General features: G+C 41.5%; 2 protein-coding genes and 1 long non-coding RNA gene across 4 annotated transcripts; 2 read left to right on the forward strand and 1 right to left on the reverse strand.

Moving 5' to 3' along the window:
• The first annotated feature begins 27,500 nt into the window (after positions 1–27,500).
• PARD3B (par-3 family cell polarity regulator beta) lies at positions 27,501–958,926 on the forward strand. The gene is made up of 23 exons (XM_058549666.1): positions 27,501–27,718; positions 157,874–157,975; positions 394,306–394,477; positions 460,810–460,919; positions 518,129–518,217; positions 524,538–524,624; positions 530,179–530,304; positions 532,496–532,854; positions 535,247–535,386; positions 536,517–536,645; positions 564,648–564,833; positions 577,673–577,843; positions 582,223–582,355; positions 589,729–589,828; positions 597,870–597,985; positions 630,288–630,332; positions 688,101–688,307; positions 689,037–689,274; positions 777,395–777,511; positions 813,626–813,928; positions 864,695–864,830; positions 907,845–907,924; positions 955,855–958,926. The coding sequence occupies exons 1-23, from the start codon at positions 27,599–27,601 to the stop codon at positions 956,210–956,212; spliced, it is 3,624 nt and encodes a 1,207-aa protein (XP_058405649.1). The 5' UTR covers positions 27,501–27,598; the 3' UTR covers positions 956,213–958,926.
• Positions 958,927–1,009,244: 50,318 nt separating this feature from the next.
• Positions 1,009,245–1,121,495, forward strand: NRP2 (neuropilin 2). 2 transcript variants are annotated; one of them, XM_058549667.1, is made up of 17 exons: positions 1,009,246–1,010,135; positions 1,023,493–1,023,670; positions 1,041,803–1,041,984; positions 1,047,621–1,047,851; positions 1,048,896–1,049,051; positions 1,050,980–1,051,149; positions 1,052,971–1,053,126; positions 1,064,879–1,065,023; positions 1,067,498–1,067,847; positions 1,069,623–1,069,767; positions 1,073,814–1,073,930; positions 1,076,763–1,076,903; positions 1,087,768–1,088,030; positions 1,089,584–1,089,680; positions 1,090,849–1,090,884; positions 1,115,995–1,116,045; positions 1,118,210–1,121,495. In XM_058549667.1, the coding sequence occupies exons 1-17, from the start codon at positions 1,010,063–1,010,065 to the stop codon at positions 1,118,512–1,118,514; spliced, it is 2,796 nt and encodes a 931-aa protein (XP_058405650.1). In that variant the 5' UTR covers positions 1,009,246–1,010,062; the 3' UTR covers positions 1,118,515–1,121,495. The 2 variants fall into 2 exon arrangements, with proteins under 2 accessions (XP_058405651.1, XP_058405650.1); XM_058549668.1 differs by lacking the exons at positions 1,115,995–1,116,045; positions 1,118,210–1,121,495 and adding an exon at positions 1,100,125–1,103,565 and having other exon boundaries at positions 1,009,245–1,010,135.
• Positions 1,110,265–1,111,839, reverse strand: LOC131411011 (uncharacterized). Its single transcript, XR_009221453.1, has 3 exons — positions 1,111,470–1,111,839; positions 1,111,111–1,111,385; positions 1,110,265–1,110,587 (listed from the first exon to the last, which is right to left on the reverse strand). It is a non-coding gene; the product is annotated as an uncharacterized LOC131411011 (long non-coding RNA).
• Positions 1,121,496–1,153,433: the final 31,938 nt, after the last annotated feature.

Genomic DNA, 1,153,433 nt, shown 5'->3' on the forward strand with positions numbered 1-1,153,433 from the left:
AGAAGATTAAGCCCAGTTGAGATTAGCCAACACCCAGCTGACCTGAAGACTTGTGAAAAATAATAAATTATTATTGTATTTAGCCACTGAGTTTTGGGGGTAGTTTGTTACATGGCAATAGCTAACTGATATAGTTGCCAATGCTGCTATCCCCACAAACAGTTAAAATTTGGGTAAAAGTTTACAGATTACAAAGTATTTTCATTATGTGTCCTCATTCATTATTAATGTAATTTTATAGATCAGAAAACCAGAGTTCAGAAAAATTATGATTCGCCCAAGTGCTCGCAGTTATTAAGTGGCAGAGTCAGGGGTTGAACAGGCATCTTATAACCATGCCCTTTTTTCTATTCCAAAATTTTTCTGTAAAGAACTATATATTACATTATTTTAGGTTTTGCAGGCCATACAGTCTCTTGTAGCAACTACTCAACTCTGCTGTTGTAGCACAAAAGCAGCCGTAGACAATACATAAATGAATAGGCAAGGCTGTGTTCCAATAAAACTTTATTTACAAAACCATCTTGGCCACCCCACAGGGAGTGTCTGTGGCTGGCGCTTCCACCCCTCAAGTCAACGGCTCCAATTTCCCCATCAGTGCTAATGAAGGGGCTGAAAGTTTGGCCTCTCATCTTCCAACACATGCAGACCACCTACCTAAAATATAAATATGTATACACATATGTGCCTAAATCCTGGTATATACCTAAATCCTAGTATACATCTAAATCCTACATATATATGTATATGTAGATATTTATAACTAAATCAAGATTTCACAGATTCAGAAGTGACAAAGATTCATCTTGTTCGATTTCATTTCAATTTCATTTAAAAACTGAAGCTACCAGCGAACCACAGTCGAAAAAACAACCACGGGTAATGTACCTCCTTGGAAGCAATCACAGGTCGAAGGCCCACTGCTTCAAAGGAGATGATGGTTGGAAAAATGTATAAACGGCTGCTGGTCAATCATGAAAACAGAAAATAACCGAGCAGAATCCATCAAAATAGGTGATGTGTGAAAATGAGAATTTCCCAACCTGGTTCACATAGGAGCGATTTGAAATGAAAACCCATGAATGCATGAATGAATGAATGAGTGATTGAAGAGGTGCTTAGGGAGCTAATGTCAACCCAACTCGATCTCAGTAAAGGTTAATTGAGACAAGGCAGCTGTCTCATCGGCTGGGGGTGCAGCCGTGTCGAGAGGCTTGGCAGTGGTGATATTTTGCACAATTTTAAAGTGATCAGAACCAATTTCAGTGATCTCTGGTTTCAGAAGAGAAGAGCTACAGGGCCACACAGGGTAGAAAGGAGCAAGGGGTCATGCTGAATTTTAGGACTGAAGCCCAGCTCTGCCATTACTAGCTCTGGCCTTAGAAGAGTTGTTGAGCCCCCTCCCCGAGCGTCTATTAAAGAGGATGTAACATGAACACAAGAATAGATGCTGCCTCCCAGGATGGTTTTGCAAATTAAATGAGGCAGCGCACTTACAGTGCTGAGCACAGTCTCCGGCCATATAGAGGAAATCGATACATTATTAGCTGTTTGCTAAGGCCAGTGTTGGGTGCTGAGGATGCAACGGGATCTCCATGTCCAGTGGGAGACACAGACCATAAACAGGCCATGCAGTCCTGTGTGAGAAGTGCCATAACAGGAGCATTTGTAAGGAATCTTGGGGGAAAAGAGAAGAGAATGACAAATGCTCTGTATTGATGGTCAGAGGTAGTGTGTGTGTGTGCGCGCGCGCGCGAGAGAGAGAGACAGAGAGACAGAGAGAGAGACAGAGAGAGAGAGATGGAGAGAGATTGATTACAATGAATGTTGCTGAGTTACTACACTAACAACTTACAGTCACTACACTGTAATCTCCTTGAGGGTAGGAGTTAAAAGACTACCCCCTTACCTGGCACAGCTCTAGGAGCTCAGTCATAGTTTGAAGAATATTTACTGGTTTATAGATTATAATAAAGAAAATCTCTACCTCAGTAAAGCAAAAAATTAACAATTATAATCCACTGTTTGAAGAGGGGAAGTGATCCAGTCTCCACTGTCCTGATGGTCAAGTCCCACACTTCCAAGCCTCCGTTGAGCTCGTACGGCGTTATTATTAAGACTTTTGCAATGAGTCAAATATGAGTTTGCATTTCCATTTCAGCCGTAATTTACGACTGTGAGACCTGAGGTAGTGATTTTATCCTGCTAGGAAGTTTGCTTGTGTGTAAACGACATTGCGTTGAGCGCTCAAGGGCCTCAGCTCTGCAGCTGGGCTGCCGGGGTCCAAAGCCTACTTTGCCACTGGTCAGCCACCTGGTGGACAGCTCGGCTTGGGTTTCCCACGAAGCAGACCCTTAAACACTGACTTGGGTGCAGGTCGCTTGTTTGGGAGGCAGTCCCAAGAAGTGCAAGCGAGTGAGTGGGAGGAGAGGGACAGGAAAGGAGAAGAAGCCCCTCAAGAGCGGGCTATTGGGCAGGTTACTGCTGGGGGAGCTCGGCGTCCACAAGGCAGCATGAGGAACAGGCCTCAGAGTCCTTCCACGGAGGGAAGCTGGGGTATTTGTGCACCAACTTGAGAACTTATTTTGATTTCAATTTATTTTTGTAATTGAAATATATTTGATATATAACATACAAATTTAAGGTTATGACATGTTAATTTATTCATGTGTTGTAATGTGATTACCACTGTAGTGATGGCACCTCTATCACATAATTTTCATTTTTTTTGTTGTTGTGGGAATCATGAAGATCTGGTCTCTCAGCACATTTGATGATTACAATGCAATGTTGTTGTCTATATTCACCATACTGTGCATTAGGCCTCCAGGACACATTTGTCTACTAGTTGCAAGTTTGTCCCCTTAAATGACATCTCTCCTCTCCCCCCAGCCCCCCATCCCTGGTAACCACCTTTTCATTCTCTGTTTTCACAAGTTTCACTCTTTCAGATTCCACACACAGGTGAGGTCGTACAGCATTTGCCTTTCTCCATCTGAATTATCTCACTTAGCATAATGTCCTCAAGGTCCGTTCACGTTGTTGCCAACAGCAGAATTCCCTTCTTTCTCGCGGCTGAATAATATTCCACATCTCTTCTTCATCCATTCAATCTTTGATGGACACTTAGGTGGTTTCCGTATCTTGGCTATTGTGAGTAATGCTGCAATAAACATGGGAGTGCATTTATCTCTTTCGTATCCTGTTTTCATTTCCTTTGGGCACACATCCAGAAGTGGAATTGCTGCATCACATGACGAACTCCACTATCCGAGAGCTGTCCCTGGAGGGAGGAGTATGAAATACTCATCTCTTCCAGGCTGCCCTAGTCACAGGCTGAGCAGGCTCCCCCGGCTCTGGAGAAAGCCCCAAGGCAGAGAGCCTGAGACCACGGGCACCCGAGACCAGGGGCTGGATAGCATTCCACTGTGTTAGGAACTCCGGACTTATCACCTTGTTGCTCTGTGCTGAGTAGCTGCCTTTCCCAACATCAAAATGGTTCAGGACGAACACTGGAAAACGCTATCTTTATTTTGGGCAGCCATCAATTGAAAACCAGGAGACTTGTTACCATGAAAAGAAAAGAGAAATAGATCTTGAGGACAATTAGTAGTCTTTGTCACAACCCTCAGTAAGTGTTACCTGCTATTTGCATTATTATTGTAGTATTGTTTGTATTGTATTGTAGTAGTTTGTATCCGTTTGTTATTAATGTTCTAATAATTCTACATGTAAGAATCAAAGGGTTCTAGCAGCTCAAATCAAAGGGATTAAATATAACAACCCAGGAGATTATTATAAAAACTGATTTTCATTAGAGTTTTATCTCCCCCCCAGACACTGGGAAGTTTAAGGATAGAGAAGTAAGTATCACTCTGGCATCTGATTTCATATTCATAACAATGTGCAAAAAAAATGGATTATCTCCTAAAATGAGTGAGAAACTATGGTTTGGTTGAACTAAACATGATATAGAAGAGAAATCAAGCAGCTATCAGGCCCTTAAGTGTCTGGGAGTAGTACATTTATTTTAATAGCACAAAATGGAAATCAATTCCAATTTCAAATGAAGAATATATATGTGCTGGAATTAAATGCTCTTAAAATGTTTATGCTCCATTTTGGCTCTAAAAGGAAGAAGAGCATCAACAAGAGTATGTGATGTAAGAACAGCTATATTAAAAGATAGGAATCCACCTTTCAGTGTGAATTTTTTAATTGGCACCATACAGCCCAATAAACTAGAGATTAGAAAACTGAGAAATAAACAAGAAAAATACATCCATCTAAAGATAAATTTTTAAAAGACGGCAAAATGTGGAGCGTATATATTCAGATTCCCTTCTCTCGAGCTATGTTTAATGTTATTTGAAACTTTTCCTTTGCTAACATGTACATGAAAACTCAAACACCAGACTGAAACTCTAGTGAAGTCTCCAGAAACACCCCAGATCCCTACACTTTCTACATTTTTAATTCCCTCATCTTTAAGCATGATGATATAATTTTTCAGAATGTTTAATAATTTCCCATCAATCTTCTCTTCTGGATGACCTGGCTAAATGACAAGTTTGCAGGAAGCCACTCCTCTCTGTACAGTCCCCTTCCTCCTCACATCCCCGGGCAGTGTATTAGCCCGCGTTCAGGGCGCACCGGAAAACATCAGCAGAATTCAGTAACGCCATCGGCCTCCCAAGTGGACTCCCAACCGTGCGCTCCACGTGAGGTGCTTTTAAACATAGATCACCTTGGGTCTCGTGTACAAATCTAACTTTTCTTCCTTCAGAAGAGCTAAAATCGGATGTAGCATTCGGGAGGTAGAGACCTCAGTTATTTCCTCTATTTCAGTAATTTTAAGCTCATTTGGTAAAAATACCCAGCTACCATTTATGTCTACATGATGTTAATATCTCTTATCTCTTTGGGAAGCAGAAAATTCGTGTAAATTAGTGGAGTAGTGAGTCTAATCACCTGTTAGGAATCAAACGTTTGGTTTCTGCCGTGAGCCAATAGAGTGCATTTCCTTGCTTGACCCCATGCTCCTCTAACGGCCCAGTTCAACCAGATCTTCCCTCTCCTGGCTTCCCTTACTTGTCAATTCAACAGTCTGTGCCTGTGCCTCTAGCAGACTCCTATCTCCAGTGCTTTTTCTGGTGCTAGATCTTTTCATTTCAGATTTCCTTTGTTTTTTGATGGCTTGTATTTTAATGCCCATGGATGGCCTCACTGCCCTCTCCACTTTTTTCTCCTCCGTTTACTGATTTTTTTTCCTTCCTCTTTTTCACCCCTTGACTCTGGCCTCACGTCTCTGTCTCCCTGCACTCATACCCTTCTCCTGTTCTCTATTTCCTGACACCGATAACGTGAAAATATTGGGGATAAGCTGACACAAAGTAAGTAATATTCACTCTGGCATTTTTTTCCCTAAATTTGCGGCAAGCTGCCTTGTCACTTGATTCCTCTGCAGCTGGCAGACCTTGAGACACGGGCCACAGGCTGTGCTGTAGAAGGAGATGCCTGGCAGTGCCACTTGATGGGAAGGCTGATGGCAGCCAGAATGTTTTTGGGGGCGGGGGGCACTGATGCATGGGGAGGAAAAGCACCTTCCCAGATCGTTTCATTTTTCTCATCCGATCCTGAAATGTTGAGTTATCTATGTTAGTCAAGGTTCTGGCAGGAAACAGATGGCAGACTTGGCAGGGGTAATAAAAGAGTTTGGTTGAGGCCCTGTCTATGAAGGCATAGGCGTGGTCCAGGGGCTCAAGAGGGGACAGGGAAGCACGCTGGACTGGGAAGAGGGGGAAGCCCTCGCCACCCTAGGCCTAAAGCGAGAGGCATAGGAGCGGTTCCTCAAGTTGAAGAGGCCTGCGTCTGTAGGGGAGGGCCTTCTGAGAGGAGTGCTCTCTGTTACAGAGCCCAAGCCACAGCAGAGAGGCCCACGAGGAAGACGCTGAGAAACTGACTGAGGAAATAGGTACCTGACTTCTTCCTCCTCCCGCCCTCCATTCTCCTGCTGGCCCTCCCACTGGCCAAACCCAGCAGGAAGCCAGAGGGTGATGAAGGAGATGCAGTTCACAGAGCACAGAAGCATGGAGGATAGTTCTGGACTGGACGGCAAAGAGTATATACTACAACAAGCTAGTTGTTATCACTTTGATTTGAGTGTGTAGGTCTATGCAATGACACCGATGACGTGAAAATACTGAGGATGAGGAAGACAAATACAATGATAGTAGTAGTGTTGGTGACAATAGTAGTGGTGATACCACCTTACTTTCATAGAATACTTGACACTTCCTAAGTGCTTCCGGACATATATCCCATTGGCCCAAGGAGTAAATGGACAAACTATGAAGTGCTTAGATTGCTTTGTGAATGACCACGTCTTGGTTTAATTGTTGGTCTAGTGGTTCATAAGTAATTGGAACATTTTATTCACTTATTTTAATAAAACATATTGAAAGTCTACTACGTGCCAGGCTCTATGCTAGCTGTGAGTGAGAGAAAGGATCCATTTCCCCTTAGAGTCTATTTTGAATTTTAGACAACTTCCCTGGTGAAAAGGAAACCTGGCTGAGTAATAGCACCATCCAGAGCTATTGCTCAAACTTGGAGTTGAGTATGAGGTCTGCAAGGATGCTAATAGGAGCCGGGTCCACCTTACACGTTTGGCTCTACTGAAACCCCTACAGGGTTTCCAGTTTCTCCTTGTCTTATCTTGCTTGATGTTGAATGCTGGGAAATGTGGAAACACCAAGTTGAAAGCAAACACAGCTACTCCATTCTCATTTTAATCCCTGGCAAAGAACAATAGCAGGATTGTTTTGTTTTGTTTTCTGTGTTTTCGGTCACCTACAATATCTCTCTGCTGAGGAAGTTGATTGGCGAATTGGAACGATCATGGGGCTTACTGCGAGACGATCAGAGTTTTGAGAACTGGATCTGCCATAGACTAGCTCTTAGAGGTCAGACAAGTCATTTGCTTTTTCTGAGCCTCCATTTCTTCATCTATAAAATTGAAATAGTAGTGTTAAAAGAGCAAGGTTGTTATATGAATTAGATCAGGCAACGTATATGAAAGTTTTTGTTAAAACTATAAAGACTCAAATCTTAGTTATTACTATAAGAATTGGCTGCTGAATTCACTGAAATTTTCAAATAGTTTGCTTTAAAAATTTGGATATTGAGAAAGATCCAGTTAGTTTTACTTTTCATCTAGCTGTTTGGCATCATGCAGGCATAACCACAAGTACTTTTATCAAATTTCTGTGCAATTGCATTTCCCTACAAATGAAGTGAATTTTCTATATAACAGGATTATTTCTCAGTAAGTTCGTCTGAACATAACTGCTCTTCTTTATGAATTTAGCTACAACTTCCACCACAGGCTCCCTATCTGAACCCTGCCCTTTTTCTACCGTTAACCCAGAGGATTTCGGCATGCGTCTCCCCAACCAGCTTCCCTGCTGAATCTTCCAGACGCTGTGGTTTGAGACTAACTAGGTGTGAACGTGTGAATCTTGGCCCCACCACTTTCTAGCTATGTGACCTTGGGAAAGTAGTTAACCTCTTTGAGCCTCCATTTTCTCATCTGCAAAATGGAGGATAGTGTTGGTTCTTCTCTATTTGGCTTTCACCCACAAACAGAGCCCATAATCCTTCCTTCTCTGCCCTGGGAATCCAACTCCTACAGACAGTGAGAGAGAGGCAATGGGAGAGCAGCATGCCAAGCAGAGAGAGGTTGGAGTATTTCTTAAGCCTCTCTTGTCTCTCAACCCTGCAGATCTGACAGTGGCCATATGCCTCTAAGACCAGCTTTGGTGATAGCTCTCTCTCCATGGTGCCAGCAGTAACTGGGCTGTGGGAACACCATTCCTCCCCTGCTCCTTTAGTCTTACGGCAGCTCACCCTTTTGCTAGTCCCTGGTACATTGCTATCCCTATTGGTTCCCATAACCCTGCCCACACACCTTTAAATAGTCTCTTCACTAAATTGTCTTTATGATCATATCTTCGCATGCTTTCTGTATCCTGCTGGGACACTGTATCCTGCTGGGACACTGGATACAGTGTTTAACAATAATGAAGGGTACCTCCTAGGATTGTGGCTTGAGGATTAGGCAAATAATATGAGTAGAGACTTAGAACAAGGGCCAAGATATAAGAGCTCAATAAACATCAGCTATTATCATCTTCTCTCCACCCGTCCCTGAGGCCTTAGTTTTCTGACTTGCTTTCCAGCTCAGCCTAGAAATCAGCCTTCAGCCCCCTTCTTCCCGTGTATACCCCAGCTCCAACCCCTCCCTGGCCCAGCTTCTAAGACCCCAGTTTTCTAGATTGTCCAGTAGGGAGATTGGACAAGATCAAACATTCCTAAAAATAACTTACTGACACTGTTAAACAAAATCAATCTAAAAAATTACCCACACAATTATAAAATACATTGAGTGACCCTTTCATTAACTCTCATTCATGAATTATAGCTTTAGCATATGTATGCAGCAGAGTGATTTGTGGAGAAATAGATGAAAAACTGATTGTTAACCTCTTAACAGGAGTTCTATCCTCAGTAAATCATAAAGGGAGGAAGAGACTGGGATAATAACACAGACTAGTAACGGTAATAGTGGTAAATTTCAGTTTGTCAGATTAATTGAAGAGGCTCATAAAATACCAATAAAGTCCAGTTTCAAAAATAGTTATCAGGTGTTTGAGGTTTTTCAGAAATGGATACACAAATATAAAGCTCTCATTTTGACAGCGTGTAAAATTTTGCCTTTGAAAACTTGTAAAGAAATTTGGGACATTGTAGAGAACAAAAATAACTTTTTTAAAAAAGCAAAGAGTGAATGTTTTGGTAAGATTATTTCCAAATGTAAATTGCACAATTTTAGGGATGACTTTCATAGAGACAGTTTGGTACTGTGCCAATCCCTAGATCCTTGGTCAATGAAACAGAGCTACCTCAAGCTGGAAGGTAAGGAAGCCTGGAAGTCAGCTGCTGGGGACTCAAGGACGGTCACAAACCACTTTCCTGCAGCCTGAGCATGGGTGGCCCGCTCGGAACTCTCAGGAGAGTCTACAACTCACGAGCATCTAGGCACCAGCGTGGAACCATGAACTGCAATGCGGGATCTCAGGAGCTCACAGGGAGGAAGCTTTTTTTTTTAATTTATTCTTTTATTGTGGTCACATCGGTTTATAACATTGTAAAAATTTCAGGTGTACATCATTATACTTACATTTCTGCATAGATTACATCATGTTCACCACCCAAATACTAATTACAACCCATCACCACATACATGTGTCTAATCACCCCTTTCACCCTCCTCCCTCCCCCCTTCCCCTCTGGTAACCACCAATCCGATCTCCATCTCTATGTGATTATTTGTTGTTGTTTTTATCTGCTACTTATGAGTGAGATCATAACGGTATTTGACCTTCTCCCTCTGACTTATTTCACTTTGCATAATACCCTCAATGTCCATCCATGTTGTCACAAATGGCTGGATTTCATTGTTTCTTATGGCTGAGTAGTATTCCATTGTGTGTATATACCACATCTTCTTTATCCATTCATCCCTTGATGGGCACCTAGGTTGCTTCCAAGTCTTGGCTATTGTGAATAACGCTGCAGTGAACACAGGGGTGCATGTATCTTTATGCATTGGTGTTTTCATGTTCTTTGGATAAATATCCAGCACTGGAATAGCTGGATCACATGGTAGTTCTGTCCTTAATTTTTTGAGGAATCTCCATACTGTTTTCCATAGTGGCTGCACCAGTTTGCACTCCCATCAGCAGTGTATGAGAGTTCCCTTCTCTCCACATCCTCTCCAACACCTGTTGTTTCCTGTCTTGTTAATTATAGCCATTCTGATGGGTGTGAGGTGATATCTCATTGTAGTTGTGACTTGCATTTCCCTGATAGTTAATGATGTTTAACAACTTTTCATGTGCCTGTTGGAAGCTGCCGTGTCTGATCCTCACTGGCAAACTAACCCAGACACACTGGGAAGTGTATCCCGGGGAATGTAGTTCCCAGATTTCCAAGGGAGTGGCACTGGTCATGAGTCAACAGTCCACAATCCACTGGAAGTACCACCAGGCACCATCCTGGGTACTTTAGAACACTGTCTTATTTAATCCTACCAAGAACCATATTTAGTAGATGTATTTATTCCCATTTTACAGATAAGTAAACAGAGATCAGAGAGATGTAGTGACTTGTACATGGTCATACAAAAAAAGATTTGTATACTCACACTTGCCTAGCTTTCCATAACATCCTCCTTCCCTGTGTAAATGGTGGAAGACCATGCTCCTTTTAAGAGTCCTCCAAATTGCTATCAATGTAAGAACTAACATTTTCTATCATACAAAATAAAGTACACGAGAATGACAAGTTAGGTTAGGTTGAATGAGTTTTGCAAATGAATGTCAATAATTTGCCAATTTCCCTTTTTTCAGATTAGTACCCACTGCGATCTCACACCCTGTAGTGCCTCAGAGTTCAAAATAACTCACTCTCCCCTGAGCCGATGGAGGACTGAGTCCCTGGGAAATAATACCTTGCTTTTCAGCTGCTGGAAGATGATTTGGTTCTCCCAATGGAGGAGAGTAATGAATAAAAATTAGGTAAGCAAAAGTCAAACTTTGGGAAGTCTGAGAGGTATGCTCTTAATCAGAACCAGGGTTTGATTTCTACCTGCTCACCCCAAGGCCCACGCTGGGCCCACTCAGAACAGATGCAAACTCTGGGAATTGCCTCAGAATTTAACTAGTCTTCTAGGACCAGAATTATTTCTAATAGTCTGAACCTCCCAAAACAGCTGCAGTCCAGATATTCATTCTCCAACTGTATATTTTCTGTCTGAGGGAGATGTGAGGAAGAAAAAGGATACCAATTTCTCCCTGGTATTCACATAAATATGAGAGTGGAAATATGCAAAGGGTAAGCCAGCCAAGAAAGCATACTAATTCAAAGAAAAGAAAGGAGGTTGAGAGCCTGAGGGTCAAGGCCACAGCAAAGAGGAAATTTAATGGAAAGAAAGAGTGGGAAGGATGAAAAGTGTATGAATCATAGTCAGAGAGGAATCTCAGAAACGAAGAGCTTTGAGAGGGAGCAGTCTTAAATGACGTGAAGGTTTAGCGAAGGGATGAATGACTAGGTGTCTGAGGTCAAGTTAAGTTGAATTTTCTAACAATTAGGAAATTCAGAAATATTATGGGTGGCCAATGAATGTTGATGGGGAAGTAACTGGATCCTATCGTGTTAATTACACTGTTACAAGATCCTCTATTCTCTGGTCCCTCTAACTCTCTCTCACTCACCTTGCTAATCCTCAGATTGCTGTTGGGACCATGCTGATGGACTCCATTGGAAAATGTATAGTTTTTGAACTCCGTTGAGGCCCTAGTCATGCTTAGCAATCTTCAGGTGATCCAATTGGGCTCACACTGTTACTCACAATAGTAGCTCTTTCAAACTTGAGGCTACCTACTCTTCCTGCTGGCACCTTCATTCTGAATAGACAACCTTACCTCCAACCTCACAGAAAAAATTAGAAGCAATCAGGCAGGAACTTCCTTAAAATCCTCCCCTTTTATATTCAGACTTTCCCAGCACTTTATCTGTCCTTATCTGTCCATTGTTTGTGTAATCTGCCCTCTACCCAACTCTTCTTAAGAGCTAGCACCGCAAACTCATATCAACAATACCTGCTTTTCTACTGGATCTTTCACCAGGGTCTGTAAATATAGTGAATTCTTCTTCACCTTAAAACAAATATTTCCTTGCCTGTGACCACTTAAGCTGCCACTACATCTTTTTCTTTCTTTAATTCATTGAAACATGAAATTTTCATTGAAACATGCAACAAATATATATGACAACTAAAATTGGGTTTATGCATCTTCCGCTCAACTGAAACCCTACCTAAAAAGACCACCACTAACTTGTCAAGTTCAGCCTCATTTTCTGGTCCCTGTTGGAGTTTGTCACCACGCCTCTCCTCATTGGAATCCTCTCCTACTTTAGCCTTAGAGGCCCCTCCCTCTTGAACTTCTGGGACCTTTCTATGCAGTTGTTCAGTTTTCTTGGAGACTCCCCCCCCTCTTTCCCTTTAAATGTTGATTCTGTCTGTGATCCCTCTTCAATCTTTCTCTTTACTTTTTTATACACCCTCTCTCATGTGTTACATCAAATCTTGTGAACTCAACTATACCCATGATTTCAAAACCTCTCACCAGCCCCAGTATCCCCCCTGAGCCAATATTCCCACTTGCCTGCTGCACATTCCATCCATCTGTCCAGCAAGCACTTCAAACTCAACACATTCAGAGCAGAGCTCATTAATTACCCCTGTATCGGATCCTTCTCTTTTGTTTGTAAAATTCCTCCCAAGGAAGGAGGAGAGGGAAGAAGTTTGGGTAAAATGAACAAATTAAGAGAGTCTTCAGCACGAGGAGGGGAAAAGGTTTAGTAAAAATCATGGCCGACATTTTTTGCCTGTTTCTTACATGTCAGGCACTGTGTTAGGTAGTTTTCACAGACCACTTATTTGTTTGTTCTCTTTTGTGATTTCACAACAACCTTATGAGGTGGTGAGATAGGCAAAATAATGGCTCCATAAAGACGTCCATGTCCAAATCCCCAGAACCTGTGAACATGTTACCTTATGTGGTGAAGTGGACCTTTTGGATGTGATTAAGTTAAGGATCTTGAGATGAGAAGATGATCCTGGATTATCTGAGTGGGCACAGTGTAATCAGAGTGTCCTTATAAGCAGGAGGCAGAGGGTCAGAGTCAGAGAAGGGGATGGGAAGATGGAAGTAGAGATTGGAGTGATGCAGCCATGAGCCAAGGAATGCCGGCAGCCTCTAGAAGCTGCAAAAGCAAGGAAGAGATTTTCCCCTAGTTTCTCCAGATGGAACACAGCTCTACCAAATAGCTTGATTTTGACCCTGTAAGAGCCATGTCAGACTTCAGACCTTCTGATTGTAAAATAATAAATTTGGGTTGTTTTAAGCCATTAAGTTTGTGGTAATTTCTTATAGCATCGGGGGTATGTTATTAGCCCCATATACACGTGAGGAAACTGACACCCAAGGCACTGAAATAGCAGGTCTGAGGTCACACACCTAGTGAGTAGTAGAGCTGGATTCAAACTCAGGGAGTTTTGACCAGCCACCCCGTGCTCTTAACTGCAACGCTCAAGCCAAAGGGCTGTCTAAACCATGACCCACGTGGGCGGAGGTGCAAATGCAGACACCAAGACCTGAAGGAGAGCTGGGAGAACAGGGAAACGAAGCAGGGTACATGGTTCCAGAGTGGCCCTGGGATGTGTCTGTAACCAGCACTGTCACCCAGGCCTGACTTACATGCACACAATGCTTGCAGTTCTAGGGAGGGCTGGCTTTGTTTACAGGATCTGACCAGGGTGGACTTTTGTTTCTCTCTCAACTTAGAGCATCCCCACCAGCCAGTATGCAAGCTAGACACTGGATTCTCTTGCTCACCAATCTTAATGAGCACTTTCTTTGTGCTCCACAATGTACCAGGTCTGGGAGAACGAGATGAAACAGCATGTGCTCTTGTCTCCCCTCACTCCCTCCTCTATCATCAACATCTCTTCCTCTGCCTGCCCTGCCACAGTATTTATATCTCTGCTATTGTACAGTATTACCATTATTGCACGTGACTGTAGCAAACGGAGTTAAACGTTAGACTCACGATCTTAAGAAGCCAAGGTCTTGGGGAGCGGGCAGAGTGTAATTCGGCAACATGCATAAAGAGGCCTGAAATGTTTATGAAACATTACACACAGTAATTCCACTCCTAAGACTTTCTTCTATGAAAATAATCAGATTTATTTATGAGAGTAGTCATTTCATACATTTCATAGTAAAAAATTAGAAATAACCTAAATGTTAGCGTTAATGAAATGGGTATACAAATCTTAGTGAATCCAAGAGATGGAAACCTATGGAGCCACTAAAAAAATAATGTTTCCAAATAAAATTTAGTGACACAGGGAAATGTTCATGATATCTTGTTAAATATAAAAAGCAGAACCCACAACTATACAGATAGTATGTTAATAGTAGTTAGCTTTGGGTAACAGAATTATGGGTTACTCTTATTTTCTTACATATAGTTCTCTGTATTTTTAAATTTTTCTTCATGAACATTTATTACTTTTATAATCACAGTAAAGACAACCAATAAATGTTATTTAAAAAGAACCATAGAGGAGTATGTTGGTGCTGATTATTCTCTGTTTGCCTTCCTAGGTCCTTTGCCAGCCCTACTCCCTGCCCCCAGAGAAGCTCACCTCCATGAACTGCCTCACTAAGACTTCCTTCCCATGGTTTCAAGTGGGGTTTGGTCAAATAAGAGGCTCTGGCAAAAGAATGGAGAAGAGGAGAGAAGAGAACGTGGGCTATCTGTTCTGGCTATCTGGCGCATTTTGCGTCTCTGGAACCAGACACGCTGGGCAGTGGCTGTGTTACTTTTTCTCTGGCCACAGATCCCAGCGGGCAGCTCCTTCCCACAGCTGTGGCTCTCTCTAGCATCTGGTAGCCACCTTGTCCTCTCGCACCCTCAGGCCTCGGGCCAGAAGTCTTCTTGCTTGCGAATCTCTCAACACTATCCCTTGTTGTCTCCCTTCACCCTGCCCACATCTGCAAATTGTCCCTACATTAAACTCTTTTCAATTAACCCTATGAGCGCACCATCTGTCTCCTGCCAGGCCCCTGACTGGTAGGATGTTTAAGGTGAGTATACGACAGCTGCAGAATTGTAGAGAGGGCAGAATAAGCAAATGGCTGGTGTTCAAAGAACAGAGGTAGTTGCACAATGGCAGGATCGTTGTCTGGGAAAAGCAACGGAGAGCTGAGTCTGAGTTTGTTTGGACACTTTTTCAAGAAATTGATGATGTTACCTAAAAGTCAGGGTTCAGGTGAGGTAAATGGCGTTGTGGAAGATGTTGAGCTTACAGCATCCCAAATATAAGCTTTGATGGGAGTTTTGCGACTTCTCATAGGAGATTTGTAGAGAGTGGGCTGATGACTTCCAGTTCAGAGGAGCTCACATAGAAGATGTAGGGATGTGGAGGCACTTTCGTGGATGGAGGGCCACGGCCTTATAAACGTTGTTGCATGGATTTGTTTGGACCCAAAACCCAACAATGCAAAAGGTGTCTTATGGCCTCTCAGATGCTAGGTGACTTTGCTGTAGGAGTCACCCTTAGCCTCTGCTTCTTGCTCCTGCTCAAACTGGGTGCCTCCTGCCATCGTGACCAGACATCCAACCCTTATTCTTAGCCAGTGTCACTCTTACTTTCTGAAACAGACTCTGACATTCTGCCCTAGTTGTTGGCTTCCCTGCTCCCATCTCAGGGTTGGCAACCCTTAGAGACTCCTTCCTGCCTCTGGGCAGGTTAGGCCAGATGACAGACACACCTCTGCAAGTGGACTTCCTCAAAAGCTGGACTTCAACCTTGGAGCCTGAGCCCTTGAGCAAAGTGATTTGAGCAATAAAACCTGACACGTGTACAATGTAATTTTTCCAAGGACTTTCAGCTCTGTCGCATTTGAGTCTGGATTTTTTCTACCAGGATGAAGGGCAGGGGGCAAAGGCAAGTAAAGAGGCTGGGAACCTGCCACATAACCTGGTTGCCCCCACGGTGGAAATTACAGAGCAGTGTTTTCTTGGTCATAAAGTCCTAGGAATTTGCCCTAGGTAAGCAACTCCCATCCCCCCACATAACAGAAAGGTAGTATTGTCCAGAGGTGATTTCCAGGGATCCTATTTTCAGGTAGTCACCCAGAGGCTGGTTCTTAGCCTGTGTGTCTAGAAATGAAGCCTTTTCAGTGCTCCCACATGATGAAGTTTTGGGGAACTGACTCAAGTCAACTGAATTCACAAAAATTGAAGTAAAAATCAAAGAACACTGCCCTAACATCTTTGATCTCACGTCAATTTTCATAAGGATTCTAAAAGGTGGAAGGCTCTATTATTAATCTCCTTTACGACAAGGAAACTAAGGCACAGAAAAGCTGAGTGACTGAGGGCTTTCTTGTCTAGTGAAAGTCATGTGTATTGAGAGATCAAGCTACAGCAGAGAGACTTTGGAAAACTTGGTCCCTCAAGCAAGCTCAATGGATGAGGCCAAATCTAGAATAGGTAAAATGTCAAGAGGGTAAGTCCACAGTCCACACCACTGCACACCTTGAAGGTGCACCATTCGTGGTGAACACTCTCCACTCTTTCTACCCTACTCTCGGCTCCAAGAGTTTCGCTGGACCCCTTGTCTTCTGCCTTCCAGTAGATTTGACCAATGAAATGTACCTGTAGGAGATGAGCGACGATGAGGTTGGTGTATTTATCCCCCCACCTTCCCTCCTGCTATATCTCTAAATGTAGAAGAGGAGAATGAATTCATTGTTCACCTTAACTATAAGTTTAGGAGTGGCTCAAAAATTTGGTGGGGTGAGCAGACTTTTTTTGGAGGGTTCTTACAATCAGTACATTCAAGGCAAAACTGTGGAAGCTTTCATTGCACGTGACAAAATGGTTGTAACAAAACGAAGCTTGAGAGTTGAGTAAAGAAACCTGATTCTGTGGATCACCACTCAGTTCTTAAATTTGATGAAAATTATAGATTTAGAAATAAAATAAACAACTCTCTCATCAGCCATCTTTCATCACTTAAAACATCCTTTGAGTATTTCTCTAAGGCACACGTGAAACTGAGGAGTGGATCGAAAACACTTATCAGCCACCACGTGTCAAAAGTGACATGACCTCACAAGAGAAAGATTTATTGAAATTTACACCAACAGTAGTATGAAAATTTGCACTAATTCCCCTCTTGGCTGCGTTCTGCTGATCTCAGTCTTCTCTCAAAAAAATATAGCCTCCAGGACACCAGATGTATTATATCTCTTGTTTACCTCTGTGTCTTAGTCTGTTTGGGCTATTAGAATACCACTGACAGGGTGGCTTATAGGCAACAGAAATTTATTTCTCTCAGTTCTGGAGGTTGACGGTTCAAGATCAAGGTGCCAGCAGATTCGATGTCTGGTGAGAGCCTGTTTCCTGGTTCATAGGTGGCCATCTTCTCGCTGTGTCCTCACCTGGTGGAAGGGATGAGGAAGCTCTCTGGGCTTTCTTTTATAAGGGCCCTAGTCTTATTCATGAGGGCTCCACCCTCATGACCTAATCATCTCCCAAAGGCCCCATCTCCAAATACTATTCCACTGGGGATTAGGATTTCAACATAAGAATTTTGGGGGGACACAAACATTCAGTCCATAGCACACTGTATATCCTAAAACAGAATTTGACCTATAGTAGCCACTTGCTAAATATTTGCTGAACAAGTGAATGGATCTGTCTTCAGTGATTACTCTGGTCTAACTCATAAAGTTGTAAAGAATCTATCGTCATTTTATATGTATATTTAGATAATTGGCTTCATAAAATATTGTAAACCTAAGGCAGAGATGAGAAAGTGCCTGGATGAAGTTGAAAGACTAATTGGATTAGTGTTTCATCCTTTAGACAAAGAGATGGGGAAAAAACTTTTTTTTTCTGATGGGAAGTAATCTAAAACATATTTTTCATTAAAACAACATGGATGTACTATAGGATCTAATGCAAATATTACTTTTAGATGGAATTAAGACATCAGAGGTGTGTTTTTCTGGCAATGACTTCTTCTCAAGATGCTGGAAGTTCAGACAGACTCTTCTATGCCTTTAGGAGCCCTACTCAAGGCACTCAGGTAATAGAACTTTTGACCATTTTATCTATGCCAATGTGAGCCACCATTACTGAGTTATTATCAACTGAATATCTTTGGCTCAATGTTCTGCTAGTCTGCCTTTTGGGGTATTTTTTTTTTTTTTTAAATAACTGGAGGCATTTACAACACATTCTTTCATTTATTTATCCATCAATTTTATCTTGAAGTTGGTTGATCCATCATTACCTGAGCCCTCATTTACATGCAAATTCACTGTGTCTGTGAATTCTTGCAGAGCTCTTTTATTACTTTATATCTCAGGTTGGGTTATCTGGAGACCAGACTATGAGATGGAGATTCATATGTAGAAATTTATTGGGGAGGGTGCTCAAAATCAATTCTTGTATGGAAGTGAAGGAAGTAGGATTGTGCAGAGAAAGGAATTGCATGGGGATGCATTTTCCACAAAGGTCTACTGCAACTGGGATGACCATTCAGAGTTGACCAGTCTTAAGGCAAGGGATCGGGACCTTTACCCCCTGCCCCCGAACACATAGATCACTCAGTGGATGTGGGCATGGGGGCTGCCCACAGATGAGGCATGATTTCAGGCAGGGAGGCTCTGTTTCATTGAGAGAAATTCCTGGACGGCAGTTCAGCTGAGATCCTCAGCTGCTGATAATCCTAGCACCAGAAGAACGAGTGCTCAGTCCTGAGGTGGATCCTTGTGATGCATCACAGCATACGCTGTTACTATAGTAGGGTTCAACTGTTCTTCCGAGGAGTTCCTCCTAACACCTTGTTTCTCAAGAATGCAGTTTCCTTGCCTCTGGGCCTGTTGGCCATATTTGCAACCTTCAAATGCAGATATTTGGGATTTCAGAGGGAAACATCCGTCTCTCTACCCTGGAGTGTAGAAAAGTCACAGGCCTTAACTCTGTTCTTAGGCTGGATTTTTCCATTCCTGGTATCCTTACCTACTCCTGAAAACCAGTGTTCCACTTCCTTCCTTCAACAAAATTTATTCAAGTATCCATGGACTGCTAGGTTACTCCAGTTATAATCCAATTCATTGCTGCTAGGCCCTGGGTTCATACTGGCAATGATACATTTAAAAAACCTTGGATCTGTGACTTATTGTTCATGAACTTATTTTTTCTTGAATTTATAAATATTTGTGTTCTTTGCTAGAGATAGTTGTTTTTGGTTTAAGGATTGGCCTCACTCAGAATAATATAATGAACCAACAATTGGGTAGAAAGTGGTTGTTATTGCAACGATGCCTGCAGATTGGTATTAGGTGGTCAGTGGAGAGCTGAGGCAGCTCCAGATATGCTTTCTACTTTGGTATGGACTGCTGGGGTCTCAAGAATTGAATTGGCCTTTCGATTCTCTCACTAACATGTAGCCCATCCTCTCTCTTCACCAGCCTGTGTACTAGAAGGAGCCAGTTTGATCAGCTTAGCTCATCACCAATTACTTTATCAGGCATAGCTCTTAATACCAGGTTATGTCATCGGTCATCAGTTAGCCTATGGATGGCTGTCTTTGAATCAGGGGCCAGTCTTGATCTAATCCGTCACTATCTTAGTCCTTCAAAGAGCCTGGCACTGCTGTTTGGAGTAGGGGGCTGCACCAAGGGAATCTGCAGCTGGAAAAAGCTCATTGGGTTTGGTAGAGGTCATGACCAACAGATATTACTCATCACTTATACCACCATTTGGGGGTATCAAGTACCAAAAGTTTACCATGCACTTGGCAAACTGACAGCTCTTTTTATTTGCTGTGAAGTTGTCCCTTTCAAGTCTTATGAGATACGTTGAAGTCCACATACAACTTATTTATATTCTTTATGGTATTTGTATTATAACTATATAAAAAGGAGTTTGAAGACAATTATAAAAAGTTGAAACAAACATGTACTAACAAGAGTGCACACTCTTGAAGGAAAAATACTAATTAAATCAAGTTTTTTCTGATAAAATTATACTTATTCATGTACACATGTGGTAAAGTATTAATGGCTTTCTGAAATAGTTTTATAAAGAAATCACAACTTTAAACTCAGATAGTCTTCAAAGCTTCCATCCTGAATCTATGGATTAGTGTCTAAAATTATAGCAAATAAAATAAATGAAGTATTATCAGATAGCATTGTAGGTAGACATCGTCAGCACTCAATATTCATAGGATTTTTGGATTTGCTGTTATAGTCCTGTGTAATCATAGCTAAACAAAACTATTAATTTGAGTTTGATGACTAAGCAGGAGTAGAAATTTTTTTATTTCTTAAACGATGGAAACAGTTATTTTGGCAATCAAGGAAAAGCTTATATTTCACTAAGATGTAGAAGTACTTTCTCTTGAGAAAACATGAATTTAGTCCAGGCTGGGAAAAAACTTATTTTCATAAATATACCAAATTGAATTGAAAATATTATTAGTGCTTTTCCTTAATCTAAAATGTTAGTGAGAATTAAAATCTCTATTTATGAATGACTGCAGAAGCCCACCAGGAAAGACATTCCAGGGCAGTCATTATGTTTGCTCCCAAATACATCCCTGCCCTTCTCCTTGCTAACAGGCTTTCAGCTGGCTCAGCGGGTGAGACTCCGGGGGAAGCATGGAGGGCTGGAGAAAGGAATCCGGAGGGTATGGGAGTCTCCCTCTCTCTTCTTCTCCTCTGGTTGTACTTTCATGACTGCAACTCCTTATAGCTCCAGTCTCTTCTGGGCAGCCCCTCGCTCTGTGTTCCCAGGTTCTGCCAGGCAGCCGCTGCTATGGTTGCAGCTTCTGCCAGGCTGCCCAGCCTCTGGGGTCTGCTAACACCTGCTCCTGCCTGCACCTAGCCAGTCCTAGAGAGAGAAGCTGCTTCCCGCGGTGGCTAAGCTCTGAGTCGCCTGCCCATTTCCTGTTTGGCTTTTCAGCTCCTCCATCGACAGTGATTGATTTCTTGTATTCAGTTCCCTCTGTGTAAGACAAGGTGTGTGTTCAGTTTGCCTGAATGGACCCTGAGTCATATGCGTGGAGGAGTAGAACAGTACGACTGGACATTAAGCAACCGTATAGTCCACTGCTTTGGATAAACACATGTACAGGTAGGGATATTCCACTCCTATATACATATACAACGTTTCATTTAAATTTAGCTTCATGTGATTTACTCCAACATCCTTCTTTTGGATCCTCCTCAACTTTCAGCCACTTTCTACTCTAATTATACACAAAGATGTCAGATTAATGACTATCAAATGCTATTTTATGCATATCATTCTCTTGCTGAAGTACCTACAGGATACTTCTTTGGTGAAACAGATCCAGACTCCTTAGTCTAGTTCTCCTAGATCTCCCTCAATCATTTCCCTCTGTCATTTCCTTCTTCCCATATCTTTATAACCTTACATCCTATGTTACACTCCAATGAAGCCTGTCTGTTCCAGTCAAACTATCTTGCTTTCCATTGTTAACATTCAATTTCCTGTCCTCTGCCATTGTGTCTTCACTGGGGCTGCAGCACCCTTTCTTATCACATCTTCGACCTTGCTAATACCTTATATAGAATAATAATAAGAACTTGTAATTAAAGCATCATCATACGCAGGTGTAACTCCTCTGGATCTCTCTCTTCTTAAATACTGGCATTCTCCAAGATTCTAGTCTAAGCCCTGTTGCCTTTCATTCTAAACTCCTTTTGTGGACGATCTCTTCCATTCTGATGAGTTCAAGTTCGAACTATGACCCTAAATCTAAATATCTAGTCTCCAGACTCTCCTGAGCTTCAAACCTTTTATTGCCAGCTAACTAAACACTTCTACCTGGTTGCCTTGCAGGCACATCAAAGTCCAAATGTCCCAAACTGAACTTTCTCTTCCTTCCCCACCAGCCCCAGCCTGCCCTTTCCAAGAGTCTCTAGCTTTAATTAATAATGTCACCTCTTAACTAGGAACCTGAGTCTTTCCTGACTCCTCCTAAGAGCTTGCCATCTAAAATTTGTCACAGATCCTGAAAGATCTCTCGGATCTGCCCTTCGTCATCATTTACACTGCCTTGGGCTTTTAGGAGGCCGCCGCTGCAGGCAATCTCTTCACCCTCATTCCCCGCCTCTGTCTCCTGCCTCATTAGTGCTCCTACCAAACTGGCTTTCTCTAATTCCTGAAACACACCAGTCTTGGTCTTGTCTCAGGAATATTTGTATTTACTGTACCTTTTTCTCTTCACAAGTTATTTTTTTCTCTCGTTCATCCAATCTAATATGTTCTCTCTTACCCTGCTGTTCCCTATCACAGATCCTACTGTTTTTACCCTTCAGTACACCTTATCACAATCTGCAAATATTTAGTCCATTTGCTTAGTCATTCAGCATCTGTCTTCCTCACCAGAGTCCAAGCTTTGTGATCACTTTGTGCTCAGCAGAGCACAGGTGTTGAATAAATACTGTTGCATAAAGAAATGAATGATGGAATGAATGAACTAGGCAGAGGCATTGTCTGTCTCCCAGGTCCTCTGCGTTCCACCAAGCACAAATCTGATCATATCGCTGTCCTGCTTAAAATCCTTTGCTGGTTTTCTATTTTCTGTATTGGTCCTTTCAACTCTCAGTATATCTCTTTGAGATTTACAATTATGGTGAGAACAAGGGTTTAGAATCTTAAGTTTAAATGGAAACTGCAGGACTAGATAGGAGAATGAGCTCCTTACCGTCACCTCTTTGCCCCATGAAAGTTCACAGCCTTGAGCCAATATTTGTCAAATTTCCACTGTTTTAAATTCCATTACCAGGCAGACAAGGAAGTGAAGAAAGCACTGGACTATGACCCGGAGGACCTTGGTCCTGATTTTGGCTGGTCACCTGATCTTTCCAGGCCTTAGTTTCCTCATCTATAGAACAAGGAGATTGTACAAATAATCTCCAAGGCTCCTTTCACTCTGTAATTCTTGATTCTCAGGTATTAGACTATGTTCCAGGATTATTTCTTTGAGCATCAAATTAAATAATATGTAGATTGTGGAATATAACACAAATCTTATTATTTTTGCTATGAGTGTCGCACCCTCATTTCAGAGCCAGTTACAGTTGGGCTTCAGAAGTGTTGATGACAGTGCTGATGTGTAGCTTCCAAGTATCATTTGATTTGTTTCTTTTTGGAAGTAGTTTCAGGCCCAGTAAAAATGAGTGGCAGAAATGCTAGTAAATTGAATAAAAGGTGGAGGAGGGCAATACAGTTTGCCTACCATATTCTGGGTGCTTTACAGATGTTATACCTTGAAGTAGGATTATCATCCCATTTGACAAAGGAACACCGGGGAGCTCGCCTAAGATCACATAGCTGGTGAGTTCAGAGTATGTGGGAACAAGGGATATCAGGCTCCACTTTACTAGTTCTGCTCACAATCCTTTAATAACTGAAGCATCTGTTGCCAAATCTCAGCTCTCTCTCTACCTCCTGTCAATTACATGAACACCAACTCACTTCTACAAGTAAGAGACATAAATGAACAGCAGAAAGAGGCCTTCGGAAAAGTCAGTAGAATTGGAAAGAGAAATCTGGATTGCAACCTCCCCTCAGTTCAGGAGCTATCCTGGCATAACGTAGCTTGTTGGAGAGCATCCTGATCAGTGCTGTTGACCCTGCTTAACAGTCTGTCACTGAAGCCTAGTGGTGAGAGACCTGGTCCCACTCTGAGGAGGACCTATGCCCAGTGGTCAACATTCATGGGCCCTAATATGCTTCAGAGAAGGAGACCACACAATGAGGACAAACATCTAACTCATGATCAACTCTTGATGCAATATCGTTGGGACAGTTTCCTTGCTTTTGGTTGGTTTGTTTATTTTAATTTGTTTCTTAAAGAGACACTCATTTCATGATTCAGGTCCTTTCTAAGAAAACATAAATCAAGGTTGGACATTAATATCCAGAGAGTGGAATTCAGCATAAGGAAGGGTGGTCTAGCTGTATCATTGTGGAGACTTGTGACTTTATAGAACAGGCATAAATAAGACCTTTCAAAAAAGCTGACAGCCCACAATACTCCCTTCAGGGTAGAAAGCATTATTATGTATGCTTTAGGGATTGCTACGGAAACAATCAACAAAGACACAGTCAACAAATGAATGCCATCAGGCATTTAGAGACAAACATCTCTTAAGAAAAACCCATTCTTGCCAAGTTAAACAATAACCCAAACCCTTTGCTTTTAAATATGAAGGAAAGAATGAAAAATCAAACCCATTTTTCTCTTTCTTCTCTTATTATATCACTCTGGCACCTGCTTTCATAAGGAAACTAAGAACATAATCTATTGTACTAATTGCTCCAAGGGCCTTAGAAAGAAGATTATCTCCAATTCAATTAATTTTTTTTGTGATAAATAGTGCTTGTTATAAATAATTCCTTGAAAGGTGAAAGTATTTTCTATTTTAATCATGCAAAATATCAGAATGGATGACTGATCAACTATATATTAAAAATTATCATTCTTTATTTAATATACAGCTACTGGTACCTGACATTTTAGTTATACTTCCCATAAGGCAGAGCAGTTTAATAATATTGGTCAGTATTATTTTCTCCGCATAACACATTTTCACAGGCTACTCCCAAACTTGCTAAGCTGTGGGATAACAAATGGGAAAAAAACATACCACAGGCAACATTTACCCATCCAACAGACAAAACAAGAAAGTGGAACCCAGGCCTAGAATCCTCTAGTGTTACTCAATCAAGGCAAATTTTTATCATCTTCTGCCCAGGAGGTCCCATGGGGCAGGAAATATTGATTTAGGAATTTGCTGGGCATGACTGTCTGTGTGTTGCAACTGTGTTCTTTTATACCGCTTCTTAATATATGATACATTGTTTCTATGTATGCTAAGGCTGAATAACAAATTAAATCTGGCTATTCAATAAACATGAAATGAAAACGCTGAACTCTTTTTATAATTACTAATTTGAGGTCATTCAAGTTCACTCCACGGTGTGCAGGATTGTACAATGCATTGTTCATATCTGGGCCCAGCGTCATCTCTGCCTTCGTCTCACAACCGCACAACCTCTGCCGCATCCCACAAGACCTGATGCCAGTCTTCCTGTGAGTGGGATTTGGAGAGCCCGGTGTTCTTCGTTGTTCGCCTGGGGCTTCTCAAAGCCCCGGCACTGGTTGGGGCCATGGGTATCAGGGAGGAGCTAAAGCTGGGCCGAGAGGAAGTCTGTGGTGTGAAGAAGAGCAGGAGCCATGTATTATCTGAGCAGAAAGAAGCAGTCTGGAGCAAGTGTGAAGGAAATAAAAAAGGCCATGAAGCATAAAGAAAGGCACATGCAGAGTTATTTCATCAGCTGAAAATGTTTGCTCTGTCCCATTCTACATGTCCATCTGATAGCCAGTATTAAAGCGAAGGAGCACATATTAATGCACAGCATTAAGCATTTATTTGTTCGTTTGCTCTACTCATTTGGTGCTTCCCACGTCAGATCAGCAAAGCAGTTACTATGAGGACTCTGGAGTCAGACTGCCTGGGTTCTAATCCAGACTCTGCTACCTTCTAAGAATGTGATCATAACCTCCCTTGGCCTCAGGTTTCTCATCTCTAAAAGGAGGACAACAAAAGTATCTCTTTTCTTGTAAGATTATTGCAAAGGAAGATAAGATATAGATACATAATAAATGAGGCATATGGATACATGTATGTATGTACATATGTAATTATCACATATCTATCTTTACGTCTACCTATCTATCTTCACCTAGAACAGTGCCTGGCGTACATCTAAATCAATGACGTTCAGTAGAATGATCAAACTCACTTGTTTTGTAGTTTCTATTCAACATCTCACATCTGTAGGCCTTGTCTTCTCACCCTCTATAAGCCCCTTGAGGGTTGGGAAGCAATCTTATATTTTGTGGTGGCTAATTGTTTTTGTTGTCCCATCAGTTGTGGGTTCACCCCTCCTCTGTTCTCAGTCCATATGACTTAGCGGCAGGTGAACCAGGTCCAAACAGTTTCATTCATCTGGCCAGAGGGAGGGTATGTGACTGGAGCCTGGACATGCAAGCCCTCATCAGAAGAAGGCGTATTGATGCCTGACAGGCTGGCTTGAAGGCTGTGGAAACGGAGCACTTGGAGCGGCCATCTTTGCCTCCTTTGGGGAGATCTTGCTTGAGACTGGAGACATCATTGAGGGACACAGAGCCAACAGATGGAGAGAGATGGCCCCTGAGGACATCGCTTGAGTTTCTGGATTCAATTTCGCCTCAAAGGAATGCTCTTTGGGTCTTCTGATTTTATGAGGAAATAGTTTGTCTTTGGTTTATTTAAATTAGTTTGTATTAGATTTGCAACCAAATTATACTAATATACATTTTCTTCAAGTCAACTTGGTCTACAAGATCCTCTTTGATGCTATTGATCTTATATAAGGCCCTATACCACATAGGAGACAACCAATATACATTTATTGCATGTATGAATGAGTGAAAAATTGTAAAAACTCTCAAAACCAATGAGTCCATTATTTTAATCTCCTGTGCATTATCGTACTATCCTAGGCAATTCAAGTTAAGTGTATCTTGACATAGGAACAAATCCTTTTGTAGAGAAACACATGATGTAGCTCTGAGGATCTTGTTGGATGAACTGGATTGCTAAGAAAACTGCTTGGGGAGACCAGAGATTTAATGTCAGAAGACGTGAATTCCATTCAACATAGCGAATTCCATGGTCAGCTCAGTGTCTTAAACTCCCTGAGCACCATTCTTCATGCACAAATTGGGAAAAATAATACTTGCCTTCCAGGGTTGTTGTTAGGCTAAAGGAGCTGGTTGATGTGACAGCTAAGAATGATACACATGTTATTTGTTGAACTTTTTTCCAGACACGCTGATTTCAATTGGTGATGGATACACACCTGCCACATCATGAGCCTAAATGCGTTTAAAATGGTTTTTCTAGTCAAAGGCACAACAGGAGGCACATTTCAGAAGGACCTTTGTAAACATACGCCATCATATCTGCGTCTGGGATGGGACCTTTGGCGGAACAGTGTCCTCGACTGTAAAAGGAATGGCCCCACTGCCACGTTATCCCCAAGCTTCCCCTCGGCGTTGCCATCTCAGGGCTCCCGAGGGCAGATGTGATGCTGTGCTTAAGACGAAGTTCCTGATAGGCCTTTTGGCCACCCCTGGCTCAGTACCTGTGAGCCGGCACTCCTTGGGGGGTTTCTGGTGGGCGTGGCGAGAAGCACCTGCTTTGGGCTCTCCTGAAGCTTGCTCCAATCCCCTCGTTTTAAGGTCTGCAGTCTCCCAGCTATTCCCCCAACCGTGCTTTGCGAGATCCGGTTTCCGCCCCCGGTGGGTAGCTCTCAGGCCCCGCTACAGTTCCCCGAGCTCCCCGTGCGTGCGGGAGGCACGGAGCCGGGGAGAGCCCCGCGCCGCGGCCCCTTTAAGAGCCGGCCCAGGCCGCGGGCCGGAGCGCGGAGCGCAGGGCGCGGGCGGGCGGAGCTGGAGCCGGCGCAAAAGTTTCCTCCCAACTCCGGCCCCGCCGCCGCCGCCGCCCACTCCCGCCCGGGCCCGGGGCCGCCGCCGCCAGGGCAGAGCGGGGCCGGGGCCAGGCCGGCCGGGCCGCAGTTCCGCTCGGGCGCGCGCGGAGAGCCGCCTCGGCCGGGCCCGAGCAGGCGCCGCCGCCAGCCGGGGGGGCCCTTCCCGCCGCCGCCCCTCCGGTCCGCGCGCCGGCCCGGGGCGAGGGCGCCGCGGGGGAGGCCGGGTCTCCAGGCCCCCCGCGCCCGGCAGCCGCCCCCGGGGGCCAGGCACCTGTTCGGCCGGCCTGGCGTGGTCGCCGGGGCCAGGATGAAGGTGACCGTGTGCTTCGGCAGGACGGGCATCGTGGTGCCCTGCAAGGAGGGCCAGCTGCGCGTCCGGGAGCTCACGCAGCAGGCGCTGCAGCGCTACCTGAGGACCCGGGAGAAGGTGGGCGCGGGCGCGGGCGGGCAGGCGGGGGCGCAGGGGCCAGGCACCTGCCAGGTGCCCAGGACCGGGCGGCGACGCAGAGCACCCGGCGACTGGGTTGCTCACCCCCCGTGGCCACAACTTTCGTGCGTTGCTAGTCTAAGTGACCTGGGTGTCGCTGGGCGTCTGTGGGCCTTGCCTCTCAGAGGGTGGTGGGAGGAACCGCAGCCTCGAAATCCCTCGGGGACTCGTTAGAAATGCACAGTCTGGGGCCCTGAACCAAGCCCCCTGCCTCAGTGGCTTTCCAACAAGCTCCCGGGTGGTTGGAATGACCGCTGAAGCGGGAGAAGCACTGCTGTAGGAGTTGGAGGGAACGCTTCTCCAGGGCACGCCTGAAGCTGCTGCTCACCTGGGGTGTGAGTTTTGACCCGCCGAGGCCCGCCCCACTTCTGCTCTTTGAGTTAGAAAGTTGACTGGTGCAAGTAAGTTACAGCCCATGGGCCCTTGGAATTTCTGCCTCGTGAGCCGTGCTCCCTAAGTGGCTGGGCAGGAACTCAAGTGGAAGGATGCTGTTTGCTTACACCAACCGGTCTGCGTTCTGAGTACTTTTAGTTTAAGCCCACACATTCTATGAGCATTTACTACATGTGTGGGCTGCGTCAGGTCCTGGGTGACATACGACAAAGGGTGTCTCCAGCTCTGTCCCTGAAGTCAGAAACAAGTAAAAATTAAGTGACTCTTGTTTTTAAGTGTCCAGTGCGTGTTCAGAAGACCTAGGGGGACAGTAGAACTCATCTCAGGTGTTTGGGTAACATGCTGAGCCTCTGTCTTCTTCAGTAGAATCTATAAATGAAGGCATTGAAGAGCACTTTTTTATTGTTTGGATACTCAGGTGGAACATCTTGTATGTCCCAAATACTCCTCAAACAGAACGAGTCATAAACTCTTGCTTTAGATGCCAATGGTTCTCTTAATATTTGTTCTCATGCTGTGGGAATTGTAGAAATAGTGTGTTGGCCAATTTGGTGATGGAAAGATGTAATTTGTAATTTCTTTTAATGTCTTATAGGTTATCCAAGGAATAAAAGTAATTTTGTTTCTTCCAAATATATAGTTGAGACATTTAAGAAAATCTCTGCACCGTCTGTGCCTCTGCTAGGAATTATTATATGGAAAAACATTCTACTCTGGGTAAATACACATGTATGTTGCCTTGAACAGTCAAGATTTGGGAAAGAGTGTAGTGATAGGTCTGTTAATATACTAACGATGATCCCCGAAGCTGAACTCTTTACTGACAGGATTTAGGTAGAGGAGGGAAGATAATCAAAGTGGCCTATAAAACTATGAGTATCTACCCCAATGTTTTTTCCATTGTTACAATAGTGTGTGCTCTTTATATTGTGTAATTCAGTTAAAAACTGAGATTTACACAAGTAACCAATTGTCCTTGAAATCATGTTTCACTAACTTCTGAAAGTAAGCTAAGGTTAATAGTAACAACATTATTCTAGACAAATTATTAAATTAGATCTCATTGAAGGATTGTCTCACAGAAAGGATCAACTTATTTTTATTTTTGTCATTATTAAAAATAATTTATGCCCTAAAATCTCATATATTTGGAAGTTTAGTATGTGGAGCTGTCCATGTAATAGAAGTAAGCTACAAGCTTATACATAACATACAGGGAACTAACTAGGAAATATTTAATGCATTGTAATTTGATCTTAAAAGGTGTTAAAAAGCTATTGATATTCTGGACTGAAAGCCTAATTTATAATATCACAGATCCCATAATGTAATTGTATTGATCAGTTTACCATTATTACCAGACATTACATTTTTCTGTGTTTACATTTATATATTAGCGAATGTGACATTTAAAGGTCACCTGCAGCTTATAAATCCTCCCTCCCTTCTTTGGCTTTTAAAATCTCAATTTGATAAGTGGCAAGTGATATTTTTTCCCTCCCAAAGTATTCCTCTCCCATAGTTTCATTGTAAATAGTATTGTAATCATAACAAGGCTTAACTAATATTAAATGGTATTCCTAATGGAAGTAAAATGTCAAGAAATACTCTGACAAATTCCATGCTTTTATCTATTGAATTCAGAAAATAATGGGAAAAGACCAGAAATGTCAAAATTCAATTTGAAAAATAATTTGTCATAAATTCACTTTCTTTAAATGAGTGAAAGAGATTTAAAAGGCTTGTTTGCTTGGACAGCAAGGTTTTAAGCCCTGCACTGAATGATAACATAACTACCGTGAATGGTGCTTACTGGGTGCAGGCACTGTTCGAGGAGCTTTACGTATATTAAATGACTTACTCCACGCAGTAGGTACTAATATCCCCATCTTACAGATGGAGGAAAAAGAGACGTGGAGAGACATGCATGTAGAATTGGGATTTGAACCCAGAAACTGTGTCTCCTTGTCCTTACTCTCAGTCATTAACTACACATCCCCCAGTAAGTTATTATGCATTGAAATTTACCCATCTTATTTATTATTTACAGTTTGTTTTAAAAAGACAGTTCTATCTACAAATTGCTACGATAACCTGTCAACCTGAAGATAGCAGTTTTGTTTCTTGCAGAGAGATGGGACATCCGCAAGTTCCTCTTGAGTATATCTTTTACAGTACAGGTGTACGTGTTATAGGGAGAAGTCCAATTTCTGAGACAAATATTGCAGGATTTGCAAATAAAGTATGAAAAATATTCCTCAGTCCTATTACAAATGGAAAAAGTTGGGTAAGATCTCTTAGATATCCAAGTAGAGAGTGCTGTAAAGACAGATTTGGCGGGAATAGGAATGTAAATTAAGCCTGATTCTTCGGGGGCCCTGAATAATTTAGATGAGAGGGAGGCAGATTTCAAGATTGAGGATAGCGTTGAGGTTTTCAGAGTTTGGAGGGTAAGGGAAACCCAAGGCGGCCACTCTGGATTTTGTGGGCAGCCTCAGAGAAGTGTCCTCCTCCTGCTGAGAGGAAACAAGGAAGACTGGTGTTTACGGAATGTGGGGAACCAGCTGAATCAGCATCAGATAAGCCAGAAGGAGGCAAGATGCTGAAGAAACTGAGGGACCTTTGGGAAGGCTTTATTTATGTTCTGAAATGTGGGGCTTTGAGGTCCTGCTGCCTCCTTGCTCCCTGCCTTTTGATGAACTCTACTGGGGAGGTGAATTGACTAAGGGGTGAGAATTATGAGTTGCTTGTCTTTGGATCCTGGTAGTTTATCTGTGTCCCAGGCTCTAGATCCAATTTAGTTAAGTAGTTAGTGGAGGGGAGATTGTCTTTAGGTAGTCAAGGTGGGGATCATTGAGTAATTAGATAAATTTATCACCAGAATTACCTGTCATAGGTGAATGGGTAATTGCATCATATCCTGCAGGTGCTCTCAACCCTGGTTGATCATTAGTTACTGCTAATTTTAACATTTTAAATAGTACAGATGCCTGAGTCCCTTTCTCCAAGATTCATGGTCAGTAGGTTTGGAGTGGAGCCTAGGCGTAGGCATTTTGAAAACCACTGCAGGCGATTCAATTGCCCAGCCACGGTTGAGAACCATTTTCTACTACCATCTTTTGATATCACTGAACTCATTTGATTTTAAGCTCTTCTGCTGGCAGATGCTGTGTCTTGGACAACTGCAGACCAACCTGCCATTAGCAACTGTCCCTCTACTCCTACCCTGAATGAATTCTCACAGCAGGTGCTCTAATAATTGATTAAACTGAACCTTCATTATATATATGTGTGTGTATGTATACACACACAAAATGAAGTTGAAGTGAATAAGGCAAAGACTTGTTTAGTGATGAGAATGTATAGTGTGTTGGAGAGTTGAAAGGAATGAGATAATATGAACATTGAGTTCATGGGATAGTAGGTATGCTGGAATTTTTAAGAAGCACATTTGGGACTGGCCCAGTGGTGTAGTGGTTAAGTTTGCATGTTCCACTTTGGCAGCCCAGGGTTCTCAGGTTCGGATCCCCGGTGCAGACGTATGCACTGCTTATCAAGCCATAGTGTGTCAGGTGTCCCGCATATAAAGTAGAGGAAGATAGGCACGGATGTTAGCTTAGGGCCAATCTTGTTCAGCAAAAAGAGGAGGATTGGTAATGGATGTTAGTTCCTCACCAAAAAAAAAAAGAAGCAAGTTTGTGGATCTGTGTGTATGAAAATACATTTTTTTTAAAGCAAAAAAAATTTGATAAGACTTTTCAAAATGAATCTCTTCTGTAATCAGATATTTTGAATAATTTGCTTTACAAGTTGAGACCAGCTTCTCAGACCTGAACAAGAGTAACAAACTCGGGTAGCTGATTCATTGTGGGATCAGAATCTAAGAATTTGTACAATAACGAGAATCTGGTATGATATTGTATGGAACTAGCCTGCAAGAATAGGCTAGAACTCTTGCATTCCTAAACTTTTTGGCTTTTGATGTCTTGTTTCCAGATTTTAAGGGTCTTGTATACATATCTAGGACCACAGTGGATTCCCGAAATGCTTTTCTATTTATCGGGCGCCGACTGAGCGCTTTATTTCCCGTTCAGTTCTCCCCACTCCTAACGTGGGGACGGGATGCTCTGCCAAGCATGTGGACAGGTCTGACTTATGGTCAGCGTGGCACGTGCTTCTCACTTGGTTTTGGTCCTGCCGCTTGACTTGCATTGAGCAGCCTCTGAGTTTGCAAACACAGGGCTCATGGGGCCTGCTGTGACCCACAGACGTGTTTTTTCAGTTCTGCTCAGTGTTATATTTTGACTTGGTTGTCATGTTTAAATATTTTGAGATTTCATGCAAAAGTCCAGATTTCTGTCATCTTTGGGGGAAAAACAAATCAGAAGCTCTGACAATACAGGGCTTTACTTGCCCACATAGCCACCGTCAGTTGGAGCTGAGGACACTTGTTTTCTCTTTAGAAGGCGTGTTACAATCTAGTCTCCATTATTACCTCCCCAACACTGAGTGTAAGTTGTTGTCCTCATGCTTAACTTCTTACTCTGTTCTTGTTTTCTTACTTGGGACCCACTTAATGAATTGTTGCTCTTTTCCTGGCCTGCTAGTCGGCATTTGAGTTGGTAGTCTCTGGACCTTCTCTTCTCTCTCTTGCTCTCTCCCCCACCCCCCTCTGTGTGTGTGTGTGTGTGTGTGTGTGTCTTTCTCTTTCTCTCCCCTAACACACACCCTCTGTGTATAATCCAGTGACCTACAGATAGACTTTGCTGACTCGGGTTTGGGCTGCAGTTTAGTTCATCTGAGCTGAGTTAATTGTTCCGTGTGGGCCTGGGAGCCACAGCCCTGATTTGTAGTTTGGGGCACTGTGCTCAGATGGCTTAGTTAACCAGGTATTCATTCCCAGGGTGTTCTGTGCCGTGGATCCTCTTTCAGAAAGTTGGATAAATGACAATGTCAGATTTTTATGAAACTATGTTTTCTGAGGGAATTGATTATTAAAATCAGCTGAGGAGTCTTAAGAGTGCAGAGCTTTGGGCCTCTCGAGGAAAGCCTGCAGCAGTGCAGCCCGACAGAACTTTCTGCGATGATGGAGACGTTCTGTATCTGTGTTTTCCCGTAGGGTAGCCACTAGCCACGTATGGATGTTAAATACTTGAAATGTGGCTAGTGCAACTGAGGGACTGAATTTTAAATTTTAATTAATTTAAATGTAAATAGTCACAAGTGGCTTTCCTTACCTGACAGGTCAGGTCGAAAGCTCCACTGATGATTTCTCTCAGCTGCGTTTGGAAACAGCTGGTCTAAAGCTCAGATCCCAGGCAGTCCTTGACCTTCTTATACATGTTGCTTCTATTCTGTTGAGAACTTTGCCATCAGAAAGGGATCCTCATTTACTCTTTGGTATCTGCAGATGGTAGAGCCTTTAAAATGTTAATCCTCCACCTAGACGTGAGCAGAAACCAGCTGAGTTATTGAACAAGTGGAGGTCTGCTTCAGCTTGCGCTTTGGTGCGGCAGCTGAGGATGTATGTCCTCCGTGTTTGGTGTTAGATGGGTGGTGGGCTAACAAGGAGCGGGGAATACAAATCTGGACCTTTCAATGAGATTGAAATGCTGCTTGATGAGCTCACCCGGCATTATGGGTCCAAATATCTGTATGGCTGCAGCCCGGATCCCTCCCCTGAACTCCGAACTCTGCATATAGCCATCTCCTTGACACCTTTGCTTGGCCAGCAGGTAGGCATCTTAGACTCAGCATGCCCTAGAAGGAACCCTGATCCCTTCCTCCAGATCCACTCCTCCCATGATCTTCCTGTCTCATTAAATGGCAGTGCCATGCTTCTGGTTGTTCAGGTCAGAAATCCTCATAATCGTCCTTGACTGCTCTTTCCTCTCATGAGCCACATAAAATCAGATTGACTCTGGTCCCACAATATACCCAGAATCTGGCCACTTCTTACACTCTTTTGTGTTAGCATGCTGGTCCTGGGATTCATTTTGCGTTGGACGTTAGTTTTCCTGCTTCTGCCCCTGTACCCCCCTGTACAGTCTCTTCTCAACACGACAGCGAGAGTGCAGTTCTAGTCAAGTCATGTCATTCGTCTGTTCAGGATGCTCCGATGGCTCCCATCTCTCAGATGGCCTATCAGGTGCCACATGACCTGGCTATCTGTGCAGAAATAGTTAACCCAGCAGGCCTGACCCCCTGTCCTTGGATCTGCCTGCAAGGCTGGCCCCTGACTTCCATCCAGGAATTTAGATTTGTGGAGGGTTCCCGCTGTTCCCTGGTAAGAATGGCTCACTGTGCCAGAACTGTTTATGCCAACAATATGGTTTATGCTGAGCACCTGCTCTTTTTCTGGGGGTCTGCAGTTTTTGTGTATGCTAGCAGAGGGTCCTTATGTTGACCAGCCTCCAGTGAAAACCTCGGATGCTGTGTCTCTAATGAGCCTCCTTGGTAGACACCGTTTCACGTGTGTTGTCAAAATTTGTTGCTGGGGGAATTGAGCGTGTCCTCTCCACTGGGAGAGCACCTTTGGAGTCTTATGCCCAGTTTCCCCAGACCTCACCCCATACTCCTTTTCCCTTTGCGGACTTCGCGTTGCATCCTTCTGCTGTAATAAGTCGTAGCTGAGAATGCCTAATGCTGGGTCCTGCCTGGGAGACCCCCTAGTGAGTCACTGGCCCCGGGTGGTCTTAGGAACCCTGACACAGTATCTTTCCCCCTTCAGACCTCGTCTTCCACCCCTCTCTCACTCTCCCCCAGCCACACTGATCTCTGGGCTGTTATTCAGGCGTGTCAGACAGGCTCCCACCTCCGGTGCCGTTTCCTCTGCCTGCAGTATTCTCCCCACTCACCCACCTGGCTGGCTCCCTCATCTTTCTCGTTTAAAAGATCATTCCTTTCTCCCTGGGGCCTTCCTGACCACACTGTTAATAATTGTAGCCCCTCCACCCACACTCTGCATTGCTCTCTCCTGCTTTATTTTTCTCCACAGAGCTCATACCTCCCTCCTATACTGCTTATTTTAACTGTATTTATTATCTGTTTTTCCCCGTTAGAATGTTGGTTCAGTAAAGGTGGAGATCTTGGTCCATTTTGTTCGTTGCTGAACCCCTGGCTCTTACGAGAGTGCCTGGTACTTAGTAGGCTGTTGATAAATTCCTTGTTGAGTAAATAATTCTTTTATCGTGTGTGCATCATCATCTGTTACACTTATCTCTTGCTCCCTTACACACTAGCTCAGAATAAGTAGCTTAAGATAACACCCAGCAGGCCATGGAGAAGGCTCAGTGTGATGTTTTCTAGGTCTGGGATGTTCAAGGTTGGTGTCTTTGTGCACACGTCTGGTGCCCCAGCTAGCATGGCTTGAATAGCTGGGGGCTGGCTGCAGTGGCTTCACGGGGGCACATGTCTGGAGCCCTGGTTCTTGCTGTTAGCTGGGTTCCTGGTTCTCCTTCCTGTGGTCTCAGGATCTGGTCCTCTTCACATGGCCTCTTCCCAGGACCTCTACAGCAGGGTAGTTGGACTTCTCACAGGGCAGCTCAGGGCTCCAGCGAGTGTGAAAGTGGAAGCTGCCAGGTGTTCTTAATGCTCAGACCTGCAACTGGCATGATGCTTCCTGTCGTGTTCTGTTAGTGAAAGCCGGTAACAGGTCCAGCCCAGGTTCAAGGGAGAAGATTACGTAAGGAGCTGAATACCAGTAGGTATAGTTCTTTGGGGGGGGGGCCACCAATGTAACAGGTCACAGTGTTGTCCTAGGTGACAGGAATGTGAAGATTAACCAGTCACTGTCTCTAGTTTTGCTGAGTTTCACAGCCTCCTGGGGGGCGAGGCACACGTGAATCAGCCAGTTTTGCTCCAGTGGTATGTTCACTGGGATCCAGTGTAGACAGGAATGCTCTTTGAAGACACTGAGGCTATTTTGAAGGATGATGAGGAGTTTGCCAGGAGGAGGAGTGGGTGAGGCCTTCCAAGTGGAAGGAGCAAAGGGAGAGGGCATCATCTTGGGGAGGGAGTTGGAAGAGTTGAGCGTAGCCCGGGAGGCGTGGTGATGCACAGAGTAACTCGGACCAGACTGATGAAGGCCCTGGCGTGCCACCCTAGGGGATTTGCATACTTCCTTAATGTAGCTGTTGGTTTTATTACAAATACATTCACATTTTACTCCCTTTGCATGGGTCTAAAAATATGTGTATGGGCTTAAAGAGGAGGATTTTTGGAAAACTAGATAATATTTCTGTTAGGGCCTCATCAACCATTTGGTTACACTGGTTGTGACACCTTCCCCAGCTAGACTGCTCTCGACAAGGTTATCAAGATCTGGTAGCTAAAACCCATGCGTTCTTTTCAGTCTTTGCTTTTGATGATGTCCCACCTTTTGAAACTCTCTACCCATGAGCTTTCCAGGACTTTTAACCATGTCTCTCTCGTCTCAGTCTTGGCAAGTGCCCCCAACACTACTTCCTTGTGTGCTGGTGCATCAGGGCGCTAGCCTTTCTCTCAGTGGGATCTCATCTGCTCCGCGGCTTCAGCTATCCTGAGATACACACCTCTGGCCCTGAACTTGCTATCGGCTCCAGTATCCACCTGCCTCTGGACTGTGCCACCTTGATGTCCCACATACATCTCAAGCCCAGCCTGTTCTCTGTAAACCTGCCTGTCTTGTTCTGTGGCTGGTTTCTCTGTTTCTGGTGCCATCATTCACCTGGCTGTCTAGTCCAGAAACCTGGAAATCCTTCGTTCCTTAATGATTTCTCCTTCTCATATTCCACCACATGTCTGGTTGGTCAGAAAGTTCTTTTGATGCTTCTAGTGAGATCTCTTATATCTGCTTCCTCCTGTCCACCCAAAAGCCATGCCATTTCTCATTTCTGCTGTTGGGAATTGCAACAGACCCTTAACTGGCCTCACTGCCTCTGCTAGCTCCCAGCTCCTCCACACCATTCTCCACTGAGGACCTGACAGCTGCACATCTGATCATGTCTGGAGTACGGCTGGGAATATTTAGATGGTTCCATCACTTTTAGGTGAAAACCCAAATTTTGCTTCCTGTTCAGTCTCTTTTCTGTTCCTTTATTTCCTTTAAATTCCTCCATGCAGGGCCGGCTCAGTGGTGTCGTGGTTAAGTTCCTGCATTCTGCTTCGATGGCCCAGGGTTCACAGGTTCAGATCCAGGGTGCAGACCTACGCACTGCTCATCAAGCCATGCTGTGGCAGATGGGCACAGATGTTAGCCCAGGGCCAATCTTCCTCAGAAAAAAAGAGGAGGGTTGGTAACAGATGTTAGCTCAGGGCTAATCTTCCTCACCAAAAAAAAAAAAAAAAATTCCTGCATGCAGTTTAGTGTTCTCATGCTTTCCTCACCCCAGGTAAACCAGCCCACCCTTCAGGATGCATCTCCAGCTTCCTCTTCCCTAGTAACCCCCTCCCTCCCTTTCCCAAGGCTTGTGTGCCCAGAGCTCTCCACGCTTGTGCTTTTTTTTTTTTTACAAAACCTACAGCTTACGTTATACTGTTTATCAGCCAGGGTCTAGTAACTTAGTAGACCACCCAATGACAGTGGCTTATCCCAGCAAACGGTTCTCTTTTGGGGCGGGGGGCGAGGTGGGAGCTCTGACTCCCTTTAGCCTTGGAGTTTTCTGTGGATCCCCTGCACAGTGCTGACTGATGGAAAAAGTGTGGAGGACACTACAGGAGATTTGGGGCCCAACCTGGAAGTGGCAGACCTCACTTGGTGTTCCACTGGTGGCACTAGCCGCGAGCCCTGTCTGGACGCGGTGGGCTTGGGAATGTCGTCCACTAGGATATAGGAGAGCAACTAGCCAGGCTCTGCCACCTCCTGCGATCATTTTGTCTCCCTACTATGCTGTGAACTCTTCAAGAACAAAGAATGAGTATTTTATTTTCCTCTCCCTGTTTTATCACAATATCTGATATAGTATGTATACCATAAATGCTTGTTAAATTGTATCAAATTTCACATCAATTTCTTTCATAAAAATGAGAATGACCTGTATTCAACACAATGTTTTGTAGTTTGAAACCGTTATATGTGGTATAGTTTTTTTTTAAAGTCTAAATGCAACTTTTCTCTTGATTATCTTCAAATAACTCATCATATCCACATTTGCTGTCGGCAGTAGTTTAGTGGTCCATTATATCTGCCACATTGATTGTCTTAAATCACAGCTTCAAATTCTGACAGGTTGACTCACTTCTCAGAGTTTTGAGACTGAGTGCTCTGTAGTTCTGGATTTTCAATGAAGCAACATTGTAATGTTTTTGCTTTGTGAAGATTTGTGCCATGCTGTCTCTTATATTTGAATGATGTTTGAATTTCAGTGTCCTATTCATTAATTTCATGTTGATTTTAAAAACAAAATTCTGGATTATCTCAGTTTGGATGGATTCTTTATTTTCGAAAGGCATGGTGTCTGTGTCTCAGGGGCTGCCAAATTAGGCCTGCCTCCTGGCTCTGGGCTCAACCATTCTTCTGATTGCTGGACTCGCACTTTTTGGATTGCAATGAGATAGAATTGCAGATACCAGGACACAGGCTGGTAAAAGCTTGCAGTCTCAATTAGTCTCTGTCAGATTCAGTACCAAGTATCATCCACATAAATATGCCCTATACTGCATCTGTCCTCTGCCTCAGGTGAGGTGGTTAAACTTGTGGGTGCTCCTAGGCTCTGCAGGAGGAGCTGGTGGGGCCCACTTGGTGATGGAGGCAGATAACGGAAGACGTGTCGGCGACTCTTGGCTAAGCCATTCTCAGCAGGACCAGAGAACCACGCTGATGGGAAATGGGGAAAATCAGACCCATTTTATTGCTCCATTTGAGGCAGAAATTAAAGGCAAGGGGGAGCTCCAATAACAGACTTCTGATATCTTTTTAGGGAGGTTTAGGGTAAGTTTTGCCACTATATTATAGAGACATGAACCCTAGAAAGAGTGACCTCTAAGCAAACACGGGCTTTTGACAAGGGATATATAGATATAATTTGTAGTCCTTCCTCCTTATAGGTATAGGTGGCCTATTTTGGGGAAGGGATACAGAGATAGTGGGGTCCCTGACTTAAGAATGGTGGGAAGTAACTACAGTCTCTTAACCCCATCTGCATCACATTAACAAGTATGCCATGTATTCAGTGAGGCCTTAGTCAGACCCCCAAGTAGTGGATGCTTTGCTGCAATCATCTGTAGCAATTAAAATGTCACTTCAGTCACTTGAGAAGATTCAGAGAGCGACTTTGGTCAAGCCTTGTGTTTTGTGTGGGGATATAGAACAAAGTAAGGCATAGTCCTGCCCCATCAGGCTTATAGACTAACAGGAGAGAGAAGCATGTAAATAAAGCACAGGTGGTGGAGAAGCCCAGCGTGCTGGGCAGAGGGAGCAGTTGACATCGACTTTGCTTGGAGCGGGGAGAGATGGGGAAGTCATGCGGGGTTGTCTCCGGGAGTAATACTTGGGCAGGGTTTCGAAGGATGGTGGACATTTGCCAGGGCAGTGAGGTGGGGAAAGAGCATTGGAATGGGTGGGGGAAGCAGCCTGCCACTGACTGAAGGTAAACAAGTGGGGTTTGGGGCAGGGGAAGAGAATATGATTATGGAAAATTCCCCAAGGTGCTTGTGGGCAGGAGTAGTGGGGAATGAGGCCCTAAGAAGAAGGCAGGTCAAAGGCAGGAGGCCTTTGTTATGAGGAGCTAAAGCGCTTGAGTCATGGAAGCGTTCTGGGCTGGGTGGTGATGTTCCATTTGCCTTCTTGTATCGATTGCCCTGGAGGGTGGAGACAGAGGGAGCAGAGACGGACATGGAGGCACTGGTCCAGGTCCCTGCTGTGGGAGTGGAGGTGAGATGATTGAGGCAGAAGAGGAAATGGGCTTTGAGATTTCGGGGGCAAAGTAATCAGACTTGGCAGTTGACTGTATATGGTAAGGGAGGTATGGGTGGAAATGGAGAGGCAGCAGCCTGAGGTTTACGTTATGCAACAGACATTTCAATGCTTACACCTGTGTCCTGGGGCTCCAGAACAAGTCAGACGTGGTTTGTGCCCTCAGGGAGCCTCGTGGAGAGGGAGAGGGGTGGGAGAGACTGAGGACGGATGAAAGGGTTGCTGGGGAGCGTTGAGGGCCTGGCTGAGGTCATAAATCATGAGTTCACAACAGTGCCCGTCTTTTGCATCAGTTGTTTGCCATTGGATTAGAGCCTTGATTTGAGATTGGGATTTGAGGGCAGATGTGGAAAAGATGTGTCGTCCAGAGATAAAAGCAGTCAGACTAAGCCCATGAATGTATGAACTATGTTGGTGGCTTGCAGACTTTTTTTGACAGAGATTCCCAGTGGCTAGAAGCCCTCTGTTTGCCCCTGCAGACCTGCTGTTGACCTTTCTCCAGCCTCCGCTATGACCGAGGAGGCTGAGCGGTGTGCACTGTCTCCCTCTCTGGCTCCTATTTGCGTCAGCCGTGGGGAGGCCACAGGAGGACAACAGAGGGTGGTCAGCCCACTCCTTCCGGGTCCCTGTGGGTTGGCTGCCTCCTTTACTAAAGGCCATCACTGCTGTCAGTAAACCCTCCCCGCCTGCCTCTCTCCACCAGATCGGCATCCTCTCCTTTCCCTGGCCCCTTGGTCCTAGATGATGGCAGGGACACCACTGTTCTGAGCACTGCCCGTTCATGTTTTCCTTCATAAATAGTTTCTATTTTCAACTCCTAAATGCCTAATTTGAGTGAACCATCTGTTGCTGCCAGGATCTGTGCTGATAAATACAGTAACAATAGGTTTTCCTTCATGACCCAGTACCCACAGCACGCATACACAACTGAGATAAAAGTTTCATGAGGGACTTACCCTTAATGTGAATGATGCCCTCCAATTTTTTTATTCTATCATTTTATTTTTAAAAAGTCATTAGGATACACTAAATTGATTTCAGTGCCCCCTGATGGGTTAGGGCCCATCGTTAGAAAACCGCTGGGGCTACCTGACGTTTAGGGGACCCTGGACGGGTCATGGGGTCAGGTGACTCTAGAAATCCCCACAGAGCCAAGATCCCATTGTTTTGTGGATTGAGATAAAGTGTGAGGCTGAGGTAAAGTAAATTAGGAAAGATAAATTCCTAACATCAAGTATGCATTATAAGTGTTTAAATGAATTTTTCTTTGGATTACAATGCCAAGTACCTTATGTGTATAATAGATAAGATTTGAATCTTGAGACTTGTGAATGGCCGGCACGTGAGCTGAGAGTCATCTTGGCCCAGAAGTCTGGGTGGCTTGATAAAATCTCGAAGAAATTGAAGGAGTTGTACTTGTCATCCCATATTTCTTTCGTCATGACGTAGTAATAGTATTGATAACTTTAAATATTAGGTTCTGGATTACTTCCTTTTGTAGCAAAGAGTTGAGGAAATGCAAGATGGATAAATAATCCTTGTCTCTGTATTTATAGGCACATTTGTAGGGATTCAGTAGGCTTAAGTTTTGACAGCAGTGTTTGAGCAGAGACATTTTCCCAGAATCTTAAAAAAAAAAAAAAGTCTAACTGCAGTTCAGAAATTTCTAGTAAAAAAAACAATTGTTTTTTGGTTACTGCAACTAGTTTTGCATTTGAGATCTTTCTGTCTTTCGCTCCACTTTTGTCTGTGGGTGGGGAGGGCTACTTGGAAGTGTGTCTCTGGATGGCGGTCCCTCACTCTATTGCAGTATTAGTTTCCTCCGGCTGCCACGACAAAGTGCCACAAACTGGGTGGCTTAAAACTACAGAAGTTTATTTTTTCACAGTTCTGAAGACTAGAGGTCCTAAATCAACGTGTGGCAGGGTCAGGCTCCCCTTGAAGCCCCGGAGAGAGGAGCCTTCCTTGCCTCTCCCAGCTTCTAGTAGCTGCAGACGTTCCTCAGATCTTCTCCGATCTCGGCCTCCATCTTCACACGGCCTGCGCCTCTTCTCTTATAAGGACACCAATCACATCTGATTAGGGCCCACCCTAATGACCCTGCTTAACTTGATTACATCTGTAAAGGCCCCATTCACAGGTGCCAGGGGTCAGGACCTTGACATATCTTTTTAAGGGACAGTTCAACTCATTTTTGAATTGCTATTCAGTTTAGTGAATTTTCCCCTGCTTTTATGATAAGAGACTTTGGGGAAATTCTGTTGATTCCTCATTGCCTTCCCCACAATGTTACTCTCTTTATTCCTCAAGTTTTGGCTTAAAATGGTACACAGATAACTTTTTTTTTTTTTTTTTTGAGAAATGAAGGTCTTATGGTCTGGTATCATGTACTACTATCTTTTCCACTTAAACATCTTGGTATTTGTGCTCTGTTGTCATCTGCTCTTCAGGTGGCCTATTTGAGCTTCGTGTTTCTCCTAAATTCCATCCCATCCCCTGTCTTTCATGGTCTGGCTTCATCAAGCATTGATTGAAGCCCAGGGGCAGGTGTGAATTGCATTCCTGTTCAGTCTGTAGTTAAGGTGGCCGTGGAGGTGGCAGGTGGGTGTGCTTTTGCCGTACAGCACAGTCCCTTTCCTTCTGGGCTTCACGGTCCCGTTGGAGACATGTGTACGTATTGAAGAGGAGGCAAGCAGCAACCAGGTGCCAGATGAGTTCTCTGGCATTAAGAAGGGAGAGAGCTCACAGTAGGCTAGAATGGCCAAATGTGAAAAATGGATAGAATTTAGATAACTGAAAGAAAGGAGTGGGGAGTGTTCATGTGGCAGAAACAAAGGAAATAGAAACATTGTGACAGTTCTCAAACTTATTGGTCCCAACACCCCTTTTCACTCTTACATTTTAGAGGACCTGAAACAGCTTTTTATGTGGATTATACCTATTTCTATTTACCATGTCAGAAATTAAAACTGACAAATTAAAAATATATTTATTTAAAATAATGAACCCATAACAAGTTGAGATCACTTATTGTCATGAAAAATACTATATTTTTCAAAGCAAAAGAAAAATTTATGAAGGCGAGTGGCACCGTGTAACACTTTTTGTAAATCTCTTTGATGTTTGCTTGTGAGGCAGCTGGATTCTCAAATCTGCTTTCTCTTTCGATCTGTTGCAATATGTTGTTTTGGTTGAAATATATGAAGAAAATCCTGCTTCACATAGATGTGTAGTTGGAAGAGGGAGAAGCATTTTAATAGCTTTTTCAGATAATTGTAGATATGTTTTTTGAATACTATGTGCAAATCCAACGAGTGATGTTTTGTTTCTATCTTTCTTTGTCATACGTTACTTATATCACAGTTTCTGTGGGTTGGGAACCGGGGCACAGCTTAGCTGAGTCCTCTTCTTAGAATCTCACCAGCTACAGTCAAGATGCCAGTGAGGCTGCATTCTCAGGCAGTTTGATTGGAAAGAATCTGCTTCTAAGCTCACTCAGGTTGTTGGCAGAATGCATTCCTTGCAGCTGTAGGGCTGAAGGCCTTGGCTTTCCTGGCTACTAGCTGGAGGCCAGCCTCAGCTCCTAGAGTTCACCTTCTTTTCCTAGAGGTCCTTGCAGGTCCATATCATGTGGACTTTTCCCAACCTGGCTGATTACTTCATCAAGCCTTCAAGGAGGATCTCTAAAGCACATTGGCTAGCAAGGCTGAGTCCCGTATAACATAACAGTCATGGGAACGACCTCTCAATAAGTGATGGTTTCTTAAAAGGTTAGCTGCAATGGGGAGTCTGAAATCATAGCAGTGAAATTGTCATACTCTGCTACATTACAATTCATTGGTTTGTGTTGTCTGTTGAATAGATCGATCCGTGCGTGATCTTTTAACACCATAGATTGGTCATTCGGAAAACATTGGTTCACTGAGTTATACTAATGTTCTAAATGTTGACACATTTCATTATACAATTTCAAAAACCACATCCATTGATATTCCCATCCATTTCATCTGAAAAGTATAAGTATTGGGAAGCTGTCAAGCTCACAATGGTGGGTACAAGTTTTCTAAAATTTTAATTTTTGCTTTATCATTGGCAACAAATACTGTCATTTGTTTTCTTTGAAGTGCCTCGGCTCACATCATTTCATTTTTGAGAAATATCTGCCAAAAGCTCAAGTATAAGTAACTATAGTTTGTCTGTCAGTCATTCTTTCATTGAACGTGGTGCTCCGTGAAAAGCCAGTCCATTCAGCTCAGTCACGAGTGCTTTTCCTTGAGGTGACCGTCATCGTAGGTCGGTGTGCAGAAATGCTTTGTGTGTCCTTCCTGTTTCTTCACTGACAGTGTCAAAAAGATGTGAAATCAAGGGTCGAAAATTAATAAATTTTTTGTTGCTTCATCAAGGGCATTCTAAAGTTAAACTGGCCCTTGTTTTAAGTGCAGAGGAGTGGCAGTGCAGAATACGACGACTACTAGCACAGTTTACTGCCTTGATTCGAGCTAAGGCACCAGCAGTCTTACCCACCATTGCTTTCACACTGGCAGCACAGGTGTCAGCGTAGTTGTTCCAAGGATAAACCGTGAGATCCTAAAACGTTATTCAGCACGTTGACTGTTTCAGTGCCAGTGTTCATTGTCAGGCAGTCACAGCCTTCAGTCAGCATCAGCACCAAGTGGTCGTCTCATACACAGGAAAGAGCAACTTTCGTCACGTCTGTAGATTAATCCACTTGTAAGGCAAAGGTATTCTGCAGGTGGGGTGTTAACTCAGTCTTCACACTTGCAGCCAAATCTTTATTTGAGGAGTCCCTGTATTGTTGGAAAGTGGCACTGTCGTACCTTTTTTTAACTGACTTATCGTCCAGCAGGCATTCATCACTGTCAGTTGTGCAAGGTTTTCCTACGTCCCAGTTACTGTGTGTGCTTCTCCAGCTAATGCAGTACGATCCCTTACCCGGCAAGGTACGTTAGTGGCTTTTTCATCTCCAGTTCAAAAAGCTGTAATAATGTTTGGCTTTTAAAGTGCTCATCATGTCTGCATTTAAAAGTGTTCACTTCCTGGGGCTGGCCCCGTGGCATAGTGGTATAAGTTCAGTGCGCTTTGCTTTGGTGGCTTGGGTTCACAGATTTAGATCCCAGGCATGGACCTACACCACTCATCAGCCATGCTGTGGCAACATCCCACGTATAAAATAGAGAAAGACTGGCGCAGATGTTAGCTCAGGGCCAGTCTTCCTCAGAAAAAAAAACGCAAAAACTTCGCTTCCTTTTCTGTTAAATTCTTAGTGATTTCAAAATGATGCTACAACTTAACTATTTGAAAATGTTTCATCGTGTAAGACACGATAACGTAAATTACTAATATCTCTTAAGGATAAGGAAAAGATAACTTTCATATTTTTGTCTATTTACAGTTTTACCCAGTTCTTAAAAAATCCTTTGGTAGATTCTTCCCTTCCATGAAGCAGAGACCTCTGGTGCATCAGTTTGGTCGTTTTTTAGTTTTTTTAGATGTGGATAGTACAGCTGTGGTGGGTTGAAGAAGCAGGTTTTCTAGTCCCCCCTTTTTAGATGTTGGATTTTTTTTTATTGTGGTAAAATGTACGTAACATAAAATTTTACCATTTGAGCCAATTTTAAGTGTACAGTTCAGGAGCATTAAGTACATTCACATTGTTGTGCAGCCATCACCACCATCCATCTCCAGAACTTTTTCATCTTCACTAACTGAAACTCCATACCTATTAAACAACGTCTCCCCATCTCCCCCTCCCCCAGCCCCTGATAATCACCATTCACTGTCTGTCTGTATGAATTTCACTACTCTAGGCATGTCCTGTAAGGGAAATCGTACAATATTTGTCTTTTGGGTCTGGCTTATTTCACTTAGCATGTCTTCAAGGTTCATCCATGTTATAGCATGTATTAGAATTGCCTTCATTTTTACGTTTGAGTAATATTCCAGTGCATGTAGATATCATGTTTTGTTTATCCATTCTTCCGTTGATGGACACTTGGGTTTCTTCCACTGTTGGGCGCTTTTGAATAATGCTCTGTGAACATAGGTGTATAGATCTGTTGTGGTCTCTGCTGTCAGTTCTTTTGAGTGCCTACCTAGAAGTGGAATTGCTGGATTCTATGGTAATTCTATGTTTAACTTTTTGAGGAACTGCCGTACTGTTTTCCACAGTGGCTGCACCATTTTAGATTCCTACTAGCAATGCACAAGCATTACAGTTTCTCCACATCCCTGCCAATGTTGGTTATTTTCTGTTTTTTGTTTGTTTGTTTGTTTATAATAGCCACCCTAATGGGTGCAAAGTGTCTAATTTCTCCTTTTAAACCAATGATGTATCTTTAAATATAAAAAAGTTATAAATTTTCTTTTATTTTAGAATGAAATATTAAATTCTAAATTGTAGGTATTTGATATATTTGAACATTTAGAAATAATTTGTGAGAAGATTTAAAATATTGTAAATTTGTGAAAGGACAAATAAAATGTGTAAATAACCTTTTAGAATCACCTGGGGAAAAGTTTAGGTCTGTGGCCCTCCTACAAGGGTCTTGAGACCCCCGGGGTTCACAGACCTCACTGTGTGGACCGTGTGTTGAGGTATAGTACTGGAAGCATGTTCACACTGTTTCCTTAGGTGGGTAAAAGCTCTTTCTCTTGGTCTACAAACCTATTTACTATGAACTTCAAAATATTTTTTTTTTTTTTTTTTACAATCTGACAATTTTACATCCAAGACTTAGATTTTTTTTTTTTTTTTAAAGAAATAACAACTCAGTTGCCATGGAATTAAGGCTGGGAAGGTAGAACGTTCTGTCATTGACTGGGAACCTGCTTAGGATCTGGCAACAGAGGGTGGGAATAAATTGTGCTTTACTGATAACAGAAATATTTTGTCTGTTATTAATCTTCTTTAATATTTTTTAAAGATGACCTAAGGAGGATGTACATATCTGTCTTGTAAAAGACTTCTCTGAAGCAGCAATTACAGAACTTATTTAAAACATCTTAAATACATTGTTAGAATGCCAATTGGCATTTAGAATATTCTGCTGTTACTATGCTTAGAATAGCAAAATAGCAAAACAGTCTCCATTGGATTAGATGATTTCAAGAAATGATTGAAATTTGAGTAAAGAAAAAAATTAAAATAAAAGTTAGAGACATTATTTTGTATTTTATTACCCAAATACATCACTATCTAAAATGGCATACCAAAAATATCAACAGTTTAATGAGAGTATGTGTTTTTTCCATCGGCATCCACTGTGCTTTGGGGTGCTGGTGCTGAGTGGGGTTTCCCCTGAGGTCAGGGGCAGCCCCGGCTTTTTTGCTTTCATTGCGCAGTTTACATGTTTCGGCTCTCTTGAAAAGAGCTTCTCTAAATATCACGAATTGTCTCCAGGTGTATAGTCCATATCTTTTTTAAAAAACCGAAAGTGGTGATCACTTATCTTTATAGTCAGACATCTCTTTGCTATGATTTAGATGCTATTTAAAATCATAATGCCTTTTTTTAAACTCCAGATTCATGGAGAGTAGATTTGTATAGTATAAATGTTTAAATACTCTTGTATATCAATATCAATGTATAGGTTGAAATGATAGGAGACAAGGTGTGTAGTAGAGCAGTAATCATCAGATAGATATCCATGTGACTATTAATTGGAGAATGTGGACTGTGTACCATTGTACAAATTGAGCATCCTGCGCTCGTGTAGCAGACAGTCGCCATGGCGTGCCTGGCGTTCTTGGTTATAGCCATGTTGTTTCAGTAGATAGTTGCATAGTGAGATATTTACTCTAAGTCTGTAGCTAAAAATTGTTTGAGAGAAATTTTAGCTTTTTCAAACCCTTTGGCTTTAACAGTATGAGGAATACAATTTTGAACATTACTTTAAATTGTTCCATGCAGTGATGATGAAAACTATTTGGGAAGGGGGTTGAGAACACTATAAGGAAGGCAAATGTTTGGGCAAGAAGTGGGGAGCTGAGGTCGAATGTGGGAATGCTTGTCTGCACCTTGGGCCACTTGCTCCTGCAGCCTCCACGAGCGGTAGATTAAGCATTGTCAGGATGGTGTAAAAACAAAACCTTCCTGTGTGTTTGCCGTGCTTTCCCATGTTTGGGCCTGGAATATTGAGTTGAGATTGTGAAGCGTGTGGTCATTGGGGCTGAAAGAGACTCAGAGCAGTGGTTTGGATTCTCGTTGGGCTGGAGGCTTGTCCGGTGATCAGTGCTGATGGAGTCAAAATATTGCGCCTCTTCTGAGAAGGGAAAGTCTGAAGGGGACAAGATTTCATAGATGAAGACCCCGAGCCACAGAGTGTGTGCGGTAAAGCGAGGAGTTCCAATCCCACCCTGAGGGAGGACATCTGTGCTCCCAGTGAGGCAAGCCCTGCCTCCAAAGAGTGTCTGGTAAGTGTAATGAGTTCATTACTCCCGAGAGGTGGCCCAGGTGGGAAGCATGGAGAATCTGGCTGTGTTGATGAGATCTGGCCAGACTGTACCTCACCATTAGGGCTGATGTTGGGAAGACACATACACTGCTTCGTGCCTCCTCCTGTGGTCAGCCTGGCAGAGAGCAGGGGCTAGAATGAGGCCTGACCGCTTCTTTGTCATCCTAATCAGGGTTAGATCCGTCTGGCTGGCATCGGGGGCTCAGTTTCTGAGGATGGGTCTGTGAGAATGCCGTGGTTTTAGAACCTCTCTCAAGAATATTAGGAGCCTTGATTGCCTGGCTAAGAGCTTCATTCCAAAGGCGAGGGAAAGCAGTGACGATGATGTGGTAAAGCGTCTTTTGGGTGGATTGATCAGGGCCTGGTGGACAGGAAGTGGGAGAAACAGAAGGTCAAACAGTTAGCTGTTATAATGACGCATAAATCCTGTTGGTGTTAGCGCTGATTTCTGTGTACTTGATTTCTACTACTTCAGGCAATATTTAGAGTAGAAAATCTACGAACTTAGACTGGCTGTTAGGGAAAGTCAGATAGACCCATGTGGGGTTTTGGGAAATGCCCTGGACTTGGCGTCTGGGGCCTGGGTGTAGCCCAGCTCTTCTCTGAACTCGGACTGGCTCTGAAACCCTAGGCAGGGCCCTGTACTGTCAAGACCTCAGACATAGAGGAGCTTACTTCTGAGGCTCCTCCCCAGCCGTAAATTTTGTTTAGTGTCTGATTTATTACTTTCAAGTATACATTTCTAAGTACTAACTTCTACATGCTGCCAAGAAATGGTTTTTAGGGGCCCATTATGATGAAGCATGACGAGTGGATGACTCATTTGCTATGAACACTGTATATTTCCATACACACAGTTTCTGAGCTCTAATCCCTCATAATAGTCACCCCCTGCCCCCCGGCCTTAAGTAGGGTTAAGCGCTTGAAATCTTGTTTGCATCTTTAATTTATTTTGGAAATGAATTTTTCTGAGATATACATAACTCATCTTCCTAATTAGATTGTAACCTCCTTGAAAGCAAAATGCTTTGTTTTGTTCTGTTTGCTTGTTTGTTTTAATCCATCATAATGCCTTAAATAGCACCATGCATACAGAAAGCACTTAATAAAGCGTATGAGTGAATGAGTAGCTGGAGCATAAACTTTTGTTCAAATCAAATTATCATGAACTCTGAAATATTGAAACATGAATTAATAAAGGCTTAGGCCTGTGGTATTTTATTTTAATTATTTAATTCAGGACAGGGCAGTGTTTGTAATTGTTAGTGCTGTGGCCACATGGAGGGATGACTGAAAAGGTCTTCACAGTGTACTGCTGTAGGAAAAATGGGTAGGAGCTGGTTCATCCTCGTATAACTCTTATTCCAGAGGTCAGTCTCTGAGTAACCTCCTGGACCCAGAATACTGCCCTACAGTTGGGGAGGGGGAACGAAAAATAAAGTCAGGAGTTCAGAAGTGAGAGTGGTTGGTTACGTAGAGAACAAAGCACTGTGTCAATTTTCTGGCCAGAAGGAAAAGAACACTCTTCTTGACTAGAAATGATGTTTGAGGTGAAAGCTTTCCGATGTGCGGGATGCCTGGCTTCTGCGTTTAGTTCCTGTGGGAGCCAGAGACGGGAGAGCATAAAGGAGAAGGTTGAGAGAGGATGAGGAGGCAGGGTGTGCAGTGGTCGTGAAGCGAGAGCAGCAGGCATTGTTGGAGAAAAGGTGGGGAGGCAGGAACCCAGCCGGAGGGGCTCCTCGTGGGAGGAAGCTGACCTCTGTCCTCTTCAGTAGCTCCCTGGACCTTCCTGTGTTTTACCTCAGGACGTTCACTCATGTTCACAGCTGTAAGTCTGGCCTGTGGTTAAAGGGACTGGGAATGTTTAACCTATGTTTTAAGACATTGCATCAGAAGCTGGTTAAAACAGATATTTAGCTGTTTAATTTCTTTATCAGAAATCTATAAGCATGGTAAGTGTATAGTTTTTCCTGACAGTACCTTGGGAGTTTGAGCTTCTGAGGAACTGAGCTAAATAGGTGGATGCTCCAGACAGCTGTTTCAATTTTGTCCATAAAAACCGTAAAGTCAGTTATTCATTCATGTGGCCAGTATTCATTGGCTGGCAAACGTGTCAAAAACTTTGCCAGCCAATGGAGATGCAGTAAAGATAGTACATGGTTCCTAGTCTCTTGTAGGAAATTATACTTCTGTCCAACGGTGCACATCACCTATAAAGTATCGTGTCTTAGAGATGACCACTCTGCTTGGGGATGTGGAATTTTAGAAACCCTCCTTAAAGAGATGAAACTTGAGCCTTCTTTGCTGCCTTAAATTATTGATTCAAAAGTCATGTGTGGATAAAGCCACAGAGACCATGTGTTGACATAGATGATCAGGACAGCCTAACTTGGCTGGTCGCCATACCATTCCATCCCATCCAATCAGCTCCTCCATGCTCAGTCCTGGATCGTTCTTGACCTCAAATATGATGCTAGAGTGAGATGTAAGAGACACCCTGAAACTGACCCAGTCTCCACACTCTGCAATCCCCGTGCTTTCCTTATCTCCACTGGTTTTCTCTCTTGGTATCTTTCCCACTAGGTTGTAAGCTCGCTCCTTTGTGGGCATGATAATGATAGTGATGTTGATTTCGGTGGCAGTGGTGATGATAATTCTTAACATCCTTTGGGCATTACTCAGCACCAGAAAATGTGTGTGCATTATCTCATCTGACGCCCACAGCCTCTGAGATGGGGCCGTCATTCTCTCCTGTTTTACCTAAGACGTCATTGAGACTTGAGAGGTTAGATGACTCTCCCGTGTCAGCCATCATCATGGTGGAATAGGTGGTCACTTGTCTGTCATTTTTTTTCTTGGATGTTTCCATATAATTTGCATCCTCCCTCCCTGCCACATGCTCAGCTAGTGCAGGTTTTTGTTTATGGTAAGTACTTAACAAGTGACGGATTCTGCTCTGTTAGGAGATTATGGTCCCTGGTTTCTCGTTGTTCTGGTTGGCATGCCATCAAAGTGGCCCGCAGATGCCCTGGGGTGCTAAGGTTACTGTCCTTCAGCCTTGCCCCTCTGCCTTTTGTTGTGCCATCACTGGCTCTTCTCTTTTGTCAGCGAGTCTGGAGCTCCGCGCTCTGCTCGGCTTCTGCTCTTGGGCATCCCTGTCTGCATGCCTGTTCTGTCACTGTGGCTGATCCCCAGTGCTTTCTGCCACTGCTGACCCCTGCTGAGCCCAGGGTTGACTACTCTTTTCACTCCTTTCCCACTTTCTTCCTTCTCCTGTGGAGTCTCCAGTGTGTCTCGACATCCACTCCAAGAGGTTGGCCAACTGGGCATTCATTTTGCTTGTGAACTGACCAGTCATTTCGTGTCAGATAGGTCTATTCTTGGCCTTTCTTCTGAACTTTATCCCTGGGTGGGTGTGTGGGTCCAGGGATATTGCTTGCTTCTCAGAGGTTGTTGCTTGTTTCATTGTTGTGTACAGCTTCCAAGTTGGAGCTGTTTAAGAATTATGGTACTAGAGATGATGCTTTACTGTATTTTTAAATGTTGATTAGAATAAAACAATTTATCATTCTCCTAGAACTTTATTTCCATTTCTGTGCTATCTCTTTGTAAAAGAAATGATGACAAAGTTCTTTATGAAACCCAGCCGGCAGCTCCCTTATAGTTTGTTCATAATAAATTTTGCTCGAATACGTGTGTTTTGTATTTTAACTCTCTGAGTTTGACAGAATTATTCCTCCCTTCAGTGGGCACTTGGACTATGCCTCTATTATGTGGGTACTTAACACCTGTGAGAGATTACGATTCCTGGTTTTTACACAGTGGTCTGAGATTGAACCCCTGGTATGGGGGCACCTCAGTTTGGAGAGGAAATGTGTCATGGTTGTCATTTGTGTGGACTCTGAAGCGAGATTACCTAGCTTCACATACAAGCTCTACTGTGTACTAGTTGTATGACCTTGGGAAACTGACACTCACTGTGCCTCAGTTTCCTCCCATGTAAGATGGGGTTATAGCGTGGGTATGGAGGACTAAATGAGTTCATGTTTCTAAAGTGCTTAGAGAGTGCTGGACACATGCTAACATGTGTGTCCTAAGTGTGTCTTCAATATAGTGTCCGTGTTTCTCAAGTAGACTTGGAGCGGGTCCAGCTGTGGGGTTTATGCCCAGTACCTAGCATAAAGCCTAGCATGAACTTTCCACTCAGAGATTTGTTGACTAGATACATGAATGTATAAATAAATAGCAAATCCTTCACTTAATCTCATTAGTCCTTTAAATTATTTTTTTGTTGAATAAATTGTTCTGAGTTCAAGTTTGGGTGACTCTGCTTTAGTTACTGGATTTTCATTGATTTAATTGTGATTCGTTTGTTGATGTTCTTTCTGGCGGTCCCATAAGAGCAGTCATCAGCCACAAGAAGATTCACTTAGCCATTTCTCAAGAACTGGCTTTTGTTTCTGAGTTGTCCACCAAAAATGTAACTTACCTAAGACAACAACGTATGTGGTTTTATTACAATCTGTATGTTAAACATGCATAGTTTCTGAGGTGAGGAAAATGGTCATTCATTACTGTGTGTCTCCTAATGCTTTATTTCAGATGAGTTTGTTCTTGCTTAACAGTTGACAGTTGTGGTGAGCCTGTAAAATATTTATTGCATTTTGCTTTTTAAATTCTAGACTTAAAACAGTTCCCATGGAAATTTAAGTTAAATCATACAGGACATAAAACTGTTTAGACAGTTTGCAGTGTGTGGTGTGTAGGCTTCTTTTTTAGTTCAAGGGAAAATGTAGGTTGTTGACCCTCTGAAACCCACAGAAGCCAAGAAAGCAGTTCAAGTTTTCGTCCTCCGCCTGACACTTGTTGATGCAGATGAACAGGCATTTCCCCCTCCCTTTTGGGTAGGATGGGTCGGTTGGAAATGCTCTTGAGTGATGTGGTACTTGAGTCCTGTGTCATCTCTGTGGGAGATGCAGGGCCATGCCCGCTCTCCTCCCAGCTCTCCCCTGATGCTCACCAGTGCTTCCGAGAGCCCAGCCCGACTTCAGTGCAGGGTCATACACTGAGGATGGGCCTGCTCATTTGACTTAACACCCTGTTCACCTAGTTAGTTCCACTTGTGGTCTTGGACAATTCCTGTTGAGTGTTGGGTAGAATCAATCATTGCTGGCCCCTTAGCTCTAAGGCCCTGTGGAGATCCAAGTCTGTTATTCTTGTCCTGTGATTTCTCAGGCAGTCCTGGCCCTTATTATGGGGGGCATTGATACATGGCTCTTAGCTCCTCTGTTATTCTAGTATTGTGTCCCTCATTTTATAAAGTTTCCAGGTTATAACCTCTTGTCTTTTCCTTCTGGGCACTCCTTTACCCCCAACCTCTCTTATCTTAGGGTCCCTGAAGTAGCAACTAGAATCTTGCAGTTAATAACTGCGTCCTGACACCAACCATCTAGGCTTTGGTCTGATTTTGAAAGTTTGATTTGAATGTTTGACTCTTTCTCCAGTTACCTGGTAGCTTGAGGCACCTAAGGATGGGTGGGGACTTCCTCCCACCAGCAGCAGGTTCTGCCAGCTTGGAAGACAGGACTATACTGAAAGTTCCACAAGGGTCCCCTGGGGCGTGGTGTGCGTTCGAATGTGTCTCTGTGGGATCCAAGGCAACAGAGGGGAGAGGAGGGGAATGGAAATCAGTATCTGAACCGACTTTTCACGTAGCGATGTCTGTTTTGTAAATCAAGGGATACCTGTACATTGTTGCAGCACACTTTTTTTAAAATTAAAAATAAAGTGTTAATTCTGCATATCTGAAGCTGATGCTGTAGGCCAGTGGTTCTCAACATGACAAACAGGTGTGTGTGTGTGCGCACATATGTGTGGCTGGGTGGCTGTATTATGTGATGGACTCACAAGATGCTTTTCTACAATACGCCTGTCTCATTTCTTCCCCAGTCACCCATTCAGTTTCCCAGGGATGGTGGCGGGTGTTTAAGAGTCACCTGCAAGCTCTCGTCTGCTCTCCCTATGGTGTATGTGGGCTGCACTCGAGGGTGGGTCACGGTCATGGGTCATAAGAGCAATAAGAAACATAACTAATATATTGAGCAATTATTCTGTGCCAGGAACTGTTTTTTTTTTTTAAATAGATATTTTTCTCTTGTGCTAAGTTAAGGCACTTGCTTGACAGTTCTAACACGATAATATTAGAATTTGAGGTAAAACTTGACTATATATATTTATACACACACACAAACATACATATTCATATATATATTTACTGAGGTGATGAATCATCCATTTTCTTGGGGTGAGGTGGGGTAAGTGGGCTCTGTAAATTGATCAGAGTATATTGTCTTGAGTTCTACTACTGAAATAAAAGTACTTAATTTATATGTTCTGAAAATGTAGGCTAGAGCTAACAAGTATTTATTAATACTATGTGCCAGATTTCATGCCAAATGCTTTCATTGTATCATTTAATTCTTGCAAAAGTAAAAGTACTTCCAGTATTACCTCTCTAACCTACAGATGAGGAAACTGAGGCAGAGAGGGTTTAACGGTTATGATAGTAGTGTTAGCTAGCATGAATGAGTGCTTACTACCTGCCAGGCCTGTTCCAAATAATTGCCATTGTTAACCTGTTTAATCCTCACAACAATTTCATGAAGCTTTTACTATTATCATCACTGTTTTATAGATGAGGAAACTGAGGCCTAGAGGTTAAGTGCCTCATCCGTGGTCACCAGGTGGCAAGCAGCAGAGCCAGGTCCCAAGCCCAGGCTGCCTGCCTCATGGTGCACACGACCATGGAGGAGAGCCTAGGTCTTCCATCTCAGCATCTCTTTTCTCAGAGCTACATTGCGTCCAAGTTTTTTTTTTTTAACTTTTTTTTTTTCTGTGAAGAGATCAGCCCTGAGCTAACATCTGCTAATCCTCCTCTTTTTGCTGAGGAAGACTGGCCCTGGGCTAACATTCGTGCCCATATTCCTCCACTTTATATGGGACGCCGCCACAGCATGCCCTGACAAGCAGTGCGTCGGTGCGCGCCCGGGATCCCAACTGGCGGACCCCGGGCCTCCGCATCGGGAGCGCGCGCACCTAACCGCTTGCACCACCAGGCCAGCCCCCGCCTCCAGGTTTTAAAGGGAATTTAAAATGATGATTAGCAAAGATTGACAATTTGTTTAGATCAGTGGCGCTCCACTGGGGGTGGTTTTGCCCTCAGGAACATTGTGCATTGTCTGGAGACATTTTTGGTTGTCACAGCTGGTGGGAGGGGACTACTGGCATCTACTAGACAGAGGTGGGGGGGGGTGCCGCTAACCATCTCGCAGCACAGAGGACAGCTCCCTCCTGCAGAGAAGGATCAACCCAAATGGCAGTCAGGCTGAGACTGAGCAACTAGGGTTTGGAGTGTTTTGAATAGTGCCTTTTCTCTCAGAGGAATCAATTCCTTTAGTTTAAAATTATGCAGAAGATGTTTTATGCTGGAGAGTAAAAGGAAAAGGGGGTGGAACTGATACTGAACTTACAGCAGGGAGGGTCTTGGCTTAGGGAGCCCTTATCCACGAGCTGCATTCGTTCTCATTTTAAAAGCTGTGCTTGAGTGGACTCATAGGATCACAGATTCCAGCTTAAAGGACCTTTCACCTCTGGAATGTAGGAGGATGATAGCTTTAAGTCCATCCATATGGCTGGGTTTGAGATATTGTCTGGAGTGTGTGTCTCTGGGCATCTGTGTGGTAAACACTTCTTTGTACGTAATTTGTGTGTGTGTATGGTACATAAGAGTAACTTCATAAAAGATAGCTTCTGCCAGAATTCAGAACACAGCAGGTAATGTACTGACGGGAGAGGTAAGAGCATGAGTAATTCTTGTCTCCTGAGAAAGATGTGGACTGGTTTATTATAATGATGTAATATTTGGGTGCTTTATGTGTCATCCCCATTTCCAATGATGCAAAACCTTAAGGGCTAAACAGGTTGTAAAAATTCAAAGTGTGTCTTTGAAGTCTGGCCTTTTCCCCTAGCAATTAAAGTGTCACTTTCGTCCTGAGAGTTTGCTGTCTGTAGACCTTTCCAGAGATCACAGTTAAGAACTCAGCATGTGTCCCCGTGTAGGGGAAGTATCAGGTGTTCACTCCATGAGAGAGGTCATAATCTGGGAGATGCGATTAGCAGGGACGATGAGGCAGAGGAGCGTCGTGCTGTAGGCTGAGGACTGAGGTGGCACTGAGGGCATGAGCATCCATCTGTGTGCTGAGGAGGGGGACCCAGGGTAGGAAGTGTGGGAGGGAGGAGGTGGCCTTTGAACTGGATCTTGTTTTAAGAGAAATTTAGGAGTAGTCCAGGTCAAGTGCCATCCTAGGCAAAAGTGTGGCCTTTTTAGGGCCAGCCGGGGAAGGGGAGATGAAAGGAAGCCGTCACCATCATCATCACAACAAGAAGAATCATGGCTACATATATGGGGTCCTTATCTAGAAAGCTCTAGGCTGGAGGCTTCATGATGAACTCATTACTCCTCAGAGCAATCTCCTGGTGTTGATGTTATTGTAACCTTCACAGACAGGAAGACCAGGACCTAGCCAGACCATGTCCTGTCCGTGGTCACAGGGCTCTTGAGGGCCACAGGCAGCCCCTGGGCAGCAGTCCGTCACGGTTGAGCCTTGGCAGTTCCCAGTGTGACCAGGGTGTGATGTGAGCAGAGCTGTGCCGTAGCAAGGTGAACGTGATCCTGGAGGAACGGCCTTTCATGCAGCTTTCTGTGTGGTTAAAGAGGGGTGAGTTTGGACCTCATTTAAGGAAACTGGCTCTGTTACACTTGGTCTTATAGGGATCCTTGGAAATGTTTGACCTGAAAAACTGGAGAAGTATGATTTGGGTTGGACTGGCCAAAGAGATTAATTTGGGCATTTAAATATGAAAGAGTAACAGACTGAACAAATGGTAATTATTACTGCAAAGCTTTCCTCCAGCACAGAGTGAGTCAAGCCAGTCTGGAGTCTGTGGCTCTTTAGATTAGCTGTGAGAAAGTAACAGCTCGTTCTTCCTGCAGGAGGCCCCGGGATGGGGGTGAGCGGGTAGGGGGAAGAAGTATGTTTCCTTGCTTGACCATAATAGTTAACGATTGCTGTACAGTCATCTCTCTCTTAGATTTTATACTTTCTCCCCCATCTCTACCCTCATGATAATAAATTGAAGGCTAGAGTTTGGTTAGAAAAGTAACAAGTTAATAGTGTATCAAAGTTCATGATATTGATTTGTGTTTCCTTGAGTGACTCTTTTCTGAAGTTACTTTGTTATAAGGGATGTATCTGATTTGACCTACAGGCTCAAAGAGAATTCAATTCCGTTCCTTCTTTGTTCATTCATTCATCAAGCGTTTATAGAAAGCCAGTCCTTGACCTGGAGAGCTTCACAGTCTAGACTCTGGAGGAAAAACAGACGTGGGAGCCAATAAGTACATGGCAGGTGTGAAAGTGGAGGGACGGAAGGTGGAGCACATGTTTGTCAGCCCCTGGAAGGAGGGGTCCTGCTGGAGGGAGAGGGGAGGGAACGGGAGGCAGCCGTTAGTTCTGGGGAGTGTTTTCTCCCTTGTGTTTCATCCAGTCCTGACATCCTGCCCCTCAAATCCCGTTTTTTCCTCTCATCCAGAGTGAGTCTCCTGGGTAACCAGCAAGACAGCTGCCACCCTCTGCATTCTCTGTGAGGGCCACTCTCTGTTCTTCCTCGTGACTCACTCCTAGAGCCGTACCCAGGCCCTGCTACCTCCTTCTGCACTCAAGGAAGTCACAAGGAAACTCAAGTCACTCAGGGAAGCACAAATAAATATCGCGAACTTTTTGATACACTTTTAACTTGTTACTTTTCTAACCAAATCGATGAGTTTCTGCAACCTCACAGCCTTCCTTTTTTCTGTCATCTGACCCTAGCCAATCCTGTCACTTGTCACAGAGGTGGCCAGAAGCATTTGGAAAATATGTGGCAAACACACACATAACTCTGCGTCATCTCAGATTGGAAGTGCAAGTTAATGTATACATTTCAACTTCCTAGGTGTACCTGTTTTCTTAAAAATATGCTCTGTAAGAATTGTTCACACCTGACCCTATTAATTTACAGAGAGTGGCAGGATTGTGGTCCCTAGGAGAGTGAACGGGGCTCTCTAAGAGAGGCTGTGATCTTGTCAAACCCTGGAATAACAATTTGTGACACACAGAATGAATCCCTTCCATGGAAAGGAGTTGGGGGAGTAGAAATCATAAATTTGGAAACAAAAATATCTTTTTTTAAAGTATATTTTTATATTGCAGGATTCTTGTGGAAAACAGATGACATTTCTATCAGAAGATTTTCAAATGTAAGCAGACTAGTTACTCTGATTTGAAAAGCCTTATTTCCTTTGCTAAATATCAGATTGCATGTTATAGTTATGAATCCCTAATTCTAATAAAATGCAGGCCAATAGATGTATTCTAGTACCATGGATGACTGTTAAGGACTTTATACACAAGAAATCCAACCTATTTTAAACCAATTAGTTTAAATAGGAGAGAAGTTTAGAGGAACTGAAAATTGCTTCCTGTTAGTTCTCTGAGCTCTGTGCCTATGGGATTGTGTTCTCTGCTCTAACACAGGCCTGTTCTTTCTGAGGTCATCTAGTCTCCTAAAAGGGAGTTTAGATACTAAGTTGCATTTATAAGTAAATTATTCCCTACTTTCCTACCTTCTTTACTTTTTATTCCATAGTCATTAAAGCCTTGCTGTGTTCTTGTTGTGTGTTGATAAATGCTTCATAATTACTCTACAACTAAAATGTTGAACTTGGTTATATGGATTTTTACTTAAAAAAAAAAACCCTTCTCACTGGAGAAAGGCAAAGTGGTGGGAAAAATGAACTCTGGCAGAGAAGTGTAGAAAAGAAGAATGAGGAGTGTGTGTGAGGGAAGGGTTCTGGGTGTAACAGCCCATGTCCTGAGTGGTCGCTGTCTTCCAGGACTGTGTAAGGGCTTTTTATGGATGCACCCACGTAGTCTCCACAAGAACTCTGAGATCGGTACTATTCCTATTCCTATTTTAAGAACACAAACTCTGAGGCACAGAAAGGTTAGTTGTCTTGCTAAGGTTACACAGCCACTCAGTTGGAGGCTGAAATTGAATCCAGGCACGCAGTCTGGTTGCAGCCCACAAAGGTCTTGATGGGAGAACTAACTTGGAATTGCATCCACCGATGTTCCAGTCCTGCTCTCCTGCTTCCCAATTCTGATCGTGGGTGGCCTTATTTAACCCACCTGAGATGGTTCCTCATTTGTAAGTGGTGTCATAATACTTAGAGTGTAGACTCGGAGAGTTTTAAATAAGGTGATGCATGTAAATAGTTCAGCACGTAGGAGGAGCTTGGTGAACATTGCTTCTCTCCTTTTGGTTTTCTGTCCTGGGGAAGTAGGGGTGGGAGCTGGCAGCCCTGACTCACGCTGAAGGTCCCTGAGGTAGGAGGCACCTCCCAGACTCTTAGAGCTCTGCACAGGTTGCTTAGACACATGCCCTGCACCACGAGAGACTTTCTAGGTGTCCTCTTGTTCTACTCTTTGGTGATTCCAAAGAGAAGTTGTATTTTCATAAATTCATGTCCACCTGGTTACATTTTGCTAAGTGTAGGACGGCCCTCGCAGTGGTCCGTCTGCTCATGTGTGGACACAGCTGGACAAGCTTGCCTTCCTGGTGGACGGGGAATTTTCCTTAGCACCCTTGACTTCTTTTTCTTAAGGGAGGATACATGTTTACTTCTTTTTATCTTTGACTTCTTTCTTTGAATTAGTTTTATCTTAACTACTAAGAAAGAAGGGAAACAAGTGTAGGGGAGGAAGAATTCTCCTTGACCCTCTTAGGGTCTCTGGCTGGGCTTCAGAACTAAACTGACATACGTCACATTAACAGGAGAAAAGGATACAAGTTCTATTAAATTTTTACATGTGTGTGGGAGCCCTCACAAGAGAATGAAGACTCCAAGAAGTGACCAGAGCAGAAAGTTTTTATACCTTTTAGATAAAGAAACAACAAATTTGTGAAGAATTGATAAGGCAAAGGGGTTTGTGCTGGGGCAGTAAATTGTAGGGAGGGGACTAGGAAGATAAGTGTTAGTTTAACAAGTTTGTACGGATTTCTTTCGGCCCCAATTCCTCATCTCTGGTGATAGAATGTCCTCCTTTCTCCTGGTATAGGGAAGGCACCTTGCACGTGGGGGTTGTGTCTTCTGTCAGGCATAAAAAGGAGGGTTGGGGTGCCCTTCTTGCACTTGCTGTTTCTCAAGTGTCTTTAACTCAAAATAATCAATATGCAAAGCAGCATATTTTGGGGTGATGTGCTCAGAACTCCTTCACGAGTTTCAGTGAAAACAGACTGTACTGTCTTTTAGGTTCTAGGTCCTTTTAGTACCAAGGGCCTAAAAGTAAGAGATGACGCCCGACTTCAGGGTTTCTCCTCTACAGGATGGTAGCATACACATGGTAGTTTATGGATGTGAGAGCTTGAACCAGGCTGGGTCACGGGGAAGCTCCTCCCCCGCCCCCCCCCCCCCCCCCCCCCCCCCGAGAGCAGAGCGTCTCGTGCTTCTCGTGCTCTGCTTTCCCCATCCCTTGGCTGGCCGTGTCCCTGCCTGTTTTGTTGTGGAAGGAAGCTTTTTATACAGCTGGAAGGAAGCATTTAACAGGAGTATCTGTGTATCCATGGAGATGCCATTTGCTTCATTAAGGGAAACAGTATACACCTGTGACATGACTCCTAATGTGTGGCCCAGCAACCACCTGCATGCGAATCCCTGGGGGTGTTCATTAAATAAAGAGATTTCTGGCCCACTCCAGATCCACTAAATCAGAATCACAGTGTCATTATCTGTGGTTTTAAAATACTCTTTTCATGGGTTGATCAAATTTCTCTTTGATGAAAAGCAGCCATGAAAACTTGTCACGTCTTTCAACTGTTCTGATCTCGGCACACACATTTTCAGGGCCAATTCTCTCTCCCCGTGGCTTGTCACTACCAGTGAGGGACTGTTTGCCCGAGTTCCCAGTGAATTCACTGGTGAGCAGCACTGGGAGTGGCTGGTGAGGGTGTGGGGAGACCAGAAGTTAGGGGAGGTGAGGCCTGTGGAGCGAGGCAAGGCTGGAGCCAGGAATACATAGTTCCTGGAACTGATTCAAGGTGGGGGTGGGCTGTTCTCAGGGGAGTTGAATTCTACTGTCTTAGGAAGCAGAGAAGGGAAATGAGATTCAAATAGGTAGAAGGCAGAAGCAGCAGGAGCTCCAATGGGAAAAGGGTGGAGGTAGGGATATAGGGCTGGACCTTGGCCAGGGGACCTTTGGAACTAATTAATCTCAGGCCTTTCCTCAAGGTGTTTATGATATGACTTACCAGTCTAGCTACTGGGAATTTGTTTGATAATTGAATATGTAGATGCTGAGTATAATGCAGTACATGGATTAAGTGCACATTGCTTACAAGTAAAGGGTAAAATTGAAGACAGCTAGTTAAGAGCACAGAAGTACTGAGAACAAGCCAAGTTAATTTCAGAAAATGTGCTATTCTTACTCTAAACCTGCTATCTTAGAATATTTTAGAAAACACAAAACTACATAAGCATACAGTCTAGATTTCCAGTGCAGTTGTTCCTGCAGTTTGCTGTACACTGGAACCACCTGGGGAATGTTTTAAAAAATACTGCTGCCTGGTTCCCGCCACCAGACATTCTGATTGAACTGGTGTGGAGTATGACCTGGTGATTGGGATTTTAAAAGCTCTCCCGTCCCTCTGTTTTTTGTGAGGAAGATAGCCCTGAGCTAACATCTGTTGCCAATCCTCCTCTTTTTGCTGAGGAAGATTGTCCCTGGGCTAACATCCATGCCTATCTTCCTCTTCTTTATATGTGGGATGCCTGCCACAGCGTGCCTTGATAAGCGGTGCTTAGGTCCGCACCCGGGATCTGAAACTGTGAACCCTGGGCCGCCAAAGTGGAGCGCACGAACTTAACCACTGCGCTGCCTGGCTGGCCCCCAGCTCTCCAGTCCCTCATTTTTGGATGAAGACATTCAGGTGGAGAGAGATTATGAATTTTTCCAAGGTCGCATGGTTTTAAGAGCAGGGACAGGATTAAAGAAACAAAAGTCTCCTGACCCTTAGCTCAGGGTCCAGAAACCACTCCAGGCCTTACAAACAAAGAGAACTTAGAACAGGGCATTGTCACATAGATGATGCCAGAGTTGAGGAGGCGGAAGCAGCCGTATCACCCCTCTGGCTGGAGAGATGATGAGAGCAGGTGGTGTTTCTGGATCCCAGAAGCTTGGAGCAATCTTGGAGGGAACTAGAACCATGGTGGGGGTGGAGGCTGCCTGGTGGGAGCTGGAAGAGCCAGCTGCAGCAGGGGGAGAGAAGGAGAAAGATCCTCCCTTCTCTCCCCTGCCCGTGCTCTCTAGTCTGGCACCGACACTTCCTTTTGGCCAAGCCAGTTGGGCACTGTGGTCCCTCCAGAGCAGAAGAGAGGGTGGGCCTGAGCTCAAACCTGCAGGCGCCCAGCACCATGGTCCTCCTAATATGCTGGGTACTGTGTTTGGAGCAGCTCTCTGGATGCTGCTCTCGTAAAGGAGGGTCTTATGCGAGTTTCTCAGTAAAGTGTAGGCGGAAGAGGGAACCGCTTTATTTTTCTGAGGAAAAACCATATTAAAGCAGAAAATTTCTTATATCCATTTTCATAAATGGTGCAATCAAAAGCCTTAATACAGGTGTGTGCCTTTTTATTCATCCTCTTTCTGTTTCAATGCAGATCCATATCTCTTTCCCATTCAACATGTTTACATTTTTACAGCTTTTACATTTAAAATACACGCAGGTTTAAGAAGACCCATTGATAATCTTATCTGTGCTAAATCTTAAACACTTGTTCCTTTGAGAACTAGTTACTTTCTAGATATACCACTAAAGCCTGATGACTCCATGTATGTATATGAGATGATAGACTTTGCTTTACTATATTATTTAAGGCATTTTTAAAGAAAAATGGAATTATAGTACACTGCATATTATTTGTTCTGCCTGATGGGTCAAGTGCTTTGTACCCAGCAGAGCTAAGCTCCGCCATCCTGCTGCTCTCACAGTAGCTCCCTGTAGAGCGCAGCGTTCTCGAGACCGTGGATAATGAGTCTGATGTCATAAAGGGAGCTTGATTAAAATAAATACAATACCATATTTCCTTTCTAATGGCATTCTGATGAATTGCATCATACATGCATACCTGACACTCTTTTAATCAGTAGAGGTAGCAAAGGGGCTTCAGCTTGTCATACAAGGCGTCAAGGGCGTCTTCAACAGCCTGTTCCTACCCTGACGTCAAAATCAACGTGAGGGATTTCTGTAGGTCATGGTCTGAAGACCTGTGTCTATTTTAACCTATCTCGCTGAACTGCTGTGACAGTAATTAAATACTAAGGCTTGTCCCTGCTTTGAGGAGGAAGCTACCTAAACCCTAAGAGATTAAATGCTTCCCCAAGGCTACCAGCAAGGGAGCGGCAGAGGCAGGGTTAGAATTGGTTTCTAATTTCTAGGCTTTTGCTTGAATTTGCCAACTACAGATCCCAGTAATACGTTCTGACTTTATTTTCCCTCTGAATTAACCTGTGGTTGACGGTAACTTTCACAATCAAACAGAACGTGCAGGCTTAGAATTTGTGACTTGCATGAATCTACGTCTTTCCAGCACATCCACAAGGAAAGTTTGCCAGGGAGGCACCTTGTGCTGCGTCTATCATCCTTTAGTTAATTGGGCTGCTTTTAGTGTTGGGGAGATTTTATATTTTAACGTAGCATGTGAATTATTAATAGTAAATATTAATATAATCTCAAACTTTAAACAGTTTGTACCATTACCTAATTTAAAAAATACATGTGACTAACACTGATGAGTATGGCATGTTCTTATGATTATTTTACTTTATCTTTCTATTCCTAATAAAGAAATTGGGGTCTGGAGTATGTAACAATTTCTTTCCAAGGTGTACAGGCGTGCTCAATAATGGCACAAAACCAAATCCTCCAGAATGTATTATATAAGTGCAATATAAAAATGGAATGGAAACATTCAGTTTTAGGAAGCCACTGACTCTTCATATCCTGTAAATTGTGTATGTGTGTGTGTGATTTTTTTAAACACTGGGAGGTAGGCCAGTGGGTGCTGTAGAGGATATGCCAGTAATATAGAGAAGACATAACTTATATGGAAAAGCCAGAAAGCTCATTATAAGAGAGATGTTTGTAGGATAAATCTTATCTTTTATAGGATATAAGGAAGATAAAAAGCTATTTTATGATGGTTAATTCTGCTCAGATTACTACATTATTTAAAACTGAGAGAATCTTTAAAAAATTGAATTTTCTATTTTCCATCTACCTTAATTACTTTTTAGGGGGCTTTTGTTCATTGTAGGCAATGAATTGTCCACAGATAAATGGAATTGTGGATGGACACTCTCACTTTGGAGCTCTTCTGTAATCGAAATGTGAAGATATTTGGATTGCTTTATGAGGACATTTAATACAAGAAGTAGCTTTTATATCTTGGATTGAAAGCACAGAAAGCCACTTCACTGATTCTAAATTCATTTTGTAAAGCCCCGAATTACTAAAATTAAGTTCACTCAGCTCAAACATTACCAGTTGTTTTCTGTTTTGCTCCGAGGGAGAAGAGCAGGCCTGGGTCATCTCCGTTGGGCTTTTATTTGCTCATATACCTTTCAGAATACTCCAAGGGAGGGCGCACGTTAGAATTATTGTGGGATTGATTGAAGTGGAAAAAACACAGCGTAACAAGTCATGGTATCTGACTTTAGAACCCAAATCAATTGCTTCTCCCGCTGCTGTGTAGACTTGAGTGAGTTGGACTAGGCTCTCTTGGTCACATCAGATTTGGAATTCTCGCATGCAGAATAAGCTCAATAAAATGTGGGAGTTATAGAAGCCCATTTGTCATACACGTGATAGGGTAAAGCTGACCTATAATAGCACAGGGTTTTTACCACTGAGGACTTGGAGACTTCTGGAAGAAGCAGGTAACCCGTGTGTTTAACTGAGGGACTGAATGACAAGAAGTCATCGCAAGGAAGGCCATCAGCGTGATTTAGGGCTGGATTTTCACTTTGGTTCCTGCAGAAACTTCATCCCCAGAATTGAAATGCAAATATTTCTACTGGGCTTTTGGTTTCTTTTATGGTTTTCGAAGGCACTACATTATTATATTTGGTAATTTCATGTACTTTGCGTAGTTGTTCCTAATCTTTATTTTTAAATTAAATCTTATTCTCGAGTTCTTCAGTGCAAGGTGCTATTCTTTTTCTCTTTGTTTTTGGAATACATCACTTAAAGTAGATTCTCAGGTTTACTTTAAAAATAAATACATTTAAAGAAAAATTCTATTCCCCTCTTCCCCCAAATGGTTATTTTTATTTTTTTTACCAGAATCATAACATTTAAATTGGAAATTATCCATATCAGTTCCCCTTTGATGCAGAAGTCTTTAAGCTGTGGCTTCCAGAGGACACACAGAGGGCTGGGACATCTCTACTTCAACCTAAAAATCCCCTGTTCTTCAGTATCCTCCTAAAATGTGGTTTCCAGATGGCTCCTGACCTTGATTTTCTCTCTCTCAAGCTCTTTTGGATGCCACATTTGAAAAAGCTTAGCAGATGTAATAAAAATTATGATATGCTGAGACCAGATAAGTGTTTATGAGGCCTTGCTAGAGTGCTTGGTGAAGACTAATGAGGCAGGTGAGACCAGTGGAGGCTTCGGATGGGACTCTGCCCTCAAGGGGCTGCATGTAGTTGGGATGACAGCGCATGTTCCTCTGGTATAATTGGGGCAGAGTATAAGAGATTCGGTCATTAGGTGGTAAAACCTGTGTTAAAATATAAGTGCTAGAGCAGAGTGGTTGGGAAATGTTCGTAGGGAGGGAGGGGTGGAGCTGGACCTTGACAGAGCAATGGGGAGCAGAGGCATCTGTGTGGGAATAGATGTTGAAGCAGATTTGCAAGGAGACTGATCTGACTGCACAGTATTCGTGTTGGAGGGTAGTAGTAGTAAGACGAGATGAATAAGATAGGAACAAGAACCAAGAGGCCTCCAATGCCACTGTGCTGACTTTGAACTTGACACCAGAATCACTGGGAAGCCAGGGAGGGCTTTTGCACACTTTTATTGGTTTAATCTGTCTGGGTTGTTTAGAACGCCCTGTGATGGGAAGAGAATAGAATCTAGAAGACCAGATACAGCTATTGCTCGGGGTTCTGGGCACTGAGTGTGTGTTTGATTGAACAGAGAGGCCCAGCATAGGAGGGATGGATCAGAAAGGAAGGAATTAAGGTAAGAAGAACCAAAAGGATTGTTGGCAATAGTCAGTGATAAAGAGAATTTGAATCTCAGATGACAATGCCTTTTGATGTAGGTGGCAAGGAAAATGTTGGTGCGATTGACAGAATGGGAGTGTTAGGAAGGGAATTATTTTGTTTCACATTTCAGAGCCGAAATATGAAAATTTACTAGCTGTGTGCTCTTGGGCAAATCAACTTCTCTATATTGGATGCTTCATGGAGAAAACAGGCATGCGATTTACCGACCCTTAAGATTATGGTGAGGACAAATGAAGTGAGAGAAAGAGATAGGAACACGACAGTCAAAACAAACACCAAGACGGAGCTTCAGGTTTTTCACAAATGTGTGATGGTAATACTTTTAAAGGAAGTGGAGTGGTAAGAAATAGGGACATAGATCTGATATGAAATATGAGGTGAAGGTGTGATTATCCAACTATTTGGTAGTTTGGTTGCAAGGATGAGGTGAGGCCCTCCAGATCCATCTTCTGCGCTTTGGCCAAAATAGTCTTTCTCAAAACAAATCTGGTCATTTCCTACTCAAAATGTTTCCTGCTCTTGTCTTGCGCTGTCCACAGCACGACACTCTGTCTCCTGAGCAAGAACTAAAGGCCCTTCACATTCTGGCCCCAAAATACTTAAATTGTACACTGGACATTATTTGTATACCCACTATATGGAAGGCATTGAGCTGAGTTCTGAAGATATGGAGGTTAAGTGGCACAGTCTCTACCCTCAAGGAGCTCACTGTGTAGTGGGAGGTACAGGTTAGTAAGTGTGCCTCCAGACAGGTATACATAGGGCAACCATATAACTTATTTTTCAGACTGAGGCCCTATGGGGAGTAATAGGGGCTGCCTGGACCACAGGTATAAACTGGGACTGTCATAGGCATGTCAGGATGTTTGGTTACTCTAGGTAGAGAGCTTCCTTCTGCTGTGGTCACACCATCATAGCAAGGCTACTCCTGGCTCTAAGTTGGCTTATGAGCTGTCTCTGTACACTCTCCGTGTAGGGCTGCTCTATGAGATGGGCCCGAGATTCAGTTCTGCAGAGTAGCTCCTTAGTGAGAACAATATGAGGGCTGTTGCTGGGTGGGCGGTGGTATGGGAAGGCTGGTGGGCAGCAAACCCAACACAATCCTTAGTTTCAACAGTAAAGATTGGGCCCCATGGGCTGATGGGGTGGGAGGTGGGGACTTGCTTCTGGAGAATCAGAGCCCTGGTTTCTAGTTTGCCGCTGGTCTGCTGCTATCCTGGGCAGTCTCCCCGTCCCCGTCTCTTGGTGACTGTGGAGAATGCAGAGGAAACGTTGAGGGGAATGCCATTCAAATGGACACCTTGGTTCATGGATGCTTTAGTTTACTCTTGGAGACGTGGGTGCTGGTGCTGATGATCACTCACTGAGAGCCCTTGCCTTGCTCTTGCCTGGGTATGTGGATGGTGAGGTTCAGACTTGCATGGCTGGGGTGGGGGGCAAGGAGCGGGCGACATGCTGTGAGGGACCTCTCTGTGTGGCTGTTCTAGTAGCAGGAGAGAAGACATTGCTGATGGCCAGAAGATGACTACTGACTGTCTCCAGGAGAATGTAGTTTATGGTCACCAAACTTCCTTTTAGAAGGACTGCCGCTCAGACTTTTTTATAAACTGTCCAAGTCTATGATCATCTGTGTGTGTTGAAATACCTCCCATTAAAGTAGAATTGGTCAAAATATCTGCCCTTTTGTTCTTAGGAAGGACTGAATCACCATTCTTTCCCCCCAAAACTGAGTATTGAGTGACGATAACAAGGATTAAAAGGCATTTTCAATTTATATAAACAACATAAAATAGGGTTTTGTTTCAAGGATAGGCAGTAAGATTTTTTTCTATATTGTGGTTTTTTTGAGCATCTTGTAATTTAATATCTCCAATTGGGTTTCAGTAACTTAAACGGGGAAAATTGGAATTTTAATAATAAGCACGGTTGATTGCCTACTTTGTCTTTTATATGAAAATGAACGTTGCAATTACTATGTATTAATACCCAGTAAACTGCATTCCTTTTTCATTTGGAACTAAAAAAAATATTACTTCTAAGCAGGCACACACAATTTATCGTGGTAAATAAAATAATTCTGTGTGTGCATGTATATGTTTATTATGAAGCTGTCTTTCAGAATGCACCACATGGCAAGAGAGGGAAGCTGATTGTCTTTTATTGTGGAGCTGACAGAATGTTTATTAATGGCCATGGATTTGAAATGAGCATCTTACTAAATGGAAGTCTTGGGCCAACCTCTGACCCTTTTGTCTTAAAGGTTTGAGGACAGATAATATGAAAGAATACCAGCTTGTTTCCAGATGGCTGCGTGCCTGATGTTCCTTTATGTTTAGCTGTCATTCAAATATGAATGCCCAGTGATTATAAGTGTCTCTTTCTCTTTTCTGGACTGAAATGAAACCTTTTATGCATCGTGTGTTAAAACAGATTAACTGTTTGGCTCATCAGTAGGGAAAGTAGAACAATAGCTGCCAACTGAGTGCTATAGGAAAAGAATGTCCTCTAGGGCTTAGGGGCTGAGGTTCATAAGCAAATGGCTTGTCCAAGTGTTAGACCTTGGAAAGATGGGCGAGTTATAAAAATAATTCTCCTGAATATTAATTTTATAACCGCATCTGGATGAGAGTAGTAGTATCTTTGAGAAGTATGCAGGATTTGGATAAATTTCACAAACTTGTTCATACTTTTTGTTGGCCCATCGTTAATTTCTTGGAGTACCACTGTGCAAGCAGAATTGAAAATGGTGTGTTTGTATGTAATGATGTGTTTTATCATGAAGGCATAATGCAAAATTGCTAGATAATGTTTTCCTACCTTTTAGTGTGCTAAAGTTGTCTTTTAAAATGTATGTATTTGATAAGATACCCATAATGGATAACTTGGATATCATTTTTTCTAATAATAGCGAGTATGTGATCTGAAAAACAAGTAAAGGTGGACAATTATCATTTAGGTTGAAATGCAGACCTGCCTGGAGGGCGGAGGGGAGGTGGGTGACCCCTCAGTGACCTCTGCAGTAGAGGCAGTGTAGGAGATGGCTGGAGGCCAAGGGTACCAACTACACCCATTTTAGGAAGCTCGAGTACCTTGAAAAATGCTGGACTGACTCATCTCAGCAGTGAGTAGAAAGGTGGCTCTCATTTTCTGTGGAAATCCATAAAATGAGATAAATGCCATATTTTTGTGACCTAGTGGAAGAAAAAAAGCATGTCTGATCCATTTACTTAGTTATTATTTAAAATGTTTATTTTTGTACTAGAAGGTGTGGTTTTTGTTGTTGTTCTTCATGGAATAGCACAGAAGAAAGCCTTCCTTGAAGATCTGTTGTTTTAATAACAATCATGTTTTCTAAAACACTCAACGATGAGAATAAGCTTAAATAAAATAATCAGCTACTTCACTTTTGTTAACTTGTCTTCGTAGAATACTTTTGATGTTTATAAATTTTGTTTTTTATGTATACTTTTCCGTGATTCCTACCCAGTTTATTTTTTATAACAGCTTTCTTGAGATATAATTTCAGTTTCATACAATCCACCCATTTACACCATGTACAATTCAATGAGTTTTAGTATATTCTCAGAGTTGTGCATCTATTGCACCATCAATTTTAGAATATTTTCATTACCCCTTAAAGAAACTCCATTCATCTTAGCTGTCATCCCCTAATCCCCTCAGCCACTTTCAACCCCTCATCTACTTTCTGTCTCCATAGATTTGCTCATTCTGGACATTTCATGCTAATGGATCATAGTACCAAGATGTGGTTTTTTGTGATTGGCTTCTTTCATTTGGCATAGTCTTTCCAAGGTTCATGCATGTTGTAGCAGGTATCAGTACTCCTTTTTCTGGCTGAATAATATTCTGTGGTATAGATATACTACATTTTGTTTATCCGTTCATCCTTTGAGAGATGTTATTTGGCTTCATGTAATTTTTCTAGGTAAAATACTGAGTAGAGTAGGAAGTGATCTCATTTGCCACAAAACTCAGGAATCAGAAATGACTTGGACTCACTTCTAACCAGCAAGGTCAAACTTGATCCCAAGTCTTAAATGCAGAACTTATGCTTGTTCTTAAGTTCTTCTGCTTACGTACCTCGCTATCTTCTGCCTTTATCTCCTTTTTGCCAACCACGACCAGCACACTGTAAAACTTTAGTGGTTGCACCTGAATGTCTTAGTGTGAAAATGATCTGACTGAAAACTTTCACTAAGGAATTCATCAGTGGTGTATTGGCTGCTCCTTTGAATCCAAAACTGTCATAAGTACCAATACTCATAGTGATTATGGCACTCAAAGATGTCACAAAGTGGTCCCATCACACTTACCCCTGAAACAAAAGTCCAGAACTGGATAAATGAAAAGGAGTCTTAGATTAAGGAATTAAAGTAAAGCAGATACTGGGTGTAAAGGACTTTGTGAGGTTATCCTCATTAATTCATGGGGATGAGGTCAGATGCCAGCACCAGAAGCTTCAGGACTCTGCTCAGGTCTGCACACTGTACTCACTAAGTCATTGTTTTGCTCTTTCCCTCATCACCAAGTCGTGTGTGTTTCAGTAAATATCACATCTATCTATAATAGCATCTGTCTAGCATTATGAGAAACAGACAACGCATCGTCCTTCTCTATAGAGTTTACCAATATAAATTCTCACAATAAGAGCAAAGAATTAAGGTCATCTTTCTAAGTAGGACTTGAATTCAGAGAAGGTGACAATAGTGACCGTGTGTGGAGACCTTGCTGTGTTAGGAACACGTGTGCTCAGGCCTCACACAGATTTAATCCTTACAACCATCCTTTGAGAAGGCACTCTTATCTCCATCAAACAGGTGAGCAAGTGAGGGGTAAGTCATCTTGCCCACCATCAACCACCTAGGCAGCGGTGGAGCCAGGTTATACCCAGGCCGTGCACTCCAGAGCCGTGCTCTGTCCCGGTGCTGGACTGCCACTGCAGCGCTTGAATTCCTAGTCACCCTCTCCCATCACCACCGAGCATGCTTCCAAAGAGAATGCAGTGTTCTTTCTTTTAGATAGCTCTATTACTGGCTATTTTATTCTCTGACCGATAAAAATAATGCGTACTCATTGGAGAAACAGAAAATACAGCATAAAGAAGAAACTAAGAAATATTGAAATCCTGCACTGTAAATAGCGCAGAATTAAAGATATGATGGTGTTTGTGGGATGGTTTGATTGGGTGCCTGCCTTCATTTCCTTTCCCATCACTGTCTTTAAGTGCAGAAACCCGAATGTCACTTGCAGTGACCTGGCTAGAGAAGTGTGCGTTCCTTAGGGTCATGAGTCGACTTTACAGGAGGGCTTCGTCTAAGAATTTCCCGGACTTGTTTGCTAGTTTGTCCTTTGTTGCACAGGGTGCTCAGATGCTGCGTCAGTTCAGAAAGTCCTGTTTGACCCTTGTTGTACCTGCATTATACCTTAGTGACATGGAAGTTTCTTCGTTTCTTTAGGAAAATGCACTCAGAATGCCTGCTTCAGATGCCGAGGAGACATCACCTCCCTCTTCAGTCTCCAAAGGAGCAAAGTCTAGTCTGTCCCCATCCCATCCCCTGCCCTTTGCCTACTGACAGTGGCGACTCGCCTCTTAATCATTGCTGGTGGATCCAGGATGAGGTCAAGCACTGAACAGATGAAAAACTGAACTCAAAGCCTGAGGGCTGTGGCAAGGATGAGCAGCAGAGGGGACAGTGTGTTCCAGACAGTGGTGGATGGTTTGACTCTTGTGCCCCCTCCCCCAGTGCTGGTGAGATTACTGCCTGTGTTTATAGAATAATGGTGGTGGGGAGTGAGGGGAGCATGGATGGAAAAAGCTGAGTGGGAAGAAAAAAAAAGTTTACAGAATATCAAGCATTATTGCTGCATGCTAAGAGGTGGGGCATTTATATATTTTATCTAATTAAAAACAGTCATTTTGTAAGGTCTTTCCATCATTTTGGGTCTGAGGAAAGTAAGTTTCAGGGAGTCAAGTATCTTCGTGTAAAGCCACATGGATAAAATGATGGTATATTTCAAATGTTTCATTTTTTCTTGCTTTGTCTTAGGTTTTGTAGTAATTAGAGCCCTGGTTAAAATTGAGACTCAGAATTTTATTTTTAAGGGAACTGAGAGACTACTGTGCTATTGGGCTCAATTTGAATTCTCCAGAGAAACAAAGAAATAGGATTTTATTCATTCATTCAGAAAACTTTTTGTTTTTGAGCAACTGATTATTTGCGGGTGCTCTTCTAGGTGCTGTGAGCAAGACAGCGTGCTGTGCTGTCGTGGGCTCTCTGACTAGTGAGTGTAAAGACAATTACATAGAAACAATGTAGCACTATAATGAATCTTGTGATAGTTCTTTTGATAGAGGATGAATTTCATAAATAATTACATTGAGAATTATGAAGTCATGAGATAAAGGAATATAATGTCCAATAACCGTTCTTTCCTCCTTTTCTTTGTTTTAAAAAACTTTATTGTGAAAAACTTCAAACTTACACCAACCCATATGTCCATCACCCAGCCCCTGAAGTCATCCACCACTGGCCTGTCTGGCCCCATCTTTGATTCTTTTCTATTGATTTTGTTTCTCCTCGTTTCTCATTTGTGGAGGTGCTGAGAGCCTTGGAGCAGGGCTTCCTATGTGATAACGGACGTTATTGAACATGATTCTTCAAGTAACTTCTTGTCTCCTCTTTATTTTGCCAATCTGGGAAAAAGAATGCATGATGCATGACTGTTTTTTGAGTTGTTTAACAAAAAGACAATGAAATGGTTATTTGATTTCCAGGTTCAAGGATGAATCCTGCTGCTCATAAAGGGGCCATCCTTTGCTGGCTTTACAGGTTTAGAGGGTCGTTTGCCTGGTGGAGAAGTGTGTAGAGTGTTGGTTACAAAAAACCCTTAGCATGTACAAAAATATAGAACACTCTCCAAATAATCTTTCAAGTAAGCTAAGCCTAGCAAGAAAAATAATTGCAGAGAACACGTGTATTTGTGGTGTATGTCTATATACGTGTAAGGGCAGCAATTTCAGGTTTTTAAGGACTTTAGCTGGCTGGAAGATTGGGTTTGGTAAATCGACCTGCCGAATTCATTGGCTGCATTTTTGTGTGCTCGTGATCTGTGATGAGGACGCTCTCCACTACTGAGTAATGCTTCCACTACTCATTTCTGAGAGTGGAATAATTTTTCTCCCGTGGCAGGGCCTGAGGCAGGTCTTGTCTGGTCGAGATCTGAACCATTGATGCCTTTAGAGTAAATAAGAGGTTTCCATGAATAAATCCTTGCTAATAAATACGGCTCCTTAAAAGTATCCAGGTGTGGGGCCGGCCCCGTGGCTTGGCGGTTAAGTGCTGCTGGCGGCCCGGGTTCGGATCCCAGGCGCGCACCGAGGCACCGCTTCTCCGGCCATGCTGAGGCTGCGGCCCACATACAGCAACTAGAAGGATGTGCAGCTATGACATACAACTATCTACTGTGGCTTTGGGGGAAAAACAAATAAATAAAATTATTAAAAAAAAAAAAAGAAAAGTATCCAGGTGTGGATGCTTTGTATTTGCTGCTGAGAGTCTTCCTGAAAATGCTCTTTTTTTCTTTACTCATCTCTCCAGGAAAGGTGGTGGGAATGGTGAGACACCAGTACAGGTGACGTCAACTTAGCCCAAGAAGGTGGAGAGAAGGCAGTTGTTTGCACAGGAATTCACTGCTAACGCATGTAATTGTGCTTTGCAAACTCATTTCAGTTCTTAAACATCTCAGTTAGAGCAGGGTGACAGGTGGTAGTGACCCCTCTCTGCTCTTGAGTAAACAGCCCTCGATGGGCCAGTGAGTGGTGAGCTGGGACTGGGACGCAGGTCTTCTCCGTTGTCAGCATGTGCTGCTGTCTGAAGGAGAGCCTGGCACGTTGTCAGCACTCAGTGATTGTTTGCAAGTATGAGTGAATGGAAATACACCAAATCAGCCTTCTCCAGAGTGTGCTGTAGAGAGCCTTGGTATTATGAAGGGATCTTTGGGAAAGAGTTTCATGGACCAAAAGTTGGGAAATGTTAGTCTCTGGTAGAGTCACTGAAGGTTTGAATATGTTTTGTGGCAAAGAAATCCCTTTACCTTTGTTTAATCCGGTGTATAAAACCATGTGATGGGGGTGCCTTCCTATCATAGCACATCTATTAATATCCCACAGAGTTACTGTTAGGTAAGAGCTTTTTGGGACTACAGCTCCAAATGAGTAGCTTTCTAGAGTATTTGACAGTTCCCAGTGCAAACCACCATGTGAAAATCAAGCCCAGACCTTGCCTTCTGCTTTTGTCTTCATTTCTTTAGTTCCCGTTCTGAAGCCTCGGTGATCATCTCTATTGTGATGATTGGGACTTTACTTTTCCTATTTCTACAGATTTCCTGGGTTATTCTTTTGTGCATTAAAACAAACTTTCTCTTATAAGAAAATACATGTTCAAGTTGGAAAATTATAAAATACAGGCAGGTAAAACATAATCCTACTTATAACCCCACTGTCGGAGAGAACTGTATACAGTTATCTGTTGTGTATGTCTTTGAGAGCTCCCGCTGTGGAGCTGGATTGCCGGGGTTCAAATCCCAGCTCTTCCGTTCACTGGTTATGTGACTTTGGGCAAGTTATTTAGTCTTCTGCCTCAATTTCCTCCTCTCTAGTGTGCGGATAATGATAGTGCCCATATAATGGGGTTGTTATGAGAAATAAATGAATTAATATGTGTAAAATCCTTAGAACAGACCTGGCACAGAGTTTGAGCTAAATTAAAGAAATACATGTATATATGCATATATGTGTGTGTGTGTACAATGTTACATTGTATGTATACATCAAAAGTTACTTAAGCAGTACACTATTGTTGGATATTTAGGTTGTTACAGATTTTTCACAATGATTAACAGCTCTATCGTGAACACCTGCTGCTCAAATTTTTTGAGTATCCATCATTATTTCTTTAGGTTGCTTTCTTAAATTGGAACTACTGGATCACTGGATGTGCATGTTTTTGAAGCTTTGGTCCAGTCTTCCTACAGAATGTGGTGAGAGATCCTGTCAGTGCTGCTCACAGCCACGTTTGAGGATGCTGTCTTTTTTTTATGTCAATATGGAGAGTAAAACATTTTCCCATTTAAAGAAGCATTACTACTGACATTAATTTCTGCCATATGGATGGATTGGCCACTTATGTTTCCCCTTTGGTTGTTTGCTATTTACAGTTTGAATGAAAAAAAATGGACAAAGGACAACTGTTTTCTTTTTGTGAGAACCCTCTCTCATGTTTGTAAATACCGGTGCATCCTTCCCTCTTTTCTCTTAGTCCCTTACTCCTAATTCTCCCATTTGCTTCTCTCCATTGCCTGAATCCAGACTTCTCTACCTTTTTTGTGTTTTTCCAGTTTAGCCTCTAGTATAACTTAAGTGAACGTTTACAAAATATCATCACTAGCACTCTGTTCAAAATATCTTAAAAGGAGACTGCAGAGATGATATATCAGCTCTTGAAGGTCATAGGACAATTTTTAAATGAAATTTGTCTAAGGAAATGTCTTTGAATTCCTTTTTTGCCCTAGAACTGAAGTGATAAGGTTTCAGTTTTTAAAAGTACCGTCTCATTCACATTTTGTTCTTTTGTGATGTTGACTGGTACTTGATAAGCCTCTATCTACCATTTTATTTGCAAAGTGAGTTATAAGGGATGTGGAGACCCATAATATTAAATAATCGTATTACATAGACTTACTGAGCTAGACAGTTGAATCTTTTTGTCCAGTTGTTTAGTTTAAAATAAGGTTTTTTTCCTGAATAAATCTGTTAATGATGAACTTGAGGTTTTTGTTTGTCGCCCCACCGAATAAGAATGGAGTGGGGAGATTTCTTTCAAGGACTGATCTTTACGCACATTTCCTGGATATAAACCTTACGACCTTTATTTTACAATAATGGAAGTAAAGTATTTGATGCATTGAATCTTCTCATGCATATAACCTCGTTTTCTACTCCATTTATTTGATAATTGTTTCATCATTTCAAATTCAATTTGTAATAGCAATGAACACTCTTTAATATTTCTCTAATAAGGATTAGTTGGAGAGGTTAATATGGTCAGAAATTTAAAGAAGCCCAGAGTCATCTTAATGAGTGTCAGGTAATTAACCTACATGAATAGATTAAAGAAATCAAGCAGGCACACTGATGGGTTTTCCTTTCAAGTTCAAATTTAGGACATCATCTGTGCAGTGCTAAGGTCTTACACATTAGATGGTGATTGCTATATTGTTTTCTAATATATAAAAAACTTAATTGTGAAACCTTCTTAGAATTCCTTATCAAATTTGATTAATTGAAGAATGATTATGAGATGTGATATGAATTTTGAATTCTTATATGTAAATGATTTTTTTTTTAATAAATAGACTCCCCCAGATGAATTTCCTCATGAATCAGGAACCACTGCTTTAATACATTTCTCCTGTTACAAGACAAAAATCATAATGTAAAACTTAAGCTGTTTAGCGGCCGGCCCCGTGGCTTAGCGGTTAAGTGCGTGCACTCTGCTGCCGGCGGCCTAGATTCAGATCCTGGGTGCGCACCGACGCACCGCTTCTCTGGCCGTGCTGAGGCCGCGTCCCACAGGCAGCAACTAGAAGGATGTGCAACTATGACATACAACTATCTGCTGGGGCTTTGGGGAAAAAAAGCAGGAGGATTGGCAATAGATGTTAGCTCAGAGCCGGTCTTCCTCAGCAAAAAGAGGAGGATTGGCATGGATGTTAGCTCAAGGCTGATCTTCCTCGGGGAAAAAAAAAAAACTTAAGCAGTTCATGAACTGCTTAATTTAGGTCTTAGAAACTTGTTGAAAGTGATTGTCACTATTATCCTATTAATGCTATTGTTCAAATTTATTTAATTTAATTAATTTTTTGTGAGATCAGCCCTGTGCTAACATCTGCCAATCCTCCTCTTTTTTTTGCTGAGGAAGACTGGCCCTAGGCTAACATCTGTGCCCGTCTTCCTCCACATTTTATGGGATGTGGCCACAGCATGGCTTGCCAAGTAGTGTGTTGGTGTGCCCCCCGGGATCCGAACCGGGGAACCCCGGGCCGCCGCAGCCGAGATTGCGCACATAACTGCTTGTGCCAGTGGGCCCGTCCCTATTGTTCAAATTTAGATGAAAATTTACCGATTCCAGTGGTCACCGTAGGATTAAAGACAAGTTCTGGAAGTAATCATGAGTAGTTTGAAGGCAAGACTTCATCTTCTAAATTATTCAGGCAGACGACATTATCATTTTCTTAAGGAATTCTAGAAATTTATGGAAATTTCTCCTTTGTTTGCTGATTACAATGAAGTTGATGGAGGCTATTTGTTTTTCTGTCCTTACTGGAGGTGGTGTGCAGTTAGCTGGTATCCTCTCTTTTACAGTCAAGGCAATTTTAGACCTGGAAGAGGCTTAGACTAGAGATCACTGGTTTCGATCTCCTTATTGAGGGGAGGTGTTTCTGATCTGGGGTATGTAGCATCTTGGAGAAAGAGAGAATCTGGGTTTGTACCTCAGCTCTGCACTTAACATTCACTCCTTCAGCCTCAATATTCTGTTTTGTACAACAGGGACACAAATGTCATCATGTGGACAGAATGAGTGAGATGTTGCTTGTGAAAACACTTTGTAAATCTGCTAAGTAATGCAAATACCAGATGCTTCATGGTTTGCTTTCTCGGTGAAGCTTCTCCTCTCACTTTTAGGTGTGTCTCCTCCAAATTGAGTGAACTCATTTTATTTAACTGTCTTAATTTTCAGTCTTTTAATTCTCTCTCTTTCTACAAATGCTGCCCAAGAATCTTCTTAAATAATAGCACAAAGAAATAGTGAAAATTTGGTAATGAGTTTAACGGAAGGTAGGATGTTATAATTAGTTCTGTACACACCATTCCTAATCTGTGCTTTAATAAGATGTTGAGTTAGGTCAGAATGTTGTGTGTCAAATTGTGTTTTGGCCTTTTTGTGTTTTTCATTGTCACAGTCTGTATGGCCAACTGGCACCAAACATCTCATTAGCGAGAGTCCCTATTTAAAAGGGAGACCAGGTCAAATAACCCATTTTGACTCTTGTGTGAGAGCTCTGTGGTGATTGTTGGTGTGGATGGGTGAGATACCATATAAACATACAGAAACCCTAAAACAACTTAGTCTGGTTAGAAGATCACCGAGCAGTCAGAAGTTGACTCTCTGTCTGTCGACCACTCTTTGGTTGTTTAGATTTTATAAAATCTTTTCTGTTTCCCCAGCTGCAATGGGGATGGACAGGGAGCGATCTTTATACTACTTTGTTTGCCTTATTGACCAACACAGTTGTTTCCTCTCAGGAGATGCTCAGTAAATATTTGGAATCAAGCTATAGAACCAGGATAATTGTAAGTCCCTCTCTACTTCTAGAAAAACAGCTCACAGGACAGATATTACTGATGCTGGGTTAACAGCATCCTCTGAAACTTGAAGGAGATCAGATTTGTGTCTCTAAATTATATAACCAGGTGCTCACTTATTTATCTTTTAAAGTAGTCAGTAAAAGAGACTTCTTCCTCAGCACAGGAATGAGGAGGTATAGATGGGATAGTCTTTTAAGTCAGAAAAGTTGAATATATTGATCTTTATCACATAACCTGAGGCATCTATGTTAATTTTCTTTTATGCCTTTATAACTCCTATTTTATTAAATTTGCTGTCTGTCAACCTCTGAGAATTTTCTTAATTTTTCTGGATCTGACTTTTTAATAGCATGTTTTGTACTAGAAGATAGTATTTTAGCTGTAGGTGAAATAATTTGTAGGTCTTGATTAATTCACCAGCTTTACTTCAGGAATCCTCATGAAAAGTGTTTCAGTGGTTATTATTTGTTAATTTCTCTACTGGGGCAAATTAAGTGCTGAGAAGTAAGGTAATCCATGAAGTCTGTGTGAACTGTTGGGACCCCTGAGGACCATCAGGAGCAGATAATGAAAACGTTGAAAATTTACTCTCCCAACTTCAATATTATTTTTTTTAGAACAGACCTTAGGACATTTTTCGTTGTTACAAAAATGTAGAACCTTAATGCCTGTTAACTACTACTTCCTGATAAAAACTCTGCTTTCTAGACTACACTTGATTTACTCCTGCCACAGGTGCATTTAGCGAATTCTGAAGGGGACTCGGCACAGAAAGAATGTGAAGCGTGCGGTGCAAACACAACAGGAGTACTGGAAAAACACTTCTGAGCACGAATAGCCTTCCCGTTGGTGTGAAAGATCTGTGTTCCTTCTTGGGCTTGTTTCCACTTTAGGAGACAAACTCAGGCCTACCTAGGATAACCCTACCTGGGCATACACTGAGGTGATTTCCTCTGGTCACTCAGCCATCTCGTTAGTAAATCCCTGGGTGGTTTCCTCTCACCTGATCCACTGCTACCCAGCACGTAGTGGGTCCTGTTTGCTGGGTGAGTAATTGATATTTACTGAAGAGTACTTGGTCATTTCCATTCACACTTGAATAGCACTTGGTGATGAGGCCGAGATGATTACACTGGTCATTAATGACCTGATTTTCCGATCCCTGAGTGTTAAGTGTTCGGAGAGAACTTGTGCTTTAGAGGAAATGGCCTGCTCTCCTGTGCCTTTGACGTGCTTCTCCCCCGCCCTGAGAACGGGACAGGGCGATGCTTTGTTACAAAAGGGGTGGAGGCTATTTTTATTTTTGGTATAAACTCTATTAATATTCTTTAGATTCCATTCTGGAATTCTTATTAGAAAAAATGTTTAGTATTAGTTCAGTAAGAGAATGCAATCCGTGTGGTGGTGAGCGGCCTAGTGCATAAACTAAGATTTTAAAAATGAAATTTTCCCTTTAAAAGCTGTTTAGCATCCAGTCTTTCCAATAGATATTTTTAAAGCAGAATTATAAATCTAGTCTGGAAAGTCGTATGCCTTAACTTGCCTCCTGAAACACGCTGAGACTTAAAAAATGGGCTTTATATATTTAGTATATAATAGTATATAATAATATATAAATTATTATATATAATAATATTTGACCAAAATGATATACAACAAAATGATATGCAAGTAATTTGAGATTTTTGGGGAGAAATTGTGTTTTTCTGCTCCCTTTTGCTCAGGTGGTACCTGGAGATCATCCCTGTAGTTTTGGGGAATCCAGCCAAACCTGTCTTTCTGTTCTGAGTGATTCTTTTCCTAGGAAGCCTTTTTATGCCTTCTTTGCTCTTAAAGCAATAAAATATTAATGGTTAGCTGGACCAGTGGCTCTCCATCCTGGCTGCTGGAATCACCTGGACACTCCTCCCAGTGTTGGTTCAGGGTGGGGCTCAAAAGCTACCCAGGTGAGTCTCAGGGCAGCCCAACAGGTGGAGAATGCCTGTGGTGCGAGTAGGAGGGGAGTACCAGTGTCAGTCTTCACAGATCACTCGGCTTGTGGGCAGCCAGCTCTTTGGTTCCATTGTTATTGTGTAGATGGTTTTGATCCTAATTTTCTCAAACTTTAATGTAAGAAGCGCTTGGGGTGGTGGAACTTGCTGAAAATGCCGGTCCTCGGGGCCACATGCACAAAGGCCAAGTCACTCAGAGTGAGGGAGGGCTGAGCACGCCCAGGGGTTTTGATGGAGTTGGTTGAACTTCAGGGTTCCTTGAATGAACACTGTGCTCCCATCATCTATTCCAGCACAGCAAACCATTCCAAGTGGATCGTCTTAACATATTTACTGTATCTCATGGGCTTGTGGGTCAGGACGTTGGCCCAGTGTGGCTGGGGGATGCCTCTATTCCACACAGTGTCAACTGGGGCCACTTGGTGATGGTCACCTACTGGTTGGTTTGGAAGGTCGAAGATACCTTAATTTGCATACCTGGCACCTTGGCATGGGTGGCTGGAAGGCAGGCTCACTTGGGCCCTCTCCAAGTGCTCTGGGGCTTTCTGACGAAGCCTCTTAGCAAGGGATTTGCACTTGTTACGAGGTGACTCAGCGCTACTCGTGTCTTGCCAGGGAGAGTGTTTCGAGAGTGCTGCCGTGTTTCTTATGGCCTGATGTCAGAATCCCAGAGCATCATTTCTGTGCAATCTATGGGTCGAGCAAGTCCATGAGAAAGCCTGGATTTAAGGAGAGGGGCATTGGACTCGCCCTGTCAATGAGAGGAGGACCAGAGACCTTGTAGCCGGCTTCAAACTCCCACTCGCTGGTGGGCAGAAGGCATGTGGCTCTGCCCCCATCACAAGCTTCTGAATTATCGATTCATAGTTACTAGTTACTGTCTTAATACAGGGCTTATTATCTTTCACCTGGTTAGTTGCAGTGATTTTTAAAAGGCATTTCTACCTACACGCCAGTCTTCTTTCCGTGATTCATTGTATACAGGGCACAACCAATCTTTTTGAAGCTGATACTGGTTGTGAATCTCCCTTTCCTAAAGTGTGAGTGGGTCCCATTGCCTGTGCAGCAGATAGCCTGAAGCCTGTTGGGAGTGTGTGAAGTTCATAGCACAGACCCTGCGTGGGGCTGTCTGGGTTTGCGTCCCGGTTCCCCTACTTCCTGCCCGGCTGACCTTGGGCAGTGCTCTCTATGTGCACCTTACTGAAAAAAGTGTCTGCCTCAGTGGGTGGTTGTGAGAATTAAATGAGTAATATAGGTAATGCCCTGAAATGTCCTGGGACATGATGGTCCTTTTTGTTATTGTTGCTGTTAACATTTTCACGGTGTGGCATTCAAGGCCTGTCATGTTCTATTCTGCGCTTTCTCCTCCGACCTTATTCCTGCGACTGCCCTTGTAATCCATGCTGCAGCCTCGCTCAGCCATCTCTCGACTGTCTTCACAGTTTCTGTCTTCATCTTTGCTCGCGCTGCCGCCTCTCAATGGAAAGCTGGCTTCTCTCCCCATCTCCTTTAGAAAGTGATCTTACCGGGAGGCATTAGAGGGCTTTCAGTAGATGGAAGCTGGATGTTTATAGCTCGTTTCATGACCAGACTGTGGGTGTGTCTGGTCCCTCTGATTCTCGTACGTACTCCTTGAGGGCCGTGCTGCCTGCTTCCTGACTGCGGTCCCCCCGTTTCCTGCAGGTGTAGCACAGCACTGTGCCTTACAGATTGGTGTGTAAAATTAGTGGTAGTGTCAGGAGAGGTTGGGTTATGCTGCAATAACAAATGACCTGAGGACCTCAGTGGCCTAAAGTAACCAGTTTATTTCTTGGTCATGCTGTGAGCCGCTGGGGGGTCACAAGGAGACCTCCTCATTCCATCATTCAGGCCCCGGCTGATGGAGGCTCCAGCTTACATGTTTCCATGGTTACAGGAAGTCGGGGAAAAGAGAAGAGTTTACATCCGCACCCTGGCTCTTACAGCTTCTGTACAGAGAGGCCCATGTTACTTAGGCTCACGTTTCCTTGGCCAGTTACATGGTCAAACTTCAGTTCAACTGGGAGGCGAAGTGTGATTCTATCGTGTTCTCAGAGCAAGTGAATCGACAATGTATGAACAAGGTTGAGGAGCCACACAGATGAGTCCTCAATCTCATTACCTGTTCCCATAGATGTGCTAGGTTAATGGGACCAAACTGCCACACAAGCTTCACCTTCAGGCACCTCATTAGGTTGCAGCTCTCAATTCAGGTGAGTCTGTAAAGATTCCTCCTTTAGATCTCATGTGGATGCTGTTCTAAGGAAAACAAAACAAAATCATGCCGTAGTGGTTATATTGTGTGTATGGTTTTTCTTGGAAATATTCAAGCCTCAACTATTCTCCCATTTTTTTCATATATTTCCCTTTAAAGAAAGACGTTTCTTGGGGCCAGCCCCGTGGTGGAGGGGTTAAGCACGCACGCTCCGCTGCTGGCGGCCCGGGATCTGGGCGGCACCGATGCACTGCTTGTCAGGCCATGCTGTGGCAGTGTCCCATATAAAGTGAAGGAAAATGGGTACAGATGTTAGCCCAGGGCCAGTCTTCCTCAGCCAAAAGAGTAAGGTTGGCATGGATGTTAGCTCAGAGCTCATCTTCCTCATAAATAAATAAATAAATAAAGACATTTCTTTCCCCTTCCCTCCACTGTGATTCTTGCTTAAAGTAAAAACTAGTTAGCAAGATGTGAGATACAATACTCTAGCATCCTAGAACGACCATTAGGTGACTGCAGAATAGGATCCTGGCCGTAGTCACTAGGTTTCTGGGGTTTACCAAATTGAGCGTGTTTAATGATTTGCAGTGATAATGATCTTAGCAAATTGGAAAGATAATCGATACACATATGATAATGTTCAGTAGCTCAAAGTTTAAGATAGTAACCAAAAGGAAATTATAGAAGCAGACTACCATATATATATGAAAGATTAAATTTAAAGACAACATTTGGGATTTTTTTTTTTTATTTATGGTGCAATCCTTATGCAGGCTTACCACAGAACTTTGCTTTAAAGAGTTCCAAGAAAATGTGCAACTATGACATACAACTATCTACTGGGGCTTTGGGAAAGAAAAAAAGGAGGAGGATTGGCAATAGATGTTAGCTCAGAGCCGGTCTTCCTCAGCAAAAACAGGAGGATTAGCACGGATGTTAGCTCAGGGCTGATCTTCCTCACAAAAAAAAAGAGTTCCAAGAAATACCCCAGGGAAGCCCAGGAGAGTTGGGGAGCAGCTTGTTAGAGATAAGAATGGTAAATAAAGGAGCTAAGGTCATGACCATATCAGCAGAGTAGATTTCTGTTAAACATACAATATTGCCAACGTGACATGCTTAACTGGGCCTTGTCGCGACCAGAGAGCATGCTCGTGTATCTACTTGTCATTTTGTGGATGATGTGGAAAACATACAGACAGGTTAAGAAAGGGCAGAAAATTATAAAATAAGGTAGTACAGTGGAAGCAAAGATTCGGGCACCAAGGGAATGAAGGGAGGGGAGGGGCTGCACCTGCGAAGGGGTTCCGCTTCTCTAAATCCTCAGAGAACCGAAGTAGAGGGTATAGACTCACATTCCCATTGGAGACTTGTGTTAAAGGATTTCTGGAGAGGGGGATTAACTCTGAATAGGTTGCTTAGAGTTCTCTTCCTTAGGAGTTTTTAGGGTGGCTGAACTGGATGACTGGAAAAATCTATTAATGTAAATTATGACCTATTAATGTAAATTGTAATCTCGGTAAAGCTGTGGTAATTTTTAAAGACTGGGACCCTTTTGACAATTGGGGTACTTAGTAACTCTCTGTCCAGAAAGATGTACTTGTGTGTGCCATATTGTGCTTAACTTCAGGGGTTTAATGGGACACTTGGTTCAGAATCCTAACAGAACAGGCAAGGGGAAGTTGACAAAATAGATTGCATCGCCAGCAGTCAGCTACTTCGTAAATATCTGTGGTGACAAAGAGTGGATGTGTTGGTTTTAGACAGGCAATAAGGGGGCATTTGTTTGTTTTTAATTTTAGGCACTTTAAACAGCACATGCTTGTGGATTTTAAAAATATTTGCTTTAACACAACACTAAATATTGTAAGGGGCCAGGAACGTTTACAGCAAAGCACATTTGCTTGGGGAGGAGGTTTCCATGGCTCTCCACTAGCTGTTACATGTTTATATCCTCCCAAACTTTCACTCTGGCTTTTTTCCCAGGAAAGAAAGATCTGCCCTTTCCCATTCTCCTACCCTTCATGTGTGTGGGCGGCTGCGATCTCCAGAGGGAGGGCACTGGGAGTAAGCTGTGCAGAATGCTCCTTTGCTCCCAGAATCTCAAACCAAATGGAGTTGTTCTGAATTGGCTGGGTCTTATTTTCTCAGGGTTATGTTGGAAGGAGATGGGATTAGGGTGTAATGTGTCCTGAAAGCATAAACTGTTTATTAGCACAAATAAATCAATTGGTTGGCTCAGTGGATATTGGGAGTGTGCTGGTAATATTCATAGATCATTGCATAGGGATGTCAATTACCTGGCAAACACGCAAATAGTAGATTATGATAGCCTGACTTTGATGTCATCTGCTCAATACTCATCACGCTCCCCTCCTACATACATATACAACACGTGTATGTGTACATGATGGGGATGATGTTGGGGAAGGTGAAAGAATTTCAATCTTTAATTTACATTTCTCAGATTAATAGAATAGCTATAATGTGTTGTGGCTGACAGAAGTTTGAAACTGATTTACAGTAAAGGTATGAGACTGTGTACTTCAATAATCTGACATTATCTTCCTTCATTATAAGAAATCCAATTATGATGGAATTATGGTTGTTTGGGTAATACCTTGCTGTATTGCTCTGGAGTTACACTTCTTTTAAGATATTCTGGTTAAAAGTTATAACTACTCATACTTTTGATTCTGAAGTTAAATTTGAACTTTAACTTTTAAGGTATTCTTTTAGGTATTTTTAAGGTATTAAAATAGTTTAAGGTAGTTTTAAGGTATTAGTTTAAGTTTAAGGTATTTTTTCCCCAGTAGGCTTTTGGCTCTCTTTAGAGAGTTTTGATTTTTAAAATTAAGTCTTTGAGAGTATCAAGGTAAAGCATACATCAACTTTTTTAATAACCCCCAAATATTTTGCTGAGTGTTTTGCAATTGGAAAATGGTATCTAGGAAGAATTAAAGTTCCGTATTACTAAAGGATTATCAAATCTGTTTTTGTTTGTTTTAGTTTAATGTGGCAAATATTAACAATCATTTAAGTAGTTTATCAGCATAGTTCTGGCTTCTTGTTCCCTGTCCTTCATAGAATCACTTTGATGTAGTAGTCTACTTCACCACAGGCTTTTGTTTCTCTGGAGAAGAGAAACATCATCTCCCCACCTCTGAGCATTCTGAGAACAACACATGGCCAGTTGGTCCAATCTGTGTTACTGCTGACCAACAGTTACAACTATTTATTATTTTTATAGAAGTATTTCTATCAAATTAAAAAATGATTTAATACAAAATCTGATACATGCTCGAAAAATTGCTTTAAGATTTTTGAATATCTCAATGATATTTTACAATTTACACTGAAAATGGTTGTTCCAACATTGCATTTTCTGCTTTTCCAAACCACTTCCATGCTTCCATCCCTCCAGCCATGGTCAGAGGAGCGCCTTGCTGGCAGAGTAATTCTGTAACCAGAGCCAGGGAGGCCTTCACCGAGGCGGTGCTTTCTTGCCCATATATTGATGTTTTGTAAATACAAAACAAAATTCTTATTCTGGCTTCCATCCTGCTAGGGGAGTGGTTAGCTCAGCAGGAACCCAAATGCATCAGAGATTAAAAACGTATGTTGGGGAGACTCTGCTCTTGGGCCAGGTGGGAAGTAGCTAGTGTCCTTCTGCATGTGCTACAGATGGAGGCATCCTGGTAGCCCTCTCAGGGTACCCATTTAGAAACATGCTGTTAAAATTTGCTACATAGTTAAAGCTGACATTTTGAACCCTGTCTGAGGAAGTGGGAAACCCTAGTCATGAATAATGCTATGCAGGAGCAGTAGATTAGGACTTCTACCTTTTATCTTGCTTTCAATTCTAACGTGGCATTCCATTCTGTGTCACTTTAGTTAAAATGTGACTTGGGAAGGCAGAGGTCATTTGGAGATTGTGTTGTGGCATGTAAATAAAACTAATATAGTCTCTGTTTTAAAGTTACACTGCCTCTCCCCTTCTTCCCACACCCCGAGTTGAAGGTTGAGACCCTGCAGATTTTTTGCATAAATAGGATTATAATATGTATCACATAAATCATAGTTAAAATGAGGACAACATTGAAGCAGTCTCATTTTTAATGTTTTTAATATATAGGGTTTAAAGATTAAATTGGAAAAAGTCTGCAATTATTTCAAAATATGCTGATCTGCTTATTTTAATTTCATGTGCACATATCACATATATAAAGCTTTGCAACACGTAGGAAAAATAAATATATGAATGGAAGCTTGTAGGACATAGCACAATGAATTGAATGCGCTTGTTTCTTTCAAGCCTATCGACTTTTCAACCCTGAGTCTCAGACTCACATCATTGCAGGGCTGGACAAGTAACTGGAGAAATAAACATCTGCTGTTGCATTTTAGACAATGAGAATTTTCTTCATTTCTTCAAATATATGTGCTATTTCTGATTATTCTTGAAAGATGGGATCTTCTTGGTCTGTCTTCTGTTGTCTCATTTGTAGGGATGAAATATACACTATTTGGTAGTGGAATGTATGATGCTGAATGTGGGGAGACACTGGGCTGCCCTTGCTCAGCTTTGGCTGGTGGTTGCCTAGCTGGCGCGTGGGCTGTGAGCAGATTTTTGCTTTTACAAGAGAAGATAGCGATCTGGGTTCTCTTGCAGTTTCCTCTGTTTGTAAATAACAAGAACAAGAACGACCACGAGTTATATGGCCCAAACAGCATAGGTCTACAGGTGGGATCGGTCAGTGGGTAGCCAGCTTATGAGCCCTGGTGAATCATTACACAGGTGGCTGTCTTTTCTTTCCTTTTATGTCTAGTGTAAAACTGAAATTGGACAGAAAATTTATTCAAACAATTTACAAATACATTTATTTGATCTTAGCTTTTCATAGACTGGTTTGCTTTGTCAAGAAAAATTCATAAACTACAAATTTCTTTGCAGATGTCTATTTTTTTGTAAATGTTTATAAAGTTAAATGTATATTCCCTTTCTGTTATCTGATACCATTTTAAATATTTTAAATTTTAAACAAATTGAAGTGAGGCATTGTATGTATTACAAGGTTTTTAACAAATATCAGCTGTTTCATGCCCTATCCCTTCTACTCCTTAGTGGCAACCACTTTCAACTTTAAGTGTTTCTTCTCATTTCTTAGCAATATGCTTGAGTATTTCTTGATTTTAAAACTGAAGATGTTTTCAGTTGATCTATTATAGATAATGATTTAGTTCCTTTTCATTCCTTCCTCCTAGTTTGCATCCCCTAGTCTGCCTCGCCATTCTCCTTGCTTCGTTAGTTAAGGTCAATATTCAGTTTTTACCTTAGTAAAATATTCCATATTCAGTTTTTATTTTATTCAACTTTTTTACAGATCAATGTTCAGTTTTTACATTAGTATGACTGTAAAATATAGTTCAAAGCTGAGCTGAATAGTGTACTATAAGTTTTTGCTTGGAAAAATATTTTATTTTCCTGGTTTTAATAATGGTTTCATTTTGTTTAGTGAACTCCTTTCAATATATTTCAAACACATCTCATCGATTTCTAGAAAACGATTCTTGGGAGGTGTTTTTTTTTTGACATTTATGTCTGAAAATGTCTTTATTCTTCACTCACACTTGATTATTAAGGTCAGAAATTCTAGGTGGAAGTCATTCTCCTTCAGAATTTTGAAGATAGTGTTTTATTGTTTTCAGTTTTCAGTGTTGTTGTTGAGAAAGCCTCCTCTTACCTGCTTTGCATCTCCAAAACTCCGCATTTTTTTCTCCAATTCTCTGAAATTTCATGATGTGTATGGTTTTTAAAATTGCTTTTTATGCTGGGCACTTTGCGCATTTGCTAGAGCTTTTAACGTGACTTATCTTTTAGTTTTGGGAAATGTTATTTCTTTAACCCCCCTGCTTCCCAACACATACAGAATTTTTCAATTGTTCTTCCTAGCTCTTCTGTTATTTTGCATTTTGGACTTTCTGGAGTGCTCCTCTAAATTTATCTTTTTTCACTTATTTTGCATCTCTTTCTCTTTTTGTTCCACTCTCTGTGTGATTTTCTGATTATCTTCGTATTGATTTTTTTTAAATATCTACCATCAAAATTTTAATTTCTGAGTTGCTTTATGAATGTTCTTTTGTTTGTTTGTTTTTGGTGGGGAAGATTAGCCCCGAGCTAACATCTGTTGCCAATCTTCCTCTTTTCGCTTGAGTAAGATTGTCCCTCAGCTAACATCTGTGCCAATCCTCCTGTATTTTGTACATGGGACGCCGCCACAGCATGGCTTGATGAGCAGTGTGTAGGTCTGTACTTGGGATCCGAACCCGCGAACCCTGGGCTGCCGAAGCAGAGCGGGCAAACCTAACTATTATGCCACCGAGCCGGCCCCATGAATGTTTGTTTTTAAGCGTAGCTATTGTCTCATGGATGCAGTATTTTCTCATCTCTCTGAGGATATTTATCAAGTCTTTGTGTAGTCTTCTACTGCTATACAATATCTATCTTTTCAAGGAGTATTTATTTTTCATTTTTATTTGTGTTGGTCTTTGACCTTTATGTTAGAAGATTTCCACAAATGTCTGGTGAGCTGTACCAACTGTTTATATTTGAGCGAATCTCGGGCCTTCCTGACTGGTGGTGGTTTTCCCTGTGGGTCATTCTGTGTCCCATTGGGCCCCCTAAATGTCAGAGTCTATAGGTTTTTTTTGTGTTTTCTTCACCTGGCCCATTTTCCTATAGAGCAGCAGTTCTCAAAATTTTGGTCTCATGACCCCTTTACACACTTAAAAATTACTGAAGTCCTTAGGGACCAGTGCTGTCCAAAAGAAATATGATGCAAATCAAAAATACAAGCTAAATATGTGATTTAAAATTTTCTAGTAGCCATGTTAAGAGGTTGAAATCAGCATATTTTATTTAACCCAATAAATACAAATATTGTTTCAAAGTGTACTCAAGATAAAAAGTTGAGAGATTTTACATTCTTTTTAATGTGAAGTTTTTGAAATCCAGTGTGTATTTTACACTTACAGCGTATCTGAGTTCAGACTGGTCATATTTCAAGAGTTCAGTAACTGCACGTAACTGGTCACTACCGTACTGGACAGTGCAGACACAAAGCTTTTGTTTATGTGGGTTATAGGTTCCAATGTTTATGTATTAGAAACTAAAACTGAAAAGTCATAAAAATAGTTACTTCATTCATTTAAAAATAACAGTAGTAAACCCACTACACGTTAACACAACTTACTTTTATGTAAAATAACTGTTTTTAAGACAAAAGCGAGTGAGATGAGTGACATCGTTTTACATTTTTGCAAATCTCAGTCATGTATGGCTTCATAGAAGACAACTGGATCCTCACATCCACCTTGGCTTTCAGTCTGTTGGAATTTGTTGTTTTAAGCATAGGAGGAAAATCTGTCCCACACAGATATGTGGTTGTAGAAGGGCTGAATGTTTTAATAGTCTTTTCAGATCACTGTTGATATTCTTCTTTGACACTACACCAAAACTTGACAAGTAGTTGAGTTCTTAGAGGTTAGTTGTGATGTGGAATCTGAAATCATATCACTGAATTTTTCAAATCCGTTGGTCTGTCTTGCCCTTTGAATGGATCTTTTCCCCCATACATGGGTTTGTAACATGCATTGGTCATTTGGAAAATACTGCTTGACAGTTATGCCAATTTTCCAAATATTGACACATCTCATTATACAGTATCAAAATTTCAAATTAGCTTATATCACCATCAGTCTCAACAGAAAAATCTTTAAGGATGAGAAACTGCCAGGCTTATGGAGGTGGATATAACCTACCCAAAAGCCCCATTTTTGCTTGAAAGTTCAAGTTTTATCATTGGCAATAAGTACTGTCAGTTGTTATCCTTGAAGTGACATGCTCACTGTGTTTATTTTTAAGAAAATGTCTGCCAAATACCCAAGTCTAAATAACCATGGTTTCTCTGTCATATTTTGAAGTAAAAATGGTATTCCATGAAAAAAACCACTGGTTCAGCTTGCAAGTCAAGCAATAGTGTGGATCCCTTTCCTGGAGGTAACTCATCCCTCAGTGAGCAGCAGAAGTGCTTTATACGTGCCTCTCATTTGTCACATGGAATGTTGAAAAGATGTGTAATCAAAGGTTGGGATTAATAAAGTCATTTTTACTGCTTTGTTAAGATCTTTAAGTGAACTCAGCTTTCTAAAAATCTGCGAGTATGTAATGATGAAGAATATAGTGACTATGGTTTTGCACCATGGCCTGGATTCTTGCTAAGAAACTTACAGCTTTTTCCACCATTACTTTTGTACCTTTAATGCAAATTTCAACGATAAAAAAGGCAAATAATGTCAAAGTATTATTAGGAAAATAGTTTTGGTTTCATAGTCCTTTCTGTCCCTCCGCAGTCTGTGGACCACACTCTGAGAACCACGGTCTTAGAGGACTCCTCTGATCTTACGTCTCAGAGGTGTAAGTCTGGGTAACCAGTGTCCAGGTTGCTTAGAGGGAGAAATGGGCCAGGGGAAGTCTTATTCATTTTTAGTGTAGATTTTCACCTAATTTCTCAGTGTTGACTCTAGCTTAGCTGTGCTCGTTGCCTGCGAAGTTCATATCCCAGTTCTTGGTCTCTTCTGCTTTATTTCTCCATAGAGTAAACCTCTAGTTTCCCATTTAGACTGGGGAGGTGATGGCTGTGCAGTGTTGGCCAGTTCTCTGTTTTCAGCCCTTGCCTCCACCTGGTGCCTCCAGGTCCTAAATCTTTGTTGGCTGCTTTCTGTACTAGCTCAGGGTCTGCTGTCGCTGCTTTGTTAAACCAGGGCTTACCCATCTACCTGCTTTCAACCTTCCAAAGTACATTGCAATTTCTCATCTGTGGTGATCCCCACTTCTGTTCTTGGTGTGATTTCTTTATTTTCATGAGCAGGGGGTGGGAGGGTGGCATAGGGAAGTTGCCAAGAGAAATGTCTGTGTTCAACTCACCAGGATTATCTAGAAATCCTCTCCTTTTGGAGCTTGTCTTAGTCTGTTCAGGCTACTATAACAATAATACCATAAACTGGGTGGATTATAAATAGGAAACATCATGGCGCTGGCAGATTCAGTGTCGGGTGAGGGCCCTGCTTCCTCACTGACGGCTGTCTTCTCTCCGTGTGCTCACGTGGTGGAAGGGTTGAGGGAGCTCTGTGGGGCCTCCTTGATAAGAGCACTAATCCCATTCATGAGGCCTCTACCCTCATGATCCAAGCACTCCCCAAGGGCCCCATATCATGACACCATCACTTTGGGCCTTAGGTTTCAATGTAGGAATTTTGGGAGGGGACACAAACATTCAGTCAGTGGTAGAGTTTAACTGAAGAAAGTTTTGTTGACTCATCTTTGATTTTATACAATTCCAAATCCCTGCTCTTCTGTGTGTATATCTTTAATACAATCTGTAGCACCCTACTTTATTATTTTTGACATTTCCTTTATATCTTTCAGTTTTTCTCTAGCTTTACAGTGTCTTCATTATGTTCATTGTTTCTCAAATGTAAAAATCTCTCACTAGTACAGTAGGAGGTCAAGTTGCTGATTCATCGTACTCTGCCTGTCTTTGAGCTGTTTCCCATTCCTCTTCAATTGTATGTAGCTGTCATGTGGAATGAGCAGGATTCAGGATCATCAGACAACAAATTCACTTCTGTTTCCCACTGTCCCTTTAAATTTATTCCATTTGGGTAGTTCTTCCTGTGACCTTGGATGAAATGTAGAATAAATCCCAAGACTCTTCTGGTCAACTTGAAGTTATAAAATGCCCTCCTGTCAGTAATTAATGTAGTCTAGTGTGATAGTCAAAACTTCACACTTCATTCAAAGTTAATGGTTATGCCCTTAACCCAGCTCAGGTCTGCTCTGAGGACGCCACTAACAAGGGGAGGAGGGGTATGCTCGCCTCTCCTCTCTTCTCTTCCCTCACACTTCTGTTACTCTCCCTAGCTTATTACCCTGAGGTTCTTATCCTTCCATTGAGGGAGTATGGAGAGAGAGGGCTGGTAAGTAGGGCAGTGAATGTTTTCCTACTTGCACTGCTGTAACAAATTAACACAAACTTATTATCTGACGTTGCTAGAGGTCAGAAGAAAAACGTGGTGTCACCAGGCTGCTTTCCTTTCTGGAGACTCTGGGGTAGAGTCTGTTTCCTTGTATTTTCCAGCTCTTAGGGACTGCCTGCATTCCCTGGCTCGTGGCCCCATCCTCCATTTTCAAAGTCCTTCTCATGTCACATCACCACCTCTCTCTCCTCTGATTTCCTCTTCCACTTCTAAGAACTTTTTTGATTAACTAGGTCCACCTGGATAAATCAGGATACTCTCATTTTAAAATTAGCTGATTAGCAATCTTAATTCTATCTGCAACCTTAATCCACTTTTGCATATAAACAACATTCACAGGTTCAGGGGATTAGGAAATCTTTGGGGGGGATGGGTCATTAGTCTCTACCACAGGCAATAAAATTCTTGGCTAATACTATTGAACACTGTTGCATATGTGTGCTCTTGGATTGGCTGATGCTTAAGCTGACTCTTGTAGGCTTCTTGAGTTCTGTGTGGACCATCCACCCCCAACTCCCATTGCGTAGAATCGTACCTGCAGTTCTCTTCTTGGTCAAGTGTAGCTCCTTCCTCAGCTGCTGAGAATCCAGCAGTTGACTCCCGCTGCCTCCTGGCATCCTTCTCAGTACACTAATGCTGCTGCAAAGGTCTCCAACCACCAGATCCCTTTTTTTTTCTTGGTATGGCTACAGGAGTAGTAAAGAGCCATAAAACTGGGTTTTCCATGGGGCGTGTAGTAAGCCCCACCTGTAGTGGTCTGCACCTCACTTTGGATTTTGTTATCAAGAGTTGTGGGTTCCTCCACTGAAACTGACAGGAACATACCATTTCAGCATTAGATTTGGCCAGTACATTAGTGTGCAATATGTGCTAACTTCTTCCCCTAAACTTTGTCATCTCCAGACTATTCTTTTTACCTTACATCTTTGTTTCCAAGCCTTTTATATTTTTCTCCTTTAAAAAAACAAATCTGGCATACTTTCCTCTCTGTAGTCTTTCAGATTTCTCAAATGTTCCTTCTTCCTTCCCAAGATCCGTCTTTTGGAAAGTTGCAGTGTTGTCTTACCATTCCTTCTGGAAAGCTTACAAGGTGAGGGGTTACACTAAGGCTGGGGAAAATTCATACAGATAAATGGTTCCATCTGGAGCCTCCTGTAGAAACCAGCTGGCCCCTCTGGCTAATACTTTGACCTCAGCCTGACTCTTTCAGGCCTTGTGCAACCTGTAATTGTAGGTAGACTCAAATCACAGAAGCTACAGTGAGGCTTTCCTTTGACTGGCAACTCTCCTTTCTTTAAGACACAGTTCAGGGGCCGGCCTGGTGGCACAAGCGGTTAAGTGCATGTGCTCCACTGTGGCGGCCCAGGGTTCACTGGTTCGGATCCCGGGTGTGCACTGACACACAGCTTGTTGAGCCATGCTGTGGCGGCGTCCCATATAAAGTAGAGGAAGATGGGCACGGATGTTAGCCCAGGGCCAGTCTTCCTCAGCAAAAAAAAAAAAAAAAAAAAAAAAGGCTTGGCATTGGATGTTAGCTCAGGGCTGGTCCTCCTCACAAAAAACAAACAAACAAACCAAAGACACTGTTCAAATGCCACCTGGTTTTTGATGCCTTCCCAGGCAAAAACCAGTCACTCCCTCCTGGAGGGCATAGATGAGGTCTTTTTGGGAGAGCTGGACAAGACCCAGTCTGCATGCCAATGTGAACCTAGAATAAGAAGCCAACTAGCATAAATGAATATTCTTTTGGGATGTTCTTCAATATTTTAAACCACATTACTTCACTTTCCCCAAAGCTGTTCTTCTGGTGTTTGTGGACAGAGGAGGATGTTTCCTCATCCATTATCTCTTTTTGTTAACTTATTTCTTGTCAGAACTATAGTTCTTCTTACTGGACCATATTCATGTCCCTGAATTTTCACCTCAGATCAGAAGCCAGCCTAACACGGAAGCGGTGTGTCTTGATGAATGCCGAGGCAGGGGATGTGTAGGGTGGGAAGAGCGTGGACTGTGGGATCACAGCAGCCTGGACTGGAAACCCAGATCTATCACTTACTACTCTCTGACAAGGAATTTGTTGGAGTCTCAGTTTCCACATCTAGAAAATGATACTTGATTGGGTTGTAGTGAAGATTAAGTAAATGAAATAACATAAGTAAATGCTGTTTATAATGCTTGGAACACTGTGATCATACCTTTAGCGGATGTGACCACAATTGTGATGATGATGACAATGATGATGGCTGAGAGTTTGGGTCAGGGAACCTGTCCCCTAGGGAAATTCCTTTGGGTTAAGAAGTCTTTTCTAATCAATTTTTTTTTTTTTTTTTACTATACTGATGCTTAGGAGGAAAATATCAAGCTACTGATTTCCTAATGTGACTTCTTAGAGTATTTCTAGCATTTAAGGCAGCCAGAGCTACTAGACCCTTGACATGAGAAAGGACTTACGAAATGAATAACAACAGGAGAAGGAAGGTAAGACTGAACCCCTTTAGTTACATCTAGGAGTATCCTGTGTTGCAGTCTTTAGATTGCTTTAATTTGCTTACACATGTTGCTTAATGCTCTTGGGGAATATATTTTTCTTTATTGTCTTCTTGATGTTTTTCTTACTCTGATTTTGTGTTTATTTGGTAGTCATGCAATAAATCTGTTCCTGAATAAATGATTCTTTTTGTTTTCTCTTCTTCTAACTGCGTCTACTTTTGCTTGTTGGTTTTTCTTGCTTAGTACCTTCTTGGTGAGATGATTCCTGCCCTAAATACCCTGGATTTAACATCTGGCTGTGCCCTCTTTGTTTTAGGGAAGCCTCTCCCTCGCCTCCTCCTATTCCTTGTTAACAGAGGGCTGACTCTTGGTTTTGTGGCTGTTAGCAGCGTTGCAGTGCTGAGAGTGGAGAAGGGCACCATTTGGACATCACTCTGCATTCTAAAGGTGCCGTCCAGTAGCCTCACTGCACGGCCGCTGCTGAGCTCATGTCTTCAAGTCCTCGGTGTCAGCTGAGGGATGGTCGCAGGAGAATTAATTGGCAGACATTTCATCATCTGCTCTTGGTGGCTGAACACAGAGCTGTCCTTCTCTGGTTCACTCGTTTCTACTTTTGCAAATGTACAGAATGTCTTGAATATACCTCGAGAATGGCAGCTGTCACTAGTATCAAACAGTTACATTTATAGTGTCCTTACCCAGGGTGAGTGACATGACAAAAATGAGAGCTGAAGGGCATTCTGCGTGGGAACCAGTGTGCTCTAAGTTGACTCCCTGGTAGGGAAGAATAAGCCAAAATTCTTGATTGTGATGGTGTTGCTTTATTTCCACGGTAAGTGTAGGCTACCCTCAGGTATGACCTGTGGGCATTCTCTTTAAAACCATGTCAGCCAATCTTATTACCATGTCAAACATGACCTCCAAAAGCAGTCTGGTTTCCTCCAGACATTTATATATCTTTGAGGTCCCTAAATTGCTTATAAAAACAAGAAAAGCCAATCACACTTGGTGTACTACCTTATAGCAACAGGCCAATTTTGAGGTCTTAAGATGAGCAGACCTATGTGTAGGTCACTGAGCCTGAGACTTCACCACCACCTCGCAAGGGAAACCATGAGTCCTGTTCTTAACTTTACAGGTATCTTTCTCCTTAGGTACAAGGGTTTAACAATCTTTAAAGAATCTCCATCTGTGGCTTGCATGCTTTTGGTAAATATCTCATGAAATGGTGTAGCCAGCGATGTTGCTTAAGCAGTCCTGCCCCGTGGAGGTACTGAGAGATCTATTGCTCCTGGATGTTCAATAGGTATGCGTCTCAAATAAATGTGCACAGGTGATGGGCCTTGACTTTTTCATTAGGTTAATTTAACACAGGAGCTATGTGAGAATTAGCTTAGTGTACTATTGTGTTTATCAACTGATGATCATTCCTGAGATATGTTAGAATTATTGAAGGTGAATTTATGTTGTAGGCCTGCTTTTGTCTTGTCTTAGAGAAGATCCTTCTGACATTGTGTCAATGGAGAAAGTAGGGCTTGATAAACTAAGCTTCACCTCACTGAAGCCACCAATGAAAAAGTCATGCCATGTTTTAGTGGTCCTTTATTCTCTTGGGTTTTGAGAGAGTTTACATATGTCAGCATGCCAGGGGGACAAATCTAAAACTGAAAGTCCTGGGACGATCAAAGACATCTGATTAGGTCACAATGTTTCTGAGTAAAACCCTTAAATCATTGGATTAACTAAGCATTTATTAAGCATCTGCTCTTCTGCACTCTTGGTGCGGAGGGAGGACATCTAGTGGGATATAAGAAAGTCCTTAGGGGGCCGGCCCGGTGGTGTAGCTGTTAAGTGCGTGTGCTCAGCCTCGGTGGCCTGAGGGTTTGCAGGTTTGGATCCTGGGCGCGCACTGATGCACCGCTTGTCCAGCCATGCTGTGGCGGCGTCCCATATAAAGTAGAGGAAGATGGCCGTGGATGTTAACCCAGGGCCAATCTTCCTCGGCGAAAAGAGGAGGATTGGCATCGGATGTTAACTCAGGGCTGGTCCTTCCTCACACACACACACAAAAAGAAAGTCCTTAGGACTGAAGCCTCTAGAGGTGGTTTTACCTCCAATTTTTACATTTTAGTCATTTGTTCTACTTAAAATTTGGTCAACTGATTCCTACTCTATTTTCAAGAGGTGATATTTTTTGACAGATTGTACTTATAATCATATTCCAGATCCCTTCATTTGGCACTTAACAGAACATTTTCCAAATTTTCTGATCTCATTCTTGGTAAAGATGGCTTTTTTGCTTAACTCCAAATCTAAGTGGAATCTCTGATTAAATCTCCCATTCTAATACTCACATGAACAATGAATATTTTATAAGCCCTGCCCTTGTCAGTATTATCTCGACCCCTTCATGCTAGGCTCCGTTTTTTTCCTCATTTCCCCCTATATTAGCTAAAAGACTAAGTGTTTCTGCAAGCAGACACATATGGTAATTCCTTGCAAATAGACTCCTATGAGTGAAAGAATACCAGAGGGAAGCAGAAAGCTCTAATTTCATTTGATCCCACTGCCAGATTTGCTTTAAGCCCCGGGATGTACCTGCAAAAATCTATCTGCATACTTCATTGAACCTTATTTTCACTGCAGAGGCCTCTCATATTTATCACTCTACTGTGGAAGATGCTTCCTATCATGCGGAAGCCTCTAGAACCTTTTAGTTTGGATAATCTCTCTGAACCCTTTAACAGGAGGACTTCTTTCTCCATCCCTCCCACCTGCCCACCCCTATTCATACCCATTCATTTTCTTTTTTTCTCTCTATCCCTCTCTCTCTCTCTCTCTCTGAACAACTGGCTTAAAACATCTAGCTGGACATTTTGGCTTACAGTCATAAAGGAGTAGAGGTTGTATCCATCAACTCTGATGAGTCAAGTTCTCGGAGAGAAAAAAAAAGAGGCCTCATCTTGGTTAGTAATTCTGATCAAGGGCCAACTTTTTTATATAAAAGCTGGGAAGGGTAGGAGGCAAAGAAGTCTAAAACCTTCCACAGAGAAGAAGAGTGCCAGCAAGAGGTAACACTTTAGAAATGATGGAAGAGTATTGTGTCAGGATAGTCCAAGTTACTTTTGGATAATGCCCCCCAGTGACTTAGCACAGCCACGTTTTGTTTCTTGGTTACTCTAGATATTCAGTGTGAGATGAGAGGGGGCCTCTACTCATTGTGGTCACTCAGGGACCCGGCTGACAGAGCTCCGTCTCGACACAGCCTTTCCAAACACCGAGGCAGGAAAAAATACTATATTGACTCACATTTTAGCTTTTAAAGGCCACAGCCCAGAAGTGACACATGTCATCTCCATTCATGATTCATTGGCGAAAGCAAGTCACAGCCCCATACCTTAACTTCAGAAAGACAGGAAAGTGCGATGCTATCATGTGCTGGGAAGGAGCAGACTGGAATATTTGTGAACAGTGACAATATCTGCCATAGGTGTGATATACTGAAATAGTGCTGATGGCATGGAAGACCTGAGAAGGCGTGAAAGCCAGGTCTGGACTCATGGGACACCTTCATAGGTTAACACTAAAAGGAATGGGGGCACAAACTGTGTATTTAGCCCCATAGTGTACGTTCACAGATGTTCACACATCTGTGAACATGAACATCTGTGCACAGATGTTCAAGCTACAGATTCCCGACAGTAATGGTGGCTTGCTATGGCTGGGAATCTCCATGCTGGTGTATCTGAAAGCACTGGGAGAATGGGGCAAGGAAGAGAGGAGTTTAAGGAAGTTGTATAGACTATTCTGAATGCCCTCTCCATGTATTGATCAACCTTGATTTACCTTTACAGCAAATTACACATAGAGCACAGTTTTAATTATTTAGAAGTGTGAGCACCCATGATTTAGTGTGGCTCCGAGAGGAAGACACTGTGGTGTGGATCAGGACCTCCCTCAGTGCTCCACCTCAGAGATCACACTAGTATATCTCAGTTATTACAGTACGTGCCATTTCTCCCTTACCAGACCATAACCACCTTAAGGATAGGCACTAAGTCCTGTTATTTTGGGGGCCCCTCAGTGGAGCTAACATGGTATCTTATATATAATTGTTAATCAAATTATTTCTTTTGAATGGATGAGTTTTAGAAATATCTTAAAGAAAAAATAGGCTGTGTTAGTAAGGAGATCTCGGTTATGTTGTGGTAACCACCCCAAGAGCTCAGTACGTTAACACAACAGAGGTTTACTTCTCATTCATATAGTGACACTCTTGCATGGTTGTCTTGAGTGTTGGCCCAGCATTTCATGGGTCTCCGTGTCAACACAGGCTTTCATGAGCTTTACAGCAAGATAAGAAAAGGCTACAGGGTCGGACTCCAGAAATGAGACGCTTTGGCCCAGAAGTGACTTCCTGAAATGGCCTAACTTTATGGTTAGCTTATTTAGAGTGGGTTTTATTGATTTATGGTGGGTTATTTCCTGCAGCTCCTGCAAGTAGGGGAGTTAGGATATTGCAGAGCATGAATAATGCCTCCTGCCCAGGCTTAGAAAGGTTACTGGGTGGCCCCTCCGTTGTCCAGGACTCTTATCCAGGTAGGAGAGGGCACACCTCCCAGGCTCACTCCTCTTTCCTTTCACAAACCTGGCTCCTTACCCCTTTTAGTCTTCCTGGTGGTGCATCCATCTTCCTCTTATCTCCTGGCTCCTCTCACTGCCACCAGCATTTGTGACACATCCAGATGGCTGGTCACTGGCTCTGGGTTTCCCTTGGACAAGTAGCTGGCTCTTATTTGAGACTTTACAACCAGGAGAAACAATACTATCAACTGTGTTAGCTATCAAGAGCATTTCCATCACCCACAAAGTCCTCTCATGCCCCTTGCCAGCTAACCCCCCCAACCTCAGAAGGAACCACTGCTCCGAGTCTATCATCATGGGCTAGTTTTGCCTATTGTAGAATTTTATGTAAGTGGAATCACATAATATATGCCTTTTCTTTTCTGGGTCTGGCTTCTTTCACTGAGCATATTTTTGAAATTCATTCTTCTGTATATTAGTAGGACATTTATTTTTATTGCTAAGTGGTATTCCATTTATGATTATACCGCAGTGTATTTATATATTCTCCCGTCAAATATCTGGGCTGTTCCTAGTTTTTGGCTATTATGACTCAAGCTCCTATGAACATTCTTGTATAAGGCTTTTTGTGGACATATGTTTTCATTTCTCTTTGAGAAACACCTACAAGTAGATTTGCAGGGTCATTGGGTAGATATATGTTGAACTTGATAAGAAGCCGCCAAGCAGTTTTCCCACATGGTTGTGCCATTTTACACACCCAGCAGCAGTGAATGCGAGTTCTGGATGCCTCACATCCTCTCTGATATTTGGCACTGTTAGTCATCTTTTAGCAACTCTAGTGGGTGCACGGTGAAATCCCTTTAGGGAGCGGTAGCTTTTATAACCTGTTTTTGTTCCAGTTGTTGCTTGCAATTAATAAATCTTTAAAAATCTTAAAAAGGACTCGCTGGGATTTTCTTTTCTAATAACAGGGTAAGGAAAAAGTTCTCTGATTCCTTTCTTCCACAATAGACAGGGAAAGGATAGAAAGCAAGTTTGGGATTCTCAGGTTTCGTAGTGGCAAAAAGTCAAGTGGTTCAGCACGAGGGTGACCCAGGCTGGGACAACTCTGGACTCTTTAGTATTATTCACTGCTGTGGAGTGCTGGTTCTAAGAACTCCTCTCAATAGCTGTAGTCCCTCCTCCCTCCAACCCTGGTTTGGTTTGCAGAATCGTAGAAATCTTTACTGACCCCATCCTGAACACTGGATTGTTGGAAAAGGAAATGCCCCTTTGTAAGAGTTAACACCCTCCCCAAGTTCTCTTGTACGTAGGTGAGAGGTGTAGCCCCTTCCACATTGATCTCTCTTCCGGTCTCCTTCCAGTTCAGCTCCATTCCAGCCACTCCCTGCCCAATGACCTTAAAACAGCCTGTGCCCCACAGTTAGTAGTGGTGGCTGCTATTAGAAAGAGAGAGAAAGTGACCATTTAGCTTTGGTGCTTGTCCTTGGAGATTCTGTCCAGTATGTCATAATTTTTTTCTTGGGCCCTCAACAAACCAGGATGTGCAGCCCCAACCAACGAACTCTTTAAAGCCCGGTCTGGATGAGGTTACTCCTGGTATTTTAGCCCAAAGGATGCTGCTCAGAGTTTAAGTGCCACTCCAACACCTGATGTCTGTACATCAAAGTAACAGGAGTGCCAAGCTTGCATGTACCTCTTTTCTTTTTTTTTGAGGATTTGAAAAGAATTCCGACTTCAGTAGCATGTAGTAGGTATTCAATAAATATTTATTTCGTGAATGGATTACAAAAGACTCTTAAATGCTCTGATGTAAAAGAATTTAGCTTATCATGGATAATTCAAACAGTAGCTAAAGAAATACTCTAAGCTATAGGGAAGTATTAACAATAAAAAGTTTTGGGTTAGGAGAACAAAACTTCTGCTAAAAATATGAAGGACATCTACATATATATTGATATATATATATATATATATTTTTTTTTTTTTTCCTTTGATCTAAGCCAGACACTGAGTAACTTAGTTTTCTATAAGTATTTTCTCCCAACTACCCTTTCAAACCTCTTGAGCACTGTGCTTTAATAAATTCTAGAAACTGGTCTCTTGCATAATGATATTTCTACTAAATAATGCAATCTAGTCCCCAATATCCAATTTATAACCTCCCTGAAGTAATTTTGACTGTGCTCCACATATCTTGGGAATGGAGAAGTAGAATAAATTATTGTCTCTAACTTATCAACCTCACTCTTCTTCATTTTTAATCTATAATATTGACTCTTTTTGAACTTTTTTATAAGCAAAGCAGTATATTTCACTTTCTAGCTGTCTTCTGAAATATGGTAAAACATTCCTAGAAATATTCTATCTAGTTTTTCCTAAATAGCTTTATGTGGTCTGTCCCCGTTGTCTCAAACTAAGGCTTGTCTTACGTTCACGTAGGAACCTATCAAATACTTTGGTGTTCGAACGTGTCAATTTGTATAGTCATTGCTCTGATCTCAGTTCGTCTCTTGCTACTTTATTAGAGAGAACTGGTTATTTCACCTCTGACATAGGTCCTAGCAATTCTTTCTCAAACAGGGGCGAGGTGCAGAGGGTAAAAGTACACTGTAGTTTCAAACATACGGTGACACTTAGCAAGGGAAATATCTGGTGATGGCCCTGTCTGGGACCCTGTAAATCTGATCAGGAGTCTTCAGCCTAGGTTCTACCTTTATAATTAGCAAGACTGGACACTGGAGCATGCCTCTCACTTTCCCATCTTCCCAGTACCACGTGTGGGATGCCCACTGATGTGCAAGACCTGACCCAGCATATCTGTCAGCTGAAATCCTGCACATCCTTCAAAAGCCGCTCAAGTGTTGCTTATCCCACAAAGCCAGCATCCTTCTGTTGTATCTGAAATGATCTCCCTCTTCTAAACTCCCACAACATTCCCGTCATCCCTGTATGGCCTTCTCTGTTGGGTATATACAGCCCCTTAACTGCGCGGATAACTACATATCACTCACTCCCTCGATTACTCCGAGTTTCTATGAGGTAAGATAGCTCACATTTTTGAGCCTTTATATGTTCTGGTTGTTAGGTTAAATATGTCACATGGATTACCTCATTTAATCATTATCGGATTAGGTTCGACTATAGTATAAATATCATTTTATAATTTTATTTATATAATTATAGTTAAATTCTACTATTATATACCATATTATTTATAATACATATTTATTACATTACTATTATCATTTTACAGATGGCAAAATAGTCGTAAAGAGGTTACGTAACTTGTCCAAGATGGTATAGCAGTGGCCAGGCCAGTTTCTGAATTCAGACCATCCAACTTGTATTCACTCTTAAAACACTATTCTAGGCTTCATCCTTATGTTCCACAAAGACTATTGCATATAGTAGATTATCAATACATGTTTAAATTAGTGCTAGAACTTTTTTAATGTATCATGAGCTAGTGGATAGAATTCTGTACATAAATTCTGTTAAAATAAGAAAATATAGATATCTCCATGTCTGATATTTCTCATTACAGTATATGGCTGTTTCATTTGCTTTGACAATCCTTTCTGAGATATGGTAGACTGTAAATTTCATCTTGAATTCTGAGTTAATAGAATTCAAATTTGTTTTTCGTATTGTATAGTAGCAGTTTGTGGCTGTATTCTTAGATGGTAATTTTGTTTATTTGTTAAACAAAAAGCTCTTTATTTAAAAATAATTATAGATTTATAGGACGTTTTGAAGATGGCACAGAGGTCCTGTACACCATCCACCCAGTTTCTTCTGTTGGTTGAATCTTAAGTGGCTAGAGTACAATATCAAAGCCAGGAAATTGGCATTGGTGTAAAGTGTGTGTTTATGTCCACGCCATGTCATCACATGTGTAGATTCACGCAGTTGCTACTCCAGTAAAGATACAGAACTATTCCAGTACCACAAAAACCTCCCCATGCTGCCCTTTAGTCACACCCATACCCCATGCCCTCCACCCCCCACCATAGTCCCTTGTAACCAGTAACCTTTTCTCCATTGCTATAATTTTGTCATTTCAAGAATGTGGTATAAATGGATTCATACAGTATGTGACTTTTTGAGATTGGCTCTTTTTTTTTTATCAGCACAATGCCTTTGAGATCTATCCAAGCTAGTGCCTGTATCAATAGTTCATTCCTTTTTATTGCTGTGTTCTAGTCCATGGTATGGAAAGATTACAGTTCATTTAACCATTTACCTATTGTAGGATGTTTTGGTTTCCAGTTTTTGTTATTACAAATAAAGTCGGTATGAACAGTCATGTACAGGTTTTGTGTGTTTCACATTTCCTTAATGACATCTTTTCATGGGCTGATTTGCCTTCAGTGAAATGTTGCTTCATATCTTTTGCCCATTCTGTAATTGGATTGTTTATTTTTTACCATTGAGTTTTGAGAATTCTTTATTCTAGATATGAGTTCTCTGTCATTGTATATGAGATATACAATTTGCAAATATTTTCTCCTAGTCCGTAACATGTCTTTTTGGCCTCATTTTTGTTTGTTTTTAGTTAGAGATGAATCCTTTGCCAGGGCCACAGTCATAGATCCGAAAAAATAAAATTATCGAATGCCGCCAGGTCTGCATGCCCTCACTCTGTCAGAATTTCAGGGACAGCTGTGTCAGAGGAAAGAGTGCCCTCTACCGAAGCATGGGCATCAGTTCCCAGCACTGTCATTCTAAATAGGGAGGGGCACGGAGCAGGCCCCTTGATGGTGTAGCTGGAGAGGGCTGCCCACCATCCATACAGAGATCATTCCTATTGCTGGTTACCAGAAAACCACTACGAACCCCTCCAGGATGGGGGATTGTTGTCGAGTTAGTGCACTAAGTCTCTTGACAAAGAATCTGCAACAAAGGTAATAAATAAAAGAGATGACATTGGAACCAGCTGATTTCAGACATCTCTCACCTGCCTTAGCTTTGTGCGTTCCAAGTAATTAAATCCTTCTGTCTAATTAAAGCAATACATTGCTATTAGCTCTAGGTGTATTTATAACACGTCTTGAAATGACATTTGCTATGAAGACTGATCTAACCTTTGTTTTTGAATAAGTTATTTATAGATTTTAGCTTTTATTAAATTACACACTCTTTATATAGGTATTTTTTTCTGCATATGCCATAATATAATGAAAATTAATTCCTTTTTCAGAAGTACATGAGGATTTGCTGATGTATCTTTTATAGCTGTATTATTTTTCTATACATTTTTAATGTTGCAGAGACTATAAATATGCTTAAAACTATAAAATTTAGGTTGAACTGGGTTCAGTTAGATATTTAGAATATGCTATTTTGAATTATCATGGAATAGAAAATTCCAGTTTTTTGTATGTGAGACAAATGGCAGCTTTAATATTTTTGGCATAAAGACTTGACAGTCAATTTCAGGAAAAATTGAAGTGTAAAAAATTTTGGCTTTAGTTTTACAGAACTATTTATAATTTGGTGAGTGAACAATGAGAAGTAGTAATCTCCACAGATGGACAATTTGGGTGAGTTTGGGTAAATGGGTAGCAGATTTTGAGGTGCCTCGTTATAACTAGAGAGGAAACGGGCACTGTGTTATGTGTTTGGAAAATCAGCTTAGACAAGTATATTTAGGCATGAATTCCTTGCCCTTCTCTTGGCTCTTATTCTTTCCATGAATCTATTTACTGAGAAATAATGTAACTTTGCTTCCATATTCAAGCGCTACTACTGTGGCAAACGTTTCCAGGAAAAATGTTTGTTTCTGCTATTAGAAATACTCATGAAGTGGATGTAATTATGTCATTTGGATACAGGTAGAAGATAAATATGATTTACAATGCTTTCTTACATATTAGGGGAAAAAAGAAAAACAAATGAAAAACAAACCTGTTAGAAATATGAAACTCCAAAAGAAAATGTAAAAATCTAGACTAAATGAATTTTTTTCTTCTCTATTTTTTGATTCTTAAAAAAAAGAAAAAAAATCCTGTTCCCTCAAACTTTTGATAAATCCAATTGAACTTTTTTTTATAATAATGAAGTAAAATGTTAAGATATGTCCATATTTTACTACCTAGCTTTCCCCACTCTCATTTTAGGAAAATCAGATTTTCCCTCCCAAAGTTTTCTTATGAAATTTTTCAAAAGTAGGGGAAAGTTAAAAGAATTTTACGGGAATGGCCATATACCCAACACCTAGATTCTCTTAATCCATCATATATTAATGCATTTCAGAGTAAACTGCAAGTATTTAATATGCAAATCAAGTTCAGCACTTATTTATATTTTTATTTAAAATGTATCTAACAATAGAATTCACAAATCTTAAGTATACATTAGCTGAGAAATGACAAGTGTGTACACCTTTGTAACTCAAACCTATACCAAGAGATAGAACATGATTGTCACTCCTGGAAGTTCCCTCATGCCCCTTGATAACTGGTACCCATTTCCCAGAGATGAGTTTGTCAGTTTTAGAATTTCATATAAAAAGAATGATACGATATGTACTCTTTTGTGACTGGCTTCATTCACTTGGCATAATGTTTTTGGAATCCATCCATAACGTCACAGGTATCAGTGGTTTGATCGATTTTACTGGTAAGTATTATTTCCTCATATGAATATACTATAGTTTATATATCCTTTTACTGATGGTTACCTGAGATTCCAGGCTTTTAATCCCAGGAAAAGACTTTTTAAGATTGTGTAGTAGCATTTCATTTAAAACTATATTGTCTCTTATACAGTTCTCTTAACAGCTGCAACTTTGAAAACTCTAATATTTGTATGTAAGTTTTCTGATCTAGATGTTTGTGTCTATGCCTAACTTGGCTCACTTTAGCAACATTTTTGGACTTTAGTTATTAACTCTCCCTCTGAAGACCAAAGGACATTGCTCCCTGCCTCCCCCCTCCCCACCACCTTAGGACTTTCTTAGGAAATGCTGCAGCAAAGTCTGTAGTCTTTATAGCCTTGGACTTAAATTCCAGGCATTTTTTTTTTCTTTATAGAAAAAATGTGAAGTTAGTTTTTAGTCTGTGGAACAGGTTCTGTTGGGGCCATTGGTGGTAATGTTGGTGAACAAGTAGGATTAGCAAATATTTTTGCAAAAATTTCATATATGCCTTAAGGATGATGTACAAATGCATAAACTTGAAGAGAACAGGAAAATAGCTTTTTAAAAAATGGTTTTGAAGTTTTTCTGCTGATCCTTCTCTTGTAATAATATGAAGAGCCATTTAATCAGCACTCCCATGTTAACTGCCCACGAGCACATAGCAACTGTATTCCAAATGGATGAGTGATGTCATTTTTGACCATCTGACGCTTGGGGTTAGGGAAAGTTGAACTTATAATGCCATCATATTTTTAACACATTTTTGTATGACTAAAACCTTCTTTCTAGTGTGCATTTTCAGGCTACTATGATCGTCTGTTTACCCAGGAGATTGTCTTTGAACACTCTTCTTTAAAAGTTTGAATATGCATGGATAATGTTATCTGTGGGTGGAAAATGATTGAAGCAAAATATCTTGACATCCTGATGGGGAAAATTTGTGTAGAGAAAGAAGAAATTTTGTGATTGTTTTAAAATTGTGTTTCTTTAATATATTAGAGAGGGGGGACAAAGTGGACATCCTGTAGAGTATAACAATTGTAGGATATACAAGATTAGGGTGGTTAGGTGTTTGCTGGCTACAGTACATTGACTTGGAAGAGCTGGGGGGGATAATAATCAGTAAATATCCATATAGAGTTCCTAAGATGTGCATCCCGTTGCCTAAACTTGCTTCAAAAGGACCTCATGGGGTTGGATACCCTCCAAAGGTTTTACAGAAGAACAAGAAAGATGATCAAACTTGTAGCTGCTCGAAGAGAAGCAAGAGGAAGAGAAGAATGACTTGGAAATCCTGTAGAAACTTTACGTGGAGAGACAATGTCCTTTGAAAATCTGTGAATAAGACCAACAACAAAATTAGCTTTCTAAGAACTGGAAATCTGCCCCCTGCCTACTCCCTGTTTTAGGTTTTTACATCTCATGCTCCTACAAAGTGGCTTGCTTTTTCTGTTAGTGTGAACTGTTTTGCTTTTTCTGCTCTCGGCTTGTGTTCTTGTCTCCGATTGAAAGCACCCTCATGAATTTGTCATCTTCCAAAACCTTGTTAAGGCATCACATCCACAATCAAGCCAGGTGATTACTCCTTCCTTCCTTCGGAGTTGCCTACCAGTAGATTAATTTTTCCTCCTCCTCTGTATTATTTCTGCACCTTTTACATGCTCTTATTCTTGTTCATCACTGGTTTCCCCAGCAGTATGGCAGTTAGAGTAACTGTGGAGGAGGGCTGGTAGTGGCAGCAGCAGTGGTAAGGATGTTAATAACTGACACGTGTTAGTGTGACTCGGGGACACACAAGGCTTTAAGCATTTTACATGAAGTATCTCATTAAGTCCCACAACAAGGAATTCTGCCACTCGGTTGACCGTTCAATGGCTTGAAATGAGAGCTTCAATTCTTGGGCTCACAATTAGTGTGGACGATATCGACTAGATCCCATCTTGTGTTCAATATCCTTGATGTTACTAGTGTTGTAGTCAGTCTGACGCCTATTGGTTTTTATTAACTACCTTGGGCAACATTAGCAACTGTGCTTGTAAGCAAATGCATTAACAGGGCAAGGATAGTGGGGTTGGTGTGTGGGGTACCCATAATGTCAGGATGTTGTAGGGTGTGTGACGGAGTGGTAAAAAAAATGTGCTGAACTTTATGCTTAGGGAACTTTGAAAAATTTTGGAAACACATGAACGGTTTGAATGGCAAATTTCATAGAAAAGAAGATAATAGGCAAATATTGGTGGAGATTTGTGTTTTCTATGGCTTTATCTGTCTTGCATATAGATATCTTGGTTTTGGTAAAAAAATTAAATATATTGCTTTATAATCATTTGGTCTTGATAGTGTATATTTCCTTAAAATTTTCATGTATTTGCATATGTATATCTTTCAGCATGTAGTTATAATTTTTATTTTCTTGTGGGATGGATCATTAATTTTCTGAGCATAATAAAGAGCTGTGTGATAGGAAATTTCCTATTTTAATGTTCATGCTTACACTAATATTTTAATGTTAGTTTTTGTTCAGGAAAATGTATTAAGTTTTTCATTTTGGAGGTAAAATTGATCACATTAAAAATAAAAGCCCTCAGTACAAGAGAGTTGTTTATTTTGACTAAATTTAGAATAAAGGATAAATAGGTATTTATAGTAGCTGGAGGAATTTTTAATAAAATGTATTTTATAATTATGGTAACTATCAGACATAAAAAAAGTAGACAAGAGGACAACGTGTCCCCTGCTGCATCGTCCTATGACAGTCACTTCCTGACTTTGCTTGTTTGAATACAAAACCTATGCCCTAGCATCCTTGGCTTATTTTGAAGCCAATCTCAGATGTCATATTTCACTCAGATATTTCTGGATGTTTCTTTAAAAGATGAGGATTCTTTTAAAAATGTCACCATATAATTGTCAAGCTTAAAAACAATTAACAATTTAATATCATCAATTGGGAGATCAAGGTTTAAATTTCACCGATTGTCTCATGTATTTTTATAGTTAGCTTTCTTGAATCAGAATTCAAACAAGGCTCACACATTGCATTTGATCATATCTCTTAAGTTTCTTCTAGGCGTGGGTCCTGCCTCCCCCTCCTTTTTGTTCTTGCAATTTATTTGTTGAAGATACAGGATTATTTGTCCTCTGTTGTTCTCCATGGTCTGTGTTTTGCTGATTGCATTCCGTGGTAGCGCTTAATATGTTTTCCTGGTCTCTGCATGTCTTTAAATTTATTTGATCTAGAAGCTCAATCAAATATTTTTTTTTGTATGGAGGCATATTTCATAGCTTTTTTGTGTACTCCAGGAATCACATGATGTAGTTATTTCTCTCTTTGATGTTAGTGTTACAGATGATCATTGCCTGGTGCCACTGTTTCATTACCGCTTTCCAAATGGTAAGATTCTGTCATCCTTTCTTCATTTCTTAGTTGGAAGAGTACTAAAGAGAGGGATTTTCATCAACTACCCTGAGGGACAGGTAGAAGACATGTTGCAGAGGAAAGGCAAATGTAATGCTTGATTCTTCTGCCTTTCCACTAGTTTTCAGGAAAATGGGTGGGTTTCCCAGAATTCTCAGAGGGGACTAGGCACCTTCCAAATATATATACATTATTTTGAACACGTGGATGTATGTCTCTTTGGTAGGTTTAACAATTACTCGTCTCTCTGCTCAAATTTCCTCATCTTTTAGCCAGTGGAAGCCTCTTCAGGTTGATAGTCTTCGAAGTCGTCTTTGCTTTCTGCTGTGACAACATATTCCGGGCTGATAGTATACTTTTCTGACCCCAGACCAGGAGCAGCTGTTCTCCATGGAGCCCTTGTTTCCTTCAGTGGGAAATGGTACTTTGAGAACCATGACTTGGGTGCTAGGAGTGATCATTGTTACTGTATTGGTCATCATGTTTAGGTTTTTTCAGTGGATAGAGCTAAAAAAGAAAAACATGTGTACCTCTTGAGTTTATGCTGATGTTTCCAACCAAAATTTAGGATTATATGGTTTTACTTACCTTGATTTTCTATTTGCATCTCTTTTCTCTACCGTATCTTGCTTCCTAAAGAATTAACATGATTCGTTTGGAAATGTTGTCTGTTCTTCCTTAAATGAGAGAGAGCGCTGATTGACAAGTTTTGAGGCTACATACGTTGAGAAGGAATTTCAAGTTCACTCTCAATGAGGTGAGACATCTGGGCAGTATTCACGTGTCACATCACTGTAGGGAGGTGTTAAAGACAGGTTACTAGGAAGAGTGATAGAAGGGGTACAGATTGAGGTCTGGCTCTGCCAATTTACCCATCACCTGTTCCCTTGTCTTGTTAAATGGAGATAGTAATAAGCTACCTCCCAGACCTTTTATGGAAGGTGGTATATGTGAAATGCTTTGTAAATTATCAATGTATCATAATAGAAATCATTTTCCCATCTTATTAAAAAATAATGAGATAGTCTTTGAACCACTGGACTTTTGATTAGCTTTTTTGTCAAGATTTGTTTATTCTTGCAGGGTACAATTTTTCTTTTTTGTGAGGTTGCTAGGATAGCCTTCTTAATTATCTTCTTTAACTGATCTTCTCTATAGTTAAATGTGTACGTTTGTAGGCATCCCTTGAGGTGAATACTTGATGACTTAAATATTTGTTTGGCTTCAATATTAAATATTTTTGTTTTAATTAATTTGTAATATTATAAAGTGAGTATAGAAAGGAGGATCAAAGTAGAGGGCCCTTTTTCATCAAAGCCCAGTCCGTGTTTTTGATAATGCTTCATTTCTCTTTTCCATGTTATGGAGTACTGTAGACCCAGAGGTGTCCCTCTGTGTGTATACCTAATCTTTCCTTCAGTAGGACCTGACTTCAGAGTGCTGACTTTCTTACGTGGAAACCACTGGCAAGTACAAGTCCAGTTAGTCGCTGGACGCAAGTGTTACGTCTAGGCGTTGCTGGGCTTGTCGTCATTGGCCTTCATTGGCCAAGACTCTAAAGGCCCAGTTGGGTGCCCCCTCCCCCAAATTCTTTTTAAATTCTCAAAAAACAAGGTTCTTTTCTCTCTTGGTGCCATGTTGATCCACTTGATATCTGATAGAAAAGTGGCCAGCATGCCTTGCTGACTGTTCTGGTGCTTCCTTGGCCTGGCCTTCAGGAGCTCGTAGTCCCTCCCACCATCTTGTGCTCTGAATTTATCCCTTCCTCTGGTTTTAGAGCCTTAGGTTATTCTAGCCTAGATTTCTTGTGCTTAGCTTTCGTTATAACTCTTCTTCCTATGTGTCAATGATAATTTTCTAAAACTCACACTTTGTTTTACAACCACATTTTACCCCCTCCAGCAATTTTAGCCAACCTGTGCAATTGGCAGCAGCCTTCTCTCTGCAGCCTGAGCTTCTAAAATCCCATTACAATGTCTCCCTATAGAGATTCATAGAGCTCGTTTGCATTTTACCAACAATTATGTCTCTATAAGTAGTTTAAAATTGTTGCTATTCTTAAATATTTCTAGTATGAAATTAAAGAGCTATATTACAAAACTTTGGAAAATAAAGGAAATAGTCCCATTACTCTTTCATACTCGCTGTTAATGTGTTTTTTTTTTTTCTTTATGGTCCCATCCCCATTAATTTTGTACACAGTTGTTCTCGAGTACATTTTGGTTTTCTGTTTTTTACCCTCATGAACCAATAAACTCAAGATACAAGCAGAAAGATTTTGTATGTCCTTTCATAAGATTTATAATTAACACTGAAAGACAAATTTTAATAAGTGTATTGTCTGTTCTCAGGGTAAAATGTAATAATTGTTGAAGATAGATACATTATTCAGAGTTTTATACAGTCTCCGAGTATTGCACTCCTGTTCCGTTGTTAACAGTTCATTATATTTCCTTCCAGATTTAATATGTTATAGATTTACTGTACCTCTATATTTAATATAACCGTCAGCTTAAAGAATGCATAACATCTGGGATATATGCATAACGTGTTTGACTGTTCCTCTATATTAGACATTTACTAATTTTAATATTTTTGCTATTGTAACACTTAGGGTAAACATTTTTCTGCACATAGATTTTTCATATTTTGGATTATTTCTTTAGATTAGAATCCCAAAAGTAAAATAACTTAAAGTAATAATATTTTTATTACTCTGGATTTACATTTCTGAGTAGCCTTCTATGAGGGTTGTAACAGTTTATGATGCAGTTAGCAAATTGGTTACACTTTCTCTGCTGCATAGTTTCTCCCCTGGCTACCCGCCCTCTCCCGCCCCCACAATGCACATGGCCTGTTTCTTTGTTATCAGTTTAATATTGCCTTTAAGGTTCAAAATAGTTCAAGTCTCTACTTTGGAGAGCCTCTTGGTTTTTGGAAAGGAGAATGAACATTTTACTGCGGTGGGCAAAGGAGTGAGATGCAGAAGAGATGTGCGGTCATGGAAGACCCTGACAGCGGAGGGGGGCAAAGTAAAACTGAAGCTGATTTTCCAGGTGTTTTTGACATTATTCCTGATAAGAAGCTGTCGCTAAGCTGTAAAAGTGTTGATGTCCTATGTTAAGGAATAAACCTGTGATTAGACTTTAAAAATGAAAAAGTTAGGTCCTCAGCAATCAAGCTCTGTGTTTTCTCACAGAAAAATTTAAAAAGCAGCAAGCACTGGTCTCTAGGTTCATGAGGAGTAGATTGTGACTTTTACACTACTGGAGAGGTTGTAACCCGGTTCATAGTTAGGAACCTACTGCATGTCAGGCACACACAAAAGTAGAAGTTTGCCATTCCCAGCAAATCATTCAAGAACTGGCACTGCTTAACGACCCAATGAGTTTATTGAAATGACTTCATAGATACTGTCTCCTGCTTTATGTTAACGGTCATTAGGCATGCCAGTGTCTGGATGACTGTGGTCATGTGCAGATAAGGAGCTGGAGAGCTGTGGTCTAGCGCTGCGATATGGTGAATTGTTTCACACAATGAGTATCACTGCTTCCTATATATTTAAACTGGCTTTAGCTAAGTGTGATTTTGTTATCTAGACCAAACTGGACTTTGGAAATGGTATTTTTGTCAGCCATTCAAGGCTATAGTAAGAACATTTTACAGATTATTAATGAAAGACATATTGAATGTAACATTAAACCATTTCGTTATTCTATTGGCTGTGCCATCAGAAGCTATGCTGATTTTTTTGGCCTTCAAATGACTGTGCGTTGATTATACCTCATGCTTAGTATATGTTCTTTGTAAATGCTTTATCATCTGATACTCAGTCTGTGACCTGATGGAAAGGATAACATATAGTTCGTAGCAGGCCGTTTGGCAGAATTTTAGACTCCCTCGAAGCTGACAGTATTCTTTAATTCTGGGATCCATTCTGCCGCTCTTTATTAGGACTTTAGGTTCCTGCGTGGCCAGTTGTACAGCCCTGACTTGGGTGCTCATCAGCCGTATGTCCTTGGGCAAGTGCCTGTTTAACTCTTCTAGGCTGGCTTTATGATCAGTAAATTGTAAATCACAATAAAACCAATCTGCTGTCCCTGACCCGTTGGTACCATTAGTACTCTGGGAATTGCAGCTGGAGTGGGTGGGGGGCCATCAGGAACCAAGCCTTAGGGTCCAGAGATTGGGGAAGCTGAACAGCAAAGCTCTTTTCTCTGTGGGGTGGAGGTTGGAGGCCAACATTCCAAATATAGTCTTTAAGTTCAAGTCTGATTCAGGTAGGCGTTTATAGTGGAAGGTGGAGCAGAACATAAAAATCAGATATTCTAGGTGTTCTTTTTAGTTGAAGACCAGGATTTCCAGGACAGAATTTCGAGGAGAGTATGATTTTAATAAGGATAAAAATAACAACTGTTACAACTGTTATTAATAACTTTTGTTCAGTACTTAATTTATACCAGGCACTGTGGTAAGTATTTTTACATATATAATCAAATTAATTCTGTCAATGATGCTTTTTTAAGATGAATACTCTTATTATCTTTATCAGATGAGGAAATCAATACCAGAAAGCTTCAGCAATGTATTGTCCAGGTGGTGGGGATATGAGACAGGAACGCAAGCTGTCTGCATCCAGGGCCTGCGTTTAGCTGCTATCCTTACTCTGTCTGAGCTACGTGTCTTCTATTTGTCCTTCCAAATACACGCTTTACTTACCTTTCCCTCACCACCATGTCTAGGAAGGGCGGTGACCCTTCTGACTGCATCAGCAGGTTCCCTGCCTCCTGGCTTCCAGAGCTGTCCAGCCAGTAGGAGGTGTCCTGATGGGGGACCACGGGGCAAAGGAGAGAAGGGTTAGAGTAACCAATGTCCTGTCCCTCCCTGCCAGGCTGGCTGTGTGCCTCTTCACCCACGGCTGCATCCCTTGTCAGGGAACCCTGGCCAGGATTCTGGTCACTTGTCCTTTCCGGGAGCGGTCAGTTCTTGTTACCAGACCTGGCACACTGCACTGTCCCTTTTTGCTTTCCATAAAGCCTGCCTGTAATTCTTGTAAATAGGCCCTTATTAAAGTCTCTTGAATTACTCGGCGTGTGCCATCTCTTTGTGTCGGGACTGTGACTGACACACCAGCTCTCCCCTTTTAACAAATAAACCACGCTAAGATGAATGTTTGAATTTTAGGTGTTCGGCAGATATTCATTAAGTATCTACAGAGCTTAGGGCACTGTGCTAAGGGTAATAGGATAACTACAGAAGCAGGAGCCAGGGGCCCTGCTCATTGAAAAAGAAGAGGGGGCAGTTACCCAAGACGACGGTGCATTTAATATAGTACAGGGCAGCGTGGGCTAAGTGCAGCGTGAGTTCAGAGACGAGAGCTCTCTGCGGCCGGTGGTAGAAGGACGAGCACGTGGCTGGGTGGAACTTTTAAGGACTGGTACAATTGAGTCAAACCAGAAGAAGGAATTTGCAGACTGTGTTTTGGGGATAATGAGTGGATGAGTCTGGGTGCAGCTAAGGGCTTCTGTGAGGGGCAGGTGAGATGTGCACATATGTTGAAAAGGACTTTCTTGTGTTTTCAACCTCGGTTTTTGAACAACTATCTTGTACCCAGATTAGTGTTATATTTATGGTTGTTCATTCTTGTTGTAAATAAAAACTAGTCTGAAGTAAGTGGTAATGCCTGGACTGGTCCTTTTTTGGAGAGAAAGAGGGTTTCTGTGAGAGTCTATTTACTCCATCTGTCAGGCCAGCCGCGGTGTTTGGACACAGCGTCATCGTAATTCATACTCTTGGTTTAACAACACTTCCTTATATAATTATCATTACTTTGTAATTACAGCAATAAAATCCATTCTTTGGGAAATATTCCAGGATTTAGAATGCTGAAAATAAGTGTGCTCAGTACCAGTTGTCAAGATGACTTTCCCAGTGCTTGAATTTCTAAGAAATCGGCTTCTATTGTGCTTCAAAACAAAACGGATGTCTAATAAAATTCTCGTTTTAGAGATGGCAGCTCTTTGTAGAACCTGAAAAAGAAAACTTTAAATCAAAAAGAATATTCACAAAAAGACTATGTTCTATTTAGAAATATTGAGAGGAAAGAATAAATCATAAAACTATCTCAGAGAAAAACAGGCTGGAGGCTTAATGATATACTTTGCCTTATTTAGAAATTAAGTTGGTTCAGACATAAACCTAAGGGTGGGTGGAACTTTAGAAGAGAACTTGTGTGGGGGGACTGTGCCCACCTGATCCTCTGATTCCTCCTGGTTTGTAGGATTCCTTGGAAAGCTCTGTGGAATTCTACCCAAGCTTATCTCTCTTTAAGCATCTGCTGGTGCACTGTTTTTGCTACACGTAGGCCCTGGCGTAATGGCCCGGACTGAGGGGGGTGGAACTAGGATGTAAAATGCACAGGCAGCATGGTGCTGGTTGGGCTTTTACCAGCCATGGCATAACCTGGAAATTGGTTACGGGGTTGCATTTTATTAACTATGCTTAGGAATTTAATGCTGTCTGCTTTTCCTTGTGATTACATGGATATCATCACAGGGAGCTTGCTGACTCAGCACCAAGATTACATGGAAAACTCTCTGTAGCTGGTATGTCATGATGCTAGGGAGATTCCTGATTCCTGTCAATGGCGATAGTAGCATAAAGACATCTGTATGAGGCTATCGCCATGGAAACATGCATCTTTTATCAGGAGATTGAGAATATATTCTGCCAGGTGTGGTAAAAAGACCATCCCAGTATTCTTCTAGAGAGAGGTATGATTTCAGCTTCTCTGCCCATCTACTTCCAGGATTCAGCTCTTCTTTCCCCGTAATGAATGCTTTTGTCTTGTCCTCTCTAAGTAGAGAGTCCCTAAGTAGAGAGATGTGTCCCCATGAAAAGATAACACTATAACGAGAGAGAAAGAATCTTTCTTTCTCATCTCCAACACTTGCTGGATATTAATATGTCACTGCCATCTCAAATACCACGTGTCTAAAATAGAACTGATTATCTTCCTGCAAATTTGACTCCTTATATCACTTAGGAGAAGTTGTAAAGGACGTGACCAATTGCCTACTTGTTCAGATAGGAACTGCACATTCTTCTGGACATCTTCCCAGCAAGAGTCATATATGCAACGCTTTGCAGCTTTGCATGAAATTCAAGGTTGATTAGTCACTCCTGCTGGAGCCAGCCTAGGGATACAACGTTACAAACTAGGCCAGCCCTGACTGGGAGGGTGAAGTCAAAGGCCTGCTGTCTGATGTTTTGTGTGAGGTGCTGGTAGTCTGCTGCCCTTCGGTGCTCTTCCTCGTCGCATGCCCCTTGTAAGAATTCTTTAATGACTCCAGTTTACCTGTTTGTCCTTTAAAGAGGGCCTGTGCCCTTCTCTGCTCCTTTGGTACACAGCCCATCCCATTTAGAATGCCTCGATGGTTCTCTTTGCCCAGTGACTTGTCTACCCTTCAAAACCCAGCCCAGTTACACCTCCCCTGAAGTTGAAATTATGTCTCTGGGATGCCTGTTTTTCAAACGTTGCCTTATAGTGTTACCTTTTCATGGGGACATGTCTCTCTACTTAGGGACTGAAATTTCCTTGAGGACAGGGACAGTCATGTCTTTCTTTCACTGTCCAGAGTGCACGGTCCACATATCCAGCAAATGCTTTTGGTTGATCTTTTCTCTTTTTGGCATTTCAACTCTGCTGATTACTTTACCTTCATGTGTGGTCTTTAAAATCGTTTTTACATATCAAAATAGACTTATTAATATTTATTACTGCTATGTTAATTGAAAGTGAAAAATAATTCCACTGACTGTTTTAACAATAAATGCAAAATATATTCTTTTTCAAAATTAGAAATTTCTCCCTAGCTAGGTGGTTTGAACAATTTTAAATTAAAAAGTTTTTAATTAGACATTAATATGTACTAATTTATTAGTAAAAGAAAAAGAGTATTTTCCATAGGATTGTTCCTAGGATAGAGTTTTTTTCCTTAAGAATATATAATTTAAAAAATATTAGAATACATTGAATTCCAACCGAGGTTTATTTACATGAAATCATAACTCATGCTAAGAGTTGCATCTGAATGTATTTGCCGTATATTCTTATGATACTTTTACAGAACAAAATACTCCTTCCTAAGGAACTAGGAAGTAAACATAAACTGGAAGATGTGAACTCCCTTTTTAAAGGTTGGGACCCAGTAACATTACTTTTCTGCCCTTTGCCGGTGCTTCCCTAAGAGGTGGACGCTCAGTGACCCACGTTGGCTGACTGCATCTTTAAATCTGGTGTGGTTAGGCAGGATTTATCCAGAGGAGTTGGTGCCTTTATATTCTTAACAGGGTTCTGAAGAATTTTTTTCTGATGTTAAAGTTGTGAGAATGTAAATGGAGAAAAGTCATTCTATGTTGACAACCACTCCTACTTGGTCACTGAGGCTGAGGTCAAAGCAAACTGTTGCTTCATTGGGTCCACGGTGTTTCCTTAACTCTATCAAATAAATGTTGGGGAAACCTCAGGCCCTCTGATACAAAATAAGCAATTCTGCAACCACAATAATTTATTAGAAAAATAAAGAAGAAAATGTGCCCATTGACAGTTTGATGCAGAATTTAGGCAGTGACTTTCATATTTATTTTTACTGATTCCTTTCATAACTGAGATTATTCAAGAGAAATATTCATACCTTCCTATTTTTTTTCTCAAGCAGTTTACTAATTATGCAAAGGGGAACAATATTTTTGGCTTCATGGGTTTCTTAAGCACTTATGCTTTTGCTTAATATGAGATATCCTATAAGGAATTTTCTTGTGTGTTCTAACTCTGGGCCTCTTAAACCTTTGCTTGTAGATATTACTGTTTATCAGCCTATAAGTTAGCACTCAGATTTTGATGTTAACTTCCTCAGACTCACCTTAAGAATCCCTTCTTGTGATACAGAGTGATTGTGTGACTTCTTTTGGCTACCTAGAGCCACATATATCTCACTAAACATCAAAAGTGAACAGTTTCAAATTCCAAATAATCTGAAGAAAATACTTCTACCATGTTTGCTTTCTTTTTTTTTTTTTTTTTGTGAGGAAGATCAGCCCTGAGCTAACATCTGTGCTAATCCTCCTCTTTTTGCTGAGGAAGACCAGCTCTGAGCTAACATCTATTGCCAATCCTCCTCCTTTTTTTCCCCAGGGCCCCAGTAGATAGTTGTATGTCATAGTTGCACATCCTTCTAGTTGCTGTGTGTGGGACGCGGCCTCAGCATGGCCGGAGAAGCGGTGCGTCAGTGCGCGCCCGGGATCCAAACCCGGGCTGCCAGTAGTGGAGTGCGCGTACTTAACCGCTAAGCCACAGGGCCGGCCCAATGTTTGCTTTCTTGATGTGGCACCATAGTATGTTTGATATACATTTTCTAGATAGTCAATGTCTTTTTCAATGGCTTTTATCATTGAAGACTGCAATAACATTTCTCTCTTCTTTTTCCTCCAAGGATGCTTTCTGGTTCTAGCCAAAGCACTGATTTGGTTTTTGAATAGTCAACTTATTGTGGATTTAATGGTTTATGTGGTTTTCGTGTGAGTCTCTTCATTTAAATCTATTTTAAAATAGGAGATATACATACATTCATAAAGCATGTAAAGTTGAAAGAAAAACTGTAAATTATAAAGTGTATGCTTCTGTACCTATGTAACCACTTCCCTGGTCAAGAAATAGAATGTTGCCTGCGTCCCGGGAATCCTCCAGTGCCCTTGCTAAAATCCTTTCCCCCTACAGTAGAGGAAACTACTATCCTGAAATTGGGACTGTTATTCCTTGTTTTTCTTTACTATTTAAATATAGAATTCTAAACATTTCAGTTTAGTTTTACAAATTTTTTGAACTTTGTATGAATGTATTCTTACAATTTTGTGTCTGAATGCTTTTGTTCACCGATGTTTGTGAGCTTCATCCATGCTGTTACATGAGGCTGTAGTTTAATTTTTGTGGTTCTATGAAATTCTCTCATTAGTATAACAAATTATGATTGTCCATTCTCTTGATGACCATTTGCTTGTTTCCAGTTTGGGGCTATCATGGGCAAGATGACAATCATCGTTCTGATGCATGTATCCCAGTGTGTAAGTGTCCTACGTTCCTTAATATGTAGATGCGTGGGTCATAGGGTTATGCTCACTTTCAGCTTCACCAGATCATGAAAATACTCTTACAGATTAGTTGTATTAGTTCACATCTCCATCATTGGAGATCTGGTCCCTCCACATTCTAGTCCACACTTAACATTATTAGAGTTACTGCTTTTGCTGTTTGGATGATCGTGTAGAGGCATCACATTGTACTTTTAATTTGTGTTTTCTTGATAACCAGTAGAGTTCAGTATTTTTCATGTTTATTGGTGTTTATCCTTTTCTATGAAATTTTTTGAGATTTTTTTCTATGGGTTGTCAGTTTTTTTTTTTTTTTTAGGCATTCATTTTATATTCTGGATACCTGTCCTTTGTTGGATATTGTTGTGTTACCAATATATTCTCCAACTTTGTGGTTCATTTAAATTTTATGATCAGAAGTTTAGTTTAAAATTATCTTATTCCTGTGTGGTTTATACCTTTTGTGTTGTATTTGGAAATTGTATTTTCAATCCTTGTTATTTCTAATTCACTGAAAAAAAATTTTGGTTCACTTTAAGTCATATGAAATAGAACTGTAAGAAAAATTGCCATATTGTACTGTCTCTAAACTAACCCAGAGTGCTACACTATCACCATATGCAATATCCAATTTTAATTTGAGGACATAATTTAGAAATATGAAGACATAATTTAGAAATATAATTTAAATGTTTTTCAGGGTTACAATTTTTAGAACTTTAAGAGTACACATCTTTAAGCTTCAAAGGAGTGATTTTTGAAGCTATGCAGGAATTTAGAAAATGCTGCTGCTTCTCACATTTTAAATATGTTTTTGGAATTACATTCATGACCATATAAGTTGTAGGTATTTAATGCATTAGTTTATAAGAATTGAACCTTATTTCTTTGTAACTGCAATATATATTTTTAAAATAATTTTTATTTAGGTATAATTTACAATAAAATGCACATATTTAGGTGTACCTGTAGAGTTTGGACATGTGTATATTTTTCTGTATATCCACCATTGGTTGTCCACCGGTGGCATTCCATTGTTGAACTCACATCTCAGTTTCTAGTTTTTGCTGTCATGAGTAAAGCTGTTATAAACACTCAAATGCAAGTTTATTTTTAGACATGTGTTTAATTTCTCTTGGGTAAGTACTTAGTAGTGAAAACTGTGGGTCGTATGGCAAGTGTATATTTAACTTGACAAGACAGTACTAACTCATTTTTCAAAGCTGTTGTGCCATTTTCCACGCCCAACAGCAATGTCTGAGAGTTCTAGTTGTTCCCCATCTTTGTTAATACTGCTGATGTTAAGTGATGTTGAACATCTTCTTTAAAGTGTCTGTTCTTTTGCCCATTGTTTTATTGGTCTGTTTGTCATCTTAATGGGTTCTGAGAGATTCTTTTTATTGTATTTTGGATTCAAGTCCTTTGTCACACTGTCTTCCATAGAGAGCTTAAAAATTGTTGTGCTGATGGCGTCATGAGAGGTGCTGGTCTGCTTTGTTGTCTGTTTTGGATATGAGTCCTAAACTATCCCTCCTACAGAAGGCTCTCTTGACGTTTTTACTGCGTGTGTGGGAAGATGAGAAGGAAAGAAAGATTGCTATTATGACAAAAAAGGAGAAGGCCATCTTAACGCTTTAAGTTATATGTGCTTTTAAATTAGGAATGCAGCATGCTCAGTTGTAAATACAGTGTGATTTTGATGGTAATGTCTCACAGCAGTGTGTTACTTTATATGGCATGCAGACTCTTAGCGTAACCTCTCATGGTCTATGTCAGCTTAGGTCAATCTTAAAAAAAATAAAAAAAGAAGATAATTGAATTACTCATTCAAGGGGACCTGAGGTCTGGGGCTAGTTTGACATCATAGAGTACTGGTCCTTAAATTTGGGGAAAAAGCTTTGAGAATCTGATGACAGCTCTGTATTCTCTCCCCAGATAAAAACCTACATTTGTGAACGTGCATACACATAGACAGTTTTGCATCTAATTATGTGAGGGTTTGTGAACCCCTGACTGTTATCCAAAGACCCCAGTTTAAATACTCCTCTTGTGTGTCTTCACGGGCTAGCGTGTCTTCCTGCTCTTGAAGACGCGGAGTTTCTTTGTTGTGCAGCCCTCTTCAGCCATTCTGCAGTAAAGTCCTGTTGTGAGGCTGGTCCTGAAAACTGCGGAGTTTGGAGAAAGAAAGGTGAGCGCTTGCCTGAGTCTCTGCTTTGTGGCTACCTTATGGTGGGTCCCTACACTCCTCCAGTCCTCTTCATATGGGGAAGGCAAGATGATTCATCTGGGCTGAGGAAAACCATGTGAGCAGGAAAGGGTTATGGCGACCCAATATAGGTTCCTGATAAAAGGGATTAGTTTCTGCCTTTGAGGTGGAACTGTATATAAGTATTTATTCCTAGTGTCGTGGGTGAACGGATGCATCTGTTTTGGAGTGTTCCTCTGTGAGAGTCCCTGACCACCACCTTGGTTGACTCTGGTTACCTGACAGTGAAGGGCTTTGCCAGGGAAGAAAACTGAATTTGGTGACATTGGGTTATTCCGCCATATTAGCTGACTTGAGGTGATGGACTTTCTACAGATAGGAAGTTCCAGTGACAGGATGGTTAGGGCAGTGTCTTTTATATCCATATGGTGGGTTTTACTTTGCCCTGGAGCATGGATAATGGGGAGTTAGCTCTAAAAGATATCTTAGGAGGGGCCTCTTGAGGGATGTGATTTATAAGGAACTGGAAATCAAGGCTAGTCATAGCTCTTTTTCTTTGGAGTTTTTATTTCAAAGCATAACAACCGTCCGAATAGGAATAAATCCTTTATTTTGTATTTATTTCTGGGCACAGTGCCCAGTTTCTTCATGGGGGCAAGTTTATGCCCGAAAGAAACTAATTTCTGTAATGGTAGATTTTTCACAGCCCCTAGTGGACTGAGCAGACTATCAAATACGTCCAGAGCAGAACCCTTGGAGACTCTCTCCCGCAGAGGATCTTGAAATATACTGCTGTGGAATTGCAGCTCTGAGGGAGCAACATCCCCTCCCCAGAAACAGTTCGATTTATTGCTTTCCTCTTGGTTGTATCACTGTAGCTCTTGTCTGAGAGCAGAAGAGACCCTCATGACTTTAGAGACTTATATCATTTCATTTGCTGGAAATATGGATCTCTTGCTGTGGGTTCTTCCTTTAGTTCTGTAGCTAAATGCCTCATCCAGGTACCAATAAGTCACTCCTCTTGGAGAACTCTCTCTGTTTTTAAGCAATACTTTTATGTTCAAGGCTGTAGATTGCCCAATTTATTCAACTCATACCTCTCCCTACAGTCCTGTAATAATGCTGCCTAAATTGCCATGTTGTAGCTGCTTTCCTTTCTCTTCTCACTCAGAACTCGGCCTCTCTCTACTTGTCTGTTCTCCGCAAGATGTGCCTCTTTGCCTGCATTCCCAGCTGCATTTTCCCCTTGTTGCTTCCCAAGTAGAAAAGTCATTCCACCTGACAGAAGTTTTCAGCACCTTTGCCTTATTTATATTTTCTGAAATTATACTTCATTTGTTGATTTTTATTCAACATGTGTTAAGCATCTGTACACAATATATCAGAAGTTGGGGGATACAAAGATGATAATGAAGTGGCCCTTGAGGAGTCGTGATGCAGGACATGCCTGTGCTTAACTGTTCTCTGATGTGACAAGCATGCTAGCTGGATGAGCGTGTCCTGGGAGGACACAGAAGAAGATGTGGTGAAACCTACCACGGACACTTGAAGGTTAGTATACACCTCTGTGTTAGGTAACCATGTATAACACAGCACCACAACACTCAGTAGCCTACAACAATGAGCACTTCTTAGTGTCTACCAGTCGATGGGTCAGCTGGGCTTTTCTTCTGGTTTCCACTGGGTTTACTCATTTGTCTACAGTCAGCTATCAGTTGGGAACGTGTCTCTGCTGATCTTCAGTGGGCTCTGCCAGGTATTTGGGGGGCAGCTGGCTGTAGCCTGGTCTAGAAAGGATTTAGCTGAGAAGACTTACCTTTAGTGGTTTCTCTTCCTTCAGCAGGCTAGTCTGGGGTTTTTGTCATGGCAGGGTGACATTCCAAGGAGCAAGCAGAAATACACAAGGCCCTTGGAGGTCTAGGCTCAAAACTGGTGCATAATCATTTTTGCAGCATTCTTTAGCCAAAGCAAGTCAAAGCCAGCCGATATTCAAAGGGAATGGAAATAGACTCCACCTTTTGATGAGAAGTACTGCAAAGTTGCATGATGAAGGCTGTGGGTATGAGGGAGGGGAATGGGGGTATAATTTGGGCCACTTTTCCAATCAGCCTACCATTGATAAGCAAACACATCAAAGGAAATGACATTTGAATTAGTCCTTTAATGGGTAACCAGGCTTCCTTGAGGAGGCCAAGTGGGTAGAAAGCATTGAACATGGACATACTGACTTCAGAAGATAAAATATTAAGTATGAGCAAGTTTATTTCAAATTTGTTCCTGGTACAGAACTTTTTTAGCGTTATTTTCAGATCTCGCTTCGCCCTTTAGGGTCTTACCATTTAGGGCTGAGGAGATCTCAGGCCAGCTGTTTATAAGTGAGGAAACACCTAGCAATGTTAAGAGATCGTTTCTCTTAATGGAACTCTTAATGAGATCTCAGATCACATTCTTGATAGAAATAGAACTCTTAACTCCGGCCGCCTCTTTCCGTGTTGCTCTCCATAAGTGCTGTTCACGTTTCCCGTTTTATGTTTCATATGGTTTCTCAGTGTGACCTGCCTCCTAACGCTCTAAATATGATTTCACAGAATCTCACTGTGGGCTGACCAGAAAGGCTTGTGCAAATAGTGAGGGCGAACACCTAACCCCCCCCCCCCCCCCCGCGTACCGCCCCCTCATCTTGTTGAGAATTTATAAGCTTTCAGTGATTTAGATGGCAGCAGCTCCTATATCATTTCCGTCTGGCATCTGTGCCTTTGTGTTCTAGGCCCAGCTCTGAGGTTGCAGCCTGGGCCGTTGCGTAAGATAATGATGTCTCTGGATACCCAGAGTGAGTGCCCTAGTCTTATTAATAATTCTAGAGCTGCTGCTCTTGGGGACCCAGGGTCAAGTGATTGTCATAGACTTTTAGTGACTTCTAGACAATACTGTTTGACCCACATATTACATTCCACTGCTCTTGTTGGCAGTATAGAGATCTGGAGGAGGAAGAGAGGAAACCACTCCAGGTGTGCTCCTTATTTCACACTTGTTCACACTTAACCTTTGTTTCCACTTATTAAGAATTATGATTTATAACTTAATTCCTGCTGGAGACACCAAAGCGCGAGGAAGAGAATTGGAACTTGGTTGATACGTTATGAAGGCTGTGTGCTTAAATTTTTTTAAATCCTGGTGTTTATAGGCCGTATATTTTCAAGTAATTACATAAAACAAAGGAAAGACTGATCACTCACATATGAATGTTTGTGTGAAGATTATACTTATAACAAACAGCAAAATGAATTGAAACACTTCTTCACTAGACTTAATTTTAAGTGGCCTGTATGATCATAATTTTTCTCCATTACATTATTTTGATGATGTACTTTGCTAAGCTATGGTTGCATGCTGCTAAACCTCAAGGAGCTTTAAAAATACTTAATTTTGAAAAGTTAAAAAAATTTAAGAGCTTTTTGATAATATGTATACACATTTGATTTTTATATTTTCCATAGTTTTTGGGTGTTCAAGTATTTACTGACACCTCTGGGTGCAAAGCCCCGTGCTAGAAGCTGTGAATGATGCAGCAATGACTTAGACATGATGCAGACCTCTCGGGCAGAGAAAGACAAATGTGCAACTATTATAAAGTGCTCTGCTGTGGCAGATCATTTTTCTAATTGCTGGATGACATTTTCCATTTTGCATTTGGGATATGCTAGAATTTTATATTTTGACCTTTATTCAAAGACACTTCGAAGACTAAAAGTTAAAAAAGAATATCGTATTAAAATCCTTCAAGGCAAACTATTGCAGAAGAGAACAGGCAAAGCAGAGTAGTTTTACAAAATAAGTTCAGGATTGAGTACTAGGTGTGGAGTTGGTTTATACATTTTCTTTCACGTTCCCATAGATACAAACTTCCTGCTTTATTGGATTCTACAGCTTAAAGAACATAAAAAGGATTATTAATTACTGCCCCTAAGTTTTTAAAACATCTCCTGGTCTTAGTAAAGAAGCAGCCTGAACAAAAAATTCTAGGAGAGAGTATCTTTGTTGTTTGCAGCCACTATGCAAGCCATACGCCTCTTGTGAAAATTAGTGACCGTTCTTTTTGCCAGTTACCTCAGAGTTGAGGAATGGTGAAAGGAAAGATGTTGCATAACCTCCAGAGTATGCATTCAACAATTTTTCCTTTCCTTTTCAAAACTTGGAGAACTTAACACAGGTTACCTAACAGATAGATGTCATTTTCATCATTGAGTAGATTTCTATAAATTATGAGTAAAGCTCACCTGAGTTTCAAATTATTTTTTATTCATTTTCATTATGTCAGCTTCTACTATTAAAAAAAAAATTTGGCTCCGGTATCCAACAAAAGTCATCATATTTAAGGACCCCAACTTTTATTTCCAGGGTTTAATATGTCTGAGTATTTTATTCTTTCCTAATAACTTATGCAAAGAAATCATCAAGTGCCCAATCAATCCTCATAATCTTTGCGGACATTTAAAGCTTATAGATATTAACATGCACTACCTGGGTTCCATTTCTTTGGGAGTGTGTAGAGCAAATGTCTTAGTCCTTGGACGTTTAAGTAGCCAGGCCAGCTATCACATTGTTCCAGGCGTCTTTGCATTCTGTGGCTGCGATGGCGGTGTAGATACTCGGATCTCAGAAAATGCTCACTCTTCAATTTGCATCCTTAGACGTGTTACTGCTTTGAGTGCTGTCAAGTGCTTTTGACCTAAAGAGTAGTCAGTAGCAGAGATTTTAGCTTTCTTCCATTTTACTTGGAGAAGTCCTGATAATTTTGACAAAATTGGACAAGTGTGTTGTTTTTCATTACATTAATATCTGGCTTAAAAAGATGGCCCCTAAAAAGTCATTTTTTTTTCCTGATTCTCAGCCTGCACTTTAGGTAGCTGGCTCCGTGAGAGGGAGCCCTTGAGATCTTCTCTATGAGACATCTGGCCAGGCCAGGGTTTTTCAGCTCAGCCACCAGTAGAGCAGGACAGGGAAATCCAGGAATGAGGTGGGTTGCGTGAAGGCGACAAGGAACCGTGGAGCCTGGCCAAGTGGAGGGTGCACAGCGGTGTGTGTGGCGTCACGGGTCGGATCCAGCTGGTTGCTTCACGTTGGAATGCAGCCCCGCTTTTGACAGATGGTATGATTTTCTTTTTCCAAGAGGAGCTGGAAAACCAGATTTCTAGGCACAATTTCCCATCTTTAAAATACTGTACAATCAAACAAAACACTTCTGTGGGTCAGGCTGTGCTCTGTACCATGATCTAGACTTCCTACATGTGGATGGTGGCGTCTGAGATCATTTTATCATCATCTTAAGTACTTTCATACATTATTTTATAGCAGCATTGAAATAGCGTGCATCTGTCTTTATAAGTACTGAGTACTATTTACGAAAAAGATCATAATACAGCTATGTAGGTCCAAGCCAAAGTTTCTTTTCACAGTAAATGTATATTGGAACCATTACTGTTTAGTATAATTCTGCCATTAGTACCATTCTCTTTCTAAGAATGGAAGACTCGGAGCTAAAACAATCTTCTGTCTATGTGGGGGGCTCAGAGCAACGTGGTTCTACTTGAAAAAGCCTCTCCAGCTAACTCCCCTCCAACGTTAAAGGTGCTTGCATGAGGACGAGGTGTGAGTGCTTGCTGACTGTTCTGAGTGAGGTCGCCAGGTAATGTGCTTCCTTTTCATCTGTTTCCCTTAGGTAAGATGCCATTCAACAAACATTGATTGAATATTGGACCTTCTAAATTATACATTTGCACCCTGTTTGTCTCCCTTGGTCTGAAGGTTTTCTCCTTCAATCAATAGTTTCCATTTCAACCATGTTTGTTATCGCAATTAACCATCTCTTTTCAACTGGTGTTTGCAATTTTTTAGAAAAGCAACAACCAGATACTTCCCAGTCTCCTAAACAGATACGTTTTCCCCTTCCATCCCCAGCCATTAAACATTTAAAACACATAAAGTTATTTTATTGAATACCTATAGTTTGCCAGGTAATATGCTAAGTTGGGAGGGGATATGAAAGTAAGATATAGAAATGTATGCTCTTTAAAAAAAGATGCTAATTTACTGTTACGTCAGTACTGTCTCTGGAAGGAGTTCAGATGATGTGTAATAAATCGTTAGTGGACCAAGCCAATATCGAGTTAAGCTGATCTGTATTCCATAAGGTTGCAGAAGTGTATTTCTGAAGTGGCTACTCCTGTACTAAATCTTGACCCCCTAAATAAGTTGCTTCTTTTCACGTTCAGTGACCCTTCCCCCCACCCCTGCTCTATGAAATAATTTTTTTTTTTTTTTTTTTTTTTGGTGAGGAGATCAGCCCTGTGCTAACATCCGCCAATCCTCCTCTTTTTTTTGCTGAGGAAGACGGCCCTGGGCTAACATCTGTGCCCATCTTCCTCCACTTTATATGGGACGCCGCCACAGCATGGCTTGCCAAGCGGTGCGTCGGTGCACGCCCGGGATCCGAACCAGCGAACCCCCGGCCGCCGCAGCGGAGCGCGCGCACTTAACCGCTTGTGCCACCGGGTCGGCCCCTATGAAATATTTTTTTTATCCTTTATTTTCTTTTAGGAACGTCACTCATTAGTTCCATTAATAATAGCATTTCATGATGTTTTATAATTCCTAAAGAAAGATGCTACCAAGATCTAGCTTGATCATAACTCTATATAACTTTAATTTTAAAGTATTAATGAATGAATTTATGCAACATGCAATGTCACTTTGTGTGATATGTCAAAAATGAAGCCATTAATTCCCAGGTTGTCATAGACCTTTGCGAGCGGTCCAGTATGAGTTTAAACCCTAACTTCCGGCTGAGTGGCTGAGTGTTGATGCTTTGCCCAGGGAGCACTGCCGGCCAATTGCTGCACTGTTCCTGCGAGTCAGGACTCCTTTCAGGTCAGGCCACTAATTAGCAGTTCTTCTGCCAAGTAGGAACTGGTGCTTCCAAGGACCGTCTTTAGGTGCTCAGTTCCTCTTCCGTCAGACCTTTTTGTTAAATTGTATCTTAGGAACAGGTAGTCATCCTTCCTCTTCCCTCATCTCCCAGAAGGATGTCCCAGGCAAGATGACCCAGTGACACGATGCACACTAGGTGGAGGGCTTAGCTTTTCCACCAGCCGTTACCCTGTGCTGATGGTTTTCCCTCCCCTTTGCTTGCGTTTCCCACCCACTGAACAAGAACACCTGGAAGGAGTGGGAAGATGCCGCTGTTGAAGGCCTTGGAGTCTCCCAGCCCACGGGAGTGAACCCCAGCTGCAGTTTGCTTTCCCTTTAAAGAATCTCTAGGGGCTGGCCCGGTGGCACAAGCGGTTAAGTGCACACACTCTGCTGCGGCGGCCCGGGGTTCTCCGTTTCGGATCGCGGCACGTACCGACGGACCGCTTGGCAAGCCATGCTGTGGCGGCATCCCATATAAAGTGGAGGAAGATGAGCATGGATGTTAGCCCAGGGCCAATCTTCCTCAGCAAAAAAGAGGAGGATTGGCAGATGTTAGCTCAGGGCCGAGCTTCCTCACACACACACACACACACACAAATCTCTAAACAAGGCTTTAATATTCAAGCCAAGTACTTCATGACTAGAAGGGTGAAGGAGCCATTATGATCAGACACCCTTTCCTCGTCTCCATTTGGAATATGGTGCTCTGACACAACAGTGTTCAAACTTTTTGTCTCAGAACTTCTTTGCTCTCTCAAATCCTTGAGGACCTTGATGAGCTTAAGTTTATGTGGTTTATATTTATCAATATTTTGGATTATATGTTAGAACTGTGACGTCTAAAACATTTAAAAAATTTATTCGTAAGTGAGCCCATTACATGGTAACAAAAATAACATTTTTCTGAGAGGTAACTTTTCAAAACAAAAAAATCTTTAGTGAGGAAGGTATTTTACATTTTCACATATCTCTTTAATGTTTGACTTAATGGATAATGGTTAGAATCTGAGATCTTCATTTGATCTGTTGTGATATGCTTTGCTAGTTGATGTTTAGAAGAAAATTAGACCTCACACAGATATGTAGCTGGAAAATTGTGTATATTCTTCTTTGATACTAGACCAAAACTTGACAAGTGATAATTTAAGGGTTTTTGGCACGGAGGAAACTGAAACCATATAAGTGAACTTTTAATACTCTGTTAAATTAAAATCTACTAGTCTGTCTTTCATTTGGAATGGATCTTTTACTCATGATTTTGCAACATCATACATTTGTCCCTTGGAAAATTTTAGTAGGTATTATGCAGATCTTCCAAATGTTGACACATTTTGTTGTATATCAGAATTATCACATTTGTTAATATCACCACTGGTCTTATCAGAAAGGTCTGTTAAGTATTGGGAAGTTGTCAAGCTCATGGTGGTGGATCCAAGTTTTCCAAACTTCTAATTTTCATCTGAAAGCTAGAATTTTATTATTGACAATAAATGCAATCATTTGTTTCCCTTCAAGTGACAGTAAAGTTTTTTACTTATTTTCAAGAAAATGTCTGCAAATACCTAAGTCTGAAAAACCATAGTTTGTCCATCAGTCATTCTTTTAAGTGAAAAATAGCGTTCCATGAAAACAGCTAGTTCAGCTTGCACGTAAATTGCACAAGTTCTTTTCCTTTAGGGACTCATCATATATGAGAAGTACTTTGTGCGTATTTCCTATTTTGTCACATGGAATATTAAAGAGACTATCAAATATTCAAGAGTTGAGATTTAATAAAATTTACAATGCTTATTGCATCATCAAAGACCTTGAGTAAAACTGCTTTCTTTTTTAACTGAGAATGAATAGCTGTGAAGAGAAAATGTGATCTGGTGTCTCTGCCGTTATTTGTGCTAAGGCACCACCATCAGTCCCGAGGGCAACACTGTGAATAAGGCACATAACAGCACAGAACTATCGTGGAGTATTATGACCCCTGGACTCCCTAAGCAGATCTGGGGACCAAGAGTCTGTGGACCAAGTTTCAGAACTGCTGCTCCAGTACATCTGTTCTACATCCCCAGGTTGCCTTATCAGATTTACACTCATACCATAACACCTTTATATACCATGGAATGATGTGGAGTGCTGCTCCTTTTCTTCCTTTATCCAAGCACCAAAACTAAGCAAAGAGTTATCTTTACATTTGCCACATTTTAGTAATTCTTCCTGTCAGTTTACCATTATGAGTAGGTCGGCATCATCTTAGCCCGAGCTGTGACCTCAGTGCCTTTCTCCCCATCCTGGTCCAACTTGGTGGCTCTCACATCCCCCCATGCCCCTCTGTGCCCGTCCTGCCATCCTGCTGTGAGTTTCACCCATCTTGCTGAGGTCCCCAGAGCTTCTCCTGAGCTCTGCATTGGGACATCCTTCTACCAGATTTTTATGCTGTTTTGGTGAAAATGTCACCCCGTTCTTGGTTACGGTGTCAGTACTTAAAGATATTTGCTGAACTTAACATGCATACTGTAAAATATAAGTGTTAAGTCAAACACACTTCTGGAAGCTAAACTCTTTATTTTTTTAAAAGGTCTGCTGATTTTACCAAATGAAGGAAATTATTTCACTAACTAGTTGGTTTTGGTTTTAAAATATAAACATGATATTGAAGGCAGGTGGGTAGGGTGTGAAATACTTGAAATGTGGTGTTGGGCCTGGGCTTGCAAACTCCAGGTGTGGTTCCTGCTCTTACCACCTGTTGGACCTTCTGCGAGGTTTGCTGCCTCTTTAAGCCTTATTTTCCTCATCTGTATAAAAGTGTTAATAATGTTGACCTGTGAAGGTTGTAGTAACGATTAATCTCAGTGTATATAAAGTAGCTACCACAATATGTCACACACAACAGATTGCAGCTAGTTTTAAAATAATCATAATCACTTATTAATTTGGTACTTAGACATTTACCAGTTCTAGTTTTAGCTGTCATATAGAGTTGCATTGTTCTAGCATGAAATGATGCCCTTAGAAAAGTGGTTTTGTGGCATGTGCACATTAGCTAAAGTGCTAATGACACACATTTTTAAATGTATAAGTCATGGACAGCAGATGAGAAACAAAATGCCAGAAATCCTTTTTCAGTCTTCAAATGTGACAGCAAATAAACTCATGTTGTTCAAAGAATAGGGCCCTTAATTGGATGGGATTTTTATTTGATTCATAGTCTTGGGCTAACATCGTTCCTTTGATATATTCTAACCTCATTATTGTCTAATAACTTCCTTATGGGTGAGTTATACCAATGGATAGGTTCTATTCTGAAAATCTCCATTTTTTTAATTGAGATATAATTGACATCAGTTTCAGGTGTACAACATAGTAATTTGATATTTGTATATACTGAGAAATGCTCACCGCAATAAGTCTAGTTATCATCTGTCACCATAGTTACAAATTGTTTTCTTTTGATGAGAACTTTATAAGATTTATTCTCATAGCAACTTTCAAATATGCAATACAGTATTATTACCTATAGTCACCGTGCTACAGATAACATCTCTAAATCTCCATTCTTGTTTTTTTTTTTCCGAGGAAGATCAGCCCTGAGCTAACATCCATGCCAATCCTCCTCTTTTTGCTGAGGAAGACCGGCCCTGAGCTAACATCTATTGCCAATCCTCCTCCTTTTTTTTTTTTTCCCCCTTTTTCTCCCCAAAGCTCCAGTAGATAGTTGTATGTCATAGTTGCACATCCTGCTAGTTGCTGTATGTGGGACACTGCCTCAGCATGGCCGGGCAAACAGTGCATTGGTGGGTGCCCGGGATCCGAACCCCGGGCCACCAGTAGCAGAGCACGCACACTTAACCACTAAGCCACGGGGCCAGCCCCCTGAATCTCCATTCTTTATTCAAATCACGAAAGTAGATGAGAAGGCAGAAAATGCCTCAGGTGATAAAATTGCATATGGAATAAAGCATCAATTGCTTGTTCTCAGATACTAGACTTTTTTCAAGTAATGGAGAAATACCTGTATTGTTTTCATCTGGGAGTATCTATTGTGTTTGTATTTACCAAATGAGCTGTAGAAGTTGTGGTCTGCAAATACATAAAGTCAATAAAATTCTTGCCAGCTGGGGCATAACTAAATGCTTGCCACTGTCCAAGTTAGTCATTAAAGGCAAACTTTTGGTCATTGGTCTGATATGTTGAAGAATGCTGATCTTCCTGTTTGACATGATAGTGAGTGGTAATGCATTATATGAAAGCACTTATTATGAAAGGATATTTTTATTTTCACATTTAAAAATTGATTCTGGTTTTTAAGGAGCTTTCCTTATAAGCACGTATTGGCTCTAGTGAAATCCATTCGGAAAAACTTATAGACAAATAGCTTCCGAGAATTTGAACTCATTAGCAGGGCTTATTCCTTTGGCTATATTTCCTGATAATAATTTTCTGTTAGGTATGGGAATATTAGAGAACAGAAGTGGTAAGAATTTGTCTCCTGTGCTCATTAGTGAATGCGTACAGGAGGAGGTAGAATGAGGCAGTCCAAGGACGGATCAGTACCTTCTAGCTCTCTCTTACTTCATTCTTCATCCTGTTTATTGGGCATTAGTTTAAAAGCCTTGCATTTAATAGGAACTTTGGCATATGTAAATATTTGATGTAAGTATTTGCTTGGTTCAGTTTTAGCAAATCGGTTACTCTCCTGAAGAAGACTGCAGAGAAAATGTACTGATTTAGAAATGTTAAGAATTTTTTGAGAGTAGCTCCTCAGAACCCTGCCATTTGTCAATCGTGTTTATGGCTGTGTTTTTTCTTGATTTTTGGACTTTGTTCTTTAATCTAGGCTTTTAAAATTCTTTAAAAAGTACAAAATGTCCCCACTTTAGCATTTTAAAAAATGATTAAAAATATATATGTAGGATTTGTGAATGATATTGGTATAGACTTGAAGAATAGGCTATGGCTATTGACCATATGAAAGGTGGTGTTGGCCCAGGAATGCCCCACCCCACAGCTGTCTGGCTCCTGTTAAAAGGACTAACAGAGCTCTGCCAGAGGAACAAGGATATTCTTCCTGGTGTGACTCTTCTGTGCCATCTGGTTCAGGGCTGTGGCCCCCACACCCAATGGCAGATTTCCTTATTTTACAGGGAGTGAGCCACAATCCTCAACCAGTGATAAAAAATTCCAGCCATTCCAATTATCCATGCCTATGACCCCTTCTGTTTTACACAGATCATCAAGTGCCAACTCACTAGACCAAGACTCAGGAAAATTGTGCTATGATCTCGGGTCTGCCAGTGGCTGATTTTGTGACCTCAGGGAATATGTTCAACTAATCTGGGCCTCAGTTTCCTCTTCTGCAAAATGAAGTAACTTGATTAAAGTTTCATTTTGGTGAAATAGTATGTGACCTCTAACTGGTAATTTTCATATATTCTCATAATAAAGTTGTATTGCAAGGAAGAGGGAATTACTGGGGTGAATGAGGTGGCACTGATGTTGATGAGTGTGTCTCTTACCAGGTTTTAGGGGACATCGAGGGCATTGTGGGAACATCTTGGGCAATATGTGAGAGTTGCAAACAAAGAATTCTGTGACTGACTCAGTCCTTGCACAGGGCCTAGAGCTGTTCAGTAACTATACAATAAATGATGATTGACTGTTTCCTGTTGCATACTGGTAGTTTCCTTTCTTGAACTTCATCCGGTCCTAACCATTCTTCTAATGTCTAAATATGACATTTTCCATATGACAATCACCAGTGATTGACTTTGCTGCTGTTGAGCTCCTGCTGGACTTATAATGCTGGGTTGGGCTCTGGGGTGGGGAAGTAAAGGGGGAATTTAGGATGATGAAGATATCGCCCTTGTACTTGAGAATGAAACATGCAAACAACTGATCATAAAGGCAAAATGAAATAGATAGAAGCAAAGGGTGAACAAGGTAATGGGGGCATGGTCGAAGAAGAAATTAATTCTGATTGGAGAACTGAGGAAGGAATCACCTGTGAGATGAGGAGGTATCTGAGTTGGGCCTGGAGAGATGATAGCTAGGATTGAAATAGGGAGAGAAAGATAAAGGACACTTCAGATAAGGAAGCAGGGCTTTTTGCATTGAAGCAGTGATAGGACTCCAAGCACATGGCTATAGAAGGGCATGGAGTATTTGAAGAGAAGAGGTGTAGAGAGACCATCAGGTGACTGTCGCTGTAGTGTAGGCAAGAGACGATGGCCAGCTTTACTAGGGAAGTAGTTGTGGAAGGGAAGAAAAGTGGACAGATCTGAAGTAGATTTAGAAGACAGAATCGACAAGATTTGTGAATGGATTTCATAAAGAGGTGAGGGAGATGGATTTAGAGGAATCCTAGATTTTTGGCTCACAAAACTGGAAAAGTCCTGCTATTCACTGGGAAGAAATACCCAGAGTGTGAAAGGTCATGCACTCAGTTTTGGGAGTATAGGTTTAAGGCTTCTATGCTGAGATGTCAGGTTGGAGCTCAGTAATAGGTCTTGGTAGAGATGTGTTTGGGAGCCATCTACTTTTTTATTTTATTTTATTTTTTTAGAGCACTTTAAGGTTTACTGCAAAATTGAGGGGAAGGTACAGAGATTTCCCATACACCCCCTGCCCCACAATATGCACAATATTGACACATCATCATCACCCAGGGTTTAAATTACAGTTCATTCTTGGTGTTTCACATTTGATGTTTGGACAAAAGTATGACATGTATCCATAATTATATTTTCCATACAGTATATTTTCCACTGCCCTAAAAATCCTCTGTGCTCTGCCTATTCGTCCCTCCCCCACCCCAACCCCAGGTACCACTAATCCTTTTACTGTCCGCATAGTTTTGCCTTTTCCAGAATGTCATATAGTTGGACTCACATAGTATGTAGTCTTTTCCAGGTTGGCTTCTTTCACTTAGTTATATACATTTAAGTTTCCTCTATGTCTTTTCTTGGCTTGATAGCTCCTTTTAGCACTGGATAATATTCCATTGTCTGGGTATACCACTGTTGTTTATCCATTCACTTACTGAAGGATGTCTTTGTGGCTTCCAGGTTTTGGCAATTATGAATAAACATCTGTGTGCAGGTTTTCACATGGACATAAGTTTTCAGCTCCTTTGGGTAAATACCAAGGAGCGTGATTGCTGAATCATATGGTAAGAGTATGTTTAATTTTGTAAGAAACCACCAAACTGTTTTCCAAAGTGGCTGTGCCATTTTGCATTCCCACCGGCGATGATTGAGAGTTCCTATTACTCCACATCCTTACTAGCATTTGGTGTTGTCAGTGTTCTGGATTTTGGCTGTTCTAATAGGTGTGTAGTGGTATCTCATTGTTATTTTAATTTGCGTTTCACAGATATATGATGTGGGGCATCTTTTCATATGCTTATTGGCCATCTGTATATCTTCTTGGTGAAGTACCTTCTTTGGTTAAGGTCTTTGGCCCATTTTTTAAATCAAGTTTTTGTTATCTTATTGTTGAGTTTTAAGAGTTCTTTGTATATTTTGGATAATTCCTTTGTAAGATGTGTCTTTTGCAAATATTTTCTCCCAGTCTATGGCTTGTCTTCTTCTCTGCAAAAGACAATGTCAAGAGAATTAGAAGTTTTTAATTTTAATGAGGTCCAGTTTATCAATTATTTCTTTCATGGATTGTGCCTTGGATGTTGTATCTAACAAGTCATTGCCATACCCAAGGTAATCTAGGTTTTCTCCTGTTATCTTCTAGGAATTTTATAGTTTTGCATTTTACATTTAGGTCTATGATCCATTTTGAGTTAATATTTGTGAAGAGTATAAGGTCTGTGTCTAGATTAATTTTTTTGCATGTGGATGTCCAGTTGTTCCAGCACCATTTGTTGAAAAGACTATCTTTGCTCCATTGTATTGCCTTTGCTCCTTTGGCACACATCAGTTGACTGTATTTATGTGGATCTCTTTGTGGGTTCTATATCCTGTCCTATTGATCTATTTGTCTGTTCTTTCACCAATACCACACTGTCTTGATTATTGTAGCTTTATAGTAAGTATTGAAGTCAGGTAGTGTCAGTCTTCCAGGTTTGTTCTTCTCCTTCAGTGATGTGTTGGCTATTCTGGGTCTTTCCCCTCTCCATATAAATTTTAGAATCAGTTTGTTGATATCCACAAAATAACGTGCTGGGATTTTGATTGAGATTGCCTGGAGTTTCCCCAATCTGAAAGGACTGAATAAGCACAATAGAGGAGAGAAAGTTTGGTTGGAAATACTTTCCCATTAGTAACTGTGGCTCTGAAGGTCAAATGGGTAGGCTGATGTGGTCAGCTGGTGATATCTGATTGGCTTTACTTGGCTGGCATCTGTTCTGATTGGAAGTGCCTCTATGCTGTAGATTAATAGTTTTTGGCTTACTTTGAATTATTATTGACCCAATAATTTTAAATATCATTTCAATCCTAAATTTTTTATCTCTATTTTATATCTCTCTTGTCTCTTGGATTGTTTAAAAACTAATGCTCTTCTTGGGTAAAATTCTCTGGAATGTTAAGCCAGAAGTTGAATGTGACCCACATTTTATGAGGGCTGGGCTTCTAAATGAATGCTGAAAATTTCTGAAGATACATTTTTAGTTACTTCATAGCCTACTTTCTAACCTTTTTCATTCCAAACACATCTCTGAGACAGATCTTCTAACACACTGATTTTTATTTGTATTTAATTTGGAATAATTATTAGGACTGTTAAGACACCTTTTTTAAAAAAAGACAGTATACTATGTTTGACCCCCATGGTAGGCAAAATAATGGCATCCCAAAGATGTCTACATCCTAGTCTTCAGAACCTGTGTATATGTTATGTTTACATGGCAAATGAGAATTAAGGTAGCATATGGGATTAAGATTGCTAATCAGTTAACTTTTTTTTTTTATAATTTAGTATAATAGTTTAATTTTTTTTTATTGGTTTATAACATTGTAAAAATTTCAGGTGTACATCATTGTACTTCTATTTCTGCATGGACTACATCATGTTCACCACCAAAATACTAATTACAACCCATCACCACACACATGTACCAAATTATCCCTTTCACCCTCCTCCCTCCCCCTTCCCCTCTGGTAACCACCAATCCAATCTCTGTCCCTATGTGTTTGTTTATTGTTGTTATTATCTACTACTTAATGAAGGAAATCATACGGTATTTGACCTTCTCCCTCTGACTTATTTCACTTTGCATTATACCCTCAATGTCCATCCATGTTGTCACAAATGCCTGGATTTCATCGTTTCTTATGGCTGAGTAGTATTCCATTGTGTATATATACCACATCTTCTTTATCCATTCGTCCCTTGTTTCTACGTATTAGGTAGGTCAGCTACGTCTCCTGCTCTTGGATAGGTGACCTTATGTAAGTGATGCCTTAGGAGGCTTCCAGTGTGCTTCCCTCAGTTCTCAATGTTCCAGGGGTGACCCCTATGTGGGCTACGTGTGTCCTTCTATTGTGGCCTGTTAGCTCTCCCTATAGGCGCCCAGGGAGGCTGAGTTATGCTCCTGGCCAGCTGTTGTTATGCTCAGCTGCTTGTAGTTGTTGTGGGCCCTTCCGTCTCTTTATCAGGTGTGGGGAGCCCCAGCACGGTTGGCTGTAAGTTCTAATACCACATTTGTGTTGCAGTATTTCTTTTAACTGAGTAGGCCCCCAGCGTGGCAGGTTGTTAGGCTCAGGGCCTTACAATTGCTGTAAGCCTCTAGCCTATTAGGTCTCTTGTCAGCTCTCTGAGGATTGCAGCTGGGTGGGGCTGGCCTCAGGCACCGGAGCACCCAATTGTTTCAGGCTTTGGAAGGTGGGGCAAACCTCCTATGTGGGTCTTTGAGAAGCACAAGTCTTCTGCAGCTGACAAGCCCTGCCACCCACAGGTCCACACCACTGCCAACACAGTCCTGCCCCGTGTGAGCGCCCCGACCTCCCCAAGCGGACCCAGTCTCTGCACGGTGGGAGCCCCACACACTCCGCCACCGCCCCGCACTCTCCACCCGCTCCTTGTGCACACCCTGCCCTGCTCAAGTCAGCTCAGTTGCCAGGCTGCAGAGAATCCAGTCACCAATCTATGCAGGCCCACACGTTGCCTGAGGGCTTGTTGTTGGGTGGGGCCAGTCTCTAGGGTGGGCTGTCTGCCCTGGCTGAGCTGGATTAAATCGGTGCTCTAGCGGGTGGAGCAGACCCTGGGCTAGCAGGCCTCAGGGAGAACTCCAATGGCGTCTGTGTCAGCACACTCACACCAGGCCACAACAATGGCCGCCACCAATGTCCCAGTCCCTGGAGAGGTCTCACCCCTCACCGACATGCACTCAGGGCCTATTGGGTGAGTCTCTTGTCACCAAAGCACTGTGCACCTTTCTTTCTGGTGATTTTAGGAAGCTTTCTGGAACGGGTGAGTTTGTGCGCGGGCCCTTTAAGAGCCAGTTTTAGTTTCTTTGTGAACCGGGTTTTCTGGGGGTCCTCTGCAATGCTTTAGTAGCAGGCAAAGTCAGATATTATGCCGCTGGTCTCGATTGTGCTGGGTCCACAAAATGCCCACAGCGGGGGCGCTCCCCGGCTCAGGACCCCGCACCTCCAGGGAGGGTGCGTACCTGTGAGCTGCTCCCGGCGGCCGTGAAGCTGCGGCTTGTGAAGGCGGCGTTTTTCCTCTCCCGAAGGGGGTCTCTGCCTCTTCTACCCCAGTTAGGATTGTCCGTTGTTGCAGGAGTTCCTCTCATCCAGTTTTCAGTTCTGTCTCAGGGGTAATTTTTCCACGAGTAGTTGTAAATTGGCTGTGTCCGCGGGAGGAGGTGAGTTCAGAGTCTGCCTACGCCGCCATCTTGACTCCCTCTAATCAGTTAACTTTAAGATAGGAGATCCTGCCTCATCCTGGTGGGCCCAGTGCAATCACAGTTCTTATATATGGAAGAGGGAAGCAGAAGAGGAAGTCAGATTAGACTGGCCATTCCTAGCTTTGAGGATGAAAGGAGACCTTGAGCCCAAGTATGTGGGAAACCTCTAAAAGCTAGAAAAAGCCAAGGAAAGGATTCTCTCCTAGAGCCTCCAGATGGGGTTTCAGCTCTGCTGACAGCTTGATTTTAGCCCAATGAGACCTGTGTCAGACTTTGGACCTACAGAAGTATAAGATAAATTTGTGTTGTTTTAAGCCACTGAGTTTGTGGTAATTTGTCATAGGAGAAATAGAAAACTAAGAGTACGCTTCTTTATTGCTTTTTGGCTATATGAAGGGCTTGCTTCGCATATTCTAGAACCAGGCATTTATAATTTTCCTAGAAAAATTAGCCTGTTTTTACTTTCTTAAAGGTAACCGTGCTCATTCTCTTAAAGAGAGTGATATTTCTTGCCTGTACAAAATTGGGTATAATTTATCTTGCTATTGAATGTGATTATATCCACCTGCATGTTTGTGTCCATTTATATATCTAATGTGTATATATACACATATATACTATATATGTAATATGTATACATACTATATAGAAAATATTATAAAAGTGTATGTTTGGGATAATTTACTGTATATCTTTGATATTGAGGTCAACACTTATCGCTTACATAGCAAAGTAACCCAACCTAATTTTGGGCAAAGTGTAGACTGTAAAAGGGAGAATATGTTTGAATATTCTTGTTTGAGTGGTTTAGGGGTTATGACATTGCACCGTAAGGAACAAGCAATAGTCATTTCCTATCTGGTTTGTCAGAGAACGCTGTTTCCTCAGTTGCCATAAATGTCAATACTGTCTATTGGCTTTCAACTTTTGGAATCAAATTATAGACAAAGTTTGGTTATGATGACAGAAGGGAATGTAAGTGTTTTCAACTTCGGTGATGTAAAGGTGGAGCGGACAGAAATGGGCAGTGAAGGTGCAGGAGGAGAGAGGAGTAAGCACTGTGGTGTCGTCTTTGAGGAGTGAAGAGGTCCTGTCTTAAGATGATAGAATTAAAAATAGAAGTTTAAGTTGTTCGTTAAAGTTAAGAGTAACTGTTAAAGGAAGTAAACATATTTGAACAACTCTACTAGGAGAAAGAAGGATGGGGAGGATGGGGGCTCTCATGCTCTTAATTGCCACCAATGATATCAGAAAGTCAAGAGATGATTTCTGAAGTCACTTAATGGAGACCTTCAGAAATGCTTACTATTTAGAGAAAAGGAGTTAACATTCAAATAGACTAAAACAAGTGTCTAAAAGAGTTGCCTCTGGAGAAAACGATTGGACCACACTTGGATTTAATTTTTAAAATCAAAGTAATTCTTACACATGGTTTAAAGCAGGAGTTGGCAATTTTTTGTAAAAGGCCAGATAGTATTTTAACCTTTGCAAGCTGTATGATCTGGGTCGCAGCTACTGACTCTGCTGTTGTAGTGCGGAAGTGGCCGTGCACAGTACTCACAGGAGTGAGGGTGGCCGTGTTCCACTCAACTTTATTTACAAAAACACGATGGGCAGGATTGGCCTGTGGGCAGAAGTTTGCTGATTTCTAGCTTGAGTCAAATGGCTCTAAAAGACTCCTGACAAAAACAGTGGTCTGTTGACGCCTTCCAGCCTGTCCTGCTTGTAAGAAGCAGACACTCTCAGCCCTTCAGCTGTCTTTTGTTGTGTTCATCTCCATAATTTATGAATCAAGGGAGAACAGTGTGCTTTTATTTCTGATTATGAATTTACTGCTCTCTGTTGATTCATCAATTTTAGACATTTTCTGTTTACATCCTATTAGAGTAGTTGAAAATGATAACCTTCTCATAGCTGCTTCACCTTTTCTCCCCTCTTGTCTGCCAAAATTCTTGCTGGAAGTTTTGGTTGAATCTACTCAGTGTTGTCACTGCTATGGCCATGCGCTCTTGAGCCAATAACTGTGGTGGTTTCCAGTCTTGTGCACATTTTTGCTTTCCTGGAGTTAGTATATTTTATTTGCTTAGTTTTCTTTGAATCTCATGCTTTCTTTTCTCTCCTAATAGTTATATAAAATGACTCTTGGTACCATTTTCCGTAGAGCTAAAATGGTCATAAAATCTATCAGTTTGTGGTTTTTCCCGCAGTAACCTCACTCCTGGAGCCCGTTATCATCCTGATCTGATCAGGGGCGGTTGCTCCCTAAGCTCCTGCATGGCTGTCATTAACTGCTGTCACTATTTGGGGGTATTCCCTTTCCGTCGTTCTGTGTTGGATACTCTGTTTCCTGGGTCCTCACTTTGGTGGCATACATTCCTCTAGTCACCTGCGAGGAGTGGCTGGAGAGGAGGGTTGGTTGTGAGCCTGGCTGCCCGCTCTCTGGGGTTGGATGGGGTAGCTTTCCTTATGCAGACCCCTGTTTGCAGTCTGTAGCCTTTTGTGTTCAGCCCTACTCTGTGCCCGATGTCTTGGAGTCTGGAACCTACTCTGGTTCAGGTTCTCCAGGATTATATCTCTTGCCTCTTGACAGGGGAGGTGGTGATGGGCACCTAGGAGTTTCATCGTTCCTTAAACATGTTTTCAGACAATTTGTATTCACCATTTTTAGCCCCTACCTTCTTCTAATTTTCGTGGACCCTGGTGTCTCCAGACTGTGTCCTAAGTGGACTGGCTTGTTTTTCATGCTGCTTTCTCCATCTGAGGGCACTTGGGTTTGACCTTCTTCTTCTCTCAGAAGTCATTACTTTCTTATCCATCCATTTTCTGTCTTTTATATTGTGCTTTGAGTTGCAAGCATCTCTTGGTTTCATGAAGATGGAGTTTATGGTTCTGTTTTTTAGTTTTTCTTGTTTGGGGATGATTTCTATGGAAGAAGAGATTGGGATAGTCTTAACTACATAACTATTTCTATATCTGCATCTTTCCAAAAAATAGGATTGAATTTATTTTCTTGTACAAAGTATGGACCCACAGTCATCTCAGCTTTTGTATTATAATAATATGTATGTATAAATGAATATGTATAAATATTATGTAAATGTGTGTAATTGGTATTGTGATATAACTCTCAGAAAGCTTTTTCCTCAACATTTTGATTATTTTTCTCTAATTTTTGTCATTTTTCTTCATCAGGTGAACTTTGAGTCCTTGTTTTGCTTTTTTTGTTGTTTGCCTGCACACAATTGTCATGTCTGCTTGGGCTTTCTCCCCTGCTATATTCATAACTTAATAATATAATAAGGTATAAAGGTATAATGATACCATAATTTTAGACAAAACTGCATAGTTTTCAATGTTGTCATCTACATTCTCATTTTCTCTCATGAAGTAGTTAAGGTGTTGAGACCAGGGGAAGTCTGATCCCAATGTATTAGCAGATTGGTTTCTATAAGTTTTAGCTAATTGTTTTTGGAGTTTGGCCTGTATTTTCCTATGTAAATAATATTTAAATAAAGTTTTTCTTGTCTGTAGAGGCCTACTTTTCATACGTCAACATTTTGATTAATGTCAACTATGTCTGTTAATTATGAGTCCCAGCCAAGGCATGGGGGTCAGGGGCAGACGGCCAGTGGATCAAGGGCTTCTCAAGCTATTTGTGGTGGAGGACCAGATTGTTTTGTTTGTCTGTCTGTAGCAAATGGATACTTTTCTAAAATACAAAATCCTGTGCTTGGATATTACAGCAATAAAAAATTGCTATAAAAATTTTTAAATGCTTACTCCCAATTTTTATATTTATTTTGTTGCAGATGAAAAATAAACAGTTCATGGACTGCATTGGTCTGCAGACCACATTTTGATCACAGACAGAGAGAAAACTGGGAGGAATGTTTCCTCCTAGCCAAAATTTTGACATAAAAACTTGCCTAGCATTCTGATCCTGCTCTTTCTGGACCTTGTGCATGCTTCCTGTTGACTTGCTTCTTTCTCAAGCCCGGGTCTCTTTGCCCGCCCAAACTCTCGGTAACTCTCAGTAACTCTCAGTTTCAAACTCTTGTTTATACACCACAGTAATAATAAGGGGCATTGATTATTCTATGTCTGTTGTAAGGAGAAGACTGTGTCCGATGCTGCTGTTACAGTAGTATATATTGGAAGTGGCTCTGCCTTTATAGAATTTAAGAGTATGATGCCAAGAAAGAAAACATATCTAGGTATATATGTGTGTGCCTGTGGATGTGTGTGTGTGTGAATGTGTAATGAATTTCTCGCAATCCAGTGAAAATTGAGAATATTATTCCCATTTTAGATGAGTAGTAGAGCTTGGATTTCAACCTAGTCTTACTGAGTTTAAAGGTCACACTTTTCCAACTAAACAATTTCATTTAGGCAGTTGACTTGATTATCTTCATGTGGCCTGTGCCCAGTCACACTGGGAATGCCTTGTGTCAGCAGTTTGGAAGGGAACCCCAAGATGCCAATAATGTATGGGTCCCTTCTTCTACCTTTCTGGAAATATTTTCACTTAAAAGGAAGTTACTTTTAAACATGTTTAATGATGGTGTAAAACTAGTAGAATTTTAGTTACTGTTGTAGATAGTGGAGTAAAAATTTTACTTGGTGCAGGGCAAGGTATTCTTGGAGAGGCTGGACAGGCGAGGCAGTTATTACCGCTGGGTATTTCCACATCTCTGCCAGGCTCATTCAACCTGACAAGTGAACTAGTGCTCCCTCTCCTGTCCCCAGAAGGGGACTCCTACAGAGGTCCTTTTTCTGAGCTTTGACTTCTTTTACAAATGACTGCACATGGACTTTCAAGGGCACAGCCACTTTTTAGAAGACCTGACTTCCATTCTGCAGACTGCCACTGACTTGCCTCCTCAAATCTTGGCTCAAATGTCACCAGACCTCACCCCCTCTGTTCTCCCCATTCTTCTCACTCTACTCTATTTTCTTACCCAAATCACTCATCACTTTCTAACACACCATTTAATTTACTTATTTATGTCTGTTAATTATTGCTCGTCTTCTCTCCTCACTGAGATGTAAGCTTTATTCTTCCAAGGACAGGGCTTTTCTCCTGTGTTTTGTTCATGGATGTTGCAGGAAGCCAGCACATGCTTGCTGCATAAATGACTGCCTTTGATGTGCAATCCAGTGTTTCTACTTCTCCCCTGCTGCCCTTGGCTTTATCAAAAGATCTAGGTCACACGATTGAAGCTTTTGTTTTAGTGTAAATGAAATGGCTTTCTCTCTTACAACGTGGGGTCTTTTTCTCCTCCTCCTGTGTTACTCCTTTCTATTTCTCCTTGTCTTTACCTATTCATATGACAAATTTATAATGGATGCCAGAAGTCATTTTAGGTTGTTGGGATATGGAAGAGAAGAAAATAAATGAGGTTTCTGTATCATGGAGCTTATGTCCTAGTTCAGGGAGGCCAAGCCATAAAAATTAACAAATAATTGAATAAAGTAGTGCTCAGGCTTGACGCTGGCAGTGGGGCAGGGAATCGGCTTGAGACTGGCCGGCAGGAAGGTCATGTCTGAGCAGGTGCTCAAGCTGTGCTTTTCCTACTTCCTTCCCTGCGCTCTCTGTATTCTTTGTAGCTACATCTGTGAGCCATCCACAGCATTCTGGATGAATGACCCTGTTGTTAGAGAAACAAAGCCAACAGTAGCGGGCAATAGTGTCCCCATTCCTTTTGAAAATCAGCGACAGATAATCCTTCACCACTCCTATTACTGCCATACTGAATAGAAGTTTTATAAACTTTGAGGGGGGATAAAGTAGATGAGGTCTTTATGTTTCTCTTAGAGTTAACATATTTTTATAAACACCACCACCAGTACCTCTTCTGATGTAAATTAAAATTCTCTCTTCTATGTCCTAATTTTTTTAATGAGGGAGCATAAAACTTTGTGTTCTGTTAAAGAGCTAGAGGCCATGGCGGTCATCTGTAGAATGCTTTTGGCCGTCTTCGTTCATTCATATACACAGACACACGCACACGGTTGACAGTAGCTGTCGAAGGTATTCTTTGGAGTTATTGTACAAAGATGCCAGCATAGCAACAAGAATGTTTGGATTTAATTGGCTGCATTAAGTAAACCTTGAGTTGTATGAATTTGCTTTCTCAAATTCTTATTGCAATTTATTTTGTACAACCCTTTTTACGGTTTTATAATGAATAAATTATTTTTGAAGTTATAGCTTGTCCTTCTCTTCGGAGACATGGCTGCTAACATTCTTTGGCTGTAGGCTTTGCATTCCTTTAGACCACACAAGCTTCTAAAACCTTGGCATCCAGGGCTTTGAACTATAGAATTTCATTGGAAACAATTAATGGAAAACAGGATTTTTTTTAAAAAGTCAGCTGTTTCCTTTGAAATTATTTTGAAACATTTCATTTTTCAGTGTTATTAACTAGTGATGGTTTAATGTTTTAAAAGTCTTTCGTACTGGGAATCTTTTGAAATAGATGTATGAATTAAATATATTTGCAATTTTTGTTAATTTCAGACTTTAACATTTGATTTTTTTGATAGAACTTTGGTTTTAAGATTTGAGTGTATTTAATCTTGAAATTTATATAAGGCTTATACTTTTATGCATTTAACTCACTCTTAGATCCATAGGAAAGGGAAATTTCCCTGTTCTTGTAAAGAGAGTATGCTGTGATGATGTAGGCAGTAGATTTGAAAATAATTAAAATTTGTCCTTTATTTAAAAAAAAAAAAAAAAGCTCTATCTAGATATATGGACCTTTTTTCCTCAAATAAGTTTGGGTTAAACCCAGGATGAAAAATGAAACTTTAAAATCCTTTATCTAAAGAAAACTGCTGAGATTATGGTTACTTCCCAAAGCTGAATGAAAAATGACATGGGTGATTATAACAGTCTTTTTAATATTTAGTTAATATGTGAACTAGAAAGTGAAGTGTATGCCTTGATGCTTAAATATTTTTCTTCCTGCTTAAAAAAGAGAATAAATAATATAATCAACATTTGGATTATGAGATAAAATTGAAAATTCCTCCTGGAATTGTTGGTGCTCTTCTATTGACTATTTTTGTTGAGGATTATACATCATAAGCCAACAACTACCTTCCTTGTGGCTTAACCTTTGTGCGTTCTGGTTTCCCCTGTAAGAAGAGAGAGCTGGTCCAGGTGCTCTGTGAACCAATGGATTCCTGCCAATTTTTGAACTTATGAATTTACTAGTCAAAGCTTGAAAACCCCGAGGTTTTTTGTGGGGGGAGTGGTGGGGACGAGTTATTTTACAGTGAGAAACTAGCCTATTTAAAAATAATGTTATAAGTAATATAAAATTCTCCGTTTTTTTTTTTTTTCTCTATCAGAGTAATTCTTTTACGTTGGAGATTGGAAGACGTTTTTCTCAAATTTGTTTGTAAATTAGTGAATTTTCAGGTTACACAGCACGTTTTCTAGAATAACTGATAGATTAGGAAATTTAAAATATAGTCTTTTGTTCATAGACTTTCTGTTTGGAGATACACAATAATTGTGCGATCATGCTGAACTGCTGAAAACTTTATTCTTATGATATATCAGAGATTTCTTCTTTCAAGAAGTTTCTCTAACTGTAGGTTCAAAGCTCTAAGGAACTTGGATGTTCTAGATGATGTAGGTTTGAGAGTTGGAAGGTGTCTTCAGGATCACACAATTTCCTTCTCCTTATCCTATAGCATCCTTAAGATATGACAGTCTAGCCTTGCTTGACTCCTTATGGGAATGGAGAGCTCACTATTTCATTATACAACTCACTCCTCTCATAGATGCTCTTTTTGAAAGCTCTTTCTTATGCTGGGCTTCCGTCTACCTCTCTGTTTACCTACCTTTTCTGGAGCAGTTCAGAACAAGCCAAATCTTTCTTGTGCATGGCAGCCTTTTAAATTGATGGAAGTCTCACATGGTCATTTAATTTTTACAAATTCACCTATAAAAGCTCAACCAAAGAAAAAGAAGGGGATAAGAATGTGAATAGTGTAGCTAATTGAACTTGTGTGAGCAATGAGCATGTATCCCAGAGAAGCACAAGATGAGAGACTGCACTACTTCCGTGGCCTCAGTTCCCATGTGCTTATGGTAGTGGGAGTCCATCTCTGGCTTGAGGACAATTCTAAGGGTTTAAGATAAGCCTTTTTCACAGAATATTGTCTCCAACATAATCCAGACACCTCATCTGGTACTAAAATGAAGAGACAATGAATAATATGCTCCAGTCCTAGATGAAAAACACGTAGTGTTGAACTTATCAAAAGGAGATATGCCCGTCTCCAATATAGTGTCTCCCTGGGAGATTTCCAAGGATAATGTTAACAATAAGTGATTTTTGCCTTACCATATAACTTTAAGAGTGCCCTGTAAACTGTGGTCCTAATATGTTTGTAATAGCAACCTATTTTCCTTTTGTGTTCTCCAATGTAAACAAACCTAAATTAGGTCAGCTCACTCATTATAAGATATATTTCCATTTCCCCATACGGATGCTCTCCAGGTCGTTAATAATCTCTTAAATTTTGAAAAAAATACATATGGTGTGACCCCTTTAGCATAGACCGAGATTATTACTTGCTCTGTTCTAGACACAGTACTTCTATTCTCGTGGCCTAAGATGGTGGTCATATTTTTAGCAGACTTGTCATACTATTGACTCATTTAAGCCTGTGGTCCACCAAGGCACCTCTGTGGGTCTTAGAAGTTTTGAATCACTGGTGGTCAGTGAATGACATGTTCTGTTGGTAGGATAACCTGGCCTCCCCATCTTTTTGGAATTTCTGCATTCCTTTTCTTTTATTTGCCTTAAGATTTGTTCTTATACTTCTGAGGAAACTGGGAAAGTAGACTCTTGTTCTAAACAGCTCTTTAGTGATCTTTATTTGTTTATCTGTGGAGATGTCATGTGTGAAGGGAACCATAGGTATTTTGGTTTGAAGAAAGAAATCACATTTTTTGAAGCAAAAAGTTCTTTTCATTTTTATGGAAACATTTTTTAAGTATCACACACATACAGAAAAGCGCACAAATAAGTGTAGTCAGCACACACATCAAGAAATAGAACGTTGCTGCAGAAACCGCTTTGTGCGCCTTTCACTCACTGCCCTTCTCCTCTCACGGGTAACCAGTCTCCTGACTTCTAACCTTGTGGATTAATTCTGCCTGTTTTTGAGCTTATTGTGCGTGGAATCACACGGTATGTACTTTTTTTTTTTTTTTTTTGTATTTGGCTCTTTTCAATCAGTGTTAGGCTGAGATTTACCCATATCATTGCATAGAGTTGTAGTTTGTTCATTCTTGTTGATGTTAGTATTCCATTGCATGGACATGGTATTTATCCATGCTACTGGTGATGAATATTTGGGTTCTTTCCAGATTTTTACGTGTTAGGAATAATGCTGCTATGAATATCCTAGCATGTGTGTTTTGGTAATTCCGTATCCTCATTTCTGTTGGATGTGTACCTGGAAGTGGAATTGTTGCACTGTGTGGGATGTTTATGTTCAGATGCTGCGGTTTCCCAAAGCAATTGTACACTTTTACACTCCCCCCCTCAGCATATGAGAATTCTGGTTGCTCCAAATCCTCATGATTCTAACCCTAACCCTGGTCAATTTGGACAAGATCAACATCTTCACAATATTGAGTCTTTCAGTCCATGAAACTCTTAATTTTTCCTAATATTTTGAAATTTTTAGCATAGAAGTTATACACATTTTGTTAGACTTATTCCTAATTTGATTTTTTGATGCAATTATAAATGTTATCATTTTTCAAAGTTTCATTTTCCTATTTGTTACTGGTTTGCCTTATTTTTTATTGTGACACTTTTTAAGATTTGTTCTTTTTATTGTGAATTGGTGGTGAATATTCTTAAGTGCTTGTGTGCATCCACTGTGACGATCATCTAGTTTTTATCCTTTTTTCCTCTATTAATTTGGTGAATAGCCTTGGTTGGTTTTTGAATTTTAAACCATTCTTGTAATTCTGGAATAAATCCCTCTTGGTCATGACATATTATCCTTTATATATATATCACTGAATTTGATTTACAAATGTTTTATTTAAAATTTTTGTATATGTGTCCATATGCAGATTTGGGTAATTGTTGTAATTTTCTTGTAATGTCTTTGTAAGGTGTTGGTATTGTTATGATGTCCTCATAAAAGGATGGGAAAATTTTTCTCTTTTTCTAGTTTATAGAAGTATTTGTATAAGATTGACATTATTTCTTCTTTAAACATTAAGAAGATTTAATCTGTGAAGTAATCTGAGCCTGATATTTTCTTTATGGAAAAGTTTTAAAATAATTCAATTTAGATTTAGTTTCTTTGTTTTATTTATATTTTATATTTTTATTGTCAGTTTTGGTAAGTCATATTTTTCAAAGAATTTGTTCATTTACTATAAATTGTCAAACTTATAGGTCTCAAGTTTTTACAATATCCTCCTTTTAATATTGATTGGTAAGATCTGTAATGGTATTGCTTGCCTTTTTCCTTCTTTATACTGGAAATTTATGTTTTCTCTTCTTTTTCTCAATCAGTCCTGCTAGGTATTTATCAATTTTGTCTAGCTGTTCATAGAACCAACTTTGATTTAAATTTGTTTTTTGTTTCATTGATTTTTTTCTCTTTATTTCCTTCCTTCTCTTTTTGGGTTTGGCCAGATGTTCTTCTAGCTTCTTGATTTGAGCTTTTCTTTTTTTGCTAATATATGCATTAGAAGCCATAAGTGTCCCATTAAGCACTGCTTTAGCTGCATCCCACAATTTTTCTATGTTATTTAATTTTTTTTAAGTTAAAAGCTATTTTCTAATTTTATTTTTCATCTATGGATTATTCAGAACTGTATTTCCGGATTTCCAAACAGTCAATTATTTTCTAGATATCTTTCTGTGATTGATTCCGCTGTGATCAGAGAGCATATTCTGAATGATTCTAGGCTTTTGAAATTTGGTATATATTCCATGTGTGCTTGTAAAGAATGTATTTTCTCATCTTTTTGGGTACAATGTTTTATATGTAATAAAAATAAATTAGGCCACTTTGTTAATTGTGCTGTTCAGATGATTCCTGTCTTACTGACTTTTTTGTTTCCTATCAAAAATCCCCCACTGTGATTGAGGATTTTTTTTAAAAAATATCTATCCATTTTGGCAGTCTATGTATTGAAGTTCTCTTGTTGGGGACACAGAGATTTAGAATTATTTTCTTTCTGTTGGTTAGACCCTTTTATCATCATGAAATGTCCCCCTTTACCTTAGTAATACTTCTTCCCTTCAAGTCTCCTTTATCTGATGTTAGTACGGCTGTATCAAGTCTTTTTTGGTAGGATCATAGACTTTTTTGGTGTGTATGTGAGGAGATCAGCCCTATGCTAACATCTGCCAATCCTCTTCTTTTTTTTGCTGGGGAAGACTGGCCCTGGGCTAACATCCGTGCCCATCTTCCTCCACTTTATACGGGACGCCGCCACAGCATGGCTTGCCAAGCAGTGCGTCGGTGCGCGCCCGGGATCCGAACAGGTGAACCCCGGGCTCTGCAACGGAGCGTGTGCACTTAACTGCTTGCACCACCAGGCTGGCCGCAGGATCATAGACTTTTAAAGCTGGGCGTGAATTTACAGATGGACTGATTCACCTTCATTTTATTTTTTTTGTGAGGAAGATCAGCCTTGAGCTAACATCTCCCAATCCTCCTCTTTTTGCTGAGGAAGACTGGCCCTGGGCTAACATCCGTGCCCATCTTCGTCCACCTTATATGGGATGCTGCCACAGCATGGCTCGACAAGCAGTGCGTCGGTGCACACCCGGGATCCCAACCGGCGAACCCCGGGCCACCGCAGCAGAGCGCACACCCTTAACCGCTTGCGCCACTGGGCTGGCCCCTGGTTCACCTTCATTTTATACATAAATTGAGGTTTATGATTCTGTTGTTGAATTCGCTGGGTATTACTTTCCACTCAGCATAAAAACCCTGGGTCCCGTTCTAGTTCTCCTGACGTTTTAGGAAACATACTTGATTAAAATGGCATCATCTCATGTTCCTATAGTCTTTTCTCAAGTTTGCACTTTGTTGATCTATTTCAGGAAGGTGGAGCATGTTCTGAAGTCAATTAGGCCAGCTCCTAATAAGCTCTATATTCATTACTGCCTTTTCTGGCTAATTATTTTCTTTCAGATGTCGGTGCTGCTCTGCTGGGCTTTGTTCAGGCATCATTTTCTGGAACTCGCCTTCTTCCCTGCACTGTCTTTGGTTGATTATTCAGAGACTCCTCCTCTCTCCCTGACCCCCAAAGTCTTCAGACCTGCTCTGACCACTGTCTCTTTCTGGATGCATTCGGGGGCATCTGATTCTCTCTTGGTCTTGGGTAAAGGGGAAGAATAAGCCCAGAGGATTATGATAGAAGTAGTTAGTTAAGTTTTATGTGCATGCACATTTTCATAATTCTCTGATGCCTCAGGCTCCCTCTCTGCTCTTAGCAGGAAGATCTTTCCTGTTGCTTCCCAAACTCTTTTTAATTCCTTGATTATAAAGGAATTATGTTCTGAAACTTCTCTCACTGGCGGAACACTGGGCACACTTATGCAAAGACTTCCCTCGTGTCCTCTACACTTTGATCCCCGTGTGGTACATTGTGCAGAAGGCCTCCAGGTTCACTAATGATATAGCATCTGAGGCCCGGAGTAATGGTGACGTGCCTGGATCCATATACTTAAGGAGGGATATAACTGGATCTGATCTCCTGACTTATTTTTAGGTAATTGTGCTTTTTGTTAAGTTTTAATCTAAAGGAAAAGTATTTTCTATGTTAAAAAACCCACCATGGCTCTGCTGCTTGTTAAGTATCTGACCTTGGGTAAGTCAATTCACCTACCTATGCCTTCCTTCTCTCATCTGGAAAATGGATGAATAACTACATAGTGAAGCTGTTTGAGGATAAAGAAGTTAATCATGCAGCACCTATAGTTCCTAGCCTGTAGTAAGCAGTAAAATTATCTGCTATTATGATGATGATGAAGATAATGATGAAAATGATAATCTCATTTTATGGATACATTCCACCAAGTTCACAAAGTCAAATTCTACAAGGAAAATTCTATTTTTCCATTAACTTCCATTTTACAATTGTTCTTGTGTTCCGGTGGGTAAGATAATTCTTATAAAAACATGAAACCATCGAGAAACCAGTAGCATTATTGGGCGCTGTTTGTTGCCATTTATAAATACCGCCCTTCTCTAGCCACTGGCTTTCCTTTGCAGCCCTCTCCTCACTTTTGGACCTTGTCATCATTGCAGGCTATTCTTTCTCTTCTTGGACCTGAGGCATTTTGCTTAGAAACCTCCATGTTTTCCATCTTTTGATTATTGTCATAATCTCAGTGCTTGGTAGTTACAGCATTATAGTATCTGGCTCACCAGTCTACTCTTGTAGATATCACAGAAGGAAAATTATTGTTCTTCAAAACTTTGGCTAGTATAAATTTTCTAAGGTACAGAGTCAAATTTCATGTCATCTACTCAAAGTGAAGGATATTTGTTGCTATTAATATCAATGCCTGTTTAGAGTAATTTCTACATTGATCATTAAAAGTGCCCTGTAACTTTTTTCTTCCTATAATGCATACGTTTTTGTTTTCCAATTTATCCTCATAGACTAGTTTATTTTTAGCTTTACAATTCCAGTAGGGTTTAAGTTAACTGTGCATTATTTAAAAAACAGATAAGATACTATCAGAAGTGGAGGAAACATAATGTATATTATGTTATTTTTTAATACTTTAATGATCCTAGAGTGTAAGTAATAAGATTGAAATTGCATAGCACATATACTAGAGATATTTTCAAGATAATTTAAAAGTTATATATATTACAGTATTTGTGCAATGTAAAGATAGATTAAATGTGACGATCATGAAAAATACAGTGCACTTTTCCAAGTGATTAATTGTGTGAACCAAGACACATATGTGAACATCTTTTCATGTTTGATCAGTTTTATTTCTGATGGTAATAAAACCAAGTAAATGAAATGCAAAATGGTGACTGCAAGGTAGTGGTTGAAATTTTTATATGCATAAAGGAGTCAGGGTGAATTTATGTTCTTATGGTGGCTGGCGGCTACTAATAATATATGTATATTCCAGAAGTGATCTAAGCACATGGCTAAATATCATGGGGACAGAATCATAGTTGGTACATACTGTGTTTATTGCTTTACTTCTCTCGGACGTGTAAAACATTAACTGAGACTGCCTTCATACAGCTCGTCTGCTTTTGTTCAGGGTTAGACATGTGCTCGTCATTAGCCCACTCTGTCCTTCTCTGGAGTGTACAAAATGGTGGCATCCATATGGAGTGGGGAGAGTTACGATTGCCAACAGTCTTCTCATTTTCTGGCACCATGTATTTCACTTAAATTTTTGTTGGACTGAATCTATGATTCTAAAATGTATGAAATTACTATTTTACTAGATTTAATTCTATAAAACTTTTAAGTTCTGTACTCTTTTGAATCAAGATTAGAGATAAGTGTCTTAGTTTCAACTTCTGTGCCATCCCACAGGGATGTGAGAGGGTGGAACACTGTGTACCTCCACAGCCACATCCTGCTGCCCCTGGTCTGCTGCTCCCTTTGCCTCTGATGAGATCCTGTCCCCTGAGCTGTGTGCTAAGCCTCCCTGTTCTAAATCAGAGTCTTGGGTTTTCTTCTCTTGTTCCACCTCGAGGCAGGAGGAGGGGTCTACTTTAACTTACACTGCACTTGTCGTTTACCTCAGTCTTAGGTGATAAAATCTGCTTTTACAAACTGAACATGCGAATAAAGCAGACAACTTAATAGATGTCTGCTTTTAAGTAATTGAATATAAAAAAAAGCAAACACTTTAAAATATATCACCTTTTATAAACATGGTTGAACTTAACAGATTTCACTGCAGAGCTATAGTATATGAAAAACCAACTCAATGGAAGTTTATAGAAATTAATTAAATTGAACTCCTTTTGTAAGAAGGCTATTTTCACAAAGAAAATGTAATACTCTATAGATTTCGATTAGAAGTCCTAGGTGATGTGGAGAAATATGTTGCTCATAGCATGGCCATAGCAAACAGGTGGAATTCCCAAAGGTCACTGGGGAAGTCTTTCTTATTCTCTTCTCTGTACAGTCCAGCGGGCTTTACATAGTGTTTCTCTTCCCTGGTATGCTCCCTATTTGGGATCTAGTCTATTGTTCTTAGCTCACCTTTAACACAAGCACCTTGAGTTGGCAAAGGTCGCTGACTAAAGAATCTGTGCGATGGGCGTCCTGTACTTTTCTTAACTGGTTATGCTGTCACGCTCTTATCTTTGTGATCTCTATTTGGCCAATAGTGGGCAGTTAAAGTTCCTAATGAATCATAAGTGTTTCCACACACAAGTCTAGTATTAGAAGCAAAAAAAATTCCTTGCATTTTATTTGGAATTGATCTATAGATTGAAAATTTAATTTTGTAATGTAGAAAGTCTAGCTAAGGAGAATTCCTTCAGATTTTTTAAGCCTATCATTATATCAAGTCAGATTACTGAAAAGCTGTATACTTGGGCCACATTTCAGTAGCTCTCTGAATAGATGTTTTAAAAGGATTATTTAATAGTATGCTCTTGCCTTTTATTGGAAGACAGTTAAAGAGGAGGTTGTATGACAACCATTTCTATTAGTTTTTGTAAAACTGCAATTCTGTAGTTATGTTAGTTCTTTTCCTTTATGAAGCTTCATGTGGTAAAGGCTTACAGCTTTATCCTAGAAGGATTTCCATCTCTTCTCACAAACTGGTGTCTGTTCCCCTATTGAAAACTGAGTGGTTTATAGCCCAGAATTTCCTACTTTCAGAGGCTTTCTGTGAATCACAGAACCAAATTGATTATAGCTTGCATATTCTGGTAAAAACCTTACTAATGTTTTTCTTCATTCATTGGTTCATGTTCTTGTCTCATTATTATAATGGTTCACTTTCATATCTTTTCTGGAAATAGGCAGTACATAAATAACTGAATGTACATCAGTTAATTCTAAGTTCCAGTATCAGAGTATCTAGCTACATGTCAAATTGAGAAAATAATGCTTTTCCTTAAGCCTTACACGCCTATGCAGTTTTTAAAAACAGTACTTGGAAGTCTCCTAAGTCACCCCCCCCCAGTTCAGAACTGAACACAGTTCGAGTTGCTACAGCAAATGGAAACCACTGCTGGGGCTCTTGCTCCAGATGTCATTGCAAATCTGAGAGTTGAGCGCACGCACAGAGCGTGGAGATTCAAAAGAGGTCCGTGGTCACCCCGTTCCATTCATATATTCCAAAGTGACAGCTGTTGCCATCACAGATTTCTGCCTTTTGATTTTTTTCCTACAGCTCTGGGGTCTTAGTTTGAACTTCTAATCCCTAGTTTCAGAAAGTACCCTCAAGAAGATCTTTCTTTTCCAGAGTATTCTTGGGATTACCTAAATTGTAGGTTATAAAAAATTCCTTGGATATGCTTTTCAAATAGCTAGGGAAATTTATTTTTGTGTTGCAATTTATCTTCCAGGAAAATTGATGAAAGATGTATACTTTGATTTTACTGATTTATCTTAAACAGGATAAAAATGCCAAATATTTATCCAAATAAATAGATAACGTTTGTTTTTGGCATTTAAAAATTATATTATTACCAGAACATATTTTTAATGAGCCAATTTATTTTTTTTTAATTACAATGTACTTTACCTTTTTAAAAAGCTTGAGTCACGAACTTTGGTTGTTCTACTGCAGGACCCTGGCTACTGGGTGAAGATCCATCACCTAGAATACACAGATGGAGGAATCCTGGATCCAGATGATGTCTTGGCAGATGTCGTTGAAGACAAAGATAAGGTAGATGACTCTCAAATGTTCCTCTTTGTTTTCCTCTGTAGAGCTGCGTGTTTTCCAGAGATTGAGATCCTTAACAAACTCACGTGTCAGTTATTATGAAAAGATACCTCTGTTCAGGTCTCACCTGGATAGGCCGTAAATCAAGGTTCTTCATCAGATGTTTGGAAAAACGCTGTCAAGGTTTGGGATCTGTTTATGGTGGCCTCATTAGCAGATACTTCGTTCCCCAGAGTTCCTGATACTTCTCAGTAAATTAGTGTCGGCCCTGAGGCTGCTGGAGTTCTCATTGTCATTGTTGGCTCTGGAGTTTATTCTTGGCCCTTGCTAAATATTCCACTTAATGCCTGAGATTTGAATGTGTTTCAACATGGAGAATACAGTGGGGAGAAAAGTCTTATATAAGGAACTATGGTGAAGATTTTTGTTCGAGTAGCTGGCAGACAACTATGTTTCATGATAGTCTTTGTTTTCATTGCTAAAGTAAAAAACACTAAATTGAATATTCCAAAAAGTTGGAACATGTTTTGCCATCTACCTGGGAATAATCCCCATTGTAAATATCTTGTTTTAATGGAATTTTTCTTCTGATGCTAAACTGAAAAAAGTATGAGTAAACTTTTCAGTTGCAATACGCTGGATTATTGCTGTCAGGACACATTGTTTATTACTTCTTCTGTGCTGGGTTCCTCTTATCAATGGTTAATGTGTCCTCTAGAATTGAACTGCAGCTCTCCCTCAGAGATCCTTGCTTCAAAGTTTCTTCTACTGTGCATCCTTAGTTCTGTTTGTACTAGGCTAATTTGTGTCTGTAAACATGTTTCTCTGTACTTTTTTCTGCACTCTCTGGTACGGGTATATGTGTGTTTTAACCAACTGGACTGGAATATAAATAAGTGATTTATTGAACTCAGGTAAAATTTACATTTTTCTTTTTCTATAAGATCTTTTTGGACTGTATAAATTTACATTAGTCTTTGCAGACATTCTATCTAATTTTTTTCCCTATTTTCTCTTGGAACTCAACCCTGGTTTGCTTTCCATTATAATTAGCCATTTCATAATGGACTTATGTCCCTAAATAGATTGTAAGCTCCTAGAGGACGTGGACTGGGAGATTTTTATTTCTTTTGTGTTTCTTGTATTAATAATATCTGATACAATATCTTACCCAAACTTAATTCTCAATACTTACTGAATTGATGAGTGAAACAGAAAACTTTCCTCTCTCCAGTTGGCTCTTGCTATATGTGATCTTGATGTACACTTTTTATATTTTGGTCTCATGGTAAATAATAATGTGTTATTTACCTTCTTCTAACTACAGAGGAGGACTTTGCCTTCTGTTTTTCCCTGTTTTGCTTTCTGTTTCTTTCCTTCAGCTGCCTTCTTCCTTTGAAGTATTCTAGGTATTTGGATTGTTTGTTAATGAAGAAGGTCTTCCTGTCTCAAATTTCACTGATGTCCAGTGTATTAAAACGAAAAGCTGAAAGGTGGCAGGTTTAAGAAGGGCCAGAAGAAAATGTCTCCCCCCAGCGTCATCCAAGACCTCGATGGAGGAAGGATGACTCCATGAACAGTGTCCAGGGAAATCATTTGTCCTATAGAACTCTTCTTTTTAGAGAATTCTTTTTAACTATCTTGGCAGTGCACTTTTAAACCATAATCTATTTACTAGACATAATCTATTTACTATTTTATTATGTGTAATCTCTGTTTTAAAGGGACTTGACTACCACTACTAAATAAGGAGAAGTACTCTTTGGGTTCAGGCTTACCCATCCCTTCACATACTTGAGTGCTGCTACATGAAGCCTAATTGGTATAGCTCTGCAGAGTTGATGAGAATTTACACTTAGGATACTGCCACAAAAAATTGTACTTCCATTTTTTCCTTTTTAAAAATAATGTAAGTGAAAACGAGAGCATTATTTATTTTCCGTGACCTTCTCTCTGCAGTCTTAAAATTTCCTCGTAGTCCGTATGTCTAGTGTGGAAAGAAGGTTCTGCCAGACTTCATGTTACCCTTCTTTTTTGTCGGTTTAGATCAGGAGGTAATTGTAAATGATGCTTGTGGATGTTTAGTAACATATCAGACTCACCCAAGACCCTTTGAGGCAGTATTGAGCTTAGATGAATTTACAATTCACCTGTTTTCAAATTGGCTACCTAATGATCTCTTGCATTTAGAATATAGATAGAAAGCAATCCTGCAGAGGCATGGATGAGTGTACATAATCCTTGTGCTAAAGCCCACGTACCTCAGCTCCTGGGAAAGACTCTCATGCAAGTGAGAAATGGCCGTCAGGAACCACTGATGCCCTAGCTGGGGAGGAGGCATGAAAATTGGAAAACAGTGTGGGCTGAAGTCATTGATTTAGTGTGTGGAAAAGCCATCCGGTACACTTCAGTAAAGACTGAAATTAGAGTTTAAATGGTTTTCTACTTAAAATCAGACAAGAGGCTAATAGAGTTTAGTCGGTTTCCTAAAGAAATGGCTTTCAAAACTTCTGATCCCAGAAGTGGTTGTCTTTGGGCTTCCTTTTTTCCTCTGCCAGTGCAGTGCATGGTGCGGACATGGTGTGTCTTTGTGAGGTTTTGTCTTGTTTTAACTTGCTTTCCCACTAGTGCCCCTTCAGGGGAGAACTAGATTTTTACCATGTTGGCCTATTTCTATCCTGTATTTTATCAAAATATTATTGGAGCAGCTTTGGAATGGTACGTCTTATAACTAGTATTTGTATAAAATGTTGTGCTAAAACTTAGTGATTATCTGTTCATGACAGTCATTCTCAAAATTCTTCAGTTTTATGTATCAGTTTGATGATTCAAGTTCTTGGGATAAATACCTAAGAATTTACACCTTTACACTAATGTCCCTTCTCTGGCTGCCCAAGGCTACTGACTTTGTTTACCCAGTAACAACAACTTAACATCTTAGTGAGCACTAATGGTGGCCGAGAGTGTCTTTGGCACTTACATATTCTGTTTTACTTTAGAACAACTCTGCAGGTGGGAGCTATTTATTACCACTATTTTTGACTTCTGAGAACAGCCACAGAAATTGCTAGTAACTTGCTGAAGATCATACAGGTAGTAAGTGGCAAAATCAGCCTCTGAAATCTAGAATTTACATTTCTACTCTATTTTGTTCTTCTACAGTGTGCAAGTGGTGTGTTGGGGGTTTGTATCTATGATTTCTAATTATGAAAATTCATCATTCTTAAATAAGCATGAATTTCCTTAAACACAGTTACCTCCATTATTAAGAAAAGATCGTAATAGAGTTGTGGAGTATAACAACTAATTCAGAGTTAGTACGTCACGCGCCTGCAGTTAACTCCAGCTCTGCCTGCAGCCTCATCTGTCTTGTTGCCGAGGCCTGCCAGTTGGACGTCTGTGGTTTTCTCTTCCCCTTTTCCAGGACCCAGATTGCTCAATCCATGTACAGTTTAATTCCAAATGGACTTTGTAAATTACAGTTGGAGTCTAGCCACTGTATGCAGTTTCATAGGAAAATAGATTCTGTATTCCAGTAATTACTTTTCAGATGGATTGCAGAATGTGCATGAATTATATTCTGCGCTGTCTGCAGTAGGCAGAGTGATGGCCCCCATCCTTTGACTCCAGGCAGCTTCTGGAAGCTGGAAAGGGCAAGGGAACAGATTCTCCCCAAGAGCCTCTAGAGGGCACACAGCCCTGCTGATACCTTGATTTTGGCCCAATGAAACCTATTTCAGACTTCTCACCTCCAGAACTCTGGGATGAATTTGTGTTGTTTGAATTCACTAAGTTTATGGTGATTTATTATAGCAGCAATGAGACACTAGTACGCTGTCTCTTCTAAGTTAAACTTGAAAGTGATGATGGTCTTCTCAAGTTTCATACTGACTAGGCTTTTAGGATAGTGTAGGACAAGGGAAACATCTACTTCAGATCAGTTGGTTGCTCTTGCATTCTTCTCAGAGTCCATCATAAATTGATTCTCCATTCATTGGGTGAGACTTCACTCTGGGACTTGAATGTTAAGCATCTCAGTAGTTATGCTGTTGTCTTGTGTAGAAATCGTTTCAATGCCACAACCAAGAGCTACATGATATTCACATATCAGCTTCTCATTGCAATATATGAATGCCCTAAGAAGTCTAGGGACTGATGCTATTATTAATTAGCCACTGCAAAGCTTTATGTTCACTCACTGATATTTTTTAATTGAGTGTGAGAACTTCTGAGTATTGAACTTTTTAAATGATTGTTTTCCTTGTTAATTGTCATTATTTTTTCTTGAATTGGTTGTAGAAGACAATTGTAATATAATGCTGAAATATGACAATGGATAACTTCTATTGTGTAAACTGGATTACTGCCATGGTTTTATTAAATATACAAAAGTAAAACTATATCATGTGGTAAAGTACACAGGAGAATGTCTCTCTCTTTGACTGTCATCAGGGTTCATCTTGGAGAGATGTCAGTGGTCCTCGTGGATTCCAGTGAGGGTGGGTTGGCCCCTGAGACCACCTGTGACATCTGGTGCTCAAATATCACAGTTTCAGCTCTGCTTCATCCCTTGTTAGTTGTGTGTCCTTGGGCTAGTTTCTTCATCTCTATTAGCCTTGATTTGCCTTTTTGTAAGATGGATATAATGTTAGTTCTTATCTTACAGGGTTAGTATAGGAAAACTGCATGGATGAACTATAAAAAGTTTTAATTCCAGTGTGGTATATAGTAAGCACTCAAATATTAACTGTTACATTGATATGATATTATTACACTAGTGTTGTTAGTGTAATTTTTACCTATGTGTCTTCATTTAACTATTAAATGTTTTAAATTTAAATATTAAAATATCAGAGAAACTATTTTACGGTGCATTAGAACTGCTTTTAAAGACCTTATTAAATTTGTTTAAAAGTTACTAAATTGTTTAAATGAATAGTTTTGCAGGAAGTTACTTTATTATTATGACAAAACATTTGGATTAATATATTATTATTTGAGAAATGAAAATGCCAATATAACTAACTTTAAAACGAAAATCCTTTTATCAGAACATGTTGTTTGGTAATATAAGAAGCATTCGGGGATCTAATGTGGTTTTGAAGTGAAGACTGGTTTGCACAATGTATGAACTAGTGGCCTAAAACCAGCCGTTTCGTCCTCAAGCCCAGGCTGCTTTCTGAACACGCTCTGTTGCCCTCTAGTGGAGTCCACGGCTACCTAGAAACAGCTCACAGGAGACGCTCCCTGGATGTGATGATGTATCTGGTTCTACTTGGTTCTAAAGTAATTTTTACTGTATTTTTAGTACAACTGACAGACTCAGTTGTGGATGGTAAACCAGAGTTTATATTTCAACTAGTGGTTGTCATCTCTTCATTGTCACCAACCACGCCGATATTTACTTATGCTTTTGCGTGTCTCCTTAGAAGGCTAAAGCAAAATCTTTGCATTTATAAAACTCCTCCTTTTTGTTAAGACCTCTTCCCATCTTCCTATTCACCGGTTGAAAGGTTAATGGCTGGTTTGATGAAGTATGTAACTTTTTCAGTGTGTAGTTGAACAGTTTATGAGCTATATTGTGTTTTTCTGGGGATAGGGGATGCTAAATTAAGTTAGACTCTTTAAAAAAAAAAAAGATCCTGAATTAATTACTTCATTTTTGAGTCCTCATTTTATCAGTAAGACTCCCATTTCAAGGAGAAACGTCTATTTTAGACCCTTGATTTTTAACAAATCAGAATTTGGTGTTTGGGGGATTTTTTCTTCTACAGTTTTTCTTTGGCTCACAGTTACTGAAGTTCTGAAAGCACATTTGAGAGGAAGTTTGGCGAATGTTTCAGAAATCCATGCAGAAGCCCAAAGGATTACCTTGGCCAAGAAATTCCATCTCATACTTTTTAGGAATACTCTCTGCTTGTAGAATTACGAAATTACAGAATCGTAGAACCAGAAGAGACCTCAGCGGTCGTGTGGCCTAACCCTGCCATCATCATCATCTGAACCAGGAAGAGTGTAAAGGGCTGCATATTTCCAGCTGGTTTCTTTCCTGGGTCCGTTTCGCATTTCCTCCCTAGGCTCCTGAGGACGCCTGGTGCAGGTCTCCCAGCTCGCAGCTGGCTTCCTGCATCCGACTTCCTGGCTTCCGTGCGTGGGAGCCTCTTCTCCTAGTCTGTCAGTCTTGCGCTTAAAGTTATTTTGAAAATTTCGTTATCAGAAAAATCCCATTCATTCTTCTTTTAATCTGTCTCATGGGTCTGTTCTCCTCTTTGCACTTGCACAGCTACCAAATTTAAATCTATAGAATCTCAGGCAGGGTTACTTAATTTATAAAGAATTGGTGGTCTTGCCTTTTGCCTCCTCCTTACCCCCAAACTGTTCTGTGCTGCAAGTGCAGGCAGAGTGGCTACAGGCTTGGATTCTGGAAAGCAGAGTCAGTTTGTTTCTTGGCTCTGCTATCTGTGTGGCTTTGGGCGGATTACTTAACCTCTTTGTCCTTAGTGTCCTCATGGGCACTTGGAGCTAAAAAGAAAGTATTAATTTTACAAGTTAATACAGGGGAAGTGTTTAGGAGAGTGGCTGGCCTATAGTAAGTCATCAGTAAGTATTGGGTGCTGTTATAATTAACATACTGCTATTATTAGTGTAGATGACATTATTCCTAATATATTGCTTAGGTCATACCATTCTTCCCAGTGTGTGCTGAATCCAGTCTAAACCTCATAGCCATGCACCATATTCAGAGGCCTCAGAATGCCCCCAAACTATATTTCTCAAACTCAGCCTTCTCAAACCTCAACAGTAATGATACTATGCTGACTTATGTTCCATATGCTTTCTTGCTCCGTTATTTTCTTAATGTTCCACTCGTCTAGTGTGTCCTCATCCCTACTCTGCTTATCCAAGATTCGTTCTGTATGTTGTAGAATGTAAGCTCTATGAGAAGGGGTCTTTGTTTTGTTCACTGCTGTTTTCTCAGTGTCTGGCCCTTTATAACTGTTATTATAGTTGTAGAGTGAAACAGAAGGAATGAATGAATATGTCTCTGTGTGTTTTCAGGTCTTGAGCAACCCTCTAAACTCTGATTTTTTCCTTGGTAAAATGAGAGTGATAAATAATATTTTTCTCACAGTGTCTTGGGAACGTTGAGAAGTTGTATGTGAAAATACAGTGGAAATTATAAATCACTATATACATGTAAAGAATGTATGTATTCCTGCTGCTCAGTTCTTATCCATCTTTCAAGAGCTAGGTCGAATTGCATTTCTTTTCCAGTCAATGTTTGCAGACCATCCCAATGCTACCTGAATTCTCTGTGTTCTGTAATTTTATAGAAATCATTAAGTGATCTTTTTTAAAAAAATGTTATTGCCTAGTAACATTTATCAATTACCATCTTGAAATTCTTCCTAAGAATTTTATTTTGGTTTCACATCTTAAGTCTTGGTTTTGTCTCCCCAGACGTCTTGTATGCTCCTTTAGGACTGAGATAGTCTTTTCAAATATTTAACACCTGGACTTCTTACCTGTGGTTTGGTGTTTAATAAACGTTTGGTTTTAGTTAGCGATAGAGCTGGAACTAGAATTGAAGATTTAATTGTCCATCTTTTTCTTCCACCAAACTATGTTGTTTCTCTTAAGTGTTTCATGAGGAGGCAGCGTGTGGGCACATTTCAACCCCAGAGGAGTACTTTGCAATCGATGCCTTTGTGACCTTACTTCGGCAAAGACAAATGGTGCTGGGAGATAGTAACTTAAACAGAAGTAATCCAGATGATGGCCATGGCAAATATGTTCTCCCTGGTGCCATCTGCAGTTTAGTTGGTTGGCAATGATAGTGTGCTTGTGAATGGATGAGAGGGAGAATCTGTGCACAGTTGTGTGTGTGTGTGCGGAGTGTGTGTATGCTTGCCCTGACTGCGCGTGTTTGTTGTGCACATCTGTGATGCAAGGGTTTCACCAGAGGTTAGAAAGAAAGTATCGAGATTGATGGTGCTGCTAATTTAGCTAGGCATTTGAGTACAATGAAGAGTAAAACATAAGAACATTTGTGATATATGTGTAAAGCTTCATGTTTGGTTGGAGGAAAAAGCCAAAAAAAAACACCTTGAGATTATAATAATGCTTTACTTAGAGTTAAAAATGTAATTCTAAAAAAAAAATTAATGAACATTTTCACCTTTACAGCGTGCCTTTAGCCGCATATTGTTATTGGACCCAGTTCTGTGAATGTTCTCTCTCACATTACCTTATTTAGAAGCTATTTGTATAGGCATATCTATGCCCTAAAGTTATGGGACCATTATCATTTTTTAAATACATCTATTTTTGACTTATGTAAGTTACAAATGGCAATTTCATTAAAATACCTGAAGTTACACCAAACAGAAAGCTGCTTAAGTTATAAAACATTCTCTTTGAAAACTGTAAATCCTCTGGGTGCTAACTGAGCACCCGTCATCAATACATGAGTGTACATGGCTTTAGTCAGACCGCATCCCCTGATGTCCAGCTGAAATCAGCATTACTAAAGGAATGTGGTAGAGTGCTCTGTGGGGAGCCCTGGGCCCTGGCAGTTTGAGTCCAATTTTTCTTATTATTCTAACCTCTCTCAAGCTCAGTTTTCTCATTTTAAAAATCACCTACCCCGGTCCCCCCAGCCACACGGGGTTCGGAGGAGAATCAAATGAAATGGAGTATATGGTAACACGTTGAACTCCGATGTACCAAACAAACACAACAGTTTGTCCCTAGCCCTGTAGCCGGGTCGTGAGGCATGTAAGCAAAGGTTTCCTTGTAGTCCAGGCGGGACCTGCGCTGGTGGAAGAACACTGAGCCAGGGGAGGGCACGGGAGGCTGCTTGGGAGGAAGGAGGCTGGTTATGTGAAAAGAACGGTCTCCTCTCTTTGTCATCCCATGAGGGTTCAGGAGAGCGGGGACCTCTTTAACCAGGAAAGAGGACAGCGCTGAGGAGTACAGGAGGAGGCAGAGGATTGAATTTACCCTTAGGAGCTTAATGGGTGGAAAGAAAGGATAGCAGAGCTTCCTTCACGTAGAGACACGCGAGGAAGGCATAAACGACAGTCGAGGGCAGCTTCCTAGAGCCTCCCGTGATTCTGGAACCTTGATGACATTTGTGTACATGTGTCCACTACCTAGTTCTTCTCAAGGGTTAGCAGAAGGTTTCTGAAAATGGAAAGGAGCTGAGTGCTTCTTTGAAGGGGAGGGGCGGTGTCTCTGTCCTAGGATAAAAGAGATCTCAAGAAATAAGACGAAAAGTTATGGGAAGAAAAACACCTGAATACCTGGGATCCCATGATTTAAGAAACAACAAAACAGGCCACCAGGGGTACTTCTCGGTACTGACAAGTGACCCCTGAAGCTTAAGCGACAATGTAGTTCCCTGATATTTTCACCGAGAGATGTGAGCTCTTCAGCATTTCCATGGGAGCAGCTGTGTACCAGACTCGGGGTTAATCTTCTACTGTGGCGGTTCTTGTATTTCCAGGAGCTCAAACTAACTTTGTATCGTTAATTACCTGCATTGTGAATCAAATGTACTTTTGGGGGGCTGCTCTTGGAATCAAATTAATGTTTGTAACACTTCTATTGAGGCACTTGTTCCAAATTCCATTTACATTTACAGATGCCTTACATTTATAGATAAATTTTTAGTAAACAAGGATATTTAATTTCCTTAAACTTGGGCTTTTAAAATTGTAGCTTTTTTTTTTTTTTGTGAGGAGATCAGCCCTGAGCTAACATCCGCCAATCCTCCTCCTTTTTTGCTGAGGAAGACGGCCCTGGGCTAACATCGGTGCCTATCTTCCTCCACTTTTATATGGGACGCCGCCACAGCATGGCTTACCAAGCAGTGCGTCGGTGCGCGCCCGGGATCCGAACCAGCGAACCCCGGGCCGCCGCAGCGGAGCGCGCGCACTTAACCGCTTGCGCCACCGGGCTGGCCCCTAAAATTGTAGCTTTTTAAAGATAAAGTGTACTTCCCCATCATGAATATAGAAGCTTTACTCAGAGAATTTTGGCAGGATTACTGAACTTGATATTTGCTGCTTTAACTTTTTAAGTTCTGTTTTTAGCTTCCCTTCTTTTGATGTTATGAATCAATTTTGAAGGATCAAGTGACATTTCCTTAGCAATAAAGAAGAAAGCCTCCTTGTGCAGATTTTAATCAGAGGAGTAAAATAGCATAGAAGCCTGTTCATATATCTTTATTAATCTCAATCTGAAATATGTTAAAGTGAAACACACATATTTACACAATACTTAACCATAAACAGACCAGAAAGACTGCAAAATAGTATGATTCGAGATGATTCTAATAGCCTAACAATCTGAAATATGCAGTTGTATATAAACAAAAAGTTGAAGAATCTAATAGTTCTTAATAGATAACAGGGTTACAACTTGATTTTCTAGGTTGCTAGCTTAGCGTATCCACTGAGTATTGCAATGTTCCCAATGAACCTGATGCGATGGTATAATGTGGTGTTCTCAATAGCCCACCCTTTAAATAGAAATTTTACAGTGCTATTGGGTGATTTATTTAAAGCCGGAAGCACCTAACATTCCTAATACAGAAGGACCTGGACTGCACTTGAGAAGAGAGAGTCGAAGGGAGCCTGCTAACTGTCCTCAAATATTTGGGTGACCATGGAAAAGAAGGAACAAATTCATTCACTGTTGTCCCCAAAAGTTGGACCAGTGAAGTTTTAAGGAAGCAGATTTCAGCTCAGTATAATGTATAGCTCTTCAGTGAAGCACGTGCTGCTTTGTAAAGTGTGCACTCTTAGTTGTTGAGAGCATAGTAAGCAAGAGTTGAGCAAGCATTTGCCAGGAATTCCTCTTTCAGATTCGGAGTTTGATTAGAACCTCTACAGGCCAACTCTGAGCCAAGAGGCATGCATTTCAATCTAGAAATACAAGGTTGGCCGATGTAGCTGATTACAGGACAGTGCTGCTTGTTTCCCAGCCGCCTTTCCTACTTGCTCCTTCCTAGGACTCCAGTTTTGTTCAGGTGTCTCTCTCTCTTCAACGTGCAGCCCATGTGGTTTGTTCCATAGTCCACCCACCTCCGGGGGTGAGTCTGGGTAGTCCTTCATCTGTGGTCAGTTCCCTATGCCAGTGGTTACTTTGAGAATGGTCACGTGATCCCGTTTGTGCCAAAGATGCTCGAGGAGAGGTAAGCTGATGCCTTCTGGGAAAGCTCTTTTCTTCCTCTTGTGGGACAGATTTCTCTGAATTTTGTTCTGTTAGAGACTTAGAACCACTGCAGCCATATAACTTCCAGCATGAGGTGGAAACCCTGATGGGAGGAGTGCCAGAACCTAGGGCATCTCAGGGACATGGCCTCTGATCCAGCGGATTTAGTCAACTCTGAATTCCTTCCTAACTTGGGACCTCCAATTATATGAGCCATGTATTACCTATATTTAAGCCTTTTTCAGTTGCATTTTTCTGGGACTCGTAGACTAAAGTCTCTTAATTGTTACCCGCTATTATAGGGGTTTTTGCTCCATTTTCTTGTCTCCTCTTGATTTCCACTTGATGAGGACATGTTTGGTCTTCCCTCTTTTAGTTCTATACATCTTTAATTTGAAAAGTTTTCTGAATTTTATTCATGGTTCTCTCAAGTTACTTAGCTCCTTCCTTACAGAAATTTTTGAATTGTTGGTGAAAGAATTAAACCCCTTGAGGTTAAAGTGTATATTTCAGTTGTTTGGTTTGCATGGCTTTGATTTAAGAGGCAAGATTAGTTTAGAATTTTTCCATTTAGTAAGAATTATATCATTTTATTTTAAATTCATTATCATCCATGATTGTTGATTGAGTTTTTCCTAGAAGGAAATAATTCATGATTAGAGTTATGTTTGTCACAAACTCTTATTATTTCACTCATTCATTCTTTAAAAAATTATGTACTGGCAGCCAGGATTCTAGGGACTGGGGAATCAGAGAGAGTTCTGTTTTTGGCCTTTTTAGATACTTAAAACATAATTAGTTAAGTTGGTGTGTGTCCTTACAGAGGAACACAGAGGCTGTTTTTCCCAAAGATCTTTTCTTGATCTATTCTTCATAATTTTTATTTTAATAACATAGAAGAAACATTTGGTGCTAATCTTGAAATGTTGGGATTTCTCTTTAACTAGATGTAATCTTACATCAAGAAACTAGAGATTGTTTGTAAAGTAAATAAATTAAAAAAAAAAAAAACAAAAAAAAACACAGGCGGTTGAAGGAGTTTGCCAGAACTTGGAGTGAAGTATAGTGATCTTCTAGAAAATTCTCCGATGGTACGAGATAATAACGTGCTTAGTACTCCAGTTCCCCTAGGCAGTGAAGAAGTTTTGTAATTATCTGAGTTTTCCTAAGTCATCTAGAGAGAGATGGAGCCCTTGACTTGATGTATGGTTCTTCTCCTCCTACCCCTTACATAAGAAGTGTCCAGGTGTCCCTGGTGGGGCAAGGGCAGCCCGGAGACCCCCAGGGAGCCCTGGGCCCCTAGATGGGGCAGAATGTGGATTTTTCCTGTCACTAAGGCAGTGGGAGTGCTCACAGCATGAACACTGGGAATATTTTTTATGGTATAGTCAATGTATTTCATATCCAAGTAATATAAAGACAGTGATTCCTTACACTGTGGCGTTTACATCATGACCATCCTTTCCTGGAGCAGCTACGTGGCAGTTAAACTCAGAGTTCTTTGAGCTAGCTTCAGAACTTGCCCTCTCCCCAAGCTGGAGGGAATATTTGGGTGTATTTAGGAAGATTGGAGGTTAAGTGAGAAGTGTTGGGGTTGGGGGCATGAATGTGACTGGTTAGGGAAAAAAAAATAATTTGCAGATTCAGTGTGCTGATGACTTGGAAAAAAGAAGTGCTAAGATAAACGTCAAAATAAAACAACACAGAATAATACGAATAAGAAAGCGATAGAAAAATGATAAAATAATGTTGACATTTCCTTAGGGAGACCTAATGTCAAAGGCATAAAAAGTCAAACTATTTAGATGTCTCTTTCCCAAATGGAAACTTCTATTTAAGGAAGTTAAGTATTTAACTGCAATGATTAAAGATAATGGATGAAATATTTTGCATTCGACAGAGACTTCAATCTGAGACGAATCTTGTGCTCATATATAATGCATTAAAATATGGAATGCAACTTCTGGTGGCCAAGTTTTAATTTTAAACTCTAGTGTCTTTTGTGTATATACACGCAAACAGAAAATTTATCAAGTTGGCATGTTTTAAGAAAACTTAGATTGAGAACTGGTATATTTCTTTCTATACTGATATTTGAAATGAATATTCAAATAAAAGAGTATTAAACATCCTAAAGTAGCATTCTTTAAATCTTTGCTGTTCATTGGAAGTCAGAAGCTGAAAATGAATATCAGATTTATTGAAATGAATACTTATGGAAGTCTATTTCCTGGTAATTTAATTCAACATACTGCTTAGATTTTTCCAAAACTAAATATTTTCCTCTTAAATGGAATCAACTATAGTTTCTGATGGCCTAATGTCACCAAAAGTAAGTATGAGAATTTGGAGTTTAGAAATCATTTTATTTTAGTTTATAACTTTATTTGAAAATTTAATTTTTACACAGTGGAAATAATTATGGCAGGAATAGTCTGAGCACTGTTTTGACAGGAGGACACTTTATATGAAATAAAGAACGTCAATTTTAAAAAATTTCATAGTGTCTCCATATAAGGAGAGGAATGCAGCTCTGGATTGAATTTTTGACACACGATCTTTTATTATGACATCTAGTTGATTAATACTTCAGCCAAATCATAGTTTTAAAATATCTCCTTTCACTGTCCATTAGATCTGGAGCTGCAAGCACGCATAAACCTGGCGTCCCTTTGTGCTCCTCGTCATTTACTTTGGGACAATGCCATGTCTTGGTTATAGTGTTTAAAGTAAAGTCTAAAAGCTTTGTTTTATGAATTCGGCTAAGGCCGGACAATTTTTCTATGGGCCTTTCTTGTTGCATTTGAGTGACACACAGTGTCCAAACAAGCAATATTTGAAGAATAAAAGGTGGTAGGACAGGAGTTTTGAATAAGAGGCTCCTTTGTAGGTTTTTTCCTTTGTTTTAGAGATATTTAAACCTATTTCCCTACTAAAAATGTTAATACCTGTTAAATGTGAAAAAATTTAAAGTACAGTAAAATACAAAGAATAGCGAAATCATCTGTAATCACATCAAGTGGAAGTAATCATAATGAAAAACTGGGCATATAAATTTCTTTTATATACATATTCAGCCATAAATATTTTATACTTTTTCATACAAAATTGGTACAGAACGTGCTTTTCTTTGACTTAACACTTCGTTTTGCTATGTTTAGTCTTTGAAAGGTGATTTCTAATGTTAGCATGGTGTTCTATGCTTGTCTGGAGGGGATTTTTAACTTCCTTCTTGCTTCCTGTTTGAATTTTTGCTATAATTGTAGTCAATAATTACTCTAGTTTACTCTAGTAGGTAAATTTTAAAGCAAGATATATTTTCAGTATAAAAATTGGGTGTTATCTTAGGAAATGCTTTGCCCCCTCTCACAGAGCCGGCCTGTGGCTGAGCCAGGCCTCCATCTCGGATCTCTGAAGCGGAGCTCTGCGCCGCTGTGCTGAGACACAGAGCTGGTTTGTCCATGGTCATTGTATTTATTTGGAACTCTACTGAATTGTCTCTGCACCGGCTCATGTATAAGGTGTTTGTGCCATGAATCTGTTCCTATTATGTAGTTTATGTAAAAAGCATTAAGATGCCTCTTGTTAAAGAGATGGGGGTGTGTAGGGAGAGGGGTCAGGCGGGGCAGTCGAAGAAGTGACAACTAATTTATTTCTGTTGCTTTATGCTCTTGTAAAAATAAAAAAAATAGGTTGTGAATTTCTTTACTTTTAGGAAATGTTTTAATTTCTGTAGAGTTGCCATGCATTATTCAAGATTACAAAATGATTTGAATTTCAGGAGCAGACCGATTTTCTGATGAGGATTTCAAGCTGTGTAATTATGAAACCCATATAGGTTAAAAGTTCAGAACTCGTTAGCTTAATCATGAAAAAATAACCAGTTTATAAGCATGGCGTTTCATTTTAGAGGGGTACAGTCTCGGTATCACTTACCGAGGTGATCCTCTATTCCGCCCCATCCCACCATATACTGAGTGTTCATGCTACGTACCACATAGCTTACTCTATGTTACTGTGTAATTTATAGAGAAAATTCGTGTTTTATAGTGTAAATTTGATGCCATGAAGTACATTTCTAGTAATTTCTTTAGCAATTTCCTTGGCTGCTTAAAAATTCAAGGAAGTTGATGAATGAGTGCCAAATATCAAAGAGGTTCATTAGAAGCCATTACGGAGTGTCAGAGTGTACATTTAGGAAATGAACTGTCAAAGTGCTTCAGATAAAGCATGAATGTTTCAGAATAAAATATAAGAAAATTAATGTTCAAGTAAGAGCTGATAAAGAAGTTTTTTTTTTCATTGTGGTAAAACATATATAACAAAATTTGCCATTTTAACCGTTTCTGAGCATACAGCTCACTGGCATTAAGTACATTCATGTTATACAACCATCACCACCATCCATCTCCAGAACTTTTCGTCATGAGTATTTTTTATTTTGAATAAAATAGTGCAGATGTCATTGAGAATACGTTTGGATTCGTAGAGATGCTTAGAACCTTTAAAGATTTGGCTTTTCAATTTATGTGAAAATTAACTTTGAAGTTGTAGCCTTTGTTACTTCAGGTAAAACACACGACATCCACCGATTGATACGAGTGAAATCTTTGCCCAGCTTTTGAAAACCTGTAGGGTCATGCTTCTTTTCTTTGGGATGCAAGGATATTGAGGGGAAAACCATATTCACATGAAAACAATCTTATAAAGAACCATTTGAGATGACTAAAGATGCCATGATCATCAAACAGTTAAATAAAATATGGCGTTTATGAGATTTTTGAATGGCATGAAAATTTTAATGCATATTTTCCTGCTTTGCTAATCAAGGTGATTGAGATGCACTTGCCTGTTAACTAAAAGCTGAGGGCAACTTCTATTTATCTGAGATTTTACACTTCTGTTCTCTTCATTGGAATGCTACATAAACCCTCCCCTTTGAATCTGAGGGGGTCACTTTTTTTTCTTGGATTACCACTGTTATATGTTGAGAATATATTTTTCTCCTAATGCTTAGAGAATGATAACAAAAAAGAGTTTTTTATTGGTTCATTTCATGCTTGGTAAGATTCCAACTGTCAAAACATTATAAAATTTTGAACCTAGAGGCACATTTCATCACCAGAGTACTAATTACTGTGGAGAACTGGAGCGAGTCATTATGTAGTAGTATTTATTAGAGCTGCCCAATTTTTAATGTTTTTTGGACCGGAGACACTTAAATAAAAGGTTAAGCTGTTTCGGCACAAAAGTGGGAGGAAAAGCTGCACAGTGCAGGCAACACTGTCAACTATAAGGCAGGAAGGGTGAAATTAGTTGAAAATTATTCACCTGTTTGCAGTAAGACTCAACATCTCATTTTCAGGAGTGCCCCGAGCACGGCAGATGCTATTCTTGATTGACTTTCATTATGTTTAGTGTTGGGCACCTGTTTTGTGCTTGGCACTGGTGGTGTGAGGAAATGGGCAAGACCAGTGTCTCCCTTCATGGAACCTTTATCCTAAGGGGCAGATGAGACAATAAGCAGGGCGGCAGCGATCATACAGCAGGTAATGCCTGGTAAGTGCTGTCGAGACCAACATAGCAGAGCAAGGGAATAGGAGTTGGGGGTCGAGGGTGGGGCGAGGGCATTTTAAATAAAGTAGTTAGAGGAGGCTCTTCTGAGGATGAGACATTTGTGAATAGCAGAGAGTGAAGGTCATTTGAAATATTAGTCATATAAAATTTTAATAGTAAGCACACAAATACCTACCCTATACTTTACATAGTATGAGTAAAAATAACTATACTAATAGTTACTAACTATTAGTTACTAACTCAACTATAAAAATAAGCTATAGAATAGAATAAAATAAGTAAATAGGATATTCTATTTAATGGCTGTTTATTAAATATCTATCATGTACAGGCACTGGCTAGATACCAGACTAGGGAGGAGACAAAATAAAGGATGTGTCTCTACGTTCAGGAAAATTAAAATTCGGTGTCAGCCATTGTGATTTGCTAACAGTAGGAGAAATGAGCAGACTGAAGCAATGAAGTGTGTGGGGAAGAGCAAGTTCTTCTGTTGGGCCAAACGCTAGCATAGGGCGTTGTCTGGTAATTGTGGACAGCTTCGTCTCTCCATCTCACCCCTGTCACCTCCCCAACCAAGACTGTGAGGTCCTTCAGTGACCATCATGTTTTCCTTCCGAGTGCTCAGCGTAATAGGTGCTCAGTAGAGGCTCTTTGGGTGAATGGATGAGTGAATGAAGACAGAAGAGACCTTAAGATTTTTAAAACACAATTTTGAGGAAAAGGAGAGAGAGGGTAGTTTATGTGTACTTAAGAGTGAAATTTATTTTATTTAAGAGTAGGGAAAAATCCATCAAGGTTTGAGAAGGAAACAAGGGACAAGGGAGAGGAAGTCAAGATGCAAACAAAGAGACGAGGAATAGAATATGACTCCAGAAAATTAGATGGAGTGTGGTCACCAGCCCAGGGAGGGCTTGACCTTGAAAGTTTGGAGTGACATTCTTCTTTCCAAGGCAGGAGAAAAAATATGTGGGGTTGGATAGGTGAGGAGGGATTCTGAGAGGTAGAGGAAGTCTAGGGTGTTGATCTTGGTCACAGTTTCAGTGAAAGGAAAAGGGAGACCATCTGAAGTAGGGATTGGAGGCCCTTAAAGACAGATGGGTTTCAGAATTGGAAATTGTTCAGATTTTAGGAAGGGAACAGATGCGTCTACCGTATACTAAGTGCCACCCCCCCGACCATAGATCTAGTGCAGTACCCGATATTGATACACATTATATCTCTCTAGCAAAACATATTGATATTTACTCTTAGTGGGATAAAGACGATAGATGGCCTCTAGTCAGCATAGTTTATACCAAATTCATAAAAAGCAGACAAAGAAAAAACTCAAATGAGTTTTCAGAGCCCCTTGAAGGTTGGACTAATGGAGAAGGCGTTGTGGACCTGTGCAATTTGCATTGTCTGTTTTTGTTTGCAGGGATAATTGAAAAGGACCAAGGTATTTAAGATTTGAAAAGTCGCAGGTTTTTTGAGCAAAGGAGCCTTTAGGGCAAGCTGCGGTGGTGTCTGAGATGGGAGAGGGCTGCTCACTGAGCTTCATCACCACGTTCCTGTGCGTTTCTATGCATCGTCCCTGCACAGACACATGGTGACACCCAGCAGCTGAAGGGTCATCCAGAGCGATTGAGCCAGGGTGGGACTGCAAGGTAACGTTTTTTATCGTTACTGACTGGAATGTGTTCCTTTGGCATTGAGAAGCTTAAATTGTGAGACCTGAATGTGGTTTAAAGTCTGAGGGGTAAGGAATGGATGAAGTTAATGAGGGTTTTAGGAGACTTTTTGAGGAAACCTCTGTTATAGCTTTTTGGTTTTAGTATAATTAATTCTTTATATGGATTTCTTCTCCATAAATTGACATTCCTGAAGACTTTCTTGGTATGTTATATTTTTATCCCAAAGGCCACACAGTGTGCCTAGACATACATAGTAGGTGGTTGATGACTAAATAAGTGAATTATTATAATTAGTACAATTATGAAATCTTATAATTAATTATAAGTGAGTATTGACTAAATAAATGATTACTCTTTTGTGTTTAATACTAAATATTAAACTCTTTTGTGTTTATTACTCTTTTCTGTTTTCTGTGTGTGAGCACATGTGCACAAACTTTTAGACTATATATTTTCTAAACAAGACTGTAATCCATTTTTCAATATTGATGCAATTTAATGCGTATAGAATTTCCATATCAGTGGAGATTTGTGCTAGTTGATTTCATAATCTCAAGTGGACAAAATGTAAATGCTAGGTAATGAACCCTTAATATTAAAATTTTAAAAGATGTTAATAGGAAAAATCAAATGGTTTTATGAGTGTAATCTTTTGGGCTTTTCCTTTCACTTTGAAACTATTCCGTATTGAAGACTGTGAAGCTCCATGCTGAGGGGTCATTGTAGAGACCCTGGGGTGGAAGTCCAGGGGGCAGTGAGGGACAGTCTGAGTTCCCTTTGGGAACTTAATCTGGTTAGCATCACCCTGGTCAAAACTCTAGACCCAAAACAGATCTAGGATATAACTCAAGGCTCAAAGTCTCAGGACTAGGAGGAGTAACTCCCCTTTTATAACTGGAGACACCTGTTTGGCCATGTAAAAAGAAAATATTCTAATTATGAAGGCGGATTTTCAATGTGTACTCTGGTCTTTATGATATACATGATTTTTGATTACAGAAGAATTAAATATCCTTTGTATAGAAGAACTAACGTATGTAACATGCTACTTTGCTTGTGACGTTATAGGTCATACACTTAAACATTTTGGTCATTATATTTCAGAAATGACTGAAATCTAATGCAGACACAGATAAAGATAATTTATGCTGGGGAATTCAGCGATAAAATCATTATAATAGTGAAATAATATAATTGTATCACCTTCACTTGTATAAAATACTCCTAAAAATTCTTAATATTTCTAAGAACCTTTTATATTTGTCATATCAGACAATTTAGTTTTTATTTTTCTTTCTAGAGGTTTACTTCCAAAGTCTAATGTAAAACTTTTATAAAATTGTATCAGAGGAAGTTGGTATGTTAAAATGTCTCCTCAAGGGCATGGCATATCCTTTTATATTTCCAATATTATTTTAGGTCAGAAACTTCAAAGTCTTCATGGTGGTATTTCTTTCAAGGAGCTGTAATCAAATATCTGTGAGCTGTAATCAAATATCTACAGATAGTCATTTCCATGGAAATCTTTAAAGATATTTTTCTCAAGAGCTTTAATTTATCCACCTGGAGTATTGAATGACAAAAGAAATTTTCTTCCTAACTTTTTTTTTTGGAGCTGAGAACAAACAAATTTTTAAAAATCTTATTCTGGTGATGGGCTTTTCCAATTTAGCATTTTACACTTTGAATATAGAAGATGGTGAAACTCAGTTGAAATAGAAGTAATGTTGTTTTGGGGCAAGATACTTACTTACAGACTGTGAAAGTAAATTTGTTGCATTCCTATTGCTATGTTATATTCCTAAATTTTCTTACACATTTAAAAAAAAAATCCAGTTTCCAGAATTGTTAAGGGTGTTCTGAAATGCATGGATAGCCCCGTTAATTTGATACAGTCCTGATAGAATTCAAGAACTTTTAGGTTTGGGTTTATATCATGTGAATAACCAATAAAATATTTCCCACAAGGTGCAGAACATACTACAGTGTTTTACATGGTGAAAAGAGTGAACCAGAGGAGAAAACGTAAATGAACTCCCAGGCTATTAGAGATTTTCTGTGAGTTTGAAGCCAACTTTTTTAGTTCAGAATTGGATTTTTCTCACGTGGAAAGGACCAGTTTTAAGACCTTTAGTCTTAGCAAGTGTGTATTTTATTATTCTACTTTATTATTCTCTTCTTGCTCGTGTATGATCTCCAGATTGCAGTATCACAGGACACGGCTACCTTCAGTTCTCTTTGAGGTTCAGCTCCTGTTGAACACAGTGTACCGTCTGTTTCGTGCCCGGGGAAGCTGACGACTTCTCCGTGGTAGTGTCAGATATCTGAGGTGTTCAGTTATTGAATATGTATCTACATAAGTTAGGTCCCAATTTTCTGGAGTTCAGCACTGAGGCATCTTAAGGTAATTGAAATCAGGCAAAATATAAAAATTTCCAGATTGGAATCTTGTGGAGTTATAGGCTAACCTCTACCCTAAGGGTTCTTATACCTTTGCATGCTTAAAATGTTATATTTGCCTTGGGATTAAGCACTTGCTAACTAAAGGATTATTAACTTTAAAGAATTTTAAATGTTTCAGTGATTGAGGAACAATGGTAGTTGAATTTTTAAAAAGTTTCATCGTATTTTGAACAGGCTAAATAAATCATAATAACTAAATATTTTTTAATCCCATGGGGAAAATAAAGCTTTTCCAAAAATAGAAAAACAAATGTATTATAGTTTTATTGACTTGCAGAGTGACCTACCTGTTTAATGCTTGTGTTTCTTATATTGAAATAAGATTTCAGAAAAATTCTACTAGGAAAGTAACCAGGGCCTCGCTTCTTTTTTTTAAGTTGTCCTTAAATGGTTGGTTAAGGTAGTATATATTTGGGAAGAGACTATCCTACTGGAAAGATATTTGCTTCAAGTTTTGTTTTGTTCTGTTTCATTTTGTTATTAAACATTTGTATTTTGTCTTTTGAAGCACTTGGGCAGGAATATAAGGTATAGAGCCAGCCCTGATAGCCTAGTGGTTAAAGTTCAGTGCTCACTGCTTCAGTGGCCCAGCTTTGGTTCCCGGGCATGGAACCACACCACTCCTCTGTCAGTAGCCATGCTGTGGCAGCGGCTCACATAGAAGAAACAGAAGGACCTACAGCTATAGTATACCACTATGTACTAGGGCTTTCGGGAGGGGAAAAAAAAATAAGAAGACTGGCAATAGATGTTAGCTCAGGGCGAATCTTTAAAATGAAAAAAGAATATAAATGAGCATAGGAGGGAATTTCCTGGAATAAATATTTATCGATATAAGTTCTTTCATCATTTACAAGATAATGCCAAATTATTTGCCAAATTGGGTGTGCCAGTTCCCATCGCCTTATATTTTTTCCTTATTTTTTATTGTGTGAAATATACGTAACATAAAATTTACCATTTTAACCATTTTTAAGTGTACTGTTCAGCCACATTAAGTACATTCACATTGTTGTGCACCCATCACCACCATCCATCCCCAGAACTTGTTCATTTTCCCAAACTAAAACTCTGTACCCATTAACATTAACTCCCCATTCACCTCTCCCCCCAGCCCCTGGCAACCACCATTCTACTTTCCATCTCTATGAATTTCAGGGACCTCATAGGTGGAATCATGTCTTTTGGAGACTGGCTGATTGTACTTAACATAATGTCATCAAGGTTCATCTACCTTGTAACTTATGTTATAATTTCTTTCCCCTTTTAAGGCTGAAATATTCCATAATATATTTATTTATCCATTCATCCATTGATGCTATTTGAGGATCATCTTATATTTTTTTTTTGTCCCGCCCTGGAATCAATAATTTCTCCAGGAAGTTCTGGTTCCTTTTCTTGGAGAATGATATTTGGAAAGATCTAGTTGCTAGTTGTACTCATTACTACTGATATGTTGTTTCTAGGCCCTCTCACTGTACAGGGCTAGGAAATACATGTTTATCAACACGTATCTATGCACATTTATAATTATTTTTGTGCTTACCCATCTGTATATCTGTTAAAATCCCGGAGATCGTACCGGTGCCTCTGATTCCAGTCCACTACTGTTGGCTTAATTCTAGCCTTCCCTCTTTCCTTACTGATTGCTCCTTTCTCTGAGATGACAAACCTGGCTGTTGGTATCCGTAGTAATACTTATTTGCTCAGTCTTATTAGATAGACAGTGTAGTTTCAGATTTGCTAACCCATACTCCTGTAAAACACACATTTACTGGCTAGAGTACAGTATCTGTGTTCTTAAATACTCTTTTCAAGCATAACCATAATACCTTTATTAAACTAGAAAAAAAAATCCTCTAAACATCATCAGTATCCAGTAAGTGTTCATATTTCCCTGTTTGTCTTATAATTTTTTTCTGACAATTTTTTAGTCTGTGTCAAAATCTAAATAGGGTCTCTGCCCTTTCTGAGATTTAGTTATATGAACCAATAAATTCTTCACTTTGCTTACATTAGTTTGGATGTCTGTCACTTGTCACTAAACTGTCCTGACAAAAGCAGGGTGATTGGTCCGTCAGCTCTGCCATTCCACAAAGAACAGAAGGAAACTCTTCTGCCTTCAGGAAATTATTTCAGGAGAAGAAACCAGATACAGTGAGAATATGCACATAAGTGCTCCAAATTATTTGAGAACACCCCATTATACTGTCTAGTTATCTCTGTGATATCAGATCACAGAAAATGAAAGCTCTGATAACTTTTCTTCACTGTAATTTACCAAAAAAAACAAAACAAAACACCCAACCAACAAAACAAAAAAACTCAGCGTGAACTCATGGCATGTCATCATATCTAATACCTAATCACTTTGCTTGTGGCTTCACCATTCACTTTCCAGTTTGACAATGTGCTATGGTGATGTGCTGTAATTTTCATTTTAAGCTATACAACAGAAATGATATTACATTTAATGGCTGAATGGCTTCCATGTTACAATTAGAGATATCCTAAGCAATGAGAGGTGGCAAATTATCCTTTAAAAACAAAATTACAGGACACTCACAAAGAGCCAGCTTTTAAAAGGCTTACCAACAAGGCGTCCTTGAAGTGAATATAGAGTATGCTTTGCTAATTTCTGCTAAACTGTTTGAATTGAGGTTACAGTTGCTTTTGAAAGAAATGTTCTTTAGAAATCCTAGTGTTCAGAGATCAAGAGTGAAGAACTATTGAAGATAATAAAATAATTAAAATAGATTAGTAGTTATTACCCAATCACTTTTAAAATTTTAATTTAATATGGGATCCCTGTCTCTAATGAAGACTTTGTATTTAATCCTAGTGAAGTTCAATTCCCTGTGACACTGACACATTTTAAGAACAATTTTTTTTAATGTGCTTTTGAAAATCATTTTTCTTGTGGGTGGATTCTTTTTCCTGTAGACTTCTCTAGACAAGAATTTTGGTTGTCAGTTAAAAATCTGCTTTTTAAGCTAATTCATTTTATTCAACTTTTTAAAAAGCATTTGCTGTTTTTATTTCCATTTTGGCTGCTGTTGACTATGAAACTGAGTATTTCTGGCACTTGATCAATTAAAATGTAAATTGTAACACAGACTACTTTGTTTTGTGATCAGACTTGTGTACAAATCATAGCAGAAGACCTTGGTCACATTCCCCAGTTTGAAGTTTGTAAGAAGTTGTAAAGAAGATGGTCTTCTGTGAAAGAGAGATGTCTTTGGATGCTCAGTTCTTTGCAGCCTAATTAAGGCATCTCAGCAGCTTCCCTTGTCCCTTTGAATTAGCTTCCCAAGACCTAAAGGATAAAGTCCAGAGAAATAGTTCTTTTGTAATATGTCCTCAACTAGTCTTTCCAACTTATATTCCTCACTCCCCACCCCCACCCCACACCTTGATCCAGATCTGGCTGTCACTGTCTCCTGGGCTCAGGAGCCATGTGCTCCCCTGTCCCTTCACTGCCAGGCATGTCCTAAATGTCCTCTGAGAGTCTGTCTCTGGTCAGAGTCCCAGCCTCTGAGCTCCCATTCCACATCGCATTTACTCCAGTTTAACCTGTCATGTATTTTGTGATCATCCGCCTGCTCCACTACAGGAATATTCCTCAGTGTGGACCGTCAGACTTGCCTGCGAACACTTTCGTGGGACTTGACCCTGACTTACTGAAGCTCTGTCCCAGGCAGCGAGGCCATGGATTTACATTTTTAACAAGCATTCTGGAAAATTCTTATGTATACTAACATTGGAACATTACCGCACTGAAGTGCGTACTTTAAAGGTAGGGACCAGTTCTTAATTGTATTTGTATCTCAGTGCCTTACATTCATGAGATGATCAATAAATGCTTGACAAATAAATATTACACAAGGTGTGGAGCCCTATGCTACCCCTAAGAGGTCATCATTACCTCCATTCGGGTTGCTGTTGGCCCACTCATACTGGGGATTCAGGATGTAGTGCCTTTCTGCTCAGAGTGTGGTACACAGACCAGCAACATCTGCATCACCCAGAAATGCAGAATCCTGGGCCCTGCTCTTGACTTACTAAATCAAAATCTGCATTGTAACAAAAACCGGTAGTGATTTGTATGCCCACTGAAGTTTGAGAAGCACTCTCTTAGAGGGCCAGAGTTACAATGCCTTCTTAGAATATAGTGGGCAGGATTTTAATCCATTAGATAAGCAGTGACTGTTTTATGAGACCATGGAACTTTAATCATTAAAAGATGTGTATTAAAAGATTGGGTGCTTTGCGGAGAAGGTAGTGGGAATGGGTATTATATAAATTATGATGTGCTGTGGAGGAAGCGTGTATGGATAAGATACCTATGTCTTTACGGTGATGGAGGTTGCGTTGGGGTACCAGGGAGAAACTGTTCTTGCATCTTTTCCTCCAGGGTTTTCTACAATGGATTGTGCACCTCATTCCCTTCGTTATTGCAGAGTGAGCTCATTAGTAGTGATTGCAGGCTTAATAAGGTGATCTAAGATTTAGAAGCATAAATAGGTACTTTCTGGAAAACTCAAACATTGTATAACTCTGTAGGAGATAGATTCAAGGGAAACCTGAGACCTGGGTGTACAGGTCTGAGACATTTTGGTTTAATATTAAAATATTTCTAATTTACGTCCAATGAATATGCAGACATAAGTAAGTAAGTAAAATTGTTATGGACTTCCATAGGGTTTTCCTCTTAATTGAATCTACTTGTAAATGCTACTAAGAAAATGTTACTTAAGTCATTCCATTTTCTCTTCTTTTTAAAGCACTCCTCCCATTTTGTCCCCATCTTAGCCCTGCAGTGCAAACAGGTGAAAGTCTTTCTTTCCTCTCAATTTCAGTTCAGCGAGTTTGGGGTTCTGGTGAGTTTAGTAGTGGCATATATTGAAGGGAGGAATGGTGTAGAGGCTAGGGAATGAGCAAGTCAACAGACACCCGAAGTGATGATGAATCATTTAAATACGTATACTGTTGACAGGTGAGCAGAGAGAATTGTAGTAATCCCTATGTTCACTGGCTCTCTGGCCACCTGCCTGCCTGTCTTCAGTCTGGGAAACAGAGAACTGGAGGGTAGCAGAAGTCCCGGGAGAGCTGGCTGAGGTGGTGACGTGGCGAAGATGGCACGTGTGCCTCAGGTGGCTGGAGCGGCAGTAGGTGGCACAGGTGGGGCTGCTTGTGTGACTGTCAGCCACTGACAGCCGGGAAGGCACGGCGTCAGCCTTGCAGGTTGGTTCTCAGTGTGTGTGCTCCGTGGCCACTGTGACTGACATTTGTGATGACAGTTCTGCTGAATCACCTCAGAGCAAGCTTGCCTGTACTGCATCTTTTAGTGTTATGTGAATATTCTAATTATGGCACTTTTGGTTTTAAGGGGCAGAATCTCACTCACACTAGTTTAAGGTGTGTTACTGTAATGATACATGGAAATTTCAGGGAACCCGAGGACAGAAAGGCAGGCCTCATGAGAAATGAAAGTAGCAATGGGAACGTTTTCAGCACCTGAAGCAATTATTCTCTCAGGATTTAGATGGTCCTGTTCATCTGTATGTTTCTCTGGGGGATCTAGTCTCTGCTGCTTATTCTGTTTCTCTTTCCTTTTTCCCTTGGTTGGTTTTCACTGCTTATTGACCTTGCTCACAGCCTCCATCCCCGACATTGTCATGACTTATTAGGTTCAACATCCACTGTTGACTGGCAATAGTTGCTTATGTCTTGGGTCAAATTCAAAAGGGAGTGAGGGTACCAGATTTCTTCAGTTTATCTCTATAAGCCAAGCCAAACAAGTGCTCGGCTGCCTTTGAGAGAGGAGCCTCCCTAGTCAATCAGCTGTGTTGAGTGTGGGGTCGGTCATGTGACATGTAAACCTGCTTCCCTCGGAGACTACAGAAGCATCAGGTAATGAAATATATATGTATCACTGCATTTTAATCCTGATTACTCATGACATGTTTAGTTAACCAACAATTGTACAGCTCTAACTCTTTTCAAGACACATTTGATGGAATTTACAACCACGAATAAAATATACCTTGGGAGGTTTTATAATCCAGTGGAGAAACAATACCCAATTACCCAAAACAGTTTATTCTCTAACAGTTTTGAAAATAGAGTATATTGTATCTTATGCTATGATTGAACTTCCCACTTACTATCTGACCTCATTTTTTAAGAACTTGCTTCTCATGAAACTTTTCAATAGCACATCGTGTGGATTACTTTAGTTGAAAGTATTTAGTTATAATAGTTATGGTGGAGTAATTGTTTCATGGCAAACAAGGCTAATGTGGAATATCTGTAGACTGAAGTATGTTTTCAAAGCCTAGAGGATTAGCAAGAGTTGAGGAATTAGGGCCAAGTGTCTTCAAATGCTTGTCTCTTTATTTTTGAAATTAAAGCTGATATTTGAATAGACAGAAAATATGAGTGATGAAAATCTTTGATCATCTTAATAGTAGATGTCTTTAAAGTGTAAATTACCTGCTAATTTAATTCACTGTAATCCTATGTGAAATGATGTGATTTGGCTTAAAAACTTGTAATTTTGATGAAAATATGCAAATTTTTAACCACATGTAACCTTCTGCTTATTTTATTGTGCCTTTTCACACAGTTCTTGCATAATACCGAACTTTTTTTCATCAAAACAGTTTTATTATTTTCAGTTACATTAAAATAATAACTAAAGAGAAACCAGAAGTATTATTACTTATACAGTTGTCTTTTTTATAGCCGTGAATTTCAAGATGATTTATATAATCATTTTTAAAGTACTTCTGAATTAGGTAAATTTTTCACCTCTTCATGGAAGGTAAGTTAAACCTCAGGAAATAAGTAACCACCTGAAACTTTGTTGTGAATGTATAAGAACAACAGGTAACCAAACTATTTAAATACAATTCTATAGCTGTAAATAAATCCCAGAAAAATGTGTCCCTTCGTATCCTACTTCTCTGCTTTTTTGTGTTGAAATAAAATTTTCAAGTTTTTGCCTCTTGAAGTTACTTCCTTTTTTAAGGTTTCTTTGTCAGTATCTGCAAGAGGCACATAACAACGCTGCCTTTACAGGGTTTTTATAAAGGTCAAATGAGAATACAGTTAACTCTGTTATTTAGGAGTAGATTCACTGGTGTTTGGATTAATTATGCTAACATGGTAATAGACATTTCATTCTTAAAATTTTAGATTACTGTGAGCCAACAAAAATATCCGTATATTAGATAGCAACTCTTATTTGTAGTCATATGGTAACAAATAGAAGCCACGTTGGGCTCATTGCCGTGTGGGAATTTCTGCTGCTCTTACCAGTCCACCAGGCAGCTTTCCTAGTCGTGGCCATAAATATTTTTTTGTCTGTGGTCTGCACAAATTTGAATGGTGTTGGGCCTTTTAAAATTTAAATGTGATAAAATCACTCAAAGTGAAAAATGGAATGAAGGTGAAACTGCATATTGCTTAATCTTCAAACAATAATTGAAATTATCAATCAGTTAGAAAAAGGATACTATTAAACAGTTTGCAATATAATGTGGCAGAGGAATAAGATGATTCATGACTGGACAAGGAAAAAGCGTGAATTGATGTCTTTGGTATTTTCAGTGAGTTCTTGAAGCAGAAGGCAAAAGCAAAAGGGAAGATTTAGACTTAAAAATGATCTTGATCAGACAGGGCAGGTTTGGTTCTGTCAGCAAGCGCTAGGCACAAGACCTTCAGCCCGCGTCTCGATGATTCTGAGCTGACCAGGCAGGATATCCATGATGCCTGTGGTATTAGTTGGGTTATGAGTTCGACTGCTTTGACAGAGACTGTATGTCAGTGGCTTAAACAGGATAGAAAGTTCCATTCTGTCTCATGTGGAAGTCTGAGCTGAAGGTGGTTTTGAGAGTGGAAGCCAAGTGTCTTTGATCTCAGAGGTCTTTCTCCTCACTTGACCGTGCTTTCACAGTGATTCTGAACCCTGTCTACAGCTTGGATTTGTCTGGGGAGCTAAGAAAAGAAAAAAAGGACTCCTGGGTACTATCTCAGATTATAATTTAATCTCTGAGAGCTAATACCAGACCCACTGAATCAGAATCTGTGGTCAGACCTTAGTCCTAAGACCTCACCTAGCTGCAAGGGAGGCTAGGAAAGAGTGTCCAGCTGCAGACAAACGTGCAGCTAAAACTTGGTTGGTTTTATTACTAAAAAGATGGTAGATACTGGGGGATGATTAGCTTTTTTTTTTTTTTTTTTTTTAACCTGCAAATTAGTTTGAGACACTCAACAATAGTAGTGGTTTAGGTCAAGTGGTAGAGAAGAAGAGACAGTGATGGAGTGTGAGGCTAGTTAGCATGAATGAAATTGGGGTGGTGCTATACTGAACAGGTGCAGGAGGCACAGACCCCCCGAAAGAGTCAAACTGGAGAAAAGAGCTGGGTCTTCCTGGGAGTGGAGGGCCTCCTAGAAGGGGCGACTCTGCCCGTTGTTGCTAGTTAGGAAAGTGAGCTTGGTCTTTACTGATCCAGATAGAAATCTAGATCTTTTTTGAAAAGTCAGCCAAATTTAACATGTCTTTAAGTTGGATATGGATTAAGAGCCACTTAGAAATTCTGACCTCAATGTTATGGCATAGTATTTAGAAAGCAAAGAGCATTTTTCTCAGTGACAAACTAATGTTCCTCAAAATTCATTCTAATATGTAAAAATATAAAAAAAAATTTGCTAAAATAACAATAAAATGTATTTTAACAGACAGTGGTAGCCTTTTGGCCATTTTGGTAAAACTGTATATGGTTCTTTGGTGTTCCTAAGCTATTATACCTGAATTAATTTTACATTTTCCAGTGATAACTTGTAGAACTCTAATTGTGGATGAACTTTTAATGAAATAAGCTGATGGATTTTGGCTGCTATTTTAACAGTGATTTGGTGATATTTGTGACCCTCTGCTTTGTCTCCAGTCTACTAGGAGCTCCCTCTGTCTGCAGAGGCATTTTGTAAACGTTAAGACCCCGTCCTGATGTTTTTAGTGCTTTGTACTGTATCTGGCACAAAAACCCTCAATGAATAAATGCTGAATAAATGATACCTTTATTAGGTAATCATTAGTGTTTCCATCCCTAAGACAAGACTTTCTACTGATTTTAATTATACTAATGTCAGTGGGAAACCACAAGTAAATATTTCTGACATATTCTTTTCTCAATTTTTATAAACTAAGTAGATTGAAATAAGCTTTTCATCAACTGACAAATATTGGATCTCAAAGATTTGAGTTAATTACTTGGTAGAAAGTTAACTCTTCTGCTTAGTTGATCAAGATGTGTTATTCCAGAAAATGGAATTTGTCATGACTTTATAATGACATAAAAATGTATTTCTAAAAATGTCTTACTTGTATCTTGGGACGGGTTGTTGATCTGGTAATATCTGGTTGTCACATGCTTTGGCACTGGCAACGTCTTGGATGACGGTGCTGTTGGATTAGATTGGTTTACTTTCTATAATTCGTATTAAAACCAGGACCCTTAGGTGCTTCTCAGGATACTCATGTTTGGTTACTGTACCCATTGCTCAAATGTATTCCTTTTTTCGAAGGCAGTGCTATTGGGATCTCGTTTCTAAAATGCTTGACTAGTGAGAAGAGAAGAGAAGTCTCCTGAGCTGATATATGCTCTCAAAGGTTGGATAGGTATTAGAACCTTTTATTGATTCTAGATAGTATTGTTTTTGGTCCTCGTTAATTAGGACGGGGAAATACCAAGACTTTGTGAGTGCTTAAAATCCTCAAGTTACCGTGTTTACAATGCATTCATCTTGTGGAGCTCTGTAGAGACTTTCTCTGAATATGGGCAGGATGCTGTGCTGCTGCCCCCTTGGTTGTTTGAAGAGGGACGGAGCCTGTGGTGTCTGCATCCCACTGCCACCTTCCACCTCCTGCTCTTTTGTTTGGCTGAAAATGGTGGCTCCAGGCGAGCAGTCAAGAGTTAGCAGAGAAAGGGTGACTATTCCATCAAAATTGAGCAATTGAGGTATAATTTTTATAAATGTCACTATTTTGACAGCTTACCTATCTCTGGGAAATGATTCATTGTTATTCTTTGTATAATCATTTGGCTACTTCTAAATATGAGGAAAAATATTTCCTGAATCAGCTATCTTAATTTTTTTGAAGGAATTAACTGAGTTTTTATAAATTCATCTTTTCATCCAATACAAAGTTTTAGATGCTGTTGAGTGTATTTTTAACAAAGTAAAGTAGACTGGTTGTAAGGTGACTTAGTCACTGATAATGATTCAGTTTGTTTTATGTTTATTAAAAAATGTATTAAAAACGAGAATGATACATTTATGGAGAATTCATAAATTTCTCTGAATTAGTTGATGTAATACATATATTTTAGGCATAATACATATATTTTATAATGTGTGAAAAAAATTTAGCTTTGTTATGTTTCTCAGTAAACCAAAGACATTCATCTGTATTCTTTCAGATTTGTCAGAGGACAAAAGGAAGGTTTTGTCATTTTTTTTTTTTGGATTTTTTTATTATTCTCTACAACACCAGTCAGAAGACAACAAACAATGTTTTCTAACACTTGACTACGTGTTCTAAAGGGAGTTCCTCTTATAGAACCTTGGGATTGAGAGCCACTTTCTTCTTTTAAGGGAAATCAAAAGTAGTCTTGTCACTTCTTATAGTTGCAAATGGGCTGGGAATCAGGAATGGGAGGAGGACAGTGATCAGGACACCTACTAGAAGGGAGTTGAGAATCCAGGGCGAGGGTGGGGGCGGGATGGTGGAGTGATAAAGATCATGATCATTTGTAGGAGAAAGTGGGCGTGATGGCAGTAAATTGAAGGTTGGCCAGGTAAGACTTTCCAGGGAGGCTAGCACGTTGTGACTGACATGCTGGTCTAACCTAATTACTTGTATGACCTGAGAGTAAATTCCAAATTTCTTCTGGCAAGAAATAGTGATTTTTTTTCTTCCTACGCAAGGAATAAATTTGCTGATTTTGAGTTCCTATATGCCTTCCGGACACAAAACAAGAACGTGAAAATTGTTATTCGTGCAATTACTAACCTTAGACTAGTGCCTTTGCTTAATCTTGTCCTCATTATGTTCTCTTCTTGGTCAGAAACCCCTTATGCACTGATGTACGGGAAGCCTTGATTGTACCTTTGGCATTCCCAAGCCCTTTTCATTACACTCTGTCTCCATTCGCCTTAAAGGAGCAGGAGCTGTAGCTACTTTCATTCAGCAAAGTTTGATAGGCAGTCATTTGTTTTTTTCGTGTATTATTGCTAATCAAAGTCTAATTTTTAGCTTCTCTTCTCTTTTGCATTTCATCTTGCCTTTTCCTTAGAAGATACTGGCAAATAATTAATATAGTGGTTAAAAAATATAGTGTCCTCTAATCTTATGTTTGATTCAGAGTGAAATCTTTTATGGATTTCGTGCCCCACTTGGAGCAATGCTCAGTAATGTATTCACAGTGAGAATGCACTTTAGAATTAATTATTTGTGTCATTCATCCAGGTAGTCTCTCCCTATTAAATTATTGCTTTCTTATTCAGGATAAATTTGCTTTTTACTGTTTTTGGTGTGACCTCTGTCATCAGTCAATAGTTAAAAATTCCTTTCCAGGAATTCCCTCTGGTTATCTACAATATCTTGGCTTGAATAAATAGGCATGCTGCATAACTTGGAGAGGTGGCCCTTTGATATTCAGTTTATTAATTATTTATGGAGTGACTCTGGGGAAGGGGAGTAGGAGGAGATACAAATTAGAAGAAAATACTGTCCTTGCTTTCAAGGAGTTCAGGATCCTATTGTGGAGACAAGGTGTACTGGAAAGTCTGATTATGTGCCTAAAGAAGTAATACAGGCTGCATATGCTTTAGGGTGGGTGTGAGTGAGCATAAGAGAAGTTACAGAGAGCCAAGACTGATCCAGTCTGTTTATGATCATTAGAATTTGACTGGGCCACCAGGCAGGGCACGAGGGAGTGAGAAATGGGAAAGTAGTGTCATGAACATGTACAGTATGAGGGAAATCTCGACACTGAGGTGTAGTGGAGAACATGTCTAAAAATAGAAGAGACTGAATATGAGGAAATTGAATACGGAGAAAGACAAATCTAGGTTTTCTTCCTGGAGGTTTCCCCTTTTTGTTTGAACTATGGCTATTTGAATAATCCATTTTAAAATTCCACTTAATCAGACAGGAGAGGGAACTCTTTGTAGGACGTAAAGTGGTAGTCTGGCAGACACAATTAAGGATATTACTTGAAGAACAAGGAATCATCTTTGAAAAGATTTTGTGATCTTTTCTTACCTGGGAAAAACAAGAGAGAAAGTGCCTTGAACATATGTATGAAAGTGTATTTTAATGTTCCCAATTAAATAAACATGAAAGAAAATGTGGTTAATATAAAATAAGAAGTAAAGTGAACATAGTAATTTTACTTATTTCACGTGTTATAATCTAGTTAATTTGCCGCATTTCATTTCCCTTCCAATCATTTGAATTCATATTTTGCAATACCTTAAAATTTGAAAATACCTTGGAATTGTGATCAAGACTGAAGATCCTCCTTTTTTTTTGGTGAGGAAGATTGGCCATAAGCTAACATCCCTTGCCAATCTTCCTCTCTTTTGCTGGGGAAGTTTAGCCCTGAGCTAATGTCTGTGCCCATCTTCCTCTATTTTGTATGTGGGATGCTGCCCCAGCATGCCCTGATGAGTGGTGCATAGATCCTTGCCCGGGATCCGAACCTGTGAACCCTGGGCCACCAAAGTGGAGCATGCAAACTTAACCACTGTGCCACCGGGCTGGCCAAGACCCTCTTTTTGTGTGTGTGTGCGTGTGTGTGTGTGAGAGGAAGATCAGCCCTGAGCTAACATCCATGCTAATCCTCCTCTTTTTGCTGAGGAAGACCGGCTCTGAGCTAACATCTGTTGCCAATCCTCCTCCTTTTTTTTTTCCCCCCAAAGCCCCAGTAAATAGTTGTACATCATAGTTGCACGTCCTTCTAGTTGCTGTATGTGGGACGCGGCCTCAGCATGGCTGGAGAAGTGGTGCGTCGGTGCGCGCCCGGGATCCGAACCTGGGCCTCCAGTAGTGGAGCGCACACACTTAACCGCCAAGCCACAGGGCTGGCCTGATGACTGGTTTCTAAACTCAAATAGGTCAAATATTTTCAGTCATGGTTTTTCTATAATTTTACCGTAGAAATAAACATATGAATTATCTGTGGGATGTCTTTATCCATTTATGTCTGGTTTGTACTCAACCTTGTTCCAGAAAGTTCTCAGATGAGTGACTGTAGCACAACTTGACTACTATGGTATGGTCATCAAGGAGAAGGACGTTCAGAAGAGGCTAAGGAGGACAAGGGCTTCAGGATGGGAGAACATGAGCAGTGATAGAAGATGTAAGAAGAAGAAAACCTACACTGTTTCAAATGGAGTAGGCCAACTGGCCTGTGTTTGATGGAGTGGTGAAAGTCCTAAGAGCTTATTCTGACAAAGAATAAAGGGTGTTGAGTATAGCTTAATTAAGAAGTTTAGCTGTGAAATAGATGTAAGGGAGAAGTTGGGTATTTGTTGGAAAGAGCTTTGTCCTGTAAAGGATTTATTACATATTACGTATTTGTACTTTACAACCTGCAAAACATGTTCATTTGCATTTTTTCCTCTTATCCTCCTGCAGGTCCTATTAGGTATGACAGTAAAATTGTTATTGTTATCCCCATTTTATAGATAAGAAAATCATTTCAAAGTATAAGTTGCGTAGCCCAGGAAAGTAGAGAGTAGCTGAGCTGGGATTTGAATGGAAGTTATCTCAATCCACTCCTGTAATCTTTCTGCTTTATGAGTCCTCTTCCCTTTTAATTTAAGACTATTTGATAACAAAGGCAGAAAGAAAGGAACTTCTGAAGATAATGAGAGACAAGATGCTGGGGAGGGAGGGCTGATTTTGAAGACAAAGTCTCTCAGGACTTGGAGGGAACAGTTCTAGAATGTGGTGGGTGGGAGCTGCCATTACCCTTAAAGAGGAAAGAAGAGATTGATTCTCTGTTATTTCAGGACAGGTTGACAGGTTGAATATAAGATCTGGGATTTAGAATGTGTAAGTAAAGAGTCTTGGTGGGTATGGAGGGGGTGGTGCTCATTCCATACAGTACCTGGGTAAAGCCTGACACAAAGCCTTTGATGAACATTCTCTGGTGATGATGCAAAATAATACATTTGGCTGAAAGTTTTAATTGGGTCTTATATAGTCATGCAACTGTGTATTCATGACTACCGTTTGCTAATCTTCATGGATCATTGAAATATAAAAGCCAAGCACTTGGCTCCTTCCGTTGCCAGCTTTTTCTACATTGATCCCGATGTTTCTTTCAGAACCAGCTCTTGCAGGATAAAGAACTTAGAGATTGGTAAACTCTCACCATGTTCCTTGGATTCTTGCCTACCTCCTCAATGAGAAGAGGCAAATTGTGCTTCTGTAAGCATTAACTGGCTCATTCCCCAGGCTCTTGTGTCTGTACTGTTAAAACGCTTGTTCTCATAAACCTACAAATGATTGTCCATCTCATAGATGCTTAAGGGATTTTTATGGTATAATCTTGAAATGTGACACCTAGTAGACATCTCCTATGTCTCAAAATATTAATATATCAATTACACATGTATCACAACTTTGTTTCTTAAATTATCCTCTTTAGGTACTATTACATTATGAGCCTCCAGAGAATGAAAGGTGCATGGTTGTGTCAGTAGCAGAGCACCATTTAGGCATTTGGTAAATGCTTTGGTCTCATTTTTAAAAGTCACTAGACTACCTTTTTATATGATTTATAATCTAACAGTGACCAGCATTCTTCATTGTATACTCGCTTTGGACAATTTAACCACTTTGGTTAACCATTAATTTTTTATTTTTTGTGTGCTGTTATTTTCTACTCTGAAAGAGTAAATAAATTGAAAAACCAAATTAGTATTTATATGGTTCTAACTGCTGTGATCATTGATGCCTCTTCTTTTTGTTTGTTCCTTTTTACAGAAATCATCATTCTTTTCATTTTCCTCCCTCTCCAGTTACAAACTAAGATATTTATATATATGTATATAGATCTATGTATATATATTAAGGTATATGTATATATATATATCTATATCTATCTATATAAAACGGTGGCTATGCCTTGAGTTTTAAATGGTTGATTTCTATAGCATAGTTATACTGCTCTGTAAGCAGGTTTCCTGTACCATAGCATTTTGTCATATGTAGCAAAATTAGTGTGTGGTCTTGCAAGGCTCATATTGATGTTAAAACTGAAGATGGAAGAGTCCTTAGCTTTCTTTCTTAAACTTATGCCATCCACCTAAAAGCAATCTTGCAGAGGGAAAAAATAGTGGGAAGGCTGTTGTCTTTCAGAAGAAATTGCATAATGGTATTCTGAAAGGCTCTCGTTGGAGAATAAAGGATGTAATCGAAACACAGATGGAATATTTCAGTCTCAGCTGTCATGGAAGACTCTCCATGTTCGTTTGGATTGTACACCTTTGGGGCACGTATAAATGACAGTGATGAAACTACCTCTTTGCTGAGCTGGAGCGCACAACATCCCTTTATCTTGCCATCTGGTGCTACAGAGGATGGCAAATTCTCCCTGCTGTGATTTTTCTTTCTTTGGGATTTGTAGACTTCTTTAGCATAGGATGTGTTTGACCAAAATCAGTCTTTGCCCAGATTTCAGTGGCAACAACTTGAAAAGAGAAATGGAATTCTAAGAGATTGGAAGCGTGGGAGGAGGCAGGGAAGTGCGCTGACACACTGTTAGATATTCTGGAGAGTGGTGGTTGATTGCAAATACGCTGCTTTGTAAGCCCTGACCGTATCTCCCTCGCTAGTGGTGGAAAGCTCTTCCTAGTTTTGTTTTTGCCATTTTTTACTGTTGCTTGCAGCATGATAATAAGCAGCCCTTGATGCTCTGCTTCTCACCCACTGATGCAATGAATGGCGCTTATTCTGCCTTAGGGTTCTTACTTTATTGTGGATTCCAAAAATTGGTTTACCATGCTTTATCACCACTTACTCAATTTATCTATTTTAAGACCAATCAAAAGATTTATTGGCTGTTGAGTCTTGCAATAACCTGTGTTCTTTTATTACCTACTATTGTCTGTGATTAAAATCAAAACAAAGTTAAATTACATTTTACTAACAAAAGAACATTCCTTGTATGAATTATGAATTAGTGATAGAAGGTTTATAAATTATTAAGTTTTAATATTGTCCTCAAAATTGGGCTTAGATTATGTTAAAGCAATCGAGACCCACTTAGGAGTTTATCTGTTGTCACAAAATACCAATGCAAGAGATGGATTTTCTTGGGTTAGTTCAGTAGAGAACTGCATTGGGCAGAACTCTGTAGAGTGCTCATTGACAGAGTCACCTTTGAAAGGACTGAGTCCAGGATACAGTCGTGAGAAACATGAGTAAAAAATTTAACCAAATAAAACTTGGAGCTCTTTGAGTTAAAGTTGAATAAATTAAATGGTTTAAATTTAAGTATACAATTATGTGTAGTCTAGCTGGAAGTTACATTCGTTTTGAGTTCTTAGATAGTGTAATCTGTTTAGAACCTGTTCTGACCAAATTAGGGAGCATTTCTGTTCCGCTGCTTCCTTAGCTCTGAGCACTTCAGGTGAGTTACCTGAACTCTGTCACCCTTTCAGTTCCCCAAAGGTGTTTACTTTCCCCTCTTTATACGGGAAGAATAGGTGGAACGAGCAAGTTCTCCTTTTCAGTCTTCACTTGCCAGGAAGTTGTTTTCTCTAAGCCTACTAATTGACCCTTAACTCGCCATCCTCTTTCGACATAAAAAATAATTGTATTTTGTTTTGGTATGGTTTTCAGAATAAAAAGTGAATTTGTCATGTCTAGCAATACATACTTGGTAAAAAGCCAGGAAAACACTACCTTTCTTATTGGACGTACATCAATCCATTGCCACCCACAAGCAGTTGTGCAAAGGAGCAGGGCTGGGTGTCAGAAACCTGCCCGTGATTCTCAGACACAGCATCACTTCCAGGACCTACTTGGCAGAGAGGCTGCAAGAAGATTGGGTCCGAGGGGGAACCAGCACAATTTTACTGTAGCTGTGGTTTCTCTGGACATCCTCAGCGCCCTGATCTCCGGGTGCTGGGTAGGAAGCCGTTGATAGGAGACCAGTAATTTATTACCCTGCTTTTAGTCTAACGTTGCAATACATGTATTCACAAAAGAAGAAAGTAAGGATTTCTTGCCTTTTTTTTTCCCCCTTTGGAGACTCGTCCAAATTTAAGCAATTAGTAGAAGCCTGAGAACATATTTGGTTTAGTTAAAACCCTCTTTTTTGTCTAAATCTAGTGACATATCAACCTTAATTATGGATATTTGGACTAGATATATATTAGTATTTGGATGCTCATCTTTACAAACCTGAGTAAGGTTCACTGTGAGGGAAAAATATTGGCGAAAAATGCCTGATTTAATACAAAGGTTTCTCAATACAGGACCACCTAATTTCTGCCTTTCTGACCTGACTTTACAATGAGGGCACAAATGGCACCCTAGCCATGAGCCTCACTCAAGCTTCCATCCCACTCCTAGCAGGGTGCCTGCCATCATGGTGCCTTTCACGATTTTTATTTTTATTTTTATTTTTTTGCTGAGGAAGATTAGCCCTGAGCTAACATCTGTTGCCAATCCTCCTCCACAGCATGGCTTAATTAGTGATGTGTAGGTCCATGCCCAAGATCTGAACCTGCAAACCCTGGGCCACCGAAGCGGAGCGCACGAACTTAACCACTATACCACTGGGCTGACCCCCACAATAATTTTTTTAGTGAGTGTTTCTTAAACATTCATTTAAGATGTTAAAGGAATTCACACAGGGAAGACATAAGGTGAGCTGGGGAATCGTTTCTCTAAGCTGAAGACACTGGTTCTAATGAAGTCACCCAAAAGGGACTCAGAAGCCAGCTGGACAGGGCTTGCAGTGGTGAAATTTTTTAATTTTGGGCATCAAAAAGGAATGAAGACTATATAGGTTGTAACACACTAAATTAAAAAAAAATTGGGAAAGTAGCAATATACATAATGAGTACATCAATACCATTTATGACAGAATCATAAAATATGAAACACTATGGATAAATGTGACGGAATGTGGGCAGGATCTGTACATTGCAAACTACACATCGCTGAGAGAGATGAAGCAAGACTTGACCTAAATGAATGAAGAGAGAGTTTTTATGGGTCAGACTACTTTTATTAAAATGCTAATCTTCCTCAAATTGATTATATATAGATTCAGTGCAATCCCAACAAAACACAGCAGGCATTTTTTTTTTTTTTTGGTAGGAATTGATAAGCTGAGTCTAAAATTTATATGGAGATATAAAGAATCTAGAATAGCGAAAACAATTTTGGAAAAAAAAATTAAAGAGAACTTACACTACCCTATAAAGCTACTTAAGTTAAAACTGTGTTATTGACATTAGGATAGAAAAATAGATCGATGACTTGAATAGAAGGCAAAAAATAGTTCTATTTAGTTCTATTCAATAGAATTAAAAAAGTAGAACTAATTTTTTATGAAGATGCTCACCCAGGTAATTAAATGGAGGAAAGGATAGTCTGGTCAGCGAATGGTGCTAGTAAAATTGGATATTTCTATGCCAAAAAAAAGCCCATCCATATTTAAAAACTTGTTTAAGATTGGTCATGGGTTTATAAAATTTCTAGAAGAAAGCATTGGAGAAATTTTTTTCAATTTTAGGTTAGGCAAATAATTCTTACATATAACATATCTGAACCATAAAAGAAAAAAATTTATAAATTAGACTATCAAAATTGAAAACTTGTATTCTCAAAAAGATACTATTAAGAAAGTAAAAAGGCAAGGCACAGACTAGGAGAAAATAGTTGCAAAACATATATTTGATAAAGGACTAGTATCTGTCATATACAAATAACTCTTACAGTTTAATACAAGAAGTCACCCTGATTAAAAAATGGGCAAAAGATTTGAACAGACATATCACCAAAAGAGGATATCTGGATAGCCAATGCACATGAAAATGCACCACATCTCTAGTCATCAGAGAAGTGCAAATTAAAACTACAATGATCCTGCTATACTCACTGAAATAGCTAAAATTTTAAAAACATAAATAGCAAGTATTGGCAGAACAACTGGAACTCTCATGCATTGCTGGTGGTAATTGAGAATGATACAGTCATTTTGGAAAACAGTCTGACATTTTCTTAAGTTAAACCTATGCTTGCTCAGCCATCTCATTCTTAAGTCTCACCCCAAAAGAAATGAGACATATGTTCACACAAATACTTGCATGCGAGTGTTCACAGCAACTTTATTTATAATAGCCCTAGTCTGGAAATCACCCAAATGTCCATCAACTGCTGAGTAGACGAACAAATTGTGCTATGTCTATACAATGCGATTCTACTCAATAAATGGGACAACTATTTTTACATACAGAAGCATGGATGAATGTCAAAAGCATTTCGCAAAGTGAAAGAAGCCAGACACCAAAGACTACATACTATAATATGATTCCATTAAATGAAATTCTAAAAGGGCAAAACTGTAATCATGCAAATTAGATCAGTGGTTTCTGGGGGTGAAGTGAGGGAATTAACTGCACAGGAGCAGGAGGGAACTCTTTGGTAGAAATGTTGTATAAACTTGACTGTGGTGATGGTTGCACAACTGTATACATTTGTCAAAACTTAAACTTTCCCATCAAAATGGGTGAATTGTATGTAAATTATTCCTCAATAAAGCTGTCCAAAGTAGGCCCATAGTGGCATTTGAAAAAAAAAAAAAAAGAGGAGAAGATTAAAAAAACAAAACATAACCAAAAAAAAAAAGTCCTGTCACTACTCTGCCAACTAATAAATTTAGGAGGAATTATAGGATTTATAAGATCCCCATTTTGAGAATCCTAAAGTAGCAATTAAGTCCATCAAGAATCCTTAGCGACTGCTAAAACCATTTGGGGAGGTTGTTGGAGAACAAGACAAACTGGTGGCTATTTTTATCAGGTAAAATGTGCCTTTCCCATGGTACCTGTCTGTGCTTGTCATCAAAATCCGCATCACCAGCAGTGGACAGCCTGACACCATGAGCTTCTTGATGTATACCCGGTGACATGTTCTTGCCCAAACTGCTTACCTGGAATCTAAGCCAAACTAAAATCTAAATCTAATTTTCAATTTACAGGAAATTTGAAGGATAGAGGAACAAGTTGAATGACACCATAAATAAATAATTGGCCAAATTCTAAATATAGGACTTTCTACAAGACAACTGCCCTGGACTCTTCTAAAAGATATGTCAAAGCCAGCCCTGATGGCCTAGGGGTTAAAGTTTGGCACTCTCACCACTTCAGTGACCTGGGTTCGGTTCTTGGATGCGGAACCACACCACTCGTCTGTCAGTAGCCATGCTGTGGCGGTGGCTCACATAGAAGAACTAGAAGGATCTACAACTAGCATATACAACCATGCACTGGGGCTTTGGGGAGGAAAAAAAGAAAGAGGAAGATTGGCAACAGATGTTAGCTCAGGCCACATCTTTCCCTGCAAAAGAAAAAAAAAAAAGCTATGTCAAAAACCCCAGGAGAGCTGAGGGAACTAGTATAGACCTCAAGTGTCAAAAAGACAACCAAACGCAATATGTGGAACTTGATTAGATTCTGATTAGGAAAAAAAGAAAAGAAATTTTAGGACAAATAGGAAAATTTGAAGACAAAACAGAATTTTGTTGATGTTTTTGGTGTGACAGTAGTATTGTGGTTATGACGAGAATGTCCTTCTTAGGAGAAGCATGTCGTAGTATCGTGTTGTCTGTGACTTTGGTTCAGAAATAAATGATACACATCCCCACAAACAGATAAAGCAACTGGGGCAGAATGTTGATCGTTACATCCAGGTGGAAGTGTGTGAGCATTCATTTTACTCTTAACTTTTCTCTGTGCTCAAAAAGTTGTATGATAAGCAGTTGGAGAATAAGATCTATAATCTCCTTTTGAGGATGTTAGTTCTGAAAAGTAGTATACCTCAAACTCGGAAACTTCTAGTTCTTAAGATATGGCCAGTTAAGAGGGTGCATCCCTCTCGTCCTCACTTTTCTGAACATCAAATCTACAGTTTTACTGAAGAGCTATGTTTCTTCATAGCAGAGGGAATCTTTGAGTAGTATAATTGAAATTTTTTCATCAGAAACTAAAGTTTAACTGACTTTTAAGTCAGTTTAGATTGATTAAAAAAGAAAATGCAGCTGGTTAAAACAAAGACTTAAAACTTTAATTTTCTATGTGGAACTGATGAGATTAGAGTCCAAGCCTAGTGTATTTGATTTAGATTGCTGCGTAAGAAATTACCGCAAACTTCGCTGCTGAAAACAAGACCAATTGATTAGCTCACAGTTCTGTAACTCAGCAGTCTGGGCAGACTGAGCTGGTTTCTCTGATCAGAGTCTCACAAGGCCAAAATCATGGCATGAAGCCGGGTGGGCTCGTCTCTGGGGGCTCTTTCTGTTGGCAGAACTCGGTTCACGGGAGTTGTAGCTCTGAGGTCCTCATTTCCCTGCTGGCTGTCCCCCAGAGTAACGCTCTGTTCCCAGAGACCACCTCCGTCCTCTCTCACGTCTTCACCTCCATTTGCAGACCAACAATATCAGATTACCTCTCTCTGACTTCCTCTTCTGCTACTGTCAGGAGAAAACTCCCTGCTTTTTAAAGGGGTGGTGTGATTGGGTTAGGCCTACCAGAGAATCTCTGTCGTTAGGTCACCTGTGCTGTATAACATAAAATAATGATGGGGATGATGTGTCATCGCATGTACAGGTCCCACCTCTGTTCAGAGAGGGGGTTAGACCAGAGTGAGTGTCATTGGGATTATTGTTCTTAGAGTTCTGCTTAAGCATTTCTACTTGGATTTCTCTAGGAGACAAAATATTTTTTGTAGTGATGAATTAATGGAGAAATAGACATTTTGATTAGAAAAAACCTTTTGGTTTTAATACTGTGTAAGAAGGCAGGCATTTGCTTTTAAAGAAAAAACTTTTCAGCTCTGTTTTATAATATAACACTTACAGAAATATGAATATTTTTAAAGGATATATACAGTGCTTTTTCCATAGTTCTTTGTACTAATTTCCAACTTATTCCCTAAATTTTAATTCTCTTGATGTTTACCGTGTTTCTTTTCAAATTGTTCTATATCAAATCAGATCCAGCCATAAGGGTATTGCTAGCATGCTCCAGATAGCTATTCATGCTAAGAAGCCAGTCCAAAGATAATAGTGTAAAACAGAATCCATTTCAGTATGCTCATGGATTTTGCGGTTGGGCATTCAGGAAGGGCACAGCACGGATACCTCGTCTCTGCTTCGTGGTGTCTGGGGCCTCAGGTGGTGGGAATGCTTCTACAGCCAGGGGTGACTCAGAAGGCTGAGTCCTAAAATCATCTAGAGGCCTCTGAACTCCCGTGTCTGTATCCAGGCCGGGATGACTCCGAGGCTGGGCTCAGCTGGCACTGTCATCCAGCGTGCCTGCACGTGCCCTCCCCACCTGTCCTGAGCTTCCCCGTAGTGTGGTGACCTCGGGGTAGTCAGGTTTCATGCAGAACAGTCCAAGGCTCCCAGCACCACTGAAATGTTCATCTAAAAATCTTATTTCACGTTTTGAATGAGACATGTCTCAACATTATTTTCCATGTTTGCTAGTTGGCATTTTATATAACTATCTTAAAATGTGTTCAGATGTTCTAAGTTATGGTTTTGTCTCCAGAGAAAAAGCAGCTATGACTTCTAAATTATAAAATCGAGACTCTTGGATGGATGGAAAAATATATATTACATATATATATATAATTCATAGCTAACTAGCATTTTTACTTCATTCTAAAATAATTGGCATCAGTTTGAATAATGCATAGTTTTTTAACTTTAAGAAGATTGCCGCATAATTAAATATGGCAGGTTTTGCTGTGTTCCTGTCTCATCACTAATGAACTGTTAGAATATTGTAGAGTAGCTAGCTAACAACTTTTGGAAATAGAGTGAAAAGCATTATGAGATAGTGATATAAAAGACAGGAGAAAAAGATACAATTAGTTTTTATAAAATTACATAATATTCGCCCTATTCTTAGCTTTTTCACAGAAAAGAAAGAATTTTTTCTTGTGTCACCTAAAGTGAGATCTGACGATGCTGAGTTCTGTCTTTCCCCCTGTGACAGACCTCAGAAAATTAGGGCTCCATCCACTTGTCATCTTGGGTCTCGAACCAACGCAAACGTGTCATGGCAGCCACCGACTCTCCTCACAAAAGCCCTGATGACACACTCTCAGTTCATTGTGCAATATTTCCTGACATTTGTAGTGTTTTGTTTAAATTTAGAGGCCCATCTTATTATCCCAGCAAGCTTCAGATTATTAAGACCATGTTTATTCTTACTAATTTGAGAGGAAAAGTCTTGAAAAAATCTCCTGGGTTGACTTTCCATTTCTGCCACCTATATAAAAAATATCACTTTTTGTTTTTTGGTTTCTATCCTGTTAGTGTTTAACACTGTAGCTTTTACATTATGCTTCCTGGTACTTGGCAGGTATCATGTAAAGTCAGTTTAGGGGGCTGTCCCAGTAGGGGCACAAGCCGTCTGGCTCCAAAGGAATCCTGTCCCTCCTTTCAACCATCGCTGTTCTTTCTACCCATTACATCTTGGGCTTCTCTGAAAACCATTTTTTTCAAGAATTCACCAAACTCCTGAGCCAGAATGATAGGATTAAGTGATGCTGACACTCAAAGTCCTGAGGTTCTCAGTGTGGTCCTTGGGCCCAACAGCATCAATATTACCTGGGAACTTGTTACACATGCATATTCTTAGGCCTCACCCTAGATCTACTTACTCACAAGCTCTGGGCTTGGGGTCCAGCAGTCTGTTTTAATGAGCCAGGCAGGTGATAGGCGTGCTGAGTTTAAGGACCGCTGTCTAAGATTTTTGCTATTGGCATTAGCATTTAGCATCAATTTCACCTTCTTATCCTTCTGCATAAGTGTTACTTATTATCTATTTAAGATAGTTTGGTGTATTATTTTAAATAGTTATTACATATGATAGGTGTATGTGTATATACATATCAACATATCTTTTTCTTGATTTGTGTTTTAATTTAAAAAAGAACAAAGAGCACTATCTCTGTCATTGTACCCTCCAGATTTTGCGATAGAAACAAAGAGAATCACCTAATAATGAAGACCGATGTAGATCAGAGTGGGACTCTGTGGAGCTGGAGATTGAGGGACAATGGGTGGGAAGGAGGTGAGGAGAAAAAGGAGGGTGGGTCCTAGGGACACAACTTTTTGGGGAGCCGAGCTGAGAACATCAGGGCATCTGAGTGAGGACAGAGGGAAAGCTGGTGCTCTGCCATGTGGCTGTAGTCAGGCCTGGTTCCTTCCAGGGATAAGGGGGAGGTTGAATCAACATCCTTAGTTTGGTTGATTCCATCTCCTGACAGTCGAGAAGTACCTGTGCCTTTAGGTTTAGTTTACCTGGGCAAACTCATTGCTAAGGTAAAATAGGTTGCACAGTTGTCATTAACTGCATCTGCTTTGTCACTAACATGATTATAAAACTATTCTACGTATTGTAGCCCTATAGTGTACGATAGTGTTACAATACATAGAATACATTGTAGTGCTCTAATATGTGGATTATGGTTGTGTTACTTCTGTCAGATTAAGTATGGAGGTGGTGTCCATCTGAAAAGAGGCATCAGTTGCTTTCTTCAGGAACATATTATTGTTTCAAGTGAAAGAGATTTTGTTCAACTTCCAAAGCTTTTTCTCAGATTTTGTCTTGTTGGAAGTCCACACATCCTGTTTTGCAGTAGCTTGGGAAGCAACATGGTTTTGAGTAAGTTAGCCCTGTTTTAAACTTATTGCTTCATTGATTTTTTGGGGGGATGATAATTTAGTTATTATTCATAATTTCAATATAGCCTTTAAAAATGTTATCTTTAGTTTTGGTGTGTGTAGCCATAGAAGGTGCCAACTAAATACTAGTTAAACGAATGAGTGTTGGCTTTGTTAATTCAGTGTACGATTTTTTGTGAGAGCTTATTCTATGTTGGAAAAGGGCTTGGGAAGATCATTTTTGCTACTGGGTTGATTTTTGTATTATGTTTTTGCAGTTAAATATCGATCTCTTTTTTGAAATTCTTAATAGCTTATGGATTTTTGAAGTTGATCTTTATTTTATGGTTCTTTGTTTTAAATGTTCCACTTAATTTAAAATGGGAAGAATTTAAAACAAGCTCTAAACTAGGATAGTCTGCATGTACATGTCTTAAAGGATGTGCTGTTACAAAGCTGCGTCCTGTGGCAGTTACTGGTAAGGTTTCTCATCATGTGCACATGGAAGGAGAAAGACTGGTTCTATTGCTTAATGGTGGTGTAAACAAATGGTGAGAACTCCACCCCCCTTTTTTTCCAGCAGCCTCACTGGGTTTCTGACCCTCTCCTTGCTGCCTCTCCCCACAGCTTCCCACGTGGCCTCTCTGATTATGTCTCCCGTACATGTCCTCATGTTCTCACTTTCCATACTCCTCTCACGGGTCTGCCACTACTCGGTTATCACCTGTACGGTAACCCCAGACCGTTCCCAGGTTTCTTCCCCTGCCCTCAACCCTTCTCAGTCTGCGGGCACTGTGACATTTCAGAAGGGATAGTGTGGATGGGCCAACGGAGGGAGAAGTCCTGGTTCCTCTCAGTGACAAGGGTGTTAACTCTTTGGTTGGTAGTAATCACAATCAACTGGGACCATCTTAAGGAAAGATTGGGTTCAGAGCATCTGACAGAGCCGAGGGTAAGCGGCTATCAGCTGTAGGTGCGAAGGGAAGTGAAAAGCTATCAGGAAGCCAGCTTTGCTCCTCTCCTGCATCCATCCTCTGTCCCTCTCTTTTCTCCACCTCCAAGCTGATTCTGCAAAGACTTAAACCAGAGCAAATGGATTGTAATGTTACCTCCTTTCGCAAGATGAGGCCTGACTGAATTAAGATCTTTGTGCCAGAAGAGTGGCTGAGATTGGCCCAGCTTGGGTTATAAATTCCCCTACAGCCAGCACACCATGCGTAGGAGGTGGGGTTTACTGTAAGACCCAGGGTGGGCCCTCAGTAGCCTTGTTCCACTGCGAGGTCACATCTGTTCTGACTCAAGCTGGGCCCAAACAAAGAAAACCCGAGGTTTGTGGTTTTAAGTGATACAAACATTTTTGAATTTTACTTCATATTTTCCTAATTATAAATTGCTGGTTTCAAATTGCGAGTTCTTGTTTTTCAGGATGAGAGGGAGAAGTAAATGTTTTTAATCAGTGAGGCATGAGAAACTGAGGAGGAAGCAGCTGAAAAAATGTGAATGCAAGAGAGGGTTTAGTGGCTGAAGCAAGGTCCAAGAAGATTCAGGAAGAGAGAAGTCCAGGGCCAGTCTGATGAAGCTGTAGGACTTGGACAGAAGAGATCCCTTGCTCTCTGGGACCAGGGAGTATCAGTGTGTCTGGGTGTCAGAGTTGGGAGAGTTGACCAACTTAATTCCTGAATAGAGGTGAGGATGCCGGCTAAGAGTGATAGGATTGGGTAAAAAATGGTGCAGTGAGTGGTATCTGAGGTGTGGAGTAGAACCACGAGTAAATCAGTGGATTTCTAAAGGTGAGACTGAAGCTGAAAATCCAATATCTGGACCAGCAGGTACCACTGGGCTCCGTTCTCCCCCGAGAATTTGGCACTCTCCCTTGAGAAGTGGGAAAACCAGGTGCGTGATTAATCCAGGGTGGGGCCGTTTAGTCAGATGCGACAGAAGGTCTGAGGGAAGAGAGGCTGAAAAACGATAGTTGGCAAGTAAAAGAGGAAAAGTGCTTAGCTGTGGAGTCCAGTCTGAGCAGGGAAGAAAATGAAAACAGGAGGGGCAGAGACTTTGTGGAATAGGAAAGCTTTAAAGAACTTGAGGGTCTCAATGGTCCTAGCTCACACTTAGTGATAGAGAGATGGAAGACAGAAGATGGAATTCCACAATTGATGATGTTGGAGGTAAACCCACTCTGGGCAATGCCAGGGTCCAGGTTACGGCCGCTGATTTTTACAGCGATGGTCACTCCCTTGGAAAAGGTCAAGGAAGTTGCATGTTGGGCTGTTATATGAGCTGCCCACATGGATATTAACAGTAGCTCACCTTTCATGACCACCTATTCCGTTCTGGGCACTATCACCGATTTTGCGTATGTAATAATCCTGCAAGGTAGATACTGTCATTTTTATTTCATCCGTGAAGAAAGTTGAGCCAACATAACTGTTATGTCCAAGACTGCACAGCTGGTAAATCCTGGAGATGGAATTTAAAGTCGGGCATGTCTGACTGCAAAGCCAACACTCTTTCCTCCTGAATCGCCCCAGTAGACTGCCACCCCATTCCTGCTTTCTTCTTCCATTCCTTTATTTGTACTTTTCTTCATTCTAAAAAAGGTTTTACAACTAATGAAAAACATGTAATATATTAAGATTAAGAAAATAAGTGAGAAATAAAAGTAAAAGGTAAAAAATTAGAAAAGATAACATATAATTGAGGGTAGCTTACTATACAAACTAACCTAATTAATTTTAGCATGTTTACTGGGCTTAGGCTGTAAAATTGGCCCTTACCATTTTAAGAGCAAACATGAAAGAAAAAACACAAGTTATCCAGCACTCAGCGTTGATAAGATAAAAATCAGTGAGTCCCTCAGAAGAATACTACACCCAAGACTGAGATGTGGGAATGACAGGCCCCGTGTAATGTGATAAACAACATCCTTAAGAACACTCTGTAGAAAAAAATAGCAATGCATTTTACTGAGTTCTGATGATATCTGTCAATGTCGACAAAATAAAGTTAGTTCTATGAGGGTTCAAACACTGTGGTTGCATACAGCGCTCAATTAGAGGAGGGTCAGAAGGTAGATACACCTGACAGCGCTCAATTAGAGGAGGGTCAGAAGGTAGATACACCTGGCAGATGCCAGACTTGCTGAAGATTGGTGGAAGACTAGGTGATAGCTGGAGATGAGTAGAAAGTGTCACTGCAGAATAGCGTTCAGAACTTCAGCCCGGAAATAGCAGTAAGATGGCTCCGAGTGGAATGATCTGAGCTGTGGGTCCACTGCTGCAGTTTCTTGGACCAAGAGTTCATCTCTTCCCTGAGGCTGGTTTAGGGCTGAGGATATCCAGGATATACTAGGACACCCAGTATGTAGGAAAGGGTAGGACATGAAGTCTAGGGGATGAGAATGGAGTCTGGATTTTTTTTTCTTTCCCTATTTAAGTACTTTTTAAATGAGGCATAGGGATATTATTTCATCTCACAATCTTTAGGGCAGTGGTTCTCCAAAGCTGGCACACATTTGGATTACTCAAAAGGCTTTTTAAAACAGATGCTGGGCCCCGTATCCAGAGTGTCTAACTCAGTAGGTCTGGAGTGGGGCCTAAGAATTTCATTTCTAACAAGTTTATAAGTAGCGCTGATGCTGCTGGGCAGAGCCCACACTTGGAGAACCACTGCTCTACAGACAGGAAATAAGATGACATGGGATGATAATGTAGCACTATTAATGCTGTCTAATTAGGGGAAAGTTTCAGATTGTTTTTTCAGAAATTTTCTTGTTTTTCATACACTCGTGTCCTCATTAGCAGGCTAATGTTTGAGAGTGGGTCCAAAGTTGTATCTGATAGGACTTCTTTCAATTTGTAGGGAAAGATCATTTATTCCTAGCAGACTTGATCCTTTGCGTGCTTATAATTTTGTGTACTTGAGCCAACTCCTTCTCACTGATAATATCAAAGGTAAATTTTATATAACCTGTGTCAAATTCACAATTAATTGAAATTCTATGATTTCGCAGGGAATTTTTGTTTTCCCCGAAACTGATCTGTTAATTATCTGAAGTACAAAAGTGCAAAGAATCTAGCCTCTATCTTTAGAATGGTAATACCACCGAGGGCCATTTGAATGTAAAATGAATAATTTCTCAATTACTTAATTGTTTAAAAGGCACCGTGGTTTCTAAGGGTATTGAAATATAGAGCTCATTTTAATGACTTTTTATCCCAAGTATCAATGGGCTTTCCATATCAATTTTTGGTCTAGGGGAATAATTTTGGTATACGGTAACAACAGTCTCACTATATAGCATTGAGCTCTAAGAAATACTTTATGGATTTTTATTTCATTTTTAGGATATCTCACAACATTAGTAAAAGAGGTCTCTCTTTCTCTTAAATATTCTCAATAAATTGCGTCTTGGGAAATGTTCTGAGTTCACAGAGAACAGGTGGCTGAGTGTTGTGGTTTACCAGTTTCCTTCAGTTAGGGATCCCACCAACTCAGGTTTGATCTAATGAGACCACAAAGTAGGCTTTATCTCTTTTTATTCTAAAAATAAGGCTGCTCTGGAGAATATGTTATAATAAACGAAGAGCAGAGGGATCTGAATTATCTTTCTCCTTGGTTCTTGGTCTGGTTAGTAGATAACCAGGACAGCTGCCTATGAGAACCTCATGTGTTTACCTGGTACAAACCATGCCTGAACAGGTTCTGATATAATACCCTCTAACAAATAGCTGATGGTTGATAAAGGAAGTTTCAGAACATAAATATTAGTTTGTGTCCAGCTGATCACCTCATACAGAGTGCTGATGGCTCTAATTTTTCCTTTTTAGGTATTGTTTTAATGCCTAATAAGATAAAGTTCTACATGTAGAAAATATTAAAGTAATTAAAAACATTTGGCTTTTTTGCATACATTTTCTAAAATTAACTGTCTTGTTAACACTCATCTCTCTTGTTTCTTATTGGGTTGAAATGTGTGAAAGGAAAGAGCTTTGATAGGGAACTGTTTTTCAAAGGATGGCTCGCCTCTGATACGCAGAGAGGAGCTCAATAGATGGAGCTTTGAAAAAGGTTTCTGACGTCAGCGTCTTTACTTAGGTGCCACAGGCTTTCAATAAGAATTTGCTACATCTCAGTAACTAAAGTTTTTCATGTATCATTTGGAAATCTAAACATTAGCACTTTAGAGCTTCGGGTTGAAAGATGGTGCTCCAAGACCTGATTCTGAAGAAATAGCTTATCTTATTTCTTTAAAATGTTCATAGTATCATCTAAATTTCTAATAAAGAAGGGGGACTTTATTTAGTAATTTGCTTTTCTACAAGCAGATAAATACTATTATTTCCTTATTTCAAGTGTTCTACAGCTGAATGATTTTGTTTGGCTGACTTTCTCTAAGATTGTTGAAAAGAATTGAGAAAAAAATTTTATATAGTATCTGAATCAGATTAAAAGACCGTAATTTGAGTAACTCTTACAAAGTCTTTACATTAAAAAAATTCTCATAGAGCATCCTTATTCTATAATTTCACCATAGGCAAACACACAGTATATTGAGACAGGTCGTACCATTTTTTGAAGGTTGAATTTTACATAAAAACAAGGTTATATTGTATGCCTCTGGAAAAGTTAATATTCATTTCTTTCCTATCATCCTGTGAGTTTTATTAAAACTGCTGCCTCCTGTCAGCGTGAGGGGGAAGGGAATCGCAGTGAGAGGAGTTGATCCTGAAGTAACTTTCTGAAGGAGAATAGAAGCAGCTTCTTTTTTTTTTTTTTTTTTTTTTTTTGCTGAGGAAGACGGCCCTGGGCTAACATCTGTGCCCATCTTCCTCCACTTTATATGGGACGCCGCCACAGCATGGCTTGCCAAGCAGTGCGTCGGTGCGCGCCCGGGGTCCGAACCAGCGAACCCCGGGCCGCCGCAGCGGAGCGCACGCACTTAACCGCTTGCGCCACCGGGCCGGCCCCAGCAGCTTCTTTTTTTGAATTGTAATCTGTACCATTGGGGTCTTGGCTAATCACTGGTGCAGAAGTTTGGGAAGATTCAAAGTCTTAAGGGAGGCAGGCAGGGCCGGAACCAGGTTTAGTGGGGTCTGAAGCAGATATAATTTGGGGGCTTTAAGGAAAAAATGACAGAAAAATATTTTCTTTTGGAAATTTCCAAAAACCTCTGACTAAGTGAAAGCACTGGATTCTCTCCTAGAGCCCTGAAAATGTCTCTGGCAGGAGGGGCTCTTAGGTGTAAGCTTCACTAAGCCAAGGCGAACACACCTTCAGGGCAAAAAGGAGGAATGTAGGTTCTGCCTGTGGGCATGAGGCGGCCTCCGAAGTTCCTTCCAGATCTGGCCACACTTTTCAAACCTCCACCCCCAACTGAAAAGAAGTTTTACTTCTGCAGCAGAATTTCCATCTCACCTTCTTCAATCCTGGTCTACAAAGCATCTACCAATGACCTGAAATCTTCAAATGAAACTTGCTGAGTAGATATTTTTTAGTTCGTCCATTGTGAGTTGACCAAAATCTAGCACTTGGGCAAGGTTGTTGAAAATTACTGTGTCATGGATATGGTTAGCAATTTATTAAATTTTTCCATGTTTTAATGTAGTATTAAGTTAGCACACCAGTAAGCAAAGTATCTGAATCACATTATTCCTACAGAAATGTAATCAATGACTTTAATGTTATGTGTTATAGAGGCTTGATAGGAGAACCATCTGTTGGAACTGTATTTCTGTATCATGTATTATTACATAATACATATTGTCCGTCAGATCTGTGGCGTCAAGGACTATGTATCTATCTGCTTGATCCCAATGTCTAATGTGTCTTACTAGATATTTGTAGCAAGACAGAGAAGTGTTGTGTTAAAAAATACAGGCTTTAGAAGATAAAATATTTATGTATAATCACCATATATCAGGGTCACTTTCTTATATCCATTGTAAAACATTTAGAAAATATGCTAATTTTGTATATTCAGAAAGAAAGATTATCCTTAAAAGTGTGGATTTTGGAGCTAGGTGCAATAGCTTTGAGTGTATCACTTATTGACTGGGCCATTGGACAGTCTTTGTCTTGGTGCTTGCATTTTCTTCTCTGTAAATCGAGGTCTTCTAAGGTTCTTGTAATGATTAAACGGTGGAATAATAAATGTGGGTGCTTGGTAAGGTGTCTGGAGGACAGTGTGCACCTCTGAGTATTCACCTATTGCTGCAGCTGTTGTGTACCATTGATTCAGCATTATACAAGTACACCTCTGATAAATTCCCACTTTTAGTAAGTGAATAAAAATTAATGTCTTTATAAACTTGAATGTTTTTCCTTATCAGAAAATTAGAACTGTGTAACCCAACCTATTTTCATTTTTGCCTTCGCTATCAGTAAGCTTAGAGCTAAATTCATTATTCCAGTGGTGTAGTTTTTTTGAGTCTGAGAGCAACTACTTTGCTTTCTTCAGTTGATCTCTATTCTCTTTGATCCTTTAATTTCTAATTTTATACCATCTTAATCCGTAAATCACTGCCAAGTCCTTTGGAATGGGAATAATTTATATAAAGTGGTCTATCTCCCATTCCCCATTAACGTCTTAATCATGTTCAGTTGTGCGTAGTTCCCATCTGTGAGGTTTTCGTTGTAGGCAGGTTCTTCCTAGTCTTCAGTGGGAGAGTGGTCAACCCTGCACACCATCTAGGACCTTCCAGAGTGTACCATACAGGCTAATTTTATGTGAATATCACATTTTATGACACAGGTTTGAAGAGCAAAATTCAAGTTTTCGTTTGCTTGCTAAGTGCATACACTTAGAAAATGACATATTTTTGAAACTCTGTTAAATTCGGGGGTAACTTTTAGGCAAAACCAGAAGTCCTATTCAGCATTTCAGAGCCAAAACCTATAGAGGAAGTGTAAAACACAGTTTTGTCAAAATACTGAGGCCTTTGGCTTGTTTACTTGCTTATAGTTTATATTTGAGAGTAAATCAGTCACCACTAAATGAGATTTTAGGTCTTTCGGAAAGTGAGAAATTTCCACTGAAAAATGTAGTGAGTCAGATTTTTATTACCTAAGATTTTATAAGCTGGAAATACTGCCTTTCCTTATCTCTTCAGCTTTTTTTCCACTGTTATGGCTAGGTGCCCCCAAATTTGTTGAAAAATTTCTACTAAATGGTATTATGAATGATTCATTATTAAGGAAATTTATCTGTCTGACAGAAACAAGCCATCATAGGTAGAAATAAAAATTTGAAGAGTCGCCAAGTTCTCTGCATTTATAGTTGAGAATACTGCATGTAGTTACTAGAAAAAATTTCCAACTCAATTTTGGATTTTTAGCTCGCCTATTACTTAGAAAAATGCTGAGCAGCTACAACATACTTAGAATTGTGAAAGGGTAATGTAGTTAAACAAACAAACAGAAAACCCAAAATCTCTTACTGATACTTGAATAGAAGACCCATCCACATCCAGCTGTGTCCCTCACCAGTTATGTGATTTTGAGCAAATAGGTTAATCTCTCTCTGCCTTGATTTTCCCATCTGTAAAATGAGGAGGGTTAGGTTAAATGGGTTAATTCCCCTTTCAGCTCTAGTACCCTTTGATTCTATTGTCAGAAAGCAACCTATAATAAAATGCATTATTCAAAACCAAATGGTGCAACATCTTTAAGCATTGGTCCCTGGCATAGATCAGTGGTCAAGAATCAAGTTCACGGCTATGGATAGTCTACATTATTCATTGGACATTTGAAGACAGTGACCACTGTCTCTGTTCTTATAGAACTTCTGCCCTACATCCTGTGAGAGGGAATTGATGGTCAAGTCAGCTACTATGTATGTGCCAAGAGCAAGTCCAGCCCACAGTTGGGGTCATGCTGATGCGTGCGTCTGGAAGTTGCTGTGGCTTTCTGTGGCCTGCTAGGATTCTGGCAGTGAGGCTAGCCTCTAGCAAACAAGGCCACTGGAAGGCAGTTTCAGTTGCATTGAGGAAAAAAATGATCTGAGAACCTCAAAGTGGGGTCCACTAGGGCCCAGCATATACTTCACTTGTGGTTTAGCAGCTGGAGAGGAAAAGAGCAATGAGATGACTTCGTTCACATACGTTCCACAAATTTAAAGTATTAATCGTTAGTTATGACAGGCAGTACAGCCTATTTAATTGTGAATAATGGTCAGAAGCAATAGAGCCTACAGCCGTTGAGAGAGAGAGCACTCAGGAGCCGGTCTTCCTGGGTTCAAATCCGAGCACCGCCTCTGGATCGCTGTGTGATTTTGAACAAGTTGTTCACCTCTTTGTGCCTCAGTTCCCTCGTAAATAAAATAAATGTAATCATAATACCTACTTTATGAGATTGTTGTGGATTAATGCATTATTAAATGTAAGGCATTTACAATGAGATCTGGCACATAGTAAATATTATGTTATATATTGTTATTTTTATTATTTCACAGAAAATTTATAATGTTTTTAGTATCAGTTAAGAATAGATTTGGGCACAAATAGCTGAAAATCCTAAAATAGCAATGACTTAAGCTAGCAGCTTATTTCTCTCAGATATTTAAAAAAAAGAAATACCCATAGGTAGCAAATGCTCCCTGGTATTAGAGACCAAGCCCCTTTGCTTTGTTTTGACCGGTCTCAGCAGGCTTTGTCCACCTCATGGTCCAAGATGGCTGCCCAAGCCATCTTCTTTGAATTCCAGCCAGGACAAAAGAAGGATAGAAGGCTATGCCCCTTCCTTTTCAGCATAAGTTTTAGAGGTCACACATGACCATTTGGCTTATATCTTGTTGACCAGAACTTAATTACAAGGCCAAACTAACTTCAAAGGAGAATGTAAAATGTGCTCTTTAATCTGGGGATCTATGTGATGTGTCCAAAGTGTTGGTTCTGTTATTGAGAGTGGAAGATTATATTGGGAAACAACTAGCATCTATCCACAAATATTATTGCATTTTGAAGACTAAGTTCCTCAGTTTTCTCAGTTAAGGTGCAGGTTCTTTGCTAAAGCATTTTATATTATTTGTAGGTGATTTACATGTTTAAATATTCCATTTGTCATTACTATTGTGTTGGTTTAATTCCCATGTCTACAGAAATGGATTGATGTCTCAAAAGTGATTCATTAAATGACAAAAATAAGATTAAAATATTAGCATCAGAACTCTAGTTCAAACACTGAATTTAAACCTATAGAAGTTGGTAGGAGGGACTCTGCTAGTGTCATAATTTACCAGAGGCTTCTGGATAAGGAAACTTGAGAATAGTAAGCATGGCAATGAATATCTAGCATTCAGAATTTTTTGGACTGGTGATCTGCTGACCCCTAATCACATGTTATGAAACTGTCAAAATAATCTTTCCAGTGTGAGATTGATGATCCTTTTTTCTCCCTAAAGACAGAGACTAAAACCCTGGAGACATCATTCAGCATTTCAATCCTTTGTGTGACATAAGTCACATTACTACCAAGAAGGTTGTCAACTAGCTCAAACACTAATGACAAATGTGTGTAGAGGGGAAGCAGATTAATTATTGGCAAGACTCCTTTGTTAAATGACAAGTCACCTATCAGTGGCCGTCAGTGTGTGCAAGAACAGTCACTGTTTTGGGTACTAACGTTTCCCTCACAGTGAGGCAAAGGAACTGCGGTCTAGAGACTGAATCCTAGTTTGGAATATATGAAATACCAATACTCATTCATTTATTCATTCACTCAACACATATTTTCTCAGAGCCCACTGTGTTGAATTATTCCAGACACTGGAAATATGGCAGTGAACAAAAGAGACGAAGCCCCGCCCTCACAGAACTTATGTTCTAGTGGAGAGAAATGGTTGAGGACTTTTCCAGTTAGTTATCACTTAAGACCCTGTGTTACAGGAAAAGGGAGGGATTGTCTTTCCAGTTCTGATGCAGACCGAACAAAGTGGATTAGGATCTATTGAGGGAGTAAAACCATTTTGCTGGGGGGCAAGTGTGGCATTGCATTGCTTTGTAAATAAGAGTTTTACCTGAATGCTTGTTCATCTGCTTTCTTCTCCAAGAGCAGTTCCTGGTCAATAATATGCCTCCTGCTTATGATTCAGGGATGAAGGAAATGGTGAAAATTGTGACTAGGATGGAATTGCAGTGACTGAGGATGTATCTTAGCTCTTAGTGCGTTGGGCGAAGAAATACAAGACTGTTCTTTTCCCCACTGAAGAATGCTAACCTGGCTGCCCACCCAGTGGCAAAGGAGCTCAAACAAGTTTATCTGAGAGATGGAAGGAAAACATTTCCTCTTGGCAGTGGATTCATTTATTTATATTATTTTAAGTGGCTTGCTTGGTTGGTGTTTCTCTGATATTGCTTCTTGACTGGCTGGGCCCTACCTTTTCATAGCTGCTTGTCACAAGGTTTAACATGGAGAGTAAGTTATTGGGGGTTTGGAAGAAGACTGAATACAAATGATTCTTGCAAAGAATTTCATGTTTTCCCCCATTACTTGATTTTCTTTATTTAAATGGAGAAATTGAATGCCATATTTAAAAATCAATAGAAATGCAACAGAATAAAAAGATTTTTGTTTATGTTGAAAGAAATAGCCTCTCTTTAAACATGATAGGTGTTTCAACTGACTCTCTGAAAGCAGATATAAATGAGAAATCTCTCCATCGATGCCAGATGTAACCTTTACTTCAAATATCTTGATCTCTCGGAGAAAGCCAGCAAACACTTGCTGTCATTCCTAACGTCCTACGATAGGAAGGAAGGACTTTCTAATTTAGGTGAAATAAAGAGTGAGAAAATTAACTGAACGGATGTGGAATCTGACCTTTAGCTCATCTCAGATAAAGATATCTCAGTGAAAGATTGCAAACAGAAAATGATCTCTCCTTGATATGAAACTACTATTAAATTAAAATTTTTTAATTTTTACTTAAAAATTCTGATGACTTTTTTAAACAAAATATCAGTGCCCGTGTGTACGGCACATTTTTTAAGTAGTCCACAGATCTCTTAAGTTTGAGAAGTACTACTCTAGGCAGAGGAACAGAAATAAGATGCATAACGAGCAAAATGGTGCAACTTGAGAAAAAATTAGCATTGGGCATGAAAGCTTTATTTAGGGGCTAGAGGTGGGCCTGGGATGCTGCTGAAGGACTGACTGTAAAGGCTACAAGTAGTAAATGTTTTCGTTAACTATTGGGTGATAAACCACTTTAAAACTTAGTGGCTTAAGACAGTGACTATGATTTCACAGATCTATGGGTTGATTGGTTGGTTCTTTGTTCCACATGGTTTCAGTTGGGGGTCACTCCATCTGTGTTTACTGGCTTAGTTGGAGTCTCTTGGTTTTCTTCCACGTGGTCTCTCTCTCTCCAGCTGGACCTACTTAAACCACGGCAGCTGGGTACCAAGATGGAGTTGCCAAGAGAACGAGCCCCAAAGCCTAAAGTGCTTGCCTGTTTCTTGGCCAAAGCAAGTCATGTGGCCAGGCCCAGAGAAAGTGAGAGAGGGCCCCACAGAGGAATGAACCCCCAGCTGTGTTCACTGGGACCACCCCCACTTGAAGCAGTCTACCACAAATGTGGAAAGAAAGCTTGATTGAAATATTTATATTCCTGATGAAGCCTAAAGGACTTGGTATCTCAAGAGCTGGGAAAGTCTTAAACCATGACAGTGTGAATTACTCTGAGTGTGAGAAGCAGGATGTTTTAGGGCGGCAGTTCTCCAATTTGGCTACACATTAGAATCACTTGGGGAACTTGGAAAACTCCAGATGCTTAGATTGCATTCCAGGCCAATTAAATGAAAATTTCTAGGAGTTGACGCAGTCTTGGGTATATTTTAAGGCTCTTTGGCAGGATCCAGAGTACAGTCAAGGCCGAGAATCACTGGTGTAGGGGTGTGTTTCTGTTGAGCTTGACTTGAAGGAGGACAACCATATCTTTTCTTGGCGTCGCTGATAGAGATAAAATGCTCCCCAAATGTGCGGTGAGTAAAGGGTTAAGCATGGCAATCTTTATGATTTTCGTTGGGCCCCCAGGTTATGACTGTTTTCAGTTGTTCCAAGAACGTCTCTTTCCTAAGGTGTCTTCTCAGTCATATTTCTCCTCTTCTCAGAATGCCAAAATGGTGCAGTGTTTTCTCTAAGTGACGTTACAATATCTCCTATGGATATATCTGATCTGAGTTCCTTGCTTTTCCTTCTCTGATGTTCCTGATCTCTATTTATGTCTTGTGTAGACTTGTTATTGTCCTGTGTCTGTCTTTGTCACTGCAAGCTCTTTAACTCTGTTTTCTTGTTATTGAGGTAACATTGGTGTATAACATTATATAGATTTCAGGTGCACCTCATTGTAATTCAACTTCTGTACACATTATATCGATGTCACCAGCTATTCTACTTCTGAGTATTTATCCAAAGAATGCAAAAACCTTAATTTGAAAAGATACATGCACCCCTGTCCCTGTGTTCATTCCAAGCTCTTTGACCCTTAACCCTCCTTCCGCTTCTCGTCAGAGAAGATGCCTTTCTAATGTCTAAGTTCTGTGGCAGTTTTTCTTTATTGTCCTTCTTCCTCCTTGCATCTTTTTTAGAATAATTCTTCATGACTGCAATTACTCAAATGATTTCTGTAATCCAGCACATTTTTTTGTTCTTTCTACACAGAGTTGAAATTTAAATGCACATGTTTTTATATCTATGGTTTGCCAGACCTTTAATTTTTTTATGAAAATTTATTTCAAAATGTAATATATGTATCTGGTAAATTAAAACTTCAGGTAAGTATAAAATTAAAAGGAAATCTCTTTTCATGGCTCACCCATGGTTTAATTCCATAGAGGAAACTATTAGTGCTTTATTGTGTATCCTTGCAGAAGAGTTTTAGGCATATACTAAAAATACATATTTTAAAATTGATAGCAATGGGATTAAATGTGGTATATTGTTCTGAACTTTAAAAAAGTTTAATATATCTTGGAGATTTTGCCATATTTTGCCTTTTTGATGATTTCATTTTATAGCTATAGCATAATTTACTTAAATTATCCCCTTTTGGTGACATTTACATTCTTTCTGGTTAACTGTTGTTTCCGACATATATCTTCATGTAAATGTGTATATTAATGGCAGGGGAATTGCTTGATCAAATAGTTTGTGCACTTAAATTTTGATAGGTCATTACCAAAGTGCCTTCCAAAGAGATATTACTTTTTTTTGTTCCCTACAACAGTTTATAAGAATACTTGTTTTCCCATATCCTCACTGTACACTGGATTTTAATGTTTTGCTTTAGTTTAGGCCTTTATTATCCCATCTGAACTACTGCAATATCTATTTTTTCTGCTTACCCCTACAGAGACAATAGCAGAGTCTGGTACACGTGGAAGATGCCCTGGAAATGTTAGTGATAGACTTTGCTGAACTGAAGAACAGATTAGAAAATTTCTGCTTTTGTTAATGATAACAGTCACAAAAATCCAATGTAATATGAACACCGCATGGTGCTACTTTGAAACCGTACCCCATGCTGAAATAAAAGTACCAAATAGACTGTACCAGGTGTAAATATTTTTAAAAGGCCCAACAAAGTACTAGAAATCTGCTGACAGGTATGGTGCTGATATGGTACTTTTCACCTAGTGGACTGCAGCATTTTGAAGAGTCTATAGACATGTAATGAATTCCTTTTTGAACTCTGATGAAAGTATCGTTGCTTGTATGTGTTTTGTGGGGATTTCCTCTTGTGTACAAATAATAGAGTAAATGACTAATGAAAAGACAGTATGAAACATGTAGTGGAATGCTTAGGAAAGTAAGAAAAAATTATAGCTTAGATAATGAAAAACCGGCATTGAGCAGTATTTTATTATATTGTGATTAAAAAGTAATGACTTTGTGAATTGCATTTCATATCTGGCCTCTGTAGTTTTTCTTTTCATATATCGAAGCTGTTTTATTAATAAGGAAATTAAAAATTTTCTTGAACCTTTTACTTTGAGGCAAATACAACTTTCCTGCTTTATTATTAAAGTTCTCTCTTGCAAATATTTTGCCATTTTTTGAGAGTTATGGAAAGTGTAAAAAGCTGTGTGTTCTTTAGGATTTTAAGAAATATTTATTGTATTTTGTATGTTGATAGGAGATTATCTGCTTTTTTATGAGTGGAAGAGTACAGGCTATAAAATATCTTTCCTTTTCAAAATGTGTGTTATCCATCATTGATGCAAGTAAAGTTGCATGTTTAACATGGATTCATGAAACTGAAGATATCCAGTTACTTTCTCTCTACTTAGAAGTGCCTAGTTCTCTTCAGGGGCATTTCTTTCTACCTGTCATTGGAGAGCCTCTGAATAGCTGCCAGATTTATGGACTACCTTCTATATTCCAGTATTTGTACTAGGCATCTTACAGATGTTCTTTTGTTTAGTCTTGACGACAGCCCCGTGAACTGTTATCACATTTCTGGCTGGCAGGAGTAAGCCTGCAGTAGATTAAGGGACTTGGCCATTGGTGATAGAGTCTGTTAGGAGCAGAGCTAGTATGCAAACCTGACTGCAAGTCCACAGTCATCGTGTGCCCGAGAATGATGCTCATGGGACTGAATCGTGGCCGGCAGGTCAAGATTCCCAAGAGTTCATTTTAGTCTTCCGTTGTCTTCTGTAACCTTTGCGTGCTACTTGAGCTTCATGATGTTCCAGGAGCTAAAAATTGGAAAGACCACTTTTTATGATCCTTATGGGAGTGCAGAATCACTCAGAGGCACACTAGTCGATCTCCTTGCTGAAACAGTAGCCACAAGGTAAGCAAACAAAGTTGAGAGCAGAGGTTGCTCTTTGTGATATCAAGCCACTGAATCAATCCTTCACGTTGTATGACTTTTAAGGAATTAGAGTCAAGAGAGAGAATTCAGTTGTGTGGTCAGTTCTGGCCTATTTTTTTCTATTTATTACATTTTCCCATGGGTTTTCTTTGATAAGGAGAGCTTGTATTTCTACATAAGAACTACAGAAAATAGATTTTTATAGTTTCTTTAAAGTGTAACTTCTTACCATGATGTCTTCAATTATTTTATCGCAGTTTAGATATATTGCAACACATATTAAAAAAAAACTTTGTAAGGCTTAAGACAGAGTGCTCATCTAGTTTTATATATTTAAGGAGTTTTTCCTTCTTTCAGCTTTAATGAGACACCATGTCAATATGTGTTTTTCTGACGAATAGTTATAAGCCTTGTTTTAAATTTTGAAACATAAATGGAGCATATGGTGTAGTTCTAACATCTGTTACCTGTGTTGCTGTAGTGTCATATCTACATGACTCAGGCTTTCAATTTCAAAAATCTCTTGTTTACTCTCTCTTGTTTTTGGGATGGATGCTGCTATTGTCTTTACTATCTGAAGAAAATGTCTAATCTTGCCGTTGAGCCCACAATCATCTTTTTTTAATCAGATAATGCTTATTTATTAAATAATAAAGATTTTCTAAAGCTAAATCAAATAAATTTCTGGAAACTCAAGAGGAAGGTTTTATGTTAAGATAGAAGTAAACTTAAAATTGAACCTCGATATATCTGTAGATAAATATTGTTTGCATTGAATTAGGAATAAGCTGTACATTGATTTTTATTTTTTTTTAAGATGTCAGTTACAGCAATATGGGCACTGGAGTTTTAATTTCTTTTGATGTCTTGGATCAGGCAATGACTTTTTCCCATTTGTTATTGTTTTTAGTGTTATATACTTTCTTTAGCATGCTGCTTAGGGAGCTCAGCTGTCAGCTGTTCCTCTTGCGTTAGTTGACAGTTAGGTTTCCTGCACTGCCCCTTGCCTCTCATATTGTGCAAACCTATAATAGCTCTATGATTTCTTCCTGGATATGCATCTCTGGGCTCTGCCTACCAAGACCATCATGCATTGTAAACCACATTTCAGTGTTGACAACAGCTCTCCTATTTCATCCAGCTAAATCTGATCTAGCTAAACAGAGCCTAAGAATCCCTTTTGTAAAGTTACCATATACAGATTGTTTACATTGCGTTTGTTCTTTTAATTTAATTTTACACACTAAAGGTTTAACTCTATCTGAATATTTTTTGTGAGTGCATTTTTTAGGTCTGACACACAGGCAACTTTGCCTGGACAAATTGGTTTCCTGGCTAGATTAGCAAAAGACTCAAAACTCTTCCAACTGTAGGAGTTATTTTTTTCCAAACAGTTGTTAGGGCAGTTTCCAGTGAACTGAAGAAGATGGATCTTACAGAAAGTAAAATTGAGAGTTAAAAGGATTATAAGACTTTATGAACTTATTTTTTTAGAGGAGATAAATAGTGCATTTTTATTGTCAGTAGTAGAAATTACTGATTGATGCATAGCCTGAGGTTTTTTTTCTTAAAAGATATTTCCTGTGTGTCTAATGCCAGATAGTGGGCTCTGAAGAGCATCTGGAACACTGTCAGGGTAATACCTCTGCTTAAATATTGAGTCTCGTGGACTTGGTGGAAAGACATAATAAGAGGCACCAGGCCATTCATCCTTGTTCAATGTATGTGTACTTTTAACGTGAAAGGATCAAGTGTATTGGTTGTTGCAACTTTCTTCCATGGTGATGGAATAGAGTGAATCTCTCAATCTACAGAGTACTTAGGAAATGAATGTTTGGTCTATACTTAAGATATTTACTTTTCTGGAGACCAGGTTTCTTTCTTCACAATTGAGAAGTTTTACTAAGCATTTTTTTTAACCCTTGACTAAATGGAGGAACATATCACATACCTGGATATTAATCCTGAATTTTGTAACAATTTAAACCTGGCAAGCTGGCTGCCTGGCCTGCAGCCTGAGTTTGTCCTACAGGGGTGGGTGTGTGTGTGTGTGTGTGTGTGTGTGTGTGTGTGTGTGTGTAGTGTACCTTTTCTCAGGTAACAGGGTCTGGCTTCACTCATTTACATCATCTGCCTGGCTTCTAGAATCATTTGAGTTTTTGACAATTTCTTGTTTTAATCAATTTAGGAAGAACTGATGCATTTTATGTAATTCTAATTAATATTCCAGTGGGATTTGGGCAGGGAGAGAAATGAATTTAAAGGTCATCTGAATCGTTTTCTGGATTATAGAGAAAAAGGTAAATGGAGATTTACCACCAACCTGCTTATTTTTTTGATGAACAAACTGAGTTTTGACTAACTGGAGGAAGAACCTGCTCCACAGTATGAACGGGCTTGAATTGAGGGTAGAATAGAGGTGAGTAAACCTGTTGCTCTGGCTGGATGTTGATTGTGCAGTGGGTTCTCAAAGTGTGGGCGCCAGAGCAGAAATCAGCATCACCTGAGAACTTGTTTGGGGGAAAACAAATACCCAGCCCCATCCAAGACCTACAGACAGAAACCCTGAGGGTGGAGACCTGCAGGTGAGTTTTAACAAGCTTTGCAGGGCATTCTCATGTTCTCTAAAATTGGAGACCCATTGGTCTATTGAAGCCTGTTACTGCAGGAGTACTAGTGGAATGGAGTGTTGTTTCTTGGATTGAAGAAAACTGAGTTCTGGTGTTGATCTAGCCTCTTGCCAGATGTGTGACCATGTCCCCTCTGTATCTCTGTTCCCTGATTGTAGAATGAGGAAATGCTATAACTTTCTTCCAAATGGTCCCAGGCGTTAATAATTTTTAAAATCTTTCAGTTGTATTATTTCTTCTCTCCTATTGCTATGAAATTAAAAATAAAAAGCTTTAAAGAAGCACCATTCAATCTTCCTTTGTTTAAGGGGCTGTGGGAAATGGAAGCAGAGCATTTGTCAGGTGCCCTTAGGCTACAAACTAAGAATGGAAGAAATGGCCCTGAACCTTCGAACACCTGTAGGCCTTGCCTTGGAAGACACTTGACAAGGACAGTTGAAATATTTAGTGGTACTTGATGTGCTGGAGTAGGAAACCAAGTGTAATTTAAGTAATTTAGAGCCCATTGAACTTGTCTGGCTTGTGCAATTGGTATAGCCAACAAATGGTTGTGAAGGAAGCAGTTAATATTAATGGCTTCCTGTACTACTGGGCATGTTTTAAAAATGAGTGAATTATAAAATTCTAGTCTCAATGCTAGTTTGTTGTGGTTTTCTTTCCTCACAAACTTGATCTTTGTATTTGTATTGTGCTTTAACTTCTAGCATAAGTCCATGTTTTATTTTATACATTGGCCAGAAAAACCTATCAAATAATAGTTTATTAGAACAATGAAACAACGATGAAAGTTCTCCTTTATCTGATTAATACCTGACAATTCTTAGAAACTTTCTTCTGAATTTCATTGACAGTTTTATGTTTTAAATTGTGCATATGTTTAAAAAATACTAAACATTCTGATTACAAAAGCATAACTACCCATTATAGAAAATTCAAATATCATAGGGATGTGTAATATAAAAAATAAAAGTCCCCTGGAATCTACTTCCCTGTTTGCCCTCTACTCAAGTAACAATTGTTTGTTCTATGGTCCTTCATATTTTTTCTAAATTGCACTATTAAAAATATTAGAATACTACACTCTTAATGTGCTATTGTTGATACATTTTGTTTCATGTTATATGCACGGTCACAGTTTCCATTCCTTTGACAAATCTAGGGCAGAATAGGTGGTATATTGGTGAAATCTTTAGTTTATATTCATCCTCATAAAAGTGAAATGCAGATATGAATACCCTTAAAAATAAAAGCCAGGAGGAACTAAAATAAAAAATTTGAGGAAATACCCAGCAAACTAATTTGCCTCTAAAGCTTATGAAGTAGAAAGGTGCCCTTTTGTAAAATGGAATATTTTGAGATTAATAAGGGATTGATTGAAGTAAATGATATTGCAGCATTGGTTTAGAAATTAACTTAATGATAATATTCCTATAGGGAAAGTCTGGGCTGGAGTATTCTGCTCTCTGTTGTTGCTTGTGTTTTCAAAGTAATGTGGCAACATCCTTTGAAAATGTACCAGGTTAAATCTCGGAAATGATCACCGTTCATTCAGTCAGTCAACAAGTATTCTTGCAAATCTGCTGTGCATCAGGCATGAAATGTTTTGAGAGGTTTATGCAAGATTTTTACTCTTCTGCCCTTTAGAAGAAGTAGATTTACCACTCATACCTACTCACAGCCCCGGTACCATCTAGAACAGCGTCCCCCCCCCCCCCCCCCCCCCGCCCTCTACTCATACCCCTCCTCCTGTCCACCTGCAGGAACACCTGACAGGGGTCTCGGTAGCTGTTTTGTCATTGACCAAGTTGTGTTTAGATAAATTTCAGTCTCTTGTGCAATTTTGGCAAACAGCAGCCCGAGCTCTGCTTTTCCTAACAAATAACTTGCAGATTGTCATGTTTCTGTTGGGAGAGGGAAAAACGTCCAATCAGAACCGAATTCAAATGATATAAATTAGGCTCATTGTTTGGCAAATCGCTGGTGTTAGGTAAGAATTGTAGACAAGAATAACGTGGGCCCTCTTAAGGCCCAGAGCAGGCCTGTGTGCATGCATGAGGAAACCAGGCCTTTGTTAGTATCCTTTCTGAGATGGCTATTAAAGTAATTACAGTAATTTATAGATTTTTCCCCTTCCATTTCAAAAGGGGTTTCATTTCTTGTCTTTTGTCTTGAGTTCCTCAGTTGGAGTGTGTGTGTGTAAGTGTGTGTTGGGGAGCACTCCTGTAGTCTGGATGGATTAGTCTGCATCCGGCTGAGGAGGTGTGTTGCTCGCAGACAGCCCGAGATGGCTCCGCTAGCCTTGCTGTCAGGAGCCCTGGCCCTTTGAGAATAATAAGAGAATTGTACTGTACAATACCATGTCTTAGTGGTTAATTATAGTTTGTCATGGAACCATTTAAAATTGCTGTGTTTGATTTAAAGAGACATTTTTTCTGAATGTCTTTAAAAATACATCTATTCACAGCTATGGATTTTATGATTATACTTGGTTGCATTTTTATGTCACTGATGCTTGCGGATAAGAACAATACTTTCTGTATATGACTTTTAGAGGGAGACATTAAAAATCCTTTGACCACATAATATAGTGTGTGCTCATTGTGCAAGATTTGGAATTTTAGTATGACAGAAAGACAAAAAGAATTTTATGTAGTAGTCTTTTTCTGTATTTGATTTTTATAAAGTAACTTCAATAGTTGCAAATCCCAAGAATTCCATATAACAATTTATGCTTGTTTTACCTTGTCTTTGCCTGAACAAAATATATATAACTATGACTTATGAATTTTACCAAATGCTATGTTTACCCACGTAATGATATTACACAAGGCAAGAAGACATCTTATTTTTCTTCTTAATTAGAGTCAAAACTGTGAGAGTTAAGGTTTTCTTATTCTGTAGGTCCAGCATTGTAACCACAGTAACCAGTTTACTGCTCTTTGCTCGATTCTGGCAGAGAAGAAAGTCAGTGATGGAAAAGGTCTGGTTCATAGACAAGACAACTGCAGTGGATCCCAGTGGGCGACGATTCTGGGGCATAATGAACTGTTTGTGGTTTTCGTAGGAATATACTGCTTTTTATTTTTCAGGTGGTTTAATTCCCCAGCAGCCACTCAAGTTTAATGTAAAGGAAGTGTATACAGTTTATAGTTTGCATTTTCATAAGGGAACAGTTGACAAGCACATTTTTAAGAAAGTAGAGACAGACATAGGATTTAGTGTAAATAATAGAAAAAGTAAATGCAAATTATGGAAACTTTAATTTCTCCGTAAAATTACTGTAATACTGAATTTTGTAAAACATGTGAATGGTAAATGTTGAGTATTTCCGTTGAAATGCAACAAATGGAAAATTGTTGTATTTTGTGTGATTTAAATAACAACATGTGTTGTAGCTATCTCTACAGGTTGTTGTGAAAAATAAATGGGTGTATGCTAGCTGGAGTAGTTTGGGCTACTTGGAGGAAGTACATCTTTACGTTCATATAAATTTAACGTGTTCAATGCCAACTCCTGTTTCTTCTCAATTTTCTGCCTCACCTTGGATGCTTCATGAAAAAAGGGGGTTTTATTATTTTGACTTTACATAAATTTTACATCAATGTTACGATAATTTTCCTGTTATCTCTGGGAGAGTTTGATATAATTGATATGGATAGATTTATCAATGATGTATTTTTAAGTAATCCTGAAAGTCTTAACTTTAACAAATTGCTAAAAGATGACTTTCTTTTTAACAAGATCATATTGAGTATCTGGCTTTACCTCTGAAATATAAAGTTGGCTTTACCTTTGAAATATATCCAGAAGCTAAATATTTCTTGCAGTCTCTGTTCTTGCCTTGGACGGTAGTACAAGCCACGGTCATCTCTCCCTTGGACCACTGCAAGAGCCTCCTAACCACCCCCTCATTTTTCTTCAATGCACTTCCTATCCCCTGACGTTGTATTATACATTTGTCTTCTTCCCTCCATTAGAATCCAAGCTCTATGAGCATGAGGACTTTTTATTTTTCCTCCTCTGAAGTATCAGTCCCTATTTGTGGTACCTAATAGTTGTTGAAAGGAATGAACATTCGAAAGAACTAAGCTTAAGTAGGTAGAGAAATCACATTTTCCAATAGATGATCATGAGAAAGTTTGGGATACAAGAGGGGTGCAGTTTGGACTCAGCGAATGTGGATTATTTTGAGGCGCTTTGGACCCTTCACCAGCTCAGACACCCATCCCTTGTGTTTCTCTCCTGCTTGTGCTTAAACGTTCTTCATCTTGCTTTCTGATTGCTTATCTCTTGGAATCATCTATTAGAAAAATGCTTTCTGATTTATAACCTGAAAAACAGTAATAATACTTTTGCATAAGTCCTACTATGAAAATTTTCCCATTTTATCATGTGGTGTATTTCTAAAATCCACCCACAGTCAGAATTTGCCCAATCCGTCTTTTATCTTCTTGTGTCGACTACAGTCTTTCTCTTCAGTTATTTACACTTGGGAGTAAGGGGAAAAGTGTGTCTAATCCTTCCAGTAAGAAATCATGGCATTTCTCTGCACTTGCAGATGTTAGTAACTCTTTCCATTTACAGTAATATTTTAGGAAGAAATTATTTACCGAGTGTTCTCTAAAGACCTAAAAATGCCGTGTTTCCTCAGAATGGGTAGTTTCCTTTCTTATTGTCAATAGAAATGCCTGTAACCTGAATTTCTGTGTTAGAACAACCTTGAGGTTCTCAAATCTGCTAAATTATATTTAATGAAGATGATATATTGTTGGATAACTTAAAAATCCAGTGGTTAAAGTAATTTAGTTGATAAACACTAAGAAGAAAAGCTTCATATATGAGCTATCAGGAAATGAAGTATACTGCATAAAAACATTTTTTGGCTACCCGAAGTTTAAGCACTAACTTGGGGCAGTTTTACAAAATTTTCCTCTTTTTCAATGAGGTCTGTTATGTTAAATATTGATTGTAGATATAGCTAATAATGATAGTAATAATAATTGCATGCTCACGTGGCAGAAACTATCATAGAACTGCACATAATGTCATCTTTTTAAATCTCCGGAACATTTGTAAAGTGCATCTTATTCTCCTTATTTTGAGTTGAGGAAAGAAGACTTAGAGTTAATTGACTTGTCCCTGGTTATGCAGATGGAGATGTGGATCAGGATTTGAATCCACAAACTCCTAACTCTCAAACTCAGAATCTCAACCGAGGAGAGCTCCATGACTTGGCTGAGGATGGGGATGATGATCCTATTTTCTCCATCACAGTAGAGTGCTACCTTCAGAGTGTGTAGCCACTCTGTTCATGCCCCATTTAAAGTCCCAGAGAGTGAGTCATTCTGCTGACTCAGCTGTCTGCTCCAGTTATTTCTTAGGGCTTCAGTTTCTGGCAGGGGCCCTAAACGTGTCAACTCTGTTAGCTTCCTGCCATCTGAGGAGAGAAAGTAAATAAACAAGATGGTTAAATCAGTAAGACTGATTCGTGCTGTTTAAAATCTTTATGGCTTGCACGTACCTCCCCTTCTCTTGGAGGGAGATGTTGTGATAGCATATTTCCCATAAGCTGGAATGCTGGAGTAAGGAGGAGTGTTGCCATATTTAACTCTCATAGTAGAAATTTACTTTTCTTTCACTTGTTTTGTCAGCAGAAACTCTGGAATTTCTATGGCTTCACTAGCTAGAAAAAGCTGCCAATAACCAAATACGTGGTCTGATGATCTTCTAACACAAAATTTTGTTATTATTTGACCTTTTCTGGTAGAATATTGAATGACACAATCTCTTGAGAAATTTTGCTGAAATGCTGAAATAATGCTCTTCAGCTGGCAATTACAGTTGTTGATTTGTTTTCTAGCTTTGGGACTAACACGAGTGAGTAGCAGAGGAGTTGAAAGCTTGGAGAGTGTGCAGGAGTGGTTTGATAGGATGACAAGCATTAATTGAATAGGATCTTGAATACGAAGGTGATTTATTGAAAATAGATTCTGGATGAACCAGTTAGCCTCAGAGGTGAGGTAATGGCATAGCTTCCTCCTTAGGTTTCCTATATGAGCCCAGAGTAGATTATTAGTGATAGAATATCTTTATCATTTTGTGGTAGTCTGGCTGCCAGTTGTAATATTTTATTATGTTAGTTAGCGCTTAAGAAGGCAAGTGGCCATTTCTCAAAAGCAGAACTGTATGCAATATTTATGACTCCTTTTTCCTAGCATATTCCTTTTTTTCCCCCTAGACAGAACATAATTGTGAAACTTTACCTTTTGTATAATAAAACTTGGCTACCATTCCATAGTTGGAATATATAGTGGGAAGTGGGAAGTTTGCTAACCGTTGCCTTGGGCCTGAGCAGCTGAACCACAGACCCACCACGGTAGGAATCTAAGTCAAACCAAAGGCACCAGAGAGAGATTAGGGGTGTGCAGTCAAGGAAAGTGATGCCTCTTCTCTCTCCTTCCCCTACGGAGGGAAATTCTAAGCCCAGGAGAGGAAGATTATGTTAATATTTAATTATACCTAGACTATGGGCAGAGATCTCAAGGAAAGGGAAGGCCTAATGGGGGTGGGTAAAGTAGGAATTGGTATGTGATGTGGGAAAGGGAAGTGAGTGGATGAGAATGTCCCCATGAGGACAAGAAGGAAGCCAAGGGTTTACATCTGCACATTGCATTATGTACCCTTGACAGCAGCTTTGCCAAGTGGAGGTGATAAATAATCCAGTGATATAGTCATTCTTGTTGTGGAGAAAGTTGACTTTCAAATTAGTGAAGGCTAAGAAGAATTGAGTACGGAAGACAACGGTAAACGAGTTGCACAGAACATTATTAGTTTGCCCAGTAGTGATCAAATAACTTTGATAGTTAGAAAGCATTTGAAATAAAAATAGGCAACCAATATTTTCCTCTTTGGAGCTAGAACTTGTCTGAACGTTTAAAGGCATTGTACCATTTGGTTAGCACCCAGGCTACTTTATTTCAGGCCAGTATTCTTTCTAGTACACTACTTGGTGTGTTGGGGAGGGGGGCAGAGGGGAGAGTAATGAAAGTAGTCGTGAAGATTTATATGAATTTAAAAGAAGGTGGCTAAAACCGTGTCTTATTCTATACCCTTGAGATGGTCATCCTATACTGAGTTTTGTGGTTTTATTAAAACATAGAACTTTGCAAAATTTTTCCTGCTGAGTTGGATGTTAGCATATGGTAATTTATTCTATTGATAATTGAAAGCCATTGAACATTTTGAAGCAGTGAAACGACATAGCCATCTCTTTTTTTAAGGAAAAAATAGCACTGCCTGAGACCTGGAGACTGTGTTGGAATTGAGAGAGATTGTAGAGTTGTAGAACATTTAGGACAAGTGCTAATAAAAGCCTGAACTAGGGCAGTGACACTGAAAATGCAGAGGGGTGGTAAAACCTGAGACGTAACTTTGGGTAGAATGTCTATATTTTGCAGATGGTTGAACTTGGATTATAGTAGTAAAGGGCAGTGTTGAGTGAGTCCGAGGTTTGCAGTGTGGTTGAGTAAATAGTGGCTTTAAGAAACTGGAACTAGCTATAGAATCTTCTCCCCTTTCATCACCCGCCAGCAACTTGTTGCCAAGTTCTGTTGATTACAGTTCTAAAATACATAGTGAATCCTTCTTACTGATTTCTCTTCCGTCACTCTAGTGCAAGCTGCCATCTCCTGCCTGGACCACTTCAGTATCCTCTCAGTTGGTGTCATAGTATCTGCAATTTCCTCTTTCCATCCATTTTCCTGTGACAGTGTTCTTCTTAACATGGACTTTGGATCATGTTACTCTCCTACTTAGCATTCTTCATTATTTCTTATTGTTCTTAAGATAAAAGACCAAAATCTTTAACATGGCCTATAAAGCTTTATACTTTGGGCCCTGCCTGCCCTATCAGCCTCTTCTCACACCATTTCACTCTGTGTCCATGTGGCTCCAGCTACTCTGTCCCTCTCTCAAGGTGTCAAGCTCTTTGCAGTCTTGCTTCTTTTGCACATGCATTTTCCCTGCTTGAGATGCCTTAGCTTGCCCTTTTCACTGATTGGTTATTTGTTTTCCTCATTGATGCTTTCCTTGATACCTTTCACTAGGCTTGTCCACTTCCTTCCATGCTTCACCTTCCTTATACAATTATTTGTTTAGTGAATTAGGCTCCATGAGAGCAAGGATTAGTTTCAATTATTTTAAATTGCTACATCTTCAATGCAGTGCCTGGTGCATAGCAGCTGTTTAATAAATATATTCTAGGTAAGTGAATAATGGCTTTAGCAGAACTGATATGAATTGGTCATATGGGTTCTATTTATTTGTGGGTTATTATTTATTCATGGGTTATTTATTATTATTTATATAGGTTCTATATTCCTAAATATTAAGAATATTTAGCAAACTGTCTGGTAATTAGCCATTTCTTAAATATCTCAATTAAACTGACAATATAATGGTAGGTCATATTTTAGTCACCAGTTTTTTTGAAGGCCAGGATAATAGAGTCAAATATGGAACATTCTGATGATCTGATAGGAAATATAGTTCAGAAGCTTAGAGAACTGAAGACTTAACATGCCTAGTAGTCTTTTCCCTTTCTTATTTCCTACCAAACACTGTATTGGTTAACCAACCAGGGTCCTACTACAATAGAAATGCCTTGTTTAGTAATCCCAGAGTCCCGTGGCTAATAAGTGATGGAAGAGGTGGTATTTGATGCCAGACTGATCTAACTCCAAAACCAGGGTTCAGCCACTTACTCATTAAAACCAGATATCATAAAGTATACAAAAGTCTTTTGTAAACTAGAAAACTGTAAACAAAGTAAGGTCTAGCATGCAGATGACTTATTCAGCTTGCTCCCTGAAGTGACTGTAAACTGTATTCCATTGAATAGTAGAGCGGAGAATGGTGAATTTTGTACATAAGCAGCACTGAATGAATGGAGGTCAGCTGTTTTGCAGAGACTTCATTGTGACTGTGTGGCTGTATTTGGCAAGCAGAGAATTCCTAATTTCTTCTGCTGTGAGACTCCCAAGGAGACATTTATATTAGTAATACTGAATTTGCAAACCTGCATTTTAAAATTTAGCTCTGTTTGTATTCTGTGTCTCTCTGGGAGGTGTTCAGTACATTATGAAATTCTGTGCTTTTACCTCCTGCTACGGGTTGAGTTCTTAGCCTAATTAATCATTAAGTGTTGTCAGTCTATCATGATGTGGTTAATTATCAGAGAGAGTGTATGTGTTTCAGACAGTTGTGACCCTTTCCTGGGTAACTATAGAAACCTTAGCAGTACTAGTTTATCTAAAATTATAGAATTTGGTTTTAAAGCATTTTAGCCTTTGATAGTTATAGGCAAATAATTGGTTAGCATCTAGAAAGAAAGGAAAGCTTACATGATAACACTTTAAAATAATTTATACATAATAGAAATGTGTTTTAAATAATTTATAAATAACAGAAATGTATTCTACAGAATACTTCTGACTATAACTTAAAAGGCTTTTTTTAAAACCCGTCTGTATATTTGTTACAGATCTTTCTCACAAACTATCTTTTTTCCCCTCAAGGATGTGACTAATACAGATCTTTGGTGATCCCTGACTTCCATTTGGTACAGTGACTTTACAGTACGTAGAAGCTGCATGCCTGGGCGGGAAAGAACTGAATTGGGAGCTTATATATGTATCTACATACATATACAGACAATATTGATATTGAAAAATGTCATTGGTGGATTCTTGAAGTCATAGCTCTTCAAAGATGGGAGCAGACGAGAAAACAATTATTTCTTTCCTATTGTGAGAAATTCCATCTGATTCAGAAAGAAAAAAAGATGATATGTCATTGCACTCTTTAGACAGTCCAAATGGGAGTGAACGTTAATGTGGAAAGTGGCATCTGCCACGTTTGTGCTCTCCTTGGTGTAGCCCCTCGTTCTGAGAATAGACAGCATCCCCTTTGGAGGAGACGGTGCTTAACGTGTGTTCTCTCTCGTTGGTAGGGTGGATTTTAGTGATATGTAACAATAATGATTTGTTTCCATGTTATAACACATGAACAGTTTATTTATAGATTATGAACCATGTAATTCTTATTTTTGTGCATGTTCACTTTCAAGGAGAATGTAGTAGTGACCAGAACTTGAATCTATCCTTTATCTCAATGCTAGATTCTTGGGAATTTATTAAGGCAGATTAATGAGTTTTATGTATAGTTGCAAATAATATAAACAGAATATCACAATATTGGTAAATAAAAGCTTAAGGCCTGATTTAATTCTATGAAAAAAATTTTAATAAAAGTGTACATTATAAGTGTCTGTATGTGACACTCGGATCATTTTGTCTACTCGTGTACTACACAGGCCTAATTCTTAAAGTTAGTGTATACACAATTGTTTGCATCACAGAATAAAGTTAGCTTTAAAATCGATTATTTACTTTTCAGATCCAAACATAAGTTAAAGATTTTGGCAATAAAGATTCAGCTGCCAACTGAGTCGATGTAAAACAATGGCAACAGTTGCTTTCCATTGTTGAGTTTCTAATAAAAAATTAAATATAATTTATTTTTGTCAGAAATGCGAGTCACTAACTATAGATATTAATGATTTATTGGTTTCAAAAAGAGATGCTTTTTTAAAGGTTTCTAATCTTGTGGTAAGTCCAGTAGGTATGCAAAAAGGATACACTTAACCTGAACCTAGTATTTGCTTTTTTTTGTTCATGCGTTTTTTAGTATGATTCTGCTTCAGTGAATCAAAGTGCTTAATAAGCTGTTTATGTTGTTGTTATTGTGGCATTGTGAATCCTGCCATTTCCAATCTCTTGCTATGTGCTAATAGCTTTTTCGGCTTTGATTATCAGACTCTGCTCTTAATATTTATCCATTTTTTTATTCTACAAGTTTTCAGGCTAATAATGCTGTTAAAAGTTTGCTTGATGAGAAACAATGAAAATTAAATCTCTTATTTACAACAACTGAAGTCACACATTTTGTGAGCTGAGAGCGTGTTCAAAAAAGACTGGTGTGGAGAGTGTAATGTCACTGGTTTGGATATGCTGGAATGTTGATCAGCCTAATTATCTAAGAATCTTCTGGTTCCCTGGCATGCCACAGCTGTGACTCTCCCTTTGTCTCTGAAATAGCGATCTTCTTCGCTGCATATGCATGAGAGAATGTTTTTTCATATTAGTAAATCACTTATGAGTTTCATTCCTTGTTAAGATGATACTGTTTGCTAAATATATATTAAGATACTCCTCATTGTTTATTTGCTTGAATAAAGCTACACCAGGCAGCCATTTGTAAAATATTTTAAATCAGCCATATAAAAAGGAGATTCAGTGCAGCTAAAGCTAGTCCCAATAATTCTGCAAAAAAATGTATTTCTCCACCATATCTTTCCAATTGGCAGTGCATTTTTTATCCCTGTTTTAATAATTTCCTTACCCTCCTGGGTTACATATGAATATTTCTGTACAGCGTTTTAATTTGTTTACAGTATTTTTATACTATTGGCCCCTAATAGTAATTGGACCCACATTAAACGCTGGTTAGTTCAAATTACAAAGGAAAGGGTGATATTCCAGATTCGTGATTCTTTTTCACTAAAAGAGTGTTTGTCTTTGCAAGTTTCTCTTCCGTTTACCTGTTGTGGCATTTTCCTTGAATCTGGAGTCAACAAGATGGCCATGCTACAGCCTCGCTCTTCAGCCTGAGCTGGTCTGGTAGTGAATGAATGGGAACTGGCTTGGCATCCTGACTCATCCCACAGTGGAGTCATCTCTGAGCTCCTCGTACAAGGGAGACAGTTCAGTCCAGATCATGCTTGTGATGTTATGGAGTGATCAAAACTGACTTGAGTGGAGAAAGCCTGCTGGAATTGTAATCAGCGTGTATTAGTCAGGGTTGGTTTTTGGTGAGGCCTGTCTTCTGGCTTGTAGAGGGCCGCCTTCCTCCTGTGTCGTCACTTGCCTCCTCTCTGTGCGCACACGTGGGAGAAGGGGGAGATCTCGGGTCTTCTCCCTCTTCTTGTAAGGACACCGGTCCTTTGGGATTATGCCCCACCCTTATTCTCTCAATTAACCTTAATTACCTTCCTAAGGGCCCTATCTCCAAATACAGTAACCTAGGGGCTTAGCGTTTCAACATGAAGTTGAGGGGTGGGGACACAGTCCAGTCCATAACACACTGCTAATACTATGGAACACTCACTAGCTGCCAGATACTCATGGACAGAGGACCCATTTTGCATGGGAAGAGACTGTGATCCTTAGAGGTTTATTATCTCCCTCCAGGTCGCAGATCATAAGGGGCAGAGTTGGATCAAACCCATGCAGTCTGGCTTCAGAACCTGTGTCCTCACCTGTTAGTTACTCTGTCTTTAAAAGTGTAGTGGCATGCTTACAGCTTTCCTTGCTAAATTTACTTTAGGTCTAATATTAGATGAGATTCCTTTTGTCTTTTTTTGTACAGAATATAAAATTTATTCAGCTTTTCTTTTTTTTTTTGGAATTTACTTTTTAGCTGTTGTAACAGTTAAGAGGGCAGACCATAGATCCAGAGTTTATGGGTTCATACGTGTCTTCTTCTGGAAAATAGAGCCTGGGAAATAGGAATCAACTACCTAGTTGGGATGTTGTGATAATCAAATAAGCGAACACTGAGAAAGGGCTGAGAAGCATCCCTGGTGCACAATGCAGACTCAGGAAGCCTTTATTATTTTCTGTGCCAGGATTCAGGCTTGGTCCTGGGTTCACAGCCCAGTGGGGGAAATGACACACACACATTCATACACAGTGTATCAAATACTAGGGACAGAGGAACTAATTCTACTTTGGGGTGTTGTAAACCATCAATAAGAAGGGAAATCGTTTTTGGTGGCTCCCTGAAGGTAGATTGCCAAGGCTAGTGGTTGCTCAGTCCAACTGAACTCATCCTTAGTTGTCTTATGTGGCAAATAGCCATTCGTGGGCTGGTCAGGGAATCAAACTACCAAGGATAACGTTGCTTCTGTTTTAAGCAACTGACTTACAAATGTTACTTTGGTATACAACCCATTTATAAGTTGATACAATATGATTGTTTATTTTTATAATGCTTATTTATGACCCGTGCTTCATTGACAAAAATGAGATTTCTGGTCAGGTTCACGCTGAGATTCCTCAGCAGGGATATGGAATTATACTCCCCATTAGTACTCTTGCTCAGTGTCCACTTTGACCAGTAATTTGTACTTGTGGGACTTGGGTTAAGCACTCAGTCTGTGGCCTTGAGAAAGATCCAAGCTGTGGAGCCCACATAAGTATCAGACCTATCGCCTTGCTGTAACAAAGTAAACAATTATTTATTTACAGTAACCGTAAAACTCAAGGAATCAATAGTGATAGGTAGTGTGTGAAACTAAATCACAAAACAAATACCGTGAAAGAAGAGCACCCAAACTCTGCAAGTATGACCACGTTTTACCTACTGTTCATACCACAAGGAATTATATTCCTCAAAGCCCAATCAGTTTTTGCTAATAAATTTCCATTAATCTAGGATGGTTCCCTTATATTTTGTAATACTTTTCTCATCATTTGAATTTCTCTCTGCTCTTTCCCTTTTCCTAGAAATTGTATAAATGCTTCTGTTCCTGTGTGATGTGACCCCTCTTTATCCCTACAACATCCTTTTTCTCCAGCATCTCCCATGAATTCTAGATTTCTATCATATTGATTTAGGTGCCAGCAGTTCCTTAGACGAGCCAAGCTGTCTTGTCTCTGCTCTTTGCTATCTTCCCCTCCACATGCCCAGTTTGGCAGCTCCTCCTCTTTCGGAACTCACCTTAGAAGTCAGGTCTCCTTGGTCATCCTTCCTTGACATGAGACTTCAAGGATGTTCCTTCATGCCCTACCAAACCGACAAAAATACTTGGATGTGCCCTTCTCACAGCTCTTATCACAAAGACTTAACGCAGATTAGTCTCCTTACCTAGAGTGTTAGAATCCTTATTATCCATTATTCCATCCCAGCACTTTAGTCCAGCGCCTGATAAGCAGGAGGCATTCAGTAAGTATGTATGTGTTGAATAAATCAGTTGATTTTATTTTTTACCTCTTCTCTCTCTAAACTGTTTTAATTAACTGCTAACCAGAGTCTTCACTAGGTACCATTAATGCATCAAAATGTGTGGAACCAACAAGTTGCTACCTTCTTCGTTCGGGGCATTACATAATCACATGGGGAGCGGGTCATTCAAGTGGCATAGAAACTAGTATATGGTGACAGACGTGGCCTGGTTCAGTGGGATCTTACCTTTAGGACATTCAAGGCATGTTTTTCACAGACTTCATTTACTGCTCCTTGAATGCCTGTACTTGGGATTCTGTTGATTCAGTAAAAGGAGCCCCAAAGAGCACCTTTCTTGTGCGAAGGTGCTCCGTGTTTGCTGCTTGTTTGCTCCTTTCTGTGAGTTACGGAGCCCAGAGCTGCAGTGACCTGCCTGCACCTCAGACTCCAAGCAGGGGCCTGAATTTACTGCCATCTCCTTGGATGGCAAGAAGCTAAACATCTGAAAAATTGCTGCATCTCCGGGCAGCAAAGGAGGTCACTGGAACTTAGTCTGGCTAATAAGTTTTTTGTCCTATTTATTTTCCCTTGTCAGTGTTGCTCTGGGCTCCTTAGGAATTTATGAAGAGTATTTCTTTTTCTTTTACGTTGATTCTCTTTAAGGAGCAAATAACAAAACATCACATCTAAAACAAGTTATTTCAGAGATGGTACATGATAGTTGTACCAATACGATGGAAAACTATATTCATCATAATATAGATACTCTGAGCATCAAATACTGTGAAAATTGTAAGCATTTTGGTCCCATTCTCAATGTAATGAAGACAAAAAATGTCAATAATACTAGAAACCATTTTCCAGCCGTGCACTCTGAAATGATTGTGACTTAGAAAACTGCTTAGTTCTCTGGGCACGTAGGACATCGATGTTTTGTTTCTTTAGAGTCCAGATCAGCTAAACATACTTATGTTTCTTGTCTGTTCACATAGCGTTTGCATCATTTCATCACAGATGACGGGAAGTTTGTATTTACGGCAGCCTAGGAGTCACTCACCACATCTTTTTGAATCCCTACGATGTCATTTAGAAGCATTGCTTAGAGTGCTGCTGTTCCTCACCTGGGGTGAAGGGGCCCCTCACCTGGGGCGTGTTTCCTTTGGTGCCGTGGGGCTGCCCTAGCATCTACTCATGCAAGTACCCAATATTTTATTTCAGTTTTGATCCTACCCACTCCGCTCCCAGAGACTTCCTAACTTTGGTGAATCCTTGTGTGTGAGAGAGATCTGCTCCCTAAGAGTCGTCTGGTGTTGAGGCAGGAGTGTTCAGAGAAGCGTAGCTCCAGCCCTACTGTGAAATAATATTTGTGAAATTTGTAGTCTTGGGACCATGGCTGTGGGAGGTGGCATTCTGGAAGGCCGCCCATAACTCATGACTGAGTCTGATCTAGTTAAACTTATCCCCTCCTAGTCGGTGGGATTTCTGGAGAGTAGATATGACATCAGCAAGAGGAGGCCTTGTTTTCCCTTGACCACAAGTGAGAGTTTCGCTGTTTTCTTGTTTTAGTGTAGCGAATTCAGGTACCTGATTTTAGACCCTCAGTATATTCTTAATGGGTGGAAATCAATTCTCTTCTACCACTTTTCAAGGAGGAAACATATTTTTAAATTGTCAGTTACCTTTAAAGGAAAAGGACTTTGGGGAGGACCCTCAACATCAACTTTGTGGACAAGGTTGGATGTACAGACAGTGATATTCTCTGTTCTCTCTCTCCCCCCTGCTGCCTGTGGGTGGTGTCCCCTCCTCAAGTCCTCTGTATCAGCAGAGTGTGGCAATGAACTGGATTTTTCCATTGCCCGCTAGGCAGAGCTCCTTGTGGCGTCATGGCTATCATCTGTACATATCCATATAGTACCTGGTCTGTAGGAGATGTTTAATGCATGTTTTATGAATAAATTTTCTTTTATAATAACTCCTGAATGCTTTGTGTGTCAAGTGAGGTAGCAGTCTTCTTTCCTAATGGTTATGCCTAGGAGAATTTCAAGTATCCAACTGAATATCCGCTTGCATTTTCCTAGGTGTAGTGGGGCAGTAGAATGTACGTACGTTAATGGAGCCTATTATCTAGAAAAGGCAAATACCCTGCTCAGAGAGGATGGCTGAGATAGTCTGATACTGGCCAAGAAATTAGCCACCCTCCCTCATCATGACGTTCTACCTGAGCAGAATCGGTAGGACATATGCTTCCCTGACAGCCCTGCCTCCTTCCTTCATCGGAACTGTTGAATTTCCTTGCTGTAGACAGAGAAATAGAGCCTCGAATGTACAAAAATAATGACAAGCTACCAGCTATTCTGTGGATGGTTTTGTTATGCACACAGTGGAATTCTCGTCTGACTCCAGTTCTTTTGAAGATATTATAAGCCATCCAGGTACAGATTATCTTTTCTCATATTATATCAAATATGTTAGGCCAAATAAATTTAGCAGCCTTTGGAAGTTCCATCGTTTCTGTAGTAAGTTTTCCTTTAGGTAGAAAACAAGTGTGAACTCCCAGCAAGGAATCCTGAGTTCTAGCTCCACATTTTCCGCTAATTAATATATAATCCAGGACAAACCACTGAAAGACTCTGGGCACTGGCTTCTTTGTCTAAAAATTTTGAGTGAGATGGACATAACAATAGGTGGGAGAGGACAAGTTACATAAAGTATGATGCAGGTTAAAGTAATGGCAAAATGATTGGGGATATATTTTCCAAACAGGGAGATAATAATTGAGAGTATTTTGTGTAGTATTGTTTATATGGTATTGTATATATTGTTATAATGTGATGCCATAGAACATTTGCTCTATTGCTGTGTCTCATGAATTAAAATATCAATTTTTAGAACTTTAGACAAATTTGTAAACATTCGCTTAGATTTATATTACTTGGCTTTGTTAAACAGCTGCCATGTTCTATTGTTAAATGGAATATATTTTTTTAAATAGGTGAAATAGTTTTTATTTTGTGACAAAGTATTTACATGAAATAAATTTTTAAAAATATTATAACAATTATTTCAAAAACAGTATTGTAAAAAGTGAAAGATATTTATTTTAAATCACTTAGAAGCAGTAAAAGACTTATGAGTCACATGCATAAAACACCCATAAAACTTGGAAAAGTGATACGAAGGTTTGATTTTAATTCTGTAACAAAGCAGGAACTGCCAGGAAAGCCATCAAACTGAATTCTCCATTTTTTTTAAATGAAAATTAAATGTTTAAACTTTAGTTAAAATATCTTCCCAAAGCTTATTTATTTATTCTTGGAAATTTTAAGTCTATTACATTATTATCATCAATAGTAGTTTTAGTGTTCCATTTCCAAGAACCTTGTGACTTCCTCTAGTCCTTTACATGATTCTGTAACTTGGTGAAGGTTAATTTTCAGCTTACTAATATATTTGAAAAATAGAGAGCTCAGGGAACAATTTAACCTCTTGAGTTGCACCTTTCTGTCAGCTCTGCCTCTCAGGTTGGTTGGGTTGCAGTTAACAAGTTGGAAGTGGCTCTATTCCAAAACCTTTCCTTGGAGTTGGGGGGCCCAGAGTTCTACCTTACATATTTCATCATGAAGGTTTTAGTGCCTCTTCGATTGAAGTTACTTAAGTCACAGTCCTTTTTTGGACAAGCCAAGCAAGTCTTGATTCAGTAAATAAATCCAAGTGTTGGGAATTATTTCATTTGCAGTCAGGGTTCAGAGAAGCGGTGAGGACTTGGTATGTTGTAGGAAGTCCTCTGGGTCCTGATGTTTGCATTCTGGTACCAGAGACTAAACGAATTTCTAACACGGTGTTGACATCACCTATTTCCAAAGCACCATCTGGGAATCTACCAGTTTAGAATCTCCATAGAGATTCTACCTCTGAGCTAACCAGTCAATATAGGAGAGAATGAGGTTTCCTCAAGTCATGGCCTCTAGGTTGTTGTTTTTATTTCTTATGTTTTATTTAGTGTTTATCAGTGTCCTGAAGGGTCCAGAAAATGGAAAAGAGTGTCCTTAACTTTTATGGTTTAAGTTTGTAGTATAAGAGAAAATGCTCATCCAAAAGAATGTGGAAAGTAAAACCCTCTTTATCTTAGAATTGGAGCAAGCTCAAAGGCTCTTCTTTAGTCATTGACAGCTGCTGTGGAGTTGTGAACACTTTGGTACAGCAGCAGTCAGACTTCTAACTTGCCCCCTGGTCAGAATGGAAAGGATAGCCATTCACTCCAGATTTAAATTTAGGCCTTGTTTTCTGTGGTATTATTTCATAATATCATTTTCTATAGCATTGTTTCCCATTGAAACAATGGGAATGTGTCTTACCCATATTATATCATTTCCCTCTTATTTATACATGTAATAGAACTGCCATTCATCATAATCTTAAAATTCATTCTTAATAAATTCATAATAATAAGTAATAATTCTATCACTGCAGTAAGAAAACATTGTTTATTGAATGAATTTCTGAAGTATTTCTCACTTTTCCATTTTGCTTTCTGAAAGAATAGTTTTGGAGAATCAGGATTTTAGGAGTGGAATGAATCTTGGAAGCATTTTGGATAATGAGGCTCGTTTGCACTTACAGACAGTGAGAGTTTCAGCGGCTCACCTGAGGATAGTGAGTTCATGGCAGTGGTAACTGTAGATCCCAGTTTTCTGATTCCTTTTCATTGCATTGCTCTTTTTGAGTGTATCAGATTGCCTCATTCTTTTAAGCCAAGGATTGTACCAACGATCAGATTTCGTGAGGGTCAGGCCATGATAGCATTGACCTTGTCTATGTACTTGTCGTTACACCAGATTATGACAGTACAGGAAGCGGAATTGCTGGATTACGGTCGCACCTTGGTCTTCGCTGTGTCTGTGCCCACGTATGTATTAATCCACTTCACTTCTGCTCTTCAGGTTTGAGAACTAGAAACTTTGTCGTTGGATGCTTTAACAATCTTTTGCCTTACAGTGCCTGAAACTTATTTTTATCACATTTACTAAAATGTGTACAGGGATATGGTTTCAGAAAGAGTGCTAGACTGTATCTTTTACATCTAACAGAAAGTTCTCTGGAGCTGATGCCCTTGGGATAGCTGATAATGAAAGTCAAAAGGGTGTTAAAAATCTAATTTAGAAAGACTTCACCAATTTGATAAATAGAAAAATTCTGAATAGCGAATCTGGTAGCAAATATACATTTATTAGACATTTGATTGGTTATGGATATGTGCTGAACTTTATGGGTAAAAGCACAAAAATCAGAACATACTGTATTTCTTCTATCCTATATTTTTTCTTAAAGTACTTAAAATATTATCCCTTTGAATCTGCTTCACTGGTTTTGCTTGTTAAAGAAGACAGCAATAATGGCTTTAGACTTGAAATCTTAAAACAAATCCTTGGGACCAAAGCTTTTGTATTTTTTATCAAGTTTTGTATTGACCAAAGAACAATAATATGTGTGCTTTATTTTACAGTGCTATTTTTTAGAGAAAACCAGACAAAGCCTTGAGTTTCCTTTTATGAAATAAGGCTGATTTCTTTTTCAGTAGCTAAAGAAGCTGAGGAAAAAACAAACTTGAAATTTAAGATTTTGCAACATATAATCACGTGGTCTGTGTCTACCATTGTCCATTCTTCTACCCCCAACACCACCACCTATACCCAACACCCCAAACAGTACATGTACTTCAGATGTCTATCATGCCTAAAATACAAATTCAGTCTTATAATGAAGTCCTGGATATTCTTAAGTAGTCAATTAGAAAGGTCTATGGTTTCTAACGCAGAGAATTTACAACCTGGTGTGTTTCAGCTAATTTTAATTCTTCTAGATGTCTTGTACACAAATTACTTGATTACCTCCTACATCTCTCTTAATCTGGGTTACTGAGCATAATAATAAGGTTTTGCTTTTTTTTTTTTTTTTTTTTAATAGACCCATTCATCACCGGGATCTTCTAGCACTTCACAAACAGCTGGTGGCAAGCAGTATCCCTGACATTCTTGTAGAGTTCTTGTGGCTGCTTTTTTTATCGCCCTTGATTGTCATGGGCATGAATAAGGAAGGAAAAAGGAAGACCAGCTTTTGTTTAATCCTTGGTGATCAAAAGAAGTCCCCAATGATAGTAGGGACTGATCATGACAATGACTTGTATTTGCAAAATGTATGAGACTTGCTCCACTCCAACTTTTTCTTTTCCTCTTCTCTTTGATGGAAACAAGGTTTTAGTTTTAGCCAGAATATTTTGTTCATATTTTAGAAGACTATTCCCCAGTTCCTTTGCCTTCATCATCATGGGAATGGCCTATCAATTCTCCTCTTTGTAAAAGATTCCTAATTTTTCCTGAAAGTGAGCAGACTCCTTAACTAGTCATATATGTATGTTGGTTTTGTTTCAGTGCTAATGAAAATGTATATAATTTTAGGATTATAAATCTGAAAGGTCGTCCTTTAAGTGAGAGTGTAGTCAAATATTCCCAATCAGTTATGCTGTCCTTTTAGATTCTCTCTTGTCATTGATCTCTTTTAGTTTACATCTCTCCCTTCTTTCCTTTCCATCCTTACACATGTCGAAACAACCTTCTGCGACTGCATTTTTTGCTATCACTGATTACACGCATGAGGGGGCATGATTGCATGTAGTGTTATGATTTATAACTTTTTTTCTGGCACTTTATGACTCTGGAGACCACCGTGGATTTGTATAATCCCAACATGGATGTGTTGAAAGGTGATGGAATTTATTTGGAGCTGGGCGAGGTTGAAAGAAGCTAAAATTACAATTGTTTTAGGTGGTTGGTAGACTTGGATGAAGGCAGTGCAGGTACTTTGGGGTTTCATAAATGTTATTGCTAACGTTCAAGGCAGCACTGCTGTGCGTTTCTGAAGGTCAGAACTCTCTTATACAAGATTTTTCGTCAGGCTTTAACATTAAGAGTCAAATCTCTGTACATTCCATGTAACCAATGAAATGTATTGTTACTTCAAGAAAAAAAATGAACTACAGTATTGCAAAATTGCTTCCTTAAATTTGGCATTGGTAGTACTTTAACAAAGGTAACTTGCATCCTTGATACCATGGTGCACTGATGTAGTGCTCAGTTCATTTTGGTGAAGTGTGTGCAGTGGTGTGCCAGTAAACATTTATCAACCAGCGCTCAGGGCTGAGATGAGGTGGGGTGGGACTGATTTGTAGCATGAGCAAATTACGATGATGAACATACTCCCAGTATGGACAATTCTAACCACCAATGTGAGGTTACTAAGTGGGAGATTGGTAACAGATGCGCAGTAGCAACATTATATACGATCTTCCCACTGTACAGATAACAATAGATGTAAATAACCTCAAGAGCACAGGTAACAGTAAAATGTGATCAGATATTTAGGAAGTGATGAGTTTTGAGTTTTTATTACATTTTTTAACATAATTCAATTGTAATTTTATATAATTAGATCTTCAGTCATGCTTATGGCGTAACAACTGGCTTACAAAATGCCTGAAATTCACAGTTTGCTCCCTCAGCTGGTATGAGCCAGCCTCAGCACTCCACCGTCAGTGTGCTGTGCCACTGAGTCCTGTGATTTGCTTCTTGGATTAGTGTCCTTTCCTCTGAAAATGCTGCTGCTTACTCTCTCTGGATAGTTTGTATCATTTTTATCATCATCATTAATATAAATGATTTTAATAAGCTGCTTAGGTTTGATAATATGCTTGTTTCTGTATAAAGTAAGTTAAATATAGGTGGTCGTTGTTTCCCAGAAACTTAAAACCCAAGATAGAAAGTATTAGTCATGGAAAGAATAGAAATATTCAAAATGTAAACATTGAACAATTACCGAGTTAAATTTCATATTTGCCCAAGCTTAGATAAGGAAAAGATGTTCCCATCCGTTCTGATTAGTCCAGTAATGCCTCTGGTGGATTAGAATAACATTTTGTTAAGCCCTGCCCCTTTCTCTTTCAAGTAATGATTTTAGATGATTCGGAGGCATCCCTTCATCATTCCTAATAGGGAAACAGTGTCATCATTATACTGTGACGGTGACTACCAGGGAAGCTGCAGAGAGCAAGGAACACTCCTGTGTCTGCCAAGGGTGGACTTCTGAGACCACTGGGCCGATACGAGGAATGTCTGGGGCTTGTTGGCCAGTAAGAGAGGGAGCAGGGGTTTCCTTTTACTAGAGAAACATGCTCAGTGGGCTGGTCAAGGTTGACAGTGAGATGTCAATCTAGCCACTCGACACCACAGATTAGGAATTTCTCTTCTGTTACCAACGAAGAATACTTGGTATCAACCCATGCTCTCTCCAAAGAGAGGCGTTCTGTAGAAATGTCTAGCCTCTTATATGAGTAGATCATTAGAGAACTTATTAGCTGAGCTTGTCCAGAAATGCATTTCTTCAATCTATTTTAATATTTTGGCTCTTACTGCGAACAATTATAAGCAGTAGTTAGGTAAAGAATACTTTTCTTACTTTATATTTCCTATTTCTTATATTATAACCATTGTGATAAATTGTTTTTAGAGTTTACTGACAGAAGGTTACTTCTTTCCCTTGCACACTTTTTTCCTTTTTCTTAAGACAAGGATCGTATGGAAGATACGATGCCTGGCCCTCCCATGTTTGTCCTGGTGACCAGGAAACAAAAGTTAAGTTTAACAGATCTCTGTTAACAGAGTGGTTGAGACTGGTTTCCTGGTCACTCTACATGTTTGACTTTTCTCTCTTTTGTATCTATGTCGTTATTTATAAGCAACCTCAAGTCTTCTAACAGAAGGTAGGGATAAGTCATAACCACTTTAGTTCAGAGGCGTGGGTGGAGAAAGTAATAGTAGTATTTGTGATGTAATATATGCCGTGCTGCTAAGTATTGTTGGTTGTCTATAATCTCAATTGCTGTTCCCAGTCACCATGCTCTTCTCCATCACCTCCTCTACCAGTGTGATCCCATGATTTGGGCATGACGTGATTGACCTATCATGTTCAGAAATACATGATGTGCTCGAGTGGTTACGTTCATAAATACCATTACCTGGTATCTCAGGGGAGTAATATGGCACTGCACAAACAGGGCAACTGTCATAGATGGGGAGAGAGATTACATGGCAAAAGGACAATGGTGCCTCACGTCACCATGCGGGGAAGAGCACTGATCCAACCTGGAGAATGCCACTGGCATCCAGCACACAGGTCAGAGAAGGGAATTTCACCACCCCCAAGATGAAGAAGCTGTTTCAAAGATTAACAAACTCAATGGCCAATTCTTCCTCTGAATGTCTCAACGTAGACCATTCATGAGAAACTGGGGTGCCCAGCACATAGTGACCTGTTAGGATCCTTTATTCCCCTTGCCAGAGTTCAGAAATACAGAGTGAACGTAAGCAGGAAGCAGCAGCCCAACACAATTAAGATTCATTGTGTTACATGTCACACAGGACCACCTCCTGAAGCCTGGCAGGTGCTGCCTTCCGTACTGTCCCATTCTAGGGTGACATTTGTGGTCAGCATACTAATACAGTTGGTGTGGTGGTTTCCAGTTTCTGGCTCATGTATTCCAATCCAGTACTATGTTTTGAATAGCTGTATGCCTCTGGCTAGGCTATATTTAGACATATTGTATTTGCATTGTTCTTTGACCCTATGCATTTTAAACCATTCATTAGATTTAAAAATTTGTACTGTACAGTGGTTGAAGCTTTCACAGGAAAATAAGCTTGTTTGTATATCATCAATAATTTAACAATTTACAAAGGGCTACAGCATATGAGAGAGATTTTTTCAATTAAAATATGGTTATTTTAAAGAGTCCAGGTATATCATTCTAGTCTATTTTATGTTTAAATAGACTACTGAGACAAATTCTCACATTTCATTGATAAACAAGTTTATTACTTGAAAGAAAATGTAATCAGCTCAAAAACATTTTGCACCATGAGGAGCTAAATATGTATCATTTTGCATGGTTGTTTGTTATTGTATTATGTTGTTCTCATAAAGGAAAGTTATTAAAATAAATACTGTACCAGGAGAGTACATCGGTAAATAATACTGATGTACTGGAAAATTGCATAAAAGTGGATACAAAGAAGAGAGCGTGGACTAATACATTAAAAAATGTTAACTTACAGACATTGCTGTTTCACTGCTCTTGGTTGTTTGACTTTCCTTATTTGTGAAATAAGTATATTTCATATTAGCATATGAAACATCTTAAATTTCCTAACTTTTTAAAATGAAATTTATTGCCATGTCAGGGTTTCTACAACAGAAGCGTTTTCTTGGAAGAATGCCATTGGCCCAATGAGATAGGAGAAATGCTCTGTATAATTTGAAAACTCATTTCTTTAGGTGACTTAAAAGGCTAAGGAGGCCATTTTAAAATGAATATAATTCTCTTGGGCGATACTATCACATTCAAAGATACTGAAATTATCTCTGATATGTTCTATAAGAAATTTATTAAGTTTTGACTCGTAAAAACACCTGTGCTTCTATTTGTATTTGTCTTTGTTAAACTGCTTTTATTTACAGTGGAAGAGGTTTCCAGTTGTATCTCCACTGTAGTACTTGACAGTGGAATCTCATTTTGCCGAGTTGAGTTGTGTATCCCTTGCATGAGTCTATTGGGCTTTGTGTTTGTGTTCATGGAGTTCTTCTGGGCCTCTCAATGCCCCTGGATGGGGTGGGGGGTTGGAATTATTGTGTTTGTTGCTGTAACAAAATATTTTGTAGTACTTAGCACAAACTGCCCTTTTTATTCTTTGTTTACATATTGCATTGTACTCGACTGGTTTGTATAGACTGTACAATGTTTGAAGTCTTTATTTCACCTCTCCAAGTGCCTAGCACGGTGTTCCAGGCAAGCGATAGAAGTAGAAGTTGACTTGACTTGTAGATTTCTAAGTACACTTGGGCCCATCAGTGCTGTGGAGTTTGATGCCTGATGAGAAGGATTCATAGGGGCTTTCTGGGTTCTTGATGGGCTGGATTGAAGTACTGAAAGTGACTAATGAAATGGGGGTTCGAGGTGGGGTGGGATCAGAGTCCAGCCTCTGGATAATGGTCTGCACAGACTCTAAGCAACTAAAGAGAGTTATCTGTCTACAGACTTCATAATATACTGTTGGTGACCCCTGTGTTCCGTTACTGTTGAGGTTTTCTTCATATGTTTTCATCCTAAGCAGATGATGAAATTACTTACAATAATGAAAACTATTGTCCTAATTATTTGAATATACATCTTGATTCTGGTTCCTCCTTTATGCTTTCTCCTATCTGAATTGATAGGGTTCTAGGTATGTTTATTCCTTTTGTTGTTGTTGTTGTCTTTACCTTTTTTTCTCTTACCTTTTTGTTTGTTCTACTGAGGCAGCACGCTGAAGTCCTTTGTTTCATGCTGCTGTCCCTGGTTTTCTTTCTTTTCTTTTCTTTGGTACTCAATTGTGTGTGTGAAATTAATGTCACTGAACTTTACACCAGAAATTGGTTAAAATGGCAAATTTTATAGTATGTATATTTTACCAGGATACAAAAAATATATTAACTTTCTGATAAAACAGTAAAAATGTTCTTCAGATTAATAGCTCCCAGTAGAGCTCACAGTACATCTATTGAAGATGAGAACGTAGTCGAGTTCCAACCCGAGGCAGTGTGATTGCTGGCCGCATCCATCCTCACACAGGAGTCTGCAGCAGAGCTGTCAATCTCTAAAGCGGTAGCAGGTGGGGAAGTTGCTCTCCAGCCTCAAACTGCCTGTACCTACAATAAAAACTAATGTTGGTGTAAGTTTTTATCCCCTTTTTACTAGTTCTATAATGGTCCCTGTTGGCTGTGCTGGGGACATTTTGCCTGGCAATATTTGTTTTGTTGGAGTATGTTTTTCTTGACATATGTATACACTCATGGAACTCGCACTGCAATCAAGGTAACAAAGATGTCCATTTTCCCAAATATTTCCATGAGCTGTTTTATAATCCCTCCCTCATGACCTCCCTGTCCCACCCATGAACTGCTGTCTATCATTATATGTTAGTGTGCATGTTCTAAGTTTTCATATAAATGGAATCATATAGTGTGTACTCTTTTATATCTGGCTTCTTTAACTCAATGTAATTATTTTGAGATTTACTGATGTTGCAGTCTGCATAAATAGTTTGTTTCTTTTTATTGCTGAGTAGTGTTCCTTATATGGTTATACCACAATTTGTTTATTCACTTTTGATGACATTTGGGTTGTTTCCAATTTTTGACTATTACAAATAAAGCTGCTATAAATATTTGTATGTAAACCTTTTTTTTTTTGAACGTATACTTTTATTTCTCTCGGGTAAATATCTAAGAGTGGAATGGCTGGATTGTGTGATAAGTGTATATTTAAACTAACCAACTGTTTCCAGAAATGGTTGTATGATTTCACATTCCCACCAGTATTTTGTTAGCATTCCAGTGGCTCTGCATCCTCACCAACATTTAGTATGGTTAAGCTTTTTAATTTTAGCCATTTTAATAGGTGTAGATTATAATTTGTATTTCTCTTATAACTAATGGTTATAAGAGAGCATCTTTTTGTGTGCTTATTTGACATACATATATCTTCTTTGGTGAAGAATCTTTTCAAAACTTTTGCCCATTTATTTCATTGGGTTGACCGTTATTGAGTTTTGATGGTTCGGTACATATTCTGGGTACAAGTCTTCATCTGATATATGATTTGATAATACTTTCTTCAGTCTGTAGCTTATCTTTTCATTCTCTTAAATATAGGAAGAAGGGAAGTTTTGATTTTCATGAAGTTCAGTTTATCAATTTATTCTTCTATGGGTCATGATATTGGTGTCATAACTAAGAAACCTTTGCCTAATTCCAGGTTGCAAAGGTTTTCTCCTATGTTTTCTGCTAGAAATTTTATAATTTTAGGTTTTACAATCAGTTCTGTAATCCATTTTGAGTTAATTTTGTATAATGGGTGAGATATGGGTCCAAGTTCATTTTTTTGCACATAGATATCCGGTTGTATCAGTACTATTTTCTAAAGAGACTACCCTTTCTACACTGTATTGCCTTTGCACTTTTTTTTCCAGGTCTCTATATTTTTATTGCCTTTGCACTTTTTGAAAAACTGATGTCCATACGTATATGGGTTTATTTCTGGACTCATAACTGTCTTGATTAATGTAGCTTTATAGTAAGATTAGTCTTGACATTAATGTTAGTCCTCTAACTTGGTTCCCTTTTTCAAAATTGTTTCGGCTATTCTAGATCTTTTTCATTTTCATAAAATAATCTTGTCAATTTCTGCAAAAAAGGCTACTAGGAATTTGATGGGATTATGTTGAATCTATAATCTATCCCATAAAGAAGGTCTCTCTTTCTCCATTTATTTAATTCTTCTTTAATTTTTTTCAGAAATCTCTTGTGTTTCAGTGTGTTTTTCATAATATTCCCTTACTATCCTTGTGTTATCTGTAGACTCTCATGATATTACCTTGGTCATTTCCTGTTATTGGTAATTTTTGTCTTAATTTTGTCTTTTTTCTTTATGATCAGTTTGCCTAGAGGTTTATTCTTTTTTTTTTTTTTTTTTTTTTTTTTTTGTGAGGAGATCGGCCCTGAGCTAACATCCGCCAATCCTCCTCTTTTTTTTTGCTGAGGAAGACGGCCCTGGGCTAACATCTGTGCCCATCTTCCTCCACTTTATATGGGACGCCGCCACAGCATGGCTTACCAAGCAGTGCGTCGGTGCGCGCCCGGGATCCGAACCAGCGAACCCCGGGCCGCCGCAGCGGAGCGCGCGCACTTAACCGCTTGCGCCACCGGGCCGGCCCCTATTCTTTTTTTATATATTTATTTATTGCTCTTAATTTTCCCCTAAGTACTGCTGTAGCAGCATCCTGCAAATTTTGATATGCTTTTTTTAAATTTTCACTCAAAGTACTCTCTAATTTTCTTTTTGTTTTATTCTTTGACTCTGCCTTATTTAGAAACGTGTTATTTTCAAAACATTCATGAATTTTCTGGAGATCTTTTATTACTGATTTCTAATTTAAGTCCTTTCCTGTCATAGAACATATTTTGTATGACTTGAATATTTTCAATTTATTGATAATTGTTTTATGCCTAAGAACATGGTCTATTTTGATACATGTATTGGGTATACTTGAAGAGCATGTGTACTTTGGTGTTGGTGAATAAATAGTTCTAGAGATAACAGTTAGATTAAATTGGTTGATAGTACAATTGAAAAACACTATCAGGAATGGAGGACGGTTTTTTTTGATGATTTTGTATTTGTTATGTAAAATATTGATAGAGGGGTGTTGAAATTTCTGACTCCAATTGTGGATTTGTCTATTTCTCCTTCTAGTTGATCAGTTTTTGCTTCAGTGCTTGTGAAGTTCTGTTGTTAGGTGTGCGGATGTTGAGGATATTCATGTCCCATTGATGATCTTGACCCCTTTATCATTATGAAATAATCTTTTTTATCCTTGGTGATACTCTTTGCTTTGAAACCTATTTTATCTGATTTAATGTAGCCACTCGAGCTTTCTTTTGATTAGTGTTGGCATGGTAATTTTTCCCCCATCTTTTTTCTTTTAACCCATCTGTATATTTATATTTGATGTGAATTTCATGTAGGCAGCATGTACATAGGTCTTAACTTTTTAAATCTAATCTGACAATATCTGCCTTTTAACTAGGATATTGAGATTATTTGCATTTAGTGTGATTATATCTTGTAATTTGGGTTCCATTTTCCATTTTTCTGCTTTCTTTTGGATTAATTGAGCAATTTTATGATTCCATTTTATCTACTTTGTTGGTTCATTAGCTATAACCCTTTATTATGTTAGTGGCAGCTTTAAGATTTATATTCTTCATCTTTAACTTATCAGATTCTACCTTTAAGTAATACTATATCACTTTCCAGATTCATGGCATGCTTGGTGATATTTTATTGAGTGCCAGAGATTGTAAGTTTTACCTTGTTGAATGCTGGATATTATTTTCACTCCTATACATATTCTTGATCATTGTTCTGGCACACAGTTATATTTCTTAGTTTTAAACTAACAGTTTAATGCTTTTAGGACTTAGTTTTAAAACTTGTTACGTAGGACCAGAGCAGTGCTCAGTCTAGGTCTAACTATTCTCCACTATGAGCCAGGAGCTTCTGTGTTTGCCCAGTTCTCTATGAATGTTGAGGCATTTTATTATACCTGCTGGGAAGAAGCACTATTCTTGGCTTTGTGTGTGGGCTGGCACTGTTATTATTTCTAATCCTTTCAGGTCTTTTCCTAATAAACATGTGCTGATCAACTCTGCTGAATATTTGAGGGAGGCCTTCTGCAGATCTCTGGAGTTATTTCTTCATTCAGCTCTCGCCTCTTCCTGTGAACTCTACCTGCTTTGGACTCCTCAGACTCTCAGCTCCATCACCTGAGTACAGGGAGTCTGCTGGGTTCCACATTGGATGCATCATTCCGATCTAAAGCCTTGAAACTTCATCAGGGCAGTGAGCTGAAGCAATTGTGGGGTTCACCATGTTTGTTTCTTGTATCTCAGTTGCACCTCATTGCCTGATGAGTATCCTGCAAACTGTTATTTTATACATTTTGTCTGTTTTTCTTTTCAATTGTTTCGGGTAAGCAGATTAAATATCTAGTCTTTGTTACTTAATCTTGGCTGGAGTGAAAGTGTACTTGGAGTATTTCTTAAAGGGATGAAATTGGCTTATAAAGGTGTACTACAAAACTATTGCTTTTTATTGATCAGTGCAAGTATATCCTAATGGCATCAGCTGCCTACTGCTGAGAATAATTTCGCCAGACAGATATGCATCTGCTTTAACATTCATCAACCTCTTGGATAGATTGTGGAGGGACCTATTTAGCAAAGGCTTTCCAGTGATTATGAATCCAAAAGTATAGTAACAAGAATTAACTAGTAGTTCTTGCCTCAGTAGGAGAGCATGGAGTAAAGGGAGTTGGATTTATGGCCTAACTTTCATTTAAGAAATGCACGGTGCCGACCCCGTGGCTTAGCAGTTAAGTGCGCGCGCTCTGCTACTGGCGGCCCGGGTTCGGATCCCGGGTTTGGATCCTGGGCGCGCACCGATACACTGCTTCTCTGGCCATGCTGAGGCCATGTCCCACATACAGCAACTAGAAGGATGTGCAACTCTGACATACAGCTATCTACTGGGGCTTTGGGGGAAAAAAAAGGAGGAGGATTGGCAATAAATGTTGGCTCAGAGCTAGCCTTCCTCAGCAAAAAGAGGAGGATTGGCACGGATGTTAGCTCAGGGCTGATCTTCCTCACACACAAAAAAAAGAAATGCATGACCTTGGGAGTGAAATGCATGTATTTTTGACCTATAATCCTCAGTTCTCAGGAATAAGCAGAATGTTGGTTTAATCAGCATCTGAGTAGAAATGAAAGTAGGTATTAATTATTCACACTGATTTTTCAGTTTGAAGATATGATGTTTGTTAATGCAAACTATTTATTTCTTTTTAAAATAAGGTTTATAGAAATATTGAGCTTTTTAGATATCTGGAATACAGTATCGTACTGTTTTTATATTGATCTGAGTGTGCTAGTGTAGTTTTAATGATTCCTGTGGGATGATCATAAAGTAATTATAATTTTAAATAGTTCATATGTCAAAAAATGTTATCATTGCATACATTAATGCTATTCTAAATGCAGTTGTAAAAAGAAATACGAGAAAAATTGTTAAATAATTATCAGAATGAAGTTGAGTTAATAGGTGTGACATCCAATTATAACTTGCCCTAAGAGAAGTATTGAGTGAAGGTGGAACATTTCAGCCTCAGCTAGGACCTCTGCTTGAGCTTAGACTAGGTAGGATTCATAATGAGAAAGGAAATCTTTGTTACTATCTGATGTTATTAATACCCTGAGATAATTTAAAACCTATGTATTATATATGTGGATTGAACTATCAATTGGAAGATCACTCTTTTATTTAAAAATCTGGCTATTTTCATGAGAGAATATGCTGAAGTATATTTTAGGACTTGTTAAAACTAAATAAGCTAAAGTGAGAGGTTATGGATGAGCAAAGGAGAAGGTTAGAATGATCCATGTGGTAATGGGTTAGAGTTGGAGATAACAGTATGCATTTGTGTTTAGCTTAATATAAATACAGATGGAGATATATGTATACATACAAATATATATACATATACACACACATATATATACAGAAATGTATATATAAATATATATGCATATATTATTAGTACACACACACACACACACATTTCCTTGCTCTGGAAGTTGAAAGTGCCTAGAAGCAATGACGTCTCAGTGGCAACAACTACATCTAACACCCAAATCTCAGTTTCTAATACCATATTCAAATAAAAGGAAGGAGGGCTTCTTAGAGAAATGACAGATTCTAAGCCTGGAACTGGTGATATACGAGATGAGCCTGGAGCATCTTGTAGTGCCAGAAAGAAAGTAAGGGGTTTTCTTTAGTGCTCAAAAAAATCACACAGTGATAGGCTTATCTCAGATGGACACAAGGGCCAACTGAAAGACTCCCAATGGCCCAAGCTGGAACAATTTGAGCAACAAAATAAAAATATGCTCTAGGAATAGAACCCACAGTAAAAAATAAACGTCCATGAGTCTATGCTGACATAAATGAATTGCTGAATAAATGTGCTTCTCCCCATTTATTTAGTGTCCTATGCAGAAGGATTCCAAATAAGTTGTGTACATACTCTGCCCTCAAGGAGGTGAAGTGTAAGTCCTCACTCCTTAAGTGTGAGCTAACTACATAGTGGCTTCCTTCTAAAGAGTGCTCTACGGAAAGGGGGATAAAAGAGTAAACTAACAGGAGAAAACTGACGAAAGCCACTTCAGCCAGGTGGTCAAGGTTAACCTCACAGTAAGAAGTCGTGTTGGTAGAACACACCCTTGGTGTGATGTGATGAGAGTAGCTCTGTGTACCTCTGTGATCTTCTTTCCATAAACCCCTTAACCCAGTCTGATCACGAGCAATATTCAGATGAATCCAAAATAAGGGGCATTCTGTAAAACACCTGACCAGTGCTCCTCAAAGCTACAAAGATCATCAAAAACAAGGAAAGTCTGAGAAACTATATAGCCAAGAGGAGCCTAGAAAAACATGAAAACTGAATGTAATCGTGGATGGGATCATGGAACAGAAATAAGACATTAGGTAAAAACTAAGGAAATATGGATAAAGTGTGGACTTTAGTTAATAATAATATGTCAGTATTGACTTGTTAATTGTGGCAAGTGTACCATACTAATGCAAGATGTTCATAAGGGGAAACTGGGTGTGGGGTATATGGGAACTCTCTGTCCTAACTTCACAATGTTTTTATAAATCTAAATCTATTTTAAGGTTTTTTTTAATATTTAAAAATATCTAGCTTATTTCTAGCCTTATTTTGGCAGTTATTAATTTATGGTGAAACAAAATACAAGCACTGTACAAATGGACTTTAAAGTTCAAACCAAATAATAAACATGTCTATGCATTTTTCTATCTTTATCATAAATGTCTTTCCTAAATTGTTGCACAACTTGTTCCCAGTTATTTTAGATTGCTTGCAACACCCCCACCTTTCTGTATTGATGGTTCTGAATAAATACTGAGAGAGAAGAAATGAGGAAAACAGATTTACCTCATTAAAAGTTGTCTCAAGCTGTGTAATGTGGAACATATTTTTCCTACTAACTTGCTTGATTGAGAAGAAAATATTTAAGCAGTTGGGTTGCCTTTTAGAGAATCATTGTGCCACAGTGGAGCTGCCATTTGAAATATCCTTTGCAAATACCAACTTTCTTCATTTTTAAGGCAAAAGTATTAAGTGCGTTTGATAAACTCTTCCCTTCAGCCTCATCCACTCTCTCTCAACATTGCTTTTGGAATCCTCACCTCCCTCTGAAGCAATGGCCGTTATCAAATGTTAACGTTTACAACACATCTCAAATTGTATCTATTTTCCCAGAGCCGGCTCTTCCTGTCGTTTATGTGTACCTCTGTGCTGGTGCCACAGAATGGTACGTCCTCTGCAGGTTTGTTGGAGGACAATCAGTTACCTTGTGCTCTTATTTTAACTGACTGGTTATCAGCATAAAGATTTCTGGTCTGTGAAGAGGAAGGACCATAAAGGAGATGTATTATGGTTTTAATTTGGTATTAAATGTGTTATGGTATAATTATGGTATTAACGTTTAGGAGCTGTTGTGAAATATCATTCACTGTTTTATTCAAAAAATGTTTGAGTATCATTTATGTATAACACGTGCCATGGTAGATACACAGATAAGAGATGACACTTCTGCCCTCATGGACCTTACAGTCTACAGCTATGTACACAAATATAATTAATACAGGATAAAAACGTGGTACAAGCCAGGAGATGCTGCTTGTTGAGATGCCTCTGGATGCTTACTGAGAAGTTGTATTCTCCTTATTGTCAGTGATGCTTATTTCTTTATTAATGTCAGAAAAAAAGTAAAACTACAGTGGAGGGTAGCAAGAATTTAAAAGAGAAATAATGGGAAAGATTAAAAGGAGGAAAGAAGTTAGAGATGGGGATTCTGATGATAAAAACAAGTCTATGCAAATCTGAGCTCCAAAGAAAGCACTGTGAGCCAAAGCCGAGAGCACTTTCAAGGCATCACAACTTGCCTGTCAGATGTCTTTCCTTTTCTCCTGCAGACCCCCTTGTTTCCACGGTGCTCTTTGCGCAGGGAGGCTGACTTGTCTAGATCCCTGTGTGCAGCTTCCACTTGCATGTGGCTGGTGGAGGGCCCCACAAAGAGATGGGAGAGAGGGGGAGAGGGGAGTGAGGTTGTTCCCCTTGCTCCCTCTGCAGGGGTGCCCTCAGGCTGTCTGTGTTTCTCTACCCAAGAGCACGCTCATATGAAGGTAGCTCTTGCCCTCTCACTCTCCTTCCTAGTTCTGGGAACCCTTTCCTCTTGCTTCTTCAGCTCAGGCATGCCAGTAGCACAGCTGTTGCTGCCCGCTCTCTCGAGGTTTCCTGGCACCTGCCCACACCTTTGCACATAGCCCCCACGTTAAATTCTTCTTGAATCGTCTTTCTTTGAGTCATAGCCTTCCTGACTGGCACATTCAGAGAATCAGAATCGACCTATAAGAACCTAATCATCATTTAGTCTTCTTCTCACTTCACTTGATAAATGATAGAGATGAGGCCAGAGAGAGGTCACTATCTAAGTTAATGGGAGCGACTAGTCTAGAATCTAGGCATGCTGATTCTACTCTTCCCAGTTCTCATTTCCCATTAAATTATAAAAATATATTTCTTTTTTAGGTTCTAAAACCCAGGCTTTTGAAGCTGAGGCAATGAACATTCCAGCACTCAGCTTTGGAGCATGTGGAAATACACGAAGACCACCCAAACGAGATCAGAGGCTATTTATTCAGAGCTCGCTGCAGTAGGGGAGTCGGCCACCATGTCTTTTGTTTGGCAGAGACTCCAAGGCGGGCAGAGGGGAGAGGGAGAGCTGTACAGAGGAAAAAAGTTTTGTGTGTGCTCTGACAGGAGGCTGTTGGCGTGGTGAAGCTGGAGGCAGGCTGAGTAGAAGCGAGACATCTGATGTGATTGGTTTGGAAGCATACATGGCTTTCTCTGGTTGGTCCTGAGTTGGAAGCAGAGGCAAAGTCCTGACCGTTTTGGGGTGATAGCTGCAGAGTCTGTGGGTCAGAGTTGTATTGTCATATATGGTCTAGCCATTATCCGATTGTATAGTCAGTCTCTCTCTCAAGCTTGAAGGCAATTGATTTGCTCTTCAGCTTTCTTACTCATCATCTGAAGGAACTTGGGCCACTGAGTAGCAGATAAACTATAGATTGCTCCAGGGACGATTCAGCACATCTCGGAGGAGCAGGTGTGGCCCTCTGGAGGTAGCGATGGTGGAAGAGAGAGGCGAATTTGGCGTACCTTGGAGCAGTTCTGCTCACAGTCTGCTCGACTGAGGCCAGTGGGAACTGTGCTTGCAGTATTTGAGGTCACACATATTTATGCCTTAGGCATGTGGTTCTGGCACAGCTGACTTTCTGCGTAGAAGCTTTGTCAATCATTAATGTGACTTGTTCACAACCTTGCCAGCTCTTTTGTTGTGTGGGTGGCAGCAAAATTTCTGGTGAGATCCAGGCAGAGAAAACTGTGTTCTCTCATCTGAGAATCTGGAGTTGAGGAGTATCAACCATATGTGAGTCAAGTATCAAGTGTAGACAAAATCCTAAATTCCCTTCTCCCATGTGGTTTCCTGACAGTTATCCACTGAAGCTGCTGTGAGCTTCAACCATATACTTGAAAAGGGCCCTGACTCCATCTCATCCTCATCCAGTGGGGTTATGGGAATGTGGCTGTCAGGAATGTGGTGGGTGGTGGCTAGCATTCTCTTGCAATCTTGACTCCTGTTCTACCTAGTTTTCCAGTTGCTTTTGTTGTTGAATCAGTTCCTTCTTTCACAACATCTTGCGTACTTGAGCATGAGATTGGCTGCATAGTCAAGCCACAATAATTTACGTATAGAATACATTCAGATGTTTATTGTAAAGGGTTACCTTTACAGCTGTGATATGTTTTTAAAAGTGTTAAAATATTGATAGTATTATCTTTCCCTTGGAAATGGAAGATTTTTCTTTATTCTTCAACCTTTTCCCACATATAAAATATGAGAAAATATGTCTTTATGTAACAATTAAGATAATGTCTTTCGTTTTGCCTTTGTTTCCTTGAAAATTCTGTTCCCAGGCCTTTTGGTTGTTGTCCTGTAATATGAGGCTCATTGAGTTTTTTGGTGATTGATCTCACATGGAAATAAAAAAAACTAAAAAATATAACAGTCATTATTTGTGTTACATTTGAATTAAGCAATGATCCATATTCATAGTTATTGAAATATTGTGTATTGAACTAATGTTAGCAATCCAGCATTGGCAATATCAAGCCTTATTTATTTACAGGTTTTGGCAAATCATTATAGTGATAGAAATGCATGAAATTACAGTGCATAGGGAACTTTTTATAATGGAGAAAAAAAGCTGGTGACAGAGATGAGGATCTATTCATGTATTCATGGATATATTGATTTAATTGGTTTCCTTTAAAACTTTTGTAAAAATGGCAGTGATAGAGAAGTAGGAAGATAGTTCATGCTTAGTTAAAGAGATCTGGCCTTCTCTCTTGTTAATGAATGACTTCAAAGCTGAAATTTGCATTAAGAACGTTAATGTGATAATTTTAAAAATACCCATTTGTCTGACATTTTTAGGATAACAAAACTAAGTTCTAGTGAAGTGGAGACATGTGGAAGAACAGTGGTAGATATTAGGCAAAAAATAATCTGATCACAATAAAAATATGCTTTTGCTTGAAAATCTGTCAAAAGGAATTCCAAGTAGTTCAAAAAATGCATGTTAAATGTGCTTTACTACAGTTTTGAAATAGATTAAAATTATATGCAAATTAATGCAAATCAATTGGCTTGATGATTAAGTTTTGAAGTGCTATCTTCATTCCCTGGAGTAAATGGCTGTTGAAGAATGGATAAATATCTGACTGGTTGCTGGGTGGCTGGTGGGCTGAATGAATGAATGAGTGATTGAATCTTTTTTTTCGCTTTGAAAGCTGTTACATTTTCTTCTCTGCCAGAGGGCCATTTTTTAATCACATTCAAAATAGAGTCTAGGAAGTGGGAGGTTGCAACCCCAGCTTAGCCTAATCCATCCAGTTCAGCCCCGCAAAGACCTTTTGACCCATATTAATCTGGTCCAGTGTACAACTCCTAAGCTGTGGTGCATCTGAACCCAGGGGGAGGAGGCAACTTCTCAGCCCTCACTCATTCAGTACATGTCTGTTGAACACCTGCATTGACCTCTAACAGCAATTGTTACTGGTTTTGCCAACTATGTTTTTCTGGAAATTTCCTCTTCCCTTGGATTCTACCATACTTCATTTTCCTGGCTTTCCTTCTACTTCTGTAAAATTTGCTTCCTTTTCTGACCTTGTTGGGGAGTTCCCTGAGGCTCAGGTTTTGCCCTCTGTTCTTTCTCTGCTCCGGTGATTCTCAGCCCTGGCTATGATCACCACCTCTGGGCTGAGGCGCCAAGTGTGGGCACGTTTTAACAGCTCCACAAGTGATTCTGATGTACAGTGAGAGTTGAGAGCTATTTTTTATAGTGTAATCCAGGGAATTGTTTGTGTCTCAAAACTTCACTTTTGTCTTTCCTTATTAGTGTCATACCAGTATCTCCTTTCAGTAAGTGCCTGTTCTGTGCCCCGGCTAGCCAAGAAGATATTTCCATTTAGAAAGAGCGTTTCTCTGCCTCATCTCCAAAATATCTTTACCTCCTGATTTTTTCTTCTTTAATTCTAATCCAAAATATTAATCTTTGACTTTCCTTCCTTCTTCTATTTAATATCTTTAGCACACTATGATCAAATTAACTCTGATGAGGTCAGTATTAGCTACTCATTTGCTCCAAATGCTGTCGACTTTCTGTTGCCTGTCGGGTCAAATTAAAAATTGTATCATTTAATATAAAGCTTCAAAAATCTAGACCCGCAGGTTAGCCTCCTCACAGAAATGTCAGTTTCAGCCCTTTGTAGGAGGGTCTGTGCATCCGCACCTTCTGCATGGAGCCTTCTCTGACTTCTCCAAGTTGTGGCTGCTTCCCTTCCCAAGTCTTCTTGATAGTATAATACAATGAACCGTGTGACTCTTTTGCTGAAGTTTGGCTATCACCTAGAAGACAGAATTCTGACTGATCTTGTCCTGAAACCTAACTGTGAGTATGTACTTCACTTTGCTTATCAGAGACATTTTTTAATAAATCAGGAAAGGTGATGAGACGTGGGTTATATATTATAGCAGCAATGTAAGGAATGGGAATGTTAAAAGAAAAAGCCTGTTACAAAATATTATATTTATATAATATTATATAAATGTTATACAATTTTCTACAAGTTTATAGTCAACCAACATTTACTGGATGGCTATTTCCTAGGAACTTGTTTATTCCTATTATCTTATTTCATCCTTATATAAAATAAAGTAGAATCATCTCAATTTTAAGATGAGAAGGCTGAGCCCAGCAGCATTGGTCAGCTTCCTTCATGTTACGGGCATGACTGGGAGTCCAGTTTGGGTCTTCAGTGTTCGTGTCTGGTGTTTGTCTCTCTAACCCAGTTAGTAAGGTCTGTGGGGCGGTGGGCAGGGGACTGCACCTGTTTATTTCATTAGCATTTTCCTTTCCTGCAACTCAGTGAGCATGCTAGGTAGTCGTTAGGATGTTAGTAAATAAATGAAATGTGAGAAGGATCTTAGGATAAGCTCGATTTGCCAGATCTCGTCCCAAGCAGAAGGGCTACACTGGCAGAGCAGCAGCTTTCAGCACTGTATTGTTAGAGTTGTTTAAATAAAGCCTTGTTTATAGGGCTGATGCTAAAAATGTTCTAAAATTATCTAGTGCATAAATTTTCTAAAAAACTATTTTAGTCAACTAGGGTTTGAACTCTGCCAGTGTTATTTGAGGATTTGGACTAATCAACATTTCATGACCAAGTAGACCAAGTTTATTTCCTGCAAAAGGACAGATCAGTTTTCCCACCACTGTCTCCTTTAAGTGGGGAATGAGGCTAGTGTTCCCGTGGTGGCTGTTGTCCAGCTGAGAAGGACTTCCTGTCCTGATCTCCAGGGCACAGGAGACCATGGATGCCTTCCATTCTCTGAAGCTAGAGACAAAGGAGGAGAGAACTTCCCAGGACAACAACTATCCCATCAGGTCTCTGTTATATGAGTGAGAAATATTTCCTAATCTGGTTTTGGCGAGCAGATGGAGTTTAGAATAAAGAATTCTAGCTCTCTGTGCTGGAATATAACTATTATACTTCAAAAATAATAACTACTTTTATTATCTAAATAACCAAGTAAATTGAATGATTATACTTACCATTTGAATTATTAATTGAATAAACAATAGGCTTTAGCTATCAAGATAACCAAATTCTGTTGTCTGTTCTTGCCTTAATTTCCTAAATTTAGCCCAATAACTTTGTTTTCTTAGATGCTATGTAATTTAAAATTTTTACTTGAACTTTGCTATGAATAGACAAATTAGGAGTAGGAAGCTGCATTTCAAAGGGAAATATAATTTTATTCTTCAAGCTACATTGTAGAGATCAAAAGCACTTGCGAGGTGACCTGGCTGGTCATTACAAGTAATTGGAAAAGAAGTACAGTTTCTTATTACTGCATCTAAAAATGAGGACAACATTCTTCAAATAGCACATTTATATAAAAACTTGCACACACCCAATCCACATGTCTTAATTAGAAGCTACTATAAAGACATTTAATTGTTTTTATAACTTATATTCAGAAATAAAACTCTTAAGTATTGTGTAGCAGAAATATTAAAATCACATCTAGAATAGAGAAAAAGTAGAAAATTGTGATGTGCCAAAGATACATGAGAACAGACTTTGATTACAATTAGAGGCAAACAGAAATTTTCTGCTCCAAAACCAAATCTACTGAATTTACTTGGCTTGTTTTTGTACATATTTGGCAGCTAAAGAATGGATTGCCTTTCAGACAAAAGCTTTCTCACTGTGGTGGCTCCTTTCATCGCTCCTACTCTGCACTCTTGGGACCTTCCCATTTGAGAGGGAACTGTTCCAATCAACAGGGATGTATGGATTTTGTGAAAGAAGCTTCTAGAATTTCTTTTGCTACAACTGAAACAAATTGTATTGAATAAGATATTGTCACACTGGCTCCATGGTCTCCTGAGTATGTGTAGATGCTAACTTGGAGACCCACAAGTGGAGTGTCCTGTTATCATTTTCATGATTGTAAAAATTAGTCATTATATTCTAAACTATCTGAATGATTTTTTTTTTTTAAGTTTACTTTCACAAGATTTCAGTGTTTAGAATCAGTTTAGAATTCAGTGTTTAGTGTTGCTTTCATGTTTAGAATCAATTTAATGGTAGCTGATTTTTCTGTATGGACAAGCATTAAACAACCATTCAAATGCAGAAAGAGAGGGTATATTGAATCATCTCATGGCACACACCTTGTCAGCGTGTACTGTATTCGTGCTGAAAGTAGTTGAATTTCATAGGAGGGATCAGTGGACATGCCACACTGGAAGACCAGCTGGAACAAAGGCATAGACGTGTGGCATTTATACCGTACGTGGGAACAGCTGCGTGGGGGGGGTTGTCGGGGAGATGAGGCGAGAGTCATCTGCAAGAGTAAGTGAATTCTAGGCTGTGGAGAGTGCCCTGGGCTTGAGCAGTGAGGAACCACTCGAGGTTTCAGAAAGGCCTGTGACACAGCTCTTAGAATACAGAGCTGTATTCTAATTTTTTTTCTTTAATGTAGTGCATTTCCTTTTCAATGACATCTCCAATTGATAGTTATTAGTTGTCTTAAAAAAATCAACTCTTATATAGCAAAGCATGCTGGGCACTATAAAGAGAAAATGGAAAATGAACTCCTGGTCTCTATCATTAAAGAGCTAATATTTGAAACTGAAGAGCTATACAGATGTAAGTTAGCATTATTACTGTAGCAAAAGGAAAAGCATTGTTCTAAGCAGGCAATTAAACTTACAGAAGATTTATAGCGCTGAAAATACCCTCAAACTCTTAGCTTGTTACCTAACAATGCTTTCATTTTTCGTGAAAAATGGTGAATGCAAATTGCATGCCTTATTATGGTTTGATCGTCAGGAATTTCACCATTAAATAAAGGGACACCATGTTATAGATAAATCCTGAGGAGTCCAAGCAAGTATTCAGCATTAAAAGCATTTGATGTTTGCTGGCATCTTTTTTTTTTTTTTTTTTGTGAGGAAGATCAGCCCTGAGCTAACATCCATGCTAATCCTCCTCTTTTTGCCGAGGAAGACCGACTCTGAGCTAACATCTATTGCCAATCCTCCTCCTTTTTTTCCCCAAAGCCCCAGTAGATAGTTGTATGTCATAGTTGCACATTCTTCTAGTTGCTGTATGTGGGACACGGCCTCAGCACGGCGGGAGAAGCGGTGCGTCGTCGGTGCACGCCCGGGATCCAAACCCGGGCTGTCGGTAGCCGAGCGCGCGCACTTAACCGCTAAGCCATGGGGCTGGCCCTCGCTGGCATCTTTGAATGTTATAACTTGGGAAGATTTGGAATAACCCTCCCTTTTCTCCCACACTGGGAGGAAAGGCCAAAAGACACTAGCCCGTGTCACCCGGCTCATTTCACAGCAAGTTGGAGCCCTAAAGACTGTTTCCCAGACCAACATTGGTGGTGGGTTAGTTTAACCAGACATCCGTTGGCTCATGTCCTCTCTGTGCTTAAGCCCTTCAATGTCTTCCATTTACCTGGAATAAAATCCAGGATCTTGAATGTGGCCCCCAGCCTTGAGTGTCCTGTCCCCTCTGCCTCTCCAAATCCATCACCACTACTCTTCCCCTGCCCCAGCCACAGAGCTGCCTTTCTTTTCTTCCAGTGTAACAAACTCCCACGTCTGGAATGTTCCACCTACTTCAACCCAATCCCTATCTTCACCTGCTGATGACATCCTTTCTGCTCTCATATGAAAGGAAAGACTTCTGCCTTTCTTGATCTTTCAGACTAAATCAAGTCTCTCTGCACTCAAAACATCAGTTTTCCTTCACAGGGGCTCTTACTATTTATATATTTATTATGAGTATTAGCTTACCTGTTTCCTCAACTGGTCTGTTGTTTTCATGAGCAAACATGTCAATTTTGTACTGTATATTCAGTGCCCAGCACAGAATAGAGGCTCAATAAATAAATTTTTACTGGTGTTTGGACAGAGAGAGGGGATGTTAAGAGTAAGATTCAAGTAATAATTGGAAATAGAAATAATTCTTCAACTTTGAATAGCAAGCAAATGTCTGCTGAGATGTTAGAATCCTATAAGGGGCTACATTACAAGGTACTGGACAAAATATCTTGAAGTGAAGGTAATATTACGTATATCTGGCCATTACTAAAGCATAAGCAGAAATATAAAAAGAAATCATAAATATTTTTTGAGTAGCATATTTATGTTTATTGGTAATTATCCTCTTTAGGAGATCAAAATGGTTCATTAAGAGGAATGCATTTCCACAATGGAAAGGCATTTTGAGAATTAATAGACTAGAGCTGGAAAAAGGAAAATAAGAGAGAAAGCTTAAAAGGCAGAGAGAGAGGAAGTTTCTCCTATCCCTATTCTTCTCCCACAGTTCAGCAGCAGAGTGTTTATTAAACCCAAAGTGATCAAATCACTTCTACTGTGTCAGCGTGGGGCTGAAAAAGACACCTGCATTTCATGGGTTGATGAGCAATTGTCTCGCGGCCTGATTCTAAGTACCCTGTTGATTGCAGTAGTGGGATGTGGCTGAGAAAGCACTGGGTTTGGAGCTGGAACACCTGGATTTAAGTCCTGGTGACACCACTTACCTTATACATCAGATCTGGGACAAGTCACTTGACCTCACCGAGGGTGATTTTATTTATGAGATGGTACCTGCAGGATCCTCACATGTATCAAATAAGATAATTACAGGAAAGCTCTTGGAGAACCGTATGCAGTACTGAAATGAGCTCTGTGGAGTTCAGTATTATTTGTCTCTAAGTAATGCACTTGGCACCGATGATGGAGCTACACCCTGTCCCCGGCTCTGGACAAACTTACATTCTGCTTGGTAGATGATACACATACCAAGAAAGGTACTTGGAAGCAGAAAGTGGCATAATGCAGGTGTGGAATTCCCATAGTTGTGTTGGGAAAGCAGTATGATGGTTGGAAAAGGGAGATTTATTGATCTCAGGAATGAACAACAAGTTCAGTTTTGGAATAAAATACTCCATTTACTCACCCACTAATTAAAAAAATAATGATAATTATCAAAACATATCTGAGAATGAGGTAAAATACATACATGTATGTATTGAAGAGTGATTGACAAAGGGCTGTGGAAACAATAAGATCCTAAGAACTAACTTAGTGCTCAGCAAGAGGAGGTTTTCAAAGAAAAGCACAATTGAATCAGCTTTTAACGTAAATGAAGCTTTTAGCTTCATTTATCATTTTTTATGGTTTTCTTCCATTGACCAATCAAAGGTAGTAGTCTTGGGCTTGTGTGGGATAATTAAGTATATAGATACTATTGCATTTATCAAGGGAGATACAGTGGATGGTATTGTTTTGCTATGTTTTGGAAGAGATTATTTTGTATCTCAGAAATTAGGAATTTGTATCTTTGAAATTATGAAGCAAGTTAATCAGAAATATCAAATATACATATTTTATTTTACACATAACAACCACATATAATAGAAAAAATGATGATCATATGTATTTCTAAAATACCTATAATTACACCAGAGAGCAAAAATATGGTATGTGTGTGTAAACGCATATGAAGATGTGAAGAATTTACAATGCTAACACTGGTTATTTCTGGGAGATGGGATTATGGATGATTTTTTTTCCCTATGGTTTTGATTTTTGAGATTTTTACAATAATCACATACTTTGTTGATCACAAAATGTTATAAAGTGAATTTTTACATGCTACGTAAAACTGAAAGACTTAAAGGAAAATTTTCCCCCTTGAAATTGAAGGCCTCCACAGCGAGAACTTTGCTCCCCTGCTCTTATGTCACATTTGGTGCCCAGTTAGATGTCTCAACCTCAATAATGTAAGGTGTTTCATTACCATCCAGTGATGTGTGATTGGGCCCCTGATGTGCATACGTTCACATGGATTATTATACTGTAACATACATCTTAGTAGTAACAGTCAAGTTATCTAGTGAGTTTCCATAAGTGGTAAGACTATAAGAATCTAAGCTGTTCCTCTTATGTATTTGTAAGATAATAAATAGTTCAAAAAGTAATTTTACAAGATGCCTCATCTTTTTAAAATCTAGAAACATGTTAGAGGTTAATATGTTCAGTTTAACATCTGTTAATAGCTAAATTTGGTTTCCTTGACTTAAAGGATTTAAGAATTTTAAATGTTTGGATTTTCTTCTGATAAAAAAATAAAAATATAAAAACTGTGGTCTTTCCAAAAGGGAGCCTTACCTGAGCATATGACATGCAGCTTGTCAGTTGGTGAATTCGGTTCTCAGTAAGTTTGTGACTCTTCAAACTGCAGGCTCCAGAGACAAGCTCACTGCTCTGTGGGAAAGACCACCCCCTAGTTGGGCTGCTCTACTCATTTAGAAATTTTCACCTGAACTCTGCGTCCCTTCCATTTTTGCTCTCGGGAATACTAGTGAGTAAGACTATGTCTTCTTTTATGAGATAACCCATCGTATATTAGAAGACCATCGTTGGTCCTATCTAACTTTTCTTTCTAAAGCTTACTTCCAACACCCCACTTCCAGTTTGGTTCATTTAACAAAACTGCCTTGAGAACTGTGCTCCAGGCATTGGGGCCACCTAGATGACAATGATAACATCACTGAGGAGCTCATAGGATAATAGGGGAGAGACATACGTATACAGGTAAATAAAATAAGAGCGAATGCTATTGAAGAGTGATTGACAAAGGGCCGTGGAAACAATAAGATCCTAAGAACTAACTTAGTGCTCAGCAAGAGGAGGTTTTCAAAGAAGAGCACAGTTGAATCAAGTTTTAAGTCAAATAGGAATTTGTCCCCAGTGAAGCAGAGAGAAGGGCACACTATGCAAGGACAACATTACTGGCAAAGAACTAAATTTCAAGACATGAAAGGACCTGACTAAGCCTGCTGAGAAAAATCTGAGATGGTTCTAGAGTATCCTTCTCTGTTAGCTATGTGTAGACCATAATTGGAGGAAAGAATGTTTTAACCATAAAGTTAAAGTTATATGGTACTTATCATTGGATGCTCCACAGTAAGCAAAATGCTGATTTTGTAGCTAATTTTTGCCAAATTCATAGTTAATTTTTCTCTGCTAGGGTCCACTTAGTCTTGAATTTTAAGGAAGGAATTGTTTGCCATAACTTTATAAGCACAGCCTTGTTTTGAGTTACTACACTTGGGTGAACTTGGTGCATTATAATAATGGTGACTCCTTGTATTGATCTCATCACTGCTCTACAGAGCACCAAGTCCGTGCTTTTATCGCAGCATAGCTTTCCATGGTCAAGGTCAACTCTGATAACAAGGCACATAACATATCGTCATGCCAATTATACTTTTTCTATGACAGTAGATATTTTGTTGAAATAGTAGAAGTATTCTCTTATTTCCAGTGAGCTAGTTTTAGGAGAATCCCTAGGTATTAGGTGTATAATTCAATAAACTTCCCATTGATTAACTCTCATATTTTCCATTTTGCTTTTAGAAATATTTTATCTTAACCCTGTCCACAGCGACTTCCTGCATGTACTCCCTGCTTTAATCTGGTGTGGCTGTGCCCTCCAAATCCTGAATTCTCTCTGTATTCTTTGAGAGAGAGAGAGAGAGAGGGAGGGAGGGAGGGAGGGAAGGAGGGAGGGAGGGAGAGAGGAGGTTGGTTTTCATCTTTCTCTCCCCCACACCCTGGCAATTCCCTGTGTTGTTCACTCTCTTCATTTCTCTGATGCCACTTTGTCAATTCAGCACTCTCATACTCTAGGTCAAGGAGAAAGGGAGGAAAATAATCTTAGTATAATCAACAGGAAGAAAGATCATCCTAAGAATTGGCAACTAAATTCTTCATAAGGAACAACTGTTTTGTTCAGGATAGTACTGTGAAAAGAGATTTGGAGTAGAAGTTGAAAACTTGAATAAAAAGCTCACATTATAATGTGGGGTTTCTGGTGATTGCAGTGTGTGAAGAGACCTGTCTCATTTAACAGTAAATATTTTAGTGCCACTCACAAAATATATTAATCTGTTTTTGTTAAAAGGGCATTCCTTTCCACTGTGACTATGTAGTTCTCTTCCCCCACCCCCAAATACATACATTCAGTGAGTGAAAGGATAAGAGACGCACTTCCTTTTCTCCATCAGAACAATTAGCAGACATTTGGTTCTGTCCAAAACGTCTATCATACATTGGGTCCACGCCAAAAGGTCCTTGACATTTGGTCCTGTCCAAATGTCCGTGAGCATATTTCCTCCATGCCAAATGGTTTTGGACAGGACCAAATATCAAGAACCTTTTGGCGTGGACTCAGGGTCTCCATGGACGTTTTGGACAGGACCAAAGAGGACAAGATATCAATGACCTTGTGGACAGGACCAAATGTCTGATGGACATTTTGGACAGGAGCAAATGTCCTGCAAAGAATCAGAACATCAGAACTTATACAATTATACGATTAATACGATTTAATATTATTAACATAATTAAAATAGCTTATATTACTCAGTAGTATTACTTTAAATCACAAATAAAAATATAGTTGAATAAAAATTGAAGACTCACAAATTAAAGGGTTGAGAAAGTTTTATTGATGTAGAAGCATTTCCAAATTCAGGTTATCTGTGGTAGCTCTAGAGAAATAATTTAGTGACCGTCACAATTCTGTAGGAAAACTTTTTTCTAATGAAAAATTCCACTGTAAAGCCATTTTTTCTTCATAAAATATATAGAAAATGGGAAAATGGCCTCTACACCCAACTTTTACTCTTTTCCTACAAAATTAGTACTTAATGGCAGGTTTTCCATAATTGCCATTGGCATATTCTTCTTTGTGGTACCAATACAAAGTAATCCCCTTCATAAGATATTTTAGAAGTTGTACAGAAATTTTTTTTTTCTGTTTAATGTATGAGTATTTTTAGTGTTTTCACCTTGATATTGCTTTTGTTCATAGTTTTTTTTGGATGAAAGTTAACATGCATAATGAATTAATGTCCAAATGTTCCAAGGCTCAATCAATGGCAAAATCGATCTGAAGGTGGTGTAATTTCGCTAGAGATGAACGAATCAATTGGATTAGAGCACAGGGGTAAGTCCATAAGTGTTAGATGCCTCAGACTTTTATTTCAGAGGTTTTATTGCTTCAGATTTATACCATGTGCGATAACCCAAATCAGTACTTTTAAAAAAAAAATTCACAAAAGTATGCCTTTTCAGCATCTGTTTAATTTTTTAAAGTGGAATCCACTTAAGGGTGGAGATAAACAGTTCACATTCTTTGGTAAACCATACTCTTTTCTAAATGACCATGAAAATTTAATTGTGTAAGATTTACTAACCATGAAACCATGCCTGATAAAATTTATTTTCTGAAATAAAAACTTTGAATGTCATTTTTTGTCAATGTTATACTTTGAAGAACACCACTTCCTGCCTGACCACCGTGGAACCCAGAGATAGCTTTCATTTTCTTCTTGGTTAATGTAAATTCTAGAAATGCAGGAATATTGAAAAAATTTTATTCATGTTCAGAAAAAGAATTTTGTTTCTTGCTGAGAACTTCTAAGTGTATAGCCTACCAAAGATTGTCAGCCTGTACTTTAGAATTGCTGGTTTACCTGGAGGGACTAAGCCATGTAGCCCCAGTGGCTGGGGTGGAGAGGGAGCTGGCTCTACTATGAGGAATCCCAAGTCTTGACTGGTTGCTCCTCCCAAATTACCTATTTTAATATAAGTATATTAAAATTAGTTGGAAAAAAGGTAAAGAAAAATAGTTGAATTTGCTTATCTTGTTTTGTTATGGTCCTTGGAAAACAGCTTTCAACTCTAAGTAGAATTGGCGTAACTTGAGCAGTGTTGAGTACAAGAGGGGAACATAATTGTATCTTTTGTGAGGAAAACAGACACGTCTGTCCCCTCTAACTACTAGATAACTACTAGATATGACAACTACTAGAACTGAGTCCTATAGTATTTTTTCCCAGTAGTGGACATTTTTGAGTCGGTCACATTTTGCCCATGACCAGGACATCGATGAGGACAACACAAAGTAGCTTGCTCTGCAGCTCTGTTTTCCTGATAAAGTTGCAGTTTTCTACTTCTTACTTCTTTTTCGTTTCTGCCTGGTAGAGCTCCTTCCGTCTTATGTGGCGGGATGAATCTGGCGGAGAGGATATCCGTGCTTGAAAGCTCCCAAACAGAGCAGAATGGAAAATTACGGACTCAAGGTGTCCTTGAAGAGGAGCCCTACCACAGGTGCCTGCCCGCTGAGAGGGCTGGTGCTGATGCACAGTTACTGGGTGTTGGAAGATGTGGGATATGAGGGCAAAGGGGAAGCTCCGGCCATTCTAACAGTGTAGCTTGCTTTTTAAGTTTACTTATTTGTAAAGCTGGAAAATGCTATTCATGTGTCTTGTTGAGTTACAAATGCAACAAGTAGCATTCTAGAATGGTGTCTTAGTGTCTGCTCAGGTAATGCCATGACTTGAATATGTTGCTGTTTAAATGATTTTCTTTCTGAATTTGCAAATCTTCAAATGCATATAGATTTTTATACGGTAACAGGAATGCGGGCTTTGCTTTGTTTTATGATGAGGCCAAATTTCCTATGGTTTATCTTTCCCTATTTCAGGTGAAAACAGTGTTCTCTCTCCCTCTTCTGCTGGGAAAATGTTATATTTGTTAAGATGTTTGTGCCTTTAAATAGGCCATTGTAGAAAATACAATTGTCAACATTGTATCACAGTACTAATCAGCTAAATTTTTGCGAAAGTGAGTTTTTTGGTGTTAATACAACTTAAGAAATTAAATCGAAAATAATGAAGAAAACTTTTAACATTGTAGAAAGTTAGAAAGAATATATGAATTATCATAGCAAACTGAATTTAGAGTAGTTTAAATGAGTAACGCAATTCAGGTTGGTAATATTCCAGAAGGTTCAGCTGCCTCATTGAAAATTGAATATCTGAATAATTTCCAGTCAGACTAAAAATTACTTGAAAAATTAAAAATTGTTTCTACTTATTCATTTAGATTTCTTATCTATAGGATTGATCCTATAGCAGGATACTGAGTTTGTGTGTGTGTGTGTCTGTGTACGTGTGTGTACTTAATAGTAGTTATTTTTCGAAGCAATAGTCTTTCCAGTCCTCTAATCTCTGTAGCATTTAAAATGAGGTGATTAGGAAACTCCCAGGTGGCTACTAAATATTAGATATGTTGACACCAGCATGGTGTATGGGTGGTAAGGGGAGGGAGAAAAATGGTTGGGCAGAGTTTATATGCTGCAGAATTAAGGTGGTCTTGGATACTTTCATTTCCTTTAAAGAACAATGTTGTCTCGGATGAGGAGGATTAAATAAGAGGCTTAAAAAAAAAAGAGAAGAGATATATTGACAACATCTGGTATGAAGAGCTATTATAAACAGTAAAAGGGATCAGTGCCAGAAAAAAATAGAACATGTTCCTAAAGAATGGAGAGGGACAGTCTAACAATTAAATTTTTAAAAATGCACCTGAAGAATTATAGGGATTTTTCCCATTTAAATTTATCTTTTAAAAACTTCCTAGAGCAGGAGAAGGGTTTCTGTTACAGCTGGTTAAAATTTCTCAGCAAATGTGCTGCAAAAATGATTTTGAAACAATGTATGTCTTAACTTGAAAACAGTTTAAATCTTTGTCTAAACCCGACTCCTGATGAAGAAAATTGCTCTGTGCACAGGCCTGCTCCGCACACTACTTTCCTGATTTCTCCAGAGCTGATACCCTGACAGCTGCCACCTTAACTCCTGAAAATTGTTGAATTCCTCGAAGGGAAGCTGAGTCATAGGAAATGTACCAGAATAAAGGAAAGCAGGTCATTTGACTGTACTTGGCAACATTGTCATCAGCCCCAGATCCACGATGCATGGCTCTCAAACTGATGGGCACATCAGCAACCGGGTGGCCCCATTTCATAACAGGTGTCTAGGCTCCATCTGCGGAGTTGGACTCGGCAGGTCTGTACTGAGGCCTGAGAGTGTGCGTTTCTAACTAGTTCCCACGCGATGCTGACGCTGCTGGTCTTAGGCGCACACTTGGAAAATTGCTGCACTGGTGGAAGCTTGGAGAACAAAAATGAGGCAAGCCCTGGCCAAGAGTTCTGCAGCCAGCTTCCCAGCTGGACGGATAAGGGAACTACCACTTATTAATCACTAGAGACTGTGCTAGGTCTCGACATTCGATCTTCCTCCAGCCTTGTGAGGTGGGTAGTGGTGTATCCATGTTATAGGTTAGCCCGTGCAGAACTCAGTTTCCTTGATGAACTGGCCCCGAGGTTAGAGCCAGGGATGCAGTTGCACCTGAATTTCAGCCTTCCTCTGCTGGGCTTGGAAGCTCACCTCTTGCCATTAAAACATACTTTTGTGCTTTACGTCCTTTTCTTTTTCATTCACTTACATTATTCAGAGGCTCGCAAGGTTACTTTTATATTTAGTCCATTTATTTCCAAAATTGTGTCCTGACCTGATAGCCCCGGCTGTCGGCAACACTCATTTATTTAATAGCAGTTTGTGAGGAATAGTGAGGCATGAATGTGATGAAAGAGCTGAAACTGTCAAGAGGATTTAGCAAATTAGGAGAAAGGATATAGAAACTACTCTTTAGTGAGAAACCACTACTTGTCCACGAACAATGCTGAGGACATTAGGGACATTATCTCGCCAATGTCCAAGGAGCCTTCCCCAGAGAAGATCCCTGCCTCTGCAACGTGTGCGCTCGTGTGCTTGTTTTTATCCAGACTGATGTCGGGGGATAATGTGATATCTCTGTACAAAAGCCCCTTGACCATTCCTAAGTTACTCATCCATCCATACTGAAGGGAGCAAATAATTTTAGTACCACCACAAGTAAAGTCACAAGTAGGAAAAAAACAAACAACATGAGACTCATTCTGAGCCGTGGATTATAGCCATTTAAAGTTGTTTGGTTAGCAATATTAGTTCAAAAATACTAAATTTAATTTTTTAATTTAACATTTTTTTTAAATGAGATTAGTAATTTAATGGACAATAGAATGAGAGACAAAATTATACATAAAATTTCAAAAAGTAAATATTACTCTGCTCAACTAGATTATACAGAAACGAGTCATGTTGAACAAAAACCGTTTTTTCCTTTTTTGTTGTAGCACAATACACATAAAATTTACCATCTTAACCATTTTTAAGTGTACATTTCAGTAGTATTAAATACATTCACCTTATTGTACAACCATCACCATTATCCATCCCCATAACTCTTTCATCTTGTAAAACTGAAACTCTATACCTATTAAACAATAATTCCTCATTCTCCCTTGCCCCCTGTCCCTGGCAACCACCATTACACTTTCTTTCTCTATGATTTTGGCTTCTCTAAGTACCTCATATAAGTAGAATCAAACAGCATTTGCCTTTTTGTGATTGGCTTGTTTCACTTAGCATCAAGTCCTCCAGTTTCATCCATGTTGTAGCATATTGCAGAATTTCCTTCCTTTTTAAGGCTGAATAATATTCCATTATATGTATATACCACAATTTGTTTATCCATTAATTTAACATTTTAATTGTAAAAAGTTTATATGGAAACTCAACTTTATGAAATATGAAAAGTGTTCTCAATGAGACGTCATTTTAGTCATGCGTGTTATTAAAAATACTAAATTGAAATCCTGATACCAAAGCCAGACAAAGACAATACAAAGAAAGAAAATTACAGGCCAATATCGCTGATGAACATTGATGCAAAAATCCTCAACAAAATATTGGCAAACCGAATACAACAATACATTAAAAAGATCATACACCATGATCAAGTGGGATTTATACCAGGGACGCAGGGATGGTTCAACAGCCGCAAATCAATCAACGTGATACATCACATCAACAAAACAAGGAATAAAAACCACCTGATCATCTCAATAGACGCAGAGAAGGCATTTGACAAGATACAACATCCATTTATGATAAAAACTCTCAACAAAATGGGAATAGAAGGAAAGTACCTCAGCATAATAAAGGCTATTTATGACAAACCCACAGCCAACATCATACTCAATGGGGAAAGACTGAAAGCCATTCCTCTGAGAACAGGAATGAGGCAGGGCTGCCCACTCTCACCACTCCTGTTCAACATAATACTGGAGGTTTTGGCCAGAGTAATTAGGCAAGAAAAAGGAATCCAAATAGGTAATGAAGAATTGAAACTCTCACTATTTGCAGATGACATGATTGTATATATAGAAAACCCTAAAGAATCTGTTGGAAAACTTAGAAACAATCAACAACTACAGCAAAGTTGCAGGGTACAAAATCAATCTACAATAATCACTTGCATTTCTGTATGCTAATAATGAACTAACAGAGAGCTCAAAAAGATAATACCATTTACAATTACATCAAAAAGAATAAAATACCTAGGAATAAATCTTACCAAGGAGGTGAAGGACCTATACAATGAGAACTACAAGACATTATTGAAAGAAATCCAAGATGACATAAAGAAATGGAAAGATATCCCATGCACGTGGATTGGAAGAATAAACATAGATATTTTAACTATATTACCTAAAGCAATCTACAGATTCAATGCAATCCCAACCAGAATCCCAATGACATTCTTCACAGAAGTAGAAAAAAGAATACTAAAATTTATATTGGGCAACCAAAGACCCCGAATAGCTAAAGAAATCCTAAGAAAAAAGAACAAAGCAGGAGGCATCAGAATCCCTGACTTCAAAACATACTACAAAGCAATAGTAATCAAACAGCATGGTACTGGTACAAAAACAGACACACAGATCAATGGAACAGAATTGAAAGTCCAGAAATAAAACCACACATATACGGACAGCTAACTTTCGACAAAGGTGCTAAGAACATACAATAGAGAAAGGAAAGTCTCTTCAATAAACGGTGTTGGGAAAACTGGACAGCCACATGCAAAAGAATGAAAGTGGACCATGTGCTACCGCCATTCACAAAAATTAACTCAAAATGGATCAAAGACCTGAAGGTAAGACCTGAAACTATAAAACTCATAGAAGAAAATATAGGCACCACACTATTTGACATTGGTTTTAAAGGAATCTTTTTGGATGACATGCCTACCCAGACTAGGGAAACTAAAGAAAAAATAAACAAGTGGGACTTGATCAGATTAAAGAGCTTTTATAAGACAAATGAAACCAGAATCAAGATGAACAGACAACCAACCAGGTGGGAGATAATATTTGCAAAACATACATCTGACAAGGGGTTGATCTCCATAATATATAAAGAACTCACACAACTGAACGACAAAAAAACAAACAACCTGATCAAAAAATGGGCAGAGGAAATGAAAAGACACTTCTCCAAAGAAGATATACAGATGGCCAATAGGCACATGAAAAGATGTTCAACATCACTAATCATCAGGGAAATGCAAATCAAAAGAACGCTAAGATACCACCTCACACCTGTTAGAATGGCTATGATCACCAAGACAAAAAACAACAAGTGTTGGAGAGGATGTGGAGAAACAGGAACCCTCATACACAGCTAGTGGGAATGCAAACTGGTACAGCCTCTATGGAAAACGGTATGGAGATTCCTCAAAGAATTAAAAATAGAGATGCCCTATGATCCAGCCATCCCACTACTGGGAATCTATCCAACGAACGTGAAATCAACAATCCAAAGAGGCTTATGCACCCCTGTGTTCATTGCAGCATTATTCACCATAGCCAAGAAGTGGAAGCAACCTAAGTGTCCCTCGACTGATGATTGGATTAAGAAAATGTGGTATATATATATATACAATGGAATACTACTCAGCCATAAAAAAAGACAAAATCGTCCCATTTGCAACAACATGGATGGGCCTGGAGCGTATTATGTTAAGTGAAATAAGCCAGAAAGAGAAAGACAAACACTGTATGATCTCACTCATATGTGGAATATAAACCAACACGTGGACAGAGAAAAAAATATACTAAATTGAAGTAAAAATTCTGGGAATACCTTGTGAGCATCTTGATGATGGGGGCTCGTGTTATAGATTTTTTATATCGCGCATGTAGCCCTGCAAGGTGTTGTGTGTATGATGGGAGTCAGTATTTGTTGAAGAAAGGGTAAAGCATTACTTCTGCTGAGTTATAAACCTATTCTTTTAGCTCAAATCAACCTGTCAATTTTTTTGTGACAAAAAAATTTTATAAGATATTGGTTTCAAATAGGGCCTTGAACAAGTATGTTGTAAGTTCCATTTTGTTTCAAACTTAACTAATAGCCTACATTATTGATTTCCCCTTCTAGGTCTATTTTTAAATATGATAAGGTTATATTTTTATGTGTGATTTTATTACCATTTGATCTCTGGCTCCAACCCCTCTGACCTCAGCTTCTCCCCACTGGGTCGCATTTCTAGGTCAAATTATTGAGGGGGAAAAGATATGCAAGATTTTTGAGGTATAAACTCTCACGGAGTACATATCTTAAAATAGGAAAATGTACCGTGCATGCTAAGGATTACCTGTAGCTAAATGAGAGTTGAAAATAGAAGTGTGTGTTGAAGGCAAAGTCAATTTGGGAGGATGCAACAGAGTGTACTCTGACAGGTGTTAATGTTACCCTCAAAGGGAATAAACTAGAAGCCATAAAAAGTGTTCATAGCCACCACTCATTATGTTCTACGATGTTCCTGCCAACTAAAGGGAGATGTGAAGATGAAAATAACTAGTTTATGTAAAGCTGTATATTTTGATAATTCAAGATTTAACTTCTTGTCTTGAACAACTTTTTCACGTGGGAAATATTAACTCTAGATGGGTATAATTTGTTATTTTGCACAATGATTATAAAAATTTTTTATAATAAGCTTTATTATAGAAATCATAAAATACTGACTGGAAATATATTTTAATATTGTCCAGATTTTGCTCATAGACTAAAAGTTACCTTGTTAGGTATGTAAGGGATAGCAATAAAATAAATTTTTACAATCTTGATGGTACTCGTTGATGTTTTGTAATACGTGAAACACAGGGGTTCTAAAGATTGACACATACATCAAATCTGATTGACTCTTCTGTGGAATGTAAGAGTGTGGCTGATTTCTTTCAGTTCTGAGAACCCTGCGTAGACGCCCTTGCCTTTATATAGGTTAGGAGTGAATAGATTCTGATTTCAGCTGATTTTATTTCATGTAAAACTGTAACCTTCACAAGTACACATCAGTCTCCAACTCATTAGAGAGGTTTACTATTTAAAAAAAACATTTTTCTCCAAGTTTTTTGTATAGATAATAATTGATCTGACAAATATTTTTGAGATGTTGCCATCCTTCTAATCGATAGAAAGGTTTGACATATAAGCCTATGTACAAGTGGAAAACGCGTGTGATAAAATACCACACCATTCAAAGATGAGGGAGAGAGGGGTCAGGGGCACCCGCAGCCCTCAACAGTCGTACGGTTGATATCTCAAATATGAAAGAAGTTCCTACAAATCAAAAGGAAAAGAGTGAAAAAATAGGAAAGAAAAATGAAGGTTCTGAACAGTAAGTTTATAGAAGGAACGACAAACATGGAAAAATCCTCGGCTTCATTGTTTACCTGGGAATTGGAAATTAAAACAAAATGCTTTCTGAAGATTGGCGAAATCAATAAGGATCGTAACAGCCAGTGTTGGCTTCTCACAATGGTGTGGGACAGTAGTTGCTCTCACGGCCGGAGGTGGGCATGAAAAGTGATACAGCCTCTTTGGCAGGGCAGTTGGGGAGTAGCTTTCAAAACCAAAAATATGCATAACTTTTGATCCAGTATTCAAATGGTAGGCATTATCCTAGAGAAATACACAGGTATGTACACTGCAGAATTGTAGTGGCTAAAAAAAAAATCCCTAAGGGTCATCAGTGAGAAATGTTTAAATCTATGATGATGATCATGTTGTAGAATGTTAGACAGTAGTTAAAAATGGTATTCAGGCTTCATATGCCAGAGACTATTTCTTATCCAATAGCTTTCTGTGTTTGTTTGGATGAATATGTTATCTCCATGTTGAGAAGAAACAATTCTTATACCAGGGATTCTGCTGCCTGGACTGGGTTCAGTTTCCTGAACCACAGATAATCTCCCAGTGCCCTCCCCTTCCTCCAGCTCATCGTCTGTGCCTGGAGAGGAAGGAGGGAATTACAGAGCCATACAGTGGGATCATTCGCTGCTTGTAAATTGTGTTGCGTATTTTGAAATCTTCATATTTTAAGCTTATAGTGTTATTGTGAAACACGTGTGCCAAAGACTATATGTGAAAATGTGCGCACAGTTTCAACAGTCAAATAAACAATCCTATGTAGTCACTACACAGATTAAGGAATAGATGATAACCACATATTTCTATATTCCTAAACAAAATATTGTTTATGTAGATATGTTTGTTTATTGATGGAAATTTATAAAGCCTTTATTCGTAACTTACTTTTCTCAGTTAGATAGTGTTTTTAATTCATCCATGTTGATAAGAGTAGCTGCTGATGGTCCATTGTCACTACTATGGAGCAGTGGTTTTCAAATAGTTTTGGTTAGCAGGCACCACAAGAAATTTGTTCTAACTGCAAATCAGTACAAACACACACACACAGAATTGAACCTAAAGTTTCACAAAACAATACTTATATTTGCTGTGAATCAACCACTCGTGCATTTTTTAGTCCATCCTATTGTATCTAAAAAAATTCTTTTATTGCAACCCAGTAAATTGATTTCATCTCAAGTTGAGTTTATGGACATTTTGGTTGTTTTCTACTGTCATTCTCATGTACAGTGCTACCATGAAGATTGTTGTGTTCATCTCCGGGTCTTCATACACTAGATTCTTTTTAGCAGTGAAATTGCATGGTCTTTGGGTGTGGGCTTAACTTGCATTGATCATCAAGCTGTTCTTCAAAATGTTTGATTCCAATATACACTCCCACCAGCTGGATAAAAGAGTTTCCATTGCTCCTTTCCCTTGCAATAATATTGTTCCAACTTTTTAATTGTTGCCAGTCTAGTGAGTATGAAATCATATATTATAATAGTTCATTTTTATATTCTAATTTTCAGTGAAGTTATGCATTTTCATGTGTTAGTGAGTCATTTCTGTTTCTTCCATGAGATGTATTTATGACTTTTTCACGTTTTTCTTTTGTATTCAAAGATTGCATTAATAATTCATAAATATTTTCTTCTTATGTCCTGGATATTAATCTCTTGTCAGTGTTGCAAATGTCATCTTTCTATTTGAGACTTTTTGTTTCATTCTTGTCTTTTGATAAAGAAAATTTCTTAATTTTAGTATAGTTGCATTTGTCATTTTTTGTTCATGAATTATGTTTTTTAAAATTTTGTTTAAGAAATCCTTTCTTCTCTTAATGTCTTAAAGATATTAAATAGAATCTTTAATCCACCTGTAATTGATTGAATATTATGTGAAGTAGAGGTCTAATTTCATTTTTTTCCATTTGGACAACTAGTTAACCTGGGACCATTTAATGAAAATCCCTCCTTTCCCCAGGGATCAAATATGTCATAAATGGTGTGGATCTGTTTCTGAGCTCTTTGGTTCATTGGCCAATTTGTCTGTAGCTTTAACATTCTTATTTTGTCTGTTCGTTCAGCACTTATTATTGAGTGCCTGGTACGTGGCAGGTACTTTTCCAGATGCTTGAGATAACAGTGAACAAAACAAAGATTCTTGCCTGTGGAGCATGTATTTTAATACAGGGATACAGGCCATAAACAACAAATATTAAAGTAAGTTATATAGTATGTTAATAGTTGATAAATCATATTCTCCCCTCTCAGAATAAAAGGAAAATTAAAGCAAAGGATTGAGATGGACAAGGTCGGGGGAAGGGTTGCAGGATAGAGTAGGCTCATCGATAGGGCAGGTGCCCTCATCTTGTTTTCTTCAGGGGTATGTTGTTTATTGTATGCTGTATGATTCCCCGTAAAAGTTTCAGCGTTAGCTTATCTGGATTCATGAAAAAAGTAGATTATTTAACACGCATAATTGGCAAAGTCTCAACTAGTGACTGCACTCTTTTGCTGTCGTTGGTAAGTCTCTTTCATTTCTGCTTTTGGAGGTTAGTTTTAGTTGGTATAGGGTTGAGCACTGACAGTTACTTTCTGCCCCTGGAAAACATCATTCCACTGTTTTTTTGGCTTCCGTGGTTGCTGCCAAGACGTCAGCTGTTAGTGTACTTAACAACTCCTTTGTAGTTGATCTGGTTTTCTCTAGTTGTTTTTAAATTCTTTTGTCTTTTTTTTTCCTTATGAAGTTTCACTATGATGTGTATGGATGTGCGTTTTTGTTTTTCAGATTTATCCTGTTTGAGATTTATTGGATATGAAGTTCGATTACTTTTGCTATTTCTGGAAAACTTACAGTAGTTAAGTTTTAACTTTATTAAATATATCTTTAAATATAAAATATCTTTAAATATTTTGTCTTCACTATTACCTTTCTGAAACTTGGACTAGATATGTGTTAGGCCATTTACCCCTGACTTCATTACTCTTTAATCACATATTCTTATATTTTGCACCTCTTAATTTCTATGGGCTGCATCTGGATGATTTCTTCAAATCTTATTTCCACTTCATGAATTTTTTCTCCAGCAATGTCTAATATGCTAGTATACATATTCATTATTCTATTTTTCCCTTTGTTCTATATAAGACCAGCTTCATCATGTGTATGGTTTTTTTGTTTGTTTTTAAAGCTTCTTAAAAATTTCTTTAACACGTGAAACAGTTATTTCACACTCTCAGTTTTCACATTCTAATATGTGATATCTTTTAAGACTTGATTCTGTTGTTTCTGCAGTCTCACAGCCTCATTCAGTGTGCTCTGTGAGTTGGTTTTTTCTTTTTCTTTTTTTTTTTAAGCTATGTCCTTTAGAATTCTGCAGGAATATTTGTGTGTTTTTCTTTTCCTGCCAGCCGTTTGGGAGCATTACTACCCAGAATCACTTTAAATTCTCAGCTTCTGCATTTGGAATCCAGGAGGGATGTGTTCAGTCATGACCCCCCACTCCTTTCACCTATTGCTGGCGTCGTGATAGTCGAGTTGACTTGCTGCTCTCTTCCACATGGTGAATGTATTTTTCAGCAGTGTTGCGATGATTGTATAGATTTCTTTATGTCCTAGCTTTTTGAGCATATCTACTATGAGCGTCCAGTATAAACTCTTTATTTTCAACATTCCCTAGGGTTTGTTTCCTTTCTCCCATGTCCTGTGCACGTGAATAACGTCCATATTACTAAGTTTCCTCATAAACTCTCAGAATAAAATCAGGCTTTAGTGCTTACTAATTTCCTGGGTCCATCTTTCACTTTGATTTCAGCCTCCATGGATTCTTTATTATCTTTGATTCATAGCTTTCGTTTTTTAATTGAAAAATGTTATCTGGCTTTGTTATGTTTCTCATTAAGAGTTTCGTTCATCTTACTGGAAGTTGAAGTTTCAAGTTCATCGTTAAGAATTTTTAAGATTCTTTTAAAGCACTTGTTAAGATTCTTGAAGGATGTTTTCTAATTTAACTCGTGATTGTATCACTCTAGTTCTTTGATTTAGAGGTTGCTTGGGTATATAAATTGAATTTATGAAAATTCTTGCAACACATAATTTTAGGGAGGAAAAATGTCACAGATGAGAAGTAGTGGCTATTGGAAAAAGACGTCCACTGAGATTTAAGAGTCAAATTTGAGGTCTCTTAACCTTGACAGAATAACTAGGAGGCTGTCATTTTTCAAGCAGATAGAAAAATGAATACACTGTAGCGTGTACAGGACACTCAGAATCTCCTGAGAATTATGATTATTTCTAATTCATAAATTATTGTATGCATATTCTATAAAAATAGAAACTCTTTTGGTAAATATATTTGCAATTAAGACTTCTAAACTCAGCCGCTCTGCCTTGCTGTGTCAGCGTATGACTAGGCTGCAGACAGATCTCCTTGCAACCTTTTAAATGAGTGCAGTTTGAGGTGCTGAATTCTAGTATGAGAAGCATGTTGGCATTTAGGGAATAGTGAAGTATTAGTGAAGAAAAAATCATTTTTCAAAATACTATTTTTTGTATCCCTGATTGTGTGTACTTACTTATGGCTAGGACCTATATTTAAATTATCATTAAAAAAATTTTTTTTAGCTGGCCTAAGTATTTCTCAGAAACTGGAGTTAAATGAATATATTATTTTATAGAAAGGTAAGTAAATTGTCATTGAGTGTTTCTGGAAGTAGTGGTGGTTTCTGCTAATGGAGAGATTGAGAATTGGTGCATGAAGAATGAAATAAATTGGTATTTATCTTTCTGATAACTGTGTTGTTTCATTGAAAACACTGTTTGATGTGAGATTTGGTGATGTCATAGTCCCGTTTTGTTACTTTCTCTTTTCTGATTTTCCTACTAAATAAATATAAATAGGAAAGGAATCATCTTATTATTAAATCCATCCCTCCAGTAGAAAAGAAGCAGTTGAAGCCAGTGTCCCCTTGATATTTTGCAGAAAGTAAACCTTTCTGGTGCAGCTGAGATTTTCTATTGTGACTGGGACTCAAGCTTTTGAAAAGTGAGCCTGGGTGAACTGCCTTAATCAGCCAAAGTATGCACATGCATGTATGATTAATGGGGTGAATGTGATGAAAGCATGTAAAAGGCTGATGAAGTTGCTGCATTTGGTGATCCTGGCTCAGCAGGAAGTTGCTGATATAAGTGTGTGTCACGAGCTCATTGTATTTGCTTAATTCCAGTAGGCAGTGCTGGGAGATTTTCCCAGTCTCTGTTTGGGTGCATTGCTCTTTATCTTCATCATCTAAGCAACCGCTGACCAAATGCTGAAATACATGACTCCACCTATGAGTTTGCATACTTTGTGAGCTGGGGCAGGGACTGTGCCTGATGTGTCTTTCATGTTTTGCATGATGTCTTACTGAGCTCCACACATGGTATATGCTGTCTTTGTATATCGGTAGCTTGATCACTATCACTGTCTGGCAAATTGCACTGTGTGCTATTCAAACAATCATATTGTTACCATCTGGTGAAGTAAGAGAAACAAGTACAGAAGTACTGTTGGTCTCCTCGCTTCTACAGTAAAGAGTTGAAGTATGCTTGCGTTTGGTTATTAAATTGTGTTTATTTTTCTGGTAGGAATTTTCCTTGGAGTTGGGGAAATGCTCCTAAAGGTCAGAAAAACTTGAGTAATGCAGAGTTCCCAAATGGAATGCAGTGATCTAAACCATTAGAAAACGAAGCATGGTGACTGACCCTACTTTTATCCAGCGTGCTCCCTTATTTCCCACTTATTCATCTTGGTGGGACGCATACTTCCCTCCTGCTTTTCCTCCTCGGTCACCAATAGAGAGATTAGTGAACAGGAACAGGAAATACTTCAAGTCTGCCTGCCCATGTGATTTTGCTATTTGTGAGCTCTGGAAGAGTGTGGTAAGAAGTAACTGTGCCCCCCCCCCCACTAGTCCAAGTGACTTTCTCCAAAGCTTTGAAAGTACTAGAATATCAGGAGAATATTAGAACATTATAAGACTATAATAGAACAGACTAGAATAGGATAGAATAGAATTTAACTAACTTCTTGTCAGCATGACTGATAAATAAGCATTGTACCAAGCTAGATTCTGAATTTTAAAAATGTTTTATAGATTTTTATTCTAAAATTAACTTTAAAACTACATTCCTTGGTAGTTATTTTCCCTGTCAAACTATTTGATATTGCCATTAAATATTTTACACAGTTAAATAGATTAGCGAGCTTAGCTCTATGTCATTATTTATAAACAAACACATTGCCGTAAAATGCTCATTATCAACCGGCCACCATAACAATCTCAACAAAAAGAACAAAAACCCTTGAATCAAACATTTACCTATCCCTTTTTTTAATAGGGGGTTTTGATTTAAGTTGGAGTATGAAATTGTTACAACTCCCACAGTGTGATATAGGAGAGGAATTGGAAGGAAATAACAATAGTGTCTTGCAGATGCCCCTTAACACATTTAGGACGTTTTGTACTTTTTTAGATTCTTGTAACAAGTTTTGCTTGGCAAAAACTCTTTGCCATTTTGGGGACTGTTTTCTTCAGTTGTGTTTTAGTGATGGCTCTGCTTTTAAATTCCAGTGGAGTACAGTGCTCTTTAGTTTTCATAATTGCAATTATGCAAAATATTATAATATGCATGCATATAGGTAAGACTGCTTAAGGCTTGTTACAGCTTCCTACGATAATACGTGAAGATAATTTTATGATAAAGCATATGATGATTGTGATTGCCTTTTGTCCAATATTTTAAATGTCCTTATTGGAAAAGAGAATAGTCATACTTCTTCCAGAACACAAATTTGGATAAGATGATAAACATTAAGCAAAACTTTTATCAGTGTTGATATTTAAATACTGAAAAAAAAATCCATATACACAATAAGCTACTTTAAGCAGTGGATTTCTAGGGATTAGTGTATTTCCCAAGAGGCTAAGGCACTATGTCTCTGGTCTCAGTCTTAATGTGCTTGAGACATGCAATAATTCTGCAGAAATGCAATGCTCTGGAGTGTCTTGTTTCTTAATTATAAAAGCATTCTAATCATTCCATTTTAAGAGCTAACTTATTTAAGTTTTAAAGGCTCAGTAACTCAGCTAAAATTTCTTGAGATGGAATGGGGATTATTGAATATTATTCTGTCACTAATGAAGAGGAACCCACTATAATCTGATTTGATGTCTTAATAATAAAAGTTAACATGCTTTCAGGTCCTAAGTCATTATATGGTATTTCTCAATTATTTATCTTTATTCTTACCAAAAATTAATGTCTTGGAGTTCTTTGGTTTGTTTGATTTTCAAAATATGCAAGAATTTGCTAGAATGAGTTTCCTACTTTTTGCTCTTTGGCATTATTTTTGGTGTTCTATTTTCTTTGTAACCACATTTTTTTCCACCATTATCATTATGGGCATCCAATCATTTATCAAATTTCATTAAGTATTACTATGTCCTAGGTCCGATTTGAACAAAATGAGTTGCATAATGTTAAGAGACTGAGAGAGGGACAGTTGGGTAAGTTATTGACTGTAGTGCTGTGAAATCTCCATAATAACGAAATAGAAAGGGGATTTTGTCATCACACAAAAGGATATCTCAATCAGCCTGAGGGGTCAGGGAAGGCATCTTCGTTTGGACGTCACATTTGGGCTGAGTTGGGTATAACAATTTAGCATTGGCCAGATGAAGCCTGGATGTGTGAAAGAGCTAGGACAGAAGAGTAGGCAGGGGTGGGCATTTGGGGCCAAGAGTTCAGCACACTACAGTCATCGTTAGGTCTTCACTCAGTGCTGTGCTTGTGTTACAAAGAATAAATCAGACTTAAGGAAGCTGGAAATGAGTGTCAGTATCAGAACTTCTTGGATACACAAGTCAGCAAACCGAAGGACAAAACTGACAACGTAACAAATAACTACATGAGTGATGAGTACACTTGGAGAGAAACAAATGAGAACAGCTTGAAGATTTTCAATCATTTTTTCCCACAGATATTAACTGAGTGCTTTTTATGCACTAAGCGTGGTGCTGGAAGCTGAGGAGACAGTAATGAACACAGTAAATATGATCTGTACTCACATGGGCCTCAGTCTAGCAGGAGAAACACATTTAAATAAATCATCGCACAAATAAATGTGCAAATACAAGTTGTCAATGCTAGTTAGAAAGGTGAAGGATTTGAGAGACAGAGGATAGAGAAGTCTTATTTCCGTGTAGGCAGGGGTCAAACAAGCATGTTAGAGGAAGGGATATTATGATGAGACCTGAAAGAAGAGATGGGGATGGCGATGAAAAGCAGGTGGTACAGCATTCTAGGTGGAGAGGAGGGAGCGCGTGTGAAGATCTTGAGGTAGAACAGAGCTTGGAAGGAACCAAAAGAAACTCTGAGAATGAAGTAAGGCGGACAGGGGAAGCAGAGATGCACGACGAGGCTAGGGAGGGAGAGCTGGAAAAGAACTCAGGGGTCAAAAAACTGCAGACTAAGAGTAAATTGGGACAAGGAAGGTGCAGAGCCCACTCTTCTTAGGTCTGTGTGGAAGTGATGCAGTTCAGTCAGAGCTCGGGGGGGGGGGTTCTTTCTTCCTTCATTGCTTTTTTCAAGGACTTTCTTTAATGTAGTAAGGAAGATGGACAGGTGAAGAAGATGTGATGACAGGAATCTGTACTAAGTGCAGGTTAGAAGAAGAACCTATCAAGGATTTTCCTGAGAAAATGGAAGGAATCTAGTTTGGAATAGGAGGGGGTATGATAAGGAAGGAAGTCTAGACAACCTGCTGAAAGACAGTGACAATGAAGAAGAAAATGGAGATTTGCAATAGAAGATTCTGGAGGACTCTAATGATGGTGCCATCGTTTTCTACCAAGAATAGATGTCAGTGTACTTTGGTGAATATTTCATAGTGAAAACATAATGCTGGACACATAGCGAACATTCAGTAACTTTCAGAATGGTCATATCCTCTAGACATAGAGCTAAATGTCTCCCAAACATTCTATTCAAAAGAATGAATACTAGAAATATTAGAGAATATTCAAAATTCAAAATAAAAAGAATATTTTCTCTGACTATAAAGGTATGTAGACTTCTAAGATTTCAGGTCAGACAAATGTATATACAGCTGCATGATGCCCATGGTGGGATAATTTGATGACTTTCTTTGAACAATTTTGTTCCTCTTCCCCTCCCCCCACCTTAAATTTAAAATGAATCTGCCACTCATCAGTTATTGCTAAACAGTCAGCAAAACTCAAAATATTATCTATTTTTGCATCGCTATTCCAGTGCTGCATATCAGTCCCCTGGTGAACTGTCAGGACTTTGTTTTCCACTTTCTTCACTTAATGTCACTGACAAGCTTCATGAAGACACGGCTTTCTTCATCAGTTCCTGACGTTGCACCGTGCATTTTAGGGGAGAGCCTCCTCGTCAGAAAATAACTCTTACTCCTGAGAATGAAGACTGTGTCTCTCTCACACTCTTGCTACCTTTATGAGTTGTTCTATTTGGAAAAGTGTTCACCCCAAGAATTCTCCCAAGAGAGAAGGAGTGAGGCAAACATAACCCCCAACAGATCCTTAGTCATCCGAGGAGAGGAGGGTTGATGTGAACACTTGCTGTCTCGGATCTGTGTTTTGATATAACCCCCAATGGAATTCATCTGTGTTCATAGCTGATAACTTTATATTAACTTATAAATGGAGCTAATAGTATATTAATAACTTTAAACTAATGGAAGCTATTTAATCAATCATTTTATCAAATAAGTTATTAACACCATCATATTAACCTGTTAGTTTTTGTCATATGGTAAAATCTTTCAAGTAGCAGAGAATCACTTCGATTTAAAACACATTTATTTTGATCTCAATTAGAATTTTTAAAAACAATTTTGGGTTTCAGAGTATTTATGGCTTTTAACCTTCACAAGATCATGTATCATTTCTGTGTTTCTGATATTCTACATGGTTTTTCTCGAAGTATTTGAGAGAAAACTGAAAGTCTCTATGCACTTTTTCTGTTCCCAAATTTCAGTGAAAATTGGAATGTAAAATCTTAAATGTGAAGTAAATACTGTTTATATAGGATTTTTGTTAAAAATGACATGCTTCGAGGTAGAAAGTATTTGTGACATTTAAAGGCAAAATAGCTAATTCCTTATTTTTTTCTGAAGTGAGCAGAATATGGATAATGATAGCTATTACAAAAACATAGTGATATTCCTAAATATTTAACTGTAAGAAGTATGTACTGTTCCATTGTGAATAGAAGTTTTGTAAATCAAAACCAGAAACTTTTTATTACACACATTTTGGGGATAGAAAACATGGTATATTTTTAGAAATTGATGAGAATAGCCATATGCCTCAACATCAAGGTCTGTGGTTCACGAAGCTAAAAGATTTAAAAGAAATGTGAAGGTTAATACAATAAGAACACTCTCCACCATTTATAAAGATCAGACATGCCTACAGAGAACGTTACCATCTGTAAGATTGGGGAACCTCAGATGTGGTGGCTTAAAATATGTATATTTTCTGACATTTGGGTAGAATGCTATCATTTCTTAGGAGTGAACTTGAGTCCTGACATTCACTTAAATGCTAATTTAATTTTGGTGCTGGGATAGCAAAGGCTTCCCCATTTCATGGTAATTGAGTTATCCTAGGATTCTGATGAGTGATTGGGAATAAAAAGGGCCTCCCTCTGAAGCCTGGGCAGTGATGAGACATTAGATAAATTCCCAGCAGTAACAAATCTAGAAAGAAAACCTCTTGAGCATAATCCACAGCAAAGCCTGGAACCCTCTTGCTTTAAGGAATTTCCTGGTGGCCTTAGGGAGGATATTAATGGAACTCTTTAGGCTTAACCTTGTTAAGAGACTGTTATGCAGCCCTTGTTGTTTCTACTTTAAAGTCAGGAATTTTAAGTAGATTAGAATGAAGAACAGTGCAGTGCAGCGTAAAGTTGACATTATACTGTTAATAACATTCAACTACATTATTAATTTCTGCTAGAAGTTGCTTTTAAAATTATCAGGATTAACTGTAGGAATAAGGATTATTTTCCCCCTCTTTGCTTCTTTATCTGAAGAATAATTCATTACAATTAAGAATACCTTATAAAAACAAAAAAGGAACGTAGCCATAAAAACTTGTTATATTAATGACTGATTGTATTAATGTGCTATAGCTGTCTAATTCTTTCTTCCAACAGGGAGGAAAAAAAAAATCAAAGGAAATTCTTTCCATTCACATTGTTGAGCTTTTTGTGCTGTTGAGTACCAGTGTGTTAGAGGACAGTGTTTGGCATGATTACCAAGAGTGGTTAAAATCAAGGGGTGCTGGTTTGCTCTCGCTCGCTCGCTCGCTCTCTCTCGCTCTCTTCTGGTGAAAGAGCCATTTGAGAAAGCGTGCAGGCAGTATGGCCTGGACTCAGAAGCAGAGAGGCTGGCAGATGGTACCGCAGGATGGAGAGACTGCTGGCAGATGGCATGGATTATTTGAGCAACAAAGACACTTTTGGCTACAAATGCTAAGAGGTGGAAAGAAAGAAGAAGACAACTTCTCCAGGGTTGCCAGCTTGTATCCAGAAAACGTTTTGGCAGAGTGGAGACTGATAAAAGATATTCAGTTGTTAACTGCAAGGAAAGCAAAGAGTTGTTATTAAGTTTCATAAAGTGGGCTCCCTCTGGTGTGATTGGAACCTAGTTTCATATAGAAGAGCCCTTTAGAGATCATCTAAACCAACCAAGCTGACTGAATGGACACATTATGTTTTTATTAACTCTTCAAAACTTTATTTTTAAAAAGTGTAATCCACTTTCCTTTTAATAAGGTTTTAAACAAGCTTGATTGATGACTCCGCTTCCCTGGCTTCCTGCTGTGTAGTCTAATTGTAGTTTTACATTGTAGGCATTAGTGGTGGTTCTTGTTTGTCAACTGCAGGTGTCCTTCAGCTGTGTTGGGCGTGCTAAAGTAATGTGTGGTCGAGTCAGGTTTGGCTCACGTGACATAGAGACCTAGAGCTTCATCAGCCAAGGGTGTACCTAATTGTGTCACTGAATTACTTGGGGGTTACAGTCATTACCACATGTGTCACATTTGTTTTCTGGAGCCTCTGATGCCACCTGTAACAAATAACCATTTAGTTCCTAATGATTTCATTGGGGCTGTTACAATTTTTCATTTATAGGTTTTTCACCTCTTGCTACCTAATATCTCTCCCTCATATGCCTCTTGTTAAATATAGCGTTTCCAGAATTAATTTAGATAACTTTTACCTAATAACTTTTATTCACAAGCAGCATTTTAAACTGAACTCGGTTGTTCTAAAATAATTATTTTCATGTGTCAAGAAAATATTTAGAAATGTTTAAAATCGAATTTAAAATTGAAACACATTAGTAGAAATAGAAAAACCAATTCCATATACATATTCCTGGTAATTATTTCTCCCTAGCTCACTGAAGTTTAAACTTTTAGTATCTCAATTATTCAGAAAACTGCTGTGATTCTGGACATAATTGAAAGTGTTACTGAACTGAGATCAAAGAGATAAGTAAGATATATTCCGAATGATGTCACCAGAGATGCCTCTGAGCCACTAAAATTACCGTCATAATGATTATTTAACTTTCGAGAAGCCGTCTCTTAGAGCATTTGGCCTCTTACCTTACGCAGTATTCTGTCAGTCTTTGTGATCTGAGTTCCTACTCTAGAGAAGATCAGAAGCATCTGAGTGGAATTAGAGCTAAAGAGGAGGCGTGGGGACATGAAGGCCCAGCAGTAGCTTAACATAAGGGAGAACCCACGAAAGCTGCTCAGTGACTGCAGAGTGAAATGATGGCTGCAAGAATTCGAGGGAACAAACTTATTTCAATAGGCTGTGATTAAGACGTTTAGAAGAAATCTCTCCAAAATATGGTCAAATTTTTTGGCACTTAAAGAGCAAACATTAATTTTCTGGAAAATTTGCTGATTTAGAAACTTTTATTCCATAGTTAATCTTAGATAAAGAGAGTTTAAATCATATGGATTTTTTTAAACCTATAAATAGTTTCCATGAAGTGGGAAATTGTATTTTAAGTCTTGGCTTAGAGGACAATGCTTTTATAGTCTACATAGAGTATCCACTCCCAGAGGTATTGTTTCTTCCTCATCATCCTCATTTTGGTAATGACAGTGGCAGTGGTGGTAATGGAATGGGAACCTCTCGGTCACGCAAGCCAGGCAGCCCTCATTCTGCCTTAGTCTTAGGCAGGCCATGTTACCTGATCTCCCTGGACCTCAATTTTCACATTAAAAAAATAAAGGAGTTGGTTTTTAATGTCCATCCTTTTATTAATATCTGAAGCTTTTCCTGTCACTCCAGGGTACCACTTATAAAAAGGAGGAAGAATTGGTATTGATTATTTTGAAGGCATGCAAAAGGAAAGCAAGATCCAGAAAGCATATGCTAAAGATGCTTGATTATCAAGCGTTTTGGATCTTATTCCAAATTTACAAATAGACTCCTTTGCATTTCAATACCGATTTCTTCCTCTGTGAAATGAGAGAGTTGTTTCAACTGGATGAAATCTGTAAGGTTTTTATTGTCTCAAAGACTGAATGATTTTTAGTTAAATTCATGATTCCCTGTCCTTTTACTTCTAGAAAAGGAACACTTCATTAGGTCAGTCACCTAAGAACCTCCCAGTAGGACACTCTCATCTGTTCTTGTACCAGAGCCCCACCTCTCCGTCACCCCTTTGTTCTCTCTGCCACTGTGATAAATTTTAAGTCTTTACATTCTGGGCAGAGAGACATGGAGCCTGCCTTATTTATCACTGCGTCTCCAACTTCTAGCCAAATACTTGTTCAATGAATTAATGTAAACATTTCTAGCCATGACTTGACTCCCAGTGCTTCATCTACCACTTGAGTCTCCATCCTTCTGTCACTTCCTCACACTGGGGAAGATTCTTACCCCTGCGCCACCGTGGCTTGAGACCCTGACAACCCCTGCTTTTATAGCAAGGCAGGCATCAGGGTGCAGGAGAGCCCCTCATTCTCATTATCAGGCCTTAGGAATTGGAATTTTCAATCTGTTTTCCCAAAGAAGCAATGTTTAAAATTGTTAGCTTTGGTATTTTAATATAGACACAGTGTGAGTTACACAAATTTTTGTTACCTGGCTAAGGAATCTAGTCATCATTTACAACACAGTATTGTTTCTCTGGGAATATATATTCTGGGTTCCAAGTAACTGATTGGCAAATGAACTTTTGCAAGGCAACCCATTTGTAAATTGGGGATGGCCTTTTGGCAATATGTATAGAAAGGTCCATTGGGATAAGTATGGTGTTGAGGTACGTGAAACTTGTGCATCAAAGAGAACTTTGTAGCTGTGACAAAAGAAGAGAGTATTCCCAAACCAGCCATTAGCTTTTCCCGCATGTACAGACTTTCACTTAAGCAAACCTTTCCAGAACACATCCACTACAAGAGCAAAGTGAAGTTGAATTTTGTAGAAATTGAATTTGAATCAGGGCTCCATTATTACGAACTTTGCCAATCCCCACTGTTTACAGTTCAAGAGAGATTTTAAGTGGATTATTTTCATTTAAGCTGTCATCATGATTTGATTTTCCATGGGGTGCTCCTTTCATTTTGATAGTGCTTCACTGGGGAAATCTTCTGATAGCAAATAGACTGCTTCCTGTTCTATTTTTATACCTCTGTTTCTCTGTGTCTTGAAGTTGCATCGTCTTTTCCCTGGACTACTATAGTCTGGTCCTCAGTCACCCCTGTGCTTCCATCGCTGAGGTCTGCCTCCCACCTTCGAATGTCAACTCTGATGGGGGACGTTGTCTGATTCGCATACCATCATATCCCTGGTGGCTTAGAACAGAATCTGGCACATAATAGAAACTCAAGTATATAAGAGAGTGAATTAAGTGAGTGCTTTGGATATTGATTATATAGGTCGAGATTTCTCAATTGTGGCATTATTGACATTTCGGATTGTAATTTGGATAATTCTTCATGGTGGGGGAGCTGTCCTGAGCATTGTATGATGTTTAGCAGATTCCTGGCCTCTACCCACTAGATGCCGGTAGCATTCTCCCAATGTGACGATAAAAAAATGTTACCAGACGTTGACCCTGGTTGAGAAACACTGAACTAGTGGAAGAAGAGTGAATCCCAATCTTAGTATGTTAGAGTAGTGAGAGTCAGAAAGATACAGAGAATCCAGTTCCACAGTTTTGAGCTGTGTGATCCCATATTTTTGTTGCTTAATCTTGGCACCTTGGTTGTGAGTTATCGTGAGAATTAAATGGCTGTAGATATCTTGACCAGCGTGAAGGCCTTGCTTTCTAGACAGATCCTGCTTGTGGCCAGAAATAGCCTCCCCATCCTCCAGGTGTCCCCGCTCACCCTCATCGTGTATCTTTAGTGAGGACTTGTACCAGATCATCATGCTGCCCTGTGTAGCAAAGACATTCTTCCAGATGCCCAGTATTCCTAGCATTTTGCTCTGTTGTTTCATTTTGCTGTTAATTGATTGGCCATTACTTGTAGCCGTAGGAGGATGAGTGAATTCCAAGATGTAGCATGATGTCATGCTAACAGTGAAATAGATTCAGGAAGTGGAAAGTTTATTTCCATCAGTTATTGACCACGTGACTCTGATTGCTGTATGTTCTGATTGCTTATTCTCTGTGAGCCGTAGTTGTGAGTTATTGTGAGGCTGAGATGAAGCTATGTAAATGAAACACTAAGAGCTGGGCACGCAGGTGGTGCTTAAAACAAGTGAGCTCTCTTCCCTCCCCTTTCTTAAATTTCCCACACCATTTGTATGTGTGTGTGTGTATACATATTCCTACCTCCATCCATCCATAAATATATGGATATGTGGATAATCATTCAATAATTAATATGTTCATTGAAAAAAAATTTATTGACCACCTATTAGGTGCTGGCCCTGTTCTAGATGCTGGAAATGGAGCACTGAAAACTTAGTATGATCAATGATAATCATTCAAGTGGTGAAGATTTTAGATTATGTTCTCCCCTGAGTTGTGTATAGGGTAAAAAATATATTGGGAAAGAAAGCTATGAACAGTCAGTTCGGGAGTGTGATCATCTGAACTATTGTATCATTAAAAAAAGTTTTTTCTTGTCAGAACAGCATTGCCCCACCATATGCTAAAGGACATGTTTATTTTTCAGAAAAAACAAATGCAAAAATTGAAAGCCTGAAACATTGAACAGATAAATTTTGGGTTTCTGACCCAGACAAATCAGAGTGGTTTAAGCATTAAAAAAACAGCTTTTCAGTTTGATTCTCCCTTCTGGTTTATTGTGCTTCTGTACGTCCTGAACACTCAAATTAGGGTTGGAGGTCTACATTGGTGGTGAGGTACATTTCTGTATTTTCTGGAAATATTTGTGTGTCTTTCTGTCTGAGAATATCTGGATTGCACTGAATTTCCTCTCAGGGAGATGGGTGAAAATAACTTTGCAAAACCTGACTGCACCATCCCTAAGCACCATTATAACATGCTTAATGGGCTGTAATAGTATTTTTATTATCTTATAACTTTGGCTCCCTTAATGTGTTTGAAGGTCTTTAAAAAGCACCTTTGAGCATTGTTCCGTGTGCTTTGTGTCCCCTGAATAAATATTATACCCCTATTGACTTTTTAATTTTGAAATTTGATAACAGTAATGAAAGAGATATCCCTGACCATTTTATATGTTTTGCCACTTCATTTCACATAGCTTCTTTGAGTTTCCAGGGATGTATTTAGCAGACAGTTGTCTGTTTTGAATGAGTGTTATTTGGTTATTAAAAAAAAAGAAGAAGAAAAGGAAAATCCCACCACTGCTCTAGTGATCTTTAACTTGTGCTATGAGGCACACTGGAAGTGTTTGAGAAGTTGAACCGACTAACCTAGACACTGTGCCATCAAAGGCCTACGAGAGGAAGGGCGTCTTGGACTGGCCAGGCAAGAGAACTGGTTTTAGAGAGATGGAGTTGGGCCTGAAGGGATGAGTGCTCCTGGAGGGAAACATGCTGGGTACCATCCTGGTTAAAGCGTGGACATTGTGGAAAACATCTCCACATGTCACTCACTTCTGGGTGGTGATGGGCTTATGTGAATGACTTCACATGGGTCTCTACCCAGCTGAGTTCTTAGCCCTTTCCATGGCCTTGGTCCAACTGGGCTCCACAGGTGTAAAGGGATTGTGCTTAACTGCCAGGGGATCTGAAATACTTTGTTGAGACAAGTTTAAATCAAACTACCTATAAATAGTATTATTGAGAACTTAGAATGAGCCAAAGATAGTACTCAGTGCTTTAAGAGTTTTATTTAATTTAGCCTTCATAATACTTCCACTTGTTTAATATTAGTGCCATTATTATCTTCACTTTATAAATGGGGGGCTGAGATTTATAGGGATTAAGTAATTTACAGTCTCAGTGTCTAGAAAGGGTGGAGCTGAGGTAGAGGATGCAGAATGTAATAGACAAGGTTTAAAAACTGTCTACAGTCATGCTTTAGTCATAGAATTTTAAATATGGAAAACCCTTGGAAATCATCCAGCCTTCCCCCCACACACATACACTACCAATATTTCATATGAGGAGGACCCTGAAACCCTGAGGAGTTTCTGAGTTTTCCTTTAACATACTCTGATCAAGCTCTGTTACTTTACAACTTCCTGGACAGGCTTTTGCTTACTGAATTCTATCTTAATATTGCTTTATGGTAAGTATTTTGGCTTTAGACAGGCTGTGGATGAAGTGTACTGAATTGGTAATTTGGAGTTTCTTAATCTGCTGAGCTGAGATGGGTGGCACAGGGCAGGGGCTGAGGTGGGGCTGGTGGAGGTGAAGTGGTCTGTCCAGACCGTGCGTTTATGATGGAGATCCACGCAGTGATGATTAGATGGAAAGAGGATGTGACTGCTGGCTGCCAGTTAGTATTTAAAAGCCAACAAGAGAGAATCAGAGTATGTATCTATCCATCCACCTATCTACGAAATATGAAGATCATCCTAGAAAGGTAAAATGAGATATTGTCTGTATCTGACCACAGTGATACATACTTTTTAGGCTGCTGATGTTGATGTATTTTTTTTCTCTTAAAGATTTTTGTGGCTACTAATTATCTGCTTTTTACACTTATCAAATGTGATTTGTGAAGGCGAAGAGGCATTATATGATATGATTTGCATGAGACCCTACACCACTGTTAGAGATGAGTCTTTTTGGTCTCTTTGGTTCGTTTGATTGTTTTTCAAAGAGTCTCATTTAAAAAATTCTGTAGTGGGGCCCAGGAGTGCTCATTTGCTCCCTGCATCCCACGGCAGGAGATTTTGATGTGAGTGGTTCATCACCAAACTTGGACAAATGCTGAATTACGGGGGGGATTGCGCTTCTGATCTTTCTAAGATAAAGATTCCTCTAAACGTCCTTCATGTAAAAAAGAACTACTTAGCTTATTTGGCCAGGGGTAATTTCTACTTTTTTGCCGAATACAAAATTGCAGCCTTAGGGCTGAATTTGTCTTTATAGAAACTATATTTAGGAATACCTAGAAACTTAAGAAAACAAAATATTCTGATAGCTTCTTTGATGTGGTATGAGGTTTTCTTTTTAATACAGGCAGTTTTTGTTGGCTGTGATTCTTTTTATCCAGTCTTATAACATTGGACTGAGACAGGGAGGTGATTAACATTTTTCTTTTCTAGGATCAAAGAATACGGAAAATGGTAAGAGAAAGCAAAACTATATGGGCATTTAGTCTTATTTCTGCCTTTAACTTCTCTGTGCTCCCTTCCCTTGCTCCTCAAGTGTTTTGAAATTATGTCTTAAAGATACACATGTGGTATTTTTAATGTTTAGTTCATACTTAAATATCAAAGTGCCCCTTTCTGCATAATGGCTATAGATAAATAATATCCAGTCAGTTCCCTCTTTTCTGCTCTTTTAGCCATTGGTTAGCATGGGGTTTTCTGTTAGAGCCCCAGCTAACATGACAGTGGGTGCAGAAGCCACTGCTTCTCCTTCCTTCCACACCTACCGAGGCACCTGGGAAAACGAGTCTTCTCTTTTCTACAGGTGACCCTCCTCTCTCTGTAGTTCTCCTTTCCAAGGCCCTCAAAATGAGCACTTTCACTGGGGTGGCAGAGAAAGTCCCGTTAGATTGAGAAGCAAGTAAATTTAAGTATCCTGTCAGGCTCCAAGCCAAATAAAGTGCTAAGCATGACAATTAATTGGATAACTACCAAAATACGTCTTACCGTAAGTGTAATTCAGAATATCCCTAGCTAAAGTTAAAAAATGGTATTAATTAATTTGGGTGTTTTTAAGGGTGCTCACCAGATGTCTGCACTGTTTGCTTGCTGGGTTTTGGTGTTGCAGGCGAGGATCCTCACAGCCAGCAAGGAGGGAGGTGGCCTTGTCTCCATGTCATAGGTGAGGAGAATGAAGGGCACCCAACCTGTCTGTTTATATCCAAAACTATGGATTTCTGATGACTCAACACTACCTCTGAGTGAGTCAGGGTGATGATGTCACTGATAATAGAACTATGATTTCTATCCTGAAGGGTTTATATTCCAGCAAGAGACAGAAGCCACACACACAAATCCTGGGGCTTGTACTTTTTACAAGTGAGCAATGTAGATAAATGCCGTGGGCATTTTGAGGAATGAGACAATATGCTGGGCTCGGGTCGTCATGAAACATGTCGTTGTGGAAGTAAGAACTGAAATGAGTTTGAAGGACAGGGAGGGTCTTGTTGGTCAACAGAAATGAAGAGGACATTCCAGGTGTGGAATATACTTCAACCACGGCAGAGACAGAGTTGATCGAGGCTGAAAGACAGGCCTGTAATTGGAGATCAGAAGAGACTCTGGGTGACCTGTGAATGCCAGGCTGCAGTGGGAGCGTTTTCGTGTTGTTGAACAAGTGTCAGTCATGAGGAATATTAGAATTAACCATGAGGAAGTGTGCATGTCAGAACTGAGAGTGAGGATATTGGAGGTTTGGTGAGGCCAATTGGAGACTATTGCTATAATCTAGACTTGAGATGAAAAAAATGTGACTTTGGGTGGTAGCATAGAAAATAGACAAAAAGAGATTTGAAAGATGAATGATAGAGTTGAGTGGCTCACCAGAGCCAGAGAGACTGGTCAAGCATAACAGAGACGCTGCCACACAGAAGTGAAATTAAATACATACAGACGTACGTTCATACATACATGCAAAAACATTTAATTTTTACCAAAATGTTTGTCTTGCTTATCTACCAAGTGTAAGAAGCATGTCAGGGGAATTAAAGCTTAGAGAAGAGTGGAAACGATTTGACTAGAAATTGTGATGATACCTACGTCTTAGTGTGTCTGTAGTTGTTTATATGGCCCTGTTAGTAGCTCCAGCTAGAACTTGCCTGAAAGCACTGCCCCACTTGGTACGGACATTAGAGGCCAGAGCTGTCCTAGCTGATTAGGGTCATCTGATCACTTTCCTAAATAAAATAGGAAGATGTACACCCATGTTGAGGAGTTTTCAAGAATAAAAAATAATTAAAAATACTCTTTTATGTAGTGCTGTATAAAATAACTTAGAGATTTTGTTGTACTTCAATTGCATAAAAATGATACACAAAAAGTGAGTGAGTTTTTAAAGTGAAGAAAGAAGCATACAGAATGTTTCCTTTGTGTCTTTCGAATATTTTATTTGGAATCTAACTAGTCAAATTGGGTTAAATACCAATTTGTTTTGGTTTCAGGAATTTTTGTTTGTTTTGAGCTCCTCAGTAAAAATGATATTTAGAGAAATGTGGAATTGCCAGTTTTCGTATTAAAGAAATATTTGTAGGTTGTTCATGAATTGTAATTATGTTTTTACATAAACTCCTTTTGGAGGCTTTGTATGAATTTCCTTTTGATTTATTGTAGACTATAAACAACTCAAAACAGATTCTATTGTTTGGATAAAAAAACACTAATCATGTCATATTTCTGCATCATATCCTGATTTATCCTTCAGTTTTAACTTTAGAAGTGGCTTCCTCTTTGTTTTCCTGATCTCAAGGCAGAATTCAGAACACTCAGAACAATGCGTGGGACAGGAGAACATTTTCAATGGAAAAAAAAGTTCAGTTGTAATCTTTTCTCACATATGTGTTCTATTTTAAAAAAATGAAGTGCTAAAAAAGTAAATAATGATATGGATGATTTCTTTATTTAGAAAATCAACTGTCAATTATCTAATGAATATTCTTTTTAATCAGTGTTAATTGACAAATTTCCTGCACTCATAAACTCAGGGCTTGCATAATGGATTCCTTTTGACTGTTCCTGATTTGCCTTTTATGTTGTGGTGTAATTCTGTGCTATTCCCTAAATTCCCTAGTCTGGAGCTAGAGGGAGCTGTGAGATCTTCTCTAAGCGCTCACCAGGCCGGGGCCCCTTCTTCACATCTACTTGGGACAATAGTGCCTATTGCCCACCTTTGAAGCCTTCCTGCCCCTTTACTCTTAAAGAGAGTGTAGAAGAGACAGTCTGGACTTTTAAAACACCATCCTTAAAATGGACACATCATTCCACAGTTCTCTAATTATCTTTGGTTACTGAGCAGCTAAAACAAACAAATATAAAAACTCCCAAAACCAAAACCAAAACACATATACGAGCTACAGATATATCTGCCTTTCACATTCAAAGCTAGATTAAATGTTCTGTCATTAAAAATACATTTATTTTTTTTCTTTTCCAAAAGAGTGTAATGCTCTGAGAAGTCCACAAAATACAGAAAGTAATGGAGAAGAAACATATGGTAATTGTTTCAGGACTCATCTGCCAAATTTTATACACACACACGTTTGATAGATTAGATAGAGATAGATGTAAGTATATACATAACATGTGTAGTATACACGTATATATAATTATAGAAGAATGTGGAAAGTATTTCACAAAGAAGGGTTAAAAGTTTTACCTAAAAGGTTTGGTTAGAATTTAGAGATAAGTGACTTTCAATTTCCCTGAGCGAGGGATGGTTTAGAAAGTCTCACTGGTGAATCCCATCCACGCCTACAGAACGCGCTGGGGGAAAAGTGCTGTTAGCTTGTGTGTGCTGGTTTTGTTTTTCTCTCAGCGCTCTATGGCGCCAGCTGTGTGAGTGTCGCCACTAGTTACTCTGTGTGTTCAAGTCCTGAGAAATCTGCCCAGACTGCTGTCCTGCTGCCCAGTGTCTGTTAGGACGGGAGCTGTGGAAGATCAGCTGCTTACTCTGGAAACTAGCGGTCATAAACTCTTCTGTGTGCCTCTCTCATTGATTAGCTCTAGCTCTGTGCTACTCAGATATTGGGATAATTGTCTGGATGATTTTCATTTACCTAATCGGGCAAATACTACTGAAATCAAATACTTCTTTGAGTCTGCACTCTTTGTCTTATTTTTTAAGTCCCTCGTAGACTCTAACCTAAGTCTCTTATTGGGAATTGCATCTCCTGAAACTTCATTCCCCTCTATGTTCTCCTATTTGCTTTTACATCTGGAGGAGTAAACAGTGTTTCAAACAGTTTGTAGATGCTGTGAGGGAGTAGAGAGGTGGTTCTTGGTTTGGCTTTAGTGAGCACTTCACTCTAAGAATATTTTATGTAGCTAGCTAGCTATTAGATAACAAATAAATAGATATATTATAACAATGAATAATTATAAAATAATAAATAAATAATAAAAATTAATTAGTAGATAAATAGAGGTCTTAGATCTGAAAGACCTGAGCAGCTAAAATATGCTTGACAAGGGTTACACTAAAGCTAATAGCCTGTACAGGCAGAATCTTACCCATGACCTTCTTGCTTGTTGTTTACACACAATTGACTGGGCTTCGTCATCAGTGCCTTTCCCTAAAGAAGGCTCGAAGGCCATTCAGTCCCTATAGCGAGACGTGGTGCATACGGCAGAGTCCCATTTTAACAGAGGAGGCCACTCCAGCTCAGAGGGCCCGAGCCCTCGGTCTGAAATCAGTCAGCTTAAGTAAAGTGGGGGACTTAACTCAGTGCTCTGATTATCCAGTCAGCGCTTTCCCCAGCCATCCATTATTCATTTGTCCAACCAGACACCCCACCGCCCATCCACAACACTTTCTTAAGTCCATATTTTGTGCCAGACACTCTTTAAGTTGCTGAGCATTCAGTGGTAAATGACACCGATGAGGTCTGCCTGTGAAGGGAGACAGACAGTAAACAAGTTGGAAAAATAAAACAAAAACAAAACATTATAAAATTATAATGTGATAATAAAGGAAAAACACAGGATGATGTGTGAGAGAGTGACTAAAACAACATCAGGTATGTGGGTCACAGAGTGTCTCTCTGCAGAAGTCACGTCGGAGTCCACATTATGATTCTAGAAGGAAATAGAAAGAAAAGGTAGTAGGCAGCTGGCAGAGAGAGGCAGGCCAGGAAAACAAGCAAAGCAGATAGGAATACAGTAAAATAAAGCTGCGCGTGTAGGAGCTCACGTTACAGAGACAATAAACAGTGCTTCTAACAAAACCACCTCTCAAGATCGCCCTGCGTTACGGCTGAGTACTCTGATGCGCACGATGATTATAATGAGTTATACAGAACAAGATGAAATATGTACTTTCTGTTTCAAAAAGTAAGCACTTGCAAGGATTTTTAGAAAAAATAATATATTTAGAATAAATACGTTTTGGTGCTTAAAAATCATTTTAAAAATGATTCATATAAAGTTCACCTCAAGAGAAGACTATGATACTGAAGATGACAGAGAAAGGAGAGCTAACTGCAACATTTATATCTCCCAGTTTTTAAAGGGCATCCAGGATATATGGATGTATGGAGGGGGTAAGATTTTTTTGTTGTTATTGTTATGAAATTAAAGTATAATTAACATACAGTAAATGTCACAGATTTTAAATGAACAGTTCGATAAGTTTTACCAAATGTAATCACTGTGTAACCACCACTCAAATAAAGAATGTAGAACTTTTCCATCACTCTAGTAAATTTCCATGTCTTGCTTTTCAGTCAATTCTCCCCATCCCCGGGAGCAACCACTGCTCTGATTTCTGTCACCCTAGCTTAGTTCTAGAACTTCATATCAATGAAATCATAATTTGTATTCTTTGAGTCTTGGCTTCTATCATCCCACATAATGTTTGTGAAATTCACCTATATACTTGTATGCATCAGTGGGTTATTCCTTTTTTATTGCAGAATAATATTCCATTGTATGAATATACTACTGTTTATTCATTCTCCTCCTTAGCTGTTCTACTTGTTGTGAAGTGATATCTCGTGGTGTTTTTAGTTTATATTTCCTTTACAATTAATGATATTTGATCTTTTCTGTGATTTTAAAAGTTTATTTAATCTATACTTTTTTAACAGTTTTACTAAGATATAACCCACATCTCGTAAAGTTCACTCATTTGAAGTGTGTAATTCAGTGATTTTTTAGTATCTTTAGAGTTGCGCAACCATCACCAAAATCTAATTTTAGAACATTTTCATCACCTCAAAAAGAAATGTTGCACCTGTGAGCAGTCACTCCCTGTTCCCAATCTCTATATTTTAAAATGTGCTTTATAATTTTATATATTCTTTGTCAAAGTTCTAGTAAATAGCTCTGTTGGCTTTATGTCTGTCCACATTCAACACGAAGGTGGCACATTTCCCTCTAATTTCTTCTTTTCAAATTTCTTTGCAGAGCGTCTTGTGCAAATGTTTAGCAGAGTGCTCTCAAACGTGAATGCGTTCAGATCACCTAAGGATCTTGTTGGGATGCAGATTCTGATCAGGCAGGTCTGGAGTCGGGCTGAGATTCTGCATTTTCATTTTGTTTTTTTTTTTTTACTGAAGTACGGTTGACATACAATATTGTATTAGTTTGGGGTGTATAACAGTGATTAGACATTTATTGGACATTAACAGTGATTACACATTACAAAATGATCACCCTATTAAAACTAGTAAACACCTGTCATCAAAGTTATTACAATATTGTTGACTATATTCTCTATGCTGTATATTACATCCCTGTGATTTATTAATTTTATGGCTGGAAGTTTGTACCTCTTAATCCTTTTCACTTATTTTGCCCTTCCCCACACCTACCTTCCCTTTGGCAACCATTAATTTGTTCTCTGTATCTATGAGTCTGTTTCTCTTTTGTTTTGTTTTTTTAGATTACACATATAAGTGAAATCAAACAGTACTCTTCATTCTCTCTCTGACTTATTTCACTTAGCATAATACATTCTTGTTGCAAGTGGCAGAATTGCATTGTTTTTTATGGCTGAGTAATATTCCATTGTGTGTATGTGTGTGTGTGTGTGTGTGTGTGTGTACACTGCATCTTCTTTATCCATTCATCTATTGATGGATACTGAGGTTGCTCCATATCTTGGCTGTTATAAATAATGCTGCAATGAACATAGGGGTGCCTATATCTTTTTGAATTAGTGTTTCTGTTTTCTTCAGATAAATACCCAGAAGTGGAATAGCTGGATCGTATGGTAGTTCTATTTTTAATTTTTTGATGAACCTTCATACTGTTTTCTATAGTGGTTGCACCAGTTTACATCCCCACCAGCAGTGCACGAGGATTCCCTTTTCTCCACATCCTTGCCAACACTTGTTATTTGTTGTCCTTTTGATAATAGCCGTCCTCACAGGTGTGAGGTAGTTTCTCATTGTGATTTTGATTTGCATTTCCCTGATGACTAGTGACATTGAGCATCTTTTCCTGTGTCTGTTGGCCAACTGTATGTCTTCTTTGGAAAAATGTTTATTCAGGTCCTCTGCCCATTTCTTAATTGGATTTCTTTTTTATATTGAGTTGTATGAGTTCTCTATTTATTTTGGATACTAACCCCTTATTGGATATATTGTTTGCAAATATCTTCTCTCATTCAGTAGGCTGCTTTTTCATTTAGTTGATGGTTTCCTTTGCTGTGCAAAAGGTTTTTAGTTTGATGTAGTCCTATTTGTTTATTTTTGCTTTTGTTGCCCTTGCCTGAGGAGACAGATCCAAAAAAATGTTACTAAGAGTTTGCTGCCTGTGTTTTCTTCTAGAAGTTTTATGGTTTCAGGTCTTACATTTAAGTCTTTTTGAGATTCTGCCTTTCTAACAAGGGGTCACATGTTGCCCATGCTGCAGGTCCCTGGGGCCACTTTGAGCTGCATGGTAAGAGATTTTGGTTGGCATGGACTCAGAGAGGGACAGTGTGAGAGAGACTGTATTTTTGTTGTCACATTTTTTATCTGATGATTCATATGCAGATGACATTTTTATTCTCAGAGTTTTTAATCCATTTTCAGTTTTTAAAAAGTTCATCACATCTCTTTGTAGGTATGTAAAAAGCGAATGGACTTTAAGAATTTTAAAGGTAGGATTAGGAAGGAGGCCTTAAAAATCTTACAGCCTGTCACTAGTTTGTCGACAGCCCACAAAGGACCCTGCTGAAGAATGAACGAGAAACAGCTGTTCAGGGAGAATCCTTTAGGGTCCCTGTGGGGACTAGATGACTAAGGGAAGGATTTTTTCAAAGCCCTTTCAGAGCCTTTTCTCAGTGTTTGGAACCACTCCTTTACTGGCCTCTCTCAGAACTTTTTGAGGCTCTGAGGTGAGGAGGGAATTGTACTCAGAGTTGGAGCCAGTTGGGTGATGTTGGCCTGGGCCTCTGGAAACAGAGCAATATCCGTCCCACCTCAGTCAGTGGATTATTAGTTAAATAGTGAACAAAAGGAAAACACTATACTTAATAAGTGCATTCAAAGCGTTAAGTTTGGCTTAAATATTTTTTCTCATAAAGTGCAATAATCCGGGGGCTCATTGACAGAGCCCCCTTTGGAAATATAATAGCCTCAACCCCGTCAGTGCTTGGTCAAAGCTACATATGGGTCCCTCTAGTCTAAATGCAGATATTTTCTTCAAGTTAGCTCCAAAGCACACTTTTGCAGAGCAAACTAAATCTTTCTACTGTTCTTCATCATATACTAAGAGATATGTTTGTATAGACAAAACAATTGTTGGATTGAGATAAACGTTACTGACTTTCTACAAAAAATACGGAAGTGGCAGATACCTCATGCTACTCGTGGCCTTGGCAGACATGTGGACCTAACAGATAAAAATGCAAGGAAGGTTATACATCTTGATTTTTTGTTTTTAATTCTTTCCACAAGTTGCAGCTCTGCCTCTTCTCTGGGCGTTGTTCCATCACGTTCTTATGGATCCCTTCTTCCAGGCCTGGTGACCTCCAGACACCCAGAATCTCACTTTCTTAGAGTGGTTTTCCATCAAGTTTAATTCTTATTAAATTTTAAATTGTATTAAGGTATTAAATTTTACCAGTAGGGGCCACTGCCTTACATTGTCTGAAGTCTTGACTGAAAAGCCTTTAATTTGAAGATAGAAGTTAAGTAAATGAAAGCACTCCATCATGGAACTTTTGTATAATGAGTTTATTTACAGCAAAGTATATAATGTTGTCAACCTACCAAAGAATATCACCAAAGATACCAGTATTTTATGAGGCCTCCATATACAGTGACTGTCTGAAAAATACCAGTAATTTCTTCCTGTAGTGAGGGGCAGCAAATTAAGATTTATTTAATAAAGATAATAACTGCAATAAGTTTGCAGACAGCAAAGCTCTGTGTTTCTACTGAAGTCCAGCCAAATACCATGTGTCAGTTTGGAAACATCAGTGAGGTGCCCTACATTGTTGTTTTGTTCATTTCAGAGGGAATAGTTCTGGCTACAGCAATTTAACTATGATGGTGTGTTCTTAGAACTGAGTAACTTCCTCAGACTGAACATATTAAATTGGTTTCAATTTCCTGCCAAAGTTTCTAGACAGGTTGTAAATGAAAAAGCTGCCTCTGCTCTTCATTATCACTATGTATTATAGTTTTTAAATAAAAATGTTATTTACTTGCACCTACTGTCAGTTATTAAACTACAGAGGCGTCCATCAACAGTTCTGTTGGCACTGTAAAGTAAACAGTCATGTAACAGCACACCTGGCTTTACTGTTATAGCTTGGAGTTAGTGTTGCAAGGTGACTTGGATATGTCAGAAAAGCTAATTATGTCCCATCAAAGGACTGAAGCAATCGCGTTTTTTAATGAAAAGTATTTTATAGGAAGTGACCATGATCTCAGGCAAAGCAGTAAAAGTAGGTGTATAATTATATAAATTCTTTAAATTCTTATTAGGCTTAGCTAATTGACATGTTACTGTCCAATAATGTAGGGAAAAAAATGGGCTAAACGTAAAAACCAGAACAATTGTTTTGGATTATAGAGAGACAGTCTAATCTAAAATTGAATCTCTCTCCTTTTTTCCAGTTTTTTCCTGATGCTTATTTATAGTCATGCATATTTTTGTTTTATGTGGAAATAAGAGTATAACAGATTGTTATAAGAATAAACTATTAGTCAACAAAATGAAAGGCAACCTATGGAATGGGAGAAAATATTTAAAAACCATATATCTGATAAAGGCTTAATATCCAAAATATGTAAGGAATTCATACAACTGAATAGCAAGAAAACAAATAACCTGATTAAAAATTGGCAAAGGACCTGAATAGACATTTTTTTTCCAATGAAGACATACACTTGGCCAACAGGTACATGAAAAGATGCTCAGTATCACCAGTTATCTGGGAAATGAAGATCAAAAGCACAATGAGGTATCACCTCACACCTGTTAAAGTGGCTATAATCAAAAGACAACAGGGCCGGCCCCGTGGGTTAGCGGTTAAGTGCGCGCACTCTGCTACTGGCGGCCCGGGTTTGGATCCTGGGCATGCACCGATGCACCGCTTCTCCGGCCATGCTGAGGCCGTGTCCCACGTACAGCAACTAGAAGGATGTGCAGCTATGACATACAACTATCTACTGGGGCTTTGGGGGAAAAATAAATAAATAAAATTAAAAAAAATAAATAAATAAAATGTATAGTTCAATGGTTTAAAAAAAAAAAAGACAACAAACAACAATTCTTGGCAACGGTGTAGAGAAAAGGGAGCCCTTGTGCACTGTTGGTGGGAATATAAATTGGTGCAGCCACTATGGAAAACAGTGTGGAATTTCCTCAAAAAATTAAAAATAGAACTACCATATGATCCAGTGATTCTGGGTATATGTCCAAAGGAAATGAAATCAGTATCTCAAAGAGATATCTGTACTCCTGAGTTCTTTGTAACATTATTTACAATGGCCAAGATATGGAACCAATCATAGTATTCTTTGGCAGATGAATGGATAAAGAAAATATATGTGTGTGTATGTATATGTGTGTGTTGTGTACAATGGAATATTATTTATCCATACAAAAGATAAAGTCTTGCCATTTACGACAACACGGATGAACCTGGAGGACGTTATACTAAGTGAAATAAACCAGACACAGAGAGACACATACTGTGTGACCTCATATGTGGAATCTAAAAGAGTTGAACTCACAGAAGCAGAGAGTAGAATGGTGGTTGCCAGTGGCTGTGGGATGAGGGAAAGGGGGAGATGTTGGTCAAAGGGTACAAAATTTCGGTTATAGGATAGATAAGTTCTGGGAATCTAATGTACAGCATGGTGATTATAGTTAATAATATTGTATCGTATACTGCAAATTTACTGAGTAGAACTTACATATTCTCAGCACCACTGCCACCCAAAAAGGTAACTATCTATCTGAGGTTAGATGATAGAGGGGTTAATTAGCTTGATTGTGGCAATCACTTCACAATGTATAGGTATAACAATTCATCATGTTGTGCACCTTAAAAGTATACAATTTTTATTTGTCAGTTATATCTCAATAAAGCTGGAATAAAAAGAATAAACTATTAGTAACATATAAATGCTCCTTGAAATAAAAATACAATTTTCCTAGCTAAGGATAGTAAATTGCCCAAGTAAAATTTCAGTTTTGATATGTATATGATATATGTATGTGTGTTTCCCATGTACACACACACACATACATACATATATAAATTTAATCTTTATTTCTTTTGAAGAGCCATATCAAGGGTGAATGTGAAGTGAGTTGCTGTTTTGTATATCAGGATTAAGAGCAGAACTTTTTATTGTTAGCTTTGACAGAATGCATGTGATTATTAGTGATGTCTTTTTTTAGAAAATTGTAAATTATAGGAATGCTGTGCAGGAAGAAAGAAATGAAGCATACAGTAGTTATTTAGGTTTACAAGATTGACAATGATTTTTTTCTTTACAGAAGGTTCAGTACTTACAGCAGAAAGCTGTAATTGTTGGTTGCTCTAGCTGCCCTGAGCTATTTGGGATGTGGAAAGATGTGTGCTATAAATGTTTTACTCCTGTAATTGTCATCACTTCAGAATGGGTCAATTATAGCTGTGTAGTAGGAGAGGTGCATGAAGAAATGATTTCTGGCAGCATTCTATAATGATGACCATTCAGTTTTTAAAAATTGCAAATGTGAAAGAAATGAACCCATTTTTGTTACTGGGCACTGGCATGGTTCCTGAAGCTCCCTGTTTCTGCATCTCAGATAGTAGTCCAAGCAGAGACTGTGACGGGGTGACCAACAGAGAGTAGTCATTTTAGTGGCTGAGTGGGGGAACTTCTCAGGGCATACATAAGCTATTTGGATGTATGATTCTGAAATCATCAAGTGAGGCTTGCAGATATTAACTAAGCCAGATCAGAGAGCTCATATATGTGAGGACAGGTAATCTGGGTATGGGGTTTATCCTCATCCTAGCTCATGTTCTGTGACAGAGGCAGAACCACCTCCCTCTCTGAGTATTTTACAATGCTGTGGTCAGCTCTAAGGTTGCTTAGACTGTGTGGCAACATGACACTCATGGAGGGAACCAATGTAAAAGTGGATAATTTATAGGACTCTAGTGCAGAGCATTATCTTGGGAACCAAATGCCTTAGTGCTTGTGAGGGGAGTGCAAGATTCTAAAATAACTCTTGATTACTCACGTGGCATGCCCTTTGTAAAGCTATTAAAGATTGTCCCTTATCAGCATTAGAAGACTGGGGAATTGAATATTCTGTTGGAGGTGGGTTGGCTTGTATATTTACTTGTGCCTAATCAATTTTTGTGCTGACAGCTCATAGCTTGATTCTGAAATTAGGTTTGAGGATTTGGGATATCACTGGGCTTATTCCTTTTGCCAATGCTGGATTGACTGCCCAACAAAAGCCAGGTGCCAGGTTCTAGTCAGATTTAAATGGACTCTAACTGATGATTCGTGGGGTTTCAGTGGGAAAGAAAGGCGAGCTTCTTTTCTCTTGGATTGTTTTATTAAGTGTGAAATAGCTAAGCATCCTTTTATATTGATCAGACATAATGTGACTATTCTAAAGGATTTCTTTGATGTACCCTGGATTGTGCTTCTCAAAAGGAATAGACTAGATCCATGGTTTTCTTTTCCAGACTGCCAACTTCTGATATGAGGAAATGGCTCTGTAAAATGACCCCCTTCTCTGAAAGATTCTTCTCACTGTTTTCAAAGGGGCTGTCAAAGCCCAAGAAAAGAAAAGATTTGCTGTGGATGGTCTTTGAGAACGCTTGGAAGAGTTGTTTGTGCTTTAACGTCATTTAGCATGTGGGGGTTATCAGCTGTTCTCCATCTCCCTCTTTGGCTGGTTGCCTGCAAGTTCCATATACATAGCAGTTTAGAATACAGCAGAGTGTGCAAAAGCCATGTTATCTCCCAAAAACGCACAGCTGATGTGGGGCTGTGCCCAAATGACTTTCTCAAGGACAGGATATCTGGTCTAACTACTTTAAAAATTGCATAATCCTATAGGGACCCCTAGCTAACTAATGCAATAATTATCTAGGAGTGGAGCCAACATCCTGCAGTTATATCAGAGCAAACGTGCTGCCATGTTTCTGTTTATGTGTGTCTCTTGGCATCTTGAATTAATTTATCATATTTCATTAAGAAAAAAGTAAGCCAGAGAAGCCTTGGAAGCAAGATCATTGGAATTACCTGTTGTGTAAGGTTAGGAAACTTCTATGAAACTTCTTCCATCTTGACAAAATAATTTCACGCTGCCGAAAACAATTCATGTTTACCTCAGAGTTGAGGCAAGTGTTTTCTTGAGATCTGTGCTTTAGAAAAACATGACTGTATTAGACGTTTTCTGTAGCTACTTAATTTTTTCTTTTTACTCTTTTTTCATCTGTGTCTATGTAAAATAACATTTTAGAAAGTGTAATTAAATTGTTATTTTTTAGGCTGAATGCAGAGTAGATTAACAAGGCTGGATATCTACAAGTTGGTAAACCTTAATTGGCGGCTATTTCTTCAGCAGGATGCTGTTTATTTTATGTGCAACTTTGCTTATACATTAATAATGTAACTCAGTGTTTTGAATTTTGCCTAATAAAATTCAAAAACAGTTAGGAAGATTTAAGCTTTTTTTCTTTCTTTTTGTCGTTAATGACTCAATATTTTCATTCTCAGTGGAGAAGTGAGTTCTTTTAACTTGTATAACTCAATCTGAAAAATAAGAACTCCTGGACTTGGTTAGATGGTCGCCAACAGTGACATGCTGGTGCTAACTATCAGTGGGCTTCTTTCAAAGGCAAATTCCTGGTGGATTCCAGGCCAGGCTGATGGGAGAAGATCTGAGGCCCTAGGCTTATCTCACAGAGGAGTCTTGTCTTGGGCTAGTGGTAGACGAGGAGTGGGTTGTTTAGAGAGAGAACGAGTTTGTAACCAGGAGCTGCGAGTACTGCTGTTATCAGCCATCAGGTCATCAGGTATCGTGTAAGCATCATTCTTCCTCTCCCAGAGCAATGAAGGGGTATCTTTGCGCTGTCCTGAATCTTGAGTGTGCTGGGAGGGGCAAAGCTAGACCTAGGTACCGAGACTTGGTGTTGTGCTGTGTCATTCCTTAGAGGGTCTGGTATATAGCTCACAGCCTTGACTGAAGCATCTCTGAAACATATTCTGGTATCAGGCAGCAAAAACATCTTCTTAGATACGCTTAGATTTACATACACGCTTCCTTTTTACTTTAGCCAGGGGTAGACTAGGGTCTCAGGTGCACTGAAGCATGAAGCTGTGAACTAACTTTCACTCCCTTTGGAATACAATGGCTGGGGTTGATTTTAATTTCAAAACTTTGCATATTCAAGAAAAACTGTTTTGAAATTCCCCATGTTTAAAAATCTGTACCGTTCCTGTTTCCTGGAAGTAGGAATCCAGTGAGAGATCTTTGTTACCTGCTGATACTTTAGTCCCATTGCAGGTACAGTTACTATCATTAAATTTAGTGCTAAATTGCTCTAAATATTTTTTCTAGATTACATCTAGACAACAATCAGATAATCCTTTTATAATCTTTCTAAAATTTAGCATCATATTGGGTAATCTAGAAATGTCAATAGACCATTTTTCTACTGGATTTATTTGTTTTCTGGCAAATGGCTGATTACAAAAGCTTTATCTGTAGGTTGTTTTGTTTACCTCTCTTCCTTCATTCCTCACAAAGCATTGCTTACCATATTAGTAGTCAGGCTCCTTGACAAAACATCCACATTGAAGGCTACAGATTGATTCTATGGGCTCCATACTAGGGGTCCTGCTAGGGGATATTTCAATGTTATGATCTTGGTTTAGAAGCTTGCTACTCACAGTGTGGTTTGCGGACAGCCTGCATCACCTGTGAGCTTATTAGAAGTGCAAAATCGTGACCTTCCTCCTACTCACTGACTTAGGAGACTTCTAAAGGACATCAGGTTATTGTGAATCTGCAAAGATTAAAAACTGCTACAATAGAACCTCAGCGAGTTAACCTTCAGTCCCATAAAATACCATTCAGGTTGGGCTTGGGGGGTCCTCGTGGAATTTAGGGCATTTTTCCAACCCCATTCTTTGTATGCTTTTACTGGGAACAGCAGACCAGACTTTTCTATGAACAGAAATGAGCTTCCATTGCTCTTGTAAAGACGCCTTGTGGTTCATGTCTGGAAAGCATTCTTTAATGTTCTCTCGTCTGTTTCAGATACCATGTAAATAAGAATTTATATTTTTTAAATATCTCTGGAAATGCTAGTAAAAATAAGTTTCCAAAAGGTTGTTGAATCCCTTTGTTGTCATCATTAATCATTTGTTATGTTGGCAGGTGAAGCAGTGGGAAGAGAAAGGGCTTTAGAACCACTGGAAACTGGGTTTAAACCCTCGATTTACCACTTGTTAGAACTATGCAGCCTTGAACAAGTTACTTAATCTCTCTGAACCTCAATATCCCCAACTGTAAAACCAGACTGTGAGACCACTGTTTACAGTCTCTTTGTTTCACTTTGGTTAAAAACTTTACAAGGAAGGATTTGAGAAGATCCATATACCACACACAGAGCATGTATCTAAGAAATGGTAGAAATGATCACCGTCATTACCGTCTCCTCCTTCTTCTCATCATCATCCTCACCAGGACTTAAAGTCTCCAATGGTAACTGCGCTAATGTTTTATTTTCCAAAATACTATTGAGACCTAAATTGCTGTTCAGTGTTTTGTTTTCGATCAATGAAGTATTTTCTGTATTCAGATGCAGGAACCACATTTTCTTTGTGGGAATAAGTACTAGGTAGTAGTTAAGTCTTCCATCTCTTCTAGGGCTAAAAGCTAGGCTTCTCAACCTCGAGTAGTAGCAGAGAGAAGGTATCTGAGAGCCCACTTAGTCCTAGAAGACCACTGCAAACAAGGTTGTTGCTAATAGACAAGGGCTGACGGGGTGAAAAATATGAGTAGATTATGTCTGCAAATTTGAAACACAACTGTTGAAATAAATAAAACAGGCCTACCTTACTAAGGATAAATAAAAGGAAAGTTCTATAGTTTGAATACTTTATAAGTAGAATTGTGGCTTTGTAACCAGTAGAGTGGGTTTTGTTTTTTCTTTTTTTTAACATTCTGTATTTTTTTTCCCAAAGGAATGATGAAATTGTAAATAGAATAAAAAATTTCCTTCTGGTAATAGCAAAATATTCTTTATAAACATAAAGCAGATGCATTGGTGATTTTTTTTCCAGGAGAACTAATATTTTTCTTCAGGGAGAACTAATATTTATTGAACACCATTTATCCCAGCCCTGGTACATGTTTTGTTTCATTCTTGTGAAAGTCCTGTGAGATAAATTGTGTTATTCAAATTTTAAAGATAAGAGAATAGTCTCCGAGATTAGTAGACTGGAACTTCATTCAAGATCTATGCTTGTTCCACTTAGAGATTGACTGTTAAAAAGAATATAGAGACAAGCACCCAGAAATCAACCCTGAAGACACAGAAATCCATAAACTAAATGACAGAGATTTCAAAATAGCTATCATAAAAACACTCAACAAAATACGAGACAACACAGACAAACAATTCAATGAGATTAGGAGTTTCTTCACAAAAGAGATTGAAATCATAAAGAAAAACCAATCAGTGCTGATGGAGATGAAGAACACAATGGAGGAGATAAAGGAGAATCTGGAATCTTTAAAGAACAGAGCTGACAATATGGAGGAAAGAATTAGTACTTTAGAGGATAGGAATACAGATATACTCCAGATGGAAGAGGAGAGAGAACTAAGACTAAAAAGAAATGAAGAAAGACTCTGAGAAATATCTGACTCTATTAGAAAATGTAACATAAGAATTATAGGTATTCCTGAGGGAGAGGAGAGGGAAAGAGGAACAGAGAGCCTATTCAAGGAAATAATAGCTGAGAATTTCCCAAATCTGGGGAAGGAGCAGGAAATACCAGTAAGCGAAACCAACAGGACACCTATATATATTAACAGACAAAGGCCTTCACCATGACACCTAGTGGTAAGGCTAGCCAGGGTCAACGACAAAGAAACAATATTAAGGGCAGCTAGACAAAAACAAAAAATAACGTACAAAGGAACTCCCATCAGGCTCTCAGCGGATTTCTCAACAGAAACTTTTCAGGCTAGAAGAGACTGGAATGATATATTCAAAATACTGAAAGACAAAAACTTTCAGCCAAGAATACTCTATCCAGCAAAAATATCCTTCAAATATGATGGAGAAATAGTAACTCTCCCAGATAAACAAAAGCTAAGGGAGTTCATGGCCACGAGACCCCCACTACAAGAAATACTCAAGAAGGCCCTCAGGCCTGAAAAAAAGAAGAGAAAGGGAACACAAAGCTTGGAGGAAGGAGAAAAGTAGGTAGACAAAATCAGAGAAATAGTAGATCTTTACCGGAATAGGTTAGCAACCACTTAAATACTAAACTCAAAGATCAAAGGAAGAAATTCACCAAAAATAAATTTAACCTCATCACTGTAAACACACAGCCACAACACAAGATAGAATAAGGTATAACAAGAACAACTTAGAAGGGGAAGAGGAAAGTGACTGAATTGACTTAGTATAAGGAGATAGGAGGACATCAGATAATGGACTATCTCATACAAAAGATTTTTTGCCCAAACCTCAAGGTGACTTCTAAACAAATAATCAAAGCAAAACCACATATGATAAACAAAGAGAAAACTAGAAGAATCATAAGACAGAACAACCAAACTGAACTGGCAGTCCAAAACAAATGGGACAAGAAACAAAGGAAATGCAAAAGAACCAGAAAATAAGTGACAAAACAGCAACATTAAGCCCTCATATAACAATAATTACCCTAAATGTAAATGGATTGAACTCTCCAATCAAAAGATACAGAGTGGCAGGATGGATTAAAAAGCAAGACCCAACAATATGCTGCCTTCAGGAAACACATCTTAGCACTAAAGACAAGCACAGGCTCAGAGTGAAAGGATGAAAGACAATACTCCAAGCTAATGGCAAACAAAAGAAAGCAGGTGTTGCCATACTCATATCAGACAAAGTAGACTTCAAGATAAAACAGGTTAAGAAAGACAAAGAAGTGAAATATATAATGATAAAAGGGACACTCCATCAAGAAGACATATCACTTATAAATATATATGCACCCAACATAGGAGCACCAATGTACATAAAGCAACTATTAACAAACCTAAAAGGAGAAATCAACAACAACACAATAATAGTAGGGGATCTTAACACCCCACTTACAGCAATGGATAGATCATCCAGACAAAAAGTTAATAAAGAAATATTAGACTTAAATGAAAAACTGGACGAGATGGACCTAGTAGACATATACAGAGCACTCCATCCAAAAACAGCTGACTACACATTCTTCTCAAGCACGCATGGAACATTCTCTAGGATAGACCATATGTTGGGAAACAAAGCAAGCCTCAATAAATTTAAGAAGATTGAAATCATAACAAGCATCTTTTCAGACCGTAAGGCTATGAAACTGGAAATGAACCATGAAAAAAAAACTGGGAAAGTGACAAAAATGTGGAGATTAAACAACATGCTACTGAGCAACCAATGGATCATTGATGAAATTAAAGGAGAAATCAAAAACTATCTGGAAACAAACGAAAATGATAACATGCCATATCAAACCATATGGGATGCAGCAAAAGCGTTCCTGAGAGGGAAACTCATAGCGATACAAGCCCACCTGAACAAACAAGAAAAAGCCCTAATAGGCAACCTTAAATTACACCTAACAGAACTAGAAAAAGAAGAACAAACAAAGCCCAAAGCCAGCAGAAGGAGAGAAATAATAAAAATCAGAGCAGAAATAAATGAAATTGAGACCAAAAAAACAGTAGAAAGGATTAATGAAACAAAGAGTTGGTTCTTCGAGAAGATAAACAAAATTGACAAACCCTTAGCCAGGCTTACTAAGAAAAAAAGAGAAAAGGCTCAAGTAAATAAAATCAGAAATGAAAGAGGAGAAATTACAACGGATACCATGGAAATACAGAGGATTATAAGAGAATACTATGAGAAACTATATGCCAACAAATTGGACAATCTAGAAGATGTGGATAAATTCTTAGACTTATACAACCTCCCAAAATTGAACCAAGAAGAAATGGAGAATCTGAATAGACCAATCACAAGTAAAGAGATTGAAATAGTAATCAAAAACCTCCCAAAAAATAAAAGTCCATGACCAGATGGCTTCTCCAGTGAATTTTACCAAACATTCAAAGAAGATTTAATACCCATCCTTCTCAAACTATTCCAAAAAATAGAAGAAGATGGAACACTTCCTAAATCATTCTATGAGGCCAACATCACCCTGATACCAAAACCAGACAAAGACAATACAAAGAAAGAAAATTACAGGCCAATATCGCTGATGAACATTGATGCAAAAATCCTCAACAAAATATTGCCAAACCGAATACAACAATACATTAAAAAGATCATACACCATGATCATGGGATTTATACCAAGGACACAGGGATGGTTCAACAGCCGCAAATCAATCAACGTGATACATCACATCAACAAAACAAAGAATAAAAACCACATGATCATCTCAATAGACGCAGAGAAGGCATTTGACAAGATACAACATCCATTTATGATAAAAACTCTCAACAAAATGGGAATAGAAGGAAAGTACCTCAACATAATAGGGCCATATATGACAAACCCACAGCCAACATCATACTCAATGGGGACAGACTGAAAGCCATTCCTCTGAGAACAGGAACGAGGCAGGGCTGCCCACTCTCACCACTCCTGTTCAACATAGTACTGGAGGTTTTGGCCAGAGCAATTAGGCAAGAAAAAGGAATATAAGGAATCCAAATAGGTAACGAAGAAGTGAAACTCTCACTATTTGCAGATGACATGATTGTATATATAGAAAACCCTAAAGAATCTGTTGGAAAACTATTAGAAACAATCAACAACTACAGCAAAGTTGCAGGGTACAAAATCAATCTACAAAAATCAGTTGCATTTCTATATGCTAATAATGAACTAACAGAAAGGGAGCTCAAAAAGATAATACCATTTACAATTGCATCAAAAAGAATAAAATACCTAGGAATAAATATTACCAAAGAGGTGAAGGACCTATACAATGAGAACTACAAGACATTATTGAAAGAAATCCAAGATGACATAAAGAAATGGAAAGATATCCCATGCACGTGGATTGGAAGAATAAACATAGTTAAAATGTCTATATTACCTAAAGCAATCTACAGATTCAATGCAATCCTAATCAGAATCCCAATGACATTCTTCACAGAAATAGAAAAAAGAATACTAAAATTTATATTGGGCAACCAAAGACCCCGAATAGCTAAAGAAATCCTAAAGAAAAAGAACAAAGCAGGAGGCATCAGAATCCCTGACTTCAAAACATACTACAAAGCAATAGTAATCAAAACAGCATGGTACTGGTACAAAAACAGACACACAGATCAATGGAACAGAATTGAAAGCCCAGAAATAAAACCACACATATACGGACAGCTAATTTTCGACAAAGGAGCTAAGAACATACAATGGAGAAAGGAAAGTCTCTTCAATAAATGGTGTTGGGAAAACTGGACAGCCACATGCAAAAGAATGAAAGTGGACCATGTGCTATCACCATTCACAAAAATTAACTCAAAATGGATCAGAGACTTGAAGGTGAGACCTGAAACTATAAAACTCATAGAAGAAAATATAGGCACCACACTATTTGACATTGGTTTTAAAGGAATCTTTTTGGATGACATGCCTACCCAGACTAGGGAAACTAAAGAAAAAATAAACAAGTGGGACTTGATCAGATTAAAGAGCTTTTATAAGACAAATGAAACCAGAATCAAGATGAACAGACAACCAACCAGCTGGGAGATAATATTTGCAAAACATACATCTGACAAGGGGTTGATCTCCATAATATATAAAGAACTTACACAATTGAACAACAAAAAATCAAACAACCCGATCAAAAAATGGGCAGAGGAAATGAACAGACACTTCTCCAAAGAAGATATACAGATGGCCAATAGGCACATGAAAAGATACTCAACATCACTAATCATCAGGGAAATGCAAATCAAAACAACACTAAGATACCACCTCACGCCTGTTAGAATGGCTATAATCACCAAGACAAAAAACAACAAATGTTGGAGAGGATGTGGAGAAACAGGAACCCTCATACACAGCTGGTGGGAATGCAAATTGGTGCAGCCTCTATGGAAAACGGTATGGAGATTCCTCAAAGAATTAAAAATAGAGATGCCCTATGATCCAGCCGTCCCACTACTGAGAATCTGTCCAACGCACCTGAAATCAACAATCCAAAGAGGCTTATGCACCCCTATGTTCATTGCAGCATTATTCACCATAGCCAAGAAGTGGAAGCAACCTAAGTGTCCCTCGACTGACGATTGGATTAAGGAAATGTGTTATATATATACAATGGAATACTACTCAGCCATAAAAAAAGACAAAATCGTCCCATTTGCAACAACATGGATGGGCCTGGAGGTATTATGTTAAGTGAAATAAGCCAGAAAGAGAAAGACAAACACTGTATGATCTCACTCATATGTGGAATATAAACCAACACATGGACAGAGAAAACTGGACTGTGGTTACCAGGGGCAGTGGGGGTGGGGGGTGGGCACAAGGGGTGAAGGGAGTCATATATATGGTGATGGACAAACAAAAATGTACAACCCAAAATTTCACAATGTTAGAAACCATTAAAACATCAATAAAAAAAAAAGAATATAGAGATTGGAGACAGGGTTTATTGAATCTGATTATTAATTGTGGAGAACATATTATAAAGTGTTTCAGGTATAAAGCTGGTTGCATAAGTTTCTGATTTCAAAGTTGAATTGTGAAAACCTTGAAGATTCAGGAACTTGAGTTTTATCTCTCAGGTAGGGCCTGGCATACTTTGTAGTTTCTCAAGAAATGTTTGTGGAACGAATGCTGAATGAGCCACACACTGCTGCTCTGAACTGTCTGCTACGAGGAGAAACGGCTTCTCAGCACGATGGTCATCACCAGAACAGATTCACTTCTCCCGCGTTTCATTTTCTGAGTGATGTGAATGTGTACTTGGACATCTGCAAAGAAGAGTTGAACTGAAAACTCATTTTTCCATAGTTTTCTTCTGTCCACAATTTTGACGCTTAATAAAATAACCATTCAAACTATTTGAAAGCCTTCAATTTTTTTTACAAAACCTACACAGCATTTGGCAAGCTGAGCCAGCTATCAAAGAAGATAAGACTCAGTCATCTAATGTGTCCCATCTGGGTGGGTTGGTTACATCTTCACATAGGGATATGGGAAGACAAGTCTTGTCCTTGTGCTTCTCCATAACAGAGTCAAAAATTAAGTTGTATCTTCTCAACCTGTTCTTATGAGTTCTCATCATAAATGATGCCATCATAACAAGCATTTGACCCTCATCATGAGACATCAAGAATGCTGTCACCGTTGCTCTAGCACCAATGTCTCCAGTAAAAATGGGAATGCTTTGAGATTTTACTTGGTGAATTCCTGGGTGTTGCCTGCCAGTGCTTTGGGTCTTGATGTTTTATGAATTATTCTTCAGCCTGTATATTTCTATCACACTTGACAGTTCTGATTAATAGTCCTTAGGCTGAATACTAGTTTCTAACAAAGGGAAATCCTTGATATTATTAAACAGGAGCTGCTTGGATTTGCTTTGGATATGCAGGATACAGAAATTAAAAATATTTGCGATTGGTGTCTAGGCAACACATGAAATCATACAAACAAATATAATCAATAATATTTCTTTAATCCCAGGCAAGCCCCATGAAAACTATTTGGTTCATCTTGGGCTGGCTAGAACTGCTGAAGAATAGAAATGTGTTCTGTGCACTGAGAGTGATGTAGGGATGAGGACACTTGGGGACTCTTGTCCTCTGAGGGGTTGTCAGACAGTTGGTCTGTTTAATACCAGAGTGTCACACAATGGCAATTTTTCTTACATGGAGCTTTAGCCTAATGACTGTGACTGCCTCACAGTCACTCCTGGGGTCTGGGGGCAGTGGAGACATTTTCAGAGGCCTGCAGGGCATGTATCATTACACTGAGCATTTTATGCAGCAAGCCCATTGAGGCATTTTGCCATCATTTTTTTAAAATCAGTTTTCAGTTCCATCTGTTCAAAAAAAAAAAAAAGGTAAACTGGATCTCTTTGGTTCCTTTGTTTTTTGTTTAGGGAAAGTTATCTGTTCAATTGAGATGAATAGTAATTGGATTATATTACTGTAATTCATTTATTAACAGAGCATTAGAATCCACAGTAGTGTGTTTCCCTCTTAGAACCCACAAATTACCAATTAAACACAATCTTCTGTTCTAAAACAATGTGATTATTTTTATTTAAGACTATTTTGGAAGCTGAGTCACTCATCGCCTGCATATATCTTTGTTTAAAAAGCATTAGTGGAATATTACTGAGGCTGAAGCCATTACTTGTTTGTGATTTACAGAGGTAAAGGGTAATAGCTTTTTGTCCAGACAAAGCCTGACCGTGTTTGGGACGTCCCTTCTGTATGTTCGCTAGTTACAGCAAGTTTATAGCAAAACACTCAAGAAATTATACCTCTTTAAAATAAAATACATTTATTTGAGAGTGCTGGTAAACTACTCTATAAATCAAAAGGAGGCCAAATTACTATAGATGAGAATGCTGTTTTCTTTGATTTAACAATAATGATTGAGCACTATTCTATACTGAGCTCCATTTCATCTCTTTTGGGAGTTTCAACAAATTTAAAATCACATGCCTGTCCTCAAGCAGAATGCAGTGTAGCTGTGGATATGACATGAACACACATGGCAAGCTAAATACAGTTCAACTCCACAAGAGACATAAGACAAGGTAGCATAAGTTTCAGTACCAGAAGTTGGTACAGACTCTGAATGTCCTGAGTTTATGACAAAGAGCTTACTGTGGATTTGAGTAGCCAGAAAAGTCTCAAAGAAGTGGTGAAATTTTTGCTAATCTTGAGGAACATGTGGGAGTTTAAGGCCCCAGCGTTCTATCTGGGAGGCATGGTCAGAAGGGCAGGGAGGTACGTGCTGTGGTCACTGGAGAGAAGTCAGCCGGGAAGCAGGCGAGTAGTGAGGAGGCTGGATGACAAGGGAGGAGCAGGATGTTAGGGTGAGCACTGGTTTTTCAGGGAGAAGTTTAGAAGGGTTGAAAATCCACGCTTTTCTAGACGTCTGTGTGGAAGCATCCACTGAACATTGGTGGATGTGAGATGAGCGTCTTCAACAGTAAGACGCAGGCTGAAGCTGCCAGGCTTGAAGTCTGCCCAGCAGAGGGATTGGGCGCCTGGGGCAGGGGTCATGTAGCGGTTAGAAGCGCAGTGGACTGTGTCATTCGAGAAGGGAAGATAGCAGTCAGAGGGCAGACACAGGACCAAGAAGAGCACTGTGTCTCACAGCCGGAGGAAAAGGTCAGGCCTGAAGTCGGCATCAGAGGGGCCGTGAATGAGTTAGAAGGTGTGGAGGGGCCAAGAAACGAGGTCTGAGCAAAGTCCGTTGGTCATGACAGTAGACATCTTTGAGAATCCAATAAAATAGTAAGAAACAAGCATTTTAGATGGCTTAGGAGAGAATTAGCAAGATGTTTTGTGAAAGGCTAGTAGATTCTGTAAGCTAAAGAATTACAGAGGATGTTTTTAACAGACTTTATCTCCAGATGAGCTAAGGCAGAAGAGGAACATTATGTGCCAGCGACAGGGTGAGGTGAGTAGATGTGACGTCCTAGACTCCCAGAGGTCACTGCTTCAGGAACCGATTCCAGGATTTCAGGGAAACCCTCAGTGAGCCAGCTTTCTTCCATTTTGCCTCCCAGCTCCTCGGGGTTTGTTCTCCAGATCCTTTCCCTCTTCAGGGCTGTTCCAGTGCAGAGGTGAGCGCACCACATCGGTCGCTTCAGATCCCTTACACCCATGATCCTTAGCTCCTTGTAAAGATCTTCTCTGCTCCTTTATCATTTTGATTCCTCTTACATCCTGAAGAATTAAAGACACAGAAGGGCTTTATAATAATGCCATGTGGCAAATCTGGCAGTTATCTGTCTTCCTACCATATATAAAAGGGATGCTGATGTTTGCCAACTTCTTCAATGGACAATACCAACTATATAATTTGCAGAGCCCAGTGCAAAACGAAAATGCAAGCCCATTGTTCAAAACCTATTAAGAGATTAGGAAATTCAAGGCAGCAACAACAGAGCATTAAACCAAGCAAACATGTGGCTCTTTGACTTGTAGGGTGTGCACCCATGAAGCCAGCATGTCGGTGGGCCTGTCCGAGGCCAGCAAGATGGCATAACCACTTGGTCACCTTAAGAAAAAAACACGATGCACAGTAGTAGTATGAGCATTTGAAGAAAAAAGTGAATGTTGTTGACTGAAGTTCATGCATGACATCAAATGATTTCCACCAGCCAGCAGATTTGGCTGGGCATCCCTCTGATAGTCATTCACAGTCAGAATAGTTACTCTTATTTTTTCCATCCTGTCCACCATTGATCCCACAAAATAGGGAAGGTGAAGAGAAAACGGAAGATGTTAGGACTCCTTCAGAGTAACACAGTGAAAGTCTCTTTTCACTGAACTAAGGAACTGGTTTTCTAATAGCCGTGCTCCTTCTAAATGGAAAGCGTTGTAATCAGTTACCCAACATTGCTGGTTCTAAAATCATCTGAATTATGTGAGGTCTTTTTTCTTCCTATAGAAGGAGGTGTAGTGGTGTTTTTTCAGAAGTGTGATTTTGCGTTTGGAGTGGATTCCCTAGGGCTCTCAGTTTTACTGCAGCTGAACATGGGACTCGGTCTGTTTGCTTTGCCTTTTCCGTGTGCGAGTGGGTAGCACTGGCCACCGTTCCAATCCACACGGCTCCCAGCTGGCAGTGTGGTCCAGTGGCCCCAGTGAGTGCAGGAAGGTATGCTGTGGTTCAGCACTGCCTCCATAGTAGTCACTTCACAAATATTTCTGGAATAAATAAATGGAGAGGCTTTATTTGGTGTTTTCACCAACGTCTTTTCAGCAGATGACAGAGCATGGAAGAGTGTGGTGGTGTTGGGAACTTTTCTGCTTTGCTAAGAGTAGGAGAAATTAACTTTCAGCCACTAGTCAAGAAGTTTCATTTGCCTCCACAACCAATGGTGGGGGGTCTCAGTTGATGAAATATAAGCTCTTGGCCAAAACGTGTGTACATTAGCCATATATTAAATTCATTGGGTGATTATTTAAAGGAACACTATGTTAATGGATTTTCCATGTTTTGGGTACTATCATTGATTTTTTTCCCCCCTCATTGTCTTTGAGAATTTTGTTATAAGTGAAATTAGCTGAAGAGAAGCCAGGAGACATTCTCAACTGAGAGTGTCAGAAAGTAACAACTGAGATAGACAGACATGTGGCCGAAGGCCCAGCAGCTATGAGACAGGGGTGCCCCGGCTTGCCCCACTTCCCATCCCCGTCCCCCATTCGTTTACATTCACTAGGAGCGCGTTTTACTGCAGCTCCTACAGCATCTTTGCTGTCTGGAGGGTTAGAAGGTTTGATGTGGATGTTGTTGGGGATCTAAAACAACTGTGACATTGATCCTTTTCAACAGGCATGAGATATTATCTCCAGCCATCAACCACTGCCCCCACTAGGATATGCTAAGAATCTGTATCTAATTACCTGTACAGCTAATTACCTCGGCCATGTTCAGCAGCAGCAGTAATCTCATTTCCCTTCAAGTCCATTTTATGGCATCAAACTGTATTAGATCCTGTTGTAATGGCTGCTGACAAAATTACAGCAGCACCACCCAGGACTTGACGAGGCATCGGCCAGCCCGCGACACAGCTGCACCTCTGTGTTTTCTGTGGATCCCTTTTCTTGTTTACAGTGTGCTGTTAAATACCTATAGGTCTGAATCGTCTCCCCATCGCTCTGTTTGATTAGCATCACGATTCTGTGACAAGACACTCTATGGGTAGTAATCGATCTGATTAGCATGGAGATGATATGAACACAGATTGTATTGATGTTTGATAGAGCAGGCATCCAGGTGCTGTAAACATTGGAGACGTTTTTGTATGCTGTGTGCAAGGTCCCTGTAATGACGACAACAACCACAGCAGGTTTTAGAGCGCAATGATTTATTTTCTGCCAAGTGCCACGGTGGGTCTTGCATAGGAGATGGCACTCCTGTGCTTGATCCACACAAAATGTTTTAATCAGTGTTCAAAATAACGCAAATGTTTTCACTCGACAGACTCTAATCTTGCTTTATTGAAGGATGCTTGCCACACTGCAACAAAGAGCTCCCTGCAGCCTCGTTGAAAACCAGCCACGTTATTCTCTGAACTGTATCCTCAGGTTACTCTATTATTATAATGCATCCCATTTTTTGAAAAGACCTGCCAGAGTTTTGTGCAACACAGCCTCTTTCCATTCACACCATGTAATCAAGCTTAAAATTTAGCCATTGTATCTATTTTCACTTGGATTAAATTTTTTACTAAAGATCACTTATTGATCTGGATTCTACTGGTAAAGGAAGAATCAGCTGGCCACCATTTGGGAACTGGCTCTTGGCAGCATGTGAGGAACAGAAGGGAGTCTCTGCCAAGGAACATTTTGTGTAAACTGATGAACCTTTTTCTGGGATACAGTGGAGAGAGGACATTCCTAGAAAAAGATCTTGCTTTGACATCGAGCATTAATCCTGGTATCTACATATTTCTATGAACTCTTTTTGTAAACTAATGGAAGTAGAGGTCAGGAGATTGCTTTTATTTATTTTTTGGAGAAAAGAAAATATTTGGAGTTTAGAGATTTTCTCATTTCATCTTTATATAGTCTTGTGGACTTCCAAATTTCCTATTAAGATCATAATGTTTAGCAATAGAAAAATAGAAGTTACAAGTAGAAGATCCTAAATATGTCCTAAATGTGTTCCTGAGAGTTCTGTCATCATCCACGTGTGTGCGCATATATGTTCACATACATGTACACGTATATATTATAGATACGTATACACGTACACAGATATGCAACTTATACATACCTGCACACACACAGGTGTACCTGCACACATGCACTTATGTGCATATATGTGTACTCTGTTTATATTTTTCCTGGCACGCACAGGTCTTTTTGTTTCTACTCCTTCCTTCTCTCAGCTTTACTCCCATCTCCCCTTTCCATGTGGACGCCTAGTACCAAAGCCAAGTGTAATTACTTAGTTCTCAAATTCACGGTTCTCATTCATCCTTCTGGGCCCCCAATATGTTGTTTTATTTTCCTTGGAATGTTCTCCCCCACTCTTGTCACCACCATACCTGAAGTGCTACCATTTGCCAGCTAGTACTCCGCTCCAACTCTCCCCATTTGGACAGTTTTCCTCAATTTGCCCATCCTCCAGCCTTCAGTAGTTAAGAGTGCCTTCCTCTGGGCCTCCTAGAGCCTGTACATGGCTTCTGTTATAGCACTCCTGATCCCATGTTTATATGTCCCTGCCTGTCTGCCTTTGAATGAGGAGTCCTTGAAGGCAGTAATTAATAATTACCCGTGTCTGTGTACATGGCAACTGGTGGAATGCTTAGCTTTTATTTGTTTAGCACATACGTGTTGAGTGCCTCTTGAAGCTTACATTCTGGTGAGAAGGAGAAACAGTTAAAACATAATGATGTAACAGATGGTGATGAGTAGATAGGGAGAGATGGAAGGGGCAGGGTAAGATGGAAAATACTATCTTATATGGGGTGAGGAGGAAGGCCTCACTGAGAAGGTGCAGTCAAGGTGGGGAGAACAATGAGTGCAAAGGCTCTGAGACTGGAGTGTGCTTGGACACTTGCAGCTGTAGCCAGGGAACATCTGTGGCTGAAGTTGACCGTGAAGAGGGAGGGTGGTAGCAGGTGAGGTCAGAGGAGTGCGGTGGGAAGGAGGAGATCTTTTTGAGCTTTGTGGGCCACAGTAAGGACTTGGGCTTTTACTTGGAGTAAACTGGGGACTCATTAGGTTAGATGAGACGGTTGTGAGCAGGGAAATGGAATCACCTGATACATCATGGCAGTCACTCTGGCTGCTGCATTGAGAACCAGCGATGAGTGAGACTAGTTAGGAGGCAGGAATCGAGGTGGGAGATGTCAGTGGAGGTGAGGAGACGTCGTCAGATTCTGGGTATATTTTCAAGACAACCTCAGTAGGATTTAATGATGGATTAAATGTGGGGAAATGAGAAAGAGAAGAAACAAAGGCAGTTCTAAGAGTCTGTCTCTGCAACTACAAGAGAGGAGTCTCCATTTATTGAGATAAGGGAGACTGGTTGAGAGGGTCTGGGCTGAGGAAGGGGGAATCAGTAAGTCCTCGTGGTGTGTGTTCAGTTAGGAATCACTGTTATATATTTACGCAGCAAGATCGTTTGACAGATAGTTACAAAAGGCTGGAGTTTGTAGAAAAGATCCACATAGAGAAATAAATTTGGGTGTTTCAGCATAGAAATAGTTTTTAAATCATGAGACTGGATGAGCCCACTTAGGGTGTGAGTGTAGGTCTGTGACTTAGCCCAGGGACATTCCGCTGTCTGAATATCAGAGGAAGGTTGGGAAAATGGAGGAACTGGCACAGGAGGAAAATCAGAAGAGAGCATGGTGTTCTGGCAGCCGAGTGAAGAAAGCATTTCAAGAAGGAGGAAATGGCAACCTGTGAAAGATGAGTAAGAGGAGGGCTGAGAAATGGCAACTTGGAGGTCATAGGTCACCTCTAGGAGAGCTGTTTCAGTGAACTGGGAGGGAGAAAGTGGAGGCAGTTAGTAGAGCCAGGTTTTCAAGAGGTTGTGCTCTATCTAAAGTTGAGGAGAGAAATGGGAATGGACCTGGAGGGGAATATAAGGTCAAAGGGAAGATTTTTATAAGATGACTCTAAGTAACTAAATAAATGGTGTCTAGGGTAGATTAATAAATGAGCAAATGAACATACTTAAGGATTCCAAAGCTGTGCTGTCCAAGAGAAATAGCATGTGAACCACATGTGTGGCTTTAAATCTTGTAGTAGCCACATTAAAATGTAAAAAGAAACAGGCCAAATGAATTTTAATAATAAATTTTATTTAACTCAATATATACAAATATTATCATTTCAAGATATAACCAATATAAAGATTATGAAAATAATTTATGCTCTGTTTTCATACTAAGTCTTCAGAATGTGTATTTTATATATATAACACTTCTCAGTTCAAGGTGACCGCATCACAGGTCCTCAGCAGCCGTGTGTGGCTAGTGGCCACCATAGCGGACAGCACAGTCCCTCATAAATAAGAAAGAGCTATCCTTAAAAGTAAGGCAGAATAATTTTTATTCAATCTTATTATTTATTCAAAGTATATAATTTGTATGAATTGATGCAAAATGAATGAGCGAGAAATTAAGATGTAGTGGTTTGTTGCTTTTATATTACGTAAGTAAAAAACTATTTTAAATAGAAAATGACTGTGTCCCTTTCAAAGACACTAAGACTTTATCTTAAACTTTCTATTTTAGTAAAAAGAAAATTAATTACAATTTCAACTGTTTGGTTGCAGTAGAATTGGAAATGGGTTTAATGTTATTTATAACATAAAGTTTTGGGTGATTTAAAGGGCATTAAGTTTTTTTTTTGATGAATTATACATGTTGGTACTTGGAGACTAATGGTGTCCTTTGCAAAGAATGTGTGTATTCTACTTGAATCTGTTGAAATTGTAGTAATGGAATTGCATTTTTGCAAGGTTGTATGTTATACAGACATTTTCTTTAAACAAATAGTTTGAGATGAGGAAAAACAGAGAAAGGAGTGCAAACCACGGTTGGAATAAGTTGAAACTTATTTTGTAGGAATACTAGAAAAATGTGGTTAGAGCCGTGTTACAGTCACAGGTGTTTTTCCTTTTATTTTTTCACTTTCTGTCCATGGACAAGTTGAACATCTCTGCCTCAGTTTCCTCATTAAAAAGATGAAATGGACTGAATGCTCCTTAGGATACAATTCGGTGATTCTCTGAAATGGAGATTGTTACAGTAAATTGCAAGTTTATAGTAAATTATAACTGCTGGAGACATGTTTTGCATCCAATAATGGAAGGATGAAATAAAGAAATAAACAATGTAAAATACTGCTGGAAGGCTGGGCTGAGTTATTGCTGTTTCAGAGATGGACACTTAAAGTGGATTTTGTGAAAAAATTTCCTCAGATTTATGTCTTCAGATATTTAAAATATTTAATATACTTATAGATTACATAGATAAAATAAGAGAAGATGTTGAAATAGTGCCTTTCAAACAACAATAAAAGACAGAATGCCTTTGATTCGTAAGAGGAGAGATTATAAAGAATAACTTTATTTGAGAAATAAAACTAAATTTATTTAAAAAGGGAAAATGGGCTTTATCCCTTTAAGGTAGAGACTGACTTAAAAATGTTTGGACTAGGGGCCAGCCCAGTGGCGCAAGTGGTTGGGTGCGCACGTTCCGCTGCGGCGGCCCGGGGATCGCCGGTTCGGATCCCGGGTGCGCACCGATGCACCGCTTGTTAAGCCATGCTGTGGCGGCGTCCCATATAAAGTAGAGGAAGATGGGCATGGATGTTAGCCCAGGGCTAGTCTTCCTCAGCAAAAAGAGGAGGATTGGCATTGGATGTTAGCTCAGGGCTGGTCCTCCTCACAAAAAAAAAAAAAAAAAAAAAAAAAAAAAAAAAAAAATGTTTGGACTAAATTAATATATTTTTTGAAAAGTAGAGGATTAAGGAGAAAGTATTAAGTATATAATTCAAGTCTACGTTGAGCAGTGTGAAGAGAAGGATGTGCAAATACGCACTTCTGTTGGGAAAAATCAAGGAGAGCGTTTAAAAATAGAGTTAACTTAGGGAAATAAAAATCTAGAAGATTAGGAAGTACTAGGATATGTTATAAAAGTAGTTTATTTTTCTTCCCTAAACCATATGTTTTTAGAATAATTTTTAAAAGGCTAATTTGGAACGTCTTTTGCAATTTTAATCCAGAGGCTTTTTATGAAACTTTTAGAAATTGATGCATCTCCTATTTTTATAACATATGGATGTTTATAGTTTTGCATTGCCTAGCCCTTTAAAACTCAGAATATGATTTAGATAATTCACAAAAATAGTGATGTGATAGCCCAGCCAAAGTGAGTCAGTCTTTTTCATTGTATTCAATGTTATATAGGAATGAGATTACTTAAATTTACATTTGTTTATTTTATAAACATTCATACTATAGCGTGGTATTTTTGCAATAAAAATTTAAGAAAATATATTATTCTTGCATTAAATTCTTTACTAAAAATTTACTGGTTTACTCAAGTAAATTCAGACTTAGTGAATTCCAAAAGAAAAGAACTAATATTAACTTAGCTTTGTTGTGCTCTATCTCTAGGATATTTTATTCTCTTTAATCAGATTCTGTGTAAATATAATCCGTTATCTCTGTTTAGACTCACTTCTGACAGCTTTTTGACTGTAGGAACTGAAGGAATACATGCATGAGAGCCCGAAGTCTGGAAGGAGGTAGAAAGCCTTCAGTTAAAGGGCATGTTTCTTCTTAAGCTATGCAGGGCTCCACCTGAAAGGAGTGCCATCTTTTTTTTGTGAATAGTGTCTGAAAATGTAGACAAGACACAAAAGTACTATTGATTTGGCCATATGGTAAATATTCCTCTAAATGAAATCTGAGCATACATAGTTTATTTCCTATGACTTTTCTTCAACTATGAGCATTTTGGTTTTGGAATCTCAGGCTCTCTACTCAGACTGTGCTTGAACCCACATCTCCCACTGGGTGACCTTTGACACTGTGTCCATGGGCTTGTTTATTCTGTGAAATGGGATTCTGCAAATGCTAGCTGCTATTATTATTTGTGACTCTACTTTGGGACAATTAGTAAATGAGAAAACTAGAGGTTAGGTTTTGAAAAGAAGGGTGAATTAGATGTCAGCAAAGCTTGGGATTTTTGCATTAATGCAATAATGAAAGTAAATGAAGGTAAGCCAAAATTGGCCTTGGCCTGCACGTTGGGCCCCATCTCTGTCTCTGGGTCTTAGCTAAGTGTCGTGTGCTGCATATTGATGAAGTTAGGGTCCAGGGCTCTGGAGTTAGGCCACCTGGGCTGGAAGAGCACCTCTCTCAATGGTGACAACTTGGACACTTTTATCCAGTCCATTTGAATTTAGTTTTCATATGTATGAAATGGAGAGAACTTCTGGAACCTACCAAGCCATAGAGATTCGAAAGGACTGTTTGAAATCATATATGTAAATCACTTCATACAGTTCCTGGCATACTGTAAGAGCTTAATGTTAGCAATTAAAATCATCTTCAGTATTGTTTTTGTTATTATTACCTGTACTATTTGTAAGAAAGACTAATGACAATGCAATTTGAGAGGTGGTTATGTGCGCATATATAAAACTATACAGTCCTATTAATTAGGAAGGGAGTTGAGAAATATCTAGTCAGCCCGGTCTAGTAGGTTAAATAAAGGTTATCTAAAGCTTTAACTATTGTTAACATCCTCGCTCCTCTGAGTCTCTGAGACTGAGGCTGAGCCTAATTGTTTGGAGGTCATAATATAAGAAAGGCTTTGAACTTTTGTCTAAAAGTAAAAATTGCTGCCTGGTAGCATGTGCTCTCCAACACATCAGCATGAGTGTGTTAGTAGTCAGTTGTGTCTGTAGGGAAGGAAGAGGGTGGAGAGATTTTTAACAATTGCAGAATGATAAAAGGAGATTAATGCACATTACTCAGTATTAACATGTGTTCAGTGTTGCAGTGTCATAGATATTCTTTTTTAGTGTTTTTTCTTTTTTTTCTTTTCATAAATATTTTTAACAAGTAAGTTTATGAGGTTTTTACAAGTTTATTAGTATTTGAGCTCTCCAAGCCTTATTGTTTTTGCTATAAGGGCTTAGACATATGAGGAGAATTTGTGGATTGAGGAGGGTCTGCTGTACTTGTGTCTTTCTTTATTAGCAGTTTCTCGTTTAGACTTGAGTAAATTACCTTCAATCAAAATTTTGGAGGGCAAAAGATTGGTAAATAGTTGCATGAATAAATTTCATGTATTTCAGTCTGCAGGTCATGATAGACATGGAACTATTAGACTGTTGGGTACCACAGGAAGAATGGACAGACCACTAAAAGTAGAACAAGAGTCAATAGGCTGTATCCTAAGACTGTGATTTGTTTTTTTAATTAAACTTTTTCTGAGATAATTATAGATTCACATATGGTTATAAAAGAGAAAACAGAAAGATTCTCTGTACTGTTCACTCAGTTTCCTCCAGTGGTGACATCTTGCAGAACTGTAGTACAATGTCACAACCAGGATGTTGACATTGATACAGTAAGATACAGAACAGTTCCATCACCACAAGGACTCTTGGTTAAAACGCTGATTGTTGATGGCTAAGTCACCTCAAAGGGATCAATGTAATGCTGAGCTTAGTTCAAAGAAGCAAGCCAGAAATTTATCAAGAGAACATTGATCATGAGTGTCTGTCTCTTAATTGGAATGTTGCGGCTGTCAATCAAGCTGCAACCACCAGTAGAGAACAAAAGACTATTTCTAATATCCCTTGAAAGTAATAAAAAGCCTAATATATCTTGATTGAGTCAACAAACAATTAAAAGATTTCTGTAGATAATAAAAGGACTAAAGGAAAAACAACTAAAAACCATTGACCAGTATGGAATGATGAAAGGTTCTGGAAATAGATAGTAATGATGGTTGCTCAACATGGTGAATGTATTTAATGCCACAGAATTGTACACTTAAAAATGGTTAAAATGGTAAATTTTATGTTATGGATATTTTACCACAATGAAAACCACTAAGCAAGCAAACAACAACAACAACAACAAAAAGGACATTGACCATTTCTTGTCTTTCAGCTACAATTCAGGAGCTTTGTTTTAGATAATAACTTTCTTTTTAAAAACATCGGTTTATTTTTTAAGCAGAAAGGGTTATTTTCTTTAAAGAGCTATTGGAAATTTAAGGCATGCTTCAAGTGGTTTTATAAATTAGTAGATCAGTATTCTTGACCTGTGATTTTAGGGTTTAAATTCTAGGCTTGGGATTTAAATATGAGTTATGAGGACCCAGAGATGTTTTCTGAGTAGCTAGGTGGTGTTAAATTATATAAATACATAATGGTTTGCTGTTTGTCCCTATAGTTACCTCTTAAGTATTTCATTAAATGAAATGTCCTGCTTTTTTAGTAACTTTAGTAAATTTAAATCATCTCTTTCTACTGTATTTGGACAAAATGAAGTTATCTACCTGGCAGAGGCTCCTGACTTCAGTGTGCACTTTTCCAGAGCTCCGGTTCCATGGTGGGCTACTGGTCACTGGAATGCTGGCCACTGTTTAAAACTCCTGGAAATGCTAAGTGGTGATGAAACAAAGAACACTGCAAGGCATCCTCTCGATGCAGCAAGTGTTGGAGATGGAGAACCCATGGGGAGTAGAGCCGAGTGAACCACGGTTGAATGGTCGAGGTTGCTGAATGAGAGGGTAGTGTGGACACATCTTTTGTTGTCTTAGTCTGTTCAGGCTGCTGTAACAAAAATACTATAGTCGGGCGGCTAATAAATGAGGCACATTGATTTGTCATGGTTCTGGAGGCTGGAAAGTCCAAGATCAAGATGCTCACAGATTTGGGGTCTGGTGAGAGCCCACTTCTGGTTCTTAGACATCTGTCTTCTCACTGTAACTTCACTTGAAAGAAGGAGCCAGGGGGCTCTCTGGGGCCTTTACATAAGGGCACTGGTCCTATTCATGAAGGCTCCATCCTCATGATATAGCAGCTCTTAAAGGCCCCACCACCCGATACCATCGCAGTGGGCAATAGGATGTAACATGAATTTTGAGGGGAGAAAACATTCAGTCTATACCAATCATATAAGTAAGAAAAACCGTTTTCCTTTAGGCCTTTGTGGTACTTCTAGTTTTAAGTGAGTACCTATATGTAAAAGTGAGAAAAGTTGTGGCTCTCTTAGCTTACCTCATAGAGCTGAAAAAACACCCGGGTAGTGAGAGAAAGAAGAGAAGTTTGAGTTTGAAAGCAATTAGCAACAACTTGAATAAAATACTCCTTTCTTATGACTCAAGTATAAGTGTAAATATTGCTTTCCTGATTATAATAAATGAAAGACCAGACAATGGCCAGCATTTGGTGTTTTAGCAACAAGCTTCTAGACACATTGTGTTATGTGTAAGATTTTCTACCCCTACACGGTACTTATATTTTGTTTTACGTAAGCGCAAATTGGCTAAGATCATTTTAGTGTGCTAAAACTTATCCATCTATTTAAAACCTAACAATGTTGTTTATGTTGATAGCTCTTTGCCGCTCTGAATCCCACAGACTAAGGACACTGTCACTTTTGCAGGAGAAGCCTTTCTAATTGGTTCATGAATTTTCTGTTCTTTAATTTCCTGAAAAATTTCCTCGTTCTCTTGTTATTGATCTGAAATAAAATGAAGAATTAATATAATTCTGACTAGCTTCATCTCTTCCTCTCTACCTTTTCATTAAAAAAAAAAAAGGCAATCATCGCAGTGGCTTTTTATATGTAAATCTTATTTTGCCTCTAACTATTGTTGAGCTTTGTGGAAGTGAAAACTTTAAAAACCTGTGGCAAATAGAGGAAATTTACGGAGCTATATTTTCCGTCTGCACAGAACCTTCTTTAAAATTAGGTGACCAACCTCTACTCAATGCTGAGATTATTCATTATGCTGTCAATGTATAATTATTGGTCTTCACTTTGTGATTTCTCTGTGCTAAAGCATTCCATTTGCTATTGAATGCTACTTGAAAGAACAGCATTGATCTCTACCACAGAGGCATTCTGAAATCTTCCCGTCAGAGGATATTGCACCCTTACAATAAAGGAGGCTCTGATTTTTTTTTTTTTGCAACCAACTGTTTTATAGTTCTTTAAGTTCAATTCAATACTACCCTTTGTTAAACTTTCAAAAAAAAAAGTCTTCGTTGCTTCTTTTGTTAAACTGTGTCTGCATTCTTCATAGTCCAGGATGGTTTTACTAATAATATTAAAATACCTTATTATTAAACATGTTAATTCAAATATTGACACTTACTATTATTAACTATCATCATGATGGAGGCCTGGCCGTAGACCTTAATTCCGCTTTTTTTTTTTTAACCTGTAAATAATACACCCCAGGTATTCACTAGTAATCTAGAGGTTATTTATTTTTGTTTATGGCTCTTCCAAGGAACTTGAGCAAGTAGCTTTGGAAATTTTGTATAATCTGCATCCTGTGGGTAACTCTTACTTCTATTTTATTTATATCAATTTTAACCATTTCTTAGAGTCAAATTTTCTATTACTGGCTTATACTTATCTAGAAATTATAATTATAGCAATTTCTTTAATTTCTGCTCATTTTTCCGAAATCCCGAAATGTCCTTGAAAGGCTTTTTTCTTTTTTATAATTTAAGATTGGGATTTTAATTAGGATATTATCTATTTTTATTTTTATCTATTTTTCACTTTTAAAAAGCACATTGATCCATTTGATGATCTTTTATATGTTTCACTGCATTTTTGTTTGTCAACTTTATCTTATTCAGAATTGATGTGAGGTCCACGCATTTGATGATGTTAACAATCTTTTAAGATTTTTTTCATTTGCCACGTGTGGGCGGTGGGTGTGTTACTAAATCAGTGTTGCACTGAATTAGGCAGCCTGTTGATTTTTACTAAAATTAAGCCTTGGAGAGGCACCATAGTGAAGGGAAAAGAGCATAGGCTTTGGAGTAAGATAAATTTGAGATTGAATCCTGGCTTCTCGGTGTCTCTGGGAAAGATCACTTAAACTCTGAATTACTAGGTTGTTGAGAGAATTACCAGAGGTAACATGTAGGAATCCCCAGTACGCAGCAGTGCTTACAGGTTCCTCCTCCCTCCCTTGAGTTTAACCAAGTGAAAGAGAAGGTAAATTTTATAAAGAAGCAGCTGGAGGCGTAGGGGTGTTCTGAGCATAGTTATCAAACAGTGGTGGAGAATGTGTGCACTGGGTGACCTTTGGTGACCCACGCCTGGCGTGGTGGCAGAAGAGGGGAGTTACGAAGTGGGGTTTCTGACCCTTCTCCCTGGTCTCCTCTGGTTTAGCTGTCTCTTATTTTTCTTTAAATTTGTTTAATAAATTGTGATTCAGTCTAAGATTTCTGTTGAAAGAAAAATGGCTTCACCATTAAAAGTAAGATATTCAAGTACCCAAATAGAAGTATATTCTGGATCACTAAATGTGACTGTTTTTAAAACTCTGTACAGGGTGCATTAATACTTAAAAGAAAAAGAGGCACTGTCAGCTTCTAAGAGGCATGAGTCTCAAATCTCTTCTGTAGGTAAGGGACTGATCGTGTGCTGGGCACAATGGGAAAATGCCAGTGGGCACAGTGAATGGGAGTGGAGCGGGGGTGTTAAAATTAGATTTTATTGGGCAGCTGCTCCCCACTTAGTGTGTTCAAGATGAATGAACTCAGTACAATTTAAATGGGTTAATAGGAAAAAAAAGGAATGACTGTTGAGGACCAGTGGCAGCCATCCAGCAGTATTTAACACCTTAAAACATTCCTGGAAATGAAAAGCTGTTAAGTCAGTGGGAGCAGAAACAAACGAGGATAACGTGAAAGACCAAGACGTTTTAGGGGTTAACTGAAGAAAATGAAAATTCAGATGCCTGTCCGACTGAGGCAGAAGGCAAAGGGGAAAGATTATAGGGGCAGTTGTGGCCATGACTCCACTTTTGGTTAAAGCGATTTTGCTAATTGTTGGTATGTTTAAAGAATTCCTGATTGCAGCTTGTGATTCATGTAGTGCCACCTTTTATTCCTCGCCTGGACTGGGAAACTGATTAAATACTTTTTCTATGGCTAAACCTAGAGGATACAGTGTGTTATTTGGAAGTCGCAGTAACCATTTGGTCAAAGAGGTGAAATGAACCTTGTTCTGTCGTCTCTGTCTAGGATCCTGGAGGAGGTGTCTCTGTCAGAATGCAGCTCATTTAGACTCAGACTTTTCATGCTTTGATGTGCTGTAGTGACTCTATCATTTCATAAAAAAGGGAAAACGGCAGTTAGATGCCAATGCTCTTTTTCCTCCTTTTTTTCCTCCTCTCATTGGTGTGTGTGTGAGAATTCTCCTCCCATGCCAGTTGTGTCTATAGGCAGTAGACCTTATTATTAACTAGAGAACACATGGTATTTGGACTGTTATTGTTAATTATTTCTTTTGCTCAATGTGGCATCCAGGCTATAATTTCCGTGCCTTCTCTTATGTTGATAATTTAGCAACTATTGTTCTGTTTAATAACCACAACTTGAAAGATATATTAGCTGCGTAAGTGATATTTGTAAAGGGAGTGAGTTCAGAATGTGTTGTCACAGTCAACACAAGCGCGCAGGGGCTTACACCACGTTGTGTTTTTCCTAGGCTTACTTTCATGTTAACCATTTTAGGTGGCATTATTTAGTCTGCATGGTTTCCTAGACCATTTGGTTTGGGGCGCTCAGGGTGATGTCCTGGAGAATGTATGCTGTTCACAGATAATGAACGTTCTTTGAGAATTTCAGCATTTCTCTAGAGAGCTAGGTATATTGAAAAAATTGAAGCAAAGATGATATTTCCTTTTGAAACGTGAGAAGCATTTAAGCTTTTTTAGCAACTAGGATAATATCTGTGGAAGACTATGGCTAGATCTGTGATAGATGATCTGAATCCAAGGGACCATGCTTCTAGGTCTTGTCTTTAAAAGCTGAAATTTTAATACACCTTCTACTTTTCATTGGAAGGTAAATTATATTATGTAATAAAATTCCTCTGGAGGAAAATTCCCAATGCAGCTAATTTCCCTAGAGCACCCTGCTGATAATATAGGAGAATTTATTCTTTTCAGAGAATTTTCCTGTGTAGCTCTTGGCATTAATGCAAGGGGCATTTTGAGCTCAGCCAAGGCCTTATTTTCATGAGATTCAGAGTTCAGCCAGTGTATTGTCATAAAATTGTGCCTTTTTATTGATATTGCAAGACTGTATTGATTTACATTATTTCTTAGACTTGTTTCTATAAAGTTTTTAAAAAATTATTTCTGTTTTTGACACCCATTGGATTCACTGCAAATTACATTGTTACTAGCCTGTCTATCATAATAATTTAAAGCGTTTTCTATGCCCCTGGGTGCTATCCTATACCATATGAGTTAAACAGATATAATTTCTCCCTTCTTTGAGCTTTTAATGCAACAGAATAATGATAGCAAAGGAAATAGTAAGGACATTCAGAAATGTGAACACGTTAACACTGCTTAACCAACGTATCATAAAAATTTTGAACTAAAAGTAATTTTAAATGTTCATAAGTGTAATTATCACATTTGAAGATGAAGTTGGATCTTATATAAATGAGTTGCCCAAGTTCATAAAAAAGCAAGTGGGAGAAACTGAACTAAAATACCAGGTCTCTTCCTTGACTGTTGTTCTTACACATCAGCCTTCCAGGATGGTACGATGTTAGCAATATCTGTATTCTACCAAGTGGGAATATCTTTTTAATAAAAAGATATTTGGAGTTGCACATTGCATATTGGAAATCACTACCTTTTTTCATATAAAAATAAGTTACTTTAGCATTTGCATAATGTTCTACAAAGGATAAAGGTCTAGAGTACAAGAGCAGGAGACTGGCTTAAATACTGGAGAGTCAAGAGGGAAATGTTGCTCTGGAGCCTGGACTCTGCTGGGCCTGATACTATCCTCGTATACTTCTCAAATTCTCTGTGAGCCAGATGAATTAGCAGCACCTAAAAAAACAATTGATGCTACCAAAGATCCAAAGAGACTGTCCAGCTAGAATAGCTGTTTCCTTTTTCTGTAGATCTAGGGGATTTTTTGGCCAAGGAGTTTCCATAAGGATAGTATATTTGACTTAGGTAGAATGTATTATTAAAAAACCAAAAACTCTCATGAGACCTTATGGCCTCGATAAGGGCATGGATTTGGCTGACAGAACAGTTGAGTGGATTTGTAGTATCACTTGTGTTCTTCAGCAGAACTGCTTTCTGTTGCTTGTGACTAACTTAAGCCAAAAGGGACTTTACGGCCAGGAGTTTATGTATCTCAAGAGTCTGCAGGAGGATTGAGAGGTTATGCAGTTCGGAACCGTGCATGCAATCACACCTTAAACCAAGGAAGGCCACTGTCATCTACTTTTCTCAAGATTATAAGTTGGTACAATTATTTGGGAAAGTAATTTTTCTACATCTATTAAAATTGAAAATGCACATACTCTGTCACATAGAAATTACATGGCTAGGAATCCATTCTACAGAAATAAAAGAAAAAAATTATAATAATGGGTATACAAGAATATTTACTGCAGCATTGTTACTAATGTTTTTTTAAAAAGCAACGTAGATGCCATTCATATCACTCATATTAGAATAGCTGGAAGTATATGCCACATATGTGCTATTTGTTCTTCCTCAAAAAACCAGATAAATCTGTGTACACTGCTCTTGGAACACATCTATCGTAAATATAGAGTGTAGTGCTGACAGCAGAGCTTATGGACCAGATTGCTAGGATTTGACAAGAGGTTTTCCATATCTCAGCTCTGTGAAGCTCAGGGCATGTCACTTAACTAGTGTGTGCTTCAGTGTCCTCACCTGTTATACTGGTTCGATTCTCTAGAGAAATAGAACCAACAGGATGTGAATGTGTGAGTCTGTGTGTGTGTATAAAGAGGTTTATTATGAGGAATTAGCCCATGCAACTGTGGAGTCTGGCAAATCCCAGGATCTACTTGGTGGGTCGGCAGGCTGGAGACCCAAGAGAGCCGATGGTTTACTTCCAGTTTGAGTCCAAAGGCTTGAGAACCAGGAGGAACCAATGTTTCAGTTTGAATCCGACAGCAGGAAAAAAGCTGATGTCCCAGTTCCAAGGCAGTCATGCAGAAGAATTCTGTCTTCCTTAGGAGAGGATCAACCTTTTTGTCTTATTCAGGTCTTCAACTGATTGGACAAGGCCCAACTGCTTTAGGGAGAACAATCTGCTTTACTCAGTCTACTGACATAAATGTTAATCTCATCCAAAATCACCATTGCAGAAGCATTCAGAATAATGTTTGACCAAATGGCGGAGCACTCTGTGGCTCAGTCAAGGTGACACGCAAAATTAACCATCACACCTGTAAAGTGCACGTAATAAGAGAACCAACGTGAAAACTTACATAATCGATTGTTAATAGTGGTCATCCTGAGTGTTGGCATGTTTTTCCTGGGGAGTGGAGTTCAGAGTTTTGGAAGGGACTTTCACTTAGGTTTATATAATTTTCAAAAGTGGTGGGAATATGGGTGATTTTACTTTTGGAATCAAAATCAAATTTACTGTACAATATTCCAGTGCATGAATCTGCCATAATTCAGTATTTCCTTTGTTGTTAGACATTCAGATTTTTTAAACCATTTTTCTCATATAAGAGAAAGGAAGGCATTCCAAATAGAATAAACAGCATAAACAGAAGTGTACAGGCAGGAAGGATCGTGATCTATCTTGTTGCTGGGAATGATGTATAAGGGGATTGAGTGTTAGGAGCTGATTAGATGAGGAGGGGGAGGAGTGTTGGTGAACCGCATTAAGAAAGAATTCCAGGGCCGGCCCTGTGGCTTATCGGTTAAGTGCGCGCGCTCCGCTGCTGGCGGCCCGGGTTCGGAACCCCAGGCGCGCACGGACGCACCGCTTCTCCGGCCATGCTGAGGCCGGGTCCCACATACAGCAACTAGAGGGATGTGCCGCTATGACATACAACTATCTACTGGGCCTTTGGGCTTTGGGGGGAAAAATAAATAAATAAATAAAATTAAAAAAAAAGAAAGCATTCCAAACAAAATGAAGAAAGCATGGAGAATTGAAAGACATGATTGGATGAAGAAACGGTGATAGTGACCTGGAATGAAGAGAAAGTAGTTGGGGTAGGTAAGAGAAGCAAGGTTTCCCAGGATTTGAAGGTTTTATAGAAGAAGGTGAGGATTTTCTTTTCCTTAGGGTAATGAATAGCTGGGCTAAGACCTTAAAAAACTGGACCTCAGTAACTTTTTTTCTTTTTTAAAGACTAGAACTTTTTTTGGTAAGGGAAGAGAATTATCTAAGGAAAGGAAGTTAGGGAAGCAGGGAGTTGAGAGGGAAGAAACTTGTAGTAACCATGGTAAAAGACGTATTGATTCTGTACCTGCTAGCTAAGAGAGGTGGAGGTTTCGATGAAGAGAAAGCAGTGAAATATTAGCAGGATTGAATGCAAATCTGAAAAAGAGAATAAAAATTTTGATGAGTCAGAAATGACCCTAAGATGTGTGCCTTCTGAGGGAGAAATTAGTGTCTTGCCTACACCTATGAATAAGATCAGTTTAAGAACAAGTTCTTTATTCAGCTGGGCCAAGTGGTCCATAAAAGGGGTACAGAACCAATAATATGAGATTAAGCAAAGATGACAATTTTAATAACATTACTGCATTGCTTATCAGTCGTCACTTCATTTGATAGCATTGTGTTGGCATTTTTGTTTTCTTTATGTGTCTGTGAGCATTTCAAGCACCAAGCACATAGACGTCCTCAATAATGCCTGAATAAGTGAAGGAACACATAAACAAGGGCACAGACGTACAAGACAGTTTGTGGGAGGTAATTGTTTCTACTTGTACTGGAGCAGGGAGATGGAGTAAATGCTCTGTTGATTCCAGGTTAGGAAGGAAGCTTAAATAATAGCGTGTGCTCCTGTATGTGAGGTGCCCAGCACAATGCCAGATACTTGGTGAGCTCAGTGCTTGGGAGCTGCTGTTATCATCATCAGCCTCCTGGCCTCTCCGTCATCAGAGGTGTTTACCTGATTACGAGGAAGTCTATTTAGAGAACATCAGTGGCCAGAAGCCACGCTACTGCTTATATTTGCTAGTTTTTATATCATTTTGAGAGCCAAGAACTCATCAATACATCTTCAATAATTCAGAAAAGTTTTCTCTTTTAAATTTACAAAGATTTCTCCGTTTCACAAAGGCAGAACGTTATCAGAAACTTGCTTCTGGGTTTTGAAACCTTCATTTCAGTCTGCAACAGTGCTTTTCCACGATACACTAAATGTGAATTTCACCTTTTGCCATTTGTACTACAGGGTATATGTGGCTGTTTGTCACCGTCAACAGAAAGTTACAATTAAGCACAGGACACCTGCCCGTAGCTACAATGTATTTGAAGGTTTAGAGAAACCAAACATATATTTACACAAACTAATATATTATTGGATACAGTGAAAATTTTGCATGAATTTTTTAGTTAAAATACCAAAATTCTGAGACAGGTTGGGATCATTGAAGACCATTTTAGAAATGCTCCCAGCCTTCTAGACTAGTATTCATTTGGGTTATTTGTTTAGCTTTCTCTCTAGAAGGGGCATATGGGGCATTTAGGTTTAAATGTTTTAGAACTTTTATAGGATAATGTCAAAGAAAATTCAATAGATTAACAAGCAACATAAAAAATGCATGAAAATTCAGAAGTGATGCTAATTCTTGGCTTAGATACTTTAGTATAAAATTATTGTAGCCTTTTAATCGCATATTTTTATACCTTTGGATCTTCCCTACATTACTTTAAAAGAATAACTCAAATGAATAAAGTATATAGTTGACTTTAAATTTTCATTGATCCTGTCTTATATTTTATGGATTGTTTGTATTTATGTCTTGATTTCCATAGTGATTTTACGTATTTAAAGGAGATATCTCTTTCATATAAATATAGACTTTATTACCAGTTTTATCAAATTTTAAAAGTGGAAAGTGTACAGATTTTAAATACATTTCAAGCAGCAGATTTGTTTCAAGGAGATATAATCGTTAAGAACAGTTAAGAATTGATCTGGTAGCGTGCCCGAAGTGTGTTTGCCTTTTGATATTGAATGTAGTCAAGTCTCTCACATTATTGAACAGCAAGAAAAAAAAATCTTGAAAGTTTAATTTAGAAATAGCTAAATATAAAACTAAATGAAAAACCAAGAGGGATAAGTGAGGACCGTTTGGATTCTTCCTTTATTTATCTCCAACGTTGTTATAAATTATATTTTATTTTAGCTCTTGTTTGTTCCCTTTTCCTGACATTATCAGCACTCTTCCATGTTCACCTGGCTAATCTGAACACTAACCATAACAAATAGATGTTTGGAAGCATTAAAGTGATGACTTTCAAAGGGGCTATTATCATTTATCATGGAAATGAATTCAGCCCACTGATGGTAATTTAGCCTACAGGTAAAATGAGCATCATATGTTTATAAATGATTTTTCAAATGTTTAACTTTCTCAAAATAATGTTTCCTAAGGATGCAATATTGAATTTAATATTATGTTCACAGGAGGTACTCCATCTCATAAATCCTCAAATTCTATGCTTAACCTACATACAAAGATGGTAGTTGAGAGATTGTTTCCTAAAAATATTCAATGGACAAAATTCCATAGCCTTTTATGGAAATATTCTGTTGTATCCCTCAGTTGTGTACGTTCTCTGCATCGTAGATTGGTGACGATCCTGGGCACAGGAATCAGACTCTCTGAATTGAATCCAGCCTCACCATTTAAGAGCTGTGTGATACTGCTTTAGTTTTCTCTTCTGATGACAATACCGACTTTATATGACTAGGAGAAGATGATGAGATAACACCAAAGAGTTTAGAACCAGAGTTCTCGTGGCTCCCAGACTATGAGCTGAGGTACCCAGGGGGTGCTACAGAAAACTCACAGGGGCACCGCACAGTATTTTAAACTTCTTTGAAATCCGCGCAGACAACTAGCCCACGGTGGTGTGGTTTCAATATTAGATCATACTCTGTTCCTTTTGATGTCATTTCTTTGCGAAGCTAGATTTTTGTCAGTTGCTCTGAGAAAAAGCAAGCACCATGTGAACATCATTGTGGAACAGGGAATGAGGGTTTTGGTGTCTGGTTTAAGAAGTAGTACAGCACCCAATAGACACACACGTCCCATTAGTTAGTAATTGTGTTTAAGAGTTAAATAAAAATATTATTTTTTGTTCAATTTATGTGTATTCTTAAATGGCTGCTGAGGTTTTCTTACGGCATAAATAATTAAAATCTTTGGACCTAACTACTTAATGAATAGAACTATTAGGCATTTCATTTGGCCTAAAGGCACCATGAAAAGATTACTGAGATACTCAAGGCTCTGTGAACCAATCAAGTTTGGAAACCTCTGGTTTAAGATTACCTTGTGTATGTAGTAAGCCCTCAGTAAGGGCTAGTTATTTTTGGTGGTGGTGACAATTAAAAAGTCAGAGGCCATTTCCTTAAATTTAACTGAAATTCCTTCCATCATCATTTAACTCTTTTCTCCTTGTGTAATGACAACCAGAGAGAAGAAAGGAAGAGAGACAGAGAACGGAAAGAGGGAGGGAAATGAAATAAGCAAATCTGAGGATGGAAACTAGGATGTCAAGACTAGGAGTGTGGAAATGAAGGGGATCTCCAATGAGGAGTAGATGAGGAGCGGCCTCCTGCAAAAGGAGACGGAGTGGTCTATCAGGTAGACATTGCCCCCAGCCAGGAAGAAACCTCCTACAGACACTCCCAATCCAGCCTAAAAAGCAGGAAACATGGCATAGGGGTGCTGAGGTTAGGAGCAGCCGTGCAGAAAGGGCAGAAACCAGGGGAACTTTGAGGGGCAGACAGTGGGGCAGGGGAGGAGCCTCCAGCAGAACTGTGGGGGGCCGGTGTGCTCCTGCGGAGGGGCTCCCGCGCTCCTGACCTGAGGCTGTCCAGCTGCCCCTGGCTCCAGCCCACAGCTCAGGAGGTCTGTGCTGACAGTCACCGGGCTGGGTTATACTTCCAGAAGCTGTGCCAGGTGCTCAGCTGGGGAGGCACACCAGGCTCTGCAAACAGGGAGGGAGAGGCAGCATTGAGACCCCCGTTCCTCCCCAGTTCCCTCACCTGTTTAAGACCCCTGGATGGATTGGAGGGGCTGAGGTCTGAGGAAATTCATCTGCACCCTTCTGTACCTCTCAGTGGATGGCCCAGAGAAACACTATCACCTCTGGAAGGCATTTCGGTAATGGGAGTAGAGAACACGGTTAGCTAATTCCTTTTAAATATCCCCCTATGAACGTATCTTCTTTTAGCTCCTTTCTCTCAGCCACTTTTTTCTCCAAGTTAAATTATATGACTTTCTTTTCATTTCGTCAAAGGGCCCATTCTACCCTTAATAAACTATCTAATTAATAAAGTTTAATTTTAATTTTAGAAAAGTTCCCTCTCTGGAGAAGCCTTCTCCCCAAATGAAGCTGTGTTTCATTTTAAGTTTATGAGTAATTTCCATTGTTCCTCTGGTAGTAATTGTAATGCTGAAAATTGTTCTGCATTGTTTAAAGAAAACTTTGATTTAAGGATGTTTTAATAGTCATTATTTTGCCATATAATTTTAGTTATAAATATGTAAAATATATACTAAAATATATAACATTTTCAGGGTTATCTGTGGAAAAATGCCACTAAAGTTTAGTTAAATAAATTAAAACTCTACTTTCAGCGTGGAAAAACCTACAAGTAAACATAAGATATTTTAGGGAGCTTAGCTTTCTCAGAAACACCTGCCCTCATAGCCTGTAATAGTGATGACAGTAGTTGAGGCTTCCACAAAACTCCATCTTCAGAGATTTTGGGCAAATTTTTAACTCATACTCGAGATACCCTGTTCACTAGGTTTTTCTCTTGTTTCGTTGTCACTGATGCATATTAATGACATCAGACAAATAAAGTGCCTTCCATAATTGCTTGTCTCAAAGCGTCGTAAAAACCAAATATGGAATAATTAAAAATTCATTTGTGGTTTGTGGCTCTGAATTGACTGCTGGAAGGTTGAGCGGTAGGCCTGTGTGTGCTCTTGATAGGTTTGCTGGTTGATTCCAGTTCAGGAGCTGTCTTGGTCATATTTTATAGATGCTGCGTGAAGGGGAGAGCACAATGCTTTAAAGTGCAGAGTGATAACTGCGCACCGAGGCACAAACAGCTGTTGATAATAACGGTCAAGATAACTGGGGAAAGTAAAGACAGTTCATTTTCCAAGATAAAAAATTAGGGTTGGTGTGTATACACCTGCTCACTCTTCACTCTTCATGCAAAATGCTTTCATTCAGATAAAGAATATTCTATGCATTTGTGAAACAGAAAACATTATTTCACTGACTATGCCACTTTCATTAAAAATATATAATATACATATTGTTATTTTGAACTTTGTGTCACTTTTAGATTCAATTTCCTATTAACTCCTAAACATATGCAGCATTTTCTATTGTATTCACAGAATATTTAAAGAGATTCCCTGAAGACCTGTAATATTTTAAAATTTCCTTGATTAACCCAAAGAATGAACAAAGAAATGTAGGAATGGTCCACTTTATATGGTAGCATATTCAATTTAAAATGCTGTGAGGATTTATTAAAATTCACATTATTTTTCCATCAGTGCAATTGCACTTTAAGTGATAAATAGAGTTCATTTGTTAGAAAAGCTAAATTAGAAAATATTTTCAGTGTCTAAAGATGTAGATATTGTTTGTACTAAAAAAGATTTTATGTGAGGAAACTGTAATTAGAACTAATTTATCCATTTGTTCATAGAGTTCTCCAAATGAGCAAGTCTATCACATATTCTTAATTATTTGTAGTTTTTTTGACCATTTACATAAATAATCCTCTTCAAATATGGGTAGGACTCATGATACTAAGTCACTCTGCTTTTCTGAACTTTCAGCAGCTGAGAAATTTCAATGCCTTCCTTTATTTGACAAATACTTATCGGATGCCAACAGGTTTCAGGTATTTTTCTAGGGATGGGGGATACATAGAGCAATGAACACAATGGACAAAAATCCCTGTTGTGTTGGTTTTAGCATTTAGTGAAGGGAGCCCTCTGTAAAGACAGGGAAGTAAGTAAATATATAATATGTTGTAGGGTGATACGTGTTTTGGAGAAATAAAGAGTAGGGAAGGAGGGAGGGTAGAGAGAGCCAAAGAAGGACAATTTAAAATGAGGTCTTTGGGGAAGTTCTCACCAAGAAGGTGATATTTCTAGCCTGGGTGGTAATGACGGCTTGATGGCTGGGTAGATCAAATAGGGATTTGTAGGTTATTTTAAGAACGTTAGCTTTTATTCTGCAGGCTGAGAAGCCAGCAAAGGATTTTTTGCTGAGGAGTGACGTGAACTGGCTGCATCTTCAAGAGCAGAGGTGGTGCAGGGTGGAAGGCAGCAGCCAGGCAGCAAACCTTAGAGTAACTCAGGGAAGACAGAATGGGGGCTTTGATCTGGAGATTCAGGATTGATTGACTTACTGATGGGGAGAGAGAGAGAAAGGAAAGCTAGGGATGGCACCAAGGTTTTGTCCTGAGCAGTTGGAAGGATGAGATGATTTACTGAGTGGGAAAGACAGTGGGAACTGCAGATTTGGTAAATGCCGTCGGAAGTCTGAAATTTGGAGTAGAGATCTGGACTGAGATGTAAATCTGAGAGTTCCATTTCTTCATAATCTAGGGATAGAATACTAACATTTCACAATTTTTGTTTCTAATTTGGATCAGAAAGGTATTAACTGACAGAGGAGACAATTAAAGGTATTTGTCTTTCACTGAGGGTGTTTCATTTGATCACATAGGAGCTAACTGTTTTAGGTTCTAAAAGGCTATGGTGGATGATCATGATTTGTGCACACTGGCTAAGATGAGGTGTTATTTTTTCCTTAATAGTGAACTCTGGCAGTCGTAACACTAAAAGTGATTATATCTTCCTCATTTTAAGAATTTGCCATTTTGAATAGTGAAAGCTTTTTTCCTTAGATTAGCTTACAAGAGCTTGCATTATTGGCTAAAGCAATTAAATTAGCAATTAAAAGTTACAAAATTAAGAAAAGCTTGTAGTACCACATGTATAGCCTGATACATTTTATTAATATTTGATGGACATTCTGACATCAGGAGAGAATTTTTGTGGAATCCAGTTAAACCAAGAAGAGATAAATGGTTCCTTAAATGGGTAGAAGAAAATGTAAAATATGCACCTTTGACTTTCTCCTTTGAGAAGCTTCTAAATGTGAGATGAAAGCTGCTGGATCTTAAGCATTACAAACAGGCAACTTGTTTTTAAACATCATAATGCTTGATAGTGTTCTCTTCTAAGGGGGAGATTTCTGTGCTAGACTTGCTTTGAAGCTTCACGTTGAGAATACTCTTTTCTTGCTTTTTGCTGAGGTGTAGAATTTGCAAAAGTTATGGGAAAGTACTATAGTTTTTAAAGATGGGACATGTGATTTGTCCCTTCGGGAGAATTTTGGGGGTTTTCTGTTTTGCCTGGCGTGGTCATTTGTCCCACCGAGGGGTCTCCAGCCGTTGTGCAGGTTCCTCTTAGTACCACTCCCTTCACGGTAGCTCCGTGCCTCTGGCGGCTTTTTCTTGCTCTGGGACCCTCAAGACCCAGCATCTTTGGTCCCACTGTGCCCCTTCTTCATTAAAAGCTGGTACTTGTTACCTCTCCAATCTCCCCCGCACTTTCTCCCTAACATTTTATCATGAAAATTTCAAATATATAGAAAATTTGAAAGAATTATACAGTGAAGACCCATATACTCAATACCTAGATTTTACAATTAACATTTGACTGTATTTCCTTTATCACCTACCTATTCATCTATCTGTTCCTCTACCCATTCTTCAATTATCTTATTTTTGAAACATTTCCAAGTAATTGCAGATATCTGTGCATTTCACCCCTAATACTTTAGCATTCACATCATTAACTAGAGTTCAGTATTGTTTACAGATCTTTTTAAAGTAAAATTTACATACGATGCAATGCACAGATCCTGTGTATCATTTGATGAGTTTTGACAAATACATACACCTGTGTAGTATAAACCCCTCGTGAGATATAAAACATTATCATCACCTCAGAAAGTCAGCTTTCCCCATCAGTCTCTACCCCTAACCCCCCAACAGCAACCACAGTTTGATGGTTTTTTACCATGGATTAGTGTTGCCTGGTTTAGAACGTCATATGGATGGAATTGTACGGTATGTGAGGCTCCTTTCACTCAGCATGATGTTTTGATATTTGCCCCTTGTTGAATGTATGGTTAGCTCCTTGCTAACGCTGAGTAATATTATGTTGTGTGAATGTTCTACAAGTTATTTATCTAGTCTTCTGTTAATGTGTACTTGGGATAGTTCCATTTTTCAGTTATTGTTAATGATATTAATATGACCTTGCTCTGTTTTAAATACTACTCAGCTTTCGTCTAATAAATAATCCCCCCCCAAAAGAAGTCTTATTACCATTCAGTCTTATTTAAGGCAATCCATACATTATAGTTTATTTGAATTCCTAAAAACACTTGCTATATGAGAAGAGGCTTTTCTTAGAGACTTGAAATGAACGGCTTTAGGGACATTTTTGCCCTGAGATCTCTTCTCTTCAGCTGCTTCTTGCAGGCAGTCACTTCTTTCCTAAAGATCTTCCATTTAGACGAGCACATTGCGTTTCTCCTTCAGATTCTGCTCCTTAGCTCTTATTTATCCCATAGTTGTGTTCATTTGGGGACATTAGAAGGGCTTTTCCTCTTTCTGTATGTAATAGTGAGAAAGCCCTTTTTGGAAGGACTATGTTTGAAGACTAATGAGAGGGTCCTGGGTAATTCCGTATCTAGTGCTCCTTCCATTTAGGAGGTTTGGCAAGACAAAAAGCCTCAAGGTTCTTCAGAGCCTTTGCTTTGAGACTGTGAACATCAGGCCATGCTGATCTCTATTAGGTTGGCGAATAAAAGCAGTTCTGAATGTGAGCTCAGTGTTAGCTTTGGCCATCACTCCTTCTAGAGTGAGGCTACCGTAGCTGTCTACCACCACTCCGTCTCAGAGGGTTGTAGTTTATTTTTGTATTTCCCCTTCTCAGAGTCTTCAAGAAGCGAACCATGGAGGCCGTGTTCACCTGTCCTTTTGTCTCAGTGCCCTTAGTGACTAACTAGCAGGAAGCCCAGCACATGGGGGTGTCTTATTCCCTGGGTTCCTCAGCTCTGAATTTGAGCCCAGGAAAGAGGACCTACGCAGAAGGTGATACAGTGTATCACAGTGATACAGGGTATCCGCCTGTGAAAAATTCCTTTCAAAGACCATTGTGGCTCGTACCAAGAATTACTGTATTTGATTAAAAGTGAGGCCAAGAATCCAATTTTTGCATTTTTTCTCGCTTGCTTGTGTTTTCAACTAATATTGCAAAGCCTTTTTATTTACTCAACCAGATTGACAAGATTATAAATGAGAGCTGTGTGTGGAAGCCTCTAATTTTTCATCAGTAAATGAATTAATTTATCATCGCCGTTGTGTTTTATTGCTGTCTCCATGCCAGACTGCCCTGCTCCTTTATTCTCCCTCTTGCCTTCTAAACATTGGACCCATGTCATCATGTTTGACAGGTTTCTGATTCCCCTGTCAGATGCAATTTGGTGCTAATCACATTTCTTTTGCTCAGTGTCAGTGATACAAGCCATGCATAATATTCCTATGTGTCCACTCACTCACTTGCAGTGCTGCTGGGATATCTTGGGCATTAATCTGATAGAATGCCGCATTGAAATGCAAAGATGCTGCTAAAGCGCTGAGATAATGTGGTCAGGCAGATGTGCAATAGATAAGTGAGGCTAAACTGGTGATCTTTCCTAAGGTTTGATGAATTTCATTTCATTTCTGAATATCTCTTTATAAACCTGAGACTACGTCATCAGTGCTGGTTCATTAGACCTTCAGCATTTTTAATAGAATCCATTCATTGTCCATGTACGAGGGAATGAAGATTATTTTTCCCATTAGAAAGCAAGTTATAGGTATTTATTTTTAACGTTGAAGAGTATTCCTATCTAAGATCATGCACTTTATCAAATGTATGAAAGTAGCTAACAATCCAGAAAAATCTGTTTACAGAATAGTATGCCAGATTCTAGATGAGGTCTCAAACAACAGACCTTCCATTAGATCGTCTTAGACAAATACAAACGGAGTACAATGAGAGGATTTTGGCAGATTTGGGAAGGATGTGATTGTTGTTTATTGTTTGAAGTCTAGCTAGGTTTTCGACAATCAGAGAAAGGGGAAAGGAAGCACTTGAGAACGAAGGAACAACATGAGTAAAATCAGAGATCTGGGAGGGCATTGCTTACTCAGTGAAATAGGAATTATCTATTGTGATGGGAAATGAGACTAAAAGAATAATTCAGGCGCATATGGGAAAGGTCTTGATTTTGTAGACAAGAAGAAATCTTCTCTTTTTTTATTTTAAGAGCTAGTCTGTGTCATGAATAAATTTGAATTTTTAGAAAGAAAAATTTGATGGTAGTATGGAAGGAGGATTAGAGAAGAAAAATGAACATCAAATAGGGGACTCTTGCACCAGGGCAAATGAGAGACAATGGCCCAAGCTAGGACAGTAACAGTAGAAGTAGAAAATGTATGACACCTGCGAAGGCATTAGTAACATGTGTGGTTACACGGTTGGGTTGGATATGGTGGGATGGGGGTGGGATGGGGAAGGAGGGAAGAAGGAACATGCATATTTCCTGGGTTTCTAGGTGAAACAGGTTGCTATGGATTGTGTTGCCTTTTAAGTGAGAAGGCTAACATAAGTATGAGTAGGGTGAAATAATGAATTCAGTTTGCTGAATTTGAGGTTCCCATGGGAGATCCACATAGTGATGAACAGTGGTCAGGAGGTGGAGATATCTGGTAGTCATTTTCATTTATGCAATAAATAATTGAAATCATGGAGATGGTTGCAGTTACTTTCGGGGAGAGCATATAAGCAAAAAGAGAAGCAGCTAAATGATGAAATCTTGGGGTTAAGGCTATATTTAAGGGAAAAATTGTACCAAAGTAAACTGAAAAAAGACTGAAATAAGTACTTACTCAGAAGAGAGAAGTATTGTGGAAGATGGTGTAGGGTAGGGATGGTCAACGCTGTTGAATACAGTTGCATACTTAAGCATGAGGAAAGCGAGGAGGTACTGTTGACTTAATAAATGCAGGAGGTCCTTTCCATTTAGAGAATGTTTGCTGAGTGGTTATCAAGAGCCAAGGCAGTTTCAGTGGAGTGGTAGAACTAGAGATCACGTTGTCCCTGGTTGAGGAGTGAGTGAATGGTGTGGAACTGAAGACAATGCATGTTGACAGCTCTCGCAAAGAAATTGGTGGTAAAGGGGAAGAGGGAAGATCACTGGGCTTGTGGCTTGAAGGGCACGTGAATACCTAAAATAATTTCTTAAAAAAATAGAGCATACAATCTCAGTGGGAGTGATATCACCCCCAAGGGAGTGAAAATTGGTTCTTGGGGGGCAAAAATATCTCAAATATTTCAATGCATCGTGTCCCAGTGGACTTCAACCTATCTGACAAAATTTTATTCCTTAGTGTTTAATTTCTCTTGTTGGGTTTTCTGGGGTATCATGAGCAGCGTGAACTGAGTTCACGGAAGGAACACAAACTGCCTAGAGATCAGTGTCGTAAAACTCTGGCATATATACAGCTGTGATTGGAGGACCTTCCATCTATTAGTAGATCTCAAAGTTGTACCCGAGAGGTGACCTGTGTCCCCCGGGCCACCTTGTGGATGCTGTTTGTTTCGTTCCTTGGTGCTTTTGTGTGTGACTTGGGCTTTGAAAATCGAATAAAAATAAAAACTATTTTTATATTTGTATTCGCATTTTAATAAAAAATAGTTTATATTTTTATTTAATTTTATAATGGTTATTCAACCCATCATTAATTGTCAAGTGCTGAAAAGAAAAATGTTGACGATATCTGAATGATTGTCTAGCAACCAATTCTTAAAAATTGTTTTATATCAAGCATAACTTAAACCTTTAGTTCACTAAAAAATACTTTAACAATTAGATTTTTCAATTGTTTTGCTTTTGCTGGAAATATAACAATTTTGAACGATTTTTTAGAAATTTGGTGACATTGCTGTTATGTATTTACATAAATTAGTTTCATTTGAAATTTGATAATTGCAATTTATGTAAGTAAATAAGTTTCAATCAAAGTTGCTCAGCAAATACAGTTATAAAACTAAGTTAAATGTTAGTCCTTTTTTAAATTTTTTTTTTTTCCTGAGGAAGATCTGCCCTGAGCTAACATCCATGGCCAGTCTTTCTCTGTTTTTGCTTGAGGAAGATTCGCCCTGAGCTAACATCTGTGCCAGTCTCCCTCTATTTTGTATGTGGGTCACCACCACAGCATAGCTGACAAGTGGTGTAGGTCCATGCCCGGGATCCGAACCTGTGAAACTGGGCCGCTGAAGTGGAGTGCACCGAACTTAACTGCTACGCCACTGGACCAGCCCCTCGTTTTTTAATTTTTAATTAAAGTTTTAACTTAAAAACTTTATTTAGTCATTCTTAACTGTGCCTTGAATAAAAATTGTAAGACTTACTCTTTTTATGTATAAAGCATAGATATACATACAGAACATGAACAGATATGCAGTATAATAAATTTCACAGGAGTTGGCAATTAGGAAAACAATATCTTAAAAGGCTCGTTAAGGAGACGATCATGAAAAAAAGTTTGAGAAATACTGGAATAGAAAAATCTTAATATTTGCTAAGTTTTCGTTCCTACTTCAATTGAACAATGACTTATCTGTGAGATTTACTGAACAATGTGATACCACTGATATAGACTTCACAAAAAACGCCTGCTCCTTTTGAGACACACTACCCATGGAGGATATACACTTAGTGATAGTTTTTATACCCACAGGTAATTTCGATTTACAGAAAATGATACCCGCAATTTCAGAGGCTGAAATATCTAAAATCGCAAGTCAAGTTTTAATTATCTGAATTGAATTTCAATATAACCCAGAATTTTTAGGGCACTAAGGATATGTTATAAATGTGTTGTTTGCCTTGGTGGTGTAGTACTTGATGAATGATATTGCATGAAAAAGCTTATTAAACTCAGAGGGACTCCGAAAGCCGTAACATGATGGTCTAAAGTCATTGTTAGTGAAGGAGAACCTTGAGCCGTGAGATCCCATGAGTCTTGTCTTGAAACTCTTAAAGGGTGGAAAATGTGTGGTTTGAATATGCAACCGAAACAGCAATCCTACTGAACATAAGCCTGCAGGAGATTCTCAAGGGCAAGAAAGGCTATTTAGGGACAACCTGAAACAAAAACATCTCAGCTTTCATTGGGGCAAGATGCTTCCTTTTTCAGGCTGTTAGCGAGTGAAATTTTCCCATGCAATTAGTAATGGAACATTGATGCACAATGCCGGTAGCTGCTTATGTTAGCTTGTTTTGGTCTGAGTCATTGTAAAATTTCATGCTGACATTCTCAAATAAGTGGGCATTAATTTCACAGATCATTTTTTCTGTTTTTAATTTTAACATTTGAATGGAAAAGTTAAAAGCATACATTCACACCAATTCCATATATTAAAAATCTATCAAGATATCAATTAGTTACTGTTAAAGTCGTTCAAATCATCTGTGAATAGTCTTTTGCAAGATCCAGCTCCCTCTTAAATATCTTCTGAAAATCATTGTGAAAACAGTTATTCAGCAGTATTAGCCCCCACTGTGTGTAGAATCCTGGAATAGAAATTGAAGATTAAAAAAAAAGACTTTGTCCCAGCTTTCAGGGAGCTTGAGATTTAATGGAAAAGCTAGAACGTCCCCACATCTAAAACTATTCACAAACTAAAATAAGTGAAAATGCAATGAAATGATATATGTAAGTGTCAAATTGGATTCACAGTAATGAAATGATCAGTCAATGAGGTTAATAAAAGACAACTTCCCAGAAACTGAATACTGAGCAGGGATTTCAATGAAGAGAACAGAGTAAATTGGAATCAAAGAAAGAAGAAATCTGTCATGTGTAAAAATTATTACAGGTACAAGAAAGCCAGCAACTGATGCAGACGTGGGAGTGATAATCATTTTTCCTGAGTAGATAGGTAGAAAATCTTGGAAAGAAAGAAGAATGGCAAAGTGTACTTACTATGTCTAAGCCGTGGCAGCTAGAATCTTGAGACTGAAGGGGGAATTTTCTCTCTTCCTCTGACAATGATGGGCATGAAGAAAAAGTAAATCAATTTTGATTATTTTCTTGAGTGCACTGCTTAACTTTGTAGTTGGGATTGAAATAAAGCCCCCAGCACCACCACCTCACCCCCTTAGATGGACAGTATGTGTTCTGACATGGTAATTCTAACTGTTGGAACTCCTTGATTCCAGGCAACACAAACCAACTCTGGCTACCTCAAAGGTAGGAATACAAAGAGGAAATGTATTTGAACAACATGAGGGCTCCTCAAATGAAAGGGAGGCTAAGAATTGAGAATTTATGAAGGGGCAGAAATCAGGGCACGGTGAAGAAGCAGGAGTAACACTGCCTTTTAGAAGGAATCCTCTGGTCAGGACACAATTCTGCAGCAAGCAAACGCCTATCTTTCTCAGCCTGGTGTCACTTCAGTAAGATTGAAAGTTCCAGGAGAATAGTATTGGCTGAGCTGAGGTCTCCTCCCCTCCCCTACATTGTACCAAGCCAGAGGGAGGGGCAATATCTGGAACCTTTGTTTAGCTAGTGAGTTCCAGGCACTTGGATTTGTCATCCAAGAAACACAACAGACAAGGTGAGTCCCCTAGAGAAAATCAGGGGCCTGTTAGGTGTGGAGAATGGATGTTGGTGGGCCAAATATTGAGAAAGGTGCACTCCATTATCTTTGGAACTGTGGTAGAAAAATAAGAGCAGTTTATCCTAGAATCTTTGACCTATAAAGCAACTATTTATCAATTTATTTGAACTCTTGTTATATTTATCAAGCAATTTCTTTTCCCCTAAAGAAGTTCCTAGGTGAAATAGTTCTCCAAGGAAAATAGCACACCCTTCACCACTAAGAATAGCACCTGAGTATTACTAATTAAGTCCCGATTCCAATTATGTTAATGAGACTGCTAGGGGACTAAACAGCCAGAAGTCCCGGTACAGAGTGGTGCCATGCCGTGCTCCCGCAAAGGCTCTTGACAGCACGTGGGCTCTATCTGTGAAAGCATTTTGTTATTTGTCTCTGATGCAAACTGGTCTCCAGTGCAGTTTTTAAGTTTATTCAGTTAGTGATCTGCTCCTTTAGGCCCTGGACCCCTAACTTCCAACACAGTATTTCAGAACTCAAGGATAGAACTTAACAATTTCTTAATAGTCAATTGTGTAGTATAATTTCAGGCTAGTTTTCCCATTACATGAAGAATGACAATACAAATACATTTGCCATTCTTTTGATATTAAATATTACTCTTATATATGTTAAAGTTTCTAAACTGTGCAATCTAAACATAAGTAACAAAAGATCTATATCTGTCATCTGAAAGCCGAGCTGAAATCCGAGCTAACACTGAAATGGTCTCTGTCACTGGAAAGGGAGTAATTAATTCTAGTAGTGTGTTTGGGATTCTTTCTTTGAAAGACAATAGTGTAGCAGCAGAATTATTGTTAGTGATCCAAAGAAAGTCCAGAACTGAGACTAAAAAGAGTTTGTTTTCACCAATATTTTAGCAGAGAATTTATAGTCCTCTTTAAGACTGAAGAAGAGCATGTTTTTGGTGGTACTAAAAAAAATGAATAATTACAGAAGCTACATCAAGAGTAATAATATAATTGTATGTATACGTGGAGAATTACTACTTTATTTTAGATTATAACCTTTAAAACCATATATGAATTGTTTGCATTGATACAGGAATCTGTTCTATTAGAGAGGAGTTATAAGCACAACAAGATACTCTAAGATGGAGTCTTGGTAACAAAACACAAGTCTTTTTCTGTAGCCCATTACTTTTGCTCCTTAATAAGACCTAGTAGTCTGTCGGAAACTATGTAGCTAAAGCTTCAATAGAAATAGACAGAAAGATGAAAGGAAGGAAGGAAGGAAAGGAAAGGAAGGAAGGATGGAAGGAAGGAAGGAAGGAAGGAAGGAAGGAGTGTGCATGTATACATAGGTATGTGTGTGTGTGTATATGTATATACATTTTTTAAAAGCACATATCTAAGAGTAAAAATATGTCTCGGTTATCTATTGCTACAATAATGCTGTGTAATAAATTACTGCAACACTCAGTGACTTACAACAAGCAGTTTTTCGTTGCTTCTGAGTCCATGTGTTAGCTGGGCACTTCTGGTTGTGGCTAGGTTTGGTCACGTATCTTTGGGCAGTGGTGGGTCAGGTAGACAGATCTGCTGACCTAGGCTGTGTTCTTTCACATGTTTGGGAATTGGCTGGTTATTGGTGGTCTAAGATGACCTTGACTAGGACAACTGGCTCTTCTTCATGGATCTTTTGCCCTCCAGCAGGCTAGCCCTTGTTCTTTTAGCGGTGGCAGCGTTCCAAAGGAGTAAGCAGAAAGGTGCAAGGCCTCTGACAGCCTCGACTTGGACCAGCACAATATCAATTCTGCCAAATTCTGTTGGACAAAATAAGTCACAAGTCCAGCCTGGATTCAGGGACTGAGGAAGTAGACTCTGCCTTTGATGAAAGGAACTTCCAAGTCACATTGTGAAGAGAGATGATCCAAGGAGGGGAATAACTGGGGCCATTTTAAAAAAATCGATTTACCACAAAGCATATGCAAAAAGAGTTGTACCTAAAACTCTAAAAGAGTTTCACAATATGATTTGGGGTTTAAGAAAAGTGGGGTTCTAAATAATTTGCTGGGCTACAGAGAAAACATTGCTTCTGGGCCGGGGATTCGTCAACGACGTCTTGGTCAGGCTCACCATCAAAGTGCCATAGATTGGGATTCTCACCCCAGACAGGGAGAAAAGAAGGACACTTTGCCTGGCCTTCCTCCAGGTGGGCTTTGGGCAGGTCAATGTACTGTTCCCCTCTGCTTCTTTCTTTCTTCTTTCTGAGAACCTGCTGTTAACTTTTGAGTTCTCTCCTGCTTCAAGAATAGCAGTGGTTAGAGTGGAGTGGCTGAGATAACTGACCACGTGACAAACTGGGGCAGGTGAGGTGGCCTAGTCTTCCCCCCATGCAGTGTTTCTTAGATGAAAATGTTCTGCTTCAGAACTGGGAATTGACCTGCATGGTCTCTGTCCGTGCTACCCTCTTCACCATGGAGATATTTGATGATAGTTTTAATATCTGCAACTGACCCCAACACACTAAGCCCCCGTACTCCTGGTCAATGGCTGCTCCACATAGCTGGTTTTCTTAAATAGACTACTTTACTTTTGAGTTTAACTAAAAATATTTTCCATAAGATTTCATGGACTTCTTTTCAATATGCTTGTGTAAATAATTTACTGTTAGTAAAACATCACTAGGTGTATCACAGGTAGGTGCACTTTTTTTGGAGGCAGCTACACTAATATTTCTGGAATTTAACAGCATAAAGGTCATCTTGTTGGACTAGTCAAATAATCTGCTAATGGACACAGTAACACTTCATTGAGGTTGAATGCTACAGATCCTCAGTAATCGAAGCTTCCAACTTGCCAATGTTAATGACTTGAATAATGGATCAAGACAGCTCATTTGTTGTTATTTCACTTTAAGAAGATATCTTAATATTACTATCTTGGCTAAATAAAATTTATTAATCGATAATAAGGTGAATTAGAAATGACTGATGGATAAACTGTTTTTAAGTACTAAATGAAATATGTTTTCTTTCATGCTTAAATTTTTATACAGAATTTTACTTTCCTGCAAGGGTGAGGCTAGGCAGCCGTCATTGAAGGAGATTAAATCAATTGAATTGATTAAAAAATTACTTCATTTTGATTTTATAGGTTATCAGAAGATCAACTAAGTGAGAAGCTTGTATAAATAAATATTGGTTCTTTCCTCAGACATGGGCATTTGGGAGAAAGTTCCTTTCCCTAGAATCCTGGCAAAACAGAAAATGAAAACAAATGTTGTGTCTCAACTCATAAGACATAATTATTTTTTTTATTCTCTATTTTGACTACTCTAGACAATTTAATTCTTCCCAAATCCAAGTCTATCCCTACTCCCATTATAGTTAGAAGGATGACATTCAGTTTTAATTTGCTGAGAATATTAAGACTGCCCAAGTTTAGCTCCTTTAATTCTCCCTTCCTCCTTCAACGTGAAAATCTTGGTATGTTTTCACTTGCTTCTATTTACTGTGTCTAAGTAAGAAATAGTCCTCCTCTTTGCCAAGCCCAACTGTTTAATTTATGTTTTTAGTCATAATCCCCCATCTTCTTGAATCTCTGGGACTTTTGCTCAGAGAATTACATTTTCCCTAAAGTTTCCTAAAAAAATGTAAATAATTACATTTTCTTAAAGGGAGATTGAAAAACTCTTTATATTTCTAATTCCACTCTTTATAGAGTCTGTTCTTCTTGTACTTACCAACATGCTCAATTTTTCTTTCTTCTTAAAAAAGACTGTGTTCTTTTAAATCCCATGTCGTTTTTATTCTTTTCATTTCCTGTCTAAAGTTCTGAAGGATTTTGTACTCACCAACTTGACCTCATTATCTCCCACTCTCTCCTTAATCCAGTAATTGAACCTTCAGTTTCCCTGGCTGCCCTAGTCCCTCCCCCTTTTAGGGAAACTTCATTCTTAAGATAGTCAGTCACCATACAATGGTCAAGTCCTGTCATTTGTCTGTAGGCTGTTATAACCCTCAACCCACTTACCTTGTTCTATGTCTGGAATGTTATCCTCCACTTGCTTCTGAGTTCCAGAACTCTCCAGGGCTCCCGAATACTAGTTCAGACACTTCTCGCTTTATTGGCTGCCTCCCCTTTCCTTTTTTCCTCTCCTAGATAATAGCTTGTCTTACTTCCTGTGTTACTGTAAAACTTGTCTGAAAACCAAGTTTCACACTTGCATAGATATTTTATCTCCTCAATTAAATTGTAAAGGTCTTTAAGGGCACAAATATATCTCATATGTATTTATCTTCTTGTTTTGCCATACAACAAAGCAAGCCAAGTTCTCCAGGCTGATGTCATGGTCCTGTACTGGGAGCAGTTCCCTTTATTGGCTGAATGCTGGTGAAAGGAATGGCTTAGCTTTAACATAGAAGAAAAGCAAAAATGACAGATCTTCAAGGACATTTATGATGTCACATTAAGAATTTTGTAAAGAGCACTCATGAGTCAAACTGCCTTACTTCAATTCTCACCTCCAACACATGAGCTGTGTGACATTGGTCAAATTTTTTCATTCTTTTATGGTTTGGTTACCTTGTGTGTAAAATAGGGGTAATCGTAGCATGTGCTATTGGTGTTAATGAGATTATCCATGCAAAGCTCTTAGCACAGTGCTTGGCATCTAGAAAGGACTTGATAAACATAAGTTGTCCAGCAGGTCGATTTTCTTATCAATTTAGGAGTGTTTGTTTTGGGGTTTGGAGAAGGCCCATTTAATCGTAGTTTATTTTAAAATAATATATCACCATGAGTTTTTTCTATAGGGTGAGTTTGAAAACCTTTAGGATATAAAGTAGCCATTGTCTTTCTTGTAGTAGAAGATATAATTTACTTTGAATCATACATTTACATAAAAGCTTAGAAAGATTTTTTTTTTCTTTTCTCCTAAGGAAAAATAATATTGGCAAGCTTTCCCAGATTTTGATACCTTTTGAAGACCTTTTAAATACTACAGATCTGATCCAGCTTCCGCACCTGTTACTCACTGGCCCAAAGACTGGTTAATTCATTTAAATCCTTTTTATTCTTAACAAAACAAATAAAAACAAACTAAGGAAGGAAAAAAGGAATACCAGTCTGGTGGCTAAATTTTCAAAACAGAAGAGTGAATTTGCACCTCAATTTGCTTGGCATCTCTGCGCGTGTGAATCTGTCTCAGATACTCATAATCAGAACTTTGCTTTTTGTAAATGTTTGATTATGAACGTTATTTAATTGCACAGCTGCAAAAATCTCATGGCATTTGATGTTGGAGAGAGACACCCTAATAGATATATTTACCATCCCTTTATCTGGATTTGCTAAATTCTAGTCTTGTATCATTTTAGGTTGGGAGGTAAACTACACACCTGGTGTTACCTCATTGTTGTTAGTGGTGTTTAGTGGATTCTGACTCCTCACACCCCTAGGGACAGCAGAGTGGAGCCCTGCCCGGTCTTTCTGCGCCAGCCTCTGACCCTCCAGCGCTGTATCAGCCGATGCTCTGTTGCTACTCGTGGAGTTTTCATGGCCAATTTTTTGGAAGTGGGTGGCCAGGTCCTTCTTCCTCGTCTGTCTAGTCTGGAAGCTCTGCTAAAATCTGTCCTGCATAGATGATCCTACTGATATTTGAAATACCGTGGCATAGCTTTCGGCAGCACAGCAACACGCAGCCCCTACAGCACCAGGGCTGGCTGGTATTATTTTAGAGATCTTTTAATCATTCATGCATTCAATGGATTACAATGTAACGTAATGTAATGTGGTATATATACTATTTCAGTATAGACGATGATATAGAAATTGTTCATTTAAGCAGTTTTATGCCCCTTAAAAATCGTATCTCAAAGTATTTTTCAAGCTTGGGTGAGAGACCTTCTTGTCATAGTCTAGATTTTGATTCCAGGAAGTATCATCCCCTGCACTTGATTATGTTTCATCTGTTTAATGAGGCTAATATTCTGATTTTGTTTTCTTTTGTTTTTCCTTTAATAAAAGAAACAATTCCACTTAAGTTCTCCTCCAGAAAAAAAAATCAACTGCCTTTAATTGTCCCTGTTTAATTTTCTTCCTGAAAATTTATCTTGCTTATGAGCAACCACTGTTCCTCACTAAAGTAGGCGAGAGATAATTTCTTACTTGAAGTATTGTATCCTTTCTGCATATGATAGGTACTCACTGTTTGTTGAAGTGTATTTATTGCTTCTAAAGGAAAGAAAAAATTTTTAAGTGGCAGAGGATAATAGAAATTTGAAATAATTTTGTCAAGAGAGAATGAGTTTCAGATTGTTAATAAGCATTCTTTAACTGGAGGTAAAGGTACATAGGAGTTGAACAGTAGTATTGTATAACAGTTTATGATACAAATATAAGGATCAAGAGAATGAGAAGACAAGCCACAGACTGAGAGAAAATATTTGCAAAAGACACATCTGATAAAGGACTGTTGATCAAAATATACAAAGAACTCTTAAAACCCTACAATAAGAAAACAACCCAATTGAAAAGTAGGCCAAAGACCTTAACAGACACCTCTCCAAAGAAGATACACAGATAGCAAATAAACATATGAAAAGATGCTCCACATCATATGTCATCAGGAAATGCAAAATAAAATGACAGTGAGACACCACTGCACAACTATTCAGACGGCGAAAATCTGGAGCACTGACAACACCAAATGCTGGTGAGGTTGTGGAGCAGTGGGAGCTCTCATCACTGCTGGTGGGAATGCAAAATGGTAGAGCCACTTTGGAAGACAGTTTGGCAGTTTCTTACAAAACTAAACATACTCTTACTATACGATCCAGCAATTGCACTCCTTGGTATCCAAAGGAATTAAAAACTTATATCCACACAAAAACCTGCAAACGAATGTTTACAGCAGCCTTATTTGTAATTGCCAAAAACTTTGAAGCAACCAAGATGTCTTTCACTAGGTGAATGGATAAATAAATTGTGGTATATCCAGACAACAGAAAATTATTCAGCACTAAAAAGAGCTATCAAGCTATGTAAAGACAGGGAGGAACCTTAAACACATATTACTAAGGGAAAGAAGCCAGTCTGAAAAGGCTAAATACTGTGTGATTCCAACCATATGACATTCTGGAAAAATCAAAACTATAGAGACAAAGAGATCAGTGATGGCCAGGGGTTGGCAGAGGGCAGGGGGAAGGAATGAATAGGCAGAGCCCAGAGGATTTCTAAGGCAGTGAAAATACTCTGTATGATGCTATAGTAATAGATATAGGTCATTATACATTTGTCCAAACCTATAGAAAGTATAGCACCAAGAGTGAACCATAATGTAAACTGTGGACTTTTGGTGATAATAACGTGTCAGTGTAGGTTCATCAGTTGTAACAAATATACCACCCTGGTGGGTGATGTTGATAATGGGGAGGCTATGCATGTGTGGGGGTAGGTAGTATAGGGGAAATTTCTGTAACTTCCCCTCAATTTTGCTGTGAACCTTAAACTGCTTTTAGAAAAGATTGTCTCAATTAAGAAAAAAAGGAAGCATGTTTATCAAAGGAAAGAGATTAAATAAACACACAAATAAAAACCATCTGGTCTTATCCCTAAAGAGCTGTGGTTATACCTGTGCTTCTCATTTTTACATTTAGTTGATGATATCTCATCAAAGAGCTCGCCTTTTTCCTTTGTCAGGCCGTTGGTACTGCTGCTGATCACTTCAAGGGGATGCGGCTATTCCTGTGCCTAGTTTGTTTGGCTCGTGAGGAATTAATTGTGGAGGGTTATGTGTTATTAGATTACTCAACAGTCTTAAATTCTATCTGGCAAATTTCAAGGCTCCTCAGGCTGTGAGAGCCCCTAAGTGACCTCCATCTCAAACCTCTTAGGGTAATTTTACTGTTAAGAATGATTTGCTCTAAGGTGTCTGTAGGGACAGTACTTGAAATAGTTTAAATGAGTAACTCTTTTCATCATTAGAATTAATAGAATTTCTAGGGCTCTGTGCACATCCTGCATCTGCCTGGAGTAAAATTATTTTCCAAGCTATAGGTACATGAAACCTACCCAGAACCTCCCAAGGAAGAGTAGCATGTTGGCTGATGCAATTGTGCATGGGTTTAGGATCTAGAGCCACAGTTAATTTACCTTTGATGTTAATTGATGTCACCCTGATATATAAGAGGGACTTTAATTAAGAAATAAATATGTAGGCAGATTGGAATATTGGTAATTGGAAATAGAGGAGATTTAACTAATGAAGTGTGGCTTTATTAAGTGTTTTGTTCATTTTATAGAAAATGCTATGTAGAACTTATTAACAATTATCTTTCACTTAAAAGAAACACTGATATTTGGAGAATTTAGATTCTTTCTTTAAAAATATGTGCCGTGTTAGAAATAATGGTTATGACCGTAAAGGCCCAAATTGCTTTTAGGGCTGTACATGGACTACTAAACTACTATGCTTTATTATGAGCTATCAGAGGTCATCTTTTAGTGACTTTTGGTCCAAACCTACATTTAATAAATGGATCTGCATTGTAAGTTCTCCAGGTTAGCTAGTCAAATCTCTTGCCTCTGCTCAGCGTCTCACTTGGAGTTATTTTTCTCTTCTGTTATGTCTCTAATGTCGTTGCCTAGAATGATAAGTGTCTGAAAAATGACATAGATTGTAATTTGCAGCATCACCTTTTGCTGTTGTGGATTATTCCACTTTATAATTACAGCTTACAGAAAAACTACTTGGTACTTCCTTGTAATCAGAGTAATATACCTTGTATTTATGCAGTGTTGCTCTTGTGAGCTCAAAGCACTTTTATAGGTGCTCTTGTTAATTGTCCTGGCATTCCTATGAGCAAAGCAGATGGTTGCAGAAAGGGAGGCTGAAGTGTAACTAGGTTAAATGACTTGCCTAGGGTAAAGCCATATTCAGTGACATTGATGGGAAGGAAGCTGAGCCTCTTGATTCTAGACCAGTTTTCTATCTTCTGCATCACTTTGCCTCCAAATTTTTTACTTGTGACATCTGTTTCCATCATTGTCATGCTGTTAATTGCTTAATATCGTTTTACTGCAAGATTAGCTAAAGGGAACAGATACACTCTGAGTGTTTAAAACTATGTTTAATGCAGTGTGAAAGAAACAGTGACACTATGAGGAGGACAGGTAGATTGGTTTTATTGAATTTTGGCTGCTTGATGAACATCACTAGTTTGGGGGACACTAGGGGTTCATGTTTTACCCGAATGGTGCTTCATGTTGATGCAACTGCCTAGAAGTTCCTGGTCTGGTTTTTCTATGTGCATCAACTGAAGCAAAACAGGATCAATGAGTTGATTACTGAATTATACTCAGTGAAGTGTCCACTGAGTGAGCAGATGTGTCTTTTTATGCTCAGTTATTCAAATGTATGGTCAGGATTTTGATTAATTAATTAAACATATATTTAATATATATATTTAAAACCTGCTTATTAAAATGTAGATAAAATTGCAACCTATTAGCCATGTTTTTTCTTTTTCATTAAAATATTCTATTTCCTGTCATACATTGAGGTGTGAAACCGTACTTCTTATCTGGGCATTCCAAGTCCTGTTCCTATGAATGAAGGAGAAGTTTGGGAATCAAGTGGGAGCTGGGTGGGGATTTGTTAGTTTGATTGTTTATTCAGGGGTACTTAATGGAAAAGCAAAAGGCTTGAAGGGTACATCCATCAAAGCTTTCCCAGGACGTTTGGGTCTGATATATATGAGTCATTGATTTAATAGTAGAAAGAACTAATTTAATTGTTCTGACCACAGATTTATTGACGACGAAGTGTAATTTGGTGACCAGTAGATCTTATTACTTTTGCCCTCGTTGAGAAAGCCTCATCTGTTATATGACGCTTGATTATCACCTGGTAATCTGACTTCCATGAGGCACTTTTAGCCCAGTTTCACTCCTTTTTCCTTGTCTACATCCACTCTTTTTCATTCTTGTCTTCCTTATATTTTCTTTTTACCTTTGTCCTGTTTTCGTGAGATCCCTGTCTCTTGTGTTAGAGAATGTAAGAATGTTAAAAAAAAAAATGCAGGTCAAATTTTATCTTCATGTTCTTTTTAGAAGTAGATTTTGTTTTTGTCAAGTGTGTCTTGTGTAACTGATGTATGTTCTTTAGAAATGAGCTGCCCCCTGTCACGGGCCATGTTACTATACCGCAGGGTCTGTGATAACTTGTGGGCTCAGTTTGAATGGAGCTTCTTGTTTCTCTCGTTTAAAACATCACTGTTTCAAATAACAGCTTTGCTGTAGTTTTGATAATTCCATGATTACAGATTTTATAAAATAATGGCTGATTGTAGGCTGCTATGAGGCTTTTTAAAGAAATTTCACAGAGTATTAAAAACAAATTTCAAATTATTTACTATTAGTTGAGCATACAGTGTGTACTAGATTCTGGGAAGGCCCTAAGTGTAGCTTTTATCTTCTAAGTAGAAAGTAGACTTTTGCTTGGAATAGTCTTTGATGATGGTGGTAGATATTCTGTTTCACTGATCTGTTTTCCCAAGTTCTCCAGGAGAATTGGACTGTATGCTTTTTGGCAGTTCAGCCTGAAGTCCCAGAACACAGCGTTACTCCAGGGCCCATAAGAGACCTAACGCTCCCTGCTTCTGCTCTGAGCTCCCTCACCTAGTGCTCTTCCCAGGCCACATGCCATATGGTCAGGGAGTCCTCAGGGGAAACAGCTGGTGACTTACTTCTCTGCTTATTAGTAGCAATAGTGTTTGAATAAGATAAATTCTTCAGTTTTCTCTTCATCCATGGTTTCAAAACAATGCATTCCTTAAAAATAAATTCACAAAGGGAAAACTTTGTGTCATCTATTAAAATACTAGGTTATCATCTTTCTCCTTTCTCATCTGCTTTGGACTGTCTGCCCCAGCATTTTTTTTTCTTTTTAAAGTATTACGTGTACCAAGAACTCACAAGATGGCAAACACTGCCCATCTTTCTTAATCCTAATAATAATTTCAATGAAAAGTCAGATTGTCCCAATTTTAAAGACGGGGGAGCAGAGGTTTAGAGATCTTAGAAATGTGCCAATTTGTACAAGCTAGTATGTAGAACCAGGATTTGAATTGAGGATTCTCTGACTCTTAACTGCTAACAAAAACTGCTTACTCTTTGCTTTGTTATGAATTTAGTAAATACAAATATGTCTAGTTAATCATGATTAAATAGCCTTATCAGAGAAGTAAACAAACTACAATGGTGAATCTTTAACACTGTCATATGGGCATATACAGAGTTGATAGATCAAAGAAAGACAATGAAAAGTGCAGAAACTGAAAAAACACAGAAATGTTTTATCTGAGAAAGATGGACTATTTGTCAATAAAAATATTAGCTGCTATATAGTATGCACTTCCAAGGTGACGGGCACTGTAATATAACATTTAATTGTGAAGATAGTCAAAGGAATTAGGTAATGTTATCCCCATTTTACAGACAAGGAAGTGAAGACATATGGTGTTTAGGTAACTTGCACAAGGTCACATGAACTCAGTCTCTTGGGCCCCAATAATATTCCAGTACGTAAAGGGGACCCCTGACTCAGGGTGATGCCAGGACCAGGGAGGAGAGAAAGACACTGACTCTTGCCTAACCTCCTCCCTGAATGTACTTGAACTTTCATAGTCTGCTGTTTTTTCCTCCCTTTTCTTGGCTTCTGCATGCTGACTCCTCCCCTCTTTAATTCTGTAAACGTACATTTTCAGCATGCTGCCCATCCTTACCCACTCCGCTGGCCTCGGGGTGCTTGGTTGGTACTTGACTGTAGTCTTGTGGATCTCTTTTCTAGAAATATTGTAAATGTGTATTTACTCTTTCTTTGTTGTTAACTTAATGATTATTTAGCTCTTGGTCTTGGTTGCCGGTCTGTGACATTATGTCATGGGTGAGAGTACCCCAGGATCAATCAACTAGCTTCCTAGACTAGGTAAGCTTTTCCCAAAATTATGTGTCGCCTTGCCCCAAATCATGTATGAATGTTTCTAGACCTTGATTTTTGAGATACAGCATTATTCTGACTTCCTGAATATGGATTTCTGATGAGCGTGTGTTGGTGTGACTGAAGAACTGCTGTGGGACCCGCAGAGCCTTCCTTCCCAGCTAGGGGTACCCATGCATCCTCTCCAGCTGTTACCAGCTGTTACCAGCAGTAAAGGTCTCCTGAGCCTGTGTCTGTTCATTGTCCTTCTTTTATCATTTTTTTTTCTTTGTTTTCATGATACTGAGAGTATATAGGCAATTTCATAAATTTTAAATCCTGGGTCCTGAAATAAATATGTAATAAATTCTAGTTCTCCTTTGTAATTACAAAATAGAACAGTTTCAGTTTTAAGAGGCTTCTCTTTGGAGAATCTGCTGCATTTCAAAGGGAGCTTGGTTAGAAAATTCAGTGTTGTGAAAATTGGGAAGAGTGGAGGAATTCTTGAAATAGAGACAAGTGAGACAAACTCAGTGTCAAGTCCTGGGCATGCCCTCCGGTCCTGTAACTACTCTTATCACTGCCACCCGCCCGAGGAAGATGGAAGCCATGCCTAATACCTCTTGGAGTCTTGTCCATTTTCTGTCTGTCTAACTAGCTATCTCGATTTTTAAAATAAACTTTGTAATTAGAAGTGTTAAACAAATGAAAGAAAAATCGTCGTGCTCTCTCTTCATCTGAATGTCACTTTTTGACAAAACAATAATGCATCAGATAGCTTTCCCCTGCACTTTAGGTGAAATCCACAAGCCTTCACCCATTGTCTTCTGGGCCTCTGGCCCCTGCCTACCTCTCCAGCCACTTCTGCACCACTTTCCTCTTGGTCACTGCATTCCAGCCACACTGGCTTTCTCACTGCGTTCTATGTGCCTGGACTTTCTTGTCCTAAAGCCTGGATACATGCTCTTTCCTCTGCCTGGAGTTCCCCCAGCACACTCACTTTTCCAACCCCATCATCTTTCGGCTCTCAGTTTAAATGTCATTGATTCAGAGAAGCCTTTCTTGACTAATTCCCCCAACTCTTCAGTCTTCTTAATCACCCCCATAACTTCTTAACTTTTCCTGTATAGCACTTATAAAATTTTATAATTACATTTTTATCTTATGCCTCTCTCGTTTACTAGACTAGGGCTTCTCAACCATGGCTGTGCATTAAAGTCACCTAGGGGAATTTTAAAACATGCCATTGCTTAGATGTCATCCTAGACAAATTGAAGCAGAGGTTAGAGCTTGATCGTCTATATTTTTCAAACATTCTTCAGATGGTTCTTTGTGCAGCCAGTGTTGAGAACCACAGATCATAAGCAACAGAAAGGCCAAGATGATGTCTGTCGACCAATGTGTATACCCACTGCCCAGCACAGTGGCTGTATACAAAGAGCTCACGCAGGCCTCGTAATGTGTTACTAAGGCCCCAACCACATTAGTTATAACCACCTCTTCACTGTAAACACAACATTTAAAAAGAAGTTGTCTTTTATTAATACCTCATTTAAGAGTAATGCTAGATTCTTCCTCCATTAACCCAAACAAAATGAAGAATGGGTGACATATTTGTCTCAAAAGGGAGGTGGCATTGTCCTTCAGAGGAATTGCTGAGCTGTAGAGTAGATCACTAAAGGCAGGTGGTGAAATTTAGGACAATATGTTACAGAAGTCCTTCATTCAGTATATCTATGCTTAAATAAACCAACGAACTAGCAGAGTAAGCAAGAAATTATGTTAAATAAATGTCATGTTCTATTCCAATACTAAAAAATTAACCTTTGTGATATGTACATCATTTCAGAAATTAAAATAATCTATTTTAACAAGAATTCATCATTTTTTGGTCACTCAAAAAGCTACTGAAACATGAGGCAAAGTATATTGCATTCGAATAGTACTTTATCACTTAAAGGCCCTGTATATACATTGTGCAATGTGGTCCTTGCAGTATCCTTAGGAAATAAAAAGAAATGTTATGATGCCAGTATTCTCTATATCTGCAATTTAAGTGAGTTTTATAAAGAGGGCCTTGTAGCTTTTTACAAATCACTGATAAACTATTTATTTCTTCAGGGAAACTCCACCACTTATCAGAAATTTATAATAATCAAAAGCTGTTGCCTATTAATTACCATGCCATTATTTCTCAATTGGCATGCTTTTCTCAGGCCATTGACTGTCCCCAAATGTGCATAAATTACCATTATCCCTGTGGTTTGCTGATATCTCCTGAGAATAGCATACCTGCTATCTTACCGTAGAACCAAATTTGTAAGTTGAAGCGTTATACTTTTTCTTCTGAAATAGGAAAGACAAGTATTACTTTTACACTGATCCTTTTAGAAAAGTATTCATAGGAGAGCTTGCTAGGCGCTGTGGGTGTTTTTAATTCCTATCATAATATCCTCAGAAGATAATGTAGGAAGATTTAGACTTTTGGAGAAGAATTCAAAAGTATTCAGTCATGGGTCCAGGTTCATCACCATGCCAGCTATAGAACCAAGAACTCCGGCTCCTCTCTCAGACGTTTCATGTACGTCTATTACGGTCCCTTACGTCCTCCTTAAGAAGTGAGATGGTATCCTAGTGGAATGTTCTCTGAGACATCCTGGGGTCTCCAACTTACAGAGTGATTGTGAAATGCCTGCAGAAGTACAGGTTATTTAATTATGCTGATTAAGTAAGTTAAGAAATTTTTTTTCACTCAGTTGTTTTATCTACAAATTTTATGTCTAGAATTGATTCCGTCATTCGTATACATGAAAATCATTACAAATAAAATTATGTTGAGGCAATTCTAAGATAGTAACCAGTCCCACTACTAGAGGTGCTACCTGGGGGCTTTGGGAACAATTCACTGGCTGTAGACATAAGTGGGTGGGAGACGTCCAAGGCTGGGTCTGTTGCCACAGTGGTTTTGAGCACAGCTTGGAAATTGGACATTAGGTCTGAGCTGCTGAGAATGGCCTGTTGATATTCCAGTAACAACAGCCGATACTCCGGGAGTTCCTGCTCCATTCCAGGCAGGGGGCTCACTGTTGCAGAGCCACCAGGATCAATCAGAGAGTGACCTTGGCCTCAAGTTACTTATAATTTATTAAGATCGAAGAGAAAGAAATAACTGTAGTGCAAGAAAGAGTGGAGGAGCTATAAAAGATGTGCTGCAAATGAATTAATCATCTCCAAGTTAGTTGATTCAGTAGCAGATGTTCAGTGTCATATGTTCTTTTCAATTAACATGGGAGAGTTAAAAACTAACGTCTTAGTCACTGATAAACCTTGGGGTGTGTTATGTATTTATTTCCATATGTTTATCTTTAGCCATGACGTTTTTGTTCTGTATCATAACCTTGTAGAGCTATATACAATATTCTATTTTAGGAGTTAACATTAAAATTCATGAAGATTTATGAATGAAAAAGACTTCAATATCATACTTTTCAGAGAACAGAGAATATTTTTAAAGGTTTGTTACATTGCTAACTGTAGATGAAATAGCTCTGTTTTGGAAAGTTCTAACACTTTAATCTATTAGGATGGTAATTAATGCCCTGAAAACACATTTAACAACACGGCTATCAGTGACACGAAAGAGTTAATGCACACATAGTTGGTGAAATTTTGTTTTCCCCTCTTGGACTTCCTAGCAGGACAAGATTGATGACTGCTGCACCTTTCCTATGGAAATCAGGCTCTCTAAATGGGTAAATTAAAGCTCCTTGTCAATTGCTCGAGGTAATATTGAGGTCCTTTGTGCTGCAGGGTTTCCAGTGTGGGTCTTTTAACCTTTGGTTCCATTTAAAGGAAATTTTCCTGGAAGATTTATTCTCCCTGGGATGGCATTTTTAGATGCTGTAGATGATGAGCAGAGACACTGCAGAGTATTTCTTAAAAACTGAATTTCATTTGGTTTTTTAGAACTCTCGTTATTGCATTCTGAGTATGTATGTATTTTTAAAAATTATATCCTTGTACGTGTTCTAAATGTCAAATATAACTACTGGAATATATAGTCTGAAAGGAAGTACAGAACTTGAACTTAGCCATTCCTAAATGCATATCTTTAAGTTGGTTTTATATAATTTTGATTCAAGGAATTTTTGGCTGTTTAGATTTTTTGATATTCATTTCGGGTAACGTTCAAATATATGAAAAAATCTGAGTTATAGTTATTCAGTAATTACTACTTTGTACAGTTGAACTAGGCTGGATTTTTCAACATGTAAATCAATCTTCTTAGGCTATAATAAGCAAAGCAGGATGCATGTTACAAACCAATTGCTAAAATGAATAAGACTAAAGGATCTTTTTGTTGCTGGTTGCAGTTAAAATTGACTATCTCTGGAAATGTAACTTTTACTTTTTCTGTTTTTATAGTAACGCTGCATTAAGATGTCAGGTCAAAATATTTTTTTCTTTCTCTCTCTGTTTTGATATTTCATTTGAGAACCAATATTTCAAAAAATGTAGTGATTTAGTAGAAATTCCTTAGTTCCAGTAGATAAATAAACCTTCCCAGATTCTGTGAACTGATTTATTGATAGGACTCTGAGGGATCACAAGCCTTTTTGAGAACATTTGAAACATTTCTGAATTCTGAATTTTATTGAAGTTGTTCCCAAGAGAGCAGCAGAGTGGGAGAAAAACCCTCTTCTCTTTCCACAGACTCGGACATCTTAGCAGAGCTTTAACTTCCTATTTTAAAGGTCAATATTAAAAAAAACTAGGACAAGTGGTAATACAAACATCGTGCTGGTCACCAGTGACCACTAACAGGAGCAGTCTTCTGCGTGGTCAGTTTCCTATGATCCATGGTAATGAGATTCAAGACTGGCACAAGTATTTGAAATACATAGAAAATCTCCAAACTTCTTTTTATACAATGATTATGACTTCTTTGCAATCTAAGTTTCTATCTCTTTTTTTTAAAGAAAAATTAAATATTTTGTGTAAATATACCTTTTTAAAAAATTACCCTTGACTTTTAAAAATGTTTTTTAATAAACATGTTTGTTTGGAGATGACCACAGATCCAAACAGCTTCTTTTTGCTTTTCTCAAACTCAAACATCTTCTCTCCTAAAAGAAAGGTGACTTGAAAGACCCCGTATGCAAAGCGAATCTTCCTGTGACTGGTGGGAAACTCAAGGTTAGAGGCAGGCTGCCTGTTACACAAGAGAATCCTGGATCCCGCCATGGGGCCTTATCCTGCCTTCTCCCACGGAACTCTCAGTGTCACTGAGGTTAACCTGAGGAGGTGACTTAGTGTCCTTTCCTGAGGGACCCCTGCTCCAATGTTGTCCCTTGCCCAGTGGTTATATGTGCCAGGTTTTTAGATCCTACAGGCTGCTCACAGTGAAGGTAAGTGGTTTGTGCCATGAAAAAGCGAGCCGTAAGGTTTCTTTAGTTACTCGGTTTGGAGTTTATTTTATTTTATTGAACTCCATATTTATAGAATTGCTTGGGGAACCAATTAAGGAGAATGCGAGAGACTGTTTTGGGGGAAGCGGAAGAAAATCCATCCTGTTCTGTTTGAGAGAAGGCTTCCCATTGCCATCCCTCCCTTGTCCTTCCTGTCTGCCATTGGTAAACAAGAAGACTGCAGTGACAATATTGAATGTAACACCAGACATTAAGATGTCAGAAGGAAAGCATAAAAAAATTAAAGGTGAAAAGTAAAATACTGAAGGGAACTTTAAGCAGAATGCTAGCAATGAGTTAGTAAAAGTGGAAAAGAAGGTTAGACACTGGACATTATGTCACCTACAGGAAACTAAGCTAAGAACAATACAAATGCTTTATAAACCAAAGTTAGGAAAAAAACAAAAAGGTGATGTAGAAGATAATCTGAACACAGCAGAAAGAATGAAACAGGTGACACAAATTCAGAACAAAGGACACCGAAGCAAACAGAGCAGAGCCAACTCTAGCAGTCACCCCTGTAAGGAGCAGAGACGGTGAGGAGGAGGAAGCAGGGTGCCTTTTGAACGTGGTCCCAGTGAAGCAGCTCCAGAGACTGGGGCTCCGTGGAGACCTCGGAGGGCAGAGCGAGAGCCACACTGGGGAGGGTCAGACACGATTCTTGGGGGCCTCCTGTCAGCGGCTCTTGTCCCCCAGATCCCCCTAGGGTACTGAGAGGGCGAGGAGATGTGCCCTCCAGTAAACAGCCGTCCATCAAGCTGCCAGCTGCCAGCTTCCCCTCGCTGGCTGCGCCCAGGCGTGAGAGCTGCCACGGCCGTCTCCATCCCTTTGTCACCACTCTTGGAGGGCAGGACTCACGTGGAGCCCAGTGCTCAGGCAGGCAGTCAAGGCACAGCTCCTGGCCAACCACTCCATCATATGGTCAGCTATTTTATAATTTTATATTTCTATAATCCAACTATTTAATCCAGTGTTGATACTGGATTATAATCAGTTATTTTTCAGGTAAAAATAATAGTGAGCTTTCTAAATTTAGAAAAGCTTCATTTTGAAAAGGTCTGCTTTTTCAGTTGCTGATAGAATGATTTGCTGTGATTGTACCTGATGTCACCTGGTGAGACCCCCTACCTGTCTTTACTCCTCCGTCTTCCACCATCACTTGCACACACACACACTGACACACTCACACACACTGTCACGCACGCACTCACACACACCCTCTGACTCACGCACACAGTCCGTGTGGAGTGACTCTTCAATTGCGTTTGTCAGATGACTCAACTGTGTGTTCTCATCTTTTGATGGGGGAATGCTGAGATGGGGCCGTGAGGGGGACATGCACACAGGATGCCACTTTGGCGAAGTGTGTCTATTTACATCTGATCTTACTTCCAGAAAGATTTGAGGTGACTTTCCTGATGGGTTTGTTGTTAGGACTGAAGCTCTGTCAGGCACAAGCGCACATTATAAGCCGTAACACCTAGTACAGAGTCTAGGAAACACACCGTGGGCAAGACGGTCATGGTCCTTCATTTTCTAACCTTTCCGCCGAGCCTGAGTTCCTCTCCTTCTTTTCCTGGCAACCCCCGGGGACCTGCACCCGAAACACATAGCACTAGTTGGGCGGCATTTCACAAATAGTGAATTTGCAGTTTCCTGTTCCTGTGCTTTTGTGCCTGTTGTTCCTTCTGCCTTGAAAGGCTTCTCAAGCCTGCTGTCATATGAAATCATGCTACTAAAGGACCAACTTCAATGTCATCTTCCCCACCCCGCCTCCTTTAGCATCTTCCCTGCAAGTAAACGTGGAAAGAATCTTCCCCTCCTCCTGCCATGACATTTTGCTCATTCAGCTGTTTTGTCACGTCACAATGTCTGTATTGACTTTCATATTCACCTGCCCTTCCTACTCCTAAATTGATAGGGTCTTGAGGCTGGGGCTATATCCTCTGTTCTTAACACAGTGCTTGGTGCATTATAAGTGCTCAAAAAATGCTCCTTGGGTGCAGGAGTTGAAGCACTTCACCTAGGTTCTCATTCAAGGTTGCTGAACCTAACTCAGCCTTTCCTTGCATCAGGGAGGGCATTCTGCTTTACTCAGTCTACCCATTCCAGTGTAAATCTCATCCCGAAACACTCTCGCAGACACACCCAGAAATAATGTTTAACCAAATATCTGGGCACCCCGTGGCCCAGTCAAGTGGACACATGAAATCAACCATCACAGACACAGGGTTCTGCATTTGTATTTTGCCAATGTCAACAAACAGTTGACTTGAGGAAGGAATTCTGTCTATAAAGAGCATCGCTGATTTTGCAAATGGTAATGAAATTACAGTCTTTGCAAGAAGTTTGAAGTCTAGTCTCATTTGATAATTGCGTTTTAGTCATGGAAGAAGTACACAGTGGAAAGAACCCTATGTATTCCATTGAGGTGTAGGGCAAGAGTCTCAAACTAAATGATTTTAGGAGCTAGGCAAATTAGTAAAGAAGTGAAGGATGTTGAGTACATGCTGAGCCAGAATGGTGAGAACTCTGGTGCACAGGAGGCCTCAGTATCTGTCTTCAAGGTGTGCATGTTTTTTAAGCTGTAACTTAAAATTAGTCTTTGGCTAAATTCTTTCCCTTGTTTAGCTATTAACCAGCTACAAGGTTTTAGAAATTCATTTACTTTTTCCAGACCTCAGTTATTTTATTAGAATATTTGTGAGATATCAAGAACAGAAATATTTTGTATTAAAAACTGCTATGTACACTAATGTGCTTCATGATGTCATCTGGCCAAATCTCTTGATTATTTGGTACCAAGTCTCTGCAGGTGTTGCTGGGTCTATATCTTACTAGATGTGTGGATGTGTGCATGCTTTCTAAAGCCTGGGGAATGCCGCCCATGGTAAATAGGAGAACTTGCAATACATACGTATTGGTGTGTGTTGATTTTTCTTGTTCAGAGTCTTTTCATATAGTCCTGAAGCCTTCAAATTATAATTTAGAGCGAGACAGCCTCTGTGGATTTATGGAGTCATTTTCCCTTTGGCTAAAGCCCTCGATGGTCACAGACCACTAGATTTAAGAAGGCAGCTGAGCCCGTCCGAAGACCAACATAAATTTCCAGAGGTAGGAAAAATGGTGCCTGCTTATTAAATTAGCGAGGCTGTAGTATTTGGCAGCTACAAATAAATGATGTTTTTCTCCTTAAGTTAAAAGCAAGACTGTTGGAGATGTGTGATATTTGACTCACATTTGTCAAGTTTAGCTACATTAGTTGAGAGTAATTTGCATGTTACATCATGTGCTTTACTGTTTGGATTTGACTAGATAAATGGGTTCATCTTTTACAAAGAGCTCCCAGTGATGAATACATTTAAAACACTTTTTCCCCAGCACAAAGAGGCTGAACATGAGCATTAAAAAATGAAAATAAGAAAGAGTCTTGCTGTCTCCCCAGCCTCTTCTCCAGGACTCCAGCGTGTGTAACGGGGTTTTCTAAGGGCAGCATCAGACATTCTCCATTCGTTGCCTGCATCCACTTTCCATTTGCCCTCTTGTTTCATAGAAATTATTAGTTTTAGTCCAATAAAAATAGGGCTTTTTTCTTTGGTGATTCATTATTGGAAACCATTTTCACTGACTTCAAGGACTTGGGGAAAAAAACGTGTTTATCCTTGACAGATCTTGGTATTTTTCCATGTCTCCCAGGAACCTTTCCAAGTCTTTTTTTCTATAAAAACAAAATAAATTATAAGAATGGAGACTTTCTAAACGAAAGTTGCTTAACTGTGCAGGCTTTTCTAGAGTGCTTTCTCAGAAAATGCTGCACTGCATTTCCCGTCATGAAACTTGTGTGAAGGATATTACAGAATGGCAGCATCTTCAATCCCGTTTAATCCCAAGATGCTATTATGAAATACGACCTTTGAAAACAGTTTATATTTGGAGCTTTGTTTTATTAACAGACTATGTTATACTTCTGTGGAAGTGCGAATTAGTTCTCCTAATCCTAACATCAATACCCCATGAGTGGAAACTAGGTACAAAACGTGAGATGGACATTATGCTCTAATTAGTGTCTTTCCTCCTCTGCATCAACATCTGTTTTTCTTGTAATTTTTAATTTGATGCTTATCACTTGACATGGTGGTATACCTAATAATAAAGTCATATACTTTTTATTTAATAAATATGTACACATTCTGCTGAAGAAATGTGTTTTTCAGATATTAGTCTACTTAAGTATTATAAATCAAATATGTCTTATTCGTCCAATATTCAGTCAAATATTGCTCTGGGCTGGGACTTAGTTGGTCTCTTTAAATTGACTTTCTGCAATTCTAATTAGACAAAGGTAGGGTATATTCTTAACATTAAGTACACACTTCAGCAATCTCTAGATACCAGAAATTATCCAGGCTACAAATTAAGTTGCGTCTTAAAGGATGAATAGGACTTTTGATCAATAATAAAAATAATAATGATAATTATAATAATAGCTACGAGCTAGTATTAAAGGAGCTCTTTTTTGTGACTAGGCACTTCGCTAAGCCGTATGTCATGTAATACCACAACTGGAGAGGTAGGCTCAGAATAATGAGGAGATACTGAAGTTTGACTCACTGGCTTCTAATTTTGGCTTTATCATTTACTGGCCATGTAAACCATCTAACCTCTCCATGCCCCAATTTTGGAGATATTAATGCTAAGGACCTGTAGGGATGGTATGAGAAATAAGTGAGATAATACAATCTGATACTATGAGCTTTGAACATGGTAAATTCTCAATAAACGTTGGCTGCTATCCACCTTGGTGTATAGATGAAGAAAATGATTGAGGCTTAGAGAAGCTAAGTAACTTCTTACGATTAGAAAGTGGTTTGAGCCAGGGTTTGAGCTCAGACGTCTGGCTCCAGAGTCTAGAGTCCAACCCCTGGGGGTCTAGAAAAGGGAAGAGGAGCTGCAGATGCAAAGGCTTGATGGCGTGAGCCTGTGTGTGTGGCAGCAAAAAGCGCAGATGAGTGAATACAGGAACTTGAAGCTCGATTTGGCTTCAGGCCACTTGTGGAAGGCCTTGGAAAGAAACTGAGATCTTATCTTGGAGGCAACCTGGAATCAATGGAAAATAACCTATTCTGCAATTCTTTTGCATTTAAATGAAAAAAATCCCAGTATTTCCCTTTGATTTAAGCTATCTTCTAAGCCAGTAGTACATTTTCACTGAATAAATATGAGCTACAAGTTCAAATGGGAGACTCCTAGAAGATTAGGGAGTTTGCAGAAGAGGTCTACCAGACACTACATACTTGAGCCTTTTTTTTAAAAAAAATCACAGTTTAGTCGGGATTGATTTGACTCAGGGATTCTAACTCCAGCTAGCAAAGTTCACCAGGACTAGAAGCAGGCGTATAGTCCCTCCGCTATCTAGGGGACTAGATATTGCATACGCATCCGCTGGCGTATCTTCTCCCTGCTGAGTGATTGATGTGGGAAGTGAAGTCACACTCAGATTACTTGGGGAGCAAGAAACCAGAGTGAGGAGAGAAAGGCCCATGATTCAAACAGGGCCAACCTCACGGGCAAATGACTCATGTGTGCAGTTGCTCAGGATCCCATGCTCACCAGGGCCCCGTCCTTGGTGTAATGCTCTGCTGTCACCGTCTTAAAATTCTTAAAAATTTTTGAACAAAGGCTTCACGTTTTCATTTTGCCGTGGACCCCAAAAGTTATGTACTTGGTCCCAGATTCATGAATTTAATGATCCAACACTATAATCCCTTGTGTCAACCATTTCACAGGAAGGATATCCCTCCTAATGGGACTGCAGATTTGTTCCTTAATCCAGTGGATCCCTTCAGCTAGGTAATGCTTGAAATGGCACTGCCGGCATGGTCACCTCTGACACCACTTTCCTGGCTTCCATTTGTATCTCATTGACACACCAGTTCTTTAGCCTGTTTCTATACTCAATTAAATATTGTCCTGAGGGTAAATCTTTAAATTGACTTTGTGTCTTTATAAACAGACCATTACATATTTATTTAACAGATTCACTCTGGGAGAATTCATGTTTCCTGATTCTTTAATAAGTGCCCCGTCTGTTACTTACATGTTGTAGGTGAAATGAATGTCAAGTTTGAAATTTACATGAAAGTGGGATTAACTGGCAGAGCAGATTAGATGACAGAATATAACCAAAACCATTTTGGTAAGGTAGAGAAATGTGGCTAGGAACTCAGCCGTCATCAGGGCACAGGGTCAGATGACCCATGACAGCTGTGCTGTTAAATAAACAATGAAAAGAAGATGGGAGTGGGAATGAAGGACACAAACACTGTCTTTACCCATCACTGTCAAGAGTCAGGTCCTTCCCAGAGTTTCTAATCTTTGGCAATTTGAGGGACAGGGAGGCCGTTTACAGGAAAGCAACAGATGTGATTGATGACTGGGTGGTAGGGGATGTAGGAGAAATGATAACATAAAAAGTTTCTCTTGTCTGGTGGATAAAAAAATAAGTAATGAGTTCTTAGAGTCTTCAAGCACATAAAAGATTTTTTTAACAAATTGTGAATATATTTTTTCCATTTTAATAATGAATTGCATATGTGAAATTTCAACATATAGAATTTGCAGAAAATAATGACAGACACTTGGATTATAAAATCATTGAAATACTAGAATTTTGTTTGTGATTTCTTTATTGTAATAGCTCTTATCCATCTGTATTTGTTTAGAATATGCATGAATGATTTAAAAACCAAAGGCCCATCAATCAAAACATTTCCCACCTGCTCTCTCTTATGGGACTATCAAAGTAGTAAAATAAATGAAACCAATATTGCTTTACTCCTTGCCCATTATGAAGTATTACTGGTTCCAGGTGAGAACCTACTTACAAGGGACCTTTGAAGATTTAATAGAGGGTTTTAAGTGAATGCAATACCATGTAATGGAAAATTTTGCATCATTAACAAAATTGAAAGGTAAACTGGCAAAAAAATATTGCAAAGATAAAACAAGACAAACTTGATATACTTACAATAAGAAGAGTTTGTACATGTTGATGAGAAACATAAAAGCAGAATGGGAAAGCAGAACAAAGGGTATGAACAGACAATCCACTGGAGAAAAAAAATGGCTAAAAATGATTTTCACTATCACTAGTAATCAAATAATTGACCTTTAATCAGGAGGATATAATTTTGTCTGCAAAATTAGCAATGATTGAAAAAAATTATACTATGCAAAGATAACCTGTATTTTCATGTGTCCAGATGGGAGAATGGCTAAATTATTTATGATATGGCTAAATCTGTTGTGAGATATTATTCAGTCATGAATTTTCTTCATTTTTTTGCAGATTAAAATTAGAGAAAATTGCTCATAAGAAAATCCTAAGCAAAAGCATCAGAAAACAAAATTGTGTGTAGTGTAGTATGGATCAAGTCATGTTAAGATAACATGTAAATACATAGGAAAGAACTATGGACAACAGCACCAATGTTGTCATCGTAGTTGTCTGGGTTGAGGTGACCCTGTATGTCTTCTTTACTATGTGTGCTTTCAGAAGTCTCCATAATGACAACCTTTTGAGGCTTTGTTCTCCCTCCCTCTCTCTAACACACACACCCACCCACACACACACACACACACACACACCACCTACAGGCAGTTTGCTGGAGGGAACTGAGGAGGCTTGGGATGGGCACATCTTCTTGCCCCCACACTCTACTCTTTGCCTGGAAAACATAAATGCCTAAACTGGCAAACTGCAAAAGCAGCCCTTGGGTTTGGGCGTATTAGTGTGAAGACTGGCTTTCGAAACCCAATATTGCTGATGGTCATAGCAACCTGGATTTTCGAGTCCAGTCCTCATTTCAACACTTGTCTTCCCTTTTTTTGCCGTAAGCATGCTCAATGTGTTTCAATGTTTGATTTAGAAATCAGTCATAGTTTTTATGCCTACAGAGTATGTTCCGGGTGCTGTAAGAAGGCCTTAAAGACCATCTGTCTACACTGAGAGACCAGACCTGAAATGCTTCGCCCCCTGAAAGAGGTAGCACACCTCTTGTGACTGTGAGCAAGGAGCAAGGACCCCAGGCTTCTCGTCCTCAGGCCCCAGTTAGCGAGGCATCATTATATGTGAGCTTAATACACCCGCAATCATAATTACAAATCTTGACCTTTAGATGCTCCCAAAGTCAGCCGCCATCCCGGCAGGGTTAGCCGCATGATCACTAGTTGAGGAGGCGTGGAGCAATTGGAGGCTAAAGGAAGAGGTGAGCTCAACCACGCGGACGGAAGGAGTTCAGCAGCTAAGCCCACCTGCAACTGCAGTGTTAATTTTTATGAAATATCGGCTTTGAGGCCTTGTCACCCATGACAAGGAAGATCTGAGTCTAAATGGAATGTTTAAGAGAAGTGCTTCCTCATCCCTCAGTGAGGCTGCACGCTGACCTTTCCGTCGTCTCCACCAGTTGCTCAGCTGTCATGAGGTGCCCGAGAAGGTAGAACATCGCTGGAGCTGTCAGGAGGTCAGTCAGCCAGTGCTCAGGCCAATTTGCTAAATGTGTCTGTACTCAAGAGTCTGTTCCCTAAGCAGTCTGATGAATGTAGTACCAATTAATCACCAGCTAATTTTCAGGGAGTTGTGGCCTTCCTCATTTGTAGTCCACTCACCGCTTTACCTGGCCTTGGAGATCTCGGGCCTGGAATAAGGGGCCACCTGAGGGGCACAAGAAGCTGCTGAAATGTGTTTTAGGCTAGCAGGGTGACTGGCTAGGGGATACCTGCCTGAGGCCAACACTGACCTATTTTGGTTAGAATGTTCTGTGTGTTTGACAACCCCTAATGATATTGCATACAGCTCAAATGCGTGCAAAAGACGGTCTCTGAAAATTTTAATGATACAGTAAGATCTCATTGTTTTTACTATCAGCCTATCAATTCTTTATCTGTCTCTAGAAGGTGGTGGCTTTGTCATCATTCTCCGCGAGGGTTTATTATCTGGGAGCTGTTGAGTTGTCTGAAAAGCAGGATGGTTTCTTTTTTTCTTTTATGAAATAGACTGCTCTATTTGTAACCAAGTCTCATACATTAAAATACTTGTCAAAATAAATGAATAGTATGTTTGTTATATTCATGACTTAAAATCACATTTGATTGCTTACTCATTAATCCACAAAATTAAGCAATACACCCTGGATCGCAGTCATTAGTACACATAAGCAGGTTCTTCTGACAGTCAGGTGTGATGGAGAACACTGTGCAGTGGTGTTTGTTTCAAAACTAGGCGTCTTAATGCACAAATTAGTTTTATAATTTCAAAAGATTACCTCTGGAAGAAAATCAAATACATAAATGTAGTCCACCAGCAAACAGGCTTGGGATCATAGTATAGTAAGTAGATTTTAAATGGAGAAATTGTAAAGTACAAATTTGCGTTGAACCTCAAGGATTGACAGAAGCTGTGTTGCCCTGTATAGGACCATACATGTTAATGGAGGTTATGTTTATTCCTAATTGGATGGAAAATCAGGACACAGGGAGATAGTGTCCGTGTGAAATTGTAGTCATCCATATAACAGAGGCTTTGCTCTCTCCTTTGGATATAGCAGAGAAATTAAAGCATTCATTTACCTGGCCCCCTTCTATCTGCCAAGAGCCATGTTAGAAGCTTGGAATATCAAGTCAATTGGACATCAGTTCTCTCATCTAATGGGGATAAATAGTGCTTTTCTCATAGGGTTTCTTATGAGTATGAAATAAAATGATATATGTAAGCATTTTGAACAGTGCCTAGCGCATAGTGAGGGCTATATAATAGTGTTTGTTAAATGTATATTTTTAATGATGTAACCCGTGGTTTCAAGTAGCTTACAGTTTACTTATAGATACGGGCAAGCACATCAAGGCTCTTCGTGCCGTGTGACCAGTGATGACAGAGACATGGACATGGTATTTTAGAAACACCGCAAAGCCTGGTGGAGTGCCTCGTATGGGAGACTTGAACTTCATTTTGAAAGCCATGAGAACATAAAATGAAGAATTTTAAGCTGGAGTAAGGCCATGCTAGATCTATGTGATGGAAAGATCACTTTGGCAATAGTGTGGATAAGTGTCAGGGGGCTTGCCTGGAACCCAAAAGCGAATTGAGGCCCTTGCAGGAGTGGATATGTGAGGACCTGGCCAGAGGCAGTGCAACGTTCATTGTAAGGGCATAATCTCCAAAGGGAGGAATCAGCCTTCGAGTCCAGTAAGCTGTTGTCTTGCAGGACCTGGTGGCATACCTCTTCTTGGCTGAAAAAACAAAAAAAAAAAACAGCAACAACAAAAACAAAACAAAACAAAATAAAAAAATAACCAAGCTTAAAAAAAAAAAAAAAGTTGGCTCCTTGGATAAGAAGAGGTATGCCACCATCAAGCTGGGCCTTGGCTAAGAGATCACTAAAGGGGATGTTTCTGAGACAGTCACAGCTTTGGTTTGGTTAGAGAATAGAAATTGTAGACAAGTGGGAAAACTAAATCTGAGCCAGTGAAATAACATTCACTGTGAATGTTGTAGCATTGTAAGTGTATGTAGGCTTTATAATTTACAAAATATTTTCCCATATGCTATTTTGTGTTTTCTAGCATTGGAGATACTTGCTTCAAATAGAATATTCTTTCAAAAATGCTGGTTAGATGTGTATGATTTAGATAAGAATAACTTGTAAAAGCCATTTGTGTGTGTGTATGTTCGTGCATTTTAAAACTGCCCAACTTGTATTGTATCTTCATTTCCAATAATGTACATGCTCCCAAGACCTTCAAAGCCCTTGATAGGATAAATATGAGGAACCATCTAGTGATATACTAGATAATTGGCAGGCAGAGCTGCCCAGTAGGTTGGAATCGTCTTTGAGAATTTCCTAGGCAATTTAATGCAAGTATCTTCCACTTTGTTGTGTATCTGTTATTTTTAATATGTGTAATTCAGGGGCAGTGGAAATATTATTACTGATGAGGCAGGTATATCAAGCTTTTAAAATTTCTAACATTTGTGTTATCCTGACGATGCTTGAAACTTATCCCGGCGTCTGTACCTGTTTGCTTTTCCTATAGCTGCCCCCAGGATCCCCTAGGCTCAGGGCTTGGTGGCTGCCGCCTGACCTCCATGGGGCCCTTTCCTCGACCACTGCTGTGGATGGTGAAGGAAGGGGCTCCTCCGGCTTCCCCTGTGTATATTAGATATGAGTTGTGCTTGTTATTTCTTAAATGGTGAGCTCTTATTACTAAGGAGAGTAAAAAATGCAGCAAAAACAAACTCAAGATTCTCTCAAACTTGTCAAGTAGTAACACATCATCTTTGAAATTTTAATTCAAGTCAATCAGAAGAAAAATATTATTCAGTATAAAATGTGTTTCATGTGTACCTGGCTTCTTAATAACTTATTACATAATTAAAGGAGGTAAATGTATTTTTAGCTGAAATATGGGTGGTTTTTTAATAGGCATATTCTTTGTTATTATGGGGCAATTTAGGCAGCTGCTTCTTTAAAATGTGATAAGGATAAAGTTCTTAGGGGACGGCCCGGTGGCACAAGCGGTTAAGTGCGCGCGCTCCACTTTGGCGGCCTGGGTTCGTGGGTTTGGATCCCGGGCGTGCACCGACGCACCGCTTGTCAATCCATGCTGTGAGGGCATCCCATATAAAGTAGAGGAGGATGGGCACGGATGTTAGCTCAGGTCCAATCTTCCTCAGCAAAAAAAGAGGAGGATTGGCATCGGATGTTAGCTCAGGGCTGATCTTCCTCACACACAAAAAAAATAAATAAAAAATAAGGTTCTTAGTACAGTTGAATAAATCATGCTATTTTTTTCAGAATGAAGCTTAAAGCTGTAAAGTTTGTAAAGGTCCCTATTATGGATTTTCAGTTTGGAAAGGAAATGAAAATTGGTTTTATCTCACTTACTGAATGTTGATTGAACTTTCTGAGAATCAGAACTGCTGCATATTTGCTCTGCGGATATCTAGCACCTGATGAAGATGCTAATGTGAGCTGCTAATTTTTAAAATCTGAATTAAGTGGTTTTAGCTAGCTGTCAAAATCCTATGAAGGAAGAGAACCTATTTTCAAACCTTTGTTTAAAGTGGCATAAAACTAGCTCCCGTATCCAATTGTTACTTAGTTACAAGCAGATGGATACATTTAAATGAAATTCTGCAATGTTTCACTCTCTTCCCAAAGGTGATAATGTGTTTTCCTCTACTTGTGAAATTGTTGTAATTTCACAGTCTTACTTAGATTTAATTGTGTTTATTAAGATTTGAGACAAATGATTCCAATTTTATTTTGTAGGATACTGTTGTTTATCTTTTGGTTTTTACTTGATAGTTGGTAACATGGAATAAGTATGAAATAGTAAAAAATAGCAATATGTTGTTAAATTCAACAGTTTAACCCAGAGAACTCAATACAGCAAATAAGCCTTTCTTAGTAATACATTAGTTCACTTGACGTGTAATTAAAATAGAGCCACATATTTCTAAGTGTAATTACTGATACAAAAAATACTTTTATAAATACAGTTTATTGTGTTCTATGAGCATTTGGATCATCTTTTTTATTCTCTATGTAGGCTAAAGACAACAGCATCAGATTATAAAAACTCGCGCATAAAAGTGACAAAATGCTATGGATTGATAACAGTAAACCATATCATGAATATTGAGAGACTGCAATAAATGCACTTCATGACATTTCTTATTAAAATATTTACTTGTCAGTGTAGAAAGTAAAGGCATTGGTATATTGCTCCGAGTTAGGGAATAAATAAAACAGCACAAACCATGTCTTGCTGGGTATAAGAACAGTACTGCATGTCTAAGGCTTGTGTATTGTTATGTGATGAAGAGCAAGAAAAAAAAGAAAAACAAAAATGACCTATTTGATGTGTTTGATGTTGGTACTTTCTCTGTTCCTCTGTCAATCCTGTGATGAAGAGATTAAAGAGAAGCAGCAAAGTAAAAGCAGAATAGGGATAAACAAGTCAAGTGGGACTAGTCTGGAAGCCAGGGAACGTTAGCTATGGTGGGAAGAGGAATTAACGTTTCACCTCCTAGTGTGTCCCAGGCTCTGTGCTGAGCACTCAGGCGTTTAGGGATATTATCAAGGAAGCTAATATTCTACCCCTACCCACGTACCCCAACACACACATACATGCACAAATACTAGTGATATTGATCCCAACAGTCTTACTGTCTGAGTATAAAGAAAGATCTGAGTCCATGAGGCGATATTGATGGTGTGAAATTGCAGAGCACACGGCTCTTTTGATCAAGTCTGATATTCAGGGTTGTGGATGTTGTAAATTATCCAAAGCTCTTTTATTTGTTTTTGATCTTTGAGGATTTTTTTGTTATTGTTGACTTTTCCATTATCTTGACCTTTTACAAGGTAAATTTGAGGAAAAGATTGAAATATTCTCTAAAATAAGGTTTATGGATTGTATTTTTTTCTAGGCAAATCCTGGTTTCTCATGTTTCTTCCAGATGCCCGCCAGGGAGAAGGTTTTCCGGAGATACTTGTAGTTAGCAAAACTGGTGCCTAATCTGTGAATTGGGACCACTGTCAGCATTGGCAATTTAGACCTAGTTATCAAAAATAATTTGTACATACACATTAATGTATATATTTTCCTAAGTCCTATTTATAAGGTAGGTATGCTCCTGAGAAACACACTGCACCTTGACCTCTCAAACGGAGACACAGACCATGTAACATTGTACATCTTCCTGGTGCCTTAATTTTACTGGAAATTAAACAGAAAATCTCTTCATATTAAAACAAGCAGAGAAAGCTGGAAGAGGGTAAAATGTAAAATTTACGTGAATTTATAAAATAAAGCTGAGCACTTCAGATTTCAGCTTGTGGCATACCAATTCAGGCTATGCCTCCACTCCTCTGGAGGTTTATTCACATTTGTTTTTAAGCTACTTTGGGGACACATCTCGAAGCTTCACACCAGATACACTGAAGTGGAAGACTGGAAGAAAAGCAGGCAAGGGTGTGCCAGGGGCCCAACTGCTAACCCTGCCCACCTCTCCATCCGCGTCCACCCCAGCTCACATGTCCACTCCTGCAGGGACCAAATAAGCAGGCTCTCCCTTTCCCAAATGAACCTGAAAAGGACAGAGAACACACATAGTCTCCATTTTAAGAGCATGATGTGGCAGAAGCAGTTTCCTCCAGTGTTGAATAGACAATGAGGAATTTCTCCCCCATAATAACCAAACCAAAACCAACAAAAATAATGATGATGACACTCTGACTATCTTACGGGTATATATTGGTTGTTTTTACTCATTTTAAAAAAATTGAGTTTGAATGTTCTAAAAGCATGTGAAAAAATCTAGGTATCTTTTTGTATTGCTGCTATGTTAAGTTTGAGCTTTTACCTCATTTCACTCATTTTATTCCAGCAAATGTATGTTGGGTGCCTGTCACGGCATAGTCACTGTTCTAGGTGATGGGGATACAGCAAACAATAAAACAGACAAAAATCACTGTCTTCTTACATTCTAGTATAGTGGGGAAACAGGCGATAAATAAGACACAAATAGAGCATTGAGAGGGCAATAAATGCTATGAAAAGAAATAAAGGAAGGGAGTATAGGAAATAGCGAGGATGTTGCAATTTGGATAGCGTGGCGAGTGAAAGCCTGGCATTCAAGTAAAGATCTGAAGGATAGAGGAATAAGCCACGTGGGTATCTGGTGGAAGATTGTTTCAGGCCAAGAGAACAGCAGATGCAAAGACACTGAGATAGAGGCAAAGAAGATAGCATAGGTGGCTAGAATCCTGAGAACAAGGAGGGAATAGTCGGAACGTGAGGTCAGAAGCGTAACTGGGAGCCCATTACCGTGTAAGCCGTTGCAAAGACTGGGGCTTTAGTCTGAGTGAGATGGGAAGGTATTACAGGGTTCTGATCAGAGGAGAGACAGGATCCGCCTTACGTTTTAGCAAGATCACTCTGGGTGCCATGTTGAAAATGGATTGAAAAGGAGCACGGATGGAAGCAAGAAGACTAGTCAGGAAGCTGTTGCAGTAATCCATGGGAGGGACTATGATGGATGGGTCCAAAATGGTGACAGTGGCCGTGGTGAGAAGTGGTGATGGGTGGGTCCAAAATGGTGACAGTGGACATGGTGAAAAGTGGTCAAACTCTGGATATATTTTGAGATTTGTTGACAAATTGGATGTGAGGGTGTATGAGAGACAGAGGAGGGGAGGGAAAGATGGAGAGAAAGAGGGATCAAAGATTAATACAAGGTTTTTGTCCTGAGCAACTGGAAGGATGGATTGCCATTAATTGGGAGGTTAAAAGACTATGGAGCCATGAAAAAAAAACAAAATTACAGGCCAATATCCCTGATGAAGATAGATGTAAAAACACTAAACACAAGATTAGCAAACTGAATTCAACAATACTTTAAAAGGATCAAACACTGTGATCAGCGAGATTTATTCCAGGGATGCAAGGATGGGTCAACATCGGCAAATCAATCAATGTGATACACCACGTTAACAAAATGAAGGGTAAAAATCATATGATCATCATACAGGCCGGCCCGGTGGCGCAAGCAGTTAAGTACGCGCGCTCCACTGTGGCGGCCCGAGGTTCGCTGGTTCGGATCCCGGGCGTGCACCGATGCACTGCTTGTCAAGCCATGCTGTGGTGGCATCCCATATAAAGTGGAGGAAGATGGGCATGGATGTTAGCCCAGAGCCAGTCTTTCTGAGTAAAAAGAGGAGGATTGGCAGATGTTAGCTCAGGGCTGATCTCCTCACAAAAAAAAAAAAAGAAAAATCATATGATCATCTCACTAGATGCAGAAAAAGCATTTGACAAAATTCAACATCAATTTATGAGAAAACTCTCAACAAAGCAGGTATAGAGGGGGAATGTACCTCAACATAATAAAGGCCTTATATGATGAGCCCACAGCTAACATCATACTCTGATGAGAAGCTGAAAGCTTTTCCTTTAAGATAAGGGACAAGACAAGGATGCTCACTCTTGCCACTTGTATTCAACACAGTATTCAACAAGAAAAATAAAAGGCATCCAGATCGAAAAGGAAGAAGTAAAACTGTCACGGTTTGCAAATGACATAATATTATGTAGAGAAGACCCTAAAGACTCCATCACAAAACTATTATAAGTAATAAATTCAGTAAAGTTGCAGGATACAAAATCAATACACAACAATCTGTTGTGTTTCTTTACATTAATAATGAACTGCAGTCATGCACTGCATAAAAACGTTGATGGATCGCATATTCAATGGTGGTCCCATAAGATTAGTACCATATAGCCTAGGTATGTAGTAGGCTCTGCCATCTAAGTTTGTGTAAGTACGCTCTAAGATGATCACACAACATGGAAATCACCTAACAATACATTTCTCAGAACATATCCCTGTTGTTAAGTGATGCATGACTGTATCAGAAGGAGAAATTAAGAAAACAATCCCATTTACAAATGCATCAAAAAGAATAAAATACCTAGGAATAAATTTAACCAAGGAGATGAGAGACTGTATATTGAAAACTACGAGACATTAAGAAAGAAATGGAAGAAGACACAAATAAATGGAAAGGTATTTTGTGCTCATGGATTGGAAGAACTAATATTGTTAAAATGTCCATACTGCCCAAAGCAGTATATAGATTCAATGCAATCCCTATCAAAATTCCAATAGTATTTTTCAGAGAAATAGAACAAAACTACAAAAGACCTCAAGTAGCCAAAGCAATCTTAAGAAAGGAGAACAAAGCTGGAGGCATCATGCTCCCTGATTTGAAACTATATTACAAAGCTATAGTAATTAAAACAGTATGATATTGGCATAAAAACAGATACAGAGATCAGTGAAACAGAATGGAGAGCCTAGAAATAAACTCATGCATATATGATCAATTAATTTATGATAAAGGAGCCAAGAATATACAGTGGGGAAAAGAGAGTCTCTTTGATAGGATGATGTTGGGAAAACTGGATAGCCACATGCAAAAGAATGAAACTAGACCACCATTGTATGCCATGTACAAAAATAAACTCAAAGACCTGAACATAAGACCTGAAACCATTAAATTCCTAGAAGAAAACATAGGCTATAAGCTCCTTGACAGGTCTTGGTGATGATTTTTTGAATCTGACACCAAAAGCAAAAGCAACAAAAGCAAAAATAAACAGGTAGGACTACATCACACTAAACAGCTTCTGCACAGCAAAGGAAACCATCAACAAAATGAAAAGGCAACCTACTGAATGGGAGGAAATATTTGCAAATCATATATCTGATGAGGGTCTTATATCCAAAATATACAAAAACCTCATACAACTCAATAGCAAAAAAACCCAAACAAACTGATTTAAAAATGGGCAGAAGATCTGAATAGACATTTTTCCAGAGAAGACATACAGATGGCCAACAGGTACTTGAAAAGATGCTCAGCATCATTAGTCATCAGAGAAATGCAAATCAAAGCCACAATGAGATATCACCTCACACGTATTAGAATGTCTATTATCAAAAAGACAAGAAATAACAAGTGTTGGTGAAGATGGCAGAGAAAAAGGAACCCATGTGCACTGTTGATGGGAATGTAAATTGGTGCAGCCTCTATGGAAAATAATAGGGAGGTTCCTCAAAAACTTAAAAATAGAAATACTATATATAGCAATTCCAATTCTGAGTATTTATCCAAAGAAAACAAAAACACTAATTTGAAAAGATATATGCACCCCCATGTTCATTGCAGCATTATTTACAGTAGTCAAGATATGGGAACAACCTAAGTATCCATTGATGGAAGAATGGATAAGAAATGTGCCATGAAAAATGAAATCTTGCCATTTGTGATAACATGGATGGACCTAGAGAGTATTATGCTAAGTGAAATAAGAGAAAGACAAATGCCATATGATCTCATTTATATGTGAAATCTAAAAAACAGAAAAACCAAGCTCATAGATACAGAGAACAGATTGGTCATTGCAAGAGGCGGGGGGTGGGAGGTGGGAGTTTGGGTGAACTTTTTTTAGTTTAAATAAATTGAATAAAAATTTTAAAAAAGGAATTACAAAAAAGTAGGAGTGAGATATAATCAAGGACAACCAGAAAAATTTACAAAACCAGGAAAGAATGTTGTCAGGGCGCTTAAAGACCAGAATGACTTGAAAATATGTATTATAAATGTGTTTATGATTATCTTTGAAAAAAAGCGTGACAGATTGGAGAATGTATCTGTGACATTTACATGTGAGTCAAGGCTTTCATACACTAGTAGAGTATTACAATATAGTTTTATATCATTTTATGGCAAACATTATAGTATTACCTCACAATATAGTATAGCATGATATTATAAATATAACCCGAGAGGCTGGTGTAATTGTTGTAATGCTAGAAAGAGATTTTCTTTTTCCTAGTAAAAGTGAGTCTAAATTACAAAGTGGCATCAAGTTAAAGGGAAAGCGCCTCTGCTCCAGGGCCAGCTGCGTCTCTGCTCCCTCACTCCCCGGGTTCTGTAATGAACACACCAGCCAAGTCCCTGTTTCCTTCACACACACACATGCACACACACACACACACACACAACTTTGGAAAGAACTTTGGAAGATCAGCTTTTCAGTTTTGACATGTTAGGTTCGGCAGTTGGCCATATGAGCCTAGAGTTCAGGAAGAAGCTCTGGGTGAGAGATTCAAGTTTGGAATTTATTGGCATATACTTATATCTATGCCACAAGACAATTGAGATCACCAGATAAATGTAGACATATTCTCTTTGACATTTTTGGAGATGAGGAAGAAGCAAAAGGAGGCTTACCAGAGGGCCCAGAGAGTGAGGGATAAACCACGAGCGTGCGGTGCCCGGGAAGGCAAGCGCGGGGAGTCATTGAAGGAGGAGGCGCCCATCAACCGTGTCCTAAAATTGGGCCAGAGAAGTGACTTTGGATCAGCAGTCTGGTGATTGCTGCTGACTTGTTGAGAGAGGTTTCGGTGGAGCAAAAGGGGGCAAGCTGACTGGAGCGGCCTCAGGGAAGGGTGGGAGGACAGAGAATGGAAGCTGCTTAGGGGACAGCTCTTTCAAATTTCTCTTTGGAGGGGAGCAGATCATTTTGGATCCTGCGGTCTTTGGGCAATGTCAGTGCTGCTGTGGGTGACATGAGAATCCTGGCATCACAGAAGGAAGACAGAAGGGGCACCAGGAGAGGGACAGGGCAGCCGAGGAGGGGGGCGCCCAAGTTGAGCACTGCCTGTTGCATGTCATTTGGAGTTCAGGTCACTGCAGTCTCCACGGTCAGTGAGGAACCTTCCATGTGCCACAGGAGCTGAGGCTGGATGGAGGCTCTCACAAAAAAACGTTTAATAGCATTCCTCCGTCATGTCCACCTCATGTCTGTGGGGAAGGGAGTTTGGAATGGGGGTAAAGGCAGGGAGGAGAGGCTGTTTTCATGCCCTGGACACTGTGGAAATCAGCATGCCTTCTGTTGAGGGACGAGAACAGGAGTATCTATTAATTAATGTATCTCTGTAACACTGTCTGCCGGGAACTCGGTAACCCAGGAATGTAGATGTTCTAATGAATCAAGTAATCTAGCTAACAAGCACCTACAACATGTGGTTTAAATTAATTATCAACATTGAAGCAAGTGTAAGTCTGTGTGTGTTGTAGATGTTGAGATGAAGACTGGATGGAGCGCTCTCTCAGCAGCCAGCACCTACCTACCGCACCAGTGACTTTGGGCACCACAGATTCAGGAACGGATCCTCTTCTTCCCAGGAGTAGAGACTTTATTTCATCCATTCATCCAGCATAGGCTCTGTGGAGATAATTGCTGTCAACCGTGGGATAGGGAGACAGATGAAACAATTAATCAAAGAGATTATGAGATTTGGGGTGCCTCCAGGTCTTGCTGTCATCATCTTTGAGAAGAGCCATGTATTGCTTTATCTCTAAAAAGTCAAGGTCACATTCTCTAAGGCATAATGTCCTCATGGACAAACTACGGATATTCCACAATGTAGCCTCTCCTTTGACAGTTTTCTTTTTGGAAAACAGTTACAGTGTGGTCTGGAACCCTGGCTTGGAAATTAAAAGGACTAGATTCTAGTTCCAATTACTGTTTAGTCTGTCACTTTGGGAAACAAAATCTCTGAACTACTCTGTTCTCCCATTTGATAAATAGGTATAACATTGTTGTTATATATGCCATAAACTGTGCGGCTGTAATAGTATGGAAAACAGTAAAGTAGCTTACGAAAAGGTTACATAACAGCTGTAGATAATGATTTATGAGTTATCGATTTTAAGCTTTTGTATTATACTTCGGATTGGTATTCAGTTTTTCTCTCTTTTCCACAATATTTAAAGCACATAGGGTACGCTAAGAGTTAAGGATTTAGCAAGAGGGAAAAGTAAGGTATTACTCTTAACTTGCACAAAACTGTTCATAGTACCAGTATAATAAGCCACTTTTCCTAGTTGATTGCTACATTAAAATAAATGTTACTAATATGTGTCAGAATTCACTAATATGCAAAATTGAAATTATAATTATATCACAGAAATGATGAAAATAACACTTCTACCACATTTTAAAAACTGATTTCATTTTCCTTTTTAGGATTTAAAGTGTTAAACTCTTCACTCTGGACATATGATTAGAAAGATATAGTTCTATTGATTATTTTTATACTAGAATAATATTTCATTATTAATCCATTTAAGTCTTCTCTCATATCAGTTCATCAGTGCTACCAATTAAAAATAGAAAATGTATATGCTCAATTTCAAGAATTAAAAATAATGCCTTGGGAGTAGCATTTCTTTCCTGTGGTGAGAGGGTTGTTGGATTTTCCAATTAAAGAAGTCTCCATACTGGAAATGAGTAGTCAATTATGAAAATTATTTTTGAATAGCTAATTTGCATATCCCTAATTGTATTCATTTCTTTTGAAAGACTGAACGTGGAATTTATGATGTTTTGATTGGTTACTCCTGTACTTGTGTTATTAATACTATTGCTAACAAGGTTCCCCTGTGAATGGGGCCTTGAGTGCCTTTCCTGAATAAATGTTTGAATCGTAAATAGGTTTGTTTTATTTAATGAATGAAAAACATCTGAAGATTTACTGGCAGTGTTCAGGTTTGCACACACTGCACTCTGTTGGGTGAGCAGCAGCATCCCTACGCTGCCTGCTGCGCTCAGTTCGGACTCTTACACATCCAGAGGAGAAGCGGTTGAAGCTCCTCTCTGGCGGTGCCGTCTGCTGGCCAAAAATGCGGTGTCAGTGGGGCTACCCTCACTGTACAGCAGTGTTTGCACAGTTACGTGAATATGTTGTTATATTTTGCCCTTATTTTCTGAAAAATGACTTGGAAATGGACAATTAAATGTTTTTTATATTAATGACAAGAAGTATAAGTCTCATATGAAATAAAATTGAGATGAAAATGAGAATAATCATGTTAAAAGTGCTGGGGTTTAGTCTCATCGGACTTGTCATTCATTGGACTCAAAACCAGTCAACGTAGAGTCAGTCATGAAGGAAAAGAACACAAAGGCATGTGTAAAAATGAGATATCTATGTGTACAAGATAAACACAAATTGTGTGTAAGCATACACATTTATCTGTTTATTATGATTGTATCTAAAAGGACAGATGTAATTATGGATTTTAGCTGGACTGGAGTCTCAGGCCTGGAGTGTCCTCTTCCACCGTGTAAGTCTACTGTTCAACTTCTGCATATTCAACTCTTATTTTGGGGAACACTCTTAAAAGAAAAAGATACTGGAGTCCTTTTAGGCGTGTTAGAAAAGGCAGTGAGGAGAGGAGGCAGGATTTCATTCCTTCAAGAGAGGCAGCCCCAATTGGCTTTCTATTTCAGGAGCAAACAAACCAACCATTAATTATTTCCTGGCCGTGGTGCTTTAAGACATAATATTGAATTAAGAGTTGTGGTACAGGAAGATTAAAGTTCGAAGTTTTCAGAGGCCGTTTTCTTTAAAACAAAACAAAGATCACAGTCGGCTAGATACAGTGTCTGTGTGATATGTGTGTCCTTCAAATTAATTAGTGTTGTTGGGTTTATTTGTAGCTGGTTGCTGTGTTTGACGAACAAGAACCACTCCACAAGACTGAGAGCCCCAGCGGAAACCCTGCGGGTCGGCAGAGCCCAGACGCTTTTGAGACGGAAGTGGCTGCCCAGTTGGCTGCTTTTAAACCAATTGGTGGGGAAATTGAAGTAACCCCTTCTGCTCTGAAATTAGGTATGTGTATTTTTAGTGCTATGTTTCCACCTGGTTGAAATATATCATCTTGCGGACTATGAGTTGCTTCTACTTCATGACTTATCTCGTTAGTATCTTTCTTTAAAAAAAATCTGGTTTGTCTTTTCTCTAAATTATTTTTTTACATAGCTCTTTGCAGCTGCTGACGTTAGGCAAGTGGCTGCAGTATTTTCTTGAATTGCAGGTGAATCTGCATTGGGTGCCCTTGAAGTATCATGGGGAGGAGCTGGACTGGAGGTGATGAGGTTCGTCTGTAGCCTATGAGGATCACTTAAAAAAAAAAAAGTCCCTGAAAAAAGTCATTTGGAAACAGCTAAGGGTTATCAAGGCATCCAGACTGGAAATAAAGGTCACTTTCTGTTTCAGCCACCTTCTTTTTCCCCCCAAACTATATATCTCAGGGTTTGGAGGAAACATTTTGAAGTTAGTTTCTTACTTTTGTCCTACTCATTCATTCAAATAAGAACAACTTACCCAGAGAGTTTGCTCACAATTCTTTTTTGTTACATTTGTTTTGAAGGCGTTGGTAGAAAGAAAAAATAAACACTCTTCTAACGTTTCAGTGAATTTACGACTCCAAGAGAAGTAATATGTCAGCTTTTGGTGATACTTCGTAGAGATAAATTTAGGTCTGTTTAGCAGCGTGAAGATTTTGAAAATCCACTAATATTTTGGTACCTTAAACAATGTTTTATTCCTGTCGTATGTATGCATGCACTTTGAGACAGCTCTAGGCACCTGTTGTAGGTTAGTTCTCAAGCCAGAAGAACAGAGGCTTTTTCCACTTTGCAAAGGGAATCTTATTCTTTTTAAAGCAAAGCATACTCTTAAAATTGTAAAAATTGTACCTAGTGCTAGTTTTTTTCATTTGAAACAAAATGTATACTGTAAAGTTTATTTTATATACCACCATACTGAATATCCGTATTTTGTGCTAATTTTATAGAAAGCATCCACAGTGCCCCTCTTATATTAAACCAAGTGGAAATGAATGCCCTATGGTCTTCCTGGTTTTCCTCTGTGTTTGGAAACCAAGCCAGGGAAGCAGGCCGCTGGACCGCAGGAGGTGGAGGGCTTCGTGGCAGCCTCTCTTCCTCTAGAGCCAGGTTTGTGGCTTCAGCAACCTCACAGCCCTGTCGTTGATTTGCATAATGGATGCCTTTTTATCCATTATGCAAATAGTACGGGAGGAAAATTAGGCAATAAGGGAAGACGCAAGGAGAAAATTGCTCTTGCTTGTTTTACTTTTCTATTTAGAAGCAATCCCTGTGGTCTTCAGAAGGCTGAACCTCAGAACCCCTGTGCCTGGGAACTCATGTCCAGCTTTCTCTTTTGAGCTTTCTCAGGGAAAAAAGGTGGTTTTTCCTCAGCTTTTTCACAGTTTCTTTTGTTGAACCATCTGAGCAATATAATGTTGAATGCAGGAAGAACAGTAGGCAGAGGTCCCCCTTCTTTAGAAGTGGACTTTCTACTTCTTCAATTCTGATACTTGGTAAGACAGAGATAGACAGTCCTATGTATCAAATGGTGACCACACGCCAGGCACTGAGCTCAAGGCCATGCACCGAGTGCTCTAAATCCTTTAGTCACAGCTACTCATTTGAGCCTCGTACTTCTCTGATTCCCCTGACTTAAGAGATGAGGAGAAAGGAACAGAGAGGTTATGTAATTTATCCAAAATCACATAGCTACTAGGTGGCAAAGCCAGGATTTGAACGCTTGCTGGCTCCATATCAGGAACAATTTTTCTGTGCTGCCTCTCACATGCTTTTTGTGCAAGAGTAAATTGATATATTTTTCCTGAGATTTACTTCGGGAATATACGTCAAAACCCTGAAAAGGCTTGACTCCTTGGCTTCAAGTCCCGTTTCACCAGTACTGTAGATTAAAGGATGAGAGGAGCTGACTTCACTATGAGGTGGTCAACGTGGCCTTCCAGCCAGTCAGCCTGAAACCATGCCACCATCTCTAGTCCCACCGTCCCCACTTTTTCCAGTCTTAGTGTCCGTGCGAGCCAGAGCCTTATCATCAATCAGACTGTCGCAGGGCCCCAGACTGACTTCTCTCTTTACAATCCCTGCTTCTGCCGGGGCTGCCGTTCTAAATCACAATCTGATTAGAGAACTCCCCTGACTAACAGCTTCCAGTGGCTTCCTATTGCGTGGAGAACAATGTCCAAACTCGTTGGCAAGCAATGTGGATGCTTCCTTGGAATTAGCTGGCGGAGTTTGGGCAGGGCTGAATGGTGAAAAGTCATCCCTGTCTACTCTCATGCTGCCATCAGATTGAGTACTTTTCATTTCTTGAACTTGAAAAGCAAAGAAAAAACATATTTATTGAGTTTCTCAGATAGAGGAATTAAAGAAGGAGGCAGCACACCCAACTTTGGTTTCCATCCACTCTGTTTCCTGTTTTTGCCCTCAGGGGTGGTCAAGGTTGGACGTGGTAATCTCAGGATGGAGGAGTACGCTTGGCTGCAGAGGCAATTTCCATGGCTCTTCCAGAGGTAGAGGTAGTTAGAGGAGGAGAAGCATCTGTGTTCCAGCGATTCATCACAACAGGTGCCTCTAAATGCCAGATGCCGAGCCCAACTCTTCATCTCTGCTCCCCACTCGGTTCCCAGAGCCCGTGGGAACTGGCTTTCCTTCCCACGGGGCTGGTTCGCCCAGGCTGGTCCAGCAGATGCAGGGCTTTTTCTCTCTGGTTTTCTCATTCTTGGGACCCACTCAAGAGGATGGGAAATTTAATCATTATCATCTCACATGCTTATCTCACTTAAGGAGACACAACTCAACAAATATTAGGAATCAAGACATTTTTATAATTAGATCATATTAATCACCAAACATTTATGTTTTGCTGATATCTGAAACAAAAATATATTCAATGTTTGGTATAATTTTTATACCTTCTTCCAACACAAGGTAATCGTCAATCATATTCTGTTAAAAACCAACGACAACGTTCCCCACATACAGACAGATGGTTTGGTTCCTCCTGTTCTTTTTCCATCTTCCAGGATGAAAGACTTGTGTACAGAATATACAGAAAGTTCACAGTCACAGGCTCTTCCTGATCTGGCTCCTTCCTCTCTGCCCACCTTTATTGCCGGCCACTCTTCTGCAGTCACCTTAACCTGCAGCCACCGTGAACCACTCCCATACGCCAGATTTGCTCCTTTCTTTCCATCCTCTATGCCTTTGCAAGTGGGGTCCCATCACCTGGCTCACTTCTTTGCCTCTCTCCTACTTGGTGAACTTGTAGGCACTTTTGAAGCTCGAGCTCAGATATGACCTTGTTTGTGAAGCCTTGTTCAGATCTTCAAGATGATTCAGTAGGTGTACAATAAATATATTTCTTAATTCTTCATGCAACAATGAAAGGTTGCAAAGATGAATCTAAGAAATCTTCTGCTGACCTAAAGGGGTTCATAGTCTTGTACCTGGTAAGCTAATGGGGTATATATTTTTAATTTGTAAGAGGCGTTTTAGATCAAGTGAGCAGCCAGATAATTCCAACTTCATTCATCTAAATTATTTCCTACCATTTATTTTCTAATGGATTTTCTAAGGTGATGCTAAATGACTAAGTCCTGACTCAGCCTCAGCTGGCAAATCATTCTAACACTTTAAGATTCTATGTTTCTGAAATTTGCCAGTGCTTTTTACTGAGTAGCCTGGAGATGCTAACCTAAGCTTCTGTCTAAAAGAACAAACACCAGGTGGACTAGCGAGAGTCCATTTGGACTTTAAATCGCCTGGTTCAGGAATTTCCCAAGACTTCTCTATGGAACCCTGTATATGGTACTTCTTCACATGCTTTGGGATTTCAACAAATATTTGATTTTTGTTAATTAATAAATAACATTTATTCAGCACTTAAGTTCTAGATGCTATTCTGATTCATTCATGTCACTTTCTGTACAAATAGGATTGGTTACGCTTGCAGGGAACACAGGAATGCTAAAGCTGTTGAGTTGGCAACAGAGAACCCTAATGGCTTTTGGAAGTCCTACAGCAAAGAAACTCACCTCCACGCAAAAGAATTGTTAGTACCCTTTCAAACAACTTTTGTGGAATGCTGCTCTGAAACTGCTGGTCTAGATATTTCCATAGAATTTCATAATTAGCAATTTTCTAGACAATTGGCATTGTTTTTAAAATGAGCAAAGAAAAGCTTAGAGAGACTCACTGTGTGCTCTGGTGTCAAATTACTAGTTGGTTAAGGAACTAGAATTGGAACCTACATCTCTTGGCTTCTACTTCATTCTTGGCTCTTTCGACTGCATGACATTTTTTGGATTAATTGTAGATTTCAATTATCCATGTCTTTTAATACTATATGTGATAAAATAGCACCTCATATCCTTTTGGAATTGAGATAGAGTGTAAATTAATAAATAGATACTATGAATAGCTGTAAATCAAAAGCTAATAAGGGAATAAAGACCAGAAAATTAAGATGAAGAAAATTTCTTTTAAATCTTTCTGTAAGTTTCATAGATGAATTTGTTCCTGTCACCTCCTCCCATGTGTGTGTGCAGACACGTGTGCACATGCATGTGTGGGTGTTTAGGGGTAAATTGCACTGAAACCAATGTGCTAATAGGATCCCTGGGTGATTTTTTTCTGTACTGTGGATGTTGTTGTAGTCTTTTTGACATTTCGAGTATCCGTGTGTAGGGCCTCCTGTAAATAAGACAAATTAGTGAGGATAATTATTTTGAAGTTTGAAGAGTAAGTCCTTTAGCCTTCCTCCCACTCATCCCTGTGCTGCCTTTATGATCACTTCTGCTGTTCCCCAAAAGACCTCAGGAGGCCATAACCCAAGGTTCAGCCAATCCTTGTCCCCTGAGAACCAATGATATGGAGCTGGCCCCAGACCCTACAGTATGTTATCTAGCTATGTGCCCAGACGAGTCATTTAACCTCTATCAGAACCACATTTTTCAAACAAAAAATAAATTGGGACACATTACATATTCCACAGAAGTGAATATTCTGAACTGAGACCATCCAGGTCACTTCCTGACGTGTCACCACCATATCTCCTTGGGCACAGTTTTCTCGTCTATAAAATAAGCCTTTCTTGCTCTAATGGGCTGTGAATGTCCTGGGAGAATTTCATTATACCAAGTGGAATTTGAATCCGACTCCATGCCCCTGTCAGTTTCCCTCCCATGGCCCCAGTTAATTAGCAATTTTATTTTGGAACTTTTGATAATTTTTCTCAGTACATCTTGACTGAAATTTTCTAATTTGGGTTCAAGCTTCCATGAGAAAATACTTCTTTAGTTATAATTATTTTAGCAATGTAATTTAAACAGTGTATCAGGATAAATAGTACTTTAAACTTGGTTGTTGCACTCTTGTGATCCGTATCACCCAGATGTACAGCAACCTGATTAGGGTTTGGAGGTGAAGTGGTGTCAGCTTTGTTCCCTCGTGTGTGGAACTTGGAAGATGAGCTCCTTTCTATTTGAAAGTGAGTCTTGTTTTTGAGACTCTAAAGCTGCAAGGTGCCTCAGATGTTTTATTGTTTCCATGTGTGTTTGTGCTTCTTCAGAACTGAAATGGAAATTGTGATTGTATGTTTGCTATAATATAATTATTTTCCAAACACTGAGTTCTCCTCTCTTTATTTTCAGTAGTTCTCAGAAAATATTGTGTAGCCATAGATTAGGGTTGGAAATTGTGACCGTTTTCTATCTGATTTTGACTAATTTACTACATAAGGGAAACATATGGGAACATTTGTCTGAATTTTTAAAGAAACCAAATCCCTTTATGGCACTGATCTTCAGGAAAAAATAAAGAAAGGGGAAGTTGATTCCTTTAATTAGGCTGCAGTGTGTAAGTAGCTGCTGTGCCCATAATGGGAGTTTAAGTATTGGCATCTGATCCTAGACAAACACGCTCACACCACACACACACAGCAGAACTAACGCTGGGGCTGGCTCGGGCCTCTGCTGGAGCCTTTGAATTCTGACTACAAAGCGCAGGAGCACATGAGGACTCCTGGTTGCTGGAGGCGCTCTGCTGTGGGCTGTGAAACCCAGCGTTGGAATTACCAGGGAACTGTGGTCATTTGCTTGGATGAATCCATAAGTCATGATTTGGTCATTGCGTTTCATCCTATTTGTTTCCTGTTGGGGCTGATTATTCAAAAGTTAACAGCTATCAAATAGCTTTTCTTTCTTTCCTTTTGTTCTTCCCTGGGAGCCTGGTATTTTTCTCCCATGCAGGCCTAGATGAATGATGTTGTAATTAGCTATGGTAACCTTGCTGGCTACCATCAATCAGCTATAGCCGTGTAGTCAACAAAGTGTGTGCTGCTTTCTGCGATGACGGGAACTCCATCAGGATGAAGGAGACCACAGCCTCCCTACCCCATTTCTGGCACCATTCTTCTTTTGCTATTGTCATTTTGGTTTTTATTTTAGTTTGTTTTCGGAGAACGTGAAAAGTTGCTTAGAGGGGAAAGGTCAGGTTATACACTGAATATTAGAAAAAAATTTAATACTCTGGAAAAGGGCCTGAAGTACTTGGTTAAATGAAAGACTAAAATCAATACTTGAGGACAGGCAACTCCTATCCAATGTTAAAAGGTAATTACCACACAGGAGTAATTGTTGTTTGTGTCGGTGAAGGATGATGTGAATGATGGTTCAGATGTGAACTTTCCACTGCACCTGGTGTTCCCTCCTGAGTGCAGATGAATGGTCGATACACACATACTTCATAGACAGGCAATCAGCTCATAACATTCTGTAAGAAGAACATGAGGAGTTTGCTTAAAAATATTCTATATTCTTATAAATGTTTTTAAATGAGATAATATTTGTTAAAATGTAGAATGTTAAGCAGGAAAAATAAACAAAAAATTATCATCATCCTAACAGAACTACAATTTCCATTCTGTTTTTATCCAGTTCGTCTTTGTTTTTTAGTCTTAATTCAATTTTCTTTTTTACTACCTGCTTTGGTTCTCCTTTTGTCTCTTTCCTTTAATCTTGTGTACTACATCTAATGACTGAATTTAGTACCTAAATTGGTACTAAGTTGATTGTACTCTAATAAAAAATTATTAAAGGGAATTTGCATTTAGCCATTTACCCAAAAATGTAAGATAGTATTTAAAACCAAGCTTTCATTCTTGTTCTTTTCCAGCTGTGTTTTCTAAGTTGATTGTATGATCTCAGAAAAAACACGAAGTTCACCATCTCCCCTTTGGCCTCTTGCCGATGCTGGACCCACACTGAGACAGAGCCTGTAGATCCTCTCATAAACGGATGGAATGAAAGGTCACCCTCCCACTGCTAACTCAATATTAGACCCCTGGGCTTTCAAGCCTCTCTTGCAGATTGCTTTTAATAGTAAGTCCACTGAAGCCATGTTTGCAGAGGCCTAGTCTCTGAGTAGTGAAAATATTTTCAGCCATGCTGTCATATTCAGCTCCTTGTAGTTCCCTGGACCACTGATAAAATGATTTGCAGTTTGTCCTTTTAATAAAAGAAAGGGAAGAACATCCCCCACCCCCCCCAACACACACACACAGCCCTATAGTCTCTCCTTCCTCCCTCCCTCCACCCACCATTACAGCCCCATTTTCCTTTCTTGTAACCAGTCCCCAGCTCTCTCTTTTGTTCAGATACTCTGAGACAGCCAAACAGGGCCAGGCAGGATGGCCTCCCATTCCCTAACCACTGGTGCTGCTCCTCAGAGCCTAGTAGGGTTTCACGTGTCTATTAGAAGATGCTTTCAAATTACTTACCTGTATTAAAAATTTCTTAACAACATGACTCAGATTTTTATACATATAAATCTTTCTGGCCATAAAATAGATTACATGTCTCATAAATTTCTAATCACACCTAAACAAATTATTTATAATAACCATGCTGATTTTCTTTTGCAGTTTGAAATTCAGAAATCTTGCTAACAACTTAATATATGGTAAAGTCTCTTTTGCACTAACAACTTAAATATAGGGGTGAGCCTGTGGGATGGTTTTCTGTGTGTGTGTGTGTGTGTGTGTGTGTGTGTTTGTGTGCACACACACATGATTTTTTCTTCTTTCTGCCCAGATGGGCAGGGGAAAAATCCACTAATTTAATTATTTACAGAAGATCCATCTTAAGGACAAGTCACTCAGAGTTGGACATGCTTTTATGACTGGCTCAGGATTTTCTCATCTGCTTTATCTGATAAAGCCATATGATGAATTATGTCCCAATATGCACACATTTGGTTATTTCCTTGCTCTATACCAAATTTGAAATTTTACTAAGATCTTGATTTGGCCCCATGAAAGTAAGAAATACTGAAGCAGCTTGATTGGTTCTTTCTCACATCCCAAGGTGATAAGGGAAGATGACAGCCTTTGCATAGCAACTGCCATAAGAAAATATCTCTCTCTCTTGTGTTTACCCTTTTTTTTAATGTTTACCAGATAAAAGAAGACAGCCTCCCAGATATCCCAACCACACCCTGTCAATTTATTGTGGAAACAATGCGTCCATCATATGGTTCACAGAAAATGGGGTTCATTCTGTTTATTTGTGGGCTTAATGGGAAAATCTTTATAGCCATCAGAAAATACAGGTAACCCTCTAAAAATACTGGAAAAATTCTCATTACTGTTCTGTATAAATATGAGACTCTGTTAAACTCCTCAAACTCCTTTACAGATGGAAGAAATTTGGGGCTTTATGTTTTGAGGTTTTTTTTCTGTGTGTAAAATTAAAGTAAAGGAAATTGTGTGGTACATCTTGCTAATTCTCTCTTTGTTTATGTGGAAGGCTTGGCTATGATTACTTAATGTGTGATCAAGGAAAATAAGTGAGCAGGCTTTTTGCCTTACCAGAACCTATTTAAAATCATAACACTTGGATTTGGTATTTTAAGATAATATTGACTAAAAGAAGCCATTACTTCAATATCCGTATTTCTTGAAACTGTCGATAAGAATGGTGTTTCTATATCCTTTTGCCCATTTGTTCTGAAAAATGGCGTGGATAACAGTGAGCTGCATGGCTTCATGTCATCTGGTTCTGCATAATTGTGAGGATCAGTTAAACTCCCCTTGTGTTTTTAAAACAAACAGACGTTCTACCCCAGAGATCTGGAAGCATGTGGCAAACTTCTTATTGTAGTCACAGTTCAGGAATAATGTCTTTTGACCTCACAACTTTAGTTTGGTATTACAGTTAACTGCCCTTATGGCAGAGAGTTCATCATTTGCACAACTAACATCTGTTCTTTGTAGATGATTGGGCTTAAGAATGTAACTGTGGAAATCGAGGTAGCTGAGGTCAGTGCCAGGGAAGATGGTAGCGCGCCTGTCAGTGACTTCAGTTAATCAATAATTATTTATTGCTGGTGAATAGATGAAAAGTCTTCTGCTAGGTTACCAGAGGAATGTACAATAACATGTCAGGAACTCAGTCCCAAGCAGCTTGCAATCTACTGATTTAAAATACATTACTGAGTGAATCTCTTAACTTGGTTAGGTTTTCGTTTTTATAATTTACAACTATTATAATAATACAAAGCAGACAATTACAAAACCATATAGTTGAAAAGGATCTTACCAAGTGAGTAAATTTAGATGTGTGCAGAAACTTCATGTGTGTGCCATTAGTCACGTGCGATGTCTCTCCATAGCTTTGAGTCTTTGGTTGATGGAGAGGTTCATGGAAATAATAAAACTTAAAGATTGTAGTCTATCTGTGATTCTACAGTTTTTGTTGATTCTATTTGGGGCAGTGTTAGTTTTATCTCCTATATTAGGTGATAAGAAATAACTAGGATCCCAAGTCTTTCCACTACTACCAACAATGTCCTGTGCTGCACAAGCGAGGTCTCCAGGAACTTAATGGGATGATGAATGAATATTTATCCCTCCCTTCCTCCCTCCCTCCTTCCATCCCTCCATCCTTCTCCCTAAAGATACTCCAGTCAAGTGCACTCTTAATTCAAGGAAGTAAAGTTGGAGACCAGACTTCTACCTTGGTGATTTTGCAGATACATTGTTCAGAAGAATTAGTTGTGCCTAGACAGGAGGTAGATGTCAACTCACTCCTTGCTTCTTTTTCACTGAGTACCACCTAAATTACTAACTGAACTCTCAGGGTGGTCTTTTCTTCTGCAGACCTAAAGGCTATAGCTCAGCCTAATTTATTTACATGATACAAAGATGTTTAAGAAAGTCCCATTTGCAGTCCCTCTCTTCTTCCTTCTCAAAACACCATTCTCCATCTCAGCACCCAAACTGTCTAAACATGAGTGTCCTATACATGAACTCCTCTACATTGTGGGCTGTATTGAGGAGGAACATCTCGACCATCTTGGAAGAATTTCTTTAGAGAAGTTTAGAGTATGAGTTTTGCATTTTTTCTCCTTTTCAGACCAATCATCACCTTCTTCAAAAACTTACTCAAAAATTAATTTTCTTTAAAAGACCTTTGTTGACTGCCTTATTGACCTGTTTTTTTAAATAACGTTTAGCATTTGTTTGCTAGTTATCCCAAACTTAAAAACATTCTGTCTTAACAAGGTGAAAGATTACATGAGGTTAGGCAAAATTCTTTTCTATAATTCATATCTTCTTAAAAATTGGTTATTTTTCTCAGTACCCAAAATATACCTGACTTCATTTCATCTCTAATACCTTAATGAAGCAAGTAGACAATGCATTATTTCCAAAGGAAACAAAGGATGGAGAAGGATATAAATTATATAATATTACATATTTCCTTTCAGCAGGATGGTGTAGAAATTAAGAGCACAAGCCATGGAGCGAGACTGCGTGGGCAAATGTGGCCCTGCCCTTTACAAGCTGGGTGATTGTAGACAAGTATTTAACCTCACTGTGTCACAGTTTCCTCATCTGTAAAATGGGTTGTATTAGTAATGACCTAATTGGATTGTTGTGAGCATCAGATACGTTCATATGCATGTAAATATAAAACACTGACAATAGTGCCTGCCATATAATAGGTGGTAAATAGCTACTAGTCACTATTATTATTTTCATCAATATATTTATTATTGATCATTTGGAAAAAAATCATAAAATCTCCTTGTGCTTATGTAATTGATATTTTGATCTGGTCTTTTGTTCTTCCTTTTTCCCATTTTCAACTTTCCACCCATGACACCATATTCTCTCTTTTTCATAAATGTAGATTCTGGTCATCTTATACTCTCTCCTAAGCCATAAAATTAAATTTTTGTTTTTCCTTTCTGTAGGCTTACAAGATAAATGGTAAAATGGTTTATTGAAGCCAAAACAATAGCCAAGGACATTAATCAGAATAGTATAATTGCTGCAAAGTTTTCAAATAATACCTTTGTGCTTTTTTTTTTTTTTTAGATTTGTAGAAAGGTAATTGCTTTCTTTTTATCTTTACTTAACTCAAGTATTTACTTTCATGTCTTCACCCTGATTTGGCATATGGCTCATAAGAATATTCTCTTACAGTGATAAGTGCGTGCTGTTCCTGTTTCATAATACCTTTATACAAAGGAATAAGAATTTATTTTTAATGTTGTTCCATTCACCCAACTGACATAGAATCCTTTCTGCGTCAGGTGCCAACTGGAAACAGGTGGTGTGCTCAAAGGTGTGATCGAAGGGAATTTTATGACAGGATTATTTATGAAAGTGAGGCACCCAAATTCTGAAAAGATTGGAGAGCCGTTACCAGCCCAGGCCTGAAAGGGGCAAGGGGGGAAAATTCTTACTAATCTGGTGAGAACGGCAGATGTGGGAGACAGGCCCTTAGAGGATCAGAACCTGTGACCTAAGGTTGTTGAGCGCTGCCACTTTCAAAGCTGGAGCTGGCAGAGAGGGAGCAGAGCAGGGGACAAACATCCTAATATCCCCCTCTTTCTGCTCTCTGATTTCTGCTGGTCTTTCCTAATGGCCAAACCCAACAGGTAGCCAGAGGGGGACTGACCTGAGTGATGCCCTGAGTTACCAAGTGGAAGTCAGCCTCCTGGGGCCAGAATAGGGCTTAGAAGAATGAGGTGTGGCTCTGGATAGCAGCCTTGAGATCAACCAGTACAAATACCTAGGCAGTGTCTCCGAGGTGAGTTTTTTATTTATAAGGTGCTGGTACCGATCAATAAGGCTTTAAGATTAACAGCTGATTATCTATATCTGTTTGGCATGGAACTTATCTATTGAAATATAGAAATAATTAAAATACAGTTTTTCCCTCAAGGTGTTCACAATTCAGTGCAGTGGTTCTTGGTCTTTTTTTTTTTTTAAATGGAGATATAGCATGCATGGCGTCTATGTACACAAGACACTGACACGGATGACGCACCTCTGTGTAATATTCCTGTTCTGGTGACTATAATTCCACCACCTTTCTAACTCAATCAGGCTAACACATCAGCTTTTGGTCCACAAAAAGTGGATCAAGTACACTTCTTTTGTGTCTTCTCCTTCCCAAACTTGCAAAGAAATGACAATTGTAATTAAAAATATAGTGGGAGTAGATTAATAAAAACACTGGAAATGGTAGAAGAGGAAAATGGAAAGTGAATAGGGTCCGATTAACAAATGACTCAGACTTCAGGCTGCCCTAGAGTAAACCCTTCCTCCGGTTGGCGTTGGCGGGTGGCCTGGGTGGAGGCCTGCCTGCCTGCTTCCTGTGCGTGCTTGTGAAAGTGAGACCTGTCAGCAGACACGCTTTATCATGTCACCCACCTGATTCAGGAAAGACTCAAGTGTGGCAAGAAACACTGAGGCTCCTTGTTATTCTTAAGCAACTGAGTACTTCATTCAGAAATAGGAATAGACAGCTGCTACATTTAAGGGAACAACAACTCAGAAGATGACACTAAGATGGAATTGACAAGACAGTCTTGGAGAGGAACAGAACAGCTGGAGGAGCTACCTTACCAGGTATTAAGATTTATGAAGTTATAGTAACTGATTCAGGGTGATTTTGGCACAAGGACAGATGAATGGCATAGGATAGAAATTTCCAGCAACAGACCGCCACTGATATAGTCATTTGTTTTATGTCAGATTTGACATCACTATGCAGTGGGGAAGGGATGATGCTGAGTCAATTTCATTTCTATATAGAAAAAAAAATAACAATCTTAATTCCTACCTCACCTTTACAGAAATCAGTGCTAGACAGATTATAGATCTAAATAGAAAAGAAGAGCAAAAAAAATATGTATGGAAGACAGCACATGGAAATATGTGTATAACTTTGGAGTTAGGCTTATTTTTAAAACAGGACATAAAAAGTCGTAGCCATAGGAAAAAATTTGATAAATTGGATTATGTTAAATAACTTCTGTTCATTAAAAAAGCTCTGGATTCTGAGAAGACATTTGTAATACATATGTAATATATATATCTGACAAAGGACCATGCCCAGAGTATCTAAAGAACTCCCTGAAATAAGAGAAAAGCAGACGACTCAATAGAAAAATAGGGAAGAACTCTAAACACACTTCATAAAATAGATGATTAAATGGCCAGTAAATACATAAAAGGGTATTCAACTTCATTAATCTTCATAGAAAGGCACATTAAAACCACATTACAAATTTGACAACAAAATAAAGTAGCATTGGTTTATAGCCACAAATATAAAGAAAGTATATATGTGTCCGTACTAGTATAAATAAATGGTTGATTGAATAAATAAATAAAGGAGGGGGGCAGGAAGAGGAACAAATCTTCCCTACAGAAGAGTTCCAAATAATATATGTAGATGCTCTCGCCCCCTTGAGTGTGGGATGGGCTGGGTGACTCACTTCCAAAGAATAGGATATGGAAAAAGTAAGACATGTACAGTGGTGAAGCCTGGCCAAGGCTCCCTGCACCAACTGATCAGGATTACCATCACTAGGGAGAAGTCAGCTGACACCATGTTCCTGGATATAATGAGATGAGCAGAGCATTTCACCTCAGTGGTGTTCTTCCCCCAAATCTATAACCCCAGGCTAATCATGAGAAAAACACCAGACAAACCCAAATTGAGGGCATTCTACAAAACACCTCACCAGTTCTCTTCACAGCTGCCAAGGTCGTGAACAACAAGGGAAGACCGAGGAACTGGCTCAGACCCGAGGAGACCTCATGACTAGATACAATGTGGTGTCCTGAACACCTGGAACAGAAAAGGACATTAGTGGGAAGACTGGTGAAACCCAGATGAAGTCTGAGGCATAGTTAATAGTAATGTACCAGTGTTAACTTAGCAGTTGTGACATACATACGACAGTCATGTGAGATGTTAAAGTAGGAGGAACTGGATACTCTGTACTATGATCGCAACTTTTTATAAATTTAAAATCCAAAATAAAAAGTTGGTTTAAAAAAATCTTGTTTAATGCAAGACCACTACTAATCCATCAGAATTTACTAAAATGAAAAAGACAATACCAGGTGTTGGTGAGGCTGTGGAGTAACTAGAACTCTCATACACTGCTAATGCCAGGTTAAATTGGTTCAACATTTTTGGAAAACTGTTTGCAGTATCCAGTAAAGTTGAACCTACACATCCCCTATGATCTACCATTCCAGTCCTAGTCAAACTAGGTAATTCTCAGCAGAAAGGAGCATGTATATTCACCAAAGGACATCATAGCATCACTATTCCTATTAGTCCCAAACTGAAAACAAATCAGATGATAAAATGGTAAATAAATTGTAGTGTATGCATACAGTGGAATACTTTACAACAATGAGATTGTACTAACTGTTGCAACAACAAAAACCCTCACAAAATGGAATGTGTAGGGATGTTAATATCCTTGTCTTCCATAGTGGGCTGGTGAGAGAGACAGGCTGAACCATCTGGGTCAAGGATGTATAGTTACTAAAAAAATGGGAATTTAAAATTCATTCATTCATTTAACTAGTATTTATTGGCCACTTGACTGTATGCCAGGAGCTTTTGTAGGTGCTGGGAATGTAACAGTAAACAACAACAAAATACAGAAGCTTCCTGCTCTCATGTAGTTGATGTATGACTGGGAGGGGACAATAATAGGCATAATAAATGAGTTATTTATGTAGTATGTTAGAAGTGATGGGGTTTTGGGAGAACACTAAAGCAGAGTCGGGAGAATGGGGGTATCTGGTGGTGAGAACGGGAGTTTGGTGGTAACAGAGTGGCATTTAAGCAAAAACTCAAAGGTGATGAGGGAGTAAGAGTGGTGTAGATTGGTTAGAGGAGAGAGGAAGGGAATTGTAAATGAGGAAAATTCCTCATGCTTCATAGCAAGTAATCGACTGCTGCTGCTTAAAGTTGGAAAAGGCAAGAAGTTATATGCAGTTAGCCACCAAAAATGTCAAAAATACACGTGTTATAAAACAGTAACCTCTGGGAAGTTGAGCCTGATAGTGGAAGGGAGAAAAGAGAATTCTATTTTTGTTTCCTGTCTGCATGGTTTTGAATTATTGTGATGTTATGAATTGTTTTTAAAATAACATTTTAAACGAGGGGGCACATTAGGACACAAGTAGTAGGCACGAAATGTGAAGGACTTATTAGAGAACCTTGAAACCACTCTATATTTTTAAAAGATAAATCATTTGCAAATTTGAATACTTCTTGTTGATAAGGAACTGCTTGCGACGTACCTTCAGCTGCTTGGAGGAACTGCTCTCTCTCTTCTCCAACCCGCAGACGAAGCTAGGAACTCAGGAGCAGGTGTGACCTGGCCAGCTCTGAGCACAGCCGCACAGTACCCCCAGTCCACCCCAAGTTCAGCAACGTGGTTCATGTAGATAATGTATAACAATTCAGTATTAAACAAACTGTGTATTTACCCAGGGCTTAAATCGGTATAGACCTCAAAAGGAGTTAGTCATTGTAGCTAATGAAAATTAATCTGTCTTAGAAATTGTAATATACTCTGTAGAGCTTGTCTTTTTGTTTGATTTTACTTGAGGGGAGAATTTCAAATTGCATATGTCTGAAAGGATAAAGGATGTAGTTATCTAAATCTAGAACAACTAAGAATACTTCCCCTCAGGTATACAAATAACTGGATACGCTGTCTCATTTTGCTTGGGTTCTCTGAATAATCGCCTCCATTTTCCACCTGATTTGGAGTAACTAGACATAGCTCAAGGATTTCCAGGAGGTTGTTACTTGAGTTTTCACAGCACAGTGACTTGAAGCTGAAAGGGTTGGCACTGAGAGATGCTGCTGGGGCAGTGCCGTTGTGGTTGTCCAACTGGTTGTCGGGTCTGATGATTTTTAGACATAATGTAAGAATTTCCTTCTTTGGTAGGTTTATTCTGAAATTATATTGGTGTTATTAAATCTTGAGCAAATATATTTGCTAATTCTGTACTGTGGTCCTAACCAACTGTGTGTGTATTGTGGGTTGAAACTCACGAAGTTTCAGACTGAGGCTTTGGCAAAGAATGCATCAAAAAATGCGCACATGTGTGTGTGCATGCATGTGCGCATGTGTGTTGCATGGCTAGAGGGAAAAAGGAGGATGGGAGAGGAGAGAGTTCTCTTTAAGGAAAGTAAAGTCAGAGACGAAATCTGATATTAGAATGTAGTTGATAATTTAGGGGAGCTAATTCAGCATGTGTGGAGAAAATGTTCAGGTGTTTTATTACCTGTAAAGCACCTAAATCAAAATTACTAAAAAAAACTTTTTGGAAATCTGAGAATATTTTCATTGTATTTACAGTGTAATGACCAAATTAGCAAAAGAATTAATAAAAGATACACTTCTTTTTAAAAGATCTTGACTTGCATTATTTGACAAGTACTATTCTTTGTTAAAATGTATTAATAATAGTCAAGGTTTTTCGATCTTTTCATTAGTTGAGAATAATTAAAACAGTTTTCACACATGTTTGGACGTATAAATGCTGCTACTTAATTGCTGAAATTCTTGACATTTCATGTTGAGGATAGAGTGGAATTAAAATTGGGTAACACCGGGGAAAGATTTGGCAAAATGATTTCATGGAGTTTCAAATTTAGATACAGTCATAGCCAGGGCCCCTAGGAGAGGTAGAAGTCCCCTGTTCCTATTTAGTATGAATGAATAACATTAATATTAAAGGTGAATGTATGTAACAGATAAGCTAACAAATGATATTATTGGATGTGTGATTTGTCAGTGTTTCTAGAAAGTGTTTAATTCAGTAGCAGGAAATGGAGTGGGCCTGGAATTTGGAGGAGGGGCTTTCTCCTCTTTGAGGACGCAGATGTTGTGGTTAGAAAGAGAAGGGTCATTTCTGTTTGCAAATGTAGGACTGTAATCCCCCTTTCTACCCACTTACACACTCAGATATGGATTTAATGGTGTAGATCCATAAACTGAGAGCCCTGTGTAACTCCTGAGCTTAATTAAGTCTGGCGGAAACAATGTGAAGGGGGCGTGGACTAACCACTGGGGGAAAGAATTTCTCCCCTCTTTGCTCCACCACAGAGGACTTTGTGGTGTCTTACTTCACCAAGTGTCCGAGCAGCAATCCTACACAGCTCCAACACCAACACAATTTTCTCTTCCACATTTGGCACAGCTAATAACGGTTGTAGGCATTGCCTCAGAATCAGTGGTAATATTTCAGGCTACCACGTGAAGAACTCTGACTTAGTCTCCCTCCCTCCTTCCCTTCTCTCCCTTTCTTTCTTTCAAGCCTTCCTTTCTCTTCTTTCTCACTGCCTTGTTTCCATCCATCCTCCTTCGTTCCCTCTTCTCCCTTCTTTCCTCCCTCTTGCCATCTCTCTCGACTTTCCTTTCTTTGGCAATTATTCATTAAAGCCCATATAGCAAAGTTAGTTGACTCCTAATGCTCATCTTTCTGAGGAATGATAATCTACCTGAACTTGGACAACAAGTCCACGTGCTTAAGTGGTTGAGTGGACACTATTGCTATCAGAAGAGAAAATTTCTTGTATTGGAAGGAAAGGTTTCACAATTGATTGAAATAGAACGTGTGATGTCATTGAGCTCAAGGGAGCATGTTAAATTCACTAAGATTTTGTAGGAAAACGAAGAGGAGGAAATTTCACAATGCTTGCATTCTTGCCATGCACCACAGACAATGAACATGGCTGGAGTTTGACTAAATGGACAGAGGGTCTTGCTTAAACTGCACTAAGCATCTACCACCCTGTCTTACATCAGTAATAGGGCCTTTCTCATGCCAATGTAGTTAAATAGAAGAAACCACTTGAAGGAAGTGGAAACAAGTGACGGAGCCTCCTGTACCAAGCTGGCTTCATTTGAGGGGAAGATCTGCGAAGAGTTTGGGAGATGTACACCCAACATACAAAGGACGTGAGGAGGGGAAGCAGCTGGATTGCATTAAAAAGGGCATAACTGGACCCATGTGCTAGAGACCTCCATGGATGTGGCAGATCTGCTGCATCTTTTGCTCACTTTGATAGTGGCTTCTGTTATCAAATCAAATGTTACTGGATTCCTTTGCTTCACTAAGCCCTGTCAGGAGCCATTGCTGACTGAGAGGAAACCTCAGAGGCTGCAGGTATCTAAAACCTTTAAATATAAAATATATATAAAGATAAATAAAATACATAAATCTTTAAAACATGTCCATGGAGCTATGAAGTGTTACGGATAGCACAAATCAGCCCTAAGCTGTGATTTATTTCAGCATTGGCAATTATTAATTTGTAATAATCATCGCTTTCTCTAATATAAATCATGATAACCTTTCTTTGAGCTCTTAAATCTGGTTTTGTAATACATCAAACTAAATGTGAAGGCTAGTATGAAACCCCCCCGAATGGCAACATTCCTTCTTTGTGGGTCTCAGATAGCTATTTCTGAGTAAGAGGAAATCATCCAGCAATTAGTTTTTACCTTTAGCAAATTTATATTTCTAAAGTATGCAATTAATATTATTGTGTATTCTTATTAGCATTCTGAAGTGGTTTTTAGACTTCATAGGTGAAGATTGCTCAAAGTTTCTCAGTCTGTTCTGTAGAGTTTAAAACATCTCTTTGGCAAATATTCCTAATATGATAGCAGCTAGAAGAAGAATTGTTATTAGAATGACCTTTTGGTGGATAATGTGACAGACATTTGATGGACAGCATCCTCCTCTCTCTCTGCCAACCTTTTACTTCTTGCTGTAAAATGCAGGAGCAAAATTTTAACTCAAGTGGTAAGATTCTCAACAGTTGTTTGTTGCATATCTCCCTCAGTGCAGTTCCTCAAAATTTGAAATCTCTCTCTCTTTTCAAGGTATTTTTCATTACCTGGAGAAAATGTGTCCTTTGGGGAGGAATTCTAAAACAATAGTACAGGTGCTGAATCAAATTTCCCGGGTGTGTAAGGGACTCTTTTTAAGGTTGCTAAATAGTACCAGTTTGGTGAATTAAATGGCACTCTAGTGTCCTATTATAAGAGTTAACGCAACTGCCAAAGGTGCTTTTCCTTACGACAAGAGAATAGCTTTGACTTTGAAGAAATAGAGACTATGCAATACCCAGTTAAAATATCTAAAAAGAAAAAATAAAGGCACTTACTAGTAAAATGAAAGCTGTTAATTTGCAAATAAATGTGTTTTTAAGATGTGGCCCTGGAGCGACATATAAATTGAAAAGACTAATATTTTCTCTGGGAATAAAATCATTTTGGAAGATGTTTTCTCTTGAATTCTGAGAGTATCGCCAGAATGGAATGTTTTTTGATTGATGAAATATGTGCTTTGATCAAGAGTATTTCCTATAGTATTACCTTTGTCAAAGACAAGCTTTTCTGCAGTTTTGGGGCACACATTATAAAGGTGGCACCTACTTGTTCATGCGTTTGTCTTTCCCTCTTTCTAGAAGGTGTGTTATGTGAACTCTGGGACGTTGTACGTTTTATTCACTGTTGTCTCTTTAACCCCTGGGACAATGCCTGGTGTGTAGTGATTTATCAGTCGATAAATATTCACTGAAGGAATGCACGAACAAATGGAATAAACAAATTAACCTCTAAATATAGTCTCGTCTTTTTTTTTTTTTTAGTATTTTTTTTCAGTGTCTTAAGACTAAGGTGTTTTCATTCAGTCTTTTCAAGTTGGAATCTTAATCCTATTTCACTGCTTTCCATTCAACAAGAATGTTCAACATGTGCCAAAAAAAGAAACATTATCTATGATCCCCATACAGGGAAGTGGTTTCATTCCATTAGCTTCTTTCTGGGGAGTTCATGAATTTGTCTCTGTGTTAATCCAGCTGACAAGCAGAATCCAGAAATTGACATTTAAAAGGCTGGAAAGAAGAGGGATTGTTAAGGTGGAAAGGAAAACCATGGTTAGGGAAAGTGGTTGTTAGGACAACATCTGATTTAAAAAAAATAAGCGAGTCAGAGAGAGAAGTAACACCTATAGTCCAGTGAGGGTCATCCTCTCACAGAAGGAGGAAGAGTATATGCAGGGGGATCTCTGGAGAAGTTCCACAGACAGACAGACTGATCAAGAGGGACAGAGGACACAGAAAGCTCTGGTCAAGCAAGAGAAGACATGACATTAGCACTTCAGGCACGATAAGCCGTGCCACACTCCTAGCTGAAGTTTGGCATTTTGGGTATATTGAAATACCACATGGAGAATAAATGGTGCCTGCATGCTCTCAAGAAATAAATTTGTGAACTAAATAACTATACATGACAGAAAAAGGGAAGAACTGTGTTCAAGAATTCCGGATTCGGAGGTTGTTCCTCATATCACACTCCTGAACTTACTTAGTTCTTGCCCAACCTTAAAATAGGTCAAGAGAAAAGAGAAATCAGATAAATTCACGGGAAATGGTGCACCCACATTATAGGAAGATGGTTAAAAGGAGTGGGGTCTACTGCCTGACACATACACCAAAAGATTTTATTTTGAAACCAAATTACCTGATAATGGTTAACAGCTGAATTAATGTTTGTACATGTATGATCTTTTGGTGATGCTGTGAAATAAACAGCATAAAATGTTATTCCATTTTACTACATACAAAGAAATGATGGCTGGAAGAGGTCATGAAAGAAGTCCCTGTACCAGAAGCTAGGTCTCTTGACTCTTCATCTGAGGCTGGTTCTCCTGCCAACTTTAATCACCTGTCATGTACCTTGCTCTGTGGATGTGGTTCAAGCATAAGTGGGACCAGTGGGTGAAGGTGCAGGGAGACAGAGGCAGATTCAATATAAGAAATAACTTTTTAACTGTTATGTCTATCCACTAGCAGAAAGAATAGGCTTCCACAAAAGGGGATTAATTCATCTATTTGTTCATTTATTCATCGAGGACTATTTATCAGGTACCATCTATATTCCAGGCACTGGGTTACACAGTAGACTCAAAGCGATGGGCAAGATAGCAGTGGTCTTTGCTGTCACCACACATATAGCCTATTACAGGAAAACCAACAAAAAGTAAGAGCAGTAAAGGATTTACGTGTAATGAGAAGGTGAATACAGGCTATTGTGGAAACTCTGCACAGGTTCCCTCAACCTAAGAAAAGAGCTGGGGAAGGGAGATTCCGGGAAGGTTTCTCAGAGGAAGTGAGGCATTGACCAGGCTAGTGAAAGTGGAAAGAATATTCCAGACAAAGTAAATAGTATTGTATGTTCAAGGAAATGAAAAATCTCAAGTGTCACTGCCATAAGGAATGAAAGATGTGGGGAGAACTATGGCTAGAGATGACTGGAAACTAGGAGGAGGCCAGGTCTGGAAGAGCCTAGATAGCAAGGTAAGGAGCCCAGATATTTTCCTGGAAGCCATTGAAGGGCCCTTTGTTTATCCAGTCCTGAAAAGATACGAGACTTTTCTAAACTGTGTGTTAAATATGAAGACCAGCAATGCAATGAGCACCCATAGAGCTAGCACCTGGTTTGAAAAAATGGACATTACTATTATCTTTCAAGTCCCCTGTGTAACCCTTGCCAATCCCATCTATTTCACTTTTATCTCAAATAATTATCCCTTTGCTTTTCTTTATAACTTGACCATATGTTTTTATATCCCTAAGGATTATATTGTTTAGTTTTATGAGATTTTTTAACTTCATAAATGGAATTATACTGTAAAAATTCATCTACAACTTGCTTTTTTATTTTTAATACTTCATTCCTGATACACATCCATGTACCTGATCCATTCAGTTTCACTGTTGTATAGTTTTCCAGTTTTCTTTTAACAGACTTTTGTGTTATTTCCAGGTTTTCACATGGAACATGACTATAAACCTTCTTTTCCATGTACTCTAATGAGCATGTGTCCGAGTTTCATCTAGGAAATATAGCTAGGAATAAATTGTTCATTCATAGGGTATGCCACTTTTCAGATATATTAGATAACAACAAATTATTTCACATAGCAATTTTACCAATTTTTTTTTCTCTACCCCTGAGTGTAAAAGAATTCCAGTTGTTCCACATGGTCAGCAAAACTCAGAATTGACCAATTTTTAAATTTTGCCAATTTTTTTAGTATGAAATATTTCATTGTGGTTGAGCTTAAGCATATTTTAATATAATTGTTGACCATTCGCATTTACTCTTCTGCGATATTCCTGTTCAAGACTTTTGTCCATTTTTCTACTGGGTTTTTACTTTTTCTTATTATAGGAATTATAGGAATTCCTTTACAAATTCAGAACACTAATCATTTGTAGATAACATATAAGTTACAAATATCTTCTCCCACTTGATGATTTGTCTTTTCGTTCCTGTATGTCTTTTGATGGACAGGTACTCTTGATTTTAATAGTCAAATTCATCAATCTTTTTTTTTTTATTGGATAATTTGTATCTTATTTAAGAAGTCTGTCCCTACTCAAAGGTCGTAGAGAAATTCTTCCACTTTGTGTAAAAGATTTATAATTCTATTTAAAATTTTAATTTACCTGGCATAAATTTCCTTGCATATGGTGTGAAATAGGGGTAAAATTTTCCCCCCATACAGGTGATCAGTTGTCAGACACCATTTATTATAAAGTCTGTGTTTTCCCCAATGGTCCGTACAGCTAGTTTTGTCAAAATTCTAATTGCTTTATATTTCTGTTGTCTGCTTCTGGGTGCTCTAAGCTGTTTCATTTGTCATTCTATCTCTTCCTATCCTAATACTGTGCATGCTTAATTACTATACCTTTATAATATTCCATGGTATCTGTCAGGGCAGTTCTCCCATGTTGTTCATTTTCTTCAGAAATGGCTAGACTATTCTTGGACCTTTGTTCTTCCACTTAAATTTTAGAATTTGCCTCTTGAGTTTCAAGAACAAAAACCTATTGCATTTTGTTTGAGACTGAATTGAATCCATTGATCAGTTTGGGGAGAAATGACATTCTAACAATACTGAATCTTCATATCAACGATCATGCTATATCTCCATGTATTTACATATTCTTTACTGCCCTTCAGTAAATGTGGGTGATCGCTTTGTAAAGTTGTCGTGCCTCTTTGGATTTATTTCTAAATAGCTGATAATTTTTATGTCATTACAAATAATATCATTAAAATGTTTTGTTCCTGTTTGTTGCTGGAATATAGAATTCAATTGAATTTTTTTTTAAGCCAGAAAATTTCCTATAGACTTTTGTGAACTCTTACAGTTTACCTAGAGTTTCTTTCAGCGGTTTCACACAAACAATCATATCATCTATGAGAAATGACTGTTTTATTTCTTCCTTTCTAATTCTTTTATTTCTTCGTTAATCCTTTCTTGCATTACTATGCTAAGATCTCCACTGTTGAACAGAAGTAGTGATAGCAGATGATTTTATTCATAATCTTAATAAAAATTTGCTCAACTTTACACTCTTGATTGTGATTTTGCTGTACATTTATATAGTTTTTATTTGACGTTTGTATATTTATATATTTTATATAATTTATATTTGTGTATATAAACATATCTGTATCATTATAACATTTATATTAATAAACATGTATTTATATTACTTAATTTAATTTTTGTTTTATATATGTATATGTGTGTATATATATACATATACATACGTGTGTGTATACACATACATACGCACATATCATAATCGAGGGTGAAAAGTAGTTGAGTAAATTCTTATTTTCTTATTACGATTATGAATAAGATCACCCACTATCACCACTTCTGTTTACCATTGTACTGGAGATCTTAACCTGGTAAGGCAAGAAAGACAAGGGTAAGGATTAGAGAATAAATTGAAGAATTTTTTTCAGGTTAAGAAAGTTTCCTTTAATTCTTGGTTCACTAAAAGATTTTGGCATGAATGATGTTAAATTTACTGAACATTTTTTCCATAGCCACGGAGGTAATTAAATGTTTTTCTCCTTTAATCTATTAATATGGTGAATTGTATTAATTGATTTTTCAATTTTAAATCAAATTTGCCTTCCTGTGGTAACTTCAAATTGGGGATAAAGTGTTATTTTTTTTATACATTGCTGGGCTCAGTTTGCTAATATTTTCATTAGGACTTTTGTACCTATGTTCTTGAGTGAGATTGTCCTATAATTTCCATTCTTGAACTGTAACTAGTTTAGTTGGAAATTTTTGATCAGGGGTCGAGGTGTGCTTGGTTTTGAGGTTTAGCTCTGATGTGGAGCATAATTGGAAGTAGAAAGAGTATAGTCATGCTTCACACACAGACAGATATCTCATTCAAGGATGGATGTGGTACAGGGAATTCTTGGCTACCGGATGGTCTATGAGCTTCTTTCCAACCTTAAAATATGATGGCTCCATGGTTCACTATCTTTGCTGTCTTCGTGTACCTCATTGCAGGAAAAGTTCTGAGGAAGGTAGGAGATGGAAGGAAAGGCTGATGTGGCCCTGTTCAGTGGAACTACGGTTCAAACTATGTCACTGTCAGAAGAATAATTTTTTAAAACATTTACTTGGAATTTCCATGGTTTCCTACTTTCTGAAATTAATTCATGAAACATTTTCTACCAGTCTTAGTAACTTGCTATAGAATGTGCAAAGAAACTGTTTAAAATTGAGTTTTGAACTTGGAACGTGTTCTTCTTCAGTCTCACCTGATAATCATCACAAGCGCACCCAATCCTTTCTATCCACTGGAGATGAGAACGTTTTCCCTGTGATGTTTAAACTTAATTCCAGAGTCCCAATCCCACCGATCACCATTCTCCTTTCCCCTATACATTAAAGTGGTCTCCTTAATTGCTATAATATTCACAAGGAGACCACTGGAACTGGAGTGCTCTCAGGTGAAGAATAGTGCTGTAGGTGATAAAGATAAAGTGGTGTTGAGAACTACCCAATTTACTTCAGTGAATTCAATCTTTCTTAGAAGGCAAGCGGTGCATGATACATTTACCTGAAGCTTTAGAGTGATAAGGAGAATGTTTGGCATGCATTCAGGACCACAGAAACTTTAAAGATTTATCTCAAGAGAGTATGTTCAGAAAAATAGTCTATTTCCTTATAGGATACAGGGCAATATACATTTCAAGTTCTTTCGATCTGGGAGTTTGCAGAATTGGTATCAGTGAGAAATATAAGCACTACTAAAGTCGAAGAATGCATTTCTCTTGCTCCTTTTGCCTTCACAGAAAAACTGTGTGTCTATGGGGGTAAATCGGGAAGGCAACTGTGCTCTACTACTGAAATGTTTACTGAAACATTGTCATCTAAATCGCTGGCTGGCCAGAGCAGATGCCACATGCTGGAGAAGTTCTGGACGGTACAACATTAGCAATAACCCCTTTCCTGTCTTAATGGGACCAGTGCTGCACAACTTGACTTGCTATGTTAGGCTTGTTAAATTATGTTTTCAGTGCAGCCATGGCCTTGTGTTTTATGCCGAGTGAGCCTGATCAGGTGTCACATATAAAAGCTGTTGTGATATTTATTGAGTGCCTGTAGTGGTCTGGGGACTAGATAAGGTTTCCACTGGTAGCTCATGTTAGAGAAGTAACTTTCCCTTCTTTGTTCTGGTTTTTATTAGATTTCCCTAAAATTCCCTGTTTGTTATATTTTATACCTTATATGCCTGACTATATGGCACAGTCAAATATAAGGTGACCCCCATTTTCCCAATGGGGCTATGAAAACTTGTAAGGAAATAGGTAAAATAGCCATATGTCTACTTAAGTTTAATTTATTAACTTAATTAAACACGCATTTTTATAATCACATATGTAAAATTTATTAGTGATATTAATACCTAACTATGATAGGAACTTTTTTTTGTCTTTTATACTGGTTTCCTGAACATATAGGATCCTTACTACTACCTAAATTGAGAGACTGAACTTCTTGATCTGTGCATGATACTGTCACTAGAAATGTTATCCTAAGTTATCCTTTGCACAACATTAGGGATGTTCAGGTTTTTTCTTTTGTTTTGTTTTGTTTTTTGGTCCTATAGGTATAAGTGTGTGATTTCCACTTTATTGCTTTTTACAGTGATATTTAAATGCTTATTTGTAAGAGTATCCAATATACGTGTGAGATCATACCCTAAGAATACTGATTCTGTGTTAAATTTCTTTCTTTTGTTACTGAGGTATAGTCATTTGTGTCTTGGTAGCTGTGTACAACAGAATTCATTTCCTTTCCATACAAAGTCCACTGTGGTTCCCAGTGGCTCTCCAGAGCAACAGTCTCCATGTGGTGACTCAGTGATCCAGGGTGACAGGCCTGGTCACCTGCAGCTGTACCGTCTGGAATACCTGGCCTTTCTGGTGGGCACACCAGGAGTGATAGCTCTGGGGGTCTCACACAGGCATTGAAGAACTCTGGCTCAGAAGTAGCACATTCTGCTTCTGCCATTCACCCGTTGATCAGAACTCGTGAATGGAAATGTCAGCAGGGTATCATATGTGCTCCTCCCGTGTGCGAGGAGGGAGAGAACGGACCGCAAGGCTGTGCAGCACCCGAGACTTACATCGCTTGAAGGTGGTTTTAGGCTGACATAGACCTTGTTAAAATAAAGTCATTGAGAGTGGCCCCAAGATGGGAGAAGCTTTTTAGTCTTGAGAAATAAAGTAGGGAAGATGCTCTCACCTAGTGTATCTCATATACAGTATTAAATGAAGAAAGGGAGAAGTGGAAATACCTTAAAATTTAATTGGGCTCCTTTATGGATTAGATTCCATAAGAAATATCAAGAAAGTCTCTCTAAACAAACGTATATTTACTCCATTCCCTAGTATAAGTAGCTACTAGTAACCTTCATATTACTCATGTGAGTAGTTTAAAAACCCAACCACCCATCAGTTCCCTTAAAGCTTGTCAACTGCTAGACAGCAGTTATAAGGTGAAGTGTATGTTCCTAGCCTACCAGCCAAGCCAGTCATCAATGAGTGCTGGCCTTCTCTCTAACAGTCCTGTTCCTACCTTCTTGCAGATTGTAAACTGCATTTACAGAATAAAATCCAAACCCTTAGACAAATCATAGTCTGGCTCTGAAATGTCAGGCAGACCACATCATCAAATGATCCCCATGCAGAGCTTTCCAGCTCTGTGCTCTTAATATTCTTTCTTCAACATGAAATATTCCTTGCGCTCACCCCCTGCGCCCTCCCACACTGACACTTGTACCCGGAGGAAAGCATTTGGTCCTTCCAGGCCGGATCAAACATTTCGTTTTCAAGGAGTTGTCTTTAAGACAACTCTCTCTGCTGTCCCGTAGCAATGACTTTTCCTCATCCTAATCACCAGCTGCTTCTCATCTCCAGCCACCTCTAGCTCCACAGCTCTTGTCCGAGCCTCCATCCTCTCTCCCTCTGAAACCCTTCCACCTGCTCTCCTGCCTCCTCTCGCTGCTCCATAGTCATTCTTAACTTGCAACAAGTTAATTTTCAAAATATCATGAATTTTCAAAATATAGGTGAGATCAGGTCTTTCCTCTGCTCCACATCATCCAGCGGCTCCCCGTTTCATTCACAGTGAAAGTCAAATTCCTTGCAGTGGGTAGATTATTTTTCTATTGATGCTGTAAAAAATTACCACAAACTTGGTGGCTTAAAGCAATACAAATTTATTGTCTCATAGTTCTAGAATTTTACTGGCCTAAAATCAAGGGGTTGGCAGGACTGAGTTCCCTTCTGGAGAAATTCTTCAGAATCTCTGTTTTCTTGCTTTTTCCAGCTGTAGAGGCTGCCTGCGTTCTTTGGCTCCTGGTTCCTTTCCATCTTCAAATGGCCCATCAACAAGGGGACAAATGTTTCCATCAACAGTGGCCCATGAGTCTTTCTCATGTTGTACCACTCTGACATTAACTTTTCTTCTTCTCTCTTCCACATTTAAAGGACCTTTGTGATTACACTGGACCCACCCAAGTAGTCTTCCTCTCTTAAAGTCAGTAGATTCACAATGTTAATTCTGTCTGCAACCTTCATTTCCCTTTGCTATCTATATAACATATCCACAGGTTCCAAGGATTGGGACATGACCTCCTCCATTTCTGCCTACCACAGTAGAGTACAAGAGCTTCGTGATCCAGCCCTGTTCCTTCTCTGTCCTCGTGCCAAGCGTCTTTTTCTTATGCTCCCGTGTGCTGGTCTCACTTGCATACGCCCTGGTGTGTTGGTCTCACTGGTCTCCTTGGTGTTACACACAAAGTCCTGATGTGCCCCTACTTTCAGGCTTTGCCTTGATGATGTCACTCTTCCAAAGATCCACAGAGCTGACTATCTCACCTCTTCAAACCTTTGTTCAAAAGTCATCTTCTCAGTGAGGTCTGTCCTGACCGACCTGCTTAAAATTGCAGCCTACCCCCAGCCACACTATGCTCTTTAGCTCTTTCTCTAGCACTTTATCCACGTCTGACATCATAAACAACTTATTTTTATGTTTATTGTTTAAGATCTTGGAGAACTCAGATCTCTGTCTATGTCTTCCTCTGTTGTCTCTCCAGCACCTAAAATAGTGCCTGGCACACAGTTAGCAAGCGAGAAATATTTGTGGAATGGATGAATTCTTTTTTGATGTTGGTTTGATTTTTTTTCCAGCTTTATTGAGGTATATTTAATATACAAAAAAATAACATGTATTTTGATGAGTTTGGATGTATGCATATACCCACAATACCATCACCACAATCAAGGTAATAAATATATTCATCACCTCCAAAAGATTGATTGTGTCCCCTTGCTTTATTTATTTATTTATTTACTTTTTGTGATAAGAACACTTGACGTAAGATCTACCCTCTTGACAAATTTTTAAATGCACAGTACAGTATTTTTAACTTGGGCACTACGTTGTACAGCAATTCTCTAGAATTTATTCAGCTTTGTAACTTTATACCCAATTCTATAACAACTCCCTGTTCCCCCTCCCATCCTCTGCCAACCACCATTCTAGTCTCTGCTTCTATGGCTTTGACTATTTTAATGTATTTAATAAGTGTAATTATTTGCGTGCGTCAAACTTCCCCATTGCCTCCATGAAGGGGCCATGACATGGCTTGCTTTGGGGTCTTCTGTGGAGTCTAGCTTGGGAGCTGGCTTGTTGTAGACACTTGGTGTATGTCAAAGCGAATTACTAAAACAGGGTCCTGGGGGCAGGCATGAAGCCCTTTTCACTTTATCAGTCTAGACGGGATTTCAGAAACAGCGTCAAGGAGAGTTTGAGGCAATTCCATAGTCAGTGTTAACTGAGGAGATGGGCGAGGTAGCAAGGCAGTGGAAGAGTGCTGAATTTGTATTAAAACTTGGGATCACTATATTGCTTCTTGAAATTACCCCCTCCAGGTCTTCAGCCCCGAGGGCTCTTTTGTTCTTGTCTCATGGAGGGAGCTGAGGAAGAGAATATTTAATCATTCAGCGCATTGTCAGTGTGGATGATGAGAAATATCCTGTATATTCTAGCCTGAGCTCCTGCTCTGAAAGAATTCTTCTCCCACTGAGTAAATGAATTGAGGAGTGAGGATTTGAAAGACCAGGTGTTATTTTTTTTAAAAAAATAATGTTTTGTTATAAAAATAAATGAAATCTATATTTTATCATTTCAATTCAGGCCTCAAGCATGCACAGTAGTTACCTTTCATGAGATGTTCTCGCAATAATGCTATTTCCCTGGGCTCTGTAATGAAGCTTTGATTTGCATCGCTATCCCGAGAACTTTCTGACAATGCTCAGGTACCATTATGAAGGCAGAAGGAAATGAAATGAAATGATGGTAATGCATGTCCATTGTGAAAAATGTTAAGTTGCCAAGGCAATGTCATATCGATAATATTTTCATAAATTAAATTAAGATACATCTGGCAAATAAATATTGCATTTCTCTCTATTATCACTTCAAATACATGAGGATAACTATTAGGATTAAAACCAGAAATTAGACATAAAGCATCTCGGGCAAAATGAGAGATGTGCTATTCACGGGTTCGCCTCACGCGCTCTCCAGATTCCTGTCACGTTTGCTTCAGCCTTGCAGTCTCCCTGTCGTCTCCTCAGCGGCCTCTCTGCCGTGCTCCTCTGCTACCTGAAGCAGAATTGCTGTTGAGAATCAGTGGAGAGTCGGTCTGTTGAGCCTCACTTTCACGCTGCACCACCAACCCTCTGGGTTAAGTTCTGTTCCTTGAACAGTCAAGCTGCTTCTACTTTCTTCTCTCTCCTTCCTGGCTTCTTTTCTTTTGCGAGGAGGTATTTATTTTCAGATTGTTAATGGTTTTATTGGTTAAAATTGCCTGCTTAGAAAAATGTTACGATATTGGCTCACTAAAATTAAGATTTCATCTGTGAAATCTCAAATTCTATACCTTTACATCATTGGTTAAAATATTAATACGTAATGTTGAGGTAATATGTGCTCATTGTAGGAGAATTTTAAAATATTGGTGACCAAAAGGAGGAAAGTAGAAATCACTGTAATCTCACCACCCACAACTAAGCATAAGCATTACATTTTGATCATTTGGTGTATATACTTCTAAACTCTGTTTTTTAGTAGAAATGGGATCATAATGCATGTGCTTTCTTGATAATATACTCTCCTACCCCTAGGAAATATATTCTAAGACTCTTTCAATATGAATATATTTCTTCTACAAAATTTTTGGGAATAGCTGGCCCAGAGCATTCCAGTCTATAGTCATATCACAGTGTTAAATATTTAGATGGTATCAATTTTATGTTATTGTAATTACAGTGCATACCCCAAATGCCTCTATTTCCTTAAAAAAAGTTGCATCAGGGGCCGGCCCCATGGCTTAGCGGTTAAGTGCTCGCGCTCCACTACTGGCGGCCTGGGTTCGGATCCCGGGCGCGCCGACGCACCACTTCTTCGGCCATGCTGAGGCCGCGTCCCACATACAGCAACTAGAAGGACGTGCAACTATGACATACAACTATTTACTTGGGCTTTGGGGACAAAAAAAAAAAAGGAGGAGGACTGGCAATAGATGTTAGCTAAGAGCCAGTCTTCCTCAGCAAAAAGAGGAGGATTGGCATGGATGTTAGCTCAGGGCTGATCTTCCTCACAAAAAAAAAAAAAAGTTACATCAAAGTAGAACTAATTACACAATGTAAAGATAAGGTGTCATATAAATCTGTTTTATATAAATAAATTCACTCAGTAAATATCTGTACCATTACTGTATATCAGGTACTGTCTTTTATTTTGCTTAATGTTTTTAAAGTTTGGTTTTTTTTCTTCTGTATCCCTATTTTATCATGATTAGTCATAATGTAGCTTGGATGGTAATATTTATTTCGGAGTCTTCTCTCATGTACTTGATTCTTGACTGTAACAGTAGCTATGTGACCTACTTAGAAAGTGTATCATCTTGGAAAAATCACTTAACCTCTCTGATACAAGGAATTGTCACCTCTAAAACAGGGACTAACTTTACATGTGTCACAGCAATAATGTATGTGGTATATTATTGCAGCAAGAAATTCTAACTTCTTTTGACATATCGTTTCTAGTATGTCTTAAATTGATTTACTTGAGAAAGACTTTTTGCCCTGATCTGTACTGAAAGGATTGTTAGCTTTTCTCTCTCCCTCTTCTCCCTCAGTTTATTTAGTCTAAGGATGTATAAAGCTGATTTCCATTTATTGTTCAGCATTGGAAAATACAGTAGCAGAACAATCTAGTGGAAGGCAAAAAGGAGGAAATGGGCTTTTTAAAAATACAGTTCTAAAAATAGTCATGTCGAAGGTCAGGGGAATTGATGGCAGAGAAAGACACGTTTCTTTATTTTAAAGAGAAAGGGCAATGTGTTCTGAAGGTGGGGAGGGAGGATTCACCACTTTTATCAAATATTCATATTAAAGGAAGCCTAGAGACATTCTCATTAGAAGAGCTGGTTTTTATGTGAGTGGTTTTTATATCTGCTCCTTTCAATGAAAAAAAAAAAAAGACTCTTTGTGCCAATAAAATAGTTGTGGCATTCCTTTACTAAGATTATGCATTATTTAATGCTCCATTTCCATTGCAACAAGTTGGAAATGAGAGATTTTACTTGACGCTATGATGTGCCACCAAGTTTAAAGCCAAGCCTCATTCCTTAAGAAATCTGGGACCATCAGTAGCATGAGAATGTGCTGCTGCATCTTCTCTCTTTATGTATTTATTTTGTTGAACGTCTTCTCACGTGTTAAAAAAAAAAGTTCTATGTCTTTTGGTACATACGAGTTCAAGATCAATATATCTCTGTGGGGTTTTTTTTTGGGGAGGGGGATAGACCTTTTGTTATTTCCTCATATCCTACTTTATCATATTTAGTACTTTTGACCTCATATTTACCTTCACTCATGTGAATTTCATCATTTCTATTTGTTTGCCCTGTATCTCATAACCCATTCCTTTTTATCTTATGTTTTTAAATTTTATCAATAAAAATATACAAAGCTTAAAAAGTCCAGTACTATTGCAAAGGTCTAAAAAAAAAGACTAGTCCCTGGTCCTAATTCCTATGCTCTACACAACTATTCACAGTTCTCTTGGTTGTTTCTTCTAGTACTGATCTATTTCTAAATAGAAAGCTTGTGCCCTTTTTGATATTAATTTTTCAGTTTGGGACTTTAGCTTTGTCTTCCTAATTGTGGAAGATGAGGATTTCAACTCTCTTATACCAACCCTCAGCTTTCTTCCCCCAATTTTCCCAAAATAGTTATAAAATTTGAGTTTAGTCTGTACTTTGTACTTATTTTCTCTGTATATGTGTGTCCATATATGTGTATATATATATTTATATACACGTATATATGCATATATACACACAATATGTGTGTGTCTGTGTGTATACTACAGACATGATTACATGTCCTTCACTATATGATTTTTCTAAAGCTAATTAATACATACATATCAATAAAAAATTTTGATGAAAAATTCCAGCAGAAATGTAGAATTGCCCACAATGTGTTTGACCATGTCAATGGACCATTTTGTTTTTTCTTGAAGTCACTCCTCCTGGCATCCTCCTTGGCTCCTCTTCCCTCCGTCTTCGCTGGGTTGTCTCAAGGTCTGTGCGCAGCTGTAATACTGATAATTCCCTGTACCTTTCTCTGGGGTTGAATCCCCTCTTTATCGGGATTTCATGGTTTCTCGTTTTTGGTTTCTTCCCTCATTTCTGTAAGGTACACCTTTCAGAAGCTTTCTAAGAAAGATGGCATGAAAGCAAACATTTTTTGAGACCTCATATTTCTAAAAAATGCATTCATTCCGCCATCACACTTGATTTATAGTTTGGCTGCGTGAGTAACTCTAGGCTGAGTTTTGAAGCAGTGCTCTTTTACCTTCCAACCCTCCGTGTCTCTTTAGGGAAGTGCGGTGCCGTTCTCATTCTAGATCCTGTGCATGGATTTTTTTCTTCTCTTCGGAAACTTTTAGACTCCTCTATTTGTCTCTAGTATTCTGAAAATTCAGTGATATGCATTATCAAGTCTGTGCATTTTTCAGTAAGCTGGGTCCTCAGTAGGACTTTTTAATCTAGAAACTCAGATACGTCAATTCTGGAAACCTGTCTTATGTTATTTATGTGACAACTAACGCCCCTTTCTGTTTTCTCTGTATTTTTCTTTCTGGAGTTCTATATTAGTTGGAGGCTAAAAATGTTGGATATATTCTCTTTTTATGTTTTCTCTCTTTTTTTCCATTTCTGTGTTTCTCTATAATACTTTTTTGGGGAGATTTCCTCAAATTTATTATCCAACACTTTTGTATTTATTTGTTTTTTTATTTCCACCACGGTACTCTTAATGTCTAAGAGCTCTTTGTTATTTTCTGAATGCTCCTTTTTATTGTGCTATTTTTATGTTATGAATACAATATTTTACTTTTGTCTCCAATATCCCGTATTGTCTTCAGTTCTCTTCACGTCTCCTGTGTTACTTCTGAGATCCTTCTATCCTACTGTTTTGGTCTTTTATTTTAGAGATTTTTCTCAATTAACTGTAGTCCTCAGCTGTCTGTTTATATTGAAGAAGCATCCCCTAGCAAAGCCGACTGCAGGCTCTCTGTATGGGGTGGTGGGGGGAGCAGCTCCTGGGCTGGTGGCTCCCGTGGGCTGATTCGACAGAGATCCACCTTTTCACAGGGTCCTGCATGTCTGTACCCAAAGGTCTTATTTTAGTTATACACAGATTACCCAAAACTTAGCAGCTTAAAATGTCATACATTTATTATCTCGCACAGATTCTCAGTGTCTGGAATGCAGGAGCTGCTTAGCAGGGTGATTCTGCCTCAGGGTCTCCCAAGAGGGCGGAACCAGGCTGTCAGCAGGGTGGCTGTCGGCTCAAGGCTCCACCGGGTCAGCGAAGTACCCTTCACTTCAGTTCACCGACGTGACTGTCCTTATGTGATTGTTGGCCGTCCTTCACCACGTGGCTGTGTCCGTGGGGCTGCTTGGGGCGTGGCAGCTGACTTCCCCAGAGTGAGTGATTCAGGAGAGAAAGGAAGTGAGCCAGCTTCCGAGAGCGAGTGCGGTTTATACCCGATCTGAGACGTGACATACCACTACTTCTGCCCTATTGTTTTGATCGCATAGACCAATTCTGGTCCAGTGTAGGAAGGGACTACAGAATGTGAATCCAGGAAGCCGGGATTGTTGTGGGCCATCCTGGAGGCAGGCCACTATGGGTCTCTCTACTCAGTCAGTGTTCCCAGAAAAGACTTCTCCAGGTCCTTGCCTGGAGCATTAAGCCTGGCTGTCAGGCATTTGGAAACTTAGCTTGGGAAGAGGGAAGGGGGTCTCACTATTTAGTATTCAGACTTTCACTTAGTTCCTTGGTTTTTAGCACAGTGCTTCCCACACGCCCTCTGCAGTTAGTCCTGGCGGCTCACTGGGTAGATCCTCTTTGCTTAGCCTCCCTGAGAGAGGGCAACTCTTATGTGTGCAAGGACGAGAGCAGCAGAGGGGCAGTTCTAGAGCACCCAGACTGATGGAAGGAAGTGGGACAAGATCTAACTGGGCATTTTATAGGTTTTTTATCAGTCTTCCTTCCATCAGCCCCACCCTGGGGTTTAGAGGTATCTGGTTCCCCCAATTCTTGAGCTTTGCTAGGTTTCCGCAGCTTCGGGGGGCTTCCCCATCCCTGGGGTGTCCGAGGCTTCCGCTCTCTCTCATCTGGTGAGATACTCACTTGCGTCTCCACTTCTCATCTTCCAACATGTTGTTGGCATCACTCACCTGCTCTCATTTTCTCCCCAGTTTTCTTGGTCTGCGTGGCCTTATATCTTTACTATCACACTGTCTTTGTGGTAAGGTTTTAGGATTGATGAATTTCTATATCTAGCCTACCATTTAGTATGTATGTCCATTTTTTTCTCCTTCTATAATTTCAATATATACTTTGATAGTGTTTTCTACAAAGTTTACTTTTAGAGGAAGAATTCAAAATGTTAACGGACTAATCAGCTTATCCTGCCCAAAGCTTTTGAGATGAGAATAGAATGGATTTTGTTTTCCACGACTCCCTTGATTTCTGGCAGCCTTAGAATATAAAGTTTACAATGAAAGAAGAATAGATGGAAATGGTCAGCAGTATAATGTCTAGAGAATCAGCTTAGAATTCTGAGGATTTGGGATTTATCTTAGACTGTTCTTTAAAGGGCCAATCACAACAAATTCTTGATAGCTTAACACATACAACTGCAGTGAAGATAATGTTTTAACTGTACATATAACTTAAGTATATCTGCATTTATCTTCAGTTTTCAGTCTTTAAACCTGCGTGTTCCTTATAGTGTTAGGATCTTGGAAAGAAAGCCATAAACAAGCTGGAAATATTTATTACAGTACCTCAAGGTGAAACCACTAAAGTGCTTCTGTGGGCAATTTATTACACTGCTAGGTATCAGACACATGAGAAACTGTCCTGAACCCCACAAGGAAAGTACTTCCAAAATATAGCACTTCTAAAATTAGTAACTTTTACTTGCCTAGCATAAGCAGAAGAATAAGATATATTTAAGGTTTTAGATTTTTTGCTGATGGACCTAAAATCTAGATAGTATTTTCTGTAACTTTGACTCTTGCTCACACATTGCCCCTACGCTGGCAGGCTAGGCCCCTTCTCTCCCTTCTTGATTCCAAAACGAGTTTAGAACCAAATGTGCTTTACCTCTGCGGGAGGACGACTTCCCCTCGGGACCTCCCCTGCAGCACAGAGCCATTATCCCGGTTGTTTGTATTGTCTGCACTGCAAATGCCAATTCTTGTGTACTTTCTATGGTCCTCTTTTGTTCATCTGTATTCTTCTGGTATTCATAATTTATAACTGTAGTTTAATTATTCAGAATAGTTATTTTTAGCTGTCTGAAATTATTTTTTTTCTTGGACTATCTTGTGTATAAATGTCGTTATCCCCAATGAGACTGTTTAATTTGGGGGAATGGAGAATATATTCTCTTGCTCCTTGTGTATCCTGCGGTGTAGAGCAGGGTTCCTAAGTGTTGGGGAGGCCGTCCTGTGTGATGTGCATTGCAGCGTGTTTAGCAGTATCCTCGGCCTCTACCCACTGGATCCCAGTGGTGCCCCCATGCCTGCCTCCACATAAGGGACAACCGAAACATCTTCAGTCATCGTCAGATGTCCCCCGTGGGGAGTGGGGGGGAGGCAGTCCCACTGGTGCAGTCCCAACTCGCCTTGGGAAAAGACCTGAGATTAGTTGCTTAATACTGGAGGTGGGGACAGGATAGGTTGAGAAGATTCAGAAATTGAATCTTGCTACAAGACTCAGGTACGCATAGGAACTGAGGGAGCGAAAGAAAAGACAGTTCCCAACTGCTTCTTGAGCGGTGATTGACAGCGCTGTGGATGGGCGTCTGCAGGTCCCTGGTCAGCATCAGAGGTTGAAGACCATTTTAAGTGAGCAACTGCCGAGGTACCATGGGGGGCCAGCGGGCAGAGATCTCGGGATGTGGGAAGAGATGTGACCTATACTGTCACAGTCGTGGCTCCGCAGTGGGTGGAAGTAAGCAATGGAATGATATAGACAGTCTGGGAACCAAGGTGTCACCCTACTGTGAAATCTGTAGACAGAGAGGGCATTTCATCTATTTTTTATCTTTCCATCTTTGTCTGTGTGTCTATAAATTCACCTTGTCAATAGCCCAGCTGCAGACATAGCTATCTAAATTGTCCTGCTAACCAACTTCACTCCTGAAATTTGGAGAGTTTTTAGGAAAGGCTTTATATATTCGTATTGGCATGCTGCTACTTCAAATTAAATGAAAATAAGAGCTGCACCATACACTAAGTAAAAACAAAGATAGCTTCACTTGCATGCTGTCACTAATATCAACCTAACTCCTTATGTCCTTTTCAAATAAGTCTGCGAAAATAGGAAATTTCCTGACAGCTGGACTTCGACCACAGCTGTTTTAACCTCTCTGCAGGTGCAAGTAGATTTCTGTCATCCTGCATCTGCGATTGTGCTGTCTGACTGTCACACGTACAGTCAGTGAAGGCTGCAGGGTAGAGCTACCGTCTTATCTACAGTTCTCAGGTACAGAGCATGAAGGGATGGTGGCAACAAAGGGAGTGGGGTCTAACTCAGGACTAGGGTGCCCCCCTTTGCAGGCTGAGGAGACGGTGGCTAAATTATGTTATTCATCAATATTTACTTCTAGGCCTTGGCGAATGATTTTTCCTGTAAGGATATCTGGCATGCTCTGACCAAATGTGACCACAATTATCTTTTAAAAAATCACTTATTCAGCAAATATTTATTGAGCGTCTCCTCTGTGCCAAGTACTGTGCTAGCGTGGAGAATGTAGTGGGGATGGGGGCAGCTGCAACCCCGGCTCCCACGCAGCCTATAGTCCTGTGGGAGAGGCAGACGTTTAACAAACATTTAACTGCAGACACTGAGAAGGGCTCCCAAGGCCAGAGCATTCGGGTAACCCAATTTGATTAGAGTCAGAGAAGACCTCTGTAAAGAAGTAGAATTTAAGCTGAGTACATCTTAGGCAGAAGGAGTGTTCCTGTCTTAGGGCCTCTGTGTATGTAGGGCTGTGCTGTAGGCTGTGGAAGTCACGTGCTCTATGTCCCATGAAGTGTTGTGTATGTTTATATTTTTATTTTAGCACCTCACATGATGCTGATGTGTTTACATGTCTTTGTCCTCAGCAAGATGCAAAACCTGGAAGATACAGGTTGTGTCTTATTCATCTTATTGTGACCCAGTCTTGAGTTTCACGACTCAATAGTGTTGAATATTGGATTGAATAATATTAAGGAAGTGAATGAATGAATGAATTGGAGAATGCAATAAAGGATGTTGGTATCTGCTTTGTCCTCTACTTCCATGCTTTCTCACTCCAGCTGTTGGGAACCTCTTCTTCCTGCTTATCTTCTTATGCAGTGGGGTTTCTTACCTAGTCTTGAACAATTGGCCCGATATGACTTTGGATGCCAGAATCCAGCACAATGCCTGGCCCTTAGCCGTTCAGTAAGTGAGAGGTGAATGGGTCTGTTTTTCCAGTTCTGAGCCTTATTATCTAAACCCGCTTGCTGACCTCTGAAGCCCGGGGTCTTGCCTGCCTGTCTAAAGCGTTTCTATACTCTGTCTGTGTTCCCCACTCCCAACAATTACACCTAAGTTAGTATGTCTAGAAATGAAAAGTTGGAAAAATTGGTTTTATTTCTAAAATACGTCTCAGAACTGACTCTTTCTCTGCCTAGGCCAAACCACCATCATCTCTCTCTAGCACAGTTGCAGTAATCGCCTTTTTTATCTCTCTATAATCCATTCTCTACAAAGCAGCGTAAATTATCTTTTAAAATATGAAATGTAAAGATAAAATATAAATATTGAATTTAAAATACTGTATAATTCAGATCATGGCAATGAGAACTGCCATGGCCTTCTCTGGCACACAGAAGGAAATTCAAACCCTTCCCCACCTGCCAGCCCTACCTGTGCTGACCCCTGCCTACCTCTATGGGCTCTTCTCCTGCCTGTCTTCATGCTCCAGCCGTACCACACGTGTCATACTCATAGCCATCTCTCGTTCCCCTGATGAGGCTCCTGCCCAGGGCAGGCTCTCAGGAACTGTTGGAGATGTGAATGGTTATTTAGTCTACCGATTTTCAGACACTATTTAACCTGAGGGGTCATTTCTTTCTAAGGAAATTTTATGCAGAACTTTAATATATAAAGGAAATGAAAGGGTGTTATTCTGATTCCCGTGGGCACAAGGATCCCAGGCGCCACCTCTGGGTGCCAGTGGTTCTTCCAGAAACATAGAGTTCCACAGATCATGGTTTGCAAGGCGTTGATCTGTCCCGCGGTGCCTGCCTGTCTTCTGGGTTCACTGTCTCTGCTTCTCTGAACGTGGACCACTCTCCTGTAGGCGTGTAGAATGTGCTTCCATCTCGCTGAGCTCCTTTTCTCTCCCTTCTTAGCCTGTCTTCTTACATGCCAAGCACTCTACTATTGAAAAGTGAAAACCTCTAGGTGGGAAAATGAGATGGAGGTAAGAAAGTTAAATGAAACATATAGATGAGTAACTTCCAAATAGTTCACATAACCATTATAAGAGTCCAGAGAATCAAGAATTTACTGGAGCTTAAAGAGGAACAGGAATAATTCATGGGGTTTTGGGGGTGTAAGATGAAGATCAGAAAATAGTAAGGAATAGAAAGAAATGATCCAGATAGTCTTCTGTATATTATAGTCTGAGCAAGCTTAAAGGGATAAGAAAGCTGTGGTAATCGAGAGGGAGCCCGAATCAACCTCACTCCCGTTATGCAATAGACTAGAAAGTATTTGACATCATATTGCAAGAGCATTGAGTGCCGCACTCTGGAGACAGACCCAAAGCTGTAAATGAGCGGGACCCATAAAATCACACAAGGTAGTTGAAGGAAGAGTAGCTTTACAGCTAAATACGTTGAACAAACACTGTGTTTCAGGCACCGTTCTGAGCATTTTGTGTGAATTTCTTATCTTCACAATTCTCAGAGATACATGCCATCATTACTTCTATTTATGGATGAGGAAACTGAGGGGCAGCTATGATAAGCTACTTGCTCAAAGTCATACAGATTTCCTAAGGGGAGCAGGCGGGATTTGATTCTATATTTGTCTGTTAACTTTCATGCTGAAAGAAACCAGACGAGGAAAACCAAGGGGGCATTTTTAAGTTAATCCGAGTCAAGAAGTGAGGAGGATCTGAACCCAGATTTCTTAACTTTGGGCTAATCACAGAACATACACTGACTGGCGTTCCCTGCTCTGAAAGTAAGTGACCCTGGGGTGGTGTCAGTGGGAATGGAAAAGGAGTGTGTTCAAGAGACATTAACCTTACTGTGGCATGGGGTAAACCTGGAAGTCCTTTGATCACTAGAAAGTTCTGTATAAATGAACCTCTCTGCTTTTAGGGTTCACATGTGCAATTTTATTGATTTTCCCACAAGTGAACAGGCTCCAAGGGCCAAAACTTGTAAGAGAAGATTTGTGAACCTTACAACAATTGATCACTTTCCTATAGGGGAAATATCTGTCTCAAGAACTGGGTTTGGTAACCTGCTCAGGAAAGTGTACCCAGGAGACCAAACCCTAGGGCACAAGGTTACTTGGTACAGAAAGAATTCAAGGGAACTGATTATTCATAAGGGATATCTCCACTTAACTTGGGCACCTGCTCAATTACCCTGTCTGCTGGAGGATTTTTCTATGTAAATATCCATGATTATATGTTTAGAAGCAGAGCATCTTGTTCTCCTCAGAGCTGTGCAGATATTCTATAAATTCTTCCTCCTCAACTCCCGCCTCCTCCCCCTCCCTGTTTTCCTGTTTAGAGGGAAATTGTGTCTGGAAACCGTGGTGGTGTACAGGAAGGAGCACAGCCTTGGGAGTTACGCAGACCTGGGTTCTAACTCAGGCTCTGCCACATGTGACCTTTGGATCTTCACCAGGTTACATATCTTCTCTGTGTCTTGGGTTCTTTCTCTGTCAAACAGGGTGATCATATCTCCCTTTGCAGGGTTCCTCAGTGGAATGTGAAGAGTGTAAAGGACTGGCTGGCCCTCGGGTATGTAGTGTAAGGTTCAAACACTTAAGGGAGCTGGGCAGTTCCATAGCACAGACAGAACATGACACCCTCACTAACACATGCAAATGTAGTAGTTACTGTTGACATAAATATCATGTCCTGCCAGAAGAAAAGTATCATTGAATGGATTAAAATTTTCTTTTTTAAATTTTAATCACATTCCATTTCTTGCTTCTGGAGCTACATCTTGGTTGTCCCACCATCACTTTCTTGGTCAGGGACATTTTGGCAGATGGCTAAACTCATCTATTATGAGTTGTTTTTTACTATTTACGGAGTAATCATTCACTGACCTCAGATTTCCGATGTCATCTTACCCGTGCCTCATATGCACTCGTTGTTTTCCCCTTCCATGAACATCTGCCCTAGTCTGGACCACTCTCTTGAATAATATCTCATCATTTTGCCTGGCTTTGCTCACTGGTCTCACCAAAGGACTCTCATCCTTACCTAACCCCATCACCACCCATGTCAATGACTTGCTTAATGACTTAATTTCTGCTTAACGTCGATTGCCTAAATGAAGTGGTCCTAGACTCTGCTGAATTGTCCTGTGTAGATACTCTCTAAATCCTGGCCTTGTCACCGGGTGACTCGCAGAAGTTGGGACCATTGACAGAAGCAATGAGGTCCAAAGGGGAGCTGACAGGAGGGAAAGATAAGTGTAATTTACAGCACAATTAGTTTAAGCACAGGGGATATCTAGGTGGTTAGAGATAAGGGACTAGAACTCGAGTTTGGAGATCAATGTTTTTTAGTAATACTGGAAGATAAAGTTCCTTCCTCAGGTCTTAATTCCTTAAATGTTCCCTGAGCATACGTGGTTGCCAGACACCGTGCTAAATGCTGGAGGTGCAAAGTGAGTGGTTTGGAATCCTGTAAGGCATTTGCTCTCGGGACTAATAAACAGGTGTGATATATCTGTACACCTATATCTACTTATTTATCCATAGCCTAATTGCCTCAATTTAACATCCAGTATATGAAATGTGGTCATTAAATCTGGAAAGAAGGATGGGAGTTAGGAAAACAGCGTTAGCCCTGCTGTGACTAAGGCACTGTTCTGAGCCTCAGTTTCTAATTGACAGACTAAGAGCATTGGTCAAGAGTAAACGTTTGCAGCTGATCTCTTGAAGAATCAAATAGTTCTGCAAAGATTCCAGAAACATTTGACTTTAAATGCTTCTGAAAGGTGTAATAAAAATAACATGCACACTTAAATAAATGTCATAAATACCTAGAATTGCCTCATCAGGAGAGCCCCATTGTTCCTGACCCAAGCTTGTCATTAAATATTACAAAGTTGGCGTAAGGTTACCAGTTTGACTTAGCTGTATAACTAAAAAATGCACGTGCAGATTAATAAAATATTGCTTTTTTCTGTTTTACTTATTGTATTTCATGCAGTATTTTGCTTGACCAGTGAGTTCTGCTGTTAAAAAAGTTTCCGTCACTAGCCCACACCTGTAGCACCTACCTCAGCTCTGGAAAACCAGGACTTTTATGACTCACATAATAAAAGTGATTTTTACCTGAAGTCATCAGGATGAATAGTTCTTTTTGATTTAACGGCTACTGAGATATGATTCATATCATACAATTCATCCACTTAAAGTGTACAATTTTTTGGTTTTCAATGTATTCACAGAATTGTGCAACTACCATCACATCAATTTTAGAACATTTTCACCATGCCAAAAAGAAAACGTACACCACTTGGCAACGCCTTCTAGTCCCCCAATCCCCAGCTCAGCCTCAGCCGTAGACAGCCACTTATCTACTTCTGCCTCTGTAGATTTGCCTATCGTGGACATTTCATGTGAATGGGATCATACAATAAGTGATCCTTTGTGACTGGCTTCTTTCACTTAGCATAATGTTTTCAAGGTTCATCTATGTTGTAGTGTAGGGGAGGAAGAGAATTCCTCTACCCTCTCCTGGTCCTTCTGGCTGGCCTACGAATTAAATTGACATGAGACAGAATAATAGGAGAAAATCAAACAAATCTTTGTAATATGTATACATGGGAGAGACTCTGGAAAACTGAGCAACTTTCCAAGATGGCCGAGCTGCCAGCTTAAATATCATCTTCAGCTAAAGACAAAGGAGGTTGTTGGGGGTAGTGGTTTGGGATTTCAAAGGGGAGGAAGGCAATTCACATAGAAATGGAAAAGCAAATGTTTGGTAAACAGAATTTTGATGAGTGGGCTTAGCAAGGACCCTCATAGTCTATGGATACCCAGAATTATCTATGGTGATGGCCTGAACTGGGGACAGGCCTTTTATCTTAAATTTCTTTTATGCAGTTAGGGGGAAGGTTAAAGTTTTTTTCAGAGTTTTTGTTCTTAAAAATAATCAAGCCAAACAGACACATTTTGGGTTGGCCAATTCTGATCCCACACAGTAGCAAGTATCAATACTTCATTTATTTATTTTTGTTGCCAAATAATATTCTATTTTATGGATATGCCACATTTCATTTATCCATTCATCAGTTTGTGGACATTTGGGTTGTTTCTGCTCTTTGGCTATTACAAAGAATAGTGCTGCTATGAACAGTTTTTGTGTGGACATGTGTTTTCATTTCTTTTGGATGTATACCTAGTAGTGGAATTGCTGGATCATATGGTAACTCGATGTTTAACTTTTGGAGGAACTGACCAGTTCCTGGAACTGAACTGTTTTCCAAAGCAACTTCACCATTTTACATTCCCACCAGCAGTGAATGACGGTTCCAATTTCTCCACATCCTCACAAACTCAGTAGTCATCCTAGTCACTGTAAAGTGGTGCCTCACTGTGGTTTTGATTTGCACTTCCCTTAAGGTTGACTGGAGTGTTCTTGAAAGAAAAGTGTCAAAGTGACAAAGACAGAAACTAGGAGAAAGTACAGAGCGAGAGAAGAATGTCAGGGATGGAAACGTAGAAGTCAGAGTTGCTTAGAGAACTGGCCAAGAGATGGAGCACGGTAGGCAGAGCAGTGCTCCACAGAGCTGGTTTTTCTGGATTGTGGCCATGGCACAGCCCCAATGGTGGTAAAGTTATAGTCCTTCATTGAAAGGTAGGGTGTGTCTGTGTGGAGCTCATTCTCATACACCTGGTATTCCCAGCATAATGCTGCTTCCTCAGTTTAATCAGAGTGGTTTGGGTCTGCTCACTCCTCCTCCCCAGCCCCATCCCAACTCTTCGTGCTGTGGTCATTCCTGCCACTGTCGTTGACTTTGCATTTCCCTTCACTTAGAATGACTCCTCCTATTTTCTCTATCCATCCCAATCCCATCCTTGATACCTGATGCCACCCAGACCACATACTCATTGCAGATTCTTCTGACCTCTTGAATAGTACCGACATGTCCCTTTTTAGTCTTTGTAGAGCACTTAGGAGGTTTGCACTGCGCAGCTTCGTATGTAGTGATGAAATTGTCTTGCATTGTTCGCATTACTATCTGTGTGGTTTCAAGTATCCCAGTGTGTTCCTTAAAGGGAAGGAGTGGGTTTATACTACTCACTATTGCCTATAAAACTAGAAACATAATAGGTGCCTAGTGCACATTTGTTGAATTAAATCAAAGTGTATTTCTTCTGTTTCCATTTAAACTCTTCTTAGAATTTCATAAATTCGGTTCTCATTGGCCTTAGAAAAAAATACCCTTCTTATAAATTCATTAATGCAAAATAAGGGGAAGAGTTTATATTTTCAGATAAAAATAAGTTTATTTCCGGGTCAGATTACATTTACAGTTATAACACTTCTTTAGGGAATTGATCATTTGTGAAGGGTCTGGGGGATGCCATCTATGCGTGTTATATTCAGAGGACTTGTTCTATATATGAAATTATTTTTGAAAGTTCTATCTGTGTGTATTCAAAGTCAGAATGGTAATATGGACTTGAGGTGGTGTTTCCCTCCAAATTTTAAAACCCTAGGGCGGCGGGGGTGGGTGCTTCATTTCAGGGATTCTGTCGTTGAGTTGTCCTCAAGGTCAGTCTTTGGGAACATTGTATTCCACGTCTGTCCTTGAGGTCTCAGTCTGAAATGAGAGATGGGCGAAGTCAAGCAAACAGGCAGAGGTTCCCTGGGTGGGCTAACAGGAAGCAGATGGGAGTTGTCCGGCTGCTGCGTCCCCGCCGGAGGCCTTCCCTTCAGAGACAATACCACTTGAACCGGAAATTTGACCAGGAAGGGACTCCCTGAGCGGCCTTGCATGGAGCACTTGAGCTGAAAGGGTGAGAGAGTTCAGAGAGAGGTGATGGTGACGGAAGGGCAGAGAAAGCACAGTCACCTGTGGTCGCCTCAGAACTGCGAATTTCTAATATAGCAATAAAGCCAATGGGAATGATTTCACGAGCCTGTACAGGTAGGTCCACACCTGGAAAGGTGTTCTGGAAAGGATTTCCATAGTTCAATACATCCACACTGGCTGAATCTCAATTTTAAGACTCTCCTGTGGGCTAGGGAACAGATTATTATCAAATAACTATTTAGACTTCCTTATAAAACAGTAAAATTTATTGTAAATGGTAAGCAAATTGTGTATTGTAGATTTTCCTGATTCTGGGCAAGCATGGGGCCACAGATTGTTGTGGCTCACGTTCCAGGGGGGAAGTTCTCAGCAGCTGCTCCACGGCCTCTGGAAGTGGTAACTTTGGAAGGACTGACTACAAGTGGAACCAGAATACGTGGCATCACTCTGTGGCAAACAGGAGGGGACAGCATTTCCTGAACACCTTTTAGGTTGTGTGTATTTCTGGACACATTAGACATTCACTTGCTCACTCTGTTCAATGACCCTGTGCCTTTTCTTTTTTCTTAATTCTTACTTTAAATATGAGGAAACTGAGACTCAGGGAAATTAAGGAACTTGACCTATTCGTACATCAAGTAAATGGTACAAACACAGGGAATCCATGTCCTTTTGATTCCATACACCAGGCTTTTTCCTACACTTTACTGTGGTTCAGGTGTGTTGTTAGGGTGCCAAGTTCTTCATACCTGATCAAATGCCTTTTGCTTTTACTTAGAGAAAATAAAACAAGAAAGAAAATCCAAAAGATCCAAAGTATCAGAAGTTACCTTTTTCAAATAAATTCAATCCTTTATTTATATTATTCTTGTTTTCCTAATTTGCTGTTTTTGGTAATCTCTTGATTATTTCACTGTTTAGATTTAACAATATAAATAGATAATTAAAATAAATCTAATGATTATATTCAGTTAAATTCACCTAGTTATATTTTTAAATGGTCTATTACCATCACAAAAAGTAGAGATATATTATGTATCCTGGCTAATATTACCTGCATATATGGCCTTTAGTATATAATACTATTAATTTATTAAATATTCATGCCAGTATCTTCTCAAACCAGTCTACTTTTAAACATAATTTTTGTGACTGAATTCTGACAGAAATCAGAATTTGCCAGCCAATATTGAATTGGAAAATGCCCCCATTGAAAATTTCCTGCAAATGATCTTTAGAAATGTATTTTAAATTTAATTCTAGTGAAACCAACTTAGAGTAAATCTTAATGGGCTAGAACGAAATAGATTTGGGATTGATTTTTCCCATAACGTATGCAAAGCCCTATTTTTAAATAGATTTTTTTTTTCTCTGAGATATTGCTCCTTTTCTCTGGTTAACTATGAATTTGTCTAAAACATTTCTTTTTCAGGGTTTCCTTAGATTACAATAGAATTAACTCCTTAGAATTGCCAAGGAAGATGGAAAGTACAGAGAAAGTCCAGATTCTAGGCCATGTGAACTTCAAGCCAGTGTTTTGCCTGTAGCTGTTCTCAAGAATTATGTGCAAATTTTACTGCATTTAAAACTGCTTTCAGCCTCAATTCTTCAGAATATGATCATTTGTTAAGCAGTATCACCATGCAGGATTGGAACGATCCAGAACACTGTTGTTTCCCCTTCACGTCCACTAGCAGACTGAAGGCACCAGACAACATCCATGCGAGGCGTCCCTCTAAGTCTGTCTCTTTTGCTTGCTTCTTGTTAGTTACAAAGATACGTACTGTGCCAGGCACTAAGCTGGTTTCAACAGCTATTTATTTAGATTGTGTGAACTGGAGCTGAACTTGAACCCAATTAATAGCAACTGAACTTGAACAAACTGATATGAAATCATTACAGGCTCAGTTCCCTGGTCCATTATCCCTGAAGGGATCATCCGACAGCACTCCAGGTGCCTTTTCTATGCCAAATCCTGGTGCAGCGCCCAATCAGAAAGTGTCAGGGGATTAGAAGTTGGGTTGCATCGGAGTTGGCTCATTACCACGTTGGTGATCGCTTTCACAGAGAGGAGAGGGGTGATCCCACTGGGCGTGACTGCAGAGAAGGCTTTGTTTTCAGCACCATCTGGCGCATGGTTGGCACTCATTAACATAGCACAGTGTCGATTAAAATTGTGGTTGTAGAGGGCGGCAGTGCTACGTAGACAGGTCCCCACCTTTGGCCTCTCAGCAAAGGAAATGGAAGAAAGGGAAAAGCGAGGAGTTGCCTCTGGTAACAATGGTCACTGGGTCTCCATCTTTCTTGGTGCCTACACCTTCCCCAAATCATTTATTTTTATTTTCATGTATTTATTTATTTTTAGACTGAGATTATGGTGAACCTGACCGTGTTCCTAGTTCCCAAGAACCCTAATTATGGCGCTCCAGCTATATGGCCAGATGCCCGATGCTGTACTGCAGTGGGACACATTTGCTAAAGGGCATTCTATACAGTAATATTTCCTCTGCAGCTTGAATTAAATATAATTGAGGGTTGTAGGCTTTCTTCCTTTAAAGGATACATTAATAGACTCAACCATTCAAGTGCTTAGTGAGACTGCACTCCCCTTCCTTAAGAAAACATCAACATCTCTTTGGTATGGCAGCATCTGCTTTGATCTGTTCACAGGAGTCTCCTTGGAAGGTTGCACTGTGCTTGGGGACAGTGGTGCAGGCTCTCGAAGGCGACTGCTTGGGTTTGAATCCCACTTTTGCCAGATACTAGGTGTGGCCAGGGGCAAACCACTGGGCCTTCTCTTGGTCTCTGTTTCCTTAGCTGTGCAGTGGAGTCCTAGTCATCCTCAAGCTTTACAGTCACTGTGAAGATTAACAAGCACACGAAGCCCTTAGAATTGTGCCTGATGCTTGGTGAGCTCTTGATGCGGCTGGCCGTGGTCACACCTGTATCGCCATCACTTTCTGCAAGGGTTCATTCTTCCTCCAGAGGGTACCTCATATCTATTTAATTTTTTCCTCCAAATGATAGGACTGACTAGCTGTGGTAATGGAGGTGGTGGTGAAGGGGGCATTTGTCCAGATATGTTGATCAACTCTGTCTGATAAGACAGTGATTAATTTCTTGTCATGCTAGACCATGGTGAGAAGAAACCATTTGATATGGATAATTTCCATATAGATATGTAATACTTTCATACGTGATAGTTAATGACGCATATGGTTTGTTTCCAGAGCAGACTGTGCATATCTCATACTACAGAAATTAGTTGTGTATTTCAGGGCTGTAGGTAGGTGCTGTCGCTAATGGTCATGTGGTTTTCTCTGGTTGTGGGACCACGAACAGCATGTCCTCCAGCAACCTGATGATTTGTGTCTTGTGAAGCTGAGTGTAACCAGGATTTTTTATTCTGTTTGCCATTTGGTATGTGGAAAAGCCTTCAAGAGACAGGCTTTCTGCGGGAGTGTTTAAATATCATTCATTCCACCAAGAGAAGATGACAGACATGTTAGATGCAGGAGAAAGATTAAATGCATTCGGTTTAACTAGCAGCACTAAAAAGGGCTGCATCTTTGTATTGTTGCTGTTTATCTTCTTTGCAGCAGTGGAATATTGAGCTTCCCCAGGCTGTGTTTCAGGTATTAACGCCGAGTTTAGGTCAGGCAAGAGTGTGTTCTGTCTGTGACACTTAGATAGCAAAGGCAAACTGCTCACGGCTATTAGTCAGGAGTTTCTGTGTGCCAGTGATTGCAGGCTTGAGCTCAGAATCAGGGTGATTCACGGCGACCGTTAGATGGGCTCCTGTGGCTGTTTTCCTTTTGGATGGCTGTCATTGCCAGAAATGTCAGCATTTGTGCTCCACAGCCTTCCCGTATGACACGTGTACGGTGTCCTTCAGTTGTGCTAAATAGCTTGCCACTAACATCATGGATATCTTTCGTTATCTTGAAGGAGTTGTCTCCCACCAGACCCTCGAATAATAAGTTGGAATAGAGAAATGTTTTCTTGGTTTTTTCTTAAGCGATACTCTGGGACTGTTGGCAGAATTTGTGCCTCAGTATTTTCTCTGGCTGTTTGGTTTCCAGATTCTCTGCCTTGGTTTCACTCTGCACTCACGTGAGAATTGACAAGGAGATGCTGTGCTGTTGGTTTTTCTGTCCGTGGAGCTGGATCAGTGGTCTGCGTTCCTGTTGAGCAGACGTAAAAAGCCGAGTATTTCTGGGTTTATTGCTACCCTGGCTCTGAGGTCCGAGGGTGACTCCTCCTGCACATCTGCTACCTCCCTCCTTGATCCCCTGACCCATCACCCCTTGACACACAGACGCTTTGTGTCTGATCTTATAAGTTGGATCAGCAGCCTGTACTGCTGATTTGTCATTTAGTTCTGTGTATTCTGATTCAGACCCGCGTGTATCGCTGCATTGTTGCTTAACTTAGACCTGTCTCAACTCCCTTGATTCTTTCCTTGACTTAACAAACCTTTCTACAGTGCCCAGAGAATGCCAGAGTCTGGGCATACAGCAGTAAAAAGATACCCAAGATCTCTGCTCTCAAGAAGCTTCCATTCTTGTTGAGTCAGAAATTATACATGTAAACAAAGTATTTTTGATAGTGACATTGTAAGGAAGAAAATTAAACAAGATAAAGGAATGGAGAGTGACTAGGAGGAGAGGCCTCAGCTAGTGCAGAGGCCCCAGGGCCGTCTGTCTAGATGCATCTGGGAAGATCCAGGGCCAGGCAGGGGCCGGGTGGCTGGAGTGCAGTGGGCAGGGGGAGAGGGTTGGGCCAAATCACAGAATTGTGTAGGTCTTGGTAAAGAGCTGATTTTGTTCTAATGGAAATGGTCAGAAATGAGGATTTGAAGCAGGAAAGTGCTAAAATCTGATTTATGTTATGTCTCTGTTTCTGCCTCTTTGACTTAAGCATGATCTCCAGTGCCAGAGGACTGGCTTCTGCCTGTGTTTTTGGCATTTAGCTTTAAAAATGTTCACAAATATGTGTGCACTTGGTTTTCATTATTGTGCTGTGTCTAAAATATGGATCAGCTTTGTTTCAGGCACCAGGCCTTTCTCCACCCTCCACCATCACCCACCACCACTCTCAGCCCCTCCTCTTGAGGAGGCAAGCCAGAACTCCAAGAGGCAGAGGAAACGCTCCTGCTCTGCAGCGTCTCTGGGCCTGCTCCTCACCACTCCTGCTGCCCAGCTCGTCCTCTAAGTCTCTTTCTCCTCTGGCTTGGAGCTCGTCCAAGGTCGTCCCCTTGTCCTGTTCATCTAAGTTGCCCCAACTCCCACCTCAGTGCCTTGAACATAGTGGGAGGGGGTGGGCGGGTGCGTAGATGGGTGGATGCATCGGTGGATGGGTGGATGGGTGGAGGAATGTGTGAATACCCACTGAGAGATTACCCACTAAGATGTCAGATCTCCAACGGCTACACTATACTTGTCCCTCTGGCCCCTACAGCACTTCGGGGTGACTGCCTGGATATCCCTAGTGACATTGTCTTATGCATTACTGCGTACAAGTCAGTCTCTTCAGAGCCCTTTGGAAGTCAAGGGCTATATCATATTCATCTTTGTTTCCCCAGGATTTAGCACAGTTCCAAGCACTTAGTAAGTTTCCAGTAAATACCTGAGCAAAATAAATGTTACACAGGACATCAAGCTACAAAACAGAAGGCTCTGGAAGTAGATGATCAGCCTCACTCCTGGGCTGGATGTGTTTCCTGAAGGAGGTTGTCACCCTCCAGAGACTTCCCAAGCCAGTCCGGGGTGCTAACCTGCTACTTAGCATCCTCTAGAAGGCAGATTTAGAGGTTTTTTTTTTTTTTTTTCTCTTGAACACTTTTAACCATGACTGAAAGCAAGAAAATGCATTTTACATTGCAACCCAACACACACATGCGTGTATAACTGATCTATAAAACAAAGCATATCTTTACTATGTGTAACACAGTCTGATGTTTTCTATACCATCCATGCTATAGAATGCTGATCATGACCCCTTAAATTGATTTCAAGACTTATGAAAGGATTGCAACCCACAGAATGAGAAAATCCTGCCTTCAGGCATCAAGAGATTCTCCTGAGGTGAATTTCAGAGACAGCAGCATGAACTCTGCCTAGCACCCAGGATGCCTGAGCACACTCTGGCTATCTGTTGCGTATTTGCACGGAACTAGCAGTGACCGTGCAGCAACCAAATAAAACAAGCCATAATTGACAGACACTTACATTGCATGCCAGGGGCACCTTCATAATTGAGAATTAAATTGTTTTAATGCTGAAAAGTTGTTGGAAGTATGTCTCCAAGTTGTTTGGTCCACCATATCCATATACAACATTGTGAATGTTTAGGGGAATGTGTTGCTTCTAAAATGAAACCCTGGGCCCACTGAGATATAGGGAACTTAACATTTCCTCTGCCAATATGTTTATATAAATATTGCTGTCGTTAAGCAAGCTCAAATAGCAGAACTATTTCAGTCTTTTTATCTCTTTAAAACTAATTTAAATCTGAGCATTAAAAGACTGTTTGATACCATATGTTTGTTTTAGATAGGAAACGAAATCTATTCTAAACATAAGGGTTTATGAAATCTGTATTCTAAACGTAAGGCCTTATGAAATTAGTACGTAAGAGTGTAAGTGGAGTAGACTGTTTCACGGCCACAGATTCTTGCCCTCTTAGTATGTCTGACCTTAGTAATGTGACTTTGTTGCTCCTCCCATCCAGGGGGAGAGTGTGTTTCCTCACCCCTTGCTAAGAATCCAACATTTGCTGGGTAGTAAGCCTTTTTATTACAGTATGTAAGTTGAATCTGAAATTGCTGATTTTTCTCTTCAAAGACCATTTAAAAGCTACTTTGGAAAATGACCAGAGGCTATGGGCAAGGAATATCACAAGCCTTTTGTTAAAATATTGGATAGACTTGAAGAACACAACCAAAGACTGCCGCAAACCAGAGAGATACCATCACACATCCCACATAGCTGTATACATGGAGGGAACAAATTAAATGATTTCGCAATGTCACTGCATACCTGAGCATTCGGCCTATTTCATTTTTAGGCCCAAATACCTCATCTGTGGAAGAGTCTGTGTGCGTGTGCATGTGTGTGTCTTTTGCAATCTAGTTAGATAACGTAGTATGAGATGACCTGGACGAGCACAGGACAAAGACAGTTCTGATAGCATCTCAACTTTCATGTCGAGCTTATAAGGGCAATTCCTCCTCTTTCATGGCAGCCTCTTTTGAAAACAGCACTGTGTATTGGTTTGCTTGCCCCGAGAAAGCCTGAAGATGAGATCAGGATCCTTCTTCTCAAATTACGGAGGTTTGTCTCAGGAACGACTGGACAAGTTCAGATACCGGCCTCTTACCAGCACCTGTGACGTGATACTTCTCATAGGTGGTAGATCTATGTTGCTTCATTGCGTTATCAGGTGCACTCTCCTCTTGTTAGATTATGCCTTAATTTGCTATTCTGTGACTTCATATCAATATCGTGTTTCATGCTATTTGGTTATAATAAATACTACCCTAGTATAATGCAGCTCTCCTGGGTATAGTGGGCTTGTGACATAAGCTAGATGGAACTACAAGTATCACCTTCAAATTAATAATCATCTCACATTCTAGTACAATTTGGTTTATTTCTAGGACCTGTGGGAAAGATAGTGATATAAGCTTACTTGTTCTGTCCCTTAAAATAGTCATAGATTTTCAATGTTTGGCTTATTTTATTTAAATTGATTGAAACATTGGTCATTCTTGTCACTCTCAAAAATCCATTTGTAGAAATTATTTTAAATTCAAACCAAACTCTCTACTCCCCATACTTGGCACTAGCAAGCCCTCTATGTCCGAATGTCTTTCCTTTGAAAGTTAGAGCTTTAATGGTATTAACAAGAGTGGTTTGCCTCTTCTGAAGAATAAGAGAAACACCATCTAGTTTTGTACATGTGGCCCTTGGGTTTTGATGCACGTTGAATCTGATGCCAAGAGTTATATAGGAAAGTCAATAATGAAAAGAATTTCTACAAGACAAACGAAACCAGAATCAAGATGAACAGACAACCCACCAGCTGGGAGAAAATATTTGCAAAACATATATCTGACAAGGGGTTAATCTCCATAATATATAAAGAACTCACACAACTGAACAACAAAAAAACAACCCAATCAAAAAATGGGCAGAGGAAATGAACAGACACTTCTCCAAAGAAGATATACGGATGGCCAATAGGCACATGAAAAGATGTTCAACATCACTAGTCATCAGGGAAATGCAAATTAAAACAACACTAAGATATCACCTCACACCTGTTAGAATGGCTATAATCACCAAGACAAAAAACGACAAATGTTGGAGAGGATGTGGAGAAACAGGAACCCTCATACACAGCTGGTGGGAATGCAAACTGGTACAGCCTCTATGGAAAATGATATGGAGATTCCTCAAAAAATTAAAAATAGAAATACTCTGTGATCCAGCTATCCCATTATTGGAAATCTATCCAACGAACCTGAAATCAACAATCCTTATGCACCCCTATGTTCATTGCAGCATTATTCACTATAGCCAAGAAGTGGAAGCAACCTAAATGTCCCTTGACTGATGATTGGATCAAAAAGATGTGGTATATATATACAATGGAATACTACTCAGCCATAAAAAAAGACAAAATCGTCCCATTTGCAACAACGTGGATGGATCTGGAGGGTATTATGTTAAGCAAAATAAGCCAGAAAGAGAAAGACAAACACCGTATGATTTCACTCGTGTGGAATATAAACCAACACATGGACAGAGAAAACTGTATTATGGTTACCAGGGGCAATAGGGGTGGGGGGTGGGCACAAGGGGCAAAGGGAGACATATATATGGTGATAGACAAACAAAAATGTACAACCCAAAATTTCACAATGTTATAAACTATTAAAACATCAATTAAAAAAAAAAAAGTCAAGAGGGGCCAGCCCGGTGGCGCAAGCGGTTAAGTGCGCACGTTCCGCTGCGGTGGCCCCGGGGTTCACCAGTTCGGATCCCGGGTGCGCACCGACGCACCACTTGTTAAGCCATGCTGTGGCGGCGTCCCATATAAAGTAGAGGAAGATGGGCATGGATGTTAGCCCAGGGCCAGTCTTCCTCAGCAAAAAAGGGGAGGATTGGCATTGGATGTTAGCTCAGGGCTGGTCCTCCTCACAAAAAAAAAAAAAAAAAAAAAAAGTCAAGAATGATCCGTGGATCATTGCCTCGCCGTGCCGCCGAGTGAATGAGTCTGCTGGTGTAATGTGCTCCAGCTGGCGTAATGGCCCTATTTAGTAGCAAGACAGCAGCCATATGAAACACCTGGGTGGTCTTCCAGGCTACTTTCAAGTGAATTAGATTTCAGTTATCCAATGTGAGGCCACAAAGTCTTGGACAACTGGGGCCAGTTCCACATCATGGGTAGAATATGACCCCTGCCATCCGGATGCATAAGGTAAATGTGCATGAAGTCAAAGCTGGTCCCTGGGCTCCAGGGGTAGCTATGGGTCAACAAATAAGGTCTCACGCCCCAGTTACAAGTGTTGGACAAGTCTCCATGCAGGACAGGACAGGAGAGAGTCAGATTGTCTTCTGGCACTGTCATTAGACATGTTCCTTGTCAAGAAAGCCCAATTTCTGTGTTTTCTGGATTGAGCTTCAGTTGATTGACTCTTTTAAGTGCTGTTAAGTAGAAACCATGTTTTCCACATCAGAAGTAAGGGGCTGAGAGGCAGTAGGTTCCTTTGCTACTACAAAGAAGACGACATTTGGGGCACATAGGCATAGGCATAAAACTGTCTTTTGAGCGTTCCTAGGAGATAACATTGGCTCCGTAATGCACCACTTTTTCCAGTCCTGGCAAGGACTTTGAAGGATCCCATAAAGTGTAGTGATCAAAGATTTCAAATGCAGCTGATCAATCATATAGATTTGTGCCCAGGATGCCTTAAGTTGACTTGTGGGTGTTCTCATCTATCCTGAAGGACTTGGTGATTTGAATTTAGTACTTTGATGTTGCCAGTAATTGTTTGCAACTGCAGCTGAATGGCCTGAAGGCATTTCTGATTTTCTCCCTTTCTCATCTTGCAAAGAGCTAGTGAAGTATTCTTTCGGAGACCGTTCTCAACTCAATAGGAGATGTGGCCTAAAATTTAGGACAGAAAAAAGGTTCCGTAAACACTTGGTTCAGACCAACATTGCTGCCCTAATGAGCCATCCCAGATGTGTTCCATGCTGAATAAAACAACCCTGTCAAATCCAAACCGCCTCCACTGACACATAGTAAGCTTCACTTTATGGTTTTTATAAGGGAATTACTAAAGAGACCATTGGGATATCTCCACTTATTCTTTTAGTCAACATTTTCCATATATTCATAAGCTACAAATGTTTTTCCAAAATGTATTTTAACCAATTTCTCAATACTTGAAAAAAAATGCTATGGATTGTCTCCCTTTGAAAGTCTCACTGCTCTTTGAATTAAATTAGAACTCTCCCATTTTAAGACCTTCTAGTGATGTTCTTCAACCAGATTCCTTAGTCTCCTCAGTCACTTTCTCCTTTGGTCACTTGGTTCGTACCTATTTTCTGGCTGAGCAATCTTATCACTATCCATGCATGAGTGTCCATCTCTAGCCTCTAAAACCATGTGCCCGTCTGCCTACCATAAATATCTTAGTCATCATTTTATACCAATTTATCAATTCATGTATCTTCTGCATTTCAAATTCTGTTTAAAAGTCAGCTCCTCCAAAGAAACTTTTCAAGTAAACTCCAACTGTTATCCTTCTAGTTATTCCATGGGTTGCCATAAATCTTATGAATATAGATTAACCTCATAAATATCTAGGATGTAAGACTGTAAACTATAGAAAACTAAAAGATCAACTGACTGGGCAGTAGATTCTTTCATAAACCACAGTAATTGACAAGACTATAGTCAATGTTTCAGAGCCTTTACTGGAGTTGTTTAACATTGGTGTTGATGTCACTGTTATGCTCACTTATCATTAAGTTAGGAGGGTGATAACCAATGCTGCATTAGTGGGAATAGTGTTTGTTTTAAAATAAATGTTGATGCTGAAGAAAAGTGTCAGGTGAAGGGAAACAAACCTCACAGGAGCGATTTATTTATTGGGGGCATAGACCCCTTTCATGAACAACAAAAAATTTCCTCGTCTGGGACACATCAGATTCCAAAGATTTCTGAATTTAGGGGTTGATCTTTGTTCCTCTAGCTCTGTGTAGTTCAGTTCAGCATGCACCTGTGAAGTACCCACTCTGCTAGGGATCCCAAGTGATGGACTAAGGTGAGTTGCTTGCTATCAAAGAGCTTATGATGTAAGGTTGCCCCACCATCCTCTCCTCCCCATCTCTCTCTTTCCCTCTGTCTCTCATATTCTTGTTTAAGAACTTGCTTTATCCCTGTCTTAAACGCCCACATTTATCTGTGTACTTGTTTATTATCTGTCTTCTCCCAGCTATCTACAAGCTCTACAAGATCAAGAGCTTTGTGTGTTGTGTGCTGATGTGTCCAGACTGCCTAAAACTGCCTAGTGTAATTTAGGTGTTCAGTTAATATTTGTTAAATGAATAAATTAAAGGCAGACGAGAAAAATACAACTATACACATAAGACAAAACAGGATGTGACATACCCTAAAAAGGTGCAGAAGCAGAGCCACATTTGGTGGGGCTCTCAATTTGTGAAATTTTGGGAGATTGCTATATAAGAAAAGGGTTACAAATTTTAAATTCAAAAAATATATAAAAATGGATGCTTATTTAGAACGAGAAAGAAAATCTCAACAGTTTACAAATTTAATAAAGCTAATATACTAGAGATGTCAGAAAATATGAACAAACCTTTTATTAATGATAAATTAATTGATTATAGATTAATTAATTAATGCCTGAAAACACCTCTGTTACACTTTTCCCTATAATTTTGGACTACATATTGTTTAAAAACCTCTTCATATATAATTTTTATACATTGAATAAATGGATAATTCAATATTTAGAATGGTTAATCAAAATAGTTGTTTAAATAATATGTGAAATGTCTAAACTTGGGACTTCACACGTACATTCTTGTAATTTGTGAACCTGCCATAGGTTTGTGTCTTACTAACACATGAATTTTAATTCTGTGCTGCGTTTTCAAGTATGTTCTGTATAGGAGAGAACTTCCCATTTGTCAAGGTATCGTTGAGAACTGAATTATCTGAATTCTGGACTGTATACAATTTTATACATCGGGTGAGTGAAAGAATTTTCCATAGACTAGCTTCTGGCTTTGTACGTTTCAAATCTTATTTATCTTCCAGTACCCACACCCTTCTAATGCTGAGTGCAAAAAGAGCACAGTCATTTCGTTATGTCACCTGGCCCTGCACCTTTGTATCATGATGCTGTATGAACCAACACAGGGGGTAATAGGGGTATTCCTGTATTCCTCATCAGGATGACTGGCAGTAACTTAACTGTACACAGAATTATCTATGAACCACACAAATACTCTCTGCCGTATTCAAATGAAATATACCTCCAGCTCAATTTCCCCTTAACTGGATCCCAGGAGTGCTCTTGGGCACTCTACGTTCATCCAACAGGAGAGCGTATGGTGGAGGGGACGTCAAAGTTGAAAGGGATAACAGAATTAACCTATTGCAATTAACCTATGTTACTTTTGTAAAGTTTACAAAATCATATAATCATGTGATCATGGTGCTGGGAACCTTAAGGGGAGCCATGCAAATTAGAGTTAGGCTTCATTAGCTTGACAGCAAACCTGAATCTGGGTGTTCCAACGAAGTAGAGACTGTTTATAACTTAAAGGATGGACAGGATTGCAACTGATTGCAGTAGTAGAGAAGGATAATGTAGAGGGCAGAACCAGCACGCACACTGAGGTCAGAGTCTGTAGGGCGCTTTTAGGCAATGGCAAATAGTCCTGTTTGGCATATACCACATGGCAAAGAGTGCAGTACAAGAGGTAGTCAGAGGTAGGTTGGGGAAACCAATGAGGTCCTTGAATGCCAGAACAAGAAATTGGAGGTTAAAGTGCGCATGTCAAATCCCTTCCCTTCGCCTGAGTGACTCAGGCCCTTTATTTGGGTTTATTAATTCGGGTATCTCTACTGGTGCTTGTTAATGTTTTCTTCCTTTTCTAAAGTGTATGCCTTGTAAAGACCAGGACATTTGCTTGTGCTGAACCTCTTCTGTAACTTATCATTGTTCTTTAACCCTTTGAATTTACTCTCACCTAAAATGACCAGTTCTGAATTTCTTCTATGAGTATTGCTGAACACATACAATGAGTTTTGTCCCTTTATTGCTTGTCGTTGTTCTTAGTATAACACTTGTGATCTAGTGCATGTCCAAGAATGGCATTAACTGACTTTAAATAGCATAAGTAAGTTGATATTGTGGAGTAGTTTAAACAGTATGAAAAACTATAGATTTGTATGTATCGACTGGATAAAATGTGAAAACTTAAACAGAAGAAAAAGCGTGTACCCACAGGAATGCAGCAACAATACTGTTAGAGGCATAACCATCTTCAGAGAAAAGTACAATTCCCAGTGACAGTCAGTTAAGAACCCCCTCGCTTGTTTTTGTTTCAGTGGCCCTCCAGTGTAAGCAGTTTTCCAAATACTAAAAGGTGTTTTGTCATGTGTATGCTTGTTCAGATCTACTGTGCAACTAGTGGCTGTTCTGTGAATTCCTTGCATTTGTCTCATCGTGTGTGGAACAAGCATGGTTTTTGCAATCCAAAATGAAAGAAAAATGATACTGTTAGTCAACTTGAACTTTTTTGCTCCTTTTATGGCAATACTGGGAGTCACTTTCCTAATGGAGTGATATTTAAGACTAAAGTATTTGGACAGCTAAAATTCTGTTAACATTTTACTTGGCTTCTCTTGTGTGGTTTTTCCATCACGATGTCTGAAAGCATGTCACAGCTGCTGCATTCGTCACAGGCGAGGCACCAAACCTGGTCAGGCACTCCTGTAGCAAATGTGATCTCTTCTCGGTACTTTGCCATACATTGTGCCGCTATTGGTATCATTACCAATTTGTTTATGGGTCTCCGGATTTCAGTGCAGTGGAGTTTGTGAGGCATCAGTTGAAAAGCCCTATCTGACACCCATAATATCCACACAAGAAAGAAAATCTGGTTGTCTCCAAAAGCAAATGATGGACCACTTCCACTCATCTTTTTTATGGAGGTATTGACAGGATTAGTAGGAAGAGAATACTTGAAAGGCATTTAAATCACCTGCAGGAGAGACCGTGCACCCCGGGAGAGGTGCTAGTGTGCCTTGACTGGGGGTCCAGCATCTTGACAGATATGCCCGTGTGACTGCAGGTCAGTGTTTGCCTTTTAGCTCCTCGGTGACCGCCACCCCTTCCTTGTATCTGTGTCTTCTGTCCAGATCTTCCTTTCTGCCGACGTCTTTAGATGAAAAGCCTGGAAGAGATACCATTCCCCTTGCTTCCACACACTTAGCCCCAGAGAACTTGACCCCGCAATAGAAAAGTGTCAGGTGAACAAAACTGGATTAGAAAACAAGTCCAGAAGACTTAGGAACTTAATTTCTCTGGACTTCAGTTTCCTTATGGCCGTGTGAATCATAGAACTCTTTGTGGATCTGGAATGGGACTTGGGTGTGGCTTGTCCAGCATGCTGACTTAGCTGACGAGGAGAGCTTGGACTCTGAGGAGGAGCAGCTTCCTGGGGGGTCACACCTGCCGGGGCCACCTTAGAAGGCAGCTTTCCTGGCCTCCAGTCTCTTGGCACCCTATCTCTGGAGGACATACCCATGTTGTAATGTCACATTCATTCAATTGATGTCAATTTCATTCGCCAAGGCTGAAGTATGAGATAATTGAAAGACATTCTTCTAGGTGCTGACTAGTCACAAAGTCTATTGAGGAAATGTACTGTAGGAAAGCAAGATGCAGCCTATGCACACTGTTAATAGTATTCATATTAATTATTATTATTATAATTATGATAACTATTAACAGTAATAGCAGAATTTTATATACTATTAATAGTGGTTACCTGGAAGAATGTATCTTTTCCTATTTATCTCTTTTCAAGCTTATACAAATTTTAACCGTTTGCAATTCATTTTCATCATCAAAGTGAAATATTTACCATTTTAGGCATATTTCAATAGTATTTTTCCCCTGTTCGTATTTATCTTGTTATTCTAAGTGTCAGCAGCTTTGGAAGGAGAGCGCGTTTTCTTTCTTCAAACTGTCCAAGTGTTTTGGTGATTTGATAATTCAGCAGCACAGAAGTAATCCCTTAGAACAAAGGAAAATTAAACTCTAAAAAGCCGGCTTTACCCCTGTTTGTACGTAGAGAGTTTGTCATGTTAACCCCAGTTCTTTCCTCCATCCTTCCTCTGGGGCTTTGTAACTGCTTGCCTTTCTAGATACTCTTTCTTTCTGAAGATTATGTGAGAATATAAAACTCTGGCTTTCTCATCATTTGCGTGTGATGCCGTGGACAGACCTGTACTGATTCTTCCTCTTTCTTTCTTTGCCTCATGCTCGTCTCTGCTCACTCATTCTGGAAGCCAGTGTGATTTCCAATATGAACTTCCTCCTCATCTGGATGAGTGCCCAACTGAAAATCTGGTGTCTGATTTCTCACGCATATCAAGACATCTTCAATTAAAAGTGAATTGTTCTAACCCTCAGTGGGCTAGAGCCAAGATTCTTGCTTTTTTCCTGAAACAAATCATAGCGGTTGCTAAACCTTCCCTATTGTTCAGTCTTCTCTGAGCAAGAAATATAAGGATGGTTTTAGGCTTCTATTCTATGATCCTTCTCATTTGCTCTGCAGGTGTGGTCACTGCTACATTCTCCACGTCCTCTAGTCCATCCTTCCGTTTCTGCCTGTGACTGCTGACCCCATGCCTTTCCCTCACATTGCCCTTCCGGCCTCTCCGTGCTCGAGGCCTCCTAGTTCTTACCAATGCCTTGTCAGCACTTTAACTGGGACCCCTGCTAGAGCTCTCCAGGTGTCAGTCACCCTAGAATGAAATAGCACCAGTATTGGTGACAAGCTGGCCTTCCAGTTTTGCTCAGGAGAATCATTAACCATCGTGAAATAACTCCCTGCTCTTCCTCACTGTATGATTTAGACCATGTGCCTTTGTGATGTTTGATATGGAGCTCATGTTTAAAGCCATTGTTTTCTCTGCCCGCTGCAGCATCATATGGATGATTCTTCTGGATCTTGGTTTCAATTTCTATAACTGCCTGTCTTTCTGAGACAGGCTACAAAACCCCCAAAACCAAATTTTCTGTATAACACATCATCTGTCATTTAAGCAAACTCCATCTCAAACACATCCTCTAAATGTGGAAAAAAATCCATCCAGGTGTGTGTGTATGTGTGTGTGATTTTATAACAAAGAGACAGAAACTTATATAGACAACAACTTAATTTTGTGTTGGCCGTTATATCTTGTGTGATTCATTGATGTACCAATTTGAAGTTTGTAACTAGTTTCTGCCTCTTTCAAAATTCTTTTCCCCAAACTGGATTAGGTGACCTTCCTCTGGGCTCCCTTAGTTACATTTATGTGAGCCATTGGACCAATACTGTACCTCTTTGAATTCTAGTTCTACCATCATTAAAATGGTGATTACTTGAGAGTTGGAAGATGCACCGTTGTTCGTAGGTACCTGGGAACTGACTCCAATGCTAGTTGGTTTGAAACCTGGAAGAACCTGATCAGTCTAGCCATCTTCTTAAAGGAAAGAAGAGTGATTGTGTGTTTTTCCTGAGTATAACATAAGCCCTGAATATACATGGGCAGTGCTCCAGGAATAATTGAGATTTCCTGATGTGGCAGTCATGGCAAGCTACACACCTGATCAGGAGCTCTTCTACTTTGAGGAATACTGCTTCTTGTTGGCTATCTCTTTGGCTTCCATTAAGTTTCTGTGTCTGGCTAAATAAAATGGGACTTCATCCCGTCTACAGTGTGCATGTTCATTGGTATGGGTTCTCCAGTAATCCATTCATAAATCCCCTGGAACACTGCACTGGTTTCTACCTTTCTGTGTGCTGAAATGTTCCTTGTCCCCACATCTCCATCTCTAAAAGATAAGCTTAGAGTAAGCACCAGGAGTGTCAGGAAGACTGACTACTCATCTTAATATCCACCTGTTATATAGTTTCTAATGGATAGTGGGGCCTCAAATATTTAACTGTGTGGAAAAACATAATGCAGTTGTTTAGGACTTTATACTTTAAAGTACATAACATTTCTTATTTTGTTCGGGCTCTGCAGCTGGTGGCTTTTAAACTATGATTCCAAGGAATAGCACTGTTCCTTGAGCTGAGTTCGTTTAGGGCTCTTGCCTCTAAAATCCATTAGAGTCTTTTCTCACTTAGCTGAAAAATACCAATGAATAGCAAATTTTTTCCATTTTTGAACTCCCTTCTCACTTCATCAATTTCTTTTCTTAAAAGCATTGATTTCTACAGTAAGGCTATACCTGGTTTAGCACAGAATTATGTTTTACTATTTTCATTTACATATTATTCCCAGAAAATTAACTTGACTTTCAGGAATTCAGCCTTGTGAGCAGATAAGATAACACTGCTCACGTGTATGTATGTGTATGACTCAGCTGAAAAATCAAATGCTGTTACCTCCTTTTTCTTGGAGGAAGGGGGATTTCCTGCGTGAAAATTACATACAAGACAGTGCCACATCCTATGCATGCCTTATTTTATTTCAGCCTCTCCTCAGTTCTGTGATGTGTTGTTATCACCAGGTTTTAGATGTGGAGACTGTGTCACCAGGCATCCTGATGTCACAGAGCCAGGAAAGGTGAACCTCAGTCTATTTGACTCCAAACCCGTGGTCCTCTCCACTGTTCCAACACAGAAGAGTTCGTAGAGTTAGTGTCTGTCTTCGCTGTTAGGTTATAAGTTCCTTCAGTGCAGAGTTGTGTTTTATTTACTTCTCCCCCGACAGGAGGTTGCACAAAACCAGATGTAGTTGTCTCCCTCTCGCTGCAGTCAGCCTTGCTTACAAGGTGTGCCTTGTACTCTATTGCATATACCCAGGGATTTGCCCAAATCATCTTCAGAACTTCTAGTTACCTGCCTTCTGTTATACTCTGGAACGTATCTTTCCATGTCTTTAAGTTGTATCTCAGTCTCTTTCTGACTGTCTCCTTCAAATGGGGCTTGGCAATTTAAAAAATAAATTTTAAATTGCCAAGGGAAGGGTTGTTTAAGACTCTCTGAGATAGCAGTTCATATTTAAAGATGCTCATTATTAATTCCAATATGAAATGATTTGTACTTGTTATTAACACATTAAGTCAGCCAAAGAAAAATTAGAAGGTGGCTCAACAGGAGACATTCAAGTGTGGAATACGGAAAAGAAGAGACGAACAAACCTTATTCCTGATGAGTTGAGAGTATGTTTAAGAAAGATTTAGCCATCTAAAGTTTGTTTTTTTGTTAATGTTCCAAATAGTTGATCCACTGGCACAAAACTGTCATCTTCCAGGAGACACACCGTAACCCTGTGGCATATTAGTGGAATACACAAACCCAAATACATGTTATGATACAATTATGTTTTAATTTAACATTTTGTTATTAAAATGGCAGATATTGATGATAAGTGAGGAGTCATAGTCATGTCCTTCAAGTTGAAGGAAAATTAGCTAGTGTGGTTTAAGAAAAACATATTTATTATTTAAGAAAAATAACGTCTTTCACACACACATGTATTCTATATATATTCATATATATGTATATGCCTCAGCTGAAAAAAAAAATGTAACTAAAATTGTCAGCCACTGAAATATCTGTTTCTGTGCCTCTAAATCAACTTATTTTTTGACATTGGTGTCCCATGCTAGTTTTACTTGTTTTTTTTTTGTTTTGTTTATCTTTCTCCAATTTGAGATTATTGACATACAGTGTACTGGTCTGGGTTAAATGCTTGGAAACACACCAGAGTTTCATGGAGTTTGCCCCGTTCTCTTCTTAATTTTAAAGATGATGGGTTGCTTCTGAGGAGATCACGTTTAGACTGACTCGTTCGCTCCACGTTAATGGTGATTCGGGGCTCCAAAATGAGAGGCACTTAGTCTTCAGATCACCCAGAGGAGGGAAATAACTCTTGGCGCAGGAGGGACTCTGTGGTCTTAAGATTTTAGGGATTTTTCTTTTGCTTCTACTCTTCTTAATTTTCTCTTTTAATGTTTCATTTAGAGAACAATTGCCAATCATGCAACTATTGGTATGTCACTGCCTTAAGAAACTTTTTACGTAGAGATGGAGGAGGTGGGGAATAATGTAGTGAAGTGTCTGTTAATAAAAAAGAAATAAGGGAATGTGAACTTAGACTTTGTAATACCTTTTGGCATAGTGTTTCCTCCTAAGTAGCATGTTAATTTCTTATTATAAAAGAAGTTATTTTATGAAAAACAACTTCTGTTTGAAAAAGGATGAAAAGTACTAGCAATTCTGTGTTTTGTGCAAGAATGTTGGAGCACATAGAAAAATCAGATTTGTAAATAACTTCAAAATGGATTCACTTTTCATAACTGAACCATATAAAATGAGGTAAGAAAAATGTTCTTTTAAACTGCAATAGCTTGAGAGAGTTGGGGAATTATTTCAGAATATTGATAAATGGAGAATTGCATTTCTACTGTTTACCACTTTTTTCCCAAAAGCACACAAATAAAAAGTTAATTTTTATGTTAGAGCAATTTTTAAACCACAAACGTATTTTTTTCAGTTTCCTCTATAGTGGCCAATTTTGTATGAAACAAATTATTTTAGGCCTAATTGCAGGCGGAGTAGTTAGGCTGCCAGCTCTGCTAAGGTTGAATTTCATTTGAACTTTCTAATAGTATGATCCTTTTTCAGAATTTAATAACTGACTCAAATATTTAATAGTAGAAGCTTTCATTAAATTAAAAAGAAATCAGGATATATTTTTAGAAGAACTAACTTATTTTCCTTATCAGTTTTATCTACTTTAGGAGAAAAGGAAGAGAATGGAACCAATCTCTCTGTGTACTTAAAAAGACATTAATGCTATAACCTCAGCAAATAATTTATTTCAGTATATATCATCATTCAAAGGATTTGGGAAGCACCAAATGGCAGTAATAAGTATACTTCTAGCTCTACTGAATAGCAAATTGCACTGACTGTGTGAACCTCTTCACTCGTCTGCTGGATAATCATTCTTTTTAATACTCAAATATATTTTCTAGATCAGTTTTAGATTGCACATGGTCAGCTTTTGCATTGCCTAACAGTCTTCGGTTAACTACAATGACTTGTTTTGAAATGCAAGTGGGGAAAGACAAGATTTGAAAGATTTTGTTTCCATGTGTCATTCTATAAATAGATGACAAAAGATCATTAAATGGGTTAATTTACAAGCATTCTTAGAAATGGAATGTTTTTACATAAAAGCATGTTGTAAACCTCTTTAATTAAATTGCATTGTACCATGCACTCTCTTCCCTCCAGGGTTCTCTTGACCTCTCACCTCTTATTTTGTCCTACAGGCACTCCACTGTTGGTGAGGAGAAGCAGTGACCCGGCACCAGGCCCACCTGCTGACGCCCAGCCAAGCACTTCCCAGCCCAATGGCCAGAGTCAGAAACCTGTTATTCCAGTAGGTATCCTGCAGTTTGCACATCTGATGAAAGATCAAAGGGCCTTACCCCTAGATTAACTGGGACTTTGCAGGCCTAAGTAAGTTGATAATTAGAGCTCTTTTGGTAGAATGTATAGTATTAGTGATAATAATAGCTAGTGTGAGCTATTACTAGTATATAGTTACAGTAATGGCTGTTATTTATACAGCACTACTTATGTGCCTAGCACTGTTTTAAGTGCTTTACATTAAGTTATCTAAACCTCCTCATCGAAGTAAGAACAAGTTTTTCTTTCCATTTTACTGATAATGAGATCGAGGCAGAGGGAGGTTTAGTAATTTGTCTAAGATCACAGCTAGTAAGTGGCAGAGCCGAGAATTTAACCCCAGGTGGTTTGGCTCCAAAGTCCATGCTCTTAACCATTGGCTGTACTGTCAGATTTCCTTCCTGTTCCGGCTACCAACCACCCAAGGATAGTTTATACGTTTTTGGTATGTTAATGCAATGCTCTGTGAAGTCATACCATGGTGAATGGTGATGTAGTTTCAAGCTACCAATATCATAGGTATGTGGTGCCAGTATTAGGTTTCTAGAACTCAACATTCAAATTAAAGAAAAATAAAATTAGATGCCCAAAGTGCTTATAACCGGATATACCTAGACCAGCAGATATAGCTGCTCTACTTATAATGGTAGGTTAAGTGGAGAACAGTTTCATGTAGAGACAATGTCCTCCTTCCCTATGAGACTGTGAGATCTCTCCACTAAATCTTGAGTTACTTTGAAGAGTTGTAATTGTGGTTCATCCTTTGAAATAGCCTGAGAGTTAGATTTTGGTTAATGGCTATATATCATTGCAATAGGTGATCTTCAATAATGTAACATATTAAGAAGTTTCCTAAAAGCAAGGCTCTTCCTCATTTTAAGTCTCACTGCCTATAGTGCCTTAAGAAAACAGTGTTTTATAGGTATTTAAGGATGCTGAATGAGCTAAACAGACTCTCCCAGTGTGGTATAAAATACTCTTATCAAGAACCAATGCCAACGTGTATGAAGAACGAGCCACTGTACCAAATCATTGTGTTATTTACCAATAGGTTTATGGCAAGATTTTCACGTTTTTCTTTTTGTAAACAAGGAAGTAAGTGTCCTGAAAGTATTTTATATGTAATGTTTTCTCACTCTCCATCTTTTTAAGAAAACATATTTAATGGAACATTAATAAAAATCAGGTGTATGTGTTCTACTTTAATGATGAGGACAAACAGAATCAGTATGCAGTATGATGTGTATGTCTGTGTGTTTAACACACACTAATCAAGACCATATTAGGCCTAAATATATTGGATTGGAAGGAGAGAAGAACTATATAAATGAGAGAAGAATTACATAAAAGAGAAAAACTACAATTTACTGCTTATTTTTACAGTACCAGCATACCCTAAAATGAGATCATGTCTGATTAATGTGTTGCCATCATTTATACGTGGAGAAACCACCAACGTTTAGTTCCATGTTTCTATCACTCAGGCTTTGCATTTAGACCAATTGAAAATACATCAATGTCACTTCTCCTAGAGGATACGAAGGCTGCTATCTTTCTGATAGATTCTGTGTCCTTACCAGAATATAATATTGGTGCATTCCAAGTTGGGGTATTTAGGGAGGGAGATATATTATTACTAGCAAAGAGGCAAATTCTAATTCAGGAAGGAATGCAGGTACCCAAAACCCTTCTGCCTAACCCCACAAAAGTTTTCAAACATGGGTTGAGTCCCTACGTATCAAGAGTAGAAAGGAAAACACATATTTCCTCCTTTCCTCAAAGTGTGCTCTGTGGATGATGAGGTGCAGACCTGAGACCCAAAGAACAGAGTCTGGTCCTTGCCTTGCCACAGAATAGTGACACATCCTCGGCTTCTCTTGCTTCAATTGTAAAATAGTCTCCATGTAGACTCTAAGCCTTAACATTCCAAATACAGACATTGTGCCTCATTTATCTTTCTATCTCTAGTGTCAGGTACATGGAAGGTGCCCAGTGTATGTGTGTTGGACTTAGGAAGCAAGACACATATTAGTTGGGGAAAAGTCCTACAAGTTCTCAACAATTACCCAGCTTTTCTAACTCAGCCATTCTCTCTGCTTCCCAGAAGAATCTACCAGGTAAAGGTTTATCTGCTCCAAGGTCTGGTTCACCCCAGGCTAGAGACAGATAGTTTAACTGCAGGGCTATTGTGCAGGGTAGGCAAAGTTAGCAATTGCTGTGTTAATGCAATGTGTCTATTTTTACCTAGAAGAAAAATACACTTGTGTATCTGCATGTATTATAACTCTATTCAGTTATCCCTGCATATTTTAACTCTGTTTAGACCCACATTGTCCAATATTATAGCCACTGGCTGCATGTGGCTGTTGAACACTAGAAATACTTGCACAGTGGATTTGAAAGATTGAAATATGAGAAAAAGTAATGAAAAGGAAAAAAGATCTCAGTAGTAATTTTTATCTTGACTCCATGTTAAAATAATGCTATGTTTGGTTGAATAAAATATGTTATAAAATTATTTTCACCTGTTTATTTTTACAAAACATGGCTTCCAGAAAATTTAAAATTACAATAGTACATTCTATTTCTATTGGACAGAGCAGCTGTAGACAGAATTGGATATAGCATTAATGAAATGGTTGGAGACCTTTGGGAGAGGTTCTTTGAGCTCCACATCATCTCTGGGGTAACAATATGATTAGGTTAGCCTGGGGCAGTCCTGGTTGATGCCTGTCGTTCTGACATAATTATTAATAGTGTCCCTACTAACTCTCAGAGGTGTCCATGTATGGATGATAAATTATGTGGCACCCTACCTACAGCCCTATAGTCACTTTTGTTTGCTCAGCGATAAGGGGAGCAGCCTTTCAGGAGACCATGTGGAACATAACCACAACTCTTATGTTGGAGCACGTTGCAAAGAGGGTTCTCTGTGGCAAGGGCTGGAGCGCAGGGAGTATGGCATGGAGAGTGCAGATTCTTTTCATCTCTGGGATTCCATAGTTCTTGATGCTTCCTTCACAACTTCCTTCACAACTTCAGCTGCACCATACTTTATTCCTGTGATTTGATAAGTGATGATGAATATGGGGAGTGTGTGATAATGTAGCCATGTAGCAACTAATGTGAAAAATAATTGCCTAAAAAGCTCTGTTCAATTGCCTTTCATTTCAATACCTAAGGGGAAAAAAACAATCAAAATTTCCATCTCTGAAACAGTGTTTGCATGTAAGTAATCCACAGATGGCAGAGCCGCAAGTGGGTTGTGTTCCATCATTCCCGAGAAATGAAACTGACTTATAACCCGCAGCATAAGAAGCTATATGGAGGAATAGTTGACACATTTGATTATGTTGAAATATTGCCTTTAAAACCACAGTTGATGACTGTTATTTTTAGTCACACTTCATTAGGCTTACTATACAGGGAAGAGTTGTCTTTGATGCCCAGAGATATGTGTTTTCAAAAAGTTGGAAAAGTTGCACTTGTTTTCTGGCTGGTTAAGTTATTACAAATTGGTTATTTAAAATGTACATCCTCAGACAAGTTGGAATTTTAAAAAGGATTTAAATTGGAAAAATCAGATTCTCTGCAAGCTTCAAATTCTGTCTATATTGAAAAACCACCAAATCTCGGTATTTGTTACTTAAGAGTACCACCAGATAAACAGCATGGAAATTTGCTTCCTTTCTTCTTCTTTTCATAAACCTATCCAGTTAATCAGAATAGCATAATTATTAATGTGGAAAAAGTAATGTCTGTTTATCTTTCAAGGCAATAGAAAATCCAGTTCTCCTGACTGCTTTTGAATTAAAGAAAGAGAAACCTGGGGTCAAGAGATTGTAGTGCGAGTCTGCTCGTGGGAAGTCTTTCCTTCCTTGGCTGATCGTAACCTGGTGTTCTTGGCTCAAGGGCATGCCATAAAACCAGGTTCTTGAAATTGATGTTCCTGAATATGTGTTTTTTTTTTTTCTTAATATCCGGCTAACCACTATGGTTGTTTTGTGTTTTAATGACTGTTTATAGTTTCAAATTTAACCCCTAAGGCAAAATGATCCTGCAGGGCGAGTAAATTAAAAAGTGGATTCCTGAAAATTATAATGCCGTGCTTGTTCTTGGATAGTAAATGACTTCATTTCTTCTAAAACTGTTACTTGTCTTGGATCACAAAAATAAATTAAGAAAATACTGGTCTTTTAAAAGTCCAAGTCTATAATATATGCATTTCATTTCAAAAAAATAACATGGCAGTCTTCGAGGTTGTTAAATTGGAAGTCCATAGATGAGTTTCAGAGGGTCTGTTAACTCTGAAGTTTTATGCCATGGCCTCGTGTGCTCACACGTGTGTGTGTGTGTGTGTGTGTGTTTCATGAAGGAGACTCTATAACTCTTATCAAATTTTAAAAGGAAAACAAAAAATCAAGAACTACTTGTTTGGGGGTTTAGGATGAAATAATGTGGGAAAGCCACCAATTCTCAGAGTATGATGAAAGGTAGAGATTAGGAAGTAGAGTGGGAATTGCCACTGCACCCCAAATATGTATTAAATAATTAAGATTATGTCATAATGTTACCACCTTTTCTATCCAACACGTATGTAAATTCAAAATGTTAAGATGAAGAGACGTTTTTGAATTGCTGCATTGAGAGGCCAAAAATAACCATTTACTCAGTAGCAACAAGTTCTTAGCAACAGTAAGATTGGGGGTAAAGTGCGCAGACCATTGGGGGAAGACACCCTGGGGAGAGGTGTTTCCGGTGGTCCTGTGTGTTCAGTGGGGATAAGAAGTGAAAAATCAATGCTGGTTTTTTCAGGTTTTGGGGATTTTATTAGCAAAGATAGTGGCAGGTAGCTTCTAGTGAGAAGAAAGATTTCCAGTGAATAGAAGCATTCTCTTTGTGTCTTACATATAATATGATGGGATACTGATTTGAGAAAATTTCCCTTGTATGTCATATATGTTGAAATTATAGTCGATGTTGCTCTTGGTTTAAATGTTTTCAAATCCATGAAAGGAATCATTGAGATATTACAGAGAAATTTAAGTAGATTGGCTTTTAGAATTAAAATCATCAAATTGCCGCTGAAATGGCAGAGGACTTTTGGTTGTGGGTTGCTGTCGAAATCCAACATAGAAACTCAGCAAAAATTCTGAGTGACCAAATCATATTTTTCTATTCCTTAGATGTAAACTACATAGCTGTAGAAACACTGGAACAAAATAATTGTTGTAGACACTGATGTAGATGGGAAGGAAGGCTCTATCCATTGTCTTCCGTCGAGGAGAGATGGGTACTGCAGAACAAAGGGAGGGAGAAATAGCATGTAATATATAATGGCATTATTTAGAGATACTGAAGCCTACAAAAGGGCTTCTTTTTTTTCCCTTCCTGACACAGTGATTTAATAATAGTCCTGGTGTTTGTAACTCCAGCTGTTCACGCTGTGCGCTGATAAGACCAGAGCTGGGAGACACATTGCAACGATGGTTTTCATATGGCTTTGTTTTTTAAGAGATAAAGCTGCCATCCAATATTTCATGGGACCAAATGTTTACTTAGTTCGGCAAGTTTAGGCAGCTTAATTTCTGAAGCAGTTATGTTTGTAAGACTAGAGTTCAGGTGGGGAAAATCCAGAAGCCCAATTCTACGATAGTTTTTCACCAAATCTTTCAGAAGTCAGTGAAACAAATCTGGATTGCCTGAATGTCTGTACCATGGCCAAAGAATGTGGGAAATGTGACCTCTGTTCAGGTGTGTGCTCCCCAATCATTCTTCTTGGGTCCAGTCCAGAACTGAAAGTTTAAAAGAAGGATCACTATTCAGAGGTCAGTTTCAGAAATTAAAGGGGTAACCATGACATGTCATCTTCTGCTGTTTAGACTGATCTGCACGTAATGAAAATGGAATGGGTTTTGCTTTCATATCAACATAAATCGATTAATCTCTTAGAAGTCCAAGACCTCTGCCATGTGCCATCTGGAAAGTATAAGACATGGTCCCTGTCCTCAGGAAACTTACAACCTAGTTATGAAGACCAGACCTAAAGCAGTTAGACAACCCTGGCAATCTGCACGCGAGTATCAAATGATCATATAATATGTTTAACAATCAAAATTAGTGTTGTTTGCCTTTAGTCTGCACTCTGTGCAGCCTTCTGAGCCCTTCAAGGGAATTGCCATGTGCACTGTCTCTATTAGCTCTTCTCTCACTCAAATATAACTGCTCGTTTACATGTCTCTTACAAGACTGAGCTCCTCAGAGGCATGGGCCAGTATATTCATTATTGTATTCAAGCCCCCAGCCATGGTGTCTGAGAGGTAAATATATGAGTAGATGATTAAAACTCTTACTTCTGAGATGGGCAAAATGAGCTCCATTCAACAACTTTGAACTCATTTTGTAAAGATGTGCATATTTGTGTGTATGTACATTTTATAAATATACGTGTGATTTAGGATGTGAAAATTGTGAAATTACCTGTTTAACATACATATTGCTCCTAAATAGCCTTAGTTTAAAATTTTCTGCTTTAGGGCAGTGTGTTGCCTGTGTTCTCAACGGGAGAGGGATGTTTAAACACAGATTCTCCCCTTGGAATTAAAATGTGGGTTGGTGGCTGAGGTCAGCAGTTTCAATTGTGAGACCCACTCCATCTTCTCATAATTCAAGCAATGACTTCATCATAGAAATTGCTTCTAAGAAAGAATGGAAATTATAGGAAGAGGAGAAACCTTGATAATTCCGGAGATGAACCACTATAAAGCCTAATTTTGTTAGTGCCCCTGATAATTGAACGCAGAATAGAAATTAATATGTCTGCAGTGGAACCAATGGTCTGAGGTCTACCTCTTTGTCAACAAAACTGTGAGTTCTACAATCAAAAAGTTAGTGATCTTGGTAGTTACACCTTGTAATTTTCTAATAACTGTGTTCAAAGAATTTAGAAAATCCTTGATTAGACTAGAAATTTCTGGACAAGATACTTCTCTTATACCCATCACATCTTAAGATTTCTCCTTCTAAATTTTCCTCATATTCCATCTTCTTTAAAATGTTTTTCTGATTTCAAGCAATTTGAACGAAAATAAAAATAAAAATCCTGGTATGTGAATTAATTCAAGAGTATGGCAACATTTACCAGGTGATTCTTAGCAAAACACTAATGAACGTCCCCCGTCAGCAGTGTGGGCAGGTGTATATTCGACAGTGTTGTTTGAAATTTGGTAAAGACGGTGTTTAAAGTGGCTTTATTCTAACGGTCAAGATTCTGTGTCCTGATTGTATCAATAACTCTGTGACCTTGAGAAAATTATTTAAATTGTGGATGATTTTCTCAGAAATTTTGTGTAACTAAAAGAAAATAATAAATAGAAATCCTGTATGAACTCCTGTTGTTCTTAGGGAATCATACATCCAACCTAGCAACTTCGGGGTTCCAGATGTGAATTATTAGCTTGGTCGGTATGAATTCAATTTTAAATGTCTTTTTAATGTCTCAATATTTATAAGTGTTCGTAGAATGAGGTTGTGTTTCTATCCAAAACACCAAAATTTATTTTTATGGCTCAAGGTAATATTATCAAGAAATATGTATTTTTTTAAAAAGCCGAATACACAAACACAGCAACGTAAAAACATACATATGCGTCCATATGCATATTTAAATTCTTTGGAGGAGAGAATCACATCTGAAGACTAAAGTGCAAGTAGATCATGTTATTTTAACGAGAAAGCTCAAGGGTATGGCCCGCATCTTCGTGTGTTCTGGTCTTCTGTGTGTACCTGCCACGTTGTGGACGTGTACTGAAGATTGATGGTATGGAAGGAAAGGGTTAATGCGAGTTCACCTTGAGAAGATGCAAGACAATCAGTATTGAAAGGAAAATGAAATTTTTTTGTTCCTTGAGCATGGTGTGATTCTTAGAAGTCTCTTCTGATGGGGGATTTTTTTTCTCACCACATAAACTCTTGTGAAGTGCAAGCTTCATTTTGGTTTTTCCTTTCAAAATCTAGTCATAGAATGACACTGTACAGACATTTAAAAGACTTTTCTCGTGGGCCGGCCCCGTGGCTTAGCGGTTAAGTGCGTGCGCTCCGCTGCTGGCGGCCCAGGTTCGGATCCCGGTCGCGCACCACACACCGCTTCTCCGGCCATGCTGAGGCCACGTCCCACATACAGCAACTAGAGGGATGTGCAGCTATGACATGCAACTATCTACTGGGGCTTTGGGGGAAAAATAAAATAAAAAAATAAAATAAAATAAATAAAAGACTTTTCTCTTTCTCAGGAAGGTGGCCCTTCCCTGATAGCTCTGTACTTTAAAATAGATTTTTGATTTAGATGAATCACATTTTAAAGTAGCTACTGTGTGTGTTTTATGCTTGTGGAAACATACAGCGTCCTCATAAGCAGCGTATGAGCTTGTCACCACACGGCTTTCGATGTCTGATTACATGATCATAGGGACATCTGGAGTGAGTTAGTTTTGAAGTGTCTGGTGTGAAGCACTGGAGAATCCAAAGCCTTCTGACAGCCTTGAACCAGTAAAAACATCGCTACTTTTAGCAAACCTTTCTTAACTTGCAACTGGCTGGCGATTTTCAGACTGACATAGCCCTGATGTTTTCCGACTGACTTCCTAGCCTTCTTCCTTACAAAACTCCCTACCTTTCAAACCAAGAACGGGTAAGTGGCATTTGTCACAAAAACCAAAAGGACTATCCCCCTTTAAATGGGAAAGGTAGATTCTTAAGCATCAGAAGTCAGAACAGATGGACTTGTTTAAAGAAATTGTGTTGTTTCCTTTTTCTCTGTCTTGAGTTTCAATCACTGTGTCAATTACCCATGCTTTCTTTTTTTTATTTTTTATTGCAGTAACATTCGTTTATAACATTAAACAAATTTCAGGCATACATCATTATACTTCTATTTATGCATAGATTTCATCATGTTCACCACCTCAATACTTATTACATTCCATCACCACACACATGTGCCGAATTATCCCTTTTGCCTTCCTCCTTCCTCCCTTCCCCTCTGGTAACCAACCACCAATCCAATCTCTGTCTCTATGTGTTTGTTTGTTGTTGTTTTTATCTTCTACTTATAAGTGAGATCATTCAGTATTTGACCTTCTCCCTCTGACTTATTTCACTTAGCATAATACCCTCAAGGTCCATCCATGTTGTCACAAATGGCTGGAATTCATCGTTTCTTTTGGCTGAGTAGTATTCCATTGTGTATATACGCCACATCTTCTTTATCCATTCGTCCCTTGATGGGCACCTAGGTTGCTTCCAAGTCTTGGCTATAGTGAATAATGCTGCAATGAACACAGGGGTGCAAGTATCTTTTCGCATTCGTGTTTTCATGTTCTTTGGATAAATACCCAGCAGTGGAATAGCTGGATCATATGGTAGTTCTATTCTTAATTTTTTGAGGAATCTCCATACTGTTTTCCATATTGGCTGTACCAGTTTGTACTCCCACCAGCAGTATATGAGAGTTCCCGTCTCTCTACATCCTCTCCAACAATTGTTGTTTCCTGTCTTGTTAATTATAGCCATTCTGATGGAAGTGAGGTGATATCTCATTGTAGTTTTGATTTGCATTTCCTTGATAGTTAATGATGTTGAGCATCTTTTCATGTGCCTGTTGACCATCTGTTTATCTTCTTTGGACAAATGTCTGTTCAGATCTTTTGTTCATATTTTAATTGGGTTGTTAGTTTTTTTGTTGTTGAAATGTATGAGTTCTTTATATATTTTGGATATTAACCCCTTATCAGATATATGGTTTGCAAATATCTTCTCCCAATTGTTAGGTTTTCTTTTTGTTTTGTTGATGGTTTCCTTTGCTGTGAAGAACTTTTTAGTTTGATGTAGTCCCATTTGTTTATTTTTTCTATTGTTTCCTTTGCCCGATCAGACGTGGTACTTGAAAATATGTTGCTAAGACCAACGTCGAAGAGCGTACTGCCTATGTTTTCTTCTAGAAGTTTCATGGTTTCAGGTCTTACATTCAAGTCTTTAATCTATTTTGAGTTAATTTTTGTGTATGGTGTAAGAAAAAAAAATACAAGTAGACCCATGCTTTCTTAATTTCAATTTTTAAATAAAATATATTTGACAGTCAGCTATGTTCTATGAAGATCCAAATATGAACAAATAAGCAAATATCCAAAGCAACAGATATTGCTATATTATAATACCACATTTTTAGAACATCTATCAAAGCTCATACATCTATCTGGTCAAAATGTTATTTGAATAATCTCATTAAATATAGGCATTATTTAGCTAAAGGTTATATGATTTGTCCCACAAAGTTTTATTAGTATGGGATGATTCCTTATTGTTTCATGAATAAAATTATTATATACTTATAAATATCTGAATATATTTACAAAATTTGATCATGTCACTCTCCTGCCTTGAAACAACTGACCATTTCCTGTGCCTCCAGGATATATTTCAAATTTCTTGGTAAGGCTTTTTTTTTTATTGTGGTAAAATACACATAATATAATATTTGCCATCAGTTTAAGTATACAGTTAAATGGCACTAAGTACATTTATATTATTGTACAACCATCACACCATCCATCTCCAGAATCCTTTTCATCTTGCAAAACTGAAACTGTGTACCCATTAAACAATAACTCCCCATTTCCCCCTCCCCCAGCCCTTGGCAACCACCATTCTACTTTCTGTCTCTATGATTTTGACTACTTTAAGTACCTCATATAAGTGGAATCACACATTATTTGTCCTTCTGTGACTGGCTTATTTCACTTAGCATAACGTCCTCAAGGTTTATCCATGTTGTAGCATGTGCCAGAATTTCCTTCCTTTTTAGAACTGAATAATATTCCATTGTATGTATATACCACATTTTGCTTAATCATTCATCCATTGATAGACATTTGTGTTTCCTCCGTCTTTTAGCTATTGTGAATAATGCTGTTTTGGATATGGGTGTACAAATATCTCTTCCATACCCTGCTTTCAGTTGTTTTGGGTATATACCCAGAAGTGGAATTGTTGAATCATATGGTTCAAGAAATCATTGCCAACTCCAGTGTTGTGAAACTTTTGCCCTGTGTTTTCTTCTAAGAGTTTTATAGTTTTAGCTCTTATATTTATGTCTATGATGCATTTTGAGTTAATTTTTGTATATGGTATTAGGTAAAGGTCCAACTTCGTCCTTTTGCATATGAATATCCAGTTTTCCCAGTACCATTTGTTGAAACTCCTGTCCTTTCCCCATTGAACGGTCTTGGCACCCTTGTCAAAAATCATTTGACATTTAAGAAAGGGTTTATTTTTGAATTCTTTGTATGGCTTTTTACAACCTAACTCCAGCCTATATGTTCAGCTTCATCTCTTGCCACACCACATTAGACGCCCCATGCGTGCTGCTTACCATTTCTCACATGTGCGTGGAATGCTTCTGTCTGCATGTCTTTGCCCAGTTGTTTCTTCTGCCAGGCAAATGACAAATGCCATTCATCCCCCTTTCCCTAGTGAATGTCCAGTTTTCTTTCAAAATCCAGTGCAATGGTCTTTTTCTTAACTAATCTTTCCCTAACCCCTCTTTGTTATGGGCAGAATTAACCACTTCCTACCCATGGCACACTGGCATATCTTTATTATTTTTTCTACCTCGTGTTACAATTTTCCACGTTTTATCTCTCTCTTGCTGGACTCAGAGCTCCTTGCGGGTGGACCGAATTTCCTTCCACATACCCAGAACGTAGCATTGTGCCTAAAGAAAAAGGGCACTTACAAAAAGATTTACATAAAGAATGGAGTACATTTTCTGATCGCGTAATAGCCTATTTAAACCACGAAGCAATTTAATTGCCCTTTTAATAGTATTAATCTGAATGCTAGGTCTGCCAACAGATGGCCGTGTAATCCTACCCAGGATGTCGTGGAGGGAGGGGCTTTCTTCACTCAGTTCCATTTGAATAGATGAATTCAAATATGTTATTCAAATATTGTTATTTCATCCCATAAAAATCTACGAGTTCAGCTTTATTGACTCTGCTTTATAGATGAAGAAGCTAAGGCTCAAACAAGTTAACTCACTTGCCCCAGATCATACCACTAATAAGTAGCAGTGCTAGGATTTTACTTCAAATATGTCTTAATCCAAAGTATAGCCTCTCATAATTCTACCACTCAAATCAAACGTTAGCCTTGGAAGTAGCACCCCAGAGTCTATGCCTTTGTCTCACTGATGCTGCCATTGCCCACATGCTTTGGGCAGTCTTCATTTGAAACTGCCTTCAAAGCCAGTTTATGAGCCTCCTCCTAAAAGGACTTTTTTTCATCATTTTATAGTCGTGCTTTATTTTGTTACCAAAAATGGTATCTTTCTATTTGATGCCAAAATTTATATTGTAAAGTTGGTCTCAAATGACTTGACTGTTTATACAATTTAGATATCCCTATGAAGCAAAAAGATTTGCCACCACAAAAAATCTGATGCAGGCATTAAAAACATTTATGGAAGAAAGATTCAGATGTGCTTACAGCGGCAGACTTTTATAACCATTCTTTGTTTATCCAATTGTCTGGCGGTGAAGACAACTAGGTTTTATCCCTGACTCATCCATTGGCTGTTTGTCAAGTTAGGCAAGTATAATTTTGTTCTCTGTCTAGAAGAAGAAGATTGTCTTCTATCTTGCTCACAGTGGAATTGCAAGGTTAATGCCTTTTATCTTGAGTATAGCATTTAGCAGACCGTGGGTGCTTAATATATGGTAATAATAGTGATAATAATGAATGTTGATAATTAAAGGTCTTTTATAATTACCAAATTTCTAATGTGTGCTAAATATAATTAAAAGGAAATGATATAAATTAATATGCATGCACACGAAAACTAGAGCTAGCCACAGCTTTTATTTTTAGCTTCTTAACATCATGAATGTGAATCCAGTATGAAGAAATCCAATTATAATGACAGTTTCACCAGGGTCATATACAGAGACCCCTGCAGGGTCTGAAAACTAGAGAGGCATCTGTTTGAGTTGAAAAACATGGTTAGGGATGGGAAACCACAAGAGACTTTTGTGATTGGAGATTGACCACGTGAAATTGTGCATTGGACATTATTATTATAATTTATCCCCATAATACTCTGTGAGTTCTATGAGAGAAAGATACTTTTCCTGGAAGCTGGGCACCATCCCAGGAATGGGTAACAATTAGATCTGTCTGGAAGATCTCTACAAGTTGTAGGTGGAAGAGAGGAAACAAGAACCATAGATAATTTCCCATGAAATTTGGCTTGGAGATTCATCTTTTGAACTCAGATTATTACTATCTCGTAAGGTACTAGAGTCGCTGGTGGGAATTGTGAGCTGGGGCAGCAGCTGGGTGGAATGGTTAAGAACATGGATTCTAAAGCTTGACTGCCCGGTTCAAATCTAGGTCTACCACGGACCAGCTGGTTGATTTTTGTCAAATATTTCCCTCCTTCTGGTCTCGCTATCTCATCTGTAAAATGGTGATAATAACAATACAAACAATACTTACCTCATAGGGTTTATTGAGAAATAAATGAGTGATTATTCGTAAAGATTCTTACAACATATGGTAAGTAGTGTATGTGTTTGTGAAATAAATACACGTGTTGGATTTGTGCCGTACGTGAAGGAGGAAGGGGTGGTGGGATAAGTTAGACCATAGAAGTAATTCTGAGAGTAATCTTTTTTAAAGGCTGAATTTGATCAGGTTTAGCTTTAATTTAAGGAAGGCACTTAGCTCACAGCTAGAAAAAAATATTGATTCCCAAGTTGAACCTTAATGTGTGTTGAGTGTCTTTTGCTTATAGAGACCCTTGCCAGTTTTTTCCATTTGAAAACAAAACAAAACCTGCCAAACCCCTCCGAAGACAATTCTTCAGGCAATATTGGAACTGCATCAATGAATTCAGCTCTAGTTTTCCTCTCTTGAGGTGAAATGGTTCTCTTCCTTATACACGTTTTGTTTAAATTGAAAACCTAGAAGGAAATAGGAAAAGGGGGATTATTAAGAAACAGGGCGATTTCAAGTGGTTCAAACCTGCAGTTTTCTGAAAGCCCTGCCCTTGGGCATTTCCCGGTTTGCTCTTCCTGCCCCCTCACTTGTCTGCCCTGCAGACACCTTGTCTTCTGTGAAGACCGGGCTAAAACACCACCTCCTGTTTAAATCCTTGTCCAACACCCTGCTCCCTGGCAGAAGTCTGGTGCCATTTCAGCAATATTTTTTAAAGTAGTGCATGATGTGGTGTTTGTTGAGATCATGATGAAAATATATTGGAGGAAGCAGTATTTAATACAGGACAAAAATATCAGAGGGCAGACACAAGGACCACTAGAGCGCAGAGTATCCGCCCCTCTCACGTCACAGGCTGGACGCCTACTCAGCCAGGGCGTGCTGTGCTCCGAGGTCGACCAGAAGTCCCTCCTCAGTTCCTGCTGCCCCTCCTCTCAGTGAGAAGGGGTCATATTTCTGTCATGAACACTTATCATTTTTGTTTGTCTGTCTCCCTGCCTCCTCTAGAGTGGAAGTGCATTGGGGGCAGAGAATGTGCTTTTGATCTTTGCAGCCCAGCTCTGAGCGCGGGATAGCTATTTAATAACTGGTTGACTGAATAAACGAATGAATGAATAAAAGTAGATAGGCAAATGGAAAGAAAGGAACAATGAACAAATTGGCAGATTCCAACAGGTTAATGTTTTATGGAGAAAAAATTTTAAAGGCAGTACTTAAGTAAAGAATAAAGTGTTTTTAAAGGAAATGGAGAGTATATTTTTGTTTTCTGCATTCACTGTTAAATGATGAACGAATGGACTTCATTCAGCATGAAATTTATCTACATCTTATGTCTATATCACAAAGTAAAACAGCATTCATAGACCTCTGAGAATATTTTGCCATGTCTGCATTTTTTTTTTTTTTTGTGAGGAGATCAGCCCTGTGCTAACATCCGCCAATCCTCCTCTTTTTTTTTTTTTTGCTGAGGAAGACGGCCCTGGGCTAACATCTGTGCCCATCTTCCTCCACTTTATATGGGACGCCGCCACAGCATGGCTTGCCAAGCAGTGCGTCGGTGCACGCCCGGGATCCGAACCAGCGAACCCCGGGCCGCCGCAGCGGAGCGTGCGCACTTAACTGCCTGCGCCACCGGGCCGGCCCCTGCATTTTTAATATAGTTCAAACTCAATCCCTCCAAGTCCCTTTCTAGCTTCTTTGATTTTAAACTTGGTGGTGATGGTAGGGGAGGGGGTTTGTTTGGAAATGATTATAGTCATTCAAGTCCAGCCTCTGATCAGTGCTTTCTTAACAAGTTGAAAATATGTAATTTAATTTATCTATCTATTTGGGAGAGTAATTATAAAACCTGCCAAAATGACCATTTAATGTCAATTTATGTTTCTCTAGATTTCTGAATCTCTTTGGATGAATAGATACACTAGAAATTAGACCCTTTGCGCCAGTATATTCTATTAAACATGAATATCAAGAAAATTCTGATCTTGGGTGCCGGCCTGGTGGCGCAAGTGGTTAGGTGCGTGCACTCCACTGCGGTGGCCCAGGGTTCGCCGGTTCGGATCCTGGGCGTGCACCGACACACCGCTTATTAAGCCATGCTGTGGCGGCGTCCCATATGGAGTAGAGGAAGATGGGCACGGATATTGGCCCAGGGCCAGTCTTCCTCAGCAAAAAAGAGGAAGATTGGCATTGAATGTTAGCTCAGGGCTGGTCTTCATCACAAAAAAAAAAAAAAGAAGAAGAAGAAGAAAATTCTGATCTTGGACCAGATATGTGTTTACTGAATATCAATAAACTACTTTCCATAAAATAGCAAATAGAATACATATTCATCCTAGTGCTCCTGCTTCTACTTTTTCTTTAGTTACCTTTAGTACTTACACAGATAAATTGTGAAGCCATACTATAGCCATTTCTTGTATAACTACACCCCACGTGATAGAAACCCCTGGGTGAATTGTTTTGTTTTGTTTTGCTTCTAACCTACGTGGTTAAACTGATTTATTGCATTATGTAACCTAAGACAATTTACTTTAGGAACTGCCAAATTGATTTTTGGTTTTAGAGTTCTTGCTAATTTTTAAACTGTTGGGCCAAAGATAACATGTAAAATTAAATATTTTAAAACCATGAATCTAGGCATCAATTTCAGGATAAAATTCTTCTGGCCTAAATTGGAGAAAAAATTTTGCATAGTTTTAGCTCATTGCATGATTCCCAACTGATATTATACCTAGAGACAATTATGGAAAATTAAGGCGTGGTCACGCTCTCATAATATTTTCCCACTTTTGACTATGTGAGTTTTCTGAGATCTTTCATCCGTAAGTTGGGCTGACTCTGCAAAATGGTTCATAATGTCTTCCTTCATTTAACAAACATTGTGCCAAATGCCATGGTTTGTGCTAGGGATTAAGAGATGAATAAAACATGAATCTCTCCCCAGGGAACTCTCATTTATGTGTCTCTTTGCCTCATCCATTGAGGAGTATAGACATATACATGGAAATTATGATACAATATGGCAGGTGCAATTATTCTATGTACAAGGAAAATCTATGGAAAACTAACAGGGGAATTTGAAAATAATTCTTGATGGATGGAAGTTTCATGGAAATGCTGAGTCTTAATGGATGAATAGGAGGCAACCAGGCCAAATCATGGGAAAATGCATTTTAGCCAGAGGGTTATAGGAATAAAGACAGAGATGCGAGAAATAGTTTTCCCGAGGAATTACAAACACTTTAGTCTTGCTGAGAAAGCGTTGAGAGATGAGGGGCCAAATCATGAAGGACCATGTATGTCATATACAGGAGCTTGACTTTTATATGTCATACAAGACCACTGAGAAGTTTTAAGTAGAGGGGTTACAGGTTCAACTTTGCAAAGACCAAAGAGTAGAGATAAGAAAATCCTTAGGAGTTTGTTGTAGTATGACTCAGGGCAGAGGGGGCAAAGACCTGAATTACGTCATGATCCCTTTATAGATATAAACTCAGCGATTAATTCAGCAATGATTACAAAACATCACAACCACGCTTTGTGCTTCTACTTTTTCTTTAGTTACCTTTAGTACTTACACAGATAAATTGTGAAGCCATACTATAGCCATTTCTTGTATAACTACACCCCACGTGATAGAAACCCCTGGGTGAAATGTTTTGTTTTGTTTTGCTTCTAACCTACGTGGTTAAACAACAACAACGATGTTCTAAGTGCTTCAAATATATTATTATATCTAATCCTCATAACAATCCAATGGTGTATGTACCATTTCTATCCCCATTTTATTGATAAGGAAAGGAGGCACATAGAGATTAAGAAGAGGCCAAATTGGTCAGTCAGAAAGCTAATAAGTGGCAGAAATATTTAGGAAATAAAATCCACGGATCTTAGATAAGGGGGTAGAACATACAAGAGATGTCAAGAATAATTTCCAGGTTTCACTTTTGTGTAACGAGGCAGATGAGTGTCTACCAACTGACATACGGAATCAGTTTGTAGGCAGAGATACAAGTAGAGATGCTTGGAAGTCAATGAATAGGAGTTCAAACCTTGAAGTCATTGATATCCTTATTAAGAGCAGTTTCAGTAGAGGAAAGTGGGGTAGAAGCTCTTGTGTTGTTGGTTGAGAAGGAAATTAGAGGCAAAGCAGTGGAAACAGCTCTTACAGGATTTCTGATCACATTGGGGAGAACACACACACAGGTAAATTTTATATGCTAGTAGCAATTTAAAAACTCTTAGTTTCAAGTGACAAAAGTACAATTTAAAATGTCTCAGCCAAAAACTAAGGGACATTTTTTCTCTGAGAATGTTGCATGTGATCTGTGAGCACGTTGAACATCCACATCTTGGGAAGTGAGAGATGCAGCTGGGCTTCAGCAAAAACTGGAATCAGAGATTCAAGTAATTGCCTCTGCTTTCTTCTTTCACAGATTACATCATGTTTGTTTGCAGACCAGCTTCCTCAACATAAGGGAAACATGGCTGCTAACAATTCCAGTTTTCTCATCTCCAGAGAGACACTAATTCTTCTTCTATGCTCCAGGAAGGAAGCCTGATTTGCCACTTTGAGCTGTGGCTACTTGAAATCGGCCATGGCAGTGGGATGGAGGGAGTGGTCTACAGCCACATGACATTTGGTACCTAGTTCCATTGGAGGAAGAGCAGTTTCCAGTGTGAGGAGGATTGGGCAGACGTTCCCATAGATGTGTACCCAGAGCCAAAGCCAGGTATAAAATCAATAATGGCAGTGAGTGCTGGAAGTTCTAGCTAAGAGCTCTGTGCCAGAGTGGCCAAGGAGGCCTCAAGGAGAAAGATGGCTTAATGTGGGCCTTAAAGGAAGGGTGAGTATTAGACAGGCAGGTAGAATTCAGTGAGCAAATTCATAGCAGCGAGAATATATAAGCAGTGTTTGGACAGAGGCAGACCTTACTGGGCAGAGTAGAAGAATTCCAAATGCACTGTTTCTCAAAGAGTAATCGAAAGACCACTTGCCTCAGAAACACCTGAGGAGTTTGCAAAAATGCCAGTTCCTGGACCACAGCTCAGTCTGTTGAATCAGAATCTTTGAGAGCAGGGTCCAGGGAATCTGCATCGTAGACAGGTACCCTCTGTGATATGTAATCTCCAGTGTGATGGGAGAATGGTGTAAAATTAAGTTAGAAAGAGAGACTGGACCTGGCTTGTGGTGGGCAAGCTGCTTGAGCGGCAGGAGGTGTGGAAGCTGTTTCGACATCGATGTGGAAATAGAAGAAATCCTTAGAGAATAATCTCTGTGAATTTATTCAAAGATGTGTTGAGTAGAGTGAAAAGATCACAATATATTTGACAAATTAATAAACACACTGGAGTTGTGAGTAACAAATTAACTGTAACATTTTGCATGAAATTGTGAAGTTGTGAAGAAGAAGAAGAAAGTGGGACAGACATTCTGTTGAAGAGGAAAGGAGTGGTAAAACACGAAGGCCTCCTTTTTAGTATAGGATAATTTGACAGGACCGTAAAGACACCCTGGTGTGACAGATTATTTAAAACATAAGCACGTGTTTTTATTCATCCCCTATTTAATAAATCATATTTAGTATCATCAGCTTCATTGAACAAGTAGGGAAAAAAACAACCACCTAACTGTCTCCCTCGGAAAAGGAGTTTTGTCTCAGGTCACAGAAGCAATAATTTAGGACACAGACTCCCTTAGGTCTGGAAAAGTTAATGTCTCTCAAGTTACTAACTGACATTCACCAAATGTAAGAACAGATAACGTTTCCCCCAAAGATTCTGTGCCTGTTATTCTGCCATTTGGCTAAAACACTAATCTTAATCCGGTCGTGTTGAACAGAACAACCTGCACTTTTAGCATCTCTTTGTCTGGCAGGAGTTCTGACATTTGGTTGCATGGTTAAAATCAAGGCTGAAGTGAAATTTGTTTCTGGTGAAGCAGTTAAGATAGACATTCTGACTCGCGGAAGGCTGGACTGATGGAGCAATCTGTGAAGCAGAAAACTCCAAACCACAGGTGGTTTGGGCTGCTTCTCCCGGAGGTAAGAATACCCTGTGTTCAAGTTAAACCTTAACAGCAAGGGTGTTGCAGACGAGGAGTCTGAAGACCCTCCTTCTGTCTAAGCTTTGGGGCTGGATCGCGTGGCCTTGGAGAAGCTACCTAGCTTCCCAGGGACGGCTGCTTCTTGTGTATGATGAGAAAGATGATATGATAACAATGGGAGTTCTCATACAATACTGGTAGGGACATAGATTGATATAACACATTTGGAAATTACCAATGATCTTAATTCTCAGTTATGAATTTGTAATGAGGAGACATGTTTTTCTACCCTTTTTGTTTCATTTTTACAGCTTTTCTTTAGTTCTAAATCATCTGATTTCAAGGAGTGTGTCTAACTTTTATTTTCAGTTTTTCGTCATCTCTCTTAAGTAGCCAAGAAGACCCTGAAAGAGTTAGAACCGTCTTGGAGTTGGCTTCCTCTAAATCGCATGCAGTGCATAAAGGGTGAGGATGGCGTGCACTAGAACAAAACTGGCCGTTCTTACTGGGAGGGAGATAAGATGAAATGATCTCCATAGAAAACCAACACGCTTCCTTGGGTCGCCAAATACTTTTTTGTGTCCATTTTTTTCTACTGTGTTTTCTTATTCTTCCAAATACTGGGCTTTCCCAGTCTATGACTAGTCTTTTTAGCTTGATTTCTTTGTTATAGATAGGTTTTAAATTTTAATATATTCATGTTTATTAGTTTTGTTGTGCTGTGTGTGTGTTTAAAGAAATAATTTCCTACTCTAAATCACGACGATATTTTCCAATATTATTTTTTCTGAGAATTCTTAAGTTTTATTTTCCGTATTTAAACCTTTAAGACACCTATACATTTTATAAGTGGTGTGAGTAGGGATCTATTTTTATTTTATTTTTTGGTATTGGAGTGCCATTTAAAATAATTAATGAATGTTGTTTATTGAGTTTTATTTCTATGTTTATTCAGATAATAATTTTTCTCCTCTAATCCCTGAGAGTACTGTGTTCCATCGACACATTTTCTGATGTCCAGCCTTCCTTGCATTCCCATGATAGAGCCTCCTAGGCCGTGATGTATTCTGTTTTATATATTGCTGAATTCAACTTACTAATCTTTTATCTAGGATGTCACCATCTGTGTAACTGAGGTAGTTCTGTACTTTAATTTCTTGCATCGTCCTGGTTTGGTTTTGGCATTGTGCCTTACACACCTCTGTAAGCTTCACAAAGTGAGCAGGGAAGCTTTTACTGTATTTTTCCCCCATTTTCTGAGGCACTTTGTGTTTAGCATTGGGACTGTGTTTTTTGCAAACTCTTCTGTTCAGTCTGGGACTGTGTGTGTGGGTGTAATTCATTTGTGAGTAGGGTGGTGCACAGGAGGAGATAGCTGATTCAGATTTTCTGTTTTGGCTACATAAATTTTGGCATGTTGCCAATTTTTAAAATTTCTTGAAATTTATCCATATTGTCTTAAGTTTTCCAGTTTATTGGTATGAATAGCCTTAGAATTTTAAAATAATTTCTGCTGTTTGTATAGATATGAACTCCCCAATCCCTAATATTGTTAATTTGTACATTTTCTGTTTTTTCTTCCCTTGATCAGTCTTAATGGAGATTTGTCTATATTATTGGTTTTTAAAATTGTTTTCGAAGAAACAACTTCTGATTTTGTCAATCCCTCTATTCTTTCTTTTTTTTCTATTTTAACTTGTCTTATTTCCTTTGTTCTTGTTTAAAGTACAGTAAGAGTAGAGAAAGAATAAATTTATTTATTTTCACTTCCTTGCTTTAAATAAATGCACTTAGAATAGACTTGCTTCTCTCATGAGACTGCAGCTCCCACAGCGGCCTCCCTGGCATTGTGTGCACAGGACCTACACTTGCTGTTCGTTTCTCAGTGCTGGGATCTCCTCGTGACCCTATGAGATATTTAATAGCACATTTGAAGGTTTATGAACATAGCACTCTAGACGCATTGCTCATTTCATCACAGTGTTCAAATAGAGATTTATATGATAATGAGTTCTGGAAATTTGTGGTGGTATTTTGTGATCTAGTATATGGTTAATTTTTGTAAAAATTTAATGTGTAATTAAAATTAATACCTATGTCCTACTTGTTTCTCTACCACCTCCGGTTTCTTCACTCTGTCGTTCAAACACTATATATACCTACTTTTTAAAATTTGCCCTATCTGCCAGTTTCTGGTAGAGCTGTGCTGAAATATCCTTGTATGGTGATAGGTTTGTGCAATTCTGCTTCTGACTTGGAGAGAGTGTCTTATGTGTGCTGGGCTGTGTCATTGGCTGGTTATAATCCTGATTGTTGTATCTTCTTGATGAGTTCTTCCTTTTGTTTGAAATTTCTCTCTTTATCCACATTAGTAATTTTTCATTCAATCCTATTTTATCTGATATATTTGCAGTCATCAGTTTGTTTTGGTTACAATTTTCCTGGTGTGTTTTTCTATCCCTTTATTTTCAACCTCTTGGTGTGGTTTTACCTTAGGCATGTAGATAGGGGCATGAGGGCCATATAGATAGAATATATTTAAAAGTTAATCTGATTATCTGTGTATTTAAATAGATTAGTCCAGTCTGTTTAAAATTATTGTGGTTAGTGATCTGTCTGGTCTTCTTTCTGATCACTGTTGGATTGATAGTTCCCCCCCCCGCCGCCGTTTTTTGTTTCAAATCTATACATTTTATGTGTATGTTTTACTCATTACTCAAATTTTAACGTGTAAATTTTATTATTTCATGCTAAAGAATTTTGAAGTAGATTTTAAGCACTATGATACAATGGGCAGAATTGGCTGAAACAATGCTGGGAGCTCACCCTAGGTTTCCTGAAAAATAAGCTGGCCGGGACCAGAGCCCTCGCCCTCGCCCTCGCCCTGAGAGGAAGGGGCTGCACTTGGACTCATCTTCAGTGGGGCCAGTGGCTCCCTGGCACAAGCAGCAGGCACAGCAGATTCCCACGGGCCCCAAGATCGCCAGGTTCAAGGCAGCTAGCCTTTGCAGACCACCTCAATAAACAGCTGGTGTCCACACTGCACAGCCTGGTGCCTCGCTTCGTGTTTATTCCTGGCACTGAGAAGGCTACTCTTACACTCATCCTATGAGAGGATGTTCTGTGATGCCTACCCGTGGCATGTCCAACAGAGCGCCCTGGTCTCTGCTGAACTTTCCTCGAAGTCAGTGGAATGATCAAGGAACCTGTGCTGTCTCGCTTTTTCCTGCCCACCACCCGCTCCCCACTAGCTTCAATTTCCCCAACCCTGTTCCTTAGCCCATTCTGTGTGAGGTTGTGAAATCATCCTGAGCCCGGCTGCCTAAAAGGTGGTGACCACTAAAGTATCTGCCTTGCAAGACAGAAACATGATATACAACCCCTGAAAACCGACACATGTGTCTCAAAAAATAGAAATCTTTTTCTACATTGTAATTGTAACATTTTTGTGCCTCATGAAATTAACAGTTTTTAATATCATATAATACCTAATCCATATGAAAATTTCTTTAATTGTCCTCCAAGTATTGTTTTTAATTAGGATTTAATCCAAGACCATACGTTTAATCCAGGACCACACATCTGATTGCTGTGTCTTTTATATCTCTATAATCTAAACAGGCCGTTTATTTATTTACACTGACTTGCAGAAAAACCAACCCGTTGTCCTTTGGCAGGTCATCTTTGATGGATTTGATTGCTTCCTTGAGAAGTAATTGGACTTGTTCTTCTAGTCCCTGTAGGTTCTGTTAACGGGAAGTTATATCTAAAGGCTTGGTTAATTTAAGTTAAATGTCTTTAGCAAGATTATATCGTGGGTAATATGTACTTCTTATGTATCAAATCAAAAGACAAAAAATAGCTGTTTTGCTTTGTTTTTCACCATTAGTGACCTAAATTTGATTACTGGATTAAGGTCATCTCTCCATTGCACACATGAATCTGTTCTACTTGTAGCCAGAAACAATCATTTATGGACTAACTTGGGTACTATATCCAGTTACTGTCAATAGTGTTTATAACACTTGATAATTTTATCCTGAAACAATCATTTCTTTAAGTATTACAATATGATGCTTTTTAAATTCTCTCATTTCTTCTACACTTGCTGGCATTCTTTTATTATATAGTGCTTTCCCTAGCCTTCAACTGGAGCTATTTGATTACTCTGCAATATAGTTCATACTAGTAATGTAGGAAAAATGCTTAATTTTTTGCTTTAAATGACTAATTTTCAAAGTAAATAATTTTATTCAGAAAAGTGCCCAATGGTGACAAGTGAGTTTTCTCAAGCTGTTTCTTTCTTGAGTGTCACTGTGGACTGAGACTTTCATGGATGTAGTATGATGTAAGTTACAGTCATTCTTTCTGATGCCTCAGCTTTGGAGAATAGGAAGCCCCTTCAGATTAACTTCTGAGTTCTTGACATGACTCTTAATTTTTATAAGATTCCTTGCTTTCTGGAACAGCCAGATTTCCCAATATCCCCTCATACCTTCCTTGCCCCAGACTTGGTATCAGTCTTCTCTTCAAAGACCTATGGAGAATGGTATGGACCTGGACCAAAATCCAGGTTCTAAGCATGCACTTTCTTCCTGAGAGTACATTATTTCTATGTCATTTTCTGGCCAGAGTCAGAAAAATATATGAATTTACATGTTTAAAATCTTGAGTTAAAATCAGTATCTCTAATGCAGTTTTAGCATTCAGACAGAATTTATTCAGAGTTTAATTTTTTGATTTTCTAATTGCTTCTCTTTCACCCTGAAAGTCTTGATTATTGTTAACTGTAACATAATTACTTGTTTGATTTATCTTACAATTTAAAAAGTTAAAAATAACAGCACTGATATTACTACAAACAACAAAAGATGTACATCAAAGTATTTTAATCTAAAGTCACTTGACATTTTTTACTTTGTAGTTCATCATATATTTGTGTGTATGGATGTGTATTATGTGTGTATGGATATACACATACATACACATAGCAATTTTTAAAATGAATTTTTGCTATTCTGAATTTCTGTCTCCCTAGACATGATTTCAAACTACAGCAATTCTTCACTGTTTCCTTCCATTTTCTTCTTCTGGCATTCTTTTCAGACATTCATTGGGATCTCTCAACCTATTCTTCTAGAGTCCAGCAAGTCTATAGCTTGGGCCTCACTGACCTCTTGGTTCTGGTGCTGTCCTGCTGTGGTAAATTTTGAAAAGATGTCAAAAAACTTGTCTTATTTGCTTTGAAGTAAGAAACCAAGATAAAACTAAAAATTAAAAAGAGCTTAGACAACATTTCATCTCATGCTATGTTTTTATTTAATTTCAGAGTATACCGTGGTCTTTATCTCGTTGAGGCAAGCTTGCCTTTTAGAGTTTCTTTGTCTTTTTATATTTTATCTTTTTTTCTGTGTATTTTAAGTAGAGATGGTATCAAATTCTGACTATTCTGCTATTCTTTGCTGGAAGTAACTAATGATGTTTTTTAAATGGAAGAAGTGGAGAAAAATCCAATTTCTCCTTTATTAAGGAATGAATGTCCAATATTAATGGAATATTATACCATAAAACAAAGTCTTTTTCATTGTATAGAGCATCCATACTTTTGATCTTTATTAAAATTATAGATATAAATTGAGTGAGTTCTTATTTGTATTTCTTCTTCTGATCCCATGTAGTCTCACACGTAATAATAAACTTTGGACTTTTGGTTAACTTATATTGTTATAAAGAAATAAGAAGATATAGTTTGAAGACTGTATTTCTGTTATTAGTAAATCATGGGTGTTAAATAATATGTTCATGAATTGTATTTGCACTATTAAGGACTGCCTACATGTTTGTAAACTTGCACTTGAATTTAATAAGTAAAATACTTCAGGCTATTTATTAAAAGATAAGAAGAGATATCCAAATTCCATTTCATATTGCTGGCTCATACCTATGGTACAGTTTACAGTGTGGATATTTTTGTTCTAAATAACATTTTCTCATTTTTGTAAAAATTATTTTAAATAGAAAAATTGAACATAACTGTAATAAGGAAGAAAATAACATTCTTCTCTGTAACTGCATTCATTTACTGTTTAAAAAAATCATTCGTATTAATTGCTATGGCCATATTTCTTAGTTTAGTTCTATTTGGTAACAGTGATGATGCAGGCTTTTGAAAAACAATATCAAGTCAAATATATTAAAATTAAAATTTTATGTCTGAGAATCAAACTTAGTTCATTGAAGATAGATATGCTGTCCTGTTGTTCTTTGATGTATGTAGTATGTGGTGTATAATAACTGCTTAGTAAATATTGAATTGCAGAAACTGAGTTTCAGAGGGATTAAATGATTTTACTAAGTCCTGATTACTTTATAAATTTTAAGATATATCTTCTGAGTATTTTAAACTCTCACCTTGAAATTTAACACAAATATTTTTAACAAAAAGCTAATTAGTGGATAATAAAGAATTAAGATTTAGTTCTCTTGGTTATTATTCCAGTCATCTTTCCATTGCTGCAGAGTTGAATAAATGGTTATTTTTATACAAGAAAATTGCCTGCTTTTTTAAAAAAAATCTAAAGTGTAAAGTAAAGCTACCATTTCATTCCCCTCCTGAGTACACAGCATTTTCAAGTAAATCAGGATGTGTTTTCTTAAAAAATCATCATCCTATGACTACGTTGTGTTGTTGTATATAGAGAAGATTGGTTCTGGCACTGTCCTGCAGTGGTCAATTTTGAAAAGATGTCAAAAAACTTGTCTTATTTGCTTTGAAGTAAGAAACCAAGATAAAACTAAAATAAAATTAAAAGGAGCTTAGACAACATTTCATCTCATGCTATTTTTGAAAAAAAAAAAGTCTCAATGTATATAGTAACCTTGTGTCTTGATAGTAAGTCTGTAAACATTATCAGATCAATCTAAACTGAGTTAGCATATATGTGGTAGGCAGAAACTGGTGGAAATTAGTTTATCTTCCCCAGACTCTCTGTTTTCTTTGTACAAAATGGGATAAACTCGTTTTTGGACTTGATTTGGTTACTTTGCTGCTTTTTCCCCCTTTCCCTAAAAGGGCAAGTATGGTCCATACTTTGTTAGATTCACACCAACTGTCGAGCAAGAAACCATTAAAATCCCTAGACACCCTACATGACATCTGTAGCTTCTACTGGAAAGATATGTTGAACACAAAACCTGAAACATTTCCAAGTAAGGAATATGAGCGGTTGTCCCTAACGCTGTTTAGTTTCATTGGTTAGAAACAACGTATTGAAGCCGTAGGTGTGATTCTTATGATAGCCATGCATGCACATGCCCTAACCTGCAGATACTCCTCTCTGTTTTATTCACAGGGTCTGTGGAAAATGCATTTCAACCCCCTCACTCAAACAGAAAGGCTAATCTTAGTGGACATTGTAGGAGCTTGTTGGTTTTAAATACCCATTGTTTCTTTAATTTAAATGTGTTTTTTTCCCCCTCAGTGGATACATTTATCCATGGGGCTTCTCATTTATAAGCTTAGATTGTATTCAGAAATTTGTATCAAAAATGCTTGACATATAATGTTTTCTGAAATAATTCTACTAATCTGCAAATTGTCTATGTGAATAAAAACAAAGACTTATTAATTACAAAGAAATATTCTTGAAAGGACTTTTATTTACTCTACTTTTATGGTAGAAATCAAATATATTGTGTAACACATTTGCATATATCAAGGGTTTCCTACTCATTTGAACTCTTAAAAGTAGCTAATGTGTGAGCGAATTATCTGATTCTGTCTTTTGAATTTGAAAGCAGAGCTTAATATTGGTTTATGTAACTGTTTAAGAAAAACGATCATATGTTGTCTATTGCCTCTTCCAACCAAGATGAACAGCAACTTCTCTTCGTAGAAAATGGTGTTGATTTAGTTGCTCTGCCGTCTTGAACATTTCTGGTGGAAATCCTGTGATCAGGTGAGCTCTTGGTAATTGTGGCTGTCTGCTGCGTCAAAGAGATTATTACAACTCAGCTGCAGCTGTTAGGTAGAAGGGTCCTCTTACTCATCATACATAACAAAATGTACAAATGTTCAGAGCATGGCTTCTTGTTAAGCTGTAAATGGTGGCACCCAAAGACTCAGGCTGCCCTTTTGTTTCTCACACACTCAAATAAAAAAGAAAAGCTGCTCTCCAATTTATTCCTTAATAATAACAATCTTCCAAGATTCCATGTTTTCCTAGGTCATTTAGACAAATGTTGCTCTATGTCAAAATATAATTAGATGATACATTATCAGTTTAAATTGCATTTTTGGTGTATTGTTTCAGAATAATTGTGATTTATAGTGCTGCTGACTGCTTTTATAATTGTGTTCTGTGGCTCACTGAGTGTTTTTAACTTTGTTCTAGTGCCCAAAGGCAGAAATTGCAATGGGTACAATTTCACAAATCAAACTCATTAATAAATGATTTTTTCATTATGACTCTGGAATAAAGAAGACTATATAGGATGGCGTTTTAGAAACATTACTACTGATAATTTGATATGGCTTTAAAATGAGGCATTGTACATAATATATTGTAATGAGGCAATCTCCTCTAGTCTTGTAGGTATTTTACACCAAATTTCACAGTGAAGGAAGTTCAAGAGCTTTAAGGAAATCAGACAATGAATTTTATCTTATGCTGGGTTTTTTGGTTAAATTTAGAAGTTCTGTACTAGTAAACTTTGGTTACATATTTGTAAAGATTTTTTCCAGTGATTATGATGGAAAGATGAATTTTTGAATAAAATGACTGTACTTTCCTGGATGGAAAAATATTTAAAATTTATATACAGAAAGTCCGAGTTAGCTCAATTACATTTTAATTCACCCTAAAAAAAGGAAAGGAAAATTCCAAAACTTAAATTAAGAAACATTTATATGCCTATAGGAGTTTAAAGTTCAACCTATCTCCAAAAAATGAGAAATTTCACCTCTTTTTTAGGTTGCAAAATTATTTCTATATTTACTATTTCTTTATAAAAAATAAATTAAGAGATGTTCACCCTAGCTGCCTTACCTATATGAGAGTTCTGGATAAATAATTTTTCTAATATAATGGTGGAATACTCAAGACACTGTCCAAAAGTGACATTTCACTTGACTTCTACAGTTAACCTTTCTTCATAATTACACACTTTTGCTTTGTATTATGTCGTTCAAGTTATGATCAAATTTTAACCATGGTTGCAGTCCTCATACTTAAAAAAGTAAAAAGTATCATGTATCTACAGTAAATATTTATAAAATAGCCCATGCCAACAATGAACAGCTGTTGGTAATTTTTTTAAAGCTATGAGATTATAGGAGAAATTTGTTATATAAAAATTTGGGGGGCCAGCCCAGTGGCGTAGCGGTTAATTTCGTGTGCCCCACTTCGGCAACCTGGGGTTCATAGGTTCGGATCCTGGGCCCAGACTGATGCAGTGCTTATCAAGCCATGCTGTGGTGGCATCCCATATAGAGTGGAGGAAGATGGGCATGGATGTTAGCTCAGGGCTAATCTTCCTCACCAAAAAAAAAAAGAAATAAATAAAATTTTTAACTTATATAATTAACAGTGGACATCACAGTGATTAATTTTTTAAAGTGTCTTGTGTTTTATGAGAGAATTTTTAAAATCTTCATTTTTATCTAATTTCATGACACTGAATGCTTCTGTTTGTAATTGCCTTGTAAAGTTTTAAAAAGTGGAATGAGGAAGCTGAAAACTAAAAATATGACCTTCAAATTAGATAAGTAGCTTTAATTACTTGAGATGTTGGATACCCTGCAGTGTAGCTGTGAAGCTGTCTGTTCGCTGCGATCCTGGCCGGCTAATCCTTGCAGCATACAGCTAGATTCATGCAACTGGCAAAATAGAAGCAGTCAGGCAAAAGCATTGGTCACCAGTGCATTCAACAACCCCAATTAACTGACTGTGGACTTCAAGAACATCTAAAACTATTGGCTAATAAGTTGTATCTTATTATGTTAATTGCTCTTCACGTATTTAGGACTATATGCTAAGAGAACTATAGATTGGATTCCATATCATTTTCAGTTCAATAATTAACATTCTTCAAATTCGGTATATGTATCTTAGGACCTCCCAAGTGTGTTCCACAGATTTCTAGTCCTGTAGGTGATCCCAGGTCAAATAAGACTGGGAAATGCTACTTACTATATTCCGTCCACAGTGGCTCACATATAGCAAATTAAAAATTCTGAGGAGTACGATATAAAGAATTTTGTTTAATTTAACCTAGTGTTTCCCAAATGTATTTGACCCTTTTTGCAAGTGCCATCTGCTAATAGCCCATGGAAGACACTGTGAGAAATACTAGAAATACCAGTCTTATTACACCCTGATTAATAGCAACAAGAATGAACCCCAAATCTAGCCCACCAGTTGCACATGGTTTAATTAATTACCAAGCTTTTTTTTTAATCTCTAGATTTAGTTGACATGTGAATAGGAAGAAAGGCAAGAAAAAGTATGTATTGTTATTTCTGAGAAAAGTCTAAAATCATTGTGCTTGAAAGGGCTGTGTGCCTGGGGATTGGCTTCCTTTGGGGCCTTGAGCAAATGCAGTACTTTTTTGGTCTCGATTTGCTTGTCTAGAAGTTAAGGATGCCAGGCAACCTCCTTCTGAGTTCTGAAATTCCATGCCTAAGCCTGACTTTCTGTTTCTTTCTTTTTTTTTCCTTTTTAAAGAACTAAGGTCTAGAAATGAAAGATGGGTAACAATTCGGTGAATACTGTCTTGCATGATACTCTCCTAATATTTTGCTAGCTGCTTGGTTTGACAGTTGCAGGCTTGACATTAGAGGCAGCCAATGACGCTCATTCACCCTTCTCTACTTCTGTGAGTGATCTCTCTTACTTAAAGAAACCAAGAATGGGGGTCATCCCTTCTACCCCTAAATCTTGTTCTTAATGAAATGTTAAACGACTTCCAAATAAATTGAAACCAGCTCAGAGATCTCTTAGAGAATGATTGGGAGAGGTGACTGAGGGGTAATAGCAATAAGAAAGCTTTAGATGAATATACCCTTGGGAATTCTTTGTTTATAGACAACAGGAACATTAAGGAATAACACTTATTTAAAATTGTTCTGTTGAATACCCATGTTGTTACTAACCACCTTCACAGCTCCTTATTTTCTTATTTATACAATAAAAGACAGCTGGCCATAGGAATTTTAGTGTTGGGAGTGGGGAAGTATGTAAAGGAATAGGACACATAATAACTTGCTCCAGTGTCTCTTTTAATGGAAAGTAGTTATTTGCATTTGTCACAAATTAAACTCACCTAATCATTGAAATTCTACCCTCTGATCCTCGACTTAACAATTAGGAATGACTTCATTGAGATGTTAATCCCAGAGAATCAGTTAATATATGTATAACATGCATGGCTTTCCAAAAAGGCATTTATGTAATTAAGAGTGAAATATAGTTTATTTAGGAAAAGGGACTTTTTCTGTGGTTAAATGTTTAACCTGGAATAATTAGGAGCCATGAGGATTATAGTTAATAAGGCATTGAAAACTCTGACTGAGTGTTCATAATTTAACTTTGCTCCTTTTATTTGACATGACAGAGCAATTTAATATTTTAAGTACACTCAGTGGCTATTGCTGCATCATTCTCCAAAATTTTTATTAATTGCACAGTTTTCCTTTTATATTTTCAGGTGACAGTATTTCTTTTTAAAGATGGGCCAAGAGTCCACTTTTTTTTCTTAGTAATTCCCCCTCCTCCTCCGCCCAATGAATCTTATTTAATCCATTATCGTTCACAAAAGTATTCTGCTAAGATAGAAATTCAAAGTAAATGTGACTCCGTTCATTTAATATTATAGTATTTTGCTTAAATTCACGTCTTTTTTTTTTGGTGAGGGAGATCAGCTCTGAGCTAACATCTGTTGCCAATCCTCCTCTTTTGGCTGAGGAAGGTTGGCCCTGGGCTAACATCCGTGCCCATCTTCCTCTGCTTTATACGTGGGACACCTGCCACAGCATGGCTTGATGAGCCGTGTGTTGGTCCACGCCCCAGATTCAAACCTGCGAACCCCGGCCTGCTGAAGTGGAGCGCAAGAACTTAACCACTATGACACCGGGCCAGCCCCCCCTCACACCTTTTCTTTAATCTATAGAGTAGTGTGGTGATTGTAACATGTCCGTAAAGTCTTTGGCACCTCTTCCATCAAGAGCAGGCGTCTGTGTCCCCTGTTGTGAATCTGGACTGGCGTTAGTGACTCACTTGTAACTAGTAGCGTGCAGCTGACATTGTGTGACTTCTGACACTAGGACATAAAAGACCACACAGCTTCCACTTGATTCCCTAGGGAAACTCACTCTGGAGGAAGCCAGCTGCCCTGAAAAGTTCTATTACTCAGAGTCCACCTAGCTGGAAAGGCCCTGTGTAGGAACCCTGGTCGACAGCCCATGGCAGAGTTTTCAGCACCCAGCTCACATCAACTGCCAGCCAACTGCCTGTGACATCTCGTGCAGCCTTGACTGCAGCCCTAGCCTACATCTGACTGCAGTCTTGTGAGAGACCCCAGGTGAGAGCTGCCCAGCTTAGCTCTTCAGAATTCTTGACCCCCGAATCTGTGAAATATAAATATGTAAACAGGTAAACATATTGTTTTATACCATTCAGTTTGGGGATAATTTGTTATGCTCTAATACTAACCAGAACAAGTAAATTTATTAAATTACATAGATCTATTCTTACATGGTATAGTATATTCCAAAATATAATCATGATTTTTAAAAATTATTTTGCCTAGAAGAGCAAAACTCATTATTACCTTGTGAGTTGCTTTAGAAATTAGTCATATATTCTTCTAGTTATACATAGGTTAGTATGTGCTGAAAATGTAAATCATAAAATTATATTTCAAAACAAAAACATTTAATAGAATTATGCTAAAGTGAGAAGTGATGTGCTATAGAGTTTAATTCTCATTGAATTATAAAATCACCAGCAATTGCCTCAGTTTGTATTCTAGGATTCTAAGAGATTTTGTGTGCACATACATCACTACAACCTTTTGCCAATGAGCTCATCCTACTGAGCTGTGGTAGAGAACTAGAACTCTTCAGGCCTTTGCTCGGAGCCTTTTACTTATTTTATGTACATTTTCTAGTAGTTGTATCATAGAAGTAATATATGCACATGCTGAAAACTCAATACAAAAAAATAAAATAAAATGAAATGTTGGCCTCCCTGCCTCCTCTTCAGTCCCAATCCTAAAGGCAAACACTGCTCACAGGTGCTGTTTTTACATTTTTTTGGTGGCTGTCATATAACTTTAAATTAAATATTATATGTATTCCTGTCTCTTGATTTGTTACCTTTATGTAATGTCTGCCCCTGACTACCTGCTCTCATAGATGATGGATTTCATACACTTACATTACCTCCCACCTCCCAGTGGCCTCCACTGCTTCCTGATTCTTACGTATAATTTTCAGGTTAATGGGTATCTTTACATTAATGGTTACCTTTATAGCTTTAAATAATATACTTTACCATCTAGTTCTGGATTTATCTACTATAGACAATATTTCTTAAACCTTGCTATGAATAAAGAAGGAATTAGCACCTTTCTTCCTTATTTAAATTTTCCTTGATTCATCACTCTATTTGCGTGAGTCAGTTATTATTTTTACCTAAAACTCTTTGTCCATTCTGCTGTCGGTGGGTATTTGGGTTGTTTCCACTTTGAGACCATCATTAATAATGCTGCCATGAGCATACTTGTACCTGTCTTTTGGTGTACGGGTGTACACATTCGGTTGAGTCTGCACACCTGGGAATTAAAGGCTGCGTATTACTAGGTTGTCAAAGCTGTCCTAAATTACTCGGGCACCTGCAGCATAAGAGAGCAGGAGTTCCTTAGCCTTACCCAGAGTTGATATCGTTTGCCTTTGGCACTTGAAACATTCTGATGCGTATGTAGTGGGTATCAAATTAGGGTTTAATTTGTTCTTCCTTGATGATTAATGAGGTTAAGCACCTTTTCTTATGTTTATTGGCCATATATTTATCTTCTTTTATGAAGTGCGTCTCTAGGTCTCTTGCCCATATTTCTGTTGGATTTCCTCTATCTCCTCCCTCTCTCTCATTGATTTGTTGGTATTCTTTATATGTTCTCTATGTGAGCCCTTTTATCGAAAATGTGCTGCAGATACCTCTTTGTGGCTTTCTTCTTTCTCTCTCTGTCTGATGTCTTTTGATGAACAGTTATTTTTAATGTATTCCAATTTATCAATCTTTTCCTTTATGGATAGTTCTTTTTGTGTCCTGTTTAATATGTCTTTCTCCATCCCCAAATCATAAACCTACTCTTCTTTGTTATTTTTGAGAAGCTTTATTATTTTTGCCATTCACTTTTAAATCTATAATCTACCTAAAATTTATTGTTTCGTGTGGTGTAAACTAGAGGTCCATTTTCATTTTTTCCATATATCTATACACATTTGACCCAGCATCATTTATATTTTTAAAAAGAAAAAGATAATTTTACTTACTCCTTTCCAATTTCTATGCCTTTATTCTCTTTTTTTGCCTTACTACCCTGGCTACAGTGTTAAATACGAGTGGTGAGAACAGATATTCCTGCTATCTTCCCAGTTCTGGGTAGAAAGCATTCAGTCTTCTGCCATTAAATATGATGTTACCTCTAAATTTTTCATAGATTCCTGTTCTTAGGTTGAAGAAGTTTCCTTCTATTCTTAATGTTCTGAGAGTTTTTTTGTGTGTGTGTGAGAAAGATCAGCCCTGAGCTAACGTCTGCTGCCAAGCCTTCTCTTTTATGCTGAGGAAGATTCGCCCTGAGCTAACATCCGTGCCCGTCTTCCCCTACTTTATATGGGACGCCGCCACAGCATGGCTTGATGAGCGGTGCATCGGTGTGCGCCCGGGATCCGAACCTGCGAACCCCGGGCTGCAGAAGCAAAGCATGCACACTTAACCACTTGCACTACTGGTCTGGCCCCCTGTTCTGAGAGTTTTTAATCTTAAAAATCTTTTTCTATAACTCTTTTGTTCTGTTAACATGGTGAATTACATTGATGGATTTTTGAATGTTAAATCAAACTTGCATTCCTAGGATAACCCCGTTTGATCAAGATACATTATCCTTTGTATATGTTGCTGGATTTAATTTGCTAGTGTTTTATCAAAGATTTTTGCATCCCTGTTCATGAGGGGTATTGGTCTCTGGTTTTCTTTTTTGAGTAATGTCTTTATGTGATCTTGGTTTCAGAATAATCCTGGTCTCATAAAATGAGTGAGGAACTATTCCCTGCTTCTATATTTCTAAAATACTTTTTATAGGATTGGTACTATTTCTTTCTCAAGTGTTTGAGGTGAAGTCGTCTGCGCCTGGAGTTGTCTTTGTGGGAAGGTTTATGATTATAGATTCAGTTTCTGCATATGTTGTAGAGCCCTTTAAGTTCCTTCTTTCTTACTGAGTCAGTATTGGTAATTTCTGTGATTCAAGGAATTTATCAGTTTCATCTAAGTGGACTGATATATTGGCATAAGTAATACTGTTCCTTGATTTTTGTTTGCTGTCTATGCGATCTTTAGTGGTGTTCCCTTTTTCATTCTTGACACTGGTAATTTGTATCTTCTCACTTACTTTCCTTCTTATTTTGTCTAGAGATTTGTTAATTTTATTCTTTTCAAAGCATCAACTTTTGAGTTAATTGATTTTTCTCTGCTTTATGTCCATTTTCTACTTCATTGGTTTCTGCTCTTATTTATTCTTTCTTTCTTCTACTTACTTTGCTCTACTTTAGATTTTTTAAATGGAAACTTAGATCATTTATTTTAGAAGAGATTACTACAAACGACTTCAGACCAAAATTTGAAGCCTTTGCTTTAATGGACAATATATCACTAAAGTTCTTTAAAGAAAAATTAAAAGCCCACATTAGCCATATAGCTATAAAGGAAGTTGAACCAAAAGTTAAAATGTACCCATTTTTTAAAAAGACGGGGCAAAGTCCCAGACCGTTGTGTTGGAGTATTCTCCCAGACCCTCAGAGGGCAGACGACCTCAGTCTAGTATAAAAATGGTTCCAAAGAGTAGGAAAAAAAGAGGAAGTACTCTCCAACTTATTTTTATGTTAGTAAATCCTTAATACCAAAACTAGGTAAGAATGGTGTTAAAAGGGCCAATTATAGGCTGAGTTCACTTATGAAAACAATACCATGACAGGAGAGGGCAAATTACAATTCTGAAAACCTGAGCAGGCCGGTAGCCTTGCCCCCTCTTCCTGTCTAATGTCTGTTTGCTCCTCCTCTCTTCCAATTCTTTCTCCTGCTCAGTCTTACCAGTGGCTTTTCTATTTCATTTTTCTTTTTTTGAGGAACCAATTTTTGACTTTGATGCTTTAACTGTGTCTTTATTTTCTATTTGTGCATGTGTTTATATTTCTTATGTCTTTTTCCTTTCTTTAGTCTTATTCTTTAATTTTCAGCGTCTTTTTTTTTACTATTTAAAAACATTTTTAATCTCTTTGTTATTGACTTTTTAAACATACACGTAGACAGGTTAGTAAAATGAACCCCCGTGTACCTGTCAACTAGTTTCCATAATCAGTGTATACTGTCATCTTGTTTAATCGGTTCTTCCTCTTTTTAGTTTTACTTTAATACTACAAAGTAACTTCCAGCCATCACGCTGTTTCACACACAAATATCTCACTGTACCTCTCTAACCCATAAGACCTCTTAAATGTGATCACAGTCTCATCATCACACCTGACAAAAATCACCTGATATCCCATCCATGGTGAAACTTATTCAAATATCTCAAAAAAAAAAAGTTAGGAGTCAGTTTGTTTGCAATAGGATCTCAACTGTGCCCACACACACACTGCATTTGTTTATTGTGATTCTTGCAATTCTCATTTATAAATAACTGTCCTTCCATTCGTTTCCTTTTTTAAGTCTTTTGAATTTTGGGAGAAACCAGATCAGTTTTTACTGTCCAGAATCCTATGTTCTGGAATTAGGAGATTGCTTCTTTGTGGTATCATGTATGGTGTTTCTTTTTTTGTTGCTGTTAAATAAATACTGCCCCCCAACCCCCCCACCTTGGCCTCTGGCAACCACCCATCTATTCTCTGCATCTATGAATTAGGTTTTTTTTTTCTTTAGGTTCCACATATAAGTGAGATCATACAGTATTTGTCTTTGTCTAACTTATTTCACATTCTTTCTTCATTCCTTGAGTTTTCTGTAGTTAAGTGTAGAGACTTGATTGGATCCAGGATTGGTTTTTGGCAGGAAGGTTTCATAAGTGGAGCTGTGAACTTACTACCTATTTGAATCACCTTGTGGGGAACATAATGGCTTAGCTCCATGGGGCTCAGGTGACAGCTGCCTGATCCCTCCCTTATAAAATCCTCCATGACCCTTTCATTTGATGATGTTTTGTCATCTATTATAGGCTTTCTTTTTTAATATAGACATTCAAATTTTAAAATGTTATGTGCTTTTTTAAAAATCCTATAGTTATACATGCTTCTAAGTTTCTATTGTGATTTACTCTTTATATATGAGTTATTTAGATACATACTTTTAAAAAACTTTTTCCTGTATGTGTGAGTGTGGGGTTTGTGTTTGTTTTTAGTTTTCTTTTTGTTATTGATTTTAACTTAATGGCACTGTAGTCAGAGAACAAGTTGTGTATTTATCATCTCTGTAGGGTTTATTCAGGTTGCTTTCTGTCATAGTATATGATCAGATTTTTTCCTTTATGTGTTGCTTTTTTAGTATTTTCCTTACATGTCTATATTTGCTTAAAAAGATTATCAGATGTCTGTTCATGTCCAATTACCAAACTGCCCAGTTGTGATGTTTAAATATCCTATATCCTTTAGTCTGCAATAGCTATCAGTTATTGAGAGAAGTGTGTTAAAATCTCCCATTATGATGGTGAATTTGTCAATCTCTCCTTGTCATTGTATCCATCATTTATATTCAGAGGCTGTGTGGTTAGGTACATAGGTTGATAATTATTTTATCTTTCTCTAGATTGTTCTTTTTGTCATTGTGTAATTAACAGCCTTTTAATTCCCTAATATATTTTTTAACTTAGTCTATTTTGTGTGTAACGTAGTTATACAAGTTGTTTTTCTTTTTTTACTCAGTATCTACTAATATATCTTTCTGCCTTTTTATTTTAAACCTTTCAGCGTTGTCATGTTTTAGATATGTCTCTTAGAAAAGGTTATAGTTAGATTTTATTTTTTTAATCTTGAGTCTCTGCTTTTAATTATGTCATTTTAAAACATGGAAAATCTTTAGAACTTTTTTCTAAAAAAGAATATCCCCTTATTCAAACAAAATATTTTAACCACAAATTAAGTAAGGTTATTTTTCTATAAAAGAAATTCTCGCCATTACAAAGGAGTATTCCATAGTATATTGTAAATTGTCCCTGATATGATTTTGTTTGTTTTAAATAACAAGTGTCTACATTTATCATTCATTTCTTCCCCTTGACAGTTACATATTTTAAACAATAATCATTTATGTTTTCATCTGCTTTGAACTTTTTGTCTTAAATGTTGAGTTAAGCATAACAAATTATTTTAGGTATTCTCTATCAAATTATTGACCCTAAAACCTTTAATGCTATTTTGATATTTAGTACATATTCACATTTCACATTTGAGTTTTATTTGAAGGTGTTTCATTTTTTATATTCATCCTCAGAAAGAAATATAACAATATAGTTTCTCATTATTTTCCCACATTTATGAACAACTCAGTCGAATTTTTGCAAATTATTATCAGACTTTCTTGTATATTATGTAAGACAATATATTCTAAAGTAAGCTTTAAAATATGGTAAGAATTGCTCATTGCAAAAAAGAAGCTGGAGTGCTGAGAAACAGCGCAAGGTCAAGTTTAATACCTTGTACAACTTGTGGTCATGCTGTTGTTAGCACCGAACATATTGCTTTATTAGCTGTATGGCTTTATTAGTAAGTGCAGGTTAGCATCACTCAGAGTAAAGTCTGGCCCTTCAAGTAAAGAAGAGCTGGTCTAATTAATTATGGCATTTCTAACCTCAATTAATTTGCTATTTTAGTGAAGTCTTCAACAAGACCTACTGGTTTTTTCCCCTAGGTGACAGTAAATATTACAGAAATAATACGCTTTACAAAATAGGTATTGAAGTACAGCTCTTTGGAAAGCCATATAGTGCAGACATATTTACATGACAGGAGCATTCTAAGTGGGCTCTCTTGTGGCCTGTTTATTTTCCTGGAAAATGCACAGAATATGAGAAATGGAATAAACACACGGTTTATGTGGAGCAGTCACAGAGGCCTCTCTTTGCGCTTCCTCAGGGACCAGGACATCCAGTTGCACCTGGTTCTGCATGGTTTGAGTTGCCTCTACATTGATTTTGTTCCAGTTTTGAAAATTTTAGTTACTATGATCATATTTTGTTTATTAAATATTTTTGTCATGTTTTCAAAGTAATTAAACCTCTTGCTACTTTGTATATTTCACTACACTGGAGGGGATCTTTGGAGGCACTCCTAAATATGGAGAGAGAAGCTAATCTTCACTCAAAATAGGTTCTGCTGCGATCATCAAGGAGAAAGGAAGATTGAGGGCCAGCCAGCCCATTGCCCCACCACTAGTGTGAAAGGCCCCGGGTGAATGGGCCCACAGTGTGAGTGTGACTTGTCTGCGTATCCAGCCCCTACAAGGACTAGGGGATAAATTACATTGTGTGATTCAGGGAACATAGCGATTCAAAACCAGATGCTTAGACCACTAAGCCGTCCCTTCTGGCACATTGTAAAGCATGAAGTTGTAAATACAGCAGATAATTGAGATTTAGATTTTAGATATGGGCATTGTTAGCAGCCCTCCTCTAGCTTTCATTGCTTAGTCTTAGAAGTATATTTAACATTTCATGTTAATGCAGTTGCTGTCAAAATTAATTAAGCCTTTTTATTTTTTCTTTTTCGTGTGTTTTTTTTAACTCTTCTTTGATGAGGAAAGTATTAATGACAAAAACAAAGGAAAAGTCTCAGAACTTAAAAGTGCATCCAAACCAAAGATGAAAAATATTCTGTGTATTGGGAAATAAGGTTTTGAACTCTGTTTGGTTTCTTTTAAGCTTTAAAAAAAAAACCCGTATTTGTTCCTCCAATTGATTAAAACTGTCATCCTTCTTTGTCCTCATATAATGTACTTTCCATAAATTAGTTGCTTTATTTCTTATTTTTATGCTAATCGAATTACAGTGGTCCTTAGGCTGAAGTGGGGATGGGACTTGACTTTTTATAATCCTGGCAGCCCCGTAGCCAGCTTTTAAAAAAAGTCATCAACATGCCATTTGATCAGTAAATGTTCTCCTCTTTTTCTTGCTATCTTCAGTATTATGGAGAAAAATGGTCATATTTCAGCAGGTTCTCTATACTTTAGAAAACATCTTTTTGTAATGAGATTATTTGAGTAAAGAAGGAGGTAAAGTTAAGAATTTGTTGAAATTGTAATGCTTTATCCAAAAGTAGAGAAAAAGTAAAAGTCTGTGAAACGTAGTAGTTTGAATGGGACAATGTCACCTTTCCATCAATGTTAATAATAGAGGTTTCAGATGGCAAAATAATATCACCAATGATAACATCAGAAAAAACAAACAATTCTACAAGGTTTAAAGTGATGCTGATCACAGTAGCTGTTCAGGGTAGGAACAGGCAGAATGGATGTAGTACCATTCCACACAGATATCATGAGTTGACTCCAAGCCTAAGAAATCCTTAAAGCATGGCTTCCAATGTGACATGGAGTTATAGAGGACAGTAGGGTTAGGTCAACTGTGCTAGTCTAGAGCAGTTGTATATTGAGAGCTCTTTCTGTGCAGAGGTGTCCAGATGAATGTGATTCAAAGAGACAGTCAAGTAAATGGCATCAGGCTTTGAAGAATTTGCAACTGCAAACCAAATGACTATCAAGTGTTCACAGTGAGGCTCTAACTCATGGGTACTCACCAGTCTTTCTGGTAACAGACCCACACACTGAGAAGTCCTCATTAGTCCCCTGCTGAAACCTGAGGGTGATGATAGAAACATACTCAGTGATGCTTTTGACAATTGTATATAGTCAATTCCTTTAGAGGGAAGGATTAAAATTTGACAGACTTTGGGCTTAAGTGAGGAAATCAATTAAGATAAGACAAGAAGTCTAGATGCATGAACACACTGAGGATTAAAATATTCAGGTGGACAGCAATAAAATAAGTAGATTGGTATATTGCTTTGTAGAATAATAGGGTGGAATGTGGTAAGCTGGACTTGGAGAAGAACTGAATTGCTTTGAAAAATAATGGAGAAAGAGCCAACCAATTTTGCCCTGTTTCAAGCCATTTGGACCATAACCACAAGAATGCAGAGGAAGAGAACTATGTTAATTAAAAATTGACCTTCAAGTCTCACCCTTTTTTAGGCCGAAAGTCTGGCAATAGAATAGAACAAATTCACATCAAATAATAAAAATAGTTACTGACTTTCTAATTCTTTTTATGTCTGTGTGCCTCTCTTCTGCCTCCTGGTCTTAACTTCTTTGTGTTGTAGCAGAGGAAAAATCTTTTTCCCTCTACCCTTCTATATTCAATGACTGGGGCCCAAAATTCAAATTTATAAAAGACATATTAATAAGAAAAAATAGTTTTAATTAGGTACATACACATGCACGCATGGGAGTTCGCAAAGAAAAATGTGGTTCCAGGAGGTAGCCAGATGATCAAGGCTTATGCGTCTTAGGCTAAACAGAGGAAAAGGGGTTTGGAGTTTCTGGGCTTGGGAGGCAAGTTGTGGAAAGGTAGAGAGAGGAAGTGTATGGTAAATGAGGGTTATCTTATTATGCACTCAAGAGTCTTTCAGGAGATGAGTATTCTCCTGGAGTAGCTCCATTCCTGGTAGGAAGACATATTTACAAATGGAAATTTCCTTTACAAAAGGGGAAATTTATACTTTATTTTTAGGTAGTTAGAGTGAGGTGAGGAGCTTTTCCTGTGTCTGCAGGTTCTCAGTTGCCTTTAGCTCAAAATAATCCCTTTACCGAAGTGGCATATTTTGGAGCGGCATATTCTGGTACCCTTCAGTGTCAATAATATAGATTTATGTGAATGACTGCTGACTTCATAGTGAAAAATGTATAGAATGGTGCAAAACTCATGACCCCTCTTTTCTATCAGCTCGAAATCTTTGTGCCCAGCCATAAAACCATGCACCTTCTTGATGAGCACACTGACCACCTGACTGGGGAGGGCAAGGTGAGCACAGACAAATAGCATGCGCTGGCTCCATTCTCTGTCCATAGCACTCTGCCTCCTGCTGTGTGCCAGCCACCAAGTCATTATACATTTCTCCTGGGGGGATGCCAAATCGAGCCTGAAATCTCATTGATTCTCCCTTTAGTGGAACAGAGGGGAAGACTGAGTCCACTCTTCTGTTCATGCTCTTTTTCCTCCAGTGGATGTCCTAACCATGCATGTATTTCAGTCTTTAAAAATGAGTCAAAACCAAGCTCTTTCTTTATTGTCATATTTGTAATTTGATAATTCCTTAGAAGGTCACCCACAGAACATTAACCAATATTTTTTATTATATAGGCCTATTATTTTTGCTTTCTGTTGCCATTCCCTTCTGAGGAGCTGTTCATTGCTGTGATTTTAATCTGCTGTGATTGCCGCACAAGTGAAGAGGTCATTTGCCTTATTTGGTGGAGGCACATCACCTGAGTGCCCTCGGCTGCAGTGGAAGTATTTCCCTTGTAATAAAAATTGAGGGGCTTAGATCACTGCTAAGTTTAAAAACCCTTGCCTGTCAGGAAGCATGTACTTTTCTATGCAACCCTGGGAGTTCATTATAAGTGTGAGGTTGTGTCACTGATTAGACGTGGCTGAGAGCTGGGGTGATGGTGTTGTGGCATAAACCTTAAGAGAAATTGAATAAAAAGGAAATCTCTATTTTATTCAGGCCAAAGGAAGCTTTGATTAGAAAGATTGCTGCTTTTTCATTTGGGACTCCGTTTCATTGTGTCATATAGCATTGAGTAAGTGATTTGTTACAGGTTTGAAAAATAACTGCTTCATTTTTTTTTTACCACTCCCTTCTATTGTACTCATCACTTATTCAAAATATAGTTCCGGGAACATTCAAATATTTACAAGTATTAATAAATTGACATTTTGCTGAGTGAGTAGAAAGGTACAGTTTTTCTTTGGTTTGTTATTTCTGCATGCAATTATGAAAAAGTGCGCTGGCCCGTGTTTCTTTGGGAGGGAGTGTGGAGTACAGTCTGGTTCCTAGTCGGATAACAGGGTGGGCAGATTGGTTTGCTCCCTGATTCATTCAATAAATATGAGTATCCACCATCAACTAAGCTGATAAAACCCAAGCAGGGAGCCCAAGGCGGGCTGGCATGGCTTGCTTTGGTCTAACTTTGTAAGCTGAAGCCATGTCAGTTTTCGGAGGATTTCAGATGACATCATCAGATAACATTTCCTGAGTGTAGATGCTGTGTTCCTGAAGCCTAGTGAAAGTGGAGATGGGAGAGAAACGGCAGTGATGCACACGCTGGGGGGGGGAGACACGCTGGGGGGGATTTTGGGAAGTTCTCTGTGAAGCTGCTTTGTAGCTCTCATGTAAGAGGAATCAGACGTTATAAACAATCCGCCAATTTCATCCTCTACCAGGTTTCCTTGCTTAAATTTCTCATCCTATAGGATTTCCCCACTGACTATGCCCATTTGGTGGATCTAGATGGGCTTCAAAGATGGATCCAGAGATGGCATTGGATTAAATCATCACTGTCTCATAGAAGCAGTTCTAAAAATATGAATTAAGAAATCTGATTAGGGGACACCTTTACCACATCTAGTAATTGTCTGGGGCAGAGGCTGGAGGAAGAGATTTAAGCAATAGAGGCTGAAATTTGTCAATCCCAGAATAGCCAACAAATGGACTAGTCATCGAGAGCATCAGACCTTTAGTACTCACAGATTTGACATTTGAAACTTCATATACACTGCATGTGAGCCAAAGGTCCAGAGCATGTAATAATAATTTGTAATTTTGCCACAGCACAATGTGAATCACTCACACTGGGAGGTTTGTGTGCAAGAGTGACTTAGCTTGTCAAGAAGGCTTCAGAGAAGATGGCAGCATTTGCTGACAGATTTTGAAGGGGTGTTTGTCTATACTGTGCGTCTCGCTCCCTGGAGGTTCTGAGGGAAGTTGATGAGCGGTGTGGTCAGCGGGATACACTCCTGTGTCCACTCAGGCTTTTTATCTGTAGCACCTACCGCCTGCCCTGTTCAGGGACACATTGTCCCATGTGGCAATCACTATTTAAGGATATGTCTGTGAAAACATTTATTATCACTTCTGTACTACAAATCTGCTATTATTCTGTCAAAGATATGAGCTGGGATTAGCACCTGCACATCGGTCCTTAACCTTGAGATCGTGGTCAAGATTGGGGAGATTGGAAAGCCCTGAAATTTTATGCGGAATTCTCTGTTTGTGTGCATAGGTGTATCTTTATTGGGAGAGGAACCGTTATTATCATTAGTTTTGCAGATGAAACTGTGATCCCCACAAAAAAGTTAAAAACACTGCTTTAGGTGGAGAATGATTAATTTCTGTTTGTCTGTTTGCTTATACCTGCTGTTACACATGGAAAGGGGTAGAGGTTGGAGAAAGAATAGCAGTGTGGTTGGGATCTGGCTGGTGCTCAGTTGAGTTGAACTATGGAGCTGTAGTACAAACGAAGACGGTGAAGAGGCCAGTCACTACAATCTTCTCTCCAGCCTCCCTTCCCCCCAGAATGAGCTCATTAAGGTGAAGGGTATACATGTGGTTATCTCTGTATCACCAATGCTTAGCACAGTGCCTGACACAAAGGGGACCCTTAGTAAGTGTTTGCAAACTGAATGGATCCGGTCTTGCTCAGTGGATCCTGCGTTGCTAGCCCTGAGCCAGCATATCATCTGATGTATTTTGATTCTCAGAAACATCTCCTTGGGGAGTCATGATGACTTACCCCAAACTCTTCCCTTTGCTTTCTACGTTTGATTTTGCTTTTGGTTACAGTTTCTGAAACAGAAGGGAAAAGGTACTGAATTAAGTCAAGGTGTAAGAACGCTGTGGAAGTGGAAGTCACCCAGGGTGATCGGGAGAGAGAAGGTGTAGGGGGAAAAGATAAATCAGTAAGTTAAAATGATGGACCAGGAGGAGATGCTGGAGGACCAACTTGGAGATTGACAGGCGAAGGCTGTGAGAAGGGGATGATAAAGCAAGGTGATGCAGGTTCCCAAGGAGGAAACAGGGAATCTCAGTCTGGAAGCAGCTCCAGGGTGGGGGTTGGCAGTAGGAAGGAAACGAGCATGTCCTACTTGAGAGGGTTGCTGAGGAAGTGGTTTCATAGGGGAAGAGGTTTTTTGCTTAAATCAAAGTGACAGAGAGAATACTTAGAGAACTTCTTGAGCTTGTGAAAGAGTTTCGGGGCATTCTTGAAAATAGTGGAAGAGGGGGGTTTGGAGGCATTTGGGAAGTGATGTACCCTTGAAGGATAGGAGGTGACTAAGGAGGGGATAACAATGGGAGAAGACAGTTGACCCAAGAGTCATTTCACCTTGCCTGTGTTTGGATCTAAAGAGATGAGGCAGCTGTAATAAAAGAGGAATATTGAAAAAAGTTTCCAAACGGCTTTGCTGCAGCAGTGGAGCCTTGCCCACTGTCCTGCCTCAGATGGAAGGGCTCCCTCCCGATCAATAATCTCCAGTCTGGAGGTTCAGGATCTGGAGGTTTCAGCGTGGCAGGCTTCCTTCCCAGCTGGGAGAGCCTGACAAACTCAAGCTTCCAGTGTCTGTGGAACTTCTATGGTTTTCAATATTGGTTCAGATACGTTTTATAAATAATGGAAGTCATTTTAAATTACATTATAAGAAATAAAATATAAAAACATATATAAAGAAACATAACCAGCCAGATACAAATCGGTGCCTTCTCTTTTACTTCAATTATTTCAATCCATAAATAAAGATTGGCTTTCAATTCTACATTAAATTCCCTTGCCAGAGATGCTTCTGGCGATGGTTCCAGCTAGCTTGCAGTTTGAAAACAAAGACAGTGTCATATTCATCTTTGAATCTCCCCCATAGAGTCTAGCATAATACTCTGCGTGTTGTAGAGGGTTCATAAATGTTGGGATATATTTTTTTCTGTTGAAAGGTACCTAAGAACCTTTAAGGGAAGGTATTTCTAGGGAAAGGATTTCTTTATCCAGTAAACCCCTCTGAAGGGGCATCTTTATCATATTTCAGGCCTGGGCGAGGTGATAGGTATACAAAGATGGAAAGATATCCCCCACTTCAAGGTTATCAGAACAAAGCAAGGGAGACAGACCTGAAAAGGAATCATTGCCTGCCCTGAGACGAATGCTGCTATAGAGCTCTCACATGGCACAGAGGTGGCCTGAGGAGAGAGGCTGAGTCTGCAGAGTGCTCTAGGAGAAAGTGCTCATTCTGTCAGAGGATGTCAAAGGATGGATGGAGGTTTGCCAGGCAAGCAGTGGTCTTGTCACAGCTGGTGTGTCTAGGTATTTGTTGAACGTCTACTCTATGCTAAACATTGTTCCAGGCTTTTGGGATCCATGAGTGAACAAAACCTCTACCCTCACTGATCTAATGTTTTGGCCATTGATGGCTCAACCAGTGAGACCTTCATGGGGCACTGCTCCCTCCCACCTCTCAAGCACTGGGGACACTTGTAAGTCAAGGCGTTTGTATTTGAGTAGAAATGCATGGTGGTTTCCTCACAGGATCAGGATATATTCTGGTCTGGCTGTAACGACTTTTGCAGAATCTCTTCCGACTGTCTGTTGTGTCTCTACACCTAAAAAAAATAACAAAAACAAACTTTTTGCTGACTGCTATGCATGAGTAAGGCTGTTCTCAGCAGAGCAGACCTCTGGGCCTTAGTTACAGCTTTTCCACGTGCTGTTCAATCCCGGAGGGTGCAGCCAGCTCTGGGTCACCTCACTTCCTTTCTCCCTGTGGTCCCCGTGTCTGTCCTGCTGCTCCTCATTCCCCTCAGACATCACATAAGGCTTCCTTCAGGGACACCTTAGGTTGTCTGAGAAAATCCTTCTCCAAACTGTTTATTTTCAGTAGACCTTATAACGCAAGCTAGTGAGAGAGTTTTTGTAACCAGAGGCTTCCAATAAAGGTGTCACGAAAGTGAAATGCAGGGATGACAAAGTGAATGACAAGATGGTTGTGTGGAAAGAAACATGGAGGTCGTAGGAGAGAAATAAGTCATGTGGAAGGTTGAGGGAGTTTGGGGCTGGATGAGAAGGGAGTGAAATGCCTCTCTGTGGAGGCACTAAGAAAGCCTTTTGAAAAAGTCCTTGAACATGCCTTATTCAGGAACAAAGATGGGCTGTAGACTTGGTTCTCCATCTGATAATTACAAAAGATTTTCCAACGTAGACTGCCTATATTTCGAGAATTTTTTTGAAACGTACTACTACACTAAGCATACACATAAATCCCTATGCCTTTTTCTTTTTCCTTTCTGTAATAGCTATGGACTTGGTCTGTGGATTCAAAATTTTCTCCAGCCCATTTTCATAGGGAAGATTTTCATAGTGAGGACCAGCAGCGACGTGTGCCTGTGCCAGCATGAGTGAAATGCGTGTGCAAATGAAATGTATTCCTTTAACAATGTGTCCTTCTATCTTTACCCTCTCCTAAGCAAACCTGGAATTGGTGTAGCTTTGCTTAAATGCATGTGGTACACTGACTAGAGTCAAACTTGACTGGAATATATTTCAGCCAACAGAATGACAATGATTCAGCTAGAAATTCTTTGTAATTGCTGAACTATCCCACCTTCTTCCAGTCTTTTCTATTCTCCACCTTTAGGTGATGGTTTGTAGTTTCACACGAAGCCCCGGTGCCGTCCACCATCCATGTTGACAGACCTGTACTATAAATATTTGAGAAGATGGCATGGTTTAGGGAGAGAGATTAAATGGAAGAGAAGCAGATGTTTACAGTACCTTTGATCACATGTTTTATGACAGGAGCCTGATCCGAAGGAGATTGTGTGGGCGAGTGTGCTGTGTGGTTCAGCGTCTTGACGCTCTCGGTAATAAACTGCATTGTCTTGGTCTACCTAAGCTTTGGGTTCAAGAGGTTTTGCAGTATTTAATAATGTAGAAAACTAGGGAAAATTAACTGTAACTGGGTGGGGAAATAATCCAATTATAAATCAAAGTGGTCATTATAAATGTGTTTGTGTCAGTCTTGTGTTTGAAAAAAATGCATGTGTTTTCCACTTTTCTTGTAAGCACTTTTGGAACTGTGTTATTTGAGTAAGAAACAGTGGACATTAAAATAGGGGTTGCAGAATTGCCTGTTGGACTTCCAAACTTGCACAGTTGTAAGGGTTTTAAAGCAGCCTTTCATTGGACATGTTTGCTTGGAGACCCCCATTGGTGTGGTCTTATGTTGCAAGATCAACAGGGCAGATGACATGCTGGTCTTGACATCAGTGGTTTTCATCTTTCATGCCTACCTGAGATTGGTCAGTGCGTCCAGTCAGCTCAGTCTCACCTACAAAACAGAATCTGCCCCCTCCCCACCTCTTTATAAACTCACAGCTGTGTTTTTACTGCCTCGTGTCGACTTAGTCAAGCCCACTTGGTAAATTTCTACCCAAAGCAAACAAACAAAAAACACAAACAAACCCCAGCAGGTAACATGTGTAAAGGGCATGTATTACTTAAAAAATTTTATCTTCTCAAATCTAAATCAGAATATGGGGAAATCTTAACAATGAACTCTGTGCTAATTATTAGCAATAAAAAGGAAAGGAAATATCCAAGAAAAGATCATAGAAAAATAGAAAGAATGATGATGAGATATGGAGGGAGGATTTCACATACACTCTACCTCCTGCTATAGATTTTTTACTTCAAGTTATTTAGAACCAGTATGCTAAGAAAGCATATGAGAGTTTGCTTCTAAAGGGAAGCTTTCCAAGAAAACATGAATTCAAATGAATAATCACCCCTTAATTTATCTGTTGGAGAATTTTTATGTTTCTTTAGTTGGGGCTTACCTGTCTTACTATTTGGTGTACCTTCACTAAGTTCTGGGACATTTTATACCTGGAATGGAAACAGAAATCTTCTTGTCCCCATTTTATAGATCATGCAAGTGAGGGCCAGGAGATAAGGTGTTTGGTCACCAGGCAAAGCAATGGTAGAACTTCTATTGGAAGCCATATCTCCTTTGTTTAGACCAGAGCTTAATTTTACCACTATACCTTAGTCTTTCTCCTTTAATATTTATTTTTATGAAACCTGTTAAAACCATGCAGCATCTCCTGCACACAAACCAGATGAAGAGAAAGTGTAGCCAACTCTGAATGTGGGGAGGCAGTGGGATTTGACCCACGCAGCATGTCGTCCACAACTGCATGGCCTTTCTGAGATGGGCGGCTGGAAGACTGTTGACTTTCAGTGTGTTTTACAGAGTCCAGAACTGTTTAAACTTGGTCCAGTTTTACCCCATGTACATTCAGGGGCTTAGCAGTGTATGTGTGTATATGTGTGCACAGCCCCTCCCCCCAAACCAAGGCTTTGGGACTAGTTAGTAGATTATTTATGATCTAGTTAATTGTGTTCCCAAAACATAACTTTTTTTTTTTAACAATTTTTCTTTTTTCTTTTTTTTTTTTTTTTTTGGTGATGAAGAGTGGCCCTGAGCTAACATCTGTTGCTAGTCTTCCTCTTTTTGTTTGAGGAAGATGGTCCCTGAGCTAACATCTGTACCAATGATCCTCTATTTTGTATGTGGGACGCCGCCACAGCATGGCTTGATGAGTGGTGTAGGTCCACGCCCAGGATCTGAACCCGTGAACCCTCGGCCACCAAAGCAGAGCACGCTGAACTTAACCACTGCGTGACTGTGCCCGCTCCCCCCAAAAATAACTTTTTATTTAAAAAATGCAATTATTAGAGCTCAGTCTCTAGAATAATGAAACTCTTGTTAGTTTTTCATGTAAATCATTTCTTTTAATGTTTCATGATATGATATCATTTCCCCATCTTGTTTGCCTAAAATCAGTAGCTGAGAGACATTGCAAGGTCAATATATTTACCATGCTTGCATGCAGACCTAAATCTTAGGAGACATGGGTCCCAGTAATCTTGGTTCTTTCTTTGACCCTTAGTTTCTCCTTGAACAAGACGTTTATCTTTTTTGTACTTGAATACGTCTATGTGTAAAATTGGAATGGAATGCCAAGAAATTATTTAGGATTATATGTGTGAAATGTTTTGAGATCTTCAAAAGAAAGGTAAAGTAAGGGCCACCCCATGGCCAAGTGGTTGAAGTTCTGCACACTCCACTTTGGTGGCCCGGGTTTGTGGGTTCAGGTCCCAGGCGCGGACCTACACCACTCAGCCATGCTGTGGCAACCCACAGGCAGAATAGAGGAAGACTGGCACAGATGTTAGCTCAGGGCTAATCTTCCTCAAGCAAAAAAAGAGGAAGATTGGCAATGGACGTTGGCTCAGGGTGAATCTTTCTCAGCAAAAAAAATAAAGAAAACAAAGAAAGGTAAAGTATACCCAAGACATTATTAGAGTTTTTGTTAATGTGATTGAAAGAAAAAAAGATCCATAAAAGGAATGATAAGGTCAGCATTCATTAAGTCAGCAAGTACTGACCATGGTCACAGAAAGAGCTCTGAACTGAGAGTCGGGAGCCCTGGATCCTGGCTTTGTCCCTGTCACAGGAAGTAAGAGGGGTGGGCACCTCCCCTTTCTGGGTCTCTGTGTCCGTAGCTCTGAAATGAGCGGGCTCGACCATCTCATCAGCTCCCTTCTTTCCGGGGCTCAGTTAACATTGTCCAGGATCTCTGAGGACCTGCAGTCGTTACTGTGGTGCAGTGTCTTCAAAGTGAGGCTCCTTGGCTGGCAGCTTCAGGAGGTTGTTAGAGACGCAAGCTCACAGCCTCCCCCAGACCTGCTCTGTCAGAGCCTCAGGGTGCCCCAGCACCCCCTGTTTCATAGGCCCCAGGTGGTTGCTATCCACGCCACAGTGTGAGCACCTCTGTTAAAGTAAGATAAATAAAACACAGTCCTTATGCTCAAGAAACTTGTAATTTATCACTTTTCGGTTCTCCAATTGTCTTGCCAATTTCTAGATATACAGATATACAATCTAATATATATTATTTATATAATATTTACCTATATTTTGTATATATACATAAAATAAATTAGGGGCACATTAAATTGCTAGGACGGAAACCCTTCAGGGTAGCATCTGTGAAGTCAACTGACAGATTTCCTATGGCAAGGCGTGGCCAGGCATGAAGAATATGTATCAGGTCAAGTTTGAATAACAGGCCTTGACCACCAAAATGCATGTTCATTTCAGATGTGTGCTTATCAAACACAACTTGTTTTTACTTTAGCACAGGTGTTCTAGTTCTAAAAAGTAAAAACAAATACTCTGAAATTATGCCCAGAATTTTAATTTTAAAATTTACATTATGTTTATGTATGAGCACCAGGTATGTAACCTGGTGTTCAAATTGTCTCTGTATAATTTTTCTATTAGTCTCATTCTAAAATTCATGTGCAATTTCAAAAGAAACTCACAGTTGACTTTTCAGATTGCAAATCTTGCTTTAAAATGCGCCTGAGCTTTTGAAACATAACTCAGTTGCAGTTAAAATTTTGTGGGCAAGTGGTTTCAAATATAGCTAAAATGCATTCAGGGGAAAAAAAAAATCAAAGCCATATATTTTCACCTGTAAGTCAAAGGGAGACATCTGTTAATAACAGGACATCTATTTTAGTTCTCATCTGAGAGATGAGGAACTGAGCTGTAAAACTGTTTTTAATGTTGTTTTATAGCTGTGGTCGCCTAGGGAAAAGCAATGAGAATTTGGGTAGCATTTTCTCCCAGAAAGTTTTATCCAGGGTGTTAAGTCTGTTTGGAGATGTATAACTTAATGAGGCTGTATAACGAATACACCTCCCTGTATGACATCAGTGACTTAGGCCAAGTGTGACACATGAAATGAGAGCGTGGTGCCAACACCATGATCACCCCGGAGTGAGGGCACTCACCGGGTGCGGGGCCCCTCCGTGCAGCCGGGGAGCACTTGGAGTTGTTAGAGCCGTGCTAACTCAATGTAAACACCTTACTTTCCAGCTGCTGCTAATTGGTTTGGGAATATTTATGTAAGTGTTGATTTTAAAGCTAAAAATAGCGAGGTGATGTTTAAATCCAATTCATTCTGGCTGTCAGAAATGCTCCTATGATCCTGAAAGTGTTGCTAAAAAGGTTCACTTTTTAAAAATTGTAGTAATTAAACTTGTCTGTTGTGAGAGCCACATATGATATGTTCCCTGCTCAGAGAGGTAAAGGACAGCTTCCTTTTTTTTTTTTTTTTAATTTTGTTGTGAGGAAGATCAGCCCTGCGCTAACATCTGTGCTAATCCTCCTCTTTTTGCTGAGGAAGACTGGCTCTGAGCTAACATCTATTGCCAATCCTCCTCCTTTTTTTTTTGTTCCCCAAAGCCCCAGTGGATAGTTGTATGTCGTAGTTGCACATCCTTCTAGTTGCTGTATGTGGGACGCGGCCTCAGCATGGCCGGAGAAGCGGTCTGTTGGTGGGTGCCCAGGATCCTAACCCGGGCCGCCAGTAGCGGAGTGCGCGCACTTAACCGCTAAGCCACGGGGCTGGCCCCAGGACAGCTTCTTAAAGATCTCTTTCTGGTTGGCAAGACACGACCTCCTGCTGAACTTTATTAGAGAGCAAAGGATTGTAATTGCGCAAAAGGGAAAGACAAAATACATTTTGAAATAGCTTTACACCCTTACGGTCTATGCACCTGGTCACATCTCTCACTTTGTTTGAAGTTAACATTAAAATATAAATTGTAATAATTTTACTAATAAAATTAAATATAGAGCTTCTCAAACCATTCTGTTTTCTAGAGGAAAGTTGGAGGATCTGAAATCACATAGTTAATACTTCTCAAGACTAAAGTTGAAGAACTTGTTTACTCCAGTTGTTGATGCCTCTAGCTCTTCATAATCAGATTATTTTTGCCCTTTTATTTCCAAATTTAAGTCATGATTTTACAGATTTTTCTGCAAGTTATTTAAGTAAGCTATGAGAAAAAATATCATTTTCCTTTTTAGATATGTGTGATTTCGTGACTCTTCATTTCACCATGTAATTTAGTGAAGGAAAACTCTAAGTGCTCCTAAATTATTGCTTCTCAATTATAATTCCTGGAAAAATTGGTTTAATGGACCTTGTTAAGAAACAAGCTGCCGTTGTCTGTGGGTCTTGAAGCACTGCACGGCTCCAGGGTTGTTGAAGGCAATCCAGAATTGGCTTTGTGTGCTCGCAGGATGCCCTGAGCACCTGTCTGCCTGCCCCATCTCTAGAGAATAGCAAAGAATTCTGTTACTGCAATATATAGAAATTATTTTGGCAAGTGAACAGACACTGCCCATTAGTTGAGATGATAAACTATGGTTACTGCCCTTTGATAGCTGTAGCAAGGCAAAGAATTTTTGATGCTACTTTTAAAATAGTAGAACTCTCATCTTAGATATATAAGTCTATGAATCTCTGTGTTCTTTTTTAAGTCTGTAGTTATTGACATGATTGCTATAAAACTGTAGTCAGTTCAGAATTACCCTTGAGCAGATTAGCACATTGCAATTGGCCCAACATTCCTTTCAAATTCTAATTGACATTTCAATATATTCGGTGTATTAAGTATGTTGTTGACATGAGTAGAACCTTTACTTACCATCTAACTAGAACTAGAAAAAAAGTCCTTTTCACCTTGCAGAATGTTGATTTGAACCAGAAAGTGTGTTATTTTCTTGGCAAGGGATCAAGAAGAAAATTCCACTTGGAATAGGAAGTAAAGAGGCAAAAATAGACAGTTTAAACTTTATAACAAATATCCCAATTTTTTCTTTGACATCCTGAGGATATATATCTATGCATAATTACACAGCCAAAAAGAATATTTATTTTAATTAACTGTCACTGTTAACTGTTCATGGATTAGAAGACTTTATATTGTTAAGATAGTAATATTCCTAAATTGATCTACAGATTCAATGCAATCCTTATCAAAACCCAGCTAGCTTTTTTGTAGGAAAAAAGACACTCTGATTCTAAAATTCATATGAAAATGCAAGGGACCCAGACTAGCCAAAACAAATTTGGAAAAGAACAAATTTGGAGAAGTCTCACTTCCTGATTTCAAAACTTAGTACAACGCTGTGATAATCAAGACTGTGTAGCACTGACATAGGATACAAATATAGATGAGCGGAATGGAGTTTAGAGTCCAGATATAAACCCGTATGTTTTTGGTGAACTGAGTTTTGAAAAGGGTGTTAAGACAACTCATTGGGCAAAAATAGTCTGTTCAACAAGTGATGCTGGCACAACTAGATATCCACATGCAAATAATGAAGTTGGACCCCTACCTTACACAGTTACCTTAATTAAAAATTAACTGAAAATGGTATTAGGCCTAAATGTAAGAGCAAACACTACAAAACTCTTAGAAGAAAATATAGGAGTAAATCTTCGAGACCTTGTACTAGGCAATGTTTCTTAGATACATCACCAGCAACAAAAGAAAAAGTAGATAATTGAATTTCATTAAAATTAAAAACTTTTGTGCTTCAAAGGGCACATCAAGAAAGTGAAAAGGCAGCCCACAGAATGGGAGAAAATATTGGCAAATCATATATCTGATAAGGAATCTGTATACAGAATATTTAAAGAACTTTTACAACTCAATAACAAAAAGGCAAATAATTAGACATTTCTCCAAAGAAGATGTACAAAAGTCCAATAATCACATGAAAAGATGCTCAGCATCATTAGTCCTTAGGGAAATGCAGATCATTAGTCATTAGGGACGTGCAAACCAAAACCACCTCACACCCACTGTAATGGTTACAATTTTTTTAAAAAAGAAATTATCAAGTGTTGACGAGGATTGGAGAAATTGGAGCCCTCATGTATTGCTGATGGGAATGTAAAATGGGGCAGACACTCTGGAAATAGTACAGCAGTTTCTCAAAATGTTAAACATAGAGTTACCACATGACCCAACAATTCTACCCCTAGGCATATACCCAAGAGAATTGAAAACATATGTCCACACAAGAACTTCTTGTTCTTAGCAGCATTATTTCACAATTGAACATTATTTTAATGTTCATAGCAACATTATTCATAATCAACAAAAGTGAAAACAACCCAAATGCCCATCAAGTGATGAATGGGTAAACAAAATGTGGTCTAGCCATACAAAGGAGTATTATTTGGCCATAAAATGTGATGAAATACTGATACGTGCTACAACATGAATGGGCCCTGAGAACATCATGCTAAGTGACAGAAGCTATATATCTTATGACTCTGTTTATATAAAATGTTCAGAATAGGTAAATCCTTAGAGACAGAAAACAGATTAACGATTGCCAGGGGCTGGGGTAGGGGGAGCTGGTGCGCAGGAAGAATGGAGCAATGGTTAATGGTTATGGGGATTCTTTTGGGTGGTTTGAAATTGTTCTAAAATTAGATAGTGGTGATAGTTGCAAAACTCTGTGAATAAGCTAAAAATGACTGAATTGTACTTTTTAAAAGAGTGAATTTAATGTTATGTGAATTATGTTATAATAAAGCTTTTGTAAGAACAAAATAGTAGCTCTTAAAGCCCCAGTCCTGCCGTTAGATGAGTGCAGCTGCAGCCCTGCTGATGTCTTGACAGCACCCCCTGAGGGATTCCGGCCCAGAACTGCCTAGCCAGCCACTTCTCAATCTCTCACCCCCAAAAACTATGAGAGAGCGTTTATTTTTTTAATCCATTAAATGTTGGGATAATTTATTACACAGCATTAGAAAACTAACACAATAGCAGTCAGCTCATTTACCCATTAGTGTTCACTACGTGAACTCTGTGCGTTGTGTGTTCGACATACAGGACTAGGCATGCCTTCACCCTGCATGCAGTTCCCTCTTGGGTAAGAGAGACAGATAAGAAAGTTAATGATTTTGGTGTAAATGCAGTCGTCGAATGTTCTGATGTGTGTGATAGTCACAAATTCAGATATTTTGTTAAATTGTCTACCTAAGTATTTTAGTAATGTGCCCAACCCTGTCTCTTTTCTCTGTGAGCATATATGAAGCCCTCCGTAATAGGAAAGTGCGAAAGCTTTCAACGCTTAAGATTTGGTGCCTTAAACTAAAAAGTGTTCTTTAACTTTGTGGATTTTTTTCTCTCTCTTTATTCCTGTGGAGAGGACAAAGAAAATTGGGAAAAAAAAAAAAAAAAAAGATCTAGTGTAGACCAAGTCCTTCACAAAACCACCAACCCTACATGAAATGTTGCTACTCAGTCTAAAAGTGAAATACATTTTTTTACATCAATTCGTTATGACAAACTGCTTGAGTTTTGGCTCCATGTCTTGTTTTCTTCAAGATATTAACCTAATTCCTTTGTGTTCAACTTCTTAACTCATGTATTGTCTTTTTTTGGTTGAAATGGTGCATTCAGATTGATGAATGCTCTGTTTCTAGGTGTGGCTGTTGATAACGTGATTGGTTGTTTCAGTGACTTCTGAGTCCATGACGATCACTATTGATTTGTGACCCTGCTTCTGAAGAGTAGTGGATCTGCGGAATTGCTCTTAGAGTACAGTTCCAAAGCCTACCGGAGAACTAATGTCTTACATGAATGAGAATCTAAATCAGGCTTGCTTTCTAGAATCTATTCTCTCCTCTATGTACATCTGACTCAACTTTGCCCCTGTCCTGGAGTAAAAGACCTCTCTGACCGTCTTACCTCTCTGTAGTGGAAGAGTGTTTACCATTTTAGAAATTAAACAGTTGCTTTTAGTTTCCCTGTGCTGAAGATCATCCTCAGAATCAAAGTCTTGTGACAAAGTGAGAACTCCAGATTTCTTTTCTTGCAATATTTCCAGTGACGAAAGTGACCTTGCCAGGCAACTTTGCTTTATATTTTTAGTGTCACCGGGGTGTGCAAGCAAGTGCAGTGCATTAAAGCCCATCCATCACCACCTGTCAATGGAACCTTCTCTTTGGTTCCCCTTTTCCCTGCTGATTTGAAACACTCAGTCCCCAAAGCCTAGGGTTGAGTAGCAGGAAGCTAAATGATGTATTCGGAGCTCTTAACATGCTGCCTTGTGTAAATGGCCCATTGGAGTATTTCAGAAACCAAACAGGAGAGAAAAGAACATTGAAAGCACTGAAAAGATTAACACCAGTTTCCAGTCTTCAAAGAAATCGGAGCTGACTGTATATACCCAGAGTAAAACCATTTACTCCCTCATGTGGAAACATTTTATTCAAATTTTCAATTCTGTATGCACAGCATCCACACCCTTACGCGTTTGTTTCGCTACAGGATTCCACACAGAACTTAGAAGATGGAGAAGGTATGAATGGTGTACAGACAGAACTACTGACATCGCCAAAAACTAAGGATGCCTTGAGGTATTCTCTTTATGTGAATAAGAATATTTTATTTATTTCAATTTAATGTTTGTCTCTTTAATAGTTTATAGTTCTTTTTATTTTATATGAAAGATCAAGATAAGTAGAATAGTGAAACCTGTCCCAGTTCTTAAATTAATTACTTAATTGCTCTTTCCTCTCATTTTCTTCACATGATATAAGAACTTCCCGACAAATATATGTACGAATGAGCCTCAATCCTTCCAACTCTCCTGCAGCCTGGATTTCTTAATTGCTCTTTTCTTCTCTTTGAACAGCAGTTTAAGGTGAACATTTCAGAGGTCACTGTAGTTGAGGGTTCTACTTTGACATTGGCTCTTCGAGTATTGCTTTGCATTGTGTTTTCATAATCTTGCAAAATTTTACTTGATGTATATAAAATGGATCTAGCCTATCAACCAGGATTTTTCATGTTTTTAATGTAAGTAACTCATTATACAAAGTCAGCTACTCTCGTGCTTACCAGGACTGCCTTTGCTCTGCCCTCATTTCCACTTCTGCCCTAACAACTGCTTGGGTTCAAATCCCAGCCCTGCTGCTGACTAGTTCCATGAGCTTAGGCACATCACTCATGTCCCTTTGCATTAGGTCTGTAAGATGGAAATAATATTAAAACCTTTTTCAGAGAGTTGGTGTGAAGATTAAATGAGTTAATTTGTGTAAAGCATATATTAACTGAATATATTGAATAGTGCCTGGCTCAGAGTAAGCCCTGTGAGTATTTGCTGCTGTCACTATGACTGCTATTGTTATCATCATCATTTCTATTATTATTATCATCATCACCATCATTGTCATTATTATCATTTTTTTCTAAGTTGCTTCAAATTTTGCATAAGGAAGGTAATTCCATGTTCAGTAGATTGTTGGCTTCAGCACTAGAAAGTGATGCTTCTTAGGTTGATGGTCATTCATCATTCATTGGTCAACATATTTCTTTCATTCAGTCCAGTTACAAATAGGTACCAAGCATTTTACATGGAATTTACTTTCAAAAAAATGTGATCATTCTTTATCACATTGCTTTACTGTGGATTTTCCTCAAGCTTATAATTTATAGCCATATGACATAGTTACTCTTTATTTAGATTATGTTTCTTTGATTAATGAGCTGCACAATACTAAAAGTTTGGTACAGAAAATCTCCAGGGCACTGTCTTTTTAGAAGCTTGATAAAATTGGTTTTGGAGGTAGACATAATGAATATAATACTCTTATTCTGTTTGCCTTTAATTTCATTTTTTTAACGTTAGCTTTTTGAGCAGTTTGCTAACATCTTGGCTAAATGTTGTGGGGATAGCTGTGAACAATTATTTGGTTTATGGCTGCATGAACAAATCAGCTCAGCTTTCTTCAGGAAGAAGGAATTGAGAGAAATAGCATATAGGATTTTTAAAAAATAATATTCTTTAATTAAGAAATATATATGTATAGTTTGATTATCAAAACCGCCTTTTCATGTGAAGTTTATCATCACCTTTAGTAGGCTAAGGAATTGCAATTCAGAACAATTAAGTAACTTTTAGAGACCCGATCTATATCCACCACCCTTGTGTCCAAATCCTCTGACTCCAGTGTTACCCGCTGTGTGCACCTTCCCTGATTCCTTGGTGTTTTATTTCATCCTACATAATGAGGGCTAAGACAATTCCAGTGTAGGAGAAGTCAGCTGAAGTCAGTTTGAGGCCAAGTTCAGAAAGCAGAGTGAGGGCAGACTGCCAGCACTTGCAGACTCTTGGGTGGGGAAGGATGAGAGGGATCTTAACAGCATGGAATGGACAGCGAGCAGGGGAAAGCTTGGAGATGACAGTTCTGTGAGAGGACATTGGTTCTAGCAAGTATGGGATAATGAAGAAGCAACTGGAGAGAAATTAAGAGCCACTTAGAGCTGAGTTACTTAGTGGATATTCTCCTGGGCAAGGATGGTCTGATATCCCACAGAGCTTGGCTCAAGCAGAGGACATTGGGTTTACTTCCATGCAGATTGAGTAGAAGATAAATAAATTATTTGCAGAATCCATCTTGAAATGTCTTGCATCTGTTCTTTTGTTTTAATTCCCATATTCATTGCTCCGGCCTTTGTTATCTCTCAGTTAGACTATTGTCATAACCTTCTCTCTCGTCTCTTGAGTCTCAATCTCCTTGTTCTAATTGATCCCACGTATCACTACTGGATAAAATTTTCTAAACCACAGTATTTATCAAACAATTCCTTAGTTCCAAAACCTTTGGATTTAGTTAAGTCCTGAGTTTGAACACTACCTATGTAACCTGGGACTAATTATTTAACTTCTTTAAAATGTTTTTTTTTTTCTTATGGAAAATGGGTATCGTGATCACATAGATTATTGTGAAGACTAAATGAGACGTATTATAGGCAACTGCACTTAGGACAATGCTAAATGAAAGGCTGGATAAATATTAATTGCTATTGCAGTTATCATCATCACACATACTACAGTTTATTGTAACGTCATTCTCCCAAACAAGTCTCCGAATCCCCCAAGGGATTCCTGACACATATTACAGGACTTGGAACATAATAGCAGTGTATTTGTTGAGTGAGTGACTGAATGGAAAAAAAACAAATGGATTGCTCCATGAATCATAAGCATAACTATTAACTGCTCCCGCATTATTAACACAAACATTTTTATTTAAAGAAAAATAACATTTAGAGCAAGTTCTCCAAATAGTCTTACAATATGCATTGCTTATGAAGCACTGCTCGATTTACTTTGATCTTAAGAAGACAATGAAGCAAGAGGTTTCTATTGGGTGTTTTTTTTTTAATAAAATTACACTGTAAGCTTCTTTTTAAATAGCCAGCAATATGTGAGGAAGATCTTCACCTTGTCTCTAACTTCTGTCTCTTTCCTTACCTCACCTTATTCCTTGAAAGTTCCCCGAATCAGCCTCCTCCAGACTGGCCTCTTCTTCCAGGCTTAAAACCGCCATCACATGTTCTCCTATCTTCTCCGCTGCCTCTGATATCATTTGTTTTGCAAATTATTGGCAGAGTCCTTCTCAAAATATCTTGAAGCTTTCCCTGTGTTTTCATGCTTTATGGCCTCTCAGATCCATTATTGCAATGATTTACTAATTCCTGTCTCAAGTACAACTCTCCCTTGTTTTTCCCTTTCCTAATCGATCCCACATATCACTGCCAGCTAAATATTTCTGAACCACAGCATTTATCACACTGCTCCTCAGTTCCAAAACTTTAGCGACTGCATTGTCTACAATTTTCCTGATCCCAGCTTCCCTGCCTTAGCCTGTACCCTCTTCCTCTGAACCTCGTCAGAAGATACCTCTGCTTTGAAACTCACGTGTCAAAGTGCTTAAAGACTACTGCTCTGGAATGCAGTAAATCCAGTTAAGTCCTGCCTCTATCTTGTGTGAATGGTGTGATGTTGGACAAATGATCTCACCTCTCTAAGCATCAGTTTACTTTTTGTAAAATGGAAGTGATCTGTTTACTTCATACATTTGATGTAAGTACATGTTATAATGCCCAGGAGGCAGTTAGCACCCTGCCTCCCAAATAATAGCTGACTTTCATTGAGAACATGCTACTGTTACTTCTGTCATTCTGTTGTTTTGTGTTATTTTTTGTTGCTGGTCTTAACCTGACCCCTAGGTTATGAACTCCTCAAGCGCTGGTCTTTGTTTTTCCCTTGCAGAACTTTCTCTCTGGAACTACTCAATTAATATATGTTGAGTTCAGGTGATTCAGTGAATCCCATCACCATCAACAACAAATTCTTTGTTAGAGTTTTACTCAGTATATTCTCGTCAACAAGACATTTCACCGTCAAGTAGACTTCAGCGTCATCAACAGGTTCTCCTCCTGGAGGTTGTCTCCACAGTCCGTCTCTCACACCGTTACGTATGACAGATCTGTGCCCCAGCCCCTGAGGAACACCAACCAATGCCTTCCATCCATCTATTACAACCCATTGTCTTCTCTATGTCAGCAGTCTAATCGTGAAGAAAATTTGTTCCTCAGTCCTAGAGGATTGAAGCTTTTTAAAAAAAGTCTTCTCAACTGAGGAAATCAATTGAGAAAAATTGGAAAGTTTGAGATAGATTATTCACTTTTAATCTATAAGCTTATTTGTTTCCTCAGAAAGCACCAATAATCACACTAATAGCTGATAGTTATTGAACTCTTTGTGTATGCCAGATACTGTATGTATGATGTGTATGTGTTATGTTCTCTGTCTCTCTTTTTTAAACCAACAACTCTGTTAGGAATTTATCTTAATTTCCTCATACTTTTGGTCTTGGTTTAAATGATTTACTCAGACACCTGACTCAAAGCCACCACTAGGATACTTCTATCTGATTTCATAAATTAATCATTATTTCCTTCTGAAACAAGGAGTCTCCCCCTCCCTGTCCCCAGTCCTGTCCCTCCCTCACCCTCAACGAGTGGCCTGTTACTGAGCTGACTAGTCTTAATGTTAAAAATACTGTCCATGTGCCTCGGGTGAAGATACTTAATACATTTATTAGGAAGGACTTGTGTTATACTCTTAAGTGCAAAACTATAAAAATACATTGTAAAGGTAGAGATAATAAAGTTCCAATGGTTAAACAAGATGTTAATCTCTGTTTCTAGAAGTCTTTGAAACAGTACTGTCACCCTAGAAAGTGAACGCTTTGGGTTTAGTCTTCCTCAAGTACCTGCGAATGCACTATAAATCTGTTATTATATAAAAATAATTGCTCTGTGGTCCATTAAAAGCTATACAACTTTCTCTGCCCACCAAATGTTTTATATTCAGGACTTAGAATGCATATTTGTATATAGTGTTTCATATGCATATATTCATATAATGTCTGTATTCTCAGAAAGTATAAAGAAGCAGCTATTTTATCGCAGGATATTATCACTCTAGGATTTGTTTGTTTCTGACTTTTATTCCAGGTCTCTGATATAACCTGCTTGACTGAACAAGTTTTAAATATATCAGCAATATCTGAGCAAAACTCATTTGAAATTTATTATCAGATTTGAAATTCCATCATATTCCACCAATGTTGGAAACTGACATGCTCTTTTTTTGCAGTTCTTAAAGATAATAGGTTTGCAACAAAAACACATTAAAAATAAGCTTAATCCACTGAATGAGAATATATTTAATATATTTGTTTTAGATTGCTGATAATTTAGAGAATTCATGCTGAGTGAATTCATCAGGCATGTTGCTTTCTTAATGCTGTTCTCAACTTTCCAGCAAGGAGCCAAAATTTCACCATTTTCAATTTGGAGCAGAAAAGCATTTGTAGCAGCTGTAGCTCTTAATTTGACATCTAGTTTCTGGTCATTTTCATGTAAATAGGAAACAATAGAGACCTGCTTACAATTTCCATAATGGGGATGTTTGCTTCAATTTGATCATTTTCCCTCTGGCAATTCTATTTTCTCTCTCTGGGGTTAAAGGAGCCAATAATTGTTCACAGTTATTATTTTTCATCTTCATAAAAACTTGTTAGTTCCACTCTTTATTACTGAAAAGCTCCCAATGTCTTGTATATTTCAGTCATATACACCATCCGTGAATGTTTCTGGCTCATCCTTGTCTTAATCTGGAGTAGGTTAGGTGGGTCATGTTTTCCATTCTTTCTGTAATACATTTTCTCCAGGCTTTGTAACTTCTTTTTCTGCCTCTAAAAAAAATAGGAGGTGAAAATTTGGAATTGTTCCATTGAATACAACCAATGCCTTATTGAAAGGCAAGTTAAGTTTTGATTTATGACGCTTTGAACGTGCCCATATGTATTACCAACTGAGGCTTCACAGTTGTTGTAAAATGTAATTCTGTGCTTTTTCTAATAAATGCATATTTTATTTCACTTTCCCTCTATTTTGGGGGGAAAAAAAGCCTACTTTATGCTTAAGCATAGATATGCTTAATTCTATGTATTTTATCATCTGTACAGTAGTTTTCAAGAGTGTCTCAATAGGTTCACACTTGAAATTTCATTTTTGTGTACATCCTTTTAAATATGTTGATTTATGCAGATTAAGTTAAGTAGGAAGTTATTTTTGTAGGTAGTCATTTCCATTTGTTCCTCTTCTAGGGGAAAAAATAAGAAATCAGATAGTCTTTTGAACATTTTATTTCCTGGATCTTCTGAACATACCTGCAAATCATGTACTCCTTTGATTTCATCTCTGCTGTTGAATTTACAGTAGTTGATATAATCCTAAGGTTTAGTTTTTTTTTTAATGTGCCTCATCTGTTTTTTTAGCAGAGACTCATCTGTGCTGTTATTTTTTTCTGCCCCAGTGATATGACAAGAACAGTGGAGATTTCTGGGGAAGGAGGCCCCTTGGGAATACATGTAGTCCCCTTCTTTTCATCTCTGAGCGGAAGGTAAGATGTTTCCCTTATATCAGAAGCTCATGCTAATGAAAGACTTACTTGAGCTCATTCTCCCAAACATTTTTCAGAGGAGATTAAGTGTGTATCTCTGTTATACAGATGGACACCTCAAGATATAATTCTATTGGCCACTTATGTGTTAGAAACAGAATAAAATCATTAATTTCTAGAATGCAATGGAAAAGAAAAAAATCAATCACAGTTTCTGCATTTGCAATTAATTATGAAGTATTTTCTTAGTGTTCTTATCAGTGATACACAGTAAACAGAATCCTTGGAAAAGATTTTAACATATTGTTAGATGAATATTGCAACTGAATTTTTTAATGTTCCAAAATACACTTCAACAAGCGAATATACTGATTCCAAATTTGTATTTTCTGATATTTCTCAAGTATATAGAACTTAGAATAATAAATATTCTAACATTATAAGAAGCTATATCAGAAATTTATATGTTTTGATGATTTTAGCTATAGTAGCAAAATGCCATCATGCTATTTACTATTTTCTAAAATAAAATAAAATACAATCAATTAAAAATAATTTACCACATCCTTTTGAAATTTTAAAGACCTTATATTACTAAATCCACACTGGTAATTGGTAATTTAGAGTGTGTCAGCAATTCATGAATTTCATATCTACCTAACTGAATATAAAACTTGTTTTGCTGATGTAAATTAAAGTGTGTGCCTGAGAGTCAATATTAGTACTATTATGACACCCTTACAAAACTAGTATCAGATATTGTGTCACTTTTCAGTAAGATGACTGCCTGTAGCACTAGACTGATATTGACAAGGGCTATCAGACACTTACAAGAAAATCAGTTTCTCACTCATACGACGTGATTTTAATTAATTTGCTACATTTATTTTCTTACATGCATCATTGAAAAGCAGAATGTTTTATTTTAGCTTAGGAGATCAAAGACCAGAAAAGTCAACTTATTTTCTCAAGGTCATACAAAATCCAGATCTCCTGACTTGCCCTCACTCCATTGCTTTTTCTAGAAAAAAATTTTTCCCAAAGGTTATATAGCATTAATTTACTGGTTCTGAATATTTATTCAATTCGGTCTGCCATATAGCGGGAAGAGCAGGTTTAGTCATGATATTTTGGTTGGCATCATTTTCAGGAGGTAGCCATCTGCTACCTATAATTGCACAGTCATCACCTTTTTTTGCAAATAACATCTGATGCCAAGCTTTTGCTGGAATGAATGTTCCTCAAAAAGAAATGAACTGAAAAGCTAGTGGCTCTTATTGTCTCATTTCCTGTGTGTGCTAATAAGCGTGTTTATAAATGTTATGGGTTATGGCACAGGACAAGCTGAGGTTGTTTTTGATAGACAGGGAGAGTATTTACCCAGTTGTCATGAGCAATTATAATGGCTTTTGGCAGAAGTGTACTGATTGAGCTTTGTGAAATACCAGAGCTGTTAAATTACCAGGCCCTTTGGCTTAATGAAGCTGGAATAGAAACACAAGAACATCCCAATTTCCAAAACATGAAGAAATATACAATGTGACAGTCACCATCCTTCATTCTCAATAGTTCAGAAAACAAGTTGACCCTATAGACCAGAAATCACCTTCTCTCACTTCAAATAAGGGAAACACACGAGAATTTATTGGTTCCCTCCCTTTTCCTTCCTGCTTCTAATTTTGAGCACACGCCTTGTAGAACAGTGGAAAGAGCGTTGGACTTCGGTCCAGAGCAGTGGGATTTGCATCTCAGTGTTCTCTTTTATCACCTTGAGCAAGGCTCCTAAACTTGCCTCTTGTGAATTCCTACTTCACATCAAGGTGGTGGGGATTAAATGACATTAAAAATTTGAAAGCTCCTTGTAAAATACACAACATATGAATGTGTACATTATCAGTATTATTATTTTGGCTAAAACAGAAAAGCCTGGTTCAGAAATGAACTTTTATAAATTCATGGCCAACTGTTCGGTAACTTGGTGAAATAGTTGTATAATTTTTTTATGTTCTCCACTTGTATTATAGAAAGGAAATTTAATTAAAAGCATTAGCAATAATATAGAAGTGGAGACATGAGCCAATAAAAGTTAAGAAGTAATGAGTACAGGCTGAAATAGCACACTTAACTCAACCCATGTGTCTAGATGCAACTGTGTGTAGAGCGTGTCAGACAAGAGTCTGACTTCATAGTGCCATATGGCTTCACCGTGCTAGCAGAGGAGGAGGGGGTTGAGTTAAGGTCATAGTGGTTTACTTAGTTCTTAATTTCCTTCAATTTATTGGTTTGTGTCATTATTTTAAATTAGAATTTACATTTTATTATTTACTAAGACTACTGTAATTGGCTTTGCCTCCAATTTCTTTTTTATTTTTTTTCTTTTAGAAAAATACTGCCACACCTGTTGTTGAATCAGAAACCTGATCTAAGTTAGAACACCCTAAGTCCAATAGAGTGGCCACTGTAGAAATACGGCCTCAGTGGGTTCATTAGATGCTGCAGTGCATGCACTGAATGCCGCCTGGGTGGAGGGCCATTGGCTTGTACAGTAAAAACAGAACAAACAGACAAAAAACCGAGTCCCTGCAAGTAAAAAGCAACTTAATTAATTCATTTTTTAAACAAGCAATGTGGTTTTGTTTTCGAATTAAAAGCATGCAATCTAATTGTTTTTCAGTAAATAAAGATAGTGTAATATACCTCAGCCATAGTAAATATGAGAGAGAAGAAGGAAGGGATGGGTGAAGACTAACACATAATGTGAGCAGAGGAGATGTTTAGACAAAAATGCTAAGCTAGTAGAGCGGCCACAGCACGTGACACAGTGGGAAGAACAGAAGGGGGCAAGGAAAGGGGGGTTGGTGCCTAAGTGATTATTAGAAGAGAAGCAAGCAGTTGTTACCCTTCTTATTGTGTGGCGCTGTGCATTTCAGCATCCTTTATCAGTGCTCATTAATGCAAATTAACTGGTTCATCTCAGCCTATAACTCCTCGACAGTACGAGAGTCTTGGTCCCAGATGGGATAGCTACCACAGCCCACTCATTTGGGGCCATGGGGATAAGGAGAGATTGTCTTCTGAGCCTTCCACGCTGGTCTGGATGAAACCAAACTGGAGGGAATCCATCCCTTCCATGGAATAGAGAATATGCAGGAGTGGTTTGTGGCCAGGAACCAAACTAATAACATCAGTCAGTTTTACATTTTACCAAAATTACCTCTGACACAAGGGTTTTACAGTTGGGCTTATTCTGTCAATAAATTTTTCATGGAAACTCAGGTTATTTAGATCAGTGAGGTTTACATAGCATACTCCAGCTGTAATATGCCAGCTAAATTGCAACCCAGTGGCCTGAAAGAATTAATTCATCTCCCAAAATGTGAAATTAAATCCTAGGGAGTAACATTACATGACTGATGATGTACTGAATTAAATTAAAGGAAGACTTGAATGCTTGTTAAAAAAATATCGCTTACATAAACTAGTTTATAACCACGTGAGCCTCCTAATGTATCATGTTATTGCGAATCCACCATAACAAAAATCCAAAATGTGAACTATTAGAATATTTTTTAATTTAGGAAAGAAACACTATTTCGTTCTTTTTTTTTTTTTTCCTGTCAAATAGTTTAATTTTAAATATCATGTTACAAGATTAAGGTAAGATTAGTATCTTAAAAATATTAATTTGAATCTCAGATCCTTTGTCAAACAGTAGCTGTGGCTTCTTTTCTCTTCCACACAGAGTATGATTAATCTACAAAGCTACTAGAACTAGGCAGTGAAGCGTAGCACCTCCCTGCATACTGTGCCTATAACCCTGAGCATCCCAGCAGTAGGTGGCCTGACAACTTGCTCTTCTCTCTCCTACCTCGGTGTATTGTGCTCATTTAACACTGCTGAAGGAGAGATCTCAGTAACACCGCCTGTGCCTCTCCTCCTGCCGTCTGGAGATGACATGAGCTCATTAAATGAAACTGAGGCCCTGCAGGCAGAGGCCAACTTTGGGGCAACTCCAAACAGCAAGATGGTTCTCCACTTTCATTGGAGGCTGCCCTTTTTCCATGGCTGACCCTATTATTCAAACATAAAATGTGCTCATAGTTTATTTAGATTTGAGATTTAAGGCAAAGGGACTATGTAATAGCGCGCTTACGAAAGAATGACAAAGTAGACAGACAAGAGGACGAGGGAGGGGGAGATGTCAGTTTCTGCACCCACCCCAGCAGGTTCCTCTCGGAGGACTATCTGTCTTTTTCTCTCTGGGACACAGCGAGGACCCTGACATGCCGCTAGGGGAAGGGAAATCCTTCAAATGAGAAATAGCCAAAATACACACAGGTTTGATTCCTTTTAGTTTTTGGTTTAGATACTACCAATAGGTAACAGAAATGCGCATGCGTGCACGCGCACACACACACACACACACACACACACACACACACACACACAAACACACACACACACACACATAAAATTTATTCTTTATTTTTATTGCTGTAGTTTTCTTTCTCCTTTCCTTTTTGTCCAACCCCCTCCCCTCTTGACTCTTAGCCACAGCCACAAAGCACCAGCACCCCCGGGTGTCCTCTCTGAATCTAGACCCTTCCTGGATGAAATTTTAGACTCTTCCTACATCATGTCGCTGTCTTGCTCAGAAGCAGTGGGTGGTGGGTGTACACTTCCAGCCTCATCCGGTTAAGCCCATCAGCTTGGTGTTCCAGGCCCACCACATGGCGCTGCTCTCCCCATCCAGTGTCAGCTCCCTGCCCTGCTCCTCACACAAACGCATGGGCCCTGCCTGCCTCGCGAATGTTCTCTCTCCTCCTAGCCAAATCCTACTTCTTCTGACCCAGTTTACATCCCAGTTTCTCCCCAAACCCTTCTAGGAAGATTCTAGGCTTATTGATGTCTGCAGTTTTCTAATTTCTACTATACTTGGAGCCTGTCCTTGGATTTGTCCTGGTCCTACAGCCTTGTCTCATTCTCCTCCATTCTGAGCACACAGGAAACAACCTGTACTTGATTCAGTGGCACCAGCAAACCAGCAAACGGGACTGAACTTCCTTCTAACCTGAGTAATATGATCTCCACTTAAATGTTTACTTCTTGAAATGCAAATTATTGAAACAGGTAGTAAGACTGCAAAAATGACAGCGGATACCTAATGCTCTCCCATTACTAAATGTCAAGTTGCCCCCTCAGCACTAACTCAGGCTGACTTACTACAGTGAGCCCTTCTCCAGACTGCGGGGCCTTTGTGTCCTCAATCCCACTGAGCTACCCAGCCTTTCCTAGTGTGCTGCAAGCACGAGAAATGGGATCGTAGATTAACATACTCTGGTTGTGGTTTATGTACATTTGTCTTGAAGGGCTTTTTCTCTTTTAGTGAGTGATTTTTTTTTTATTAAGGATTTAAACAAACAGTTGCATGAATATAAAGCATAATTTCTTTCATAAATAGAAATCAATACTTATTTCTAAATAGTTGCAAGTGGAGAAATAATTAGCATATTATTATTCAGTAATTCTATTTCAACCTAAATCTTGCATTTAGGATTCTAGGACTCTTCATCCGTGGCATTGAAGAAAACAGCAGGTCCAAGCGGGAAGGACTATTTCATGAAAATGAATGTATTGTAAAAATCAACAATGTGGACCTTGTAGACAAAACCTTTGCTCAGTAAGCAGTTTTTCATTTGTTTATTTACTTTATTGATCGCTAAAATGCTTATAATCATTACTGAGCTCATTATGATCACAACTGTAGGCAGAATTTCTGGTCAGTTCCCTTTGAATGACCCCAGAACATCCATTTTCAAATCTGTCTCATGTTTTAGCGTCCTCAGAGGTGGCCTGCACACAGCCCGACAGCCTCAGGAATGGTAAACTGCAGAATGCAGTGGCGTTCCTGCCTGCTTGTCTTTCTGGGGCATCGATAGATGGGTTTGTTTTTCTTGGGGTATGGGTCAGTTAGATTGGTATTTAATGACTCTTTTCACAGATGGTTAGTTCAGCTTATTAATTAACTTACTTGGTGTATCTCTGCGAGATATCTGTGAGGACTCACTAAATAATAGAAACAAATGAAAAAAATTAAAATACTCTCCCTCAAGAAATCATTTCTCTGCATGTGAAAATGTTATGGGAATACCTAAAGAATTAGAGTATGTAGCAGTCTGCGTAAGTTTTTTAAAATGTATGTTGGCACTGCAGTGGGCTTCTGGAACAAGGGAGTAAATATGAATACTCCTTAGTAATGAACACCAATCTCTCCTGTTTCTGACCAAAACAACTCGTAATATATCTTCTCTGTGACCATTAGTTGTCAATATTGTGTGTGTGTATGGGAGGGGGTGAGTGGTTGTGGGTGGGGGGTTGTGGGTGGTGGGAGGGCAGTGGGCACTGGCTGCTCAAATGTGGAAAGAAATGAAGCCTTAAGAGTCTGTTTCTGAAAATAATGAATAATAGACAAAATTACAATAATTATTAATAATGATATTATTTTTATATACTACTGTGCTTTTTACAAGGACTTGATAAGTATGAAAGGCAGACAGTTTATCCCTATTTTACAGAGGTGGAAATTGAGGCTCACAAAAATTCAGCATGGAGTTAGTGTGGAGTAGAAACTGACTGTTGGTCAAGGAACTGAACAGAGGAGCTGGGCTGTCTGTGTGAAGTCTTCCCCCTCCTCCCCTAACAATGTGGGGAGTTACACACCTCACTAAGGGTGGGGCTGGGGGGGCTCAGATAGTAGTTGGAATTACAATTAATTATTATTTGGTGTGGCTCCTAGTAACAAAGACCTGAAATAAGGGTAGCTTAAACAAGATTAAAATTTATTTCTTCTGAAGACAAACAAGTGTGGAGGTGGCAGTCAAGAGTTGGTATAGGATTCCACCATCATCAGTGCATCGGGCATCTTCCATCTTTCTCCTTTGCCATCCTTACTATGTGGCTACTATCTTTAAGTTGTGTCTCGGTCACAAGATGGCTGCTGGAGTTCCCTCCATCACTTCTGAGTTTCAAGAAATAGGAAAGGGAAACAGGAGCACAAGAAAGTCTCTGCCTCCCAGATGAGCCCACTTGCCTCTAACGCCTTCCCTTACAGCTCGTTGGCAAGAAAGGCTGGGAAAGGTAGTTTGTTTACCTACTCGTAAGGCATAAGAAGGCATAAGGAAGAAGAAAAAGTAATAGGAAAGTTGAGGAAAAACACAAAGTGCCAAGACAAAAAAGTAACAAGAACAGGTAGTCTATCATAGAATAACAGGGAGAGTGCATATGGGATTGACAACCACTGTGGCATTCAACACGACCAGCACCTACCAAATGTCTCGGCGAGGAAACCTTGAACTTCAGGAACACAACCCGTGTTAGAGAAGACCCGTGCCTGAGAACACAGTCCTAAAAGGAGACTAGTTGATAATCTGATCAATACTACAAACCGATTTTTTTTCTTCTAAAATTAAAGCCTGCTTTTGTATTTACTTCAGTAATCCCTTCTGGATAGATTTTCAGGTTTAGAAGTACTTAAAAACTGTGGGTCATTAGACAAGTTAATCTCTGAGCCTCAATTTCCTCACTTTGCAAAATGAGAGCTAATTATACTTAGCTAAGATTAAATGAGAAGATTAATTAAGAAGGTTGTTAAGAAGATTCCATGAGAGAAGTATGCACGTTAACACTGCCTGTGTAGCCCAGTGTGGGGCACCTAGTGGGCAAGTCATAAGTGGTAACTAGTATCTAGTTAGCAAAGTCACGCTAGTAGTAATGGTGACGGTGTCTCCTGTGCTCCTGCTGCGCCCGTTGCCACGATGTGGACCACAGGCTAGAACGCGGTGTCATTACACGTTTCCTGCCTCTCCTTCAAGGGCTCAGGATGTCTTCCGTCAGGCGATGAAATCACCAAGTGTGCTCCTCCGCGTGCTTCCACCTCAAAACCGGGAACAGTATGAAAAATCCGTCATTGGACCTCTCAACATTTTTGGTAATAATGATGGCGTTTTGAGGACAAAGCTGCCACCTCCTGTCCATGGGAAATCAGGAATAAAGACAGTAAATCTCACAGGAGCAAGCAGTCCTGAGGAAGATGCTTCGACTTCCCTGCAACAAAGCCAGAGCCCTCGAGTGCCAAGACTTGGGAGAAACACATCCTCGCCCTCACTCTCCCCTCTCCTGGGGTTTGGCAGCAAGAAAAATGCAAAGAAAATTAAGATTGACCTAAAGAAAGGTAATTATTAAATTATGCTTAATAGCATTCTATTATTGTAACATGTAAAATTGGTTGAGAGAAATGCATTAAGGCTAATTTTGTTAATTCACCTTTCGTTTAATTGTATCAAAGAATAGATTTAAGTGTATACTTAGGTAACTTAAATGTCTTGAAATTGTAGTACTTCCTTATTCTTTTCTTCTGGAGAGTGTAGAAGAAATATAGAAACAAAATAATAAAGACATGTTGGGGAATGTAAAGAATATTGCAAACTTGAGAGAAACAGAGCAATATTGTATCACTACTTAATACTAAATAGGCGCTAAAATTTAGTTGTCCCTGTTTTGAGCAAGATTTATGATTTTTGAAGCTTCCTTTAGACCAAGTCCAAAAAGCATATTGTTTCTGGTTTTCTAAGATAGTTTTAGACCAGCAAAAAATTTATTCCTCAGAAAGCAAACGTGATAATTACTAATTTCAATAATTCAATGTTAAAAACAATTTTTCAAAACATACATACAAAAGCATGTATAACCTTTTCTGTCTTCATCTATTTCAACTTTTCTAGCCCTTTCAAGTGCATATCAACAAGACTAGATTGTGTGTGTGCATGATTCTATTTATTCATTGTTATACACACACACAAGTATTCATGCACTTCTGTGCTTCTGTTTATTTTGTAACTTCTCCTGGTAATCCCTTCCCCCACTGCAAACTTCTACAATCCTACATGATTTTCAAGATGCAATTCAGAAGAAACCAAGATCTCATAGATTTTTGTCTGAATTAGTAGAGAATTTAATGATCACAAGGTAGTTTTAGAATACTTAATAATAACATATATCAGAAGCAAACTACATATACCTTTGATAGAGATTATTCTGAAAGATTCTCTGGTCAAAATTTCATCCCCCTATAAGAATTCTATAGTGGGAAGAAAATGTATTGACTAGGAGGCACAAATGCTCTGATGTGCTTAGCAATTAGGCTTTTATATAAATGCATCAGTTGTATTTTCCCTATAAATTATCCAGCTACATATAGACTGAGTATGGGATTGAGTGCTTTGAGGAAAGGTAAATCAGACACAGAATGTGACCTTAAAAATCCATCAGAAAGCCTTGAATGCAAAAATAAAGAATATGGCATCATAGCTCTACTTTGGGAAGATTAATCTGACAGCAAAGAGATATACTGAAGAAGAGACCAAACAACAAAAGATCAGTCAAGGGTGCATTGCATCTGTCTAAATATAGTATGTATGCCTTAAGAGCTGACTGGATATGGGAAGGAAGAGCGAGAGGAATTACAGTTATTGCTGAGCTTTTCAGCCAGGGTGGCTTGCACAATGGAGATGCCATGGCTAGAAATTAGAATTTTAAGTAGCTGAGTGTATTTGAAAAGGCCAGGATCTGGACTGGAGAAGAGATTCATAGTGAAGTTTGAAATGCTGGTGCAAGTGTGTGCAGGGTGATATCCAGGCAGCTGACACCAGAGGGATCGGGTCAAACAAAGAGATAGATTTAAGTCCCTTCTTTAGGGAGATGGTAGTTGGAGCTAGGAGCTGGCCACAGCAGAGCATCCAGAGGACAAATTGTTCCAGGACAGATCCTTGGGGAACATCTATGTTTATGTGGGAGATCAGTGGGTAAGAGAGAGAGAGACAGACATGATGTGATCAGACGTGGGAAATAAAAATATGAAAACCAAGGGGGGAGTTAATGTCAAGAAGATGATTGGTGGGAAGTGTCAAAGGTAGAGAAGAGGAAAAACCAAGAATGGAAGGAATTACTGGACGTGGTCATGGGTAGGTCATTGGTCATGCAAGACTGGAGAAGCAGTAGATTGAAGGAAGGATTCTGTAGGGTAGAGAAATCTGAGCATACTTTTAGATGAAATGAAAAAATATACCGGAAGAGAGAGATTGGAAATGCAAGAGAACAGGGCAGGGGCAGCAAGCATGAGTGAGGGGACAACAGGATGCAGTATCCAAGGACTGGAGACGCAGCCAGAGGGCAGCCGCTGGTTGGGTAGCCCGGTGAGAGCCTGACGGATCCCGTCAGATGGCCTGTCACTTCTCAGGAAAGTATGAAGTCGTGTTATGATTTACTGAGAGATCCGTCTCCCACGTGTATGGATAACATGTGGCATTTCTTCTAGGACCGTAATAAAAGAAAGTGCTCCACATCTGCATTGGGCCCTAAATTCACTTTGATAGTATCATGGCCTGTGAGGAACTATAATCTGTATTTGAAACCAGAACAACTGAAGCGTATTTAAAATATTTGCCATAATGTAAATATTTCACTCATTCTACATTAATCTACATTAGGTAGATTTTGCTGTAAGATTGAATGTAATATTACTCCTGCGTAAGGTGACCATGCGTTTTCCTGATCTTGTACCCTAGGCCCTGAAGGACTTGGTTTCACTGTTGTTACCAGAGACTCTTCCATACATGGTCCTGGTCCAATTTTTGTAAAAAACATTTTACCAAAGGGAGCAGCAATAAAAGATGGCCGCCTACAATCAGGGGACAGAATTTTGGAGGTAAGAGCTGGAATTAGTATCTTCCATAAAATATTTCTTGGTATTTAAATCAGTAAGTATATAAACATATATATTAAATTTAAATACAATATATTGAGAATGATTTCTTGTAGACAAGATAAGGACTTTAATTAGAAAACTGGTTAATGAGAAGCCTAACTTTGTAAGTCCCCAATAAGGGCAGTTGATATGGGGTCAAATAATACTGAAAACTTTTCCCTGTCTTCTCTTTCTTACTTCTACCTCTTAGGGTGCCTGTAGAATTTGGATCAGATCCAAGAGTCCATCATTTATTCATTTAGGGCCAAGAATTTCAAAATCACACCAAGCCCTGTAACAGTTCCTTTAAACTTCTTGCAAGGCTGGGCCAGCCTGTCTCAGGTTGATCTATGCCTGTAGAGAAGTGTTTGGAATACCCAAAACAAGGGGCTTTTTTTTTTTTCATTTATTTTTGTTTGGTAGCATCATCTTCCTGGCTAAATGCATATTGTCATTTACCTTTAAAGATGTCATCTTCATTGAAACTGGCTGGTTCCCTTTAGCTTTCTCATGGCATGAAGCAACACTAGCTTTTATGTAGTTCTAGATTATGAAAGAAAATGTACCAAATGACTAATGTCACTCCAAATTAGAATCTCCAGTAATCTATGGTAACCTGGTGACTATAATTTTCTGTAGAATTACAGAGAACATGGAGAACACTGTAGAATTATAGCGAAAGACTCTTATTTCCAGAGAAATTTTCCATATGATAATGGTTCATTTCTGCTTTTTGTATTATGTAGAAAATGGTATCAGTTAAGCATTTGAAATCTGCTCCCTTCTTTTTTGAGGAACCATTCTCTGGAATCTGTTGGTTTGGTTTGCCCTTCATAAGAATGCGATGTCTTAGGAAAAACTGCTGATACTAATTGCTGACTGTCTGAGACTGTCCAGCACCACAGTTATAATGATCAGTATGTTATTGGGTTTATAAACGTGGTTGGTTTGGGCCCCTGTGCTCAGTATTCATCTTTTCAGAGCTTCATTGATCATGGGAGCCCAGCTTCTGCTTACTGTCAAAACCACGTAGGGTAGAAGGAGATGGCAAGTGTTGTAATTGTGGCTGCTTGTATGATTGCGTTCATTAGGTTAATGGCAGAGATGTCACCGGACGAGCTCAGGAAGAGCTTGTGGCCATGCTGAGGAGCACCAAGCAGGGAGAGACAGCATCACTTGTCATCGCTCGCCAAGAAGGAGCTTTTCTGCCCCGAGAGCTGGTAATATTCAGATCCCAGTCTCACTGAATTTTCAGTGCAGAGCTTACTATACTCAGGGAATTCATAATAGCTGAGAAATGAGTTCTAAATCACAGGCTTCGTTTGTAGCAAAAATTGAATCACACCAAGAGTATTGTGCCCGATTTGGGGTATCACAGTTTTAGGATGTTGATGCAGTGAGTTGGGTATATGCAAACTGTATTTCTAGGGTACAAATTCAAACCCCCTTTCAAGGAAGCACTTGAACAATATTCAACTAGATAGAATAAATACCCATATTTTGAGTATGTGCTATGTGCTGGGCCCTATGCAAAACACAGTCAGCAAAAATGTTCATGGCCCTCTCTTAGTGCAGTTTGCAGTCTAAAAGGAAGTAAAAATGTAACCAAGTATTCAGAGTGGTGATGGAGATTCCAAGAGCAAACTGCAGAGTGCTACAGTAACAGGGAATTTAACCGAGTCTTGAGGGGGAAGGGCATCTCAAGGAAGAAATTTCAAAAGTAGTATTAAAAATGTATACCCTTTGACCTAGTAGCTACACTTCTAGTAATCTGTCCTGAACTGATCATCAAAGATGTGGAAACAATTCATGTACATTGATTTTTTTTCTAAAGGCCCATTTCTTGTACTGATATATTGGGCACTGTACAACCAAAGGTATTAGTTAGATAAATAACTGGATAGTTCTCCAGTAAAATATAGTAAGTACTTAAAATGGTCTCTGTGAAGAACTGATAATAACATGAGAAAATGTTCATAGTTTATTATTAAGTAAAGAGTCAAGTATAAAATGATATATGCAGTATGATCAAATTACATTAAAAAATCTTAAAACTAGAAGGAGATGCACCCAGATTGTTGAGATCATGAGAGATTTTCATTTTCTCATTTTTTTTTCAATAAACACATTTTATTATTGAAATATTTATTTAAGAAAGCTATAGAAAAGTCAAAGGACTTTTATGGCTAATGACAAAGGGGAATAGATGTGATAAAAGGGCTTTTAATAACCCCTTGTTTTTATTTTGTTTCCTTTGAATCTATATAAGAAATGACAAAGGCCTATACAGGTAATATGAGAGGTTCCGAGAGGGAAACCTTCAGAACAGTAAGAGTTAGAGAAAATTGACTTTAGTTAACTTGAAAAAGAGAGTTTAGGATACATGATAATTATTATCAAATACATAAAAGAGTCATTGTATGCGTTAGAAAGTAAACAATCTGTTTCTTTGATACTTTATATCCATTAATTTACTTATGTATTAATCTAACAAACAATTTACTGAGTATCTGCTGTGAACTAAATTGGAGGTTCTGGGGATGCAAAAATAGTTAAGACTAATTTCCTGCCCTATTTGAGCTTGTACTAAAACAAATGGTTGGAAGTGATAATGTTACAAGAACTTTCTAACTATTGGAGCTGTCCAAGAAGGAAATGGGTTATTTAGAATGTGGAAACAGAGCCTGCCTCACCATCTGTCAAAGATGCTCTAGAAAAAATTCTCCTGTTGATACGGGGATAAGACTGGATAACCTTTAAGATATCTGCTCTGAGCCTGATATTCTGTTACATGGGTTTATATTCACGGTTGAATATGCAGCCTTCCTGCATCACCTCTCTCATGGATTCATGCTCCTTAGCACTGGCCAAAGGATACCCTCCTCCGTGTTTCTGTGGCCTGGGGTTTCCTTTTGCTTCTTCCTTTTCTTTCCATTGTCTTAGACATTTTTCCTCGTGCCCTATTGTGTGCTTTGGGAAGATCTGTGGGAAAATAGGGAAGGGAAGGCACGTTCCCCACTTCCTCTCCTCTACTTGACTCCTCCAAACTCAGCCATTTTGGAAGGCAGAATGTTGAATGTCTGTCTCATCTTCTCACTTAAGCTCCTCACTTTTCCTAAAGAGAAATGCTGCCAAAACTTGAATTCTAGATTTTTTTTTTCTAAATTCAGATGGATTCTTCTTTCAATCCTTTATTTATCCAAAGACCTTGGTCTGAAACAATACAAAAGACAGCAGCAGGTATACAAAGCAGGAAACGCTTTCACTTCTTGTCCAATTCTTTGGTTGCTGGAGATAAAAACTCTTAGAAAACCTCAGTGGGACTATGTACTTGTTTCGGGGATGGGAGAACAGGGAAAGAAGTTTTGACTGTGTATTCCATTGAACTGTGGTCCCAGAAGAAGTAAAACCCTGCATAGAATTGTCAATCAAAGACAATTACACCTGGAAGTTAGTTAATGGAATAATAGAATTTTCAGACTAAGGGGAGCTGAAACAATCAGTGAATCCGACTCGAATTTTACAGTTGAGAAAACAGAGGTCCTGTGTGGTTGAGTAACCTGTCCATGGTCCCACAATTAGCAGGAACTAGAGGCCTAGGTTTCTTAACACTTGGCACCATCCTTGGAGTTCAACTCCCTGTACTCAACTTCTGCACTCACCACTCACTGTGTGACCTAGAGCAGGTCACAAAGCCATTCTGAGGCTCCGTTTCCTCGTCTGTATCATAAGATTGTTGTGAGGATTAAGAGAGATAGTACGTGCCAAGCTCTTAGCATAGTTTCTTGCCGATTATAAGTTCTCAATATATGTTAGCTGTAATTCTTTCTTCCAGTACATTACCACTTCTGTAGTACTGTACACACAATACTATACTTTACCACTTCTGTAGTACTGTACACACAATACTATACTTTAGATACTTTATGGGGTAAATAGATTTATGCAGGTTTGCCTGGGGCTAACCACTATTTTGAACATTGTTTCTTTTTTATTATTTTTAAATGTATCAAAAATACTGAATTACAAACAAACTCTTTATAACCAACCAAATCCATAAGTCAGGCAGCCTGTATATATTATTTCACTCTCATTTAATAGAATTTAGCAAAATTTGATTTCTATCCCAGAAAGTGACATCATAGGCCGAGCCCACCAGGGAGCATATTAAATTAATTGTGCAACTATGAGATTATAAGTGCAAATAAATTATTTGTTCTTGTTTTTAGTTTTACACACAATTTGGAGGGCAAGTGGTTAGTATCCATTCCCTTAGAATTCTCTGGTAAATAGTCTTGACTCTTTAAAAAATATTTGACTTCTAACTATCCAGATATGTGGAATATTCTTTGTAACCACAGCAAAGCAAGGGCCTTTGAGGCTTGCAAGCACCTAAGTAATGTGGACCCAGAATCTTTGTTTGGGAGAAATATGAAATAGGATTCTCTTTCCAGTCCAGTGCCTGCCATGAGTGCTAAGCAGCAGACCCGTGCAGAAAGTTTAGAGGGAGGTCGTGTTTGGCATGGAAGGGACCATTTCAGTGGGAATGACTTCATAATGTGGCATGCCCTGGACTATTGGAAAGGGCCAAATGAAGAACAGTGTGCTATGTGATACATCTTTGTATTTTTCTCTCAAAGAATTGGAGGGGGTGTCACTGTGGTCTCTTCCCCCTTATGTGATGGATGCACACACTGGACTTTCCATCGAAAATCTGGCAGGATGAAGGAAGGGCAGTACTTCCTGCTTTTGTCTTGTTCTATCTCCTTGGAAGAAAGCAAACTGTGTTTATTGTGTGCCGGTTCTGAGACACTGTCCTCTACCTTTTGTCAAGCCCTGCTGTTTCATGAGCTCTGTATCCTCTTAACAGCACCGCTCTGCCTGTTTGCTGACAGTTAAATCTTCCTTCCTTCCTTGTTATCATTAGCTTCCTGTCAAGTCTTAACACTTACAGCCACGGGAGCATGTGATCAGCAGGTACACAGGAAGTCCCGACATAGGACAGTCTCTGGGATGTGACCCTGTCATTCCAAAGGCCTTAGCATCCATTTCCTGGTCATTCCTCCTGACCCGCCACCTCAGAGAGCCATGCTGAATTCTTATATTTGCTGGTCCAGATCCTCCTTCCTGAGCAGTTGGTTAGTATCACAAATTTAGCAGCACATTTAGCCAACCTTCTTTCCATCTGTGGCAAGCTGGGTTGAAAATCAAGTTGGAGGAATTTATGTAATAACATCACAACTACTTAGCTCTTTTTAGTATCTTTACCAAAAGAACTGTGCTTCAGAGGTAATCTTTCTAGAATCCCAGAATGGAAGATCCTTTGATCTCCCACCCCACGAGTGGGTGAGAGTTTAATAAAGAGGCGTTCACATAAGGAACATTTTTGCAGAAGGGACTTTAAGATTAGTGTTAGTAATAGAATCGGAACGTGAAACTGCTGTGTCTGCGTCCGCACTTGAAATGAAAACTACTGCTTAATCAGCCGTTTGTTTGGTCTGTTCTGTGAGACATGGTCTACAAGTTCTTTTCTGTCCCTGAAACCTGGAATTCTTTTCTTCTTTTGCAAAGTGTTAGATAAAGCTATCTTTCCATTTAGGAAAGATCCTGAAAAAATAAATGTTTTCTATTTATTTCATGCCTTTATTTTTTTAAGAGTTTCAGAGAAAGACACACTTAGTTGCCGTGTATGTGGTGTGCACGTATGTGTATGTCTTCTTTCATTTATTGGGGAGAAAGAAATATTCTGCCAGTTCTTTGTTAACCTCTTTAATGTTTTATGTTCTGACCTGCTGCCTTATCTTTAAATTATCCTGAAAATCACAGCAACCCCTGGTGGGTAAAACGAGCTGAGAAAATTTCAAATGTATTTATAATTTCTACCTGCTAAGTTTGCCTGCTATTAAATGCCGGCCTCTGCAAGTGGGATTAACTATATTTCAAGCAAGCAAGTTGCTCCTGCCTGGCATGATTGAGATCCAGAAGTTAGCCATGTTTGTCATGCTGATTTGACCTTCATTTGGGAATATTGCTTTTGCTAAGAAGAAAATGATGCCCACATGCTGGAGGCTCCCTTAATAGTTCCTGTGCTGAGTGTTTCCCAACACTGCCATCTTTCCCAGGCCCTGTGACCACTTCAGCAAATGACATGTGGCTCCAACTCCCAGGTTTACTGTCTTCTTACTAAGTGAAAAACACACCTTCCAATGTCAAATTATTTAACATCATGAATCATGCAAGAATTTTGGTTTGAAATCTTAGATGAACCTCATTTAACTGATACATTATTTTATTCCCTTTAGCTATTTGATTCAAATGATTCCATGCTTAATTAACCAAGGTACTTAAGGAAGAATGAATATTATAGCAGTTATTTGTGGATAAGTAGCAGAAATTGAAGGATGATTTCAGAATGATTTTTCTACCTAAATCAAAATATGAAAGTTATGTTTTAGAATTTAAATAATTATACAAAAACCGAAATGCATTGCTATGTTCTATGGATTCTCCAAGTAACATAGTTCTAGTGACTTAAGATGGAGTCCTTGCTAGGCTATAGTCTCCATTTCTGCTTCTCCCCATAATAATTCCCATTTCTTTCTTACTGCAATTCCATTCAACCAATAAGCATGTAATGCTAATCAAGGCTTTGCAACATGAACTCTGGAAATGGGTAAGATGTGTTCCTGTCCTCAAGGAGCTTCTAGCCCACAAGGAAAAGAGGTGATGAGTTGACCAAATCATGCAAATAATGTGTTATGGGGATTCAAAATTGGGGACCAAGAAAACCTTCAAGAACATGACAGTATTTGAGAAGGGTCTTGATGATTGAGTAGGATTTCAAAATGTAGAGCTGCAGGGGGAAAGGAAATACCGGCTTCAAATACTCAGAGATTGGAAAATATAAAATATATCAAGGAGATAGTAGGCAGCCCAACTTGACAGATTACTGAGCAAAGGGCTATCATGAGAAGTAGTGTTGTTTGGAATAAATTGGAAGGGGCGAGAGGTGTTAGGATACCTGCTAAGAGCTTATTGTAATTCACTAGAATGTAATGTTACTAGTTGAGATCTGGGGTCGGTCAGACCTGGGTTGAATCCTGGCTCTACCACTGATTGGCTGGATGGGCTTGATTAAGTTATTTCTCTGAGCCCCCTTTCCTCATCCCTAGCATGTGGATCAGATTTTTGTTTACCTAAGAGACTGTTAGCATCAAATAAGATGCATGTAAAGAACTTAGAATAGGGCACATAGAATGGTGTTCAGCAAATGTTACTTGTTATTGTTATCAGTGTGGTTTATCTGAATGAGAGATATTAAGTGCACAGTTAGGGTCTCCCACCCAATGGGAAGGGAGAGAGAGATGGAGGTAGAAAACTTTGTTTTTGGCATCTGATAGATGTTGGGGTGATGGAGTGAGAAATATCAATAATTCCAAAGTTTTGTGTTTGGGTATCTAGAGATAGCATTGAAAGATGTATAGGCGGGTTTGGAGGAGAAAACAAGTATTTTTGTCCTAGAATTGTATTCCTTTCATGGATCCCAAGCTGGTCTATGGGCCAGAGATCATCAGCATTTTTTCCTGCTCCCTGCTCTCAAGCCATTCCAAACTTTTCTCAGTTCTTTAAAATGTTACCAGTGCCCTCTCCTTGCCAAATATGTGCTATGAGCCTGCCCTCTGCCTAGGACACCCCTCCCTTCCCTTTCACCTCCCCAGTCCTTAAGGTATCTCTTTACACATTCCTTCCATGGGCAAAGCTTCCTTGGACCCCCAGGTCTGGGCCATACAGCCCCGTTTAACTTTCCATTCATATTCAGGACTCCCCTTACCACATTGTTAACATTTTTCCTTGAGACCTTAGGAACTGTAGACAAATAGCAATTAAGAGCCCAGGTTTGGGAGTCTCATGGCCTGAACATGAATCCCTGCTTTGCAATCTCACTCAACCTCTCTGTGCCTCAGTTTCCTTCTTTGTCAAATGAGGACAATAACAGCACTTACCTTGTAGAGTTGTTGTGAGAATTAGCTGAGCAGAGATGCCAGCATTTGGTAAGTGTCAAATACTGTTAACTTCTGTTATTTTCTGTGCATGGTGCACACTATATGCTCAGTAAATATCTGTTGACTGAATAAATGAAAGCTATGCATTGTCAAAGCAAATGATATAGAAGGCTGGAAAAGGTAGTGCTAAGGAGCTACTACCCCAGATCTATTTCTAATCTGTGTTTAACGCATTATCCATCCTACTACAATTATTTTAAATCAAAACATATATGCAGATATTTCCTCAGATTTGAGAGCATTAGCTATCTCTAATTACAGCTACACAGGACAGGGAGAGTGGGATAGTTAGGATTGAATATAAATGACAATGTAGTTAGTTGAAATGATCATGAAGACATTTCCCTAATCTATTTGTACAGTTTACTTGTAAAGAGATATAAAACAATAAGTATCATTACCTATATTTAAAAATTATATAAATATTTTTGAAGTATTAAAAGTATTTTAAAGTATTTTTTAAAAGCTTCAATCTTGTTTTAAATTTTAAATTTAAATTTAGCAACTTTAAAATGCTACAGTAACTTGTTAGAACAATGGTTCTCCAAGTGTGGTCTCAGACCAGCAGTCTAGGATCACCTGAGAACTTGTTAAATGTGCAAATTCTCTGGCTCCCTTCAGACCTAGGGAATCAGAAATTCTAGGGGTGGGGCTCAAAGATGTGTTTTAACAGAGCCCTCCAGATAGCTCTGATGCTCGCTCAAGTTTGAGAACTACTGGAGTAGTGGTTTTGTTATAAAGAGCATAAGGCCTACAAGATAACTTAGTGACTGTAACCGACTAGCTTTAATAATCAAATTTTCAACTTTCTGTTGTGCAAACAATGTCTTGCTCTGTGAAAATTTCCACCCCAAATGAGTTGCGTCTCTTTGGCCATGTGCCTCTCATTTTGGCAAAGGGCCAGTGCTGAGCACAATCCGGTTACTCAACTCAATTACACCTGATTCATTCAGGCAAACTCAATTGTAGTTGACTTTTTCAGGCCCAAGTCGATTATGCTTTAAAATTTCCACCCTCAATTTGATTGTGCTCAGAATTTGTTACGTGCCACCTTGTAACTTGTCGATTCAGACACCTTCCAAAGGGAGGTGCTCCTAGGGAAGCTGCGGAGATGGGGTTGTTGGTATTTATCTGTAGTTACTCCTGTCTCCCTTTCCCTTCGTCTCCAACATGGAAGGCTAGAGGGTGAGGTGTGCCCCCTCTGGCCCCGTACTCTGGCCGCAATCTGCCATCCCTGTTCTGCAAACTCTGAACTCGTGTCAAGGGTTTCAGAGCTCCTAAGAAAGTGATGCTCACTTACTGTCACAAAGCACCTAAGCTTACTTGTTCCCATTTATCTCATTTTGAAGTTGGGGAAAATGAGGCACAGAGGTATTGCTCTTTACCAGAATTTACATTGTTTGTCAAAATCAGAACTGTTTTCTGAGTAAGACTTCCACCTCCCCGAGGTGAGTGTCAGACCTTCTCACTGGTGCTGTGGGCCGAGAGACCAGGTCCTTAGTCTTCGCCAGTTTTTTGAATGCGTTCAGTAACCCGCAAGGCTGAGGGATTAATGGTCATCTGCTACTCCCCGAGAGGTACTTATACCTGAAAGAATTTTCCTGCACCTTGTCAGCAAAATCAAGTCTTGATAAAATAGATGACGATAAATGCTCTGGTTCAGCATTATTAAAACAGATGGAGGATGTGCTGGCCACTTGGCCTGCTTGTATGGCTTCCAGGTGTCAGAATGAAAATACTTAATGGCTTTTATCACAAGACTGGTTTTGTTGGAGATTGGAAGGTGGTGGAAGAAGGAGTGTTCTATGCTGAAAAGAAGCTCTCATGACATATCAGAGGACTGGGGCCTAATTACATTCTCTTGCAAAGTTGAGAATGGAGAGCCATGAGACTCGGATGTACTCTCATGGCACAAGACATGTCTTATTAGTGGCCACCGTGGCCATGATTAGGCTTCCGGAGGCTAGAAAAAAGAAGAATTTTCTGAATATACTTGTTTAAACAGCTCAGAAAAAGGAATATTGTGACCAACCACAGACTGTGTCCTTCTCATCATCCAGTTAGCCAAATGTTACTGGTCATTCCTGCCCGCTGTTGATATGGAGCAGCTGGATAAGAAAGTGGTTATGGACCTCGGAGGCTGACCTTGATTTGCCTAATTACCCCTCTGCCTGCGGTCAATACATTTGGTGTAAGAAAAGGAAATGCGTTCATTTTGTAAAGGATATTTAAAGATTAAGGGGAAAAAAGGTACTGCCTTAATTGATTGTAGCTGACTTTTCCAACTGTTATCAAAGTAAATACCACACATGTGAAACCACCACTGTAGTCCGTTTCATTTTGAAAGTATACTTGAAGGTTTGAACATGTTTCATCTGCCTGTTTTTTAGGGAAATGTGTGATCTTTATCATTAAAGAATATCAGCTGAAGATTGCTACTTTTTTTCCCCTAAGGGCTGATAAAACAGAGAGAGACACTTGAATAACAATCTGTTGCCACTTACCTCTTCCCAGGCCCCGTCCCCGAAGATTCTCTGGGCAGTGACTTTTGAATATGTTCTCATTATTTTTAACGAGTGTGCGGAACATATGACGCAGAATGCAGCAGTAGATAGGTGCCCTTTTACTGAACCTGTCACATATGATAAAACATCGAAGGAGTTAAAATGCACTTTTCTTTAAGGTATTATAATTATTTAAATTAAGATGCCCAAATACACACCACATACTATTCAATTCCTTTTGTTGCCTAAATGAAGCCCCACCCTAGTCCTAGTTCTCTCTTTAAAAAAGAATGTTTTATCACAAACCTTAAAAAGACAAAAGAACATTCAATATTGTTATGTCTCTTTAAGTTTACCCTTCTTTAAATCTGCCCTGTGGCAGGATATTCAATTATACACGAGTTCAATTATGTTTCCTGGCCACTTATTGAGTTATATGGAGGACTTTTATCACCTAGTCTTTCTGTAATTAATTCTTCGCATTTCTTAGAGGCTTAGGACCTAAGGAGGATTGTTTAATAGCTTGAAAATTTGTTTCAATTTTCTTATAGTTCTTCTTTCTCTCCTTTTCCTTCCTCTCTCTTTTCCTGTTTTACTTCTGACCTATCATCATTTTCTGGAAGCAAATAACACTCAATATGGTATCTCTATTGCAGAATATATTTGTTTCTACATTGCATTAAACTGCTAGGTGGTGATGAAGAGGAAGGTAATAGTACACTACGTTAAATCACATTAAAACACCAGGTGGTGATGAAGATGGTAGTAGAATGGAGAAAAATATCAGCCCCAAGAACAACGAAGGCCCCATTGCTAGTCGTTACTGCGTGAATGTTGGAGCCCATGGCTCCTGGTTTATGGAGCCGTCAGCCTCAGCACCCTTCAGGGGAGTTACTGGCTTTCCACCTGATGCAAAGGGCTCACCTCTCCCTTCTCTCCTTCCCAGCAGCTACATATTTCATCTAGAGACCCTTGACTTCCCACTGGAGGGGCAAAACACACAGAAGCAAACAAGCACAAAAACCAAAAATGGCAAAACAAAAAAACACCCAAGCAAAACATCTGCCCCTGACTTGCTTGCACGCCATCTCCCTGAAAGCAATGCTTCTCTTCCTTGGTACTCAGAAAAGTTGATGTTCAGGAGAACTGTCTTCTTGGGTCTCCATTTCCCTCCATTTCTGGGTCCACACTGATGATAACAGAACTCAACTGTTCAACAAATATTAGCTGATCAGATAGGTACTGCACGTTTATTGGTGCTGGCTGCTGTGCCATAAACACAGGGTGTTCTAAGATGTACTGCAACATGGCCTCTGACCTCTAGGAGCTTGTAGACAATGCTAAGGGCCATTAGAGAGACCAGGTAAGAATATGGTGTAGTATCTATCATCTGTGGGGACTGCTAATAGGAGGGAAAGAGTTGCACAAATTTAAGGAAGAAACTGGGAGGTTAATAGTGAACTAGAAGTTATGAAAAGGAAGAAATCAATAAGGGCTTTAAATTCATGAAAAGTTTTATTTATGAAGTGTGACTCTGGTTGGGCCGTGGATAGATTCAAAGAAGCAAGGAGAGAAAACACTCCTGGAGATGTGGAGAAGCATGAGCTGAAAGGAGGAAGGAAAACTGAGGAAAAGGAAGGAGTAGAGAAAAGGAACATTTTGGTTATGGTGATAATATTGTCGTTGGCTCCCTATGATATCACGTGAGCAAAATTCACAAGTCCACACAAGATCATTTTCAGGGATAATATAGAAAATCCATCAAATGTGAATTTAAGATCTATTTGATGTGTCTTTTGTAATGTCTGTGTTCGTAAGTTCTCTGTTTGTAAGTTCTGTGTTTGGGCTTATTCCTGCAGCTTGCATTCAGCTGGAGCATCTGCTGGGCTGGAGGTCCAAGATGGCCTCCCTTACCTGGCTGTCAGTTGGTGCTGGTTGTGGGGTGGGGCATGTTGGTTCTCCTATGTGTGTCTTCTCATCTTCCAGAAGGCTGGTCCTTACGTGGCATTCTCAGGACAGCAAAAGCAGAAGATGCAGGGGCTCTTCAGTTCTAGCCTTGCAGGTTGCACAGTGTCACTTCTGCCTCATTCTCTTGGTCAAAGCAAGTCACACAGCCAGTCAAGATCCAAGGGAGAGGTAGATAGATTCCACATTTGGATGGAAAGAGCAGCAAAATCACATTGTAAGGAGCTTAATTCATTGGGGCCAATAGTGTTGCAATGTCTCACGTTAGGTTAGGACAGTTGGAGAGACACTGTTCTATGCAGAATGAGTGTGGGTCGGGGATGTGAGAATCGGGGTATCGGCCCAGGACTGCCACTCGATGTTTGAGTTTAGGAAGGTCATTTGACTTCTTGGATCTTATCTTAATTCCATTCACAGAAATTTTATTGAGTTCTTTCTTGGTACAACTACAGTGCAAGAGGTGCAAAAGTTAGGGAAATGCCTCTTTCCTTACAATGTTGTTTAGCAACATTTTTAACCATGACACTCTGGCTAAACATCAATTCTTGTCCCTGGTCTGGGCACGCTTTTCCCTTTCCTCTCCCATCGCAGGTAGAGATTTACTCTTCTAAAGTGGACACCCGCAGCCTGGACTGGGGACTGGGAGTAGGGGTTGGATTGTGTAGATAGTGATAAACTAATAGGTACTAAAATTAAATTATCAAAAGAAAAAGTAATTTGACAGTAGATAGGGAGAAGAGTTTCCTTATCTATAAAACGAGGAGCTTGAACTAAATGGTCTCAGATCTCTTCCCACTGCAAAGTACTATTCTGTGAATGTCTTTGCATCAGTCTTGGCATGACGCTCAATCCAGATAGTGCCTGAATTATGAGTGATCCGTATATATGAATGGGCACCCGGAGTCAGCCTCTGAGCGTGTGTCTGTTCCACAGTTCAGAATGCCTTGGGAGCATTTGACCTAAAGAGTGCCTTCTCCTGAGTAGATGTAGAGCTAAGGAATTGCCAGCAGACTTCTCTCTTGGCCACCTTTCGACCCCCCTGCTGGCACGGTGCTAGTTGCCACGGTAATCAGCAGCCACAGATGGAGCGCCTCCTCCAGTACTCTCCTGCCACACCATGGCTGTGGGTACCAAGAGACTTCACTCTCTTAGCCAGCTCAGAAGGAAATACGTTCCTTCTTTTCTAAACTGGATGTTTAGGTGTATTTTCCCATAGAACATTCTGAAATATAGCCCATCCAATAGAAAGTAAATTATGACATACTGGTATGTTTTGGAGATACCGTGGAGTGAACAAACCCTCTTGGCTAATGGAGATCTAGACAACTTACCAGTATTTCTTTTGAGAGGAAAAAAAAAGTTCAAGTTGCAAGAACCAAATTTACAAACAAACTTATATACAGCATGTAACCTGTTTTCTAACTAGAACTTGCCTTGTCTATACCCCCAGTCATCGTTTATTTAAAGCTTATTTCCATTACACATAAAGAAAAGTGAATAAATTACAAACACTGTTCAGTAAGGTTTTGGCCATCCTTAATGCAATAAAAAAATCTCTGAATTCTGGATTCTTCTATTGTAAAAATATGACCATGTCAACACTAGCAACTTGTTGAAAACTTGGCAGATATTTCTAATGTAATTATTAATGCAAGCTGCCTCAATTCCTCTTTGGTACTAGACAGGTTGTAAATAAATTATATAAATAAATATTAGTGCAATTATTAACTTGGTAATTTTATGTGCTACATGGGCACGTAAGGACATTAGACAGATGAAGGCTGCTGAACTTGTTCATGTTTGAGTTTATACGTAACAGTGACTTATTCCCTGTATCCTAAAGGGGTAGAAGGACACTAGATCGAGCCTTGTCTTCAGCTGCATAAGTGAATATAATTGTAAAGAAATATATATGTAATTTTTCATGGTGGTTAAGTTAATAACATGTCACTATAATTTGTGTACTTCTAAAACAGAAACCAAATCACGTGCATCCTAGTTGGAAAGAAAGTAAAGACAAAATAGCAACGAACAAGCTAGTGGCTCACTTGTTTAAAGCCCAGCCTTGCTGTCAGATGGCGGTTCAGAGGTTCCTCTTTAACCTGTAGGGTTTTTTTCAGAAAAGAATAATGATAGCGTGTAAATGTCTTCCTTCCTTCAGGAACCTTTGAAATCATAAGCCGAGGATTGCATTGCCTCTCACGCTCAGCTCTCAATAGCTCCCAAGGGAGCTGGTGTGTCTTATCAGACGGGAGCAGCCAGGCAGGGGCAGCCGCCACATTGAGAGGCCAGGGCGGTGGAATGGTCAAGGCCGCCGGGCAGGTAGTGAAAGGCCTCTTGCTGTGTCAAACAAATGCGGTTTCCTTCCTGGCTTCCGCGGGAGCTAATTTTGTTTTTCACTTCTCTTCTGGTGTAAGAACAATAAGGATTCATAAGGCCATGCTGCCTGTGAGGAGATGTGCATTAGATTATCATAAATCCACAGATAAAAAGTGCAGTGGTCAATGAGAACAGGCGTTCTTGGATGAAATAAAAGGTTTAATTGAAAGAAGCATCCTAGGGGAGACAGATGATTGAGTGTGGTATTGAGTAGACATTAATTACCATAGACCAGAGGGTGGAGAAAGTGAAAGGAAGACCATTCCGTTGTTTTTTAAGTTCCCAAATCTGTTTCTCTTTAAGAGAATGTGGGAGGTTATCCTAACAGGATGCTAGGAAAAAAAGTGAGGTTTTGCTCATACACAATGTTCTTAGAACACTATTAATATTCCTTAGGAAGTTGCAGCTGAATTTTCTGCTAATACAGATATTTTTGTTAGAAGTTAGAGATCTAGACAGGATACAAAGTATACAATTATGCCGAGTAATATATTCCTACTGTGTTGAGTTATAACATTAGTAAAAGATTTGTATTTATTCATAGTTCTAGAATTTTTTTGATTCTTTGACTATGTCCCTCAGCTCATTCTTTTACTAGGTTGGGTTTTCGTTCTACAGTATAGCAGAAAAATAAGAAATTAAAGAGGCATCTGAACACAGGTCTCCATTAAACCCCAGGCGGCTTGCTGTGTATCACTGCAATATGGCTGCCTTTGTAAATCCTGCGTATTTGTTTAGCCAATGCCCTACTTTTGATGTGGCTGAAATAATGGGATGAACTCTACATCCACAGAGATAAAGGCTGGGATCAAGGGTGCTTTAACAAGAAAATCATTGGTCAGGTGTCTCTTTCACCAGTCATTAACATGTGTGAATTATGACTTGGATTCTTCTCTCAGGTCAAATAGAACGTAAAAACTATTCTGGATTATCTGTGCCTGATGTGCAATGGATTTTAAAGGACAAAGATGGGGAGGTACCAAGTGTATTATGAATATTTTACTTGATATTTGTTCACAATGCTGCCCAATTTAGTTACAAAAAAAATGTCAAACTTTTAGTTTATTTGCTTTTTGGTTTTATTTATAACAAATGAATTCGCTCAGAAAGTGAATTTAAACTTTTCAACCAATTGTTTAGGAGTTGATATAGACACAGTCTTAGTTTTAAATGTGAAAAAATGTTTTTTGAACAGGGTTAATTTGAACAGGGTAGTTGCCAAATAGTACCAGCTGTCATAATAAAGTGAAAGTGAATGACAGATTTACTCCACCCCATATCAAAACTCAAGAGCGGATATGGTGATCAGATGAGCCAAAATAAATGTGAGTTCTTAGAAACATTTGCAACCTATTTTCTTGCCTAACTCAGCCCTTCAGAGGCATCAAAGTGCAAACAGGTCTTGATGAAGCTCAGCACTATTATAGAAACGGCAAAGGAAAATCACTGAATTGTTGTAGATATACCAAACACACTACCTCATATTCCAAAATTCCATTTGATGATGGTGATGGTGGTGATAGTGGTCTATATTACAAAATAATAGAACTTAATTAGCAGTTTTTAAACTATTTTTTGGTATTAATAAAAATGTGGCAATATTGAGCTACAATGGAAGAACTAACTGATGCAGCACTTGTCAGCAATGCCTCTTAAATAATATTTACCATACACTTGTTCTCAAGGATGGGTTAGGATAGGTGCTAGTGGCATAAATACAAGTGGAATTGTTCTTGCTGCCCTTGAAGTCCTTAAAGATTTATATAATAACAACCACAATATAATGTGATCAGCACTATAGTTTAATTATGTATAGAGTGCTAAGGAGACCCAGATGAGGGCCCAGCCACAGAAAGCAGATGACAACTGAAATGGGCTTTGATGGGTAAGTAAGAGTTTGCCAATGGCCATCAATGTGGGAGGGGAGAGAATGATGGTTAGGTAGAGAGAATCCCACCTGAAAAGTAAGAGAAGCTCTTCGTGGCCTTTGATTAATTAATTTCAGTTCCATCTAACAAACATGCTAGAAAGTTTAGGCTAGAAGTGTTAAAACTATGATTTTTTAGACGAGATGCAAGACATAGCTGTCACTTTTTTTTTTTGGCATTTTAATGCTGTTATTTCAAGAAGGGCACCGTCGCAGAAAAGTGTCAACGAAATAATTTATGAAGTCATCCTATAACAAATATTTATTATACGTATGCGTCCTGCCTGAGGCTAAACTGGACTCAAAGTTGAATCAAACCTAATTCCCACCTCTGATGAGATCACAAAGGTACAGTGGAGGTAAGAAAGGCACTCCAGCAAATAGTTGTAAGAATAGAAAGACAAGTGATGAGAATCGTAAGAATGAGAAAAAGTCAGTAAAATGGGAGCTCGGAGGAGGGCACATTGTTTTCCACTGATAGAATCAGGGAAGGAGGAGGCGGCTTGTATGCTGAGACACAAAGTCGGCGTGTCTGGAAATATTAAGTAAAATTTCTTTTGAGGTGAAAATAATTTCTGCATTTGATATATACACATATACGTATGAAATAAAAATTCTTCCTATGTGTGATTAAGTGTCATATAAATTGTAGGTCAGTACCATCCAGAAAATGCTTGACTGAAAAGATTCATTCACTCATTGTGCTTAGATGAGTCTTCCTTTTTGATGTATCAGCAAGTAAAAATGGCGCCGTGATGGATTAATTAAAAAAAAATGAGCAGCCCGGCCCGGTGGCGCAGGCGGTGAAGCGCGCGCTCCAATGCGGTGGCCTGGAGTTCGTTGGTTTGGATCCCAGGTGCGCACCAACGCACCACTTGGCAAGCCATGCTGTGGGGGCGTCCCATATAAAGTGGAGGAAGATAGGCATGGATGTTAGCCCAGCGCCAGTCTTCCTCACAAAAAAAAAAATTTAATTCCTCCAGCATAAACTAAACTGAGATAGTCTTTTAGTCTTTGACGCACACTTGACTTGGTTGGAAAATAAAGATCCATTAGTTCAGGGAAAAAGGAAGTCCTGCTCAACCTATGTCTAGGGAAATATTGATTGGAAGTGTGCTGAACTTTTAAACTTCTTGTAATTACACACTGATTTTACAGGAATGAAGGCCATAGACATTGCTCCCTTATCCTTGTCCTGCTTTCGTATGTAGAGTACAGCAGGAGAGGAGCATTCGGAAGATGAATACTGAGGAAAAAGAATGTCAAGTGAAAGGCAATATTCAGTAGACCATGCCAGTTATTGAGAGCTCTGAGGCCACCTGAACAGTCCCTTTTAAGAGCCTGGCAGGAACATTGCAGGAATGTGGGAGGAGGAATCTTCTCAGACTAGGCTACCTACTTTGGGAAAATCTCACAGACACAGAAGCCACTCTGAAAATCACACTACAGGATGGTGTCTTAGCCTGATTGGGCCACTATAACCATACTACAGCTGGGTGGCTTACAACAACAGAAACTTAGTCCTCACAGTTCTGGAGGCTGGACGTCCAAGATCAGCGTGCCAACGTGGTTGGGTGAGGGCCCTCTTCCGGGTTGCAGACTTCTCACTGTATTTTTATGTGATGGAGGGACGAGGGAGCTCTGTGGGTCTCATTTATAAGGGCACTAATCCCATTCGTGAGGGCTCTACTCTCATGACCTGATCACCTCCCAGAGGCCCCACCTCCTAATACCATCACATTGGGGATTAGGATTTCAACATGTGAATTCAGGGGGGACGCATTCAGATGAGAGCAGATGGATATATGTGTCAAATAGAAAACGTGATACCAAAAGAAGGGAAAGATGATTAAGAGAAATATAAGCACTATAATAATGATATCATTAAGTTTTGATATCTCCTATGTGTCAAAAAAAAAAAAAAGTCACCCAATTGGTGAACGGGGTTATTGGTCTCAGTTTTCACGTCTATACTGTAGGGTAGCATTCTATATCCACACTCTTGTTATGGTCTCATGGTGTGTGGAGGGCACTTTCGCAACCACACGTGGTAGACTTGGCCATGTGTCTTGGCAATCACTTGGCAATGTGAATTCATCTGGCCAATGAGATGTTAGCAGATGTTTTATGACCACAAGCGTTAAAGTTACCTTTTTGCATTCTTGTCTTTCATCGTGTGAGAAACATGCTTCAGATATCTGGTGGTCTAAGGAAGATGAGAAGTATATGGAGCACACCTGCACCTGGGCTCGGAGGCAAGCCTGCCTGAGCCCAGCCTAGACTAGCCATACCCTAGTCAGCCTGCAGATATAGGAGACAGAAATAAATGCCAGAATGTTCATGTCACAATTTGGGGATGGTTTGTTATGCAACATTTTCGTGGCAACAGCCACCTGATACATTCATTCACTTATCATCGTTGATTAACTCTGGATAGATTTCTCCTCTCCCTTCAATTTGTTTGTAGTAGTGAGGATAGGAAGATATATCCACATTTTAATTTTAATGGGTTTTCACACTCTATAGAACCTAAATGACTTCTTATTTCATAATCAGTTTTATCTGAAAATTAATTTTAATGGAGTAATTGATTTAATTATTTAGATAAAGGTGAATTCTATGTCTTTATCTACAAATGGCATGTTATATATATGGTAAGAACATTCTCATTACAATAGTAAACATGTACTGTGAATTTAAAATGAGTGTTACCCACTGAGATTTCTCCATCTCTATCTGGAATTTAGGATTATTCATCATGAATAGTATACTAAAGGGGACTGGTTTCCAGCTGGAGTCTCATTACACGCAACTCGACATCAGACAAAACGATAGGGTTAAAATACTCGTATTTTTATCGTTTGATTTTCTTATAAGCCTTAACCAACAAGCTAACTCCCCCTCCCCCAGCCCCCATGAAAGTACCTCTTACTTTCCAGCTGTGGTAGTACTGTTACTACATTGTAGCATAATTTAATAAACACGACTCTCTACACCTTAAAGTGAAAGAACATTTCCTGGGTCCTCTAGGGGAAATGTAGGTAACTGAGACGTAATCCTTGCCTTCAGAATTCTTGCTTAGGGAAGAAACCTGTATTATCTTTACTGAAAGAGTCATTGTGTTCTAAATAACGAGACAGATTCGGAGAATGGAGGATGTTATGCAGAGCATTCTTACACTTTTATCTGAGGGTTTAAGAAGTTATTCTGTGCCTGTAGTACTTCCTAAAATCCCAGTGAAAACAACCTGTAATTCAGTGTCATTAAACCATCTACAGAAATCTCCCAATCCAAAACTAAAAGCAAACTTTTTTTTCACTTCTCCTAAGGAAACTCACCATCATTTATTCCCCGGTGTGGAATTCCCTCCTTCTAGAAGCTTCAGAATGCACTTGCTGGTCTGCATCTTCTGAAGCCTCTCATCAGACTGTACTTTCTGTGACACTTGGGTGGTGTTGGTGCTGATTGTGACGGATGGCGTGTACACAGAGCGTGATACAGAAGTAATGGAACTGGAAGGTTTAGCCATGAGGTCATGTGGCGTCTCTAGGACCTTGTTCACGACCTACAGGATTTCTCTCTGGAGCCTTCTCTGTTCTCTGCTCCATTCCTTTCTAGCCTAACCCTCTTGCATACTCTACTGCAGCCGTTCTCTAAGTGTGTGCCCGGGAACACTTCATATAACATGCTTCATGCTAAGGTGGGTTCCATGGTCACCTAAATTAGGGAATACATATTAACCTTTTAAAAGCACTGAAAAGTCCTAAAATAAAGAAACCCTTTTTTCTAAAATTTTTTGTCATAGAAACCCTCGTTTTTTTCCCTCACCTGCAATGACTATGACCCTGTGTATTAGACCTTAGGTTGATCCCAGTCTTCAAGGGAACCAGTTTGATTGGTCTCTGAAGCCTGCCCTACTTGGGCACAGTCTCGGGCCAGACCTCCTCTGGAAGTGCTAGCAGCCTGTGGAGCCTGTGGACTGACTGTCATGGGGTCAGAGGGCACCTCCAATTCAGTAAGTGCCACCCTCTTCTGAGCGGTAGGCTGGCCCTGGGTGGTACAGGCGCCATAACCGGTGTGCTCACTTGCACGAGGTATTTTTATTTATGTGTAGCGTTTGTGCTTGATAGCCATGTTGTCTTTTAAAAGTGTTAAGTGCAGGTGGCCGGGCAGACAAAGAATTTGTGATGGCAAAGATATTGGAAGTATTTCCCCTAAGAACGCAGCTTCCCAAATGGGTCTATTCCTCTTAGAAACAGGCCCATTATGCTACCTTTTTAGATCTTTAAATTATTACAATCATATCGTTTGTTCTTGAATTTTATATTCCTATAAAAGCATGTATTCTTGTATTTTAACGACTGAATTATTGCCTGTAAAATATTTAAGACATTTTTAATCAGGTTTCTTTAATTCACCTTTAACAGGAAGGAGTAAACACAAAACAAAAAGACCTGTTGTTTCTTGATGTTAACAAAACAGGTTCAGGCTCTAGTTTTATAAAAATCCTTGCTGTCTGAATTATACAATATTCATTTACATTACTTTTCGTGATGCAAAATATTCTATTCATTTCTTTAATCTTTATCTGAAAAGGAAAAGAAAAATTGCCAGCATCACTAAACTGTTGAATTTGCTGATCTTTCAAATACATATCCTGTAAGTTGAAGGGAGAAAGGCTGCTCTGGGACTCCTAACTCTGACCTACTGGACCTTCGTCGGATTTAATCTCTGACTTCGTATTACATTAAGGAACTCTTATATTGAAAGGGCAGTAAAGAATGGCCAGTTTTTGACATTTGTTTTCTGGTATTAGATTAATCCTTTACTTAGAGAAAATTGTTTTCTGATAAGTTCAGTCAGAGATCAGCTCCTGCTCTCAGTAGTTTCCTCCTCCTGCACCTTTTCTGGGGAATGGACTTCAAAAAACGTGAAAAACATCAGTGTCTCAATTACAAATATTTTATAGGATTTTCTTCATTCAGGTGTTTGGCTAAAAATTATTTTAAAATGAGTGAATGTGCACTTAAGGAGATCATATAAGGATATATAGTTAAAATATTGTTTATCAAGCTAACTATAAGAAATCTATGTTTTAAAAATTTTCCTCCATTAAAAGTAAATATGAGTGTTGCTTACATTTAGCTCTATGAAACTTTTCTCCTACTTGTTGCAACATTAACTTATATTTTTCTTTTCTATTTGATCAATATATAATATTGAGCTTTGGGTTAATTCTCGACAACCTATAGAATAATTCAGAAAAAGTTTTTTTAATTATCTGCCCTATAATCTCTGATTCTTTTTGCTGATTTGTCTATATAGTCCAGAGGGCAAAAGACTTTAAAAGATAATCCATCTACTTGTAAATCACCAAGAGTTCTTCTGATTTCACTTATGTATTAGCAGCAGTGTTGGCAAAGTCCTTTACAACGGATTCAGTGATCATCCCTGGATCGCCATTTACCTTTCTTTGCATGTGCCTGCTCGTCTCTCTCGTCTTGACTTTACTCTCTGCAAAGTACAATCTAAAATGAAATGCCTCCCAGCTGTTGGAATGAGCCTCTGATGCCCACTCTAGGCTGATATTCACATTTTGAATTTTATGTAATCCAATTGGCCAAAAACCTTTCATGCTTATAATAGCTACCCATGCTTTTTCAGAAGATTAAAAAATTTCAGAAAATTAAGTGTCTTGCAGGTGTCTTATCCTTTCATTGTTGTGAAAATTTGTTTAGCTATAACAAAAGTTTCATCACCTTACATTCCTTAGAATTTACTTAGGCAAAGCTAACAGTGGTTAAGCTTATTGTAAAATATCCTGGCAGAATTGCCAGGGATGGCTTTTGCTTTATATTAAAGAAAAGTTATTCATTTTTTTTTCTTAAGGCCCTTTTGTTTATGTGTTGGTAATTGACAAAATGATTGCATGTGAAACATAACTCTTGCGTAAAGTAAACTGCTCACAACACAGACTAATTACACATTTGGGAGGCGAGGCAAAGACATCCAGAGCCTGCTCATGCTGAGCCAAGAGCACAACATTTAATGAAATGAGGGCCATAAAAGGCTTAGCATGGATGCTGTCAGGTCTGACCTGGGCTTCTGGGAAATTGAACACTGGCCCTGCGGACTGGTGGGCTCCCCTGGGCTTTGAAATGCTGGGTTATTACCACTTTCATGCGTGAATCAAGCACTGCTTTGCAATACAAGAACCTCTGTGATTCTAGAGATGGCCCCATTTGGAACACTCTCAAGCTAATAATATGGATGCCTCCCTAGTCATCCATCTTCTTGCCTTTTTCCTCCTTTCACGCCAAGTAATTACTTTTGATATTAGTTTGATAAAAATGGTTAGTATATCTGGCAAGGTCCTACCATGTAGTTTCTCTGCTTCCTCTGTCCTAGTCTTAAACTCTATTCTTTCCTCTCCATGTAATACTGTGAATGAAAGAGAAAGACCTTCCCACGTTGTTCAATAAACTTTTTGCCAGTTATGTTCTGTGTAGACTGGCCATTTCACATCACAGTGTTTAGTACACGGTAGATGCTTGATAAAAATTTGTTGAGTGATCATGGTTTGCAGAGTGACTCTCGCTCAGGCTGGAATGGATCAGTCTCATTTCTGAATTCCAGCTGTGGCAGGTTGTTCATTGTGCTTAGGAATAGAAATGGTATCACAGAGAACAAGATGAGAGAATGGAGAAATCGGAAAAGAGTAACTGAATGGGAGGAGAAGGGAAAATATACATAATTAGGATGATAACAGAACAGCTATAGGAACTTGAACAAAGTTTGTGTAAAAAGGGATAAAAGGTTAGTTAAGGCTGGGAATGGATAGAATAAAGCACTGAAATGGCTTCGAAAAATTAGGAAAGAAAAGGCAGTTATTTTACTTACCGTTTGGTTTTACACTTCTTTTTTTGATTTAATAAAAATAATGCCTATACATACATCATTTTGGTGTTTTCCAAATTGAGAACTAGGACCCATTATTGGATTATGAAATCAATGTAGTGGGTTGTGACCAAATTTTTTAAAAAATAAAAAAGCATAGAAAATACTAGAATGTGTTGCACTCTGAGCAAGTATTAGCTCATGAAACTTTTGTTTATAGATGTGTGTGTGTGCATATATGTATATGCTTGAATGGATAGACAGACAGACAGACAGGTAGACAGGGCACCGGATCACAGTGCTTCCCAAACTTGATGAAATGTACCATGAATATTGCTGTTTGCAATGTTCACTTGTGATTTGAGGTACATGATGCAATTTAAAACCATGAACAGTCCACCGTCCATCACAAGTTGGTAGCTGTGACATATCTCGGTGCCTTCATTGAGGATTTGATGTTGAAGCTGAGCTGGGTTGTCATCTCTCCTAGGAGCAAAAAGTATGGTATGAAAAGGGAAATTGGACTAGGTTACTTTTAAGATTCCTTATAACTGTGATACCTTATGCTTTTTATAATTATTTTTAAGGTAAAAACCAATTTGTATAAACATTTAAATTAATGAAATCTGGAATAGTAGGAATCCAATGTGTTGTGCCAGCAGTTTATTCATTTGCTTACATGTATGTATATACAATTCCACCAATACACATTCATAGATACACAAAAATACATATACATACACGCAAGCACATATTGCTGGACACTTACTCATATATAGCTCATATATGTTAATTCATTCACTCAACAAATATTTATCTAGTGCCCGTTTTTGAGGCTGGCACTATTTTAAGCACTAGCGACAGATTGTTGAGAAAAAAACGCAGAATAATATAAAAGTCCCTGTATTCAAGAGAGATTATTTAAAAAATAAATAAACAAATAAGTTTACAGTATGTGATAAATGCTAAGGAGAGAAACAAAGCAGGATAATGGATATGGGTAGGGTGGTGTTGTAGGGTGTTAAAGTAATTTGAAACTGAACGGCCAGGGAAGACCTCGCTGATCAATGGGTATTTGAATGGAGAATTGAAGGAAGTGAGGGAAGGAGTTCTGCTGGAACCCAGGGGAGGAGCATTCAAAGCAGAGGGAAAAGGTGATGCGGAGGACTTGGGGCAGAAGCATGCAGGTTGTTTTGAAGAAAAGAAAAGCCAAATGGGCAGGCGCAGAGTGAATGGGAGATGTGCTCAGAGGAGAGGCGGCGTGCTCAGCTTATGCAGAGTGTGCAGGACAGTGGAAGGACTTCGGCTTTTTCTCTGAATGAAGTGGGAAGTCACTAGAAGGTTTTGAGTATTTGTTTTAATAGGACCGCTCTGGAGGCTGTGTTGAGAAAGAGCCTGAGGAGGAGAGAAGTGGAAGCAGCGAGGCAGAAGGGAGGCCCTATCATAGAGAGTATCCGGTGAGACACAGTGGGGGCGAAGGTCAGAGGATAGAGTCCTGGGTGTGTTTTCAAGGTGGAGCTGCCAGGAGTTGCTGATGGGTTGGATGTAGAGTGTGAGACAAGAAGGGAGTCGGCAATGACGTTGAGATCTCATGCTTGAATGTCAGGAGGAATACAATTGCATTAACTTGTTCAGGAGGAGCAGGTTTAAGGGATGATCTGTTCGGCCATGATCGTTTCAAGGTAGAAACCCTAATGGAACTGCTCACTAGAAAATTGGTTATATGACTCTGAGTATAGGGGAGAGGGATAGAAAGATGAATTTGTGATTCATGCATGATATATTTAAAACCATGAAATTAGATGAGGTAATTTAGAAAGTGAGGATGGAAGAGAAGAGAAAAGGTCAGATTGATTCCTGGGACACTAGTCCTTAGGGATTGGTGAGAAGAATTGGAAAAGAGGATTGGAAAGGAGTGGACAGTGAAGTGGGAGGTAGACTGTGAAAGAGTGGTGTCCTGGGACCAAGAACAGAAAGTGTTTGAAGAAGTTGAACATGATCAATTGGGCCCAACACTACTGTAGATCAAGAAGGGTGAAAGGTGAGAACTGACCATTGGATTTAGCAACATGGAAGTCGTTGGGACCTCTAAGAGGGGCTGTGAATATACTGCACACACACACCCATGCACACACATACACACGTATATATTTATAGAATATATATATACATATTATGTATTATATGTGGATTTAAAGAATCATATAGTACATATACTACAATAGGGTATATATATTGTATATAGTATACGTGGTATTATAGTGTGTGTGGATGTGACTGTATTTGGCAATTGTTGATTCAGGGCAGTGGTTTTCACTGGAGATGATTTTGACCCCAGGGGACATTTGGCAATGTCTGAAGGCATTTTCGGTTGTAACAACTGGAGAAGGAGGTGCTACTGGCCTCTAGTGGGTAGCAGCCAGGGATTCTGCTAAATCTCCTACAGTGCATGGGGCAGCTCCTCACAACGAAGAATTCTCAGGCCCCGAATGTCAGTCACGCTTAGGTTGAGACAGCCTGAGTAGAGGATGCTGTATGGCCAGCCCGGGCCCTACGGCCTTAGACCTACACACAGGCAGTAGGGGCACCTGAGCATCCATCCTGGGCCTGACTCTAGGAATCTCAAGGACTTTGCATCTGCAGACACGGCCTCTAGGGGCAAAGAATAAGCAATAATGAAAGGACAAAAAATAATGAAATTCACAAGGTTTCCCTTACTACGCCAGCCTTACCTCTTTGCATCTGCAGGTGGAAAAAGCAAGGGATACTCCCAACAGAGTGTGGGTAAGCTCCTGTCTGAAAGACAGGAAGCCAGGGAGGGTCCAGGTCTGGATGTGCTGCTGCTTTTGGGCTCCTGGTGTTGCTAAGGTCCTGCATCGGGGGCACTCGTGAGGACTTTTTACCTCTTTCCATCCCACCAAAAAATGTCTGGCAAGATTTGAGTTTAATTTTCAGAGTTGAACCAAGATTATTGGAGGAAGGCATTCAGTATATTGATTTTTTTGTACATTAGGTAAAGGGGCACTTATTTCTAACAGAGGAAATGGCTGTGTTAACTACTGTAATGGCTTCCTTCACCATTGGGAAGTTAGCTTTTATTAGAAACCACTAATTATGGCTTGAGGCTCGTACAGCATAAGAAAGAGATAAAACATAACTGTAGTTGGGTGGAGAACGTGGAATTGATTGCACGGCCTCCTACTGTCCTTGTAGGAATCTGTCTGGGAATTTCTTACAACTGGGCCGAGTCATGGTGGTTCACAGAAGTGGAGTCATAGTAGAGCAGTTAAGAGCCGGACGCAGGAACCACACTGCCTGGGCGCCACAAGGCTCAACCCTGACAAGTCACACCGACTGTCGGCGTGGTACTTATCTGCTGTGCCCCTCAGTCTCCTCATGTGTGAAATGGGTGCGGTAGTAATCCTCTGAGGGTGGGTGTGAAGAGTGAGTGTACTGACATGTGTGAGGCACTTAGAACAGAACCACTCAATCACTGTTAGCCACCAGTTTGTTTTTGTTGTTATATTTTTGGCTCTTGGATATCAGGGACTTCAAAAAGATAAATGAAGTTTAAAATGAAAAGGTAACCATAATATCACCTGATTTCTATTTCGTTTTTACCACTTATGTAATAAATGGAAGGTGTGAGTACAAATAGTCGTTGTCAATCTTATTAAGAATTAAACACAGTTGCCAAAAAAAAACCTTATTTGACTGTAGAATAAAGTGGTTTGAAGGTTTTACTCAAGCAAAGCTTGTCCTTGTGTTATTCTGTCTCCGGTAGATACAAAGCCAGAGAAGCTTTCAGTCTTTCTCTAAATTGTGTTCTCAAACTTCCAGTAAGAACAGCTGCTCTTTAACTCACACTTTAATTCAGGGAAACTTTATTAGACTGAAATTAACCAAATCCCAGAGAGGCCTGGAAACATAAATGATTATGAAATATTATGGTTTCTAAATAGAGCATTTTGGAAGACAAAGATGAAGGCTAATAATTTACATTGAGTATTTAATTCTGGCATTCCAAGGGCAAAAAGACAGCTAGTTTGAATCAAACAATGGGATTTGTTTCTTAGATAATAATGTAATGTTAGTTGAAAGAACTAACCTGTAATAGGTTTATTAAATGAAGCAATAAAGTTTCATTTCTTTGAAACTACCTGTTGTCAAAATCTTTACAGCTAACTCATTTACAGTGAAATTAAATGAAGGCACTATTTCTTTAAAGTTACACATGGGTTTTCTCTGTTTTGGTAGGAGCTGAAAATGCTGTGTCAGTGGATCTGGCTATGATCAGACCTCTTAATCTGTTTTAATTATGGGTTCTTTGCTACTTCTGATTTTATAGTTGTTATTTGGTGACTGACATTCAGACATTCACAGTAATTTTTAAAATATGTAATTTAACATGAGAGTCCCTCAAAGTGACCTTCAGATGAGAGTCTCTAGGCATAATTACAGAGAAGAAGGAACTGCCGACCTAGAATGAGTTGATGGTTTCCAGGGCTATCTCATTTTCAGATTTTCCGGTTACACACTGTAGCAGAGTTTCACATTTCTGCTAGCCTGGGACGGATGCAGAAGGGGCATCTACACGGATTATCATGTAGACGGCACTTTTCGTTCCCGCTACTGTATATCTGAAAACATCAGGGATCAAATATGATTAAACAAGTTTCTCCCTGGAGACCTGAACCCTAAATGTGCCTCTTGCCGCCATACTCCGCATTTTTTGAGACCAGCTCTGCTTGTGGCTAGATGTCATTTGTCGAAGAGGACATGAATATTTGTTATGCATTTTCATTTCTGTTTAGGTTCAAAAACTGATTGCTGGTGACTTATGCTACCCAGAGATGCAAGTTTAAGGCATGAGTTTTGACACAGTGAAATTTAATTCAGTGATATCCATTATGAATCACATTTCTCTAGCTTTCAAACAACACTTAATTTTTTCAGTGCTCTATCCAATTGACAGTTTTTATCGATAACATTGCTTCCATGGTGAATGATATGTTTGAAAATTATATAAGCCAAATATTTCCCTAAAATTTTAGCATGTTTCTGCCCTAAGCTCACAGTATCTACCCTGAGTAGATCTCAGTATTTTACCCTGAGATCACAGTATCTCTAAGGTCTTTTCTGGTGCCTAACATCCCCTAAGTAATGTCCAGAGTCTTTAATTACTGAGAATATTCTGCTAAATTTCAAATACTTACGGATGTTTCAAAGAGCATGACTATGCCTTGCCAAAGGGTCCTCTGTGCTGACCATCACCAAATATTATTCCCAAGAACTCTTCCCCCACTCCATGGACTTGGTGGTCGCCCCTTGAGGAGAGACAGCCAGCCTTCGCCTGCCAGGAGCAGGATTGCAGCTGTTAGAGGTCCAGACGTCCTGTCTCACCAATTGCATATGTGTTTGGCCATCTGAGTGTGTAAATGTCAATCTCCTTTCTTCCCTTCACTCTTTCGTGTGGCTTCCCAACAGAAAGGAGAACCTGACTGCTACGCGCTCTCCCTGGAAACAACTGAACAGCTCACCTTCGAGATCCCCCTGAATGACTCAGGTTCTGCTGGCCTTGGAGTGAGCTTGAAAGGGAACAAATCTCGAGAAACTGGAACAGACTTGGGGATTTTTATCAAATCCGTCATCCATGGAGGTGCTGCTTTTAAGGTGGGTAGGAGTGATGTTTGCTTGTGAGTGTGAAGATACCTCGAGATGTGGCTGTTGTGCTTGGGAACCGGAGGGAGAAAGTGTCTCAAGGGTGAGACCACTGAGACTTTCTGCCAGAGGCAGGAAATGTATGTGTGATCAGATCTGGGCAACAGGTGTCTGTTTTCATACTTTACATGGTTAATTTCATTTCCTAGAGATAGTTCTAAAACCCATCGTGATTAATATTCTTTCTTGCATTCTTTTTATTACTCTGTTAGGATTCCTCTGAATTTGTGACCCAACGAAGTTGCACCTAAAAATACACAATCAGAAAAACAAAACTAAAAACAAGTCAACATCAAGGCAGCAAATAAGAGAGTGTGCTTCTTGTGCTTGCAAGAATGAAAGCTCACTGGAGCCTGAGAGTGACTGTGGTATAAATTAAAGGTCATTTATCACATGTGCACACTTGAAGATGACCATGGTGCCTGCAATGCTTAGATTATATTATAAATTTCCAGACAAAAAGGAAAGACCGTGGCTCTGCCCTTTCACGCTGGGGTGGGCAGTGTGGTCATAGCTATTACCATTGTGCAGTGGTTAACCAGATGGCGGGGCTGCGATCTGACTCCACCACTGTGTGCTCCAGCTGGTGCATCCTTGCTAGCTGGGTGTGAACGTGGGCAGGGAACTGGACCCACTGTGCTCCCATCTCCTCGTCTGTAGAATGGGGATAACAAATAATACCTAACTCAAGGGGTTCTAAGGATTAAATAAAGCGATACACACGATGTGATGATGAAGCTGTGACGTGATCATCACTGCTAATAGGGGTTGAAACACGTGCCTGCTTCTCGTTAGCTGTCCTCCCCATCCTCGTCGTCTCCTGCTGTGCAGTGAGACCTCCTGAGTTTGAATCCTGCCTTAACTACTCTCACCCTCCGTCACTGTAGGCAAGTTGCTTGTCCTCCATATGCCTCTGCTTCCTCATTTGTAAGATGAGTAAAATTGGTAGTGCCTACCTCCTGGTGCTCTGGTGAGGACAGAGAGACCACACATGCTGAGCCTACGATAGACTTGCAACAAATGTTAGCCATTTTAGAGTCATCTTGATATTGATAGCTGTGCCCTTTCCCACTCGAAAGCCAAGAAGACATGGTTAGAGTCTGCAGGGGCCCCCGGCCCTCACATCCTGGCTTTGTTGAAGCATCTCTTCTCACACTTGTCATTCCACTTTTGTTTCAGACCTAGACTCTGAGCTAATGTCTTTTCTTTGGGAAATAAGAAATGCATTGTGGATAGACAACTCCTTAATGCACTTCTTGGATCAGTTAGCTTTTGTTGCATAATAAATAATGACAAAATTTCAGTAACATCCATCAATAAGCCTTTATTTCCCTCATGGCTCTGCAGGGCAGCGAGAGGGGCTCTGATGCAGGCTGGTGTGTCTCTGTCACCAGAGTCTGAGTGTGCTCCACATGTCCTGCCTGCTAGAGCACGTTCTTCTCGTATGCTGAGGTGTCAGAGGGCCAGCTGCACTGGCTGAAGCCTCTTAACTTCTGGGCCCCAGACTGGCACACTGTCGCTCCACACACAAACCCCTGGCCAAAGCAAGTCATATGGCTGAATCCAAGGTCAGTCCCGGGGTGGGGGAACACAGTCCACCATGACGAGGCCGTGGCAAAAGTATGAGCGCAGAGAAGGAGGAAGAATTGGGGCCAATCACCCAATCTATCGGACTCTCCAATTTGGCTCAGAAATGCAGAACCAGGAGCAGAAGAGAAATAATAGTAATAATAACAACAACAACAGCAATTACCATTCATTCTGTTTAGTGCTTAATAGACGTTGGACTCTGTGATGAGTTTTAGGTGGATTCTCTAATTTTATTCTTGACAGTCACATTGGATTATCATCATGCCATTTTATCAAAGGGAAATTGCAGATTACACTGGGTAGTGCCTCTCCTATGGTCACAGAGCTAGGAACTGTTTAAACTAAGGTTTGAACACAGGCAGTCTGACTCCAGAGCACCTGCTACGCTGCACTGTGATGAGGGCTCTTGCATCTCATCCATTCAGGTTCCTGGAGATCAGGGGCTGATGCCCTGGAGCTGTCTTGCGTCATGCGTGTCATCCTTAGCCAAGCAGTTTAAACATGTGCTGTGTTTGAGAGTGAATCTTAGTTATCTTTGTGGATACTAGCTTGATATTACTCTTCTTATTCCTAATGACAGCTCTATTTGTAGAATTTATTCCAAGTAATATTGAAACTGAAATGGGAATTTTTAGAAATTAAAAGCAAACATCTTAGGTCTTTTATGGGCAATAACTTAAGCTGAAGGAGATATTGGAGAGCAGGTTGAATATGTATATCCATGTTTGTGTAAGTGAGCAGCTCCTTACCTAAGCAGTTTCCGACAGTCCTGTTTCTTGCAGCAAGATTTCACTTTCCATTTATGTAAATTTCTTTCCTGATACTGGTCTGCTGACTCAGACAATCACACCATTAGAAACCACTGGACAGCGTATTTATAGCTGATCTTAAACAGTAAGAGGCATCAATCATCAATTTAGCCTTATTGTGAATGTTTAGTATCCATTTGTCTTGTTTACTTTTAGAGGCCTGAGCTTTGCTCACAAGAAATCTGATTAACCAGAAAAAAAGGAAGTGCTTTTCTATTCTCCTTCTGCTGTTCCAATAATCCACTGTTACTCCTCAGAAAATTGCCACCTGTTCTGTGATCCAGGATTACGTTTTACAAAAATTGTTTTGAGACTTTGTTCCTGCCGCTTTTCAGAAGATACACATGTAACAGACTGCAATGTCTCCGGGGCATGGGGGAGATAAGCAGGGGAACATCCACTTTAGCACCTGGCCCTAGGTTTTTACCTGAAATCAACAAAATAATCTTTCTTCCAGAGCACAATCATTTTCTTCTGGGCCTCCATACCACTAATTGGTTCTCAAGGTGTTTTTCCCTTTAGGGAAGGTGGAGTTTTGAAAACTACTTTGAAAATACGACCAGATTCTTCCTGTGGATTCTGGGTGCTGTATTCTCCTGGGGGCTTCCCTTGGGGTAAACAAAGACAGAAGACTTCTCGCCACATGTAAAACCCATGAATGGCTGTGACTATAATGGAGGGCCCCTTTTTTTCTCCCCTCACTACTGGGGCTACTGCTTTCTGTCATTTCCTCTGTTATTTGAGTTATTCTAATGGAGATGTAAGTCTCCACTTGAAAATAAGAGCATCCACCTACTTCTCTAGGATTCCCTCTTGGAAGTGCATCCTTCACTCCCTCTAAGGGCAAACTGAACAATATTTGCACTCTGTTCAGAATTATCCAAATGCTTACTCTTATCTTAATATTTAAATTTCAGTCTGCATATCAAGAAGTAAAGCCCAGAAACTCTGCTCTGCGAGGGTCAGGACGCGACGCTTCAGATGCTTGAACCTGTGGAGTGCTTTCTGGACGCCTCTGAAGCGTCTCTTTGAGGCCTGCTTTTCCATGTGCAAAGTGATCCTTGACCATAAGAGCCAAATGTGACTTGAGTGTTGATGCGAACATACTTAAACAATAACATGCACTACGTGTTTCGTTTTATTTTCAGTCGTTCTTCCTGGGCATTTGCCCCTAAAGTACAGTGCAGTTGCTCCCAGAAACAAAGTATACCGGATACAAGTATATGTGTTAACTTCTCATGAACCATGAACTGAGTGGAATGAAATTATGATGTTCATGAGGATGCTTTTCTAAAATTTCTCTTTTGTGATTGGAATTTAAAGTGAATGTGGTGGTGGTGTTACTGTTAAATGAAAATAAATATTGTCTGTTGCAGTTAGAAAAAAACTTCTTGAGAAAAATGCTCTCCTTTCCCAAAATCCACATAAAAATTACTTTCCCTTTTCTCCAGGGAAGCACACATAAAGTCTGGATGATCAGTTCGAAGACCTTTGATATTTTCATTCGCATTTGCTAAACGTTTTGAATTCTGCCACCAGTGGCTTTCTTTTGCTTTGCTTTTGATGTACTATATTAAGTGAATTTTTTAGAGAAAATGCATTTTTACATCTATCGCTTATTTAACTTAAGCAGTTACATTAACTTAAACTTATTATTTTCAACTTTAAAAGTAAATCACTTTTAGAAAAAATATATAACTATCGATTTTTTTTAAAAATGAGGTAGGATATTAACATGCTGTAGTAAAAATAAAAGTCTCATAAAATAAGTTGTACTAATTCTGAATGACTTTTTTTTTTTTTTTTTTAATATATTGACTTTGGGAGTGGAATGTGTCCCACTGAAACCTTAAAATAATAGGGTAAAAATTGACATTTGAAGGCAATTTTTGCTAAGGGAAAAACTGTCATGTATCAGGTAGATTATTTAAGAGCTCTTAAATAGTGAGAATGAATTTAAGAATACCTGTTATTCTCTAGAAAATTAATTAGCCAGGTTTGTGCTTAATAAATACTACTTGATGATGATGAAATTAAATGAAAGAAAAATACCTGACATAGCTAATTGCAAATGCATGCACTCAGAATATGAAATAGACATAATTTAAGTAATTTGATTCTCGTGTGCTTGGAAAATTTGGAACACTGTCTCTGAGAGATGTGGAATTTCGTAACCTACACTATTTAGTAACGGGTAAAAGAAAAAATTCTATCTCATGCAAGCAATTCCTCTATTTTAAAATGACTAAAATATGAATTTTGGGGGAAAATATACACAGTTCTAGAATTTCCAAGAACATGGTGCTTGATCCTGAGTCTCCGTGTCTCTTCGTAATATGGGACGTTTAACAGCATCCAGGCTGCTTAACGGAAGTCCACTAGGAGTTCCCAGCGTGAGTAATTTCTACCTCCATCTCTGCTGGTATCTATAAATCATGTAGCAGATCTATAATTAATCAATTCAAAGGAAGATAAAAGGGACAGCTTTTTAAGGAGCACTAATGTTAAATGATTTCTTCAGCTATCTGTTTTTTTAATTGATAATGTTTTCTACTGGTGGCCAACGGTAAAGATCATTACTAGTAGTCGTGTCTTCCAGGCTTTTGCCTCTGACAAAAAGACCCTACAGTCTGAGTGTGTAAATGGCTCCATTGCAAATCCTCGAGTATCAGAACCCAGACTCGAACAGTGCATCCTAACCACAGAAATGTGATCTATTTTATAGACAACTAAAAGCAGGAACTTTGCCTGGAAAAATTCACAGTTGCTGTATACACAAGGAGAATTTTACCTTAAAAGAATGAAGTTACTAACTTAAACATGAGAAAAACATTTATCAATTATGTTATGCAAATTATTTTAACCAATTTCCTTTTTTAAAAAAGCCAAAAATGTTAGTATGCGTTAATTCATGTAGTCCAGCTTATCACTTAGGAGTTTTCTGCAGTAGCAACTATTTTATGAGGTGGTCATGTAACATTATTTTTAATATCCCACAATACCAGCATCAGTCATTGCTTTTCTTGCTGATCTTTATCACTTGTGTGTTTTTATTTTATGCATGGAACAGCAAATAAGAAATAAATTCATACCATGCAGGATAAAATTTTGGAACTCTACATTATTTTGATGTGTATTTTGGACTCCATAATTGTCTCTGTGGGCTGGACAAAAATATAGGAATTGGTAGTCCTAATCAAAAATGAAATTATAATCTACAAAAGTTGATATACTATGCTGATAATTCTTTGACTCTGAAAATAGTACCTTTCACCTGAAAAGCTATATTCATTTTCTTTCTGGGTATTTATAAGATATATATATATATATTTATCTGCCGAGTTCAGAATGTGGTCAGAGTTTTGTTCTAGGCACTCTGCTTTGGACCTATTTTTCTAGTGAGCAGACTTTAAGCAATCTTAGCACAAAAAAGAGTACAGTTCATTTTTTTGAAATTAAATAAGATGATAATTTTTAATAAGTTCAAAAGGCCTCTGAGATGCTAGTCTGGAGAGGCATTCATGCAGAGTCTTCTTGATTCATACATAACACATATGTCTTAATAAGCTTTTTGTTACCCAGTTCTCTAGGCCAAAGTAAGCTAAAAACAGAAAATCAGGAAGGAGATGGGGAGTGATGGAGAGGAAACAGAAATGACAGGAAACAGAAAAAGTGTGACTAGAGCCCAGAATGCTGTTCCTGCATAGTAGGCCGAGGAATATTTGTGATGACTCTGTCGGGGCTTCTCAAACTTTCTTGCTGAGGAAATTATAAGATTCAGCAGTGACTATAGCAAAGGCTATAAGTTGCAATATATTTATCTTTGCCCCATATTTTTTTCCAGAAGGAGTTTAAAGTGGAAAGAACTATAATGTATTTTGAAAGCATTATATCAGAATGGTTTTGATTATGTATGTTTTAATGCTCTAAAAAATATTCTTCAGTTATCTTAAAAAAAAAGTTTTACACTCCACAGATGCTGAGTAAATGGTATGTTGCTGAGACTTCACTGGTTTGCTACATAGAAATGGAGTGAGACTCTTAAAACCACTACTGAATTAGATAAAAAAATTTAAAATTTTACAATAGCTGAAGAAGTAGATATTGGGCCAGGACACAGAAAGTCATCAAGCTTCACCTTTAGAAATACAAAGTTTCTCTGAACACGTGCTGGCATATCCAAGCCAGCCTGGGTTCAGGAATCTCTCATAGTTACAGTTTGTAAATTAAACAAGTTGTCCGTTGTAGATGAAACTTACACCAGGTCCAAAGCACCTGAATGAAAGATTTTTCAAGTGATTCAACTTGGCAAAAACCTCTTAAACATCTACACTGAGTTATGCAATATATAATAGACTGGAGACAGAAAACTTAAACGCACATGTTCCAAAATCTAGGAAGCTGGTAGCATAATAAATTAAATATGTAAACAACTCTTATATGATAAGCACTATGGTAGACAAGCATCAAAGTGTCAGGGGTCTTGAGATGATGGAGCAACTGATGCTGCCTGGGGAGAAAACTGTGAATGGAAGGCAGTTGCTGAGTCTTGTTTTGAAGGATAAAGATATATTCAGCAGGTGAGCAGGAATGCAAAGGACACTTTGGACGGAAGTAAGAGTGTGGGCCACGTCACCATGGTGTGTACACAGAATGCAATTTATTGTCCCTTGAAAATAGAGCTCTTATGTGGGAAGAATGGCCTCATGCATATTGGTTGAAATTGTGTTAGGACAGATGACGTAAAACATTGATTAATGTAGGTAAGTTCTCTTCAAGACAAGAACTTACATGCTTCCAGTCTTATCAACTTTCTTTATTCCCCTTCTTTGTTTTAAAACTACTTTAAAATCTTGATTTATTCTTTTCTTTGCATTACTGTTGTTTTTAAATGAAGTTAAATGATTTCAATCTGGAATCAAGGTTATTTTCTAGGTTGGATTTTTTTTTTTTAAATATGGTAGGCAGATGTGGTCATGGCGTGATTTTAGGGCCTTGAGAAGAATTTGTTCCGACAATCCTCTGCCTCAATCGGGTGCCATCTTGAGTGAGTCCCACCCCACTCCAGGGAAATCCTGCTCTGCAGTCTGAGGTCAGGCTTTGGGGTTTGGGCTCTGGGTGTTGATAATATCCCAGGAGGCTTTCCGAAGGGCCCCCCGGCAACATGCAGAGGCAGAAGCCGACATCTGGTCGTGATTAATCCTCTCAACACCCTAGCCTAATGCAGACTGGCATTGGGGCCCAGACAGCTACCCCGGGAAAGCCAGCCCACTCCCTCCTGCTTGTCTCACGTTTTACAGAGGCTGCTTTGCTTTAGCTTTCTTACTATCCCCTCTGTGTTCCTTAGAAATTAAGAGGTAAGAGGGCCTTACAAACAATTGGCCCAAAGTGGTGGATTAAGCCATGCAATGTCAGTAGTCATCATGGCAGAGGTAGTGCCCAGGCACCATCGAGTACAGCAGGGGCTGAACTAAAAGGTCCCTGGACCCCGTGGAAATCATGGATATGCTTCAATGGGCACGTGAAACATCCCACAGAGTACATGACTGCCTCCCACTGCAGAGAATTATCTGGTCCAAATGTGCGGCTGTGGGGAAACCATGGTGTAAATATTTATTTTTAAGAGCTGAGAATCTGTAGCTTTTACTAGATTCTCAAGGAGGCTAAGAGCCCATAAAGGTCAAGAATCACTAGCAAAGTGTTTAAAAACATGGACTTCAGAGTGACCCAGACCAAGTTCAAATCTGCTTTTAGAAAGGTGACCTGTAACAATGCATTTAACTGGCCCGATCCTGGGTTTCTTCTTGTATAAAATGGGGGCGATCATTCCCAATGTGTAGGACTGTTGTAAGGGTTAAATTGTCTAGTGCGTGTAAGGGTTTAGCACATGACTGCACAAAGTAGAAACTCATTAAATAAGTGTAGACATTAATTATTGTGGTGCCCTTAATCACCTCTAGAACTCTGACTTTAGAAGCCACGTAGCATAACAGGGACATGTCTGACTCAGATACCTGGCCATGCCAGTAACCGGTGACAAGTCACTTAATTTCTCTGAGCCTCCATTTTTACATCTCTTAAATTATGGAAAGTAGTATTTATATCACAAGGTTGTTGTGAGAAATGAATGAGAGAACATATACAAAATATTTTCACAAGGACTGTTCTGTACTAGGTGTTCAATAAAAGGGAGATGTAATACTCGGACCCCTTGTCTCCCAGTCCACCCCCCCACTGCAGTAGAACCAGGTTAATGCTGATGAGACGTGAAGCCCTTCCAGGACGTGGAGAAGACCCCAGTCTCCTACTAGTTTTTATTTGTCCTGAAGTCCCCTGAGGAAGTTACTTTTTATCTTTATTCTGTTCTCCTTCCTCTTTTTTCCTTCCTCTTTGGGAATTTCCTTTGCTGTCTCCTGGCTTGAAGATGGATAGGGTTGGTTATAGGGGTTGCCAGAGGTGAGGGGTGTAGTTGCTGTCTTTTTGGTTAGGGGTCTGATGGAGGTAAAGTAGGAAGGCAAGTGAGTCCATTTGGGCTGCTGTTAACAGGATTCCATAGACTGGCTGGCTTATAAACAATGGAAATTTATTTCTCACAGTTGTGGAGGCTGAAGTCCAAGATCAAGGTGCCAGCAGATTTAGTGTCTAGTGAGGGCCCCTTCGAGATGACATATAGCTAGCTGTCTTCTTGCTGTAGTCTGACTTGGCAGAGGGGGCAAGGGATCTCTTTATAAGGGCACTAATCCCATTCATGAGGGCTCCACCCTTATGAACTAATCACCTCCCAAAGGCCTCACCTTCTAATAACTTCACATTGGAGGTTAGGATTTCAGCATGTGAATTTGGAGGAGACACAAACATTTGGTCCATAGCAGAAAGGATTTTTTTTCTTTAACAAATGCCAGAATGACCCAGATTACAATGAAATAAATATCCTACAATCACTAAGTAGTATCCCTGAATCGTTGAATTCACTTATATAAAATCAGATGATGAGTTAACATTCTCATGCCCAACTATTTACTTGAACCTAATATTAATAAGAAAAAATACAACCATAAAAAACTGCTTTTCTTGGTCAAAATTATTCCAAAGCAAAATAGCCATACACAATTTCGATGGATATTTGGTGAGTTTGAGTAATGAGCTCTTCGTTGAATCAGCTTCCTTTCAGATCAAGACTAGTTGTGGACATGTGTGTTTGTGGATGTAGCTAGATAGGTAGACGGTTTCTTTCTTCCTCTTCTAGTTTGCTCCCTTGCTCTGCCATCCCCCAGCACCACCTCCTGTCTCCACATCTTCTTCATCCGACTCTGGCTTTCACGTAGGGTTCTCTTCCAGGAGACATCTAGTGGCGTATTGTCCTCTCGGGTTTTGACAGACTTTTTTCTTGAAGCACCATTTCTTTAGGGACCAGTCATTGTCATCTATGTAGAAGACAGAATGGTGAGTGAATAGGGAATGCTGAGAAGTCAGAACTTGGGCTCTTCTGATCCAGCTCTGACCTTAACTAGCTGAGGAAGTCCTAATCTATGTGGGAGTGCCATCTCTTAAGAGGAGTACAATAAATGGTTTCTCATCCTCTCTGGGTGTCACATTACTTATCTGTAAATGGAGGAGGTCAGATAAGATGACCTCCGAGGCCCCTTCCAGCTCTAAATTCTGTGATAATATTCTAAGTGTTAGGACAATGTGGTGCTTACTGGCATCGTCATTAATGAAATTACCCATCATTTATCTTATAAAGAAAAAGCACACACCAAGAGTGGCAGACCAGCCATGCCTGGAACTGAGATTGTGTGGATTTTTATCACGCCCACGGCTCTCCAGCAATGCTTGTGATGAATGTGAATGTCTTCAAAAAAAATCCCAGCTGCCCTGGGGTGACCTGCCCTGCCTTTTTGTTTTGGATTTGGGTACAGCAAATATGTTCTACTTCACTGTAGTTCTGCATGCTTGAGACGTGGAATGTAGCTGAGCATAAAAGTTTGTACTTAATACCCCTTGGTAAGAGATTATTCTACAAAAAAATATTCTTACGTCTCCTTGTCTCCTGTTTACCTCTTCACTCAGACCTTGCCCCATCCTTCACAGGTCACCAGGTGAGATCTCGCTCCGATTTCATTCCCTCTGTCCTAGCGATCCCCATAAAGTTTCCATCTTTGTCTTTCTTCTTCCTGTCATAGAGGACGAGTGTCCTGCCAAGACTGAGCCTCCACAAACCCAACACGAGACCTCACTTCCTGTTGACAGAGCTAGGATCTTGATCCAACTCTTCTGCTTCCTTCCCTCTTTAAAAACCGCACATCCATCTCCAGTTGTCCTAAAAAGATTTTTAGTGACCCTCCCAACCTCCTCCTCAGACTGAGCCCAATGGTCCTCCTTCCATTAAATGCCAAAATAGAAGAGAATAATTTCTGGAGTTGTGTCTCCCTTCGTGTGACTCAGCCTTTCAGGTTGTTGTTTTACCCCATTTCAGTAGCCTTAACCTTATTCCTCATATGCCTCACTCAAAATTAGATAAAAGAAATGAAGAGATTACTTTCTTGTTTGGCCTTTCCTGTAAATCTCATTTCCAGATTTGCTCCAAATTCGGGTAAAGGTTGAGTGGCCTTGGGAACGCAAGAGGAAGGGAGGGAACGTTATGCTCTGCTGAGGTGTCCTGTCAGACATTCTCCAGCTCTGATTTTGCACCCATCTCTATGGATCCCATTGCTTTGCCATCTCTATTTCCTCGTCCAGTGGGCGTGTGCTCCTTTCGGTGGCCTCCGCAGCCCTAAGCGGCCGGCGCTCTCTCGGCAGGTGGCCTGGGCAGTGGCCTCCACTAGGGCAGGAGATCTCCAGACCAGCTTTCGCCACCTTCCGCCTTTTCCCTGCTGTCAGCAGAGGAACTTCCTCCAGCCATCTGCTACTGCATTAGTCAGAGTTTATCATCTTGTCTGCAGGCTTTCTCTCCCAAAGCTGTAGGGTTGGTCCTATTGTTCATTCTGTGTCTGGTTTTCTCATTTCTTAGGGAAGTTTTTTTTTCTTGAATTTCATTCTGTTAATTTGAACGAGGATCCCAGATACTTCTAACTGCAAAAACTCTTTATTTTCCTTTCTCTGTTTCAGTGTTGCACCACTATAGTCTAGAGACGAGTAACAGAGTTCTAGGAGAGGGCTGAAAAGCCAAGGTTCACGAAGCCCGTTTGGGCCATCTGTCTGACTTGCTTTTAGTGACCTAGGGCAAATTCCATCACTTCACTGCCTTAGTTTCCTTATCTGAAAAATGTGAATAAAAACATTAGTCTACTTATCTTCTTGAGTTCTGTGAGAATCACTAGAGATAATTTATGGAAGAATTCTGCAGGAAGGTAAATTGTTATGCTCACCTACCGTTATATCTGTTAAACTTATTAGCAGCTGCATCATAACCTTCCTGAACTTGCGTCTGTGTCTCATAGCAAGAACTTCCTACCCTGGTGTGAAACAGGTACAAGGCACGTGCCTAACCTGACTGTCAATATTGTAAGCGTTTTGCCCGCTAGGCTGCCTGTTGGGGAGATCACTGTGGTCTTTCAGGTTCTTTTGGAGGCAGAGCTGGCATCCGGTGTGTTAGCTACTTCTGTAGACTCCAGCTTGTGAGGGGCTTCTGGCTGAAGACGACTAGTGCCTAGAAGTGGTTCAGACTAGAGGCGGGCTGCCTGTCCTTGTGTCGGGGTTCCGTGCACTTTGTGGGATGTGGTGCTTCTTCCTGAAGATGCTGGGTAAAGTACCATCAGTCAGAGCCTCCTCACAAAGAGCTTGGCAGTCTCCTTTTGCCGGAAGACAGCATAGCTTATCAGTCCTTCACCACACACCTGTGTGTTCTTTTGCAGACTAGCAACTTTTTGGTTGTGTTAGAGAAAATGACATGAGAATTTTTTTCAGCAGTCTTCAATAGAGCTAGCAGCGCTATGTAGGAGACACATTACTACTGGTGAGCACGCAACTTTTAAGCCTGATGTCTCTCTGCCTGAAAATGCAAACCCTCATGTCAAACGATGTGACCATTTCCTTTTCTTTCCAAACTCCCTTTCCTTGAGTCAACAGCAGGGTCGCTGCCAGAGCAAATGCAGAACCAGGCTAGGTTAGCATACTGGCCAGACTTTTAGGTGAGAGATGTTATACAAATGTCTAAGTTATTGCAGCTTGGGCCTCTTAAGATTTCTAAAAATTGCTTTCACACAATCCATTATTGCTAGTATTTGTGACTATTCGATAAGCTCCAGACCCTTTTTCTGCCATAGAAAGTAAATCATTCCTAATAGCTGAATTTTTTCTTTTTTCATTTTTAAACTTGAACTTTCCTCTGGAACAGCCACGTATCATCACCATGCTTTCTCTGTTTAATATTCTTCCTTTCCTCTGCCCTAGGATGGTCGTCTACGGGTGAATGACCAGCTGATTGCCGTGAACGGGGAGTCTCTGTTGGGAAAGTCCAACCACGAAGCTATGGAGACACTCAGGCGATCCATGTCCATGGAAGGAAACATCCGAGGGATGATCCAGTTGGTGATCCTGAGGAGGCCAGAGAGACCAGTGGAGGTGATGCGAATCTTTACTGCCCTCAGCAGTTTGCCCAAATGGCAAACTTCCATCCCTAGTATGGTAGCTAGACTCATACTGATTCTGAAACTGGAAAAATATGCCCCAGAAGGGCTCTGAAGGATTTATGTGGTGAACAGGTGGTTATATATTTTAGGTACAACCAGAAGGTGTGAAAATGTGCATATAAAGTAAGTAATTTATCAGATGTAACAAGTCCATGTTTTCTAATTTTTCCCTCCAAAAATACCTAGAGCTCTGGACTTTATAAATAAGACTTTATTCATGTAATAATGTATATAACATCTTTATATGCTTTTTGGTTGATGTTTGCATACCTTAGAAAGGTCTTAATCATTTGTGTACAGTGCTTAATGTGAAACTCGCTATAATGCAGTTAGCTCTCTGTATTCTCCCCATAACCTGCACATAGATAACATAGCTTAACTGATTTAAAATTTGATCTGTTAAGCAAGCTGCTTGCTTCATGTTATTAACTAAATTTTTTTTTAAATAATTTTATTTATGTATTTATTTTTTCCCCCAAAGCCCCAGTAGATAGTTGTATGTCATAGCTGCACATCCTCCTAGTTGCTGTATGTGGGACGCGGCCTCAGCATGGCCAGAGAAGCGGTGCGTCGGTGTGTGCCCAGGATCCAAACCCGGGCCGCCAGCAGCGGAGCGCGCGCACTTAAGCGCTAAGCCACGGGGCCGGCCCCTAACTAAATATTTTTAATTAAATAAATATTTTTGAATTCTCTTATCACAATTTCTTTATGGACTTTTTAATGTAATGAATATTTTTACTTACACGTGAAGGGTAGGCATAAAATATTCATGAATGCTGATATCCCTGAACATTTCACTTACATACAATTACATTATTGTATTTATATTATACAATTATATTATTTATAATAAATATATAATATTCTTAAAACATTATGTTATATATGAAGAATAATTATTAATTGTTCCTAAAAATTATTTTAAGAAAAGATAAGAAGAAAAAAAAGTCGATAGTAGTTGAGAGTAAAGAAAAACATCAAAAAAATCTCACATATATTCTCTAAGGACAAATAATGTTTGTGTAATACAATAATAGGCAAAGTTAAAGTAGAATGCTGTTAAAAACACATTAATATAAAATATTAGTTTCAATAATAAGTTCAACTTAAAAAAGTAAAGGATTTTCAAATTAAAGAAGAGTAGAAGGTCGTTGGGGCTCAGTCATTAGAGCTTGGGCTCTAGAGTTTTGGAACTTGAGTTAAACCCCCACGATGGCTGCGTCCTGGCTGTACAGACAGACATAGTTGAGTGCTCAGTGCTTGTACGTGACAGACGAAACTGTTATCTGTTTTATCCCTTCATGTATCCCCCTTTCCCAGCACGTAGTAGACACTTAATAAATATTGTTGAGTGAATGCATGAACGTTGCGTCAGAGACCTACTCCATCTGAGAGAGCAAGCTGAAGCAGTAAACTTAGAAACTCTGTGGTACTTTGTTGTATTATCAGCTATTGGAAAGGAGTAACTGTACCTTTTTACTCTTCTGTACGTAACCTTGTAAATGTTAAATAAATGTAAATTGGCCAATTACTGCAGACTATATATAATGAGCCAACTTGTTTTCAACATTTGTGTCTGCTTAAGTGACAGAGAGGCTTCCATGAATATTTAATGGCTTTACTTACGTGCATAGTTATAAGACCTATATCGCTTCTTACTATGAGAGAACTGGCTCCTTTCTGGTTTAATTTGGTTCTGACCCTCGAGCCCTAGAACTCCATGGAACCCAGTTGCTGGAGATGCTTGTGAAGGATGCCCCGTGGACCTCTGAGTCACCCCTTCTGTGCCTCTGCCTAATAGATCTCCCTTAAAATTTCTTGGAACAAAGATACCTCAACAAATAGAAAAGTCTGGAAGACACTGCTCTAGAGTTCTATACTGTGCAGATAGCAAAAGTAAAGGAAAGAAAAGGAAAACAAATACAGCTGTTAAAAGAGTTCTCCCCGCCGCCTTTCCTCTTCTCTAGTTTAATGTCTTTCTCTAGAATATGCAAACGCCTAGTGGATGCGTGTTCTGTATTTGGCTCATCAGGTTGAGATGTTTTACTATTCGGTTCTCCTTTATTGCAGATATTTTCATGTTAATTCTCCAACTCTGGGTGGGTTGACGATAGTTCCATCAGAAGGAAGTATTACTCTGCCCATCCTGGGAAGGGTCTTGTTCACGTGGTTCACTAGGGAGTCGACTGAGAATAAGAAATGGCACAGAAAGTGGCTTTTATGAGGACATTTAAACAGGATTCATTTTTGGTTTCCCCACTGTCTACATGCTTTCCGTGGGGAGGAGCAGGCACTTGACTCTCAGCCCTTGAGAATCTCTGTGATACCATGAAGATTAAAGAGCATTTTTTCATATCGACAGCAGCCTATGTATAGCTAATCTTTATTAAGTTGAAAATAAAATCTGCAGCTATTTGATCTCCCAAATCCGTGTTTTAGTGTGTGAAAGCAGGTGTTGTGCACTCGTGTTTGGGGTATTCTATGGAACAGTAGTCACCCGCAGGTACCACAGAGAAGCATCCCTAACCCAGAAAAAGGTCTCGGCTCTGCTCGTGCAGTCAGGCAAACCAATTAGTCAGATTTGGCAAGAATACCAAAATGGTTACTTGAACATCCTATTGATATAAAAAAAATTGAAGAAGCTACTTAAGAAAAGTCAAAATATATAGTTGTTGGGGTATTTTCTCACATTACCCAGATGTACAAAGTACGTAAACAGTTTTGATGAGGACCTCCTGAAGAATCCATAATGAGCCCTTGATTGAATCAAAATCGTTTTAAACAGAAACATGTTTTTCAAAGGATGAGCTTGAGGTTCAATTGTAATTCTATTTGAGCCTAGAGAGTTGGTATTAAAAAATGGGTTACGACCTGCTTTTTTCTTTCCCTTCTCCAAAACATTTCCCGCCCTGCTGCAAGCTCATCTTGGTAGAAGCAGAATATGTTTAAAAATCCATTACATTTTTTATTGGCTGGGACACTAATGGAGGGCTCCATGACAGCTCTATTTTACAGGCTGAATACTTTAATTAGGCTGGTTACTGATCAGTTGTTGGGATATTGATTGTGTCATTTATCAAAGAGCTGAGAAAGCAGAAAAATTTTTTTTATTCTTGTTGTTGTTGTTATATCAAAGCCCGAGGTTCTGCGAGGTAAGTCCTGCCTCTCCCGCCTGCCAGGCCTCCAGGTCTGGTTTAGGATCGTGTGCCTGAACACTAGCTCGGTTCAACCAGCAGGACAGAGGTGGAGGGTATACTCGTCGTGGAAAAATGTGATACGCTTGACAGAAAGCTCAAAGACCTTCAGCAGCTGAAAATGCTTTAATCACTAAGAATGCTTACATTGGATGTTTAAAATATTTTGTTTAACTAGCAGGATACCAAATTTTTGTAACTCAAGGGGAAAGTATATATCAAATGCATTGTTTGGGCCAAATGGTTTTCTCAGAAGGGAAGGGCTTTGGGGATCAGATCTGTGTTTCTGTTTGTAGCATGTTCCTCTCACAAATGGTCAAGGGGACAGCCAGGAGGCAGCTTCCAAACTCCTTCCTTGAAATCTGTTAGGAAGACATGTGACGTGAGCAAGAGCAAAGCCCGGTCCTCCGTGGCCCCATCCTCTCTGTAACCACCCCTCCTAGTACCTCTTCAGCACCTGTGGAACATGGCTGCGGGGAGTGGTTCTGGGCACAGGGGTTTTAAGGAGACCGTGAACTTGTTTACAGACTGTCAAAATCAAAATAGGAGGGGGAAATATGGAGAAAAAGAAAAAAACCTCAAGAGACCCACTGTCTGGCATTGCCACAGCAGTCGGTTTTAGCTCCTGGCCAAAAGCCAGAGTGTCTGCAGAGGGACGCCCTCGTGGCCTTCCAGTCGCACACTTGCTTGGGTTCTGACTTGTCCTAGAGCACGTGCACTTAGTCGCCAAGGGAAGGAGCGAGGAGCCAGCTGGTTGGCAGAGAAACACCTTGGCATGAACTGTGTTCTTGTGCCAACACTGCCGCAAGCTGTCCTCCCAGATGGAAGGGAATCTGAAGGAAGCCGGTTGTAAGTGGGGGAAAGGATCATAAAGTTAATCCTCTTTTGTGTCTGCTATCAGCCCTCCTAATCCTTTTACCACGTTGTCAGTATTTTTTATTTCATATTCAAGGATGTTTTAAATGATAGGGCCACTTTGATTTTCCTCAGTTGAGGACTTATGTGTAAGAGACTCTTGAAAGATTATTCATAAATAGATCATTCTTTCATTTTGCTTCCATTGACCAAGTTGGAACATATTATAAAAGCAAGTGTGATTCTTATTTTTATCCCTTAGGAGCCTGCAGAATGTGGGGCGCTTTCTAAGCCGTGCTTTGAGAACTGTCAAAATGCTGCACCCACCTCCAGGAGAAATGACAATAGTGCGTTGCATCCGTTTGGCACTTACAGTCCCCAAGACAGACAGAAAGGTAAGAGTCTATCCATTTTCATCCACTGCAAATGGTGCGAGAGAACTCGAGTGCCTTTTTATTAAAAAAAGAGAGAAAAGGGACAAAGAGGAGTTAATTAGACTAAGTGCAGGCTTTGTTGCTCTGAGTCATGAGCGCTGGGGATGGGTGGAGAGCCGACGAGGAAGTTGTGAAGCAGATTCCTGGCATTGCCTCAGTTTAAGTGACAGTTTCTATGCTTGTGCCCCAAACATGGAGGGTTATGTATAAAACAAACCATGCTTGGAGAAACAAAATGGCAAACTGGCAAACTGTTACTTATTTATTTTTTTTTACAATCTTTTAATATTGGAAATTATCAAGTATCAGTCACTACTAAACTTTAAAAATATGTGGACTAGCATTAAACCATCAAATGGTCATAACATAATTCACAGACTTATGCTGCGTTCTAAGAGGAGGGTGCTAAATACCAGGAACTGAGACCCTTCTGTGACAGATGGAATGTTCTTGTTATTGTCTCACTGCAGTCTGATTGTCCCTTATTATCTTGTACAGATGGTATTTCTGTAGAGCTCTAGATGTAAAAAACTTGGATTTTGTTCTTTGTTTTTCACAAATTATACTTCAGGTCACCAAGAAAATTCCTTTATTTCCCTGCATCTCCTTTTCTTAATAACTTTAATTTTTTGTATTGCAAAAGCAATACACACTCATTACAGAAAGCTTAGAGAAAGCCAATAAAAAGAAAGTTTAGTGTTACTCATACTTCTATCTATCCAAGATATTAATCAGTAACATTTTTATGTATATTTCAAGTCTTTCCTTCATGCAAATGTGTGTATATAAAATGAAATGAAAATGAAATATAGTGTATCTAATGTTCAGGAAATTGCTTTTTTAATTAATAGCACATTATGAACATCTCACTATGTCGTTGAGTATTCTACAACATTGCGTTCAGTAGTTGGCATAGTCATGTAGTGCATGCATCTAGTACATGTATATTATGTAATCAATCCTCTATTTTTTGGACACATAAGATGTTACCAAAATTTAACTACGTGGAACAATTTCTAAACTCAGATTCCTCCATCAGAACAGACTTGTAAATCTGAGGTTCCTCTAGAATTAAATTGTTTCATCAGAATGGAATGTTGCCTTCTCCTCTGAATTCCTCCATTAGAGAGTAGTAGCAACAGCTGTGACTATTTATTACGTGTTTACTGTGTTAGATACTGTGTTAAGCAATTTACATGCACACTTGAAGTGGGTAATATTATTATCCTCATTTTACAGATGAAGAACTAGAAAGTCAGAGAGAGTAGACAGTTTACCTAAGACCACATACTTGATCCGTGCGGAGCCTGGATTCATCTCCTGTCTCTCTGACTCAAGTTAATTCCCTAAACCACAGCCCAGGCCCAGTCTTACAGTGCCCCTCGAAACTTTTGAAATCCTTTCACCTGATACTAAGAATGTCCATTAGAAGCTGACTCTACTTGGTATCAAATAAAGAAATACTCAGTATGTCATTCCTCATCTTCTTAAAGAAATTAAAAGTTTTCTTGACAGAGCGAGATCTCCTTCTGAGACCTTAAATCACAACAGTGGGAGAACCTGGGGAAGGAGCAGCCCATAGAACAATCAAGAACACTGGCATCTCTGTTAACATATCTACCTTTATATCATTTGATTGGCATTTAGTTCTGAAGCAACATGTGGTCCAGTGACCATCCAAGTTCAGGGTTTATTCCTGATGACACCAGCAACATCCAAAGGAACACTGGGCACCTTATTCCCGTCTTGCATCATTTTCAATACCTGTAAAACCTTGATGCTGAAGTGATCATTACACAGCCTATTTTGAGAGGACATTGAGTTACTCCAAGAAACAGGCTAATATCTCTAGGAAGGATAGCAAAGGCTAAAATAACGAAACCATAGAGCTAGTTAAAGTGTAAGGACACACCTGGAAAAAAATTTCTAAATAATAAAGTCCACTCAAAACACAAGCTAAAAATAAAATGCAGTAGGGCCGGCCCCATGGCTTAGCGGTTAAGTGTTCACGCTCTGCTGCTGGCGGCCCGGGCTCGGATCCCGGGCGCGCACCCATGCACCACTTCTCCGGCCATGCTGAGGCCGCGTCCCACATACTAGCAACTAGAAGGTTGTGCAGCTATGATGTACAACTATCTACTGGGGCTTTGGGGGAAAAAAAAAAAAAAGAAGGAGAATTGGCAATAGATGTTAGCTCAGAACCAGTCTTCCTCAGCAAAAAGAGGAGGATTAGCATGGGTGTTAGCTCAGGGCTGATCTTCCTGACACACACACACAAAAAAATGCAGTAGTACTTTGGAACTTCAATAGAATGTTTGGAGTTTGTATATCCACTGAACAGTTAGAATCCTTTGGGCACAGGTGGCCACAGACACCTCCTGGGAGGTTCTGTTTGTTCTCTGCCTCCTGAGACACAGATCCAGGTAGAACAACTTTTACACCAATGAAAAAACCATGTACATCAGCAACCTACAAAGCCCCTGTGACACTCCCTCCCCACCTCGATTTTCCAAGGTAACATAAACAATCTGTTTCTCTCAAGAAGTGCCTCTACCAAATGCTATATTTTAAAAATCAGAAAAAATCTCTTGTTATTATTTCCTTGTGGATCTGTGATACGATACTCAGATATAAGAATTAGACCTATCAAAGCATAGTCTCATTAAATTTTAATTGTAAGAGTCCAGTGGATGAAATTCTCTTACTTTTTATATAAGCCTAGTGACTTAGAGACAAAAATATATATAACATAATTTATAAACATGATGCTGTAGAAGAATATCATGATCATGACCTCTTTGTAATGTTAATAACATTTAAAATTTTGAGAACTCTTGAAAGAGTTCCTGAGTTTCAGACGCACGTGAGGTGGCAATAGGCCATAAGACTCGTGAAGGCTGAGTGAGGGTTGACTCACCACTGCCGGGGGTTTTAAGGAGCTCCTTTAGAAAAACAAGATTGACTTGACAAAATGTAATGTCTAGTGAGGAGAGGAACTGTTACAGCCAAAACATTACCTTTTTTTCTTCCCTTTTTCCTTTCCTTTGTATATTTAAAAATCCAATGTTGATATGCTGTGTTCCACCTATTTTTGTAATAATAGTACATACCACCCACAGTTCCAGGGTTATTTTTTTATATATATACATATTCCTGTCAAGCTGCTACACAGAAAAGGCATTTTTAGAACTAACATTTGCAGAAATTGTAACATCAGAAAATTCATGTCTGTGTTGGAGAATTGCTAGCAATGCCCACAATGGAAGACGTGTGGTGCTCCAAAATGGTGATAAGGATGGAGCTTTGTGTCCCAGGGTTTCACTGAAAATCCTATACAGCATCTGACTGGTAATGAAGTGCACCAATGCTGTATTTTGTGAAGGATCTTGCTGGCAGATCTCTTCCGGGCCAAGTAACAGCCTAGCGTGGTCTGCCTCTGGTCTGTGATTGCCTCTCCTTTCCTTGCTCTCACCTCCCCTTCTGTCTTCTACTTCTCCTCCCCTTTCAGCTCAAGAGCACCCCAGCCCCTACCTCGGTCACCCTTTGCCCCAAGTCTGCCTGGGATCACCCACTGAAGGAAGGTCTCCTTCAGGCCTTCCATCCCTGCCCCAAATCCAACATTTGGTTCTGTCTCCTGTCCCACTGGACCCGTGTTCCCTGGGGTCCTTTGAGGAGACACACAGTAGTATAATTATTCCTAATGCGCCTCCTCCTGGGAACCAGCAGGGATCCACCCCTCTATGGCAGTGAGGCACCACCTCTGAGTGGTGCTCAGAAATTGAGTTATACTTTTCAGTTGGACTTGGATGCTTATCGGATGCCTCCGTTGTGCAGAAGACACTCTCAGGGGTGCAAAGGGAACACAATGCAGTTACTGCCCTCGAGAACAGTCGAAAACAGGAGTCAGTACACACTTTGTCCATAAGGGCCGCATAGCAAATATTTGAGGCTTTGCGGGACATAGGATCTCTGTTGCAGCTCCTCAGCTCTGCCGCTGTACTGCAGAAGCAGCCAGACAGTTCATAAATGAATGGGCATGCTTGTCTTCAGTGACACTTTATGTACAAAACCAGATGGCAGGCCGGTTCGGGACCAGGGCCACAGCTTGCTGAGCCCTTGTCTAAAGTCACAATCTCTTTTACCCTTCTTTTCTGGTCTGGCCCTCGTGGGATGGATCCTGTAAAACCAATAACAATGATAAAAGATGGTTGTTAAAATAAGGGTCACTTGGTCATCAGCGAAGTAGTGACTAGAGGGTGCGCTGTGAGCATTCACGGCCATATATGTAGAAGGACAATCGAGGGTTACCTTGTACACTCAATGAAATCCAGAAATATTATTTTTAGGAGATAATAATTCCAGATTTTCACGCTGATATAGGGCTTAACAAAGGTGTTTGGACCAAGAGAAAAAAATATTCCTTACGGCATCTGCATATGCTGTTTAAAAGGTACCGAGGATGAAGAGTCAGCAAAAACACATAGATGGTCATGTGAATACAATAAAAACTAAAGTTAATGATTGTAATAAAACTTGAAGTAGGCAGAGAAGATGCTGAAGAAGAGGAGGGAGAGGAGAAAGAGGAGGACAAGGAGAAAGTCATCTACAGTCCAGTAAGAGAAATAAATATAGTTAAATAGGTGATGGATCTGTAGACCGCTCATTGCAAAAGCAGCATGTGACAAATGTTCTGCAAGAAGTGTTTTCCATGGTATTAACAGAGAAACCCAAATGTCAGCGGATAAAGACAAGGAAGGTGTCTTTCTTGCTCACATCACAGCCCAGTGAGACTGGGCGGTGGGAGGAAGGGGGCTGTGCTCCAGACAGTGACTGAGGGACCTGGGCTCCTCCCACTGGTAGCAGGCCATCTTCTAGAGCTCCACCCTGCTTGCAGCTGATAGACGGGGCAGGGGGAGGAGGTGGAGAAGGTGCACCCTCTTTTAACCACTGAGACAGGGAGTGGCATTCACTGTAGCAACTCACGTTCTTTGGGAAGTGGAGTCTTGGGTCTAGCTGATGCCCAGGAAGAGCACAGGTGGAGTGAGCACTGGTATTCTCTGCCCCTGCAATAATAGTGCTGACAGATCCCAGAGCAACGGTGAAAGTTTCAGAGAGAAGGTGGGACTGGGACGGGTGGAGTGCATTTTGCAATCGTATAAGCAGAGACACGGAGGCAGAAAAGCCCAGCTTATGTTGGGGGACAGTAAGCAGTCTTGGGTGGCTAATGTATGAAATGAAGTTGACTGCCAGACTTTTGTTCTGTAGGCAGTTGTGTGCAACTGAAATGCTTCTTAGCAGGCAAGTTACGTGATCACAGTGTGGAAGATGGACGGAGAAGTTGAGGCAACCCTCAGAAGCATGCAGAAAAGATGTTGTCCCAGTATGTCCCTTGTCCCCAGTTGACATTGTAGTCCTTCTGCTCCATGTCTCTCACCAAGTTTCTGGCTGCCATATTACCAGATCGCTGGATCCCTGGGGTAGGGGCAGTGCAGGGGACTGTGCTGGCTGCCTTTACTCATCACGCTTCTCCACCCTGCTCATCTTGCTCGTCAGATTCCTGCTTCCAGCCTCACTCCCAAAGACGTGTCAGGACCGCTAGAACTCACTGCATTTTATACTGGTCCCTGGGGCAGAGCTTGGAGCAAGTCCTTGCCTGGTGTATTCATCAGGGTTCTCCAGAGACACAGAACCAATGGGATGTGTGTATATATATGTAGAGAAAGAGAAAGAGATTTATTATAAGGAATTGCTCACTCAACTTTGGAGCCAGGCAAGTCCCAAGATCTGCAGGGTCAGTCAGTAAGCTGGAGACCCAAGAGAGCCAATGATGTCGTCCCCATCTGAAGCCCAACAGGCTGAAGACCCGGGAAGAGCTGATGTTTCAGTTTGAGTACGAGGGCAGGAAAAAGCTGATGTCGCAGTTTGAAGGTGGTCAGGCAAGAATTGTCTCCTACTCAGAGGAAGGTTCATCTTTTTGTTCTATTCAGGCCTTCAACTGATTGGATGAGGCCCACCCACATTAGGGAAAACAGTCTGCTTTACTCTGTCTACTGATTTAAATGTTAATCTCATCCAAAATCACCATCACAGAAACACCCAGAATAATATGTGACCCAATATCTGGGTGCCCCATGGCCCAGTCAAGGTGACGCATAAAGTTGACCGTCATACCTGCCATGTGGGCAAGTCAAAGTGGATTCTGTTACCAGCAGCATTTCTCAAGTACAGGGGGTCTTCTTCTTGTTCTGACAATCAGGGACAAATAGAGTCCACCTTGTACAAGGTATCTCATGGTAACAGATGCACAGTAGAATTTATGATGTGTAGACTAGTAATCCTTTCCTTACTTATTAGCTTACTTTGCATTTATAAATTACCACCTGAATATGCACCATCTTATATAATCCTTACACTCCTTCAGTGGAAGTGTTCTTATCCCCACTTTACAGATTTAAAAACCAAGGCTTACAGAAGCTGAGGAATCTGCCCAAGTTCACGCAGCATTCGGAGCCACGGTTGGAAACATGCAGTCTTGCACCATAAACCACGCTCCTAACGAGGATGCTCCATAATGCTTTTTGTCCATCAGTTAATATTGTCATACATGAAGAGCATGAAATGACATAATATGCATAATGCTTAGCGCAACGTCGGGTACACAAGAAGGTCTCGACCAACCTTGTTATTAGTTGTGGTAATATTTGGGATACATGTCTATCTTTTTCTGTATAGAATAGACTGAAAAAGTATACATTTTTTAGTAGGTGGGAAAACTAGGATTCAGACCCCAGTCTTTTGCTTCCAAGACCCCAAACCTAGAGGTTTCCTTTATGGCACAGAATGCGAAAGAGTATTTTTTGGGTTTACTGTGTCTGCATGGTGAGTGGATATACTGCCTCGTGATTTTCTTTGAAGTACTTTTTGTCACTGAGGCAAATGTTTAAATCACTATACAGTCCAGGGCATTCATTATAGAGTCTTGTTTACGAAAACACTAAGTCATAAAAGGAGTGGCTTTGTTGATCTTCCACAAATCACAGGCGATGGACAGGTGTCAGCCTCTCCTGGGGGCAGAAGGCAGTCAGGGTGCATGCACTTGACTTGCAGGGGTTGTCGCCGGGTCACGAGTGTGAGAACACATCAGCAGGCTTAGCTTCCCGCGCCCAGGTGCGTTAGCTCTCACAGGAATCCTTCAGCTCCCTGAGAGGACTTACTTATTTCAAGGTTGGTTTATGTGTTGATGAAAATTGTGTCTGGGAGATGGACTGAAACAAAACCAGGCTGGCACGGTTCTGCCTCGGTTTCCAACAGCTCCATTTGTTCTCTGTTTATAGAGCTGTCGCTTCCTGGTGACGGATGGGCCGAGAGCGAAGTACCCCCTTCCCCACCGCCACATCCTGTTCTGGAATTGGGGCTTGAAGATTACAGCCACAGGTATCGATAAAATGATACATCGTAAATGTTCCCTGTTACGGTTTTTCTGGGAAATCCCAGCAACCTTATTTTAACTCTATTTCTTTCCAGAAGGGAAATCTCATAGCATCTATAATTCCTTTCCAGTGAAACCTTCTCATAGCTAATATTAATAGCTTAGATTGTTCATATTTTACTTCCTGGAATTTGTTAAGATTCATCATATATTATTAAAATATTTAAGAAAATTGTTGAATTTTCTTTTATCAAAACTAAGGCAGTAGAACTCAAAGAAAAGTTATATAGGAAGGTATAAAATAAAACTGAGAAGACATAAGGCTTAGTTTTTTTCTCATTTGTAATTGGCAAACCCTAAAGGTATTTTAAAAATAGATGTTCCAAGAAAGTTAATGGAATCTAAAAATTAAAGCAACACCATATATAATCCAAAATATTGAAAAGAGTGCCCAATATTATATCCATTCTGTAATAGAAACCAAAAAATCAATAATTTTTAGAATCACACAAGCATGAGAGAGATTTACTAAGCATACACACCATTTGACTAGTGGAATTCATAGATTTTGTTCTTCTGATGAGTTTTAAAAATCATTAAATTTTCCCTTGGCTATTTTCTGTATTTATTATGGCTGTTAAAACTGTGTGTTTTATTCCATTCTATATCGCATGATAATCCTGTGAAATTTTTTCATTTTTCTTGCAGCAATGCTGGTGTCTTTCTTATTATGCTTTTTATTACAATCTGCTAAAAATAAAGTAATACAACAAGACTATAGCTAACTCTATTAGCTGGAAGCTTACCTATATTTAGCTATCTCTGAATTCTACATTTTTCAAGTCGGCTATCTTACTCATACAATGTCATGAACTAGATTGATAATCACAATAATGTTCTAGATCAGTGTCTCTGGAGGTTTCTTGAGAGAAAATCTGGACATATTTCATTTTGTTCACTCATTTCCATTGCCTGCCTCAATCCTGAATCAAAAATGACAGTTTGGTGGCAAAAAAAAGATCCATTTTAAAAATAATTTCTTTCATTCTGCTTTGCTATTTATCCTGTGTATATGTGCAAAACTATTGGGATAGTGCAGAGATGAATCAGATATAAATCTGTGATATTGTGATTTATAATAAGAAATACATATTCAGTCTTCATCAGTTTCTGGCACAGAGTTCCTAAAACCCTTGGAATTTCCTAAGTTTTGAGAGCCATAAAGATGTCTTTTGTTATGTTAACAAGATGACTTTTGGAAAGCACCTGAGGATGAGGGCTGGTTGCCAGTGGAGCCAACCATGTGGTTAGAGGGTTGGAACTTTCAGTCTCGCCCCCCAGCCTCTGGGGAGGGGAGAGAGGCTAGAGGTTGAATCAATTGCTAATGGCCAATGATTTAATCAATCCTGCCAATGTAACGAAGCCTCCATAAAAACCCAAAAGGACAGGGTTCAGAGACCTTCCAGGTTGGGGAACATGTGGAGATGTGGGGAGGGTGGAGCACCCCTTTCCACACACCTTGCCCTGTGTAGCTTTACATCTGGCTGTTCCTGAGTTGTAGCCTTTTACAATAAACCAGTAATCTAGTAAGTAACATGTTTCTCTGAGTTCTGTGAGCCACTCTAGCAAATTAATCAAACCCGAGGAGAGGGCCTTGGGAACTTCTGATTTATAGCCAGTTGGTCAGAAGTACAGGTAACAACCTGGACTTGAGACTGGTGTCTGAAGTTCACGGAGGAGTCATTGGAACCTCCAGTCTGTAGTCGGTAGGTCTGAAGCTCAGGCAACAACCTGCGCTTGCCACTCGCGTCTGAAGTGGGGGTTGGGGGCAGTCTTGTAGGACTGAGCCCTCAACATGTGGAATGTGGTGCTGTCTCCAGGCAGATAGTGTCAGAATTGACTTGAATTCATCGACACCCTGCTGGTGTCCGAGAATTGTTGGAAGTCTGGGGAAACCCCCACACACGTTAAATTTGGGTCCAGGGACTCAAAACCCAACTCTCAAGAAGGTGCAAGTCTAGTAGGTAAAAGTGACAACTAGAACACAAAGTACAAAATGCTATGTTCCAGAAGATAGAGATGAAGTGCCCTGGACATCTGAGGCAGAGAGAGGAGAATGCTTCCAGGTAGAGGAGGCAGGGAACACGTTATGGAAAACGTGACATTTGAGCTGAACCTTCAGATATGAATAGAGGTGGGCATGAGATGAGCCCAGGAAGGAAGAGATTTCAGAGAGGGAAAGACAGAAGGAGGAGCGCAGAGGTGGGAAAGCAAGTTGATTTGGGCTGCTTGTATCGTGGCTGGTTGGCCAGATGATAAAGCCCCGAAAGCAAGGATGGGGAATATAGCCTGCGTTCCATGGAGAGGAAGATCTCACTGTAGGACTTCCAGCAGATAAGACCCAGGTTTTAGTTGTATAAATTGAGGAGGGTTAATGTCCACTAGAAGTCAGAGTCTATGGATACCTTCTGGAACATTTGCAGTGAGAAATACTGAAGACTGTGCTGGGAAGGATGGGGATAAGCTTTCAGATGTGAAGCCTTCGGGTGAGAGAGGTAGTTCAGAGATATTGCACAGGTAGAATCATTGGGGATTAGCAACTGCCTTTGTGGCTGCTTCAACATCTCCACAGATTTCTTCCCTTCCCCTTTCAGGAAAGCATATTCCTCCATGACTTGAAAAAAGCTTATATTGTCCCTCACTGCAGTAAATCTTCATTGCATGATATGAACCAGTAACTTCCATCTCCTTTTCACTCTCCTTTTCCCTAGCGCCCTGTGTTTAAGCTTCTGTTCTCTTAAACATTGACAGCAATCTCCTTTCAATCAAAACTATAGCATTTTCTCAGACTTTCGTCTTCTTTTCTGCTCTATAGTATATGATCAAAAAGTCATGCATTTGCTCACTCATCCATCCAAAAGTATTTATGGAGCTCTGAGCTAGGCACTGTAGAAAGTTCTCGAATGGGTGGAAACCATCCCTGCCTGCAAAGAATGCAGTGTCCTCCTGATGAGACAGACACAGATAATTAGGAAGCAAACCGCTGAGCATTACATAAAAGATGCTGCTGGAGCCCAGAGGAATGAGCCACTAACTGCCTGCAGGGCTCAAGGAAGGTTCTACAGGAGAGGGAGTGTTTGAAAGATCTCCTGGAGGATCTTTCCTCCTGGTACGAACCTTACTAGGCAGAGGAGTGGTGGGAAGGGAAATTTAGGTGAGGAAAACCAGGTGACGGGAGAGGGAAATGCACAGCTTGTTCAGTGTGGCTGAAGCATATGGTCTCTGGGGGAATCAGCGGGAAGGACGTTGTCTGCCACACTCCATGATGCTTCTGTCATGCTTCTGTCATGCTTCTGCAGAGAGCAGTGCAGAAGCGTTGAAGGGTTTCAAGCCTGGGAATGACATATCACGTAGAGCGGGTTCAGTTGTGGAGGATGAGTGGATGAGGGAAGCCATGGACAAAGGTACCAGTCTGGGGATTGGCAGGAGAAGAGAGGGGCTTGAATGAGGGGAGGGGCAGCAGGGCTGGAGAGGAAGGACGAGCCAAAGACATTTTCGAGATGGAAAGGACAAATCTAAAGCTGTGACACTCTCCCCTCCTGGGGTCCTGTGACCTACCTTCCTACAGGCTGTTGCATTGCCTAGGTGACCCGCAGCAGTGGGTGTGGATGTGTGAACCTGGGGTGGAGGATGGATTGGAAGGGAGCCAGGAGGGGTCAGCTAAGGAGGCTGTTCTGTCTCTCAAAAACAAGGTGAAAGCCCTCTAAAAGGGGGACGTGGTGACTTAGGGCTGGAGCCGGGCTTGTGAGACGGAAACTGCTGCTGCATGAGGCGTGGAAAACAAATGGGATCAAACTTGTGCCTGTGCTTCGAACCCAAATGAAAGGGGGAGTTTAGGGAGCTTGTTTGCACTTTTATGTCAACAGTTATTAGCCAGAAGTTCAAGAGATGTGTGTCTCAATACAAAACACATGGAAAGGAAATGTATTTTCTGCTGTGATGTCTCAGGGAGACTTGAAGGCAAATCGGTCAGCAGACGAAATACACTGAATATCAACAGTTTAGACCACATTTGGTTGTTCCCTACCTGTTCATATTTTCCCCTCCTCTCAGTTCTCTCTCAGTTCTGTGTCTGTCTGTCTGTCTCTCACACCCATGACCTGCATCTACTCTCAACCGTAGTAGCGGATTGTTGAAGCCTATGCGTGGACACCTGAGACTTCAGACCTCATTTTTTTTGGCTTTCCCCTCACAGCCTTCTTACCCTGCCACTTTCTTCCAGACAGTTCTCCAGAACATGCATGGCTGGGTCTTCTCTGTCCTTCACATTCCTGATTTGTCCCCACACCCAGGACACGGGCACATGTTTCATGCTCCGCTTTTTTATTCTTCATGCAGCATAGTTTGACATTGAGTAGCATTTCTGTTTGATGGATTCCCTGGTTGTTCATGCTGAAAACACAGCCTTTATCTAAGACATGTCTTTGGCCTTCTGTCAACTTGCAGTCTCCACTGCAACCCACTCAGCCATGAGCACATGCTAACTCCCTTCAAATGAAAATATGTCATATTTTATAATCATTGTGTCACCCTCTCACTCCAAAAACTTTGAATATGTAGCATAAAATTACAGACTTTTTTCCTTGTCTAAGTTGCATGTCTAAAATATTTTCACATTAAGGAATTGGATACTATACTCATTATGTAAGTCACTGTATGCTCACACTGGCTCTAATCGTGTCTCAGATACACTTACTTCCCTCCTTAAATCTCTGCCAGTCTGACCAGCCTCATCTTGCCTTACTTCCATTTTGTACCATGGCAAGTGGGATTCTTTTATTGAAGGTTTTCAAAATGTACACTTGGTCACAGTCAAAACTACGGTAAAAGATGTATATATCACTGTGATCAATTTAATGGACATATTCAGGTATAAATATACCAGGACATACATATATATGAATATTTGTTATTTAAATGTACAAAGCAACTTTTTATTTCTTTGCTCATCCTTGATTATATCTCAACATCTGTAAAAAAAATTCACTTTATTTAGACATCCTTATTTGATGTTACTGCATCAAGTGGCATCGCCACCTTGTTCCCCTTGGAATGGGGATAACTATTTCCCAAGAGTCTGGGAAAATTTGAGTTCTTATTCTTGATTTGTCAATGAACACCTAGTTTGATAAAGTAACCTAAGACAATGAAGTGGGTTAACTCCAGTACCTTACTCACTTGGCTAGATTCCCATCGTCTGCCTTGAGCAGAGCACTTTAAATGCAGTGTGATCTATGTTTTGAAGCGGAATAATCATATTGGTCCTAAACTTCCTCCCTAAAGACTTTCATTATAACCTATGACATCTGTTTTCATTAACTCTTTGGTTTTCTTTTATTTCATGATACGCACCGCTGTTGAAACAAAAACTTAACCTAAAATGCAAGCTGCATGAGAGAGGGTGAGCAAATCTATAGTCAAAGGGAAAGGTTTGATTTATGTGGGTTCAGGATCAGCAACAACCTGTGTCCCAGGCTGACCACCATTTCAGCCAGAGCTTTTGTGGCTCTGGGAAAATTCAAGAAACCACAGCTCTGGTCCTGGCTTTGCCCCTGGCCAGCTGTGTGACCTTGGAACATCAGCCTCCTCTTTGCGCCTGGGCATCTTATCTACAAGATGAAGAGTCAGATGAGATGGCCTTTACTGCCTTCCAGCTCTTAAATTCTCTGATTCTACGAAGAAGGCCGAAGGCTGTGAGTCTTTCTGACACTAAAGCCACATCATCACAGGAGATCAAAGGATGGAAAACAAAGTGCAAATAAAGGTCAAATAACACATTTAAAGACAAGTGCTTCCAAAACATCAAAGCTCAGGGGGACGCTCACAGTTCACAGTCACATCGCAGAATTCTTCTTTAAAATGGGCTGGAACAACTAGAGAATTGCTGTTATGCCAGGCCAGGGTCCATAGCACTAGGGGTCAAGGATTTTTGTTCACAGTCAGCATATTTTACCATCACTAGATACCACATCTAATATGTTTTATATGTCAGTGGTTTTATCTGTTGAGAATGTAGCCAGATAACCAGGAAAGAAGCCAAAAAAATTAAAAAGAAAGCTCGTAGTTCTAAAAAGTAGATTTAAACCTCTTGAGAAATTTTCATGAAAACATGTACAATTTCTTCGTTGGAGAATGCTGCACGCCCGTTCAAAGACCACTCTGACCCACAGAAGTAAAGAAATGGATTAATAGCTCACTTTTATTGGGCTTTTATTGTGTGATGGCACTATCGTCAATATTTAGCATATCTTAATTTGTTTAATCCATACAACAACTTTATAAAGTAAATTCTATTACTATCCATTTTAGGCAGGAGTAAACTGAAGCCATGCACCCTGGAGTCTCACTCTCCAGCCCAGGGCCCCAACCATCACACCACGTTACCCTTCCAAACAGAAGGGGAGAAGGCTCTTAGTCACAGGCCTACTGAGAGTCTGACAAAAACAGAGAAGGCAAAGAAACTGTAAAAAGCCTGGATAATTTGAAAAGCTCAGAAACTTATGGGACTTTGGGAGGCAAAAGCAGGTCTGTTTATTTATCTGCTTATTTGTTTCCTAAATGCTTACTCTGTGCCACTCCTCTCCTTACTTTACAAATCTTAACTCATTTTGTCTCTCAACAGCCCTATGAGGTAGGGAGTGTAATTATACCCATTTTATTCATAAGGAAATTGAAGCACGGAAAGGGTCCCGAACTTGCCCAGGTCCCACAGCTCCTCAGCAGCAGCGCCAGGATACAGAACTGTGCAGACCCACTCTGGCGTCTGTGCTCTGGAGCACCATGTGGAGTTGCCTGTCCTTGGTACTTCCTTAACCGACCCACTATGTGACAGAAATTGAGGTGCATTCATTCACTCAGCACCATTATTGCTGTGTGTCAATTTTAATATTGCTGCAAAGCAATATAAGTATGCATGACTAATGAGTTTCAAGAAAAGATTAAACTTATTTTGACACATTTGGTTAAGAAATCAAGATCCCCTGTACATTTTAGGATTCTCATTCATAATAATTTTTGTTGTTGTTTTATTGTTTAAAGTGTAAAATCCCAACTGTTTGAAACACTCAATCTCTGTACTTTCAGATTGACTAAGGATACTTGATTTGAGTTATCACTGCATTTAAGATGAAGATAAAGTTATGTTGAAGTGAGCCGCCATACTTGCTTTGTAAACATGCGAGAGTACCAAGGGAGAAAGTGGCTATAATTTAATTTATAAAAAGTATATAAATATAATTTGTTTCTAGATCAAGAAATAAGGCATTGTCTGTAATTCCCTTATAGAATTCCCTCCATCCTCAAGCAAAAGAAATAAAATATTCAGCAGAAATAGAATTCTTTGATTGACTACAAGTACTAGGAAGCCTGTAAGGGTGTAGATGATGTATCTGGTGTCTAAATGGTCAGCTGTGCTTTTCCTGTTATTTCCTTTTGGTGTTATTGATGAGCAGACTATTTGCTCAGCGTTAACATTAGTTTTAGAAAATAGACCTAAATAAAGTAGAAAGCCAGACTCCTGCAGCCATCAGTCATTCAGCAGGATGATGTTTTCCGAAGGATACACCTCTTTCGCTTGTTTTTAAAGGAAGGGCATGCTCAGCCCACAGAGATCGCTTAACCCACTCTAGGCTCTGCTGGTACCTGGTAAAGTCCTGTGAAGGGCCAGTGCCTTTCAGGGTCGCCTTCCCACTTAAAGTTACATACAGTACAGCAGGATCCCAATTAGCAGAAGTCAGTGAAGAGGAAAACACGATATTATCCAGAGAATATTTTACTTAAATTGTAGAACCTGATAAAATATGTGAAAACAGAGTTGCTACATCTCATAAAAGAAACCTAAGATTCTAGAACTGGTTAAAAGTGCGTGGTTGGGAGCTGCAGAGGGAGTGGGGAGAGGCTCTGTTCAACGTGATAACTGCTTCCTTTAAAAAAAAAGAAAAAGATTTCGTTCTGAACCTAACTGTGGCGTGTCGCTTCTTTCTGCAGCGCTGGGGTGGATTTGGCAGTATGTTTTCCAGATCAGCACATCAACTTCAGATCTGTGACACCGGCCGGGCAGCCTGAATCAATGAATCTGAAAGCCTCAAAGAGCATGGACCTTGGTAAGTGCGGGCGAGGCGACACCCAGGTCAGCTCTCCAGCCTCAGCCCATCTATCTTCCCGAATGTCCTGCCTTTGTCTCCTCAGCTCCAACCTCAGAGGCAAGGTCAGCCGAAGCCTGGAGAAGGGGATACAGTCATCCTATCTTCCTGTCTCCTCTCGCACATTTAATTGTAATTACCCCTTTTTAAAAGAGAGAGAAATGAGTTATTTTTATAAAGTGGTCCATATACGTCAGAAAAATGATTATTCTTCCGGAGGACCTGAACGCCATAAAAATCTTTAACTTGCCTACCTTTGGGTCTGTACTCTCGCTTCTCTAGTGCCTTTCCATTTCTTCTGCACGTACCTGTTGTGCAGCCTGAGAGGACAATGTGGTTGAATGCTTCCTCTTCCCCAGGGCTTCCCATCTCTGTGTGCCATGGATAGGGATGGCAGCAAAGGATCATCTCTTTAAATGCCCATCCCCAAATCCTGTGACACTGGAGGGAAGCAGGGTCCCTGGTTTGCTAGACTGAGGATGCCAAGGGACCCTGGGTCTGTGCCTGAACAACCTTGTTGAGGTTCTGAGCCCCTCAGGGAATTTCTGGGTGATTGTTGGCTGCCAGAGCAGAGCCAGGGTCCCTTGCAAACTGTGTGGTCCAGGCCCTGGAGCGTGGAAGCCTGGAAGACGTCTCAGATGCCCAAGAACATTGCCGCCCCCCCACGGGCTCTTGGAGGGAGAGAACTACAAGAGGAGAGCGCGGGTGCCAAACAGATTCTCAGCAAAATAGTCGTTGCTTCCGGAACGCTCGGAGGCCAAGCTCTGCAAGTGTTCTTTGGGGCATATTACATATTTCATCAGTAGCAACAAGAAAATAGAATAATCAAAACTGCGCGCTCCACAGCACAATCTGATAAATAGCGCTTATCTGTTACTCATTTACAGGAGTTCAGAAAAATGTTCAATCATGATGAGACAAGAGAAATGGATTCTGTTTTCTATAAATTAACTAGGTCATGGGGGCACATTTGCTGGAATCACCTGTAGTGAACGAGGCTAGAAAGCCCTGTCAAGGAGCTGCCGTGAGCCCTGGTCAGAGAGGGTGTTTTCTCCAGTGTGAACCTTTGACAAACCAAAGGCATCCTGTGTAACAGTGACAGAGGTTACTCTAACAGTTTAAGGAGCAGCTGGTTTTTATAGAGTGCTTGATAAACATTTCCTGTTCTGTTGTCCCAAGTTCTCTGTGAAGATAAATGGATAAAAACTGCTCTTAATTTTGGGGGAGCAATACATTACTATTTCCCTCATTTAATGAAAAAAGAGAGTGGCCATTAGTATGCTTCTAAAAAGTCTCTGCAAAAGAAAATATAGCACCCATTTTAATTTAAGAAGGAGAAAATGTTATCAAATCTGTAAAAATAATACCTAAGGCGTGTCCAGAAACATTATTTGTTTTTATATTTTTTGTTACTGAAAACATTATTTTTGGGGGCCAGCCCAGTGGCATAGTGGTTAAGTTCGTGCACTCTGCTTTAGTGGTCTGGGGTTCACAGGTTTGGATCCCGGGCACAGACCCATGCACTGCTTATCTAGCCATGCTGTGGCAGCATCCCATATAAAGTAGAGGAAGATGGGCATGCATGTTAGCCCAAGGCCGCTCTTCCTCAGCAAAAATAGGAGGATTGGCAACAGATGTTAGCTCAGGGCTAATCTTCCTCACCAAAAAGAAAAAAAAAAAAGACATTAAAAAACTTTGTTTTTGACACGTTTTCTCTTAAATTGAAATAGCCCTTGCAAAATATGTATAGTTAGCAGTCATCCATTGCATTTTATTGTACTTACATCATAAGTGACAACAATGCCCGTCACCTTTGTTCAATGTACGTCATGGGCAGAGATCATGAGCTGTTTTCTTCAGGACAAAAGTGCCACAGTAAAAGCCTTGGCTAAAATGCACCACCCAGCAGAAGCAGGAAAATGTGCTGTAAAAGCATTTTTAAGGTAACCGTCACAGTTTGGTCCCTTCTAGGAAGTGCCGATTTGAAGCTAGCAGCCTTGCAGAGGGCTTTAGGGTCAGCATTCTAGGACCGTTCCATGCCCCTCTCCCCAGAATGCTCTAGTGAGCTCAGTAAATGTGCTGACTTTCTCGACGAATCAACTCAGATGACACCAGAAGGGGAAACATTTGGAAGCATCTTTCCTGTTTGATTAGGTGAAAAGAAGATTGTGAGTGATTGAGTTTTCCAAATATAGCACTGGGCCAATGTCAGGAATTAATATATTTGCTGAAAAGGTTGGTGACTCTGCTTATAGGAATAATCTTCTCAGCAGCGTCAAGATGCATTCTTCAAAAGGTAAAAAAAAAAACTAAAAAAAGTCATGAAGAATTTAGGTTGAATATCAAATTAGGGCTGTTTGACTATTTTTGACCTAGAAAAACAGCAGTTTCATATGGTTCAAAATAAAAAAGATGCAACCTCCCATTTACTGTGTCATTTATGTTCGATACTCCTCCTTGATAACTTGAGTCCACGGGAATCTCCAGGGCTCACTGGCCCCAGCAGTACCTCTTTATTTGTCTTTGTGTCATTTTTGCTGCGGAGTCCAAGCTGGTATTTTAACTCACGTGTTACCTTCAAATTATTTTAAAAGTGAGTGGGCTCCATTTACTTATTTTCACTTATGCTTCCAAAGACAGACAATTCTGATTGTGAAAAATAAAGCCTTCTCATCACATCTCCCTCCCCTGTTCTCCAGGAACAAGCATGATTTAGACACAGTTTGCTGTTATATCCTTCTAGAACGTGCTCCACCTGTTTGCTGCTCCATCTGTGTACATGTGTCTCCATCAGATGTTGTGTTTCTCTATAGTCATTGTATAGTGTTATGTTATATGAATGAATCTTGATTTACAATTGACTCTTTCCCTTTTGATTGAATTTGGCTTAATTGAGAATTTGGGGGATTTTTTGGTTTTGGGTTTTTTCTTGGTCCATTTGTATGTTTTATTCTGATTTGCTTATTCATAGCCTTTGCCAAAACTGTTTCCATCTGTTAATTCTCTTTCTCTTTCATCTTTAGAATATTGTTATGTATGTTGCAAATAATTTCTTGCAACCTATTATTTGTCTTCTTAGTTTGATCATGATATCCTTTACTATAAAAACGGTTTTAGTCTTATAGTCAAATATTTCCATCTTTTCCTTCATGCCTTTTGGGTTTTATAAACTTATCTCATTTATTTTCTTCTTGTACTTTTAAAGGCTTGGTTTTCTTTTTTTAATGTTTAGCAAGCTATCATACATTTTTATCCATGGTGTATAAGTTGGGGAAATTTATCTCTGTGTAAATAGACAAATTGTAAATAATATTTATTGACTTTTATACCCTTTCCCCGTTAATTTGGAATGGAGGCCCACTGAATACTGACTTCCCTTCATACGTGGGTCGGTTTCTAGACATGTTCTGTTGATCTATGTCTGTGCCATGCCAGCATCACCCTGTTTAAATTATCATGCTATTACATTGTACTCTGATAACTTGTAGGACAATCTTCCTCTGATTTTTCTTTTTTGTAAAATTACTTCTGCTCTTCATGTGCATTTATTCTCCCCCACGAACTTTTGATCAGCTCTTCAAAATGAATTGGAAGATTGAACAGGAACACTTCCACTGTGTGCATGTGTGTGTCCGTTCATCGTGATGTTTGCTGTTGGTTCCTGATAGGAATGTTTGTATCAAGTTAAATCAGTTTCCTTGTATTCCTAGCTTCTTTTTTTTTTAGGAAGACTGGCTCTGAGCTAACATCTATTGCCAATCCTCCTCCTTTTTTTATTCCCCTAAGCCCCAGTAGATAGTTGTACGTCATAGTTGCACATCCTTGTAGTTGCTGTATGTGGGATGCAGCCTCAGCATGGCCGGACAAGCGGTGCGTGGTGCGCGCCCGGGATCCAAACCCGGGCCGCCAGTAGCAGAGTGCGCACACTTAACTGCTAAGCCACCGGGCCGGCCCTCCTAGCTTCTTAAAGAGTTTTTTTTATTTGCTCACTTTGTTTGATCAGGAATGAATGTTGAATTTTATTAAGTGATCTTAAGGATCTGTAGAGGATGATTGTGTGTATTTTGTTCTTTATTCTATTAATATAGTAAGTTATATTAATAGATTCCCCAGTATTAAATCTTAGATTCTTTCTGAATGAGTCTAAATTTTTCTCTGCATTTGAAAAAGGTGGAAATGAGGAACACATTGTCTATCTTCTCTAAAATCTAGGTATAAAACTCTGATTACAATTTTACTCAGTTTCATTAATTCCTATATATCCATTATAGATTTTTTCGAGGCTATTCTGCCTCAGTATTTTGTGGATACTTCTGCTGGCACGCATGTGACCACATTTCAGTCAGATTAGGAATGATTAAAATGATGAATAAAAGGATATTTATTTTTAAATAATTGGATGTAACTATGCTTATTCAAAGGGGTTAGGGTGTCATTTTCTGGGTTTTCCAGAAAATCAATCTTTTCGTACTAATTGTAGACTTTCCTCTATTTATCTAAATTACCAGAATTACTGTGTTCAGTCTGGATCCCTTTAATTTGTTCATGATTGAGCTTGTGTGGGTGTTGAGCCGGAAGCCCCAGGAGCTGAAGAACACAGCTGCCTCTCTGGCCTTCGGCGTAGGGTTTCCCCCCAAGAGCTGCCCTTGTTGGCAGTGTGCCAAGAGTCACATTCAAAGACTTTTTGATGAAGCATAAACATCTTTAATTTCCAGGCCTGGTGTTTTATGACCCCATAATACTGTTTAAGAATTAGTCTGAATTATTCAAGGGGCAGCACTTCAGTATTTTGGCCCATTCCTTGACCTAATCTATAGTCTCATTCAAAGATAAGTTTAACATGCTATTTCCCACAAGATTTTTTTTTGAAAGTTTTCTCTCCTGTTTCAAATTGACCTCCTACTCCCATTTCAGAAGGATGTTGTGTAACACTGGCGAGACCGAGGGCAGTGCAGATGGAAGATGGGGCCAGCTGTCCTGCCTCTGTTCAATGAGAGGAAATGAGCTTGAAGTGATGCACGAGGCATTCAGACAAAATTTTAGAAAGTTTCCTGACAATGAAGATTGTTAACATTCCATGTACATGTGTACACGTGTACATGTCTTGAATGCCTCTCCCTAAAATCAGGACGATAAATTGGCAGATTTTCTTCCAAGATCTGTAATTCAGCAGTTTTGTTTTCTGTTAGTTGCTTGTTCTAAATTTGTTTTAAGATAAAAAATGTCTGTAGACACCCACAATTCAAGTAAATTATAAATCAGCTCATTTCTCATATCCACAAAGGTACATATTTGGGTCACATTTTGAATATAACCCTTTCATACGTGTCATTCTTTTCCAATTAGTTAAGTATCTCTAGCATCAGATCAAAGATGGGCAGGAAAAAAGTTAATTAACCCCTCTCGACTGTGCTAATACTTTCTTTTTAAGATTATTTTTTGTATAGTGAAGTACTTCCACATGCATTCTCAGTAATAAGACAACAAGTGAGAACACTGAAAACGTAGGAGAATTTTTATAAAACTGTATATTCAGACAATTATGCTGATTTATCAATATATACTATAGGTCATATAATATATTACTATGTATTTTAATATAAATTTATATTTATATCCATGGATCTTTTTTACTGTCCATCGATAAGTACTACCCCTGAAGATGGTGAAAGCCGAATCGAGTACTGCTATTTCTGCTAAGATATAACTGACTTAAAAGAATAAAACCGAAGACCTGGTTGATAAAGAAGAATTAACGGTGACAATAAGAGCAAGTGTCTATTTACCCTCTCTGATAGACAATGAAGAGGACGACGACATAGTCGGGTGTGGCCCTGAGCTTTAGGAAGTCAAACTAAGGAATTACAGAGGATGTTTATTCATTCATGGCACAAATGTTTCCTGAGGGCCTGCTGTGTGCCAGGCAGTGCATTAATCGCTGAGGACTTGGGAGTAAATGAGAGAAATGGTGCTTGTTGCATGGACTTAGACTGAAAGCTCCAGCAGGAAAGGAGAACTCAGGGGTAAGGAAGGATTGCCAAAAGGAAATTCTGAGATTATGGTGATAACTTACCTCAGAGAGGAAGAAAAGGAGAGGCGTCTGAAGATGCTACTGTGGCTGCTTCAAGAACTTGCTGATAACCTTGGCTGTGTAGAAAAAAGGAATAGAGGAACAAATGGTAAAGTTAAAAAAAAAGAGAGAGTCACAATAATCTAAAAGAATAAACGCAGGAAGAGCTAAACAGCCTCACGAGGCTGCAAAGCCTATCTAGACAGTCAGGCTGTTCTGAGAGCCCGAAAGAGAAGGTGTGTGAGCAGCCTCCTGTCTAGAGCCCCGCACAGCTGTCAGGTGGGAAGCAGAGCCGCCCTGTCCCGGTGTTAACTTGATCTCGTTCACACAAGAGAGTGATGTTCAACCTGGAAGAGCGTGGCTGTGGGTGAATGGACGTCTAGACAGTGTACACCCCGGCTGGGATTATACAACGATGTCCCTCATCACTAGAGATTATGAAGAGGAGGCCTCGCACTGAAGGACAGGAAGCAAATTACCAGTTTTCACAAAAATGATGCATTCCAGAAACAAGGGAAGTGGTGATCTCAGTGCTGATCCTCAGGGGATTTCCGTGTTTGTGAAATGAAGAGAAAAAAGAAAAGTAGTGGTCGCCAGCAACCTCCATGGGGGTCTCTGAAACAACTGATATCTCCTTGCCTTCTTGATAAAATTTCTAGACAGAGAAATCGGGGAAATGTTATAAATATAGTTTACATTGATCTTTATAAAGATATTTCAGTTTGTTTTTTGATTGAGACTTATGGGCCAGATTATACACTGAGGTAGGGAATGGCATGAGAATGCCCTTTCCCAAGATGTGCTGTGTAAGGCTCATTGTCACTCTGGAAGGAATTAAGTAACCTACACGATAAGACTCTATACTTGGCCCCTCTCATTATGTTCTAATAAAATGCAACAGAATTGGATGAGGAGTGGATAGGTGTAACTTGGATGAAGGTATGAAAAGCATTCTTACCAAATTTTCAGATGTTGTCTCAGAGAATTGGGGAATATGTCAGATTGACAGTATTAGCATTCAAATGATTTCTCCAGAATTGAAGAAAATAGAATTTAATAAAGAATGATGCATCTGTCTAACAGGCGCTTATTGGATACTGACTATATCCCAGGCAATATTCTAGGGTGAATGAGACAAAGGCTGCAGTCATGGTGTTTTCATTCTCTTTGGGTAAATAGATGATAAAGTTGTATACAAGTAAATAAATAGTAAAATTTCAGATAGAGATGATTTCTCTGCAGCCAACTTCAGGTAGAAACGAAGACTGGTGAGAGGTGAGGTTATTTTAGACAGAATGGTGAAAGATAAAGGTAATGTCCTGAAGCCACATTAAAAGAAATCAATTTTACAAGTACAGGATTTAGGAGAGCTGGTATAATAATAGTTAGCCAGGACGTCCCTGGTTTTTAGCTGCTTGCATGACACGGCCAACCCCAAAGCTAGTTCTGTGTTACCAGATCAAAAAAGACAACAGTTCCACTGCACCTCAGCCCCTGGTCACAGCACATCTATAACTGTATTTAATCCTGGGTAAAATATTTTAATAGAGATAAAACCAGTGTAGAATGCATCCAGATATTGATGAGAGGCCTAGAAACCATGTCCAATGAAAAACAGCTGAAAGAAATAAAGATATCTTGCCCGGAAGAGACAAGACTTAAGAGGCAGATGAGAGCTCTTCTTAGATATTTTCATGGCTAATACTGAAAAACTCAAATCTCTTTAAAATTGAATCAGGCAATGTTAGCCACATCAGAAGATACATCAAGTTTACAAGCTTTGAAATCCAGGAAGATAATAGTGATGGAAAACTGACTTCTGGTTTGTGGAATATTTGGTATGCAAGGAAAAAATAGAAATATAAATTAAAACAACTCTTGAAGACTGAGAAGGCAGCAAAATTCACCAGAATTATGGAAAAGGGGCCATCGTTTATGTTTCAGTATTCAATAAAGGGTATAGGTTCTTTTCATTTTTTTCTTAGTGTATCTTAATACATTTATGTGGTTAATATAACCACATGGGTTATAACTGCATGGAGTGACCAGATGAAAACAAGTTAATTGGGTTTCAAGAAATTACATTCGGGACTCAGGCTGAATTCTTAGAGAGATGTCTCTGGTGAGAAAAGAGAAACCAACAAAGAAAACAGAATAACTGACCCACACACAGTTACAGCACTGCCATCCAAAGCAGATATCCTCCAAAACATTAAGAAAACCAACATTGGGTTAACTAAAACTTAACATATAATTAAATTTTGATAAGTGCTACATTTAAGAATGAAAATGAATTATAGACTAGGATTACTATTAACTGAATGGTAGAGATATAGATCACTTCTCTGTATCTCTAATATAACTAGATGATTATATTAGATATACAAAATAATGCAGATTCCACTTAAAATTAATTAGAATAACTATTTGGATTGGAAGCAAAGGTGTAGAAAGGCTCACAAATACCTTGCACAGAGACGCTCTCATTCACCATGTGTGGCATGAGTGACTAAGAGGTACAAGTCTCTCATATGCTCTCATCCGGAAGAAAAATAATCCTTGAAGCAAGGGTTGTGCCTTTTATATAAAAACGCTTAACCTGATGCCTGGAACACGTGGGATTCGGTGTTGTTATTGGTACTGGTAACCGTCATGGAGAGGGTCATGTTAGCTCTAGTCTTAGAAGTGAGCCTCGACATCTACTCGTTGTTCTTGTAGTTGGTGGTCACCTCGAATTGTCAGTGTAAGTAATTTCTCCTCAAGTAAGTACTGGGAAATGCCAGGGAGAAGGTTCCCTGTGGGTTTTGTATGTAGATCCTTAATTCAATTGTGAAGTCACAAATGGTCTCAAATGTTGCATTGTGGTTTTTCACTACGATTATATTTTCTTAAGCTGGGGCATTGTTTAGTGGAATTTATAGATAATTTAAAAATTCCGTGTCTGGAAGAGAAACTCAAAGTTCTATTTTCCCACAGGAGACATAAAGAAAACTATAAAGTTTGGAAATGTTTGTAACCAAAACTTAACCAATGATATTAACAAACTCAAGCAGGGCTTTATTAATTAGCCTCTGTATATTTACTGTGTTATTTGTGCTCTGATAGGAAGTCCTGTTCAATGGAGAAACTGCCTTATCCTGTAGAACTGCAATATTCTGGGCTCCTCTTAAAACTTGGATTAGTATGTGAAGTGCTTTCTTCTTTATATTTCATACGTCAATTGAGGCTCCACATCTCAAATACTAAGTGTTTTAACTAAAGCCAAATAAGAACCTTTTTTCCTCACTTGCTTTTGTTTTCTAAACCATTGTTCATATTTAAATGAAATTCTGTGTTCCTTTTTAAAGAACTTTTGTACTAATATAAGGACATCTTCATAAAAATATGAAGCTTAGGAAGCTTCAAAGAATGGAACAAAATACTTAAATTCTCCTTACAAATATGAACCAAATCTACTTTAGTTGTTTTGAAGTGAGAGTTCCATTAGCTGCAAATATTATATATACATATATAATTAAATGTAGTATAATAATGAAATGCTAGATAACCATATAGCATAATAAATACATGTTAAATGAAGTTTGGGAGTCTCATAGTTGTCTCTCCTGAATGGTATTCTGAGTGATAAATATTTGATATTGGCGATACCTTATGTGGAGATTAAAGCCGCTGTGGGGAGGGAGGGCAGCTATGTCGTTTTTAGGTGCGATAATTGCGGTTGGTTCTTTAAGAAGCAAAACCTCTTTAGTCTTGTGTATTTTTATTCTCGTATATACGTATTTGTAATTTTACATTCTAATCTTTCACAAAAGTGATTATACTGAAAATATATGCTTTTAAATTTGTATCTTTTAAGAATAATTTAGCTTAAATATTATTCTCTGTCTTTGCTTCTCTAATACTATCTTTTAATTGTAAAGTTTGCTCTTAAATAAATATAGCCTGAATTATTTTCCTAATATTATATTATTTGGCCATGAGAGTTGTTTTCAGTTCTTTGCTCGTAGATATAGCAATGCATTGATCCTGTTAGTGCATAAACTTTGGTAAACAATTATGATTATTTCATCATTATAAATTTTTGTAAGTATAATTCCTTGGCCAAATGGTTTTACAAAGATTTTTGATGTAGATGATCAGTTGCCCTCCAGAAAGACAATTTTGCTCTTATCAGTAGAATATGGAAGAATCTGTCTGTCTTCATTTTTTTTTTCATTTTTGCCATTTTATAAGCTTGAAAGGGGTATTTTTATTTTACTTTTAAAATGACTTCTGTGGTGAAACATTTTTCATATATTTATTGACTATACATTTTCTATTGTGAATCGTCTGAGCATTTCCTCTGTAAGGCTGAAAATTTCTAAATTAGATGTCACTTTTTGGAAGTAAAATGTTATTCTATGTTAAAGGTCAAATCTCAGCTCTTGCTCTTGGGGGAAAATAGATATTTTGCTTTTACTTTCCTAAAGCTAAACATGTTACCTGCTCCAAAGTACATATCAATTAATACATCTGTGGCTTTTGTTAAATGCTTAGAAAAATGTCTAGCTAAACATGAATCAGAGACAGAGTCAGAACTCAGACCTACTTGTAATAAAAACTGCTTAATCTGGGATAAATCAATTAGTCTTTTTAAAACAATTTTTTCAACTTTTGATTGGAACACTAAAACTGCTATAAACAGCACTAAAACTACTATACTTGATGTACAGTGGCTTTGACTGCTGTAGAGCACGTTAGTGCAAAGGCTAGCATCACCAGAAATACCTACTCTGTCATTCTAAGACTGAGGAGTTGTCCAACACTTGGAAATATAATTTCAGTCCCATGTAAAATTCATCTATCCATCTATTTCTTCCTTCTTTCCTTTATTAAACAAATATTCATTGAGTGCTTCTTCTGTGCCAGATACTCTTCCAAATAATTGAGATGTGTCAGTGACAACTGACAACAATATCTTATTTCTGTAGGTTACCTTTAATGGAAATGTTGGGGAGATTACGGATGTAAATGTAATAATAAAATAAGTGAATAAAGACACTGGAGAGGATTTTTGGTATAAAAACTCACAAACTTCTACAAATTGTGGAGAGAGGAGACATGTCTGGAGAGGCTAATGCTTCAATACCCACTTGGTCTCTGGTGTTCGTAATAGAAGGTTACTAGGAACTCTATCCGATGAAGGCATTAAAATTAAAGTGAAAATTAAAATAGAGATCAAATTAGAAATTGACTAATCAAGAATGATGGTTTTAAGTGGGCTGGGAGTAGCTGGTCTCCGCCTCTGCTGATCCAGGAGCTAACTGGCATGATCCCCATGCACTTCAAGATTGTCTTAAAAGAATCATGAGAGCCTCCAAAGGTTTCAGCTGAAATTTCTTAAAAGTCAAACAAGAGTGTACCAAGAAATTGGAAAACATTTGGCCATTTTCTAAATTTGGAAAAAAATATTGTACCACTCAAACTGAGTAAAAAATGAGTTACATCAGAGATTTCCTATTTCCAGCCTTAGTAAATGAGTAGATGCCAGGTAAATAATCTCAGTGCCTTCTCTGTATTCAGAAAGGCTGGAGGAAAACCACAAGTAGCAGAGTCTTCTAGCTACAGGCTAGTAATGAAGCCTTATCAAAGACTGAAGAACATGTTTGTTAATGTAAAAATAGAGGAACATAAAACTTAAGTGAAACTTAGTAGATTGAATGTCGTAGTAGTGACTTAAATAATACAGTAAAAGTGGTCCAGTTTGGAAAATGCTGAGTTAAATAAAGTTAAACAGGATTCTTAAATACAAGGTCGTTCGCAACATTTAATGTGTTTTATGTACATTACTGGGCTTTTACGAGTCTCTGTGAGTCTTCAAGATATATTTGCAGCTTTTCCCAAACTCATTTCATCACAGAAGCCTTGAGTACAGGCTGTCTCGTAGGGCTAGGGCTCTGAGGAGTGGCCTTGGCAAAGAGAAGATGTGTTTGTGAGGTTGAAAGGAGATGTGCACCAGCCAGAGTCAGGTGAGGAAAGGATTGCCAACGAGCTGGGACGTGTGCAGCAATACTGTGAAGCAGAATGCAACCCAAGAGAGAGTCTCCAGGGTGGAGAGGTGTCCACAGCCACTAAATAAGTATGAATTAACTGCAGAGCAGCATGAAAGAACAAGGCTGTAACCAAGCACAAATTAACCTATGATGACAGATGTGGCTGACTACATGCAATATGCCTCAGAGAGAATAGCACATGTGTGGAAAACTAACCTCTACTACTTTACTGAATAGTCCATGGCTAGAAACCACTGACTTTCCTTTACAGATGGTAGAAAGATCAGACTCCTCAGCCCCAATATTCAAGGCAGTGATGATGCCTATTAATCCAAAATATGAAGAGGGAAACGAGGGAAAGCATCAGTAGTGGCTGTAGCAGCGGCAGCTGCTAATGTTTCTGAGCACATGGTCTGTGCCAGGCATGGTTTTTTGCACAGCAATTCTATTGCCATTTTACTAGTTGATGTAGCCAGGGCTGAAGAGACTGCCTTGTGTCAGGTATCATAGCTAGTACGTGGTGGAACCAGGATTCGTACTCAGGCACATTTAACCTTGAGGCCTATGCTCCAAACCATTATGCCTTTCTGTTTCAAGTGAGGCTTATTAATTTCCCAGTCCTAACTCTAAAAACAGAAGACCCATCCTCTCTTTTCTCCTATTTGAATTTTATCTTTCATTCAGGACTCGTTCAACTTCTGCCTGCTCCAGGGGACTGTCATTTTTTCCAGCTCTTTCTCTGAATTCCTAAAACAATTGCCGTTGGTATCACTAATTTTAGCACAGAACTGCATACTCTTTGGGTACCTACTGAGTGAGCATCTTTTCCCCCTCCAGTCAGATTACAAGCCCTAGAGGGTCAGACCTTATCCTTCTTTCACGCCCTGCTCACCACTTAGAATGTGTAGGTGCTGAGTAAATCCAGGATGGGTGATGTGGTTGGAGAGTGTGGGAGCCATCTGGCTGCAGTCTCAGAAACCCATCCATCTCGATGCTTGATTTGGCTGATCTTACTGAGGAGGCAGGTTCCCCTTTCCTACATCAAAAAATTGAATGAATAGAGGAATAAAAGTACAAACAAGTACTTTAAGGATAAATGAATAAAAGTGCAAATGAATGTTTGGTTTGGGTAGCAAAATAGAATAGGGATAAAGATATTTTAGGAGGGTGTACAATAGAGCACTCTGCACTCACATTCACTTACCCGAACTAGTTTTGTTCATTTGAAAGTGTTTGCAGAAAGTTCATAGCAATGAACAGGTTTAAGGAAAGAGTCAAGCGCAGGAAATAGAGAAGGCTAAGCGTTTTAATTTCATTACACAGAAAAGACTGAAAGCAGTTGTTTAAAACTTGAAGAAAGGGGCTGTGTGCTTTATTTCCTAATTGGAGGAATCTATTGATAAATTAAGCAATCACTTGACATAATTGATCTAGATCGTGTGAATTCACTTGCACTGCCAGAGGGTTAATTAGATCCGATTGTTTTGTGGCTCTTCTAGTCTTCAATCTCTGGCATTTTTTTCCCCTTTGTATTCCTCTATACCTTCCTTTTGTTGTTGTTTAAGCTCAAGAAGTATATCTCGTAGAATTAGAAAAGTTGAAGATAAGCAAACTGTGTGCTTATTTATGAATCCCATTTTTATTTTCCATAAATCTGCTTGCAGAAAAATAGCATAGGCTGTGCATAAACCTAGTGCCTTGGAAATTATATTCAAAACATGCTTGAACTACTTGCTTTTACCTGCAGCAACGTGAAATTGAATTACATTAGTCTAGAGCAATTTGCTTGCATGCGAGTTGTCGCAAATATTGTGTAAACTGACTATTCAGAGATTTTGGTCACCTTGGGTCAGACAGTATTAGTCATCATGACAAATATCCCAAAGTGATACCAAAACAATCCTGAATCAAAGAACATCATTGACTCAAAATAAATTGAAAATATTCTATGTGGTTTCAATACTTGGTACTGGCTCATGCATTATAGCTTCACAATTTACACACATTTTTATCCACAAAGCAATTTTTGTATTTAGGTTTAATCAAATAATTTATTTATTTTTTTTAATTTTTTTTATTTTTTATTTTTCCCCCAAAGCCCCAGTAGATAGTTGTATGTCATAGCTGCACATCCTTCTAGTTACTGTATGTGGGACGTGGCCTCAGCATGGCCGGAGAAGCAGTGCGTCGGTGCACGCCCGGGATCCGAACTCGGGCCGCCGGCAGCGGAGTGCGCACACTTAACCGCTAAGCCATGGGGCCGGCCCTCAAAGAATTTATTAATACAAGTATGATCTACTATAGCCTTATATGCTAAGACAACTGGGAACTTTAAAAGGCCCCATATTCATATAACCTGATTTATACAGGGTCCAGCATAGCTACTTGATACTGATAGATGTGTAAGTTAACTCTTACATCGGCCAAATTAACTAACTCTAGATATCTAAATCTGTATCCCTGTAAAAAATAGTACTTACTTAAAGGGCTTATCCATGGCCAAGCCATAATTTAGAGATGCTGTTATATTGAAAATGTGGTCACAAAGTCATTAAGGGCAAGAACTTCTAAAGACAGCTCAGTCTAACTGTCCACCCCACTGGAAAAACTGAGGCTATGCTTCATCATTAGTGGATTGGGAATATTATATTTGTAAAAGAAGGCAATAGTCTTAAACAAGTTTTCAATATATCGTTACCATGTACTTTTCTAAGCATATATTAAAAGGTTCATTTTGAAAATAAAATGCTAGTATATAAGAGAAATATTTAGAGAAGCTTATTTGAGTGAAAAGAGAAAATCTTTTTTCTTAAGTTAAAGAAGAGATTTATTATGGATAATATATGTAAAACTAAGAAATGATCCTAAGAGTTCACTTTGATTACATTGTTCCTTTCTGAATCCAGCAGCATCCTGGAAAGTTAATTTGGAAACTCTAACATTCTTAAAATAGGATTAAGAGACAGTGCTTAAGAGACACTTTATAATTACTCGCTATTATCCACGTGTTCTTTGTGGTTCAAGGGAATAAAGGAATAATTATAAAATACATGCCAAGGGATCAGCATCTTTAATATATGAAGAGCTCTTATTCCTTATTGGAAAATAAACATTTCAATACAAAATTAGAAAAATATAGGATTAGACAATTCACAAGAGAAAAAAGAAATTCAGTCGGCCAATATATATGAAATATATTCAACCTCACAAGTAATTAAGGAAATTAAGATATTATATTGGCAGATGTTGAAATATACATGTACCAGTGTCACAGTATATACTTGTTGGTATTTAAGTTGATGCTCATTTCCTGCAAGGCAATGTGGTAATTGTATAAGAAACCTTAGCACACTTTATCTTTTACCCAGTAATTCCACTTTGAAGAATTATCCTACAAAAAAAAAGATTTAAGTTTAAGGATTTTTCACTATAGTGAACTTAATTTTCCAGCAATTAGAGGGTTAGTGAAATTATAGGCTATTAATCTAATAGATATAATAGACTATTATGCAACCAATAAAAAATCTTCAGACTATTTAATGATATGAAAAATGTTAATGGTAAAACATCATTTGAAGAAAATAGAGTATACAATTGGTGTGTGTATAGATGTATGTATGTATACATATATAAATAATGGAAGGAAATTCAGCAAAATGTTGACATTGATTTTTCTCTTAGTAGAAGTTGCAAGGGTAATTTTTATCTTATTATTCATACATTCCTACATATTTCAGATCTTCTTATACAAATATGTATTATTTTTACAATTAGGGTAAAATTAATTGGCAGCATTAAAATAATTTTAAAATAGAATTTTAAAATACTGGTAGTCCTGTCCATGGTAGAAAAAAATGGGACTATTTAACTACAAAGAGGATAGAGGGGTGCAGATGTACTGGCTAACTCCATGTTACTGGGGACTGTCACCTGGAAGAGAGGATAAGAATATTTATGGGCAGAACGGTGAGATGTTTGTTAACAGATTTCAGGTCAACAGAGAAAGTTAATCCTTACCAGTTAAAATGGTCTTAAATAGGGGCCGGCCCAGTGGCGAAAGCAGTTAAGTGCGTGCACTCCACTGCCATGGCCCAGGGTTCGCCGGTTCGGATCCCAGGCCTTCACTCACGCACTGCTTGGCAAGCCATGCTGTGGTGGCGTCCCACATAAAGTAGAGGAAGATGGGCACGATGTTAGCCCAGGGCCAGTCTTCCTCAGCAAAAAAAGAGGAGGATTGGCAGATGTTAGCTCAGGGCTGATCTCCTCACACACACACACAAAAAAGGTCTTAAATAGGACATTCCACTGCAATGATCAGAGAACTCTGCCAACAGTGATGTAGTAAACAGGAGTTCATTTATCACACTTAACATGAAGTCCAAATAGGGCCAACTCAGTGGCTCAGTGAAGCCATCAGAGACCTAGGCTCCTTGTCTTTTTCCACTCTGTCATTCTTGATTTTTTTGGGTTTTGTTCTCATATTGGTTACTTCAGTGTCCAGATGGCTGCTGTATCTTCAGAAATTATCTCCATGTTCCAGGCAAAAACAAAGGGAGTGGGTGGCAGAAGGCAAAAGAGTGTGCCAACATTCTCCCCTTTGTATCTGGAGATCCAGTGTCATCTAAGAAGTGCTCAGCAAACTTCCACTTTTGTCTCATTGGCCAGGACTGTGACACGTTACATACCTTCTAGCCAGAAAGTAGCTAGGGAGGATGGGTTGTTGGTGACACTGGGTCAGCCAGCCTACAGTGTCTGTCACAGCTGTCCCATAAGGTGGGGAGCTTCTGGTCACTGCTTATGAACAGAAGAGCAAAGAGTGCCTTGTGTGAGTTGGGCAGAATTTCTGAGTTCTTTTAGATCGTAGCCTTAGAGACTATTATTCCAATCCTATTTTGATAGAATTGTAGAAACAGGGAGGGAGCAATGACCTGATTCCCTATCCACGGTCACAGTCAAGCTTGACCAATTACGTTTAGGCTGGAGCAGAGGACGAGGAGTCAGAGTTGCTTAGGACAATGATGGTGCCATTTTCAACCAGAGAATCTAGTGAAGGCACAGCCTATAGGAAGGAGACAGCCAGATGGAACAACAATAAATCATTATCTTTTTCTTCATAATGACCCTGAAGCAGTGGTTGTAACTTGATATTTTCATGTCCTGAATTATTGAAACAATTCTTCTGGTCAAAGCAGGCAAGGCCTTTGTTTTTCCTGTTGGTCCCTATGGGCACAGGGCTTAGCCTATGAGCTTTACAAGGACCCACCACAGTATCCAAGACACGAAAAAGATTTTTGGCTCTGAAGTAAGAAAATAAAGCCAGAAATCTGAAATTAATAAGTGTTCGACTATCCCTGAAGTATAATCCTATGCCAATTTTATTAATTGCTACATTTAGAATTCATTTAAAAATATCATTACATTTGAAAACAGTTTGTATTTTGAAAATGTTTTTTCAGTTCGCAAGAATTTCTAGGTATTTACAAAGATTGCCAAAAAATCAGTCAATATCTATTAAATGATTAATTCATACCCAAATAATTTTAAATCAGTTTTTCTAAATCACTTTCAAATTTTACAGCAGGAAACTTTATTTAATGTAAGAATCAGGGCAGGGGGTGGAAGGGAGGGTGGTAGGAAGGAATGATGTCCTGTAGACACAGCCCATGGCTTTTCCTTTCCCTCCTTCACCAGCAGGCTCTGGGGCCTCCAAAGAAACCCCTGCTCCAAGGAAAAGAGATCAAAAAATTGCTGCTCGTGAAGCTGCTTTGGACTCTGGGTCTAATAACTTTCTTTTTTTCCTATTAATGTTTTCTATTAGCTCAGCCTTGTTCAAGATTCTTAATGTACCTCAGTACTTTCCAAAAAGATAATGGATATTTAATATGTATGTGTAATCTCCTGTTCTGTAAAATGTAGCCTGATTTAAGTGAGCTCACCTAATAGATCAGTATAAAATACCAGATCAGTTCACCAGAGTGTGTGCAGAACTTGGAGCATCCCGTTTAAGTGAATGGCTGTGTGCTCTGAATTGGACAGACAGCGCATAAACCCACAAAGTTAACATCCTCTAATAAACAATGAGTCTGGATGACAACTTTTCAAAATCTATTACATACTAGTAGCCCTGGTTTTGCACAGTTTGCATATTAAGCAGATGATAGGAGATTCTGGGCAGAAATATAGACAGTATTGTATACTTCAGTTCATGCCAGAACAGAAATCTTTTGATAGCACTTATTGTAGCCAAGAACAGAAGCAGCTCTACAATCCTCAGCCAGAAACCGGGTGCTAAAATTCATGCAAGAATAAACTGGATTTCCGCCTCTGTGTGAAGGCCATAAGCGCTAAGGGAAATGCACATGAAAATCCTGAGTGGCTCGGGTTACTAGATCTTGAGGATTGTAGTTCAGTTTGGGGCTGGCCAGTTAACTTTACAAAAAGAAACACTGTTGAGCAATGGGAGAGTATGTTTCCACCCAGCCAGCCATCTCACAAGCACATGCAAAAGCGCCATGAAGAGAGGAGGGACAGCCTTCAGTAATGTAAGCCCTGCACGTGGCTTGGATATGGCAGGCTTGCTTGTCAGACGTGTAGGTGACACACCGCTTGGTGGGGTGGCTAATGCACTGAATCAAGATTCAAAAAGATCTCAACAGGGAGAGCTGATGAGCTGCAATTCAGAAGATTACATTTAATAGGGATAAATGTAAATTTCTGTATTTGGGTTCAGAAAAAGAAGCAACTGCCTCCTGTCTTACTCCATCCAATTCATTTTCCACACTGCAGCCTGGGTGATCTTTTCAAAACACAAATGTGGTCATGTCACTTCCTTGCTGAAAATCCCTTCACAGCGTCCCCTTGCCCCGAGGATAAAGACACAACTCGTTAATGTGGTTTTTGAGCTCCTCCATGACTGGCCCCTTCCTTTCTCCTCCGTCTGCCCCCCCTCATGCTGAGCACTCCAGCTGTGCAGAAATCTCTGGCTTCTGTGTGTGTTTTGGGGCTTTCATGATTCCTCTGTCCAAACACCATCTTCAGGCTTCTCTGTACATGTCCAGGTCTCAACTTAAAGCCATCAGGCCGGCCCATTCCATAAACTAGGTCTAGTCTCTTCAGTACCTATTTTCAATGTTCCTTGATCATCCTTTCATTCAATAAATATTTATTGAGTGCCTACTGTGTCCCAGGCACTGTTTGGGGACAAAATGTCAAACATAACAAGCCCATTTCCACATGGAGCTTGTGTTCTCGCTGGGAATATGTCAGGCAGCGATGAGAGCTTTGTAGAAAAGGGAGCAGGATGAGGAGATAGTAACAGGGAGTCGGTTGGAAGGCCCTACCTTGGGTGAGGTGGCCAGGGAAGACCTCTCTGGTGGTGTGGCATCTGTGGAGAGGTGAATGAAGGGCACAGCGACTCTGTGGCTGTCTGGCAGAACAGACTAGTCAGGGAAGAGCATGCCTCAAAGTCCTGAAGAGCCGTGCTTGGCATGTTCGGGGAGCTGCAGCAAGGCCTGGATGGGTGAGGTGCATGGAGCAAAGGGAGAGCTGTGCAGAGTGAGGCTGGAAAGGCTGCAGCAAGCAGCCCCACTGGGCTTAGAGGTTCCAGTAAGTTCTCCGATTTTCTTCTAAGTGTGATTGGAAGCTATTGGGAGGCTTTGACTGTCCTGATAAGATTTTTGTTTTCTTTTTTGTTTTAAAGGGATTACACTAGCTTCTGTGTGGAGAAGAGACTCTAGGGAGTAAGTGGAGAATCCCAAAGCCCAGTCAGGGGTTGTTACATCTCTCAAGGGGAGAGCTGAAGGTGGCTTTGATCGGAAAGGTTTGCTGGTACATCTCACACTGCCTGTGGTCAGTTGGGAGATAGACACCCTGCTGATGCAGGGCTCAAGACTTGTCTTGTTCACTTCACAGTCCCAGTGCCCACATGATGCCTGGCACACCATGGGCTCATCGTAGATATTTGCTGGACAAAGACCTGGCTTAACAGCAGTTAATATAAAAAAGACTTCAGGATTTTAGTTGACTACACACTTGATGAGCCAATAGTAGCCCCATTTGGCTGCCAAAAATGCTAATGCTGTCTTAGGTTGCATTAAAAGCTGGGGGTGGAGAGGGAGTGAGGTGAAAAAGACAGATGTGAGTCCCAGGGCACCCCATGCTGCTTCTTCTATATCGAGACTATTGACCATTTTTTCCCCTCTATCTTCTTTCTAGTAATTGCATCCCTCAGTCACAAGACCACACACTGGATTCATTTGTGGGTCTCTCTGTTGCTTCATTCCTATGTTCAAACAATAAATTCTCTATGATGTCACTTAGATTTGTCTCTTTTTTCCCCTTTTCCACTGCTCTTGACACTGTCTGAACAATAGTCCATGCCTCTACTTGATAACAATTTCCAGGCATATGAGACTCAAAACAACTTAGAACAACTCTATTTCTTATTTTTAAGAGACATCATGTACTCTTTCACAGAGTTTGTTATGAAATTATACTTTATAGGGTAGTGGTGACTAGTGAAATATATAGCTCTTGATGGTAAAGCCATTAACAAAATCTTACCTCTCGGACTCACATAGTAGAAGGAATTTGTGCTTTGAAGCCGGGAACCTTTCAGATCCCAGCTGTCCCCCTTGCTAACTTTATGACATAACCCCACTGAGCCTCAGTTCCCTCCTCTGTAAAGTGAAGATAATAACGCCCAACTCACAGAGCTTTTGTGAGGATTGAATGAGATAACATATGTTGAAATGCTTAGCATGATTTCTGACCCGTGTAAGTTGGTAATAAGTTTTAGTTCCTTTCTCCTCATCCCTGTTAAAGAGAGAATCACTGTGTGGAAATGTACATTATAAATAGTGGAATTAGAGGTGTGTTGTTTCACTGGTTAACAGTGAATAATGGTTGTTTGCTTGTGACTTATAGGGTAGCCTGTACCCTTTTTTCTATGGTTTAATCAGTACCAGTCTCTTGCTGACAATAGAAATATTTATCAAGGGTCTAGGAAACATGTGAGTTGTAGTGTCTGAGTAGTAGAAATAGTCCAACCCTGTAGATCCCAAGAATTCACAGAGAAAGAAGTTTCCTGGGAGGGGTCTCACACAAGTAGTCTTTTCCCTGTCACAGATTTAAAAAAAAAGGAGAGAGACTCCATACAAGTGATCTTTGAGGACTTTGGTAATCTGTAACTGTTTATCATGTAAAGATGAATAAAATACTATCTTTGCCTTCATTGAATTTGCCCACAAATCAACATCATACAGAGTAGAACATGGCACATTTGCTTGGAGGCAAAGCTCAAGTGTTCTGGGGAAACAGAGGAGGAGAGAATATTCTACAAAAAGGAGGTTATAGTGGGGAGCTGGGCCCAGGAGGAGTAATAGTATTTCTACATGTGAGGTTTGAGGCATTTTCAACTAAGGAGAAAGACAAATGGAAAGAAACCAGGAATCACTCTATATGACTTCAGTAAAAGGTGAATAGAGGAAAATACGATGAGAAAAGTAAAAAGGGTTCAAACCTTGGATACCAGGCTAAAGAGACTGGTTATTTTCTAGGCAGTTGAATTTAGTGAAGGTTTTTGGGTAGGTTAGAAAAATGGTGAAAGTGATGTTTGGCGTGGGTTAATGTGGGTGTGGTAAATAAGGTGTATAGTAGCGTTGGGGAGATGGAGGTAGATCAAGAACAACTTGGAGGCAATTGCCAAAGTTCAGCCATGGGATGGAAAGAGCCTTGGGTCCGGTTGGGAGACTCTTGAAAGGAAGACTTGTGACTGTTGCTCATGAAGACAGCGTGTGTGCCGTCAGGACAGGGAACAGCCCTGAGCCTCTACATGGCTTCTTTTCAGTCCTCCAGCTCAGCTGCATTCTCTTTGTGGTCCTGTATTCCAAAAATTAAAAAGAACATTGCCTGTTATCAGCATTGATTTCATGATATCCTTACGTAGGAGAGCAGCAGGTAATGAGACTTCCAAAGAATACTCCTCTCAGTCACTGATCACATTCTTAGCTCAGTGTTCTCCCCGTTACTCTTTGGGTGGTGGTTACTCAAGCAGCCTTAGGGCCTTCGGTTCTGTGATTTAGGAAGCTGTGGTTATAAGGACGCAGAGGTTTCAATTTATTAAATATTTTAATTATTTTGCAACTTATTCCAGATAATTAAATAATACCATACCATGAAACTTGTTGTAAGATTCATATCACATTTTTCAATACCTGAGTTGAGGAGATGGAGCTGAGAGTCCAGGGAGAGCAAGGTGGTTGGGGTGTGCAGAGTACCACAAAAGAGAGATCTGCATAGAGAGCAAACTCCAGAAGTACTTAGAGAATCTCTCTAGCGTTATACACAGAGTACTGGTGAGATCACACATGTGAGGGAACTGCCAAGCCTGGGAAAATGACTCCACTAAAGATCCAGGAAACAGGACCCAGAGCTTACACAGGACCAGGAATGGTACCTATTCCCACCAGCAAGACTGGAAAAACCTTGAAATCCACAGGACATTGGATTGGGTATGCATGAAGGCATCACCTGTAGTAGGCAATGTAGAGTAAATGCTGCTCTAGTCCTGCCTAACAAATCTTAAAAGCGAAGCCCAAGAATATCAACTCTTTCCAAGTGACTCAACTATACCCCAAAGATATAAAAATATTTATAGGAATATAAAAATACTGATCATCCCACAAGGTAAAATTCACAGTATCTAGCATCAAGTCATGCATGCAAAGAAATATGGAAATATGACCCATAATGAGAAAAATCAATCATTAGAATCAGAACTGACACAGATGTTAGAATTAGCAGACAAGCACATTAAAAAATTGTTATGATTGCATTCCATATATTCAAAAACCTAGTGAAAAATTGAACATGTTAAGTAGAGGTATGGAAGATATAAAAAGAAAATCAATCTTCTGGAAATGAAAAGTTCAGTGTCTGAGATGAAAAATACCCTGGATGGAATTAACAGCAGATTAGACATCGCAGAAAACAAGTGAATGTGAAGACACAGCAATAGAACTGCACAAACTGAAATACATAAAAAAAGAAGACACATAGAAATGAACAGTGAGCTAGGGGACAGTCCAAGGTGGCCTAAGGTATGTGTGATTGGATTCCTCAAATGAGAGAAAAGGGAGAATGGAGAAAAAATATATGAAGAAATAACGGCCAAAATTTTTCCAGATTTAACAAAATCTGGAAACCCAGATCCAAGAATCTCAATGAATCCCTAAGCACAAAAAAATAAGTCTGAAAATTTTGAAAGGATTCAAGGCATACAATATATATTCTCTCACTACTATGGAATTAAAGTAAAATTCAAAAACGAAGAACTCTGGAAAATCTACAAATATTTGGAAAATAAAGAACACTTCGTAATAACACATGGATCAAGAAAAAACTAAGGGGGAAATTAGAAAGTATTTGAACTGAATGAAAATGAAAACACTGCATACCAAAATTTGTATGTTAAAAATATATTTGTAGGATGCCACTAAGAGGATAATATATAGCACTGAACTACATTAAAAAAAGGGGAAAGGTCTCAAATCAATGACTTCAGCTTTCACTTTAAGAAAATAGAAAAAGAAGAATAAATTCAACCCAAATTAAGCATAAGAAGGGAAATAATAAAATTCAGAGTAGAAATAAATGAACTGGAAAAAGTTTGAGAAAATCAATAAAACCAAAGTCTAGTTTTTTAAGAAGATCAATAAAAGTGATAAATCATTAACCAGACTGATCAAGATAAAATAATATGACACATGAACATTGTTAGGATTGAGAGAGCGGACATCACTACAGATTCTACTGATATTAAAAGAATATTAAGACAATATTATGAACAATAAATTTGAAAATCAAGATGAAATGGACAAATTCTTTGATTGACACAAACTTTCAAACTCATGCAAGAAATAATCTGAATAGCCCTATAGCTATTGAATAAATTGAATTATACTTAAGTACCTTCCTACAAAGTAAACTACAAGTAGATGGCTTTACTGATGAATTCTACTGTTTTATAGGAGGAAATAATATGAATTCTTCAGAAACTCTTCCAGATAGATAAAGAGGAGGGAACATTTCCTCAACTCATTCTGTGAAGCCAGTATTACTATGATACCAAAACCAAAGAAAGATGTTAGAAGAAGGAAAACTTTAGGTTGATATCTTCATGAATTGGTACACAATTCTTTTTAAAAATTTAGCAAATTGAACCCCATAATATATTTAAAAGATCATAACCAAGTGGAGTTTATCCCAGGAATGCAAGGTTGGTTTAACATTTGAAATTACTTGATGTAAGTCACATATTAACAGGCTAAAAAAGAAAAAACATATGATCACATCAGTGGACACAGAAAAAGTATTTGACAGAATCCAGTCTCATTTATGAAAGATTTAAATTTAAAGTATATTATTCGGGGACAAATTTGTGGTAAAATTATAAAGAAAAGCAAGAGAATTATGAAGTGCAGAATTCAGGATGTGGTCACTTCTGAGTGAGGAGGGACAGGAATGAGGGTGGAGGGGGCACCCACGGGGCCCCAAAGGTAAAATCACATTCTTTTCTTCCACCGACTGGTTGATACACAGGGTTTGCTTTGTTTTTGTCCTTTACACCTTACACGTGTTATAAATATTTCTTAATGCTTCAATATTTAATAAAAGCAATTTTTAAAGCTAGTGGGGTTTTTCGTTGTTTTTTTCTGAAATTGTCATATAGCAGATAGACATTTATTTACTCTACTTAACAGCTTTGGAAACTCAGAACATTTGCATATTGAAAGGAGTGCCCTCTGTGCCAAGTATTCCATTTTTTTTGGAAATGTAATGTGATATTTTCTATAATCAGAATGAACTTCTCTTTCAGGTATCATTACCATGTGAAGAACAACAGTGAAATTAGTGCCAGCAAGCTAAAAAATAAATACGTAGGGACTAATACCCCAAGGGTCAGTTATGTATAACTCAATTATTGGAGAAAGACAATGAGGTGTAACTATACCAATCATATTTTTCTCTGCAGTTTACTACTCAACATATAAGTGAATTTGTATTTATTCCAAACAGTTCTACCATGTTTTGGTCTTTATTTAGACCTTTCCCAGAATCAGACTCCAATCACCTTCTCCTACACCTTCCTTGCCAGGATCTTGTCTGCAAATTGCACCACAAGAATTTTGCTAGGTTTATACACATTTATGTTACAAGATTTGTATAACCATATGTATACCACCATGAACATATGTCTCATTCATTAGTCTAGAACCCTTGCTGAATGGGTGTATCCAAATTGTTGCTTCCTTTCTTTACTCTTGTGTATATTGCGTTCATTCACTCAGCAAACATTGATGAGTATCTAAGAGGTGCTCGGCATAATTCCAGGCTGTCAAGGAAAAACAAGATGCATCCCCTCCTTGAGGTGCTCATAGTTTAACGTGAAACAGACCTATACGCAAATAATTGAGATACTGACAAATTATTCAGTCCCTAAGCTCAGCCTGGAGACATGGCGAAGATGACCTTGAGAAGATGACCTTTGAATGGGGTCTTAAAGCATGCTTTTGAAGCAGGAGCATGGGCGAACTTGCATTATGATTCAGAAAGAACTGTGTGTGCTAGTTGTGTATTGTACAGGTGTGTGAAGTAGCATGGCCTGTACAAAAAACATACTTTTGACGTGCTCGCATGTAGAGGACCTAGCAGAAGTGGTGGCGTGTGAAAGACAATTGTGGTCCATTGTTGAACACCTGCTTCTGCTAGGTTCCAGAATAAGTTTTTACATCCTATAAGTTGTCTCCAACTCTGAGGTGGGGAGCATTATCTACATTTTACAAATGAGTTCAGTAAACTTCAAAAAGACTAATTATCCCACGGTCACACAGGTAATTAGTGTCAGAATCCAAGTCCCTTTACGTCAAAGCCGGAGCTCTCCCACCCTTCGTGCTCCTCCCTTGCCATGACTAAGACCATGTCCCAGGGCCCCAGGTGCTGGCAGTTGTTCGTGCTCCTCCCAGATCATTGGTTCAAGTCCTCAGTCACCTAAAACCCTTATTATTACTGTGAACCCTCCTATCTGTCAGATCTTCTACTCTATTCCTAAAACATATCTTTCTTCCTTATTTTACTATTTATTACATTATATTGTATTAAATATATTATGTGTTTGTATCTTTTCATTAAACACGGTTGAGTATCTGATTCTTTTGAGAAAGACAGTGTTTATTGAAGGGATTCAAAACAAATGAATTAATGAATTTATGAAGGAATGATTTGATTTTTCCAATACTCTTTAATGAGATAAAGACAATAGTGTAAGAACATATCAAAAATATTGGATTTTCCTAACTTTAGATTTAAGCTTTCCTAAGATTCATGGAGAAAGAAAGGGAATTTTAAAGAGACCTCCGAGAAGTTGTGAACATATGACTAGTTGGATAGCGTTGAGGGAGTGGGCCCTCATCTCTGTCCTGGGGCACCCTGGCTGAGAGATGCACTGTAAGACGGGAAGAAAACTTCAGCTGCTGAATTCTGATTAGCGACACATCCAGGGAGGAGCAGGGTGCTTTAGGGGAAGCTTGCTAAGAGAGATGGTGAGAGAAACATTTGCGTCATTATCTCGTACTAATTCCGTAACTCCTTTTTCAGCAAAAGGCTTGCTTTTGTTTTTTGTTTTCAAGAGATGGAAGAATTTTTCAGCACATAAAAATTCATAGTGCTGATACTCAGAAAGTCTCCCTAAAGAGAAACAGTATGCCAAATAGCCATTGACATAAGAAAGCACTATAAATTAGTGCAGTAATAGTTCATGGTTGCTAAGGAGGGAACTAAATTTACAACTTGAAACACGTTTGCATTCCTTAAAAATTCTGGAATTCAATCAGTGGCATAGAAATTGATCTGCTAAAAGAGAAGAAAATTGATTCTTAATATTGGCAACTACATCAATTTTGTTGTTGTTGTTCTGAAGGAGCAACTCTTGGAAACAAGTTTATTAACCATTAAGGAATTACTTGATATTTAGTTTCCTAGCAAACTATCCAAAGAGAAGTATTTATGACCTCATTCGAAGATAGATCTTTATTGTGCCAAACATCACCTTTAAAACTGCAGTCTCTATTATGTCAAAGATACGGAAATCAAAAATTAAATGAAATGGAGCTGTCTGTGCAAAAGACAGGCACTGCATGATATTTTCAAGCGCTGCTTTGCATCAAAGTATCTCAATAAGAAGTAGTGGGAATCTGAACGCATTTGCATGTTCCCCATTCCTGACATAGTGTTGGCATTCTCAAAAAGAATAACTGTAGCTGATGGCAATCTTCATCTGAAGAGATTTGTGCATGTTAGCAATATACCATCTTCTGTCAGCATAAGAAGAGCATATGGGGCCCATTAACTCGCCAAATCTACCACTGTTCTGCAAATTTTTATTAAGCAAGTGCAGTCCTAATAGTCACTTATGTTATAGGATGCGTATCAAATGCTATCAATAAGCGAGGGGATTGTTTTTCCCCCAGTGAGAATGCATTTGAAGTATATAAGAAGGCTTGACAAAAGAATAAAACACTTTAAGTGATCACTATATTAATAGAAATGTATCCTACTGGGAAGCCAATATATTTAAGTATTATATGCACTTTAATGTTTGCCACTAACACATTCTCAGAATGCTGTCTTTTTCAAAGATTCCCCCCCATATTTTCTTTATTTATGGTTTCTCTCAATTCTAGCAATGAACCTGGTTGAGATTAAGCCAAAAGGTACCATGTGTTATCCACGCTTTTTGAAAAGGTGCCATCAGCATTGAGCAGTTTTAATTAGCTTCAAAGGTCTACAACCAAGATAACTAGAAACACAGGCCAGCAGGCTGCTGTGTTTCCCGACCGAGGCTTCCTGAACCAGGGGACACACGGGAAATTAACAAACATCCAAACCCAAGAGTGTCCTCCTTCTGAAGCACCTTACTGTAATTAGATCAAATAGTGGCCATCAATCTTGAGTTAAATGCCAGGAAGCATGAGCTTTAGTATAGAAATCCCATTATCTAAATAAATCCAGAGAAATGTCAAGAGGGGCAAGTCCACAGTGCCCTCTGAGTATTTAATAATGATTATAATAAAAATGTCTATGAATTTCATCTCCAGAAGGACTCAACGTTTCATTGATGTCTCTTCAATTACTGTAATATCCCTTTAAAGTAATCAAGAGCAAGTAGTACCAACCCTTGGGTAAAACTGAAGAATAAGAAAGGGAATAGAATAGGCTCTGGAAACTTAAGAAAAAAAAGAAAGAAAAAAAAGAAAAGAATCTGTCATCAGAACCAGAACAAGAAACTTTGGCTCCTGCTCTGTCGACACTCTCTGACTTTGGTAGCCTACCATTTTGGAATGGAAGACCTTTCCCACACCTGGCCCACTCATTTGTCAGCTTCTTGTATACAAGCTCTTCATTTAAGATGACACATCTGTCACATTCATGTTACTTCTGTTCCAGTCTCTGTGCTATCTAGATATTATGCAGTGAAACAACTAGACTGACGCGCCAGCCCCGAGAGAACTTTATCGTAGCTCTAAGGTAATGCGAGTTATAAAGGAAGTTGAGTATTAATTATAACACTCGTCATTTAAAAAAGAAAAGCTTGGTGGTGTATGTAATTTTACCTCATTTTCTCATTTGCTGCTGTTATTTTAATCGCTTCCCAGCACTAAGCATGTGTATAAAAGATGATTGTTCCCAGTTTAACCTTTTAAATAAAATGTATTCTATTAATTAAGTCATTACAGTTCCCTCTCTTTTCTATTATGTTTATTCATTTATCTTCTGTCCTAAAGATAGACATCTGTGTCAGTGAATATTTTGGAGAAAGACCTCTAATTTTTATGCCTATCACCCATTTGGATTTTCTACACCGTCTTTTGAAGCAGTTTATGTTAGTGTTCTAAAGAATTTCAGATTGTCAATTAAAATAATGATAAGTATTCCTACTAAAAATAATAGTATTCAGCCAAAAACTTAAGAAGTTACCATGTTTAACCTAATATGGCTGAGGAATTTGCAGTACTTAAATTGGCTTAGATTTAATGGGATAACTTGTCTGTTAAAAAAAAGAAAAGAAAATGACAAAACAACAAAACCGTACCTTTGTATGAATTCCTTTTTCAGAATAACCGCTCATCGTAAGACCATGTAGTCTGAATACCATATCCCCTTTGCCTTTCTTCCACTGCAGGGTGAACTAGGAGCCAGGTAAACTGGGAAGTGAATCGTGCTGTGGGTGTTGGACTATCCATGAGATAACAATCGAAAGTATCCTGTGCCCTGCCTCAAGCATAGTATGCTCTCAATTCCTTTCCCCCTCTGTTGCTTTATACTCCCAGGCAAGTTAAGTCATCAACACCCCATCGTCATCAGATTCACCACGTTTACCACTCTCTCAGTCTCCATTTATCAAAAGTTTTCATTTATTGAGAAATATGTACCTGGCACTGTGCTAAGTTCTTTTGTACATTTTTTTCGTTTAGTTCTCACCACTCCCTGTGTAATGTTTTTATGTCATTTTTCACGTGGGGAAACCGAGGCTAAAAAGAGCTTTTTAACTTGCCTGGTAAAGCTGGGATTCAACCCATGTCTGTCTCATTATTAGCAGTCACGTTATTCAGCCTTTCTGTTTGTTTTCTCGTTAATGATGATGATAATAGCTCATATTTATTAAGCACTTACTATATGATCTGCTGAGTACTTTGCATAAACTTACACATATAATCCTCACTACAAGCCTATGGGGTAAGCAGTATTATCCTCATTTTCTGTATGATGAGATTGAGGCACAGAAAGTTAAAATAAATTGCATATAACTAGTAAGTTTCCAAGTCAGAATTTTAATTCAAACAGATGATTTCTCTTGCTGATTAACGCTTGTTTAATGTTGGTCACAGAAAGACTTCTATAAATAACATATATTCAGATGAAAAGGATAATAGTTTTCTAACATATAGGTGTTTGTCAAGTGTTTTTTTATCTTTAGTTCATGCTACTGATGAATTCAAAAAATACAACATCTCTTCTATAACTCATCACAAGTATGGTAAAGTGGTTAAAGTGCAAAGTTTAAGTTCTGGCTGCTCTGCTTATGAGGTGTGCCTCAGTGTTTATCTGTAAAGTCAGGATAATAATGATACCCATCCTCCCAGGTTATTGTAAAGATTAAATGAATTCTTAGATATAAAGTGCACAGGACAGAACCTGCGTATTACGGGGGCTCAATAAGTAGTAGCTACTAGTATTATTATTATTATTGTTATTTTTAACATCATCATTGCTTTTCAGTACTTTTCTATTTATCCTGTAGATTCCACTGTAAGTTTTTTTAGTCTTGGGAAAGACAGACAGAACTTGGCCCATAATTGGAGCCTGATAAGTACAGATTGACATCTCCAACTAGAAATATGGAGAAAACTCTAACAAGATTTTTAAGCAGTTGATACTGGAAAAATCACAGATATGTAGTGCTTTTTTTCTAGAAAATAAAGAAATAGCATAGGAAAGGAGGGCTGGGTGGGAGTAGGAAGCTCTATGGATAGTAACTGGGTCAATGAAATATGACTGAACGCTGTAGCCAGAGTAAGGAGGGATGTAGTACTGAGACCAACCTAGAGTTAGGGGATGGAGAAGGTCCTCCTTGTTAGCAAAGTCCTCTCACTTGCTTCAACCTTTGGGCACCAGAGTGTTATAAACTAACAGACAATGGCACATGGTGAGTAATGAACAGCTGCGGTTGAATATTGAAGTGATAATCCATGCAGTGATGCTTAAGGATTGAGAACGTTGCCTCTGTGTTCATGAGGGATGTTGGTTAGTAGTTGTCATCTGGTGTCTTTGCCTGATGTTAGTATCAGTTTAATATCAGCCTCATACAATGAGTTGGGAAATGTTCCCTCCTCTGAATTTTCTGAAAGATTTTATGTAGTACTGTTATTATTTCTTCCTCAAATGTTTGGTAGAATTCACCGGTAAAGCTGTATGGATCTAGAGTTTTCTTCGTGGCAAAGTTTCAACTACAAATTCATTTGTTAAAAAATAACTATAGGGCTATTTGGATTATCTATTTCTCCCTATATAAACTTTGGTAATTTGTGTCTTTCGAAAATGTATCCATTTCATCAGAGCTGTGTTAATCTAGGGTTTTTTTTTTTTTTTCCCCTACTGCTGAAGCAAGGCCCTTCTTCATATTCTAACCGAAGCCCCTGAATTATGAAATTTGTCACTTGGCTGTTGGGAATAGACACTCTTCCCTGGCCTGTGTGAACTTGGGACACTGTTCCCTTTCCACGTTGGGGTGGTTCTTTCCCAGGTCTTGGGTAGTTTCCTCACACCTGTGGGATGATCAGTATTCAACTAAATACGTGAGTGGACCCTTTGCAGATCTCAGGAAGAATCCTGTATAGCTCTCTCTCTCCGGTTCTCTGCCCTACAAGCTCCATCTGCCGTGGCTTCCCTGGACATGCAGCTCCGTGTCCTCACGCTGGGATATCACTGGGCCCTGCTCATGTTCTCCTGCTTGCTCTGCAGCCTGGAAGCTTTCTCCAGACAGTACGCTGGGGTCATTGTAGGATTCGCCTGGTTTGTTTTCCGTCTCCCGGGAGCCCCCGCTCTTTGTTGCCTGATGTCTGATCTCTTGAATGCCATTGTTTCATGTTTTGTCTACTTTTAAAATTTTTTTAGGAGGAATTGTAAATCTGTTTCCTTTTGCTCCATTTTGACCAGATATAAAAATCCAATACTTGAATATTGAATGTATATATTGCTGTTATGCTCAAAGAGTTTTATTATGTCTGATTTCTAGGTCCTTAAGTTTAGTATCTCCTTTTGCAGACATGGAAACAACAATCCAGTTAAAAGAACTGAAAATACTGAAAATTAAAAGAAAATGAAATTATATTCATAGCAGATCTAATGCATATATATTTCTTTATAGCTGTCTTTAAAATATCTGCTAATAGAAATTAGGTGCCCCAGGTAGGCTGGGTGAAAAATTTTCTCAAATCTTCACCAGTAAAAGATTTAACTTATTATGAATCTATATTAATTTATTGTTCAAAAAATGGCTGATTTACAAGCAGGTCTGATCCTTGTCTATTTTATTTCTTCTCAGTGCCAGATGAAAGCAAAGTCCATTCATTGGCTGGACACAAATCGGGTAAGACATTCCTTGTAGCTGACTTTATATTCTCCTTCCTGGAAATCACTGGCTGTGTTTGAGTAGCAGTTGGAACCTGTTTCCATCCCCTAGTCACTGAAAGGCTTGCTAATTAATACATGAGATGTCTCTGACTTCTACAAAGATGAATTATTGCTTGGCTGCGTGAAGAGTGGCATAATGTATGCTGACTCAAAATGTTTGAGAGGAAGGAATAAAGGTTTCCAAAAAAATAATTGTAAAACCGAAAATCTTAAACCTGTATGCCAGCTGAACACTTAGAACAACAAAAAAAGTTATAAAGAAAACCCAAGAAAGTTGGCAAGTCTTTCCCGTGATGAGTTTCGCATTAAAGTGGCAGGACAATAAGTTCCAGAATAAGAAAAATGTGGTCATTTCATTCTCCTCAAAAAAGAGTAGTCTTTTTGCCCGTCATCAAAGGGGATTGTGCCCAAGACGACTGTGTTGTCTTTCTTTAGACTCATCAGTGAGCTCCCTAGAGGTTCTCTAGCAAGTCCACAGGGACCTCTAAGGCTCTACTGGGTCTTTCTCTATTGTATGTGAGAGGCCTTCAGGTCTAAAAACCAAGCTCTCCTTCATTGCCAAGTGGCCTGCCTCCTATTCCTTTGCTGTTCCTTCACCATCATTCATTCACATGAGTTGAAAACACTTAAAGCCACTAAGCTAGTAAATGTGCAGGAATCCCTTTCTTCTAGGGGTGTAATATTTAGGGGAAAAATATCCATTGTACTCTTAGAATTGCCATTCGAAACAACAGAAGGGTTATGATGCACTGATGTCCCTCTATTTCTGAAACAAAAGTTAAGTCTTTCCCATTGCCAGGCATCTCCTGCGTGGATGTGCCAATTATGTTTCAGCAGTAAGTGGCCTTGATGCCTCATTACCTCCACCACGTTCCAGGGCAAGAATATGAGTTTTTTACTTTTCTTCTTTCTCCATATTCTCTAGTGATAACAGCAGGGAAGGGCTGGTTCACAACTCTTAGATTGTCTCTCTTCTGCTTCTCCTAATAAAGAGCCTAATAGGTGAGATCACTGTGAAGGGAAGGTTTCTGTAGGAGTGACAAATGCCGCCTGCTGCTCGTGCCATCACCCTCGTGCATTAAATTCTCTACTACTGGAAATATTTTTAGGGGTCTGGAAAGGGAGTTCTCATGACCAAGGAACCCCAAGGATAGCCTATATTGTTTTCATCTTAAATGCACAGTGCTGCTGGTAGTTAGTTCTCTTAAATGTATTAACACTTGAAGATTAAAACCTCTTAACGTACTGGGATAGGCTGCAAGATAAAAAGTGGAAGCGTTTTTTAAGAATGTTCATCAATTTGATTTTTGAAAACAAGCAAATAATAAATTTCCTGGCTTTTTTCAGGAAATCAAATCTTATTCCAATCTTAATTCATTTCCAAGCAAATTACTGTTAGCCAGTAACTAAAAAATATCGTCACTCTTTTTAAATGAGAACGTTGTTATCTTACTATATTGCTGTAATATTTTATATAGTGTGATATACGAATATTAATAAAGTAGTACTCCAAGTACAAAAATTGAAATAATCTTCCAAATTCAAAGAAAAATGTCACAAATGGCATAATTTTAAAGCTGTCAGTCAGTTAATTGTAAGGTTCACGTGGTGGCTTTACTTTAGCTCGTTGATAGAAATAGTGTCAAGGGTCTATATCACGTGAACCACTGTTTAAATACATCAGATGTTTTAAAGAAGATTTTGGTTACTAATGTACTGATATTGCAAAATTCGCTATTCTTATATTTTAAGTATCATATCACAGTGTCATTGAGTTTTTCATTGGCCATCTGAGGAACCAGGGCAAATGCTAAAAACAACCAGAAAGTTGGTAACTTTGGAGCAAAAGTAGCATGCAGTAAAACACAATGAAGGCTAAGCAGTCACCTAAAATAACACACTCTAGAGTTGAGTGAAATAAGAGCTCCTGTAAAACGTTAGCAATAGTTCTGAGAAAATACAAAGCAGCATTAAAGAAAAACATGCTACTGTGATTATAAATTTATACACTCCAAGAATATACTCTCCCCCATTTTTTATATTTATTTCTTTTGGAAAATTAAGCTTGAATTGTAATGATCCTCAGGAACTCGTCCCTCACATAAAATGCAACTCCCTTATGTGTGCTGCATTTTTGTAGAGGAATTTCTCATTGGGCTTCAGTGGTGGTGGTGGTGGCGGTGGTGGTGATGGTGGTGGTGGTGATCATGGTGGTGGTGGTGGTGATGGTGGTGGTGATGGTGGTGGTGGTGGTGATAATGATGATGGTGCTCGTGGTTGTGGTGATGGTGGTGGTAGTGTTGGTGGTAGTGGTGGTGATGGTGGTGGTGATGGTGGTGGTGGTGATGGTGGTGGTGGTGGTTGTGGTGGTAATGGTGGTGATGATGCTGGTGGTGGTGGTGGTAGTGATGATGACAGAGGATTAAGGTCCTTTTGATTCTGGCAACCTCTTTCAGTTACAAAATCATTTAAAAAATTCACCTTTTATATAACCATAATCTCAGTCTGCTACAGTTTCTGACCACCAAGCAAGTTACCAGTTTGGATTTTAATTTGTAATGTTCTGTGATCACACTTGTCTCACCAGTGTTGAAAGGGATCCTCAACTTCTTTTTGTTTCACCTTTCCTTTCCTCAAATCTTTTCTCCAGAATATTTAGGTTAAAAAGTGATATCTCTTTTGCTAAGAAGAAAGAGTATCTCCCTCTGTCCCTTTTTAATTGTAGAAATGTGGGCAGCTTTCACACTATCCAAGACCATCAGGAAGTTAAATTGTATGTGCTGATCTAAATCTATCATCCATCCTCTTATTCAGAATGATATTCAACATTTTAATACATTCATCTGCTTTAAAATTTCTTCTGAGTCAGCTGCTTAGTGTGTCAGAGCCATTTCATGCCAAGTTCCATCTGTTGGTCTGGCTTGGGCACCTCCCAAATTTGTGACAATATTTTTGGCACCCTTTCCTTGGCTTAATCTTTAAATGGTTGATTCCTCAGAGCTCAGATCAAATCAAAGGCCCAGGTGAGATAGATCTTTCCAACATTTTTGGCCCAAAATGTAGTATTCCCTCACGCCGTCTGGAATCAATCCAGTATTCTCGAGACTCCTCTAACAACCTACCTCAGGGCAATGCTTCGCTGGCAGGGCATTGCGTCGCATCCCTTGGCAAGAAGACGGCAGGATGATTTTCCTGTTTGTAATCTTTTAGGGTCCTCCTCCAAGGACGAGAGATGTTAATGTCTATGGAATGGTGAGACCTACCCACCAAGAAGTTAGGAGCAAAATGCCTTTTGTTTGGTTGCTTTAAGAAAAATCACAAGCATCAGAGAGCTTTGAAAAACCAAAAAAAAAGTGTCTTTCACCTCTTTCCCTAACTGTCTCATTAATTGAATTCTGACAAAATTCCAATCCAGCAATGCAGGGGGAAAAAAACTTTAGCAAAATGTATATTTTAAACAACAAACTGTTTTTAAAAAAAGACTTAAAATTCTTAGGAAACATTAGAATCCAGAGAAAATTACATCAAATTTGGCATAGCTTTTTTTTAAAATTATGCTTTAATTTTGCAATGCTTAGACTCTAAGACTGTATCTGAGAAGGAATGCTTTCTTTTTTTTTTTTCCTGCATACTGAACTGACACCTAAACCAATAGTTTAATGCTCCTCAGCATTCAAACAGAAAGGACTTATAAATTTTACGTTTTTTTACTGTGCCTTCATTTTTTGTTGTTTTGATTTACCGCTTGGACTGTTTTAATATGTATTGACTGTCTGCAGAGATCTTTGCTGATCCAGCTCTTTAGGGTGATGCAGTTGAAGAAAGCCGATGAGTTCTTTTTATGAGCTCTGACATATTAATTAGCAAAATGGACTAAAAAGCTTTCCTATTTCTATTTTAATTTCTTATATTCTCAAACACCTGTCTATATAGCTGTAAAACAGGCAAGTCTGTAAAAGTAATGGTTGGCAGTAAGTCCAGACCTTTTCTGAGATAAGTTTATCAATTAATGAGCGAGTACTCGTTAACAATCTAGGGGGATCTCTCTATGAACTGCCTTGCAGACACTAAGGATGTTGAGATCTTAACACATTTTACTGAGGAAGAAACTGACGCTCAGGGCATTTAAGTACTTGGTCGCTCGGCTGGTAACTAGTGAGGCTGGGTTGTGAACCTGATGCTGTGTGATAGAGCGTATGCTTCTGACCAATTCGTTTTCTGCCAGCATGTGCCTGATACCTCACAATCTTGGGAACTGAGAATATAGGAGTCAGACATAGTTCTAGTTGGAAGACATGACACACACATCAGGATATTCCATAAATCCTTATTTACTTTTTGTAACCTCAGCCAGCCAAACAAGGAACGCAGTAGGTACAATTTCTCTATCAGACTACTGTGATTCAGAGAGCATGAGAGGGACATCTAATCTGATCATTCTTGCCTTTGTTTCCCTGCATGCGTGTATGCCTTTGTCTGTTTGTAGGAATGTGTGGGCCAACTGAAGAGATCTATCAGAGAGAAAATAGCATGTGACATGCGTGTGTTATGTGTAAATTATAGCAAATGGGCTTGTGAGGTGTATCCTTATGGCAAAGGCTGAGAGTTTACTATGAGAGTTGCTAACTTGCAGACTTAATGTTCTGTTCTAAATGCATTGTGTGTAAACTTCCCATCTAGAATGTTCAAATGTGGCCAAAAAATCTCTAGATCTTTCCAAAGGAATAGAACTCTTAAGAACATAAGGTCATTGGATAGTCACCTTAATACAAGACTGATGAATTATTAAATGACATTTCATAAATTTTGTTGAGTCTTAGTATTCCGTACTTTTACAGAATATCTAAATTAAAATATGCATCTAAAATTTGCATATTTTGGAACACCAGCCATGGTCATTTTTCATGAGTCTTCTAATTTGGATTGCTGTTTTACATGACTTTTTATTGTTATTGTTCATGAGGAACTAAAATCTTGGAGTGAGTGGGTAGTGGACTTGAACTCTTGCTTTCCTCATCAGTTGGTTAAGGTAATACTGCGTGGTTATCTATTTGGACAAACATCTTCATTGGGTACTTTCTAAGCTTTTATCATTTGTTATGTTGGATAAATAGAGCTTTAGACACAAGAAATGTATCCATTTCTTACAATCTCCAGCTTTGGTTTGTATTTACATGGGATTCAGAATATTAGTATTAAAAAGTTAGCAATATGTCTAGGATTCTTCCCATACAAACTTGATTATGAAGCAACCCAGGTATTTTCTGTCTTGTAAAAGGTTCCTGAATACTCTGGTCTCTCAAATTCAGTGAATCAAATTGAATTAGAAACAAATATATCAGTCTTTTTAGAAATGAGATAAGATTCTTTGCTACTCACATATGGTGTAGGTGTGTACATTTCTGAATTTCATGAGTAAATAGAGACTACATTTTTTTTAACATATCAAATTTCAAAATTAATTATTTCAGTTCTACTCGTGTTTATTAAATGCCTACTCTGTGACAGGTGCTAAGTGTTGTGTTTGGAGATACAAAGTGACATCAGATATGGTCTCTGACTTAGAAAAAATGTTTATCGGGTGGTAGAGGACAAATATATACAAATGCCTAATTAAATATTGGTTTGGTGCCTTCATGCTAAAGAGTGCAGTGCAGAAGTCTCACAGAGGAAATATTGCTTGATTCTGCTTGGGACTGAAGGATGGCTGTCATCTTTCAGAAAGGAAGTGCTTCTGTAGCTGGATCTGAAAGATAAATAGAAGTTTGAGAAACAGAAAAGGTCAATGAGCTAACATATTTCAGGCATATGGAAAGTTATGAAAACAGGAAACGTCATGGTGTGTACAAGGAATGATAAGCAATTCAGTGTGGCATGGGTGCAAAGGGGAAAGTGATGAGACGCCAGCCTGGGAAATAGGCAGGATTAGACATGTGGACTCCTACCAAAGGGAAGAATGTGAATTTTATCCTACAGGCTCAGAGAATCCAAGCCAATCAAAGGAGGGCAGTGGTCAGTTTTATATTCTAGTAATTTCTCTCTGGTGGTTGTGGGGATTTGAAGGGACAAAAATAAGCAAGGAGAACAGTTAAGAGAGCCTTGCAGTCATCCAGGTGAGAGATGCTGGGGGCATAAATTGAAGCGATTAGCAATGGGAATGGAAAGAAAAGCAAGAAATATTTAGGGAATAAAGCCTTGAACTTGTTTTGTTTTGTTTGATTTTTAGTTAAACTTAGTGCGTGAGTGAGGAAGAAGATCCGATGTGATTCTGAGTGTATCAGTCAGCTATTGCTACAACTGTGCTGCATGATAAAACCAGCAGTCACACTGCTTTCTGGATCATGTGTCTTCACATGGGCTGGGATTTGCTGATCTCAGAAGTGCTTGGCTGGGCTTAGCTCCAGCCTACAGTTTAGGGCCAGTCTTTCTGCTTGTGTCTCCCCGCACAAGTGGTTTCCTGAGGCATGTGCTTTTGATAACAAGGGTGATAGATGGAAATAGGGCAGATGGAGAGGAAACCCATAAGCTACATGTCGGAGCCTTCACGTGTTGAGTAACAAGCGGCAGTGAGAGCGGTAGAGGGGAGTGATGAGCAGGAGAGGAGGGAAGTGTGGCAGAATGGCAGGAGCTGTGAAGGAGTAGGGATTTTATATAAGAGGAACAATATACTTTAAAGTGGAAATGAGAAATAAGGAGGACATTGAGCCCCCTCCCAACCTGACCTGCAGGATACTGGTGAGAAGAAACACCTTCATGCGAGAGGGCTGCAGGGAAGCAGAATTCTTAGGGCAGAGCTGGATTTCAGTCAAGGCCAAAAGGCAGGGGAATTTTCAGAGAAGAGGTTGAAAGTGAACAGCATTTCATCAACTGTGGAAGGATAGTGAGGACTCAAGAAGGCAAAGTGGAGGAGTCTAGGCTGGAGAGGACAGTGGACAGTGAGTCACATGGGAAGATGGACAGAGTCGGGTAAGGCGACAGCAGGGGTAAGGCGACAGCACAGGAAGGAACAGATGACCACACGTTTCACATCTTGGGAAATGACTGAGGATGGCAGGAGTGGTGGGCCTGGCTTGCTTAGATGACTCTGCAGTTGCCAAGAGAATTAATCCTCACTCTTTGGTGAATAGAGAAAAGGCTTGGGCCAGTTTGGACTCAATGGTGGCCTGGGTGAGTTATTTCTTGTAAAGAGATCCTGTCTCTGAAGGATGAGTCGATGAAGATTTCCAGAAAGAAATGGTCCCAAGGTTACCAAAGGTTTGAAAAGATGCTTAATTTTCACTAGGTTTGGAAGTTGAGAAGTGGCCATTAGTAACCACTTCGACTGGAGTGAGTTTCAGGAGACAGGAGAACAGGAACAAAATGAAGTGGCTTGAAGAGGAACGAGATGTGGGAACAAGCATAGATGATCTCTCCAGAAGTTTTACATTAAGAGAAAGAAGAGAGATGCATCTAGAGAAGAGAAGTTGTCTGTATTGTTCTATTTTATGTAATTAATGAGAAACACTGAACCATGTTTGTAGACTAAGAGGAAAGAGACATTTGTGAGAGAATAAATGTCAGGGCTAATCTTCCTCACACACACACACAAAAAAACAAGTGGGGATTTATAAAAATTAGCCTTGAAGAGGAAGGGCCAAGATTGCAGATAAAGTGGTGGGAATGTGTTAGATAAATTTGTAGGTAGAGGGTGTGAGAAATTAAGGATGTTAGCAGTCTCAGTTTTCTTGACGGTGTCAAAGTCTGTACATAATGGTGTTATAGGGTTGACCAATAGGCTGGCCAAGGAAATAAGAAACACTATAGATAATAGGTAACCCAGGTTGGGATATGTTTAAATCATTGAACCAAAATTGGATGGAAAACTATGAAAAAATATATTTACTCACACACACACAGATGCACACCACAGTCAAGGGTTGAGTGACAGGTGAGCTATAGTCATGCATACTACAGTCAAGGGTTGGGTCACAGGTGAGCTACAGTCGTGCACACTACAGTCAAGGAGTGGGTTATAGGTGAGCTACAGTCATGCACACTACAGTCAAGGATTGTATTATAGGTGAGCTACCGTCGTGCACACTACAGTCAAGGGTTGGGTGACAATTGAGATACAGACATGCACACTACAGTCAAGGGTTGGGTGACAGGTGAGTTACAGTCATGCATACTACAGTCAAGGGTTGGGTGACAGGTGAGCTACAGTCATGCACACTACAGTCAAGGGTTGGGTGAGCTACATTTTTCCCTGAACTAAAATTTTCTTATCTCTTGCAGTTATATTTTCAATTTCTATTCATGGTGGAATTATAGAATGTTAGTTCTAAATGGAGCATTATATATCTCTAGTGCAACCACTTATTTTACAGAATAGATTGAGGCCTAGAGAGGGAAAGTCACCCCACCAAAAGCCCAGCTGGTCAGAGACAGAACTGAGGCTCGGGTCTGTGGACTTCTAGTCCAGCAATCTCTTGCTTTGTGAATTCAAACATCATTGCTACCAGTGTTGCCTGATTTAATAACCTAAACTGTTGTTAAAATCCTCAAAATTTCCCCAAACCCCCCATGGATAACAAAAATATAGAGTAATTTGGCACAGCACTAGTCATTTTTCCTTTAAGCTTCTCCCATTTTAACCCACCAGAGCTGAATAAGCTTCTGTGTACAAAAAGTCAGTATTGTGTTCAAAGCTTATAGTTACTATTCATTATTCTTTTTACTTTTTTTATGGAGTTCTGTTTCTTTATCCTCTAAATATAAATGCCCAGGACAAATTATTTTATTCTGAGCTCCAAAGGACATTTGTTGATGTGGTATATTTTGGTACATATTTTCCTCCTGTACCCTTATATATTGATTATTTACATTATTAAATTCTCAATAACAAAGTTATTTTTTATCCTCCCTCTCATTATTCAGAATTTGACAGTTTATCTTTGGAAATAAAATTTACTAGGCTTAAGTGCATTGATTTGGAAAATTTATAGTTTCTAAAGTTTTTTGAATTGTTTGAACAAGTGAAAAATAATTTTTTAAAGAGAAGAGCATATTTCTATATATGTAAAATTCTTCAAATATGGCTGATCTCTCAAACTTCATCATCCATGGGGAATATGTGTCTTGTACATTTGGAAAACAGTGGTTTGGAACTGACAATTCTGATAGTGTTTCTAAATGCCAGAATGAACATCTGCAGTGAAAAATGTTATTAAAGGATTATGTGATCGTTGATAAATACAAAGTGAATATTTGACATCAGAACTTTACTATAGGGGCTGGCCCCGTGGGGTAGTGGTTAAGTTCATATGCTCTGCTTCAGTGGCCTGGGGTTCTCAGGTTTGGATCCCGGGCATGGACCTACACACTGCTCATCAAGCCAGGCTGTGGTGGCGTCCCACATACGAAATAGAGAAAGATTGGCAACAGATGTTAGCTCAGGACCAATCTTTTTCACCAAAAAAACCTCACAGAAAACAACTTCACTGTAGGCTGAGCTATCTGGACCCAACCTTGGATTGGCTCTGCAACTGGGGAGGAACCACAGAAGGAGCAACAGAAAACAGCGAGTCACTTAAAAAGTGCACTAAAATGCCAGCATCAGTCAAAATATTATCTTCTGAATTTGGGTGCACAATGGGTAAAAAGAAGTCAGATTCTCACAAACATAGCAACTATAAATTTTAACCTATAGCATGAGCATCAATCAGTTCTGTCCCCTTTCCTTTGTATTTAGCTCTAGGATGTCTTCAGTAAGCTTTTTGCAATGAAACCACTTCAATAGAATCACTGGACTCTGCCTACTAGCTCTGAATAAGCAGCCACTTATGGAGAGTAGACCTGGGAAGAGCTGGAAGGCTCTTCAGTTCCTGTCTAATTATTTTAGAAAAGTTCACAGAGAGACCTAGAATTTAAAATCACTCTTCCAAGGAAGATATTTTGTGTGTAAATTTATGTTGTGGAGAAAAAAACCTAGGCACTCCGATTCCAGTGACCCAGAGAGGTTGTAAGCTATTTGGTTATAAGACCTTTTATTTTCAACCTCTATAGAAAATCTAGTCTGCCAGTGTTAACTGAATGGCTGTGTAGCCGTTCCAGCAATGGTTTTAATTCTTAGGTTTTCTCAGCTAAAAATTAACCAATGCGTATATTAGAAGGACAAGTTTAAAACTCAACCTAGGGAATCTGAAGGTGAGCTCTTACATAATAGATGACCCAATCTATGGTGAATAATATAAAATATGTCAAAGCCTAAATGTTGTTTTCAGAATCTGATAAAGGTATAGTATTGCCAATTAATGGTGAGAAATACTTAGAATATATTGGCTTTGATAATGTCTGTATTACTTTATGTTAGACAAGTTATGTGTATATGTATGTATACACACGTGAGTTTCATAAATGAATACTGTTTTTGGGGGGGGTAGAGAAGCATTAAAAAGACACATATATTTCAAGAAGGGTACTGCCTACTTAAGAAACACTCATCTGTTCCTATGTTTAGGATCCATCAACAGGGATAAATTTCAGTGTCCCTCCATCACCTTGTCCTGCCCTGCCTTCCAGCCTTGTCTCTTCCACCATCACCCTCCACCCCACCCCCAGCCTCATCGCAGGTGTTCCTATCTCATGCTGCTCCCTGTCGCTGTCTGATGTGTCTTGCTCTTTCACGCCTCAGAGCCCCAGCTGAGCTCTCGGAAGGCCTATCTCCCTGAGAAGCCTTCCCGCCCCCTCCAGCAGGCGTCTCTTCTGGTATCTAGCCCAGTTTAACTTCAGGTCTCTCTAGGCTCCATGTTCATACTTTTTAACTTCTCCCACCCTTTCTTGCCCTAACTCACACTTCTGCCCCAGAGCCCTCAGCCCCCAGATGCCCCTCAGGCTGTTTTTCTGTCTCCTTTGATCAGCAGTCATGGCTCCCTCACACGTTAGTAATCCCAAGGTCCCCTTTTCCTCCCAGAGGCAGGAGAACTCTGCTATCTACTGCATACAGGGGGAGTAACCAGGGGACTCACTTATTACAGCAGTGTTTCTTGAACACCTACCGTGCGCCACCAGCTACTACAAAGATGGAGTCGCGCAGAACACAGATTCTGCCCCTAAGGTGCTCACAGCTTAGTAGCAGCGATAGGAATGCAAACTGAAAATTCCAAGTTCTTGTATACAAATGCGAAGGCAGAGAGAAAGCAGGGGGTTACCTTTACTGAGAGGAGGAAGATTGAGGCTAGGGTCAACAGGGACTTCTGCTTTGTCGATAGCATTTGGGTTTTTACATTGAGACTATATTTGTGTACAAATTGGGTAATCAATAATTTATAGATGAAAAAGATAAAAATACTTTAAACATTGTAAAGCTTTACATGCTAAATCTAATACTAGAAATGTTGTAAAAGGGGAAGATTTAGCATGGGGACTGGTATGTATGGAAGAACCATAGGAAAAGGGAAGGAGATGAGAGGTGAATCCCTGAGTCAGACTGGGAACCTATTTGGGGCCCAAAAGTATTTCGGGGAGAAGAGAATGGAGAGGGGCTTAACCATGAGATATCTCATTATGGGTTACTGGAAAAGGTGCCAATGAAAAATGTATTTAGGGAACTTTAACGCCCCTGTCAGTTCTGCTTTCCTAGATGGGGGAGCTAGTCCTTGTAATTTATTCAGTGAGGGACCCGCTCGAGGCCATGTACAAACAAGTTCTTTTTCAGAGATTCATGATGCCTAACAGTGTCCAATAAAAGCAGAACATAATAAGAGGATTAATGATGAATATGTAAAAACTAAAGAGAAAAATTAAAGCAACCTAGGTTACTTCTCTTTGCTAAAATAAGCAAATGCAAATTCAGCCCCCCTCTATTGATAATTAGGAACCAGACACCCACACAGAACAACTTACAAATTCCACCCCATCAAAACAGAACAAAGCTGTTCGAAGTTACCTTTTGAACAAAAACCCTTTTATTAACCAATCAGTTAAAAAAACAAAAAAGTGCATGACTTTTTAAACCAGGCAAACCACAACTGCAAAAAAAGAGGTGAAAAAAGCAGATAGTTGCGTAAAATATCAAGATATGCCATCAGGGAGTCATTCGAGGTATTTAGAACTATTGGTGTCGACCTGGTGACGGGGGCGTTTTCCTTGCTGTGCTAACAGCCTCGGAGAAAATGCTGCCATGGTTAGCGTAGTGATCTAGCAGTCCAGGAGCTATTGTAAGTGATTTCTTTGAGCAAACAATTTTTATTTTTAAAAAGGATGTATCTATATTAATGTGTCTTCGTAAAATACTGCTTTTCCATTTATAGTAGTGCTACGTGTTTTTTTTTTGCGTGTGTGAGAAAGATCAGCCCTGAGCTAACATCCATGCTAATCCTCCTCTTTTTGCTGAGGAAGACCGGCTCTGAGCTAACATCTATTGCCAGTCCTCCTCCTTTTTTTTCCCCAAAGCCCCAGTAGATAGTTGTATGTCATAGTTGCACATCCTTCCAGTCGCTGTATGTGGGACACGGCCTCAGCATGGCCTGAGAAGCGGTGCGTCGGTGCGCGCCTGGGATCCGAACCTGGGCCGCCAGTAGTGGAGCGTGCGCACTTAACCACTAAGCCACGGGGCTGGCCCAACTGCGTATTTTTTAATATAAAATTTTTATGTAAAAAGTATGAGATTTTAAAGAATATTGGTTGGCAAATAACGATATAAAATGATATGTGAACATGGCAAAATATTATGAGTAGTAACACAAATGGCTGAAGTTTGGGAAACACTGATCAATTTGTAAGTTTCCATCAGCATTTCCATAGTTTCCGTCATCATGCTTCTTTGCAAAGCTCAGGAAATCTTGGTCTGTGTCCAGTGTCTCCACTTGGAGCCCTTCAGGCCATGCACACTCACATTCTGGGTCCCATTTCCTGTCTGCAGGCAAATGCCTTCAATTCTGGTTGAACACTGGCTTCTTTAGCAAAAGAAAAGTCCAAACCTTCAACTATTTCTTACTATGAACTTTTCTCAATCAAGTTTAACTTGAGTTATATCTTCAAATACATTCCTCCAACAAGCCATCTTCGTCTGAGAAAGAGACGTAACAGATGCAAGGGTACCCTTCCATGTGCGCCTGGACAGTCTTACCAAGTGCAGAGTCAGCTTTGACTTTTCACTTTTCTTTCCCTGTCACGTTAATCCAGCAGAAAATCAGGTTGGTCCCATGGGAATACATCCCAAAGCTTTACTTCCCACCCTCGCCCAAGCCACCATGACTTCATGCCTTCGGTGGCCTCTTAACTGACCCATCCTCTTCTACACGCTCTGCAGTTCTGTTCTCCTCACAGGAGCCAAAGGATCTTTGGGAAACATGAATCAAATCAGGTCCCTCAAATGCTTAAAGTCTCCCATGGCTTCCCATGATTCGTACAACAGAATCCAGATTTCTTCCCGTGATCCCCAAGGCCCAGCCTCATCTGCCTCGCCTGCCTCGCTGACCGCGTCCCCACTGCTTCCTCCTCCTTCAGGACCCGTGGCCCACATCACCTGCTTTCTATCCCTTGAACAGGCCAGCCTGTTCTCTTTTCAAGCCCTTTGCACGTGCATTCCCTCTGCTCAGAATGATCTCTTTCCACTTCACATGGCTGATTCCTTCAGATTCAGTTCTCAGGTCAAATGTTCTTTCTTCAAAGATACCTTCCCTGCTACCCCATCTAAAATAGACAGAATACATCAGTTTCTATCACTCGCTCTGTTTATTTCCTGATAGTACTTATCACAGTCTGGTGTGTGTGTGTTTAACCCACTGTCTGTCTCCTCCGCCTCCCGGATGTGAGCCCACAGGGATAGAGACCTTGGTCCCCTGTCTGAGAGCAGTGTCTGGCACAGAGCAACATCTTTTGCTCAGGATTTGCTAAGTCTTTTTCTTGTATGTCTTTTGCATATTTTTACTTTCAGACGTTCCAGGTCGTTATGCTTTATGTGCATGTCTCATCCTAACAAATAGCTGGTTTGTTTTTATGTTCAGTCTGACAGTCTGAATTGTAACAGGGAGTTAGCACATTTACATTTACTGAGGTTACTGTCATATGTATATTTATGTTTATCATCTTATTTTATGTTTGAGCCACCTCTTAATGTCTCTTTTTCTTCCTTTTTGTCCTCTTAGGATGAAATCCTGTTAGTTTTTTTAATCCCATTTTTTTCCCATATTGATTTGAAAATGATACAGTCTGTTTTTCTCATGTACACTTAACAAAATCTAAAATTAGTCCCTACTTACCTTTTGCCCAAGCAATACAAAGGGCTTAGAATACGTTAGCTCTCCTTGCCCCCTCCCAATTTCTAGACTATTTTCCATTTTTTTCTTTCTTATTTTTTGATCCCACAAATTATCTACTAGTTTTAATGCCTTATGCATTTACTATTTGTTCAGACTTACTCATGTATTTACCAATTTCTTTGCTTACCATTCTTCTTTGTGTCTCGGACCTTCCTTCTGGGGTCTTTTTCCTTCTTTCTGAAGTATGCCCTTCAGGCATTCCTTTAATGATGGTCTAGCAATTACACCCTGTGTTTATCAGGAAACGTCTTTTCTGGACAACTAGTTTTGTTGAGTCTACAGTGTTGGGGGCAGCACACTGAAGATGTTGCTTTTCTGTCTTCCGGCTTCTACTGTGAAAAGTCGGTCATCGGTCTAGTTGACATCTCTTTACCGGTGATCAGTCTTTTCTCTCTGGGTACTTTTAAATTCTCTTTGTCTTCGGTGTTCACTTTCACTAGAGTCTAGATCTTGGTGTAGGTTTCTTTATATTATTCTTTTTGCTGTGTGGTATGTCTCCTAAGACTGTGTATTAATGTTCTCCATTACTTCTGGGAAATTACGTCTGTTAATATGCCTCTGCCCTGTTCTGTCTTCTCCTTGTGGGACTCTTACTAGACGTGTGTTAGACCTCACTCTCTCAGCCGTGTCTCTTAGATGCTCTTTCATATTTTTCTCTTCTTGAGTCTGGGCTCCATTCTGAGTAGCTTCTCCAGATCTATCTTCTGATTCCACTTTGGTGTCTAAATCTCTTGCGTGTTTCTGCTGATTCTCATCCATGGAGACTTTTTCTCTGTGAACTTGCTCATTTCTATTTGGGATGTCATATTTGGTTGGATTCAATGTGTGAGGATCCTGGGAGCCTGATTTACATGTGCTTTTCTCCAGAGAAGGTTTAGATTTGCTTCTTCTGGCGTGCTAGCAGAGTACTACTAACCTGAGACCACTTTCATATAATTTCTTTGCTGATAGATTAATTAATTGGGAGAAAATAAATTTGATTTAATGCCTCTAAGAGGACAGTCCTGTGATTGAAAATTCTCAAAGAAAGATGGTGATTATTATTTTTGCTGTTGTTTTCCCTATCTATAGCCAGAGTCAAGACAGGTTTTCTTGGACTCCCTTTGCTGAGGAAAGCGTATTCGGGGGATGAAGTTTTTCACCCATTTTACACAGGTTGTAGGTCTTTGTAAGGGTCACTCTTTAACTCTCCTACTTTTCTCTTGGTCTCCAAGATTCTCCAACACACCACTATCACACCACTTCCCCAAGTCCCAGAGTCTTAGCATCAGCATTCACCTGAAGGGCAATCTCAGCCTCCGAGCTTGGTTACCTGGCATCTCTCACTCTTGGTTTTTGATTTGTTTTTTCTTGTTTGTCAAAGTGCTTTGCTTAAGGATTTCCCTTAATTTCCTATGAGTTAAGCAATGCATTTAAGTGTGTATTTGTTTTAATTTGTCCGAGATCTATTTGTATTTTATCATCAGGGTTTTGAGAATTGATACATTACTGGCAGCAGAGTCTAGCATCTAATAATTGTTTCCTGAATGAATCAATGATTATCCTTTGTAAAAGGCTGAATTCAAATAAACCATTGGGACCCAGGCAGGTTAGAGCACACAGGAAGCCATACATGGTTCTATCTCCCTGGGTCTGGATTACTTTTGACAAGGCAAACCAACTTGAAATACTCCTTAGAAATATATGGAAAGCCACATGACATAGGAACGAAGTGGGGGGTGATGTCCATAATATGCTGAGAAAGTTTGAAATGGAAAATTCCCTTCAATAAAAAACCATATAATAAAAAGTTCTGGTTATATTTGTAGTTATAAGCTATGGTTTATTACTCTGGCTAGAGATTCTTATAATGATTCATTGTTATAGGAAGAAATAAAATAGGGTTCACAAAGGAGCTTTTATCAGATTAGAACGTGCCCTGTCATAAAGTGGGGGCGAAGAGGCTTATCTGGCTATTTGTTGTCATTGCCTCTGTGGGCCATGGATCAAATACCCATTAGAATTCTTTCTGAACCCCTGGAATGCCCTTCAGACTGAATTCCTTGTCATGACCACACCCAGAGGGTAGAATATGAGAAGGCTCTCTGAGGTCCTTTAGATGCTAAAACAAATGCAAACCAGTCCTGTTCGTTCTAACAAGAGCTGTCCTCCCATATGTTCTCCTTTTTGCGCCAAATGCTGTTTGGTTTTTCATCTTTCTGAAGTCCAGAAATTCTGATACTTTTCAGAATTTTTATGTTACTTCTCAGTTATGCAAGACTCGTGTTGCCATAGAGTAGATGATGAGATTGGGCAAGGGAGTGACATGAGCGTTTGGGTGACGTCAGCTCATAGTCATTTTATGGAGGAGCTGTCTTTGCTATTGGAGTCTACAGGATTCGGGAAACACCAGTAGTTCTCTGGAAGGAAAATGCTAGCTTGGTCAGCTTGAGTAAAACAGATGATGTGCTAGTTGCCTATTGTGGCTGAAGAAGTCTGTAGACTTTTATCTTTCTTCTTCTTTCTCTGTGACGTTTCGTCCTTTGTTTCTATGAATTAGAATTTCTGAGGATGGCATCCATGGCTGGCATTGCACACACAATACCCTTGGTTCCAAGGAGGTCGTGAATTTGGATCATTTCCCAGGTTAAACATCTGCCCCTCTAGCTTGCATTTCAGAGCATATGGCTGTGGCAGAGAGGACAGATTAGAAGTCGTCTCTGCACTGCTTCCAAAGTGTAAGAAAGAGGAACCACCTTTTCATCTGGTCATGAAGTTGTTACTTGAGTGTTAAAACGGTATGAGTAAGACTGTTTTCTTGTGAATTCTCTTCAGTAAGTTAAAATGTGTTCAGTGCGTCACAGTTATAGAAGCCATACTAAGTACTGTGCAGTAGGAACACACACCCTGAAGGCTTCTGACCTTTGTTAAGGGGTTTGCGTGTCATTTGAAATGCACACAGCAACACCTGCAGTGAGGGACTGCTGGGAAGGGTCCACTTATTACTTTACATCGTATTCATTTCTCAAGTGCTGACAAGTAATTTTCCTTAAAAATTTTATTTCTACATGCAATTACTTATTGGAGTAATCAATTCATTTCAGAGAATATCAGCCATTAGGGCTTCTTTTGAAATTGTGAGAATTTAAGATTCTGGAAACTAGGAATAGAATGCTGCCGAAAAGGCAAGATAGGGCTAGTTTGAAGCCCAAGGTTACTGTCCAGCCACTGGGAGGATAATGCTTCATGGATCTGGAGAAATATCAAGAGTAAGAAGAGATGAAGGAAAGAGGTGGTTGTTAGAGGAGAAGATGTATCGCTCCCTCTCCTAAGCTATTGATCACTTGTGTTCTGAATCCATCCCCAACCATTTCTCCCTAGGCCTTCTTCAACCCATTAGTGGCTCTTTCTCTCTCATCATTGGCTCCTTCCTTTAATCCAAGGAGGAATAATCAAGGTGAAAACGAAACAGTGGGAGTATTTGGAAGCAGGGAGTAACAGAAGGAAGCGGGGAGGTGTAAGCAAAAGCAGTGGATGCTATAGTAAGTGCAGACAGGAACTGTGTCCTAGAAGATTTGTTTTCCTTGCTTTCCCATGTAAATAGCAGACAGAGTGACCATCTTAAAATGAAAATCAGACCATGTTGTTTCCTCTGGGAAGCCTTCAATGTGGAACAATTAGATAGCCACATATAAAAAGAAAAGAAAAAGAACCTCTACCTTCACCTTACACTATATAAGAAATTAATTCAGGGTGGGTCATAGATCTAAATGTGAGAGCTAAAACTATAAACTTCTAGAAAAAAAAGGAAAAATTCTAGTGATAGTGGATTAAGCAATATATCTTTTAGGACACAAAAACTAGAAAGTGTAAAAGAAAAAAATCAACGAACTAGACTTGATCAAAATGAGAAAAGTTTGCTCTTCAAAAGATTCTGTTGAGAAAATGAAAAAGCAAACCACAATTGGGAAAATATTTGAAAAACATACGTCCAACAAAATATCTGTATACAAAATATGTAGAAGTTCTGAACCCCAGGGAACACCAATATTTAAGGACAAGCAAAGGACCAACTAGACTACCCAGTTAGTTTAGATAAGCCGTGATGGGAGGTTGGAGAAGATTTTTAGAGAGAATAGGATAGAGGATGTTGCAGAGGTAGAGTATATGGGACTGGACAATTTCTTACCAAAGCTGACCTCAGACTTTTCGGCTTGAGGATCAGCAGAAAGGTGGTGCCGTTAAAAGAAAAAGGAACCACGAAGTAAAGCCAAGTTATGAGGAAGAGGCATTTGGAAATATGAGTCTGGAACTCAAGAGAGAGGTCAAAGTTAGCGATACCGATTTGGAAGTCATCACATAGAGCTGGTAGTTGAATCTTGGATTTATCCGCAAGATTGCACAGATTAAATTAAGTAATAATTCTTTAAAAGAGTTAGCAGCCATTAATCCATTTGGTTAACTAAAAGTCTAAGATGAAGGCAAAGGCAGTTACTAGAGTTAACGATCAATCTCATTTTTGCTATTATCATGTTCAGTGACTTGAAACGAGTAGGATTTTTCTCTGAAAATTAGCAGCTATATGAAAATGCAAAATTTCTGGTAGTTACATATCTAATACCAAGTTAAATCAATTTATATATTTATATTCATAAGGGATCTTAAACACACAAATGAGATCTTTGTTCAAGTTTTTAAGTATTTGTGGGATATAAGTGCATAGAAGTCATTATGCAATGAAATTTGCACTGATTTTGCCAATATAGTCTTGTGTTTTCTTTTAAAGTGCAATTATATGCTTGTTATTATATTAGTTGTCTGTTTTGATCAACTGACAAAAGTCAGCTTATACACATATTTCCACTTAGTAAAAATAAATGTTGAATGAATGATGATATGTTCTTCCTAAAGTAGTTAATGATATAAATATATACTGTTTTCTCTTTTTTTCCATTTTTCATCTTCAGAGATTAATAGACAAATTTTCTTATTATTTGAAAATACTTTTTTACACATATACATAAAAGGTACAGGTTTTCACAGAATGACTTCACTATATTGATTGTAAATTAGTAATTCATATTACACACATATAAAATCAAATATTTCAGTTTGCATGCTTTTTTTGCTGGTGTTTGCTAGTGTTAATGCTGAAGTTTTCACAAAACCAACAGCCTACTCCAAGATAAATTAATATTTCTCTTGTTTGTTAAGCTTACACAAAGAAAAGACTTCTAAGAATAAGCAAAAAATGCCTATTTACACGTGGCCTTTTGGGAATATTGGGTGGTCCGTAGAGTAGACGCATTTTCAAGAGTGAAAATCTGATAATTAATCTCTAAGTGTTAGTAACAATCTGAATATTCACTGTGAAATTAATATGAAGGTCTCTGCCGCTTCTTTTTCGTCATTGAGTTTTGACGTGCTGACGTAATCATGACATTATTTTTCTACCTACAAATGGATAATTTCTGATGTGTGTGGAATAGGGTGGAATCTAAGGTGCTTTTTGATATTATGCTGCTTTCAATATTGCTACTGACATATTGAGACTTCACTGAAGAGATATCCATGCAATGTAGTTATGCAGATGTCACTTTTCATTGTTTTCTTCTTCAAAAGGGGAAAAAAATTTCTCCTCTAGGGAAACATTGGTAACAAGGAAGATATTTTTATTTTTAAGATTAATATTCAGTGCTCTTTTTTACACTTGAGATTTATTAATTACAGTAGTGCAAGTCACTTGCTCGTAGAGAGAATTAAGAGATATTCAAGTCTTTGGGTCTTCTAGAAGTGAATTTTACCAGATGCATATTTATTAAACTAAACAGGCCATCAACTAGAGTTTAGAATCCTCTGATCACAGAAATTTTCATCATCTTGTGACTTTGCTGGTGATATAAAACGTAAGTCTTGAGAGAAGGGCTTTTGATTTTTATTAAAAGGACTTGCACTTCCTATAAGGCACCAGTCAGAAGACTCATCAGGAATATTATACCAAAACGTTAAAGTGTTTCTTCTACTAAGATTGTACCACTGTATCCTTGAGAATGCATGGTTTCCTATCTGAATATGCTTTGCCTTTTAGACTTCCATTTCAAGGAAGGAAAAGTGATTTTTGATTAAATGTCTATTGATTTACTGTCTCCTAGACCCACCAAATAGAGTTTATCTAAGACTAAAATGCAGTTACCTCTAGAATAAATTTTGGTAGCTGAAATGGAATTTGGCAGCTGTTTAACTGGACACAGAAAATTCACTGAATTTAGAACAAGAAGTAAAGTGAACACTATTTTATCTCCTTCAAGATGCAGTGGTATTTTAAGGAGGGATAATAGTGAACCTGATACAGTGAATAAGTGAACGTGAATTTAGTGCTGTAGCTCAGAACTCCATGCAACACTGTAGATCAAAAATACAAGTCAAGTCTTGGAGTCTTTATTGGCGTCATAAGCAACTTGTTGCTTAGTAATTTCCCTGCAGGCACATGTGCTAACATCCAGCACTGAGGGAGAGTTAATGCATGGGAAGTACTTAGCATAGCATCTAGAACACAGTAAGTATTCAATAAATGTTAGCATTACCATGGTTTTTGTTGCTATTTTCCATCCCATCCTGTGTCTCTTCACCTTTCTACCTTACTTCACTTGGACTCATTCCAAGAAGCATGAGTGTGGCTTACCTAGATTTTGAACTGCTGATTCTATTCTTTTGGCAATAAAAGAGTTCTTGCCAGTATCTTGCCCTGTTTCAGCCATCACTGAGGAAAGAGAAGAGATGGGCAATGGTGGTGGTCTCCTTGCAGACTTGTCTTGCACATGTGATTTTCAGAGCCGGCTTGAAGGAATAGAAGTGATTTTCAAGGTGACGGTCCACTTTTCAGGCTTATGATTGAATTGTCCTTACAGTCAGGGCTATTAAAAGCATTTTCAACAAAAAGAATCCCATCCTCAATCTTAATGACACTAGAGAAGATAAAAAAGAAAAGGCATTTCTCCCACAAGATTTAGAATATCCACAGTTACTTTTCCAGAGTTTTTTACTAAAATCTAAGCTAATTTGACTCATTTTGAAATTTTACTAATGCATACCTTGGATTTTCAAAGATAAGAATTCATTCTCATTATTTTTCTTTTATAGTTACAATAATATTTCTCCACTTCAGCCAACACTGCCACAGAACACCTTTACCATTTACACACTCATGCAAACTAGGACAAGTAGTGGCTCCTGACCTCTGCTGTGTCCTGATGCTGCAGGAGATGCTGTGAGGATCCAGAAAAGTAAAAGGCATAGGGAGCAGATGAGTTTCCAGAGAAGGCAAAACTTACACATATGAAGCAATCAAGAACAAGTGATTTACAAATACTGAACTCTGAAACAGAAGGTGCCAGACAGTGTGACACAGACAGTAGGGCAGCAGGGCTCAGATGGACGGGGGCAGCGTGGCTGTGTTCATCAAGAGAGGATTTGGCCTGGGCTCTGAAGGATTGGTTGGATTTGGGTCCCTACAGAAGTGAGGGGAAGGCGTTCCAGCCAGCAGGGAAAGCGAAAGCACGCTGCTCAAGCAGAAATGTCATGCAAATGTCATAGAGTGCCCTAATTTTAATGATTCTGCAGTCCTGTGAGGTGACTTTAATCTCACTGTAATTTATCTCAGCAACAAATGATTCCAGTTTAGTGGCTGGCTTCATTTAGAGAGAAGGAAGATTGAAGAATGAACACTGAATAAATACATTTAACAAATAATAATAGTAAATAAAAATAGGAAAAAGCTGAAATCTTAGTTTCTAGCTATTCTAATAATAGTTTCTAGCTATTCATCTTCTTTAGTCCGGGGCTTTGTTTTAGGAAGACAGAATTCTTAGGGCATCATAAAGAACCTCAAACATTCAAGATAACTAATCTAATCTGTAAACTGGAGGAGGGGTGTTTTTCTTAATACTGTAAAAAAAAAAATGCTGCCGCCATATTTTATATGGCACCAGCTCTGTTGGTTATTAATCAGACTCTTTTAAGGCTGCACTGCAGGCCTGCTCTCATCGCAGGGCCTTTGGTGAGTGAGCCCTGTGAACACAACCATCATTCAGCTCCTTGCCTTCTCCAGCGAGAAAGAATGCTGACACCGAAAGGTTGGAGAGTCAACTGCAAGAACACTCATTAATGCTGTGCCAAAGGAGGAACTGCTGATCCTCAGGGATTTGATCACAAAGCAGATGAGAGGCTGTACATCACCATGGCTTGTGACAAACGTGCATGAGTAAAAGTAAATAAGCATGCAGGCAGGCCGATTAAGGTCTGCTTATGGAGTTGGTTCTTGAAAACACTTTATTCCAATATATTAGGAGAAAAATGAGCATCAACTTGGAAATCAAATTGACTCTGTTACAACACCGAACAAAAGAATTGTTAGGAGTTCGTGGTAAAAGATCCTGGCAGGAGCCAGTATTGATTCAGATTACTGGGCAGGACTCCTAAGATGCCATATTATTCTGGGTGTTAAGAATTCACTGGGAAAATAAGAGAAAGAAAATTGAGTTTCAAGTACAGAGAAGCATTTGATTTGAAATGAAGTGGAGAGAACCTTGCACTCTAATGGCACGAGGGTTATGAGGCAGTAATTTACGGATAAAAAGTAAAAATACAAGTCTGCAAGTAGTAGTTTAAAATTTTACTTCTGAGCTAAATGACCAGTCCAAAATAAGTTAAAAAATAAAACAAAGTATAGTCTTGAGGAAAATAGCAGAGGTTTGGCAAAAGAGAAGACCTCTTAACTCTTCGGGAAAAATTCTGAAATGAGTGAAGTTTTTCATACGACCACGACGGGAGCAGAAATGGAAGGAGAACAAGAAATCACATCATTTTGACAACCTCGTTAATGAGGCGCTAACAAGAAACCGTCTTAGAAACTACGTTTGTGGACTAGAATTTCCCGAAAGGAAGAAAAGTAATGTTCTTGTATAAAAGACACACTCAAGTATGAATATCCAAGCAAGAGGTTCACCCTATGAATAAAACAAATACAACTCATCCAGTTTCAGAAAACCTGTGAGGTTGGAAGAGCAGATATGCTTCCATTCTATAGACGAGGAAATTCAGATGTTGACACAAATACTGAGGGACAGAGTCTAGATTTGAGCCAAAGTCACTCTAAGCTTTATTTTTAATACATAAATCCCTCAGAACTCTTCGAACTTTTGCATTTGACTTTAATAAACAGGGCAGATAAATTCCTACCTAAATAGAAACTTTTTTAATTTTCCAATTCCTCAAAGTCAAGTTCTCAATGATTGAGGTCTCTTTAGTGTTTTTAAATATCATTTAGATTTTCATACTAAAAACTTTTTGATAGTTAATCCTATGGAAATAATGGCAGACTTGTAACTAAATAGACTTCTTTCTAATTGTTTTCCAATTTCAATTTTTTTCCCCTAGTAGTTTAGTTCAGACATGATAAAGGAAGCTGGAGGGCTTTTTCAGGTAATGCTCCATGAGTAAGGAGACAGACAGCAATGTTGGCCCCTTGTTAGAATTTCTAAGAACTTTTATGTTCAGGAATTTATATTCAGAATTTCATTGATTTTTTTTTTTTTTTTTAGTTCCCCCAGGGGCAGTTGAGCTCCTGGGCCACTGATTCTCTATAACCAAACTCATACCTGACAAACAAAAATGCATTACTCTGTGACAAGGTATAATTAGTAATTTCTCTCTGAACTGGAATAGTCATTTTAGCTGTCAGAGATACTTTTTTTCCTGGTAAGAAAATTCACTTGCAAAAACAAATGAAGATCTGAAGGGTACTTGCGGAGCTGAGCAGGCCAGGGAGATGGGAGGTCCCGGAAGGATGCTGCCTGCCTCTCCAGTGTTGGGATGTGCTGGGGACGAAATGTCTTCTAGGGGCTCCCCTTGATATTGTCACCAAGCTCCTCATTCACAAATGGCAGTGTGGTGTGTAATTTCTCCCTGAAATAGAGCAAATAACAGTTGACGATTTTAAGGGACATCTTCAGACAGTAACATTCTGAGTACAGGACTAAATTAATTCATAATATTGTTTGTGTCGGTTAGGAATGCTCTAGGCTACAAATACCAGAAAGCTCTACCATTGGTAACATAGAGAAGTGGGGTTTGTGTTTCTGATATAATAAGTAGTCTAGATGGAGGCCCTGCCAGCAGGGAAGAGGAGGGGGAGTTCAGTGGATGTGAGGTTGGTTGTGTCTCCTATTCTCTTGGCTTCTCTCTCTTGACCCTCTCGTGGCCGCTCTGGGCATAAGGCCCATGGGGAAAACAGGAAGAGATAAAGGAGTGGAAGGACAGTGCCAGCCTCATCCATCTTACGAGTGAAAGCTCAGGCCTTCCCCCAGAAGGCTCCAGCCCCTTCCATTATGCCCCATTGCCCAGAATTGGATTGCCAACCCTGGCAGCAATGGCTAGGAAGTGAGCATTTGATTTTCTAGACTGTACTCTGGAAGGAAGAAAGTGGTTGGGAACGGGGTGGAGTAAACAACCAACAAGGATTGCCAAGCAACAAAAAAATAATAAATTTTGCCCCTAAAGTAAACTCTACCATGCATGGCATTGCCCCATTACAGTCACAGCATTCACCGTGAACATACCTGGATCTGGAAAATAATCACTTACGGAGAATTCCTATGTATCCAGGCAAGCAAGAAAAATCACACTCCCACAGACTTCAGAGGCTGGACTTTGTGCTAGCTGCACTTTCTGCAAAGAGGTTCAAATTCATGCCTCAGCAAAATATCAGATTTCTCCCAGACAGGGGCCTAAGTTGCTTGAGAGTATACGAAACTCCGTTGTCAAGCGTTTGCTGCAGAGGGTGACAGCAGGACAGCCTCACAGTCCCGATGTTTGAAGGATTTCATTTGTGAAAACAATGGCACTGATAAGTAACAGGAATTGATGGTTCAACTTTCAATTATTGACATATAAGTAAATGTGCCAGTAACTATACATGGATGTGTGAGTAACTATATACGCATATATGTATAGCTACATCTATAGTTATGTATATATAATTTCAGCCCAAAGCAGAAATATTTGCTCTTTTAGAAAGTTTGTGAGCTTACTAAAATGTGCAGTTGCTAGTCATCATTTTGATACTCTGAAATACCTCTCAGATCCTCATTACTGTTGCCCATTATTTCCTTGAGGGGACCCCACATGTAGACCACAAGCTCCAGGTGGGAAACCAGGATTCTCAACTTTCCACTGATGCTCCCACGTTTCATTTGAAAGGAAAGGTTGTATGAACATTAACTAGACTTATTGTGGTGATTATTCCGCAATATATGTGATATCAATTCATTATGTTTTAGACCTGAAACTAATATGATTTATATGTCAATTATGTCTCAGTAGAAAAAGAAAACATTGTTCAGACATACAAGTTATTTTATCTTAAATTAGCCACATTTTAACATCATATTAGCTTCCTGTGGTAAGATTAGTAAAACATGCTCTATTTTGTTATTCTCTGAGTGAGAGGGAAAAAGTTTGATTCCTGTAAAATTTTGCTTAACTTGATTTTTCATAATTTAATACTGCAATATATATCTTACCACATTGTCATTCACATTCTTAGATAGTCCTGTGTCAGGTGATCTGTCCCCTCATTGCCATGATTATTTTCCCCGTGATTAGATTTGTATTTGGTAGCCCATACTTGCCATAAATAAATAGCACCGGGAGCAGGAAATGTGTGGATGTTAGTATATTGTGTATGAGGACCATTCAGTATTTATGATGAGTTGTCTTATCAGTTAGGATGTGTTTGGCTGCAAGTAACAGATAATCAATGACAGTGGTTTCATGGAAAAAGAGTGTGTTTTTCTCAGGTGTCAGGAAGGGCAGAAGCAGGCTGGCCAGTGTCGGTACAGCAGCTCGCACCCGTCATCAAAGCACCGGCCTCCTTCTGACTTCCTGCTGCTCCATCCATCCCACGAGGCTTTCAACCTCATGTTGGCAACATGGCTGCCGCCCCTCCCTGTGCTAGGCAGGAAGAAGGAGGCTAGACGAAGGGCGCAAGACATAAGACATACCAGCTGATTCTGCCCCTTGTATCTGGAAAAAAGAGCTTTCCAGAAACCTGGCCCCACACGCGTTGTTTACATCTTATTATTCAAAACCTTTACATAGTCAAGAGTAAAGTAACCCAGAACTGCGAGAATATTTGGGGAGATGAGTATTTTTAACTAGTCATGTTGCTTCTCCAAACAAAATCAAAATTTCATTAGAAAGAAGAAAGTGAAAAGAATTTTGGATAGGCAAGTAGTTGTACATAAGACAGACGAGTTAATCAAATAAAAATTGTACCCTCTATGATTTATTATTTTTTTCTCCTAAATTTAACTTGAAATGCCTAAAGTAATTGAAAATAAAGCAGTTTTGCAATGTAAACGCTGAAAATTATTTATAAACTAGTTCAGTCTTCTCTGAATAACAAGTAACACATACATGGCAGGAATTTAATGAATATTAAATTAAATTGTGTTGATTTCGTCAATGATTTTCCTTAACCTGAATTTTCACTTTAACAGTTGCAACTAACTATTCATATATACAATCAACTCTCAGTTACCAAAGGGTGAATACTCTGAATTCCTGTTATTGCTGGAAAACCTGACTCTCCATTTCTTCTCTGCATTGTCACCTGGTGGAAAGCTTTCACTCTTTGTTGATCTCAGGGGGAGCTTTGCTCCTTCTCACCAGAGCAAAGGAGACTGGAGTGGAAGCAGGTATGAGTTCCCGCTCTGCACTCAGGTCAGCTTCCGTGGATGGTCTTTCTCTCCAGGAGCTCCTCCTCCCTCAACAGAAGTGTAAACACACAGGCAGTTATCTAAGAGGAGCTGCTTTGGGGCCGGTCTCCTCTATCTTGACTATGAATTAAGGTGAGAAATACTGAGTAAGAATATAAAACGCATTTGCCTAAGAGTTTACCAACTCCTCCTAAATCAGGTATTCACTTTCTTGTTTGAAATGTGAGTTTACAGGTTGGAAGACACTCAATTTGTTCATTTAGTCAATCATATTCATTTGACAAACACCTGTTAAATTCCTACTATGTGCTGTATGTCTTGCAGAGCTCACAACGCATAGTCACACTGTATTCAGCAGCCAAATTGAATACAGTTGGCCCTCCGGATCCACGGGTTTGGCATCCGAGTATTCAACCAACTGCGGATCAATTATCAGATGCAACACCCGCGGATACCGAGAGCCGACTGGATTCATTGTACTATGCCGTTTCATATAAGGGGCTTGAACATCCGCGGATTTCGGTATCTGTGAGGGCTCCTGGAACCAATCCCCCGTGGACACCAAGGGACGACTGTAATGTTTGTAAATGTAGTTTGAAAAAAATTTTACTTTCATCAGTTACCTATATTGTTTGATTTTGTTACTGACAAGTGCACAAGTCCTACAGCTCTGCAGTGGGGTGGGAGGGAGTTATTCGTGTGGACTACACGTGCGTCATGTGAGTGGTCCTCCAGGGACCCGCAGCACTGTGTAGTTACTCTGGCTCCTTCACGGCACATTTGAGGATTGGTTCCTGTTTTGCACTATCCATATTATTAGCTTAGATCATCTCGATTTGGACAAATACAGGTTTTTTTTTTTAATTAGTTTTCCCTCATATATGTATCTGGATCTTAGATAAATTCCTATTGCCCTTAATTTCCATAAATATTAAAATCTCTTAAGAGAATTTAGGATCTGTGTTCTTCATTTTCTTTATTCTTTTGTGCACACAGAGCACGTCCACAAACGTACCTTTGCTGTTGCATATTGGGACCAGGATGTACCATAAACTTCAAACTTTGACAGTTTGCAAAAGGCTTAGCCAACTGGCTTCCTTCCCTTTTACATGGAGGAAAAGAATCCATTCTTCAAGCCCTTTTACAGTTTATATTGCCGTTACTTTTAATATTACTGAGAGAAAAAAAAGCTAGCCATCTTCTTCACTCCAGTGAGAAACGTTTATAGTATTTATTATTTGACAAATGTACAGTATATCACATTTGTTTTCATTAACACCTCCTTTTCCTTTATTCCTTAATTTAATTAGTTCACTTTTACGTTGGTGATAACAAATCATTCCTACTTAATTTCTATCTGAAATTATTTAGGAATTTAAATCTAAATCTATTTAACTTTTAATTATGTCTTATTAAACACAGTATTTGTCTTCAGTTACCACCAAAGGCAAAATTTATTTTGACAACTTTTAATCCTCTTCAGAAATCATTGCAGTATATTGCTTTACAGACGATCTATAGCGTTTTCTCTGGCTTTTCAACAAGTTGCCTATAATATGTATGTCTTAGTATTACCTGTGTAATTTAAACTATTAAAAACTCTGTTGTAAAATGTAGAAATATCATTTTACCAAATATTCTTTTAATATTTTAAAGCAGTTCCCATTATTATCCTTTCCTTAATTTGTATTATCCTTTATTATAGAGTTGCATGTTGTTTTGAAGGGCTTTTAGTTTTATTCTCCACTTGCGTCTAGATTTCTAACTGCTTGTATATATTTTGCACACACATTTTTTTTTTAATTTTTTTGTTTATTGCAGTAACATTGGTTTATAACATTGTAAAAATTTCAGGTGTACATCATTGTACTTCTATTTCTGCATAGATTACATCATGTTCGCCACCAAAATACTAATTACAACCCATCACCACACACATGTACCGAATTATCCCTTTCACCCTCCTCCCTCCCCCCTTCCCCTCTGGTAACCACCAATCCAATCTCTGTCCCTATGTGTTTGTTTACTGTTGTTATTATCTACTACTTAATGAAGGAAATCATATGGTATTTGACCTTCTCCCTCTGACTTATTTCACTTTGCATTATACCCTCAATGTCCCACCCATGTTGTCACAAATGGCTGGATTTCATCGTTTCTTATGGCTGAGTAGTATTCCATTGTGTATATATACCACATCTTCTTTATCCATTCGTCCCTTGATGGGCACTTAGGTTGCTTCCAAGTCTTGGCTATTGTGAATAACGCTGCAATGAACACAGGGGTGCATGTACCTTTACAAATTGGTGTTTTCAAGTTCTTTGGATAAATACCCAACAGTGGAATAGCTGGATCATATGGTAATTCTATCTTTGATTTTTTGAGGAATCTCCACACTGTTTTCCATAGTGGCTGCACCAGTTTGCACTCCCACCAGCAGTGTATGAGAGTTCCCTTCTCTCCACATCCTCTCCAACACATGTTGTTTCCTGTCTTGTTAATTATAGCCATTCTGACAGGCGTGAGGTGATATCTCATTGTAGTTTTGATTTGCATTTCCCTGATAGTTAGTGATTTTGAACATCTTTTCATGTGTCTGTTGGCCACCTGTATATCTTCTTTGGAGAAATGTCTGTTCAGGTCTTTTGCCCATTTTTTAATTGGGTTGGTAGTTTTTTTGTTGTTGAGATGCATGAGTTCTTTATATATTTTGGAGATTAAGCCCTTATCAGAAGTATGGTTTGCAAATATCTTCTCCCAATTGTTAGGTTGTCTTTTCATTTTGTTGATGGTTTCCTTTGCTGTGCAGAAGCTTTTTAGTTTGATGTAGTCCCATTCGTTTATTTTTTCTATTGTTTCTCTTGCCCGGTCAGAAGTGGTGTTTGAAAAGATGTTGCTAAGACCAATGTCGAAGAGCATGCTGCCTATGTTTTCTTCTAGAAGTTTCACAGTTTCAGGTCTTACATTCAAGTCTTTAATCCATTTGGAGTTAATTTTTGTGTATGGTGTAAGGTAAGCGTCTACTTTCATTTTTTTGCATATGGCTATCCAATTTTCCCACCACCATTTGTTGAAGAGACTTTCTTTTCCCCATTGTATGTTCTTGGCTCCTTTGTCAAAGATTAGCTGTCCATAGATGTGTGGGTTTATTTCTGGGCTTTCAATTTTATTCCATTGATCTGTGTGTCTGTTTTTGTGCCAGTACCATGCTGTTTTGGTTACTATAGCTTTGTAGTATATTTTGAAATCAGGGAGTGTGATACCTCCAGCTTTGTTCTTTTTTCTCAGGATTCCTTTAGCTATTTGGGGTCTTTTGTTGTTCCATATAAATTTTAGGATTCTTTGTTCTATTTCTGTGAAAAATGTTGTTGGAACTTTGATAGGGATTGCATTGAATCTATAGATGGCTTTAGGAAGTATGGACATCTTGACTATGTTAATTCTTCTAATCCAAGAGCACGGAATATCTTTCCATTTCTTTGTGTCTTCTTCAATTTCTTTCAGAAATGTTTTATAGTTTTCGGTGTACAGATCTTTCACCTCTTTGGTTAAGTTTATTCCTAGATATTTTATTCTTTTTGTTGCAATTGTAAATGGGATGGTATTCTTAATTTCTCTTTCTGCTACTTCGTTGTTAGTGTACAGAAATGCAACAGATTTTTGTATGTTGATTTTGTATCCTGCAACTTTACCATATTCATTTATTACTTCTAAAAGTTTTCTGGTGGATTCTTTAGGGTTTTCTATATATATAATCATGTCATCTGCAAATAGTGACAGTTTCACTTCTTCCTTTCCAATTTGGATCCCTTTTATTTCTTTCTCTTGCCCGATTGCTCTGGCTAGGACTTCCAGTACTACGTTAAACACGAGTGGTGACAGTGGGCATCCTTGTCTGGTGCCTGTTCTTAGAGGGATGGCTTTCAGTTTTTCACCATTGAGGATGATATTAGCTGTGGGTTTCTCATATATGATCTTTATTATGTTGAAGTACTTTCCTTCTATACCCATTTTATTCAGTTTTTATCATAAATGGATGCTCTATCTTGTCAAATGCTTTTTCTGCATCTATTGAGATGATCATGTGATTTTTATTCTTCATTTTATTAATGTGGTGTATTACGTTGATTGATTTGCGAATGTTAAACCATCCCTGCATCCCTGGAATAAATCCCACTTGATCATGGTGTATAATCTTTTTAACATATTGTTGTATGCGATTTGCTAGTATTTTGTTGAGGATTTTTGCATTGATGTTCATCAGTGATATTGACCTGTAATTTTCTTTTATTGTGTTGTCCTTGTCTGGTTTTGGTATCAGGGTAATGTCAGCTTCGTAGAATGAGTTAGAGAGCTTCCCCCCCTCCTCAATTTTTTGAAAGAGTTTGAGAAGGATAGGTATTAAGTCTTCTTTGAATGTTTGGTAGAATTCACCAGGGAAGCCGTCTGGTCCTGGACTTTTATTTTTGGGGAGTTTTGTGATTACTGTTTCGATCTCCTGACTGGTGATTGGTCTATTCAAATTCTCTACTTCTTCTTGATCCAGTTTTGGAAGGTTGTATGATTCTAAGAATTTATCCATTTCTTCCAGATTGTCGAATTGGTTGGCATATAGCTTTTCATAGTATTCTCTTATAATCTTTTGTATTTCCAAGGTGTCTGTTGTAACCTCTCCTCTTTCATTTCTGATTTTACTTATTTGTGCCTTCTTTCTTTTTTTCTTGGTGAGTCTAGCTAAAGATTTGTCAATTTTGTTGATCTTTTCAAAGAACCAGCTCTTGGTTTTATTAATTTTTTCTATTGTTTTTTTGGTCTCTATTTCATTTATTTCTGCTCTGATTTTTATTATTTCCCTTCTTCTACTGATTTTGGGCTTTGTTTACTCTTTTTTTTCCAGTTCCTTTAGGTGCATTGTTAGATTGTTTATTTGAGATTTTTCTTGTTTGTTGAGATAGGCCTGTATCGCTATAAACTTCCCTCTTAGAACCGCTTTTGCTATATCCCATAAATTCTGGCATGTCGTATTTTCATTTTCATTTGTCTCCAGGTATTTTTTGATTTCTTCTTTGATTTCTTCATTAACCCAGTCGTTGTTCAGTAGCATTTTGTTTAATCTCCATGTATTTGTGGCTTTTCTGATTTTCTTCCTATAGTTGATTTCTAGTTTCATACCGTTGTGGTCAGAAAAGATGCTTGGTATTATTTCAGTCTTCTTAAATTTATGGAGACTTGTTTTGTGGCCTAATATGTGATCAATCCTGGAGAATGTTCCATGTGCATTTGAAAAGAACGTGTATTCTTCGGTTTTTGGATGGAATGCTCTGTATATATCTACTAGGTCCATCTGTTCTAGTGTGTCGTTTAAGGCCAATGTTTCCTTATTGATCTTCTGTTTGGATGATCTATCCGTTGGTGTAAGTGGAGTGTTAAAGTCCCCTACTATTATTGTGTTACTGTCTATTTCTGTTTTTTATGTCTGTTAATAGTTGCTTTATATATTTAGGTGCACCTACATTGGGTGCATAGATATTTACAAATGTTATATCCTCTTATTGGATTGTTCCCTTGATCATTATGTAATGGCCTTGTCTCTTTTTACAGTTTTTGTTTTAAAGTCTATTTTGTCTGATATGAGTACTGCTACCGCAGCTTTCTTTTCATTGCCATTTGCGTGGAATATCTTTTTCCATCCCTTCACTTTCAGTTTGTGAGTGTCTTTAGGTCTGAAGTGTGTCTCTTGTATGCAGCATATATATGGGTCTTGTTTTTTTATCCAGTCAGCCACCCTATGCCTTTTAATTGGAGCATTTAGTCCACTGACGTTTAAAGTAGCTGTTGATAAGTATGTACTTACTGCCATTTTTTAACTTTTTTTTTTTTTCTCAGTGTTTTAGTAGTCCTTCTCTGTTCCTTTCTTCTTCTATACAAAATTGATGGTCACTTTAGTTTGACCTCTGTCTGAAAGCCGTACTCTTTAACTCCCCTCCTCCCTCCTTTTATGTTTTTGATATCATATCTAACCTCTTTTTTGTGCATTTGTATCCATTAAGTTCTAATCATGGAAATAGATAGTTTTTCCTATTTGTGGTCTTCTCTTTTCCCCTTAAATCAGTCCCTTTAACATTTCTTGTAGCACTGGTTTCTTGGTGACAAACTCCTTTAATTTTTGCTTATCTGGGAAAATTTTGATCTCTCCTTCCATTTTGAATGATAACTTTGCTGGGTAGAGTATTGTTGGCTGTAAGTTTTTTCCTTTTAGCACTTTAAATATATCGTGCCATTCTCTTCTAGCCTATAAGGTTTCTGCTGAGAAGTCAGCTGATAGCCTTATGAGGTTTCCTTTGTATGTAACTTGACATTCTCTTGCGGCTTTTAGGATTCTCTCTTTATCTTTAATTCTGGACATTTTGATTATGATGTGTCTTGGTGTGGGCCTCTTTGGGTTTATCTTGTTTGGGGCTCTCTGTACTTCCTGTACCTGGATGTCTGTTTCCTTCCTTAGGTTAGGGAAGTTTTCATCTATTATTTCTTGAAATAGATTCTCTGCCCCTTTGTCTCGCTCTTCTCCTTCTGGGACACCTATAACACGGATGTTAGTGCGCTTGATGTTGTCCCAGAGGTCCCTTAGACTGTCCTCAGTCTTTTTAATTCTTTTCTCTTTTACCTGTTCACCTTGGGTAATTTCTTCTAGTCTTTCCTCCAGCTCACAGATCCATTCTTCTGTATCCTCTACTCTGCTTTTGAGTCCCTCTAGTGAATTTTTCATTTCCAGTATTGTATTCTTCATTTCTGATTGGTTCTTTTTTATATCTTCCATTTCTTTGTTGACATTCTCACTGAGTTCATCTATTCTTATCCCCAGATCAGTGAGCATCCTTAACACTCTTAGTTTGAACTCTCTGTTGGGTAGGTTGCTCATTTCTGTTTCACTTAGTTCCTTTTCTGGGGTTTTGTCCTGTTCCCTTACTTGGAATGTATTCCTTTGCCTCCTCATTTTGCCTCTTTCCCTGTGCTTGTGTCTACGTATTAGGTAGGTCAGCTACGTCTCCTGCTCTTGGATAGGTGATCTTATGTAAGTGATGCCTTAGGAGGCTTCCAGTGTGCTTCCCTCAGTTCTCAATGTTCCAGGGGTGACCCCTATGTGGGCTACGTGTGTCCTTCTGTTGTGGCCTGTTTGCTCTCCCTGTAGGCACCCAGGGAGGCTGAGTTATGCTCCTGGCCAGCTGTTGTAATGCTCAGCTGCTTGTAGTTATTGTGGGCCCTTCAGTCTCTTTACCAGGTGTGGGGAGCCCCAGCACAGTTGGCTGTAAGTTCTAATACCACATTTGTGTTGCAGTATTTCTTTTAAGTGAGTACGCCCCCAGCGTGACAGGTTGTTAGGCTCAGGGCCTTACAATTGCTGTAAGCCTCTAGCCTATTAGGTCTCTTGTCAGCTCTCTGAGGATTGCAGCTAGGTGGGGCTGGCCTCGGGCACAGGAGCACCCAATTGTTTCAGGCTTTGAAAGGTGGGGCAAACCTCTTATGTGGGTCTTTGAGAAGCACAAGTCTTCTGCAGCTGACAAGCCCTGCCACCCACAGGTCCACACACACAGTCAACACAGTGCTGCCCCGTGTGAGCACCCCGACCTCCCCAAGTGGACCCAGTCTCTCCATGGCGGGAGCCCCACACACTCTGCCACCACCCCACCCTCTCCACCCGCTCCTTGTGCACACCCTGCCCCGCTCAAGTCGGCTCAGTTGCCAAGCTGCAGAGAATCCAGTCACCAATCTATGCAGGCCCACAAGTTGCCTGAGGGCTTGTTGGGTGGGTCCAGTCTCTAGGGTGGGCTGCCTGCCCTGGCTGAGCTGGATTAAATCGGTGCTCTAGTGGGTGGAGCAGACCCTGGGCTAGCAGGCCTCAGGGAGAACTCCAATGGCGTCTGTGTCAGCACGCCCACACCAGGCCACAACAATGGCCGCCGCCAATGTCCCAGTCCCTGGAGAGGTCTCACCCCTCACCGAGATGCACTCAGGGCCTATTAGGTGAGTCTCTTGTCACCAAAGCACTGTGCACCTTTCTTTCTGGTGATTTTAGGATGCTTTCTGAAACGGGTGAGTTTGCGCGCGGGCCCTTTACAAGCCAGTTTTAGTTTCTTTGTGAACTGGGTTTTCTGGGGGTCCTCCCCAATGCTTTAGTAGCAGGCAAAGTCAGATATTATGCCGCTGGTCTCGATTTTGCTGGGTCCACAAAATGCCCACAGCGGGGGCGCTCCCCGGCTCAGGACCCCGCGCCTCCAGGGAGGCTGTGTACCTGTGAGCTGCTCCCGGCGGCCGTGAAGCTGGCGGCTTGTGAAGGCGGCGTTTTTCCTCTCCAGGAGGGAGTCTCTGCCTCTTCTACCTCAGTTGGGATTGTCCATTGTTGCAGGAGTTCCTCTCATCCAGTTTTCAGTTCTGTCTCAGGGGTAATTTTTCCACGAGTAGTTGTAAATTGGCTGTGTCCGCGGGAGGAGGTGAGTTCAGAGTCTGCCTACGCCGCCATCTTGACTCCTGCACACACATTTAAACGTAAGAGAAACAAAGGTGAGTAATGCTCGCTCGCTGTGGGTTGCTGCAGACTATGTGAGGAGGTGAATAAAGAGGTAATAACAGATAATCACAGATCAACCCGAGGCCCACCGTGAGGCTTCTTTCAGTGCTTGACTGAAAACGAAAAATCTCCTGAGTTTCACAGATTAACAAAAACTTCCTTGTATTTACCATGCACTGAAAATACAATTAGCAGTGTGTATGGGGAGAAGAAAGATAATGAAAAGAGAAATGAGTCTCTGAGAAGCACATTCTAACGAGGCCATGAAATACACGTTCACGTGTCTTGGCTCAAAATATTTATTTAAGAGATCCAGCAAGAAAAATCAGGAGCCGCCTGCCTCTATAGATTACCCCATAGAGATGACTGTGATTTTACAATAGTATTAAAAAACAATCTAGGGTCACCATTGTTATGTTTAATCCTGAATTCTATATTTTGTCAATTGAAAATAGAGAGCTGAAGACAAAAAGTTCAATTAGATGTTCTTATGAGAGATAAGAAGTTTAACAGGGATTCTTTTTCATATCAGTGCAATTGTTCAAATGCTAATGCAGATTGCTCTTAATGGTTGTGAGAGTGGTGTTTGCATTAATGAAAGCAGAAGCTATAATCTCACGTGTGTTAGTGATATTGTCATTACTGAGTCTGAGAACTCTGTTAAGAGATAGTCTTGATACAAGTAACTGAAGCTGTTTCCCTCACTGAGGTGTTTTCTTCGTGAAAATTTGTAACGTGCACAGTAGACTGTGTGTGTATGGTATACGTTAATTGCTGACAGCATGAAGGAGTGTTTGAAGAAACAGGAGCAGTGGGAATTTGGACGGGAGAGTGTTCAACAGCCGCTTCCCGCTCACCATTCCTTCCCTTTGTGGCAGCCAGCGGGGTGTCTGGTGCCAGGAGAGCTTGGGCCAACAACTTGGAGAGAAAATACACCTTCTGAAAAGGTAGTTAAATCTCAAAGACCTCTCTTTCCTTAGTATTTATACAGTATTTGTGGTATTTTCTTTTTTCTCTTATTCATCCGTGTTGAAAGAAAGCACAAAAAGACCTGGGTGAAAAGCTGCACCCAGAAAAGGCTTTTAGAAAGAATTTAAAAGAAGACAAAGGAGTCGCAGCGCAGCGTTACTGTGATGGAGTAGGGAACCCGGGCTGGCAGTTAGGACGCGGGGTGGGGCGTGGGCTGGGGGCAAGGGCCCTCCTGGAGATGGTCCTTCTGGGGAAGGAGGAGGGATTCCAGACGGTGGCTTGTAGCAGTTATCAGCCAGCATCCACACGGAGCTGTCTGCCTCTGCACGTTACGTGAACTCGCTGAGAGGAGAAGCCCAGGGGCCGCTGACCGGGAGAGAACGTGCCAGCCTGGTGGGGAGACCTGTGGATTGGTGGTCAGCCAGCCCTGGATTTGAGTCTTGGCTCCATGCTGGTGCAGTGTGGCCTTTAGTCATTCTGAGCCTCAGCATTGAAAGCCTTTGACTTTAAACTATGATAATAATATCAACCTCATAGGTGAAGATAGGTTTAGATGATTTATGTATAACAACTAGCATGGTGTCTGGACTGAGGGCAGCCTCCATACATGTTAGGTGGTATCACAATTGAGCAACCCACGTATGTGCAGCAACAGGGATACGATTCAATAAGAATCCATGCTATAAGCAATCGAGGAGGCGCGATCTTTGAGACCACAGTCAGAAGGCTCAGTTAATAGTCAAACAACAAATCATCATTGAGTGTCTGCAGGGCATTGATACAAAGGGACCATGACTTCTTCATCCCTGCCCTCAAGGAGCTTAGAGTGTAGTAAGGAGGACAGATACGTACACAGCATACAGAATGATGCCTAACTCATTGGAGCTGCTGTATCACATTGTTTAGATTACTGAACCTGGAGATGGATGGCTGGAGTTCAAATCCCAGCTTCGTTGCTGACTAGCTGTGTGACCTTGGACAACATACTTAACCTCTCTGTGACCAAGTTTCTTTCTATATAAGTGACAGTAATGATACCGCTTGCATCTAAGACTTGTGGTGAGGATTAATCTTGTGAATACTATATAGTACTGAAAATCATGCTTGGCGTGCAATAAATGCTGGTTGTTGTTACATTGTGCTGACAGAAATGAGGAACCTGATGCTTTCCTCTCCCTTCTTTCTTTTTTGACACAGAGGTGGTTAGGAAAGTCTTCCTGGTGGAAGTAGTAACTAAGAAAATAAGATTGGGGAAGAGCTGGCCAAAGAGAAGAGAAGGGAGTCCTGGAGAGAGAGATGGCATGTGCAAAGACCTGAAGGAGAGAGGGAGCTAGCGTCTTTGAAGTACAGCAGGGAGTTCAAAATGGCTAGAATTTGGAATATGTGGGGAAGAGCGATGGACAGAGAAGAGGGGTGAAGTCAGATGGATGAAAGGGGCCAGGTCACCAAGGGCTTTGTGAACCGGAGAGTTTGGACTTTCTCCCCAAAGCACTGGGGAGCCTGCGAGAGTAATTTGATCAAATGGTCAAAAATCCCGGAAACGGAGGCCCAGAGGGAAAACGTGAATCAAGACAGCAGTGAGCTGAGGGTCACATCTTGGAGAAGGCCCACCTTTGGGAAAAGGGGGAAGAGAGGCCCAGTAAGGGAGACTGGGAGGAACGGACGCATTGTGAGAAGAGCCAGGTAGCACCGGCCTGGACCAGGGGGAGGATAGGATTTCAAGCAGGAGGGTTAAGCAGGGGTATGGGGCACTGTGGAGAGATCAAACAGAGTCAGGACTGAGGAAAGTTTATTGGTTCTGGCAATTAGGAGGTGACTGGTGACCTTGGAGCATGGGGAAGTCTTGGAGCTGGAAGCCATATGGCAGAGGAGGCCCAGACCAAGAAGAAAGTCAGCCCCCTCGGGGAGGCCTCTGGGTGCGCTCAACTTGGCATTGAAAGAAAGGAAAGGGTGGGCGTTAGAGGACCTGTGGGATCTTCTGAGTGGAGTGATCCAGGAGATGACAGCAGTGAGGGGAGGAATTTCTAGACCTGAGGGGTGGGGAGGACGGGGAGGCTCAGGAGGAGGAGGGATCTCTCTCTGCTGGGCGTGAGGCTCAGAAGACAGGATGGGCGAGGAACAGAGACCATTCTTGAGGTCAAAAAGGAGAAAATTAGGGGATTTTTTTAAAGGTCAGGGAATGAGGGAAAATATGCAGAAATCGGGGACTTGCTGTTTTGGAAGTTTTTCGGTCAGCTGCTGTGGGAGAGGCCTGAGGGCTTCACGGGAAATGAGTGAGACAGTTCCCAGGTACCCATGGGGCCAGGATGCCTCTTTCACAACAAATCAAAGGATTTCGTTTTTCTGTAGGTCTCCTAGAATAGTGAGGGTGAAAAATTTAGCCCACTTAGTCCCTTAAGAAACTTGGCTTTGTTCTAATTCAGAACTTCAGGAAGCTACTGGACTTTGTGGAACGTGCTCGTTCTCCAGTCCTCTTAGTTGTACGACTCCTCCCCGGCACGCCACCTTGCCTTTGCAGAGAGCTGTCCGAGTCAGTGGTGGTGCCAGTGCGTCCTCTCCTTCCACGTCCAATGTTGGTTACATTTCAGAACTCTTTACTTCCCAAATGTCGGATGCTCTGGCTTCTGTCGCTTTCGTGCGCTGTAACGGCACCCTACTCGTGTTTCTGCCCTTTTCACCGCCTCTGATGCTAACCAACCCGTCCTGTTCATCTATTTCATTTATTACCAATGTTCCTCATTATATTCTTCTGTGTTTTTAGTGTTTTGCTTTGTTAATTATGTACACTGACCATAATTTCACACTGGCAATATTAAAACGTCAAATTGTCCAAAGGGCAAGCTACGTGGATGTCTTATCATTTGGAACAGAATTTCTCCTTAAATCACTGCTTTTGTTTGTTTTTGAAGTTTACGCTTGAGAATTTCCTCAGTCTAGTTTTAGAGTCTTCCCCTAAAACTCTGAAAAGCTTCTTCCGTATCACTTCACGGTGTGAGGACCCCTCTGAGGAGGACGGCTGCTTTCAGTGGCTCCGCCAGTCTCATTTCAGTCAAAGAGCATCATTTCCCTACAATGGACCCTCACTTAGAGAACATTCCCCATTTTCTTATAGAGTGAAAGCAGACCAAAAAGAAGCACATTCTGAGAAGTTCTCCAATGTTTCTGATCATAAAGCCGGGTTTCTGAAATCCAAGATTATTCCCAGCAGGGAGCCTAATACAGCCTGAAGCTGCAAAAGAGAAGGGTCCCTGTTTACCTGCGATGTCATTAAATCGCGATCACTTATTCTCAACCATGAAAAGCAAAAATACATTTACAATTTTAAACCGTAAGCGATTAGAGAAGGGTAGAAGAGTCCCTTTGTGTCAGGATTTCTTCTGTCTGAAGGGATGAACAGCAGTCGCCTTTCTCTGACATAAATAGCTTTCATAGAATACCTCCCAGAGAAAAAAATGGCTTTAGGACAAAATACAGTCACTACTTCTTTTCCCCACGCATGAACTTTTGAACAGAAAAATAACAGTAACAGATTATTAAACTATTTGTCAGCAAAGAAAAGTAGATGGTATTTTTATGCCTTGGATAATTTGTAATGGGGAAAAAAATCATCAAAGGGATAGCCTTTACTTGCCCTGCTTTCAAAATTCACTAATTATTCTCTTTCCAGTGTAATTCACAGTTATCCTTGGTTTTCAGACTTGTGATTTTGTTCATTATTGCAAATGGTTTAATTTTCATTCTAAAATCTAGATTAAGTTTCAGAGTTCAGCATAAGAGAAAGGAACTATTGAAAAATACTATTTTTTCTTTTTTTTCCTAGGGGAAGGCTTTGGTTCTCAGAGGATATCAAATTCCAGTGTCAGTTTTGTAAATAAGTATCAGAAAGTCTGTTGTCTTCCCAGGCCAGGCTGTGTTTGACTTATTTGTGTGTTTGTTGTAAACTAATCTACAAGTGCTTCCTTGATGAAGTTAACACTTAGTTAATTACCCGGAGCCTTGACACGGCCTGTGATTGCTGTTTGGCTAACAAACATTTGATACTTGTCTTGGGTAGAATTTGTTGAGACCCGGAGAAGCCAGCTCTTGATGGATGGGGAACAAACCAAATAAATACAGTATTTTATGTTCTTTTAATTCAGGGCCAAGTGGATTTGGATGAAGTGTTTATTTAGTTTGCTGGCTGTTTCAAGATGCTGTGGTATATTGATTCCTTTTATTACTAGCAGCCGTTTAACCTGACCTCTTCCAGATCCAGTATTTTAAAAGCCGTAAATTTTCACTTTACTTATGAGCAAAGGCTGAAATGCTGTGAAAGCCTTTTTATTAGTTGAGCTCCACCATTCTCGGTGCTCTTGTGTCACCCATGGCAACAATATTTAAGGCTGCTTAAATTAGAGTGGCTGCTGGAGTGCTGGGGAGGGGCAGAGGCAGCTGCAAAGTGAAGTCATAAACATTTCAGAGCACAGGATTCCGTGATGCAACAGCAGACAGGTGCAGGGAAGAAGGGGCAGGCCTAAGGAGAACAGGATTTGGGGTGATCATGTTAGATAAACATTGACTTTAGCATCTCTGATACTGAACACTTCTTGGAAATGAGGAACAGAGTACCAGGTAATCAAAGAGCAGGATGGAGCCAGAAACCAACTCGGGACACCCATCTTATGCGTCCTCTGATCTTCATGTCCCAGGCCCAGGCACAACTTCAATCTCTGGAGTTATAAAAACCAAGAAATCTACTTTGTTTCCTAAACTGTGAAAATATATGCTTCCCATCATAGACTGATTTGAACAAGAACTAGGAGAGACTCTTTCTAGAATGTCAGTGCTTAACTTTTTGAGGACGCTATGACCTCCTCTGAGGATAGGGAGCTGTTTTGTGTCAATCAGAAAATCAAAACCATTTCATCTTGAAATACCCCAGTAATGAACCTCCTGGCCAGGTTGTATACACTTTAAAGGACCTAATTTGCCGTAAAAAGAAGAGAAAGAAATCTTACAAGTTTACCCCTGAAATGCGTCTGTAGGTGCGAATGCATTGTATTTGGAGTTGAAGATAGAAAGAACCTAATTCTACTTGTGTGGCTTCCTGATTCTAACTTATGCACGTCAATAGCCTTGGCCTGCGTTGTAGAAGATTTCCCATCAGTTTTCTAATTATCGAAGATGTTTGTTTAAACAAATATCCTTTTCTCAACTCCTAGACCTCTTTTTGTTTGATCATGAGGTAAAACTCTAATACAGCATTAGCGAGGTTATATAAGCAAAGAATTAGCATTTCACCATAGGAAAAAAACCCAAGCTACAGAGAGAAAAATTCATATTGAACTAATTTAAATAAAAACGCCTACGACAAAAGAGAAATATTGAATGAGGAGATTCCCCCCTATCTTCACTTTATATTTCTTTGCAGAAGAATTTAATCCAAAATGATACGTGTTTGGACTCGGTTTGTTATTTCACCTCACTGATCTTTCTTTTTTTTCTTGATGACAGCCTACTTAAGAATCCTTACACTATGCCTGGTCAGAGACTTCTGTCCTAGCGGTTTAAGGAGCCAGGTATTCTTATTAATTCAGTTACCTAAATTCACTTCAGTTCACTAAACAGCAAAATGTTTACAGTGCTTTTTCTACAAGCTTATTTGAGTCAAGGTGGACCTCAACACTTTTATTACCCAAAATATCATCAATAGTCCATGTCATACCCCTTTTTAATAACCATGCATCCAGCTTTTAAAAATAATTTAATTGTAGTGAAATATACATAACATAAAATTTGCCGTTTCAGCTATCTCTAAGTGTGCAGTTTAGTACAGGCACGTTGTTGTGCCCCCAACCTTTAACACACCAGATGCTCTAATAAACCCTCCTCTTCCCTGCAATAAGGCAGCTGCCTCTGCAGCCAGAGCGGCCAAGGCGCATTGGATGCTCTTGGGTGGAATGTTCCCCCCCACACCCACAAAAGGGAAAGCAGCCCTCACCTTGGGGAAGTTACTCAGATTTCTAGAAAAACTTTCTGTCGGGTTGGCTGTCATGGTGTGAATTAAAAGGTTATGTCAGAGGTTAAACTATGCAATTAAATCAAGAAAGCAGATTATTCTAGTAGCTGACATTAACTTTTGGAAAGAGAGAGGATTAGCTGTACTTAGTCACATATAAACTGCACAGAGCGAACAACAGGGAAAAAAATTATTTCACCAAATGCTTCCCTTGAAAGAAAATCGTTCCATCTTGCACCTCTAATTTTCCATCTTAATTCTGTTCCTTCATGAGGCTTGTTATCTTTTTCCAGATTGCACACGGTGCCTGATGCATTGTGACGGGCTGTTTTTGTTTTTCTGCTTTAAAAAATATTCCCTCCCTCCCTAAATAATTATCTGCGAATTAACCTTTTCTCTTTCTGGAATATTTGTTGAGATAGAACACAGAACGTAGAAGTGTGTAAGCAAGACTCTTTAGACAGGAGATAAATTCTTCGAGGCCACGAGGGTATCGTTTATTAAATGGCTGCTACAGTCCACTAAATGGGCCCCTTTTGACCCGAAAGAGTTAATGCTGTATTGAAAGTGTCTGGGTTGTCCCTCGCTGTTCTCCCTTGGAACGCTCTGACCCATTAATGGCAGTAATAATAATAATAATAGAAAACAATCCTGCTTTGCCTCCATTACTCTGAAACTGTTAATGGAATCCTAATGTTTTTTATTCTTTAAGTGTAACTGAAAACTGACATTCTGCTCAGCTAAAATTTCAAGTGTAGTATTTTTTTTTCATTGCCATTTTTACGTGCCGTGCAGGATGCTGAGTAAGGAATAAGGCAAAGACTTATAATTGGTCTTTTAAATCATCATAAACATTTACTTTTCCCCCCTTGGCTATATCTAGTGCCAATAACTCAGCCTTAAGATGATGGGAAAAACTATTTAATGATGCATCACAAAATCTTATCGAGAACAAGGCAGGGAATATATAAAAATATGACATGATATTTGCTCAAAAGTTGATTTTAAAATAAGAACAAAAGTAGCTCTTTTTTTGTGTGTATTTAAAATAAGAAGAAAAGTAGCAGTGAACCAAATGGTCCTTTTTTGATATAAACACTTTTTAGAAAAGCTATATGTTTTTGTGTTTTCATTATAATTAATTATTAAAAGTAAAATAGGGCTCTGCGACGTCTGGGGCAGAGCTGGGGCTTCTGTCCTGGGAGGGTGACTTCTATAAAAGGCAGGTAATGGTCACCCCGCTTCCTGGGGCTGCCCAGATGATGAAAACAGAGCTAGTCACATAGTAAATTCTAAATAAAGATCAGCTATTGTTGTTATTGTTATTGAACCAAAACAAAACATCCATTCTAATTTTAGGTCCTTAGGTCATACACACACGGGGCAAATGAGTCCCACCTGGTATATGGTATGCTTGGAGAACCCCTGCCTGGTGTATTGTCCACGGTAATAAGCAAGTGTGTTTGAGCAACTGTGACTGGACACCGGGTCACAGACCTCAGAGGCCTCATATTGCCAGTGGGATCAATCATAGACCTGGTCATCTGGCTGTTAGGGTCCTCTTCACTCTTTTTCCATCCTGTCTGTCCATCCTTCTTTCTGCACACCCCCAGCCCCACATGACTGCTCTGCAGTAGACACATTGGTAGGCTTGCTGCCCTTCAGCAGGCCTCTACTCTCACCACTCTCCCGCTCTGTCTCCAGGGCCATCTCTCAATCTTTTTTCTTGCGGCATCCCGCCTTGTTTGGGATGCTTGCGAATCTGCATGTTGACTCTCCACAGAGATTGCTTGTTCCTTGAGAGCAGGTGTGCACAAAAAGATATCTTTTCTGTCTTCTTTTGATCAACTGAGTCCAGGGTCTATAACAGATGTGGAGGGAAACACCCCCTTTTCCTTATTAATAACAGCATAATGATGTGGGTATGTAGTACATCACAGCTTTGCTACTTTCTTGTACATGTGTAATTTCATCTGATCCCAACAAAAACACATGAGATCAGCATTACTGTTAACTTAGGCAAGTTGCCTAACCTACCTGCCTCGATTTCCTCAACTATAAAACGGGATCACAATAGTATAGACCTCATATACTTGAGTATATGTATATGTATGTGTCAGAAGCTACCTGGTACAGGTAGCTGCTTCTGTTTTTTACCGTCATCATCATTATCATCATCAATATTATATTTTTCATTATTCCACTTTTACTGGTGAGGAAACCGAAGCCCAGAGAGGTTAAATGCCTTGCTTAGACTCCACGTCTTCCAATTCTGCGTCCACCAAGATGCCTCCTACATCGAAATCCTTATTGCTGACCACCCTCAGCTGCTTTTAGTTCATCATTTCCTTAGTCCATTTACAGGTAAGTTCCCAATTCACAGTTTGTTTAGAAATACTGTAAAAAGAGAAGCTTGAAATGAACATGCCCTCCTCTAGGACTCAGACACCCCCTCCCCATGAGGCAGCTCCATCCCCTCCCAAATGTGAGGTCTCTGCTCAGTAGCTTTGAATAGAATGGCAGGAATAGATCCTTAAAAGTGATATCAGCTTTACTCTTACATCTTTAAAATCCAGAATGACATGTTTAATTAGTGCAGTTGTAGATAGGTTGTTTGAACCCTTGGTCCACCGTAGCAAGAACTGATTTTATTCCTCTTTTGAAAGCTATTCTATTTTTCTAAAGTGTATAACAATTAGTAGTATGTCTATAGTTATTAGTAATGATGTGGAGAATGGTCCCCTCTTCACAGAGGAGTCAGAGGCAAAACCAAGCAGATCAATTTAATACAAGTCTTCTCTGTTGGGGAATTTGTCTCTCATGAAGCCCACCCAGTAATAGGGTGACAACAGACACACTGCTCACTGCTGTGATCAGCTCTGTACTTGTGATCCCTTCACCAACATTATAGCCAAGGAACAATCTTCCCTACTCCTCAAGTGTCTGTCTGACTTGAGTAGAAACAACTAGTGGGTTGTTATGTGGATGAGAGGTTGGAGAATAGGGTCTAAAGTCTAGACTCTTTAGGTTACACTTGAAAGAAACCCATTTCAAACTGGCTTTTTTTAAGAAGATAATTTGTTGACTCATGCAACTGAAAAGTTCAGAGGAGCATCTACATAAAGACGTGGCTGGATCTAGGGTCTCAGTGTCACCAATACTCCCTCTCACAGTTCTAGTTCCTCTCTTTTGAAGGAAAAGCAAGATGGCAACCAGCAGCTCCAGCTTTATCCTCCCAGTAACCCCAGTACCAAAGAAGGTGACTTTTCCCGATCACTCTGCCGGGATTACTTCTAATTAGCCCTGTGTGGGCCAACGGCCTACCTTGAGCCAACCAGAGGGATGAAATACACTGACTAGTCATGCCTGGGTCAGAGGTACACTTCTGGATGAGAGTGGGGGAGGCATAGTAACCCAAGGGAAATCAGGATGCTCATTCCAGATGGAACAGTGGATACTGGCTAGGAAGAAACAGAAGGGATGTCAATACTAGGGGGAGCTAAGGGGACAGATCAGGAGAATGGAGAGTTAGAGTGGTGGTCTTCCTCTTTGTCCATGAGCTTCCCGGAGAGGGAGTAAAGCAGTGTTTCGTATACTCTGCCGTTTCACTACAATCTGGCAAGAATTTCACTGCAAGAAAGATTGATCATAGACTTCCCTGAGGGGGAGTTATTAATGGAAATACCACCTTCTGGTAACCTTGTTTCCCGCTGGAAGGGCTCCTCAAGCTGAGTTACAGGGAAACTCCAGCGTGTTGTCAGATTTCACAACAACATTAAGTGGACTTCCTTTTCATATAGGTCACCTCATTTATTCTGTGTGTCCCCATGTTATTAGTTTTACTGCCCATTAATCATTATATATTACAGAATATAGTAAAATGTGCTTAAGAGGAGAAAGCACAGGGTCTGGCTGTGACAGTCACAGCTTAGCCATGCCAGGAGGAAGCTTAGGGGTGGTGGCAGTGCCCCTGTTCTACCCATTCTTGGAGGTGCAACCATGAGCACCTGTTACCTCCCAAGTGGACTAGAACGCTCTTCTTCAACCTTTCCCACCTGGTTAAAGAAAGATCTGGGGAAAGTTGCTCTGTTCTCTGTGAGGCAAGATGACTAACCAAAAATGTTTTAGAGGAAATTGCTTCACAAAAGCCTGAAGTTGAAATTGTCAAAAGGAAGAGAGTGAAAAACAAGGTATTTTATTAACACTGAGTTCCATTACTATATAATATAGCAGTCCTTCTTCACTAATTTATCCTATGTATTTCTTCCATATTATCTTTTCTCAAAATACCAATATTATCGAGCCATTCCTCTGGTGAAAAACTTTTAAAGATTTCCATTGCCTCCTGCTTTGGGTCTTGCCTTCTTGACAGATCTCAAGGCCCTTCGTATCTCTCTTTATCCTCTATACCCACACTATTTCCCACCAATCCCCAGCACCATCATTTCCCTTACTGGTCACTCCATCCATCCTATGTCCCCACCTCCTGGTGGACATGTGAGGACTTTTCCTCATGCTTTTCCCCTTTGTAGAGTGACTGCCCACCTCCCACTTTTCCTACCTGTGTTTGATCCATCTTCAGGGACAGGTCCTGTGTCATTCATGAAGCCTTATCCCGCGGCTCAGGATCACAATGTGCTTTCTTTTCTCTGGACTTCCACAAGTCTAAACTACTCCAGCCCTGAGCTATGCTATAAGTCATCATTCTTAGCTCTAACCTTCGCAGAGATGCTTGTTGCCAATGACCCCAAAAGTCTGTGACCCTGTCTGGTTTGTCGTTTTGTTGATGGTGTTGTGGGTTGGTATGAAGGAGCTGGCAGGAGAAAGAGACCAACCAGCTCTTTGCTTGTTGTCACAGACATGGTTACTCTCATCAACGGATTTTAGCATTCATTTTCTTTATGAAAAATGCCTCTGTAAGAAACAAGATCTTTTTGGCTGTTGAAAGAAGTGAAGGGTATAGAAGATGATTTGAAAAGTGATGAAAAGTCTTAAACAATGCAAAAAAAAAAGTAATTGTGAAAAAAACAGTGAAAATTCAAAGCTTATGATGACCCAGGCCCACAGTGTATGGTTATGGAAACAAATCCTCTTGGCAGTCTGTTGGTTGTAGAGAATCCTCCTAATGAGCGTAAACACTACTCATGACAGAAGACATATGGCACAAAGGAATGTTTACTGAATATTGACCAAGTGCCAGGCATCATGTTCCAGCTCTGTATCAGATAATCCTCTAACCACCCTGTGAGGAAGGTGCTATCAGTGTCTCTGTTTTACAGATGAGGAAACTGAGGTGCAGAGAGGCAAGAGCCTCGTAAGTTAACACAGTTAGTCCCGGGATGGGTTGGGCCATGAATCCAAGCAGTCTGATGCTAGAACCTGTGCTTCTAACAGCTATTGCTTTAAAGATTAACTTCTTAGTGGTTGCTGAAGAGGCGGTCAATTGGTGGAACGAAGAGAGAACGTGGTCCCCACTGGAAATATGACTCCAGAGAAACCCAGGAGTCAAACATTTTTGTTTTCTAAAATTTAGGGCTCTGTATTGCCCTCAGACGGATCCTGCACAAATGTAAGGGGCTACTCTTCATTCTCTGGTGTTATCACTTCTTGTCTATCTTTGCTCCACACATGGATTGTAACATCTTGGAGAAAAATAGTAGGCGCATTATCGTTTATTTCTGAGGCATCAAAGAAAGTGGGAAGAGCTTAACTCACGGGCTGTCCAGACAAGGAAAGCCCCGTGTGGCATCTGAGTAGCTTTGCCAAGTCAATAGGCCAAGGTTTCCTGATCTGCAAATGCAGGGAATTTGAAAGAGGAATTGGAAGAGAGTCAAATCAAGTGGTTGTTCTGAGAGTCCCATGAGGTACAATACTGAGGCACTGCCTCTCAAGAATGGTTCTCAAGTCATCAGGGAAAGGAAAGTCACAAAATACCACTAGAAAACCCCTAAATTCACCTCAGAGAATTCAAAATTATCTCCAACAGTGAGCTGTTTCTTCAGGCAAGCATCAGATGAAGTGGTTGGCTTGTGTTTAAGGATGGGGACTCATGAAAGGTAGAAATCTTGAAACTCGAGAACTATACCCCCTATGATAAGATGCTCCTGGCATGAGCAGCAAGCAGAGACTCTCACCTCACACCTGTCAGAATGGCTATTATCAAAAAGGCAGGAGATAACAAGTGTTGGCGAGGATGTGGAAAAAGGGGAACCCTTATGCAACGTCGGTGGGAATGTAAATTGGTGCAGCCACTATGGAAAACAGTGGGGAGGTTCCTCAAAAATTAAAAATGGAACTACCATGTTATCCAGCAATCCCACTTCTGGGTATATATCTGAAGCAAATCACTATTTCAAAGAGATGTCTGCACTTCCATGTTCATGGCAGCATTATTCACTGTGGCCAAGACATGGAAGCAACCCAAATGCCCATCGATGGATGAACAGATGAAGGAAAATGTGGTGTGTGTAGCCCTAGAGTATTATTCGGTCATAAAAAAGAAGGAAATCCTGCCATTTGCGACAACATGGATGGACCTTGAGGGCATTATGCTAAGTTGAAATAAGTCAGACAGAGAAAGATAAATACTGTAGGATCTCAGACATGAAATCTAAAAAGGCTGAACTCATAGAAACAGAGTAGAATTGTGGTTATCAGGGGTGAGGGGTGGGGGAAATGGGAAGATGTGTGTCCAAGGGTACAAACTTCCAGTTATAAGATGAATAAGTTCTGGGATCTAATGTACAGTGTGGTGACTATAGTTAACACTGCTGTATTACATACTTGACAGTTGCTAAGAGAGTAGGTCGTAAATGTTCTCACCACACACAAAAAAATGGTGATTATGTGAGGAGATGGAGGTGTTAACTAACCTTATTGTGGTAATCATTTCACAATATGGATGTGTATCAAATCACCACATTGCACACCCTAAACTCACATAATGACACGCAATGTGTCAATTATATCTCAATAAAAAATAATCAAATGTTTACCCAGGGTAAAAAAAACTGAGACTCACCGGGAACAGGTCATTTCTCCAAACTCCTGCTCTCTCCTAGACACACTCGCTCCGGGGCTGTCTCACAGAGAGGGACGGTGGGTGAAATTGCTCTCGTTACCTAAGTTATTGTCTCCTGCCCTCCCCCCTCCTCCTCCTGCTCTGTAGCTCTCTCTGGACGTGAACAAATGGTTGAATTTGGGTAAGATCAGTTGTGCACGATGTGGCCTCATTTTGTCCAGGAAAGAACTCTGTGAATGTAAAGTCGCGGGGAAATGTTAGTTACGTTACACTTGTCTTCTGTTCCTCTTAGGACCAAGTGCAGTCTGAGCCACAAAAACACTCAGTAAACACTCATGGAGTGCTGGCTTGATTTTGGCTTAACATTTAACATTAGATCGAAACCTTGCTTAAAGTGCATCTATAAAGAGATGGTTATTCATGTTAAAATGAAACTGAAAAACCCCCTTTTCTATCAGTTCTGTAAATAACTTGGTAATTGGGAATTTGAAGGGTATTTTTTTATCACAGGCAGCTATAAAAAGGGGAGAAAATAGTAAAGCAAAAGGTATAGAACTAATGTTTGACCCTAAAAAATACAGGTGCTCAGTTTATGCAACATCATGTAAAGATGTCTTCGTGTGGGTGGCAGCCAAGCAACTGGTCAGTTTGGCCTTTTAGTTATGCTAATGGATTTTTAAGAAAGTTATTAGAATTCTTTATATTAGACTTTATTTGGAGAGTACGATGGTATCCTACCCACAGAAGACATAAACCACTTGACAATCAAAAGCAGACAAAAGACTTGCTGTTAAAGCAATCCATACACAGAGGGAATGGAAAAAGGAAAGAGGGGGAAAATCACTTAAACAGTTTGTGTCCAGAGTGAAAAGCCTGTTAGGAGATACACAGGAGGAGCTGGAGGACAGACGCAGGTGCTCTTGGCAGTGGGTGAAAATACGACTGTTGAAAGTGCACACCAGGAGGGGGAAATACCAGAAAAGGTTGATGGTCCAAAGGGGGAAGTTAAGTGAAAGGAATGATTAGTACAAAAAGAAAGACAAAACAGAGAGAAGAGGAGTGAATAATTGTAGGGAGGGCAGAAATTATTAAATGCTTGCAAGTGACACAAAAGAACCTAAGGGCTGTGTTAACAAAGAAGAGGACGCTGTACGTGCACTTTGAGGAGGTGAAGCAATGGCAGGGTCTGATCCTTCAGGTGAAGCTCGTTCACCTCTCAGCCCTGGAGAGAAGGGGCGCCAGGCACTGTGACTCCCCTGGCTGTCACACGCCATCTATTCCAATGGCAGATAGGTAACCAGTCCTTCTCAGTGCTGAGGACACAGAGATAACAGCACTAAGAAGATGGTGGGTGGCGTTTATCTACCCTATTGATCCTGTTTCACAGGTAGAAAAGCTTGCCACTCTAGTCAGTTTATTTGACTCTCAAATGAGTCTTTTTTTCCCAGTTAAAGGAAAAAAAAATCATTTACTTTCATTACTTGTTAGCCACATTTCCCTTCCAGAGACCAAAGCTATTTATCTAATTTTTTAATTCCTTGTTATCTTAAATGCCAGTTTTGGATTTTTTGTTGTTGTTTTTAATCCAGTGGAGTTTTCCTGATAAGGCAGAGAGAGGGAAAACAAAAGAGGAGAACAAAGCAGTCCTTTGGCCGTGGGTTTGGCTGAGTTCTTCAGTGGCCTTAAGAGAATCTACCCAGAGATATGGTTATATATTTGAAAAAAAAATAGTTTAACCACTAAACTGAACCACAAAGTCCATTTTCTTATCCACAAAATAGAGAATAAAAGTAAAAGAGGGAAAAAGTGTCATGAGAATATTTTCAGTGTAATAGATTCATGATTCATCAAATTTGTTGGACAAAATTTGAGTCCGAGAAATAAACCAAAATATTGCATAAGATTTTGACTTTCATTTGATAAAGGAAGGAATTTTTAGTAAAAAAAATTAAAGCTTATAACAAGTCTTGGCAAAGATTTGAAGACCCTTGGAGGGCCGCGTCCATCCCTATAATCAAAGCGTTTGTTGTATTTATTCACCTAATCTTCCCTTGTTTTCTCTAGATATTTTCACTTTAAAATAGACAATGTTCGGACACAGAGTAGGAGAGATTATGCAAATGCATGAATCTTAATGAGAAGTTTATTATTGAACATTTTGACATGAATTTCAGGAAATGATAAAAGACCCTGGGATTTATGAGACTTAAAAAACTCTGCTCCCGGAGAACTTGGAAATTGCCAGTAAAAGAACCGAGACCCACATGACAGCAGATAATGTATAAGCCAGATCGCATTCTGCCCTCTGGTAATGAATAGGAAACGCGCACTGTGATAAGCTTGGGATGGTGATCGATATTTGGAATACTGAGATAGGCAGGGAGGTAATTAGGCCCATTATGGACACAGCACAGATAACATAATTTGGGAAATTATACGTTTGGATATTATGGGGAATTTTTTTCTAGGCTAATGGATTTGCAATGATATCTGTTAAACACATTAAGACATTTTGCCTCTAGGGAAACTACTAAAAAAATCAAACAGACAAAATTTTCAGTAAGTGTAATCTAAAATAAAAAGACAAAGTGGGATATGTGGGAAAATAAAGTGGTATTGTGACTTCCTACTTGGAATTTATAATAATTTTTCATTCAAAGGGTTTTAAGGCTATTAATTTTCCATCACAACTCCCCATGAAGCAAGTAAAGCGTTTCTACTATATTTGCGCAAGTTCATTGCTCATGGCACAGGGAGGCCAAATTGATAATGAAAGCAAGCTATCCCGACAAATTCCCGGCCTTCTCAACTTTCATGCTGTGACCCCTGGATGACATTGCAATCATTCTGATCCCCAATTTACTACTGGGCACAATTCCTTTATTTTAGAGGGAGAGCCTCTAACTTAATTAATTTTCACTAAGTGCCTTGCGGGCCATTGATGTTATTGAAATGTGCAAATTAATACATTATTTATTGTCAATTTATCATAAGTATTTGTTAATTATAAAGCTCTAGCTGGGAGAAAAACTTGCCATGTATCTGAAAGTGAATACCTTCCCCAAAATAATTCCTTATATTTTAATAAGAATGTATTGGAAGCAATTTCATCAATAATGTAATATCCAATTACTGGTCTTCTAGATTAAGGCATTCTTCTTTTATTGTGAGATTTTAATGCTAGAATGAGAAGTTCAAATATTGCCAATGAAGTCTCAGACTAATTAAATGATTATAGCCTAAAGGGAGGGGTAACCGAGACCGTCTTCATCTTCCCAAGAGTAGCCTCCGTATGTGACAAACACATGGATATATGGACCTTATTTCAAAAGAAAAAATTTAAGGAGTTGTTTGGAAAAAAAATCAGTTCAACTTTTGAATAAAAAAGGAAGGTTAGTATTTCTTTATGAAGCCTTTCTCAGCTTTTTGCAGAAGGAATGGTTGTATTTAAGAATGCAGTAGTGGATTGAACCACATGAATTGTGCTAGGCCTTCACTTACTCAAATATTTAGAGGTGGCACAAAAGCAGCAGTGACAACAATTATCACCAATGCTTTACGAGCACGTACCGTGTGCCAGACACCCTTCCTGGCTTGTCTGTCTTATCCTCATTTTACAGATAAGGAAACAGAGGCACAGAGAGGTCACTAGCTCAAGCTATAAGTGGCAGAGGGGAGTGTTGGGATGTTCCACAGCATCTTCTCTTAATCCCTCAGGATTGACCACCACTCTCTGGACTGTTTCGATCTCTATCATTCTCATCGCCTGCCTGTGAGGAACCAACGGCAGTTCTCAGCCATAGGGCAGGAGCAGGAAGTCAAGATGGAGCAGAGGAATTGAGGTCCACATCCAAACAGCCCTCCAGGAGGGACGTTCTGTTTCACAGTGTGTTGAAATGGGACTTTCTACCTAGGAGGCGGGGCAGTGGTTTCTCAGCCTTGTAAGAATCTGTTTTGCGGTGGCCTCTCTCCACTCAGACAGTGGCTCTCTACTGCCCTTCTCGCCACTGTTTCGTGCCCCCAGGGGAAATGGTGGTGTAACTCCTTTAAATCTTCCGTCTTGGCAGGTGTGTCCATTCTCTTCATAGCACTGTTTTTTGGGTGGTGGGGAGTAGTGGATGTGTCTGAGGATTGGTGGGGCCAGAAGACAGGACCATGAAATTTCCCTCTACTCTTCCTGGGGAAGGCTTCATTTGTAAACAAATGAATCTTCAAAAGTGCTATACATCTTGAAATAAATTATTTCAGTGATATTTCTTTATGAGGCCTTTATTTTAAGGGAAAATTTGGTACATGGAAGTTGAAGAATATTTTTATTATATCACCCTGAGAATGATTTTTTTCATGTAAGATCCCTCTTTTAGCACCCTTGATAACCATTATATTACTTGTGTTGAGAAGTTTATGTCACGTTCATGTTTCTGATGGAAAGATAAGTTTATCTGGATCTTAGAGAACACAGTCACTGGACACAGGAGTCGAGGTTAAAAAATAAAGCCTGGTTGAGGCCGCCCGGTGGCACAAGCAGTTAAGTGCGCGTGCTCCAGGGTTCGCCGGTTCGGATCCTGGGTGCGCACCGCTGCACTGCCTGTCAAGCCGTGCTGTGGCGGCGTCCCATATAAAGTGGAGGAAGATGGGCACGGATGTTAGCCCGGGGCCAGTCTTCCTCAGCAAAAAAAGAGGAGGATTGGCAGATGTTAGCTCAGGGCCGATCTTCCTCACACACACACAAAAAAAAGCCTGGCTTCTAAAGTTCAGAAGATGTATCCCTTGGTATTTGCAACTACCTTAAGCTGGCCTGGAAATCACTGAACAGATTAGTTCTATAAATGCTCAAAATGGGACAGGTAAATGCTCAAATTTGGAAAAATCCCCCTCGTGACTGATAACATGTGGTATTCATGGAAGACTCTCTCAGACAGTTGCTTAAAACTGGCCACAGCCAGTGTCACATCAGCTACAGATGAAAATGTGAACAGTCATCATACTTCTGGATGACTTCAATGGGATAGGATGACTGAGGTTTTAATTTTGATTAATTACTTTATCCCTTCAAAGAGAACTCTACTTTTAGTAGGAGGCTAGAAAAAATATGATTTGTGTAAACTGTCAGGCTAAAAGTAGACCGTGAATCTTCCCATTCTAAAAACTACAGAATTTCCTGTGCCATGTCAACCTAAGCTGGAATTGGTGAGGGTAGGAGTAGGGAAGACACGTGGAGTGTGACAATATATTGTACTCCTTACAATCTTTATGTGGTAAGGTACTTTATTCCAAGTATTTTGTTGGAATTTAGTGCTGATATCTATCAATTGACATAATAATCTCTCCCACAACCAGTAACCTTGACCTTCTATCAGAAGCCCTCAGACACATAAACAAACTGTGAATCCTGGTCAACGTCCATGTCAGAGTCCTCTTTCACTTGGAGATTCAATGCACCTGTAAGTCCTTGTAAGGACTTTCCTGATTTTGCTTTTTCCTCTCTTACATCAGTCTCTCTTCCATTGTTACATCCTGTTTACTCCCCAGGAATAAATAGAACATTTTTTTCCAAGCCTGAAAACCCCTGAGTCCACATTCACAGCCTCGGACTCAGCCACCCTTTTTTCCTTTATTTTACCATGGACTGCACCCAGTAGAGCTAGGTTGTAATTTTGACCAACATCAGGTGGCTCTTCTAACTTGTGCCTTCTGTTTATATAAAGTGAATTAATTGTTGGCTCTATTAATCCTGCAAAATCTATGAATCCTTAATGTTCACTTTGCTTAGAATGAGTAACAATGTATTTGTTCCTTCTCAAATATGGCTTCTTATTGAGCCTTAGACTAGCTCCTTTAGATAACATGCCTCATATCTTGGATGATTCACTCACTTTCATGTTCCCTGGAATTTATTGCTAAAAGTTGACTTGAACACTTACAGTTTGGGCTCCAATATAATTTCCTGAATGGCAATTAGTTAATAAAAGATGGTTACTGTTGTTGACAGAGAAACGAGGCTTTCTCAGATAGTTTTCGTCTTCATGTTTTCACCAAACTTCATGTCAGACATCCCCAGGGGTTGATGGTATAAAATATTTTCTGTAAACTCCAGAGCTTTCACTGTTGCTTCAATACCCCAAACCTCTCTGTTGCCTTTTGTTTCCTCGTCAGAAATGAGCTTATTCAATTTCTATTTCTTCAGCTTACGTTCCTTCCTGAGAATATAAGAAATATGCCTCTTTCTGGTTTTAGTATTAACATATTCTCATTATTTATGACTTGCAAGTAGCACCTGAAATTTCTTGCAATTTTTTTTTTTTGTTTTGTGTCATCTCTGTTGCATTTCTTGGAGATACACGGTTGCATTTATTGGAGATACACTGTCATCTATAAAATGCAATGTTTATTGTCATCATGTATATTATTCAAAGTGCAAAATTGCCTCCTGTAAGTTAATGATGAAAAAATAAAACAACATCTGATTTTTGCAGTTTGCCTGCTTGACTAGGCTCAGAGCTAATCCAGACAAATGCTCTTATTTTAGAGATGAGGAATCTGTAGGCCACTTTAAGTAGCTTGCCCATAATCAGGTAGAGGGCAGAAGCCAAGTACATCTACAGGCAGTACTGAACAGAAAAGCTGGAGTTAGGCTGTCTGAGGACAGTTCCTGGTTTTGACACATATTAAATGTGTAACTATAGACTGCTCTGTGCCTCAGTTTCCTCATCTGTGAAATGGGGCTAACAACAGTGGCAGGGGCACAACTGTAAGGATTATAGGTGAAGCACTTAGAACAGGACAAAGCGTGCCAGGCATTGTTAGCTGCTAGCATTATTGTTATTATTCTATTTTTAACATATTCAGAACATATGGAAGGGTGTGTATTGTTATTTAACTTTGTGTGTATATATGCATTACACCCTCGTTGTACTTCTTTTGTATTCCTTGCATTACCTAATACTGTGTTGACAGCTAGTGGTAGTGTTCATGGTAGTGGCAGCAGCAGAAGTAAAAATAATGATGACAGTAAGAAGAGAGAGTGCTGCTCCTTCAGCCTTACTATGTGCTGGGCATTGAAATAGGGACTTTATGTACATAATCCTTAGTATGTACTCAATCCATATCTGTTGAAAAACTGCGAAGTAGTTTATTTCCAGAAATGCAAGTGTAGCCTTTTCATGGCAGTAATCTTCTTCATAACTGGAGAGGATCATGAGCTTTGGCCCTGATGGAAAAGATCCCTGATAGAATTCCTTCCATCTTTAAAATAATCCTTGTGCTGCTGGTATTTATATAGCCTAATCCTATTACAGACAACTGGGAGCCTGGCTGTGGGTGGGAATGGAGGTCAGGCCAAAGGTGACAGGAGGCAGGTACAGGGCAAGACAAACAGTGCAAGTGAAAAATATTATATATTAGAACACAAATTGTTAAAATTCACATAGGTGTCATTTGTTTTTTCCTTTTTGGAATTTTATATCATATGGAATGTTGCCCCTTTTCTAGATGCCCAAATAGAAATACATTTGGAACAATAAGCATTGACACAGAAAAGTTATTTTCTTTCTTGCTTTTCTTTATCTGTTGACTAAATGAACTGCATTCACCATACATTAATAACTACTAGGGTAAGATAGAGTGTTTAATTACAAAAATTACAATCACTTCAGTGTTCTTTGATTTCCATGTATAGTATGTTACTTAACAACCATAAAAACAATGTCGGAAACAATAAAAGCTACAATGTCGGGGAGTACTTAGAATGGGAACTGTGAGAGAAGCATGCATTATTTAAGGTGCTGTGTGTGTGTGTGTGTGTGTGTGTGTCTGAATTGTGTGTGCGTGTGTATATATACACACAGGCATATTTATTTCTATATATGATATGTATTATCATTTTAAATCTTGCCACAACTTTATGGAAAAGGAAACTAAGGCTTAGAGAAATGAACCCACTTGCTCCAAATCACAAAAAGTGGCAAAGTTGGGGTTTAATTCTGAGTCCAACCCACCTAATACCCCATTTTTGAAGGTGCACAAGCAGAAATATTTTAGAACAACAAGCCTTTCTGCTATACCACACTGCCTCGTTACGGGAAGGATCATCTTCTGTCCTTTCTTTTCCAGAATCTCCAAGCAAAGATTTCGGTCCCACCCTGGGTTTGAAGAAGTCCAGTTCCTTGGAGAGCCTACAGACGGCGGTTGCTGAGGTCCGGAAGAATGAACTTCCCTTCCACAGGCCCCGGCCGCACATGGTTCGCGGCCGCGGCTGCAATGAGAGCTTCCGAGCGGCCATTGACAAGTCTTACGATGGGCCCGAAGACTTAGAAGCCGGTAGGGCAACGTGCTTCCTTAAATGGCTCCTTCATCTCGTTATTATCTGCGAACCATAGGCCAGAATGTGTGCTTAACTACAGAGAAAAATGATTTAACGGTCACAATTATATTTTCGATATTAAAAGTAATTCATTTTCCTGATATGTTTTGCCCTTTGGCTTAACGAACATGGAATTGGATAACGCAATGTGCGATTTATTTTACAGTGCAAACGCTCAAGAAATGTTCTCCTTCACTTTCCTGCAAGGACCCGCTGTCATTTACCCTGAGGGTGGGGGCACTTATGCGTTTCTTGACGTTCTTATTGGACTTAATTAGAAGCAGCGTCAACCTGAGGACTGACAGCATTAGTTGGGTGGAAGCAGTTGGGCTACATTTGTACTCAAAGGCCTCGCCTGCCTCAAAAGCAGCTCCCCCTGTTAGTCTCCCAGCTTCCTGAGCTGATCAAGGTTAACCAGCTGGTGTTCAGGGAGATTAGTGCTCTCCCACATATCAGACCTTTCCGGTTCCGGCTACGCAACCATCATCCCCACTCCCAACGTCAAACCTTGTTGAAGTCACCATATGTAGGCCGCTGTCTCCTCAAAGGGTACAAGTAGCCACACGGCAGGGTAGGACTCTGGAGGGCTCCTATATTTTGTGCTCTGTATTTTACGTTTTAACTTTTCTTTATATACCAGCTCTAAGTGCCCCTGACCACGTGCATTGATTTTTTCCCCTGTACAGACGGTCTGTCTGATAAGAGCTCTCACTCCGGCCAAGGAGCTCTGAATTGTGAATCTGCCCCTCAGGGGAACTCGGAGCTAGAAAACGTGGATCATAAAGCCAGGAAAGTCAAGAAGCTGAAGGAGAAGGAGAAGAAGAAGGAAAAGGGCAAATCGAAAGTCAAAGAGAAAAAGCAGAAAGAGGACAATGAAGATCCAGAAAGGAAAATGAAGAGGAAGGGATTTGGCGCCATGCTGAGGTAGGGACCTTCCGTGAAGGACCCTCTTGTTTGTTTTCTTGTTTCTCCTGGTGAAGTCACTCGTTGGTGTGCACTCAGAATGAAATGCAAGCTTTCCCTCGTCTTCAGCTGAATGCATACAAATCTAAGCCGAATGTACTTGTTCCTTTCCACAGAGGCAGAAGGGGCCTTCTTGGGCGGTTTCTGAGTCTCATGGTGATGACAGGAAGCTGTCATAAATTTGTTGTCAAAGAAAGGCCGGTGCGTGGTAGAGGCATGGGCAACGCCCGCGGCCCTTGGTACCGCAGCGTCATGTAGGTAAAGGAAATGCTTTTCCGTCAGCACAGGGAGAGCAAGAGGCGAGGGAGTCCTAACTGTTACCTCTAGGACACCCCTCACAGGGTAGATGAGCCTCTCCCCACCCTGTGCTTCTAGGTGTGTGCACATTGGCTGTCACCCCCAGAGGCCCTGTGGTGCAGTGGAGGTGTCACTTCGTCTGCGGTCGCCGGGCCCTGGTCTGACCCCACAGCCCTCCACACACCAGCTGCTGGGCTTCACACACGCTGCTTAACGTCCCTGATCCTGACTTTCCTCGCTGTCAAAATGATGCCAGCCTTCCTGCTCTCCTAACTGCGTGGGGTTGGGAGACGAGATTTCACATGCAGGCGGTCCATCGACTGGGCATGGCTCGGTAGGTGCAATCCAAAGACGACTTTGTTTCTTCTCCTCCAGCTACCTTCAGATATGCTCTGTTGGTGCTGTCAAGATGTCCACAATTTGATGATCTCAGTTCTCCAGCTGGTGGCTTTCTGGTCACTTTGGGTATTTAAACAACCTCTTTGTTAGGGTCTGAAACTCCGCTCTAATGTTAATCAACTCTCTGCTCCTCCCCACCCCTCAGGCCTCAACCCCGAGGAGGGCCCTGGGTGTGGTGGCAGGATTCCACCTTCTGCTTCTCCAGCTTCTCAGAACCAGGGGGAAGGGAGGGGCATTATTAAACAAGGATGGAGATACAGTAACTGGCGTCTGTGTCTGGTGTGATCTGGCTGTTGGGGGCCGTTTGTGAGCCACTTTTGTGGATTTTTCAGGGGCTCCTTGCTGCACCAGTGGCTGATGCAGGAGATTCAGTCTCCCAATGACTTGCTGAGACTCTGGCCCTTAGCCTCTGAGCTCAGACAGCACAGCCCTGGAGCCTCGTCACTCCAGCTGATAACCTTCTTGGACGGTGTCAGTTCGAGATGGCCTTAGCCTTACTTCCTCCGCAGCGTCTACTTGGCTCACCAGACTTACGGATCCCTTGTCCCTCCAGATGACGGAAGTGCAGCCTGTTCCCCCGCTCCCCCCCTCACCCTGCCGTGGTGATGCCCCAGCCATCGCTGAGGCCCCCTGGCATCCTCAGTGTTCTCCAGGGTGGTCATCACTGGCTTCGTGCCTCCCAGGCTCTAGGGCCACATGCCAAGTTCTCCCAAGAACACTCGCATGCATGGGGAAGGAGAGGTCAGTACGCGTCTGAAGTCCCCAGGCAGACAGGTGGGAAGTGGGGTGACAGTCTCCATACAAGTGCCTCCAAATTCTCTGAGGGGGTTTCTTGCAGCCTCCTCACATATTTTGTTGGGGTGAGAGGGGGCAGCACCCTTTTCCAGTGCTTTCTTTACTCCTGGAATTTCCCATCACAGAAACTCTCTCCCTCAGTCTCTGCTCTTCTCTCCATGGGCTGAAGGTGAGGGTGGGAGGTGATGGTTGGTGGCCAGTTTGGCCACCTCTTATCAAACCCTTAGGAGATATCTCTCTTAAGAATGCAGGTGGCATTTGTCATCAAATGTTCTCAGTTTGGGATCTTCAACTGAAATTTCAGACAGAAACAGAAAGTTCCATTCTGTATCTGTTATTCATATATGTAATATATATATATATTTTTCTATATACGTATAATATTATATATGTATAATATAGAGGAAAGGACCTTGAACCTGCACAGTGACACTTAGGGGACACAAATAATACTGATACCGTGGGATAATTCTCTCAATGGACACAATGGACATTGGCTTGTTTTCCTGGTGGTCTCTCTAGACTCTGTCTTTCCATTTGGCATTTTGAATGTTAAACTTGCACTTTTTCCGGGTGATTATTATGATTGCCAGAGTTTACAGGCCATGAGATGATCATCCTGATAATAGTGACACATGCAATTGCAGTACATTTCAGTGAAACTTGCCTTGAAGTTATGAGTTCAGAGGTTAAAAGTGCATGTGGACTTCTAGTTCAATCCTGGCTCCTCTACTTTTCTATCTGGGTGACATTGGGCGAGTTATTTAATCTCTTTGTGTCTCAGTTTCCTTATCTGGAAAATGGGAATAATAATAGAATCTACCTTTATTATGAGAATTATATTTTTTTAACTACATGTAACATGCTTAGAACAGTGCCTGGCAAGTAGTAAACATTCAATAATGTTAATTGTTATGGTAAGCAGAATAATGGCCCCCTAAAGATGTCCGCGTCCCAATTCCTGGTACCTGTGAGTATGTTATGTTGCTTGGCAAAGGAGAACTGAGGTTGCTCATCAGCTGATCTTAAGATAAGGTGCTTATCCTGGCTTTTCCTCAGGGGGCCCAGTGTAATCACAGGGGTCCTTAAGAGTGGAGGAGGACAATGTGACTGTGGAAGAAAGGTACAGAGAAATGCAATTCGGTAGGTCCGCCTTATCTGTGGGTTCACTCTCCATGGTTTCAGTTACCCTCAAACCATGGCCTGAAATTATTAAACGGAAAATTACAGAAGTAAGCAATTCATAGATTTTAAATTGCGCGTCATTCTGAGTAGCGTGATGAAATCTCATGCCATCCTGCTCGATCCCTTACAGGATGTGACTCATCCCTCTCCCTGGGATCCATGCTGTGTACACCACTGCCCATTAGTCTCTTACTAGCCACCTAGGTTATCAGATCGACTGTTGTGGTATCACAGTGCTCGTGTTCAAGCAACTCTTATTTTACTTAACAATGGCCCCAAAGTGCAAGAGTAGTAATGCTGGCAAGATTATACCAAAGAGAAGCTAGAAAGTGCTTCGTTAAGTAAAAAGAACATAGTACATACAGGGTCCGGTGCTGTCCACGGTTTCTGGCGTCCGCTGGGGGTCTTGGAACGTATCCCCTGCGGATGAGGGGGGACTCCTGTATGTGCTGGCTTTGAGATGGAAGGAGGAAGCCAGGAGCCAAGGAGTGTGGGTGGCCACTAGAAGGTGGGAAGGTCAAAGAAATGGGTTCTCTCTGGAGAACCTCCAGAGAGGAACGCAGCCTGCTCACCCCTTAATTTCAGCCCATTCTGCTGGTTAATCCACGAAGTGTGTAGTAATTTTTTATAGTGTCAATAGAAAACTAATATAGTTTCCTATCATATTATCATAATAATTATTACTACTTTTACAACATCATAGTAATTTATAAGGAAAAATTTTCTCTTTAATCTGTGTTAAAGAAAAAACTATAAAGATTTAGCTAGAGCAGTCTATAAATATAAAAACTGTTAGAGCTTCATATGTCCCATTTTCTAGAATATTACTAAGTTAAGCCTTAGCTATATTTTATTTCAGATGGTTTGCTTCGGCGGGTTCATGCTCCGATGCCCGCAGTGCAGCGCTGTCTCTCCTTGTGGTCCAGTCTACGCTGTATCTTCCTCCGTCCAAATCACAGGTCCTAGATCCTCTAGACATCCAGCAACTCAGCTTGTTTCCTTCTACTCTTTTAGTAAAATGAAGATCTGGAAGGTGGTATTTGACTTTATCTCTGGTGTAAAAATAGCAACTGTTTTCCGTAGCCTTTTGCATCTGAGTTTGTGAGCATATTGGAGTTGCTGCTACATGCACATTTTCAACAACAAAGAATACAAAAGCTGTTACCATTAGCCAACAGATTTTGCTTTAATTCTCATCTGTTGCTCAGATGCTATTGACTTAGTTTCTTTCTTATTTAAAAAAGATTGATTGCTTTAAGGCTCTCTGAGAATTAGATGTGTGGTTTAAATATGTGTTATTTTTTCCATTATCTGCGTTTCACAGATGCTCTCCTGAATGCAGGCTTCTGTGTAGTTGAGTAGGTGTCCGTGGACAACGGCACCTGGCCAGGGGCATGAGTGAAGACTGGAATTCTGCCCCCCTCCCCACCAAGCCAGACGTCGTGGACATGCGGCAGTGTTAGCAGTGGCTTGCTCTTGCTTGTAAAAAGCTAAGTGTTGTGTGCTTTTCTGATATCAGCTGGTCTGTTCATGTTGGCGACATGTAGTGGCTCAGTTTAGTCTGTTAGTTTAACCTGATCCTGATCTTTTTGAAAAGATTATGGGGAATCTCATTAATTCATATCATTCTATGTGTTGTCTGGCTCCGGTATGCCTGTAATACGCTGACTTCAGAATTACCTCCTTACGGATTCAACCATGGCTCTTACTCAGGCTGTGAATTATTGTGGAAAAATATGCAGCTCAAGAGCCTACCAACTTTGGTGGTTTCCCTGCATCCTCTGTTTACTTGCTATTGGAGGAGAACATTAGAGCATGAGAATGTGCTTCAGTCTTCCCCTTGTGTCTCGCTTCCTTAGGCCTGGACTCTTCATGGCACTGCCCTGCAGAAAGTCCACCTGCGCTCCCTGCAGCCCGAGGGGAAAGCTCAGAGGGTGGGCAGTCTGTAGACAAGCCCATTGCTATCAGCCCCACGTCGCCTTCCTGGGGTCTAGCAGATGTTTTCTAAGCCCCGAAGAGAAATATCCTTTGGCTAAGAAAATCTTGCCCTGCCTGGAGTGGAAAACCCAGAAATCAGTTTCTGATTTCTTAATTATTTTATAGCCTTGTCAATCCTTACATTCTTTAAACTGAATTCTGTCATAGATTTGTGTTTAAAATCCATTCCCTCATATCATAGCTGCTGTTGTCTCCTCTTAATATTATATTATATTAATATATTATATATATTATATTGTTTCTGTACCTTGGGCACAGCTTGGTGCTAAAAGAAGTTGTGCCTCGTAAACTCCTTAATGGATTAAAAAGTACAAAACCTGCCAACAGGAACTTCATCTCTGCTTTTAATATTTTTTTGCTCATATTCATTTGATTAGTAACATTTACTGAGTGCCTACTCTTTGCCAAGCACATTCATAATTATTCTTCATTTATTCAACACTGTTTATTGAAGGCCTGCTTTGTATCAGGCACTGTTCTAGGCACTGGGCATACGGCAATCAGGTCCCTGCTTTTATTGCATTTTTCTTGTCCTAATAAGGAAGGAAAACTCAAAGACTTTTGAATTTCTGGCGTTGAATTTAAAACAAAATCAAGCAAAATATCACACGAACATGTGAACCACCTGTAACAACGACTTTCCCAGGGAGGGGTGGGACATGTACCCAGCATCCCTCTGGGACGAAGCAATGCCTTGTCCCATGGAGGGATCAATAGTCAATGTATATGGTGCCAAATGAGACATCCAGGCCAGGGCTCTGGTGGAATTTACTTTCCAGCCAGTGGAAGAGAGTAAACAACTCACTCAAAGTAATTGAGATTATTTCAGACTGTCGTAGTGCCCAAAGAAGGTAAAGGCGGGAGGGATGGTGTCATTGCACCCTTGGCGACTGTCGAGCAGTCTAGGGGACTGTGTGGTGCCCGGGCTATGCTGAATTTTTAGCAGATACCTTATCAGAACTTAGCACACTGTGGTACTAATGCCAGATCACTTTATGCCTGCTTTCTTTTTTTTTTTTTGCAGCATATGAATATAGGAAGGTTATTTTTAAACTGACTTCACATAAAGCTATAACAAAAAGCTAACCCAAATGGTGCCATTTTAGTGTACAAAGCCCTACTATACTGAAGTAGACATCCTGGAGTTACGTGGTCTGTAATCCAAATGGGGAACTCGGTTCACGGCTCTTTGACTTCACTCTATTCCTCCCGGCCTGTCAGTTGGATATTCTTGGCTGTTTCTTCTTAACTCAGTTAATGTAGTAGGTATTCCTCACGGATACACTGGGTCAGTTTCTACATTAAAAAACCTAAATCATAAACTCTAATGACAAAGGTATTTTTTAAAATGTAGAGGCATCAACTTTTTATTTCTAAGCTTTGTAGATGCTAAAGCATCTATGTTTCATTTGTTTTAGACTAAAATATGCTATATATTCATTATCTTATTGAAACTAGGGCAACTGTATAATATAATGGCATCCTGCTGTGAATTGTTTTGCAAAGAACACTCCTACACACACACACACACCCTCCTCCACCTACCACCTCCACAAACAGCAACACAGACATCACCACCACCAAAGTAATATTCAACCCAGTTAAAAATCTGTCCGTTGCGAACTCTGTGGCCTCATTAATCTCTGAGTCTCAGTTGAGCCGTCAGTAAGTTGAGGATAGTTAACACATCCTCCCCAAGATGTTGTGAAGTTGAAGTGGAACAGCTCAGGTAAGGAGAGCCCTCAGGACAGTGCCTGTCTGGGTGGGCTTGGCTTCTTGTCCTCCCCCGAGGCCCCAGCCCAGACAGCCAACCATCAGATAGCGCCTATGACTTGGAGCACACTAAATTTCTGTTTCCATTTTTAATTTTTCCTCTAATTGCTATTTTGTATTTCAGGTGGGCATGCTGTTTTTTCTTTAGCCTGGACAATTTTGTGTAATAAACTATAAAAAGTAATGACATAGAAAAATAATGCAGTCATTTATATTTTATAAGCTTTGGGTCACCCCTTTCTAAAGGTAACCATGAACTATTTTCAAAGGTTGTCTAATCACCTGGTCGTGCTGAATACAAATAGAAAAGTGACTCGGAGAATCAGTTTTTTGTTTTCCTTTCCTTTTTTTTTCCTTCATGTATTTCCAGACCAGACCAGAATGTATGGATGGGTTTTGGACTTGATATTCTTAAGGCAGGGCACAGAGTTATTTCATTGGGCTGCCTTGGAAGTTGTCTTATATGTTACCCTTAAAGATACATTTTGACTTGATTTTTAAATTAGGTTAGATAGAGACTGAATACTTAGATCTCCAGGGAGAATGACATCTGTCGTGCATTTCTCTTCTTTACCTTGATCCCATAATGGCTGTTATAGGTCTCGTGAACAATAAATGTAATGTGGCTGTGCCTGTCATTACCTCTTTCTGGATGGTGGTTGTAAAATGTCTGGGTATCCCTCCGGCTTTATGGGTACGAAGGCTAACCTGGCTAATGCAGCCTGGCCAGTGAAATTTTAACAGCCATTTCCCCAAAGACAAAAGGCCAACAGCAGGCTAGAGTTAAGGTGCTTTGCTCCATGAAGTAGAGGCCAGTTTGAAACATGAAATTTCAGATGAAAAATGAAAGCTGAAGTAGGTCAGAGTTCTTAATTCAACTTCAAGCTGGATATAGAAATACATTGAAAACAGAGAGCCTTAGAGATCAGGGTAAAATGGCTGCATATATTGAGCCTGAGAGAAATATATGACTGCAGCAAAAAAATAAATTTGCATGTCAAAGGCTATGGCAGCGGCAGCCATCCATCCTTCTCTGTGGCTGTCCATGATGGCAGAGGAAAAGACACGGAAGCTGAAAACACTTTGGAATTTGGTTAGGCTCATTCTTTGTCTGTTTGGTAACTCTGCATTGTTCTCACTTCCCAGTCCCTTAAATTGTTTACTTTCTCTTTCACAGTATGAGCCATGAATATTTTGTTTCTTCATTTTGTTAATTTGCCAATTTTCCTTTGAGCTAAGTGCCCTAGCAATTTTAATTTTCATTTGAGTTGGGAAGAGCAATGACCCTTTTTTTTTCATTATGACTATCTCAGGCCTGGGCTCAGAATGCTACTTTTTATGACCAGCCGTGTTGAGCCCGTAATGGAATTGCAAAGTAGACAGTGTAATATACCGATATTGACTTCCATTAAACCCAGTGGTGTGATAGCTGATAATATTTATATATTTATGTATTATATATCCTAGCTTTTGTTCGTTTGCAACTAAGCACCAGAGAGGAAAATGAGCACCAGAATGTGAATAGATTGTACACAGGAGAGAGAGCTTGTGTGAATAGGGCAAGTGATATAAAACGATGGAGATAGATGCAAATATGGTAACTAAAAAGTATAGATTAAATTTGGATCAGGCAAATGTGGGATTGTTTGGTCGGCATTTATTTCTTAACTAAAGGAAGCCCCAGAGGCAGACGGGCCACCCCTTTGACGGGCTGAGCACAGAGACAAATGAGCCGCAGCGACGCCCAGCATGCAGAGCTTGCTTGGTGCCTGACTTCAGTAATTTTTTTTTTCAGCTGTCAAGCATGTCTGCAAATGTTTGTTTATCGTTCTATCGGTTTTTTGAGTGTGTGTTCACGGAGGGGCGAGGGGCATGGGTGGAGTTAATTAGTATAAAAATGTACAGGAAACTTGTTTTCAACATCATTTTGAAATCTGATTGCCGTTCCTCGCCTTCCCCTCCTACCCTGTGCAGTCTTGATTACTCTGTAGCTCTGTTTGTGGCTGTCCAAAGCAAGATGACTTTCTCATACTTATCACAATAAAAAATGATCACGTAGAGTGTCAACCAAAGGCTTATTTGTTTAATTAGCGTTCTCTTCTCTCTTAATATGCATGCACAACTCCCATTAACGTTAATGTGAATTATGAAAGAGCACTGAGGAAGAATAGACCCCCTTTATCTCATTACTTTTCTTGGATAATGGGGTTTAGATTTGTTAACAGATCAGAACAAAAGTTCAGTGCGAAAAAAATTGGCTTAACTTTTAAAGAAATTGATATGCTAAAAAGAACTTTCACGGGCACTAAAGTGGAAGATACACATTAATAAATAAACTTCATTAGCATTTGAGGTGAAATATAATCATTTAAGATGCTGGATTAATAAAACGAAAAGATTTCCTAATGGACCTATTTGCATACTCACATTAAATAACTAATAAAACATATTAACAACAGTTTTATTTGTATATATAAACACCCATAAGTTCCTAGTGGGGACTGTATTTGCCTAATTTGCTTTGTACCTTGTCCAGCACAATGTCATGTCCTTGTAGGATGTTTACTTAATACTATTAGATAACGACATGTATAGATTTAATAATTTGCTTGAGGGAAAAATGGAATTGGCTCTTTGTTAGCACCTTTTATCTGAGAACTTCAATGTAATTTACTAACATCCGTCTTCAGGATGCATGAGAGATGAATGTGGCAAGCAGTAGCTTTACTTTGCAGATAATAAGGAATGAGCCATTGAGAAGTGAAATAGCCTGCCTAGAGCCAGACTTGGAACTGATAATAATACCAAGACCCCTCTTGATCATCGCCACTGCTGTGTTAGCATCTAATAATGCATTGACACCAGCCGTAATTCTGTGTATACTTTCAGACACCCTGTAGAACCCGTACTTCCTTATTTTTGCCCTTCATTGGATTTTCCTGTCTTAAGTCAACATAGGAAACAGCAATTTAATAACACGAAATGGTTCATAATTAAGGGAAAAGACTTGAATCTTTGGCATAATAACTGTAACCGTTTTTCTCATAGAATAAGAAAGAGGCTTCCCAGAACTATTAGAAACAGATATAGGCAATACACAAATTGAAAAATGGATAAGAGATATACAAATATTATTGGATTGCACATCTAGGACTATTTAATCTGAACCACGCTAAAGAATATCCACCAGGATTTTGGAGACAATCCAATTTTGCTCCGCCAGCTCGCTGCTGATCATTTCTGCACCGTGCCCCTGCCTCAACCTCAGCTTCAACATGTCTAAAATCTAATTCATCATCCACCCATCTAAGTCACCAGCTCATCCTGACTTTCCCGATTCTGTTTGAGGCACTGCCAGGAACCCCATGACATCCGGGATGCCTCCCTCTTCCCATTCCCACCCTTCCATCCACCAGCAAGCCTGTTGATAATTGCAAAATACTGTCGTTTAGTTTGGGCCTTCTTTTCCATTCCCACTCCCACATACTAATCGTGGTCTTTGTTATTTATAACTAGATTGTGTCCGTAGACTTCTAACTGATTTCCCTGCTTTCTTCCTTTCGTCATTCCAGTTCATCCTGGGCACAGCTACCAATCCTTCATTCATTCAGTTACCAGATATTTAATGAACACCTTCTGCACTAAAATGCCGTATAGCACAGTGGCAAAGAGCAGATCCTCTGCCATCATTCTACTTGGTTTCAAATCCCAGCTCTATTTCTTTCTAGCTCTCAGTTTCTCAGCAACTACTTTACCACTCAGTGCTTCAGTTTCTTCTTCTGTGAAATTGCAATAAAAATAACATCTACCTAATAGAGTTGCTTTGAGAGTAAATTAGATGATAGATGAGAAATGCCTGGCACATGGCACGATCTTCAAATATAATCTATTAGTAGTATTCTGCTCTAGGAGCTGAGACAATTCCCAATTATATAGTAGTTCTCAAAAATCCAACTGTACTGTAGAGTCATCTACGGAGCTTGTTAAGATTATAGATCACGGGACCTTATCATCAGAGATTCTAAATCATTAGGTCTGGGGGGCCTGCGAATCTCTGATGATTCTGATGCAGCCAGTCCCAGGAACCTCCATGTGGGAACTACTAACTTGTAAAGTTCAAACTATTTAGTTTGGCATTCAATACCCTCTACATTCTTATCCCAATTTATTTTTCTATCATTGTTTTTTACTGTTCCTCTCTACAAACTCACCACCCTAACCAGTTTACTCTGTTCACTATTACCCCAAACAAGCTTTGTGAAGCCCTAAGATGGCACCCTCTCTTAGGATCACCTCCCTTCTCTCCCCTTCTCTCTTCCCTCCATCCCTCCCTCCCTGTCCCCCCCATACTGCCAGCCTTCTGAAGCCCACCTTAAGCCCGTCTCCTTTATGAATCTTCCTTTGACCTGCATTTCTCACAGTCCATGTCTTCTCATTTGGCACTTCCATAGGCTGGCTTGGGTTTTAGTTTGGGTTTTACATGTCTGTCTCATGTCCTCAGTGGGATTGTAAATCCCTTTAAGCAAAGGGACTTCCTCACAATGCTCCTCACAGTGTTGGCCCTTAATAAGCTGTGGCTGATTGACTGGCTGGCTTACATTGGTGTGCTAATTGGAGTAGAGTTATTTGAGTATTAGTGTGTTGTGCCCTTTAGTCATTCTAGATAATAGTGTTGAAAATAATGAAAACAGTGGAAGTGGTTCAAAATTAAGAAAAAGGGGGAACTACATTGGGAGTTAATTATTTTTTTTAATTTCTGCTTGAAGAAAAGGTTGAAGGATGAGTTAACTGGTAATAGTAACCAGCTGTTCTCCATCTCCACTGAGGACAGTGCTAGAGAAAATGGGCCAAGATCACTATCAGAAAAAATGAGGTTAGATATAAAAAAGAAGATGGTTGTTAAGCACTGGAATGAGGTTTCTGAACAGGTTGTGGAATTGACCTCCCTGAAGTACTTTCAAAGTAGGAAGGGTAAATATCCATCTGAAGTAATACGAAAAAAATTGCCAGTCAGTTCATTACTTGAATATCTATTAAATGCTGCTCTGGGGAAACCCAGAAAAAAATATACAAAATGAACCCTTAAACTCACTATCTAATTAAGATGACCCATAAATATGAAATTATTGGCAATGAAAATAGGATTTAAAATTAAGAGTCAAATTGTGAGGTTATGACCATAATTGTGGTTGAAGTTCAGATGTATACCCACCAATGCCTCTCTTCCTCCCCACCCCTAAAAAACCTGCCCCAGGCCTTTTTTAAGTAACTGAATTTTCAATATCACTTTCCAAGCTGCTTTACTAGGTTGAGTGGAGCAATCCCCAATTTTTCTGAAATAATTTATTCGGTATTCTTGAGCAAGCAACTGCCAAGTACATGACAAGCATGTTGTAAGTATGCAACCAATCTTTTGTTTTTTCCCCTGACATCTTCTTTCATTCATTCAACAAACATTGATTGATTGTCTAATAAGAGCCCAGTCTTGGTGCTCAGTCAGTAGATAATCACAGTGAACAGGCAGATGTGTTCTCATGGTACCTGCAGCCTCTCCTTAAAGTGTGGTAGGGCATATAGGTTCTAATATTAAAGTGACATAAAATGTACTAAGCTCCTTTAAAATACCCAGGGCATCCCTCAATCCCATAACACTATGGTTCAACCATTCGCAGAGTACCTGGTAAAAATACCGAAAGTGAGACGTCTTGCTATCTGAACTTAGTTGTGTGACCGCTCTCTTAAATGGAAGTTTTTCTTTGCCCGAGAGGTACATACTCTACACACGTGCAATATGTGTATCCCTTATCGTTGTGGCCATTGACTACTTGACCACTGGCTGAAAGTGATTATAGCATAGATGTGTCTAAGGAATAAAATAGATAAGGGTTGGTTTTCTGAAAAGTCAGTTTCACAAGGTGAAATGCCACTGAATTGAGGGAAATAGCCCAAGACTGTTAACATTTAACTTGCCAAAATAGAAAATCTAATTAGAGGCAAAATAAAAAATTTGATCTTTAAACATATTTATACTCAATGTATCCTTTGGTCTGCGTTCGGGTGACCAGCTCATCCCAGTTTGAGCACTGAAAACCCCAGGCCCAGGGAAACTGCTCAGTTTTAAGCAAATCTGGACAGTGGGACACCCTAGTCCACATTCCCAATTTTATCTGGTCCTTCCCCTCTCTCCCTCCCCACCCTTTGTTTATATGCTGCTATACAGTCATAAAAATTCTTTGAAAAATACAACACAAATAAAAATAATTAAATAATTTCAATAAAATGAAAAATTTTGTTTTTAATACCACAAATTTAAAAAAATTATACTAAAAATAAAAAAAATATAAAAGAGTCAAGCTATAAAAGAAAACTGGAGTGAACTCTTCTGTTATCTTAGGTTGTTGTGCTTGCCTTAACCTGAGCTGCTGTCTATACTGCTAAGGCTTTCTTAGTGTCTGAAAAAACCACATCACTCCAAAAATCAAAGTAGAAATGTCTCGGCAGAGAATGGCTACAAGCAGCATGCCACTCGCCAACAAAAGAACTCTTAAAATATTACATAATTCAAAACTCAAGAAAGAGAGAGCTGGAGGGCACATTGACCAGAAATAACAGTTGTGACTCTGATTGCAGACAAAAATCACCAGTGAACAGTAAAAACCCTAATTCTGGGGCTTTTGGTATTAGTTCCTCCCATTGATAGGTTTCTTCTCCCCCAGGGACTATAATTTTCCACTTTAAATGTGAACTCTAGTCAATGTATAGTAAAAAATCAATATCATAGATTTGTTCTGCTTTCTTTTTGCCTCCTGGAACTTTCAAAGTACGTGAAGGAACAGCTTTTATGACGAAGATGCACTGCCAAATGAAGGGGGTGGTTTTGACCAATACCTAAAGCTGCAAGCCAGACGCCACACCAGGCCACCGCTGCCGTCTCCTCAGTGTGGCTGCCACGCCTTCCTCATCCCCCTTCCACGTGGGGATTTAATGTCTTGAGTGACGTGATTACTGACACGCTGTGTAAAGACTCTATGGCAAGTTAATTGGAGCTTGCTATCAGAATATTTTTCCTATTTATTCTACTTTCTCCCCTTAATTTGTTTTGCTGTTTTTAATTGTAACTATTTTCCCTACATTGTGACTTGAGGAGAGGGAAGTAGATGAAGAAACTCACACACAAAAAAAACAAAAAAGTAATCTAAACCCCAGGCATTTAACATTTATACAGATGTAGTTCTTGCATTGTTAAAAATAAGCAAAGGTTGGGGCTGGCCCAGTGGCATAGTGGTTAAGTTCAGTGCACTCTGCTTTCGGTGGCCCAGGGTTCACGGGTTTGGATCCCGGACACGGACCTACACCACTCGTCATCCATGCTGTGGCAGCGACCCACATACAAAATAGAGGAGGATTGGCACAGATGTTAGCTCAGGGTGAATCTTCCTCAGCAAAAAATAAATAAATAAGCAAAGGTGCCAAGGAATTTTTGCAACAAATGCAGACGTGGGGACGTGGTAGATCATTCTCATTCCCTCAGATCGATTAAACTCCCTCCCCTGACAGTTTGAACCCTTTGGTCAGCCTTCTCACTCCAGCTCATCCAACAACTTCTCAGTCTCAGCATGCTCAGGTAACGGGAAAGTCACTTTCACGGGAAGGTCACTGGCCTGATTACTGTAGACTTGCGTTAGAGCTGGTCTGGATCATCTTGGCATTTTCCACTGGTTTTGTACCACTTTGAGTAGAAGAACTGTGTCTTATGGATGTTTGTGTTCTTCCCAGTTCCTCTGCCTTCCCCTCATATCTTCTCATAAATGTAACCCAATTTTCGGGTTCCTCCTGGTCCTGGTCTCCTGAACTAAACACACTCCTAAACCAGTTCACACCCAGAACACTCACTCCTGGCTCCATCTCCAGCCGCATTGGTTTAGTTACAGGATATTTTTCCTTGAACCGCATGTATCTTATCTGACTTGCAAGTATTCATCTGTCATTTGCTTTCCTCACCGCCATGGCCTGTGCTGCTGATGGAATATGCCTGCATGGACCACTTCTAGACTAGCTGGCAGAGCTCTCTAAGCCAGCCTCTGTGCCTTTGTGTGATTCCTCCAGCCATTATTCACCCTGGTTACTGGGACTGTATCTAATCCCCTTCCCCTGTGATCCTATGGTGTTGGGCATATCTGACACCAAATTTGCTGTTACTTTGCCCATGGTATGCATTCAACAATGGATTGCTGAGTTAATTCTTGATGCCAAGAAATCCATTCTAGAAATAGAAACAAACAGTCAGTTTCTACTTGTAGATGCTTCCATAGGCTGATGTGATTTTTTAATGACAATTGATGTTTTCTCTCTTGTAGTTGTTTTTTTTTATCTAAAATATTCATTTTTAAAAATTCAAGTATTCTGAAAGAGAAAAACAAGTCTTTTGAATACTGGAATCTCTAACAGAAGGAATATTCTTAATTTTAGAAATATAGGTTAAAATTTACTGATAAGCTCTGCTTTTTAGTTTTGCATTTTCAGTGTTAAACTTTAAATCTAACTGTCTATCATGTTTTATACCATAAGAGATGTATCAGCCTACAGAGAACTAGTGGTAGGTTATAGGACGTAATAGAAATTCTAATAGACTGTTTAACAGTAATATGGCAGGCAGATACCATTGTAATCAGTAGTATCATTAACGACTATCAATAAAGAGGATGAGATGTTCTTGTCTTTGTGAATTATGATTTATGGCTGGCACAGCAGTCACACTGAAGTATATTTATTCTACAATGTAGAGACATTGATTAAATATACATGGCATCTCAAATACAGTTGACATTTTAAGTCAAAATTATTACAGACATACAGTCATTCATTTAAACTGTTGCTTTAAAAATGTGTCTCAACTGATTGTTAATGGAAGAAAGTCTAGATGGGCCAACATTTCAATAAGTTGATCCTTTATTTTACTGGCATACATAGCCTGGGGGAAATTTGCCTCCTTTGAGTAGTCATATCATTTTGCTACATCTGGTAGATAGACCACCAGCTGAAAACAGTCCTTTGTGTATGTACACACAGGGGTTCTAGATTGCTCAGGAGCATTCTCTTATTAGGATAAAACCATTTTTTTTGTTCTCTTCCCATAATTCTCTCTACCTTCTCTGAAAATCTTGCCTTCTAGCCTACCAACCTGCTTAGGAAGTAGGTCTTAAATAATTGATGGCAGCTGTAGCTGAAACATTTATGTCGTTTAGGGATGATGGTTTTTGTGACGTATACTACTGCATATTGCCAATAGACCAGTGACTTTAAACAATGTGTTTGAGTATTGATTGCTGATTTACAAGATTGAGGCCAATAGTAATTGTATCTGAAAGCATACTTACATACATGTCTGTAAATTCTTTGATCTATTTTCTCATTTATGTCTTTTTAACCTCAGAATTTAGATTTTTAAGTTTTTTTATTATGAAATAATTTTAGACTTACAGAAAAGTTACGAAAAATAGTACAAAGAATTCTTATATACCTTTCATCCAGGTTCCGCAGATGTTAACATTTTACCACATTAGCTCTAGAATTTTCTCTCTCTTTTTCCTTCTCTCCATATGGATGTGACAGATACAGACGTGCATTCCTTTTTTTCTTAATAATTTGTGAGTATCTGCAAACCTCATGCCCTTTTACCCCTAAACTTACTTTGAAGCCAGCACTGCATCATGGTATCATTTTTATCCTATATTGGCGAAGAGTAAAGACCCGGCCTCAATTCAACCACAAATTGGTGAAATTAGATGTTATGAAATCAAACGAGGAAGGTGGTGATTTCAAATATGATTGCAAGTCCAGAATCAGTGTGTTATTCTTTTATTTTTGTGGACTGTATTTTCAGCATCTAATCTAAAAACCTACCTAAATGAAGTCGCATGGACTTCTGGTAAATGAGTACACATTTCCAAGAGGGAGATGTATTTCTTTGACAGTTAATGAAACCTCAAAAGTAAGACCTCTGCAAGAAGGTGCAAATATCTCGTCCTTATGATGAGGCCTCATTAACCACTGAATTTAGCACAATGCGCTTGAATGAGACTGTGAATAGGAAAATGTCCTGCTGATTATTATTAAAATTGTGCTGCAGAAGGATTCTTAGAAATCCAATACTATCTTTTTCTCAGACGCCTTATCCTTTTCCATTTTGCTGCAAATGATTTATTGATAAGACTGGAGGGGGAGCAGGGAGGCAATACCAGTCTTTGATCACCTTAGGGCTTGTCTTAGAAATATCTGTGCATTTGGAAACAAAAATGTACAAAGATAAATGTAATATGATAGTTATAGTGGAGTTAAGTTCATCTATGAAATTTATAATTTGCCTAATCAGGAAGGGGGATCTGGAGAAATGGAGTGTATTCTGCCAGTCTTTTTAACTACATTTGTTAAGTATTTGGGACAATACCTAACAAATGTAATATACCTAACAAACACAATTAAAAATGTACAAAGCAATTACATTTCTTATGTTGGAGAGGTGACTCCAGGTGTATCTGATTTTAGTCAAGCTGTTGTGTCTTGAGAGAGAAGAGAGGTGAGTAATATAGGTGTGATATATAGTATATGTGATATTATATTATAGTAGAATATAATGTACGATATAGGTGTAGCTGGTGGAGGGTGCGGGGATACACATCTGTGGACAATCAGTGCTTAAGTGAGAAAATCCTCAATTCTCTGAACACTCAGTCCAGTTTTTACAAAAAATAAAGCAGAATATCCGAGTGTGATCCTTCTCACAGGTCCATCCCTACGTGACGTGCATTTGGAGATAACAACCCTCCTGTGCCCGTGACTGCATATTGCTGAATTTGTCCATATTGCTACCTAGAGATAGTTTGATTCTGGATAAGACAAAGTATGAAATAAACCCTCTACAGAATCCTTTTCTTCTTTCTGCTTGTCAGGATTTAATTAGTCAGAGTAGCTGAGATCTACTCTGTTCTTCTTGTACATTGAATGTGCCTTTGAATATCTATGCCCCAAGTGTCTTCCATGTAAAAGGTAGTATAACTTTATGAAGCACTTTGAAATCTTTAGTCAAAAGGTAATTTGTGTATGTGTTGTTATATCATTAACATCTCTTTTTAACTTTTTAAAATTAAATGAGTAGATAGCATTATAAGTATTTTGTGAATGTTATGTTGTCATTTTTTACTCTATAGGTTAACTATATTCTATCAAGGTTAATGGTAAAGCATTTCTAGAAAACAAACCTTATTTTTCCATTCACATAGAGAAACCACAGACAATGACACAGTGTTTATGAAGCACATGTAGAGTTAAACTTCTAAGGCACAGTCCTGAGACTGTATACAAATTATGTGCAAACTTTTGACTATAAGTATGCATATTTTTATGGAGAAAGAGTCCATAATTTCCTCCTAATTCTCAAAAGGAGTCTGTTACCCAAAGAAGTTATGAACCATTTCCTAATGGAATCCACCTTCTGCAGGGCTATCTCTGTTCTCTGCCTGACAAGTGGGTGACATTCTTATTTCTACTCTCTGACTCCTTTCGCTAACGGATTCAACACCTAGCCCAGATGGATACAATCCTTCTCATTGGAGTAGGAGTGTAACCCTCTGTGGAAGGAATAATGAGGTATAGAGTGTCCATCCCAACACTTTTTATATCCCAAGACCTCCTCAGAAAGGTTATCTCCTAGTTTGGAGATAACCACCTAAGTGCAGTGTCATGGGAAGTGACACCGTCCACCGTGGAAGAGTGTTTATTGAAGATTGTCTCCTTTCTAGTACTCTCTAGCCAGGTTCCATCTGGCGAATCTATGAAATTAATTCTTCTATTAATTTATCAAGTCTGTACATATAAAATCTTTTTAACATCAATGTGCTTAACATAAGAAGTGGCTATAATAAAATAAATAGAATGTATATATAAAGTTTACCCACATAATTTCAATGTTATAGTCAAATAATTTATGCTTAGCCTTGTAGAGCAAAGCTCATTTTTATTAAAATAAAATAATTGATACTTCATTCAAAAAACAAAGATTTTTTTTTGACACCAATTACTGTTCAAGAAAGTAACAGTAATTTCCATTCTTGAAAGGGCAGGTAGAGATACAAGTAGAGCTGCAGTTTAATATATCAACCTTCCCTTTAAAATTAGTAGTGTTTAAAAATGAATTGTTTCATTTCCAGCTGTATCCCTCCTTCCTTCTTAGCCCTGTTTCTGCCGCCATGTTGTGTGATACTGCTCTCTCAGGGTATTCCTTTTAGCTTTCTGGCTGCTGCTTCTAGCTCCTCATCCTAACCTCTTGTGAAAAGTTGACATTCCCTGGACCTCTATACCCAGCCCTCTCTTCTCACTCTTTCTCACTCTTTCTTTCTCTCCTTCCCTCCACTACCTCCCCTCCCTCCCTCTCTCCCTCCTCCTCTGCCTTCAGCAATCTCAACTATAAACCAGACTTGTCACCCAAGCTCTGGATTCCTATACACAAAACTTACTAAACAGTTTTCCCAGATACCTCCATAGGTACCCCAAACACAGCTTGTACATTGTGGAATTAACTTTGCTTGTCTGTCCTTACTAAGGCTGTCCACGAGGTCAAGAGAATGGTGGATCCTTTCCTCTCACCCCTCAAATCCAAACCATTACCAAGTCCCATGAATTCTACTTTCTAATATCTACATTCTTCTCTCCATCTTCACTGTACTTCCATAGTTCAGATTCTCCTCATTTCTTCCCAGATTAAAGCAGTGGCCTTCTGAGCAGTGTTGACTTTTTCTCCCAACCACCCTCTACAGTGCTGCCCGTATGATCTTTCCAAGCATAAGTCTGATCTTGCAATGAGATTTTGCAGTGGCTTTACAGTGCCTTGACTTGCTTAAATTTCCAAGGTGTCATATGATGTCCCACCTTCATTCTTTCCTGCCGCCTCAGACAAGTACATGGAATGATCAGACTGTACCAAGAGAGCATTAAGCTAGCCAATGCTTTGGGCCCTTCCTCTTCCCTGTGAGTAAAATGCCATTTTCCCATTCTTCAACCCATCCTTCAACTATCTCCCTGGCCAACTCTTAGTCATGCTTAAATGCTGAGTTCAAGGATCACCTCTTTGGGAATCCTTGTTGATAACCACTCTCTCCTCACTCAAGGCTGGCAAGATAGGTTACTAATATCATCTCACTATTTTGAATAGTTAGACATCCCATATTGAAAAAAGAAGTTTTTCTGGTCCCACTTTGGAAGTATGTGGCTAGTCCATTATTATTATTTACCTGTAATTATGAGGGCAAATAAACACAAATATATAATATCATCTTAGACTTCATTGCTTGTGTATCTTAATGTGAAAATCATGCGGTATTTTATGAAACTTTAAATCTGAGGGAATAGGATCTGTGAAAAATGCCTAATTTGTTGATTTGCATGTGAAGTATGTTGTTCCCAGTGGGGGGTGGAAAGTGATTTGGCACGTAGCTCCCTAGCTCTGAGCATAACTGGTGTTAGTTCCTGCTGCTGTAACAAAATGGATTTGGCCTTTATTATAGCTATTTGAAAATTGCTGTTAAAAACTGTATGCTGGAGATATGAGAGTGCTTTGCAAAACTGGATGCATTTTATGTAGCAAAGCGGGAAGCAGTGACACCATGTCTTAATGACACTTAATATTCTGCCAATGTACTTAGCCACAGCTTCCTCAACTGCATAATCTGAAGTAAACAAAAGTCATATTCCATTAGAGAGACAGTTCGACAATTGAATTTTTTTGGTGAACTTCTGGCATCCATTGAAAGAATTGGCTCCAACCTCAGAGAGGGGGTTAATCTTTTTAGGGCATCATTGCCTGGGAAGTGGAAGAAAGAGATGCCCAAGTTAGGGGGCAGGAGAGAGTATTCTCTCTGAGAGCTAGAACGAGGGGACTCTTCAACTGTTATCATCTCTATGCCCACGTTTTCTTCAATCACAAAGAAACAGAAAAGATATTATTTTACTGAGGAAAATTGAAAAAAAATTATGAACAACCCCAGTAGGCTGAGGCTTGGTATAATTAGATGATGTAACATTTTACCTTTGTATTTTCATAATTCCCTAAGGTCTCAGGCCAAATCTATGCAGAACAATGTTCAATACCCCGACACTGAGAATATTTACTGTAGCATCTATGTGGTTTGGAAATGTTCTGTTCATTAGGGGAAATAGTTGGTATATTCTGGTACAGTAGTAAATACTTAGTGAGATAACTATCATGTAGCAAGGCAGAATAAAATCACTATTGATCAGAGCTGACCAATGCTTCTAGGAATAGCTGAAAATCCACAGTGCCCTTTTTGTTGTTGTCGTTACCACATTCTGTGCTTCTGACACCAAATATTTCTCTAATGTAAGATCTTTAACTTTTCATATCTTAGTCTTATCATCAGAACACCCAGCTCTATCTCTGAGTGTCTTCTTAGGGAGAGCATGAAACTTCTCTTTAAAGGTCTTCAACATATACATGGCTGCTATTTTCTTACCTGGGTGTACTGAATTAAGCTGATAGAAGGGTTTAGTACTGCTTTGATCTTGCCTATCTCTTTCCAAAGTCTTGAATATTCAGCCCATAATTTGTACCTATATACTCCATTGCCCCACTTTTATGAAGATATGGCTATTAATTGCATCTTCCCATTTTTATAGCAAATGGGGACACTCCTACTCCCAGTACTAAACAAGGTTGTTCCAGCCTCCTGTACATTATAAAGGCAGTGATGAGAGCTAGCCCTTATGTTACAGTGCTTATTGCTATATAAGTACTGATGCTATTCTGAGTTCTTTACATTCATTGATTCATTTAATCGTCACAACGACCCTATGAAGTAGGCAATGTTCTTATACCCATTTTACAGATTTAGAAACTGAGACAGAAAAGATGACTTGCCCGTGGACACATAGATCCTAAATGGGCAGAACTGCTGGGATTTGAGCCCAGCAGTCTGGCTTCATAATCCTTTCCCTTCATACTGCTTGACTCCTTGCTGCCAGGACAACTTTGGGCACCTTAAAGCTATTTACTCAGTTTCCTTGTCCAAAGGTTAAAGAAAAAACAAGGGACAAAAATAAGCTCTATACCTCCTAGATGGTGATTAGAATTAAATGATACAACATATGAAAAGTGCTTAACTCAGTGACTGAGACATAGTAAGTATTCGTGTTAGCTATTCCTCTTCTTACTGTTACTACTGCCATGTGATCAATAAATGTCAGATGAAGGAATTAATTAAGAAAGAGGCGTAACTCAGCAACACCAAGTTGATCATTCCCAGTCCCGTGATTTCTGTTGAGAAGCTCATTTAGACAGAGACTCGGTAGTCCATGGTAGGGCTTGGGCTCTTTCCTGAGAGCAGTGTGTGGAGGGATCAAACACCCTCATGTCTTCGTCAGCTTAAAGAAAAGGCTTTTATAACAGGAAAAGATTAAATTTTTATTATAGCAATTATATCACTAAATTAGAAATTTAAAATATATATGGGATAATCCAGGGAATGTTATAAGTTATCAAAACCCCCAATATTTCCAAAGTGTCTACTATAACAAGAGTGGCAGAGAAACCTATTGTATCATCTTTCAATGCTCATGCCCTGCTTTTCTCTTCATTGCATTATGAGGTTGACATTATAGCATTATCTCTCCTTGTCACCTTAGCCTTGTGCGCTTGGGATGTTGCTAATTTTATGGTAATAACTGCTACAATTTTCTGTTGTGTTAGACCTTGATTCATCTTTCTTAACTATCTTGTATAACCGTCACTGATTTTTCTTGCAGATAATAAGCAACTTAATGGTTTTAATAAATGAATACTGGTGTGAAATTATCAGAGCAAGAAAATAAATGTTAGAAAATTTCCTATATTAACATAGAGTAATATTCAAGTAAGTGTAAATATTCAAAAATCAAATGGAGTCATTATTTTGAGACTAGTGTTAGAAATTTTACTGTTTAAAAACTGTAAGTTCACTATACTTTTAAAATTTCACTATACTTTAAAAAATTGTAGCCAATCTCTCTTTTTTAAAATTAAAAATAACACATCTGGGATCACTGCAGAGCTAGTTTTTCAGAAAGCTTTGCTATATTTCACACGAACCTTCCCCTCCCTGTAACTGGAAGTTATATAAAGTTGGATTCTTGAAGGGAAGCCATCACAGGTCTCCTGAAGTGTCAGTGTATTGTATTTTCATTTGTTTGTTTTGGTTAAATGGGCCCTGGAGGGTCATCAGCTGCTGGGAATATCACGTAGCACAATGGACCATGAGATGGTTGATCTTTTCTCAGACCTTCTCCTCCGTGCATTTCCATTACCAGTCACAGTCCCCTAGTCCCACATCCTCTAGGATTTTTCATCTTCCCTAAATAACCCTCCTGGCAAAGTTCCTCTGCTCCTCCTTCCTCTTACCCCTTCTCTGGCATGCCATTCATTCACTTGACCAATATTTGCTGAGCACCAAGTATGCAGAGGCAGTGTGCACAGTGATGAATGAGATGTGGTCCTACCCTCAGAGAACTTAGAAGATAGTAACTTGTCACTGGCCACCTTGTGTCATTAGTTATTTTTCATGTGTCTGTGTCTTATATAGAGCAAAGACTACGATTTAAAACTATTTTGCTTTCTGTATACCTTTCACCTAGCAAGTGCTCAGGGCATATTGAGTTGAATGAGTGAAGTGACTCACCGTCCAGGAGAGAAGGACAGTGTTTGGGCTGCGTGACCCCACTCCTAAACCAGAATTAGCACATATGGGGCATGGGGAACATCATTGTCATGTGCCACTGGGCTAGTTTCTTAGCTCACACAGTGGAGGATTTTGAAGTAAGATGAAATATATTATTTCATCACACTCCACGAAGAGTTGGTGTTAATTTCTAAACTATAATTAGGTTATAGTCTTTTCCCCCAAAATAGACATAGTTTTCTCCAGGGCTATTGATGGACAAACCTGAACCAAAGCCAGTGACTTCTCTCAAATGATATTTGATTATTTCTTCCCCTCTCCTCCTCCATGGAGAAGAGAAGGAGAGAGAGAGGTGGGAAGGGATAAGCATGCAGTCTCTCCCCCGACACTGCTTTAGTGTTGGGAGAGAAAGCAGCCTCCCTCCATCTCTGTTCTATAAATGCACACATACACAGACATGTGTGTGCACATGCATACAAACACGCAAGCATATGGACATGCACGTATACAGATAGGCACACACACATGCACACGTACACAAGCACGCATGCATCTTACAAACACATACACACACACCATAGCGGACAGATCGGGTCTCAGTGTTCACAGGCTCTTAAACCCATGAGCAGGCAGTAGGCGTTTTCCTGGAAACCCAGGCTAGACATTCTCCACGGAGCAGCCTCCTCTGGGCTGGAGGAGAAAGGGTTGTGTTCCCATGGGCCCTCTCTGTTCATCTTTTCTCTATGCCAAAAACCCTGTGTTGATATTATTCTAATATTATTATTATTATTATTATTTTGTGTGTGTGTGTGTGAGGAAGATCAGCCCTGAGCTAACATCCATGCTAATCCTCCTCTTTTTGCTGAGGAAGACCAGCTCTGAGCTAACATCTATTGCCAATCCTCCTCCTTTTTTTCCCCAAAGCCCCAGTAGATAGTTGTATGACATAGTTGCACATCCTTCTAGTTGCTGTATGTGGGACGCGGCCTCAGCATGGCCGGAGAAGCGGTGCGTCGGTGTGCGCCTGGATCCGAACCCGGGCCACCAGTAGCGGAGCGCACGCACTTAACCGCTAAGCTGCGGGGCTGGCCCTATTATTGTAATATTAAAGATGTTTTATGTGGGTCCTCTCTCAGCCTTCAACTTTCACTTAGCTTTTTAGCTATTACCCTTTCTCCTATCGTCTTAGCTACTTTATAGAGGTGAACTTATGTGTGTATGGGTTGTAATGAACTTCCTCACTTATAATTTGCAGTTATAACAATCTGTAATCATAAACTGTATTTCTACATAATTCTTAACAAGAGGTGTTAGAGATGGGTGGTTCCAACTAGTTGAGGATTTCCCCCAAACTCATTGCATGGGACGAAGAGAGAGAAAAGAAGGGAGGGAGAGAGGAAGGAGGAGAGAGGAGAGGAGAGGAGAGAGAGAAGGGAGAGCTCTGGAGAGGGAGGGAGGGGAAACAAAAGGAGAAATGAGGAAAAATATAGAAAAAAAATGGAAGGAGGAGAAAAAAAAGAAAATGTTTATGGTTCCCCACTGTTTATCATTCTCTCCCCTTCTCCCCTTCCCCACCACTTATTCCAAGCGAAGTCTTTAAGCAGAACTCTTGGAGGGTTTGGGAGGGGAGGTTGAGAGGCATTCAGGACTTCCTCTGGACTAAAGGCACCAGATAACATGGAGGATCCCGGGAACTCTCACTTACCCACTGGTCCTGAACAGTAGTGGCCACCTCTCACTGAAAGCTCACAGTGTGCAAGACACCTGGTTAGGTAACGGATACGATTTTTTCTCTAATCCTTCCCATAACCCTGTACAAGGAGGATATTATTATCTATATTTTATATATGAGAAAACTGCTGCTTGGAGAGGCTAAGAGATTTATTCCTTAGTTGGTGTGTAGCATAGCAGGTTTTCTGTTTTATTCTTTGATCAAAAAGGTTCTATTTGTTCAGTAGTAAGAGGGTTAATAGAAATGAATAGTAATTAACTCATGAATATGGTTTAGGTTTGCAAAACGAAACGAAAAGGTTTCATTTACTAATGGCCTTTTACAGAAGCACACACTGCCCCAGATAAAGAGAAAACAGAAGAGGGACCTAGTCAATTGGGTAGATGAGAGGAAACTGGAAAAAGCCATGGGGGAAAGAGTCCACACTTACACTGTACAATATGGTCGCCACTAAGCACAGATGGCTTTTGAGCTCTTGAATTGTGAGAGGTCTGAATTGAGGTGTGCTGGAAATGTAAAATATATACCTGATTTCAAAAACTTAGTACGAAAAAAGGATGTAAAATATCTCAACAATTTTATATTGATTATATGTTGAAATTATAGTATTTTAGATATGCTAGGTTAAATAAAATAAATTATTAAATTTTTACTTTTTTAATGTGGCTAATAGAAAATTAAGAATTACATATATAACTCATATTATAGTTCCATTGGACAGCACTGTTCTAGACTGTAGATTTTCAAACTGGGTTCCTAATGACCCTGGACTTAGTGTGGCAGCCGGAGACCAAGAAGGAGGGCCACGGTCAATTCCATCAGAGAAACTCCTTATTTGTTTGTTTACTGAATCAGGTTTCTCACTATGAACTTCTTTGAAGGAAAGAATCTGCAGCCAAAACGTTTGACAACTCTCGTCGTGGGATACCATCCACTCTCAGGATACAGAACCAGAAGAAGAAACTCAAATACCTTTCTCCATCCGCTGTCACTGCACCCCGCGCATTAACAAGAGGGGCTGTGAGACCTTTCTGTGATTCCCAGTGAGACGGTAGCAAGCCTATTTTCCTCTTTGCTATTTTGGGAGTTCGTCATAGGTTTATTTGCTAGTGAAATTTCACCCCTTATCTCTAAGTTGCAGAAATTTATTTGCAATGGAATGTCTTTTAAGTATTCCTAATTGATAGCATGGAGGGCCAAGTTACAGATGGTCTTTATTAGGAATTCTTTTTCTCCTGGAAAATGTAGACCTCTTTCCCCTACCCCCTCAGCAACAGTGATTGGAGGATGATTGAGTGGTCTCTTGTGGAAATATGTATTTACCTATGTAAAGATCAGTTTCAACTCAGCACATTCTTCTTTAACCAGTGAACTAACCTGTAACCTCCAAGGAGTGTTGACGTCTCTTCAGCTCGTATCTTTGTGTGTGTGTGTGTGTGTGTGTGTGTGTGTGCGCGCGCGCGTGTACACACACACACATGTCTTTTTAACTATGAATCCAGCTGCTAACTTAGAGAAGAACTTTTTAAGCTACTCTGTAAGTTTTATTTTATTAAGAAGAAATAATAATCCTGACCATTTTAATCACCCCTCCCAAATAAAGTTAACACATGGTCACATACCTGAATGCACCCTGTGGATTAAATTTAAAAGTGGTAGAATGAATAGAGGAAAGGGAAGAACTAGTGGCATACTGTGAAAAATCCATTGATTTCCCTGACACTAATTGCAACCAAAAATAGCAATGGAACCTCAAGGGGTATTTGTATGTGTCTCTTGTCAGAGAGCAGATACAGGGACCCAAGATGAAAAACAGGCGGCTTCCTGGTTGGAATATCATCATCTCTGCTTTGGGGAGTGTTATAGTTTTTCTCTTCTGGGACCTTTCCACTTGGTTCTCCAAAAATCCTGTTGATTTCGCTCTGACAAGTTTTACACGTTTTATGGAAAGGAGGCATTCTGATGAGGGAAAGTTTGCTTATCATTAGCTGAATTCATTTACCTGCAAAATGCTAATCCATAGATCGCACCGTAGTGAAGGATGGAGCTTAAGTGAGGACATGCTAGATCAAGTAATTTTTTCCTCATGTGTCTTTTTTACCTCCGACAGATGTGCATACTTGGTGGTATAACAGAATTGACACGTTCCTCCCTCAAATGTGGGTTTTATACAATTCTCCATGATCAAGAAGAAAAGAATTCTATCTTGAGTTACAGATAAAGAATTTATTTTGCCATCCTTTTAAAAGTGAGAGTATCTGAAATTTCAGATAAGGAACAAGCCTATAGTTTATGCGCTGCCTGCCTTCCTTCCTGTCTCCCTCCTTCCCTGCCTCCCTCTCCTTCTCTCCCTCTCTCTGTTCTTCCCTTCCTTCCTTCCTTTCCAAAGCACCAACAGTGCTAGATACCATGGGAATTATAGATATAAATAAAACCCTCTCGTGGAATTTAGGTTCTGTGTAGTTTTGATCCCATCTGAATATAAGCATTAGTAGCCATGCCACTAAATAAGTCAATTCCAAATAGTTATGTCTGCCTCATCTTGGGGACACGGTGGGAAGCTGCAGGAACAGACAGCAGATGTCTACCAGGTCCACTTGCTCTTGTTTATCTTCAAAGATTACCACCATGCTCTCTGCGAGTCCCTGCTCTCGGGCTGATTATGCTGGTTGTAGAATTATCAGACATGTTAGTAGTCTCTTTACTGTGGGGGTGTGTTCAGCATGTAACATGACTCTAAATCCCACATACCATGTGCACCACACATTCCTGTGTGTCCCATGAGGTGCAGTGAGCTGTAGTGGGAGACCATTGACACCAGGAAGCAGGAGATATGGGTTCTAAACTTGGCTTTTCCACTAAGACATGGAGTCATCTTGTCAAAGTCACATAACTTCTCAGGTTTAGAGGTGTCGGAATTGTAACTGGCTTAAACTTGTCGTAATTCTTCCAAATGCTAAATATCTAGGGTTCTATGAAAGATGATAAACAGAGATTTTACTATCAGAATATATGGCAAGATGGTGACCCCTAAACTCCATCCTGCCTCTAAGACTGAGCTCAGAGCCCTTCTCTTCAGTGAAGAATATTTCTTTAAGAACCAGCATAAGCAATTAGTAGACAGCTTCACATGAATGAGGATATATGTGAAATCTGGAATGTGACTGTCATACCATTTGGCCATGAGTTCACTTTAAATCTGTATGAGTCTGGGTTCTCCTAAGAAACAGAACCAGTAGGATAGGTATAGATATATATAAGAGGAGATTTATTATAGGAATTGTCTCACTTGGTTATGGAGGCTGTGAAGTCCCACTGTCTGCTGTCTGCAAGCTGGAGACCCAGGAAAGCTGGTGGCATAAGTCAGTCTGAGCCCAAAGGCCTGAAAATCAGGAGAGCTGATGGTGTAAGTCCTGGTCCCAGTCCAAAGGCCTGAGCACCAGAAGAAGATGGGTGTTCGCCCTTCCTCTGCCTTTGTGTTCTATTCAGACCCTTAGTGGCTTGGATGATGCCCACCACTGGTAAGGGCAGATCTTTACTCAGCCCACCGATTCGAATGCTAATAATCTCTTCTGGGAACGCTGTCACAGATGCACTCAGAAATAGTGCTTTACCAGCTCTCTGGGCATCCCTTAGCCTAAACTGCCACAAAAATTAACCATCACAATCTACAAGTCAATGTGCAGTTATTTCTTGGGCCTTTATCCTTAAAAACTACAGAAAGCCTGTGCTCAAAACCAGCAGCTCCATTTCCGACTTTTACATCAGGCCTGGACTCTCTGCTCTTGTTTCCCAAAAGGCAGCATTTATGCTCTGTGGCTTGAATTTCTTCTGTCTCCCTCTCTTCCCTTCATCTCTATGGCTGCCTTTAGCTTCCTCTTAAACTAATAACCTGTTAAACCATCACCATCCTCTAGCTCTTGTACACGGCATAGTCAGGTCTATTGCCAACTTCCACAGCCTGATGAATTTGGGAATCATTCATATCATTCATTCATTGATTCATTCACCAAACATTTGCTAAGTGCCCAGGTAATAATATTTCCTGGGAAATGTTAATTAATAATCCACAGTCCTTACTCGTAAGGAACTTATTTTCTGATGGAGAAGGTAAATAGTATGCAAGTAGTTATGTCACAGTGCCCAGTAACCCTTAGGAAGAGAAGAATGCGTGTGTGAGCGCCCCAGATCCCTTGGCTGGGGGAAGAACAGTGACCACTGATGGGAACCAAGGTGCAATTTGAGGCCAAGATGCAGAATTAGGGCCAGTTCACCTTCCTTTTTAGCGATTTTGTGAGTATCTTCAGGAATAATTTTAGGGTTGGCTCTTTCTGTAGTGGAGCATTTTTATTAAATTGTCTGCTGTAGAAAAATTTTTTTAATGCAACCTAACCTTTTACAATTTAACCTAACCTGTGTCATTAAAAAAAAATGTCATCGTCAGCTTCTTTGTGACTGTTGCAGTCTCTGCCGAGGCAGTAGTTTCCTAATTGGATAACTTGTACAGACAATTCCAAGTTTAAAAGAAATCCAACCAGATACACAATTCACAGTGGAAACACTAGTGACACCTTTCCACAGCATAACTTGGTGAAGACATATCTGTTTGAAAGTATCTATATGACGTGAGGCTTATTTAAACTAATAAGAAATAATAATTTGCTGACTCGGAACATGATTCCCAATTTTGGCATACTTGCATCTTTTATAGGCTTCTATGTATTTTCAGTTCCTGAGAGAATGTTCATAGACATGTTGGGAACATATTTTCTAGATATTGTCTCAATTCCAATGTAATATTTATATCTGTTAGAAAACATGTGCATTTAGAAAAATGTTTTGGCATCAGTTAATGTTTTCATTGACTGTAGATCATTTATTGGGTAGACTTTGGTTAAAGTTGGAATCAAAGTTGATCTGCCCTATCCTCTTTGACTTTTTGGATGTTGGAGATAAATATACTCTGATGAGAGTACTAGTACTTTTTTGTTTACATAGTAAATGTTTCATTCACTCTCCCAGGTTTTATAGTGTGGCCATTTGAAAATGTCCTGCTATTACTTTCAAGGTAAATGGAGTTATGTTCTGTGTTAGTGTTTGTAACATGTGTTATACTCTTCTTTTTGTGAGTGAGGTTAATGAGCATCTATGTCAAGAATAGTTGGCTTGTGACATTCCAGCTCATTTGTTTTGGATATAATTATCAAATTAGTGCTCTGAGTTTCTTTTCAAATAACAAAAGGCTTTTGAGGAGTTTTTGGCATATTATACATGATGGAGAAAGATTGTAGATTTCCCCTTTACACATTATGGCATCTACCCAGAGATATAAAGAAGATTCTGTTGTAGAGTTGTCACAGTCTTACATTAAAACTTTCCTCCCAATATGTGGTTATAGATATTTTAACTCATTTTTTGTTATTTCCACTTTGTCATCTGCTTGCATTCTTTTATATTATTTTCATTTCCAGTTAAATTGTTAAACTCATTACATGGAGAATATTACCATGGGAAAACATAAATTTATTTATATCACATCTAGTTCTGGCAGTACGGTGCTTCTAGTGTCATACTTGAACTAGCTTGACTTTTACTGAGATTATGCAACCTACTCTAGATAATCCATTTCACGATTTTGTGTCTCAGTATTATCGTGTAGCAAATCTGTTAATGGTAATTACTCCTCCTTAATTCACAAGAATTTTGAAAGGATGTATAATAATATAGTGTTTTGCCATGGAATTTGCCTCTAATAAGGAAGCCACCATGAGCAAACGTATTCAAGTGGGAATAGAATTCTACAGGCCTAACTTTTAAGTAACGGATCTTTGTTGAATTGTGGTGAGTTTCCAGATAGCTTCATGTCCCAGGGGACGTGGAGTGACACTCCACAGCTGAGCCCACGTTAAACCTCTCACTTCTTTATTTTATGTATTGCTCAAGGAGAGAGACCATAACAAATTGAACAGGTGTTCCTGGGAAAATAAGTCTGGAAGGAATCCAGAGAAGTGAGGGTGAAGGGATAAAATTTAACTAATAGTCCAGTGAAATGTATACTACCCTAAACAGTCATATATCTCTGATAGCTTCTGCCAATATGTAAAATTTATAAAATTAACTTGAAGTTTATTGAACACTATCTTGTTTCAAGTTGATGCACTGAAATAATCAAACTTGAAGCATTTCTTGACACAATAATTTATATTTATATAGGGCATTCTTCACATTGAATGTCAGTTCATCATCTAAGAGGTACCTGAAGGCAAGTATTAATCCATTTACCATTAAGGAAAACAAGTTTTTGTGGTAATAAAGTCACTAACCACAGAAGTAGGAAAGATAGATCATATGCAGAGTTATTGAATCAAGATTCAAAACTATGAAACTATGAATTAATTCTTAAAAGGAGAATTTTAGTGGGATCCAATAGGTTCACAAAAATAGTCTGTGTGACTCAACTGTAGGTTGTGGTGGTTGGGCCTTCCGTAGTTCAGTTTTTTGTTTTATAATTTTATTTATTTTTTCCCCCAAAACCCCAGTAGATAGTTGTATGTCATAGCTGCACTTCCTTCTAGTTGCTGTACGTGGGACGCGCCTCAGCATAGCCAGAGAAGCAATGCGTCGGTGCACGCCCGGGATCCAAACCCGGGCCACCAGCAGCAGAGCGCGCGCACTTAACCGCTAAGCCACGGGGCCAGCCCCACAGTTCAGTTCTTTGCTACTGAAAGTGTGGTCTGTGGACCAGCAGCTGAGCATCACCTGAGAGCTTGTTAGACATGCTCTCAGGACCCACCTCAGGCTGATTGAATTAGGATTTGAATGGTAACCAGCTCTCCAAGAGATTCACGTGCAATTTAAAGTTTGAGAGGTGTTGATCTGGTAAAATGTAAGCTTAATATTAGTCAATTGTATGGTATGTCTGCTGAGAAAAATTAAGTGAGTGTAGACCACGTTGATACGCTCATGGTATCCAGAGGGAGAGGGTAATCAGACATCCTGTCCTGGTCACTTAGTTTAGTTATGGGCACTATGCTTTATACTCTAAGAATATATGTCAAGGACACTGACCAGGATGGTGAAGCAGCTCACACTAATTTCACATAAGGAATAACTGAAGGAACTAGAAACATTTGACCTGGAGAGGAAAAAACGGGGGAGCCATAACAGCTGTGCTCAAGGGTTTGAAGGGCTGTCCCTGGGAAGAGGGGTGAGAAAGAGGCAGAAGCAAAGCAATTCACAGAGATGAAAAATGGGAAGATGTATCTTTGCTAACTATAAAGATGATCTTTGAAACCACTCCATGTGTCCGGAAATGGATCTGCCTTTTCCTGCAAGTAGAGGGTTATGTTGTGGGAGATTTTCAAGTGGAGGCTAGAAAATACCAACTAGAATAAGTCCCCTGCTGAATGCTCTCCAGGCACCTTGTACTTCACCCTTGTGACACTTGTCACAATATTTCTGTAATTTAAAAATAATCTTAAAAAGTATTCACTGTTTTTTCCATCTGGGCAAGGGACTGTCTGCTTTAGTACTTGACTGTTCTACCCCAGCCTCTAGCACAGTGTCTGACAGAAAATGGTTTTGTATGATTGGAGGAAGGAAGGAATAGATGGAAGGAGGGATTGGAAAATGTGTTAATTGCTGTATTCAGTTAATATTTACTGATTGCCGTGATACGACAGATACTCATGTAGGCATTAGGGAGACATAAGTAAACAAAACGGATTAATATTCCAGCTCTAAAAGCTCATTTTCCCACAAGATTAAGTAGCCTCCAGAATTTGCAAGTAGTTCAGAGGGAAAGAGAATGAAGAACATGAATCAGATGTCTTGAGTAGAGCAGCGCATCTTAGAAGAAGTTAACACCTTCAGAATATCTCAAAGACCAACCAGACCAACGTGAGACTTTTGGGAGTTGAGATAAAATGGAGACCTCACTTCGTTATTTTAAAATTACCTTGGATATGAAGTTAAAGCCCTCAGGTGCTATAAGGCTGGTGAAAAGCTTGGACAAATTACTAAACTTTTGGAGATCACAAGACTCCAAATGGGAACAATATGATGTCGGGCACCCCGAACATCTGTTCTACCTGAGAATTTCCAGGAATATGCTCTGAGTTCATTGTCAGCATTTTATTTTGTGATTTGTTTCGATTACAGCATGGTGTTATAAGTAATATGTTAATATTTAGTATTAAAACTATTTTTGACCTAAAAATGTTACCTGAAATACATTATTTTACATGAGTTGCTAGACTCTTTGAGCTTATTCCAGCCAAGGGCCAACGTTTTTCTCATCACCACACGTCTTTGATTTTATAATGTAAGTCAGTAGGAAAACAGGATTCATTTAACAGAAAATTGCTTTTCACAATCTCTTCTGGAATCTCTTTTGTCTGTTACCCAGGTGATATCTGTATTATTACTTTGTCCTCAAAAGCTTTTACCAATTGGGCAACATTGAAGGACTAAATCTCTTTTCTTTTATCTGGCTTTTCACTAGGCAAGAATTCATTTCTATCCGGCTTCTCCTCAGTGCTAAATCTTGTGTGTCTCAAGTCTATTTATAATAAATATCCTTGTTATGACTCAAGTCATTTTGGGTCTCTATATTGCCGCAGTTTCTAATGAAAGCAATGCCAAATGACCACATGAGAAAGCTCCCCCTCCGCACCCCCAAAGGAGAGCTTTCTCGTCAAATTTCTCCTAATTGCCCTCAATGAGTCAGCTTCATGCTCAGCCTTCTCTCTGGCACCTTCCACAGCTTTCTGCTGATAGGCAATAATATGCGCTCCAAGCATGAAGGGGATAAAGATGGTGTGACTCTTAGAAAGGCAGCCTTAGAGTGGAGTTAGAGAGCTGTTTAGATTCTTTACTTTCATGGTTCTGACATGATTTATTTTAACCAATTTGCCTTCAGACATGGTTTGCTCTCGTTGCTTCCAATATTAAACTTTGGATCCTACAGGGACACTTGTACTCCTTCAGTTGTTTCTTCTGCCCTACACATAGGTCCTGTGTCAGGACATCTTGTATTAATCAGTCTTCAGTGGTAACTTTAGGCAAGTAATATAAGCACTTTCTCTGACCATCTGTAGAATTAAGAAGTAACTACAAAGCCTCTGACACATTCGTTACAAAAGCACATTCCAGCCTGGCTCACAGCTGTGGAGAACAGCACGCCTGTGTCTCAGCCTCCTGACGTCTGTTTTCTTTTCTGTCCCTCTGCCCCTGCCTTCCTGACTGCCCCACTATCTTCTCTTTCTCGCCTTAAACAGTGCCCCTCTACCCCCCAGGCCTGACCCTACTTCTCACACCTGCTCTAGCCCCATATCATGCAGGATGTTTTAATATGCTATATACATGGAAGAAAAAGGAAATTGAAGTTGCCACCCATGAACTTTCTTTTCTTTTCTTCTCTTTTAAATTGGGAAGACTAGCACCAACAGCAAGGAGGCTGTTTTCTTTGCGGCAGTGGAAAAGTGGTGGGAGTTAGGGAAAGACCTCTTAAGAAATCAGAGCTTCCAGTGGATATACAGTGTTTGATCTTTTAATGGTGTTGCCACTGGGCCTAATATATTCTTTAACATGGGAGATGGTGAGGAATCAGAGCTTTGGAGGTGGGAAATGTGTTGTTTTGTCTCGTAACACAGAGGACACCACAGAGACCAGATGCTGTGGAACTGTCAAAAGAAATAGGAATGGGGCATGTTAATACACAGTAGATGAGATGCACAGAAACGTTAAATGAGGACCCACCAGTGACACCCTGAAGAGAGGAGAGAGGCAAACAGGATGACGCTGGAGGGAGAAGGAGGATGGGTCAGTGACATGGTTTCTATGCCGCCTTCTGGCCCTGCACAGCTAGGGGCAACTCACAGCTGTCCACTCAGGACATCTCTGCCTCAGGTGGACAGAGAACTGTGGACAGAGAACTCACGCACCACATCTGTTCCAGGTCATCCTTGACTTTGTATGTCTGACTTCAAACCTTCTCTGTGGATATTCCTAAGAAATACTGAATATAGTCTTCAATATCGCAGCTGGCAAATGAACATTCCTGGTTCTCACCCAGTGGCCTGTCTTGGGAGCCACCAGTTCTATTTCTGCAGTGTTACCTTTATGGTCTTTCCTAGCTGCGTTTGGGTATTTATTTGAAAATTTTAGGGCATTTTGCACTCACTTAAGCTACTTGGACTATATGTAAAATTGTGTACATGTAGTGGGGGGTGGGGGGAGAGAAGGCCAAAGAATAAAAATAAAGAAAATATTCTAAGTTCAGGAAATATATCTCAAAAGTTCTCATCCAAAAGTTGAGTAACCAGGAATTTTATCTTTTAACTCTTCCTCCTCCTTTATAGCATTTAATGATTGTCTGACTTTCATATTCAAAGGAGCAATTTTTAATATATTTTTCAAAACCTCAGTTCTCGAAGGTATTAAGTACCCATGAGAGCCAGCAACAGCATAAAGCTGAAAATAAATGGTTTGGTTGACTGTTTCTACAGGAAGTTGGACACCCCCTCTCCCAAGTCCATGCTGCCAAGGGTCATCCCGCTCCACCTCCTCAGGAACCTGGAGAATTTGAAGTAGAAAGGCTCCAGGTTCAGCAAACTGAGCACAACAGAGAGTAGAATGGGGCTGAAACCAGGGAATCCAATGAAAACCTGCGTTCTCGAGCCCCAGAGAATTCTTTTCTAGAGAAGCCAAACAGTCGTAGAGAGAAGAGCTACAGATAGAAATGAGAGATGACCCAACAACAGACCTGGCTTACCACCCAGTCATGCTGTGCTGAAGCTCGCTAATCAACCAGATCCACCCACATCCATGGAAAGTCGACTTAGCCTTTTAGTGACATGTTAACGTATTACAGAACAACGGTGGATCACCAGAGATTTGAGGAAGACCTCTCACAGGAAAGAGGCTAAAATAAACAATAGAGAGATACATGAATTAAGAGAAAAAAGAGACAATGCACAAAGCTAAAGAAGTCATCAAATAATTATAATGTTATCAGAAAAAAAACTTATTTTGTCTTTGAGACAAGAACTAGATGCAATTATAGAAGAATAATCACCAATTATTAAGAAAATTTAATAATAAGATTAGAAAATAAAGCTGAGGAATTCTCCTAGAAAGTAGAACAAAAGGAGAAAACATGGACAATAGTACAGTGAGGTTTATGAGAAGATCCTGCTGAGATGTCCTACCTCCGATGGATTAGAAATTCCAAAAAGAGAACAGAACAAAGGGAGTAAAAAAGAGAGGGTGCGCAGCACAATGAAGGCATGTCCTCATACAATTTCAGGATGCTGACATTCAAGAAAAGACTCCTAAAATTTCTAGAGAGGAAAAAACAAAGAATGGGTTTCCTAAGAAGGATCAAGAATACAAATGATGTTGGACTTCTCAACAGCAATACTGGAAACTGGAAACCAGTGGTGAAATGCCTTCGAAACTGTGAAAGTGCTTTTCGGCTTAGAATGCTTTATTTGGCCAACTATCAATCAAATTTAAGGGCAGGCTAAAAACATTATCAGACACAGGAATCAAGCAGTTTCTCCCTCATGCATCCATTCTCAGGATTTACTGGAAGATAAGGATATCTTATCACCAGATACAGGAGTGTAAATCAAGGAAGTGGAAGGCGTCAGGTCCAGGAAGCAAGGATCCAGTCCAGAGGGTAACAAAGAGAAGCCTTAGAACTGCTAGGAAGGGAAGCCAACAACTGAGTAGCCAGCTCAGCAGCAGCCATCCCCGGGAGGCAGCAAGATGAGGGAGATGGTGACAGGGGCTCCAGGGAAACAAGTGGAATGGAGAAATTTTGAGATGCAATGGCAGTGTTGGAGTGACCAGGAAGAATTAGTAACAATTAATAACTATGCAAGTTTTTAAAGAGGCAGTGATTGATTCCAAGGGGAAAAATGAACAAGAAAGAAAAACTGATCATTAGGACACTACTTGGCTCAGCACTGAGCAATGTTTACAGGGTCATAATAATAATATAAGCACTAGATTAAGTATTTGTTTAAGCCAAATTGTGGCATAACTGTATTAGGAGTATGGGAGTATATAGGAGGCTGAGGAACATAGATGGCTAAATCTTTGTCTACCATCACAGGAGGACACCTGGTAATGACTAAAGTTTATTAATCAAGAAATAACTTTATAAGCATCTACTAGAAAATTAAACCACCTGGCCCCCTGGACGTGTTCCGTCTGGCAATATGGCTTGCCCCATTCAGCTGAAGCACATGCTCTCCAACTTGCCACAGTCCCCACCTTGCCCCATTGTGTCCCTGCAGCTGAGGCTAAGTGTCAGGTGTTACTTTGCATTGTGATTATGCAGTCATTTTACTTGTTGCAGAGTTAAGAAAAAAGGGAAATGACTGTGCTCATGCCGCCATCAAAAGTAGGACAATGAAAGAGATTCCAAGAGGACTTTCGGTTTCCCTGGCTTACTGTCCTATGTTATCTTCTTGGCTTCCAAGGCATTTATGTTTTCTGCCTAAAGCTTATGTTAGCTCTGTTGTGAATAGACCATCCTCCATATGGTCACCATTTTATTAGAAGTTTTATAAACTTAGTCACCCTGCAGTGACTTCTTCTCCAGACTACCGTCTCCCAAGGCCTTATTTTTCATTTCTCTGGTGGGACCCACATGCTCTGGGTCTTCTCCACACTTTGCTCTGCACGCAGTGAAGGCCTGATCAATGAGGAATGGCTGTGTGTTGATTACTTCACAGCTCTCCCCACATTATTTCAGTTCGTGCGTCCTGGTAGCCTGCTTCCTTTCTAAATAGCACCTTTGTCCTGATGGCTAATGCTCAGCGGGTGGCCTTCTCTGACGCCTGTGTTTTCCTACCATGGTCGAACACAGCGAGTACATTTCCATCTTGTATTTATACACTTGAGTTTTCTTCTTTAAGTGCTTTGCCCTCCACTTATTTCCATTCAATTTCATTTTCCTTATTTGAAAATACTTTTCCAAATTGGTCAAAGTAGGTTTTAATTTTTCTACCGCTCTCAAAGGTGCTGGTTACCTCTCTTTGAATTGTTGTAATTATCACACTTTATAATGATGCTGTTTTGTCACTCAAATCGTTGGTTAAAATGTGAAATTCTATAGACTCTATGGCCAATCTCTATAGAATATGAGGAAATGCCCAACTCAAGATTAACAGTGAGCCATTGAAATGGTGTGTTTTTTAAAAAAAACTTTGAGTGAATTAACCAATTACTTAAAGTAGTTAAGTAGCTGAATTAAGTATAATCTGTAATTTGTTGTTAAGTAAACGTGGTTAAGCCCACCTATGTAAGAACACTCAGCATGTAAAAATTTACACCATTTGTTATTCTTGGATATACCGATTCAGAATAATCTGAAATAAAAAGCCCTCACGGAGGAGGGAAAGTGGAGGAAGAATCCTGAGGGTATTTTACCTACAGCCCTTTGTACAAACAGCATGAAAGTGGTGTGATAATGAGACTCTTGTCAAACTCAGGATGATCTGAGAGACGGGCGGCAAGTTTTCCGTCTCAGTTGATGTCTTGGCAAACATTGCTGACATTCGAGTTACTTGTCTCTGTCTTCTTATATACAATAACATTTGCTGCTAAGCCTGTTGCCTGGTGATTTAGGGGAGTTTAGGAGCCTTGTCTAAGCAAAGGGAGTTCTCCAGAGATGGGGGGTGGGAATCAGAGTTTACCAGCTGGCTCCTCCAGGAGGCAGTAGCTGAGACAAAGTAGGAGGGCAGGCGGTTAATGGAGGGGGTAACACCTGTGAAAGATGAAAAAGGGAGGATGCAGGGTTGGGTAGGGAGACCCTTGACCACAGCACAAATCTGAGGAAGACTTGACCAGCCTGACATGAGCTCCAGAGCCAAGACTGCCCGTTAGAGGAGTTTTACACTGGGTGGAAATAGCCAGGCTCTAGAACCCTACCATGCTCAGTCCTTGACTAGGGCTACCTCAGAAGAGCATGGCCTCGGGACAAAAGCTGAGGAGGATCCTAAAAATGTGAATAGCTGGGGGCTGTCAGCTACATTTGGGCTCCGTGCAGCTGAATTACAAGTTATTTCTTGGAGGGAGACGCAAGCAGGGCATCTCCATTGCTGTGCATAGAACACTCCTCTTACTGCTGAACAACTGTGGGAGATGATTTTGCCATTCTCATTTTCTTATTTTCAATGTTTCACCAACACACAAAAATTCCACTCTTCTGTAGCAAAGTAATATAGTCACAGGAGACATGGAGTTATCAGTACCTGAAGTAGCTCCCAAGTGTTGGGTGAAGGAGTAAGACCAAAATGTGAAGACTGGGTTGGGCAAGAAACGGCACAGTGTTGGGGAGCAAAGAGATGTAGCAAGCCCTGACCCTATCTGAAGATGGAAAGGACGTGCGGGTAGGTGACCCAGGAAGCAGACACGGGCCGGGGTTATCTGGAGTATGAGTGTTCCATTCATTACTCAAAATGACGGCATTTGCCTCTTTGAACATGGTTAGCTCCCAACACTCTGAAAATCATGGGGAAAATAGATTGGGAATTTTAATCTTCTAGATCAACCCTTGTTTTAAGAGACGTGCATGCCTTTTAGGTCTCATAACACTGAAAATTGCCTTTGAATATTGTCATTTTGCTGATAACATTAAAGCGGTTAGACAAGGGACACTTTCATTTTAGAGTGGAATAGATACAAAATAGTGAAAAGCAAAGGATAACAATAATAAAAATTCGTAGATAATGTTACAAAGTGACTTTTTGAATTCTGGGAAATACAAACAAATTGAAAAGGGAAGTTCAGGTAAAATAAGAAAAAATACATACAGAGGTAGAGAATAATCTCAGCGTTGAAATTGTATATATACTGGCTCATTACCCACTGCTTCAAAGATCATAATGTGTTTTTTATGCCATTTACCAAATGACAGCTATTTCCCGAACACTGGCCTCTCCCACACATCCCTGTATTCTGTCCTGTGATAATAATGATGCCTGCACTTGGGGGCAGAAAGATAGAAAAAGATATCTGGAAAGGAGCTACAGGAAACGTGAGAGGAATTGGTAATCTCCTCAGCTTTGCCCTGTCACACTGTTACGTAGGCTGTTTGGCGAATCTGAGATGCATCAGAAGGGTTACGACTAGATCTTCAGGGGAGAATCCAGAAGAGTAGAGGGACGTAGCCAACTCAGCCGTTTCCTGTGTGCTCTCCCTCGGTCCTTCCCTGGTCTGCTTCCCCACATTCTGCTGGCGCCTGAGAGGTCTGCCACTGTCATGTAGTCAATGGCAACCAACTTGATGTTTCTTTTGCGTTAGTAAATTTTTTCAAAGCAGATAAATAGTGAAGAAAAATTTACTTCCCTGCATGACCCAACCATTGCTACAACACAGGTTTTCTTGAACTAAATTAAAGAATTTTAAAAAAGAAATATGTAGGTATTAATTATTCATTTCTGTTTAAGAATTTCTTCCATTAGCATTTTACAGAGATAAGAATTGAAGATATAATTAAAGTTGGAAATGAAAACTCAGGTTTAATTAGTGAGTAGGTAGCACTCAGATACCTGACGTCTTCCCAGTCATAAAATAAAATGTTATGAAAGAGATATTTTAGCCAAAAAAGGGGGGAAGTATAGCTCTTTTTCTCTTTATTAGAAAAGTGAGAAAAAAGGAAGTAGGCTGTTGTGGTCCGCAGTATTTTGTTTGGTTATGTCATTTGGGGAATGCAGACCTGGTGGAGTTCTTTTACCCAGAGTGTGAGCACACAGAAACAGGCACCAAGATGTGCCATGGTTCGTGTGGTTCGGCTGGCTCCCCTGCAGCTCTATCCTGACATCTGTGTGTTTCTTGCATTAGGTCAGGGGTCTTTGTATCCACTGTTTATCAGAAAGCCTGGGTTTCTGGATTGGCTCATGAAGATTTGGGTTCAGGTCAAAGCACATCACAGACCAACATGTGTTGAACATTATTCTGTGTGTGTGGACTTTGAAGAGCCTCCCAGGTACATGTAGGATTGTATATGATGAGGAGATGAATTCAATTCCAGGTACTCAATCTTATTGCTAATCTTTTCTAATAAGAAACCATCTCTCGCCTCCTTAGTCTGCACATCTGTGTTTGATAACACGGGAGAATGTCTTTGATTAGACTTTCAGAGTAATCATTCAAGGCAACTTTCTCCTCTGCTTTGCTGCATCTCATAAAGTTAGATTTTGCACATTAACGATGCACTTGATTGCACTGAAATAATATTGGCTTTATGAGAGAGTATAATCTTGTTCAAAATATGACTCCTCCTCCCCAGAGGGCTGCTATTTTTGCGTCAGGTTCCCCTCCACCACCACTTTTATGAGCGTGTCCAAAAATACTGTTTTTTTGTTTCTTTTCCTTTATTATATTTTTATAACTTTTAATCATGTTTTTTATGGTATCTTAATAGCCTAGGGCAAAATCACAAGTGGCCTTTTCTCATCACTAAATCATTTTTTACTTTTCTATAACCCTAATGGCATTGAAAGCAACAAGGTCTCTGGATTGTCCCCAAAATACTCATTTATATTTTCCCACAAAATTTTTAATATTTCTAAGAATCAAAACCCCTGGCTTTGTGTTAAGGGTGTGTGCTATCCATTTTTCCTTAATTTCTGTAATGATTTGTCTCTAGCAATTACAAAAGTATATTCTTGTCCTTTCTCTTTTTTTTAATTATTTACACAGTTGTTGACTTTCATGTTTTGTTAAAAACTATTTATTTTATACCTTGTTGACAATTAGTATTCCTACTAAATTTTATGAATCGTACATCATATTAATGCTAGAAGCAGCTTTTTAATCTGTATTCTTGGTTCATCTTCCTGGTTTTCTCTTTACACTAAGTGAAATTCTTCTATTTTTTATTTTTCAAAAGGTGAATATTATTTTCTTGGATAAAATACAGAGTTGAATTGGAAACAGGGCTATTGGTGTTTGGACATTGGTTACAAAGCTCTTATTTTCTCTTTCCTTTCTTTGTTCCCTGCCCCGCCCCCCATTTATGATGTGAAATTAATATATCTTTGAAACCAGTGTCTTTGATGAGATCTTCCCTTGGAGTGATTACTCTCTTAATCTTGGTTGGCCACAGTCTTTTTTTACCTGATCTATTAATCTTTATAGACTCAGCCCAGATCATCTCCTTGGGGTGAGGAGTGGTAGATGTTCAGAAAACTGTGAGAGGATACCCTCGGGCTGGTTGGTGGGAGGGGGATTCTGCCAGCTGTGCCTGGCGCTGCGTGAGTGGTAGAGTAGGCAGCTAGGGCTGGAGGGAGGAAGCCACAGCAGAAACTTAGGAGATTTTAAGAAATGAGAATGCAGCTGACAGAATAAGAAGGTTCCCAGGGCAGAGGTTCCTACAGTTCTGCTGTGTACCAGGAGCTCTAAGATAGGAGCCATTGCCTTGGAAATGGGAGGCAATTATTCCATTTCTAGTAATATGTCCTGATTCTTTACCTGGTTTTAGTTCTAGAATTGCTAAATGTAACTCTAGGAGTAAGTTTGGTTGCTAGTCCATCTCAAAATTATTAAAATAGATGAAATGTAGGGCAGAAACTAGAGAAAACATTGATTTCCAGCGACTGAAGCCTTCCCTTAAAGAGGTGTCTGATGGCTTCTGCTGGATCTGTCTGTACATACAGCATCCCAGTGTCTTTCTGTCACTCTTCCTGCCTCCCAGGTGTGTGCATATTGCTGAGGAAAGCAACCAAAACCAACTGCTTAAAAGAAAACCATTCTTTATGGAGTAGTCAGCTCTTTTATAAGACTAGAATAGATGTGGGGAACTTCGAGATGTATAGTCTTACAGCTGCTAAATTCTACCCAGTTTGCTCTCATTACACAAATATCCATGAGAGCCTTGGATTTTGTGTGTAAATAAAGACGGTATTTGTAATTGGGCTTAGTGTTCTTTGTAGAGTTGGCATATTATAGGTTTCCCTCATAACGATAACAGAATCTTACATCAAGCGAACATGGAGTGGTGAATATTTAAACCATGTGTGGAGGAGGAAAAAAGAAAAGCATAGTGGAGCTTTTCTTTGCGCTGTACAGTTATGGATTATCTTTGCTGGCTGGATATTTATTTCAGATTTTTGTGGTTTCTCATGTCTTGGATTATAGAGAGTCTTGTAAATGGGTTTCATATGGTAGCTGGTGACCCTGAAAGACTCAATTTCTAAGATAAACTTCACAGTTCTAAGTCAGATCTGCGCCACTCACACAATGAAGTAATTTTTATTTAGTTACATGGGATTTTATTTGATTGGCTAATACCTATAGGAAAACGGATATTTGCTTTGATTTACCTGTATATGACCTTCACTTAAATATTTCACACACAAAAAAAGGACACGAGTAACCATTCTGGATTAGTTAGGCAGCATTTGGTCTGGGTTGTGGCAGCAAACGACACTTTAAGTTCTTTGATAGGAGACGTTAGAGAGATACAAGCAGTAGCAACTTCCACAGCCTCGAGTCTCATTCACTCCTCATTCTTCATCTCCTAAAGTGTGCTCACAACTTTGCAGCCCTGAGCATCCCTTTGTTAGGCCCCGACTTGTTTCTTGTGACTGCCAATTCATCTGGTCTCATTACTCTCATGAAAACCAGTCTGCATTTTATCACATAATTTATGTGTCCTGTTATGGTAGAAAAGAGTAACCCCCACCAGTGGCTACAACATACAGAGAAAAAAATCAATTTTTCATTCTTTCTATTTTTTAAAAGTCTCCCAAAATTGTATTGAGACAAGAATCAGAACAGAATCCGCTTACTTTCAAAGCAATAGGTTTTCCATTAGTCTAGTAAGGATTTGTCTAGACCAGCATCTTCTGATCCTACAGATGCCTTTCAACTGTTGTTATGTCCCACCTATGCTACTACTCAGGAGCGATGTGTTCCACAAATTAACTATGAGTGACAGAAACGAAGAGGACCACAGGGAACATGTGCAGAAGTCAAATGTGCTCCTAGACGAGAGCAACACTTGTTACTGTTTATCCGGAAAGCTTTCCTTGAACACATCCCCAGCCCCTGCCGAGCGCTAGGCAAGGTACCCTTCCTTCCTGCTCCATCCTGTAGCAGATGAGTAAGCCTCTGTACCACAGATTATCACAGAATAGCGTAATTTTCTATCTACTTGGCTATCCCCCGTGGAGCTCCTTGAGCGTGTAGACTAGACCTTACTCCTCTTTGTTCCACTAACATGAGGCACAATTTCTGGGACATGCGAGTGTCTAGTAAACTCCCTGAAGACATGGCCTCTCTTTGTATCCCAAGGACTCCAGGTTATTAGTTGATACATAGAAGGAATAAATGTTCTGTCAAAGAAGCAAATTGAACAAAATAAAATTATTTTAGAATTGTGAAGCATCTAGGTGATATGATTGAAGCCTCTTGTTTCATGGATGAGAAGACTGGGCCTGGCGAGAGGGAGTCGTTTGCCCACCATCCCTCAGCACTTCACCGGCAGCCAGAATTAAAGCAAATGCACTGATTTACAGCTCAGTGTTCTTTTCACTCCCAATCGGTAACTGCCTATGGTTTGCTGACGTTAAAGACACAAACACATAATGAAAACCACCAAAATACTATCTTAGGTGTGTCAGCGCTGCAGAGGTTATAAAGCATTTTAATAGACACTCTGCATTGCTTCTTGTGTTTTCTCAGTGGGGTCAGTGAGGAAGACAGCACTCCTGGTTAGTAGACGAGGACACTGAGCCTCAGGGAAGCCAGGGACTTGCCTGGAGTTGAGGGCTCAACTCCTTGTTTTCTGATGAGGGCTCTTCCTTCCGCGTGGCTGTCTTCTCGTGCTGTGAGAATCAACTGATGTTTCCAAGGAGAGTTTATCCCAGAGATGACAAAGATTTGACCATCTGAAAAATATGAGAACTAGGCAGGGGCCTTTCCAGAACACTCTAGAAATGAAGCTTGTGCAGGACTGGATTGCCTGTCAATGTGGAATCGGAGGGGAGATAGGCTCCAGACTGTTACAGGATGTTGGTCCCCTGGGCCAGAGTGGGGTAAGGAAGGTGAGAACTTTTAAAATGAAAAAAAATATGTACAGAAAATAAGCACGTAGCTAAGAAATGATAGATTTGTGTGTTCAGGGTCCAAAAGAGAGGCGATATCTTTGACGTAAAATAAAATAGGTCTCTGTTTAACGCTGGGGAGGGTGCTTACTTCTCAGCTTGGTGTGTCTCGTCCTTCCCGTTGGGCAGGAGCTTCGCTTCCCTTAGACCTTAAGAGCAGGGCTGGCTTCACGGACGCACAACCTGTGCAGCTGCACAGGCGCCGCACACAGAGAGCCTCTGCACCTGGATGAGTGCTCTGCTGTTGCCCTCTTGAAGGCCGTCATAACTTTTGAACAACAGGCTCCACATTTTCATCGTACACTAGGCCCCGCAGATGAGGTATCCAGTTCTGGTTAAGAGACGGGGGCTTTGCCAATTTTTTCTAATTATGTGGGATTTTTTTCCTCCTTTGCAGGTGATTAATTCCTCAGGATAGAGAAATCTTTGAACCTTGATGCTTACCTTCTGTAAAACAAAAAAGTACAGCAGATTGAAAAGGTGGTAGCAGAAATGAAAACCAAGCAAAATTGATAAGCCTAAAGTGGTCTGTTCAATCTTTTCTTTATGATACATTTCCTAATGGTCAACAGATGATCATGTGCCGAGAATTAGGATTTTCGATGTGATCAGTTAACTCCTTTGTCCTGAATCTTTGCGTGTTGCTGCAACTATGTAGGGTGAGAGATCATTCTTCCTATGGAAAATGATTGTGACTGAACAATCCCCAGAGCTTGATGTGGGTGAAGATGTCGTTTTTCTTCTAAATAACTTGCATGCTTACCCCAGATTTCAAAGAGCCAGTATGAAATCAGTCAGAGCCCTGAGCCCACACAGCTGCCCCTTCCTGCCCGAGGCCTAGATTCCCTTCTCTGCCTGTCCCTCTGGCTGTCCCTTGATAATGGATTCTTGATCAAACGTTATGTTATTTCTCAGTTCCATCTTGGCATGGTTTGATAGAAAAATTGCAAAAGAAAATTGGAAAGCTGTTTGTATATCTTTGTATTCTATCCATCTTATAGTATATGTTAGGATGACGATAAGGAAAGTGTTTGTTGGGATTATTTCTAAAAGTGGTTTAGATGTTCCCCTTCACTGGGAAGCTCTACTGAGTGTCCTCATAAAAGAATATCACTCCATTAACGATAAACACTAGAAACTTCTGGGAACAAAGTTTCTCTTCCCCGAGGCTCAAACTATAAATACTACATTTCTCATTTGAGTAATAATCTTATGACTGCTTTCCACCTCTGATCCACTGTGGTCTTTTCTCTTCCAGCCTCCCATAATACTGAATTTGGACCAACATATGTTCATCTACTCACTCATTTATTAATAACACAAAGGAAAGTATTGAGTACCTGCTGAATGTTAGGCATGGTGTGGGGGCAGGAGAAGGGAAGGACATATTTTACTACTTAATCATGATTAGTCTTGGTAGTTCCCTAGAAGTTTCAGGTGTGTGTGTTTGGGCTTCTTTGGCGATGTGGAGGCATTTGAAGACAAAATAAGTCTTACACACTTTGGATTGGGGGGTTGGAGAACAGAATACTCTCCACAAAGACTAGGTTGAATTCAGTCTGAAAGAAAAGCAGAATTACTTTCTGGCTTACGAACATTAAGAACTCAAAAGATATGAGTTAGGGAAGAAAAGGGGCCAACACGGGCACAGATACGTGTTTAATAAAAGGTGAAGACTTTGCTGGGTGGGTGAAGCTAGAGGATTACGTCAGCAGGGCCCGTGATGCCAGAGAAAAAGACAGAAAAATACCGATAGAGAGTGGAAAATAAGTATGTGAAGCGAAGATTCTGAAGTTTTGAAGGAAAATTTTAGCTGGAGAAATGAAGAAACATTTCAGAGTTTATGAAAAAATAAATTGTAGGTTGTAATTATGCAGATTGCTCTAAAGCCAGAGAAGGGAGAAAGTGGTGTCTCCACTAGTTGTTAAAGATTAGGGAAAAGACTCCAGGGCTTAAAGTTCCTCTTTAGTCAAAGATGTTAGAAGGTCCTTAAAAAAACGTTAAAACAGGAGAAATAGAGATAAAACAAGAAGCCATAGGTGCAGTGATGTCACTGAAAAAAAATCACACTGTAATTGGATCTTTGCGTTTGGAGGCCTCTTAATGCCTATTTGGCAATGTTGCCGCATCTCAGAGCTCAAAAGGAGGTGAATTTGGCGTAAGCTGTTATTAGTGAGCCCTTATTAATCCCTAACAATTACCCCATTCTCCGTCTTTTTCTTTTTAGTTTGTATAAGCCATCTATTTAATGATTATCCAGCAACTTGAAATTCACTGTTCTGCTGTTTTCAAAATGTGTGTCCTCCCCACCCCGTCCCCCCCCCCTCCCTTTTAAAAGTCAGGCCTCAGCCTAGGCTTGCTCTTCTGTGCCCCCCACATTCTCCAGGCTTGCTCCGAGGTCTCCACAGAAGGCCTGCGGTCCTGTCTGTGAGTTTCTTCAGTGAACTTGGATAAGATTCATTTGGGCCTAGAGATATGAGTTCCCATAAAGAGCTAGATGCTCCCTTTTAGTTTTATCACCTCTCTCAGGCTTCAGTTCCTTCTTAATCTGTTGTTTTGTGGCTGAGTCTGAAGATCATTCTCATTGATAGGGAAGGTGGGAGCAAACCGCCTGCTCACAGTTTCTGTTCTCTGCATCATCATCTGCTAACACTATAATATCTGCCCCCAGGGGGAGGTGAATCATTCCTTGCATTCACTCTAAACATACGTTAACAATTCCTTTTATTGTCCTCTGCATTTTTCTCAAGCTTGAGCTCATTCTCAGACTTAACCCCTCCTGACACTGCTCTTATCCTATCCTCTTTGTATTGGTTTTTGATTATGTGCTTTTTTCCTTCTTTTTTGTATGATTCCTGTTTCATTGGCCATGTGCCATTCTTTACATTCCCTCTACCTCCGTTGCGTTTTAATTCATCTATAAAATTTCCAGCTCTGTTGCCAAAATTTTATTGCTGAATGCCTCACTTCCACCTTCAACCACCTTTTTTTCTTAGATTCTGGTCACGGGACCATGTCATTCTTTCCCTCGAACTTGCAGAAATTGTGTCCCCAAATCTTGAGAAGTGTGATCTGTGGCACAACTTGCTTTGAATTGACAAGGATTTCTGGGTCCTCTCTAAGCCTTTGGAATCAGAAGCTCTGGTAATGGCTCCTAGGAATCTGGTGATGAGTGAATTTGTGATGTTTGGGAACAACTCTGACCAGCATTTCTTTCCCTGACTCGAATGAACACCCAGTAGCACTTCCTTTCAAGGCTCCCATCACTTTAGCTTTGCTTTACTGGTCCAGAGTAATGGCTCCTCTCATGAACCTCTCCAATTTCTGAAAGATGTAATGTCAGCAGATTAATAATTCATCTCTTGTTCTGCTTTCAGAAGAGTAAAATTTTTGAAAATAACTTGAATTTCTCTAAACACTCCTATATCTTGCCTCCGTGGTAATGATATGAAATATATAGGGAATTACGACGCATGGACATGGGTCATGGCTGGCTAGGTTGTCTGTGATGTATTTCCATTAGAATCATCACACATGAGTTTGAGTTTATTTCTTCTTCTTTCTGGGCTGAGTGCAAAGAGTTGAGTGAACAGTATCACTGATTTCATTGCTCCGTCATCATTTGTCTACACAAACCCCTTCCTCGTTCAAGTTTCTCTCCGCTACTCTCACCTCTAATCTGTACTCCTGTCTCCTCTGTGTGTACTCACCATGAAGTGTTCGGTATACATCCATAAATAATTAAAGTGGTTTTATGTAGATACTTTTAATTCACAGAAATGGTATTTTGCTCTAAATATCATTCTGTTTCCCTTTTCCCACTCAGCACTGTTTCTTTTATTATTATTATTTTGTGTGTGTGTGTGTGAGGAAGATTAGCCCTGAGCTAACATCCAATGCCAATCCTCCTCTTTTTTGCTGAGGAAGATTGGCCCTGAGCTAACATCCATGCCCATCTTCCTCTACTTTATATGGGGCGCCACCACAGCGTGGCTTTACAAGTGGTGCGTTGGTGTGCGCCCGGGATCCGAACTTGCGAACCCTGGGCTGCCAAACTGGAGCACATGCGCTTAAGCGCTGCGCCACCGGGCCAGCCCCAACTCAGCATTGTTTCTAATGTCTATTCTGCATAATTCTATATCAATCTAATTTGTTTCTTTGATTAAATTTTATAGTATGTTTATACTATATTTTACTTATATATCCCCTAGTGATGGACACCTAAGTAGCTCCCAACCCCCCTTTCCCACACAATGACGTTAAGAAACATCCTCATACATGCCCCCTAATGGACCTGAGGAAATTTCTCTGGTTTGGAATCGTGAGAGTCACAGAACAGATTCATCCTTTCTTTACTAAGTGCAGCCAGGTTGCGTCCCCAAATGACAGTACTGATATAGAGTTCCATCTCCCAAGGTCTCCACCTGTACTTGGTATTACCCACCTTTCTAACTGTTGTCTTCTCATGCATATCAAGGTGTGCTTCATTGTGTTTTATTATGAATTCCTCCCATTGCTAGTGAGTACGGGCATCTTTTTACATGCTTGTTAACTCTTAGGGCTTCTCATTCTATAATTTCTTTGTTTGTATCCTTTGTCCATTTACTGTTGGATTTCTTGTTTATTCTTTTGGGTTTTTCTTTTCTTTATCAATTCACAGACTTTTATTGAATTTGTTAGTGGTATATGTCATAAAACAGAAATCCTTAGTTTTATGGTGGACCAATCCACCATATTATTTTCACTGGGTTGGTTATAGTTTGGGCTTTTAAGCTCTTAAGAAATCTTTTTCCACTCCTAGTTTACAAAGATATTTTCCTACATTTTCTTCCATTTGGTTGATGGGCTCAGCTTTCATATTTAGGTCTTTAATCCATTTGCATTCCACTTTGCTTTATAGTATAATATAGGGATATAGAAAGCCACCTTTATTTTTTCTTAACGTAGTGAGGAAATTTTCCCAGCACCAGCTACTAAACAACGTATTCATTTCCCTGAGGATTGCAGTACCCTAGGAGGGCATGCAGTGCAGGGTCAGGAGCACGGGCCCTGGGACCTGACTGCCCAGGCCTGCATCCCAGCCCTGCACACACCAGCTTTGTGAGATGGGAACTACTCGACAGTGCTGAGCAGTGGTCCGAGTCTCAATAAGGAAGAAATGAGATGTTCCAGGCACACTGAAAGCACTCAGTTTTTGTTGTTATTTATCAAGTTCTCCTATATACATGGCTCTATTGCAGTCCTATTATTCTATACTTAGTTTCGTTGGTGCCTGTTTTTCCTTCTGCCAATACATGTCTTTCTAATATGTCTTCTGTACCTCCCTCATTCCTCCTTCTCCTTTCTCTTCACTTCTTTCTTTACTGCCCCAGCCTAGGGTCACCTCCTCAGTGTTGCAGACTGAGAAAGTTGATTTTGTCCGTGTTTCCTTAGTTGGACATAACTTGGACAACTGGTATAGAGAGGGAAGAAATCTTGGAGGAAACTAATGCATAAAGCAGATTGCCAGTGCAGTTTATTAATTTACGGTGAGATGTATAACTGCCAAGCAGACTTGGGTACTTGGTTTTCTTGATTCCCTGCACATTCTTCTCTGCAGGAGAGTCTATTTGGAAAGTGTTTTAGATCAGGAGCTCATGGAAGCAGAGAAGGTGGTAGATGAAGATCTAGTGTCATCACACCATGTAGTCAGAGACATGTTCATACTATAAAATATGATTCCCACAGTGGAGATATACTTCCCTGCAAGCAGGGCAAAAGCTGTGGCGTTGCCGAGACAACTCCCTCCTCTGCACAGTGCCGAGGACACACTGGGGGATTCTTCTTGCCCACCTCCCCCGCCCCCACCCTTGTGTAGGTTTCAGCAGAACATCTTATTTCTCACATATACTTTCTTCAGGTTTATCAACACCATTGATTAAGCCTCAGCCGTCTCCCTACATTCCAGCTACACACACCTTAATTAGATTTCTAGACCCTCAATTTCATCCTGCCCCTTCAGGTAACATCTTCAGATAGCTAATCTCATCCATTGTGGGTGGGTTTTACTACTTTAACTAGGAGAACAACACTTTTTCCAAGCTCTGGTGACTGCCCGTTACTCCATTTTGCTTCTCTCCATGTCATGCATCACGGCCACGTAGAATCAGGTTTTGTTTTATCTGGCCACTTTTCACTCTCCCTTTAAAACCCTTTCTGGACATTAAATATCCTCCCAAACACATTCTTTCTAGTCTCTTTTAGTCGCCTCCATCCTACTCATCTCCCCCGGTCCTATCCCACCTCCGCCCCCTCCCCAGCCAATCTTTCTCTATCTTAAGTTAGTGCCCATCTATTGGCACTTTAGTGTCTCAGAGTTGGAGGGTCAAAGAGTTGTGATCTTTAGAGTAATATTTTTTTAGTATTTTTTAGGCTCAAACAGCTAGACATTTTTCTGAATCCATTTAAACCTATTTACTGTGGGCAACCGTTGTATAACCTATGGCCCTAGGCATATTTGCAGCATCAGAATTTATTTCCAAAGATTCTTCTAGAAGAAGCTGGTGACAATGAAAAGCAGTCACTGCTGAGTCAGATATTTTTATCAATTGTTTTTCTGACTTGACATGCAAAATTGAGTCACAGCATTAAATATAGGTATTATTATATAATTAATGTCAGAATAAAATAATAGCCTGCTTTATTTTGATTTTCACGTTGCCATTGTACTTATAGCTATTTATTTCTGTTGTTCAATCATAACTTACTTTGACTTCATGTTCAATAGGTTCTGTAACAAATTTATGGTTAAATAACATTATATGTCTCATCTCAATCAGTCATACTGTATAATTCAGGTAAACAGACAATAATGAAGTAGGCAGGGCACAGAATGTGTGTTCTGTTCCTCAGAGAGCGTCTTAAGAGGCATGGGTCATAAATGAAAATACCCCAGCCCCCTTTTGTTATTTTTATACGCCATCTGAACTTGGAGATTTATAATCTCCAGGTAGTCTATTAGACGTAACCAGGGTCTGTAATTTTAATCATATCAGTATCTTACACTTATATACTTTTAACTTGTCAAACTGGGCACCTTCATTAGCTCACACTAGCTAGTTTATGTGACATAAATTCAAGAATGAATTATCGCTATATTTCAACAATGGGAAGATGGAGGGCAGAGGGGGATAAACGGCCCGCCGAGGGTTACAGAGCACGGAAATTAGAGCGAGCTCTGCTGACATCCGCCCTCCACGTGCCTGCCCTCCACGTGCCCCCGCAGTGCATTCCTGACGATGGAGCTCTTCTCTCAGGAAACTCTATGATTCCCAAGCAGTGCAGGGTGCATTCATGACAGCATTAGAAAGGTCTAGAACAGCCTTCCTTGTAGATCCATGGGGTGAAGTAAGCTTCCCCAACACTGGGGGAGTCAGGAAGTCTCTCTAACCCTTGCCAAAGCTGTTGCACTTCATGTTCCCACAGGGCCCCTCCCTTGAGGCAGGCACCGAAGGGTGCTGCTGTGTTCACTGCCAAGTCAGGTACAGGGACCGTCGTCAACAGCTAATGACGTAACTCTCCTTATGCCAGGAGATCACCTCAAGCCCAGCTGGGACCTCAGGGACTAGGAACCAGGAAAGAACTATCAGAAGTCAGGGCATCACGAAACTTCCAGAACAGAATTGTCCCCAGGAGGGCTACCCTAGTGGGATGCCTTGGCAGGAAGCCCAGGCAGTGGGAGGGTGGCATTGGAGAGGAGAGGGGCCTTGCCGACTAATTGCGTCGTTTTTCCAAGACTACCAGGATCTACCAAAGTAAAAAGAGTAAGCTAAGGGTCAAGTTCAATGAGGTAGGGCTTATAAAGCGTGTAGTATAGTGCCTCGCACACAGTAGATCCTCCATATCTCTTTGCAAGTAAGAAAGCAAAGCAGAGGGGCATAATTGCACAGAAATGAGAATTCACTCTTGGAAAAAACCCACATGGAAAGGCCGAGAAGCAAAATGTGCCACTTTTCTGGAGCCTCCTCTCCTCCTATCTCCCAGCCCATGTTGTAATCATGGTGTAGACACCCTTTCTGAGACTCCAATGCATCTGTCAGTTCTAAGATGAAGAAGAAACATGGAATTCTTAGAGATCTTCAAGTCAATCAACCACGCCTGATAAACAGAACGAGGAAGAGTATTTCACATTTGTCCATTGACTTTATTCCAGGAGTTAAGACACTCACAGGCATTTAAAGCTAAATAAAGTAAACTGCAGACCAGGCTTCAAGATTCTCACGTCCCACAGGTTAGTGATTTCCTGTGTGAACTTCCTAGAGAGCCGTTTACTTGCAGGATCTCCTCCTCTCCTGCCTCTCTTCTGTTAGTCGTGGCGTCAGCCAGAGACCTGGCGTTCCCTGGTGTGCTGTTTTCCTTGTCCCCTATCATTCAAGCCTGAAATTACCTCTGAGTCCTCCTTGTTACAGGTGACAAATAGCATTTGTTTTGCATTTTGATGCAGTCAAGTTCTCAGGTTGCAGCCTGTCAAACAGGCTTGGACGGGGCTGCTAATCTCCCAGACTTTAATCCTCTCCATCTTTTATTTGTGTGGAGGAAGCTCAAGGCATTAGCCCTCTCAAAATCGCAAAGACTCATTTTGTTTGCAACTCTTGAATCTCATATTACGAAGCAGAGTGTGATTTTTATTGTCAACTGGAGTATGCTTAAATGAAGTATATGGACTCCTCAAGAGGGGCCATGAATTTCCTCAGCACTTAACGTGGGCTCTGGTAACCAAGACACTTATCAGCTAGATAAGAATGTCAAGAGGCTGTGGCTACACGGATGGAGGCCTACAATTAGTTTAATTATAATACCTCCACACTGTAATCACTTCTCAAGAAGCCTGGAAGGTTGCTCACTCCATTGGTAGTTTTTAAGTCTTTTCCACCCCAAGACCTCTTAGGAAATTTCCTGTGGCCCAGCATGTGTGACATTCTTTTCTGCCACATAGCATCAAATCAGTTTGCAGATACAGTCCCCACTTTCTTTCCCTTCTCTCTGCCCTCCAAGTATCACATCAGGGCCATATCTGCCCAAACAACTTTTTTTCTAATCTACAGGAGAGGAAAAAACTAATATAATCTAGAAAAAAAACTTATCTTACTGATAGTTTGCTTTCATTAAGTGTATCTTCTTTGGGGACTTAATCTTTGTGCCCAGGCATGTTAGAGACAACAACTGGCATTTATCTTTGCAGAATAGGCGTTCTAAGCACAGTGTGTTGTTACTCATGGCATTTATTATTTTCCTTTTATTATTCACACTGATGTCTTTAAGATAGTCTTTGGATGAATAAATTAATAAACTCTGTTGAAGAAAAATGACACTTGGCTATATTGCCACACATTGAATCACAGGGTGCTAATTCAGTAGTGTTTGAAAATAGGATTTTTCTAGTTGCTTTCAAAAAGGGTAGAGGGAAAATGAGCACATGGAGTGCTCAGTGCTTGTGGGAGGGAGTCAGTGACAAAATCAGCCAGAGCAAGCAAAGCAGGAGAAGATCTATTCATCTGTCTTTATCCATCCATCCATCCATCGGCCCATCCATCCATCCATCCGCCCATCCATCCATCCATTCCTCCATGTTTATTTGGCTAGAACTCTGTGGAATTCCTTTGAACCATTGTTTTTCTTTCCTTGTTATATCCAACTTAGGAAACGTTAGAATTAGTTTTATATTCCATAAGCACCCATGTACTGATGGAAAGGAGAGATAGCCCATAGTTTTTTGATTGGAGGATTAGAATTTAAAATTTTTCCTAACTAATCCCCATAGGCTGATAATCAAGTATTGACTCAGCTCTTCAATTTGCTGTGCAGTGCTTACGTGGGCAGAGGTGAAGAATTCCCTACTTATTTATGATGACAGCCTAGTGTTGTGTTTTATCAGTGGTTATTACAGCAGCTTATGTTTATGAAGTGTCTTTCTCTGAGGAGTTTAAAAGATTCTGTAATTTGCTGCATTTTTCATGTGGGGACCCAGAAGAATAGAAGTGTCACCTCGTGACTGAAGGACAGAGCTAATGCCAAAACACAGCTCTCTTGACTTCCAGGTTATTGCTTTATCTTATCGTGCTGCCTGTCAGTGTACAGATGACGCTCAAACCTGCCTCCTCTCAATGCTAAATTCACAGATTTTTTTTTTTTTTTTTAACTCTGACTGAACCTCAGTGGACAGAGGCAACCAGGATATCTAGCACTTAGTCACCAACCATCTGGATTCCATACCCTTTGAAGTTTTGTCTGTGCACCTGGGAGCATTTGAGGTGGCCCTAAGGCCATGTGCTTTCCCGCTAATAACTGGATGATACTGTGCTACTAAAAGTGTCAGCAGCAATAGCTGGGTCTACCTTTTAGTTGCTGTCGCAGATCCCCTAAGTGTGCAGAAGCTGAACCATCACACTTAGGTCTGGGAAGCTGTAAAGACAAAACCTGTGGTTCCACATAGTATAACCTCTTCTTTGTTATGCACATCCCCCAACCTCTTTGTCTACCAAGAAGTCTGAGCGCTCCTACAGGACCTTCTTGGTGAAAGCAGTGGCCTCTGGAAGGGTGACCTCTGCCTCTAAAACCTTTACTGATATCTACATTTAGTGCCTGACATCTTCACAAATGATTAGAGCTGTGTAACACTTCAAAATTTGGAGACATTTAAAAAGACTGCTGTGAAGATGATTAAGTGATTTGTAAATGAATCATTTAGGACCCATAATCCCCAAAATTGAAGACACCAGGGTTACATAGAGAAGAGAAAGCTGTGAAGAAACACGATAATCCTCTACCATAGGTTATATGGCGGGTTACTCTGTAAAGGTGGTGATCAGATGGTCTCCATCCTCCTCTAGATGAGGGATGGGAGTGGAAGGAAATAGGTTTAAACTAAAGCATGGGGGATTTAAGTCAGATAAAAGAAAGAATTTCCTGACAATAAGATTCTTAAACCCTGGAATGGGTTATCAAGTGAGGTTATGGAATCTTCTTATCTAGAAACCTTTAAAACAATGTAGATTCCCATCTGTCTGGGATGGTTTAGAACTGACAGCCCTAAAAGCCACTCAGTGGATTAGATTATCTTTTAAGGTTCTTCTGAGCCCTGTGATAAACAAGGGGAGCTGGGAGTGTTAGTAACTGGCCAGTCAGTAAACATTGCAATGGAAAAAACCATCTTGACCCCCTAGATAACCAGCTTCACAATTACCAGTGGAAGTGGGCTTGTCCTGAGATCTGCCTAGAAGTTTCTTGAGCAACCCAGCATTTCTCCCCATTTGTTGTTCTGCTGTTTATTTTTGTGGGATGTTTTTTATGTGCAGAGTGTTTGAGTTTATATAGTTAAATCATTTCCTTTTGTATTCCTTTTATTGCTTTAATGCTAAAACTTTCACAATTAAATTATTTTAGTTTTTAAAAATGATTTATAAATAAATAAGGTTGGTCACTGTGGTGTTTATTTATATTAGTAAAAAATTGGAAACAACCTAAATATCCAACATGAGGGGATTCACCACAGTAAGTGTGGTAAGTCCGTAAGATGAAATATAGTGGAGCTGTTAAAATTTTAAAAATTCAAGGACATTTAATTACCTAGATAAATGCTTTATGTGGGAAAAATAGCATACAAAACTGCATCCATGGCATGATTTCAAATGTCTTTGTACAAGAAAATATACTAATTTTGGAAATATACCAATATTGGTGGGATATTGGTGATAGAATAATAATAAGGGCTTTTGTATTTTCACTTGAAACTTTTTTTTGAGTCTTTCAAATTTTTTGTAGCATATATGAATATCTCTTATTATCAGGTTAAAAAAAGTTGTAAAATAAAATAAATTCAAATCTAAGCTCATAGATACAGAGAATAGATTGGTGGTTATCAGAGGTAGGGGGTGTGGGGTGGGGAAAATGTGTGAAGGGAGTCAAAAGGTACAAATGTCCAGTTATAAAATAAATACGTCTTGGGGATGTGATGTACAGCATGGTGACTATAGTGAATAATGCTGTATTATATATTTGAAAGTTGCTAAGAGAGTAGATATTAAAAGTTCTCATCACAAGAGAAAAAATTTTCTAAGTATGTGAGGTGACAGATGTTAACTAGACTTGTGGTGATCATCTTGCAATATATACAAATATTGAATCATTATGTTGTACACCTGAAGCTAATATAATGTTATATGTCAATTAAACCTCAATAAAAAATAACTTCAAATCTAAAACATAAGCAATCACATTCTTCAGATACAAAACTAACATCATCATTCTGGTCTTACTTTTAATTATCTCGCTAATATTTTTAAAGTATTTATAGAACATTAGACTGTTAGGCTTGTCATCGCCCTCAGAGAGGCACTATGTCTACTTTGTAATGGAAATTATGTACCTATTCTCAATTCAGGGAGCTTGGGGGGAAAAAACAAGAAAAAACAACAACAAAAACCATAATGTTGAAGAGCTCTCATAAATCTCCTTTATCACTTGTCTTGCTCTGAACTCAGGGAATGAATCAAAAGTTAGTGTGCTTCAGTTCTTTCTCCTGGCAAAACACTCCAAGTGTAAGTTCCTGTGTTATTAGGTTTGATGGGACTCTTGCATATTTCGAGTGTAGATATAGCTTTACCTACTCAAACATTTGTCCTCTCCTCTGTGGCTGCAAGAGAAATTAGGTGTTTCAAAGGTTCTGTTAGAGAATGTGCAGCTATCTACTGACAGGATTGTGTGAAATACATTGGTATTAGTGTGCACAGCCTAGGATGAAATTCATCCTGGCCATATTGTGAGTTTTGATTTTACTCAATACTCAGTTCTTACCATTACGTATGCCTGATATCCAGCCTCTACTCAGCACCATTGCTCTCCTAGTTCAGACATTTGTTCTCTCTCACCCGAACTAGTGTCACGGGCTCCTAACTGGCCTACTAATACCCAGCATCTTTCCCTGTGCTCCATCTGTCAGCTGACAGCAAGAATGATCTTTCTCACATTCCAGTAGACATGGCACCATCCTTCAGTAGCTCACCTTCACTGTAGGATGAAATGTAAATTCTTTAGGCAGGCTATGAACCTCTTCATGTTCTGATCCTTTCTACTTGTCTCATCACATCTTCAATTTATTCTCCAGTTGTAAATTCTGTTTCTTCAATCTGGAATTATCTCTTGAAAGTTGGGTTGAAGAACAATTTCTTATCATTTTTTAAGACCCACATCAGGGCTCGCTCCACCCTGTGAAGACTCCTTCAACTTACTCAATGAACCCTAAATGCTCCTACTTCCCCCATTACAGACAGTCACAATGTAATTATTTGTTTGCATAATTTTCTCCTTGTGGGACACTGAGCCATTTAAGGGCTTAACTTTTGCATCCTTAGTGCATTGGACGGAGCCTGGAATATACCAGCTGAGAAGTAAAATTTTTTGTTGAATTAATACATTAACTAATAGAATGGCCTAGAATAAAAGAGAAATTAGATGCTTTTAAAATAAATAAGCAATAAATGAGCTCTAGTCATTAGCAGTAAGTCACACCATAGACTTAACTTCTCTTGGCTCACGGAAGCTCCTAGAGACTTTGTCCCCTGAACCCTCCCTGCTGGACTGCTCCCAAGGACATCTTTTCCTCAGTACCCCAAGGATGTGCCTTTAGAGTGACATGGGGACCCTTGCAAACAAGGGAGGGATCCATAGGGAGAAAAAGTCGGAAGACACTTAGTCGTTTTTCACCTTGCTCACTAGTTGTCTTAGTGATGTGGCAAAATTAGAGTTATATGTTGTTTTCCAGAAGAGCAGCTCCCAGACTTTTCATGGCTAATCAATTTTTTGTAGATGGGAGGTCGCCATAAAGCAACCAAGTTTTTATTTCATTAAGTAAAAACATACACAAATAAACTCCCCAGCTGCTATAGCCATTGTTTCATGAAGAAAAGCACGTTTAAATATTAGCAAAATAGGCAGGATGTAATCTCAGAATATAGGAGAATTCTTTAAATTAAACAAATGTAATGAGGCTTTCACGAAGTGAAGTTGTGCTTGTTTTCTCATTGCATTGCTCTTTGGTGAAAACCCATTCTGGACCAGCATGGGATAGCATGCCACGTGTACTATTCTTGAGGAAGGGAGGGATGGCCTGCAAACAGCAGGACAGCCAAGGGACGGAGGAGGAGCAAGGAGTTTCTCCCCGTTGCTCATAACTGACTTTATGGAGCCGCCAGTTGCCAGGAGGGAGACATAATTCATCCTGTGCTCCTGATGCTTCCATAGCTCAGAACTGCTCTTGGGTTGAGTAGGGGCAACCTATATCTTGAAACCTGAATTCAAGCTGTTACTTAAGAATTTCTAAAAGTATCCACAGATGACAGTAGTACTTTTAACTTTAAGGAAAAGAGCACTTTAAATGCATTCTGTCATCTTGGTTACTTAGTAAAATCCGTTGATGGTGGAGTGGGTGGTAAGGTAATGTTTACATTGGCATGGCAACCGTCAACTTAAAAATGATTATGTCCATGTATGGTTTGTCGAGTGTTGCTTTTAGCTTGTGGGTGGTCTGAGGTCCATATTTCTTAGACATGTCATTTCAACTGCAAGTACCCTGAGAGTGTCAGCTGTGGGCCCCTTGGTACTGCTGAGACCCCCCAACCAACTCCTGTGGTGCTGCCTAGCTTCTCTGTTGACACCTTATCCCAAGATCAAGTGCTTGACCTCCTTAGTCATAGATCAGTGTCCTGGTGATTTTTATTCTCATCATTGAAAATCATCTCCTAAAAGTGGGAACCTGTTCCATCACTCTATTAGCTAAGTATTGTTGTTTTGAGAGAGAAATGAATATTTAGTTTTAATATCTGTAACAGAGTCATTTTGAAAATATCAGTGAAGTCATAAATAGCTCAGCCTTCAACCTGGCATTGTAAATTTTAACATGTTGATATAATAAAGCGTAAATAGCCACACACAGTGAAACTTGCCCTGTATGGGGCCTACTTGCTCTGGTGGTTGAATTTATTAAATATGGCAGATGGGCAGATTCTTCCAAGTTTTGAGCTGTGGTCTGGAGAATCCAAAAGTAGCTTGTGATTGTGATATTTAGTGTCCTTAGTGTCTTTGTTTATTGATTGGTCACTGTACTGGCATGAAATTAGAAAATCAGCGCCAGAGGCCACAGAGTTTTCTGACTTGTGTGTATTCATGTACTCCCTGATTGTCGGCTGCAGAAAACATCATATGTTCAAAGCATTAGCATTTGGAGTTTTTTCCTTTGAGGATCTTGGAGATCATCTTATCAAAAGCTTAAACTTCACTGTAACCTAGTCATTTAATTTGGGGGGAACAGTGTTATTAGGATATATATTTTCACAGGCCATACAATTCACCCATTTAAAGTGTACAATTCAATGGTTTTTAGTATATTCACAGAAATGTGCAACCATCACCATAATCAATTTTAGAACACGCTATCACCCCAAAAAGAAACCCTGTACCTGTTAGCAGTCACTCCTCACCCCCCTACCCCCAACCCCTCCCCAATCCTAGACAATGACTAGTCGGTTTCCTGGCTCTGGATATTTCATATAAATGGAATCGTGTACTATGTGGTCTTTTGTGTCTGGCTTCTTTCACCTAGAGTAATGTTTTCAAGGTTCATCTATATTGTAACATGTATGAATGCTTCATTCTTGAAGTATTGGGTTCATAGAAAGTTTCCTCCCTTTTCTTACATTCTTACCTATTGAATGACTCTTAAAATTTATTTCTTACCCACACTGGATGAAATTTCAGAGACTTTTTAAAAATATGATTTTCTCTACTTTAAAAATTAAACTTTTAATGTTAAAAATTTAGAGGCATGGCTTTTATTTATTTTTCTTTCCAAGTGAAATCCTTTGTTAGGAGGACCCAGCTGCTATATGATACACAGAGAAAGATGGTCAGTTCTAGATTCCAGGATATGGTCCAAGATGCTGATCCGGGATGTTTCTCTCTGATTTTCCAGAGGGAATCAGAAGATGAAAAGAAAACCTCAGTCTCACGTCATTTCAGACTAATCAGAACACTAGCTGTCTCCATTGCTCTGGTCCTAGATATACTCGACAGACACCTGTTAGTTGTGGAAGCAAAGGATGACTCCTAACATTATGGAATATTTTATAGAGAAGATATGTCTGCCAGAATTTCTCTGCAAAGCAATGGATTGTGATGTTCTTTTTTGCTGTGTTTCTATGAGTGCCTCCTCTGTGTCTTCCACCAAAAGCAAGAGAGAAACTATTAGAATTCAGACAGATTCACACCATATTTCAAACCATTCCAAGCAGAAGAAAAAAAATCAAGATGAATTAAACAATTAAAGCTCCCAATGAAGTTTCATTGCTTAAAAGTAAAGGTATATTGGGCTGGCCCCGTGGCTTAGCAGTTAAGTGCGCGCACTCCACTACTGGTGGCCCGGGTTCGGATCCCGGGTGCGCACCGACGCACTGCTTCTCCAGCCATGCTGAGGCCGCATCCCACATACAGCAACTAGAAGGATGTGCAGCTATGACATACAACTATCTGCTGGGGCTTTGGGGGAAAAAAAAAAAAGGGAAGAGAATTGGCAATAGATGTTAGCTCAGAGCTGGTCTTCCTCAGCAAAAAGAGGAGGATTAGCATGGATGTAAGCTCAGGTCTGATCTTCCTCACAAAAAAAAAAAAAAAAAGTAAAGGTATATCAAAAAGGAATAAAGGGGGAAATGTCAATTCCATGGCAATATTTCTCACCTCAGTTATACTTGATGCTTTTATGCTACAAGAAGAGTTAATATCGAGTCCTAGAGCACATTCATGATTATTCTGGATTGATCACTGTGATCTTGTTTAAACCCAGTGACTGCCCAGGAAAGATTGCCCTCAGTCAGTGTGATAACCGGGACGCTGTCCCCTTTGCTCTGTCCGTAGAGGATCGTGTGGTGAGGTTATCACTTCCTCGTGCAAAAAGATGTGATGTTTAATCATTTCAGATTCTTCTAGTGTTAAATTCATCACTGAAGTCTACTTTCAGGGCCCTGTTCCCTTATTCTGTCTTCTATAGACTTTTCTCTTAATTAACATTTACTGAGCATACCCAGATGAGAGGACAGAATAACCATCCATAGTGATTCATGACAGTCTTTTTTTTTATTTTAATAATGTTTTATTTCACCAAATATATCCAAAATATTATCATTTTGATATGTGTTATGGGCTGAGTTGTGTCCACTCAAAATTTGTTTGTTGAAGTCCTAACTCCCAGTACCTCAGAATGTGACTGACTGTATTTGGAGATTGGCTCTTTAAAGAGGTGATTAAGGTAAAATGAGGCCATTAGGGGGTGTCTTCATTCAACAGAACTGGTGTGCTTATAAGGAAAGGAAATCTGGACACAGACAGACACAGAGGGAAGACCAGGTGAGGACGCAGGGAGAAGACGGCCATCCACAAGCCAAGGAGAGAGGCCTCAGAAGAAACCAGCCCTGCAGACACCTTGATCTCAGACTTCTAGCTTCCAGAATTACGAGAAAACACATGTTTGTTGTGTAAGACACCTAGTCTGTGGTACTTGGTTGTGGCAGCCCTAACAAACTAATGCAACATGTAATTAATGTGAAAATTGTTGATGAGCAGTTTACATTCTCTTTTTTTATGCAGGGGTCACCAAGTCTTTGAAATTGGTGTTTTACTCTTATATAGCACAACTGCATTTCAAGTGCTTAGTAACCATATGTGACCAATGACTACTGCACTGAACAGAGTAGGTACAAAAAATATATCGTACGACGAGAGTCTCAATGAGGAGGAAAACGTTAGATGAAAAGACCAGGAGGCTAAAATAGGTTTAGTGGCAAAACACAAGACAGTATCTAGGTTTTTATTTTTTCAATTTAAAATTAATATAACCACATTATAGAAAAAATAAAAAAGGGAAAAATGCTCTCTTCCCCGTAATCCCATAACTATAATACAACCACTTTAATTTTAATATTTTCCTTCAGCCTTTAATTATATATATTTTGCCTCGTTTTGTGTGTAATCTTATTTCTTGTTTTTATTTAATATGATATCATAGCCAATTTTCCACATTGCTACAGTCCTCACTTCCTTCATTTTTAATGGCTGCATAAGACTCCATCAAGTGGAGGCAACAGAATTTAATTAACGTCCTTTAGTATAGCGGTGTTTGGTGGGTACAAAGAAAGAAGATAGAATATAAAAATAAAAAGAACCAAATCAAGAAAATTAAGAGAAAGGTTTTAGAGCAGAATTCCTTCTGATTCTTCAAAGGTTGGGCAGATCACCATGAGCACAAAGCACGAGGAAGACTGAGCATAGATGATAAACATATTATTTTATAATCAAATAAAATTTAAATTAATGTGATATATTTAATCACATGCAAAATTTTGATGGCCCTTTATGGTAATTAGGCATAAATAGTAAATGTTGACATGAGTAATCCCATAATATAATTAGGGAAATTTTTACATGGCCAAACAGAATTTTCAATTTTCCTCCTCTCTTAGTTTTCTAGTACTTATAATCAGTTTCAGTGTCAAATTTTACCCTGATAATTGTCTTGTCCAACTGTACTGAATTATATTTTCCCCAAAATGAAACTTTTAGTATTTATCTATTAGAAATTATTATTTAACACTCACAGAGGACAAAGTACTGTGAAATGCAATATAAAACACACAGATACTATAAATATATTTCCTGATTTCAAGTGACCTTAGAGATGAGCACCTCATTCATTCATTTACTCATTCATTTATTTATTAAGAAAATAATACAAAATAAGACTAAAGAAGTGTATTGGGGAAAGGTTGAGAAGAGCCTTGCATACCAGGGTACAGTTTGAACTTGATTTCAGAGGCAACAGGGAGCCAGCAGAGATCTCTGAGCTAGGATTAAATGCTCTTACCCATTTACAGTGTCTTTAGAACGAACATGCCGAGGGCTGTGTAGAGAATGGACTGCAGCAGAAGAGGTTTGTGGCAAGACGTCCGGTTAGTAGGAGACTGATGGGCGAGCCTGGAGAAGGAAGATGGCCTGATAGAAAGTGGTGGCTGAGGGAAAGAATTGAGAAAGCAAGAGAGAACTCCTACATTTGTAATTTAGGAGGTTGGCTCTGTGTTGGGGTAAGCTACAAAGGAGGAGGAAGAGGGGGAAAGCTGAGAGAAAAAAACAACAAGTTCTGCTTTTACTTGACTTTGGGGAGTGTCTGGACGTGCTGGTGGAGAGGTCTTGCTTTTAGGTAGTAGACTGAAAGGGAGACTGGAAGAAGGAAGCCCTTCTAGACTTTAAGAAGGAAAAGGCAGAAATGTAGGCATGCCAAGAAAGCTTGTCCTGTCCGCAGTCAGAGCTTTGGGAAGTATAGAGTGCTAGATGGTGCTCAACTGCAGCAGATTTGCAAAGAATAAGGTCCGAAAATGAACCACAAAAGTCATCAGTGACCTTAGCAAGAGGAGTTTGAGAAGTTCGCTAAAATAAAACCCAGACATTCATAACAAATGCCTCCTGAGTGTTTTCTCTGCGCTAGGCACTGTTCCAAGCACTTCACCGTGTGTTATCTCATCTAACTCCTTCCACAATCCTGTGATATATTTTCTGTAATTATCTCCACTTTACAGTTGAGAAAACAAGTTTGGAGGGCTGCGTAATATGGAAGGCCACCAGATAATTAGAGGCGCTGAGTATCAAAGGAGGCAGAGCCCACAGCCATGTACGTCCTCACCAAACTGAGTAATGGCAAGGAGGACATGCAGGAGCTGAGGAAGCAGAGAGGCGAGATTTGGTGGGGTTGGGCGACAGAGGCAGGGGAGCTGGCAGTCAGTTACCATCTCTGGGAGTCATGAAGACCCTTGGGTGGTGTTGATGTCTGAGAACTGGGGGAGTCCAAGCAAACCAAGAGCAGAGAGAACTGATAACCTGAGGTACTGAGAAAGAGTGAGGAGGGATGGAGGGCTAGCTTCGCTGATCAGCTGGTGCTATAGATAAATCTAAGGGTGATGGCAGGAACTTGAAGGGAAATCACCGCTGATGCATTCAAGTACCCCATGAAGTAGAGAGGGAAGTGGTGTGCGTGCAGTTTGATGGCTGTGTAAAATCTGGAATCCCTGCCACGGGGAATCTAAATGAGACAGAGGAGGAGTGAGTAAAATCACTGTTGAGCAGTTCCAAGGCAGGAGGAAATGAATTGGAGGTTGGATATAGGAGCTTAACTGGGTGATGGGTGTGGCGTGAATGGAAGTGTGAATTCACGGGAGTCCTGGAGGAAGGCAGATGTCTGCAGTGAGAAGGACAGGAGGGCTGTTTTCTCATTTGTTTATTTTTCAATAAGTTTGGAAGAACAAGCTCTTTAAGTAGTAAAGGAGAGGCAGGAAAATGCTGGAATAACTTCCAGGCCCAGAGATGAAAATAACAGCTACTATTAATTGAACACTTAGGATCTATGGGAACTTTTCTACATGCCTTACAACAAGCCTATGAAATAAGAACCATGTAAAAGTTAACTGGGAGAATACACTGCTCCCATTTGTGAGGGCCACAAGCAAAGCCAAGTTTCAGCTAAACAAACTGTGGGAAATGTTTTAGCGAAAAGATCAGAAATTGTAATCAGAGTTAGAAGAAAAAGTAGAATGGGTAGACTGTAGGTCGACGTTTCCCATCCTTGCTGGAACCAGGTATCACCTGGGGTCCCTGATACAAGTGCTGATTCTGGAAATTCTGATTCAAAGTTTGAATGGGCCCTGGGACCATTTTTAAATAAGCTCTTCATGATTATAGAAGTTTGGGAAACATACATAGGGTATGCTCGCCAGTGTTAAGAGCGAGGGCAGCAAAAGAGGATGCCAGAAGTGAGGGATGGGATGGGAGGGAGAGGAGAGAAAGAACCAGTGCCCAGGTGAGCCTGAAGCGGGCATGGGGGATCCTCAGTCCTATGCTCAGAGTGAAGGGGCTCCAAGTCTTGGATTGGGCAGAAACCCACAGGGTACTACTGGAGACTGGTCCCCACTCCCAGCCAGCTCCAGTAGGCAGGTGAGATCTCCTGGCTCTATTCTTTCACAGATGACATGAAAGCCCACAGAACTTTGGGTCCCTCTAATCAGTTTGACCTCAAGGCCAAGAATCACAATGGTGTAATTCAATTTTAGAGCTAAAATATGTCCTCATCTTACTGACTACCTCACCACCCCATTCCCCCAAAAAACAACGTATACCCACTTGCAGTCATCCAGAATCCTTTGCTGAGGGATCAGGGTCTACCATTCTCTCACAGTTATAACAGATTTAAGATGCAAAAGCCAGGAAGAGAGGACGCATTGAAATTCATTCACAGTACGGTGTAGCCCATCAATCAGCCAGTGTAAACCACAGATCCTAGTGCCCCGGACAGCAGTTTGGACAAAGGAGTTGGAGCCTACTGGAGGCCTGGGTGCCTGGAGAGAAGAGGGGAGAGAGGTGGAAGGGCAAAATGAAGGAACGTTTCAAACCTGAGTGTCATTTTCCCCTGTTTTACCTAAGAAGGCCCAAGGCTGACCTGTCGACATTCAGAGTAGAAAGCCAAATGGGGGTTCCATGCTGGGGTGTTTTTATGGTGCCAGAGCTCACCCAGCTGTAGCTTCTCAGGACTGCAGCTTGAGAGCGCTCAAAGGGTTGGAAGGCAGCAGAAAAGAGACATGATTTTAGAAAACCATGAGGGAAGAGAGTGCTCTCTGGGCACTTCCAAGGTGGCCTGACAGGCTCTGGTTAAGAGTTATCAGTGGACCCCTTCAAAGACTTGAAGAGGAAGCCATGAAAAAACATCCGAGAAAAAATATGGAGGGGAGTTTGAGAGGCTAAGTACTGTTTCTCATAGACTTTGAAAAATTGTAGTGAATTTGAAGCATGTGAGCAATGGTCATTCTCAAAGGCTCCATAATTCAGCTAGTTCACTACAAATTCGTTGAACTGCCTCTGGTTTTGCTGCAAATCCCTGCCACCACCAAAAATGTTAGAGGCAATCAAATTCATGATTATAATTTATAGCTGCTATATTGACAGGCAGACAGATCCCTCCCCCCAGAGCTTCATGGTATTGGCCTCCATGAACCTGAGCATTTGAAAACATTATTGAATGAAATCTATGTGTGTATGCCGAAACTGTAGGGATGATTTTAGAATGTACCAAAACTCTAGGATTATGGTGAAGTCCAATGTTCTTTTTGAATTTTTAATTTTTTTTAAGCAAACACAGAGTCTGATTTTAACAGATATACTGGCAAAGAGAAGATAGCAAGTATTATTTTATATTGCTGTTTTAAAATATAATTTCAAAAACGCCTTCTGCATAATTCCATACCCTGTTTACTTCATGTGTCAAATCCTAGTAATTGGCAAAGAAAAAACATGGCGGCCTCTTACGTGATTTAACTTAGCAGATATTAGACTGAAGTCTCATATTTGAATCCTTTTACTTTAAAAAAATTATGTGTGGACATTTATCTGCCTGTGGCATATTGGACACATAAAATTCAAAATTAGGGTTTTGGCAAAATGACATCTGCTGCTACATGTGCCTTTCCTTGATCCTTCATGGTCAAAATCAAGTTATCCATCGGAGATGTGCTCATTACAGATGGCCTAAATGGTGACTTCCTCAGAGGGTGGTGTTCAAAGTAGATGATGCCAAAGCTTTGAAGGTTGGAAGGGACTGTGTATTTATGGCTGGCATAATTTAATAATTTATCTCCTTCCATTTTGCGTATTTCTCCTTCTCACCTTCACCATGTCTGTCTTCTGTTTTAGGTTAATCCTTCCATCTAGCATTAATGCCAGTGTCCCCATTTCCATTACACTGCAGCTTCACTTTCTTTTCCTTTGAATCTACTGAATTCCCAACAAAAAAAGCCAAGGGGGAGCGGTATGTATTGGGAAGGCAATTAAGCAAATGCACCTGTTTCTGAAAGTCTCAGAAACACCTAGACAATGTAACTATTCCTGTTTGGGGGAGGTGTGCCCTTCACGGTGGGAAAGGGATCAGTAGGAGTCCAGAAGAAGTAACAGGGGTGAACGAAGCACAGTAAAATTAACTACGTTTCCTTCTTCAACCTTTCCTTATCATCCTTCACCTTCCACTTTTCCTTCTTTTTGTTTTAAAACTTTTTATTTTGAAATCATTTTAGACTTACAGAAAAGTTGCAAATAAAAAAGTACAATTCCCGTATACCTTTCACCAACTCCCCTAATGTTAAGATAGTGCATAACTAGGATACAAAGAACAAAACTAAAATATTATCATTGGCCCAAAATTATTAATAAACTGCCAGGCTTATTTGAATTTCACCAGTGTTTCCATTAATGTCGTTTTTCTGTTTCAAGATCCAGCCCAGGATTCCACATTGTGTTAGTAGTAAGGATGTCTTCTTGGTCTCCTCTCCTTGGTGACAGTTCCTTAGACTTTCCTTGTTTTTCATGACCTTGACACCTTGAAGAGTATTGGTCAGTTATTTTGTAGAATATCTTTCAATTTGGGCTTATCTGATGATTTATCATGATTAGATTGAGGTTGTGCATATTTGGCCAGAATACCACAGAAGTGATGTGCTCTTCTCAGGGGGTACCTGATGTCGATATGTCTTAAAACTGGTGAAGTTCATCTCGATCGTTCCATTAAGGTGGTGTCTGCTGAGTTTCTTCACTGCCAAGTTACTATTTTTCCATTATTAATTAATACATATCTTTGGGAGATATCTGAGATGGTACAAATATCCCATTTCTCCTTGTACTTTCACCTGCTAATTTTAGTGTCCATCAGTGGTTCTTGTCGGCAGCAGTTATTACGGTGGCGTTCCAATTGTTTTTATTTTGCTCATTCCTTCCATTCGTTAACTGGAATTCTTCTCTAGCAAAGAGCTATCCTTTCTCCCCCCACCATTAATTTATTTATTCAACCATTTATATCATTGGAGACTCATAGATATTTATTTTGTTCCATGGGTTATAATCCAGTCTTGTTGTTATCTTTTTTGCTCAAAGTATTCGAACTTTGGCTGTTGGGAGCTCTTTCAGGATAGCTTCTGTTCCCTTTCAACTTACCCGGGCTTTTTTGAGAACTTTCTTACTTTTCGGGGCCATGAGATGCTCCAGGATCATCCTATATTTTCCTTGCCACTGCCAAGGAATCAACCACTTTTCCAAGGAGACCTGATTCCTTTTATGGCAGGATCCTTTTCAGAAACCAAGAACTGAGTTCCAGGACAGAACTTGGAAAAAAAATGTGTATACTAACCTCTGCATACACACACATCTATATTGATTTCTGAATCTGAGATTCATAAATCTTTTAATCTGTTAATGATATTTCTGAATCTCATTAAAAAACCCTGAGTTTATACTAATACCTCCAGTTCCAATCTAACGCCACAGTGTTCAGTTCAGTCTCTCTCTTTCCTTATTTGTAATTTGTTTCTCATTCAGTGAGAAAGTTGGCTGTCTACAATATATTTACTTATTTGTTCAACCCTAACATACACCTAAAGTTGTTTCAGAATGGCTAACCTATAACCTGGTACTGACTGGAGTGTAGTATTCGTGTAGATTTCTTTTTGTCTTTACCCTTCTCAGATCCAGCTTTCCGATGTTAAGTTAGTTCTTTTCTTCCCCAAGACCTTCACTGTGGTTATGTTAGTTATTTGTAATATAACTAGGTTTATATTTGTATTTGTTATAACTAGGTTATAGTTGTATTCCTTTTTGGGGTCCCCCCACATCTTGATTGATTGTTTTTAATGTATATTCAGTAAAATTCACTCTTTGTTGTGTACAGTTCTAGTACGACACTCTTTATTGTGCACACTTCGACAAGTGCAAAGAGTCATGTATCCACAGTCAGGATACAGAACAGTTCCATGACTCCCAAATCCCCCTCACCCCCCACTGATTCCTGATAATCACTGATCTGTTTTCCATCCAGGACAATATATAGCCCTTTGGATCTGGCTTCTTTCAAATAGCAGAATGCATTTGAGATTCACGTGTGTTGTTGTGTGAGTACTACTCCGTTGCGTGGATGTTGTACTCTCTTCTTATGACATGATTTGTGGTTCTCGTCTGTGCATCTAATGTTTACGTTCATAAAATTGCCCACAGGATTGATGCTTCTTGGGACTCTGAAACTGTGACTTTCAAACTATGTTTTTCATCTTTCTTTAGCACAGAGTTTACTTCACTTCGTCTTATTTACTGTGGTTATTTCCTACGACCATCAATCATTTTAACATCTCAAGGAGGGTTAGAGCCAACCCTTAATTATTTTTGGTAAGATTGCCAGGGAGGGTGTGGGTAATTGAAATCCTAACATAATCTACAAGCCTTGTGACAGCTACTTCTTCCACCAACTCCTTCAAGTTAGCAAAACTGACTCATTTTAAGTTTTGTGTCCTTTCCCTTCCTTTACTCATCCTCTGGTAGAAGCACTAATGAGTCCTCAGGTGACAATAAAAACGGAAAGACAGAGAAAAAGGGGAGGCACAGGCTGTGGGTAATCTATCCAGTAGATAAAAAGCCTCTGTGTTGCTGAGAATTGATTGCACTCTAGTAAAAGAGATCTGATTAGGGATTATGTATCTTTGACTTATTTCAGATTTCCGTTTAATGCTTGGCCCTTGTTGATTCAGTGGTAGACTGTGGTCAGTCCTAAAAGTCCACCTGAAGGAAATATTCCCGCTCAGAAACATCAGCTTCCCAGCTCTATGGTCTTTTGCAGCTGCCTCTGGGCTCTTCCCTACAAAGTGTGACATTAGTTTGTGGTATGGGGAGACTCTTAATTGCACTAGAGCAGTTATTTGTAGCATACATCCATGGAGAGGCACACGTGGATGGTCTTTGGGCAGTCTGTGAACTTCTAGAAATTATATGTACAATGTGTGCACATTTCCTGGGAGAGAGGACCTTGGGTTGAGTCAGATTTTCAAAACTGTAAAAGAAAATTAAGACCATTAACCAGAAAGATCATCTACACAACTCCTCTAATATTGACGTGGGAGCCCTGAAAGCCCTCGTATCTTGTCTTTTTCAGTCTGAGAGATCTTCATTCAGCCTCAAGAAGCATGCGCTAGACTCTAAATTCCTTAAGAGCAAGTATTGAACCTTTTTTTTTTTCCTGGATCTCCAACACGGAGCCTGATATATATATATGTGTTTGATAAATACTTCCTGAATGAATTAAATATTTTTAGGATACTGATAGGACTTTTTAGTCTATTAATATAAGCAATCTGATTAGCTTATGTTGTTTGTGAGACATATAATTTACAGTCATGTCACTTAATGATGGGGATACGTGCTAAGAAATGCATTGTTAGGCATTTCATGTGAACATCATAGAGTGTATTTACACAAACCTACATGGTACAGCCTACTACACACCTAGGCTGTATGGTACTAATCTTATGGGACCACCCTTGTATATGTGGCCCGTTGTTGCCTGAAACATCGTGATATGGTGCTTGATGGTACTTAGTTTGCAGGAGTCCATCAGGCTTTGTCCTTTATCAGTGAATCAGCTGGTAAATCACCAAGTGCTTTACTTACTTTAGTAAAGTATATGCAATATTTTTTCTAGTACTTTTTATATTTACATCATATGCCTTCCTTTCCTAAATCCCTGTGTCCTGCGTTGGTGAGAATGGGGATGTATTTCCCCCTCTCCATTTTGCCACCTAAGGGAGGAAGGGAAGGCCTGACTGATTTAAAAAATGTTTTATTTTTGTCTTTTGAACTTTTGTATACAAACCCTAAACTGCAGAACTGTGTTATTATGCAGAATTTATTGTTCTAGATCTGTTGATTTACAAATTCTTAGAGAGGGCTTTCTGAAGAAAACATTGATAATTCATGTGTTTGGTATTCAAAACAATGTACTTGTGCTGAGTTATGGAATCCTGGTGTGATCCTATCCTTTACAAAGTGGTCGCCCACAACTCCAGTCCACCATAATCTCTCTTCTCAGTAAATAATGGTACCCTTGAAAGGTAGCACATGCCTGTTTGGGTCTGTCAGTTCTGACTTCTCTAGTTCAATGTTAGCTGAAGGCTGAGCAAGCAGGCATCAATGAAAAGCTCAATGAATTAAACTTATTTAAGGTCGCTACAGTCATTAAAATGCATATATACATATGTAGATTTAAATACATCAGTACTTAGATACACCAATGTTTACAAACTGGGATCCCCTGAATTAGACTCACAAAAACCTTATCTTTGGGTCACACACAGACTATTATTAAAAAAAAAAAAGAGCCAGTATTTAAAAATCAAGATAGTTCACAAAGATAGAATAAAATTGCTAACTTTTTTTTTTCATATTTTTGAAGCTGATCGAAATCACTGGCTTGTGTTTAAAACTTTCCCTGTAAATCTCAAATGCTTGCTTGAATTTAAGTTTCACCACACACTTTCCTATTTTCTAAAACTTCCTTTTAAGATGCTAGGTTTGCAGTTCTGTGATATTACAGAATCTGGAACCTTATTCTGTCTTTCACCTGTGAAAATGTTACTGTTTACCCACACGTGTTCAACAAAACTGGCATTGAGCAGTTTTTCTGGGAGAGGTGATGGATTTATGCTGCTCCGTCCACACATTCTTGGAGAGTGCCCTTTTGATCACTGGCACATATTTGTAAGACCATTTGCGTTGGGGGTAGAGCCTGCGGTTATGGAATAGGTCCAAGTCGAATGGCCCACACAGGGGAGCCAACCTATGACCTTGACCCCATTACCACAGTGTTCTAACCAATTGAGGTAAATAATTGAGTAATTGTTTCTTAGCAATCTGATCAAATCAGCTGGCATATGTTAAGAGTCTGTCCATGCACAAGGGTGAGGATGTCAGTGAACATGGGAGCTTAAGACAATGGAAAAGTCATCAAGTCCTCACATTGGTTGGCTGCTATATTTGGCCAAGTAGTCACTAAATTAGACTTTGTCATTACAGCTAATTGCATTTCTGGGAAATTGGAACTCAAAAAAATCTAAACTTTTTTTGAGTAGGGTTCCTTTTTAAGGATTCAGAATTTCTGGTGAATAATTCATGACATATGTACAAACAGTTGGGGAACATAGCAAGATGGAAAGACTTTGTATAGAACTGAGGGGTTCAAGTCCCTGTTTGGTCCCAACTACCAGTGTGGTCTTAGGAAATACTTGACTTTCTGAACTTTCAGTGGGATTGGATAAATATGATCTCAAAGATCCTTCTAGCCCTAAGAGACTTTCTGTAACTCTACAATTGTTGAACCAATAAGAATACCTTGCATTCAAATCTCTTTATAACCAAAACTGCAAATGGAATATTTTACACCCATAGATAATTAAATAAACAATATTTCAAAAGCATATATTGAACAAACTTATTTTTTAAATATACTGGTGTTTGCATAAATCAATATATAATACACATATTTTACACAGAAATCCAATGTAAATCCAATAAATAAATAAATACATAAACCATGGTTTTATATATTACATGATCAGTTCTTAATGACATTTTATATTTCAAAGCACTTATGAATCACCTTGGAAATTTTGCCATCTTATCAAATAATCATTATTTTAGATGCAACATATTAATGAATTGCTTTGGAGTTATTATTCATTAATCTCTTGTTTTGGGGTCCATTAACGTGGCCCTTTCAGAACTACATCTCCTCTTCTAACTTGCTAAATTTAGATTAAACATGTTAAGCTCAAGCTTTCCTTACCAAATTGTACATTTTTCTAGTTCTTTATTTTCCTTCTTACTAATGCACTCAAATATTACTTTTATAGAACCGAGATAATGGTTGGATTTATTGTTCTTTTATCCAAACTGATTCTTCCATCCCTGGATTGACTGGATTAGTGAGTCTGCAGAGCTCAGTAGGATGGGTCCTAGAGAGTATCAGGGTTGGTGTAAAATGAATGACAACAGCTTAGTCACACTTGAAATAATATATTAGCTTGGTTTTCCAAATAACCTTCCAAAATGAAAAACACAAATACTGTGGGTTTCTACAGAATCAAATATGACAGTAATGTTTGTAAAAAGGATTAGTTACTGGAAGTCACTTCAATATTAGGCGGTGAAGTTTAGAATACTAAGCCTGGGGAGACCAGAAGTCTTAAATCCAAAACCTAATACAGGTTGCAGATGTGCTGGGTGATGACCACCAACCCAGCCGTCATCTGGGTGATGCTGCTGGTGGACCCAGCACCGGCCACCCAAAGCCATTCAGAAACACAGGCTACCAGTGCATGGTGGCAGACTGTGAGCCACCTCTGTCATCTGAATAAACACATAGCTGGGCAAAAGTAGTGTTTCCAGTATCGTTCCTTTTATGTAATGTGATCCAAAATTGATCTAATAATTAAAAATAGCCCCAGAGATAAGGAAACACCCTCAGGCTAATTCACTTGGTTGAGTCACCTACATTTTTTTTAAAGACACGTTCACCATCTGGAATGTTCTACTCAGAGGTTCAGACCTCTAATTTATTGTTTAATTACGTACTTTATAGGATTGTGCATTTAATTACATATACACAAAATTCCCAGCATTGGTTTCTTTTATTTTTCTGCGAGACCAATGGCAGCCATTTTGAACTGTAGAATAGTATTAGCAATCTGTGGGAATTATTCATCTGTGGTATTGAAGAAAGGAAAAATGAACCATTGGTACAGGAAAGGGAGGAACAAGAAAAGATAACTTACATAGCAGAACAGTAGTTTCACAGTCTAGTGGACAAGCAAATAAGAGCCTGATGCTTTGCACAGACTATTAATCAATTTCTGATTTCTTTGGTCAAATTGTAAATCGTCGCTGTGCTAAGCTACTATGCATTTCCAGGTCAAAGGATACTTTTATGATTGTGTGTTACTAGTAATAGCTCTTTCTGAATGACAGATGATTAGAAAACCTTGTCAGAAATCAAGTTGTTGTTGTTTAATCCTGGATATATTTTCTTTAGTGATGTTCTATTGCTGGATTGACTGGATTAGTGAGATTATAGCCTTTTTTATAAAACTATACTAAAATCACCTAGGAAGCCTATTCCTATGAAAAAGATTATTGTCCTTTGTCCAGGCCCCTCTGGACAAAGGAAAACATTGTTGATTGCTCGATGGCCCTTGAGTGACTGTCATTTAAGTGGAGCTCCTTCAGTACAAGGTGTTCTGCTACCTGGAGGATGTTCACTGTGCTGTTCAATGAATCGAGGGCAATTATATTTAAAATAATAAATTACTCCTCATTTTGTAGTTGGCAACTCTATCTTATTCATGGGTCACAAATTTCTAAATTCAAGAGAAGCTAAGGAAAGGGAGTTTCTAGACTTTTGAAAAATGAGTGGAGACCCTTGTAGCCTACGCACGTTTGAAAAATTTCATGAGACTTGTGCCTTTTTGACCCTAGAAGAGTCAAAGTATTATGTACAATTTCACTTGAGACCTTCGAGATAGATATATTTTTTCCTCTCAGCCTATTTATAGTTGAGAAACAATTCCTTATTATGGCCTATTCTTAAGGGACTTGTAGAACAAAAAGGGATATTAGTTAACTTTAAATCTAACGTAAAAATATTGAAATCTGATCCTTTGCCTTATAAACTAAGCTGGGCTCAGATTTTTAAAATTACCTCTTCTTCCAGGAGAACTCTTCCATGAAAGAGTAAGATGGGGATGTTATTATTTGGAATTCTGTTAAGGACAGGATGAGCTAATGACAAAGATGAGTGGTGTCAGTAGTGTCTAGAGGACCCCACAACTATCTCACGTGTATCTTTATTTGAAACCTAAGATTAAAGAGGCCATAATTCCTGAAACTCTGAAATTGAAGGTCTGAGTACAGATAGATATCATGCTTTTTATAGATGGCATTTTGCAGATTAATCATCTTTAATGACGGCTTTGGGTTTAAATTTCATCCTAGAATTTGGCCTGGTTTTTTTTTTTTTTTTGTAAGGAAGATCAGCCCTGAGCTAACATCTGATGCCAATCCTCCTCTTTTTGCTGAGGAAGATTGACCCTGAGCTAACATCCATGCCCATCTTCCTCTACTTTATATGGGAAGCCACATATAAAGCATGGCTTGACAAGCAGCTCATCGGTGTGCGCCCGAGATCCGAACTGGCGAACCCTGGGCCGCCACAGTGGAGCGTGTGCACTTAACCACTTGCGCCACCAGGCCAGCCCCAGGCCTGATATTTTTAAACAGGATGTTTGTACAACATGAAAGAGCTGGTCATCATGAGACCTAAGGTGACTCGGTGCCCCCGGCCCTTGGATAGTCAGGTGTTTGTTACCTTTACTCAGTGAGTAACTCTCTGTCCCCTCTTTGATCTTGCTGTGGCTGTAGACAACCAGCACTGTGATGAACTTGTAGCTGTGACACCTAAATTAAGCTAGTGTGGTGATTTTTGTGTTCATAGGGAAGTATCTTCCAGCTTGGGAGCTTTTTTGGAGGATCACATGCTGAGTTATGAGGGACCACTGGGTCCTTCTCCTAGAATAGAGGCTATGAAGGAAAGAGACGTGTTATCTTCACTGAAATCCAGACCTCACCTTCAATTCAGCTCAACAACAGCTGTTGAATTTTCACTCTGCGTCAGGCACTAAGAATGAGAGTAGACACCATATTTGACCAATTTACTTATATCCTTAGCTTCTCCTAGAGGATCTGACCCCAAGTAGGTACTCAGCAAATGTTGCATGAATGCACATATGTGTAAACCACAGAAACATATACAGACCCAGCCCAGCCCTCAGGATCTCCCACTTAAGCAATGGTTAGATGGTGCCCTTCCCCAAATACAGCTACCAGCATCAGCACAAGCCCTCCTCATCTCAGTGCTCCCTCCCTGCATCCACTCCCATCCCATCTTGACTAAAGATAAATAGGCCCACCCAAGTTTGTTTTGTTTAATAAAAATGTTATGCACATCAAAAAAAAAAACCCATTAAATATGAGATCTAATGAATTGAGACATCCCAGAAATTAACCCCCAATAATTCTCCCTTATTCAAAATTGTTTTTTCTTTTACAGAAAAAGAAGAAAGAAAAAAAAGCCCAAAGTTAAGAGAGCTTCCACCTTTTAAGAACAGTTTCAAACTTAGTATCACTTATTAAGAATCAAATAATAACTCTTTTCTATTGTTTAAGGCTCTCTTACCAGCACTATCGTGCATTAATTATTTTGCTTCTTTTGTATTTGTACAATAAATGCTTGACAAAAAAAGCCACATAATTTAAGATTTTTATGGCACAATGGAAAAGTTTCCCACCCCCAGGAAAAAAATTCTGAGATATTCTCATTGTCTTTTCAGGGGAAATATTATATATTAAAAAGAAAAAGAAGAATATAATAAAAAAGCCCTACTTATACTTTATGTGACATGCAGAAGGTTTCAAATACGTAGAACATAAAAGAATATTACATGAGCTGTGGAGAGTTAATGCTGTGTGTTCTTAATTTTAAATTTAAGATAAATATGATTTCAGCTTTGATCCTACATGGACTAATTCTTTTGTCACTCAACTAATTAATTCAGTATGCTAGAGAAAAGATGCTAATTTGAGCATCAAAGAAGTGATAACTTTTTTTTTGTTTAATCAGAGGTATAAAGATAAGTTTTACTCCCATTAGACTGGGTCTGGAGCTCAATCATTTTACTCTTGTTTAGTGCAGATAAATTCCAGAGAAAATGTGCCTTGTTTCTCTTACCTTCTGAAGATGGAACAGAAACACCCAGGATTCCCTTTAGAATGGTCCTTTGCATGGTCACTTTACAAAAAATAAAAAAAATCAGTCATTTCTTAATATTGTCCTTTTGTTCTTTACACGTAATGAGTTAGGCACCATCATCTGTTCTTTCTGATGATGGATTTTATACAAATTGCACGTAAGTTAATTTGTGCTCTTGGAATATAAACGGTATTTGACGTTTTATTTAGAGACTATAGACGAGGCCTCCAGTTTCCACAGAACTTTTAGTCAGCCCTCGCTGCTTTTAATTTCGTTGACATGAGTCAATTTTTCCCTTCCCAGGCCCCACCTGCCAGTGAATGAACCTCAGAGCTGTTTCCTGTGGGGGGACGTTTCCTTCTGCAGGATGGACTGAGCCCATAGATTGAGCAGACAAAGGTCACAGCAGCTGGGGAACCCCCCACAGTTGGTAGAAAAAGTTTAGGCACAAGGTGTGGTTTGGTCTCAGAACACTCTTTCCTTTCCTAGTTTTTGGGTTTCCGGGGCAAAGGAGGTAGAGAAAAGGGAAGGAAAGAGGAAGAAGGGGATGCTGTGGGTGCGCAGATGAGAAGGAACATCTGGCTATTGTCTGAAGTCTGAATTCCAGCCATGTGGTCTGTTTGAATCGGAATTGGGGTTCATGTCCAGGCCATCGGTCATGTCCACACACTTGGGCAGCCTCAGAGACACTCCAAGATCCACTTACAAGTAATAAATACAAAAAGGAAAAATGCACATATTCTGCTGCTTTGAAATACGTAAATATTTAATAAAAAGAAAAGCCTTTCTAACTATTAAGAAAACATAAAAATGCAAAAATATCTACTTATTTAATGCTCCTGTTAAATATATTTCCCAGAAATCATAAGCATTTAGTCTAAATCACCAAGGCTCTTGCCTCCGTTGTCTAAAGCCAGCGAGAACGTATGAAGGCAATTAATCAACGTTCAGTGTGCTCCTGAAGAGCATTTCTTCTTCTGGAGAGCAGGGGATAGAATAACTTAAAACCCAGTGTGGTAGTGACAGTTAATAAGCTTTTTGTAGTCCCTGTGTGGATCTGAAAATCATACCTTATTAGTATCTTTATCTTTCTTACTCACTCATTCACACTTATTTTCATTTAATTTTAATTTCCTGCTTCTTTTTCATATTTTTTCCTAACAGAGTGCTGCTTTAATGGTCTCAGAGTAGACTTTTCATTTGCTACAGAAATGCTCAGCAAAAGTGCCTCTGAAATCCTTTCACTGATTCTTACATGTCTGTCTTCCAGAAGCACCTTTGGCTTGTTTATTTTTAGGAAGAAGGGTGATTGGTGATGTGCATTTTGCTTTACTCTACTTTCTGGACCGTCTAGAATTATTTTTAATGTATTCAGTGTTGCCAAATCCGTTGTGTTTCCTAGCTCCTCTGGCTGGGAAAGCAAATTAGCTCAAGGATTCCCAGCCACTGAACTGAGCTGGAGAGCTGCTTAAGACTACCCAGCGGATGTTTTCTCCACTTAGGCAGAAATCTTAGGAGGTTATAGGACCTCCCTGCTTTTCAATCCTAAAAACAAACATCAACATATTTGAGATCTGAAGATTCTCGGCTTCAGAATGAAGAGTTGCCATGACCACCAATTTTGGATTCCCAGCCTGGGAAGGAGCAAGAAGCAGAGGAACGTAGCTGTTGGAGATGGGTGGGAGGACCCGCCTCCAGGGAAGCCGTAGATGGAGATATCAGGGGATGAAGCTTGTGTGGTTCCCATAGAGCTTGTCTTCGTCCTGGAAACTATAAACATATGCCAAATAAATGTCTAAACTACATAATTAAATTAAAATTTTAATTAGAAATTTTATTTTTAGGGTTTCAACTACTTGACCCAGTTAGAGTTAACAAGAAAGATTTTTAATACTGAGTTTTCCTTCAGTTACTAAAGCATCACCTCGCTCAGTTTCTGCTCGTGAACACATCCTATAAAGCAAACCCTATCTCCTTCTCTCCTTCTGCGTGTCTCAGAGCAGACCTACAGAGTCTAAAATACGACACTTCTGTCATGGGAAGCACACTTTTTATAGCATTCCACCCCTTCCTGAAAAGTCACAGGCATTAGCCATGGCAATCACAGCCTCTGTGGAAAGCTAAAAATAAAATTAGAATTTTTTTTTCTTAATCAAGATTAATTTACCACAAACACAAATCTGTTCATTATTCCATCAATAATATTAACATAAAACTAGACAATGCCCTTAGGTACCCCAAAAATGGGGAGGTGGGGAGAAACTCTAATTGGTCAATTTTCACTGAGTATTTATCAGATTCGTTAACTCTCAAGTACAATGGGAACATCTGAGGTAAACAAGTAAAAACCTTGGTGACACACATTTTAGAGAGACGCAATAGCTGAAGCTCAGAAAACCACATAAGATTACAATACATGGAAGTTAATTTCGTCAGCATATGCATATGCTAATTCAGAACCCAATTCAGAATACATCAGACAACAGAAGCCTCTTATGGGTGCATTGCAGAATGCACTATGGAAATATGGTCAAAGGTCTATGCACTTCTCTGCCCCCCATCTTGCTTGAGCTGTTTCAAACTGTATTATTTATAAAATGATAAGACAGTATCATGTGTTGTTTACATGTCAGCTAGTTACAGGGAGGATGAACCGTTATCCAAGTCTAGAAAATATAGTGACTGTGAGGTTGGTGCGTTTTCACATCTGACATCATTCCGCAGATTTCTAAGTTCAATATTAGCAATGACGGGATCTTGTTGGCTTTTCCAAATGCATCACTGACTCCCAAAGATATTTCCTGATTGTAGAAGGAGAGAGACATTCTGCTTCAGACTTTCAGTTCTCCTTGGATTCATAGCTCACCACTAATCTGGAATAAGAGTGTCTGCACCTTTTCCTTGCCTGACTTTTTGGTCGTCATAGGCCGTCGCTCAGGACTGGTTTCCGCAGTGTGTGTCCCCAGTGGAAGAAGAGTGGGTGCTAGTAGCTACGTGAACTGCCCAGTGGGATCTAGGAGGAAAATTGCAGTCAGACACTACTTAGCAGAATTACGAAGTGAATTAAATGAGAGGCTAGACACGGAAAAAGCCGGAGATAGAGCTATACCTATTGTGAATTTGGATCATTTGTCAGGGCACATGGGAATCCGGGAAGGATTTGAAAGTCCTCATTATCTAGAAAACTCAAGGAAAGAAACAGAAACAAAAGAAAATATTTGCTGAGAAATTAGGGGATAACTACTAATAATTAAATTAAAATCCTTATTGTATAGAAAACAGTAGGATGCTGGGGGCTTGTTGAGTTACCTGGATTGAGGAGTTAGACATTTACCTGACAACGCTGTTGTTAATGGTTCAGTTCCATGTGCATAATCCGTGTGATGTGTGATGTCTGCTCAGTAAATGACTGAATAAAGGAATGAACCGTTATTCAATTTTGCTTGCCTACCTAGGCAAAATAGCAACCTGAGTGAGGTGTGGTTTTGGTATTTTTCTATAACCCTTTCTGAGGTTCTCTTCCACTTTGTGTATTCTATTTTCTTTGATTTTTAAATTTGTATCAGGAAATCTCATTTTATAGATAGGAACCATTTCTCTTATACATGTTACATCATATTCACTGATAAATTAATTACTTGGGAACTCCTCCTCTTCCCCTTAATCAGCTGTATAAACAAACTCGTTTCCCCTCCTAGCTGCTGCTTTTTCTGAGTCTCCTTCCGTTTACCTAAGGCCAGTCTCTCCAGAGGTTCTGTATATCTCTTTCCTCTTGCCTTTTCAAGAACTTTGTTTTCCTTTACCAATGTTCACAGCAGCGTTATTCACAATAGCCAAAAGGTGGACACACCCAAATGTCCATTGGCAGATGAAGGGAGAAACAAATATGATATATACATACAATGGAATATTATTCCGCCTTTAAAAAGAAGGAAATTCTGATTCATGCTACAACATAGATGAACCTTGAAGACATTGGGCTAAGTGAAATAAGCCAGACATCAAAGGACAAATATTGTATGATTCCACTTATATGAAGTCCCTGGAGTAGTCAAATTCATGGAGACAGAAAGTAGAACAGTGGTTACCAGGGACTGGGGTGGGGGAGATGGAGAGTTACTGTTTGGTGAGTACAGAATTTCAGTTTGGGATGATGAAACGTTCTAGAGATGGATGGTAGTCGATAGTTGAACAAAATGTGAATGTACTTAATGCCACTTAACTGTATACTTAAAAATGATTAAACTGGTAAAATTTACCAGCCTAAAAAGGAAAATAACTTGATTCTCCTCTATCTTCCATCTTCAACCTCTCACACTCTCTGGCGTTTCTTCCTATGAGCAAACGAAAGTCCTCCAGTATCTGCCAAATTGGAAACCTCCTTCTTCAACATCCCACCCCATCTCCAGCAACCACCCTATCAGCCAAACTTCTTGAAATGGTTGTACACAGACACACACACACACACACACACACACACACACACACACACACACTGCTACACTTTCCTGCCATTTACTCTTGAGATCTTTCCTGCCTGCCTTCTGCTCACATCACTCCACTGTACCTTGCCAAGGGGATGAAATTGCCAAATCTGATGCGCCCCTCACCTCTCCGGACCCTGCCGGCCTCCCGGTGTGTGACCGCGCCCCTCACCTCCCCAGACCCCTGCGCAGCCTCCCGTCTGTGACCACAACCCCTCGCCCCCCTGGACCCCTGCGCAGCATCCTCGTCTGTGACCACGCCCTCCTCCCTTGCAGCATGCTTCTCTTGGACATCTTGCACAGCGTCCTGCTTTTCTTCCTGTCCATCTGGCTGTTCTTTTTCTGTCTATTTTGTACACACACACGCACCTGCCCTTCTAGCCAACCTTTAAATGTTACAATTCCTCAGGACGTTGTCCTGGTCCTTGGCCCATCCATCTGGATTTTCCAAAGGCATACTAAAATAACCATGTTTAAAAGTGAACTTATGATGCCTCTCCGTTGACCCACCATGTCCAAATCGCTGTCTCCCCTTCTCAATGGCCACCAGTCATCTGTCAGGAGAGAGGGAGAATCTCCCTCTGCTCTTTTCCTTAAGGTTCTTATGGCTGGCCAAATAATTAACAAGACAGGTTAGCAGGAGAAAATAATACCAAGTTTAATAACATGTATACATGGGACAAAGCAAGGACACTGCGTTTCTCCACACAATAGCAGAAATTCTCGTCTTAAATACCATGTTCAGCCAACGACAAAGGAGGATGTTGGGGGTGGGGGAGTCAGTTATAGGAGATTACCACTAAAGCACAGTAAACAAGAGTAAGGTTATTATGCAGATTTAAGGCCTCAGCTTCCACATTGATAAGTCTCTAGAAATGAGGCCATCCCCCCTCTTCCCAATACAGAGAGGGAGATACCTTTACAAATGGAGATTTCCCTTATAAATGTAAATGTTTGTCTGGCAACTCCTTGCAGTGCCATCCAGAGAATGTGGCCAGAGAGACAGAACTTCTGAGAAGATGGGCTTGTTGGTGTCTTTTCTATTGTAACATCTATTTTACATTATATTACAGCCATCAGATAGAAGATCTGTTCCAGGAAGGAGCCACCATGTCAAATTCTTTAGGCAGTTAGTGGGGGAGGTCAAATGTCCCTCAGAGAAAACAATCAAGGTAAAGAGATAGATTTCAGGGTGATCAAATCTTGACCTCCCACACATCCAAGCCACCATCATCTTTCACCCACCCTCTTGTCAAAGGCCCCATCAGCTTTACTGCTTTTACTTGCTGCTTTTTACTTCAGCAACCAGGATGGTCTTACACTAAGATGTACAGCATGTTGTATCACTTCTGCTTAAAATGACTTGGTTACTCCTCTGTTTGTCTTCCACCAACTCTTTAAATCTACCAGATTCCTTGTCGAATTTCTCTATTCCTTGAATTAGTAAGAAATGACCTACTGCCTCTCTTAGACTAAACTGCAGGCTTCTCTCAGACCTGCGCTCTGTGGTCCGTGCTCCTTTCCCTCCGAATCCTGTGCGAGTATTCTCCCTTTCTCCTCGCTTAAGCTGCTGGGCCTTCTTTCACTGCTTGAAATGCACTCGCCTTTCCCGTCCCCTGTCCTCTGCGTGTGTTGTTTCCTCCACCCACGAGGCTTATCTGCCACCTCTCAACCTTAGAGTCTCCGTTTAAATGTCATTTCTTCGTTGGTGACTTCCCCAACCAGTCAATTTCCTACTATTGTCTCTCCTAACACCCTTCATAGCATTTTTCACAACTTACAATTATATTTATACTTGGTTGGTGACTGTCTTCTCTATGAGAATGTAAATTCCATGAGAGCAGTGTCTGGTTTTGTATCCCAATACAATATCAACTACACCAAGTGCTTATGACGATGCCTGACACAGAATAGATGCCTAATAAGTATTTTTAAAACAAATGCAGGAATGAAAGTAGAAAGCAAGCAAGCAAGCTAATTTTCCATGAAGCTGTTGCATGTAACCTCTCTATAGAAACAGGGACAGGTGTTTTAAGCAAACTTATAATTCATGGAAATCTAAATTTACATAAAGCGTATGTTGAAAGGTGATTTTTCTGCTTTACAAAAAGATCCATCATAATATTCTTTAAACAGGCTTCCCAGGTACATGGAAACTAAGATTTTATTGATTAAAACCACATGTTTGCACAGAATTCTTCAGGAAAATATCTTTTATATAAAGCAAGGTTGACCTATAAGCAATTTCCTTAAGGCGCCCAGGCCAGAATGGCCAGCTATCAAATTTCCTAGGTATAGATAATGGGAGGCCTGGAATGCAGGGGAAATTTGAAACCCTAGGATGCAAAGCAGTAATTTCAGCCATTTGGGGTCTGCATGGCTTTTCTCACAAAAATAGCTAATGGGGAGATGAATCCATGTATCTGGATCTCTCCAGCTCCTCTTTTTGTATGTCAGTGAAAGTAAGAGTGGCTGTGAAATGACCCCCAAAGAGGCTGCTATGGAAAGGAGAAGAAAGGCTTGTAAAATTCACCAAACTGATGCTTTTCTCCCAGCTCCCCCCGCCACCACCACCACCACTGATAATTAAGTTGTCTGATTGTAAAACGGAAAACAAGGTTTTAGTGTCTTAATAAATAAAATTCAGTTAACTTCTCTGGGTCTCAATTTCCTCATCTCAGCAATGTGGGAGTCTTTTTGAAGATTATTGTTTTATAATTTTGTTCTTGAACCTACCAAAACTTTACAAATAAGGTAATTTGTGACTGTTCTCTCTGTCTAATGAAATAAATTTCACAGCAATTTCTGCCTTTCTTATTGGAAACTTTAATAAATCACATGAACTTTAAATCAAAACATTTGTAATATTTGTGGAATTCGTTAATTTGACTATTATTGATGGTTCTTGCTAAGAAGAAAATGCTTTGCAGAATTTCCTTACAACTAACCTTTCTTTATTAAACGTGTTCTGCCATGATGGAAGCACAGAGAGTAAGCTACCCCTGAACTGCAGTACCAGCAGGTTAGCTGCAGGAAGGAGAAACAATCTGTCGGTTGCAGTGATAAAAGATCAAGGCAGACTTGGGCATAGGTTAGTTTCACCCTTCAAAAGAAGACTACTTTCATCTCAGAAAATCCAGAACCTCCAAATTTAGAAGAAACTATTTGAGACGTGGAGAAAAACAAACCTAATATCTATGGAGTTTTGGGCAACATTTTTGCCCTTATCAGGTTCCTGAGGCATTATTCTACCCTCATTCCCCACCATATTTTTTTTTTTTTTTTGCTGAAATATTACTATATTTGATGACATTTGGGGGGGAATTTTTTCTCTAAGTGATGTACGAAGGTATTAACTTAGGGAATTTGGGGTAATCGTGTTGACCCCTGAGCCTCTCCTGCGTGGGTCTGAAAAGCTGATGAGTGTGTTCAGGGAAACACATGATGTAGCATGTCTCCTGCTTTGTCGGTTGAAGAGAGATCTTGAATGTATCAGCCAATCAGAGTCATATTTGAAACTGAATGTTCTTATATTTTGTCTGTATTTTTTCTCTCCTCCATATTTACTTCTATAAATGATATCCGGTCATTTCTTCAGTGAGAAAGAGGAGTAGATGCAGAGAGGGAGGCAGGAAAGAGAGGAAGAGACCAAAAAAAGTAGGCTGGGCTTGATGGCGTTAAAAGCTAATAGTTGATCAACCAAAATCCCAAAACTGCCCTGGATACAGCAAAAGAATTACAGTAGGAGCAGAGGCAGATGGAGGGATGGCAATGGGGAGAGAGAAAGGTCATGCAAAAGAATTTGCTAATTGAAATTGTAAATTGAAAAATATGCAGAAGAGTCAAGTCTGGGAGAGGCTTCTGAGGAAAGCAGGATGCAGTCTGTACTGTGATAACAACAGAAATAGGAATATTAGCAGTGACGTCTTCTACATGTGATTTTCAGAGCTGCCACTTGACTAACAGACTCTGCTTTGGATTGAAACCAATCCAGAAAGAAATAAATATTTACCCACTTTTAGGATTAACTGAAGAATAGGCATAATTGAGTGACTTTTTTCCTGATTATTAGCAGAGCATCAAGTCATTTTCTTTTTCATGTGTGTTGATACCAAGACCATGGGAGATTGCTTCTGAAGAAAGTATCTGTTGGGAATAATGCCTGTCCTTTAAGAATGTGTCCTAGTAATAATTTAATTGCAGTGTTTTTTTTTTTTTTATTTCAAATGTGCAGTTTTATTTTCCCAAAAGTGCCAAGGAAACACAATGTTCTTTTAAAGTATCATCATTGCAAGGAACCCTCGTGCACTGTTGGTGGGAATGCAGATTGGTACAGCCACTATGGAAACAGTATGGAGGTTCCTCAAAAAATTAATAATGATCTCACTTCTGGGTTTATATCCAAAGAAATTGAAATCAGGATCTCGCAGAGATATCTGCACTCCCATGTTCATTGCAGCATTGCTCACAATAGCCAAAATATGGAACCACCCTAAATGTCCATCAACAGATGAATGGATAAAGAAGATTTGGTATATGTGTGTGTATAGACAGACAGACACACACACACACACACACACACGTACACAATGGAATATTATTCAGCCACGAGAAAGAAGGAAATCCTGCTGTTTGCAACAGCTTGGATGGACCTTGAGGGCATTATGCTAAGTGAAATAAGTCAGACAGAGAAAGACAAATACTGTGTGATCTCACTTATATGTGGAATGTAAAAAAAGACAAACAGAGAAACAGAGAAGAGTGGTGGTTACCAGGGGTTGGAGGGTGGGGAATGCGAAGATGTTGGTCAAAGGGTGCAAAATTCTAGTTGTAAGATTAACAAGTTTGGAGATCTAATGTACAGCATGGTGATTATCCTTAATAACACTGTATCATATAATTGAATGTTGCTAAGACAGTAGATCTTAAATGTTCTCACCACAAAAAAGAAATGGTAACTATGTAATGGGATGGAGATGGTAGCTAATACTGTGGTGGCAATCATTTTGCAACTTATAAATGTATCAAATCAACACATTGTACACCTTAAACCTACACAATGTTATGTGTCAATTATATCTCAACAAAGCTGGAGGAAAAAGAGTAATGTATCATAATAGCCACTGTGCTCAGTTAACCACAGATACGGTGGCTCCAAGAAGTGCTCTGAGCGCACTGACCCTGGGCTGACTTAGGAAGTGGGGCTACAGGAGAGAGTGGATGTGGCATGAAGGAAGAGTGCAGTGTAGGGGGCGACCGGAGTCCCTGCCTTGAACTTATTGGGTGGTCTTGGCCAAGGTCCGAGTCCTCCCAGAGCCTTGGGTTCTTCATTTGTAAGATGAGAGTATTGAACCTGGTGTCGAGTGAGATCCTTGCGGCACCATCATTATAGAATCCCGTGAGTTTAACTTGGAATGTCCAGGCCGTCTGGAGCTCTGGAGCCCCGTTTAGGAGGTCAGTTTTTGGTTATATATTAATGATAACCTTTCAGTTCTTTAATCTCTACTGAATTAATGGTTTGAAATTTTTAGTCTTTAGTCACATGATTTTGTGCCTGCTGCACAATCAACATCTGAGTGGAAAGAGGGAAGGAAGGGAGGAAAGGAGAGGAATCCAGTAACAGTATTATTTTTCTGCTTTTGATATCTTATTTTACTTCCATTTTATGCATAAGATCTTGTATTACTTAGAATAAAGCATTATGGTTTAATGAGTTCATCTAATAAATATCTTAAATTTACCACAAAAAACAATGATTATTAACAACCATCTTCTTCATGTTTCACTAGATTTGGAAAGAAGAAAGAGGATAAGGGTGGGAAGGTGGAACAGAAACACCCTCTGCAGCACAAGCACGGTGGCCTGAGAGAGGAGGAGCTGGAAACAATGAGGGAGGAACGTGCAAGGTGAGCAGGGGTGCTGGGCCCCCATCTTTTCTGAGCCAGCCTCCCTGTTTAATTTGGTTACTGTGTCCATCAACTGAGAAATGTTATTTCGAGAAGTGTACAGGTTGACTGATACAAAAGGAAAGGTACTTGATATAAAAGGAATCTGCCTTTCTGGGGAATTTTTGCTATATTTTGAGAAGAAATGTAACTTCAAGTTTATATTATATCAGTCCTTATAATTCCAAAATATGCTACCCCTGGTTTTGACTATATCAATGCATATTTTCCCTATGGTTTAAACAATGAGTTTTTTTTTTTTTTTTAAATAAAAGGGTCGTTTTGATATTGATGTTTAGAACGATCAGATTTCCGTAGTCTGTTCCTAATTTTTGTCAAGCTGTTGTATGCCTTCTTAATTTTATTCTGCTAAACCCATTTGGGTGCTGTAATTTGAGAAGCACATGTCCTTCATTTCTAAAAAGCCGGTGTCTTTTGTTAGGCTATCAGCACGTTACAGAGGACGTCGCCCATCTGTTAAAGGGCTGGTTTCATTTACTGAAATAATGATGGTTTGCAAGGGCTGAGTTCTCCTGTTTGAGGAGCTTAATGTTCCATTTGGACAAGAGGTCCTTCACATGTCTTTGATGTTAACTCTGGCACTATCTCAAGTAGATGTGTAAATGTCTGATTTTGAAACATGTAATTGAATATTCATATTTATCCTGAAAAGTCTTTGCCTTCACAACGACTTGAAGCTTGGAGAAAGACTGAGATTATGACGCATTATGACGCATATAATTTTAAGTATTTGATTCTGACTTCGTCATGTATGAAGTCAGATGGTCCAATGTTTCCCTTGCTTATTAGTCACAATAGTTCTTACAGGTTTTAAAGAGTCAGTTCTTGTGCATATTTTAATACTTTAGTTCATGTACTAAGAAAATCAGACTTATTCATGGGAATTTCTAGCACAGAGCAGGCTGAGTATCTACCGTTAACTTTTCATCGCTGTCTTGTAGTCTATTCCCACTGAGAAGGCTGTCTTTATCAGTGGTGAGGAAAAAACCTGTTTAGTCCTTTCTCCTTTGTGAGAGGTTGGTGAGCTCAGTCCCGGGGTCGGTGGAGCCGCTCTGAGGAAATCAGGTACTCTCCATTGTTGTTGGCTGCTCCCCTGACAGCTGCCCCAGGAGAGGAACAGTAACTCCTCCATCATAGCCCAAGATTCAGGAATCTTGTAATGTGAAATGGAATTCAGGCTGAGATTTTAAAGCATATATTGGCTAAGACCTCTCTGTGGTGAGTCCACACCGTAGATCTTGCTGCTCCCCTGACTTCTCTCACTGAGGCTCTGCATCCTTGCCTCGTCTTCAGGAAACTGAGCTGTTTGCTAGAATGAAGACTTCCCTTTTTTGCAGCTTGATACTTGCTTAGGATTGGGGGATTCACTCTTAGTAGCTAGGGAACTGTGTGCCAGCTAGAAAATTGATAACCCATAAAATAAGGCGGGTTGTCTTTAAGCTAGAGTTCATTTCCTTTCTGGTTTTGCCTTTAGGAAGCAGGTGCCTGAGGGAGTTTTGTTCTTAAAAGCAGGGCTGTAAATTTGCCTCAGCTGGCTGTATAGGCTTCAGGTCCAATTTTCTTAAAATGTGTCTGGTCAAAATCTTGAAAGAACTGTACTGTTAGCCTCCACTTAGGTCACTTCCCACACGTGAACACATAAAACACGTCTGATATGGGCTTCCTAGAGACAACATTTTCTCAATCGTGCACGAGGGGAAGAAGTTGGAGGAGTTGATTTTATGGTTGGGTGCTACAGAATTAATGACCAAGGGCATTTCAACAGCTCAGGGGCTGAGGGCCACAGAGGGTGGAGGTAAACGCTGAACATTTGGCATTGCTCCCAACCCCGGAGTCCCATTTCTTGGCTCTCCATCATCCATAGGAAACCAATTCACAACTCTTAAAGAACTCAGCGAGTGTATCACTCTTTGTGGCGTGGCCATGGAACAAAACAGAATAAAATAAGAAATAGCATGTAAAAGTTCAAAAAGTTGTCTTTTTTTCTAACACATTTGGAATTTGTTACCTTAAGTTGTTCAAGCCATCCTATTGCTTGCTTGTTTCATCCTAGCCGTCGTAGATATAATAGTTTTTCATTAACATATCCCTTTTTCAAAGGTTTTAAAGCACTTAAATAAAATGCATACAGTAGAGTGCTGAAGCCAGCTTGTACCAGCTTGTAAGATACAATTATTAAGCTGTGAAGAATTTTGTGAGCTGGTTGTTAAACCATTGGTAGTTTGGAATTGATCATGGTGGGAGTATTTACACCACAGAAATTGGCAAATGTGATAAGTAGGGTCTGTTTTTTCAAAGAGCCAGTTTATCAACACACCACTGAGAGTCTATACCAACTCTATTTAGTGCATAACCAGGAAGAAATTATCAAAAATAGAGGCCGCCCCCCAAAAAATACTCATCCAAATCCAATCACATGACTTCTTGTAGCTGTGTTACTCAAAGCATGGTCCATGAACCACCTGCATCAAAATGAATCACTGGGGCAGCTTGTTAAAAATGAAGATTCCTAAGTCCCACACCGGATTCTCAGAATCAGAATTTGGGAGTTGGAGCCCAGGGATCTGTGTTTCGTAGGTAAGCCCAACATGCTTCTTCAGCATTCTAAAGTCTGAAAACCATGGCCTTGGAGGGACAGAATTTGGCTGGAACATTAGACTAAACTATTCTTATTCTATGAAAAATGATACACAGATTTTTTTCCCAAGAGGATTGAATAACCCAGTCTAAAAATATTGTCATCTTTCTCACGTGCCCTCTCTGATGCTTCCTACCTCACTGGTGCGATATTTTGCAAACAGAAGAGGAATCTCTGCCAGTGCTCACTCACCTGAGGGAAAATGGATCACTTTCCCCAGCACCCCTCCATGCACATAGAACTTAAAAAAACAGTAAGTTCATTAAGAAAATTTTGGAAATAAAAAAGTATAAAGAAGACTATTAAAATCATGCATAGTTCCACCATAATTCTGTGACCACTATTAATATTTTTATGATCTTTTTATGTGTATAGTTCCTATATATAGTTCTTATATATATAATTCCTTTGAAAACTTGATATCCATACTGTATATATAATATCTTACTTTTTTAACAGCATTATGTTGTGAGCATTTCCCTATGTCATTGATGTTTTGAAAATACGTCATTTTGATGTCTGCCTAGTTTTCTGTGAGACTAATATACCATAACATTTATTTTCTGTTGTCAAACATATAGTCTATTTCAGTTGTTCCAAATAATACCTTGATGAGCAGCCAGGTACAAAAGTCCTTATAGATTACCTTTTAAATCATATGATTCCCGTTTGAAGGCTCAATTTCCTTGTAACTGTTTTACCCAAGGGCTAATCTAACCTCAACTCTGAATTTTAGGATTGTATCATCCCTCTCCATTCCTGTCATTATTTTTCGTATGATTTCTATATCTTGTTTTAATTTATCTGCATATCTAATTCCTGACATGAACTGTTTTGGTGCTATATATGAATAGCTTATTCACAGCTATAACTATGAAGAGGTCACAAAGGCCGTTACAGGTGGACTGAGTTACAAGATTAGACTGGAGGAATGCAGAGTCTAGAACAGTGGTTCTCAGCCGGGAAGGGGCAATTTTGCCCCCAAAGGAGCATTGGGCTATATCTGGAGACATTTTTTAATTTTCACAACTTTGGGGGTTGGGAAGGGGAGGGAGTTGCTACTACCATGTACTGGGTAGAGGCCAGGGATGCTGCTAAACATCCTGCAGTGCACAGGACAGCCCCTGCCCCCAAGAATGACTTAGCCGACTCAAACGGTCAGTAGTGTGGAGGTTGAAAACCCCTGTTCTAACCCCTGGACGTCACAAGGAGTAGGGTGCTCTCTTGGACATTAGAACTGCCTTGTCTCATGATATCCTGTGGATAACACAGAGAAATATACTCCAGATGACATAACCCAGAAGGATTATTACCCATTTGAGAAACTGTACCCAAAGTTTGCTAATGAGTATTCTCTCGATATAAGCTTGCAAGAAGAAAGTTTTTCTCAAAAATTTATTTTTAACACTGGCCTACTGAGCATTGACATCAGTGGTGGTGCCTGTTGATCAGATTGTGAATGCCAAGAAGCTGCAGGTGTTGGTAATGCTTGCAATGACAGAATCATCTGGAACAATGGGCTGAATCAAACATAAAAAAGCTTAATAGGAATAAATGTAAAATCTTGCTTTTAAATTCAAAAGTGAACTGTACAAACACAGGATGTGGAACATTTGACTTAATACCAAATGCATGAGAAATTTGCCTGATGGTTTTAGTTGAGGGTAAGTTTAGCATGAGTCAGCAAGAGGCTGTACCTGCCAAAAACTGAATCCAGTCCTAGGCTATGTTAGTGGAAGTTCATGTACGAATAAAGGAAGAAACACTAATGCCTATTTCACACTGCTCAGGCCACACCTGGACTGTGCTGTGCCTCTTTCTCACACAGAGAATCGCAGCACTAAATCCTTGACTTTTGAAAAATGTTGAAGGACCTGGGCATGCATAGCCTGCAGAGTTAAGACTTAGTTGGTTTTACTTGATTGAAGAACTTTTCACATAGAAGAGGAAGTAGATGTGTTTTATAGCATCGGTTCTCTTCTTCACTCTCTCTGCTTGTTCTTCCATTCATTTATTTTCTTGAAGATACTGATGGGGAATTATTGTGAGAGAGGTAGCCTTCAGCTTAATAGATGGGAAACATCCTAACAATTAGCATGCCTCGTGAGGCAGTGAGTTTGTTGACAATGGAAATGTCTAATAAGAGGCTGATGATTACATTGAGAAAAGATTAGTGCATCAGGAAAGTACTGAACTAGATCAGAGTTTCATAAACTTCAGTCATTGGTATATTACCTTCGTTGTCTTATTTTTATTTATATATATTCGAATAAATAAAATATTATATAAATGTGAAACCATGTAAGTTAAAATACGTTAAGCTACATATCACCTAAAATGATCTTGTGTATTATTGATGCTGCGTTTGTCCTTAGATGATCTCTACGATCTTTCTCAGATCTTAGGGTCTGAGAAATACATAAATATCTAAGTACAGAAGCATTTACTTTGCATTTCCTAGAGCGGCCTTTCTTGAACTTGCCGTGGCGTTGGTTCATGGTAGTGTATGCGCTGTTCTTATCTGAGTGTATAAGCCCAAGTTTCTGCTCCAAATTGTGTGCTGGACTTTCTTAGTCTCATATTTGATTTCCCGGGCCGCTCGTGTGTTCTCTCCTAACACAAGTCAAACAGTCCATTGCGGCAAAGCCCTGTTTTAAATAAACTCATCATTTTTTCATGCTTCAGTGAGATTGTCCATAATAAAACATTAGTTCCAGTGCCTATATCCATTGCTAGAAGGATGAATCCAGTATTATATTCTAAGATTATTTCTCCTAGAATTTTTTATCAAGCTAAATTAAATTAGCATTTCCAAACATTCAGATTATATAAATTAATGTGGTAAGCTGAAAGCAAGAGATTATCTTAACAAGTTGGTAAACGTATTTTTTTTGTTTAATTCTGACTTCAACTTAAATTTGTAACCGTCTGCAAAGTGTTAACCACAGTCTTGAACCTCTAAAGTACCTAAGTGCGTGCATGTTGTACTTGTATTGTTAATACTTTCTCAAAAGTCAGGTGCAGGTTGGTTAAAGAAAAATATGTTCCCCTCATTTATTTAGGATTATTGTACTGGGGGAAAAATCTCCACTGACACCAAAGGCTGTCTTCCATTAAAGTCCCATATTACTGACCTTGAAATAAAATTTCACTAAATGAAACTTCTTACTGAAATTGAGGGGGAAGACTTTAATAACATACGAGTTTGCACTCTAAGATCTTCTATGACTCTTATACCATGTCAGAGTTTATTTTGCAAGGGAGCTCATTTGCTGTGTTAATGAAACGTTATTTTTGTAGATTTTATTAGAATCTTAGTAGGATAAATGAGGAGAGGAGGGGGAAAGAGGCCACCTCTCCAGGTCCAGCATTGAGAAGTATGAGCACATATGGCTCTTGTTTTCAACAACTGGCCTGAACGAAATGCCTAAGTGAGAGTGAAGCTAAGATTTAGGAAAGTTAGTCGGTTTCAGTGTCTGAATTCAAGGTTCTTAGTTTTCTTTCCTTTAGGAAGCCTTCCAAGAACTGCAGTGGCTTCTCCCTGGCCTTATCAGCTGAGCTGCTTGTGGCCTGTTCCCTTAGTTTAAATCAATACATGTGTTTTTGATATTTGGCAAACCACGATTTAATTATGCAGCTGCAAGTTCCCCACATAAACGAAATGCAGCTTAGAGAAATAAAAACATTCAGAAACCATTTATACAGTTTGAGAGTACAAGTGGGTGAAAATCTATTCCCAACCTCTCAGCATTTTATTTAATTATGGGAGATTTTTATGTTACTGGAAATTGAAATGAAAACCAGAATAAGGCTAGAGTTTATCCAACATTTGTTCATACTGAAAAATGAAGATGCTTATTATATTCTAAGAAAGAAAAGGAAAGTATATTCTCAATTAATATTTTACTTGTAACCTACATAAGTATTATCCTCCTAAATACATAGAGCAACAAAAGAATTGATAGAATTTTCTCATTAATGTATCCTAAGAAGAGTGCATATTTTATTAAAGAAATCAGAAAGTTGATTTCTTTAATTTGCCAAGAGACTCTCTATAATTAATTATTTACTGAACTTAAACTTTGGCACTATTTAAACTGTTGAAAACACCCATGTTTTGTCATGATTACATACAAATGATTAATCCAGCATGGTTTCATTCCTCACTGAATATCCTTGTCTTTTGCAGTAAAATTTGCTAGATCCTGTGGTGTGGGCAAAATAAAATGTTGGAATGATTCCCAGTTTTAATAGACCCAATTTATTATTACCACTGAACCCTGATCAGATCATGTGCTGGATTAGATCCCAGTTTTTCAAAATACCCCAATTTATGGCTCCCTTAGAATCCTGATAAAAATGTGTATTTGAATAAGGCTTTGGTTGGCTAAAAGAGATCCAGTTAATTACTTTTAGATTCTTATTAGATCATCACTTCATGGAAGTTATGAGAAATATTACTAGATAGTATTTCTCAGGACAAGGTCATGTTCTCATTTTATGCTGACAGAAAGAAGCTATCAGATTTCTGTTTTTCATAGTACTAACCATCTCAGTGAATGAAAAGAGATTTGCTATATCCCAGTAATTACCATGGATGCTTGTGTTAGGGTAAGGATAGCCTCCTTTCCTAGAATAAGAATTAAAAACAGAGAGGGAGAGCACAAACACAAGGCAGAGTGGCTCCCCCACACCCCCATTCAGGGGCCATCTCTCAAGATTTGCCTCATATTTAGAGGGTGAGGGCATGAGACATGGGGATGCAGGTGGCTTTAGTATCTATACCTTTATTTGGTCTTTGTAACACCCATCTTCTCAGAAATGCTTGTGGTCACCAATCAACTCTGGCACATTACTGTATTCCTATAGACGAGGGATGGGAACACCTACATCCTAATGCCATGCCAGCATTTTTTATGAGCCAAAATCCTTTTATGGAACTTGAATCAATGTTAGAAGTGCTGTATTAGCAACTACTTGTCAGCTGAGCTGGATTAATACGTAAAATGAATCACTTGACAGGCATGCTTTCCAATAGTCACTTAGACAAACTTCTAAGATTAAAGTACACCAGCTCTTTAAAAAGTGTTTTAAAGGATACTCATATTCAAATACCCTGGAGTGACATATTATATTGTATTCAATTGTAGTGCTGTTGAAATGCATTCTGAAAAGGAATTATACTAAACTACCTGGAGTGAGTCCACAGAAATGTTTAGAATATCTGATCTGATAAAAATTTGGAAAGAAGTTCTAAATTCTGTTGATCTAGATATTTGGTTTTAATATACAGTACACATAAAAATATATTAATATAATAAACAAGCTTTGCTAATTCACTGGATTTTATGCTAATCAGAGATACGAATGTATTTGGTTCAATGGAGGTTACGTATAGCAGTGGCATCATTTGAGAAGAGCATTTTCTATGAAAGCTTTGGGCACTTACAACCAGGTAGAAGGCCATTTGGTGATCAGAACTTAGGAATGACAGTCCAATACCCACTTTATCCATTTTTTTCATGCCTTTGGATAAACCACTTTTTAGGATATATTCTTTTTCTTTTTTTTTTTTTTTTTGTGAGCAAGATTAGCCCTGAGCTAACATCCGTTGCCAATCCTCCTCTTTTTGCTGAGGAAGATTGACCCTGGGCTAACATCCACGCCCATCTTCCTCTACTTTATATGTGGGATGCCTGCCGCAGCATGGCTTGATGTTTGGTGCGTAGGTCCATGCCCGGGATACGAACCCGCAAACCCCGGGCCACCAAAGCGGAGCACACGAACTTAACTACTACACCACCGGGCCGGCCCCAAGGATGTATTCTTAAAGTCCTTCTTTTTATTACCATGAAATGAAATGGTAATAATAATCCTTTAAGGCCTCAGTTTTATACATGGCGTTTGGATAAATTGCTCTTTAAATGCTAAGTTCCTTCAGAGAAAAAGTTGGAATAAATAAAAGTTAAATGAATCCAGAATATTTACTGTGGACTGGGTTGGGGCTGGGCAGTGCACCAGTAAACTTAATTTGCTAAAAGTGCTCTGAAAAACGTGGACAAATCAAACTTCCATAAATCAAATGATGTTTTCTAGAATTTCTAAAGCGTCTCATCTTCATTTCTTATTTGGATGTATACTGTGTTGTGTCCTGCTTTGGAAAGCTTCCATGACGACACATCCACTCTGGAGGCCAAGATTGTTGTTCGCATAGGTTGGCGAATTCTGCAAGTTGAAAGGATAGTCAACCTATTGTATTCCAGAATCTGCTTTTGTCCTCCTCAGTCCTTTGTGTAGAAACCCTAACCTAGGCCTGTGATTTACAAACACCAAACTTTGAGTATGCTTTTTCCAAGTTTCCTGGGCAGTTTTTCATACCAGTGGTTTTTAACTGGGAATGATATTCCCCCAGGGGGCATTTGACAAGGTCTGAAGATGTTTTTAGTTGTTATGCCGATAGGGAGGTGCTACTGGAATCTAGTAGGTATGGAACAAGGATGTTTCTCACCATCCTACAGCACATTGGACAGCCCCCTACGACGAAGAATTACCTGGCCCAAAATGTCAGTTGTGCCAAGGCTGAGAAACCCTGTTTTAGATGAATAGATAATTAGATAAGGTAGATACAGACAGAAATATGCTGTAGATATTCAATGCATCTGTGGTTGGGCCTGAGGATGTGTATTTTAAAGCCGTTTCCCAGGTGACTGTTGTTGACAGCTATGTATGGGACCAACTGACCTAGGGGGTGGCCCAGGGGAGGCACGTGGCCAAGTGGAAGGGTTGCAAGACCCCGGAGTGGGTGAGACCTGGTTGAAGACCTGGCTCTGCCTGAGCGTGCTGCCAAGCTACGTAGCTGCCTCTGCGCGCTCATGTGTGAGAGGAGAACTCTGTCTCTCACACTGTTGTGAAAAGTCGTGTTTGTGAAGGACCTGGTTCACTCTGGGTGCTCAGTGTTATTTTTCTGACCAGTTCGGGGGATTGAAGACCCCAGATAATCCATCCAGGAGCCTCTGGAGCCCAGAAAGCTCTGAGACACACCATCTGTGAAAGTTGCTGAATTGGATACTATCGTGGTGAAGAAGGCCAACTTGAATGCAGGCTCTGCCCAGCTGGGAGTCATGCCAGATGCTTCTATTCAAGAAGCTTCTCCTCATTTCTTATTGATCACCCGTTGGAAGTTGCTCCTCGAGCGTAGTGAGCTTGGCATGAGATGGCAGTACAGCAGCGGAGGAGAGCTAGCTGCAACGGGTGCCTGGCAGGCATAGAGACAAATGCAGGGAGGAGGGGGTGGCATGGGTTACTGCCACCTCTCCAAGTCCATGGGGTGTGTGACTGCAGAAAACACTTGTAACCATGGCCATTAAATTCACAGAGTCCTCACATTTGCATTTCCGTTATATGTGTTACATTAAGGGGGTAACTCTGGTCTGCTAATGTTTCAAATCCAGTCTTTGGTGGAAATGGAATGAACGTGATCTCCTCTTCCCTTTGGCTCTCTCCCACCTGTCTGTCCTTGCTCTGTAGTTTACTTAGGGACTTTACGGTGCATCTGAATTGACTTCAGATTGATGGCCAAAGGAAGCTGACCCCTTTCCCAGGCTCAGACTCCTGCCTGCTTCTGCACTGTGTCCTTGGTTTCATTTCAGTAGTGCGAGTTAAAGGGGTTGAAGTGGTTTGGGCTATGGCATAAAAGTCTACTTTTCCAAGAGGTCACTTTAAAGGGCCTTAAAAAAAACAGTAATAACTATTGGCTGTTTAGACGGAAGCTGTAAGTATTCCTGTTCTTGGAGGAACTTCAATAAATAATCATCTATGAAATCATGGTTTCTTGAAGCTGTTAAATATGACAGGTTGGAGAAGAGTGGATCAGTCATAATAGCTTTGATCAAAGTCATTCCTCTCTCCAAATCTTTCAGTGGCTCTCTACTACCTACTGCATACCGTCCAACTTCCTTGGCCGGATGTATCTGACTGTAGCCCAGCTTTTTCCAGTCATAACTTCCACCCCTGGCCAATATGACCCATGTCTCCAGCCAGTCTGGAATGTTCACTGTTCCTGAGCTTACCATCACAGCTTCCAATCTCCGAGCCATTCCTAATGCTAATCTCCCTTCCTGGAACACCCTCCTCCTGCTTCAGTTGGTCCAAATCAATGGAAATTCAGTGAAACATCACTTCTTCCATCATATCTTCCCAAACTACCTAAATTGGAGAAAATTCTTCTGCTAAATAATGTGGGTCAAGTCACTTAATTTTGCTAATCTTCAGTTTCTTTAACTGCAAAATGGGTATATAACCATCGTAACATCCTAATATTGTTGTGAGGATTAAATGGGACACTGAAGTGAAGCATTCAGAATGGTGCCAGGCATGGAGATGTTCAATCAACGGTGGTCTCCCCATTTTTCTTAGAGACTGTTTATTTGAAAGAGAATGAGCATCTGTATCACATAGCATTGGACTCGAAACCCGACTCCCCTCTGCACTAGCTGTGTGATTGTGCATATTTGCTAAAACCTTCTCAGCCTCAGTTTGCTCATTTGGAAAGTAAAAAATGAATAAAAAAAAAGGAGAAATGATATCTAGCCTCAAAGTTCCTGTGAAATTTACATAAGATGAACTCCTTAAAGCATCTAGAGCAGTGCTTAGCACACAGTCACACACGTTGTTATTATTATTGTTGTTATGTTGCTGCATTGAACTGTAGATGTTTGTGATTACACACATCTCCCTTACTAGCTTGTCATCTTCTTGAGGTGAGGACTACATCATAATCGTTTTCCTATTTCTCTCAGCAACTAATACATTATATTTCACAGAGTGGGCACTCAGTAAGCAGTTGTTGAATAATGGATGAATGAATGAATGAACAAATATAAAACTGCACTGGTTTTAATTTTATTTTTCAAGTGAATAATTGCTAGAATGGAACCAAGAGCTAGAATAGGCTAAATCAATGGTCGACAAATCTTTATAGTTCAGAAAAATAAGACTTTCCCCTGGGCTATGAAATGGTGTCAAGAAGCATGAGGTCATTTGTAACTGGCAGTAGAACGATTGAAATGGATGGTTGACACACGGTGGCCGGCCCATCAGGACCATTGACACCTATTTCCCTATCGCTGAACGAGATCCTGGGAGACAAGTCCCTACAGTCAATGAAATGCATCCATTTCACAAACAAATGGAAATGCCATGAGCCTAGATAGTTTTTTTTTATTCGGGCCTTTGCCCCCATCCTTTTCCGTTGGCTTAAATTTAACCAGTTGAAATTATTTTTAAGTACCATTCGTTTCAACCTTTTAAAATGAAAGACTTGCCTCTATAGGGAAAACTGAATTGGATCGTATAAATGAAACACACTGTCCTTGGCTTATTCTCCATCAGAGGAGGATCTTTTTCGTGCTGCATGTTGAGCTGGTTCAATCAGAATTCGCGGTGCAGGTTGTATTTCAGGGGACAAGCATAAGAACATGTAATGGAAGTGGGGGATCATGAAAAGGGGCAACAGCCATTTGTAATATCCCAGATGCCATGGAGCTGCTCTCTCAGGGAGGCCATGTTACTCAAGTCCTGGTCCATAACTAGGAGTCCACATCACCATTGAATTAGAGTCTTTATCTTATAATTCATTGTTATACACTCTCCTGCAATTTCATGTCTTTTCTTCTTGTCTAGATCCTAATTCTCTTGAGGCATAGATTGTACCTTCTTCTTGTTTCATTTCCTTATGTCTCAGTAGAAAGAAGATATTTAGTAAAGTCCTGGTTGACTTAAAAGTGTAAAGTAATATCCGAGTTAAAATAAGTTACTTATGCAATTTAAAAAATTGATAAACTCCTAATCATCAGTGGGAAAATAATTAAGAACTATGTATTAAAGTATATTACCTAAAATTCTTGCCTATTTTTAAAAATATAGCATTCTGCTTAAAAATTACCCTGATTATAATAATAAGCACCACTTTTAAAAAATAAAAAAACAAATGAGTAGATAAGTTGCTTAGACAAATCATTTTTAAAATAATAGTGAACTCTATTATTGACAGAATCAACAGCTAATTAAAACTTCTATTAGTGAAGATGTAAAAGGTGGCACATTTCCAATTCAGATTGACACTGAAGACATAGGCATAATTGATATTTGTTCAATAATCCTAAAATGTTTCACAGTCTCTAATAGAAGCTGTGATAGCTAGAGAAAGTTTCAAGTGCTAAAAAATATGTATTCCAGGCACTTAAAGATATTTTCAGATCAAATAATGTGTCTTTGCAAAAAAGTATAACATTTTATCTGAATGAGCATCAAAGGATATTTTAGTGGGTTAACGTTGTTTAAAAATCACTGAGTCAAGAAAATGCATAAAGTAATTCATATGTTTTTAATATGAGTACAGTGGATGAATAAGAAAGTCAAAGAGGATAATTTACTAGTTGGACTTTTAAATTTCATAGCTGCATTTTGTAACAGTCACATAAATGAATGCATATGAAAAAAATTCTGCAATGACCATTAAATATTCGACATTGGAAAAACAAGATCATAGCTTTAACAAAATGCTTTAGTCTTATAGTTGGCTGCTTTTTATATTATTAAACTCAAATTGAATATGTTCCTGTATTTTTTTACACAGCAGATTAAAAACTTGGTGTAGTAATTTTTCTAGTTTCTAACAATCAGTTCTAGCCCCAATAATTGTAGATTTACCTTGCCAATTTCAAAAGATGGACAGGTAAGGCCTGACAGAGAAAGGTATTAAGTGAAACCAGAACATTTTACAAAATGTTAAGAAATGGGCAGTCAATTCTTGAGGAAGCATAATTCTTCTTTTCACCAACAAACAAAAATTCAATGCCAAGAAAACTGACATTATGCTAAAATATTCCCTGCCTCAAATATGTATATGACTTAGGATAAAAATGAATGCCTAATTTCAGTGACCAATTCATATCATTCAAATGAAAACTATTCAGAGGAAATAACTCCTCTGCTGGAGCTAGTCATGCAGCCCTCATCGATCAATCTGAAATAACCTCCTGCAGATATCAATTACCATGGTTCACACTAGGAGCTCACATAAGCTTGGCTCTGCTGAAGTTCAAAAAAATAAAAAAAATTGTGACATAATAAACCAATATGGTGTGTGAACCAAGATGGAAATTTAAGTTATCAAAGATATACTTGGAGATTTGGCTTTTAAGCAGGAGAGAGCAACACATTTGACTAAAAGCATGCCAATTAAGAAGGGAAAATTGAGGAAGATCTCCAAATATCATAAATTAAAAATAAAATGTGTAGTATGTTTTTGCAACTTTTCTGGAACATTTGAAAACATACAGAACTATACAGACATGTTTATGATTCTATTTACACATTCATTTTTACATTGCCTTATAATCAAATGACATATGAAAGGAAGTTTTCCATCTAAAGGAATATGAGAAACAGTTTCAGGCATAGACTAGCTGAAGAGTGCTTAAGTTTTATGTTTTTACTTTGTGGCATCTGAGGACATTTTTCTGGTGTTGAGAGAGCTTAGCCGGCTGAAAGCTTTGCTGTTTGTGGGAATATCTGTAATGCCGTGACCCCGCACGTGTCTGTGTGTGTGTCTTGGTGAGATTGATAATTACATAGATAATATGCATGTAGGTTTAACAGTGCTCAGTGCTACATTTCTCAGTGTGACTTCCCGAGCATTTAATAACCTTTCCTTGACTGATTGGAAAAGTAGCAGTTTTCAAGTTTAAATCAACGATTGCATAAAAGGATACCTATGAGGAGATTGGGTACTTGGAGGGTGAGGGAGATGTTGAAAAGAAAAGGAGGAAAATGGCAGGGTGCGGGGAGTGCCACATCCTGGGGGAAGGCAGCTGTGCCCCTTTCACACCTCTTCTCTGAAAAGCAGCTGGAGGCTCGAGCCTGCAGGTGGGCGGAAGAACACACGTTAATTTTGTTAAATGAATACAGCTGATTGGCTCAGAGTTCAGGTAACATGCTAATAAGGTTAATATTATAAAAACTATACCCTTTCATGGACCATTGATGCATTGAAAAATCAGCTAACATCCGCTGTGGTCCAAGCACTGTGATAGATGTGAAGGACTCAGAGATTAACTTTCTTAAAATCAGGAAAAAGGGGTCTTTGTCGTCCCGCACTTTGAAATTCTTATAAGTAGCCGAAAACCGTACCTTCAACCCTAGATGGATATCTAAAAGTGTGTTCTCTTGGACAGACACCTTCAAGCTCAGGGAACAAGTGAAGCTCTGTTTTCAGGAGAAACCAAGAGGACACTGGAGCGTGTCATCTTCATGTACAGAGGGGTGCATGAACCATCCCCCCGCAGTTTGTCGAGTGCATGTCTCTGCACCTCTTCCTCATAGCCTCCAGCCTGATCCCCGCGCGCCAGAACCTTCCTTGGAAAGTCAGTCAGCTCCTTTACCGTTCACTGAAGGGCAGAAATGTTCCGCCATCTGCTCTGGGTTCAGTAGTCCGGGGTACCACTCAGGGAGGACGGATGCTGGAGGCTGGCCTTCTCCAGGGGCCCTCAGCTGCTGTCTTGATTGAGTCCCATCTGCTTCCCGGGCATCGTCAGATCTAACGAGTGTGCTTCTTTCTGACTGGCAGCACTCGTTTGAATAAACTGTTGCTAATCTTTACCACCTTGTATTTGCTTTCTTTTCTCTTATTTACTTTTCACATTTCTCACAAGAAAGGTCAGCTTTAGCTGGCCACTTCACTTGAAGAGTTCCAAATTTCAGTCCTAAAACCATGCAAGAAAGATTTGTGTCTTGATGAATTTTAATATTCTTGGTCATCTAGAGAACTAACGTAATCTATTTTACATCTCTGGACTTTTTCCTCGGGATACACCATCATGTTTCTGAAGTTAAATTGAAGTTATGTGGAACCTTTCCACTAAGAAGATTTGGGTGGATACATTCTGCTCTGATTCACGTTTGACTTTTTAATTATTTTTGGCCTGAACTCTTTCAATAATTCAGCAAACATTAATTGAGCAACTAGGCACTTAGGGGAAATAGCAAGATGAGGAAAACACAACCTGCCCTTGACAAGCTCCTGATTGAGAGAGAGGAGAGGGGCCAATACACCATTAATTACAACAAAGCTACACTGTGATGGCTGCTGTAATGGGGTATAGAAATGCTGTAGGATTGCAGAGCAGGCAGCCGTGAAAGAAGCGTGTTATGGCTGAGACAACAAAACAGACCTTCTTTATCATCCAGTATTTCTAGACACTTGCAACGAAATCATTAAAATCCATTAGAAAGTACAACTTAACTGTGCAGCAAATTGAAAGAGACTTTTAAAAATTTAAATTGTTAGTCCCATCAATAATATATGATATTTTTGCTGCTAACTAGAGAGGGATTTAAAATTCAGGAAAAAATTTCATTTGAAACCTAAGGGATTTTCCAAGCAATCAGGGTGCTGTCTCTTGTGGTTTCTTTCTCTAAATCTGACAGAGGAGACAGCTGAAAAGTTTAGGGCGAAAACTTCTGGGAAAAGAGCACTTAGTTGAGTCAGGCAATCACTTGGGTCATAAGATTATATGACTGAAGACCCATTCTGCAGACAAATACAACACTTCTTTAAATATTTTGACTATGAACTATAATAATTTTAGTAGCCTGGAAAGTTTTGCCAAAATATTTCTGGTGGTAGGTGGGTTACATGCTATCTATTTGTATATGGGTCTGTGTGCTGCCTCTATATAGGATAACACAGCACCATAATCAGAAAGGGTAGAGCAGATTGAACTTTTGTTACAGTTTAGAAAAACTGAAGAAACTAACTAGGGTGACAAAAGGCCATTTTCTCCCTTGTCCCTATATTGCCATGGGAACGACAGACTCAGGCTGCCTGAACAAGTGAGTCCCATATTCCACACAATTCACTTACCCTGTAAACCTTGTCAAGTTAGTCATTGTACCAAAACTTTGTTAATCTGGACTCAACTAACCAGATTCTTTTATAATCTTGTGAACATGCAACTTGTAGGGGACAAAAAGGGGCAGGGAGAAGCAGGAGACTGTAAGACCCGCTCCTCAGAGCCAGGCCCAAGGCAGGTGCTCTGGAATGGGGTGAACCGGTGCGGTCAGCTGACAGCTGGGACAGGGGTACTCCGCTCTGACTCTCCAACACCTCGAGTGTCACAGGATGCATAGTGCAGCCGAGAAGGATGGTCTTCCAGGGGTGGGTGTTCCTCAGATTTCTAAAAAATATTCTGTTCAGCAAGTTCAGTTAGGGCCAGTTAAAGGATTCGTATATCTTGGAAAGATTTGCAGCAGACAGATTCAAACCGAAAGCATTTGCTCTTTGGTCTCAGTCCAGCTGAAAGTTCCATTACCCACAGCACCCCCGTCCCCTGAGCATTCCGGCCAGTCCGGGTTAGATAGCGTTTGTTAAAAGCGTCTACGTGGCCTAGGGTTCCAAGTGGAACTGTGGAGGAGCTGGAGGAACTGTGTACGTGCGTTTCAAACGCTACTGGTTTTGTGTGCGTGTGAAGATGGCTTAAGGATCTGTCCTCTCGGCTGCTTCAGCTTTCCTCTGTCAGACGTTGTTGTTATTATCATTGCTAACAGTTATTGTTTTGTGTGTGCCAAACACACTGTTCTAATAATTTTAGTTGCATTAAGTCATTTAGCCTTCTTTCTTTGAGGGAGGTATGATTATATTTCTCCTTTTACAGGTGACAGAGAGGTTAAATAATTTGCCCCTGGTCACAGAATTAGAAAGTGGCAGAGCTTGGTTTCAAGCCCAGGCTGTCTGGCTCCCTGCGCCATCCTGCTTCTCCATTTCTGAAACAGCGGTGTTAGCATATCCATCACCAGCTGCTGGTCTCTCAGAAAAAGGCCTCGCTTCAGTGGAACTGTCCGGGTGAGGACGCTGCCTCCCCTGAAGATCTTCAGGCGGAAATGTAAATGTAAATTTCACTCATTAAAACCATAATTAATTTAGTGAAAGTGAATTGTTATTATTTCAGGGACGAATGCATATTGGAATATGCTGATTATTTTAATGAACCAAGAGCCTCTTCTGGGATATTTCCGCTGTATTATTTGCAAGCAGGTCACTGTAGATTTTCTAAGAGGCGGAATAAAAAGATTGCTGCTCATTTTCAAGTTTTGCTTTATTAAAAATGCAAAAGAAAATGGGTGCTGTATAATGTATTTTGAGGAGATGATAAGAAGATATCTTTGTTTAGGGAAGGCCTGACATCATCTGTTTTACCTCCACAGTTTTCCTTCTGGGTAGTTGTTCCCTGTGTTGCAGATGTCAGCTTCCAGGACCAGTCTGAGTAGGCGTTGTACCCACAGTAATGTCTCCAATATCATTGTTATGTTTGACGTTTGGAGCCATTCATTCAGCTTCCTTCTCCTACGTTCCACAGTATACACGTTCTTAATCTCTTCATGACATATAGTATGAAAGCTTCCCGAATTTGGCTTACTTTTTCTCTTTATGTGCTATAAGATGTGAGGTTGGTTTCATTGCTTATATTTCTACATTGCAGAAAAGATTAACATTGACACACCATCCTAGGCTCTGAAAGAAAACAGGCCATGCCTAAGCACTTTTAAGTCCCATCATCAATTCCGTTCGTTCATAATCTGTATTAATTTCCCATTGCTGCTGTAACAAATTATCACAAACTCTGTGGCTTAAAACAACACAAATTTATTCCCTTACAGTTCTGGAGGCCACAATTCTGAAATCAGTTCCATTGGGACAAAGTCAAGGTGTAGGCCAGGCTGATTCCTCCTGCAGGCTCTGGGGGAGAATCCGTTTCCTTGACTGCTCTTAGCTGCCTGCATTCCTGACTGTCGGCTCCTTCCTCCATCTCCAGAGTGCGTCTCTTCAATCTCTGCTTCCATCATCCGGGGGGTCTTCCCTCTCTGCCCTGCCATCGTCGTGTCGTTGAGTACCTGCCCTGTGCCGAGCACTGTGATTGATACATCAGCAGACAAGGCCACTAAGGTCCCTGCTCTTGTGAAGCTTACATTCCAGTAAACAGATCAGTGGAAAAGTAAAATCAAGTAGTGATAGAACAATGAAGAAAATAAAATAGAATCATGTGATAGGAAGATGGGACTGGGAAGGGTGTCTAAGATGCTGAGACTAAAATCACAGTGGTGAGCCAGCCACAGGCCAACCCGGGGCAGAGGTTTCAGGCAGAAAGAACAGGGGGTGCTAATCAAGCCTGAGGCAAATGAAGCCCCGTGATTGGAGTTTGATGACTGAGGCCAAGAGTGGGTAAGTCAAAGTCGTGGAGGACTTGTGTCTGGTGATACAGCCCCGTAGGTCATAGCAAGGAGACTGGATTTTATCCAATTGTAAAAGGAAAACGTGAGAGTGTTTCAAACAGAGAAGCAGCTAAACTTCTATTTTTTGAGATCACCCAGGCTGCTACTAAAGAATGGATTCTCTCTGCAGGGAGAGATCTAGCCACACCCTTCCTCCCTTTTAAAATGTATGCTGCTTTACTGCTTTTGATGGAGCCTGAACAAAATCTAAACCTCAGGGAGTAATTGAGGGAATTGAAGGATGTTTCCCCATGTCTTAAAACTCAGACCACTGCAGTACCCTGCTAACCACAATAAAAATGCCAATCCCTCCTTTCCAATGTTTTACAGACACTTTGGCAATTTATGGTTCCAATAAGAGGTAAACCAAGCCTCTTTTCAATGTGAAGTGATTTCCTATATTAATTATAGATAATACCTGGAGCAAAGGGTCCTAGGTGGACCAAGGACTAGGGAGTCAGTCGAGTTATGGAATGCTGTGGTCAGAACTGAGAATGAGCACTGAAAAGAATATGTCTGGCATAATGTCTCTTGGTCTTTGAGGAGGGACAAATGAAGATAGATCAGACATTAGACTCCCATGTACAATGCCCATTGCCTATCATATCAAGTAAGAAATCCTCTCTGTAATCCTCAAGACCATGAGCATGTAGCATATGCTCCTTTAAAAAGCCTCCCTCAAAGCTGCATATATCCAGGTTGGAACCAATGGTTGTGGATGAACATTTCTCCCAACACCCACTGGAGAAGGAAGGGGTCATCCCTAGTAGTGGTCTTGTTACCTCACTGCCTGACAGCTCTTTGGCAGAATCACCATAGACAGTAGGTGCCATTAGCTTGTTGGACCTTCTTTGATGGCTGCGTGGTGGGATCATCTAAAACGGTTGTTGGCTTTTTCCATGCTCCATCCTTAACGTGTACATGGAGGAGGGCCAGGGGACAACGATGCTGCTGGCGCCAGTTCGTCTCAGACCTGGCCCCCTATTAAGGAGACCCTGTCCCTTTGGGAAAGAGGAGGAGACCTTGGTTTGCAGACCTGATGGACAAGCCTGTGGTTCTTCCACCTGGCACTCAGATGTCTCTTCCTGTTCTTCTAGCCTATCACAGTTCTTAGTACATAGTAAACACTCAGTAAAGGTTGGAACCAAAGAAACCAAATTGACTGGCAGGCTCCATTTTTTGGCATGTGTCTGGACTTTTGAGAATATTCTGGATGGTTTCTCTAGGACAAAGTCACATCTTAAAAAGCCAAAAATGACAGTCCTGATAAGCACTGCAGAAAATACAGTGATTGAATAAAATATTTTTGCTGACCTGTCTACAGTATCTTGTATAGATAGGATAGGAGGGGAAAGACTGTACTTTCTGCTTCTTGTAAAACCTGCCATCATGCAGGGAACACGACTTTTCAGAATAAGAGTGCCCCTCACATGTTGGCTGGCTGCAGACATTGGGTATAAAGCAAGTGTTTATGCTTGTCTCAGGTACAGTCATGGTTACGTACCTAAAACGGTTTTCCAGGCCCTGTGGAGGTCAGTAATACTTTCGGAGCTCTTCATAAGCCCAGAGTTCTTTTAAAGACAATTCTATGTGACCCAGGGGTGCACCTTCAAGGCCTTGAGAAACCTAGCATTTCCGGCTAAGAAAACAAAGGCAATGGAGCAGCATATGCTGTCTGGATGTCCGTGTTCCCCTTGCTTCAGCACATTTTTATGTGAGTAAGCTTTCAGAGCAAAGATCAAAGACATGTCCAAGAGAGCACTGGCCAGGTGTGAAGTTCCAGGTGACAAAATGGAAGGAAGAGAAGAGTTTGAAGGGAAAGGAAAGGAAATGTAGCTAGTTTCCTTTTATTCTCTGCATTTTTCCTGTTTTCTCCCCAAAAAGTTTATGTAAACTTACAGTACCCCCAATCAGTCCTCATTAGGGATTTATCCTCCTCCACATCAGGACGGCCACCACCATGTCAAAGGCCACTCGTTTGTTTTGGCAGACATCGCCCCTGGCAGTCCCTAGGATTGAAAAGTGCTGTATCCCTGATCATTTTAATACAGAAAACTTACTTCCCCCAGTGCTACAAACAGTGGGCACATATGAACTGGGGGAATATAAAAAATAAATAAGGCTACTTTTTGCTATATACAAATGTCAGTAACAATAAGAATAAAGAGTAAGAGAGCCAGCCCTGATGGTCTAGTGGTTAAAGTTCGTCATGCTCCACCTCAGCAGCCTGGGTTCGGTTCCCAGTGGCAGCACCACACCACTCGTCTGTCAGTAGCCATGCTGTGGTGGCAGCTCACATAGAAGAATTAGAAGGACTTACAACTAGAATATACAAGTATGTACTGGGGCTTTGGGAAGGGGAGAAAAAGAAACTAAAGAGAGAGGAAGGTTGGCAACAGATGTGAGCTGAGGGCGAATCTGTCCCAGCCAAAAAACAAAAACAAAAAAAAAAATGGGGCTTAAAAAAACAAAAAAGAAGAAAGAGTAAGAATAAAGCACATGAACAAGTCATGAACGTTATCCAACCAGCAGAGCCCTCTCGAGGGCAGATGCTTACAGCTCTTTCTTCAGTCTTAGTTTGGCCAGCAACCTGGGGGCATCTAGTATTAAGCACTCTGTCATTTGCTCCCCGCCCCCTACTTCTCTTTGGGGCTCATTTCCCAGTGAAAGCCAAGGATGTTTACCAAGCATTTCTGAGAAATTTGTCCACATTATGAGAATACAAATTACAGGAACTCAGTACATTAGCAATGGAGAAAGTTTAATGGGTCTGGGAAAGGTATAAATTTAGGAAAAATGTAAATTGCGATAATAGGAGAGCCTTCACTGAATGGCACTTCTTTTAAAATGGTAGTGTTTATTAGCAGTGGGAAGGTACTAAAGAATCTCGCATTTGACATTGTAAAAAAATGCAACTAATAGGTAGGAATTGAAAATGACTACCATGATTTCAGAATATGAAATATACTCAGTGTTTAATAGTGTAATGGAAATTTTACTGTCGTGGGAGATTTGGTTGGTTCTGGGCCGTGTGGGATATGGAAATATTTTCTGTGGTCATCCCACGTGGCAAAGAACCAGTTAACCACTCAGGGATCTCCAGAATTAGAATATTCTGAGACCACACCTGACTCGCACAGGCTTCCAAAACTTGATTGCCGTGACCTTCTTTAATGAGCATCAGCATGCCCTTTGCCTCATGACATTTGGCAAACCGTGGGCACAAATGCGCGTACAATGTTCAGGCACAAAATCCACAAGGCATAGAATTATTTGATTCTGCAAACCATGAACGACTCAATGTGTTGTGTGTGTGCAAGGACAAAAACATGGAGAAAAGGTCTATGTAAAAGATTCGATTCACGGCATTAAAGAATTTGCATATCAGTATTGTAGAATATAAAATTTACCATACAGAAATTGATTGATTGATTACAAGAGAGGTGATAAATTCTCCCCTCAATCTAGTTCCCTTCCCACATCAGGTCTGGTTTAGGCTCACAGGAAACATGGACAGGAACAAAAGGAGGTCATTTAGAAAATGTTGCAGATGCCTAGGCTGGAAGGAGAAAATGGTGAGAAATATTAATGCAGTTAAAACAGTTTTGTTGAAAGGATGAAACATCGATCACAAAGATCGCACGTACCTCTGTCTTGGCTGGTCAGAATAATAATAATAATGAGCTGTAACTGCCCTCGCTCAGGTAGCCTTGCGGCTTTGAAAGGGCGTCATGAGGAAAAGCGGAAGAAGGTGGGCCTGTTCGTGGAACAAAGGATAATTGTAGCGACCTAATTGCAGCTTCTGTGATAAAAGCTGAAATGATAGCAGGACAAATTATCTCCCTGTCAGAAAAGAAAGCTGTGCAGCAGGTTGTTAGGAATCTCTTTTAATGATCCCACTTCTTTTACCTGTAGCTCTCCCCTGGAAAACCCTTTCTGACCTCTCCTGCTGTCCCCACTCTGGGTAGCAAGCCTCCTCTTCTGCTCTCTGTTCACCTCTGTCTCTGTTGTTTGGCTCACACAGCAGCAACAAAGAGGCGTTGATGCCTCCGTCTTCCGTCAATCAGAACTATCATGTTGACACATTCTGCATGAGACGAATCAAGTAATATGTAACAGTAACAACGTTTGATAAAGCTCTTGAGGGTAGAGTATAAAGTACGAAATACTAATCAATAATTTTTAAGCAGAATCGTAGAAGGTGAATGACAAACTCAGAAAAAATATATGCAACTTATGTCACAGATAAAGTGCTAATATCGCCACTACACAGAGGTCCTTGAAAAATTGAGATGGGAAAATGACAATCTGATAGAAGAATCAGTGAAAGATATGCACAGCTGACAGAAGAGGAAATGAAAATGGCCCTTAAACATATGAAAAGATACTCAGCATCATGTAATAAGAGACAGGCTAATTAAAACTTCACTGAAATACCACTTCTCACCTATGTGTATCAAATAGCCACATACCCTGTTGGTGAGACTGAGAAATAGGCACCCCCCTACATTGCAGGGGGTAACGCAAAACAGAACAATCACGGAAGGAAATGTGTCGTCATCTAGGAAAATTACATGTGCGTTTCTCTTTGACCCAGCAATCCAATTTCTATGAATTCATCCTAAAGCCACAGTGGCAAAAATATGGCCTGACTTTTGCACAAGATTTGTCATTATGGCATTACTTGTAATAGTAAAATATTAGAACTACCCTAATGTCCATGAATACATGACTCATTAAATTAACAAGAACGTGTCCACAGAGAAGACTACTATGAAACTTTTTTAAAAATTAGAAAGAGGGGCCGGCCCGGTGGTGCAGTGGTTAAGTGCACACGCTCTGCTTCGCAGCCCAGGGTTCACAGGTTCGGATCCTGGCCGTGCACCGGCACACCGCTTGTCAACCATGCTGTGGCGGCGTCTCATATAAAGTAGAGGAAGACGGGCACAGATGTTAGCCCAGGGCCAATCTTCCTCAGCAAAAAGAGGAGGATTGGCAACAGATGTTAGCTCAGGGCTGATCTTCCTCACCAAAAAAAAAAAAAATGAGAAAGGTATCTGCTCACTAATACAGACTTTTCTTCTAGATATTGCTATGTGAAAAAGCAAAGTATAGGAAAATGTGTACAGTATGCTTTTTGTGTGGGAAAGAAGAAATATAAATATATAACCATGTTTACTTTAATTTGAAAAAATAAACGGCTATAATTATATTGCTTAGGATGAAGACGACTGATGAAAGCTATATAACTATATGTTGTTATATAGTTGAATTTGGAAATATAAATGTTTCATATAATTAACAAATGAAATTAAGTCAAAAGAAAAAAAGCCAGTCCCTAAAAACTGAAAACAAACCAAAACAAAAAACCCAAATGTAAAACAAATTGATTGCATAGCCACTCAGGAAAAAGTATTACTTCAAGTGATGTTAGAACGCAGCATTTTGACTCTACATATCTTCATAGTGCGATATATTTCAACAAAAGATAGAGCTATGAAGCCATCTTAAACTTCATGTAACAGTCTGTTAGTAATATTGGTATTATTATTTTAAAACTACATGTATTTAAAATCATACATACAATAATACAAATAAATAATTATGTCAGTAGTATTAAGAATTAAGATTTTGGGGCCAGCCCCATGGCTTAGCAGTTAAGTACGCGCCCTCCGCTACCGGCGGCCCGGGTTCGGATCCTGGGCGCGCACCGACGCACCACTTCTCCAGCCATGCTGAGGCCGCGTCCCACATACAGCAACTAGAAGGATGTGCAACTATGACATACAACTATCTACTGGGGCTTTGGGGGGAAAAATGGGAAAAAAAGGAGGAAGATGGGCAATAGATGTTAGCTCAGGGCTGATCTTCCTCACAAAAAAAAAAAGAATCAAGATTTTCATTTAAAGAAAAGAGAAACAAATATAAAATTTTAAGAAGTTAAGTAAAAATTCTGTAATGTTGAATTTGAAATATCAGTATGAACCTGTGATTTTTTTCAAAAATACGTATTTCCTAGCTCCATCCACAGAAAAGCCGTAGAAGCAATAGTAACCCAATGGCAGTGAGCACTCTGAGAGCCCCGATGGTGTGCTCTAGGTATCATTCCCCATTAAAAAGAGAGTTCCCTGGAGAAATGGCTGCTTCCAAGATAGAGACATGACATGACATATTCAGCATGAACCTGGGGCAGCTTTGTCAGAAAGCAAGGAAGCTGTCAGAGACAACTGGGTCCAGTCAAAAGGATAAAGGAGGGGCTAGCCCGGTGGCGCAAGCAGTTAAGTGCGCACACTCCGCTGTGGTGGCCCGGGGTTCGCCGGTTCGGATCCCGGGCGTGCATTGATGCACTATTTGGCAAGCCATGCTGAGGCAACGTCCCATATAAAGTGGAGGAAGATGGGCACGGATGTTAGCCCAGGGCCAGTCTTCCTCAGCAAAAAAAGAGGAGGATTGGCAGATGTTAGCACAGGGCTTATCTCCTCACACACACAAAAAAAAGAATAAAGGAGCCAACCTAGAGCAGTCCCTGTGGACTAAATATGGGGCAGTGTGCAACAAAAAGAGTAAGGAATGCAATGATTGAAAGCTCTAAATATGTATTTTTTGAAAACATCAGTTTATAATGATATTCACAACCTCTCATCTCCTCCAGAAAGGTATCTCACAACTCGTTGGTCAACATGAAGTATCTAGGGCACTAACTCCTTACTCTGAAAATCAGCGTTTAAAATGGAATAATTAAGCATTTATTCTGCCTTCCCTGTGCTGAGTGTAATTCAGGGTAATCAAGAGACCCAAAATTTTGAGGGAAAGTTTTTCTTTACAGAAGAATTTCAACTTCTGAATGTAAAAGGAATAATGACTTTCAAAAATTACAAAATACTTAATCTCTCTGAACATCAGTCTCCTCGTCTGTGAAGTTGAGACTGTGTACCTTGTGAGAATTAAGTTGTGTGGTGATGGGAAAATACATCACAAGTATTGTTGTTAGTGTCTATTATGCCTGTTGGATAGATGAAACACTAGATCGGATGGACTCGTGTGTGTAGTACAACCTCCCTCATTTGGAGTGTTTGGAGAGCAGTCTTAATTACAGAATTTTTTTTAAGCCAGTTTTATTTTTAGGTCATGGATTCAACCCCTTCTTACTATCTCCACTGCTACACTTTCATCCCAGCCACCACCATCTCTCGCCTGGATTGTTGTTGTAGCCCCTAACTGGTCTCCATGTCTCTTTCCTCACCCAGCATCCCCACCACCCTGTCAATGTAGCAGGCAAAGAGATTCCCTTCACATGGAAGTCAAATCATATGGCTTCATTGCCTGAAACTTCCCACTGGCTTCCTACCTCACTGAGAGTAAAAGCTAGAATCTTTACTGGACCTGAAGGCCCTTCATGACCTAGGCCCCCATTTCCTCTCTGGCCTTGGGATTCCTCCCTCCCTCCCCCTGGCCTCCTTGCTGTTTTGTGCACTTGCCTGCCTCAGGGCCTTTGTACCTGCTATCCCCTCTGCCTGAAATACTCTTCCCCAGTTATCTGTACAGTTTCACCCTCCTCTTCTTTAATTTAATATTCTCAGCAGTGCCTTTCCTTACCACATAGTTAAAAGTTAACCCTCGCCCCACAACACTCCCACCCTTTTTCCCTGTTGTATTTTCCTCTGTAACACTTACTACCACCTAACATTATTCTTCATTTTACTCAGTTACTTTGTGTCTGTTTCTGCCTCCCCTGACTAGAATATAAATTCCACAAAGACAAGGATTTGTATGCTCTGCTGAATCCCCAGCCTCAGGAACAAAACCTAAAACACATAGGTGCTCAATAAATACTCATTGAATGATGAATGCAGAAACTTGTAACAGACTGGAAACAAGTTGTCTAGTCTTCAGAGGGTGTGTTTGTGGATCAATAAGAATGATATTTATTTATCAAAATCAATACCTGGCTTATAAATTGGTACTTTGGAAGTGTTTAAATTGCTTGAAAAGGGATATATTTCCTTAAGCAATTTAAATATTTTCCAAGCAATCACACTCATTCTGTTAATTTGTTATGATAATAATTATTTTTAGGTAATATATTCAAAAGGGAAAGAATTATATATAAGTAAATTTAGAATTAATGACTCCAAATTTGTTAGATTTTATTACATGGATTTTAAAAGGTATAAATAGCATAATTGACATTTTTTGCTTTTATTTTCATTTTCTGTTTTAACTTTTTTACTTGAAGTATAATTTACATACAGTGAAATATCCAGGTCTTCAGTAAACAGAGTCTTGTCTATTCTATTTTGATGAATGCATATCGAGGTACAGGAGATTCTATCAGCCCAGAATTTTCCTCATGCCCTTTCCCCTCCTGTGTGCCCCCACTCCATGAAGAACTGATCTGATTTCTATCACCATAGGATTGTTTTGCCCAAGCTGGAATTTCTTATAATTGCGATCGTGTAGTAAGTTTTGTGTCTGTGTCCAGATTCGTTCACAAAGCAGGATAATTTTGAGATTCATCCCTGTTGTTGAGTATTCCAGTAGTTCATTTTTTGTTACTGCTGATTTATATTCTGTTGTATGCATATTTCATTGTTTGGTTATCCATTCTCCTACTGATGGACATCTGAGTTATTTCCATTTCTTCCCATGATGAACAAAGCTGCTACCAAACATTCTTCAAGAATGTTTGTGGACATACGTTGTTGTTTCTCTTGTGTAAGTACCTGAGAGATGAATTTTTGGGTCATAGCTTCAGTGTAGGTCTAGTTTTATAAGGAACTCCTAGACCTTTTCCCAAAGGGGTCATGCCATTTTTATACTTCCAGCAATGTTGTATGAAAGTTCTGAATGCTCCACACGCTTTCCAACATTTGGTGTAGTCACTTTTTTTTCATTTTGGTCAGGGTATCTCAGTGTGGTTTTAATTAGCATTTCCCTGATGACTTACAATGTTGAGCACATTTTCGTTTGCTTATTGGACATTTCTGGATCTTCTTTTGTAAAATATCTGGTTAAGTCTTTTGCCCAGTCCTCATCGGGTCATTTTTCTTTTTATTATTGAGTTGTAGCATTGTCTAATATTTTTTATACAAATCCTTTGGTAGATATATATGTTGCAAGTATTTTCTCTCATTTGCCTATCATTTTTCTGGTGCTTTTTAATGAGAAGGTTTTAATTTTGATGAAGTCCAATTTACCAGTTTTTTCTTTTGTGGTTCATGCTTTCTGTGTCCTCTCTAAGAAATATGTGCCTACCCCAAGGTCGTGAGGATAGTCTCCTTTATTTTATTCTGGGAGCTTCATTGTTGCAGCTTTATGCTCAGGCCTGTCTTCCATCTTGAATTGATTTTTGGTATAAAGTAGGGACAGAGGTTCTGTTTCCCTTATGGATTTTCCAGCACGGCTTGTTGAAGAGATTTTCCCTTCTTAATTGAATTGTTCTGGCACATTTGCTGTAAATTGCGTCACGGACGATGTGTGGGTGTGTTACTGGACTCTCTTCTGTTCTGTTCATCCGTTTCTCTCACTTTGGCTTGATTACTGAAGCTTTCTAGTAAGTCTTAAAGTCAGTAGTGTGTCTTCCAACTTTATTCTTACTTTTCAAAATTATTTTGGCTATTCTTTGCCCTTTAACTTTGCAAATTAATTTACAATCACATTGTTAATTTTTGGAGAATAAACCTAGTAGGAGTTTAATTGGGATGACATTGAATCTATAGAACAATTTGGATGAAGTGACATCTTAACAATATTGACTTTTCTCATCCATGAACAAGGTATAACTCTCCATTCATTTAGATCGTCTTTAATTTCTCTCAAATATTTTATTGTTTTCATTGTAGAGAATTTGCATGTCTTTTGTTAAATTTATCCTTAAGTTTGTAATGTTCTTTAATCCTATTTTCTTGATTTTATTGTCTAATTGTTCACTACTAGTATGTAGAAATACAATTGACTTTTTTATATTCGACTTGTATCCTACAACATTAACAATAAAAACTATAATTCAAGAAAACTTCCCTGATGGAAAAAATATACTTACAAGTACATATTGAAAGAGTTATCAACCCAGAATGACTTTTCTAGTAAAATTATTGGACTTTAAATAAAATAATTTGACCAGATAAGCAAAAAGAGCAAATTTCTTATAAGTAATTAATGAGAGAAATAAAATTAGGTTATCGTCCAACTTTTTTTTTTTTTTTTGTGAGGAAGATCAGCCCTGTGCTAACATCTGCCAATCCTCCTCTTTTTTTGCTGAGGAAGACTGGCCCTGGCTAACATCCGTGCCCATCTTCCTCCACTTTATATGGGACACCGCCACAGCATGGCTTGCCAAGCGGTGTGTCGGTGTGCGCCCGGGATCCGAACTGGCGAACCTCGGGCTGCCACAGTGGAGCGCGAGCACTTAACCACTTGAGCCACTGGGCCGGCCCCTCGTCCAATTTTTTAACAGCAATACTTTGTCATAAGAAAATGGGGTTGCATATTTAAAATACTCAAGGGTAAAAGGTGAGCGAATAATTTTGTATCTAGCAAAACTGGCTTTCAGATATGAAGGACATACTGTTATCAACTTGAGAAACCCTGTCCCAGGAGTTATTCCTGAGGAATCTGGTAGATGACTGCATACTCATTGATATTAGCACTGTCGGTCTTTATTAAATATATATTTATTTTTCTATATTTAGTACATAGTTACTTGTAGAGCTAAGATTAAATGAGATTAAATGAACAGAAGAGAGGGATGGGTTGTAGCTACTGCATGCTTTAATGATGTAGGCATAGTACAACTACAAAAACAGAGGGATGAGGGGAAGAGCATTGAAAAGAAATGTTTAACTCTTTTTAATAATCATTTTGGTGGTGGTAGTATTGGTGGTGTTATCTTGAAACTATTATATGTGTAATATAGAGTAAAGCAAGTTGTAATCGTGGATATTTACTTCAAGCATCCCCTGTGTCTTGAGAAGCAGGATTCTTAAGGTGGAAGAAAGGAGCTACATATGTTGTATAGACGTGGTTGTGATGAAGAGGAACACAGAGGTCTGTTTCTTGACCTCGGTGATAGTTGCAAACGTGTCTGCTTTATAACTGTTCTTTAATCCATAGGTTTGTTTTGTATGAATTTCTGTATCTTTGTTTCATTTTATAATAAAGATTAAAGAGACAAATGAAAAAAGTGTAATAGGCTTTTCCTCACCAAAATTTTAAATGTTAGGCAAATGTGTGTTACATAAACCTTATAGAAATTTGCTGATAACTTTTACTACATGTGTTCTTTTTGTGGGGGAGCTGTAGGTGGATAACTCAAACCTCTGTCCCACCACATCAGAATCACACCAGCATTCGGTAAATCATGCATTCCGTGCTCATTTGCTGTGTTCCTCCCTCTGACTGGAGTGCCTCACCCCGTTTCCACATCTCTTCTCTCCTCCTGGAACAAGGTTGACCAGTTCCTTCAAAGCCCTGTTCGTGTGGCCCTGCCTTCACAATTCTTCCTCAAAACCCCTAAGCTGAAATGAATCTTCACCTTTGTACACACAGATCTTTGTTTTCCCATTGAATTGTGCCTACTTGTTTATATCTCCCTGATAGTAAGTCAGAGACTGAGAATTGCCCCCTTTTTATTTCTAGTATGCAACGTAATATCAGTAAGTGTGAATGAATGTCAGTCAGTCAGCCAAAATTGCAAAAGGAAAACTCACATGACATTCAGGAGCTTGTAGTCTAGTTCTGGAAGCAGTGTGTCTAGAAATGAATCAAATGAAGGTGTTTATTTTGTTTTGTTTTTTTGCAAAGTATATAAAAATATATAACAATTACAGATTAATAGAGAATTTTCTGGATATGTGGGTTGAAGAGGAGGAGAGTTATTGAGATCAATGTGGGGCTGTAAATGAGCTTAAAAATGAGTTTAAATGAGTAAAGTTTAGTCTTTATTCTAGAGAAAACTAAAGTCAAATAATTGATTAATGGAGAATGTACTCTAGGCAAACACCATTGACGTGGAAGGGACCAAACAAATGTTCAATGAACGGAAATTTGAAGAAAACGGTCATAACTGGGTTGATAAAGGAGTCTGAGAAGTCAGGTCTGGTAGGTTTGGAGAACAAGGATGCCTGCTGGTGCCTGTTGAATGTTTTGGGGTTTTGTTTTTTAAAGTTTTGATTCACTACAACAGTCAGCATATAGTTGTAAGGGACTTCTTTATATTTTTTAAATCTTTAAAATTATCCTAAAAATATATGACATAAAAATGCAGATAGTATACCTCCAATTCCACTCTCCAGAGGCAGTCACTATTATGAACTTTTGTGTATCTTTCCAGACATTTTCTATGCATGTGCAAGTACACATACATACATGACACAGGTGTTTATATGTATCCAGACCCATGTGTCTATCTACTTCCTTTAGTGTAGGAATAGTATGACCCTATTATTTAAGCTGCCCAGTATTTCTTTTGTCATCTCCTATTAGTGCACATTAATGCTGTTCCCCATTTTTCACTATTTTGATAGCACATAGTGTGTTTTCCTTTTTCATTATATCTGGGATCCTTTAGTTATAATAAAGAAATTTGTTCCATTTTCATTTATTGTCAGAAAAGATAAATCTGGTCATCTGATGTTATGTTACTTTCTTTTTACTGCTTTCTTCGTTTTCTATTTTCTATGTGGGGGTTTTGTTCTATGCATTTCTCTTCTCCTGATAACTGGTTGTTGTAGTAGTTTTTTGTAATTATATTTAATATACTAACCCTCTGTTCTTGATTTATCAACTTTAAACAGTAACTACTGATGCCTGCTTTAAAGGTGAGGAAGTGAATAAAGTTGCATATTAATGCTTTCTCCTAACTCACCTCCTTACTGGCTTCTGATTTTCATTAGTGATATTATTTTTCTATTGTCAGAGTTTAGAACATTTGTTTTTCTCTGTAGCTGTGTTGCTACAGTCCTTAGCCTTAGTTTGATATTTGTATGAATGTGCTGCTCACCTCCACGCCTGTCACTCCACTGCTTCATCAGCTTGAGTTCCTCGTTCTGATTCGGCCTCAGTTGGCTGCTGTCATTGTTAAGTAGTTTTTCAAGATGGGTCGACAAGTGTTATATTCCCTTGAGTTTTTAAATTTTGAGAATGTTTTTCTTTTGTCTTTATGCATGTTTGAGGCTAGCTGGAATTTGCCTGAATTTTTAGATGACTTAATTTTTCTCCTTCTTGAAACAATACTTATGCTTACTACGTGCAGTAAGCCCTAATATTTTCTCTTTTATTGTATTTAATTTTTAAAATGCTTGTTATGACCCATTAATTTCATGTTCTACAATGTTTAAAAGAAATCTGTGCTAAAATTTAGTGTTAGCTGACATGGGCGTAGAGGTCTAGAGCCACGAGCAGCTTCAATTCCATACACTTGCTCAAGATATCTTTTTGCCAAATCTGTTGGGTGCACTGCCCTGAGGGCTTGTTTTCTATGGTCTTCCATTTTGAGAGAGCAGATCACCCTAAGAACACCCTAACAGCCTACTTAGTGAAGTCTCTGAGATCTTGGTTTCATTTTGATGAGTTTGTGTGTTTCTCTCTGCTCTGCTGATTCTGCCTGTCAGCTCCAGAGCAGGTTGGAGCTTCCTCTCTTCTCCCCATTGACCTCCGTGAAGTTTCTTCAGGGGAGAAGGAAATATATCTCTCAGAGGAAATATCTCTCTTCTGACCCCACTTCTCCTCCATTCTGAAGTTGGAACCTACAGAGATTGACCCCACAATTCCAGGGTCTGGGTCTTCAGACCCTCTTTTCCTAAATGCAAGTTTGTAGTCTGTAGTCCTCTGGACTCTCGCTCTTACTTTCAGTGAAATGTACACCTGCTGGATACGTGGTGCATATCACCTCTTGGTGTTCCACCCTCTTTGGGTTGAGTCCAAATTTCACTGCATGTTATAACATCATGGCCATTTTCTAATTCCATTGTAGATGGAATTTTCTTCTCAATTTCTCAATTGTTTGTTCATTTAGCATCTCATGGAGGGAAGTAAATTAACCGCACTCTTACTCCATCATTTATTACAATCTCCTGTTAGAGGTCCTTGATCTGACAGAGATATGATGGAAATGCTCTTTGAGGAAGATGATTCAAGCAGGCTTTTAAGGTATAGATTAAAGTGGTATGTGGTGACATACCGAAAATCTTAGACTAATCTGGGCCAGCACAGTCCAATAGAACTCTCTACAGTTCTGGAATTCATCTATATCTGCAATGTCCAATATAGTAGTCACAAGCCACATGTGGCTACTGAGCACTTGAAATGTGATTTGTGAAACTGAGAAGCTGAATCTTAAATTTTATTTAATTGACAGTAATTCTTATTTAAATTTATATAGCGTCATATGGCTAACGGCCACCATATTGGACAGTGCAGATCTGGACAATATAAACTCTGAACACTAGACTGTGGCTAAAGAGATGGAAATAAAAGAGGATATCCAAGAGATGTAACAGAAAAAAGAAACAATGTTTCCATAGGAGGAGAGAGAGAGAAGAGATATAAACAATTCAAAGGCAGTGTGCTGGGGAGAATGGGGAAGCTGGTGGTACCATCGAATAAAAAGGGTATATTATCAAGGGCTATTGTGAAAAATAGATTTAACAGGTTGAGTTTCCAGTAGTAAGGAGACCTCCAGGTGGGAATGACTATAAACAATTAGAATTCTCACAATGAATTGGGGCAGAGGGAGTTCGGAGCTACCAAAAAAATCTATCTCCTTGACATTTCTCTCTTGCGAGAGTCTCTTCTGCCTCCATACACCCCTTTTCTGATATTGCCTTGTCCTCCCCACACAAGAGACCCTGATATGTGGCATAATAATGATGATTCAGAGAAATTACTATTTCACCTACTGAGTGATTAATACGAAGTTAGTTACTGAAATGCCCAGCGGTGCAGAGAGGATCAGGGAGAAATTTGGTTTTGTTTTAGGAAGGAAAAATACAAGATAAAATACTGCTTTGCATACACAGAGTACTTTTCTTCCAAGAATCTTTACATACTCAGCAAGCTTAATTAATGAGAAAACCTCTGAGAAAGAGAAATGATGAAATAAGGAACACAGATACTAGTGTTGTATTTCTGTGATTTTTAAAAATCAAGCTTAGTGTTTTCCTCTGTCATTAATGCACACATGTAGCCCCACGTGGCAGGCATGAGATGTTCGTCTTTCTGCTGAATGATTTCTCTTGAAGGCATCCCACTTAGGAGGGATACTAACCACACAGAATCTCACTCCCTCACTTTATTGATGTCCTGTGCTCTATTTGCAATGGAAATCCATCCCTCTCGTCTTAGCGCAGCAAGCATTCTCTGATAATCCAGCCTGCACTGTCCCTGGAAAGATTGTTTTGTTGCAGAATGGAGCAGGTTATCTTCTTTATCAAAAATTATTCAAAACAAACATCCATGAATCTAGGACTAACATGCATTGAAAAGAGACAGGCAGGGCCTCCTAAGGGGTACCCTCCTGTGTAATCATCCTTTCATCTTCATTCAAAATCCCTTGGAGAGTCAAGCTGCCGTTTGCAAAAATATAAATTCTTCTAATTACTGATGTGTAGAGTACATGACTTGACCTAGTCAAAGAGATAAGCAATAATGTATCCTGGCATTTATTTTCGTCTGTTGTGACTTGAGGATAGATGCTAACTAAGTTTTTGTCCTATAACTTCTTCTTGGTCTTTTTTTCCTTCCCTTTTTCTTTTTTCCCTTTCTCTACTCAAAAAAAAAAACCCGTTCTGCCAAAAGAGAAAACACTTCGAAAGCTCATGGCTGTTAAAGATTTTTACGAAGACTTTAATGTTCTGTAGAATAAAACTAGCTGCCATGTGCAAAAGCAGCTGTTTTGTTTGAAGAGGAGAAGAAACTGGGAGAGCTCTCTTCTTGTTTTTCACTCATCCAGGCCTTCCCTCTCTGTCTGCAGTCATATGTAGATCTTTCCTCCTCCCTCTCCTGTTCTCTGGTGCAGGCCTGCAGGCATGTTGTCCTTTCCTGAGAGGCTCTCTTGAGCCCGAGCTGGCGGTGTCTTACTCCTCTCATCCTTACTCCCGTGATGTGGGGTCACACTCTTTCCTCTTTCGCTCAGAACACCTCCTGGCACCATCACAGCACCCTTGTCCAATAAGATGCCACATGGACCTTTCCCTTCTAACACACAGCTCGGAATTTAGGAGAGCTGATCCAACACTTTCCAGATTAGATGTCAAATTCTCAAACTTCAGATGGATTTGGAATCCACCTAAGTATATTTTGCCTCTCGCATTCCCAGTAGTCTGCACAGGACACTGATTAGCAGCAGCGTTTTGTAATATCACTCAAGGCTTTAGTGATATGGAGTTCTGCCAGTAATGGTGTTTAATTTACTTATATGTGCCCATCCATCTCTGTCAGGAGCCTATTAATTTCTCCACGATTTTGCTCTGTCCCCAGCCCCTGTATGATGAGACACAGTGATCCCCATTTGTGTAACCAAAAAACGTAGAATCTCTTATAAATTACCTCTGATCCCACTGCTTTTAGTGACCAGAAAGCCTCTGTATTTCTTTTTCATATTTAAATCAATTTTTGCAAGCTCTTTTCTTTTGAAGAGTACAATGGAACTTCTAGGGCACCAAATAGTGAAATCATAGACGAAGTGTAAGATTCCGATGGGCTCTTTAACATGCAGCCCCCTCCCAGGGAAGACTCTGTAATATTACACCAAAGATGTGCTCTTCCCACAAGCACATCCCAGTTGTAGGGAGACGATGTTAATGAGAATCAGCCTCTGACTCTGCCATCAGCCCAGTCATCAGTGGGCAAGATGTTAAAATACCTATAACATTGCTATAAAAGTAACGACCCTGTGACAAATAAAGGTCAGAGCTATAAAATTAATCCCATGGAATATGCTGTTGGCATTTCTACATGGTGTGATCTTGAGTAAACAGGAAAGTGACAGCTAAGTGACTGACTAGGAAGAGTTAACATAGATTCAGGAGAGTATGTCATTGTATGAGCATATAAACTCACGTCTCTGCTACCTGTTCTACATTTTTCAGGATTGGAGCAAAACATCAGGAATTAAGAGAAAAGCAGGCAAGAGGTCTTGTTGATTATGCTACTGGTGCGATTGGATCACTGCATGATATGGACGATGATGAAACGGACCCCAATTACGCCAGGGTGAACCACTTCCGGGAACCATGTGCATCAGCAATGGTCTATAGGTCTCCATCTCCCCCACGGACTGGACCACTGGTTTACCCTCGGGATGGCCGTCCACTGTCTCCAGAGAGAGACCACTTAGAGGGTCTCTATGCCAAAGTCAACAAGCCTTACCATCCACCCATGCCAGTTGACAGGTAATACAAACTATTGAAAGATGAATGTAGTTTTAATTCAGTAAGTTTCAAATCATCTCTACTGCTGACACAGATAAAAATATATCCTTCAATCTATTAAGGCTGAAATGACATAGTACCCTTGACAAGTGCTATGCTTTGACCTAACCGTAAGGTATCAGCCATCAAAAATGAAACAATAGCCAGTTATAAGGTGGCATGAATGAATCGCAGTAGTTGAGTTCATGGTGCAACAGGGAGCAATTTTTGAAGGAATATTGTGACAGAGAACTAGTGAGGAAAACTTTGAAGGAATACTGTCCTTTCTCCTAAGAGCCGTACGGTGAAAGAAGTATTCAAAAAGATGGCATGACACTTGAAGGTGAGGAGTCAGAGAAGAGAATGATGACTTCTAAGGCGGTGTAATTGAGGTGGAGTTGTAGATAGCGGCAGAGGCACAGAGGACTTTGAAAAGTAAGACTTGGATTTTATACTCAAGGAAAATGTGATCCTGTGTAGATATTCATGGATGATCAGAGGTTGAAAAGGAGATAATCTTGGCAATCGGAGTTTGATGAAGTAGAGAAAGATAAGAGGTGACAAGGCCAAGGATCTTTAGGCTTAGCAGCTAAGGAGAGAGATAATAGGACCATCTGTCAGTACAATTGAAGTACCTAGGGAACAAGGTGATTCCAACCCCACCTCCTGCCAAAAGTAAAATGCCTCATCTCTTGAAAGGCTGATAGAAGAGAGTTTTAGTCAATATACATTGTTAGGTGACCCTTGGAATTATGCATGCAAGGAATGAGTTGACCTTGGTTTAATCTGGCTGTGGCTTGAAGTCTGGAGGGAGTAGGGGAGGGGGCAGTGGTGGCAAGCACAGAGACCTCTGATTCTAGGTGAAAAAAGACTTGTTTTCCAGATTTCCTTTGGTCCTGACAACCAGCCCGTCTGTGTTAGTACCCAGCCTCTGTGTGAGGGCATGATATATTGCACGTGTTTACTGTTCACATTTCCCCAGCTGGGTGATATTATGCACTTTCAATTAGCTCGGGGAGAGGAAGGGAAATCATGGCATTTTTATGCAGACTGTAAAGTGTAGCTTCACAAGACTGATTACCTTTCAGAGCCTTTCCAATAACCAAGTGGGAAGGAAGGAGCAATTTTTAATCCTTACTGTCAGGCTTCCAGGTGGATAGTATTAAAGAAAGATGGTCAAGTTTTTCTTTGGGATAAAATGAAAATATAAATTCCTGTGACTGTGTGAGACAGCCATAATAACTAAACTGTTAATTCAAACTACCAGTTAGGAGTTGGCCTTTTTCTTCCAAGCCTTCATATAAGGTTGAACTTGTATCATGTAAATGATAATACCAGGCATGAGTCTCTTCTGGCTAAACTGTTAATTCAAACTACCAGTTAGGAGTTGGCCTTTTTCTTCCAAGCCTTCATATAAGGTTGAACTTGTATCATGTAAATGATAATACCAGGCATGAGTCTCTTCTGGCCCAGACCGCAGCCAGTCTTACTTTCCCTAAACCAGGTAGGTCTTCATGGCAGTCCCCTTTGCGTGTGCCCACTGCTAGAATCCCAGGACAGAGGGACTGTTTCTAGGAACCTCTAAAACCAGTATTTCCCAATACTAATTCCATAGAAATAAAGACAAGGCTTTCTATAAAAAAAATGTTCATTAAACAAATACATGTGGAGACTTCTGGGTGAAGCCACAGTGCCCAGGTGTTCTCACTGCAGTCTTCTTATCCCCCATGAGCTAATAGGCATCGTGAGTGTTGAAGAGGAGCAGGCAACAATCACACGATCACTCCCCAAAGTTTTGTCACCTAGCGCTTGTTTTTTTCCCAGATCTTGTGGTTATTCTTTGAAACACTAGGAAACTCTAACCTAAGCTAATTTTCATCCATGTAGATTTGACCAGGAGGGAAATTTCTTAGGATTATGTTGACTGGAGCCACTGTAGAATGATATCAGGGAAAAATATGTTATTTACTGCCCAGCCGGACGTGTGCAGAAGCAGTAGTCTTTCCTGTGGCTCTGGCCCCATTGTATTAATAAATGATCTAAGGCTTTTTCAGTGGAGTTGTAGATAGTTGTCATATTTTTGGAAAACAGATCCAAGTATTACTCTTTATCCTCAGAATTATCTTTATTCTGCTCTTCTCTTTAATTATATGTAGAGACTGTTCTGCTCCTTGTTCTTTAAGTCTTAAAGCAAGCAGTTTTTGTCTTGGCACATAATAAGCATTCAATAACGTTGCTATTGTCACCGTCGTTGTTATTGTTATTACTGTCCTTTATCAATGAAATTCTGAGCTTTCCTGACATGCCCAGGACCAGGTGAGTCTAAGAAGAGAGCTGCTGTGGAGTGTCCCTGGCAGTGTCCATGAGCAGGACTATGAGTTCTAAACCTACCATACGGACAGTTAGAGGCCCGTCATTCAGTTCATCATCTGTTCGGTCTTTCACTCATTCAGTAGGTATTTATTTGGCACCTACTGTGTTCTAGCTACTATAGTAAGCTCTAGGGAGGACAAAAAGATGACCAAGCTGTGGTCTCAGTCCAGAGGAAGCTGTGCTCTAGTTAGAAGGGGATCAACACGTATGGAAATACATCATTGCAATATAATGTCAACAGAACAAAAAGAAGCTTTTATTTTCCAACTCTGCTGGTCAGGAAAGGTCTCCAAAAGAAAGCGCTATTTGAACTGGCTCTGGGAGGATTAGTAAGAATTGACCACATCCAGTAGAAAAATTGTTTTCCTGACAGAATAATTAGCATGAACAGTCACACGTCGCTTAACAACGGGGACACGTTCTGAGAAATGTGTCATTATCCAATGTCGTCATTGTGCGAACATCATAGAGTGCACTTTCACAACCCTAGATGGTACAGCCTACTACACACCTAGGCTATGTGGCGCTAACCTTATGGGATCACCATCGTATCTGCTGTTCATTGTTGACCAAAACGTCATTATGTGGTGCGTGACTGTACAAGGGTGAAGTGGTCTGAAGGGGCATGGCATTAGGGAAGCTGAGAAGTGCACAGAACACAGAGTGTGGATGGAAAGAAAGTGATAGGAAATGAGGCTGGAAAGCAGATTAGAGCCAGATTGTGAATGACTAGGTTCCATCTATGTTCACAGGTACTGACTGGTAGTAGCTGTCTGGAAATCCGTGTTAAGAAGAGTTCTGAAGTTATGCTTGAATAGTGGGCTCCAGAAGGATGAGTGGTAGCGTGTGAGCAGTGGGTGTTTGTGCATTTGCTAATCCTGTGGACAGTGAGAGCCTTCCAAGTGTGTAACTGGGGAATGAGCTGATAGATTTACATCTGGGGAAAATAGCTTTGCCAGCTTGATGGCAGATAAAGAGGAAGAGGGTTAGACTGTGAGACAAATTAAGACATGGTTACAGTAGTGAAAGACGGAAAGGACCTGGAATAAGGGAGTGGCATTGGAGACAGGAGAAGCAGCCCAAACCGGAGATTAAAACTAAGAGGAAGGTGTTTAGCAGAGACCACAGAGGCAAGGATTTCAAATGCTTCAGGAGGTCCACAGAGTGAGAACTAAAAGGAGGATTTGGGATGTGGCCACTAAGAGATCATCCATTAATTTAGAACAATGTCAGTAGCTAGATAGGAGCAGAGGGAAAATCGGAATGTGAAGAGAATTGATCAGGAGGTGAGAACTCAGTAAGCTTGGCTATAGAGAGAACAGAGTCATTACAGGATGGAAAAGGCTGCAACTTTGAAGTTCCTTCCATGACAGTATTTCAGAGCTAACAAGAGAAGTCAGAGACCATCCAGAATAACCTTCTCATGTTATCATCGCAGAAACTGCGGCCCAGAGAAGTTGAGTGACTTGCCCAAGGTCACGCAGCATGGAGTCAGGACTTTATTTTAGATCTCTTTATGTTATACAGTCTTCTTTTCCCTACACTGCACCATCATATAGATCCATACTCTCATTTAAAGGAAACTGGTACCCACATGGGTAACGTGGCATCCACTTGGGCTCCCAACATGCTAATGGCCAGTTAAATCATGGGCTTTGGAATGAGGCTGACCTGGATCCAGTCCTCTTCCCAACATTGCTGCGTGACCTTCAGTAAATTAACTTTTCCAAGTTGCCATTTCTCATCTTCATGCATGTAATTCAACAAATATTTATTGAGTGTCTACTAAAGGCCAGCACCTGAGTTCAGAAAGGGTTTCATCAGGATACAAGGAGAATGTTAATAGACGGGTACCTTCCCCTCCTTACAGAGCCGACAGTCCAGTGGAGGCTACGAGGATGGAAACACGCAATGAGAGCACAGCCTGAGCCGTGCTGCTGGGAGGGAGGCACGGGGTGCCTGTGGGGCCATTGGGTAGAGGCACAGAGAGCAGCGTGGTGGTGAGAGAAGCATGATGGTTAGAGGAACTACAGGACGCTTAGTAAAACGGAACCCCGAGAGGAGTAAATGGCCAAGATAAATGGAGGGTCAGAGGGTGAGGCACTCACTTAAGTTGCTATCAAGCCAGATGCCCCAATATACTGTACAAAATCTATTTGTACAATGATTTTTTTAAATGTAGGATATTCTGTTTATCAAAGTTAAATATTTCACGTTAGGTTTAGCCCGTTGTAGTCAATAAAGATATTTTAAAGTATTGATTTTTGTCCTCCAGTATGTTAGCTATCCTTCCTAGGTTGATGCCATCCTTTTATTTAATCATTGTGGACTTACCTGTGTCATTGATGAGATCGTTGATCAATGTCCAGTACAGTCCCTGGGACTCGTCATCGAGACCTCCATTAATCAACACCCTTTGGGACGTTCAGGTAGCTATTAATCCAGCCCACTGTCATCTATATGCATTCTCCAGTTCATCCATGAGCACCGTGGAAGACTTTGTCAAGTATCTTACTGATGTTAGGGTACATGACATTTGTGAGAATCCCTGGGTTTACCAGTCTAGCAACCCTGACAAGAAAGGGAATTACTTGTTCTTGGTGAATCCTGGAGCTAACTTTTTTCTTTTCCAGGTATTCACAAATAATGTGTCCACTTAGACTTAATTATGCAAAATAAGACATTCCATGGTCCAGTGTAATAGTAGGCGCTTAATACTTGCTTATTAAATACTTACTGATATACCACAGCTGTGAAATTAAAGTGGCAAAGAGCACACAGCTCCTCACTGTTCCACTTAAGCAGCCTTGATTCCCAGCAGGTATTCACCAGTGTCTGTAGGAAGCTTTTATTGAGCATCTGTTGTGTGCCATAGGTCATACAAAGAAGTTCAGAACCTATCTTTACCTTCAGGGAACTCAGTCTAATAGCTGAAACTGTCTCATAAACATATAATTACAGTATAATGTGTTCCATTAGAATAGAGATATATATAGGACATATTGTATAAATCAGGAAATTGCGTATTCATTCAATTTGGGAAACACCTGAGGCTATGGATTGGTCTTTCTAGGAACTTGCTTCAAATATATTAATTTTTCAAAGCCTCAGTTTCCTCGCTCTAAAATGGGGACAAGATTGTTGGATTGTTTGTGGAATAAATGAAATTATCCCAGTACCTGGTTCAATAAATGTTGACTATAGCTATTTGGGAAGGTTATTAGACTATATATTATTATACTATATTATGTATTATTGGACTATACATTAGAAAGTTATTGAACTAAATATAACTATTTAGGAAGGTTACTGATTATATCTTGCTGTTGACCCTTAAAGTCGTGGGTTTGGGAACCTGTTAGATTCCATCTGTTCCATGGTCACATGGTTAATGGTTAATTCCTAATTCCAGCCCAAACTCCTGCTGGTGTATTTCAATCATCAGAAACAAAAAGTAGAAACAGAAGGTAAGTGAGGGGATAAAAGCAGGAAAACAGCTCGGATTCTTTCAGATCCATCGTATCACCTGCAGAAGTGAAGGGCACAGTTATTACACACGTGGCTACGTTGTCACCTGCTTGTTGAAAACTGTAACTGGTTAGATGTCCGTAAGCTTGTCATCAGAACAGTGTTTTCTTCCTGCCATGTCACTTCAACATCCGTTTGGTTCGGAGTTGGGCTCAGCAGTTGTCCACAGCATGGACGAGCCGTGTTTCTACGGGCCCCAGAAGAGCTGTCGATAACAAGTGTGTCGTCAGATCCTGTTTGGCTGGTAAACAACAGAAAACCTAACTCAAATATTTGTTTCACCCTTTAAGGAATTTAGGTGGCCCTAGCCTCATCAAGTGGCCTCTTTTCATTTTTCTCCTTTGCTTTCCCCGGTGGTTAGTCCTCTTCCTCATGTTGCATCATGATTCTAAGATGGCTGTTGCAGCTCTAGGCTTCCTGTGCACACTCTCCAAGGAAAAAGAAGGAGAAAGGGACAAATGGCCAATGGAATGTGCCAGTCAAGGTCCTCCCTTTGAACAGATTTCCCAGAAGACCCCAACAACTTCTCATTGACAAAAGTCTCTTCCAGTTGCAAAAGGGCACTGAGAAATCATGTTTCCTCTTTCCAGTGAACAAAGGCAAGGGAGAGAAGAGTTGGAAGTGGCTTTTAGGAAGTCATTCCATGGAATCCACCACAAACAGGTTACCTCTAGATGACTTCTCTCTCTTTTTTTTTCAGTTCCCTTTAATAATGCAAAAGATATAGATTAATGCTACATTACACTCTGTTCTAATATATTCTTAGTAACTCCCTGTGGGAGGCTATCTTTATTATGTAGACCCTCTTTTATAGCTGAGACAGAAATATCTCAGTCTGAACAACTTCTAACATCACTTAAGTAAAGCAACGGGGGTACATGCATTCAGTGGTTTTCGTGACCACTGAAAAAGCATGTTTGGGGAAATTCTAAGATAAAGGTGATGATGGATGGAAAAAGTGTTAACAGGAAAGCTTCATAGCCAGGTGTGAACAGCTGGGTGTGAACATATCTTGTGCTCTTGGGCAGTGCAGGATAACTGATGTCTCTTCACCCAACAGTCTCTGGATTTCAGAGATTTAGTGTTTTGTTGAGCCATGGCTTTGTCAGGCACAGCTCAGGACTCTGTTGGTGTTTGTCCCCAGTCTCTTTCACTGGTGACTTTTCCTGTTAATTCTACCTTAGTTTAAAGGCTTTTTTTGCCTCACTTCTGACTCACAGCTTTGTAAGGCCGCGTTCAGGGGCTTAGACAGTGATTGCAGCAGATTACCTGGAGATGTGACTTTTAGTTTCTACAGAGCCACAGTGATCTCATTTCAGTCTGGGAATCCCAGTGATGAAGGCCATTTCCATGGAGAGTTAAAATTCATCAGTTGAACAAAGCAATCAGACTTTTTTTTTTCTTAGAACATATTACCATCAATTTTTAAGTGACTTTTAAACAATAATGAGAACTCTGGTAATGAAAGAATCTCTATGGCCAGATAAGTGCTAATAGTAACTGATATACCATTAACTCTGCTTTCCTCCAGCCCCACTCTTTAAAGCTTGATGTTCTCATTATTTTTTTCCCATCTTCTGAGAGCCCTCCTCTTGGGACTATGCTAGACTTATGTCTGCCTAAGTTGTCAGCGTCCAGGGGTAACAAACGTAGGCAGCCTTCCCTTGTATTACACATGAGCTAGGCAAGGAGGATTGGCACTCAGTGACCATCCACTTTATCCACTTCCAAGACCTCCCCCACCGACCCCCTGCCATCCTCCACCACTGGTCGTAAGTGGGCACGTGTGAAGGATGCTTGCAAAGGGTTGCTCTGATTTCTTAAAGCTGTCATTTAAGCATCGACTTGACTGTTTTTCACACAAACGACCTGATCCTTAGGATATGTTCATCTAACTTATCCTGTTTGCTAAGAGGAGGTGGGAGGAGGTGTGCAGAATTTTTTTAGACATATGAATAACACAGAGAATAGAACAGAATACAGAGTTGTCTGCCCTCTAGACGGATGTGGCTGATATTTTGGAATAGTAATGGTGATATGCCATGATAAGGGTAAGCCAAAGATGCTGTAGGAGCACAAAAGAGCGGTGCTGAAGGCAGATCTGAGTGGTCAAAGAAGACTCCTTGAAGGAATCTCTATTGTGACCTGAAGACAAGTAGAAATTAATCTAGTGGGCAGAAGAGCATGCACAAAGGCCCAAAGAGAAAACATGGAGCATTTAGGGAACTGCGTATATCAGAAGAGCTGGAAGGTGCTGTGTAAATTAGGACCAGCTAGAGGCACAGGATGGAGATCAACAGAGGCCATATTGTTAAAGGCCATATAATCAAAGAGAAAGCATTTAGACTTTAGCTCAAGAGTGGCAGAGAACGCTTGAAATAGAGATGGCATGTTCAGATTTGTGCTCTAGAAAGACAACAGAAATCCTGTAGAGTGAGTATCTACTTCACAAGTGAGAAACTGGCAGCTCAGAGAAATTAAGAAACTTAGCTATGGTGACACAGGCACAAAGTTGGCAGAGCCAGGATACCAACCCAGTTCTGCCTCCAAAACCTATGCGTGAGCTTCCACCTATGCTAGGGTTTTTCAAACTGCAGGTTGTAACCTGTAAATGCATCTTGAAATCAATTGAGTGGGATCAACCAACATTTTTTATTAGGAAAATAAGGTAGAATAGAAAAGATCATTGCATAGATTGTAATGTGTAAGAATTATTTCATGATCTTTTTTTGTTTAAGTTACATATGGATGTAAAATGTTTATACGTGCATACGTATACAGGGTATATATGTAACTGAGTACTGGGACAGGATGCAAAATGTGTTTCTCAGCATGGATTGCAGTAAAAAGTGTCAGAAGCCACTAAACATCTGCAAAGAGCACACACGTTGCTCCTCACCTTCCAGGTGTCCCTCCTCCCTCATTCATTCATTCATTCATTCATTCCCTAGAAAAGTAGCTGCCTATTATGTACAAAGTACCCTGCTTAAAGCTATGGAAGTACAAGGACATATCGGAAGCCTTACACTGTGACTTACTTCTCTGTGGCTGTGCTAGATTTGTGTTGATCCACCACTCTTTCTCCAGGCCTCCTGTGACCTGTGGTTTGCATTAATCTATTAGGCTAAGCCACATACCTTTTCATTACACAATCTTTGCTGATGCGAAAGACAGATTCCAAAGTGCCCTCTTTATAATTTCTGTATTTAATGCAATATGTAATCAAGAAGAGGCCATTGTTGGGTCAATTGCTTTCCTGTATTTATCTTTTCAAACAATTAATAATCAGTGGGATGAGAAAGGGCAGTAAAAGATAGTTTTAATGTTAGTACTCATAAATATCCAACATCTTAAAGAGATGTTTTAATATTTATGTGCTGTGGAATACCAGCCCCCCCCTCCCCCGGAGAGCTGACTGGGGATTGATATGGACTCATCAGAAATAGGATTCAAGAGCCTTTGTTTTGCACAGACTTTTAATCAGTCCTGAGCACTCTGGATTCCCTCAAACTTGGCCATTACTCAGGGTCTCACTTTTCAAGTTGCCAAGACCTCTGAGCACAGAGTTAGGGGGGACATTCTCTCCAATGCAAATGCAGTAGACTTTCTATGTCAAGGTCAGTAGGTGGCTTGGGCCTGAGCCATGCCCATCCTTAGAGCAAAGCCTCACTGGACATCTGCATACCACTCCGTCCTCTGATTTCTTACCTTCTCTCTCACTTAGTTTCTTCATCTACAAAATGAGCATAATCGTAGCACCTACATAAGACTGTTGTTACAAAAATTTAACTGAGTTTATGCATATAAACAAACAAACAAAAAAACAGCATCTGCAAGTTAATAAGCACCATTTAGGTTTAAGCTAATATTATATATGCTGATATCAGGGCACTTACAGCATTCTACCATTAAGATTACAGTTAATCCTCTAGGAGTGAATTGAAATTGTGTGGAGAATTCTAAAATATTCTTCCTTATCAATTTAGTAGATTTTTTTTGCAGTTTGGATGGACAGTTCTTGCCAACATGACCTCATGTGTTTTTATTTACTTTTTTCATAGCCATATTCTTACAGTTATTATATATAGCCATAGTTATATATAGTAATTATTTTTTAACTCTTTATTTTAAACGTTTTATAAAGTCACAGGAAGTTCCAAATAGAGTACAGAGAAGTCCCTTGTACTCTTTACCCAGTTTTCCCCAGTGATTACATTTTACATAGTTATAGAACAATGTGAAAACCAGAAATTTGATGTTGACACAATGCGTTTGTACAGTTCTAGGCCATTTTATCACACACGTCACCACTGTTGCGATCAAGATACAGAACCAGTTCATCACCACAAAGATCCCTCTCAGGCTGCCCCTTTATGGTTGCACACCCTTCTTTCCACCATCCCCAACCCTTGGCGAACAATAATCTGTTTTCTATCTCTGTCATTTCTAGAATGCTACATAAATGGACTCACATAAATGGGGAAGTTTGTAACCTTTTGAGATTGGCCTTTTTCACATGGCATGATGCCCTTGAGATCTATCCAAGTTGTTGTGGGTATCAATAGTTCATTCTCTTTTATTGCTGAGTAGTAGTCTTCTCCTAGCCTGTTAATATGTTGAATTGCATTTATTGCTTTTCAAACATTAAACCAGGCTTGCATTCCTGGAATAAAAACCATTTGGTCATGGTATATAATTCTTTTCATACATTACTTAATTTTATTTGCTAATATTTTGATAAGAATTTTTGCATCTGTATTCACAAGTGATGTTGGTCTGTAGTTTTATTTTTTTGTACCCTCCTTGGTTTTGGTATCGGGGTAATACTGGCTTCATTGAATGGGTAGAGAAATGTTACCTCCTCTTCTTTTTCTGGAAGAAATTGAATAGAACTTGGTGTTAATTCTTCTTTAATCATTTGGTAGAATTCTCCAGCGAAGCCATCTGGGCCTACAGATTTCTCTTTTGGGAGGTTTTTAGTTATGAATTCAATGTCTTTAATAATTATAAAGCTATTCAAATTATATCATATTGTGTGAGTTGTGGTAGTTTTTGCTTTTCTAGGAGTTGGTCCATTTCATCTAAGTTGTCAAATTTATGTGTGTGGAGTTGTTCGTAGTATTCACTTTTTAGTCTATTGATAGAATATTCCCTTATTATCTTATTGAACTGCAGAGTCTATAGCAATATTCTCTATTTCATTCCTGATATTTGTAATTTGTATCTTCTCTCTTTTTGTCTTTGTCAGTCCTGTTGGAGTTTTTCAATTTTATTGATCGAATCAGCTATTTTGTCTTATTAATTTTCTCTATTGTTTTTCTGCTTCCAATTTCATTGAGTTCTGCTCTTAATTATTTTCTTCCTTCTGCTTGGTTTGTTGTTTTTTTTTTTTCTCCCTCCTTTTTCTAGTTTCTTGAAGTGGGAGCTTAGATTATTTGAGAATTTCTTCTTTTCTAATGTAAGCATTTAATTCTATAATGCTATAAATATCCCTCTCAGCAGTGCTTTATCTGTGTCCCATAAATTTTGTTATGTTATATTTTCATTTTAGTCAGTTCACTGTATTTTTTTATTTTTCTTAAGACTTCCTCTTTGACCCACGGATTATTTGGAAATGTATTTAGTTTCCTATTGTTGGGAGATTTTCCTATTGTTTTTCTGTTGTTGATTTCTAGTTTTATTCCATTGTGGTTGGAGAACATGCTCTGTAGATTTTTTACTTTCTGTTTTAAAGTTAAAATAACCTCCTATGATTGTGGATTTATCTATTTATTCTTTTAGTCTTGTCAATTTTTGCTTTATGCATTTGGAAGCTTGTTATTAGGTTCATACAAATTTAGGCTTGTCATATATTCCTGAAAGATTTACCCTTTTATCATTAGGACTTGTCTCACTTTGTTTCTAGTAATGACTGATGCTTTAAAGTCTACTTTGTCTGATATTGATATAATTATACCAGCTTTCTTTTGCTTAATTTTTGCTTAGTACATCTTTTTTACCAAAATTTCAATATTTCTGGACTCATATTTAAAGTCTGTCTTTTGTAAGAGGCATATAGTTAGGTTTTGCTTTGTTTTCATATCCAGTGAGACAATCTCTGTATTTTAATTGTAGTATTTAGTTTGTTTATGTTTAATGATACTGCAAATATAATTTGGTTTAAATCTCTATCTTACTCTCCATTTTCTACTTGTTCCACCTATTCTATGTTTATTCTTCTCTCCTTTCTTGCCTTTTGTAAAGATTATTAATCAAGCATTTTGTATGATTCGATTTTTTCACCTTATGAGTTCGTTATACATTCTTTTATTCTTCTTTAGTACCTGTAGTACTCAAGAGATGATAACATGCATTCTTGACTTATGATAAATTAGTACTGTTATCATTTCTTGAACAATGCATGGAACTTGGAACACTTTAACTATATTTAACTGCTCCTACTTTTTAGCCTATGTGTTCATGTATTTTAGGTCTACATTTGTTTTGAACCCTAAAATACACTGTAATTATTATTTTAAATGGTAACTATTCATTTATTTTCACTATTTCTATTTCTCTTTGTTTGTTTCTGAATATCTTTGCTTCCATTTGGGACGTTATTCCTTTTTCCCTTTATAACTTCCGGTGGTATTTCTTGTAATGTGGCAAATCCTCTTTGTTTTTATTTGTTTTAAAATTTTTTATTTCATCTTCATTTTTTAAGGATATTTTCTCTGGGTTTGTAGTTATCATATTATTTTCCTCTTAATATTTTAAAGGTATAATTCCATAGTTTTCTGGCTTTTAATGTTTTCATTAAAGTCTGTTATCAGACTACAGTTGCTCCTTTGAAAATAAGGCATATTTTTTTCTTCAACCGCCTTAAAATTTTTCTCCATTTTGGTTTTCAGCAGTTTTATTGTGGGGTGTGTGTGTGTGTGTGTGTGTGTGTCTTGGGGAAGGGGGTGGTGGTGTATTTAAACCAGGTTAGGATTTATAGAGCTTCTTAAATCTGTGGTTTAATGTCCTTCATCAATTTTGGAAAATTCTCAGCTGATGTCTCTTCAAATATTGTTTTTGTCCCATTTTCTTTCTCTCTCTCTTTTCCTTCTGGAACTCTAATGACACAAAAATATTAGACTTTTTTGTACAGGGACATGTTTCTTGCTCTCTGTTCTGAGCCTCTATTTTTTTCTCTGTGTTTCAGTTTGGTTATTTTTGAATACCCTGTTCTCCAGTTTACTAATCTTGCCTTCTGTTGTATCCAGTCTTCTCTAAACCCATCTGTTGAGCTCTTAATTTTAGTTATTGTAATTTTCAGGTTTAGAGTGTCCATTTGTTTTACCCTGAGATCCTACTTCTCGGATGAAATTCTCCATTTTATCATCTTTTTTCTTGACTATATTAATTATGGTTATTTTAAGAACCATGTATAATTATGTAAATATCTGGATTAGCTGTGGATCAATTTATATTGTTTGATTTTCCACTGGTTTTCTGTCATTTGCTCCTTTCTTGTGGTATGCATTGATTGAATGCTAGGCATAGTATTTGATAAATTGTGGAAATAATCTCAGGCTGGTGTTATCTTTCTCCAAAGAGGATTAATTTTTGCTTTCTGAAAGGCATTTAGAGTAGGAACGTATTGCTTTGATGCAGTCTTGGACTGAGATGGCCGGAAGCTGGGTTTTAGTTGTTGTGAGGGGTAGTCTTTTTGTAGTTTTCCCTTGCTCCTGGGGTGTAACCTTTCTATGATCCTAACTGGAAATCTGGGTTGTTTACCAGGCCCTTCTTCCTTAGCAGACCATGAACTCTAATTTCTATCTTCCCAACCCTATGAGGGTTGTCAGAATCTTTGCTCAGTGTCCAAGTCTCTTAACCACTAAACTCTGCTCATTTTTTTTAGCAATTGATTCTGTGCCACTTATGAATTAGCAAATGACTTGCAGAAAAAAGTACCACAGAATACTGGGCTCAATTCAATGTGCTTACCTACTTTTCAGAATCAATCTTGGCCTCTCAAGTTCTGGCTGCTTTGGGAGTTCTCCAATGCCTTCAAGCAGTTTTGTTTTGTTTTAAGTTTGTCCAGGTGTTCTGGTTATTCTTATGAAATTGAGAATGCAACAAGCTATTCCATCATACCAAAAATGGAACTCCCTCATCCTTTCCTAATGTTAAATGTTGATAACAGCAGTTTACAGTTAATAGACTTGGTTGTTAGAGGATTAAAAGAACATGTATATGAAAGCCACATGTATAGGGCCTGGTACATAGTAGGCACTTGTAAATGATTTGACATTTGAATCTGAATATACACTGATTTCAGAAAAGTTTTAGAAGAGATTGGCCATTAGCATTCATGTTGGTCTTTCTTGTTGAGGCCCCACAGAATTGCAGTCACTCTTATGCTCGTGAGTGTTGGTCTCATGAACTTCCCATCAGTAACATTTCTAGAGGCTACCTCCCCTACTCTCACGCAGGGACCCTGTGGGCCGTCCTCACCATGAGCAGGTGGAGGATGGACCATTTCCTTCTCTGGCAGCTCATGTCTCTGTGTTCTTCCCGTGGTGGTGCTGCACTGCGGCCCTTTCTCTCATTGTCTGTTTTCTTGTGTTCTGTCACAGCTTTCCACTCACTGCAGCTTTGTTCCGGCCTTTTTCTTCCAGCAGTGAGGCCAGTGGTGGTGAAAGTTGGCAAGTATCTTACGAATTGGTTTATCTGGGCACTTACGTGAGTGAAAACTAAGAAATGCCAAGAAAGAGAAGCAGAACTAGGTCTAAGTGTTCCAGAAATTCAGGACATTATAGTACCAAGGGCCTGTATGTGCTTAATACCAGTTTAGAGTTGGAACACAACTTTTATGAGTGTGTGTGATTTCCAAGTCTCAGAAGTAATTCACTGGAAAACAAAAAGTGTAAAGTAGTGACTTCAGTAGTAATTTTCAGATCATTTGAGTCTATATGCAGTTTTGAAGAGGCTCAGTTCATAAATTTCCCTTTGGGTCATTTTTTTCTGGGAGGGAATTTCTCCAAATTTAGCTCTATCAGATGAAGTATGTTCAGAATCTGCTCAGATGTGGGTTTTAGGATCTAGAAGCCTAATATTTATGAGAATTTTCAAGACTAAGGATGGTAATAGTGATGATGATGATGATGATGATAGCTAATAGTATTCAATGAACACTTAATATATGCCCAGTATTGAGCAGTGTTTAACTATCTATTTATGACTTCTTTTGAGTGTATCATCTTTCTGCTAGTGGTCAATAGCATGGAATTTGAAGTTGGGCATAAATCCTTGGTATAAATTCTAACTCTACCATTCTTTCCCCTTGGCCATAAAATGTAACATCTTCAAGCCTCTCTTTCTTTACCTCTATCGAGAAGATGATACCGTGTCTCCTAGGATTCTTGGAGACTTGAAGAGTCAATGCTTGTTAAATATGTAGCACAGTGGCTGGCTCATGTTGAGTGCTCAGCAAATTTTAGCCACTATTTTTTCTCACTTTTCTACCACTATTGGTTAAGATGCCCTTCCCTAGAACAGTCAGATGGAGAATGTAGAGAGTAGAAAGATCTAAAAATATAAGAAGAGAGGGTTACAGGAACCGCTGATAATGTGTCCTGAACCAGCTTAGCTCCTATGCCAGGGCTTAGGAAACATGGTTCTTTAACACTCGTTTGAGTTCTGTAAAATTTACTATTTAATAAATCCGTATTCATTTAAAAATATTTATTGAGTAAGATTTGGGCATAGTCCTTACTGTTATGGAACTGAAGATCTACTGAAGGAGATAAATATTAAATAATTATAACCACTCCTTGAGTACTGCCACAGAAAAGTATGGGGTGCTGTAAACACATTTGACATTGTGAAAGGTCAGGGAGGGATTAACCAGGAAAGGGACATTTAAGTTGAGACTTGAAGCATGAATAGTTAGTCAGAAGAAGCTTGGTGAAGAAAGGGGCATGAAAGGCTTTTCAGGCAGAAGAGCAGCACAATGGAAAGCCCTGATGTGGACAGGAGCTTGGCACTTGCAGAGAAGTGAAAGAAGGTGCTCTTACCGACACCAGGCAGAGGAGAAATAATGGAGGCTTAGTAATTGGGTGAGTTAATTAGTCTGCGTGCTACCTTCCTTCTCTTCGTTGGACCAAGAGGTGTGCCCTAGCACAGATTGTGATATAGAAAAGGTTCCCATTTTCTTCAGCACCACATCTCTGGATACCCATCATTCTCAGTCTGTCCAGGAGCATGCACCTCCAAGCTCCCAGAGATTGAACCCATTTCCCACCCCGTCACTCACTCTCAGGCTATGAGATGCCTTATTAGTCTGATAAATATATGCTACTGCAGTTAAAGGTCAGCTTTTCATGGTCTGAGGTAATGGTTCTCAAACTCAAGCTTGCATTGGGAGCACCCAGAGAGCTTGTTAAACCACAGATCTGGGCTCCGCCTCCAGCATTTCTGATTTACTAGGTCTGGGATGGGACCCTACAATGTGCATTTCTACCAAGCTGCCTGCTGATACGATGCTGCTGGCCTGGGTTCCTGACTTGGTGAATCAGGAGTTTTGGTGTCTTTCTTCTTTCAGCAGCTTAACAGTCACCGTTAGTTCCTTAACTCAAAGAAAAATGCTCAGGGGGTACCCCAGAGAGAAAAGAACGTCATCAAAACTAAGCTTTGTGGGTAACTGCCACATTTGCCTAATGGGACTGTACCGTTGTGGGCAAGACTTACCCTAAATATCTGCATCCCCAGCGTTTAGCACGTAGTAGGTACCCAGTGCGTGTTTCTTAAGTGAATTGACCAGTGAAGGAGTCACAAAATGGATCTGGCTCAGTGGGTTTTATACGTTATTCTTTGGAAAGCTCTCATGATCCCTTTCAGTCTAAAAGGCCTTCTGAGAGAATGAATTATTGTCATTCTCTTGGAATAAAGCCTCAAAAATTGCAGAGTCAAGATATGCTTGTATTTTAAGTACTTACTTGGATTAAAAACTGAATTGCTAACAAGATTACAAAATGCCAAGTTTGCTGAGACTCAGATTGTTTATGCGCATGTTTGGTTCTCAGTTCTTTCGTCAATCAGTACATTTCTGTTTCTAATTACAGTCTCAGTGTTTTTTTTCTTTTGACACCTGTACATGTATTCTCAGTCAAAACTAGCTTCAGTAATTTGCACAGGTATGATATAACTAAGACGAGGCTCAGAGCCGCCGACGTGTCACCCACACTCGTGTCTAATGAATTCAGAGGGGCTGTCCCTCAGTTCACGTTGTGATTCAGAAAACAATCTGCTGTTTTTCCCATTTTCACTCCCACAGTGTTGTAAAACATTTTTAATGAACATTCTAACAATTTTCCTCATTCCAAGAGTGTGGAATTTTAGTCAGTGATGCAACTTAATTTTCATTTGTCATTCTTTCTTTCTCTTTGTCCTTGGAATCTCTGTATTTGGATAAAAGAAAAAGAAAATTGCCCAAGATTACCATAATTCTCCAAAATATAATGCATACAATCTGGAAGTGTATTACTGCCACCGATCAAATTGATCCCAGACTCGGAGTCTCGTCCCTGAAGTCTGGAGCTGGTTTTGACGTGAGCCATCCATCAGATCTCAGATGAGACCCAGGCACTGGCTCATGTGGCAACCTTCCATGTGCTGTGATGGACCCACCTGAACAACTCTGTGCCCAGTTTGCAGCTTGACCTTGACCCTAGTTGATGCCTGTAAAATTGCGAATGACTTCCTTGCAGGCTCTAGTAATCAGAGTCCTAGTTAGAGAAAAGTCATTCCAGCATCAGCTGACAATTATTTTTTTGCTCTGAATATCCTTCGCTGCCCCTTTATTTGATTTGAACTGACTCACCTAACTGGGGTCAACCACCGAAAAAGGATGTGCTGCTGGATTTAGCATTTCTGAATGCCCAGTGCTAAAGAATATCTAGGGGATGACATTTCTTATTCTTCTTTAAACATAAAAGTTGAATAATTTGAACAATGGATCCAAACTATCATTGCAAGAGTGCACTCCACTAGGGCAACTCTAGCGAGGTGAGGAACATTCCGACATGTGTGTCACCTGTGGGCGTCCAGAATCGCGGTGGCCTGGCCAGGCGCTGCCTTCAGTCCCTTCAGAAGGCAGCAGAATGATGTTAGTGTTAATATTTCACTGTGCGTTAATTCTTTTTTTTAAAATACCTGTGATTTAATTTTAAATGCTAATATGCATATGGTTAATTAAGAAGCCAAAATTGGCTATAAGCTTGGTGAGCTCTAAGAACAGGGAGAGAGAATCATTACGCTTCTGCTCCTGGTTAGCTATTTGTGAACCGGCTGATAATGTGCAAAATTAAGATTTCATAAGTGGCATTTTAAATGAATGGTTAATGGCTGAAGATTAATTAAACAGAGTTGCTGAAGAAAAGCTGTTAAAAATTATGTTTATAGGCCAGTCACTTGCACACTGAAACTGAAATCCTGATAGATTGTGGCCTTTCTGTTTACCAAGAGAGCATTTTAACGAAGCAGGCCTTCTCGAGGAGGAAAACCCAACCTTGTCACACGCCACGCAGCCACGGCAGTAGCCTCAGGGACGTTCCTTTGGAGCAAAAGCTGCCAAGTGGGAAAATGGACTAGAAAAGTATTTTATTGAAGGGATCTTCACTAAAGCCTTCATCCCAGGTAACCAGGCAGATTTTATTTCCTTCCTGAGTGCTGCATGGTTCTAACTTAGAGTAGGCAGGACCCATGGGGTTTTTAAGAAGCTCCTCTGTAATTCTGTAAGAGAGACAAAGAATTGCAGTGTATTGTTTTCAACCTGTATGGAATACTTCCTTCAGTCTGGAACTCCTTGCCCTCTTGGTGCTGGAAACGGATTTTGTGCATGTGGCTCTACATGTAGGTTCCTTGGGGAAAGGTTTGCCTTGTGCATAGGAGGTGCTGTAAAAATATTTAATTCATCTGTCATAATTCAACTCAATAAATATTCAATAAATAAATGAGTGAACAGCTGCCTAAGGGTTGGTTACTAGAATATCAAACGCTCTTCTAAATCCTCTCCATCATCCAACTAAATGCCACCCTTTCCTCTCCGGAACCAGGTGTGATGTGTAGCCCTACAGTGACAGTGTCCCAGCCTCAGGGATCACAGAGGCTGGTGGAGGAGACACGGGCACATCAACAAGTAAACTGGAGCCTTGCTGAGTATCGTTAGTGCGGCCAAGGAGGGGGTTAGGATGCTCAGGGTGAGGATGGGGACAGTCAGGAGTGATTTTCCTATAAATTGCAAGGAAATTAATTCTATTTATTAAAAAAATAAATTAGCATTAAAATATATTTTTTCTTTTCGAGTTCGTTCAGTTCAATCCCCTGCCTCTAGGCAAAGGACCCAAATCATGCATGCCAGACCACTGTGTCTCTAGTTTAAAAGCTCCCCAGAGATGGACACCCTCTAGCCTCCCTTGGTATCCTGCTCCAGTGTTTAACCACCCTTCTAATCAAGAAGTTAATCCTTTCTCCTCTTCTCCAGCCTTCTGTGGGTTGGTGGAACTCTAAGACACCCATGAGACCCCTTGGGAGCCTTGAGAAGGTACTTAGTCAACAAGGGCTGCTCCAGGTTCCACGATGTGCCTTGTGACATGAGGCTCCAGACATGCCATGTAGTAATGGTTTGATTTTGTTACATCTCTAATTTGTCAAAATAGTTTTCCTTCTGGTCTAAAAAGAAGGAGAGCAATTTGACTTTTTAGCATGTTTTAAAGAAGTTGTTTTATTACATTTTTATCTTCATAGTTAGTTAAATAGAACTCAAGTTTGACCTAATGTCATATAACTCAGAAACCAAATTGCAGAGTTTTGATAAGAAATAAAATTCAGGATGATTTAATAATAATAGACAACACTAAACATTACAGAGAATTTGCTACAGCCAGGCCTTGAGCTGATTGCTTTGCGGGTATCATTTCATCCTCCTGACCACCTGCCTGGCAGGGCTACTGCTATCCCCAGGTACAAATGAGGAACCTGAGTTGCAGACAGAGTAAGGACTGGCCCGAAGTCTTGGGGGGACGGGGGCGGGTTTGCCCTTAGCCTGAACCCAGAGCCTCGACACTTAACCACGGAGCTGTGTTGACTATTATATTCATTTTTAAGAATTATTTTTCTCTCTCTAAAATTCTATTTCATTATCTGGACTTTTATTCCCCCATGTATATAAAGTCCAAATCTATAACTTTCCTTGTGGCAGGTAATAGCACTCTGCTGAATAGTGGTCCCCAGGTCAGTGGCAGCTCTGGCTGCAATTACGGGCAGCTGAGTGGCAAGTACATTCTACTTTCAGAAAGATGGTAGCAGTTCGCTTTAGAAAAACTGATCATTCAAAGCTTTTCCATTCTCGTGAAAATCGAATGATGCAAAAAGAAAGAAAACAGGTACTTCTGGGAGAAAACCTGCCTCATTGAAGGAAGGGAGTAAAAACCTGTTTGTAGATGCCAGAAGCATCTGGGGAGCAGTGATGTCCAATAATTGCAGCTAAAAGCTGCATTAATTGACCAGTGATGGGTTGAAGGCTGCCTCCAACCGGGATCCCTAACATGCTGGTGCTCTTTTCATGAGCAGAGTGAGAGGCAGGAGGTCCGCCTTCCATGAGGTGCTCCACACAGAAAGTAGGCAGCTGTGACAGAGAAGTGTATTTCTACAAAGGAAAAGCTTAGCTGTTCAAACCTCTGCATTGAAATCCGCTGGGGATCTTGTTAAAATGCAGATTTTGATTCCCCAGGGCCAGGCGGGGCCTGAGGTTCTGCATTTCCAGCTCCCGGTGAGGTGCTCACACTGCTGGTGCACGGACCACACTGTGATGAGACTCGATTGAGGCAGGGCTTAATTGTTATTGATGTCAAAAATCATTTTAAAGAAATACGCGGCGGATCTCTTTCTAACCCTCTGAAGTTTCAGCTGTTGTTTCTTCCTGTGGCTGAGATGGGTGACACAGCTCGCTCCTGTACAGGCGGGAATATGCTTGGCGATGCCCGGCTTCTGGTCCTGGAAGGAAAAATATGACTTTCTTTGGTCTTATTTGTGTTATAAATGCTGCTGTCGGCGTCGCTGTCCGTGCTTTGACCTCTTGCTGCACTCAGAGAAGTCTGCTGCACCCAGCAACGTGCTCTGTCTCCACAGGTGACTAGGCGTAAATTTGAATTTATTTTTCTCAAGGCTGTTACAAACCTGCCGAGAGAAGTCATCAATACAAATAGGTAATCCATTTTTCCCACCACACCCCATTCAGTTATGAGTCTCAATGGTTCTGTTTATTCCACCATTTAATTTAAAGCCGCTTACATTAAAATTACGTGCTTTAGTATCTGTGGTTTGGTATTATTTTAACTAAATACTGTCTTAAATTCTCTCATAAAGAATATCATCCTCATTGGCCTGCACCCTAAGCAAGCACAAGTTTCTAAAGTATGTCCCTTTCGATATTTTTGTTGGAATGCCAATATTTTAAATTATTTATTCCTTTTTTTGAACAACAAAAAAAATTTGACAGGCCTGGTCCAGTGGTGTAGTGGTTAAGTTCACTCGCTCTGCTTCGGCAGCCTGGGGTTCGAGGGTTCGGATCCCAGGCGTGGACCTACACATCGCTCATCAAGCCATGCTGTGGTGGCATCCCATATAAAGTAGAGGAAGATGGGCACAGATGTTAGCTCAGCAACAATCTTCCTCAGCAAAAAGAGGAGGATTGGCAACAAATGTTAGCTCAGGGCCACTCTTCCTCAGACACACACAAAAAAGTTAACACCACTAGAAATATTTGTAAGATTAGTGAAAAGAAAGAAAACAAGAATTTTTCTCTAGGGGTCGGGTCGCATCTCAGTGTATTTATTAATTATCTGAAATGCCACTGAATTACACTAAATGGGAAGATGTTCTTAATGAGTGAGACTTTCTTCTCTATGTCGGAAACAGTCAAAATCAAGAACAGAACCGCTGGGCCCAACCTGGCATCAGGACCGCAGGGCAATTTGACTAGTTTAGGGCAGCTCTGTCCAATAGAAATACAGTATGAACCACAGATGTAATTTTAAATTTTATAGTAGCCTCACTTAAAAAAGTAAAACTAATTTTATTATGTATTTTATTTAACCCAATATATGCAAAATATAATTTCAACATGTATTCAAAACAATTATTATAGCTATTTTACATTCCTTTATTCATACGAAGTCTTTGAAACCTGGTGTGTCTTTTACACTTTGAGCACATCTCAAGTTGGACCAGCTGCATTTCAAATGTTCAGTAGCCACGTGTGGCTATCAGCTGCCGTAATGGACAGCACTGGAGTCCCTTCAACATACTCCCAGTGGTGGCTGATGCTTCTGTTTGAGGTTCTCCAGATGTTAGAGTCCAGGATAACGGGAGGACCCTCTCACTTTAGGGTAACTCTCTTGGCAGAAACTTTTCTTACACTAACCCCGACTCTGCTACTGGACAAGCACCATTCCTTCTCACAGAGTTTACAGCCAAGGTAACAACAAGATGTGCAACAACCCGTTCCCACGCCCAGGGGACAGACAAATGTGTCAGTGCTGCCTTTTCCATCTCTAGAGAGATGCACCCACCTTAGGTGCCAGCTGCTGCACAGTGAGGCAACCTCAAGATGGGCTGAGCTAGAGGAGGTACAGGTCTCATGGCGTCCTGGACCAGTCCTTGCTTTGTCTGGAAGGAAGATGGAAGCAGTGATCCAGCTCGGCTTAAATAGCTGCTACCTGAGACAGGAGAGTGGAGCCCGGCCTTCAGATATGCAGTAGGTGTGGTCCCCCCTTACAAAGGTTAGTCAACGACAAACTCAGGCACACGTGAGACTTGTTACAACAGAATAACACCAGAGTGATTCTCAGTTAACTACAAATCCTCCCTTCCTTACCTACAGGCACTCCTAGCCGGCATTAGTGAAGGCCATGTCTGAGAGCAGAACCTTCTCTTTCCTGGGGTTCCACTCTTATTCTCAGTAAACTCATCATCCTCTCAAGATGTCATGTCTCCACAAGTTTGCATAATGACAGACTTGTCCTCACTTGATTAATATCCATTTTTAATTAAAAGCCTTTTCTGCCTACCATTGCAGCTTTGTGCCTGTGACACCTCAATATAGACACCATTATCCACCCAGTTGTTCAAGCCAGAAATCCAAGAGTCCTTCTGGAGGCTTCCGCCTCCCTTAGCCACACACCCGCACTCCTTCCCAGGAAGATCCAGGGGAACAGGTAGCCTTGGTTCTCAGGTCGCTGCACTGCATTTCCCCAGTAAGGAAATGTTGTTGGGTCCAGCATTCCTCGAACGCTTCTGTTGATCCATGTGCTTTCCATCGCAGGCTGCATTACTCTGGAGGAGGCTCAGTTTGGGGTGCCACTGCGACTGTACTGGGGAACAGTGCCCTGTGCTCCCTATCTGCATGGCCTTTTACAAATGCCTCTCCAAATACAACTCTCTACTCAGCTCTCTTCTTGCTAAAGCTCTTCCCATCCTCCCCATTTTCCAAGGAACCCAACCGTAGCTGCCAGGACTCAAGACCATTGCTCTAACCAACCACACTGCCGTTTCTTCCTGTGCCTGTATTTTTCTGGATTAAGCCCTGTGTGTTACTCAGGATCTAGCCCAGACATTCCACCCCTCAGTGATTCTCCCAAAGCTTCCCATGTAGACCTGTACCACAGAAGGATCACGTACTGGAATGAACCATTACTTGTTTGTTTCCTCTATGAGATCTTGAAGCAGGCACTATATTTTATTTCCAATCCTAGCGCAGTTCCTGGGGCATCTGGAACTCAATAAATACGCATTGATTGAATGAATGAGTCCAACTGGCTCTACTCTTAGTGGCATGACTTCAAGATCACACAGCTTCCTGGTCACACTCTTGAACTGGCCTTCTGCCCAGACTAATATGATTTCTGGCCTCTTGGTCAGCACAGCCTCCCTCTGGTTGCCTCCTCCCTCTGATCTGCCCTGATTCTTGGGTTTCAACGATCCCGCTGGTTTCTCCTGGTTCTTGGCTCTCACCATTGGGATGATGTATCCTATTTGTGTTCTTTCAGGAAATGCCTCCTAGCCAAGTACCCCTAGATGAAAGACTTCCCAGGACACAGCAGGTCACTGTTTCCTCCATCTAGTCTCTGCTTCAAAAACTTGCTAAGGGCACAAGGTAGTGTTTACTATTCAGAGCTATAGTCAGTCCAATCTGGCTGCTACATTGAAGAGAGAAAAGGCTCTTCTTGGTAATTACATTTTTGTAAATCTCCTTCTCACACCTAATATTTGTTCCTTACTTCTGTTGACCATCTCTAGTCGCCTCTACTGTCGTATTCCAGAGAATTTTGCTTGACATGAGCTTGGAACTTATTGTCCTCTAGCTTTTCTAGACTTTGCTTTGGCCATTTAAAAAAAATTGGCTATTTTCTCACCTCCAGTATCTAGGCACCTCTTGCGTTGTCTATAATTTCTCAATGATGCTGTCTGTTCTTCTCCAGGACACCTTTGAGTTCTTTCAAAACTCTGGATGTAGTTTGTGAGTACCAGCAACCGGAGTGCCTTTAAAGCATCCTGGACCGTGGATTTTCTCTCTCCCTCCACCGTCCTTTCCTTTTCTGCCTCTCTTCTGCCTTCCCTTGGTGGAGATGTCGGATCAGTCACTTAATATCTCTGTGCATGTTTCCTCATCTATAAGGACGGGAGGGTGGGACTCAGTGATCTCAGCATCTCTTTCCAGCTCCAAAATTATATGGTTCTGCAATTCTTTAATGAAAGCAAAATAGGAGTTCAGGTTGCTCTGCCTTTTCGCTGGTGCTGTTATCATGTTAAAGCATCTCCTCCCAGCAATGGCCTATTCTCTCTTTTTCCTCTTCAAAATAGCTTTAGCAATTAAGTAAACAATAAATCTTTAATGTCTTTATCATTCATTTCACAAGGCCCCATAGCTCCTTTGAGCTTCGCTTCTCTGACTGTCTCAGACCTCTGTACTACTTTCTTTTTTGTTTTTTAAGCAAAACTGAAATATCCTTATTTGCATGGAACTACATTGCCTCACTAGATACTATAACTTTTTTTTAATTGAGGTATTTGCTACCTTCTTTGTTAAGCACAGCACCCATGAATCCACTGGCAGACTTAGATGTACATATAGATATAGACACATATATAGATATATGTCATATACATATATACATATGTACTTTGGGTGTGATTTTTCCGTTACTACAATTTAATATCAAAATTTGTAATTATGCTACTATAAACTTTGTTTTTGCAGAAATGTTCCTTAAAAAATGATAAATGAGAATTTCTTTCATTTAATAATAATATCAAAACCTTCAAAGGAGGGGCAAGGACTAAGGAATAAAGGAATGCAGGCATGTCACTATCAGTATTTCCAGGACAGTCCCCTCCCACTTAGGTCTTCTGGCCTAGAATCTACTAGAGACCTACCTACTAAACTAATGAGCTTTCAACAGATGTGGCCCCTGCCTTCCAGGAGTTTCTAGGCTCCTTTGTGGGACAAGGCAGAGAAAGTAATGTTTGAGTCCATATTAAATAGTGTGAAGAATTGTAGGGAACTTACAGTAGAGGCAGTGAAGAGAGTTCCTAACACCCTAGCCTGATTGACAGGTGGGCATGAAAGTGTTGTGGGTTTTTTTTTTTTTCCTTTGGTGAGGAAGATTCGCCCGGAGCTAACATCCATTGGTAATCTTCCTCTTTTTTGCTTGAGAAAGATTAGCCCTGAGCTAACATCTGTGCCAGTCTTCCTCCACTTTGTATGTGGATCACCACCACAGCATGGGTGACCAGTGGTGTATTTCCACACCTGGGACCTGAACCCATGAACCTGGGCCACCGAAGTGGAGTGTGTGGAACCTTAACCACTTGGCCACAGGGCCGGCCCCAAAACTGTCCTTCAAAACAGAGTGTGTTGTGATTTTTCAAGCCCAGGAATGACGTGTGTTGGACGTCAGGAGGGAGGGTTGATCCTGTCATCTGACATTTGACACATGGCGAGTCGTCTCCTTGCTCACGACCTTTAATTCAGAGATGGAGACGTTGTTCACAGCTTCGTCTTTGTGGGTGGATCCGTGTTGAGGTTTGTTGTTCAGGTGGGTTCCAAATATTAGGAGCAACTCGAAAAGTCTGGGGTGACGTTACCCAGATACCTCTGTGGCTCCACCACAGGGTTTATCATTTACATCCAGTTTTGTGTAACCAGACTAGGTTTTAAAACTGCTATATCTGTATCTCTTTTTCTACATACATGTTTTTTTTAAGTTAAAGGCATTGGCTTAAAAAAAAAAAAGACATTTCAGTGAAAACCTACTTTTATTTTCTAAGTTTAAAAATAGTAACCTATGAGAAACTCACGACAAAATGCCTTAGCCATTAATTGGACAAAACGATAACATTCAAGGTAACCTATTGTATCGTCCATTTACATTCCCGGGGAAATGAAACTCTATTTTGATGGGGACTGTCACAGATAATTTCTGCACATAAAATATGTCTAGGGACAGCTTTCAAATAGAGTTGTCACTTTTTGTTTAGCAGGCGGGAGACTCTCCATTGTTGTCAAACCCTCTTTACAAAAGCATCACTAACCCAGCGATACGCAGTCGTAGAGAAGGAAGAATCGTCACCCAGCCTACTGGGGACAAAAAGAGCAAGGTTGGTCTCTGTCAGTGCTCCATGCATCTGAGGGCTCTTTTGTTTAGCTGGGCTTCCCTCTAGCCAGCAATGCTTTTATAGTCTTGGAATTAGATTTCTTTCTCCTGTGCTGGTCTTTGAAAGGTGAAAATAGATTAATGTATGTTGTTCTCTGAAGGTAATGTAGGATATGTAAACTGTATAATTTGAGTTGTCTACCCAACTCATGAAGTCATGGAAAGTTACGAAGAAAAACTAAACCTTCTCCAGGTTTAGACACACAGACACACACACACACACACACACACACACACTTGAGCGCCTTTCAAAGTTGTCTTGGTTTTCTTAAGATTAGAGCCAAGATGTTCACTGTTCCAAGAATCAGTAAAATAATATAGGTTAAATGTTGTCCATTATTAAAACAGTGAAGTTTTGTTTTTAGAGTACATAGGGACCATCTATTGTGTTTTATAATAATAAATATTTGTATCATATTTAATATGTGGTGATATATAATACATGATATAATCATTTATATCATAAAAGGGTGGGCTGAAAAAAATTATGTTGATTTCTGTGTGTTTGTCTCTCTGGAGACACTACCTATTACATTCGCAATGAATAATAATTCTCTATTCTTAAAACTTACTTGATGCTTAATTCCCAAAAACAAAAGCCAAGTAGGGCAAATCAAAATGCTGAAAAATGGTCCTCACAGGTCTCAGGTTCTGTAGAACACCATTTGAAACCTTGGATAGTCATCAACCTTGGGTGTTTATAGTCATCCGGATAAATAGAGGGAAGGATGCGCTCTAGATGTCCCTTCTGGTCCTAGGATTCTGTGATTCTCAGAAGGGAGAAGGGAGACAAATGCGATGTGGGAAGTGGAGTGCAGGAACAAGAAAGGGGCAGACATGAATAGAGAAATGGGTAATCATAGAGAGAAAGGCAACTGATGACCAAAAAATAAAAAAAGAAAGAGAATGACCAAAAATGGAAGTGAAAGTGGCGCATTAGAGCCAGAAGCTTGGCATTTTACAAATGCCAGCAACTCCGTGAGAAGCTCATAGCAGAGAGCTACGGGTCAGGAAGTCCCCGTGATAGTTTCCCACTAGATAGTCTTCATACGGTCCCACCATAACCACCTCCCATGACAATGTTCAACTGCCAGACCTCTAAAAACTCTCCTTTTCCTGTTAATAAAAAGGACTGCTTTCATAAATTTTGCATATCACCCATTGCAATATTCTGCCTTTCAAATCACAGGTTAATTTTTCATGGATCAGTTATGAAAAATACAAACAAAATTAAAATTCTGTTTATGATTCAGACGACCAACGAAGTAATGAGACTCTGTGTTATGGTAGCTGTCACATCTTGTCTCAGCCCTGTTGTATCTAAACGTTAGCTCTCTTATTAAGGTCCATTAGAGAATCTTACAGTACCAAATTGCTCGAGGGCTACTGGTTTTCTGCTGCCTGACAGTAGGGCACGTTTCACTCGTTAACGTTGGTGATATCTTAGACTGTTAGTAAGAGCCGAGATAAAATTCAGCAGGAAGGTGAATTCATGTGCTAACTGAAATGCCTCTCTCCTGTGCATTTCCCAGTGTACCAATCTGTGCGCATATCTTTAAATTTGCGATTCAGTCTGCCATCTTATGAGTGGGGAAATACCTGTTTCTTTGTTAAATTTAAATGACCCCTCCACGACCAAATTATATTCTTGTAAACTTAACTTCAACCTCTTATGTCCCTTGTGAAATGCTTTCTTGCTCTTTCTCACTATGTTAAATTTAAAGTAACTACTGTTTGTAGTTTTGCTTATGGGTTACAAATCACTTTCACATACACACTGCTATGTCATCTTCACACAACCTTTTTTCCTAACAAGGAAGATAGGGAAGATAAATTTGATAGAACAGAAATCTTTCTCAAAGATCCAGTTAGTAAATACCAAATTTCTACCCCAGTCTAGTTAGTTCTGGCTCCAATGCTTTGAACCTTCTTTTATATTTTTGTTATTTAAATGTATACTTTTCTAAATTTTCTATAATAAGTATTTTATGTTAAATTTAGTAACTACAAAGTTAAAGCAGAAAACAAAAATCAAATCACCAATTATCTCACAATCCAGGATGGACCATCCTTACCATTTTAGAGTATTTCTTCCAGTCTTTTTTCTGTGTATATCACTGTGTATAAAATGTGTGAATATAGTGCTCACACATTTGCATACATGTAGAATATAAATTTTGGTATCATTCCTTTTTACCATTATATTGTGATCTTTTCCTATGCCAATTAATCTTTTCAAAACCATGACTTTTAATGGTTATGTAAAATGTCATTGTATAACTGTACCTTAATTTATGTAACTTTGTTTTAATGCTAGACATTTGGGATGTTTCAGAATTTCTAGTGTTACCAGTTACTCTCTGATAAGCACTTTTATGTGTACCTCTTGCTACACAGCTAGGATTCTTTCCGTAAGATTCCTAGAAGGGAAATGGTGGATCAAGGGCTTGAAATGTGTTGCCAACAATTTTCCAGAAAAATGGAAGTAAATAGTGCTTTCCCCAGCGATGCAGAAGAGAGAGCTCATTTTACCCCATGCCTGACAACGCTGAATATTATCTCCTTTTCCCCCTTAACTCTGCTAATTTGATTGGTGAGTAATAGTCCTTTATCATTTTACTTTGAACTTCTTAGCTTACTAGTGAGGTTCAGCATTTTTATGGAAGCTCAGGCCTGTTCCAGATTACCATTAAAAGTTTTCATTTTGCCTCAGCCCTGCTGCCTTACCAGGAGAAATAGTTATTGGATCAACCTCGGTTTCCTCCCTCAAAAAATCTTTTTGGATTCATCAAGACGTATTTGGATGCAGGTTTCTATACCCCTCTTGACAAAAATGAAGGATCACACACCTGGGTCTTTTATGCATTGAACTAAGCCACATCTATTTGGATCTTGTCATTGACTCACCCTTACTCCTAATAAATTAGCATCTCTTTGAATAGGCAGGACTAGAGAAATAAGACTTACGCAGTAGTCATGGAAAGAAATGTCACCTCAGGGTCTGGACATTGCTATGACAACCCAGGCTCCATGTGTCTCCACTCCCATCAGCATGTGCTGCAGAGGAAACCCCTGTGCAGTGTTTAATCTGAGAACTTTAATATTAAATATACATTTGACATCGAAAGCTCACACCTTATTTGCTATGTCTGGCCTAGTTGATAGACAGCTAAGTCAGTCTCTTTTTATAGTCCATTTCTGAGATGAAACTATAAATTTTGAAGCTGGGCTTCATCATTGCAGAGAGAAAAGCTTTTCTAGCCTATTGTTGAAATATAACATTTTATAGAATTTATGAGGTCCAGATTCAGGAAGACCATTTGCCAAGCACTTAAGGCTGGTTTTGCTGCCCTTTGCTCTTCTTCCCCCCTGCAAACATCTATAGGGGGAAAAAATCCATTAGAAAAGAAAAATGACGAGGAAGAACTTACTTGATTCAATACAAATGTCAGCTAAGACAGAAAAAGTCCTGAGCATTTACCATGAGGAGCCTCGACCACACCAGGCTGCTCCTTGGTGACAGGCATACTGTTGGCTTCTGCACATGAAGTGGCTTCATGTTTGTTGTAATATTAAATAGGTGCTGAAATTCCATGATATGACGAGCTCTGTGATTTGGTCTTATTCCATTTAGCTTGTTTTATTGCTGTTAATTTAACACAGGAAAATAGATTTTCTGAAACTTGTGATCACAGTAGCTGTCAAGTGGTCGAAAATGAAGAAAACCACCAGACAGTGTCAGATTTATTAAGCGCTCTAGAAGCACGAAATTAATGCAGTTCTTTGTCTTTGAAAGGTTCCATGCCCACAAGCTGGATTTATCCTAATGGACAAGCGGTAGAAGGAACAATCGTCAATTAGCTATCTCTTTAGCCAGACTACACGTTGTTGGAACGCATGTAGGGTGAGCCACCGGTCCACCTAGGCAGACCTCCAATTTGTTCATTTTGACTGCAAATGACTTAATTTAACATTTTCCTAACAAATGCATTAGGTAGAAAAGTGAAGTTTCCTTTCTAATTTTTTTCTTAGAAGAATCACTGGTAAAAAGCCATGTTAAGTAGGCTTCTCACTCCATTTGTTTTCAATCACTGCTCTTAATGCGTGAATTTCTGAGGAGTGTGGGACGATTCCATGCACTAAACTACAGCAGTGAATGTGGAATGGAAAGGCCTGTCGCCCCAGCTGTTGGACGTCTGTTTGAAAATGTTTTCTATGCACAGCGTGATTATTCCCATGCTGGGTCACCTGTCTGTGGTCCTTTTCTTCCTTCTTTAGCATGAATGGATTTTGCATTATCCTCTTATTAGAGTTGCAGTGTGCAAAAGACTTTGCAAGTCAAGTTTTGGTTTTGGGTCCCATATGAACCATTTTTATCTCCCCATAAGACTTAGGAATCATTTATCAAACTCATTAGCTGAAAAGTTCATCTGCTGATCATGCCATTTGTTTCGTGTTATTTTGTGGTTACAGCATTAACATTTTTCCCCCCAAAATATTAACCTTTCGCCTGTGTATTCTGGTGGTGTAACGAGAACATCTGTTGCTTGTCCATGGTGATGGCGTTTTCACATTTCCCTTTATTTGTGGGTGGATTCCAAGTAGGTTCTACGTGGAGATGCACTTCAAACAAAATTCAGTAACTCCATGTCTGGCCTTTCATTTGTCAAATTGCAAGGTTTCCAGCCTTAGCGTGGAGCCTGATGTAGGACTCAGTCCTGAACTCTGCACACGTGTGCTTTTGCTCTCTGACTGCATTTCCCCTTTGTACAACAAGGAATAGGCTTCGGGTCATTACATAATTAGTTATCTAAAGTATTTTATGAGAGGATAAGCGCACCGACGCTGAGTCTGGCTTGTATATTTTTAGAGCAACTCTGTGAATATTCTCTTTGGTACAGAGTAGAAGATGAGTAAAACATTACTCCTGAATTTTTTATAGGTTCGCTCCCTTTGCCATTCTAGCTGCTGTCTCCCACAAAATTTGAGTCATACCTCAACTGTATGGATCCTCTTGTAATGCTCAGTTGCCCTGAAGTGTGCAGTTGTGGAATATGTCTCAACGTCTCCAGTGAAGGAATTGGAGGCATTGGTTTTAACAAAAGCAATAAAATGACTGCAGCTGAAAAGCATTCCAGAGGTAAACAGACATCTTTCCTTCTTGTCAGCCTCTTGCTCTGTAAAAACACTTTACAAGGGCCGGCCCCGTGGCTCAGTGGTTAAGTGCACGCACTCCGCTGCTGGCGGCCCGGGTTCAGATCCCGGGCACGCACCGACGCACCGCTCCTCTGGCCATGCTGAGGCCGCGTCCCACATACAGCAACTGGAAGGATGTGCAACTATGACATACAACTATCTACTGGGGCTTTGGGGGAAAAATAAATACAAAAAAAAAAAAAACACTTTACAAAACACATGATGCTAGCCTCTCTCTCTTGCTCTTGTGTCTACGGAGGTCAAAAGAAAGGAATTCCATTGTTATGGTCCCTAACATGTCAGTGTAGAGCAGTACAGCGTGGGAAACGCCATCCACCTGATCCCCTGAGTCCCCACTGATGAGCTCTGAGAGCGTTTGCAGGAGCTCAGTGTTCCTGAGACAGAAGCAGTGAGATCACACACATGGCAGCGGCTTTGGGGTGTCTTTGAGGGAAGTTTCAAAATTTTCTTCCTGAACGCTGGCACGAAGGCCAGCACTCTGTATGCAGTAGGCACTCAGTAAACTCCTTTTGGTTATCAATGACCAGTCTTCAGAACCATTAATATCCCAACCCAGGGCTAGACTTGGAGAGGACTATGGAACAAGGAGGGGTTCAGTTTGTGAAGCCCCACTCCACCACACCCAACCCCCCACCAGGTCTTCCAGACCCTCAGGTTCTGCAGCTTTCCCTCCTGGCATCAAAACTTACCCACAAAGCATTAACCAACATACAGATGAATGATGTCTTACAGAGACGGACATCCAGCGCCATCTGTGTTTTACTGGAGATCAAAGCCTTAAACTAAACTAAGGTTGAATTTCTTGTCTCAGCCTGGAAGCCATGGGTGGGCACTAAGGGCTTCCTACTCACCCTGAAAAAGCCTACCCATGTGTCCTTTTTCCCTAGTCCGTCAGCCCCTTTACTAGGTCCACCCTTTATCCTGAAAATATTAATTGGAGCAGTTCAAAATGTGGGTTGTTGGATTCTGAATTAGCCTGGAGCCTCAGGTGGAGTGCTGAGTTCTGCTGGACGGACTTCATAGGCAGTGACCGTACCCCATTTCTAACATCATAGTCCCTTTTCTTTTACCAGAGCTGGACTTGACTTGCAGGGAGAATGCTTTTGATTTTAGTGGAGGTGGAATGCAGTATTTCCATTTGGCAGTTCTCCCTTCATCCCTGCTCAAGATTTTAGCTACCTTGGCAGAGTGCTAGAGAGTGATATGCTTATTAGAAAACTTTATTAATCAAAGTAGAGTGCTGTTTGGCGGTTAGGTTCTAATAAAGATGAGGAACTAAATTTAATTCAAAGCTAAAGTTGAGCAAATGGGGCTAACCTACCCGCTCCAAAGTGTGTGAGCTTGAACATTCTGTTTCCGGACAGTTTCATCTGGAAGTGTGCGTGCTATATTTAGTATGAAATAGCCTGGAAGAGGTTTCCACTAACACCATTCGTTTCAGCACATGTCTATTCCATGAGCATTAATAAGCCCAGTGCACTGCTGCTTTGCTAGACAATTCTCATGAGAGTGGATGGCACCAACATGTCATAGCAATTGCTGGCTGAAAACAGGAGGCCATGAAAATGTGATGCAATGGAGGGAACTTCAAAAACTTGCAGAAATTTCTTTAAATCATGATCTATCTATGCAATACCTAGAAATGGCAGAGTAGCTTGCACAAAACCATTAGGCATGTACTTGGAGTGTTCAGCTTATGAGCCTGGGAAGGAGAAATACAAAGGCTGCATCCTCCAGGCGGCAGCTAAAGGTGTGGCGGAGTGGTTGTGGCCCTACGCCCTCCCCCGTAGACTCCCCGCCCCATGCATGCGCCCTTCCTCACCTTAAATAGCACCACGTTTCCCTCATCGTCCTTCCCGCTTCTCATTGCACACTTTCTTAAATCACTTTCTTGTTTTCAACTCTCACAAAAAGCTGTTTATTGAATACATCCTAGGTGAGGGCATGTACCAAGTTCCACGGAAGACACAAGAATGATTAAACTCCTCACATTGCTTTGCCACTAATGGTTGGGGATTAAACAAAGATTCAAACTATATGAAACATATGATTATCATTATGCCACGAAGAGAAAGGTAAAGGCCATATAAAAGTGCAAAGTACTGTGGGGATTCCAAGGCAGGAAAGACTGCTTTCTGCCAGAAAAGGTTCATTGAACATCCTGTGCTTGGAACAAAATGCTCCTGAGTTCATCTATTTCTCCCCGCCTTCATGACCACCACCGAGGCCAGTCCACCATCATTTCTCACTTGCACTTCTCCAACAACGTCTATTCTGCCTTCCACAGAAAAGCCGGAATTGTCTTCTAAATATTTAAATTAGGTCATGTTTCTTCCTGGTTTGGAATCTTCTAACATCATCTCATTTTACCTGGAGTAAAATCCAGAGATCTTACCAGGTCCTGCACAGCTTGTGTGGACTCGGTCTTGCCTGTCTTCGGGACCTCGGCACTAACCCTCCGTCCCTTCAGCACCAAGCTCCAACCACATGCACTTCTTTCTGTCCCTTTCTGTCTGACTCGTCACACTCATTCCCTCCTTAGGGCTTTGGCTTTAGCTGTCTTCTCCCTCTGGAATGCTCTTCACAGATGGGCTTCTGGGTGGTTCCTTCTTAGAATGTAGACCTTAGCTTAAAACAGAGGCCTTTCTTGACTACTCCGTCTAAAGTAGCCACCCAGTCACCATCTTATCACATATTGTAGTTTGAGAATCTCGGTGGCACTTAACCACGGCTTGATATCTTTTTCCATTGGTTTGTGTTTTGTCTCACCCCCCACTAGAACATAAGGCCACGAGGTGGTGTGTCTTGTGCTCCCCCTATATTCCAGGGCCTAGAACAGTTGCTAGTGAATAGTAGGTGCTCAATAAATATTTGCTGAATGAAGGTAAGAATCTTGAAGGATTTCACAGATAGTCATTCTCTAGTTAATGTGCCAGGCATGGACACTGGAATGACAGCTGTGAACAGGACACGTGGGGTCCCTGCTCTCACACATCTTGTGGTCTATGGAGGTGGGCAGACAGACATCAGTGAACAAATCAATACTGACGATGTATTCACGGTGTGATCAGTGTAATGAGGGAAAGAACAGGCTGGCTGGGTACAGGCTGACTTGAATGGTCTTCAGATGAGGTGGCCGGGGAAGGCTCCCCTGACAACACTTGTAGCAGAGTGTTTCAGGCAGAAGGAACAGCAATTACAGACTGCTGGGGCTGTGACAAGCTTGGGCTGTCCAAGGAGCAGGGGAAAGGAAGGCAGAAGCTGCTGAGCCCAGCAGAGGATGGTCAGTGGTGAGGGAGAGGGCAGCAGGGGCCTTCAGTGAGCAGAGCCCATGTGGACTGTGGGGGCGGTGTGCGACTCAGGCTACATGTAGTGACAAGGCAGTGGGTGTGTTTAAAGTAAAGATTGATATCGTCTTAATTATACTGTTTAAAAATAAGGGGAAGAATTACAGGTGGAAGAGGTGGTGTGGACAAAGGCGTGGAGGAGGGGGTGTGGTGAAAGCTGCGGGTCAGTTTAGGCAACAATAAAAGTTTCACTGGAGACTAGACAGTGAGTGGGGCGAGAGGAGGAGGCTGGGTTGGAGGTGTAGGCCATGGGGAGAGAGCAGAGAGGTTTCGAGAGCAGGAGAATGACATGAGCAGAGCTGGACCTTGCGAAGGCTAATATAGCCACAGGTTGGAACGGAGTCAGGCGTGGAGAGACTGGTTGCCAAGCTGTTGTCATGGTCCAAACAATGAGTGTATGAACGAGGCTCATGGAGGAAGGAATGCACGGGAAGACACAGTGCTAGAGGCAACTGATTACAACTGACTGGATGTAGAATATTTGGCAGAAAAGAAGTCAACAATGATATAAAATAAGATAATTTAAATGATAACAGTAGCAGCTTGCTTATTGAATCCTTATATGTGCCAGGAACTATTCTAACTGCTTTAAATGTAATAGCTCATTTAATCCTCAAAACAACCCTCTGAGGTCTTACTACCATTATCCTCACTCCACAGATAGAGAGGTTACATAACTCCCCAGGTAGGGAGAAGGGAAGAGGCAGACCCAGGATTTGAACTCAGGCAGTCCGCTCTGGAGCCTGTGCTCTGAATGCTAATCATTGTTTCAAGCCTTGGTGAGCATGCAGAAGCAATTAAAAGGCCAGGAAGGCAGGAGGGAAAGTAGATTTTAGGGGAGAGGTGAGGAGATTGTTTCTGGACAAGTTGAGTGTAAGATGTGGGTAACTTTCAGGTGCAAACAAGGAGCAAGGACCAAGTGTGGTCCTTGGAGCTCCCTCGAGGTGTCACAGGTAGAGGTGTACATCTTGACATAGGCAGGCTGTGTGGAGGACTTGCCCCGTGAGAGGCACTCTGGGGATCATCTGCTGAATGGACGGATAAGTAAATAGTGGACACGAGAAGGAATATGATAATTAAAGCCCTAGGAGTAAACAGTGTCCCCAAGAGTGGAAATATGGAGGAGAAGCTGTCAGAGGATCTTAGAGAAGGCCTGTGTTTAGAGAAGAGTGGGAGGGGCATGGAAGGAAACAGACAATGAGATTGAAGAAGTAGGAAGCAACAGAGAGACTTGCAAGGAGGTTGAGTCCAGTGTCCAGCCCTGCAGAGGGGTTGGGGTCTGTTGCCTGCAGAGAGCAGATTTGGCAGTGGAGAAGGTGCAAACCAGATTGTCATCAGCCCAGAGAAGAGGATGGCAGAGGACAAAAGGAGACAACAGGCGGTTCTTTTTAAAAGTTTGATGAAAAGGAGGAGAGAGACAGGAGGCCACAGCTTGAGGGAGGGGTGGGGCTTTGGACAGAACACTTCACAAAGGTCCTTTCAGTGCTGCTGAGAGAAGAGAGGCGGGAGTCTTCCTCCGCATGAGCACATGCGTCTGCTGCGCTGGTACTGACGGGGTGGTGGGCCGTCTGCTAACAGCAGGGTTACGACCAGCCTCGGGCACCACTTGATCCGGGGCAGAAACCCTCCCAGGGTGAGTCCCTGGGATAATAGCTAGTTGGATTAATTTGGTGACACCCTCATTTAGATGAGGGTGGAAAGTACTGACGTCATCAGGCTGCTGGTTTTATAGAGAAGCAAGACTTGTTTCCCCACTGACAAAAATTTGTGGCACTCAGCAGCTGTTTAACAAAAAAAAAAAAAAAATGGTTCCCTCCACCCCCTTCTTCAGAATCCTCTGGACTTACATCTGTCATCCCAGCTGTGAGCTGCTGAATTCCAGGGTGCAAAACCGAGGGAGACAAGTGGGAGGGGCATACAAATAATGATTACATGCTGCTTAAATATAAATCTTGGTTTATTGTGTGTCCATGGGCACATGCCTTCAAATTCCAGAGTGCGCCTCTCTCTCTCCCTTTCAATATCTGTCTGTAAACCTTGATGGTATTAAGCATATGTTTTAATAAATATTTTGTTTGCTGCATTTCCATTAATATTCATAGGGAATGGAGCACTTTGGGTTTTGTGATTTCTAATAAACATCGATGGTGTTACTAGTTTGTACTGAGCATTCAGTATGCTCCATCAAAATGGCAGCTCTAATTAGGTTCCTTGAATTAGCTAATGGATTTTGAGAAAGATAGCTTAGAAAGCTCTTACAGCTGTCCAAGATATTCCTGCCATGGCAGAAAGACAAAAGGCCCCTGGAAGCTGCAGACTTCAGAGCTTTAGAAATGCAGCTGACAGTTAAAAAGATAAATTACATTCATATTTTTCCAGTGAAAGTCCTAATACTGAATTAATGTTATTCCTGTGTGAGCGGCCATTAAGAAGCTCATTTTATTATGAGGATGCGTTTTGACCATTAGCTCTTTTCTTTGGCTCCTACTCCCTCCCCACTCTCCTTTTGCTCCCTCCAATTCCCCAGATATTTTGGAGACAGTATTAAAAAGCTTCTTTGAAGAAGAGGAAATAATTCCCTTTTTTTGTAGATTATAAATTTAGAATACAATAGCATTCAGTTAAAAAAAAAGTCAAGGTAAGTAATACATAAAGAAATACTATAGTGATTCAGTTTAAGCCTTGTGGCTTGTATTTTATGTAGAAGTTGGTGGGGGGGGGAGCTTCTAGCTAGTGGGCTTGTTTACACTTGAATAAAAGATGATTGTTTTGTAGAATAGGAACTATCTCAAAGAAAACGCCATACCTCCTTCTGTCATCTTAATGTGGAATGCACAAAATAGTGCAATGCCATTCAACATTAAATTTCCTTAGCAAATGGTGAACTGATGACATCTGAATGACTATACTTAATGTATCTGCAAATAGGGAGAAAAAAATAGTTGTTAGTGGAATGAATAGTAGTAAAGTTCATGACAAATAGCAGAATTCAGAAAATAACCACAGTCGCCCCAAAGCTCCTCTTAGCTGGATGTGTGAATACTCATTAATTCTCTAACTGTGCCCCACATGGCATTTTGCTTTCAGTTTATCCACTTAGAAAACTAATACCTGTTACTTTTTAATCTGAAAAGTTCTATTTCTCTAGGAACACAGTAAAATCTTTAGGGGGATGTTTCCTGGGTCATTAACTCTCAACCATCCAAATGCTGTTTCCCATCTGAGTCTCTGCGGCTCGTCTGTTTTTCTAGGCCCTGCCTGCCTTTTGGCCTTTTCTTGCTCGTTAGCATCTTAGCCAAACAAGGGGCTGGGCCTGGAAAAGAATGTGAAACTTAAGTCAATTAATTGGGGGATTGTTTACAGCTCTGGGGAAAAAACACTTGTTGGGAAAGAAACTAAAGTTATTGGTTTAAATGAGAGTTTTCCAAATCATCTGTAGTGTCTATTTTTCATATTCTTCCAAACATCCTATTTCTGCAGATAATTGAGAGCTAAAATGCTGTTGCTAATAAAGCTGTTGGAACCAGGGAAGAAATAAGAAAGAATGAATGTTGATGCAATGTATAGTTTACAAATCAGACAGCTGCTTTGCCTCAGCATGATATAAATAAAACGGAAAAGCATTGTTCTATCAAGTGCCAAAAAAAAAAAAAAAATCCTCAGTTATTCCCCACACATGACTTCACCATGATGGATAAAAGGCATAATTGACATCATGTTTATTGAAAAAACTAGCAACTGTCACACTGTCGAGAGGCTACTGAGAGCTGAAGGAAGGCATGTTTTTTATTCATTTTCACCATGGGTTATTCATAGAATTCAATTGTCGGCAACATAGTGCCTAATTTTCCCTCTTCTTTGATAGTCGACGACTCATTCACTTTTCGGATCAAGAAGACAGCTACAAATAGTTCCCTGGCAGATACCCAGGCACTACCATTACCTTGCCTGAATGGAGCAATGGCTATTTATTAATTAAGGTTCTGTGACTACTTTCCCTTAAAGTGCCAGTGAAAATAAAAGTCTTTGTCAACCCATAATGGGTTGGTTTCATTAGTTTAGTTTTGTTTTTTTAACTTTTTGCCCTCTGATTTAGCAGCCGGGGCCCTGTTCCTAATGGGAAATTTATCACTATATTAACGATGCGTCATGCTTCATCACCAGTTAATGGTTAAACAAGCACTCTCGGTATAGAAAGTGTTCATATTTCAAAGTGAAAGAAAGTCTCAGTGTCCCATTGCCTTGAACTAAAGTGGTCCTCCAGGTACAGTGTCCAACTAGTGGGGAAATAGAAACAGAAGGTGACTTTTGCTAATGATTTGGTCAACCATTTAGCTTGAACTGTGTACACACCCAAGAAATCACTGGATATAAGTGCAAGAAGACTCAAAGAAGACAACTGGTTCCTTTCCTAGGCTGTGATATGTGTGGTCAGAGAAAGTAAGGGTCACATGGAGTTATCCAATGTAAAGAATAATTCTGGTGATGGTTCTGCCCTAGTTAAAATCCTCCAATGAGTCCACATCATCGTCCCTTTTGCAAAGATTGGCATATGGAGCTGTACAAGTCCTACTGGCTTCATTTTCCAGGATCTCTCTACCCGCTCCCATACGTCCGCCATGCCTGACCATGTGCCCTGTCATGTTGCCACCTCTTGACATGTGACATTTCTTCCGCTGGTGTGCCCCATCGCCCCATCACTCCCTCTTTAGCCTTGCTCTCCTTTTCCTCGTGTGGCCTTGCCTGGTCTTCCAGGCACAGCTAATCGCCCTCTCCTCTGAGGGACTGCAGGACTCATTATCCTTCATGATACTACCTCATAATAATTGCCACATTGCACTGTAATCATTTATTTATATCTCCATCTCCCCCCACAAGACTGAAATCCCTGGGGATCAGGTTCTGGGTCTTAATCACCTTTCCATCACCAGGGCCAGGGACACGGCAATATTTAAGAATAAATAAATAAAAGTTTAAACAAATATACACATCTGAAAACATTCAGAAGGTTATTGTAAAACTTTCTTAAAAACAGTTGATGATCTAAGTTTGATACCAGTTTATTACTTTCTAGTCTGTTCTGAAAAGCAAACTGCCATTCTCCTAGAAAGGATTTGAAAGAATCTAAGCAACTTTTTAAAACAACTGAAACAATCCATAGGAGATGATAATATAAGCTGCCTCTCTGCCGTAGATCCCTGGGGTCAGAAGGTCAGCGTGAGGTCACGGGGTCACCTGAGCTCAGTTTACACCCAGGCAAGTGAGGGCCATGCGGTGTTCTGGGAGTTGACACCCTTGGGACCTAAGTATTTGTTAACTTTTCCCGTGGCTCTTTGGAGTTGAGAATATGTTTGGATTGGGTAATTGTTATAACCCCATTTAAAACCGCTGATGAGCTCAGCATTCATGCAGAAGGTGTAAAAGGAATGGAAGGAATTAAGGTAACATCAAAACATGTTCTTAATAAATTCTTGGACTTCATTGCTTTTATGCTAATCATATCAGAATACCGCATGTAGAACTCTGTTTACCAGCTAGTATGAGTTAGCACCATATATGTGGTAATCAAGATCTGTCCTACAGTCACACACCTGTGTGACCTATGCACCCTTTCTGGGTGTTGGACAATTTATTATCTGTCCCTTCAGTAGGACTAAGATAAGGGCCAGTTGACGATCAGATGTATTTAAAAGGCTTTGTCTCCTCACATTTAATGATTAGCTCCTAATTACAATCTTTAGCTTCTTTCCCTTGAAAAATTTGTTCTTTTTCTTAAATATTTTTATCACTTTTATTATTTTCCTAACCTCCTCCATTAGAAGGAAAAAAAAAAGCCTTTCTATGTAAGAAATGACTGTTTTCATCTATTGACATTTGATTACCACAGCATGCCTAGCCTACCCTGACAGATAGAATCTTGTAAATAAAAAACCACCATCATGCACTACATTATTTAGAATCTCCTTATTTTCTCTTAAAATTTTGGAGTCAATTAGGCATTATTTTCTTATTATCTAAAAAGAAAGGTCTAGGTGTCCAGCTGTTGGGAATCAGTGGCCTTTCATGGCCTTCCACAATCCCCTGGGAGAAGAAGAACTTCTGTGTTGTTTCCTCTGAGGAAGAGGGATTTCACGGAGGCTTAGGAAATTCCCAAGGTTTTATGGGCTGCAGCCCACAAAGGCTTATTTTTCCCAGAATTGACCCTGAAAGTTTAATCCACATCTAAATGTCAGATATATATTCTTAAAACTCAAGCTGTGTTTGACTTAAGCCTAGAAAATGATAATTTTATCTTGCAAGTCCTGCAATTGTTGGTGAGAATTTCTTTGAGAAGGTGTGTGTGTAATGTTATTTATTTGCTCAAGTACTGTATAAGCAACAAAAATTTGTTTCTCCTTAAACCATCTTTTGTTCAGCTCAAGAACATGAATGAGTTAAATAATACAAATAATGAGTTAAATAATACAAATTTTGTAGATTTCTTCCATTTACCTTTTTATCAAGATTTTGCTAATTTTATTTTGGACTATAAAACTGAGAAAACTTGTGATGTTCCATGTGGAATCATGTCTTAAGATTAGTTTCTAAAGCCATTACATGAGACAAAATTGTGTATTGTCAGAATTAACCTTGAAAAATACTTTAGGAGAATGCCATAGTGGACCCTGCCTATAGCCTCTCACTAAAGCCACCGGACACTTTCCTTTAGCACCGCATCAGAGGACCCTTCCCTTGGCTGAGCACCAGCTGAAGGTGTTGGCTTGCATATAAGGGGCCATGTTGCACAAGTAATGCATATCTGGAAACACTGGAATCATCTTCAGCACAAAGTAACGTTTATATTTTGAGAGACACTTAGGAACTGACACCAACCGAGGGAAACCAACCTAGTTCATGTCCGGGGGCATATGGTCATTACACGGAATGGCCAATGGGAACACTATCACTGCTTAAACTGCTATCTGCCCCAGTCCCCATTTTTGTCTAAGCTCAAATATTTGGTGCATCAGTTAAATGCAGATGTGAGGCAATGTCACTCTACTTTAGCCATGTAAGATCAGCCGTAACTATGTGAATTAGAATACAGAGCATGGTTCATTTAGCGTCTTTAACAGCAGACACAGAGTATACACAGTTCCAAATTGGTCCAAAGCTGTTTTTCTTTGCATCTCTGTGTGCTTGTTTTGCAGAGACGTAGAGTAGAAATGCAGGGCTAATTTTTCTGCCATCCGGTGTGAACTTTTCAACTATATTTTAAAATCTTTCTTAAGAAACAAAAATTACCATATGAAACACTTGATAAATTCCTTCTGTGACCCCCACATACTTTGTCTTCTTAATAAAATTGGCAAAATGTCCCAAGACAATATGTATCATGTGCTCATACATAACTTTGAATGTGTCCAGTATTTGTGTAAATTACTTAAGGCTCAAAAACACTGCACTGTGTTGGAGGAAATATATCAGAATACTACTCAAAATACGAATAACTCAAATGGATATTTTATGACTAATGGCAGAACCGGCTTCTGAAATTTAAACACAGCCAGAAGGTCATTGTACAGTATCAGAATAATGCGGTTATGTGTTACAGGCTTATAATGGTGAGTTGAAGCTGTGAATAATAACTTGTGTTGTTGAACTGTAAATAATACCATCAGTGTCACTCCTAAGGAATTTCCACCTTTGCTAGAAATGTAGATAGAGAAGCAAGATGCTCTGATTAGAGAGGGGCCTTGCATTGTCTCAAGTGATAAAGAGCAAAGGTAGAACTGATGCCTTTTATCAGAAGAGGAGGTGACATTGATCTGGTGAGATTCAGTCACAACCATCAATCACATGGGAGAAAGTTGCCCTTCGTATGTCAGTGAGATTACTTTTCAATGGTAAATGGCAGCTGTGGTTCGTGGTGTGAGTGGAAATGCTTACCAATCAAAAGTGCCAAGGGAAGGGGGCCTTTATTTCCACTACGGCTTGATTCACTGGGGTTAAGGTCCAGTCCAGGGTTAAGATTTCCGAGACAAATCTTCAAGCTGTAGGAGTCAGAGGGTCAGTTCACCAAGCTAGGGATGGAAATACCAAGACAAGGATCCCAAAGGAAGCAGATGCTGAAAGCAGGAATCATGCTGAGAAAGACAAAAAGTCAGACTCAGGTTGCCATGGCAAAGTCAGGAGCCCAGGTAAGCCAGGTCATGTGGTCAGATTGTTGCGTCTTAGGTCAGGATGCCACAGGCAGCAGCGTCAGGATGGCCAGGGAAGGACTACATTCAGGATTATAGGCTGAGCTGACACATCATTGCACTTTGTGGGTTTTTTCCTTCTCTCTGACGCTACCTGCATATCAACCTCTCTGACCAGTTCTTCAGCTCCCGTACAGGATCCTCACATAAAGAGTAATTTTGTTAAACCCTTAGAAATTTACACAAAAACATACTTCCTAAAATTATGTATTAGCACAGAGCATAGTTTTTCCTCAGATTCAGCCACCAATTTTCTATGTGACTTGAATATTCCCTTATGATGTCTAAGCATTGTTTCTTCACTTACTGAGAGGAAGTATAATGTCAGAGATAATCCACAAAAGTAGTCCTACCAGGCGACCCGGTGGCACAAGCGGTTAAGTGCGAGTGCTCTGCTGCGGTGGCCCGGGGCTCGCTGGTTCAGATCCCGGGCTCGCACCCACGCACCGCTTGTCAGGCCATGCTGTGGCACGTCCCATATAAAGTGGAAGAAGATGGGCACGAATGCTAGCCCAGGGCCAGTCTTCCTCAGCAAAAAAAGAGGAGGATTGGCAGATGTTAGCACAGGGCTGATCTTCCTCAGAAAAAAGAAAAAAGTAGTCCTAGAAATAAAGGGAGGTTCTGGACATGAAAAATTAGTTTCATCTGTTAATGTTATTATTCATCCTTTCTCTAAACTCATTACTCTTACTACAGGAATTTTTAGGCAGTCGTAGTAAGCAAAGAGTTCTTAATTTAGAGTAATTGTTTTTATCGGCAAGATAACTTAAACCTGATAGAAATTAAATGTCAATGTGAGGAAAGATATATTCTTGTTATTAGGAGAATTTTTTTATCAAAAATAATTGAATAATTTGTAATGGGGGCCACCATCATAAGTAGTGATGGTGAATTTGGGAAGAAATTAGAAGAATTCCCAAATGTTGTTCGTGGGTAGTCAGCAATAGGTCCCAAAATTGCACTGGACTAAACTGTGAAAAATCTTACTTGTCAATGTACCTTTGAAAAAATAGATATTCTTTATAAGAAGTTAGCAGCAGGCGAAAGATAGAGAATTTACATAATCATAATTTTCACTGGATATTTACACTGGATAATTTTCAGACCTGTTAGGACAAAATATCATTTGAAGAACTCTGTAGAGTTAAGCCTCATAAAAGCCATTATTTATTATTAAATCTCCTTTAGTATATATAGGCAGACTATATAAATGTATTTTCACTATGGAATGTTAAATCTGTAGAGTATTAGTGTAAGTGCTGTTGGGCTATAGTTTCTGTAAATCTTCAAAATGCTTTTGAATTAATGGTCCTAAGTGCATTTATAAGAATCTCTCAAAATTTTTATTTGACAGAAATCTTTATCACCAACAGAAAATAAGTAACAGTTGATTCCATGACTATCTGTCTTCTGCTGAATATTCTTTTCTGGAACCTAGTTTGGAATTTAAAGTAAAATTAATAAGATAAGATTGCATGTAGACACTTAGGCTTTATTATATTTATGTTATCAAGAATGTAAATGCCACAGAATCTCAGGTACTATGAGAGCTCTGTTCCTACTTTGAAAAAAAAAAAAAAATGTCCTCTCTTCTAAGGCAGAAATACAGTACTGCTAAATTTGAAGTTTAAAACTATGATGATTTTCAGGTCCTTAAATGCAAAAAGACAAAAACAAACAGGCCTTCCCATGGGAGGGGCAGGAAAAGAATAGCATCTTGGTATTCTTAAAGGGTGTAGAGATATTTTTCTTCATTCTGTATCTTTCAAGAGGCTAACCCTTTTTGAGAAAACTTTTAAAATTCCACGCTTTTGTAAGTATAGGAAGATTAAAACCACATGTATATAATTAAAAATTTTATGGTAAGCATCAAAATAACATTTTTACAGTAACTTCATGAAAAATAAAGAATCTATCAAACCCCAAACATGAAAACACACCCCGTTCCACTGATTCTTGTTGACATGCAGTCACCTAATTTAAATAGTTGTATTCAGTGAGTTTGTAAGGATTATCACATCCAGGTAGGAATATTCCTGTTCAGGGTCCATTCTATAAAGACTGTTTCTTAACCGCATCACCAAATCTGGACCGCAGGCTGGACCTACAAATGAGGTCTGGACTCACCAAAGGCAAACCCTTCTCCTTCGGAGTGAAGGGCAGGTCTCGAGGCTCTCTGAAAATGACCCGGCTCTTTGGAATTAACTACATACAATTTAATCATAGTTAGGGTGCATGTATTTACATACATGCCCACGTAGGCACGCACACAAAGTCATCGTGGATTAATTCACAGATCCGGCAACAGTTCGTTGGCAGTGACCAGCTCCCTCTCATGCAGTCAGTGAGGAACTTGACCAGGAGCAGCCCTGGCTGCCTCTCAGTCTGCTCTTGATCCAGAGTTTCTTTCTCTTTCATATGGGATCTCTGTCATATGTTGATTCTCTTTTGCACTCCATTCGGTTTCCCACATAAGCCTGTTGGAGATGTAATATTAATTACCCAGAAATCTCAGTCTGCAATTGCTCCAACATCATTCTTTAATGGATACAGACTTCATTGCATGTATTTATATTACTTTGGCTACTTCTATTTTTATTGCAAAGATCTGTGCAAATAAAAGAATATCAAAAGGTAGGCTGTAAACATGCTCTGCTAGATTCCATCTCCCTGGAGAGGCCCGTGCTGTTGCTCCAAAGTGCCTGCTGTGTTTTAATGCCTTTCTCAGGGCAACGTGATGTGGTAGAAATAACACTGGTTTTGGGGTCACACACCTCCTGGTCCACATTCACTGATTGTGCTACTTCTCTGAGCCTCAGTGGACTCGTCTGTGAAATGTCAATAACGATGTCATCCTCACCAATTTGATTGAGGATTAAATGAGATGAAGAAAGCAGAGCATCAGTATTATGCTTAGGGCACCAGAGAAGCTGAATCCACGTGAGTTTCCTTTCTCCAGCCTGCCGCCGTCGTGGGAGGAGACGATGGCAGCGCAAATGAACACTCATTCTAAGATGTACTTCAGGTGAGGTAATTATGAACTGGGAAGGATAAGGTTCGATTCCAGAGGAGCAGATAATGCCTTCCTGTGATGTTTATTGCATCTGGGAAGATATTACTACAGGTGGCCCTGAAGAAGGTGACGAGGGTTTCTGAACCCTATTACAACTTCAAACTCTGTCCGGCTGTGAAGTGGTATACGAAGAGCCTGTTCAACTGTGCATCTGCCTTTGAAGGCACAGGCAGTATAATTTACAAGAAATCACTACAATATAACTCTGTTGTGTTATACTGCTTGAATTAATTTAACAAAAAATTTCAGCACATTCAAAGTGTAGGAGTGGCATTAATCACTTACATATGGATACAGCTGTATGTAATAGGGACTTTTAAAGAGTGGCTAACCTTTACTTTATCCAGTGAATGAATAATACAGAAAGCCTAATTTTCTAGCTAGCAACTTAGAGATGGGGCTGTTGACACTTTGCCTGATTTTATGTGGTTGCAAGAGTATTTGAGTTACCTCATAATCTGATGTCACTTCTGAAGCTATCAGGCAAAAGATCCCTTAGAATCTCTTCTGCTAAGTTCTGTAAAGCCAGGAAAGTAGGACAGATAATGTAAACTGGGAAACGAAACAGTAGTCCTCAGGCTCAAGGCTAGCCTTGACTTTCCTTCTGGCCCAATATGTTGCTAGAGGACACAGTCTCTAAGAGATAAATAAGATGAAGGAGGGGACGCAGGTTGGGGGGTAGTATGCAATGCTGGAGAGAGGAGTCTCTGCAGTCAGACAGACCTTGCTCATCACCTCCTAGCTGTGAACCCCAGATTCCTCGTCTCAATGGAGCAGAACAATAAACCTGTCTCAATATTCACTTGATATTTTGAGATATTTATAGCAGCTGTTACACAGGAATTAAAAATAAACTTAAGCGCCAGGTCCTATGGATTAGTAGTGGCTTTCGGAGGTTCTCCATTGAGAAGGATTCTAAGGCCATGTCTAGGATCATTGGGAAAGAATGCTGTAATTGATTAGCGATGTCTGCTCTGGGCAGAAAGTGGAGTAAGTAGAAGTCTGTATTGATATACTTGCTATGTAAGTATTCTATAAATTATAACTATTGTGACTATTGCTGCTATTATGACAAAGGTATTTTTATGTTCTTTGCCAAGTTTCTACATCTTCAACACAAAATGGAATCAATTAACTGCTTTGTTTACAATAGCTGTGTATATCATTTTTATTGATTTGGTGGTAACCTTGTACGTATTCTCTGCAAAGAAGAGCTGAAAAGTGAAATTAGAATTTGTTATTCCTAATTTTATTATATAAAACACCTACTTGGGAAAAATCTGAAACAGGTACTAAAAGTAGAATGAGGGTTGGAGAGAAAAAAAGAAGAGTCAAAGCTGAGATGTAGTCTGGGTTATCGTGAGAGGTTTGCACAGTGTCCCATGTCTTTAAAATATTCACACAAGGGAGAACATGCAGCATGTTTTGCACTTAGATGGTCCATGACTTTCTAGACTTTTTTCCTGTTTTTTTCTCTGAGGCCAGATTTCTTTTCCAGGTAAATAGTCATGTTCCTGTCAGCCATAAGGGATTTTCTGAATCCTAAACAGCTAATTTTGTATTCTTGCCCCGTTCCCTCTACTTGAGAACTGAAATCTGATCAAACCCATATTTTTGAATTTATGTATTTATAGGCATATGGAAGAATAGTTTACAGTCTGAGTATGATTTTTTTTCCCACCACAAATGTAGCAAAATTGTGGGGTTTTTTAAAACAGTGCCTTATCGGTTTTCTTTTTTTCTTTATTACGATGATTTCATTCTGCTTGAATTCAGTGCTGCAGTTTCTTTGGGTAAACTAATAGATTATGTATGCGATGTTTGCATCGTGTTGATTGAACTCATCTGTGAGTTTGAGCGGCTCACACGTTCACGGAGTCGGCAGAAGCCTGCCCGTCGGATACAAGAACCACAGTCAGCTCAGAGTACTCAGGAGCAAGGAAGCTGTTCAGAACCAAGCTGTGCTGTTTCCCCACTTCCCGTTGTTCAGAAAAGCGTATCAGGCCTTCTTTTTTTTATTATTATTATCTTTTCGAAGTGCTGGAGGTAAACTTTTATTTAAAAAAAAGCATGGTAAAGAAACAGAGTTAGAACTGTTTTGAGAGTTTTTAAATACGTATGAAGAAAAATAAAGGTATTGATCCATACAGGTTTGTCTTTTCTTAATCAAAGGCATTCGCTGCTTGTCGTCGAGGGCGAGGGTGTGTAGGAGGCCCAGGGCCCTGCGCTAACTCTGCAGCAAGGTCTGAGACACCCACACGTGGTCCTGCTTCAGTTAGCTACAGTCTAGCTTGGGAAGAATGCTTTTCCTCCAAAAGATGTTTCCTCCCCATGTTGTTTTTATAGTTTACAAGTATAATTTTTAAATGTTTGAACAAAATAGCAGTAGACCTCTTTCTATTGCCCTCAGATGTCGCCTTTTATCAGATGCTCCAATTAAACTTGAAACTCAGCTGTGATGGTTGGGAACCTTCTTGGCATGTACAGCTCTCCACAGCGGGGCCCCTACCTGTGTTTCTCCCTGTCTCTTCCCTGCTCCCTCCCACGTACCCTGTACCGGAGCAGTGACTCTCACGTGCCCTTGAGACGCGAGTGTCGCTACGGTTAATAAGGTGTCACGAATTGAGTTAAAGTACCAACATCTGCAAGTGATGTACTTTTGTCATTTATTAGAGTAAATTCCAGACATCCCTCAAGTCACCAGCACTCACTTTTATTCTAATTTGCTTCTTAAATGAGGGAAGGGAGAGAGCATATGTCGCGTGAGTTGTGTGTGAGGCAGGACCAAAGGTGCTGAGGACCACGGCTTGCCCCCGCTGACTGACCTGCGTTCCCCCAGAGCAAGATGCTTTCTCGTTTCTGTCCTTTGCAGTTCCCTTCCCTCTCCTTGGAATTTCCTCAGCTCACTTGTCTGGCTGTTGGAACACCTGTGCGTCCTTCATGACTCAGCTAAAGTGTCACCTCCACTAGGGAGACTTCCATGATCTTCCGTGGCCTGCTTTCACCCTGTCGGAGTTTGGGCTGTCTGCGTTCCACAACCTCTGTGCAGACCTCTGTTGTCACACCTGTCACAGCAGATTGGAGTCTTCTGTATCTCTTCCAGGCCCCTAGTTCCCAGACCGTGTGCTTTTTGCAGACAAGGACTGTGAATGGTTCATTTTTACCTTCCCAGGTCTTACCTGAAGGTCTGGCACAATGGGACACTCAGTTATGCCTAGACAAGCCGAAGAAGGTGAACAGCTGTCAAGATCTGCCTGTCATTCTCCCCTTGTTTCCTGGCCCTGGCCCTGAGTTGTCTCACATGGTATTGGCTCTGTTGAAATGATCATAATGGTAGGGACACGTTCTGAGAAATGCATCGTTAGGCGATGTGGTCGTTGTGCAAACATCATTGAGTGCACTTACACAACCCTAGATGGTACAGCCTACTACACACCTAGGCTATGTCGTGCTAATCTTATGGGATCACCATCATATATGCGGTCCATCATTGACCAAAACGTCATTATGCAGCACATGGCTGGACAAGCTAAAGGGAGCCACTAGCTGACCAGTTTGGGGCTGGGTGGGTGAGTCTCTGGAGAAGCGGTGATTCCTGAGAGGAAGAAGTGGCTAAAGTAGAGAGGAGAACCTTGGACAAGTAACCAAGATGCCACATTCGACTACCACCAGCTTTTTATTTCTCTTTTTAATTCTTGGCATGGCTTCCACCTTCTTCTCTTTTCCTACGCCCTGGCTGTGCCCATATATTGACCTGTACCCCACCTCCCACTCGAAAAATTCATAAATATCACTGAAGTGAACACTGGGTCATGCCAATTCTGTGTCAAATCCAATCTTCAGGTCGAACAACTGGTCTCAAATAGGCAATACTTACTTGAGAAAATGAGCTACTCATGTTAAAATTTAACCAAACTCTATGGATGTGATTATTTTAGAAAAGTGATGGCTCCTTTAATTGCTGTAAGAGGTAGGGACCTTATCTTACGTTCTCACTCAACTGGCATTTATTAACCCCAAGTCAGATGTCTTGACCCTTGGAGCTAAAGGTATGCACATAAGGACCGTTTTTTGTTCATTTTTATTACTGATTTCACAATTTTCCTAGCATCTTTGACTGACGTTATTGGATCTTCCAAATTTGGAGGTCAGCTCCTTGAATCAGAAGATCAAAAGCAAGTTTCCAGGATGCTGTACATTGTGTAACTGGGTTTGATTATGTCCCCTAGTGGCCGTTCTGCAAGTGGAAGCACTGACCGCATCCAGAAGCTGCGGAAGGAATACTATCAGGCTCGGAGGGAAGGTTTTGCTTTGTATGAGGACGATGAAGGAAGAGCGAGGCCGTCTGATTATGACCTTCACTGGGTAAGCCCATGCCTGATTCCAGCGATTGACTTAATGTTTACTGAGATAGTTTAGAGCAGAAGAACATGGCCAGGAATGTTCTATACATATCAAGTTATGTTTAGGTTACTTGGGTTTCATAGACATGAACATTACCTGAACCACAGCATTACACCATTTGTGTAAACAGGAGTTGTTTACACAAATCAAACCACACTAATTTTAATTGCTCTCATATTTACTCCCTGTTGGACTTGTATACCAACTTGTTGGGGTGAAGCAGAAGTTAGCTATTTTAAGGAGGACAAGGAATCTTTCTCATCATCTACTGAGCCTTACTCCTTGCCCTCCACCTCTTGGGTCTCAGACATCCAGGCAAGCACTAACAGACCATGCAACATAAGCCATCTCTCGTTTGCAAAATGATTATTAGAAATAAATTTCAGAGGGGTTATCTTCAGAGATATCAATTGTTTGTACATTGCATCTGAACAATTCACATTTTGCTGATCTTACCGGTACACTAAGATCATGTTTATTTTGAGATAAAAGCGGTTTTTGTATTAGAGGGTTCTCTTTGCCAAACCCGTCAACATTCAGGAATAGATAAGAATATTGTGGCCTCTAAAGAGATTTTATTTGGTTTTTTTTTTCTGGACAGTACGATTCATTCTCTTATCTTTTTCAAGAAGGCAAGGCTGTACGTACAAAATACACCTACCTCTTGAGCATCCACAAGGATGCCCCAGAGCAGGGTGCTTAGAGTTGGATTAAAAGTACATGTCATGTGCTTAGAGTAGCGCCTGAGGCTGAGCTGGTGTTCGGTAAACGTTAGCTCTCCATACCAACATCGTTCCTGGAGCAGAGCTGTACGTGGTCACAGGAGTGTCCCTGTGGGAGTCAGCACTCACACCCCTCTCTGGTGGTCACTCCCTCTACTGCAGTTTTGGTGCTGTTCTTTGACCACATAAGGAACTCTCTTACTCCTGGTGGCCACTAACGACACCAGCTCTTTTGAAGGACGAATCTATTAAAGGAGAGTTTCCTTGCCTGATTTTCACTCGTATTTATGCTCACAAGGTCAGGGCTGGGACAGGAGAGTCCAGCGACCGAGCTGGTTCCCTCTCGTTTTCACTGCAGTGCTGCGGCCTCTCAGGCGTGACACCCAGCACTTTTACACTCATGTTTGAAAGTCAGCTTCAGCATCCACCACTGCCGTGCAGAGCAACTAAGACATGTTGGCCCAGTAGAGTTGTCCTTGGGTGGTGGAGTTTAAAAACACAAATTGGAAATGTGCAGTAAGGGTTGGTGGTCTCCAACCAAACCGCCTTCCAGAGATGGGCTTCCTGTGACTACAGATCAGAGCAAGCAGCTACTGGTTGGTTTTATTACAGATGTTAGGATTAAACAGAATGGCACGGACAGCGATGGGCACCTGGTTGCTTAGATTCTCGGCAACAGAAGAGAAAGATTTCCACAGAATAACCGTTTAGATAACAATTCACTTCATTTGAAACTTAGTCGAAATCAGCTTACTGACTGATGAGAGACTTGATAGTCTGTGAGGCTCTGCTCCCTCCATCAAACAAACAAGCGGGGCCGGCCCCATGGCTTAGCGGTTAAGCGCACGCGCTCCCTTACTGGCAGCCTGGGTTCGGATCCCGGGAGCCCACCGACGCACCGCTTCTCCGGCCATGCTGAGGCCGCGTCCCACGTACAGCAACTAGGAGGATGTGCAGCTATGATATACAACTATCTACTGGGGCTTTGGGGAGAAAAAGGAGGAGGATTGGCAATAGATGTTAGCTCAGAGCCAGTCTTCCTCAGCAAAAAGAGGAGGATTAGCATGGATGTTAGCTCAGGGCTGATCTTCCTCACAAATAAATAAATAAATAAATAGCAATAAAATAAAAGAGAGTTGTTTCAACCACAACCCAGACAGAACACCATGTCCATGCATTGAAAAGTCCTCCATCTCGACACGGCCATGAATGCCTATGAGCAAAATAGGACTAGTAATGTTAGATTAAGCAGGCCGGCTGTTTTCACCTTATTTTATATGATCTCCTTACATCAAGCTGAAGGGATGAAAATGTCTAATCTTCATGAGACTGAAAGTTCCCCCTGACCCTCCCCAAACCTGAGAGCTGCATAACTCTACACTCGAGTCCTCCCTATCTTTTTTTTTTTTTTTAAAGATTTTATTTATTTTCCCCCCCAAAGCCCCAGTAGATTGTTGTATGTCATAGCTGCACATCCTTCTAGTTGCTGCATGTGGGACCCGGCCTCAGCATGGCCGGAGAAGCGGTGCATCGGTGCGCGCCGGGGATCCGAACCCGGGCCGCCAGCAGTGGAGCACACGCACTTAACCGTTAAGCCACGGGGCCGGCCCCAAGTCCTCCCTATCTTAAGGGTTTGATTTTTAAGTCAAGCAAATGTATAACCATACCATCCAGTGAATGAAGAAGTATCATATCTCTGTTTTAATTTGTGTTTCCCATCCTCAGATGTATAGAGCTTTGCCAAAAGTGGCTGATTTTACGTTTCCCAGACAGTTGGGAACTAAGGCTTCCCAGAGGAATGCTTGGGAAATGCACTGTCATAAAAGACGAGCTCTTTGTGATCACAGAGATACTCCAAACAGGGATTAGGATCTCAGCATCCTTTCCTGTCCTCTCCCCAAGCCAAGGAAAATCACTTGTATCTTTTGTGCAGCGTAGGCCTGAGAAATTACACCATTGTCTTGCTGCTTTTGGAGAGATCTAGGAAAGCAAGTTGAGAAAGTTAACATTTCATTCCTGTCAGTCAGCCAGACCCAACAAGGCAGCTTTTGTGAGACCGTGGCTCCTGGATCAGGCTGGTCTTCAGCATCACTGAGGGCACTTGTTAAAATCTGATCGATGGTCCCTGATGGGGAGGGGTGAGGGGGGCCCAAGAGAGGGCCCACAGGTGCTTCTCCAGGGGTTCTCAAGGTTTCTGACCCACAATTTTAAAAATAGGGCATTGATTCCAATCACTTCAGTAAGCACCAAAGTAGTTCATCTTCTCTAGCAAAATCATTACATGGACCAGCATCATCAAAAAATACTTTCATGGACTCAGGGCTCCCCAAGTCCAGCACCTCAGCTTGGGAGGCCTGACACGTATTCTCTGAGTCACACTCTCCTGGGGGAACTGCTGGATTATCCAGAAGGAAACTAGGAAGAAAAGTTACCTAATAACTACCTTGTAACTAGTTTTAAATTAAGCCAGAAAGAACATAAGAATGCTCACAAAGTCTTGAAAACCAAGATGATGAAAGCAATCACTTGAAAGATTATTATAATCTATGCTTATTTTTTAAAAGAAAATATATTTTTGTCAATGGAACTACTATCCTTTCTTTGACCCACCTTGGACTTTCTGGACCTTTTCAGGCCATCTTGTGGGTGGTTCACCACCAGCGTCACAGCTGCCCAGGGACCAGAGCTGAAGACTCCTTGCTTTCGTGGGTTTTCCCTTGCTCCCACATCATTCTCCTTTCTCTGTGTCTCCTATTCAACTGTAACAAATATTTGCTCACTCTTAGAGTAGGCCAGGTGTAGGTAACGAGAGTATAATATTATCTCTACCTTGGAGGAACTCACAGTCTATCCAAGAATACAGACATCTAAGCCAGAACAAAAAGGGACAAGAACGTATGTGACGAATGCCATAGCGTAGAGAGTACTAGCTTCTAAATGAGCTCAGAAAGAGCAGTGGGTTCCGCGGGAGGCAGGGTGGCAGTTAGGGGTGCTGGGAAAGCTGTAAGACCCTTTGGGGGTTGCCTCAGCTGACATATTTTGTTCTTTTTCTCTCAGATTTGGTGTTTTTCTTTTTCCAAAGGAATTCCTGATGTATTCCCTTCATTTGTGTTAAAATAAATGAATACACACAGATTGCAAGGTTTGTAAATATGGACATGAGACCTTAAAAATCTTTTCAGCCAGTCTGTTTTGTGGCTGTTTTCTCATCTAGGCTCTGAAAAGCTGTAAAGAACAAGTTGAGAGAATTTCAATGGCTGCAAGTGAACGGCCTGGCGAGTTTTTATAGGCCCCGTTAAGTAAGCAGGATCTGCTAGCTGTGAAGTGTTAATATTTGCCAGAAAAAAAACATAATACCTGTTATCTGCTGGTATTTTGTTTTTTGTAAAACTTGTTAAGACTGTCACAGTCCTGTGGCAACAGGCTGGTTTTTTTATTAGCAGATAAAGATTATCTGCTTATTTAACAGCAGCATGAATATCCTAAGTAATTTCGGAAATGGGATGGCTCTGGAGTTTTCTAAAAATTTTAGCACCTTTATTATTGTCTTTTTTCAAGAGCTGCATGGCATATATCGTCCCCTCCCTCCTGTTTTTAACTCTCAGGCTAAATTAGAAGAATGTTTTTCTATAAGTAGGGTTTGTGGACACATGAATGGGAAGGAGGTACGCTGGTTTCCACTGTCGTAAAAGACATGGTACTATGACTTTCTGGCAAGGGGATTGGTTCAGGTAGGTGATGGTGGGAACAAAGGAGGTGGTTAGGTGAATAAATGAAAACCTTCTGGAAGATTCGTTCACCTTATTTTGAAGATGGTCTGGGAACCAACTTGAGCGAACGTGCTTGACAGCTGTCTGGACGATGAAAGACACATCTGGTGAATTCTGCAGTCAGAGGAGAGGGAGAACAAGATGCTGAGATCATGCTAACCAACTTAAAAAAGAGATTTAAGATGGAATGTGTAAATAATAGTACAAAATAATAATAGTACAAAACCATCAGAGGCAACCATCTGTAGGCACCATTCTCAGGAGATTCCCCCCATATGGTGGGAAGACAGCCATCAGCAGCTGCAATCCAACAACTCTATAGAAAGTGATTGTCTCACCCTCAGTTCATCCAGGAAGTCCTAGAACTGGTGTTCAATAAAACAGTCAATGGCTTATTGACTCAGCCTGGGTCACATGTCCACTTCTGAACTCCCATGGCCAGAAAGATGTGCAGTACTCTTACTGGCCAGAACTAGGTCACAGGGCCACCCCTGGAACCAGAAGTACGATCAGGCCTACCCAAGTTCCATTAATGAGTACAGGTGAGGAGGTAGTCCCCAAAGGAGAATCAAGGTACTATTAACAGGGGAAGGGAAAATGGATGCTGGGCACAATTAGGAGTCGTCTAAACAGCTTCCAGTTCTAGTGATGATATAAACTTCCTTCATTTTCTTAGATTTTCAAGGAAAGAGATCGAAAAGACCTTTCCCTTCATATATTTTCGTGTTTAGAAAGAAACAGATATATTATCATTCTTAAACTTGCTGCCATTATGGTTAGGTAAAAGGAGAAAGAAGATTTATTTTTGTCTACTAGTCCAGTATCTTTGAGCTCAACCAGGAACCCAGATGGCTTCACTGAATTATTCATGAGAAATTACTAGACCTCTGGCTATGTATTTAGATGGGCAAGTGACATTTTGATTCACCCCAGACCTAGGAATTTGCTCCGGGGGAGGCAATAGAAATTCTTTGAAAGGACTAAAAGTGACTCTCTTTGGTAGAATTGCTCCATCTATATCTTCATGGATTATTGCTTTGTGACAAGAACATATTCTATATATGTATATCAAATCATTGTGTTGTATACCTAAAACTAATACAATGTTATATGTCAGTTGTATCTCAATTTCAAAAAAAAAAACACGACATATTCTCTTCTTAAAAGCTTCAAAAGATGGAATGAGGTCAAGAATCAGAGCCATCAAATGTATGCATCCAGAAACCGTTGTCATTTGTCTCCACCACGCAGTACCAACCCCTTCTCAGTTGATGAGCCCTCTTGGGCTCCATCAACAGCTCCTTCCCAATGTGACCCTGCATCAATAGGTTAGTGTTTCCCCTGATTTCCTAAAACAGCTGAACTGAAGAGCAGAAGAGGTACCAAGGCAGAGAAAACAGTAGAAAACCCACTGTGTCTACGAATTAGGTGGATTTTGAAGTTTGATTGAACTTGATATTGGTGAAATATCCAATGCCACTTAAAGAGTTCAGACTTGCTCACCTAGATTTCAGGAAGTAGTGAAAATCTGAGGAAAGAAGAGGACAAATAAATGGGAGGTTTTTTTTTTCAATTGGTAGTTTTAGTCCATTTATATTTCAGTGTGACTTCCAAAGGAACATGCTGACATATTAGCTATACAGGAAAAGATCATGTGAGTAAATTTCTAGCTTTTAAACACAGCATAAATCATTTTGAAAGGAGGCAACGTGTTTATGGCAATCTCTAACATAGAAATAAACTGTTTCAGACACCCATTTAGAAATTGGCAGTTTGGAACTGGGAATGGTTTTGCCACAGGAAAAAACAGTTATAGGTAGTAGGGTCCCAGACCAGCGTACAAAAGCCCACTAAAATCCAATACCTTGTGCCAATCACAGAACAGGAACCTGGGGGCAGGAGCAGGAGCGGGAGCCTGTCTGAGCCAGGAGAGGAGAAGGGAGTTCCCTTCTTGCCTCTTTCGTGGGCACACTTTTGAGATGTTCCCTAGCCCTTCCTATCTGTCGGTCTTTGAGAGTGTCTCCCCAGGTTTCCTGATCCTTTGTGGCCCTTACTTCCCCATCATGGCACCCCACTTAGGCCCACCCTCACCCCCAAAGTGCTCAGGAGGCCATTTCCCTCTCTGCCCAACCCTCCCTCAAAGTTACCCTTTTCTCAGTAGTTCATCCCAGCTACACTTTGGGGCCAAATAATCTGACCCATAAAGGTCTTCACGCTCCCGGAGAGGCTCCGCTGCCCCAAGTTTCTCCAGCACCTCTCTTTTATGTGTGGAGCCCGAGTGTCCCCAGACCCCCCGTCTGACTGACTTCCCATGGGCAGTGACCTGATCCTGAGAGTGGCACTGATTTCTCCCCCAAACTGGCCCTTGTTCCCCCAAGGGAAGCCTTGTGTTGCCAGGTCTGCCCTTGGTGGCTCCTGGCCAGCTGCCGCAGCTGACAGGAACAGCACTGTCTGGAAATCTGCCCTGAAGACAGCTACGCCAGACCACTCCGTCTCCCTGCCAGGTCTCTCTGAACCCAGAGATGTCCCAAATTTTAGACCTAACAATACAGCAGGTATGGGCAGCGTTTTAGCTAGCATGTGAGGGCGTGGAGCCAGAAGTCAGACTGCCTACGTTCACATGCAGGCAGCATCACTTATGAACTGGGGAGATTTGGGCCATTTATTTGATCTTTCAGTCTCCTTCAAAATTGGGATAATAGGACTGTCTCATAGGAGTATTGTGACAATTAAATGATTATTACATGCAAAGCGCTTAGAGTAGTGTCTGGCGTAGACTAAGTTCAATAAATGTGAAGTGTTTTTAACGGTGCACGTACTGAGATGTTTGGAAGTAATGTATCCATCAGCCAGACAGCCCTCCTATCCTAGTTGTTGTTGGAACTGATCCTTGGGTTGTTCTGAGTCCTAGGACATTGCACAGTACACAGCAGGTGGGAGGCCTGCCAGCCACGCTCTCTCTGGTCACCAGCGAGGTGCCCACCGTCTCTTCAGGTGGCAACTGTCAAGCTGGTTGTAAGGCCCTTCTGGCAAATTCCTTGGGTCAAAAGGTCAATATCTATTTCCCTGTCTCCCACACACAAACTTTTCCTTCAAAAGTGCACTCCTTTCCTGCCTGACGCTGGGGGCACACCTAATCTCGCTAATGAGTTTATGCTAAAATCAAAGGCCAAAGCCCAGAAGAAAGTCAGAGGCTTCTGCCTCCCTCTCTGCAAAAGCCCTGGAGCAAAAAAATGCCAGGGTCTCATTCAGGACTTAGAACAGGAGGGAGCAGGGAACACAGAGAGAATATGTGCAAATTATTTACTCAGTGAACTACACTACAGCTAGAGTAGTGACAACAATGGCGTCCCTTACTGGGTGCTGCCTCTACCTGACACTGTGTCAGTACCTTATCTACACTATCCCGACAACACCATGAGGAGGTGTCTTTAATCCTATGTACAGATGAGAAAGCTGGGGTTCTAAGAGTTTGCACCATAGTCGCACAGTCATGAGCAAGGCTGATATTCCAGTCTGTGCCCAGTGCTGGTGGAAACAGAAGGAAAGGGGCCTGCTGTGGAGATGTGTAGATACTTTATTTACATGAGATGTTAGGAAGAAAGGGGATCTCTGAGTATTCATTTATAAGCACTGTAAAAACTATTTCTGCCTCTGATAAACTACCCTTTATCACTCTTAATTTGTTTTTTAACCCAATAGTATTGAACCAAAGCCAGATTTTGGTCTTGTTTCATCAGTTCTCTGTAAAAGTCAAAATGAAATCATTCTTTTTACGCTATAATCAAATAAGTTAGCCTATCTCTGGCTCAAACCCAAACCTAAATACCAAAAAGCAGAAAAAGAAAGTTCAGAACCACGTTATTTTTCCATAATATGTCAAAAAACCCTATGCACTACCTACATTAGAGAGAAAAAAGAACTTTTTCTGCTTCTTATGAGCAATTAATTCCAGCTCAGGATGTCGAGTTTAGAAAAGGTTAAGTTCCTTCAAACCACAACCGTTGGTGTTGGATCATGGTTAAACCCAAAATTCCAACTTCTACCATAATCACATTCTTTTCTTCTATTGCAATGGGAGAAATGACTATTTTATGTAATATAGGAAAAACCGTAGCAGAGACGGGTATGAATTCCAGATTTCCTAAACAGTTCTCAAAGCTGTTTAAAATCAGTTGGATACGTTTTATTTCAGCAGAGCTCAAAAGTCCTGAAATAAACTTTGGGAACTAAATTTTAAAAATGAAGATGTTTGGAGTAGAAGATATGAAAATCCACCTAAGTGGCATTTATGACATGTATCACTTAAACTTGATGATAATTAAAACTCCATGTGAGCCATATTCCTGTGCAGATCCCGTAGCCGGAACACCCCCTTGCACAGCTTCCTGCCTGGAATTAACCAATCAGGCTGCTGCAGTGGCCATCTTGTTCCCTCAGTTGAAGGAAATTTTTGACTCAGAGTCATTCTAAAATTTCACATCATTTGGTTCTTATTAAGTGGTAACTGGTCTGATGTTACGACGGGAAAAGAAAACTCACAGAAAGCTCTCCTCTGAAACAGACAGGAAGAACACTGGAATCAAAGAAAACTCTATAATGACAGTGATCACTACAGCAGTACTGGAACTGCCATTGTCCAGAAGAAGAAGGACCACTTTGAATACGATTATAATGACACTTTACAGTCCTCCCATGCATCTCGCTAATTCCTCCGTGTTTCATTCTGAGCCTTGAAATCACAGTGCTAGTTTGCAGAGTGTTTATGAGAAAGTGCAAACGTTGATACCACTGACTTCAGCTAGGCTGAACAGGAAAACATTCCATTTATTCAAGTAAATGATCTAAAAAAAAAGGGTATAATGTTGTTGTTATAAGTTGAGAAATAGTTTCTTTTCTATTTTCATGATAAGACTTGCCTGAAGTGATGGAGTTCTTGGGTTTATCTCCATGAAGCTTGCTTCAAATGATTTGGCTCATTCCATGCCGTCTCTCACTCGGCCTGTTCCCGACATAGCTCCATGCCCTGAGCAGCAAAGCCAGAGCAGCACATGAGAGAAAGAGGCTTTCTGCTGTCATTGCTTTGTTGGTTTATTCATTCACTGAATACTTAGCAATTTATACACGAGTGTACCTCCAGCCCAATAATGCATCAACACTCACCAACAAAGAAGGAAAACCTGATGGGTGTGTGTGTGTGAAGATATTAATGTTTTGAAGTTTCTCATTTAGAGAAACAGTAGGAAATATGTACGAGAATGACATTCTCTGTCATCATCTGATGTCTTTCCTCTAATGAACCTTCTGGCTCCCTGTGATAATGGACACCCCAAACCATGCAGCGAGACCACCATTCTTCAGTTTTGTTTTCCCATCATCACTAATTGCCAGAGTCCCAGATTGTTTCTGAATAGCAACTCTATTTTATTTTTTTATTATTATTTATTTATTTTGGTGAGGAGATCAGCCCTGAGCTAACATCTGCCAATCTTGCTCTTTTTTTGCTGAGGAAGACTTGCCCTGGGCTAACATCCGTGCCCATCTTCCTCCACTTTATATGGGATGCCGCCACAGCATGGCCTGCCAAGCAGTGCGTCAGTGCGCGCCCAGGATCCGAACCGGCAAACCCCGGGCCACCGCAGCGGACCTCGCGCACTTCATCGCTTGCGCCACCGGGCCGGCCCCTAGCAACTCTATTTTAATTGTAATTTTTGTATATATCAGCTACTTTAACTTTCTCCATCTAATTAGTGTGGACCAGGTTTCCTATTTTCCATGCAGTTCCCTTTCCAGTGATTTCTCAGGTTTAAATGGTCAGGCAATGCTTCAGCAGCAACATGCTACGTGTGTGTGGTTATAGGGAGCGAGAGACTCACATTCTGGAGGAGGGAACCGTGGTCTCACAATTAGTGTGAGTGATGGCAGCACAAAATCTTTTAACATAGTACTTAAATAGGTGATTGGAAAAAAAAACGCTATGGGATTTAGGAGCTTGTGGTTGACGTGTGGTTCTAGAACTATTTTCCCAATTTCACATAGTGGATAACTTTCTCTTTTCCCTACATATAGATGCATATACTTACATAAGGTTAAAAAAAATCTAATCCTTAAATACATGATGATGGGCGAATAAAAAGATACCAAGGAGGTGGGAAGGAACTGACATTTCAAGCATTCAGTATTTTCACTTGATTCATAAATTTATCAGAAATTTGAATACCTTCCCAATTAGAAGCTCTTACAACTTTCCTAACTTTCTTGAAAATTTTCTCTCCAAAATAAGAAGAAAATCTGTTGATGTCCTTTCATCAGTTAAGGAAAGAATAAACCCATTTTCACTTCTGTTGTGTCACTTTGGCCCCAGGATTGAAGAACCACATTTCCAAGCCTGTGGTTGCTCAGCCATACATTCATTTGTTAATTAATTCCTTGGACGTTTATTTGGTGGCAACTTTGTGCTAGAAATTTACTTGACTCTGAGGATCTAAAAGTGAATAAGGAGTTCATGTCGGGTGGGAAAGGCAGACAGGAAACATAATTCCAAATAGAATGAGATGTTTAGGAATAGTTAGGACAAAATTCATCAGCGAATGCACAGAAAAGAGGCTACCCGAGAATTAATTAGATGGATTTGCTTTTATCTTTGTGAAGCTTCCCCTGTGTGTTCGGCCTCTCCTTTGTCTGCATTTAGGACACTCTGCCTCCAAGAAAGCTGCTCCACTTACCCTGTGTACTTTCTAAGCAAACGTAAATCGGCTTTTGTCGTATGTTTCGTGATGAGGCTTCTCTCTCCGCTCGCCCTCCCCTTCTGAGGATTTCAGCATTTGTGCATCACGTCTGTCCCAATTACTGACTGAGCCCTGTCCCAGGGGGGAGTTTTTCAAACTGCGTGTCACAAATTATTAGATGATCGTAAATGAATTAGTCGCTGACAATGGACAGTTTTAAAGATTTTGAATAGAATGGAATATATCAGAGGGCGTGGCAGGCAGTAAACAGGAGTACTGGTTGCTGACATTTTTGTTTCCTAGCCGTTGCATGCACACATACATGTGTGCTGGACCATAGTGAAAATTGTATTTCTTCCTTTGGGTTATGACTTTTTTTCCTTTATTTTTTTTTTTGTGAGGAAGATTAGCCCTGAGCTAACATCTGCCAATCCTCCTCTTTTGCTGAGCAAGACTGGCCCTGGGCTAACATCTGTGCCCATCTTCCTCTACTTTATATGAGACACTGCCACAGCATGGCTTGACAAGCGATATGTCAGTGTGCTCCTGGGATCCGAACCTGCGAACCCTAGGCCGCCGCAGCGGAGCGCGCACACTTAACCGCTACGCCGCTGGGCCGGCCCTGGGTTATGACTTTTAATGGTTGAAAATCTCCAGTCTAGACTTTAAGTTCTGTATCTGGTTGGTTTACCATTCATTTCATTTAGAGGAACTCACATGGTATTTGTTTCAGACTAGGGGCTCACATGACTTTTTTGATAAATGTTGTTGAATACATCCTATCTGAAACACCTAATGAATGGCACAGAGTTTGCTTTTCTTGATTATCTCCGTATATCAATACAGATATACATATATTCATACATAAGGATAGATATGTACACAATTTGCACATATTTTCATTAATTTTAGTTTGGCAGCCAATGGTTTATGTAGCTCTTAATTAAACACATTAAAAGAGGTTACAATTATATGGCCAGAAACATTTTAAAGGTCAGGTGGATAGAGCTGGCATACTCTAGCCTTTCTTAAAAATTACTATTTTTTCCTTTTACATTTAAACTTTTTTGTTATAAATGTAATACATGCTCACTGTAAAAAATTTAGATAATTGATAAAAGTCTTAAAACAAAAATTTAAATCCTCTATTATCTGACCACACAATAAACTGTCTATGTTTTGGACTGTTTTCTTTTATATAAACACACACACATACACGCATATCACGTGTAGTAATTAAATTGAGATCCTACTGGTTATGCTGTTACTTAAGCTACTTTTTTCGCTTTCTATTATGTTGTGAGCATTTCTCATGCCATTAAATAATCTTCAAAGATATGAATTTAATGTTTAATGCACAATATTTTCTAGAGAAGATATTCAATAATTGATTAATCACTTTATCATTGTTGGATATTTAAGTTATTTTCATAATTTATTATAACTAATGATGTAATAATTAGCCTCATAAATAAATCTTTGCATCCTTATGTTATTTCTTTATCATAAATCAATGATATTAATTATTTAAAATAAGGCTATGAAAAATTCTCTTAAATTGGTACAAATTACTCAGCTTGCCCCTAGAAAAGTTGGTAAGTTTGTATTCTTCCCAGCAGTGTATTCATTCCTAATACATTCAACAAATATTAGTGGTCTGTTTCATTCAGATTTCATAGCCGCCCTATGAAAACTGAGTGTTTTCATTGTTCATAGTTTTACCGATTTGATAGCAAATATCAATCATGTTGTTTTTGCTAAACTACAAGTGAGATTGAGCATTTTGTGTGTCTCTTGACCATGCGTATTTCTTCTTTTTTATGAATTTTTCATTTTTTCTATCACAATGTTTGCCATTTTTGCTTCTGAGTTGTAAATGTTCTTGATATTGAAGGAACATTAAGCTTTTTTTTTTTTACAGATTTTATTTATTTATTTTTCCCCCCCCCAAAGCCCCAGTAGATAGTTGTATGTCATAGCTGCACATCCTTCTAGTTGCTGTATGTGGGACGCAGCCTCAGCATGGCCGGAGAAGCGGTGCGACGGTGCGCGCGCGCCCGGGATCTGAACCCCGGCCGCCAGCAGCGGAGTGCGCGCACTTAACCGCTAAGCCATGGGGCGGCCCAAGGAACATTAAGCTTTTGCTGTCAAGTATCATTCAGAATTTTTTCCAACTTGCTCAATAGTCTCGTAACTTGATGATCCTTTAGAGAAAAAGAAGCTTTTATTTTTGTGTAAACACATCAGAGATTTTTACTAGTTTTTTCAAATGGCATTTAAACATCTGTCAAGATGATCATATGATTTTTCTTCTTTTTCTATTAATGTGATGATTTATATTAATAAAGTTTCTAATATTGAATGGCCCTTACAGTTCTGAAAAAATAAACCTACAGGCACACACTGTTTTTTCTTATAAGGGAGAGCAGGGCATGAATTGATAGTATTTCATTTATGATTTTTTATCTGTATTTGTAAGTAAAATTGATATCTAAGGTTTTGTTTGTTTTTTTCCCTAACTTTTGCAGTTTTACATAGAGGGGTTATATTACCTTTGTAAAATGATTTGAGTAGCTTTTCATCTGTTTCTATGCTTTGTAGCAATTTCTGTAGTCTAGGAATCATCTCTTTATCAAGATTTAAAATAATTCATCATAAAACCATGTAGTCTGATGCTTTTTGTGGATAATTCTTTGACACCTTTTGCAATTTTTCGCATAGATGGAGATCTTTGGGAAAGAAAATATTTCCTCCTTTACTGAATTTTGGAAATTTGCTATCTTTTCTCGATAAAATTATCTATTTCATTGAGATTTTCAACCTTGTATATTTTTTTACCACTTAATGTATTCAATAATTCTGTTTTTCTGTTCTAATACATTTATTTTTACTTCGTTAACATTATTCTTTCCTCAAAATAGGATAAAGCAAATTTTTTGAATGATTTAGTTCATTTAATTAATTATTTAGCTTATTTATTTCAGTTACTTTTTAGTTGTTTAATAACAATATAATTTAAGGCAATGAGTTTGCTTCTGAATTTAGTTTTAGTGCATACCCAGAGTGTTAGTATATTGATGTTCTTCTTGTTATTTTTTTCTAGGTATTCCAAAATTAAAGATTTTATTTCTTCTTTGCCCAAGAGTGATTTACATAATCATTGTTTTAATTTCTAAGGATTTAGGCTTTTTCCATTTAAAGTTTTATTACTGTATAATTTTAATGCTTTTTTTGCTCAAGCACAGTGACTTCTGCAGTTTTTGCGATTTATTAAAAGTTGGCGTAATATATGTAACTTTTGTCATTTAAAGATTTAAATTAATTAAATTAAAGCTAATGATTCTTCTGTAAGTGTTTATTATGTAATAAATTATATTCCAAGCACTGTTAAGGTGCCGGGGAGACAGCAGAGAGCAAACAGACTCAGTCTCTGCCTTGTGGCGCCTGCATCCTAGTATATAACATGCGGACATCAGTGTATTTCCTGAAATATAAGTCAGCCTGGTTGTTACACAAATAATAAATTTAATAACAGCTTTTTGGGAAAAGAACAAAAATGAGAACACTACCACATTAAGTGTAAACTTTTATATTGAGCCATCCCCATTTCACAAATGTTTAAGTGTGAGAAATGTGTGTCCTACAGTTGGTAAAATAATCTTATTAATTGCACTGTTTCTGACATTGTGTATGTTTGTTTATCATCTTCTTGGTCTGGCAAAGACAGATAAACATGGGGTTAAAGACCCTGTCTACCATTCTGCTTCTAAGGCTTTCAGCATCATTTTTTTAGGTCTATCTCTTGTAAAAGGTTGAGTTGTGGTATTTGATTCATTCTGAGGCTTTTTCTTCCAAAGAAACGTTTAACTCGTTTATATCTGTTATCATAACTGGAATTGTTATTCTTTCTGTCATTTTGTTTCAGGTTTTGTGTTTTGTACACCTTTCTCTGTTTTGTATTTTTACCTCATGTGCTATATTTTCTTTGATTATTTTATTTAGTAATTCCAATCATACTGACTTTAAAAAAACATTCTTTATCCTAATTTCTCTATCATCATCAAAAATGAAATCACTGCTATTGAGTTCCTTCCATGTCAAAGGAACAAAGTAACATGAATGTATGTTAACCTTCTCTCACGCTTTTTAACCTGTGGTATGTTAGATCCAGTCACATTTTTAAAGAAGAATGTATATCTTCTCTTTTATTATTTTTTCATGTGATGCATTTCCTGTCATCCAGGGATTACATTCTGTGTCTAAAGCCAGTCCTCCTTTGCTATAACCTCTCTGCCATTGAGTTCCTTATCTTGATTCATCTTTATGTTAACCTCCTTACCTTTTTGAGTAATTTCACTTCAAGAAGGATATATACTTAGTATAGTTCCAAATCCTTGAAATCTGATAATATCCTTCATCTATAAATCTCAACACTTATAACAAGCCTGGTGCTTGGAGGTATATAATAAATATTTGTTGGATGAATGACATGAGAATGCTTCCCAAGGATTTTTTCCCTAAAAATTCCATTGCCTTTTCGTTTTTTATATTAGTGAAGGAGAAATCTGAGGCTGACCTGATTTTTCTTCTTCGTACATGATCTGTTTTCCCCACCTGGATCTTATGGGATTCTTTCTTTATTCATGATATTCAAAATTTTCACCTGAATTTGTCCAGGTGTTGGTGTCTTTTCATTCATTTTGCTATGTTCTCACTGCGTCCTCTCTGTTAACAGCTTCATGTTGATGTCTGTTTTCTTACTTGAAAGCATGGAGGTCGTTCCTTAAACAAGATGATTGAAGTTCCCTTGGTTCTCATCACCTTACACCTGACTTTGTAGAGGTGTCCTCTTGTACCTAACAGGGGGACTGGCTGATGTAAATTCACACCTCCTGTTTAGAGTTTCGGCAGCTTGAGAGGACAGGAAGGGAACCAAAATCCTGAGCAGTATCTGGAGGAGAACTTGGCTTCTGTTCAGTTTCTCAGATGGTTTTGCTGGAATCCATGGACAAAGGGTCAGCTCTCTGGGCCCTGATCTTGATTTGGCCCGGCCCTCTTGTCCTCTCTGATCTGTATCTCCCCACCTTGTGCAGCTCTCACTGTTCTGGCTTATTCAGCTGCCGCCCTTACATCTGGTGGTGACAGAACCGTGGCTTCAAAGCTAGAAGGGTTGGTGGATACAAGCTCATTCCAATATTGCAAGGTAGAGTTCTACAAAACGTGGTTGACTTTTATGGCTTCTTTTCCTAAAATATTGGTAAGTGTGTGTGCCCAGAAATATGCCACTCAGAAAGCCTGCAGGAGCTCACAGGCTTCAGTACCATAGTGTGATTCTCCAACTTGATAGCAAACTCAACTTTGATGTCAAACTCTTCATTGTCTATTTATGGCACCTACTGCCTAGCCATATTTCAATTTTAACTTGGAACAAAGATGACAGATGCCACATTCCATATTACTACCGTTTTTGGTTCTAGTGAGGAAAATAATGTAAGATGCTCAATTAACTGACATGGAAAAAAATTAAACTTACAAGATTACCACTGAGCTTCTGCTTAGTGCTTTGTCTTTAATGATCATTGCATTTTTCTATAGTTTAAAATTCTTGAGGTATGCAACACTGAAAGCACAGCTTTGCTGCCTTTATTTCCTGCTGTTTAGAAATGGCATCTGGGGGTAGCGTGGAGTAGGGGAGACCAATCTTCATCAGTAACGAGTAGTGATTTAAAAATAATTTTAGATGATTTTTGTATTCATATGTCCACACTTCCTTTCCAGGTAAATTCTGTTTGGGGACACAAGTGATCACTGAGACTCCATTTAACTTTTAAGATGGTGAAGAAGTCAAATGAGAGGTTTGCAGCTATAAGTAAAACAGCACAAGTGTAGAACCATCATCAGACACACAAGTGTAACGGTAATGAAAGTTACCTTGAACAAATCAGTTCCAGGATGGCATTCATTTCTTATTGATAAATACGCTTGATACAGTGAAGTACAGCTTCCAGAAAGATAATGGAGCAGATAATTAAACAATCTATTTGGAAACAAACACACACACACACACACACACACACACACACACTGCAGGAGACAAGGAGCATTAGTTTGGTTAGCACAAATCTTCTCAGTACAACCTAACATCCTTCTGTAGGAGAGTTTCTGGCCACTGACAAAGGAAGAAAATAGACAAGTCATACTTGACTGTAGTAAGGCTTTTGATTCCATGGTCGTGAGCAACATCAGTAAAAGAGGAAAGAGCCTAGCTCTTGCTTCTTTTATATAGGTGGTCGGTGGTTTGAGGATGCTGGTAGAACAAATCATTAATGTTTCAGTTTCAGTTGGTTACTGCATACCAAGTAGTCTTCTCTGTGGTGATTACTGACCAGGGCAGGTCAAGATGGGCTACTCAGGTCTCTTCTGACGTATGAACCCGGGGTCAGCCATTAGACCCCTCCTGTTTCTGTTCCGGTGTATAAGAGCAGGTGCAGGACACACCTTCTATCACCATCTGTCTCAGCCTCCACCTCTGCCTCCTTCTTTCCACTCTTCACATCCCACAGTGCTGTGCTTGTAGAGAGTACGTACTTGGTAAATGCTTGTTGAATGGTGCACCATTGTTTCTAGGTCTTTCTCAGGAAAACGAGGAGGACCAAGACACTTCCATAATCATCTTAAGAGTAACACAGAAGTTTCCCCAGATATGAAGTCTAGTTCCCTCCACTATAAAGCATAAGCCTCATCTCAACTACCTCTTTCAAGAAGCTGACGACTGCATGATGCAGTAGGAGAGGGGTTGGTTGCTTTTTAGGAGAAATTCCTCATGGTCCACGGTGCACAGAGATTCTTACTCGGTCAACGTCCCTCCTCACAAACAGCCAGTTACTACAGTCACCAGCCAATGGTCTACACGAGTGATCCGGAAGATAGGTTAAATAGTGGTCTCACTAGCCATCCTAGGAGGAGGTAATGCCCACGTCTTGTGTATCTACACTGTCACAATAATCTCCTTTGTGAAGCCCTCCCCAGCTGCTCCAGCCACATCCCCTTCCCTGTCAGTGCTTCTCTGTCACTTCCTGTCTGCACCAGGAAGTAAAACTGAATCACATCCTACCTGCCGCCATCACACCACTTAGTTGAGAGCCCTGTGTTGTGCCCAGCCTCATGCTGAGTGCTTTGCTGCCCCTAGACAAATGCTTGCCAAATTGAATTCTTCATGGCCCAACTGGGTAAACCAAGGCAGAGTCACCTAGTAATCTCTAAACACACAGTACATACCTTTTGACACCTGTCCTGTGTTCTCCTTTCCAGCATCTTTTCTCCATGTCAGAGATAACACAAACTTAAGTATTCAGCACATTAGCTTCATGAGGAATGCCAGCTAGTGGGTCAACACTAACATTTTCTTTTGCAACAAGAGTTAATTTAGGTAGTGTCTTTTACAGTGTTTTGAGTAGCTACCTGACATGCAAGCAATTACACCTATAGGGTGAGAACCTCATTCAAGTCTTTTTATAGATTAAATCAATGTATGTTCATGGATTTTGAAATTATAGATATGGATATGGTGGCATGACCTCACTTGAGTATCAAAAAAATTAACTTCCAACATATTTTAATGCAAATGTTACCTTTGTAAGTCGTTGACCTGAAAAGAAAGTGTTTCCATAGTAACCTAAGAGAACACACAACCTGTTTATGATAACTTCTCCGTGATGGGAGCCAGGCATGGATATGCTTTGATGTCTGCTGAAAAGAACAGCTGACAGAGTTGTGTGAGCAATGGTTAGGAGATTTCACTTTATTTGTAGTTAATTTAGAAAATAAACTTTCATAATGAACTGCTGAAATACACACTTGAAACATCCAGATGATCCGTCAGGATATTTTTCAAAATGTGATTCGTCGTATGTGACAGCCAAGGCATCAGTTATGAGAAACAGATTAGGGATGAGCTCTTCCAACAGGTCTTTCCCATTTTGCTCATTTCTTTTTATCTAGGTTCTGTCCTTCCCTAGGAATCGCTGAGGCCTTTCAAAGCTTTTAGATTTCTCTTTTTTTCCTCATTTTTTACCTCAGAAAATGTTATGTAGAAGCTGCCTTTCTGGAATTGAGATTCTGTATTGTGAGGATTTCACTGCAAACGAACATATTGATTATACTTCACTTTGTCTACTGACGTGGCTGTGGGAGTTGGTGGCTCTTTGGAGGTACCATTAGCCAGAAATGAGTTTGACATCCACAAGACACTATATGGCTATTTTCCCCTCTTCTTACAGATGTAAGATCTAGTGAAAGAAAAGCTTGTCTACAAGAGTTTCTTTTTTCCTTTTTTTTTTTTTTTTGGTGAGTTATTAGAATAGGGAACAGATGCACACAGTTTTGAGGAGTATTTCTTTGAAGCACCATTTCAGAGTTGGCTCCCAACAGGTCCATGCCCACGGGCTCTGGTGTGGACTTAGACGGGCAGAGGTGCTGGCTGCAATTACCCATCTGGGATCCATCTGGGGCACAAATGAAAGAAAGATCACAGAGAAGCTGTACCAACCACCAACTTGGCATCAGCAGGGAAAGAAAGTTGCCCCCCAACAGCACCATGAAGAATAAGAAACGATGTCCATGGAATATGCACATTTCCACCACAAGATGCAAGAGGATGGCATGCAAGACACATGGAAAGGAAATGCTGCCGTGTCTAACCTCACAGCTGCAGCTTGTTTCATAGGAAATAAACCAAGTTCGCTCTGCCGCGTTTGAGTTGCTAGTGGAGTTTGGGAGAAACGGTATGATCCTCGTATGCTGGAGAGCTGTCTTTCACTACCTACATCCACCCACAACAGGGTTAACAGGACTTGAGGACTTCCGGATGAGGAGGCGGTACCAGCATCGTAAGGGCATTAATTTAACTTACGTGGAATGCCACTTTGCAGTGGTTAGTTCAACTGTATCAAAAATAAGGATTTTGTGATTACCGTAAAACAATTTAGACATTTATTGATTTGTTACTTTCTCCTTATTTCTATTTCCCCCTTTTCCTCTTTGCCCCCTTCCTTCCATAATGCAGTGTGCTCTGGTTAGTACCATGGCTAATAATTGAGAATCTATCGTTATAGGCACCTGAGATTTGCCATCTTCAGACAGCAGACTCCCGTCCTGAGGACCTCCAAGTGGAAACACTGGTCTGAGAAGGTGAAGGCATGTGCGCCCAGGAGGCTGTCCATCCCTGGGAGCCGTGTCCTTCTATCTCCTCCGCTTGCACTGTGGGATCGGTCCCTGCCTTGCCGTTTCTCCACGTGAGTGCCGGACACGGCCAAATAAAGTGAGATGTTAGAGTGAGAACGTGAAGACGTTATGATCACCTAAGCCGCAGCGACACACTGTGGCGTGGTCTCTTCTGTGCATTAAAAAGGTTGCCTTCATCGTAACGTCTCGTATATGTAAATATGGTGGTGTATATACTGCCGTATATTTTGAAGAACATTCTCACACTCGTTACCTCTAAGCAAGTCAGTGAAGACAGGAACCCGTTTTTACAGAGGAGAAAATGACGCTTGGGAAAGTTACACGATGGCTGACCATCACGTTGTTAGCTTTGATCCCAGATCATATGACCCGAAGTCTGAAACCCTTCTGCCAGATTTAGGTAATTTTTTCTTTGTATCTCTGAACTTCTGTTCCCTCCTTACAAACGGAAATATTTACCTAGTTAAGGATCATTGCAGTTTTCCAAAGAATGGGACAGCTAGAGTCAGACGTAGAAACTCAGAATAAGACAAAAAACCCTGTCCTGTGGTGGTTAGAGGGAGGAGAGCTGAGCTGAGTTCCTTTCTCCGTGATCTCCTTCAAATGTTTCACATACTTCCACTGAGAGATAAAGCAAAGAAAAATATCTTCCCGGATTGGCCACACAGAGACCCGTGCTGAACGATTTGAGAAGTGGGGAAGAAAGAAAGGTTGTAATTTTGAGGCACGGATCACCTGGAGAGGAGTTGTTGTGAAGTGATTATATAATGCAGGATCACTAGAAGAGTGCTGTGGAGGTGAAGGAAAGTCAGAGGGGAGGGGCTACAATCCAGAAGGTGAGACTTCAATATCCACGTAGACGGTGACCCGTGCAGAAGAACTTGTGAAAAAGCCAAAACGAACTTAAACCTGACTCCATGAGGAAGGACTAAATTGCATGCTTTGTGCAAGAAGATATAGTTTTGTAAATTCACTTGCATTTCCTCTTCCAACTTATGGGACTCAAGCTCTTTTACCATAATTTATACCAATTAGTCTTTCCACTTAAATCAAGAGGGGGACTGCAAATACAGCCGTCCCTGGTCTGCTCCTCATTAGAGACAATTAGGAGTTAGAAGAACCAAAACACATCATAGGATTAATGATAAGAAAAGCCACCTGGAGAGAGAAACACGAGGCAGGAAGTGATCTTATTGAGCTGGACAAAAGAAACGGATCACATTCGAGACCCGCGGCTCTGCCAGCTGAGGTCTGACCATGCAGCCTCCCCGCCGTATTCTCATCTGTGGTTTTCATGTCTCTCTCGTCATATCGCATTTATTAAGAAATGTTCTCGCTCTCTAAATCCAATTCATTAGTTGCCCTCCATGGATAAGAGCTGTGGCATTACTGATGAGAGGAAAATAAGGACTAGGCTAATCAGCCTTGGTAAATTCCAGTCTTGCACATTATTGTCATGGAAGCTTTACCCCAGCATTGAGACAGGGCACAAAGACACAGAAGAGGGCAGGAGATGAGATGTCCTGACACCACCCTCAGAGTCCTGCTGTTATATCACTTTATACTTTCCCAGAGGGGGAAGGAGGAGACTAGGGAACATTTAATTGCCTTATAAACTGATTGACAAATTGGTGATCTGATGCATATGGATGATCTTTTTAGTGAAATGGCTCAGAAGCTGCTAACGGATCATCAGGAGCCATGATTTGCACACCCTCCGCAGGGTTATTACAGAGAAGCGGAAGGATGAGTTGATTATTATCTTTCCTTCTTTCTGTTTTTTTTGCCTTGAATGTTTTCTTCACCTCCAGGGAAATGCATTCTAGCAGCGTGAGCACCACTATTAATCAACACTTGTGGCAATAATCAGCGAGTGAAAAATGGTGACCAGAGTCTGAATGCGCTAGCGGAGCTGTCTTCTGGGTTTTCCTTTGTGATCATGCCTTGGCATTCTAACATGGATAATTTATACAAAATTAATGTTGGCACCTTCTGAGGTGCAAAGATTTATAGAAGCAGTGCCTACTTCTTCATCCATTAAAAAAGAAAGAGAAATCGTTTTCAGTCGTGATGAGTAATATTTTAGAGTCTTTAAAAATATCCCTGCTATCTTCATGTTTCTTTGTGTCGTGGTTAGCAGGCTAGTCCCTTCACTTTGAACACGGGTGTCGAGTCAGGCAAAACTGTCATAAGTTCTTGCTTCCAGTTTTCCCAGAACTTTCACCAGGAGGAGGTGTGAAAAACAGTCGAGAATTCAGAAATACCTCAGGTCCCAAGATCCTTCTGAGAGTGATCTGGTGTTATTGGCAATGCAGGAAAGAAAGAAAAAAACCGAGTTACTTGAGTAGCAAAATGCTCTTGCTAGCCACACCTGAGAGAAAGTAGTTGTTGGAACAGAGCGATTCGGGCCCGGTGATGGTCTTATACACAGCGAAGCCATTCTAAAATTCATTGCTGCTTTCATTCCACCAAGCTACCTTTCAATTCATGCTCTCCTGTGATCAGTGGGATAAATTCTGAGGTGTCAACACTTTGAGAATTTCTCTGAAACTTCACTACGTTGGGATGGGCATGCCTGGAGCCTAAAGGTCACTAAGGTGCAGGACCACATCTCAAAGGGTGATTGATAGACCAGGGCTCATAGGAGCATGTGACACCAGCCCCTTGTCTGAGGATCCCTCCTGTCATTAAAATCAATGCAACTTAATTAAACCAAATTACAGATAGATACATCTATAAATAAGATATTAAAGTGTGCTGCTGAATATGATAATTGCTGCATATTTAGCAATCAGTGTGTGCTGCTTTTGCCAGGAGGAATTCCTTTCAGTGGAATCAATGGAGCTTTATTAAAAACCATCCAAATTAGAGGGAGAAATGATGAGTGTTATAATAACACAAAATCACTGTTTCAACTTTCATTGCAAAGAAAGGAAAGCAAAATATGTCCATCCCTTTTTTCACTCAAGGAAAATATTAGACATATTCTCTTTAAAATGTGGAAATTTTGAATTTATAAATTTTAATTTTTGCGTTCTCTGCTCCCAAAGGAAGGCGGAAGGAAAGTAACAATCATGAATAAAACAATTCAGCAGGGGCCTGAAGTGTGGGGAACACCCCCGTGCCTGGGTGTGCTGCTTTATACCTTAATGACGGAAGACAGATGAAGTCCATACTCTAAGCAGAGATTTAAGTGGCTTATTTTACTCTTCTAGCCACTAGATTTTTTGTGTGTGAAAGTTTTAATGGGTTAATTCAAAATAATGAATGTTGAAAGTAAAAACTCATTTTCATCACCTTTCTTCTCTCACTACTTTACACCTGTCACCTTTTATCATAAATAAGAATTAAGCATGTGGTCAAGAGACATCTTTTTTTTTTAAGTTAATTTTTAAATACACATTAAAAAAAAAATCTTTCATCACCTAATTTAAAAATCTATAACAAAAAACATAAGGGTTAATCAAATCACTCCCCTGTGACCAGAATCATTCTCAAATTTAAGAAAATAAATACTAAAATTACCAGAAGACAAAGATTTCAATGTAGAATGTTCTAAGAGATGAAAAAAGGACTCACTAGACAGACAGTTGCTTCTCCTCGAGTCTAGTAAGGGCATTTAAGACATGTTCCAACACTGGGTCACACTATGCGTTTATTGTTTTTCCCTGGAAAGAGAAGGATGAAAAGAAAGAAAAAGGGAGATAACAGGAGGAGAAATGGATGTTCAGAATAGTGGTTTTTAATGATTTCACTTAATGAAGCATTGATTTATTGAATGTCTTCCGGGCACTGGTCTGGGTGATGCGAGAGAGAACCGGGCCCCGGCTCTCAGGGAGCTCATGTTTGTGAGGAGAGAGACAGTAAACACGTGAAGAGTAAACATCAGGCCACGGTCATTTCCATGGAGAAGTACAAGGCGGGCTAAGGGTTAGAGCATGATGCTGCATGAGACTGTGCTGTGCTGTTTCATGTAAGGTGGCCAGGGAAGGCTTCTCTGAAGAGAAGGCTTTTAGCAGAGACACGAGCAAAGTGTGGGATGAAAGCATGTGGATATCTGGAGAGTGGGCATTCCAGGGAGGAGGGAAATGTGAGCACAAGGGCCCTGAGCAACATGCTTGGCTAGTGGGAGGAGCCGTGAAGACAGCAGTGTGGCTGGAGCAGTAGGAGTAGGCTGCAGAGTGGAGGGAACAAGCCAGAGAGATAACTAGCTCAAAATTGTATGAGTCTTGGAACAAAATGATTAAGTCCACTCTACTTAACTATTCTCACCAATGGTCATTATTTCTAATTTTCTAAGATGCATATACAATGCATAATACTTATGCTTAGAAAACAGTAAACGGGGTTGGCATTGGCTGTAGCTTACTATGTTCTTTTTAAGGTTCAACTCTGCCGAATGATTTTCAGGAGAGATGACCTGTGATTGACTATGCCAGAGGCCATTATCCTCACAAATTTGTTCATAATTGTGACACATGAGTTTTCCACTCTACAGAGGGCTGTACGTAGATTAGAATGGAGTTCCGCCATGCACATCTCTTAGCCCCATGTCTAACATGTGGACATATTGCCCCCATAATCAAATCTGCTCTGCTTCCTTCTGATGTTACTGCAGGTGCTACCATGGGCTGCACCCACCCAGGAATTCCGCAGGTAATGGAAAGAAGAAGTAGCCAGAACCACCATTCATGTACATCACAGATATCTAAGTCCTTCCTTTCCTTAACACAAGCTCCAGCCTTGTGTAACTGTCACTCAGAGTTGTCCCCCGTCAACAGGTAGAGAAAGGGGCAGGGTCGTGGTCCAAGGACTCCTTACAGGGGTATTTTTCCCATGCCCAAAGAAGATGTCATAGGATGTTTCAAAACTAAACTGTCCTTTGAGATATGTAGTTCTCAACTCTGTTATTGGATGCACAAAGCAGCATGGCTGGTGTGGGTCACTGTGATTTGTAAGTGAGTAATTTGGTCAAAAAGTGAATACTACCATTCTGCTCGCACAATAATACTATCATTACTGGGATATTTGTTTGTAGATATATACTTCCTTCAGAAATCTCAGAAAACACTAATACAGGGCGTGATTTAATGGGTCTCTTTAATTCACAGTATTTAAAAGAACAAGGTATTAAAGACATGATGCAGTAAGAAGTTTCCCACCCCTGTAAGGTAGGGAGTTCATCCCACCACCTTTATAATTCCGTCTTTTGTACAGAGTGGGCCTGGCAGCCCTGCTGCCCTGCTGCGCCTCCTCGAGAATAACCAAGCTCCTCCGTGTAAGGATCCCTGATTTCCGGGACTTGTAGAAATTAGCGATTAGAAACACGTTGCAGTGGTGGGTCATTTTGTTGGGGGATCCTTCCTAGTAGAGAAGTGTACTCCCGGCGTGGTGTCCTCTCTGACTGTAAACATGCCCAGTGGGGCTGCGCTGTGTTAACTACAAGGGCGGCTCAAGCAGCAAGCAGAGGGAGTCCAGTAGACACTTGGCAGCAGGCCTAATGAGAACTGGAGTGGATCTAGAAACCTTCAATAGCTCTTTCTCTCTCTGTAGGTTCTTGCATTTGGCTTTCTTGACTGTCTGGGCAATTGGGGCCCTTTAAAGGTGTTTACTATGGCAGACATTTGAATTCTCATTGACTGAGAGCGATCAGGTAGAGCAAGTGTGTGGCGGCTGTTAGCAGAGTCATGTGCCGTGGAGGATGTCACATGCTGAAGTAAATTTTGATTTTTTTAAAAAGTGACTCGGTTAACCTTTGAACTGCATGCTTCAATGTTCCCAGGGGTGGAGTGAAGGGGCTCTGTGCTCGCCCTCTCCCAGGCGTTGCACTCTCCACTCACTCACTTCTGCCGCTCTTTGAATTAGGTGTTTGGTCTCTGTTCCTAAGGACAGATGATTCTACCCATTCTTTGTTTGCATGAGTTGCTCCCAGTGGATAACCCTCAAATTGAAAATGATGTTACCCTGTGAACTTTCTAAGTTTAAATTCAGTGTTCTTCGTATGGTGAGCAACTCATGTGTGGATTGCTAGTATAATTTATGTAGTTTTGCTGTCTGCAAAGTAAAAGTGAGTTTCTCATGGCCCTTGGGGAAGGTGCTCAGAGAGACCCATCCCCTGGACTGCACCGGACCAACTGACAATCAGGAGATGCTCTCTCTACTTCCTTCCAAGTGACTTGGATTAATACTGGTATTATTTTCCATGCCAAAGCCCAATTACATGATGGAGGATTTTTAGTAATTGGGCCCTTTGGATTTTAAATCCTCTCAGGTCAGTGCCCAGGAGGATAGCCTTCAGTAGGAAGGACCCTGGGGCTTCGCACAGAAGGTAAATCTGATGTATAGATGGACATGGCGTTACATCTGTCGCAAATACCTTATGAATGGGCGTTATACATTTTCTAACATACAAATCACCTCCCCCTGGGAAATTTTCCTTCATCCTAGTGGATTACACCATAGGAAGTTCCTTGCAATATTCATCCTAAATTTTGACTTTTCTTAATTTCATTACACTGATGAGTAGAGACCCCTGTATATCCTGTTGCCTACATGTTAGGGACATTAGGAGTATTAGGCTAAAGTTTGTAAATCACCTCACAATAAAGCAGTAAAAAGCAGTCGTAGATGATAAACAGGTACTGATTTCTGCTCACCATTCATACTTTACTGGGGCATGATGAATATACCCCTAAGTAAGTAGATAAACATTTTTCTTCTTAGATGTTGGAAATCATCTAAATGGCACTCAACCAGCATTTCAGTTGCTTAGCTGCCAAAGCTGGGATTTTGTTTCTTTGCTTAGAGAGAATCACGCCGAGTGCTGGTTTCTTTTTCTTTTTGTTTCTCCTGTCTGCCAGCCTCTTGCTCCGTGATGCTTCCCTTCAGACTGAATCTTTGCTTCTCTGGAAGCAAGATTCTGCCCTGGATGGGCCTCTCCCTGATGCAGAAGGCAGGGATGCCTCCAGACGTGAAAACACAGTGACGGGGCCTTCCTCCACCATGAGGCGCTGAGTCTGGGATTGCACTCAGTTAGGAAAACCCACCAAGGGGCTGGGAGGGGACCTTGAATAGAATGGCTGAGGGCAGCAGGTAGAAGCAGACTGACTCTCTACCTGTGCACAGGGCCTGTCCTGCCCTGGGAGGGGACCCCGCTTGTCCTCCTCTCCCCATCTCGTCAGTAGGGGTGCATACACAGGTCCTGGTATTGATGTTTGATCCCAAACGGTTCAGTAATGTTGTCATAAAATGTGCACTTCACATCTCTACTGTTAAATGCCTAAATCACAATGAAGACTTTCTCCACTTCACTCCATGCAGTGGAATTAACATTCCCACATGAATTGAAGCACTGTGCTCGGTTGTGAATGGCCTCTTGAGGTAGGCCAGCAGGTTAACCCCAGTCTGTTTTCTCTGGGTAGTTGAGGGATTATGTGTTTCTCTGCTTGCTTGTGTTACATCTCACCATCAAGATGGCTTTTTTTCATTTAAATGGTTCATTCTTTTAATCATCCAGCATTTATTGAGCATAACATACGTGCTAGACAACAAGTATTGACAAAGATCATTATAAGGTAATACTCTAGGCAATTATTTAAAAAGGTGCACTCAAGGCTCTCAGGAAATAGGAAGATGAATAGTTCTGTCTGAAGAGCTTCCCAGAGTACCTGGTGGTGGGCAAGAAGGGCGAAGGAGAAAGCTGAGCCAAGATAAGGAAGCGTGAGCATGCATGGGGCTCCGGGGAGGACCAGTGTTGAGGGGCCGATGGAGGGCACGTGAGGATGAAATGGCAGGACACGGGGCAGCAAGAATGCTGCTGCTGCTGACAACAGCAGACTGTCAAAGACTTGGATGTCCTGTTTGGGAATTGAAACTTTATCCTAGGCATTGAGTAGTTTCTGTGTAGAGCAGTAAGGTGATTATATATGTGTAGGTGTCTGTATAAATACATACATATACATGTCATCCTTTTAAATGTGTCATATCATTCCAGTCACTTGTCCTATATATATAAAGTGCAGAAAAGAGGCTCTTTTACAAGAGAAAGTAAGAGCTCACTCACTCCCTTTCTCTCTCTTTCTCTTCTTTTTCTCTCCTCACTCTCTCTCAGGAGACTAAATCTCTTGATTTTAAAACAGTATTACTGAAGAAGCTTTCATTAGCTTAACCAGGGCTGGTCGGAGGTAAGTGGAAATGATCTCCACAGGGCAGGAGAGAAATTCTCTCCAGGTGTTTTCCTTCCCAAAAGAAAATCAAATTCAATGTAACTGCAGTGACAACAGGAACAACTAAGATTTATTGAACGTGTAAGAATACTCTATATGTGTGGCATGTGCTATGTGGTTTACATGCATCAGACCGTTAATCCTCACAACAGCCTTCCGAAGTAGGCACTATTATTAACCCCATTGTACAGATGAGAAACCCAAGGCTCAGAAGTTCACTGCTCAAGGCTACACATCAGTAGGTGCTGGAATTCAAGCCCAGCCAGTCTGTCCTGACCACCACGCTACACTCGTGCAGGCCAGAGACCACGGCTTCTCCGTGTCCAGTGAGAAACTCTTCGTGCGAGTCAGTTTCCACTTAGAATGGGAGATGTTGGATCACTGTGGGAATGATGGTGCTCTGTAGGATCGTCTCTCTGTCATGCGGCTCTCTTTGATCAAAATAGTCTTACAAGGAATTTATAACACATGCCTTCCTCCTGGCCAGCGTCGTGGCGTGGATTTGTCAGATGATGAATGAGAACACACTTTAATCATTACAAAACCCTTTATGAATACAGTATCTGATAATATATTATTCATTCTATACATATATATGCATTAGACAGCGAGCACATTTTACAAACAGGACAGATATTTTGAAAATTGGTATTGACCCCATGGGGGTCCACCTCGGGAGTAGATGTGTGCACAGGCCGTCAAGGCCATGGTCAGGTGCCCACCAGCATCCATGCCCTGAAGCCAGACCTTGCTGCTGGCCTGTCCTCCCCGAAGTACCCTCCAGATTGTTCACCAAGTGGAAACACAGCCGTCCCATTGATGACCAGCTGTTTTTTATTTTAACAATGGCTATGAAAACCCACACGCAAGTGTTATTTCTGTACTGTTCCCTTAGTAACTTAGGTAGCTGGTTCTTGAGCTTTAGTCAGGTCCCTGAACACAGTCCCCATACCTGAACCCCACCCCTCCCCCAGGTCACTGCACAGAGCAAGTGCTTCCCGCTCGAGCGGCATCGTCAGATCTCTGCTGGATGGACTTCACAGAGAAGGCGAGTGAGGCTGGATGTGACTCAGGTGAAGTGTTTTCAAAGCCGTCTTAGGCAGAGAAGAAGGAGGCTTTGATGTAGACTTGCACTATTTCCAGAGCAACTCAGGAACAGAGAGGAAAAAACTCTCGGAGCTGGTCTCCTTGTATCCCAACTTTCCTCGCTTCAGTGTCAGTATTCAGCTTACAGGGGAAGTCAAGGAGAAGGTTCCTAGAACCCGATGAGCCATGGACTTGGCGCCTCTCCCCAGGGCGGGATCACTGCTGCGCCATCATGCTGCATCATCTCTTGGCTCATACAAGAAACTTGAGCTGATTTTTGTTGTTGTTGTTGCTCTCTGTATATTTGCATAATTTTATATCCTGAGCAGAGTTCTTGATTTTGCAGCAGCATGATAAAAAACAGTGTAATTGGCAGGTTTGGGGGTATGGTCTGCAGCTGGTCTATGGCTTCCTCTTACTGGAAGCTTCAGCTTAAAGTATTATACAATTATCATATTTTACAGGACCTGAGCTTATATTTGCATCTGCTCATATTTGTTGTTGCTTTTTAAAAAATACTCTTTTTACTATTATTTTTTTGTAGATGAACTGCACAATACCCTCATTTTATACACTTTTCTTGGTATAAGTTCATATGGTTTAGTGCTATTGAAATCAAAGTGCCAAGGTCTAATTGACATAATAACAGTCAACGTGCTGAGCTCTTTGGACAGTTTTTGGAGGTTGAAAACAATGACAAAGCAGAAGCAGCCCAGGGTTACGGTAATATCCTAACCATCCCCCTTTCACTCCTTGTCATTATTTTGATTAAAAGGTGTATAGAAACCACGGTAGTTTTTCAGGATGCAAAAATTATTACAGAAACTTCCTCTATTAATGGAAATTGCTAGAGGATGGAAATGGCACTTGAACAACAAGAATGACATTAATTATGTGAAAAGCCATCGTATCTGGCAGTTGGCGAGCGTGCATTGTTCTTCAACACTCTTCCATGGGTTTGTGTCCAGCCAGCCTTAGAAATCTAAAAGCTTTTTATTTTGGCAAAGTTTTCATAGCACTTGGACTTCCAGCATCTAGATAAAAGATAATTTGGAAGGAAATTATGTTGGCGAAATTGAAGAATTCAGTAATGAGTTCGGTGTAGATGAATCAATGCCCAATTAAATGATTATATCAAATCCAACTTTAAATGTTGACTTAAAATAATCACATTTTAAAGACTTTGAAAGTGAGATGCTATATATACATCTAATCAGAAGAGTGAAGTCTTATTACCCAGCCTGGTAGAGGAACGGAGTGTTCTGACTGATCTAAGAGTTTGATTAATGGAGACAAACTTAGGACAGGCATTCCCTGTATGCTAAGAATTAGAATAGATTGCAATAGCCTAGCTTGTTTTCATCTCATAGCTCTCTTTCTCTTTTGCAACTTTTCTGTTTCCCAGGGAGTTTTTCTCTTTCCTTGTCTACACCTCTTTCCAAGGCTCCCTTCTCTGTTCATCACTGTTTTAATGTTCTCACCACCTTCTCCGGAATCTATTTTTCTTATCCACTGCTTCTTTCACATGTTCTTGTCCCTTCACAGCAGTGAACACAACCAATGAGAGAGACATTTGTTGCTTTATTTGTTCACTCGATAAGCATTTACAGAGCCCTTGCCATATTCAAGGCACTAACCTGACCACAGGAAGAACTACCAAACTACAGAAGTGAGCATCCTGCCATAGGCACAGAAGTGCGTGTTCAGGATCCATAATGTACCCAGTGGGATCAAATCGTCAAGCAAGTTTGAGAGGGACAAGATAAAGCTGGAGAGTCCTGTTGCTATTGGTTACTGAAAGCCTTTATTCACTAGTTAATAGAAAACTATTTAATTTGCATGTGTGTGGGTCTCTGGTTTGGTTTTTCAAACTAAGTTTTGACTCAAGAACATCAGTTTTCAGAATGTCGTCTGTTTAGTGTTTCCTTTCTCCTCCTCTTATCTTCGTTCATCTTCCTAGAACTTGAACTCTGCTGATATAATAGTCAGTTGCAAAATAATTTGGCTAATATAGATTTAGGGCTAACGTGTGTCTTATTCCGGTAACGGTAGCGTGGACCTGGTAACTTTGTGAATCAGATAGATACTATACATGGAAGTAGCCGTTCAATCAATGGTACTTCCGCCCAGTGCATTCAGTAATCATTCTGTCAGGTAAGGTTCCCCTCCTGCTCTGTCATTAGGAACTTATGGGAATCTTCCCTCACTCTAAGCAATTACCTAATTAAGGTGCCTAATGGTTTTGATTTATACTCCAGATCCCACTTTAACTCTAAATTGTAAGAATGTTTTTAGTTTTTTTATATTTTAAGGGAAATTAAAAAATCAGGACTATGTAAACAAAAAAGCTGGAAAGTGGCAGTCATAATAAGACTTAACCATAGGACAGATGTCATAAAACTTTTATAAAAAAATGTTTATATTGTGTGTTCTACTATTTAACAGGTCTGGTTCAAAAAACTAGCTCACCATTATGGATGCTGATTAATTCTTTATGTTAACTGCCACTGAGTAGATGCTTGAGACTTCTGTTTCATTGACTCAATAAATATTAATGAACAAGGTAATATGCCAGGTCTTGAGAATACAATGGCTGAAAGAAGAGGCATTGTCCCAACTCTAACGAAGCTTGCAACCTGATGTCTTGTGTAAACAAAATTGATAGACCATGCATGAATACTGAAAAAAAATATTGTTCATAATACAAGCTACTATTTTTTATAAAACATGACTCTTTCTTAAAAATTACTTTTGCTATACCAAAAATTAGCATATATACATATATTAATGCCTCCAGCTATATTAAATCAATATTGCTCGGCAGTTGGAGTTCAGTGGTATGGCTGTGAGGACCATAAACACACTCAGAATGCTTGAGGACAGTCATCATTTCGCATATTCCATCTCATTGCCACCTTAGGATCGTTTGAACCTCCAGGTCTTCTGTCTCAGGTCTTTGTTTAGGAAACAGAACAAGAGTAACGGTGATGATCACGGCCAACGTGTGAGGCAGCCCTGAGAGTGGCAGTCAGATCTCAGTGCCGATTTTGGCTTTGCCACTGTAGGGCTCTTTGGCAAGTGGCTTCGCTTTCTCTGAACTTTCGTTTCCTCGTGTGCAAAATAGAGACGGAAATGGTAGCATTGATTGTAACTCACAGTACTGATTGTAGAATGTTCCAGAGAGTCATTTCTTTCTAGTAACTATAAATGGGAGGGACTGGAACTTGCCCACTGAATAAACTAGAAAAAGAAAACATTCTGAAAAGCTTAAAAGTTTGCATTGTTTAGTCTTTAAAAATCCAAGTATATTTTAAGTGTACGAGAGAGCGTTAGTCAATGAATATCCTTTATAAGGCTTATTAGTTAAAAGGGATATTATGAACTCATAAGAAATAATATGAACAAACTATTATATCATTTTAAGATTTGGACGTATTTTGAGGGTCAACTTGGTTTCTTTTAGGATGAGTAAAGAATATTGTCACAGAGTATAATAAAATAAAACAGCAGAGGAATAAATAATTCACATATTACATCCGAGAAACAATTAGAAACCAAATTCAGTAAATACTGGATACTAGAACCTAGTGATTAATGTAACTAATGCAGATACCACTAAATTCCTGTTTACTCTGTTCCTGGAAAATACAGGACGGGTAAACAGACAGATTTCTTAGGGAATGCTTTTCCTAATAGCTTTTTTTCATCTTTTCATCAGACCTTTGTCTTCTCTCAAGTAAGAGTTTGTATTTCAGCCAGTGTTGCAATCTCTCTATTTCTAGGTAGACAGATGGGGAAAAGGAAATGAGGAATGGTGTCTGGCTCTTTAATTAAAGACGCAGAGCCAGAGTTTGCTCTTCACGCTTATTGCAAGATACATATGCACACGTGCACACACATGCACACACACACACACTCACACCTAAAGTGCATCTGATGGATGAAGCCAAATTTGTAAAATTGTATCCACAGTCATAGTTTCTATGGTAACTGTATCTTAGGCCCAGACACAAACAGAGCTGGGCAGGAGATGTCTGATTTTGTTTTCTCCGAAGACAATCAGAAGAGAGAGAGTTTAGGCTATGAAGATGCCGTGGCCCGGTGTACATACAGCTAGTACTTGGGTGGTGCTACCGTAAGATTTAATGCTTAAATCCATATAATAATCCAATAAATGCTTTATAATTCTGTAATGTTGCAGATTACTTTGCTATCTTTGTCATTCAGCTTTAAAATGATTATTTACCTACATACAGTCACTATAGTAATGAGGTATCAGTGATTAACATAATGTAGAAACTATACGCAAGATAACTTTTATTAAGATGCATAAGTTAGGAAGGACTTCAAGGATTTATTTTAACTCCAAAGTTTTAACTCCAACATTTTACAAAGGAGGAAACATAGGCACAGAACAGTTAAAAGACTTACCCAAGAGTTACTTTTAGAGTATTTTTATTTGCTGTATTTTCTAAACTAGCAGATGTTCTAAGCTACTCTATAAGCTGAATACCCAGTTATCTGACAAAATTACTGAAATTAAATTAGAGAAAATAAACATTTCAGAAATAATGGTTTGAACTAGCCTGTTGGACGTTTGTTTCTCTAAATAAAATATTTGTAAATACATATCTCCAGCATAATATACTTCACGTTGCCAAAGAGAAATAATTGAACAACCTATTTTGATTAGGTTTTATTTGTTTAAATGGAGTATTGTTAGTTTCCCTCCAAACATGTAGCATTTTAACAGAATGTTTTAATATGAGAAGATGCTCAAATCCAAGTTCATAACTTTGTAGATGTTTTCATTGTGTTGATTCCTTTAAAAATCTTCCAGCCAAAACTATAGCTAGGTAAGAGCAATGTAATGAAAAGAAAGCTTTTGGAAACTGCTCAAAAATATTTGTCATGATACCAACTTGAAATGAAAGCCGTATTTCCTAAAATGGCATATAAATTTTTATACTTTGCATCTTAATCTTATGATGTGTCTAGCAGCATGAAACTCATTTTTTGGTAATGGGCCTGAGTAAGACGTATTTGTAAATGAGGATGTTACATATAGGTGAATAAGCTATATTGCAGCTTCGCCCAGCCTTTCCATCACAGCAGCTTTTAAATTTCCTCGGAAAAATTGACTTATGGGACATAAATTACAACATTGGCAAAAATGTGTCCTAACCTGTAGGAACTGGAAAACATGTTAATTTTGAATTGTTTCCGCTTTTTACCACCAGACATTTGCAGAAAATCTTGTGTGATTTATTCTTTTATTTTTAATGAATTGTTAAAAAATGTTTGAAAGGGCATTAAATCTTCCCCTCTGCCATTAATCTGTAAATGGGGGAAACAGGGGGCTGAAATGGCCTCTTTAGTATATTGCTTTATGAAACTGCTGATTCTAGCAATACCGGGCTAGAAATACATACTAATTTAAGGAACCCTGACTATAAGCAGCAAGCTCCTTGCTTTTGGAGAGAAAAGACTAATAGCTTTATTTTAACAAGGCTCTTAACACCCCAGCTGGCAGCAGGCATTGAGTGAGGGAAATTGGGAGAACTCCCGTGGACTAAAAGCATCTTAATTCAACGTTCCTCCCCAATGCCAAGCCCTCCTGATAGGCTGTCATGATCCAGCCTAAGAAGGTGGCCGTGTGCACGGCACACCAAGTGGTGGGCTTCTCGAGTTGTTTTGAATCAGCTCTCTGAAGTTTCACTTCCTGGGCTTTGTTAGTAGAGAAAGATAAACATGCCCAAATCCAAACGTAAGTTCTAACATTACACTGTTGTGGAAAAGACTGGGTTTCTGTTATGGCTTAAGTCAAGATTATTTCTATCAAACGTATGTTTAGGTCATTCCATTAAAAAAAAGAAAACTGCGTGATACCAAGTGAGATAAAGGGCTTCTTTAAGAACATTAATTGGATCAAAGCTGCTGACCTTATTTTGTTGTGATGAGGGAAGTTACCTAAGAAGGAGTTCTTCAGGCAGGAGCATTTCTGAGTCTTGCTGTGCACAGAGCGAAATGAGAAACGAGCTTATAAATGCTGTTGTCTGTCCTCTTTCCCTCACTGTCTCCTGAAGTGGCCTGGCTTCCTGAGGACTAGCTACAACTTAACGTTAGCTTCTCTTTGGCAACCTTCTCTCTGCAATTTCCTACCCTCAAGTCACAGCTCTCTGCAAAAATCTTGGTACCCAACACAATAATCTATATTGCCACCATTTCTGATTGGTATATTAAAAGTTGATCAAATTACAAGAGGACATAAGATAAATTATGATTTATCCACCAATGGGATATTATATAGCCATTAAAATCCATGTTCATGAAATATATCTAATAACACAGGAAAATGCCAATAATAAATAGTGGGAAAAAACTCTATATACCATTAAAATATGTATATATTTATAAATATCAGCAGAGGTCATCTTTGCCTGGCTTTCCACAATAATCATTTAGGGAGAAAACAACAGTTAAATCTGTTTTTTAAATAATGGGACACAAATTTATTCCCATCATTTCCATTAACTAAGAGTGTGTCCCTGAGGGAGAGGACTTTTTTTCATCTCTGTGTCTTAGAGTACTTAGCATGTGACTGTACTTCGGAGACACTAACAAATGTTTATTTACTTGAAAGTATTCATCTCATTTTCTGAGCATGATTGCCTAAGACAGTACAACCAGTGGTTGTTTATTTATTAGAAAACTATAAAGATTTTCAACACCATAAAGTCTGAGTTTCTATCCCCATCAATCCACTGAAATTACTCTCAGTAAGGCACCAATCACTGTCCCATTGCCAATTCCAACATACACTCTTGCAGGCATTATTAGTCACTGTTCAGTGGCAGAGAATCCACTCTAGCTAGTTTAAGCAGGAACAAATTTATTACACCATATTAATGGGCTTATGGAATCTTAAGGAAGGCTAAAGAAACAAATTCTTGGGTAAGCTTTCAGGAATGACTTCCCAAGCCACACTACAGAACAGGCTACCTAAGGAGCTGCTGCCACTTCTAGACAGGAAGCTTTTGGCTCCATAGCCACACGACAATGCCCATATCAGGAGCCACCATAATTAGGAAGGGGCCACAATCAAGAGGCCACCTCTAGTGCCGCCAACTCCAAAGGTAGCTGTAAAAACCACACGCTACCCCAGAAACTAACAGAGGTGCATCTGCTAGAATGGCCACAGGTAGACCGAGCATAGTTTTCGTCATTCCTGCCAGAAGGAGCAGTGCAAGTGTAGCCACTGCCTCAATCCTGTTTCTCAAATGATATGGCCTAACCTAAACCACACCCAGTACGTGGACTGCAAGGAGACTCTGGGAGGTTTTTAGCTTCCCAGGCTCCACAGTTCAGGGTGGCACTCCACAGGGGCAGAGGATTGGAGAAAGCATGGCAGCACACAATATACCCCATGGTCCTTGTCTTGCTGAAGCTCTTGACTGCTTCTGACAGTGTTGACCTCTCCCTCTGTCATGGAACTCTTTTCTCCTATTTCCATGAAAACATTCTCCCCTAGTTCTCTTCTAGACCAATGACTTTTCCTCAGACTTTCTCCTGGGTTCAGCCTTTTTTGCCTGCCCCTTAAATGATTATGTTCCTAAGAGAGTTGTTGGTATTTTTCTCTATTTTCGTTGCATGTCTTGTCTTCTCTTCTGTCTCTACAGACTCTCCCTGGGTGTTCTAATTCTTTTCCAAGGTTGCAGGTACCTTCTGTAAGCTGAATGTTTCCCAATTCTACATCTCTACTCCAGACTTCTCTTGCAAGTTGCAAACTTTTATACTCAATTATCTATCAGACATCTCCATCAGATGTCCCAACTCAAGCTCAGTATATCTAAGTATTCCCTCCTCCCACCCCTACCCCTGCCCTTATACCTGTTCTTCCTTTATTCCCATCTTGGTGATGGTTACCAAACCCACCTAGTTGCTAAGCTGGGACACTTGGGCATTATTCCAGACACATCCTTCCCTTTAATGCTCAGTCAGTCCTACTGAACCTGCTGCCGTAACATCTTTATGTCACTCTCTTGTCTCCATCCTTTTGAATATCCTCTAGTTTAGGCCTTTATTATCTCTGCACAGACTGTCATTGGAACCTCCACACTATGGCAAGAGTAATCTCTCTAACCTGTAAATATGTCCTGTCACTTATCAACTAGCACTTCTCAATAGCTTCACCATCACCTAAGAGTAAAACCAAGTTCATTGGCATTGCATATGAGCTCCTCCAAGATCTGGTCCATGTCTATGTCTCCAAAGCTTGGACTCTGGGGTAAGACAGACCTTGTCTTTGTCTCAGATCTCCCATGTACTAACTCTATGACTTTGGGCAACTACTTAGTTTTCTCATCTGAAAAGTGGGTCAACCACTGGGGTTATTGGGAAGATTGAATGGGCTGATGCAAATAAAACATTAGCATTGTGCTTGGCAAACAGTAAGCACCAAGTAAATGTTAAATTGTTGTAGTGATCAAAGAAGAACCAAATAAATGGAGAGCTAGTCCATGTTCATGGATAGGAAGACTCAATATTGTCAAGATCTCTTCTTTCCAAATTGATCTATGGATTCAATGCACTCCCTATCAAAATCCCAGAAAGTTATTTTCTTGATGCTAAAGAATCTCAACAAACTGATTCTAGAGTTTCAATGGATAGGCAAAAGACCCAGAATAGCCAACACAATATTGAAGGAGAACAAAGCTGGAGGACCAACACTACCCAACTTCAACACTTACTATGAAGCTACAGTAATCAAGACAATGTGGTATTGGTGAAAGAATAGACAAATAGGTCAATGAAACAGAATAGAGAGCCCAGAAATTGACCCAAATAAATATAATCAACTGATCTTTGACAGAGGTGCAAAGGCAGTACAGTGGAACAATGGTAGTCTTTTCAACAAATGGTGCTGGAACAACTGGACATCTATATGCAAAGAAAATGAAACTACATGTGGACCTTATACTCTTCACAAAAATTAACTCAAAATGGATCACAGTCCTGAATGTAAAATGCAAAACTTTAAAACTCCTAGAAGATAACATAGGAGAAAATCTAGATGACCTTAGCTTTGGCAATGACTTTTTAGATAGGACACCAAAGGCATGATCCGTGAAAGAAAGACTGATAAGCTCTGCAAAAGACACTGTCAAGAGAATGAAAAGACAAGCCACAGATTAGTAGAAAATATTTGCAAAAGACATATCTGATAAAGGACTCATCCAAAATATACAAAGAACTCTTAAAACTTCACAATAAGAAAAGAAACAACCCAATTAAAAAATGGGCCAAAGACTTTAACAGACACTTCACCTTAACAGATGGCAAGTAAGCATATGAAAAGATACTCCAAATCAGAGAAATGTAAATTAAAATAACAATAAGACACCACTACACACCTATTAGAATGGCCAAAATCTGGAACGCTGACAGCACCAAGTGCTGGTGAGTGAATAAGAACTCTCATTCATCGCTAGTGGGAATGCTAAATGATACAGTCACTTTGGAAAATAATTTGGCAGTTTCTTACCAGACTGAACATACTTTACCATACGACCTAGCAATCATGCTTCCTCGTATTTACCCAAAGGATTGAAAACTTATGTCTACACAAAAACCTGCACATGGATGTTTATAGCAGCTTTATTCATAATTGCCAAAACTTGAAAGCCACCAAGATGTTCTTCAGTAGGTGAATGGATAAATAAACTGTGGTACATCCAGACGATAGAATATTATTCAGTGCTAAAAAGAAATGAGCTATCAAGCCATGAAGACATGGAAGAAACTTAAATGCATATTACTAGTCGAAAGAAGCCAATATAAAAGGCTACATACTGTAAGATCCCAACTATATGAGATTCTGGAAAAGTCAAAACTATGGAGACAGTAAATTGGTCAGTAGTTGCCAGAGGTTAGGGGAGAGGGAGGGGTGAAGAGGTGGAGCACAGAGGATTCCTAGAGCAGCAAAAATACTCTGTATTGTACTGCAGTAGTGGTTACATGTCACTGTGCATTTGTCCAAACCTGTAGAATGTGCAGCATCAAGAGTGAACCCTAATGCAAACTCCGGACTTTGGGTGATTATGATGTGTCAGTGTAGGCTCACAAATTGTAACAAATGTACCACTGTGGTGAAGGATGTTGGTAATGGGGAGGCTATGCCTGTGTGGGGGCAGGGAGTATATGGGAAATCTCTGTGCCTTCCTCTTAATTTTGCTGTGAACCTAAAACTGCTCTGAAAAATAAAGTCTATTAAAAAAAAGTTGCAGTAGGGGCAATAATGGTTGTAGCCATGTTGTAGCACCAGGGATGCTGTTGCTACTGTTACTAATATCCTTTTCCTCATAGCCTGTTTCTTCCTTTACCAAAATCTTGACATTCCCTGAAAACACAGTCGTTTTCTTATGCCTCCATGTTGTTTCACTTCTGTTCTCTCTACTTAAAATGCCTTCCCCTGCCACTCCTCCGCCCTTCTCACCTTAAAAAACTCCTCATTCATATTCAAGTTTTAGATGAAGCTTCAACACCCATACAAAGCTGTCTTCAACTCTCCCAGGTGGACTTTGGTATCTGTCCCTTCAGACTCCCACTGCCTCCTTCCTCAGACTCACGATTGAGCAGTGACCTCATTGGAGCATAATTGTTTGCAGGCCTGTCTCCTCTGTATTCATAGCACTGGAGAAATCTAGCTCTTTTCATTGCTGTGAATATAGTGCCCAGCATGGCATTCAGATACAGCAGGCACTCAGTAATCACTAATTCAATGGTTGCATTAAAGATGCCTTACTAGTAATAGAAAAGCACATCAATACATACACAGGTGAAGAAGAACAGAATAACTGTGGATGTGACAGCATGCCTGCCATCCCTGTGTTCTGCTGCTCCCATGAAGTTTTTGCTAACACCTTCAGGTATCATCTATGCTACTGTGAGTGACATCCTGACACTGGATCATACCTTGTCCTACATCATTCTTTAATTATTTCATTTCTGATGAAAGTTCCTTGAGGTTAAGGATCATCCTGCATTTCATAGAACCTAGTGTGCTGGTAGCTCGCCAGAAGAACAACAGGCATATGGGTGCTGCCTCCTGGAGAAAGCAGAATGTTGACTGCCGTCATTAGGCCAGGCCAGTTCTAGACAGTAGTACTGAAAGTATTAACTTGGAGTTTGGTGGCCACAAGAAAAAGGTTAGTTGTAGATGTCTAGAGCCACACTAGGGTACATAAATATACTATTTTTCCAACAACCGCAATTAATCATCTTCAGTGTCTTTCTGGTATTCACCTTAATTCTTCCTCCATAAAAATAGATAAAACAAAACAAACCTCAGATAGGAGTGACTAAGGACAGTACTTGTACCCTTCACTTCTTCATTTTCTGTGCCTTTTATTTATCCCCTGACACCATCCTTGCTTCTGGTCTTTGTTAGAAAGGTCAGTGGTTTAAATCAAGGCTTTTTTCCTCATGCAGAGGATTCTCAGGCTCTCTGTAGTTGTCCTAAGTCTGTGTGTGCAATCTTCATCCTTCCCTAGGCAGCTCACTTGGCTGTTGTCCTCTCAGATAACTCCAGCCGCTGCTGTTCCTCATATTGGTAAAATATAAAGGGGTTCTGCGGCACACACTCTGAAGGGCCTCCTGTGATAATTCAACACCAGGAATAGTCTTTCTTACTCTAAAAGAGTATGTATACTTGCTTTGCAACACCTCCCCCAGCAAACCCTCCCTACACAGACCGCCCAAGCCGGGAGGGTGGTTTTATGGAGCTGGGACTTTTGGAAGGAAGAAAATGACTTGCAGGTTGAGTACTACCTAGAAAAAATTCCCCTGCTGACCTGGACACTGTACTTCCAGTGTTTACTGGCAAACTCTCCCTTCCCCCTATTATAAGGGTCCAGGGTTTTTTTTTTTTTTGGTTTTTTGTGTGTGGTTTTTTTTTTTTTTTTTTTTTAAGGAAGTTTGGCCCTGAGCTAACAACTGTGCCAATCTTCCTCTATTTTGTATGTGGGACACCATCACAGCATGGTTTGGTGAGCAGTGTGTAGGTCCGAACCCATGAACCCCAGGCCGCCGAAGTGGAGCACATGAACTTAACCACTAGGCCACCGGGCTGGCCCCTAAGGGTCTAGGGTTTTATGTGAGGGCTACCCCGTAACACAAGCAAGCACATGAGTGGTCCACAAAACCACATGTGGATGTGAACAGGAGAGGACTCAATCAGTCCACAAGTACCTTTAAATATCTGTATGTGTTCATCCTGTTTTTGGTTGGTGTGATAGATACAGAAGGACTATATATAAAGTCTTTACATTCACGAAACTAACACACTTTACTGAGAACCTACTGGGGCCAGTCACTGTCCTTCAGAATCTCAGAGGCTGATGGAAGAGACCAGAAGAGAGATGAACACAGGAGGTACATAAGAAGGGACAAAAAATAATACAGACCAACCCTACACAGAGAATGGTTCATCAGTCCTCGGTGGTCGTGCATAAGGAAGGGAACTACGGGAGGTCTGGGTTGGCGAGGGCTTCCTCGAAGCTGTGCGGGAGAGAGTTGCCTGTCACCAACCCTGTTGGTAAAGAAAGCTTTCATGGAAAAGGGACTTTTAAAAATACGGTCTTTGTCACAGCCAAGAGGAGCCTAAGGAGACATGATGACTGAATGGGATATGGGATCCTGGAACAGAAAAAGGCATTAGGTAAAACTCTGAATAAATTATGGGCTTTAGTTAACAACAGTGTATCAATAGTGATGCATTCATTGTAAGAAATGGATCACACTAATGTGAGGTGTTAGTAATCGGGAGACTGGGTTCAGGGTATATCGGAACTCTCTGTACTTCTCGATTGTTCTGTAAGTCTAAAACCGTTCTAAAAACTAAAGCCTATTTAAAAAGGAAAAAAAAAGCAGTCTTACAGCCTACAGAACATCCCTGGTGTGGTGACAGGAAACAGTCAGTTTGACAAGGACCCTTTTTTGAAAGAAGTGACTTTGTTGTCAAACGCCATGTTTGTGGCTTGACCATCGGTTCCCACAGCGATACTGAGTTCTTGGGCGCTTTTCCATGGCTGATTTTTGGCAGGCGGCGGCAGCGTTGTGCACTGATTGTAATTTTGAGATGCATTGTCAGTAACCAGGGTGTATAATGGCTCTTCATCTCTAATTACTTTTCTCTCCACAGGTGTCTGGAAAGGGTCCAGATGGGAGTGCACACAACCTCCGCTATGAGGGGATGGAGAGACAGTACGCATCCTTACCCAGGTAGGTCACTGAAGGGTCTCCCATCACCAGCTCACCCCAAATAAAGTCTTCAGAGAATCTACATGAAATAGAACCCTTGTGTTGAAGTAGGATCTATGGTACAATCTGCCCTGCCCTCTGCCACAACCCTATTGCCATCTTCACAACTGTGCTCATAATTGAACACTTGTGGGTTATTTTTTAAGGGAAGAAAACAGTATATCATTGCAATTGAACATGTCAGCAAGAATATTGGATCCTGAATGGAAATCCTAAGCCATTGCTATAAAAATAGTATTGAACACCCTGCACCAAGCTTAGAGACAATAAAATAGCAAATCCTCTGTCCTAGGAGTTAGCTGCAAGGAAGGGCGAGCCAACCTTAACCTTGGAGCTTCCTGTGGGTATTAAAAAGTAGGAGAGAAATGTGAGCCTGGGAAAGTGTTCTTTGCTTGATTTAGAATCTGACCGTGTTCTCTAGGCGATAAGCAAACATTGCCCCACAGACGCGGTGGGGCAAAGAACAGCCACGTGGGGAAAATTGGCTTGGCGATTCTGGCCTAACGTGATCCACTGATGCTGTAACTAGACACCTCTGAAAATGAGACACGGTGCTCTTATCTGTGAGATGAAGAATAATTTGAGTCTGCAATCAGTAGCTCACGACAAAGAGGAAACCTTTCCAAGATTACGTACAGTGAAGCAACTGTGGCGTTAAATGAGTCAAGAGTGTGAGAATTAGTGAGTTTGGAATAAGAAAAAAAAACAACAAAGAATGGTTAATGCCAGCTAGAAAACTGAAATGTTACGGAATGTCTCCTTTTAAAAAGCAGGGGAGGACCCTGCGTAGAGCTGCTTCATCGCGGAAGCTGTGTTGTGCTGACCTGGAGTTGCCGATCTGAGTTGCGTGTTGTCTGTACTTCTGCGTGTGAATCTAGAGATAACATCCTGAATATCACAATAGGCATAGCCTCAGTGACGTCTGCGCTTGTAAACAATATGTTGATTTTCAAAAGTAATAGTATCTCAAATCTAGCAGAGAACCAAGTTTTAACACTGATTGGGCAAGATACCCAAAATACAGTAATTTAAAAGCATCTACACAACTGTATTTTATTTATCTCCCTGGTTTCTTTTTTTATATGATGTCTCATAGTTTTTTCTCATTCTTGATTTCTTTCCTCTCCTTATTTTTCCCTGGCCTAGTATTTTGTTTTCATTTAAAAAAATGGCAGTAGTCTCCAAAATTTGTTTTAAATATAAAATTGCTCACTTCCAGTGTTGAAGTGTATGGAAATTGTGGTTAAAGCAGATGGAAAGTAGTATGTTCCTAAGAGAAGGAAGAAAAAAGGAAAACTGGAAACAGTTTCATGTCTTCCTGGCCAACTTGTACTCAGACTGCAGAAATGGATTTTTTTGTGCAAATCATAAGCACAGAAATAACATTGAAAATTCTATAAATTTCAGTCATTCGTTCATTTCCTATATATCTATTGATCATCTTCTGTGTAGCAGGCCCTGGGAATGTGGAGACTGGGGAAGCAGTGCCAGCCCATCCTCAGGACCCGCCTGTCTACTACAGAGAAGGGGAAACCACCTTTCTACAACAGGGCAACAAATGCTTAGATTAGCAATTATAACATATAGGCCTCTGGATTTCCGACTCCTGTTTATTTATACTAATAAGCCCTGAAATACTCAATCACAGCTGACTCTAAACAAGTCTATTTTAGGATTAAACACTGCGAAGGGAGTTTTCTGACAAAGGCAGTCCATTCATGTTGTGGCTCTGGAGCCGTCATCACAATATATGAATTGACAAAATCCCACCTGCCCAAAATATAACTGTGGCTGAAAGGGAAGCATCTTAGACTGAGAACAGTTGTGACCAACAGTCCACTCACACACCTAACACAATGGCAGGAGTGATTACTGCTCATGCAAACAGACCTTTCTAGCTACCTGGCAACCAGAAGCAGCCACGATGGAGGATAAATAGGGCTCGGACAAATGCAGGAGAGCTCCCTGGAGCTGGTTTTTCAATAGGGGAGGCTCAAACTTGAGGTTCCATCTCAGTTTCTAAAGTAGAGATGCAAAGGAAAGAGCACCCTCCCCAGTGTGCTCTGAGCCATGGGGGCTCCGTATTTACCCGCAAGATGCAGAGAGAAGAGCAGGGCACGCTGCTGGCTTCTGGGAAGGCGTGCGGACTCAGCCCGGTGTGCGCGTGACATCACCCTGGTGTTCTAGTCTCCCCGCCCCTGGAGATCTTACTGGCCATTTAATTGAGTCACAACAGCTCCACTGCTAGCCTCCCTCCCTTTGCCAGAAGAGTGAGGCCGGCACATCTCTGTAGGCACCGGCTCCCCATCTTCGTCACAGAGGCAGGGAGCTTTAAAATATTTATGGAGTTAAATTTTTAATTAAAAATAGGAATAATTCTATCTATAGGATAGGACGTCGGTGGCCAGCCTTACAGGGTCCTTCATATGCTGCTGACTGATTTGGCTCCTCTGTTGTTTGTGGAGAGCATCACAGGGGTTTTCAAGATAAACTCAATAATGTTGATTTATATGCCAAATTTGGAGCCTTTGACACAGCGGGAAAATGCCCCCCCGTGCACGGAGCTGGTGAGGACCCCAGTCAGTTGAGGGGCACCTGCTCTCCTTTCAGGGCACTCTGTCATCTGTGACGGAGGCCCATGCGGCCTGCTGCCAGGCTAAATGACACTTCATAAAATAAATCCGGGCCCCAGCCAGCCCAGGAAGGAGACAGTTCCTAACACTTGGTGGTCAGGAGGCGGCCTAAGGCTAAGGGCTGAGATGTTAAGTGTTATTGTTAAGCAATGTTAAGTCTTCTGCCTCTGAAGAAAAATGACTTTATTTCTTTTCTCCTGAGGGTGCTGTTTCGGAAGGCAGAGCGCAGCATAATGGTGTGATACAACCTCGTTAGCAAGCACCAGGCTTTTACCCGGGCTGGTGTTTTACCATCCTGTCCAGCCCCCGATTTCTCTTTGGTAGTAAACAGAATGAAATCAGCATTCCCTTATTCTTGCCTGACACAAATTATTGCTCACCCTGCGTGAGTAGGGAAGTGGCTGTTTCCTAGGCTGCTGTAACGTGTGAACATCACTGTGTGTATTTTTGCAAACAGCTTCTTGTCACTTCAGCCTCCCAGCCCCTTTCAATTCTCCCGGGCCCCATCTTGATTTTACAAGCCTCCTCACGCTCAGTCCTTCAGCAGTCAACTCTCTCCTTTCCCATCACCAGCCTCCATCATTCCCACCTGGCCCATCCCTGGCCCCGTGGGATCCCATTATCCCTTCTGTGCAGATGGCTCAGAGCATCGGCACATGCTGTTGCTCTTCTGGGCCTGTAAGTGTTGAGTCCTAAGGAGGGAGCGACAGGCCTCCACATCTCTTCTGTGGCCCCGCAGACGTGGGCGGCGAAAGGTTGCTGGAGAAACTCATAAAATTGCGTTCGTTGTTCCACCACAAAATTCACATCACCAGCCCCAGCTGGGCCCTGCTGCAGTCCAGAATTCTCTCAGCCGAGCTCTCAACTCCCTTGACTGTCCCACAGTGGCCGTTCCAACCCTCTTCTACTCCCGGTAAGTTCTGGGAGGATGACTAAGCCCCCAACCCAGTCTCCAGAGATGACCTCACTTCCTCTGCTTTACGACCTTGAGACATGCCACATTCGCTCCCCAGCTTCTGCTCCATGCAGCTCAGACTCGTTCTCTGCACCAACTCACACTTCCCAGGGGAGATGCGGGGGGCAGAACTTGGAGTCAGGCCATAATTACGGCCCCTTCGGTCACTTGTCACCTGTGAGACCATGGACAAGTCATCTAACTGCTCCAGGCTCAGCTTTTTAATCTGCAAATTGGGGATGATATTAGGGTCTCTGCATAGTGCTGGTGTGAGTATTAAATATAATACGAGCAAAACTGTTAGTGAATAGACTGCCTGACATATTTTGAGGATTTTTTATATTGTTAGCTCTTTTTAATTTTATCTCAGGGGAAGACGTGTTCCTTTCTTTAATGAGTCAAACCCATACACAGAGCTCCTTCTCACTGGCTTCTCGGGGACCCTGCACCATCGACTATCCCTCTCTCAGCGGCATCTTAAACACCTCTGCAGTTGCTCCCCCACCCCATCCCCACCCCCCCTCTACTGTAAATGCATCGGCTCAGCCACACAGTTCACTGCGAATCCCACAGCGTGGAGAAGGGGAGAGCCAACAGCTGCATGGAGATAGGCCGGGGATATAACCGAGGCTGAAGGATTAGCGAACTCTGGGGAAGGACCAGTAGTCCAGACGGTCAAGGGAGAGAAGACAGAGCGAACTAAGATGATCTCAGTGATAAGCTGTGCTGTGGGCATGCTGGGCGGCAGCAACCCTCATGGATGGGGAGTTCAGATAAGGGATACAGGATGCTGACTCGGCTCTAGGACAGAGGCCATGGCCCCCACCCACGAGACTTAGGTTCAGGCCTAGGCTCCCCACCATGGTGGAGAACACACCCAATGTGAGTTCACCAGGACCGCTGAGCATGATGCCCCTGCTCCTAGGACAGATGTGGGGTGGGAGCAGCACTCTGTCTACAGGTGGGAGGACAGCCTGAGGTACTGCTAAGGAACTCCTGTTGGCTCAGGGCTGGGCCGTGCCAAGCATGCAGCTATAATGAGGCATGACTGAGCAGGGCTCAGGTGGCATGCCTACACCATGAACTTGACTCCAGTCCATCAGGGAAAACAGAGACCTTCCCTTAACCCTCCTTCCTCCTCCAATGCCTACTTTAGGAAAAAGAGGCCTATACCTATTGGCTCTATTTCCACACCACCGACTGATGCTGTAGCTTCTTGCCCCAGGCTTCTGATCCTGCCACTGAGACTTCCAGCTGGTTCTGCCTCCAGCCCCTTACTTTATGTAGACTCTCTCTGAGCAGCCTCCTCCATTCCTGTGGATTCAGTTCTCGTCACTGTGACAATGACTCCACAATGAACCTGGCTGACCTTCATGTCTCACTGTTATTGTCACCCTGGTTACGACGGCCTGCCTGACATATCCATCCTTCTACCTCCAGGACACCTCGAAATCCCTGTGCCTAACCCAAACCCTCGTCATCTTTCTTCAGCTCTTCTCCCTCTTCACTTCCATCACGTTTATTTGGCACTTTACCAGGGACACTGAGAACACCCTGAATTAGATCATGATCCTTTGCTGCCTCTTACGACCCCCTCTGGATTATAAATCCCTTGAAATAAGGGAGATCGTTTTATACCCATCATTTTTTACACCCATCACCAGGACCTAACATAGGACCAAGTATATAGCAGGTTTTTAATACAAATTGGTATACAGATGAAAATAGATTTGTTTTTACATAAGTAAGTTATGGGAAAGAATTCCTCCCAAGCTTTTTTGACCATTTATTTCAGGGCGCTGTTTTCCAATCAAAGTACTAATTTTTCGATGAGAATGTCTCTTTTCCCTTGACTCGATAGAAGTCCAGACTTCTACACAGTCAACCCTTCTTGAGCGCTTACTGTGTGCCAGGCCTTGTTCTAAATGCTCTGCATCTCCTGGCTTATTTAGTGCTCACACGACCCTGGGACTCAACAGCAACTCTGTTGTTATCCCCATCCCATAGGCAAGGACACAGGCATAGAGAGATTAAGTGAAATTGCCCAAGGTCAACAGCGGGAAAGGGCAGAGCTGGGATTTGAACCCAAGCAGTCTGGCTGCGAGTTTGCACGTTTAACTTCTGGGGCTCAGATTATCCAGCTCAGAGTCAGACCCAGCCTCTACAGTTGTCGTGCCCCCTTGTCTCCCTCACTAAACTGTAACTGCCTCTAAGGACAGGGCCTGTGTCTTATTCGTCTTCCTATAGGACACCGAAGATTAGCAATACACAGGTTAGGTAATGCCTTTCAACCGTCTCTGTAATGCTGCCATAAAATCAATTCTTTTCCTGTTCCCTTGGGTCTTTCCCTTGAAATATGAACAGTTTAGCGCATAATTGCTAGATGAACATTAAGCAATATACTTTGCCTACCAAAAAGAGAATCCTGTTTTGTTAGAACACTCCTGAGAGCTGAAAAAGCAGTGTCTAGAAATTGGTACTTGGTTCTTTAAAATTAAGAATAATACCCACCCAGAAGAGAGAGGATGACAACGAGTTTTCTGGTAAAAAGCTGCCAGAGCGCACCCGAGGGGAGAACCCCTTTCCAGAGACTGGTGGGGACAGAGGCCTGCTCAGTCCCGTGTGGCTCCCCCCCAGTCTTCGTGTTGCTCTGAGCCATGGTACCTAAGATACTGAGGGGGGAAAACGTCGCCCTCAACATCTCGAGCAGCTTTAGCTTGTCTGTGTAATGGGAAGCAACATACTCGAACTGATTTTGGGTAGAAAGAGCGACTTTAGAAGGAGCAAACAGCTTATGCTTGCTTTCTAGGAACCCAAAATACACTTGCCTTCTAAGAGTGTTCCCAGTGTTTTGGTGCTGAGAGGGTTGTGTTCAGAGCAGAGGAACACGCCGCAGGAACACACTTGCACTGTGATGCTTCAGTCGGTTCCTCCTGTCGGTTTCACCTCTCTTGTCCACATATGCTGTCGCCGTCCCCAGGAAGACTCCAGACACAAGTGCACAGCTAACTTTGAGGCTTGCAACACGCAAGCGCCTACCATGTTATGTTATCCCAGAAAGCGTTTTGTCTGGGTGCCCTCTGCGTCCTCGGTTGTCATTAACCTCACTGCGTAAAGACACTCTCCCTCTCCCATTTCTCTTGGTTCCTTCTCCAGTTAACTTCTGCTCTGCCCACAGCTATTGGATTTTCCTTTGCCAAACTTGCATTGTTTTGTAGCATTTGCTAAGCAAAGGGCGGCAGCATTCGAGTTCTGCAAAGATTTCCACCAATGCCACCGTCCCGGCCTGTGCCGACACTAATCTAGACAGTGACTGAACGAGTCCAGTGAGCCATCAGCACCTGAGGTGTCCACGTGGGTGGGCGCATGTCCGGTGGGGGTGGGGTTCGGCCACCTGGGTCTGTCGAGGTTGACGAATTCTCCATGTGGCCTAGTTGAGTACTTCTCTCTGCCACAAGGCTGCTCTGTCAAATGAGATGCTTCCTGAGAATCTCTGTACTGCTCCCTCAGTCGTGGCAGCCGGTCGAATGTTCAGCCGGAGTTTGAGGCCGTGTGAGCCACAAATACTGCTTCTCGGCAAGTCTCTACACGGGGACTGTCGCACTTCATCTAGATGGGGTGAATCATGGCCGGTCTCTCCGACACCTTCCGGGCAGCACAGCTTTATCTGAACAGCCTTTTCTGGCCATGAAAAGCCACCTTTCAGTGCTCACCGCTGTGACTGTGGCTCTGACTTTGCAGGAAGGCCAGGATGAGCTGAGGAACTTGTCTAGATTGTCATAGGACAGAGTTTAATGCCTTTTGAAAACCAGTGAAGCCCCCCCCCCAGCCGATTAGACTTCTCGTCCTTTCTCCTCCGGCTCCCATGTTGGAAACAAGTCTGCACTTCCCCACCCCCGCAGAGTCAGCTGCCTGTTTGACGGGCCCCTCTGACACCACTTCACTCAATGCAGGGGACAAAATGATGAATTAGCAGCGATTTAATTCTTTGTGAGATTAAGATGTCTCCACGTCAACTCAAACTTCCTGAAAAATGCAAAAAGCCCTAGCACGTAATACCGCGTTAAGATGCCAAACAGCTGAGATCAGGGGTTAATGCTACTGCCATCTCATTTTTATGTCACTTAATTCCTCGGATAAAAGTCCGTTTTAATGAAACTTTTCATCATTTCCTCATAGCCAATATATCCTTGATGCCAGTTGGAATATTTGATATTAATTATTCAGTCAAAGGCTTCCATTATGAGTTTAGTTAGAATATTAGTGATTTAAAACATGTTAAGACCCATTAAAGTACTGATGTCTCCAAAATAGTTTTAACTGAATCTTGATGGACCTTATATATTAAATTCCATAGATTTTTGTTTTCCCTTCATTTTCCATAGAAAATTCTAAACTGTTACATATTTGATGGTTAAGTACTGCTTTTAGAGGAAGAGTATGTACCTGCTATTTCAAGAATGCCAAATCTGACATCACCTTGAACTTGAAACACATTAAGCTTGGTAAGCTGACTTCATGTTTTCCTTCCTGTCCATATTTAAAGGAGCTTAGCGTTTATCTCCCACTTGTCCAGCCAAAAGAAAGAAAGGAAGATTATTTTGTGCCTACACAGCTGCTTAGAGTGCTGCGCTCTCTCTCTAATTTCTCGTATTCTTTGGTCGTTCTTGATGTTTTCCTGTTGTGTTCCCCTTCCACCGTCTGCCTCCAAAAGCTCGTTGCCCTGGGATTGTGACAGTGAGTCTCTTGATTGTGCTGAACTGCTTTGCACAATGCACCGCTGTCACTTCTCACCCGCCTCCCGCTGTCTTCTGCATCTCTCCGGCCATGTGCTGGTGCCCCTCGGCCCAAGTTCCTGGGTTTCTGTGCACAGGTTTTATCCTGGTGTCAGCCTACTCCAGGCACAGACACTCGAAATAAACCAAGCGTATTAACTCGTTATAATATCTGGTTTGTATGTGTGTGTGAGGCCTGTGCTGTATGATAATTTAAAATGACATTGCATCGCTGAAACATGCAGGCGTCTTGGATGAAAAGCGAGTGCCTCCCCAAATGCATGAACACACAATATTATTCAACAGAAATAATTCAAAGTAAAATCACTAGGTTTAGTTTCCATTTTTATGGACCAAAATCTGCATGCAAATTGTTTCAGAGATGTCATGTTTACTCCTAAACTAGCCAATTGTATTTGAAAAGAAAATGAACTAAGAACAATTAAGGGAGAGGAAGTAAGAGGATGTCGTCAAATGTAGTGAGTACCTCCACGTGCTCCGTCCTGCGTTGAGTACCTACCATGTGCTCTGTCATGCACTGAGTACCTACCACGTGCTCTGTCATGCGTTGAGTACCTACCGCGTGCTCTGTCATGCATTGAATACTACCACGTGCTCTGTCATGCGTTTGAGTACCTACCACGTGCTCTGTCATGTGTTGAATACTACCACGTGCTCTGTCATGTGTTTGAGTACCTACCATGTGCTCTGTCATGCGTTGAGTACCTCCACATGCTCTGTCATGCACTGAGTACCTATCACGTGCTCTGTCATGCATTGAGTACCTACAACGTGCTCCGTCATGAATTGAGTACCTACCATGTGCTCCGTCATGCATTGACTACCTACCACGTGCTCTGTCATGCACGGAGTACCTACCATGTGCTCCGTTGTGCTTGAGTACTACCACATGCTCATCCTGCATTGAGTACCTGCCACGTGCTCTGTTGTGTATTGAGACCCTATCATGTGCTCTGTCGTGCATTGAGTACTGAGCACATGTGCTATATATTTTACACACATTGTCTCATTTTATCCTCACCATCCGCTGGTTAGTAGTCATTACCATGCTCACTTTGTAAAAGTTAAAATCCATCCTCGAAGTGGCAGAATCAGAATTCAAACTTGGTTCTTTCTGTTTCCAAGGTCTTTTTAATTTCACTTTATCATACCACTTACACTGACAAGTTAGGGAGAGGTTGGAATTCATCAGCTTTTTTCTTGAGTAACATGGGTTCATGGAAAGGAAGATATCTTAGACGATTTTAAAAATACGTCCATGTTCATTGTCTTGCACAGCTCCAAAAAAATGAAAAATGTTGAAACCTGCAGGTGATGAAAAAGTAATAAAATAGAATGAGGCAAATTACAGGGAATTTCTGGGAAAAAAGAAAAATAGTTTTGAAGCATATCGTTTTTATCCTTATATCACTATGATAAGTTTTCCCTAAGTAAAAACAAGATGGCTGCATTTTCCCTACGACAATTATTCTGCATCAATTGGGAGCATAAATGAGGATGTAAATGGTTGGGCCTAGGCCTGTGCAGGCACAACAGCTCACACTCCAAATGCATGGACTGGGTTCCCAGCGCCCAGATTACACTCTGCACTGCCCTCCACAGATACACTGTAATGGGGCATGGGGGAGGTACCAACATTTGTTGAGTATTTATTCTCCAAGAACTCCAGTTGGTGCTTTAAATATGTTGCTCATTTATTTCTTGCAACAATCCTGAAATAAATATTATTATCCCTATTTTATGGATGAAGAAACTGAGTCTCAGAGATGCAAAGTGGTATGGCCAACATTGCACAAAGAAAAAGCAACAGGCTTTGGATTCAGTCCAGCTGTCTCCTACCTCTGAAACTCTAGGATCTGCACGAGTTAAGTTGTCTTGTGCTGGGCTGGCTGTACACAGATAGGAGAGAAGCAGTCAATGACTATCCTTTACTGAGGCAGCCCTCACCATGCTTATCTCCCTCTGAATCTCTGCAGTATGTAACTCTGGGACATTAAAGTGAGCAGACCCCTAATAGGAAATCAGAATTACTAAGAACATCAACCATGAACCATAGAGCTCTCCTTAGCATATATAAATACCCACCTCCTTCCAACTAAAATATTTTTTAAACAGTGCTCTTTTTAAAAGCCTGCCTCTTTGTTATGCTAGTGTTTAAAAAAATATCCCAGTTGGTTCCACTTCAGCAATTTTTGTAGCCGGTAAAGTATTGTTACTTCTTTCATGGTATAGTCCTGACAGATCTTCAGGGGACACGGCTGAGATGTAAATGCCAGATAACTGCAGAGGGATGGCTTCTATTGACTTTGTTGCTTCATGTCCAGAGAAGAGAGCTTTGGCAGTCAGTTACCATGGAGGTGCCACATGAACCCATCTGTGCCCTGGATTTCATGTGACACGGGCCCCATGACCTCAATCACTGTGCCAGGAAACACCTTGGTCCAGCTCCATTATTTCTAGCAAAGGCAAACATTTGTGGTACAAATGTGGGAAGGGTTGGTCCAAAAAGAGCAGCATCCAGAATATGTTCCTGTTTATATTCCAAGTCTTCAGTTAAGCCTAGATAGCAGTGGTTGGGGCTTGTCCCAGTAGAAGGTTGTCCCACTTGACAGTCAGCAAAATTAACCCTTATGGCTGAACATGGAATGACATATTAAATAGGTAGGAACCTGGCAATTCTCACTGGCCACTTTCCACCAACAATATGCTCTGGGGCATCATTAGTAGCCTTTAAACTTGGCCATTGCTTAAACGTGAAGACAGGGTGGTGACTGCTCAGATAAGGTTTCTGCCCACTAATTGCTTGCGTGTAGCTGAGGCAAATGCAGACCCATTTCCAGAAATGATAGTGTCTGACAGCCGGGTTTTTGCAAGGAACTGGAAAGAGCTGTAATTGTTGCAGCAGAAGTTTAAGATGGAAAATAAGCACGTTGAGCTATTTTGAGAAAGAGTTTGCCACAGTGAATTTTTTTTCTCCTGGAAACAGTCCTGTAAAATCAGAGTTGGAGTTTGTGCATGGTCAGTTTCCACTGGCACATTGGTGCCTTTGACAGTTTATGCTAAATGGTCTGGACTGGGCAACACCCTTTTATAGTTTTTTCCAACATCAAAATCAGGTCCATATAGAAGACAGAGCTTCCAACCAATGTTTTATGAGTGATTTCTGGATGTGCTACCTGTGATGTGGCCAAGATAATGTGATGACTGCCTTCTGTGGGCTGGTTACAGACAGGTCACTTATGTTACCACCTTGTCAACAGCTTGAATTCCTCAGTTTGTTCTTTTTCTGGTTACTTTTTTCATATCTTATTTTTTAAAAACACAAGTCAATCCTGAATTATTCAGAGCTAACTGTGCAAGTTTATTAGCCTAAATAACTGAACTAGAAAAGTTATCTACCCTTCGTTACTTTCTCCTTCAGTAGCTATTTACTGCCTACCTACTAAGTTCAACACGCTCCGTAGGCCTTGAGGATACAGTGATAAGCCCACAAGACACAGTCCTTGTACGAGGGAGTTTATAATCTAGTGGAGGAGATGGTGATTGTGCAATCACAAGGAAAACATAAAATTGCAACTCTGCCCGTTATGAAAAAGGAGAGATACATGATTCAAGAAAATATAATGGGAAATTGGACCAAATCACGGAAGGGAGGGAGACTTGAGCTATGATCTGAAGGGAGTTAGAGAAAAGAAATAAGAAATATTCCAGGCAGAGAGAAGAACGTGTGCAGAGGCCTTGTGGTGGAGAGAACCCAGTGAACAGAGAGACGGAAAGAAGGCTGTGTGGCTGGAACAGAGACCGCGGGAGTGGAGCAGAAGTATGGAAGTCAGACGTGGGTGGTTCAGTTAAGGCTGTTTGTCTTCATTCAAACACTAATTAGAAACCATTTCTGGATTTTAAGCAGGAGGATGATGTGGTCGGATTTGTGTTTCAGTTGTTTGTTTGTTTGTTTTTTTTCCTAGCTGCAGGGTGGAGAATAAATTGGAGGGAGCCTGGAGCAGATGAAACCAGTTCAAAGATTGTTGCTATGTTCAGGCGAGAGAGCTTGATAGTGCACACAAGGGTGGTGATGGCAGTAGTGACGGGAAAAGGTGGTGGGAAGAAGTGACAGAACTTGGTGATGGGTTGTTTGTGGAGGTGTGGGGGTAAGTAAAGCCAGGAGTCAAGAATGAATCCACACACATGGTGTAGGTGGTGGTGCCATTCCTCGAGAGAGGCAATGCTGGGAAGAGGACCAGGTGGGGGGAAGATCAGAGGATGGGTTGGGAATGCTAGATTTGAGATGCCTCTCAGACTTCCAGAAGGAGTCCCTGAAATGGGCAGCAGAGATGGCTCAACAAGGCCGGGAACTGTTTCTCTGGTCCAGGATGTCAGACAAACGTGTATTCGTGAACACTCAGCAGAAGACCCCAGGGCATCTCAAGGGTGATGGTGTAACAAACCACAGAGTCTCAAACTCAGAAAGGACAAAGAGAGGCAAGTGGACAGGGCAGAGTACGCAGGCCTGGCCTCCAGTCTGTGGTTGTGACGTGTCTTCACCACTTATATGGACAGCAAGGGCTTATTTGTCACTGTCTCTGTAATTTCATTCTGGAAATCATATCTTGCTCAAGGAGGAAGAATTGGTGACTTAATGCCATCTGGCATTCTATGACTAAGCATAGTTCTGACCCCATAAAGCTTAAGCATGTGGGTAAGAAGAAACTGGAAATCATTTTGGTAACTGTGCTGTGCTTATAAAGCAGAATATCCTTGTTCTTCACAAATATGCACTGAAGTATTTAAAGGGGTAAAGAGGCACGAGTCTCCAATTTACGCTCAGATGGTTCAGGAGATGATAATGTGTGTATATAATAATATGTGTATGTGTGTACATGTGTGTATATGAAGAGAAAGTAGGGGATGGAGGGGAAGGGAACAGAATGGAAGAAAACAGAACGAACAATAAAGTAAATGGGACAAAGTGTGAAGAATTGGTGAATCTGGATAAAGGATATAGGGAGCTCCCTGTATTATCATTGCAGTAGCAAGGACAACAATAACCAGGAACAGTGGAAGTGCTCGTGATTTTCTAATACAAACTCAAAAGTAAAAAATGTCCTCGTTCCAGGGCCGGCCTGGTGGCGTAGTGGTTAAGATCGCGTGCTCCACTTCGGCGGCCCGGGGTTCGCAGGTTCGGATCCTGGGTGCAGACCTACGCACTGCTCGTCAAGCCATGCTGTGGCAGGCATCCCACATATAAAATAGAGGAAGATGGGCACAAATGTTAGCACAGGGCCAATCTTGCTCAGCACAAAGAGGAGGATTGGTGGCAGATGTTAGCTCAGGGCTAGTCTTCCTCACCAAAAAAGAAAAGTCTTCATTCTGGAGTCCAGCTGGATTTGACTCTGAGAGCAGGTGATTTTGTTTGGGAAGTGATCTCAGGAAGCATTGGCGGGAGAGTGAGGAAGGGAAGGGAAGAAAGCCGGCATAGAGGGCATTAATGAGCAGCTTGCTGCTGCAGGCAATGGGGTCAATTCTGCTCGGACCCTCTGGAAATAGTCTGGAATGCACTCACACCTTGTCCCACCTGGGGGGTGAGGATGTTGTGGGATTTATCTTTCAAGTCCTATTCGTCACTGGCTAAAGGTTGCTCGTGAAGGAGCCAACTCCCCAGCCCTCTACCTGTCCAGCGCTCCAGTGAGAGGAGGCTTGAAGCTGACAAGTACAAACACTTGGAATGAGTCCCGTAGTGGACCAGAGGCACTGAGGGGCTGTGGGGGGCCACAGCAGCCCTGCGACCACTGGGGAACGTGAAGTCCCGGGGTCAAAGGGGATCAGGCCTGCTTGCCTTTCTTGAGAGAAAAACATATAATAAGTAGCCCCAGCCAGCCTGCAGGCCCTCATTTTATTTTGGAGTGGGCGTTCTCTGAGTTGATCACGTCTACATGGAACACAATGAATAGTGATAGCATCGACAGCGTGGCCCTGGAGAGGAACCCCAGAAGAGTGTATTTCTGGTTTCTCTCTGTTTCACTCAAATATACAATTCATCAAAACGATGTCAAGTCTTTGACAAGTTCATTTTCTGTGGAGCCCATGCTCAGAACATCACTGAAATACGGCAGCGCCTCTGGGAACACCCCCCGGGACTGTGGAAGCCTCGGGAAGAGGGGCGTTTGGTACTAAGGGCCCGGCTGGTGCGTGCCATTACTGCGTGAATGGTGGAGGTCTGGGTGTCTGCAGTGACTTCCCCATGATCGCGCCTGTAAACACACACCAGGCCAGGTTTTGCATAGATGTCAACGTGCCGCCTTTGCTCAAATTCAGAAGAGCAGGAACTTGGCCAAGCTGGTCTTTTAATTTTTCTGAGAAAGAGATGCAGTTTTACTGGAAGGAGACTTGTCTTGTGATACTGTATGTGTCAATTCGGCCAAACCCAAAGGAACCGTGAGAGGAGGGGTTCTTGGACTGAGGTCTTCATCTGGCCTGTGTAGACTGTCTGTAGCTTGGTTTCAGGGGATCCTCAAATTCCCTCGAATTACATGCCAAGCTTTTTGTGAGTCATATTTTGTCCATATTTCTGAGGGAAGGGTGAGTGAGAGTTTTGTAACTTACCAAATTAGGGGATTTACTGTGAACTCCTCTTAAAGGTGGTCATTTTTAAGAATCCTCACATTATGGCTTCTATGTGACATTTGTCTTCCAATAGAACAATAATGCCTTCACAGAGGTTATTTCATTTTTAAAAACTTATGAGAAGAAAATACCCAAGCAGTAGCTTACTGTGTTGAAGGGTATCTTCATATCAGAGTGAATATAGTAGTTTTAGCAAGACATCTTGTTTTGGCCTACCCTTCAGCCCACACAGCATCATGCGTATACTTCTATTCTGGACCCTGCCTTTTTGCCTGCTTTTAGAGAGACAAAACCTTCCCAGCATAGAAATCCCAGAAAGCAGGTTTATCCCTCCTGTGCCCATCCCCTCCCCGTCATGCCCACCAGCAATCTGAAATACAGGAGCTGCTAAAGCTTCAGAAGCCACGTTTGTGTGTTCCTCAGTGCTGCCTAAAGGAGGATTGACACGTTCCACTGTCTTACCAGCGCTTGAAAAGGAACGCTCTGTGCTCATTCCCAGAAAGTAGAGAGGGAGAGGAGGCATTCATGAGAAGGAGCAGGTAGCAGCCTTCTTTGGAACAAAAAGTACTACGTCGATCCCCCTGTAAATTATAGCAGTATAAAAACCACAGGAAACCCAAAGAAAGTAAATTATTAACATTAAACCATAGCCACCCTGCTGTATAATTTAGACAAATAATCCATTTAATGTATGTAAGATATTGTAATATAGTTGTTCATGTGCCACTGTAACAGTTTATATTTGAAAAAAATAGAGACATTAGCTGCTGGTAGATGGCAAATGTATTTTACTCATTCTTATTCTTAAAATCAATTGTCCTCAAATAAAATACTGATCAGCAGCTAAAAATTTAAGGGCTGCTATATCTTTGTCTCATAATACAGATTTGTGGCCTAATCTAGCCTTTTCTTGGCCTTTTTGCCTAATGGTGGGATATTAATAAGAGAAAGATGGTTACATAAAACATTCTCTGAATGTGAATGTTTCTTTACATGTGAGTAATTTCAGGTGGCTAAAGATAGAATGAGCTAACCTGAAAGTAACAAGCTGCTCACTGTCTCGGCCAAATTAGGCCCGATGCTGAAAGGCATTCCTGAAGAAGTCAAGAAGGCCGGGGGTCAAGCCGTCAGGCCGTGGAGAGCTGCTGTCAGACCACCTTTTGCACCCAAAGGAGCAACCAAAGAAAATCCAGCAAGGAAAATTCTCAAAGAATCAACAGGGAGAGTAAAGCAAAAATAACCAGATGTTCCAGAGGACTCTATTGGTATTAGGAAGAAGGCTAGAGCAAGAGTAACAGGCAGTGGATTTTATCAACCTTTCTAATAAAAGTCACTTGGCTTTCCATCCAGAAGAGCAGTTGGTACAATATGGAAAGGTTTTAACGACCATTAATTTCTTGAAATGAAACAGCTGGCCTTATTGGCTATTAAATAACGAGCCAGATTCTCCCCAGTGCCTCAGTCACTCTCGAGTAGTAAATTAGTCATTTAGGGAGGCCCAGGAACTCTTTAAGAAGATTAGAGTTCGATTTAGTGCACTTGATTTGCAGAAGGAGAGTCATAGGGAGTCTGGCTGAAGCTGAGCGAAGAGAAGATGGAGACAAGATGGAATCCAACGGAAGAGAGGAAACCTATGACTTGTGTTAACGCGACAGCTGAGATGAACAGAGGAAATCTGAGAAGTTGAGTTGTTGAGGGACGTTTAATTTAGTATTCTACAGTTGGACGAGATCACAATGGTAGAGAGAGCTGACACTTCATTGATTCATTGATTCATTCATTCATCAAATAAACTTTTAGTTGGATGATACCGTGAAGCTGAAACTAAGCTAGGCACTGAGGAAATGTTCTTCAGTGAAACACAGTCCTTGTCTCCCAGGCTTTGCAGTCTAGTCTCTGGTGGCTTGGGTAGGGAGTAGAAGAGAGACAAATAAATGCAGATTGCAATCGAGTATGTCAAGTACTAATCTTTTATATGCATACAATGAATTTGAGGTGAGGAAGTGGCAAGACGTAGTTATGAAGCACCTCATACGATGTGCTAAGAAGTTTGGCTCTATCCAGAAGCCCTCACACCATTGAAGGCTTTTAAACAAGGAAATGGTTTGATCAGATTGCATTTTAGGAAAAGCCCCTTGATTATTTCGTGGAGAATAAATGGGAGGGACAGGACTGAAATAAGGAGAGACAATGTGAACTGTCAGTAAAATCACTATGAAAAATGCCAAGGGCCTAAAATGAGGCTGTAACAGCGGGGATGCTGGGAAGAGAAGACAGGGGTGTGCTTTTTTGTGTGTGTGTGAGGAAGATCAGCCCTGAGCTAACATCCATGCCAATCCTCCTCTTTTTGCTGAGGAAGACTGGCCCTGAGCTAACATCTATTGCCAATCCTCCTCCTTTTTTTTTTTTCCCTTTTTCTCTGCAAAGCCCCAGTAGATAGTTGTATGTCATAGTTGCACATCCTGCTAGTTGCTGTATGTGGGACGCCGCCTCAGCATGGCCCCACAAGCGGTGGGTTGGTGCGCACCCGGGATCCAATCCCGGGCCACCAGTAGCGGAGCGCACACACTTAACCGCTAGGCCACGGAGCCACCCCGGGGGTGTGCTTTTAAGGAGGTGAGTTGGCATGACTGGATGGCCGATTAGATGTGGTTATTGAGGGAAAGGGTTGGTGACAAAGGTAACTCTGGAGTCCAGGGCTTGGGCAACTGGGAGGATGGAGGTGCCCTTCTCCTCAGTGGATGATGAAGGATGGGATGCAGTGCCGGGACCGTCCTGTCCCCAGAACAATGATGAGACGGCACATAGGGGACTAGAGAAGCCACCACGTGAATAACCTCATGAGATTTGCAAAGTCCCTACTAAAAGGAACCTGAGATTTATAAAACTGCATAATTCGTCAGGTTTAAACTGAATCCCTGAAGAGTATTTTTCCTTGTTTGGTTTTTCTGCCAGGGGAGGGGATTTCAAAGATACAGATGTCTCCACCCTCAGGCTATCTCATTGCTCACCATTAACTGTATTCAGGTGATGGGCCAGTAACCAACAGGAAATAATCATCTTTGGAAAAGCCACCTTTTTTTAATGCAGCACATCAATAGTTAATAACACATCGATATGAATATCAGGAAATTTATACTCTATGTAAGAAGTAGAAAACTGCATGGGTTGCAGACTAGGCAAATTAACAGTTCTTTCTCTGTCGGCACTTAAAATCTATACCGTGGTTTCTCTCTGTGGTATGGGCTGAAACGTGCCAACAAATTGGCTTAGATGATGTAAGTATCTGAAAATATGGAAGAAATTATATATTGGGGGAAAAGGGAGAAATCCTTATATATTAAAAGGTGTTGACAACTTCACCACAGAATAGCAAAAACTTCCTTAAAGATAAAACACTTATTTCAGAATTTCAGAAACCACAGTTACAATGTTAGATACTATGTGCAGCAAAAGTCATTTTTAGAAAGAAAATTGACATCCTAGTTTCCTAAACCAATTACCCTTGTGGCAGCTTCACGATGAGAGCCTCATTCTTCAGGAATGTAAAAAGCATAAAATTAAAAGGGTGGAGAGTTCATGGACGGCCTACAGAGAACTTCGCAAAGGCAGATGGCAAACAGGACTGAACACGTCACTCACTGTTTTTTGCAAGTCGAGATGTCATTCTGGTGCCAACTGCATCGTGGTTCCAGGAAGAGGTTCCCAGGTCAATGGCTACGGACTACCCCAGTCAACATGCCCTGCAAGCGTCGTTAGTCACGCTCTCCGGCTGTGGTGGACAATTGCTCCTCTCGAATAATTCCGTGAAGATCTATACCAGCAGTGCTCATTTATGTCATGTGTTCTTCTCAGAGGGCCTCGCCAGTCATCCCTGGTAGTAAAGACCCGGTTTTCTAGCATTAGCCAGAATCAGTAAAGGCTCTTTGACCTAGTGCTCTAACGGGGCCAACTTGACATCATTCGAACATGCTGCCTGAAACTTTAACAGGAGACAAAGGCTTTCTCTTCACAGTTACATTGAAGAGTTTAAAATTGAGAATTCCTGGGCTAAAGTATATATGATAATATCTTATCCTTTTCTGTGTTGATCAGGAGAGGGAGCCAGAAAGTAGGGTGGCCTTGGGACCTGTGAGAGCTGTGAGGGGGACGGAAGCGACTGAGGAGTGAAAAAAAGAGAGATGCCACAACCAAAGGTAGCATTTACAGACTTAAAAATAGAGCCTGTGGCTTCATCTATCCTGCGAAGAAGGGTTCATCGTGTCCCCCGTTGGTGGCCCATCCCACAAGCAGCCTTACGGGAGAGGGAAAAGCCGCCGGGTTCCTCCTTAACTGCTGGTTGGCTCCAGCAAGAGCAAGTCATGTTCCACATCCGGGTACATTTTTGAGCATCCTGTTTGCTGTTTCAAAAACCAACCAAGCAAAAAAAAAGTCAGTGGGAGCCAAGAAAAGCGAATGTTTGAGGAAAATATTTTTCTGATTTTTAGGCTTGAAATGTGGCAGGAAAATGGGAAGAGATTGTAAATAGCTACTAGTTCAGAGGATTTGATGCACAGTGGGCAATAGGGGAATGTTTCGAGGAGAAAGCAAATGTACATGGATTTTATATTTAAATCCCATCTGGGCCAAGTTGCGGAAAAACAAAAAAGTATGAGAGAGAACCAAGAATAAAAGTAAAGTAGGTAACATATATTTAAATATTTCACAAGGATAGCTTAAAGATAAATAATGTTTGCAAAGTTCTTTTCTTCCTCTGAGATCAAATCACTATGGAAATAAATATTTCTTCTGCTGGGATCTTTACTATGTTAACAGTGTTGCCGAAAGTGCTCAAGCCTCCTGCTCTGGGCAGATGGTCTAACGCAGCTGGTTCTGAAGGTACCTGGGTGACTTCCGGGTGTCTGGCCTGCCTTGTGGATTGGTTCAGAACCACCCATTGCTTTCCAAAGGAAGATGATTATTTTGTGGGCTCTGCCTTGACATCTATTTCTGAAATGGATTAGAATAACTCTGATACTCTGGAAGCAGCTCAGGCTGCAGGCAGACACTAACCTTTCAGCTTTGGTGTGCAAAAGCAGGGCCGCCCCCCTGGATTGCTCTCTGCGTCAGGGTCCATCCACTCTTCAGGAACTTCTCGCCAGCTTCTCACTGGAGTAGTCACCGGATCCCCGCGCCGTTGGCCACAGAGCAGCTGCTCTACGAGCCCGGCGGGCGCCCCAGGCCGTAGTTTCCTGCAGACTCTGTCTCTGTTGCCATCCTCTCCTGACCATGACAGGTGCTCCCAGTGCACTAGACCAAATAAACTTCTGTATGTCAATTGACTGTAGATAAATGCCAAATGATCACATGTTAGGCAGAGTTTCATTGGAACCATGTCATTCAAAGCCAGTGTTAAATCCCTGCCAACCCTATAACCATGTGCATTCAAAGAACAAGGTCTCCCCAAATGCAAGACCATCCTCTGGCACACGTTTGTGACATTGAAGAAGTTAGGACAGGTGCATCTGTAGCCCTTTCACTCTCCTTGGCACCTGTACAGAAACCTGCACTTAAAGTACTGGCAAAGTACATAAGCAGACGAAGCTATGTCCACCGTAAAATATACAGCATACATCCTGACAAGACGGAGTGAATACTATAAACCAACATCAGGAGAATGGTGATAAAAGTAGAAAAGTAGGTAAAAATAAGAAAACGAAGTATTGACATGTGGTGTCAAATGGAGGGGCCCAAAATCCGCCTTTCACGCCGACCGTGTTCACATCCAGACTTTACTATTCTATAACAATTACGTGATTTAACTTTGTAGTAAGTCCAAATCTATGTAATTCTTAAATGGATTCTTCATTGACATAGCCTGTCAAATTACCTTTTTTTTTTTTCTTAATGCAATTTTGGCTCATCTCCCCATCTAGAAACTATAAGCTTTTTGAAGGTAAGGACTATGTCTTAAGGTTTTCTCTATCCTCTGCAGCACTCAGCAAGACAGTAGGTGCTTGGTAAATATTTGTTTTTTAAAATTGATTATAATGAGCTATGTTATAATAAAGTTTATCTGCTGTCAGAATACAAGTAACATGATGAATAACTAAATAAATCAGTAAAATGTAAAAATGTAAATATTTCTACCAAAAAATCAGATTTTTGAAGCTGTAAGAAAATATATTTCTCTTCCTAGCATTCCAGTTGTTTATTTTTGTGAGTCCTGAATTCTCTTTTCAAAACAGAAATGAGAGTTGATTTTTTTTTTAATGGTGAAGAAGATTGGCCCTGAGCTAGCATCTGTTGCCAATCTTCCTCTTTTTGCTTGAGGAAGATTGTTGCTGAACTAACATCTCAGACATTCTTCGTCTATTTTGTATGTGGGTCACTATCACAGCATGGCTTGTTGAGTGGTGTGTACGTCCGCGCCCAGGATCCAAACTTATGAACCCCATAAGCTGCCGAAGCAGAGGATGCAAACTTAACCACTACGCCACCGGGCCAGCCCTGAGAGTTGATGTTCTTATACCTAGTTGTTCAGAACCTACATTTTGGGGGGAAAAAAGGCAGAGGGGGCCAGGAATGGTAAGGCAGAGAAAAATATCGAAGTCAAGGAATTAGAAAAATCTTTGTGACCCACTGTGGCTTAGTCAGTTTTCCCTGCCTCTCCTGTCTACCTCCTCGGAGGTGAGGCCCCCCTGGTGACCCACAGATACCTTTCCTTTATCTGTTTGAGAATCCCAATAAACAGGCTGAAGGGGCAGAGTCCCCAGAGGGCGTCTTTGTGCCACTGGAGAAGCAGCTGTGGTCATGAACCAGCATGCGCCAGAGGCCGCCAAGCTGCTAGGGACCTCGGTTTTAATTTCACTCCCCAGCAGAGGTGGTCTCCAGCCAGCACAACTTCAAACCAATTTTGCAAATCCCATTTTGTGGCTAAAAATTGGTTTACTGCGCCCGTCCCATTTTGGAGGCTACACGTCCCTGGTTTAAGGTGGCGTTTGCTGAGGGGGCCAGCTAAAGGATGATTCTTTTTCCTTTAATTGAAATGACAGCATATTCTTGCACAGATTAATTTTAAATTACCCATGTTTATATCCTTTAATCAAGATGATAAAAACAGCACAGATAATTTTCTGCGTTATTCTTTAAATTTTTTTTTCTGAGATTAATAGTAGCTCCTTGGCTCTTGGTGTTTACTGCCTCTTGTAGCGGTTTCACTCCACGCACGCTGGCTTGGACTGTTTATCATTGTATTCTTAATTATTTCTAACCCTGATTTTGTTTCCTATTTAAAAAACTGAGGAATAAGGTTTAAATCGTAGATTCCACTGAGATTCCTTCTGTGAACTTGAAGATGATGCTTTCATAAAGAGATTTGTCCCCTGGATTATATCTCACACTGAAATAAGGGCCTTCTTCCTGGAAGAAATATTTCTTAAAAATGAGTACTTGCAAGAAGTGTTCATCTGTGAACTTTTACCAATTAGAAATGGCTCCATACTTAAGACTCTTTAATAATGTCTGTTAAGCAGCATTTTAGCTCATTTTTATAACACATTCAGGTTTGGTGATTTATATTAAACATTAAACGTAATAAATTTAGATCTTTTTTCAAGTATGAGGCACAGCATCTCTGAATCACCCATTTTAGCAGAGTGCCCCCTGGAAGGTCCCGTCTCTCGCTATCATTCATGGTCGTAATAAAACAAGCTTCTCCTGTCTCTTTCTTGACATCTGTAATAATGGGAATGACATGTGTGTGGTGACACTGTAACAGGAGGGCGTGTTGATATTGCTTCGTGGTGGGGACTGAAGGTCCCTGACCAGAGGGTGAGCTGAGAACATGCATCAACGACTTCCTTCTCAGATTTGGTACCCAAAGCTCTGCTAATGCTATTTTGTAATTACACAAAAATTCAAGCAATAAGTTTCAGTATCTGAAAAAGGACTTTAAATGTCTCACTCCACATGACTGGAGTTTCTGAAAGAATTGATCACAAAGAATGGAACTTGGAAACACAAATGGATCTACTAATGATAGTCACATAAGAGAGATTTAAAACCTTCCTACTTTTCAACCACTCCACAGATGGCTGTCTCATTCTTCATCTGTTGAATCATGGGAAGGCATAAGTTGTAAAATCCCTTGGAAAAAGCTACTCTCTTTGATGCAACAATAATTATAGTTGACTTCCTTAAAATTAAGATAACAAGTTTATTCTGTTTCATACTGAAAGTGGCTTATAAGGTAAGTTTTGATTGCAATTTGAGTATAAAATACCCGGATATTTTGGGAAATATGTATTTTAAATTGAGAAAATGCTCACATTTCAAGCATTTGAATAGGGTTGAGAATTAACTAATACTTTCAATTAAAGATACCTATACAGTCTAAAATATTTAATTTTCTTAGCATAAAAAGATGGTGGAAGAAGACATAACTTCAGTTTTCAGGCACATGCCTCACTCTGAGGCACCTCTTGTGGACTGGGTGACAGCTAGTCCACACAGCCGGGCTGTGTCCCAGCCCCAGATGTGGATCCTGGTCCTGCTGTCTTCATTTCTGGTTGCCACTTGGAAACAACCAGAGGAGAAGACACAGGTAAGCCCGCCCAAATCCATCCCTCCTGCAGTCAGTCCTCCGGCTCAAATGGGCTGTGTTTCTACAGTTTGTGTGTATGCCAGGTATCCCGGAGCTTGGTTGCGTGTCTCGTAGAAAGGGTGTTGTCCAGCGCGCAGGTTGCCAGGCTAGGGGCCACACAAACCTGTTAGTCCATTACATAATTGAGGTGCTGTCCACAAGGAAATCGTTTTTAAAATATTGTTGCTGTGGGACACTGACGCAGCTGCCCCAGAGCGGGCGTTCGTTACAGATAACGGACACAGGTTAACTCACACTCTCCTGCCTTCTGGAGTAACACACTGGAGTCTGAACACAAAAACGAGAAGTAATGAAAGGAAACAGAATGAAGAAATATTACTTTGAGGAATACCATTACAATGCTGGTAATTAAAGCAGAAAAATATAAAATTGAATAAGAAGCCATGTTTCCTCTATTTTAGTAATTGTGCTTGAGAAAAAGCAGGTGCGATCAGAGAGGGGTGGGGAAGTAGCTGGAAGCTGCTGAGCTTCTGGAGGAGGCAGCTGGCCACTTTCCAGGTTGATGGCTTTGCTTCCTTTGGGATATTTTTTCCTTAAAAATTCTATAGACTAGTGTAGATTATTGCCTTTTCCTCAAATATTTTTGGCAATGGAACAAAGAGCAAATAGAACTAAGAGAAACAAAGTTTTTCTTGAGATGTCTGGGGAGGAGTGGGAGGGGAGGAGGAGAATCTAGGGATCTATTAAAGAAAGGGGTGTGGCCTCTGATGGAACTGACCTGGTGTTTATTAGTGACACCCAGAGCAATACTGGGCATGCTCAGTTCTCTTGCTGACTGATGCAGGGGAAGAAAAAAGAAGGGATGAGGAAGAAATATTCTAGCCAGCAGTTCCTTGTGATGACTGGTGACAAAGGCACAGAAGCCAGGACAGCTGGGTGTTGAACTGGCTGTTCTCAGGGCAGTCAGGAAAGGAATAAAGGGTAATGGGTTGGGGGGAAGGGGTGGGTGAGTTGTGGGGGTAGGTGTGTAAATATATAACCTAATTATATAAAAACATACTTAATTGTTACATGAGTCTGTGAAATTGGTTGTTCTTGATTCAGGAAGTATTAGTACCGGAAAGAGAACGCACTCTGCATGCTCTTCATGGATTCTTTTTGTGAAACGAAAGTTAGAGCATTAGAAGTGGCTCTGAGCCTTCCTTTAACCGATTCTCAGGAATGCCTGTGTCATGAGCTTGAAGTTGACCAGGAATGATGGGAGAATCAGAGATGTTCACTTCTGATTTCTGCACTCAAGAGAATTTATCTGAGTGCATGGAAATGATGACTGAAGGAATTAGGAGTCAACTGGAAACCATATGCAAAGGAGAAGTTAGTCATCTCCCTCCTCCAAAGCTCTATATGTATATATGTGTGTCTGTATATACATTTGTACACACATATGTGCACATGTGTTTGTGTGTGTAGATGCATACTATTCTGGAATGTCTTGAGAATAAATATGATAAAATCACGATGCTGGTGGTGTGAGGAGGAGGATGATAGCAGCTGACATTCGTTGACTGCTTATTGTGTGCTAGGCACTGTTCTACAGGTTTTACGTGTATTAACTCATTTAATCCTTACCACAACTCTCTCAAGTAGGTACCATTGTTTCTCCATTTTACAGTTAAAGAAAGAAAACGTCTTGAGTTTCTTACCAAATTTTAATTTGTTGATTCCCAAATGGAACCAAAATGAATCCATACTTTCTGTTAGAATTATCTTAAAGCCGTCCTCATCTGGATGAATCGGAACCACCATGTGGTATATAACACGGCACAGTGCAGCGGTCAGCCACAGCCTGGGGCCGCTTCCCTCTTCCTGTCCTAGGTGCCCTATCTCTACCTCCTTTCCAACTCCAGCTACCCTACCCTCTTCTGACTCTATCAACACAGCTTGTCCCTGTCATGTCCAAACCTAGCCCCAACATGCTCCTCATAAACTGTGACACAAAGAGGTAGGGGCAGATATTCTACTGGCAGTTCTTATTAGAGAGAGCATGTTAACCACTAACTGCCCTGCAGCACTAAAGGGCATTTTCAGATGTTCTTTGAAATCTGATTTTGTAAATATTCAGGAAGTGCTTAAAGGTTAAAAAAATCCCAAGCATTTAATCACAATGGAAAACGATTCTTTGTAGACCTGCACTTTCCAATATGGTAGCCACCACCAAATGGGATCATCAAGCACTTACAACGTGACTAGCCTGAACTGTGATGTATGTTAAGTGTAAAATACACGTCAGGCTCCACAGATTTAGAACAAGCCCCTCCAAAAGGTGTAAAATATCTAATTATTTTTTATATTGATTACATGTTGAAATGATAATATTCTAGATATATTGGGTTAAATAAAATTATTAAAATTAGTTTTGCATATTCCATTTTTTTAATATGGCTACTAGAAAATTTTAAATTATATAGGTGACTTGCATTATGTTCTATTGGGCAGCACTGCTGTAGACCCTAAAACAAAGAGGCTTCATATATGCAGAGTGGTGGTAGCTTCTGCTGAGCCACCCTGGTTAAAGGCTGAAGGGCATGTGTTCAACCTGAGCCTTCTTTTTTGGAAAACACACTTTTTTTTGCCCCTTAAATTGCACATAATACCAGGCACACCTGGATTTCTGGATAATTGCACCCACAAGTGGCTACATGCAGACACAATTAGGTGCTTGCAACTTGTTTGAAGGCACAGGTGTCTAATTGCGCCCACAAATGGCCATTTGGCAGGCACCACTCATTGTGTACACAGCTGATTATGGGCAGAAAATGGCAGCAACCGAAAAGGAGGCCTGGATAATGGAGGCGTGAAAATAGGTCCCGCGTAACCCCACGGCCTTGGCGTGATCCCTCCTGGTTCCATCTTTTTTGTGGAATGCCCACTTTAGGTGTTTATGGCAAGAGGCATAGGCTGGGAGATGAAAATGTGTGTGCCCCATCTCACAAAGTAAATGCTGTCTTGAGCTTTTAAGTAAATTGGGGCTAACAAAACCCACGTTGTCAACCTGAGTAGCCTTAAAGTGAATTCCGCCCTGCTGGGACCGGCTGTTTATAATGGCTAAAAATGATGGAGTGTGTAAGAATCCCCAGGGGCTCTTTGGTAAATAGTAGTGTTTAAAGGGTTAATCCAACCTAATGAATCATTTAGTGGGGATGAGAAGGCCGGAGTGGTGGCCTCAGGAAGACTCGAGGCCAGCATTTATTGACTGTGGGGCAGTTGGAGAAGGGGGAGGCTGGCCAAGAGGCCTGGAGCTGTTGGGCAGGTCAGCATCTCCAGGCAGGGAGTAATTGATACCCCCAGCTCTCACAACAGCTGAAACAACAAAGCTGGACATGGAAACATGGTGCCTTACACAGGTTTCAATGTCCACAGGAAATGTGGGAAGATGCTTAGGCCCTGCCTCTTCAACTTTTAGGGCAAGTACAGGAATAAGGAGTCGGCTGATCTCCCCTTGTATTTCGGGAGGGGCTTTGCACTAGATTTCAGTAGCTTGGTGGTTGCAGAAAGCAAGCTAATCAGCACTGTTGATTGTAAGTATCAACCCTGAGGCCACAGCAGATTCCGTGTTCTAGGAAATCCACACCTTTTCTTCGTCAGAGCGGCCTGTGTGCTTGTAAAGCGGAGGGACCAGGCGTTGGTTTCTGAGTTCTAGGAAGACCAAGCGTTCCTGGGACAAGGGTAGGAAATCCCAACCACAGCAGCTTGACTGGGTTTTTCCAGTGCAGAAAAAAGATTTTCTGCTAATGAGTGATGGCTTTAGTAGTGTGCATTTATTTGCAATATAAGTAAGTTCATGATTTCCCCACCTTGACAAACGTTCTCTCTGTCTTGGATCTTCACATCCTTTTGTGTCTGCTCTTTATTTATGATGATAGCCGCCTATTCTTGAATGGCAATGCTATTGTAATAAATCTCCATAAAAAGCCAATTCTCAGCTCAAGTGACTGCAGGCTGAATATAAGGAAGACAGTCTAAACCACACACTGATTGTCGTCTTTCAGAAACTCTGTGACAGGCTCAGCTCAGGACTGCTGTCATTGTGACTGGACTGCAGCTCAACCTAATGTGAACTTACCATAATTCTGTGATGTGGAAGGCTATTATTCTGTTATGATTTTCTCTCTCGTCACCTAATATCCAAGGAGAGTTGGTGAAAGATTACTGAAGAATTTTCTTCATCTCGAGTATTTCATCCCAGGCAATTCTTTCTTCTTTAAGGCACAGTGGAAAATGTTCTGTTCCCTATTATTGACCTTCTTTATACATAAACTTGAGATATACATGAAAATATATAATTTCTTTAGGAGTTTGGTGTAAGGATAAAAATTATTTGTATTTCACAATTTTATAAATTTTAAGTCAAAATTTTCCTCTGCTTGATTCATTGCCCTTTCTTTGCTGCCTGGTTATTGGAGACAGTTTAGCACTGGAGAGGGGGGACTGACATCGAGTGATAGTTTTCTGTTGTCAAAAGGCAAGTTTTCAGTCTGAGCCACGTGTCCCTGTACTTTCTTATTATCAAAAAAAGAAAAAAGTTTTCACAAGTTGTAAACTTTGATACCAGGTACATGGTGGAGACTTCTGGTTTCTGATTCCACATGTAAGGAGCTTGGAAGCCACCGTCCCATCCTAACAAGTAAAAAGCTAAACAGACTGAAAAATCAACAGCTCTTCTTAGATCAGTAAGAGAGATGAGGACACAGGCAAACCGCTGCCCCCAAGGTTGGAGAGATGGACAGGTGCATGCAGGGAGTCTTGACTTAGTGGGCAGAGACTCAGGTCCTAGCAGAACCGCGGCAGGAACCAGCCAGGGCAGGAAAACCTGACTGTGCTGACGATTGCTGAAGCTCAGTGGGGACGACTCTGGGAGTTATAAACTCCAGGGGGACCCAGTCACCAGGGGACCCACAATGTTGTGAGATTTACCTCCAGGAGCTTGGCCAGGTTCCCACAGTACATATCAAAGAAAAATCCCCTTGGGCTTCCAGCAGGGGTATTGAAAAAGAAACCAATGTGAAATAAGCCAGAGCACTCTGCTCTTAACAAGGCCTGCCCTCAGAGGAAGGTAGTTAGCCAGAGCCTAGCGGACCTGGGTCAGGGAAACCTCCAACTCCAGTCAGGCCTGGCCTTCCATGTGGGGGAAGGGAAATACCAAACTCCAGCCCACTCCAGCCATCCTGTCCCACCTAACGGGGGAGGAAAAAACTGAGAAACTCTTGTGAAGTTCACAGTCCAAAGGCACCAGCTCACTAAACGACTAAGACCTAATCACAGGACTACGAAATGCTTCCCCTTTCCCCACACCTCACCACCACATCACTAAAGGCCTGTCAACATCAGTTTCTTCTACCTAGTAGTAGATCATGCCCAACTTTCAAGAAAAAAACTACAGGATATACTAAAAGGCAAAAAAAAGCCACAATTTGAAGAGACAGAGTAAGCCTCAGAAGCAGACCAGGCAGGGATGTTGGAATTATCAGACCAAGAGTGTAAGACAATTATGATTAATATGCTAAGGGCTCTAATGGATAAAGTAGACAGCACATGAGAACAGATGGGACATGTAAGCAGAGAGATGGAAATCCTAAGAAAGAACCACATACATGGTGGCAGTTGTAAGGCTGTGCCCTTTGTCTATTTCAAATTTCTGATAACCTGCGTTGTAAATTTCTTGAGCCTTTCTTCCAAGAAGCCAAGAGTAGTGAGCTTCTATGCCAAAACATCCACTTCCATCCTTAGGTCTCATGTAGAGAATCTCCCATTGATGTGTCTCAGGAGCCACATTCACAACCACAGTTGACCAGAAGACCTACGTTACCATCAGGTGCCCTGTGAGTCTGGTCTAAGATGCTAATATAGAAACCATTGGTCTCAAAGAGCCAATGGTGGTATTTGAATGAACCATTGCATCTTTAAAAGTCGCAGAAGTCACTGGTCAAGAAGTGAATGTCTATTCTTACGGCTTGTTTTCATTCCTTTGTAAACAACAATTATATCTGTGGTATAGATGTGGTTTTACTTCTTAGTGTTTTCGGGAAGAGGCTACTTAATTGGAAAGGATTCACAGCACTGGAATACATCAGATTTACGTTTGGTGGTTGACTGTCGCGCTGTCTATGTTTAGTAAACTACTGCTCCAATATTCCGAATGGTAACACCACAGCCATCAGAAAAGTTTATCCTCTTCTCCAAATTTCTGATAATAAGAAATGCAGTAACTATTGGAAGCTTCTGGCACCTAATTTTATGGGCATTGACTTGAATCTGTCTCTCTGTCCTTCTCTTTTCCTAATGTGGTTAGAGCAGCCGAGGGAGGGTTCTGGGTTTTAGGTGAACACTCAGGTACTGGGTCATTCTCATTGGTTTTTTGCTTTTCACTGATAAGGATTTTAGAATCTTTTTCTACCCAACCGTGACAAATGGTGGGAAAATGAATAGAAATGCTCGTCTTCATCTAATGGGAAATAGTTACAAGGCTGCTCTTCTTTTCATTGTCTGCTCCCCTCTCCTTTCCCAGTTTCCTATTTACAGCCATGCTTTCAAAGAGCAGCAGACCCACCAGATGTGGGACTAGATGGGAGTGGGTTTATGGGGCAGGAAGTGAAGGCCACAGGCTCCCTAGGGCAGGGTCTTTCCTGGTCACCACTGTATCCTCAGCCCTGCATGGTACCTGGCACACAGTAGGCATTCAATTAAATTTTAAGGCAGAAAGAGAAAGGAGGGCAGAAACACAGGAAGGAATTTGCACCTGAGGGAAAATATTCCAGACATCTCCCCGTGACGGTGTCAGGAAGGACAGTGCTCTATTTTCAATCATATTGAGTTTAAGTGGAAATTCTGTTTATATCACATTTTGTGAGCTTTCTAATTGAGTCATGAGAATTCATTCATTGAAGGCAAATTCTTTTTCAGTAAGTCGTATTTTTGTCATTAAAAAAAGTTTTCTGCTAACAGAAATGCATAAAGCAATAGAATAATTGTGGAGGAGATGAGAGGCCATGTTTTTCCAAGTTTCAATTTTGAAGAGTTTCTGTATCTATACCAGAGAATTCTTTCCAAAACTCAAACGTCTCCTTTTTGTTATCCATCCGGACCTTGACTTTTTTAAATGCACTCAGCAATTTTTATCAAACATGAGTGATTGCAGTTTTTCTAGAAAAGTGATGAATTTTTCAAGTGTGAGATTTTCTTTGTGTCTTCTTTGGAGCTGTGTAATGCTCATTTTAAGAGTTGGTAAAGAAAAGGAGCAGTCGAACAAAGTAAAATAAAGAGTCCCCCACATCCTTGATTCTGGGATGGTTCAGATGTGCACATTTGTGAAACTTCATGGAATTGAACACTTAGAATGGACACATTTCTTGTATGTAAATTATACCTCAATAAATTTGGGGGAAAAAAAAGAAATGAAAAGAGAGGCCCATTTTTCTCTGGGCTTTCCTCGCAGGCTGTGTCATGGCAGAGCCCAAGCTCTCGGGAAATCTTCAAGGGCTGTGGCCCTTACTGGTCCCTGGCAAACTCCAGCTCTCAAGATCCCTAGGATGGCCCGGCTCGTCTTTACCACACTTTCAGGGGCACAGGAGAGAACCCAGGCAAGGCGGGCCGCCTTGTGCTGCTGATGAAAAACACGTTTCCGTGTTCTTGGTGGTGGAGTAGTCTGTTTGCCTCCTTGCTCTTTGTGTAAAATCAGTGTGCCGTCAGGTGAGAGTACAATCTCACGAAAGGCGGGCTCTCCAGGCCTCCTTTCCCAAAGCAGCTCCAGGTCCAGTGCCCTCTCCAGTGGTGCCTGTGCCCAGGGACACAGGCCGAGATGAGGAGGTAAGAAAGGCGGCACGTTTCTGTTGCTGGAAGGAGGAGCAGCTGGAAGAGATGGCGACAATGGGAGAGTCAATGTGGTGTCTTCCTTTTTATTTGCTCCCTTGGATCTGAGCAGGCAGGAATTTTCCTGGCATGTTTTATATTTACGCAACTAATTGCTAGCTGTTTGCACACTTTTATTATTGTCACCTATTGGATAATTGCTAGAGGATGAGAGTTGGGATTATTCACTTTCTCAGAAATAGACTAACATAGTTGCATATAGAGTTATGAAAGCTGGTTACAGGTGCAGGCATCTGAATCCAAAGGAAGTTTGTCGAGGACCAAAAATCCATCAGGCACCCTCCCATACTCCATGCCTCTTCCCTTTCCCCACCTAACACCCTCTTTACCAGTTTAAAGAGGGGATTATTCTAGGCCTTTTGCTTTCCACCGTCACCCTGGAGATGTTGGGAATGTGCCAGGCTGAGGCATCGTGAGCTACACCAAGCTTTTCTCTCCCCAGGCGGTTTCTCAAGTGGATGGCCGTCTGCCCTGTCTAAGGATGTTGTCCTGTAGAACTGTGTTTATCGGTTAGGTGCCCTCCTCCTTACACAAGCATAGTGACCATCATTGACCTCCCTCTCTATTATTCAGATATTTTTCTATATCCAATACAGAACAAAAATCTACTGGCAAATATAACTGAAAAAAAGCCCAAAGTAGACTTATCTTGAGGTGCAGCTACCCAGGAACTCAGAGAATGCCGTCAGGAGTTGGTTTCCTTCTCCTCATCTCTTGACTCTGCTTTCTTCTGTGTTGGCCCCATTCTCAGGCCCACTCTTCCTCCATGGGGTAGAGACAGCTGCCCCCAGCTCCAGGCTTATCTCCTGTCTTCTCAGCCACCCCAGCAAAAGAGGGATTCTCTCATTTCAACATATCCAACCAAAGTCCTAGGATGGCCCCAGGTTTCCATGATTGGGTTATGTCACAGCATAATCATAAATAATCACTGTGCCTGGGGGGTGGAATGTCCTGATGGCCAGGTCCGGGTCTCGTGCCACCTCTGGAGTCACAGGTAGAGTTGCTCCACCTGAACCAAAAGGTCTGAGAGTAGGCATGGAATGATTTCCAAAAGAACAGAATACTATCACCAGGATAAGATGGGACAGCTGCTAGGCAGGAAAAACAGCAATCTCCACTGTCCCAGCTCTGATGACAAGGGAAGAAGGAAAGAGCGAATCAAGGATGAAAGAGAAGAGTAGAAGCTCTTGTCACACACTCATAAAAAGTAGAATGAGTGCCAAACTCCTGAAAACCGATCCAGCAGCCCAGTGCACCAACCCATTTTCTACTTCTGGGTCTGATTGCCCTCTGACCCACAGGCTTCCAGGATGCTTCCTCGAGTAAACATAACCCAGTTCTTCGTCCGTCCAGACAGTCCAGTGTAAAAGAGAAAGGCAAGAGAGAGAGGGATGTTAGGTCTCTTTCCAGGCCATGCTTGATGGTCTTGTGGTGCTGCCCAGCTCCCTTGGGTGTGGGTACCGGCACCAGTACCTCCCTTTGTAGCTGCACAAGCGGTTGCCTTTGTCTCTCTCTGAGAATGTGGACAAGCCCAAATCCAGGTCCTCCAGCAGTTCTCCAAGAGGTGGCATCAAGGTGGACACACGAGTAAGTAGCAATTAGACATAAAGAATATAACCAGGACTACGCAAAAAAGAACAGCTATTTAGAGAGAGTGTATATTTTAGTGTATTTTGTATAATGTTTTTTGATGAGCATAGTCCATAAATTTGGGGAAAGTGGTGATAACTTGCCTTATTTACATCTGGAGGAAGCAGATTTTTAGAGAAGAAAAAGGCCTCTGGACATATTTGAATATTTGGAAGACAGAGCATGTAAGATGTTATGGAATCAGGAATAAGCAATAAAAAGTGGGAGCAGGGAGAAAAACAATAGCCAGCCTTTATCAATTACTTACTGTACCCAGGCCCGGCGCGAAGTGCTGTACAGACATTCTAATTTAACCCCCCTCCCTACACAGAGAGGCAGGGGACCATTACTACCCCAATTTTACAGGTGGGGAAACTGGGAATATATTATAGGAAGTCATGCCTCCGTTAAGTGGAACCCAGAACCATTTGCACTAACTCCCCTGCTATTTCATCCCTTGAAGCTCGTGGCAGGGTCTGTGTTAATGGTCGGAATTGCTCAGCTCAAAGTTGGCTGAGACCTGAACACAGACATCGCTGGAGGTAGACGAAGGGATCGGGAGATGCCCCAGCAGAAGGAGATAAGGGAGAAGGTCTGGTGTTGTAGGCATCAGAGACAGGGAAGTCCACCCAGCTTGGACAAACATCCAGATCCCAACAGGCAGAGAGGAGCACAGCCTGGGAGGGAATATCATGAGACCGAAGGCCAGGGTTTTGTCGGCATTAGGAAGTTCCCACAGCCAGTGAAGGTGCCCAGCCTTGGATGTCCGAGTTAGGGAGAGGACCTCAGTATTGAGGATTTACTGGGTAGGGCAGAACCTCAGGCTGGAGAATGTGGACCGGGGTACTAAGACTAATACTACCCTATCGCTGAGCAGGCTTCCTAGGTTACACAGTGCTTTTCCATGCGTCTCTAATTTGATCTTCTTCTGACAACCCTATGAGCTTGGCATTATAATCCCCACTTTCGAGTGAATTCAATGAACATGGAAATTTCTCACTCAAAGCCAGTGGCAGGAGTTTGAACCCAGGAGTTTTTTTTTTTTTTTTTTTATTGATGTTTTAATGGTTTCTAACATTGTGAAATTTTGGGTTGTACATTTTTGTTTGTCCATCACCCCATATATGACTCCCTTCACCCCTTGTGCCCACCCCCCACCCCCACTGCCCGGGTAACCACAGTCCAGTTTTCTCTGTCCATGTGTTGGTTTATATTCCACATATGAGTGAGATCATACAGTGTTTGTCTTTCTCTTTCTGGCTTATTTCACTTAACATAATACGCTCCAGGCCCATCCATGTTGTTGCAAATGGGACGATTTTGTCTTTTTTATGGCTGAGTAGTATTCCATTGTATATATATACCACATTTTCTTAATCCAATCGTCAGTCGAGGGACACTTAGGTTGCTTCCACTTCTTGGCTATGGTGAATAATGCTGCAATGAACATAGGGGTGCGTAAGCCTCTTTGGATTGTTGATTTCAGGTGCGTTGGATAGATTCCCAGTAGTGGGATGGCTGGATCATAGGGCATCTCTATTTTTAATTCTTTGAGGAATCTCCATACCGTTTTCCATAGAGGCTGCACCAATTTGCATTCCCACCAGCTGTGTATGAGGTGAACCCAGGAGTTTTGACTCCAAGCCCAGCGCTTTTGTTCACCACAGAGCAACTGAGCCCATCGCAAGGGAAAGTCGTTCACTGGAGCTGGGGTCGGAGATGTGAGCTTGGTCTCTAGGCAACAGGCAAGATGCCAGTTGCTGGGCGAGAAAGGTACCAGGCTGAAACTCAGATGAGAATAATTTTTTTCTCATTCGGCAAGGGTAAGTCTCACTCAGTTTAAAGACAAAAGGACCCTTTTTTCCACACCAGGAATCTCCAGATTGCACTCATTTAATAAATATCGTGTTGAGGGCCTGCCATGTGCCAGGCCCCAGGAAGTCAACAGTGAACTCATAGTACCCACCCTTACGGAGCTCATAGTTTATTGGGGGACGCGTAAGAAAACAGGTAATTAAATAGAGTGGTTGGCAGTTCCATAGGGGCAGAACTTTTCCTATGCAAGCATAACGTCTGTGTTATATTAAAGATTTTCCATGATCTTATATAATCTTACCACATAAATTTAAACCAATCGTGACTTAATGTTCTAACATTACTGATATTGCTCAATAAGTTCATAAGAGGGTCATCTGATTCAGAAATAAGGGATCAGGAAGAAATGATATCTGGGACAGGTAAATTTTGACACTTAAAAACAAGAACACTTGCTTGGCCTCTGAGCTTCTCTACCCAGTATCCTGCAGTTTTTCTTCATCTCCCACCATCCCCTTCTCTCTGCTTACCCATATCCAACTCTTCCTTCAAGATTCCCCTAACACACCCCTCCTCAGACCCCTCACCTGGGGCAGGTCTCCCTGGGCACTTACTCGGCATTGAGCATATATGCCCTGTCCGGTCTTTCATCTCTTTCTTTGTCTCCCCAGCCAGGTGGTAAGATCCTCGGGAGTAGACACTGGAGCTCATCCCTATTTTGTAGGTGCTTGAGGGTATTTTGGGGTTCGCTTCGCACTGTCAGCAACCAAGGAGTAAGATGGCCCTCTGGGCGAAGTTAACATGGGGAGTTTTGTCCGTCCAAATTTAGAACTACAGAGGAAAGGTAAGGGGATTATTTTTAAGTAAGCGTTTGACTTCCAAAAGCAACTCTGATTGCCCTGAAGCCAGAAACAGTTCTTTCTACCAGAAACAATACCCAGAGAAGTGGATTTCAATTTCGTTGTTTTTCCCCATCTTGATTTTTCGTGTTATTTTTTTTAAATGGTAGTGATGAAGGTAGCTTACAGTTTAATCCATTTTGTTGCTGCTGTTACTTTTTTTTTTAACCCGAACTGTGCTCCATGCTTATATTTGACTGTAAGTTTGCTAAAACTCCAGTAGGTATTTTTCAGCTTTTAGTTTTGCCAAATTGTAGCTCACTAAACCTCACTTAAATCAATCAAGTAGAGAATTCCCCAATGGGGTATTAGGGAAGGGTAAGTATGTTGTAAGTAAAGCAAGGAAAGGGCTGGTTCACACCTCATCGAGCTGCTGAGCCCCTTGGTGGCAGTCACTACACACACTCCTCGTGAGACCCGCGGGGCGACGAGGTAAGCAAGAGGCCAGTTTTCTGAGTGGGACGTGCCTGCCCTTAACTGTGCTCTGCTCTGACTCTGCCACGGGCGGGGTGGAACTTGCACAGTATTACCTCGCTGGCCAGGAAAATACCTGCATAATACCTCTCAGTGGGGAGTGCAGATTCTGATCCAGAAATCCCATTAGGCCAGGCAACTTTCCCTTCATGACTGCACCCTTTGCGACACGAGAGTAATATAAGAGCTCAGATTCTTTTTACCCCCACTTTCCTCCACTATGCATGTCATATCAATCACCCAGATCATTGCATTCTCTCTTGTGAGAAGAAAAGCGCATATTACTTTACAGATGGAGAAACCAAGGCACAGATAAGTGAAGAAGTCCAGCCGGGGTCACCCTGGCAGAGGTCAGGCTGAAATGCAGCGGTGTGACCTGAGGCCATTTGGACTGGAGCCTGTGTGGTTTCCTGGAAGGGTCATGAAATTGTAACCCCCGATGACTCATTGGGGACCACCTATTCATTTTGCAGAGTTGAAGATAAGGCCTGAGAAGGTAAAGTGACTTGTCTGAAACCCCCTGGGATAAGACCCAGCTTTGCGGTTCCCATCCGGGGTCCCTTCTCCGTACTGCAGCTCCCTTGAGCACAGAGGTATTGATGGGGAATTTATTTTTAAAGATTTAAAGGTGGACCAGGTATGGTGACAGAAATTTTAGTCTACTTCTCAGGGCACTTTCACTCTTCGAAGTTGGGGATTTGGATAACGTGCACCTATAAGTGGAGGATGCAAACTAAATGCGATGATGCAGAAATCTGGAGGGCGAGATTTATTCCTGTGGGGCAGAGCCTGCAACCCTGAACAGCTGTCAGGGCAGGTGAGACTGTCAGGGAGAGAAGCAAGCAGGAGCAGAGCCAAGGAGGGCCGAGTCCCGCCCCAGGGCAGCTCCAGCCAATTGCAGCCTTAGAGGAAGGCAAGGCCTGAGTTTAAGGGAAAACAGGAAAGCTGAATCTTTATGTGAAAGCTCTCAATGTTCAAATGTCAGCAAGCAGCTGATAAACTTTTAAAATACCATGTGAGCCTATATAGAGTGAATGTGTATATATTCACTCTACGGGCCTACTAGTGGCACCTCTGTTAGAGGATTTCCTATGCTGACACACACTAATGTGTGTCACACTAATGTGGAGAGGGATGCATAGGGATCGGGCACTCAGTTGTAAGTTTTGGGTTGGTTTACAGATTTGTCTTCTTGCTCATTCTAGGTCTTTGGACACTCAGCTTAAACTCCTTATAGAAGACCCAGTTTTACTTCTTTTAAAAATGATTGGGTGTAACTTCAAATTCAATGAGCATTGAGGACCTCAGTGTGATCCATGTGTTTGTTCTTAGTTTCTTAGTTTCCATCACAACTCTGCGAGGTGGGGAAAGGCAGACATAGTATCCCCATGTTACAAGTGAGGTCACTGAGACTCAGGAAAAGGTCAGCCACCTGGACTGTGTTGCTACGAAGTGCCTTCCTCAATTTAAGCCCAACTTCTGCCCCTGAGCCCCACGCTGTGCCCACTATGCTGAGCTGCAGACTGAGATCCCTCGGAACTGAAAACCCCAAGAGCATTGGCCGCCCTAACCGGCAAACGAGAGCCAGTTCCGGAACAGGCTAGTGGGCGGGGCCACTTGAGTTCCACGAGGCAAAGGCAGAGCCTGGAGCCCCATCCCTCCTGAAGTCCCAACCAGCTGGCACGGGGCAAACAGTAAATAACGTTTTATTTGGTGATGGCTCTTTAGTTTTAAATCACTTCAGCATTTACTTTTAATTGATTTCTTTAAATCAGATGACTCATACTTGTAAATGTTTGCTTTTCTATGGTAAGCCTTTATTTAAATTACTAAAGCTTCAGCTTCGTGACTGATTTTAAGAACTGAGGTGCTGGCGTGCTGATAACAGAATGCATGTGATAAAATGGGGGGAAATCCTTTCATATTGGTGCATATGCCAGCACCAAATATGGCTAAGAGTGAGGCAGCACTCAAAGAAATAGAAGAGAGGGCGAATTTATAGTTTTCTTTGAATTGTTCAAGGAATAAATCAATAAAGCAGGGAGTAAGAGAACAAATGGAGGATGAAATAACATCTGAAGCTCACTCACAATAGAAGCTTGTCTTGCTCTGTCTTTTTTAAAAGCACTCATCGATGGCTCGGGACCCACATATTAGTTCACTACAGGGGGTGGGGGTGGGGGCACGGGAGAGGGGCTGTGGAAAGTAACAGCACAAGAACATTTGAGACAAAAAGAAGACGGAGTGATGATGAGAGCAGAGTAATTTCATAGCCCCAATCAGTTTGGGCTCTTATAAGCCTTGATTTGCTAGCTGCTCAATTTTACCAGCATCAAAGGCAAGAATGGAAACCAAGAGTGCTGGGCTGACAGTCAGGCTGCACTGCAGCGGAAAGAGAAATGACAAAGAATGCTCTAGTTTCAATAAAAGTAGATTTGTAAGTAAAAGGTTTGTAATGACATTAATAACCAATCTTCAGCAGCCGTGTAATGATCAGCCGGAGGATGAAGGGACCAAGGCAGGCCGGGGAACTCAGGGCAAGTCCTCAGCAGCTAAGACTCTCTTGATAACTTTTATTGTTTGTTGAAACTCATTTCAACAATACAGTTCAGTAACCTTTGTGCTATAAATCCATTTCATCTGCAAAAATGAGAGCTGAATAGAGTGTGATATTATATAGAATCTGTCTTGCTGGCACTCTCTCCAAAGCCCTCTGCCGAATAATGAGCCGGGTTCCAGACAGGAGGGCTTCGTGGGGCCAACAGCTGAGCCTTGCGTGTGCCACCGGGCCCGGCCTGGGGCTTTGGAAACTGCTTAGCACAGACAGGAGATGAAGGCCCAGAATTGCCCTCCATGCTTTGGTGAAAATTATCATGAGGTGCTTCAATTCTGCATCAAAATTAATGCAGAGAGGCCAAAAGTGCTTCCATGTGCTATCTGGTGGAAATTGGAGAACGGGCCCATTGCCTTAGTGCTGGGATCAGGGAGATTGTGAGAATATAAATCCCCAAAATATACCCAAGCTTGACTGTGGCTGAGTCAGTCATCAAAATCCAAACTCCCTGAGTGGAGCTCTGGGCCAGGCTATGCCTCCTTCCATGCACCCCCTCCAATCACGAGGGGACCAAGAAGCTCATGCCTCTATTAAGAGAAGGATGAGAAAGCCCTTCCCCCAGGAAACCTCCATGGAGATGAAATCAACTTGGTATTTGGAGGAGCTGATGTCAAACCCTTCCTTCCCACAAGTGAACCCAGCACTCTTCATTTTCACGTGGGTCCCTGGTCCATTTGTCTTTAACTACCTTATAAATTGAATATTGATACTAACATGCTCATTTCTTACGGCAGAAAGTGAACCCAGAGGTTTATGAAATATGTTGTCTAAGCCTCACTTAGTCTTAGAAATTTGGGGGAAAAGATTACCTGATTAAAAAAAAAGAAAAAGGCTTACGGCAGATCTCCTATTCAGGCAGAATATGAGGCACAACTCATACAGGCACAACTCCCTGTTAAGTTGTGAGGGTTTAAATGTGAGACTATCACATCCAAAAAATGTAAGTGCTCACACAGTCCCCAAAAGAAAACTGCACTCACTTGTCTTTACAAGTTGTGCCGTGTTTTCATTTGAGAGTAACTGCAATGTGCTCAAAATTGCTTCCAAGTTGTCGGCAACTGGCTTGATGGTTATAAAATTCAACTGTTCTTCAGATTCACGTGACCCTGGCTCTGCAGGATTGAGTTGCTCTTTTGTGAAGCTGGCCCGCAACGTTGCCTGCCTGTGCGAGCCCTAATATACTATTGGAAAGGGATTTGAACCTACAGTAAGGCAGTGGCAGTGAGGATGGACAGCTGAGAATATTGAAGAGTGTTTTCTAGAACCCAAGGTCTGGCTGGTGTGGGGACGACAGAGGAGTCTAGATTTTTGGCGTGGCCGACTGTGTAGATAACATCCTTCTCCAAAGGGAGCACTGGAGGAGCGGTGGATCTGGGGAGACGGAATTGTTTCGTTTTGTATCTGCAAGGTTTGAGGTGCCTCCAAAGGGCGCTGGCCCACAGGTAATCCACACCACCCCCCTGCTCCAAATTTTGCTGAAGAGAAATCACACTCCTTACTCCTCCCCTCACCGCCCCTGGTGCTATGGTCTTCCGTGACGAGGCTCTGAAGAACCTCTCCAGACTGAACTGCTTCTCCCTCCCCCACTCTTCACGAGCCAGCAGCAGAAGAATGTCTCTGATTCCAGAATATTCCAAGGTTTTTCAGCTCTATGTCTTTTCTCCTGTTGTTTGTATCTTCTGATGCCCATGCCAACTGAACTACCTGACACTCTCTTTGTTTTGTTAGATTCCAGATTGATCTAACTGAGCAGCAGGTTATATGCCTTACCAACCTCCATAACCGCAGAGTGATTCCTCAAAACATAGCCCAGCTCCACTCGCATCAGAATCATCAGGGCTCTTGTGAAAAAGGCAGGTTCCCAGGCCCCTTTCAGACCAGCCCATCTCTGGGATTGAAGTCCCAGAGTCTGTGTCTTTTATCAACAGTCCCTTGAATCTTAGTGACACCAACGTCCAAGGTATGGGACCTTGAACACAGGGCCTTACAAACAGAAACACACGCATATCTCTTTTGATCTTCATACAAGGCACCAGGAGCCTGTTTTTCTCAAGGAGAGGCAGCCTAAGGTCCCTGAATGAGACTGCCCATGTGGAATTCTGTCTGCGTCTTTGGCGTCTACCAGCACCATCAGCATTTGTGGCTTCCTGGGTGTCTAAAAGCCAGAGTACCCATTGAAGTAAACTTTTTTGCCTTTCATCCATTAGATTCTTTTTTAAAGAGAAAAAATGTATTTCCAAATATAAACCACCTTCTTTCACTTGCTGCCAACAGGCACGTTGTGAGCAGGTGAGAGGCAAGAGAGGTCAGAGGCTGCACCTCTAGCTCAGGTCAAGCATGCGGCCTCCGGTCAGTCTGCTGAGGCTTGAATCTGGGCCCTCCCACTTCCTGTGTGCCCTTGGTCAAGTGACTTCAGCCCTCTGTTCCTCAGTTCCCTCATCTGCAAACCAGGGATAATAACAGCACCTACCTTGTGGCGTTGTTGTGAGGAATGAACATATTAATGTGGAGAAAATGCTTAGGATGGCAGCTGGCGGTAAGCTCTCGGGACAGCGCTGCTGTGAGTGTTTGCAGTTCTAACTCCAGCGTTCGAGGTTGTTACCGGCTCGTCAGGCGCAGGAGCAGCACAGCCCCGTGCTTACATCTCTGCTGCTGAATTTCAGAGGAAGAGAATCACAGGGGCGGAATTCTCTGGCGTCTTAATGCAACCGTGGTGTGGAAGCCCTTCAACACACACACACACACACACACACACACACACACACACACACACACGCGGTGGACATGTCTGAGACTCCTGGTGCAGCCCTCGCCCGCGGTGAAGAGGGAGTCTTACTCTCTAAGATGGTAGGAAGTGTACATCTAAATCCTCCTGTCACCCCGGCTTCAGAAATGAACAGCAGAGGCCAGGGGATATATGAATATCTTATCCAAAAATTGTATTACTCTAAAAATAAATAGAATGTAAACCGATCGCGGAGGAGCAGCCCTCGTGAACTGCATTTTTCACCAGAACGTCCTGTCTTCAGGCAGTAACCTCGGGCAAGAAACCGTAGTGCTTCTCCTAAGGGGCAGGCGAAACCATCTTCAGAATTCAGGACCTGACACTCTGGAACCTGTTGGCCCTCCAAGTCTGACCTTGAAATTGAACCATTGTCTCTTACATGACAATTGGATGAAATCCTTGGTGTTGAGATATTGAAATCCCAGGACTACTGTTACAATAGAGAGAGAGAGGATTTTAGTGGCCTACTAAGTTATGATGATTTGTGCCTTTGGTTGCCAATCTCTTTAAATAAAACCTCTTCTGTGACTGAAAAGGCCATGGGGTAATTATATGCAAGCATGACTTTTTTCATGGCCACAGTTTGGGACGTCCACAAGGTTCCTTCTCTACCATGCTTTCACGTTGCCCTTCCTGATTGTCCTCAGCACCAGCTTTAGAACCTCACGCCCCCTCGTAAAGGGAGTAATTTCAGCAGGACGGTTTTTAGGGAATACCTCCCACCACCTGATACGATGAAAATTCTTAAAGGCCATTTTCCAGATAATAGCAGTTAATATGTGAATTCTTGTATTTGTGGTCATTGTGAAAAAACACGAAAGAAGGAATTAAATGTGGATGATCAAAATTACACCTGTCAAACTGTTTTAGAAATGTCTTCTGAGCACCCAGTCATTATCATTCCTCTTTCCTTTTCTTTGCAAACATTTCCTTGGTGTTAACAAGAGCCTAAAGATCTACTGGTCTACCATCTACTGATAAATCCCTTCCCACTCTAGGTCCTGGCAAAGAGCGAGAGCCTTCTCCTCATAACGCAGTGGGAAATGAGTGATGAAAGCAGGACTTTTTGCCAAAATCGTGTCTATGACATAGGCCATCAAATGATCAGTATAGTTTATGATTCCGTAAAATCTGCAGAAATCAAAGCTATGTGATATACGTTGCAGAGGGCTCTGCTAATCCTGGCCGACCACATTCGTGCCTGGACGAGGATGAAGGCCTGGAAAGTGGAAACCTGACCCTAGAGGAATTCCAAACACAGCCTGAAAGCATCTCTGTCCACATCGCACGGCGACTCGAGCGTTCGAGGAGATCAGTATGTGCTGATCTTTTTTTAGCTTCACCGTATTTGTAGAAGAAGCAGAGAAGAAAGTCCCAGCACCAGCACAGCCACTAGATGATCTGTGCAGCGTGCTCGAGAGTGGGGGGGCTGCGCCTGCTGCTGGCTTTCTGCCAGGGGGTGCAGGCTCTCCTCTGAGATGCACCAGCAGCTTCACATCATGTTGCTTCCCCCCATCTGAACCCCAAATTTGGTCACAATTATTACCAAAAAAGGAAACCCATACAGGCTACCTTGGAAGTTAAGAAATTGTCTTTATTTGGGCTGCTAATAGCACACAGAGTACTTTACAGAAATTAAGAGGAAAAAGATTCTGCCTTTTGGAAGCTTTTCCATAAATAAGAAATTCAATGCTTATGCCTAAGCTGGTCATACTCACCTTTGCTCATAAATTCTTTACGGCTTTCAAGCTTTTTTACTGCAAACCTTATTTTTATGCCTGCTAACCTTACCCCTCTAACACGAGCCCTCTCCTAGTCGACGATGTGTGGTAATCTTAGTCGTTTTCCCCTGCTATTCTTCAACTTCACTTGTCCTTCGTCCTCCTGAAAGGAGCTCATTGAGTGAGAGACAGTGGTGACTCTTACTCAGTTTTGAGACCATAGGTGAATCACCATCAGCTCTGTATCACAAGGATTTGTCACTGATACTTGAAGAACTGAAGGTTGCATATGATGTCTTTTAATAAATTAGAGCAGATTCAAATTTCCTCCCTTAAAAATGTCACCCCCACTCACTTGAATCCCCTTGTTGTCCTTTGAGTGGGAGGGAAGGGTGTTGAGTTACAGCAGGTGGTAGAGAAGTTTGCATAATCTAGCTTGTGCCCCCTTGGGCACGTGTGGCTTGTATGAGAGTCATCCATCATGTGCATTCTGGTGGGAAAGGTGGGCAGTGCTGTGACAGAGGAGACTAGACATCACCTGGACCTCTGGTTCCTGCTCATCAATCCTTAAACCCAGGTACTTCAACCCGTGGCCATCACACCTGGTTTTCTTTGACGTTGTCTCTGAAGGCCCTTTGTTTGGAACCCTGTGTCCTGTATTTTTAAATGCATACATTAAGATGTTCCTAGATTATTGTGTTTATGACAGAAACAAAGAAAATTTCTTTGCTGGACCATAATAAAACCAGTCCTTAACTGATACTTGAATAAATACATGGTAGGATTCAAAATTACTCATGCCTCTTGGTCTATTCCAGGGGCTCATGCCTCTTCATCTATTCCTGTAAGTATAGCCACCTCCTTCCTAGCTAAAAGTCCTTCCAATATTGAGCCCTTTCCCCATACAGGATTGTCTTTGCACATGTAGGAGCATGCCTTCCATCCTTCCACAGATGGAGGCAGGTGGTACCCAGGGGCTGGCTATCTGACCTAATCACCTGCTGATTTTCACTCCCTTTTTTGTTTAATGAAAAATAGTGACATACTGAGATGGCAAAGGAGGAAAATCTCATGTAGAGAAAATTATTCTTATTGTTTCTTCTCTTGTCAATACCATATAGCTCTGTCGTGTTTGGGCGTGAAGGTTAACATTCACTATTGCACGCATTTGTGTTTTTAGAAACTGTGTGCCTGAGGTAGTTCCTGTGAGTTTTCCAAGCAAAATCTGAATCCTTTTGGCCTCCAGAAATGAGCCTAATCAAAAATAAAGAAAGAAAAATTTTTAAAATCTAGATATTTTCGTGACAGCTTCCTCAAAGAGTTATGAAGAAAGCAAATACAGGCTTGTTTCTCTTTTCTTAGGTAAACATGGCTTCCGAGTTAGATTTTCAATTGAAAAGTTGTTTGTTTTAAGAAAAGTAATAACACAAATAAAACTCATGAGTTCACAAGAAAAATAAGGGGTCTTGAAGTACTGGTGCGTTTACTATTTGGACCCTTGTTTTCGTCAGAATCTCCAGAGGAAGCTGCCCCTGGGTGGCTCAGGGTTGGCTCAAGACACGCAGCCCTGGTCACTGTCATCAGCGTTTCTTAGGTCCCAGAATGCGTTGGTTTTTGTGCTTTCCTACAAATACTAAATTTCACCCAAATCAGGAAACTGTGAGAAGGGAAACTTAAGATTAACAAAGCTAAAAACTCAGCCCCTCTTCTTCATTTTTCCTATCAAGTTCTGTAGTAAATGAGGAGGGCTTTTCCTTTCTGTGTAAAATCGTTCCTTTAAGCACACACACGTTCATAATATTCACAAGCACTTAGACATTGTTCTGGCAAAAGTCTGCAGAAAATGCTCAATTTTGAGTGAAAAGTTATTATAAACAACAGCAACGCTCCCCATCAAAGAAAGAAAAATTCTTCTAGCGCTCTTTGAACCTTAAACAGTGTTTTTATAGGCCAGCTCATTGTTTTTCTTCTCTCTGAAAAATTAAAAACGGTAACCGTTTTGCTGGGTTCTACAGAAGAAGACAATTTCCATGATTTCATTTCTTGACAAAGAACAGCTACCTCGCTTGGTTCCTGCCGCATGTAAGCAAACTCTCGGACGTCGAGTCTCGTAGAGGAAACAATGTGGGACCACAAAGCTATCTTGAGCTCTGCCCCTCTGCCCAGGGCAATCCTCCCTGCCCCTCGTGGCTGGGGTAGGTGGACGAGTCACGGGGTGAGGTGTGGGAGGAGAGAGAGCGACTGTCCCCCTGTGCATGCACCCTTCACTGTCATGGCGTCGCTCAGAGTGGCTTCTGACCCATCACCACTTGATCCCGGTTGTCTCTCCAAAAATGAAAAAACCAAGGCATGCCTGTCTTTTATAATGTTCTGTTTTAAAAGGGAGAAATCTCAGGGGAGGGAACAGGACCCTAAAAGTCCAAAGCCTGGAATTCCTCCTTTCTCTCTTTCCATTTTAAACAGGAAACATTCACGCTAAGAGGGTCCGGAGGGAGCGTTGGTTCTGTGTTCATTTTAAGGCAGATAATGTTTGTGTGTTGCAAATGTCAGTGATTTATCCCAAGGGCTTAAAATGAGTGCAGAGAAACCACATGTTTCACTTCATGCAGAGAAATATCTTCAGTCGATTTTGAGAGAAAGCACAGGTTAAGGATTTTTTTTAAGTGTTTCGGAAATCTCTAACATGAACCAAAAGGAAACAGAAATGAGCACGGGGGGAGGAGGCTTAAGATATTTTACAATAAAAGATATAATGAATGCTGGAAGTTTTCTAAATGAAAAATAAAATTCTGTGGGAAAGGGAAGATGGAATCGTGATCCTTTACTTCCCGGGCTCGAGTGACGGATGACGCATTTGTGTGCTATTTGTCATGGACAATTTAAAACAGAGCAAAGCTAACTGCTCTGAATAATAGCAGTTGATGCTGTAATAACTTGTACACAAACAATTTAATTTTTTTGTCTGAAAACCCTCACTAACTCAATTACCCCAGGCTCAAGGATCTATCTTTCATTATTATCCATAGCCAAATTAAGACATAAAAAAGTAGAGAGAGACTCCTGTTCATCCTCATGAGTGGTTCCCGTGCTGCTTTCAAATGCACCCGAGCTTGGAGCTCGTCAAGCCTTCACTGATGGGGGACTTTCCAAGTCGTTTTCACATCAGGCTGCAGATGCCGGGTGATTTGGACTCACATTGACAGGGCTTGATTGACTACAGACTCCGTGCTCTCACAGCCTTGCCGTTTCTTTCACGTGTTCTACCAGTTTGTACTCGGACATTGGAGAGCTTCTCATTAATTGTTATTTTTGCTGTTTCCCTTTAAAAAAATAATAAAAGGAGGAAGGATCCTCCCTGAGAGACGCCGCAACAGTGCAGGGTGCGTGTCCACGGGGACAGTAAAGAGTGGGAAGGAGCTGGGGATGGCGGTGGTGAATCTGTGCACAGAAGGTTTACGGGATTTTAAGAGCCACAAATAGAACCACGTGTCTAACCCCAGGCTAGATAAGAGGCAGTCATCTGCACGTTGTTCAGAGACGTGGTGCTCCTGTTATGGCAAAGGCATCAGGAGATGCTTGTCTTAGTGGAGAGATCCTGGCAGGGTGGCCTTCTGTTAGTGTTTATCCTCGCCCCGGACCTTTCCGTGTGCCTGCTCCTTACACAGTGCAACCTCCAGCTGGTTTGGCTTTCCCCACTCTGCTACCGGCACAGTGGTGCTTCTAGACTTTGCTGTAGAATTGCTCTATATCAAAGTTCTAGGTGAGTATTCCCAGCTCTGGGTTGGGACTTTTTCTAGGAACTGCCAAGAGGGGAGGGCATACTAATCCACACAGGGATGTGACAGAAGCCAACCAGGGTTACACCAAGACCATGGCCCATGTAAAGAGCACCCACAGACCTGGGAGAGAAGGGAGGGCCTCAGTGGGACTTCATGGCTCTGAATGACCTGTGCATTTCCACCATCATATGTGAGACAGGCGTTAGGTAGGCAGAGGAGGGGAGGGGTTCATGAGCTCAGCCTTAAGAATGCCAAACTCTGCCTTGTTTAGGAAGCTACTTGGGTTACTATACTAAAGGCCAACATAAGAGGATACAAACAAGACAGAGGTCTGTTTCTCTCTCATGCACAATCTGAGTGTAAGCAGCCCTGGCGGACACAGTGGCTCACTGGTGTCCAGGACCCAGGCTCTTACCCTCTTGTTGCTCTGCCCTCCTCAGAATGTGGCTTTCACCTTGTGGTCTAAAATAGCCACTCTATTGCCCAACAGGAAGGAGAGAAGGAAAGAAGAAGGTTCCCTCTCTTCTTCTTAAGGGCACACATCACTTCTGCTCACATCCCATTGGCCACACCAAACTAGACGGGAGGCTGAAGAATGTGTTCTCCAGCTGGACAGCCAGCTTAGTAGCTGTTGATCTGTGTCTGCTCTTCTCTTTCCAGGGGAGGACCAGCCGATCCTGTTGACTATCTGACAGCAGCACCTCTTGGGCTCTACAAGGAAAGGGAGCTTCCGTATTACCCAGGGGCTCACCCTGTGCATCCTCCCAAAGGGAGCTATCCCCGCCCCCCGGATGTGAGGGTCGCAGATCTCCGGTATCCTCAGTACTACCCGCCCCCACCAGCCCCCCAGCACAAAGGACCCTTCCGACAGGATGTGCCACCTTCCCCTCCTCAGCACCACAGAGTGCCAACCTACCAGGAAGTGGGCAGACCCGGGCCCCGAGGGGGCAGCCCCGACCAGTACCCCTACCGCACCCAGGATCCCCGGCAGAAGGACCCGATGACTGCAGCCGTGTAGCTGAACACCTCGAGCTCGGCGCAGCCCAGAAAGGAAGACGGCTCCCATCACCGTTACCCTTCCTAGACCTCAAGGCCTTCTTCCTGTTAAGAATTGTCCATGGTACAGATGAGGTTTTTCTCACTGAGGTTTCAACACTTGACTGCTAATTGGAGGGAAAAGGAAGGGACAGGAGTTTGGGGGGCGAATATCAGGAGGAAGGGGAAGGATGGAGCCATAAAAACAATACTGCCTGATATTTGAAATACTTTTAGCATTTTTCCGTTCAGTGAGAGTGGTCATTGCACAGGCAAATAACAGTGGAGATATTCCACGTGGTGCCTCCCTGGCTGGGTAACCTGCGTGCGCACACGCGCCCTGTAGAATTGGCAGCACGGAGGCCGTCTCTGCCCAGATCATCATCCATTCAGAGGCTGAGCTTCAGCCACCACATTAGAGTTATTGAGTCGATGGGCATCTTAAGTGAGCAGGTTTTTCTTTGAAAAAACAAACAAACAAACAAACACAACAAACGTGACTAGTGATCTTGAAATGCTTTATACCCGGAGGAAGACGGCGTCTCTTTATCTGAAGAATTTCTCAGGTTCCCGGTACCACTCACTTGGTATAAGCATCTCACATTTCCTGACTTTTATATAAAAGTAAGATGCAAATGCAGTATTAGTGCCCTGGGAGAATGTGCAAAGCAAGTTGGAGCTTCCAGAAGGAGTATATTCCGAGGGCCAAGGGGGAAGAGGCTGAAACTCCGTGGCCTCGCCTTCCTTCCTCCCACGTCCCAGGCTGGAGGGCAGGGAGATACCTGCTTTCAGAGTCGTGCCCGAATCTCCTGCCTGTGGTTGTTGTGACTGGAGCCTCTACATTAAGGCTCCCACTTGAGAGTGAAAATGTGCTTGAGAAAAAGAGGCCAGTGGTTAGGGCACACAGGAAGCAGTGTCCTGGAGGTACCCGTTCCAGATCAGTGCCAAACAGTGCCATCTGCACCGAGGACGGGGGGTGGGGCTGGGTGCAGCTTTGGAGATTGACAGCCAGCAGGTAGTAGATGGCAGGGACTGCGTGTGTGCATGTGTGCGTGTATGTGTGTGTGAAGGCATGTGATTACCAGTGTGGGGAGTGGAAGATAAAAATGCTTGCTGGAAAGTTTGATGAGGAAAGGAATAAAAAGGAAAAAAAAAAAAAACAGAAATAAGGGAAGGGAGGAGAGGCATAGAACTAAATCATTCTCTGTCTGCTCTATTTCATTAACTAAAGTCAAGGCAGGACAGAGGCCCAGGTCTCCAACTGGGGAAACAAGGTCTTAGGGCTTTGAAAAGCTGAAACCCCACCCTCCAAAACCCGTCACAATTTCTTTTGAGCTTTGCAGCTACTTTCTACTTATTTCAACAGTGTGTCTAAAACTTATAACCTGACCCAAATGAGAATGCAGACAGAAGACTGAGAAAGAGCAGAACCTGGGAGCAGTGGTTTGAACTGCTGAGTGGTTCTTGAAATACTTTAAGCCTTTTCACATTCCTTCTTCATTCCCTCCAAAAAAAAAAAAAAAAAAAAAGTCAAGTTCAATTTAGACATATTTTGGCCAAGATTAGAATACCTCTGACTGATAGGGTTTAATAAATTATAGTATTATTGAATATGTAGAGTATCCATCTAGCCCAGCCTAGTCTTATTTTTTTAGCTTGAAATTGAGTTCTGTTCCCAGGAATGATGCACCTGCTGGTTTTAGTCGTCAATGGTGTTGCTTATGGCACTTGGAGAGGTACAGCTTTCTGAGCTACAGTTACTTCTGGCCCCTTTGAGAACAGACCCTCAGGTTGTTGTCTGCCCTCTGTCATCTCTCTTAAGCCAGGACCTTTCGATTGTTTGCAGTTTGTGCAAAGAGGTTGAGGGTCTCGGCCTGCTCACCTGGAGGGGGCGTGAGGGGGGCGCAGGGTCTCCCTGCCAGCGTGCTCGGTGCCGCCTCCCCTCACACAGAATAAACCTTCTGGGAGAAAATGACGCGCTGAGGGAAATGTACTTGTTTGAAGCATTAAAAAGCAGCTCTTCAGTATGTTCCGTAGTTTACCCAGATTTCTCCAGACTAGTGGACTTAACCAAGCCAGAGGGGCCTTCTGGATGAAGGCCCGGGCCTCTGAGGGGCAGCGGGGCAGAGGCGTACGGGGAGGTGTCCTGCTGTGTTGGAGGAGCAGCCCCTGTATGAAGAAGGCCTGTGTCTACCCCTCGGCCACCCTGGGGGCACGTGCCCCCAGCCGCAGGCCCAGGGCGGGCGCTGCAAGCGGGGTTCTGTGTTGTACACACAGTTGGTAAAAGAGCCACCAGTCCTGAGGGGCGCCCGGGCTGGGAAGGTGCTATCAGTCTGGACAGAAATAGGTTACAGCAGTTTTCTTTTCTTGCTAGAAGTGTAACACAGGCCCCACTTGACCGTGCCCGAAAGAGGCTAACGTCAGGTGTGCGACAGAGGCTCCGTCAAGCCAAGCAACAGTTGGGAACAGCTCAAACCTAGCTTTATAAACATCTGTGTCCCAGCCCTCCACTGGTCCCCAGCCAGAGGTTACAGGCTCTCCCCCAGTGTTTGGAAGACCAAGCTGTCACCAGTATGTGCCCAGTAGCAGGAAACCGTCCCGCTTTATTTACAGCCTTGGACAAAGTCAATCAGGCGTCTCCGCGTGGCTCAGAATGCTGATGGCCCCCAGGAAGAGCGCGGCACAGCAAGCTGCAGACCCGCCCACGCACACCCACCTGCTCCTGATCTCACCCCTGCGTCGTGTAGGCCCGAAATGATGGCCTCAAGTCACTGCGTACTTTAAAGAGCTCTGATTTCGTCCCTTTTTGCAAGAGTAGAGAAACGAAGGGGCGCAGATCGTTGAAAACTTTAGATGCAGGAGTCTAGCCTTCCGCAGGGAGAGAAGCTCGTCTCACTCCCCCGTGGTCCATCAAGCTGTGGCACTGTCACTCTGGATTTGACATTGCCTCCCCACAGTATCCAATCCGTGGATGAAAGGCAAGCTCAAAGACAGCGTTTTCTTAAATCATGATTAACAAACAAAAATTGGAAAAAACATTACTGTGAAGGTCATTTTTCTTAGGTCTTTAGGTCTGTATGCATTGACCCCCACAGGACAGCACGCAGCAAAGATCGTATAATTGAGAGCATGGTGAGACTCACAGACCCACTGTCACCCACGAGAAACTGTGCCCGCTGCCTGATAGAGGAGATTTGAGACTTCATTGTAGCTTTATTTTTGCCACCAATTAAATAAAATTAAAACATGATGCATTATTCCTTCCAAAGATTCGTGAACTTCTTGAACTAAACGTATCTTCTGAAGGAAATCTACCTGACAACTGTTGGAGTTGTCATGCATGGAGATCAAACCTTTAAATTGATTCCCCTAACCTGTAACCACAGCATTCGTTTTCTGTGGAGGAACATCTTCACATTTCAGGGGGATAGAGAGATCTGGAGAGTCTGGTATGGATAGGAGTGTGTGTCTGTAAAATTCCCATTGGCATTAAACTCTGAAATCCACAATGAACAGCCTTCAAATTGGTGCTAAATTGGGTAGACGCCCTACTGCTTTCTGAGTCCATGAGCAACAGAAAGTCCAGAGTTAGTGCGATTAGCCAGGAGGGAGTTGGATTCAGAAGCAGCCCACAGTATTATTTCTCTGCACTCCCAGTTTGCGCTGACTTGGGTGGAAACGATGCCACGATGAGACCAGAAAGAGGAGCCTCCATAAGATATCCCTACAAAGTCACCTTTCTGATAAAAAGGAGAATAAAAGATGTCTAAAATAAGCCTAGAATCTCATATGCAGCTGTGACTTCTAAGTGCAACTCTCTCTCCCTCAGGTCCTTAAATAGTCATAGAATCACACACAGCCTGACTTCTAAAGATGGGCTTACCTAGGGAGCACGAAGTGTGGTGTGAAGCAACCCCACAGACTGTCTCCTGGCTCAGCCCTTCCCGAGTGTTCTGTTCCCTCTATGCCGACTGCAGTGTGTTTACTACTGGAACATGAAAACAAAACCTGCTGTTTATGTAGTCACTTTTTCTAGTGTTTTCCTATGCTTTTATGATACCAAGTCTGTTTATAAGTGCTGGAGATAAATTATGTGAAATCCTATTTTGGCATATGGGGGTGGAGAATGGATTCTTTACAGACTTTTTAGATGATCCCATTTGTACCACAGAAAACACTTTGGATGTTGTTATATATGAATATATAAATTTTTCTTGTTCTATTTTGCATTAAAATAAAGCTTTATTCAGTCAGTCAGATGTCAGAGTCTTGGTTTTCACCCACCACTGGCTTGTTTTAGGATTGGATGAATGAATAGGCTGGTCTGGTCCTGCTCACCCTTCAACAGCAACGTCAGGGGCAGAGGACACGAGGAGAGAGCACCTGTCACACCCTGGGGTCCCCAAGAAGTAGATGCAGAGACAGAGGTGAGCAAGCAGGAGGTCACTTTGGAAGTGCGCTCGGGTCCAGTACCTGCAGACGGCAGGGAAGGAAGCGGATCGGGCAGAGGGAGGAGCTGAGCTGCCATGTGCTCCCAACTTAGGTCTCAGCCAACTCCACAAGGAAATCTGGAGCTATGGTGGCCCTTCAGAATGGTCCCCAGTGGGGACAAGGAAGCTGGGCTTTTGCTGCTGTGTTGGTCAGTGGGTGTGGGCTACCCCTAGAAAGAGGTGAGATGCAGGCAATGTTCTTCTGGAGAGGCAGTTCCTAAAGGGGGCCGACAGCTGGGGGCCATCTTGGGGAGGTAGGCACAGCAGCTGGGAAAATGCTCCTTCATTCTGGAAGTCTTCATTCCAGGCTGCGCATCACAGCATCCACGACAGCACCCAATACTGTGTTGACCCCTCTCTCCTGCTGGAAACACTCTTACCTTGTGTGTAGAAACATGGTTCTGAGTTGGTTGGCCTTGAGACCATCCCTGTGTTTCCTAAGCTCCTTTATTGGCTTATTCTCAGACCTCCCCACAGTCTCTCTTACAAGTTCATCCACAGCCAAGGTCTCAGCTGCCATCTCTAGACTGACTTGCTCACAACCTCCAGCTCAGATCTGTCTCCTGAGTGGGTGCATGTCCACTTTCCTCCTGGACCTCCCCACTTGGACCTTCCGTAGGCCCTTTGAACTCGACATGCCCAGACTAAAGACATAAGCTTTCTCTAAAGAAATCTGCTCCTCGTGATTCTGTCCTGGCCGATGGCACATCGTGTTCACAGTTACAAACCAGAAACCTGGAAATTATGCTTGACTTCTCGTTTATATAACTCTGCCCCTTCACCCCACCCATCCCCATCTGATGAGATGGAGGGCCAGCAGTTCCGTCCAGTGTGTCCATACTTCCTAGCATCCTGCCATGCCTTGGCTCAGCCTCATCACTTCTCACCCAGCCTCTTCAGGAACCTTCTATGTGACCTCCTACCTCTGACATGCTTCCTTCCAACCCACCTGTATACTATACAGACCTACCACCTGCTTTGCTGAATAAAATTTTATTGGAACACATACACATCCATTCACTTGCCTGTTGTCTAGAACTCTTTCATGCTACAATATCAACCTCCACTCTACTGTCACAGGAGTTTCTGAAATGGAGATCTGACCATATGACTCTTCTAGAAGCAGAATAGTCTTGTTGAAAGAACATTGGATTTGAAAACAGGCAGACGTGGATCTAAAATCAAGTTCAACACTAATTAGTTGTGTACCTTTGGGTAAAATATTTATCCCTCTAGGCCTCAGTTTCACCATTTCTGAAGTGGAACTACTATACATCTTGTGGGACTGTTTTTAGAATTAACTCACAAGACAAATATAGGCGTTCTGGAGCCAGTTGGACCCAGCTGCCGAGAGCCAGTGTCCACATCTCTTCTCAACTCCATGTTCCTTGATGTCACATTGGTAGCTTGAAATAGGCCATGTTGGAGGGATTTACAACACAGAATTCAGTGCACCATATGAAACAGGACTTTTCTTACCTCTAGAGAGCCAGTTGTTAAACATTACCTGCACACCACTGTGTATAACATACACTGTTATATGTTTGCCAGGACACCACACCGTATAACATATAGTGTTATATGTTTACAAGTGCACAACAGTGTATAACATATACTGTTATATGTTTACCAGCACATCAGAATGTATAACATATACTGTTATATGTTTACCAGCACACTACAGTGTATAACAAATACTGTTATATGTTTACAAGCACACCACAGTGTATAGCATACACTGTTATATGTTTACCAGCACACCACTGTGTATAACATATACTGTAATATGTTTACAAGCACACCACAGTGTATAGCATACACTGTTATATGTTTACCAGCACACCACTGTGTATAACATCTACTGTAATATGTTTACAAGCACACCACAGTGTATAACATATACTGTTATATGTTTACAAGCACACCACAATGTATAGCATATACTGTAATATGTTTACCAGCACACCACAGTGTATAACATATACTGTAATGTTTACAAGTACACCACAATGTATAGCATATACTGTTATGTTTACCAGCACACCACAGTGTATAACATACGCTTATATGTTTATAGCACACCGCAGTGTATAACATATACTGTTATATGTTCACCAGCACACCACAGTGTATAACATATACTGTTACAGGTTTACCAGCACACCACAGTGTATAGCATATACTGTTATATGTTCACCAGCACACCGCAGTGTATAACATATGCTGTTACATGTTCACCAGCACACCACTGTGTATAACATATACTGTTACATGTTCACAAGTGCACCACTGTGTATAACAGATATAATTATATGTTCACCAGCGCACCACAGTGTATAACATACATTATATATTTACCAGCACACCGCTGTGTGTAACATACACATTTGCCCAGCAGTCAAAGAAAATTAATCTTTGCCCCCATTCACACACACGTACACATTCACTCCTCTAAACCTTTCTGTGCCCCCTACTACTTACAGCTTAAAGTCTAAAATCCAAAGCCCTCCAAAATCTGTCCACTGTGCCTCTCCCTCCTCATGTCTTGTTACTTCCAGTTTCACATCTTGTGCTACTGTTATTCCAAGTTACTTTTATTTATTTGAACCAGGCACACATTTCACAGCTCCGTACTGTGGCAACATGCAGTAAGCATAGCTGACCCTGCCCAAAATGCCCTTTGTCCTGTGGACCCTCACTCGTCCTTCAGGCCCCGGTCAAGCGGCTTTCTCCACGGAGACTTCAAGGCAGAGATGGAGATTGGCTCCCTCACAGCCAACCCACCTCCCGTAGCAGGTCTTGCTGCAGGCCAGAGGCACTGAAGCTGGAGACCACGTTTTCCCAACTTCCTCACAGCCTGGGTTCCACGTGAGGCCCAGCTTCTACCAATGAGGCCAAACTCTCTGGGAGACGGAGCTGAGGCCCAGAGACGCTTCTGCTGGCAAACACAGTAACAGAGGCGTGTGGTGTTTCTGCAGGAGTGGCCAGCCTCTAGCTTCCTGGAGGTCCAGGGGCTGTGTGAGGGTCACCACGTGTTAGCGTGGGTCACAGCGGAGGCGACGTGGTTCTGTTGCCCACAGGTGGGGCCCTGGCTTTCTGATCATCGAAGGGTAGCAACTCCCTCGGTGGGCTGGTTCTGTAATGTCGTTCTGATATTTATTCCTGGAAGCTTTGCCTACACCTTGCTCCTCCAGCCCTTCCAACAATTTTGCAAACACTGAACTCCCCACTAAACTAGCTAGAAGGGACTCAGTTATCTGCAACTAAACCGACCACGATACCTCTGCGGCCCTTCACCCGAGGCAGAGTTGGTAATTCCATCCTGGATGTTACCAAGACACTTTCTGCAGATCCTTAATAAAACTTTTACTACCTCGATTACAATGATTAGTTTCCACGTCTTTGTGGCCTTCCAAGGAATATCATATTCGTAACACGTTGCCCAGCTCTGACTATACGCTCAGGAAATATTTGTTGAATTCATTTGAATGAAGAAATGAGGTGTGAGGATTCTTTTTCTGAATTGCTGCACGGCTGACGTTCCACCTCACAGCTCAAGCCGTAAATCTCAGAGTCGTGTTGTTCAAGATCTCCTGGTATTATTCTCGAGGTGAAAGGCGTTAGCTCACGTGGGCAGGCCAGATTCCAATTTAAAACATGAAGCACACTAGGAGATTGTAAATGCAATGGCTAATGCATTATTTAGAGAGCAAAGAGAGACTTAAGTAAAGAGAAAATGTATTACTTACAACTTACTAAGATGGAAATACTTTCAGTGACAGATGATTACTATTATTAGTGTATAATTCCTTGGATTTTAGGCAAGTGCTTTGCAATCACATGCATTACGTTTTCCTTTAGACAACTGTAGGTGGCGAGTTGGATGGCTCCCTGACTTTCGTAAGGAAACTGAGTCCTGCATACAATGGTCCTAAAATAGAGATTTAATGAACGCTGTTTAGGCATATCCAAAGGAACTAGAGGTTACTTCATAAGTGTCTTGACAACTGAGAATTTTTTTAGTGGCCATGTTTATTCTCACTAATTATTGTTTACAGTACAAGCGGAATGTTTCATGATCACAGTAATTTTTGCTTCTCATACAGTCAAAGAACATCAGGTTCACACTGATTTTACAGCTGAAGAAAGTGAGACATGAAGAAGCCAACCAGGTAATCCAGAGCCACACAGAGAGAGAACGCCTGGCTTCCTCTATCTGTCGTGTATCTTTGAGGACCTACTCTGTCCCTGGGGCCTGTGCCAGCTCCCGAGCAGGCCCTCTGCAGCGTAGTGGGTACCGCCAGGTGGCGTTAGAAGTTCCTTCCTCAGCACGTGGCCAGTGTGCATCATCCCTGTCCCTTCCTACGCACTGGGCTCCCGGAAGTCATTGGCCACAGATGGCCCATGTCCTCTGGAAGAGGGCGAGAGATGCTTCAGCTGTCAACATTTAACATCCAACTCTCATCCTTCTGACTGGAACCTTTATTTGGCTGGTTGTTGCTGACCCTCCTCTCACAATCCCAAATTCCTGTTTGCTACATAATAATGAATGTGTGACACCATAAAAACAGTTTAACTGGACCCTGTCAACCCTTGACCTTGCAGCTCTTCTGCCTAGTCAATCTAAGGAGAAGCACAAAAGTAAAATGAGACTCCCTCGTTGCCCAGCAGAGACTTCACGTAGGAGGCTGTAAAATGCGGCCGAGGATCCCAGACACAGAAGAGCCCTGAGAGTCGGGTAGGAGAGACAAGCGAGCCTACAAAGAGCCCAGACTCAAGGCTGAACGCGGCGAGTGCTTGGGGGGTGCACTGCCAAGGCAGCCTGACTCTGGACTTGGGTGTAGACGGGTCAGGGCAGGTCTCAAAGGATGGGAGAATGTAAGAGGCCAAGCAGAGAAGGGCATCGGCTTCCCGGCCAAAGAAGAGGACACAGGGGTCTGCGCAGAGGCAGGAAACCTGCAAATACAGACGATTCGGAGGCAGGGGGAGGACGGTGTGTGGTTAATAGTAATTAAAGGGGAGGGTTGTAGATTAATAACAATAACAGCTAATATTAGTCAGTGCATAGCAAGTGCCAGATACTGGCTGAAGTGTTTTTCATATTTTATCCCATTTAATCCTCAAGGTATGAGAAAACAGAGCCTTAAATGAATTTAGTAACTTGCCCTGGGAATGTCAGACCAGACAAGAAGAGGGTGCCTAGGCACTCCAGGGACTCACACAAGTGGGTATTTAACTAGAACTGGCCCAGACGAAGCACTATGCAGGCTGAACTAGGAAAATTCAAGTCATCAGCCTTCCTCGAGAGGGGAGGGCCAAGACTCACTGAGCACACAGGAGCGAGGCTGGTCGCTTTGCCTACGTTTATCTCATTTTCCTGTCACATCAGTTAAGATGGGCATTATCCCCATTTTACAGATGAGAAAACTGAGGCTCTCAGAGAATAAGGGCTAGCTGTGGCTGGTAAAGTGGCAGCTCTGATCTCAAACCCAGCTCTGCATCCACAGTGCTGCTTGCTCCACCAATGAAGAGTGGAGATTACAAGTAAATCTCTGTGCAATTTCTTTTAATTCTTCATCGCTTACGTTGTTATTACTATTTAAAGAGTGTGCACTGTTGAAGAAAATTCAGAATGTGTAAATGCAGATTTTGACATTTTAGACTCAAGAAACAGGCAGCTTGTGTTAGTTGCACTATATATTAAATTATAATCTATGTAGACAGCAGTTTTGAAAGGTATCCAGGCAAATAAGTTGTATTTCTGGCTGCAGTCAGACAGGTAGATGAAACCTTGATGACTTAATTCCCCACCTATTAAAGGTAGAAGTAGACCAAGACCCTGAGCTGCTGAGAGGCTGCCAGGAAATTTATTAAGAGCAGCGAAGTGCAGGGCCATAATTTCAACAGGTTCTCCTGCTCCTCTGGTTGTTTTCCCAGGTGTCTCGGCTCAGAACCATTCAGCGTTCTTATCACCAGGGAGAGGTGCCTACTTCCGAGGACGCTCTCCAGCCTGCAGCCACCTCTGTCCTGCAGTCACAGCCACTCGTGGGGGAGATTTAAGAGCTGCCGCACGCGCTGCGCTGTCTTGATCTGCAGAGAGCTGTGGTGTCGCCCTTTGATTTATGGAAAGTGCGGCTCAAACCCAGCCCCATTCTTTATTAGAGCAGCTTTTAGTCATATTATCCCTCTCCAGTTCCAGGTCCCAATACCGCCACCACGCAGGAGTCAAATCCCTCTGATAAGCAGCGTTCCGGCCGATTGGAAAGGGCCTCTGCCTTGCCCGCTCCCGCCATCCTGCCTCCCCACCCCCTAGGTGTGAGGTGGAGGTAGGAGGAGGATGGAGACCGTGGTGCAGCCCTGGCTCCAGGTGGCCTTTCAATATCCGTTTTTCTCCTGACCCTCTCTTGACCTTCTCCGTGTGACAGTGTTTGGCCTGGGGCTGTGCCTCTTCGCGGTGATTTTTCCCATCCAGGCTTTCAAGGGGAAGCCTCAGAGAGGTGCAGCCGCACTGCTTTGGACCCCGCTTTCAAAGGCTCCCGCTCTCTGGGCTGTGTCCTGCAGAATCAGGAGACAGGATGCAGGCCCCCAGTGGAGAACACCGGAGAGCAACGGGCACATGAGTACCTGCAGGTGAACCGACTGTCTTGTGGGCGTCCAGTGTATGAAACTGGGCTCTTCCCAGAGCATGGAGCTCTGCGTCTACAGATGTTTCACCCAACACACAAACCAGGCCTGTGCCACGTAAGGCGGGGGGTGCGGAAACGTGAACATTCCCGGCTGCAGGGGCCAGCCACGCTCTGTCGAGAAGCAGTGATGTCCTTCCCGGGGACCCGGCATCAGGACACCTCCATCCTTCCTTAGCCGTGTCCCCAGCTCCCTCTGGGCTTGCACCAAAACTTGACTGCTCTCTGCCACTCGGATCCTACACCATCACCCTGGTCCAGCGAGCTCCTCGGAGTGGGCTTGATAAAGAGAGTCGTGTGGGGTCTAGATTGGGGTGTGATAGAGGCAGAGGTACCCTCCTCCCTCCCCCATTCTCCATGGGGGGGTAAGCCATCCTGGAGTCGGGCACCGTGGTGGATGGATTACGAGTGGCTCTTGGGTTAACAAGCTGGGTGACCCAGCTAGTTACCGACCATCTCTTAGTTTCAGCTACCTGTCTCTGAAGTGGTGACGATCACGCTGACCTCACAGGGGGCTGTGAAGATGACCAGAAAGAACACACGTGAAGCATTTATTGTATCAGCCCATGGAAGCCCAACGCTGCTGCCCGTTCTCAGCCCCAGTTTTCACAAAGCATCTGACTTCAGTTGGTACTTACATAGCACCCAATCACCATGAGAAAGCATTTCTGTCCCAATTCTCTGCTTCCTACAAAAAGAAAGCCTTGGTCAGGTGCTGGCCTGTCTTCAGTGCCCCCCTGCGACTTGCTGGCCTCTTTCAATAACGGACAGCAGGCCTCAGACTTCTGCAGGCTCCGGCTTGAGTTTAATCACTTTGTTTGCTTTTATTCTGTTAGCTGTATAATTGTCTTCTATTTAATACAAAATGATCCTGGCTTTCTTCCACTTTACGGTAGTGAAGCACGTTTTCATTAAAAATAAAATTATTTAGGTAAAAATTAAGTAAATCATAGTACAAATGGATACAGGAACAATCACAGTGTGGTAAAAAATGAAGTTTAGAAACACTGTGCTAAGCCAGTGGAGAGGGCCCTGGGGCCTCGGAGTCTGCCAGAAGGGAGGGCAACTGGAAACAAGCTGTCCGCTGACTCCAGGGGAACCTACAGAGGAACCACGTAAGGCCAGAATGTTGTGAGACAGAGACTGTGCTGACAGGTGGGTGTCCCCAGCGGGGGACCATGCCTGGCCCCAGCCCCTCCTTGTCCCGAGCTGGCGTTCTGCCACCTGCCCCTCGGTCCTTTTCCTGCAGTGGTGACTGCAGGGCAGGTGGTGGATTCTCCTGCTAGAACTAGAGACAAACCCAACTGCACCCACGTATGAAGAGCAAGCAAAAGCTTTTCTTTTCCCCAAACCTTGGAATTACATCAGCACGAGAGCAGGCCTCAGTCTCTGCCTCCTTCGTCACAGGGCTGCTTACCTCTGTATCTTGGTGTCCAAACCTCCCTGTTCTTATAAGGATGCCATCACTGGATCAGGGCCACCCTAATCCAGCATGATCTCATTTTAACTTGATTACATCTGCAAAGACCCTATTTCCAAGTAAGTTCCCATTTGCAGGTCCCAGGGGTTAGGACTTGAACGTGTCTTTTGAGGAGGTGCAATTCAGCCCACGACACTGTCCAGTGTCCAGAGGCCCTCCCCCCTCTCTGTCCTCCCACGGACACCTCCGCCCAGCATGCACTCACACTCAGGTACACTGAAGTAACACCAGCTGACTGCGCAGACCCTGCCCCTGCCCTCCTGGGTTCCATTTTCCTCCCTTCTTTACTGAAAAGGTCACTATTTTTTTGGGACTGGGGATAAGTCAGCAAGAGATGGGGACAATGTGTGTCTGCCCATCCAGAATCCTCGTTATGTGAAAAAAAACAAACAAACTTGCTTTCTCAGACTCTCCTTCAACGTAGGGAAGGTCATCGGTCACCATTCTGGCCAATGAGAAGTGAGCAGAAGCAGCTGGAGATTTCTGGGAAGTGTTTGATTTCCTGACACTTGCCTTCTTCTCCCTTAATTGTCCCTTTCCTTTCCTGCCTGGGACCTAGATGTGATAGCTAGAAGCCCAACAGCCATCTTGCAACCACGAGGTGATAAGCATGAAGCTGTGAGGTCAAAGTCCAACATGCTAAGGATGGTGACACAGAAATACCATTTGAAATAGCCAGCAGTCATGGAGCATTTATGATGCACCAGGCATGGCTCTGGACACAGTAAATGTGTTAACCCACTTACTCCATCAACCCCATTGGCTGAGTATATTATTATCCCTATTTGCAGAGGATGAAACGTGCACAAACCCACAAAGTGGGCTACAGGGTCCATGCTGTTAACGACTGTGGTGTTCTCCCTCTCAGCAAAGATGGGAAGAGTCTGGGGCTCCTGATGGCATCATCGAGCTGCCATGTAGCTCCTTTATATTTTAAAATAATAAGCCAGCACTGGCTGGGGTTCATGTCACTTGCAGCTGATTGTCTTCTTGGCTGACACTGGTATTACCTCATAGGGTCATCAAAAAGATCAAATGAGAAAATATGTGTCTGTGGATAGCGAAAAACAGCACTTAATATTGTCTAAAACACAATGCTCAATAAAGGTTCTCTACAAATGATTGGTTTGAATCATTAACCATTCAAAGAGGCAAAATAATTAAATCAATACTGTGGTCAGCAGAGGAATAGCCTCCCAAACATGTCCTCATGCTAATCCCAGGAACCTGGGAATATGTTACTTGACAAAAGAGACTTTGCCGACATGATTAAGGTGAGGACCTGGAGAGGGGGAGAGTGTCTTGGATTATCCAGGTGCGCCCAACCCAATCACATGAGTCCTTAAGGCAGAGAAACTTTCCTGGCTGGGGTGAGAGCGAGATTCGGTGGGTGGAAGGCTGGAGAGATGGCGGCATGGGCAGGGCTCGATGCTCTGTCGCTGCTCTGAGGTGTGGGAGTCTGCACCTAGGGGCCAGCAGCTGGCGAGGAAGTGGAGACCCCAGGCCCACAACCCCTGAGTGAGCAAGAAAATGGATCCTGCCGTGGAGCTGAAGGAAAGGAGCTCAGCCCTGCCAGCACCTGGACCCTGGCTGGGAGGACGCAGCCTGGACTTCGGGCCCACAGGACTGTAAGGTGGTAAATTTGCCGTGAACTGTTACGTTTGTGAGAATTTGTTGTAGCAGCAACAGAAAACGAATACAACAAATAAGGGAATTGCAGGCGACACCCAGGGGGCTAGCTTAGGGGCCTCGGAAAAACAGCTGAGGAGCCGCTGACTGAGGTCAGCGAGAACCCGTGGCGCGGAACCACGAGGTGTCTCGCCTGCTGGTGGGACTGACTGTGCTTAACGCAGCATCAGGGCGACCCTGATATACAACTCAGGGGTGCACTCTCACAGCCCCGGGGCGGCACGCACGCAGCGCAGGTGAACGGGGCCTCCACGGCTGTGCAGCGCCACGGCCCTGCCGCTCAGAGGGTCCCGGGGGTCACAGTGGGAACACGGGCTGGACTTGGTGGGCCAGGGACAAACGGGGCAAAGTCTGCACAAGGTACTCTGCAGCAGCCTCTCTGAAAAGCCTGCCATCCTCTGATTTTGGTATTTGATAATGAGTGCAAAATGCCCCCTTGTAATGTCAAAAACTCCGTTTAATAAAAAGAACAAAGAGGAACGCGTTGGGGCCTCCTCCTCTCCGCTGAGCCTCTGCAGACAGGTGAGCTGGGTCCGTGCGGCCTTGTGCGGCCCGGTCACTCTCTCTGTCCCGGCTCTTGAGGAGCTCACCCTCGTTAGGAAGCCAGTCAGGCTGAAACCTGAAGGTTAACTCGAGGACAAATTTGACTCTCAGATGACAAGGGTCTGTATTTTGAATAAAAATTTGGTGAAAGAAATATTCAAGATCTTGAGAAACCCTGGTCCATTTTAACCTTCTTCCTGGGGAAGGCACATCCTCCTAAAGAGAGATCTGGAAACCACTAACGCCCACGACCTGCAGGGACACAGGTTACAGGGCTGGTTTGTCAGACACAGTTACATCTGCTGACAAGAAACCAGTTATGTGAAGATGTGAGAAATGGAAATGCTGCACCAATTTTCCAGAACAAAGTCTGCCTCTAAAAAGGTGTAACTTCATGCAAAATATGCTTCATCATTTGAATAACAAAATAAGATATGCAAAAAAATAAGACTTCTCAAAGAGAGTCTGCATTCAGGTTGCAGTGGGTACAAGCAATAGGATGAATATTTCTTGTGCTATATTTAAAATGTTTTGTGAGAAAATAATGTGTTTTAGGAATGGAGCTGAGATGATGCCAGAGACTTTGCTTCAGTGACTATCAAATAAGTTTCCGGGCAGGTTTTTCTGTTTCTTATGGATTCCTGGAGGTAATGGTGAAAGCTGCCATTAAAATTCATTAGATGAAAAGTAAACTATATTACAATTGATGACATTCTCCTCTAAATTGTTAGCCCTATTTGTGAGAAACCTCTTGTCTGCCAAACTCCACCTATGGTGTCTGCTTCTTTCTAAACGATTCTCTAGCATTTTCATCTAGGGATGCTCCTTCAGTGTTAAATTCCTTTCATGCACCACATATCACACAGGGCATTCCATGAACTATCCTGAGATGCTTCTCAACTTTTAGAAACAGGATGCTGAGGTTGCAAGGAAATACTTCTGTTCCAGGCATCAAGGTTGGAAAAATTACTTAAGGATGACAGGAAAAGATTTTTCATGCGCCCAGTTACTAAGGCCTGAAACAGCAGTTCATTCAGCTGAAAAAATTCCCTGTGAGCTTCCCTTAGAGCCACTGCAGAGCCACCTGCGGGCCTTTCTGGGTTCAGAGCAACTCAAGAACAGTGGAAGCAGAGAGGACGCTCTGTCCCTGCCTGCTGGATGGACACTCAGACGACGTTCCTTTGCAGCCAGACACCCCCTCCCCACCCCACCACACCTCCCGTCGATTATATCAGGAGGACAGGAAGTGACCAGACCTCATCTCACTGACGCAGTGACCCCTGTTATAGACTGGATGTTGTGTCCTGCCCCAGGATTCATATGCTGAAGCCCTGACACTCAATGTGATGGTTTTTGGAGGTAAGGCCTTTGGGAGGTAATTAGGTTTACTTGAGATCATAAAGGTAGGACCCTCAGAATGGGATTAATGTCCTTGCGAGAAAAGGAAGACAGACCAGAGCTCACTCTCTCTGCCATGTGAGGACACAGGGAGAAGACAGGCCAGGAGGGGACCTCGTGAGGAACCCAATCTGCTGGCACCTTGATCTCGGACGTCTAGCATCTGGAACCCTGAGAAGTCAATGTCTGTTGCTTAAGCCCCCCCATCTATGGCATTTTGTCATAGCAGCTGAGCTGGCTAGGGTGCCCCCTCATCCACAGGATGTGGCACTATCGTTTCTTCTTTATGAGTTACCCCATTTGTGGGAATTCCTTTTGCACACGTGTGCCATGACAATCTGTAGAGCGCAGTTTGTCAAGAAAAAAACTTTGCGGGTCAGAATTTTTCTCCAAAACACAGAGCTAGCTCCCAGAGAGGCATCTTTCAGCTTGGTGAGCTCTACACTGAGCTGCTTCCCTCATGGAGAAGCCAGTTTCAAGCTCTCCTGAGAGAGGCAGGTGACGCCGAGCTCCTCCTCTGTCCACCACACCTGGCTGCACCCAGAGCTGTGGGCACAAAGATGGAGCAGGAAGCCTCCTTTCATCTTCTCCCACCCACCTCCTGGCTTGTCCCTTCACCACTGCGGCTTGAGGACGTCACCTCAGCGGGCGCCGGTGGACCGGAGAAGGCTGCACCTCTCAGTCAGACAGGCCTGGGCTGGAGTCCTTGCTCCACCACCAACTAACTGTGCCACCGTGAGTGGACTGTCTAACCTCTCTGCGACACAGCCTCTTCATTTATGAGGTGGTGGTCATAATTCCTGCCTCACGGAGTGTTTAAGAAGATGCGTAAGATACCTGCATAAACATACCTAGCACAGGTGCCTTCCCACTGCCCCTCCTGCCCGGCCTTTCTCAAGACGGTTTAGCAACGCCCAGAGATGGTGTCACCTCCTCCTGTGTTACCGCCCTCGCTGTTTCCCAGGCCGCATCTGAATGGGTCAGAGTTTGAGGTGGTGTGGCAGAAGTTGCCGTGGCAGAGCTAAAAAGAGTTGATAGCCAGCCTCCCCTGAGGAAGAGCCCCACGTGCATGCTGGGGCCTTCAAAGGAGATGGACGAGTCTCCATTGATCTGAGGTTTCCTTCTGGAGAAAGTGGCATGAACCTCCCCTACACTAAAGGAAACAGGGTGGGCCAAACCAACTGACAACAAAGAAACTCATAAGCTCGGTCCTTTTCTATCTTCAGAAAACAGAAAGTCAAATACGGGTGAGTCATTCCTGCAAATTAGAACTCAGAGAGAGTGCTCAGCTCTCTCCCCACCAAGGCTGTCGAGGAGAAGTGTGGACCCTTGGTATCAGCTTCATGCTGGAAATGAACCTGACTGATAATCGATTCATAACCCAGGTCTGAATCTCTTCCCCTCAGAACTTTCAGCAATAAAAAAAAAATAATAAAAGCAGGGAGGGAAGGGTGAAGCAATTCCACTCCCGTCATTATCTTGGATTTTACACTTCTTGTTTGCTAGCTTGATAGGGATGCTATAATCTTTTATGATATCAACATCCTTTTTTATTGCACTAGATGGTAGGGGAATTGCCCCCAGATTAATAAAAACCATATGCTGGACTTTGGAATAATGATTGATCTGGCTTGGGAATGAGGATAAGCTTCCCCTCTCCTGTTCTTTTTTAATCATATGCCTTTCAGAGGCCCTCTGGCTTTCCTCCCCACCCTCGCCTTTATCTGCAAAACCAGGGTAATGAAAAGGTCTTATAAATCTCTGGTGTATATATTTGTTACCAAAAATGGCATTGTAATCTGAGCTATCGGTCCATCCAGGGCCATCTCCACTGTGCTGGGGGCTGTAATAACAGCATTTCACAGTAGTGTCTGAATGTGTTGGGACAACTGATATGAGAGATTGGTCCTCTGAGCATGTGATGTGTGGCATTGGCAGGGACCCACTCCTCGAATCTCTAGGGAAAGTGGGAAATTTTCCTGCCTGAAGAAAAACTTCCCTAGTTAGTGCAACATGTTCTCCAAGCAAAGGGAAGTCTCCTGACTTGCCAGCTCCAACCTCCGGAGGAGACTGTGCTCAACATTTGAAAATGCTTTTTTTCAGCAACATAAATAATTGAAACCTACCAACAGTCAAGATGGTCCATTTTTGAAAATCCTTTTCTTTATTCCCTACTGCAGAGTTGCTCCAACTATGGAATACAAAAAAATACCTGGGAAGCTTGTTACACTGATGGATCCTAGGCCTGTCTCTAAAGATGAAGTCTCATTAGGTTTGGGGTTGGGCCCAGGGATCTGCATTTTTAACATGTACAGAAGATGGTCTACAGACCACCCTTGAAGAAACACTACACTTACAGAGACCTTCAAAATATCTTAGTTGTGTAAAAGCACTGTCTTTGGAATAAAAGTGCACTAGCTACAAATCCCAGCCCTGCCATTTACTAACTATATGATCTTGGGTGATTTAGTTAATCACTATAGGGCTCAGTTTCTTCACTGAGAAGAAAGATAATAATACCTGTATCGTAGGGTTGTTGTAAGGATTAAGTGAAATACTATACAAACAATGTTAAGTGTCAGGCCTGGTAATTATAAACACCCAATATAGGGAGAGCTATTTCTAAGGAAAAACGTTTCAAGGAAAACCATCAAAGAATTGGCTGCTGTCTTATTGTTGAGTTGGTTTTCTATCACAAAAACAATGGAAATAAACCAAGAGAGATATTGGCCTCAGAGAGATCAGTGGTAGGGATTTGAGGAAAGCAAAAGTTAACAAATTAGGAAAGAACGAGAGTAAGAGAATGTCAAAAGGTGGGAGAGTGAGTGCAGGTATGCAAATCTCACAACTGTTTTCAGCTGTATGCTGGAAAGTTGTATCGTGTTGGGTGGAAGTATGACTTAGTTACTGTCTTTTTCGGAGACTAAGTGTGGTTTAAGGAGATATGTACGTGTGCCAAGTTGACAAGAAGTGGACCGTGATAGCTTTTTGAGGTGTCAGCTTGGCTAGGCTACAGCCCCCACTTATTCAATCAAATACTCATCTAGGTGCTGCTGTGAGGGGATATGGCAAATATAATTTACGTCCCTAATCAGTTGACTTTAAATGAGAGAGATTGTCCTGGTTGGCCTGGGTTAATCAGTTGGAAGGCTTTAAAAGCAGACTGAGGCTTTCTTCAGAGAAACAAGCGATTCCTGCCTGTGGACAGCAGCTTCAGCCAGTGCCTATGGAGTTCTGGCTTACCTGTAATCGTCCCTTCAGACTTTGGACTTGTGTAGTCCTCCCCTATTGTGTAAGCCAATACCTTATAGTAACTCCATATCTATATATCTCTAACTATACACGCACATACATATATGCATATTTAGGTATATATACAACACACATATCACACATACATATATATACATATATAATCCATTTATCTAAATCAATCCATTTATATAAAATCTGTCTGTCTATCTACCTACCATCTCCAACTGGCTTTGCTTCTCTGGTTGGACCTGACTGATACACTCTTTGCCTGGTCCATATTACAGAAACTGGATTCAAAGAGGAGTTAAATTACATGACTTGTAAGTAGACCCCCTTTGTCTCCTGCCCCTCTGCAGCCAGGGTCATGCCAATGTCTACCAGGAGAGATGTGAGGTGTGTCTTTTGCAGAAGTGAAGACAGAGGATATTCTCTCTTCACCTTTAAAGTGTTTTATTTCTAAAATGGCTTTATAGGACAGCAGCTGGGAATTCCGCGGTGAGTACTAAAGAAATAACAATAGCGCCTTGGATATCTCTCTCCCTCTCTCTCTCTGTCTCTCTCTCTCTCTCTCTCTCTCAGTAATCCAAAGAGATATACAGATTTAATGCTAATATAACTCTGGGAATACCTCCCTGATTGGGTCAAGGGCAGCTGTTACTAGTCTCATCCTAGAGATAAACACCAGACAGCAGAGAAGGGACCAGCCTGTCTGGAGGTGACTCAGCAAGTCAGCAGGGGAGACCCAGCGGAACCTGGGAAATTAATTCCCAAACTCGCAGACCTTGCTTGTCACCTGCGTTGTGAAGGAAAAGTTAAAAAAGGAAGGAAGGAAGGAGAGGAGGGAGGGAGGGAAGGAGGGAGGAAGAAAAAAAAAGGTACTTCACTTTGTTCAAGGAGGCAATGTTTAAAAAGAGGTCACTCAGACGATGGATTTTTAGAGAGAGAAATCCAACAGGATATCATTAAAATGTATACTGCAGAAATGCAGTAGCTTGAAGAGAATTTTCCAATGTGTTGTGGAGTTTAAAAAAAGTTAACATCTTATTACAACTATGCTTCCATTTTTGTTTCTAAAATGCATAGGGAAAATGTCTGAAAGAGCCTACACCAAAATGTTAAGAGTAAATTGTAGGTGAATTTCACTTTGTTTTTGCTTCTCTGTCTTTTCTCATTTTCTCTATTAAATACGTATGTGTTACTCCTATTTTTTAAAGATTAGTTCAACAAGTGCTCTATTTTCTTGTGACGCTTATTACTCTATTGAGACTCAAAGAAACAAGAGTTGGATGTGAGGACCTACCGGGATGTGCCCCAGAATCAGCCGGTGAGCTTGGTAAACGCCAATTCCTGTGTCCCCACCCCCACCCCTCCAGAGCTTCTGATCACAGGGTCTGGGAGAAGCCTCAGACTGTACAGTCTAAAAAGCTCTAGGAGATCCTATTCCCGCCGATCCCGGGACAACGCTGAGAAACGCTGTGAGACGCATTACTCCTTACTGAGAAACCTCTTCTCAGGTTACAAGATGCCCAATGAATTGAACGTGGGTAAATGTGGGAAGACCAGGGGCCACCTGGGTCTGCCTCCAAATAACTAAAAGCACTTTTAACACTTCTGAACAAAGCTTGCCCTCACTGCTGTGGCATCAGGGCCCAACTCCCCACTTCCACACCTCTACACTGTGCCTGGCACATGTGCATCTGAAGTGGGGTCCACCACCATCAGCATCGTTGATCCCTGGGAGCTTGTTGCAAACGTAGAACCTCAGATCCCAGCCCAGGCCTACTGACTCAGAACCCACACTTGCACAGGATTCAGAAGCCCTGGCCCAGAAGACTACAGGCAGCAGAAATGAATGCTACAGTCCCCAGCCACAAACTCCCCAGACAGATTCTCAGGGGCACCAACGCTCCTTGACCACCGGCTGGCAAGCCTGCAGGAGCCTGGCCTTTGGTCTGGGGTTTGGAGGCCAGGTCAAGGACCCCTTCTTGTTGCGGATGTCAGGCCAGCCAACTTCCTCCAGTCGCCTCCCTCGCCCCGTCAGCCAGGGACCCACAGCCTAAGCACACCCTTCAAAGCTCGGCCCTGTGGCTAAGCCGGGGTAGGCCCGGTCCAGTCATTTCCGAAGCCCCTCCTTCCTGCCTCTAGAAAAACTCGGACAGTTTAAGTCATCCATATCCTCATATTAATAAATGTGGCAGTGTGAGGGCAGTAACACAGGAAAAGACCACGACAAAAAGAAGAAACAAAAACCAACACCACACACACATACACACAGAGACTCCGTCTCTTGAAAGCCGGGTATTTCTTTTTCTTGCCTAGCAGGATATGGCATCTCCAGCATATTCTTTTCCTCCTATTTGTGCTCTTTTCTCTTTTCCTTTTTAAATAGACACATTTCAAATGTCAGTGGGTGACAGTGGGGCCAAGTCACATTGGATTCAGGAGACCAAACAGCTAAAGGGTTTGATCTTCACAGCTGCTTCTCCAAGGGAGGTCCGGGAGGTGACCGGTGGGGGAGATGACCGCTGGGGAGGTGACGGGTGGGGGAGAGTTCCTGATGAGCTCATGTGGGCATTTATTGTGCTCGCTCAGGCTCCCTCTCCTTTAACCTTTATCTACAGACTTGAACCCAAATGGGTATGGGCTTGAAAGAAAGTACTCTTCCCATCTTCCCCGCTCCCCTTCCCACATCCCCAGAGGGGACAGAAGAGAAGCAAGCAGAGGCTAAGTGAGGGAGACAATAAGGAGGAGGGAGTCCTTGTCTAGAGTCTGAGTGACTGACGGTGAGTGGCAGCTCTGAGGCTAGTTTTCTTTTTTTTAACACCTTCCTCCAAAAATCCCAAGAGAGAGACTGAGCCAGATTGGTCCCCACCTTTCCAAGTCAGCCAAATGGAAATTAGACTCCAAACACCTCCCTGCCCCCTGGGGGGCCAAGGCTAATCAGATATCCTCTCGGAGGGCTGAGTGTCCAGGGACGTCCCATATTTTAGCCAAGTAATTCAGACTCCCTTGCCTAATGCCTTACTGAATCTTGTCATCACAGCAGCCACGCAAAAATTATATCTGCATGCCGTGCGGAGCAATAAATCCTGGGGCCGTGCTCTCAGTCATTCCATATTTCAGGACAGGGAAGCTATTTCCACAAGGCTGTTAATAACCCAAGTGACTGGAGAAGTAAGGGAAAAGTTTGTGTCCACCGTTGGCCCCGCACAGACAATCCTGGAGATGGGAGAGAGTTCAAGGCACTGTTTTCATGGGCATCACAGCTGGTGTAGGATTGTGCTCCACCAGAACATCCACGACAAGAGGTTCACGTGTCCCAGTGGGAATGTAAACAGGAGGTGCCTCTTTGTTCTCTAGGAGCGGTGCCTGCCCTCTGGCTTTAAAAGAACCCTGGGAATCATGGCAGTTTGACAGCAAAGGGGGCTTGAGGTGGAAGCTGGAGGAAGGGGAGAGCAGGCCAGAGCCTTCGTGTAACAAGTGACAAGGATGCCGCTGAGATGTGGGGACCTGGGGAAAAGGCTGAGGCTTTTTGTCTTGAGCAGCGAGTAAGTGCAGGTGAGCCGGGCCAGAATCCTGGACAAGAAAGAGATGTCTGCTGTGACTCAGGCTAGCCTTCCCCAGATCCCACCTGGAAACCCAGGGGCTCGCCCAAGCTGAGCCACCCCCACACCCGTGAGTCACAATGCTGCAGTCTCCCCAGGGCCTGATGTTGAGAGAGGGCCAGAAAGAACAGAAGAGGAAAGAGAGAAGAAAGGAAGGGAGGGAAGGGGGGAGAGAGGGAGAAAGACAGAAGCAGAGGAAGAAAATAAAGAGAAAAAGATCTGTTGAACCTTGCTTAACCTGGTGTTTTCCAACTTGATTAGACCATGAAATCATTTTCCCCTCATGAGATCTAGTGTCACTGCACAGAAGTGTGTGGGGTTCCAAGGACACATTCTGGGAAATTCTGCGTCATATCAACATTCCTTCTTTTTATACATTTGGTCTAAAAAGCGTGGTGGAATATATCAATTTTACTCTAAGGAGTGTGCGTACTTGTGTGTCCCTTCAGGTCACTTAGCTCAGATTCTCACCACAGTGTATTAAATTTTCCCGTAACAACTGCTCTGTTAAATATCCAGTGCTGACCAGTTTACATGAAAGTGTGAAACACATAATTTACTTTAAGGTGTAAAACACATTAATTAATGTTTCTGCATGCCCCGTTTATTCTGTATATAGGCCATTTTCGAGGTTAAATATTTAATTAAAGCCTTTTGTATTGACCACAGGCCTTCCTCCTAAAAATGTTTGCTTTGCCTGGGATACAGACCCTGGCAGCTCTGACCTAGCACCTCCCACTCTCAAGCTGTGTGACCTTTGACAAGTCCATTAGCCTCTCTGGGCCTCCATTCCTTCAGTGGTCGGATAAGGGTGTTGAACCAGATAATCTCTGAGGCCTATACAGCATCAACATTTATATTTCAAAACCCTTGCCACAGCAAACCTCACTACCCATTACTGCCTCTCTGTGATCTAAATATTAGACTTGTAAAATGTGAACAGATTTAATTTACTAAAAGCCTCTAATCAAGACCAAAACCTTTTACTTAAACAATTAGAAAACAATTAGCTGGGGAAATAAAAACAATTTTAATTTGCTAAATGGGTTTCCTCCCTCCTAATAGATATGACAAGACCCTAACTAATGCTTCTGACCACGCGGAAACCGCAGAGGCATCGTCGGTCTGTGGGCGGAGGCGCCATGGCTCGATCCTCTATTAGGGAATGGAAAGCGCCCACATTGACCTCGGCATTTCTGCAGCCATCCACGTTGAACAGACGCCTCACGTTTGCGATGCTCACTGCTTCCCAATCGTCCATCTGTCCTGACACCTCAACACAGGCGCGTCCCGCACAAGCCCAGCACTGAGCACACCTCTGTGGTCGTGCCTCTCAGACCCCGGGAATTTAGAGGCTCTCCTCCAGCCCCTGGAGCACGGTTCTGAGTGCACATGAGATCCCTAACAAAAGCCTCTTTAATTAATAAAATGTGAGAGCATCTGGCCCCAAATTCCAGTAGATTCTAGCTAGAAAATTGCTTGATCTTTACATGTCACTCAAAAGAATCAATAAACAAAACTTCTGTTCTCACCATTACTCAATAGCAGTGTAGAGAATGCATTTAATATACTGCTTTTATTTAATAGAAAGTAATTTCTCTTTCAATTTATAACACAAAGATGAAATAATCTCCATTTAGAATTTCATTCAGGCTCTCACTTTTTTGGTTCCTTTTCCCTTATCTCCTTTGAAATACACATATTTTAACCTTGGGCAAGTCATTTCATTCCTCTGGACCTTCGTTTTCCATTTATAGAGCAAAACAAAGATTTATTTGCACCATCTCCATTCTAGAAGCTCCTTTGGTTTTTACTTTGCCTTCCTTCATCTTCTCCAAATACACACGTTTTCATCTTGGGTAAGTTTCTCTCCACCGTGGGGCTTCGCTTTCTCTTGGGTGAAATGAGCAGGCAGGATTCTCTGGGGTCCCTTCAAGCTCTCCACAACAGAGTGTGATGGAGGGATTTCTCACGCAAACATTGGGAACTGGGGCACCAGCTTACTTTTCTTTTTTCTCTCTTTTTATTTTACTTTTCTGCCCACCTCTAACTTTCCTAATTTTCCTCTACTCTTTTCCTCCTCCCTGGCCTACATCACAGATTCAGTCCAAGGAGGGCTGAGAGGGTTGGCTGAGGATCCAGACCACCCGTATCTGAAGAGCGCCTCTGTAACTGACCCGACCTGGAGCAGATCACTGCGGCGCTCTCAGCCAGTCTGCATGTGCACAAAATGCAACGATCTCAGGCGCGCCATCTCACAGGGCCGTTTGGGGGGATCCAGTGGCTTAGTTCACGTGAAGTGGTGAGTGGAGTGTCCAGCTCAATGAATGTTGGCTTTTATCATTCACTTTGTCTGGACAGGACTGCTGTATTGGCCATTGAGAAGTCAGCTTGCATTAGTAGAGGTTCCCAAGAAATTTTGGTGGAGAAAGGACATTTGAGGGAGCCTGGGAAGGGTCAGGAGAGGACCCTGGGGTGAGGAGGACAGCTAAGTGTTTGTGTCAGGAACGGGCCCCTTTGTCCAACCCCTGGAAGCCCGTGGAGAGAGGACACAGCCGGCTGTGGAGTGAGAGGCACACACCGCTGCTTTGGGGCCAGGCACGGCGTGACCCAGAGCAAGGAAGAAGGAAGTCCTCCCGCCACTTCTGCACAAAATTGCTCTTGTGCAGTGAGGCCTGAAGAGACCCCGACAGCCCTTGGACACCACAAGGATGGGAACTTGAGGGCACCCGAGAGCACCACCAGGACAGATATCAGCTTTCCCAGGGAGGACCCCAGCCCTGGTGGGTGCACTGAGGAGCTACATAAGCAGGGACATCATTGGGTGGGCAGAAGCTGTGCAGACACCAGCCGTGGTGAGAGAGAGAGACATCCCTGTGGTCTCTCTGACTCAGGGAGGAGGACTGTGCACGGGGCTGAAGTCCTCAGCACAGGTGAGAGAACGCGGGGCAGGAAGACTGTGTGCACGCCCCGGGGAGACCGGGGGGTCTCGGGCAGCACTGCAGGGTGAGATGAGTGCTGTGCGGAGGAGACGCACATCCGCAGGAGAGCCGCATGCTGACCGTGGCCGTCACTGTCTGCGCCGCAGCCCTCGCCGTCTCTGACCCAGCATCAGGACACCTGACAGCGACACCAGCTTGGTCACCAGGGGAGCCGATGGAAGAACACAGCTTGACACTGCGGCCAAGTCAGCCTGCTGACATTTACCCCCGAGTTAGGCCAGCGTGACCTCCTGGGCACAGGCAGTGATGGACAACGGGGCGGTCACCTCCAGGGAGAGGCCTCACCTCCGGGTGAGAGCAGAGCCTCAGGGACCCTCCCGTAGGCCGGCAGGTCTGAAGATGGAGGGGCTGAGCTGGGCATGCCTGGGTCCTTCTTCCAAACTGACCAAGTGAGAGGAAGGAGAGAGGCCAGGAGTGTTACTCGAAACTTCCTGCACACAGAAACACGAAAGGGAGAGATGAGGTGCACCCCCTCATCTGGGGTCACAAATTCAAATACTTCCCGGGTGATATCATGGCCTTGTGAAGCATCCAGGAGTGAAAGAAGGTCAAGAGCGGCAGCGGGCAGATGCAGGGTCTGGGGGAAGGTGGGGCAGAGGCGGAGGCTGTGCTCGGGGCACAGGAGCACCCATGCCCCATCCAAAGGTGGCAGCCCCTCCTCGGCTCCAGCCAGTGGTTGCCAAGTGCTGGCCTTCTGAATTAGGACTCTTTTTGAATAGTGAAATGTCCTGATTGTTAACTGATGACACAGAATTCAACCTCTCACAGTCCATCTGAGGGCCTCGCTTGTGGCCTGTTTTATAGTACCCAATTACCGGCCTGGAAAACGGTGGACTTCAGGGATAAGGGAAAACCAAGCCTGAAGGCCTTTGCTCTCCCAGGTAAGGACAGAGGGAAGAGGGAGGGAGCTTTCCTCAAAAATCAACACGGAGGAGCCCAGGGCACTGGGTCCTACAGGGACCCTAAGGCCGGAGGGTCTGAGAGGTTGCTTTGTGGCCCCACATGGGAGGACTGTAGCACTTGAGCCATAAACATAGGAGGATGAAAGGGCTCCCGTCTCTGAAAGAGGCAGATCTTGCCAGAATCTGCCTTGTTCTCCAAGCTCACACCCTCCACTGTGCTCAATCCATTCAATTGCCTGAGGAGAGGCAGAGCCAGAAGCCAAGTGAGTCACCCCGTCTGGGAGGACTGTCCTTCCGTCCTCACTTCCTTCTGTCCCTCCCCTCACTAATTGTTTCCAGCGCTAGCGCTGGGGCAGGCACGTCCCTCCGAAGGCCTGCTGTGTTCCTCCTGCCTCTTGAAGGGCCTCAGAGGCTGCCCTGTGTAGCCAGTGCCCATTCATCCGGAACTGGCTGTTCACAGCCCAGCTACAAAGGCCTTTCATCCACTCCTTGCCCCTCCACCAAAACCTCAAACGGGGAGAGACTTCAAAGTGTCACGGCGGAGTTTGATATGCCGTCTGTGGCAGCGCTCCTGCAAGGCAAACCGAGGAGGAGGGCAAAGTGGCCCCTGTCCTCAGGGTCCAGCTCTGCCGGCAGAGCTGTCATCTGCCCGTGGTAACATCGGGTCTGCTGTGTTCCTCCCCCTGCTGCATCCTTCCATTATTTTGTCTATTAAAGAAACAAAGACTTCAAAAGCAGGCTCCCCTACAGTCTGAACCCCTCCTTGCTCTGTTGAGAGTCCCCTTTTAGCAGCACAAGCTGAAATGCTGTGTCTTTGAGCTCCCAGTGGGTTGGGTCTTGAAACCAAGAGGCCCCTGGCACAGCTCCTGGTTTCTCCATCTTCTCCTCCTCCTCCTATGATTTCATTCCTGATTAGAACCATATTTCTAAGAGTAGATCTAAAGTGAGGCTCTGTCAGGAGGATGGAAGTAGAATGGCACAGTGGCCATTTCCCTGTCCTCATCTTAAGGGTCATGCAAAAGCCACCTCGTCCTTTTTTTTTTTTTTTTCAGTTGGTCTTTAAATTGAGGTTGGGATGAGCATTCATAGTTTATGGATCTTTGAACATTTGTAGTGTGGTTCTCAAGTCCCATCAGAACCAAATCTAAACTCGGGTTTCTTCCTTCCTCCTCATCACCATCTCACTTTCTTGAGTGAGAGATGCCCAAGTTGGTTGGGCAATATTCCTAGACAGAAAGACATCCTCAGCCTGCCCTCTGCCTAGACCGAGCATTAATGAAATGTCTGTGAAGCTTTGAGCATGCGCACACAAGCTGTCCGCTGAATGACCCTAGGGCTGCTGGAATTGTAAGCGCTGATTTCTGAGCTGTTGGGTAAACTGAGACTTGAAGGTAGCCAGTCACTAAAACAAATTTACCATCTACCTCATGTGCCAACCGGAGTCTGGAGCACAGACCCTTGCCTCATTTGGTGTATTTGCTGCCCCCAATGCCATCCCATACCCTAAATCTAGCCCTTACACTTTCTGCTTGGGAAAACCCACTGAACTTGGACTGAATGATGTGGCTCTCCCTTCCCATAAAACAGTTGCTATTTGCTTCTAATGCGAGCCAAAAACGCCTCTAGCCCTGGGGGGATTCTGCATTACTGCTCTCTGCCCATGGCTTCAGCCATTGGTGCTTCTCCATTAAAGACAGCAGTTCTGTCCCCAGGAGCCCAGCCAGGCCCAAGGTGATGGGAGGATCCCCATGTCCCCATCTCCTGCTACTGCCTCTTCTCTCATGCCAGCTTGGATGACCTGATATGAGGTGACTCTAGAAGCAAGAGTAAGAACTCAGCCCTTCGCTTCAAGACTTAGACTGACAACAGCACCTCGTGCATTTCATGAGCTGGCGTCTGTCCTTTTCTGCTTCTCAGTGGAGCGTGTCCAAGCGGGGTCTAAACCATCACTGGATAAGTCTGGAGCTTAGCCATGTGAGTGGGTGGGGCTAGAGTCTATGTTCCTAAACAGGTGTGGGAATTGGGTGGTCAACTCAGAGGTGGGTCTGGGGGACACTCAAAATCACCAGAGATATATTGCTCAACATTCTGATTATTTTATTCAAAGATGGATTTTTTTGGAAAAACAGTTCCTTAACAGAGACATTACAGGTTTAGAATGAAAAATGCTTCATGAATTTTTCAGCTAGAACTTGAGACTTGAAGGGTGTTTTCTAGCTTGAGACAGGAGACTCAAGCAAAGCACTTGGACCCCAGGCCAGCTCAGCTCCTGCACTTTGCCCTTGGGTTAGAAGTTTGGGAAACTTTGATGATCAGGCTGATCTTTAAAGTCTGTTCCAGCTCTGGGATTCTACAAGTACCTCCTCCTCTCTTTCCTGGGCCCTCATTCTTTCTCGAGGTGAGACAAAGACATTCCACAAGGTGAAAACTACTTCTTCGGATATTCCTGCCCTGCCATCCAAACGAAAAGCCACCCTGACAGGACACTGAGAACTGTGGATTCCAGGACAAGCACTGGCTGGAGCGTGCCCAAGCGTGGCCTGGAACCAGGGGTGCTGCTGTCCAAGATCATCTGATACACTTCATGAGGATCCACCGCTAGTAGCTGTATGACCTTGGGCATGCCTCTTGACGTTGGCCACATCTCAGTTTCCTCATCTGTAAAATGGGAATAATGATATAGAATGTGCCTCATGGGATTATTAGAAGGATTGAATGAATATGAAATGCTTATTATAGTGCCTGGCACACATCAAGTTCTATAAAAGTGTTTTGAGGAGTAAATAAAATATATTTTGGACCTGCTCCTTTCTCAAGGTTTTTTAAAATTTTTAGTTCCAGCAAAAATCCTGTCCCTACTTACTGCCCCCGCCAGAATTCCCAGAGCAATTACTATACGGACAAGAGGTAGGACAGGGCTCTCACTCCCCTTCACCGTTGGCATTTTTCTCCTCCTTACCCACAGTGGGTTGGATAATTTGCACAATAGCCGTGCTACTTATTCTAAGCAAGGCTGCCCCTATTAGCAAGAGGAAGATGTGTTTGACTTGTAGATGCTTGTGATGAGCTGAGTAATGGCCTCCTAAAGACGTCCACATCCTAATCCCCAGAACTCGTGAAGATGTTACCTTCTATGGCAGGTGTGATTAAGTTAAGGAACTTGAGATAGGGAGATTATCTTGGATTATCCTCATGGGTCCAGTGTAATAACAAGGATCTTTGTAAGAGGGAAGAAGAAGGTCAGAGAGGAGAGAAGATGCTACACTTCTGGCTTTGAAGATGGAGGAAGGGACCATGAGCCAAGAAATGTAGGCCGACTTTAGAAGCCGGAAAAGGCAAGGAAGCAGATTCTCCCCTGAAGCCTCCGGAAGGAATCGGTCCTGCCAACACCTTGACTTTAGACTCCTGACCTCCAGAACTGTAAGATAAGAAATTTGTGTTGTTTTAAGCCACTACTTTGCACTAATTTGTTACAATAGCAACAGGAAAATAATACAATGCTCTCTACCAAAGACTTTCTCCAGAAGGAACCTGGAAAATTTAGGGGCCTTGACCCTGCAGCAAGATGCCCAGAGCAAACCACAGCCCAAGTGGAGAAAGAGCACAGGGAGACTGTATTTTTTTTTCCTTTGGTGAGGAAGATTGGCCCTGAGCTAACAGCTGTGCCAAACTTTCTCTATTTTGTATGTGGGACGCTGCCACAGCATGGCCTGATGAGTGGTGTGTAGGTCCACGCCCAGGATCTGAACCCATGAACCCTGGGCCACCGAAGCAGAGTGGGCAAATTTAACCACTATGCCCCCAGGCCAGACCAAGACTGTATTTTTTAAAAAAGAAATATTTGGTATCATTTTCTGGACTCTGTTTCATGATCAACTAAGAATGGGATCATCTGCCGTCCTGTCGTGACTTGTACCCTTGGGCCTTGGTTACTTCATCTAAAATGAAGGTAATAAAACTTACCCTGTAGGGCTTTCGTGCTACTGCTACTCTTTCAGGGCAGCAGCAAGTGTCAGAGGCTGGCTGTTGGAGCAGAGCTGTGGTAGGCTCTCTGCCCTTCTCCCCATGAGGCCCAGCTCTGGCCCTACTTCCACGCCTTTTCAAGAAGAGCCACCACCAACTGAGGGGTTGGATTCCCTCCTCCCTGGGAGCAGCATCACCTCACCTGCCCCAAACCCTCCCATTCATTAGGTGCCAGCGCTGTTCCTCCCTCCCTCCCTCCTAGTCGGGGTCTCACTGACATGGGCATCAGCAGCAGCATAGAGAACCTAACAGTCACGTGGTGAAGGGCTGGGGGTGAGACCCCACCTGACCCTTTTCCTCGCCACAGTTCCAGGCTCTGAAGGAGATTTGAAGACTAAAGGGCTATGGGATCTTCTTGTTTGAGGTGAGGGGAGGGTCCCAGTGCCTGGGAAATAGATGTACCACTGGGTTCTACCACCTCCCGACCCCCGAGGACAGAGAGAAAGGAAGCAGCTCAGAGCCGCCTCCAACCCCACCTACAGGAACCAGGAAAGATCCTCAGCCACTGACCAAGTTATCTAAAACATAATCCAGGATTTGCAATTGTTTACTTCTCTGCACATTATAATACGAAAGCCTGTTGCCTGCTTCTTGGACATTTTACTTTCAAAGACATGTTCAGCTCTCACCATGTGCGGATGAAGATAGGAGACTGCCTCTACTGCGTCAGGTCGGCTCACAGCTACTGACTTCCCCAGGGCAGGCCGAGAGCCACGGGTACCGCTGCTGCGTCAGAGATGGTGTCATCAGCGCTGCTGCTCGTCAGGACCACCTGGGGAGACTGGAGGGCCTCTCAGAGTCCAGAGCCCACTAACTGGTGAACGCAGCACCTCTGGGGCCAGGCACAGGTGTTTTCCAAGGGCTCCTCCACTGGTGTCAATGGGCAGCCAGGCTGGAGCTCCTGGCATATGGGCTAAATGCTCAGTATTTGGAGTCAGACCCATGCCTGTTACTCACGAGCTGCACAGCCATGGACAGGTCACTTGGATGTCCCTTGCTTCGCTCTACTCATCCGTGGACCAATCTGTGAAGCAGTTCTTCCCAGTGTTCTTCATGCCGTGGAATGCGAGACAGTGAAAATATTTGTAGAGCAGCCTGGAGCAAACAAATAAGGGGAGGTGGCCCTCTCGGGCTTCCAACCCTCCCGCCGGCGCGGGGCTCAGCCCCTATGCACACGAGGTCCCTTTCCAGGCACGCTGGCTGGGAGGCTTTGCAGAGAAGAGCGAGTGGGAGATGCCTACCAAATCATCACACATAGATTGTTAGAGCAAAAAGGGACCCTAGAAAACGGTCCATTCTAACTCCTTCATTTCACGGAGGAGGAAACTGAGGCAACAGAGTGAGGTGACCTATTCAGAGAGTGCGCCACATCCGTATCAGGGATCGCCCTCCGTCAAAACCGAACGTCGGCCCGGAGGCACTCGCCCTCCCTTTGATGAGAGGGCTGCTGAGGAACCACACTCCCCTCCCTCACACTCCCCTCCCTCACACTGAGGTCCCACTTACATCGCCCCGGGTGACACAGTGATTCGCGGCCCCCACGCTCTGCTTGCAGCCCAGGAGGCTGCTGGGAGCCAAGTGTCTTACAGTGCGGGAGCCTGTGGGAAACAACAGCAAGCGAGTTCCTTTGCTCTTTTTCTTTTCCTTTTCAATTTGAAAAGCAGTCAATGAATGCATGCAGAATTAAAGCCAGGAGTGTGGGAACAGAGGTATCATCGGAGAGCCACTCCAGACTGACAAGGCAGCCACTCGGCATGTTGGAGTCATTTGTCTAGCTGGAGGAGTGTTTCCCTTTAGGTTTATTTCAGCTGCAGAATGGCTGGGGTCTGGGGGAGCTGTTCGGGTCCTGACGCTTGAGCTACTTCTGCACTGCTGATTTACAACAGACCCTTGATTCTGGAAACGCTGGTTGCCCTGTTTACATGCAACTCAGAACTCTTTCCCCCTTCCACCCCTTCAATTCCATTTCCCCGTGCTGCGTGGAGATGAAAAACCAGAATGTGAAATGTAAAACGTGCTGGTGACAAAGAAAGGCCAAGAAGCGGCTGGTTACGTGGGTTTGAAAGTGGAAGCCAGGTGCGCTCTCTCCAGTGCGGCTGCAGACCATCTTCAAAACAGATGTCACCCGCTCCTCCGCCATTCTCTTTGCAAAGGGAGGCGCCGGGCGCCAGCATGGGAGACAACAGGCATTAATATCCGTTGGAATGACAGCTGTTGATGACTCGCTTTGCTCAGGACACGTGTCCCCCAAGCAGAATGATGAGCACTCCAGCAGATTACCATATTTGTGGGTAATCAAAAGTGAATGGCAAAGCGTTTGGACTAATGGGAAGCAGCGTCCGCCTCAGCCTTTCTGGACGTTCCCACCAAGAATAAATAATAAAGTGAGCTCATGGCAGCAGCCTCCCTCCCACTCATAACGTGGTGGGTTTGTTTCGAGTATCCTGGGAAAACTTACCTGCCTCATCAGGGTGTTATGAGGATTAATTAATGTTTATAAAGTGCTTGGGATTCCACTGAAGAAATGTACCTTGTTGATGCAAATTATTATCATTCTATAGTGCCTTTCATCCCAGAATCTCAAAGTGCTTTCCCAACAATTAATTAAGCCTCCCTGCCCCTTGTGAGGGAGGGAAGCCTCGGCCTGCCCACATGCATACAGCAGAGTCCCTGCACCTGAGTCACAGAATCTAATGTTCAAGTCGCCCTCCAGGAGGGAGAGAGACCCCATTAGTGAGCATCCCTAAGTGCTTCATAATGCATGAGTCGCTAACAGTGCAGGCAAAGTGCTATGCCCGGTACTTATGGTCATAAGGACTTGTTTAATTTTGTTTGCTCCCTAATTGTCTGGGCTGCTTGTTTTATTTTTCACCATCCCCTGTAAAGCAGGGAGGTGCTTGTCAAATGAGAGCCCACTTAGCAGCTGTAGTGAGTTACAGTGTTCTGACTACCTCTTCTAATCCTATTCCTTAGCATCTGTTATTCCAGAAACAGGTTGCACCCCTGTCCCTCCACACACACCCCAAAAGAAGTGAACTTACCTTTTGTAAGAATGCTACTGGGGTTACTAACAGGATGGGCAGCTAGGCGCCGAGTTAGCAGTCTGGAAGCTGCATGCTCGTCTGACACATGAGCATCTCAAGCATGTACTGTAATTCCTTGTTTATTACAAGTGCAGTAATTCATAAGCACAAATCTCTTGTATTGGCTCCTTTTAAAGGGAGCCTGGTAATCAAGTGAGCATGTGCAGCATTCCAGGATGTGCTGGAGACAAGTCAGCCCACAGAGTCTTCGCTGAATGCGTTTTGAAACAGAACTTTTTGGCATCAGTTCTAGAAGGTTTTAAGACAGGAATTTCCTCAGGAGGCCAATGTTCTAGTCATGAAAACTTGGGAGGAAAATCATCATTTCCAACTCTCATCCTATCTTGGAGCTGAGCCACCATGTGCCCTCAGAAACATTCCCTAAACTCATGTAAAGCTTCCAGCGTCTCTTGTGTTCGTCTTAGAGCTGGAAGACCCAGATTCCCACTGGGGTTGACCACTTCCAGCCATGTTACCCTGGACAAGCCACTAACATCTCTGAGGCCCCATTTCCTCATCTATAAAATGGGAATAATGATGGCTGTTCTACATACTTTTCACGTTATTATGTGGATGGAATGAGATCATTTCTATGTGGGATTGCTTTGTAGACCACGAAAGCCATTCAAGTGTAAGTGGCTGCTAATAGCAGGAAGCAAGTCATCCTAAGAACCCTGCCGCTATAGGAAGACAAACCTGTTCATAGTCATAAATCACCAGAGGTAGCCATCTCCAGGTGTGGCGCACTTACCATCCAAGCCCAGTAGTGCTGACAAGGGATGTTGAAGAGCTCCAAGACTTGGAACTTCTTGGGTGTTATCAGATAAATTGTAGCAGTCATGGTTCTGTTGGTCTACCTTCTTTCCCACTCCCCCACACCACCCCATCTCCTAGTATCCTAGTTCCATTGAGGATTCTTCTCCAACACTCTGTAGTCACGGTGGGGCTTTCATGTATGGAGTCTCACTCACACTCCCTGATGACCCAGGTTGGCCAATCAGAATACTCCATCCTCTGGCCTAAAGGATGGGCATCAAATCAAGCATGGCCAACTAGAGTCTTTTCAACAGTTAATGTTGATTGATGTTGGGAGACAGAAGCCCTAGTTCCATTGAAGCTGCTAAGCTGGGAGGATGTGAGTTGCCTGCCCCTTGAACTAAGCCTGATTGGGAAGGTCACCAAGCAGGGACAAGCCGAGGTGAGAGAGAGATGATACTTGGGGCACATGTGTACTATGTGGCAATGATGTAATTGTTTGACAACATTCTTGGGTTTCTGGATCTAGCTTCTGGATCAGGAGTTCCTATACTTCTGATTTCCTGATTATATGAGCCAATGAATTCCCATTTTACCTAAGCTAATTTGGGTCCAATATCTGTTTCTTGCAACAGTAAAAGGTTTGATTAATTCAGTCATGAACTTACCAATGTAGAATAGACAAGATTTATCAGTTCACCTTTGGAGGAAGGTGAGCCACATAACCCCACCCTCCATGATTGGGTGCAACAGTTGCTTTGTGACTCCTTCCCCACTATCTATAAAGTAGCTAGGAAAGGTGATTTGAAATGACCCTGTTTCTTAAAGAGGATACAGTTGGCCTCCTCACAAGTCAGTTGGGCATATTAGAAGTTTGGGGTTATTCTCTCTGCCTGCTTCTCATAATTTAATCCATATTGTTGACCAGTAACAATTCTCCTGATGTTAGTCCCTCTGTTTGGACTCCTCCTCTTCTCCACTCCTACCCCATCAGAGATCTTCATTCTCATCTCATCACTTTGCCATTTGCATCACGGTATTCTCAATAAGGTTGGGGGCTGTCCCGTGAGGAGATTGAAAGCTCTTTTGGGGACAAGGATGGAACCCCTGAAAGCATAGCACATTGCTTGAAATGTGGTGGGATCTTGCATTTACCAAGTTGGTATTGGCTGTGACATACTACTCACCAGATTTAAGGGAAAGCCAAGGCAAAAAAGAATGACTTTTTTATTCTGTGATCAATCCAATTGGTCAGGCCAGTCAAGGCATTTAAGTCTCACTGCAGGGGGGTGTGTGTTAACTCCCTCACAGGCTTTGTGTTGACTGGATGAGGGTACATGGTCCTGAGCTTCCTCTCTGATTCCCGATGCCCTGAGTTTGAATCCTGACACACTGTGTGACTTTTGGTTAATTACTGCTTCTCTGTGTCTCATTCTCCTTATCTGTAAAAATGGGCAAAAAATAAAGCTACCTCATTATTGTGAAAATTAAAATGATTTGCACCAGTAGAGCAGTTAGGACAGTGCCCGGATCAGAGCAAATACTCCATGAACGTAAGCTAGTATTATTCAGAGTGAAATCTGGCCTGTAGTACACATTCAACTGTGGGTGTGTAGACACAGGATCCGTCAGCTCCTCACTACTACACGAGGTGCACTGGAGAGGTTTCCAGATCATCCCACCTGTGAAGTCAGGTGCTTGCTTCTCCACACTGAGGCACTGTCCGGTGGGGCTGGGCAGCAGGTGGCATGCTCTTGAAAGCCTATGATGGCGTGTCCCCACCATGGCAAGTCACAGATGACACTCTGAGACGCTGTTATGAAGACCAGTGACAGGAGACGAGGACTCCCATCAGGCTTCAGTCAAGAAGCACAGAGCTCTTCTTTCTGTGCCTGTCAATGTTGCTTCTGGCTTGTCACCTTCGTGAAAGTTTATTTTTCTGTATCATCTCCCAATGGTGGGTTTTCACTCTCTATTTTTGAACATAAACTTTTACTTTTTCGCCAATTTCTCTCTCCACTAGCTCATCTGATCTTCATTTGCACCCCCTTGCTTGTGTGAGAAGCGTGGTTGTTCACAAGTGTTAAGTGGATGAAACCATCTCACGGTAAGGCAAGTTCATGTGTCCTCAGAGGCCTCCACAAGGTCACTTCTGACCTACATGCACTTCAGTCACAGAGCTTCAAAATTTGTTCAACTTGCTAACAAGTTGGAAAGTATTTACAGAGCAGGGATGAGTCAAGTGGGGGACATGAACAGATGGAGAAGAGCCAGCTGTCGTGCTTCAAGCACATTTCCCACATGGTAAAGCATCAAAGCCCGGCGGTATATACGGCATGCCAGTCACCCGCATAGTATTAAACTGATTTAATTTACTACCAAATGCTTTGTTTTGCCTTTACGTAATCACAAATGGTTCCCCAAAAAGGCAGTATTGAAATGTAAGCCAGGGCACGGAGCTAGCCAGACATGAGTTCTAGTCCTTGTTAGACAACTCCTTCCACTTTCCTGCATATCCTCAGCGGCCATTCTGATCTGTGACGGGGACATACCTTGACACCACTCTTGTCTGCTGACTCGCCTTCCATTTACCTCACTGATGAGGTATGCGGCTTACCAACCAAACTCCAGAGCATGCTGGAGATAGATAAATGGTAATCCACCTGGTGCCTTCAGGCGTGGAAGCGACTCCTAGCCCTGCCGCCCCATATCCTCCTGCTTCCTTGTGAAATCACTGCTCTGAAAACAGAACTCAGTGCGGCTTGAGAAGGGGCTGGAAAGGAGGGGCCTCACCACATTTCCCCCCACGGTCTTGCCATTAAATCTCCCAAAGCTCTAGGAGCAAATTGTCAGCGATTCACTTAGCTGGCCCTGAACACCTCAGCGGGTGAGGGAAATTGCTTTCAGGATGCATCTCAAGAAAGTTGGCTACAAAATGGATTTCTATACAGAGAATTCCATTTTCTCCTGGCTTCCATTACAAAATTGGAAAATTTGTCACACTGGGGGAAAAGTCCTCTCAGGAGACTAGAATGAACATTTGGGATGAAAAAGAAATTAAAGTAAAGCTACAGCGATGGCCCATCTCTCGTTGGAATGCACCAGCGCCTGCTGGGAACCTCCTGAAGGTCCACTTTTTCTCTGAATAGTTTCCAGCATTTGTAGAAGTGTTGGAACTCATGAACCTTACACACAGTCAGTCCTTTTCCCTCCTCACCCAAATCCATCAGAATCTTCCCCATGATGGAAGGTTCCATTTCCACGTTCTTGCACTTCTCAAAACATGCTCCTGTGCACTCATATTAGTCTGAACATGGCATTAGGCTGCAACATAATGTTTTATTCGTTCATTCACTTATTTATACCCCACTTCATTCCTACAAATAATTTCATGTGGCTTACAGGGATAAAGATGATAAGATGCTATGTTTGCATTTCAGATTTAATTCTACTCGTTTGCCCTAATTAAGTCAATTTTGACATTTTAATGTCACAAGTTACAGCATTAAGTAATAAATATTAATCCATTTGAGCTGAAAGAGTTTGAGAGGTCATCTGGTCCTACCTCCCACCCAGTATAACTTCTCCATGTCCTGTGTAGTGAAACTGAGAGATATTTCTCCCTTAGCTCTGTAACAGGTTACTAAGAAACTGCACAAAACTTGTCTCATGCCATGGTCCATGAGAAGCCCTCGTTGATGACACGAAGCTGGTGTTTCCCAGGGGGTGGAGAGAAGTTTGCGTCTATCTGGGAAGATTGTCACAAATAACCCAGAGCACTTTCCACCATGCTATCCGACGATGGGGTTTCTTCTCTCAACAGCAATACCTGAGGCATTTCTGGCTTCTTTTTCAGCTTTTCTCCTTTTCAAAGTTCCTGGAAAAGCAAGTCTTTGTGCTCTGAACCCCAGCTCCACCCTCTCCCCGCCTCCAGATGAAGAGTGCTCATCTGATTGTCACCCGCGCTCTGATTCAGTGTAATTTCCTGGACTCTGTCCACAGAATGCCCCTGTCCCAGACTTCCCCTTTTCGGGGTCAGTTCCCCCAGTTATTTCTGCTCTCAAGTCTTTGTAGCTATGACTAAGGCTCTAGGTCTCTCCCTGGGCCCCACTGAGTAACTGTAGCTCTCCTCTGAGGAGGGGAAACGTGGGCAGGGACATTGATCTGACAGCTGGTCAGCTGACAGATGGTCAGACTCCTGATCTCCTGCCCACTCTGTGGGCCAAGGACAGCTCCTTCAGACAAGGACTCACCCTCTCCCAGAACTGTAGGGAGTCCCATCCCCCCATCACATTGTTGCAGGGTCACAGGGAGCATCTGCACAATGTAAAGTGGGCTTGCATAACCCGCGGTCACTAGATTATGCTGTGGTAACCCCAAGATCTCAGTGACTCACAGCGCAAAAGTTGTGTCTCGCTCACAGCACACATCAGCGTGGGTCACCTGCAGCCTAGCCCTGCTCCTCCTGTCCTCTTCGCGATGGGATCCAGGCTGACCGGCAGCCCTTGGCCCATGCCATTCTCACGGCAGGAGCACGGGGCAGTGGCCGAACCTCACGATGGTTCTCCAAGCATCTGCCTGCAGGCGACACATGTCACTTCCACTCTTCTGCCAACAGCCAAAGCACATTACGTGGCCAAGCCTGATGTCAAGGGTGGAGACACACACTGCACCTTGCAGAAGGCGCTGGACACCACAGGGCCAAGAGGGTGTGTAATCCTCTTGCAGAGAGTAATGTGAACAACTGGGACCAACGACACAGTCTACCTCAGCTGGTGACAAAGTCTGGGGGGCTCCCGCAGAGAAGCTGACTTGTCTATTCCAACTGGACCTTGTCGTGGAGTCTCACCGTCCGGATTTGGGGGCGTCGGCTCACTGCTGTTTCAACAGGCAGCATTGAGTGGGCTCCACGGAACTTCTGGTCCCTTCTCCTTGCCATGCTCTTCATGCCGGCGCCCTCCTCCCCTCACACACACAGCGCCTGGCCTTCCTTGCCCTCCCCAATCCCCCTGCCATCCCCCAGGCTGGAGGCCTTCCCGAAGCCGCCTCTGACCCGTGGACATCTGCAGGGGTACGAGGGGCCGACGTTCTCGCCTGTTCCCCTCTGCTGTGTTGGGTAAGGTAAGAGGAAAGCTGCTAGCCCCCTGTGGGGGAAGGGAGGAGGGACAGAAAGCAGCTGGCTGTTGTTCACGCTCTCTCTCTGAATTTCTTTGGTTATGGTCACGTTTTAAGTGAATCACATATCGCACACTGCAAGGGTTTATCTCCTGCCACTGGGTTTCCCTGAGTTTGTAGCAAAGCTTTTGTACCTTCTGAAGCTAAAAGGGTATCTGTCTCCTTCACAACCTTTGTTACATACAAATTACTTTTCTGTTAACTTATCTTTGAGACATGTGCCCATGGTTGCACTTTTAAGGTTTCTCAGTGTGTGCGCGTGTGTGTGTGTGTGTGTGTGTGTGTGTTTTCTGTTTTTTGTTTTTTTTCTTCATTTATTTCCAGTGGTAGGTGAAATCAGTCTGCCCATCGATCACATGGGAGGGAGCGTGACGTAGGCGCCATCCACGGCTGTTGAACTGTCTCCCCCTCAACCTCCACCACATTGGCTCCTCTCTGCCGAAAGTACCCCCATTTCTTTATACTCCTCAGGACCCGCCTCCTGCCCAGAAGGCACCAGGTGCAGAGGAGCATTTCCAAGGTCCTGTGTCCACGTGGGCTTCTCCTGGCATCGCACTGTTCCTTAGCGTTGTCCATGGTCTCACGTCACTGGTTAAGCCCCCATATATTCAGGGAAACAGCCTGGGGGTGTTAGCACACACTGACACTTCTAAATCACCCCCAAAATAGCGCATATGTGCACCAGGACTTCCATTTTTCAATAGTCACTTAAAGAACTCCAACCTGAACTCTGCTTACACACCCAGTCTCCCCTGAGGAAGAGCCCCACTCCCAGGGCCTGTGGCTCACGGAATATGCCAGTGTGAAGGGACCTTGAGACTGGCCCAGATCAGGACCCTCGTGCCACTCAGGCATGCAGTTGTCTTGGTTTCCACCCAGAAAGGTCATGACCTTTGACCTTTGTGATGTTTGCATTCCTGCCCCTGTGCCTAATCCTGCTGCTTTGGGACAAAGGGTACTAAATTATAAACTGCCGGGCTCTTTCTTTTAAAGTGTGGAGGACCATCTGAAATCATGTAAAGCCAACCACCTGGTAAAAGAGCACACAGCCAGAGAGGCTGCTGACACAAGGGTCCAGTGACCTCAGGCCGCAGAGAACCATGGAGCAGAAGGGAGACCAGCTTTGTAGGAAGACCGGCCTGTCCCAACCCCTCACATATAGAGGAAGGAACAGAAAACCTGCTTGCAGGCTGGTGAACCACAGCAAGCGGACTTCTGACCCCTAAAGCAACGCTCTTTCTGCTTTACCGTGCCCCACCTGGGGCCAAGCACACTAATTTTTTTCAACAACAACAACAAACCTATGAGAAGATACTTGAGATATTTCTATTTTTGAGAAAGAACCTGACAAATAATGGCAACTTGTCCCCATTTAGATAGGAGTTGGTTTATTTCACTTAGTTCCCAATGGAACTAGTAGAAGTAACATTCAGTGGTTCTCCCCAGGCAAGCCCACCCTCTCTGCTTGTTCCCGGAGGGATCTGCCCCACGAACGAGAGACAAATTACCTCTCAGGAGTGTGTGTCTTCCTATCCGTGCGCGTCACGCCTGGGTCTTTCCCTCTCTTGCTCACAGATGGTCTAACTCTGATCTGTGCTCATGGCTATGCTGAAGGGGTAGCTGTCTCTTGGCACGGCCCTGACTACCCCCAGGAGCAAATAGGTGCCTAGCAAATGCTGTTGTAGGGTGACTGTTTTACTACAGTGGGGATAACTGTTTTTTTAAGAAATCAACATCCTGGTGACCAACCCCAATTTGACCAGCTGATGCTGATTTGCAGTATGTTTCAAGATTTCTTTTGGAACCTATTACTAAGATCTTTTGTAGGCGTGGGTGTAAACAGACCCTGAGGACGGGGCGGAGGGGGGGGTGGTGGTGCTGGAGTTTGGAGTCAGATCGCTACCCTGTGGGGCAAGTGCAGAACTTGGTGTCAGAAGTTTAGATTTTAACTTCCTGCTCAGCCAACAACTCTTTGTGTGATAAATAAATCGAAGTCCCTGCACCCAGAGGCAGAAGTACTGTCTGCACAACTCTGGAGCAGGGGGTCTGTCTAGTTTGCAATTAGTGAAAGGTAAAGGGTTTTATCTGAAATGTTAGTGAGGATCTCAGACGTGACGCTGCTTCCGCTGACTGTGTGCGTCTCCCTCCTCTTCAAACAACCCTCCTGCCACCACGTTTTAAGAGTCTGAGAATTTTTTTTTATTAATTCTAACAAATGTCACAGCAGCGTTTGTTCAAATTGACTTTTTAAAATCGTTTTCACTGGATCTGGGGTTTCTCCAAACGTGTCACCCTTGAACAGAAAGAATCAAAAGACAAAAGCACTTGTATCACTATTTCTGATGGAAGTGCGCTGGTGAGTATTTTAGAAATAGCAGCAGAAGAGGCTTGGATTTCTTCCCATCACAATGTTGCAAAAGAGCCTAAATACAGCTTTGCATTTGTTTAACTGAAAGCTGCCATTTCTCCATGTCGGTTGGGTGTCACGTCTCAAAATGATGGGCAGAGTTAACTTCAGCTACCAAAAAAAAATACAAGTCTTAGCATATTTTCACCAAACTGTCATTGTTAAAATGATTCTATGAGAGATTCTGCAAGAAAAAAATCTACAAAAACTGAAATTGCTTGGAGAAATACATGAGATGGGATTGCATTTGATGTGATTTATATTTGGCCAAAAAAGAAAAAAAGAAATGTGAATACATTAAATTTTTCTGACCTGGGCAAATTCATCATTAGTAACTGGAGTAATAATAGCAACAATAACAGTAAAATAAAGACCAAAAAAGGATGCAAACCTCCTTCATGATTTGTATACATTTTGGTCTAAACAGTAGTTTCAGAACCGATTCCAAGCAAATATGCTTAATTAGTTCCAGGTCAATCTAAGCTTATTGGGCTGATCAACTCTGGGATCCTTGTTCACTTTAAAAATATGGGCTTCCTTCTAACAGTGGCTTCTTTTAGATTATTTATAACATACTTTGATTCACAAGAACGTGATCTCATATGCTATAGCTCAAGAGCACGTTTTTGCATGGACTCAGGTGCCCACAATGGAAACACAGCCGCGGCCATCGTGTTGGCCTGCGCTGGGCGAGCAGCTGCAGTGTGACTGGGGCGCTGGGGTGCTGATGGTCTTCTTGGTGTCTGTGTGTCTGCTTTGCTTGGAGGAGGGCAGGAGGGGATGGATACAGAAGGTTGGGTGTAGCAATCCTAAACTCTGAGTCAATTTGCCTGGCCGTGGGTTTTCAGGCAATTAAGGAAATGGACTTGAAAATTAACTCACGGGCGTGTGCGTTGGGCTCTGAGCAGGGTCCATTGACTCTTGCCTTTCTTAAGGATGATGTATCATTGATTCCTCAATGGGATCGCCTCGGTCTGGTTCTCCCATCCCCATGGACATCAACAGGGGTTCCAGGCAAGGAGAGATGGAAGACTTGGGTCATCTATTTCTGATCAAATGTATAATTTTAAGCAATGATTCTGAGACTGAGAAGCTTGCTACTTAAGCCGTAACTAAGGAAAAAAATCTGTGTTAAACAAGATGACTGGTGCTTTGAAAAAGGCGACTTAAGAAATGAAAACTCAGAAGGCCAGTTTCAGGAGGGCAGAGTTATCTGGATCCCCAAGGACAAGAAACAGAACAATTTACCCACTAATTCTTTTCTTTCTTTAGACATTCTAAAGGTTTATTGAGTTACAGTTTTAAGTGGGAAGAAGGCAGTTTGCCCTACTTGGGAGAAGAACATGTTAAGCTTTCTCTTTTTTTAAAATCTTAACAGAGTTTCTGAGAATTCTAAGAAAAGGCAGTTCCTAGCATTGCAAGAGCAATATCATTTTAAATTTGGTTTGTAAGACTGGCATTTGAGAAAACATAGTAAATTATTTTGATACTTTTGTTAGTTATTTAGTAATTCATATTAGGTTACTGTACTTATTTTAAGACCTAGTGCATAAATCTCATGTTTCCATTAAACATTTCCATTAAACATTCAAAAAACATTTATCAAGCACCAATCCTGAGTCTGAAAGTGGGTTAAACACCGGGATTCTCTACTGTTTATTCAATAATAAGAAAATCAAGCAAGAACTATGCTCCTTTGGGCCCCTGCTATACAAATTTAATGGAATCATAGAGTTTGAGAGCTTAAAAATATTTTAGAGATCACCTAATCCACTGTAATCCAAAGAAAGGAATATCTTTTACATGTGACCCAGAATACTTGTGTGCATTTAAAATACATGTATAAATGAAAACAAGTTTTATGAAACAATTTACCTCGTTTTATTCTGATCTATTGCATTTTAAAAAAAATGTTGATCCCAAACTTGGAAGTTGATTTCATAGCCCACTAATTGGACCTCAACCCAAACCTTGAAAAACACCAAAGCAGCCCAGCCCTTATTGCAAGGATGAGAGGCTGAGCTGAGCTACTTGCTCACAGCAGGGCCTTGGTTGGTTGAAGGGCTAACCCAGACATCCTGTCGGCTGGCTTGCTGGTCCCCATCACATTATCTTATTGTGTTTTCTTCTCAGAACCCACTATCACTGTTGGAGAAGATCCTGCTCATGGCTGACCGAGTGCCATCTGTCTCTCCCCCTGGAAGTCAAGCTCCTGAGATCAGCCGTCCTGGATGCTGTGCTCACTGCTATTCCACCCACGCAGAGCGCAGCGCGCAGCATAGAATACGTGCTCAATTAATATTTTTTGAATCAATGAGAGCTCTAAACTGGACTCTACTTCATATGAAGCGTAGATTCGCCTGCATAATTGGGTGGGGCCATTCTCTGGAATAACAACACCCCTTTTATGATTGAGGAAACAGGATCACAGAGAGAGGAAAGGATTTGACCCAAGGCACACACAGCATCAATGAGAAAGCCAGAACCACAAGCTAGGTCTTCTGACCTGGCTCTGGGCCTGTGCTCCCTCTGCCACGTCTGTCATCTCACATTGTTGACCTAACTCATCCTGTGATTGGGCTGACCTGCCCCAGGATGCTCCTCACCCCTCTAGTGCGACCCTCCCATTTTCTAAGGGCTGGGGAGCTCAGTGCGGGAGAAGGATGGTCTTGTGATAACACTGTCAGCCGGGTATAGCAACAGGAAAACACACTTCCACATGTGCTAAAAGGTCAAAAATTGGACTCTTTCTTCTAAATTATGGTCAAATCAAATGGGAAGTGTTTTCACATCCCAAATCCTTGCCAAATGCTGACGAAGAGACAAACTCGCTTTGTAATTTAACTTTGGGAGATTTGTTTAAAGGGAAGCAAATTGCTTCTGGTCAGAGAGGTTTTTGTTTGGCCAACTTTCCAGCATGACTTTTAAAACTTCTGAGAAACTAAACTCTAGGACTCCGGGTCAAAGAAAAAGAGAACGAGAGTGCAAGAGGATTGGAGAGAGGGTCTGACTTCAGGCCCCAGGGAAAACTCGAATGCTGCAAATGACCACTGCTGGAAACTGCTCATGTTGCAACTTACCCCAGCGCCCACCTGGGAAAGCCCCAGCTCCTCGGGCACAGGGTCTCGGGGTTCCTTTCGGCAAGTGCCTCCAGGGTCCCCTACCCATCCCAGGTCTTCAGTAAATACAAGAGCCTAATAACTGCGATGGGTGACTAGAGCAAGTGACTGTGATCCCAAAAGAAAAGTTCTCCCTGGATTTTGATGAGTGACATTGGGCACAGCGTGGGTCAGCCTGGGAGGATCCTGTGTTCTGAATCGGATTCAGCAGTTCTGCCCGGGCACCCCACGCGTTGTCTGGTGACCCAAGAGCAGGGTTTCCTCAAGTGCTCCTTGTCTCTTCTAAAGCTGGGGAAGGGAAGTTTGGATTAGAAAGAGAAAAGAGGACTACACTAAAAGTGATCATATTTGTTGTGCTCTAGAAGCAACTTCCCATTTCGTATTATCCCAGCGTAAACGTTGCCCTGCATTCCATTCACAGTGCAAAGCACCAGGGCACAGAGCTCCCCAGGGCTTGTTTCTGCCTAATGTACCCGGGGGGACAGCCAAGAAAACCCATGACAGCAGTAGCTAGGAGCGTTAATGAAGTTAACCTGCTGAAATAGGGGAGGTTTGCCTGGACTGCACCTGAAAGCACTTTGATTATGGCATCAGCTTCAAAAGAAACTCGTCCCTCCTTTCTGAGCCCTGCTGCACTGAGAAATAGAACGGCGCCTTTATATTCAGGCCAATCCCACAGGCTTGCAGAGGCTGAAAGCATTCTTGAGCGTTCTGAAGATGTGAGGAAAGGGGGCTGCTCCACCCCGTCCCCACCCTCACGAACCCTGGTGCACAGAGGGCACTCTGGACCCTTCAGTGTGGAACAGGCCCTAAGAATGTGAGGTGCACCATGAAAAATGCCTTCCGGTTCAGGAAAGATCACCTTCCACTTTCCGCTTGCTTTGAGCCACTTCAGGTTCCACAGGTTTGCTTTAAAAAAAAAAAAAAAAAAAAAAAACTCAAATAATCCCTAGCCTTTGTGAATTTCCCCTCTCTTAACACAGACACTTCCTTTAGCTTTTTAATATTATAACTTCCTTCTCCACTTCCTTTTATTCCTTAATGCTTTGCACTGGCTTATTTCAGCTTTCTTTTTCATTGTTCTCCTTTGCGGATCCCTCTCCTTGGCATTCCTTCCATTTCCTTTCGCATCTCTTCTCTAGGATTTCAGCTCTGCATTTTCTGTTGTCCCTTTTCTGGTCACAGCTGCCCCCTAACGGTTTTCAAGATCATTACTGCTTAGGGCTGGGGAGAGAGAGAGAGCTAGAGAAAGGAGCTGGGAAGACATCAAATGTGTTTCTGCCCTTAACTTGGAGCACAGCCCCAGTATCTCTGGAAGGATACGCAAACCCTGATGAACGGGGAGGTGAAGGGGAGAAGTGAAGTGCAACACTGGGGGTTGGGGTGGGAGGGAAGCATAAGTTTTCACTGGATACCTTTTGATGCTGTTTGAACTTCTTCTAACAATGTACCTGTACTACTTATTCTCTTTTTTTAATTTAGAAAATAAATAGAATCCAAGTCTGGAAACAGGAAAGAAGCTGTCTCTAGAAGTGATTTCTTGGTCCCTACAGAAAGCAAGCATCGTTCCAAGCCTGCTTGACACCAGGGATCTCATCTGGATACTAAGGGTTGATTGGCAGCTCAGTAAACTGCGTAGGAGTAAATATTCAAAGGAAGAGAGCGGGAACTAATGACTGTGGTGGGTGTGAATTAACCCATCCCGCAGTATCCTCAATAGCAGAAGGTCAGCTTCCTGACTCTTGCCTTTCCATCAGGACTCTCATGCTCAAATTAGCAGCTATTGCCATCCTCATGTAACAGTCACGACATGTAGATGTCTAATTAAGGCACAAGTCACAGGTTACAAATCTGAAAACAGCAATAACAAAAAATAAGAAAGAAAGCCCTTACACATCAGCGGGAGTGGATAGGATATCTATGAACGTGAACGAGGAAAAGCGATGTGCCCTCATGGTCGGAAGATTCAAGTGTCCAAGATATTAGTCTATGAATTTAGCGAGAGAATGGGAATTTTCAGCTCAAAATAAGATTTTCCTGAATGGTAAAAGATTTCAGATCGCAACCCTAAAATTTCCAGTCACACCGCCTATAAACGCCATGACGTTACAAATAAATTCTTAGCCCTTGTTTGTGATTGTCAAGCGGAATCTGTATTTTTTTTTTTTTGAGGGGCTAGGAAAGGCATTTTTCCAAAAATATCTCCTCTGAAAGCCCTGCCAAGATGCCTAATATATTCACCAATACTCGCTCTGAGAAAAGGTCCCCAGTGTAAATACTGTGATAATGGAATATCTGGTTAAGCCCCATACATGCATTAATGTCTTCTTGGGGGATAAATGATTACTAATTTCAATGACTTAGGGTGGTTATGAAATTAGAACCAGAACCAGTTTTAAATTTATGCATGAGGATGGAGTCAGGAAAGATTGCTAGCCAAAATTCAAAACTGAAAAGAGGTAGAAGTCATTCAAACCAACCCCTCATTCTACCAGTGAAGAAACTGGTCCCAAATTGGTGAACAGACTTTTCAAGGACACTCAAGGGCAGTGGCGCCCTAGGGCCCATCGCCCTGACCTCAGGTTTCTGTTGCCCCCACCTTCTTCTCTCCACTGAGGATGGGAGCTGAGGCCAAGAGACTGGGGCACTGTGAAGCCCCTGACCCTGGTGAGGGCTCTGGAAATGTCATCAAGGAGGGCACAGGAGGGGCACCAGATGACAGACAGTAGTCTGAGCCAGCCCTTCTCTTCCTTGCCCAATAGACGCCCAACATTTTCAAGTGACACCTCTGCTCATCCTGGGGTTCCCTTTTGGCGAACAAGTGAGGGAGCCTTGGAGCCTGACAAGGGTGTGAATTTCTTGGGGTTCCTGTGGGAATCTCCAGCTCTGGCCTTTTGATTATCTAAAGCTGAGCTGTCCAATATGGCAGCCTTTAAATACATGTGGAATCTGTATTTTTTTGAGGGGCTGGGAAATTGTATTTAATAAAATTAAATACAACTTAAAATTCAGTTACTCAGTCACACTAGGCACATTTCAGATGCCCAGTAGCCGTGTGAGAAGCGCAGATATGGCCCTCACTGCAGGAAGCTGTACCAGAGAATGCTGCTTTCAAGGGAAAGGTTGGCTGGGTCCCTTTTGAAGCAGTGATGCCTCAAATGCATAAAAATTAGTGTGGTAGAGGGAGATCCACCTCTTGCTGAAGCCAAGCAGAGTAGAGGGAGCAGTATGACTTCTTCAGTTTCCCTGGCCAAGGGTTCCAGGGATGCTTGAATGGATTTTGCACAGTTCACTCATTTTTTCCTTTTTTTCATTCATAAGGTTCCCTCCTTCCTGATCTAGTGTCTGCGTCTGAGAAAGAGATGAGAGAGACACACAGTTTAGAGTGAGGGAGATTTTGATACTTTCTGGAAATGTGTAAAGATTCTGGGAACGCACAAAAGCTAATATTAGATAGAAACTACTAGGCCGGGTTCAAGTGTATTGAATAAAAGAAAAATGTAGATTGCTTAAAGAGTGGGAAAAAACCTTATTGACCAGAAACTGGGACTTCAGCTTCAAACAAAAGAGAATAAAAAATGAGGACCTATTACATTTTAACTGAAGCTCTGCCTCTGAGACAGATGCAGCTAAGTATTAGCCAGGGCAGTGTAGGAAATTACAGATTAAGATGCAATTATGCCTCCTATCTCCCCATCAAGGTGAAAGCTTGTCGACGTTGGGGCTCAGATACGGGGAAGCACCATGTGACAGGTGGCATCTATTGTGGAAGCAGGAAACTTCTGGAGCTTTTAGATTCTGTGGTCCCAGGAGGCAAGACCCAAATGTCTTACTTGCTTGCACACCTCCTGCATCGTCATGCTTCCACGAGCGTTTAATAAGGACAATGTGATGTACACAGATGGAAAGCCATACCTGAAACAAACCTCTAGTAGCAACCAACGGTTGAGTGGGCTGGTGGTGAAAGGGCCGGATCCATAAACCCCATCAGCTGGCACTCGGAACATTTCCTGCAAACCTCCTGCCCCCGTGAGCTGAGCTTCTTGGTGTTTTTAAAAGGCTCTTTGCTGCTGCTGCTAAACAAATGTTACAAGGTAAAGCTGGGAATAGCATCACTCTGTCATTTTAAGGGACATGTTCTTGGTGGCTTTTCCCAGAAACTTGAATCATCTGCCCCCGTCTGAAAAGTGCCTGGAGGGGAAATGAGAAGAAATACTCGTCCAGCTGTCCTTCAGTGGACACGAATATATCGAAGGCCATGTATAAATGTAGCATCTCAGAACAGAGGTTCCCAATTGCTGACTTGTTGAACATTTGTATCAGAATCACCTCAAATGTAATACAGATTCCCAGACCCCACGGGAGACCCAAGGGATGTGATCTGCAGGAGGCCGGCACCCAGGGATCTGAATTTTTAATACCTGCCTTTGGTGATTCTGAGGCACCCTCAGGTTTGGGACTGTCTAGCTGGGAACGCCCATCTTTCCACTGGGGTGTGGCTGGGTTACAGCTTTCTCTTAGCTGTTTTACAAATCTGTTTTATGTTCCCCACATCCCTTCCTGTCACAGGAATGGAATGTAGGATAGGATTACCTGTGATCATCTCACAATGAAGGATAATGATGTGAAACGTCCTAGGTGAGTCAGCGATGCTGCCAGGAATCGCACCCTCACCAGTTAGTTGTTTTCTAGGCAGTTCGGTGTTTCTGTTAACAAGCCCACTGTTTCTTTTGAGGCTACCAGCCTTTTAGAGGGCAGTCTTCTCTAGGAGAGTCCAAGGATGTGGACTCACCAAATAATGAAAAGTACAGTGCCGGGCTCCTCACCCCTGCACCTCTGGTGGAAACCAAACCAGCTGCAGCCAAACCGCTGAGATTCCAGTTTAGACAAAACCCGGGGCTGGCAGGTCTGAGCCAGTCCCAGTCTGGAGAATTTCCCTAAGGATTCCTTTCCCATTGGGCACGTGTGGGATTTGTGTTCAGGTCCCAAGAGTGGTTGGAAGTCCTGGGTTACAGCAATTCTAAGTCCCCGCCAGGCTGGTGGGCTCTTGTTCAGAGTGGGCTGAGGCAGATCTGGCCTCCCTTGGAGTCCTCCCAGGTCTGATGAAGGGCGGGGGCTCCTGCAAGTAAAAGCACCACCAAGACAGCAGCTGAGGAAGTGTTGGCATTATTTATTGAGTGCTGCCCCCTAGAGGATTAACAGTGGTCTGGCCACTGGGTGTCCCCAAGGCTCTGAACCCAAGTGCCAGCCTTTCCCCAACAGCAGGAAATCAGGATGTGCTCGAGCTGAGCCATAAGTCTCCAAGAGGAGGACTGAGGACTCCTAGGCAGGAAGGCAGCTCCCTCATTAGGACATTTCTGAAAAATTAAAGTCTGTAACACTGGGAATCAGATCCGGGAACAAAACCCTGAAACTGACCCCTCTCCTACCACACCAGGTACCCTCGAAGCAGCCTGATGGGGACCCTCAACCCTGAGACCCCAAGAGCAGAAGTCCAGAGTTGTCATTCTTAGAGTTTTCCAATGAGCTTCAGTTTACTTTCTCTCTCTCTCTCTCTCCTCTTCCCGGTGCTCTTCACCAAACTCTGGCTATAATGGTCTCAGAAACAGGATTCTTCCATGCGGGGCATTTGCTAGACTGGGTTGGCACGCCTGGGCAGTAGTGGGGGAGGCAATACTAAGTGACTCTTCATTCAGGCTCTGTCACTTGGGATAGTGTCATTTGTCCTCAAGTCAGTGTCTTGGCAATAATAGAAGCCAGGATCTCTGCTTAAGGTTCAAAATCCAGACTGCCTCTCTACTCCACTGGATATGGGTAACTGTGGTCTGCCTTTACAACTGACCTGTAAACAGGAAGGAAAGTAAATCTGGAGTTTTTAAAAATGTGGATGTGCTCTCAAGCCAGGGAAAGAAGAAAGGGAGAGGGAGACAGAGAGAATGAAAGGAATGAAAGGGAGCTTCTGGCCAGCCAGGGGATGTGCTGGCTGGAGGGACTCACTAGGCCTCCGTTAATGCCCTTTCAGAGCAGGCATCCAAGATGAGTGGTGTGATAGCAGCCTGTGGATTTACACAGCACTGTAAAATCCCTCCACCGCTTGGCTCAACTATTTGCAAATCACTTCTGATTCAATTTTGTTTTGGTTATCTCAGTGTAAATAACAGTTAAGTGGGGGTTACAGATTTTTCAAACACTAAAAGTGGTAAACAAAGCTAATGGCAAGTCCAGATAAGGAGGAAAACCACCCAGAAGAATCCAAAAGTACAAGCAAAGAAATGAATGGGATAGTCAGATGTGTGTGTTTCTTGTCACCCAAACTTTATTTTTCTTCATCGGCAGAGTGACAGGAAAGGTATACGCAGAGTGTTATTTGGACCGTTCCTGCTGGAGTCCTCCTGATAATAGACTAGATGCCTAGGGAAGCAAGACAGTTTGGAATCCGCAAAGCCATCCTCAGAAACAAAGATACAAGCGTTTCCCCAACTGTCAGCTTGAAGCTCCCTCTAAACAGTTTTCACGCCTCCGTTTAAAAATAGTTGGCACAATGCTGTTTTCCTTCTCTCCGCGTTGTGACCACATTTCCATGGGGAAAACGTGAACATAGGTACTTACAGTAGCATTTCAGGAGAAGCCTTCATGTACTGTATTCTTTTGGAGGGTTGGGGGAATCCAATTTAATTACCTGGGAGTTCTTAGAAGAAAGTCTTTCCTCTTCTGAGAGTCACAAGTTAGGGGCGCAGGGAGAACTAAATCCTCACCCAGAGAGGAGAGGAGTATGTTTCGGACACAGCACAGGATCTGAGTAGTAAACGCAGGGTGTGTTTGGGGTTTTAGTCAGCGGGGACTGGCTGTGTGTGTTGCCGCCACGCACCGCTGCCTATGCGAACGCATGGCTGAGCTGCCGCCTGGCTTCCTGCTCCACACACCGTACGCCGCCCAACGCCTCTTGTAACGCCATTGCGCGTGGCATTGTGTCAGGTTCTACGTGTGTGGCACCGGAGTCGGAGAATTTGGGGGGAATAAGGATTTCCCCCGTTTCCCGCAGAGTCTCCCTCGGGCGGGGACGACGCGGCCAAGGGCAGCGCGCCCTGGAGGTGCCCCGGGGCGCTCCTTCTCCGGGGCATGGCGCACGGGCGGACCGGCGCAGCCAAGCGCGGAGGGACCCAGGGGGTCGAAAAGCGCGGGTGGGAGAGGGACGGCTGGGTGGGAGCTGCCTGAACTTTGATCTGGCGGCGGCCAGGGGGAGCCGCCGCCGCCCCGCCCCAGCTGGGTGCCGCGGCGCTGGGCTGTGAGCCGCGCGCCTCCGCGGCTGCCTCTTTAATCAGGAACACAGAAGGGGCGGGCCCTGAGCCGGCGCGTAATCGGATAGCTCTGCCGCCGCTCTGACATCCACATGCTGCTCGGCCTGAAAAGGCAGAGGGGAGCCGGAGGGGAAGCAGAGAACGCGAGCGAGGCACCGGCCCGCAGCCCGCCCCGGCACATCCTCAGACGCGCAGACACTAGGCGAGGCGCTGGGCGAGGTGGAGGCGAGGGCGGGCGCGAGCCGACTCGGAGAGGGGCGCGCTCACTCCCCGCGATCCCGGCCGCCGCCGCACCGGCAGCAGCAGCGGCAGCGGCTTGCTTCCTCAGACTCCCCTCGAGAGGCTGGCCGAGCGGGTGTAGCCTTTGGGGAAGGCTCCCGCTGGAGGAACCCGGCGAGGGCGCGAGCAGGGCGGCCGCCTCCCCCTCGGGCCGTCCGGCGGTGGGTCCTCAGCCCGCGTGTGGGTCCCGGTGCTGGGGACGTGTGTCAGTTTACGCCTCTGCGATCACAGGGCTGCCTGGGGGCCGGGTGATGCCCAAGGCAAGTCTTGGCTTTTATTTTTCTTCTTCTTATTTTTTTACGCTTGGCTGTCGGGAAATATTCGTGATGTAGGATAAAGGAAATGACACTTTGAGGAACTGGAGAGGACATAGATACGTTTTGTTTTTAAGAGAGGAAACCCGTCCCCTCTTCCCGGCTTGCTCCCTCTTTGCTGATTTCAAGAGCTGCCCTCCTCCTGGCGAGGTGGAGATTCAGCAAGAATAAAGGTGAAGACCAACCGCCAGGACCCAAGAGGGAAACACTGACCACTAGAAACCTTTGCAGGAGACACTCTAAGGACGAACATAAGAGAGAGAAAAACACAAAGACTTACAATTGTACAGGAAATTTACAAATCCGGCTCGGAGAAAGCCTCCTTCTCCAAAATGGAAATGTTTCCTCTCACCTGGGTTTTCTTAGCTCTCTACTTCTCGGGACACGAAGTGAGAGGCCAACCAGGTAAGCCCTGAAAGTTTTTTCTATTCATTTCATCATGCTTTTCCCTTTTAAAAACAACTGCCAATGCAGGGGGACCACACGGAATGGCATAGAAGGAGCTCCCTCAGTACTGAATAATTTAGAGAGCCCAGCCGGCCCTTCCTACACCACCGCTGCTGCTAAAACCCAACTTTTCTCTCCTGCTAGGAGTGTGTGTGTGTGCTGTGTGTGTGTTTTGAAACATAGAATCTGGCGGTGTTCAGATGTCACATATGGACTGAATCAAAGGTTTAAAAATACTACAAAGCCTTTGCATTACAGTTTTTGGGATTTTTTCCCCCTCTGTCTTGAAGCAGAACACATCTCCCTTGAGTTTCTTCAACCTAGCCAGCGAAATATAAATCATTTGCATTCCCTACACTTAGCTACACTGAGCAATGTTAACTGAAGGGCTTGGGAAAGACAAGAGTCTAGTTTTGCTTTTCCAATGCTGTGGGTTCTTTGTAGAATGTGTGCATCCGCCTCAAAATCACAGGGCTGAGGCTGGTGGAGCGAGCTAGCTGCTGGGCTAGGGGCTTGGGCTGTTGGTCGTCCCTGCTCTTTCCCGAATTCCTGCATTTTCTGGGAAAGTAAATCATATGTTCTTTTAAAAATTATTATTAGATAAAACAGTGTGGCCCTCGAAGGTCTCTCTCTTGTGAAGTCGTTAGAAACTTTTGAGTGGAATTTGTTCTCAAGCACTGTCAAAAGGGTGTGTGGATAGACTGCAGAGATAAGCACTGCAAGGCCCAGAACAATCTGGGGCCAGCATTTGTCCAGGGAGGGCTGGCAAGTGCTGCACTCCTTGAGAAGGGACCTCTGGTTTCGGGGAACCCAGTGGGGCTTGTCCTTCCTTCCCCACACCACTCTCCAGGGTGAGCCCCTCTCCCCTCTGAGAACAGTGTCTGGAATCTGACAAAACTCTTAGAAGCTGCTACAGGTGACTGAGAAGGGGAAACCATCTATGGAGGAAATAGGGAAAAGGGAGGAGAGAAAAAGCCATCCTGAGTGCCCTTACCAAGGCCCTTTGAGGCTAGGGCCGCAGTGGTAGGGCTAACCCTGCAGCTTCCTGGGCACCTCCCCCATCATCAGGGCTAGTGCGTCCTGGGAGCCTGGATTAACTGAAGAGGAAGCACTGTGCCTGGTCCTCTGGCCCTCACCCACCAACACACCACACACCCCACTTTAAGCTCCGGTGTTTATTTGCGAGGGAGGAAGACTCAGGCATGCCCTTGCTCTCCAAATCCCCACCTTTGCTGCTCATTCTCTGCCACAACTGCTCTTCAGGACAGCTGTAAATCCAATCAAAGAGATGGGTGCAGGTCCCACTGGGGCGATTTCCCGTGCCTCCCCATCCACTCTTGCCTTAATTCTAAATTCTCATCTTGAAGCGAAATTAAATTACCTCCCACAGACCTGGATGCTGCATAAATTATGTATGTTTGTGTGATTCGCTGTGTGTGCGCGCGCCAGCGCGCGGTGAGGATGCCCGGGGTATATTATGTATTCAGGCAAGGATTCGGGTAGGACCCGGCGCCCGAGCGCGCGCACACAGCGGCACACACACACATGCACATACAACTTCAGGTTCTGTGTGCTGTGCGGAGCAGGAGAGGTGGTGAACACTCAGGAGCCATCTCCTACCCCAGATGTTCGCACATCTGTCCCCCAGCGCTGCGTGGAGTGTGTACGTGTGTGAGCGACACCCGCTCGGACCCACTCCCGCTCTGCCACCTGCCTCCCGCGCTCTCTGCAGAGCCCCCTCCTACTCTAGCCCCAGGCCGCGCTGCGTCACTTCTAGAGAAGGCTAGAGGCGCGGAGCGCGGGGCAGGTCATCCACGAAGAGGCCGCAGGCAGCCTCGAACCCGGGGTGGGACCTCCTGTTGGGACGCGGAGCTGGGAGCCGCCCAGGGTGGATATTCTCCAGCCGCCCGAGAATGCGATCGCAAGCCACGGGCCGCTCGGGCTTTCCGTGGTAGCAGCCGATTGGCACCCGGAGAGCTGGCGGCGGGTGGCAAAGGGCGAGGCCCAGCTAGACCTCTGACTCACTCGGTGCTCGCCGGACGGGAGGGGGCCGGGCCCAGCGGCGGGAACCCATTCCGAGAAGGAGTCAGAGAAAGGGAGGGAGGAAGGGGCATGCGGGGAAGCAATTGAGCAAATAACCCCGTGGTCGCGGCGCTCTGCACCTCGGACTGGCGGGCTGCGGAGAGGCCGCGTGGGCGTCGCGCACCACGCTCCCCCACTCCTTGCCACGCCGCGTCGCCGCCGCCGCTTGCCTGCCTCCCTCCCGCCCGTGCTCGGGGACTCGGGGCCACCGGGTGGGCCCTGCCCGAGCGCCCCCTCCTGCCTCCCGCGCCGCTCTACGCCGCATTCCCCCACCCCGCCGCCCGCCCCTCGCCCTTGGGGCGCCGGCTCGGAGGGGCCAGGGATCCGGGCGCTGGCCGAGTTGGGCAGCGGGAAGCCGGGGTGGGATTTCGGAGCGGAGGGCGGAAAGAGGCTGAAAGGAGCCCCTCGAGCCCCGGGAACGCGCCCAATTGCCCCGCCTGTAGTCGCGCTGCGCGCCGGGCGCCCGCCTGTGTGCCGGGACAGGTGAAGAGCACGCGGCGTGCGGGCGCCCAGGTGGTGGGGACGCGGCCCCCCGGCCCACCTGCCTCCCACCCACCCCCAGCGCCGTCCCTAACGCCACATCGATTTGTTTGGGCTACGCGGCAGAATCAGAGCCGAGCAATCCATAAACATTCTGTTAGGCAAAAATTTTCCCAGCGAAAGCAAAACGAGGCTCAAGCCTGGGCGAAGTTGGCCGCCTCCAACTCCTCCAGCCTTGTCCCCTCCTCCCCCGATCAGGGACACCCCCAGGGAGAAGCCTGCAGCATTTCCTCGACGCTGCTCATTGCCAGAAAGTTCCCTCGCGGCTGCGCTCTCTGCTCGGGCGAAGCCTCTGCGGTGGCCGGAGAGCCCCCCTCCCCCGCCGCTTCGCTCTTTGCTTTTCCACGTGAGAAAAAGGAATATTCCCGGCCAGTGCTTCATTTTCCCTGATTGATTTCTCTTTACTATCAACACAAGTTAATGGAGGCGAGGCGAACCCTGCTTGAATGGCTGCCCCCACCCTTCGCCCGGGCCGCCCGCCCTGCGGGTTTCCCACCAGGTCCTGGGCGCCCGGCGGCTGGGTAGGGGCACCTGCAGGGCCACGTCCAGGGGCTGCGGGCGAGGGGGGTGATGATGAACGCGTAGCCCGTCTGGGCATCATGGGGTGTGGGGGTGGGAATCAGCTTTCCAGGCGAAGCTTAGGGGATCCGGCGCGTCCGTGTGGCCGCGTCTGCGGCTCAGGTTGAATTTCTCTGCAAGGAGAGGAGCTGGGCGCTCTAGTTTATTGGCGTGTGCTCCCCGCTCCCTACCTCCCTCCGCCTCCCTTCCTTTCGGTTTCAGGCGGAGAGGAGAGCCCCCTGGCGCTAGCCGTTCCCGGTCGGCGCCCGCCGAGAAACTCCCCTTTGCTGGAGTTAATCGGGATCCGCGGGGGACTAGGTTTTGCTCAGGAAATCATTCAGGCCCTGACAATGGGTTTCTTCAGAGGGTGGCAACTCTCAGTCCTAATGTCCCTACCTCCGGGATATATTGCCTGGGGCCAAAAGAGCCCGGACCATATAACCAGCCCCCACCCCCTTCGCCTGGAGAGCTTTGATCTGTGCTTGGGTTTTAACACCATTGCCATGGACACGGGCAGAGGCGGTCAATTCAACCTTCAGTCTGGACTCGCTGATCAGATAAGAAGTGTAAATTGGCTGTGGGAGACAGGTCTGGGTTCAAACAAATCCTGAAAGAGAAGCAGTGACGTCCAGGCGCTGGAGAAGGGTTTGAAGAGGGTTTCTTTTTAAGCCTGTCTCTCCAAAATGCGGAATGGCTATGGACAGCCATGATAATTTGCAATCAAAACTATAAACTCCTAGATTCTACACGACAGCTTGCTCTAGGCTCTGGGGACTGGTCTCGTGCACGCATTCAAAGGGTGCCCAGCACACTTTTACCCCATAAGCAGCCACTGGAGGGAGTGAAGCTGTTGTCAGTTACCAACCGAGCACACAGTGCAAACCCATGGAAGGAGGAGACACCCCCCACCCCACCCCCACCCCGCCCCGAGGGCTGCAGGGCAAGCCCCTTCTTGTGCAAGATGGGCCTGGTGGAATCTGAGATGCCAGGTTAGGACTTTCATGTCATTCTCTGGAGCCCTCAGATTAGGCCACAGAGCACCCAGCTGCCAAATGGAAGGTTGGCAGGCTATCCAGACAGGACTCCTGGTGCACCAAGTGGCTCTCGTCCCCTGCTGTTGAACGCAAGGTCCACCTTCCACCACTGAAAGGCCAGTTCCTGTTCTCCAGGTGTAGACAGAGCCAGGAGTCTGAATGCCAGTTCAGATGCAATGAGACATGGATACAGAGAACAGTGGAGAGGGTCTGGGGGGTTCAGTGGGGAGGGATATCATGGATTAGATGCTTCTGAGGCCCTTGCCTGGTGTTTTTCCTTTCACTCAACTGCTCATTAAAGCAATCCAGAGCATAAGCTGACTCTGGGTGACCCAAGTGTGGGACGATTCTGAGTTGACAGAATTCAGAGCCAGGTTCACTGGTAAAGGGTTTTCAGTATATATTCCCCAAAAGTCCGGTGTGGAAAGACTTTAGGAAGTAGAGATCCGATTTTCCTTTTTTAACCAGTGGAGCAGAAGCATAATAATACCTTTTTAATTTCTTACACTGACGAGAAAGGACTTGAAAAGTGACAGCTGGGCAGTAGTTTGTAGTATTGTTAACATATCTGAGGTATTTTATCATCTGACAGTCATTTGCCACTGGATAATCTTTGAGGCACAGACGAGACATGTGTTTGATCCCCAGAAGTTAGTCTTTGTACTGATTCTTCCAGGTAAGGAATTCACCTTTTTTTTTTTTAATTAACCCATTCCTGGAAGATACTACGAAATTTTGTCCTGGAGAGCCTACAGCATTTTTCAAAGCTTTCTCTGCCTTCCAGAGGAATGGCTGAGGGGCTTAATGGTTGCATTACCTAGCAGGATTCAGTGGAGCCGGATTCCAGGACACAGTGGCCTTATAGCATGGCCACTCCAGGAGAAAGCATCTTCTAAAGGTTTAGGAAGCTGTCAAGTTTAGATAAGGCTGAGCTCTGATCCTGTGGGACCTTGGTTGTATTAATAAGGAGAAATTAATTTTTAACCACTGGGAATGTTGCCAAATTATGTGACCTTTGGCAGACCAGCTGTGCTATAAAAATAAATCCCCCATTTCTGAAAATGCTGCTCCTGTCCCGTAGGACAATAACAACATGGCATTTAGGATAGGGAAAAGTGGGATTGAGAGGAAAGAGAAGAGTGGGAATTGCCAACAAAAAACCCTTGGGTGTTGTGACACACAGTTTCAGACCTGAGCATCCTATTCTCACCACCTCCCCCTCAACACACAGCCTGGTTTCCAGGACACAGGAAAGAGGGCCAGGATGCCAAGGAGCTGAGCGCCTGTGCGCGCAGGGAGGGAGAAGGTGTTAAGTGCTTCCAGCCCACTCACACCCCAGCCCTGAACACATCTCTCATTGTTCACACAGACAGATTGCTGGCACAGGCAGGGAAAAGGGAGTTTTCAAACAGGCAAAACATTTGTCTTTCCCTGAATGCCGCTAAATCAGTTTGTCATTGGAAAGTTTTGGGGAGACCCTCACTGGACTCCCAACTTCGGAAGCATTGGAGCCAGACTGCCTGGGTTTAAAGTCCAGCTCAGCCACTCGCCAGCTCTGTGATCCAGAGGACTTAATCCTTCTGCTCTTCAGTTTCCTTACCTGTAAAGTGTGTGTGATAATAGTAGCTGCTTCACAGGGTTGTTGTGCTATGTCAGACTACATGGAATACCGTTTAGTACATAGTGAGCCTGTTCTAAAGTCATTTAATCTTCAAAACAGCTTCAGTGGGGTAACTGTATCTTGTGATCAGAGCACACTATAACCATCGTGGTAAGTTTATGTAATTTTAATCAGTTTTTTTAATAAGTAAATAATTATTCATCCTCAGCTCTTACCCCACTAAACCCTTGTCTGCGTTTCACGAGCGTCAGACACTTCTCGGCACTCTGCTCTTCAGAGACGAGTAGCCTCTGCTGGTGCTCGTCTTAGATTTACGTCTCCTCTTTGTGCTTCTTCTCATCTTGTTCCTCTGCTTTCAGTGTTCTCACCTCTGCTGATTTTTTTCATCTCTCTCCTTTCCTCTCCTCCTCTTCCATCCCCCATCACTGAAAGTGTGCTCAGCAGGGGGCAACGCGTTGAAGAAGCTTCCCCGAATGTGTGATAACTTCTACCCCGCCATGAAGGCCCCTCAGCAGCTGAACTTAAAAAAGTCATCATAAAGACAAAATAGCTTTTACCCAGCAAGACTCTTCATAATCCCATTTCCCTCTGGGTCTTCATAGAAGAGTCATGATCTAATCCAGAGAAAAGGGAGGGGCCAGGAATAACAAAAGGCAAGCTCTCCCCAGGAGCGGGCAGTGGACTGGGCTGCGTACCTGCTCACTGCCTCCAAAGATCCTGTGATAACCAGGGATCCGGCTGCTGGCCAGTCTGTCAGCGAAGAAGATAGAGGGAATGGCAAATTACTGGACTGAGCGGTAATAATAATTGTTTTGATAAAGGGGAAAAATAAAACAGATGTGCCCTGAAGGCATATCGGGGGCCGGGGAGGAGAGATGGGGAGGGATGGGTAGAGAGAAGTGAGCTGAAACCCAGCAAGAGGCAGTTGGTTACCAGCCAACAGTTTAGTGATGAAGTAATAGTTTGCGTATTCCCTGTGCTACTGACAGCAAGTTTCTAGAACTTGCCACTGGAAGGGTGGAGTTGGGGGGCAAGAAAGCCCTCACGTAAATTGATTTTACCATCATTAGAATTAAAATGTAAGTCTCTGTTGAACTTCATCATTATCTGAGGGTGGAGTGTCCTCCGAGGCCTGGTTCACACTGGTCCTCCTTGAGCTGTGACTGGGTGTTATTATCCCAGACGAGTTATTTAGACTGTCAGCTCACCACTAAGGAATGGTCGCCTTTCATCGCAGCTGTGGGCTGGGAAGGAAGGCTGGCAGCTGGAGAAGCAGAACAGGTTGTGATAAGGCTTTCTTAGAATTTGGGCTATCTAGTGATACTTTTGGAGTTACTTTAGCCAATTATTAATTCATTAATTCATCAAAGCTCATTGAGGCTGACTTGTGGGAAATGCTCTAGGTTGACCCTTTAAGGTTAGCCAAAGATGAATCAGAAAGGAGTCTTGCCCTCAAGTTGTGGCGGTCCAGCAGAGCGGGGCAGGCTGTCCCGAGCTCTCGCACACCTTAGAAGATGCTGAAGAGCTTCCACCTCAGAGGCTGGGAAAAACACCTCTTGGTGTGGGAGGTCAGGGAGAGCGGAAGTGGCATCTGAGCCTGGACTGAGAGGAGAGATGGGATTTAGAGCTGGGAGCAGCACACCAGGGGAAGGGGAAGATGAGAGCAGAGAAATGGACACTGGTCTTATTTGGAGAACACTCAAAACTGCAGTTTAGAATGTGTGTGGGGGGAAATTGCAAATAAGGTTGGAAATAATAGCTTGGGCTAAATGCAAGGCCCAAATTGCTAGGCCAAGGGGTTTGGTTTCATTTACTAACCAACGGGGAGTAATTGCCGTTTCAACAGAAGCCTTCAGTTAATCAAAATAAATGAAAAAAGTATTATATTACCTTTTTTTCTCCTTTGGTTTTTGGAGAGACCTCAAAATTATCCTCCTTCTATTTCCTTCCCAAATGTCTGTGAAATGGTCAGGAATTGTAATCCCACATCTCTCATCAATGGCATCAAAATTGCATTTGCAAAGAGGGCTGCAAAGAATGGACATAAATATAAACTAATGATATTATATTGGCTGCCCTATTGGAACTGCATTTGTTTATGATATAAGATGACAAATAACAAGGTTACCACAGGTGGCATGATCCGAGGTCAGGGAGGTAATCGCATCAAACTTACATTTTAACCGTTAAATGAAGGTTCATTTTTAGAATCCAGATTGAGGGGCAGAGCTTTTCCAAAGGCCCTGTTTCCAGACCCCGTTTCCAGCTCTCTCCTTGCTGAATTCACTGGAGAAGGAGTCGGCCTCGTCACTTCCTCCTTTCCATGCTCATGTGCTGGGTGTCTGATTCCCTCCGTCCTGCCCTCCCAGAGGTTCTTTTATTCAGATTTTGAACTTTATCACTGCAAATTTCACAAGGATTTCCATCTGCTGTGCCTTCAGGAGTGCATCTTTCACTGCCACCAGGCCCCATAAATTGAATAGATTGCATCCCCTTCCCAGTCGCCTTAGGAAGTGGTCACACAGCCGCATTCCTGGGCTGATGGATTGGCTCGTTTCTCCCCAGCTTAAGCCAAGATGCAATTTTTATGAGACTGTCTTGTGACAGGCTAAAGTCGCTTTGAATAAAACAAAATCTCAGCCTCAGCTCACAGAAATAACTCTTAAAAAGCAGCTTATCCAGGGTTAGGGAGCAAAATTTGGTTCCAACCCTGAGAGAGGACTGAGATGATGCGAGTGAGGGACTTGAAGACACTCTTTTTGGTTTTTCTTTTCATGCATCTCTGTTGTTGACATGCTCACACACGGAACTGTGTATCCATAATATTTATAAATACACAGCCACAGACTCGGTTCAGAAAAGAAACTCACGTCAGTAGAGCTAATGTGGTTAAAAGAGACATTTGAACTCTCCATAATGCAAGACAGACATGTTCATCCAAAGAATCTTGGAGTTTTGTTTCAGGCTTACCAAGGAGATGAAACAGGAGTAACACCTTGGATAAATGTCTTGTTGTCTAGGAAGGTGGAGAATCTTTTTGATTTCTGGTTCAATCTCTGGGTTATAGGACCTGTTCCCACCTCATTAGTACGGGCTTTGAATTTCAGAACTGGAACTGGTCTTTAGAGTCACTGCCTTCACTTTATAGGGGAGAAAACAAGGCTCAGAGTTGTTCACTGACTAACCCCAGGTCACACAGCGTGCCAGTGGCGAGACCATAGTCGAACACTAGGCTTCTTACGGGTAAGCAGCAAGGTGACAGCCTTCTCTCTTTCTCAGTAGGAGAAAGAGCTGCTTCTTTGCCTTGCTAATGATGAAATGAAAACAATGCTGCAGAAATAGGAACAGGATGGGATTATGCTGTGGATGAAGGATAAATTATAAGTAAATAAAGTGGATCATTTCCAGAGGAAATGAGACCGACTGCCTTTCTCCGCCAGGTGCCCTCAGGTATAGAGAAGAAATATGGGTCTTCCAAGGCTCCTTCTCCATCCAAGGCATTCTGAAGTGACAAGGGAACTGAGATTGGGTTCAGTGGGTTTCCAGCCCAGTTGCAGGAAGCCCCGATATTCTTACAAAGAAGGCCCTTCAGAGATGAGAGAGGAGTGAGGCCCGGGCTCCACACTGCTTCTGGCCACCTCCCTCCCCAACCCAAGAGGAGCTCCACTTTTATCTGCTCTGCACCTTGGGTAGAGTTTTGTTCAAGGAAAAAACGAATAAACACTTCTAAAAAGAGTTTTGAAAACTAGGCCCTTAATTCAACCCCTCGTTGAGTTACAGCTCCAGACGCTGACCCAGGAAGATCTCGAGGTCAAGAGTCCAGATGCTGCATCCCCTGCTTGCTCACGCCAGCCCCCTCCCAGTAGCCTGGTCCCCGCCACCCCAGGCCCCCCTTCGACAACAACCTGACCCCCGTCCCACAGCCAGCTGGCCCAAAGGCCCCGTTTTTGCGAAGGAAGGACTTTCTCCTCAGTTCAGCTAACCCAGTGATTGTCTTAAGTTGGGTGCTGTAGGAGGGCGAGTTCCTTCTGAAGCTGGTCGAGTGCCCCAAAGTTGAAGTGGGTGGGTACAGTCCCTCTGCCTGATCCCAGGCCGGGTTATCCGCAGGCCTCATCAGACCGTGCTTGGGCCACCAGCTAAGCAAGAGCACCTGAGAAAAAACAAAAAGAGAGACAGAAAGATACAAATATCAGAAATACTCTGACATTTTCTGTGTCATAAAAACATCTAAGTAGTCATTATGGGGGAAAAATCAGACCTTTGTGACTTGAGAACTTAGTATTCCTTTTATTTCGAATTACATCTGGAGGTGCCACTTGAGTCCTTTCGTCCCTGGGCCTCTGAGGTCTTGATCAGGCCTGACCTGGCCCCTCCCTCAGGCCTCCCTCCCAGATGTAGGAGAAAACTGCTCAGAACACTCCAGGCCTGGGTTTGCCCCAGGTGAAAGGTATTCACGTAATCGCTGGAGAAAGAAGTCCCTGTCAACTCACCAAACAGGCTCCGTGGCTCATGCTCCACCACTGTCAACTTCCCTTCTGTGTGTGGAGATTGGCCTAAAGGGGTTTGCCCTCGCGGTCAACCCTCTTCCGAGGGCCGGACTTCTCTGAAGCGGGGCAGGGGGCATTCATGCCGCTGGTTTTGGAGCACCGTGAGGGCCTCCAAAGTCGTGGGTGGTAAAGCTCTTCAGAAGAAAGTCTGGCTCGGTGCTGCTGGAGGCGTGTTTGTATTTAAGAAATGAAAAGCCCCCAAACCTGGAAATGAAAGATCAGCTATCAAGAGGAGGTGGAGAAGGATTAAGTGTGTTTTCTTTACAATTTTTACTGATATATTTCAAGAATTCACTTCTCTCCAAGAACAACAGGGACGGAAATTCTAGTATTTATCTCCGTGGCTGTATGTCCGTGCAAATGATGTGTAATATTTTATGAGAGGGTGTGAAAGTGTGTACAGGACTAGTGTGAATTTCTAGTATGTACACACGCCTGAGGTATGTTCCAGATCTGTGTGCGAGTGTGTGTTTCTGGGTGTGATGTCATGCGAACAAGAACGTGAGATTATAAATGTTCAGATAGTGAAAAGGTTTACCACACACCAGCCAGGCAGATGTTTTAACGAGTACTCAAATATTTTAATAAATGCCTTGTTTTCTTCAGATAAAGAAAGGACAGAAAAAAAGAAATGGATTACTCCTTTTACTTTTTGTTGATTAAGTTTTTAACAGCAGAAAATGCAGACTGTCAGCTATGGGATATATATATAGTTTAAATTTTTTTTAAGTGGGGAAATGATTACTTCTGGTGTGGACGAGATATGAAACCTTCCAAGGAGGAAGTTTCCTTGTCTTTTTGCTGATTATGTGTGTGCGGTCTAATTACAAAAAGCTTGAACTTGGGGGGCAGGGAATTGAGGGGAAAGGTTCTTCTTTCGAGAGTGCTTGGAGAGAAGCAGGGAAGGAGGGGGTGGAGGAGAGAGGAGAGAGCGCGGGTGACATGGAAACCATAGTGGTTACTACCAGGAGCCCAGCTCATCTTCCCTCTGCTGACTTCCAAGGCCAAAGTGTGGTTTGGGATGAGTTGGTGGCAGGGCTGCAGTTTTCAGCAGAATAGCTGGCAGAGGAGCTGTCCCCAGAAGAACATGCCCCCTCCCGCCAGCTTGGTAAGACAGCTGGCAACCTGAGTCCCGCACCCCCACCTGCTCAGAGGGCCACTCACAGCCCTACTTCACGTGCGTGAGCCAGGGCCAATGGGCTACAGGTTGACCTCCTGGAAGATAGTGGGTGCCCAACGTGGGTGAGTGGTGTGGTTACCCGGAAAGCCTGCAGGGATTGGCTGCAGAGGGGCGGGCGGCCCTCGGCCCCACTGCTAGCCTCGTCTCTGTCTGGGTGGGAGGGCTGGGCTCACTGTCCTTCCGGCCTGGGGAGGGTGCAGGGTCGTTAGTTAGAGGATGATGTGGTCTCTTCCAGCCAGAGGAAATGGCCTGCTTTTGTTTTCCACCCAGTAGGAAATGGAAGCCAAATCCATTAGATTCTGGGCAGGTCAACACGGCACAGTTTGAGCTCTTGGAGGCGCGAGGCCTAAAAGGCTACTTGTGTGGATTTGTGTGTCCCCACCGCCATTGCGCAGCGTGCCCATGTTTTATGCATTTAGAGCCTGTTAGAGGCTGGTAATCTAGAGCAGAGGTCTGAGGACAGTAACGCCAGCAGACACGGGGAACAGTCAAGTGCACCTGTAGAGTTAAAAAATGCATGACCCTTTCCCTCAAAGAGCGAACACGGGAGAGAGCCCTGACCTGTAGGGTGGCTGCTGCGCCGTGATACATAATTCACGGGCCCATGCTGCTCCATGCAGATGGCGATATTAAATCCTGATTGATGCTAAAAGAGGCTCACATCGCAGGAAGGTCTCCAAGAGGCTTCTGAGGGTTTCCAGGTCTCTTGTGCCTTCCCGTCTTTGGTATTAAGCAAAACCCCCCATTTCCCAGGACCCCTCCTGGGATTGCAGAACTTCACTCCCCAATATATGAGATTCTTCAAATGTCATCACCCGCCTTCTCTGCCTTTGAAGATCCCCCCTTCCCTCCTGGCCCATGCAAAGCTGTTTACCTCCAACCAGGCACCGCTGGGAGGGGGGCCAGCTGCTCCCCTGCAGCCGCCTTTTAATAGGCTGGTAGCAGCACACTCTGGTGGTGGGGACCAGGCAGAAGGGACAGTGGGCAGAAAGCACGGAAAAAACACGGGCCTCCACTCAGCACAAAGCACTTTTGTCAAAACTCTGAGGTCAGTGCCAGTGGATTCTCCGATGCAGATTTTTCCCCTTGGTGTATAATGAAATAATAAATCAAATTTGTGGTGCATGTGGAATTAAATGTTTGGGGGTTTTGCTTTTCCTTTCTCTAAAAAAAAAAAAAAAATAAGCTGAAATCACCCTCCAGGGCCTGTTCTGGCCCAGAGCTGAAAATGCTTCCTCCACATCGCAGGTTAATTGTTACCAGGCTCGCCCGTGGGTTGGCACCACAAAACCGCTCCGTCAGTTCCCGGAGCCTTTACTTCTGCTGCCTGGGCTGGGAGACACCGAAGAACATGAAGGATTTATGAGATAAAGATAGAGATGAGAGGCTTGAGCGAGGAGAAGATGGGCCAAGGAGGGGAGACAGGAAAAGCCAGGCAGGCATGTTAAGTTTGCAGTGTTCTTGTTTTTTTAATCTCAGGCCATGTAATCGGGAATATTTATGACTGTTTTCTGGAATATTTTCACTTGGGGAGAGTGTGTGTGTGTGTGCGTGTAGTTGGGTGAGTTGCGGGGGGAGGATGAGCTGAAATAATCTCTTCCACTGAATGAGTAAGTAGGTTAGCCTTCTGGACTGCCATAAAAGGCCTGTACAGCGGCTTCAGTCAGCCACTGGTAGGGAAGAGAAACAAGGGGGGGGGCGGAAAGGCTGGAGCATATTTGAAGTTCTTTGGGTTGTTTGCCTTCTCTTTCAGAACCACCCTGTGGAGGTCGTTTGAATTCCAAAGATGCTGGCTACATCACCTCCCCAGGTTACCCCCAGGACTACCCATCCCACCAGAACTGCGAGTGGATTGTTTACGCCCCCGAACCCAACCAGAAGATTGTCCTCAACTTCAACCCTCACTTCGAAATTGAGAAGCATGACTGCAAGTAAGCACCACCCTGTGCCCCGTGACCCCCCAAGCAGCACACTCCTGCACTTCCCCTCCTCTCCTCCCACGTCTGCCCCCTGATGGCAGCACCCCTCGCTCCGGGACCTGCTACCCACTGGTGGATCCTGGCCCAGAGGGAAACCTCAAGATGGCGTTCTCCTTCAGATAAAGCCCTGGTTGATCCCATGGCGAGGAGGAAAGAGCCTTCTTGAGTGAAGAGTGTAAAGAGTAGCACCCTATCTTCAAGAGCTGGCGGTGGAGGAGAATCCCATGTAGGGCAGCGGGGGGACTGCAAAGTGCCAGCTCTTGGCTTTGGGATTTTCCTTCCCCTTGGAGATCTACCCATTTCCACATGTGGGAACCCCACAAGCTTCCTTAATAAAATAGTAGCCAGATCCCCAAGTGGAGGCTTCCTCTGCATCCAGCCGTGGAGGACCAGGCTGTTCTTTTATGAAGCAGCAGGTGGTTTCCTTACAGAAAGAGAGTTCAAAATCTGAGTCTACACTGGTGGGTCTAAGATTCACACTGATTCTTGGTTTCTGTGCTGCATAGGTTAGCATCCCAAAGCGGGTGTTATAGATTTATTTAACAAATACTCTCCCCATTGCTTTATATGTATCAATCCATTCAATTCTCATAACAGCCCTGGGAAGTTGGGGCTATTATGACCTCCATTTTGCAGATAAGAAAACCGACACCCAGAGAAGTTAGGTAGGTCACCAGAGGTGACCCAGCCGGTCTTACAACATCGGTCCTGCCACCTTGGAAATAAATGTGTGGCTTAGGAGATACCAAGTGGACGTGTAGACATCTGTGAGTGCTTTAGAAATGCCATGTTAACACCAAGGTCCCTGTAAGTTAAGGGGAGAGAGCAGGCAGCGTCCTAATGTCCGTGTACTGTCCTGGGTACAACGGATGTACTGTCTAGTGGGCTCCATCTTCAAGTCCCCTCATGGAAAGAAAAGTGAGAGTTTTCTGCAGGAAAGAATATGCCAACGATCATGTCCTGCTCCAAACGGGAACCCGCAATGTGCCGCTGCTCTGACGGGGGTCCAGTGCCCCCTTATGATTAATAAATAATCTGAGCATTCCTTGTGACCAAGGCATTACGAGCACTGAACAATTAATGCAGTGGCCAGCTGGCAGGAAAGGTGCAAGAGAGCAGGCGTAGGTCCGGGCCGGCGCTTCCTCGTGGAGGAGACGAGGCCCCTCTTTCACCAGTGCTGGCCTGTGAGGTGCAGTCAGCCGATGTCATTGTTATCCCCCAGGACTACTTTGCACCTACCTAATAGTTTTCTTTAAGAAGAGGTAATCTTTGTTGAAAACTGAAGGGTTTCCCAGATGGACCCCTCATGTGATGAGGAGTCATGAGATGGGGTTTCTAATCCCAGATCCACTCTTGACTCAATGGATGACAAAGGGTAACTAATCAGTTCCTCTTTGTCTGAGTTAAATGCACAGCCTGGATACATTTGCACAGCATCTCAAGGCTGCTGATTCCCTGCCAGTGGGCTTGACCAAGAAATTCTGTTAGAAGAGCTTCTTTATAAGGTGTTTTTGCTCCTGGTGCCTCTGGCTGGCTGCAGAAGGTTGGCACAAACTAAAGAATAATGTACAGAGGGCTTGGGTCTGAGCTCAGAGAAATTTGACTAAGCGCCTCTCTCGACTGAGGGCCAAATTCTGTGTTGCTTATGGCAGCAAATCTCCCAGGGAAATGGCTAAGAGGTCGTCTTATGTATATTCATAGTGGCAAAGGCAGAAGGCATGGCTTTGGGAAGAAAACTTGGGGAGCTGTTGAACATGGCTTAAAACGTGTCAGGAAGTTGGAAAGGCCAGGAAAACTTGCTCCTGCCTGGTTGGGGCTACGGGCCACCTTCTGCTCACAGGGCTCAGCCCAGCGATGGGAGAACTAAGGCTGCCGGGTCTCTGGCAGCAGGAAGGGACAAAGGGGTTGCCTCTGGCCAGAGCTGGACTTTCAGGTTCTCTTCGGGCGTATCATCCTTCCTGAGTAGCTCCTGTCTTCCTACCCCTCCCCCATTCCATGCTTCTGGCTTCAACTGAACAGGTCAGGAAGGTCAGAAAAAAATCTTTCTGAGGTCTCTTTCCCCCAGTGCCAGATTGTCAGAACGTCTCTGTTGGGGTCAAGCCTCCACTACTTAACCTCGTCCCTAATTCTCTCTCCCTCCCCCAGTCCCCTCCACTCCCTGTTTCTCTCTCAATCTTATTAATTTTCGTGTTTAGAAAGACACATCCGGCCTCACAGTGTCCTGCTCTGCGAGGTATTTTTAACACTCTTCCCCGGCCATTTGCATTCAGAACAAATGGGCCCCCTGCCCCTGCCTTGTTTCGCTTGCTTGTGAGAAAAACAATTAATCTAATTGAAGTCCTGGAAGTTCTCTCTCTTCCTCCCCTTTCCCTCTCTCATTCTGCTTCCAAGGGAGCTCGTGGGTTTGGAGAGCACTTACCATCAAAGGACATGAGACTCCTTTCTCCTTTCCTCTCGGGGTTCATTTCGTGCGGGATTTGGCTCTCTAGGCCCATAGGGTGGATACCTACCACAGAACCTGCCTAACTGCCCTTCTGACAAGATGACGACGCAGCAACACCAGCAAAAAGGGAAATGAGCAGCAGAGTCAGAAAAAAGCCAGCCCCCCGTGAGGGGTCAGCGTGCCCGCCCTCGTGTCCCCCTCTTCCCCTGTGCAGGATTAACTGTAAGGACGGCCCCAGGGCCGGATGGGCTCTGATGTGAGAGGATTACCTGGCCAGCGGCCCTGAGCCCTTGGCTCTCAGGCCCTTGAAATCCACATCCCAAAGGCCAAGGAGGTTGCTGAGTAAACGCCAGACAGGCACCTTCTCCCTAACGGTCGCCGGTTAATTTTGTTCCATTGAAGCTTGCTGTCGGCTTGGAAACTTTCACTCACGGGTCTCGGCGGGGCTTGAGTCAGTGCAGCCCAAGGCCGTCGTGGTGAGCTCCTGGCTCCTCCCTCCAGCCACTTGCAGGAATCCACACCCCACCACCCACAGGCTGCTCTGGGCTGTTCACCAGCTGTGGACAGAAACCAGAGGCCCCTGTGGCCCTGCCAGGTTGATGGCTGAGGGACAAAGGGCAGGACTCAGGCCCATCTGAGTAACAGGGAGAAGCCACTTCATTCCCTGGGCGGGGGAGAGAATCCTGCTTTCTTTCACTTGAGTCATCAGCCAACGGGCTGAACGTTAGGGTTTTAGAAACACACGCACACACAGAGTTGAATATCTCTTCCATTTCTGAAATCTAAAATACGTGTATTTTTTACAAACACCCACCTGCATAAGATACACAACTTATTATGGGTCCTGAAACCCCATCCCGGAGGCTCAAATGAAACCAAAATCAAGAGTCTGGGGCCTTTTAAGACTTGGTCATTTCCAGATGGTATCTTGAAAAACATGCTTTGCAAAGTGCAAAAACCACTAGAAAGAGTTGAAAGAACATTTCTTAGGCCAAAAAGCCCACCCAGAAGTCTATACTAACAATATTTTGTGCACAGTCAGCACAGTGTCTCATTTCCCACGCAGCATGGAAGAACAGCACTCCACCTAGGTGAAATTTCCAGACGCTAAAACACACCCCTTTAAAGTTCCAAAAGTCCCTTTTTAAAGGGGTTTCTGATGAAGAACATTCTAAAGCATGTGCCACACTTCCCTGTCTTCTCAAACAAAACCAATACTAAAGAGCCAACTGTTTCTTGATGATTCAGGCTCCTGGTTCTGCGCTTCACTTTCTGTGACAGAAGCTGGGTCATGTCGTTTTGGGATCAGATAAATTTGGATTTGAGTTGTTGACCTGGTAAACGTCCCAGGTCTCAAAACTGATAATAATCAGTACTTTGCAAGATTGCTGTATCTTGTTTTCGTAGATGCACGGTGAGTTACCAGCTGTGTGAGCGTCTTTGTACCTTGCCCTGGGGAAGTTGGGCTTCTTCTGTCAATAGTCTTGCTGTCTCTTTCTGTTTCGAGTATGCCTGCCTCCTGGAACCTTCCTCTTCTGGCTTGTTTTTACTTTCATCATGCATGTGGATTTTGCTTCAGGTCTTGCTGTCCATTGGGAAGTTCTGGTTCTGGGGTCTGAGCTTTGCCCCAAGCCAGTGCTGTCCCAGGGCCAGCGTGTCTGGTCTGCCTCCGTTACCAGGCTCAGGCAGAGCAGGGACCAGGCACAATGCTGGGGACAGAGTGCAAGAGCATCTGCGTGTGGAGTCCTCCTTGGTATTAACTGAACTGCCCACAATCTTCTCTTCTGAAACACACCCCCCATGTTCTGGATATTTGAGGTTTGGGGGTATTAGGCCTGGATAAACAAGGTGCAGTTGTATTTATTTAGGGCCAGGGAGCCCTCTAAACCTTAGAAGATCCGTCTCTCTCTCCTAAAGCAGGGGATGAATTCTTGGAAAGGTAGCAGTTTCCTGGGTTGATAAACTGACTACAGTAACCAGAGCCAACAGACCAGACCTCAGTCATCTGGCCTCTCCCCACCCAGCCAGTGGTTGTTCCAGTCAAACAACCCAAACAGTCTTAGATCTGCAGGAGACCCTGTGTATGCCCCACGCCCAGACCCTCCTCCCTCCTTCCACAGTGCCCAGGCGCTCCCTCCTCGTGCCCTCGTGTCCTTGATCCCTCCAGGCTCACATGGGCCCAACTCTGAACTCCCAGAGCATGCATCATGCCTCGGTTTGCTTGCTCGCCTTCAGTTCACGTGTGGTCATCTTGTTCCTGAGCACGTAGATTCTCTAAGGGCACGGACCACGTCTTTCATTTCTGTGCCCGTACGGCACCTAGTCGTGGAGAGCACCAAGTAGCTGTGTGTAGGCGACCGTTTCCGTGATATTCTTCCACGGGAGAGGCTAGGACTGTGGTCAGCCTGGCGTGAGCCTGTGTTGGAAGGCGGACAGCTGTCTTCTCTACTCGTCCGTCTTGTAATGTGACATAATGGCAGCAGGAAGATAAGACACAGGCTTATGGAAGTCACCAAGCGCTCTGTGACCTGGTCTTTCCCCAACAGAATGGCAATAGACCATTCATGCGTTCATAGTTATTAAACAGTGACTGTGTGCCGGCATGATGATGGCTTCGCAAACGCAGTGATGCGTTTTTACCCTCTTTACCCTCGGGGAGCTTAGAGTTTGGGAGGAGGAAGCAAGTAAAAAAAATGCTTCTTGATGATAAAGCTACCACGTCTGGAGCATCACCTATGAGCCCAGCACTTTGCTAAGTGCTCTACACACGTCGTCTCATTGATCCTTGCAACAAAAACCTGTGAAGTCGTTGTTACTCTTCTCATTTACAGATGAGGAAACTTGGGCTCAAAGAAGTTAAGCAACTGACCCCAGGTCCCACTCTTGGAAGTGGCAAGGAAGGGATGTGAAGCCAGAATACTCTACTTTGCAACCTGTGTTCGTTCTGGTTATGTTCTGTTGCCTCCCCCAATACCATGCATTCTCACCAGGGGCATGATACAGGCATGTTATGTGAGCCCACAGCACTGGGATCCAGCCAAGGCTGGGGAGATCAGGGAAGGCTCCCTGGAGGAGGCAACACCTGCACTGACCCTGAAGAAGTTAGCCAGGCAAACGGGGAGTGTATGTGGCTGGAGGTCCAGGCAGAGAGCATCACATCAAAGACAGGAAGGGGAGACAATTTGATGCCATCAGGAACCACAGTAATTGAAGGGCCATTCTTGTGTCTTGCCATACAAACCCTCCTCTCGGGGAAGAGGTGCCTGAGTAACGCTATTTAATTTTATTTCCAGGCCAGGTGACTCCCACCATCTCAGAGAGGGGCTGTGGTCGGGAAGCGGGAAAGACTGAGGCTATGGGGACTCTGCTGCCCCACCCTCCCTGGCCGGGGTCTCTACAGTTCAAGTCCTGTGTCCAGGGACCCCCAGTTTAATGCCTGAAAATGGAGTCTGGCCTGGGAAAGTCCAGGTGACTCTGGATTAAGCTCCGCCCGTCAGTTAACCCCCGCACGGGACTCTCTGAACACACATCTCTTTCCTGTGAACAGAGGGCAGGAGGCCACACTGCCCGACTGGAGGTCTGGCTTCAGCTGGTGTCTGCCGAGGCTCTGGAGACGAAAGCAGAGTGTGAGTTCTCTGTCGTTCAGGAGAGTGTCCTGCTCTCCAGAGCGACCCCCAGGTTGATTACTCATGACGTGATTACCGATTTACTGCCTGCCCAACCACGGGACTATTCTGATTCCCCCAAGGAGCCAATGAGCAGCAATTCTTTTCTGTATTGCGACAACCTTGCTAATGACAGAAACAGATCCCCTCCAGGTACGTGGTGCAAAACTGGGAACGGTCCTGCCGACTCAAGCTCCGCTGGCAGCCGACCCCATGCTCACCAGCCTCGACCAAGGACCCCACCCAGCGACTTCGCTCGCTGAGGAAGCGGGGGGAAAAACACCGCGGACTGTTCCCCTCCTCCTCCCAGGGATAAAGAGCCATTGGAACAACGGTTATTTTGGGCAGTTTGTTTTTACATATTCGATGTTGCAATCGCATCTCTCCAAATGCAAGCTTCACTGTGGACGTCCTTCTTAACAATGCATTTTGTCTTCTGATTGAGAAATCACTAGAGATTTTCTCCTACACAATCCTGCGTCTTCTGCCTCTCAACCCTGGCACCTTCTCTGAAACCCAGAGGTCCCTTAGGGCCAGCATCTCGCCCCATGTAACTCCATGTAATTCTCCCATCTAATTACACCGGGTGAGAGTCTGTCTTAAGAAATTCAGTGGGGGCTCCGGATGTGGAGGGAGGAAGAACAGCAGGAAACAGAGGAAGAAACAGAGGAGAAGGAAGTAGACCAAGTGAAGAAACTGGATTTTTCTTCAAAGGGATTCATGTGTTTTCCTGTAGTCATGAGTCTTACAGAAAAAAATATATTCTCTTCGTTTTGTCCTTTTTAGTGATGGGGAATTGAAACCTTTGAATTAAGAGAATCTCAACAGATAATTTAATTCCATTCTTCTACTTCTGCCTGGATAAATCATCCCAGAAAAAAATATATATATTAGCTGCCCTTGTCTTTCCTTCTAGAAACGAGCTTCTGTAATCGTCCTTCATTAGGAGACCTAGTGCTCACCACTCATCGCAGCTGATTGCGGAGTAGAGGGTTGTGTGTCATTTATATAATCAAAAATTTTTTCCCTAGAAGGAAAATCCCTGAAAAATGTTAGCTGGGTCAAAATAAAATTAAAAAAAGAAAAAGAAGACGGAAGAAAAAAGTGTGGCTTGGGCTTAGGTTTGGGAGGGCAGCAAAGAACTCCACATGATAAAGGAGGATCCACATGACTTTTTATGCTGTTTTCCAAGCTGTGTAGACAAGCATCTTGGCAGTTTGTATATGTTTTTCTGCTCTGCCCCATTAGGGCTCGATTGTGTGTTTGTAGGTGGTGTGGAGGTACTGTCACTCAGACAGTGACAGCAAACCTTTATTGAGCTCTCCGCTGGCCTCAGATGCTCCTGCACGGGGAACTTTCCCTGTTTTACCCCCATGACAACCCTCTGGGGCTGGTCCTGCTGGTGTTCCCATTTAACAGATGGCGATACCGAGGCCCAGAGTGAGCACACAGAGTAATGGAAGGCCCAAGGCTGGCCTCAGATGCCTGCGTCCATGTGCCTAGTGCTGTCTCTGCTGTCCCAATGCCCAGGTATTTGGGGCCCCTCTGATTTCCGTAGATATCCTTGACAAGTCTCTTCTCCTTTTTTTCTCTCTTTCGTTACTTTTCTTTGCCTCTTCCTGCCATGTGGTCACCTCAGGATGCTGGCAGGGCGGTCAAGGAGAGAGAGGCCTTTCTGTGTCTTTATATACAAGCTGGAGGCCTGACTCTCTTTCAGTCATCCGTCTGCCTCCCTGTCACCCGCCTCCTACTGCCCGGTCCCCTCCACTCCCCTCACCATCCTCTTCAAATCCCCTGCCATCCCCCCGCCACCTCATTCTCCATCTGGACGCGGAAGACGTGAGGGCCAGTGATAGAGTGTCAGCGGAAGTAATTGATTCCTCACGTGGAGAGAACCCGCCTGCCTTTCGTCTCAGTGCAGCTGGACCAGAGACCTGGAGGGCGAGCCAGACATGTGAACCATCCATGGCTGAGCTGTCAGGGTGAAGGTGGACACACCAGCCACTGAGCGAGAGGGAAGACAGTGCAACCAATAGTTGTTTCACTGGGGAGGAAAGGAGTACAGAATATTTCAGCCCGGGATTGGCAGTTTGAAAGAGGCAGGTGAGAGCTAGGAGCAGAAGGAACCCTGATGCTGGTTTTAAAGGGAGAGTTTTTCTTTGTCTCCAGGTAGGAGGTTTCCGTCCCCCGCCCCACCCCCCTTCTCCCATTATCATCATTATTATCATTAGAATAATTACCCTGACAATTACAGTTGATGAGACCTCGGGATTAGAGAGCACCTTTCATCTCCAAGTTCAGAGTGATTTATCTCTGCATCACCCCTTTGAGAGTGGTGGGAGAGTAAGAAAGTAGTAGTATTTTTTCGGTCTTATCTGCTGGGAAACTGAGGTCTAGGCATCCAGGGTTGAGTCGATGCCTCAGGGCAGGCCGCTGGGTTAAGTGTTGGGGTCCTGACTCCTCTTCTGGGGGGTCTCCACTGCCCCACCGCCCACCAGGCCTCGTCCTGTGTGGCCCCCACAACTCATCCCTGCGCTGGCGCTCCTCCCCCGCCGTGAGGGCGCGGCGGCCAGCCTGCCACAGCTCCCTGCACCAGCGCACAGCCTGCCACGGCCTGGGGTACACAAACGTCGTCAGGGCCTGACTCACACTGCGTATCCTGCTGGGAGACTTCCTGCAGCCTCCTTCCCTTTCTTGTAGAAGCCGGTGTCCTTCCTAGACATGCTGCTTCCTGCTCTTCTTGAGCCTCCAGCCCAGAGCACCCAACATTCCGGAACATTCACAAACCCCCGCCAGGTCTCAGAGCAGGGGCCCTTCTGTGGTGGGAGAGGGGAGTGCTCTCACATGCGCATGTGGACTGGCTGCTTCTGCCTCAGCGGCCACCGGGTCTTCAGAACCGGCCCTCGAAGAACGTGCCGTTACCAAGTGGCTGTCTGAGAGGCGGACGCGGTTCCAGCTGACCGGCCGCTGAGTGCTGCATTCAGTCTCCCCCTGGCGTGGCAGCCGCCTTCCTGCCTGGACACCACGCAGGCCCGTCATTTCCACGCGGTGCTGCTTTCTGCACAGTACACAAGTTGGCCCTGGAGCTAGGAGAAGCTCAGAGCAAATGAAATCCAGGGACCGGGTCATCACACCTGCCGCCCTCCCAGCCTTCCCCTGCTTGGGCTTCTGCGTGGCACGTTTTTCAGAAGTTTTGCGTTTTCAAGTTTTGTTATGGAGCCTGGATGCCAGCCAAGGGGGAGAGAAAAACAACTGGGAGCCTTACTCCCTGGAAAACCATAAAGGACTTCTCCAACGCCGTGACTTACCCCTGTGCCCAGCACACCTGCATCCCGCGGGCTCCCCCGTTCCAGCAGATGGGGAGGTTCCGACCTGCTCTCACAATCAGACCCTCTGGAACCCAGGGTTACTGAGCGCCTGCCCCAGAGGGAACCGCTCCCTTGGCCACGCGCAGGGCCACTGCCAGGCCTGGGTGGTGTACTCTGTGGGTCCAAGTCACTTCCCACCCCTTCCAGTCAGCCCCGAGAGGCACAGAGGCTGATCCCTGCACCCACTTACGAAGTGCAGCCGACTGAGACACATGAGCTTGGTTGACCCAGGCCAGCCAAGGTCAGTCCAGCAAGTCTCTGGCCCTGCTGGAGTTCACGTTCATGTCCAAGCACCAGCTACTGGTGAGTGGACATTTCACCGCCTGTCCACCCTGGTATCATTACAGAGTGCTAGCAAGGGCCCTTTAAGCTGACTGCGGAGAGTGAGGATTTTACAGCCGGTGGAGCAGACAGAAGAAAGACCCACCAGTCTCCATGAAAACAGCCTGCCCCAGAGCCTTCAACCACATCGCTGGCAGCGGTTGCCTAGAAAAGCGTGCCTTACTTAAGCAAACACGTCCCACCAGGCCGGCGACCAGAGCTGGCGGGGCTGGGGGTGGAGCAGGTTTGTGGCCCCAGGGCCTCAGGAAGGTGCCTTCTGGGGGGCCAGGTCAGTGGGGAGGCGGTGCTCGCAGAGGGTCTGGGAGGGGGTGGCCGCTCTGCTGCGTGCCCTCCGCCTCTGAGAGCCCACCTACAGGGGGACTTATCAGACGCCCTCCTGCAGCCTCCTCCTTCCTCACGGTGCCCGTTCTTGGCAGCTGCTCCGTCAGGAACAATGGGATCCTCGGGGCCCTCTCCATCGTCCCGGGGCTCCTGCGGAAAAACAGCCAGCAATTATAAATAGATGTTATTTGTAGTTTCCATTTTCTTGCCTTCAAGGTTTTTTGGAATAACTCCTTCAGTTTGTTTTGGGTTATTCTCTTTGCATACTTCCTTTGCTGGGCCGTCAGATTTCCTCCCTTCTGAAGAGCCAGCCTCGTGACCCTGGCTGTGAGGGGTTGCGAATAAGCTCCAAGTGTCAGAGACCTGTGGTGGGAAGAAATGAAGGAAGAAACGAAACTGCCAACAGCCGCTATTAAAAAGGCACCCGGCCCCGACACAAACACTGAACACAGGTAGAGCCTGGCGCTGTCTGCGTCCTTGGTGTCAGAGAACTGAGAGGGAGTGAGACAACAAAAAGCAGCGGCAGCAGCGCAGCGATAACAACATTGGCCTGTTGAGCACCCGTCGTCTGCTGGGCACCGTCCTGAGCTGCTGGCATTCCTTAACGCACCCGCCCGAGGGGTGGAGCACCCAGCTGTTCAGGACCCAGCTCCGTGGCGGGGGGTTTTGAACTCAGCCAGGCAGGCTGGTTCCAGAGCCCGGGCTCAGAAATGAAATGAGGAGAGATAGAAATGAAATCTCAGAAACTCAGGTGACTGCAGTGCTGCTGGTGGGCTTATGCAGGAGGAGGATTTTCAGAAGCCACCCTCCACGGCACCGAGGTCGGGGGCATCGAGACCGTCTCTAACTTTATGACTTTTCGTTTCTTCTTCGCGTGTTTGGTTTCCAGAGTGCCGTGTGTCTGTAACTCTCCTCTCCCCCACGTCTACCATCGTGTTCTGTAGAACACGGGTAATAGTAAAAACAGCCAGTGCCCCCCAGGCGCTTTCTAAGGCACCAGCGCTGTGCTGGGCCTCAGGGACTTTTGCAATCTCTCCAACAATCCCACAAGGAGGGGACTATATTATAGATGAAGACACTGAGACTCAGGACGGACGCCTTGCCTGCAGTCACCACACCAGTGAGGGCAGGAACCTGGGTGTGTCTGTCAACAGTGTCCCATGCCCTGCACTTCCCAGGGTGCACAGGCCCTTAGGGACAGATCCATGTCTGTGTGACAGTCATTTAAGATTTTTTTTGGTCACAGACCCCTCCCCAGGAAAATGTGCATACACACAAACACACAGAATTTCTGCATCTGATGATAGGGGAAACTCAACCATGAACCCTACTGCAATCCATGCGCTTGAGAATATGTGCTCGAGGTGACTCCTTAAGAGCTTATAAATACTCAGGATACTGTTTTCTCACTCGATGGGCCATATGTTCACATATGGATGTGTATGTGCTTATAAAAATACTTCATTTACAAAAATTAATAGGTTATCCCATCTGAACACTTACCAGGCTGGATCTCCACTGGGTGAGCCTTGAAACCATGAATTCCAGATCTGCTCGCTGCTTCTACTGGTGATTTGTCCATTAATTTTGGCAAGTCCTATAGGCTTTATTTAAACAAAACAGCTAAGTAAAAGGAGCAAGATTCCATCCAGTCTCTGACTGACACCGAGTGGTCTCTTTACACCTGGCACCTTCTGCTGTTGTGCTGCGGCAACCTGCTGTTCCCACTGCTCCGGGACCTTCATTCGACAATGAGCCAAAGGACGGAGGCGAGGGCTGTGTGCCCCACACTGAGACTGCCCGGAGCCAAAGCCTGCCTCTGACCTGACCTTGTCATGTGACTGTGGGTGGGCCACCTAACCTGGCTAAGCCTCAGTTTCTTCCTCGGTAAATGGATGGTCATCATAACGGGGCCTGGCATGTGTTACGTGAGGATTAAATGAACTGGGTGCAGCCCATAGGAAATGCTCAGTAAGTGGGAGGTCTTCCCGTTGACATACCAGCTTCTTCTTCAGTGAGTGGTACCAATGAGAGGGAGAAGTTCAAGGAAATGGAATTTGCTTCTTAAAAAACCCCACCTGATGACGAGCGATTTCGCCACGAAGGCTAGAGTCGCTCCTGAGCCCGAGAAGCAGGCGACCTGGCTGTGGGCCTGAGCTGACCAGAGACTCTGGCGTCTTCAGATGCCCTGCAGTCTCTTCGTGTCTCGGGCGCTTCTTCGTGGGGAAGTTGTACGTGACGGTGTTGCTTTTTCCTCCTATTTTTCCTGCAGTTTTAATGTAAGGATTAATAAGACAGTGTTTGCCGATGTCTTTGAGCTTCCTGGAAGAAAGGCACTCCAGGAGGTGATAAATTTTCTGGCCTGGATAATCTACTCATGAAATATGGAACTTTGAAAGTGTGAGAAAAATCTCGAATCACTTTGACAGCATTTTAATTATAGTTGATTTGTTTGCCGCTAATAGTGAAAATGCTGTCAGCATGATTTGAGACGTTTCTTCCACTCAAAATGTTATATTTCGTGTTTTCAAGTCACAAGGCAATGTCCTGGTTTCCAGATACAACCAGAATAGCTCAGTGAATGGGTTGGGCACAAAGGCAGAGTATAGAACGGACCAAACCCATCAACCCCCTCGGAAGGTGTCACAGACCTCATGCTTCTTACCGTGTCCGCCGACCTCAAGTTGCTTGCTCACTTATTCACTCAACACAAAAAGTCAGGGGGCCTGCTCGTGTGCCGGGCACCGAGAAAGTGTCTTAAATTCAGCAGTGAGAGCTAGGTCCTTGCCCTCAGGGTGCTTACTGTCTAGTGCAGGACACAGATTCTAAACAAATAAAGAGCATATTAACGAGAGCTTTACAGGTTACGATAATAGCTGTGAAGGCAATAGAGGGTGGTGAGGGAGAGGTCAGCGCACACCATCTGAAATAGGGTAGTCAGGGCAGGCTTCTCTGAGGAGGTGACATTTGCACTTAGAAGAATGAGCAGGTACCAGCCACAGAAAAAGCTAACAAAGATACTGCAAGCAGAGGGAAGAGCCGTGCTAAGGCCCAGGGTCTGGAAAGAGCCTGCCGTGTACAAAGCAGCATGAAGAGAAGCCGTGCCTGGCTGGCAAAGGTCATGGCTTCAGGACTCGGGTGGGCACAGGTGCTCTGATGTGTAGACCTAAATCCCATAGAAGGGGCACAGTGTCCTTCCTCAGAGCACCCAGGTCCTCCACCTCTGCTGTGGAACCCCCTCACAGGCGGCTTTGGTGGCATCACAGAGTAGACTCCAGGGGGACTGCATTATCCTGCCCCCGAGAAGGGCCTGGAGGCAGTCTTCTAGCACAGCCTCCGGTGGCCTGCTGGGAGGCGGCGGGCGAGGACTGAGTTATGGAAAGTGGAAAGCCTCTTTGCATGTTCGCCTGGCCATGAGAGGACGAGGTGAGACTGTTGCTCTTCCCTCTCTCTCTCTCTCCCGTGGACTCTCAAAATTAATTCCACCATCAAGATGCCCACCTCCCACATGGGGGTTTGGGGAGAGGAATTAAGACTTTGAAGTCGAGACAGAAAGTAAGACAGCGTTCTCCAGACAGATGCTCGACACACAGGTGTCGGCCTCGGTGAGGAGAAAGTGAAGAGGCTCCGGAGAACCGTTTTAGGGAGAAGAACTGGAGTGGAGAGGGCTGCTCAGCTTAGGAAAGTAAAGAAATAAATACAATCATGGAAGGCAGTGGCAAAGCCTTGGAAGGAATTTTTCCATTTTAGGGAGATTTTGAATGGTGAAATGCAAACACAGTAGTTAATAGGACTGTTAGCTGTTTGTGTTTCCTTCCGGAAAAACGAGTACCGTGTCCTGGGGGAACAGCTTCTCAGGGCGCCTGCTGGACTGCCGTAGGGCAGGTGCTGAGTCTGTCCCCAGATTCCTCTACCCGACAAATGCGGGCGGTTAGATGCTGGATGTAAAGCCATATTATTCCAAGGCCACAAACTTCCTAAGCCTCTGCGAGCTCTCACAAATGAACCTGACAACACTGAAATTCTAAGGAGATTTACTCCAGCTGTAGCAAATCCCTAATAATAAAAAATTTCCCCAAATGAGTCAGTCACGCAGGAGGTAAATGAGACATTCTCCATGAAGTCAGCATGTCACTCAGAGTGTGCCCTTTATACAAAGAGCCCAGCCAGAAGACCTGGTGTTTAACGGGGGCTCGTCCGAAGGGCAGAGCTGGGACACTGGAGGGAGAGAAGAGCTTAGCCACCAAATTGCAGCTCTGGGCGGCTTTCTCCTCAAGCAAACCTGGTAGGAAAGACCAGTTTTTCTAAGAAGTTCAAGTAAGGGCTGATTATTTGCTTCACAAAAGGAGTCACCAGAGGGGTCCTTAAATAACAAGCTCAAAAAGGAAATTTATAATACGATTGATTTATATGAACCTTTTTCAAAAATGCATCCCTCCACAATATGTGTATGTAGGTGTGTAGGGTTGTATTTGTTGCTGGTCGCATTCTCAAAGAGGCCTCAGCTGTGTATCCGTTGAGTAAACTGAGGCAAGTTTACGGCTGTGGCATTGGTGGGGGAGCCCTGCCTGCATCGCTGGTTCTCTAATCTCTCAGATGAGCCCCCGGGGGGATGAGGCCCCCAGATAGAGCCCTCTCACGGCTGACGGACCAGCCGGTGGGTGCCAGGGCGTCTCCTGTCCTTCCGAGACAAATGGGTGACTCAGACAGGAGCTCTCCGGTGGTCGAGCATGGGCCACGTCCCAGCTCTGATCTAGGCACTCCGACGAGCTGTGTCTCCTCTAGTCCTCCCCTCCATCCCGTGAGATGCACAGTGATGGTGATGATGAACATGTTCACTTTTTCATCTGCTAAATTCTGAAAGCTGGGTTATTTTTCTCAGCTTTTCTACTTTGAAAAAAATTCTTAATGGAAGCAGCTTTATTTTATATACTGCGGCTTATTAAAGAAATTCAGGCTCGTCGTAAACAATTCAGATAATAAGAGAACAAAGAAGAAAGTAAAAATTACTAATTATCTCACCACCCATATATCTCACCACTCTTAATTTTTTTCGAATGCAGTCTTTCAGATTTTTTTTCTGTATGTATATGCAAGGAAATATATATATATATGTATACATATATATTTTAAAATATACTTTTTAGAAAAATCTTTTTTTCTACCTAAAACTATATCATGGACATTTTTCCATAAAAATAAAAAATCTAGGCCTATGGCACTATTTACTATAACAGCAGAGTGTTCCATTTTATAAACATACCAAAATTGATTTACTCACCCTCTGTTGTTGGACATTTAGACAGGATGCTGTTTATAAACAAAGCATCTTTTCACTTTTCATATACTTTTTTTTTTTTTTTAGTGATGAAGATTGTCCCTGAGCTAACATCTGTGCCAACCTTCCTCTTTTTGCTTGAGGAAGATTGGCCCTGAGCTAACATCTGTGCCAGTCTTCCTCTATTTCGTATGTGGGACGCCACCACAGCATGGCTTGAGGAGCGGTGTGTAGGTCCGCGCCCAGGATCCAGGCCCACAAACCCCAGGCTGCCAAAGCAGGGCACATGAACTTAACCACTATGCCACCAGGCTGGCCCCTATACTTTTTTATATATACACACACAAAGATGTGTGTACGTCTTTGCACAATTGTCTGATTATTTTCTGAGGAAAATTCCTAGCAATGGGAATTCGGGATTAAAGGGTATGTACATAGGAACTTTTGTCACCGTTTTGCCAAGATGCCCCCCATTGTGCGAAGATGCACGTTCCCGCTACACTGCACCTCCACTCGCCCGCTCGCTCTCAGGAAGTTGCTCCGCTCTGCGGCCTGGCCTCTTCACCTCTGAAATGGGTGCGAGATTACAGCAAATCACAGCTCACATTTGTTAAGATACACTAACTGCCAGGCTGTGTACTGACACTTTGTAAAGATGATGTTGGTCGTTTAAATTTCACAACATCCCTAGGAGAAAGGTTCTAATATCCCTATTTTACTCTTATTTTCCCCATTTCTGAGGCCCAGAAAGCTTGAGTAACTGGCCTGAGGGCTCCCAGCTATCAGGGCTGAGCTGGGATGCCAACCCTGCTCTGTCCGTGTCCAGGACTGGGGACCCCCCCGGGGCCGTGCGTTCGCTGCTAGGAAGCATCTGCCTAATGAATACAGATGACGGTGCTTCTTTCTCAACCGTATGCACACGGGTCGGACATCACCGTCACTCAGCTGAGCATGACTGTCTGGCAGTGACTCCTCAGTGTGGAAATAGCAAGAGGGGTTTTCCAGAAGGTCTGGGGAATTTCCTCTGAGAACAAACTAAGTGTCTTTTCACTCTTGTTTTCGAAGCGAGGAAGCGTGTTGTCAAAGTCAGCACCGCCTCCCACAGGGACGTCACAGACCTAAACAGATTCCGCACTGCCTTCCTGGCTCTGAGGCCATCTCCCCAGAGCCCCCGGGGGAGAGCCCGGCCATCCCATCTTCTCCAGAGTCTGACCAGCTCCCGCCATCCTTTCGACTGTGGGATTCCCGCCCTGTGGGGTCTAAGAATGAACTCGTGCTGATCCACCCCTTCTCATACTTCCTTCGCAGGCCTGTTTATTTAGAAGGGGCTGAGCCATCTGAAATACCGCTCCTGAGGGCTGCAGTGGGGCCTCAGGCCCCTCTGGCTTGGCTCAGACAAGCCACTTCTGCAGGCAGCCAGCTCCCGCAAACCGTGTGTGTGTGTGTGTGGCAGGAGCCTGTGGGCACATCCCAGGGAGTGTGGTGTCTCCAGCCCCTCCCTCTATCCAAAAGAGATTTCTTACAAGTTGTCTTAACTGGTTGATGCGAAATAAACAAACAGGGAGGGAGAGAGAGAGGGATGGGTTTTGGTAGATACTGGTACACTAACCAGCAACTTGCAGGGAGCTGCTGAGGAAGAAGTGTCCCCCTTGAGCAGCTGTGAAAGCAGTGTTCGCTGGGAGCCCAGAGGTGCCCAGAGAAGATGCCAGGGCACATCCCAATGCTGACACGTGCGTCTGCACGGATAAAACACCCCAGTGAGTGTGCACCAGCCATGAGCCGAGCCGAGGACGTCTTTGAGGGGTCTTCCCCACCCCGGGCCGTTTGGCTCTGAAATGAGCCCGGGCCTCGGTGTGGGGAGAGCTCCGCCTCTAGCTCAGGCAAATGGCTGTGGGCTCACAGACGCTGGGTCCCCAGGGAGCCCCCTGCTTTTGGAGGAAGATTTTATTGCCTTATCTAATCTGATGCTGACTCCTTTTAAAAACGTGTTGTTGACTAGACACTGCTGATGGGAACATTGCCGAGTCATCTTGGGGAGGGAGGTGGGGGGGGCGAGTCTTTGTCATTAACAATTAAAGACAAGAGAAGAGGGCACGGCCCAGGTGAAAATGGGAACTTGGGAGGGGCAGGAGAATAAATGAGTATCTCTAAAACACCCCCAGTGTGCCTGGTTCGGGCCCCAGCACCACGCATTTATTTTTTTCATTCCATCTCCATCCCAACCCTTTGAGGTGGCTATTTTTATCCTCAACTTACAGATGAAGAAATTGATGCTCACAGGGGTTAGGTAACTTGCAGTGACACAGAGCTAAGAGGAAAAGACCAAGATTCAGAGAGATCATAATGGAAATAAAAACGGTGCTACCAAAAGAAGAAAAAAATGTTTGTTTTGAGATATTTGATAGATGCTACTGCTCTTATGTGGGCAAGAGATAAGGTCTTATAATCTACCCTTCACTGAGGGCGCGTTCTCTCTGTGGCTTTCGTGAAGCAATGCAACCTCCTACATCTGTTTGCCGGTGCATGCAGCAAACGAGGCGCCTTTGTTTATCAGTCTGAAGCACCTGCATGTCTGTGAATGCGTGGAGAGCACGTAAGCCGGGCGAGACCGCGGGCCTGCTCATCTCCTCACTGCCACCTGTCCTCATATGTGACCCCCTCACCTAGGTATGACTTCATCGAGATTCGGGATGGGGACAGTGAGTCCGCAGACCTCCTGGGAAAGCACTGTGGGAACATCGCCCCCCCCACCATCATCTCCTCGGGCTCCGTGCTCTACATCAAGTTCACCTCCGACTACGCCCGGCAGGGGGCGGGCTTCTCCCTGCGCTACGAGATCTTCAAGACAGGTGCGTGTGGGCGTGGCGGCGTGGGAGCCGGCCTCCTAGAGAGGGGGCCGCGGCCACCCGTGTCTGCCGTGGGCACGGTGCAAGGGAACTGAGGGATGTCAGTGTGCTCATACCCGGAGCCCAGGGGGTGGAGACAGGAGGAAGGGCTACAGTTTCACGCAGCCCAAGCAGGTTGACGGGGGAAGAGAGGTTCCAGGTGGACCTGGAGACACCCGGGATGAGCAGCCAGTGTAGGCTGTCGCCCAACTGGAGGGGGCGAGTGCAGGGTCAGTGCCCGGTGCCCGGCGGGCAGACAGCGTTGTTGGTGGCACCGAAAGAGGAGGGGCACCAACTGGATAGAAAACGCTTTGGAAAGAATTTGATTTTTGTGTGTTTTTAAAAGTCACAGTAACCTTCATGGGAAAAAGCAAAACTTGGTTGAACTTCCTCCCAATTTTTTTGTAGTTGAAGGTTGGCTTTACAGTGTTTGGAGTTACATGGGCGGAAAGACGTAGTCTTCTCGGTGTTGAGAGTCTCTAAAGACCTTACTGTGACCCCCCAAATGGGGTCACACAGGAGCTTTTAGATTCAGATCTGGCTCCTAGAGATTCCCCTTGCTCGTCTGGTCGATCGCTCCACCCATTGACCCCCACTTCCCAAATGCCAATGGAGCCGACCCCTGAAAACAATCAGAAAGACAGCAGAAGAAGAGGCAACGAAGGCTACACTTGGACCTCTTGCTCTCCGTTGGGGCCCCTTGGATGCCTTCAGGCCCGGAGAAGATGGGCCCGTGCTTATTTCCATAGCTGGGTGGGGCCAACTTTTATTCACGAGACACCGGTTCAGTGTCCACCCTTGAGCTCTCCATACAGCGTGCCCTTTCCTCAGTGTCTCAAGGCTAAGTGACACTTAGCCTCAATTCTCCGGCTCCCCCACCCCAGAGGCTCCCACCCCATCGACAAGTGTGTCCCCTCTCCGGCAGCCTAGGTTTTACAGCTCCAGGGTGGAGTCTGGTAAAGGGGAGGCCATCAGCTTTGTCATCGAGAGGCCCAAGCCCAGCGCCTGTTGAGTTCAGTGTGAGGGGAACTATTCATATATATTTTCTTTTTCACTAAACAATTCTGGAAAGGAAGTGGTAGCTGCTGAAAGCACTTTTTATATCCACTCTGTCTAAATATTTGTCGGATTTGTCTGCCTGAGAACAAGAATGTAGAATCCAGTGAAGGGGTGGGGCCGAGGGACCTGTGTCAAGCCAGGGTGGGAGCCCTGAGCATCACAGGGCAGAAGTCTGCCTCAGGTCGCCATGCTCCTTATGGCGTGAGGTCACCAGGACTGATAATCTGTGTGTCCAGGGGCTGAGGGTGGGGTGGTGAGGCTCCCAAATAGCCTGACCCACGTTCCCTTGAGTCCTGCACAAGATTCTGACCAGTCAGCACCACGAGCACATGGAACACTCCTGTGCCATCCTCTGCTGGAGAGCAGTGGGGAGAGACAAGAGAAAGAAGAAGACGGGTGTTTGCCCTTTTCCAGTGGGGGAGATGGGTGTGCAGACCCTCAGCACACAACAGATGCCCCGTAGATGTTGTTGGATGGATATGTGTAAACAGATGTGTAAGTGGAGGCAGAACGAGGAAGTACTAAGTCAAGGTAGGATTGACGTGCTGTGGCTATGCAAGTGAGGAGCAGTTGAGGCTTGGCAAGCAGGACCTGGGAAGCCGGCTGGGTAGCAAGGTCCCAGTGCAAAGCTGTCCCTCTGCTCCACTGTGCTGACAGAGACAGGAAAACAGCTCGAAGCAAGGCCTCCCAGGGAGCTGGCCACGGAGTCAGAACAGGGTTGAGCAGGACAGTAAAGCTCTCTCTGTTTCCTGCCTCCTGACTTAGTGTTTCATGAAGGATGATGCCGCATTTTCCAGAAAGCCATAGAAAAGGTGAATGTTAACTCTATCTATCATGCAGATTTGAAGGGATGATATTAAAAGACAAAACGCACAACAGGGTATTAAGTCAGCACTGCTGTTGTGAGGATAGGCTGAAGCAGGATTTCGAATGAGGCCTCTAGTCTGTGGACGGCCTGGAAACAACTGTGCCAGCCAAGGCAGGTGGTGCGAGCATGAAGTGGGGCAGCCACCTTAAGGACTGGGATCACCCATAGACGGGAGAAAGAGGTTACTGCAGGCGGAGATCGCCCACCACTGACAGCTATACTTCCGGGGAGTGTCAGAAAGAAGGGGAGCTCCCAGTACCTTCTCGGGACCGCTGTCACCTGCCATCAGGCCTGTCCGAAAGAGCAGCTCTCTGCATGAAAGTCACCCATGTAAAGCACATCCTTGTGTGGGCGTGAAACCCAAAGCTGGGAAGTTGAGGAAGATGAGCACTCTTCCAGGGGCCAAGTCCCGCACCCACGTTCCCACCGCTGGAGTCCTGAGAGAAAATACACAGAGTTTACGTCATGCACAGAGCATGAAAGAAGTGCATGCGCATGCTGAGGAAATGCAAACAAACCCAGCTCTGTTTGCTCATCAGACTCACAAAGAGAAAGAAGGAGGAGCTGTAAACACAGAGACACAAGTAACAGCGTGGAGAGTTCTGGAAGCCCACAACAGCGCATTGCCCTGGCCAGGCTCTGCCACAGAACCAAACTGAAAGACAGAGACCCAGCCTTCGGGACAGAAGGGCGTGTGGCCAGAGTGGGTGTCCTGTCTGCCCTGAATGCGGTGGTGTCTGAGAGAGGCTGTGTGTACCAGACTGTCCCCACATAAAAGTTCACCAACGCAACTCGCAAACTGAAAGGACCTCAAACCACCAAATCCTGAGCAAAACAGAGAAAGGAATTTTAAAATAACTTAAACATTGGAAACTGAATCACTGGAAAATGTGGGTTTTTGTTTGTTTGTTTTCTGAGGCTCCTTTGACCAAAGTTCAAGATCCAGTTTTCTTTCCTGGTGCCCACTGACATTTTGGGAACTGAACTCTCTGGGGTCATCCACAGACATAGGAAACCTGGGGTCCCCCTGCTCCCCCTCCCTAAATTGAAGAAGTGAATCTGCCTTTTGTGGTCAGGCCAAGCTCAGCTCTGGATCAATCCACCACGTTTTAAATAGCTTTACGTGTGCAGATTCTCCTTCCGCTTCCTGGACCCTTGTGAAATTCACAAAGTAGGCATTTCTCAGCGAATCCCCAGCTTCTATGGACAATCTTAGCATTGAGTGAACTTGAGTACTTGTTGACTGAGCTATTTTTTTAACCTTTAATCCTTTTGACATGTTGCAGAAAAGGATCTTGGATTAAGTAGATATCTGTAAGACTCAACTTTTGTCCCAAGGATGGTCACCCTTTCTGAGATCTCTTCTCCACGTTTGCTCTTCTGCTGCCTGCTTTTTGACACTTTGACTATAGTTCCAAACAGTGGGATGGCACAATTACAGACGAATGCACGATTGTAACAGACAGGTTTGATTTTTCTGCATAAAAAGGATAAGACTATTTTTCTACCTCGTTAAAAATAAACCAGAGGAAATACCCGTGTATAGCCACATATCAGAAATAGAGACACACTTTTTTTTTGCCTTAAGGACACCGCATTGACACATTCTCTCCAGTCAAACGCAGGACCTCAGAACCCTGGGAAACTGGGGGTACTTTAGAATCTCACATTCTCCAGGCCTCTTTGGGCTTACGAGGTGTCCATTGTGGAAGTACCTGTGCACCATGGATAGGAGGGACCAAAGAAAGATCCTCCATGATTCCCCACTGCCAGGGGGGTGGGGATCCCCTGCCTTGGAAGGGAAGGACAACAGAGCAAACTCCAGGAGGGGGTGTCAGGATTCCTTTCCAGCTCTGGAAGCCAGTTGTGAATGGAGAGTTCATTTCTTCTGGCTAAGTGGCCTGCATGCGGAAGACTAACCTTTTCAGAATTCCTCTCGGCCCCCGAAGACCTGCCAGCTGGCTTGGCTTTGCCAAGCTGCCTCATCCCGGACCACTGAGGAGGCCCTCAGGAGCTGGGTGCCCGGTGGAAAAAACCTGGGGGGAAGCTGTCCCAGCCCATCTCTCTAGGCCTGGCTGCCCCTGGCCCTGCCCCTGAATGATGGCGTGCAGAGCCTCCGAGATGTGCCACTTGGAGAGACTCTGAAGAGCCCTGAAAAGGTCAGCTCTCGGACAGGTGTCCTGGGTCCCCACCCTGCCAAGGCACAGTGCCGTAGAAGGGTGGAGGGGACGGATGGGTGGGTACGGATACTGGAATTTCCTGTCTGATGCTACAGAAAGTTGCAGTTCCCCTCCCCCACTGATATGCATGACACTTTTTCCAAGTCAGACGTTTGCACTTTCCAGAAAACCTTATCGATAAAGAGACCCGAGGAGGGCCTGCTGTAGGAACCTGGATAAAGACACGGCTGCGGGCGGAGATCAGCGTTATCAACATCACAGGGCTATATTTCAGTCGGATCCCCAGAGGGCACTTCCTGCCAGTAAACACCTGGTTTATCGAGTATTTCTGTGTTTTTTCTTCATGCTTAGAGTGCCTATTATTCTCCTCATAAATCTTGCTATTTTTTTAAATTTTAAAATCAGAACATAGTGAAATCCATTCTAATTGTCCAGGATTCACATTCACTGTGTTAACTCACATCGCTGCCCGCTCTGGACCTCTCCGTGGGCCCGGGGTCTGGGCTGCAGCGTCCTGGGACCATCCCGGGGCCTAGCCTGGCAAATCACGGCAGAGTTAAAGCCTGTGAGGGCCCTTTTAATGTGACTCCACCTAGAGGCGCTGGGAGAGATGGTGGCAGTAATTCTCTTACGAGCTCCCAGCGCTGTCCAATCCTGCACCAGGATGCGAATGTGTGCGGCATTTAATAGGGACGCTGCCATGAGTCCCAAGAGGGCAGACACGAGAGCTTGGGAGAGAAACAAGGCCATCCCTACCACACAGGAGCCAGAAGTCTTCCAAGTGTCAGTACACTGCCGCATTTTTCCAAACTTGCTGCTAGAGCAGCCTTTACCCTCCCCGACGCCCTGCTGTGATCCACCGGCTACAAACGGCGATTGTTAATTGTCTGGCCACTACAGAGCCGCTCGTTTTAATATAGTCATGCCATGAATGAGACCCGAGCTCCCCTTTGCCCCTCCCCTGAGGCACCTTGGATCTTGGAGGGAGAAGGGGCACTCCGTTGGCTCTGGTACAATAGGGGCTAGTGTTGAGGTCAGCAATAAATAAGGGGTAACATTGTTTTCCCTGCTGGCAATCAGCAAGCCTTCTTTAGGGATTGAAATAACTTACATTCTGGAGCAAGCAGCTGAGTAATTGAGAAAGAAGTCTCTGTTCCTCTGGTCAGGAGACTCGATCTCCCCCTCTCTGTGTCTCACACATACACTTCTTTCTACTCCCGCCCCCCCCCCCCGCGCCTCCCCGCCGCTCTTACCCTAACGAACGCGTAGAGCGAGCCAGCTCGCCTCCCTGAGTTCTCTCCAGAGAGGGTCTGGCTCAAGGGCTTGAAACGTGGACGTGGAGTCTGTTGCTTCAAGGGCCACTCCAGTGGAAACAAAAACCTCGCGGGTTGGGGGATTTGGGCCCAAACATTTAAATAACCCATGTGACAGTGGCAGCAAAGAAAGCCCTCTTCTTCTCCTTTCTTAATGCTACCGTTCTCTTTTACATACAGGCTCCGAAGACTGTTCCAAAAACTTCACGAGCCCCAACGGGACCATCGAGTCCCCCGGGTTTCCTGAGAAGTACCCACACAACCTGGACTGCACCTTCACCATCCTGGCCACACCCAAGGTGGAGATCATCCTGCAGTTTCTGACCTTTGACCTGGAGCACGACCCTCTGCAGGTGGGAGAGGGAGATTGCAAATACGATTGGCTGGACATCTGGGACGGCATTCCGCATGGTGAGTGATGCCCCATCACAAGGCCCTTCTTGGAGCTTCACCTTTGCCTGTTAATTGCTTTAGTAACAATAGAGAAGTGCAGAGACTTCGCAGCTCCTTAGGGTTTGGCTATGACCCCTGATGGCTTCCTCTCCTTCTCCTTCACCAGGATAGTTTCAGAGAAATGGCAGACAGGCAGTTGCCTTTCTTGGAGATCTTTCTTTGGAGAAGGATAGGAGGAGATGGAGGAGACACTGGATAAGGAGGAGAAAACCTGCAGCTAATGTTCTTTTCTGCTCCCAGTCATCAGGATTTCCAAGAAAGTGACTCAGTGACCACCTTCTAGGCCCAAATAGGACTCTAGAGCCAGACTGACTGGGGTTGACTCTTGGCTCTGCTGTTAGCTGCTCTGCAGCCTTGGGCGAGTTACTTAACCTATCTGTGTCTCATCTGTATAGATAGGCTGCTGCCATCATCATCATTATTACTATAATTTTATTAGTAGTAGTACAGTCATAGTTGCTGAGAAGGCACATCACCCAAGGCCACGAGGACCCTGTGCTTCTCAGGTGGAGCCCAACACTGGTCTTGTGTACGGTTGGCACCGGCAAGGAGACCGGTCTTTGCTTTGTCGTCCTTCTAAGTATTTTGCACTATGAGGGAGACTGGACGGCTGAGCAATTTCACTCCCTGAGAAAAGCATGAGATTTCATCAGAAAACATGGGTTTGGGTTCCAGCTCTGCTACTGCCCAGCTGCACGAACAGGGGAAGGCCTTTCGGAACCTCCATTTCTTCTCCTGTAGAACAGGCATTACAGTGAGACCTCTCTGGCCATCTCCTTGGGCCGTGAGAACAGAATGAGGCCGGGTCAGTGAATGTACTTTTTAATGTGCAGGAAAATGTGAGAGATTGTTCTTAGAACACGTCTCTGGTTGTTCCTTTATGCCGAGGCCTGCCAGGTGATGCTCTGTTGAATGACTTGCAGTTGTGGGGAGGGAGAATGTACTGAAGATGGGGTTTGGCATTTCCGTTTCTGCTGACTGCTCTTTGTCCTGCCCGTGCAGTTGGCCCCCTGATTGGCAAGTACTGTGGGACCAGAGCCCCCTCTGAGCTCCGCTCGTCGACGGGGATCCTCTCGCTCACCTTTCACACGGACATGGCGGTGGCCAAAGATGGCTTCTCCGCGCATTACCGCCTGGTGCACCGGGAGCCACAGGAGAGTGAGTTGGCCGGTTGGGAGCCTCCGCCCCGTGTTTCCATCGGGGCCGTGGGGGTGTGCGGTGAAGAGGGCTGCCGTCTGGGAGAGAAAGAGACGGGAATTGTACAGAACTTGCAGTGGCTTCTGAGTTCAGGGAACGGGAGCTGTGTCCTCTTGCGAGGCAGAAATTAGTGAAATTAAAACAAATGGAGGGCCGGCCCCGCGGCTTAGCAGTTACGTGCGCGCGCTCCACTACTGGTGACCCGGGTTCGGATCCTGGGGGCGCACCAACAAACCGCTTCTCCGGCCATGCTGAGGCCACGTCCCACATGCAGCAACTAGAAGGATGTGCAACTATGACATACAACTATCTACTGGGGCTTTGGGGGAAATAAAGGAGGAGGATTGGCAATAGATGTTAGCTCAGAGCCAGTCTTCCTCAGCAAAAAGAGGAGAATTGGCATGGATGTTAGCTCAGGGCTGATCTTCCTCAAAAAAAAAACCAAATGTCAATCTGGGTGCTTATTTCTTTAAAAAAAGTATGTATGCCAAGAGTTGGTTATTCCCAGGGAAAGTCACAGGACCATCCCCAGCCTCAGTTTGCTCATCTATAAATGAGAGGGAGGCTAGTCAGTGTATCGATACAGAGTCCCCTCCAAACCTCAGTGCCATCATCAGAAAACTGAGCAATTTTTAACCTCTATCTATATATATATTTTTGACATTAAACGTCTATGGTCCTGGGTAGTTTCTCTCACTAGACTGGTCACTGCTTGGACTCTCACTTCATTCTTCTAATAAACACAGTCTTCTGAGCTTCAATGATGTGCCAGGCACTGTACAAAGCCTTGAAAGTGTAGCGCTGACCCTAGCTGTCACGGAACCTGCCGTCCAGGCTCCATCTCTTGCCCTGAGCTACATCTTCAGATCAGCTCCTCTTGGACATGCGCTTCAAAATGCTGCCATTTCCACTTAGAAACCCAAACAATAACTTGAAGGACTAAAGAAACACTTTAAGCGTGATTGGAGCTGGGGAAATCCTGCCGTGGTTGTAGACAGCTTACCACACGCACACCCGCGGACTCAGCAGCGTAGCCTGCCGGAAAGTCAACAGGTTTTGTTCTGGGGTTTGCTTTTGTTTTTCCTTCAAAGAGCTCATGAAGATTGAGGAACAAGAACGCAGGATTGCAAATTGCACCAGGTTCTGCAAATGGCCAGTGCAGTCACAGAGCTAAAGAATAGGTTTAATCCCCGAAAATAATTGCTGGTCCTGCAGACACGTGCACACCCAAATATTGACAGTGGCCATGGGATCCATGGGAGGGACAGCAATTAAACTGACGGCCCAAGGCCAGAGTAAGTGGCTTCTAGGTCCATTTGCCCAGACAGGTGGTGCAGGGGAGATAGAGTGACATGCGTGTGTTCATAAGGAGATCTCCCAAAGACAGGCATTTATTGCTTTGTAATGTCTGTCTTCTGTGCCAGAACTCGTGAGACAGTTGAGTGAAAGAAAGAAAGAAACGAAAGTGCCTCCTGGATGGTTATTAATAAAGCAGGCTTCCCACGATGTAGCAGCCCACCCAAATTGCCACGAGTCCGTCACATGCTTACCTGTATTTCAGTCATGGTGCCTCTGGCACCTGTGAGCATCCGTAGCCCGCAGCACTAACAGTTCTTGTACTCTAGATTGTATTTTTAATTTGTATGATGATTCTTATTTATCCACAGCCTGATTTCTTTTAGGTCCAATTTAGTTTCTTTCAGACCCAGAGGGGTTGACAAGCTCTGTGACTTGGCGCAGTTGTTTTTAAAATGTGAGTGTATAATTAGGTCTTTAAGATGAGAGAGTGCCTGCAAGGACTGGTCGCTAGAAGGGAGCAGCCTTTGGGGAGTCCCAGGGGTTTGAGGTTGAGAGACCTAACTCTGCCCTTGACCATCTCCATTCCCCAGACTTTCAGTGCAATGTCCCTCTGGGAATGGAGTCTGGCCGCATTGCCAATGAGCAGATCAGTGCCTCATCTACCTACTCTGACGGGAGGTGGACACCACAGCAAAGCCGGCTCCATGGTGATGACAATGGCTGGACACCCAACTTGGACTCCAGCAAGGAGTATCTCCAGGTACTTACTCACATACCAGAGGGTGTGCAGAGTGTGCATGTGTTGGTGGGAAGAGGAGTGGCCCCTCAGAGAGTTGACAGAGGACACAGAGAAAATGAGCACAGCAGACTTGAAAACTCCATTCACTCATCCGTCCAAACAAATACAAATAGACTGTGCCAGCACTATGCTAGGTGCCAGCACTATGCTAGGTGCCAGCATAAAATGGTGGGTAAGATGGACACTGCCCCTGCCCCTGTGAAGATTACCAGGCCTTGGAGAAGTTGTGTGGCCAAGATGCTGTTTGCCCAATCACTCTAGATATCCAAGGAACATCCTATAAACAGTTCCAGATCTTTCTCATTCTGGGCCCAGGGAGGCATCAGAGACTGGGGGGCGTTCTCCTAAAGTCAGGCTTGTTGTGTTGCTAGCTGAGCATGGCAGCTTCTCATTATCTTTGCTATCTGGAGGGAGCCCTGCCAGCAGGGTTTTGCACACAGCTCTCAGGAGAACACATGGGAACATGTCACACCGGGACTGAAGCGCTAGTTGCCCAGAGGATCTGTGGCATCTTTTCAGACTGTTTGCTTTCCTTCAGAATGAGACTTGCAGCTCATGGTGGGTGATCCTCCCTGGCTCTGCAGACTGGTCCAGTCCTCGTCCCCAGTGAAGAGCAAGCTGCTAGTTCCATGCTAGAGCAACGACTGCTTTCATGACATACGGCAGACAGCCCTGCAACCCAGGGACAGGCCTGTCCTCACTCTGATGCAACACGGTGACCTCTGCTCTGAGAAGGATGTCACAGAGCCGACAACAGGAAAGGGAGAAAGACCACTTAGAAATGTCCAGGGAGTCCCCAGAGGTTCTAACAGCACAACCCTAAGGCCATTTGTCGCTCTCTCCTCTGCCTCTCCAAAAGTCCTTCTCATCCCACCAAGCTTCCAGAAAGTTCTTCTATATAATCAGCATTCCATTGATTATACTCGTTATTTTTGGTCTTAATCATATACTTTCTCTTATTGCTATCCGCCTGTCTGCAATACACATACACAGCACTGCATATTTCTTTTGAATGCTTAATAATGCTGAGCATACTCAGTAGCAGTAAATACCTGCTGAATCCACTTTCACCAGTGCCTGCTGGCTGAATTTGGATCAAGTGGAGGTCACCATTAGGAAACACTGTGGCCAGCAGAGGAATGACATCCAGCAATTTCCAAATGGGTTTGGTGTTGAGGGAGGGGAGGCGCCTCAGAATGTGGGCTACCCTCCTCATCCAGCAAAAGGTCAGGACGTGGTGCATAAGCCTGATTGCTTGGGCAGACTCGGCTTGCCCTTTGACCCCTTAGTGACCTGAGCAGCTAAATACACAATGGAGTGAGGGACAGAGGGGAGAGGGGACAGCCCTGAGCTGAGACTTTTGCAACTAGGGCATCATAAGTGAATTGGATTGAGTTGGACTGGGGTGGAGTGGAGTGGCGTGGAGTGGATTTACCCATTGTTCACTTAGAACAGCATCTGTTTGAGCTATCCAAGGCAGGCCGCTGTCTAGTAGGAAGGGGTCATGGTTCTAGATGTCAGTGATTCCTTTAGGATAAACTTAATACCGTCCTTTCAGATTGGCAAAAAAGAGAAAAAAATCAAGTCACAATTTTGAAAGTGTCCAATTTAGTGTCAAATAAGTTGAGTTTAACTGTCCAGTGGAATTGGACAGCCTGATACCGATCATCAGTACATCTGAGTGAAATCACAGATGTATTACAGTGTGTCCTTTGAAGAAAAAGCAAGAGGCTGCCCCGCCTCGGGAGTCCTGGCCTGACCTTCTCTGCCTCTCTCCCTCAGGTGGACTTGCGCTTTCTAACCATACTCACGGCCATTGCAACGCAGGGGGCAATTTCCAGGGAAACCCAGAATGGCTACTATGTCAAATCCTACAAGCTGGAAGTCAGCACTAATGGTGAAGACTGGATGGTGTACCGGCACGGCAAAAACCACAAGGTAAACCCATTCCCCTACGTCGAAGGCACGCTGGGACGGTGCGGGAGGGGTGGGACCAGGAGCTTCAAATCTAACCCACGTAGGGGAGGGGCCTTGTTCAGTGAGACCCAAACAACTGGTGGCGGCACAGGAGACTCTGGCCCTGGAAATATTCCTTCTCATGCTAAAGTGATTGGAAAACCCCGTTCTCCGCCAGCCTGGCTGCTGTTGCGTCTTGCACAGCAGAGAGAGAGGGAGAGCTTGCAGAGTGCTCTCTGACTGCAAATGAGGGAGAAAATGTGTTCCCAGCCCGTGTCCCCCATCCAGCATTCACTGAGCATTTACGGCCTGCGTCCCTTCCCCATGCTGGGCTCACAATCACAGAACCACGTGAAGCTGCAGTTCAGGAGTTACCGGGGTCTGGAAATGAAAGGGCACAAATCCTGAGAGAGAATCCCATTGTCCCGAAGAGGAAAGAGGACAGTAAATAAAGGGGAGCAATGCGGCTTGTCGGGCACGGGCTCTGAACTGGCCCTCAGGCTGGGCCCCAAGGCGCTGAATCCTCTCGGCTGGTGCCTTCCTTCCGCGTCTGTGGCTCCTGAGGCGCGTCCAGGGGGCTTTTGTTGGTCGTGTGGATGGCTGTCTAGCACTCAGCTTTCTTAAATCACGTGGCATTCGGGGGGTGGACAGGCCTGCGGCCGGCGTGGCAATGTCCGGGTGTCAGGTATGCTCAGCCTGTGGGGGTTGTATTGGAAAGGCCGGTGGTATCCCCTGAGCAGGGGCTGGCTCTGGGGTCTGGAAGGAGAGGGCTCCTTCCCTGAAGGGAGTTGGGGACAGAGAGAAGGGTCTGTCCCCCTTAGTGCTGCAGTTCTACAGGCCCCTCGTCTGTCGGGTTGGAAATTATCAAAATGGGACCCATGCGGTAGATCCTAGAGAGGCCAGAGAGGTCTCTTCCAGACGAGTCTCCTCCACCCCTGCCACGGCCCCCAGGCAGCACGCTCTGCTGGCGCAGCTGGAAACCTTGGACCCAGAACATCCTGAGCTGGGATGTGGGCACGGGTTCACTTGGGAAACGTGCATTTTTAAAGGAGTGGATTTTTTTTTTTTTTTAATTAAAATCACTATAGTAACATGGCACCATTCACCTGAAAATCATGACTTCCAGATCTTACCAGGTATCTCACACACACACACAATTCCCCCTTTCACAGAGGAGGACGAGCAGGACTCAGCAGTTGAAAGCCCTCCCACTTGGCATCTGGACCAGGCCTGGGTTTCCACCGATTCGGTGGGTTTCAGCAGCTTTACCTGGGAGTGGCCCCGGGAGTCGGCCGTGGTGCTGGGAGCGGCGAGGCCTGTCCTCGGCCCGACCCCCTCTTTTTGTGCCTTCTCTCTCCACCCACCCTTTTCAGTGAGAAACTGGTAGAACCCAGAAGCTCAGCGGGCAGGGCGGCCAGCAGCTGGGTGGGGGCTGTCCCGGGGGGAGAGGGGGGAGGCTCACCTGACCGCCTCCCTGGCCAGGCTCCATGACTAAGCAGCGCCGGCCGGAGGGATACTGTAGCATAAGCTGATTTTAAAAGCACGCGGCTGGACTGGGATGCTATTTAAAACTCCATTTGTAGGAAATCTGCTTTTGGAAATACCTTAGCGCTGCACATTTTGATAGGATGCTGTCCTCCCTGGCTTATCCCTGGTATTCGTTCTGCAGGGAAGATATTCCTGAGAATTAAATTGAGCTCTTTGGGCTCCTTGAGAATCATTCTTCTCAATGTTTTCACACTGGATACAGCATTCTCTCTTTTGCCTCCCCTTCTTACCCTTGGCTAAATTTCTTTCCCCCGTAGCCAAGAGGTCATTTTATTTTTGTTTTGTTGTTGTTTGGTTTTTCAGTGACTCAGTCTTGCCCACATAAAGGGCGCTGGGGCAGAGGGAAAGCCCTTTCTCTCCCCATTAGAGATTCATCCTCTTGGTACCTAGAAGGAGGCAGGAGAATAGACAGCCTGCCAATCAGGCATTGCCCCGTTCCACACTCACTCGCCCTGCCTTGGGTGTGGCGGGCGTGGGGCAGGCCTGCCGGTCGTCCCCTCCAGGATGGTCTCTGCTGCTCCTGCGTTAGCAGATCTGTCCCCCAGATGTCTGTGTTCAATGGGCAGACCCCGCACTGCTCATGGTGTGTCCACGCAGCTCTCTGGGCTGTTCGGGTTGGAATAGTTGTGTGAACTGTGCCAAATAGATTTGTCAAGTCTGCTGCAGTTTGATTTGATGGCATGAATGGGAGGCAGGGTGAGGAGGGGACTTGAGGGCCGTGGGGGGTGAGGCTTCATCTGTCTCGGGTGCTACCACTGAGTTTCTCGTTGTGGTTGCTGGATGGTGGGCACCATGCCAAGGTAACTGGTGCTAAGTGGAGGGCTTGAAAGCAGAATTCAGACAGCAGGAGATGTAAGCAAAGCATAGCAGAGACGAAGGCAGCAGCCTGCTCTGCTCCGTGGTGCAGGGGGAGGGTTTACAGATGCAAACCAGTGCACAGGGTGTGAAGAGGGGATGGCAAAGTTTGGGGCAGAAATGTGGGAACTTCATTTCAATCCCCTGGTCACTGTCAACACCAATGCCGTGTACCAAAGACCAGGGAATTGGAGATAAACAAGACGAATGAGCGCTCAAAGTGGTAGGGGTGACTGTGCTATTTCCTTGCAAAACGCTATTTACAGTTTGGACCCAAGCTGGGCTGAGGCAAAGCCTGGACCTGTGGGGAACGACTTCTTTCTTGCGGCCAGGAAGCGGGGAAGAATAAGGAACTCTTTTCCAGCCTCTTCAAGCCCGAGAGCAGCCTCTTCTTAGTCTCTTTCCACCCAACAGTAATGGGTTGCCTCAGACGGTGCCTATGAGGAAGGCATTACTCTGCTGGGGGTGCTGCAAGCTCCTCCTGACACAATGCAGCCCAGTTACTCAGCCGTACGGACAGCACGTCCCCGATCCTTATCCAACTCCACATGCCATCAATATGCAAACAAGGAGTTTCCTATAGCGTGGGCCCTCCTTGCCCCTATTTATGGCGTAACCACAAGGCAGAGAGCTCGTCCGCCTGATGGAGCCCATATCGAGCCCACGTGTTCCCTTAGATTATACAAATTGCTTCACATATATTTATTCAGAAACCACAAGCAGAAAACTACTGCTTTGGGTTTTACCAGCTATATTAATAACACCCCAAACAAAGGCACAGTGTTGTAAATACACGAATAGAAGGTGCGTGTATGTGTCAATTATTATAGGCACAATTATGTGCACACAAACCACGGGAGGAGCCAGGAGAAAGACAGGAGGAGCTGGAGGGCAGGAGGCCTCAGCCAAGGTCCTCCTCACCTCTGGGATGCTGGTTCTGAGTCTGCCCTGGAGGGAAGGAGACCGAGACTGGTGTCAGCACAGGGAGACAGGGGCCGTTGCCCCATATGTCTAAGCAAAGGCCAGTCTTCAGTCCTCCCTATTTGGTAAACGTGGTGTCTCCCTTGTGACATGGCTATGGGTACCCTGCTCCTAGTCACAGTGTCACTGGGCTCTTCTGATGTATTTGCAAGAAATTTGGGCTAGAAGAGTCTGTGGGGGTGCTAAATGTATCCTAATGGCCAGATTGAGGATGGGAGGGTGAGGACAAGGATAAAGTAAAGTTTGGGTCCAAGAGTCTCCAGCATTATGCCATAATGAGGGGCAGAAATGCCCTAAGCTTGTTGTATTAATGTAATGATGACTCCAAGGGGCCTGGGGAACCCTCAGAAGCTTTCTCAAAGACGAGTAATTTGCCCCAGGGACGTGGGGAACCATGGAGTCACAGTGGAAGACAACTGGTGGCCAGGCTCTCAACAATTCCATCCAGGCCATGCTGGTCCTCTTGCATCCGGAGGGAAACTGGCTTCCTTGATATTCAGTCCAGGGGTCGAGAGGTACGTTTTCCTGGAAAGCCTCCACTAGCGTGGCGATCTGAAGGCCAGTCGTGTTTGGACAGCCTGGCTCAGAGCCCAGGCCCATCACGGTGGAGTTTGGGCTCCATCCTAGGATCCTGAGGACGCAGAGTTGGAAGGAGTTGCTTTGCATTTGATTCGGCCACATCCCTTCAAAACAGATAAACACCCCACTTCAAAAATCCTCTGTCCTATATTTATTTTCTAAATTAAAACAAATCATTTTGAAAGCCATTTGGAAATTTAAAACCCTCTGTGAAATTGTCAGAGACTTAGGAGGAGAGAGAGTGGTGTCAGAAAACCAAACCTTCAAATCTGTCGGCTAACAGAACCACGTGGCGTCTGTTTTCAGATCTTCTGGGGCAATGCGCCGTGTGACCTTGGAAGTTTCTCGTAACAGCCCTGTGCCTCAGTGTTTCTGTCTGCCCAGATGGAATGGTGCTGCAGCCGCTGGCAGAGCTCCTTGGGATCTGTAGATGGAAAGCTCTCTGTAGATATAAGTAATGTATTAGACCCACAGAGCTCTTCTTGAGCACAAGCAAGTTATCAATTTAAAAAGTAACAGGGCCCCATGGGATGTTTATCTGCCTCTTTTAGAATCATAGGTCTGGAAGGGACCTGAGAAGTCATTAGATCTCTCCCTGCATCTGACGGGGCCTGCACTTGAGCTGCCTCTGATAAACATTACCCCTCTTAGCTTTATTCTTCTGTTAAGAATGCAATTATTCCTCCGAATAATAATTTTGAGTTTTCAAAAATTACCCTTTTTTTTAACCTCCTGGTGGATGACTGGCTTCCCCTTATCCCTTTTATTGTAGTAATTTTGTTTATTGTATATAAGATTAGGCCCATGACTCAAACTATCAGCTAGTAATGGGCCTCGGACTCCAGAAGTCGAGGATGCGATTGCATCGTCTAACCAGGGTTGTGCATTATCAGAAGAGGGCCAGTGCCCTTTCCAAATTCAAGTCGTTCGTCGATCTGCCCCTCAGTTATAACGGGGAAGAATCCAGGGCCCGAGATAATTAGGTTTGTCCCTTATCCGTTTGCATGGGATGAGGTCAGATCTTTCCCCTCTCCACTTAGGAAGCTCCAGGGAAGACTTCATTATACAGAGGCTGGGACTCTTTCCTCGCTGGGCTCCTGTGGCTGGCTTCACCCAGCTCCCGAGGGTCCTGAGTCATCTCCGGGAGCTGAGGCTGGCCTCCTGGTGCTTACAGACTTGATGCTAAATTCCCTCTGCATCCCAGGTCACCGCCAAGCCCAGGGGCAGTGGGGCAGAGCAAGTAGGGAGGGGAAGAGGAAGCACCCTGTGCCCTGACCCCGCCTCTCTAGATGAGCACTGGAGTGACCGGCTCACCGGGCAGACTGTCAGGCTCTCTGCAGGCACATCGCCCTGCTCTGTGGTCTGCTGAGATCCCACCAGAGGAAGAATGCAGGTGGCAGGTGGGCCCAGGAACTTCACTTCCTGCACCCCTTCCTCTCCTGCCCAGCTAGAAGTTAAAGGCGCCTCCGCAGCAAGTGTGCGCTGTGTCGGGAGGCCCTTCGCACCCAGTGAGCATGTCTGTTCCTCCCCCGCCTTTACAGGGGGACCTGCCGGTCCCTTCCAGCCCTCATTGCTCTGATGCCGCACTCCCCCACGCCACTCTCCTCTGGCCCCAAATCCCTGAGCTGCCCTCCCCTCTCCTCCCTGATGCTTTCCTGTCTCAAATCCTGAAACCCTAATCCTGTTAGTGTGCTGTGTTCCAGGGCTCAGCATCTCGTCTCGATGGGGGTAACATAATCCCGCAGTAAATCTGACAGCCCCACGAGGCCCACACAGATGGGGATGTGCACATCCCACCCACCTCTACCCTGGGACACACTCTGCTCCTCTCCCTCCTCCTTCACCTCAGCAAAACCACTTGATGACAAAAACAGCCCGAAAGTAAAGGAGAGGAGACAGGAGGGCATCCTGGTCCAAGTGAGCATGCCCCACCCTCACCCGTCCCCGTGTCCCCTCCCCCTCCCCCTCCCTCTGTCATATATATATGTATGAGAGACACATCCCTTCTGACGCTGTCTGGCCAAGTTCCCACATCCACTAAAATGAAAGCAACTTTAAAAATATTTTATTGTCTTTAAGGAGGAGTTTTAAGAGAGAAATGTCAGGATCGTGATTTACAAAAAGGAAAAAACAAGTCCGTTACCTGAACATCATCTTCCTGAGTACAGCGGCCCCACCCCCGCCCTGAGCCTGTTTGGTGCAACAAATTAATCAAACAGGATGGTGTTCATTGATTGACACTTCATTTTTCCAGGTAGACCCCATGGCTCTGGACAAGGATGAGTTGGTACAGTTGTTGCTGAGACGAATTTTTGAATGTGCTGCTGGTTTCCCATCTCTGCCCTCCACTCCTGCCTCCTCTCTTTTCTGCCCACTTTGTTCCGCTCCTGCTTGAGTTCTGTGCCAAGCAGATTGAAAAGGAGAACTTGGGATGCAATGAAACATTTATTAGTGGAGAGAAATGTTTATTAAAAAAGAAAGGAAGCAGAAGAAGAAGATCTCCTGCACAATTTCTACCTCAGGGCTCAAGCGCTGCATTGTCTTTGAAAAATGCCCCGCTTTCCTTGCAGTCCCTAGAGTTGGCTGCATTCAGATATTTATGGCAAAACAGAAGTCAACTGTAGGTCACACACAGGTAGTGAAGAGACAGGCATGTGCAGGCTGAGTGCCGAAGCCTTTCTCACACCGGAGGCCGGGCACCTCAGGAGAGCCTGCTTCCTTTGGCCGAAGGCCGGCCTGGTGGAGGAAGGTTCGACAGCGGTAGCACTGCCTCTCTCCAGTAGGGAGCTCTAGGACTTGGGCAGACGTGGAGCGTCCACACTGTCCTGGGCCCTGGATGTGGCTGGCAGAGATCAGTGGTATACAGGAGAGGGACTTAGGCCTGGCAGAAACGCCCCTGTCCCGAGGCCTCCAAGGGACGCAGGCCAAACGCTGGCTGTCCTCAGCTGTGCCAAAGCCACCGCATGTTATCCAAAGAGGACATACCAGGGATCAGCAGGGAGAGGTGGCTACAACTAGAAGTGGGGGGAAAACAGAGAAAAGATGACTTCAGAAACCATCAGTGATGCTTTCTGGCGAGATGTTTCTTGTTAGATTATATATATTATTTCCTTTTATTTTACCCAGTATTACACGTGTATGAGCTACAGGCATAGTCAAAACGTGTTGACTTTCTTTTTCTGGGGGGGTGTAGATAATAACCAAACTGGGATGTTGGGTAGCAGCCAACTGAATTGGCAGGTGCCCCCTCCCCCAGAGGTGCAAATCAGAGAATCCGAGAAGTGCCTCGGTTTCAGCCTCTGTCTTACTGAAAACAAACCGAACGGCTCAGGAATCAACTGGAAAGTGGTGGATTATGTTCAGAATTCAGCACGGCACCAAATGGATTATCCAAACCACTGTGTGCCCTGAATTGTTTTTTTAACTTTTTTACAGAGATGCACTTGAAGAAATCTTTATATTCAACATAGCTTCGTATATATACATGTGTATATATATATACACACACACTCCTATATGTATATAATTTTTTTTAATAATCGCAACATAATCAACACTATCCCCGCCCCTTAAGAAAACTGGAGTTACCTTGAACACACTTCTGGTTTTCCTCTGGGTGGTAAAGCAACCATATTAGCATTTTTCTTTTAAAATTAACAAAAATGTGTACCATCGGGGACATCCAGCTTCTCAGGCAGATGTTACAATTTGGTCATCGCGTTTGATACGTGCTTGTCTGGGTTTCCCTGGCGCTGACATCCAATGAGCTGTCCCAGCCTTCTGGACACCTCCTGTGAAGTCATGGTCTGATGATTTCGGCCTCAAGGTGAGACTCGAGAGTCAGTGGCTTCCAGAACTTGACCTCTCCCAGCTGAACAGAGACCCCTCGTTACCTGTGACGGGTCTTCACTCAACGCGTGTCCTGGGCATTGTGCAGGTGTTGGAGGCAGCCAGGCCAGTAGACTTGCATGTCTATCTGCAGGCCTGCTATTGACTTTATCTTCTTGAAGGAGAAACTGAGGTATCTAAGGTTTATTGATTTGCCTGTAGTGATTCAGCGAGTTGGCAGGGGATAGGGAATAAAACCCATTTCCTGGCATCATTTCCCATGCAACCAACCCCTTACCTTGCAACGCCTCGACTGGAAGCCAAGAATCCATCTCAGAGAATTTGATCAGAAAACATATGAAGGGTGATTCTGAAACCACAGAAGCATTGAGAAAGTCATAAAGATGTATAATATATGATAGCATTTACCAGCTATAAATAGGGGGATGCAGGGAGAAAAATAGAGACCTTGTAAATCCATTGGGTCAGGAGAAATAGAAACTGCTTAATATTTCATTAAAAATGGATTTTCATAAATTGCACTTTGATATCTTTTGGCAAAAGACAACATGTGAGGACCAAGGTGTTGTTATTCATTACTCTCCATTACTAACAACTTGAACTGTTATTGAACCAAGACATCAGCAAGGTTTTTCTCCCTCTGAGAGGGCACTCACCGTGCATTCTGGGCGCTGTCTGAAGTGTGACAGACCCACAGCCCCGTCCACACAGGCGCTGAGACTGTACAGGCAGTGGAACAAAACGCCCTGTTACAGAGGGGACACCGGGGGCAGTTCTAGATTGGAAGTTCTTGTGAAGAAAACCTTAGAACTTGGGGGCCAGAGAGGACCTTACAGACCAACCCATCCATCTCCTCCTTTAATTTAAGAGGAAACCGGGCCTGAGAGAGGTAGGGATATTTGCCCACACTTACGAGTGAATTAGCAGCAGAGTCTGGCTCCTGGTCCTGGTTCTGGCTCGGTGGTGTTTGGGTTTTTCCCAGTCTTCCACCCTCGAAGTGAGAGGTGTATAAAGAGTTTCCTAAAACAAGACTGTGGTCCTTCAGCAAAGGGTTCAGAGGGCAGAGGGCAGACACGAGCACAAGGTCAAGGGTGAACAAGAAACCAAGAAGGAGTGAGGCTCAGAGACATGAAGGATGACATGAGGCCAGGTTGAAGGAGCCTTCATTTGGGTCCCGGGGTGGGAGAGAGCGAGCGGAATGGAGTGGCAGAGTGCGGTTCAATCTGAGCAGCCAGGTAGGTGGCCTGGGGTGGATAAGCCGCATGCTCACCTCCCACTCTGACAGAGGCCCCTGTAGGCAGAGGTCTGGGGGCTCACCAAAGCCCTTGGCCACGCGCCAGAAAGACCAACCCCCCCCCCAGGGCGTGTACACACCCGAGTGTGCACCCCCCAGCCCTCATGCAGCCACACTCACACGCACGCCAGCCCCCCAAAGGCATTCAGAGACACAGTCATTTCCTTACTGAGGAGAGGCAGAAAAGGTTTCTTGGTGTTTCTGCCAAAGCTGAGAATGCAGGGGTCAGATAAGATAAAATTGGATATTAAAAACACATAAGACGTGCTGTGTTTCTAAACGGTACCAGCGTGGTGTGTATGCTGTGGATTAGCAGCTGTGTTAAAGTTCACATCCACTCAACACTCCCATCGTGTACTCACATGGAAATCCAGCCCCCGTATGAACCTCAGCATCTCCTGCTGGAGGCCACACACGGCCGCATCCCCATCCTCAGGGAGGAGGCCAGTGGTGGCCCCCCCACCGCTCACAGCACCTTCCGAAATAAGCCAAGTGCTGCATTTGCTTCCTCCTTGCCAAAACAAAACAGGAAACAAACAAAAAGCCGCCTCCTCCCGCTGAATTCTAGAAGAACCAATTAATCTCTTGTCCCTGGATTCAGCTCCTCCACCCCTCTCCTCGGAGCCCTTTATAAGCCCCCGGCGAGCTGAGGAGTGGGCCGGGCGAGGCCCTTCCTGGGCCCTGACCCTCCTCTGGTCATCCCTCCCCGGAGGCCGGGCCTCTCCCCAGCCCTCTCTGTGGGCCTTTTCCAGGTGTCTGGCTCTGACCCTCTTTCCTTCTGCTCCTTCTTTGTCCTCACTCACTCTGCAGGAAGCAGCCGGTGGAACCCGGGAGAGGAGTGGGCCAGCCGTCCTGCTGTGCACTCCCTGCGGTCAGCACGGCAGCAGAGGAGGACCAGGCAGAGGCTGCCTGAAGAGGAGAGGGAGCCCAGGCTGGGTGGGAGCTCCCCTGGATTCAGCGGGCTGAGCACCAGGAACAAGGGGTTTAAACTGAATCTGGCAGGCTGGTGAAAGCCTATTTCCTCCCTTCCTTTCCTCTCTTTGTCTTAAGCCAGACACTTGCCCTCATTTGGTTGCAAAGGTGTGATGTCTCTTACCCTCCAGCCCACCATCAGTGGTGTGCTATTGAATGGCTCTAGCTTTTGACTTTAGCAAGTGGGAACTAGGAAGGGTTCAAGGTTGCCAAATGGCAGAGTTCCTAGTTACAGTTCATGGGAAGAAAGGACCACGTTATTAGTTAGCTCTAAGCTTCCGGGCTGCTGTTTGCTGTTACCTAGAGCATCCTAAGTGGGGATTTATAAACACACTGGGAACACAACACTGGACAGCAGCTCTACCTCCATCCAACCCATGCATGGAGACCTACCGGCTCCGTGACTCCTAGCCAGGACTCCATTAAAGGACGAGAGTCAACCTAGGAACCATGGTAAGGGCTTTGGATGCAGACAGACATCTCTGAGCCTTAGTGTCCTCATCAACAAAATGGAAAGAACACTGCTGACCTCCTGGGACGTTGTAGACGTAATATACCAAATATACCAGTTTCCCCATTCCTCTTGTCCCAGCCTGGCAGTGCCAAACACTTGGCATGTTACAGGTCTCATGAGCTGAGGCATCTAGTGCCCCGCCCAGGAGAAATTGCCAGTTGTTGCAGAGTTGGCTGTGTGTGGATCTACAGAGTCACCTGGTTGTCTTAGCTGTCACATATATGATTTAGAGGTAGTGGTTGGTTGGTTTTTCCCTCCACCTTTATCCAGGGAGACCAAGAGAAACTCACATATAATCGCTCCAGCTACTTTTTTCTTAATGGAGAGTACAAGAAACCATAAGGTCCATATGGCAGTTATTGATTCAGGCCAGCTGGGAAGCTAGGACTTGCTCCTACCATGTTGGGTTAGAAGCTACTCCAAAAGCCTTTCCTCCCATAAGAGATGCATTGGTCAGATGGGGATGGATTTCATTACAGGGTGGGACTACAGCGAGGCGAAGCCGGAGCAGGACTCTGAGGGACTGTCTGCAACCCTGACCCTACAACAAAGACCAGAGAACCGAGAAAGTGTCGATTGACACAGGGGCCTTGGGGGTAGACGGTGCCCCCACCCTCTCGCCTGTTCCTGGAGCAGGGAGGCCTCTAAGTAACTAACAAAAACAATTGTGAAGCACGTTATAATTATAAAATACCCCGCAAAGATTCTTATATGCCTGCAACATGAGGAAGAGGGAGAGTCAAGTTCAAGCTAGTGAGTGAGGGCCGCCAGCCCTAAAAGATGACATTTCTGTCCATTTTTAAAGGATAGCCTACTTTTTCCTCTCTCTCTCTCTCAGCTTCTGAAAGTGTTTTCCTTCTCCAGGCGCCTCCTCTGCTTGCTCTCAGCCCAGAGGCAAAATTTTCCTTCCCTCTAAAAGTTTTTGTGAAGACCATTTATTGTTTTCAAGTTAGAGCAGTATGAGAAATTGAATTTTTTTTCATGGTGCTTCTAAAAAAGCCCCAAACAACAAAACCACTGATGACTTTTAAGCTTGAAGGAAATAAAATTCAACAGAACTTTCCCACCCCCCTCAAAGACTGCTGGAGCGGCTGAACTACAAACCGGCATTTCAAGATCATGGTTGTCGTCTCATGTTACAGGTCTTCCAAGCCAACAACGATGCCACAGAGGTGGTTCTGAACAAGCTCCACTCACCGCTGCTGACCAGGTTCGTCAGGGTCCGCCCGCAGACCTGGCACTCGGGCATCGCCCTCCGGCTGGAGCTCTTCGGCTGCCGGGTCACAGGTGAGGTGGGGCGCCAGGGAGAGAGGGGAGCTGATCGCGTCCTGGGCTCTGCTCCCTCTGTCAGCCTCTGCAGACAGCGCGATTGTCCCACATGGCCTTTCCAGAAGGACTGGCTCAGGGACTCAAGTCTTAGCAGATTTCGTCTTTTCATTTGTTCATTCATTCAGTAGATATTTATTAAGCAGCTACTATTTCTACTAGCTAATGTTTGTTGAATGCTAACTGTGTACCAGGTTCCATTCTGAGCACTTGGAGTGTGTTGTCTTTTATAATCCTCCTAAGGACTCTACGAGTAGGTATTAGTATTCTCTCCTCTGTACAGATGAGGAAACCAGGACTTGGAGACTAGGTCACCTGGCCACTAAAGGGTCAAGTCCGGGTTGGAATTCAGAGCCACTGCTCTCCAGTGATCCTCTCTGCTGCCTCAGCTCAGGCCCAGAGCTCTGCAAGGTGCCATGGATACAATGATGGGCACCACAGACCAGTTCTGTGTGGGCGTCTGGACAAGTTGAGAAGACATGGCCATAAACAAACTATAAATAAACGTAAAATCAGAACTGTGATGAAGAGCATTGTAGGGGGCTGGAGCCAGTCCAGGAGGCCAGGGAGGCCTCCTCGAGGAGGTGGTGACTGAGCTGAGGGCAGAGGGCACACAGACATTACCTGGTGATGAGGGGAGGGAAGGCACACCAGGCAGTGTTCACAGCTTGCTCAGTGGCACTGTGGCCAGAGGGACCAAAAGAGAAAGGGAGGGGCAGGCATGGTGTGTGAGCTGAGACCCTAGGGGTACAATGTAGAGGACAGGTTGGAGGGACCAGAGTAGGAGCTGGGACAGCCTGAGGGGGCTGCTGTGGTGATACAGGTGGGAGATCATGGTGGCTGGACCAGCCCCAGCCCTTTATGGACAATCTGAACCCTTCGTCGTGTGGACTCAGCTCGGAGCAGGCAAGTGGCTGCTTTGGCCTGGAAGGGTCTTCAGTGCGCGTCCACCCTCCGCCCTTTCCTCTGGGTGTTTCAGCTCTGATAGGGAGTGCTCCACCGGGAAAGCCTGTTTTAAGCTTCTAGTTAAAACACCTCGCATTTGTACATTCTCCATATTTTTCACATCCCTTTCTTATACGACATCTCACTACTCTTTCTAACAACCCTGTGAGGTGAGTGGAGCAGAAAACCAAGACTCAAAGAGACGAAATAGCTTGCCAAAAATCACCCACCTAGGAGGTGGCAGAGCCAGGAGCTGAACCCATGTTTTCTCAATACGAAGTCTGGCTCTTGTCACCTTTACACAGAGACTGGCTTCCCTCTAACGGGAGTGGCTCATCCTAATTCCACCCAGAGGCCTGTGTTCTGTCGGTTTCGCTGTTCCAGGCCAGTACAGGCTACCCAGCGAGAACTTAGTTAAGACTCGTTGTCTGGAAGGTTGAAAGGAGAGAACCAGTGGACTTGAAGAAAAGGGACCACCTGGAGAATCACTTGATCTGTAACTCGGTTTACCAGTGTGTAATGCACACCGACTGTAGACCCTGCCTCGCCAGATGCCACTCATTCATGCGTTCTGCACTCACTCATTCGCCCTATGAATGCTTACTGACGGCCTGCTGTGCACAAGGCCCCACACGGGGCCCGGCCAGCCAAGTGAGCAGAGCAGATGGGGTCTCTGACATGGGGGAGCTTTTAGGCTAGTGGACAAGACAGACAATACACAAGTGCAAGTCCTGGATAATTATACACTAGGCTGCATGTATGCAGGGAAAGGACAGGGTGCTCTGAGACAGAATGACTGAGGGCACCTCACTGTTGATTGACACTTTGGGGACGGCCTTTCCTAGGATGTGACACTTAAGCTTGGGGGGTGAGTAAAGGTTATTCTGGTGATGACTGAGGGAAGAGCATTTTGGGTGGTGGGAACAGCGTGTGAGAAGGACCCAAGGCAGTAAACAGCTGTGATGTCACAGGTGGAAGTGACCACCTGACCCCGGGAAGGTTTCCATTTAGCTGGGAGAACAGTCACCCGGGAAACAATGCTCAGCGGGGCTCCCCTGCACTCCCCGCCCCTGGGCGGGTCAGTGGGGACTGGTGACACCAACAAAGATATGAGCATCCTCGGCTAACAGCGTGAGATGCTTAGAAGTGCCAGGCACTGCGCTGTGAGCTTTTATATAGTAACTAGTGGAATCCTCACAACAACTCCCAAGAGGTAAGGAGTGCTCTTAGCCCTCCTTTAGACCTGAGGAAATCGAGGCATGGAGTGATTCACTCATTTGCCTAAGGCCATGCAGCTAGTAAGTGGCAGAGCAAACATGAACCCTGGCAGCCTGGCTCCCAGCCCAGGCCCTTAACCACGGTGCTGTATGACCTCGAAATGCAAAGAAATCAGGGCCGACTTTACATGCTGGATAGCTGCGTTCTTTTACAGCCCCTACACATGAGGGTGGTCCCGGGCATGACCTCTGTGTCTTCCTCCCCTCTCGCAGATGCCCCCTGCTCCAACATGCTGGGGATGCTCTCGGGCCTCATCGCAGACTCGCAGATCTCCGCCTCCTCTACCCGCGAGCACCTCTGGACCCCCAGCGCCGCCCGCCTGGTCAGCAGCCGCTCTGGCTGGTTTCCCCGGATCCCTCAGGCCCAGCCGGGCGAGGAGTGGCTTCAGGTGGACCTGGGAGCGCCCAAGACGGTGAAAGGTGTCATCATCCAGGGGGCCCGTGGAGGGGACAGCCTCAGTGCCGTGGAGGCCAGGGCGTTTGTTCGCAAGTTCAAAGTCACTTACAGCCTGAACGGCAAGGACTGGGAGCACGTCCAGGACCCCAGGACCCAGCAGCCAAAGGTAGGCCATTGCTGGGGGCTCTGTAACCTCACCCTAAAGGGGGAGGTTAAGTCGGGGGTGCTGGCTTCCCATCTAGACAGTCATCACCAAGCCCTGTAATCCAATAAACCAAATATTAACTGAGAGATTGCTTTGTGCCAGGCACTCTGCTAAATGCCCCATTTCAATCCTCACAACGTCCCTAGAGGTGGACCCTTTTGTCACTCCCACTTGAGAGATGACAAAACTGAGGCTCGCTCTCACACACCTGCGGGAGAGCTGTGGTCAGACACGGTTCTGGCTCCAGAGCCCGAACGCCCGACCGCTACTCAACACACCTTTCTGTCAAGTTGGACGCCCTCTACACCCTCTTCCAGATAAAGTTCCCTTGGAATTGGCCAGACAGCCAAAGGGGATGTGGTTTCTGGAGGCTAAACTATAGAAACTACGGAATTACTTCCAAAAACAACTGTGTTTTTCCCAATGTTGCTGCATCCTCTGTATTTTCCTCGTCTGACTCATAGATCTTTCCTGCCTCTCATACTGAGGTGGGGGGAGGTGAGGGAAGCTCAGTCCAGGCCAGGGGTGTAGGCCAGTGCAGCCAGCCCTCTCCCATCGGCAGGGTGAAGGTCAGCCCTCAAGATGGAGGAGCCCCAGGAAGCCACCACCTCTGTCCACCAGGTCAACCTCCTGGGCAGCCAGCATTCCGACGCTCGTGTCTCAGTCACCCCTCATCTTCCTCAGAAGAGCAGGCCCCTGACAAGGACGGGGCTATGACGTGTCTCTGTTTGGCCTCCTTTCTAAGCACGTGTTCCCATCCTTAAAGCAGAGGCAGGGCTGGGTTGGAGGTTTTGCGATGCTGATGTAAACTCCCAGCTCACAATTCCAGAGGCTGGGAAAGGCTCAGGGCTTGGTAACCGGAACCTTCAGTGGATGGAGCAGAAGTCGGACCACAGGCTTCCCCGGGGAGAGCTGACCCTGCCTCTTGCTAACCGTTCGGGGGGGCTGGGAAGGAGATGAGCTTAGCAGGGTCAGAGCCTGCCCTCCCGTGACAGTGCCCCCGTTTGGAGTTGTGGACCCAAGGCATCCTGCAAAAGGGGGTGGTCCTACCACATTCCTGATGCTAATCAGCACCGCCCCTGGCTGTCCCTAAGTCAGTGACTCTGGGTTGGGCCCCAGCTGGCTTCCACCAGTTTTATGTACTGCGGATCTAGGGGCAGTCTCTGTTGATGGAAGTGCCTCCACTGACCAAGGCTTGGGCAGCACATCTCAGACTGTCCATGTGTGACTAGAGGACGTTGTGGTTAACCTGGAGAAGGAACATCACTGTCCCTCAGCCTCTCCGTGGGCTGGGAGCCGTCAGTCAGCTGGGACTTCCTAAGTCTAGACTTTCAGGCATTAGAAAGAGAACTCCAATTAGAACTTCTTTTTCTAATAGACAGAACTTCAGAACAGGAAGGCAGCCTCCACGAACTTCTCGTCTCTGCCTGAGTCCCGCGTAGGGCTCATGCGAGCCTGGTTCTTCCCCGAGCCCTCGGTTCAGGTCCAGGAGAGAAGACAGATCCTGGCAACTGCCCCTGTCATCTGCTCCCTTGTTTCTGTGTTTCTGGGTCTCTCACCACCTTCCAGGTGAATGGAAACCTTGGTCTGAGGGTGGCGCTCCCGTGGACACTGATGTCCAGTGACCCTGGTCAGCTGAAACGCAGCCTTCTGCTCGGATGTGAAGGGTGGGGGGAGAAGGGAGGGAGAGCAGAGAGGAGGCCCCAGAGAGGGCTGAGCGCCTGTCTCCCTTGCAGCTCTTCGAAGGGAACGTGCACTACGACACCCCTGACCTGCGGAGGTTCGACCCCGTCCCGGCGCAGTTCGTGCGGGTGTACCCCGAGAGGTGGTCGCCAGCCGGGATCGGGATGCGGCTGGAGGTACTGGGCTGCGACTGGACAGGTGAGGCCCTGGCTTCCTGAATGCTCCCGGAGGAGGTCAGACCATGACGTGGACGGGGGTGCAGGGGGCGGCCACACTGGGGAGGCCCTGTCAGACCCCAACCCTGCAGGCCCTGCCCCCCCAGGGCCCGCCGTGCCGTCCTGCCCCAGGCCACGGGCACTGCAGCCTCTGCTTTCGGGACAGTGTCTCAGGGGATGCGCTCTGTCTTGTTTGAAGGATCATTTCAGTTCTCCCAGCCGAGTCTCTCAAAAACAGATCATGACCACACATCCCCCAACCCAGATTCAATTAGAGCCTGACTCTTCAGGCCAGAGGGCTGTGACTGTTGATTTAGGGAAGGAAAAAACCCCTCATGATAATAAAGTAATCGGTTTATGTCTGAATCTGGCCTCCAGATGTCAGCGGCGAAGAGACTTCGTTTTCATTCTGAAGCCACATCTGTAAAAGGCATCTGTTTGCTCAGGAGGGACCCTGTGGTGGGGGAGCTGAGGGAACAGGACTTCTGCCCAGGATGTGCAGGAGTCCTGCTCATTCTTGCCCCCCAGGCGGCCCGGCCCAGGGAGCACCTCCATCCTCCTTACGGGATCAGGCCCGCAGAGCACGCCCACCCTTCTGTTCCCGGAAAGGGCCTTGTCCCCTGAGTTGGGCCCCACTGCCTTGGCAGAGCTGGCACCAGAGCTCACCCAGAGCTCGCTCCCTCCTGCCAGAAGGCTCTGGGAGCCCCCCAAACCCAGCACGGCGGAGCAGCACTGCCCGCTCCACCGGGGCGCCCAGGCTCTCCGTTTCCCTGTCTCTGCCGTGCCTGTCACCGATCACCTGGCAGGGCATCGTGAAGAATTAGTAAGAGTGTCAGAGAAGTGCTTTGGGCCCCCAAAGAGAAGAGTGCCGCCTGTGTGTTGCCAGACGGTGCAGAGGAGGAGGACCGGAGAGGCCACGGGCCGGGTGCCGGCCCAGTGAGCCTCCCCGTCCCTGGGATTGAAGGCAGTCCCCAGGAACACGTCCTCTCCCCAGCGTGTAGGGTCGGGCCAGGTCTCCCTGCAGCCAGTGCATGTGGGCCCCCTGGCCTCCTCCAACAGTGACACAAGCTGGCTTCACTTATGGCCTCCTCAGACTCGGGTTGTAGTGCAGTGGACCCAGGGGCTTCTAGGCACCGGCCTTCTAATGTCTCCACGATCATCCACAATTTAAAATAAATTTAGATCATGACCCACCTGACTTAGAAGCACACGTGCGCACGTGCACACACACCTGTGTACACGTGGGCACAGGCATCGTCCACTGCCTGGGCTAGGGGGTGTATTGCTGAGCACAGGCCTGCCCCTGCCAATGGCTGCGTTGCCCCAGACAAGGTCCTTGCCTCTGAGCATCTCGGTTATCTTAGCTGAGAAATGGGCATGGTAACAGTATGTCTACAGCCCTCAGATTGTTACGAGCATTCGGTAAATACTGGGCGCTCCTAATAAACCTGTTACAACAAGTGAATGTACCTGAAAGGAAAGGTTACCCCAGCAGAGGTCCTCTTCACGTGTGGGTGGATGCTGGGAGGTCGTAGTCCATATTTGAAGATGCTAGTCATGACCCGTTAAATTGACCCCACAACCTGCTAACGAGTGTGACATACAGTTTGAAAACCTCACAGATCTGGACCAACACCTCTCTCACAGATGGGGAAACTGAGTCCCAAAGAGAGGAAGCCACTTGCAGAGTTCGCTCAGTGGCTGAGGACTGGCTCGTCCTTCCCTCCCCTCCTCTGCCCTCTCCCAGACTGGCCCTGCTTTATGACGGCCTGGACAGTTGCTAATGGCCTCTTCCGATTATTGCTCCCCACCCCAGCCAGCCCCAGTTACCCTGGCAGTGGTCAGCAACAGGTTTCTCATTTCAAAGTCCTGCCTGGCCATTCCTGGGAAGATCGGAGTTGGGGCTTGTTACCCTCTGCCCAGCCTCCTTCCCTTTGAAGTCTGTGACATCTGGTTTCAATTGTGGGGAGCGCTGAGTTCGATGGGCAGTTACCTCTGCACACCCAGTACAAACACAGAGGACACAGGCCGGCTGCCACTCCCTCCTGTCCTTCACACAGCCAGCCCTCTCGTTGCCTCGCCGGCCCCTGTGCCTTGGCTTTGCCATGATCTCCACCAACCAGCTTACCCGCTTGGCTACCTGACATTTCCAGAAGCTGCTCTCCTAGGCCAAGTGGCCTTCCTGCTTTTCACATCTCCCTTTGTTTCTGCGACTCATCCTTGGTTCACTTCTGCAGTCCCACCCCAAAGGATAACAGGAAAGGTAAAGGGCTGGGTTGAGTGGCTCAGCCAAATAATTTCACAAGGCTGCCTCACCTTCGAAGTTTGTGTTTCAAATAATTCCTTCTCAGCTTGCTGCCCAGAGTTTGCTTTACAACTGAGTTTGCGATTCCACGACACGGTGACTAATCTGAACTCACAAATTAGGACGCTTCGAGGTTTTGCTATTTACCGTGAGCGAGAGGCAGACACGGCAAAGGGAAGTAGGAGCGGTTAGGTGCGTTGTATTTAATAGCAGAAAGATGGGAAGTCGACCGTGAAAAAGCTATTCAGCGTATTTAGTGATTTCCTTCAGCTCCTGGCTTTATTAGATGGTATCCTGAAGGGTGCCTGACAAAAGAGCCAAATCACACACAATGGTGCAAAGGAACATGTATAGAAAAGGGAGGAACAATGCCGGAGCTGCTTCGTGGAGTCTCGCTGGAGGGCGGCTCTGGGATGGAGACCCCACCCCACAGCACGTGGACTTGAACACCGGTTACCAGAGCTCCTTTTTGCCTGACTCATGGTTTCCTTCATGTTGTAAGTGGTTGCTGAATGAATGACTGGGGTGAGCAAATAAACAAGGGTGGACGAATAAGTCACCTGGAGCCAAGGTCAGAACTGACCACCTGCAGCCAGGTCGGCCCCGCTGGGTTCTGTTACATGCTACGTGTTATAACATTTTGAATAAGTTGCCAGCACTGACAAGTCTGGAGATTTTCCGTGGGGATATTTGGCTTCATGTGGGAACAAAAATTTTTTTGCAATATCTGGCCACCCAGATATTGCACCTCCCCTCGGGGCCTCAACTTACTGGAGCCAGTCATGGTGGCCTCCTTTAAATAAGGCATGCAAGATCCCCTCTGGAACCTTCCCTCCCGCACTGTACTCTCCCAACCCCCTGTCACCCATCCTCCCTTACAGTAGCCTTGGGCATCCAGGAAGCATTTGAATTTGCTACACCCTGATCTAAAGGCACAGCCCCAAATTACTTCCACCAAGTGGAGTCTGGGCCCTTTGAGTCCATATTCCTTTCCAGCCAGTTTTGCAAACACGAACCACAGTGTCTGGGGTCACACCTTCCAAGCTGTCTGGCTTCGCTTCCGGCTTTGGGGACTGTGCTTCTGATTGCCTTATTATAGGTGGGCCCCTACGTCTGGTTAGCTTTGGTTCAGAAAAGTTCTGTCTGACCCAGACAAGGCTGGAAGGAGAAAGTCTGTTCCACGTGAAGGCAGAGTTGAGTGGGGAAGGCACATCTGCAGAGCCCTTGGGGCAGCGCACGGAGAGGCCTTTTCCACAGAATGGAGCTTACTTCCTCAAGACCGAGATTTTTCCAAACCGTTTTGGTGGGCATCGTTCATTCTGTGTGTGTGCACCACGCACGCTCTGTCGTAACCAGAACACCCAGAGCACAGTGTAGCCCTGCCTTAGAGTCAGCATTGCCCACATCCATTCCTGTCCCCACGGTCCTCTTATGCCGGACGCAGGGCCTCTGCTGTGGAGTAAAGGCGTGGGGTTGTGTCTGTGCCTCTGTCAGGCTGTTTCTGCAACTCAGGACCGTTCTCCTTCAGCTCAGGCGATGCTCCAGGCTTCCCTGACAGCACGTGGCGGTGACTCAGGGATGTGTGAGCATCTTTGCTCTCCTTTCTTTCCCTTCTCTAAAAGCCCATGAGTGGAGAGGAAACAGTTTTCGGCATCTTTCTCCTGCTGGGCTTCAGCGCAGGCTGCAGCATGTAGCACTGACTCCCTTCCCTTCTCTTTACACAGACTCAAGGCCCACAGTGGAGACACTGGGACCCACCGTGAAGAGCGAGGAGACTACCACCCCATATCCCATCGACGAGGAGGCCACGGAGTGTGGGGAGAACTGCAGCTTTGAGGATGGTGAGGATGCTGTCAGAGTCCTATTTCATCCAGGATGGCATAGGTGCCAACCAACGGGCATGAAGGTGGCCTGTGGCTGGGGCAGGGACTAGGCATCCCCTGGGTCAGAGATCAAGGGCTTGGGTCAGTGGCCACTTACAACCAATCGAGAAGCATTCAAATACTGGAACAACCAGTAGAGCCCCACAGGCATGAACCCACTGGTCATCATCCAAGGGTCCATCTAAAGAGGACTGTCCTTTGGGAAATCCCCTTTTCTAGCCCACACTTCATGTCCTTAACCCACAGCGTGATGGCTTTTCCTACCAAGCTGTGTCTCCAAGGTACAGTCAGGGAAGATCTGGTAGTCGTTGGGGTGATTTGGTTGTGGAGCGCCATAGTCCCGTTAACTGAGCAGTTAGCCATTCCTTCACTGCATCTCCCTGTGTGTTTCACCACCGCTGACAGAGGAGGTCTAACAATCACGGCTCAGAGAGAGCGCATGCCCGTGAATGCAGGTCAGTGACAAAGGCAGAAACGGGAAGAGGGGCCTCAACTGTTCCTTCAGAACTCAGGGCCTCCCCATTTCAATCAGTCTCTTCACATGGGAAATCTGCAGTACTTTCGTCTTATCTTCTAAACATATCCAAGATATATAAAAACAATAACTGGCAGAGTCCAAAATACGTCACGTTTTAAATCATACCACTAGGGTGATCAAGTATGAGGACATTCCTAACACACCGCAAATTTTGGAACACCTGGCATTTTTGGCTAGAATTTAATGCTTGACAGCCTCCATTTACAGTAAATTACTGATCGTTATTAAACGTTCATTGAACGAAATGAGGGAAGATTGGTGAGGAGACTTGGAAGTGATGGAGACAGAGAGATGCAGCACCAACTCCGTGGGTAGATGGCGAAATCTGTGGACCCCGCATGCAGCCACCTGACACTGTGAGGAACTGTGCCGATGGGCTGGACGGCTTCTAACGTGGCTACGCAGGAGAATGGGAGGGAAGCCAAAAATAAATGCTGAAGTTGTGTGACTGAAAAAATGATAATTTAGTGTATATGTTTTCAGGAATGTGCTTTTTGTATATTGTATGGGCGGGGGGATACCATTGGTCAGGTTAGTTGAATACAGAATTCTGACATTTTAATGAACTTGTTTTATGAAGAGGAGAAAGATTTGGAGAATCTTCCAAGACATGTTTAAGATGGTTTGAGAGCCAAAGGTGGAATGCACAGGGAGTTAATATATGGTATCGGATTAGCAGATTGAGCTCGGTGGAGGGCGGGAAAAGGGGGTTCTATCTGACTGGTATCCAAAGGAAAATTTAAGGGTTCTGCTGCAAACTCTCCAAAGTTTCATATAATTTTCCCGTTGTAGTGGTTTGTTTCATTTGAGGTTTCTTTGCTGGTTCCTCCCTTCTCTTTTTCTGCAGAAGATGTCTTTGTGGAATTTGGTTCCTGAGATAGTATGCATGTAAACATTAGAGAGGAATTATGGTATATTGAATTACTCCATATTTTTTAACAGAAAAATAGAACTTCAGAAATTGTCGGGAGAAAGGGATGGTGAGGGCTAAGGGCCGTCTTTCCAAGCCACAGGTTGATGCTTCTGTAATAGATTCCATGTGTTTCTTGTCGACTCAAGCTGCCTTTGGCTGAGGGTGTGCCAACTTTAAGTATTCTCTCTTGGGAAGGAGAGGCACAAACAGGACCTGATGGCTGTCTGCCTCTGAGGCCACAGAGTCCTTCCCTCCTAGAGGAGCCCCCCTTGACCCCACGGTGTGAGCATTTGTTTCCACCAGTCTGCTGTTCCCTTTAGACTTCCTAACCTGCATTCTAGGCCTTCCCCACGGAAATTCCTCTCTGGGAACCCTGAGAAGGGAAGTGAGGAGGCCAAAGACCCCGCTTCCTCCCCGCTACCAGCATTAGCCAGCACTTTCCGCTGTCTCTGCAGCCATTGCCGGCAGGCGTCCAGACCTGGGTTCCCATTTCCTCTCTTTCCCCGCCTCCACGCCCCCCCTCTTCATCACATATTTGGCACCAGCTCAAATTGAATTCTTAGAGCTGAGCTTCAAAAGAAACTCTTTGGGTTCAGTCTTCTGGCTTAGGCAGGTGACCAACTGAGCAGATGGGACAAGCCTTTGTGGGGTCGCTTCTTAGCTTTCCACGAGGAAAGCGTTCTCTGCTGCCCCCGGGGTCCTGGCCTTCAGGCGCTCCGTGCCACGTGAAATTGTTTTTCCTCCTGGTGAGAGCTGAGCTGGGCGGCTGCCTGGTCTGGCCCCCTCATTTTGCCCCCACATGCCAAACTGCCCGCCTGGCAGGGCCCCCCCAGGGGGATGCCGGAGGGCAACAAACAAGCCTCCCTTGTTCCTGAGCCCACTTTCTCCTCCCAGCCAGCACCTCCCGGCGTGTCAGCCTCTCCGGATGCTAAGAGGCTGCCTCATCACTCTGAGAGCCAGGTTGGCAGGAGCCAGCCTTCACTGAGGCACTGGGGAGACATTCTTCTCTGGCATTTAGGGGACGGCGGTTTTCACATTTGTCTGCTCTCCAAGGTGGACAGAAGAGGCTGATTAGAGCCCCAAGCCATTTGGTGGCTTCATTTATAATTGTTTACTATGGGAACTGCTGGCAGACTTGGCTTTCCTGCCTGGGAAGGATGAGACCAAAGGCTGACCCGAGAGCCAGTGGTCGCCAAGATGAGTTAAATGAATAAGCAAAGGAGCCACTTCTTTCTCTGCTCTCCCTTAGGCCTTGCCAGCCATTCAAATAGCCTCACTGTGGCTCTTCTCCGAACCTATTTCATCTGCCTCCCTCTGGGTTGTTTTTCTTTCCTTTTAGACAAAGATTTGCAGCTCCCTTCAGGATTCAACTGCAACTTTGATTTCCCCGAGGAGCCCTGTGGCTGGATGTACGACCACACCAAGTGGCTCAGGAGCACGTGGACCAGCGGCTCCAGCCTGCACGACCGGACGTTTCCAGGTGAGCCCGCTGCGCAGTAGGAGACGAGCGAGTTAGGGCTAGCCTGCTCCACACCTTTCAGCTCCAGGTTTCCTGACGAGCTTCCTGACTTCCCACCACAGACCGGCCTCTGCTCTTTGCCCACAAACCACCGCAGTCTTTGCTCGTGACGTGACCTTGCAGAATCTCTGGTTGGTGGTTCCTGGCCCTCTCTTGTGACTACAGTGCATCCTGGAAGCTGGGAGGGAGTGAGAGAGGCCAACATAAAAGAAAGAAGAGGAAGAAAGAAAGGGCAGTTGGGAGGTCCAGGGAGATGGGATGAGTCAGCGTCCCTTATTCCCTTAGCCAGCACTTGCTGCCACCGTCACAGAGCCCCTTGTCAAGTCCCAGCTGGGTTTGTGCCTAACGCGGCTCATTAGGAGACCACTGGCCTTGATTCTTCTCCGAGGGGACCATTGCTTCTGTAGCAAACTGAGTCGAGGGCCTGAAATGCTGTCACCCCCACGGGTGTCCAGAGAGCTGCCTGGCACGTGGCCTCCGGAGGAGTGTTGCTGCCAGTCCTTGAGATGTTGCTGGACCGCTTTTGGGTTGAGAGAGCCAGATTTCAGAGGCCTCCCCCAACCCTGTTGATAGAGGGACCTTCAGCCCTTCTGAACACGTAGCAGCAAGAGTTGTCCCCATCCCCACCGTCGCCTGCTTTTACAGTGCTGTTCCGGGAAATGTGTATCAGCCAGCTCTCTGGGGATTAACAAAGCCCTACTTGGTGAGGTTTGCCATTTTCAGTGGTGTAAATACTCCTGCTGTGGTTGAATGCCAGCTGCCAACGTGACGGTGTCGGGGGTGATGGAGAAGTGCAGTAACACAGCGTTATATCGTTTTTCCATCATACAGATACAATACGTATAAATAACTTGGGGAGCAGAGATACCGGTAAAATGTATTAAAATAATTAGAAAGTGTTGAGTTTTGAGAATTTATTACCTTTAGTTTTTAATATAACGTAATTGTAACTTTTTATAATTTAATTTTTAATAATGATTGCATTTGACTGGCTTGCAAAATTCCAGAAAATCTAACAAGCGGCTCTCACAAGCCAGGACACATTGGCTCCAGCACACCGTGCATAAGCTTTCAATTTTCCTACATCCCTGGCCTGGACCTTAGGCCCCCACAAGCATTTGAGAGGAAAGGGGTCAATTCTGGAAATTAATGGGGCAAATGTCACTAGACAATAAGGGGGACTAGACTGGATACTAGAGAATAGAGACTAGAGAGTAAAGGGGGAAGGGATCTCCCCTTCTGCAGGGTTCCCCAGAGCCACTCTGCTGCCCCTCACCCCCAGGACTGGCCATGTCCCCTGTGACCCCAGGGCCGGCCGTGGGACAGACGCTAGGAGAGCACAGCAGGCCGGCCTCCTGACCCAGCCTGCACTTGCTTTCCCGGAGGGTCACAGCGTCTGCTCTGGAGAAAAACATTTTCATATTTCAAGTGTTTATCTCTTCAGCATTCGAGTGCTCAGCGAGATTAATATCTGAGACCACCACTGCCTCCGGCAGCAGGCAGGAGTGCTCACCCTCGTCCCTGCCATAATCACCCGCCCTCCCCTCGCTCACGCAATAATGTTTAATTAATATAATGAGCCTCCTGCACGTTGGAAAAAAATACTTATTTTTATAACCCAGCCTGGATTTTTCATTTCATTTCCTCTCCTTCGAGACTTGGCCCAATTAATTGGTTGTTTTCCCAACCCCCACTTTTTATCCGAACATAAAGGTTTGTGGGGTATGTGTGTATGTGTGTGCAGTGTATATGTGTGTAGTCGGGGGGTACCTGTGTATGTGCGTGTATGTGTAGTGTGTGTGTTTGTGTTTTGTGTGTGTGGACACGTTATGTGTCTCTATCTGTAGGTGTGTATGTGTTTGTAAATATGTGTGTGCATGTGTTGTACATGTGAATCTGTGTGTGCATGTGTGTCTGTACATCTGTGTTTGGGTGTGTTTGTGGTGTGTATACATGGGGGTGTCTGAGGATGTATATACGGGGCAGCTGGCAGAGGCACTTTGAATAAAGGGATGTGCTGGTACAGCACAGGGAGCCTTACTGGCTCTTACTCAGCGTCCATCTTTGGGTTCTTTCTAATAATTCCACCTCCTCCCTTGCACTCTTCTGGGCAGATATTCTCTAAGAATGTCTGAGGCCAGCCCTGCCCAGGCGACAAGGCCACCAATGAGCTCATGACACTTCTGGAGAGCTTACGTTACTCTCCGTTTGACCCTGGCCGTCACCTCTGTCGCTTCACTGTCCTCTCTGCCTCTTCCTCGCCCAGCCTCGCCCCCACCTGAGTGCCCCATGCCGGGTCCTGGCTGCCAGCTGGGAATGCTAGTCCTCGTCCTGTTCCAGTTGCTTCATCCGTCCTGCGGTTCAGGAGGGCTTTTCAGAGCGAGCTCGCAGAGCGGGCAGAATTCCAACCTTCGGCTGGCTGGCTGGGGACAGAAAGAGAATTAGGGCCATAAGGAACGGCTGGACCTAATGGTGTTTCTCCCTTAAGACACTGAGAAGGAAAATAATTATTTTCCTTTTCCGGAAAAATCCCTGAAGCTTGGAAGAGTGGCACTTGTAGCCTGCTCCAGAAGATGAAATTGTGATGTTGATTTCAGAGCCCTTCCCTCTGTCCTCTGTTGATTTAAAATCCTTTGTTGTTATTTCCTACTTTCCTCCTCCTGACAAAACTTCATCCCCAGCTCTAAGCAGGAGAGGACAGAAAGCCTTTTCTATTCAGGGTGGTCCTTTCTTCTTCAAAACAAGATGGGCCCCGAGGGGAGCAGTTGGGAGAAAGGAAGCAGCTGTGCTCGGTCAGGAGCAGGGCGAGGGCGAGCGGGATCCGAGTGGCGGGACCTCCCGAGTCAACCCCGAAAGCTGCTGCGTCACCCACACTTCGCACTCCACGAGGAGGGGCGGCTGTGCTCTTGAAGAGAAGAGTGCCATCTGTTCGCCCCTTGTTAGATAGGTAAACAAAGTCATTACTCTAAGAAAGGAGGTGGGATGGGAGGGCAGGGCGGAGGGGGAAGAGCCGCCATGTTGAAATAGCACAGCCGGCTACTGGGCTACAAGTGTCTGTGGAAACGACTCACATTCCTCAGATGTTTTCTGATTTAGTTCTTTTCTCATGGTTTGTTTTTTTCTTTTTTTTTCCCTTTTAAGTAAGCAATTAGGTCTGTTCTTTTGGCTGGTGGTAATGGTTGCTCAAGGCTGACAAGACACCCACTGGTTCATTCCACGGGTTTTGTTTTTCAAGACAGTCTTTCATGACACTCAGCGTTTCTTTTTTTAGCTCTTTGCTTGTGGCTTAGAAGCCTGGAGTGTGTTCATACTAGCCCCTGGGGACCCTGTTCCCAATTCACTGACCCCTTGTGGTTGCAGAGGAGCCAGTCCCATGTTCCACTCGGCCTTTTCTCTGTAGCTACAGTGATACAGAAAGCGTGTCCTCTGGTGGGGAGTGGGAGCGCCATATTCTCTACCGACATTCTCGAGTGCGTTGATCATAAAGAGAGTTTTGAGGAAGATCAGATTCAGGTCTTTAAGGAACAAGGCAGAACTCCTTGAGGTGATGTAGTGAGCCCATGTGTCTAGCACTGCACTGCTTAAGATGGTGACCACGAGCCACATGTGGCCATTCCAAGTTTAATTAATTAAAGTTAAATACGGCTGAGACTTCAGTTCTTCCATCACACTGGCCACATTTCCAGGGCTCAGTAGCCATCCTGTGTTGGACGGCACAGATATGGGGCATGCACATCATCTCAGAACATGGCCTTGGTCAGCCCTCCTCTCGCACCTTCTGGCATGGACGTGAGAGTGACCTCCAGGCTCTCGCTGACACTGTTGCTCCTTGGTCTGGTGTAAACCAAGAAGCAAGTAATTAGGGGAAGGTGCCTCCTCTATGATCCCTTGGTGGGAGTGTTCAGTGGCTGGTATTCTTGTCACCGTGTCATCCTACCTCAGTGAGCACCCACAGGAAAGGACGCAAGCAGCTGAGCATTAGATAGTGTAGGAGCCATTCCATTCATCCCCAAAGAAGAAACACTAGGGAAGACCCATAATAATTGTTTTGTTATTATTGTTGTTGTCAGGAATGAGACAAGAAGATTAGAGGTGAAGAGTACAAGGCTAGGTCAGCTTCAGAATCCTCAGGTGTTGGTCTCCCTACATGTGGGCTCTCTTATACACTCGTTAACCTCATGAAGTATGGTTACAGTGTTACTTCATTTCAGTAAATTCCAGTCATGGACGTGATACAAAGAAAACAGGCAAAGCCCATTTGGGATAGGATGCCATTATGAGAGGACAGAGCTTTGGCTGCCCAGCATTTATATGTCTGTTGGACTGAGAGAACAGAACCTTTGCTCTGGGGTCAAAAACAAACTTGAGTGACAGTAAGTCAAGAATACCATGTTCTGAAATATTCGAATTTTACAAATGGTGGCTAGTCCATCAAATGTAAGGGGTAGACTTGTTAACTTCTCATAGAGCCTTTTTGATACAGGTTGGGCTGTTGAATGAACTCCATGAGATGAGAGGACCAGCACTGTGACTCACTGTGGGTCATGCACACGAGAAGATGAAGTGTGGGTGGGTATGGTGGGTAGATGGCTGTAAAGAAACCAAAGGAAATAATTGATGAGTGAACTTGCTTATGAAGGGCTTGACTTTTGACGACAAGCTAGCAGTGACTCTGTGAATTAAAAAGCAACTCTTTGAACTCAAAAGACCTTCCCCGTAGGTGGGACCCATGGCAGCAAACGCTCCGAGCACTGGACTGTCGTTAGCTTGAACTGCCTTCAGACAGAGGTTGCTGCGGCTTGGCTGGGGCACAGCCCCTGCAAATACAGAGATGGGAACTTCTCGGGCTGAGACCATGGTAGATAATTAAAGACCAGGAACAGCTTGGCCAAAAGAAAGCCAGTATTCAAGGAATAACTTCAACTGGGAAAGGGAAGCATAGAGGCCCTTCTTTAAGGAAAGTGAGAAGGAAAGCATCTCTGACTTTGTAGAAAAGAGAGCAGTAGAGGGGAGAAGCTACGACTCCTTTTTTCTGAAAGTCGTGGTTGCTGAGTTCCCCAGCAGGGTGTGCGTTGACAGTGAAGGGGCGGAAGGATGACAAGACTGCCGCGACTGCAAAACCTCCATGCAAGCTGACATACCAAAAAGCAGCTCTCGGTAGATGCCTGCCAACGCCAGGCCTGAAACCGCAAATGTCCACAAGATCGAGTGTAAACCCTGAGAACATCCTGCTGAGTCATCCAAAGTCAGGGTTTCCCTGAGCTGGTTGTTAATTTGAGGACCTTAGCAGAGATAGATTGACCTTGGGAGGCCAGCTGAGGGGCTGACTCATGTTGTAAGCATGACCCATACAAAGAGACTGCCTCTCCTGCAACACTAAATATTCCTTCAGATGGTTGTTCTAGTAGGAGGGCACGAAGCTAGCCAGGAGATGTGTGTGTTAGACAGATGGTGTGTTTGGCTTGGCGATAGCCAGGAGAATCAGACTGGTGATTTATTTCAGGGTTTGATAAGGTCTGGACACAATTGATTCTGTGGCTGTTGTGCCAACCGCAGTCACGTGCTCACGAGGCGCTTACGCAGCTGCAGGCAGATGCGGCCATAAATCGCCAGGTGAAATTCGAGGAGACCCTTTCTGGAGAAGCAGCAGGTTAAAACGCCTCAGTGACCCCGTCCTCTGCACTTCCCCTCCGCCCTTTTCAACTCCTGTTGTTCATTCCCATGCGATTGTTTTCCCTGTATCCTGGGCAACAACAGATGTTTTGAGTCAAAGACCCAGTAAAATGCCTCCAGGTATGTCAGGGCCAGGAGGAGAGGGATTGTGTCTCTGGGACATTATTGCTTCATTCTTTTTCAACAACTGAACGTATTTCCTTTCCATTGTCTTTTTGTTGGAAGCTGTCCATTGCCGGCATTGCTGGTATCAGCTATGAGAACAGGAAGACAGCCTCCAGCAGGCAGGGCTGCTTCTTAGCTGGTCAACTTCGATGTTCTGGGACCTCTTAACAATCCAAAGGGCTCTTCCTTAAAGTCCAAGTCAGTCAGTGAAGCAGCCCACCCAGGCCACGCCCACCCTTTGCTCTACCAGGTAATCATCAGCCACTGTGTGCTTAAAACTTCCTCTGTGTCTAGCAGTGGTGGGCCATAAATTAGAATGTTCCAGAAGAACAGACTTTCACTTCTTGCACATATATGAGTGCCATGACTTAAAAGAACTGAAGCACTTAGCTTGGAGAGGGGTCAGTGGAGACCTACCACCATAACTGAAGGCCTGGAAAGCGGACATTTAAAGGGGAAAGGGGTGTGTTTCCCAGGGAAGCGAAGACCAAGGGTCTTAATTCTTCACGAGCGAAAACGTTTCTAAGTCAGAGGACAGAAACTGGCTGTGCTCCATCAGGGATAGAGGGAGGACATGTCTAAGTGACAGCAGAAGAACTTAAAGCTGAATTTAAGAGGTTCCTGACCATTGGGGTTGTGACCCAGAGGACGCATTGCCGACGTGGCCCCTGGAAGCTCCTTCTCTGGAGAATTTAAAGCGAAGGCGGGACAGGTGTTTGGGGATGTTTTCAGCCCAGTTCCTCTGGGCAGCAGGGTGGCCCGATCTGAACGGTCTCTGGAGGTCCCACTCTCATTTCAGAGCCATGTATTATTGGAGACTGTTAGATTGTTCGATTATCTTAGGTGTACGTAGATTGACACGAGGGACGTGGGGTCAACAGCACACGGTGTGCGGCGTGGGGCTGGCATGGGTTCTGGGCTGAGGACATTGCTGGGAACCGTCTCGTTCCTGAGAACATCCCCACTGCCCTCAAGCCAAACTGTACTTCCTTCTGAGTATCTCAGGTCTTCCCAGGTTCTTGGCACCCTTTTGACCCTTTTCTTTCTAAGAAACAGAAAGGCAAGCCCGGGGGGCAGTGTGTACAGTGATAGTGGTAGTAGTAAAGACCAGAGTTTCTCCTGAGCTCTCACTGGGTCCCTGTCACTGTGCAAAGCACTTCACACAGCTCGTTCCCTCTCCTCCCCCTCACAGCCCTCTGCAGGAGTGCTGCTGTTATACCCATTTCACAGATGGGAAGACTGAGGCTTTAAAAGACCAGCAAGCGTTAGCCAGGAACCCAGTCCAGACAGAGGCCATGCTCTGGCGATCCACTCAGTCCAATCAGGGCACACATGCACGTCCATCCCTCTCCAGCAGTGGTCTCGGACACAGTACTTCAATTCCCCGTGCCTCAGCTTCCCTTTTGTCAAATATGGAGGAAATGGTCCTGATTTCACAGAGGAGATTCCATAAGACGGGCAGACAGCGCCTCCAGGGCAGTGTCTGGGACACAGTAGGTGCTCAGCTGACATCACTTCTCCTGCCCCTGCTCCCCCTGAGCCCTGCCGGCTTTCCTTGGTCTGAGCCATGCCTTCATGATGTCCTGGTTCTAATCAGGCCTCTCAGTGACAGGCAGGGATGCTCTGCAGCTCAGCGTCCCTCTGACTGAAGTCTACTGCTAACTCCTTAAATTTACATATCATCTTTCTTCCCTCGAGCTCCTAGCACTTAACAGGCAAGTGGGGCACAAATGATTTAACTCAGAGGAATTCAGAGGCCTGCTTGTCTGGAGATTCTGCAAACTAGTGGATTAGCTCAGATGTCAGCGCTGAATTATGCTCCTTCAGCTGCTCGTGCTTAGCACGCCACCAGCATTAACTCCCCGGTCTTCTAGGGGTCCTCTAAATCATGCATAGTGATTATCATCTGATTGGGAGAGAGAGGGTAGAGGAGAGGAAAGGAGGGGAGAGCAGAGGGGCCAGCTCGGGTCCCCGGGAGGGCGGTCTGCGAAACCTCGGGCCTACTTGTGCCTGAAGTTGCTGCCACGGGATGGGCAAACAGCACAGACCAGGTCAATCCAGCCAGCCCGGCTCTTTACACCTCCACACACATTTTACTTACTAAATCCTACCCATTACGTATGATTCCCTGCCGCTTAAGAATGTAAATTCACACAAGTGACAGTATTTCTGCCAAGCAATTTTCAGGCAGCAAGTGGGTCTTATTTGTGAAACTGTGAAGGAAGAAGGCTGAATAATAAGCCTCTGAAATCTGGTTTCCTTTATACATGAGGTGGAAACAGGAGGGGCTTGGAAATTACTGGAGTTTGAGCGTTTGGGGGCTCTCAGTGGTGGCTCGGTGGCCTGGGTGCTTGCCCGGGCCACCCTGCTACTGTCAGTGCACCTCACTGGCCCGGGCCACCCTGCTACTGTCAGTGCGCCTCACCTTTGAGAAGGGCTGAGGGCCCGGGGGCGGGGGGGGGGGGAGCTGTAAGAGATCGTGTGAGTCTGAGGGATTACTGACTGGAAGCTGGCTGGCTCTCCCTCTGTTCTCGTTTCTGGTGTATAGCCTCACATCATTCTTCATCCATGTGTTTGTCATTCATTCATTCATGGGGACAGAGTTTCCTTGAGTAGTGGCATATCTATGTCACTATCTAGGGCCAGGGAGAAGAAGCTTTTATATACATACCCTTATCTGTGTAAGGCCAGGACCTTGTCATCTAACTGGGGCGGTAAGAAAGACACACGCAAAACAGTTAAATTGTAGTGCCAGGCAGTGGGTGAGTACCTACTGAAATGCATGAAAAGTGGCCTCAAGTCTTTTTAAAAACAAGGTAAAATCAGTGGTACAGTCAGTAAATGCTCAGGCTGTTGAGAGAGGAGAGGAATTAATGTTGAAATGTGCCAGAATGCCCAGGAGAAGAACTAGCAGAAGAGGGGGAGGTGGTGTGGTGGGGAGAGGGGAGGTACAGTGAGGAGGGAGGGCCAGGCCCGTGGGGAGCCAGTCTGCCTTGAAGAGATGTGATGGATTACCTGGACTTGGGGAAGGTAGCCGGACATGGCTGAAGTGGAGAGCCTACCATACAGAGGCAGGACAACCGAGTCAGGTCCGGCTCTACTGCTTACTAGCCTCTCCACCTTGGACAAGTCACTGAACCTTTCTGAGCCTCAGTTTCTTCATCCTGTGCAAAGTAAGATTAATAAGAACCAGCTCACAAGCATATAGCAAGGATGAAATGAAATAATGCATGTGAGTGTGCTTTGTCCCCTGTAGAGGCTTGTGCAAACCTGACTCGATTATCATCATCCATAGCGGTGGTGACGGCGTCTCCTAGGAGAAGCACAGGTGTAGAAGATCTTCGAGTGTCTGACTGTGGCACCAGTGTCTCCTCCCTCAGCAGATCACACCTTCTCTGCTGTAGGCAGCTGCCTAGTTATCTGTGCTGGCCTTGGTCTTGAAGAGGTCTCACGTTGGGGCATGAGACGCCGTGCTCTTGGTGGTTAAGGAGACACACCTGGAGTCCCGCCCACGCGCGCTAAACTGCTCCAATGTGACTTCAAGAGAAGGTAGCTCTGGAGCAATAACCCCGGAGAATCTAACCGCACGGGGTTTAGGGGAGCCAGGGAGGAGGGGACCAGGTGGCCGGGAGGAGGAGGAAGGCGGCCAGGAGGAGGGAGGAGCTGTTTCTGGACCACTGATGGGAGGACGGTCACAGGCTCAGCTCTCACTTGGGAAGATGACCTCACAGGAGTAACAACAGCAGACCAGTGGTCCAGGGAGTGAGTGCCCTGTCGATTCTGGGCTCTGGAGTCCCCGCCTGTCCTTGGCTGACAAGCCCAGGATGTTCACAGTCCCTGTTGAGTAAGAACGCTCTGTGCACATGTCTCAGATTAACATGATCCTGAGGTGTCTGACATGTGGTGTGTGCTGGATATGTGGTGCAGAAGTGCCCCTGCCATCTTGCAGAAGTGTTCAGCATAAAATGTACCAGGGCCAAGGGGAGATGGTGAGATTCTCTCCTCAAATGCCACCTTACTGCTGTACAAGTGGCCAGAGTGCTCCTGTGTGTGTTGGATTTGCAGGTACAGGTCCCCACACCTGTTTCTGCAAGGCATGGAGTCTGCCCATGGTAATGGAAACTCAGTCTTTCACCTGATGTCTGATGTATTTGAAAACTGATCAGCCAAAAGGCCATTCTCCAAACGTTTGGATGGGTGAAACCTTGATTTCCCCACATGTGTATATTTTCTGCTAAACACACAGCCTTCATTAGCGATGATGACAGGGCTGGTTATCATTGGATCTGTGTTTGCCTGGTTCCCTGAGAAAGGCCAACCTCAGGCTTCCCAGGCTGGGCAGGGAAGGGAGTGAGGTGTCAGGCCCCCTGAATCACCCCTCCTCAGCCACCATCCCCTGTGCTGCTTGGAGTTGGCACTGGACTTCCAACCTGCAGTCAGCAGAGCCCAGGGACTGTCTAGAAGCCCTGGGGGGCAACAGAAGGTTCTGTCTTCCCTGTGGACGGTGCCTGGCCAAGACGACAAAGGCTTGACCCATAGACCACCCAGCCAGAGTCATCCTCTCCTCTAGCAGAGTCATCCTCCAGTCTCACCCCCTTGTAATTCAGTTCATTAGACTGCGTTGGCCCTTTGGGTAAACCAAGAATGGGTCTGGCCTCTGAGAGTCTAGAGGGAGAAAACAAGCAGACACAACCAGCCAGACATAAGGCTGACCATGCTGGGTGCCATGTGTAAAAGAGGAACGAGGAAAGCGATGCAGAGAAATAGGCAGGAGGGACCGACTTGATGTCAAGACTCATGAAAGGGCTTCTAGAGGATGTAGCCTCTGAATCAAGGCTCTGAAGGAGGCTTAAGAAAGGGACGCAGGGCCTGGAGAACAAAGACATCCAAACTCTGGTCCCAGCTTTCCCGTGGGTGGGCCGAAGCTGCAAACCAGCATCTCTCCCAAGCATTTACCAGGAACCTCTGTTTGGGCTTGTTTCCCCAGATGACAGGAATTTCTTGCGGCTGCAGAGTGACGGCCGGCGAGAGGGCCAGTACGCGCGGCTCATCAGCCCGCCCGTGCACCTGCCGCGGAGCCCGGTGTGCATGGAGTTCCAGTACCAAGCCACGGGCGGCCGAGGGCTGGCACTGCAGGTGGTGCGCGAGGCCAGCCGGGAGAGCAAGCTCCTCTGGGTCATCCGTGAAGACCAGGGCAGCGAGTGGAAACACGGGCGCATCATCCTGCCCAGCTACGACATGGAGTACCAGGTGGGGTGGCGGAGACAGCGGGGGATTCAGGCAATCGCCCTGATCTGTATTTCAGTATTTCAAAGGGCCGTGCCCATTCATCATTAGGGAACATGGTTCAGCGCTGCCGTTTTCATTGTGTTTCTCATGTTGCCATGACAACTAAATGACACTCTTATTTGTTATTCAGAATGTGCCTATCTCTACACCCAGACTTGGTTCTTTGTTCCTCCTGTTGCCTTTTGTATTGCTGAAATCTTCCCCAACAACTGTTTCTTCTCTCCATTTTATTTTAGATTGCTGTGAGGTAGGCTGACAAAGGAACACAGAAGCCAGGGAAATAAACACAAACACATACTCCACACACAGGGAAGAGGCCTGTGGAGCCCTCACCCTCCAAGGACGAGAGGGGGACAACCTCCTGGACCTGGCCCAGCCAGCGTGAACACAGGAAGGGGGGATGCTGTCTTCGCTCAGCGGCCAGCAGACCAGAGACCCTCCTAAATGAGTGGTTTCTCTCCCGGCAGCTCTGGGAGCTGGGTTCTGTTATCTCTGCCCCACAGAGCGAGAGACTGGGGTGCAGATGGGTGTGCACAGCTGTGGCTGAGACTTGGGTAGGAGTAGACACGCTGTGGAAGAGGTGACCGAGAACCAGCCAAAGCATTAACCTGCCCCTCCCCAGACGAGAAGCAGCAACAGATGGCTGGTGAGGCAGCCAACTGCTCGCTCAGCCTGCCAGAGGACAAGAGCTAGTTTGCAGAGAGAACCTGGGGAGGGCGAGAAGGAGGAATGAGGGAGGACCCCAGGGCAGAGGGGCTGCTGTGTGCAGCCTGCGGTCCCTCTCCAGGTTGTAAGGTGTCCCAGACACCCTCACCCCGCCCCGCCCCGCCCCACGTGCATCCCAGTTATAACCCTTAATGCCCTGTGTCGTAAGCACGTGTTTGCATTTTGTCTCCCCCCCCCACTAGATGGTGAGGCTCTGGGCGGACAGTCTTGTCTGTTAGGTTTTATAACTGTCCTTGTGCCCAGCCCGGGGTAGGTGCTTAGTAAACAACTGGTGAAGGAGCAAATCATTTCCCTCCTGCTGTAACAATGGAGCCATAGGACGATGTTACCCCCAAGGCAATCCACACCCAGCACACGGTATTTCTCACCTCACCCCCACCTGCTCATGTCCTCTGAGTTTCCAAATACCAGGATTGGGCGTTTGAAAGATTTATGAGAAAGGAACCTCAAAAATGGCTAGGGACATTTCAACCCTCCTTTAAACACACACTGATTGTGATCCTTTTAATTGATACGTTCTAGTTAGTGCACAACAGTGTGCTTCACCGTGTTATATATATTTTTTAATCTCCTCAAGTGTGCATTTGATTTGAGCCAACTCTTTTTAAATTGCAACTTGAAGCACCGTAGCCATTTGGTCAACAGATGTGTACCAGGTGCAGTAAAACACACATGCGCGCGCGCGCACACACACGTTATAAGCTGCAGTTAACGGAAAACTGGAAATCTTTGCACAGCTTGGACCAGGAAGCTCAGTTAACCCTGGCTTTTGTTCTTCTGGCTTCCAGATTGTGTTCGAGGGAGTTATAGGAAAAGGACGCTCGGGAGAGATCGCCATTGATGACATTCGGATAAGCACTGACGTCCCGCTGGAGAACTGTATGGGTACGTGAATGTCTCTCTGCGTGGTTCTTCCCAGTGAGACACCAAGGGCTGGGATACATGAGAGGAGGCAGCAGGCCATTTTCAAACCCAGTGGGGAGGGCAGCCCGGTCCATGCAGGGGTGAGGTGTGAGTGTAGCTGTACCTTAGGCTGCGTTCAGGATTGGAGGGGTGTGAGATGAGGTGAAGCGTCTATCCCTGTTCCCATTCAGAAACAGACATGCACCAAGTGTGTGGAGATTCAGGGCGCTAAAACCCCATCATCAGTCTCCAGCTTTTAGCAAAGAAAATGCTGGAGGACCAGAGCAACTGCCAGTCAGAATTACGTGCTGGGAAAGTTTGATGGATTTAATGGAAGCCTTCACTGTGAGCAAAAATAGCACATGAGTTATGTCGGAGTGATAACACAATTACCCAGGTAGTTCTTTTACATGAATGAGTTGCAGGGCAAACCCTGGCATGTGAAGTAAGATTTTAGGCTTTGCTTTGAAGCTAATACCTCTAATGCTGAAGATCCTGGAGTTGTTGTAAGATTAAACATTGCACGCCAGGTGACCAGCTCAGGAAGGACACCGTAACTGCCCCTTGGACAGACATGCAGAGCAGCCCGCCCACCTGAGACACACACACTTTACCCAGGTCACCCCAAGGGCACCCCAATGGTCTCCCCTCAGAGCCAGGGACAGTCCCAAAAGCAAGAGGGAATCCTGAGAAGGGGCAGGACCTGCTTTCAGTCTCAGTGACTGTAATAACTCACCGGGTGCTGTTTTTGGCGCATGGGTCCCAGGTATGTGCGCCTTATGATGTCAGAAGCACCTGGGACCGCCCTAGTCCCTTCTGGCAACTCTCAGGCCCCGGCATCCACATCCAAAAGTAACCCAGGCTCTGAGAAAGTAATCAGTGTAAGTGACTGATTACAGTGCTTCAGGGACCCGTTACTCCATAAAGGGCTTTTTGTTCCAAAGCAACTTTGAGACTCTCTCCCCACCCACCCACCTCGGCCCCCACAATGATGATGTGTTAGACACGGCCAGAGCATGTGGAGGACGTGGGACACTTTCCATGGGATATTACCAAAAAAACTAATGGAAGTCCCCTTCATCATATCCTACATTCACCCAATTATTTCTTCCCCTTTTCTAACTCAAAATTGTTTCTCTTTTTTCCCCAGAACCCATCTCAGCTTTTGCAGGTGAGAATTTTAAAGGTAAAAGAAATTTTTTTGTTGTTGCATGTCTTTTCCTTCCCCCCATGTGATGTGAATTTGATGGGGGGAATAAACCTGCAAATCTGACAAATCTCTCAAGAGAAAATAGATGCCACACCTTCCTGCCGCTAGGTGGCACCAACCACACCCGTAGATCGAGGAAAGGGGGCTGGAGATCCTCACCGTCTCTCTTTTAATTAAAGTTTAGAAACCTACCACAGAGACAAGTCAGTTACAGATAAACCTCACATTGTCCAGCGGGGAGCCAGGAGGCTGAAAATGCAGGAGTGGTGAGAGAGAAGAGGCTGTGGGGAGACGAACAAAAAAAACAGCAGTAAATTAGTGAAATGAGGTAGCAAGGATATTTTTAGCCTGCTGGTGTTTTCTTCCCAGTCGCAGGGTCCCGAGGCGGTGGGACAGTTACCCCTCAGTGAGGTACGGTGGCGGGCGGTTTGTGAGGGAAGCAAGTTAGGGAAAAGACACAAGGAATGAGCACCCTAAGGAGGAAGAGGTGCAGAACTTAGGAGCTGGCGTCTGGTAAGGGGAATAAGGCGGCACATTCGATGGCTGGAGTTAGAGCATTTAAATAGAAGACTGAAAACAGAAAAGGACATTTTCTCCCTAATAAAGTAAATAGCAGAGTGGAGAGAGAGGAATTTGGGCCGCTCACTTTTTCCAGGGGGAAAAGGCCTTCGAGCTTGCCTGACAGCGGTGTCTGTGCTGTTCAAATGTGGGGTCCGTTTCGCCCTCTTGCGGTCCATTTAGTCGACACTGCTGGTTTCCCACCAGGTCCCCATGCTGAGTGTCAGGAAGCCACTCTGCCCGCTTCCCTTCTCGTGGCCTGGGTGTGAGAGCCCCTAGAGACATCACCTTACCTCTGACGTCACCTATTTTATGCAAACACTTGTGAGGTTGTACTGGCTGGCCCTACCCCCAGGTGACAGCATTTCAGATATAAGGGAAGTCACTTTTGTATCCAGAGTCCAGATTCGGTGTCTTCACTCTCGTTAATCTGTCCTGCTCCTGGCTGGAAAGAGATGGATTCCTGGTCTGCCGCCTCGATGCCCTCTCTGACTCCAAATCATCCGTCCTAACTTGCCGCTCGTCACTCCAGCTCTGAGCCCGTAGACAAGGCAGAGAAGGGCAGAGTAGAGGACGCAGTGTCTTTTCTTTCTTTCCCACCCTTCCCTGCCTCCCTGCACCCCATCTCACTCCCCACTGCACATCTTAAAGTATTAAGAGTATTCATGTGCGTATGTTGGTGCTTTGGGGCGTGAGATTTATGTTGATGTGAGTCTAAAATGTTGGAGGGAAAACTGAGATTGAAACTGAACGACTTGAGTTGCGGTTGAATTCAAGTTCTAACCTTCTGGACCCAAGGTAATGTTTCCACCGGGGGAGTAAAACCAGCTTGTTGTCCCCCCTGCCTCTCAGAGGTTGTTGAGATGCAGAGCTCCCGGGAAAGCCTGGACAGAGACGTCCAGTGGGCCGCAGCCGTGTGCTCCATGAGCATGTGCATCTGGCTCCCTGACCAATGTGGTCGGTGGCTGAGTGCTTCACTACCCTAAGAGAACAAATGAACCAGGGCCCATGTGCTCTCCTTGAGGCTGTGTCTACCATGAGGCTGCACAGTCCAGTCATGTTCTCGTGAAAAATACGTAAATGTCGTGAGAGCCACACTGCTCATTTAGCCAAAATAAATGCAGGCTTAGTAACTCGAAGGTAAGAACTTCCAGTGCACTCCCAACGGGCTGGTCTGGGGTTCAGCAAAGGCAGCGCCAGAGTAGCATGGATCGGCCACGGCTGTTGTCTTGGGAGGTAACGAGCATCTTTCGAAGGAGGAAGCCAAGTCTTGGGGAGCAGAGACTTGGCAAGGCACGCAGAGTTAGAGCAGGAGCAGAACTGAGAGGGGACGGTTGGGTCACATTGGCAGTTTTTACGAGGATCCGGGTCGGTAGCCAGATGAACCAGGGCCAGAGAGGCTGCTTTGGGCTGAGGCCCCTCTGACCTCAACACGCAGCTTTGTATTCTGACTTGGGCACAGCCTTCCCCTGGCGAGAGGAAAGAGGACTGTTTGCACCATCCATCCCTGTTGCCGGCAGGGCGGCGGCGGCCCTCTCTTGGTGAGGGCGTGGGTGCCTTGGGATTAAATCAGCCTTTTCACTCAAAAAGGGAAACGGAGAAATCAGGTTTGGGCAGGCAGGCTATGGAAAGTTGACGGTGAAACACTGTTAACAAACCGTCCACATTGTTAGTGTGCTTTTTGAATTGGGGCTGTTTTTCTTTTCCGTTATAAATGAACCATGAGACAGGACCAGTCTCATTCTTCAGGAGAGACCAGTGTGTACGAGGTGCGTCTTTAAGGAAATGCCATCAAAGTGGCCTCTGGACCTGGACTTATTAGGCATTCTCGAGCTTTTTTGTTTTGAAGTGCCTTTCATTTTCTGCCTCTTACTCATTTCTTGCCATGAAACATCTTTTTTTCAAATCGCCTTGTGTCTTCTGCTTAGTGTATATACTCTGATTGTATACCAGGGTGTGAGTCAGCCATGAAGAGAAACAAGCCTCGGAGATAGGGAGAGCTGTGTAGGGAAAGGACAGGAGAGAATGAAGAAGCCGGGTTGTCACGTGATTTTTAAAGACTTTGTTGTTGTTATGAGTCACATTTTAAACAATGTAGCCTGGTGTGCATTTTTTTTCTTTTTTTTGTTTTTTATCACTGGCTAAAAACATCGTGCCATCATGTATCTTTTTCTGAAATTTGAGCTTTCACAAGGAAAAACTGTGCATAGGGGAAAAAAAAGAACTGAAAAGTGGTATAATTAAGGTGATGGATTATTTCCTCTTAACCAATAATTTCTTTTTTCATTAAAAGAGAAGATAATAATAAAGAAGCCGGTAAAAATACATAAGCCCCACAATCAGAGTTCTGTGGCTGTTGACCAGATGGTCATCTTTAGCAGCTCACAGTGGAAGCAACAGTTCGTGCCCATGTTAGAGGCTGTGAGCTTGAAGGAAGCAGGAGCAGAGAGACTGGTCTGGTCCCCTACCTGCTGGAGACCGTGGAAATCCCGGGCACGGGGGCACTCATGGAACGTGGTTTTTAGAGTGAAGGATTCAGAACCGCTGTGTCTACCCACTGATGGAGGCTAAAAGGAACATCAGTATCTCCTGCTAACGGCTGTGAGCGTGGGGTTTATGTCTCAGACCAGTTCTGAAGGCCGTAGGGCCCATCTCTTGGGTTTCACTTTCTGCAGTCCTGAGCAATTTTCATTCAAGTAAAACCAGGAGAAACTGAACATCAGAGGCTTCTCGTGGGCGTGGAGGGGAGCAGTCTTAAGAGAGACCCATCGTGGGGTAGTGACAGCGCTGGCTGGGGTTTGACTCCATGCGTCAGGCTTCAAGTTCTGTCTCTTTGGTGCCAACTGGCGCATCTCTGCCACTTCCCACCCTCGTCTCTCCTTTTCCATCCCCACCCTCATCCCCTCTTGGCTGTCTCCCAGAGGCTTTGCCCACTGGGCACAGGACCTGAGGTTGGCCTCAAATTCCCTCCCTCTTGGCTTCCCTTTCTCCCCCGGCTCTCTCCACGAGATGCACTTCAGAGGCCCAGTGTGGGTTAAACGGCGTCCTTGCCCGTAATCCTCCGATGAGGGGAAGAGAAGTACCCTAGACCTGCCAGGGCTCCAGAGGGGTGGGCAGCGGAGGTGTGTGCCTCCTCCTTGCCCCCTACACTCCCAGCGCCCAGGTTAAGGCTAGCTGTTGCTGAGCAGGGATGCATGGAGATCAGATGTGTGCAAACCCAGTACCTGCTTGGCTGCCGTTGCTTGCGTAGAGGGACACTGAGCACACTGTGTGAGGTTCGCTCATGCACACAGCCTCTCCTGTCTCAGAGGCCTGACGCGGCCCCTCCTGCAAGTTCACATATCATACTTCAGTTTCTCTAAGGGGGGAAGAACACTTTTCTCACCAACCTTTCCTCTCGCCAAGAGCAGAAAGGACGAGCCTTAGTTTAAAGACAGTAGCATAAGTGCCACCAAAGAAAGGAGAAGTGTCCGAGACCTCAGGCAGCCTGGGTCTGAGTTGGAGGCATTTCAGGGTGGTGCGGGGTACCAGTGGGTTCCTGCGAGCCTGGCGGAGACCTTCCCCCAACCCTCCGCACTGCTGTGGGAGGCATTTCTCAGGATATCTTGTGCTTTCACATTCTTCTTCCAAACAGATTGGTGGGTGTGACCACATTCTTCTACTATCTTTTGTAAACTTCTCTAGAGGAGCCAACCTTCTTCTTTGTTTGTTTAATCTCACAAATTAAATAAAGCTCTTATCTGAAATGCCTCTTCACCGGCACTTCATTTTCAACCTGTGCAGAAAGGACTCAGCAGACAGGCCAGGCCTAAAACAGTCCTTGTTTGCAATGAGCCTTTTTTGTCTTCTTCTGAGAGAAATGACTCACTGTTTTTGTCTTTCAAAACATTTCTTTTGGAAACCTGGGTGACTCCTGCGGTCCAGAGGACATTTCGTAAACTGAGCTGCAGGAGATGCCTTCCCTTTCAGTGATTCAGTGAGAACCTGACTTGACTGAGACCATCCTCAGACGGTTCAGACAGAAGGAGGGGGCACAAGGGAGAGGTCTGCCTCCTCTTCCTGCTTGGTTAGAACGGGGGTCTGCACGCTGTTTCCGTAAAAGACCAGCTAGTAAGTATGTTAGGCTGCGTGAGACTGTGTCGCAAGCACTCAACTCTGCCATCGTAGCACAAAAGCAGCCATAAGCAGTATGTAATGAGGGGGCCTGTGTTCCAAAATGGACAAAAGTTGGCAGTGGGCCAGATTTGGTTATCTGAGCCCTGGGTTCCAGCACAGGCTGAAGACTCAGTCCACGGCTTCCAGTCCTGACCCTGCTACTTACCAGCCATGTGAACTTCCTCTAAGGGCTCTGAGCCGTCTCCAGGGTTTCACTGTGTGCTGCTCTGCCCGCTTCCTCAGTTTTCCTCCAGGTGAAACTGGGAGACAATCACTTACCCTCTCAGGTTTTCAGGTCTCCACCTGAGGGTCATGGGGAATAAACAGGATGGCTCACGTGAAGCCCGTAGCCCATGCCCAGCACACTGGGACCGTCCACTCATTGCAGCTGCTATTATGGCCACATTTCCCAGTAGCTTATTAATTCAGAACCCTGTTTGCACAATAGGAATGAAAGGAACACTACCTACTATATAATTTTTTTCCTTATTTTCCTCCCATGCATGGCTTCTTAGAATTTATTGTTTCTCAAAATTTAAATTCTTTGCATTCACAGTGTCCCCTTCTTCAGGGGGATCAGAACTTTTACAGATGGGAGCCTGCTCAACCTTGCAAATAAACTTGGAGTTATTGACTATTTAAATACCTGTTTCTCATTATCTCACACAATGAGAAAACTTTGTGGAGAATTAGAGGGTGAAAATTAATGAAAAATAGTTCAGGAGTTGAAAGCATTTTCCACTTGGGAAAAAAAAAGACGTGAGTAAGCCGTCAAAGTTAGAGCAGCTAAAGGGAGCGTTTGGGTCTGCACATCACCAACTCTGGGCAGGGCTGAAGTCCCACTGTGCTTCCTCCCATCCTAGGGCACCTAGCCCAGGCTCCTCTGTTGTCAAGCAATGGCCCAGCCACCCATATGGCTGAGGGGACAAGTGGGCTAAAATAGAGCCACTCACCAACCTGGGCACCCGGTGCGGGCGGCATCTGCCCAAAGGGAGTGCCTTTTTTTGCAATTTCACATAGAGGCACAGTATGAGGTAGCAGAATCTCTAGCACATTCCAAGAAAAACTGTTATGTGAAGTACCAATGGGTCATTGACATTTTCCAGGGAATCTGAATGTTGGTCTAAAATACATTTCTCCATCCATCTGTCTCCCCATCCATCCATCTATCTATCCATCCATCCATCCATCCATCCATCCAAACATCCATCCATCTATCTATCCATCTATCCATCCATCCATCTGTCCATTCATCCATCCATCCATCCTTCCATCCTTCCTTCCATCCTTCCTTCCATCCATCCTTCCATCCATCCATCCATCCATCCATCCTTCCATCCTTCCTTCCATCCATCCTTCCATCCATCCATCCATCCATCCATCCTTCCATCCATCCATCCTTCCATCCATCCATCCATCCGTCCTTCCATCGTTCCATCCATCCATCCATATACCCATCCATCCATCCATTCATCCATCCATCCGACATTCCTTGGGTTGCTGCTGTTGTTTGGGAAGGTGCTTTGGAAAAGGATTTTACCCCTGTTGATCTATCAGCTTCCTTTTCTCTGACTGGCAAAACACAGCCTCCTTAGCATACATCCTTTGAAGGCTGCCACAGAGACAGACTCCAAATGAGCAATCCACCTGCCTGTGGGAGTCTCTTTAGCTGGACAACATTCTGAGAAACTCTGGCCCCCAATTTCACGTCACCCAAAAACTGCCTATGGGGGACAAGGGGAGGGTTGTTAGGTGTATCCTCTCTTTTCTAACTCCCTTAACATTAAAAGCACAAACTTACATAGTATATTTTCTCATTTCTCCAAACAAATGTCCAAGGAAAATGTTTAGGGAGACAATGTAATGTCCCCCAAATGGCTTTTGTCACTAAAATTTTCCACATGTTGCTAATTTCAGGAGAGGGGAGCATTGGTAGGAAAGGGGAAGAGGGTCTGATACCTAAAGTGGAGTTTGTCTTCCAGAGCAGTGGGTCTGTGTCTCTGATTCTGCCTGTGTGACCCACATGCTGAGATTTCACCTTCCTCCACAGGGTCTCTCCATCCTCCCCACTGGGCCCCAACTTTGTCTCTATCATAAGAAACACTTTAAGAGTAGCATGAAGGCCCAGCTCTAGCACTTGGGCCCTGGAGGTGTATTTAATGTTGAAAACTAGCATTTTGGCTGGAGGAAAGCAAACCTCCAAACTGAGACTATGTGGTGATGGAGGGAACGTGGGCAGTTGTGACTTTTCGGCTTGACAAATTTGTGCTCCTGCCTTCATGGTCTGGTCAGGTGCTTCGAGTCAGGAGTTAATCCCTGTGGATCCATGCCTTCCTTTCCTCTCATGGGTAAGCTGCAGCCTCGTCAGAGGATGGCCCTCACTGTGGAGCCGAATCGAAATCAGACAACCCAAGGATGCCCTTTGGGGAGAGGGGGTGGCGCTGAGGACCTTGGCCTTTCCCGCACACTTTGTTGTTTCTCGTGCATTCTTCTGAGCCCACAGGAAAATCCGACAGCAGGATGGTTGCCAGGCAGCAGATACTCTTGGTGACCTGAATAATGAGTTGAAACCAGTTCACTGTGACTTGCAAGCTGGCCATTTCAAGGAGCTGTTTGCAGTGCCTTGCTTTCTCTTTCTCTTGCTCTCTGTTTCTGTGCATAATTTCACTATAGTCACAGAGAGAGAGAGAGAGCTTTCTCAGCTCCAGTAATGAAATTGTTAAACGATAGAAATGGTTTGGGGGTAAAGAAAATAGAGTCGGAGGTCATGAAGAGGAGAATGTAGGAAGGGGCGGTGGGAGTCCTGGGACTCTGGGCTCCTTTCCACCCCAGGGGCTGGCGATGAGGCTCCCAGGGTGTGTGCTGGGTGACACATCTGTGTCAAAGCTCCTCCATACCATAGCACTTCTGATGGGCTGAGAGGCACCAACAAACCCTGCGCCTTAGTGGAAGGGGATCCCTAAAACTAGAGGAACCCGTGAATAAGAGCTGGGAGGGTGGACAGGCTCTGAGAGATTTTCTGAGAAAAACATTTCCATTTTTCTACCACTTCGGAGAAGACATCAGAAGGTCTGACCCACCCCACAGCTCTTCCCTAAATCAAGGAGAGGAGTTCTGGCGTGGGGGCTGCAGGCGTTGGCCAACACTGACCCAGAAATAGGAGTCTTCGCCTTCAGTCTTCAACGCAAGCATTTACTGAGCGCCTCTTTGTGCGTACCCTGAGGTAGAAACTGAGATGAGGGCAGGTTTTTCTGCTTGAGGAGCTCCAAGTCTCTGGGGAGCCATGAGAACGTAAATGAGCCCTGTCTGCATCTTGGGCAGAGACGCACCCACAGATCAGGACTGACGGTGCGTGAAGGGGGCAGCAGGGCTTGCCCTGGGGTAGCCCACGGTTGGAGGGGATACATCTTTCTGGCCACCACCACTTGACGTAAGCAGCAAGGAAGGAATTTTTCATAGGTTAAGCATACATCATTTTTCAGAAGTAAAGATCATGTCTGGTTTTGGCAAGCTCAAAAGCTCCTAGTCCCATTCTGGGCCAGATTCTCATCTGATGTAAATCTTTGGGAGAATCAAGTTGTAGCACTGTTTTGCATCAAGTGGGACTCCTGCCAGTCCTTCCCCAGAGTTACCCTGGGCTTCAATCTACTACATCATCTCCATGGCAACCCGAGGCTGGCCAGGGAATGTGCTTGCCTCCTAAATCCTCGGCTAGCTTCTCTTCCCTCCTCCGTCTTTTCTGTGATTAAGAATGATCTCCCTGTCTTTGCTCTCACTCTTGCTCTTACATACCCACTATCATTTTGTGCCCACATTTTTCGTTGCAATGTCTTTCCAATCCGCTTTTAAAATCCTCCATCCAATTAAAAAAATGAAGCATTAGTCGTTGCTTGACAGTGGTAATTGACCTGTTTAGACAAGACCAGGCTGATTTCGATGGGCATGGAAGCCTTGGCAAGCCAAAGTGGAATTTACCTTCAAGTCTAGCCAGCCTAATTAATACATTGTTTGAGAATACCGACCAGCCGGACCAAATATTATATTTCCACCCCTTCGGAGAATCAGCCTTAGAATCCCAGAAGTCATTTCAGCATCATTTACTTGTGTGTATTCGTGTGTGTATGTGTGTGAATTGTAAGGCTTCTGTAGATTGCAGAGTAATTGTGCTTTAACAGGGAAAAAAAAAGAGCTTTGTAATCACATGGCTTTTGAGTCCCTTACTTACTATTACTTGCTGTATAACCACTGTTCATTTAACTCTCTGAGCCTCTGTTTCCTCATTTGTAGAATGGGTCTGACATTGCCTACCTCATAAGGTTGTGAATAGGAAACAAGATCAGTCATTTAACAGTGCCTGACACCAACTAAATACTCAGTGCCATCCTGTGCCCATCCCTTCCCCATCCACTCCAAAGCATGTGTGTGTTTCTTCTTTTTTTAATTAATTTTTTGGTTAGTCTGCATGCTCTCAGCCTAGCAACACTCTCTGTGTCTCTCCACCAGGGGGCACGCTCCTGCCAGGGGCCGAGCCCACAGTGGACACGGTGCCCGTGCAGCCCATCCCAGCCTACTGGTATTACCTAATGGCCGCCGGGGGCGCCGTGCTGGTGCTGGTCTCCATCGCGCTGGCCCTGGTGCTCCACTACCACCGCTTCCGCTATGCGGCCAAGAAGACTGATCACTCCATCACCTACAAAACCTCCCACTACTCCAACGGGGCCCCTCTGGCGGTGGAGCCCACCCTAACCATTAAACTAGAGCAAGAGCGCAGTTCGCACTGCTGAGCCCGAAGCAAGGACGGCACCCAAAACAAACGCAAGACTGCTACCCCGCGGCCTGATTTTGCACTTTTTCTCCTCGCCTGGTCTCGGTGTGAGCTCTCTCTCGGGGCCCAGACCCTGTGCATTCTTGTCCGTCCCGACCATTCTCCTTGGGTTCTTCTTTTCTGTTGTTCATTCCAAACCAACCAACCCAACTCTAATGCTGCATCTTGGAATATGAGAAGAGACACCCCCTAAGCACTTCATGACTCGAGGCCCAGCTGGTTTTCTTCCAGAGACTGGCCCCCTGTTCCTTCCCTTTGCCTTACCCCATCCCCCCTTGCAGTGGGCAGTCTGCCAGCAGACTTGAGGGGAAACCTGGATCTGTGTGTTTGTACATAGTATACATTGCGCGTGTGGTTAGTTCTGTGTGCGTGTGTGGGTGTGAGAGAGAGACTGGTTCATTGGGGGGGGGGCGTGTGGGTATGTTCAGAGAGGGCCCCCCCTTAACTCTTGTGTTACTTCTCCAGGGGCATTTCACAGAAAATAATATACTGTACTAGTTTTGTTTACTTGGAGAAGAGATTGAAGCTTTTTGTTGCCTTATCTAGCTCTGGCTGGGTTTCTGTTGGCTACCATTGTCATCTCCAGGTACCTAAAAAACTAGAGGCCACATGAAATGAAGTGTGGCCCCTCCCATCCCTATTCCCATTCCCAGCCCACCTAACCCAGGAGGAAGGTTCCCCCAGTGCACTCAGACATGACCCCTTGTCATGTCTCCTGGCCTCTTGGAAGTAACAAGATAACAGCCGTTGGGTGCGTGTGGAACCGCCTCTACTTCCGGCCCTGAAGCAAATCTGTCTCATGTTGCCTTATAAAAGAGAAGCTCATAATGAACGTTTAGCTTTTATCGGTTAAGTCCAATCTTGGAATAAGTCATAGAGAATAACAAATCTGAGACTGAAGTGGGAAAGCAGTAGCCTGTTTGAAAGCAGGAGGAAGTGGAGGAAAGAAGGGAGGAGAAGGAAGGACTGAGATGTTGTCTTTTAGAAGTCTCCTCACCCGGCGGGATTCATTGTGCCCAACTTGGGATGGAGTTGAGGACGAAGGTAAAAACCGTCTCCCTGGTGTTATATTGGTCATTGTAATAGCATTTGTAAAATGTGGGGAAAAGGGACCGTTTGCTTTCCTCTCATGGTGTTAATGTGTGCCTGAATCTATAGCCACTAAAACAGAAGGCTATCCACCTGACTGACTTAAACATTATGAGAGAATAAAAAGTCATCGTTTTTTTAATGTACCAATGTGCTCCCCCTTAAAGCATCCATAGCATCTGGCCAATGCACCCCCATAGGCTGGCCTGGCATTTCCAGATGTCACTGCATCATCAGGAGAAGCTATAATGAAGATAAATCCATTTCTGCCCATTTGTCCGCTCTCAGCAACACAGGGAGGGAGATGTTGGAGATAAATTGCCTAATGATATTGTACAAAGGATGGATTCAATAATGAAGTCAATTTCATTGATAGAAGATGCGTATTTTAACGAGATTCTCCATGTGCTGGGGCTCAGCCTTGGGGGTGTTTGTTTCTCACCTGCCTGCTAGCAATCCACTGGGGAAGTATCAGGTTCTCTCCAAAGATGGTTGCCTGGGCTCAAAGCCTCCAGGTACCTTCTGAGAACAAAATACTAATGATTTTTTTTTTCTTGGCTGCTTGGGAGAAAGAGACTTTTAGCATTCTTTCAGAATAGCCACACGGGTCCCTCCAGCACACACATTCACTTTCACGTCTGGTTTGTTTCATCCTCCTGAAAGAACAGTGCTCTCCCACTCTTATTCCATTTCAAAGAGCTACTCTGTCTCAACCACAGCAGCCCTGCCAAGAAATGAAAGATGAAAGGATAGAGCAAGAGCTACCTTGAGATTTCAAGACCTGTCCTACCCTAGCTGACGATGGAGAAAGAACGGGGTGGGTGCTCAGGAGCCCAGGACACCAGGCGATGGCTGCCACACTGGTCACCAGGGGTGTTCATCATAGGTGTCCACATCCAGTCGTGCGTTTGGGGCCGGGCATTCCCTCAGAATGACTGGCATCCCTGTAGGTGCCCCATGGAGGTGTGGGGCCAGGAAATTACACCTGGAAAATCCAGCCAGTGTAGCAACTGAGTTACCATATACCCTAGAGGATTTCCCTTCTTTAAAAGAAGATGACAAAAACTTGGTGAATTTGCTCTATCTTTATCTGATGCCCCATGTGGCATCATCTTTATGTCCATGCCATAGTTGAGACTATGAGATTGCTCAAATCTTTGTGAATCCCATGATGCATTTCAGCTGGGATGTCACACTTCCCTCCCCCTCTTCTCTCCCTCTCTCTCTCTCTCTCCCTCTCTCTTCTTCTCTCTCTCTCGGCTCCAGCAACTTTCATAACATTATCCAGGTACTATGCTAAGAGGGCAGCTTTTCTACAAAATCATGCTTTGCAGCTTTAAAAAGCAAAATTCTGTATTTCATAGAGGGAGAGAGGGTCACTCTCTTCTAAGAAAAGAGACTGGACAGGTGAATGCATGCATGCATGTGTTTAGAGTTGCTTCTCAGAAGATAGAGGTGATCGCAACTGTGAAAATATAAATGAATGAATGAATGAATTGAAGGTCTAGCTCGACTGGTGAAGTTCTTGCCTTAGTAGAAGTTTCATGTCAACAACTCCAGGAGGAAACCCTTATCTCTGGGGTGAAAAATCCCCTCTTTGATATGATGCCAGCAATCGCTATCCCCTAATTGCTGGTGACAGCAGGAAAAAAAACCCATAGCCTTGCCATTGACAAACCAGGACGCTGAAAATAAAGTAAAATTGTCCTTTCCCTTATCTCACATTTTTGGGATTAAAGCCAGAGTAGGATAGGAAAGTCAGTAATATTTCTGAGGTTGAGACCTCATCGTTAAAAAGGCCCTGTCTTTAAAATGAAACTCACAGCCAAGCAAACACCTAATCGAAAATTACCAAAGAACAACAACAAAACAAGAAAACTTAAAGATTTTACTTCCTATTCTTCTCCCCCTCCCCATAACTGCGACACCCCCTGCATTGCTCAGTTGCCTGTGTGTCAAAATAACTTGTGGACGTTGGAAACTATTTGAAAATGTATTGTGTGGAATGTAATAAAATGATGATATTTTTATACAAACATCTGAGGTTTTTTTTCCTTTGCCTATGAGAACAAAGTTGAAATGTAGGCTTTGAACAAATTGATGTTTCCAGAGTCTACACTTCGCTTTCTGAGCTACAGGGCCTTTCTGTGGGTGGTAGGTGGGTTTTCTCCTTGAGGCTGAATGCCAGCTTTTCCTTCTTTTATTTTTATTACTGCTTGTTAGGAGTTTTATCCAATTTGTGCAGCTGAGCCAACTTTTATGATTGGTGTGGGATTTTGCAGAAGTTGCTAAGTGCTAAATTGCTCAATGTGATTCCACAAAATTTCTCTTGATGGCAAATCTTTGGGGGTTAGACTCCACTTTCAAAGGGCCCCGGGGGGAGTGGGACCAGTGAAGCTGAATCGTGTACTCGGCTCTATGGAGACAGATAGCTTCCTTTGGAGAAGAAGTGGCGACATCTTACCCCTTGCCTACCAAATTATTGCTTCCACGGGGATCCTGATCTCCAATTTATGAGCACTTTCCCAGACGAAACGGGAACTTGTAGCATGTTCAGGGCTCAAAGACATTCCAGACTTCATTTTGGAGCAAGTAATGAAGATAATTATATGATTACTGTGAACCTGGAACTATCAGGGTGGAACATTTTATAAAAGGAACGTTCTATGAAAACTTTGAGGAGAGGGGCTTGGGTAAACATTCAAAAAGCTAGATCTTGTTTGACAAGACTTTTTCCTTGGTCCTCCTCTTTGGGTAGTTAGTGATTAGTTATATAAAATATTTCTATCAGATTAGGGGAAAAAAATCCAGGAGATACGAACTCCCAGCTGTTCAGTGTTTCTAGATGGTGGTCCAGAAGAGGTCGTGGCAGGATTTTCCATTACCCCCTATTCATGGGGTGTATTAGCAGCATTCCGTCAACCCAGGAGCCTTCTTGAGGGGTCCCAGAACTATCCTTAAATGTTCTAGGAAAACAGGCATGTCCAGGAGACCCTAGCTCTGCAGAGTCCTGCATTTCTTCCTCTCCAGACCTCGATCTCGGAAGAAGTGCTTTTTACAGCTAAAACCTGTCCACGTGGTGCTGACAGGAACAGGGTTCTGGTCTCAGATCTTACAGGAACTCTGTTGTCCAGATGGCTCAGTATAAAAACCACTGTCTTTCCTCTGCAGGAGAAGAGAGTAGAGTGTCCATGGTTAGAACATTGTTTGTTCCTCCAATGATGAGCATAATTACCCATTTTGTCTAAATAACATTTGGCTTTTGTTAAAATATTTGTTCCCATTAGGAAAGGATGAAATGAAAGCATCTCAGAAGTATTTATTTCAAGCAGAGACCCAGGCTCAGTCAACATTTTCCTGAGCTGGCCTGGGACCACATTTCCCAGACTGAATTAAATTAGCCATTGTCGATGCTCCTCGGCATGGCTGGTCCTGGAGCCACCCTTTGAGAATTTCATCGTTGCTTTCCCGCTTTGGGTCTAGTCCCCAGGCTTATACTGGAGGTGCTCTCTCTTCCCCAAAAGGGCAAAGATGGCTAGGTCTCTAATCTTAGGCATCAGACACAGCACTGTTATCAGTGTGGTATTTCAGACCTCGCCCGAGAGTAAATGTTACAGAAATTGTGCTTCCATGGACCGTAAATACCAGATGTCGAGGCCCAGTATGGTCTGTTTGGGCTCCTACCTGGCCCTTTATGGTGGTTTAAATGTGCCTTCTTGCTGTTAAAGCAAGACACTGCCCTCCTCGCCCAGATGCAGGAGCCCAGCCCATCCGCTATGGCACTGTGTTTGTCCTCTTCACCTCTCTTCACCGGCTCTGCGGTTGTTGGCACAAACGTTGTGGCCTTGCTCTAATCTCTGATGAAAAGAGCTTCATTTTTAAGTTTTGATTTGTCTGTTGTGGGCTACACATCTGAGCCAAACTGCAGATCTGTAGGTGTGGCTTGTTTTCTCTCTTTAATTGTGCACATCACTGGGGCTCTCACAGCTGCAATTTGCCTTTCATCCACTTCAGTGATGGCCCAAAGAAAACACAAAACAAATCCAACCAGAGAAAAAGGAGGGAGAGGGGAACACAGCTGATGGTCTTACAGTCAGCAGGGAAAAGAATTGCCTTATATAAATAAATTAAAAGCTAGGAATAGTGTGGGATTTGATTAAGCCTGACATGGATCAGGTGCACTGGAGTGTATCTAGAGGTTAGACAGTCAGAAACCTGCACCCTTAGAAGGCGTCAGGCCAGCGGCCTCCACCAGAGTACCTTTGCACTAACTGTGAGGAGGATTCCATTTGGCCCCAAACCTAAGCCCTGAAGAGAGACAAGATTTGGGGAATCGCCAAAGAGCGAAACCCGCCTCAGCGTGGTGGGGCACAATGGAGCGTCTGGGTGCTTCGGGACAGCCAGCAGAAACCACACTTGCCCAGGCCCGGCAGGCAGGGCACACAGAGTCTTTCTCCTCCCTTCTGGGTAGAGCCATTGTTCTTGGGCCTTGCTGTCACTGAGCTCCAGGAGCCAAAAAGAAGCCTCAAGCCCCAAAGGCGTTGGGCCAAGAAATAGGAAAGGTCATTTGAAGAGTCAGCAACAACCATCCTGGTGGCAGGACAGGGTGTCGACTGGGGCCTTTTCTTGGAGGCTCATGACCAGAATGGTTATTGATCCTGGAGGAGATTGTTGGGGGAAATTTCAGGATAGTAACTGGCTTGATTCCTCTCTTTTTTTTAACTTACAAGTTTGCACAACTTAGACTTACAACTTATACATGACTACATCCTCAAAAAGTGCAAATAATGCAGAAAAAGCAGAAGTCCATTTCGTTGTTAACCAGTCTCTTCTCCCCAGAGGTGACCAGGAGAGGTGGTTCGAGGTGTATGTTTCCTGGCCTTGTTTATACCTTGATACACGTACACGTTCATGTCTGATCACGTAGTTGGCTTGGTTGGGGTTTGGTTTGGTTCCGTGCAAATGGCATCACAGCGTTTCTTCCCTTCGTTGGACAGCTTGCTTCTTTTCGTTTGACAAAGTCTTGAGGATACTTCAGTACACCCCAACAGATTGAGCCTACCCTTTTTAGCTGTTGTGTAGCCTTCCATGTTGCATTGATGTACCATAGTTGATTAACTGCTCCCCTACTGGTGGGCACTGAGGTTGTGTCTAGTTTTTTTCCTATTATAAACAATACTGCAATGAACATCCTTGAAGGGGCCTCTTGGTACACATTTCACTAGGATAGAGTATCTAGGTCAAGTGGCATGCCTGTTTTCATTTTAATAGATGCTTCAGCTGGCTGAAGTTTGCCTTTTACAGTGAACCTGTCCCCATTTGAGAGAGTAACAAACTGGTGGACATCCTGGGTCATAGCCCACCACGTTTGCACAACCACACCATCTCTGTAACTGGCTCTCTTTCTCTATGGTGGAGGAGTGCCTGGGAGAGAAGACTCTGGATTGTTTGAGCTGAACGGAATTTTAATCATAGGGACTTTTTTTGTAACTGCCAATTTGTGGAGACCGTGGGCCTGGCTGTCAGTGGCAGCTCATGGCGCTGCGGCAGCTGTGCGCAGGAGCTAATTCTCTGCCTGGGTTCAGCAGGCAAAGCCCTGTTCTCCATGATTAATGAGTTCCACTTGGTTTCTTCAAAGAGTGACTGTGCTGTGCCTTGCTGTTATTTATTTATGTTTTCTACTAAAAAATTCATGTAAAAAACATCCTTTAAGGTCAGTGCACAGGATTGTGCCGCAAACTAAAATATTCCGGCAGCCACAAGTAGGCCTGCATGCCAGCAGAGAGTCCCGAGTCCTCAGGGCCTTGTGACCGACACCTCGCACTGCCCTGCGAGGAGCAGGCCTTCCGGGCTGAGAGGAGGCGTCCAGCTTCCTTCCGAGGAGCTGCAGGGCTGATGTGACCTGAGGAAAGGCACCAGGCGGCGAGGTCGGCTTCTATGTGCAGGCAAAGTGCAGGCCCCAGACAGCTCCAGCAAGGAGTAGCAGGTGGGGGATAAGCCAAGGGACCTGTTAGCAGAAACGCCGTCTCTTCCAAGAGTGTTACCCTGGGGGCCGGCCCGGTGGCGCAAGCGGTTAAGTGCGCGCGCTCCCCTGCGGCGGCCCGGGGTTCGCTGGTTTGGATCCCGGGCGCGCACCGACGCACTGCTTGGTAAGCCATGCTGTGGCGGCGTCCCATATAAAGTGGAGGAAGATGGGCACCGATGTTAGCCCAGGACCGTCTTCCTCAGCAAAAAAAAAGAGGAGGATTGGCGGATGTTAGCTCAGGGCTGATCTCCTCACCAAAAAAAAAAAAAAGAAGAGTGTTACCCTGATTCCCACTGTGCACTGAGACACAGGGCGTGGTCATGTGACTGTGCACATAATGGACAGTGTCTACAGCCCATATGGGCTTCGTGGGCTTTCTGTGACCTGCCAGAAATCCATGGCTGCTCACTCTTGGGCCTGGGGCTTGGGTAGGTAACTCTGGATGGCTCAGGAAGGAAAGCAGCATGAGCATGAGGTGTGGTTGAGTGAGAGATGTGTCACTACACACACACACACACACACACACACGCACACACAAGCCTTGTTCTGTCTTCTATGGGTAACTGTGCAAAACGCAACCCTTTTGATATCAGTAAGTAACGGATCCCAAAGCAGAGGCGCTGATCCAGAACTGGGATGATCGTACACCAGGTCTTGGCTTTCAGTTCAGCATTCTCTCAGGCACAGGACTCATTAACAGGAGGCCTGGACTAGTGTTCCCTGTGACTTGTTAGAGAGCAGCGAGCTCCAGTGGTGAGGGGAGTGCGGAGGAAGCTTTGAGCCGGAGGTGGCCTTGACAAAGCCCATTCTCAGTCGCCTGCTGGTTCCTGAGGCTGCATTTTAGCACAGTCTGCTAAAGAAACTCCTCCTCCCTTTGTGTTTCCTTACTGCCACCAAGGGGCTGGGAGAAGGGGCATAAGGACCTCGGGGCCCATGTGGGCTTCCCATTGCTTCTCTAGGGTAGTTCCAGCAGCTGGCCCTGAGGTGGGAAGAGAGGCATTAGGACCTAGGTGGGGGCTGCCACGGGTCATCAAAGGAGCCCCCAGGCTGCTCATCTGCCTTGGCCAACTGCAGACCAAGAAAGTGAGCTCACAATAGTGGGCCCACACTGCCATAGTCCCTGGCTCTGCAGCTCCTGAGAGGGCCACCATCCCCTCCTCTTTCCCCAAGGAGGACCTGTCTCCACCCCTCTGCTTTGTGCCAGGTGTTGTTCGTCTTCAACCTCCAACCTCCCCTTCTGCACCTTCCCCCTCTCGGGGGCCCCTTCTCTTCTCCTCTGGCGTTCTTACAATTTGTCTGCCCTTTCTCCACCAAAGCCTTCTCCCGGGAAAGCTGGGTCAGATTCCTTCACACAAAGACTTCGTTGGTCTCTTCCTCCCAGTAGTTACATTCTTACAGGAGACAGGCCTAAAGCCAGAGGAATTATCCTCTAACAATTACAGTCCTCGGTCACCAGCAAGCTTCTGGGGGAAATATCTCTTGAATGGGCAGAGAGAGGTACCTTCTTGGAACCCCTAAAATCTTATCATTCTTCACTCTTGTGTTCAGAAGAGCCCAGCTTTGAAGTATAGCCAGCACTCTTGGTGAGATACATGTGTATAGAAAGGTGTTTTTCCAAGGACCTACAAAATAGGAGGGTCAATCTTTAAGAAGACGTCATCTGTCACATGGGAAGTAGATGCAGTTTTGTTTCTTCGACTCAATTCTTTCTTGACCCACAAACCACTCCACCTGATTGGTGTTTCCAGTGCACACACTTCTTGAATACTGAGACTGAGCAGAGGAGAAATATCAAAGCCCACTGGGGGACCACCCTGAAATGTGAACATATAAGCCTTTTTTCCTAACATCTCAGGAAAAAATAAGAGTGCAGTGTGGGGAGGGGTGACACTCTTTTTCTGAAATTTTCTGTGTTTTTCCCACCTTCATACCCTAAGAGAAGGTGGCCAGCTCTTTCTTGTTGACATATCCACTTACAGTGGTGGAGAATATTTCTGCTTTTCCAAAGACCTAGAGTAAAGGAGAGATTCCAGAATTTTCCTCCATCAGCATGGCTGAGTTTTTCCAGCCTGCACCATCGTGAAGCCTATCTTTATAGCTGAACATTTCTCTAGCTGCATTTTTCTTATTTTCAGGTCATTGTTGGGGCTCAGTGGAGCCATTCTGGCCTCCACTGTTCATCCGCCTCCACACTTGAAAGTGTTATTAGGTCATTTCACAGCCGTCTCATTTGCAGTTGGTATTTCCAATCCTTTTAGTGTCTCCTCCTAGTTACTCAACTAAAAATAATAGAAAATAATGGCTAAATTCAAGTTCAGACTCTTCTGATATCTCAAACCAAGCCCCCTCTTCTTTCCCAGCTTGAAACCATTTGAAAACTCCAAAAAATATTTTTTCCATGACTTTGCATTGATTTGGCTATAGCCCAAGAGATAAAAACCCATGATAAAGGATCTTCTGGTGGTGTTTCTACACTCAAGCCAAACCCAGCTAGAAATAAATGGCTCTAAGTAAGCTGATCTCTCTAATGGAGGAGCTTTGGCAAAGTTTCGATCCACATCTGAACTTTTGGCTCCTGATAGCGACTGGGGATGAACAAACTGAATGAGGGAAATTAAGTGTGCTGGGGAGGGGGCCTTCAGCCAACACTAAATGTTAAACTGAATTAGACACTGTGAAGGGCCAAGAAATATCTCCTTGGTCCTTCATTATTGCTCAGTGATTTCAGTCTCAGTGTCGTATCTCCTGCTGGGATCAAAACAAAGTGTCTGTGAGAACTTTCCGGAGGCTGCTCCCATCTGAACAGTCCTAGGATTATCTTCCTCAGTGGTTCGGGAACTTGGAATCAAATTCAACAAGATTCTAAGTGGCCAAGAGCTTATCCCACGTAAATCACAGCCCCAAATAAGGTGTGGAAAACGTGGCTCACCCTCCCTTCTACTGCGATTGTTCAGGGACTTACTGCATTTCTCTGCCCTCCTTCCTCGATTTCTTCCTCTTTGAAGTAGAAGCGATGACACCTGGTACCTGTGAAAATGAATGGTTTCTGTGATGTCCTGTGTATAAGAGTGTCTTCGATCCCTGCTTTACGGGCTGGTTGCAGTTGGGTGGGTTAAGTGGACGTCTTAAGGCTGGCTTTCCACGAGGCTGTATCCGCCCTGCCTCGATTGAGGTGGACGCTGAAAACTTGAGCACAGTGTACCCTCCTTGTCAGTGCCTGGACTGCCCGTCAGCAGCACTGGTTCCTAAGCCAGACAAGCAAGGACTGGAAACATGGACCTCAGGACTTCCCTTTACCTGCCCTTGCGTAGTCTTCTCTCCCCACACCTACCTTAAGATGGAAGCCTCCAGGCAATAACCGTGTCCGGGAAAGGACAGACCTGGGTGAAAACTGGGCAGTGAGCAGCGTGTGGCCATGGAGCCCATTTCTGTAGAGGTCACCTGTCTACCTCTTCAGAGCCCTCATCAGAAAGACCCCAGAGCCTTCTCATTTTCTTCCCATAAAGATGATAGAATTGTAGAGCAAGGAAGAGCATCAGTAGTTACTTACAGAGGAGCAAATGGAGACTGGGAGAAGTCAATGGCTTGTTCAGGCTCTCACTCCTGGGGCCGGTAGCGGAATCCAGATGAGAAGTAGGCAGCCCGCTCCCAGTCCAGGCCTCCCAGTCCGGGGCTCCTCCGTGTCCCATGCTGCTTCCCTTTAGGTACAGAGTGGAGCTGACACTGGACAGTCCTTAGAGTGTCTCTGCTACCTGCGTCTGGATGGCAAACCTATCATCAACCAGGCCTCTCAGTGCACTGCTCAGCGTGAGTGTGGAAGGGACTCTGCAAAGAAAAGCAGCGTGTGTTGGTGTCCTGAGATGATCCGTGTGCAAGTGAGCCAGGGACGGACTGTCTTAAGTCACTTACCTAGAAGTAGCAGTGGTTTGGGGCCGACTTCTCACTCTCTTAGCAATCCTGTGAAGCTCCTTTTACGAGACGGAAAGTCCACAGAACAGTCAGTGCCGATACACGCACAGCGGACCGCAGCACAGCAGAGGGGGTGAGCGTGCAGGTTGCAGTTTTTCTGTGAGTAACTGCAGATCCCAAAGGATCTTAATTTAAGAGAAAAAAATGGAAGAAAATGAGGGAGAGAGGCAAGGTAAATAAATCATGTGTGTGTACAGAGAGAGGGACTGGGAAGGAAAAACTGGGAGAGCGAGCATTCTTGCTGGAGACCCGATCACGTTCGGTGGGGAATTTCCTGGTTGCAGGTTGGAGTGTCTGAGGTGTTTCCCTGAGTGGCATGTGTGGTTTCACAGCCCCGGGCAGTGTTCCAGGCCCCTCGGGGAAAACATGTCTCCACAGAGTAGGGTCGTCCCATGACTGGATATGGCTGTCCGTCATCCGTGCCATAGCGCTGCAGCCCACTGACACGGACGCTGCAGAGCATCTGACTCTTGAGGGTGGAGGGAGCTCCTGGAACAGTCCAGTGGAGGCGTCAACAACTAGCCACCACGGGCTCTCACTCTGGAAAGTCAGGACAATGGGAGGTGGGTGGGACCTGACTCCGTCCTCACCGTGTGCCCAGCCACCTCTCCGTGATGCTGGGGGAAGCTGGGGCTTTTCAGCCTGAGACTTGGACCTCAACACAAAGATGACCAGGTTTTGCTGAATTGGGTTTTTTCATTTTTGCAGTAGTGGCTACTCTGCTCACGTGATTACTCAAACTCTCTTCAGTTCCCTCCAGTCTCTCGGGAGCTCACTGCAGTCTGCAGCAGCTGGGGAGGGAGGAGGGGCAGAGACTGACTGTCACCTGGGGCAGGACACGTGGAGATTTGTGGCCAGACAGGGCAATCTCTTTGAATTCCTTGGTGGATCTGGTAAAAACGAACTCAAGCTAGATACCAAGAGATCAGCATATAAGAAAAAAGGGTCAGGTGCCACGTGGAGACCATTCCCGTCATCAGACAGATGAGGAGCCGGGACTCCCCAGGCCCTGCAGCAACCTCCTCCTCACTCTGCTCTTTCTTCCCAGCAGCAGCCCAGCCTCAGCGCCCAACCCCGGCCCCGGGTGCGGCCACTCTGGGAGTCCCTTCACAACGCCCGCTGTCTTTTATGCTCCTTGGCACAGGCGAGTCTTCGCTTCCCCACCACACCGAAGGGCCTCGGTTGTAGACACCTGGTTCCAGACACCTTCATTTCCCAAAGTCCTCAGTATGGTTCCTGGGCACCTAGTAAACCCTCCTAATAAGTGATGGTTGGTTGGTTGGTTAGGTGGTTGATGAAGACTGCCCTTTGAAGAACAATGGAAATCAGCCCTCGCTTTCTGAGCAATGCCTGTCGTGGACAACGTGAGGCCGCACGTTTCAGATCCCCACATCTTCACATTCTGAGAAATCTTCAAGAGTTCCCGTCAAAGTGGTGAGCCCGAGATGCAGGCCAACAGCCAGAGAGTGTGTATCCAGTCAGCTAGGACGAAAGACAAGGCAGACCTTTTCTCTGTTAGGAGAGGCAGTAACGATATGGCGGCAGGGGTCCTGCCCACGCCCAGAGAACTCGAATGCAGACTGGGGGTCTCCTGGCCCTGATACAGTACTGAGAGTCAGAATTCAGGCTTTGCAGCCAGCCTGGCCTGAGATTGAATCCATCCAGGGGCCCAGAAGGAAATAGGGTCGTGTGAGTGCAAAGATTGAAAGTGGAAGTTGTGTGGGTGGTAAGATCAGCTCCCGATCCATGTTCTCCTGGAGGTGTGGCCCATTCCACCCCTCCTCATCCATCGCACACTCACAAACACTCCCGCCCACTGAAACAGAGTCCTGGAAGGTCCTCTCCAAGTTTTAAATTCCAAGTCCCTGGTCCCCACATTCTTTTGCTGTCTCCTTACTTCCCCAGCAGGTCTCCATCCTGTGGCTGCCGTTTCCCCTCCCAGGGAGGTGCTGCCTCCTTTGTGCCTTGAGCCCCTGGCCCCTCGCATCTCCCTCCTCCCACTTCTGCCTTTTCTTTGCTAGAACTGCAGGGACATGGTGGGAGGAGCACACAGCACACGCACTCCTGCCGGCCTCCTGAGGAAACAGTCTGAGGTTTGCCTACCAGGCTCAGCGGAAAAGGAAGGTGGCCCGTGAAGGGCAAAGAGGCTTTTGAGAAAGAAAGCTGTTAATCAAACACAGATATCAAGAATATTAGCAAGGGGACTAGAGAAAATTGCTATCAAAGTAAATTGCTTTTTGTACAAATGCTCCCTTTATTTGGGTTTTCCCCAGGGTGTCATTCTTTCTTTAAGACTTGGTGAACAGATGCGCTTTTGAAAATGTTGATTAACTTATCCTTTTTCTGATCCCTTCCCACTCACCCAACTCCTGGGAACAGTGATTATACAAAAGCCAAGCCAAGCCTCCCAAGTGTTCTTCTTCACCTTAAGTGGCCTTTGATTCTCCAGGTGCGGAAATCTCAGCCACATCTGGGCAATCAATTCCATAGAACCTCAGAAACGGACCAGTTCTCAGGTGGTCGCCTCATCCTGTCCTCTGCCTCCACAGACAAGAGGCTGTGCTCTCCCTGGCCAAGATGTTCTCATAGTCGTTACCATCCTTTTACCCTTTTTCCTTCAAGATCAGTGCACATCCACCCCTTTCCAGCCCGTGGTCAATAGTGTCCTAAGAGCTCTTCCCTGAGGGTGTGAGATGCAGCAAGATGGCATTCTAGCCTCCAAGAAGTCGTCACATCCTTGGCAGAGACCACATCCTAAAAGCAAGAACAGGTTTTGGCCCAAAAGTCACTGGCAGGAACCCCATAGTTTTCGTCCTGGGTTGAATCACATGTTCTTATCCAATGTTCTGTGTCTTTTACCCGTGAAGGTGTTAAGACTTATGAGCATCCCATCAAAACGATTAATTATTGGAAATGTGATGGTTTGCTTCCATGTTTGTTTTTTTCGTAAGATTAAAACAAAATCTCTGGTTGACTTGCACAAGCTTGCTTTGATCCCTGTGACGGACACCACCTGCCTCTTGTTGATTCATGTTCACGTCTTCATTCCAAGGCACAGCCTGCGTTGCAGCACCCAGAGAATAATGCAGGGACGGGCCTCGAGGTGGGGAAGCTGGCGTGGCCTGCAGGTGCCAGTTGCTCTGCTACAAACATGCCAGGAGCAGGCTGGATTTATGGAGGATTGGTGCCACATGGCGTCGATCCTTTCAAGTGGGGTCTTGGCGAGTGGCTACGTGCATCCTTTACTAGCGACAAAGGAGATGAGAAAGTGCTTTAGCACTTTGGCCAAGAGTGAGAAAACCTTCTAACATGATTAAAACCCCCACCTCCAGGAAAAGACTGAACTTCCGGTGTGGCGGTGATGGATCTGTCCTCCGTGCAGATCTTCCCGAGGTGTTGTGCTGATGAGGGGGAAGTTCAGGCTGGTCTGAAGTTCTCTTTGTCTTGTTGTTTGATACTTTAGCTGTTTGGGATTTTGGTTTTGTTTTAAGCCTTGATTTTTGGCTATCAGTTTATAGCATGTGGTAAGGGCCACTTACATTCCCTGGCGCCATAGTGAGCTGACAGCAGGGACAGGCATGATTAACTTGTGAGACGGGAGAAATGATAAGACCCTGCTCTTCACCACATATTTGATTCTCTTTTTTAATGTTTTGCCATTTTATACAGATAATTTACGTTGGCTCTGATTTCCATAAGATGGACAGCATAGCGAATAGAGAGACCTGTATTACCCCCCTCAAAAAATTACCATAAACAAAGAAAAAGATAGATGGTCATAATACTGAAGAAAATTCAGAGTAAATTAACCTAGCTCTATTCAAGCCTGGGCTAGTCAGATTGGATGTCCATGTTTGATCTATTCCAAACTATGAAGAAAGCCAATGAGAAAAATAGACTGGGAAGGGAAAATGAGAGATATTAGCACAGATATGTGGAGGCAGACAGGCATTATGACATTCTTTCCAGTTCTACTTCTACATTAAAACATATAACAGTGAAACGTAACTTCCTTAAATTACCGTATATTTATTTGAAATTGAGAGGAGGAAGTCTTGTACATAATGTCCACTTTAGATGCATGCATGTGAGGAGGGGCAGTGTGTTATACTAAATGAACGTCACGGTAATGGCAACAGTGATGGGCATAAGATGCCATCAGCGTTGCCTTAGATGAAACTCAGACCTATGTTGGTAAAGGAAGACAGTCATTATAAAAACACAAGTGAGGATTTACTTGGCACGAAAGACCTTTCTTACTGTTTCTGTTCTTCTGGTTGTTGTTGGAAGTACAAACAGATCATTTGAAGGGAAATGATGTACATGTACATGGTAAATGGTCTAGAAGCAGAGGTGACTCTTCAGTTGCTGGGGAGTCATCCTCAGGAAGGCTGTATCTCTGCCTTTTAGCCATGGCCATAGAACTTGTTCTAACTTGATTGGTTTGTTTCCTTTTTTGTTACAGTGGACATCCCAGAAATACACGGGAGAGAGGGCTATGAAGATGAAATTGATAGTGAGTATTGCTATGATTTAGCAGATGATCATGAAATTCAACTTTGGTTATAAAGACGTCAACGAAAATAATGCCCAGGGTATTGGAGAGCCAGAATTTAGAACTACCAGTTGGAAAAAAAAAGTGAAAAGAATCCAGAGAGGCATGAAGAAACCATCAATTGTTCTGTCGAGGTCAAATTTAGAGATTTAGAAAGTTTATTGAGTTCCCTCTGCCTGATCTGAAACAGGTCCCCTACTTCAGACAACTGTCGACATTGATGGACCTGAAATCTGGGTAAACTCTGTGGAAGTGAAAGCCAGGCTCCTCTATACGTGTCGCTGCTTGATCCTGTTGAGCTCCTTCCAAACAGGGCCTGCGTGAACGAGTGTAAACGTAAATGTTCTCTCAGGCCTGCTGTGGTTCCCAGGTCCCTGGCGTGCAGGACCTCTCTCACTCTATCCAAGACTCCAAGCTGGGGCTTGTTGCAAGATTTATGTTTCTTTTCCACACTGTCCATCTCGTATTTTCATGTTTATTCGAAGCTCTGTTCTCCCACTTCAAACACACATACTTCAAGAGGCCAAAGCAAGAGTCCTGACTGGAGCATGTGGATGTAACTTCTTCCCTCTGCTCAGAGCAGCACAGGTCCCTCTGGCTTCTCCGAGTGCCAGAGGCGATCTCCAAGAGGCATCGCCAAGGTTCCCCGCAAAGAACAGCTTTAGACCAAGATTGATGCATTAAAGAAGAGCAGTTTATAGAGCAGCCGCTTTTAACCTGACCTTAATCAAACACTTCAAATGTAGTTATGGAAACAGACTGAACAACCCAAACAGCACCTTGTTAACTGAACACAGACTCGCCCAGCAAAACTCCATCTAACGCTCCTTTTATGGGCAAAGCTGTGCCTCCTCGGAGGGGCTGCGGTAGATCAAGCAGCAGAAGCACCGTGATGGGGTAGAAGGAGTGGGGGATGAGGGCGCAGAAAGCCTGGTTCCTAGTCTTTGTTTAACTGCTTGCTACCTCTGGGCCTTGAGTGAGTTGTCTAGTCACCTAATTTCTCAAAACCTCAGGTTCCTCATCTATTAAAAAAATAATATTATCACCCTGCCCTTTTCATGGGATTATTAGGAAACCCCACAAAATTAGCCATGGATGTGGTCGTGCTTTGGCCGTTCTGTAGAAATACAAGTATAATAGTTTGCTAGAGCTGCCATAACAAAGAACCACAGACTGGGCGGCTTAAACAACAGAAATTTATTTTCTCACCATTCTGGAGGCTGGACGTCCAAGACCAAGGTGTCGGCAGGTTGTTCCTTCTGAGGGCCTTGAGGGAAGGACCTGTGCCCAGCCTTGCTCCTTGGCTTGTAGACGGCCACCTCCTTCTTCACACGGTGTTCTCCCATCTGTGTCTGGCCCCAAATTTCCCTTGTTTATAAGGACACCAGTCACATTGGATTAGGGCCCACCCGGATTAACTCATTTTAACTTGATGACCCCTGCTTTTGTAAAGACCGTATCACCAAATGAGGTCACATTCTGAGGGCCTAGGTGTTAGAACGTCAACATATGAATCCGGGGGAACATAATTCAACCTGTAACAGTGAGGTAAGATGTACTTCAAGTGAGGTCTGGGGGCTTGAGAAAAGTTGGCCGCGCGGGCGACCAGGAATGCTGAATTAGGAAACATGTGTTGTGAAAATAGTCGCAGCCTGCCTTTTGATTGAACCTGAAGCAGTTGGAAGTGAGGGACGAGGAGGCAAAGGAGGGTGCCCAGAGCACAGGGCCATCCCCAGTGCTCCAGAGGCCCCTTGAGGCTCTGTTAAAACCTGAGCTCACCTAATATGAGTCAAATTATTTCAGTTTCAGATGCTTAGCCTGTACTTCCTACGTGCTCACATACACCAAGCATTTTACAAATATTCATTCATTTCGTCCTCCTAACACCCAATGAGTGTTAGTGTCCCCGTTTTACACAGAGCTGAGGCAAAAGAGAGCTTAAGTCACTTGCCCACGGGCACTCAGCTGGGATGCGGTAGGCTGGGCTTTGGGGCCAGGCCGTGCCATCCCAGAGTCCTGCTGCCAACCCCGTGCTCTGAAGGACCCCTGAACTGGGTGGGGCAGGCTGAGTCCCTTCACCCCGAAAGGAGCGTAGCCTGCAGCCTCCCGTGTGCTTTATTCACAGATGAGTACGAGGTGGACTGGGGCAACTCGTCCTCCCCGACCTCAGGCTCGGGCGCCCCCGTGGCCGACAGAGAGAAGAGTTGGCTCTACACGCTGGACCCCATCCTCATCACCATCATCGCCATGAGCTCGCTGGGCGTCCTCCTGGGGGCCACGTGCACGGGGCTCCTGCTCTACTGCACCTGCTCCTACTCGGGCCTGAGCTCCCGCAGCTGCACCACGCTGGAGAACTACAACTTCGAGCTCTACGACGGCCTCAAGCACAAGGTGAAGAAGAACCACCAGAAGTGCTGCTCAGAGGCGTGACGGATTACACCCAGCTCACATCTGACGCTTCACTCCAGCAAGAGGGGCTAGTGAAGACTGCAGTTTGTTTTTCCTTTGGAAACTGAATGCCATAATCTCATCAAAGTGATCCAGGATACCGAAGGTGTGGACAGGACAGAGAGGTGAGGGGAGGGAGAAGGGGACAGGTAGCCCGCAGGGGGTTCCGACCCACCTGGAACCGCGGTGGCCAAGTCATTGCTGGGACGAAGGCGGGAGCTCATCTCTTTGGGGTCACAGTTCTATCTTGTTTGTGGGTTTGTTATTATTATTATATTTTATTTCTTTGGGCTGCGAGCTACTCAAAGAGGCAGAAGAGGAGATTGACTTCTCCGATGTAGAAGCAGAGCGGCGAACATTGTTCTCTGCTTTCTGGTTCTAATCAACACTTGAAAAGCAAAGGGTCTTTTCAGACTTTCCATCTCTAGAAAAAACCTTAAAAGCAAGCCGTCCAGCTCATCCCGTCCTCTGATCATCTTGTGACTTGCGGGATTGCTGTGGTGTAGGTTCCAGCCAACCCTACAAGCTGCCGTTTCCGGTCCTTGCATTTAAGTAGGATGTTGTTGCCTTTAACTTTTTTTATCCAGGGGAAAATTGCCATTTTAGGGTCAGCATGAACAGCTCTGTCTTGTACGCGATTTAAAACAAACCAGAAAGGAAACTTCACACGTCGAAATCCACAGAAGCACTTCCATATTAGAAGCGGACAAGCCTTAATGTGCTTTGTGAATAGGAGCCATTCATTAAATCTAGACCCAGAATTTGTGGCTGTGAGGCTACTTCGTGGGGCCTCTGGTGGTGGCTTTGCTTTTTCTTTTCCCTCTTCCTTGTTCTTCTAAAACATATACATCCACACGTGCACCCATGCATGCACTCATGCACACGTGCACATACATGCCTACACACATGCACACACACACGCACATTTGTCAGATCTCTAAGCCCCAGAAAATTGCATTGTTTGGTATTCTCAGAGACAGGGAGGGGAAATGCAAGCTTTTGGTATGTTTTCCCCATCAGTGTGCTGTAACTGGTGACCACTCAACACAAAGGAGAACAGTAGAGAGACAAAAAGAAGTCCAGCCTCTGTGATCACGTGATGGCAACGCCAAGCAGACAAGACAGAGGCATTTTGATAAGTAGTTCTCTGATAGGCTAGTAAACGCCATTTCTCCTGGGGTTAGAGTCACCACCTCAACCTTTCAGCAGAGTCAGAGCTAGGATGCACTCAAGCTGATTCCAGCTAGAAGTCTGCAGGCACTATGGACCAGAATGTTAACAACACTAGTTCACCCCAGAGAGACCTGTGTTCTTACACACACACATGCACACACACACACATACACATATACACACACCCCCCCCAATTTATGTGTTTTTTATTAAGTGCCTTGAGAAAAATGAAGAAGAAACATCCTTTCCCTCCCCGCAGAAATCCGTGTCAGACGAGTTGAGGCGTTCCTCCATCCCTGACCAATAGCTCCACCGCCAGTTCCCCCAGCTCCCTGCTGACCCTACGATGGAGTGAGCCTGCCCCCGGTGGCAGTCACAAGCTGGATGACTCTCAACCAGGCTAGAAGGGGAGGCATCAGGAATAGAATGAAACTGTGTGAAGGATAAGATTGTCCGCATCGAGATTCAAACCTTGGTTTCGTGGTAGCACCTCAGGATGGCCTGTGTGCTGGAAACAGTTGAAACCCGACAGTATACCAGCCCACAGCACATCCGTGGTGAACTGTCAAACCACTTTTGCTGCTATGGTCACCCACAATTTCATTTGTCTCATACCCAGGTGAGAGGGGAAGGGTGAATGGGCCTGGGCGGTCCCTTTAAATGTTAACTATGGAAACGCTAGTTCCAGTGGTAATGTCACAGGGTTTGTATGCAGAGGGAGCATTCATACAACAGCTATTTATTCACGTGTGTGTGTGTGTGTCTTTGCCCTTGGAGTTCTCTGTGTCTACTGTGTATGTGAATGGTCACGTGGGACTCAGTGGTGGTGTTGCGACTTTGACCTAGGGCCCGAGTGTAGCTGCTGATCCTGGCTCCCGTGGGCACAGTGGTAGGTAGTTAGAGGTGAAAAGTAAAGCTGTCAAGCCCAAGGGCTTAGCTCCAGGCCCCCCTGAGCTGGGCCTGCAGCAGAAGCGAGGATGCAATTAGTCCACCCCCGCTTCGCCTTCCCATGTAGCTCAGTGATCAGGAAGCAGCCAGTCCTGGGGATTTCCAGAAGTCGTCTGCAGAAGAAGAGGAGTTCAATAGCCTACTCCGGGGGTCCGGCCCTGTCACGCGCAGGCGGCCGTCTTACAGATCCTCAGAGACCAGCCCCGTCTTGGCCTGCAGCTCCCCTCTAAGTCGTGTCCAGCCCCACCTGCGTCCCTCGCACAGTCCCGTGTCCATGTTCACCCTCAGCTGATCTGCGTGGGCTGCCCGGGGCTGCCTGCTGATACCTCACCAGCGCTGGAGGCTGGCCTGCTGTGGGACAGGAAAACGGGGCACGTCGTAACCCGGCCATGGACCCGGGGGCACTCCTTGTCTCCGTGCAGGCAGGCTGGCCGGCCGTCTCCTGAGTCATCCCCTCGGAGTCCACTCACAGTATTGATCTCCTTTTTGCCTTGTACTGACGACACGTTACCTCCACGCTCACCCGGACAGGGCAGTCGACGGGGCCGCAGGGTTGCACTCTCTCTTAGGTGGGGACAGAGAGTGGACAGGGACGAGGGTCCCAGCAGTGAGCATGAATGGCAAGAAAACAGGGGAAAAAGTTAGACTGTCAGCAGAAGGTTAACTTTTCCAGGGTTTGCAGTTAAAGGTGTTCGACATTTGCTGGCTGAGCCAGATCACGGGAACTTGAGCTTTTACTGTGATTCTTCGTGTAAAAAATTAACAAACAACAATGTCAAACTGTGTTTATATGATTTGTATAAAGCGTTTTTAAGATTCCTATTTAAATAAACATTATACCAGAGATATTTTTCTGCGTCTTTTTTGTTGGAGACCAAGAGCCTTGGGTTTAGGGTGACCAGATCATTCCAGTTTGGCCGAGCCTTTCCTGGGTTTTAGCGCCAAAAGTCTCATGTCCCAGGAAACGCGCGACCCCAGCAGAACCAGGATGGTTGCTCGTGCTCTCGGGACAGTGGTTCTCAACACTTTCAGGTGGCGTTAGTAGACTGACTGGCTGGCTGTTTATAAAATGAAAATATGATGGGGGTGGGTAACAGGCTGCCTGGCCAGGGGGGCTACGTCAGCTCAAAGGCTCACCTGGTGGATTTCCAAGACCGTGATCCCTACAAACACTCCTCCTCCTGGACATCGCTGGTCCCCGGCAACCTTTGACTCTTCGCTACTTCCTTCCTATGCAAACACTTGCTTCTCGGTATCCCTGGTGATTTCAGGGTCTACAACAGTGCTTCTCGAAGTGTGGTCCCTGGACCAGCAGCATTAGCATCAATGAGGAACTTGTCAGGGGTTCACGTTCTTGGGCTCCAGCCCAGATCTGCTGCATCAAAAACTCTGGGAGGAGGGCCTAGGGACCTGCATTTCAAGAAGCCCTCCAGGGGGTTCTGACACACTTCCGGGTGTCAGCGCCTCTTGTCTAGGAGAAAGGAAAGCACCCCGGCCTCCCAGAGTGACCGAGGATCTTTTCACCTGCGGGTTATTGGATTCAAAGCCAACTAGAAAGCTAAAGGAGGTGTGCACACTCCGCTGGGGGCCGTGGTCCAGGAGGAGCAGAGAGGAGCTTTATTAGGAACTGGCCCCCACACATGCAAAGGAGACAGGAAGCTGTGGACCGGAGCCGAGTTTGCCCCCATCCTGAGGCTCTGTTCACCCAGAAAGGAAATGTGGTTCAATCACTTATTCAAGACGTGTTTTTGAGCACTCCCTGATTTTGTAAGCTCTTGGAGCTCGCACTCCAGTGAAGGGGGCGGAAAGCAAGTAGCCAAACACACAGAATAAGGACTGGTTATGTAAACGCAGTGAAGGCGATGAACATGTACCTTTGGTGGAGGGTTACTAGTTATTAAAGGTGTACCATTGGTGTTACTTGAGTTCAGATTTGCAAAACACGGCTATTTATTACTGCTATTACTGAGTTTAGGTTAATTATTTTAAATAAAACTTATCTGTTTTATAGTCAACAACACATCATAATGAAACCTAATGAATCTGATGTAATACAAGATATCTCTTTGAAACTTTTTTAAAAAATAATTGCTAGGGTCACTCCCTCTAAACAGTCAGTCAGGGAAGGCCTCTCTGAGGAGGTGATATTTAAGCCAAAACCTGAAGAGATAAGGGGGAGCCAGCTAAGCAAAGTGCCTGGGACAAGCTTTCCAAACTGAAGGAACAGCATAGAGATCCTTCCGTGGGAAAGAGAGGGCTGTGTCCCTGGAACACAAAGCAGTGCCATGAGAGCAGGATCCACGGGGGATCCTGGCTGGGGAGCCAGGTAAGATCCTCCTTGGAGGAGCCAGGAGGAGCTGTGTCTAACCCGCACGCTCTCCGGCCTTCCTTAATTTATAGAAAGGACAGCTCCCCGACTCCCGTCCCCGTTCCTCACTGGCCAGGAAGGTCACCACAGTCAAACCTCTGCCACTTCCCTCTCTGCCCCTCTGTGATCTCTACGATATCACGCGTCCCCTGAGATGCCTGCCTCCAGCCTCTTGCTGACCCTGGCAACAATAACAGAGGTTAAAGTGAAAGCAAACGTCTACTTTCCCTCAGTTGAGCTTTTGGGTATTTTTAAAGCCCTAATAAACTAATAATATCTCCTGGTCCTTAGCCATCTAGTGTTTACATAAGATCCTTTTTTTCTTATCTGCATCCTTCTGGAAATGTTTATACAATCCTCAGGGGAGGCAGTGAAATGAAGTTGGAACAGGCCCATCCTTGAGGGAACAGGACCCATCTGGATGCCGAGGCGCCTTTGCCCTGCAGCGTTGGCGGTGGTGATGGGGCGGCGGGGAGCCTGAAGAAGAAATGGAAGGATGACTCCATTCCAGTTCTCACAGGCTCCGGGCTCGAATCCCAAACTAAGCAAAACTCCTGGGGATCTGTTACCCCCCGGGGTAGGGTGTAGGATGAGGGGCGATGCTCAGAATAGGAAATGCTACCTGTGCGGGTCCCCAGAGCTTCCTCCAGCCACCATGGGCTGCCCAGGAACTTAATGCCCATTCCCATCAACATGCGACGGGTCCTCAGAAGCTCAGGACTGAGGCAGAGGCTCGGCTTGCCCTAGACCCCACCGCTCAGGATTCCAGAGCCTCGCAGCCAGCTCCCCACCTCGACCCTCCAAGGCTGGCCCTCCTCAGTCCTTGGTTTTCTCCTGACCCTGAGAGGACTTCCTAGTGAAAGGACATGCCCTCCATGTTCTCCTTGGAGACAGGACGAGAGACTTCTGAGGGAGCCTGGAACCCAGTTGTGTCTGCGGCTTATCCAGAGAGCGACACCTGCTTCCTCTCTCTTCCCTGCCAGAAACCCCCACAGGACAGTCGTGTGACCAGGAGCACTGTTCCTGTCACGGCCGCCTTCAAGTGCTGTAGGAAAAAGGCCCTTCAGTGAGGACACGTGCCCACCTAGCCGCGGTGGTCAGAGCCCTTCCTCCCTCCTCCCGCCTGGGACACCGGGTTAGCAGGGCCCTCTCACCACAGAGGCCGTGGCCCAAGCAGGGCCCACGCAGGGAGCAGAGCCTGACCCAAGGGCCAGCCAGGCCCAGATGCGCACACAGGCCCCAGAACAGCCCTCCCCCAGCAGAGAGGCAAAGCCCCGGGCGGGGACTTGGGGTATGTGGACTTGGGGTGCTCCACCCTGGGCCCCTCACCACACCAGGGGGCCTGGTGGAGCATGAATCCTCGTCTACCCCAATTCAAACAACCTGCCCTGGAAACCGGTGCAGCTCTGTTTGCAAAGTACAGGCTGCAGCCTCCACCGCCCCCCCACGGCCTCTCGGAACCATCAGCGGGGCCAGGTTGCTGAGGTTTGGAGCGCAGCTCCGCTAATAAATCTCCATCCTGAAGCCCGTGAATGCCTCCACTGGGAATCGAATCGCAGCCCTCACGAGCACCCGCCGGCCAGCTGGCCACGTTGCCAAGCCTCGTGCAGAGCTGCCCTGGCAAGGCCTTGACTGCAGAGCCGCGGCAGGCGGCCTTTCTGGATTTGCCCACTTTCTTCACCTTCGTTCCTCCCCCATCTCACATCTCCTTGAGCATCCACATTTCTATTCCCAGCTAGCTATTTTTAAATCCTGCAGGAGTTCAAGGAGACCTCTAGAGGGTTTGAAATGCTCAGTGCTCCTCCCCTGAACTTGGACACGCTAAGGAGGTGGAGACCAGGGCTCTCAGTTCCACCTCCAGCTCCATGACCTCAGGAAGGTCACGCACGTCCTGGCTTTCCCACCTGTCAAGTGGGCATTTGGGCTCAGTGCATTCTAAGCCCAGAGCTCTGACACCCTGGCCGATGGAGCAGCTCTTGTTGGTTATCTGAGTCTGTGTCGTACACGCCATGAGGGTAAGGCTCTGCCGATGCTTTGTCTCTGCGTTCCCTCAGTCTCTCCTCCTCGGAGAGGCCGGGAGCGCTTCTCTGGGCTGGATCTGCCATGGAGCTGGCCCCAATCCAAGCTCCCTCACAGCAGAATTGCTCTTTTTCCCAGAGCCCTTCACTGGTAGCGATTTACGTGGAAACTTGCTTGTCTGTCTCCCACTGGCTCTTGAGGGAAGGATTTACGCACGTGTTCACTCACATAACCAACTATTTTATATGAATGCCTCCTATGTGCTGTGCTGGGTGCCAGGAGACAACGATAAGCATAACAGACATGGTCCCTGCCTTCGGCGAGCTTACAGTCTAGAGAGATGCACGGGTGACCCGAGTCACCACATAATCTATCACAACAGCCCCGGAGGAGCCATACAGCGAGGTATAGACAGCGGCAAGTGTGCGAGAGGTCGGGAGGCCGTCCTGAGTGTCGTGTCCCATGGGAGCTGAAATCCCAGGGTGAGTCCAGGAGTGGGAGGGGCAGGGAGAGAGCCTGTCGGACAGAAAGGCCAGCGTGTGCAAAGAGTCAGAGGCAGGGGGAAACCTGGCTGGAGCAACAGTGGGGGCTGCGGAGGAACGTCTCATTCGCCTTTGTATGGAGACTCCCACCTCATACTGTGCAAGCACAACAAATGTTTGTTGAATGAATGAATGAATGACTTGTCTAAATTCCCCCTTCTGACAGGCATCAGGCTGCCCAGTTTGTGCAGACGAAAAGGTAAGCATTTCAGTTCTTCCTTATTGCTACCTGTGCTTCACCATCATGGAAAATGTGGAAGTAAGTTCCTAGGGTCTGAACTGAGAAATTATGCCCACAGGTTGCAACATGGAGATGGGCACTATTCTTTTCTGTTTAAGTATGACGATTTAAGTTAAATATATTCAGATTAAAATACTGTTGAAAGAGTTGGAGGATTGCCAGATTTAACAAATAAAAATATCCCATACAGCCACAGTAGAAAACAGTATGGCAGTTCCTCAAAGTGTTAAACATAGAATCACCAAGTGATCCAGCAATTCCACTTCTAGTACATATACCCAAAGGAAATGAAAGCAGGGAATCAAACAGATATTTGCCCACCAAGGTTCATAACAGCATTATTCATGATAGCCAAAAGGTGGCTATTATCCATCAACAGACGAATGGATCAACAAAATGTGCTCCTTCCATACCGTGGAACCTTATTCAGCCTTAAAAAGGAATGATATTCTGATACATGTTACAGCATAGTGAACTTTGAAAATATTATGCTAAGTGAACTAAGCCAGACATGAAAGGACATGTGTGTGATTCGACTAATGTGAGATATCTAAAATAGGCAAAGTCAAAGAGACGGTAGATTAGAGGTTACCAAGGGCTGGGGGGGAAGAATGGGGTTATTGTTTAATGGGTACAGAATATGGGATGATGAAAAGTTCTGGAAATGGATAGTGGTGATGGTTGCACAACATTGTGAATGTGCTTAATTCTACTGAATTGTACACTTAAAAATAGTTAAAATGGTAAATTTTATGTTAAGTATATTTTACCACAATAAAAAAAAGCATCTTGCCTTGACAAAAATGTCCCCCTGTAATACTTGGGACATACCTAGACTGAGAATGTATTTATTGTTCATCTGAAATTTCAGTGTAACTGGTAGCCTGTCTTTTGTCTGACAACCCTAACTGAGGTGCATCTTCAACACGGGCTTCCTAGAGCCTTCCCAGGATTCAGGGATTATCCTTTCAAAACCCGGAATCAGCGCTTATGGTCTGATGAGAACGAGTGTACGAGACAGGCACAGAGATTCAGGGGGTGCCTGCCCTAATCGTAGACTCACCCCAGCAGAGCCACGAGGTGACTCCCTCTGCCTCGCTCACTCCCTCTGCGAAGGGGTGGAGATTAGAAATCTTGGTTGGGTTTCCCATCTGTTGTTTAATCGTCATGAGCCACAAATGCAGTAAAAGCTGGTTATAAACCCTTTCTTACGATTGACCACGTGGCTAGAATTACAGTTGCAGATGGCAGTGCTTGTATGTATGACTCAGACGATAGCCTTGTCCCCTGCCATCAATGCATCTTCACACCAGAGCTGGTGAGAACCCATGGTGTGCCCAGATGCCTAATTGTGCCACCGTTTGCACCCATGTCTTCCCGATGAAAGAAACTGCCTGCACAGCTCATCCTGCAGCAAGAAACAACAGGTGCAAGAGGCAAAGGCCACTTTGGAACCATTTGGACCAAATAACATGGCTCAGAGTAACAAGAGCGCCCACAGACTTGGCATGCCTGCGCTCATCTGCCTGCGAGATGAGCCTGGAATCAGACCTCAGCCACGGCTGCCGTTCCAGGTGGTCCCACCTACTCCTCTCAGCTGAGACGAAAGGCAGCTGGGGAGGGCATCGCATGAAGAGATGGGTCGTGTCCAATTCATTTTTACTAGGTGCTGACAAGTCACTGTGAAAGTTGGGAAATGTGCAGCACAGCAAAAACACACGGGTCACAATGCACTGGTGAATGATTACCAGAGGAGAAATTCATTACAGGCTGCTCTCAGCTCCCATCACATAAGGAAGTGTTACATTAACAAGATGGAAGGTCCCTGCGGTCCCCTCCCCAACACAGCCCCCACTGCCACTGCCTGCCACCCCACTATTTCAATTTGTGTTGCATGGTGGGAGCAGAGCCCAAAGGCGGGGGAAGTTTTACTAATCAAAAAGGGGGTCACAGCAGCAGCCAAGGCTAAGTGAAGTCGCTTCGACCTGCATGCTACGTGAAATTCTTTCTGCCCAGCAGGCACCAGCCATGACCACTGTAGTCTGGCACCTATGGCATTAAAACAGGTGAGTCTTTTTGTTAGCTGTTCATGTAATTTGCTTTCCATCCTGGGTGCCTGCATTTCCCTGTGGATGTGCCTGGCCCTCGTCCCTGTTGGCCCCCCGGGTTCCCTTGCATTTCTAACTGTCCTGACAAAGACATAGACAGACGTGGAATCTAGCGGGTGGCGACTGTGCAATGACCAAGATGAATACGGCACACTGGGTTTGGAGCCGCTCTGGACCAACAAGTTCTGGGGCAATGGGACCGGAAAGTCTCCATCTTATGGTGGCCAAGGGGACGTTGTGTATCAAGCGGGTTTCAAGTCCTTGCTATCTAGTGTCACATGCAGTCATTGTCCCATTCCTCTTTCTAATCTCTCTTCTCCAATTACCACTTCCCACATTAAAGAACCACAGGTCACAAATGTAAGGTTAGCAGAATCAACAGCACGCAGACAGACTGGTCAGTAGTTCTTCCTAATGGGATTCCTGCTCCTTCGAGATGCCATTCACATGCAGAGGGCCAGCCAGCCGAATCTGCTTTAAAGTCAACTGCACAGCCAGGCCTAGGACTGGCGGGCTCTGCCTGGGAGGTGGGCTCTCCACAGGTGCCTTTGCAGGCAACCGGAAATCTCAGTGCCTGGGCCTCGCCCTTGCACCCAGCTCCTCACCTCTGAGAGGCCTGGCTGTGCTCCTGTTGCAAATGTCAACCTACAGTGGAGGAGCGAACCCCGGCACACTGGCCAGCCAATGCGATGTTAAATATTCAACCTCCCTGCCCCCGGCCTGGGCTGAGAGCCGCCATTTCATCATGCAGCCTTCTCTGGGCTCAGGGAAAAGAGGTCGCCTCTTCCAGGGCCTCAGCCTTCCCAGCACTGGGGAAACCTTCAAAAACTGTGCAACTCGTCTAAGTCCCATCCATCTTTGATGTCAGAGTCTACATTTTCTCCTCTCCACCTTTTTCAAAGCAGCCAAAAATGAAAATGTCACTGCATTTGGGGCCAATTCAAAAGCCAGGCTTAGATGGCTGTTCTCCTTCACTCTCCCCAGCCCTCGTGTTCTCATCTCCCGTGGAGTCCTCAGGGGCTGCGCCTCCACCCCTCCATTCCTGGGTCCATGTGGCGACCTTGTCTCCCCTCTGGTGTGCGTTCTTCTAAAGCAGCGACCTTAGAACCCGCAAAGCTCTCCTGTGACCGTAGCCCTACTCAGAGGACACCATGTCAATGTTTACTGGGGGGAGGGGCTTGCCAGGTGAGGCTGTCACCAGCCCGTCAACATTCTGACAGGCATTTGGAGGTAGAGCAGCTGATGCCAGTAAATGTCCCCTGCACTGCCTTTTAGAAACCATATTCCCCAAATTTGTCCAAAACACACAGAATCGTCCCAAGCTGTGGCAGGTTGGTCGTGAGTGGTGTATGCACCTCCTCTCCCCTGTACGCCTTAGAAAGACTCTTTAAGCCGTGAAGGGCAAGTGGCAGTTCAGATGAAGATGACAGTCAGAATGCATCCCTGATGGCCCCGGCTCACCCGGAGTGGGGAGCTGATGCACTGATTGATATCTGTGGGGAGGCTGTCAGGAGGGAGGACACAGGAGGAGAGGAGGGACTCAATCAGCGTCAGGCCTTCCTGACACACAGCTGTAAATCACTGCATGTGAAGATTCTCAGCTGCTAGAATGGAGAAGGACGAGTAGGTAATAGAAAGACGGAGAGAAGCAGCTGCGTGGGCTGCCGGTTCTGGGACGGACAAGGCTTGGCCTCAGCCGTCAACGGAGATAGATGCACAGAATTCACAGAACTTCATCCATCAGCCCTCAGCCCAAGTGGAGGTACAGCACTCTCCTGAGATCATTGCAGAGATTAAAATATAACCAGGGGTGAACTTTAGGGTATGTAACTCTGTCTCAGCAACGCTGTTATAAATACATACGTTAAGTACACTACCACAGATACGTACATTGTGTACACTGTCATAGATACACGCGTTCCCAGAATGTGTACAGTGCACATCCCCCTCCTCCCCTTCCTCCCGGTGCAGGGAGCTAGAAGAGAGGTTGTTGGTGCTCCCGTCCTGGCCTCACCCACTGACACCTGGATGAGAAGCAGCACATGGCAAACTGTGAGGAGAACAGGCCTCAATGGCTCAGCATCTCTATGAGAAAACATTTCTCCAATTCCAGAAACCCATGGCCACCCCTCAGCAACACCGAGCCGAGCCGTATGCAGATGTGATTCGCACGGGCCAAACCCATTTTAGAGATTGCCTTTCCACACCGTTTAATGAGACATTTAAGACATGATAACCTTACTTTTTGTCCAGGGGACAGAGATGCCTAAGTTGGAAATAATGAGCAGATTAGTGGTTAATTAATTGCTGGCAGGTGTGGGGAGAAACCATCTACACTTCTTAGCACTTTTTCCTTTTCTCTCTTAAGATGGTTCTTTCTATTTTAACTAATCTTTTGCCACTCCAGCACTTCTGCTAGCAAATATTCAAATAAACTAAACAAATGGAGTGTACGGAGACCCAAGTACTCCATATGGGGTTTAATTGGAGCTGCAGCCTTGTTTCTCCTGGCGGGGTCGCGGGGTACCTGGAAGTTCTCCCTGGTGTAGAATGGGACTCGGGCATCTAGTTAACCTTCCTTCCAGTGCCGAGGGCCTGGCGTGACTGGATGGGGAGCAGTGGCACTGGGTGGTTTGTGGTTTCTATTGCCTGGTGAGGAACAGAGGCTGTAACATCACGAGGCTGTGGACCTTCTCCCACCACCAGTTTCTCCATTGGCCTCTGCGTGTCTACACCGCACGAATGCCTGCAGCGGCACACCATCCAGCTGTCGACGGGCCAAGGCCTATCTGCTGTCACAGCTGCCATGTATACTGGAACAACTAAGTCTAGCACCACGATCCACATCCATGTTCTCAACCCAAGGCACAGCCAGAGGAGGGGTGACAGGCAGCGCAGGGGTTCACGTACAAGGCCCCCAGCACCAGCCTCTCAGAGAATAAGGACTTCACATGAAGCTCTGTTCTTTCCAAAGGGACAGCCGCTCAGAACAGCTATGGCGCACTGCACTTCCTGAGCGTTTCCTGAGTGAGCAGTCGTGTCTAACTCCAAGAGGGGGTTCAGGACATTAGTCTGATGCCTTCTAACAGCTGGAGATTCCTTAGGAGGGAGAGCATAGGCTATCGTCTCAAAAGCAGCCAAATCGTTGAGCCATGACCATAGATTTATGCAGAAATGATGACTAGTAGGAATAAAGAAGAAATGGAAGGGGAGTTTCAGAAGTGGATCCCTGGAGGCCACTGTGTCCTTCAGCCCAAAGTATCTGTCTCCAGATCGAGGCAAAGACAGGGTAGTTTGCTGTGACTGATGGAGCCCAGGTGATTCCTTGTCAAGCATTTCAGTAACCGGGAGTTGAACCACTGGTGAGGCAGGGTGGGGTGGCAGGAAAGAGCCATGCGGAGTGGGGACCCTGCAAGTCAGGAAGCTGGTAAAGAAATGAGAGTTGCAGGGGCTGGCCCCATGGCCTAGTGGTTAAGTTTGGCGTACTCTGCTCCAGCAGCCCAGGTTCGTGGGTTTGGATCCCCGGCCTGGACCTACACTACTTGTCAGCCATGCTGACATACGTATAAAATAGAGGAAGACTGGCAGAGATGTTAGCTCAGGGTGAAGCTTCCTCACTAAAAAAAAAAAAAAAGAAATGAGAGTCACTTCTGAGGGCTTCTAAAACCATGCGGGGGAATGAGGGATTCAGCCAGGGGAAGACTTTCTGGTGCTTCTCTCAATCCATCTTTTACTCTCTCCCACGTTTGGAAGCATCAAAGGGCTGGAAAATTGGGACAGGGGTCCCTAAGGGGATTCCTAACGTAGCCATGTACATAGTTTCGTAAGTCCTCAAGGATAGACTACTGGGCAGCTGTAAAAAAAAAAAAATGAGAGAGAGAGAGTTCTTTGTGTATCAATATGAAAAGATCTTTAAGACGTTTAGTTAGGTGACAAAGTGAGGTGAAGACCCACACCTGGCATGCAGGACAGGCTGTGTAAGTGGCAGGGCCCACAGCAAAATGAAATTATGGGGTTCAAAAATTATTAAGAATTTCAAGACAGCAGCAGCAGAGCAGTAAACCAAGTACACGGCCCTCCTGAAGGCAGGGCACTGTGTGACGACACATCCATTCTTCTCCCGCAAAGCCAGTCCTGCTGGTATGCGGTCGACCTGAAATGTTAGATAAGAAATAAATAATAAGGTTTACCTACGGAAGGGTGCGAACCAGGAGGAAGGAGGAGGGCGGAAGGAGAGGAATTTCCACTGTAAGCCTATATTTTGTAATGTTTGAGCCACATGGATGAGTTACCTAGCCAAAAAATGAAATAAATGAGAAAAAGTCCTCAGAGCTCCAGAAAACCCCACGTAGACTAAGCAACGCATGGGCTTCCATGCACGTTTCTCAGTGATTACATGTTGCTCTTTGGAGGTCCCGGGGATGAGAAGAAGCTAAGGTAGCAAACATCTGATCATAATGACGAAAGCCGTGAATGTCCTCTATCACCCCCTCCCTCGCCTGCCACTAGACCTAGATTCCTAGGAAGCCAAATAAAATAGAAAGCGGTATCTCTCGCTGTGGTCTTGATGTGGTTCTCCTCAGCCACCTGAGCTTTGCTAGGCCTCCGCCCACAGGCCAGCGCCTACTTCCACAGCTGCCCCGGAGCTAATGAGGGCAACTCTTGTGAGCGGAGGGACTCCAGATCTCATTAAATGCATGGAGTGGATGAATGTATCAGTAATAACAAGATGTTTCAAGTTTAAGGAACAAGACACGTTCACGTATCTCCAGAATGACACAACTGGGAGAAATAGGAGTAGAACACAAGAAGCTCCTAAACTACAAGTAATCAGAATAGTTTGTATGTATTGAATACAGTCATGCATCGCTTAACAACAGGGATACATTCTGAGAAACGCATCATTAGGCAATTGTGTGTGAACATCACAGAGTGTACTTACACAAGCCTAGACGGTATAGCCTACTACACACCTAGGCTCTGTGGTACTAACCTTAATTGCATACGTGGCCCGTCGTTGACCGAAACGTCATTATGTGGCTCATGACTGTACTTACAAATTATTCTTTAATCCTCATGATTCCCTGAAAGGCAGGTTCTACCATTTTTCCTATTCTATAGATAAGGAAACTGAAGTTCAAAGAGGAAAAGTAACTTGCCCAATATTACCCTGCCAGTAAAGGATAGAGCCACATTGGAACAAAGACGCCTTGGCTCCAAAGCCCACACTCTTAGCCGTTAACCACATAGGAGGAAGCCTCAATTTATTGTAAATGATCTGCATAATATCAACTAAGATCTAATAATTGTTCTCAGCTGTTCCCCTCAACAGAACCTTCTTCTGTCCAGAACACAATAGGGCTCATTTGGAAGTAAAGCCTGCCTATTTTCCTTGGCATTGATGTGGCTATGAATTCTCTTGTGCCATCGAGTCAAAGGGACACCATTGTCTGAGGCCCACATTAATGTTCAGTATGGCCCTGCACCCCCTTTTGCTTAGAAACATTTCTTAAATTTTGATAACTTGACAGCTCTTGGGAGCAACTCTCTCAAGACTTACCCACCAGCTCTGTAAGTGATGTAAGAGGTTGAGGCAGTTACAAAGGATGATGAGGAATTACTTCCAAGAGTACAGATAAATCAATAAAATAATCCAGAGTCACAGAAGGTCAACATCAGAGGCAGACGTTGGCATTCCTTAGCTGAGGAAAAGAAGACTCCAGGTTTCAATTCAAACTGGCTGTAGAAATATTATGAAGGTCGGACCAAACCCCAACGTTCCCTTGGGAATTTTTCCCCTTCTGAATTGCCTAGGACACCAGGAACAAGTATCTATGTAAGAGAACTCTGCATATATCTGTACCATCAATATTGTCTTGCATTTATCCTTCACTAAATTCTGGTGACTACTTTGATGGAAAAGCCAATTTCAGATATATCTTTCTTTCCCAGCACCTAAAACATCACAAGGCACAAGAGAGGTCCCTGACACATGTTTGTTGAAACAGAGAATGAATGAATGAATACGTCATCACTCAATTGATACATCATCATAATCCTTAATGGCCATGTTACACAAGTCATCTCTCATTATGACAATCTACTGCCCCCTGCAACCAACCAATGAAATATTCTAATGATTTTTACTCTATTGACACTTTGTGATAATTGCTAGAAATTCTAGTCCCAGGAGGCAGAAGCTGGAGCTGAAAGAGAACTAATATCAGACTTTCTCATCAAGATGTGGAAAGTGAAAACAAAATGTCTTGAATGAGGTAAAAGAGGAATATTTTGCAGATCAGCTTAACACATTGCTCTTGAATGCCTAGACGTATCTGTGTGATATTGTCAAGTAACTACTCAGAAAAAGGCTTTACAGCTTGTTTGAGCTGTTCAAATTTAAAATATTAAGAGAGAGAAGAGAGATTTGGCTGTTTCTTACAAATTCACTACCCAAAGTACTGTGGAAGGAAATAAAAACAGCTGGAGTTTGTGTAGTTGCTAATGTAGTTGAAGAATAATCATCCATCTAAGCAAAAAGCATTCTTCTGCCACATCGGAGGAACCAGTTGTAGAAGGGAAGGTGTGGCTTGGTTGCCAAAAGGACATTTTCCTTATTGGAAAAAAAAATCTTAATTTTATGCAAATTGCCATGCAGTCTTGTCTTTTTTTTTCCTTTTCTGTTTCAGAGTGATGAAACACAGGAAGCAGGAAATGGTTTGGGGACGTTTATGAGATTGATAAAGCCATGCTTTCTTGGGAAAGAGACTAGCTGAAGCTTGGCCAGGTGATGATGGATCTATGCAGCTGGAACAAGGAATCACCACCAGGCGGAAATTTGTCAAAATTACAGGCATGATGGAAGGAGAGCTCTGAGAGGTCAGAGGACAGCTATTTTGTCATTTAAATGTGATGTCGTCAAACAACTACTCAATGAGTGTTCCAAGCTTACTTGGTTTGTTCAAATTTAAACTATTAAGAGAATGGAAAGAGGTTTGGATGGTTTTTACAAATTCAATACAAAAGTAAAGTGGACGAAAAATAAGCAGTGGGTTTGTATAATGGCTAACTTATTGTAGTAGAGTTTCAGAGTCCAGGATACATGCAAACAGGACTCAGGAGGGAGGTTGGAGAGCTACAGAAACTCATTTTACCTTTTCAATTTTACTTTTCCAAATTTACTTTTACTTTTCAATTCTGCCTGCCTCTCTCTGGAAGCAATGACCTGATAATGAAGCTTGAGCTCTTTTGCTAATGCCAGCATGCAGAAGTCACCATTGGGTTGCAAATCTCTGTTTTGCCCTTGTCATCTGCCTCTCCAGGTGAGTCTTGTCCAAATCTGCTCCACCAGCTCCAAGTAAGTTCTTGATACCGAACCTCGTAGTCTCAAGTTCATGTGCCTGATGCCCAGCAAGCCAAACACTGAGACATTGGTGCTTGGAGATATAGACAGATTTATTCAAATTGGCCAAAACGAGTAGGTGGGAGTCTGGGTTCACTCAAATCCACCTCCCCCAGAACAGAAAGCAGAGGGGTTTATAGAGCTAAGGGGCTTGGCAGGAGGGGCTTCAGGGAAACGAAGGGGTCACTCCTGCTAAGCCCCTGGGCAGTTTGATTTCTGGGCTTCAACAGCTGCTGAGGGCCGGCTGGCCATCCGGTGATTGCAAGCTCCCCGAAGGCATTCTCTTTCTCCTACAAAACAAGCTCACAAATTCTCAAGACTCCTGAGTCATCTCTCAAGTTAAACAGGAAAAAGAGCAAATTGGTTTAATAGGTACAGTACCCTCAGATACCCGGCTTCATTCTTCTAATTTAATGGCAAACTCTCCCTCAATTGAGAGGACGTGGGAAGAAAACTGAACTGAATGAAAAGGAACCTAGCACTGGACAGCATTTTGCCCCCTCCCACATGGGCTCATATGTCCTTGTCTCTCTCCTCTTATCAGTATGAGAGCTCCATACGGTAGCATGGTCCTAATACCAGGAACCTGTGTAATTTCCCTTCATTGAGTGCCTGGGCTACTGTAGGTCAATTGAAGATAAGAAGAATGGCTTCTTACCTGGATTCTGCGGAGGAAGACCTATCTTTCTTGAGCCATCAAGGCACCCATTCACCCAGAGAAGTAATATGAGCCGAGACATACTAAGACACATCCTTTCTTAGAGAAGTTCAGCGCACACTGGCTCAGTAGACCCGAAGATTTCTCAGAGGGCCCATTTCCTAAAGCTTTCATCATTTCAGAGGCTCTTCTGGCCCCTCTCTCCAAGGTCCCCATCCCAGTTACCCAGCTATCAGCACCATGACAACCATCAAGAAATACAAGCTTTGGGCAATGTAACTTGCTCCAGTGGGGGAGTGCTGGACGCAGAAAGTCACAGTCTTCCTTACCGACTGCTCCTCTTCCCACTCGTCAGTCACAGCAGACGGCACACGTCATAGAGCTCTGCAGGCAGCCGCTGCCCTGCAGCAGGGTGTGAGAAAGCGGGAGCATTTGGCTTCGGACGCTAATTTGCATGACCATTACTTAGCCTCTCTAGGCCTCCTTGCCTTTGTGAAAGGGGTATTCCTACCTTCTGGGTTTGTGAGAAGTTGAGATAATGTATTCACAATGCCTGCGACATAATAGGTGTTCAATAAATGGTAGTTATTATTTTATGCATGAGCCTCAGGCTAATGTATGTGTGGACATTTAGTTGTTAATTAGAAGGTAAATGAAAGCTGGCTGGAGGCAATTGCATTTGACATTCAGCAAATTATTTCATTTAGATGCGCTGATGCAAAACTATCACATCTTGTGAAGAAAGACGAAAATAAATCTGGCTGATAAAAGAGATCTTAATAAATACTGTCTCCCTCCCACGTGCTTTCAGTCCACGGCCACCCCACTGTAATTCGTCTGCTGCTGGGGGAGGCCTTTGTGCCTCTCCCTCTCGTCACAGTCAGTCGCAGGCTGATCAGGGGCCAGATTCAGCTCAAACCTTTTTCGAGCACCTGAATCAAGTGACTGCTCCAAAAAAGGAACGCTTAATGCTTTTTTCCCTCCAAATAATCTTGCCACTAAATAAGCTTGGGTGCACTGGGGTTGGTAGTCTCTCTCAATTATTCCCAGGCTGAGATCAGCTCAGCAGGTACAATGTGATACAAGAGCCTGGTGTGCCCATCCTTCTGTGTGCCCCATTAGACGGACAGGCAGAGAGCCTGCAGCAGTCCACACAGAGCACCCTAGCACAGAGGCCGTGTTACCAGATTCCCTTTACTTGCAGAACCATGATCTGTCCCAGTGAGAGCAGCGCACCTGTTCCAGGTGATGAGAGGAAAGAGGAGATGACCAGGGCTTGCTGCAGACGGAAAGAGAAGAGACACACAGACGCATCGTGACCTTATCTTGGAAATTCTTAGAGACTCAATCGATGAATGGGAAACGAAGAGAAGGGTGTTAAGGAGAAGGACGAGGATCCATGAAGGCATTTCTGGGGTGGAGAGCAATGCGTGAAAGAAGAGGTGGGCTGCAAGAGGGTAAGAGGGATTCAGAAGCTGGGGTTGCCGTTCTTTGCGGAAGAGTCAGTGACGCAGAGCTGCCTGGAGCCTTAGGGCAGAAAGGAGCTAAGGCTGCCAAGCTGAAAAAGCAACGGAACTAGAAAAGGAAAGAAAGCAGAGCTGTAAGGGAAAATCCATTCCTGATCCTGCCTTGTCAGGAGAGATTCCAGATCCCATGAGGAACAGAAGAGAGATTTGTGATTCCCTCACGCTGAACCACACGTGGAGGAATGGTGACTTTAGGGCCTTGTCCAGGGTGTCTCTGCCTCTCAACCTACCTGGGATGATGGTGTGTTAGAAAGTCCACCCCAGGAAACTTTGCAAGGGGCTGTGATTAGCTTCAGAAGGCTCCCACTGTGCACATAGCCCATATAATAAGCTCGTGTGTTGTGACTGATTACGCCCATTACCCTTCCTGCACATTTCTGCCTTCTGATGCCCACAGAGGAGCGGGAAGGAGGGTTAGGCGAACATCTTTGGGACTGCTTTATGAAGCTAATATACAGGCGTTGCCCATTTTGCATCCTGAGAAGACATCAAGCCCTTTGAACTTAGCATTTTCACTAGAAATCATCTACTTTGAATAATGATACAGTACATCTTGGAGAGCTTTTTATCCAAAGACCTCAAAGCACATTACTATTACTGCCCATTCTCAGCATTTGTTAGTATTACATTAATTTTCTAGATGGCTAACCTAAAGTGTCTAATGGTGACATGCAACATCAGCTGCAAAGAGAAGAAAAGGGTTTAGAGTACCCTAGGTCAACTCTTCTTATGTTCATCTATGTAGCTCTGCTGATAGGTACATGCTGGTACCAGGGAGTGGATTCCAACCCTAGAGCCCTGTGGACAGCAGCATGGAGCCCTACCCTGTCTTTTCCCCGTCCTCTCACTTTTTGTCACTGTATATAGAGAGACAATGCTTCATTCACAGGGGTTTTCACGGCCAATTTTTTCAGAAGTTGGTGGCCAGTTCCTTCCTCCTAGTCTGTCTGAGTCTGAAGCTCCACTGAAACCTCTCCACCGTGGGTGACCCTGCTGGTACCTGAAATACCAGTGGTGTAGCATTCAGCATCACAGCAACACACAGCCACCACAGTATGACAACCAACAGACGGGTAGTGTGGTTCAGGGACACGAACCCAGGCCGCAACAGTGAGAGCGCCGAATCTTAACCACTAGACCACCAGGACGGGCCAATATCCAGATGCACAATTATGAGCAAGGAGCAGGTGAAGACTTTGTGACTGTCCATTTAGAGGACATCAATCACGTTGGTGGTTGCCTGACATCTTCTAGACATGCTTCTTATGTGTGGGAAGGAGCTCACCTTCCAGTCTCCCTTGCAGCTCAGTGCAGACGTGTGGCCTGGGCTCTGCCAATCAGAGGCACTAGTGGGAGCGACACGTCCAGTTCCTGGTGCAGAAGCTGCAGCAGAGCAAATTATGGTGACAGGTGCCTGGCGACGGCCACAGTGGCTCCCCATCAGACAGGTCTGACAGCATAGTTGTAGGCGTGTTTCTGGAAGGTTAGCCTCTAGCCTGGGTCTTCAGCCCTCTCAGTGATCCTATAAACTCCCCTACACCCTTCGAACAAACTCTTCCTCTGCACAATCAGCCAGACTCGGCTCTGTCACTCTCAGCTAAAAACCCTGACGAGTATTCCTTTCTATCCCATGGAAAATACTGGTTCACAGACTTCCTTTTGTACTTTCAGATAGGTTGATAACTGATTATCAATCCATTTTTGAAACTGAATGTCAGTTTACTCAATTGACATTTGGTATTTATAAATATCTAGTATCTATTGAGCGCTAAGTGCAAAACTCTGTGTTAAATCTTATGGGAAATATTTGCTGAGTGCCTACTATGTGCTATATATCACACTGAGTGCCTACTATTTGCTATATATCACACTGAGGGCTGGAGATGTAAGAAAAATGAGCAAAAACAGCCATGGCCACTACTCCCCAGGAGCTGACGTCTACAGGGAAAGGCAGACAGTAACTGAGGAATCCCTTTCAGAACTGTGGAATTGCCACTGTGATAAGTGATGTGAAGGGCAGAGAAAGCCTCCCTGAGGAAACATGTTAGCATGAGATATGACTTTGAAAAGCACACACTAAAGTCAGTTGGAAAATGAACTGGAAGGAAGTCAAAATAAGTGCAGACAGACCAGTTAGGAGGCATGTTAGTAAAAGCAGGAGGGAGCTGATGGTCTTAGACTAAGGGGAGTTGGGGTAGAGGTAGACAGAAAAGGACAGACAGAGATATTTAGGGGGTAAATCCAAGAGAACTTAGCAGTGGACTGGATATAGGGAAATAAGGTGGGGTCCTTGGGGACTCCCCGTTTCTGACCTGAGCCACTGGACAGAGGGTGGTGCCAGTCCCTGGGAGAATACGGGGAGAAAATCAGGTTTTGCAGGGACATCATGAGCTCAGTCTCACACATGTTAAATGAGTTGCCTTTGAAGCATCCATGAGGCTGGAGCTCAGGATAGAGCACTAGGCTCAGCCGTGACACAGTAGTTGTATAATTGAAGTCATTGTGTGAATGGGGCGTCTTAGGGGACTATCAAGCCTGAGCAGAAGAGAAGGCCTTGGGCCTATTCGTAAGGAGTGTAAAGTAGAGGTCTAAACTTCAGGGGCCGTCCGTCAATGGTTACCAAAAGGTAACGACAGCTGCCAATGAAACATCGACAAGATGAAATGATTTAACCCAAGAAACGCGTTGATTCGCCTCCTCCAAACTCCTCTACGGTAGAGATCACACACACAAGGGGGGCCAGTCTACCATGCAGTGAGCGGGCCAAGCAGTGGCACACAGCAGAGCATGTGGCCCGTCTAAGGCGCGGGTGATTCCACGCTCAGACACTTTACTCCCAGATACGGTACCAGTAGCCATGTCCCTCTATGCAGTCTCCCACTGTTTGAAATAGCTACTGCGGTTTGCACTCACCTGAATGGACCTTCACTGAAATGGTATTTAACCCAGATTTCTAGAGTCAGAACCCAATTCTCTGCTTCTAACTTGGAAACAATCTTCAACTGACAAATTATTTTCCCTACTAAAATCCCCTATTTCATTTATATTTCCAAATAGCATTGATACCCCCAAAAGACAGCTATTCTACCCTAAACACTTTCCCTAGTTTCTAATACTGTCCCTAAAACTATTTTCCAATGTCTAACACTCTAACCATAGTTGGTCCACCCTAACACCCCCTCCATTATTCAAATCCATCCTGAAGAAAGGAGAACATTGGTTTTCCAGCCCCATGGTGTGGGAAGGAAAGAGAAGCGAGGGGCTGAACAAACAGTGACTGTCTCCTGGCACTATAAACTAGCTTGGGATCAGGAGCCAGGAAGGTAGGCCATTGAGGTGCGGGGACAGTCTTTGGAAGCCAGTGGTAGGAGTGTAGACAACAGAGTTCTGGAGCAATCTTGAAGATGGCCCAGGGCAGAGGAAAGAAAGTGAGAAAAACTAGAAAATAATGGGAGGCACTAGCTCTCAATGTTAATTAATTCTGGCCTCTGATTTTTTTTGCTACTCAGCACCAGAATATTTGCCTGCAGGTCTGGAAGTTATTTTCCATTTATATGCATTCAGATTTTTTTTTTTTTTTTGCCTTCTCAATATTCCTCGGCAGTAACGCATCACATATACTAATTATAACTGCCAGCTATTGACTAAATCTGATATGTAGTTGAACTGGATTTATTTCTTACTTTAGTATTACAACACACACACACACACAAAATCAAATTCTTGCTTCCCCCTTCCTACTCGTCCAACCCCAAAATGTAATTATTAAACAAAGAGACATGAAACAAAGCAGACCATCAGCACACGTATGTAATAAAGCAACTGGGATTCCCTCTGCTTCAGCACATACCCGGTGAGTCAGCCACACACCTCGCCTTGCGTCGCAGCTTCCAAGGCAAACATCCTTGGGAGACATTACCAGCACCTGAACGAGATCACTGCTGGTATTTCCCTCAGAACCTCGGTGGTGTAGGTAGGAGCTTGCCCCAAATTCCTGTTCTGTTGACATTTGGCAGGACTTCTGTCAACACAAATTATGTCAACCAACCCGCAGCAGAGTCTCTGGCACAAGGTAAATACTCAATACTTGTTTTAAAAAAATCAGAAGGAAATCAAAAGAAAATGAGCCGTGTCTAATCTAATAATGAGTGAAGATGGTAAAGACAGTGCCAAACACATCGTGAGTGCTGTGTTAGCGAGTGGTGTTATTATCGTTATCTAGAGTCACTCTTGCTTCTTGTGCACGTTCTGGGAACCCAGAAGGGCCTCTCCCACTTCCTCTTAAATTAAATACCCCACAACTTTCAAAGAAATTTAAGCCACACCTCTCTCTCTCTCTCTCTCTCACACGTGCACACACACACACACACACACACACACACACACACACACAGAACCTGTCTGATGCATTGCTGATGGGAGGGTAAGCAGCACAACTCCTACAGAGGAAATTTGGACACATCTATCAAAATTAGAAACATGAATCCTTTTCAACCCAGCAGGTCACACTGGAGAATTTATTCTACAGATTAACACACACCCACCTGGTATATAATATGTACAGGTTATTCACTGAGGACTTGTTTGAAATGGCGAAATGGAAACAAACCAGTGTCCATCAACAGGGACCTCATTAAATAAACCCTGGTCCAAGCGTACAATCTGAATACCATACAGCAATGAACAAATTCTCAGTGAAGAAGATCTCTATGCACTTCTATGAGAAAATCTCCGTGATATATTGCTAAGTTTAAAAAAAAATAAGGCAGAGAAGAACAGTGTATAAAACATTCCAAGTTTGATCTAAAAGGGGTGGGGATAAGATTATATACTTGCATTTGTTTTACATTAAGAAACTCTGGAAGGCTATGGAGGAAACTAAGAGTAATGATGCTGTGGAAGAGAACGGAGAATTGGGCAGATGAGGGGGAGGGGAGGCAAGGATGGAAAAGAAAACTTTTCTACTATAAAATTTTTAATTGTGTATTCAAGACAGACAGACAGATAAACCCACCTTTCTTTTCTTTTTTTTTTTTTTTTTTGTGAGGAAGATCAGCCCTGAGCTAACATCTGTGCTAATCCTCCTCTTTTTGCTAAGGAAGACCGGCTCTGAGCTAACATCTATTGCCAATCCTCCTCCTTTTTTTTCCCCAAAGCCTCAGTAGATAGTTGTGTGTCACAGTTGCACATCCTTCTAGTTGCTGAATGTGGGACGCGGCCTCAGCATGGCTGGAGAAGTGGTGCATCGGTGCACGCTGGGGATACGAACCCAGGCCGCCAGTAGCAGAGTGCGCGCACTTAACTGCTAAACCACAGGGCCGGCCCAACCCACCTTTCTTTTAAGTAAAAAGAAACCCTGTCTGATGACTATCTAAGGAACTATTCCCCTGCAGAGCCTTATGGTTGAAGTTCAGCATCGTGAATCCTCCAGGCTTCTTCCTCCACCCACTGTGGGGTAATGTGGCCTGGAAGGTGGGTAACTGTGCTAGAAAGTGCACACCTGTATTGGTTAGCTTAACACAGTCTGATGGGCTATGGCCCTGTTCTCACAGCTCTGTATTCCTTCTGGGACATAATGGTATAAATTAAGAAAAATCTCTTGGGTCACAGACTCTATATTATAACTCTTTTCATTTCTTTGCTTTCATCATTTTAAATTCAAACTTTTAATGTGATTTGAAAGTAGCTTTGTGTGATATGATATTAGAGGTCAGAGGACTTCTCAATCCATCTAAAAATACGTAAACATGCCACAACAAAAATCCATTAAAAGTAGAAATAGCTAATCCTCTACATGGGGAGAATAAATAATTCACCTGCAGGCTCTCCCGCCATAAATCAGCGGTGCCGTTATCAGATGACAGTGCTGGAGTAGGAAAGCAAAGCAGATTATTAAACTTTGATGATAAAAAAAAAAAAAAGGAATGGAAAAAGTGGGGATGAACCATTTGTCTTCTTTCCATGTAGTTCTCCAAACAGACTACACAATGAACAAGGGGGGAGAAACCAGTGACTTAATGCCATTTCGATGAAAACCTTTCCTAACCTTTGACCTCAGGTAAAGATGCATCTGACTCACAGTTTAGGAGTTCCAATCTTGGCTCATGCCAACCCTCTGATGTGATTCAGTTGCTCAGGGACAGAATGGTGCTTGACTCACTCTACACCCCAAAAGGCCACTGGGAGAAGAACTGCCCCCACACATCCCGCGGTCAGGAAGAGTCAGGACGGCTATGGGAGCAGCTAGGGATGAAGAGGACCCAGTCAGGAAACAAGGCTGGAGTCAAGCCAGCCACTTCCACGCAGATGACCCCTTACAGCAAGACTTTTAAAATTCAATTAACAAACATTTACACGGGGCTTGCTCTGTGCCGGGCACTGTTCTAAGTCCTTTGAATATTCACTCCGCAAATCCTCACAACATGCCCTGGAGGGAGGTTCTATTGTTACCTCCATTCTACTGGGGAAGAGACTGAGGTGCAAAATGGTTAAGAAACTTGCCTGGTTTTATTCAGCTGTGGATGCTGGATTCAGCTGTTGCTGCAGCTGGTCACCCACCTCACAGATGGGCTGCCACCACCACCATCCGCTCTGTTCTGGGCCCTGGGCAGGCTGCACACATGGGAGGAAGAGAAAACAAGTGGCCAGAGATATGCTGCAAACTGAGCCTAAAGGTTAACACAGCTGCTTTTGTATCCTAATAATTATCATTAGACAAGGAATTGGTGACGTTTTTAATAGGCTGACTTATCTTAGCATTCCACACCTCATCCATGTACAACTGAGAATCACAGTGAAAAATAGTTGGGAGCTAGCTCTTCTCCAACACCAATTAACAACATGTATCAGGAGGGATGTGGGGGAATTCTCAAAAAACCACACCCTACTTCCTCATTTGAAAGGAGCCCCCCAAATGCAGACTCAGCATAGCACCTCAGAACGTGATCTACATTAGCAATGAGAATGCACAAAATGTGAAGTAGAGAAGGTAAACGTTGTATCAGTTAGCTGTCACCACAACAGAGCTGTGTGACAGCCCCAGAACTCAATGGCTTTGCTGGGACAACTGGACATCTACATATGCAAAAAAGTGATTTGGACCCTTACCACATACCATAAACAAAAGTTAACTCAAAATGGATCAAAGACACATCTAAGAGCTAAAACTATAAAACTTTTAGAGAAAACATAGGAGTAAATCTTCATGACCTTGGATTTGGCAATGGATTCTTAGATACGACACCAAAAGTATAAGCAACAGAAGAAAAAAATGAATAAATTGGACTTCATCAAAACTTATAACTTTTGTGCATCAAAGGACACTATCAAGAAAGTGAAAAAGCAACCCACAGAATGAGAGAAAATATTGGCAAATCATATATCTAATAAGGTCTAGTATCAAGAATATATAAAGAACTCTTACAACTCTGCAATAAAAAATCAACCAACTCAATTAAAAAATGGGCAAAAGACTTGAATAGACATTTCTCAAAAAAAGATATACAAATGGCCAACAAGCACATGAAAATATGCTCAACATTATTAGTCATTAGAATGCAAATCAAAGAGATATCTCTCATGGCACAATGAGATACCTCTTCACACCCACTGAGATGACTATAATTAGAGAAAGAAAGAGAGGAAGGAAGGAAGGGAGGGAGGAAGGGAGGGAGGGAGGGAGGAAAAAGGAAAGATGGAAAATAACAGGTGTTTGTGAGGATGTAGAGAAATTGGAATCTTCCTATATTGCTGGTAGGAATGTAAAATAGTGCAGCCACCGTCGAAAACAGTTTGGCAGTTCCTCGAAAGTCAAATATAGAATTACCATATGATTCAGCAATTCCACTCCAAGTTATACACCCAAAATAATTGAAAACAGGCGTTCAGACAAAACCTATACACAAATATTCATAGCAGCACTATTCACAATAGCCAAAAGGAGGAAACAACCCAAATGCCCATCAACTGATAACAAAATGTGGTTTATCCACAAAATTGAATATTATTCAGCCATAAAAAGGAATAAGGCATGACATGCCACAACACAGATGAACTTCAAAACCATTCTGCTAAGTGACACAAAAAGACACTTATTGTATAATTCCATTTATATGAAATACTCAGAATAGGTAAATCTGTAAAGACAGAAAGCAGATTAGTGGTTGGCAGGGCCTGGGGGGAGGGAGGAAATGGGAGGTGACTGCTTAATGAGAATGGGGTATCCTTTCTGAGTGATGAAAGTGCTCTGGAACTCGGTAGTGGTGATGGTTGCATAACATTGTGAATGTACTAAACGTATACTTTAAAGTGGTTAAAATGCTGAATTTTATGTGAATTTTTACCTAAAAAAACCTCAATGGCTTTATAAAACAATTATTTCTTCTCAGTCACATATCTGTGGGTCGTCCGAAGTAAGGGGATCTAGTGTGAGCTGGGCTGGCTTGGCTCTGGGCTGCAGGTGGGATCCAGGTTGGCCCACATGCCTCGTCCTCCTCTCTCCAGGAAGCTACACAGGGCATATTCTTCTCATGGTGACGGCAGAAGCACAGGAGGGCATGCCCAAAACTCCAACACAGTTAAAGCCTTAGCTTGCGTCGTGTCTGCGGTCATCCCCTAGGCCAAAGCAAGTCACACAGCTGAGCTCAAGGACAAAGGGCAAGGATGCAGACTCCACTACTGGTGCAAGGGACTGCAAAGTTGAGTGATGACATGGATGGACCTGGAGGACATTATGCCAAGTGAAATACGCCAGACACAGACAGACAAATACTGTACGATCTCACTCAGATGTGAAATCTAAAAAAATCGAACTCATAGAACCAGAGAGTAGAACGATGGTTGCAAAGAGCTGGGAGATGAGGGAAATGGGGAGATGCTGGTCAAAGGTACAAACTCCCAGTTATCAGACGAATAAGTTTTGGGATCTAATGTACAACATGGTGATTCTAGTTAATAATAATGTATTGTACACTTGAAATTTGAAAAATCTCATTGTACAACCTAAATATATACAATTTTGATTTGTTAATCGTACCTCAATAAAGCTGGAAAAAATAAATAAATATGATTTTTAAAAAGTTGAATGGCCAAACACAAAGGGAAGGGTAGAGAATTGGGAACCATAGTGCAATCCGCTACAGCTCTCCCTGCACGGTTGACCTCTTCATTCTTTCCTCCTAAATGGCAAGAATTCCTCCATACCTTTTCCACCAACTTTCAAAATTTTTTAGAGCAAAGGGCTTCCTGCTAAGGAATGTGACCCAATTCATTCAAAGTAACTCTTACTAAATTGTAGAAAATACAGATCAAAGTGTGTGTTTATAAACTTAGAGAGGTTTTTCCAATGTTTAGCAGATGGAATGGATGGGTCCAAGGCAGTTATCAGGTCCTTGGTATCAGAAAGCACATTTTCAGGTGTGTAGGTCTCCCCACCATACTTAGGGGCAGATTTTAAATCCTACCATCAGTCAAGGGAAGAAAGAAGACATAGAGGATTGTGTAGGAATTCATGGGCCAGTCCTGGAAGTAGCATCCATCTCTTCTCCCTACATCCTATAGGCCAGAACTCAGTCATATAGTTGCAAATTTCACAGCTGCAAAGGAGACTGGGAAATGCAATCTAGCTGTGTGCCTAAGAGGAAAAGGGAACTAGGGGAGTGAATGGTTAGCCAGTCTCCACCACATTCTGTATTAAGCTGCCATTATTTGAATGTCAAATCATCTAAAGTTAGCTAAAAAGAAATGCTAGGCTCTTGTTTGTGGGAGTTTAGGAGACCACGTCTTCAAGTTTGGAGGAATAGAGGGGAGTCCTGGCACTAGGTCTGAGGACACTGAGAAGCTAGAGAAGTAGGGACAACAAGAGATGAACAAAAATCAATTCAGGGGAGTAGAAAACTGCACCAGAACTTGAAGAAAAGCATGTGAGTCGTCAACAACCCAAAGGATCCGATACCTGGAACCCTAATAAGAAGAGTGAGTGAATTCTTAGAGACAAACATCGTCAATGACAGAAGCCTTGACTTCACCTCAGCCTGGCCTGGGGAAGCAAGACCTCCACGTCTGTTACGTATTTCCCTGTTCCATTAATGGCTTGCTCCCTAGACTTTTACTGTCACCCTGAACAAATTCAAGATTGAACAAGCAATGGAATCAAAGTGATATGGACGCAAAAGTCTTTCTTCCCTTTCTCTCCCACTCCTTTCGCCCACCTTCCCCCTCGTGACAGCTGCCCTGAACGGGAGTAAAGGAAAAGCCAGGCCAACGATGCTGTTAACACCTCCAAGGCCCAGGAAAGACAAAATGAATTCAAAAATCATACTTCCAAAGCACTCAGTGTGCTTCACTGAGCTGGCAAGCTCTTCCTTTCTCTGCAATGACCTAGTCTTCTCCCCTGAAATTTCAAGCCGGTTGCCATTTCCACCTGTCTCAACTGGGGGCTTTACTATCTTAAGGTGAGAAGAGTTTCTTCGGCAGAAGTCTGCCTGGGAGAGAAATCAGAGTGATTCAGACAGTGTCCACATTGTTGGAGATGGAAACGAGCCTCTAGCTGACACATCAGAGAGGGAAAGTGTAAGCTCGAATGCATTTATTAAGGGGTATCTGTACAGCCAACCTTCCTTTTTTTTCCTAACTCTCAGATACTATTTTAATGAAAAGCCACCACAAGTCCTCAGCAAATCACAGCTCTGAAGGAAAATGTCAGTCTCTATCAAACCCTGAAGCATTGTTGGGGCTGAAGGAAATCTAAATTGATCAGTTTCCCCATTGGCCCTCCACCCACTCCAACCAACCCCTCCTCCTCCACTCGCCCTGGAGTGCATGCGGGATGGAGCCTCAAATCAACGCCTGGGGGACATCCCATCAGACAATGGGAAGGTCTCAAGAAAGGTTAAAGCAGAAAGGAGACAGAATTTATAGACTTAGCATTAAAATCTTAAAGGACCTTAGGAACAGCAATGAATCTGACGTTAGGGAAGGCAGGGGCTGTCAGAGGCCACGACAGGAAGGCCTGACAAGGGCCGTAAATCTAAGCTAGGAGCAGAAAAAACAGGCGTCCTTTCAGGCTAGGCAGTGTGATGAAAAGATTCCAACCTGGACTCGAAAGAGAGGCCAGGTCGCAGAGCATGGTGGGGAAGGAGCGGACTGGGGACGCGAATAAAGAATGAAAGGAGCGGCAGATTGTGGGGGTGGGAGAGGGGAGAAGGCTGGGCAGCAGAGGCCACAACAAAGACACCAGCAACACGCGTCTGGCCATAGGGGGAGCTTTGAAACTGATCCCCAAAGAAAGGAAACAGCAAAGATGCGGCTGCTCCTTGCTGCATCTGTGAGATGACATGCAAAGGATCTTTGTAAGCAACCAGAATCAAAGCAGAAAGCCAGGCACCGGGGACAGGAGGGGGTTGTGGAGGGGGAGCTCGGGAAAGGCTGCAGTATCCAGTGCTTACAACACAAGCTGGGAGCCGAGAACTCCCAGGGTCATCTTTGATTTTCATTCACTCATTCTGTGTATTTTTGGGTTTTCTTTTTTGTTTCTTTCAATTATGCCCTCTGGGGCCCAAGTAAAATATGTTAAGACGCTAATTGAAATACATCAAGGCATTGCAACTGAAAATAGCGTCCACGAGTTGTTACTAAGATGCCAGCTTGAGTGGCCTCCACACAGGGAAGGCCCCATCAGAAAAGCCAGATTGGCACCACTTGGATTTCAAGGCTCATGCCAACTTCACCCGTGTCCTAGGGGGAGGGCTTATTTCCTCTGCCTCAGTTTCCTCCCGGTGGAAAAGAAGTTGGCAGTTCTGTTTCACTGTTGCAGGCAAGGATTAATTGAATTAATATCTTCACAGTATATTTCAAACCTTTGAGATTAAATTTAATTGTTAATGTAATGATAATGACATATATATGTATGTGTGTGTATATATATATACCCACTTACTTATGAAATGCAACTTCTTCAGTGTTTTGAAATATGAAAATCAATATACATTCTCATGCCTTACATTCGCCTCCACTCCACTTGCTTTCCACATTTCTTCTCTTTTTTCTTGCTGTTTTCCCCTTCTTTTCAAATTTCTGTCCCCTTTTCTTTCCTAGCTTCCATCTTCTCTCTCCCCTCTGCTGTGTTGACTCTCCTCAGTTTCTCTCTTCTCCTATTTGCCTTGGAAACCAGAGTGCATCTCCTATGCAATGTCATAGGTGAGTACATATGGTCATTAATATTCATTAGTTTTCTTAATCTCTGGTAAAAATAGAAAAAAAAATCTACCTTTGCATGTGTCAGACTGGTTGACTAGCAGACGGTACTTTTACACTATAAAACTCTCCTTCTATACAACCTGGAGGTCTGTAAGCTCCGGGCTGGTTGATACTTCCCTTGGACAAACCGAGGAGAGGGCAAGTGGGCAAAGTTGAGAGAGGATCTTGGGGGAGAAATCAAAGCCTCAAAGTGGTAAGTATAATCATAACTTTCAGGAGGGAATTTTTCCCAAAGACGGTGGTCATCTTTTCACATCCTAGACTCACCAGCACATCAAAGGGATTTCCACAAAAGTTAAAAATCTTAGACTCTAGAACCTAATAAATAAATACCCTAATGCATTTTCTCTTGTTTTCTATAAAAAGTCAATGTGGATCAGGAAAAACTGGCTGTGTGACTCAGACCTGGCATGCACTATCTTAAAACACAGAAAGAAGCCAAAATGTCTGTGTAAAAGGTAAAGGGTGTGTAAAGAGTAAAAAATAAAATAAAAAGATGGAAAAATAAACACCACTTCAGATATAAGGAAATTCTGATATCTGGGACCTCCTAAGAAATAACTTTTTTTTTCCTTAAGTCAATGGGTCCATAAATAAATGAACTTAATCTGACTTCTAACTCACTCATCTGGTGAAAAGCTAGTGGACTAGAAGTTTATTTGCAGAACTGGGGTCTTTCAGCAGCTCAATAACAGGCTTCCTGTTTGACTTTGGACAAGTTATTTAACTACTTGGTATCTAAAGTTACTCATCTGTAACATGAGTAAAACAACATAATGGCCATGTTATTTTTGGCTCTTGGGCTGCTCCCAACCTTGAGTGTGTAACTAAATCTCACAGAGGAATTTCACAGAGTTAACCAATATCTGCAAATGCTGAAGGGCCTCAGGTCGAATGCTGACTTCATGGAATTGTCGTTACAGGGCAGCCGCTAACCGCCCCGGCACCATCACCCCCTCTCCTAGGTCATCACTCTCTTCTGTCTCGTCTGTACCCTGTTTAAGAATACATCTGCCCCTCTTCATCCCACCACCCGTTAGAGCCCCTACCACATCTTGCCTCTAGAATGCATAAGAAATGTTGTTGACTTTGACTTGTCTCTTCTTCCTCCCTCCTTCACCTTATCATCAGGTTTCTGTCCTTCACTCCATATGGTTTTACTTGTGTCAAACTCCAGAGTGCCCCTGTGTACAAATCTTTCTAAAAGCTGTGTTCTCACCACTTTTTCTAGTGCTGTGATAGTTTCTGTCTGGACTTCAGAGACGCCTCGGTGTAGTAGATCACCTCCAACCTTTCCAACAACTCCTTGGCAGACTCTTATTTCTCTTCCTACCCAACGACCATCCCTTCTAATTCTTCTCCGTGTAGCATTTCCAATAAGTGGTTCATCTAATCATGTAACTTTCCGATCAGCTGTGTGTCTGACCTCCAGCTTCTATTCCTCATGTCTTGTAGATCTGCAGCGTGAATTCTGTCAAGTTACGTGTGTCAGTTATGCATTGTCACAATAATAATGCATAACAAACCACCTTAAAACTTAGTGGTTTAAAATACTAACCAACTTCTATTGCTCATGAGTATATGAGTGCTCTGGTTGGTTTTGTCATGTGAGCCTGACTTGATTGCACTCAGCTGGGTGTGTTCACGCCTCTGCTATCTTCCCGATCAGTGTACCACAACACTTCGGCATAAATGTCCTGCCGTCATATGAGGCCAAGCAAAGAGAAAGCTGGCCTTTCTGTCTGGGCTTTTTGGCAGTACTCTCAGCATTCCAAGACCCTAAGCTCCCCATGCTTGGAAATTTAAAACCATCCCTCAATCTACTTCAAAATTTCAGCATTATCTGAATCTTTGTTTTCTCCTTATCACGTCCTGCCTAGGCTCTTGAAATCACTTGCTTACAAACCTCCACATTTCCAGGCATCTGTCACCCCCTTCAAGTCATCTTAAATGAAGACCTACATTCTCCCCTATGAGGGTCACTTTGACTCTGTCAGCCTCTTGTAAAAATCTCTGCTTCTGGTCATGTCCCTCCACAAACATTTGCATATATATGCACAGGTGCACCACATCTTAAAAATTAGAAGGGAATCAATAGCAGAATGTTTTAAAAAAATGGAAAAGAAAGAAAAGGAACAACAAAATTAAATGACAATAGTTGAAATCCAGTTTATCTATTTCTTCTCATTGAGCCAAATACTGGAAAACTCTGAAAATGACATATTAACATCTTCAATCCATTCACTCATGTTGTATATCCATCTCTGACTACTTAAAATAAACATACATAATTGTTGGAAAACTCATTAATCCAGATCTTGTTGATATGGCTACTGTCAAAATTAATCATCTCTTCTCAAGCAAGATAGTTTCTCTTTGTGAAATTCACTGGTGCCTGTGAGTAAAATAAAATGTGTGTGGCTTTTCAAAAGTATATTTGAAAACTATAATAAGATCCAAATTCAGTCAATCATTGCTAGAACTAAAGCCTATATTTTCGGCATAATCTCCTATTTAGGTGAAACTATGGAACCATTTTTCTTAAATTTGCTTATTTTTATTCTCAACCATTACTTGTTGTTCTGCCAAAAATGCCTGTGTCTCTACCTTATCTCTTTTTAAGCCCATTTCTAGAGGGCAAGGGCTTGGTCCCTACCACTCTTCTCTTCTCTAAGCTTCCCCACATTGCTTGGCACATAGTGGGAACTCAGTATGGACTCTTGAGGATGGTAGTATGGGGCCCTTTTCAATGGACCACCTCTTTGTCAATGGACCTCACAAAGGCACAAACTAACAATGGAAGAGTGCAGTTTTTTGAACATCGGGAATAAATGCCAAGACTCTGGTCTGAGCACTCTTCTCTGGAGATTTCAGATTTTTCTTTCTTTTGAGTGGTTACAGCTATTGTTCTTGAAAAACCAGTGTCTGGTGTTTTTTCTTCAGATTAGTTTGAACTCACAGTCTTAAACTAACTTGAATCCATTTGCAGTTGCCCTCAATTCCTTTGTTGGAACTTTGGTGCCCTTTACCCTTTCCTCATCCTGTGTCCTTTAGAGCCTCAACTTCCAGGTCTCAGCCAACACTGAAGATCCATGGAGGGGACATCCCTCGTCCCACTGATTTTGTTCAGTGTAAGTCTATCCCTTTGCCCTCTCTGTTTTCCGTGGTTCAGTCATTACTTACCACCATATGGAATCTCAAACGCTGCCTCCATCTATACACTTTCAGGTATCCTGTGCCCAGTCTTGGGGGACCACTCAATCCTCTTTGGTTTCCTTCCATTACTGAATCTGGTTCTTGATTTCTAGTTTCCCCTCCCGTCTTCAGACCAATCAGAAGAGAGAATCATACTAACCAAGCAAGAGGGTAGGACCAGGGTTAGAGAGGGCTAAAGTTCCCAGGTTGTTTTCCTTTTATATCTCCCCATTTGTAAGGGATTGTTCCTAGTAAGTTGACTTCAAGCCCGGTATTTTACAAAGCTCCTTCTGACAGAGTTCACCTCAGCCCTCTCCTCTCCTCTTTCTCACAAACTCTTGAGGCCCTAGAAAGTCTTCTTTCAATCCATACAGACAAGCAGTTCCACTTATTAGTTTGATTCAATGCCAAGTTACTTTTCTGAAACACTTTCAGTCTGCATTATAAGCCAACACTCCCACGAGAG

Source organism: Diceros bicornis, chromosome 10, assembly GCF_020826845.1.
Source record: "Diceros bicornis minor isolate mBicDic1 chromosome 10, mDicBic1.mat.cur, whole genome shotgun sequence".
Lineage (NCBI taxonomy): Eukaryota > Metazoa > Chordata > Mammalia > Perissodactyla > Rhinocerotidae > Diceros > Diceros bicornis.

What these genes read in the sequence shown, in the direction of transcription:
- PARD3B (XM_058549666.1), top strand. Translation starts at nt 27,599, where the DNA reads ATGAAGGTGACCGTGTGCTTCGGCAGGACGGGCATCGTGGTGCCCTGC. An exon ending in CTTTTCTGCCCCGAGAGCTG is followed by an intron (nt 536,646 to 564,647) that starts GTAATATTCAGA and finishes GCTTCCCAACAG; the next exon opens with AAAGGAGAACCTGACTGCTA. An exon ending in CTCAAAGAGCATGGACCTTG is followed by an intron (nt 597,986 to 630,287) that starts GTAAGTGCGGGC and finishes ATTTCTTCTCAG; the next exon opens with TGCCAGATGAAAGCAAAGTC.
- NRP2 (XM_058549667.1), top strand. Translation starts at nt 1,010,063, where the DNA reads ATGGAAATGTTTCCTCTCACCTGGGTTTTCTTAGCTCTCTACTTCTCG. An exon ending in CCCGCTGGAGAACTGTATGG is followed by an intron (nt 1,089,681 to 1,090,848) that starts GTACGTGAATGT and finishes TTTTTTCCCCAG; the next exon opens with AACCCATCTCAGCTTTTGCA. An exon ending in CTATGAAGATGAAATTGATA is followed by an intron (nt 1,116,046 to 1,118,209) that starts GTGAGTATTGCT and finishes CTTTATTCACAG; the next exon opens with ATGAGTACGAGGTGGACTGG.